General features: G+C 40.2%; 4 protein-coding genes, 1 long non-coding RNA gene and 4 pseudogenes across 17 annotated transcripts; 3 read left to right on the forward strand and 6 right to left on the reverse strand.

Annotated features, from left to right (window-relative positions):
* Positions 1 to 32664: 32664 nt before the first annotated feature.
* LOC133076368 (dihydrofolate reductase-like) lies at positions 32665 to 33460 on the reverse strand (annotated as a pseudogene).
* Positions 33461 to 35477: 2017 nt separating this feature from the next.
* On the forward strand, positions 35478 to 101193 carry DNAJC15 (DnaJ heat shock protein family (Hsp40) member C15). The gene is made up of 6 exons (XM_061170987.1): positions 35478 to 35618; positions 55903 to 55954; positions 65885 to 65958; positions 74205 to 74281; positions 80837 to 80907; positions 100965 to 101193. The coding sequence occupies exons 1-6, from the start codon at positions 35514 to 35516 to the stop codon at positions 101033 to 101035; spliced, it is 450 nt and encodes a 149-aa protein (XP_061026970.1). The 5' UTR covers positions 35478 to 35513; the 3' UTR covers positions 101036 to 101193.
* A 77561-nt stretch (positions 101194 to 178754) lies between these two features.
* On the reverse strand, positions 178755 to 180099 carry LOC133076569 (spliceosome-associated protein CWC15 homolog; annotated as a pseudogene).
* Positions 180100 to 191720: 11621 nt separating this feature from the next.
* LOC133076369 (adenylyltransferase and sulfurtransferase MOCS3-like) lies at positions 191721 to 192824 on the reverse strand (annotated as a pseudogene).
* Positions 192825 to 198502: 5678 nt separating this feature from the next.
* Positions 198503 to 198795, reverse strand: LOC133076446 (dynein light chain 1, cytoplasmic-like; annotated as a pseudogene).
* A 35057-nt stretch (positions 198796 to 233852) lies between these two features.
* On the reverse strand, positions 233853 to 846014 carry ENOX1 (ecto-NOX disulfide-thiol exchanger 1). 8 transcript variants are annotated; one of them, XM_061170743.1, is made up of 19 exons: positions 845707 to 846014; positions 716849 to 716914; positions 660113 to 660270; positions 538887 to 539030; positions 492475 to 492511; positions 457695 to 457838; positions 456708 to 456845; positions 399213 to 399383; positions 397798 to 398004; positions 393918 to 394151; positions 381684 to 381896; positions 364040 to 364146; positions 360006 to 360123; positions 334204 to 334388; positions 305228 to 305335; positions 300607 to 300663; positions 275102 to 275204; positions 262909 to 262994; positions 233853 to 234826 (listed from the first exon to the last, which is right to left on the reverse strand). In XM_061170743.1, the coding sequence occupies exons 6-19, from the start codon at positions 457705 to 457707 to the stop codon at positions 234695 to 234697; spliced, it is 1872 nt and encodes a 623-aa protein (XP_061026726.1). In that variant the 5' UTR covers positions 457708 to 457838; positions 492475 to 492511; positions 538887 to 539030; positions 660113 to 660270; positions 716849 to 716914; positions 845707 to 846014; the 3' UTR covers positions 233853 to 234694. The 8 variants fall into 8 exon arrangements, with proteins under 8 accessions (XP_061026726.1, XP_061026721.1, XP_061026725.1 ...); XM_061170738.1 differs by lacking the exon at positions 492475 to 492511 and adding an exon at positions 505808 to 505954; XM_061170742.1 differs by lacking the exon at positions 492475 to 492511.
* On the forward strand, positions 845891 to 852870 carry LOC133076224 (uncharacterized). Of its 4 annotated transcripts, none has more exons than XR_009697511.1 (4): positions 845891 to 845922; positions 851497 to 851593; positions 852088 to 852234; positions 852567 to 852870. It is a non-coding gene; the product is annotated as an uncharacterized LOC133076224 (long non-coding RNA). The 4 variants fall into 4 exon arrangements; XR_009697512.1 differs by lacking the exon at positions 845891 to 845922 and adding an exon at positions 845943 to 846017; XR_009697509.1 differs by lacking the exon at positions 845891 to 845922 and adding an exon at positions 846468 to 846581.
* Positions 852871 to 883780: 30910 nt separating this feature from the next.
* CCDC122 (coiled-coil domain containing 122) lies at positions 883781 to 916818 on the reverse strand. 3 transcript variants are annotated; one of them, XM_061170998.1, is made up of 6 exons: positions 916606 to 916687; positions 907803 to 907890; positions 907172 to 907287; positions 898559 to 898957; positions 897685 to 897801; positions 883781 to 884239 (listed from the first exon to the last, which is right to left on the reverse strand). In XM_061170998.1, the coding sequence occupies exons 2-6, from the start codon at positions 907846 to 907848 to the stop codon at positions 884090 to 884092; spliced, it is 828 nt and encodes a 275-aa protein (XP_061026981.1). In that variant the 5' UTR covers positions 907849 to 907890; positions 916606 to 916687; the 3' UTR covers positions 883781 to 884089. The 3 variants fall into 3 exon arrangements, with proteins under 3 accessions (XP_061026981.1, XP_061026980.1, XP_061026982.1); XM_061170997.1 differs by lacking the exon at positions 916606 to 916687 and adding an exon at positions 913053 to 913108; XM_061170999.1 differs by lacking the exon at positions 907172 to 907287 and having other exon boundaries at positions 916606 to 916818.
* Positions 916819 to 916866: 48 nt separating this feature from the next.
* Positions 916867 to 925809, forward strand: LACC1 (laccase domain containing 1). The gene is made up of 7 exons (XM_061170825.1): positions 916867 to 917335; positions 918478 to 919082; positions 919695 to 919873; positions 920749 to 920914; positions 923699 to 923924; positions 925039 to 925199; positions 925513 to 925809. Exons 2-6 carry the CDS (start codon positions 918533 to 918535, stop codon positions 925196 to 925198), a joined length of 1281 nt encoding a protein of 426 aa, XP_061026808.1. The 5' UTR covers positions 916867 to 917335; positions 918478 to 918532; the 3' UTR covers position 925199; positions 925513 to 925809.
* Positions 925810 to 1153433: the final 227624 nt, after the last annotated feature.

Below are 1153433 nucleotides of genomic sequence, written 5' to 3' on the forward strand. Positions count from 1 at the left end.
AAGTGATTGATCAGACATCCAAGAAATTTTGATTAAATACCTGCTCTGTGCAAGACATTGGGCAGTAATTCAACTATGGTGTGGGAATAGTTTAAAATATGGATTTGCAAGATTCTATAGGTCCGGGGGTGTGTCCCCACATCCAAATTTTTAGTAACTCCTGGATGACTCTGATGTGTGCTGCGATGATCACCACTGTCCTTTGTGTAGCTGGCTACACAAAGATAAAAGAAGGCTCTTCCCTCACCCAACCGCTACTCTAGGAGACGCGTAAACAAACGTTAATGCCACCATGGGATAAGCGAAATAAGATGTGTAAGGCTATTGGATGTTCAGGGAAAGTAGGGATTAGCCCTCTGAATAATTCAAAGAAAAGGGACATTTGAGAATGAGCCACAAAAGTCAAGGGGTTCACCAAGAATAAGGAGGCACAATGCCGGAGGCTTGTGGCTTACACTGACAAGGTGTGTACCTACTCCAGGTGGGGCGGGATGGCTGGAACACCCCAGCCTGTAGTCATCAAGCCACTTAGGAGTTCGATTGTTTTGCTTATATTACTGGTGCTTAGAAAATAAAGACAAACACATGTTTGGTAGCTAATGAAAGATTTAAATGAAGGGTGGGCAGTGAGTGGAGTAGGACAGGAGAGGAGGAGATAAAGGCAAGGGACTTGTTAGGGAAGGAAGTCAGGGTTTCTATGCCACCTGCAGCGTTAGAGGTCTGTCAAGTAGACCACGGGTTCTCAAATGTCAGAGCGCATCAGAACCACCTGGAGGGTGTATTGAAACAGACTTCTGGACCCTAACCCTTGTGTTTCTGATTCACTAGGTCTGGGGTGGGACCCTGTGGGGTATTGTGAGGAGTAAAGAGTTAATCTACATCAGTTGTTCTCAAATGGAGTTGACTTTGCCTCCAGCAGATATTTGGCAACGCCTGGAGATCATTTTTATTGTGAAGCCTGGAAGCGGATGGAAGTGGGGCTATTGGCATCAAGTGGAGGCCAGGAATAATGCTAAACACCTTACTGTGCACAGCACAGCCCCCCACACAGAGAATCATCCTGCCCCAAACGCCAGTAGATCAGGTTAAAAAATCCTGACCTACACAATATGTCTAGTTGAGAACCCCAGTAATTTAATGGTTGCTGTTTTTATGGTGACTTTAAGGTTTTAGCTTTGTAAAATGGGTAGGTGGCACAACCATTCATCATGAATCAGGAGGAAGGTGAGAGTTTGAGAACAGTTGGGTTGGAGGTGCCTGCAGGGTGAGAAATGCAAACAGTGGATCTGGGTGGCCTTTCTGGAGGTGATCTTCAAAATCTCTTCTGCTGGGAAAACACCACAGAAACTTTTGTTTTCAGAAGAGAAAGTAGTTATTTTGGTGGTTGGATTAAATTCAAATTTTGAGTAAGGGAAAGCCCATTAGGGGAAAACCAGTTCTGTTAAAGGAGCTGGTAATAGTAATACTGACTTCAGGAATGCATTTAGTTGACCATATTTATTTTACAACACAACCATGTAACACACCCACGTTTCAAACATGAGATAGAAATAGAAGATAATGGGCAAAATCTAAATTGCTTATTCTGTTCACTTCTTGCTTTGCTACATTCTCAAAGTATTTTTTTAAATGTGAATATGTTTTCTAAAATGTGAATTGCAATAGACATCTAAAAGCTTCTTCAGGGTGCTCAAGAGTGAGTCATCCATGATACTATACATAGAGAATCCTAAAGATGCTACCAGAAAACTACTAGAACTAATCAATGAATTTGGTAAAGTAGCAGGATACAAAATTAATGCACAGAAATCTCTTGCATTCCTATACACTAATGACGAAAAATCTAACAGTGAAATTAAGAAAACACTCCCATTTACCACTGCAATGAAAAGAATAAAATATCTAGGAATAAACCTGCCTAAGGAGACAAAAGACCTGTATGCAGAAAACTATACGACACTGATGAAAGAAATCAAAGATGATACAAACAGATGGAGAGATATATCATGTTCTTGGATTGGAAGAATCAACATTGTGAAAATGACTATACTACCCAAAGCAATCTACAGATTCAATGCAATCCCTATCAAACTAACAATGGCATTTTTCACAGAACTAGTACAAAAAATTTCACAATTTGTATGGAAACACAAAAGACCCCGAATAGCCAAAGCAATCTTGAGAAAGAAAAACGGAGCTGGAGGAATCAGACTACTGGACTTCAAACTATACTACAAAGCTACAGTAATCAAGACAGTATGGTACTGGCACAAAAGCAGAAATATAGATCAATGGAACAGGATAGAAAGCCCAGAGATAAACCCATGCACATATGGTCACCTTATTTTTGATAAAGGAGTCAAGAATATACAATGGAGAAAAGACAGCCTCTTCAATAAGTGGTGTTGGGAAAACTGGACAGCTACATGTAAAAGAATGAAATTAGAACACTCCCTGACACCATACAGAAAAATAAACTCAAAATAGATTAAAGACCTAAGTGTGAGACCAGACACTATAAAACTCTTAGAGGAAAACATAGGCAGAACACTCTATGACATAAATCACAGCAAGATCCTTTTTGACCCACCTCCTAGAGAAATGGAAATAAAAACACAAATAAACAAATGGGACCTAATGAAACTTCAAAGCTTTTGCACAGCAAAGGAAACCATAAACAATACAAAAAGACAACCCTCAGAATGGGAGAAAATATTTGCAAACGAAGCAACTGACAAAGGATTAATCTCCAAAATTGACAAGCAGCTCATGCAGCCCAGTATCTAAGAAACAAACAACCCAATCCAAAAATGGGCAGAAGACCTACATAGACATTTCTCCAAAGAAGATATACAGATTGCCAACAAACACATGAAAGGATGCTCAACATCACTAATCATTAGAGAAATGCAAATCAAAACTGCAATGAGGTATCACCTCACACCAGTCAGAATGGCCATCATCAAAAAATCTACAAACAATAGATGCTGGAGAAGGTGTGGAGAAAAGGGAACCCTGTTGCACTGTTGGTGGGAATGTAAATTGATACAGCCACTATGGAGAACAGTATGGAGGTTCCTTAAAAAACTAAAAATAGAACTACCATACGACCCAGCAATCCCACTACTGAGCATATACCCTGGGAAAACCATAATTCAAAAAGAGTCATGTGCCACAATGTTCACTGCAGCTCTGTTTACAATAGCCAGGACATGGAAGCAACCTAAGTGTCCATTGACAGATGAATGGATAAAGAAGATGTGACACATACATACAACGGAATATTACTCAGCCATAAAAAGAAATGAAACTGAGTTATTTGTAGTGAGGTGGATGGACCTACAAACTGTCATACAGAGTGAAGTAAGTCAGAAGGAGAAAAACAAATACCGTATGCTAACACATATATATGGAATCTAAAAAAAAAGAGAAAGGCTCTGAAGAACCTAGAGGCAGGACAGGAATAAAGATGCAGACGTAGAGAATGGACTTGAGGACATGGGGAGGGGGAAGGGTAAGCTGGGACAAAGTGAAAGGGTGACATGGACATATATACACTACCAAATGTAAAATAGATAGCTAGTGGGAAGCAGCCTCATAGCACAGGGAGATCAGCTTGGTGCTTTGTGACCACCTAGAGGGGTGGGATAGGGAGGGTGGGAGGGACACGCCAGAGGGAGGAATATGGGGCTATATGTATATGTATAGCTGATTCACTTTGTTATAAAGCAGAAACTAACACACCATTGTAAAGCAGTTATACTCCAATAAAGATGTTAAAAAAAAAAAAGAGAGAGTGAGTCATCTACTGGCTTATCACCTTATGTGAGTGCATTTGTATGAGAAGATGGTCTGGCCTTTACATGGGTTATCCTGAGGTGTGCGCCTCTGTAGCAATGCTGGTGGAGAGAAGCAGGGAGAGTAGGGAAAGTTCTGGATCCCCATCACTGTTTCCACCCTAGTACTTTAGCCCTTATCTCTTCTATACAGTGGACTGCTGCCTGATTTTTGTTTGAAGCAAGAGTTCCATGGCTTTAAAAGTTTGTAGAACCACTATACTAGACAATTGCCTATATGTTTTAAGGGACCTGGGAACACCTGAAGTCTAGTGAGATTATTAAATTGCCTGAAATTTGGCAAATTAGAGATTTGTTTAGGAAATGGTTTTCTTTTAAAATAGAACTGCCTCTGGGAAATAATCATTTATTCTTTCCTTTAGGTAAAGGAGTTTAATCTGAGTAAAAGACATTTTGGTGGGGGAAGAGGGAAGCTGAGTGAAAAAAGGAGAATTTCAAAAGCTGTGCAAAAGAAAATGCTGTAAAATGAGACATTGTCGGGAAATGGGAATTCAGGGCTCAGTGAGCAATTTTAGCTAGCCCAATGAGCAAAAATTATATCAAAAAGAACCTTCACCCATCTGGTCTAATGCTAACATCCAAGTGTGTCTTTATTTTCTGAGGAAACAAATGGGAATATATATCTGATTTTTAAATCGGTTGCCTTAGAGTATTCCTTCATTAGTGTGAATAAATATATATAAATAGAGGCACATAGACTTGGCTTTTTCTTGTTAAGTGTCCCGTGAAAACAGTCTGAAAATTCTAAAAAGTCTTGCTTCCTTAAATTTGATTCTGCAGTGGAAAGCTAGATTAATCCAATAGATGTAAGACAGCAGTTATTCTAAAGCTTTTTTTTCCTCTTCTAACGAAGGAGCTATGTGAAACACCTAATACTTGGCATCTCCTCATTTTAAGTGTGTGTGTGTGTGTGTGTGTGTGTGTGTGAGTGAGCATATTTCTATCATGACAATTTCATATTCTTTAGAAATTCTTCAAATTTGTAACATAAAATCAGGAATGCTGCAGTAATAAGTCATCTTAAGTTCATGTAAGAAATATTTATTTAGTGATAAGTATATGCCATCTACTCTAACAGACCCGGGCACTACAGTGGGGAACAAACAGAACCTTGTTATTCTAGCTCCATGTTTAAGGTTATCTAACTACCACCTATTTTAGGAAACAGAAATTTAGAGAGGTAAAGTGACTTGTCAGTATTATGTAACAAATCTATGGCAGAACCAGAACTTGAATTTAGGTCTTCTGAGTCCAAGTCTAGCTTTTTACATTTTGAAAGATGATTGTGACAAAATATGTTTTTTGACAAAATTTGGAATTTGGAACATTTCTCAATTATTATAATTTTCCCAAAGAGCAGCTGTATATTATTTTCCAAAGCAGTTGTGTCAAAGTTTCTAAACCTATCAGAATCTACATTAATAAAAGCCTTAACACTCCAATATTCAACCCTATAATCTATACAATGACAGTACTTTATATAACATGTCAAATTTTCATGAATAGCAAACATGCTAATTTTGGTTCAAATTCCTTTTCTTTAACAGTGTTAAAATAGTTAGCTTTATAGTGTATCACAAAGAATTCTACTTAAGAATGGAAAGATGTACATTTGTTCCCTCTATTTTTCTGATGACAATGTGTCCTGTCACTTGGGAAAATAAGGAATATAGAAATGTGCTTTCCGTGATATTTCTTATCTTCTGGAGGGTGGCTGAATTTCGTTGTTTGTAAATTCAAATCTGAGGAATAGGTAGTTGCTTCCGTCCCTGGGTTCCAACACTGTGTAGTAGCCGTCACAAGACCTCTACTGGCTGCAGGGAGAAAGGAATCTCCCTTAACTTTGGAAAAACTTCTGAAGACTCAAGTCAGTGGCTTGGGAGAGAGATTCCCCTGAACTGCTTCTTTAAGCTGTGATGAATGAATCAAAGAGAAACTCTCTAGAGCACTGTTTTTTATCCAATCACTGTGCCTTTTCCAAAAGTGCCCCCTCTTAGGGAACTCCTAACTGTTCTGATGTTTTAACTCTAAGCCAACTCTGTTGTGAGCATTCACAGTCCTTTGTAAATATCACGGGGTCATTATGAGAATGTGTGGTTCTGGGAGGCCGGCTGGGGGAAGCAAAAGACCTGACCTTGAGACCCAGCAGTGCCATTTAAGAGTTTTTTGACCTCGGGCAACCGCTAAAACGCTCTGAACTTTGCTTGCTTCATTTGTAAGATGGAAATATTAAGCATAATACCACCTGTCCAATCTACTTTTGGGGGTTTGTGAGAGCCAAATGAGATAACATATGTGAAAGTGGTTCGTAAATTGCACCTTGATGATGGATAAATGGAAGTTACTTTTTTTGAGCTGTCAAGGCGAGAGCTTTATATATGTTTTCTAATAATACTTAAATTTGTCCTCAAAGAGTTCTTAACTTCAGTTTCAGCAGCTCTTGGCTTTCAATTGCTAAAACGTTACAGAGCTATATCCTTAGTGTGTTTTATCTTGAAATCTCTTTCAGAATAGAAATAAAGCAGTATATAGTTTTACCTACCAACATATAAATGCCTGGTGCAGAAGTACAGTCCCCAGAGAAACTGGAACTCTTTTGGGATAACTGGAAGGCACTGAGCACTTCATGGACATTTTGTGACACAGTTCCATCTCTAATCCCTTCTGGAATCTGACAAGAGTTCCATTTCTATGGATAAAACCTAGGGTTCTCCTATCTGACTTGACTTGGAGAAGGAGTCATATTAGAAATTCCCATGGCCTTTCAGTACTTCCAGGAGTGTGACTTGGGGTTGGGATCCCCATAGGCACACCACACAGGTTGAAGTTCAGGACTCTTCTGAGTGGTCGTCAGCAGCTCACCAACTATGTGGCTCCTTTCCTTGAGGTACCAGTAAAATGGTTAAGGTAATGAAGTTACATGCAGCCCAAGGAAAGGGAGTGATTCCTATGTTATCTACCAAGGGTTTGCTGTTCAAACTTTAGTCTGTCAGATGGATCTGTGTTTAGATCTTGGCTCCACCACTTACAACTGAGAGGCTTTGGGTGAATTACTGAACATCCAGGGCCTCAGTTTCTTCAACTGTAAAATGGGAATAAGAGTCATAAGACCAACTGAATGCTGTTGTTGTATACATTAGGTAAGTACAAAGTGCTTAGTACCATGTATCCAACCTAGCATACTCAATAAATAAATGCAGTGATCATTATTATTTAAACTCAAAAACTATTCAAGTTTTTGTGCTTACTCAAGTATATTGCGAGCTGGGCAATATACTTGAATAAGCACTTTACACGCAAAAAAAAAAAAAAAGATTCCAAATAGCTAATAAATGTATGAAAAGGGGCTCCACTTCATTTGTCTTGGGGAAAATGCAAATTGAAATTACAATGAGATACCTCCATGCACTCAACAGAAGGGCTAAAATTAAAAAGAAAAAACTATTGTGAGCAAGGATGTGAAACAACTAAAACTCTTGTGCTCTTCTAATGGGCTTGTAAATTAGACGACCTGTTTGGAAAACTGTTGGCAGAATCTTCTAAGGCTGAATATTTTCATATCCAGCCATTCCACTGTACATGTGTTCACCAAATCATGTGCAAGAATGTTCATACGAGCATCTTTCATGGGAGCAGAAAACTAGAAACTGCTCACAAGTCTATCAACAAAAGATTGAGAAATTGTGGTAAATTCCTACAGTGTACTGCCACTATATAATAGGGGCTCCATATTTGTCATGGTCTAAATACTAGTTAGCCATTATCTTACTTCCTCAGGCTATTGCAGGCATCCTTGTATTTCTATCTAGTCCCCCCTCACTCATGTAACTTAGATTGATTAAACTTTAGGTTCAGCTGCAATAGTAGAGACTCAAATTAGCTGTGGCTTAAATAGCTTAGAAATTTGCTCTTAGGTACCAGTCCTGGCATATGCAGGCCAGGGCTAGTATAGTAACTCTATGATGTCAAGGGTCCAGGCTTCTATTGTGTTCCTCTGCCTTCTCTAGTGTGTTTCTCTTATCTGTATGTAATGCATAAATGAGCCAGCCAGTGATGAAGGAGAAAAGGAAACTGGAGGACAAGTCCATTCCTTTTAAGTGTACACCCTAGAGATTGCACTCGTCACTTTTGCTCACATTTTACTGGACAAAATTTAGTTACATGGCCAAACCCAGTTATAAGAGAAGCCAAGATATACCCTAAGAAAACCATAATTCAAGAAGAGTCATGTACCACAATGTTCATTACAGCACTATTTACAATAGCCAGGACATGGAAGCAACCTGAGTGTCCATCGACAGATGAATGGATAAAGAAGATGTGACACATATATACAATGGAATATTACTCAGCCATAAAAAGAAACGAAATTGAGTTATTTGTAGTGAGGTGGATGGACCTAGAGTCTGTCATACAGAGTGAAGTAAGTCAGAAAGAGAAAAACAAATACTGTGTGCTAACACATATATATGGAATCTAAAAAAAAAGAGAAAGGCTCTGAAGAACCTAGGGGCAGGACAGGAATAAAGATGCAGATGTAGAGAATGGACTTGAGGACACGGGGAGGGGGAAGGGTAAGCTGGGACGAAGTGAAAGAGTGGCATGGACATATATACACTACCAAATGTAAAACAGGTAGCTAGTGGGAAGCAGCCGCATAGCACAGGGAGATCAACTTGGTGCTTTGTGACCACCTACAGGGGTGGGATAGGGAGAATGGGAGGGAGACACAAGAGGGAGGGGATATGGGGATATATATATACGTATAGCTGATTCACTTTGTTATACAGCAGAAACTAACACAGCAATGTAAAGCAATTATACTCCAATAAAGATGTTAAAAAAAAAATTACAAAGGGAAGAAGACTACGATGGAGGACCTTGGCAGACACCACCTTGTTATCAAAATTAACATCACTAGTAATCATAAAAATAGAAATTGTATGCTCTTTTATAGTAATCAGTGAGAAGAAAACAGTTTCATTTCTCCAATATGCACAACCATCGTGAAGAAAAACTGGACCAATCCAAACGGAGGGACATCCTCCAAAATAATTGGCCTGTGATCTTCAAGTTTCAAGATGATAAAAGCTAAGGAAGGGATGAGAAAATGTCCCAAGTTGAATGAGTCTGAAGAGAGGTGACAGCTAAATGCAATATTTAACTCCAAATTGGATCTTTGACTCTAAAGGATATTATTTGGATACTTTGTAAAAACTGAATGGGATGTGAGAGATGAATTTGATATGAAGATTTTGATGGTTGTATAGTAAGTATGTAGGTGAATTCTCTGTTCCGAAAGAGTTCATGTGATTAGGTTAGGCCACTCAGATAATTTCTCTATCTTAAGGTCAAATTAAGTAACCTTGACTATATCTGCAAAATCCCTTTTGCTGTAAAACAACACAATCATGGGAGTAACACCAGGGGGCAAAGATAGTGGGGGTCATTTTAGAATTTTGCCCATCACAAGATGGAAGAGAGAAATGTATTTGAGTCTTCTCTCAAACAATATATGTAAAGAAGGGAAGGTGAAAATCTGCTTCTCAGATTCATGAAATAGGCATTGGTAAATTCTGGACTGTGACCTTTGAGACATCTTCAGCAGTGAAATTCTTTGATTTGTCTTTGAGGCTGTAAGAGCATACATAGTATGTTTCTGACTTACTGTTGCATTCCCAGCACTTAGCTTAAGGATGCTAAGTAGTAGTAGATGTTCAAAAATGTTGGCACATAGTAGATGCTCAAAAATGTTGAGGGTATGAAGAAAAAACTATGAGTGAAGAATTAGCTATGGCAACCAAAGATTTATTTCCTTATTTGACTAATCAGAATCTTCAGTGCTGGTCCCTCAGTGAGTTATTCTTCCAAACTAACCAGGTTAAGGAGAAACCTGATAGTTAATTTCCAGTTCCCTCTTGATTGATGGTATTTGTGTACGTATAGAATTCCAGAGGTGTTTTTCTTTTGTAAATATAATTTGCCAGGAAGACTTAGAACATACTCATTTATCAGTAGAAGCAACTAATTCATTCAGAATGAAAGGATCTTATGATGCTATGTTGTTTCAATTAACATATATTATGATGAAAGCTTAAAACATTACTATATAGGGATATAGGAGGAAATTATATTAAAGATTATTTTGGAAATAAAAAAAAAAAGAGAAGTCAAGAAATGTAGTCTTTATCCAGCATTCGAAACTTATTTGTTGAGTACCTAATGTGTACCAGGCACTGGGGATATAGCAGTGAATCAATCCATCAAAAAGCCCTGCCATAATGAAGCTTTCATTCTAGATGGACAGCTAACAAAAATAAGATATGTAGTGTGTTAAATATTGTTAAATACTATGGTAGTCAGATTTCAAGATGTCCTGCAGTAATTCTTGCATCCTACCCCAAAACTGGGATAAAATGTAATGTAGCAGTAGGCAATTAATATAGATTTTAGTACCTGGAAGTGTGGTGCAGTTTAAAAAAAAAACTGAAAATATGGGCTAGGTTTTGGAACAGAGAGCAGGAGCTGAAAGGACTTTTCAGAAAAAGATAGTGAAGTTTAGGACCATTGAAGAGACTGTTAGTTGAAGCCTGTTAGCCTATGAGGAGGCTGCCAGTGAAAGATGAGGGAAATGTTATCAGGAACTGGGATCTTTGTTATGCGGTGGTAGGTAGCTTAGCAACATTGTTATCTACAGTAACGTGGACAGTAGAAAATGTACCTAATAAACTGAGTGAGCTAGCTAAGGAGATTTCCAGGCAGAAAGTTGAAGATCCTGCCTACTTTATTCTTGCTGCTTATAGTAAAATATGAGAGGAGAGAGATTACCCAAATGAAGGATTATTAAACAAAAGGAGCCAGGACTTGCTGGTTTTTCGAAGTGCCCTCTCAAATGGCTAAAGAGGAAGCTGAGAGTGGCTGTCAGTTCTTTTGTTAAGACATCAGAATGATCTAAGGTGATAAATACCTCAGGGAATTATTCAGTCAAAGACTAAAACTTTCAGAAGCTAAAGAGTGTTGTCCTTCAAAGTTTGTCCTTCAAGGCAAAAGACAAGGTGTGTTTTTTGTCCAATGGAATAAATCCAAATGAGATACATAAAAAAATCTCAGACTTTTTAAGAGAATTGTATTTGCAGAAACACCACCAGTTTGGACTAAAAGAGATATACATTAAAAAATGAAAATGGTCTTGTACTGACAGGAATCAGGCTGAGAAAACTACACAACTGCACACCTGGGCTACCTTTCATGGAAGAGGAAATGTGACTCTAAGGACAGAACTTAAAGCCCCAAGGGTGTAACCAAGTACCATAAAAGTTATCTCCATTCCTTGAGTCCTTATCAAGGAAGTATTAATCTGTACCTCCCTGGATTTCAAAATTGCTATAGCCCAGTGATACCTACATGCCTTCCATTTTTCCCCTTTGAACAGAGTATCTAGACTAGTTATCCTATGTATATGCCACCAATTTATGTTGGATATATTGGGGAATGATAACTTGTCCCTTTACTTCATAGGTCTTCAGGTCAAAGAACTGTACTGGAGGAGCTATACCTAAGTAACTACATGTGAGGAGCCTCACCTGCAACAGACATGATTTAGATGACAAGATTCTAGGTTTGAGCTGATGCTCCAGCTAATAAGTCATCATTCTCAGCACCTTTAGGAGCAGCTCTTGGTTTGCTTTTTGTCCAGAAAGATTAAAAAGAAGTTACTAAACTGTAATAGAATGATGGCTTAGAAGGCTGATAAATAGACAACGTGTAGGGAGCAGTCTTGAACATTTATTTTAAATTGCTTCTAATAAGTCATTTCTCAGAACATTAGGCTAAAACCACAGGACTGTGTGCAAGCAGAATGACAATTTAGGCTTTTTTGTAGCTTGTGATAGAGTAGGTGTTGTAGAGTATAGGAGAAGAATCATCAGCTGGTCTGTGAGGGAAGGATGATGAAATATGTACACAGAATGTACTAAAACAGCGGCTATGGTAGTGAATTTAATACCTGACACTTTTCAGGAGAATGTGGGAAGTGTAAGGATATAAAAATTGTTTATTGATGTAAGAAATGTCTAACTGTTTAGACAGTGCTTTTGGAACTCCTTCCAAACACATATCCGTTGTGTCTGTTTGTCAGAGTATCATTTCTTTGGATCCCATGCAGGTGATCCCAAGAGGTCACGTTGTTCTTTTGGCTGGAGTACAGGGACATCACATCAATGGGACGGGTTTTGTGGCACCCTGTTGTAAAAAAGAAAAGTATTTTGAAGAGCAAACCCACATCACCCTAAGTCCCTTTTGATTTCAGTAAATTATCATGGCTATAATATAGGAAGGACACATAAGATGCTAGAAAAATAGTACAGTTTGTACAATGTCAATATTCAATAGAGGTTTGGGGGCTTAATTTAGGTTAAAACAATCCAACAGACTTGTCTCAAAGCCTTACATACTCATGCAGAATCTGGCCACAAAAATAAAGTTAAGACCCAACAAAACACGGTATTTTCTATTTCCTGGCTGTGTTTGTCAGCAATGCTTTTTCTAAGGCAAAAGACCTTGGGTCATCATGCTGTTATTCCCTTTCAGGATGTATTTAATCCAAGAAACACGTGCTTCTGGCTTATGAAATGCTATGATTAAGTTTTAAATCCCTGGGAAAATAAATGAAGCAATCAATGTATCCTGCTATATATAGTAATAGGCAGGTTAGTTCTGAGTTACTGTCAACAATCTGTGCTTCAGACCAGATGATTAATTCTGGCCAGAATACTAAATTGTGTTCTAAAGAGATGACTGACACAGGTTATTTGGGGAATTTTAAACAAGAAAGTTACCCATATTGTGTCTTTTTCTTAGAGTACATGACCTTAAGTGAATTACTAGACTCCTCTGAACCTGTTTCCTTTTCTGTAAAACCTCTCCTATCCATTTGCTTTTACATGATTTCAGAGCCAGATGTCATTATTCCACACTGGAAATCATAAAGTGTTTTTTTATAATTATTATTTAACAAGTTAACAATGGCGTACTGGATAATCTGGATCTGCGTATAGTATTGTAACAGTGAGATGGTAACATTTTTACAGATAATATAAATGTGCTCTACAGGAAGGTTGAGAATCTAAAAAGAAATTTTCCATTTATTATCTCATTATTATTTATCCTGACATAATCTGTGAAGAATGTTAGTTTCTTAGTTTTAAAGATGAAGCAAGCAACTCAGAATGAACACACACACACACATACACACACACACACACACACAATGGGCTACTACTGTGTGTCAAACACTGTTAGGCACGGTGTTTGTTCCTGTGTTACGTTAGTTCCAAAATCAGGCTTCAAATCGAATTCCTCTGTCTACTGCTCTCTAGGCTGTCTAGCTCTGTTTGATCATATTGGGGTATTTTAATATTTATTTATTTATTTATTTAGGCTGCGCCGAGTCAGTTGTAGCACGTGGGGTCTTTAGTTACAGCATGTGGTATCTTTTCGTTGTGGCATGAGGACTCTTAGTTGCAGCATGTGAGATCTAGTTCCCTGACCAGGGATCAAACCCGGGCCCCCTGCATTGGGAACATGGAGTCTTACCCACTGGACCACCAGAGAAGTCCCCATATTGGGTATTTTAAAGTAGATACTATCCAGCAAGGAAAGAGGATTAAAGATATTGTCTTAGTCCATTCAGGCTGCTGTAACAAAATACCACAGACTGGGTGGCTTATAAACAATAGAAATTTATTTATTTATTTATTTATTTTTGAATTTTATTTTATTTATTTTTTTATACAGCAGGTTCTTATTAGTTATCTATTTTATACATATTAGTGTATGTATGTCAATCCCAATCTCCCACTTCATCCCACCACCACCACTACCCCCGCCACTTTCCTTCCTTGGTGTCCATACGTTGGTTCTCTAGATCTGTGTCTCTATTTCTGCCTTGCAGACCAACATCAGAAATTTATTGCTCAAAGTTATGGAGGATGGAAGTCTGAGATCAGGACACCAGCAGGGTTGGGTGAGGGACTTCGTCTGGGTCACAGACTTTTTGTTGTATCCTCACACAGCAGATGGGGCTAAGGTGTTCTGAGGAATCTCTTTTATAAAGGCACTAATCCCATTCATGAGGGCTCCACCCTTGTTACCTAATCACCTCCAAAAGGCCCTACCTCCTAATAACCATCACCTTTGGGGGTTAAGATTTCAACATGAATCTGGGGTGGGGGACACAAACATTCAGACCAAAGCAAATACAGTGACATCACTTGCAAGTTTCCCACAGGTAAGTGAATGAAAGATAGGTGCGTAGAAAAATGACACATTTTTCTTACATGTACATTGCAACACATTCTCATATATCTCTTTCAGTGGCTCTTTTAGAATATTTAAGTCCAGAAAATCATGTATATAAGATGCTGATGTTAATAGCAAGCAAACAAAAGGTTTGTATTAGTTTCCTAGGACTGCCATAACAAAATGGCAGAGCAGGTTCCTTCTGGGGGTTCTGAGGGAGAATCTGTTCCATGTTTGTCATCTAGCTTCTGGTGTTTGTTAGAAATCCTTGGCGTCTCTTGGCTTATAGCTGCCAAACTTCAATCTCTGCCTCTGCCATCACTCGGCCTTCATTCTTGTGTGTCCTTATGTCTCCGAATCTCTCTCTCCCTGTAAGGACACTGGTCATTATATTTAAGGCCCACCTTAATCCAATATGACCTCACTTTAACCTGATTACCTCTGCAAAGGCCCCATTTCCAAATAATGTCATATTCACATGTACAGATTTAGGTCTTCAACATATCTCTTTGGGGGACACAATTCAACTCACAACAGGGTTTTTAAAATTTTTTTTGCTAATTGAGGGTAAGTTGTAGACTTATAGCCCCATTACACCTAAATACCTCAGTGTGCATTTCCTAAAAATAAAGACATATACTTCTTCTACCTAACCATAGTATACTCATAAAAATCAAGAAATTAACATTGATACATACTACTGTCTAAGCCACAAGATTCCATGCACATTTTGCTAGCTGTCCCCAAGAGTCCTTCATAACAAAACAAACAGACAGACAAAAAGCAGTCTTCTTTCCTCCTCTTCCTTTTTTGTCTTTATTATCCAGGATCCAATCTAGGACCTTTTAGTTGTCCTGTCTCTGATCTCTCTCAAGCTGGAAATATTCCCAATTTTTCCTTGTCTCTAATGACCTTGACATTTTTGAAGAGTGCAGGCCGGTAACTTTGCTGTGTTCTTTGCAAAGGTTTGTCTGATGTCACCTCAAGAATTGAATAAAACTATGCATTTTGGCAGGAATACCACAGCAGAGATACTCTGTTTTTCTCAGTGTATCATATTAGGAAACATATGATGGCAGTTTGTCCCATTATTGGCAATGCTAACTATCATCGCTTGGTTAAGATGGTACATGCTGGGTTTCTCAGCTGTATAGTTAATGAATAATTAATAAGTAACTGATATGCAATTTATGAAGAAATACTTTGAGACTATGTAAATATCCTATTCCTCATCAAGCTTTTACCCAGTGGTCTGATCATCCATTGATGTTTCCTGCCTGAATCATTTATGATTGCAACATAGTTATTTCTAACTCCATCATTCCTTCAACATTTATTGGGTGACATTCCTCCTTAAGGAAGAGCTTTCTCTTTCCCCCTATGAATTCATTTATACAAATATGGACTCATGGATATTTATTTGTTCAATGGGTTATAATCCATTACTTTCATTTATTTTGTCATGTTTGGCCAGTGAGAGCCCCTTCATGCTAGCCCCTCTCTCCTTTTGACATGTCCCATCATTTTTTGAGCACTTCCTTACTTTCTGGTTCAAGATGTTTTGGGCTTATCTCATACTTTTCCTTCTGAGAAATTATCCATGCCCCCAAAGGGATCTGTTTCCTTTTCGTGGGGAATGGTATTTAGAAACCAACACTGGGCGCAAGTTGTGCTTACTCTTCCTGAGATATCATTGCTTCTAGGCTCTTTCAGAAGACATATATAGGAAATACACACACATATACACGTACACATATCTCTGTTTTTATATCTATTGATATAGATGTTTATTGACCCATTGATAAATAGATAGTATTGTTGAAATAATTTTCTAGACCCAAGACAGAGTTGCTCCTGCCTGGGGTGCCATGTCAGCAAACCAAAACAGATAACTTTCATGTCCCTGTAAATGCTCTGCTTGACCAGAAATGCAGTATATCCAGTTGCCAATCCCCAAACTCCAAGCCAACTCTGGGCTCTATACTTATTTCCTTGTTCCTTCTCACCCCAAGCAAGATTGACTCTGTGGCCCCAGCCAGTCAGATATTTTCTGTTTTTCTCTTCCTTGCTCTTTATTCTACAGAAGCTTCCTCTCTCCCACCCCATTCTGCAGTTCTCCAAACAGAGACTGTCCACTTCATGAAGTGTTAAATAAAGTTTGTTCATATGATCTAAATTGTCTTCTTTAATCATTTTTTTTTAACAGTGTAGTAGACAGAATTCTGGGATAGCCTCCCTAAGATTCTTGTCTCTCATTTATTCAATCAAACATTAATGTAGGCACTGCTGTGAAGGGATTTTACAGATATAATTATAGTCATATCATTTGACCTTATGATTATTCAGGTAAGCCTGGCCTATTCAGGTGAGTCCTTTAGAAGAGGAGAATTTCTCCAGATGGAAGAAGGGAAGTCAGAGATTTGAAGCACAAGAGGTTTGAACATACTGTTGCTGGCTTGAAGATGGTGGTACAACATGTTGAAGAATGCAGGTGACCTCAAGTAGCTGAGGATGGTTCTGGCTGACAGCCAGAAAGAAAACAGGGACCTCAGTCCTACAACTACAAGCAACTAAATTCTACCAACAACCCGAATGAAGCAGATCTTTTTCCCAGAACGTAGATAAGAGCCCAGCCTGATGACACAATGATTTTGGTCTTGTGATACCCTGAGCATAGAACCCAGCCAAGTCCTCTTGGAGTTCTGACCTACAGAACTGTGAGCTAATAAATAGTTGTTGTTTTAGGACACTAAGTTTGAGGTAATTTGTTACAGCAGCAATAGGAAACTAACACAGTTAGACATTGATATAAATATAAAACTATGAGTTTACACTAATTCCAATCAAATACCACAGGATTTTTAAAATCTTCCCTTTCTCAGATCTGTACCTTCAAAAATTAATAACCTGACTTCCCTTATCTTTGAGACATTTACTTATTTGCTCAATCTCCTCACATATAACCAAACTCTTCACCATGTGGGTCATCTCCTCAGCCTCACAGCACACAGGGGTTGCATTGGTTGAGTTCCCATCACCCCTGACCCCATCACACACACTAAACCCAGACCTCACCATCCATCATGGCCATGCCAACCAAGTTACCCCTGGACTATGGCTCCCCCCAATCTAGAAAATTTATGTTTAAATACATTTTATTTTTTTAGCATCATTTTAGAGACTAGTTCTTCTCTCTTAAAAAACTGTGGCTATGTACCACTTCCTGCTCTAATGGTGTTATTGCTGCCATCAACAGGACACAACACTTTACTGAGTACCACTGTACTCACCATTGTGTGAGACATTCTGAAGCAATTCTAGATGAGTAATACAATGCCTGCATTACCCGAAAAACTGGGATTACCTGTTGGTGGATGTCGAGCCAAAAGACACAACCAAGGCAAAAAGCAGGAGAAGGAAAGATTTATTATTACTTGCAGCAAGTAAAGAAAACACCGGGGATCTTTCCCAAAGCAGTGTCTCCCCAAACAGCAAAATTGGGGACATTTTAAGCTAAGGGCACATGTATTCATGAAGGGACTTGGGTGGTGGAGAATTCAGCATAGAATTGGGGCAAAGGTCGACAGAATCCAAGCTTTAGTTGATTGAAGTCAGGAGGGTCAACATCATCATTCCATCCTCCACCTGGGTTGGGGGCCTTAGTTCCTGCAGAACTCAAAGACATGCATCAGATTGTTATGTATATCCTAGGGCTCTGTTATATCACTGAAATATTGTTTCTTGACTGCTTTTCCTTTCCTGCATTCCCTCACTTTCCCTTAAGATCATTAGTTAGTGAGACCCACTCAAAGGCAAGCATTGTGGCCAGGCTTAGATCTCACAAAATGGCTTAGGCCAAAATGACTTCTCTTCTGTCAAGAAATCCATGCCTGATTCTCTTTCTCCAGGGACCCCTTACCCTATCTGCTTACACCTGCTTTCCGACCACCATTGTGTGATGTAGTAAGGATGGAAGAATTACAGCCCTAAATTGATCGCTGAACTTTTACTTGCTTGACATTCTTCTTCAAAATATGATAGACTCTCTTATCCAGTTTTGAGGGTTTTTTTTAACAAACAGCCTGTTAGGGAGGAAGAAATTTTCTTCTACCCTTCTAGGTTCTTCTAGCTGGTCTAAGAATTAAGTTGACATGAAACAGGTTAACAGGAGAAAATAAAACAAAGTTTAATAACATGTATACATGGGAGACACTGAAGAAAACTGAATAACTTGTCAAAATGACCGAAGTCCTCACCTTAAATATCATCCTCAGCTAAAGACAAAAGAAACTGTAGGACTTCCCTGGTGGCACAGTGGTTAATAATCTGGCTGCCAATGCAGGGGACACGGGTTCGAGCCCTGGTCCGGGAAGATCCCACATGCCGCAGAGCAAATAAGGCCCGTGCGCCACAACTACTGAGCCTGTGCTCTAGAGCCTGCGAGCCACAACTGCTGAGCCGCGTGCTGCAACTACTGAAGCCCACGCACCTAGAGCCCGTGCTCCACAACAAGAGAAGTCACTGCAATGAGAAGCCTGCGCACTGCAACAAAGAGTAGCCCCTGCTCGACGCAACCAGAGAAAAGCTGTGCACAGCAACGAAGACCCAACGCAGCCAAAAATAAATAAATAAATAAATTTATAAAAAAAGAAAATGTAGAGAGTGGGGATAGTCAGTTGTGGGAGGTTACCAGGAAAAGCACAGTAAACAAGGGTGATTTTGATGCAGATTTAAGTCATTTCCTTCCCCACTGATAAGACCTCCTAGAGATTTGAGCATCTTTCTCTTCCTGGTATGGAGGGAGACACCCTTTCAAATGGAGCTTTCTCTTACAAATGTAAATATCTCTCACAAAATGGTACCACCTACTTGGTTTTCAGAGTTTTTCCCATGTCTACTCTTAGAAAATGACCAGCTTAAAATATTTAATATGCCAAAGAGACATATTTTGGGGTGGCAAATTCTGCTCCCCTACAAGCTCATGTGCTTATTAGTAAAAGGAAAAAAACAGTCCTGTCTGTTTCTCCTTTGCCACTCACACGGATGTTGACTTAAAGACACACAACATAAGAGATGTGAGTTTGTCAACAAAAAATTAATCAATAGTTGATATAAGGAAGAAAATGGAAAATTTTAATTGAGACAACCCGAGGATTATAACCCGGGAGACAAAGTCTTTCAGAAAGCTCTGAGGACTCCGCCCCCAACCCCCCCCCCACCCCCCCACCCCTGTTAGAGCTCAAAACACAGTTATACAAGTTTTTGAGACAAAGGGTTAAATGAGGTATTATTAACAGTTCACACAATCCAGATCTACACTACAAAGTGAGTAGTGGGTCATGGGGTCATCATGGCCCTTTACAAGATTAAGAAGGAATGTTATCTCCTGAGGAGGTTTGGTTAATGCAGTTACACGATACACATGAAAGGGGATGGAAGAGGCACAAATTTTAGGTTTAAAATTTTCTTGTCTTGCATAAAATATGAATTTTATTTCATCAAGTTTTATTCAGCGTCCTGCGGAAAACTATAGCCAAGAGACAGCCACTGTTAGCGTTGAGGAAACTCCTCCAAAGAGGTAGAGAAGCTGTAACCAAAAGTGGGTCTGGCTGCTCACCACTCAAAAGCCAATAAAGAGGCTAGGTTGGTGAAAAGGAAAATTTGCTTTATTTCAGATGCCGGCAATGGGGGGGGGGGGCGGAGGGGGGACGGACTCCTGTCCAAAGGTCAATTCTCCCACCCCACCCCGACAATCAGCATGCAAGAGCTTTTATAGACAGAAGGAGGGGGCTCCATGCAGAAACAGCACAGTCAGCTCTGACAGTCATCTTGAAATTGGTCATGCAGTGGTCTGACCAGCATCATTTTGATTGTTTTAAGTACAGTTAATCTTCAGTTCCAGGGTCGGTTTGTGCCCATTTCCTTGAGGCCAATTCTTGGAATTGTGGCAGCTTCTGTCATGGCTACAGTCTGGTCATCATGTAGTTAACTTCTTTCACCTGATGGGGGTTTCAGTATCTATAAGACAGCTCACAGGATAGGGCTCAGAATGTTACCTATAACCCATGAAGAGGAACTAAACGTCTTTGACTATGCTTAATGACTAAACTATTATTATTTTGTCTTATTGGACTGTTTTCCTTTGTTTCTGCAATTTCTCATTTCCCTGATTAAACTTATTCTTTGGCTAAAGTTTTTCCACAGACAAAGGCAGGCAGAGGACATTGGGGGGAAGGACCACAGGGTCCTGCTCCTTTTCAAAGCCAGTTTAAATATGATTTTTTGGCTAGGAAATACATGCAAACAAACAGACATCTTGGTAAAAGATTACTGCTAATCACAAAGAACAGCTAACTCAAGTTAACGATTTTAATGCTTTTCTATATATGGGAAGATGCAAGAGTCTGAGGTCATTAAAATTCTTCTTGTGATATGCATCTAACTATCTAAGGTGCCTGCTTGTCCAAAGCACAGAGTGCCTCATCTTGTATTAATTTCCCCTCTGAGTGCACTGTCCCTCTACTTAAGCATTGTAGAACTGGGTGGTGAACAACACTGTTTGTTTATCTTTGTTCACACAGAATACATCACTTCTGACACTTCGGTCCACCAATTGCGTGTGTGTGTGTTTGAAAGACAGAGAGAGAGAGAAGGGTTTCCCCACACCAAGCAATTCTGTGACACCAGCTAGGTATCGTACAGTTAAATTCAATTCTGACACTACCTGGTGATAGGGTGAGATCTCACAGGTTAAGGGCTTAGTCCCGCAAGACTGTACCCACACCCCCCAGACGCCAAATGCAAGTTCAGGTGCCTTTGCTTCTGACTGACTGGCTATAAATTGGGGGTTCCCACAACCCTCTCTATGGGTTTGATTTATTTGCTAGAGAGACTCACAGAACTCAGAGAAACACTTATGTTAACCAGTTTATTATAAAGGATATTATAACTGATACAGATGAACAGCCAGATGAAGAGGTAATAATGAAGCCAAATCCGGCCTCTGTACCCCAACACTGAATTAAATCTCAGAGACAGAGTTTTGGGTGAAGTAGAAAAGAATAGCTTTATTGCTTTGCCAGGCAAAGGGAGCCACAGTGGGCTAATGCCCTCAAAACTGTGTGTCCCGACCTGGAGGGGGGAGTGAGGAGTTTATAGTAATGGTTCAAAGAGGGTGTGATCAGCTCGTGGACATTCTTCTGATGGGTTGGTGGTGAGGTAAGTGAGAATCAGTACATCAACCTTCTGGTTCCAACCAGTCTGGGGTCTGCGTGCTTGTGGGCAGCATACAGTTAACTTCTCCCACCTGGTGCGGGTTTCAGTATCTGCAAAACAGCTCAAAGATATTATTATGTGTATCCCTCGATGGGGAACCAGGACCCTGCCCCAAGGCTGCGCTATTGTTTCTTGACTGTTCGTCCCTGGTCTCTGCATCCCCTCCCTTTAATTAGCAACTGTCTGAACCTGTCAGTTTGGAACTCAGGGAAGTTCATGAAGGCTGAATGAAGCTTATTTCCTGTAATCAAGAAATGGGGGACACAGAAAGTCTTTTGTGCCCAGGAGCCCCACAGGGTACTGTTCAGTTTCAATAGGGTAAGGTCTGGAAGAGTCTCCAGTGTAGGAGCTTCTGTTCCCTTGGAGCTGGGGGGGCACCACCCTCCAGGCATGTGGATGAGTTCACCAATGTGGAAACTCAAATCTCTTTTAGGAGGTTTTATGGAGCTTAATCTGCAGGCCACCCTCTTCTCCTTCCTGGAGGCTGGGGGTGGGGCTGAACATTTCAAACTTTGAATCCCTTTGACTGTCCCCATCCTAAGGCTACCCAGGGACCCCACCCTAAACCACCTCCTTAGCTTAAACTCAGAGGTGCTCTTAAGGAGCTCCTTAGGAATAACAAAAGGCACTCCTTGCTGGAAATTCCACGCGTTTTAGGAGCTTTGTACCAGGAACCAGGAATAAAGACAAAATATATTTCTTATCATACCACAATTAGGAACATATCTTCCACACATTTCTCCTCCTTTGGGGACCGAGAGAGACCTGGGAAGGGCTGGATTTGGGAAAATGTAAAACACAATAAATTTTCATTATAATAGATAGGTAATACACAGAACTTGTTTTGCTATCTAGTAGAAAAAGGCCTCCTTTCTCAACTATAATTTTGGCTGAGAGACAAGGACAAAATAATTATATATTCACCTCAGTCTTTCAATAAAGGCAGAAAGAGCTTTCCATTTCAAATTTGTTTTGTTTTGTACCACATGTTGGTTAATTAGATAAAACCATGTCATGTGCCAGATTCAATCAGCCTGAAAATAATCAGAAAACCGGGTTTGGCATTGTTTATGCTGTTCTGGCTCAGCTAGACAAAAGCACAAAATGTAAATTGGATCCAGAAAATAACATATGTGGACTGGTGCCAGGTTTTCTTTCATGGGATTATCTCTAGCTGGCACCTGAGCTGCAGACACTGCTCTGGGGGACCATTGTAGACAAATCTACATGATGCTGATACCCCTTTTCCACGATTAGACAGTGGACACCTCCATGAAGGGCACTTACCTTTCTGCCTTTGACATAGGCCAAACCCGGCTTTCCAGCTATTGGCAGTCAGTCAACTGAAAATACATGTTAAAAAATGAAAACATGTTTTTGTTTGGCTTATCCCCTAGTGATTCCCTTTAGATTCACTTCTTTGTTTTTAAAATCTCCTGAAAGATTAGAAATACAGTCCTGATCACTCTTCAGCTGTATTTTCTTGTTATAGGTTGTTCAGTGAATATCATTAAGGAGAAGGCAGAACAGTTCATTGTCATCCTACTTAAGTTCTGAAGGATGAACATTTAAGAAAATATCCAAGTGATCACAGAATAACAGTCATTTTAAAAACCTAATCATCTGATCGATGATAAAATCCAAATTAGCTAGTTTTCCCTTCTCTTCCTGCTATATAAACTGATATCAATACACAGAGAAATAGGATTACATACTGCTTTTTTTATACTTTTTTAAAAAGGATATTCTCTAGAATATTCTAGAATGTGGTGTGGGTGTTGATGACTATCTAGTATGGATGAGATTCCACCAGCAACCACCTACTTGCCACATTCAATGGGAACATTTTTTCCTTATCTGTAGGTATCTGACATTTCTCACTATTTCATCCCTTTTGAAATTTTCTTGGTTTCCATAGCCCCATTCTCTCCTGACTTCTAGCTCTTCTCCCTCTCATTGGGGAGTTCAGGTTATTTGAGCATTTGCTGCCCCATGCTCCTTGTCTGGTGCCTTACAATAAACACCGGTACTTTCCTTCACCACAGCCCAGTGCCAGTACAGTAGATTGGCCAGCAGATACAAATTTGTTTCAGTAACAAGGGAATACAGAAACAAAGGAAAAGCAGTCAAACGATAGTGCAGTGATAAGGTAGAGTCCTTGTTCCTCCTCAAGAGATATACATAACAATATCTTTGAGTTCTTCCGGAATTAAGGTCCCCACCCACGTGGAGAATTATTCCTGGAACACCACCCTGTTACCTCAACACCAACCAATCAGAAGAAAGTCACACACCCTGCAGCCCACCCCCCAAATTTTGCCTATAAAAACTCTTCCCCCAAAACTATCGGGGAGTTCAGAGTTTTTGAGTACAAGCCACCTGTTTTCCTTGCTTGGCCCCTGTAATAAACCTTTCTCTGCTCCCAACTCCAATGTTTTGGTTTGTTTGGCCTCGCTGTGCATCGGGCACATGAAGTTGGGTTTGGCAGCAAGTGGCATGAAAAAATGTGGGGAAAGGAATTTTTGTGATTAAATGAGACTAATGTGACATAAAAATCAACTGTGGTGTGCGGACTTCGTTTGGATCCTGATGTGAACAAACCAGCTATTTAAACATTTTTCATAACGATGAGAGAAATTTGGATATAACTGGATATTAGATGACAAAAAAAGTTATCAATTTTTATTAGATGTCTCAATGGTGTGATATGTTAGAAAATGTCCATATTTAGCAGGAAATATACTGAAATATTCAGGGTGAAATGAAATGGTATCTTCATTTGCTTTAAAATACTTCATCCAAGAAAGGAAAATGGAGTACTTTTTTTTTTTTGTGGGATCTTAGTTCCCCGACCAGGGATCAAGCCCACGCCCTTGGCAATGGAAGCACAGAGTCCTAACTACTGGACTGCCAGAGAAGTCCCTAGAGAGAGTATTGTGGCAGAATCTTGACAATTGTTGAATTTGGATTTAGGGGCTATGAGGTCTCGTTATACTATTCTTTCTACTTTTTAAATGCTTACATTTAAAAAAAAAAATTAAAGAGAAATGAAAATAAAGGGAATTTTTACTTCATAACTAAAAATTTCAGAGACGGGGTAAACTTCAAATGAAGTCTGATTAAGGACTCAGTTTCTTTTTGACCTCTTTGTAGCTTTCAGGGTGTTTGCTGCATCCTGAGGCCATCTCTTCTAATGGTCGTGAAACAGGAGGGAAGGAGGCAGGGCACAACCTTTGAAAGAATGACATAGCCCGAGGACATGACTTAAACTGATTAGAACCAAATGGGTCCAAGATGGCAGACAACTTCCACTAGCCCTTGAGCCTCACATCAGCAAGCTAAATGGCACACCCACAGGGGCCATGACAGTTCCAAGACCGACAAAAAGGATCAAAAAGTGGGCAGTGGCCCAATTCCTGGAAATCCTTGCCCCTTCCTAAAATAGCTGGAATACGCCTCCCACTCGTTAGCCTGTGAAATTACCCACTCCTATAAAACCTGACAACCTCATACCCTGGTACCTTTCTCACCTTCTGAGATGGCCCACGCTCTGTGGAGTGTGTTTCTCTCTAAATAAATCCACTTCTTACCAATCACTTTGTGTCTCACTGAATTCTTTCTGTGATGAGACATCACGAACCTGAGCTTCATTAAGTCCTAAAACCACGTGTGTGATCTCAGCTGGAAGACTGTGGATTTTGGCCGGGTTTGAGTCCCAGCTGCATGGGTTCAAGTCCCAATCTGAGGTGCACGGTTTCATTTGGGGCATCATGTATCCTGGTTGGCCAGGACACTCCCAGTTACATCTATTGTCCTCACACAACTATTTATAGCACTATCTTTCATTCAAATGTGATCTACTTTGGGGTGATAAATTACAAGGTCACCCTAGCTCATGGCTGTCAAGCGATTGTCAACCACAATTAGGGCTTCATGCTTCTCTGTTCATGTCCACCTGAATAGAAAGAAACTGCTTTCCCTGAAGCACACAGCAAACTTCTATACTCCCAATATCCCAGAAGGGCTATGTGCCCATCCATGAAACAAACACCATGGCCAGAGTGGTGGGCCCACCCTGAGAGTAAGGAACAGAGTCAGTCCTTGGGTCCTTGTTGGATGGGGCCAAGAGGGATTGAGTGTGGGGAGGAAACCACCAAAGGTTACTACACACCTTGCATGTCCCTGCCACTGCCCTAGTTTAGGCCTCAACATCTCATTCTCAGGCTATTGCAATAACTCCCTTGTTGATCTCCCTTTTCTAGTTTTGGCACATCCATCCCACATCATCGCTACCAGAATGATCTCCTTAGCATGTAGATCTGATCATGTCACTACCACATTTGACATTTTTTGATGTCTTGCCTTGACCTATGAGATAAACTCTAAATGCCTTTTCTTATTAAATAAAGCTGCGCCATATCTGGCCTTGGGTTATCTGTCTACCCTTATCCACCTTCATTGTCTTCTTTGTACTTTAAGTTTAGCCAAACTGGATGACTTGCTGTACTATTCATATACAATGCTTTCTCTACCTCGTTCCCCACCCCTCAACCCAACCCCCTCCTCACCCCCGAGCCTGCCTCATTCTTATCAATCCAGCAAACTTGTATTCACCCTTCCATGGCCAGCTTGAACACTCGCTTCTCCGACTCCCGCCTGGGTCTTTTCTAGAACTTACTATGTACCTGGCATTGTTCTAAGAACTTTACAAAAGTCAATTCATGTAATCCTCACACAGGAAGTGCTATTATTTAAATAGAAGAACAGACATACACTATATCCACTATATCTATTCGTGTACTCTATGTTTACCTGCAGGGCCAAAGTCTTTTGCTTGGGTGTGGGCCTGATTCAGTTCTGCCTCCAATTTCTTCTACACTGGTGATCTATCCTCAATGACTACTAATTTGGGTTTGTTAAAATAAAGCAGGAACAAGACATTTTAAAAGCAAACTGAGTGTAGAATCATGCTCAGTTTTTATGAGCCTCTTACACCTGCCATTTGACGGCTTTTTTCTTTCTTTCTAACTTGCTTTCGTCGAGTCTTTCCAAAGCATTTAATTTCATTGCTGTAAACACAACTCCTTCCGCCCCCAACACTTATACTTTATCACTTTGTAATGTCTAATCAGATTTTATCATTTCAAAGACAAGACAACCACTTGGGGATCAAACACGACAGTTGGGGCTGAGGAGCAAGAAGAAAATATACAAGGGAACAAACAGGTGAAAGAGGTAATATAAGGAAAATAGCAACTAACACTCCATAGAACTTACTCGGTATATAGAGTAAGTTGTATATATGTTCTAAGAGCTTTACAAAAGTCAATTCATGTAATCCTCACACAGGAGGTGCTATTATTATCCCCTACTTTACTGACGAGAAACTGAGGCACACAGAGGTCAATTTATTTATTTTTTGCCAAAAGTCTTTTAAAACAACAAATGTTTAAAACCTTTTTTTTACTGAGATATATCTCAGATATATTACCAATACCTGCTTTTCTGTTAAAAAGTCTATTGAATGTAGTGTTACCTGTCTCTGAAGTGATTTAACTAATAAAAATAGACCAATGAAAATTTAATGTGGATTCCCTTTTGGGTTTCACAAGAAGGATTCCTCTTCATTCTCAGGGAAGCCAGAGAAGTAAATTTAGCTAAATCAGGAAGAGAGCCTTCTGGGGAGAGAGAGGACTTAATTGTTCTTGTTTCCATCCTTTTTTTTTTTTTTTTTTTTTTGCTGGTGAGGGTAACCTTAGCAAAGAACCAAAGTCTGACAACTGAGTAGTCTTTGCGGAAGATTTTTCCTTAAAAGTGGCTACTGCTGTAGGAGGAGATACCCGAGGCAGCAGTGGAACTGGGGCAAGCCTGCAAGCAGCCAGCAATCTGCTCTCAGTAGGTGGAGTCCGAGCTACAACCCCGCTGAGCCCAGCTGCCTTCCACCTTGTTATCCTCTCCCCTGCCCGCTTCTCCTTTCTCCCCTTTTCCTGAATTCCACTCTGGAAGCTTCCCTGCAGTTCTTGAGCAGGGGCAGCAGCTGCCATAAGAGGAGCTGCATTTGACCTGGGTCTTGCTGTAACTGCTCCTTTGCTCCAGGCTGGAAAACTGCGGCTGCAAGGGCCCAGCCACTAGGGGACACCATAGCCCTCCTGTGAAGTGGAGTCTGTGCACTCCAAGAAATCAGATACAGTAAGTCCCCTACCTAAGAACGAGTTCCCTTTCTGACTTAATTCACTCTGTATGACAGACTCTAACTCCATCCACCTCACTACAAATAACGCAATTTCGTTTCTTTTTATGGCTGAGTGATATTCCATTGTATATATGTGCCACATCTTTATCCATTCATCTGATGATGGACACGTAGGTTGCTTCCATGTCCTGGCTATTGTAAATAGAGCTGCAATGAACATTTTGGTACATGACTCTTTTTGAATTATGGTTTTCTCAGGGTATATGCCCAGTAGTGGGATTGCTGGGTCATATGGTAGTTCTATTTTTAGTTTTTTAAGGAACCTCCATACTGTTCTCCATAGTGGCTGTATCAATTTACATTCCCACCAACAGTGCAAGAGTGTTCCCTTTTCTCCACACCCTCTCCAGCATTTATCGTTTGTAGATTTTTTGATGATGGCCATTCTGACCGGTGTGAGATGATATCTCATTGTAGTTTTGATTTGCATTTCTCTAATGATTAATGATGTTGAGCATCCTTTCATGTGTTTGTTGGCAATCTGTATATCTTCTTTGGAGAAATGTCTATTTAGGTCTTGCTGACACATATATATGGAATCTAAGGGGAAAAAAAAAAAGGTCATGAAGAACCTAGGGGCAAGACGGGAATAAAGACACAGACCTACTAGAGAATGGACTTGAGGATATGGAGAGGGGGAAGGGTAAGCTGTGACAAAGTGAGAGAGTGGCACGGACATATATACACTACCAAACGTAAAATAGATAGCTACTGTGAAGCAACCGCATAGCACAGGGAGATCAGCTCTGTGCTTTGTGACCACCTGGGGGGGGGGATAGGGAGGGTGGGAGGGAGATGCAAGAGGGAAGAGATATGGGAACATATGTGTATGTATAACTGATTCACTTTGTTATAAAGCAGAAACTAACACACCATTGTAAAGCAATTATACTCCAATAAAGATGTTAAAAAAAAAAAAAAAAGAACGAGTTCCCTTCTGAGAGCGCGTTCATAAGTCCCACGAAATTAGCCTAGGTAACCAACTAACACAGCCGACTATATAGTACTGTACTGTAATAGGTTTATAATGCTTTTCACACAAATCATACATAAAAAACAAACACAAAAAATAAAGAAAACATTTTTAATCTTACAGTACACTACCTTGAAAATACAGCAGTACAGTACAACAGCTGGCATACAGGGGCTGGCATCGAACGAACAGGCAAGAAGATTTACTGACTAGAGGAGGGGAAAGAGGTGGGAGATGGTAGAGCTGAAGGATCGTCAGCAATAGGAGATGGAGGGCAAGCTGCAATTTCACCCACGCCTGATGTTGATGGCACAGGTCTGGTTCCTTGCTGGATTCAATTCCACCCTCCTGAAAAAAATGACCCAGTGATGTCTGGGAAGTAGCTCTTTTATTCTCGTCATAGATGACATGGTAGCACTGGATTGCATTCTGAACCGCTGCAGCAACCTTTGTGTACCATTCTACGTTCGGGTCCTGAGCCTCAAAAACAGTGCCTCCTCAAATAAAGAATATCCCCTTGCCATTTCCTGTGTCATGAATCTTTTCGGTTCTTCAGTTACTTCTTCTTCCTCTTGTCTCTCTTCGTCCTTTCTCTGGCCCTCCAATTTCATCAGGTCTTCATTAGTAAGCCCCTCGTGTTGCACAGCAAAGAGTTCAATGAAGTCGTCCTCTTGCAGATCTAGCTACAGCTTCTCGCTGAGGGTCACTAAGTGGCTGAAGACCTCTTTGGATTCCTCAACCACCTTCTCAAATTCACAAAAATCATGAACAAATTGCGGGCAAAGGTTCTTCCAAACCCCATTCATGGTGACGGCCGTAACCTCACGCCAAGCAAAGTCAATGATTTTATAGCCTTGTAGGTGTTAGAGTCCTTCCAAAATTGTCACAAGTTTGTTCCTGATTCGTCACTTGCCTTTACTGCCTGACGAAAAGTGTAACGTAAATAATATTTCTTGGAAGTCGCTGTAACTCCCTGGTCCATAGGTGGGCTGAGTGACATAGTATTCAGTGGCAGATGCACTACTTTGGCGTTGGGATGAAAGTCGTCCATGAATGGGGGGTGGCCCGGAGCACTGCCGAGCAGCAAAAGAATGTTGAATGGGATGTCTGTCTCCAAGCAATATTTCTCTACCTCCGGGATAAAGCGGTGGAAAAACCCATCCTGAAAAATGGCTTGGGTAACCCAGGCTTTGGGGTTACTCTTCCACACAACAGGAAAAGAGCCCTTGGCTATGTTTTAAGGGCTCTTGGGTTCTCTGAATGATAAACTAAGAGAGACTTCAGTTTCATATAACCGGAAGCATTGCCACCAAACAACAGAGTTAGCCTATCCTTTGCTGCTTTGTAGCCTGGCATCAACTTTTCCTCCTTACTGATGTAACTTTGGTCTGGCATCCTCTTCCAGTACAGTCCTCTCTCATCCACATTAAAAACCTGCTTGGGTAAATACACGCCTTCATCAATAATTTCTCAAAGCATTTCAGGAAATTCCCTGGCAGCTACTGAATCTGCGCTCGCTGCCTTGCCACTTACTTTTACATTGTGAAGGTTGGCTCTAGCCTTGAACCGATGAAACCAGCCATGGCTGACATTAAAAGATGTGCCCTCTGATTCTTCGCCATATTTCTTCTTCAAGTCTTCAGAAAGGCTTTTAGCTTTCTCTTGAATCAGCATTAAGCTGAGCGGGACTCGACGCTGATGCTGATCTTGCATCCACACACTGAGAAGTTTCTCCATCTCCTCCATCACTTTTTTTTTTTTCCCCCGCACATGAACATTTATTAAACATTTTGAGTATTACACACAATTTGCTTCTTTTACTTAGCAATTTTTGGCATTTTTCTGTCAGTACTTCATTCTCTTTAACTACTGCAGATGTTACATTTTATAGACATATTGGTTAGTTATTTCTTATTAATCAACATTTGGGCTGTTTCCAAGTTTGAAAAAAAATGTTGCAACAAATACTCTTGGGTCCATTTCTTTGTTCAGGATTAATTTCTAGAAGTGGAAGTTCTGTGTCCAAACCCAGAATATTTTGAATTTTAATTCATATTGCTAACTTACACTCTAAAAAGGTTGTACCAATTTATAAGGCAGAAAATGCTATTTTTTTTTTTTTTGGATACTTAATCTAAATCTTTGCTAACGTGATGGGTAAAACATGTTTTAATTTTCATTTTTTAATTCTGTGAAGTTTAGTTTCTAACTCACTAATTTTGGTTTCTAGCAGTATTCATTCTCAATTTATTACCTCTGAATTTTTAATTTTAGCCATTATGCTTGATACTAGATTATTCTTTTTTGTAATGAGCAGCCGATTCTTGTTCTATCATTGTAACATCCCATGCAATCTCAGTGAAGATCAGAAACAAAGTTTTTTAAGGTCTCAGACCTTCTCCTTTAACCACCAAAATGGTAGTCTCGTACCTGCCTCTTTACTAGCCCTGTGGAATATCCTGGAGTTCCCACCTCCCTTTATTTATTTATTTATTTATTAACATCTTTATTGGAGTATAATTGCTTTACAATGGTGTGTTAGTTTCTGCTTTATAACAAAGTGAATCAGCTATACGTATATCCCCATATCTCCTCCCTCTTGTGTCTCCCTCCCACCCTCTCTATCCCACCACTCTAGGTGGTCACAAAGCACCGAGCTGATCTCCCTGTGCTATGCGGTTGCTTCCCACTAGCTATCTATTTTACATTTGGTAGTATATATAAGTCCATGCCACTCTCTCACTTCATCCCAGCTTACCCTTCCCCCTCCGTGTGTCCTCAAGTCCCTTCTCTACGTCTGTGTCTTTATTCCTGTCCTGCCCCTAGGTTCTTCAGAACCTTTTTGGGTTTTTTTGTTTTTTTTAGATTCCATACATATGTGTTAGCATACGGTATTTATTTTTCTCTTTCTGACTTACTTCACTCTGTATGACAGTCTCTAGGTCCATCCACCTCACTACAAATATCTCAATTTCGTTTCCTTTTATAGCTGAGTAATATTCCATTGTATATATGTGCCACATCTTCTTTATCCATTCATCTGTCAATGGACACTTAGATTGCTTCCATGTCCTGGCTATTGTAAATAGAGCTGCAATGAACATTGTGGTACATGACTCTTTGAATTATGGTTTTCTCAGGGTATATGCCCAGTAGTGGGATTGCTGGGTCGTATGGTAGTTCTATTTTTAGTTTTTTAAGGAACCTCCATACTGTTCTCCATAGTGGCTGTATCAATTTACATTCCCACCAACAGTGCAAGAGGGTTCCCTTTTCTCCACACCCTCTCCAGCATTTATTGTTTGTAGAGTTTTTGATGATGGCCATTCTGACTGGTGTAAGGTAATACCTCACTGTATTTTGATTTGCATTTCTCTAATGATTAGTGATGTTGAGCATCCTTTCATGTGTTTGTTGGCAATCTGTATATCTTCTTTGGAGAAATGTCTATTTAGGTCTTCTGCCCATTTTTTGGATTGGGTTGTTTGTTTTTTGATACTGAGCTGCATGGGCTGCTATATCCTGGAGTTTTCAACTTATTGACTCCTGGTCTGAGTGAACAGAATTTTTTTCAGAAGTGTGATATAAAGTAATTCACAGTCCCTCTTTTGATCTAATTTTAATAATTGAATGCTAGCTCTTCTGTTTATAATCCAGTTCTGACCTTTGGACCCATCTGCCTAGCTCCTAGCTCTAGGGGCTCTGGTTGTTTCAACTCATGCTACCAGGGGATTCTCCCACTTTGGGCTGTCTTGGTAGATATTCTGCCCTAGGCAGGTGCTGGTCACCTGTTCTTGACTCCTGATGGGTATTCAGGCAGTTACAGCAAGAAATGTTTCACAAATGGTTTCTGATACAGTCTAGTTAAGATTAATGGGGAATAAAAGTACTTTGCTTAGAAATAATTATCCATGGATCTAAAATCAACAAAAGTCTCTACAACAAAAAATACATATTTTTTGGGGGGGGAGGAGGAGGCTTGAAATAGATCAGAAAACACTTTCACGTTAATCGTTCTTTTCATATACTTCAAATTTGTACTTAATGCCTTTCTCCTCCTGGACATCAGAAAGAACACCTGGATATTCTGGGATAAGTTTATATTTTTCCAAATCAATTTTTGGAAAAAATGTGTCACTTTCAAATTCCTGCATGATCGTTGTCACAAATAGTCTAAGATGGCCTGGCTTGTTCGTGGCTTCCTTATAAACGGAACTGCCTGCCACTATCCAAACCATGTCTAGTTTATTTGTTAATTCTGGTTGCTCAATAAGTTTTAAGGTATCATCCAGACTTTTGGCAAGAAAATAAGCTCCCTGTGGAGGTTCCTTGAGTTCTCTAACGAGAACTATATTAATTCTGTCCCTTAAAGGTCGATTCTTCTCTGGAATGAATGGAGAACCAGGTTTTCCTACCCATAATCACCAAATTCTGTTTACCTTCTACTGAAGAGGTTGTGGTCATTCTTTGGAAATACCTGTATTCATTCCTGAGCAGGGGCCAGGGCAGGTCCCTGTTCTTGCCGATGCCCATGTTCTGCCCATGTACACAGCGACCATGCGGTTTAGTGGACGAACCACGACAGCGGCAGAAAACACTTCCGAGCTAGCATGTCACACTGACACGGGGATTACCCGCCAGCTTGGCGCGAAATTCCTCCATCACTTTTCCACGCTTCTTCTATATTATTGTTGACATCATCGGCATGGCAGACTTCACACATTACATGATCTTGTTCTTGTTCTTTAGAATCGTGCCGGTGGTTGAACGATTCATGTTATAAGAATGAATGACGTCTACCATCTTTTCGCCTCACTCCACTCTCTCAATTATTTTCACTTTTGTTTCCATTGTTATCCCTTTGTACTTCTTAGCAGTACCAGCTACAACATTGCTGTTTTTACGCTTGCTTCTGGACATCCTGCGCTTGAAATAAAGGTACTGTACTACTGTACTCTATGCAGTACTGTACAGTAAAGTACGTAAAAGCACAACCACTTGTAGAGGATGCACACATGTGACAGTGTACTCCAGACACGTGAACTAACTTATGTGATTGGACATGCGAACGCACGTTCACATTTTGAAAGTTCAAAACTTGAAGGTTTGTATGTAGGGGACTTACTGTATCTTATTTATTTACTTGGCATTGTAGACTCAATGCCGAGTAGAGTGTCTGATACCTAACAGATGCTTAACACATATTTATCGAATATATGAATGGAGGAATGAATGAATGACCTGTGGGTTCCAATCCAATTTATTTACTTAGTTCACCAACGTCCTCGATACTTGTGGATCAGTCTAATGAAAATTAATTTCTCTAATAAGGCCATTTTTCTGAAGAGTCTTGGCATTTTTTTTTTAACCCAGTTCTACACGCCACTTTTTCATTTCTGTGTGTTTGTTTCCAGCTAAAATTTCCAGTTTTCCTCCTCTTTCATGTAAAAAAGTCTTACCCATTCTTTACTGACCACCTCAATGGCTCAGTCTCCACCAACCCTCCTCTGATGACCCTGGTTAAAAATGGCCGTTCCCTCCCAGAAACACCAATCAAATTGTGGTGGTAACTCTCTTCTTAAGTGTATTGTACAAATTACTTCCATATTCTTTTGTTTCCTTTTTTCATTTTATGCTTACAATTTCCCTGAGTCAGAATGTTGGACAAATGTTACTCTCCTTCCACAGGTAAGGAGAGATTTGAAGCAGTTAATGGGTATATTCAGGAACACAGGCCTAGAAAATGCAGGAACATGCACCAGAACTCAGATCTCTTCTACCCTCCTAGTCCCTTCCTCTTTATACTGCTGTATGATGCATATAGTCTCACGCTCTGGAATACATTATAATCACTTCGTATTAGTTTTATCTTCCCTACTGGATTATAAATTCCTCCAGGCCCTAACTTCTTGGGCTTGCTAATAATATTAACTAAATCAATAAATTAGTAGATCCTCAAAACTTTTAAATCAGGAATTAAAAAAAAAAAGAAAAGATTTGTAAGCTGCTTTTGCAATGGGTATAAAAGTCAGAAGAGCTGCGAAGTTGGTACAGGAGTTGGAAAGCACTACACTGGCTTCATTTGTTGGTTAATTTTTGCTCCAAAAGCCTTTACTTAAAAATTAATAATAATAAATCAGAAAAATAAAATAAACAAAAAAGAAAAAAACGAATAACGAAGTGCGTCTTTCTATATCCAAGTCAGCACAAAACCATTTGTGGGGTGGAAGGTTTATAAGTTTCTTCTTTGCAATTTCACCTTACATATAGCCAACCATATGGCGGGAAGGGGTGGAGTAAGCAGATTGCCACTTCTATTGCCCTCATGGATGGGAGAATCGTGGTATTATGAAGTATGATCAGTGGTTGGGCGGGGTGTGTGTGGGAGGGCAGGTTTAGAAAGGTCTGGTGTGGGTCTCAGGGAACGTCAGGGAACTTCGGCACCGCACTTAGACTCTCTGGGTCTCTCCTGGTCCGGCATCTGATGAGACCAACGTCAGATCTAACATCAGACTGTAGGGCTTAAACCCAGGCTCTCAGGTCGGGATAGGGGAAGGAAGAAAGGCCCCATCACGCTTTGCCCCACGAGTCCCAACGTTGGCTTTAGGCCTGCAAATCTGAAACAAAGAAAAAAATCCTCCACATCCTAGGGGCCCCAGCTAGGATCTGACCTTTGGCTTGAGGGGACAAGTTGGTCTGAGCCTGGGTGAGAACGAGATCCCCTGGGGCCCCGCCCTCCACTAGCGCAGCGGGAGAGGCAGAGGTAAAACCCGCGAACGGACCCGCCCTAAGTAGTTTGTCCCTGCGGCCGCCTCGTAGGCAGCGGGGCGTTCCGAGTGCCCGGCGCCGCATTGCCATGGCTGCCCGTGGCGGCGTAGCCACCGCCGGCGAGGGCCTGCGCTACGCTGAGGACTCGTCGCCCCCAACCAAGCGGTCGGACGCCGACATTGACCAGAGACTGGTGAGTCTGCCGGCGCTCCTGCCGTTCTCCCGCTCCAAGCTGCCCGAGCCTACCCGCTAGCGCTCCCCAAACCCTCCTCTGCCCACAGTCCCTGCCTCACCTCTCTGCACCCCCTTATCCCCGAACCGGGGTCGTCCCGGTGTTCATCCACTACCTTTGTCCACCCCTCATTTATTCAGAGTTGATGCTCCTCGGTGCCCGGCGTTGACGAGTAGGCGTGTTCGGAGAATCTCTGGTCCCTCAAGGAGCTTTCATTCTTGTCGGAAGACAGACCAGAGAACAGGCAATTGCAGATGCAGTGTGATAAGTGCTGTAGGATGGGTGTTCCCATCATGTAGGAGGAGACCCCAGTCCAGTCTTTCGGGGCTAGGGGGTGAGGCCAGGGGAGGCTTCTAGGAGAAAGCGCTGTAACCATCGTTGTAAAACTAAGATCTGAAGAATGAGTAGCGGCAGACTCGGGGAAGAGGAAAAAGCGTTTCAGGCGCCAGTAGTATCATCGACAGAGTCGTAGGCCAGGTAAACAGGGCCCAGTCAGACGTAGTAAGGGGTCTCTTCAGGCTGAAATATAGAGCTGGGAAAAGAAACTGTCCAGTGGAAACATAATGCGAGCCGCATACGTGTTTTTAGATTTTCAATAGCCATATTTAAGAAGTGAAAAAAAATAGGTGGATTTAATTTTAACAATGCATTTTTATTTAATCCAGTATGTCCACAGTGATATTTTGACGTGAAATCAATATAAACATTATTTTTTTAAAAAATAAATTTATTTATTTATTTTTGGCTGCGTTGGGTCTTTGTTGCTGCTCACAGACTTTCTCTAGTTGCCGCCAGCGGGGGTTACTCTTCGTTGCGGTGCGCGGGCTTCTCTTGTTGCAGAGCACGGGCTCTAGGTGCGTGGGCTTCAGTAGTTGTGGCATGCGGGCTCAGTAGTTGCGGCTCACGGGCTTAGTTGCTCCTCGGCATGTGGGATCTTCCCCGACCAGGCCTCGAACCCGTGTTCCCTGCATTGGCAGGCGGATTCCTAACCACTGAACCACCAGGGAAGTCCCAATATAAACATTATTAATGAGATGTTTTCCTTTTTTTTTTTTTTTTTTGGTACTAAGTCTTTGAAATCCAGTGTGTATTTTACACTAACAGGACATCTCAGTTCGGACTAGACACATTTCACATACTCAGTTGCCACATGTAGTTAGTGGGCCACCTTACTGATCTGTGCTGTTCCCAAATGGGGGCCAGAACATAGGAAGCTTCTGGTAAATCACGTGAACAGCTTGGGGTATCCTGAGGTACCATTTTGATGAGCTTTAAGCAGAGGAGTGACCGGTTGGGCAGTTGTAAAGTTCTCTCAGGCTACGTGTGAGAAGAATGGATTAGTTGGAGAAAGTCTGTTTTATCCCTTTTCCACACCACCTTCAGTGTTGATCCAGCCAACAGTGATAGATGCACAGCACTTTTTGTCCATACTGTTCGTTGACTAGTCATACACAGTCTTGTGACATCTTTTATGTTGACCTGTCATTTTCCAGCGTTTTTTTGTTTCCTAAGAGCAGAGACTCGGTGTTTACTTCAAGTAAGCACTCAATTTGTAAGCGCTCAGTTATCGTTACTTAACTGATAAATTTCTGGAACAGAGTCAGTGGGCTGGAAAGGTTTCAGAAAGCAATATGCTTTTGTTCAAGAGACATTTCTTGAGCACTGCTGGATACCAGCCAGGTATCATCCTTGGAAGAAGTAAATGAACAAAACAGATAAAAAGTTTGAAGTAGCAAACTCTTTGAGTTCCTGCTATGTCTGATTCATTCCATACCACAGCCCTGTGAGGAAGGTCCTTTTCAGTTGTCACTTAAACGAGGAGACGGAGACTCAGAAAGTGGTAATTCATCCAGGATCATTCTCCTAATAAGTGGTGGGCCTAGGGTTCTAAATCCTAACACTCTTTCCACTGTCACTTGCTGACTCCTTAGAAATAAGGCTTTCTTTCTTTTTTTTTATTATTTAACTTTTTTTTTAATTGATGTATAGTTGATTTACAATGTTATGTTAGTTTCAGGTGCACAGCAGAGTGATTCGGATATATATATATATATATATATATATATTCAGGTTCTTTTCCTTTATAGGTTATTACAAAATATTTCAAAATATTGAGGATAGTTCCCAGAAATAAGGCTTTCTGAATAGAGTGTTCAGTCTGTGATGTAAACTGGATAAGATATTAGGTTAGGCAGAGCTCATCTCTCTATGGAGAGTTGGAAAAATCTCAGTACTGGACTGATTTGCAAGGCAATTAGAGCCCTGTGGTATTTTGAAGATAGAAATAATATTGGTGATTTTTTTACATCTGTAGGTACTTTTCTTTGGAAAAGGGAGTGTATAGAATCCAAGCTATCAGTTAGGAGACATCTTTAGTAGTCTGGGCACATGAAGGCTAAAGTTTAGGCCAGTGATTCTAAACCTGTCCAGCCCAGAGACCCCTTTTTATAACAAATATTAAAGTTTCCTGTAATATCCTAAAGATTTATAGGCAATAAAAAATACCCATAAGCATAATTTAAAAAAATCAGTGTACTGCTCTAATTGAAGCATAAAGGTAAAGTAAGTATTTTATTAGAAAATAACGTGTCTACTATTTAAATATGTAAGTACTCAGGCATGATTACATTAGAAGACACAATGAAGAACTGATCAGTTGCTGGCATATTGCACCAGTGCAAAGAAATCATTGTGAGTGTGATGGCTATAAATGCAGGCTGATTTCAGATGTATTACATTGGCAGTTCAAATACCATAAGGGCCATTGTCATCGACAAGCTAATTTTTCCCAAGTTGTGAACAATTTTTGGTAAAATTTTGAATGAAACAAAGTGGAATCTTACCTCAATTTACATGATAGCTGCAATTCTGGAAAATTCAGTCTTCACTAAAATGGTGCAAAAATGATATATTTTATATGTAGTAAAGTCCTAGACTAAGATGATCATACATAGGCTTTTCACCTACTCAGTGTCCAGTAGAGTCTTTTAAAATCTTGAGGGATGCAGGCAGTTGTTTGTTGTCCAGTGTTGTCTCATATATTTTAGGACTTCTAGGATCCATAATCCAAAGATACCAAAGATGAGGTGTATTTGTTTCTGTTGAAGAATTTGTTTTTAAAGTTTATTTTAAAGTAGACAGATCAGAGGGTTTTCTGACTTAAGAAGTTATTTATGAAACCCTTCTGACTGGTGGGATCTTCCACAACTTTTCTTTTTTAACCTTTATTTTTTCCCCTGATTTTAAAAAAAACAATTGTATAATAATATCATATAGTAATTGAAGTAGGTACCATTTATTGAATGTTTACTACATGTAAAATACTAGGTGATGTATATGCATGTCCTAATTTATAAAAATTCATAGCAACCCAAGGAGGTAGGTATTGTTTACCTCATTTTACAAATGAGGAAACTCTAGTATAGAGGTTAAGTAACTTGGCCAAGGTTATGCTGCTGACATGTAGAGAGCAATTCAGACCATATTTCTTTGAATTCCAAAGTCTGTGATCCAAAGATTTTGTTTTAGTGATAAAAGGTAGGTAATAAGAATGTATAACTACTGTTAATGTTTTGTTTTATAGCATTCCATTTTTTTTCTGTGTGCGTATATGCTGAACATTCTGTCTTATAGCTTGCTTTTATTCTCTAACATGGTCTGTAAACATTCTTCAATATATTATTTAATTGTGGATGCATATTTTAGATGTGCCTTAATTTATTTAATTATTCCCCTATTGCTGGGTATTCAAATTGTTTCCAGTTTTACATATTATAAATAATGCAGTGATGCATATTCTCATATGAAAGTTTTTATGCACCTCTCTGATTATTTTCTGAGCCTAATGACATGAATATGTTTAAGGCTGTTGATTCCTATGGTAAAATTACCTTCAAGACAGATTGTCCCAATTTGAATTCGTAGCATCAGTTTGAGAATGTTCATTGAACCACTCCCTTGACAATTGTAAGGCTTTGAGTTGTTGGCTAAATGGATGCCTCTCATTATTAATGGCCTTTATACTGGAGTGTGACAGATTGCCACGTGGCCCCATCCAGAAGTTGAAGGAGGTACTAGTAATCCTACTTTCATACTTAACAAACTGGTTGGTTTTATATTAAATGTAGGAGTTTTGAACATACAACTTCTTGTTGGAGGTTGAGGGAAGATAAAATTTTGTGGAAAAAAAAAAAATAGGGAATTATAAGGAGTGAGGACATCAAGGACCAGTGCTAGGATCTAACTTGACATTAGACAATTAAATGACACTATTTTCTCTGGGTAATTTATCAAACTACCTAGTAAGAAGTTGTACAAGGCAAAAGGTTTGTGAATGGGCCCTAAAGTCAGTTAGGGATGTTTCATTGAGTATGAGCTTACACTGGAAAGGTAATTGAATGATTTTTATAATCTATTAAAAGACTGCAGGAGATTAAATTGTTGCTTGAAGACCTAGGCTCTGGTCTGGAATTAGGATACCTGTGTTCCAGTCCCAGTGCAGACACTGATAACAATTGCAGTGGCGCTCCCCTGGTGGCGCAGTGGTTAAGAATCCGCCTGCCAATGCAGGGGACACAGGTTCGAGCCCTGGTCCGGGAAGATCCCACATGCTGCGGAGCAACTAAGCCCGTGCGCCACAACTACTGAGCCTGCGCTCTAGAGCCCGTGAGCCACAACTACTGAGCCCATGCGCCACAACTACTGAAGCCCGGGCACCGCAACGAAGAGTAGCCCCCACTTACCGCAGCTAGAGAAAGCCCGCATGCAGCAATGAAGACCCAATGCAGCCAAAAATAAATAAATTTAATTAAAAACAAAACACAAACAAACAAACAAAAAACAATGGCTGCAACTTGGACAAGGCATGTGGCTATTCAGGACCTCAGTGTGTTCCTCCGTAAAAATGGAGGAAGTGGAGTGGGTTTTGGCTAGATGTTTTCTATCATTTCTTTCAGCTCTAAAAATGCCAACAAAACATTGGACATCTTATGGAAACTATTGAAAATAAAACAGAAACATTTTTTTTTTTTTTTTTTTTTTTTTTTTGTGGGATCTTAGTTCCCCAACCAGGGATCGAACTGGGCCTCCTGCAGTGGAAGCGCAGAGTCCTAACCACTGGACCACCAGGGAATTCCCAAAACATATCTTTTCTGTATAAAGTATAATGTGTCTGTTCCTAGAGTACTGTGTGTACTTCTGTTTGCACCTTTCAGAAGTCAAATAGAAATGGAACATTTCCTGAAAGAGAAAATATATAAATGAATTGGCGGGAGAAGTGTGTGATTGTGTGAGGGGGAAAGAGGCAGGGAAGGCTCATTTGAAGGTAGGCTAAAATAGTTTAGGACTTAATTCAGGAATAATGTAGAACTCTTAATTCAGGAAGTTATTGGACAAAAATAATTTAATATAAGTCAGTACAATAACAAAATGATAAAGGATATCTGTTAGGTAAAAAAAAGTCCCTTTTCTCCAAATTTTAGATAATAGAAAGAACTAAGGAAAATCCTTAAATTTGAAAGAGAGAAATTTAGGGCCAGTGAATAAAATAGCAGTGACGAACAAGTTAAAGAAACTAACTCCTAGAACTAAATGAACCTTGAATTGCCCAGAAGACCAAGCTTTTTAGAGCAGATCTGAAGCTTCAGGCCAAAGAACACGTCTCAGAAGCTTCACTGATAGACTTGACACATCTAGCATCAAGAGCCACAGAGCACGGATGTAAAGCTTGCCATAGTTCTTACTTCCTAACAGATATCTTCCAAACACTGAAGTCATCTTTCAGTATCATTCTGGTTTAATTTTCTAATTAGAATGTGGCGTTGCAAATCTTGCCCCTTTTTGGCCTGTCTGCTTAGGGTTATTATCTTGAGATGATTCCATATTGTTAAATAGATGGAAGTTGACCTTATATTTTATAAGTTGTCTGCTCTATGTTTGAAATATTTCATAGGTTACTGGTCTAGTCTATATTTAACATATTCTGTAGATATTTAACATATTCTGCAGATGATCCCTGCCCTCCAACATACACATATATTCAATTGCAATAACCTAAGGTCACCGTGAGTTAAGGGCAGAATCTCAATCAGAATTCAGGTTTCCCAGCTTCTAACCTTTGTTCTCTCCTGTATCCTCCCTTTGCCCTCTTGGTCTAGCATTGACCCTGTCCTTCAGTTTTATCTGGACTCTTCTCAGAAGCCATCTATGACCCAGAAGCAGAGTACTTAGCAACTGGCCACCTGTCTACCTAACCATCTACACACACATTCATCCATCCAGTCAATTAACACTAACTTTTATTTAACCCATACGTATTCTAGGAATACAAAGATGAATAATGCCTGCTTCTTGCTCTCTAGAGGCTCACAGTTCAGTAAAGGAGACAAGTTATGAAGTTGTAGTCTGGGATTACAATAGAGAAATAAACTGGGATGTAGAGAGGTGGGAGTATTTGAATAGGGGAGAGGGTACTGTTGGCATTGATTTCTTTCATATTTGGAAATTTACTTGTTCCTGCTGCCTACCTAGAGTCATTCCATTTTTCTTTGCTATTTGGTAACTGAGAAGCCATATATATATATACCAGACATCCTTCTGTGTTAGGGACTGGGGTCAATAATACTATCTTTATATGAACAGTGGTGAAACAGAAGGGTGGAGACATATTAGACTCAACTGAATGAGGGTAGTAGGGATATGACTCAGATACCCCAACTCCCTTACTCAGAGCCAGCAGCTTCAGAGGATGGAGAGCTTATTTTGGGAAGTGACCTGGTCCAGACACAGGTAGGGACCAGCTCACAGGGCAAACATGTAAGGGTAAGTGCAAGTTTCTTATTGGCAGCCTCTGATCAAATATCTGCTGAAACCGTCTTTCAGCGTTTTACTTCCACTACTCCCTACTAGCACTGACTTACTAAATTGTAATAAAGATAGAAAAATGGAATCTCTCCCTCAGGTTAAACCTAGTGTTAAAGTGAAAGTTTTTACCAATTTAAAAAAATATCAATTACTATATTATTATAGTTGTATACACCTTAAAGAGAGTTTTTAGTTAGTGCATGCTTGTTTCAAATTTGATGGAATGTGTTAACACTAATTAGTAAAATCTGTGCACTAGATTATTCTCAGCACATTGGTTATCTCAGTGTAGCTGTATAAAGCAGTGGATCTTAACTCCAGTGTCTGCACATTGATGAGGTATCATGAGGTAACGTGACAAAGGGATGGAGCTACAACCATGTGCCTTTGCAAATAGCCTAGAGGGAATCTTATCTATGGTCCATGATCTGATTTAAAATCTGGTCCTAAGAGAGGGTGTGTCATGTGTCAACTTTTGAGAGTCATTGACAACTAGAATAGCCATCCCTTTATTATCCTAAGAAATATTTCTGGCTAAAAATCTAGTAAGTTCTAAAAGAAATTAGATAAATTTATGGAGAAATAAAATATAAAAGCAAACTAGTAAGTTTTTGAGGACTGGCAGGTTTTGTTTTGAGATTGTGAATCAGTTTGTAACCTTTGTGAGGTGGCCTTATTGATCCATATCTCTACCCCTAGTACAGTGCCTGGTTTGTAGTAAGCACCCCGATTAAATGTTTAAATAAATGTTGAATTAGTGAATAATGAATGAGTCAGGGCGATATGCCTAAAAGCATTATTTTCTGGTCCTGAAACACAGTAGAAATATGTATCAGCCAGGGTTCTCCAAAGAAACAGAACTAAGTAGAATGTGTTATTTATCTATTTCCAGGAATTGGCTTACACAGTTGTATGGGCTGGCAAGTCTAAAATTTGTGGGGCAGGCCTGCAGGCTGGCAACTTTCAGACAGCAGCTAAGTCTTGAGGCAGAATTACTACTTCCTCAGGGAAATCTCAGTTTTCTTAAGGCCTTTCAACTGATTGGATGAGTCACACCTATGTTATCAAAGATAAACTGCTTTACTTAATAAAGTTAGCTGATTATAGATGTTAGCCACATGTACCAAATACCTACACAGGAACACCTAGATTGAGGTTTAGTTGACTGACCTAGCCAAACTGACACATAAAGTGAACCATCACAGTATCCTTGGGTTTGAGAACTTGAAGCCAAATGTGCAGCCTGGTTTGGCAAACCTATGATGAACCCAGGGACTCCTGGTACTCTCTGAGGCGACCAGGGCTAGGTTGGTATTGGGACAGGACTTTCTGACTAGTCACATTTAACAAAGAAAGCTGCTTGTGTTATTAGAGACAAGGTTTGTATCAGTGGGTCCCTGAATATATGCTAAACAGTACTTAAAAGGTTATTCGTTAAGATCATCAGTTATAGCAAGGATTTAAGTTTGGAGAATTTTTTGTTCATTATATTAGAGTGGAGAAGTACTCATTTGTCCTGAGCCTGAGAGTTTTGTTTTTGTTTTTTAGCCTGAGAGTTTTGTTTCTTGTTATGTTTGCTTTTGGGTTTTGTTTTATTGTTTCAGTTTGTTTTTGTTTTGCCCTTTTATTTACTCTCTAGTCATGCTGTAGATATTAATGGTTGCCTATGGTTTAAAATAAATTAAGTGACTTTAAAGTCAAGCAAGTAAGATGTAGTTAACATTGCTTTTTCTTTTTACTTAATTAAAATTTTTCACTTAAATTAATTAAAAAATTGGTGCTTTGAGAGGAGTTCAAGTGTATTTTTTTTTGGCAATGGAACAGTAATGGTAAGGGCCAGGTGGATTTAGATATGAAAATCTGGGACATTCATGCCAGCTTGAAAATTTTAGGGAAGGATAATTGTAAAAATTCTCTTCCTAATGTCATTTTATCATGTCTGACACTTTTTCTGGAATATAAATTCCCTTGCTCTCCTTCTTTTGATCTGCATGTGCACTACCTCTCTTTCTCAAATTCTGCTGATTTGGCAAACAGTCTTTCTTGTTTCTTCCCTTTTTTCTCCTTTCCACTTGCTGTTTAAATTCAAAGAGCTTTCTTTGTAGAAACTGAACCAAATAATAAGGCAGTATAAAACACTGAGTTCAGCAGAAAGTGATTTGCTTGTGATTAACCCTTGAGAACTGAACCGCTGCAAGATAACAAAGAAGGGATGTATTTTGAGACAACCTGCTCATTCTTCTTTTCCATTAGTAGATGAGACCGTTTCTTCCCCAGGTGTTAGGAATTCATGTACAGCTTTGCTTGGGTTTTATTTATCACACTCAGGGTGGCATGTTTTTAGAAAAGCAAGACCAAAGGAGCTTATGACAGCCCTTCCCTCTGCCCCACTTCCTCTCACAGACTTTCCTCCCAGCAAAAGGCAACTCCATTCTTCCAGTTCTGTAAGGCAATAACCTTGACATTCTTTCCCCCCAGCTTTACTGAGGTATAATTGACAAATAAAGATTGTATATATGTAAGGTGTACAACATGATTTAATAGACATATACATTGTGAAATGAGCACCATAATTCAAGCTAATTAACACATTGGTCACCTCACATTGTTACCTTCTGTGTGTATATATGTGTGTGTGCGTGCGCACATGTATGTACACATGCGGTGAGAATGCTTAGGTCTACTACTCTTAGCAAATTTCAAGTATAAAACTTATTCATCTGACAGGAACTTTGACCCACATCACCCCATTTCTCCCACCCCAGCCTCTGTTAACCACTGTTCTACACTCTGCTTCCATGAGTTTTTGACTTTTTTAGATTCCACATGTATGTGAGATCAATCAATATTTGTCTTTCTGTGTCTGGTTTTATTTCACTTTGTGTAATGTCCTCCAGGTTCATCCATGTTGTCACAAATGCTAGACTTTCCTTCTCTTTATGGGTGAATAATATTCCACTGTACATATGCACCACATTTTCTTTATCTATTCATCATCTTCTCTCTTTTATACCTCACATCCGGTCTCTCAACAAATCTTGTTGGCTTTTTTAAAAATTAATTAATTTATTTGTTTAAATTTATTTATTTTTGGCTGCGTTGGGTCTTCGTTGCTGCGCGTGGGCTTTCTCTAGTTGCAGCGAGCGGGGGCTACTCTTCGTTGCAGTGCGCAGGCTTCTCACTGTGGTGGCTTCTCTTGTTGCAGAGCATGGGCTCTAGGCACGCGGGCTTCAGTAGTTGTGGTGCACGGGCTTAGTTGCTCTGCAGCATGTGGGATCTTCCCCGACCAGGGCTCACACCCGTGTCCCCTGCATTGGCAGGTGGATTCTTAACCACTGTGCCACCAGGGAAGTCCCCACACATAATTCTTCGGCTGCTTAATTTTCTTCATAGCACATGTCACTTTCCGTTGTATATTTTTCTGATTTCTATTGTTTATTGTCTATCTCTTTGAAATACTCAGAGATGGGAGAGAGTCTCCAAATGGCTGCTTGAAAAAATGCCTGACTTCTTTTATTTGGAGTTTTGTTATTTTTCTTTGTTTAACAATTCAATTACTCCTTCATGTTTTTCTACATGGATCTGTGAATTATATTCATTTCATTTTTGTAATGAAATTTACCTGGCACAGGCCCTTAACTTCATTTTCTTTTTCTTCTGTGAGACTTTTGGATATATATACCTGGTCCAGAATATTTTGAGACATGATTATGTGTTAATTTCTTACTTAAATTTAACTATCATTTTCCATTATATTTTCCCATTCCAATCATAATTCCATTCACTAGCAGACACCAATACAGTACACAAATAATTCAAGTTCCAAAAGGCATCTGGATAGTGGGGATGCTTCTTAAGATCATTTTCATCCCATTATATTAACTTTTGAGAACCTACTATGTACTAGGTACTTTGTTAGATTTCGGAAATCCGAAGAAGTAAACAGTCCCTACCTCCAGAAGCTCACATTTTAGAAAGGGTTTGAAATAGGTAAGCCATTATTAAATAATGTGCTATGTACTATAATAGAACTGCTAAGTACTATGGGGTCACTAAAAAGTTATACTTGAGTGAGGAGATGGGTGGTGAAAGTTTTACCTGGAGGTGACCTTAAAGCTATTTGAAATAAGCAGGGATTTTCCAGGAGGAATGAGCAGAGAAGAACAGAAAGGATTAAGAGTAAAATTGTGGGAGTGAATAAAGAACTAACAGACATCTGCCATGTTTACACAGTGCGTTGGTCATTTTTCATAATCTTTTCTCATAAATCATTTTGAGCACGCTGTGATTAGGTTTTCACATTCCCACATTCCCATTTTATAGATGAGGAAATGGGCCTAGAGAGATCAGCTTAGGGTCGCAGATTTGGTAAATATTGAGCTGAAATTGGAGCCCAGGCTTGATTAACTTTGAAGCACATGGATTATACATTCAGGGGTGAAAGGGTGGAAGACTGAGGAAGTTCATGCTTGCTTCATGGGTGAAAAACATGAAGGCTAATGACAAAAGTAAAATTTAGAACAGTAAGGGCAAAAAGGAATGGGGAATGGTATGAATCAAGGATGAAGGAGATGATGATACTGAGTGGATTTGAAAGCCCAGCCACCATCAGAAACCATAATTTTTTAATGGTGCTATGTAGTGCGTTCATAAGACTTTTCTCCGGTCAGCTTTAGCAGTCTAGGCAGAGGAGTTTTTTTTTTTTAATATATATTTATTTATTTATTCTATTTATTTATTTGGTTGCGCCGGGTCTTATTTGCAGCACGTGGGCTCCTTTGTTGCAGCTTGCAGGCAAGCTGTGGCATGCATGTGGGAGCTAGTTCCCTAACCAGGGATCAAACCCCGGCCCCCTGCATTGGGAGTGCAGAGTCTTAACCTCTGTGCCACCAGGGAAGTCCCTAGGCAGAGGATTCGTTGTGGTAACTCTCCAACCATTTTAAATCAGTCAGTGATTTCATTGGGAATTTACTGGTCGTTAATTTCTGCAACGCTATTATACATATGCTTGGACATTTTAAAATCTAAAATATTCATGCATTGTGTATGGTCAAAGGGGATGCAGTGAAAACTATGCGTTTTGGCATTTTTGAGAAATATAATCTAAAGTTGTCATGAATTTTTTAAAACTTACAATACTATTGGCCAATAACACATGAATTAGTTATATGTATACATATCATCTGTGTTTTCTTTGGTGACCATGATGAGATTGTTAAAAACTGAATTTCCAAATTTGATATGAATGGAATTTTTCTATTTTCCTTATATAGACCACTTTCCCCAAACACTGGTCTGGACCAGTTGTAAAAGAATTAGTTGGTAGAATTTTTAACTGATTTGTAACTGTATTAGTTTTTAGGTATATATGTGCACATATATACCTTTTTTATAGAAAGATCAACTTGTTCTAAATATGTGCTTGCATAATTTTATATAGAAAAAAAATGTATCTAAGAATTTATTTAGATCTTCTGCAGGCCTAGAAAGTGTTAGCTACTTTTCTAACCATCTGAACCTTCAAAGAAAAAGTTTCAAAACTAAAACTTCCTGAAGGCAGCCTTGTGGATATTTAAAACAACAACAACAACAACAAAAATACCTTGTATGGCATCCACATTTACCATCTACTGTCTCCTACATATGTTTGACACCTATGGCCATTTTAGCTTAGGCCAAAGTACAGGTGTATACATATCTTTCTTTTTAAATCACACTGCCTGTCTTATTTTCAGCCCATATTCTAATTTCCCTAAGTCAAAGAAGTAGCAACATTTCCCTAGTTTCTGTAAAAACACAGACGTAACGTGATATCAGTCTAGTTGCATGAGCAATCATAGACATTTAACCTGGTTATTGCCTAGTTGGTAGACAATGACAGTACTTATGGTACTAACACTTATGCCTCACTCTCCATTTTGCTTTTAAATTGTTTTTTCAATGTTGTTTTTGTTCTGTTACTGGCAATTTAGTTTTAAAGCATCATTGTTTAAAAAAACATTCAGAATAAAAATTGAAGCACATCGTTGTGCTTGACATAGATCAAATATGGTGTTGCGTATATAAAAGAAATAAAATAGATCCTGTTAGCCTGAAGGTACAACACTGAAGTTTAAATAAATGTGAAATAGCATAGTGATAAAGCATATGTGAAATTTTTTTCAACAGTAGTCAAATAGAGAAGATGTTGATGGAATTCTCTGATATTTACACAGTTATGCCAAATGAACCATGGGCTTTTTTTTTTTAAGCCCCAGTATGCTTTAGATGTTATTTTACTTTAAAAAATTTAAGATCAGATAAAGGTATGGCTGAGAGTTCTGCGTGAACTACTTGCTCAGATTTCAGATGGATTTTCCTGTGCTTCCTGTCTTCTGTATTTGCAACTATATGATCTCTTTTTTCTGTTTGGGTCATTCACATATGTGGAGAGTTGGTGGAATTTGTTGTTTTAGAGCTCTCTTAAATTTGTGTCTGAAAAAAAAAATACAAATGACTTTCTAGTGACAGAAAAACCGGTAGTAGATAAATATTTTTCTCTAGGAAACAAATAATATTCTTATTCTGGACCATTTGAGGTTAAAGTTTTAACTTATTTGCTTATCTCTCTGACAGTCTTAGTATTTCCATAGAAAACTTTATGCGGAAGACCTTTATTCTTATTACAGAGTACAAAAATCTGGTAGTGCAGGATGCATAATAGTTTTAAAATTTCAAGTTGAGTTCAACTTCCAAATAATAGATTTTTGTTATCAATTGTTTATGCTCAAAAGGTATAAACTATTTTAATATCAAATTAATTGAAAATACTATTAAAGAGGTAAATCAGATACAATCCCCTTCCAATAAGTAATTTAATTCCAATAAGAAATGAGTTGTTGATTAGCTATGCTAATACTTTGTCCATTTTCAGTGTGGATGAGTAAGACTTGATTGCACAGTTTGGGGTCATTTATTGAACATTCTTATTTGCTCCAATGATCTACCTAATTTGGGTTTGTTTTTGTTGTTTTTAAAGGTTGCAAGGCCTTTAGTGTTTATCTTTCTATAAAGTTAGTCTTCAGAAATAGAGATTAATTCTGGCATTAGCATTATTTTTCTTATTGTACTATTGTTGAATGAATGAGAAATGAAATATAAATGGCAGATCTGATATGCTCTAGGAACTCAAAGTAAATGAAACACCCTTCTTATTTCAGTGAGCATTTGTTTATTTTTAATTTCTTATTTTTTTTCTTATTTTTTTTGGCTGCGTTGGGTCTTCATTGCTGCGCGCGGGCTTCCTCTAGTTGTGGCGAGTGGAGGCCACTCTTCGTTGCGGTGCATGGGCTTCTCATTGCGGTGGCTTCTCTTGTTGCGGAGCACCGGCCCTAGAGTGCGCGGGCTTCAGTAGTTGCGGTGCATGGGCTCAGTAGTTGCAGCACACAGGCTCTAGAGCGCAGGCTCAGTAGTTGTGGCTCACGGGTTTAGTTGCTCTGCGGCATGTGGAATCTTCCTGGACCAGGGATCCAACTTGTGTCCCCTGCATTGGCAGGCAGATTCTTAACCACTGCACCACCAGGGAAGTCCACATTTATTAAAAAAAAATTTTTTTAATTAATTAATTTATTTATTTTTGGCTGTCTTGGGTCTTCGTTGCTGCACGTGGGCTTTCTCTAGTTGTGGTGAGCAGGGGCTATTCTTCGTTTCAGTGCGCGGGCTTCTCATTGCGGTGGCTTCTCTTTTTGAGGAGCACAGGCTCTAGGCACGCGGGCTTCAGTAGTTGTGGCTCGTGGGCTCTAGAGTGCAGGCTTGGTAGTTGTGGCACTCAGGCTTAGCTGCTCCACGGCACGTGGGATCTTCCCAGACCAGGGATCCAACCGGTGTCCCCTGCATTGGCAGGTGGACTCTCAACCACTGCGCCATGAGGGAAGCCCCACATTTATTTATTTTTTAGAGGTTCTCATGTTGGGGTTTGTGAGCTGAAGGGCTTCAGGGAAACCCATGGATTCCCTCAAATTATATTCAAAAATATTTGTGCTTTTCTAGGGTGTATATATATATATTTGTGCTTTTCTAAGGTGTTGATCCATAGAGTTCATCAGATTTTGATTTTTTTTAAAATACTGATTAAGTTTTTAATGTCTATAATATACATAGATGCCTGTCTTTTTTTTTTTAATAAATTTATTTTATTTATTTATTTATTTATTTTTGGCTGTGTTGGGTCTTCGTTTCTGTGCGAGGGCTTTCTCCAGTTGCGGCAAGTGGGGGCCACTCTTCATCGCGGTGCGTGGGCCTCTCACTATCGCGGCCTCTCTTGTTGCAGAGCACAGGCTCCAGACGCGCAGGCTCAGTAGTTGTGGCTTACGGGCACAGTCGCTCCGCGGCATGTGGGATCTTCCCAGACCAGGGCTCGAACCCGTGTCCCCTGCATTAGCAGGCAGATTCTCAACCACTGCGCCACCAGGGAAGCCCCTCATCAGATTTTTTAAAAGCTCTTGCTATCTAGAAAAGCTTAAGGAGACAGAACACATCTAAGCATACATTAGTGAAATAAATGCTATAGGTTAAAAATAAAGATCTTTGGGAGATTAGCATAAACGTTGGAGGCTCACCATGTTTAGCATCCTGTAGAGGACCCATTTGATATAGACCTTTGCCTTGTTGTGTATAGTGACTGGTGTACAGTCATGCTTGTATCATTGAGGGTCCTGGTATTAATGGATGGTTTTTTGGAACATAGTTTAACAAAGGGAATATTTGCAGAGTTGTGGGCATAGTTAAAAGTAACCAAAAAGGGATGATGAATCACCCAGGGACTAGCACCAGTTGGAAACAGTTATCCACTCAGGCAAAGAGGCAAGGGGTTGGGAACTATGCTCCAGAACCCAGTGAGAGTTACAGGTATGGAAGAGAAGCCACTCAACAAGAGCCATGGCCAAAGAGGAAATATAGCAGGGAATAAGTTGTACTATTGTTTCTACCTCTTTCCACTCTTTGCTTTTCTGCTGATGCTTCCTGTTGGGAAAAAGTCTCCTGTGCATAGCCTTTCAACCCCTTTTGGCCTCGTAAGAATGGGTCTTGGACTTGGAACACTTCCTTACCAAGAGATGAGGAGCTCACACAACCTGTACTTTGTGGGATTATCGTCCCCTGTTTCAGGCTTGCCCCCAGCTTTCAGTATTTCAGACTCTAGGGATAGTGTGGGATAAAGAGGGGGAGGGTGCTCGTGGGCCAATTTCCCTTTGTCAGCTGGCTGGCATCCACTAGCCGTATGAGACTAGTGCACATGACTGGAGCTGATCTTACTCTGTCTCTTCTCTATGTGAGTAAATCGTTGTTCTACCTAGTGCTTGACTGTTGTATTTTCCTTCACAACCTTGATACCAAGATATAATGGGCAGAAATGTATAGAGTCCTTTTCTGGGATTGGTAACCAGTGCATGGTGTTCTGTTCAACACTTCCTCTCATTGGCCAAACCCAACCAGAAGCGAGAGAGGGCAAGTGAGGACTGGATAATGTAGTCTTTTGAGATAAGGGAAGACAGAGGTAAAGAGCAAGGCAGAGAAGGGTGGAAAATGAATCTGGAGAGACAAATGGAGAATAATCATCAGAGTACTTAATACTTAATTTGTTAAATTAAATTGAATTTTTAATTGTTAAACACAATTGAGCCTTACGTATTGTTAGATTAAAGTGAAAAATGATCAAATGTCTGATGATTTAATGTTTCTGATATAAGTACCTTGACATAAAAATCTCTTTAGGATAATGAGGCAACTGTTTTTCTCATATGTATATATTTGAATAGTAGAAATAATAAAAATGATGCAATAATCAATCTATAAAAATGTGAAATTAAAATAACTCAACTTTTCAAGACTTTGTTTTTCAAATATGCATTTTTCAAAATGTGAAAATTTGGATTATCTAATCTAGAGAAGACCAATTCATTTTCCACGGCCTACCTCAAAAACCACTTCTGTGAATCTTTCACTTGGACAAATTTAAGAGTTTATGAAACATTGTTCGTATTTCTGTTACACCACTTACATTCCTAATAACTAGTTATTCTTATTGATAACATTAAAGTGGTTCACGTTTACTGCCTGTTTACTATGTGCCAAGCCACTGTGCTAAGTCCTTTACATACAGTATTAATATTATCCTCAGAATAACCCTAGAAGTGTAGATATTATTGCTTGGTGCTTGATGCATTGGTGGATAGAACAAATTCCACAAAGGCCAGAGATCTTTATATTCTTGTATTAATATTTCTACAACATTTTGGTTTTGTGGTTATTGTTAGTATTCATATGTTTGTTAGCCATTTAGATCTTTTTCTATGAAGTCCCTGATCTACTCTTTTTTTTTTTTTTTAATATTTTATTTATTTATTTATTTTTGGCTGTGTTGGGTCTTAGTTCTGACACACACGGGATCTTCGATGAGGCATGTGGGATCTTTCGTTGCAGCACGTGGGCTCTTTGTTGTGGCACGTGGGCTTAGTTGCCCCGCAGCATGTGGGATCTTAGTTCCCCGACCAGGGATCAAACCCATGTCCTCTGTATTGGAAGGCGGATTCTTTACCACTGGACCCACCAGGGAAGTCCCCCTGGACTCTTTTATTCATTTTCTACTGGATCATTTGTCTTTTTAATGTGGAGGAATTCTCTGTATTTTTGGGTATGTGCTCATCATTATGTGTTGCAAATGACTTCTCCCATTCTGTGGCTGGTTCAAGCTGAAATATTATGAATATGTCAGATCTTGATAGGCAAAGGTAAATATTTCTAGTCAGATGAAAGAATAAACAAGTTTTATAAGGAAGGAAAATAAATTCACACATGAAAACAGTTGAGTACTTTTTTAAAAATAAATTTATTTATTTATTTATGGCTGAGTTGGGTCTTTGTTGCTGCGTGCAGGCTTTCTCTAGTTGCGGTGAGCGGTGGCTACTCTTCGTTGCGGTGCGCAGGCTTCTCATTGCGGTGGCTTCTCTTGATGCAGAGCACGGGCTCTAGGCGCGCGGGCTTCAGTAGTTGTGGTGCGCTGGCTCAGTAGTTGTGGCTCGCAGGCTCAGTAGTTGTGGTGCACGGGCTTTGTTGCTCCGCGGCACGTGGGATCTTCCCAGACCAGGGCTCGAACCCGTGTCCCCTGCATTGGCAGGCGGATTCTTAATCACTGCGCCACCAGGGAAGCCCCATTTGAGTACTTTGGTTGGACTGAGGATCCTTAAAGTGAACCAATGGAAAATAAGACTGGAAAACTCAAAATATGTAGCCCCTGGGAAGCTCTAGAAAATGGCAAAAATATACTTCAACAGAACATCTTCTTGAAATCAATACTCGTTTCCCTTCAGTTCAGGAGTAATTACGTCTAGACAACCTGAAGGGAACCTCAAAGACTGTTTGGTCTCTTGCTAGCTAGCTCTAGGCTTGTCCTTCTCTGCCAGGGAAGAATCTTCCTTTACTGAGATTGCCCTAGTGCTCTGCCTGCTGAAAATGTGAATCTTAGAACTGGAGCTGAGGACTTCCCTGGTGGCTCAGTGGTTAAGAATCCGCCTGCCAACGCAGGAGACACGAGTTCCAGCCCTGGTCCAGGAAGATCCCACCTGCCGCAGAGCAACGAAGCCTGTGCACCACAACTACTGAGCATGCAGTCTAGAACCTGCGAACCACAACTACTGAGCCCACATGCCACAACTACTGAAGCCCACGTGCCAGAGCCTGTGCTCTGCAACAAGAGACGCCACCGCAATGAGAAGCCCGCACGCTGCAGCGAAGAGTAGACCCCGCTCACGGCAACTAGAGAAAGCCCGCGTGCAGCAAGGAAGACTCAGTGAAGCAAAAAATAAATAAATAAATTTATTTTTTTAAAAAAGTCTAACTCTTTAACAAAAAAACAACTGGAACTGAGGAGGGGAAACCTAGATGAACTTTCCTCATCTTGTCTATGAAGAGCTCTAGACTTCTAAGAGAGAGTTACTGGGTGTTAAAGTTAGAGCACCTTCATACAGTTGGCCTTTGTGTCTTGATGTTTATCCTTATAGAGTCTCCTCTTGAAGGCTTGGGGCTTTGATTTCCTGAGACTTGCATTCCCTTACAGAACTTGAAAACTGATGGCTATAGGGCTTTTCGGTTTTACTATCCATCTAGTCTCAGCCTCCATCTTATGATTTCTGCTGTACTGTTGTGAAATGACTCCATTCTATTCCCTAGTGAGATTATTGTAGCTTTTTTTTAGTTTTTGGATCTTATGGGTTTGCCTCTTTCACCACTAATCAGACAAAAACCATTTCTATAGTGTCTCTCCTTAATTCTGATCCCATCAAAATTTGATTTGGCTGTAAGTACCTGAAAACTGAAAATAGTAGTAGTATCTTAGGAAGACAATTTTATTTTTATCTCATGTAAATAGAAGCAGTCCAGGGGTGCTGTGGCAGCTCCATGATCATCCAGGACACAATCTCCTTTCATCTCATTGTTCTTCCTTCCTTATCCGACATGGCGGCTCCTGGTATAATGTCTACATTGCAGCCAGCAGGAAGGAGGAATGGAAAAGGAGAAGGACATTCCACCGTCCCATGAAGGACTTCTCTGAGGCTGCACACAGCACTCTGCTTATAGCCTATAAACCAACACTTAGTAAACATAGCTGTACCTAAGTCTAAGGGGGGGCTTGGAAATATGTGTCTGGCTAAAAATAGGAATTTTGATCCTGTAGAAGAAGGGGAAAATGGATCTTGGGGGGGCAACCGTTGATCTTTGCTACATAAAACCTTTTTCTGTTGTGACAAATATTTTCCCAGGGTGGTTAAGGAGAAAAGCATAGACTGATATGGAGTATATAACTAATTTAAAATTTATCAGGATGAGCTCATAAATTTAAATTCTGAATTCTTGGCTCTTACTGTAAAATGTTTACATTGGTCTAGAAAGGTAGAAATAAGCTAGCTCTTAAGTTATTCATCATTTTTACTAATTTTTCGCAGTTTGACTTCTTTTCTAAACATGGATACGTTTTATCAAGTTTTTTAAATATAGCAGAGTCCATTGAGCTTTGCATATGTAAAGGAGGAGGAAATATTTACCTTTTAGCTTTATAGAAGATAAATACATTAAACCCACTATTAAGAATAGTCTATAGAAAACATTTTAGCAATAGGTAACATAAAAGCTCTTGGTTAGAACAAATTCAAATACATGGAAATTAAATGAAATCTAGAATTATTTTAATTCACTGAAAATTAGCTGTAATCCTGAAGATTTTTAAAAATTCTACACCACAGAGCTTGAGGAAAATGTGTTATTAATCATAATTATTCTCATTATTTAAAATGATTTACTTTAAAAACCCAGTATGTAACACTATAAGTGATAATCATTTTTTCCTCCATAGGCAAGAAGTTTGATAGCTGTGGGACTGGGTATTGCAGCTCTTGGATTTGCAGGTAAGATAAATAAAGGATATATATCAATAAATGTTGCAGGAGAAATATTTCCAAATAGCTTCTATAGTGATTCATAAGAAGACTCTTAGTATTCTGAGGTTTTTGGTTTTAAGACATACGTTCCCATTCTTTGCAACATTTATAGTCACTGAAGATTTGTCAGCGTAGCAAATCTAGATAAACTTTGTAGTGAAGGAAATTAACGATACAAAAGCTAGGAAAACTAGCCCCAATAATAATTGATCCTCCTGACATTTTTTTAGTTTGAGCTATAGTGTACTATTAAAAAATAAAATCTCTTTAATATGAAGCAGTGTAAGTGATAATGGGGCTCTTTTATTCTCCCATATTTTTTTCTTGCCGATAAAAATACGCTTTTTCTGAGCTGTCAGTTCTTTCTGATGAGCGTAGCCATTCTTTATAGTATATTTATCATTCATTTTAACATGTTGGTGTAATTTCTTTGACAAACCCAGGAGAATTTCTTTTACTGCCAAAATCTTTTTAGAAAGAGTAGTTATAAAGATTTGAAGTAATGTATAATTTATAATTTATAGTTTTAAATTGCATAGCTATTCTCTAATTAAATGTTAATCTGAGAGCATTTCCTTGTTGATAAAGATTTACATTTTTCATTTAGCATTTGTGTCTCTTAAGTTCCGTGGATTTGATCTTGTTAATTGGATCTTCTTTTTAGGTGGAGCTACATTCCATTGTGGTTATATGCAGTGAGATCCAATAGAAAAAGAGACATAAAAGATTTTGTTTTGTTTTATATAATATTCAATTCCACACAACTCTATTTAAAGCACCTTACCAGTAAGAACTTTAAAATCAGGAAGATCAGTGGTTCAGATTCTCTTGGTTCTTGTACTGTCAAAGTCTTGTGTCTCATATAACTATATTAACTACTTACTGAGGTTTCATGAGAAGAGTATCATGTCTGAAAAGGAATTCTGACAAACTTGCCCATAAACATAAAACAATTTTTGTATTAGTTACTGTAGCAGAATAGGCATAGTTATTTCAAATGCAAATGTAAGATTTTTATTTGAAATTAGAGAAAGATATACTTTTGCCAAGGTCTTCTTTCTACAATGAGAAGAATTGGTGTATGTATTCTATACATACTACTCTGTTGCCAAATTCAGTTTACTAACTAGAATATTAATAGCAGGCAGTTCTCTTTCAGGGTCAAATACGACTGAAGAGTAGAATTTAGGAGAAAGTACCCCTAGACTACTGGAACTAGATCTTCTCCTTTATGGTTAAAGTAAATGTCCAGATGTCACTTCTTGAAGCCTTTAATTGCTTTTTTTTTTTTTTTTTTTTAAACATCTTTATTGAAGTATAATTGCTTTACAATGGTGTGCTAGCTTCTGCTTTACAACAAAGTGAATCAGTTACACATATACATATGTTGCCATATCTCTTCCCTCTTGCATCTCCCTCCCTCCCACCCTCCCTATCCCACCCCTCTAGGTGGTCACAAAGCACCGAGCTGATCTCCCTGTGCTATGCGGCTGCTTCCCACTAGCTATCTATTTTACATTTGGTAGTGTATATATGTCCATGACACTCTCTCACCCTGTCACATCTCACCCGTCCCCCTCCCCATATCCTCAAGTCCATTCTCTAGTAGGTCTGTGTCTTTATTCCCATCTTGCCACTAGGTTCTTCATGACCTTTTTTTTTTTTTCCCTTAGATTCCATATATATGTGTTAGCATACTGTATTTCTTTTTCTCTTTCTGACTTACTTCACTCTGTATGACAGACTCTAACTCCATCCACCTCATTACAAACACCTCCATTTCATTTCTTTTTATGGCTGAGTAATATTCCATTGTATATATGTGCCACATCTTCTTTATCCATTCATCCGATGATGGACACCTAGGTTGTTTCCATGTCCTGGCTATTGTAAACAGAGCTGCAATGAATATTTTGGTACATGACTCTTTCTGAATTATGGTTTTCTCAGGGTATATGCCCAGTAGTGGGATTGCTGGGTCATATGGTAGTTCTATTTTTAGTTTTTTAAGGAACCTCCATACTGTTCTCCATAGTGGCTGTATCAATTTACATTCCCACCAACAGTGCAAGAGTGTTCCCTTTTCTCCACACCCTCTCCAGCATTTATTGTTTCTAGATTTTTTGATGATGGCCATTCTGACCGGTGTGAGATGATACCTCATTGTAGTTTTGATTTGCATTTCTCTAATGATTAATGATGTTGAGCATTCTTTCATGTGTCTGTTGGCAATCTGTATCTCTTCTTTGGAGAAATGTCTATTTAGGTCTTCTGCCCATTTTTGGATTGGGTTGTTTGTTTTTTTGTTATTGAGCTGCATGAGCTGCTTGTAAATCTTGGAGATTAATCCTTTGTCCGTTGCTTCATTTGCAAATATTTTCTCCCATTCTGAGGGTTGTCTTTTGGTCTTGTTTATGGTTTCCTTTGCTGTGCAAAAGCTTTTAAGTTTCATTAGGTCCCATTTGTTTATTTGTGTTTTTATTTCCATTTCTCTAGGACCTGGGTCAAAAAGGATCTTGCTGTGACTTATGTCATACAGTGTTCTGCCTATGTTTTCCTCTAAGAGTTTGATAGTGTCTGGCCTTACACTTAGGTCTTTAATCCATTTTGAGTTTATTTTTGTGTATGGTGTTAGGGAGTGTTCTAATTTCATACTTTTACATGTACCTGTCCAATTTTCCCAGCACCACTTATTGAAGAGGCTGTCTTTTCTCCACTGTATATGCTTGCCTCCTTTATCAAAGATAAGGTGACCATATGTGCGTGGGCTTATCTCTGGGCTTTCTATCCTGTTCCATTGATCTATATTTCTGTTTTGGTGCCAGTACCAAACTGTCTTGATTACTGTAGCTTTGTAATATAGTCTGAAGTCAGGGAGCCTGATTCCTCCAGCTCCATTTTTCGTTCTCAAGATTGCTTTGGCTATTCGGGGTCTTTTGTGTTTCCATACAAATTGTGAAATTTTTTGTTCTAGTTCTGTGAAAAATGCCAGTGGTAGTTTGATAGGGATTGCATTGAATCTGTAGATTGCTTTGGGTAGCAGAGTCATTTTCACAATGTTTATTCTTCCAATCCAAGAACATGGTATATCTCTCCATCTATTTGTATCATCTTTAATTTCTTTCATCAGTGTCCTATAATTTTCTGCATACAGGTCTTTTGTCTCCTTAGGTAGGTTTATTCCTAGGTATTTTATTCTTTTTGTTGCAATGGTAAACGGGAGTGTTTTCTTAATTTCACTTTCAGATTTTTCATCATTAGTATACAGGAATGCAAGAGATTTCTGTGCATTAATTTTGTATCCTGCTACTTTACCAAATTCATTGATTAGCTCTAGTAGTTTTCTGGTAGCATCTTTTGGATTCTCTATGTATAGTATCATGTCATCTGCAAACAGTGACAGCTTTACTTCTTCTTTTCCGATTTGGATTCCTTTTATTTCTTTTTCGTCTCTGATTGCTGTGGCTAACACTTCCAAAACTATGTTGAATAATAGTGGTGAGAGTGGGCAACCTTGTCTTGTTCCTGATCTTAGTGGAAATGGTTTCAGTTTTTCACCATTGAGGACAATGTTGGCTGTGGGTTTGTCATATACGGCCTTTATTATGTTGAGGAAAGTTCCCTCTATGCCTACTTTCTGCAGGACTTTTATCATAAATGGGTGTTGAATTTTGTCGAAAGCTTTCTCTGCATCTATTGAGATGATCATATGGTTTTTCTCCTTCAATTTGTTAATATGATGTATCACGTTGATTGATTTGCGTATATTGAAGAATCCTTGCATTCCTGGAATAAACCCCACTTGATCATGGTGTATGATCCTTTTAATGTGCTGTTGGATTCTGTTTGCTAGTATTTTGTTGAGGATTTTTGCATCTATGTTCATCAGTGATATTGGCCTGTAGTTTTCTTTCTTTGTGACATCTTTGCCTGGTTTTGGTATCAGGGTGATGGTGGCCTCGTAGAATGAGTTGGGGAGTGTTCCTCCCTCTGCAATATTTTGGAAGAGTTTGAGAAGGATAGGTGTTAGCTCTTCTCTAAATGTTTGATAGAATTCGCCTGTGAAGCCATCTGGTCCTGGGCTTTTGTGTGTTGGAAGATTTTTAATCACAGTTTCAATTTCAGTGCTTGTGATTGGTCTGTTCATATTTTCTATTTCTTCCTGGTTCAGTCTCAGCAGGTTGTGCATTTCTAAGAATCTGTCCATTTCTTCCAGGTTGACCATTTTATTAGCATAGAGTTGCTTGTAGTAATCTCTTATGATCGTTTGTATTTCTGCAGTGTCAGTGGTTACTTCTCCTTTTTCATTTCTAATTCTATTGATTTGAGTCTTCTCCTTTTTTCTCTTGATGAGTCTGGCTAATGGTTTATCAATTTTGTTTATCTTCTCAAAGAACCAGCTTTTAGTTTCATTGATTTTTGCTATTGTTTCCTTCATTTCTTTTTCATTTATTTCTGATCTGATCTTTATGATTTCTTTCCTTCTGCTAGCTTTGGGGTTTTTTTGTTCTTCTTTCTCTAATTGCTTTAGGTGCAAGGTTAGGTTGTTTATTCGAGATGTTTCCTGTTTCTTGATGTAGGCTTGTATTGCTATAAACTTCCCTCTTAGAACTGCTTTTGCTGCATCCCATAGGTTTTGGATCGTCGTGTCTCCATTGTCATTTGTTTCTAGGTATTTTTTGATTTCCCCTTTGATTTCTTCAGTGATCACTTCGTTATTAAGTAGTGTATTGTGTAGCCTCCATGTGTTTGTATTTTTTACAGATCTTTTCCTGTAATTGATATCTAGTCTCATAGCGTTGTGGTCGGAAAAGATGCTTGATACGATTTCAATTTTTTTAAATTTACCAAGGCTTGATTTGTGACCCAAGATATGATCTATCCTGGAGAATGTTCCATGGGCACTTGAGAAAAATGTGTATTCTGTTGTTTTTGGGTGGAATGTCCTATAAATATCAATTAAGTCCATCTTGTTTAATGTATCATTTAAAGCTTGTGTTTCCTTATTTATTTTCATTTTGGATGATCTGTCCATTGGTGAAAGTGGGGTGTTAAAGTCCCCTACTATGATTGTGTTACTGTCGATTTCCCCTTTTATGGCTGTTAGTCTTTGCCTTATGTATTGAGGTGCTCCTATGTTGGGTGCATAAATATTTACAATTGTTATACCTTCCTCTTGGATCGATCCCTTGATCATTATATAGTGTCCATCTTTGTCTCTTGTAATTGTCTTTATTTTAAAGTCTATTTTGTCTGATATGAGAATTGCTACTCCAGCTTTCTTTTGATTCCCATTTGCATGGAATATCTTTTTCCATCCCCTCACTTTCAGTCTGTATGTGTCTCTAGGTCTGAAGTGGGTCTCTTGTAGACAGCATATATATGGGTCTTGTTTTTGTATCCATTCAGCCAGTCTGTGTCTTTTGGTGGGAGCATTTAATCCATTTACATTTAAGGTAATTATCGATATGTATGTTCCTATTCCCATTTTCTTAAATGTTTTGGGTTTGTTATTGTAGGTGTTTTCCTTCTCTTGTGTTTCTTGCCTAGAGAAGTTCCTTTAGCATTTGTTGTAAAGCTGGTTTGGTGGTGCTGAACTCTCTCAGCTTTTGCTTGTCTGTAAAGGTTTTAATTTCTCCATCAAATCTGAATGAGATCCTTGCTGGGTAGAGTAATCTTGGTTGTAGGTTTTTCTCCTTCATCACTTTAAGTATATCCTGCCACTCCCTTCTGGCTTGCAGCGTTTCTGCTGAAAGATCAGCTGTTAACCTTATGGGGATGCCCTTGTGTGTTATCTGTTGTTTTTCCCTTGCTGCTTTTAATATGTTTTCTTTATATTTAATTTTTGATAGTTTGATTAATATGTGTCTTGGTGTGTTTCTCCTTGGATTTATCCTGTATGGGACTCTCTGTGCTTCCAGGACTTGATTAACTATTTCCTTTCCCATATTAGGGAAGTTTTCAACTATAATCTCTTCAAATATTTTCTCAGTCCCTTTCTTTTTCTCTTCTTCTTCTGGGACCCCTATAATTCGAATGTTGGTGCGTTTAATGTTGTCCCAGAGGTCTCTGAGACTGTCCTCAGTTCTTTTCATTCTTTTTTCTTTATTCTGCTCTGCAGTAGTTATTTCCACCATTTTATCTTCCAGGTCACTTATCCGTTCTTCTGCCTCAGTTATTCCGCTATTGATCCCATCTAGAGTATTTTTAATTTCATTTATTGTGCTTGTCATCGTTTCTTGGTTCCTCTTTAGTTCTTCTACGTCCTTGTTAAATGTTTCTTGCATTTTGTCTATTCTATTTCCAAGACTTTGGATCATCCTTACTATCATTATTCTGAATTCTTTTTCAGGTAGACTACCTATTTCCTCTTCATTTGTTAGGTCTGGTGTGTTTTGACCCTGCTCCTTCATCTGCTGTGTGTTTTTCTGTCTTCTCATTTTGCTTATCTTACTGTGTTTGGGGTCTCCTTTTCACAGGCTGCACGTTCGTAGTTCCCGTTGTTTTTGGTATCTGTCCCCAGTGGCTAAGGTTGGTTCAGTGGGTTGTGTAGGTTTCCTGGTGGAGGGAACTAGTGCCTGTGTTCTGGTGGATGAGGCTGGATGTTGTCTTTCTGGTGGGTTCGTCCACGTCTGGTGGTGTGTTTTGGGGTGTCTGTGGCCTTATTATGATTTTAGGCAGCCTCTCTGTTAATGGATGGGGCTGTGTTCCTCTCTTGCTAGTTGTTTGGCATAGGGTGTCCAGCACTGTAGCTTGCTGGTCGTTGAGTGAAGCTGGGTCTTGATGTTGAGATGGAGATCTGTGAGAGATTTTTGCCGTTTGGTATTATGTGGAGCTGGGAGATCTCTTGTGGACCAGTGTCCTGAAGTTGGCTCTCCCACCTCAGAGGCACAGCCCTGATGCCTGGCTGGAGCACCAAGAGCCTTTCATCCACACGGCTCAGAATAAAAGGGAGAAAAAATGGAAAGAAAGAAAAAAAGAGGATAAAATAAAATAAAATAAAGCAATTATAATAAAAAATAAGAAAAAAAATTATTAAGAGTAAATTTATTAAGAAAAAAAATTTTTTTTAATTTTTAAAAATAGATTTATTAATTTTTTATACTAAAAATAAGAAAAAAATTATTTAGAAAAAATTTATTAAGAAAAAATTTTTTTAATTTTTTAAAATAAAAAATATGAAAAAACTTATTAAAAATTTTTTTAAAAATAGAAAATAAGGAAAAAATTATTAAGAAAACATTTATTAGGGAAAAAAAAAATTTTTTAAGCCAAAAAAAAAAAAACGGACGGACCTAACCCTAGGACTGACGGTGAGAGCAAAGCTATACAGACAAAATCTCACCCAGAAGCATACACATCTACACTCACAAAAAAAAGGAAAAGGGGAAAAGTTAATATATCCTGCTCCCAAAGTCCATCTCCTAAATTTGGGATGATTCATTGTCTATTCAGGTATTCAACAGATGCAGGCACATCAAGTTGTTTGTGGAGCTTTAATCCGCTGCTTCTGAGGCTGCTGGGAGAGATTTCCCTTTCTCTTCTTTGTTCGTACAGCTCCCGGGGTTCAGCTTTGGATTTGGACCCGCCTCTGCATGTAGGTCCCCTGAGGGCGTCTGTTCCCCGCCCAGACAGAACGGGGTTAAAGGAGCAGCTGATTCGGGGGCTCTGGCTCAGTCAGGCCGGGGGGAGGGAGCGGTACGGAGGAGGCGGGGCGAGCCTGCGGCGGCAGAAGCCGGCGTGACGTTGCAGCAGCCTGAGGCGCGCCGTGCGCTCTCCCGGGGAAGTTGTCCCCGGATCATGGGAGCCTGGCCGTGGCGGGCTGCACAGGCTCCCAGGAGGGGCGGTGTGGAGAATGACCTGTGCTTGCCCACAGGCTGTTTGGTGGCGGCAGCAGCAGCCTTAGCGTCTCATGCCCGTCTCTGGGGTCCGCGCTGATAGCCGCGGCTCGCGCCCGTCTCTGGAGTTCGTTTAAGTGGCGCTCTTAATCCCCTCTCCTTGCACGCCGCGAAACAAAGAGGCAAGAAAAAGTCTCCTGCCTCTTCGGCAGCTGCAGACTTTTTCTCGTGCACCCTCCCGGCTAGTTGTGTTGCGCTAGACCCTTCAGGCTGTGTTCACGCAGCCAACCCCAGTCCTCTCCCTGGGATCCGACCGAAGCCCGCGCCTCAACTCCCAGCCCCCGCCCGCTCCGGCGGGTGAGCAGACAAGCCTCTCGGGCTGGTGAGTGCTGCTCGGCGCCGAGCCTCTGTGCGGGAATCTCTCCGTTTTTCCCTCTGCGTCCCTGTTGCTGTGGGATCCGCGCTGATAGCCGCGGCTCGCGCCCGTCTCTGGAGCTCGTTTAGGCGGCGCTCTGAATCCCCTCTCCTTGCGCGCCGCGAAACAAAGAGGCAAGAAAAATTCTCTTGCCTCTTTGGCAGCTGCAGTCTTTTTCCCGGACTCCCTCCCGGCTAGCACTGAAGCCCGAGCCCCAGCTCCCAGGCCCCGCCCGCCCCGGCGGCTGAGCAGACAAGCCTCTCGGGCTGGTGAGTGCTGGTCGGCACCGCTCCTCTGTGCGGGAGTCTCCGCTTTGCCCTCCGCACCAATGTGGCTGCGCTCTCCTCCGTGGCTCCGAAGCTTCCCCCCTCTGCTACCCGCAGTCTCTGCCCACGAAGGGGCTTCCTAGTGTGTGGAAACCTTTCCTCCTTCACAGCTCCCTCCCACTGGTGCAGGTCCCGTCCCTATTCTTTTGTCTCTGTTATTTCTTTTTTCTTTTGCCCTACCCAAGTACGTGGGGATTTTCTTGCCTTTTGGGAGGTCTGACGTCTTCTGCCAGCGTTCAGTGGGTGTTCTGTAGGAGCAGTTCCACGTGTAGATGTATTTCTCATGTATCTGTGGGGAGGAAGGTGATCTCCGCGTCTTACTCTTCCGCCATCTTGCCCCTCCCAGCCTTAATTGCTTTTTTACATTGAGATTGCATGATTGTGGTTTTGAAGGAATTTTGAGGTACTTTAAAAGCCGTATTTTATACTGTTGTAGAATCAAATGGAAGTTGATATTTATATAAGAGATTTAGATGAGTTAGGGTTCCAGCTTCATTTAATTTTACTCTATGTAATGTTCTACTTGATCTCAAGAGCTTTTTATCTGCTACTTAGATTGGCTACTTCACATCTTCCTATGTCTAGCATCCTTTGTTTTTCACTGTAACATGTTGTTTGCACAGGAATGACAGTATATTTAGACAGGTTACTTCTTATAAAATATCTATGTAGTTGAACTTTCCCAGTAGAAATCTTGATTTGCAAATAACGTTATGGTTAGAAATTGAATTTAAGTTCAGAGGGTCATAACTGGTTTTCTAGCAGAGCTTTGGGAAAAGAGACCCTAGTATTAGTGGACACACATTCTGATTCGGGTACAAAAGGTAAATTAGCCAGATAATATTTTATTCTTGTTCTATGCCCTCAAAACAATTTAAGACCTGTTTTTCTATTGATACTTAGTTGTCCAGACTCAGAGGAGTTTTGATTATTAGGATGCCTAAGAAAGGAAAGCACTAAAATAAAAGAAGCTTTTAGGAGAGTAGTCATCCTCAGTGAGAAACTGAGTACTAGGATGTTATTGTTTTTATGACCTGTAACGTATAAAAGTAGGATTTTATACATAACCATTGAAATTTTCTAATTATGAACTAAAGCTTAATTTAATAGCTATGAAAATTATATTAAAATGAAATCTGTCCTCCATTTAATAAATTAGAAATTTGAAAAAACGTGACTGTCTTTCTGGTAGATTTTGAGATAGTTATTAAAATAACATATATAAAGTAAACTATTAATAAATACTATGGTGAGCACTTTGTGGGTGTTGGCTTTCATTATAGAAAATATATTTGCTTATATTCCTGTTACTATTTAGGTCGCTACACATTTCAAATCTGGAAACCTCTAGGACAAGTAATCACAGAAACTGCAAAGAAGATTTCAACTCTTGTAAGTTAAAAATGGCTTTAGTTAGAAATCTAACCTTGCTTTGATTTTAGTTTATATGCCATTATTGATAGTAATTCAGAAAAATGTTTTGGATTTTCATACAAATGTTTGTATCATTGGCAACTTTATCTACTTTATTGATTTAGTTTCTTTTAAGTTTCTTGGTCATGTTATTTTATATCTAAGCTTATTCCTGACTTTGACTTTTAATTATCATATTCCTTTTAGTAGTATTACATCAACTTTGAGGTAATTTGATTTCCTTGTTTAATTAGTATTCATTTAGTGATTGTCCTGTGCCAGGGGCTAGGCATAGCTGGTGAACAAAACAGACCCGGTCCCTGTCCTGATGGAGCTTACCCAAAAGTTTATTTCATCTTCAAATTTGAAACTAGTTCCCTCGTACCACCACACCTGGCTATCTATCTCAAACATAAAATTATACGATTCCAACCTTGAAACCTATAGGGCTTATACATTCATCTACCAGCATTACAGCTACTCTGCTGAGCTGAATATAAGTAAAAAATGAATGATAGTAAGTATCTAAAAAGCTATAGTGTGGTGAACTGTGGTTTGTGACCACTGGAGACCATGCAAAGAAAACTCACTGAAGCAGTACAACATAAACATTGATTTCTGGGAAACAGAAGGTCTGGGATAGATCAGCTTGGCTTACAGCAATTTGAGAATGAATGGCTTGTTTTAGCAAAGGCATTATAGGCTTGTGAGGCTTAGTTAGTCATGAACAATAACCACACTTTCAAAGGATGACGTACTATTTTCTGACAGATAATTAAACTCGGGGTCAAAAGAACTGCAAGTTATTTTGCAGACTTATAAATGCATGTCTGTGATTAGAGGGAGCATGTGTTTATTTTCTGTTTTCCTGTGTATATTTTATTTGGTTAAAGTATTAATAGGTATTTAGCATTCATTCAATAAATGTTCATTAAGCACCTACTACATACTGGACATTATTGTGGGGAGTGGGAGGTAGTCATGAACCAGACAAAGACACTGCCCTCTAGGAGTTTACTTTTTAGTGGAAACAATTAACAAATAAATAAGATATATAATATGTAGAGGTGTTGAAGGTAGAAGTTTAGTTTTCTTTAGAGAACTAAACCAGCGTAAGAGATTGATTCTTTAACAGCAGAGAGGAATCTATATTAGATAGGTCTGGGAAGGCCTCTCTGAGAAGATGAGGGAGCAGGCCATGTGAACATCTGAAGAAAGAGCTTTCTAGTGGGAACACTGCAAAGGTCGCAAGGTGGAAATGAGTTTAGCAGCAAGAGCAACTCCAGCGGTGTATGTGGAAGGAATAGTGGTAGTTTGGGCCCAGATCACTTAGGGCCAAATAGACTGTGACAAAGACAGCAGATTTTGGTTTAAGTGTGATGGAAAGCCTTTGAAAGGTTTTGAGCATGTGGGCAACGTGATTACCAATTTAGGTGATCACTCTGCCTGCTGCAAAGAGTATAGACTAGAATGAGTCAGAGGAGAAGCTGTGAAACCTGCTGAGAGGGTATTGAGATAGTCCAGGGACTTAGGTGATGGTGGGTTGACATAATTATTTAAATGTCTTTCCATATGTTTATGTATAGCAAATTGAGAGACTTTCAGAAATCATTTCTCTCCTGTTATGCTGATCTTCAGTAGATATATTTATACCATAAATAGACTTGTGTTTTGTAGAGCTACATTATTTAACACTGAAAGGAAAAGAGAGAAAGAAAATGAGAAACATTTCACTGCTCTGTGGAGGCTCACAGATAAGGTAGAATAGTTTAAGAGATTATTATGGGTACCCTGAATGCGGCCCCTGCATTTCTTTTTTCTTTTCAAAGGTGTCTCTATTTATTTATTTATTTATTTATTGGCTGCGTTGGGTCTTCGTTGCTGTGCGAAGGCTTTCTCTAGTTGTGGCGAGCGGGGGCTACTCTTCGTTGCGGTGTGTGGACTTCTCATTGCAGTGGCTTCTCTTATTGTGGAGCACGGGCTCTAGGCACGCGGGCTTCAGTTGTTGTGGCATGCGGGCTCAGTAGTTGTGGCTCGCGGGCCCTAGAGCGCAGGCTCAGTAGTTGTGGCTCACGGGCTTAGTTGCTCTGTGGCATGTGGGATCTTCCTGGACCAGGGCTCGAACCTGTGTCCCCTGCATTGGCAGGCGGATTCTTAACCACTGCGCTACCAGGGAAGTCCCGGCCCCTGCATTTCTTAAGGAGAGAAAAGTGATACGTGCCCCCTTTCCCTCCTTTTTGTGGGCTTCAAGTTAAGACAAGTGCCTTTTGATAAATCTGGCCCCTTTTCCACAAAGTACTACTCTTGCAATTTGCAGTGAAACATCTTGAAATATCTTTGTCATCATCATAATTATACCTCAGTGAAGATAGGAGTTTTTAAAATAATTCTTTAAATATTAATTATTCCACGGAAATTGAGGAATGAAATATATACATACTTTCTCTTGGCACTGATTCCAAAAAGCCAAATTCATAAGCACAGCATTTACAGTGTTTTGATTTTGTAACTGTGTTCATTATTGAATCAAATAGAGTTACTAACAAATAGGGACTGTAGTCGTGTATCAATAAATCCCTGTCCCTCAAAGGAGAATGTTCAAGGCTCAAGTTCCTATGGGTTCTCTTTTCATTTTTTCTTAAACTTTATTCACTTCTTCGATGCTTTAACATCTTTTTCTTAAATCTCATCTTTGTTTTTCTCATGCTTTTTTCCCCATTCTTCTGGAATATTGCCTAGAATAATTTTGTTCATATGGAATGCATGGAGAGTTTGTTTCCTTCCCTCTCACTGTTATCATGTAGCTGCTGGCTTCTTGGAATCTGGTGGAGCCAGTATTAGAGGGATATTACAGAAGTCTCTGCTCAGACTGAATCTCTGTGCCCACCTTTATACTTTCCTGCATACTCTCAACCACATTTTTTGGTACTCTGAGACTTAGCCAGATTTTCTGGTGTTCTTTTTCCTTTGTACACTGCTTGTTTTGATTTTGATTTTCTTTTGTTTGTGTTTTTGGTTTTTAGGTTGGGGTGATTTTTCTTTGTGTGTTTGTTGTTTAGTGCTGGAAATTTGGGGGATTTTCTCTTTATTATTAATATTCTGAAATTTCACAGGAATTTTTAGCCTTGGCTTATGTGAAATTGTCTGTTTTTTGTTCTGTAAGATCCTCATATATTTTTTCTTTATTTTTTCCTTCCAATGTGTCTCTGCTCCTGGAACTCATATAAGTGACCTTTCTTAGCAGTTTGGTAGATTTACTTCAACAGTTTAATTGAATGAGAAGATTGGCAGTGTGCTGTGAGCACGTAGGTGGCTTATATCAACAGTCATGTCTCTTCCAAATCAAGGAGCCCAGAGGCAGTCTTGGAACCTCCAGAGCCCAGGAATGGTTGAGTACTATGTGTATTTCACTCCTTGGCATAACTGTCCCCCTCTTCAGCCCTCTGGGTTCAGTGTGATCTGTTGGTACTCCCCTTTGCTTCTCTTGGGACCTACCACCCACAGGTAGATGCATCCCAGGCTATGATTCTCTTTCTTGGCCTGAGGGCTAAAGTGGTAGGTGGCAGGCCCTTATGCCCTATACTAATGGAGTTAGGAATGGTCTCTCTCTGCTGTTCTGGTTTAATTAATTACCCTGATGTTATTTTTTGTATTTGTTGACTCTGAATTTAGTCAGAGGGGCTGCTAAACTGGGGCTGCTGTGATTTTTCTATATGTGCAGTCTTACCTGTTTTCAATCTTCCAGGATTTCTTTAAACTTTCTGGTTTGCTACTTGATCCATTTCTTGTTTTCTAGGCCTCTTATGGATTTTTCTTGTTTAAAATATCTCTTTTCTCATTTCAAAGGTGCTTTGGAAAGCAAAAGACTTTTATTATTCAGTCTGCTGTTTTGAACCAGTACCTTTTACTTGGTTTTTTAAAATATTAATGTATATTGTTGACCCAGCTATTGTCTAATTACCCCTAATTTTTTTCTTGGGGAAAAAAACCCAAGTCATTTATCTTCTTTTGAGGCTTTTCTTTTTCTATTTGTGAATTTTTCTTTTTACTTGAATATAAGTTTTTAAAATTGGACTTACATTGTTTGATTTTTAAGTGAAATTCATGGAGATAACACTAATTAAAATCATCCTTCTGTGGCTCTATAAATCAAATAGATTATTATACATAATTAAAGTTTATAGTTTATGGTAAATGTGTTTCTTCTCTTAAGACTGTGGAATGATATATTTTCCTGGTTGTTTGGAGGGCTTTTATGTTTCAAGTGATTGAGTAAATTAGCTAATGAAGACTTTAACTTGGTTCGTTTCACATCTTCTTTAATAATATATAGCACTACAGCATTCAGTGTTAATTTTAGAAGGAAAATTATTTTGATTTTTGTTTATATATATATACTTTATAAATAAAATAATACAAAATAATAATTTGTAAGGTTCAGGGTGTGTTTCCAATAGACAGCAGAATAAATCCCACTATTTCTGTTCTGGGAAATTCTATTAGAAAAATATAACCACCTACTCCATCTGTTTGATGAAATAGTTGTTCCTTATTGTAATCACATTTTTTTTTTAATTTAAACATTTCCTTGACCTACCAGTGTTGTCAGAAAATAGTTCTGCATTGCCTATGTCTATATATCCTAATATAATGTAGTATTGGTGTATTACTTGTAAGCTTCAAAGGGCTTACAATTTCTTTTTAAAATTCTGTAATGTAAAACCTAAATTCCATATGAGTTTAGAAGGCATGATTTTTTTCTGAAGTAGCATGAGCAGTTTTTTTTCGTTGTTTTCTCTGTCTGCCTTTCTGTATATAGCCCCCAAATATTAAATGTCTATCCTCAAAAATGATATAGTTCCTTGAGAAGGATTGTGATGATTGTATATTTACTTGTAAGCTTATTTGTAAACAGGTCAGTGTTTTAGGGTATGAGCCTCATCCAGATGCTAGACTTTAAGTAACCTTTTCTTAGTCTCCTTTTCTACCTGGAAAAAACAAAGTAAAAAATTTGCTTAGATATAATGGCTACTTTTAGGGTTAATGAGCTTTGTGAATATAGTGGAAATGACAGTTCATGAAACATCATCAATTTATGTTTATTATGCTGAAAATTTGAAAATTTGGAACTCACAAAGGTAGATACTCATAGAAATATTAGGGAGTAAAGTATGCATCTAGTAAAAATTTTGATCACCTGAGAGAAACCTTCAAACCAGCTGTTCTTCGTCTGTTAAGTTTTCTATTCCTTTATATATATTCCCCTATATATCTCTTATTCCTTTATATAGTCCCCTGTGTGTGTGTGCTTGTGTATATATACATAATTTGTCCACATGAGTATGTGTACTTAAACAATTTGATTCCCTTCCTCCCCTCACAATTTGGAGGAGGGGGTTGTTTTTTGTTTTCTTACTAGATTGTTAATTACTTGAAATTTGGAATAGTACATCATATTCCTCACAGTACTGGTACATTGATAGATTAGCATCTATGTGATAAAGGACAGAACTTCACTTGTCTCATTTGAAAAGTTCTGGCACATAGTAGGTGCTAATGTATTTGTTGAATGAGTTAATTGCCAGGGAATTATTACCAATGGAAATTTATGACAAGCTGTTCAAAGAGAATAGCTTATACAAATGACCAGATCTGGCTCCTTAGGACTCATTTCTTAAGCTCTAATAATTTACTTGGTTTCCTTTTAGTCCTTTTTTTTAAAAAAAAAAATTGTATATGTAACTGTGTTTATTGTTGAAAATTTAGAAAGTAAAAATAAACATGAAGAAAATAATTATTCATAATTCCACCACCCCAAAATAACATTTTGGTGTGTATACGTTCAGATTTTGTTTTATGCAAGCATACACTTACTTGTTTTTCCTTAGAAAAATATAGGTTCACATTTTAGAAACATGCACACATTCAATCATGTGTGAATTTTTTTCCTTCTAAAAGTTGAGTTCATGCATCCTGTTTTCTCTAAGAGCTCCTGAAGAGTTGTCTCTCTTTGCTGTCTCCCATTCCTTTCCTCCTGTTCTCTGTTGTTGTTTTTTTTTAAATTTATTTTTGTCTGCGTTGGGTCTTTGTTGCTGCGCACGGGCTTTCTCTAGTTGTGGTGAGCAGGGGCTACTCTTCGTTGTGGTGTGCGGGCTTCTCATTGCTGTGGCTTCTCTTGTTGCGGAGCACAGGCTCTAGGCGCATGGGCTTCAGTAGTTGTGGCTCGTGGGCTCTAGAGCGCAGGCTCAGTAGTTGTGGCGGGCAGGCTTAGTTGTTCCACGGCATGTGGGATCTTGCTGGACCAGGGCTCGAACCCGTGTCCCCTACATTAGCAGGTGGATTCTTAACCACTGTGCCACCAAGGAAGCCCTCTCCTGTTCTCTCTTAAACTCACTCTAATCAAACCTTCACTTCCAGTACCTTCACTAGACTTAGATTTACCAACGGGTAAATCCAGCCGTCAGTCCTCAGTTCTCGTCTTACTTGACCTATCGGAAACACTTGAAACTATTTTTCACTTCCTCACTTTTGGCATCTGCTTTTCCTCCTCCTGCACCGCTAGGCCGTCACAGTTTCCTTTACTGATTCCTCTCCATCTCTGTGCCACTAAATGTTGCAGTTTCTAGGGCTCAGTCTTTGGACTTCTTATCTACACTCCCCCTCTAGGTGACCTCATTTAGTCTCACACCTTTAAATACCGTCTGTGTACTCATGACTCCCAAATGTTATCTCCAGGTCAGACTTTTCTTCCGCTTACATAGACATTTGAAACTTAATGTAACCAAAACCAATCTCCTGATATGTGTTACCCACAAGAAACAAATAACAAATAACCACTCCTTCTCTAAGTCATTAATGGCAATTTAGGCCAGAATCCTTGCAGTCATTTGCAGAGTGAGACAAAGTTTAGCAAGCTGTTAGTTTATTAGAGAATGCTCTTAGGATCAACAGCTCCAGAAGGCAAGAGAAGGACGAAGAATGGAGGGATAATTTAAGCTGCAGTGCAGTCTTAGTAAAAGGCCTGAGGCAGCCAGCCCCTGGGGAGCTCTGACGCTCAGGTGACTCATCATGATTATCCCGATTTGGGGCAAGAGGCCATGAAGCTAAGTGACATCACCTGGGAGGTAAATATAGCTAAGAAGTCCAAGGACTGAGCCCTGGAGAACTACAGTGTTTTTACCCTGACGTCAGCCAGTCATCAGCTAGAGACCCTCCTGCGAAGGGGGCGTGAGCTTGACATTCTTCAGCCAAGGCAATTGCTGGAGTTTGACAGCTGAGTGCTGTCTGCCAGCAGCAGCCCCAGTGTCTGAGGAGTAAGTGCCTCAGCTCTGAAGGGGGATCTGTGCAGTGTATAGCAGCGTTTACTGCATCATCTTTAGTTCCCTGCTTTTTCTCATATCCCATATTCAATCCAAACCAATGTTATTTCTGCTTTCAAAATACATCCAAAATCTGACAGCTCTCACGTCCTCCTCTACTATCACGTTGGTCCATACCAGCATCATGTCTTGCCTAGATTACTGTTATGTCGTCCTAACTGGTCTCCTGCCTGCACTCTGCACCTGTCTTCTCCACACAGCAGTTAGAGTAATTCTTTTAAAACCAAGTCAAATCTGTTACCCCAGTGCTCTGGTTCTCCTACCACTGAGAATAAAATCCTAAATCATTTCCATTGCTTCCAAGGCCCTCCACAATCTGAGAATAAAATCCTAAATCATTTCCATTGCTTCCAAGGCCCTCCACAATCTGGCGCCAGTTATCTCTCTGCTACTTCTCTCCTCCTTGCTCAGGCCTCTCCAGCCACCTTGACCTTTCAGTCTAGTCTTCCGGTCTCTTGGCCTCCCTGTCTAATATCCTGATGTCCTCCCCACCTTGTCAGTTTCTCCTCTTTCTCAGTCAGCCAGTCTAGTAGGTTAAAAAGATGTCTGTCATCTCTACAGTAAGTGACTTGGTCAAGGTTATCCAATGAGAAAATTACCGTAGAGATTAGATAAAGTTCAAGCCTTTTGCTTCTACTGACCTGTTTTATTCCTTCAGTGTAGTGTTTATCTTGGTCATAATTTCTTGTAGAGGATTATTGTTTAGTGCTCTCCCTCCCCACCTCCCACAATGCCAAGTTGACTTCTGGAAAATACATTACTCTTATTGCAGCTGTGTGATGGGATTGAGGTCATGCCACCTCATACGTGGAACTAATTATTTCTTGCTCTTTCTTTCCTGTATAGAGCTTTTCATCCTACTATAAAGGAGGATTTGAACAAAAAATGAGTAGGCGAGAAGCGAGTCTTATTTTAGGTGTAAGGTAGGTGTGCTGCATATGTATTATTTTGTTCTGTGGCTAAGTTTGTCTTGAAAAAGGAGAAAATGTGACAATAAAGTTATCCTTATATTTTAAATTATGAATAGGAGGCAGAGGAGAAAATATCAAATTTTTACATTTTAAAACCTCAAATCTAAGAGATTATCCTACCACCCCTAAAAAAAATCAGGCGTGTTTGTGATGTGCCTTTATTTCTTAACAAGGAGCTACTGTATTTGAATACTAAAGTTCCAATGCAATTATCAAAATAACCTTTATTGTGACAATGAATTCTTTCTGGATTCAGTTTTCTAATTTGATATGTATCATATTTTCAATTATAACATGGGATCTGTTTCACAGTTCTTTCCTAGTTCCACAATTTGACATCTAGCATATTTCATTATACTTGTTTTACCTTAGTATCCATTTATCGTCTAACTTTGGACAGTTTGGAGAAAGTTAATGATATTATGTGATTGCTGTATATCATTTAACACTTAAAGTTAATAATACATCCCCTACCATAGATTTACCACTATCTATATTTGTTTACCTTATGTTCCCTTAGAGCTCACTCAAATTTTTATGGGGGTTGCTTACAATATGTTACCTACAGCGCATCTTATGGTGACTTAGTCAACATAATTAAGGAGAATAGATCACAAAGTCCTATATCAACAGAATTTTTTAATCTCTTTTAGATTAGCAGATATTTAAGGCCAAACATTTTGTAATTTCTTACGACCAATCAAGAAAAAACAAAAAGGTGGGTAGGGGAGGAACAGCTCAATTTAGCTTGGTGCTTCATTTAAATATAAGAAGAGATGGGGGCTTCCCTGGTGGCGCAGTGGTTAAGAATCCGCCTGCCAATGCAGGGGACACGGGTTCGAGCCCTGGTCCAGGAAGATCCCACATGCCGTGGAGCAACTAAGCCCGTGCGCCACAACTACTGAGCCTGCGCTCTAGAGCCCGCGAGCCACAACTACTGAGCCTGCGTGCCACAACTACTGAAGTCCATTCCCCTAGAGCCCATGCTCTGCAACAAGAGAAGCCACTGCAACAGGAAGCCCGTGCACCGCCATGAAGAGTAGCCTCTGCTCGCTGCAACTAGAGAAAGCCCATGTGCAGCAATGAAGACCCAATGCAGCCATAAATAAATAAATAAATAAAATAAATTTATTAAAAAAATAAAAAAAAAAGAAGAGATGGGCTCTCTCACTGAGAATACAAAAAAAAGAAATGATTTTAAGCAGGGGAACCAAACTAGGAAATTAGCTATATTTCTAACTATTCTTTGCTTTAATATTATTCAGAGTGGCATTGTTATTTTTCTTGGGCCCCCATATCATCCCATTCATAGTGTTGAAATGTGAATATGATACACATTATTAAACCAAACACAAAAGTTTTTGAGGGTATCATTTAATATCATCCAAGGTACTCCTGTTTTTAGGAAAGATAATTAGGAGTTGACTTAAGATACATAGTTATAAAGTTTTATCCCATTGAGCTGGAAGCTGACAAAATTTCACAAGGAAAATTGAGTGGCTAACAGCACAGACTCTGATAACAAGTGAATCTGGGTACAAATACCAATTTTACCACCTGTTAGGTGCGTGACTTCAGTCTCATCATTTGTAAAATAGAGAAAATATTAGTTTCTACTGCATAGGGTTGCTGCGAAGATTAACACACATGAAGTTTTAGCATAAACGTAGAACTTGGTAACTACTCAATAAATATTAGCTAAGCAGACAGATCCTCATCCTGATTCTGTTGCTGAGGCACTTATTGTTAGCTTTTCTGCCCTTCAGCTTCTTCAGTTTTGATTTGGAATTAATAATATCTGCCTTGTCGGAATTTATAATGACATGAGTGATACCTTTTTATCAAAGTGCCTACCAAATAACAGGTGCTGAATAAATGTTGGCACCGCTCTATTCCCATCTCTATCATGAATGCAGAAGCTAAATATTTGCCCTTAACACATTAAGTAGAAAGGTGGAACTTATTTGCTTTCCTCTAGCCCTTTCTTTCAGTCAGGCAGTGTTGATTTTGAGGAGATTCTTTAAGGTCTGAATACATTGCTGTGGTTCCATTTTCTGTGATAAGTGAATCCAAATGATTTAGACTACATAACAAGTAGGTAAAGACAAAATGGAGCTGACTCTGTTGATACTCTATTTAAAAACAAAGAAACCCCTATGTTACTAGATGACTATGTTACTAGATGACTCTGTATATTCTTACATATTGCATAAGCCTGAAATATTTTACTGAGCTGCCCAGGAAAACTTAATATACCTGATATATTCTGAAATTATGCACACATTTGTGATTTTCAGACTTTCTAAAAACTTCTGTGGAACTCTGTTTAAATGTTATTCAATAGACTAATAGTAGAAAAAGATGAGACCAAAACTGCTCCATTTGCTACAGGATCAGGGAACACTACTCTGTTCTACACACCACACTCACCTACTCCCAGTCAAATGCATTCCAGGGAGCAGTTGGAAATCCCTGATCTAGGCAAAATGATATTTATAGTTACATTTTCAATTTGTGGTGGAATTGTCTATACTGGAGATATATCAGAGCTACATTTAATTTTTAATGCTTTGTTTAAGAACTAGGATTCTCTCATCTTGCTTAATCTTTACAAGACCAGTATCAAGGAGCTTATCTCCTATATTTTCTTCTAGTAGTTTTAAGGTGTTACATCTAAGTCTTTAATCCATTTTGAGTTAATTTTGGTGTGTGGTATAAGATAAAGGTCCAGTTTTATTCCTTTGCATATGACTGTTCAGATTTTCTGTTCCCAATAAACACTATTTATTGAAGAGACTATCCTTTCCCTCACTGTATATTCTCTATTCCTTTGTTGTAAATTAATTGACCGTATATGTATGGGTTTATTTCTAGGCTCTGTTCTGTACCATTAATCTATGTGTCTTTTTATGCCAATACCATACTGTTTGATTACTAGAGCATTTGTAATATGTTGATAGATTGAAATCAGGAAGTTTGATGCCTCCAGCTTTGTTCTTCTTTCCCAAGATTCCTTTGGTTATTCAGGATCTTTTGTGGTTGGTTCCATACAAATTTTAGGAATTTTTGTTCTATTTCTGTGAAAAATGCCTTTGGAATTTTGATATAAGTTGCATTGAATCTGTATAGTGCTTTGGATAGTATGGACATTTTTTAAAAATTACTTCTTCCAATCCATGAGCACAGAATATCTTTCTATTTATTTGTGTCTTCAGTTTCTTTCATCAGTGTCTTCTGGTTTTCAGACAGGTCTTTCACCTCCTTGGTTAAATTTATTCTTCAGTATTTTATTGTTTTTGATGCAATTTTAAATGGGATTGTTTTCTTGATTTTCTGATATCTTGTTATTAGTATATAGAAACACAATAAATTATTGTACATTGATTTTATAGCCTGCAACTTTACTGAATTTGTTGATTAGTTCTAACAGTTTTTTGGTGTAGTCTTTAGGGTTTTTTATATGTAATATCATGTCATCTGCAAATAATGACAGTTTTACTTCCTTCTTTCTCATTTGGATGCCTTTTATTTCTTTTTCTTGACTAATTGCTCTGACTAGGACTTCCAATGCTATGTTGAATAAAGGTGGTGAGAGTGGGCAACTTTGTCTTGTTTCTGATCTTAGAGGAAAAGCTTTTAGCTTTTCATCATTGAGTATAATGTTAGCTGTGGGCTTTTCATATATGGTCTTTATTATGTTGAGGTTCGTTCCCTCTATACCAACCTTGTCAAGAGTTTTTATCATTAATGGATATTGAATTTTGTCAAATGCTTCTTCTACATCTATTGAAATGACTATGTGATTTTTAGCCTTCGTTTTGTTACTGTGGTATATCACATTGATTGACTTTCAGATGTTGAACCATCCTTGCATTCCTGGAAGAAATCCCACTTAATCATGGCATATGATCCTTTTAATGTATTGTTGAATTCGATTTGGTAATATTTGTTGAGAATTTTTGCATTTGTGATCATCAGGGATATTGGCCTGTATTTTTCTTTTCTTGTAGTGTCCTTGCCTGGTTTTGGTATCAGGGTAATGCTAGCCTCATAAAATGAGTTTGGAAGTGTTTCCTCCTCTTGCATTTTTTGTAAGAGTTTAAGGATTGGTGTTAATTATTCTTTAAATGTTTGGTAGAATTTAGTGAAGACACCTGGTCCTGGACTTTTCTTTGTTGGAAGTTTTTTGATTGCTGATTCAGTCTCATTAGTAGTAACTGGTCTGTTCATATTTTTTAAGATTCAGTCTTGGTAGATGCTTTGTTTCTAGGAATTTATCCATTTATTTCTCCTAGGGTGTCCAATTTGTTATTGTATAGTACAGTTCACAGTAGTCTCTTATCATTTGTATTTCTGTGGTATCAGTTGTAATCTCTCCTTTTTCATTTTTGATTTTACTTGAGTCCTCTGTTTTCTTGGTGATCTAGCTAGTGGTTTGTCTGTTTTGTATATATTCTCAAAAAACTAGCTCTTCGTTTCATTGATTTTTGGTTTTTTGGTCTTTTTAGTCTCTATTTCATTTATTTTCACTGTAATCTTTATTTTCCTTCTACTAATTTTGGGCTTAGTTTGTTCTTCTTTTTATACTTCCCTGAGGTGTAAAGTTAGGTTGTTTATCCAAGTTCTTTTTTGTCCCCCTGAATGTAGGCTTTTATTACTGTAAACTTTCCTCTTAGAAATGCTTTGGCTGCATCCCATAGGTTTTGGTAGGTTGTTCATTTGTCTCAAGATAGTTTTTGATTTCTCTTTTGACTTGCTTTTTGGCTTAAGACTTATTTATTTTATTTATAGAAGAATGTTTATATGCTTATGTAGCAATTGATAGTGTATTTTAACATGTTTGATAATCTGTTATTTAACCCCAGGAGATTAGAAGTAGCAAGTAACTGGCAAGTAACAGCTAGAGACTAGAACACTGGCAGAATTGAGGATTGACAACTGGCAGCAAGGAAGGCAGTGTTCAAAACAGACAGAAGAACTTAAATGGGTAGCATTTTATGACCATTTAGTATAAAGGCAAGCAAACCTCTGCAGACCTTGAGAGTTTCTTTGCACTTAATTGATACTCATGATAATGCTTTTTGAGTCATTCAAAGTATGCTAGATTAGATTATTTATACCCCATTTTCTAAAAAGTAGGAAATGTAATACATTTTCATAAGCATTCTTTATGTTCATGATAATACCTACTATTCTTTGAACACTAACTGTATGCCAGGTCATGCTCATCCTTTTGCTTATATAATCTAATTTGTCCTTAAAATAATCCTAGGAGGTATGCTTATGAGAAAATTTTGCTTGTGAGAAAACTATAACTCAGAGAGTTCAAGTAAGCAAGACAAAGTGTTTTTTTTGTTTGTTTTTGCCGCACCACACGGCATGTGGGATCTTGGTTCCCCCACCAAGGATCGAACCCACGTCCCCTGAAGAGGAAGTACGGAGTCTTAACCACTGGACCACCAGGGAAGTCCCAAGACAAAGTTTTATAGATTATGAGTGATGGATTTAAACCTGTGTCTGAATATCTCTAAAAGTTCCTGCTTTTAGCCCATACAGTGTGGTTCATCCATATAGATTATTTTGAGTTTCACAGCAACCACTGTGTACTTTGAGTCAGCTACTGTTATTTCCATTTGAGGCCCAGAAAAGCAGCTTAGATAAGCTAGTATAAATATTAAGTAGGAACACCAGGATTTTGTTATTATTAGTGTTAATTTTTTTCCTTACCTGGAAAATGTACTAGAGAGAAGGAGTTCCAGTACTGGATAAATTAGGTTTTGCAGGAATAATTTTAGGTTTATTTAACTTTCTCCTTTAATTTTTGTTTAGAGCATAGGCTCTAACAGCCAAGCTTTTCCCATAGGTTTCTCACAAAGCTAAATAAATTATGAGCTATGAAGCGTTTTGAGATGTTCTGTTGAAAGATAATAATAGTAAAAGCTAACTATTATGGAACATTTGCTACACACCAGGCACTGCTGTAGCACTTTGTTGGCATCAACTAATTTAATCCTTGTAATTGCTCTATGAGGACTATGTTGATCCTAGCCCTGTTTTACAATGAAGAAACTGAAGCTTAGAGAGGGTAAAAAATTTGACGAAGGCTACCCCATCTTTCATGGCAGTGCTGGGATTAAAATCCTGAAGTCTGGTAGCCCTAGAGTTCAAATACCTGTTTGTTACATTATATGTACTGCCTTCCCCTCAAAGAGCTTGAAGCATAAACTTTCAAACTCACAGTAATAGTCTACAGGCTATGATTCTCCTATCCTATATATTGTGTATATGTTTTTTTAATTGAGAATAAGGACTGAAGGAAAGTACATGCAGCATTGAATATGATTTATTTTGATGGTTGGTAGAATGAAGTGACAAGCTGTAATTTCATATTTATCCACAAGATGGTGAAATTCTCATTAGTTTTTAATTTCTTAAAACTCATATAAACCATTAATTTATAATCTGCATTTGATACTATTTGTTACAAGCACTTTAATTTCTTTTTAGCCCATCTGCCGGCAAGGCCAAGATTAGAGCAGCTCACAGGAGAATCATGATTTTGAATCACCCAGATAAAGGTAGGTAAAATTCCTGTTTTTCACAATATGTGGATCAGAATATGCTCTGAATTCCTTTCAGTTTACTTAAGCTCATTATAAATGATATATAGCTGAAATGGAAATTTATGTGTCACACGTGTTGTGATTTTTCTTATAAATAAATGAGCCTTTATATTGGAGTTCAGTGACCCACCGAAGTGATGCATTTATAGTTATCAGTTTTGGAAAACTTAGCGATTTCTATATATGAGTATCTAACCCCTGTTTGAGGCTCCTAGCATTTTTTAATCTTTTTTTTTAATATTTATTTATTTTACTTATTTATTTTCTTTATTTTTTTGGCTGCGTCAGGTCTTAGTTGTGGCATGCAGGGTCTTTTGTTGTGGCGCGCAGGATCTTTGGGGCATGCGGGCTTCTTTCTAGTTGTCGCGCTTGGGCTCCAGGGCACGTGGGCTCTGTAGTTGTGGCGCACGGGCTCTCTGTCGAGGACCATGAGCTCAGTAGCTGTGGTGTGTGGGCTTAGTTGCCCCGCAGCATGTGGGATCTTAGTTCCCTGACCAGGGATTGAACCCACGTCCCCTGCATTGGAAGGTGGATTCTTTACCACTGGACCACCAGGGAAGTCCCGAGGCTCCTAGCATTTTGATGGAGAAAGAAAAAACATGAGTTGTGGACTCTTTGACTGTATTAACTGATTTGGGCATCATGAATTACATTTGTTTAACCTTACACATAAAAGTACAAGACTTAGAGGACATTCTCTAAATCTCTTAATGTAGTATGTCACAGATGATCCTGAATTTCTTAATTTTATTCTGGAAGGCTCTGAGGCTGAGCTATTTTTTTTTTTAACTGGCCAGGTTTTAAATGTAAATTTATCTTACAGAAAGACAATTATTATAACTTTAACTACCCTACAGCTGCTTGAGAGAGAAAACCCATATGGTTTTTACTGTTTCTGCTCTAAAAGAACAGATGGCAGAAGGTTACACTGTATTTCAGAAGTCAGAAGTGGGGGAGTAGGGGACAGAGAGTGAAGGGTTTCTTGGATTCTTACAGACTTTAAGTTTTCTAATTATTTTGAAAAAAATTAAAAACAAATTTTGGATTTCTACCCATCGTGACTCCAAAATCAGGCATTCTTTTTCAGCTTTCTCACTTAATTACTTACTATAAAAATTCTTTTCACTAAATATCATCTCCTTTGGTTTTTGCACTTGCTATTCTTTAGTGTGAATAAACAAGAGAATAAACTTTGAAAAGAGGTTTTGCTTAAAATTTCTAAACAGCTTCAACAGTTACTAAAAGATTCTTTCAACTAATTTACTTTGCATTGTGGGCTTTCAGAGTAATTGACTCAGAAAGAAATGTGTTTAAATGATTCTGATGAACCTAGGGGCAGGACAGGAATAAAGACACAGACATAGAGAATGGATTTGAGGAAGCGGGGAGGGGGAAGGGTAAGCTGAGACAAAGTGAGAGAGTGGTATGGACATACATACACTACCAAATGTAAAATAGATAGCTAGTGGGAAGCAGCTGCATAGCACAGGGAGATCAACTCAGTGCTTTGTGATCACCTAGAGGGGTGGGATAGGGAGGGTGGGAGGGACATGAGGGAGGAGATATGGGGACATTGTAGAGCAATTATACTCCAATAAAGATATTAAAGAAAGGAAGGGAGGGAGGGAGGGAATAAAGATATTAAAGAAAGGTAGGGAGGGAGGGAGGGAGGAAGGAAGGAAAGGAGGGAGGGAGGGAGGAAGGGAGGGAGGAGTTTATCAAGTGTATGCCCTTCTCTCGTTGACTGCAAAGGGATCAAGCACTCATGTATTTCAGATGATTGACAAGTTATTGATTGTGTCTACTGGCAAGGAAGCGAGCTCTAAAATGTGTCTAAAAGAATATATATTTTTAGATACCTTTAGTAAAATATAGAAAATGTTTATATATGTTATGAGCCAGTAGTGTTTAAAGAATTACTTGATTTATTCTGAGATTGTATATTTATCAGAATTGGGGTTGTTGGCTGCCCATAGTGTGCTTACTAGTATCCTCTAGTCTGGCCTTGCATTGGTGGCAGAGTGGGAGGGAATGGATCCGGAAGTAGGAGCCAGCATTCTTCTTCATCTTCTTCCTTCTAGCTAGCAGCATGGCCTTGAACACTCCCCTAACCTCTCCAAATGTCAATGTTATCATATACAAAATGAAAGGATTTATTTCTAAAGCTTTTTTTGGATATATGATATAATGTAATACTTTTATATACCTATTCAATTAATTAAGAACCCATACCTTGTATTTCTATTCGGATCACATTTTTAACCTAAGAAAGATGCTTTTAATCAACAGTTGTCAACAACAAATGTGACAACTGTAGACATCTTGTCCATATAATTACTCATTCACCCAAAATTTTATAATATTTGGAGTTTCAGAGAATTCATAGACTTCTTAAAACCCATCCATATACTCATAGTTAAGAACTCCTGCTCTAGTACAAGTATGATGATTTAAGGAATATTGCAACTACTTGAGGGAAAAAAATTCATGTTTGATGGAGTTGGGAGATGATAGCTCATAAATCTGGAAATTATCTCTTGAGAAGGAAGGTTGTTTTGTTTTGCTTCATTTTTAATGGGAAGAAGATAATGGATTTTGTTGTTGTTATTTATTTTCACAATGGTTTATATTTTCTGATTTCTAACTCTACAGTAGTTATATTTAGATAAGGGTATTCCTCACCTGGTATAATCTGTCTCTATAAGAAGATAATAGATTTTAAATGAAAATGTCTGTCCTTGCAGAGAAAAAGCCAGGAATATTTGGGGAAGTATGAGAATGGGCAACTCTCAATTTTGCCTGCTCTTTTTACAGTTCTTTACCTATTTGCTTGGCCAGGTCACCACTGAGTGTTATTTATAGGTGGTTGCAAACACTTGACTTCTCCAGCCAGTGCTTCTGAAATTCATGTGTATTCTTTCTCTCACCACCCCACCCCCACATGACTTTTCTCTTGGTTTTGCTACCAGCTGGTAAAACAAAGCGAGAACTTCAAATGTGTGATCAACGATAACTTGTTACACATTTCATTATTAGCGTGTGCAAAGAAAGTGACACCAGAAAATTAGGTGTGGGAAATGACTGGAAATAAATTTTTTGTAACCAGTTTTAAATGAGCATTCAGATGTGCTTCGGTAAAAAGTAAATTTTGCCTTTTCTTTTAGTGAGATAAAAGGTTAATGCAGTAAAAATGTCTCAGGTCTTTGATCTAATGCTTTTAGAATATATTTTAGCTTATACTTTTTTAAATTACTGGAGAAAACGATTAGTTGTTATGAAGTCAGTAGTTTGATATTAATGCCTAACGAAAATAGGAAGACAGACTAGGTAAATTTGAAAGACTATAGAACCTCAGAGATCTCTCATAGACTGTCTAATCCAGTGCTTCTCAAAGTGTAGTTTGCCTGTTCATACCAGGCCAGTTTGTTACCTGTGTGCAACAAATCAAAAACTGAAATCAAAAGTAAGCATTCAGAAATCTTTATAGCCATTTGACATTGCTATGACATCCAAGAAAATTTTTTAAAAAGTGCTTCACCATAGTTTGAGGACACTGATCTAATCAATGCTGCCTACTAAATCTTTCTGCTCCATCCTGGGAAAAATGCCCTGTTAGCTTTCCTTAAAGATATTTAGTGATGGCGAGCTTCCTGCTTTGCAAAGCAGTGCACTGATAGGCAGCGGTAACTACTAAAAAGTTCTTCCTTACACTTAGCTGAAATCTGCCTGCCGCAGCACATTCTCAGTCTTTTTTCCATGTATGTCCCCTTTCAATAAACATATAATCCTCTCTCTTCTTTAATAGTATTTAAATCAAAATTAAATTAAATATTGGGATTAAAAACAAGTCAAAGTAATTTATACTGTTGAATGGGTTTTCCTTAATTACCCTTATTGTAAAAGAAGCCAAATTTGACATGAAGCCCTGGTAATAATATATTACAACTTATTACAATATATTGCATTTAAAAGATGTATTTCAAACATTTAGTAAAAGGAAGATATGATCACTAAGAGTCAACATGGAATCACTAAGAAAAAGTGATGCCTCATTAGCTCAATTTCCTTTTTTGATAGATGTACTAGACTATTATTTGTTTTAGAGGGCTCATCTTTCATTTCCCTTCATTTCAACATTTTAATTAGATTTAAGACTTTGTATAAGATAATTTTGTTTTCTCACATATTAATTTTCCTTGATAAGTGGTGAGATATTTAAAAGTAAAGAACATGGCTTATTTATCTTTAGAACCTATGTGTTTGACATTTAATAAATTCTGATTTTTTTATGAGTGAATGAATAAGCAAATCAATAAAAAGAAGGCATACAAATAAAATGTACAGGTAAAATAGTGTTGTGAAAATGAATATATAATGATCATATCAAAATTTTAAAAGACTTATTAGCTTGATGTGAAATGACCTGAAACTATTCTTTTATTCATTCAGAAATTATTTATTCAACTTCTACAAGGTGTCAGAACATTGTGCTAATAAATCTTGGGATTTAAACTGTAAAACAGGGCAGGGCTTCCCTGGTGGCGCAGTGGTTAAGAATCTGTCTGCCAATGCAGGGGTCACGGGTTCGAGCCCTGGCCCGGGAAGATCCCACATGCCGTGGAGCAACTAAGCCCGTGTGCCACAACTACTGAGCCTACGCTCTAGAGCCCATGAGCCACAACTACTGAGCCTGTGTGCCAAAACTACTGAAGCCCACACGCCTAGAGCCCGTGCTCCTCAACAAGAGAAGACACTGCAATGAGAAGCCTGCACACCGCAATGAAGACCCAATGCAGCCAAAAATAAATAAAAATAAAATAAATAAATTTTTTAAAAAACCCCAAAACTGTAAAACAGGGCAACTAGATCCTTGTCCTCGTGGAACATACATTCTAGTGGAGGGACAGACAAAAAACAAGTAAACCTATTTCAAATTGCAATAAGTGCAATAAAGGGCACAATGGCCTGAGATTATAGAATACGGGAAAGAGGCAACTTTACATGGGATGATTGGGGAGGCCTCTCTGAGGAGCCCTAATGGATGAAAAGAAGGTAGCCATGTGAAGAGTGGTTGGAAAGTTAAGGAACTAGCATGTTCCTAGGAGGAAAGAACTTATTGTGCTTAAGGGAGAAAACTAGTGTGATAGGGGTGTAATAAGCAAGGGGAGAAGCTGCATGAGATGAGGTGGTGCCCAGAGTTTGAAAACAGTATGCTTTATGGTAATGAAACACTATAGGTTTTGTATAATATTAATATTCCATAAGATGTCACAGAAAAACCCGAACAACCCAATATTTGGGTCGTGTTTGGCCAACCCAATATTTGAACTTTATTCTAAATAGAGTGGGAAGTTACTGTCAGGTTTTAAGCAGTAGAGTGATGTAATTCCATTTACTTTTTTTAAAAGAGAGTATGTTTCTCCTCAATCTCTATTTTTATTTTTAGGTTCTCTTTGTATTGAAGTAGAAAATACAGGCAGAAAAGTTCACATCATAATATATATCTAAGTAAATTTTTACAAACATACTCATATAAACAGCCCCCAGATCAAGGACGAAAACATCACCATACCCCTGAAAAGTATGGGGTACTTTCAAGACCCCTTTCAGTCTACCTCAACCTTAAAAGGAACCACTATCTTGATGTATATATCATAGGTTAGCTTTGTCTCTTGAATGTCTAGTCATTTGCATCTGGCTGCTTTGGGTCAACATTATCTTTGTGCAATTCATCCATATTGTAATATGGAGCAGTCATTTGTTCATTCTCATTGATGTATAGCAGCCTTATTAGCAAGGCGTGCACTGTGGACCCCCAGGGGTTCCTAATACTCCTCTAGGAACTTATTTTCTCCCTTTTCAGGCCTTCTTTGGGTATACAAGGTAATTATTTGTTTGAATGCCATGTATTTTGTATGAAAGCAACAGTTTTCAAACTTTTTCGTCTCAGACCAAAAAGTGTGTCAGTGGAAATGATCAACTAGAGAGATCAGTGGATTAGAAGAGATTAAATTTAAATTCAACAGGGATAAATGTAATGTTCTTTTAGGTCCCCAAAATCAATTGTGTAAATATAGGGCAGAGACTTGGCAGTGTTTCTCATGAAAAAGAGCCATGGGGGTATATTTGATCTTAAAGGCTATAAGGTTCAACGGTGTAAAAGCCACTAGAAATAAGCCAGTGCATTCTTAAGCTGCATTAAAGGGCACACAGTATCTGTATTATGAGACTGAATATTACCACAATCTTCTGTACTTGTCACTCACTTATTCAACTAATATTTATTACCCAGCTTTACTGAGCTGAAGTTAGATCTTGTCCAGAATTTTGTGTCCCTTTCTGGATGCTAGATTTTGGAAGACATTGACAAACTAAGTAGTATTCAGAGGAAACCAAACAGGATGTTGAGGAGCTGGAAGCAGTGTCATATGAGGAATCATTCATTCATTCAACAAAATAGAATATAGCAGAAGTAACATTGTATGAATTCTGAGTCTAGGCCTCAAAAAGCTTTGCAGCTTCAGCCATTACCCTCTTAGAACCTGGAGACTACCATGTGAAGAAGACCAGGTTGGTCTATGCCTCCTGAAGGATAAAAGACCAAGTTGAGAGTAAGGACTAGCCATCCCAGGTGAAGTCCCAGTGAGGCCATCCTGTACCAACCAGCCCTAGCTAACCTGACCCAGCTCAGAAGAACTGCCCAGCTAATCCATGGAATAGTGAGGGAAAAAAAAATTGTTGTTGTTAGCCACTAAGTTTTGGGAGTAGTTAGGCAGAAAAGGCTAGTATGAAAAATGGTCACATGATAATAAGAGCTTTTAAGAAAAATAAAGCAGAGTGGGGGAGGGGTAGAGATCAGCAGCTGGAGAGGAGGCAGTTGCAGTATTACTTATATCATCTTAAAATTCTCTGTAAGGGGATAGTATTTGAGCAAAGACCTGAGGGAGTAGGAAGTCATGCAGAAATCTTAAGAAGAGTATTTTAGGCAGAAGGAACATCAAGTGCAAAGGTCTTGGAATGAGAACATACTGTGTATTTCTGGAATTGTAAGGAGATTGGCTAGAGTGTAGTGAGAAGGAGAAAAGTGGTAGAAAATATGATTGGAGAGAACATCCAGGGCCAGATGATGACATAGCTGGAGAGCTAATGCTAAGAACTTTGGCTTTTACCTTTAAGTGTAATGGGAATGATATGATCTGGTTTACAATATGAGAAAGTCTGCTTTGACAGCTATGGAGAAAAGATAGCTATAGGATGTCAAGAGTGGAAGCAAGGAAGTTAGTAGAGAAAATTGTTACCAAAGAAAGAATGATATTGATTTACACTATGGGTTTTGCAACGAAGGAGGTAAAGAATGGTCCAATTCAGGATATATTTTGAAGATAAAGCCAACAAAGCTCATGGATTGGGGGTAGTAAAAATGAAGAAGGGTAACTCCTAGGTTTTTGGGTGAAGCAATAATGAATAAGAAACCTTGCTATCATGAGAAAATTGGAGGACTTCTATGCAATATCTAATACTTAAAATGTTGCATGAATATGTGAAGTCTCTCTTCTGTGCCCTTATGGAGGCAGAATTATGTTCACTTAGAAGAAACTATGAGCAGTGAAGATTGGACCTCTATAAGGAAGAGTATGCTTGTAGTTGGAGCTATCCTCGTTCCCCTTCATGAGATATCAATCAACTAGTAATTACAAGTACCTACTGGGAGCTAGGCACTGTTCTAGGCACTGGAGCTACAGCAGTGGAAAAAGTGATGTTCAAGCAAAGCAGTAAAGGTAATCTGAGATTGAAAACTGTTGGAGGACAGTTTGTTGGTGATGTAATAGGAGGTATTCATGTATTGTGTAATAGGTAAGAACCCTTTAAGACTCTTCCAACCCTAGGTTTCTGTGATTCTCTAAGGATCTGATAAACTGAATCAGACTCAAAGTATTCTTCAGAGCCTTCTGTCTGTTTTGTTTTTTTTTTTTAAACAGCTATATTGAGATATAATTCATGTACCATATGATTCATCCATTTAAAGTGTACAATTCAGTAGTTTTTGGTATATTTACAGATGTGTACCACCATTACCACAGTCGATTTTAGAACATTTTCATCACCTCAGAAGGAAACTCTGTCATCCTTTAGCTCCACCCACACCCCATCTCCCAATCCTCAGTTCTGTTCCCTTGATCTGTATGTTTGTCTTTGGTGCCAGTACCACACTGTCTTGATAACCTTTGCCTTGTAATAAGTTTTAATTTTTTGAAGTGTGACTCCTCTTACTTTATTCTCTTTTATAGGATTGTTTTGGCTATTCTGGGTCCCTTGCAATTTCATGTGAATTTTAGAATCAGCTTGTCAATTTTTACAAACAAGTCAACTGGAATTCTCATAGAGATTGTGTTGAATCTGTAAGTCAGCCTAGGGAGTATTGCCATTTTAATGTTAAATCTACTGATCCGTGGACGTGGGATGTTTTTCCATTTATTTAGATCTTCTTTAATTTCTTTCACCAATATTTTGTAGTTCTAAAGTGTTTTATTCTTTTTGATACTGTTGTGAATAGAACTATTTTCTTTTTTTTATTATATTTTATTTATTTTTATTTATTTATTTTTGGCTGCATTGGGTCTTCGTTGCTGTGCGCTGGCTTTCTCTAGTTGCACCGAGTGGGGGCTACTCTCTGTTGCAGTGCTCGGGCTTCTCATTGTGGTGGCTTCTCTTGTTGCGGAGCATGGGCTCTAGGCACGCGGGCTTCAGTAGTTTTGGCTCTCAGGCTCAGTAGTTGTGGCTTGAGGGCTGTAGAGCACAGGCTCAGTAGTTGTGGCTCGCGGGCTCTAGAGTGCGGGCTCAGTAGTTGTGGCTCACGGGCTTAGTTGCTCCGTGGCATGTGGGCTCTTCCCGGACCAGGGCTCGAACCCAGTCCCCTGCACTGGCAGGTGGATTCTAAACCACTGCACCACCAGGGAAGTCCCTAGAATTATTTTCTTAATTTCATTTTTGAATTGTTCATTGTGAATGTATAGGAATATCATTGATTTTAATATATTGATCTCATATCCTTCAACCTTGCTGAACTTGTTTATTCAAATAGTTTTTTTGGTAGGTTCATTAGGGTTTTCTATATATAAAACTATGTCATCTGTGAATAGAGTTCGTTTTACTTCTTCCTTTCCAATCTGGATGCAGTTTATTTCTTTTCCTTACCTAATTTCCCTGACTAGAAGCTCAGTACAATGTTGAGAAGAAGTTGTAAGCAGGGACATTTTTGTCTTGGTTCTGATCTTATGGAAAAGCACCCAATCTTTCCCCCATTAAGTGGGGTATTGGCTGTGGGTTTTTCATAGATGCCCTTTGTCAGGTTAAGAAGTTACTTTCTATTCTTAGTTTGTTGAGCGTTTTTATCATGAAATGATGTTGGATTTTGTCAAATGCTTTTTCTGCACGTATTCAGGTTATTATGTGATTTTTGTTTTTTGCTTTTTATTCTGTTGATGTAGTAGGTTACATTAATTGATTTTTGGCTGTTAAACCAATCTTTCATCCCTGGGATAAATCCCACTTGGTCATGGTGTACAAAATTTTTTTAGTATATTGCTGGATTCAGTTTGCTAGTATTTTGTTGAGTTTTTTGCATTCACATTCATAAGAAATATTGATCTATAGTTTTCTTGTGATGTCTTTGTTTGGTTTGTTATCAAGATAATATGGGCCTTGTAAAATGAGTTAGGAAGCATTCCCTCCCCTTCTATAAACCATCTAGACCTGGGTTTTCTTTGCATAGTTTTTTGATTACTGATTCAGTCTCTTCACTTGTAATAGATGTATTCAGATTGTCCATTTTTTCTTGAGACAGTTTCAGTAATTTGTGTCTTTTGAGGAATTTGTCTAATTTTATATATGTTTTCTAATTTGTTGAAATAGTTATTTATAGTACTCCATTATAATTATTTTTATTTCTGCAAGGTATGATAGTAATGTCCTCTCTTTGATTTCTGATTCTAGTAATTTGAATCTGTTTTCTTTTTTTCTTGGTCAGACAAGCTAAAGGTTTGTTTCGCTGGTCAACAAGCTAAGGACTTCTTTTCAAAGAACCATCTTTTGGGCTGGTTGATTTTCCCTATTGTTTTTCTATTCTCTCTTTCATGAATTTTTGTTTTAATTTTTACTATTTCCTTTCTTCTTCCTGCTTTAGGTTTAGTTTGCTCTTCTCTTTCCAGTGTCTTAAGGTTGAAGTTTAGGTTATTGATTTGAGATCTTTTTTTCTTTTCTCTTTTATTTAATTTATTCATTCATTCATTCATTCATTCATTCATTTATTTTGGCTGCGTCGGGTCTTAGTTGAGGCAGGCAGGATCTTCGTTGCGGCATGTGGGGTCTTTTGTTGTGGTGCGCAGGCTCTTCATTGCAGCGCATGGGCTTCTCTCTAGTTGTGGTGTGCAGGTTTTCTCTCTCTAGTTGTGGCACACAGGCTCCAGGGCTCGTGGGCTCTGTAGTTGTGGCACGCGGGCTCCAGAGCACGTGGGCTCTGTAGTTTTGCGGCACGCAGGCTCTCTAGTTGAGGCGCGCGAGCTCAGTAGTTGTGGCGTGCAGCTTAGCTGCCCCGTGGCATGTGGGAACCTAGTTCCCAGACCAGGGATCGAACCCGCATCCCCTGCATCGGAAGGCGGATTCTTTGCCACTGGACCACCAGGGAAGTCCCTAGATCTTTTTTCTTTTTTAACCCAGGAACTTACAACTATAATTGCTCTCTAAGCACTACTTAAGCTATGGCCTGTATTTATTTCCCAAATTTGTCCTTGCTGTTGATTTCTAATTTCATTCAATTGTGGTTGGAGAACATAATGTATTGTTTCTATCCTTTTAATTTATTGAGGTTTGTTTTATGGCCTATCATATGGTTTCTCCTAGAAAATGTTCCATGTGCACTTGAGAAGAATGTATATTCTGTTGTTGGGTGGAGTGTTCTGTAGATGTCTGTTAGGTCTAGTTGGTTTTAAGTGTTGTCCAAGTCTTCTACTTCCTTGTTGATCTTCTGTCTAGTTGTTCTATCCATTATTGAAAGTGGGGCATTAATTCTTATTGTTGAATTGTCTGTTTCTCTGTTCATTTTTCTTAGTTTTTGTTTCATATATTTTGGTGCTCTGTTGTTAAGAGCATACATATTTATAGTAACACTTTTTTGTTTTAAACTCTATTTTGTCTCATGAGTATAGCCATTCTAGTTTGTCTGTGGTTGGTGTTTCATGATACATCTTTTTCCATCCTTTTACTTTCAATTTATTTGTGTTTTTGAATCTAAAGTCTGTCTCCTGTAAACAGCCTTTAGTTGGTTCATGTTTTTTTAATCCAACCCGACAACCTAATGACAGATTGGATTGTTTATTCCATTCATATGTAATTTTATTATTGATATAGTTGGATTTATGTCTGCATTTGCTTTTTAAAAAATTTTTATTTATTTATTTATTTGCTGTATTGGGTCTTCGTTGCTGTGTGTGGGCTTTCTCTAGTTGCAGTGAGCGCGGGCTACTCTTTGTTGCGATGCGCGGGCTTCTCATTGCGGTGGCTTCTCTTGTTGCGGAGCATGGGCTCTAGGTGCATGGGCTTCGGTAGTTGTGGTGCGCAGGCTTAGTAGTTGTGGCACACAGGCTGTAGAGCACAGCCTCAGTAGTTGTGGTTCATGGGCTTAGTTGCCCTGCAGCATGTGGGATCTTCCCGGACCAGGGCTTGAACCCGTGTCCCCTGCATTGGCAGGCAGATTCTTAACCACTGCACCACCAGGGAAGTCCCTGCATTTGCTTTTTGTTCTCCATGTCATGTCTTTTTTACCCCTCTGTTAGTCTTCCTTTATTGCTTTCTTTTGCACTGAATATTTTCTAATGTAGCATTTTGATTTTATTATTTCATTATTTTTGAGGGTTTTTAAAAGTGATTGCTCTAGGGTTTACCATATACATCTTAATTTCTCAGAATCAGCTTCAGATTTATACTAGCTTAATTCTTATAATATATATGGAAATATTACTTCTATATAGCTCTATTCCCATTTTCCCCCTTTTGTGGTATTATTGTTATACACATAACATGTACTAATGTTACAAGCTGAACAGTACATTGTTAGAATCATTACTGTCTGCTGTTGTTTTCTTAATCTATAACAGCTTTGCTCCTATACACCTTTGTGCTATTACTAGCACATGTATTATGCATGTATTATATTTCTATGTTACAGACCAAACAGTACATTTTATGCACATTTTTTATAATTGCCTTTTCAATCAGTTAAGAGAAGAAAGCAAAATAGGCATTTATATTGTCTTTTATAATTACACAGTTACATTTACTAGTGCTCTTTGTATATGTAAATTCAGATTACCATCTGAGGTCACTTTCTTTCAGCCTAAAGAATTTCCTTTAGTATTTCTTCTAAAGTGGATCGGTTAACAATAAATTCTTTCAGTTTTTGATTACCTAGGATAGTGTTTATTTCACCTTCATTTCTGAATAACAGCTTTGCTGAATGTATAGCATTCTTGGTCAACAGTTTTTTCTTTGAGGACTTTATGTTATACCACTGCCTTCCTGGCCTCCATTGTTTCTGCTAAGTTAGCTTTTTATGTTATTGGGTTCCTTTATAAGTGTCACACTGTCTTTCTCTTGCTACTGTTAAAAGATAAACTGAGGCATATTAAAAATTTTAAGAGTTCGTTTGAGCAAAAATTGATTTGAATTGGGCAGCACCAAACCGAAAGTGGTTAGGAGCCCTCTAGTGGAAAGATTTTTATAGAGAAGAGGCAGAATCAAACCAAGAAAATTATTTGATTGGCTGTAGTGTAAGCATTTGCTTTACTTGGAAAAGTCTAGTTGGCTGTTTGTGATTAGTTGTCCTCAGGTTTTAATTTCTTAATGTTGAGAGATTTATAGCCTTAGGTTTTAGTTTGATTATGTAGTCTAAGGCATTAAAGCCACCTCAGTCTAATGGCTTCATTTTTTAATTAATTTAATGCTACCTTCCATATTTTCTCCTTGTCTTTGACTTTTAGCATTTTTTAATGATGTGTGTTTTAGGCCTTATTAAATTTATCCTACTTGGAGTTTGTTGAGCTTCTTGGATGTGTAGGTTATTGTTTTTCAATAAACTTGGGAAGTTTTTAGCCAGTATATCTTTAAAGATTTTTTTTTTCTCCTTTCCTCTCCTGGTACTCCCATTTCATGTATTTTTATGGATTTTATGATGTCCCACATTTCTCTGAGGCTCTGGTTTTTTCTCCTTCATTCCTTTTTCTCTCTGATCTTCAGTTTGCATAATCGCAATCATTGTATCTTCAAGTTTGCTCATTCTGTCTTATGCCAGTTCAAATCTACTCTCGAGCCCCTCTAGTGATTTTTTTTTTTTTTAATTTTAGTTCTGTGAATGTATAATGGCTACTTTGGAATCTTTTTCCATAAATCCAGCATTTGGTCACTCTCAGAGGTAGTTTCTGTTGCTACTTTTTTCATGATGTGTGTGTGGGTCACACTGTCATACTTGCCTGTTCCTTTACATGCCTTGAAATATTTTGTTGGAAACTGAATATTTTAGATTATGTATTATAGCAGTTCTGGGTATTGGTCTGCCACCCCCACCCCCCAGGGTAGCTTGTTATTATTATATGTTTATTAACTGGCTGGATTATTTTAGTGAAGTAGCCAGAGGTCTTCTCAGCTTGCCTCTCCTGGTGTGAAACCACCATGCCTTGTGGACTGGGAAAAGAGCTGTTGAGGTCCCAGTATTTATTCTAAGGGAGCCATGTCCACGGTAGAGCCTCTGTTCCACTTTCCTGTGACTGAGCCTCAGCACCAGGCAACTGGGAGTAGGACGAGAAATACGAAGGTCTGTCCTACTCCTTCCAGAAAGAAAGCCCTCTGTCCAGGAGCTGGGGAGAGATGGAGCCCTGTGTTCCTGCTAGAGCAGTCCAGCATGCAGTCTCTGCCTTGCTGAGCTGGGAGGGGAATAGGAGAGAGCCGTTTACCACAGATTCCTACCTTTCTTACTGACTTTTCATAGATCTTCTCTAGTAGATATTTCTTTCTTCTTTTTTTTTTTTAAGACCGTTTCTAGAGGTTTCAAATGGTTGGGGGTTATTACATAGTTTTCACCAGTTTCACTGGGGAGCAGATCAGTGGAACTCCTCTGAAGTTCAGAGAAGTCAGTCTCCAGTGTGCTTCTATGTGATTTTAACATCTTTCTTTTAAGAAGGGTGGGTGGCTTTTAAGAACCCTTCAAATCAGCAGATGGCAATACTTCTTACTTCTGTCTTACAGATTTGGGATGTAGACATTCATAAGTTTTAATGAGAGTTAAGGAATATATGGATCTGCATAAGGAAGACCCAAGGAAAAAAGGAACTTATATATTCTTAATCCTTGCATTGGTGTACTTTCTGTGAAATTCACATTAGTAATAAATTATACAGGCATACCTCAAAGATACTAGGTTCAGTTCCAGACCACTCCAATAAAGCAAATATTGCAATAAAGCAAGTCACACGAATATTTTGGTTTCCTAGTACATACAAAAGTTATGTTTACACTATACTGTTGTCTGTTAAGTGTGAAATAACATTATGTTTAAAAAACAATGTATGTTCATACGTTAATTAAAAAATAAACCTGTTGTAAAAATGGCACTGGTAGACTTACTTGACACAGGGTTGCTGCAAACCTTCAATTTGTAAAAGACTCAGTATCTACAAAGTGCAATAAAACAAAGCATGAGAAAACAAGGTATGCCTGTACCTAACTTTGTAACAATTGTTAGTTGTAGAATATTTGCTTATTTTCTCTTGTGCTGGTTAGGATTGTTTTACCCAGATGTTTTGCAGATATTTATTTTTAAAGTACCCACTCCTAACACACTTGTTTATCCTGTTTTCTGTCTCTCTGGAGTGATTTTACTTTTCTGAAACTGGTACTTGATGTAAGAAAATAAGGGAATAGTGATTCATCACTTCCTTCTCCCCATCAAGGACACGTCTTGACTCTCTTCTGTGTACTCAGAGCTGTGCTGATAATACAGAGAGATCTAAGACATGATTGCTCTTCAAGGTATTTACTATCTAATGCGTAGATAGACATATACTTTAAAAGTAAACCACAAGGCATGATTTCAATCTTCCTAAGAAGGAAGAGGACCTGGGATGGGGTTACCGGCTTGAAGAAAGTAGAAAAGGTTTATAACAACCAAATGTTTAACGTGGTAGGAATTTAATAAGCAAAGAAGTTTGTAAAGAGAGTGAGAGACAGTGTGGTGTGGTAACCTTCCTGGGAATCCTGACTCCACCTCATTTTAACTCTGTGGCTAGTGTTGGGCAAGTAACTAAACTTTTTTGTGATTCAGTCTCTTTATGTAATGAAAATAAGAATTGAGCAACTACAAAGGATAGTTGGATGAACCAAATGAAATACTGTATTAGAATAATGCCTGGTTACTATACTCATCACAGTGGTTTTGATCATGGGTTTGCTGAGCCCCAGTGATTTTTGGACAGTATGAATTGATAGTGTCATCAAACTTCATTGAGGTCAACATATATCCAGTGTTAGTTTTTCGATAATTTTGTTTAATTCATTTATTTATTATTTTTTTATTTTTGGCTATGTTGGGTCTTCGTTGCTCTGTGCGGGCTTTCTCTAGTTGCGGTGAGCGAGGGCTACTCTTCGTTGCAGTGCGCGGGCTTCGCATCGCGGTGGCTTCTCTTGTTGCGGAGCACGGGCTCTAGGCGCGTGGGCTTCAGTAGTTGTGGCAGGTGGGCTCAGTAGTTGTGGCCCATGGGCTCTAGAGCGCAGGCTCAGTAGTTGTGGCGCACGGGCTTAGTTGCTCCACGGCATGTGGGATCTTCCCGGACCAGGGCTCGAACCCGTTGTACCTGCATTGGCAGGCGGATTCTTAACCACTGCTCCACCAGGGAAGCCCTGGTAATGTAAATTCTTTACATTTTTTATCATTTAAGATTTTTTGGCTATGTTTGGCCCTTTACATTTTATTATGTTAGGAACTATCTCATCAATTTGCATGTGCACATGCACAATTCACACACAAACCTCCTAGGTTATGATTGGGATTGCTATGAATCTGTAGCTCTGTTTGGGGCAAATTGACATCTTTACAATAGTGAATTTTTCCAATCCGTGAATAAGACATCCTTTCATTTATTTACGTCAGCTGTAATTTATTTCAATGAGATTTTTCAATTTGTAGTCATATGCATAATTTGTTAAATTTATCCCTAGGTATTGATTTTTCAAATGCTATTATAAACTGTGTTGTTTTAAAAGTTATATATGTATATATATATATACATATATATATATATATATATATATAGTTATTTATTTCTAGGGCATGAAAAGTTAGTTTTTGTGTATATTGCTGTCATATCCACCATTTTGTTAAATTTGGTTATTAATTCTATGATTTTGTCTTTAGAGCCTTTTGGTTTTCTTACATACTTAGTCATGTCATTTGTGAAGAATGATAATTTCTTTCTTTCCAATTCTTTGCAGGGACGGGTGGAGGGGCAATAGAGGAGGGCATTTATTTCAATGGCTAGAACCTCCAATGAAGTGTTAAATAGAAATGATAATAGGTATCTTTTTCTTGTTGCTGATATCAGAGCCAAAGGTTTCAACATTTTAGTACTAAGTATGATATTTGCTATATTTTTTTTAACTCCTCTCACATAAAAGAAATTTCCCTGTATTCTTAGCTTACTGAAAGTTTTTATTGTGAATGTACGTTTTCTGCATTTGTTGAAATGATTATACATGTATTCTTCATTCTGTTAATGTGTTGAATTACATTGATTAATTTTCTAATGTTGAAGCCAGTGTTGGATTTCTGATATAAACCTAACTTGGCTGTGAATTTAGTCTGATTTGATAAGCTGATATTTGTTTGTTTTTGCATCATTCACAACACTTCTGACTACCTTCCCAAAGTTTTACGATTTTTTAATGTGGCTTGGGCCATTTAAAAGAAGGTGTATTCTGCAGTTGTAGGATGGAGTCTTTTAAGCATGTTATTTAGATCAAGTTTGTTCATCATGTTATTCAACCTTTTGATATTATTAGTGTTTGTTTTTGTCTAATTCTGCTAGTGGTATATTAAATCTCCCACTGATTATGGATTTGTATATTTTCCCCTTTAGTTCTATGTTTTCCTTATATATCTTGCAGCTATGTTATTAGGTATGTTCAAATTTAAGATTGACTCTTTTAACACTATGAAATTTCCCACTTTATCTCTAGTATTGCATTTTGCCTTAAAGTGTACTTCATCTGATAATTAGCATACCAATGCCAGCTTTATTTTCATTAATGTATGCCTTTTTATACTCTTAAAAAGATGGTCTCTTATAACCAACATATAGTTTGCTGGTTTTAATTCATCAACTATATTAAGATATAATTTGCATACAATAAAAATATATATTTAAATGCACAGTTTGATGAGATTTGACAAATGTATACACCCATGTAACCAGTAATATAATGAAGACATAGAACATTTCGAAACTCAAAAGGTTCCTTGGTGTCCCTTCTCATTGCCAATCCCTACCCCAACTTGGACAATCACCGTTCTCCTTTCTCCCACTATTGATAGGTTGTGTCTTTTCTAATGTTTCATGTAAGTGGAATTGTATAGTATGTACTATTTTGTGTCTGGTTCTTTGAAGAGATAAAGCAGTGCAGAATATTGGGCTCATCACAGTGCATTTCCTCATCTCCAAGATCTTGGCCCTCAAGACCTGGCTGACTTGGTAGACCTCCAGTGCTTTCATACTGATGTGTTTGAATTTTATTAAAGTCTTCTAGTTGGTGTTAATGGGAGGGTTGGTTTAAAACCTGATAGTTCATGATAGCCCAAAGCAGAAGAGCTCCACTAGTATTTAGTGAAAGTACAAAGGTTCAGAGATTAAGAATGAGGGTGAGTATTCTAATTAAATGGAATCCAGATGATTCCCCCAAGAATCCTGAGCAGGATCGAAAGATTCAAAACTGTATTGTTTCCATTAAATAAAGGATATGTATCCTATATATTTTATATCAGTCAAGATTCAGTGCCAGAAACCAGATGTTTTAAGCAGGAGAGCATTTAGTGCAGGGAATGAATGGTTACAAATTGTTGGAAGGTCTAAAGGAAAACATTTTAGACTTGGCTTACAAGAATGGCTCCCCTGGTAATTACAGAGCTGCTCTGTCAGGAGAGCTGCTCATTGACTACCTCATGGACTGCCGCTGGAACTGTACGGAAAGCACAGTTGCGGCCATCACTACACCATGATTTCACTTGCTAGCAGCAGTAATAAAGAGGCCCAGCAAGAAAACCTTTCTCTTCAGCCTTTCAAATCTCACAAGACTGCCTCTCATTGATAGATCCTAATTTTAATCAAACACTACTTGAAGAGAATATAGGAATCGTAGTTTTAGGCTTAGGAGCTTTTCCAAGTTTTAGGAAAGTAGAATGAGTGTCGAACCCACAGTTTCTGCCATGCACATAATTGAAAAGTCCAGTGTCCCTCTAATTAAAAGAGGGTGAAGGGTAATTCAATGTTATTCTGAATAAACTGTCAGTTTTTTTCTTTAACATTGCCATCAATAAATATAATGTTTAATGAGACTTTCGATCTTCCATGACTTTGATTTTTTTTTTCTTTCTGCTAAATGAGCATGTTATGGCCAGTGATTTAAATATCCAGAATGCATATCAATCAATTAAAGGTTATGTTTGAGTTCAATTAATATTTTAGTATTTGTTGAGGATATACAAGATACCTGGCATTACATTGGTAACTCAAAATTTAAACAGCTTGTTACCAAGATTGACATTACCTAATTCTGAGATCATTTTCAAAGATAATCCTGAAGTCAGTTTATTTCATAATCAAGTGCATATGGAAACTTGCATCAATTTCATTTGTAATTCTTATTGTATATTCAAGGACACTTTGTGATATAATCCGTAAGTGTTTATAGCGACTCAGATCTTGATGTGAAAATGTCAGTGATATCCTCAAGGGTAAAAAGCTAAATATAGCTCCTTCAGCATTGCCCTTATGCTGTTCTGTTTCCCTGCTTTCTTCCCCCCCCCCCCTTTTTTTCTTTTTCCTTTTTATTTATTTATTTATTTATTTATTTATTTATTTATTTATTTATGGCTGTGTTGGGTCTTCGTTTCTGTGCGAGGGCTTTCTCTAGTTGCGGCGAGCGGGGGCCACTCTTCATCACGGTGCGCGGGCCTCTCACTATCGCGGCCTCTCTTGTTGCGGAGCACAGGCTCCAGACACGCAGGCTCAGTAGTTGTGGCTCACGGGCCTAGTTGCTCCGCGGCATGTGGGATCTTCCCAGACCAGGGCTCGAACCCGTGTCCCCTGCATTGGCAGGCAGATTCTCAACCACTGCGCCACCAGGGAAGCCCTCTTTTTCCTTTTTAAAGTGGGTGGTATGATATCAGTAAAAGGCCTGGATAAAGTCAGGACAATATACACACCAATGCCATCTAGATGTTTTTGGTTTGTTGTGAGCTACTGAGGTCTTATGATGTTTTCAACAGCTATAGATCATTTGTACTCAAGGGGAGAAAAAATAAATAAAAACAAACACAAAGAGACTGGTGAACTGTAATATGATTGTTAGTTCTAGTGTTAAGCAATGAAAGTGTTCAGGACTAGAAGTTAGAAGGCGTATGATGCTTAAATAGCTTTAACGTGACAGTTTTGGGGCCAGTATTTTTGTATGTCAAATAGCATCTGTTTGTGATTTATAATGATTCTGAATTTGAAATTCACCTCAGTTTTCCTCTTGCTCTTTGCATTAGCAATAATTCATTGTGAAGAACTCTAAAAAAGAACTGACAATTTTATTTTAGGGCACAGTGACTCTAAGTCTGTACTCCATAAGTATTATATTTCATTTGAGACTTTAAAAAATGTCAGTAATGAAGTGTGTTTTAATCCATTTACTTTTCTTTGTCCTCTCAGGTGGATCTCCTTACTTAGCAACCAAAATTAATGAAGCAAAAGACTTGCTAGAAGCAGCCACCAAACATTGATTGATGCTCAAGGACCACTCTGAAGGAGAAAAAGGGGGACCTTATAAAAAATGTCCTGCAAGTTAATCTAAATCATGACCTTCATAATTTTCATACATGTAGTGACCACAATCATTTCTTCCACTACTAAGCTATATAATAATAAAAGATGAACAATCCATCTTTGTTTTATCTTCCAGAGGAACACGTTAAAATTCAATCACTGATCTTTCCCCCTTATTTTCTTCCTCTCTCTGATAGTCATACATTTTAAGACTTCTGTTAGTCCCGAATTCCTCCCACCACCCCACCCCCCTAACCCCCCATACAAGTATAATCATCGGTAATATAACTGGAATTTGTGAGCGATGGGTAGAAAGTTTCTTGCTGCCTATATTTATGCTCGTGTTGTCCCTTGTTTCCTCAGAGGAATTTAGTACTCTGCCTATGTAAGGTGCTTTAAATATTTTGAGACCAAACACTGACTGCCATCCCGGGGAAGTGATTTGAAAGTTGATTGAATTTACTAAATGGTGTTTTGTAAAGCAGTGGTTAGGAAAGAACTCTGCTCTCCCTGAGACCCTATAACTGAAGCATGAGAACTTGGAGAGCTACTAAAATGATTAAAGGTTTACAAAATGAGCCCTGTGAGGAAAGCCTGAAAAGAGCTGGGAGAAGTCTGAGGGATTTGTATTTAATTATAGTCTTCTGGTACTCTATATTTATTCAATTATTCATTCTACAAATATTTATTAACCACCTGTAACGTGTGAGGCACTGTAAGTTTCCTCGAGAGTTACAGGTGTGAACCAGTCATGGATCCTGACCCAAAGGGACTTACATTTAGGGAAAAGATAAACCACACGAACACTATTTGAGAGGCAATGCTAAAGAAGTTCAAAAAAAGAAAACAATATTTTAAATTGACCATCAGGGGGAGCTTCATAGAATCACGAGTAGCATAGACCTTGGCTTTAAAAACAATGAGATATACCATATGATTGGTGACTCTTCTGTTTCCCCTGAGATCAGTCACAATTAGCAGAAGTAGGATGTATTAGTTAGTTTGATTAGAGTGCAGGGTTTCTCCAAAGCAGGGGATGAACACATGGTCTGGAAGTCCTGGCCCTGAAATGTACAGCGTGTTAAATTATTTTCTCAAAACAGCCCCTGGTCATCATCACTTTACTATTCCAAAAGCGAGAAAAGAGACTCAGAGGCAGAATACCAGCATTATTTTCTAGTACTCCTTTACAACCCTGGGTTCATCCCAGATAAGCTGAACTATTGTATTTCATCTATCTTAAAATGCTTTCTTAATATTCTAGATGCATGTTTCAATTTATGACATCCTGTAGTGGGGGAGTTTTCTTTTTTTTTTCTTAACATCTTTACTGGAGTATAATTGCTTTACAATGGTGTGTTAGTTTCTGCTTTATAACAAAGTGAATCAGCTATACATATACATATATCCCCATATCCCCTCCCTCTTGAGTCTCCCTGCCACCCTCCCTATCCCTCCCCTTTAGGTGGTCACAAAGCTCCGAGCTGATCTCCCTGTGCTATGCGGCTGCTTCCCACTAGCTATCTATTTTACACTTGATAGTGTATATATGTCCATGCCACTCTCTCACTTTGTCCCAGCTTACCCTTCCCCCTCCCCGTGTCCTCAAGTCCATTCTCTACGTCTGCGTCTTTATTCTTGTCCTACCCCTAGGTTCTTTAGAACCTTTTTTTTTTCTGTTTAGATTCCATATATATGTGTTAGCATATGGTATTTGTTTTTCTCTTTCTGACTTACTTCACTCTGTGTGACAGACTCTAGGTCCATCTACCTCACTACAAATATCTCAATTTCGTTTCCTTTTATACCTGAGTAATATTCCATTGTATATATGTGCCACATCTTCTTTATCCATTCATCTGTCGATGGACACTTAAGTTGCTTCCATGTCCTGGCTATTGTAAATAGAGCTGCAATGAACATTTTGGTATATGACTCTTTTTGAATTATGGTTTTCTCAGGGTATATACCCAGTAGTGGGATCGCTGGGTCGTATGGTAGTTCTATTTTTAGTTTTTTAAGGAACCTCCATACTCTTCTCCATAGTGACTGTATCAATTTACATTCCCATCAACAGTGCAAGAGGGTCCTCTTTTCTCCACACCCTGTCCAGCATTTATTATTTGTAGATCTTTTGATGGCCATTCTGACTGGTGTGAGGTGATACTCATTGTAGTTTTGATTTGCATTTCTCTAATGATTAATGATGTTGAGCATTCTTTCATGTGTTTGTTGGCAATCTGTATATCTTCTTTGGAGAAATGTCTATTTAGGTCTTCTAACCATTTTTGGATTGGGTTGTTTGTTTTTTTTTGATACTGAGCTGCATGAGCTGCTTCTATATTTTGGAGATTAATCCTTTGTCAGTTGCTTCATTTGCAAATATTTTCTCCCATTCTGAGGGTTGTCTTTTCATCTTGTTTATGGTTTCCTTTGCTGTGCAAAAGCTTTGAAGTTTCATTAGGTCCCATTTGTTTATTTTTGTTTTTATTTCCATTTCTCCAGGAGGTGGGTCAAAAAGCATCTTGCTGTGATTTATGTCATAGAGTGTTCTGCCTATGTTTTCCTCTAAGAGTTTTATAGTGTCCAGTCTTACATTTAGGTCTTTAATCCATTTTGAGTTTATTTTTGTGTACAGTGTTAGGGAATATTCTAATTTCATTCTTTTACATGTAGCTGTCCAGTTTTCCCAACACCACTTATTGAAGAGGCTGTCTTTTCTCCATTGTATATTCTTGCCTCCTTCGTCACACATTAGTTGACCAGAGGTGCGTGGGTTTATCTTTGGGCTTTCTATCCCGTTCCATCGATCTATATTTCTGTTTTTGTGCCAGTACCATACTATCTTGATTACTGTAGCTTTGTAGTACAGTCTGAAGTCTGGGAGCCTGATTCCTCCAGCTCCGTTTTTCTTTCTCAAGGTTGCTTTGGGTATTCGGGGTCTTTTCTGTTTCCATACAAATTGTGCAACTTTTTGTTCTAGTTCTGTGAAAAATGCCATTGGTAGTTTGATAGGGATTGCATTGAATATGTAGATTGCTTTGGGTAGTATAGTCATTTTCACCGTGTTGATTCTTCCAATCCAAGAACATGGTATATGTCTCCATCTGTTTGTATCATCTTTAATTTCTTTCATCAGTGTCTTATAGTTTTCTGCATACAGGTCTTTTGTCTCCTTAGGTAGGTTTATTCCTAGGTATTTTATTCTTTTTGTTGCAGTGGTAAATGGGAGTGTTTCCTTAATTTCTCTTTCAGATTTTTCATCATTAGTGTATAGGAATGAACGAGACTTCTGTGCATTAATTTTGTATCCTGCTACTTTACCAGATTCATTGATTAGCTCTAGTAGTTTTCTGGTAGCATCTTTAGGATTCTCTATGTATAGTATCATGTCATCTGCAAACAGTGACAGTTTTACTTCTTTTCCGATTAGGATTCCTTTTATTTCTTTTTCTTCTCTGATTGCTATGGCTAAAACTTCCAAAACTATGTTGAATAATAGTGGTGAGAGTGGACAACCTTGTCTTGTTCCTCATCTTAGAGGAAATGGTTTCAGTTCTTCACGACTGAGAACGATGTTGGCTGTGGGTTTGTCATATATGGCCCTTATTATGTTGAGGTAAGTTCCCTCTATGCCTACTGTCTGGAGGTTTTTATCATAAATGGGTGTTGAGTTTTGTCGAAAGCTTTTTCTGCATCTATTGAGATGATCATATGGTTTTTCTCCTTCAATTTGTTAATATGGTGTATCACATTGATTGATTTGCGTATATTGAAGAATGCTTGCATTCCTGGGATAAACCCCACTGGATCATGGTGTATGATCCTTTTAATGTGCTGTTGCAGTCTGTTTGCTAGTATTTTGTTGAGGATTTTTGCATCTATGTTCATCAGTGATATTGGCCTGTAGTTTTCTTTCCTTTTGACATCTTTGTCTGGTTTTGGTATCAGTTTGATGGTGGCCTCCTAGAATGAGTTTGGGAGTGTTCCTCCCTCTGCTATGTTTTGGAAGTTTGAGAAGGATAGGTGTTAGCTCTTCTGTAAATGTTTGAAAGAATTTGCCTGTGAAACTATCTGGTCCTGGGCTTTTGTTTGTTGGAAGATTTTTAATCACAGTCTCAATTTCAGTGCTTGTGATTGGTCTGCTTATATTTTCTGTTTCTTGGTTCAGTCTCAGAAGGTTGTGCTTTTCTAAGAATTTGTCCATTTCTTCCAGGTTGTCCATTTTATTGGCATATAGTTGCTTGTAGTAATCTCTCATGGTCCTTTGTATTTAAGCAGTGTCAGTTGTTACTTCCCCTTTTTCATTTCTAATTCTATTGATTTGAGTCTTCTCCCTTTTTTTCTTGATGAGTCTGGCTAATGGTTTATCAATTTTGTTTATCTTCTCAAAGAACCAGCTTTTAATTTTATTGATCTTTGGTATCGTTTCCTTAATTTCCTTTTCATTTATTTCTGATCTGATCTTTATGATTTTTTTCTTTCTGGTCACTTTGGGGTTTTTTTGTTCTTCTTTCTGTAATTGCTTTAGGTGTAAGGTCAGGTTGTTTATTTGAGATGTTTATTGTTTCTTGAGGTAGGATTGTATTGCTATAAACTTCCCTCTTAGAACTGCTTTTGCTGCATCCCGTAGGTTTTGGGTCATCGTGTTTTCATTGTCATTTGTTTCTAGGTATTTGTTGATTTCCTCTTTGATTTCTTCAGTGATCTCTTGGTTATTTAGTAGTGTATTGTTTAGCCTCCATGTATTTGTATTTTTTACAGTTTTTTTCCTGTAATTGATATCTAGTCTCATAGCGTTGTGGTCGGAAAAGATACTTGATAAGATTTCAATTTTCTTAAATTTACCAAGGCTTGATTTGTGACCCAAGATATGATCTATCCTGAAGAATGTTCCATGAGCACTTGAGAAGAAAGTGTATTCTGTTGTTTTTGGATGGAATGTCCTATAAACATCAATTCAATCCATCTTGTTTAATGTATCATTTAAAGCTTGTGTTTCTTTATTTATTTTCATTTTGGATGATCTGTCCATTGGTGAAAGTGGGGTGTTAAAGTCCCCTACTATGATTGTGTGTTACTTTCGATTTCCCCTTCTATGGCTGTTAGCATTTGCCTTATGTATTGAGGTGCTCCTATGTTGGCTGCGTACATGTTTACAATTGTTCTATCTCTTCTTGGATTGATCCCTTGATCATTATGTAGTGTCCTTCTTTGTCTCTTGTAATAGTCTTTATTTTAAAGTCTATTTTGTCTGATATGAGAATTGCTACTCCAGCTTTCTTTTGATTTCTATTTGCATGGAATATCTTTTTCCATCTCCTCATTTTCAGTCTGTATGTGTCCCTAGGTCTGAAGTGGGTGTCTTATAGAAGCATATATATGGGTCTTGTTTTTGCATCCATTCAGCCAGTCTATGTCTTTTGGTTGGAGCGTTTAATCCATTTACATTTAAGGTAGTTATCGTTAGGTATGTTCCTATTACCATTTTCTTAATTGTTTTGGGTTTGTTATTGTAAGTCTTTTCCTCCTCTTGTGTTTCCTGCCTAGAGAATTTCCTTTAGCATTTGTTGTAAAGCTGGTTTGGTGGTGCTGAATTCTCTTAGCTTTTGCTCATCTGTACAGGTTTTAATTTCTCTGTCAAATCTGAATGAGATCCTTGCTGTGTAGAGTCATCTTGGTTGTAGGTTTTTCCCTTTCATCACTTTAAATATGTCCTGCCACTCCCTTCTGGCTTGCAGAGTTTCTGCTGAAAGATCAGCTGTTACGCTTATGGGGATTCGCTTGTATGTTATTTGTTGTTTTTCCCTTGCTGCTTTTAATATTTTTTCTTTCTATTTAATTTTTGATAGTTTGATTAATATGTGTCTTGGCGTGTTTCTCCTTGGATTTATCCTGTATGGGACTCTCTGCGTTTCCTGGACTTGATTGACTATTTCCTTTCCCATATTAGGGAAGTTTTCAACTATAATCTCCTCAAATATTTTCTCAGTCCCTTTCTTTTTCTCTTCTTCTTCTGGGACTCCTGTAATTCGAAGGTTGGTGTGTTTAATGTTGTCCCAGAGGTCTCTGAGACTGTCCTCAATTCTTTCCATTCTCTTTTTGTTATTCTGCTCTACAGTAGTTATTTCCAGTATTTTATCTTCCGGGTCCCTTATCTGTTCTTCTGCCTCAGTTATTCTGCTATTGATTCCTTCTAGAGAATTTTAATTTCATTTATTGTGGTGTTCATCATTGTTTGTTTGCTCTTTAGTTCTTCTAGGTCCTTTTTACACGTTTCTTGTATTTTCTCCATTCTTTTCCCAAGATTTTGGATCATGTTTACTATCATTACTCTGAATTCTTTTTCAGGTAGACTGCCTGTTTCCTCTTCATTTGTTTGTTCTGGTGGGTTTTTACCTTGCTCCTTCATCTACTGTGTGTTTCTCTGTCTTCTCATTTTGCTTAACTTACTGTGTTTGGGGTCTCCTTTTTGCAGTCTGCAGGTTCGTAGTTCCCGTTGTTTTTGGTGTCTGCCCCCAGTGGCTAAGGTTGGTTCAGTGGGTTGTGTAGGCTTCCTGGTGGAGGGGACTGGTGCCTGTGTTCTGGTGGATGAGTCTGGATCTTGCTTTTCTGGTGGGCAGGACCATGTCCAGTGGTGTGTTTTGGGGTTTCTGTGACCTTATTATGATTTTAGGCAGCCTCTCTGGTAATGGGTGGGTTTGTGTTGCTGTCTTGCTATTTGTTTGGCATAGGTTGTCCAGCACTGGTCGTTGAGTGGAGCTGGGTCTTAGCATTGAGATGTTGATCTCTAGGAGAGCTTTCGCTGTTTGATATTATGTGGAGCCCGGAGGTCTCTGGCGGACCAATGTCCCTGAACTCGGCTCTCCCACCTCAGAGGCACAGGCCTGACACCCGGCTGGAGCACCAAGACACTGTCAGCCACTCGGCTGAGAAGAAAAGGGAGAGAGAATGAAAGAGAGAGAGAGAGAAGAAAGGGGGCGGGGGGAGAGAAAAAGAAGAAGGAAGGAGGGAAGGAAAGGAAGGAAGGAAGGAGGGAAGGAAGGAAGAAGAGAGCAATCAAACCACAAAAAACAAATCCAAAAGAGAAAAAGAAAAAATATATATATCTATATATTAAAAAGGAAGAGAGCAACCAAATCAATAAACAAATCTACCAATTATAATAAACTCTAAAAACTCTAAGATAAACATAAAACCAGAAACAAATTAGGTGCAGTAAGCAAACCCTAAGCCTGCAGTTGCTCCCAAAGTCCAGCGCCTCAATTTTGGGATGATTCATTGTCTATTCAGGTATTCCACAGATGCAGGTACATCAAGTTGATTGTGGAGGTTTAGTCCACTGCTTCTGGGGCTGCTGGGAGAAATTTCCCTTTTTCTTCTGTGTTTGCACAGCTCCTGGGGTTCAGCTTTGGATTTAGCCCCGCCTGTGCATGTAGGTCGCCTGAGGGCGTCTGTTCCTGCCCAGACAGGACGGGGTTAAAGTAGCAGCGGATTAGGGGGCTCTGGCTCATTCAGGCTGGGGGGAGGGAGGGGTGCGGAATGCGGGGCAAGCCTGCAGCGTCAGAGGCCATCATGACTTTGCAACAGCCTGAGGCACACTGTGTCTTCTCCCTGGGAAGTTGTCCCTGGATCCTGGGATCCTGGCAGTGGCGGGCTGCACAGGCTCCCAGGAGGGGAGGTGTGGAGAGTGACCTGTGCTCGCACACAGGCTTTTTGGTGGCAGCAGCAGCAGCCTTAGCGTCTCATGCCTATCTCTGGGGTCCGCGCTGATAGCCGCGGCTTGCGCCCGTCTCTGGAGTTCGTTTAGGCGGTGCTCTGAATCCCCTCTCCTCGCGCACCCCGAAACAATGGTCTCTTGCCTCTTTGGCAGCTCCAGACTTTTTCCCGGACTCCCTCCTGGCTAGCTGTGGCGCACTAACCCCTTTAGGCTGTGATCACGCAGCCAACCCCAGTCCTCTCCCTGGGATCCGACCTCCGAAGCCCGAGCCTCAGCTCCCATCCCCCACCTGTCCCGACTGGTGAGCAGACAAGCCTCTCGGGCTGGTGAGTGCTGGTCGGCATCGATCCTCTGTGCGGGAATCTCTCCACTTTGCCCTCTGCACCCCCGTTGCTGTGCTCTCCTCCATGGCTCCAAAGCTTCCCCACCTGCTACCCCCCGTCTCTGCCAGTGAAGGAGCTCCATAGTGTGTGGAAACCTTTCCTCCTTCACAGCTCCCTCCCACTGGTGCAGTTCCCGTCCCTATTCTTTTGTCTCTGTTTTTTTCTTTTTTCTTTTGCCCTACCCAGGTATGCGGGGAGTTTCTTGCCTTTTGGAAAGTCTGAGGTCTTCTGCCAGCGTTCAGTAGGTGTTCTGTAGGAGTTGGTCCACATGTAGATGTATTTCTGATGTATTTGTTGGGAGGAAGGTGATCTCCACGTCTTAACTCCTCCATCTTGAAGCTCTCCAGTGGGGGATTTTTCAACGTTGGCAATATTGACTTATTGAGCTGAATAATTTCTCTTTATGAGGAGCTCTCCTGCACATGGTAGGATGATTAGCAACAAGGGGCCTGTACCTATGAAAGTCCAGTAGCACCCCCTCAGTTGTGACAATCAGAAATGTTTGTGAATGTTGCCAAATGTTCCTTGGAGGGCAAATTTGCCCTGGGTGGAGAGCTATTGCTGTAAATGTTAATTGTGTCTTTTTTTCTTTTTATAAATTTATTTATTTATTTTTGGCCGCGTTGGGTCTTCATTGCTGCGCGCGGGCTTTTCTCTAGTTGTGGCGAGCAGAGGCTACTGTTTGTTGCATTGTGCGGGCTTCTCATTGGGGTGGCTTCTTTTGTTGCAGAGCATGGGCTGTAGATGCATGGGCTTCAGTAGTTGTGGCACACGGGCTCCGTAGTTGTGGCTCAAGGGCTCTAGAGCGCAGGGTCAGTAGTTGTGGCACATGGGCTTAGTTGCTCCGCGGCATGTGGGATCTTCCCTGACTATGGATCGAACCTGTGTCCCCTGCATTGGCAGGTGGATTCTTAACCACTGCGCCACCAGGGTAATCCCACTGTGTTTTCTTTTGGTACGTAAAATAATGGATGGCTGACTTAATTGATTGATTCTTAGAGTCACTAAAATATGGTTCTTAAAATCCCCCTGTGTGTCCTAATTTTCTTGTGCTTTAGTATTTTTTTTTTTTTCTGCTCACTGTTACCCCTGTACCTCAAATACCCTCCTAATTCTCCACATGCCCAAAGCCTAGGTATAGTTTAAGGCCAAGCTAAAATCTCTATCCCTCCTTTTCTGGTGATTCCAGCAAAAGTAATATCGTGAATCATCAGTTCTTTGAGAGCAGGGACCATATCTGTCTTGGTCACTGCTACACTGCCACCCAATAAATATTTCTTTAATGAATGAATAAATTCCCGCAGCACTTTATTCCTCACTTATGGTAACTTGTGAAACAACTCTTTGTGTAACATGACTTATTTCTTCTACAAAAGTGCAAGAGCCTTTAGAGCAAGAATCTTGTCGTTCGTCTTTGTAACCTCTTTAGTGTGGAGCACTTGGCACTTAGTAGACATCATAAAGTTGTAAGTACTAAAAAAAATGTTTTCTGAATACTGTGCTTCAAAAAATGTTACCACTGATTTTGAAAGTTATGCTAAGCAATATTGGGGTACCCTCAGGACATACCTGTTAATTGACATCATTTTCTTCTCCATAATGTATTCATAAAAATTTGAGTCCCCAGCATTAGTTTGGAATTTCCTTCATTCTGTTCTCATTTATCTGCTGAGCATGTGTCCAAGAGACAGATCTGGTTTTGAACACTATCTTCCTATCACATGATCTTGGGCAATTAATCTGCAAGTCTATAATTGCGTCATCTATACAATAGAGAAAATAAGAATCCTATCTAAAAAGGTTGTTATAGGGAATAAGGTTGTATAAAGCATTTAGTCATATAGCAAGTGCTCAAAAAATATAATTAGTCCTTCTTTCAGTGTCCCATCTGGTAGAATACCTTGAATTAAGGTTTGGTGTGCCAGTAATCATTTATTTTACTCTTGAATCTGCAGTTTGGTTAGTGCATGGTGGAGACAACTCATCTCCATTCCATGCAGCATCAGCTGGGGCTGTTGGCTCGGAGGTTAACCGGGGGTGTCGGCCTGGAGCCTCAGTTCCTTTGTACAGAGGTTTCTGCCCGGAGCTACTAGGGCATCATCACACCACAGCAGCTGCAGTCTAAGAGACAGGAAGTGGAAGCTGCAAACTCAACCTGGGTCTGAAAACTGGCAGTTTTAATGGAAAACTCTTTCATGGAGCCCCCCTAGATTCACAGGGAGAGTATATAGAGAACTGTGAAAGAATTAGGGGCCATCTTTAATATGTAGCAGGGCAGGGTCTGGATTTTTTACCCCCTTAATCAAATCAGTTAAGGCATTGTCTTTATTTGTTTTTAATATTTGGCCTCGCAGTGTGGCATGTGGGATCTTAGTTCCCCGACCAGGGATCAAACCCGCGCTCCCTGCATTGGAAGCACGGAGTCTTAACCACTGGACTGCCAAGGAAGTCCCGGCATTGCCTTTAAAAAATTCTTCAGAAATGTAGAATTTAAGTTCAACTACCTGGTGTAGTTTCAGATGATACAACTATTTTTTAAGGTAGATATTAATTCAGTACTCAGTCTCTAAAAGGCAGAAAACTTATAAAATTAGATAAACAGCTACCCACTCAACTCCTTATTATCTGTAAAAAGCTTATTTGAATGGTTACCTATCTTCAGTAAAGATTGCTTTTATGTATTTGCTGTCATTGCATATTCTTCTTAACTAAGTTCTTTGTTGATGTTGCAGTTTCTGTTTATTCTTACATCTTAGATGCAATCTGAGGGATTAGGAAAGACCTTTTAAAAACAAAGCAATTACTTCCCAGATTCCAGAGAAAGTGTAAGTCAAGTAGACAGTTAATTAAAGGGGGAGCACAGAATGCCATTTACAGTATAGTTGATGGTGCCAATCTCCAGCATGAAGTCAAAAGTGGAGAGAAGTTGGGCTTCCCTGGTGGTGCAGTGGATAAGAATCTGCCTGCCAATGCAGGGGACACAGGTTTGATCCCTGGTCCAGGAAGATCCCACATGCCACGGAGCAACTAAGCCCGTGCGCCACAACTACTGGGTCTGCGCTCTAGAGCCCGCGAGCCACAACTACTGAAGCCCGCACGCCTGCAGCCCATACTCCGCAACAAGCGAAGCCACCGCAATGAGAAGCCCGCGCACTGCAACAAAGAGTAGCCGCTGCTCGCCGCAATTAGAGAAAGCCCGCACGCAGCAACGAAGACCCAACGCAGCCAAACATAAAGATAAATAAATAAATAAATAATTTTTTTAAAAAGTGGAGAGAAGTTTAGTAAGGAAAAAAGTATGTTCACTGAGGGAGACATTGTTTTATTTAATCTTCAAATCATTTCCTTTATTTAGTTTGAAGTGTATTTTGGTTATTCAGCAAATATTGAATACTTACTATATCAGGCAGTAAAGACAGAAAATAGGTTCATCCTTAAAATGTGTTGTATGCTCAAACTAAATAGAAGAAAAAACCAGATTCTTAAATATAGAGACCTTTTTTTTCCCTGATACTTTTGAATTAAGAAATATTAAGAGTTGTATTATTGGGTATGCTTGTGATTACCCAGCAGGGTCATAAGAAATAACATACTTTATCCAAGTATAGAAATCCTCTGCTTGTCATGGGGGACCTTGAAAGAGCTTCTAATGATGAATCTGCAACACATTTGGCAATTAGCTTAAGGTAGTTTAATGACATTTGTGGGGGAAGATGAATTAGCCAGGCCCTTAATGTCAAAAAATATGAAGTTTCTGTGACTCAGCCCACTTAGGACGAGCTACAGAGGCCGCAGCAAGAAGTGAAATATACTAGGAGGCCAGCTCATTTCGCACAGTGAGAACCACACCATTCACAGAGACTCTGCACCTTGCCCAGCACCTCCTGGACAAAGGCCTCTGGCTACAAGGAGGATTTAAGGGCAGTGAGTAAATGTGTCAGCACTGAGCCTCCCTCCTAGTGGAAAAAGAGCATATCCAAAGAGCATATCCTGTTAACACTATGTCAGTATCATCTACTTGTCAAAAATATGCCATGAATTATGAGCCAAAATTTTATTTATGGTGGAGTTAGACACATTAGGAGATTAGATGATTTATTAGCTGGAAAAGTTGAGAAGGTTCTCTGGACTCGTTTTTTAGGTGGAATCTAAGTGATCTGGATCACTGCCCACTAGTGAAATTGCTGGGTATGGTAGACAAAGAAAATGTTCCTTCTAATGATTTTTATGAGCTCTGTAGCTCCTGTTCCCAGCCGAGTGCTCTTTTCCCTTTTTTTTATTGTTGCTGAGCAAAGAATTTATAAAAAGCTTTTTCTTCCTTTTTTTTTTTATTTTATTAAAAGCCCTGCTCAATTGAAATGGAAGTTCATTAAGTACTGTTCATTTCTCTTCCTGTCGTTATAACCCCGTCCCCCTCCACTCTATTCAGCCGTGCCTGGCAGCCTGGCCAACATTTTAAGTCTGAACAGACTATTACATAGATATAGACATGCAGCCTCCAGCATCAAGAGGGAGTTCAGTGCCACATGGGCAGAATGTGATCACTCAGGCTAGAGGTCGACCGTAAATTTCAAATTAGCCCCTCACCTTACAGGGGCAAATGCCCTGGACAATTAAATCGGCAGTCGGGAACTGCTGTGCCAAGCGGACTGCCTACGTTCTCCCTCTTAATTTTCATGGCACCCCTGAGAGGCAGCTGCTATTGCTGTGGCCATTTTAGAGATGAAGAGACAAAGGCCCAGAGGAGCTTAGGAACTTTGCCAAGAATACACAGCTAGTAAGAGGTGGGACTGGGATCCGAGTCCAGTTTGGCTTGACTCCAAAGCCCACGTGCTTTACCTTTACTGCACTAATTGTAGACAGTGCGGGAATCATGGTAGAATTAAGGGGGCTTGCGTGGCTCTCGGCTCCTTCTTTGACAGCTGTGCCCTTGGGTTATAATTTGGGAGCTAGGTTTATGGCAGAATGCAGTGTCACTTGGCACGAGCGAGGAGTCCCTAATGTCCTTCCTTTTGCTCCGGAAGCCTGTGATGTCCATCCGACCGCTCATAGCGAAAGTTCCGTCGTAGAGTTTAGCAGTGTGAGCTTCTCTGACTTAGAGTGTGGCTGGAGGAAACTTTGTTGAGATTTTATTTGAAACACTGCTGGGTAAGAGCTTTCAAGGAGAACATCTAGAGCAAGGTTCAGAAAACAGCTCATGAAAGTGAAGCAGCAGACCTTGGGGAGAGAAATGGAGAAATTACTCGGTATAATACAGATGAGAATAAGAAGCCTGCATTTATTGAAAGACGTAGAGAGGCAATGAAAAAAATTAAGGTTCAGAAAGAGAGACAACTGAAATAAAAAGAGGTAACTTGCATTTGAAAGGGAATTGAGTGAGTACTCAGAAGAATTTTTGAAAATTGCTTTCCAGTATTCCCAAGTGTGGACTGGGTTATTGGTTCAAGCCATGCTTTTATGCCAGATTCCAAAATTAAATTTTGCACAGAGCGTTGTCTAATAGAACCCACAGAACTGTAGTCACCAACCTAAGACTGGGTCTTTCAGGTTGTCACGTAACTCTCTGTTCTTTCACCTGCTCTAATCAAATGGTGAAAAGGTTTAAGTCTGGGAGATTTCTACCTCCTCATGACTATAATATTCATAGCAGACTTGTGAGTTCCATGAACATAGGTATACCTATATTCAAAAAATAAGTGCACTCCAAAGCCAACTCATCAGTCTTTCCATTTATCCACTCTTGCTTTTGCTGTTTCCTTCTATGAATGTGGATAACCAAGAGCTGACTTTAGAAACTGTTTACATTTTGGCTTCCATGCCTCTGGAGTAGGATGAAAATATCTAATAATATTTTTCCCCTGGTGGTGAGATGTCAGACTGTATTTGCACAGTCTGCATCTCCCAGGCTGGTCTGGAATGTTGGATAGCAGTGTTGCAGAAAGAACAGTGTGTACACACAGAAATGCAGCCTTCCCTAATTGACCCCCTCGGACCTGATGTATGCTTTGTTCCTCAGCTTCTTGGTACTTAGGTATCCAGTTTGCATTCTGTTCCACTGCATTTTGTACTCGCTTATATACTGTATTTTTGTTGGGCTATTTTTCCCCTCATAAACAGATTTTTTAAAAATCCGATCTGTGAAAATAAATAAATTAATAATAAATACTGCCATGTTTGTCTTGCTTTAAAATTGTAAAGGGTAAACTATAAGATACTTCTATCTATTTAGTTTTCCGAATACAATTAAAATTAAAGCTGACTTGCTAAAATTGAATTTACACTCAGTTTTTTCCGTTGTACAATTCTTGAAGAAAAGACACTAAACTTATGTGTTATGTAACTTCATCTGCCCTGTGAGCCCTCGTACAGGCCCTGCTCTAATTTCTTTTTAGACCTCCCTACTGGAGGAGATGCTTTGCCCCTTTGTCCCTCAGGACACAGTATTGATGGCTTCACTTCTAAAGGCAGCTATCAGAAACCAAAAATCATAGACATGTGGATTTTCTTAGAAGCCTTTAATGAAACTTGGGTTTTCACCGCTCATACCAAAATAAGCAAGGGAAAAAATAGAAATCAGCCCAACAGTACTTTAAAATTGATTTTTGTATTTATCTTCTAATGCAAATGCCAAAGAAAGTGCCTGCTTCCTGGGTTTGTTTAGTTGTTTTTTGCCTGAGGTATCTTCATGTCAATTTTTGACCCACAGCACTTTCGACTGCATAAAGAACTCTAAACATAAGCATTGGTAATAGAAATGCTGACACAACCCAACTGTCACCCCTGGAATATGTCATTGAATGTCTGCACACATGCCAGGATCCCGTACTTGGGGTAAGTGAAGAATAAGGCCACTGTTCAGTTTCCAGAGTCTAACGGGGAGAGTATGGAGGGTCGTGCCCTCTGTTTCTCATCTCCCACCCTTTCATCATCTCCCCCCACACACACCGTGCCCTGGGGAATGGTCACAGCTTAATTATCTTTTCTTCCAAGGCCAGTTAGACCTTCAGAGGGTACAGTGTGTGTTGCCATCACTCATGCTGTCATGAGACTCTTGTGATCAAGTGTTTTCAAGTCCGTAGAGAAGGGAGGACTGACAATGTTGGGCCAACATAACATGAAGAGTCTGTGTACCATCAAATGCGAGCTTGGATCTTGTTTCATCAGGGGAGGAATATGATTTTCACAGCAGTCTGGTGCATTAAGAACAATATACAGAATCACGCAGTGAGCCTGTTATATTTGACTCTGTTAATGGGATTTACGTATGGAACATCAGTTTCCTCTACAGACATAATTGAGTACATATTTACCGTGATATGAAAACTGCAAGCATATGTAGGGTGTGTGTGATGTTAAATTTTAAGAAACGTAATGAAGAGGAAAATCAGAGAAAACCTGAAAATATGCAAATAATGAAATTATTAATTTGAATTTTTTGCTCAAGATGTATGTGAAGCAGCTATGCCCTCCATAATACTCTGTGGAAATACAACAACAAATAGATGATTTTAATGTGTTACCATCGTCCTTTTTGGATTAATTTTTTAATAGAGCCATAATGCCTGAAGGGCAGTTCCTAGGGTCTGGTGTGTGGTTCAGGAATGCTCTGTCGGTTACAGCTTCTTCCCTCAGGGCTCTGAGTGGTGTCTGGTGTCAGTAGGTCTGAGGGCCTCTTGTATTTCTTAATATCAAGGGAGTAGGGTGTTTTCCCCCAAAGCCTGGCTGACGGTTACTCCTGGGGAAAGAAGAACAGCCGGCCTAAACTGACCAGAAATATCTGGAGGCACGAACACCTCGTTAGTGGAGGTCAGCAGGTCAGGCGGTAACTGCTCAGAGCATCATTCTTGGGCAGCGGTGGGATTACCATGGTATAAATTGGCTTCGGGGGACAAATCGATCAACCAAAAGAGGTTTAACGATTTTCAGTGTTCAGTTACAATAAGGGTTCCGACTTTCTGGATTCAATGAGGGGATGCGTGGCAGTCGACTCTGCTTAATTCTAGGCTGTGCGTCCCCCATCCAACCCCCAACACCACCATTTTTTGTTCCCAAGGCTGCCTTAGCCTAAAACAGCTTTTGGTCTTTGCTGTCTGGGAGTTAGAAATCCACAATGGCAGTGAACATTTCTCTTTCTCCTAGTGAGCCCGTCGGCTTTGTCCTCTCCTATTCTTGGCCTCTTTTTCACTCTTGCACCAGTGACACCTCGGGACCCTCGCAGCCTCGGGGCGCCTGGGTGAGATTCCTCCCAGACCATCCGTGAGCTGCGGGTCCAAGCCCAGCGCCCCAGCCTGCCTCGCCTTGCTTTCTGCTTCTGGAATACCACCCACCTGCCTGCCCACAGAGGGAGACAATGAGACTAATGAGAAAGGAATGGGAACCAATGGGGAAAAATGCACTGAATGTTCTGGACTCCTTGGAGAGAGGTGTTTGTTCAGGGCATTATTCATATTTTTGCGGGGAAGAGCAACATTGATTTTTTTTCATCCAAGAGCCATTCTGCCTTTGCACGGAGTCACCAGAGCACTGAACCTTCCTCTTTTGTAAATGGGCAAAGTGCCTCACCCATGACCTAAGAGCACGGGCTTTGAAGCTAAATTTTTTATTTCCAGCTCCAGGCATGAATTGTTGCTTCATTTTGCAGGTGACTGGGAGATCTTCTATTCACTGGAATCTGTCTTGGGTAATACTGCATTATTTTAAATTTTCTCTCTGGGGCTTGGTGTATGAGTTCGCCAATGTCAAGCACATACTCCATTACGCATAGAATGCTCTGCACGGGCTCCAGGCTGCAAACCTACCATGCTGCTGTGTTTAAAATTTTCCTTTGCAGCCCAGCCAATCAGGTGTCCGACTAAACCTTGAAGCCAATTCGTGTGTTTCACAGAGCCAGGTGCAGAGCTGCCAGCTAGCGCCTGCAAGTGAGTTGCATTGCTCTGATGGGATCTGCACATGTTTGGCTCTATATGAAGATGTTTTCACTTGACATGGAGTCATCTTTGGTCTTGTTCTCCAACCACTCCACTAAGCAGACACACCCACACATGTTACCAATTTGATCCGCTTTCGGAGGAGGATGGTACCTAGTCTTTCTCTTCCTGCTGCTAATATTTATGCTGATGCCCCTTGGGAAACTGTATTCTCCCATCCAAAGTGCTTTCAGAGGGGAGAGGACCACAAATCTTCATTATTATCAGGGCATTTTCTGATAACACTGCATGTCTAACCTAAATTAGCCCATAAAGATTTATTTGAGAATTTTGTGCTTTCTTTTTCAAAAATATGTTTGAAGATGGCAATTTTTCTCAAAGAAAGAACACACCTGAGTTCCTGTAATTTGGGGACTGAAGACATGGACTCTGGTCCTATAGCTCTGCAGCTAATGAGCTGTGTGCCTGGGCAAGACACAGCCTTTTCTGAGCCACCTGGATTCACTGTTCTCTAAGGAGCATGGAATCTATAGAAGCAGCACATAGACCTAAGTGTAAATCCCTGATCCACTTTCTATTAGCAGAGTGACCTGGTGGAAGTTTTGTAGCCTCTCTTTTGGTCTCCTGACCCATAAAATGAGTATAATAATATGTACCTCAGAGGGTAATTTGAGGAGTTTAATGATTTCATAGATACAGATATACTAGATTAGTGCCTGTACACGGTAGCTTTTCCAAAAATGTTCATTTTTACTTGCCTATCTCTTTGGCTTTGCTGGTTTTTTATTTCAAGTACTATACAGATATTACAACAATAAGTGGACTTTTTAAAATAATGAATACCAATACAGTTGACCGCTGAACAACGGGGGTCAGGGGCACCAACCTCCATCCACCACCCCACCCCCCAGTGGAAAATCCTCATATAACTTCATAGTCAGCTTTATGCAACTTTATAAAGTTGTATAAAGATTTAAATTCTGGCTCATATACTTACTTGCTGTGTGGCTTTGGACAAGTTATATAGCCTCTATGAGTCCTCAGTTTCCCTATCTGTAAAATGGGGATCGTTTCACTTCACACAATTGCGGTGAGGATGAAATAAAGTGATGCGTGTAAAACATCAAGCATGGTGCCTGGTGCCTAACTCCACAACTGTGCACATAACCGATTTCTTTTCACTAAGCCAGCGATTCTCTACTTTGGCTGTTTCTTGGAATCACCTCTGTAGCTTTTACAACTCCTAATGTCCAGGCAGCACCCCAGACCATCAGACTTTCTGGAGGGGAGCCAGGCAACAATTTTTTAAAGCCCCTCTGGTATTTCCATGTCCAGCCAAGGTTGAGCATCCCTGCGCTAGATGCACCCTGTGTGTCTCAGCCTGTCTACACGGGCTCAGCAGGAGCACAGCTCAGGAAGGCGGCAGGACTGAGGTCCAAAGGGTGGTGTGGGAGGGACTCTGGGAGCTGCTGGCAGGGCCGTCCCCAGGGTCTGAGTGATGTTAATCACCCTGGGGCCTCTCCTTTTCCCACAGCATTTTTATCTAAGTGAAGCCAGCTTAAAATGGAATTCTGGGGGAGCCTAGAGAGGAATCATGTGCAGAGCGGGCAGCTTAAGGAGAGATGGTAAGCAGAAGGGGGAAGAGAGAGCAAAAGGAGATGGTGAGAGCAAGCTTACACCCGCGGGTCCTGACCGAGAAGGCTCTCTGACCTTCAGGACAAGATAGCCAGAGTCATCTCCTTCTCCTCCAGGAGTCAAATCATCAATGGGAAGTGCAGTGTGGTCAGTCCCAGAACCAGCAGCAAAGGTGTCACTGGAGAGCTAGTTTAGAAGCGCAGACTCTCACACTCCCCCCACAAATCTTCTGAATTAGAATCACTAGGGGTGGGGCATAGGACTATGCATTTTAACAAGGTTCCCAAATGATTACATGCTCGTTAAAGATTGAGAAGCACTGCTAAAGCGAAAACAGAACAAGCTTTAGAGGCAAACGGTGCTTCTGAAAGAGTTCTAGCTCTTTCACTTACTCTGTGATCTTTGAAAATTTACTTAACTTCTCTGAACTCCTGTTTCCTCATCTGTAAATTGGGAATGACAGAATTTACCTTAATCATAGACTGCCAAGGGAATTGTGGATGGAATACAGGGGTTCCGTGGACTTGGATAGGAAAAAAAAGTCATTTTTATTTTCACTAATCTCTATCTGAAATCTAGCATGCCCTTCAATTATGAACATAGGCAAGAAATCACAGTAGTATTAGTAGCCCATAACTGTCAGCAGTAGAAATCACAGATATTTTCATATCACACTACAGTTCTCTGCAATTAGATATTTACAGTATCTCTACATATCATTTGTGTTCATCTACTTCAAAATTATAGTTTTTAGACTTGCCAGATCTCAATACTTAATGTATTAATAATGAGGCACACACATTACTCTATCATAAATGTGTTTTAGTTTTATAAAAACTAATTTATTTTAAACTAATTGGTTTCCTTTGTAATTTTATTTTTTATTGCCTGCATTTGAAAACTATTCTGAAAAAGGGTCCAGAGGTTCAAGGCACAAAAAAAGTTTAAGAGAAGCCTCTCTTGCCTTGCAAGTTGTTGTGATGATTAAACAATGGAATCAGATGTGTCTAATACTTGGCAGAGACACAAATAACAGCACCCTGATTGCCCTCCTCCGCATCATCCATCATCGTGTTTGTCCTCAACCTGGACCAAACCGTCCTTCAGCCTTTTCTGGCGGTCCATCAGAATGTACAGTGTCTAGTTAACTTCCCCCACAGGTATTTTTCTAGCTAGTTCTGGTTTTATTGAATGAGAGTTAGTGTTTACTGAATGGCTGCTCTGTGCCAGAGAGGTGAAGTAAGCTGTTTGGAATCACACAGCTGGTAGTGGGAAAGGTGGCATTCAGCCTCCACACTGCCATGCTATGCCTACATCCAGGCGTAGGGGCACAGATGAAGGGCTCCTGCATCCTCCTGGTTCAAGAAGGCAACAGGGGGTTATCATCTGGCTCACTAAGCACCTATAATCTCTTAGTTCTTGTACATTTAATAAACATTTATTGAGCACTTACTATGTGCCTGGCTCTGTGCCAGTTGCTAGGATACCCAGCTGAGTAAGTCATGAGCCCTGCCTCTAAGAAGACGCTATGTGCTCTGGAAGCACAGAAAGAAAACCCCTAACCCAGCGGGGGCAAAATGTAGAGACAGAAATGAGGGGAGGGTCCCCCAGTCACTTGGGTACAGTGTGAAGTTTAAAATGGTTAATTTTACGTGTCAACTTGGCTGGGCTATAGTGCACAAATATTTGGTGAAAGGTTATTCTGAATGTTTCTGTGAGGGTGTTTTTTTTACCTAAGTCTAACATTTAAATTGGTAGACTTTGAATAAAGCAGATTGCCCTCCATAATGTGGGTGGGCCTCATCTAATCAGTTAAAGAAATTAGTATAAAGACTGACCTCTCCTAAGCAAGAAGGAATTCTGCCAGCAGATGACCTTCACATTTGACCTGCAACATTGGCTCTTCCCTGGGTCTCCAGCTTCCTGGCCCACCCATCAGATTTTGGACTTGCCAGCCTCCATAATCACATGAGCCAATTACTTAAAATAAATCTCTCCATATATACATACATATCCTTTTGGTTCTCTTTCTCTGGAGAACCCTGACTAATACAAAATCCAACTGGAGCAGGATGGAGGAATAAGGCATCTCTCAATTATATCTCCCCTTCAACAACAATTTAGCATCCATCTACAGACAAAAGTGCTTTATGGGAGTGGTGGGATTCAGCATCACACAGCAAGGGACCCAGGAAGAGTCTAGCCCACCCATGCATCAGGGTCCTTGGTCCTGCCTGTGAACCCTGAAGTGGTTTATGAACTGGCTAGAGCTCTTCTTGGCCACAGTACAGGAGCCCCTGATTTAGACAATCACCCATGGGCAAGAGAGCCTTAGTGGAAGTCCAGTGGAGAAGGTCCAGGACATCATTGGAGCAAACAAATCAGATTGGATGCATTAGAAGGGGTAAGAGAACCAAGTTGACTTTATCCCATCAACCACCACCCCTGCCCTGGGTGGGCACAGCTTGGGGCCAAGAGAGCCCTTCTTGGCCTGTGATTTCCCCCCCACAGGGGAAAGTGAGAGCATGTGAATGAGCGTCTGGCTTCTCCAGCTGTGCAGGATGCTGCCACAGAGGCCCAGTTCTCTCTCACTCCATCCAGAGTACTGAGTTGTGAACTGCACAACTAGGGGGCTGTGAGCAGCTGGGGGGACAACATGAAGCTCATAGGTCTCCAAACAAATTCGACTAAAAAAATCTCTTCTTGAAAACATATTATAATGAAACTATCAAAAATCAAAGACAGAAACTTAAAAGCAGCAAGAGAAAAGAAGCTCATTGCTTTCAAGGGAACTTCCAAAAAGCATCAGTGAATTTCATCGCAGAAACCTTGCAGTCTAGAAGATAGTAGAATGATATATGTAAAGTGCTGAAAGGGAAAACAAAAAACAAAAAAACTTGCCAACCAAGAATACTTTATCTGGTAAACTTGTCCTTCAGAAATGAAAGAGGGATAAAACATTCCCAGACAAGCAAAGGCTGAGAGGAGTTCATCACCACTAGATCTACCTTACAAGAAATGCTAAAAGGAGTTTTTCAAGCTGAAATGAAAGGATGCTAATTAGTAACTTGAAAACATGACAAAATACAACACACTGGTAAAAGTAAATATATAATCAAATTCAGAATATTCTAATACTGTAATATGGTAGTGTGTTAACCACTTAACTAGTAAAAAGGTTAAAGAACAAAAGTGTTAAAAAATAACTATAGCTACAATTACTTGCTAATGAATACACAATATAAAAAGAGGTAATCTGTGACATCAAAAACATCAAAGGGGGAATAAAAAGATAGAGTTTTTGTGTGAGATCAAAGCTAAGTTGTTAGTGGCTTAAAATAGACTGTTAGGGGCTTCCCTGGTGGCGCAGTGGTTAAGAATCCACCTGCCAATGCAGGGGACACGGGTTTGAGGCCTGGTCCGGGAGGATCCCACATGCCGCGGAGCAACTAAGCTGGTGCACCACAACTACTGAGCCTGTGCTCTAGAGCCCGCGAACCACAATTACTGCGCCCACATGCCACAACTACTGAAGCCCGTGCACCTAGAGCCCGTGCTCTGCAACAAGAGAAGCCACTACAATGAGAAGTCCGCACACCGCAAAGAAGAGTAACCCCCACTCGCCACAACTAGAGAAAGCCTGCACGCAGCAACGAAGACCCAACACAGCCAAAAATAAATAAATAAATTAAATAAATTTTAAAAAAAGAAAACAACTGTGAAAATGATTTATTTAAAAGAGAAATAGACGGTTATATCTATAAGATGCTTTATGTAAGCATCATGGTAACCACAAAGCAAAAACCTATTGTAGATACACAAAAAATAAAGAGAAAGGAATCATAATGTACGATGCCAGAAATCATCAGTTCACAAAGGACAACAGCAAGAGAGGAAGAAAGGAACAAAGGAACTACAGAACTGCCAGAATACAATTAATAAGATGCCGTTAGTAAGTTCTCACCTATTGATAATTACTCTAAATGTAAATGGATTAAAGTGTTCAATCAAAAGGCAAAAAGTAGTTGACTGGATAAAAAAATGAGACTCAACTATATGCAGCCTACAAGAAAGCAGCAATAACTATACTTGTATCAGAAAAAGTAGACTTTAGTGCTTCCCTGGTGGTGCAGTGGTTAGGAATCCGCCTGCCAATGCAGGGGACACGGGTTCGAGCCCTGGTCCGGGAAGATCCCACATGCCATGGGGCATCTAAGCCCATGCGCCACAACTACTGAGCCTGTGCTCTAGAGCCCGTGAGCCACAACTACTGAGCCCGCACACCACAACTACTGAAGCCCACGTGCCTAGAGCCTGTGCTCCACAACAAGAGAAGCCACCGCAATGGGAGGCCCGCGCACTGCAGTGAGGAATGGCCCCCGCTCGCCACAGCTGGAGGGGGCCTGTGAGCAGCAGCGAAGACCCAACGCAGCCAAAAATAAATAAATTCAATAAATAAATTAAAAAAATAAAAAGTAGACTTTAACTCAAAAGCTGTAACAAGAGAAAAAGAAGGTCATTATATAATGATAAAGGTGTCACTTCATCAAGAGAATATAAACAATATATGCAGTCAACATTGGAATTCCTAAATATGTTATTAAGTAAATACTAACAGGGAATTCCCTGGTAATCCAGTGGTTAAGAATCCGCCTTCCAATGCAGGGGACGCATGCTTGATCCCTGGTTGGGGAACTAAGATCCCACATGCCACAGGGCAACTAAGCCTGCACGCTGCAACTACTGAGCCTGCACGCCGCAACTACTGAGCCCACGCACCTGAGCCTGTGTACCGCAACTACAGAGCCCACATGCTCTGGAGCCTGCGCGCCGCAATGAAAGATCCCACAGGCCACAACTAAGACCTGACGCAGCCAAAAATAAATAAATAAATAAATATTAAAAAAAAAAAAAGCCACATGCTTCTATTCAGGTTTCAATTAAGATGCTATGAGATTCAAGTAGGATAAGAAATGAGATAAAAATTGGAACTAAATGTTATTTATTAAAAAAAAAAGCAAATACTAACAAATCTGAAAGGAGAAATAGACAACAATAAAATTATAGTAGGGGATTTCAATACCCCAATATATCAATAAATAGATCATCCAGATAATAACCTTTGCATATATGATCAACTAATATTTAACATGGGAGCCAAGAATACTCAATGGGGAAAGAATAGTCTCTTCAGTAAATGGTGCTAGGAAAACTGGATAATCATATACAGAAGAATGAAATTGGACTCCTATCTTACACCACTCATAAAAATTAACTTGAAATGGGTTAAAGACTTAAACATAAGACCTAAAAAACCATAAAACTCCTAGACGAAAACAGAGAGAGAAAACTTTTTGGCGTTGGTCTTGGCAATGATTTTTTAGATTTGACACTCAAAGCAAAAGCGACAAAAGCAGAAATAAACAAGTAGGATTACATCAAACTAAAAAGCTTCTGCACAGCAAAGGAAACCATCAACAAAATGAAAAGTCAGCCTACCAAAAGGGAGAAAATATTTGCAAACCATATATCTGATGAAGGGTTAATGTCCAAAATATATAAAGAACTCAAACAACTTGATAGCAATAAATAAATAAATAAATGTTTAAAAATAATTTAAAAAATAAATAAAAATTAATTTTTTTTTTTAGAAAAAGGGACTTCCCTGGCAGTCCAGTGGTTAGGACTCTGCATTTCCACTGCAGTGGGTGCGGGTTCGATCCCTGGTTGGGGAATTAAGATCCCGCATGCCGCGGAGCGTGGCCAAAACATTAAAAAAAAAAACTTATTAAAAAGTGGGCAGAGTTAGACATTTTCCAAAGAAGGCATACAGCTGGCCAACAGTTTCATCAGGGAAATGCAAATCAAAACAACAATGAGAATCACTTCACATCTCTTAGATATCTTCAAAAAGATAAGTGTTGCCGAGGATGCGGAGAAAAGGAAGTCGTTGTGCACTGTTGGTAGAAATATAAATTAATGCAGCAAATAAGGAAAACAACATGGAGGTTCCTCAAAAAATTAAACATAGGACTACCATGTGATCCAGCAATCCCATTCTGGGTACATATCTAAAGGAAATGAAATCAGGACATCAAAGAGATAGCTGCACTCCTATGTTCAGTGCAGGATTATTCACAATAGCCAAGGTACAGAACCAACCTAAGAGGCCATCAATGGGTGAATGGATAAGGAAGATGTGATATGTGTGTATGTGTATATTTATATACATATATAAATGTACATATTTATATATATACAAAATGGAATATTTTTCAGCCATGAGAAGGAAGAAAATCCTGCTGTTTGCAACAACATGGATGGACCTTGAGGGCATTATGCTGCGTGAAATAAGCTAGACGGAGAAAGACAAATACTATATGATCTTACTTATATGTGCAATCTAAAAAAAGCCAAACTCATAGAAACAGAGAGTGGAATGGTGGTTGCCAGGGTCTGGGGCATGGAAGAAATGGGGAGATGTTGATTAAAGGGTACAGACTTTCCGTTATAAAATGAACAAGTTCTGGGGATATAATATATAGCATGGTGACCATAGTTAACAAAACTGTATTATATATTTGAACGTTGATAAGAGAGCAAATCTTAAATGTTCTCACCACAAAAATTAAAAATGCTAATTATATGAGGTGATGTAAATGTTAACTAACCTTATTGTGGAAATTAGTTTGCAATATAAGTGTATATATATATTATATATAAGTATCAAATTATCACATTGTACACCTTAAACTTATACAAAGTTATCTGACAATTATATCTCAATAAAGGTGGAAAAAATAAAATTAAAAATTAAACAAACAAACAAAAACCCAAAGTCCAACTGGCTCTATCCACTTGTGATTATGCTTCGGTGTGCTTTACTTTTTGTCTGAATATGTCTTATATTACAAGGCTCCTGGTCTGGGATTCTGAGTCCCCAAGAGATTTTTGTTTCATTACAGACCCTTTGTGGCAGTGTTGTATCTAGCCTAATATAAGCAGTGCTGGGAAGCCTGGGGTTAGGAAGGAAAGGAAATAACGTTTATTGAGTGCCTACTGAGTGCTGGGCACTGTGCATTTTACATTCATTTTAACCTCTAATTATTAGTATACAAAAAAAGTAAATGGAATTGTGCCCATTTCACAGACAAGGAAACTGAAGCCTGGAGAGAGTAAGTGACTCTTCTGTGATCACCCAGCTAGCAAGGAGAATCAGAGCTGGCATCCAAACCTGAGTCTCTGCCTGGCACCCAAGACAACCAAGGCCAGGCTCTTCAAAACACAGGGTGTCACCTCCCACAGAAAGTGCTAGGCATGGGGAATAAGACCTCCAGCTCCTCAGAGACCTCACTCCCTCGCTGGCAGAGCTTCCTACCCCCAAGGGGCCCCTGCAACCACACTAGCCCCTCCCGTGAGAGATTACTCTATGCCCTGCTTGAAGCCCATGCAGAAGATCACCAAATCGCCAAATAAAGGAGCCCTTTGGTCTTAGTAGAGTCTTTGAAACATCCCACTTTGATGTTGGCCCCAGAGCTTGGGTTTCACCCAGACTCTCCGGGTCTCAGTCGTGTTGATCATCAAGGGCCTCTTGACTTACTTCCATATGTCACTCCACCAGGACCCTGCCATTTTGCTCTACTGATGGGAACATCACATGGGCAGAGTCAAAATCTCTCCTGCAGCCCCAGAAGATGGCATCTATTGCTGGTTTCCTTATCTGTGTTCCCTTTCATCCATCAGACAAGGAAATTAAATTGGTCTGGCACCATTGGCTCTCCAGAAAGCTCCTTTGGCTGCTCAATCTACCAAAGAGGGTAGATTTTTTTTTTTTTAACAGCTTTATTGGAGTATAATTGCTTTACAATGTTGTGTTAGTTTCTGCTTTATAACAAAGTGAATCAGCTATACATATACATATATCCGCATATCCCCTCCCTCTTGCGCCTCCCTCCCACCCTCCCTATCCCACCCCTCTCAGTGGTCACAAAGCACCGAGCTGATCCCCCTGTGCTATGCGGCTGCTTCCCACTAGCTAGCTATTTTACATTTGGTAGTGTATATATGTCCATGCCACTCTCTCACTTTGTCCCAGCTTACCCTTCCCCCTCCCCGTGTCCTCAAGTCCATTCTCTACGTCGGCATCTTTATTCCTGTCCTGCCCCTAGGTTCTTCAGAACCTTTTTTTTTTTTTTTAGATTCCATGTATATGTGTTAGCATACGGTATTTATTTTTCTCTTTCTGACTTACTTCACTCTGTAGGACAGACTCTAGGTCCATCCATCTCACTACAAATAACTCAATTTCGTTTCTTTTTATGGCTGAGTAATATTCCATTGTATATATGGGCCACAGCTTCTTTATCCATTCATCTGTCAATGGACACTTAGGTTGCTTCCATGTCCTGGCTATTGTAAATAGAGCTGCAATTAACAGTTCCAATTTTAGTATATGTGCTGCCGAAGCAAGCACGAGAGGGTGGATTTATTTGGGTGTTTCTTTTTGGAGTGAGTGAACAGGCCTTTTCAGAGCCGCCCACAATTAGCTGAAAGGCCTGAACTGCCGTGCCAGGCCCACCTGTCAAGAGGATGGCGGCCAAATGGGGCAGATGGGATCCAAGCCAGGCCAGCAGAGAGCCTCTTAATTTAGCCTCGGAGTCCTTTTCCTCTCTTCTCTGGGCACCCTGGAAATAGGACAGCGGTGGAAGACAAGAACATGAGTCAGAGAAAACCATCCAGGAGCCTGTGTGTTAAAAACTCACCTCCAGACTGCAACAGTGATTGTTTAGAAGAGAAGAGCTGAGGGACTTCCCTGGCGGTCCAGTGGTTAAGACTCTGCGCTTCCACCGCAGGCGCACGGGTTCAATCCCTGCTGGGGGGAGTAAGATCCTGCGTGCCGCACGGCCAAAAAAAAAGAAGAGAGAAGAGATGAAAACCAGAACTAAACATTGGTTTTGCTCATGCTGCCTGGAAGGCTCTCCCTTGCCTTGTTTTTTTGGGGGAATAAATGTCTACTTCCCCATCCTTCAAAGGGCGCCCCCTTTCAGGGACTTTCCCAGCACTGCCCTCCCCCAAGCTCCCCAGGCAGAGCCCACTGGCCCTTCTTCGTGCATCCTTTGCACAGTGAGATGACCTCTTGGCGCAATTGTGGGTGCAGGTTATATATTTTTATTTTGACATGCTCCAAAAGGGAGGTAAGGTGGATTGCAAATATGTAACTAGAATGTAAAATAAACCATTTACTTTAGGTGACAAGATCAGGGCAAAGGGAGATAAGGGTTAGAAAGGTAAGAAACAACAAAGGATGGCATTTGTGCATAAATTACGTACTCCAGGATCTTATACTCAGGTTTCAGGTGGGCCATATCTGCTGCTCTAAGCTTTCCGGCAGCCAACGCAGCTCTGTGAGGGGTTGTGAACAATGCCCTCCACGATGTCCTTAGAAGGGACGCTATACGTTTCATGGGGCTGTGTCATATAACATCCTTTCCTGTCCACCCATGACGTTGCACCTAAGTGCCCTTCAGGGAAAGCAGTTCTACAGGGCGGCCAATACAATTTTGGCCTGGTTAGATTCACAGATAGGCTTTACTGAATCAGGGGAATTGAAGATCTCGCTGACTTCAGCGGAGATTTGGATAAGTGTTGTGTTGTGCTCATTAAGGAGTATTCATTCTTTTCATCACCGAGCATCTGAGCCCCTTCCTAGCTTTGTGGAGTTCCCTGAGCTAAGGTAGATTTTGCCTCCCATTGTAGAAGCTGGAAGTGGCAGCTACTTGCTTTGCCAGCCCCTCTGCAGCCAGCATGGGAGCAGATGACCCAGGCACCACCAGCCTGCTCCAAAATTATGATGACAAGGTCACTGCCAGTGGCTGCAGAAGGATAACCTTTTGAAGGCGGCATTGGCACCCTGACCTGTGGCATCCAGTGACTGATGTCATCAGTATCAGTAATGGAGACTGTGCCCCGCCCCCCATTCCGTCCAAGCCAGTGTCCTGGCTGCAGGACGCTGAACCTGGTTCTTCTGCCTTCTCGGTGATTCTGTGCGCCTGTCAATATCCCTGTAATGCGTTCATTTCCTGCTTAAATCAGCCTGAGTTGGTTGCAGTTGTTGCAAGAAAGAAACTGTCTGATGTACAGAGCTCTTCTACTCTGCCTCACGCCACCGACACACAGAGGGAAGGAAAGCCAAACCGCTGTGAAGATCAGGGGTGCATAAGGACATAAGGACACAATCTAGGTCGGCCCACAGAGAGTCACTAAGAGGCATAGATAGGGAAATTGAACCAAGGGAGACTGTTCCAGTGCTGGCCCCCTGGAATCTCAAAGCCTGGAATTACGTTGTCCAGTATGGTAGCCAACAGCTACATGTGGCTGTTTAAATAGAAACTTAAATTATCTACAATTAAAATCTTATTTTCTCAAGTACGCTAGCCACATATCAAGTGTTCAATAGCCACATTCACCTAGTGGCTACCATTTTGTACAGCAAAGATATAGAACATTTCCATCGCTGGAGAAAGTTCCATTGGGCCACACTGCCCTAGAACCTTGAAATTCCAGACTGAGTGGCAGGATTACTGCCTTATTTGGTCACATCTGTCCTTTCTGGTGTTTGATGAGGCTCCGAGTACAAAGGCAGTGGGGCAGCAGTTCTATGCTTCTCTATCCTGGTGGACCTCAAATCCACACCAGCTGGCAGGACCAGGAAACCCTGGGTGTGCCCTGTGAGAAACAGTGGGGTCATGGGGAGCCCCCTTTACCCTCCTGTATGTTCGTCTTATGTTCCCTTTATACTGCTTTTTGTTGGCTGCCCCGGAGGAAACAAAAGTAAAGGCAACTTTGAATCTAGCCCACAACATCATTCTCATCTTTCCAGGACCTGGACCGGGCTCTGCAGCCTAGACCAATGTAGAGGCTGCCTGAGGGGCGCAGGATGTGTGTTAGCGACGGGGGCTACATGCTCACCCAGGACCTAGCATGGTGCTTTGCATATTGGAAGCACCCAGCAAACATTCACTGGATTGACATGGGTCTAATGCAGACTCCAAGGGACCTGACTTAGGACAGTCAGATAATTTTCATGCCAGATACCTTTCATCCAACGGTTGAAGGAGACACTAATAATGATGATATGATGGTGAAGGTACGAAAAAAATGGGACTTAAAGAGTATAAACTCATTATAATTGGAATTAGGCAAAAGTAGGGTACACATGTGAAGATGTTTGGAGCTATGGGAATGTTTCTCTTTTAAAATTCCTTAAATATTGTAGATATCAGAGTGATTAAGAATGTTCAGACAGGTGTGATCCCTTTGGTGAAACGGCAGTAATAGTACCTACTCATGGGAACTAGGGCTCAGAGAGATGTCATGATTTGCACACTCTCGCAGGCCTAGTTTCACTGCCCCAGGGCCCAGAATACTCATCTGCTAGGGACCTTCAACCCCTGTCGTTCCCCTCCACGCCCCTGTCAGCTCTAGGACTCTATGATTCCCACCAGAAATTGCAAACCACTCAGATCAAACTTGCCCAAGAGAATCTGTGTAGCTTTGATGCACACGGTGTCCTCTATAAATCACAGTCACGGCCACAGATGCTCCTGGGGACTCCAGGCTGAATGGCCACTCAGAGCTCTAATCACGTTCTGGGTCTTAGTCCACGGTGGTGAATCTTACAGCAGAGCAGCGAGTGCTAAAGCAGAAACCCCGGTGACAGAAGGCTCTCTCTGAGGGTTTGGTGGAATAAATTACTCAAACAGTTGGATTTGTCTAAAAGCAGTGAAACTGAATTCCTGCTATGATACTGGGATAAACAAAATGTAATCTACAGCATTGTCCTAGCTCATCCAAATCGTGTCTGCCTTTTTCATGTAAGTAATTGAAAAAAAACTGCGGAGACCTTTAGGAGCGTTATCTTATTTGGATCCAATTTTAACCAGAACGCTGAACATTTCCTACTGAAGGCGAGTGCAGCGTTGCTGTAAACGCAGGTGAACTTCAGGGGGAAGGAGCGCCCCTGTACAATCACAAATGCAAATGTTTAAAGCGACTCAACAATTTTCCGTTTGCAGCTGCCTGTTTTATCTCTTGCAAAACTAGTAATGATACAAGCAGTTGATTATGGTGTACAATGGCAATAAACCTCTCACAATTGGTTGTTTCCAAAATAAATAGCCATTCTGTTAAATGTTAAATAACAAGTCATAAACGGCGAACAACCAATTTCTTGTGGATTACTGCCTGAATAAATTTCAACAGGAATGGCAGATCATTAAGCTATAAACACCACAGATCAAAACCATTGAAAAATTTTTTTAAAAAGTCAATCAAGGAATTCATCAAGGACTCCCATTTTACAAACCAAATCACACCACACATTGTAACGTATTCTTTGTAGCTTTTCCTTTGCTGGTCATGGTTAGCTCTATTCTTGCCCAAATCCTTCCAAACTTTTTCAGAATACCTTTTTTTTTTTTGGCCGTGCTGCACGGCTTGCAGGATCTCAGTACCCCAAGCAGGGGTCGAACCCATCCCTCACCCCACAAAAAAAAGAATACCTAGCCTGGTAGTTAAATTGGCCCATTCTGAGAGCACGCAGTTTCACTCAGCTGCATTCTATAAGCCCTACATTTAACAATATTCTACAATATTCCAACTGATAGAACACAGACCTGTCCACTAAGTTAAACATCTGAGTCAGAGCTCAGTGGCAAATATATTCAAACTGCAGTTCTAATAGAGGCTGTTCTTGCAAGAGGAGCCAACTTCATCCGGGTGATTGACAGAAGATTCCTCGCCATAGCAACCGGGGTTATCTCTCTGGAATAACAACACTAACCTCTTTCATAACCAGTTTTTCATCCTTAAGTTTCAAAGGCAGTTGCATGCATATTGTGTGATCCTTTATTTTTATTTTTGAATGAACAGTTAGCACTTAGATAAAAATAGAACAAGATGCAGGGAAACCAAATTAATTTCGCATTCTTCCTGAGAAAAAGCGTTACAATGGGTCTTGTAGGCAGAACAGTTAAAGGGCAGGAAGGGTCCCTGTGTCTTCTGAGCACAGAGGGATGGCAGAGAGATTTTGATTCATCTGCCGCCTCTGAAATAGCCCTACTGCACTGATTTGCTTTGTGCTGTCATGGGATCAGGGTAAAGAATTTTTTTCAGATTTTATTCCTGCCTCATTATTTGACCTCATAATCCCTAATACACACACACACACACACACACACACACACACACACACACACACCCCTTAGGTATGATCCGGTGCAAAGTAATAAATGGTCTGTAGAAAATGGTAGAAAAATGTATATTCTCTCTGGAAAAACATGCATATTCCATCACCTTTTTGAAAGAAATTGCTAAATGAATCTCAAACCACCTCCTCTGTCTTATATCTAATGTTCTAGGGAAGCCATAGACATCAGTGTCTTTCAATGTCACTGAAGTGTCTCACCAGCCCCTCACAGGGATGCTGTGATAACGTTCTGGACCAGACTTCTAGTCAGAGACTTCAGTCTCTGCAAGTGAAAAGCATGGCCCTCAAGCCTTGAGGAACACGGAGGCTGTGACGAGGAGAGACAGACCATAACCCTAGATGGACCACTGCCAAATTCTCCCCATCTCTTGTCCCAGCTCGGATCCATTTCCCATTGGAGCCAACTTGATTGCACTTGCTCCCTTGAAAGTTTGAGTGATATTTCTCCAGTCTTGTATATCATTCAGAGCCCCAGTCTTGAAACCTAGGGCCTCACTGTAACCCTGGAGACTTTCAGTCCTCTGCTGAGGAGAGAGTAGGCAGGAAGTAAAAAAGGTGCCACTAGGGCCAAAGCAAGAGGAATCTGGGGATATGGTTTCTAAAAAGAGCCAAATAATGTGGGCCCTAAGAGGGGTAGGGTAGCCATCCAACAGAATCGCTCCAGGTGAATCTCTGACCTGATTTGGATTTAAGCAAAGAAACTAGCCAGAAGGCATGACAAATGGATTCCAAAAGATGTTCTGTATAGCACTTTTATCCTAAGTTTGGAAGTAGGAAGAACTCTTTGAGATCTCCATTGTATTGGACACAAACACTGCAGGCCTCCTAAGAAACCCTTTGTGGCCACCTTGTTTCCAAAGATGAAGCCCAAGTTGTTGACTGCTCACTGAGAAATGGTGTCCAGGGCAGCACCACTGTATCATGTTGCTTCTTGTCTTCCCTCCTTGTTTTCCCCCTTTTTTCCTCTTACTCTCACCTCTCCAGGGTTTCACTTCCCAAATAAATTAGCTGCACTATAATCCTTGCCTCAAGCTCTGTATGGAGGGTGGGTGCGGAGGAAACCACCTGGATGAATCAGACTCAGGCCTGGGGCAAGGTTCTCTAGACACTTTATAGGCAAAGGAGTGGCTGATGAAAAGCATGGCCCTTCTCTTTGAGGGAATACAAAGATTCCTTCATTTGCTAAATGATCCGTGACTTTACAGCCACCTTGGGAAGCTGCTTCCCAGAGGCTGAGGTTTGAGGAAAGGTTGCTTAATTGCTTTTCAGAAATAGGGTAATGGGCCTTTTTTTACTCATCAGCAAAGGGTCGAACTGGGAGCAAATTAAGCCTCCTGGCATCCAAGGTGTTTGCAATTAGTTTCTCCTAAAACAGAAGAGAACTTTCTTTTAATAGTCAAAAGAACAATAGCAACAGCAGCAAAACCCCACAAACTGCCGGTCATCAGACGGCGGAGACCTCATGCCCACCATGAACCCACACAGAGGTGGCGGTGCCCTCCCGGCCCAGAGGGAGGAAAGCCGGTGCTCTACTCTGCGCTCAATGCCCTCCTCACGAAGTCTTGCTCAACCCTGCGGCACCTGTAAATATTTCATTATTTACGGGTGTGCTGGTTTATTCATGCGCTGGCCCAGCATCCTGTGATCTCTCTCTGTGTTGCGGAGTCTGTGTGGGGCTGGTTGGTTGCAGCTGGCGCTAATGAGGCCAACGTGTGGTTCAATCCCCATGGGGGCCAGTTAACTTCAGTCTGCTCCACGGCCAGAGGCCGCACCCAACCACGGAGCTTGCGTGCACTTCCGGCCAAGGGCAACCAGGGAAGGGGAGCGTGGCTTAACACTCCGTCCCCACCTCTGCTGCAGAAAGTTACTCCCCATGGTGCCTTCACTCCTGCAGAGGTCAGCATGGTTTTCTCCAAAATTACCTCTTCGATCCTCTCTAAAGAGGTATGTATTTTTTAGAATCTTCCTTTTTCTTTCAATGAGTGGGTATTTACCAAGCACCTGTTATGCGTTAAGAGCACACTCCTTTGAGGCCCTTGCTCATTTATTCTTCATCCACTAGAATGCAGTCTCCTAGGGGGAGAGGCGCTCTGTGGACCTCAGGAAATAAACTAGGTGGCGTTACAGGTTTTTGTATGTTTCTGTATAATGTTAATATACTAGAAAACATTTATTCACTCAATAAATATTTATTGACTATTATGTCTTTCTTGGACACCTAGGGATACAACAGTGAAACAAAACAGCTTAAACAATTCCTGTTCTCATGGAGTTTATGTTTCAGTGTGGCAAGTGATAGAGAGTAAATAAGAAAAGCTAGTTAAAAAATATGTATGTTCCCTGATGGTAAGTGCCAAGGAGGAAAATAAAGCAGGAGCAGGGATGGAGGCTGCTGGGAAGGCTACTGCGATTAGAAATGCTGCGGTCAGGGTAGACCTCGCTGAAGCGACATTACGCGAGGACCCTTTGCCACGTGCCCTTGGCCGGAAGTGCACACAAGCTCCAGTGTCGGGTGCAGCCCCCGGCCGTGGAGCAGACGGAAGTTAACTGGCTCCCGTGGGGACTGAACCCAGACGTTGGCCTCATTAGCACCAGCTGCAATCTGGGGAGAGAGAGTGAGCTGTGTGGGTAACAGAGGGGAGAACGGTCCAGGTAGAGGGAACAGCAAAAGGTGGAGACCACGAGGAGGGAGCATGCGTGGCCAGTTGGAGGAACAGCAAGGAGGCCCTAGTGGCTGGGACAGAGTGAGTGAAGGTGGCAGTGGAAGATGCACCAAGGAAGAGGGGAGGGAGGGGGACCAGGGAGGGTCCACGGGCGCTCGGAAGGGCTTTGGCTTCTTTTGGAAGAAATCAGAAAAGGCTCATCAGAGGCGTTACTTTGGACCCGGGTGGTCCAGGCTGAGCGGTGTTAATGTGTGCGTCTGCACTCCCCTGGAGGGGGCGCTGCCGGACCTCGCGTGCGATTCGGGAGATGACTGTGCAGGTGCCGGCGTTGCCTTTTCAGACTTGAGGGCTGAGCGGAGTTAGCGCTGGCTCCCTGCCCCACCCTCGCCCCGCCCTGTCCCCCACGTGCTACAAGCCTGGGAGTCACGTGTGGTCGCATGCTGGGAGCCCACACAGAGCCTGGGATTACTTTACCCACCAGCCAGGCAGGTGGGAGCTCAGAACAGACGCGGGAGATCAAAGGGTTGAGTCATTTCTTACCTTGTAGATTACAGTCATCGTTCCCGCCTGCCAAGACACAGGAAAATTGCCTAGCACGTAACCCAAGGCCACGTGAGTGAAGGAGAAAGCAGAGGCGTCCCACGTTCCAGGAAGGAAGGTGTTGCCTTGGGGTTATGGAGGGGAGGGAAGGGGTAACTGTAGAACACTTAGAGGGGGGGTGAGATTTAAGCGGGTCGTGAAGCATGGGAGCGATGTGGGTCTGTGGACAGGAGGAGGGAGGGATTTCAAGTCTTTGTCCCTGAGTGAGGAACGGTAGGACATTTTGGACACATTCAGGGGTCAGGAATAGGGTGAGCTAGGCTAGAACGGAGAGGCCGTGTTGGGAAAGAGTGAGAAAAGGCTGGCAAAGAGTGGGCCACATTGTGGAACTCCTGGCATGCCAGCGGGAGAAGTTTGGACCTTTCCTGGGGGCGATTTGCTGCATTAGATGGCAGGGTTGTAGCAGAACCGTGTCTGTCTGTTTCCTTTACGCACATATATGTGTACGTGGTAGTCTTGCCAGATATAAAATACGGGAGACCCAGTTAAATTTGGATTTCAGATAAACAATGAATAATTCTCAGTATAAGTATGTCCCATGAAATATTTGGGACATAAATACAGGACACCCAGGTAAATTTAAAGTTCAGATAAACAACGGACAATTATTTTTAGTGTAATGCAATATATGTCCCATGCAGTACTGGGGATGTACTTATACTTTAAAAAATTCATTGTTTATACGAAGTTCAAATTTAACTGGACATTGGGTATTTTTATTTGCTAAGTCTGTCAACACTAGTATGCGGAGCTGAATCAGTGCTGCTTTCCGATGCTGTGGCCTCCAGGCCAGAACCCCCCTCCTGCTACACTAATTGGCCTGGGCAGCTCTGCCACCAGGGAGCTGATTTCTTGGCCACCCTGGGTGCCGGCTCAGCTCTCTGATGTCTCCAGCCTAGGAGTTACCCCTGAGAACTGTGGGGCTCCCAGCTGCCTCCCCAGGGACCAGCCGCAGCTCTCCACCCCTGCCTCTCTAGACATGGAATAGGAACCCTGACTTTGCCAGCAGAGCAGTGGCAGCCCTGAGAATCAATATCAGTCCTGTTATGTAGGGTGAGGGGACACAGCCTGCTACCCTAAGTCAGTATTGATTACGCAAGCGGGTTGCCCTCAACCAAGCAGCCGTGCTGAAACAGGATGCTGGTGGCAGCCTGCCCTTTCATGGGGAACTCTTCAGATATCCCTCAAAGTCTAACAGGCTCAAAAGGGAGGAGCAGCAGAGTTCTTTCCTTTCACTAATGCAATGCCTTAGGGAGCTACATTGTATTCTTTGTTTTTTCTTTTTCTTAAAGGCAAACTTGAGAGGGGGGAAAAAAAACTCATAGGGGTCTTCTCTCCTTTGGGACTCTCTCTTCTTAAATGTGGTCCCTCATTCGGTTCAAGAAACACAGCACAAAATATAAAAACTTGGACTTCCCTGGCGGTCCAGTGGTTAAGTCTCTGCGCTTCCAATGCAGAGGGCACGGGTTCCATCCCTGGTTGGGGAACTAAGATTCCACGTACCATGTGGTGTGGCCAAAAAAAAAAAAAACCAAAAAAACCCACAAAAACCTAATAGAAGTTGCATTGAAAGCCTAGAATCTGTTGGGCTCTGTAGTGAGCATTTTGTATGTGTTGTGGGGTTTTATCCTTATGAGAATTCTGTGAGAGGGATATTACTCTCCCATTTCACAGATTCAGAACTAGAGACTCACCAAGGCTCAGTGATTTGATCAGGGCCACACGGCCTGCCAGTGGGTCAGAACCTCGGTTCAAACCCAGGTCAGTTTGACTTGTAACACAACTGCTGGCCCAAGGAGCCAGACAAGCCACATGCTGGTTTGTCATGCCAGCATGTCCTTGAAAATTCCTAAATGGGAATTCCCTGGTGGTCCAGTGGTTAGGACTTGGCGCTCAGCCATGGGCCCAGGTTAGATACCTGGTTGGGGAACTAAGATCCCCGCTCTGCGCAGCCAAAATACAATAAAATAAAAAATTCCTAAGTGATGAACATCCTCTGAGAAACTATCCCTGGCTGCTCTGAAAACCTCAGCTACTTCTCTCTGTTCTTAGATGATTTCCGTTCCACCTGTGTTGCAGAACCTCTGTCGTTGTGCTATAAAAACACTCACCTTGGTACATCCCCACTTATCCCCGAGGTCCTTAAGGTCAAAGTCTTTTTTCTATCAAGTGTGTCCCTCTCTGTCTTCAGGGGCCAGAATATTGTTTGGTACACAGTAGACTCTCAATATATATCTGCTTTTGGATACTATTATTTCTAATTCTCTTTTCCCATTTGTTTAGGGAGCCCAAGGATGCCGTCGTGTTGGTGTGTAGCACTGTGACTGCAGGTCTTCTGCATGCCTATCTATTTTCTTACACTGAGTTTTCTATTCTCCTGTCTTCACTGGGGACTCAGCTAACTGGTCAACACCAATACTGATAGAAGGTTCTTCTCCGGTCAAAAGATTGGACCAGTGTGGATGCCAAGACGGGTATATTTGCAAAAGTCCAAGCTGGTCTCCTCAGTTGTTCTTCCCTGTGATTTGGTGGAAGGGTCGAGGGCAAAGTGAGCCCAGTGGAAGGTCTGACTTCCCAGACTCAGGGTCTTAAGGCTGATGTATTTTCAGTCACAGTGATACAGGGATGGAGTATCAGGAGAAGGATGAAAAATATGCTATTGAATGAGGATGACAGATTGGCTCTGATCCTACCTTCTCACAAAAGCTTCTTAGAAAAGTCACCCTGTTTTTGAAAAGCGTACATATTCCCACAAAACCTCTTTCAGGAAGCAGATAGGTTCATTCTCCCATGATTCTGCTTCCAGAAGGAAATGTGGGTATAAAGGGAAATGTGGGGCCCCCGTGTAGTCTGGCCCTTCAGGGATGAATGGGCCGTGGAGCGGGTAGTTGGTGCTGCGCATTGGCTGAGAGGGCTGGATGCATACCCAGACTAGCCACCAGGATCTCAAGCACGAAGGAAGTCTGTAAATGGAGATTGAAGCACTTAAACACTCCTGATCTTTGTGTTCTCCTGCACGTCCTTCAAGGGGTCTTATGACTAACAGTGATTGCCCTGTCACATTAATTCATCTCCCACAGGCTATTTTTCTTTCAGGTCCTATCTGGGGCAAAGATGACTGCGTTAAAAATCTGGGCTTGTTCTTGCTGACAGAATTAAATTTGGTCTGTGTTTCTTCTGCACAAGAAGAAAAGTCTGAACTGCTCAGAACAACTGTCTTGAGGGCACGTCCAGAGCTGAGTTTGTCTCTCTCATCTTCATCTTTTTATTGTTTTTGTTACGGTACATATTTCAGTGGTGTCAGGATTTTTTAAGGCTCTACCTTGGGAGAAGCTCAAGAAATGGTCTGTGTTAGCATTGGCGAGGCTAAGACAGGTTTATGCATATGAGTCCGGCTGTTTATTGATCCCATGGAATGAGTAACCACTTGGAATATCCTGGCCGTGAGAAATGTAACCCTTGACCCGCCAACGCCATTTGTCTGCCTTCCCTGTTGAGAGAAGCACATTTAAAATTCCTCACCTGGGAGGAACTTCTTGGAAAGAATATTTCATGCAAACGAATACACTCCTTGGACTTGCATTGCAATTTGGATTAGAAAATATGAGCTCGTTATGCCTGGGCATACATTTTGTTAGAGGCCATGTTGAGAATGAGAGGGTGGGTCATTCCGGGAGTCTTGTGTAGGATCTATCGTGGAGTAGATTGGGGACGTATTTGGCTTCACATCTTGCGTGAGGGGTTTGAATCTCGGACTGCTGCTGCTTTTGGTTTAATGCTGTATGTTGCTAGGGAGGAGGCCCAACAAAGTTCAGAATTTTAAAACAAAGCGTTGCCATCTGCTGGGGGGAAATGGAGAACAGTTCTCAATTCCCATCTTGAGAGCTTTATGGTTAGTTACTGGGGGAAAGAGAACCTCCGAAAATTAAAGTCAGAGATTTATATTTTGTACACATTTTGCAATTGGGAGAATGTCACGTCTTCCTCCAGAGGCTTGGTTTTGTTTTTTAAACTAGCCAGAGTTCTGTGAAATATGTTCTCTAAAGAATGTCGAAGAAACTTCCAATCAAGAATTTTAGTTTCTACTGCTTTAGGGGCACTAATCTATGCCCCAAACGTTCTGTATCACAACCTGCCATCTTTGAAGGCATGAGCTTGGAAGGCAGACGACTGAGTGGCATTTGAGTACCTTATTAGAAAAAGGACTTGGACAGCCCTGCCTGCTGTGAGGTAATGTGGGCTGTGAGCCCTGATTGGGACTCGGTTACGCATCTGTTGCAGCCGTGTGCTTGGCCAAAGATGGATTAGGTACACAACTACAGAAACTTTAGAAATTGAATATATATATATGTATAAAAATTATAAATTTGTATATTATTTATAAATTTATAAATATACTATCGATATATAATATTAAATAGAAAGTTTATATCATAATAAATTATATTATATTAAATATATAAATATAGTATATTTACTATAAATTTATAAATACATATATTATCTATGGATATTTATACGTATACTCATCACATGGATTTTGAGAAGCTGCTGTACAGAGTTGAACTCATTGGCTCACACTCAGCGTAAGGGATGTAGGAAGTGGTGTCTGCCCTGGTGCTCCTCTCCGAAAGTCGTGGACATCATCATCCAGGGTATGTGCTAAAACCAGATTTCAGCACCTTTCTGGTTTTTGCCTCTCAGATGCTAATGTGTTCATGAATCTCCACAATACCTAGGACAGAGTGCATAACTCTTCTGGTTACTTCCAGGTAATAACGTACATTCTTATTAACAGATATTAAAAACCCCCAAACAATCTGATATTAAAACTGTAATCATTCATCCTGTTTAAAGCTCCCCTACCCACCCACTGCCATTTAGCTCAGGCCAGACTCAGGTTCGGAAACCTGCAGGAAAGGAAGATGGAAACAGTTCCATCCTCTCTGGGTTAGGCTGGACTCAGTGGGAACAGGAGCAGAGAAGGGGGCTAGAGATCTTTTCCACCAGAGCTGTTGGTCTCTGCCGTTAGGGCCCTCCCCGTGGCCTGAGTCCTAAGCTCGCTGTCTGCTGGTTCCTTGTGGGGAATTTCAACAGGAGCACTTAGTCAGTAATGACAGCACTCTTCTGGGTGCTACAGAAAATGAAGATCATCAAAATAACCCACTGATACTTATCAGAGTTTGCAAAGTGCTTTTCTCTGTCTCTATCTCATAAAGTGTTTTCCCTCAAGGAAAGCTCTAGTTCTGAGCCTAAAAGAGGGCCTCCCCTGGAAGACTAGTATGCAGGCCTGAGGTGACCGTGGGCAACCAGGTCCAGATAGTCCTCTTTGCTAAAAACTTCTTGTAACTTCTCACTCTGTGCGTCCATCCTTTTCCTGAGTTCTTGGATCATCTTTACGATCATTACTCTGAACTCTTGCTCAGGTAGAGTGCCTATCTCCACTTCACTTAGTTGTTCTGGGATTTTATGTTGTTCCTTCATCTGGAACATATTCCTTTGTTTACATTTCTATTTGTATTTTTATGTATGCAGTAGGCTAGTTACATTTCTTGACCTTGGAGAGGTGGCCCTCTGGAGGGGATGTCCTATGTGTCCCAGCAGTACACTCCCCTCTCGTCACCCAAGGGCCAGGGACCAGCTGGTCCCAGGGTAGGCTCTGATCTGCTTTTTTTTTTTTAACATCTTTATTGGAGTATAATTGCTTTACAATGGTGTGTTAGTTTCTGCTTTATAACAAAGTGAATCAGTTATACATATACATATGTTCCCATATCTCTTCCCTCTTGCGTCTCCCTCCCTCCCACCCTCCCTATCCCACCCTCCCTATCCCACCCCTCTAGGTGGTCACATAGCACCGAGCTGATCTCCCTGTGCTATGCGGCTGCCTCCCACTAGCTATCTATTTTACATTTGGTAGTGTATATATGTCCATGCCACTCTCTCACTTTGTCCCAGCTTACCCTTCCCCCTCCCTGTGTCCTCAAGTCCATTCTCTAGTAGGTCTGCATCTTTGTTCCCATCTTGCCCCTAGGTTCTTCATGACCTTTTTTTTGTTTGTTTTTTAGATTCCATATATATGTGTTAGCATATGGTATTTGTTTTTCTCTTTCTGACTTACTACACTCTGTATGACAGACTCTAGGTCCATCGACCTCACTACAAATAACTCAGTTTCGTTTCTTTTTATGGCTGAGTAGTATTCCATTGTCTATATGTGCCACATCTTCTTTATCCATTCATCTGTCGATGGACACGTAGGTTGCTTCCATGTCCTGGCTATTGTAAACAGAGCTGCAATGAATATTTTGGTACATGACTCTTTCTGAATTATGGTTTTCTCAGGGTATATGCCCAGTAGTGGGATTCCTGGGTCATATGGTAGTTCTATTTTTAGTTTTTTAAGGAACCTCCATACTGTTCTCCATAGTGGCTGTATCAATTTACATTCCCACCAACAGTGCAAGAGGGCTCCCTTTTGGTTCCGCACGCTGCTGGATCGTAGTTCTCTTGCTTCTCTGTCTGCCCCCTGGTGGGTGAGGCTGGTCTAGAGGCTTGTGCCGGCTGCCTGGTGGGAGGGGCTGGTGCCTGCCTACTGGTGGGTGGGGCTGGGTCTTGGCCCTCTGGTGGGCAGGGCCGTGTCTAGGGGTGTGTCTAGAGGTGGCTGTGGGCTCAGGAAGTCTTTAGGCAGCCTGTCTGCTGATGGGTGAGCTGTGTTCCCATCGTGTTGGTCACTTGGACTGAGGCGTCCCAGCCCTGGAGCCTACAGGCTGTTGAGTGGGCCAGGTCTCCATGTCAAGGACCCAAGCAAGCTGTCTGCCTCTGGCCAGAGTTCACGTAGATGAACACTCCCCGATATCACCACCCACTGTGTCTACGTCCCCAGGGAGAGGCACAGCTGCCCCTCCCCCACCTCCAAGAGACCTTCCAAGGCCAGCAGGTAGGTCTGGCCCAGACTCCTATGAAGTCACTACTTTTGCCCTGGGTCCCAGTGCACGTGAGACCTTGTGTGCACCCTCCAAGAGTGGAGTCTCTGTTTCCCCCAGTCCTGTGGAGTTCCTGCACTCAAGCCCCACTGAACTTCAAAGCTGAATGCTCTGGGGCTCCTCTTCCCAATGCTGGACCCCTAGGCCGGAGAGCCTGGCTAGGGGCTCAGAGCTCTCACTCCTGTGGAAGAATTTCTGTGATACAATTGTTCTCCAGTTTGTGGGTTGCCCACCCAGAGGGTACGGGATTTGATTATATCTCACACGCACCCCTCCTACCATCTTGTCGTGGTTTCTTCTTTATGTCTTTGGATGTAGAATATCTTTTTTTCGTAGGCTCCAATCTTTTGTACCGACGGTTGTTCGGTAGGTAGTTGTGATTTTGGTGTGCTCGTGAGAGGAGGTGAGCTTAAGGCCCTTCCAGATAGCCCTTTAGCTCCCATAGGAAATCTCTTTGTCCTGCAGTCACCTGCCCAAGAAGTCTGCTCACAACAGGCTTCCCCACACACTTTTGCTCAAATCGGCAGTCTACTGGAACTGAAAAATTTCAAGGCTCCCTGGTAAGAATTGCTTGGTTAATGTTGAAAAAGTACATTCTAGGGTTCAGAATAAGATGCCATTGGGGAAAGAAAGAAGGAAGAGAGAAACCAGAGGTCCATGGGCCGCAGCAGTTAGACCTCAGTGGTTTATGGCAGGGCTGCCCTGACACTCAGAGGACAAAGGCCTGACCAGAACCAGTGTGAAATGCTGACCCATTGTCAAGATGAGTCAGGTTGCATTCATGCCTTGAGTCCTGCACACAGAGTAAGGTTAAGCCTTAACACCTTTGTCTCATTCACAAGAGTGCCTCAAGTTTTAAAGATCCATCTGTTATGCGTTGAATTGTGTCCCTCACAGAAGGGATGTTGAAGTCCTAACCTCCATACCTTGGATGTGACCTTATTTGGAAACAGCGTCACTGCAGACGAAATCGGTTAAGATGAAGGCATATTGGAGTAGGGTGGGCTCCTAATCTAATATGACTGGTGTTCTTTTTTTTTTTCTTTTTTTAATTTAATTTTAATTTTTGGCTGCGTTGGGTCTTTGTTGCTATGCGCGGGCTTTCTCTAGTTGCGGTAGCGGGGGCTACTCTTTGTTGCAGTGCACAGGCTTCTCACTGCGGTGGCTTCTCTTGTTGCGGAGCACAGGCTCTAGGCGCACGGGCTTCGGTAGCTGTGGCACACGGGCTCAATAGTTGTGGCTCGTGGGGTCTAGAGCACAGGCTCAGTAGTTGTGGCGCACGGGCTTAGTTGCTCCGCGGCATGTGGGATCTTCCCGGACCAGGGCTCGAACCCGTGTCCCCTGCATTGGCAGGCGGATTCTTAACCACTGCGCCACCGGGAAAGTCCTGACTGGTGTTCTTATAAGAAGGCCATGTGTAGACAGAAACACACAGGGGGAACACCATGTGATGACCAAGGCAGAGACTGAAGTGATGCACCTACAAGCTAAGGAGCGCTGAGGATTGCCTACAACAAACAGAAATTAGGAAGAGAAAGAAGTGGACCCTCCCCTCGGGTCTTCAGAGAGAGCATGCCCTGCTGGTACCTTGATTTTAGACTTCTAGCCTCCAGAATTCTAAGAGAATAAATCTCTGTTGTTTTAAGCCTCCCAGTTTATGGTACTTATTACCCTAGCAGCCCTAGCAAACTAACGCACCCTTTTATGATGCTTACAGCAGAATCGTAACAGCATTTACTTGTGAGCTCAGGAGTCTGGGAGCTCCTAAGCATCCCTAGAGCCTACTGCCTAACACAGACCACAGTGCATGCTAGTAGATATGGGTGGAATGAACACACTTCAGGAGTTTAGATCTCAATGGTATATTAAATACAAACAAAATATAAGAATTAACAAGGGAGAAATGACTGCCTAGATTGATGTGTGTATCTTATTTATAACATTGTATAATTTCATTTACAATTTGCATAAATGAACTATTATGCCATAATCTGAAACCCCAAACAGTGGCTTTCCTCTGCAACATGAATGAAACAAAAGTCTACGTCTTGTCTCTGTAGGTTAGAGATGATTGTTGTGTTAGTCAAACAACAGACCCTGGTCTTTACCACCTCTTAACTTCTTAGCATTTTTTCTGGTTTCTCACTGGGGCTGGAATGGCTGCTGAGGGACCCTTCCTGCCTGTGAGATTTACATTATTGGAGATTTAAAGCAAACACTATTTCAAAACTAGCAGTAGCTTCAATAACTGACTGAAGTTGATGCCCCGAGGCAGAATCTCAGATCATCAATTCAACTTACCTGGTTCCTAATGGCTGGGAAATAGCTGGCATCTGGATCACTGCTGTGTACCTAAGAGGCCACGACAGAAGGGACCCAGTGCCTTGGAAGAGATTTGTGGTATTAATCTCATTGGGTCTTTATTTCTGAATAGCAATTTAGCAGATACACAATTGAGAGGGACAGTTGCACATATGTGTTTGCATGTGTATCCCTGCATGAACCAGAACCAGCAGAGGTAAATGATTAAGAAGGATCCATATTGCAATCACTTATGGAGGATGTACAAGAAAATATATGGGGGATAAGAGAAAGAAAAAACAAACTCATTAGAGAGGGTCCCAATTCCTTTATTGTCTCTCTTTTCACAGTTTATCTATTCTCTGTACTTAAAGATTCTGGTTCCACTGGGTGGTGTCATTTACTTCTTATTCAAAGGAGATCAGCAGTGACATTTTGGGGGATTTCTTTTTTAGACCCTGACAGAGCCCATACCATCAACCTCATCCTTAAATTCATCATCCGCAGGCACATCTTATTCAATCCAGGCTTTAATTCAGTGCAATAAATATAGTGATTTCCTACCTTATGCCAGGCTCAATGCTTGACAGTTAAATACAAAGATAAGTAAAGCATAGCTCCAGATTATGAGGAATTTATAATCTAGAGAAGGGACTAGATGCATTATGTAGGTATGGAAGGGTCCCTTCATTTTCTATTCTTAAGGGTGATCTTGGCCAACCCTTGGAGGGCAATCAAGAAGTTAAGTCACATTGTCTCCCAAACCTGGAGTCTGCCCTAGCATCTCCTGGTCATGAGTCTCTTCTCTGCAGCTGAATCAACAGATAATCTCAGAAGTAACCCACTCAGAGGGCTGGACCAGGTCAACCTCTCCCTGGACCACCCTATGCTTCAGCCCCCATGAAGTCCAATAACTCAGATGACAATGTAGATGCATGGAGTTCTTTACTGAATGGTTAGAGGTTTGGCGGTCTCATTTGGGTTCTGATCAATCCAGAGATGGTATAGGTTGCCACCCTGGGGAAACGAAAGGTGGGATCTACTTGACTGTGGGCCCAGAAAAGGCTCAGTGACAAGTATAGGGCTTCTGGGCCACTCAGGACTGCAGCACTGTGGGCACCCAGGGCCAAAATATGCCCTCTTGCTCCCTCCCCCAGAACTGAAGTTATGAGGGTCCCATTGAGGGCCAGCCCCGCCTCCCCAGTGAGTCACAGATGGAGGAGAAGGAACTAAGAGGGCAGATACGTACCTGGACCTCCCAAAGCAGACCTGTCTGGTCTGTGACGCCCATCTCCACCCCCAGGGAGCTTGGGGACACAAAGGACCCTTTGGCCTGAGAGCAAGAGAGGGCCTGAGCCTGTTCCCCACTTTTACGTCCAAGCACCCCGACCCACTGGCATGTGGGGTATGGTCCCAGGAGCTTCTTCCTCTCGCCATTCCTCCATCAGGCCAATTCCTCCTCCTCTGGCCAGAGGGCAGGGAGGGTGAGAAAGGGAACGAAAATATGCATTCCGATGCTTCCTCCTGATCTTGGAGCGGAAATTCCCTTTTCTCCAAGAAAATGTGCGTGTGCTTTGGGTGCAGAAGGCAGCTAAGAATGTTGCTGGCAATGGGGCAAGAGAAACAACTGCCAGACAAACTCTCCAGAGTATTCTAAGTACGTAGAGAAGATTAGAGTTGAAATTCCAGGTAGACATTTCTTCCTCCCACACCTTCCAGACTTGGGCCTGTGCAAGGGAACTGTCCCTTCACACCTCCTCCCCTTCGATGCCGAAAGCTCAGCTTCTCTGTACACCAGTGCCGAGTCGAGTCTCGGAGACAGAGTTTTGGGTGAAGCAGAAAAGGATAGCTTTATTACTTTGCCAGGCAAAGGGGGACAGAGTGCACTCCTGCCTCGAAAATCTGTGTGTCCCAACTTGGAGAGGATAGGGAGACGTTTTACAGTAATGGTTCAAAGAGGGCATGATCAGCTCGTGGACATTCTTCTGATGGGTTGGTGGTGAGGTAAGTGGGAGTCAGCATCATCAACCTTCCGGTTCCAACTGGTCTGGGGTCTACATGCTTGTGGGCAGCATACCATGTTAATCGTTAACTTCTCTCACCTGGAGGGGGTTTCGTATCTGCAAAACAGCTCCAGGATATTCTTGTGTGTGTCCATTGATGGGGAACCAGGACCTTGCCCCAAGGCTGAACTGTTGTTTCTCTTGACTTTGTTTCTCCCTTGTCTTGCATCCCCTCCCTTCCCTAATTAACAACTGCTTGGATCTGCCGCGTTGGAACTCAGGGAAGGTCATGGAGGCTGAATGAAGGCTGTTTCCTGTAATCAAAGAAATGGGGGACACAGAAAGGCTTTGTGCCCAGGAGCCCCACAGGGTCCTGCTTGGTATCACCCTACCCCCATCAGCTCTGGTCTTGAATTTCCTCCCCCTGGTCATCCCTGCAGTGACCTCCCCAGGTCTCTCAATACAGGGACCCCATACCGGCGTTGGGAAAATGCTATGCCTTTCTTTTTTTTTTTTTTTTTTAATATATTTATTTATTTTATTTATTTTATTTTTGGCTGCATTGGGTCTTCATTGCTCTGAGCGTGTTTTCTCTAGTTTCTCTAGTCGCGGCGAGCGGGGGCTACTCTTCGTTGTGGTGCGCGGGCTTCTCACTGTGGTGGCTTCTCTTGTTGGGGAGCACGGGCTCTAGGCGCACGGGCTTCAGTAGTTGTGGCTCGTGGGCTCCAGAGCGCAGGCTCAGTAGCTGTGGCACGTGGGCTCAGTAGTTGCGGCTCGTGGGCTCCAGAGCGCAGGCTCGGTAGTTGTGGCGCACGGGCTTAGTTGCTCCGCGGCATGTGGGATCTTCCCGGACCAGGGCTCGAACCCGTGTCCCCTGCGTTGGCAGGCGGACTCTTAACCACTGCGCCACCAGGGAAGCCCCTGCCGTGCCTTTCTGAAGGTTTCTTTGAGAATCTTTTAACCTACATCTTAGCCTAGATGTGCCATGATGTTTCCTTCTCCATGATCACGACTGCTGGACGGGGTGGGCTGAGGACTCCTGGCTGTGGACTCGGGGGAGATGTGGGTGGGCTGACCACCTTACTAGGTCATTCATGAAGTTTACCTAGCGAGACAAGCACACATTTTCCTCAGAGAGCACACGGCCTCACCTTAGAATCCTGCATGGAGAGAGGGGCGTGTTTCCCATTTGTCTGCTTTGGGCCTTGACTCTTGGGAAGAGTGGCCGCTCACTGCCCCATCCCTCCCAGGCCCTGTGGCCTTCAGTGTTACCGAGTCCAAGCTCGCTCTGCTCGCCGCAGGACGGGCCAATGAATCGGAGACGAGGTGTTCAGGCGAGGAGCACGACTTTATTCGGAAAGCCGGCAGACCGAGAAGATGGCAGACTAGTGTCTCTGAACAACCATCTTATCAGGGTTTGGATGCCAGTTTCTTTTACAGAATAGAGAGAGAGAGGAGATGAGGAAGTAAAGTAAAAAGGCCATAAGATTTGCAGATGTCTCCTGGAATGGCCAGCCTTGGGGAGGGGATGTTTTCATTTCTTCTTTCTTGCAGCCATCCGCAGGTGGACCGGGTCAGGATGTACAAAGGCACTTTGGTTTAACATTCAGGCAGAGGGGCAGGGTTCCCTGAGGCAGGCCATTATGTATGATTATAATAACAAAAGCAACGAAAAGCAAAGGTTAAAGTCAAAGAAACAGATCGAACCTAGTGTCTGATTTAGCTCTTCCCTGTTAACATCAGGAGATGCTCTCTGTCACAGAGGGAGACGTGGCACCAGACCTGTTGCACTGCCTCAGATTAAATTGTTTTGATCCAGGTTTTTCCTGATGAGAGCCAGCAGGAACGAGGGTCTCCAGGTTCACTCTAACATGGAGATGTAAATAAATGAGTTTATTCGGGGGAGAGAAGGGTAGGGACTGCATGGGGAGTACTGAGAGTTTTCAAGGTTTCCGAGACTGAAAAGCTTAAATGTAGGCAGGAACCAGAGGATACGCCCTGGAGGCAGCCCTGGGGAGGGAAATATGGGGAAAGGAAGTCACCGGATCAGACGCCACCGGGAGGTAAAAAAGCAAATCTAGCCCATGTTTGGGGAAAATGAGGTTCACCCTTTGGCTGTGGTGTAGGGGGTAAGGAGGGAGCTGGGAAGACTGGCAAAGTATTGATGCCAGGGCTGAAAGCCAGCCTGTGGAGCTCCTACTTCACATGGAAGGCATCCCGCAGTGATGGAAGGTAATGGAAGAGAGTACGCTGATCAAAGCAGAACTTTAGGAAGATTGACCCCACAATGGCATGGAGGACAGGTTAGGATGATGATGGTGGTGATGAAGAAGAAGATAATGGTGGTAAGATTCATCAAGATAGTCACGGTTTTAAGCACTTCACATCCGTTATCTCCTCTAATCCCCACGACACTCTTATGAAAGGAGATGGCCATTTTCATCATTTTACAGATAATGAAACTAAGGAACAGAGAAGTTTAGTAACTTATCCAGGGTCACCCAGCGAATAAGGAAGAGACCGGGGTACAGCCAGGGGCTCTCATCTGTTCATCCAGGCAAACCACAAGGAGGGCCTGAGCAAAAGTGGGGTGGTGGCACCAGAAAGGCAGAGACGGTTGGGCTGTCACGGAATCGGAGGCCACCTGATCGTAGTGACAGCAGGAGACTGGCAGAAGGAAAAGCGGAAAAGATCCCCCAACTTATTGCCATGGGTTTCCGGAAACAGTGGTAATATCACTGAAATAGGGGCGCCCAGAGGAGAAGCTGGTTTCCAGAACCAGATGGGGCACTGACGTAGCCACCAGCATCTTTGCTCCCAGCCCTGTCAGTCCTGCAATCGCCTTTCCCCTGCTTTCCCTCCTTTCTCCTTGTCCCTCACCATCCATTCTTTACAGGGGGATCTCTCCCTGATGGAAAGCAGATCACATTTCTCTGCTAAAATCCTCCAGTCTTCACAGCTCACCAATCTAAACTCCAAGTTCCTTACTCTGTACGACAAACCCTACCCGAAGTGGCTGCAGCCAGTCTGTCTGACAGCATCTCACAGCCCCGTGCCCTGGGCCGCCTTGCGTCCATCTCCCTGGCTTCCATTTGCTCCCCACGCCCCTGGAGCCCCGCCCACCTGTGAGCCACCACGTGGCCGCCGTCCTGTCTCTGCATTGCTCCGGGCTCACAGGCTCTTGCTGAAATGCTCGCTGCAGAGCGGCCTGCCTGCACCGTGTCCTCTGAAGTGATTCCTCCGGTCACCGTTTATCACATCTCCCAGTCGCATTGATCGCCACTGATGTAATCATGCTTATGTGCTCGTGTCTGTGTTAGTTTCCTAGTGCTGCTGAAACAAATTACAGCACTCTTGGTGACACAGAAATGTATTGTTTCACAGTTATGCAGACCAGAAGTCCAGAATCAGCACCACTCAGCCAAAATCAAGGTGTCAGTCGGCAGGGCCACACTCCTTCTGGAGGCTCTAGAGGAGAATCTGTTCTTTTTTTTTTTTTTTTTTTTTTTTTTTAATGAGTGAATTGTTTTTGTTATTTGGAAAACTTTTTTTTAAAAAGATTTATTTATTATTTTATTTATTTATGTAATTTATTTTTGGCTGCGTTGTGTCTTAGTTGCACACGCAGGATCTTTAGTTGCAGCACGTGGGTTTCTCTCTAGTTGTGACGCGTGGGCTCCAGGGCTCATGGGCTCTCTAGTTGTGGCACACGCGTTCCAGAACTCATGGGCTCTGTAGTTTGCGACACGTAGACTCTCTAGGTGAGTCACACGAGCTCAGTAGTTGTGGCATGGGGACCTAGTTGCCCCGCGGCACGTGGGATCCCACTTCCCTGACCAGGGATTCATCGAACCCCTGTCCCCTGCACTGTAAAGCAGATTCTTTTTTTTTTTTTTTACATCTTTATTGGAGTATATTTGCTTTACAATGTTGTGTTCGTTTCTGCTGTATAACAAAGTGAATCAGCTATACGTATACATATATCCCCAGGATTCAGTTTTGGTTTTTTTTCCTATTAACTTTGTTCTTTTTGTTGTTGTTGTTGTTTTTTAACATCTTTATTGGAGTATAATTGCTTTACAATGGTGTGTTAGTTTCTGCTTTATAACAAAGTGAATCAGCTATACATATACATATGTCCCCATATCTCTTCCCTCTTGCGTCTCCCTCCCTCCCACCCTTCCTATCCCACCCCTCTAAGTGGTCACAAAGCACCGAGCTGATATCCCTGTGCTATGCGGCTGCTTCCCACTAGCTATCTATTTTACATTTGGTAGTGTATATATGTCCATGTCACTCTCTAACTTTGTCTCAGCTTACCCTTCCCCCTCCCCATATCCTCAAGTCCATTCTCTATGTAAAGCAGATTCTTTACCACTGGACCACCAGGGAAGACCCTGGAAAACTTTTTAAGGAGGTATTATTTTATCACTTTTACATTTGTGTTTTTTTGCTTTATTTATAATTATTATTTTTAAAAATTTATTTTATTGAAGTATAGTTGATTTACAATGTTGTATTAATTTCTGCTGTACAACAAAGTGATTCAGTTATATATATATATATACATTCTTTTTCCATTAGGTTTATTACAGGTTATTGAATATAGTTCCCTGTGCTATACAGTAGGACCTTGTTGTTTATCTGTTCTGTATATAATGGTTTGCATCCGCTAATCCCAAACTCCCGGTCCATCCCTCCCCCTCCCCCACCTTTCCCCTTGGCAACCACAAGTCTGTTCTCTATGTCTGTGAGTCTGTTTCTCTTTCATAGATAAATTCATTTGTGTCATATTTTAGATTCTACATATAAATGATACCATATGATACTTGTCTTCCTCTGTCTGACTTACTTCACTTAGTATGATAATCTCTAAGTCCATCCATGTTGCTGAAAATGGCATTATTTTATTCTAGGAGAATCTGTTCTTCCCTCTTCCATGTTTTGGTGGCCTCTGGCGTTCCTTGGCTTGTGGCTGCATCACTCCAATCTTCAAGGCCAACATCTTCTCTCTGTGCCATCTTCACATCACCTCCTCCTTTGTGTGACACTGTCAAAATCTCCCTCTGTTTCCCTCTTAGAAGAATACATGTGATTGCATTTGGGATCCACTCTGATAATCCCAGATAATCTCCCCATGTCAACACCCTTAATTTAATCACATCTACAACGACCCTCTTTCCATGTAAAGTGACATTTACAATGAGATTTCTGCATGCGGAAGGAGGTTGAGGCAAAGTATCTCCAAGGACTCCTCCAAAACTCAAGTTCTATGAAACAGTGAGTCCATAAAAAAGGAAGTACAGGGCAAAAAATGAGGCAAAACACGCCACTCTGCTTTGACATGTATTCTGGTCCAGGGATTAGGAACTGATATCTTTTGGGGGCCATCATCCAGCCTTCTATAATTTCTGTTTCCCTCCACTTGCCCAGTGGAAGAAATCTGCTGTATCTCAGGCACCTAGAACTGTGCCTAGAACATAGCAAGTGCTCAGCTGTTATTTATTAAATGATTAAATAAATTAATATAGCCAAGTGTTATTTTATTCTAAAAAGTATTTTTCATTATATGTTCATCATTTAATAATAATCCACCATACTCTTCTAACTTCTATAACAATAAAATTGCTTTGTTCTAACAGTCATCTTAAATAAATGAAAACATGATTTAATGAAATGGCACTTTATGAGCTTTAGGCAAGCAAACATTTGAATTATCTTGTTTAAATTAAATGGCTCTTTTGTGTTCAGTAGTAAGCATCACTAAGTGTGTCTATCTTGCTAATACAGTGGCATCATTATATTCTGAATTATACAATTTAATTACATGTAACTTGAAATTTAAACTGAAACATTGTTGAGGTACAAGCCTGACCTGCACATCCACTCACTACGGTTTTTTTCAAATGATGTGACACTCAGAAACATTTAACAAAATCGTAGCTTTTCAGTTGCTTAAATAAACCTTAAGAAACGGACAACCCCGGTTCTAACGCTTGCTTTGCCATTTATAGGCTGCATAACCCTGGGCAAGATATTTGAGCAGCTAAGATGCTCAGGTCCCACTCTATAAAATGCAGTTCTTGAGAAGCGTGAGATGAGTTAAGATAAGCATCTCCAGTGTTCCTCTCGGCTGTCAGCCAGTACTAGCTCCCCCTTCCTCCTTCCTTTCCCACAAACATGCCAGGAAAAAAAAAAAAATCTATTTTAGATCTCATAACTCCTCCAACCCACACTACTATATGTAAACATATTGGCTTAAAATATATAGGCGCATAGCATGAAGGACTGACTCTCCCAGCATGAGCTGTGCTGCTTTGCTTTCCCATTGCATTGTGAATTGAGACACAGCCGCCAGCTGCTCTGTGGGAGTTGATGCCTCCCCCAGAGGGATCAGGGTCCAGGAATGAGAAGGAGTGAAGCTGAGCCCTTTTCAAAGAGGACACTCTCCTTTGAGCATCTGGTGTTTAACAAAAGCTTCATACCACAAATCAGGCTGAGTGGGCTGGCAGAGGGAAAGGGGGGATTTGCCATCAGAACTGTCCAAGGGACAGAGAGACAGAGAAGGAGACTGAAGCATGGCGACAGCCAGGTTTTCTTCAAGGAGAAACAGACTATATAACCGGGTATGTTTTTTGGAACTTAAAAAAAAAAAGGGGCCAGTTTACCAACCTGAGGCTGAGCAGGCAGTGGTATCAGAAGTCACAGAATATATGTCAAAGCAGAGTGGCGTGTTTTGCCTCATTTTGTCCCCTGTACTTCCTTTTTTAGGGACTCACTATTTCATAGAACTTGAGTTTCGGAGGAGTCCTTGGAGGTAATTTGCCTCAACCAAGTTCCACATGCAGAAATCTCCTTTATGACCCTCACAACAGATGGCCAGCCTTTGCCTTGTGGCTTTTGTTATAATTTATTTTCTTCATTAATTGGTTTTTATAGAACACCATTAAGTTAAGGAGTTTATTTTTCAAGTCGCCATTGAAATTCCTCTCTCTTGCGTGTGTGTGTGTGTGTGTGTGTGTGTGTGTGTGTGTGTGTCTGTCCCATATCAGAGTCCGCCCTGGGACTTTCTGCCCCCTGGTGGCCCCAACTATTAAGGGAAAAGGACTTGACTTTTCAGGTAAGACTCCTGGGCAGGATTCAGTGCCAGGGAATGGGGAGGGAAGGGCAGGAATAATTAAAAAGAAATCTCCTAGCTTGAGAAAGATCTTTCTGACATTGAGTGGTGGTGTTGTTTTTTCAAATAGTGCCAATCGAGATTTCCTCCTTTTACAAGTAACCCATGTTCAAAGAAAAAATTTAGAAATACAAAAAAGGCACACAGAAGATAATAAACATTTGAGAATCCCAAGATTATGCTTTTTTTTTTTCAGTTTTCATATTCTGTTCTTTTCATGGTATATTGTGGACATTTTTCATGTCATTATTTGTTCTTCTGCAGTGTAACTCCTAATTATGCATCGTGCTCTATTGTATGGCTGTGGAATTATTTACATGACCAGCCCCTTCTAGTTCCCCTCACATCCTGCCTCCTCATGCTGGTCAGGGAAGCTGCCTCTGGCATAAGCCCTTCTTAATCTTCCTGGACTTTCATCCAGACACATAAACGCTCGTCCCAGTGCATTCGGATGGGATGATACAATTACAGTGTGTTTCCTGGGAGTCATCGTGGCGTGCTGTGGACTCCATCTTTGGGCTTTGTGTGAATGATATGTTAATTACACCCCGTCAGGCCACAAACTTCTATTCCCCAAGCCTGTCTCGGTGAGCTCAATCACTTGTGTTTCATGCCGCTAGTGAGAATAATTCTAATTGGTCTTTTTAAATCAGCCATGGCTGCTAACTTTGGCTCCACTGACTTGCTACAGTCAAGGCTCAGGCAATGGGAGGGTCATTGGACCAGGCCTGTATTAGACCAGGATGGGCTACGGTAGAGCCACTAGCCTCGTATTCTATGACAATCGACCCAGGCCAAAGGGTGGTACCAGGGCTCCCACTCCAGGACCGGGCAGTACTGCTTGCATGCTCTAGTCCCATCCCACCTGGCCCCCCACTGTCCCTCATCCAAATGAGGCATCGTGCTGCACTGTGGCTGCTGATGAGAGGTGACAACAGGGCCTGATGACCTGATGCTTTGAGAAGGACATCCAGAGTCAGAGATTCTAAAGTTACGGAACCTTGAATCCATCTAGAGCTGACTGGCTTATTCACTTGGATTATTCAGTCCCGTAAGGACACACACACAAACACGGACACACACACAAACACACACACACACACACCCCAACCCTGTAAAAGAAATCCTGAGCCAATAAGACTCCACCTGCTGGTCTGACCTTGACTTTCCAACTCTCTGTCTCATTTGGTGCTGCCTGAACAGCTGTCCTTAAGGATAGCCTTGGTACGTGGTCCTTGACCTTGTTCTAATAACTTTCACCTCCTCCTCACACAGATCCATACCCTAGACATTGGCACCAACTTACTTCATCCTCCTCCCTCCCTCATCCTGTGCTACATATAACTGCTGACTTCACTGGGGTCCTTGGGTATCAGACTATGAGTTTTCACATAAAAGAATGCCCTCCTCTTCTGGGTGATGTGCTTTGTCACCTGGACCTTCAGCTTGTGCTCTGGGTCTTATGGTGGCATTGGCACTGACGAGGCTTTACCGTGTGGCTTTGGAGGCAGTGGACACAGACACACAGAGAGGATGACAGAGGAAGACACACGTGTAGTGGCCTGTGGTAGCTACTGATCTGGGCTGTCACTCTCTTTCTCCCAGTACCGACTTTGCCTCCTAGCTGCAGAAATGGCCATGTGCTCCCTTTCCCTGGACACAACGATCAGCCCAGGTTTGGGCGTGAGACCCACGTAGAGTTCATCAGAGTCTGTCCCTGGAGTTGATTCATGTAGCCATGTCCTGTGCCATGTGGGCGAGGAGAGAAACTGAAGCCAGTACATAAAGGAGAGCCAAGACAGCAGAAATGAGAGACAGGAGCAAAGGGAAGTGTCGTGGAGGCACTGAACACTGCTTCTGGTCCTTGAGGTCCTAGACCCTCCACTGCTACTTCAGTTACATGAAAATCCTCAGCATCCTTCTTAACAATGGGAGCCACTTATTCTCTTGTCTTCCATAAGCTAGTTTGTGATGGTCTCTGACACATATGGCCAAAATGACCCGGACTCATACACTTTCTGATGCCAGCAGGTGCCAGTTTGATTTGTGAATTTAGATGAGACATCCCTCTAGGGACTTCTGGAAATAGCAGGAGGGTACTTTGAGAAAGAACTGTTTCCTGCAGGCAAGCAGGATGAGGTCTCCTGCCATAATAATTTGGTTTATAAAAGGGAAGTGTGACCTTGTTTTATAATCACAAGCTAATGAAGCCAGGAATATGTAGGTTATACCCTCACAAAGTCACACAAACCTTTTAGCCAGACTGGCCCTGGCTGAATCTCCCCCACTTGCCTGGTGCCCCAGTGTCTCGGACAAGATCAGACACATGTCTGAAATGTAGCTGTGAAGATCACTTGATGATAACTTCACCCAACACTCTACAGAGAGAAGCTTCTAAGGGAGAATTGTGACATTTTAATGGTAAGATCAATGTAGAGAGAGGAGGAACGGAAGGAATAATCAAGGGTAACATCAAGGTTTAAGGCTGGGGAGGCAGGTGTTTGGCGATGCCACTGACCTAGATTCAAAAATTACTGAGGGGAGACTAGGTACGTGGCAGAGATCAGTTCAGTGCTGGACACATTACACAGACAATGCATTGCAGGGCACTGAGATCCACTGTGTCTGCTGGAACTTGGAACCAGTGCTTGGAAACCAGATCTAGAACTCAGGAGAGAGAGCTCCCAGCCAGCACTTAAGAACTAGATGTCACAGGCATGTAGATGGACTTGAAACCTTGAAGATTAAATCCAATTATTTAAGAAGGTGGTTGTGTTACTTTCCTAGGTTTACTGTAACAAATGATCACAAACTGGGTGGCAGAAAACAGTGGAAGTTTAGTCTGTCACAGTTCAGGAGGCTAGAAGTCTGAAATCAAGTTGTCACAAGGGCCATGCGCCCTCTGAAGGCTCCTGAGAATTCTTCCTTGCCTCTTCCTACCTTCTGATAGCTGCTGGTGTTAAAAAACAAAATTCAACTGACTACATTTTCAAGACCTTTATTGGCTTTATTCAGTGATTCACGAATGAAGCAGCATCCCATGCAGCAGACAGAAAGGACCTCTGAGGAGCTCTACAAAAGGAGAGACTTCCATAGGCAGAAGGCAGCAGGAACAAGGAAGTTATACTAGACAAAAAAGCGACCGGTTATTGCAAGGTTACTTTCTTTTAGGGGAAGGCAGGGGTCCGCGTAGCAGATGACCTCACTAGAGCTGAACAGGTGATTCCTGATTGGCTGGTTTAAGATTCCATTTCTGGAAGAGGCTGAAACTGCAATTAAGTATTAAATCTCTTTTTAGTGACGTAGGGTTTAGCATAAGTGACTCCATTTGGGGCCTGTTGTCTTGTTTTTACCACCGGCAATTGTTGGTGCTCCTTGGCTTGCGGGGGCACCACTCCCATCTCTGCCTCTGTTGTCACGTGGCCTTCTTCCCTCTGTGTCTGTCTATCTGTGTGTGTCCTCTCCTTTTCTTATAAGGACATTAGTGGGAATTCCCTGGCGGTCCAGTGGTTAGGACTCAGTGCTTTCACTGCTGGTGCCCGGGTTCAATCCCTGGTCTGGGAACTAAGATCCTGCAAATTGCATGGCACGGCCAAAAAAAAAAAAAAAAGAGAAAAAAAATTAGTCATCCTGGATTTAAGACCCTTCCTAATCCAGTATGACCTTGTCAACTGAAAAATAAATAAATAAAGAAAGAAAGGAGCACAATCTAAAAGTTGTGAGTTACATTCTACTCGGGGACCTTACTGAGGACTTCAGCCTGGGAGACAGCCTCTCCGATAGCTCTAAGGAACAGCCCCCCAGGATATAGAGGAGGGGTTGCTGGAATAAAAAATGTAGTCTGACATTAAAAGATTACTGCTAATGACAAAAACCAGATATCTCAAGTTAATGATTTTAGTTCTTTCCTGTATGTGGGAAGATGCGAGAACCTGGGCTCATTGAACTTATTCCTTTGATCTGCACCTTAACTCTCTAGGGCCAGTGTCCTGTTTTACTCTATCCTGAGTTCCCCTCAGGGTGCACCACCCGGGGTGGCACCATTCTTTGTCCACAGCCTCATCTTAACTAATTACATCTGCCAAGACTCTAGTTCCAAACAAGGTCACATTCTGAGGTTCTAAGTGGACAGAAATCTGGGGGGACACTGTTCAACCCAACATGAAGTGAAGAGAGAAAGCAAGCAAGCTAAGGACAGAATCGTGAGAAGCACTGGCATTGTAGAGGCTGGAAGGGAAGTGTCAGCAGAGACAGGAGGTAAAGGAAGGAGAGGTGAGAGAGGGAGGGGGCAAGGAAGCCCAGAGGCAGAGAGGCTTCTCGAAGCACAGGCACTACCACACATCCAGAGCCGCTGAGAGGGCACGTGTCCATCGGAGAGTACTGGTGACCTCAGTGGGGTGACCGACCGTCCCAGTTTACCCATGACTGGTGGGGTGCCTTGGATGCAGGACCTTCAATGCTAAAACCAGGATGGTACCAGGCCCACCGGGACGGTGGGTATCCCTCCTTCAGCATCCGCTGTTATTTAGAGCTGAGGGTGGAAAGAAGACAGGGATGCAGAGTAAAGGTTGGGGAGTGAGTGGGAGTTCACAGATGTACTTCCCTGTGGCATGGCTGTGGCTCTGATGGTGACTGGGTTGTCTTTTTCTGAAAATTTCACCACACTGGGAGTTTTCTCGGTTAAGACGTGGACTGGAGTTTTTAGTCCAAAGTAAAGGTCTTCAGGTAAGGTCAGCTCAATCTCTAACCACCTGACATCATGGAACAACCAGATTATTGGAGATCAAAGTGTCCATCAGATGCACTGAAAGCCACTCTCACCCTCCTTGGCTGGTGAGACATTCTAGGGCACACTATTTAAATGAACCCACTGAATGTGACAGCTACCTTGCTCTGCCTTCAGAGCACTTATTTTCAAAGCATTCAGCACTAGGCAAAAGCCTTAATTTTTCCTCAAAAGGAAATCATCAGGATGTCTGATTCCGTCCAGACCTTTGGATGTGTGATTTCATTAGTCATGGTTGACACCCTTCTTCTGGCTTTTGATCTGTAGTTTACAGAATATGTGCATAAGGAGGCTCTCTTTTCCATAAACTGATCTCTTTACCCTCTCAGCCCAGAATAACTTTCCATTTATTCCTCTGATAAAGTGTTGATGCCGTGAGCCAGCATATATTAAAACTATTCTTATACAAACACAGCACTAGACGTATATCCAGCCCAGACCGACATCCAGGTCACTGTCAGGACTCAAGTGTTTGCTGATGATGAACAGCAGAGGGACCTGGGGGATCTTCCACAACCATCAGATCTGGAGAAGGAATCTCTTCTGAGAACAGTTCTCACAGTCTATCACCAGTCTCCCAATTCTGTTGCTAGGTTGCCAAGGTAGCTAAATAATCTCAGCCTTAACTCAATAATAAGCATTTTTTAAAATTATTTATTTATTTATTTATTTTGGCCACACCCCACAGCAGGTGGGATCTTAATTCCCCCACCAGAGATCGAACCTGGGCCCCCTGCATTGGAAGTGTGGAGTCTTAACCACTGGACCACCAGGGAAATCCCAATAATAAGTATTTTAAAATACACATTAAAGCACCAATTAATTTAAGTTCTTCAGTGGCTTGCCACTCTTCTGATGAAGACTAATATTGTTAACGAGGCTTCCAAGGACCCTGCCTGCCTCACCAGCTTCACCTACCCCAGACTATTCCTCCCTTCTGCTCTCAGCCCTGCTGCCTGTCTTCCAATTCTTCAGAGGTGATACTGTCCCCTCTTCTGCCTCCTCTGAGTTTAGTGTTCTTCATTCTCCCTTCACCTGGACATCTCCTACTCATCCTTCTCCTGTCACCTCAATTATCACTATCTCAGGGAAGCATTTCCTGACCCACCCCATGTCCCACCCACCTACTCACCCCCATCCCTAGGCTAAATCAGAGGCCTTTATTTGCTTTCGCAGAATCTCTACCAAGTCAAGATAGGCTGGATATGTGAGCATAGCAAGCACCACCGAAATCTCAGGGGTAGATAAATGAGGATCCACTGAACTTGACACTCACCCTCCAAAGCTTGATGCCAAATCCTCTCTTGGGAACTCACCTCTCTCTCTTGGGAATTCATATCTCTCTCTATCTGTCTGTCTATCTATCATATCTCTATACAGTTTTTGTAACACAATTATTTGTTAGATATGGACATCCATCTTTCTAATACTTTATATTATTTGTGCTGCTCTATTGACTGCAACTAAATTTACAAAGGATATGTTTTGCTACAAGTAGCAGAAAACCTAAATAGCAGGGGCTTAAGCAATACATATGTTTTTATTTACTCACCAAGAAATCTGGAGGTAGGTAGGTGGGTCCCGGGTAAGCATTTAGCATTTCTATGACATCAGGACACTAGATTGTCACCTCATCTGTTTTTGGCTTTCTCCTCATGGTCACAAGATGGCTGCCACAGCTCCAGGCACTATATCCTCCCCTGACCATGTCCAAAAAGCAGCAAGGAGGGTCACATAAGAGTGTTCTCCTTGTGTGCCTCCCTCCTTTGATGAGGGAGGGAAAATACTTCCCAGAGACCTCCCAGCATAGTTCTGTTAGCACCACCTTTAGTCGCAAAGGGGGCTTGGAACATGAGTCTCTAGCATTTTCACTCTTTATAGTGGGAGGTGGGCAAAGGAAAGAGGGATTTGGAGTGTAGCCAGATAGCAGTGTTTGCCATGGGACCATGTTTATTGATCTTAGTCCTTCAACCTCTGACTTGGAAACAGATAAACCATCTGTTTTCCCTTCCTGGGGAGTAGCAAGTTATTAATAAATTATGCTGCCAGAGCACAGAGAGTCCTTAAAACAAAGTACTGTCAATCCAAGGCCCCCATTTCATTAAACCCATATTAGTTTCTATTGCTCATTTGATGGCCTCTGATTGTCCCCTAGGATGGGAAGTATTAGCAGTAGAGGAGAAGGGGAGAACGGTCCCTCACATCTACTCTCCCACCCCCTTTCCCCAGTTGCTGAATAATCATAAGACCCCAGGCATTCCAGCCATTGTTGGGTAACCAGGGAACTAAGGCTACAGGTTCAGGGCAGGGGGATTGATATGTTCCAGAAACCTCTGTGCTAGAGCCTTGAAGAAGGCCACTGGAAAGAGGATACATTTCTGATAGAGCAGCGGTAGCCATCGGTGAGGAAGCTGGCAGTGCCGGGCAGCACTGGGCTTTCATAAGCCCCTGAGATGACTCCTGTGTCAAGCCCACTGATGTACCTCCCCGCCTCCAACGCTATTCTCTCTCACTATAATTTCATCTTCCCAATTCTCTTAATCTCACGATTCTCAAGAGGGTTTTAAGAAACGCTCCTTTCATTTCCAGAGGACACTTCCTTTGGAAGCAGGGTTGGCTGATGGCCGATTGTGGACCCACAGGTCTAAACTGGAAAGCTTGAACATGCAAGAGGCCAAGCAAGGCAGGGTTCCTGAAGAATCAAGTGCAGCCACGTAATCACCGTTGTCACTCCTGACCTGAGCCTTCCCATGCCAAAGGGCCAGAAACACAAACGCCTTGACCTCCCCATGCCCTGCACGTCTGTCTCCCATATCTCACCCGCACTCCTGTCTTCCTCTTCCCTCCTCAGATCCTCACTGCTTTGCTGGCCTGACTCCACTATATCTCTCTGATACAATTTGTCTCCTGTTGCCTGGTGTTTGGGGGCACATGCTGTGCTCCCCACTGACCACTCCAGGCTCCTAGGGACCCATCCTGCTTTGGTTGGCCTACTCAGGTTTCCCAAGTCCATCATTCCAAGCCAAGAAAAGAGATCCTAACTGTTGGTTGGCCTACTCAGGTTTCCCAAGTCCATCATTCCAAGCCGAGAAAAGAGATCCTAACTGTTGGTTGGCCTACTCAGGTTTCCCAAGTCCATCATTCCAAGCCGAGAAAAGAGATCCTAACTGTTGGTTGGCCTACTCAGGTTTCCCAAGTCCATCATTCCAAGCTGAGAAAAGAGATCCTAACTGTTGGTTGGCCTACTCAGGTTTCCCAAGTCCATCATTCCAAGCTGAGAAAAGAGATCCTAGCTGTGAACACTGCCTGGATCTTGGAGGTTAATCTAAACTTGAACAGGCTTCCTTGAGAGTTTTCTGGATCTGGTCTGCACCTGTCCTAGACCACGATCAGTTCCCCTCTTTCCCCTCATACTCTGGCCAGTGCTGGTCTGGCCCCCAGAAATGGGAATGATGCATGGCCTTCATGGAAAGACCATCCCAATGGGCTCTCACCTCCATGGGCTGCTGGGGCTTGTTTGTGAGACCTGACTTGACATCTGGTTTCCAAGAGTACAAACAGACTCACAACACCATCAAAATGTGGCCTGGCCCCTGACTCCATTAGTTTGAGAACTGTTAGTCACAAGAAATTTGCAGCCCAGATGTCAGCTGGGATCCTTGTGACTTTTGAGATTCGAATGGCATTGGTTTCAGAGCACTGTGAACAAAAATATGGGCCCAAGAGCCCATCTGCCCAGATCCCACATCTGGGTACTCTTTGACTCACTGTGTGATCTTGTGCAGGTGACTTAACCTCTCTGATTCTTTGTCTGTAAAATAGGCATAATAATAGTTTTATAAATTTGGGGTGATGATTCAATGAACCATTGCAAGTAAAGCACTAAGAACAGGGCCAGACATACAGTGTTACCGTTAGCTCTGCCCCATTTCTTCTAGCAACCATGGCTCTGAATTTCTGCGGTAGCTAAGGGGCCAGTTCCAGGGACTGTCTTGCCATCTCATGCTCTCTGGTTGTTTTCTACACTGCCACCGTGCTCAGTGCCACCCCATGCTCAATACCACCCTACTTTCTTTACTTCCCCAAATACCTCTGATCTCTAAGGTTGGGTATGCAGATGGCTTTCTGACGTTGTAGGGCAAGGAGGGGGATTTATAGTACAGTGCTACACAACTTAGATTGAAATATGACATCCAGTTCTTAAAAGTTCTTTGAACTCCACCATCTGAATCCCTAGCCTCACCATCTCTCTTTTCTGATTGCCTCTTTCCTTACCTTTATTCCTCTGTCTGCTTATGACAAAATCCTTGAGGCTTTATCTCTGCACCGAATATTCCCAGTAAGGTATTTTCTTGAACACAGATAGCTCTTTTGTCCTCAGAGGAACTCAAGTTGCAGCTTTTTAAATAAAAAAATTCTCCTCTTTATATGTTTTTCATGATAACTAATTGTGACAAGCAGAGATTTTAAATGGGCACTAGTAATAAAATGGTAACTAACAACTATCATTAGCTTGTGTTTTACAGTTTACAAAGTATGTTCAAATTCCTTATTGTCTCATTTGGATGAATTTCCTTTTCTGTTTATGCCTGAAGGGTTTACAAATAAGGGCTTCATAGCAGAGGAGGGACACACACAAGTACCCACGAATACACACATGCACACATGCGCATAGCTCCCCATTTTGCGTGGGCTCTGTGATGCTCACATCAAGCTCCATGAGGGACAAGGCCCCAGATCAATCTATAGACAAAGTCATTGATGCGTGTCTATTGATCCCAAGTCCTGGGCTGGAAACTTCTGACACCATGGGCCACCATAAGGAGGTATTACAACCTTGTTCTCCTAGTGGATACACGTATTGAGTTTCTGAAAATTCAGAGAACAGTTGGGCTCATCTTCCTCTGGGATTATTGGGTCATTTCTCAGCATGTCTGAAGTCTGAACAGGAGTGAGGCCCTGATGAATCACACTCAGTGTCTACAGTTCAAGCAGGAGAAATCTGAAATTTGAACAAAGATTTAAGTACTTCCGAGCACACAGCCTTTCATCTTCAAGGACTAATTCACAGTGTGCATTTTATACATCTTTATAGGGTCATGTTACCATTCCTGGACCCTTATTTCTTAACAGTTGGTGGGTGGAGTGACACTTATAAGTGAATTCATTCAGTGGAAGAGCTTGCTTTGATGCGTATTTCATTGGCAGAGGCCATACCTTCAGCACATATGTCTGTATATCCGTGTGATGCTTCATTTTGGAAAGCAACAATAACAACTGTGTCATTAAGCAACAGAGAGGCTAATGTGTTAGCTGGCCTCATAGAGAAGGCAAACAAGAATTATCTTGTCAAGTCATAAAATGGATTGTGCTTTGGCATAAGGTGCCTGCTTATTGCTGGGTTCCACAATTCCAGGACTTGAATTTAACCTGTGATTTTAACTTAAGCTATCACCATGACCCCAGGCAACTTACCAGTTTCTCTCTGGCCTCTGGGGTCCTTGCCATGACTGGGATGGGAAGTTGCTGGAAGTCTACAATTTGGATCAGTCATTGCCCAGGCCTTTTCAAAGTGTCCCTGAATAGTTGCAAAAATGCAGCACAATGACTTGTCAGGAGTGTCCTTAAGGCTCTTTGCCACCATCATAGCTTTGAACACATATTTAATGTTGTAATTGGCTGATCACTTTTCAGTCTCCATCGTTGGATCAAAAACTCCAGGCAGGGACTCTATCCTATTTATCTCCATATGTCTAGCATCTAACATAATGCCTGGAATATAGTAATGAATTAACAGCTTTGTTGATTGAATAAATGAATAGCCCTGTCCCAAGGGGATAAAGGAATTAGTTTTCTCTGAACTGAATGATTCCCCTATGACAATGCTCACCTCTCCTAATTTCCTTTGGATCTCTTTATGTCTCTTGTGTGGTGCCAACTAAAAATTGTCACCTTTCCTCTGGTTCTACAAGGATTAAGTCACTAGCCACTATAGTCGCTGACCTTCAACACACCCTGAAAGGAGTTCGGGGTGGAGATCAGGAAGGAGGCGCTCTGTGCTCTGGGAAAAACAGGCAGAACAGACCTTCAGATAGATATTTTCAGGAGAAGATTTTATAAGCTCAATTTCTGGCATGTTCTCACATCTAGAAAAACACTAAGGGACTTCCCTGGTGGTCCAGTAGTTAAGACTCCGCGCTTCCAATTCAGGGGGCAAAGGTTCGATCCCTGGTGAGGGAACTAAGATCCCACATGCCACAGAGCGCGTCCAAAAAAAAAAAAAAAAAATTAGAAAAGCACTAAAATCATTAAGGAGACATCTGTGCCTCGTGACTAGCAGCAACCTTCTGCCAAAACGTGTGCTTGATTGCATGGATCCTCTCTTCGCTAAAATCATATGTATATACTAACCTCCCCCCTATGTCTTCAAAGCAGTTCCTCAGAGCTCTCTGAGAGGCTGTCTCCTGGGCTACAGTCCTCATTAGGCCCCAAATAAAACTTCACTCACAATTCTCACGTTGTACGTTTTTTGTTTTTTTTTTCAGTCGACAGTTGCATGCAGGTAATGAATATTGATTGAGAACATTTACACTTTATTTATTCACTATCTCCCTCAACAGACATGACAGTGAATAATTTTATCATAAAATCAAATATAAGGTCAAAGGGAGGACTTCCCTGGTGGCGCAGTGGTTAAGAATCCGCCTGCCAATGCAGGGGACACAGGTTCGAGCCCTGGTCTGGGAAAATCCCACATGCTGCGGAGCAACTAAGCCCGTGAGCCACAACTGCTGAGCCTGTGCTCTAGAGCCCGAGAGCCACAACTACTGAGACCATGTGCTACAACTACTGAAGCCCACGTGCCTAGAGCCCGTGCTCCACCACAACAGAAGCCACCGCAGTGAGAAGCCCGTGCACCGAAATGAAGAGTAGCCCCCGCTCGCCGCAAGTAGAGAAAGCCCGCGTGCACCAACGAAGACCCAACACAGCCAAAAACAAATAAATAAGTAAATAAAATTTTTTATAAAAAGGTCAAAGAGAGGCATGATGGGTTGGGACCATGGGAGAAGAGATGCCTAAGCTCGTCCCAAGGGCAGGGTATATATGAGTGCCTTCAGCTGAGAGTGGGGCTCAGCCACCTCCTGGGGCAGTTTGAAATGTGTTTGTCATGATGAGAGAACTAGCAGCCCTTAATGGGTGAGGCTCAAGGATGCTAAACATCCTATAACATTTGGGTTGGTCCCTATAATGAATAATTTTCTGCCCTAATGCCATTAATGACTCCCATAATGGTGAGTCATCTTTTCTATTGTAAGTTAGTTTAATTTCAGGATATCATGTTTCTTTCCTTCCTCCACCCTTTCCTTCCTTCTTTTTCTTCCTTCCTGACTCCCTTCCTTCTTCCAATACTTACTAAACATCTACAGGAAATGAATGGTGAGGGTTATGAAGATGAATCAGGCATGGACTTGATCTCAGGGAGCACAGCCATCCAAGGAAAGATATGACATGTGCTTAAAAAGCAAGAGAACTGGGACTTCCCTGGAAGTCCAGTGATTAACACTCTGCACTTCCAATGCAGGGGGTGCGGGTTTGATCCCTGGTCAGGGAACTAAGATCCCACATGCCATGCAGTGTGGAAAAACAAAAACAAAACAAAACCAAACAACCAACCAAACAAACAAACAAAAAAACAAGAGAACTGGGCAGAAAATAATAAGTGGAAGGCAAGTAAAGGTAAAGTGTTAGAGGAGATCAGAGGGAGAGATGTGCTTGGTGTTTTCAATGAAATGCATCTTATAAATCAATACTCAGTCATGTTTATAGAACTTTACAAAGGCCTCTCCTATAGAATTTCTCATCCATATTCATCCTCACAATAACCCTATAAAGGTACTTTGTTTGTCCTCAGATTTATCCCTCACCAGTTCTCTGCTCTACTCTGTGTCTCCAGGGCCCTGACCATGCAGGCCGTGCCCTGCTCCCTTAAGAGCCCGTTTCCAATAGGGTTTGATTAATGGGAAGCACTGATGAGAGCTGGGAGCTTCTCCATTAAGCAGTGAGTGGCTCTTTCTTTTCTGCGACCCCCCCTCCCACCAGACAGGCCTTGGTGCCTGGACTCCAGAGTTCTGCCTCCTTCCCCTTTCCTCTTCCTGCTGTTGCAAGTCTCTGGTTTCCCTTGGCCTCCCTTCCTGGGTCTCAGAGCCCCCATCACCTGACTAAGCAACTCCTTTCATGAAATTCCCTTGGCTGTAAATATTTGAAGGGGATTATGTTTTCCTAATTAGAAGGAAATCATTTTTCTTAACATTTAGAGATAGAGAGAGGAAAGAATTAAAGGACTTTCCCAAGGTCAACCAGGTACACGAGGCAGAGCCCAGGTCTGTCTCCTGACTCCAAATACAGGCCTTTATCCACTGCTTCATGCTCCTTCCCATAGAGAAAATAACAATGAAAAAGTCATACAAAGATTTTTCCAAGATCATATGAAAGACATATCAGGGTTTTTTTTTCTTCCTCTTTCAAGCTTTTGTGATATGGCTTTTGTTTTGATTTGTTCTCGGAAAAAGTTAATATATTAGCTAGTTTAGGGGAATGCCACACAACTGTTTATGGATATTAGCCTGACATTTGGCAAAGTCGCTTATGATAGCCTCATGGAATAATGCATGTTGGTACAGTCACATGGATTAGCAAATGACTGATACAAGATAAAGTCCTCATGGTACTTTATGCCCTAATATCTCAGCATATTGCTATGATTGTCATGGTTAGCTCACCTTGGAAGAAGAAGAAAAGTAAAAATATTGAAAAGGCTTTGGGTTTAGAAACATTTTGATAAATATATGAATCAGAGATACATTTGTACAGATTACCACACCCTGACAAGAATATTTTAATTCCTCAATATTACTAAATTAATTACCAAATGTTACTAATCAATTGATTCAATAATAACAAATCCCTGTTCTCTGAAAAGGCCTTATGAGGAAGCATCTGCATCTGAAGTAGGGGTCTTGGGGGATATGGGCCAGTGGGGTGTTGACCTGGGAGGGATGGACAGGAAACGGGGCTCTCCAAGAAGGCCCAGTTTGTGGAGGCTGCTTAGCCAGAAGTCCCATGCGGGGTGGGGTCTCCTTGTTCAGATAATGCCATGACTTGACTCCTATTTTTTCTCCGATAGAACCAGCAACTGAAAATAAGAGTCTAGAAGCATCAGTCATGGTTTATCATGGACCATGGACCACATCCATCTCCAGGCAAATCTATCCTGCCTTGAACGCAGAGAAGGAGTAATAGGAGAAAAAGCATTTGGTGGTGCTATTTCCTTCTTTGCACATGAGAACCAAAAAATAGCCTCTCTCTCTCTCTCTCTCTTTCTCGTTTTAAGTGCATGGCATTGAATGCTAAATTATCAACATCTTTGAAGGATTGGGTTTGGATGAGTTTACATATAAATCCCAGTGATTCTCGATTGTGGGTTCCAGTGGACAATTGGAAAATTGTGGGTCATTTTTGTTAGACACAATGGCTAGGGGTCATTTGGTGCATGTTGGGATAGTAAGGACAGTTCCACACAACAAAGAATTATACTAAAATTATCACATCTGGGGAGACCTTCAAGATGGCGGAGGAGTAAGGTGTGGAGATCACCTTCCTCCCCACAAATACATCAGAAATACATCTACATGTGGAACAGCTCCTACAGAACACCTACTGAATGCTGGCAGAAGACCTCAGACTTCCCAAAAGGCAAGAAACTCCACATGTACCTGGGTAGGGCAAAAGAAAAAAGAAAAAACAGACAAAAGAATAGGGACAGGATGTGCACATCTGGGAGGGAGCTGTGAAGGAGGAAAGGTTTCCACACATTAGGAAGCCCCGTCACTGGCGGAGACAGGGGGTGGCGGAGGGGGGCAGCTTCGGAGCCACGGAGGAGAGCACAGCAACAGGGGTGCGGAGGGCAAAGCGGAGATTCCTGCACAGAGGATCGGTGCCGAGCAGCACTCACCAGCGCGAGAGGCTTGTCTGCTCACCCGCCAGGGTGGGAGCGGGCTGGGAGCTGAGGCTCGGGCTTCAGTCGGATCCCAGGGAGAGGACTGGGGTTGGCGGTGTGAACACAGCCTGAAGGGGTTAGTGCGCCACAGCTAGCCGGGAGGGAGTCCAGGAAAAAGTCTGCAGCTGCCGAAGAGGCAAGAGACCATTGTTTCAGGGTGCGCGAGGAGAGGGGATTCAGAGCACCACCTAAACGAGCTCCAGAGACGGGCGTGAGAAGCTAAGGCTGCTGCTGCCGCCACCAAGAAGCCTGTAAGCAAGCACAGGTCACTCTCCACACCGCCCCTCCCGGGAGCCTGCGCAGCCCGCCACTGCCAGGGTCGCGTGATCCAGGGACAACTTCCCCGGGAGAACGCATGGGGCGCCTCAGGCTGTTGCAACGTCATGCTGGCCTCTGCCGCCGCAGGCTCGTCCCGCATCCGTACCCCTCCCTCCCCCCGCCCCCCGGCCTGAGTGAGCCAGAGCCCCCTAATCAGCTGCTACTTTAACCCCGTCCTGACTGGGAGGGAACAGACGCCCTCAGGCGACCTACACGCAGAGGCGGGTCCAAATCCAAAGCTGAACTCCGGGACCTGTGCGAACAAAGAAGAGAAAGGGAAACCTCTCCCAGCAGCCTCAGGAGAAGCGGATTAAATCTCCACAATCAACTTGATGTACCCTGCATCTGTGGAATACCTGAATAGACAACGAATCATCCCAAAATTGAGGCAGTGGGCTCTGGGAGCAACTGTAGACTTGGGGTTTGCAGTATACGACTGACTGGTTTATGGTTTTATGTTTACCTTAGTTTAGTATTTAGAGTTTATTATCATTGGTAGATTTGTTTATTGATTTGGTTGCTCTCTTCCTTTTTTTTTTTTTTTTAAACAATGGTTTCATGAGCAGTGATGGGGGGCCTCTGTGTTTTTTGTTTTGTTTTGTTTTTTTAATTTATTTATTTTTTATTTATTTATGGCTGTGTTGGGTCTTCGTTCCTGTGCGAGGGCTTTCTCTAGTTGTGGCAAGTAGGGGCCACTCTTCATCACGGTACGCGGGCCTCTCACTATCGCGGCCTCTCTTGTTGCGGAGCACAGGCTCCAGATGTGCAGGCTCAGTAATTGTGGCTCACGGGCCCAGTTGCTCCGCAGCATGTGGGATCTTCCCAGACCAGGGCTCGAGCCCGTGTCCCCTGCATTGGCAGGCAGATTCTCAACCACTGCACCACCAGGGAAGCCCTCTCTTCCTTTTTTAAAACTATATAGTTATATATATATATTTTAACTTTTTCTCTTTTTGTGAGTGTGTATGTGTATGCTTCTTTGTGTGATTTTTGTCTGTATAGCTTTGCTTTTACGATTTGTCCTAGGGTACTGTCTGTCCTTTTTTTTTTTTTTAATATAGTTTTTAGCGCTTGTTATCATTCCTGGATTTGTTTTTTTGGTTTGGTTGCACTTTTCTTTCTTTCTTCCTTTTTTAAATTACTTTTTAATTTTTTTAATTTATTTAAATTCTTTTTTTTTATTTAAAAAAATTTTTTTATTTTTAATAATTTTTAAACTTTTAAAATTTAATAACTTGATTTCTTTTTAATTATTTTGTTCTTTCTGTCTTTCTTTCTTTCTTTTTTTCCTCCCTTTTCTTCTGAGACGTTTGGCTGACAGGGTCTTGGTACTCTGGCCAGGTGTCAGGCCTGTGCCTCTAAGGTGGGAGAGCCAAGTTCAGAACACTGGTCCACCAGAGACCTCCCAGCTCCATGTAATATCAAACAGCAAAAGCTCTCCCAGAGATCTCCATCGCAACACTAAGACCACTCCACTCAACAACCAGCAAGCTCCAGTGCTGGACACCCTATACCAAACAACTAGCAAGACAGGAACACAACCCCACCCATTACCAGAGAGGCTGCCTAAAATCATAATAAGGTCACAGACACTCCAAAACACAGCACCAGATGCAGTCCTGCCCACCAGAAAGACAAGATCCAGCCTCATTCACCAGAAGACAGACATCAGTCCCCTCCACCAGGAAGCCTACACAACCCACTGAACCAACCTTAGCCACTGGGAGCAGACACCAAAAACAACAGGAACTACGAACCTGCAGCCTGCAAAAAGGAGACCCCAAACACAGTAATTTAAGCAAAATGAGAAGACAGAGAAACACACAGCAAATAAAGGAGCAAGGTAAAAACCAACCAGACCAAACAAATGAAGAGGAAATAGGCAGTCTACCTGAAAAAGAATTCAGAGTAATGATAGTAAAGATATCCAAAATCTTGGAAATAGAATGGAGAAAATACAAGAAACGTTTAACAAGGACCTAGAAGAACTAAAGAGCAAACAATGATGAACAACACCGTAAATGAAATTAAAAATTCTCTAGAAGGAATCAATAGCAGAATAACTGAGGCAGAAGAACGGATAAGTGACCAGGAAGATAAAATACTGGAAATAACTACTGCATAGCAAAATAAAGAAAAAAGAATGAAAAGAATTGAGGACAGTCTTCGAGACCTCTGGGACAACATTAAACACACCAACATTCGAATTATAGGGGCCCCAGAAGAAAAAGAGAAAAAGAAAGGGACTGAGAAAATATTTTAAGAGATTATAGTTGAAAACTTCCCCACTATGGGAAAGGAAATAGCCCATCAAGTCCAGGAAGCGCAGAGAGTCCCATACAGTAGAAATCCAGGAGAAACATGCCTAGAAACATATTAATCAAGCTATCAAAAATTAAATACAAAGAAAAAATGTTAAAAGCAACAGGGAAAAACAACAAATAACATACAAGGGAATCCCCATAAGGTTAACAGCTGATCTTTCAGCAGAAACTCTGCAAGCCAGAAGGGAGTGGCAAGATATATTTAAAGTGATGAAAAGGAAGAACCTACAACCAAGGTTACTCTACCCAGCAAGGATCTCATTCAGATTCGATGGAGAAATTAAAAACTTTACAGACAAGCAAAAGCTAAGAGAATTCAGCACCACCAAACCAGCTTTACAACAAATGCTGAAGGAAATTCTCTAGGCAGGAAACACAAGAGAAGGAAAAGACTTACAATAACAAACCCAAATCAATTAAGAAAACAGTAATAGGAACATACATATCGATAACTACCTTAAATGTCAATGGATTAAATGCTCGAACCAAAAGACATAGACTGGCTGAATGGATACAAAAACAAGACCTGTATATATGCTGCCTACAAGAGACCCACTTCAGACCTAGGGACACATACAGACTGAAAGTGAGGGGATGGAAAAAGATATCCATGCAAATGGAAATCAAAACAAAGCTGGAGTAGCAATACTCATATCAGATAAAATAGACTTTAAAATAAAGACTATTACAAGAGACAAAGAAGGACATTACATAATGATCAAGGGATCAATCCAAGAAGAAGATATAACAATTGTAAATATTTCTTCAGCCAACATAAGAGCATCTCAATACATAAGGCAAATGCTAACAGCCATGAAAGGGGAAATCTACATTAACACAGTAATAGGGGACTTTAACACCACACTTTCACCAATGGACAGATCATCCAGAAAGAAAATTAATAAGGAAACACAAGCTTTAAATGACACAATAGACCAGATAGATTTAATTGATATTTATAGGACATTCCATCCAAAAACAGCAGATTACGCTTACTTCTCAAGTGCACACAGAACATTCTCCAGGATAGATCACATCTTGGGTCACAAATCAAGCCTCAGTAAATTTAAGAAAATTGAAATCATATCAAGAATCTTTTCTGACCACAAAGCTATGAGATTAGAAATTAATTACAGGGAAAAAATGTAAAACACACAAACACATGGATGCTAAACAATACATTACTAAATAACCAAGAGATCACTGAAGAAATCAAAGAGGAAATCAACAAATACCTAGAGACAAATGACAATGAGAACACGACGATCCAATACCTATGGGATGCAGCAAAAGCAGTTCTAAGAGGGAAGTTTATAGCAATACAATCCTACCTCAAGAAACAAGAAACATCTCAAATAAACAACCTGACCATACACCTAAAGCAATTACAGAAAGAAGAACAAAAAACCCCCAAGTTACCAGAAAGAAAGAAATCATAAAGATCAGATCAGAAATAAATGAAAAGGAAATTAAGGAAACGATACCAAAGATCAATAAAATTAAAAGCTGGTTCTTTGAGAAGATAAACAAAATTGATAAACCATTAGCCAGACTCATCAAGAAAAAAAGGGAGAAGACTCAAATCAATAGAATTAGAAATGAAAAAGGAGAAGTAAGAACTGACACTGCAGAAATACAAAGGATCATGAGAGGTTACGACAAGCAACTATATGCCAATAAAATGGACAACCTGGAAGAAATGGACAAATTCTTAGAAAAGCACAACTTTCCGAGACTGAACCAGGAAGAAATAGAAAATATAAGCAGACCAATCACAAGCACTGAAATTGAGACTGTGATTAAAAATCTTCCAACAAACAAAAGCTCAGGACCAGATGGTTTCTCAGGTGAATTCTATCAAACACTTAGAGAAGAGCTAACCCCTATCCTTCTCAAACTTCCAAAACATAGCAGAGGGAGGAACACTCCCCAACTCATTCTACGAGGCCACCATCACCCTGATACCAAAACCAGGCAAAGATGTCACAAAGAAAGAAAACTACAGGCCAATATCACTGATGAACATAGATGCAAAAATCCTCCACAAAATACTAGCAAACAGAATCCAACAGCACATGAAGAGGATCATACACCATGATCAAGTGGGGTTTATTCCAGGAATGCAAGGATTCTTCAATATACGCAAATCAATCAATGTGATACATCATATTAACAAATTGAAGGAGAAAAACCATATGATCATCTCAATAGATGCAGAGAAAGCTTTCGACAAAATTCAACACCGATTTATGATAAAAGCCCTGCAGAAAGTAGGCACAGAGGGAACTTTCCTCAACATAATAAAGGCCATATATGACAAACCCACAGCCAACATTGTCCTCAATGGTGAAAAACTGAAACCATTTCCACTAAGATCAGGAACAAGACAAGGTTGCCCACTCTCACCACTATTATTCAACATAGTTTTGGAAGTGTTAGCCACAGCAATCAGAGAAGAAAAAGAAAAAAAAGGAATCCAAATGGGAAAAGAAGAAGTAAAGCTGTCACTGTTTGCAGATGACATGATACTATACATAGAGAATCCTAAAGATGCTACCAGAAAACTACTAGAGCTAATCAATGAATTTGGTAAAGTAGCAGGATACAAAATTAATGCACAGAAATCTCTTGCATTCCTATACACTAATGATGAAAAATCTGAAAGTGAAATTAAGAAAACACTCCCATTTACCATTGCAACAAAAAGAATAAAATATCTAGGAATAAACCTACCTAAGGAGACAAAAGACCTGTATGCAGAAAATTATAGGACACTGATGAAAGAAATTAAAGATGATACAAATAGATGGAGAGATATACCATGTTCTTGGATAGGAAGAATCAACATTGTGAAAATGACTCTGCTACCCAAAGCAATCTACGGATTCAATGCAATCCCTATCAAACTACCACTGGCATTTTTCACAGAACTAGAACAAAAAATTTCACAATTTGTATGGAAACACAAAAGACCCCGAATAGCCAAAGCAATCTTGAGAACGAAAAATGGAGCTGGAGGAATCAAGCTCCCTGACTTCAGACTTTACTACAAAGCTACAGTAATCAAGACAGTATGGTACTGGCACAAAAACAGAAATATCAATGGGTCAGGATAGAAAGCCCAGAGATAAACCCACGCACATATGGTCACCTTATCTTTGATAAAGGAGTCAAGAATATACAATGGAGAAAAGACAGCCTCTTCAGTAAGTAGTGCTGGGAAAACTGGACAGCTACATGTAAAAGTATGAAATTAGAACACTCCCTGACACCATACACAAAAATAAACTCAAAATGGATTAAAGACCTAAGTGTAAGGCCAAACACTATCAAACTCTTATAGGAAAACATAGGCAGAACACTCTATGACATAAATCACAGCAAGATCCTTTTTGACCCACCTCCTAGAGAAATGGAAATAAAAACAAAAATAAACAAATGGGACCTAGTGAAACTTAAAAGCTTTTGCACAGCAAATGAAACCATAAGCAAGACGAAAAGACAGCCCTCAGAATGGGAGAAAATATTTGCAAATGAAGCAACTGACAAAGGATCAATCTCCAAAATTTACAAGCAGCTCATGCAGCTCAATATCAAAAAAACAAACAACCCGATCCAAAAATGGGCAGAAGACCTAAGTAGACATTTCTCCGAAGAAGATATACTGATTGCTAACAAACACATGAAAGGGTGCTCAATATCACTAATCATTAGATAAATGCAAATCAGAACTACATGAGTTATCACCTCACACCAGTCAGAATGGCCATCATCAAAATATCTACAAACAATAAATGCTGGAGAGGGTGTGGAGAAAAGGGAACCCTCTTGCACTGTTGGTGGGAATGTAAATTGATACAGCCACTACGGAGAAGAGTATGGAGGTTCCTTATAAAACTAAAAATAGAACTACCATACAACCCAGCAATCCCACTACTGGGCATATACCCTTCGAAAACCATAATACAAAAAAGAGTCAAGTACCACAATGTTCCTTGCATCTCTGTTTACAATAGCCAGGACATGGAAGCAACCTAAGTGTCCATCGACAGATGAATGGATAAAGAAGATGTGGCACATATATACAATGGAATATTACTCAGCCATAAAAAGAAACGAAATTGAGTTATTTGTAGTGAGGTGGATGGAGTTAGAGTCTGTCCTACAGATTGAAGTAAGTCAGAAAGAGAAAAACAAATACCGTATGGTAACACATATATATAGAATCTAAAAAAAGAAAAAAAAAAAAAAAATTCTGAAGAACCTAGGGACAGGACGGGCATAAAGACGCAGACGTAGAGAATGGACTTGAGGACATGGGGAGGGGAAAGGGTAAGCTGGGACGAAGTGAGAGAGTGGCACTGACATATATACGCTACCAAATGTAAAAAGATAGCTAGTGGGAAGTAGCTGCATAGCACAGGGAGATCAGCTTGGTGCTTTGTGACCATCTAGAGGGGTGGGATAGGGAGGATGTGACGGAGACCCAAGGGAGAGGGGATATGGGGATATATGTATACTTATAGCTGATTCACTTTGTTGTAAAGCAGAAACTAAGATACCATTGTAAAGCAATTATACTCCAATAAAGATGTTAAAAAAAAAAAGAGCACAGGAGCCTATTATGGAGTAACGCATTAAAGCAAAGGCACAATTTTTGAAAGCCTGAGACACTTTCACAGCAAGACAAAGGTGAGGAGAGAATGTACGTTCTCAGAGTCAGTTCCTTGTCTCAAAAGATGTTTAAAAAATAAATAAGATTTTTAAAAAATTATCTCATCTATCCCTAGGTGTAATACGTGGTAGGTACTCTGTTGTGATTGTCCTGCTTAAACTATAGAGTTGAGACCACACTGCTTCTGGGTTGGGACTGGGGTCTCCCCTGAAAAAGAAAGGCTTACAGGTATCAGTTTTTTGTAAAGGAGGTGATTTATCAGGAAAAATTCTCATAGTTCTTTGGGGTAAGACATCTAAGAGTGTTTCTGCTTGGAACAGATGTGGGACCACCTGCAAGAGAGAGTTAACATAGGATCGTATCAGGTTTTGTTGCTTAGAGGGGGCAACAATTCTCAGCAGAGAGAACTTGTGAATTGGTGGAGTTATCACCAAGTTTCTTTGGGCTGTGTAAGGAACAAGCTGGCCTGTTTCATCTAGCTCCACTGGTGAATAGCATCTTTTCCACATTGTTAGGTTGGTGGAAAGTGTGAGTCCCCCTTTGGTGGGTGCACTTAAATGGCTGCAGAAGCCTCTGATGTCTGCGTGGTGATGGTAGTGATGTAAATGGAAGAGCTCCAAAGGAATGCAAATTCTGAGGGGAAAAAGAGTAAGGCTGCAAGGTCCTCTCACCCCTTCCCACTTGGAAAGTCTCCTGCCAGTGCCAGCTTTGGAAGATTGAGGTTTTATTAAATTGAGGAAGTTGTGGGTAGATGCTCATCAATACCACTTCTTCTCCTTGGGCACTTTGGAAGATTACATTTCCCAGCAGTTAGTTTGAGGCTGGTGTGACCCATGAGATGTGGGCAGAAGTGATACATGCCACTGTTAGACCTGGCCCCTAAAATCTCCTGTGAGGGTCTTAGCTTACACTCTCTGTTCCCTATCCAAGTGCACGTTAGAGCCATTCTATGGAGGCAGCCCAGTTCCCTGAGTATTGCATAGTGGCAAGGTGCCCAGGAAAGTCATTTACCCTACGCTGGACTGAGACATGAATAAGAATTAAATTTCTGCTGTATTGAGTCCCTGAGATTTGAAGGTTAATTTGCTACAACATCATTACCTAGTTTTTGTACAAAAAGGTTGAAAGAGCACTAATCAATGAAATGTTGCTGATTATCTGGAGAAAGGGGTACAGTGGTATATGACATGGCTCTGCTTTCTGCCTGTTAATGATCTAGATGAGGACACTGGTAGTTTGCTGATCAAATTGGAAACTGATGGGAGACTGGAAGGGATACCTCTGTACCTGATGGTATCATAGAAATTTAAAAATAAGTTAAAAAAATTAGAATAATGAGCCAAAATAAACTTCTCTAGGGCTAAATAGAAACACCTAGACATTTGCTCATGGCCATTTATATATCTTCTTTGGAGAAATATCTATTCAGATCCTTTCTCATTTTTAAATTGGGTTGTTTGTCTTTTTATTGTTCACTAGTATTGGTTCTTTTTATATTCTGGATACTAGACTCTGAACAGACACATGATTTGCAAATATTCTATCCCATTTTTTTATTTCTCTTTGTAATTTCTGTTTTTTTTTTTTTAGATTATTAGAAACACATTACAAGCAGATTCCCTTTCCCATATTAAAAAGAAAATATATGACTGGAAATATTCAGAGATGAAAACTGGGTTAAACCAATTCCCAAGTCCTTATCAAATAAGGTATCAATAAATGAAAAGATATTTTGGAACTTAAAATTAGGGAAACCTATACACAATTTAGAAGGGGGGAAAGAGAAAAAAAACTAACCAAAATAAAGTCAGAGTGTTTACATTTTACAGTCTTTAATTAAGCACAAAAACTGTACTATTTAATATATTTCTCCATGAACTTTTTGTGAAATTCAGATTGCAGCGTATCATTCACAAATCTTTTTCTTTCTTCTTCTGATCATCCACACCTTTTGCACAGTCCTTGAAAACAAAGTCATCATCCCACCTTCTTTTTTTTTTTTTAAAGAAGAGAAAGGTGGGCTTCCCTGGTGGTGCAGTGGTTGAGAATCTGCCTGCCAATGCAGGGGACACGGGTTCGAGCCCTGGTCTGGGAGGATCCCACATGCCGCGGAGCAACTGGGCCCGTGAGCCACAATTACTGAGCCTGCGCGTTTGGAGCCTGTGGTCCACAACAGGAGAGGCCACGATAGTGAGAGGCCCGTGCACCGCGATGAAGAGTGGCCCCCACTTGCCGCAACTGGAGAAAGCCCTCGCACAGAAACGAAGACCCAACACAGCCAAAAATAAAAATAAATGAATAAATAAATAAGCAAATATGGTAAAAAAAAAAAAAAAGAAGAGAAAGGTAATTTTAAATTTATTTATTTATTTATTTATTTATGGCTGTGTGGGTCTTCGTTTCTCTGTGAGCGCTTTCTCTACTTGCGGCGAGCGGGGGCCACTCTTCATCGCGGTGCGCGGGCCTCTCACTATCGCGGCCTCTCTTGTTGCCAAGCACAGGCTCCAGACGCGCAGGCTCAGTAGTTGTGGCTCATGGGCCCAGTTGCTCTGCGGCATGTGGAATCTTCCCGGGCCAGGGCTCGAACCCGTGTCCCCTGCATTGGCAGGTGGATTCTCAACCACTGCACCACCAGGGAAGCCCCATCCCACCTTCTTTTAACTTTGAAGTTGGCCTGAGGCTGGGATGGACAAGTGAGATTAAGGAGAGGATTTCCATTCAGAATGTTTTTCGTTTGAATCCTTTTTTCTTCACCTTTTTGTTTTTGTTCTTTCCTAGCCTGCTCTTCAGCTCTTTCTTTGTTAATCTTTTCCAGTTCTGCAAGAGCTACAGTATCATCATCATCATCATCATCACTCTCTTTATCAAAGTCTTCATCTTCATCTTATCCGTTAGAGGATCAGCTGCATCAAGGTTGGCAGTGGGAATCTGGTCTAATCAAGGCTTCTTTGACACTGAAGAGGAGGTTGTATGTTCTTGGTTGGACGATCTCTTATTTTTTTCTCTCTCTTCCAACTCTCTCCTGAAGTCATGGTTCCTAACCTCTTCAGGGACATCCTGAGTGGTTTGTCTATATTTTATCTGTATGAGAGGGTAGGTCTCTACTTGAATATTGCTTTGAGAGTTGGCTCAAATCACTTTCTCCTTTTCCTCTCCTACCTACTGCAGGTTCAAAAGTTGGCCTAGCTGCTGCTGTCATCTTTTATGGGTGGCTGAGGTCCAATGCACCAGTCTCTGGAGGTTATACAGACACCATTATGACTCTGTAATTTCTTGATAGTATCTTTTGATGCACAAAAGTTTTTAATTTTGATAAAATCCAATGTATTTTCTTGTTGGTTGCTTGGGCTATAGGTGTCATATCTAGGAAATTATTGCCTAGTCCAAGGCCATGAAGATTTAACCTAAGTTTTTTTCTTACATTTAGGTCTTTGATCTATTTGGGGTAAATTTATTTTGAGCAAAAATATGGTGCAAGGTAGAGGTCCAACTCCATTCTTTGCATGTGTATATTCAGTTGTCCCAGCACCATTTCATTTCTTTTTTTTTTTTTAAACAACAGCTCCTGTTTTTTTTGTTTGTTTGTTTGTTTGTTTTTAATTATGGCTGTGTTGGGTCTTCATTTCTGTGCGAGGGCTTTCTCTAGTTGCGGCAAGTGGGGGCCACTCTTCATCGCGGTGCGCGGGCCTCTCACTATCGTGGCCTCTCTTGTTGCGGAGCACAGGCTCCAGACACGCAGGCTCAGTAGTTGTGGCTCACGGGCCTAGTTGCTCCGCGGCATGTGGGATCCTCCCAGACCAGGGCTCGAACCCATGTCCCCTGCATTGGCAGGCAGATTCTCAACCACTGCACCACCAGGGAAGCCCCCAAGCACCAGTTCTTGAAGACTGTTTTTCTCCCCCTTGAATGGTCATGGCACCCTTGTCAAAAATCAGTTGAGCATAAATGTGTGGATATATTTCTAGACTTTCAATTCTATTCCATTGATTTACACATCTATCTTTATACCACTACTATACTGTTTTGACTTTGTAGTAAGTGTTGAAATTTGGAAGTGTGAGTCTTCCAACTTTTTCAAGATTTTGGCTATTCTGAGTTCCTTGAATTTCTATATGAACATTAGGATCAGCTTGTCAATTTCTGCAAAAAAAAAAAAAAGCCATCTGGATTTGTGATAAGGATGGCATGAATCTGTACATCACTTTGGGGAGTATTGCCACCAGAACAATATTAAATCTTCCAATCTGTTCACATGGGGGTGTCTTTCTGTTTAATTAGGTCTCCTTTAGTTTCTTTCAATGATGTTTCATAGTTTTCAGTGTATAAACCTTGTACTTGTTTTGCTAAATTTAAACCTTAGTATTTCATTCTTTTTGATACTATTGAAAGTGGAATTATTTTCTCAATTTCGTTTTTAGATTGTTCATTGCTAATGTATAGAAATACAACTAACTTTTGTTTATTTTTTTATCCTACTACTGTGCTGAAATGGTTTATTAGCTCTAAAATATTTTTTTTATGTGTGTGAATTCTTTAGAATTTTCTATATACAAGATTATGAGTTTGGAAGTGTTCTCTCTTCTTCAATTTTTTGGAAGAGATTGAGAAGGTTTGGTGTTAATTCTTCTTTAAATGTTTGGTGGAATTAATCAGTCAGGCCATCTGGTTGTAGGCTCTTCTCTGTTGGGAGGTTTTTTATCCCTTGAGCCACTCTATGTCTTTAGGTTGGTGATTTAATATATTACATTTAAAGTAATTATTGATAGGTAAGGATTTATGATCACCATTTTTGTTAATTGTTTTCAGTATGTGTTCACACACACAATATATATATATATTTTGTAGTGGTGTGAATTGATTCCCTTCTCTTCATCTTTGGGTGTCTATTAAAGATTTTTTCTATGTCATAACTATGAAGTTTATATAAAATAGCTTGTATTTAAGATGTTATAAGAGCCTATTTTGGGCTTCTCTGGTGGCACAGTGGTTGAGAGTCTGTCTGCCAATGCAGGGGACACGGGTTTGAGCCCTGGTCTGGGAGGATCCCGCGTGCCGCGGAGCGGCTGAGCCCGTGAGCCACAATTACTGAGCCTGCGCGTCTGGAGCCTGTGCTCCGCAACAAGAGAGGCCGCGATAGTGAGAGGCCCGCGCACCGCGATGAAGAGTGGCCCCCGCTTGCCACAACTAGATAAAGCCCTCGCACCGAAACGAAGACCCAGCACAGCCATAAATAAATAAATAAATACTTAAAAAAAAAAAAAGAGCCTATTTTAAGCTTATAACTTCAGTTACATACAAAAAACATAATTTTACTTCTTGCCCCACATTTTGTGTTGTTAATTTACATATTTTAAAATTGTATATCATATACATTATTCTAGTTATAGTTATTTTAAATAGTTTCACCTTTTAACTTTTATAGTAAACAGTGACTTACAAGGCATATCATTTTCAAATTATAGAAAATCAGAGATAAAGAAAAAATCATGAAGGAAACCAGAGGGAAAAAATATCTTACCTATAAAGGAACTAAGATAAGAATTACATCTGACTTCTCAGAAACCATGTGAGAAAGAAGTGAGTGCAGTGAAATAAAGTATTGAGAGAAAAAAACCCAACAACGTAGTATTTTGTACACTGGAAATTATTCTTAAAAAGTGAAGAAGCAATAAAGGACTTTCATAGACTATTAAAAATTGAGAGAAGTTATTGCCAGTACACTAGTTTAGTCAGTTCTTGCTGCTAATTGTTATTGTTTGTGCATTTGTTTCATGACTTGTCTGAACTAATGTTGTGAAGTCTATATTTTTTTCTATGTGTGGCCACTTAAGTCTCTGCTCAGTTAGCTAAATGGTGCTGGGGAAGTAGGCTATACATGTAGAAAATAAAACTTGACTTCTAGTCACCCCCCATACAAAAAATAATTCCATATGGATTATAAATCTATATCTTAAAGATGACATGATAAAGTTACCTTTGGATGAGTTCTACATGATTTTGGAGTATAAAAATATTCTTAGAACAGTAAAGAAAGGTACTAACCTACAAAAATTGATGTTGATTTATTTTCCCACATTCAAGAGTAAAAGAAAATACTATCTCAACAGTTGCAGAAATTCAACATCCTCTCATGAAAAAAACAAAGCAACAAAACAAAACAAACAAAAAACCCCCCAGAAAACAAGAAATCCTTTGCTAACTAAGAATAGAAATGAGTAGTTATCATAGATGAGTATCTTTCTATGTGTAGGTCTATCTTTTTTTTTTTTTCCTGCAGCTACTGATATGATCATACAATTTTACTTATTTTTTCTGATGCAGAACATTTTTAATATATTTTTTATACAGCAGGTTCTTATTAGTTATCTATGTTATACATATTAGTGTATGTATGTCAATCCCAATCTCCCAATTCATTCCCACCACCAACCCCACCCCCCCTTCCCCCCTTGGTGTCCATACGTTTGTTCTCTACATCTGTGTCTCTGTTTCTGCCTTGCAAACTGGTTCATCTGTACCATTTTTCTAGATTCCACATATATGCATTAATATAAGATACTTGTTTTTCTCTTTCTGACTTACTTCACTCTGTGTGACACTCTCTATGTCCATCCACATCTCTACAAACGACCCAATTCCATTCCTTTTTATGGCTGAGTAATATTTCATTATATATATGGAATATTACTGTCGATGGGCATTTAGGTTGCTTCCATGACCTGGCTATTGTAAATAGTGCTGCAGTGAACATTGGGGTGTATGTGTCTTTTTGAATTATGGTTTTCTCTGGGTATATGTGCAGTAATGGGATTGCTGGGTCATATGGTAATTCTATTTTTAGTTTTTTAAGGAACCTCCATACTGTTCTCCATAGTGGCTGTATCAATTTACATTCCCACCAACACTGCAAGAGGGTTCCCTTTTCTCCACATCCTCTCCAGCATTTGTTGTTTGTAGATTTTCTGATGATGCCCATTCTAACCAGTGTGAGGTGATAACCTCATTGTAGTTTTGATTTGCATTTTTCTAATAATTTGTGATGTTGAGCAGCTTTTCATATGCCTCTTGGCCATCTGTAAGTCTTCTTGGAGAAATGTCTATTTAGGTCTTCTGCCCATTTTTGGATTGTGTTGTTTTTTTTTTAATATTGAGCTGCATGAGCTGTGTATATATTTTGGAGATTAATCCTTTGTCCATTGATTCATTTGCAAATATTTTCTCCCATTCTGAGGGTTGTCTTTTCATCTTGTTTATAGTTTCTTTTGCTGTGCAAAAGGTTTAAGTTTCATTAGTTCCCATTCATTTATTTTTGTTTTTATTTCCATTGCTCTAGGAGGTGGGTCAAAGAAGATATTGCTGTGATTTATGTCAAAGAGTGTTCTTCCTATGTTTTCCCTAAGAGTTTTATAGTGTCCAGTCTTACATTTAGGTCTTTAATCCATTTTGAGTTTATTTTTGTATATGGTGTTAGGGAATGTTCTAATTTCATTCTTTTACATGTAGCTGTCCAGTTTTCCCAGCATCACTTATTGAAGAGACTGTCTTTTTCCATTGTATATCCTTGCCTCCTTTATCATAGATTAGTTGACCAAGGTGCATGGGTTTATCTCTGGGTTTTCTATCCTGTTCCATTGACCTATATTTCTGTTTTTGTGCCAGTACCATATTGTCTTGATTACTGTAACTTTGTAGTATAGTCTGAAGTCAGGGAGTCTGATTCCTCCAGCTCTGTTCTTTTCCCTCAAGATTGCTTTGGCTATTTGGGATCTTTTGTGTCTCCATACAAATTTTAAGATTTTTTGTTCTACTTCTGTAAAAAATGCCATTGGTAATTTGATAGGGATTGTGTTGAATCTGTAGATTGCTTTGGGTAGTATAGTCATTTTCACAATATTGATTCTTCGAATCCAAGAACATGGTATATCTCTCCATCTGTTTGTGTCATCTTTGATTTCTTTCATCAGTGTCTTATAGTTTTCTGACTACAGGTCTTTTACCTCCTTAGGTAGGTTTATTCCTAGGTATTTTATTCTTTTTGTTACAGTGGTGAATGGGATTGTTTCCTTAATTTCTCTTTCTGATCTTTCGTTGTTAGTGTATAGGAATGCAAGAGATTTCTGTGCATTAATTTTGTATCCTGCAACTTTACCAAATTCATTGATTAGCTCTAGTAGTTTCCTGGTGGCATCTTTAGGATTCTCTATGTATAGTATGTCATCTGCAAACAGTGAGAGTTTTACTTCTTCTTTTCCAATTTGTATTCCATTTATTTCTTTTTCTTCTCTGATTGCTGTGGCTAGGACTTCGAAAACTATGTTGAATAATTGTGACAGGAGTGGACGTCCTTGTCTTGCTCTTCTAAGAATTTGTCCATTTCTTCCAGGTTGTCCATTTTATTGGCATAGAGTTGCTTGTAGTAGTCTCTTAAAACGCTTTGTATTTCTGCAGTGTCCATTGTAACTTCTCCTTTTTCATTTCTAATTTTATTAATTTGAGTCCTCTCCCTCTTTTTCTTGATGAGCCTGGTTAACGGTTTATCAATTTTGTTTATCTTCTCAAAGAACCAGCTTTTAGTTTTATTGATCTTTGCTACTGTTTTCTTTGTTTCTATTTCATTTATTTCTGCTCTGATCTTTATGATTTCTTTCCCTCTGCTAACTTTGCGTTTTGTTTGTTCTTCTTTCTCTAGTATCTTTAGGTGTAAGGTTAGATTGTTTATTTGAGATTTTTCTTGTTTCTTGAAGTAGGATTGTATTGCTATAAACTTCCCTCTTAGAACTGCTTTTGCTGCATCCCATAGGTTTTGGATCGAAGCGTTTTCGTTGTCATTTGTCTCTACGTATTTGTTGATTTCCTCTTTGATTTCTTCAGTGATCTCTTGGTTATTTAGTAATGTATTGTTTAGCATCCATGTATTTGTGTGTTTTACGTTTTTTTCCCTGTAATTAATTTCCAATCTCATAGCTTTGTGGTCGGAAAAGATTCTTGATATGATTTCAATTTTCTTAAATTTACTGAGGCTTGATTTGTGACCCAAGATGTGATCTATCCTGGAGAATGTTCTGTGTGCACTTGAGAAGTAAGCGTAATCGGCAGTTTTTGGATGGAATGTCCTATAAATATCAATCAAATCTATCTGGTCTATTGTGTCATTTAAAGCTTGTGTTTCCTTATTAATTTTCTTTCTGGATGATCTGTCCACTGATGTAAGTGAGGTGTTAAAGTCCCCTACTATTATTGTGTTACTGTCGATTTCCTCTTTCATAGCTGTTAGCATTTGCCTTATGTATTGAGGTCCTCCTATGCTGGGTGCATATATATTTATAATTGCTTTATGTTCTTCTTGGATCGATCCCTTGATCATTATGTAGTGTCCTTCCCTGTTTCTTGTAACATTTTTATTTTAAGTCTATTTTTTCTGATATGAGTATTACTACTCCAGCTTTCTTTTGATTTCCATTTGCATGGAATATCTTTTTCCATCCCCTCACTTTCAGTCTGTATGTGTCCCTAGGTCTGAAGTGGGTCTCTTGTAGACAGCATATATGTGGGTGTTGTTTTTGTATCCATTCAGCGAGCCTGTGTCGCTGAGCATTTAATCCATTCTCACTTAAGGTAATTATTGATATGTATGTTCCTGTTACCATTTTTAAAATTGTTTTGGGTTTGTTTTTCTAGGTCATTTTGTTCTCTTGTGTTTCCCACTTAGAGAAGTTCCTTTAGCATTTGTTGTAGAGCTGGTTTGGTGGTGCTGCATTCTCTTAGCTTTTGCTTGTCTGTAAAGCTTTTGATTTCTCCATTGAATGTGAATGACATCCTTGCCAGGTAGAGTAATCTTGGTTGTAGGTTAGTCCCTTTCATCACTTTAGATATAACTTGCCACTCCCTTCTGGCTTGTAGAGTTTCTGCTGAGAAATCAGCTGTTAACCTTATGGGAGTTCCCTTGTATGTTATTTTCATTTTCCCTTGTTGCTTTTAACAATTTTTCTTTGTCTTTAATTGTTGTCAATTTGATTACCATGTGTCTTGGCATGTTTCTCCTTGGGTTTATCCTACCTGGGACTCTCTGCACTTCCTGGACTTCGGTGGCTATTTCCTTTCCCATGTTAGGGAAGTTTTCAACTATAATGTCTTCAAATATATTCTTGGGTCCTTTTTCTTTCTCTTCTCCTTCTGGGACCCCTATAACGCGAATGTTGGTGTGTTTAATGTTGTCCCAGAGGTCTCTTAGGTTGTCTTCATTTCTTTTCATTCTTTTTTCTTTATTTTGTTCTGCAGCAGTGAATTCCATTATTCTGTTTTCCAGGTCATTTATCCGTTTTTCTGCCTCAGTTATTCTGCCATTGATTCCTTCTAGTGTATTTTTCATTTCAGTTATTGTATTGTTCATCTCTGTTTGTTTGTTCTTTAATTCTTCTAGGTCTTTGTTAAACATTTCTTGCATCTTCTTGATCTTTGCCTCCATTCTTTTTCTGAGGACCTGGATCATCTTCACTATCATTATTGTTAATTCTTTTCTGGAAGGTTGCCTAGCTCCACTTCACTTAGTTGTTTTTCTGGGGTTTTATCTTGTTCATTCCTCTGGTACATAGTCCTCTGCCTTTTCTTTTTGTCTATCTTTCTGTGAAAGTGGTTTTCGTTCCACAGGCTGCAGGATTGTAGTTCTTCTTGCTTCTTCTGTCTGCCCTCTGGTGTATTGTGTAGGTGTATCTTTAGCCTCTCCATTCTATTCCATTGTTTCATTTGTCTATCGTAGCTCCAATATCATACTCTCTTAATTTTCAAAATTTGATGTCCAGTAGGGTGGGCACTCTAATATTTTTGCACTTCAAAATTATGCTGATTTTTGGGCTTCACTGGTGGTGCAGTGGTTAAGAATCCGCCTGCCAGTGCAGGGGACACAGGTTCAATCCCTGGTCCAGGAAGATCCCACATTCCGTGGAGCAGCTAAGCCCATGCGCCACAACTACTGAAGGTCACATGCCTAGAGCCAATGCTCTGCAGGAAGAGAAGCCACCACAGTGAGAAGCCGTGCACTGCAACAAAGAGTAGCCTCCGCTAGCTGCATCCAGAGAAAAGCCCGAGCACAGCAATGAAGACCCAACGCAGCCATAAATAAATTAATTAATTAAAAAAATTATACTGATTTTTATCTTTTGCATTTCCATATAACATTTAGAATCACCTTGCCAATTTCCACAATGAAAACACTAAAACATGTTGGTATTTTCTTTTGGAGTCCATTAAATTAATAAATCAGTTTACGGAAATTGATATCTTGACAATGTTGAGTTTCTCAATGTATGTACATATACTTACTTAGATATTTTAAAATTTCCTCTGTAATATTTTATAGTTTTCTATGTAGAAGTCTTGCATATGAGTTTTTGTTTGATTTTTTCCACAGATATTTTATGCATTTGGATGTTATTGCAAATGAAATCTCTTAAAACTTTATTTTCATTTTTTTCTGGTATAAAGAAGTATGATTAATTGGAGTAATAGGGTTGTTCAGATAAACAGAACCAATAGGATATATATAAGTATGTATGAGGAGATATATTTTAGGAATTGGCTCATGCTGTATGGAGGCCAAGAAGTCCTTTGATTTGCTGTTTCCAATCTGGAGAACCAGGAATGCTAGTGGCATAATTCACTCTGAGTCTGAAGGCCTGAGAATTGGGCTCTGATGGCATAACTTCCAGTGTGAGTTTGAAAGCCTGAAAGCCAGGAGCACTGAAGGGCAGAAGATGGAAGTCTCAGCTCAAACAGAGCAAATTTGCCCCTTTTCTGCCTTTTTGTTCTGTTCACGCTCTCAAAGGAATGCATGATGGTCACCCATGTGAGTAAAGGAGATCTTTAAGCAGTCTACTGATTCAAATGCTAATCTCTTTCAGAAATACCTTCACAGACATACCCTGAAATAATGCTTTACCAGCTATCTTGGCATCCCTTAGCCCAGTCAAGTTGGCACAGAATATTAACCATCACAATTGGTATATTTACCCCATGAAAGCTGTAACCTTATAAATATGATTTTAAATTTTAATAGCTTGTAACTGTACTTTGAACTTTCTACATATACAATCTTGCTTTCTGCAAAAAAGAAAAAAAAAGAAGAGGAAAATGTTGTTTTATTACTTCTTTCTCTCCAACACGTATATACTTATTTCTTTTTCTGCCTTCATTGTGCTGACTAGAACTTTTATTAAAATGTGAATATAGTGGGTTGTGTAGGCTTCCTGGTGGAGGGGACTAGTACCTGTGTTCTGGTGGATGAAGCTGGATCTTGTCTTTCTGGTGGGCAGGTCCACATCTGGTGGTGTGTTTTGGGGTATCTGTGACCTTACTATGACATTAGGCAGCCTCTCTGCCAATGGATGGGGTTGTGTTACTGTCTTGCTAGTTGTTTGGCATAGGGTATCCAGCACTGTAGCTTGCTGATCATTGAGTGAAGCTGGGTCTTGGCGTTGAGATGGAGATCTCTGGGAGATTTTTGCCATTTGATATTATGTGGAGCTGGGAGGTCTGTGGTGCACCAATGTCCTGAACTGGCTCTCCCACCTCAGAGGCACAGCCCTGACGCCTGGTTCAAGCACCAGGAGCCTGTCATCCACACAGCTCAGAATAAAAGGAAGAAAGAAAGAAAGAAAAACATTAAAAAAAAAAAGTTATTAAAATAAAAAACAAAAAATAATTATTAAACAATTTTTTTAAGTAATTCAAAAAAGAAAGAAAGAAAGAACAACCAAACCAAGAAACAAATCCACCAATGATAACAAGAGCTGAAAACTATACTAAAAAAAACAAAAGCAAACAAACAAAGCCGACAGACAGAACCCTACGACAAATGGTAAAAGCAAAGCTATACAGACAAAATCACACACAGAAGCATACACATACACACTCACAAAAAGAGAAAAAGGGGGGAAAAAAATATATATATATCTCATTGCTCCCAAAGTCCACCTCCTCAATTTGGGATGATTCGTTGTCTATTCAGGTATTCCACAGATGCAGGGTACATCAGGTTGACTGTGGAGATTTAATGCGCTGCTCCTGAGGCTGCTGGGAGAAATTTCCCTTTCTCTTCTTTGTTCGCACAGCTCCTGGTATTCAGCTTTGGACTTGGCCCCGCCTCTGCCTGTAGGTCGCCTGAGGGCATCTGTTCTTCACTCAGACAGGAAGGGGTTAAAGGCACAGCTGCTTCAGGGGCTCTGGCTCACTCAGGCCGGGGGGAGGGAAGGGTACGGATGCGGGGCGAGCCTGTGGCGGCAGAAGCCAGCGTGACGTTGCAGCAGCCTGAGGCGCGCCGTGCGTTCTCCCGGGGAAGTTGTCCCTGGATCACGGGAGCCTGGCAGTGGCGGGCTGCGCAGGCTCCCGGGAGGGGCGGTGTGGAGAGTGACCTGTGCTTGCACACAGGCTTCTTGGTGGCAGCAGCAGCAGCCTTAGCGTCTCATGCCCGTCTCTGGGGTCCGCGCTGATAGCCGCGGCTCGCGCCCGTCTCTGGAGCTCCTTTAAGTGGCGCTCTGAATCCCCCTCTCCTCGCGCACCAGGAAACAAAGAGGCAAGAAAAAGTCTCTCGCCTCTTCAGCAGGTCCAGACCTTTTCCCGGACTCCCTCCCGGCTAGCTGTGGCGCACTAGCCCCTTCAGGCTGTGATCACGCAGCCAACCCCAGTCCTCTCCCTGGGATCCGACCGAAGCCCGAGCCTCAGCTCCCAGCCCCCCCCGCCCCGGCGGGTGAGCAGACAAGCCTCTCAGGCTGGTGAGTGCTGGCCGGCACCGATCCTCTGTGCGGGAATCTCTCCGCTTTGCCCTCCGCACCCCTGTGGCTGCGCTCTCCTCCGTGGCTCCGAAGCTTCCCCCCTCCGCCACCCGCAGCCTCTGCCCGCGAAGGAGCTTCCTAGTGCGTGGAAACATTTCCTCCTTCACAGCTCCCTCCCACTGGTGCAGGTCCCGTCCCTATTCTTTTGTCTCTGTTTTTTCTTTTTTCTTTTGCCCTACCCAGGTACGTGGGGAGTTTCTTGCCTTTTGGGAAGTCTGAGGTCTTCTGTCAGCATTCATTAGGTGTTCTGTAGGAGTTGTTCCACGTGTAGATGTATTTCTGATGTATTTGTGGGGAGGAAGGTGATCTCCACGTCTTACTCTTCTGCCATCTTGAAGCTCCTCCTCCTGGATAGATAGTCTTTAATACATAAAAAAATTCCCTTCTATTCTTTGTTAACAAAGAGATTTATTTTTTATGAAAGGATGTTACATTTCTGCATCTGTTTAGATGATCATATTTTGTCTTTTATTATGTTAATGTGGTAAAATACATTGTTGTTTTTTAATTCTCCCCTCCAGCTCTGTCACGTATTCAGATAACTTTTTGGGACAAGCAGTAATAAGAGTTCTGTTATATCTTCAAAACAGGAGGGGAATGAAGCCAAATTTGACCTCTGTACCCTGACACTGAATGAATTCTCAGAGACAGAGTTTGGGGTGAAGTAGAAAAGAATAGCTTTATTCTTTGCCTGGCAAGGTGGGCCACAGCAGGCTTTTGCCTTCAAAACTCTGTGACCCAGCCTGGAGGGGGTAGTGAGAAGTTTTACAGTAATGTTCAAAGAGGGCGTGATTAGCTCGTGGACATTCTTCTGATAGATTGGTAGTCAGGTAAGTGGGAGTCAGCATCATCAACCTTCTGCAAGATATTTCATGGATTTCTGCGAGTCATTGCCCAGTTTTCAAGTCACAGAAATCGAGAGGGGCCACTTCCCATGCGAATCCCTTCCTGGATTACTTCTAGGATCTTCCAGCTCTTCTGCATCCCTCGATTACTAACGTTTCAAAGGGATGTGTAGAGCAAGAGGCAAACAACACATACTTTGAAGTGTGAAGTTCAGCCACAGGTGAGGGGCCCCGGAATCCAGAGGTCATTTAGAGTCGGTGACAGAAGCCTGCTCCCCTGGGCTCAGCAAGTGCAGGGAGCAGAACTTTCTGGTGGTTTCGGAGCCACAGAAGGCTTGCTTCGTAGTTCTGCAGATTAGCCACAGTGGGCTGCTCCTCGCCAGCTGCACAGTTGGCCCTGCTGCTCCGCTGCTGAATTCTGTGGAAATGCTTCTGAAGGCATCCCAGAGCGGCAGGCTGCCACTGTGAGAGGGCCCAGACAGCAGTGATCCTCAGCACTTCTAGCGTCTGCAGGCAGCCCAGCATCCGGATTATGGTTACACCACCAGACGCTGAGCATCCCGCCATCCACGCATTTGGTTACTGTCTCTGTCAGAGGCAGCTGAGGGAAGATGCAGGGATAGCAAGGCCTGCTGTCGTCGTAGTAAAAGGCTGGGATTTGGGCCTGTAAGCAAAGGCACTGGCCAACACGAGAGGCCGGCTGGCCAGCATGATGTGTCATTAACCAGGTGGCGAGTGAGCACGTGATCCGAGCAGTGGGGCATAAGGGCCTGGCGTAGGGCACGCACTCGAGGCCGAGGAGAGGTGGCCGCAGAAAAGGCCTCGTGGTGCAGCCCTCAGCGGGCCAAGTTGCTTATCTCCAAACAAGAGGCAGTCGCTTAAGCCGAGGAACGCCACGCCAGAAGTTGCCAGGTGCTATGGGTAGCTCAGCGCATCGTTGCTCGCGACGCACGTTGCGCTCCCAAACCCAGCCGTCCGCGCATGCTCAGCACAGGCAGCACTAGCTGCTGGCCGCGCGCGGAGTCTCAATTCGGAGACGTTCCGGGGCAGCCGCAACACCAGAAGCAGGTGTTCTCGCCCTGGCTACAGGCTGCAGCACAGGCTCTGGCGCAGGCTCCGGCTCCCGCTCGTGCTGCAGCTGCAGCTCCAGCTCCTGCTCAGCCCAAAGAGCCTCCACCAGCCTGTGCTTTAGGAAATTCAGCCCCTCCTTATGCTTCAGCCTGCAAGGTGAGTACCTCCTCCCTGGCAGCCATGACTGCCTGTTTTGGAAATGGTCAATACATTGATTTTTGAATGTTTAATCAAACTTGCTTTTTTTTTCTTTCTTAAACCCAAATCGGTCATGATATGTTATACTTTATGTATGTTATTAGATTTGGTTTGCTAAAATTTTGCATAAAACGTTTGAATATATGTAAATGTGAGAGATGGACCTCTAATTTTCCTTTATTTGATATCCTTGGCAAGTTTTGTGCTTTCCTCATTGAATGAGCTGGGAAATAGTCCCTCTTTTAATACTCTACAGAATTTGTCAGTCTGATGTAATTTATTCCTTAAATATGTTGACTAAAAAAAGTGCACAATGTGAGAATTGTGAGTTAAGTTTTATTTGGGGCAAAATGAGGACTGTAGCTTGGGAGACAGCCTATCAGATAGTTCTGAGGACCTGCTCCAAAGAGGTAAGGGGAGAAGTCAGTATATATGTGATTTTAGGGGAGACAGTGCAATCAAGCACACGTTTTGGCAGAAGGCTGCTGCTAGTGGCGAGATGCAGATGTCTCCGTAATGATTTTAGTGCTTTTCTAGGTATGAGAAGACGCAAGAAATTGGGCTCATAGAATAAGGTCACCATAAAAACAATTTTTCCATATGGGATTTTTTTTCAAGTTTACAATCTTTTTATCACAAACTTACACAAGGTATTTCTCTCAGAAGTCCCATTCAGTAGACATCTTATATCTCATTGGCCAGAACTATGTTGACTCTTAGATACAAGAGTGTTCAGGGAATTGATCATTTTCACCTGGGCCCACTGCTGTCACAAACAAGACTGGGGTTCTGTTAGATCACAGCAAAAAGCAATTAAGAGGATCTTACTTATTTAGCTGTTGTATTCTTTAAGATTCCTCGTAAAAGCAATATCATATGGTATTTGTCTTTTCTTGTCTGACTTACTTCACTCAGTGTGATAATCTCCAGATCCATCCATTGTTGATGCAAATGGCATTATTTCATTCTCTTTAATGTTTGAGTAATATTCCATTGTATATATGTACCACATCTTCTTTATCCATTCATCTGCTGATGGATATTTACATTGCTTCCATTTCTTGGCTGTCGTAAACAGTGCTGCAATGAGCATTGGGGTGCATGTATCCTTTTGAACCATGGTTTTCTCCGGGTATATACCCAGTAGTGGGATTGCTGGGTCGTATGGTAATTCTGTTTTTAGTTTTTTAAGGAACCTCTGTACTGTTCTCCATAGCGGCTGTATCAATTTACATTCCCACCAACAGTGTAGGAGGGTTCCCTTTTCTCCACACCCTCTCCAGCATTTATTGTTTGTAGATTTTTTGATGATGGACACTCTGACTGGTGTGAGGTGATATCTCATTGAATGTTTTTTTCAACTTTTTATTTTATATTGGAGTATAGGTGATTAACAATGTTGTGTTAGTTTCAGGTGTACAGCAAAGTGATTCAGTTATACAAATATATGTATCTATTGTTTTTCAAATTCTTTTCCCATTTAGGTTGTTACATAATATTGAGCAGAGTTCCCTATGCTATACAGTAGGTCCTTGTTGGTTATCCATTTTAAATATAGCAGTGTGTACATGTCAATCCCAAACTCCTTAACTATTCCTCCCCCCCACCCTTCCCCCTGGTAACCTAAGTTCGTTCTCTAAATCTGTGAGTCTGTTTCTGTTTTGTAAATGAGTTCATTTATATCATTTTTTAGATTCTGCATATAGGCAATAGCATACGATACTTGCCTTTGTCTGACTTACTTCACTCAGTATGACAATTTCTAGGTCCATCCATGTTGCTGCAAGTGGCATGATTTCATTCTTTTTAATGGCTGAGTAATATTCCATTGCATATATGTACTATATCTTCTTTATCCATTCCTCTGTCGATAGACATTTAGGTTGCTTCCATGTCTTGGCTATTGTAAACAGTGCTGTAATGAACACTGGGGTGCATGTATCCTCTTGGACCATGTTTTTCTCTGGATATATGCCCAGGAGTGGGATTGCAGGATCATATGGTAGCTTTATTTTTAGTTTTTAAAGGAACCTCCATACTGCTCTCCAAAGTGGCTATACCAATTTACATTCCCACCAACAGTGTAGGAGGGTTCCTTTTATCTCAAACCCTCTCTGGCATTTATTGTTTGTGGCTTTTTTGACGATAGCCATTCTGGCTGGTGTGAAGTGATATCTCATTGTAGTTTTGATTTGCATTTCTCTAATAATTAGCAATGTTGAGCATCTTTTCATGTGCCACTTGACCATCTGTATGCCTTCTTTGGAGAAATGTCTATTTAAGTCTTCTGCCCATTTTTTTTATTGAGTTGTTTGTGTTTTTTTGATATTGGCCTACATGAGCTATTTGTAGATTTTGGAGATTAATCCCTTGTCGGTCCCATTGTTTGCAAATATTTTCGCCCATTCTGTGAGTTGTTTTTTTGTTTTGTTTATGGTTTCCTTTGCTGTGCAAAAGCTTTTGAGTTTAATTAGGTCCCATTTGTTTATTTTTGTTTTTATTTCCATTACTCTAGGAGATGGATCCAAAAAGATATTGCTGCAATTTATGTCAAAGGGTGTTCTACCTATGGCTTCCTCTAAGAGTTTTATAGTGTCTGGTCTTACATTTAGGTCTCGAATCCATTTTGAGTTTATTTTTGTGTATGGTGTTAGGGAGTGTTCTAATTTCATTCTTTTACATGTAGCTGTCCAGTTTTCCCAGCTCCATTTATTGAAGAGAGTGTCTTTTCTCCATTGTGTAGTCTTGCTTCCTTTGTCATAGATTAATTGACCATTGGTGCATGGGTTTATTTCTGGGCTTTCTATCCTGTTCCATTGATCTATATTTCTGTTTTTGTGCCAGTACCATACTGTCTTGATGACTGTAGCTTTGTACTATAGTCAGAAGTCAGGGAGCCTGATTCCTCCAGCTCCATTTTTCTTTCTCAAGATTGTTTTGACTATTTGAGGTCTTTTGTATCTCCATACAAATTTTAAGATTTTTTGTTCTAGTTCTGTGAAAAATGCCATTGGTAATTTGATAGGGATTACATTGAATCTGTAGATTGCCTTGGGTAGTATAGTCATTTTGACTGTATTGATTCTTCCAATCCAAGAACACAGTATATCTTTCCATCTGTTTGTGTCATCTTTGATTTCTTTCATTAGCGTCTTATAGTTTTCAGAGTACAGGTCTTTTGCCTCCTTAGGTAGGTTTATTACAAGATATTTTATTCTTTTTGATGGGATGGTAAGTGGGATCGTTTCTTTAATTTCTCTTTCTTATCTTTCATTGTTAGTGTATAGATATGCAACAGATTTCTGTGTATTAATTTTGTATTCTGAAACTTTACCAAATTCATTGATTAGCTCTAGTAGTTTTCTGGTGGCATCTTTAGGATTTTTTATGTATAGTATGATGTCATCTGCAAGCAGTGACAATTTTACTATTTCTTTTCCAATTTGGATTACTTTTATTTCTTTTTCTTCTCTGATTGCTGTGGCTAGGACTTCCAAAACTATTTTGAATAGAAGTGGCGAAAGTGGACATCCTTGTCTAGTTCCTGATCTTAGAGGAAATGCTTTCAGCTTTTCACCATTGAGTATGACGTTAGCTGTGGGTTTGTCATATATGACCATTATTATGTGGAGGTATGTTCCCTCTGTGCCCACTTTCTGGAGAGTTTTTATCATAAATGGGTGTTGAATTTTGTCAAAAGCTTTTTCTGCATGTATTGAGATGATCATATGGTTTTTATTCTTCAATTTGTTGATGTGGTGTATCACACTAATTGATTTGTGGAGATTGAAAAATCTCCACCCTTCAATACCAGCAGGTAGGTCTGGTCCAGGCTTTAATGAGGTCACTTCTTTTTTTCCTGGGTCCTGGTGCACACGAGACCTTCTGTGCGCCCTCTAAGAGTGGGGTTTTTGTTTCCCCCAGTCCTGTGGAATTCCTGTGATCAAACCCCACTGGCCTCAAAGCCAGATTCTTTGGGGGCTCCTCCTCCTGTTACCAGACCCCCAGACTAGGGAGCCTGACATGGGACTCAGAACTTTCACTTCTGTGGGAGAACTTCTGTGATATAGTTATTTTCCAGTTTGTGGGTCACCCACCCAGTGGGTATGGGATTTGATTTTATCACAATCACGCTCCTCCTACTGTCTCGTTGTGGCGGCTTCTTTGACTTTGGATGTAAGATATCTTTTTTGGTAGGTTCCAGCGTTTTTTGGTCCATGATTGTTCAGGAGTTAGTTGTGATTTTGGTGTTTTCGTAAGAAGAGGTGAGCTCCTGTCCTTCTACACTGCTATCTTGTCCCCTCCTCTCCTGTATGGGATGTTTTATTTTGCATTTTATTTTGCATTCTTGAATTAATCTTTAACTGACTTCTTATATCTGATGTCTTATTCCATTTAGGCTGCTATAACAAAAATACCATAGACTGGGTATCTTATTTTATTTATTTTCTTTTTTAAGTGTAAATTCCTGCAGACTTTTTTTTAAATGAGTTTCTTGTGACTTTTTTTTTATTTTTTACTTTTATTTATTTATTTTTAGCTGCGTTGGGTCTTCATTGCTGTGTGCAGGCCCTCTCTAGTTTCAGTGAGCGGGGGCTACTCTTTGTTGCGATGCGCGGGCCTCTCATTGTGGAGGCTTCTAATCGTGGTGGCTTCTCTTGTTTCCAAGCACGGGCTCTAGGCGTGCGGGCTTCAGTAGTTGTGGTGCACGGGCTTAGTTGCTCTGCGGCATGTGGGATCTTCCCAGACCAGAGCTTGAACCCATGTCCCCTGCATTGGCAGGCGGATTCTTAACCACTGCACCACCAGGGAAGTGGTGCACAGAAGGTCTCGTGTGCACCAGCCTTCCATGTGATTCTAATAGAGTATGCAGGAAGCTTTTTCCCTTTTAAGACCACCTTTAATCTTTAGAGTATACTTTGGCCAAGGCAGAGGAGGGGAAATAGTCTAGAGCCCAACAAATTTCTCAGTAGCCCAACTTTCTTATCAGCTTATTTCCGTTTTACAGCCATAGAAGGCTTAAGGGAGTTCTACTACACGTTCATCACCAATTGAGGACTAAGGTCCAGAACACTCTAAACCAGTATTATTTAACAAAATGAGCACTTAAGGAAAGTATTTATCAGATTAGGAGTAAGAGTTAATCCAATAGTTTCTTTGCCATGCATTTCTCAACATGCACTTCTAAGTAGTATTCTTCCATGCACAACAGTAGCAGGATGGGCAAGAATGAAACTCAAGAGTATTGAATAGGCTAGTCTATTATATCCCACAGAAACTTCAAGGAATCACCCCCACCAACCTACCCAAGATCAAATAATAGGCCATCTTCAACCCTAGATTATTATTATTATAGATTATTTGGACAAATCATAATTAATGCACATTTCTCTAACAGATTTATTTCTTTAAAGGAATGGATTCTGAAGAGAAGAAACATGGGGCAGAGAGGTATGGAATAGAAAATAAATACAAATGTAAGCTGTTTTGCTAATTGCTTTATAACCACAACAAACTAGTACAGAGAATGCCCTGTACAAAACAACACTATAAAGATCGAGGTGTTCCCTTAGGCAAGGCTGAAGATTTCAGTCTCTGGTATTTGGAATTTAGGCTGCAGTTCTTGTGATGGATCACAGGGTATGTGGCACAGTCCATGCTTTTAACCAGATTTGAACAGGAGAATGGCCCTTGGCCCAGGTAGAAGTAGATGAAGTCTTTGGTTTCATGTGTCACATAACTACCGAAGTTCCTCCCCACGATGCAGTGCCAGGTGGGGTTGTACTTCTTGTCAAACTCCTTCTTGATATGGGCCGCAATGTCCTTCTCTATATTATATTTCTCCAGTGCCTGAGTAGCACACTCCACCAAGTCCTGTTGCATCTCCTCTGACATATTGGCATTTTTGATCATGGTCTTTCGTTCACACATGGTTACCAAAGAGCCGGGGCTGGCCGACTGCAATGGTCTCCTGGGGGAGGGGCTGGCGAGGCTCAGACCCGTTGGGAGCAGCCAGACGGGGTATTTTAAACAACAAATATTTATTTCTCACTGTTCTGGAGGCTGGAAAGTCCAAGATCAAGATGCCAGCAGGCGTGATGTCTGGTGAGAACTCACTTCTGGTTCATAAAGTCTTCTTCTGAAAAATATTTATCTGAAGGTCTGTTCTGCCAGTTTTTCTCAGAGCACAGAGTGCCTCATTCCTATCTCTACCCCAAACTCCTTTCAGAGTGTGTTGAAGGTCAGTGGCCAGAGACTTCATCCTTGTAGAGGCAGATGGCAAGTGACAATTTTTAATTGGCAAATATTTGATGGAAGGGACTGGTGAATTCTTCTGGATTTAAGATTCTCATTGAGGGAAGGCTTTAGATTATGGGTTTATTCCTGTAATAGAAATAGAACTATTTGGAGTTTATTTTTGGATTTGGTAAGTTGAGCTTTCCTTAAGGTACATTTCATCTAAATTTTTTAATTAATTGGCTTAAAGTTGCTCATAATAAGCTCTTATGATCTTTCCAATATAGGACCTGTAATGATGTCACCTTTTCCTTTTTTTTTTTACATTTTGTTAACTTTATTTTGTTTATTTTTTATATAGCAGGTTCTTATTAGTTACCTATTTTATACATATTAGTGTATGTATGTCAATCCCAATCTCCCAATTCATCCCACCACCAACCCCCCCCCCACCAACCCCGCTTTCCCCCCTGGGTGTCCATACGTTTGTTCTCTACATCTGTGTCTCTATTTCTGCCTTGCAGTCCAGTTCATCTGTACCATTTTTCTGGATTCCACATACATGTGTTAATATACAATATTTGTTTTTCTCTTTCTGACATACTTCACTCTGTATGACAGTCTCTGTGTCCATCCACATCTCTACAAATGACCTAATTTCGTTCCTTTTTATGGCTGAGTAATATTCCATTGTATATATGTACCACAACTTCTTTATCCATTTGTCTGTCGATGGGCATTTAGGTTGCTTCCATGACCTGGCTATTGTAAATAGTGCTGCAGTGAACATTGGGGTGCATGTGTCTTTTTGAATTATGGTTTTCTCTGGGTATATGCCCAGTAGTGGGATTGCTGGGTCATATGGTAATTCTATTTTTAGTTTTTTAAGGAACCTCCATACTGTCCTCAATAGTGGCTGTATCAACTTACATTCCCACCAACAGTGCAAGGGAGTTCCCTTTTCTCCACATCCTTTCCAGCACTTACTGTTTGTAGATTTTCTGATGATGCCCATTCTAACCAATGTGAGGTGGTAACCTCATTGTAGTTTTGATTTGCATTTCTCTAATAATTAGTGATGTTGAGCATCTTTTCATGTGCCTCTTGGCCATCTGTATGTCTTCTTTGGAGAAATGTCTATTTAGATCTTCTGCCCATGTTTTGATTGGGCTTTGTTTTTTTAATATTGAGCTGCATGAGCTGTTTTTATATTTTGGAGATAAATCCTTTGTCCATTGATTCGTTTGCAAATATTATCTCCCATTCTGAGGGTCGTCTTTTCATCTTGTTTATAGATTCCTTTGCTGTGCAAAAGCTTTTAAGTTTCATTAGGTCCCATTTGTTTATTTTTATTTCCATTATTCTAGGAGGTGGGTCAAAAAAGATCTTGCTGTGATTTATGTCAAAGAGTGTTCTTCCTATGTTTTCCTCTAGGAGTTTTATAGCTTCCAGTCTTACATTTAGGTCTTTAATCCATTTTGAGTTTATTTTTGTGTATGGTGTTAGGGAGTGTTCTAATTTCATTCTTTTCCATGTAGCTGTCCAGTTTTCCCAGCACCACTTATTGAAGAGACTCTCTTTTCTCCATTGAATATCCTTGCCTCCTTTGTCATAGATTAGTTGACCACAGGTGTGTGGGTTTATCTCTGGGATTCCTATCCTGTTCCATTGATCTAAATTTCTGTTTTTGTGCCAGTACCATATTCTCTTGATTACTGTAGCTTTGTAGTGTAGTCGGAAGTCAGGGGGCCTGATTCCTCCAGCTCCATTTTTTTCCTCAAGATTGCTTTGGCTATTTGGGGTTTTTTGTGTCTCCACAAGACTTTTTGTTCTAGTTCTGTAAAAAATGCCATTGGTAATTTGATAGGGATTGCGTTGAATCTGTAGATTGCTTTGGGTAGTATAGTCATTTTCACAATATTGATTCTTCCAATCCAAGAACATGGTCTATCTCTCTGTCTGTGTCATCTTTGATTTCTTTCATCAGTGTCTTATAGTTTTCTAAGTACAGGTCTTTTACCTCCTTAGGTAGGTTTATTCCTAGGTATTTTATTCTTTTTGTTGCAATGGTGAATGGGATTATTTCCTTAATTTCTCTTTCTGATCTTTCGTTGTTAGTGTATATGAATGCAAGATATTTCTGTGCATTAATTTTGTATCCTGCAACTTTACCAAATTCATTGATTGGTTCTGGTAGTTTTCTGGCAACATCTTTAGGATTATGTACGTATAGTATCATGTCATCTTCAAACAGTGACAGTTTTACTACTTCTTTTCCAATTTGTCTTCCTTTCATGGCTAGAACTTCCAAAACTATGTTGAATAATAGTGGTTGTCCATTTTATTGGCATAGATTTGCTTGTAACAGTCTCTTAGGATGCTTTGTATTTCTGTGGTGGTCTGTTGTAACTTCTCCTTTTTCATTTCAAATTTTATTGATTTGAGTCCTCTCCCTCTTTTTCTCGATGAGTCTGGTTATCGGATTATCAATTTTGTTTATATTTTCAAAGAACCAGCTTTTAGTTTTTTTGATCTTTGCTATTGTTTTCTTTGTTTGTATTTCATTTATTTCTGCTCTGATCTTTATGACTTCTTTCTTTATACTAACATTGGAGTTTGTTCTTCTTTCTCTAGTTCCTTTAGGTGTAAGGTTAGATTGTTTATTTGAGATTTTTATTGTTTCTTGAAGAGGGATCATATTGCTATAAACTTCCCCCTTAGAACTGCTTTTGCTGCCTCCCATAGGTTTTGGATTGTCGTGTTTTCATTGTCATTTGTCTCTAGGTATTTTTTGATTTCCTCTTTGATTTCTTCAGTGATCTCTCGGTTATTTAGTAACATATTGTTTAGCCTCCACGTGTTTGTGTTTTTTTCTCCTGTAATTGATTTCTAATCTCATAGTGTTGTGGTCATAAAAGTTGCTTGATATGATTTCAATTTTGTTAAATTTACTGAGGCTTGATTTGTGACCCAAGATGTGATCTATCTTCAAGAATGTTCCATGTGCACTTGAGAAGAAAGTATAATCTGCTGTGTTTGGATGGAATGTTCTATAAATATCAATTAAATCTATCTGGTCTTTTGTTTCATTTAAAGCTTGTGTTTCCTTATTAATTTTCTCTCTGGATGATGTGTCCATTGGTGTAAGTGAGGTGTTAAAGTCCCCTACTATTATTGTGTTACTGTCGATTTCCTCATTTATAGCTGTTAGCATTTGCCTTATGTATTGAGATGCTCCTATGTTGGGTGCATATATATTTATAGTTGTTATATCTTCTTCTTGGATCGATCCCTTGATCATTATGCAGTGTCCTTCCTTGTCTCTCGTTACATTCTTTATTTTAAAGTCTATTTTATCTGATATGAGTATTGCTACTCCAGCTTTCTTTTGATTTCCATTTGCATGGAATATCTTTTTCCATCCCCTAACTTTCAGTCTGTATATGTTCCTGGGTCTGAAGTGGGTCTCTTGTAGACAGCATATATGTGGGTGTTGTTTTTGTATCCATTCAGCGAGCCTGTGTCTTTTGGTTGGAGCATTTAATCCATTCACACTTAAGGTAATTATTGATATGTATGTTCCTGTTACCATTTTCTTAGTTGTTTTGGGTGTGTTTTTGTAGGTGCTTTTCTTCTCTTGTGTTTCCCACTTAGAGAAGTTCCTTTAGCATTTGTTGTAGAGCTGCTTTGGTCGTGCTGAATTCTCTTAGCTTTTGCTTGTCTGTAAAGCTTTTGATTTCTCCATCGAATGTGAATGAGATCCTTGCCAGGTAGATTAACCTTGGTTGTAGGTTCTTCCCTTTCATCACTTTAAATATAACATGCCACTGCCTTTTGGCTTGTAGAGTTTCTGCTGAGAAATCAGCTGTTAACCTTTTGGGAGTTCCTTTATATGTTATCTGTCGTTTTTCCCCTGTTGCTTTTTTTTAAAAAATTAATTAAGTAATTAATTAATTAATTTTTGGCTGCATTGGGTCTTTGCTGCTGCATGTGGGCTTTCTCTAGTTGCGGTGACCAGGTGATACTGTCCATTGCGGTTTGCATGCTTCTTATTGCGCTGGCTTCTCTTGTTGCAGAGGACAGACTCTAGGCATGTGGGCTAAAATAGTTGTGGTCCGTGGGCTCAGTAGTTGTGGTGCACAGGCTTAGTTGCTCTGCTGCATGTGGGGTCTTCCCAGACCAAGGCTCGAAACTGTGTCCCCTGCATTGGCAGGCAGTTTCTTAACCAGTTCACCACCAGGGGAGCCCTCCCTTGTTGCTTTTAATAATTTTTCTTTGTCTTTAATTTTTGTCAGTTTGATTACCATGTATCTTGGCATGTTTCTCCTTGGGTTTATCCTGCCTGGGTCTCTGTGTTTCCTGAACTTGGGTGGCTATTTCCTTCCCCAAGTTAGGGAAGTTTCTGACTATAATCTCTTCAAATATTTTCTTCGGTCTTTTCTCTCCCTCTTCTCCTTCTGGGACCCTTATAATGCGAATGTATGTGTGTTTAATGTTGTCCCAGAGGTCTCTTAGGCTGTCTTCATTTCTTTTCATTCTTTTTTCTTTATTCTCTTCTGCAGCAGTGAATTCCACCATTCTGTCCTCCATTCTGTTCACCATTCTGTCCTCCATTCTGTTCACCATTCTGTTCACTTATTCGTTCTTCTGTCTGAGTTATTCTGCTATTGATTCCTTCCAGTGTATTTTTCTTTTCAGTTATTGTACTGTTCATCTCTGTTTGTTTGTTCTTTAATTTTTCTAGGTCTTTGTTAAACATTTCTTGCATCTTCTTGATCTTTGCCTCCAATTTTTTTCTGAGGTCCTGGATCATCTTCACTATCATTATTCTTAATTCTTTTTCTGGAAGGTTGCCTATCTCCACTTCATTTAGTTGTTTTTCTGGGGTTTTATCTTGTTCCTTCATCTGATACATAGTTCTCTGCCTTTTCATTATGTCTATTTTTCTGTGAAAGTGGTTTTCGTTCCACAGGCTGCGGGATTATAGTTCTTCTTGCTTCTGCTGTCTGCCCTCTGGTGGATGAGGCTCTCTAAGAGGCTTGTGCAAGCGTTGATGTCACGTTTTTCATTCCTAATTTTTGTTGTTTGTGTCCCCTCTTTGTCTCCATTCTTCTCTCTCTCACACACGTATCGTCTCTGGGCTCATCTTTTTCAGGCTGGTCAATTATAGGCTTGGGCCAAATCTAGCCTTGGATCTGTTTTTGTCAATAAAATTTTATTGGGACACAGCCGCACCTATTCATTTATTGTTTATGACTGCTTTCATACTACAGTGCCAGATAACGAGTTGCACAGAGACCATAGGCTTGCCAAGACTAAAAAAATAATTTACTTAGCCCTTTCCAGAAAAAGTTTTCTTACTCCTGATCTATGCTATTAGTCTACTGAAAGAGCCAACTTTTGTCTTTGTTTCTCCTGTGTTTATAAGTTTATTTATTAAACATTATTATTATTATAAATAATTCATTTTCTTCCATTTATTGTTTTCTTCCATCTTGTTCATTTGATATTTTTTAACTTCTTGAGATGGTTTCTCAGATAAATTGATTTTCAGTCTTTCTTCTTTACTACCTTATTTATGAAGCAGTAAATTTCCCTTTAAATAAGGCTTTAACTGCAACCCACAAACTTTGATATGTTTTTAATACAATTCAAAATATATTCTAATTTCCAATGTAATTTCTTATTTGATCCTTCGATTATTTAAATTTGGACTTCCTAATTCCCTTTGAATTGGCAATTCCAATTCTGTTACCAGATCATAAGGAAATTATTGGAGATGCAGAAAATAGTTTTATATATAAGGGTATTCAGAACAACATTGAATAGAAAAAGTTGGGTAGAAACTAAATATTCAATGAGAAGGACAATAATTAAATTATGTTACATCTATAAGGTAGAATAATGTGTGGTGATTGAAAATCATATTTTGAAAAGCGTTTACTAATATGGGAAAATAAAAGATATAAATAAAGGAGAAAACAGAATATTGCACTTTTCACATAGCATTATTCCAACTTTTTAAAAAGGTATATTTTCAGAGATAAAATGATAGAAAGATATAAAATAATTTTTAATGTACTTAACTCTGAATGGTAAGATCAATTTTTTTTTTTTTGGTAACAGATTTTTCCCAGTTTTATTGAGATATAATTGCCATACAGCACTGTGTATGTTTAAGGAGTACAGTATAATGACTTGACCTTCATGTATTGTGAAATGATTACCAAAGTAAGTTTAGTTAACATCCATCATGTCATATAGACTCAAAAAAAAAAAAAAATGTTGTTTTCCTTATGATGATAAATCTTAGGATCTACTCTCTTAACAACTTTCAAATATACCATACAGCAGTGTTAACAATAGTCATTATGTTGTACATTACATCCCAAGGGCTGTTTTTAATTTCATTTTTTTCTTTATATGTTTTTGTATTTTTGAAAGATTTTTATATTGAGTATGTAGTATTTTATAATCTAGAAAAAGGGTCCTAAAAAAGTAAGCCCATAACTCACCTTTAATCCAGTGGATTGTGTGAACTGTTCCTTTAACACAGTCTTTTTTTCAATTAAATTGTAGTTGATTTACAATATTATATTAGTTATATTAGGTGTATAACATAGGGATTCAATAGTTTTATAGATTATACTCTATTTAAAGTTATAAAATATTGGCTGTATTCCCTGTGCTGTACGATATATCCTTGTATCTTATTTTATACATAGTAGTTTGTACCTCTTAATCCCCTACCCTTATCTTGCCCCTCCCTCCTTCCCTCTCCCCACTGGTAACCACTAGTTTGTTCTCTGTATGTGGGTCTGTTTCTGTTTTGTTATATTCATTCATTTGTTTTATTTTTTAGATCCCACATATAGGTGATAACATACCATATTTGTCTTTCTCTGTTTGACTTATTTGACTAAGCATAATAAGGTCCATCCTTGTAGTTGCAAATGGCAAGATTTCATTCTTTCTTATAGCTGATAACACAAAATCTTTAGCAAGCTAGAGGTTCTTTACATTTTAAAATATTTAGTTCCTATATTTCACACTAATAAATGAAGACAGAGACACTTGGAAAAACCATATGGGAGGTTGCTGGTGAGGTGACACCGAGCATCTTCATCTTGTTCCAGGGAGCAGTCTCCTCCATGGCTCTAGTTGTCTTTTCAGTAGTTGAAAATGGTTTCATCCCTTGCAGCCTTGGTAGTCTTTAGTTTTATTGATTGAGTTAATACTTCTTTATCTACAAAAGTAGAATGGATTTTTAAAAAGTCCTTTTCGTTATGACAGGAATGTATCCAAGTGGATTCTATTAACTAAATATTTTGTTTTAAAAGTATCTAAGTAGTATTAGGGGAATTCTCTTCTTGAAATTTCTAGTTAACTTTTATAAGAACTGATTTTTTTCCTCTGTTCTTTATAGAGCAGGTCATTTGTGGAGGGATCTTATCTTCAAAGGAAGGCTGAAGAGGGGCAATTTGGTTGCTTGACTGATTACTGTACACAGCTTTTCTATATGGGATGTTTTATTTCACATTCTTGAATTAATCTTTTTTTATTTACTTTTATTTTACCTACTTAAACATGCAGCATGTGAGTTCTTTTTTTATTTTTATTTTTTTAATAATTTTTATTGGAGTATAGTTGATTTACAATGTTTTGTTAGTTTCAAATATACAGCAAAGTTATACATATATCCACTCTTTTTTTAGATTCTTTTCCATATAGGCCATTACAGAGTATTGAGACATCTTGAATTAATCTTTAACTGATTTCTGTTATCTGATGTTTTATTCCATTTGGGCTGCTATAACAAAAATAAAGACTGGGTGTTTTAAACAGCAAATATTATTTCTCACTGTTCTGGTGGCTAGAAAGTCCAATATCAGGATGCTGGCAGATTTGGTGTCTGGTGAGGACTCCCTTCCCGGTTCATAGACAGCTGTCTTCTTGCTATAACCTAGCATGGTGGAAGGGGCAAGGGAACTCTCCTGGGTCTCTTTTATAAGGGCACTAATCTCATTCATGAGGGCTCCACCCTCATGACCTAATCACCTCCCAAAGCCCCCACCTCCTAATACTATCACATTGGGGGTTAAGGATTTCAGCATATGAATTTGGGGGAACACAAACATTCATTCTATAACATCTGACTTTTGTTTTCTTTCAAATGTTGATTAACTGATTTTTTCCTCTACCCCATCACTCTTCTTTCTTCTCTAGCTGAGTTTCAGAAAACTGGTGAACTTATTTTGTATATTGATTCAGATATGAATAGTTTGCAAACTTTCCGAAGGTTTGTATTGCTCATTTTGGCTAAAAATTTTCCTGATATTCCCAGGACCCTGAATTCTTCCCTAATTCAATGAAATGGACTGTTTTTATATTTAAACTTTGGCCTGCAAGAATAAGGCCATCTTGATAGAGCTAGGGGGTCTGCTACCTTGGACTGTTGCTTAAAAACATATTTCAGTTTTATTTAAAAGCTTTTTTTATGTGTATTCCCCCACAGCACCTTAGCTGAAAATCAGATTTTAGTCTAGAACTTTATACAGACCAATGTCTCTTTCTTTCTTCCTGTATACCAGTAAAATTGTGTATTTCATTTTAACCTCAATCTGCCTGTGTTTAAAATATAAAGCTAAGGTTAAGGATTTCACTACTAGCAACCCCACCTGGACATCTCAGTTTCTAGATAAAATCTTTTACAGAGACTATTTTATTAGCCCCACAGCTCAACCCTACTATATATGCCAATTTATCCTATTAATCCTTAGCTACAAAAATATCAGAATCGTTTACAAGCTAAAGTTTGTTTTAGCTTTTTAGTTTTCTGGGCCTTTTCCATGTTATTTCCATCAGCTTGGGGGAGGAGAGTCTCGGACCTTGGGGACAAAGAGGTTTTAGGACTGTCCACCTACTGTAGCTGGCCCTCTCCTGCTGGCCTCTTGGCCTAAGGCCTTGGTACCTCCTGGTGGAAAAAGAGAGTGAGGCTTGCGGGGAACGAGAGTGCCTCCCCTGGCCATTTATGGTGGGGCCCTGATGATCCTCCTTTGTTGTAAGAGGGTCTCCTGTCTTATCCAGGAGATAAAACCTGGGACGCCTTCTGTTGCTAGGTTGGAGGTTGGAGATTCCGTGTCTGGGTGGCCTTCCTCTTTTGGGTGGGGGGATGCAAGATGCCTTGCTACTGTGTTGTTCCTCAGGTCCCGAGGTCCCAGACCAGTTGGCTTTCTTCTTACCACATTTTGCTTTCCTTTGGTGCCTCTTGTGCCATTCGCAGGTTTTATACTTGTGCTCAGTGGACAGGAGTCAGGAGAATGGGTCTGTACCCATCTTGTCTGAACCGGCTGTTTTTAGCTGTATAAAAGGTTTTATTGTATTCACACTTCTTTTCTTATTTATAAAATGGTGCCCTGAATTCAGGGACCATATGTGATTTTCATGCCAGAAGAACTCCAGGACTTATTCTCTGCTCATATACAAAAGCAATGATTGGATTGAAATGCTGTAGAACCCATGAAATACTGCTTGGACCAATTCTGCAGTTGGGACTCAGGATGTCTTAGGACTGGGTTCCAGACTTTACACTCATATTCAGATTTCAACATCCTACTCATGAGCTGGGAAAAAATGTGTAAGTCTGTTGGAATTAGGGGCTGGGGAACCAATGCCATGTACTTTCTGCTCTCTCATGTTAAATAAGGAAACAGTCTGCCTGCTGAGTCGGAGATCTTTATTGCTTGGAAGATTTTGCCTCACCTGGCTTTCTTGCCTCCCAACAGAAACTTGGCTGTGTCTAGAATTTTATTTACCAAAGCAAAGATCTCAAGGTTAACCTGGACATTACAAGCACTGGGCTTCAGGAATGTCTAGTGGCAGGTGGAGAACTCATAGAACAGAACTAATAGCCTGAAGCATCTCCTGGGAAAGAACTTAAGCCCTGTCCACTGCTGGAGTTCAGACACAGGCGTGTATTTTTCTTGACTGTTCTCTTTCCTTCACATTCTCTGTCTAACCTCTCCACAAATCTTGTCAACACCACCTTCTAATATGTCCAGAATCCAACATCTTCTCATTGTCTCCATGGCTATCCCCCCACAAACCTCCATCAATGGTCAGTACACTGGCTCACCAGCTGGTCTCCCCTCCCCTGTAGCTCCTTCGCCACAGAACTGCAAGTCAGATGATGAAACTGCCCTGTTTAAATCCCTCCAGTGTTTTCTACCTCGCTCAGGGTAAAATTCAAAGTTCTTCAGTAGCCCATAGGGCCCCACATGATCCAGCCTCTGATACTTCACTGACCTCATTTCCTTCTCCCCTCCTCGCTTACTCCTCTCCAGCAATGGCAGCCCTCAGACATGCCAGACACCCTCCTACTTCAGCACCTTTACACTTAGAATCCCCTCTGCCTGTGGTGTTCTTCCCCACATATTCACATGGCTGACTGTTTAACTGCTCAAATGGACCCCTTGTCAACAGATCCTTGCTAACCCAGGTATATAAAATACTTTCTCCACTCCTGGGTTGCTCTTAATCCCCTTACTTTGCTCTGTTTTTCTTTATAGCACTTGGCATCACTTGAAATAGATATGTATTTGTCTCTTTACCTCTTAGGAAAACGTAAGCTCTGTGAGAGATAGGACTTTGATGCATTCCTTCTGTATCACTTGAACCTAGAACAGAGCTTCACATGTTAGGTGTTCACTGTTTAATGAATACATGAATGAGTGAATGAATATAGATGATCTCATACATCTCTTCAAGGTGGAACTGGGAAGCCTCCTACAAGAACTCGTCGTAATGAAATGAGGCATGTAAGAGTTTTAACCAAGAGCTGGGAAGGGTATTCTAAAGACTGAGTAATGACTATCCCTAGGCCCAGTACCCATTGGACACATCTTTGGATCTTTGGAAAACAGTAAGATTGTACATAAAATCAGAAAGATTCATTTCCCTGGACTGTTAAACACGGGTACCAAAACAACACTGGTGTAGGGACCAGAGGAGAGAATTTTCCTCTCCTTTCTCCATGTATAAGTTTCCTATTTCTGTGTAACACACTACCAAAACCTAGCAGCTTGGAACAATACCCATTCATCATCTCATAGTTCTGTAGGTCAGAAGTCTTGGCTGCATTCTCTGCTTAGTGTCTCACAAGGCCAAAGTCATGGTGTCAGTCCGGCTGGGCTCTTCCTTGGAGATTCGGGAGAAGAATCTGCTTCCAGGGACATTCATGATGTTGACAGGATTCCGTTCCTTGTGGCCAAAGGGCTGAGGTCCTTGTTTTCTTTCAGGGGCCAATTTCAGCTTCGGAGGGCACCTGCATTTCTTTCTACTTTGCCCCTCCATCTTCAAGGCAGCAACGGTACATCAAATCCTTGTGCTTTATATCTCTGACTTCTCTCTCTGCCATGAGCTGGAGAAAGCGCTGCGTTTAAAGGGCTTATTCAGTTTAAGTTAGGCCCAGCTGGATAATCTTTCCTTTGCCATATAAAGTAACATAATCACAGGAGTGACATCTCATTGTGTTCACAGATTCCACCCACACTCAAAAGGGAAGGGGCACAAAGTGAGGGTCACGGTGAGTCATTCTTAGAATTCTATCTAACACACTCATTTCACTGCACATCACAGCAAAGTTTGGTCCTGAAAGTTTGGTTTCGGGCATCAGAAATGATACTGATGGAGAGGCGGTGGAACCCACTGTACTTGTGAGACAAATAGTGGACTCCTGAGGACTGTTCAGCCCTGGGGAATTCTAGAGGGAAATGGGATACTTCTGGGAGTGGCAGTACCCTTTCAGCTTGGTAGACCAGTGGCACTGGCAGGAAAAGACTTGATTATGGACCCATGAGAGCTACCTTGTAGAGAACTATAGAAAGACTTAAGAAATAAAGAATTTCCAAAGGGCAGGTGATCCTGTAGCAGCAGATAGGGGCCACAAATGAATCAAATATGAGTAATTACTACTGTTCAGGTGACATGTTTGTGTATATAAGGTAGTGAGGACTGGGGAAATTTCCCCCTGGAGCAGATGTTAGTAACTTAATCTGATGAGGTCTTGAAGATCTGATGCATGGCCTTCTATGGTCTTTCAGTTTCCCATGGATGGGAAACAAGCGGCACACTTGCTGGGATTCACCACTCCCATGCCCCAGCGTTGGCTGACCGCATAGACCTACCTGCTGGGCCTCAGAATCGTCAAGACTCTGCTTCTGACCACCACTGCCAATGAAACAGAGTTGAAATCCAGGGTAGAACTCATCTCCCATCCCTGGACTACATTATGCCTCAAATTCCAGCCATCCCAGAAACAGAAAATTTCTACTTATTTCTTATTCTAGCTGCAAAATTGCATCCTGTAAATGTTAGAGGAATACCTTGACTCCCTCTATTATGTACCGTTAGTTGAATCTGACTAGAGGAAGGGAAGTAAGGAGAATTGAAATCTTTTATACATTTTTTTTTAGGGCTATTACTCAAACTTATATCAATTCTGGGATTCTCTTCTCCTAGCAGTCCCCTTTTCTAATGAATGCAAAAGGAATTAAAATGATTAGATGGCAGGAATACAGACCCATAGAGGATGTAGTAAAGTCATTTGTGCTATTTAACCTTCTTAGAGAGAACTCAGTATGTTAACATTAAGAGGTTGTGCCTTGTTCCCTTGGAGAAGCAGAGCAGGCTTAGGAGAGCTGTCAGGAAGCTCAAGCGAATGCAAGTTACTGAAAGCTATGTGATCTGTTGCCAAGAGAGGCAGAGGGGTCTCTTGGGTGGTGCGGAAGCTCTGTTTGGAGGTACGAAGATAGAGAAGGGGCTACTGGAGCCTTGTGTGGTACTGAGGTTTGAACCTTGAAGGTTAACTTTTTTTTTAATTTATTTTTTATTGAAGTATAGTTGATTTACAATGTTGTGTTAGTTTCTGGTATACAGCAAAGTGATTCAGTTATACATATATATGTCTGTGTGTGTGTGTGTGTATATGTATATAATATATACTTTTTCATATTCATTTCCATTATGCTCTATTAGAGGATATTGAATATAATTCCCTGTGCTATACATAGGACCTTGTTGTTTATCCATTCTGTATATATTTAATAGTTTGCATCTGCTAATCCCAAGCTCCCAATCCATCCCTCTCCCACCCTCACCCTCCTCTTGGCAACCACAAGTCTGTTCTCTATATCTGTGAGTCTGTTTCTTTAACTTCTTTACATTGATGTCTCAAGGATGGAACTACACATCGCAGCCAGCTCACACAGTAGAGATCAGGTATTTCTAGATTAGACAGTTGAGTCAAAGAGAAAAACCATGACTCAGTCTAAAAGACGGTAAACAGAGGTTACCCGTAACTTGGCCTCCCAGAGCCCGATCATATGACTCTGACCTATTCCCCATCACTTCTCATGATCTAGGTGGGAGCCACCCCGGTCTCAAGGCTTTCTGGATGGCTGTTCTCTCTTCCTGGTCTGCTCTTTTCTCCCTCTTTGTCTGGTTAGCTATGGTTCAGTGCTCAGATCTCAGTTTAAGTGTCATGCCCTGCAGACCTGATCAGATGCCCCAGTTACACACCTGCCTAGAGCCCTGTACTTGGTCTCAGTTACACTTGTAGTTACTTCTTAGTAATTCTTACTAATTAATTAATTACTTGTGGAGTTCTTTGTTTAATAAGGGTGTAAGTTCCTTGAGGGCAGAGCTTAGCTCTTTCTTCTTCACTTCTGTATCTGCACAGCTTGCCTCCATATTTAACACTCAGGCAGGGGTCCAGTAAACATGTATTGAATGAGTGAAAGAACCAAAACACTAGGACATGGCCTTTGGAGCACGGCTATGATGAAAGCGTGCCGCAGGTGGGTCTGGTTTTTTTTCTTTTGTTAACATCTTTATTGGGGTATAATTGCTTTACAATGATGTGTTAGTTTCTGCTTTATAACAAAGTGAATCAGCTATACATATACATATATCCCCATATCTCCTCCCTCTTGCGTCTCCCTCCCACCCTCCCTATCCCACCCCGGGTCTGGTCTTAGTATGCCTTCCCCCTCCTGTAGTATCTGTCTTCCTGCAAACATCCACCAATTCTGAGTTCATGTGCATAGGGCTTACTAGGCTCTCAGTTGGCTGTTTGGTATTTCCCCAGTTAAGGAGCTGAGCTGACAATGACCAGAGCTATTTTATTGTTGGAGAATCTTAACAATGTATTTCTAGGTTCCGGGTGCTGGGAAGATTGTAAACTGGTAACCAAGGTGCTGATCTGGGAAATGTCATGTGCTGTGAGGAGGTTCTCCTCAGACTGCTAAAGGAATATCTAAAATCAGGCCACATGGCAGATGGTGATAGCTGGGAGGGAATTGTTTTGTGGTGGTGATGTGGAGGGAGGTGGATCAAACAACTGTTTCTGTTTTTTAACAGAAGCTGTGATAGTCAAAAATGTCTGCAAGACATCTGGCATTTTTATTACATCTCTAGAAACTATACACCTCAATAATATGTGCCTGACAGGCAAGGGCTCTGCTTGTTGGTTGATTGTGGGTGGGTGGGTGGGTGGGTGGTTGGCTGGTTGGTTAACTGTTTGTTTGTTTTCTTCTGGTCAAGTCTTGACTTTCTAATTGACTAATGAAGTCATGAGACTCCTTTACCTTGCCTGAAATGGGACTTTCTTGTCAGAATTAATCACGTGTGCCTTGGTGCTCCCAGAGAGGTTGGTAGACATTTTATTTCATTCTGAGTGCTCCGCAGCAGGCAGCAGGCCATTTAGGGTAGGAAGCGCATCGCTCAGATCTGTGTCCAGAGCCTCAACCACAGTGCATCACAAGTTTGTCCTCCAGACAGGTGTGTTGGTCTAAGCTGAACTGAATGTGTTAGAGTATTCACCTGGCCTCTCCATCACCACCAAGCGTGGACTGGCCATGGAGAAACAAATCCAAAGCATCTGGCCCCCTTCCTTTTTCTTTGTTTCATGAGTCTTCCTTCTGTCTTCTTCCCTTCCCTCCCTTCTGTCTTTCCTTCTCTTCCCTTCTTTCTTCCACCCTCCCTCTCAGTTTCATTCTCTGCCTCTCCATTTCTCTCTCTTTCTGCGTGATTCTTTTTATTCTTCTTTCTTTGTCTGTTTCTCTCTTCTCTTCCCCCTTCCCTGTGCCATGTAATGGTTTGTAGGTGGTTAACTGCACAAGGATACCTTGCCAAGAAGAGAAATGAGGGTGGAAATCCAGCCTACACTCTGTTTGCTGAGGCCTAAGCACTGGCATGGGGTTTTGTCTGCCCAGAGGAAGCATCTTTTTCTAATTTACAAAAAAGCATTTTTGGGGCTAACAGCAGCTCTTTCTTTCCTTAGAATACTCTCAGGGGAAGCAGTCGTTTTGTATTTTTCCCTTGACCCAGGCTTCTTCTGAATCTCAACAGGAACCTCCTTTGCCCTTCTTCTCTTACCTGCTGACCAAACCTGGGCAGGTTAGAATTGCATTTGTATCAGAAACATACCATTAAAAAAGTCTTTCTGCTATATTCTAGTGGTTTCATCTTTTTTCTGCTTATCCTTTACTTTTTTAAAAAAATTTTTATTTATTTATTTTTTTATTTATTTATGGCTGTGTTGGGTCTTCGTTTCTGTGTGAGGGCTTTCTCGCGGCGAGCGGGGGCCACTCTTCATCGCGGTGAGCGGGCCTCTCACTATCCCGACCTCTCTTGTTGCGGAGCACAGGCTCCAGACACGCAGGCTCAGTAATTGTGGCTCACGGGCCTAGTTGCTCCGTGGCATGTGGGATCTTCCCACACCAGGGCTCGAACCCGCGTCTCCTGCATTGGTAGGCGGATTCTCAACCACTGCGCCACCAGGGAAGCCTTGATCCTTTATTTTTATTGGGACTCTTTTGAGTAGAAGAGCTAAACTTTCCATCATGTGCCTTAGATGTTTAACTCTAATTTTCTCTTTTCAGTTGTCTACATAACTAAACCCTCCTAAGCTCTTGTTGATCCATCGCCATGGTAGTGTTTAACAGTGGTGTTGGTTCCATAATCTCTGACAGGAAATCTTAGGGTGGGATATCTTTGCAAGCTGCTGGACAGTCAGAGGACTGTAGACCTGGAAGTTCAAGTTCTTGGAATGCTCTTGAGATTAAGGTCATTTCTCATTTTCATTTGTATCTGTAGTGCCTGGCATGTTGCTTGGCTGGCGCGAGATAGGCATTCATCAAGGCTGCTGAATGCCCCCAAAGAAGGGCATAAATCAAGCCTCCTTGCACTGAAGGCTGCCTAAGAGACTCATCCTGGTGCTAAAAGTAGCCATTATAAATCCACGTCAAGGCGGCGCACTGACGCTCACATTCAGCTGACCCGGGGTAGAGTGAGGTGATACCAGCGTTAGGCTCTTGAGAAATGCAAGAAACAGGAGCATGTTAGGTTAAGCCAGTTAAAAAACATAAAGTACATGGGGAAAGCCAGTTTCCATAGAGCAAGGCCTCATGCCAGGTCCATCAGGTTAGGAGAGCAGGAGAGATTGTTCCTTGATCTCCTGTTCCGCCATTGTGGTGACAGCAGTTTTGGTCTGCCTTTTTTTGTTCCTATTGACTGACTTCCTGCTGTCCTCCAACCTCCCAGCTCCTGCTTGGTGGTTGGTGTTAGAGTGTCCCTCAGCTTCTGGAGTCCCTCCTTTCTGGTGGCCTCCCTCTGTAGGTGCCATCATCCAGCTTTTCAGGAGGGACCTAGTGGGTTGCTGGGCCATGTCCCGCAGAGGACCCACTGCACTGTGCAGAGCCCTGTACCAGGCTGCGGCAGGGGCAGTGCCTTGTATGTGGTGAGCCCCTCAGACAGGGACTGTGGGGGGAGGTATTGAAGGCTTCCTAGAAGTGGTCAGACTGCATGGCCTTCATACCTTGTGAGGATTGCTGCTGTCCCTTGAGTGTCAAACCAGAATGTTTTTAAGGGTACAGTCATATCCCATTCAGCACTGACCCATTTAGTGCAGCTTGTCCCAGGAATACTTTTATGGTCCATAAACAAATCCAGTATGTTACTGAAACAGTCAGTAAAAGGACAGTGGAGCAAGTCAATCAGTAGAGGGAGCATCATCGAAGCTCTTGGCCACTGGGTACTTGCAAGTCATAGAGACCTAGCTTTGCTTGATTCACAGTCATTTTTACTTGGCTGTGATTTCTTTTTATGTCATTGACTCAAATGACTGACAAAAGGTGCTAGAGTTGCCTCAAAAGTGCCAAGGGAGAGTACCACACCGGAGTGTTTTACCGAAGTTTGAGTCTCCTTCAAGAAAATGGTTCAGAAAACAGAATTTGGCCATTAGGGATTGGCAGAAATCCTTTGACATTATGAAAGAAAGACATCATAAAACTCCCTGCAGCCTGGGAGGACTGACTAAAGATTATATGGAATTGGAAAAAATGATGGTTGGAGCTTGCCGGACTTCAGAGGATTTGATGAGGACAGTCACCACCTTTTTAAGGATTATGCTATCATGATTCAGTTGGTGCTTTCGTTTTGGGGAATGCGTTATCTTCAGCCTCCCACTCCCATGCTGTTTCCCAAGAAATGAACTCAAGACAGTAACCAGGAGAGCCCCGATCTTTCCCCCATCCTCACACAAGCGGCACTCACTGGGATTTTCTCTGCCAATGTGAGGAACAAATGGGGCTGAATCTGTCCTCTCGTCCCACAGTGAGTGTCGCCATGAGCCCAGAATACAGTTTTCCTTTTGGGGACTTGGCAGCTAGCCCAAGCCTCCTGCCTGGGATTGGGGTTGGGGGGAATTGAGGAGACGCCACCCAGGTCATCGTCCTTGTCCCCCTTGATCTCTCCCTTTAAGCGGCAGACTCAGTCACTGACGCCATCCATCCAGCACATTTCATAAACAGTAAATTCATTTTAAAAACCTGCCACTGAGCAGCCATCTGTCTCCATTTTGGTCAGTCTGCTATTATAACAACACTCCTGTACTGTGAGGCTGTCTTTCACGGAAGATTCCTTGATCTGAAGGAGAACATGTTAAACATGGAGACAAGAGCGATGGGCCAGCTGACAGCATTTCCACCCAGTAGCCTTTCATCACTGGAGCTTGGAATTTAAATCTTGTTTTTGACCTAAGGTGATGATATTGATGGCTTCTATATTTCACTGTGCTTGATTTATAGACTTTAAGATTACAGAGCGTTCCAACATCCTGATTTATAACTTATTAGGAAGAAGGCAGACAAATGTTGTTACCACTTGAGCATTGCTGGTGGATAAACTGAGGCATAGAGTAGTTAAGTTTCCAAGGTCAGATAGCAAAGGAGGAAAAATTGGAATGTATCTTGGAGTTACGATCTCCCTCTTGAACAACCAGGTCATTTCCCTTTATGTGTGTGTGTGTGTGTATACTATTTAAGCATTTCACAAAACTGCTATACATGGACATTTTTCTCTTCAGAGACCAGTCTGAATATAGCAGAGAGAACTGGAACCAGCCCTGGGCTGAGTTGTAAGAAGCTGACACCTGGATCCCAAGCCAGTTTTTAATACATAACATCCTACAGTGTTTCTTCTTGCAGCACTCAAGACCTCTCTTCACTAATCATGTTTTATTAGGGGAGAAAACATTAAACACAACCCAAAAACCTCAACAACATAAAAATCTCTGAAACCAAGCCAAGGATGCAGACGGCACCAGAAGGGATTGTAGGCAGTGGGAACTCCTCTTACAAAGGAAGCCTGTTAATTTATGCTCTGTCCCCATGTGCTTGTCTCTAGATGGAATCCTTTGCAAGAGCTCGGAGTATATTTTCCTATGCTTACTTACCATCAGTGAACACCCTTAAAAGCCATTTTGGATGATAGAAGAAGTTTAGGTGGGGAACAAGAAGAAGAGTTTAGGTGGGGAACAGGTTTTCAGAGCTCTTGGGAATTTCACTATTTCCATGACTGTACCATACTTTTATCTGTTAACATGGAGGCTTATCTAAAACAGTCGGATCTAATCTGCAGGTGTGGATATCAAGGAAGGCAGCCGTCCTGTTGAGCTCATACCTGCAGCATCCTGGGCTGTCACTAGCTTTGCTTCCCTCCACTTTTCTTTGAGGGAAGTGCTTGGCATTGACACATTCCCACCAGTCTCTGCGTTAATCCTCTTTGTGGCTTTCCCACTGCTTCGTTTTTTTTGTTTTTGATACACTGAGCACAGTACCTCCTTCCTACTGGAATCAAAAGGGCCAACTTGCCTTTGAACAGTCCGTGGATGTTAAGAAAAACACTTCTGCCTTACTCTTGTTCCTTGGGGCGATGGTTATAAGTGTCAACTTGGATGGGTATGGCATCCAGTTGTTTGGGGAAATACTAGCCTAGACATTGCTGTAAGGTATTTTTTAGATGTGGGTAATATTTAAATCAGTCAGCGTTGAGTAAAGCAGATTACTCTCCATAATGTAGGTGGGCCTCATCCGATCTGTTGGAGAGGAAGAGCAGGCCGCTGCTGGAAAGGCTGTACCCAAGGAGGACTGTCAGAGCGAGTGAGCTGCTCCAGGACCCAAGTTCACTGCTACTCAGCCCGAGGTCACAGGCTGGTGTGTGGGTGCAGGTGTCCCCCGTGTCTGCCCAGCAGTTCCCTGCTGAGGGCTGGGCTGTGCTGCCAATGCTCAGGCCGCTGGTGGGGCGGGGACCACTGCCGAGTGGTCTGAAGTGTTCTTCCACAGACTCTTCGCCAGAAAATGGAAATAAGGTTGACAAAAATGTGAGTTAAGAGAGTATTTGCTGTGGATTATTATGAGGATTAAATGAGGGTGGACCTGCCACACAGTGAATGCTGTATGTTTATTGAATTAATCTAGTATCACAGTCTGTTGATTTGATGTTGTAGGCATAAAAAGATGTCCGTGTATGTACTGTTGCGTGAGGAGGGGTGGAGAAAACTGTGGAATGCCCTTCATAGTGTTCCCACATTGTTGGTTCTAGTTTTTCTGAAGGCATGTGGTTGGCGTGGCGGTGAAGGAAAGAGCGTGAACATTTGGAGGTAAATAAAGCCACCTTCAAATCCTTGTTCTACCATCTGTGAGTTTTATGGTTTAGAGCAAATGATATTATCTTTTGGAGACTCCAGACTTTTTCTTTTTTTTTAGTTGAAGTGTAGTTAATTTACAATGTTGTGTTAATTTTTGCTGTACAGCAAAGTGATTCAGTTATACATATAGGTATGCATTCTTTTTTTAATATTCTTTTCCATTTATCATAGGATACTGAATATAGTTCCCTGTGCTCTACAGTAGGACCTTGTTGTTTATCCATTCCATATTTCCATCTGCTAACCCCAAACTCCCACTCCATCTCTTCCCCAACCCCCTCCGCCTTGGCAACCACAAGTCCGTGAGTCTGTTTCTGTTTGGTAGATAGGTTCATTTGTGTCATATTTTAGATTTCACATATAAGTGATATCATATGGTATTTGTCTTTTCTCTTTCTGACTTCACTCAGTATGACAATCTCCAGATCCATCCATGTTGCTGCAAATGGCATTATTTCATTCTTTTTTATGGCTGAGTAGTATTCTATTGTGTATATGTACCACATCTGCTTTATCCATTCATCTGTTGATGGACATTTAGGTTGTTTCCCTGTCTTGGCTATTGTGAATAGTGCTGCTATGAACATAGGGGTGCATGTATCTTTTTGAATTATAGTTTTCTCCGGATATATGCCCAGGAGTGGGATTGCTGGATCATATGGTGATTCTATTTTTAGTTTTCTGAGGAACCTCCATACTGATTTCCATAGTGGCTTCACCAACTTATATTCCCACCAAAAGTAGGACGGTTCCCTTTTCTCCACATCCTTTCCAGCATTTGTTATTTGTAGACTTTTTAATGATGACCATTCTGACCGGTGTGAGGTGATACCTCATTGTAGTTTTGATTTGCATTTCTCTAATAATTAGCGATGTTGAGCATCTTTTCATGTGCCTATTGGCCATTTGTATTTCTTCTTTGGAGAAATGTCTATTTAGGTCTTCTGCCCATTTTTCAATTGGGTTGTTTGTTTTTTTGTTATTGAGTTATGTGAGCTGTTTGTATATTTTGGAAATTAAGCCCTTGTCGGTCATAACATTTGCAAATATTTTCTTCCATTCTGTAGGTTGTCTTTTCACCATTTTTTATGGTTTCCTTTGCTGTACAAAAGCTTGTAAGTTTGATTAGGCCCCATTTGTTTATTTTTGTTTTTATTTCTGTTGCCTTGGGAGACTGACTTAAGAAAACATTGGTATGATTTATGTCAGAGAATGTTTTGCCTATGATCTCTTCTAGGAGTTTTATGGTGTCATGTCTTATGTTTAAGTCTTTAAAGCCATTTTGAGTTTATTTTTGTGTACGGTGAGAGGGTGTGTTCTAACTTCATCGATTTACATGCGGCTGTCCAACTTTCCCAGCATCACTTGCTGAAGAGACTGGACTCCAGACTTTGTAAGACTCTCAATTTGACCCTGGCTTGATAGGGGTGGAGGTCTTGGGAAGTATGCTTAGGTGGGTCCACAGAGAATTCACCTTGAGAGGATGCATGCTTTGGTGAATCACCCTAGCTGACAACTGCTGAGAAGCAAGCCTTCTGAATGTGACACCATGTCATGCCACTGGAATCTTCCCCAATTTTGCCACAAAATTTGTCCCAAACTGCTCAAGAATGATGGTTATAGACATACTGGAAGCCTTATAAAGAGCTATAAAACCTCGTGAGTAGAGCAGCAAAAGTAATTGGGGGTAGAGGACAAGCGGAAAACAGAACAGCTGCCTTTGGAAGGTGAAAGGTCTTTCCCGTGAACAGCTGTGAGAAGTCCCAACTACTCACAAGGCTAGGGGATGGAAGGAAGCTCGACACCCCAGGGACATGGCTTGGTGACGGTGGAGGTGGTATCCATTTTTAACAGCAACAATAAAATTGGGATTTTTTTTCCTCATACTCTTGAGCAGTGGTTCTTAGCCAGTAGAGAGGTTACTCCCCCGCCAGAGGACATTTGACAATGTCTGGAGTCATATTTGATTGTCATGCCTGGGGTAAGGGGTGCTGTTGTCATCCAGTGGCGTCTAGAGCTACTAAGCAGCCCGCAGTGCACAGGACAGCCTCACAACAAAGTATCCGACTCCAACTGTGACTAGTGCGGAGATGGAGAAGCCCTGCTGTAGAGGCCCTCCCTGCCCTACGCGAAGGGGAGGCTCTCCTGGTGCGTGCTGTCCGACCGCTGGCAGTAAAAGCATAGGAGGCACATTGCGGCTGTAGGAGAACAGGACTCAAATGTATTTTGGATGTTTCCTCCAAGACAAAGGATTTCATTCAAGGCCGAGTTTGGTGCTACGGGAGCTGACACATCAAAACCAGATATTAGATCGAAGGATTTGAAACCAGTTCACCTCATTGCCTCAGCGTGATGGTGAGGTAAAGCCAAGATGGATTTCATGACAGTGTAATAGCTTCCCTGACAAAGTGATCTTGTTTCTGCCATTCATTTGGTGCTTTCTGTGTGGTCTCCTATGGCTCCAGGTTTCATCTCCCCAGTTAGAGGGCAAACTCAGAGCAGCCAAGGGCTACGGATTCTCCCCTTTTCTGGGCCTCCTGCCATTCCTAACAAAGGGCAAGCCCTCAGGAAAGAAATGTGTAATAAAGGAAAGTCACCACCTACCTCAATGTAGTCCAAAGGGCTGACAATCTGAAAAAAAAAAAAAAAATTAGGACAGGAAGAGAAAAACCATCCTCGGTGATGAACGTTCTAAAATTAGAGTCTGCAGTACAGGTATTGTATTTCCTCAGAATATTAATGTGCCCTCCCTGTAGTACATCATCGGGATTTCATGGGAAAATTAGGAAGGGCAAGGGAAGAGTTTCAGGCTGGAAGGATATTTTGAATATCTTAAGTGACTGAAATAAGCAAATTTAAAAATGAACTTGTTATATTCAGGACCAGATTAATGACAAGGCAGTAAGTTTTACGTCATTTTTATGGTGGTAGATCGGAAGCATCAGAGGATTCTTGTGTCCTAAAGAGAGCTGTTCATCAAAATATTTTCCAGATTCTTCAAGTTGCAAGGGAACATAAAGAATGGTGTTTCCAATCTACCCTGCTTAAGAGGTTGTGACCTGTTCAAGAAAACTTAGTGACAAAGTCAGGAGTAAAACCAATTTCTCAACTGCTAGACTGTCATCCTGTGCTGCTTCACCTGCCATTTGTCGTGGTGCCTGATATTCCACCACTGACAGGTAGGGAGATGGATAGATGGTAGGTGTTTGGTCAGGCAGATGTGGGCATGCATCCCAGCTTTGCTGCGGGGCTTGGTTAGCTTTCCTGACTCTTGGTTTCTCATCTGGGAGTAGAGAAAGTGATAACCACGAGCAGTTTATTAATCTGTGCCACGAAAGTTTCTACGTCTCCTAAAGCTCTTTATTGTAATGCAGTTATTACAAGTTTTCATAACTTGGATGAGCGCTTCTCAGAATGTCATTCGGGAAACACGTGCTCTGCAAGATGTCTTCAGAAGTTTTCTCTGATTAATGTGTCTCCTGGCTAAATAAGTGTCTGAGACACTAGTTAAACCAAGGTAAACAGACATGGGAATTCTCAGAGCCTTTAATAGGTTAATGGGTACCGTGATTCACCAAAAGGATATAATAAACAGCACTTCACAAATTTGTGACTATAGAACTCTTTCTTGAGTGGAATATCTCATAACATCTTCTGGAACATTAGTTTCTGTGGAAGACAGTTTTGGAGTTATGGTAGGTTGATTGCATTGAAGGCCCCACCCCTTGTCTGGGCTCAGCTATGTGACTTATTTTGGCCAATCGGTGGTGAGCAAGTGTGATGGAAACAGAGACTTGGAAAGTCGTTGTGCGTTGAGGCTTGCTACCTTGCTGCTCTTCATAATCATAACCTTAGTCATACACTTCTCTTGCTCCTTCATCATTGTCATGAGTATATGCTAAGGCTGGTCTGCTGGAAGGATGAGAGACACTTACGGAGGAGAGTGGATTTGTCACAGCTGAGGTCATTGAGACATGCTTGCTTCAAGCCAACCGCCAGCCAACTACCACCAGAGACATGGTCCCAGTCAGCAGCTAATTGACTTAAAGTTCATGCAAGTGAACCTAAGATCAGGAGAAATTCCCAACTTAAATCACAGACTTGTAGACCTTGTGAGCTAAATAAATGATTGTTTTAAGCCATTCATTTTTGGGTGGTCTGTTATGCACCATTATGTGTGGCAGTAGAAAATTGATACAGAAATTGGAATGGAAACTGGTATAGAAGTGACGAATGTCTACACTCTGATCCCAACTATTCATTTTATTCACACATGCAGAATATGCTTACCCCCTCCTCCCAAGATCCCTAATGATCTCATTTAATCATAGCATCAGGCTCAAGGTCCAGGGTCTCAAGACATGTAACATGTTCGAATGTGGCTCCTGGATGTAAATTCTTTTTGACGAAGGCCTATGAATGAAAAAGATAAGCTCTTTTACCCCAAACCTAATACACTAGGGTAAGAAAGGACAGGATAATCCTAGCAGACAATCCCATTCAAAAGGATGAAGAATGGAAGTTACATGAGGCAGTAGTTCATAGCAGTTCTGAAGTCTAGTCCTGTGAATGCTGCCAGGACCTCCTGTTCCAGAGGAGGAGAATATTCCTTGATTGGGCCTCAGTTCTGCTCCCTGAGAGTGACTCTGCAGTCCATTGTTTTCTATGGCTCTCTGCTGTACCATCCAGGATACCTTTAGTTATCCACTCTCCTCGGCTACCTCTGCGTGCTTTGAGCAATTTTCTCACCCTCCTTTTTGTTTGTGGAAATGGGGGACCCAGAGATTTTCCTACTTTTTCAACAGTCTCAGTTTCTTTTAGTATAAATTGGTACAACTCTTGCCAATGCAGTACCCACAAAGTTTTTGTGAGTTTCTTACAAATCTGATGAGCCAAAAGCAAAACCTACAATTCTTTTAGAGCTAGATTTCTCTCTAGACTTAATTACTGTTATTTGGGCAAGTCAGGTTGCTGTGGGGCAAGGCTCTTAAGATTCCTAGCAGCCCTTTTGTCTAGCTTAGAGGTTCTGCTAGGTTCTGCTTGCTTTCTTTCAGAAGTCATAATAAAAGGTCTTAAATGCTTGTTTGGATCCTTGCCCCAGGTGTTATTTTACTTTGAGAATCTTTTGCTGACTGAAGAGACTAGAGATAAGACACAATTTTGTTTTCCAACCAAGAAGTTATGGTCCTTCTATAGTCCCTCTAAACTTGCTTACACACTGGTTGGTTATTTCTTGAACCCTTCTCTTTTCTTACAGGAACCTTATCAATATGTAGGTAGTGAGAGCCACTGATACGTTCAACATTCTGCCTGGAAATGTTATTACTCAAATCCCAAAGTTCAGTAGGTACATTTCCTGTCTTTTGAATTACCAAATGGCAGTTTTACCAGGTTTTTTTTTTTTGCTGCTACATAATCAATGTTGCTATTTTTCCATCCTTCTATAGCAGTTGTCTCATTACTTTCCCAGCCTCTGCCCACTTCTTGGTCTCAAAGCCAATGCCACATTTTTTACTTTTTTGTTATAACAGCACCCTAATTCTAAATCACAATTTCTGTGTTAGTTATCTGTTGCCACAAATAATGCTGCATAATAAGTCACCCCAACATTCAGTGGCTTAAAACAACCATTTATTTAAGCTCACAAGTCTGCCGACCAACAATTAAGGCTGGGGACTTCCCTGGTAGCGCAGTGGTTAAGAATCCACCTGCCGACGCAGAGGACACGGGTTCGATCCCTGGTCCGGGAAGATCCCACATGCCACGGAGCAACTAGCCCCGTGCACCACAACTACTGAACCTGCGAGCCACAACTGCTGAGCCCACATGCCTAGAGCCCGTGCTCTGCAACAAGAGAAGCCACCGCAATGAGAAGCCCGCGCACCGCAACGAAGAGTAGCCCCCACTCACCGCAACTAGAGAAAGCCCGCGCACAGCAACAAAGACCCAATGCAGCCAAAAATAAATAAATAAATAAAATAAATTTTTAAAAAACCCAATTAAGGCTGAATTACACTTCTTGTCTTTGACATGAGATCAGCTGGCTATCAGCTGATCTAGGGTGGCCTTGACTCAGGCCACTTGCCTCAATTACTTATATTATTCATCCTCCCGTAGGCTAGCCTGATATGTTCTTATAGCCATGTCAGAGTGCAAGAGTGCACAAACCCAGTCGTGCAATAGGGCAAGCAGAAATTTGCAGGTGCTTGTCAAGCTTCTGCTAACATCTCTTTGGCCAAAGCAGGTCAAAATGACCAAGTCCAGAGTTGGAATGGGAGTAGATTACAGAATTACAGGGAAAGAGGAGTAGATACAGATTAGCCATTAAATAGGGCTGTTAATAATCTCCATCTGCTATAGAAATTGTTGCTGTAAATATAAGATTTCCTGGGTTAGAACCTTGCTCCAGGGCCTCCCCGGAACAGGGCTCATTGATGTCCTCATGGGTTAGCTAGCTCAGTTTCCTTCCCTTTTCTGACTCTTTCGTAAATTTTTTGGAAAGTTTTCAAATCCACCTACATTTTTTGCCAGTGTCATCTTTTCAGAGTACGTTTCATATATTTATTATCTACAGTGGTTAGTGGCACCTTCTCTTATTTGTCCTAAGTTAATCATCCTCCTGGGAAGAGTGAATAGCTGATAGAAATAGAAGGAGAAGAGGGAAGAACCTCTTCTTCCAATCATTTATTTAGCTCACAAGGTTTACAGGTTTGTGATTTAAGTTGGGAATTTCTCCTGATCTTAGGTTCACTTGCATGAACTTTAAGGGGCAAAAATGATGACTGAAAGCAGAGATGTTTGAGTGTCAGTATAGTTGTTTCTGTGTAAATGTGGCTACATCTGTGTACATTTGCATTGTGTATGATATACACACGTGTGTACATGAAGTTTTATTAGTGTGTGAACATATACATATCTGTGCACATGTGCATTCGTGCCTGTATATATGCATAGTGGTGGGTGTTCCTTCCCAGTTTATTAAAATATTCCACTATACTTGACCTGATAAATCATGAGACAGTGAGATGAGCACTTACAGGGCAAAGCCTTATGGGAAGAGAAGGAAACAGGAGTCCAAAGGGGGGTTATAAGAACAAAGCAGGAGTTGGGTGCTTCCAGGTTTGAGAAATTTCCAGTGGCAGTAATGAGGATTTCCTCACCCCTTCTCCTCCCATGTTTTTCCTTAAACCTGGATGCTGGAGAAATATGAGGTAAAACATCCATGTTGCCTTTCCATAAAGTACTATGAAGCAGAGAAGCACAAGATAGATTTTATCCCTTCTATTCTCCCACCAAAATGTCCCCTCCTTACTGGAGATCGAGGACCAGGGATAACCTACCTAGTTCTTCCTCAGTCCCAAGATTGGGATGTTCTGTTTCCTTTGAAATATTTTATATTTGAAAAAATACACCAGGTTTGTCTTTGCCAAGACTGTCTTCCAGGAGGTCTGGTGTGAGTTCGGAGCTTTCCTGGTTCTTCATTGATTTCATGAGTCCCTGAAACCTCCCAGTGAGGCCACAGGAATCTGGAGTTCTTCGGAGGCCTCGTTCTAGTTCCACAAAGTCCACCAGGCTCATGGGACTGGGGGAGATTTCCGGTTACGTTGTGTTAAAGCATTTGTTATCCCAGGGAGGAATCAGGAAGCTGAAGCCACTTGATATGTTAGTGGTGACCTCTGAGGGGATGTACTTTCCAACTGGCAGTGGCTGTGAGGCCATGAGATTGAAAACGTTTGATAGAAAACGTTTGCTAAATTCTATGAACTTAGATGACCTGGTAAGACCCAGATAATGGATAAAATTACAGAAAGACCCTATGAGACAGCTTGTTACTATTATCCCCATTTCAGAGATTTAGTCACGTTCCTATGATCACTCACCTGGAATGATTCCAGAAAAATGCTCTTGAATGCCTCACTATACTGTCTCTATGACCAGGCAATCTACTCCTTCCATGGCCGAAAGGCTGAAAGCTTCATTTCTCAGCCCGTAGAAGCAAGCAGCGATATATAAAATACTTGACTGTAGGTTGGCAGAGTCTAGATTTTGCTGTCTGTCCTCTGCCACCCACAGTTTGATTGCATACCAGGCCCAGCACCACAAAGCCTTTTCTTTGGCGTACATTGAACCAAAGTTACCGTTATTGGCTCAAGGAACAGATGTTGAGGTGCAAAGCCCTTCCCAGTTGCTGCCCAGCCTTAGGAAGTGACAGTTATCCTCACCAAGAATTCATAGCACTTTCTATTTGAAACTTGATTTACTGTCATAAAAATGATGCATGATATGTTGATTTGATGTAACAATCAATGCCTGTTTAATAAACCACCCACAGTGGTGTTCATACATTATCTCCGCCTGAAGACAGTGTTTGACTTGCCAGCCCATATTTCACATTCTGTATCAAAAAATACTAGAGGGGCTTCCCTGGTGGCGCAGTGGTTGGGAGTCTGCCTGCCGATGCGGGGGACGCGGGTTCGAGCCCTGGTCTGGGAGGATCCCACGTGCCGCGGAGCGGCTGGGCCCGTGAGCCACAACTACTGAGCCTGTGCGTCTGGAGCCTGTGCTCCGCAACAAGAGAGGCCGCGACAGTGAGAAGCCCGCGCACCGCGATGAGGAGTGGCCCGCCACTTGCCACAACTAGAGAAAGCCCTCGCACAGAAGCGAAGGCCCAGCACAGCCAAAAATAAATAAATAAATAAATAAATTAATTAATTAAAAATGCAACTGCGGGGGGAAAAAAAAATACTAGAGAAACCAACCCTCACTTAGGCATAAACATATTCAAAGGCAAAAGATTTATTTATTGATGAGCGCCTCAACTTGACCAATTTTTAGCTTTTTCCATTCTTCTTGGAAAGAAGAATGCTTTCCAAAAAGAGATTGCTACCAGATGTCGTGGGTTACATAGCACTTGCTCAGATGAAAAGCATATGAAATGGAATATACCGGTTTCTGATTCAGTCCTATTCTTATCTACACATAGCTCTTCTTAAGTGAACCTGACAGTGTTGGGGTTGATATTAAGGCAGACTACTTTAGTAAACAAGAAAAAGAGTTTTACTACCTGCGGTAGCAAATGAGCTTTATATAGAAATTTCTTTGTGCAGGGGAAGATATTACAATTTTCAACACACAGTAAATATATTTGCTAGATAAAAAAAAAAAGCATTTCATTACATGCAATGCACTTTCTATTGTACATTAACCACTTTTTTGCTTTGTATAGAAAAGTACCATCTTCTACTGTAAAATGTTTGCAATTTATTTTGTGAGTCTGTTTTTCCCGTGAAGTAAGAACATTCCATTCCATAGCCCTGTACAATACATGTACATTATAAAAGAGGTGAAATGTGCATTAGAAACGTCTGAGCTTTATTGTTTGGGTGTCTGTACAGTTCTGAGAGCAGGCAAACAGAGTTAAAATTTTGGACCCAAACAGCTTATTTTATTAACACAACCAGTCTGTAATTACTAGATTTACTGGAGTCTTTTACTTTGATACTCTCAGCAACTGTAATAGACATGTATGTTCTCTAAAATAATACTGTTGCATGTTCCAGCTACAACTATAATTTTTCCTGACAGTGTTTCTGCTGGGTTAAAGCAAACATAATTAATACTTTATTTAATCCTTGCATACTGTATACCAAGTTGACCATCATTCAAAATGGCAGTTGCCCAGAGCCATATAGTTTCTTCCCAGTTGAATGTATATGACCCTGATTACTGTTTGTTGGAAATATGCGAAATAAGTAAAAAGGGAGTTGTAACAAAGAATTCTGGCTCTAGATTTACTCCTTGCTGAGGGTCACTGTGACGGTGACTGCCCATTTGCCAATAAGAGTTGTGAGAGTCTTTGCAGGTTAGAGAGTTGCAACTATTTTGCTTATGTTGGTCTTAACGTATTTAATGGACTATTGAACATATTTAATGGACTATTTGTGGGGATGATGCTTATACTTGTCTTATTTTATTCGTATGTTTAGAAACATATTGACTATTTATCCCTAAAGACAGGAATTGGCTAAGAGCAGGGAAAGGACTTGCCTGCTTTGCTTGGGATGATATATCTAAAGTACTGTTTCTGAAGAAACCAACGCCTTCAGTCTCCCTGGCTCTGATTTGCGTGCTTTATGCATGCTCTCTTATTTAATCATCACAGCGATCCTCCGACATAGGTGTTAACATTACCGTATCATGAATCTGGGACTAGCACCTCACTGGGTTTAAGTAACGAGCCTTAGTCACAAGGCCAGTGAGGGTTACGGCTGGGACTCAACTCTGACACAGACTGAACGCTCTCCTACATAGTATGAGAAATTGCTAAATGTTTGAAGCCCAGAAATTAAAAAAAAAAAGAATCCACTAGAAAGCAGAAGGGGGAAATTAGAGTTGGTGGAACTAGAAACACAGTATTTTTAATGATCTAATATATAAACACATTCATTGTAAATTAACTCTGAAATGTTCATGTTTGGTGTGCTACACATAAAAGTATAGTTTATTCAGATACTAATGACAGACTGATTGAATATACATGTGAACCTTTTACCATTTTGATATAAAGTGAGCCAAGCTATAAGATTTTAGGAGTCTAACATCTCTTTATTTTCTCAGTTTATGAGGAGAAACTATGAGCATTATGGTAAAATAGTTCTTACGTTTTCAGGATAAAACATCTTTTATTGAGTGTAACAAACACAGCACCCATTTTTAGAAAAGGGAGTTAAAAAAAAACCATCAAAGTAAAACATCCCCAACCCTTACCAAGAAAAAACAACTTGTCACATACCATATTTGTTGCATGGATGTTTGTTTAAACAGTCTCGTTTTCTACACAATTACTGCCAACATTTTCTACTTTTGTCATTTCTTTTTTATTACCCTCAATGAAAATGAGAGGTTTATCAAGGTGGAAGCAAACTTCTGTACACTTTCAAATGTTGTTTTTGATGTGGTATTTACTAAAAGTATCTGAGTACTTTCAAGCATAGACAACTGACTTTTCCTTGCTCCAACAGAAGAAGGATACTTAAGCCAGCCGGAAGAGTTCTCATACAATGGAATATCATTCAGCCTCAAAAAGGAATGAAATTCTGACACGTGCTACAACATGGATGAACCTTGAAGACATTTGGTTAAGTGAAGTAAGTGAGACAGAAGGACAAATACTGTATGCTTCCACACATATGAGAGACCTAGAATAGGCAAATTCAAAGAGACGTAAAGTAGAAGAGAGGTTACCAGGGCTTGAAGGAGGGGGGATAGGGAGTTATTGTTTAATGGGTACCGTAAAATTTGTTGGGGATGATGATGAAAAAGTTATAAATATAGTGGTGTCTGGTTATGTACCATTGTGAATGTACTTCATGCCACTGAATTATACCATTACGAATGGTTAAAAGATAAATATTATGTTATACATATTCTTCCACCAAAAAAATTGTTTTCCAAAAGGCAAGAATGCTGCCAAGATCTTACAACTGAGGGAAAGAAAGTTCTAGCCTCTATTACTGGACCTAATATCTCAATATGTTCTGATTCAACAAATTCAGAAAATTCCTGTGTGGGCTTTGCTTTCATGCATTGGGTTCATTCAGTCAATAAATACTTAAAAGTCATGGTATGTCGTGTCAGTCTGAGGGACTAGAGGGGTGAGTGAGGGAGGTCTCCAGCCTGCAGGACGTGGGAGAGACAGCTGCATTCATACATGGTTAACACACAGCATTAGGGCTGCAGTAGAAATATACTTAAGTAGTAGTGGGAACACAGGAGAGGAGATTCCTGAGGGGATCAGGGCTTCATAGAAGAGTTAATAATTGACCTGGGTTTGACCTTTAAGAAGGAATTGGGTTGCTTTTTGTATTTCAGTAGTATGTAGTACATTGTCATTCACGTTGTCTGTCTTGGAATCTTGGATCTAAAATATTTGCAGCCTTTTCAAATGCTTTGTAATTTTTCCTTTTGTGTCTAAGCAAACTGGTCTCTGGAGGCAGGAAAACATCTTGGTTCCTTCTCTGTCCTGCTTTCTAAATATTTATAAGTAAAACCACTTTGAGAAATAATTCAAAGTAAGCGAGACATGCTTGGATCCCTCAAAGAACTTGCGGTCTAATAGGGAGATGAGGCAAAGACAGCTGGGCAGTAAATGCCTTAAGAAATTGTCAATGTGGGATGGCCGTGCAGAGGCCGGAGAAATGACATCTGGGGAATGGAGAAAAAGCTTCACGGCTGAGGAGGGTCCTTGTGCTTTCCTCTTAAGGCTGTGTAGAATTTTGACAACTAGATGTGAGTAAGGTCTTTTCCTTCAGATAGAAAGATATGAGCAAAACCAGAAAGGCAAAAAATGTTAGCTTTACTCAGGGGAGCAGTGAAAAAGCAAGCCAGAAAGCCCTGTTGGGGCCAGGGTACAAGGATGTCCAAACTTTCAATGCTCTGCTTATTCTCAGAATCCAAGAACAATGATTTGTTATTGGGTAGATTTAGGAGAGAAAGGCCAGAGTTTTCCCACTTGTACGCACGTGCAGGGGATGGTGGAGAATAAAGGAGAGTAAAAGCGGTGATCCGAAGGTACTGCATGGGCCTCGGGCTCACAGGAGGAGTGGGGATAGACTGAACTAGAAGCATGATGTAGTGAAAAGAAGAACGTGTTTTGGAGTCATTGGGTCCTGGTTTCAAATCCCATATTCAGAATTTTCTAACTGTGCAAATTGGGCCAAATTGTTAGAACTTCTGAGCCTCATTCTCCTTGTGTGACCAATGAGGACAATAATACTATCCTTGTATAGGGTTATCCTGAGATTAGGGAGGATGGGGTGACAGACATATGTAGACGGCCCTCAAAGGTACCAATGTTAGTTCCTTCCCCAGGTGATCTCTAAAGTCCCATCTGAAACCAGAATGTGGGTGAGATAATTTAGAAGTTTTTTTTTTTTCCTGCAAAAATAAGTTATTTGCACAACTGAAGAAGTTAGGAAGTGGTGTCTTTTTGTCAGATCTAAAATAAGGTCGCACCAACTCCTTTTCCTAATCAGAGCTCTAAGCTAGGTTTACCCTGTGCAGTGTATCCTTCGGCTAAAGTGACTACAGGCAATACTTGAAAGTATGAATGCACATTTGAAAACATCTACCAGACTTTCAATTTGCAGATAGTCTAGATTGTGGTACCTCCCCTTGTGTCCCTACTTTATAACTGCCACTTCACAGAATTCGTTTTTTCTAATTATTTTTCAGGTCAACCTCTTAGGTCTTCTATTTTACAGTAATGTTATCTGTAAATGAGGTCGTCTCCTTTCCGACTGTTGTATCCTTATTTGTGTCTCCTGACTTTTTTTTTTTGAAGTCTTAAAATGTTCTCTCATGTTTTATTTGATATTTTTTTCTCTTTCTCTTTTTTTTTTTTAACAAATTGACACTGTGTACAAAGAGTTCAAGTGGCCAGTAAAACTATTGCTTTAAAATTGTTGGCTTTACGTAACAGAGGTATAGTTTGAATTCACATCAGAGCTTTCCAAAATGGCAATAGTACAAGCATATGACTTTCTCTAGTATCCAAAACCTGTTCTGGCTTTCCTTTGGCTAAGGAATAGAAAACTAGACAGCCTTCTAAAGCTGCCACAATTTCCTAAAATGCTTTGATAAAAGTTGGCATGCTTCATTTCTCTTGCTTACCCTGATAACACTGGACTAAACAGAAAATTAAGAGAATTCAGTCAATAGTAACTTAAACAGTAGCTAGCTCGCTCTGGATAAATGTGTCAGGATGATGGTGGTAGTGGGCATTAACAGGTGGTAATGGGAAGGCCTCTAGTATTTCAACATTTAACATGACATTGATATTTAGTTTGAATCCCATAGCTCTGTTGTCACATCTTTCCTGTTACGTGGCTCACATCATATAGACACTTTTGGGAAAATGTCTTTTCCCCATTGAACTATGAGCTCATTGGGGGCGGGAGGGGGTGGGTCCTTTCTTACTCAGCTCCATATTCATGGTTTTAGCACTGAGCCTGAACATAACATATGTGTAGATATTTATGGGAGGCATGAATAAGAACCTTAATTTATCAGGGCTCAGTAAAAAGAGCCTGAGGACAATAATGTCCAATAGGGAATTATGAATGTCTTTTCAGAATTTCAAAGAACATTCACTGTTCAGCTGTCTTCCTAAAAAATGTTTCATTTAAAATTAATCAATATCTTGAATACTTGTCTTTTTAAAATAATTTTTATGTAAGGAAGCAGGAAGGAGATACAATTTAAAGCCCTATTCTACTTGTAATTAAAGAAGGGAAGCCCAAATTCTCTCTAAACTGTTGGTCCAAGTGTGAATTCTTTAATTCCTTTTCTAACTTGTACGTATTCCAGAAAACATACAAATAAGTAAATCCAGGAATTAATAATATTAACTAATTGGCTACTTTGTTCCTATGCATGAGGACACAAAACAACGGTAAAATTTATGTTGATTACATTTGGATGTCATATCATCTTGGTATTTTCAAATACAATCTATCATCTATTCTAATGCTGTATAATCTCCTTTTCTTAGTACTTTGCACTTTATGATTTTTATATATTCCTGTTTGAAATAACGTTTTGTCTCAAGGTCACTCATGCATTTATTTAATCATTTAAAAATTATGGTCTGTGAGATGGGACTGAATAATGTGAAAAATATTTCTTAAGGAAGAATGAAAATATATCAAAGAACAATTTGCAAAACCAATATGGTAGAAGTCATATTTATTGAAAAAAATTAGTATCTTCTTTGCTATAAAATTTGTAACAGGAATATTTACTGAATGTTTATTTTGATGCAGAAACCTGAATTTTATACCAAGTACAAGACCGTAGCACTAGTTTTTCTTTTATTTACATTTTATGAAAATTGTTATGCAGTCCATGTTAAAAGAACTTATGATGGAGAACTGTTACATTAGAAAAATAATATTCTTGGTAAAGCATTCTCAAGGAGTCCAATCACATCTTCTGCCTCTTCAATAAGGCAAAAGTCCCTAGAACAGCATATAACTTAATTTACAAAATACAGTAACTGTTCAGACACATATTCAAGTTTTCTTTTGGTATGATTTTTTTTCCTCACTGTAGAATTACTTTTCTTTTCTCGCTTTTTTTTTTTCTTTACTAAAACAGAAAGACTTTCAGGAAAATGTCATTGAATGATTTCAGCTATAGATTACATATACAACAACTCTGTAGCCTAGCAACAACCATTGCCACACCATCATCAACTTTAAATATTTTACTTGGTGAGCTATTCTCAAAGGTAGCATATTTTAAGGTTTTGCCATCATGACTGTGGAATCGTTGGTTTTCATAGCAAACAGATCTGTCACAGTATGAAGCTTTGTTTGTTTGTTTTCGGGAACTGGTACACAATTACATTTCCACTCACAAGAGAACGCCACAGATGCAACTGAAGTCAGGCTCTGATGGCTCCATAAAGGTCCTGTGCTGGACCAGCCCCAAACCTCTTGGGTTCACGCTGCACAGCCCTGACTGGGTTTCAGGCAGTTTCATATCCAGAGACTTTGCTGCTCTTCACAGTTAGGTAGTTTTAATTCCTTCAAAGGCACACAACTTCCACCTTTTTTCCAGCGTTGCTCCCACGCCTGTGAATTCCTGTTTAAACATGCGTGGCAACCTCATCAAAAGCATTTCGATTTCATTTGCAGATATCTGTTAGAATAGAAAGGAAAAAAAGAAGTCACTTTTGGGAAACAAGGAGGCAGGGGGTTGAGTGAAGACATGCTTTCCCAATGAGACAAACATGTAGTTTCCTACTAGGCTGTAAAGTAATGTTCTTATAAAAGGAGCCCAAGTTAAAGGGCTGAATGTGATTAGCTTCATCATCTCCTGGGCAGCTGGTGGGAGGGGGGCATGAGACAAGTGGGTGGAAAGTTTCAGGTTCACCCTTCATATGGATGACTACCTTACTGACAGCACCATGCCTGAACAGCCCTCCCTAGATAGATAAAAAAGGAGCTGGGGTGGGATTTAAGACGGCTCAGAGCAAACTGATCACGACTTGGGGAAAGCTACCATTCCTCTGATACAAAGGGCAGCACTTTTATCTAACTTGGTGAGGGCCAGAGAGCATGTGGGTGGCTTTCTTGCCACCCTAACTTTCTCTTCCTTTAAGTTTCACAGGGCCCAGAAGACCATAAAGGTTTAGGAATAAAAATGAAACCCAGCACCCACAGCAATAAAAGTCTCAATGTCCATCCAGTCATAAAACGCAGGTAGGTTTCTTAAATGCAGTTTTTTTTCTTCTCCCAACTTTTATTACATATATTTTTATACCAGTAATTCATTTTTCCTTAAAGAACAAAACAACCACAACCCTTTTACTCTAATGCAGCCATTGCTCTTTTTTTGTGTGTGTTTGCATCCTAATCCATGCATATATATATAGGGATCTCAAATAGCAAGTTGACTGAGATCCTGGAAATGGAGGTCTGACATTTCTGTTTAAATTCCATATCATACTATTGTTATGATCTAAATGACCCTACCAAGATAGTTTCTCTAAGTAAGTCTCAACAAGTGGGGATGACAACATTTAGTAAGGATGTGTGAAGACTACTGGCTTAGCACAGATTTGGGCACATAGAAATGTTCAGTGAATAAGACCTCATTATTTTTCATGGTACAATCACTGGATGGATATCATTTTAGAGTCTGTACTTTACTTTCCATTTAACAATTAAGAGAGACCAGGGACTTCCCTGGTGGTCCAGTGGTTAAGACTCTGCACTTCCAATGCAGGGGGTGTGGGTTCGACCCCTGGTCAGGGAACAATGATCCCACACACATGCCATGTGGCCAAAAAAAAAAAAAAAACCCAATTAAGAGAGACCAAACAAACAAGTGATACCACAGAAATACAAAAAACCGTAAAAGAATACTATGAACAATTATATACCAACAAATTGGACAACCAAGAAGAAATGGACAAGTGTCTAGAAACATACAACCCACCAAAACTGAATCAAGAAGAAACAGATATTTCGAACAGACTGATCACTAGAAATGAAATAGAATCTGTAATTAAAAAAAGGGAAAAAAGCCTCCCTGCAAACAAAAGTCCAGGACCAGATGGCTTCACTGGGCAATTCTACCAGACATACAAAGAAGAACTTATACTGATCTTCCTCAAACTCTTCCAAAAGATTGAAGAAGGAATACTCCCAAAGTCATTCTATGAAGCCACCATCACCCTGATACCAAAACCAGACAAACAAACAATATAAAAAAAGAAAATTACAGGCCAACATCTTTGATGAATAGAGATGCAAAAATTCTCAACAAAATACTAGCAAACTGGGTCAGAAGACTAGATGGATGGCAAGGTGAGAAGGACTCATCTTGCCGTGGCTGGCTTTGAAGACAGAGGTAGGGCGCCATGATTCAAGGAACGCAGCTTCTAGAAGCTGGACAAGGACTCCTGCCGATGTTGCTGAGGCATCCTGCATCACTCAGAATCCCAGTGGTTACCCAGTTGGTGCTGAAGGAAGTTCTGTTACGGATGCACAATTAGACTTCCTTATTACTACTGTGAAGGGGTGCTCTTGAGCCTGTTGATATGGCACTGGTTTGTAAAAAAAAAAATCAATCAGTAATTAAGAGTATGTACATCATGAAGATGGCAGAATAGAAGGACCTTGAGCTCACCTCCTGACATGAGCACACCAAAATCACAACTAACTGCTGAACAACCATTGATAAAAAAGACTGGAACCTACCAAAAAAGATATTCTAATCCAAAGACATAAAGAAGAAACTCAGCGAGATGGTAGAAGGGGCACACTTGAGAAATAATCAAATCCCATATCCCCTGGGTGGGCGACCCACAAACTGGAGAACAATTATATCGCAGAAGTTCTCCCACAGGAGTGAGAGTTCTGAGCTCCGTGTCAGACTCCCCAGCCTGGGGGTCTGGCATTGGGAGGAGGACTGCCCAGAGCATTTGGCTTTGAAGGCCAGTGGGGCTTGAGTGCAGGAGCTCCACAGGACCAGAGGAAACAGAGACTCCATTCTTGGAGGGCCCACACGATTTCTTGTGTGCACCAAGACCCAGGGCAAAAGCAGTGACTCCACAGGAGCCTGGGTCAGACCTACCTGCTAGTCTCGGAGGGTCTCCTGGGGAGGCAGGGGGGCAGCTGTGGCTCACTGTGGGGACAAGGACACTGGTGGAAGAGGTACTGGGGAATATTCATTGGCATGAGCTCTCCTGGAGGCTGCCATTTTGGCACCAAGACCTGGCCCCAACAGCCTGTAGGCTTCAGTGCTGGGACGCTTCAGGTGAAATGACCAACATGGCGGGAACAGAGCCCCACCCATCAGTGGACAGGCTGCCTAAAGACTTCCTGAGCCCACAGCCACCTCTAGACATGCCCCTTGACATGGCCCTGCCCAGCAGAGGGCCAAGACCCAGCCCCACCCACCACCAGTGGGCAAGCATCAGCCCTTCCCACCAGGAAGCCTGCACAAGCCTCTAGGCCGGCCCCACCCACCAGGGGGCAGACATGAGAAGCAAGAGAACTAGGATCCAGCAGCATGTGGAACCAAGTCAGCAAACGCAGATCAGAACCTACCCTGGGACCAGCTGGTCCCTGGCCCTTGGGTGACAAGAGGGGAGTGTACTGCTGGGACACATAGGACATCCCCTACAGAGGGCCACTTCCCAAGGTTAAGAAACATAACTAATCTTCCACATACATAAACATACAAATCGAAATTTAGATAAAATGAGATGGCAGAGGAATATATTTCAGATGAAGGAACAACATAAAACCCCAGAAGAACAACTAAGTGACATGGAGATAGGCAATCTAACCGAGAAAGAATTCAGAGTAATGATTGCAAGGATGATCCAAGAACTCAGGAAAAGAATGGATGCACAGAGCAAGAAGTTACAAGTTTTTAATAAAGAGTTAGAAAATGTAAAGAGCAACCAAACAGAGTTGAAGAATACAATAACTGAAATGAAAAACACTAGAAGGAATCAATAGCAGAATAAATGAAACAGAAGAATGGATAAGTGAGCTGGAAGACACAGTGGTGGAAATCATTGCCACAGAAAAGAATAAAGAAAAAATAATGAAAAGAAATCAGGACAGTTTAAGAGACCTCTGGGACAACATCAAATGCACCAACATTCGCATTATAGGGGTCCCAGAAGGAGAAGAGAGAGAGAAGGGGCCTGAGAAGATATTTGAAGCGATAAAAGCTGAAAACTTCCCTAACATGGGAAAGGAAACAGTCACCCAAGTCCAGGAAGAGTGTCTCAGGCAGGACAAACCCAAGGAGGAACATGCCAAGAAACACAGTAATCAAATTGACAAAAATTAAAGACAAAGAAAAAATATTAAATTGACAAGAGAAAAGCAACAAATAACATACAAAGGAATACCCATAAGGTCATCAGCTGATTTTTCAGCAGAAACGTTACAGGTCAGAAGGGAGTGGCACAATAGAATTAATGTGATGAAAGGGAAAAACCTACAACCAAGAATACTCTACCCAGCAAGGCTCTCATTCAGATTTGACACAGGAATCCAAAGCTTTACAGACAAGCAAACACTAGAAGAATTTAGCACCACCAAAGCAGCTTTACAAGAAATGCTAAAGGAACTTCTCCAGGTGGAAAGGAAAATGCCACAACTAGAAACAAGAAAATTACAAAATGGGAAAGCTCACTGGTAATGGCAAACATACAGTAAAGGTAGGAAATCATCTACACACAAATATGATATCTAAGCCAGTAATCATGAGGAGAGTACAAATGCAGGATATTTGAAACACATTTGGAATTAAGAGATCAGCGACTTAAAATAATTATGTACATATATATAGACTACTATATCAAAACCTCATAGTAACTGCAAACAAAAAAATCTATAGTAGATACACACACAAAAAAGAAAAAGGAGTCCAAACACAACACTAAAGACAGTCATCAAATCACAAGAGAACAAAAGAAGAAAGGAAGAAAAAAGACCTACAAAACCAATCCAAAACAATTAACAAAATGGCAATAAGAACTTACATGTTGATAACTACCATATGTAAACGAATTAAATGTCCCAACCAAAAGACACAGACTGGCTGAATGAATACAAAAACAAGATCTGTATATGAGCTGTCTACAAGAGATCCATTTCAGACCTAGAGACTCATGCAGACTGAAAATGAGGGGAGGGAAAAAAGATATTCCCAAATGGAAATCAAAAGAAAGCTGGAGTAGCAATACTCACAGAAGACAAAATAGAGTTTAAAATAAATACTGTTACAAGAAACAAAGAAGGACACTACATAGTGATCAAGGGATCAATCCAAGAAGAAGATATAAGAATTGTAAATATATTTGCACCCAACATAGGAGCACCTCAATATATAAGGCAAATACTAACAGCCATAAAAGGAGAAATCAACAGTAACAGTGGGGGACTTTTCATCAATGGACAGACCATCCAGACAGAAAGTCAATAATGAAATACAGGCCTTAAATGACACATTAGACCTGATGGACTGAATTGATATTTATAGAGGATTCCATCCAAAAGCATCAGAATACATTTTCTTCTCAAGTGCACATGGAACATTCTCCAGGATTGATCACATGTTGGGCCACAAAGCAAGCCTCGGTAAATTTAAGAAAAACTGAAATCATATCAAGCATCTTTTCCAAGCACAGCGCTATGAGATTAGAAATCAACTACATGAAAAAAACCTGCAAGAAACATATAAACACGTGGAGGCTAAACAAGATGCTACTAAACAACCAATGGATCACTGAAGAAATCAAAGAGGAAATAAAAAAAATACCTAGAGACAAGTGAAAGCAAAAACTACATTCTAAACCCTACGGAACACAGCAAAAAGAATTTTAAGAGGGAATTTTATAGTGATACAAGCTTATCTCAGGGAACAACAACAAAAATCTCAAATAAACAACCTAACCTTACACCCAAAGCAACTAGAGAAGGAGGAACAAACAAAACCCAAAGTTAGTAGAAGGAAAGAAATCATAAAGAACAGAACAGAAATAGAGACTAAGAAAACAGTAGAAAAGATCAATGAAACTAAAAGCTGTTTCTTTGAAAAGATAAACAAATTGATAAACTTTTAGCCAGACTCACCAAGAAAAAAAGGGCCCAAATCAATAAAATTAAAAATGAAAAAGGAGAAGTTAAAACCAACACCACAGAGATACAGAGGATGAGACTAGTACAAGCAACTATACACCAATAAAATGGACAACCTAGAAGAAATAAACAAATTCTTAGAAAGGTACAATCTCCCAAGACTGAACCAGGAAGAAATGGAAAGTATGAACAGACCAATTACCAGAACTGAAATTGAATCAGTGATTAAAAGACTCCCAACAAACAGAAGTCCAGTGCCAGATGGCTTTGCAGGCAAATTCTACCAAACATTTAGAGAAGAGTTAACACCTATCCTTCTGAAACTATTCCAAAGAACTGCAGAGGAAGGAACACTCCCAAACTCAATCTATGAGGCCACCATCACCCTGATACCAAAATCAGACAAAGATACCATGAAAAGAGAAAATTACAGGCCAGTATCACTGATGAACATAGACGCAAAAATCCTCAACAAAATACTAGCAAACTGACTCCAACAATACATTAAAAGGATCATACACCATAATCAAGTGGGATTTATCCCAGGGATGCAAGGGGCTTTTCAATATCCACAAATCAATCAGTGTGATACACCATATTAACAAATTGAATACAAACCATATGATCATCTCAATACATGCAGAAAAAGCTTTTGATAAAAATTCAACACCCATTTATGATAAAAACTCTCCAGAAAGTGGGCACAGAGGAAACATATCTCAAAATAATAAAGGCCATATATGACAAACCCACGGCTAACATCATACTCACTGGTGAAAAGCTGAAAGCATTTCCTCTAAGACCAGGAACAAGACAAGGATGTCCACTCTCGCCATTTTTATTCAACAGAGTTTTGGAAGTCCTAGCCACAGCAATCAGAGAAGCAAAAGAAATAAAAGACTTCTTTTCCAAATTGGAAAAGAAGTAAAACTGTTATACTTGCAGATGACATGATACTGTACATAGAAAATCTTACAGACACTACCAGAAAACTATTTACTAGACCTCATCAATGAATTTGGTAAAGTCTCAGGATACGAAATTAATACACAGTAATCTGTTGCATTTCTATACACTAACAACAAAATATCAGAAAGAGAAATTAAAGAAATAATCCCATTTACCATCACACTAAAAAGAATAAAATACCCTGGAATAAACCTACTTAAGGAGCCAAAAGACCTGTACACTGAAAACTGTAAGATGCTGATGAAAGAAACTGAAGATGACACAAACAGGTGGAAAGATACACTGTGTTCTTGGATTGGAAGGATCAATATTGTCAAAATGACTATACCACCTAAGGCAATCTATAGATTCTATGCAATCCCTATCAAATTACTAATGGCATTTTTCACAGAATTAGAACAAAAATTTTAAAATTTTATGGAAACACAAAAGACCCCGAATAGCCAAAACAATCTTGAGTAAGAAAAATGGAGTTGGAGGAATCAGGCTCCCTGACTTCAGACTATACTACAAAGCTACAGTCATCAAAACAGTATGGTACTGGCACAAAAACAGAAATATACATCAATGGAACAGGATAGAAAGCCTGGAAATAAGCCCACACACCTATGGTCAATTAATCTACAACAAAGGAGGCAAGAATATACAATGAAGAAAAGAGTCTTTTTAATAAGTGGTGCTGGGAAAACTGGACAGCTACATGTAAAAAAATGAAATTAGAACATTCTCTAACACCATACACAAAAATAAACTCAAATGGATTAAAGACCTGAATGTATGACTGGATACTATAAAACTCCTAGAGGAAAACATAGGCAGAACACTCTCTGACATAAATTGCAGCAATTTTTTTTGATCTCTCTCCTAGAGTAATGGAAATAAAAACAAAAATAAACGGGACCTCATCAAACTTAAAAGCTTTTGCACAGCACAGGAAGCCATATACAAAATGAAAAGACAACCTACAGAATGGGAGAAAATATTTGCAAACAATGCAACTGACAAGGGATTAATCTCCAAAATATACAAACAGATCATACAACTCAACAACAAAAAATCAACCCAATCAAGAAATGGGTAAAAGATATAAATAGGCATTTTTCCAAAGAAGATATACAGGTGGCCAAAAGACATATGGAACCATACTCAACATTGCTAATTATTAGAAAAATGCAAATCAAAGCTACAATGAGGTATCACTTCACACCAGTCAGAATGGCCATCATTAAAAACTCTACAAACGGGTTTCCCTGGTGGCGCAGTGGTTGAGAGTCTGCCTGCCAATGCAGGGGACACAGGTTGATGCCCTGGTCTGGGAGGATCCCATGTGCCGTGGAGCAACTAAGCCCATGCGCCACAACTACTGAGCCTGTGCTCTAGAGCCCGTGAGCCACAACTACTGAACCCACGTGCCACAACCACTGAAGCCCACACGCCTAGAGCCCGTGCTCCGCAACAAGAGAAGCCACCGCAATGAGAAGCCTGCGCACCTCAACGAAGAGTAGCCTCTGCTTGCCTCAACTAGAGAAAGCCCATGCGCAGCAACGAAGACCCAACACAGCCAAAAATAAATTAAATAAATAAATTTTAAAAAAACTCTACAAATAACAAATGGTGGAGAGGATGTGGAGAAAAAGGAACCCTCCTACATTGTTGGTGGGAATGTAAGTTGGTACAGCCACTATGGAAAACAGTATGGAGGTTCCTTAAAAAATTAAAATAGAGCTACCACATGATCCTGCAATCTCACTCCTGGGCATGTATCCGAAGAAAACTATAATTTGAAAATATACATGCACTGCATTTTTCATAGCGGGACTACTTACAATAGCTAAAACATTGACAGATGAATGGATAAAGAAGATGTGACATATTTATACAATGGAATATTACTCAGCCATAAAAAAGAATGAAATAATGCCATTTGAAGCAACATGGATGGACTTAGAGATTATCAGACTACATGAAGTAAGCCAGAGAAAGACAAATATCATATGATATTGCTTATATGAGGAATCTAAAAAAAAATGATACAAATGAACTTTTATAAACAACAGAAATAGACTCACAGACATAGAAAACAAACTTATGGTTACCAAAGGGAAGTGGGGGGGAAAGGATAAATTAGGAGTTTGGGATTAACATATACACACTACTATATATAAATAAATAACCAACAAAGGCCTACTGTAAAGCACAGGGAACTATACGCAATGTTTTGTAATAACCTATAAGGAAAAAGAATCTGAAAAAGAATAGATATAGGAGGAGGAACAAAGATGGCAGAGTAGAAGGATGTGCTCTCACTCCCTCTTGCAAGAACACCAGAATCACAACTAGCTGCTGGACAATCATCAACAGGAAGACACTGGAACTCACCAAAAAAGATACCCACATCCAAAGACAAAGGAGAAGCCATAATGAGACGGTAGGAGGGGTGCAATCACAGTAAAATCAAATCCCATAACTGGTGGGTGGGTGACTCACAGACTGGCAAACACTTATACCACAGAAGTCCACCCACTAGAGTGAAGGTTCTGAGCTCCACGTCAGGCTTCTCAACCTGGGGGTCCGGCAACGGGAGGAGGAATTCCTAGAGAATCAGACTTTGAAGCCTAGTGGGAATTGATTGAAGGACTTAGACAAGACTGGGGGAAACAGAGACTCCACTCTTGGAGGGCACAAAGTAGTGTGTGCATCGGGACCCAGGGGAAGGAGCAGTGACCCCTGGGGAGACTGAACCAGACCTACCTGCTAGTGTTGGAGGGTCTCCTGCAGAGGCGGTGGGGGGGGTGGCTGTGGCTCACTGTGGGGACAAGGACACTGGCAGCAGAAGTTCTGGGAAGTACTCCTTGGTGTGAGCCCTCCCAGAGTCTGTCATTAGCCCCACCAAAGAGCCCAGGTAGGCTCCAGTGTTGGGTTGCCTCAGGCCAAACAACCAACAGGGAGGGAACCCAGCCCCACCCATCAACAGTCAAGTGGATTAAAGTTTTACTGAGCTCTGCCCACCAGAGCAACAGTCAGCTCTACCCACCACCAGTCTCTCCCATCAAGCCTCTTAGATAGCCTCATCCACCAGAGGGCAGACGGCAGAAGCAAGAAGAACTACAATCCTGCAGCCTGTGGAACAAAAACAACATTCACAGAAAGATAGACAAGATGAAAAGGCAGAGGGCTATATACCAGATGAAGGAACAAGATAAAACCCCAGAAAAACAACTAAATGGAGATAGGAAACCTTCCAGAAAAAGAATTCAGAATAATGATAGTGAAGATGATCCAGGACCTCGGAAAAAGAATGGAGGCAAAGATCGAGAAAATGCAAGAAATGTTTAACAAAGACCCAGAAGAATTAAAGAACAAACAAACAGAGATGAACAATACAATAACTGAAATGAAAAATACACTAGAAGGAATCAATAGCAGAATAACTGAGGCAGAAGAACGGATAAGTGACCTGGAAGACAGAATGGTGGAATTCACTGCTGTGGAACAGAATAAAGAAAAAAGAATGAAAAGAAATGAAGACAGCCTAAGAGACCTCTGGGACAACATTAAACACAACAACATTCACATTATAGGGGTCCCAGAAGGAGAAGAGAGAGAGAAAGGACCTGAGAAAATATTTGAAGAGATTACAGTCGAAAACTTCCCTAACATGGGAAAGGAAATAGCCATCCAAGTCCAGGAAGTGCAGAGAGTCCCATACAGGATAAACCCAAGGAGAAACACGCCGAGACACATAGTAATCAAATTGGCAAAAACTAAAGACAAAGAAAAATTATTGAAAGCAGCAAGGGAAAAATGACAAATAACATACAAGGGAACTCCCATAAGGTTAACAGCTGATTTCTCAGGAGAAACTCTACAAGCCAGAAGGGACTGGCATGATATGTTTAAAGTGATGAAAGGGAAGAACCTACAACCAAGATGACTCTACCCAGCAAGGATCTCATTCAGATTCAATGGAGAAATCAAAAGCTTTACAGACAAGCAAAAGCTAAGAGAATTCAGCACGACTGAAGCAGCTCTACAACAAATGCTAAACGAACTTCTCTAAGTGGGAAACACAAGAGAAGAAAAGGATCTACAAAAACAAACCCAAAACAATTAAGAAAATGGTCATAGGAACATACATATCGATAATTACCTTAAACGTGAATGGATTAAATGCTCCAACCAAAAGACACAGGCTTGCTGAAAGGATACAAAAACAAGACCCATCTATATGCTGTCTACAAGAGACCCACTTCAGACCTAGGGACACATACAGACTGAAAGTGAGGGGATGGAAAAAGATATTCCATGCAAATGGAAATCAAAAGAAAGCTGGAGTAGCTATACTCATATCAGATAAAATAGACTTTAAAATAAAGAATGTTACAAGAGACAAGGAAGGACACTACATAATGATCAAGGGATCAATCCAAGAAGAAGATATAACAATTCTAAATACATATGCACCCAACATAGGAGCACCTCAATACATAAGGCAATTGCTAACAGCTATAAAAGAGGAAATCGACAGTAACACAATAATAGTGGGGGACTTTAACACCTCACTTACACCAATGGACAGATCATCCAAAATGAAAATAAATAAGGAAACAGAAGCTTTAAATGACACAACAGACCAGATAGATTTAATTGATATTTATAGGACATTCCATCCAAAAACAGCAGATTACACTTTCTTCTCAAGTGCACACGGAACATTCTCCAGGATAGATCACATCTTGGGTCACAAATAAAGCCTCAGTAAATTTAAGAAAACTGAAATCATGTCAGGCATCTTTTCTGACCACAACGCTATGAGATTAGAAATGAATTACAGGGGAAAAAACGTAAAAAACACCAAACACATGGAGGCTAAACAATATGTTACTAAATAACCAAGAGATCAGTGAAGAAATCAAAGAGGAAATCAAAAAATACCTAGAGACAAATGACAATGAAAACACGATGATCCAAAACCTATGGGATGCAACAAAAGCAGTTCTAAGAGGGAAGTTTACAGCTATACAAGCCTGCATCAAGAAAAAAGAAAAATCTCAAATAGACAATCTAACCTTACACCTAAAGAAAGTAGAGAAAGAAGAACAAACAAAACCCAAAGTTAGCAGAGGGAAAGAAATCATAAAGATCAGAGCAGAAATAAATGAAATAGAAACAAAGAAAACAATAGCAAAGATCAATAAAACTTAAAGCTGGTTCTTTGAGAAGATAAACAAAATTGATAAACCATTAGCCAGACTCATCAAGAAAAAGAGGGAGAGGACTCAAATCAATAAAATTAGAAATGAAAAAGGAGAAGTTACAACAGACACCGCGGAAATACATAGCATCCTAAGAGACTACTACAAGCAACTCTATGCCAATAAAATGGACAACCTGGAAGAAATGGACAAATTCTTAGAAAGGTATAACCTTCGAAGACTGAACCAGAAAGAAACAAAAAATATGAACAGACCAATCACAAGTAATGAAATTGAAACTGCGATTAAAAATCTTCCAACAGGCTTCCCTGGTGGCGCAGTGGTTGGGAGTCTGCCTGCTAATGCAGGGGACACGGGTTCGAGCCCTGGTCTGGGAAGATCCCACATGCCGCGGAGCAACTGGGCCCGTGGGCCACAACTGCTGAGCCTGCGCGTCTGGAGCCTGTGCTCCGCAACAAGAGAGGCCGCGATAGTGAGAGGCCCGCGCACCGTGATGAAGAGTGGCCCCCACTTGCCACAACTAGAGAAAGCCCTAGCACAGAAACGAAGACCCAACATAGCAATCAATCAATCAATCAAAAAAAAAAAAAAGTAAGCAGAAACCCACAGGTTTTTAAAAAAAAAAAAAAAAAAAAAAATCTTCCAACAAACAAAAGTCCAGTACCAGATGGCTTCACAGGTGAATTCTCTCAAACATTTAGAGAAGGGCTAACACCCATCCTTCTCAAACTCTTCCAAAAAATTGCAGAGGAAGGAACACTCCCTAACTCATTCTATGAGGCCACCATCACCCTGATACCAAAACCAGACAAAGATACTACAAAAAAAGAAAATTACAGACCAGTATCACTGAATGAATATAGATGCAAAAATCCTCAACAAAATACTAGCAAACAGAATCCAACAACACATTAAAAGGATCATACTGGGGCTTCCCTGGTGGCGCAGTGGTTGAGAATCTGCCTGCCAATGCAGGGGACACGGGTTGGAGCCCTGGTCTGGGAGGATCCCACGTGTCGCGGAGCGGCTGGGCCCATGAGCCACGATTGCTGAGCCTGCGTGTCTGGAGCTTGTGCTCAGCAACAAGAGAGGCCGTGATGGTGAGAGGCCTGTGCACCGCGATGAAGAGTGGCCCCCGCTTGCCACAACTAGAGAAAGCTCTCACACAGAAACGAGGACCCAACAAAGCCATAAATAAATTAAAAAAAAAAAAATGATCATACACCACGATCAAGTGGGATTTATCTCAGGGATGCAAGGATTCTTCAATATACGTAAATCAATCAATGTGTTACACCATACTAACAAATTGAAGAATAAAAACCATATGATGATCTCAATAGATGCAGAAAAAGCTTTTGACAAAATTCAACACCCATTTATGATAAAAACTCTCCAGAAAGTGGGCATAGAGGGAACCTACCTCAACATAATAAACACCATATACGACAAACCCACAGCAAACATCATTCTCAAAAAAGATGTTGGAAAAGAAGAAGTAAAACTGTCACTGTTTGCAGATGACATGATACTATACGTAGAGAATCCTAAAAATGCCACCAGAAAACTACTAGAGCTAATCAATGAATTTGGTAAAGTTGCAGGATACAAAATTAATTCACAGAAATCTCTTGCATTCCTATACACTAATGATGAAAAATCTGAAAGAGAAATTATGGAAACACTCCCATTTACCATTGCAACAAAACGAATAAAATACCTAGGAATAAACCTACCTAGGGAGACAAAAGACATGTATGCAGAAAACTGTAAGACACTGGTGAAAGAAATTAAAGATGATACCAACAGATGGAGAGATATACCATGTTCTTGGATTGGAAGAATCAATATTGTGAAAATGACTATACTACCCAAAGCAATCTACACATTCAGTGCAATCCCTATCAAATTACCAATGGCATTTTTTACGGAACTAGAACAAATCATCTTAAAATGTGTATGGAGACACAGAAGACCCCGAATAGCCAAAGCAGTCTTGAGGGAAAAAAATGGAGCTGGAGGAATCAGACTCCCTGACTTCAGACTATACTTACAAAGCTACAGTGATCAAGACAATATGGTACTGGCACAAAAACAGAAACATAGATCAATGGAACAAGATAGAAAGCCCAGAGATAAACCCACACACCTGTGGTCAACTAATCTATGACAAAGGAGGCAAAGATATACAATGGAGAAAAGACAATCTCTTCAATAAGTGGTGCTGGGAAAACTGGACAGCTACATGTAAAAGAATGAAATTAGAACACTCACTAACACCAGACACAAAAATAAACTGAAAATGGATTCGACACCTAAATGTAAAACCAGACAGTATAAAACTCTTAGAGGAAAACATAGGAAGTACAGTCTTTGACATAAATCACAGCAAGATCTTTTTTGACTCACCTCCTAGAGGAATGGAAATAAAAGCGAAAATAAACAAATGGGACCTAATGAAACTTCAAAGTTTTGCACAGCAAAGGAAACCATAAACAAGACGAAAAGACAACCCTCAGAATGGGAGAAAATATTTGCAAATGAATCAACGGACAAAGGATTAACCTCCAAAATATATAAACAGCTCATGCAGCTCAATATTAAAGAAACAAACAACCCAATCCAAAAATGGGCAGAAGACCTAAATAGACATTTCTCCAAAGAAGACATACAGATGGCCAAGAAGCACATGAAAAGCTGCTCAACATCACTAATTATTAGAGAAATGCAAATCAAAACTACAATGAGGTATCACCTCACACCAGTTAGAATGGGCATCATCAGAAAATCTACAAACAACAGATGCTGGAGAGGATGTGGAGAAAAGGGAACCCTCTTGCACTGTTGGTGGGAATGTAAATTGATACAGCCACTATGGAGAACAGTATGGAGGTTCCTTAAAAAACTAAAAATAGAATTACCATATGATCCAGCAATCCCACTACTGGGCATATACCCAGAGGAAACCATAATTCAAAAAGACACATGCACCCCAATGTTCTTTGCAGCGGTATTTACAATAGCCAGGTCATGGAAGCAACCTAAATGCCCATCGACAGACGAATGGATAAAGAAGTTGTGGTACATATATACAATGGAATATTACTCAGCCCTAAAACGGAACGAAATTGAGTCATTTGTTGAGATGTGGATGGATCTAGAGACTGTCATACAGAGTGAAGTAAGTCAGAAAGAGAAAAACAAATGTCGTATATTAACACATGTGTGTGTAACCTAGAATAATGGTACAGATGAACCGGTTTGCAGGGCAGACGCTGAGACAGAGATGTAGAGAACAAAGGTATGGACACCAAGGGGGGAAAAGTGCGGTGGGGTGGGGATGGTGGTGTGCTGAATTGGGCGATTGGGATTGACATGTATACATTGATGTGTATAAAATTGATGACTAATAGGAACCTGCAGTATAAACAAACAAACAAAACAAAAAAAAAACAACTAATACTAAACTTTCTGTGGGTTATTTGTATGGAAGTATGTTAATATAAATGTTTCAGACATTATATGAAATTTCTATAAATCTTATATGTTCTGGTATAATGTTATAAGTCATAATTCTAGTTATTACTTTAAAATGTATACCTCAGAAATAACTAAATTTCCTTGTCAATTGCATTATTATGAACTTTCATCAAATCTTTAACCATGGTCATTTTAAAGTCTTTTGTCATTTACAGACAGTTCTGGGTGTACTCCGATGCTTTTGCAAAAATGTTCCTATAAAAGGGTTTCATCTTCAAGCAATTCATGGAAAAGACTCTGACAAGTACAGGTTTTCTGGTAACTGACTATACTGCTGAACTGAATGAATAAGCATTTTCAGAACTCTAATGGAAAACTGATGAATTTAAAGAGTGCTAACAAAAGATCAAGATGAAAAAAAAATTAATTACATGGGACTGAGTGAACTGATAAGGATGATTATAATTTTTGTGACTTTCTGTTTGAATAAAAAAAAAAAGAATAGATATATATCTACGTGTAACTGAATCACTTTCCTGTACACCTGAAACTAACACAACATTGTAAATCAACTATACTTCAATAAAAAAAAATAACAAAAAAGTTATCAAACGAAATCCAGGAACACATAGAAAAGATCACACCCCATGATCAAGCTGAATTCATCACAGGGACAGAAGAATGGTTCAACATACACAAATCAAAGAATGTGATACACCACATCAACAAAAGAAAAGACAGAAACCACATGATCATCTCAAAAGATGCAGAAAAGGCATTTGATAAAATTCAATATCCATGGATAAAGAAGATGTGGCACATATATAAAATGGAATATTACTCAGCCATAAAAAGAAATGAAATTGAGTTATTAGTAGTGAGGTGGATGGACCTAGAGTATGTTATACAGAGTGAAGTAAGTCAGAAAGAGAAAAACAAATACCGTATGCTAACACATATATATGGAATCTAAAAAAAAAAACCAAAAAACGGTTCTGAAGAACCTAGGGTCAGGACAGGAATAAAGATGCAGATGCAGAGAATGGACTTGAGGACACGGGGATGGGGAAGGGTAAGCTGGGACGAAGTAAGAGAGTGGCATGGACATATATACACTACCAAATGTAAAATAGATAGCTAGTGGGAAGCAGCCACATAGCACAGGGAGGTCAACACTGTGCTTTGTGACCACCTTGAGGGGTGGGATAGAGACGCAAGAGAGAGGAGATATGGGGATATATGTATATGTATAGCTGATTCACTTTGTTATAAAGCCAAAACTAACACACCATTGTAAAGCAATTAGACTCCAATAAAGATGTTAAAAAAGTATATATATGAAGAAAAAAACCCAAATACCTAAAAACTTAATGGCATAAAAAAAAATCCAATATCCATTTATGATAAAAACTCTTACCAAAGTGGGTATAGAGGGAACATATCTTAACATAATAAAAGCTATTCATGACAAACCCACAGCCAACATAATTCTCAATGGTGAAATGCTGAAAGCCTTCCTGCTCAAATCTGGAACAGGACAAAGATGCCCACTCTCACCACTTCTATTCAACATAGTATTGGAAGTCCTATCCACAGCAGTCAGACAAGTAAAAGAAATAAAAGTTATCCAAATTGGAAGAGAAGAAGTAAAATTGTCATTATATGCAGCTGACATGATACTATATATAGAAAACCCTAAAATATCCACACAAAACTATCAGAACTGATAAAATAATTCAGTAAAGTAGCAGAATACAAGATTAACATACAGAAATCTGTTGCATTTCTTTACTTTACACTAACAATGAAATATCAGAAAGGGAGAGTAAAAAAAATCCCTTTAAAAATCACATCAAAAAACCCCCAAAAAACTTAGGAATAAACCTGACTAAGGAGGTGAAAGACTTATGTGCTGAGAATTATAAGACACTGATAAAGGAAACTGAAGACGATTCAAAGAAACAGAAAGATATCCCATGCTCTTGGATTGGAAGAATTAGTACTGTTAAAATGGCCATGCTAACCAAAGCCATCTACAGATTTAATGTGAACCCTATCAAGTTACTCATGACATTTTTCACAGAACTAGAACAAAGAATCCTAAAGTTTATATTGGAACCATAAAAGACCCAGAATTGCCAAAGCAATCCTGAGGAAAAAAGAACAAAGCAGGAGGCATAACCCTCCCAGACTTCAGACAATACTACAAAGCTACGGTAATCAAAATGGCATGGTATTGACACAAAAATAGACATATGGATCAATGCAACAGAATAGAGAGCCCAGAAATAAACCCACACACCTACGGTCAATTAATCTTTGACAAAGGAGGCAAGAATATACAATGGAGGAAAGACAGTCTCTTCAGCGAGTGGTGTTGGGAAAGCTGGACAGCCGCATGTAAGTCAACGAAGTTAGAATACTCCCTCACACCATACACAAAAATAAACTGAAAATGGCTTAAAGACTTAAATATTAGACATGACACCATAAAACTCCTAGGAGAGAATATAGGCAAAACATTCTCTGACATAAATTGTACCAATGTTTTCTTAGGTTAGTCTCCCAAGGCAACAGAAATAAAAGCAAAAATAAACAAATGGGACCTAATTAAACTCAAAACCTTTTGCACAGTAAAGGAAACCATGAACAAAATGAAAAGACAACCTACAGACTGGGAGAAAATATTTGCCAATGATGTGACCGACAAGGGCTTAATTTCCAAAATATACAAACAGCTCATCCAACTCAATAACAAAAAAACCAAACAACCCAATCAGAAAATGGGCAGAAGACCTAAATAGACATTTCTCCAAAGAAGGCATACAGACGGCCAATAGGCACATGGAATGATGCTCAACATTGCTAATTATTAGAGAAAATGGAAATCAAAGCTACAATGAGGTACCACCTCACACCGGTCAGAATGGCCATCATTAAAAACTCTACAAATAACAAATGCTGGAGAGGGTTTGGAGAAAAGGGAACCCTCCTACACTGCTGGTGGGAATGTAAATTGGTGCAGCCACTATGGAAAACACTATGGAGGTTCCTTAAAAAACTAAAAATAGAGCTACCACATGATCCTGCAATCCCATTTCTGGGCATATATCTGGAGAAAACCATAATTTGAAAAGATACATGCACCTCAATATTCATAGCAGCACTGTTTACAATAGCCAAGACATGGAAGCAACCTAAGTGTCCACTGACAGATGAATGGATACACGCACCTCAGAAGATGTAAGAAGATGTGGTATACATATACCATGAAATACTACTCAGCCATAAAAAAGAATGAAATAATGCCATTTGCAGCAGCATAGATGGACCTAGAGATCATCACACTCAGTCAGAAAGAGATAGACAAAAACCATATATCATTTATATGTGGAATATAAAATGTGACACAGATGAACTTATTTACAAAACAGAAACAGACTCACAGACATAGAAAACAAACTTATGGTTACCAAAGGGAAAGGGGGTGGGGGAGGGATAAATGAGGAGTTTGGGATTAGCAGATACAAACTACTATATATAAAATAGATAAACAAGGTCCTACTGTATTGCACAAGGAACTGTATTCAGTATCCTATAATAAACCATAATGGAAAAGAATATGAAAAAGAATATGTATACATGTGTGTAACTGAATCACTTTGCCATACACCAGAAACTAACACAACATTGTAAATCAACTACACTTCAATTAAAAAAAAAAAAAAAAACAATTAAGGGAGACTAAATAGACCAGGAAGTCAAATTAACTGTTCATTTAATATTCACATCGAAAAGATTTTACATGATACGGTCAATTTTCCTAGGCCTATGAAACAAAATTTTAGTTAAATAGAGGCAGTCCTGAAAGTTGAAATCAATTGTATTCTAAAATTTTTATATGAATTGTTTTGAAATCTGAATGTATTTTTCCAGAAAGCCACGTTAACAGGATTATTAGGTCCCCATGTCAACTCACAAAAGATTCATAATGAATTTGAAAAAGTACGTGTTCTTTCAGTGAGCAATGTCCAAAGCACCTTCACCAGCATGCTGAGTTCCTTCTCACAACACTCCTGGAATCTATATGGGACAGACATTATGATCTATCTGCATGTTATAGCTGAGAAAACTGAGTGAGCTACAGAGGGTCGAGTGTTATATCAGAGAAAGAACTGGGGAAGAGTTCACCACATGTGGACTGGCCCCTGGCATTGGTTTGCTCTAAATGCTCCCCATGATTGTCAGAAGCTGTGGGTGAAGAACCAGGGGTATAGTGCATTCTTTCTAAGTATCAGTCACCTGGGGCACTTGTTAAAAGCACATTCCCTAGCCTCTTCTCTGGAGTCTCTAATTCCGCCCAGTGTGGGGTGTACCCAGATTATTGTTAATAATTGCCCCGGGTCAGGCATATTTGGGTTTACATTGAGGACTTAAATCAGATACGCTTGAATTTGCATCTGGGCTAGGCCTCGAGCAAGCTGTCTGACCTTGGGCAAGTCATTTAATAGCTGTAATTCTCAGTTTCTTCATGTGTATAACAGAAATAAAAACATCTCTTTCAGTGTAGTTGTGAGGATTGTTTGTAAAATGTAACACAGGGCCTGGCACAAATACAATTTCTCTATATATCTGTCTTAGGCGATGCTGATTGAATACTACACACTAACAATCAAACCTTTTGTGGTAGATGGGTCAAACCCTGTGTTCATAAGCCAAAGAAAACAAGTACAGAGAAGTGTGTGGTCAAACCCAGTTTTTAGTTGGTCCAGAAGGCAGTTTTCCTTAAGCTTTGTGAAGTCAAGGTATTCTCTTAACAAGCTCCCTTTCTTCTTTTGGAGGACAGTACAGGTCATCTCCAGTAGGTTCCAGACCCCAGTCAAATTCAAGTGATACCCCTGGGATGAGCAGTCCTTTTCCAGATCAAGCAGAGGCCATAGAGAAACTGACAGATGGAAGGAACAGCCATCCCACCACACACTTGTTTCCAGCACACCTATCACCTTTTTTTGGAAAAGTGGGGAAGAAGCCTCTTACTGTTCATTAGGAAGGGGAGAAAAAGCTGAATTCTCGAGGGGAAAATAAAGATCTGATCTAAAGCTAATGGCTTTGTAGGAGGCCACCTGGGGTTAGGTCAGGCCATCCCACCTAGCAGTCCTGCAGCTGATTGTAAAAAGTGTAACATCTCACAACCACTGTGAGACTTTTCCTTGCCAAACTCTTCTGAACACACTTTCTTTAATTCTCACCATGCTCTTATAAGAGAGGGAATAATTCACAAATGAGGAAACTGAGGTCCAGAGTGATTAGGTAACCCAGGCAGTAAGTGTGGAGCTGAGATGCAGATCCAGGCTCCCTGGCCTTGTTCTTTGACACTGACTCCAGTCCCCAAATGGGTTGGGGATTGTGGAGTGGGAATTAGAAATAATCCATTTGGTCATTGCCTCTGTGCTCATGGGTGGGGACCATGGGGGAGGTGTCCCTGTACAGGAGGGCAGAGCTCCTCTGTGATGAATACTGTTTTAGAGTGATATCAACATCAACAGCAAAAAAAAACCCCTGAAAGTTCCCAACTCAACCAGCCCATACACAGTCATATGCTAACGCTTGGGCATCCCCTCCTGAACCATTCACCAAAAATTTGTAAGCAAATCGTGAGGAATCTTGGCTCGCCTGTATTGAAAAGTAGCAACATCTTGTTTTCCATGGTGGCTTTTGACCTGAGCCTAGACTTCAACCACAAAGGAAGCAGAAGAAGGCATGCAGCAGGAAATAGGTAGCCACCACTTCCTGAGTCCTCGCTGTGGGCCAGGCACAGCGTACATGCTTTAAGCGTATTATCTCATCAAAAAGTTCATTAAACAAGCAAATAAACCTTTCACTTGCTGGAAGAAAGAAATGTAGAGGCAAAAGATCAGATTTCAGTCATGGAATGACCATTAACCAGCTTCACCATCTTGCCTAAATCACTTAATCTCTTTGGGTATTTTCTCATTTGCAAGACAAGGGAATTGGAAAGAAGCTCATCAGATGCTCTAAGGACTTGGATTTGAGTGCTGGCCCTACCATATATTAGCACCGGTCTTTGGGCAAGCCATTTAAAATTCATCTGTCCACTAGGTTGTGGCAAAGATCTCAAACTGAGAGAATGTAATAGGTCTTTTTTGCACTTTTAAGCACAAAACAAATGGCAACCAACACTTGGTAGCACTTACTGTGTGCCAGATACTGCTGTGAATGCTCTTCATATATTAAGTCATTTAACACACATTATAGCCCATAAAAAAACCCATTTTATAGACAGTGAAACTAAGGTTACAGAGATGTTAAATAAGTTGTCCAAGGTCACACAGCTAAGAAGTAGTGAAACTAGGATTTGAATTCTCATAATTACTTAGTTTGAATAACCAATTAGCCAGAAATTAGCATAATGAAAATTGCTGTCCTCAGAAGTAGTGAACTCTCAGTTGCCGTTGGTAGTACAAGGTAACAGCCTGATTCTGCCATGAAGATGTAAATAATGTGCACAGGGATGTGTCACAATTATGGAGCAGTCACCCTCAAATGAAATCCCATCTAAAATATCCATTTAAAAAAAAATAAAAAGCTTCTGTACAGCAAAGGAAACCATCCACAAAATGAAAAGACAACCTACCGAATGTGAGAAAATATTTGCAAAGCATATGTCTGATAAAGGGTTAATATTCAAATTATATAAAGAACTCATAAGCTCAATAGCAAAAATACAAATAATCCAATCAAAAAATGGGCAGAGGATCTGAATAGACATTTTCCAAAGAAGACATACTGATGGCCAATAGGTACATGAAAAGGTGCTTAACATCACTAATCATCAGGGAAATGCCAACAAAACCACGATGAGGTATTATTGTAAATAATCTAGAGATGATTTAAAGTATAGGGAGGATGTATAGGTTATATGCAAATACCAAGTCATTTTATATAAAGGACTTGAGCATCTATGGATTTTGGTAGTCACAGGGGTTCCTGGGACCAATCCCCTGCAGATACCAAGGGACAACTCTATTTGGGAACCAATAAAAGGAGCCTGATGAAAAAAAAAAAATCCATTTAATAAGGCGCTCAGCAAATTCTAGAGCATTTCCCTAAACATGTTTATTTCTCATGTGAGAAGAAAAATGAAGGCGAAACTGCTTTCATGTTAGTTTGATGGTTTCTAAACCTTTTCCCTACCCTGACAAAATAACCTATACGACATGTGACATTTTGGGATCTCCAAGACAAAGTTGAGAGAAAATTCAATTTGTCCTTCTGTTTTACCCTATGGCCAAAGAATTTTTACTTTACAAATATCTTCATTTACTTTAATTCTGTTTTCTTCTCTTCCTTATAAAAATGTGTCAGCTCTTGTGATACTGCCTTCACAATATCCTTTCTCTTCCCACCAATCATTTCAAGACCATAGGTCTTGAGACCTGAAAGCGTCATGGAGTCATCACATAAACAAAGCATCCAGCACTCACTGTCTGAGCTCAGGGTGAGAGGTACCCGTTTCCCCACCAGGTGTGCAGGATTCCCTTCCCCATATCCCTTCTGAGGTCAGGGGTCCTCTCTAAGCTCCTGTTTGTCATAGATGGAACACCGCGGTCCAGGGAAGGGCTGCTGTGCTGGCCCAGCTGGTAAGTGGAGGGGCTAGAATTCAGTGCAGGGTTTCTGATGCTGAATCCAGCCCTGCTATCGCAGCACTGGATTCGCTCTCTCACAAGGATACTATTAGGCGAATCAGATACACGTGGCTAAGAGAGTCCCGTGTGGCATTACGATATAGATCAGAAACGTGCCGTGACTATGAAATCTCATTTTCCCATATACCATGTATTGGTGCTGTAGAAACTGGGGAGGACTCTCATAAACATGATGCTTTTATTACCCTCTTACCCAGCTGGCTTTTTATTCCAAGAAACTGGTGGTCTGTGTCTTTTTAGTCTTTGATGTTGTCAGCGGATCCCTCCACTCCTATTTCGTTTAAAATTTTCTAACATTTATTCTTTTAGGAAGGATTGATTTGCTCTAATTAAAAAGAAAAGGAAAGATGAGAAGGAATAAAGGCTCCGTGTAACCAAGGGGCTTATGTGGTGGCAATACCACAGAGGTAATTTATAATTTGACTTATTTTCTGATTTGCTGACTCTAGCTCAAGCCCATTGCCTCCTTGCCAGGCCACTAAGCACGTGTATAAATTGACACGGGCCGGCATAAATCAGTTGTTATGCGGGTGGTCAGCTCCATGCCCCATATCAGTCAGGCAAGGGAGGCAAGCGGACAGCGGTTCCTGTCTGGGGGACTGAAAAGACGCCAACATAGGCTTTGTCAAGGCTGGAGAGTCAGAGAAGTCAACAGCAAACCCAGATTTCCTTCCATAGGATAAACTGACGGTTAGCCTTTAGCGCACATTTAAATCTTGTTCATCCTCATATCCCTGGGCAGAGCACGGCGTCAGCACACAGACACCTTGCAATAAACATCTGCAGAGAGAGATACAGAACGTAGGTGGGGAGGGAGGAAGGACACAGAGGAGGAGGTATGAGAGGAAAAAGCAAAGAAGATAAACAGAAGTGAGGACTTAGGAAAAGAGAAGGAAAGAACTGGAAGGAAGAGGAACAGGGAGGAAGGCAACGAGGTACGAGGAAAAGAACAGGAAAGAAGGAAGAAGATAAACAGAAGGAAAGAATTAGAGGGAGAAAAGGAAGGATCTGGATGGAAGATGAGAGAAGGAAGGAAGGAGAGAAAGAGGAGAAAGGGGAGACACGCAGCAAGGACCGCTAAAGTGCCCCAGAGGAAACCAGGAGAATGAACACGGACTCAAGGGCACCGCCTGGTGGTCATGACCCTTATGTACTTTGCCCTTCTCCAACTCCTATTTCACTCAGTATCTGTCTGCCTGCCAAATTTAGCACTTCATGAGTTCACATCTGATTCTCAAGTTAGTTCATAAATATACCATTTCCTCATTTAGACTACAAGCTTTTTGAGAGCAGGGTCCTTTCTTAGATTTCTTTTGTGCCCTGGCCACTCCCCGTTCTGTTCTGCCTAGTCCCTAGACAGTGCTGGGTTTGTGAAAAGCAGTGACTTAGCCGAGCAGTCACTGGGTCCCTGGTGACCTTGTCAATTTCTCTTGCTGTGAACGAGCAGCTTCCTTTCTACTTTTCACGCAGCCAGATGGACGTCTCGTTACCTCTGAAGTTTCATATGCCTTATGCTTTCCAGAGGTGCTGTGATGTCTAGAAAACACATTCATGATAGCCTGTCTAAGCAACAGAAAACTCATTCACTCATTAACATACTGTGACAGGTGGCTATTTAGGAGAACACCAGAATATACATACTATTAAAGGTTATTCAGGTGGGCAATCTTACAAACACTACTTGGAACATTTTCTCCAACCTTACTGCCCAGCTAGCTGTCATCTGGGAAAGAATGCTCTTCAATTAAGGCTGATTTGAACCCCCTTGGAACTGACAAGACAGTTTGTGTTTCAGAGGCATGCTTCTAGTATACACATGCAAACGGGTTGCCCCTTTGGTGGGAAATGAACACTTCACGAGCACCCAAGCCTGTTACCAAACACGGTGTCATGCCAAAAATGGCAGCTCTTTCTAAAAACCTCCAGTCTCTGTGGCCACATTACATCGAGTCTGGTTTCAGAATCAAATCTTCCACTTCGTGGGTTTTGGGAAGAGGCTGCCGGTATGTAGAGGCGGGAGCCAGACACACTTGGAGAACTGGGTCTTAATCTCTTAGACAATATATAAATTGGGGGAAGAGCAGAGGTCTCCCTCCTCTTGACTTTAAGACTGAAAATATTCATCTGCTGATGTTCAAATGTGACTTCCTTGCTGCTTAGGATCAGTGAGTGACCTTGAACGGCTCTGGGCTGATGTGAGAGATTCTAGATATTAATCAGAAACCATTTTCAAGATAGTGTTGCCTGGGTGGAAGAGCTTACCTGCCCGTGCCCAAGGCATGAGTTTTGACTCAGCCAAACTTCAAGAAGCCATCTCCTCCGACCACCCCGGCCCTATCTCCCTCTGAATGCATCTTTCTGACTTGGTCATATATTTCTGATACAAGAAAGCTGAGTGAATGAGAGTGAGTGGTTTAGAAGAGGCAGAGAAGGAAAAGAAATATGCAAATATCATTCTCAAGAGCAGAAATAGTACTTAACTGGAAAATGGCCTGTTTGGGGATACACAGTTTTAGGGACCCATGTGCAATTTACATGCCCAGCCTAATTTAAATCAGTTCCTGTCTCCCCTTCCATTTCTGATCATTCATATACCCAGCTGTGGCCTTTGGGGAAATCCTAAGAAAAACAGCTCTGTTACAGGCTGGACTGAGCCTGCTTTCCTTCTTCCCGTCAGCACAGGGGAAGGCAGAATCTAAGTGTTATCTTAACAACAGTCGTGGTAACAACAGATGCTGTCTGATCTCAAGGAAACTGTGTTGTGTTAAGTGGAATTTTTAAAAAGCTCTTTCACCAGAGTCAGCAAACCTCCTGTGTTGCGAAGGCCAGGCCGAGTCCCCTGCTTTAATGCAGCATCCCCCTGACACTCGGTTCGTTTCTGATTAACCAGAGCAGGTGCCCCAGGCCGCTGTGCAGGAGAACCTCAGCATCGGGGTCTGGCGGCAGCTCCAGGATTATGAGCCTTCTGGCAGTCCGTGCAGGTACAAGGCCCTGGTGGATACTTAGAGGGCAAACCTCTCATTATTTTGTTTTCTGCTTAAAGCCCCAAGGATATGGAATTCCAGAATATAGCAGTAATTTGCTCTCTGGATTAAAAAGTCTAAGTATCCTCTCAGCCTCACTGGGATAGAAAGAATATTCGGTCCAATCCCTGGCACCCAGGAGTTTTAGTCAGAACACTTTTTGATATATTTTCAGGCGTGAGGAAAGAATTTGACAGCTCCACTGAGCATTTTGTCCAGGAGGTGAAGGGCTGTCTGGGAGAGACCGAGACCCTGTATATTTCCTCTGTGAGGGAAATACCTTCTTTATTATCTTCTAAAATAAAGGTATCAGTCTGAGATGAAATGGAATTCCCCTTGACCGAATCCCTTCCGGAAGGGCCCATCATCTAAGGACCAGAGACCAGGTGTGTGAATTCTCTCCTTACTGAGGGAGACCACACAGATCTCACCCGAGCAAGTGAATGATGGACACCGTCCTGAGGGTAAGAATAGAACAAGAGCTCCTACCCATCAAATAATCTATTATACCTGGACGTGCACGCACACACACACGTATGCAACTCACACGTGCACGCACATTTCATAGACATACAGATCATCAACCTGCACTGATGGGCCAGAGGAGACAGGAGCCCTACAATTCTTAGATGAATGATGAGTGGATTCCTTGGCCATTTCAGCTCATACTGAAACAACCACTACTTCTTCACAAAGGCTTCCCACTGGGGATTTCCAGAAAGGGAAGGAAAGAAATGTCAACAATACAAGGGAAGGAGAATAGCAACAATAGGAATCCTTTCTTGAGGGCTTATTCTATGCCAAGTACAGTGGTGCAAGTGGCATTTCATTTAATCCTCCAGGCAAAGGTAGTGGTGATATTATGAAGAATGGTATTGGAGAAGGAAAAACAAAGTAGGTCTTCAAAGCTTTCTTTCAGCAAAGTAGCAACGTATCGCCCCTCCTCCTCATTTCATCTGAGTTCACGTGAGCGTTTTCTGTCACCCTCCCCTCCCCCCATGGAAGTGAGGGGAGGCCACAGGGAAGGCAATGACATGATTCTGAACTCTTCCAGTCTCCTCCTTCCATCTCACTCTGTATGGTCTACCCTGTCACCAGCTGCGGGAGAATAAGAGGGCATGGATCTCTAGGACTGAAAAACACTTTTTGTTCCAGATGACTTCTCTCAAAGGTGAAGTATAAGACCCATTAGAAAGGTCAAGCGGTTGTGGGATTGTGAATTGGTAAGATCATATGAATCAAAATTAGATGACAGTGTGGCAGGGTCATCGATACTGACCACTGAAGATTCGGAATGACTTCATGTGTGTGTATTCAGGTCAGAGAGCTGTGGGCCTGGTCCTGCACATCCCAGGCACTTTGCTGTGCTCTATGGAAGAGCTTCTTACTTCCATTTTCCTTCCCAGCGAACACTTAGCAAACTGCCCAGTGACAGGCCTAGCGTCTCTGTCCCCTTCCAGGGCTCCCCAAGGCAGTACTGGTTAATGCCATCACTTGATTTTCACAGAGGCCCCCTCACTATTCACTGGAATTTGATACATAAATTGAGCTCTTTTTGTCCCTTCTCTTTCGGCACACAAACACCCCAGTGGGCTAGGAGGGTAGCTGGTCTGCAGAGGAGAAAAACTAGCCTCACAGAAATGAGGAGTGATGTCCTGACCCTGGGTATGACCCTCGAGGGGCACAGCTGAGAGGAACTTCTGTAGTCATTTTTTTTTTTTTTTTTCCATTTGGAGAATGATGCTAAAAAACCACCATTAATACAGTTTTCTTGAGAGTCATATCAGATTTTTATGTTATTGGAGGTGATCTTTCCTCTTTTGTGTGGAGCCCTTAACATAGAATCCTGTGAGAATATGGTCTAAGGATAATGCCCCATCAGTTACCCTGACATGATTTCTCCCTTGTTGTGGGAACTTTCAGGCCAACCTGCACTTTTAAATCCCTCATATGCTTTTCAAAGTAATTTGGCATCTGCTGAAAGTCATTGTCATTTTCGATAACTGCTTTTCTTTCTACAAAGACAAAAGCAAGTGAAAAGAAGACAACTCTCTGCCAGAAACTGAGTTCTTGTGAAGAAGTACAGATAAACCTCCATACACTATTATATCCCTAACGCAGCTCACGCAGCTTCGACCTGCAGCCAGCAATCAACATGCTACATTTTAGCAATGCAAGTTGAGAAAAAGGATTTACCTTGGAGTCCAGCTGCTGCATGTATGACCAGAGATATTCTATATTGGCTCCAAAAGGGTGGACGTGAAGAAACGTTGATATGATGCCTGAATTAAAAAGACAAACACTGGACATTATTGAGAGGCAAATAAAAGTCTCAGGCGAATAATGTCATCTGACCCCAGTGACAGTTTTGTCAGGCTGAGTCGTGGTCTTGCCATTTCTAACAGCTCTCGGCAAGCATTCAATAACTGCACATTTTGAAGACGGTAATGGTAACATGGCCAACAGAACACTGTCTCCTGGAACGACAGTAGTTGGAAAAGCGAGACTCTGAGAAAACACATAGATGAATGAAGGTATTTCTAAACAAAGACTCCTGGAAGCATTTCAACTATCAATTTTATGCTTGATTTGCCAATATAAAATTGTAGTTATTGGAAGGATAAAATGATCCCTTTTCTTTCCCTCACTAGACTCTGCAGTATGAAAACGGCTCCTACAGCTGTGTCAGATTCCCCTGATAATTACAGCTGCTAGTTACGGAAAGTATTTAATCCATATTTCCCCTCACTGCCATTGAAGGAAGCACAAATCCTTTGCCGTTTCCCTCTGGCTCTTGCTGTGGTTTAAAGGGAGCTAGCCTGCTCTCTCCTTCTCGCTGCTATAATTTACAAGATCATTTTAAAAGGCCCAGGAACGGACGGTTTGGCTGGAGTCTGATTATAAATCAGAGGGCTTTTCCATCGTGAAATTCAACTGTCAACATTGTACTGACAAATGAAAAGCTGAACGTTAGTGTCGGGGCTGACGTAAAAGCATTACCCTCCTACCCTCCCTGCTCTTATAACCAAAATCAAAATGGTGAAAATGAGGACGTCAACTCCATAGGCTGTATGCTCCTATAAACTGTGTTCAGACTGACATTTTTGGCTTCTCTTTGAAACAGGCTTTGAGATGAATCAAATTTGAGGATAAGGCCTCAATGTTCTATTGTGATGCTTTGGTGCTTGAAAGCCAAAGGTCAGAGGGAAGACCCACACTTGTATGAAATGCAGTCAGGGCAAGCACGGGCCAAGCACATCGTTCTGCACTGGGTCACGCTATGAACTGCAGGGTGGCCTTGCATTGACCTGGGAGAGGGTCTCATGGCCCCCTGATCTCCTGTGTGATGCTTGGGATGCTCTGGATGAGTGTCAGTTTTTAAAGAAAAGTTCTCAGTTTATCCTTAGGCTGAGAACAGAGGACCAAAGAGTCTACACAAGTACTTTCAAGACCTATCCTCAGAACACTGCTTTTATGTGGGTGTTCTTGGTGGACAGTGAAATGAGGAACATAGAGACGATTAGTTACATTTCTCCGTAAAGCTAAAACCTCAGTCTTCAGAGATTGACCTTTTCCCGGAGATATAAAGAACTACTGTTTTATTCTGAGATTATGTTCTTCGTTTTTTGTTAAAATGTCCTTCTCTTATGAAATAATGGTGATGATAGAACGTAACAATGGTAGTTTTAATCTCTTTAAGTGGCAAATAGCCATTTTTAATATACGTAAGTGGGATTGTTTTGCCCCCCTCCTACCACTTTGTTAATTAATGTTTTAACTGTATTGACCTGGCAACTACTTCCCTGTGTCTGAAATTCTCAAATCTCGTGAGGTGGCACTGTAAGTAATTCTGTTACCAATGAGAGTTAAAGTATAGAATCTTATGAATGATTTACTTAGAAAATAAATTAGAAGTATTTAAAAAAATAACATTTCCATTTGCATTCCTTAAGTGGGAGAGAGGGGGCAGAATTCTTACGGGGAATTGATTTTTTTTTTTTTTTTTTTGGCCTCCCCATGCTGCGTGGCTTGTGGGATCTTCGTTCCCCGACCAGGGATTGCACCTGGGCCCTCAGGAATGAAAGCACCGAGTCCTAACTACTGGACCGCCAGGGAATTCCCAAGGGGAACTGCTTCTATTTCAGGATGGTGAGTGGGGCTTTCCCTGCTGTCCCAGGCTGAGGACAAGTGGTACTATGTCTACTGCTTTCCACAGAGAGCCTCCAACAAATGGTAGGCAGACCCCTGCCCCCTAGGAGGACAGGGAAGGGAGAAGGAGTAGTCAGTGCTGGCTGGCTTTGTGAGAAGGTGAGGGTGTTCCTCGTGAGACGCTTTTCTCTTCTCTTAAATGCGATGCTCCCAGGGAGGGGAGGAGGCGCCTCAAGAGAGCGGCTTGTAGAGACTGGAGGGGCCCTGCAAGGCGGCGAAGCACATTCCTTTCCTTGGCTGGACTTTCGCTTAGGCAGCAGACTGACTAATCTGGCTTTGTGCCCAGCCAAGCACAGGGGAGGCGGTGGGGTGCCGTAGCCTTTGGGTGACAAGAATGTGTGAGTTTCCCATGGGACAAGGGGGCATCTCAGAAGGTAGACGGGCTTGAGCAGCCTTACAAGTATCCCAAGGGCCCCAGCAAATAGAGAAAAACATTTTTTATGTTAATATCCCTACAGGACAAAGAATCATCAACATCTCCTGGATAACCTGCAGCCTCTCCTATAAATGCCCTTGGGAGTGTGACATGAAGTTAGTTAAATGCCTCCAATAGAATGAATAGGATGGTTCAGAAGAGGATGGGGGTGGCGGCTATGGGGGGAGTGGCTGACAACTCTTGACCTAAGAAGATGAAGGAGGAAATTCAGGGATACCAGAAGTGGGAGGACCTGGAGTGGCCGCTTTTCTTGCCTCTGTGATGATGGCCTCCCTCACTGTTTACTGTCCCACAGCCCTAACCTTGGGTCTGTAACCCCAAGGAACTCTGCCCTTAGACAGTATTTGTGTGTTCTGGTTCAGTAGCAGGAATATAGTATGCATTTACAATAAAGGTATGTTGAATGAATTTATCCTCTAGAACTGAGAATGGCCAGTGTACTTCTTTAAAATTTCTACTGTTCTATTATTGACAAATCAGGAGAAATAAGAACCTTAAAAATTGCTACCAGTGCTAACCAAGGATGTAGTACTCTTTCAAATACCAGGTAACTTTGAGGAATTATTCATCAGTGATTCCTGCCCTTAACTCATCCTGTTCATCCTGTTATGAATTCAGGACAGAGTAACTTGGATATTTTGGGCATGGAAACTTTTTATTGAAACTATTTTGCTCATAAAGCTAAGGGGAAAACGCACATGTGATTTCTATATATCTTTCTAAAATCAGATTAGAAATCCTAATCCGGACATGAGTATTTTTCCCTAGGAGAGTATTTAGAACCATCTTAGTGGTAGCTGATATTAACAAGCCATTAGCTTTTCTTTATAAAAGTTTAGCAATTGCCACTAAATACATGTGGGGTCAAAGCAGGTAGTTAAATAGAGGTTTTCCAAGCTTTTCCTATGGATGGCAACCAAGTTCTTCAGTATTGCTAGAGATGCAGTAGAAATGGGAACCCGTAGTCATCACCCCCCAAGTACTGCACCCCTCCTCCTCCTCCCCTTGCTCCTGCCCATCCCAGTAGCATCACAGAAGCATCAGTCTGAGAAAATGTAGTCGGAGAAAATGTACTTTCTAGGCTCTGGTTCTGGATCAGATTCACTTTGGGGAAGCTTCCTAAACAATCAAACTAAAGCCTCTTAAAGCTCCTTTAAAGGAACTGGGATATTTCCTGAGAATGGGGGGGAAAAAAAAAAAAGGATAGCTGTAACTCAAAATCCAATGAAAAATGCTACAAACCCAGAATTGGAAACTATTTATGGTTCTCTGGAAGACCATAAACACTATAAAGGCTGGGTAAAAGGAACACTAGGAACTAAGGGTGGAGAACTCAGCCATTACTGAACTGGTGGATCTCCAAAGGGATGGACTCAACAATTGGTCTTGGCTGGTTCCATGGAGAAGCGAGGTCTCCACATGTAAGAATGGGTTTCCCAACAGTGGGAAATGCAACTGTAAGTAGCTAATTTAAGAAAATAAAGAAGGAATAGAGGAGGTTGTCAGTACTCTTGAGTTTCCTGCACAGTTCAGGGCCTGAAACACTACTTTAGAAAGATACACAAACCAGCTCCAGACAGCATGTGGCAAATCCCTCATTAGGAAGGCCCATTTAAACAAGCACATAAAGCATTTTGAGCTTTTCCCATCAACATCATTTAGTTTATTCTCATTTTTAGATGTCACCAAGACCAAGGGAGCGACATTTAAATTAACCAAGTAGTGCTAGATTTTTACTGATTCGTTTCCTTAGCAGCAATTAGGTGCCAAGGTCCTAGGGACACAGCATTGCCCAGACACACAAGGTTCCTGCTCTTGGAGAACTTATATTCTAGGTAAGCAACACAGATGATAAATGCAAAGATTAAAAATAAAGGAGATATTTTCAGAGAGTGGTGGGCATATTGCAGAAAACAAAACAGGTAATAGGACAGGAGTGGGGAGTATCCTCAAGCTTGGTGGAGGGCTGCTTTACAGGAGGTCAAGGAAGGTGAATTTGCCAGTGTGTCAGATGAAGAGGAGTCAGCCACAGAGAGCCTGGGGGAAGGTGACTCAGGTACAGGCACCAGCGAGGGCAAAGGACCTGAGTTAGAAATGAGGTGGCAGGAACAAACCTGGCTTCAGAGTGGTGCAGCATGCGTTTAGAGGTAGGTGGGGGGCCAGATCACGTAGGGCCCCAGTTTAAGGGGGTTGGATTAAGCTCTAAACATAGCAGGAAACCAATGGAAGGGTTCTAAGCAGGGGCATGATATGAGCTGAATTATGTTTTCAAATTTTCATTCAAGCTGCTGTATGGTGAATAGACAAAAGGGAAACTTGGAAACCAATTAGAAGTGTTTGCAACAACCAATGGATCACTGAAGAAATCAAAGAGGAAATAAAAATATACCTAGAGACAAATGACAACAAAAACACCACGATCCAAAACCTATGGGACACAGCAAAAGCAGTTCTAAGAGGGAAGTTTATAGTGAGATAAGCTTACATCAGGAAACAAGAAAAATCTCAAATAAACAACCTAACCTTACACCTAAAGCAATTAGAGCAAGAAGAACAAACAAAACCCAGCATTAGTAGAAGGAAAGAAATCATAAAGATCAGAGTAGAAATAAATGAAATAGAGACTTAGAAAAAAATAGAAAAGATCAATGAAACAAAAAGCTGGTTCTTTGTAAAGATAAACAAAATTGATAAACCTTTAGCCAGACTCACCAAGAAAAAAAGAGGGGGTGCAAGTCAATAAAATCAGAAATGAAAAAGGAGAAGTTACAACTGACACCACAGAGATACAGAGGATCATAAGAGACTGGTATGAGCAACTATACACCAATAAAATGGACAACCTAGAAGAAATGGACAAGTTCTTAGAAAGGTACAATTTCCTAAGACCAAACCAGGAAGAAACAGAAAATATGAACAGACCAATTACCAGTACTGAAGTTGAATCAATAATTTAAAAACTTCCAACAAACAAAAGTCCAGGACCAGATGGCTTCACAGGCGAATTCTACCAAACATTTAGAGAAGAGTTAACAGCTGTCCTTCTGAAACTATTTCAAAAAATTGCAGAGGAAGGAACACTTCTGAACTCATTCTATGAAGTCAATATCACTATCACCCTGATACCAAAACCAGACAAAGATATTTTACAAAAAAAGAAAACTACAGGCCAGTATCACTGATGAACATAGACACAGAAGTCCTCAACAAAATACTACTAAATCAACTCTAACAGCACATTAAAAGGATCATACACCAGGATCAAGTGGGATTTATCCCAGGGACGCAAGGACTCTCCAGTATCTGCAAATCAATCAATGTGATACACCACATTAACAAACTGAAAACTACAAACCATATGGTCATCTCAATAGATGCAGAAGAAGCTTTTGATAAAATTTAACATCCATTTAGGATAAAAACTCTCCCGAAAGTGGGCACAGAGGGAACATATCTCAACATAATATACAGATTTCTTTTTCTCTTATGGACTCTTATTCTTAAAATTGTATTGATACTGGCACAAAAACAGATACATAGATCAATGGAACAGGATAGAAAGCCCAGAAGTAAACCCACACACTTATGGCCAATTAATCTATGACAAAGGAGGCAAGAATATACGATGGAGAAAAGACAGTCTCTTTAACAAGTGGTGCTGGGAAAGCTGGACATCGACATGTAAACGAATGAAATTAGAACATTCTCCAACACCATACACAAAAATAAACTTAAAATGGGTTAAAGACTAACTGTAAGACTGGATACTATAAAACTCCTAGAGGAAAACACAGGCAGAACACTCTGACATAAATCACAGCAAGATTCTTTTGGATCTGTCTCCAGGAATCTCAGCTCTGCAGAGGAATAGATGTCTCTAGACACAGTCATATTTTGCTGGAAACCTACAGAGGACTGACCAGAAGTCTGGAGCGCCATCAGGGAGGGGTTATGTGAAATCTGGGTCTCCCACTAAGCCACTAGCGGACAGTTGTCTGTGGGTGGCTGCAGAGTGACAAAACATTTATGAGAAGTGGAGAGAGACAGGACTGGGAGTGGGTAGCAGAGGACTGATCAAACACTTGTGGTTTGGTCTGATGTTTCTAAGTGCCTTGGGATTCTAAAAACCTTTAATTTTCCAAAAAGCAGTTTTTTCTACTTATTTGGTGATTATAATACCTGATCTTGTACAGTTAGTTTTTTAGTTTTTTAAAAAATATCTGTCCTTCTGTCTTATTTTAACTAAACTCCTGAGACTGTATTTGGGCCTTTCAGTAAATTGTTCCTTGTATCTGAAATGGCCTTGACAACTCCCCATCTAACCAGAGGAAACTCTATTCATCCTTTAGGGCTCCCTCAACTGTCCTTTCTTTCCACAAGGCATCTGCAGCAGAAGTATCTCCTTCTCTGTGTTTCTGATTTTAGTTTCATGGTCATTAACTACTTTCTTTCTCACTAGTCTATAAAATTCTTGAGGGAAGAGATCACCTTATCACCACTGTCCGCTAAGATACGTCTTGGTACATGGCAGGCCAGTAGCTCCCAAAACACAGTCCCAGAGGTGACTGCTTCAATATCACCTTGGATGTTAGTTTTACAATAAACAGAATCTGTGTGTGTGAGGACAAAGATTCTGTCTTTTAAACAGGCTGCCCAGATGATTCTTTTCCATAATGAAGGCTGGTAATTTTTAGAGTAGGCTCTTGACAAATGTTTGTTGATTTACTGATACGGACATTTGTGTCTTGGAAACAAGATTTAGGTCCATGACTCATTCTTTATGGTCAGTAGCTTTCAGACAAGAACACACACCCCAGATTACTTTTCTCAGGTGCAGCCTAAATATAGCCTCAACTCTATTCACTGAAAACACCAAAAAGTCACCAGTCAACCTTCTTTAAGTGTTTTTCTCTACATTTCCTTCATCTGCTTCCTAATACCCATGTATAAGGGGGTACATTCCAATTCAGATATAGGCTGGCTGTGAGGAGATGCGTTAAATGGTGAGAGTGATGGAAATGGTGGTGGTGGTAGGAGGGGCGGGGCTTGATGTGAACAATCATCTTGGTCACCCATAATATGTATGTCCTGATCCGCAGAGGAGTCACGATGGTATGTGAAGAAGCTTGCCTGATCGTTAAGAATGTGAGGATGGTTCTCAGGGGTCTGGGGGAGTTTGGAACAGCAACTTTATAAACAGAGTTGTTGAGAAGGTTATGACTATATTTGGATGGGATTTACAATGATGACCAGCATTGACAGGGTGCCAGTCAGGGCTGCTGGGATTGGAAATGTGTTGTGTTGGAATTAATTAAAAAGCAAGAGAAGATGGAGTGATACAGACCCAGGGTTAGACTGTCAACATCTCCTCAGAGCTATTTGCCTGTCAATAAAAAATTTTGATCCATTCTCCTTCATAACAATAGCCAGGGGTTTCCAACCAAACACAGCTCCAAAGCTTTGGTCCTAAACCAGAAGTATTGACTCATCCTCTCCCACACAAGTTCAATGCATGCCAAATCCAACATGTAGGGCACATGTGGAAGGAACTAGGAGTTCTGGCGTAGACACTAGGCAATGTCAAGCTGACTTAATGTGTGGTTACCATACAGTTTTGAGATATAAAATGCTACCCTCCAAAACTCCCATAAAAATGTAATTCTTTTAGGTTCAATTATATGCCAACCTGTCTTCACAAGGATTGATTGCAAAATAAATAATCTAGCAATCAATAATGAAGTGCTTCCTAAGGGCCTAGCTACTTTAGTTGCGTTGGAACATAGCGCTGGATGCCCATTCATTGTCAAGCAGAAAGTTTGGTAGAATGGTGGAACTCCCGAGGGACTCAGGATCGAACTCTGCAAAGCTCCCAGTAGTGTTACTGATCAAATTCCACTGATCTTCTGTAATGTACATATAATTTATATGTCTTAAAGACACCAATTTTATAAAATGGTTGTGAGAATCTCTGGAAAGAATATACTCTTTTGCCCGGATAAATTAATGTCACAAATAACTAGGATTGCTCATTATTTAGGAAGCTCTAGCCTCAGTTCTATGTTTTCTGTAGATGAAATCCATTTGAAGAGCTTATCTTTCACTCCCCTCTTCTCTTCCAGGCAATCAAGATTTGTGCCACTGTGCATTTTTTATATAACATCTGTGTGTCCCAAGAGGGTGTTACCTGAATATATTCGCGTATAGCACATATATAGGCATCTACATGTGCTGAAGATTTTGCCAATAAGCATTTCCAATACAAGGGAGATTTTCTGCTGTGCTCCTAGCCTTTTAGAGTGACTTAGAGCAGGCCTACTGTATCCTATATATAGGTTTAATTATTCCAAGGGAAGATTCCAGGGAAATTGCAGAGTATTCCTGACCCCTCCAGATGTATCAGAAGTCCAGGGGGCTCCCAGAATCATTCTCCCCACAAGTATTCTTCAGAAAAGAGTAGCCCCAGCACCAGAAACTCCTTTCTCTCTCTAGCCTGGTCCAGAGCAGTTTTGGACCCATATTCTGTCATTCTGTCTCTATCACAGTCCTTATATGGATTCCAGAAGCTGCAGGAGAGGTCTTTATGGTCCCAACATTTAGATTTCTACAAAACATGAACGGCCAAACTCAATTAGCAGAGAGGCACATTTAATGGCGGGGACAACGGCACCCTTTGGCAAGATCCGTTTTGCCAGTCTTGGAAACTCTTCTCTACCCTGGCATTCTTTTGGATGATTACTCTCTCTTTGACTACAAAACAGTGTAAGTACCTAGGAATTTTGGGGTAGGGTTTAGGCAGGAAGTCATATCTGCAATAAAACTTCCATTAAACAGAGTAAAATAAAATATTGTGGTGGAGAGGTAATGGAGAAATGAAGGGAAAATTAAACTCCTAAATTTAACCAAACCTTAAATCTCCAGGCTCCCTTCTACCTAAACAGTCTCATATATTGATTCAAATTGAGTGTCACGTGCTGTTTTTCTTTTGCTCAATGCTGAACTTCAAATGCTAATATGAGGGACCAGTTTAAGAGACCAAAAGTGAGAGAAAAGGCCTGGAAAATTTGGAGTTGGTTGTACCTAATTTTTATTGAAGATCCCGACTTACTAAATTTTTAATTCCAAACACAGTTGAATTTACCAATTTTTAAGTTTTTTCTAATATTAGAGACCTCAGCAGAGTTGACATGTTATAAATGTAACCCTCATATTTACTCCCATTAACCTACAGTGTGTAAAGCATATTGTTTTTAAACTTTTGAGGTGGCTGATTGAAAAAAAATGTTTGTGTCGTGTGTGTGTATACACATGGTCCCCAACTTACAATGGTTCAACTTAACGATTTTTTGACTTTATCATGGTGCGAGAGCAATACACATTTAGTAGAAACCATAGTTCAAATTTTGAATTTTGATCTTTCCCCCACCTAGTGATATGCAGTATCATATTCTGATGCTGGACAGCGGTATTGAGACGAAGCTCCCAGTTAGCAACATGATCACGAGGGTGAACAACTGACACACCATTCTGGACCCACACAACCAATTCTGTTTTTAACTTTCAGGAGGGTAGTCAATAAATTACATGAGATATTCAGCACTTTATTATAAAACAGGCTTTGTGTTAGATGTTGCCCAACTGTTAGCTAATAAGTATTCTGAGCGTGTTTAAGGTAGGTTGGGCTAAGCTATGATGTTTGGTAGGTTAGGTGTATTAAATGCATTTTTGACTTACATATTTTAAACTTATGCTGAGTGTATCGGCATGTAACCCCATCATAAATTGAGGAAGACCTGTGTGTGTGTGTGTGTGTGTGTGTGTGTGTGTATGTTTATGTGTGTGCGTGTCTACACCTATAGTAATTTATATATAATATAAATACTGTAAAATAAATTTATATATGTAAAATAACATAAATACTGTGTGTGTATATATATAATATATCCATCTATCTATATATACAGTAACTATTTAGCAGATACTGTAAATGAACTATGTTCTCCAAGTAGAACATAAAAGGAGAAGCAATAGTTTATTGTGAGAGGAAGGGAATAAAGAACATGGATACCCATTCCCATTTTTTTTACCATCAAGTGGTCTATATTATTCAGACTTAAAGAGGGAGAGTTTACTGCTGATCATTAATTATGTGCTCTGTTCATACCCTGAAAGTATCATGGGGGAAATCACAACTTTGTCACACTGAGCGAAGGAGAAACAGTTGTCAGAGTTTGACACATTTTCCAATAGAAGAAAAATCCAGTTGCCAACTACATACAGGTTCATTTTGGGTTCCTGGAACTGATAGCGCATCAGCATGTCTTATGAAATGTGTGCACGGCATGTTATTACAGCTGTATATCACCACAGAGAAAAAAAAATTGGTTTTCCTTGGAGTAGCTCTAAGTTGATGTCATATTCAATAACCTTGTAGTTGAAAAATCTATAGATGATGGATGAAGTTCGGACTATCTTTTGAATTTAATTCCTCCTGTGCCAGCTTCTACAGGACCTGATGTACCTGTCATTTTGAGGTGAGTGCATGCAGTATTTAGAAAATGCAGCCAGGCGGTACTTTGTCTCATGTGTACAACAGCCTCGTTCCTCACTCTTCATCATGCCATAGAGGAGCCAGGCTAAACTTGGAAGCTTACATTGGGGTCAGTGCCAAGGTGCAGCTTGAATCAATGCTGTGCATCAGGGAATGAAGTTGGTGGCTTCTCCTTCTCTGGATTTGAGAACTCTGGAGACAGCCTTAAATATACAGGCTTCGAGGGTGGGGTCCCAGGCACGGTACCACCACAGCCCCATTGAGAAGACTTCCTTATGAGACTAAGTACTGCTTTTGTATACGCTGATGATCACTATCAAGTGGGGACAGGGTTGGATTGGGAGTTTGGGGTTAGCAGATGCAAACTGGTATATATAGGATGGATAAACAACAAGCTTCTACTGTACAGCACAGGGGACTACATTCAATATCCCGTGGTAAACCATAATGGAAAAGAATATGAAAAAGAACGTATACATATATGTATAACTGACTCACTTTTCTGTACAGCAGTAATTAACACAACATTGTAATTCAACTATACGTCAATAAAAAATAAATAAATAAATAAAGAGAGAATATTTAGAGCTTTCTCTGGTCCTGACAAAGAAAAAGCCAACTTAGATATATTTTGTGGGGCAACTGAATATGTTTAGGTGAACAGCAACTTCCTTGCTTCTTCTTTCCCCTTCCTTAGTGGCCAGCTCGTCTTATTTATCTTGGACAAATGAGTCCAGACTTGGGCAGGGAAGCCTGGTTACACTGTCCTAGATTGGCCTAGCACTGTATCATCAGCATTTCAGGTTTGGCCTTGGGACTGACCTCAGGACGTGGCCACACCTGAGCCTGGGGATCTGGCTTGGTGTAGAACTTTTGGACTGAACCCAACCTGGCGTCCAGTCGTGTCCACATTTTGAAATTCAGATTTATAACATGTGAAATGCAAGTTAATCTGTTTTCCTTGTACTCAGTTTTATGTTAGATAACCAACTAATATACATAGTTACAGAAGAGCAAAGTCCCCACTGGCTTGTATGCCCCTAATTTGAAATGTGTGTAATACAATCTTGATGAAGTTAATCCTACCTCTGACAAAGCTTTTAAATCATTAACAAGTTGGAGGTGAATTACTTAAACATTGTTTAAGTGAATTATTACCTATGAGAGAACAGATGAGGAAAACAGAATTTCCTTACCTATTAGCAGAGCTTCTTTCTCTGATTTTAAGCCTTGGCTTCTTTTCTCAATATTGTTCTCTCGGTCTTGGTTGACCAATGCGACTGTCAACACATTAATTTCCTATAAAGTTAAAAAACAAAAACATATAGGTGTTTATGTAGATTCTGTGCATTCCAACAAAAGCCACCAGGTCTTTTAAACTCTATAAAAGAGGTCATCGCTTCCATTCATAACTGAAGATCAACTTTTATAAGTGATTGATCTATTTGCCCAAGAGTAGAAAAGTAATTCTAAAACTTAGCCTCCTAGCTACTGCTCCCAGCAATTAAGTAACTCTTTGCAAAAGTGGCACATTTTGTGCAATTATCTTACGTTTTTAATCCATGTTTTGATAAAACTGTTAGCAAAAACTATTTGACTTTAGCTACTTTAACAAACTTTTTATTTCAAATATGAAAAAATTTCCTGAAAAGCATATACAGACTCATTTATAATACTATGCAAGTAATTTGTGTGAGTGTGTGGGGAAACAGGGCCCATTGGGAAGGTGAGATAGAACTGTTGTTAGGAGTGTTTAAGGTGAGTAAGTCTATGTCCTTACACGTAACTGCAAAAGGTAGATAAAGCAAAGGTTGGGAAATTGTTTTCTCTGGAAACTAGAAATGAAGAATTGTACAGCAAGCCAGTATGTGAAACATTGAGGCTGGACTATTTTTAGTTCTTTTAGTATTTTTAATTTAAAAACAGAGAAAAAGATTTAACTCATATTCTCCCAGACTTGATATTAGGACTCAAAGTAGAGAATGATTTAATAGGAGATCAAATTTAATGATCAGAGACCTGCATATATGGGATGGTAGAATCATTAGGGTAGTGGAGTCTCATTGGAGGGAAATTTCTCACTTAAGATAGGTCTTAAAGAAGGACTAGCACATTGGACAAGGAGTTAAGGATACTGTTTCCATTAGATGATAAGGACTCTGTCAGAAGGACAAAGGGTAGGTAGGGAGGGACAAAGGACAACTTAGATGGTTCGGCAGGTGTTCCCAGGACTGGAATTGGTTACAGGAGAGCTATTTAGCTAGTTTATATAAATTAACAGAGTTGGCCAGATAAAAGAATATAGGAAATTATTGGGAGCATGGTGAACATGTGAAGATTTTACCTGAAGGCATTCAGATTAAGACTGGTCCAAGGCAAGCCGAGCCAGTTAGACTTCAAAGGTCATTAGAAAGATGCTCTTATACTTCCAAAAAGGGATCTTGGGAAGCAGTCCCAGTAGAAACACAATCCAGAACTTGGAAACAACAAACCCAATGGTGTATGTAGATGGGATCAGAATATTTTATAAAGAGAAGTCACAGGGAGTTCCTTCTGTGATGAAATAACATATGGATGTGTTTTAAGGGCTTGAAGAGGTATAGGAGGAAGCAGAGCAGAAGGGGAACTCTCATTTCCATTATAGTCAAAGGTGTGTCCAAAAAAAACATTAACTAGGATGATGATTGTATTATTTAAGAAAAATATAAATAATGAAGCTCGTGGCTGAGTGGAAACAGTCTCTCCAGGAAGGGGTGATCTGTTAACAGCCTGGATGATAATTGGGGCCACATGAAATTACTGAGGAGAGTTTAGCAGACAACAGGCCCACATGAATTGCCAACACTGAGTGGGGTCCTGAGGCCATCACACAGTTTAGGATCCAGGTTTATTAAGGAAAATGAACCACAGAGGGCAGGCAGCACATCAGGAGCCAGCAAGAAATGGCAAGGGCAGGCCAGACTAAGCCTAGTCAAGGTGCTGTAAGGCACCTGTCCCCATGTCCAAAGCTGGAGTCATAAAAGAAAGGCGACTTTGAGCAGGCTCCAGCAGATGCTGCTGAATCAACAAGTCTGCAAGGAGCCAGACAGGCCTTACCAGTGACTGTTACTCTGATGATGTTTTAGGGTTGGCTACATGAGGATGGAAAACTAAGAGTCTGTGGAAATATTTCTTGAGTCAACTGAATATTGCAGCCTATGCTCTGCCGACCACAAACGGTGCGTTCCTGCATGGTCATTGTCTGTGACCGTGGAGTAGACACACCTCTCTGCCAGGCTCCGACAGCAAGCAGTCCAGCAGGCCTGGCCCAACAGAGACCCAAGGCTCGGCAGATGGTCCAGCCTTTGGGTACCACTGTGAGTTCTGTCCAGGGCGGAGATGTTGCTGCTTTTCTGACTCCCCCGGTGGGAGGGGAGAAGAAGAACTGTGGCAGGAAGCGGTGCAAGACCTAAGCTCATCAGGCAGGTTCCAGTTACCATTGCATACTGTAATAAGGTGGCCTCAAGAGCCTACAGAAGGGGAACTCTCATTTCCATTATAGTCAAAGGTGTGTCCAAGCATGTAAACAAGAGACCTGGGTCTTTAACATCATTTAGTGAAGTGGACCAACTTGTGACCATTCAAAAGCATTACTACTGACTAAGCGTCCTAGAGCCTAAGCCTGCCTCAGGCATGATATAAAAGCTCAGACCCTTCAGAAAGAGACAGACAAATACCATATGATATCACTTATCTGTGGAATCTAAAATATGACACAAATGAACTTATCTACGAAACAGACTCACAGACATAGAGATTAGACTTGTGGTTGCCAAGGGGGAAGGGAGGAGTTGGGGGAGGGAAGGACTGGGAGTTTGCGATTAGCAGATGCAAACTGTAGTTTATAGGATGGATAAACAACGAGGTCCTACTGTATAGCACAGGGAACTATATTCAATATCCTGTGATAAACCATAATGGAAAAGAATATGAAAAAGAATGTCTGTGTGTGTATGTGTGTGTGTGTGTGTATATACACACACACACACACATATACATATATATACATATATATGTATAATGGAAGCACTTTGCTGTACAGCAAAAATTAACATTGTAAATCAACTATACTTTAATAAAATAAATTTTTTAAAAAGTTCAGACTAGGGCTTCCCTGGTGGCGCAGTGGTTGAGAATCTGCCTGCCAATGCAGGGGACACGGGTTCGAGCCCTGGTCTGGGAAGATCCCACATGCCGCGGAGCAACTAGGCCCGTGAGCCACAGCTACTGAGCCTGTGCGTCTGGAGCCTGTGCTCCGCAACAAGAGAGGCCGCGACAGTGAGAGGCCCGCGCACCGTGATGAAGAGCGGCCCCCACCCGCCGCAACTAGAGAAAGCCCTCGCGAAGAAACGAAGACCCAACACTGCCAAAAATAAATAAATAAATAAACTACTTAATTTTTTTAAAATTAAACTCTTAATTTAAAAAAAAAAAAAGTTCAGACTATTGCTGACAGAGTCACAGAATTAATGAGATGGGTGAATGCTTTTGTTATACATTTTGGCAGAGACATGAAGTTAATATGGTTGTGTTTTAAGGGTTAGAAGACAGGACAGTAGTTTTAGATAGCCACTTGATGTGCTGTGCTTTTATCTTTTTCCACTATAACAAAAAAGGCAAGGAGTATTGTAATGACTCGTGACTCACTGGTTCCTTAGAAAAGTAAAGTTAATTTGATTTGTCTGTATTTGTAGTAGAGTTGTTTAATTTAACAAGAGAATTACAGTTATTAGTAGGTGGTGAGTTTGGGGTTGTCTTCAAAGTACAAAGTAGATATAAGCAATATCCATACCCTCTTTTTGTGTTTTCATTTAGCTAAATTATCATCCAATATTTGTCAGAAGAGCTCCATCATTATAACTGGTTAAAGGGAGTACACAGAGAGAAGGTGGAACTAAATAATTCCCCAAGTCAAACCCTTCTTGCATTTAAGCTAAGCCTATTTTTACTTTTAGCCACTCAATAAATATTTATGCTGCATACATATATTACGTGCCTACCACATGCCAAGGAATGCTAAGTTTTAAAGGATACTGAGTCTAAAAGTGGCAAGAAGTGCATGCTTATCAGCAAGCAATTCTTATAAAAGGTCTGTAAGAAAGCTTACAGGAAATGTCAGTAGATGAAGCTGGAGAAGTAGGTAGATCGGGACAAGGAGCTTGGATTTTACCTGGAAGGCTTAATGAATGAAGAGTGTTCAACATAGGAGTTACATGAACAATTCTGCATTTTAGGATATTGGTTTGCAGGAAGTGGAAGTAGAGGCAGGGATGCCAGGTTAGAGCCTATTGCAACTGTCTATTTAATTCTGACCTTTTCATAACGAGGGTAGAACTCAAGTCAGTGATGTGCAGAGGGCAAAACATAAGAGATATTTAAGAGGTAGAACTAAAAAAAAATCCGATGACCTGGTGGATGAGGAAAATGTTGAGAATGACTAAGTGCCTCAGTGAAAAGGAAAATAGAGAAAGAAGCAAGTATGGGTGAAGATAATTTGTCCAAATTTGAACTTAAGGTTTCTATGACATATTGTCAAGGTATCTGAGAGAAAGTAGGATCCACAGGTTTTTGAACTTAGAAGCAAGGCCCTGACAGCTCTTTTATGGCCCATTTCTCAAGTTAGTGTTTGTAGCACACATCGCTGATGTCTCCTTCTGGGACAAAGAAAAGACTTGCTTATTGCTTGATATAAAAGAGATGGCTCCCTCAAGCTCACTGTTCCTTTCCTGTAACATAATCCACTGTATGTTCAGGCTTCCATCTGGGCCCCTCTATGGGGGCATGATCAGCCTGTAAGATCCATGAGGATAAAGCTGGTGAAGCCAGGACCACTGTCTTGGGAGCACAGGATAGAACCTCAAATGGACATTTGCCAAAACCTTCTCTGAGAACAACCCATCACAAAAGGGACAAATTGACCATAAGGGAGCACATTTTCAAGGATATCAGAGGATGTAACTAGTTTGTGCTTCATCTCTAACTCTATAAATCCATGCTTCAAGTCTAAGTCCTGGTCCTACCTTAAGAGTTTCACATTCTCTACCCAGAATGTTCCAACTTATCTCTTCAGTAATTGGGGAATACCTTTTACTGGGATGTTGGATCGTAAGTTAGAAAGACTTTGCCCCTTTCTTAAAAACTTCACTGTTCCTTTGACTCATTCCTACCCCAAATCTCTGGAATATAGAAGGAAACTTTCATCATTAGAAACATAAAATTAGAAGACTCTTTATCTTTTATCACATACAAATCCTTTACCCTGATAGTTGTTGTAATATACCCTGAAGAATTACGTGTCTACTGGTGAAGGTGTTCCAGATGCTTAGAGATTGCAAACTGGATGTGGATCAGTGCAGATGGAGGTTATTAAGGACAAATTGTTAATGGTGTACAAAGTGTACACTAGGAAGGAAACATCAGGATGGGGATCGAGAGTTTCCGCACAGTGAGATCAACAGGATTATGAAATAGTATTCCAAAGGAAATGGTAAGAACACCATTCACTTGACACAGTAAAAAGCACTCCAGACTAGAAAATGCACAATAAGTAACAATTCTGCACTTGGCAGGAGAATGAACAAGATTATCTAATAAATCTTTTCTCAGTCTACCTTTTCACTCTAATTTCTGTGATACTTAGAAGGAATCATTAAAGGGCTGGAAGAAGAGGTTTTTCAATAACTGAAAATATCATGGAGGTTCTTTTACACTTCTTAAAGGTTAAGCTACTCAAAGCCAGAAATTTCCCCTCTAAGAGTCCTTGTCAATTACTTTAAGAAATGGTCAAAGTAATTTATCCATTTAGAAAAGCTCTTTTTAAATAATTTACTGAGCTAGAATTGTGCTTTGCTGTTGTTTTGTTTTTGTTCCCCTATACCTACCCAAGCCCCTAAGAACCAAGAATACAGTTTCTTCAGCCTGATAAAATCCTTTTGTTATTCCTTTCACTTCATTATGCCTGTGACCTGCTTAACTTTAGTGCTATTTGCTTTCTGCTGCAAAGCTTCTTGAATACATGGTGCATACCCACTGTATCTACTGTCTCACCACCTGAAACCTCAGCTTTCTCATTAATCACTCAATGAAACTATCCTTTGAAAGATTTTCAGTGACTATTTTCTCAGTCTTTGTACCATGTGATATTTGACATCACTGACTCTGCCCCCTTAAACCATCTGCCTCATTTGCTTCTGTTACATAAGAAGTCCTGGTCTTTTTCCTCCTAATTTTTTATTTCATCTTTATTGGTTTTTTTCTTCCCTCTGCTGGCCCAGTACACATGGATAAGAAGGTTACTTTCTCCTTTTATACTCTAACTTTGGTACTTTTGCCAAAGCTCAGTCACCACTTTTTCTTCTCTGTTTCCTTTGATCAGAGTTCTTTCATTCTCACGGGTTCAACTATTGTCACACTTAACTCTTTAACTTCTGTTCCTTATCATCAACTGACCACTGGGTTTGTTTGCTTGAAATTATCACTTCCCATTTCAAATTCAGAATGAGAGGTGGTAGGAGACATACTACATGCTTAAGTTTTAGCCTTGGCTCTTCCACTAACAGTTAGTTGACCTGGGGCAAGTTATGCAACATCTTTAAGCCTCAGATCAGTTGTCTAAAAATGAGGGTGCTGGGTAGGGTCCATCATCTCTGAATAATGCTTTATGGAACCCCATCAGCTCTACAGAGGTAACATGGAAGGTCCAAGGAGCGGATCTCTAGAATTCCCACTCCATTACTACTTGCTTCTGTTTTATAAATACAGGACTTCTATTTAAGGCTTCATTGAAAGGAATGTCCTTATTTTGAAAAATGTGTGAATCCAAGTCCTTCCTGATGTGGTAGTTCTTCTAAAATTCTATAATTTTATGGCTAAAATCCAATTCACCTCGCACGTCAGACTGCATTTTCTTCTAACTTTTCTGTTTCTATTAGTAGTACCGTCATTCTTCCACTTGCAGGCCTTTGATTCATTCTCTTCTATCCCCTAAGGCCTCTCTAGATCTGAATTCTATCAAGTATCTGTGAAATGTCTCTCATTCCCCTTCCGCATTTCCACTACCAGTGCTCTGCTATCAGTTCTCCTCGTTTCTTACTTGGACCACCGCAAGAACCTCCTACCTTGTCTGTGCCTTTGGTTTCTTCCTCTTCCAGCCCACCTTACATGATATTACCAGATCAGTTTTCTAAAATGCCACTTTCATCTTGTCAATCTCCAATTTAAAACTCAGATGCTTTCTGATAACCCACAGGAAAAACTCCGATGCTTTCCAATAACCCATGGAAAAATGCCAGATTGAGCCCGGCATTCAGGTTCAATCCTACCGATACAGCCTATCTCCGTTAGATGTTCTGTCCAGATACGTTCTTAGAAAGCTCTCTCCTTTTCTTCACCACCTCCTACATATATTTTTATACACAGCACAAGTCCCATATCTCTTAAGGGCATTTATTCCAGGCTATTTGTACATTTTCCTTATCTCAGCACATTTCCCCTGTCACTTCTGTGGCAGCTGGCCACTTATACATTTGGAATAAACTGAGTCACCTGTGTTTGCTTCCTCAAAAAAACCGCCAACTTCTTAAGGGCACTCACCATAACCAAGCTAGTGAGACAGCATGGCCGAAAGGGATCCGTGTTCTAATTCTGTTACCATTATTTACGTACTAGATAACTTTAGGCAGGGTTATCTCTGAACTTTCTTTTACATAAATCATGGGTAATAACCTATACCTATCCCCCGGGGTTCTGTGAAGACCAAATGTCATATGTGACATGGTGCTTTTGAAAATTATAACCTTCCAGGAATATTGTGGCATCACTATTATCATGATTGTTACTCACTTTTATTATCCCCAGGACTGAGTGGATACAGCACAGGTGCATAATACATACTTGGGGTACTGAATCTAGGTGAGAATTCTGTATAAGACCTTGACTACAATTATATAAAAACATGTGTGCAAAAGTGATAAACTGTCATGGGATTCAAATTGTACATATTTTCTGTTTTCTAAATGTTCTGTGGCACTGTTCTTCTACTGCTATCCTTATACTTTAAAAAGAAATAAAAAGAAGCCTAGGACAGGCAGATGCCATTTTGAAGAGCTATATGTAAGCACAGCCACTAGCTGACTACTTCACTGAGTAACATACCAAACGACATCCTCCCCACACCACACACGTATGAAATCTACCCTGTGGCCCTCCCAGGGCTGGCAGGCCCTATAGCTTCTAGCGCAAGGTGAGTGGGGCAGTTGTCAAGATCCGCATGCTAAAGATTCCCTATGTCACTTCCCACACCATCACCGCCACACCATAAGGCATCACACTCCATGGAATCATGGGCCCTGTAGACTACAGTCAGGATGCCAGTTAGCTACTTCAGTATCCTTTACTCAGAATTTTTTCAGAGTACCCAAAGCAATCCATCAAGTGATAGGCCAGTCTCCACTAACCTTCAGGGACTCCTTGTAAGATTAGAACCATGGTCAGAGGAGGAAGGGGGATGGGGATACGTCTCACACTTTCCTTTATGAGCCAGTGACTGTCATGTAGCAGGTGCCCAGTGGCTGATAAATGAAGGAACGGCCCACAGACAATGGCCTGGAATAGTGAAAAAAAAAATGACGGATTTGGACACGGAAGACTGGTTCTAATTGCCACTCGCTGTGTACCCTTGTTTCATGATTCCTGTTTGTAAAGAGAGGGATTTGAAGCAGATGAGCTCTACAGTGTCTTCTTGCTCCAATATTTCATCTCTGCTGTGTGCCTTTTTCCCTGACTTGGAGCTTCCCTTCAGAGTAAGGCAGCCAACTTAGTACTGACAAGATACACTTATCCTGGATTTCAGTGCCAATAAAATTAGAAGGAAGAGAAGAAGAAGAGGGAGGAAAAAAACATTTAAAAAGCAAATGGATGAGAAAAGGATTGATGAGAATGAGTAACTGAGTAAGCTTCAAAATTTCTTACGGTTCAAGGGAATGCAAGAATGCATCAATCCCCAAGAGTGAGCAGGACCTCAGGAATTCTCTGTGGCGTAGAAGTCCCAAGGCCTCACTAATCTTACCAGTTGCTGAAGCTTGGTACTGCCAGTCCTGAGGGTCATGGGCCCCCCCCCCACCTGTCCCTTTCCTCAGAAGCCTTTGATGTCCAGGGTCTGCAGAGGGGAGCCTCAGAGGCCCAACAGGCTTCAGCCTCAGAGAGACCATTTGAGAGCAGATATGCGGAGCGCCCGCCCTCAGCCATGAGTTAGTGATTCATCACAACACTAGCACATTTTACACACTGGGATATGAGCCACCTCACTGGGCTTCAGTTGCTGGACTCAGACCCAGAGTGCATGCATTATGTCCTAAGACAACTCCAAGATTTTCTAAGATTTCCACTCACAAAGATTAAAATCAGTAAGAACTGGTTATGCATCATAAAAAGGACCCTTTAAGGGCTTCCCTGGTGGTGCAGTGGTTAAGAATCCGCCTGCCAATGCAGGGGACACAGGTTCGAGCCCTGGTCCAGGAAGATCCCACGTGCCGCGGAGCAACTAAGCCCGTGCGCCACAACTGCTGAGCCTGCGCTCTAGAGCCCGTGAGCCACAACTACTGAGCCCATGTGCCACAGCTACTGAAGCCCCCGTGCCTAGAGCCTGTGCTTCGCAACAAGAGAAGCCACCTCAGTGAGAAGCCCGCACACCACAACGAAGAGTAGCCCCCACTCGCTGCAACTAGAGAAAGCCCGTGCGCAGCAATGAAGACCCAACGCAGCCAAAAATAAATGAAGAAATAAATTTAATTTAAAAAAATAAAAAGGACCCTTTAAGAAAGAGAAAACTCACTATGGTTTAGTTACCAGAGATATCCACGTAAAGCATTTCTCCTGGTGGCTTTCTTTTTAGATCATTCTTGGTTATATTTATTTAATAAACACATATAGTGCTTAATTTGTGCAGGTAGTATTATAAGAACTTTACACATATGAACTCACCCAATCCTCCTAACAGCTCTAGGAGGTCAGTACATTTTACAGATGAGGAAAATGAGGAATGGAGAGGCCAAGGACTTGTCTAAGGTCACACAAGTAGTAAGAAGCAGACTTGGGATGTGAACCGATGCTGTCTCACTCCAGACTCTTAACCACCGTGCTGGGCTGCCTCTCTTGAATGGACTGTAATGTCAGCCTATTACAGTCCTTGTCAACTGAAAAATGCCTGTTGAGCCTGGGACGCCATCCCCTTCTGAGGGCTGCCAGCAGTCCGGGCCTCTTGAGGGGCCAGCAGGGGCTCCAGGCTGGCTGATGAGCGGTGGCTCGGGTGCAATCGTGAACGCAAAGGGGAGCAGAGCAGAAAGGCAGCAGGGGCCTGGCCCAGGAGCGGTGTTAGCTGGGATGGGCCTGGCTCTCTGCTGCTGTTAGGTGGTGACACCTTGTCCTTTGGACAAGCGTGACTTGTAACCATGGTCCGTGCAACAGGCACACAGTTTGGAAGATGTGTGCGGGGGAAAGCCGAGGTCGAGGCAGCGCTCCAAAGACCAAGTGAGGGCCACGGGCAGGACCGGCCAAGCAGGTGAAGAGACTCGGGCAGGGGGACCGGGGGAGCCCCAGCCATACCCCAAGTATGTGATAATAAAGCAGAACCACTGAGGTGACAGGATAAGAGAGAAAAGCGGGGGATACAGAAGCCACTCTAAAGGAAGAATGGACAGATTCTGTGTGTGAAGCAGAGGAAAGAACAGAATTAAAAAATTTTCAGCGAAGTCTGGACCACTAGCAGAATAATGCTGCTAGAATCAGAGGTCACAAAGAATGAGAAGCACTGGCTCCAGTATTTCAGAAATACTGGATGTGAGGTCTTGGAAAGGCAGCTGGAAATATGGGTCATAGGCTCAGGACAGCATCTGGGCTGGCAGGGGCTCCCCAGGCCATCTGCCGTCTCTCCCCCCTCCCGCAGGTAACGGAAGGAGTTGTCCCTGCCACCCTCAGAGTGTCTCTGCCTGGACTTCATGTGCCTGCGCCACCTGCAGTCATTTCTCTACAAAGCGACAATGTCCTAAGTCGCTAGCACAGTCCCCTGCACACGGTAAATCTTCAACCAATATTTTTTAAAGAATAAATGGTAGACTCTTGGTAATATCTGTTGAATGAATCTGTTATTACCCAGAGAGGATAAACTTCATAGGTGAGACCGAATGGCAGTCACAGGATCTGGTCAGTACCCTTGGCTGGGAGTGATCTCCCAGAAGTCCAGGAGGACTACATATAATGGAGAGGGAAAAAACAATGCAGTCGCTTTGGGTATTTTACATTCTTCTGGTCCCTAAATGTATTTGCTGTAGCATCATTTTAAAGTAAAATAATTTCTTTACTACTTTAGATTTAGACAGTAAAAAGTTAACTTTGAGTTTGTATCTATTATTAGTGTTTTCAATATGTTTTTAAATTAAATATTAACTTTTTTTTTGGAGACCATAATGTAAGCTTATAAACTTTTCCCTTTCTTTTCCTTTTTAAAATTTAAGATAATTCTCTAGTTCACGTTAATTCTTTTTTTTTTTAACATCTTTATTGGAGTATAATTGCTGTACAATGGTGTGTTAGTTTCTGCTTTATAACAAAGTGAATCAGCTATATATATACATATATCCCCATATCTCCTCCCTCTTGCATCTCCCTCCCACCCTCCCTATCCCACTCCTCTAGGTGGTCACAAAGCACCAAGCTGATCTCCCTGTGCTATGCGGCTGCTTCCCACTAGCTATCTGTTTTACATTTGGTAGTGTATATATGTCCATGCCAGGTTAATTCTTAATAATAACGTTTCTTGGTTTTCTCTTTATAAATATATATATTGGTGGAAAATTTACAGAATATAGATTTTAAAAATTAACTGGAATTCTACCACTCAAGAGATAAGCACTGTTAACATTCAGATATTTACCTTTCATATTTTATATATAACCCTCCTCCCACATACTCATATATATAATATTATGTAATATATACACACACACATGAATGTATATATATATAGTTGTGTGTGTGTGTGTATATATATGTGTGTGTGTGTATATATATATATATATATATATAGTTGTTTAATTCTTATTTGAAAAAACAGGATTATCCCACATATACTTTTAACAAGAGAACCCTGATAGGAAAGAGTAATTTCAATTTTGTAATGTTTTCCATTAAAAACGAAGAGCATACTGCTGCCTCGATCATAACTTAATTATGGCTATTACAGTTCACACCAAGCTTAAACTATGGTCTCAAGCTGGTGATTAGATGCCTTTCTTTTGGCATAGTTTTGTGACAATCGTATTAAATAAAACCTATGTAAAAATGAGAAAAAAATCTTTTGTATTCCTTTAGCTCCATTCATTATTTAAAGTGTAGGTTGTAGTGTTTTATTTTAGTTTTACTATATGCCGCCATAAATGTTGCCAAGTGAAAAAAAATACACTTGATCTCAAAAACAGTTGTGTGTTTCTCTTCAATATGTAAGAAATGTAACCCATACTACTATATCTACACAAGCGAGGCTACCCTTCGTAGCCTGAAAAAGTACTGACATGAAAAATCTCCTTAACCAATAAAAATGGAGCAGCAAACAGAAGAAGCTAAAGCGAAATACTTTTAAATGTATGTATGTGCATCCAGAATTAGTCAGTTTGATTCATCTTGTATGATACTGACTCTATTGTTGGTAAAGATAAATTGCATTATGGTGCTCTTGGCATGTTATTTTCCCAGTCCATTTCTCAGTATGACATTTCGTATTTTTCTCTGCTACAAAGCACTCACTATCATAATTTTCACCTGCTGAGTTTACGTTACTAATGATAATATTAAAATTCAGAGTCTTTTTGACCTTTATAGAGGTAAATTAGGTCATGAGAATAGATGGGATGCAATCTGATAAATGGGAAAGAGAGACATTTAATTATTATTAAAGTGAAATCAAATTTTACAAGGTTTGCCAGCCATACTGTGAGATCTTAGTAAACATTAAATAGTCTCCCCTCCCCAACACACCAAACTCCAGTTCTCTCTTCTCACTGCCTTCTTGCATATGCCACCTATGAGAAATACTCCAAGAACAAAGTGGTCTGGATTGCTGATGCATGATTCATGATGGATGTAGAATTTAGGGTCCTCTGAATTAAAAAATAGTATGAATAAGGGCAATGATTATAATACTAATAGTTAGCCCTTGCTGAGTGCCTGGTAGATGCCAGGTGTTGGTCCTGCTATTATCCCCATTTTACAGATGATAAAATCGAGGCACAAATAAGCTAAGTACTTTCCTCAGCTCACATACCTAGAGAGTAGTGGCTGTAAGACCGGGCCCCAGGTAGCCAGACTTTGGAGCTATTAGTCTATACTGCCTTCTGTCCAAGTTACTTCTCAGGGAATCACAACTTCTGGACTTCATTCAAGCCCCTAATCCCAGCCCAAGTCCTTTCCTCGCTGAGAACACTGAAGCCAGTGTTTGGTGATTTCCCTTTTCAGCATCTGCTGTCTCCACAATGGGCCATGTGCTCCTTGAGGATGGTGACCAGGCTGTGATCGTGTGTGCTCCCAACACACAGCACTCTGTCTACAACACTGCACTGCCCATCGTGTGGACTTGGGTGGACACAGGAGCAGCTAGTTGTGAGTCCACCTATCTTTTGTGTATTCTCCAAATGGCTGTGATTTCTTATAAACCAGAGTCTGGCAATTAGTAACTGTATATTTTCTTTTTGGGATTGAATCACAGCAAAGTTCAACATTTAGACTAAAGTCTCTGGACACCTCAGTTCAGTATAATTCGATTAGAATTTATCGAACCTCCACCACTCTCTCATCCATCAAATATGTATTGAGCACCTACTATATGGTTGGTTTTGTGCTAGATAAGGTTCAAAGATGAATAATAGTGGTTCCTGCTCTCAAAGAACCTAAGAGTCTAGAGTATGGACAGGCATGTAAAATATATTAAAAGACAGTGTGATGTAACTATGACAAGGGTTGGCCTTGCGGGCTGTGGAAGCCCCTAGCAGCACCTAATCTGAACTGGAGTGGACAGCAGGCAGTAGTTACCCAAAGTGTGGTTTGCAGACTGATGGCCCTGGGAGCTTATTAGCAAATTCTGAGGCCTCAGCCCAAACCTTCCCAATCTCAAACTCTAAGCGGGGAGCCCAGCAATCTGTGCTTTAAGAAGCTCTCCTTTTGATTCTGTTGCTTACTAAAGTTTGGGAAGTATTGCCTCAGAGAATGTAAGACTCACAGACGCATAGCCATAGGCAAGAAAACTTACGCCAAATTAAAGCTGTAAAATAAGAAGGTTGGATGAGTGATCCCTACTACCTCAATTCTAACTTTCACAGTCGGCAAGACTTCTGTACACATCTTAAACTGAACTACAACGAGATGTGCTTAATCCTCAAGATCACCTGCAGATAATATAGATAAAGAAGTGTTTGCATTTCTTACCTAATCAGGCCAAACAGATTCACAGAGCTGTCTGAGGTGGCTGGAATTTCTATCTCCACTCAATCATCAGTCAACAAGTGTTATAAATGTATTACAAATGTGCCCACCTACACAGGCTCATCACTCTGTTAGGTTCTGTAACACATACCTACACATTACCTGCCCTTAAGGCACTTACACCTGAGTTGAGAAGCTAGGCGTATCATAACTGGGTTGTTCAGAATGTTTGGGATAATGATAAATACTGTGGGAATATGAAGAAGATGGTAATTGATTTGGGCTGATCTTAGGATAAGGCCCCAAGAAGTAGGAATTGAGCTGGGCTTCAACACAGCAGAATTTGCATTGCCGGCAAAAAGCATGACATGATAGATGGAGGAAAGCTGAATTACCAATAAAAAAATCTAATTATTTAGAGTTTTTCATGTATGGTGCACCTAGCTGAATTCGACCTGTTGACTAAAGTCATTTATTCAGGGTCCCAGGTCAACGGTTATTCCCAATAGCAGGCCAACAGTTATTCTGTTCTTACCAAGGGGACCAATTTGAATATTGCTGTGTAAAATGTCCAGGAACAGGCTTCCCTGGTGGCACAGTGGTTAAGAATCCGCCTGCCAATGCAGGGGACACGTGTTCAAGCCCTGGCCCGGGAAGAGCCCACATGACGCGGAGCAACTAAGCCCGTGCGCCACAACTATGGAGCCTGCGCTCTAGAGCCTGTGTGCCACAACTACTGAAGCCTGTGAGCCACAACTACTGAGCCTGCGAGCCACAACTACTGAAGCTCGTGCACCTAGACCCGTGCTCCACAACAAGAGAAGCCACTGCAATGAGAAGCCTGCGTACCGTAACAAAGAGTAGCCCCCTCTCTCCGCAACTAGAGAAAGCCCGTGCGCAGCAACGAAGACCCAACACAGCCATAAATAAATAAATAAATAAATAAATTTATTTATTTATTTATTTATTTAAAAAAAAAATGTCCAGGAACGATACCTAAGCTTACAGCGGTGAGACATGTTATACTTGTGTGCATGTGTGTCAGTGTGTGTACGTGTGGTGAGGGGAGCGGGGGAATACACCCACATAGGTTTGGGGGCTTTACATAGGTCGCACTTGCAGACCTTTCTCCTAGTTTCAAGTCAACTTTCTCAAAGCTGGCAATGGCAAGAAACTGTGCAAATTAGATTCTGAAACATTTAGAAAGAACGTAAAATGTGAAGGCCTCTTCCACTGGGCAGGGGCAGTAGCTTTCCTCCCCAACTCAACGTCTGCTCTGCCTGAATTAGGAAGAAAGACATGGAGGGAGTTCAGGCTGAGGTGTGGCCTGAGGAAGTTCCAGGGGGCTACAAACAGGGTGCCTGGTGCCTGGGAGAGCAGTGTGGCTGGGTGCCCCTCTGGGCGGGGAGGGCAGGCCAGGAGGGAGGGAGGGGAGGCTGCATTTGGCGGTGAACTCACAGCTGGGGCCGATTCCCACCTCTCAGGTCCTAGACAGGGCGGGGGGAATGGAGAGGGGCGCCTCCGTCAGAGCAAGGCTGAAGGAGTAGCACGCACTTCACTTGCTCATGGGTAGTCGGAAATTTCCAAGTAGTATTTCCAAGCCTGACCTTTGTAGTTACCCCCAGGAAGCCCATCAATATTGCATCTGCAGATTAATATCTGAGTTGTTTGCTTCGAATTCCAGGAAAAACTGCTTTTGGGGTAGAGTTTTTATTACATGGGCATAGTCATGCAACTACAAACACACCTTTGGTGAAGGCTGTTACGCTACTCGAGTTGGCAGGGACGGGTGGGATGGTGACAGCCGCTGCTCTGCTGCCCGCCAAGGTGGATTTACCAGCACTGGCGGGCAGCAGAAAGTGATGAAACTTAGGAAAACTCTTCCCGGCACAGTCTTTTCTGCCCCCCTCCCCCTTTTTTCTTCTTTCCACCTACTTTCCTTCTTTGTCCTCTTCCTACACATTTCCTCAAAGAAATACCACAGTCTAGTGAGTTCTGTGGCACTGTGATGGATGAGGTCTGGAGACGAGCAGCGTGTGTGGTGAGAGAATGACTGCCCCGTGCAGCGTTACAGAGCCCTCCTGAGACCCAGGCAGTGCTGAGCACAGAATCCTTGAGCAAGACCAGCGTCAAGCTGGTGAGCCGAGCAACGCTGACCCCAGCCCTGGCCGGCACATTTCACACCTCTTCCTCTCCTGGTCTCTGTGCTTAGCAGAAACTAGGAGTGTAGAAATCACGGTAGAACATTTAATATTCTAAAAACAACAACAAGTGTCTAGGAAGCCCTATAGCTCCTGAGAAACATAGACAACTGGGCTTCCCTGGTGGTGCAGTGGTTAAGAATCCGCCTGCCAATGCAGGGGACACGGGTTCGAGCCCTGGTCCGGGAAGTTCCCACATGCCGCCTTGAGCAACTAAGCCCGTGAGGCACAACTACTGAGCCTGTGCTCTAGAGCCCACGAGCCACAACTACTGAGCCCGCGTGCCACAACTACTGAGCCTGCGCGTCTAGAGCCTGTGCTCTGCAACAAGAGAAGCCACGACAATGAGAAGCCCGTGCACCGCGATGAAGAGTAGCCCCCGCTCGCCGCAACTAGAGAAAGCCCGTGCGCAGCAACGAAAACCCAACACAGCCAAAAATAAATAAATAAATAAATAAATTTATTAAAAAAAAACAAAAACAAAAAACATAGACAACTAACAAGAGGCGACGCTCATCTCCTGGTGAATCCCTGTTCCCTGCTGTTTTCAGGTCACTAATCCTGGTGATATGTCAGCAGGAACCGAAGCTGTGTGAGAGAAGGAGGTGCCCCACTTTCCCCCACCATCTTCCAGAGGTACTAGAACGAACTGCTTCTGTCCACCTTTTGGGCTCCTGGCTTTTTTCACAAATGCTCCTCAACTTTCTTCCCGTTCCGTTTTGAGCAGCACATCAGGCAGTGCTAAGCTGTATCTCCTGGGAGGCCCGGTTCCTGTGATTGAGCTCTCTAGGTTTATTACACTTTAAAATGATATTGCCTGCACTCAAGTCATGTCTGTATATTCCTGTGTGCATCTCTTGTTGATGGTTTTGAGTTTCCATGTATCTTCTTGGCCATATTAGAAATAAAAAGTTAAGGTTCTGTTTGGGCTTAGAACTCATGTTGTCCTTTTACTTGGACATTCTTCTCAATCTCATGTATTCTCTGGAGAGGGTGGACAAGCCTCATTTGGGTAGGGGTGGCCTGGGTTTGGGATCCACACAGAGAACAGGTTCTGCCATCCCTAGACCACCAGGAAGATGCTCTAGTTCACAGCACAAAACCCCCAATAACATGACTCAGTATCATTCTTCTAAATCATTCACGAAGGCTATACCATTTGCCTTTCTCTTCAGAATGCAGACATTCTTGGGAGCTATTTTCATCTCCTGTTGAAGAACTCAGTATCCTCTCTATGTGGTCACATCCAGACAATATTACTGGTTGTTTATCTCATCACTTACCATGCAGGGGCTGAGCTTTAATCTTTTTAAAGAGTTAGTGGATCTCCCTCTATCCCTAAATCCCATTCAAATGGAAAAGCATCCCCATTTCACAAGTGCTTAAATGGTGGATGGATTAACTAATACATTGTTAAAGAATACTCATTGCACACTATCCATGACAGCAAAAACAAATAATATTTTAAAGTCCCACAGCAGGGACTGATTAAATACACTACAGCACATCTGTGGCATGAAGTATTAGGCAGTCATTAAAAGTTGTATTAAGAAAACATTTAATAACATGGGGAAATGCTCATGATTTATAGTGAAAAACAATGTATGGCTGTAAAACTGCCCATATAATATGCTGTAAATTTGGTAAAAATGTATATATGTGCACATAGGCAAAGATGAAGGAAACACAAAGAAGTGTAAACAGTAATTTCTGAGTGGTAAGATTGCAGATGATTGTTTTCTTTATATTTTCCACAAAAAGAAAATGGCTCTTTTAAGATAAGAGCATTTGTGTGTGTGTGGGTATTGGATTTATAAAAGTTACCAATTTTTCATTCTAAACGATTGCTTTTGCTTCTGCATCACGTAGGATTATCATTAACCTTTTGGGGGAAGTATATTTGTCTCCAGAGTGGAAAAATTTGGTTTCAGATCTTGATTTTAGCTATATAGGTATCCATGTCTGTGTCAGACCATTTCAGTCAGCACTGAATTTATGTCTACTTTGGCTGTTTTTGTCTAACGTGACCTGGGGGGAGAAGGTCTTTTCATGTCTCCAAACTCAACCTGTCAGCTTTATTAAACATGCGCTAATCCTATTACATGCTCCAAATCCTCTAATGGCCAAGCAGGTCCAACCAGCTCCCGTCCTGACAAAAAGGACTAACTGTAGGCCCAGTTCCAGCTGTGGAAACACATGGCGGGTTGGCAGTGAGGCTCCTGGTAAGGAAACTGCTCGAGTGTTTACTGGAAACAAAAACATTAACCCTGAAGCCAGCTTTGTCCAACTTTGACAGCAGTTCCCTCTCTAATCCTTCCTTGGGGCACGTGCTGAGAAGAGAGTGTATGAACAGGGTCTCCTCCGACCATCAGTCCTTTCCGAGGGGGCTGGGTTGGGATGCGTGTGGTTTTTTTCACATGCAATTCTGGATTTCACAGCAAATGGCGGGGATACGGCTAATTCACAGCAGAAAACGTGGTAAACTAGCTGGAAGAAGGCAGCTGGGTGGGCGCAGGAGGGTGGAGGGAGTCGGGGTAGAGGTGGAAATGGAAGCACCAGCAGGAGAAAAGCAACGTTACAGAGGCTGTAACTGGAATAAAAGGCCAGAGTCTCGGTGTGAGCATTTAATATGTGAATGGGGCCATATATTACAGGCTAAAGGAAGTATCAGTCCATGAAAAGTCCCCCTTCTTGATTTTAGACATCTACAGAGCAAGGGTGACCTCAGGCAGCTACAGACATGGGTCCCTCTCTCCCTGAAGGAAGACAAAGTGGCTACTGATTTTCCAGTTGAGATTTTCAGGGGTCTCAAAGCTCCCTACATACCTACACGTATATACCACTCCCCTCAGACCCTCCTCCCCATGGACCCAATCCTTCCAATAAAGGTCTTGTCTCCAGAGAGTTTAGGGAAACGTGCAAACCAGCTACCTCAAGCCCATTCATTATTCGCACTGTGATATTGACCCAAAGGTGGAGAATGAGTCCGGATGGAATGAGACAGAGGACAAGCAAGTTTTGGTGAGAGCGGGGCACGATGACAGAGTCAGCTCCATGTGGGGCAGGAACCACGTCTATATTAGTCACCGATGGATCTCCAGAACCCAGCACAGCACCTGGCACGTGGAAGGATGGAGCAATAATAATACCCAACGCTTCCCGGCCACGTCAACACTGCTTAGCAATGCTCACAATAACCCTATGAGGTAGCTGCAGTCACTACCTTCGTTTTAGAAGTGAACAAAATGGTGGTGTAGGGTGCAATGAATGGCTCAGGGTCCCCCAGACAGTAAATGGCGGAACCAGGACTAAAGCCAGGCTACTTGGTGCCCAGATCTGTTCTTAATCTCTATACTCTGCTGCCTCCTTCAATGAAGACTTGTTGATTTATTGAGTCAAAAAGGGATGGAAGGTGAAGTAAGTCAGACAGAGAAAGACAAATATAATATATCACTGATATGTGGAATCTAATTTTTAAAAAATGATACAAATGAACTTATTTACAAAACAGAAACAGACTTATAGATAGCGAAAACAAACTTATGGTTACCAAAGGGGAAACGTGGCGGGGAAGGATAAATCAGGAGCTTGGGATGAACATACACACTACTATGTATAAGATAGATAACCAACAAGGATCTACTGTATAGTACAGGGAACTCTACTCAATATTTTCTGATAACCTATTTGCGAAAAGAATCTAAACAAGAATGAATATACGTATATGTATAACTGAATCACTTTGCTGTACACCTGAAACTAACACAACATTGTCAATCAACCATACTCCAATAAAATTAAAAAAAAAAGGGGGTGGGGATGGAAGACTGTGTTGGAACACAGACTGGGGGCCTTCGTACAGCCTCAGGCAGTGAGATGGTGAGAAGAAAGACCCCCAGGGGCTGGAAGGACCGTGGCGTCTGCAGTCTCACCCCCGGTATCAGCAGGTGCTCCAGTTCCCCGCCATGGAGCCTGTGGAATGGGGCGAGGGAGGGACAGACCTTTACGCTGAGGTGTTTCTCACTGTCTCGTCTACTCCTCCTCCAGTTCAAGATCTGGGCCTCCAAGAACAGGCCAGAAGTTACAGGAGGGAAGGATAGAGACTAAGTTGTCTTTGTCCTCTGAGACTATGGTCCCAATTTCCCATGGGGTTTTTCTTTTTCTTTAGCCTTGTTTGATACATCAGTATGTATCTACTCTCTTGTGCTTACGTACCCGAAGGATGGTAAGCACGTTCTGAAACTGGGCCAAGGGCTCGACGCTAGCAGAGGTTCCGCCATAGGCATCATTAGAATACATGGTTAACGGTAGCTTTCCGCCGCAGCGTGTACTAAACTTGAAGACTGTTCTGCACACAGTATCTCTTCCATATGCTCTTAACATCTTTACTCTGACAAATTTAAAGACAACTTGAGGATTTACTTACTTACAGAGGCAACGTGAAAAACTGAAAAATCTTTTCTCTTTTGTGTTTTTGTTTTATTGTTAGGTGGGAAAGGTGTTCCACTAGACAGTGGTAACCTTCAGTGCCACAAATTCAACCTCTGTACAGACTGCAAATGATTTTTGTAACTCCAGTGTGTGAGCTTGAATTATGCAAGTAGAGGAGGGGGCGGTAAAAGCTTTCCTGTAGCAGAAACAAAGAGGGGGGAGAAAAAATTCATGGAAAGCTTCTAGACCAAATTGTTCTATACGTTGCCGGCTTAAGTAGCCACTTTATTTGATTCCTCCTAGTTGTTCCTGCATTTCTTGCATCCTCTCCTTTCCCTTCCACTTTCTCGCCGAACATATGCACGTTAAGGATCATGGGTGGTGATACCTCTGGGAGGTACCTGGGAGGAAGGTCATCAAAAGAGATGCAAGGTGAGGACAGATATCAAATTAATTACATTCAATAAAGTAATTAAATTAATAGTAAATTAAATTTTAAATTAAATTTTAAAAGTTTTTAATTTAAGATTTTGATATCTGTTATACATAATGACCAGGGACCAGGTTAGTTATTCAGCAATCCTACGGTTTAAGAGAGAGCTCGGAGACAGAGACCAAAAGAAAAATCATAGCTTTGCTTTTGAGGAAAGAAAATTGGTTCTGGAATAACTGAAATCTCTGAAGGATCTGTACTAAAGGTTAGTTTTAAACTTGGGTATACTAAAATATATCCAGTTCCAAATACAAGGAAAAACCTTGTATAAGATTTGTTTCAAATCTTAAGTGCAGTCCTCTTGGAGAAAAGGCCTTTGCAATTGATCTCAGCTTCTGGCTCTAATGCTTTTAGATTAGCCTTTCAGAAACCTCTTCTCATGGGCGTGAGCTCACAGAAGGTCTTGCGCACGGGGACAAGGGTGGGCTTTGTAAGGGTGCCTCTGTTTGGGGACCTCAAGAATACTGAACAAGGTGTTGGTCAGATACTGTCGTTGCCCAATAAAATATAAAAACAATAGAAAATAATTAGTAACTGACTGACTCTAGGTGCAGCTAGCGCGTCCCATAAGCTTGGCTCTTGAGACTAAATAGGCAAAAGAGTTATTAAGTTGCAAGACCAGACACATCTTTGAGCGGCACGTGTGCATCTGTCACACTAACATTCTGAATGCCCAACAATTCTGTTAAGTCTGAATCTCCCTGCCAGACTTCATGACACAGCTATTAATATACAGAATCCCCCAGAAACAAATATGAGCAATGCAGACCAAGATTTATGGACGTGTTAATCACGGCATTATTTATAAAATTAAAAAAAAAATAGGAAGTTAAATGCCTAACACATAGGCACGTGGTTCAGTTAGTTCATATCTACATTACACAGCCAATAAGCACCATGTCTTTGAGGAACATTTACTGACAAGAAGAATACTCATGGTATAATGAGAAATCAATAAGGTACAGAATGGAAGACATTGTGATCATATTTATTGGTTCATTTATTTATGGTTTTTTTCCCCTCTGGTCATATACATGCACGTGACTGGGAAGAACTAAAATAAAATACTGATGGTGACTATCTCTGAGTAATGAGATATTAACTTATTTTTCTCTACCTTTGTATACTTTTCTGTAATTTTCCAGTTTCATACAAACCTTTTCCTTTTCCAATAAAATATATTGCTTTAAGAAAGCAACTGTTAATTCTCACAAGAATACCCAGCTAAGCCAGCACCAGCCCACTATCTAATTATTATTAATAAATGATAATGTACACAGTTCCTATCCCTGCATGTGAATAATCAGGGTGAAAAAAAATCTATATGTCTCAGTCAGTAACCTCTGGGCCAGAAGCTTTAAAGCTCATGATCTGCAATTAAAATTCATCCTGTCAAAGTACTACCTACTGTATTGAATACTGCTGATATTGACGCATGAAGAGGGAATTGATACTTGTCAAGGACATGCTCTGGGCCAGGTGTTTATATGTGGGGTTTCGCTTAGTACGCTTCTGGATGAGGAAACTGAAGTTCAAAAAGGTCAAATCACTGGCTCTGGTCACATGGCTACTCAGTGATCAAAATGGATTCAAACCCTCTCCGTCTGGCTTGAAAGCCCCCTCTCCTTTCACCACCACAGGGCTGGTGAAAACTTCAGATGACACGTAGACTTCATTTCAGACATTTAAAAATATCTTAAAATATTTTGCTAGCGCTCCGACTGTGTGGCCAAAATAACTGATTTTTGTTTCTTTTCTTTCACACAACCTAGTGGAGGTGCTGGGGAAACTGCCCAAAGGAGACAACATGACAGACAGAAAAGAGAAGGACAGGTGAATAATCCACCTACTGGGAAACGCTTGAAAGAATAGGCAATTTTTAGAGTTGCACAAACGAGCCTAGCCCTCAGTGAGAGAGGAGGCGGCCAGTTGAGCTGTCGGGCAAGTGCTACCAGACTCCATCAGTCCACAAATCTCTCCCCCAACCCACCCCAGCGGGCAAGGTGCTGCTCCTGTCTCCTGCTTGGCCTGACTGAACCCCATTTCTCAACAGTCATCTTTGGGGGTTGATTACAAAGCACACGTCATGGATTCTAGAGAGGTATTTTTAAACGTTAAAAACTTTCCTCTAAGAGAGGACAAACAGACCTTAAAGATGATCTCTTTTCACTCTTTCCACTTAACAATATATACCTTTTGACATTTCTCAAGAAAGAGCCTACAGACTAGATATTGTGTCAGGCCTATCTTTCCACGTAGCATCTAATTGAATTCAATCAGCAGATGAGTTTGTAATCCTAACAACATCCCATGTAGTTAGAACCTCACAATTACAAAGTGCTTCCGCATCAGTGATGTCATTTGCTTCTCACAGTAAACCTGAAGGAAGGAATGGGAGGTAATGTCACCCCCATTTTACAGATCAGGAAATTGAGACATACTGCCACTTTGTCTGGCTTATTGGATTAGACAGCAGCTTCCTTGGGAGGCACAGAGGGACTGACTCTGAGGGGGGGTGCGTATGAAAGTTTCAAAACGTGGCAGCAACGTGTCTCTGGAAAACAGGATCCTGAAAAGGGATTTTCGGGTAAAGATGGGGTAATGAAATACTGGAGCGGGAAGACAAACACTACTTAGGTCACACTGTTGCCTATGGAGAGCTCTGGGTGAATGGCTTCCTTCCCTAACTTTCTGTTTTCTCAGTCCTATCTATTCTTCAAAGCCAAACCCAAATCCCACAGATCCAGGAGCCGTTCTTGGTATCCAGCACAGAGAAACCATAATAACAACACCTTAAGATTTCCATGTGCCTTAGCTCATTACATCATGATAAGCTTTTGAGGTAGGCTGCATAGTCAGTTTTACAAATGAAGAAAATGAAGCTCAGAGGGGTTCAGTAACTTGTCAAGCTGACACAGCTAATAAGCAGCAAAGTCCGGATTTCAAACTACATCAAATCACAGCCCCCTCACCTTCCTGTACACGTATCACATCTTGTAAATTGCCTGCCCATGTGTCCCTTAGTTCATCAGCCTTTTGTTGTAAGTTCTTTGAGGGCAGACACCAAGCCTTATATTTCTTTCTAACCACCCCCTCCCACAGTTAGCAGAGCCCCATGTACACAGTAGGTTCTCAATAAGCATCATATGTTAAATATCTGTTTGGTAGGAACAGTAGTTATTAAGAGGGATTTTTTTGGTACTCTGAATGTCAGGGTCTCTGCTGTATATAATTAAAACAAGAGTGAACATGGAATGTATAATTTCTCCTCGCTCTAGCTTAATCAGGCATTCATTACCATGTCTGATTCTGTGTTATGTGAAAAGAACTGCTTAGTAAGCATTTTCTATGAAGAGGATAGTCAAATACATACAGTTATCAAAGAGATTTAAAAAAAAGGCGAAAACAAAACCATCCAACATATGGAGAGACAATGATCTACATGGCGTACTATTTCACCTGAGACTAAAGAACTTCCAAGGCAAAGAGAGTACTTGCCTAATACTGGGAAATTCAAGGTACACCAAGGAGGAAGCAGAGTGCCAAGTGGGACCCTGTACTATCAGACTCTGTCTCAGGAGGACGGATGCTCCATGCAACTGATCGGGGTCAGAAACAGAGAAAGGTACGCTTTCAAGGGCTTTTCTGGGAGAAGGGGTTTGCTTTGAAACCTCTTCAGCATAGCAGCCATTTCACTACCCTCTTCACTGCCAGGCAAACTTAATAAATACACATGCAATATACAATTTATTACCCTGTTGGGTCTCATTCCATTTGCCCTCCCAACACCTCATTGGTCTATAGCTTTGAAAATATAAAGGGCTCGAATAAATTCACTGAGATTAGAATTTTTACGATAGACCTTAGCTCAAGTACTTCTATGTCGACATTTGGTAACCTAAGCTAACAGTACCTACCATATTTTATTGCCAAACCACACATTAGTAATCTTAATAAGCCGCTGAGACGCAGGGCTTCTGACTTCCTTTGTGTTAAAAAGTGCCACATTCTCGTGGGCATTCAACCAACACCAAGCAAGAAGAGCAAACACCAGGTTTGTGGTACCTACATTTGTGTCCTCATGGCTGTGGCCATTGGTCTCGACCAACTCCTTGGTACCCTTCAACTGCAGATTTTAAGAAAAAACAAAACAAAACAGAAAAACCCAAATGAATAAGTAAGCATTATCTACTAAGTGTATATCATCCTGTTAGCCCTGATTTATCTGAGGCTGCACTGTATGAAACTTCCAACAAGAAAAAACAGATGGAACACATAATTCTAACGAGTCTTACTGAAACCAGTTTGAGACCAATATTTTACGAAACCTGATGGCTGGCAAGAAATAGATGGGCCTTGGTCATTATTTTTAAATAATAAAATTAGAAAGCCGTTCCATAGGCATAAAATGCATAAAATTCGTTAAGAATAATAAATGATTTCATTTCCTCGTTGTGTTGCTATTAATTTAAACCCTGCAGTGTTTGCAAGTTGCCAGCAGCTAAATGATGTTATACTAACAATTATTCGAGAATTATGTGTTTCCCCTTGTTTTAACATGCTGCAGTGCTACTGTACGTGTCCTCCTTGAGAACCTATTTGAATGACTAACATGGTTTCTGGAGGTCTAAAAGAAGATGATTTGCTTCTTTTTGGAAAGGAAGAATTGGGAACACATCTCCTTGGTCACCGAGGCATTAGAAGAAAAGCTATTTCTCAAATGAGATTTTTAACAGTGAACATCTGAAAATGCCTCTCCCTCAGAAGGCTTAGGAGTCATCAGTTATCGGGAGATTTCTGGCAACCTTTAATTGGCATTTTATCCTAGCCTGACTTGAAGCAGACACATGAAGACAGAGAATAAGGGCAAAGGGGAGCAGGCCCTGCAGCTGTTTGCCGGTATTTCTTCCTGGCTTATTATGCTTAGGAAGCAGCATCTCCTGCATCCTCTTTTTCATGCCTAAAATATTCATGGTGGGATATAAATGCTTCAAGTTTGAAAGAAAATAAATGCACCACCAATGTGTTTGATTCAAATGTTGGTTCTTTCGGGCTCTCTGTACATGTTAAAATGCAAGCTTCTTTGATTTTTGTCAGGCGATCTCAGACCTTCAGCAAGAAAACCACATGCTCTCCGTGCCAAGAGAGAGGCTCTGCCAAAGCAACGGCGACATGAAGGAGCTGAGTATGGGGCAGCTGACTGTGGGCCGGTGCAGCAGATTAAGACTCACCTCCACATCGTCCTGCTTGAGGAAGAGGCATGCTGCCCTGTGTTCTCTGGGGCTACACCACTGATGTTTCTACACATAACAAAGACACGGGAGCACAGGCAACGTGTGATACGCACGAGAAGAAAAAGTGCGCTTCAGTGACAGGAGTGCCATCTGTTACCAGAGGGCACAAAGGGACTTAAAAATCCCTCTCTGTTTTCCTGTCTTAAGGTTTTCCTTTCATAGGTGTTCCTCATCTTCTCCTTTTCATCAACGCTCTCTGCTTGTCCCACCTTGTAACTCATGCTTCTGGGAGTGAAGAGCGGGGTTGGCTCAGAAGAAGGTTTTGTTACTTTCCATCGGAAGTAATGGACTCTGTCCTTGAAGCCTTTCCCACCTTCACATGTTTCCCAGTGCAAACACGCCGTCGCTCTCCACCCATTTAAGTAAATTCCATCATCCTGCCCCATACTACCTTTTCGTTCCGCTGTGTGTGTGTGTGTTTCTCTCATCTCACTCCCCGTCTGTCTGCTGTCTTCTGACGGATCCACACGGGTCCCCCCCTCTCCTGCCAGCTGAAGCTGCAGGCCAGCCACTGCTCTGCCCTCAACGGCCTGCTCCCTGCTTTCTCCGGAGCTGCTGCTCTCCTCCAGACGGAGGGGCTAACATCTTGTCTGAGGATACCTGGGCTTGGGGATAGGCTCCAGGTGTTGGAAGCTACCACCTCTGTGAAGGAAATGAAAGGCAGGAGCCAGTGGGGCCTGGTGGGACCTGGTGAAGCTGCATCTTAGCAAACAGAGAGCTTAGGGAATGAGCCTGCCTTCCCTGGGCTGAGGGCTACGGACGGTAAGGGTCTGCCCTCACGACCTGTTCCTTCTTTTCAGAATTTCCATCAAGTGGCAGTCACTTTAAAGAGCAAACTTCCAAGTCTTCAGAGAAGGGTATATCTTTTCCTGTGTGTGTGTGTCTATATAATACAGTAAGTCTCCTACATACGAACGAGTTCTGTTCCGAGAGCGCGTCTGTAAGTCCAATTTGTTTGTAAGTCCAACAAAGTTAGCCTAGGTACCCAACTAACACAATCGGCTATATAGTACTGTACTGTACTGGGTTTATAATACTTTTCACACAAATAATACATAAAAAACAAACACAAAAAATAAAGAAAACATTTTTAATCTTACAGTACAGTACCTTGAAAAGTACAGTAGTACCAGCTACATCACGGCTGCTTTTACGCTTGCTTCCGGACATCCTGGGCTTGAAATAAAGATACTGTACTACTGTACTCTATACAGTACTGTACAGTAAAGTACGCAAAAGCACGACCACTTGTAGAGGATGCACGCACGTGACAACGTACGCCAGACACGTGAACTAACTTATGTGATTGGACAGGTGAACGCACATTTACATCTTCGAAAGTTCTCAACTTGAAGGTTCGTATGTAGGGAACTTACTGTAGTAAGACTCTAGGCCCAATCAAGTCTCTGGGGGTGAGGCCATCTGTTTAGGCCCTATCTATGCAGGCACTGAAAAGGTGTTTGCATGTATAGCTACTCTACACAAGTCCAAACAAAGCTTTGTAAGGCATTGTTCAGAGAGGCAGAGGTGTGTTTTTAAATGTATGTCTGTGTGTGGCGGGAGGCTACAGGGAGGTGGAAGGAACGTGTCCGTTGCCTGCTCTCATCTACAAGGATGACAGGGGCACCAGGCAAGGGGCTCTCGGGAAAACAGTCTGGTGGCGACAACAGCACCCAAATGCATTTGGCTGCTGTGGGCTCTCTTCAGCTTATGTATTCTCGGTGCCTTTGCTTGAAAAAGAGCCATCCCATGACTACAGCAGATTTAAAAATGCTTCCTTTCCAGTCATATTTCCTAGGTTTTTAATAATTTTAGTTGTTCTGAATCTTGTTCACGTTCCCCATTTATCTTTTTTTTTTTTTAATTAATGGAGAGTGAAGTGTGATGCTTTACCAAAGCCTGTGTGCGCACATTGCTCTTTAAAAACGCATGCCATGATGACAAGGATATAGCAATGAATTCTGCAAAACTTAGCATCTATTTTTATGACTGGAGTTTGGACTTCGAATCAAAATAAAGGATTTGAGTCATTTAGAGAAAGGAATTCACCCCTCCTCATCCCAGTAAATCAAGGAGGCAGAGAGAGAAAATGTAAAACAACGAAGCTCAGAGCTATGTCTGTTTGATCAGGAGCAAATCTGGACCAAATCAGCTCTACTTTGCTGAAAGCCTTTTAATAATGTAAAAGAAGAAAGAACAGTGACTGCAGGTCTCTTAGACAGTAGGTCATTGTGAATTTAGTCATCAATATTTTTTTCAGTTCAATCTAACTTATCCAAAATCATATAATGTAAGCCTCAGTCTAAGTTATTGAATCTATCTTAATCATATAAAGATAACGATTAGCTTTAGAAAGCATTTTCCTCCAAAGCTATAAAAGCTTATAAACTAACATCTTCACTTTTCCCTCACAATTCACTTATACTTTTAGGGGAAAGTGACTGAAAATATATTTTTTTGAGTCCAAACCATTAAAAAGTTAAAAATCACTTGTAAAGTGACTGAGTCACAGCTGACTAGGCTCATACTCTCCCAACTTCATAGTTTTTTTAAAAAATATCACTTTTGAAGTTATTTATGTTGTACAAAGGACCTCCTCATATACCACTGTGAGTGAAAATTTTAAAGCAACCTAAATTTGACTACCCCCAAAGGGCTACGGTTACTATATGTGATTTTTTTTCCCCTTCCATTTGCCATTCATTACATCATGGGCAGCATGTGAAGGCCAGAAATGGGAAAGCATTTCAAGAGCTTTCTCAGCTTCTCGCATGTAGATACTGGGCCTAGATTTCACTCAGCTGCCGAGAGATCCATCTTACCCTGCTATAAGACAATAGTTTCAAATCTACTTATCAATGTCAGGCCACACTTTAGTATCAAAGAAAGCCAGGATGAAACGTTCAGATTTACAAACTTCACATAAAAGGTTTGTTGCTCACCCTGGTTAGATAAATGCCCTGATGCACAGGGGAGAGATTTTTTTAAATGTCGTTATGAATCAGTCCTTCTGATTCAGATGTCTGCAGGAGGATAGTGGGCTATGCTAAACTCATTTTCCTTGCGATTAGGCTTAAGAGGAAACGAGCTGCTTGCTGTGAAATTTATCTGCATTGCCAATGTTTTAAAACTGTATCAAAATTCATTTGTCTTCTGGAAGAAACTTTCACACATCGCTGGGGGACTTGGGTGGTCTAAAGAGGTACCAGAGTGAAAACAGAGATGCTGGAGAGGAGATTATAAATTCTACCTAGCAAAGCGGCTAAGAGGTGGGGAGGGGCCAGGCTGGTCATTTCCAAGATTAACTGCAGCAGTGTTTGCATGTGTGTCGAACACGGGGAGGCGTGTGTCAGTGTTGGAACTAATTCAGGAGTCAGAGCTGTTGCATTCACTTACTTGTTCCTGGAGGACTTTGAGTAATGCTTGTGTGTGTGACTGCTCTTCCTTTGCTTGTTCCAATTCTGACTTTTTGTTGTTTAACTCCTCCTGGATGGTCAGCAATTGCTGTGAAAAGGATATTTAGGATAAGTAGGATTGAAGGCCAATGGAATACTGTAAGATATTGAAAACATCCATTCCAAAACACGAGGAAAAGGTTTGTACGTGTCTTAAAGCTTAATCCAGACTTCAGTTGACTTTCTTCAATGTCTGTTTCACCCCCCCCCCCCCACGTAGTGTAACGAGTGTGCAGTTAACGCCGCAGTATCAGGCTGTTTGTGATACTGATGCACAACGCTTGTTTCAGTGTTTGTGAAGGCACCTTTATATTCCTTTAAACAGATGCGTATTTGTAAAAATATGTAGAATAGTGGTAAGAAACTAAGACATTGACAGCTGAAGAAATTAAATCATAAAAACACTTAAAATAATGAGTCAACTTGTCCGAGGTTACATCATTTTACATATGACCCTAAAGCTAGCTTTACAGTAGCTCTGTAAAGCTGCTTTACCAGGTGGCTGGGAGCACAAAAGAGCCTTTTACCTTCTCTGTTATGATGGTGATGTTTTATTAGATCAGCAGGACTGAAGTCCAGACTGCAATCAATATATCAGTCGAGAAAACTGCTGATACAAGCCGTCAAAACACTCAGCTATGGCCTGCACTGTTGTTTTGAAGCAGGGCCACTGAACGGATTGCTGTTAAGCCTTGAGCGTCCCCTGCCCTATCAACTGTAACGCATGGGGAGGCTTACCTGGCCTGCCAGGAGGACGGGGCTGCCCAGCACTAATTCTTTGGAACATGGTTATATGCTAATATATGCACAGGCTGGAGAACACATTCAAGAGCTTCAAAACAGGCCCTGGAAGCAGCTAAGTCTATTCAGAGCTTCCTGACAACAAAGGGCTAGTTTGCAAAGACAGAAGTCTCTTTCTTCTGCTCCTGCACATGACAAGTGCTGCACTAATGATATGAGAATGTCAGTGCGTTCCTGCCACGAGGGTAGCTGTCTCCGCACGAAGGCTGCGACTTCCGGGGCTTGACAAGCTGGCTGCAGAGCTGCCTGGCCAGTTCTGAACTACCACGGCCGGAATAAACACTGGCACTGGATTCCTGATGCTTCAAGTTGCCAAGTGGAAGGATTAAATTAAATCTTCAAAACTGCTAGTTTCGCGGTACGTTGTCGGGGAGGAAGTACTGAGAAAAACACACTGTGCCTTAACCCCTGGGCTTGCTTGTCTTGTTCCCTCGTCCAGTGCTGGATGTAGAATTAAGAACCTACTTTGGTCCCCCAGCATAAACAGTGATTTCCTTGCAGTTTTCAAAACACTCAGCGCCCCTTATTTTACCACCTGCCCGTATCATACTCACATATGATGCAATACACACATCCCACACGGGCTCCCTTCACACGTTATGTGATTCAGTTGTGCACCAATTGATTAAAGTGCAGAAACCAGGGGGCCATATTGTACTCTGGCACCATGATAAGTAATGAAAATGACCATTTCCAAACAGTGGGGAATGACCCTGTTTCTTTTTTTTTTTTTTTTGAAATGTAGATTTATTTATTTATTCGGTTGCACCAGGTCTTAGTTGCAGCAGGCGTGCTCCTTAGTTGCGGCCAGCAGGCTCCTTAGTTGTGGCATGTGAACTCTTAGTTGCAGCATGCATGTGGGATCTAGTTCCCTGACCAGGGATCGAACCTGGGCCCCCTGCATTGGGAGCATGGCGTCTTAGCCACTGCGCCACCAGGGAAGTCCCGACCCTGTTTCTTTATTCTCGTTCATGACTAGCCCCAGAACAGTTCCGAGAGGATCTGGTGCTCTGACTTCCACGATGCCGAGTGGATTTTTATGTCATTAGACAATTTCGAATCCACTCCTTAAACCTCCTTTAGAAATGAGCCAAATGAAGGACAGGAAATTGTCTTCAAACGTAGGTAGCTTATGTTCACTCAACTGCAGCACTCAAAGTAGCAAAATTTAGAAACGACTGATGTCCAGCAGAGGGGGACTGGCTACAGTAACGATGGTGCATCTATACAAAGGAGCACCATGCAGCCATTAAAAATGAAGTTGCACAAGTGTCTCTGGACAGAGAATTAACTCATAATATACTGTTCTCCACATGAAAAGTTCAGGCTATGAAAGGGTTTCACTGAATTTTGCAAACTATTCATAGCAACGAATCTGGATACTGTCTCTGGGTGAGTGGGCTTATGGATCTTTCTGTTAGTTTTGCTTGTAATTTTCTGGTATGTCTGTAAAGGAGCAGACACTGCTTTAGTAAGAACAGCAACAACAGCAAACAAATGAACTTAATTAAGGTTGGGGAAAGGACAAAGAAAGGAAAACCACTTGGACACAACTCTCAGCTGTTATTACGAACACTGTGAATAGATCAGAGGGGAAGTGAGAACTCCATTGTGTCTGCCATTGCATCTACACATTTACAACACTGCTTCATGCTATCAAAACGTGCGTGTGCTTGTGTACACACACACACACACACACCCTTCCCCTGACCTCACTTCCCATGTAAGCTTCCATCCGTTCTCACTGTTCCTTGGAATCACACTTTTAAATTAAAAGAAAGTGTGATTCCAAGGAATCATCCCCAGTTCCTTTTCTTCTCATACGTAGGCAACCGCTTTCAACGGTTTCTACCTTTTTTATTTGAATGTGTTTTTCCAAAATATATACTGTTGTTTTGCGAGTATGCATTTGTATGTAAGTGACAGCGTTCATATTTCTTGTTTACTATGTTTTTAAGATCCATGTTGATATGTATATATATCTAACTATTGCTTCTGGTGGCTGCATACTATTTTACGGGGTACGTCCACCCACTTATACCTATTCCACTCTCCCAGTGAAGGCCCCTCAGATTATCTCCAATTCTCCTCCCCCTGTGTAAGGCTGTAGTGGGAGATGCTAGTGCTTGTCTCTATGGACCTGTGGAGACTTGCCCTGGGGCATATCCAGCAGTGGAGCTGCCGGTCATGGGGCATGCCTGAGGAGTTCACTGCCAAAGCTGCGTCACAGAATGGCTATACCAGCCCACCTGCCCACCAATGCTATATGAGTTACTGTACCCCACACCCACACTAACACTTTGCATTATCCAACTTTCTAACCTCTGTCAGTCTAATAATATCAAGATTCTTCACCTTGGGACTTCCCTGGTGGTCCAGTGGTAAAGAATCTGCCTTTCAATGCAGGGGACGCGGGTTCGATCCCTGGTTGGGGAACTAAGATCCCACACCACGGGGCAACTAAGCCCACGTGCGACAACTCCTGAGCTCGTGCGCCTCAATGAGAGAGCCCCGCGTGCCGCAAACTACAGAGCCCGCGCGCCACAACTAGAGAGAGAAAACCCGCATGCCACAACTAGAGAGAAGCCCGCGAGCTGCAACGAAAGATCCAGCGTGCCTCAACGAAGACCCCGTGTGCTGCAACTAAGACCCGATGCACCCAAATAAATTAATTTATATATATTTTTTAAAATGATTCTTCATCCTTGAAAAATCTCGTACTTCTCTGACCCCCTGGGGTTTTATGCATCTCACATGTCTGCCAGCTTTTGAGGTTTATTGACACTTCTTAAAGGGAGAGTCAAGGGTAGTGGTTTTTAAATCTGGAGAACTTTTCAAACACACTTATTCCTGGCTCCCACAGAACACCAATTAACTCAGAATACCTAGGGGATGGACCCAGGCAATAATATTTTTTAAAAGAACCTCCACAGATAATTTTAATATGCAACTGGGAAGGAAAACCACTGTCTCTTTAAATGCTTATTTAATCCTGCTACAATGTTGCTTCTGTCCAGAGTACCCTACTCAGACTCTGCTCTTACTAAAGTCACTAACGCTGCTTTTCTAACTGCCAACTAGGATGCCAGGTTCTGCTTGCCTTGGCATGTCCTCTCTCTCCAGGTGATCCTGTTCACACCCACGGCTTCAACTGCACGGGCTCGGCTCCTGCACTCCTGCTTTTCAAAGCTGACCTCACAGCCTCCGCCCCTCCTACTGCCCACCAGACCCTTTCCTACAGTGTTTCAAACTGTGTTTACTATCACACCGCCCCCACAAGGCTAATTCTATTCCCCTGGTAACCGGAGTTAAAACCTTGAGGTCCATGCCCGCCCTTTCATCACCCTCACAACCTCTCTGCCCATTCCTCTGCCTTCTCTCCAACCATCTTCACTGTCATGGTTAGGATGAGCATCTCTCTTCTGGATCTGCTTTTTCCTCCTGTCATTCACCCTACACTCCTGAGAAAACTGGCCACCTAAGAATCAAAGTGTTCCTGTGCTTAAGAAATACCATTGATCCCCCAATCTCTACTGGATAAAATCCAAACCACTGGCTGTGTCGTCCTTCCCCAGACATGCTAGGTCCTTTCATGACTCTATGAAAAGCTCACTACCCAGAATTCTGCCTGGCAGATTCCTATTCATTTTTTAAGCCAACTTAAAGAATGTTTTCGGGCTGACGTCAACCCATATGATGACTTTATACGATAGAAAAGAGCCCCATCCTCTAGGCAGACAGGAGCCTTCACTAAGGCACATGGTTGGGCAGGAGAGTAGGGGCTTGATTTCATTCCCTTTCACCCATCTGGCCTGGTGCCCTTGTCCAGGGCAAAACCTGCACAACTGTAAGCAGTGGTCTTGGTTTCTTCCTCAATAAAGACCCCCTCTGATCACCCAAGCAAAGTTAGCTGTTCTAACGTCCATGCTCCAAAAGCACTTTTATATGATATATTACATTTCATAGATATCTCCCCAACTAGCCTACATCCACCAATGGTAGGGTCAATAACTGGGTATTGAGTTATTGAATGAATGAGTAAAGAGGTGAATGAATGCTTGCTCTGGTTTCCCCAATTCTATGAGATTAAGAAATGATCTAGCAAAAAACAAAACAAAGGAAAAACAAAAAAACCACAAACACACACACACACACACACACACACACACACACACACAAAAGCCAAAACGAGAACAATAACAACAGCTACCTGAGGCTCTATCACTGGGTAATTTATTGTTCTAGACACATGGGTGTATGAAATCTTCAGAGGAAAATAGCACTTAAGACATTTTGATTCTTTACTCTGGAAGTTCTAGATACCATCCTTAATCTATAGGGGAATATTTCTTAAAAGTCTAAGAAAATCCAATCAGTGAATTTATAATTATGTAAGTTCTTCCCCATGTTCCATCAAAAAGCAAACAAATAAACCAAAACCACCACTAGAGGAAAAACAGAATAAACACCCTTAGACTATTTTCTGCATTCTTTCAAATGAATTGTTTCTTTTGTTTACAAAAGGTAAACTCACGAATCTAATATTTATGTATTCAAAACAGTGGTGATTCAAAACTGTGATTGTTCATATGACTAGATGTCTTATAAAAACAATGAGATAGTCTGCAACTAGATAATTTAAGTCAGCCTTTCTGGTCCTTTTTCACTTGAAATCTGTGAGACTGTATAATATTCTTTCCAGTTTGAATTTTTAAGTTCCAGAGTGCCTCAATTACAGAAGTTCACAGGCAGCTAGAACTTAATCAGAAGAGCCTCTCAGTTGGACTGGCTGACTGCAGCATAATTTTAATTTAACACTGGGAAGTGTGGCATTAAACGGATGCACTATTACATTTTTGGTGGTTACAATTGAGTGTGTTCCAATTAGGCAATTATCCATACGCCAATCAAGTGCAAACACTCTGGCAGACAATAACAGGTAAATAAACGCCGTACCTGACACATCTTCGTATTTCCAGGCCACTGATTTAATAGGATCATTTGTAATGCTCTTTGGGGATGTAGACTTCCGTGTGTAATGGGGCTTTCTCTCTGACAAATTCGAAGAGCATTACCAGTGCTATCTGGAGCCCCAGAATAAGTGAGGTCATGTTTCCATTTTTACAGATGGGCGAATCATAGGCACCCAGAGGTTAAGTCATGTATCCGAGGCCATGGTATCGGGGAGAGACCTACCACTTGCACAACTCGATTTTCCTACTTCAAACTGTGGTTTCTACCCTGATAACCACACTGATCCGTCAATTTGAAATGGAAATCAGGACATGCCAGACTTAAAACCCTCCTAGCAACGACTTCTACCTAGGCATTCACCATTTCCACTTAAGACCGAGGCTGCTGGAGACGTGCCTTTGTGTATCCTTCTGAGAGCGCTGTGGTGGATTTAACTTTCCTTTAAAAACTGTAACCCTTTCCTTGTCTTTTTCCCTTAAATTTTATAATTTTGTCACTAAGGTCAAGTCTTTATATAGCTAACATATCAGATAAGGTTAGATTCCATGAAAGCCCCAGACTACGGTGCAGATTCTCTGTATGAAAGAACACCAGCAATGTCTCATGACAAGCTGACACTCACTGAACGGTGCCGCCTCAGGAATCTCTGGCAGGACTTGGGAGCTGCTGGGGGATGGAGCTGCTGGGTGGCATGAAACTGAGAGCATCTGACTTTGTGTCTTCCATGGTGGTGGAGGAGTACTCTTTCTAAATTCATGGTGGTGGCAGGTCACGTGAACTCGTGCCACTAGGTAGATAGAATATATACTGATAGTGACTGACACCTATACACAAACACACACACACACATTTTCTCTCTTTCCCTCTTCCCCTCATTTCAAGATTTCCCCAGTGACTGGCTCTACGTTCAGTTCTTTTAAAACAATCCAGTAATATTCAATTATCAATCAATCAAGCTATCATTCATTTATCCGTTCTTTCAATCATCACTTATCTCCTAAGTACACAGTGTTGGGCTAGACAGTATGGAGGACAGGGAGTAAACAGACACAAAGTAGCCTGTCCTCAAGATGCTGGGTCACGAGGATGCTAGTCTGTCCACTAAAATGAATTTAGGGTGGCACAAAATATTCTAATAGTGGCTACAACCAATGTGGTTTCCGTAGGAGATTCTTGGGGATCAGTTCAGGTGTTAGGAGAACATGAGCTCAGGGGATCCATTTTGAATCAGAACTTGTTCTCTACTTATTAGAAATGAGCCACCAAATACTAATGCTTAAAGTCTGGAAATATTTGAGCCCATACAGTGTCACCAATTTTTAATGTGTTTTTGCTCTTTTGATTCAGTTTTAATAAATGTTATTCCATCTCCATAACTTTGCTATAAATTCGATGCCCTACTTAGTGGGATAAGCCTTTAAAGGCCAGTAGGATATCGCCTAAGGAAACGAGGTCCGCTGGCTTCCAAAGAGAGTTTTCCACCAAAGGCCAGGGTGGGTGTGACTATGTCTGGACAGACCGATCAGCAGTTGTTTTAATGTCTAGACCGGGGGGCAACGCCTGCGGGCATCCAGCATCACCACGTCTGCACACCTTGTCTCCAACCTGATTACTCCGTGTATTTCAGCCTGCCATCTGAACCCCACCTGTGGCCAGCTCTGCCAGATCCTTGTCATCTTGGCCTGCTACAAGGCGAGGGGATCTGCTCATTCGTCCCTTCTTCCTTGGTGAGATCCTGCTACCCAAACACAGCTCCCTGCTTCTGCTGCTTTTCTCCCCAGGCTCTCCAGACCTTCCACCCCTCAGCCCTGCTTTGCTTCTCACTGACTTCAGAACCACTTAGGAAGGGCAGCCCTAGGTCCCACTGCTGAAGTCTGCCTGTTCCCACCTCACATCTAACACTGAATCCCAAGCCAATCCCTGATTGTTGGGAAAAGCCTGAGATGTAAAAAATCAAGTGTATATTATCACAACCTAAGAGCAAGGCTTTGCCTAAAGGCAAACACATCTAACAGTATTCCTGACAAAGGAGAGAAACCTGGCTCAGGGGAAGGACAGTCATTTACTACCTGGTACCCACAATGTTCACTTTTCTCCTTGGGGAAAAAAAAAAAGATGGAATTGAACTAGTTTGAATTTTTTTGTCGCACGAGGTGGTAAGACTACTCCAAATTTATTCTTGTTTAAAATGTCATCTGCTTCTACCTGCAGATGAAACTGTGCTTCAATTTATATCAAGGTCCAAGGGTGACCAAGCCTGTGGCCTGGTTTATCCATCCCAGTGCCTCCCTCTCTGCCACCAGCTCAGTGACCCCTGGGGGAGAAACATCTTTTGGAGAGAACCCCACCATTTAGATGACTGATAGTAGGAAAACCAGATCATAGGAATGAAATTGTGCTCAGAGCCTAATATCCTACTACACCAGGCTATACATATTTAATTCCTTGGGTCTTTCCTCATAAATCAATTCCTTCAGGCCCTTAATCTCGTCAATATCTTTTCTGATATTGAATTTTAAATGCCATTCTCATTGCTAGGCAGAAAGGCAATCTCTTACTCGTGATGGGATCAGGTTTCATTTACAACCGAGAGATGCTTGGAGGAGCCTGGCCCTATTCCCTGACCCTGCTGTTAAGATCCTAATGTCTGTCAGAGCCAAACAGCCCAGGTGCAGGTCTGACAGGGCTGGCCCTCCAAGAGGTCAAGACAAGGAACCCTGGGGTCATGCCTATTGGTACCCTGGGAGCCTGGGACAGCTCTGGGAGACTGGGGAGAAGGCAGAAGTAAGGGTTTTCAAGGGTGTGGATCCTCAAGGCGGTCCCTGAGACATGAGGCACCCTGCCACCCACCCAGGGCGGTGTGTTCTGACAGGGGTTCCCTTCTCTGAACAGATGAGCAAGGGCCTGACCGAGGACACATACACTGGAGCAAGATCTCGCGGGATGTGGGCGAAGGGAGGCCATGGGCCGTGGGTTCTCTGGAGGGGAAGTGTACAACCCAGAGGGCAGGGGTTTGGAGCTGGAATGTTTCCAGGTTCCCTGAGGCTGGCCCCTAACACTGGTGTTTCCCCTGCTGCAGGGAAAGGGAAGAATCCCTGAATTCTGTGAGCCGTGCAAAATTGCCGAAGGGAAGCAGGAGCGATAAATATAAGACTTCAAGAGTGACTGAGAATTGGGAAACGCAGGTAACCACTGAGATGCAGATTTGGGGGCCTAAGTCTGCAGGCAGTGGAAGGACTCCAAGGGCGGGGCTCTGGGAGCTGTCGAACTCGGTGCAGGAAATAAGCAGGTGCAACTGCACAAAACTTAATGGTAATCAAACTAACCAAAGGTCCATCCACTGATTATCAGCGTGCACCAGCAATTCTAACATAATCAGTGATAAAATCCTTTGTTGATCTAAAGCCTAACCAATTGCTGCCGTTACTGATAAGAGTCAATATACATGTGCAAGCTTCAAATGAGCATAGTTTCACTTCTTACCCTTTAATAAACATACTCGATGTAGAAACAAATTTGGAAAATGTCAGTATCATAGTCTGCTCCCACCCTCCCCCTCCCCCACCCCCATATGCTCACACGGGACTCAGCTACACCCAGTTTTTGGATTTTGAGCTTGTCTCAGACACAGTGTCTCCAATCCCTGTAGCACTACATGTATTCTTACATTTATACAGTAGATTTGAAATAAACAATGGTAGCACAGTTATTGCAAAGACTGAGAACTAAAACTGAGCTACTTCATTTCACAGGACCTCTTAAAGAATTTTTATGTCTAAAATTTGAAACAGTGAAACATGGTGAGAACCATGAGTTGTATTATTTTTGTTGAGTGCAAATTTTAGTTCTTATGTTACATATTTTTACTGAATTTTAATATTTTACAAGTTGAAATGAGTTCTTTCAAAACTGTTGACTGTTTGCCTTAAAGCTAAAGGACAGATCAAGAAAATGTTACCAAATCAGTGGTACTACTAGCAGTTGCCTAAATTTTATCTTTTGCATTTGGATTTGTTAAGATTCATGTATTTACTGGACAATTATTTACAGACTGTAATATATTAACTATAATCAAAAGGTCAAAGTTCAAACTGTTAGGTGGGTTAAAAAAATTATTTAATAGAGTTGTGATTTTTCCCTTACATTGTACTATTTTATTTAAAAATTTTTTTACAGGCATAATTATATGTGAAATTCAATATAAGAAAAATTTCACTGTATTTCTTTCTTGGCCATTATTATTACTTGTTTCATTTCATGATTATTACTGAAAATAATTTTGTCGTGTAGCATAGGAGGACGTTTAGAAAAGGACCCCCTCGGAATGTCAAGTTACACCAGGCACACCCCTGGCACGCAGCCCGGGGTCTGGGCAGGAGAGGAGATCATGACCTTGGGAGGGGAGAAATGTGTCATCCGACATGGTTTTAGAGACCATTTCCTTTACTTGGATATCCTCCTGGGAGGGCCCTGTGTAAAAGACAAGATACCCTTTGGGATCTGTATAATCCAATGGAGTTACTTATCACGATACACTATACCCCGATAAGGCAACATTATTATGAAAAGAAACACAGCCAAGGATTGGAGAAAAGGCAAAAAAATAAGCCCCAGGTCATTGTTTCAAGGTTAACATGGTTAGCTCTATCGCTGACTTGCTGTGTGACCTCGAACAAGCCACTTTACTGCTCTGGTCTCCTCTTTCCCTCACAACTGTCTCATGAGGAATGCTTTATCATTTGCAAAGCAACACATCAATTAATGTCTTGCTTACTGAACGCAGGAAAAGAAGATGCAAAAGTGGCTTAGAAGACTCAAAAACCTATTTTCTCTTCTTCAGATGATTTTCTTTTTAATAGTGTGATTTGCAGCGTCTTTTCAACTTCCTGTTTTTCACTTTCCTCACATGTTAAATAAAGATGACAATACTCATGAGTGGGATACTATGAGACTAAAGAACATCCATTAATATGTGAGGCTCCTTAATGACAAAGGGTACTAAGTTAAATGAAAGGGCTGTTACTATCCTCTTTGCAAAAATGGACAGACTAAGGTCAAGTGAGTGGGCCTTACATGAGTGGGCACTCCTGGGGATTAATATTCATAGCGGAAGGTCTGTTGTTCAGTCCCATCCTGGCCATGGCTGGTTGTCCTCCTTCAGCCAATTTTCAAAACATAGGGCCAGCCAACTTGAATTAACACCATTCATGCAATTCCCAAGAGAAGGTGTCAAATGTGTTGCCGAAGTAGGAATATGTATCAGTGATATTCCCTCTGTTGCCTCTGCTGGCAATTCCACTGCAAACGATAATCCAATTTGCTGGGATTTATTTATTCTTGTCACTTTTTTTGGGCAATTATATAAGGTGGTCATCACCCCAGCCTCTGGGCACATGTACAGCTGTTAATGTAGGAATTTAAAATATTAACATGCTTTCCAGCCAGGTTGGCCCATTTACTTCAAACAAGAACCTAATTGCACAGCTGGGTCTTGCGTTGTGCCCCAAAGGCCAAAAGAGATTCGTTCTTTCTCTGCAGGGTTTATAACCCAGTCACGATCAGAGCTTATAGCTAGAAAACCCTTTATGGGTGACTTGTGACCAAAATCCTGTGGCCATCTTTGGAGTTGGCTTATGCAAAGTGATCTGGGCCTCATTCAGTTCAGCCCGTGGAGAGCCAAACCATGCTCTTTCTGGCATCAATAACAGATACTACCACCATCAGTGACCACCTTGACTGCAGTTTTAGGAAAGCAGCTTTTGACTTAATGGTTACAGAGCAAGAACGTGAGTTGTGGTTTTGAGAGCTTTTAGTTGAATCCTAATTGGTGAGAAAGTTGTAATGATCTAACATGTAAATGAAGAGAGAAAATACAGCTGAAAGTTCTATCTTTACATCAGCCACAGATGTCTGACTAAGAACGGACATGGGTCATCACCTATGTTGCTTAACTCTTGATTAATGGTAGAACTTGAGTGAAGCTAATTTAATGATAACAATATTCCCAATTTTCCTTTGTTAGCGCAAGTTGACGTTTTTATGGCTAGGAGACTCAGACATCTAGGGGCAGGGTGAGGAGAGGAGAACTGTCCCTGAACTGAGTGCTTTGAATCTTCAGTGGCTCTGCAACAAGGTTTGCACATAATGGGCACATTCGTCTGTCACAGAGAAGGTGTGAAGCAGAGGATGTCTGCTCGTTCCCCGAAGTCTCCACATTTTTTTAATACACTGGGGCTGGTCTGGGACCCCTCATTAGGAGTCCCAGAGTAACCAGAACCTCATGGAGGTCTCCAAGTTTCACCTGTTCCTTGTTCCAGGGCCAAGCCCTGGGGAGACAGGTGAAGGCCTCACCAGATAAGGACAGTCTCCCTGAGGGGCTTTAACCACCTGCAGGTGGTCTCCGTGGCAATTACTTAGCCTCTGGACTATCTCAGGTTTGCCCAGTCCCTGAACTGCAGACTGTCTTTAAGGAAAAAAACAAACAAAACCGCAGCAACAGTAGCAGCAGCTGAAGAGAAAAGCTCAACAGAGACTGCCATTGTGAAATGTGCCACATATTCTTAATATCTGGGGCTGAGATCCATTGGGTAAAGTAAAATATAGCACCACCCATTTTGCATAGCTCTCAAGGATGCAGACAGAAAATTACCATTTTAAACCAATCTTCTCTGCTTCTGGAACATTAAACATAGGAAGCACTAAAGAAGTGAGCTGAATCGCTCAGACCCTTTACAATAAATTGTGTCAGCATGGCCATGAATGATAACAGCAAAAAAGGGTCCCAAGGTATAAAAATTAAGAGAAATTAAAGCTGTAGCTCTACACTTAATATCAATATCAATCTACCCTGTGATGATGTGTTCCTCCAGCCTTAGCTATCCCTCAACTTGAGATCGGCGATTGCATGCAATTTAACATTACATGTGGGAAGTCTACCCATGTCCTTCTAATGAAAATTTCAATGACAGGTTTTGCTGAAGTCAGCTGAAAGGCCAGCTTCTAACAATGATGGCACAGAAAAGATCATCTTGTGTGATATACAGCTAGTTAAGTGTGCATTCTAGAAACAGGGAAATCAACACCAAGATTAGTGTTGATGACTTTAACTTTTTTCCAAAAGAAAGAATAGGGAGACCACATTTTTAGGGTCTGCCAATAGACTCTATAAAGCAGTGATTTTTACTTCCTGATGACAATTTGAAAATGTAAATCATGATACAAGTAAGTGACATAAAGCAGTTATATTCTAGTTCAAGTGATTATATCAGGATTAAGAAGGATTATGTGAGAATTACTTTGGGAAGTTTAAAAAAAACCACCTGTTTTGCCACTGAGTTCACTGTGGATAATCTTTAAAAAGATATGAAAGTTTTCTTTTATTCCAAGTTGTTACAATCTTCATTTTTTCTGCAGTTTCATATTATGAATGGATATTCAGTAGCTATTAAAAAGATTGTATTATTCGTGTTTAACCTGTTAATGGGATTATATCATATTAATAGACTTTTGTAACATTGAACCAACCTTGCATTCCTGGAATAAATCCAGTTTGGTGGTTTATAAAATACCAGATTAAATTAGCTTTTAAAAAGGAATTTTAAATCTATGTTCATAAGTGAGACTGACCTGTAATTTCCGCCCTGCTTTTTACTGCCTTTGTCCTGTTTTGATATCAAGTGTACTAGGTACACTAGCCTTATGAGTTACTTGGGAGGCGTTTCCTCCTTTTCTATTCTCTGAACAATTTTGCAAAAGATTGGCATAATCTTCCTTGAATGTTTGGTAGAACCTTCCAGTAAATACATTTTGGATCTGTTGCTTTGATGTAAGATTTTAAGTTTCTAACTCCAATTTTTTTATGAGATCATCCAGGCTTTCAATTTTTTCCTGATTTAATTTTGATAAGGTTTTTTTTTTTTTCCTTTAGGAATTTGTTTATATCACCTGAGTTTAAAAATTTGTAGTAAAACTATTCCTGATTTTTTCATAGTTCTTTAATCTCTGTCACATCTATAGTTATAACTCATTTTCTTTTAAAATATTGTTTATTAAGTTATTCTCTTTATGATCAGTGTTGCCAAATTTTTCGATTCTATTAGTCTTTTCAAATAGCAACTTTTGGCTTTGTTGATCTTCTCTAATGTATGACTTTGTTATTTTAGTAATTTCTATCCTTATCTTTATCTTTCCTTCTTTGTGTTTATTTATTTCTTTTGTAATAAGAGTTGGATGCTCATTCCTGTTTCCAGTTTTCTTTTTTCCTTAAACAGACATTTAAAAGTTTAAAATTTTTCCTCTAGGTTCTGTTTTAGCTGCATCCCACAAGTTTTGATATGCTGTATTTTAATTATCAACTACTTCCAACTATTTTAAAATTACAACTCTGATTTCTTTTTAGACCTGTGGATTTAGATGTGTGTTTTAAAATTTCTAAGTATATAGAATTTATTTTAGTTATCTTTTGTGACATTGATTTCTAACAATTTTATTGTGATCAGAAAATATTATCACCCCTTTGAAATTTGTTGAGACTTGCCTTAAGGTCTAGTATGGGATTAATTTTTGTAAATGTCCCACATATATTTGAAAAGTACAGTTTTCTGTACAGGTCCTGCCAATCAAGAGTATAGGAGCTGAATGCTATGTAAATGCTTCATCAACTGCAAACATCGGCAGGAACAGCAAGAAGAAGGGAACGGCAGAGCTGCTTAGGAAAATGTCCTCACTCCCTGACATCTTCTAGGGTCTTTCATTCAAAGTAGGCTTGGCATGTTGCCACTGTCCTTTAAGTATCAACATGTGATGTAATCTCACTTTCAAAAGATTAGGAAAAACAATCAGGAAGAAATTTTAAGCACTCTATTGCCTGGTTTGGAGTCTTCTTACTATTCTTTCTAAGCCTTGGTTCCTTGATAAGCATGATAAAAATGTCAACTCCCAGGATGCAAGGCTCTTAAAGCATTTGGATAGTAGAAAACATTGTCTGAACAGAAACATTTGTGACTGCACGTACACACACTCAGCGTAAGTAAAAACACAACAGCTTATTTCCCAAGGTTGTAGTCATTCTTTCATAGCCCTGGGGCCACACCAGTTGACGTCAGTGACTAATAAGCTCCTTAGCATCTAATACCAGCAGAGAGCATTCATGACCCCTAAAGACAGAAGGGCTCCATCAATCCTTACACTTCAACAAAGATTTGTCAGAAATCTGGTTCTATTCAATCAATGAGATGAGATTATTATGTATTCAGGCATGAGTAGAAAGAGCAGCAGAGGTTATGAATGAGGGAAGTTGGGGCTTCCCTGGTGGCGCAGTGGTTAAGAATCCGCCTGCCAATGCAGGGGACACGGGTTCGAGCCCTGGTCTGGGAAGATCCCACATGCCGCGGAGCAACTAAGCCCGTGAGTCACAACTACTGAGCCTGCGCTCTAGAGCCCGCGAGCCACAACTACTGAGCCCAAGTGCCACAACTACTGAAGCCCACGCACCTAGAGCCCTGTGCTCCACAACAACAGAAGCCACAGCAATGAGAAGCCCGCGCGCTGCAACAAAGAGCGGCCCCCGCTCGTCGCAACTGGAGAAGGCCCATGCGCAGGAATGAAGACCCAACGCAGCCAATCAATCAATCAATCAATAAATAAATTTAAAAAAAAAAAGAACGAGGGAAGTTGGTTTACAGTTTTCAATAGCTGAGAATAAAACGTGTGGTGACTCAACAGTTTGTTCTTTTCTTCATCTGTTTATTCAGAGAGCTGTTGGCTATAAATGACTAAATTAGCCATGAAAGACTGGCCTTAGGTGCCAGAATTAGTCTCTACGCCAATAGCAGAAGAAAAAAGAAACTAACAGTTATTTAACATGCTGGGGGGAAATCATAGCCCCTGTGTCTCACCTCATTTTTCAGGGGGCTAGGAGATCGATATAAATGAATGTAAAAGGAAAAGAGTCTCAGAATGCAAGCATGTGGAGGCCCAGTAAGGAGCCAAGGATCAGGAATTAGGAGCCACAAGCAGCAGGAGGTGAGAAGGGGGGTTGGGGGGGGGATGCGGCTTAGCTCAGTGACAAACTCTACTTGATTAAAATCAGGAAATAAGTGGGCTGGTCTAGGGGCTCACCAATGCCCCTCCTAGCTTCAGCGGTCTGTATTCTGCAGTTCTCTTGAGGTAAAAATAGTGGTGAAATTGAGCCCATCTCCAGTCCAAATTTTATATGTAAAGCAGAATTCCCATTATCATCACATTCTACCTTGCTTTTTATACTGTGGGTGGACCATGAGAAATGTCCAGCAAATCGTGGACTTAAAATCAAGCACATCAATCACCAGCTGGGCAGAAAAGCAGACTGAAAAGACCAGACCAAGCAACTAAGACCCAAGGACCCATGAGGGAAAGGTCGGACCTCGGAGTGCTCCTTAAGTGACCTGGCAACTCTCAGAAATCTATCTGAGCTCATGTTATCCGATGTAGAGCGGTGAAACTACATCACAAACACCTCTTTTCTCCTTCTCCCTAAATGATAAATAGGAGGATTACCCGGGGAAAATTATATTGTAAAAAGAAACTCAGCACAACAGCTTTTTTATGGACTTTACAGTTAGGTCATTACCAAGATCTTCCTGAAATAAATTGTGAGTAGCACTGAAGAAATACAAACCACTAGGGAAGAAATATAAACCCAGGAGAAAAGAAAACAAGATGCACAGAGAATTAGTGAAAGACAAAATTGCAGAGTCCCACTCTGTATTTAAATGATTGAAAAATGTGTAATGCACTGGTTCAGGAAATGACTTAGGATAAAATGTAAATCATGGGCGAAAACATTTATCTCTAACACAGTGAATGAGAGTCCCGGTGCCTACCAATGAAAGCCTTCTGACCGGAATACCTGAGTGATACCTGGCTTAAAATAAATTAAAGCGGTGGTGTGGTGGAGGACATAAAAAATGGAATGTGTATGCATGGGGGACAGCAGAATAAATTACAAATGTAATTACACTAAACTACAAAACAAACGAAAGAAGAAAAAGGTGATAATAAAGGTGTGGAGTGTCATTTTGCTCATCTTTCATTTAAAAGCACCATTTGTAATGCCCCTTCCTTGGAAACCTATAACCAGAGTTCAAATATACTTTCTCCTTTTTTATCTTCCCCAATACTTCCAGAAAATAAAGCTGTTGTGGCCATTTACTTAGTGTGTGTGTGTGTGTGTGTGTGTGTGTGTGTGAGAGAGAGAGAGAGAGAGAGAGAGAGACACTCAGAGACATACAGAGATGAAACAGAAAGCACCAAAGCTGGAGAGGTAATTACCAAACTGAGGAAGTCGCATCAAGTTAAGAACTTCATGAGGCAGGGTCTTTTCAGTGATCAACTGAGTGAAGTGGGTGGTCTATAAAGTGAGCACCAGATTGGGCAATAAATTTGTTTAAGTTTCCCTTGATGACTATTCAGGGTACTTTGTTAAACAGAGAAGAAAACTTAGTCTTTAACTAACCATCTAACATCCTGGTACTGAATTCCCAGTTCCACTCTTCGGTTACAAGTCCAGAAACGTTAACTGACTATGTCTGGCTAGCCCATTGGTTGATCTTTAAAACTGATAACACTACACATTTATGTGCAAAGAGAGAAGGAGACCGAAAGAATATATGTAAATGTTAACCATAGTTATATCTGGGTAGTGACACTCTGAATGATGTGTTTCCTTTTATATGCTTCTTTTAGGTTTCCAAGTTTTTTTGCATTGAGCATATACTCTTTTGTATGAAGAAAAATAAAACAAAAATCAAAACGACAAACCTAGACCCAGAAAAACTGCAGCTCCCACCTACGCTTCTTGGCCTCTCTGTTTTTTCTCTTACTCAGATAAAGAGGATTCTTCTCCCTCTGAGTCATTCTTCTCCTTCCTCTTTGTTTCCATGTTGTATTCTTTCACCACCCCCTACACTTCTCCCTGTTTTCTCTTCACAGCCTTCATTTCTGATGAGAAGGAAATGGGCTGCTCTTCCTAATCCTGTTTCCTCTCCTAACCAGCTGCACGGAGAAAGCCCCGGAGCACGATTCCCTCGCAACCGCAGCCCAACTGGAGATGATGGATAATTACATCAGTCTGGCTGGGAGCGTGACACCTGCTACACACAGGCGGCCATGTGTGCGTCCGGGTTCAGGGTTTCAGCGTGGATGAGGCTGCTTCTTTGCATGGTTAGACTATAAAGAAATGGAGTCAAGGCCAGAACACAAGGATTCATTTTAGTGTCCGTGGCTGGAGGGAGACACGACAACGGCCAAACAGTATGTGTCTGCGGCCAAAGCCCATTTTGAGTTGCTGCATTCAAGAAAAGATCCATTTCACTATAAAGCTGGTACTCTTGGCCTGGAGGCAATTTCTAAAAGAGGTGGTGGAGGGGAGGGTCATTCAAAGGTCATCCACCAACTATGGCTGACAGTGTGCGGGAAAAGCCAAGTTCCTTTATCCTGGGAATGGCTGCAAATCTCCCAAGGGTCCATATTTCCTACTGCAGACACTGGGGAAAGCAGCAAAAGGTAGAAGCCAAGCGATTTTAATGGTCTGCAGGGCAATGTCATTATTTCTACCCCTGGCTCCCACATGCGTTCATCTGCTAGCCTCATTGCTTTCAGAAGCGATGACTACTAATGAGGATGCATTTGATGATCAAATTAATTACGGGCAGAGCAGGAGCTCTAATGGTGAGCTGAAGCCTCCCAGAATTAAACTTTATTAGGGCTTCTCTTTCTCGTCCCAGAAGTGAAGAGATTTCTTTTCACAGTTCAAATTTAATAAATAAAAGCCACGTGTGTGTTACTTTCTTCTTGCTAGCTCTTACTCTGCTAATGTAAAAACCACATTAAGGGCTGTGACATAGTCAGAAAAGAGGCAATGGGTTTTTTGCCAAAAATATTTCTCGCAAGCAAGGAGCGCCGGAAGGGCAGAGCTTCCCCATGTCCTGCTCCCCTGGTCACCGTGGCCCTGAAGTCCCACTTCTCTACCTGGTCCACCGTGGGGAGTTACGGGGTGACAGAGAGAATGCAGGGGCCGTGGTCAGGCAGGCCTGGGCTGGAAATCTGACTCTGCCGCGTCCTTGCTGGACCCCGGGCACGTCACTCGTCATCTCCGGGTCTCAAGTTCTACCTGAGAAGCCGGGATAAGCGCGTACTCCTGAGATGTGAGCGCGGAGTGGAGTAATGAAGGAGTTTCTGAGAGTAAACTGGGGCGAGCAGGTCCTCCGGCTGTAAGGGGCAGAGGAGCAACAGCGCTGGCCACCCCAGGATCAGGAACCTCGGCTCTGGATTTGTCCAGACTTACTCTGCAAGTCCTGAGTCTTCTCTTAAACCTCTATGTGTCTTCATGTTGGCCCCAGGAAAGTGGCGATTGCAGTTTGCATTTGCAGAACAGCTTTTCCAAATGCGTTCACATACATCACCTCATTTTACGGCCACAAACACTGACCGAGGCTGGCAGGGTCCATTCTCCAGATGCAGAACCTGAGGTTCAGATAGGCTGATTTGTACAAAGTTGTGCAGAAGACGGCCAAGCTGGAAACCCTCTCCCTCCTATTGCTCTGATGTTTTCATTTTCTTGGGCAGAAGCTCGGTGCCGCTCATGTCCATGAAGGCAGAGTATCTCCTTCCTTATCTGAAGGTCTCTGTCCAGTGAAAACGGCAAGATGCCCATGGTCCTCCCTTGCTTGAAACTGCTAAAAACTCAGGGCGGTTTCCCCTCCATGAGCTTCACTTTTAGTCCTTTGTATCTTGTCCAGAGTCAAATGGGAATGTGCCTTAGTAACTCCTAAGCCCCTAAGCAGATGTCAGGTGTGATCATTTCAAACGGGTTGGGCTTTGCAATGTGAAGCCCTGAGCCAAGAACCGGAGCACTGGTTACTATTTCTCGCTCCAAATGTCCCCAACCATCCCTTCAAGAGTCTCACACTGCAGTGGGTACAGACATTCTGAGAAGTGCCAGGGAGTGTGATCTGCAAATGTTAGAAAATGCACATGCTGCCACCAAGACAGCTGACATTTAGCAGCCAAAGGGAAGAGGCACTGAATTATAAATGAGGATTATCATCACCATCACGCAGGCTGCTATTACAATGCATCATCCCAAGGTACTGGTTGAAGAACAGGTAGAAAATGAAATGACAAACTCTGGGGTAGTTAAGGAAGGACAACCACGGTAGACCCCAAATTAAGCAGCGTTGTGAACCTTGATATCCTGCCCTGGAACCTATGTAAAGCCACATCTGAGAGACGTACATGTTTTTATGATTGTTCTGATTCTAGCAAAATATCAAAGACTTTTAACATGAATGTGGGAAATGCCTTGTGAGTTGTTTTCTATTCAGAAAGAAAGAAACTTCATCTGGGTAAGTTGAAATAGAATAAAATAAACATGGATTATGTCTCTGCAGCCATAGCTCGTAAAAATTCCAGATATGTGTGTGAATATGTCTTTGTGCATACATATATTTTTTGAACTTTTTTTTTTAATAAATTTATTTATTTATTTATTTTTGGCTGAGTTGGGTCTTCGCTGCTGCACGCAGGCTTTCTCTAGTTGCGGAGAGCGGGGGCTACTCTTCATTGCGGTGCACGGGCTTCTCATTGAGATGGCTTCTCTTGCTGTGGAGCACGGGCTCTAGGCGTGCGGGCTTCAGTAGTTGTGGCACGTGGGCTCAGTAGTTGTGGCTCACGGGCTCTAGAGCACAGGCACTAGTTGTGGCGCACGGGCTTAGTTGCTCCGCGGCATGCGGGATCTTCCCAGACCAGGGCTCAAACCCGTGTCCCCTGCATTGGCAGGTGGGTTCTTAACCACTGCGCCACCAGGGAAGCGCTTTTGAACTTTTTAACACTAAAGGTTTTACTACTTGCACATGAAAGTCTAAAAGAGAGACCCTTTCTCTGCACTGTAATAAGGCAATTTTCTTGCCCTGTCCAGTGATACTGAATTATTTTCTGCACTGATGTATAATATTTTCATACAGTAAAGATGTTAAGGTTGTTACATACGTTTTCCTCATGAGTAAACAACCAGATCGTCATGCATGTGCTACTTCTCAACTGAGCAATTTCGAGGTTCATGAACCCTACTTAGGAGGAAGATCCTCCTAATATACTGCAACTTAAATTCCAAACTAATCACTCTTTTGTTTTCCACATCCTGCATCGAGTTCACTGATCTAAATATTTCACAAAAGCTCTTAAAAGTTATCACTATAAAAACACTGAATTCTTTCTTTTAGAGAAATTTCTCCTCTTCTATGTTTATGTTTGTATTGCTATGTTTTTAGCTCTAGAGGAAGAGCTGTCTTCTCACTGCCTCTTCCATGTCTCCTCCCATCCTTCTCTTCCCTCCATCTCCAACAGCTTCTAATCTTCTGTACCGTTTGCAGATCCATTGAAGCCTAGGCTTGCCTCCCTCCATACTAGCTGTTCCCTACTTCTCTGCCTCCTCCTCTCTTCAAGGGCAAAACCCAATACAGACTGGAGAAAAAGTCACCCAGTTAAGCACTATTTGTATTTTCATTCATGAGGATAAGTCCCTGTGTCATATTTTTATTTATTTATTTATTTAATTTATTTTTGGCTGCGTTGGGTCTTCATGGCTGCGCACGAGTTTTCTCTAGTTGCGGTGAGTGGGGGCTACTCTTCGTTGCGATGCACGGGCTTCTCATTGCAGTGGCTTCTCTTGTTGCGGAGCACAGGCTCTAGGTGTGTGGGCTTCAGGAGCTGTGGCACGTGGGCTCAGTAGTTGTGGCTCATGGGCTCTAGAGCGCAGGCTCACTAGTTGTGGCGCACGGGCTTAGTTGCTCCGCGGCACGTGGGATCTTCCCGGACCAGGGCTCAAACCCGTGTCCCCTGCATTGGCAGGTGGATTCTTAACCACTGCGCCACCAGGGAAGCCCCCTTGTGTCATGCTTTTAAAGAACCCACTTAAAAATCCAACTTCTCTCTTGTTATTACATACTGCAGCCTCTTCCTGTCACTTTTTCAGACTATTTGTCTTCCTTTTCTCCTCCCTTAAACCCCTCTAATTTGCGGATCTGCCTCCTCAGTCTGAAGCGTCTATAATCCAAAATATGCTGCCTTAAGTTCCTATGTTCCTGCCTCTTAGACATTCAGAAAATGTGCTCACTGTTCTTCCCTTCCCTTGTTTCTGGCAAGCCAGAGTAACATGTAATATTCTTCCCCCACCCGCTCCCCGGGCACCATGCTAACCAAGGATTCATTCAACAACTGGATTAAGCTAAAAGCCCCTGAAACAGATTCTTGTTCAAAATGTCAGACTTGGTCCATGTGTGTTTGCTTTTGCTTTCTCCTTCCTCCACAGGCAATTAAAATGTCTGTCAGTGAATAAACTTAAAAGAGCAGAGCAAATGGGAAGGGAATTCCATGGAGTTCTTAGTGTAGGACAGACTCTGGCCTTTGTGGAATTCCCAAATCTCCTCAAAATGAAGCCTGCCAGTCAGTGAGCCACCGGGCAGGAGAAGGACTCAGCTGTGGAGGTGACCTGGACGCAGCCATCAGTAAGCCACACGGAGTCCTAGAAAAGTGACCCCAGCCCTTCATCCCCGATACAAACAGGCTACCACGCATTACCTCACGTGAGAAGAAACCTGGAGCATGAAAGAGACGGACAGACACACAGAAACCAAACAACCAGTCCTGAAATAAATAGAAATGATTCAGGAACAATAAGAATTTAAAAATTCTAATTAGTATTCTCAAAAAGATTTGAGAAGATACTGCAACCAAAAAATAAGACTGTGTGAAAAGATAGTTAACAAAGAACAGAAATAACATTTGCAAATAAAATAACATGATTATCAAATAGAAACTTCAGTGGGAAGGATAAAAGATAAAGCTTAAACAGATACTATGAGAAAGAGGACAATGGGCACAGAGCATCAGCCTCGTAGGTCTCTTATATGACTGCTGGGCATTTCAGAAAGAAAATGAAAACAGAAATGACAAGTGAACAGTTATCAAGAGAACAGAGACCCCGTTGCATTTACCCGTGTTATCTGTCTGCAGCACCTCACCCAAGTTCTTTGTAGCGCTACCTGTGAAGGCCACCGGGAGCAGTGGGCTGCTGCCCTTTCCAGGATTTTCAAAATGTTTAAGGGACATGCTTCTTTTCAGAAATTAAAAAGAAATTATCTAAAGTTGTCTTGGGTAAGTTCATTTTACCTGTCTTCCCCTAAAGTTTTCTGATGATCAAAACCACCACCACCCCCAGCAGAGCCACCACGCCCAGCAGAGGCAGCATCGCCACCACAGTCACCATCCCCAGCACAGCCATCATCATCGCAGTCCTTGATATGACTCCTGCTGCCATAATAATGATCCTGGGGCTTCCCTGGTGGCGCAGTGGTTGAGAATCCGCCTGTCAATGCAGGGTTCGAGCCCTGGTCTGGGAAGATCCCACATGCCGCGGAGCAACTAGGCCCGTGAGCCACAACTACTGAGCCTGCGCGTCTGAAGCCTGTGCACCGCAACAAGAGAGGCCGCGATAGTGAGAGGCCCGCGCACCGCGATGAAGAGTGGCCCCCGCTCGCCGCAACTAGAGAAAGCCCTCGCACAGAAACGAAGACCCAACACAGCCAAAAATAAACAAGTAAATAAATAAAATTATTAAAAAAATAATAGTAATAATGATCCTGACTTTGACATGTACACGTGAGACTTCATTACATATGAAATCAGGAGGGGAATCGAACACAAACTTTTCACTATCTCTAAAAATGTACTTACTAAGCAACCGAATCGTTCAAAGAAGATTTCACAAGAGATGCTTAACTTCCCTTAAGTGGTCAGACGCACTCACTGATGTTCTCGTTTCAACACACTTTCATTTATTTCTTAATATACATCCCAAAGACCAATCCTTGACCAACTTTTGGCAAAACTAGCTGGGGTTACTCTTGTATTTTAAGAGAGTAACATTATTGTATTTCTCTGTCCTCTTCTATAAAATTAGTCTAGATTAGCTTCTGTAATACATATACAGAGAATCCCACATCTACTCCTCTTTGAGCATAAGGGAAAAAAAACAATTACTTAATTTCTAAAATGGTGTTGATCGTAATAGTCCTCTTTCCCTCAATTTCTTTCCCTGGTCTCCCTTGCTGAAAATTGTCAAGACAGCTGACTAGCCCTGGTCTTTAATAATGGCAAGCCAAGAGTGTTAGAGAGTTCTACGTGGGCTAATGGTTTACTGGCCTAAGACAGCTGGTCTGCAGATGACATTTGCTAACAGTGTTAAAGAGCATCAGCTGGAAGCATGTATGAGGGACCCTTCTGCCATAATCATCATTAGTCACTCGCAGTTTTATGACCCGCAGCTTAAAATGGTATCCTCTTACCATCTAAATATTTACCAGTCCTATCAATATGATTTACACATGGCTTCAAAAAGAATTCTGGGGCTTCCCTGGTGGCGCAATGGTTGAGAATCTGCCTGCTAATGCAGGGGACACGGGTTCGAGCCCTGGTCTGGGAAGATCCCACATGCCGTGGAGCAACGAGGCCCGTGAGCCACAACTACTGAGCCTGCGCGTCTGGAGCCTGTGCTCCGCAACAAGAGAGGCCGCGATAGTGAGAGGCCCGCGCACCGCGATGAGGAGTGGCCCCTGCTTGCCGCAGCTAGAGGAAGCCCTCGCACAGAAATGAAGACCCAACACAGCCAAATAAATAAATAAATAAATAATAATTAAAGGTGCTAATTTTTAAAAAAAAGAAACGAATTCTGATTTTTAAGTTGGTTATTTAGAAATATGACATACTGACTTGTCCTCGTGAATAAAAATACAGATTCTGTTTAAATTCAGGTATGGTTAAAACCATAACGAGATACTAATATACATGTATTATAGTGGCTAAAAAAGACAGTAAAACAGAACTGGCCATTCCAAGTGCTGGCTGATAAGGACACAGAACAATTGGAATTCTCACGTAAACCCTCGGGAAAGCACAATGGGACAGACACTTTGGAAAACAGTTTAGCAGTTTCTTAAAATGTCAGACACACTTACCATATGACCCAGCAATCCTACTCCTAGGAATTTACCCAAGTGAGATGAAAAATTATGTCCAAACAAAGAGCCTGTAAGTGAATGTTTAGAGCAGATTTATTCATATTGGCCTCAAACAGGAAACCACCCAAATGTCCATTAACTGGTGACTAGATAAACAAAGCACGGCCCTTCCTCACCATGGAATGCCATTCAGCATAAAAAGAACGAACAACAGACACATACAGCAACACAGATGAATCCCAAATTCGTTATGCTGAGTGACAGAAGCCAGACTCAAGAGGTTGTATACAGTACGATTCCACTCATATGACTTTCCTGAAAAGGCAGAACCATGAAGGTAGAAAACAAATCAGTGGTTGCTGGGAGTGGGGTGGACTAAAAAGGGGCATAAGGGAATTTTGGGGGGCGGTGATGGAATTATTTCATATATTGATTGTGGTAGCGATGGTTACATGAGTGTATGAATTAGTCAAAACTCATAGAACCCTCAAAAGAGTATTTTTACTGTGTGTAAATTTTACCTCGATCGACCTAAGAAAATAATTCAGTGTGGTAACCTGAAGGTAAATAAGAATTTCAAATATGGGTATGCTTTTCTTGGATACCTAAAGATATAAACGAAAGCCCATGACCTTACTCTCCCTGTGGCAGAGACAGGTTAACTTTGTTGCCAGCTTCACATCAGGTTAAGGCTACCATGTTACCATGGATACAAGCTATTATTTCCTTTTGTGTGAAACCTCTAATATTAAATTGTGACTCACATGCAAGGCAAGGGGAGACTAAGAAACAACCAGACAAAGTCACCCGAGGCTTTTTCATTTTTCAGAACCCTGCCCTTAATGTTTCCTCCATGAACTCATGAGAAACCATGTGAAGTCAGTGAACATATCCTTCAGGGATGAAAAGAAGAAAGGTTAGAAACTTTTTGGCTAAACTTGAAGGCAATTCTAAAAATTTTATGCTAGTCTTAAGGCTGTTAAGACTGTTTATATTCTTCTGTTTGTTGCAGAAATAATTTCCCCTATATGGATTGCTAAAACAATGACATATGAGAGACCAGCCCTCTCCTCTATCTGTTGACTTGCCTGGGAGACGATGCTTTTCTGATTTATAAAGTGGACAGGGGGCAGATTGAGGGTGGGTTTTAAAGTCAGGAGAATTCTTTGCAGTGGGGCTCAAACTGGCAAGTTGTGGGGATTCACTCAAAGCAGGTAAGGTAGAAAGGTGACTCTTAAATAAGCACATATATTTAAAAACTATATTAAAGATGTGTTGCCACAGTGATCGCCATGCATCCACCTAACGACTAGTGAAAATGAAGATCATAACTGCTGCCTTTGAGCTAGTGCTTTCTGCGTGCTAAGGAGGTGCTACGTGGACCCCTAGGGCATCACCTCTCCCCACACCCTGCCCTGCTCTTTATGATCCAAGAATCCCAAACAACCCAGAGCTCCCCAGAGGCACCAGGCGAGTTCTTGCCTCTGTGCCTTTGTCCATTCGTTCCTCCATTCAACAAATATATTTTGACTATCTACTCGTGTTTGCTGTTGATTGAATTGTGTCCCCCCAAATTTATATGGTGATGTTCTAAAGCCTGTACTTCAGAATGCAAGCTTATTTGGAAACAGGGTCACGGCAGATGTCATTAGTTAAGATGAGGTCATACTTGAATAGTGTGGGCCCCTCAATCCTATACAAATTGTGACCTTATAAAAAGGGGAAATTGGGACACAGGCACACACTCGGGGAGAAGGCCACCTGAAGATGAAGGCAGAAAGCAGGGTGATGCGTCTACAAGCCAAGCAAGGACAAAGCTCGCCAGCAAACCTGAGGAAGAAAGGGGAGAGTCTGGAGCAGACTCTCCCTCTACGCCCACAGAGGGACCAACCCTACCAGCACCCTGCTCTTGCACTTCTAGGTCCAGAACTGTGAGACAATAACTTTCTGTGGTTTAAACCAAACCAGAACAAACCAAAACAAACCCCCAAACAAGATTCCCCCCAAAACAAAACAAACACAGTAAAGTACATTTCCTATGGACAAGGAGATTCTGCAAATGTGTGAGAAGCCGCGAGAACGGAACTGCTCCTTTAAGGGGCCGGAGCTCAGAGGGGATGCACAGCGGGGGCTCTAGTGTGGACCGGGGCGGGGCGCTGACACCCCTGCATGCTTCCTTCTGATTGGCTAGCTCACCCTCACCTCCTGACTTCTTTCAGATTTGAATCTTCAACCAGCTTAAAGGTTTTTTTTTTTTTTTAACATCTTTATTGGAGTATAATTGCTTTACGACGACGGTGTGTTTCTGCTGTATCACAAAGTGAATCAGCTATATGTATACATATATCCTCACATCCCCTCCCTCTTCCGTCTCCCTCCCACCCTCCCTATCCCACCCCTCTAGGTGGTCACAAAGCACCGAGCTGATCTCCCTGTGCTATGCGGCTGCTTCCCACTAGCTGTCTATTTTACATTTGGTAGTATAAAGACGCAGACGTTGAGAATGGACTTCAGGACACGGGGAGGGGGAAGGTCAGCTGGGACGAAGTGAGAGAGTGGCATGGACTTATATATATACAGCTTAAAGGTTTTAATCAACTTTTCATGCAACCAGAGTCATCCTTCCTGGAGGAAAAGAGGGCCCAAGGCATGAGGTATGAGAGACCGCCAGACGCTCCTCCTCCTGGCAAGGGCGCCACTCACCCCCAACGTGCGGACAGATGGACAAGCCCCGGGAGCTCCCCGCGGCAGCTGTTAACACCGATTTCCAAGTGCGGGGGCTTGAGCCCCGCCTGTAATGACATTTTCCTGGCTGGTTCTGACCTCTGAATCTCGCTGATTTGTCTAACACACACTGTGAACATCAGCGAGTTAGGACTCAAAGCCAAGACGCCAAAATTGCTTTTAAATGGCAGGAGATGTTGAAGACCGAATTTCTGTGACTTGGTCATTAACTTGTTTATATCCCGATCCACGCTTTTTACATCCCTTCCTCTCAATTATTTTTTCCCTGCTTGGCGGAGGTTTCAGCAGCAGTTACCTCTAATCATTAAGACACTTTCGTAGGCAATTCAGTCTCCTGCTCTTAGAGAGCAGCCAATATTGGTGGGGGAATTTGAAAAAAATATCCTACTCACTATATAATTGCCCATCGTCTTGCTTATATTTTCCTTGTTTATAGAAAACAATCTTTTTTTTTCCAGAAAAGAGTGGTTAGATTTATATATTCAGAAGAGTAATACAAATAACCATGTGTGATGATAATTTAGGCTATATTATTCTAAGATAACTCACACACCTTAAGGGTATCACATATCAATCAATGTTTTCAGATATAAATCCGGCTATGACTCTTTGATTTACCCTCTGCTGCCAGTGCCCAGTTTTTTCCCCACCCCCTCAAGCCCTCATTTCCCCCAGTCCACGTTCCTTCTGCTTCCTCCAAAGCCCACAGCTTCTGTCTCTTTCTTACATGAGCTGGAAAGACCCAGCTTTAACTTGAGTGTGCCAGGATGAAGCCTGTCGATCTTGAACAAAAGCAGAGATGCTGGCCTGTTTCTGAAGTTTGCCTATCGCCCCAAATTCTAGTGCTTCATCCATCCCATCAACAAACATTTCTGAAATACAGAGTGTGTTCAGAGAACCGGTCTACATCCTAAGTATCATCCAAGAGAAATGGAAATGATACAGTTCACGTATTCATCGATCTCAAGAACAAACTCGCCACGCTTTTGTAGAAATCAGTGTGCCTGCTTTTAAGTTGAGAAGTTCTAAGATTACAGAACACTGGTGTCACAACTGGCAAGGCTTTTCTGACCTTTTGCCATGAGGCTAAATTTTATGTACGGAGCTTTCAAAGTCCTAGATTCTCTTCCTTGGCTTCCCACTTCGAGGGTGTAGTGCTTCAACCTATTTCTTTAGCGTGGCTTCTCCCCTGACCCTCCCCTTCCACGGTCATCAGCACTTCCCTGACCTAGCCACTTGCTGCTGTTCTTTTTTCTCCTCCACCTTTCCCAGCAAACAGCCGCCACTGCATACGCACGTCCCTTTCTCTCGAGAACAGAGACACCAGTGCGGGCGCAGGTACCTGTTGCATGCCTTGCATGGTCTGCTGCAGGAACTGCACCTGCTGGTCCTTGGTCAGGTTTTCTTCCGTTCGAAACAGCTGCTCTTTCTCCTGCTTCAGCAGCTCCACTTCGTTCCTGTAGGCGTCCAGCTGCCACCGGAGGCTGTCGTTCTCTTCTTTAAGCGCGTAGGCCTGGGCGGCCAGGGCTGAGGGGCAAACAGAATGAGTTCAAGTGAGTGACCTTCTGGCTTAGATGGACAGCCTTCAGTGCGAAAGGGATTCTAAACCGGATTCTTAACGTTTGTACCAAACCCAAATGAGCTACCCTGGGGTGCTTTATTCTGCAGCTGGTGAGCATTGCTTCTTTGGGAATTTTTCGCTATTCTATTTGTCCTGTCTTATGTATGATTGTGGGCACAGGATTGACTCCTTCTAGATTCTTGTCTCCTGACCTCTTCCCTGATCCTAAGCTCCCTCTCAGAAACTGATCCGTGTTGCTAGGTGTTGACAGTGCTCAGAATTCCAGGCAATCGTCGTATGTGCCTTGTGGCTGTCCTTTCCCTTCCGGCCAGACGGCTTAGCTCCTTGAAGGGCCACTTTCTTTCAAATTATCAGCGGCCCCCCCGTGGAGGCACGCAGCCGCAGCCGCCCAGGGGAGCTGGGGATTGACCCACACACACACTGTTCCTTCCTGCTCTACTGCCGGGTCAGACTGACTGCATGAGTCAGTTAGTTAGTTAGTTCCCTCTGACTCCTATCAGAATGCTGACCTGGTTCCATCTGTTTCACCAACAGATTCCTACCCTAATACTCCTTCCTGAAACCTGAAATTCTCTATGTGCAGATTCAGAGCTCACTCACATCTCCACCTGACTGAGAAACCGAGACACTTAATTCAGGTTCTGACGCATCTCAAGGCTCCAAAAACAACTGAAATGGAATAAAACAGAGTGAATAGTTCAAAACAAAATTGAGGATGGCGACTCCCTTCCTTAGCTTCCAGCTTACTGCTTGGTGGTCTCCGCAATAATCACAATAGCTTTCTAAGCACTCTCTACATAATAGACGCTGGACCGTGAACTAACTCACTTCATCCCCCCAACAAGCCTCTGATGTGGGTGCTGCTCTTAGCCAGCCCCTCTTTACAGATGAGAAAAATGAGGCTCCGGGAAGTTAGAGAACTTGTCTGATGCCACAAAGAGAGTAGCATCAACAGCCTTCAAACCCAGATTGGGCTCCAGAGTCCCTGCTCCCTGTCACTGGGGTATCCTGCCAGCCAGGTGAGTTTAATTCTTACCAGACTGTTTGAAAAGAACTCCAAATGCTCCCCCTCTACTTTCTCACCAGTTTCCCATACTTCCTTCCCCCCTCCTTCAGAAAATCCATTCTCTACTTTTGTAAGCAAGAGAAAAGTGAAGATATTTTAAAAGCTTGTTATCAGAAGCTTCTTTAAAGAAGTAACTTCCGGTTGGTAAGGGCATGGCATGGAGTCTCTGTCCAGCAGGTTCTCGGTCCAGCATCATTTCCGCACCCCACACCATGCCCAATCCCGATCCCAGAGCCAAATCGAGGTCAGCCTCTCAGATGTTCCACCCACACATTACCGTGCAATGGTGACAGATCTGTACGGAGGTGCTCTGAAACCCCAGTGAGTTCTCTCCTTAAATATCAACCATCAAATTACGTTAATAGTGGTTTTATAGTTCAGTGTTTTATGGTATTCTACCTTGCAAAATGATTATGTATAGTACACACTGAAATACTAATCAAATAGAACATGCAATTAACCAGAAAATTCCCTACCTCAAACCATCAGGGATCAATTAGTCGACAAGCAGTTACTGCATATGTACTCCATGCCCGAGCCTGTCTGGGCATCTTGGATCACAAGACAAGGAGACAGAGTATGTCTCTTCTCTCAAGGAGCTTGAAATATAATAGAAACCAACACGTTTGCAAGGAACACACTCAAAGCAAGAGAGAAGAGCCTGATGCCTGGCATATAGTAGGCACTCAATAAACGTTGGTTGGATAAATAAACGAGTGACTAATTTACTGTCAAGGTTTATGGCAAGAGAATCCATCCTACAGGAATTCAGAGAAGAGAAAGGAAAAGGCAGACTGGATTAATAAAAGAGGGCTTTGAAGGGTGAAAGCCCAAGAACCGGGGAAGGGCACCTCACTCAGCAGCAAGAGCAGAAGCAAAGCCCAGAGATGAGAACTGAAGATGGAATATCTGGGGCAGGAAGCAGAGAAGCTTGACCAAAAGGCAAGAGTCTGTCTGGAAGCAGTGAGAGAAAGGTGAGCCATGCCGGGTGATGAGAGAGGCTGGAGGTTCAGAAGTCAGGCTGGAGAGGTGGGATCAAATGGGGAGGCCAACTGAGAACCACTGAAGGTGCCCAGGCGGCAGAAGGACGTGATGAAATCGGTGATTTAGGAAGATTGGTTTGGCAATGGTGCATGGAATGAACTGAAGGCTGAAGAGGATGAATAAAGGAAATTTTATTTGGTGTATATGTGTGTGCAAAACCCAGGAACTGCCAATTTTACAGTTTTCAGGGACTGACATAAAAGCGGAAACGACCCAGGGTATACCCAGGAGTATGAGCTAGTGCTTTTTCAACACTGCGCAGCCCAACTTCAGATCTTGTCCACACCCTGAGGTACCAACTCCTGACAACTCAGTTTACCAACCCCTAAGGAAATGGTTATGAGGCATCATTTAAGAGAGGGATGTTGTAATAGGGCAAAATTACAGAAAATGCAAACGATTGAAAAAGTGTTGGCGCTACAGAAGCCCATTACTACATTTCGTAGCATTCAAAGACACTTAAGTCATTTCCTTAGGAAGTTCTATCTGGCCCTTTCTCAATTCAGAGTGGCATTTTTATTATCATAACTGATAGCAGGTGTTTGTGAAGAAATCGATTAGTATGCAGGCATGGAAATCACATTTTCCAAACGAATTGCATAGTCTGCAAGATATGCTGAAATCTGTGTAGCAAAATGCAAGCAGCTATAAAGCATGTGCCAGCAACATTATTTCAATAAATTGTCTGAACACAAATACATACAGGGAAGTGCACCATCCATTATTTTAGGGCTTCTCTTATAAGCCTGTGGAATGGCACTGCTGACATTTCTTATTCTTGGCTTAAGCCAAGTGACCGCTGTTCCTACCAAGTAGGATGCAGTGTCATTTGCACTTCTGGAATACGAATGTGATATCATCATATAAAAAAAGATTAAAAAAACCCAGCAGCTGTAACTCCATCCCCTCCCATCCCCCCCCCCCCCAAATCAATACCGTAGCCAATCCCATCAATGTTTTTATAATTGGGGCATATAACTGATTTTCATTCCTTATTAAATAATTTCAAGCTTGATATTTGCAAAGAAAATGTTGGTTACTCATGTGGCAGCAAAGTGGTTTTCTTCTAAAGGGTGAGAAATTATATATTGACTCCACTTAACTTCTGGTCACCTGTTTGTAAACATTATTCAGCATCATGCTGCACGGATCCCTCCCTCAGATGAAGCTTCCTGGAAGAAGCTAGATTATGTTTCTTGGACCAGAGCTCTAAAGAAAACAAAATCCTAATAATTTCTAACTTAACATCATTTCTCAGTGTATTCAAAATTCAGAAACTTGAAAGGACCACCCTTTCATTTCTCTCTTTCTCTCTTTTTCTCTTTCATTCTTTCTAGGACACTGTATTAAAGTAAACAGTTTTGAACAATGTATAATCAAGCTTCTGTGAAAAAACTAACCCCTAAGAGACGGCACAACCAATCCGCTATTCAAATAAGCAGAAGGATTAAAAATAAACAACAGTATGCATCTTTTTATAGGAATCCCTGCAGACTGCACTGTGTTCCAATAAATAAAATATTTAGCTAACATGTGGATTACCAATTTTCAATACAATTTAAAAAAAAGAATACAGTGAGATACTTTAAATGTAAACTATTCTGAACATAACTGAATTTTCCTTTGGTGATTTTAAAGGCACTGCTGAATCCAGGGATGCCTCTGGATTATCATTCATTCATTCACCAATCAGCTATTTATAGTGAAGCCATGTGAGGAGAGCTGTGGCCTCCACGAGGGGAAGGCCAGCGTAGGCATCAGTTTATACTTGCACAGGACCTTAGAAAAATTCTGTTACAGGGATTTTCTGATTGGATCAAAACCGAAATAACGACGTTGGAAAAACTCTGCTAAACAAGATTAAATTCCATTTCAAAACTTAGCACTAGACTACTAAAATTACCAAAGTGTATATAAGTTGATCCAAAGATTAAATTGCACTGCTGAAGAAGAGGCTTAAAGGCATTACAGCACCTTGCTGCACCCTTAACTAGGTCCTATATAAACCATTAGTCTTTGTATTAATTATGGTCAGGGTGACCTCCTCTGTCTCCTCCATTACTTACTGTGTTTCTATGGGAACAGATAATGGCATGCTTACCTTCTTTAAGTAAATACTCTGGTGAAAGCCTTGAAATCTCTCTCTTACCAGCCTGAGCCAGCCTCAGAAAAATAATTAGCCCTATATGAAAATATGTAAGTTATTTTGGGTTATGTCCCTGTAAGCTGACAGTATGCTAATATCTCTTTCATGCTCAGGCAAGATGCAACTAAATAATCAAACACTTTAACGTATTGTTTCTAACAATATGTGGATTTCTCGAAAACTGTCTTGGTGTCGTTGGGGGACTCTGTGTTTAACGTCCCCCCCTCCACTTTGCCAGATGTCCTCCTGAAATGCTGGGAGGACGCTGCCCAGCTGTGCATTTCCTCCCCACGCGCAAAGAATGTCTTTTTCAAGGTTTTCATCGGCTGCTGCCCAGAAAGGCACTTGTGCTGAAAGGTCCAGAACCCAGGATGACTGGATGGGTCTGAGACCTGGAAGATACAGCCACCAAATCAGCTTGCCTTCCAGCCCCCACGGCCTGGGCGCTTAGGGACCGTCCCCAGGCTCCATCTGCCTTCCTGCATTCTGCTCCTCCTCCTGCAGGGTGCCTGGGGTGGGGGGTCCAGTGGCTCTGCTGCGGCACAGACAGCACACTGTGTCATGCTTTTCTCTGCTTAGTGAAGCTTGTTCCTGAGAGGTGACTGGCCCAGGGGCTGCCATCTGACTGGTCCTCACCGATGCAGCGGGAGGGGGGTGTGAGGTGTGCCTTATGCTCAATCCCCCATCACCTTCCTGCTGCCGGAATGGGCCTGGGTCTCTGAGTCATCACGTGGAGGAAAGGTGCCCACAGACCAAGAATATCTGCTTTGGACTCTACTGTGCCCAAGAAATAAACTTTTTTTCTTTGGTAAAGACACTTGAAGATTTGGAACTTATTTGTAAAACAGCTGACATTACTCTAACCCAGAGTTTCCCAAACATTGGCTTGAATCAGAAATTCCTGGTGGGTGTGTTAAACACGTATTTCTGGGCCCCTTCCCCAGAGCTTCCAATGGGGTATGTCCGGGATGCAGCCTAAGAATCTGCATTCCTCCAACCTCCGAGTGGTGCTGATGCTGCCGGGGCCGAGCCCACACTTGGAGAGCGGCAGCTCAGGCCACGGCCGCTTCTATCCCCCGGCTTCTGAACTGGAGCTACAATTGGCTTGTTTGGACAAATACGTCTGACGGCACCACTGGCTCAGCTTGGCATTCTGGTTCCATTCCTCGACCTTCTGAATGAGCTTCAGCCCCATGCGATGCACCTGTGAAGGCAGTCCTGTCCCAGCCCTGTCCCCATGCCCCAGCCACCTCCTTATGGAAGGAGGGGGAAATCTGGGCACAAGGTACCGTCACTACTGTTTTCCTTCCCCTGTTTTCCCCCAATAACAGTAGCAGTAGCAGCAGGAGTAGCTGTAGTCATAGGAATAGTAACAGTGGTAGTAATAGCTAACGATTTTATGTGCCAGGCAACGTTTGCACAATCTCCTTTCGCCTTCACAAAAACATGATATAGTAAATACAACGATTATTTTTATTTTCCAAGTGATGGGACTGAGTTTGAGAGATGTGGAGGTTTGCACAGCTGGCTGGAGGTGCAGGGTTTATCCTCTACAAGGGGGACTCCAGAATCTACACTCCCCGAGGTGATGGCACCGGGGTGGCCCCTCGCAGGTAAGCGCTGCAGCTCAAGCACGAAGGAAACCAGGGACCCTGCTGTGGGACCTGATCAGCTCCTAACAGAGGCAAACATTCCCTTGCTGGGTCTTTTTGGGGACTGTTCTGCAGGAGAGGGGCTCCACTACGGAGGCAGAGAGGATGAGCCCATTTTAAAACGAACACACATAGATCTTCTGCAGGAGGAGTCTGGTAATGAGCCACACAGAAGTTAAACTCAGGCTTCTGGAGTCTTGAGGCCTGACTTGATCTGCTCAGGGATCCCACCTTCTATGCTGTGTCCCCCTCCTCTGAAATGGCTGCACTGAGACCACCGACCACTGAGCTCCTGGGCCTCAGCTGGTTATTAAGGCTCCATGAATTGACCATAAGTGCGTGGGTTCATTTCTGGGCTTTCTATCCTGTTTAAATCCTATTCCATTGATCTAGATGTCTGTCGCTGTGCCAGTCCATACTGTTTTGATGACTGCGGCTTTGTAGCATAGTCTGAAGTGAGAGAGCCTGATTCCTTCGGCTCTGTTCTTCTTTTGGAGAAAACTCTAATTTGAAAAGATACGTGTACCCAATGTTCACAGCAACACTATTCACAACAGCCAAGACATGGAAGCAACTTAAGTGTCTATCAACAGATGAATGGATAAAGAAGATGTGGCACATATATACAATGGAATATTACTTAGCCATAAACAAGAATGAAATATTGCCATTTGCGGCGACATGGATGGACCGAGAAATTCTCATACTAAGTGAAGTAAGTCAGACAGAGAAAGACAAATATCGTATATCACTTATATGTGGAATCTAAAAAAATGATACAAACGAACTTACTGACAAAACAGAAATAGACTCACAGACATAGAAAACTTACGGTTACCAAAGGGTAAAGGGAGAGGAATAAATTAGGAGTTTAGGATTAAAATATACACACTACTATACATAAAATAGATAACCAACAAGGATCTACTGTATAGCACAGGGAACTATATTCAACATCTTATAATAACCGATAGTGGAAAAGAATCTATAAAAAAGAATGGATTCACTTTGCTGTACACCTGAAACTAACACAACATTGTAAATCAATTATATTTCAATAAAAATTTTTTTAAAAAGGCTCTATGAAGAGAGCCGTGTCCAAGGACTTTGCCTGGTCTCAGGAATCCCAAAGGACCAGTGTTCCAGTGCCTACCCCACCCAACTCCTCTACGTTCTGCTTTTCTAGGTGTCCTGCGCCTTCAGCTGGAGTAAAGGCAGTGAAAACCCTTCTTCCCACAGATTCCCCAGGGTCTGAATAGGCTCAGGAAGGCCCAGGACAAGCATCAGATGACCCTCAGGTGACTAGACAAAGCACAGGGTCCTTGGAATGCTGTCATGTCGGTGTCCCCCCAGCGTCCAGGCACGGAGCTAGAGAGCATCAGAGACGCCTGCTGCACAGTCTCTTGCTACAGACAGCCTCTTGTGGTCCGGACGAACTATAATCAATCTGTTTTCCAGTAGCACCTGTATCGCCACTGAAGCAGCAATCTTCCTCCAACTGCTGGCGGAAATTCCTGCAGCTACAGTTTTGCAGGATTATTATTATTACAACTTAGCATTGACATGACATTTTCTATTTGTAGTGCGTATTATAGTCTGAGCATTAGCTGTGATTAGGGAGAGCTCACCAGAAGCACGATGCAGGGTCTATTTCCATCTTTGTGTGAGGCCAGTGGAATAAGGGTAATTTGGAGAGTGCAGGTAAGCTGGATCTTGTTATTATAATGGCTTAAATGCGAGTCTGCAGGCACAACCGGCAGCAGGTGACTCAGGAAAAGAAAATCCTCTGTCGCCCCGTCCACAGAGCTCCTCCTAAGGAAGCGGTCTGCACCGGTGGCCGTGACCGCGCGGTGCCTCTGGGCCACTGACGCTGCTGACAATTCACCTCATTCACGCCTTACCACTTTTCCATTGACGTTATTATATCTAATCCCTCCCCCAACTCTCCCATTGTCCTTGGAGGAAAGGAAGTGAAGGAAAGAGGCATGTTCGCTTCTTCCAATAGCAGGGTGTCTGCCATTTAAAAGGTTGAAGGATGCTCTGCTGGGTGAGCGATGCCCTGAGAGTCCTTAGGGAAGCACAGCTGCAGTGAGTCCCACAAACCTCGGCTCAGAGCCTGCTCTAGGCAAGCACACCTGCCTGACCTCGGGGGCTCCACGCCCAGCCATGGGGAAAATGATACAGGTATGGACGTGGGGAGGTCGCTTACCTGCTCTCCCCACCACGAGCCGTGGTGGTCAGACCGAGGAAGAGGCTGGGAAAGGAAAGCTGGGGGTGGGTGAGGCTCCTTTCTGAAGAAGGCGGGGCTGGGCTGGGCCTTGAGGTCAGGCTCACACTGTGAAAAGCTGCAAGGAGTGGGAGTGGGGCCGTCCCACCGTGAGGACCACTTTCCCAAAGGACCCTGCCAACTCCAGAAGGAGCCAGTGCCCAGGAGACAGGGCAAGATGGGTGCAGGGAGGAGGGGAGGCTGGGTTGCTGAGGGCCCCATGTCTCGGGTCCCGGCAGCAGACACATCGAGAAGGGCACTTCCCCCCAACTCTCTTTTTTTTTTTTTTTTTTTTTTGCTTAGGCTTCAGTTTTCTTTTTCACTTGCAGTCCCTATTTCGATTTCCAAGATGCAGGTACAGTTTTTTTTAACTCTCTGAAAGCTTTAGAGAGTCCTTTTTAGGGCCATCAAACTTAAGACTAAGATACATCACAGAATGGCATGGGTCTTCAGGAACAGCGCCCCCTCCCTGGCCATGTTCCCCCCTCACAGACAGCACACCTCCCCGGGGGACCGTGCTCCACCCTCGCTAGTGGTTGGTCTCATCCAAAGAGAGTAGCTTTAAATAGCAACCCTTCCCCCGAAGGCATTACTCCTCTCATTTCTCCTCCGGCTGCAACGCTAGGGCCGGGCCGACACCTTTCTCTCCTCCCAACTGGCAGATTTCCTTCCCTTTTAACAAATGGTCACTTCCAATTTTCTTCAAGAAACCTTCCCCTCAAGGAGTGATGTTTTTCTACTCCTTCTAAACCCCTAAACACACACAAACACACACACACTCTCTCTCTCTCTTTCTCTAGCGGCTGCTTTCTACTACATAAAACATTTCCCTCTGAAATGTGCCGTGGAGGTCAGCCCACACCTGAAGCGTGTTCTCAGTCCTAGGCATTGCCCTTTGCAAGGAAGAGCGACATTTCCCACAAAGCTTTTCTTTTAAGACACCAAATACTTGGGCTAACAAAGATGAGTCGAATAGAAAGGCCTTCTCTTCCCTTGTGTTTTGTGCCGCACACAAACTCTATCCAGTCCACGGAGTGGGAACCAAGGCTGCTGGGAAGTGGTGGGCAGTGAATTCCCCTCCCTGCCAGCCTCATCACCAACGCTGAGACTGGTTTATTTAAGCCCACGTGTTTGTGCCTGGCATCAGGGAAAAAGATTCCCATCCTCTCTAGACACATAACCAAGGGAGAATGACACTGGTATGAAAAAGTAACTGGTGTCTCCAGGCCAGCAGTCCTCGAAGTTGGTTCCACACACAGCCTCCATCTGCCCCACCCTGGTATCTCATATGTGAGAATTCCTAGACCCATCCCAGCCCCTCTGAATCTGAGTTTCTGGAAGAGGGGCTGAGGTTGTACATTTCAGCAAGTTTCTGGAGTCTCTAATGCACACCGAAGTTTTGGAACTTCTTCACTAGCCTTTAGAGACCAGATCTCCACTTCTTCATAACTTTTTTCCAGGCTTGTGTTTCTTTCATTATTTTTTGATGCCTGCTTTCTCTCAGCCTTTTCTAACGCCTTCTCTGTTACTGAAAGGACCTACTCTTCTCCAGCTTTTACCATCCAACACAGCCTTCCAGGGTTCTCTGCCATCTGCCTTGCCTTCTCACATTTCATTCACCTATCTCCCTGCTCCTCTCTGAATGCCGGTTACTGCCTCTCCCGTGATGATACTGTGACTGAATGCTTTCATAAATCCTCCAGGCCGTGTCTCCAAAACACATTTTTCTGACCTACTAGATGTGGTTGTGTATTACTTTTCTTTGCAGCCATCTTTCTGGAGAAAGCTCGGCTGCAGCAGGTTTGTGGCCTGCACCCAGGGGAGGCTGAGCTATGCCTCCGTGCTCTGTGGGAACTAATCACCCTAGACCAAGGGCCCTTGGACCAGCCTCTCAGTGGAGGAGAGGAGGCCCTTCCTGCGTGCACGCTCTCCCCAGACCAGTCGCTAGGTCCTCTGAGGCTTTTCTCTTTGGCAAATGCTCAGGCATCCCTGCTTCTCTCTCTCACCACTGATGGATGAGAAAACAGTCCTTGGCTATTCTCCTGGCATCAGAGAAAAGCAGGGACTCTGTCTTTCTGCATCCAGGCTACTTTAATTTTTCCTTTCCTCCCAGCTAGTCTTTTTTCCAATTAACCAAAGGATACTTGGATGCATCTCGCACAGATATTATGAGGGGGGTTCTCCACCCGTGTCACGCATGCCATATTTAAACGAATAAGCTACCTCCCTTTCATTTCTTCTTTCTTTGGTCCTTTATCATTGCCCGTGTCAGTCACTTCCTCTCCACTAATCATTTTTATCTTCTACTTCATTTTAATTTTCTTCTTGTTCTCATATTTTGTTACCTTACCTCTACTTGTTTTTTTTTTTCCTTCTTTCCCACCTATAATTGACAGCCATCAATCTTCATGTCACACGCCAGTGGTTTCCAATCCTTTGTGCATCAGACTCGTCTGAGGAGCATTTTAATAACACAGACGCCTGGGCATTAACCCCCAGGCATTGGTGTTTGTTGTGTAAAGCTTCCCAGGTCTTTCCTGTGTGCAGCCAGGGCTGGGAACTGCTCATTTTACCTTTGTTACTGCTTAGCAGTATCCATTCTCCACATTGTCACAGTACCATTTGCAAAATGCCATGGCAACCCTTAATTGGTTATTTCTTACAACCTCAAGGAAACCCTCTTAGGATGAGCCTTATGTTACTGCTAAGAAAGCTGAGGCTTAGGGAAGGGACATCATTTGCCAAGCCACGCTGGAAACAAAACGAAGATCCCTCAAGGGGCCTCTGACCTCATCTGGTTCAAAGTTATTTCTGCACTCTGTTTGGTGACTCTAAAACCTCTCTTCCAGGGACACCAATTCTCACTCATGTAGGCCACTTTCTCAGAGCTTTTCTAGTGGTTTGACCACCTCTCTTCAAAAGAGCGTCAAGGTGAGCTCGGCGTTCCTCAGTCAGGCCCAGAAAATGGGAAGGAAACTTGGAAGGAAGTCTCTCAAAAACTTATTTTCAGAACTCTTGATTTCTTCTCCACTTGGATGGCTCCAGCTCACATTTGTCAACTGGACACCTCTTCTCATTACTTCTTCCCATCCCCAGAGCCTGAGTGCGACAAAATCCTGCTTCGACAAACTCAGAGTCCTTGGGCAGGGAAAAGTGCATGCATTTTATAAACTGTCTGGATGGCTAAATTATAGCAATTTTTCCCTGGGAGAGAGTTGTTCGGATATTAAAACCCGCTATACATTGAGTACGATCATCTTTCTCACATCCCCATAAAAAAAGCAGTTTTTGCTTTGTTCATTAAAATGATTTGCTTTTGGTTTCTGAAGAGTATACTTTTTCAGGTAGCAATGTCTTATTCTTACTGGCAACTCCTTAGAATCCCTCTGCAAGTGCTGAAGCCCCAGTTCAGCGCTACTAATCAGATGCTAAATGCTTTAAAACAGCTCTACCCCTTTTTCTAACTGAGAAATAGTGCTGTCTGGGCAAGTTTAGGAGGTGACCTTGATTGAATTAAAGAGGTCGGGGATGGAACAGACTTCAAATTCATATTCAATGATTTTAAAGAAATGACTTCCCTCCAATTAAGCAGGAATTAGCATGAAATATTTTGTTTCTGAAAGGTGAAAAGAATTCCTCTGAGAAAGCAGCTCTCTCGTTACTAGCTTTTTATTGAACGTGGAGAAGGCACCACGGATGGTTTTATATCAAGTGCTTTGCTAACTTGGTGCTGATGACCTGGCATCAATTACAATATTCCTTAGGAGCCTAAATGTTATATAGCTGGGGCAAAAGGCCCAATTTAAGTTTTGATTTCTCTTTCAAAAGCCCAAGGACTTAACAACTTTCGATTACTAAAAAAAAAAAAGCTATACTTTCCATCTGCAATCATTTCAATGTAGTTCCAGGAAAAAAGGTTTCAAATGTTAACCTTACTTATTTCTTTGTTGTTTCCCCTTTTAGCTCCATCCTTCACCTTGCCAAGTCCCCCATCTTTTACCTTGCCAAGTCCCCCATCTTTTAATGACCTGAAAGAACGTGCCCTTCTTCCTGCTCTAAAGAATAACATGGTCAGTACTGTGAGGATGAAATAGGTAATTTTTTTTGGTCTAAGCTGCAAAAAATATCCTTCAACAGATTAAAAAAAAAAATAGTTCTTCCTGGTTTTCATTTCTTATCCATTCATTTAATGAATTCTTGTCTACCTACTGTGTACAATGCAACACGCTGGCCATTCAGGGAGGAAAAGATCCCGAGCTAGTCTTGAAGGAGCAGATTGGGTAGAAGGTCCTCCATCTCAGCATGTGTTCACCTTTATTTGCTTAAAACAAACAAAGAAACAAACAAAACCTTCTACAGGGTTGGTAAGAGTTCAGATGAACAGATTTACACCACGTCTTCTCAGATACTCTCAGCTCTCACAGCTCTGCATGTTAGAGTTTATCTGCTAGTTTTGGCTCTGACTTCTGAGAGCAAGAGCTTTATGGACCCATGATCCAGTGCTATTCCAGGAAAAGGAGAACTCTGATGAGCTACTAGGATTTTTCAGAGCAGGTAAACACCACTCTCAGATCAAAGACTGAGTCTCAAATAGTCTTACAAGACTTTGCTATTTTCCCCCCTTAATATGGCACTGCAAGACAAATGATATCACAGTCCCATACATAAGTAAGAATTCACTAAATATTTGTTTTCATTTTATCATTGCTTTGTATTATGGTGTTGCTTAAGACAATTTCATGGAAGCAAAGAGCTAAGGATAGAGAAATGGATGGCTTTACAACGTTTGGATTATATAAACTATATGAGAAAAGTCTAGTATGGCAGGTGGAGACATTTCTTACAACAACTGACTGGTAAATCACTAAAAGAGGAATTAAATCTCTTATCCTACTTCCAAGAGATTTGCCAAATATGTGTTATCACTTAAGTTTTACCTGAAAACTTGTAATTACAAAAAAAAATCCCCAATACAAACTTGCAGAAATTATTCAGCATTCCAGCTGAGTATTGTTTGGGGGTAAAAACCACATTTTTCTCATTAATTTCGAACATGGGGTAAGACGGGAGAGGACATATTACTTCTAAGATCTCTTCCCGATCAAAACTTCCCTGAGTCTGTGCATCTCAATAACATTGATATTATTGTAGGTGCTCTCCCTCAGACTTTTATTTTTAAGATTGATTGAGGGGTAGATCTCATAAAGAAAAGCCTCAGGAACAAGGAAGGAGGGAGAGCGCTTCAGTAAGTCTTGAAATTATATGGAGAGTCAATGAATGATTTTCAGGTAGGCTCTCCCAGGCCCTGGGGATGCAGGGGAAACATGGGATGAGATGGGAAATCAAAGAACTAATACTGTAGCTCAGATCATTGCAGATCAATCATCACATCTGTGCTTGTCTTTAGAGAAGTAGTTTTATTTTTCTCTTTACCTTTTTGGAGAGTCAGGGAATGGAAGACTCGGGCTGTGACAGTGTGTCCGGTTTACCAAAGGAATACATGACATGGCATGATTCCTTCCCGATGTACTTTGCCTCTTCAAAGCAGTTCTTCTTCTTGCCCAAAGCCATAGAGCTGGTTGTTTTTGAGGAAATAAATATCATTCAGCTAGAAAAGGGACTGTGCCAATTTCCTGAATATTTTTAAAAGCTGGCATTTCTGTTGGAATGGGCTAGAAAACAGTTTGCTGGATGCCCTGCCTATGTTGAAGCCAATCTCTTTCTAGTCAGCAGAAAAATCCAGAAAGTAATGGGAAGACTAAGCAAAAGCCCCAGTCAGCCTGGTCTGGATTAACATTTTAAGGTAATAAACATCTCCAGCCTACCTTTGCTTCCAAATGGCATCATGGTGCCATGCACATAGCAGGCATTCAAAATCCTTGGCTGATTTTACTGACTCTTACGATGCCACTTAAGGCATTTGAGGGATATTCTATTCTGGAGCTTTTTTTCCCACAACATTTAGTGGTGCCATGGAAAGGTCATTAACGTGGAAAGAAGGAAATTAGTACTGAGTTCTAATACTAATACCTAGTATTAGTACTAGCTCTAGTTCTAGTACCTTCCACTTACTATCTTGGGCAAATAACGTTAACTGTTCAACATGGGACTGCACATTCCTGTTTGTGAAGAAAGGAGAAGGTTATGCAAGGTGCTTTCTAAGGGTCTCTTCATATCTGAAAAGACCCATGGTTGCCAGTCTCCTTGTGGGTAAGAATTCAACATGTCTGCCTGGATCAGAACTTGAATTATTTCTTGGATACTTAATTAAATAGTTACGCAAATATGATCATATTTGGAATAGGAAACTGCAAGATGATGTGGTCTAGGAAGGTGAAATATTATGGAAAATTAAAGGTGATTATTCCCCAAGTTGAAGCAAAAGAGGGCAATTCAATAAACTTCTATCATCTGATACCAGTTACTATTCATGACTACTTTCAACTTTCCTGAATGATTAGAAATGGCCAGGTAGTATTCCTCAATCAATACAAATTTTACCACAGATTCTCCTGGGTAATTTTTATATTAATATTTACTGTAGTTCAGTTATTTAAATAATACATGTATGTGCTCTAGAAATTTTTGAGATGCACAAATAAGAAAAAAGAACACTGGTAATCACACCATCTAGAAATAGTCACTCTGAATATTTTGACCTATCTCCTTACAGATTTTCCCCTAACACATAAATTGTGAATACAACACATACACAAATACACAATTGGAATGATCTGTACATTGATTTGTAACTGCTTTTTTAAAATCACTTAGCAATATACAGAGAACCTTCTCTCATGCCATTATATAGTTTTCTAAAACATGGTTGTTTTCAAGGCTGCTTATGGATATATGATTAATTAACCAATACCCTAGTGTTAGATATTTACATGTTCCTAAGTTAATTCAGATAACTGAAAATTTGGGTAACTGCATCAAGCGGCAATGACCCACATGCAGGAAGTGGAATGCAGAGGTCTCTGGGACACAGCGGCTCTAGAAGTTATCAGTACAATGGGCTCATTAAAGAACCTGCAACACCCGCCCTGAAGCACTACGATGAATCGACTCTGTTTTGCAACTTTTGCTCCAGAAATGTATCTCCCTACTTCTCTGCTGGTAATGGGGAGTCTCAAATAAAACATCCCTTCTCTAGCCCCTTCCCAGAAAGCTTCCCACACTGTGTCCTGGAGCTGGGGAGAAGGTCTGCTGAGCACTCTTTGGGATCAAGGACATGCATGCCAGTAAAAGAGACGAGTCTCTAAGCCATTTAGACATGGGAGCGCTCACTATAATAATAATTTTTAAAATTGCTATAAACTTCAATGTCCAGCGCTTCTAAGTATCATAAATGGAAGGTGGAATTTCTAAGAAAGGGGAGAAATAATTACTGCTACTTCTGTCAATTACTTTTCCCATTAGTTATGGGGCATTTAACTGAGTGTGGCTCACTGGAATTCAATTGGATATCTGTCCTCACTTTCTGTATTCCTACAGTAGATCTTCAGGTCTTGGATTAATGAAGCTTATGGGCAACAGTGTTAGGAGTCAAGGTACAATAAGTTTATGTCTCCAACTGTGTCTTGATGAACGATGAGGTATAAAAGCATAGGAGAATTAGGTCAATGGTGTTCATAAACAGTACATCAGGGCCAAGAAGCTGGTAGCAGCATAGGTTTTAATATAGTCTGGTATCGATTCTTTTGGCCAATGTCCCACTTTAACAGTGTTAAAGTCACACTTTAAGATTTCAGATGGAGAGGTAGAAAAGAAAATCAATAGATACTATCTTTCCACTACTAACCAGCTACGTATCTATAGTTCTCTGCCACACTCACATTTAAGGGACCTAAAAGATGCTGTGGGGAGGGCTGGCCCAATTTTCAGGCTTTAATGACCTCAGGTATCTACTCTGACCACCTCAAAGATTACAGCTTGGAGTCCTAAAGGTTCACGGGAAGGAGCCCATGATCCAGAAGGGATACACATGCATTTGCTCTATATTTTCTATTTCATTAATATATAAAAAAAGCTTTAAAAAACCCCACTTGTTATACAAAAAGGTCTGACTAAAAACATAATCATGTATGTATTAAAAAAATACATACAAAAATGCTTATAGTGGGCTTCCCTGGTGGCGCAGTGGTTGGGAGTCTGCCTGCCAATGCAGGGGACACGGGTTCGATCCCTGGTCTGGGAAGATCCCACATGCCGCGGAGCAACTGGGCCCGTGAGCCACAACTACTGAGCCTGCGCGTCTGGAGCCTGTGCTCCGCAACAAGAGAGGCCGCGATAGTGAGAGGCCCGCGCACCGCGATGAAGAGCGGCCCCCACTTGCCACAACTAGAGAGAAAGCCCTCGCAAAGAAACGAAGACCCAACACAGCCATAAATAAATAAATAAATAAAATAAATAAAATTAAAAAAAAAAAGAAAAAAAAATGCTTATAGTGTTAGGCTGTGAAGAAGAAAACGAACCAGAAACTAAAGAGTCTTTTGTAGTGTTATAACTAACAGTTTTATCTTTTATTATTCTTAATCATTAGACTTTCCAAAATGAATAGGTTTTTTTAATATAAAAAATAGATTTCATTTTCAAAAAGTCACACGCTGCTGGAGGGCAATGAGCTGATCTACTAAAAGTGTTTTCTTTAAGCGCCAGCTAGAATCATAGGTGAGCACTTAAAAAATTACGTCAGTGTTGAAAAGGATAACCCTCATTTGGTAATCAGAAATTCCGACTCATCAGTTACCAACTAAGAGGAAAAACTAGGAATAAATGCCACTAAGGAATTCTTTCATACATTTAGGAAAGAGAAAGAAGAGAGTTACAAACTTACCCAGATTCTGTCATCTAAACTCCCTCGAAAATATTCTTCTTTTTTCCAGAAGTTGTGCAAACCCTACTTAAATTCCAACAACACTGTGTTAATTTTGCTCAAATGCAAGCTGAAAACATATTTTAACATCCTGTCAGAATGAGATACTAAGAGTGTCGATAAATTGACACTAAAATAAATGTAAATTTAGATTGCTGTTATAAGTGGCCGCCTGGCTCTGCGAAGACGTTAGGTTGCTATAGTATTTTCCATAGCAACTTTGCACCTTATTACATAAATATTCCCTCAGTGTCCTCAGAGCCTGCTAAGAAAACAGGATTAAATCTACACCCCTACGTGATGATCCTGCATCAAAACTTATCGGAATGAAATGCCCCAAAAACATAATAAACTGCAATCTAGATCATGGTGCTCCTGGCAGTTGAAAGGCATCACAGCGCCGCAGGCTGGGCACGGGCGGCTGTGCCGTGACCTCGTGCTGCCCACTGGCCATTTGTCTACATTCCTCCTGGGCCAAGGTCTCCGCACGTCTCCCTTTCTGAACATTGGCTGGTAAGTTCCTCACTTTTCTCCTCTGCCTGCCAACTACCCATCAGCCCAAGAGCCCTTCACCACACTCCAGGGGCTCCTGTCACCAGGCCAGAAGCCAGGGTTTGATAGAGCCGGAGTCCTCTCTGCAAGGTGGCTGAGCTGGGAGCATGTGCTGGGCTGTCACACAGAAAACTATTCAGAGAATAGTTTTCTGTGTGACAGCCCAGCACATGCTCCCAGCTCCAAGCTAGTACTGACCGGCTCCAAGCTAGTACTGACCAGGCTCCAAGCTAGTACTGACCAGGCGTGAATTGATGGAGACCAAGCTAGTACTGACCAGGCGTGAATTGATGGAGACCCTCAACCAGGGCTCGCCTGGGTTTTCTGGAGGCGCCGCTCAGCTGAGTGGCTGGAGCATTATGGAAAAATCTGTGGTCTCCGAGACACAACACACTTTCAGCAACCCAAATCGATCTGACACGAAACACACGATTATGGAAAATCTGTGCATATATGAGAGCGATGTTGGGAATCCGGCATTGTTGCCGGCTACAGAAAAATAAGATTATAAGAGGGCTCCGCTTAAAGACAGTTTAGCCTCCAAACGTGAATTTACAGAACAGATAAGCACGGTCCGGTTGGGCAGGAGTGCTGCCGTGACAAAGGAATCCTGCTCCACGGGGTCGGTTTAACAGCATCTGCCGCTTACATTTAAAAGGTAAAGAAATGATTTCTACACCGTTCAGAAACATATCCATTACGAAATGGGAACACTAACTGCACATGAAATCAAGGGACTGAAAAATCTACCCCAAATAAACACTGATTTGATTTCCTTTGGCAAGATTAGCACGATTTAAAAAGATAAATAAATAAAGGGAAGAAACAGAGAAAAAAGCCTTGTCTCCTTGCAAATGAAGCTCTATTTCAACAGATTAGGAATGAAGTAGGCTGCTCAGCCCACCTCGGAAGACTGATTTCATCATCTTTAAGCCATATAAGTTTTAATTAATCGCACCTCCTTGTTTGGCCCTTGGGTTCCCAGAAGACATTCTGTCATGGTTGGAAAGAAAACGCTCGTCTTTAACTTGGCGGTGACTGATGGACACACATCACTGTTCTACGTCTCCTTCAGATGGTCGTCACGTGTCAAAACAGAAGGTCTACAAACAGCCGATCCTTCTCACCACTGGTGCTCCTGCCTTTGGGAGTCTGCTGGGCAGGGAGCACAGTCCCAGGCATGTGAGACTGAGCCATCTCACTTTCCACGTCTGAAGGCCCTTGTCCCTCTGCCCGGTTGTGAGCGACCCCAGAGTAAGCCTGCTAGGATCACACTCAATGTTCCTTAAAAGGAAGCTTCTACCAGCTGCGAGTGATATGGCTCCCGTCAGGCCCCCATCAGTCGGCTGCAGGACCCTGAACTGGAATCCAGTAGCCCTTCCCTTCTGTGCCTAGGCTGGTGCTGGGGGCTGCAGTGAACCTCTTCTTGGACTCGTGCCTAAGTGTAATCTGTCTGTTGGGCATTCTTATGTCTTTCAAAAGCACTCCCATACAGGAACTGTATCAGAAAAATGAAGGCAGTCCTGGTGTTCAAAGAGATCAGGGGATAGCCCGAGAGAGCCTTATTATTAATTTTTTTAACCTAAGACTTCCAGCTATATATGAAACTGTTTAGACAGACTGAATACTGCTGATTCCAAGTGAACTGAATTATGAGTCCCTAATTTGACTCAGTTGGCTGAAAGAGCTGGAAAATCTTTGTCTGACTTCTTACTGGAATTAAAAAAAAAAAAGTCGGTACCTATTTTATGGTGAGTTTCCATGGAAACTTGACAACCCAGAAAACATTCTTCATAATTAAAAGAGTATTTGCTCCTATAAGGAGCTCAGAGTTTAAATAAGGTGTAATTAAAACCCAAGAGCATTTGTGCATATGGCATGGTTTAAGGGTCGTCTATTAAGCAAGGGCCGTTTTAGATTTACTCTCTTCTAAAATCTGTGTTCAGTGTACAATGTATACTCACCAAATATTGGGTTAGGTACATACACTGGAGAGTGATGTTCATTCTGCTTTATCCTGAATTTAAATTAACGGCTTAAAATATATTTGGCGTCAGGCACTGTATTTCTATTAACTTAAAATGTTTATCTCTTTAAAAGTATCTCACATCTCGGAGCGCAGGGTAGGCTGTGTCTAACTCTCTCCATACCCCCTGGGTCCACAGTGTCTTGAACACAAGAAGATGCTTGACAAATGTTTGTCAATCATTAGAATGATGCTGAGTTTCAATTCTCTGGTCCATAGTCTCTTCAGCATGTGGCAGTGAATTCTGGGTGTGCAAAAGTTCTGAACGTTGTGGAGAAATGAACCATTCTTGTCTGAACACGCTTCTTAATGCCTGCCATTTCAGTTTAACCAGAGTTAAGTGTTCTTAGGGCTACCATCTTCTGACCAACTTACGCGACGGAACCATCAAAAACAGGGACCAGAAGAAGGGGATTATGTAACTGAAGTTGATCAACTTTTATTGAGCACTTACTTGGTGAAGGGCCCAGGACCAGGTGTTGGGGGATGACTAAGATGAGAAGCAGAGTCACAGTCACTGAGTTACTTGTTACACGCTCCCCACTAAGTACTGTTGGAAGGGCTTCATACGCACCGACTCACTGAACTCACAATACTGACACTAATCAGGTTCTGCCAGGGAAGCCTTACCATCTAGGACAGACTTCTCTTCTCCCTTCCTTCCTGTGCAACTCCTGGCCCTCCCCCACTGCCAACCTGGAGGGAGGGAGGAAGGAGAAAGGGTGAGGGGAAGGAGGGAGGGAGAATAGAGGTGAGGGGAGAGAGAGAGGGAGAAGGAGCAATTGACCTGGCTTTTAAAGTTTGGCTTGATTGCAGCAGGAGACAGACTACTATGCAACAATACATTTGAATTTTTATCAAAAATTATCTTCACAGACTTTGGAACAGGATGCCGATTTTCTTGAATGAATGCTTCGATAAATCTGTCTTGATTTTCAAATGTATTAGCAAAACTCATTTTCACTTTTATCAGCATCTTAGTTTGGCTCCAGCAAACTCCTTTTTCCCCTTTAAGAGTCACCGGCTGAGCAGCGGTGACTGGCCCGCCCAGAGGGATGTGGAAGTGACAGCCGGTCTGGCGGAACTCTGGCCAAAGACACACTGTAAATTACTATACGTGGTAAACAGCAAAAGTACAAGGAAATATTCTTCATCATCAGAAAAGCAGAGATGCCCTGAAAAACTTTGATTAAAAAAAAAAAAATTGAACCCAAGGTATCATACAAGTCCTCACATAATAAACCTTGCTTTTTCTGAAAACCAAAGTCAATTCTCTCCACCTCCCCCTCAGAAATGCAATAAAACCTGCGCAGGTTTTTGTTCTAGGAGGGAGATGGAGGGCTGGGCAGGCCGGAGGCTCCCGGGAGGGAGGGTGTTATCCCCTGGGATTTCCAAGAATTCCTGGGTCAGCTGCTGACCCAGAGGCAAAGTCTCACTGTTTTGGCAGAAAAGGAGGGGGAAGGGATTCCTTAAAGGATGGAGAAGTTTACTTCTATTTCAGGTCTGGCAATTCCTCTGTCCGTTCAGTACAGTGCTCTGTTTTCGGAGGCCTGCTTGGAGGTGACTAGACTAACACATGCAAATTTGTACCTAAAAAAATGAGTGGCCTGTCACCTAAGGAGATGCCGCTGGAAGGCCTGTTTCCCTCAGGCTGTAGGGCCTCAGTCCCCCCTTTCAGCAGTTCACACAATCTTGTCTGAAGCTTGGTCAAAAGACAAGATGGGATTCTTGCTGTTAGGCTGCACCCCTCGAATATGCACAGCTGAAAGAACCACCACCACCTGCCTGCCTTTTGGCAGGATCTTGAGGGCCCAGCGGAATAAGGAAGGTCAGTTGCTTTCCCTTCCCTCCAATCAGTCTTGCGCTTTCCTCATAAACCACACACCGCATTCTCCGGGTCTGTCTCATTTCGAAAAGCACAAAAAAGACTTTGAACTCCTCAGGGCCTGGCATCTGAACCTCGGTTCTTTCATCTCTGCCCTCGGCCTGGTGTGGAACACGCACTGTATTGTGTTCATTAATTCTGCTGACCAAGGAACGAGCCTGGAGAAAGTTCTGCAAGTTCAAGTCCTACTTCAGGCTCTTATCAGACGCCTGGGAGGAAAACCACAGCGGTCTGGGAAGAAGTCTCTTCAGTCGAACTTCCCGGGAGGACCCCTGTGGTCCCCACTGAGAGGAGAGGTCCTTGGTATCCCTGTGGATTCTTCCGGAGCACAGATCAGGGGCCAATCCTGCAGGTATACGCTTGCTGCCATGGTCTGTAAGATCTCCTCTGTGGCCTATTACTATTCTTGAGTCATTATTATTCTTGTCTTATCCCAAGCAGGCTATGAAATTATAGATATTTCTTACTTGAGAAATTGACAGGTTGTTTAAAAAGAAATGTCACTCCCCGCAAAATAAGGGGAAAAAAGCTACAGGTTCAAATCAGAATTCCTGATTGATTCCATTCTTTTCTTCTACACCTACCTTATAAAGATGTTAAGGATCCAGGTTTTGTGTAAACTTGCCCCTCATCTAGCCAAAGACACACTGTAAATTACTATAAGTGGTAAACAGCAAAAGTACAAGGAAGTAGTCTTCATAATCAGAAAAGCAGAGATGCCCTGAAAAACTCTGATTAAAAAAATGATGAAAGCTTTTTTTGAGGAAAAAAGTTATTTATTTATTTATTGGAAGAGCTCATTGAATTTAAGAAAAATCACACCCTAAACTCACTTTCTTCTTCTGATATATGAAGGTTTGCAGAATAGAAACGCTGCGTGGAAGGTGGTTTCCTCAAATAAGCAAATCCAAACCCAATAATCGAGCAGTCCTGAGAAATCTGATATCAGTTTAATAAGAGACATACATTGACACATAAATGCTCAGTTCATTTTTCAGACAAAGGATATATGGCTTCAAAAAATAGTGGCATGGTGCCTGCTTTTATGCTAAGCTTCTAAAAGATTCAAATGAACGGAATTTGAGGATGAAAGGGAAATTTTCTAAGGCAGTGGTTCTCAAACTTTAGCCTGCATCAGGATTCCGCAGAAGGCTTTAAATCACAGATTCTGGATCTCACGTCCCCCCCTCCCCCATCCTCTTGAGTCTGATTTAGTAGGTCTCGAGTAGGACCCGAGAATTTACATTACGAATAAGTTTCTAGGTGATGCTAACATTGCTGGACTGGGACCATGCTTTTAAGAACCACTGTTCTAGGGAAATGAAACTCCCCTCTGTATACATCTGGATGCAGGAGCTCTTTCTCGTGATCATCTTATGCTTCTGGCATTCTCTTCTAAAGCCCTGGAGAAACAGAGCATTCTGACCGCTATTTATTTATTTATTTATTGAAGTAGAGTTGATTTACAGTGCTGTGCCAATCTCTGCAGTACAGCAAAGTGACTCAGTTATACACATACAGACATTCTTTTTTATATATATCCTTTTCCATTATGGTTTATCCCAAGAGATTGGATATAGTTCCATGTGTTATACACTAGGACCTTGTTGTTTATCCATTCTAAGTGCAATAGTTTGCATCTATAAACCCCAAACTCCCAGTCCATCCTTCCCCCTCCTCTCCTCCCCCTTGGTAACCACAGGTCTGATCTCTACATCTGGGAGTCTGTTTCTGTTTTGCAGATAGGTTCAATTGTGCCATATTTTAGATTCCACATATAAGTGATATCATATGGTATTTGTCTTTCTCTTTATCACTGACTTCACTTAGTATGATAATCTCTAGTTGCATCCATGTTGCTGCAAATGGTATTATTTTGTTCTTTTTTATGGCTGAGTAGTATTCCATTGTATACATGTACCACATCTTCTTTATCCATTCATCTGTCAATGGACATTTAGGTTCTTTCCAGGAGGCATAACTCTCCCAGACTTCAGACAATACTACAAAGCTACAGTAATCAAAACAGCATGGTATTGGTATAAAAACAGATGTACAGATCAGTGGAACAGAATAGAGAGCCCAGAAACAAACCCACGCACCTACAGTCAATTAATCTTTGACAAAGGAGGCAAGAATATAAAATGGGAAAAGAAGTCTCTTCGGCAAGTGGTGCTGGGAAAGTTGGACAGCTGCATGTAAATCAATGAAGTTAGAACACACCCTCACACCATACACAAAAATAAACTCAAAATGGCTTAAAGACTTATCTATAAGACATGACACTATAAAACTCCTAGGACAGAACACAGGCAAAACATTCTCTGACATAAATCATACCAATGTTTTCTTAGCTCAGTCTCCCAAAGCAATAGAAATAAAAATGAAGATAAACAAGTGGGACCTAATCAAACTTACAAGCTTTTGCACAGCAAAGGAAACCATAAAAAAAAAATGAAAAGACAACCTATGGAATGGGAGAAAATATTTGTAAATGATGCGACTGACAAGGGCTTAATCTCCAAAATACACAAACAGCTCATACAACTCAACGACAATAAAAACCAACAACCCAATTGAAAAATGAGCAGAAGACCTTAATAGACATTTCTCCAAAGAAGAAATATAGACAGCCAGTAGGCACATGAAAAGATGCTCAACATCACCAATTATTAGAGAGATGCAAATCAAAACTATAATGAGGTACCACCTCACACGGGTCAGAATGGCCATCATCAATAAATCTACAAATAACAAATGCTAGAGAGGATGTGGAGAAAAGGGAACCCTCCTACACTGTTGGTGGGAATGTAAGTCGGTGCAGCCACTATGGAAAACAGTATGGAGGTTCCTCAGAAAACTAAAAATGGAATTACCATATGATCCAGCAATCCCACTCCTGGGCATATATTCGGACAAAACTATAATTCAAAGAGAAACATGCACCCCTATGTTCATAGCAGCACTATTCACAATAGCCAAGACATGGAACTGACCGGTCAACCTAACTGACCACTTTGTAATCTTGATGACTTGACCATTTTGGAATCTTGATTTTGGCTTCTACTAACCAAACTAGCAAAGATCCTCTGTTCCTGGTCACCCGAAAAGGCCTGGGAGAGGTGAGTGTTTTATTCCCTTTTTGGCAAAGTTGGCGACTGTGGTTGTTCCCAGGCCCTTTAGGAAACACTCTTCCCCTCAGGCAAGCAGTCTCCCTTGGTGCCTCCTACGTTTGAGTGAGCACTTCTCCTGCTTGCTTTTACAACATCAAGGGAATTACATACAATTTGAGAAGAGAGTTTTAAATCAGCATCTCAGATTAGGCAGAGAATATCAATCAAGGTTCTCTCTAAGCTTCTCTCCTTTTTATAACTCAAGGATTGATGCCCCTTTCTTGGTACCAAATGGGACCATCCCTTTGATGACAGGTTAGGAACTAAAATTTATCAGAAAGCAGTCTAGTTCTCCAGCACATTGCTTCAGAGGCTAGAAAGCTTCTTTAGGGATTAAACATTTCCCATGTAAGAAGTACACTGACTGAAACCAAATTTTATCTGTATTTCAGCATCAGTGGTGGCTGCCACACTCTGGAAAAGGATTTTTATGGGAACAGGCAAATATCCCCCAAAATAAGTGTGGCCCCAGACCCACATACAGAGAAACGACTGGAACAATTTAAATCATATGTGCCCAAGAAGGAATTTCAAGTTCTATTAATACAAGGCAGAGTCACTCAAAGATGAAAGTTTAGTTTAACTCAAATAAAAGTGAGTTATGGAGCCTGCGTGTCTGGAGCCTGTGCTCCGCAACAAGAGAGGCCGCGATAGTGAGAGGCCCGCGCACCGCGATGAAGAGTGGCCCCCGCTTGCTGCAACTAGAAAAAGTCCTCGCACAGAAACGAAGACCCAACAGAGCCACAAATAAATAAATTAATAAAAAAAAAAAAAAAAAGTGAGTTATGTAGCCATTTCTCAATCTGTATGCCCCAACTAAGATTAGGAAGATCATTAAGGTATCTCACAGGGATGTGGCAGTTATCCACGTTACCTGATTCATCAACTCTCATTTTTTTAGTAGGGCTGTCGCAGTTCTCATCATCCGACATTTCCATCTCTTCTTCTCGGCGGATGCCCATAAGCTGTTCACTCTGAGCGTTCCGGAGCTCCTGGAAGCAGAGGACCCATGGGCGTCAGAGTCAGCGACACATGACACACCTTTCCCAATGGTCTCTCCGTGTGTTATGACTGACACAGGAATGTCTTCACCTCCCAATCACTGCCCGACCTAATCTAGAGTGAAGTTCTGAGGGGTCTGGGGTGTGGACCAATCGAGGGATTCGGTATCAGACTTGGGAGAAATTCCTGATCACCAATGGTGAGTCAAGGGCTCTTCAGAAAATTATTTTAATCTCTGAATTTCCTCATTTGTAAAAAGGGGGACAATAACGTCCACCTGGTAGGGCTGTCGTGAGGCTCCCATAGAAATGTCTATTACCAGAACTGGAACGTAGGGGGCGCTAGGAATGTGAGCAAGAGAATTTCTTAAAAGGCTGGTCTACCACTGACCCACTGTGTCACTTTAGGGATGTTTCTTCATCTTTCTTAGTGTCAATTCACTCACTGAGATAGTGTGACAAGGAGAGTTTTGAGGATAAAAAAGTTAATGCATGTGAAATACTTAGCATCATGTGAGAGACTTGGTTCATTAAGTTGAAAATGTTGACCACTATTATTATTCATGCAAAATAGTGTCCCTGCATGTGTGTATGTGCCGATGTGTGATCACATACACACACACACACACACACACTTCAGATATCCAAATGCTGAAATTCAAATGATGTTGGAGGACAAAATAAAAACAGATGCCTTCTTTGTTGGTGTTTTACATTATCATGTGGGGTTTATTGTTTATGTTGTAATGGTTGTTTTAGCATCCCTTTAAGATCTAAGGGCCATTCCTTTCTCCACTTCCTAGAAAAGTGACTGCAATCAAGGCATTTAATTTCCTGAGCCTTTGTCTACTCACACATAAATGGGGTAGTAGTAATAAAGGCTGTTTGACTGCAAGAGTGTATGTGAAAACTCACTGTAAAAAGTAAAGAATTACACAATAAATTGTTTACTACTGTGCTTAAAAATCAGGACACTGTATTGCTTACATTAAATAATTATATTATTATTTTGGATAAAGCTGTAAATTATATATTTGCAAATCCTTAACCATTCTGTTCTTTTATATGTTCTGTCCTCAAAAAAAAACAAAAAACGGGGGTAGGGTGGAAAGAGCTGCATTGTTGTTTTTCTCCCCATTTAAATTGGAGTCTCTAAAAAAAAGTCAAACAGTTAAAATAATTTCACTTTATAAAAAATCTATGAATAACAATAAAACTAAATTACAACACCTAATGTATTAATGGCATGACTTTAAACACAGTTTAAAGTGCTCATTCGATGGATGGATGCGTCTATATTATTCTGTTATAGGTGCTCTCAACTCTCTTCTCTCCTTAGCACACAGATTTTAACTGTAGCACGATGGGAAGAGAATTCTGTATTGCTAACCACATTTGCGTGGTCAGCTCTGAACCCTGGGAACCACAATTGCAGAGACAAAGACAGGGAAGTCACCAAAGACAGGGAAAGGGGGAGGGCAGAAGGCAAGGTCCCTGGGACAGGGCCACCCATCACAGGGCAGTCCTGAGAGGCACCAGGATGACAGGCAGTGTCCCCTCACTTGACCATGCCACCTTGTAGAAAGAGGTGCCAATTCCGCCTTAAATAACACCATCGGGTCTTGGAGGCGGATGTCACATGTGATTAGTGGGGAAGTTTTTAGGTTGTGGACAACTAATCTTTCTACTGACAAAGAGCCCAGTTTCCAAGGAGGTGGCCTGAAAATACTTGAAGCAAAGAAACTTCAGGTGGAAAGAATAAACGAGGCTAAAAGGACCTGTTGTTTAGTTCCTACAGTTAATGACAAACTGTCATACAGTAGCTGTTCTCATGGGGGAGGGTGGCAGAAAGGAAAAAATTGGAGGGAAAAAAAAAAAAAGCTGAGGCTGTTTCCACAGGGTGCCTCTGGTTCAGCAGTAAATCACTTGTACACTCTAATAAATCTGTAAAGGTGTTGCAGATAATTAACAGATGCTGTTCACAGGAACGTGGAAAAATCAAGCCAATTATCAAGCTCATATGCAACTGAGAAATCATCCACCATGTTAAATTGCCAACTGGTATTTAATCAATCGGGCAACATGTAGGAGAGAAAATCAAAGGTAATTTAGAATTCTATTTCCTACTATATCAGAAGAGGTGGTGGTGGGAGTGGCAGGGAGACACAAAGACCCTTTACAGAAGCATCTTTCTGGGCTGTGTCCCTTTCTACCTCCCAGTAGTGACCAAAGCAAGCAGGCTTCCTTGGGACAAGGCTGGAAGCCTTCGCGTGTCCTGCTCAGCAAGGGAGGGGATGGCCCTGCACGGGGGAGGCAGGGCTGGGGGAACGGGATCGGACATGGCAGGAAGCGTGATTTAGATCAGTAACGGATAGTTGCCACCACTCCCAGATTAACGACAGCCTTTTTTATGCCCGGGTTTATTCAGCATCATGCCACCTGCCCTTCTCTTAACGTTTCTTTTAATCATGTCTGGTTTTATGTGAAGCCAAAAAAATAAAAAATAAACAATTCATAGGCAGATCATTCCCAAATCTGAATCATAATTTATGGATTCCAATTAGTGTTTCAGAACCCTCGATTCATGTATTTCATCATTGATTTTCGGGACTCTTTCCTCATGAAAATCAACCTTGACATGGGGCTCAAGTCAGTGTCTGGGAGAGCACTGGGTAAGCATCCTTTGGTTTTCTGGCCCCCGAAGAATAAAAGAGAAATCCCACCTCCTGCATCAGTCACCAACTACCTTCTCGGTATTTGTGAACAAAATAAAAAATGTCCTTCTTAATAATAAATTGCACTAGCCTTTTAAGTGTCCCATTATTGTGCAGTCATTCAGTACTCACCATAATAACAGTGATAATAAAGAATTCACTTGGTATGCATATGGATGCTACATCAAGTGCCATTGGTATTCAACTGTAATTTAGCATTAGTTAATGGGCACTTAAAATGCTACCCAAATGATTGATACTGCAGTACTTTGTGGTTCCTCAGACTCTACATAAAACACTTATTTTACAAGTGTGAGCCCAAATCATTAAATTAATAAACCTTACCTTCTATAAGTTTGGGATTTGGAAAGAGGGGATTATCATTTAGAGAACTTTAGTATTAACATGCTAGAGACGGAGAGGCATCCAAATGAAAAACATTCTCTCATTAAAAAAAAAAAAAAGAAGCAGCAAACAAAGACAGTATACTTACTTTTAAATTACAGGTTCAAAGCGTACACTACACTGAGGATTTAAAAATAACAGCTGGACCACCAATGACTAATGACACAATCGGGTCCTTCTAGGTGGCAGCGAAGGTTAAGTTCTGAACTCTTGCCTTGGGGTAGATACTCACACTTCACACATGCATTGATGCAGAGGGATGGATAGGGCTAGCCTGGACATTCACTTCCCTGAGGAAATTTGCTCTGGGGAGAGGTCTGATAGGACCTGCTGGCTAGCACAGGGGACTAAGACATTGCTTAGGATGAGAAGATGTGGATGAAAGGCATACTTGCCATTTCTAGCCAAAGAGCAAACCGTCACCATCATGTTGTAGAACACTGAAAAAAAACTCAGTAATTTAAAACTAGTTTTCTATTTTACGTTACACTTTTTTTTCTTTTTTTGCACAGTGATTAGGCCAAGTGTCTTAGCTTATTTCTGAGCTCTTTACTATGAATGGGAGAGATGCTTTTCTCCCCTTGGCAGGGGAGAAAAGCACTCTGTCCTCTAAGCATTAAGTCAGCTGCTTTTCTGGATAAGGAACAAATCTGAGCTGCATTTGGAGCTGACAGTGAGGGCAGGATGACTGCCCACTGGAACAAAAACCATGGTGGCTGCAGCCACACTATTCCCTGCCAATCCAGCTGTGTGATGGTGGTTAAAAAAGTAATAATAAAATCACCAACCTCAGAATGCTTTCGCCAAATGTCTATGTTCTTGCGCTGAGCTTTCGAGAAATGGTCCCAAGCTTTTTGTCTGGTAGAAGCGTTGAAAACGGCCACAATCTGCTCAACTTTGGTGAACAAGGAAGTCAAACAAGACAAGTAATTTATGTTGTGATCACTATAGGGAAGCAAAGCAAAGACACTAGGAGTCTATGGATGATGTCGCAGCAGAAATAACATCATCAATATCCATCCAATTTGTGCCTTTTTGTACTTACATTTTAGCAAGGTTGGGGAGGTCTCCCTTCATGTCTGTCTCCATAACTTTAGGTTAAAACAAATTCTAAATATGACTGGGAAAAGTTCATGGACATCTGCTTCCAAGCATTTGTTAGCTCTTGTCTAAAAATATGACTTGGTACATCTATACACCTAGATCTACAGATGTACAGGCACTGGTGTTGACATACAAATATAGATATACAGATCAAGTAATGCCTGGATTGGGGCCTTAGAAGTGAAGCCCGGTGGGAGTGGCTGAATGAGGAAGAGCCAAACATATCTCTTTTTCGCTTTTGGTCTCCATCTCAAGGACCCCAGTGCAGCCCGCTGAAGACATTACCGTGTCCAAGTTCCAAGTTGGGGCAATGAGTAGTTGTGTCGTATCTCCCTTCAGTCCCAAGGCCATTGTTACTCCCTGGTCCCCTTTTCTCCCCCTGTTGCACCCATTACAGCCAGCCCTCCAGCCCTCTGGCAGAAAATGGGAGCCACTGCCTTCACCTCAAGACAGAACAAGGCTCACCCAACCAGCAGCACCGCATGCAGATCTTATTTCAACACCATATGGCGTCCTTCGTAGTTCATCATGGCCACATACCATTCTCTGTTACTCCATTTTCACTTTCATAAGGCTCTCCTCCCTCTGGCTCCCGACCCCCTGGAAGTTCTAACTCCTAACACTTTGACTTAATTTAGCACTTCTGTGGCTTCCAGGGGAGGTGCTACGTCCATGATCAATGTTGAAGGGTAGTGAACAAACGTAGACGTAGGGAAAGGGATGGGCTCTTAGTAGTGGATGTGAGAGGCGGGGTCAACCAACTGCAGATTCAATCTTGCTTAAGCAGTTATTGATCTAGTAAGCACGGGATTAAGGAAATTACAGCACTGAATGAACCATATGATTAAACCTGAACTCCTAAATATTTAGTTAGGAAGGCACAGTCAAAATGAGCTTCTTAGGGATGCTAATGCTCTACTTAACATAAATCTTTCTAAAGTGATTCCCAAGGCTCTATTCTAAAAAAGGACATCAAAGCTCTTCCAAATCTTCCAGGTGTCCAAGGAATGTCAAAGAGTAATAGAATAATCCCCACAGAGGAGCAACACCTGGTGCCCCAATTTCAAAAATTAGTCCATAAAATAAACAAGTGTGTGATGGAGGAAAGGAAGAAAGCAGATTCCCTTCACTTACTACACGGTAAATATCTTCTAATGCTAATAAGCAACTGCTTCTCAATCTACGGGTGATTTTCACAGGGGCTTTTACATGGACCGTTTTCTAACTCAAGAAGATCGCAACTCCAAATCTCCTTATTTATCAGACTTGATCATCATGTCTCCTGATGAACTTGTTGCACTCGCCTGTAACAGGAGGATTTAAGCTAAGCTCGCGCTGCCCTTGAGCGCGTGCAGTTCCCCTCTCCTGCCTCACCTGGAGGAAGTAACACTGCCAGACCAGTCACAATGAGCTGCTCCCAGTGTTGACTTTCCCCTGACCACCCACCCCCAGGGCTCTGCTCGGATGCACTGCCCGTGACTGGCCGAGGAGAACTGGTTCAGCCCCACTGCCCGGGCTTCCTATGGCTTTGCCTGCAGGGAGGCTGGCATCATCTGGGGCCTCCAGATGCCTGCTGCACGGGCAGCACAGAGCACTCAGCCCAAAATGCCCATGGTGGAATCCACTGCCTGATGAGACTATCTGGCGGGGGTGGTGATCACGGGACTGTTAAAGAGTAATGGGTCTCATTGCTTTTAATAGTAGACCTCTTTGATCAGCATCATTTAGAAGAGTAAGAACTGTGGTGTCCTGACACCAGGCCTGAGGAGAGTGGACAGGAAGGGTCGAGGCTGAGTTATCTGGGTGATAGAAGTCAAAATTCTGCCGTCAATCAGAGAAGGCTGTTAATAAAGGGGATACACTAAAGAGAAAATTACGTGGTCATACATGCGTGTGTGGAGTGGGAGGAAGGTAAGAGAGACCAGTAATGCACTTGGAGGAGTACAGAAGGGAAGGTACTTAGAAGAAAGACTCTGCACAGGTTCAAGGGTAAAAATGGATCCCCTAATATCTACTCAAGGCATGTACTCTTGCAGATATTCCCTGTTTGAGGATAAATGCCTCAGTTATTTAGAACATGTTATTACCATATCCCAGGGTTTAAGTTCCATTCATTCATTCATTCATTCATTCATTGAGAAAACATCTGAGATCCTCCTAGTCACCAGGCATTTGACTGATTGCTAGAAATATATGATTAAGACAAAGTCCATGCCCTTGATGAGACCACAGTCTCTAGGGAGCAAGAAAGACAAGCAGATAATTATCCTATGCAAGAGAGGTATGGATGACAGCTATGGGGACACAATAGCTAACTCAGTAGATGGAGTCAGGGAACACCCCCAAAGAAAACAACATTTTCTAAGTCTTAAATGATGAATCAATGCTTGCCCAGTAGAGGAGGCAGGGGCGGCCGGTTCAGAGGTGGGCATGGAATTGTGAAAGGAATTTGTGTGAAAGTAGCTGGTGGGGATAGGGCTAAAGCTGGGAGGGAATAAGTCAGGAAGGACCGTGCATGCCAAGCCAGACTGTGACTTTATACTGTAGGCTAGAGGAGGCATATCCGAGTAGGATTTGTTTGGGAGAGATGATGAAGGCTTGAATTAAGACAGAGCACTGGAATGGAGGGAGGAGCAAGGAGTCGATAGGACACGGTGGCTGACTTGCTGTGAGGCTGGAGAGAAGAGAGACCAGGATGACTCAATCCTGAGAAGTACATCAGAGACCAAGAGCACAGGTGGAGGTCTGAGAAAGAAGATAAGGAGTTTACTTCTGGACAGGCTGAATTTGAGATGCCTGAAGGTCATCCAGAGAGAGCCAAAATACGTACTGGAGGTTCAGAAAGAAGTCAGAATTCAGAGGCTTATCTTGAATTTTCTGGGCCATTCTCAATTTCATGTAATTGTATTCTTTTCAGTAGCATAATTAATTAAAAGCAAAACTAAATGTGATTACTTTTATACTTCTTTTCTTATTAAGTTTTATACTTTCCCCCCACATATTAACAAGTTAAAAAAAACCTCAACCCCAAAAGACAAAAACTGTGTAACTCAGCTTAGGTTTAAAAAATACTCGCACAGTATTTCTATGGCCCAGTTGACTTCTCTCATTTCTGTGCAGACTGCCCCTGAATCAGCCACTCGTCTTGCAAATGAAAGATCTTGGGCACACAAAAGGACTCAGCAGAGTGCTAGGATCAGCAGGAATTCATCATCATTAGTGAAAAACTACCTCAAAGAGTATGCCCAAGTAATGAATGTGATTCAAAGACGGCATGTTTTTAAAACCATAAATCAGGACGACCACTAGGATTGGTGTCCCAGGGAAGGACCATCCTCTCTCCACTGTCTGCAACAGGAAACACCAAAGAGCAAGTCCCTGAATCCGACTACCACTCACCACTTCTCCAGTATAATGCATACTGCTTATTCTACGCACAGTAAAACTATGGGTAGTTACTAAGTGGAATCTTTAACACTCTACTTCACCGCTCAGAGAAGACAGAAATAGTAAACAAGATGGCACTGGCCTTTGTTCAAAGAGGTAGCGTGCAGACGTTGAGCTGAGAGCAGAGCAGATTCACATCAACCGCCACCGGGGCCTTCACCACCCAGGGGTCTGCAGAGTGGTGGCTGCAGGGCCCCATAAGAGCCTATAGCAATTAGGATAAGGATACTTCAGCATTCTGGAAGTATTAACAACAGAAAGGGCGCTCCATAAGAGAATTAATATTTACCCTTCACACCTTGCAAACCGCCCTCCCACAATTCTATGTATTAACTTTGCCTAAATTAGGTTATTTGAGAGAAATGAAAAAATTCAAAGTGATTGATTTTTCTAAAGTATGCTTGAATGTCCGTCTTAGGTGTCATAGCAGAGTCCCTAGTACATTTCCAGCAGGTATAAGTGAACATTAGCGGAGGATAAATAGAGCTTTGAGCAAATTGCTAATCACTCTTGGCAGAGACAAACCTCTTGTTAAAAGATCAACTGAGGTATATTAAAATTTTTGAAGTTTATTTTAGCAAAAATGGATTCCAGTTGAGCGGCACCAAACCGGAAGTGTTTAGGAGGGCACCATTGACAGGAGTTGGGGAGAGACTTACAGGGAAAAGGCAGAAGCAAAGCAAGGAGATTATTGTTTGGCTGTCTCTCAAAGCCTATTTGGTTATTTATGGTTGGTTGTCCTTAGGTTTCCATTTCTTAACCTTGAGGCATTTACAGGCTTAGGTTTTGGTTTGCATACTTAGGCCACCACGACATTAGAGCCTCCTCTAATGGCCTCTGTGTTTAATTAATTGAACACCCTACTAGTGATTATTCATTTTCTTATACACATAACATGCACACACATGTGTATAAATTCTTCAGCATTCCAACAAAAAATCCTAAGACTAGGTAATTTAACAACCTTTTTTTTTGTACTTTCCCCTCACCTCAAAATGTCTGGACATCTGCTGACTTCAGAACATACTTCTTACATGAGAGAGAACTTTATCAATTATCTTGAGAAGCACTTATCTTCAGTCTTCTCAGAAAGGACAAGCTCAAAACAGGACATTCTGGGTAAACACCCAGAAATAGAACACACTCAAACAAGCTCCCTGGGAAGGAGCCGGGCACCAAGCACAAAACCTCAGACTTCTGGTGGGCACGAGGCTCCTGATTCTTGAGCTCTGGGCAGAAAAGCCTTGGAAGCAATGAAAGAGAAAGGTTAGGTTCCTCCAAAGAACAAACCCAGACCTTTTCCTCCATGTGCTCCTGAGTCCGTGTCTTGAGTCCCCGCACCTCCTGCATCTTTTGTTCCAGCTAAGCAGCTGTGAAAGAGCTTTCAATCCATTTAGTCTCCCAAATATCAGGAGAAACCGATTAAAGTCCTTATAGGCAGTAGGCCTGCCTAAATAGAGCACCTCAAACAAATCTTCCAAGCTGAATTTTTGTTTTTAATGTTATCTAGGCTCCTGATAGAGCCTTAGCTCTGTGGGGTTCAGAGGAAATCTTATTTTCCTTTAAGGGATAACATTTTCCCAAATCCTCTGTGAAGAGCTCCTAAGAGATTTTCAAAGGCGCGTAACAAATGAAAGAGCCGAGTTCCCCCACTAGCGTTTTAGTGTTGTTTTTAAATACCAACAGCTAGGGTGGGATTGAAGAGCCTTGGCCCTGGATTGCAGAATTATAACAGAGAATGGAGTAAGTGATTTGGGCCCTCTGGATGCCCAGAGGAGTGAGACAAAGCCAGAGGAAGGAGCAGTTAGTGCTGAACACGACAGGGGAAGCTGCTAGAGTGATTCCCAAAGAGATTCCTGTGCCCTCACTTGTGTTCTGGGTCCTCACTCAGGAGCCAGTCAGTCTGGCGGGAAGCCCAGGAAACAGCATTAACTCCATCAAACCCATACATTAAGGAGGCATGGACCGGAATTTCAAGTCAAGGAGGAAAAAAGGCATTCTGGGGTTTTTGTCTTGAGATGAGTAAAAAGAGCCATGCTGTGTAACCCTGTGAATCCATTCCAGCCCTGGTAAACCTGAGGCCAAAACACCACCAGCAGGCACCACGGTTCTGACCTTCCTGGCTAGATGAGGCCAGAAATCTGGTTCTTTTGGGGAATGGGGTGCGGATAGGAAGAAAAACATGCTGATCAAATTATACAAAAAGAAACAGGGTGCTTTTGGCAAATTTTAAGCAAGCAGGAAATGGTGACATTGTTCCAATAAATGGTAAGATATTAGGCAGACAGTGACTTTTGAAGCTTTGTATAGTATAGATCCCAATATACTTCAGGGAACTGTAGATACCCTTATTAATGCATCTGTTCAAATATTCTGGAAAGTAATGGAACAAAAATCCATGAAGCTATTATAATTTTAATGGTTCCTTACAATATATAGCATCTATTAGGCTTTTTAAAATCCAATCAGTCACCCTGTCTGGATTATCCCTATTGACTAAATGAAAGTAATATACATATATAAGAAAAAAATGAATAAAATGAAAAGTAAAAGTCTATCTTCCCATCCTGACCACCGCCCATCCAGTGTCTCTCTTTAAAGGTAACCATTGTTAACAGAGTATCCATCCAAAGAAAAAGTTATACATACAGTACACTATGTGTAACCTTGTTTTACTTACATAAAGTGCTAATATTATTGATATATATACTGTGCTGTATCTTGCTCTTTTTTACTTAACGATCTTGGAAATCCAGTCCTACGTGTATTATCAGTAAGGCTGCAGTGAACATCCTCAGGCATATTTTCTGACACATTCTTACCTAAATATCTTTATAAGAAATTCTTAGCAGTGGAAAAAATATACAAAAGTGTATGAATTTTTAATTTTTGAGAGCTAACGCCAAGTCGCACTCCCATTTTATGCCCACAAGTGTTTTTCAGGCTGTTTTCCTATCCCTTGTCAACAGCTGGTAATCAAATGTTAAATTTTGCCATGCCTGATCAATGAGAAAAGGCCTGAATTACATGATGACCAATTCTCTGAACGCAAGCTATCCACATCTGCAGTTTCCATTGTGAATCACGGAAAGAAGTCCACAGACTCATCAGAACTGCCCTTTTTATCAGTATCTGGCTTGTTGTGAAGACTGATCATCTAGCAGGAAGGGAAAAGACCTGGTTTCTGGGTATTCCTTCTCCTCTGTGACCCTCAAAATGGTGACCCTGCTTTCCTCTGGGTCACCATCAACTCCATGAGTGGTGCTAGGAAAATCAGGTAACAGTAGCTGGCTATTTCTGATTACTTAGACTTACTGGGCCAGGCACTATGCTTGATGATTTAAAACAGTGGTTTTCAAAGTGTGGATCCTGGACCAGCATCGTGGGCATCACTTGGGAACTTATTAAAATGCAAGTAGCCCCTAGACCTACTGCACAGAAACTCTGGGGGTGGGGTCCAGCAGATTCTTTTTCTAAAAACATCTTTCCCAGTTTTATTGAGATAGATATAACTGACATACAGCACTGTGTAAGCTGAAGGCGCGCAGCATAATGATTTCCAGTATGTACGTACCATGAAATGATTACCACAAGGTTAGTTAACATCTGTCATCTCACATGGTTACAAGTTTTTTTTCTCAAGATGAAAATTTTTAAGGTTTACTGTCTTAACAACTTTCAAATACACAATATAGTACTGTTAACTATTGCTGTCGGGCCGTGCATTTCATTTCCAGGAATTACTTATTTTATAACTAGAAGTTTGTGTCTCTTGCCCTCCTTCACCCCTTCCCTGCACCCCCCAACCTCTGCCTCTGGCAACCACCGATCCAGCACAGCCTGTTCTTCCAAGGTCCCCAGGTCATTCCAACGCATAATGAAGTTTGAGAACCTCTGATTTAAAACATTACCTCATTTAAATTCCCCAACAACGATCTGAGGCAGATGCTATTATCATGCCCATTTCACTGAGAAAGAAACTGAGATTCACAGAGAGGGTATCATTACCAGTCATATACTTAGCAAGTGGTGAAGTTGGGAATGGAAAATAGCATCTGTGCAACTTCAAATCGTGCATTTATACCCATCTGTATATGCATTTGTACTATGGGCCAAAGTCTTACGGACACTGGGGAGCGTACCGTGCCAGACCTTGCACTAGGCACTGGGGACAAAAAGATCCAGAGATGCTGCTGGCCCTTGCAGCCCCAGCGAATCCCAGTATGAGAACTGCCGAGAGGGAGGCTGCAGAGAGCGCCAAGGCAGGCAGGAAAGGCTTTAAGAACGGCTGGTCCAAAACGTTAAGGTGAGCAGAATTTTCTACTGCAAAGAAGACAAATATTTGCGGCTGTGATGGGGCAGGAAGCTGCACTGAGCCCTCTCCAAAAGTGTACTGAGGAATGTGAAAGACAGCAAAGAAGAATCCCAGGGTCTGGAAAGAGGGCCCCTGCTCACCTGTCTACCAGACTGCAATCGACTCCGTTGGGGGTGTGCGCTCAGCACACGCTTTCATCTAAAATCTGTGCTGTCCTACTTTTGCTTATCACTGTTGTTGAATAAAAGCCTCAGCAGGGGAAGCCTGAGGTGGGGCTGAGGGAGAGCTTTTAGGGGTCGAGGAGTCGCACAGGGTTTCGGGGGGCACGCGGGCGGGCAGGGAGGGTCATGCAGCCTGCATTTCTGAGGCCGTAGCTCCACCTTTAAGCAGCTGTGTGGCCTGCAAAACCTCCACCTGTTTGAATCCCAAGGTCAAGGGGGGTCAGTCCTGAATATCCTTCCTACCTCTGCCATCCCATGGCACAGGGGTCTGCGAACTCTCTGTGAAGGAACAGACAGGATATATTTTTGGCTTTGCGGATCACACGGCTACCTGCTAGAGCACGGGTCTGCACACCTAAGCAGTCTGTCTCCTTAACTAGATGTTCTCTCACGTTGTCTGTGGCTACTCTGTCACGAGTCTCCCTGGACAGTGTTCTTTTGTTTGAGCACAAATACTAATCGGTACTTCTTCTTCAGTTGCACAGAGAGTCAAGAACACATCATATCTGCCTTCAAGAAACTTTCCTGACACCTCACTTTTCCTCGGATCTAGCTTGAAAGTGTCCTGGCTTTGAAAGGTTTTCATGAAAGATTTTTTTTTTTTTTTTTTTACATGTGATTCCTTCCAAAGTAGCTCAGAGACTGTTTCCTCACATGAGCCCCCTCCCCCTCCCCCTGATACTGGGCAGTGGCTTTTTTCCCAAGTCCCTACAACTGGGCTGGGATCAAGGTAGCAAGGTTTTCTTCCTTAGCTCCCAGGAGTTACGTATTTCCTGAACTTCTGTGTTTCACTCAACATATATATGGTAATTCTTGAAATCTAGCCTTCTACAATGCTTTATTGTTCCAGAGTATAAGACTTAATTTCTCTCTCATATTTTGCTATCATTAAATTTTAAAAGAAATGCAAATATCAATAGTGTATTACTTGGCTCAGTCACATATATATATATGTATATATAGAGAGAGCGAGAGAGAGAGCCCATATATATATATATATATATATATATATATGCAGGCTGAAAGCCGATACCAAAAAAGGCTCAACTCGGTTCTGGCGGGCTTCCAGCATCTTCTGCTATCAGCTTTGATGTCCTGTGAAATAGAAAATTCTGTGCTCATCCTTGATTTGGAAGTTTTTATAAAAGGTATTTTCTCTGGACATTTTGTCCCTGAGAACAAAAAGGTATTTTTTTTTTTTAATGAAAATTATGTTTGCAGCACTTAAAACACTGGCGAACACAGCCATCTGTATAATTTTGAGGACAAACAGAAGACCTGCCGAGTCGCTAAGGCAGTCATGGGGAATTTTTTTCCCATGGATGCACGATAGCGATGACGACCACAGACATGGGAAGACATTTTAACACGTCATAAAATTCTTTTTCGACAGCAGGGACACGGGAGCCAAATTTCCCCTAGCGGAAATTAAAAAACAAAGAGTTTAGCTGAGATGTTCCTAAGAAGGAAATGATTTCAGAAAGAGCTTTCCAGGCAGGAGAAATGTGGACGAGGATGCCAATCTGCCTGAAACGGGGGTCAAAGTTCACAGGGAGATCAGATGCCCCTCACATTTCACTCCAGCACTCAGTGCTCTACCTGGCACTTAATAGGGACCCAATAAATATTGTGGATGAGTTTCATCATTCATTCAAACGCCTGAGGCTTTTACGATTTTAGTCAAGAAAACAGATGAGGACACGGCAGAGGAGATGCAAGATGCAGCCTCTCTGACACGAGTTTTGGTGCATCTGCAGCACCAGCAGGAGGCCACACACACTCTCAGGGGGCAGAAGTGGCTTAAAACTTACAGTACTGCCCGGAGATGTAACCTCCGCAGCCAGGCAGAGTCGGGACGGGCACGGAGAGTGTCATCTGATCCTCTGTTCTATGATCAGCTCCAGAGTTACTGACATCCCGGCAGGTACTTGTTGTGTGTAGACATTCAGAGATGTTCAAGGGTCGAAGTTGTTGATACGATAAGGACAGCCGAATTTTCAGAGTGGGAAGAGAGCCTAGGAGACTGTCTGGTCAAACCCTTTCACCGCAGAGATGAGAAAACGAAGACTTAAGGAGCTTCAAGGCCTTTCCTAAAGTCACCTGGCTAATTTATGGTCAAGCTGGCATCAAAACCAGGATCTCTTGGCGCCTGGTCAAAAGTCTCTCCACTGTTGGCTTTTTTCGAGATCTAAGATGAGGTTGATGCCATTTCCTATCATAAATGCACAAAACAAATCTGCATGATAGTTCTAACCTTCCCAATCTCCAGGTTAAAATAACATCAATGACAGCGCTCTAATACTACTTCTGCAAAATTCTCAACTAAAGTATATTCTATGTATTTCACTTTTAAGGAGAATGGTATATTAGATCAAAGCCAGTTAAGATCACGGTTTACCCCCAAAACCAACACTTAGAATGTGTTTCGCAGTTATTAGGTTCCAGCCCAATTTCCAATACTACTTTGATTTCCACCTGTGACATATGATCAACAACTAATATTTGTATACTGAGGTGCTTACAAGAATGTTGCCTGAAAGTGATGCAGTGAGGTGGGAAAAGAGAACAGCAAACGGCCTCTGTCTCTGCTTAGCCTAAAATCTTGCTGGAGGAAAAAACCCCAAACCCCAGACCTGATGCTTAAAAGAATAATCAAATGCCCAAGTAGACAGTACTGACAAGCGCTACAGAAGGGAGGAGAAAGGGAGGTGATTATGCGTAGAATAGACAGAAAAGACTCATGGAGGAGGTGTGATAGGAGCTTCGGCTCTGGCCTGGGGAGGAGGGGAAACGCTTCCGACAAGGGATGGGGAGGAAGTACGAGTGCGGAGGGGGGGAAAGAGGGTCGTGCTAGAGGCAAAGACTTTGTTTTCCGACCAGGTAGCAGCTCTTATATTCAGTGTGATGCCGGCACACTTCTTCACACCCACCTGTAAACTATAAACTTATACTTATCCTCCTCTGATCATTTTCATTTTTCATAAACACACACGCACACAGAGAAAGCGAACTGTCCGAGGAGCCAAGAGTCCTGGGTTCTAATCTGCCCATAGATTGCTAAATGACAGGGGCCTATCAGGGTTGCTCTTGGGACCTCAGTTTCTTCCTCTATAAAATGAGGGGGCTTGGGCCAACGAGGGTCTGAGGTCCCCTCCAGCTCTGGCACTCAACAATTTCTAGTTTTCCATCCTGCTCATACTTACGGCACATAATCTTAAATTAACATGACTAAGTCCTTCTCCATCACCTTCTGCCTCCCGTTTGCCTTTTCCCCACTTTGCTCCCTTCCCTCTCTCCTCTCTTACCAGGAAGTGTGCTGGGAAATTACCAGAGTGGGACGATCGTGGAGTGTTTAAATTTTCATCAGATGCGTGTGTGTTGTAACAAGGCATGGACAACTGATCGACCTGGCATGCACATTAATAATTGAGTGTTGTGGAACATGCTTCCTCAACGTTATAAATAGCTCTTCTCTGAGCTTCGAAATGACAAGCTTTGCTCGTAACTGAAAACCTGAATGTGGGCAGGCCTATGGGGAGTTCCTCTGACGTATAAATGTTTAAAAAGCAAGGAAGATCAAAACCCGAAAGTCTCTCAGTTGGGAAACTTGGGGGAGTTTCTGCCCAATGGATAGGTTGAGAGGTGACATAAAGATGAGATAAGGATGATATGAGAATAAAATGACATAAGAATGAGATGATTCACCTGTACTGAATTTTTTTTTTTCCTTTCTTTATATATAGTGAATGAGATCTATCCAGCTGGCCCAGAAAGGAAGGGAAAGCCCTAGGTGCCCCACCAGTTTAAAGGATGCTCTCATCTAACATCTTTGAAAACTGCACATCCGTTGTCACAGGTGAAAAACGATCCAAAGTAGAAGTGAATGGATGCCATACTCCCCAAACTCTTGGTTGGGTTTAGTTGCTGCCCTTTGACACTTTATGCCAAGGCTCAGATGGAAACAATGCCTATTTGGTTATATCTACATAGCCCAACCTGGGGTGAAGGTCAGAGATAGGAAGAAGGTTAGAACTTAAACAGATGTTGACAGAACTGAACACCAACAAAGTTAGAAGGTAACTGCTGGCATTTGATGTAAACCTTGAAATAAATCTCAACCTTTAAATTATTCATGGCTCTTGGGTTTTTTTTCCCTTTGAACAAATGCTGTTTGTTCAAATATGAAAGCAAGGATAAGCAAGGCAAGGAGATATGCACATTTAATCCATTTTAATGGACTAACATGCAATGGAATTTCCCTTCTCCTGGTCAACCAGTTGGCTATTTCCAACAAAATCTATATAGGGACCCACACTTTTACTGCGCTTGGAGCTTTGTAATGTACCTGAATTTTCCTGGAAGTTGTTCAGTGGGCCTTCTCTTCAGGACACCAGGCCAGCCCCACTTGCTGTAATAAACTAGCTCAACAATAGACCTGCTTCCAAACTGCCTATGAACGACTCCCTGAAACTTGACTTTCTAATGGAGAGGCTGCCATGGAATGCTAGGAGCATAACATTGACATTGTGGGGATCTTTTACGTGGGAGGGAGCAACTGTCAAATAACCAGGAGATTTCCAGCCACTTTGGAGAAAGAAAGCTGAGATGTTATTCCCGAATCCCAGTGCTTTACAATCCTAATCTAATTCTAAAAGAGAAAGCCAAATGTGATTCCTGTGGTGTTTGCCAGAAATATTAAAACCGATAAATAGGGGTATGACTGGTTCTACTTTTGAAAAATATGGCAAGTATGTCCATCGCTGTGGACTTCCGCAGCTATTATTTTAGAGGCAGCTCCGTGTATGGACACCAAACTCACCCTGAAGCCATTTGGTGAAGCAGAAAATGCGGTGGAGACAAACAAACATAACTCCACCAGACATGAAATGAGATATATTTCAAAATTTAAAGGATGAGGAAATGTACACACACCTACCAGGCTAGTCAGGTTATTGCTAATATTTTTATGGTGAATTTCATGTTAGAATTTGGTTCCCCTTTGCATCTGGGGAATTGTCGTCTTTGTAAAAGCACATAAAAACGAATGGAAAATTCTGAGATTGCTCAGTGAGCTATGCAACGTTCCCGTTCTACCTCACAGGCTTAACTCCAGCGGAGGCTCACATTGAAAGTATCTGCCATCTTCAAGTCATCCTGAAGGGTCCTGGCTATTGAGGATTCACACGAAGGCCCCTCAGGCCCTCTGTGGCTGGGGCGTGTACCCCTTGGACAGCTCTGGGGGCTGTCAAGTTCAGCTGGGGTTTTCACAATCCCTGTTGGTATCTGCTGGCTGCTGAAATACTTCCCAGAATCAAATTACAGGGTTAAGGGGGGAATCTCTCAAACAGTAATAGCGAGATGGGGAAGGTACAGGTTGTCAGACAGTGACAACTGGGGAGATGTCAACATGAACTTTTGTGTTTATCCTTCTACCCCAACTCTCCTAACATCCTCTAGCCTGCTACCAAGTGTCTGGTAAAATATAGCAGTTTCCAACAAAAGCATAGCTGGTGAGCTCTTTCTTCAACTTGTTTGATTACACATGCAAAGTGAAACTCTGTTATCCACAGACAGTGCTAACACCGATGCCAAACTGTTCTACAAGGTTCCTGGAAACTTCTGAGCTTACTGTTTCAGGCTTACTTCCTGCCTTCCTTCCAATGTACTCATTCATTCACTCACTCATCCACCAAATATTTGTTGCATATTTCCATGTTCCAGGCACTTGATATATATCGATGACTAGGAGAGACATGTCCTTTCCTTTGTGACGTTTATTATAATAAACCAAAACCAGAGAATTCATTAAGTCATACCCATTCGGATAAGTGCCCTGAGGAACCTGATGAGATGCAGGAATGGTGAGCCTGCTTGGAGAGGATGGATCAGGAAGGCCTCTCTGAAAGGGTGGCCTTACAGCCAAGACCTAAAGGATGAGAGGGATGGAAGCATGCAGAGTACAGGGAAGAGCCCATCAGACAGAGGGAACAGATGTGCAAAGGCTCGGAGGTGGGAGGTAGCTTTAGACGGGCTCAGCAGGATAAATGCCAGTGGAGATGATGCCTCATGAGGTGAGGGAGAGCTGACGTTGAAGAGGCAAGCACGGAGAGCTTGAGGCTCGGGAGGATGAATGTTATTTTAAGTGCAATGGGATTTAAGTGGGGAAGACGTGCTCTGAATTATGTCAGACAATGTGTGAAAAATAGATTGAGCTGGAGGAAAGGTGGAAAGGGAGGAATTACACATGGCAGAAACTGCAAAATGTCTCTCTGTAGCCATTCTCCCCTCCTTCCTAACTCGGAGAACTCCAGTTTTATCCTGGAGAGCAATGGCCCAGTCAAAAAAGTATATTTCCCATTTTCCTTGTAGTTCGGCATGGCCACATGTAATAACTCTGCACAACAAGACACAAATAGAAGCCTATTGGGGATCTTTGGGCAAGTTTGCTTTCCTGCTCTAAAGGTGCAACACCCTCCTCTTCCTTTCTTCCTCTCCTTTTTCTTATGTGATTCCAGCTTGTAAAAACAAGATGTGATGGCAGGAGCAACAGCAGCCCTCTTAGGCAACTATCTAAGAAGGTTAATATTGATAGTACCACAGAAACCTCAGGCCTGACAGCCTTAAACCACTGAACCAGGGCCAACAAATCTGGATTTCACTGTGTATAAAAAGAAAAGGCTCCATTTGTTAAGATAAAGTTTGGTTGGGTTTTCTATTACTTACAGGTGGACACCATATTTAACTGACATACCAGGCTCTTATCATCGTTCAGGCAGCCTGCACTTGAATGGTGGCAGTGAAAATGAATAAAAGTGGGTCAATTTTGAATGTTGAAACAATGGGATTTCCTGCTGTCCTATACGTGGGCTTTGGTGGTGGGGGATGGTGGGTGTGAAAATTACTTACAGGATTTTGGACTGCGAATTTATTAAAATGGGAAGGAAAAAACCAAAGAAGGACAGGTTTAAAGGTTAAAAGCAAGAATTTAATTTTTGATATTTTATAGGTGAGGTACCTAAGTGTTATCTATGATAGTAATCTCCATTCTTGTGGTTTCCATGAGGTGGGATCTTCCTCCAAAATTCCTGGTCCTGCTCTAGCCCTTCATTCTCTTCTTTTTCAGGGAGCAAGTGAACTAGCCTGCCTGTACAGGGTACAGTGGGCCCTTGAACAACGCAGGTTTGAACTGCGCTGGTCCACTTATATATACTACAATACTGCATCATCCATGCTTGGTTGAATCTGCAGATATGGAACTGAGAACAGGGAGGGCCAACTGTAAAGTTATACTTGGATTTTTCATCCTGCAGAGGGTCCAAGCCCCTAACCCCTGCGTGTTGTTCGAGGGTCACCTGTACTCATTCCCGTCTGCTTCTCCACGTGTGATGTGGTACATATGGATACAGGCTCCACAGGAAGAAGCCTGTGGTCCTCGGAGCTGCCTGTGGCTGGATGCCTAACCCCCAGGTCCAGCATCAGGAAGCCCATCATCGCTGCAGATCTCAACCCCATTATCCAATTCTGCTTTTATCAGGAGTAAAACACTGACGTTTGTATCCCCAAGTGCTGGACTTCTTTGTCTATTTCTCAGTGGATTTACACTTAGGTTGGCTTCTACCTGTATAATATTAGACATCCCATTCTTTCAGCCACATGATGGGGGGCTTGTTTTTGACAAGTGCTTCTTTCAACAGGTATCGCAAGAAAAAACCAAAATCCCTCCCCTATTCTAATGTGTGGCTGCCTTCCTATCTTCCTTGTGAGAGTCAAGGATTGAGTCTTCCCTGCCCAGTCGGACTGCAAACCTCACAGGAATGAGGATTTATTTAAACCTGACGCTAGTGAGCAAAAGGTAATGAGTGATCATTCTACTGTTCAGGCAGTGGGCTTCTTGCCATAACTTTGTAGGAACTGTATTATTAGAATGGTGTGGCCTTTCCCTCTCTCCCTTTTCTCTGCTATCAATCCACCCTACCCCACCTACTAATCAATTCTCTGCTTCCCTCCTTTAAAAGGTGGTCTGGGTGTTAGTGGACTTTAGCCTAGCCCTAGTAACCCCAACTTCAGAACTGCTGGGCATACACAGTCGGGTAAAAGGTCATTGCTCGCCACCAGGGGATCTAGGTAAGGTGGTCTGACAATGGTCTCTATCAGATTCAGCAGTTCCGTTTTTCCTTTTTTTTTTTTTTTTCTACAAAGACAGGGTGTCCCAGGTTGGTCTCATACTGGATGTTTGGTCACTTATCAGAGTTTATGTTTGGGAGTTTCCTTACGTGACATTTTACGCTGTGGCAAAAATGGTCTTTTGACAACAAAGTCATATAAAACACATTTACAGTTAAGATTCTGGTTTTTCATCCCCTCCTCTCTTTCCATCCTAATGGATACATTATGGCTGGGGCTTACACTGATGAAAGAGGTGATGGGCGTTTTGGCACATTATGTCATTGAAAATAATACTTATTCTCAGAATGAATATGTAAATTGCATATATTGCCATCCCGCGTAGGGTCCTGCACCTGGTGTGGAATGGAGCGCGGCACCGTTACAAGTGTCATTTAATAGCTTTTACCAAGCAAGGGCACATCAGCAGCTGTGAGGCATGATGCCACTGTGACATTAACTACAGACACAGAGTGCCCATAAAAAAATATATGTCCTTTGTTTTGAATAGAGCCCTGGGTAATTTCCCTAACTATTGTTCTACGAGAAAGCCCCGTTTACACCCTTTCATCAATTTAGGATCTGGACGTGAAAAATCACCGGCATCCAGTGGTTCAGGCAATTTGTTTTCCAAATGAATAAAGGACAAAAAATAATACTGCAGAAAAATCTCTACTCCTGAGTTGCCTGTGTTGACAGCCAAGGCTCACCTCAAATAAAGGATCCTGAGGAGGAGTCTTTCTGACCTTCTTTCTAAACAGAGCCCAAGGACAATGCGTGACAGTGTATTCAGGGGCTGCTTCTACTCTCGGCATGGGGAGGATGTGCGGGTCTAGGTGTAGAGCCCGCAGGTGAGGGTGGCCACCCTGCAGGGGCGGTGTGAACTGTAGTGGGTCCAGCAGGCACCGAAGCATCTGTCTGCCCCGCCCTGGGGGCCAGGCCGGGTGTTCTGCGGAAAAGCTACAGAAATGCTGCTCACCTTGAGAAGTAAGCTCTCAGGGCGGGGTCCGTGTTCCTCCAAGTTGCCACAGGACATGAAATCGGTTATGAGGTTTTGCCATTCGATATGGAGTAAGATGGGAAATTATGGGACTACTTACCCCCAAATGAAAAAAAAAAAAATGAGTACATAAGAAAAGGCAACATCATGACAAAAGAGATGGCCCCCAAAATCTTACTTACATTGAGTGAGGATCCCGGTTAAGGCATTTTTGAAATTCTCCTTGGCCTCCTCCATCTCCTGCTCATGGGTGGCTTTCTCGTTCATCAGCCGGCGGACGTGGCTGTTGGCCGACTGCACCATGGAATAGAACTGGTTTGCAGACCGCCGGTTTACTTCCCCTCGCTCAATCCAGGACAGCAGCACTGTGATGGCCTCTGAAAACTTGCTATCGTCTGGAAATGCAAAACCACCAAGTCCAAATCACGCCCAGGAAAGATTTTGGTTTTCACTTTGGTTCCTCTCTAAAGGCAAAGCACGGTCCATCCTAATGGATACGTTTTCAGAACTTGACCTTGTGAGCTTTCCTGCGACTAATGGCTCCATCATCTCTTAGCTTGTCTTCCCTCATCTAACTCCACGGCACTGCTCAACCACCCAAGAAACAAAGGGTGGTTCACCCCCTCACTATCAACTCAATGAGCTCAGTTTTAGAAGATCTGTTCTGGGCATCCTTTGAAATACGGTACAACCGCACTCTTCCACCAAACCCAGATTTCTCTTTCTTACGACTGGCTCGAAAAACTGTTATTCACCTATTTGGCCTCCAGTTGATTTCTTTATTCTTTCACCAGAAATAGCATACAGTGATACTAGTTTTCTGACTTAGAATCTGCTGAGTTATTGTCAAGATGAGGATGACAGATTAAATTACTTTTAAAAGTGGTTGTGATGTGAGATATTGTTCCCAAGGTGGTAGTAGGAATAGGTCAATTCTTGTTCTACTGCAGTTCAAAACTAATTTCACTTTAGGTTTAATAGAACATATTTGATTAGGCTGAAAACTAGAATATTTCCTTGTTTTCAACAAAAGAGGACCTGATCCAGGGTGGTCAGTGTTTGCCTTGGAAGGCGACTGGAAACCCATTTGAACTTGGTTTGAGGGGTGTGTTGACGGGCAGAGGGGTTCTACCTGTAAATAAGTGATAAAGTTTATTTCAAAGAAATCAATATACTTGCCCGTTTGCAAATAGTTACTGGAACAGATCTGTGTTTTACGACTGACTTGGAGGGTGAGGAAGAAGCAAGTTTGAAGGAGATTAAGTTAATTGGAAGTGGAAGCTGTATGTCAGTTATTACAACATTAATTGATCCTATTGCTGAAGGCTCACTGCATATTTTCCAGACAAACTTGAGGAGACGAGCCTTTCATCCATATTTTTTACCCCCGAAAAAATGTGATTTAAGAGAAATATCCTAGAAACTAACACAACATTATAAATTAACTATACTTCAATAAAAATTAAAAAAAGTCCTACATTTTCCAAGTAAACTGAGTAGAATCTGAGTTCTAAAAATAAGAAGCAAAATTAGACTAAAAGATTCAGATGCTTCTCACGTATTCGACAAATACTAAGTGACTACCATGTTCCCTCTACTAGGGGAACACCAGAGACATCCTTATACACTGTATGTGTATATTCCATTGTTTATATATTATTATATATTGTGTGCATACGTATACACACATACATACATACACACTCTAGATGAACAGATAGAGGGTGATTCATATTTAGTAAAGGAATTTTATTTTATTTTACTCACCAGCAGTTTTACAATCAACCGTCGCTGTTAGTATTTTACACACCATACAAAGTCTGCATTTGCGGAGTGCTTTGTGAATTTTGCAGAGCGCTGTGGAAATACCATTAGTACCTTTTCTCCCAGAGGCCCCCTTTCAGACCAGGGCACTTCACTGCTGTGGCTGCTTCTTGCCCAGGAGGTACTTGCACTGAGTGAAGGCAGGATCGCTTGACCCAGTGCCCGTGGATTCTCCAGGATGGAAATCCTGCTGTTGATGGGCCACCATCCCGGGCCCTCTCCCGCCTGGGTGGTGCCAGTCTGGGCTTGGGGATCAAAGCTTTACTCCTGGGCAAACCTGCCCCCTCTGCCCTCACGCTTTGATCCGAGGAGATAAGTGGCCTGGGGAAGGCCCACAGGGCAGCCTGCACGTGAAAGACTCAAGTTTCCTTGCCAATTTCAACTGACCCGCGAGCGAGCACGCACTTGTTCAGCGTCACAGCTGGTTTGCACAGTTTTGTTAACTCTGGAATTTCAGTCTGAGTTCAACCTTCAGTGAACTCCAGCTACACGGGGTTCTTATTTCATGGACCAGAGCAGCTTGTATATGATAGAATCCATCACACAACTTAACACTGCGTTCAACCCGTGGAGAGGCCCATAATTCAGCATTATGCTTGTGGGAGCCCCACTGCGACCCTTACAGTCAGAATAAATTCTGCCTCTCTCCCTCTCTCTGCCTCTCTGCAGACATGTGTCAGGAGAATGGGCCTCCGAAAAGACAGCAGAAATCAACCTAATGCTTATAAGAAATCTTTTTTTTTTTTTCCCCCTCTTAAAAAATAACAACAACAGAAAAGAGAACTCTGACTTCACGGACCATTTTTCCCCTTTGCTGTGACTTTTATCTCTACGTAACACAAAGAAAAATCCTAGATGTTTTCGTTATGGGGCTTCCAAGGAGAGAGAGAGAGCAACAGGGTCCCATCTTTCTTTCACCCTCGTACGGGCGCAGTTTTTTCTTCTCTCGCTTGTGGTTACGCAGTTCAAAAATACCCTAATTTACTGTCAGGAAGAACACACTTAAATTTTAAAAATGCATGTTTCCTTGAATGGCCTAAAAGCCAAATTTTATTGTTCTTCACTCCTAGACCTAAAGCATAAGTTCACCAGCAGATTAGAGTTAATTGATAGTTTTCAGAAAGAGAGACGGCAATTTTAGGATTAAGCAACTGAAAATACTCAGCTGAAAAAGTAAGTAGGCAAGAGACTTTCTAACACTGTAACAAGTAATAGTAGGCAGAATTCCATTTTCTCAGTATATATGAATAAAATAAAAATATACATTATATACTGTATATATCTTATATATACATATATATATGGCTTAGTACATAGTTTTGAAAACTCCCAATTTCATCCTTGTTTCTGAACTTTCTGAGGCGGGCTGGTGGATGACTGATGTACTGACGTTCTAATTAACTGTGAAAACATTAGCTAACGTAGGACTGGTTAAGTCTAGTCGATATCTGTTGCCATGTAAGACGTGACTTTATATTAAATGAAGACTAAGTCAGCAGCTCCCCCTGAATGGCTACAGGAGGGTGTTGGGAGCGGTCATTTTTAATACCTAAATGAAAATTCAATTCTGGATTCAGGGGAAAGATCACAGAGAAAACAGAAAACAATATAAACTAATTTAAACAGGATTTAGATTGCAGCACTCTTAAAGCTATTCAGGTGGAAAGAAATTAACACGGCTCATAAAAATCACATCAAAGACGCACTTATAAAAATTCCAAATACTTTCTGTGAACATGCATGGGTTTAACTCTGAACATGGGTGCCCTTCAGAAACTAGAATGTGCAGACATGCCTTCTCCACACAAAGAATTGGGAAAATTGGCACATTATGGAGTGACTATGGACCATTTGCTCATTAAAAATTGCCCAATGTTTTCTAATCAGCGTCTTCACAATGTCACACCTGGGCTACTGCAACTGTTTGCTCCATGGCCTCCCTTGATCTGCAGTTTCCCCTTCAATCCATTCGCCATTCCTTTGTCACACTCCTCGTTGTTAAGGACCATGGCCTTGTCTCCCTACTTTTGCATGTACTGTGCACTCATCCTAGGGGCCGCGGAACTCCTGGTCCACCCGGCTAACTGTTATGCTTCCCTCAAGAGTCAGCCTAAGTGCCTTTCATAAAGGAAGCTTTCCTGCAACCCTAACATGAATTCGGTGTCCCTTTGCTACGTTTCCACAATTCCCTACATATCCTGCTATGAAAACATTAGTCACTCTATACAGTAATCGTTGGTTCATGTATCCACTGGCCCTCCAGTTCTGAGGGGTCAACGTGAGAAGAAAACTTCCAAAACATATTTCAGTCTTCTGCCCACTTTGACTTTTTCCCTTCATAGTTTCTTTCATTATAATCTATTTCTAATAGATTTGCAGTGCATTAGTGCTGGAAAGTTACGGCAAATCCAGTGGTCAAAAGTTGGGAAATACCAGTTGATAATAAACATTTTTTTTTTTTTTTTTTTAAAACATCTTTATTGAAGTATAGTTGCTTTACAATGGTGTGTTAGCTTCTGCATTATAACAAAGTGAATCAGTTATACATATACATATGTTCCCATATCTCTTCCCTCTTGCATCTCCCTCCCTCCCACCCTCCCCATCCCACCCCTCTAGGTGGTCACAAAGCACTGAGCTGATCTCCCTGTGCTATGTGGCTGCTTCCCACTAGCTATCTATTTTACATTTGGTAGTGTATATATCTCCATGACACTCTCTCACCCTGTCACATCTCACCCCTCCCCCTCCCCATATCCTCAAGTCCATTCTCTAGTAGGTCTGTGTCTTTATTCCCATCTTGCCAATAGGTTCTTCATGACCTTTTTTTTTTTTTTCCTTAGATTCCATATATATGTGTTAGCATACTGTATTTCTTTTTCTCTTTCTGACTTACTTCACTCTGTATGACAGACTCTAACTCCATCCACCTCATTACAAACACCTCCATTTCATTTCTTTTTATGGCTGAGTAATATTCCATTGTATATATGTGCCACATCTTCTTTATCCATTCATCCGATGATGGACACCTAGGTTGCTTCCATGTCCTGGCTATTGTAAACAGAGCTGCAATGAATATTTTGGTACATGACTCTTTCTGAATTATGGTTTTCTCAGGGTATATGCCCAGTAGTGGGATTGCTGGGTCATATGGTAGTTCTATTTGTAGTTTTTTAAGGAACCTCCATACTGTTCTCCATAGTGGTTGTATCAATTTACATTCCCACCAACAGTGCAAGAGGGTTCCCTTTTCTCCACACCCTCTCCAGCATTTATTGTTTCTAGATTTTTTGATGATGGCCATTCTGACTGGTGTGAGATGATACCTCATTGTAGTTTTGATTTGCATTTCTCTAATGATTAATGATGTTGAGCATTCTTTCATGTGTCTGTTGGCAATCTGTATATCTTCTTTGGAGAAATGTCTATTTAGGTCTTCTGCCCATTTTTGGATTGGGTTGTTTGTTTTTTTGTTATTGAGCTGCATGAGCTGCTTGTAAATCTTGGAGATTAATCCTTTGTCAGTTGCTTCATTTGCAAATATTTTCTCCCATTCTGAGGGTTGTCTTTTGGTCTTGTTTATGGTTTCCTTTGCTGTGCAAAAGCTTTTAAGTTTCATTAGGTCCCATTTGTTTATTTGTGTTTTAATTTCCATTTCTCTAGGACCTGGGTCAAAAAGGATCTTGCTGTGATTTATGTCATAGAGTGTTCTGCCTATGTTTTCCTCTAAGAGTTTGATAGTGTCTGGCCTTACACTTAGGTCTTTAATCCATTTTGAGTTTATTTTTGTGTATGGCGTCAGGGAGTGTTCTAATTTCATACTTTTACATGTACCTGTCCAATTTTCCCAGCACCACTTATTGAAGAGGCTGTCTTTTCTCCACTGTATATGCTTGCCTCCTTTATCAAAGATAAGGTGACCATATGTGCGTGGGCTTATCTCTGGGCTTTCCATCCTGTTCCATTGATCTATATTTCTGTTTTTGTGCCAGTACCAAACTGTCTTGATTACTGTAGCTTTGTAATATAGTCTGAAGTCAGGGAGCCTGATTCCTCCAGCTCCATTTTTCGTTCTCAAGATTGCTTTGGCTATTCGGGGTCTTTTGTGTTTCCATACAAATTGTGAAATTTTTTGTTCTAGTTTTGTGAAAAATGCCAGTGGTAGTTTGATAGGGATTGCATTGAATGTGTAGATTGCTTTGGGTAGCAGAGTCATTTTCACAATGTTGATTCTTCCAATCCGATAATAAACATTTTAATTTCAGGTTGAAGAGTATTTTCACATTGTCTACCAGAGATAAATGTTCTCATGGCACTTAAGCTGGCTGGTCCTTTTACCCTTCAGGCCTCCGAGGTTATTACCATAAGCAATGAAAGTTAAGAGAGATGTCAAATAATTACACAGAAGCAGCGCTTTCCACAGTAAGCTAATCAGCTTATCCAATGACTTAAAAATCTTTTTGAAAGTTGTTTTTTTTTTTAAATTCTGGAAGGTAATAACCCTTGCATTTAGCTTTGTATTTAGCTTTTTAATTCTGGGAAGGTAATAACCTTTGTATTCAGCTTCGTGAGGACTAAATAATATTATAATGATTATCACACTTCAGTATCGCTATCTGAATCCATACCCATCTTATTTCATTTCTTGTCACATCAGAATTTGTCAACCTCCCTCCCTATCCCTCTTTTCCACGTTTACTGAGCACGGGGCACATAGTAGGCATTTTAAAAATTGCATAGGGGACACATCTTTGCTAGTCAAAGACCACAAGCATGAGCCTCATTTGGGGGCTTATCAAAAACGCAGCCTCACCCTACTCAGGCCTCCTGACTCAGAATCTGTGTCCTAGTCCAAGCGTTTCATATGCACATTGAAACTGGAGAAGCACTAGAAGAAATCACTCAATAAAAGCCAGGGAAACTGGTGAGGAGCTCACCTAAGTTAAAAGATAATGAAAACCTGAAATGGAAAGTAGCATCTGAGAGAGTGGCGAATACTGAAAGGCTCTGATGTGATTCTCATGAGCTTTGTGAATCCCTGTCCCCAAACCCTCCACCCCCATTTAAAGAAGAGCTGCTTAAATGTCAGTCATCTTCATCCCAGAAAAAAATGTGAAAAAAAAAGTCAAAGTCTTGGAAATGGGCACAGAGACTGCAGATCCTTTCGATGGAATGCTGGGCTAGAGGATCCTCTCCAACCCCCTCTGGGATTATCTGATTTTATAGGGATGTGAATCTCTAATTGTTATTGACTAGGCTATTTTACAACTCTTTAGGGACAGAACATAAATTGTGAAAATGCGTAACAATGCAAATAATTCTTCTCTGTAACAATGTAAATGAATTTTTGTCCAGAAGAAAATATAAGTCTTTACAAAGCAAACTCTCTTTTGTACCAGCTTTAACATCTTACTCATTCTCTCATTAATTAGTGAGTTAAGTAAAATCACTGATACAGGCTCATTTTGTATTTCTTCCCCCTCTTTGGGTGCACAGGGAGATCTGACCCTGAATTTCAGAACGATAAGTGTGACAAGAGCCAGGCCATGAGCCCTGAATATGAAAACTGAAGTGGGCTGGAGTAGCCTGATTTCTGGTGGGTCTAGAAAGGAATGACAGGAAGGGAGATTCCATGTTTGAACAAAATGTCTCGAGAATGAGGGAAAAAAGGAAGACATCCAACAACACTTTTCTTTCCAGAGAAATGGGGATAGACACACACACACACACATACATACACACACACACAGAGAATGAATGGTATGTCTATACAGCTGTCCCTGATTTCTAGCTTCTATGATAGGTGGAAATAACTTCTAGTGTACAGTCACATACTGATTCAGGCAGAATGGACATTCCAGGATGGCACTGCTACTACAACATTCCCAAAATTTCACTATATGTACCTAAAACTTAGACATCCCTAAACAAATCTCCATTCTCTGGCTGCTCAATTAACCATCAAGAGGGGTGGTACCTTACCTATCCTTCAAATCACGGATAGCGTGAAAGGCTACACAAATGTTAATACTTCCCCCTCTACCCTCGACATACCTACAAGTTCACTGACACACACAGAGACACACACACACACACAATCTCTCCAACAATTTAGTAACTGTGAAAATGAGAAAATTCAGCGGGGACAACATAAACATGCACTGATTATTCCTGCTTTTGGATCAGGTAAAATATTTCTAGATGAAATGGTCTATCTTGCCTTGTGAAGGTCAGTAATGCCCAAGGACGTGATTCTCAAACAGGTTCCAGTGCTTCATATTTCCTTTGCCCTGAGAAGGAAGCTTGGCTTCTAGCTAATGGAACTTCAACTTGGCTCAGAGCATTATTGATTTTTTTAGTTTCTCAGAACCATAAATATTGACAACCATCTCAGCAAGATGCTGGCAACCACTTCCGCGGTTTCTCCCTCTGGCAGGCTGATCGGGGGCCATTCTGTATGCACATCAGACACTAGTCCTCAGAAATTACAAATGCTGATTGCAGGAAGACTGTATCCTGGATGACATATCAGGGAATCCCAAGGACAATGTTTGCAAAGCTTTGTCAAAACTTCACCTGATTCAGAGAGAAACTCTTCATTCATCACACAATGAAAGATCATGTGATGCTTTCCAAAGGGGGAAAAAGTACACAAAAACTTGTAAATGCTCTTGCCAGGAGAAATCCCCAGTGAATCAGGAGATCATCTTTCCTCACTGTCTAATCAATCTCTCCCTTCCACAGTCCAAACACTGGGCTCCTCCAGGGGTGGATGGTCTGTGTTAGACAAAGAGAAATTCATTATCTCATCTGCCTGGTGCTACTGTTTCCAAAAAAGTGTAATTATGGTGGTATTGAGCTTCTTCTCACTTTCTCAAAGCCGTGCTATAAACTTTGGATCTCCGAGCAGTTACTTCCCAGTCAGTCTTCATTAAGTTGAACTGTCTCAGAACAATGCCTATTTAATCAGCAGGGTGCCCACTCATCTTCTTTTTTAGAATTTGTATTAACCATAACAGACACTGGGTGATCAGTGCCTCAGACGCTACACCGTTACAACTCAGTGTCTCCTCTGACTTCAGAAGACCCAGGGACCACTGGATCGGGGCTACCTGGTCCCAGAAGGTCACCCCTCTCTCACCCCACCTCTGCCGGGCTGGGTTGCCTACCACACCCGGGCTAGCGCGCTGCACTTCCCATGCATAATAGTGGGAAGAGCTTTGGAATTGCCTCTGTCACTCAAGAAACCTAAACTACACCTAAACTCTGTGAGGCAGGGGCTTTGTGTGCTGCTTCCCTGGCATCACAGTGTCAAGGACATGGCAAAGAGCTCAGCGAATACTTGTGGAGTGAGTGGAATGATGCCCGAGGGCACATCACACTTCCTGACGCTTCCCATCATTCCTGGTAGCACTTGCTGGCCAGAAATGCAACACGCTCCTAACTCCAAACAGCTAAGAAAGAGAGACAGGAATTAATTTACTGAGCATCTACTGTATGCATAGTTTTACCACCGGGCAGGATATGGAGGGCCTTGTCGGTTATAATAAAGACTTGGCTAGTACAGATTTTGCTGGATAAAGCTGATTTTCCACAAGAAAATTATAAGGATAAACGAGTATGATGTAAAATGGGGGGGAAAAATGCTTGTAATAAACCTGAGATAGCAAGATTTCTCAGGGGAGGAAAAAAAATCAAATCCAATTAGGTATTTTCAGATTGTATTTCCATTTCCTTTCTGATCCAGGCTTTTTTTCACCTGAGGTCTTGATGGTGTTTTACATCCCCACATCAAGGAAATCATCTTCAGGGAAAGAGTTTCCTTGGCTCCTCCTGCCTGGCTTTTCAGCGTTATCAGGAGCATGGAGTGGATTTCCTCTCAGAGGCAGCCAATTTCCTAAGCAATTAAATGCTGTTTATATTCCAAACTCTGTGCTTGGGTTGAAATTGTCAAGCTTGGTATTACCTGACTGTTGCCTAAGATGTCGCCCCAGCCAGCTCATTTTACTGTAACTGCCATCTATTAAAATTTCCAATCTGTTCTCTCCTCAAGGGATCACACAGTACTTGGCAAAGGTACGGCTTCTAAATTCTTCAAATTATACTCATCTATATAAATATATAGTTTTGAAATGGCAAGGTTTGCAAATGACTTTACCAAACTGACTTCCCAATCTGCTATCCTCTAACAGGAAAGGCAATGCTGTGGACCTCTTACACGCAAAGACACTTCTGTGCTGGTTTCTTAAAAAGAACCTAACGTAGATGCCAAACTTTCCTGAAACTCCTCCACGGGGTCACAGCGCCAAGGTGCTAGTTTTTGTCACTTCTAGGTGTGGACACGATCGAATACAGTTTAGCTGCTGCAGCTCATTAGCTGAGACTACACAACGTACTGGATATTAAAGAAAAAACTATTTGTTCCAAAATCAACATTCTTGCTTGAGAATGTTGCTCTTTCTCATTCTGCCCACTCCTTATGGACTCTAGTCTGAAGGGAAAAGTGAGAGGACGTCTGCATTTGCATTTTACATGCTTTTTATTAAAGGGACAGCCACAGCCTATGATGGTAAGACACGCCTTCTCGAAGCAGCAGAGCATGTGCCAAGGGCATCAATAAGAGGTGCTCCATGGTTACGTCAACTAAAGAAGGTTCTACAAGGATCAGGTCATTAGCCACTGCAGTCACTGACCTTCAACACACCCTGAAAGGAATCCAGGGCAGAGAAAAGGAATGCGGCACTCTGTGCTCTGGGGAAACTGGCAGAACAGGCTTCCACACGGGTAGATATTTTCAGGAGAAACTTTTATGAACCCAAATTCTTGCATCTTCCCATACTTAGAAAAGTACTAAAGCCATTAACTAAGATATCTGTTCCTTGTGACTCGCAGCATCCTTCTCCTGAGATGTGTGCTTGGGTGCAGGCACCCCCTTCACCAACATCACATATATACTAACTTCCTCCTTTACCTCTTTGGAAAACTTCCTCAGAGCTCTCTGAGAGGCTGTCTCCTGAGCTGGAGTTCTCAATAAGACACTGAATAAACTCAACTCACAGCTCTTACAAGGTGAGGTGGTTTTTTTTTGTTTTTTTTTTCCAAGTCAACAGTTTCAGTGGCAACTGCATCTGATTAGGGGTTCCCAAGGCTGGAGCAGGGGATGAGGGCTAGAAACAGAAGCCTTTTTTAAAAAAAATCCTTTTTCAAAGAAATAGAATGCCAACTTCCTATCTTCCTAAAATAGGTTTCAGGCAGCTTTTCATATTTCCTTTAGTGAAAACATCCAATCTACTTTAAACACTGCCAGCTATGCTCTAAAACACTCCAAGGATCAATCGCATCTCTCCTCTCCTAATGACTTCTCCATTGTTTATGGAATAAAACCCAAATCTGGTGGCAGCCCTCGGGGCTTCACCATCTGGCCCCAGGCTGCTTTCCCAGCTTCACCTTCGTTCTGTAAACTTCCAAGCGGCTCTCACGTTCCCCCGAGGAAGCGACTTGCCTTTCTCCGCCTGTGCCCAATTCCCCTCTGCCTCCTTCTGTCTTTACTCCTTGAGCTCCAGCCTCTGACAAGAATGTCTTCAGGCCCTTTCTTCTCCTGGGGAAACAAATCTTGTTTATCCTGCAAGGTTCAAGTTCGGCCTTCTCTGTGGAGACTTTCTTGACACTGTCATCAACACCACTCACACTTGTCCGTGAGTTCTCAAAGCATGTTGCTCATATGTTGGTTGACAATCATGTCATTGGCTTTGTATTACAGTTCATCGTGGCCAGCGACCATGACCTGTTTTTTCATCGAAACCTGACACGCCCGATAGACTGAGGAGGGTGTGACCATCACTTGCCTGTAAAGTGCACCCATGTTGCTGGAGTCAAACAACTTTGCTCAATAATGGAACAGAACTGACACACACGTCATCCTAACTTCCAAATCTGGCCTCTCCCCAGTCAACCGTAGTTCACTGTGGCAGGTACTAAAGCCTCCATCTCTCTGTCTTTATCCCCCAGGGCCTCAAACCCGGGAGAGGAGCACAGAAAACAGTTAAAGAAATGACACATGCTCACTTCTAGTTCTAATTCTTCCCTAGATGTTAGGAGGGTCCCTTCCCCTCCATCTCCAAAGACAGGGACCCTATTCTACATTTCTCTTCTGTCCTGCACGGGCCCCAGCACGGTTTCTGATGAGCCTTGTGGCGGGGGTGGGGGGCTTTGTTAAGAGCCCAGAAGAGGTGCAAACTACAGACCTGGAGGAGCCCCGGGACCTGCCCCCCTGCAGGAGAAGACACTGGGTCATTCAACAGGGGTAGGAAGTCAGATGGTGGCCTGCTACGGGGCTAGTGCTGAGGGCTCTTCTGCCCCTCTCTGCTTGAGTTTGGTCGATATACACACACATTCAGGGAGAAGGCTGGGCAGGGGCACGGCTCTGTCCGGGCAGCAGGAGGAAGCCCGGGTGACCCCGGTCCCATGAACTCAGCACGCAAAGGGACAGGAGAAACGCCGGGGCCCTGCGCCTGGGGATCACGCTGTTGCCCTGGCGGCGGGCGATGGCCGGCGGGGAGGCGGAGGAAGCAAACGCGCGCAGCTCCTACCTTTCAGCTTCTCGGCCAGGAGCGCGGCCTCGTGCTCAGAGTAGTGCATGATGGGCGGCGGCGAGGGCGGCCGCAGCCGGTCCTCCTCCAGCTTGCGCCGGTGCCGCTCCTCGCGGGCGCGCATCCTCTGCTTGCACTCCCACTCGTAGAAGTCGTCCCGGGCCTGGGCGAAGTCCACGTGCAGCCGGCCTGAGTCCTTTTTGTCCGTGCTAGACCCTAAGCGCATCCGGTAACCTGAAACCAGTGGGAAGGCGGGTCACATCACACTGTCACAACGCTGTCATGCACGACTGTCATGGCGGGCCAGGGGAGCTCTCACTGATTTCCTTTTCCCTTACAAAGGACATCCTTCCCATAGGAGGTGGGAAGCTGTTATCCTTCTCCGAGGCCATCCAGAAGCACGGCCCAAGGTACGCCTATTACAGATTTGGGGATAAACGCTCCACTGGGAGGTGTCTTCAAGCCAATGTTGCCAAGAGGATGATCTCAAGAACCAGGGCACTTATCCTAACTCCTTCTTCCTTCTGGCTTCCAGGAAGATCAGAAAAATATTGGGCATGTAGCTTTTTTCCCCCCCTCCACTTTTTATGGCCTCAATTTTATATTTTCAATTTACTGTAACTCTGTTGCATAAGCCCTCTTACTTTTATTTTTTAGAAAGAGGTGGAGTGCGAGTTAATAAAGATTATCTATGATATTTAAAAAGATCTACAAGGTAAATTCCGCGACACCTCACTCACAGGCTATTGCTTCATTCTCCTAGAAAATGCTGCTTGCTCCATTCTCTCTCGGCAGCTGCAAAAGCCACAATTACCAAGGCAATTTTGCAATACTGTTTTATTTCCACTTATCCTCTGGGGCACGCAGGAGAATATTTTACCTTCAATCAAGAGGCCTCACCGCGGCCTTCCTTACAGCCCTCCAGCACCTCATCTGGCACGCAGCACTGCACAAATTGTCCATGCAATCTTTGAAGGCCACAGGAGCCCGTGTGAGAGCCCAGAGCTAGACCAAAAAATGGGCCTGGAAGTCTTTGGGGGATTTACTGTGAGCTACACAACTTATAAAGATTATAAGCAGAAACTTGATCTGAGAAATCAACACAAACAGAACTGAAAGCAGACCGCCAGCCTAACTTCAAGGGAAGGAGGTTTGGCTTTGAGGTTGCTCTTCAGTTTGGGGTACTCAGATTTTTAAAAACATAAATTCAGGTCCCAGCAGGATCCCTGCTGTCAGGGGCTGCCAGAAGAGAGAGCAAAATAAGCACTTTTGCTGTGCAGGGACTTTGCAAATGAGGCACCACTGTGAAATGCTAGGCTGCACTGCACTGGTGCTCAGGATCTTGTGGTAGATTTCAATGGATTATTTTAGCATTTGGGGTTGAAACTCAGCTGAAAAATCCCAGGAGAGGCTGGCTTCTCCCCAGTAGGGTACTTCACACCTTTGAAAAGTTACAAATGTGAAACAGATCTCAAGTCTGATTCCCGTTATGACCTTCTCACTCCCAGGTTTAAAAGGTATTCTCTCTCTCAAACTGGGAAGACATAACAATACCTATCAAAAACGCAAACATCTCAAGAGGGAGGGGATTGGGGGATGTATGTACACGTATAGCTGATTCACTTTGTGATACAGCAGAAACTAGCACACCATTGTAAAGCAATTATACTCCAATAAAGATGTTAGAAAATAAATAAATTTTAAAAAAAGTGTTCACAAGCAAAAAGAAAAAAAGCAAACATCTGATCACAGAGGGGCAGAATTAATGCTAAAGCAGAGTCTATCTTGGTTGTGGGCTGTGGAAACTGAACAAATCAGCAGGCCATGGTGATATATACATAACAGCTGAGCAGGCAGAATGGCAAGACTGGCCAGCTGTCCCAACTGGCCAAGCAACTTTCCCCTGGTCATGTCCAGAGCATCACTTTTCAGACATTTCTGGTTCCAAAAATCACCCTCTCTTTCACCAAAACACCATCATTAAGGCCTTAAAAGAGGCCATGATGAGGCTGAGTCTAAAATTAGCTTGGCCTTCAAATGTGATTGTGGTCCTAAAATTAGACAGGCCATCCAGCTGGGCTAGGGCTTGCGGGAGCTCTTACGCAGAAGCCGCAGCCTGCCTTCCTTCCTTCCTGCCCCTCCCAGTCAGTCTTTCAGATCTTCCCAGGAAGATGCTGCAACCTTGCCAGGGCAGCCCAGGCAGAGCTGGGAGACCCCTGTGTACTCAGGCAGGTAGGCTGGAGGTGAGGCCTTTGCTGTGGGCTCCTTCTGATGCCAAGGGGTAGTCAGGCAGGGGCCCGGGTCAGAGCTTGAAAAAAATATAGCATCAAGGCATAAATTTGAAACTTTCATGTGCCTAAATTTGGAACTGTTCATCTTTGGCAACGTACTATGAGTTTTCTGATTGGTTCTAAACATTGTGTTATGTCAGTGTTGAAAAGCACCTCTGATTTACTGTAGCCCTTTCATTTAATCAGGTGGGGGTAAAGTCATAGTTGTATTGGTGGAGCTGTGATTAGAACCCAAATTCCCAGGGCAGGATTCCTACTCTATCATCATCAGGATATTTGTGTTAAAAACAACCACTTACTGAATGGTTCCCATGTTGCACGTGCCCTGCTAGGCGCTTAATATCCCTTATTTTGATTCATTCCTCATAACAATCCGATGAGGTAGCACTATTACTATCTCGATTTTGCAGAAAAGAGAGGTTCAGAGAGAGGTTATCTTGCCCGAGACATGTGAAAGCCAGTGCCATACACTCAACAGAATCCCCAGTTGTCTAATAGATTACTCTGATGCTGTAGCTCAAGACTTTGTGAGAGATATGAGTGTTGTATTTTTATTCGATGTTTTATCGTCCACCTCCATTCTGGAATACTTTCAGGTTTTCTTTTCCACTGTCAGGTTTTATTGGAATAAGGGTTTTAAAGTTCTCCAGGTCACTATCTAGCTCAGAAAAGTCTCTGCAGTGTTGGAATAACCCCAAGGCTTCTGGGGTTTGCAAGACAATTTTATGGTAATAGGGGCTGACTGCAGAGTTAAGTAAACCTGGTAATAATGTTCAGATTTTTTTCCCCTCTTCTTTTCCCACTTTTCCCCACTAGCTTTGCCTCTGGAAGAGGGAAGTGACGTGCTGAGTGACAGACTGAAATATGCAGATGGAGACAGAGAGGGAATGACAGTGAGTTAAATCTAAAAAGACATCCTTCCAAAGCTACATTTCAATACCAGCTCTGCGATGCTTAGATTTGGCAAAGGCCTTGCTGACAGGCTCCATACATTTGCTCCAACACCCATAGGGTGGAAGGCAGGGGGAGGCTTAATTTCAACCTCTGTAAAAATTTCACTTATAAATGGCACCAGAGAAGCAGGGATGGTGGGGCGGGCTTAACCAGGCCAAATGCACTAGCAACTGCGCGGTGATGCTGGGCCTACTCCTCAGGCCCGAGGACCACTTTCTGCAAGGCGCTCATCTTGATCTGGTGCCCTGGTGTCTAGAAAGTGAACCACTTCTGAAAAACTGAAATTATGCTGAGAGAGGACTTTATTTCCCCAGAGAATTACATCCAATAATAATAATGGTCCTCAGTATTCATAATATTGCTTCCCATCTAAGAAGCACTTGAGAACATTAATTAGAAACTTGATGGAATTCCTAAAGCCTGGATGGTGGGACACCGTGTCTGCAGCAGGGAGGTGCGTTCACAGACTTAACAGGGAGTTTCTGGCAGCCTAAGGAAAGGGCAGAATTCCTCCTTCTCCAGCCCCAAACTGTGAGGACTTTTATTGTGCATTAAGGCAAAAGGGAATACGCTCATATTAACATAACAAAACATCACAAAGCGCCGAGAAAACCCCCTTATGTGATGCAAAGTACCAGAAAGGTAAATGGCTTTATCAACCATGAACTCCTCGGCAAAGCGAATGTGACAAAAATTCTTCTTGCTTTTCCGAATCGCTGTGATGTCACCGCACTGCTCAAAGACTTCTTGGATGATTTCCTCAGTGGCGTTTTCTGGTAATCCTCCGACAAACACGGTCTTACACCCGGGAGGTCGTTCTCTTGTGGAGGGAGGTGGAAGATCTGAGAATCACAACAAAACAGAGGGTTTTGCCTTTTAGTTACAGTTGCTTTTTTTTTTTTTTTTTTTTTCCTGGTTCACCTGGTGAAAGTCAAACTCGCAGACTAACTTTCTCCATTCTGAGTAATGATGGATTTCTAGAGTGATTTACACAGATGGCAGGCTGCCCTGGTTTTCAGTGCCTGTCCCCTCCTCCTCCCCACCTTTCTTTACTTTCTGTGTTCATTTCTACACGGAGTGGCTACGCTCGTCCGCGAACAGAGATAAAGCAAATGTTACCATAATTTCATTTCTCCTTCATAATACAGAGGCCCAGAAAATCGGAAAAAAAAAAAAAAAAACTTCATGAAGTACAAAGCATGATGAAATGAAAACATGATGAAAAACCGAGGCCTGTTATCTGCTTTGTCTTGTTGCGGGATAATGGAGCAGTAGGGCAGGACAGGGCGCAGAGCCTGAAAGCAGGCGCAGTACTTACTTGGCTGGGAAACACAAGGCCTGAAACCACTCCCTCCTTTTTTTTTTTTTTATTATTCACATTTAAATGAGCAAACTACTAAATTTGAGGGAGGCTGCATAAAAAGATAAAAAGCAATCTTCTGAAAAGTCCACTTTAAAAAGGCAACACTGATTAATATGAATAAAAAAAAAATCCCAGCTATTTAAGCCCATAAATTTAGTATCAGAGGCTAAATTAAAAAAAAAAAAAAAAAACTGGCCTATTTATTTCATCAAATGTATGTTTCCTTCAAGCGAATGCAGTCTGGTCAAGGAACTCTGAGATGCAGGCTCCCCACTCCCCTCCATCACCAAATTGCTAACTGCCAAATTAATTCCGTTTTCCATCTAGCAAAACGCATTTCAGAGTTTCTCTCCCACATTTGTGATAGATGGATGGAAGTGTTCACATATTTCACACTCTGATCTGCAGCAAATGCTAGACTTCGTTGCATGCAGAAAGGTTCTTAATGCTGGCTTAATGCCCCAATCACCCATGCTCCCTTCGTGGTGTCAATTCAGCTCCTAGAATAGACACAGGGACCCACATATTTGTTTTAATCTAGAGACGAAGGACTTCTGTAGAATGATCCCCACTCTGTGTACCTAGGTGGGAGAACTTTGAGTCACATCTGAAAATGAATGCAATACCATATTTAAAAAGAAAGAAACTTAAATCGATGATCAAATACTTCTCACAGATATCACTTACTTGGGTTTTGGGGGAAAAGAGTACAGCTTTTGCAGTGGATTATTTCTTTGACGACAGCCACTTCTGTTGGCGGGGGAGGTACCAGCCCCAGGCCTGGTATCATTGGGTTAATAGGGGTGATCCCCGTCATCATGTTGAGGCCTGGATCAAAGCCTGGTACACAGATTGAGTCTGTGAAGTACACAAGATATCATTTTGGCTGGAGGATCTTAAATTGGTTTTTGTTGTTACTTTTGCTGTTTTCCTGCAAAGATGATTTGACTTTATGCTTCCTACGTTTTAGGAATTTCTCCTGGCATAAATATAGCAATATGGAAAGCTATTTCAGAAAGGTAAAGAGAAAATAAAAGATGAACTTAATGCTACATGGAAAGGAAGTTATATTATTTAAAATATTAACATGGCAGGACAGAACACAGCGTATTCAAGTGTAAAACCACGCACCATGAAGCTTTGCTGTTATTGTGAACGCGATTTTCTGTTTCTTAACTTCGATGTAGATGTGACTGCCTTATGACCCAGGATGTGGGAAGAATATCATTTAACACTGAAGTGCCCAGTGAATACAACTGTCAACCCAGTTTTATCAAAAGAGCCTTCTTACCCAAGTGACCTCGATTTAAGAAAGTTCAGTTTATATGTGCATACTTTATAATGATGCATTCAGGTCCAACCTAACCTATTCCCCCCAGGAAATAAAAAACAAAGAGTGATTATAATTACTAAGGCTGGGTTAGATACATGCGGGCATAAAATTAGCTATATACATTTCTGAGTTCTGTTGGATAATCACACGTTCTTCCTATAATTCAATCAGCAAATAATTGACCACCCTTCTGAAATCATTATTTGTTGTATAAAAAATACAAATTTATGCCCTGCATAAAATATGGAAGGGCACAAAAAGGATGAGTTTTCCAATATAAACAATGAAATTTTTTTTTTAATGGGATAATAAAGCAAGTCATTTCAAAGGTGATATACAGGGATTTTTTTTTTTTTTTTAATTAGTAAGACCTTTCTAAGAGTAGGGACTGTTAAGATGTATTGAGTTTCTAGAGTAGCTGCAAGGGGATCCCTCTCCTGAGAATTTTTCTGTTTTCAGATAACATACTCTCATTGGTGGTGTGATACAAACATAAGCACAGATGCCCCCAGCAGTAGCCGTGGTGACCCTCCACTATAGTTCTCAGGGATGAAATTTCCTTCTCTTGTTTTCCTTTTCTCCCCATTATTCTAGATCATTCCCATTCTTCCCTCCCGCCCCCTCTCCTTTGTGGTTCTCACGTCCAGCCAGCCCGTGCCTTAGGCCCCTGCATGGCCTCACCCTTTGCTTACCTGTGCTGAAAGGTCAGATAAGCCCAGAGGCAGGTGAAGTGACAACTATAGGCTTTGTTTACTAAGACTCTCCAGGGGATACAGAAGGACCAGCATGGACTTTTCCTTTCTAGGAAGAAGTTTATTACAGCTTTCCTCCAGCTGCTCTGGGTATTTCCATTCCTCTTCTGGGTTGAACAGAATAAGCAGGGTATCCTGATTTATAAGCTCAAGAGGACTGCTGTCCCATTTATGAGGAAATCCATTTAATTTGACTGCATACCAGCCTTACTTCAGTAAAATGAGGTGGGGTTTTGGGTTTGTTTCTTGGTTTTGGCCTTTTTGAAGAAACCCTCAGTGTAAATGTCAAATAAGCATTCTCTTTCAAAGCAGTCACCCTGACATTCGAGGTACTTCTATAATTATGGTTCTCAGGTTCTTTGTCTCTCACACGGGGCTTTTGAGTGGATAATCTCTTGGAGCACTAGCCTCCTAGGACTCCAGGATTCTTCACTGATAATTGTTCAAAACAAAGCGAAGTACAAATGACGTAAAAGTTTAGAAGTGACAGAGGCAGGACTCACACTTTGGTTATTCGTTTGAAATCTTCATCAAGTTTCACAGGTCTTATTCCCATTTCACAGCTAAAGTAATCGAGGCTTAAAGCAGTAAAGTAAAATTTCCAACATCACAAAGCAATCAAATGGCAGAGTCAGAACTAGGGTCCAGGTCTCTGGCTCCGGATATAAAAACATTTCTTTTAACCACTTCGAAGTTTCCACCTAGAATGACCCAACTAGATCATTTACCTAATACATGCCACTACCACAAATGTACTCTACTCTTTAAAACAAACCAAGATGTAGCCTTCTGATCCGGACGCCAATTCTAAAGGAGAGCTCCAGAACAGAATGGCTTCCAATGTCATCATCACTGAAATAACACACTGGCTTCTCAGGAGGATATATTAGAAATAGAAATACTGGTAATGGGAATACTGGCATGCTGATGCCTTTATTTAATCTCATTCCATACATGAGATTGGTCTGTTCCTTTCCTGGACTGGCCCTTACTATTGTTTGCCAACACAGGGTGATTTAAGGCTGAAACCACTCAGGACCGCATGAGAGCTCCGTGAATTACAATAACCAGATGTTTCCCAAAATGAGACGAGAAGCCCAGTTCTTGTGTTCTCTTTTAGTTGTAGCAGACTTGTGTTTTCTTTTTGAAGGCTAAATAAATAAATACATCTTCAGAAATGGGGACAAAAGATACTACTCTTGAGCAAAATATTTGAATACAGAGCAAGAGTTGCTTTGCTTTTTCTGAGACATTAATACAAAGAGACTGTGGGGTTGAATGAAATCTGCATGGTGAGTGTAGTAGCTTGAAAAGAGCTTAGCAAGGAATTAACACTTAAATTATGCTGAACATCAAAGGATCTGAGATTCAGTATTTGAGAGGAAGAAGTGGGAAGGATTAGACTTTTCAAAAAAAAGTATGAACCCATTACTTTTTAACAATATATGAACAGATGAAAATTGTTTTTTCCAAGAGCACAGGAGGATCTCACCACACGCCTGCCAGCAGCGTCTTCCAGCTTCCACAGGGTAGAAGTAGTTTTTGACTGTGGCTGCTGCTAGGCTAGGGTCTGTGTCCCCAGCAGGAGACACAGCCACCCCCAGCCTCTCCAGGAGGCTCTCCAAGATCAGCAGAATGCAGCCTTTGAAGACCTTCAAGATGGCGGAGGAGTAAGACGTGGAGATCACCTTCCTCCCCACAAATACATCAGAAATACATCTACATGTGGAACGACTCCTACAGAACACCTACTGAATGCTGCCAGAAGGCCTCAGACCTCCCAAAAGGCAAGAAACTCCCCACATACCTGGGTAGGGCAAAAGAAAAAAGAAATAACAAAGACAAAAGGATAGGGACGGGACCTGCACCTCTGGGAGGGAGCTGTGAAGGAGGAAAGGTTTCCCCTCACTTGGAAGCCCCTTCGCGGGCGGAGACTGTGGGTGGCGGAGGTGAGAAGCTTCGGAGCCACGGAGGAGAGCACAGCCACAGGGGTGCGGAGGGCAAAGCGGAGAGATTCCCGCACAGAGGATCGGTGCCGACCAGCACTCACCAGCCCGAGAGGCTTGTCTGCTCAGCCGCCGGGGCGGGGGGGGCTGGGAGCTGAGGCTCGGGCTTCGGTGGGATCGCAGGGAGAGGACTGGGGTGGGCTGTGTGAACACAGCCTGAAGGGGGCTAGTGCGCCACAGCTAGCCGGGAGGGAGTCCGGGAAAAGGTCTGGACCTGCCGAAGAGGCAAGAGACTTTTTCTTCCCTCTTTGTTTCGCGGTGCACAAGGAGAGGGGATTCAGAGCGCCGCTTACAGGAGCTCCAGAGACGGGCGCGAGCCGCGGCTATCAGCACGGACACCAGAGACGGGCATGAGACGCTAAGGCTGCTGCTGCCGCCACCAAGAAGCCTGTGTGCGAGCACAGGTCACTCTCCACACCTCCCCTCCCGGGAGCCTGTGCAGCCCGCCACTGCCAGGGTCCCGTGATCCAGGGACAACTTCCCCGGGAGAACGCACGGCGCGCCTCAGGCTGGTGCAACGTCATGCCGGCCTCTGCCGCTGCAGGCTCGCCCCGCATCCGTACCCCTCACTCCCCCCGGCCTGACTGAGCCAGAGCCCCCAAATCAGCTGCTCCTTTAACCCCGTTCTGTCTGGGCGGGGAACAGACGCCCTCAGGTGACCTACGTGCAGAGGCGGGGCCAAATCCAAAGCTGAACCCCAGGAGCTGTGCGAACAAAGAAGAGAAAGGGGAATCTCTACCAGCAGCCTCAGAAGCAGCGGATTAAAGCTCCACAATCAACCTGATGTACCTGCATCTGTGGAATACCTGAATAGACAACGAATCATCCCAAATTGAGGAGGTGGACTTTGTGTGATTTTGTCTGTAGAGCTTTGCTTTTACCATTTGTCCTAGGGTTCTGTCTATCTGGTTTTTTTTTTCAGTATACTTTTTTAGCGCTTGTTATCATCGGTGGATTTGTTTTTTGGTTTGGTTGCTCTCTTCTTTCTTTCTTTCTTTTTTTCTTTAATTACTTTTTAATTTTCTTTTATTTTTAATAATTGTTTTAAAATTTTTTATTTTAATAACTTTATTTTATTTTTTTCCTTCTTTCTTTCTCCCTTTTCTTCTGAGCCGTGTGGCTGACAGTGTCTTGGTGCTCCGGCCGGGTGTCAGGCGTGTGTCTCTGAGGCGGGAGAGCCAAGTTCAGGACACTGGTCCACCAGAGACCTCCTGGCTCTACGTAATATCAAACAGTGAAAGCTTTCCCAGAGATCTCCAAGTCAACGCTAAGACCCAGCTCCACTCAACGACCAGCAAGCTCCAGTGTTAGACACTCTATGCCAAACAACTAGCAAGACAGGAACACAACCCCACCCATTAGCAGAGAAGCTGCCTAAAATCATAATTAGGTCACAGACACCCCAAAACGCACCACTGGATGCAGTCCTGCCCACCAGAAAGACAAGATTCAACCTCATCCACCAGAACACAGGCACCAGTCCACTCCACCAGGAAGCCCAACAATGCACTGAACCAACCTTACTCACTGGGGGCAGACAAAAAAAACAACGAAACTATGAACCTGCAGCTTGCGAAAAGGAGAGCCCAAACACAGTAAGATAAGCAAAATGAGAAGACAGAGAAACACACAGCAAATGAAGGAGCAAGGTAAAAACCCACCAAACCAAACAAATGAAGAGGAAATAGGCAGTCTACCTGAAAAAGAATTCAAAATAATGATAATAAAGGTGATCCAAAATCTTGGAAATAGAATGGAGAAAATACAAGAAAAGTTTAACAAGGACCTAGAAGAACTAAAGAGCAAAGAAACAATGATGAACAACACAATAAATGAAATTAAAAATTCTCTAGAAGGAATCAGTAGTAGAATAACTGAGGCAGAAGAATGGAAAAGTGACCTGGAAGATAAAATAGTGGAAATAACTACTGCAGAGCAGAATAAAGAAAAAAGAATGTTGAGAACTGAGGACAGTTTCAGAGACCTATGGGACAACATTAAACACACCAACATTTGAATTATAGGGCTCCCAGAAGGACAAGAGAAAAAGAAAGGGACTGAGAAAATATTTGAAGAGAGTATAGTTGAAAACTTCCCTAATATGGGAAAGGAAATAGTCAGTCAACTCCAGGAAGCACAGACAGTCCCATACAGGATAAATCCAAGGAGAAACACACCAAGACACATAGTAATCAAACTATCAAAAATTAAATACAAAGAAAAAATATTAAAAGCAGCAAGGGAAAAACAACAAATAACATACAAGGGAATCCCCCAAGGTTAACAGCTGATTTTTCAGCAGAAACTCTGCAAGCCAGAAGGGACTGGCAGGACATATTTAAAGTGATGAAAGGGAAAAACCTACAATCAAGATTACTCTACCCAGCAAGGATGTCGTTCAGATTTGACGGAGAAATTAAAACTTTTACAGACGAGCAAAAGCTAAGAGAATTCAGCACCACCAAACCAGCTTTACAACAAATGCTAAAGAAACTTCTCTAGGCAGGAAACACAAGAAAAGGAAAAGACCTACAATAACAAACCCAAAACAATTAAGAAAATGGTAATAGAACATACATATCGATAACTACCTTAAAGGTAAATGGATTAAATGCTCAACCAAGAGACACAGACTGGCTGAATGGATACAAAAACAAAACCTGTATATATGTTGTCTACAAGAGACCCACTTCAGACCCAGGGACACATACAGACTGAAAGTGAAGGGATGGAAAAAGACATTCCACGCAAATGGAAATCAAAAAAAAGCTGGAGTAGCAATTCTCATATCAGACAAAATAGACTTTAAAATAAAGACTATTACAAGAGACAAAGAAGGACACTACATAATGACCCAGGGATCAATACAAGAAGATATAACAATAGTAAATATTTATGCACCCAACATAGGAACACCTCAATACATAAGGCAAATGCTAACAGCCATAAAAGGGGAAATTGATAGTAACACAATTATAGTATGGGACTTTAACACCCCACTTTCACCAATGGACAGATCATCCAAAATGAAAATAAATAAGGAAACACAAGCTTTAAATGATACATTAAACAAGATGGACTTAATTGATATTTATAGGACATTCCATCCAAAAACAACAGAATACACATTTTTCTCAAGTGCTCATGGAACATTCTCCAGGATAGATCATATCTTGGGTCACAAATCAAGCCTTGGTACATTTGAGAAAATTGAAATCATATCAAGTATCTTTTCCAACCGCAACGCTATGAGACTAGATATCAATTACAGGAAAAAATCTGTAAAAAATACAAACACATGGAGGCTAAAAAATACACTACCAAATAACCAAGAGATCACTGAAGAAAGAGGAAATCAAAAAATACCTAGACACAAATGACAATGAAAATTGGGATGCAGCAAAAGCTGGGATGCAGCAAAAGCAGTTTGCTTTATGGGATGCAGCAAAAGCAGTTTGCTTTATGGGATGCAGCAAAAGCAGTTCTAAGAGGGAAGTTTATAGCAATACAATCCTACCTCAAGAAACAAGAAACATTTCAAATAAACAACCTAACCTTACACCTAAAGGAATTAGAGAGAAGAATAGAAACCCCCCAAAATTAGCAGAAGGAAAGAATATAAAGATCAGATCAGAAATAAATGAAAAAGAAATGAAGGAAACAATGGCAAAGATCAATAAAACTAAAAGCTGGTTCTTTGAGAAGATAAACAAAATTGATAAACCATTAGCCAGACTCATCAAGAAAAAAAGGGAGAAGGCTCAAATCAACAGAATTAGAAATGAAAAAGGAGAAGTAACAACTGACTGAAGAAATACAAAGGATCGTGAGAGATTACTACAAGCAACTATATGCCAATAAAATGGACAACCTGGAAGACATGGACAAATTCTTAGAAAAGCACAACTTTCTGAGACTGAACCCGGAAGAAATAGAAAATATAAACAGACCAACTACAAGCACTGAAATTGAGCCTGTGATTAAAAATCTTCCAACAAACAAAAGTCCAGGACCAGATGGCTTCACAGGTGAATTCTATCAAACATTCAGAGAAGAGCTAACACCTATCCTTCTCAAACTCTTCCAAAATATAGCAGAGGGAGGAACACTCCCAACCTCTTTCTATGAGGCCACCATCACCAAGATACCAAAACCAAAGATGTCACAAAGAAAGAAAACTACAGGCCAATATCACTGATGAACACAGAACAAAAATCCTCAACAAAATACTAGCAAACAGAATCCAACGGCACATTAAAAGGATCATACACCATGATCAAGTGGGGTTTATCCCAGGAATGCAAGGATTCTTCAATATAAGCAAATCAATCAATGTGATACACCATATTAACAAACCGAAGGAGAAAAACCATATGATCATCTCAACAGATGCAGAAAAAGCTTTCAAGAAAATTCAACACCCATTTATGATAAAAACCCTCCAGAAAATAGGCATAGAGGGAACTTACCTCAACATAATAAAGGCCATATATGACAAACCCACAGCCAACATTGGTTCTCAATGGTGAAAAACTGAAACCATTTCCTCTAAGATCAGGAAGAAGACTAGGTTGCCCACTCTTATCACTTTTATTCAACAGAGTTTTGGAAGTTTTAGCCACAGCAATCAGAGAAGAAAAAGAAATGAAAGGAATCCAAATCGGAAAAGAAGAAGTAAAGCTGTCACTGTTTGCAGATGACATGATACTATACATAGAGAATCCTAAAGATGCTACCAGAAAACTACTAGACCTAATCAATGAATTTGGTAAAGTAGCAGGATACAAAATTAATGCACAGAAATCTCTTGCATTCCTATACATTAATGATGAAAAATCTGAAAGAGAAATTAAGGAAACACTCCCATTTACCACTGCAACAAAACGAATAAAATACCTAGGAATAAACCTACCTAAGGAGACAGAAGACCTCTATGCAGAAAACTATAAGACACTGATGAAAGAAATTAAAGATGATACAAACAGATGGAGAGATATACCAGGTTCTTGGATTGGAAGAATCAACATTGTGAAAATGACTATACTACCCAAAGCAATCTACAGATTCAATGCAATCCCTATCAAACTACCAATGGCATTTTTCAAAGAACTAGAACAAAAAATTTCACAATTTGTATGGAAACATAAAAGACCCCGAATAGCCAAAGCAGTCTTGAGAGAGAAGAATGGAGCTGGAGGAATCAGGCTCCTGGACTTCAGACTATACTACAAAGCTGCAGTAATCAAGACAGTATGGTACTGGCACAAAAACAGAAATATAGATCAACGACACAGGATAGAAAGCCCAGAGAGAAACCCACGCACATATGGTCACCTTATTTTTGATAAAGGAGGCAAGAATATACAATGGAGAAAAGACAGCCTCTTCAATAAGTGGTGCTGGGAAAACTGGACAGCTACATGTAAAAGAATGAAATTAGAACACTCCCTAACCGCATTCAGAAAAATAAACTCAAAATGGATTAGAGACCTACATGTAAGCCTGGACAGTAAAAAACTCTTAGAGGAAAACACAGGCAGAATACTCTTTGACATAAATCACAGTGAGATCTGTTTTGATCTACCTCCTAGATAAATGGAAATAAAAACAACAATAAACAAATGGGACCTAATGAAACTTAAAACGTTTTGCACAGCAAAGGAAACTACAAACAAGATGAAAAGACAACCCTCAGAATGGGAGAAAATATTTGCAAACGAATCAATGGAGAAAGGATAAATCCCCAAAATATATAAACAGCTCATGCAGCTCAATATTAAAAAAACAAACAGCCCAATCCAAAAATGGGCAGAAGACCTAAATAGACATTTCTCCAAAGAAGACATACAGATGGCCAAGAAGCACGTGAAAATCTGCTCAGCATCACTAGTTATTAGAGAAATGCAAATCAAAACTACAATGAGGTATCACCTCACACCAGTTAGAATGGGCATCATCAGAAAATCTATAAACAACAGATGCTGGAGAGGATGTGGAGAAAAGGGAACCCTCTTGCACTGTTGGTGGGAATGTAAATTGATACAGCACTATGGAGAACAGTATAGAGGTTCCTTAGAAAACTAAAAATAAATCTACCATACGACCCAGCAATCTCACTACTGGGTATATACACTGAGAAAACCATAATTCAAAAAGAGTCATGTACCACAATGTTCATTGCAGCACTATTTACAATAGCCAGGACATGGAAGTAACCTAAGTGTCCATCGACAGGTGAATGGAAAAAGAAGATGTGGCACATATATACAATGGAATATTACTCAGCCATAAAAAGAAATGAAATTGAGTTATTTGTAGTGAGATGGATGGACCTAGAGTCCGTCATACAGAGTGAAGTAAGTCAGAAAGAGAAAAACAAATACTGTATGCTAACACATATGTATGGAATCTAAAAGAAAACAACAAAAACAAATGGTTCTGAAGAACCCATGGGCAGGACAGCAATAACAACGCAGACGTAGAGAATGGACTTGAGGACACGGGGAGGGGAAAGAGTAAGCTGGAACGCAGTGACAGAGTGGCATGGACATATATACACTACCAAATGTAAAACAGATAGCTAGTGGGAAGCAGCCACATAGCACAGGGAGATCAGCTAGGTGCTGTGTGACCACCTAGAGGGGTGGGATAGGGAGGGTGGGAGGGAGACGTAAGAGGGAGGGGATATGGGGATATACGTATACATACAGCTGATTCACTTTGTATAAAGCAGAAACTAACATACCACTGTAAAGCAATTATACTCCAATAAAGATGTTTAAAAAAAAAAAAAGGAGCACAGGAGTCTATTATGGACTAACGCATTAAAGCAAAGGCACAATTTTTGAAAGTCTGAGACACATGCACCACAAGACAAAGGTGAGGAGAGAATGTACATTCTCAGAGTCAGTTCCTTGTCTTGCTTAGAAAAGCTGCCCCCGTGAACTTGAGAGACAGTGAGCTCCAATTCCACTCAGGGAAAAGAGGGAGGAGGTGGAAACTGCAGGAAGAAAGAATCGAATTAAGCATATAATAGAACTTTCTTCTCGAAACTGTACTTAAACAAGAAGAAGTGTTACTTATTGCCAAGACTGCGGCCCTGTCCACCTCCTCTTTGTTTGGCTGGCTGCAAGCACAGAAGCAGTGAGGCTGAAGCTCAGCAAATGTTTTAGCTGTCTTTTCCCAACTGGACAAGACAGAAACAAACAAAAATCCTGTTGACTGATTCACAGTCCAATGTTTTATCAATTAGATGAGCATTTTTCAGAGGGCAGCCTGGGGTTTTGTGTTCAAGACTTTAGAGGTATGGCAGTTGAATTCATTCATTCATTCATTCACTCATTCATTCGACATTTGCTGGGCACATACTATTCAGGATCTGGAGTTACAGAGGTAACAGCTACATGTTCCCCACTTGGGAAATCACAGGGTTTGAAGACAGCATAAAGGATGAGGACCAAACTCAGCAGAAGAGCTGAGAAACGTGAACAGAGGATCAAAGGACTAAGAGTCATCTAGGAAGGAATCAGTCAGGGGGAGCCTGATAAGACAGGAGAATTCCAAACAATCATCCAAGGCTACAGCACAGTGAGCACGTGTCAGTGTGGCCACAATACCTGAGGGGTCCTAGGAGGCAGATCAGAAGGGATCTTACTGTTCAAGCTAGTGTGCCACCACTGGAGGGCAGCCACTGAAGGTCAGGTGTGCCCTGTGCCAGGCCACAGGCCCCGTGCTGTGCTACCCTCCATCCTTCCTGCTCTCTTGTCTGCTGCCCCTAGCGGTGGCTTGCCCCTTTTCTGCCCTTTCCAGGCAATGCCTTGGTAAAGAGTCTCATATTTAAGGTGAGAACTAGATTCTATTTGGAAGAATGGCAATAGAGGCCTGTCTCTGGTCAAGGCTGGACAGAACTAGGTTAGGTGTGGGCTGGGCTGAGGCTGAGGGGACAGAGGTAAGCTGTCAGTGCGAACAACAAATGCGGTCCAGAAGGCAGGACACAGTGTTGCCAGAGAATAATAAGAGAAAAGAGGTGGGAGTCAGGCCAACTGGTAGCACTCTAGGTCTGGTGATGGGTAGAGATCGTTAGCAGCAGATAAAACGCAAGGCCAGCCTGGCCAGCTTTGCCAGGAGACTCCATTCGCAGGTCACAGGGCCTGAGCCACCCTGATCCACGGTTCTGACTCAGTCCAAGGGGAACTGGCACTTAGCAACCACACTGTGGGGTCACAGGTCAAGAAAAACTAGGCAGTCTAGCAGGTTACCTAATCTGGGACTCAGGCCGGAGAAGTAAGACAGGCTCCAGACACCAGAAGAGAGGGCTGGGGTTTGTAGAAGGAGCAAGACACCCTGGTAATCAGTCCTGGAGCACCGGGCAGAGCATGACCAGGTCAACCCAGCTGGATGCTGAGTCCCAGAAGCAGGGCTCTGGGATCCCCTTCCTCCTACCCGAGGGCCAGGTGGGACCTCAAGTCCAGGGAGATGCCATGCACGTGGGGGTCCCGGACCCAGGACTTGCACAGGCAGAGGCAGGCTGGAGGGGCTCTGACAACCATGCAGTAGCTCCTCTCCTTTCTTCAGAAGAATTATTGATTCAAAATATGATCTGTCGGGGGCTTCCCTGGTGGCGCAGTGGTTGAGAATCTGCCTGCCGATGCAGGGGACACGGGTTTGAGCCCTGGTCTTGGAAGATCCCACATGCCGCGGAGCAACTAGGCCTGTGAGCCACAACTACTGAGCCTGCGCATCTGGAGCCTGTGCTCCGCAACAAGAGAGGCCGCGATAGTGAGAGGCCCGCGCACCGCGATGATGAGTGGCCCCCGCTCGCCGCAACTAGAGAAAGCCCTCGCACAGAAACGAAGACCCAACACAGCCAAAAATAAAATTAATTAATTAATTTAAAAAAAAATGATCTGTCGTCCCTCGACAGAGAAACCACGTGATACTTGAGGACATTCTGTTTCCTGGGAGTTCAGGATGGGGAGACTGTCTTTCACAATGGTTTCCCGTTGTAACTGACAAGCCCTGCCCTTCTGTAAGATCGGTTAAGTTCATGGACTATGAAGGTAACGCTTTTTCCATTCCGTGTCCTCCTTTTCTTTAATATTCTTAAAAAATCATTTCATGATCAACAAAGGAAAGTAGTTTCTAAAAAGGTGATCTTCAAGTAAAAGGATGTGGGCACAGCTGGGTGACCACGAGGCTGGCTAGTTCCTTAACCTCTCTGGGCTTCAGTGTCTTCATCAGGTAAAGGTGAACATGAATACCAGACACGCTACATCCACAAAACGGGAGCATCAGAGAGGACAATCTGCAGGACAGCCGTCTATCGCGCCCAAGTCCGCAACCTGTAGTCAGGACCCTGGGTCTCCCACACACTGGCTGTGTGACCTCAGGAAATTTAACTAACCTTGCTAAGTCTCGTTTATAATATCTGTAAAACGGGGATAGTCATATTTAAATCTTAATGTTCTTGGGTGGATTAAATAGGATGAAATAAAAAGCCAAAGTGTTTAACAGAATGTCCAACACATGGTAAGTATGCAACTAATGGTAACAATTACATACAACATCAATATGTATTTTTACATCTATTTAATGTAACCTTATATAAGTATGTTATCAACATTGTCTACACATCAGAGATCACCATGGTGATGTATTTCATTTGACAAACAGTTGAGTGCCTACTAGGTGCTGGATGTTTTGCTAGGTACTTGGCCTGCAAAGACAAAGATATGAGTCCTCTCTTCGTGGAAGCAGCCGTCTAGTGGCAGAAACAACTAAACAGAAAATGACAATCACTACAGTGTGATGACAGTTGTGGAACATTTAAATTAGACATGCTACGGAAACACAGAGAAGGGGGGCATCAGCACCAGTCTGGAATAGGGGGTGTCCTGGGTTAAACTGTGTCCCCTGAACGGGTATGTTGAAGTCCTAACTCCCCTGGTACCTGGGAATGTGACTTTATTTAGAAACAGGGTCTTTGAGGATGTAATCAAGTTGAGGTCATATTTGGTTAGGGGGGGCCCCATCTAATAGGACTGGTGTCCTTATAGGAAGAAGAGAAGAGACACAGACAGACACACAGAGAGGACGGAGGTAGTGACTGGTATGATGCAGCTGCAAGCCAAGGAACGCCGAGGACTGCTGACAGAAACCAGCAGCTAGGAGAAAGGCGTGGGGCAGATTCTTCCTTAGATCCTTCAGGGAGACGACAGCCCTGCCAACACTGTGATCCCGACTTCTCGCCTCCACAACTGTGAGAGCAGACATTTCTGCTTTAAGCCCTCCCAGCTTTTGGTACTTTGTTCTGACAGCCCCAGGAAACTAATACGGCAGGGCGGGGGTAACTGTCCCAGAAGGAACCCGGGAGGGCATGACAGCTGACCCGAGTCTTAAAAAGGATGGCTTCTATATATGCAATGGGCATATAAAAAAGGTATCTCCACAATATCCTTATTGGGATCATAAACACAAAGATAGTTCTAAATATTCTCTTAGAAGAAATGTCCCAAATCGGTCCTCTGGAGGCAGAACTGCTCTTAGGTTCTCCCTCTGCGAAGAAGCAAACCTTGAAGACTGCCATATATTTGTCGAGAACAAAGCAACCACACAGATTATCAGTTAACATAATAGTGTGCTTTATACGATAAGTGAATATCTACAAGCAGAGTCTCTACGAAAGCAAAACTGAAAATGCTGTTGTGATCTTTCCAAAGAGACCCAAAGGTGGAGAGGTATGTTTTCCGTTTAAACCCAGGATGTACATCCGAGGTGAGCTTCTGGAGCCCTGCTGTGCACACGTTATAAACAAAGACCTCATTCCATCAATAAAGCCCTCTGTCCCCTTCCACGGGGGATGTGATGCTGGCAGCTGGAGGAATGTAGCCGTCAACAGCTATTTCAAGCACTGTTGACTTGAGTGAGGAAATCTGTGCCCATGTCTGAAAATATGACATGACACCAAGTGAAGAGGATTTTCAAAACTTCTGACCAAAACCGGTGCAGAGAAGAACTGACAGCTAGAAAGGGGTCTGACAGATCTTTCTAGCAACCTGTGCACAGGAACCAGATACATTTTGAGGGAGCTGGAGGTAAAAGCCCATCAAAGGTTCTGGGAAATTCATGCACGCTGGGGGCCGGGTGATTCGAATTCAGTGCCGGAGCAGTTTTTTTTACAGAGGCCTGAGCTGTCACACTCAAAGGAAGCGGCTTTGTGTCCCCTGGGCCTGCTGAAACACACCCTTCAGACACAATGGGCCGCACAGCTGAGGCATAAAAACCACGCTGGCAGTGCCAGCCAGGTGGGGAGTGGTTCACTTAGACAAGGAAGCAAAAGACACTGGGTGTTACTTCCAAGGCTGAAGGCGACTTGGGCATTTCCTAGTCCTACCCTCTTCATTTGGAGAGGAGAAAACTGAGGCCCAGAGAGGTTAAGTGACTTGCCCAAAGCAACACAGCTGGTTAGGAGTAAAGCTGGAATTGGAATCAAAAGTCCTGCACTTCTTCACTGCGCATCTGCCGTCTCCAACGCCTCTCCATCTGCCTTCCTTGGGAGGCGTCTGGAGACAGCACATTCGCTAACGCCCAGGGTGGCCCATTCCATTTTCTAACGGTTTTCACAGTGAGACAGTGACCCTTCCTGTGTTGACTCAGGACCTGACATCCTGTAGTTAAATCCGTTGTCCTTAGTCTGCACTCCTGAGCTGCTGCCCCAGGCCTAATTCTCTCTCCCACCTTTACTGGTCAAATCCATGAAGGAAGCTCACAGGAATACCCGCATCTTCTCTCGGCCACGCTCGGCACCCTGCTTCCCGCAGTCCTTCCACATGGGACTGTCCTCGAAGACCACCTTCTCTGAGGTCTGGAGTTGTCCCCAGAAACAGGCCACGCAGACGCCGATGCTCTGATCAGCAGTGCTCGTTCCCTTTCTGAATTCTGAACTCTGTGTTTTTTGCTGACTTGGTACATCGTGACTGAAAGACAGTGGTCACGTTCGAACACCTGCTCTGTGCCAGGCCTGTGCCGACAGCTTCACATCCTCTAGTGATGCGGGCCTTTCTGGCAGTCCCATCACGGAGTTGACATCACTGAACGGCCTCATTCAACTAGAACACACATGTCTTGTCTCTGCAGGATGCCATCGGGCAGCTCTGCAGTTGGCATTGTGAAATGAAATAGAAGATTTTGCATCCTGCACTGAATTTTCCCCAATCTGTCTTTTTAGGTTCTCCTCCTGTCTCGAATGTTCCCTCCCGGGCCTTCAGTGTCTTGTACAACAGTGGGACGAGTCTCTCTGTAAGTTCCTGCCCCTTCCAAACCCCCAGCAAATTTCTCCTTGCAGGTCACACTCAGCCACAGAGGGAGAGAAGATCCCCTTAGACAAGTCCATTTAGACACCTTCCCCCAACGCTTATTTCTTCTGAACGCTTTGTTGTTGATTTCCAATTTGGAGGGCCATTGCCAAGTCCGCTGGCAAGCGGGGTTACCCCTACTTCTTGGTGTTGGAAGCTCGTGCTGAGTTCTTTTCCCTGCCCTGTGGCCTCCTGCACCCTCTCACTTGATTCTATGTTTTGTCTGAATGTTCTCATGGTAAACTGTTGACAGCGTGCAGGGCATCCGTCCCGTTCCAGTGCTATTAGACACTCTTGAGCAGATGAAGTAACTTCAGGGTTTCCCTATTTCTTTTAATGGTACTTGCCCTTCCTCTCAGTTCCCAGTTTGAAACCTCTGTAGGCAAACACATCCAGGGTAGGCCTTTCAGACAGACCTACCCTTGAAAGGTTTTCTACGGCATCTTCTTTTTCCACCCCGCGGCTACTTAGATTCTCATTAGTTCTCATCCAGAGCACTGCAAAAGCCTCTTTGTGTGCCCAGAAGTTTCTATATCTTCTTCCCTCTTCTCCCACCCTTCCCTCCCCACACCCCCAGTCTCTCCCTGCAACCCCTTCTCACACCCCTGGACCTGGGATCAGCCAGCAATGCTCATGGGAGACCCACGAGAATAGGCCCTAATTGGGGTCTCTAAATTACTTCTTTCAAACTTCTTTTCACATCCCTATCTCATTAGCTGATGATTAATTTCCTCTCTGTACGATGTTATGTGACTTCGTACAGCAGGACTGTTACATAATGATAGGGAGAAAAGGACTGGATAGGCTCTTGGTGTTCTCTGCTTTGTCCTCACCGACAGGCTCGTGGCACAGGAGCAGAAACTACAGGCCAAACACTATTGAATCTTGAGAAATACTTTTGAATATTCAGTCAAGCACGTAAGAAGCACTCTTTAATTTTTACCCATCTATTAATCCATTTATCTGCCTATCTTTCCAAGCAGTGGGGACACTCCAAGTGTACGTTGAAAGACTAGAGAATTTATGTCAACACATTTCTTTCTGGCATTCAGTGCCTCTTCGCTCTGTAGAGCTGTTCCTCTTCTTTGAAGTCAGGGTAATAGCCTGGCGTCATACTGATATAAAGCCCGCTGTAGTCAGTGGTCATGACAGCAGAGGTGGTATTTCACAGCCCGTGAACGTCTTTATAGGGATCTTTCCTTTGAAACCTGCATCTTTCCAAGGCAATATACAGGGCCTAACCTTTTGATTTTATTTATCAACCTTGGTTTCAGTTTACAAAGGCATGTGGGAGATAGGTAACATCTCATAAATTGAAACAGGAACAAAGGAAAATGTATTCAACGTTTAGCTTCAAAGAAAACATTCACATCATATTATTTTAAACAATTTATGTAGGTTTCAATTTAAACTTACTGTTTGAAGGGGTTGAAGGAACACAGAGTTGGTCTCTTTAAATAAGATCAGTCCAGAGCTGTGGACTTGAAGAGAAAATTGAGCCTATTTTAAAAGTAAACACTTCATGCTCCTAAGGGAAACTGTGAATCGTGTGTTGTATTGAAATCATAGACTAATCTAATATTAATTTAATTTTTCTACTGTGTGAGCATCACCTTAACTCCTGGATCCAACACAGTCTCTGGCACCGGGTGTCACCCTCAAGAAATATTTGTTAAATGAATGAAAGAAATTGCAAGAATTGACAGAGTTCACACTAAAGGGACAAGACAATGTAATGCTTGGTTGTTGTTCAATCGTAGTGTCACTGCATAAATTCATGTAAGATTCTAGGGCAAATGATATCTGGTGTTCTTTCTGTTTAGCTTATTAACTGAACAATGAGAGCCATGAGGGTTTCTGCTAGTCATTCCTCTTAATATCATTGGGAAATGACATGATTGTTACTCACATGTGGCTGATACTGAGTTTGAGAGGCAGAGGAGTGAGGGGTGCTCGAGACCACAGAAAACACTGACGGGACAGGTCTCAGTGCTCGTCACTGGAGCATCATACTCACCCTCCGGCCAGCTCGTGTCTGCAAAACACAGGCCTGATCCTAGAGGAATGGGATGGAGAGGCAGGAGGGGGATACGGTACCACTGAAATCCATACAAAGTCAATCGGCTTGGGACCACTTGGAAAATTCAGGCCAGGAATGGATACTTTTATTTAAATTATTTATCATGGGTACAACTTACTTTCATGCCACAGGGGAATGCTATAATCTAACGGTGGCATAAGTAAAGAGCTACTTAATCAAAGCAAGCTGACAAAAGAGGTAAAATAAAAATTTTAACTCATCCACTGCTAAAATTTTACACAGGAAGCATAAACCATATTCAATAGACACTATCTTTGATTTTATATTATGGTCAATTAAGGGAAAAATAAAGATGGAGAAAGTAAAGGAAATGTAGATTCTGGGTAGGAATGAGGAAATAAGGGGGCAAAGAGAGTTGAAGATGGAAAGAAAAGAGAAATCGGAGGGAAAGGCAGCAACAGAACAGATGGAGGGATGGTCTGAGTCCTAAATTCCACGGCAGGCTCACCCTTCTGCCCAGCTGACTAGCCTCTCTACTTCTCCATCCTTAATCTTCAAAAAGAGGAATAAAAATAATACTTACCTTGATAGGGTGGTTGTGAGGCTTAAATAAATTAAAACACATAAAGGGCTTAAAAGAGTGCCAGGTACATAGGAAGTGCTCGATACATATTAGCTAACTACTTTAATGATGAGTATTATGTATATTTGTGTGTGTAGAACATGCACGTGTGTGCTACACTGTATACATGATACAATATTGCCTGAGCATCCTCTTTTTAAAGAAAGGCGTATCTCAGTCCTCCGTTGCTTTCTAAGTTAAGGTTTTATTATCTATCCTAATTTCAAGAAGTAATTCTTTAGGTGGAAATCAGGAGGGTCTTCTAGGTAAACAACTGAGAGAGGCAGTGCTGTACAGTTTCCCCACAGGAGAAACTTCTCCGAGAGTTTAGTATCAGGAAAATACTCCTCCCTACCCCCCAAGGACCCAAGATGTTTTTCTGTGCCTGGAAATGAGAATTACAGAATTCAGTGCTATTTCCGCTCTGCTTTTTCTGCCAGGAATATTAGGTGTTATACCCAAGCACACCATTGTGCTATTCATATATCTGGCATATCTGTTTCCCCCTTCAACTTAGCTTTTCTCTTTGCAATCCTATTTTATTAACTTAAATGAACATATCTATGTTATTAAGCTTCTTTACACATACACATGCGCACACACGCATATCTTTCAAATAAATTAAAACTGAGCAGCACCAGACTTTAAAAATACTGTTACATCTGATGCTCTGGCCAGATTTAATTATTTACACATTGATATGCATTTTAATTTAGAAAACACCAATGCCAAACCATACTCTCTGATAGCCTGCCATCTCTAGCAATATCCTGAGTAACCCCAGTGGCTGATTTTTTCAGAGAAGTAAACTAAGGTGGAATAATTTCACTAAGAAATTGCCATTTAAAACTAATTCAGCTTTTTGGGCTGAGCGTGGTATACTTTGAGGAACATTGCTTTTTTTTTTTTTTAATTAATTAATTAATCTATTTTTGGCTGTGTTGGGTATTCGCTTCTATGCGAGGGCTTTCTCTAGTTGTGGCAAGCGGGGGCCACTCTTCATCGCGGTGTGTGGGCCTCTCACTATCGCGGCCTCTCTTGTTGCGGAGCACAGGCTCCAGACGCGCAGGCTCAGTAGTTGTGGCTCACGGGCCCAGTTGCTCCGCGGTATGTGGAATCCTCCCAGACCAGGGCTCGAACCCATGTCCCCTGCATTAGCAGGCAGATTCTCAACCACTGCGCCACCAGAGAAGCCCCGAGGAACATTTCTTAACTGCTTGTTTTGGTCGAGTCTTCCTCCACGGTGTCAATTCCTCAGTATGAAAAACTCAGAGAACTCATTTCCCGCATGAAATGTATGCCCCAATTTTTTTTTTTTTCCTGGAGAGTTCAAGGTTAAAAGCAGAGACTAGCTGCCAGATTTTCACTTGAAATTATTTTCTGTCCAGCTGTAAATCCAAAGAATGTTTTTGTTCTTCATTTGGGGGTCCACCTCTCATGCTCATTCCCAGAGACATCTTGTTTTGAATGGTCACTAAGTCTTTAGGCAACACTATATTTTCAAAGTCCTTTTCCTATCGTTTAATTAGCCAGTCCTCATTACATCTCTCCAAGATCGTTCCCCCTTTAAACATGAATGAGCAGGTTGAGGTTTGGGAGACTAAAGACATTTGCCCGCAGCATCACTGGACTTGGAGGAGAGGTAGATTGCGGTCCGTCCATCCTCTCCTGGCTGCAGTGAGGGTCTACTTGCCTGTGGTCTCCAGGGAGGCCCAGGGCCCAGGGAAAGAGCTGGGATGCCCAACATTTAGGGGTCAGCCCCACGTCCACCTCAGGTTCCTCCTCGCAGATGTGAGGCTACAACCGGCCCTGTCTACTTCCCACAGTTATTGTGGCTGCCAGATGTTACGACAGGTGTTTATATGCCAGCAATTTACAAACCAGAAATCAATATACAAATGTAAATTATAGTTAGGGTTTTCCACTTCAAAGGCCTCTGGGGCTCCACAATGGTGCTAAGTGTTTATCTTGTGCAGAAAGAGAATTCAATACATTATTCCATATATTATTGTGCTTTAAAGAGTACACGGGAGCATGACAGGAGGGAGGAGGGGAAACAGAGGGAGCATGGATGTGTGTGCGTGTGTGTGTGTGGTGTACCCTCCTTCTTCTCACCATAACCTATGGTCCCAACACAACTATGCCATTCTCCACGTTAGGGTCATCCACTGAGTTCTTTTTTTCTTTCTTTCTTTAAAGATTTTTGGATGTGGACCATTTTTAAAGTCTTTACTGAGTTTGTTACAATATTGCTTCTGTTTTATGTTTTCTTGGTTTTTTGGCCCCAAGGCATGTGGGATCTTAGCTCCCCCACCAGGGATCGAACCCGCACCCCCTGCACTGGAAGGCAAAGCCTTAACCACTGGACTGCCAGGGAAGTTCCTGCACTAAGTTTCATAGCTGGAAACACTGAGGAGCTGAGCGGCCTACTGTCCTAGATCCCTCTGAGATGTTTGCTCATTCAGTATCTACCGGGTTGCTAAGCAATGCGCTAGTCGCTGGGGACACAGAGGTAAGCCAGGACCCCTGGCCCTGAGGTGCTCAGTACACTGTGATGCAGACACACGGGCACATAACTGCGTTAGAAAGTAGCAGCAAAATTCGGGAGGGCTACACAGCACCTGTGCCATCCTCCTGCAAAGAGAGTGTCCACACTCTGAATGACAAGTAGCCTTCCTCACCGAAAGTATCTGTCTAGCTGAGCCACTGTGCCCCCAAACCCGAGCACAGAGCACTTGGTAAATACATTCCCAAGGCAGACGGTGGCTTCCCCTTGGGGCTGGAGCCAAGCTTTCAATAGTGGTCATTTTTACTGCATTTATCGAATGACTTTTTTGAGGGCAAAGGATTGTTGGGTGTTTTATCTTTCTTTATCTATATTATTATATATCTTTCTCCTCTATCTTAGTACGGGGGGCATTCTGGATCAGCAGGCCTCCTTCAGGCTGAGTTTACATCAAAAGCGTCCATGGCGTGGAGGACTGCGGTTACAAAGTACAGATCTGTCAGGGACCGAGTCCAAGGCCCAGCTAATCTACATCTGCTGGTTGAAACTGGACAGGGAATTTCCATTCGCCAGAAAAGCCAGAGTAGAAATGCTAGCTTGGGCCTTCATACCCTTATTGTTATGTTTTTTTTTTCTTTTGACTGTAACAAAAACAGATCATCACATTTTTTTTTCAAATACATTTGGTAAGTCAGTCAAAAGGATTTGAAACCTTTATCAAAGGTATTTGTCTTCCTTCCATCCCAGAGTGATGGGACAGAGGCGTGAGCGAAATGAATAATTGCAGCATAAAGTGTTGCACAAACAGAGCTAAGTGAAGCTCAAATCAAAGAGAGTAAACTGGGAGGTTGTATCAAGTGTGTGTTATGAGGGTTGATCCTGGGGCCTTTTCTGCTCAGTACCCTTACTTGATGTCTGGAACAGAGAACTCTGTGACACACTTATTAAAACACCATCATCACCAAGCACTTGTGCTCAAACCTTGTGTTGGGCGCTGGGGACACAAAAAGGTTGAAGACTGGGTTTGGGCTTCACGGTTCTAGTGGGACAGAAACTTGCACGGAAAATAAAAGCGACAGATACAAAGTGCCTTAATTTGTTGAAAAGCAACTCAAAATGAAATGAAAGGGATGATGGTACCTGCGGCATTATACGACTGACACATTCTCAGTGGATGAGGAAAAGAAAGCCATATGTGTGAGAGGGAAATCCACGACGTCAGAGAAACCTAGTCCCAGAAAGTGTCCCTCACGCTGTCCCCCTTTGCCACCATTTGTCAAGGGACTGTACCAGGATGGCTCTGAACTATTATCACCTCAAGAAGCAGAGAGGGATGTATCGGGAGGATGCCGGCCAGACTCCCACCAAGTTCTTCTAACTGAATTCGGGCACCTCTCCCCTTGTGTTACCCCTCCGCCCCTAGCTGTGGCTGGTCCCCCTGGCACTGGCCTCTCTTGTGGCCGTGGACGCTAACTCCCCCTTGGTCTGACTTTACATTAGCCTGACTGGGAAGTTTTCTGAGCTATGGTGATCACTACCCAGTTTTCCCCTCCCTCGCGCCCTCTCACAGTTCTGATTCTTTCGGATCCTTTTCCCCACAAACAGCTCCTGGGTATAGTCCCTTCTTCCTCTTGGGTGAATTGCCCTCTTAGTTGTGGGTGGCCTTGAAGAATCCATGTGGACCATGGAGGAAGGTTTGGTTGGGGTCTGGAAGAGTACTCATCTTTTACTGAGTATTCTAGGGGTCAGGCAAGATGCTAGGCACCTTCGCAAACTTTATTCCACTTAATCTTCACTACAGCAGTTCAGGGGAAACTGAGGATGGGAAGAAATTTAAGTCAAATCGTCACTTAGCAATGGCAGAGTTGGAACGCAAACCCAGGTCAGTCTTACTGCGAAGCTCCTTTTGTCTTACCAAGACTGTCAATGACATACCGCTGAATTGGATGGATTATGGGGTTTTATCACTACACAGGACTGACTTTTAGCTGGTAAACACCAGGATGGCCATATCACCGTTTCAGGCCGGCATCTGTTCTGTTTGGTCAGTGCCCAAGTCCTATCAGTTGTTAAATATTTGGGTATCATTGTTGCTCTTATCAAAATGAAATATGTGGCAAATGTTTAACTTCTGCTTCTGGCAAGGTGAGAGTCACAGAGATTGGAAGTGCTCTCCCACCTGAAACAACTAAAAAGCCAGGTAAAATGTGTGCAACATGGTTTCAGATAATGGACATCAGGCAGTGCAAGACAATGATTCCTGAGAGAAGGGAAACAAACAAGGTGAGCCATGTGACTCCCCAGCGCACTTCCAAGAGAGGTTTTCCAGGATGCAGCACAGGGACAAGGAGCCCAGGAGGAGCCCAGCAGTTTCCCCGGGTTAAGATATAGTTGGTGGTTTGGGGAGGCCAAGCCCATCAGAGCTAGCAGGGCAGAGTACTGGAGAGAAGAGAACTGCACACACCTGTGCATGTACACACACGTACACACTTACATACACACACGCACATACACAGCCCAGAGATGAAAAGAGGACCCCCACACACCTGTATACACACACACACCCCCACACCCACAGCTTGGAGACTTAAAGAGAGCCCACATTGAGCCTTCAGCTGAGAACTGATGATGAATGCATGTGAGGAAACTACTTAAGGCTGAGAAAAGAACCACTGAAAAGGATTAGAAGAAACAATCCATAGAGATCACAAAGGCTGGAGAGAGTTTGTGCCCTCATCAGCTAGAGTAGAAAAGCCTCACCATTCATGGGGTACTGGGTAGAATACTCTGAATGGTATTGCCTCAGTGGTAGGGCAAAATGAGCCCTGGATTAACAAAGCTTCAAAGCAAGCCTTGAAAGGTTCAAACTATTGCCAATTAACTTAAATGTCTCCTAGAATAAACCTCAAGGATATTTAGAGGAATACAAAAATATCTAGCACCTAACAAGGTGAAATTCACAATGTCTGGCAACCAGTGAAAAATTACCACATGTGATAGGCTAACCCAAACCTGTGAATATGTTATTTTACGTGGCAAAGGAAGATTAAGTCTGCAGATGGCATTAAGGCTGCAAATCAGCTGACCTTAAGATAGAGAGATTACCCTGGATTATTCCAGGGGACCCAACATAATCATAAGGGTCCTTCAAAGGGGAAGAGGGAGACAGAAGAGAAAGTTAGAATGATTTGATGTGAGAAGGATTCAACCTACCATTGCAGGCTTTGAAGATGGAAGAGGGCCATAAGCCAAGGAATGCAGGCAACATTGAGAAATTGGAAAAGGCAAGGAAACAGATTCTCTCCTGGAGCCTCCAGAGAGGAATGCAAACTTGATGGCGTCTTGATTTTAGCCTAATGAGACCTTCTAACCTATAGAACTATAAGATAATAAATTGTGTTGTTTTAAGCCACTAAGTTTGTGGTAACTAGTTACAGCAACAGAAAAAATACACTAGGCATACAAAGAAGCAAGAAAATGTGACCTATGCTTTGTGACCACCTAGAGGGGTGGGATAGGGAGGGTGGGAGGGAGGGAGACGCAAAAGGGAAGAGATATGGGAACGTATGTATATGTATAACTGATTCACTTTGTTATAAAGCAGAAACTAACACACCATTGTAAAGCAATTATACTCCAATAAAGATGTTAATAAAAAAAAAAAAGAAATAACAAGTAAGTTAGAAAAGACAAAAAAAGAGAATTGATAAATAAAGTCCATGTGTGGTCCTTTGAAAAAAGTATCAACAGAACAAGAAAATAATGAAACTATGTGTGCACCAAGTGAATTTTTAAAATGCAGAAGGAAGAAGCATGTTGAAGGCAGAATAACCACAGAAGGAGGGGATGAGGGAGAGGGAGGGGAGGAGGAACACGAGTGCTCTGCTCGACCTCAAATCCTCCCTCGGACCTTAGGGAAGAGACTGGTGTCTGATGTGGCCGCGTGTGCCCCTCCACCAACTTCCCAACTGGGCAGCAAGAGGTCCTGTGACTCCCATCCCTGGGGAATCCCACACGGGAGGGTGACTGCGGTTCTCTGGGCTCATACGGTCCTGGTAACCCCTGGTCTGCAAGCTCTCAGAAGGCAAGGACGACACCTTTTTCACCACCAAGTATGACAGTCACGTGCATACATGACACATAGCAAATGCTCCATAAATGGCTTCAAATGAAAAAACAGCACAAAAATTCTCTCTTAGCAAGATGTCATGAGTTCAAGGTCATGGAAGGGAAGAATAGTCCCCAAACAAACAAAAAAAAACAACTGATGCTTTAGAAGAGGGTATGAAGTATGACTTTTTTCTCTATTTTCTCAACTTTTGATAACCATTTGTTTATAAAACTAACAATAAAAGGAGAAACATATTAAATCCAGGATGTCTAAGTGACCTCAGAAATAGGACTGTCTGTCACCTCCCTATTATCAGGACAGCATGAATCAAACAAATATGCTCCAGATTCTTCCATGTATTTATCCCTACTCTGGAACCCAAACAAAAGCCTGTCAATACACTTGGAAATTAGGAAATCCAAAAAAAAAAAAGAAAATGTGACCTATAATTAAGAGAAAAATAAATCAATAGAAACAATAACATAAATGACAGATGACAGAATTAGTAGACGAGGATATTACAGTAGTTATAACTGTGCTCCATATGTTCAGAAAGGTGGAATAAAGATTGAACATGTTAAATAGACATGGAAGGTTAAAAAATTATAAGTCAAACTTAATTAAAAATAAATCCAATTGAACTTCTAGAGATGAGAACTACAATGTATGAGATGAAAACACAATGAATAAAATTAACAGCAGATTAAACATTAGATTAAAAAATAGTGAATTTGCAGACAATATAAACAGCAATAGGAACTGTCTAAAAATGAAACACAGGGGGAAAAAATAAGAAAAAATAAACAGAACATAAAAAAAGCTGTGGGACAACTACAAGTAGCCTAATATACTTGTAATTACATTCTCTGAAGGAAGGAGGTGGAGCCAGAAAAATATTTGAAGAAATAATGCCTGAAGATTATCCAAATTTGATAAAAACTATAAACTCACAGATCCAAGAAGCTCAAGAATATATGGCACAAAAAACATGAAGAAAAGTATACCAAGACACATCATAATCAAGTTATTTAAAACCAGTGATAAAGACAAATTATTAAAAGCATCCAGAGAAAAGTAGTTATATTATGTACAGAGGAACAAGATAACAGTGACAGCAGATTTCTTGCTGAAAACAGTGCAAGCCAAAAGACTGGAGTGACACCTTTAAAGAACTGGGGAAAAAATTTTGTCAATCTAGAATTCTGTACCCAATAAAAATATCTTTCAAAAATGAAAGCAACATATTGACATTTTTGGACATAATAAACTGAAGAATCCAACACAGCAGATCTACACTATGATAATATTAAATAAAGTCCTTTAGGCAGCAAAAAATGATATAAAATGTAAATCTTAGTCTTATTCTACACAAAGGAATGAAGAACATGGGAAATGGTAAATACGTGGTTCAGTGTAAAAGAGATTTTTGTATTTCTTTAAAAGATAATTGAATGAAAAAGCAAAAATACTAGGAATGTATTTGGGTTCATAATAAATGTAGAAGTAAAATGTATAACAGCAAATAGCACATAAGACAAGAGGGGGATATAAAATTATACTGTTTATGGTTCTTATACTATACATGAAGTGGTAAGCCAACAAGACAGAAAATTGGAATCATGAAAGATACTCAATTGAAAAGAAGACAGAAAAATAGAAAGGATGGAATAAAGAACAGAATAGACAAATAAAACCAATTAGATTTATTTTAACCCAATTGTACTGATAATCATATTAAAGGTAAGCAGTCTAAGTATCCTAATTAAAAGGCAGAGATTGTTAGACTGGATTACAAAAGCAAGACCCAACTATATGCTGCCTATAAGAAACCCATGTTAAATCTGAAGTCATAAATAGGTTAAAAGTATTTAAATTATATACCATGCGAATACTAGTTAAAAGAAAGCTGGAGAGGGGGGCTATATTAATATCAGACAAAGTAGATGCTGGAACAAAAAAAAATGCTACCAGAGATAAAAGGGTCATTTCATAATAATAAAGGAGTCAAATAATCAAAAGAACATAACAAACCCCAAACATTTTTGCACTGAATAAGAGGACTAAAAATACATGAAGTAAAAATTGATAGAATGGAAAGATGAGGTAGAAAAATCCATAATATCAGTCAGAGATTTCAATACTTCTCTCTTAATAATTGCTAGAACGAATAGGTAGCAAATCAGTAAGAATATAAAAAGCTAAAATAACTATGGATCAATTTGACCTGATTAACGTTTCTAGAACACTTCTCTTAACAACAGCAGAAAACACATTCTTTTCAAGTGTACATGGTGCATTTACCAAAGATAGACCATATTTGGGGCATAAAGCAAATCTCAATAAAATTACAAAGATACAAATCTCACAAAGTGTATTCTCAGACCATAATGGAATTAAATTAGAAATTAATGACAGAAAGACACCTGGCCAATCATCAAATATTTGGAAACTAAATAACGTATTTCTGAATAACCTGTAGGGTCAAAGAAGAAACCAAAAGAGAAATTAAAAAGTATTTTAAACTAAATGAAAATAAATACAACAAACCAAAATTCATGGGATGCAGCTAAAGCATACTTAGAGGGAAATTTATAGCACTAAAATGCCGAATTAGAAAAGAGTCTCAAATCAATGCACCTGGCTTCCACTTTAAAAATCTAGAGAAAAAGATGAGCAAATTAAGCCTAATATAAAGAGTAAAAGGAAATAATAAAGATAAAACAGGAATCAAATATAAAACCTTAAAACTATAGAGAAAATCAATGAAACCAAATGCTAATTCTTTGTGAAGATCAATTAAATTGATAAACTTCCAGCCAGGATTAGGAAGGAATAGATAGAAGATACAAACTATTAATATTAGACATGAGAAAGGTAACATAATTACAGATCCTAATAAGTATAAATTAATACTGCAAACAAATTTATGTCAATAAAACTGACAGCTTGGATGGAACAGGTTCCTTGCAAGACACACATTACTGAAGCTCACTAAAGTCAAAATAAATATATAGCCCTATATCTATTAAAGGAATTGAATTCATAGTTAAAGTCATTCTTATAAGGAAACTATAATTCCAGATGACTTCAGTAGAGAATTCTACCCTAGTATAAATTAAATATTAAAGAAAACATAACAGTAATTCTTCCAGAAAATTGAAGAGAAGGCAATATTTCCCAATTCATCTTATGATGCCAACATTACACTGATACCAAAACCAGAAAAAAGCATTAGAAGAAAAGAAAATTATTAGTATCTGTCATGAACTTTGATGAAAAATTTTAGCAAATTGAATCTAATGATCCATATAAAGGATAATACATCATGACCAAGTAGGATTTATTCCAGGAATGCAAGATTGGTTTAACATTAAAAAATCAATTTAATTTACCAAAGTTGCAGACTAAAACTAAAAAATAAAACAACAACAAAACCCCAAAACCACAATCATCTCCAAAGATGCAGAAAAAGCATTTGAAAAAATCCAACATCCACTCTCCTAGTGAACTAAAACTTGAAGAAAATTTCCTCAACCAAATAAAGGTGATGATAAAACCTAGAGGCATCCTCATGCTTAATTGTACTTTCTTTATAAGATCAGGAACAAGGCAAGGATATCCACTCTTACTACTTCTATTCATCCATCAATATATATGACAACACAGATGATTTTCAGGATGATTAAACGGAGTGAAAGAAGCCAGAAATGGAGTACATTCTGTATGATATTATTTATATAAAATTCTGGAAAATGCAAAATAATGTATAGAGACGAATAGAAGATTCACGGTTGCCTGGGTATTGGGGTGTTGGGGAGAGTGGGTTTGAACAGGCAGGAGGGAGCATTTACAAAAGGAACAAGGACGCTTCTTGGTGTGACAAATAATGTTCATTATTTTGATTGTGATGATGATTTCACAAGTGTATTCACATGCCAAAGCTTACTGAGTTATGCAATTTAAATATGTAGAGTTTATTGTGTGCCGATTATATCAATACTTCATAGATATATGAAGTAAAATTTAAACAAACAGCCCACTATTATGCCAATTCTAAAATCTCAGAAGCCAACAGGAAACATATTGGGGATTATCGATGAACTCAGCAAAATTTGGCATGAAACATGGTTCCAGACCTCAAGCAGTTTTGGAAATTATAGATGATTTGGTAGGGTGAGATTAATTCTCACTCTCAACTCAATCCAAGAGTGAAAAAGTCTCCCAAGTAACATACCAACTTGCAGGGTTTTAGATGTCACTGTGTATCAGAATTTCCTCCACAGAAATTCTTCTCCCAACTTGTTAAATTTTAAGACTTCTCCTTGGAACCATGAGCAGAATGAGAAAAACACAGATGGCTCAACCTCACTGTCATAATGATTCAAGGCAAGCAAAGCTTAAGCTGTTTGTATTTCAGATTTTAAAATAGAATTGAGGAGAGCAACATCCTTATCCTGGGTGCTAAAATGAATATTAAGGCAAAGCTAGTTTAGATCTTGTTAATACTGCAATATGATTCTTTTCAGTTTGTAATGCAATGGGAAATCCACACATCCTTCCACTGCTTCCCTCAGAATTAGTATTTTAAATAAATTCTACATGCTTATTAATAAATAAGGTCTATTTACTTACTCAAAGGCAACAGACCCTACAGTACTATCAACAAAGGCTTCCCTTGTGGTCTCCTGCTGCTGCTGTTTATAGGGCTGCAATTACAGAAAAGGGTTCTCAGGAAAAGAAGAAATGACACCATTACCAACGATAGGAATTCTCCCGGCACTGTGGAGACTCTTTATTGAAAGAAATACAAAGCCAGTTTGTTGTTAGCAGAATGCATGGAGTTTGTTTGGCAGTGGCTTTGCTCCTTCTGGACACCACCCTGCTGGTTAATGATGCTCAACTCTGAGCATCCTCCTTCTCTTCTTTCAGCACCTTTCTGGGTTAAATGTCTCAGAACAGGAAGGCTGCCATTCCAGGGAGGCAGCACAGCAAAATGCAGGAGACTGATGGGCGGGGGAGCCAGATTGCTCATGTGTATTTTCTGGCTGTGCTTCTCACTGGCGTTGTGGCTCAGAACATATTCCTTAGCCCCTCTGTGCCTTGGGGGTACTCGTTTGTAAAAATGAGGTACTATTAGCACCTATTTCATTAGATGAGGATTAGATGAGATAATAACTCTAAGATGCTTGGCAAAATACCTGGCACATACACAATGAATGTAAGCAATTATTACTATTAACACAGCTTTGCTGACACAACCGCAGTTGTGGAGAATGGATGACAGAAGCATCTCTAAGCTGCCTCCTTCTGACAAGCACAGTAGGAATAAGACATAGAAGTACTTCTTCTAATGATGCAGCAAAATCTTCTTGGAAAGAGAACTGTACAAAACCAGTTTACCAAATAATAATTATACTAATACCACCAATTACTGAGTACCTTTGCATACACTGCAAAGGCATCACATACACTATATTATTAATTCCCATCGCAACCCCAAGAAGCAGATGAGAGAACTCCCATTTTCGAGACAAGGAAACTCAGGTCTAGAGAAGTTAAATACTTTGCCTCAGCTCACATGGATGGTAAGAGCATTTCTGCACAGAGCCTGGCAGAGTCTGGCTCTTAGCCCATGGTTTTGCCACTATGCCAGGTGGTTTTTCAACCCACAAAGTGGTGCTGTGTTCTGAGCAAAGCCGTTCAGGAGGGAAACAAATCTTTCAGAAGGCAGAGTTTCCAACAATGCACAGTCTTTTGAAATTATTAAAACAAGGACAGTCTCAAGTACTGCTGGGTGAAACATACTTTCCTTGTCATATCTGAACACGGAGATAACATCATTATTGCCGAGCCATCTCTGTCTGTCAGGAGAATATACTTGAAATGATAATGAATTTTTTTTTTTTTCTGCTTTTTCCTTGGTCCCTACCTGGTACCATAATTCACATCAGGCTGTTTAGTGTTTACTTCCTCAGGGAAGGATATTATGCAGAAAGCACAGAGCAAAGAAATATGTGGCATGGTGGCATCAAGGTCTCACAGGGGTTGGAAGGACCTGTAGCATCAAGATATAGAGTAAGGCTTCCTGTTTCCCAATGGAGGGAAGGATCCTCTGACTGATGCATAAATGAGTGCATGTTAATGTATATTTGGAGTATTTCATGAATAAAAATTAAGAAGTAGTTATAAGCAGGAGAAAATTTGATCTTATACGATCAATAAGCTCATAGCTATCAGAATACTCTCAAGATTCTCAAGAAAACTTACCATGATTAACTTTTATATAAAGTAACAATTCTATTAAAACATAGTAGCCTACATTAAATTCAAATTGTAACTATTAAAAATATGTGCAACATATATATATATATGATATAAAAGGGCAAAGCCCCTAATATGGAAAGAACACTAATAAGTCAAAAAGAAACAAAGGAAAATGTTTCAGTAGAAAACAAACAGGGAATTCACGAGAGGAGAAATAGATGCATATAATCAATTAATATTTTGAAAAGGTCCAAACTCACAAAAAAGAGATTAGATTTGTGGTTGCCAAAGGTGAGGGGTGGGGAGAGGCAGAATTGGATGAAGGTGGTTCAAAGGTACAAATTTCCGGTTAGAAGATGAATAAGTAATGAACAACATGCTGACTAGAGTTAACACTGCTGTGTGTTATATAGGAAAGCTGTTAGGAGTTCTCAAGATAGGAAAAATTTATTTTTCTTTTTTTTTTCCTCACCTATATGAGATGATGAATATTAACTATACCTATTGTGGCAATCATTTCATGATATATATAAATTAAATCACTGTGCTGTGTACCTTAAACTTATATAATGCTGAATGTCAATTATATCTTAATAAAACTGGGAAAAAAAAGATTTGAAAAGGTTCAAATAAAAGCAAGATTCTTTTCACTCATTAGTAAAGGTTTAAACTACAATAATAGCAGTTTTAGCAAGGATTTAAGGAATGGGCCAATATTACATGTGGCTAAGTCTACTATTATGCATCCAAAGAATATTTACTGACATGAGAAAATTATGTCTTTTTCCTCCCTGGTAAGAAAAAGTGATAAACAATTACATATTTGAAATGATGCCATATTTTTAGTATCAAATACATTTGTTCATACTTTTGTAAAAAAAAGTGACCGGAAGTAAATACATTGATGTAAGAGTGGTTATTCTGAGCCCTTAGATTACAATATTTTTCTTCTAAAGATAACTGTTATGCACTCAAAATTTTTATAATAAAACTACGCTATAAAATTTTTCTCTGTACGTTCCAAGTTCCTTTAAAAAAAATCCCTATCTTAGTTGGGAAATAAATGAGACAGGATTCATGTTACACACCCCTCCATGTCATTAAGCATGTCATTACTGAGACATGCTGATAAGGTATACAATTTTTTTTTTAAATTTAATTTTATTTATTTATTTATGGCTGTGCTGGGTCTTCGTTTCTGTGCGAGGGTTTTCTCTAGTTGCGGCAAGTGGGGACCACTCTTCATCGCGGTGCGCGGGCCTCTCACTATCGCGGCCTCTCTTGTTGCGGAGCACAGGCTCCAGACGCGCAGGCTCAGTAATTGTGGCTCACGGGCCTAGTTGCTCCGCGGCATGTGGGATCCTCCCAGACCAGGGCTCGAACCCGTGTCCCCTGCATCGGCAGGCAGATTCTCAACCACTGCGCCACCAGGGAAGCCCTACAATTTCTTTGTAACAGTGTTGATGTTGTTTTCCCAAGAGGATTATTTAGGATTGGATGAGTAGGCCTATTAAAAATTTAACTTTACATAAAATAATTTTTAGAACTAGGAGTCCAGTTCAGCATGGACAGACTCTTCTATGATAAAGGAATGAAGAGAATACAAATTACAATACTATATTAACATATTATTTTTTCCAAACAAATGATGTGCTTAATAGCTGCTTCCCATTCAGTAAATCTACAACTGGCAGAAAAGTGATAAAAACCAATGTTCACCAAATAGAAATATTAACAAACCATTGTTTACCAGCCATTGTTTACTTGGATATAAAATTTTTAGCTTTTTGTTTAATTTCCAGTTAAAAAATCAGAAATAAAATTACTTTTGGGTATTGTAATTTAAGTGGTACAAGAACGTGATGGTTCCTTTGGGGAAATGAACTTTGAAATTCTACTTAATACTTTAGTAAGTAAAAGTTCTCTTCACGTGCTCTTTTAAAATGTTTAGAACTGATTTTAACACATCTTATTCTTTGTAGTAGCCTTTGACCATGGGCTTTCAAATTCCTACCAGCAATCAGACTTCAAATAACAAAACTTGACCTGAAAACATTAACTACAGAAAAAGCCTGTGAAACACATTTTTAAAAATTGGGAGGTTAAAAAATAAACCCTAATGGATTTAGAAATGAGAGAAGGAAATTGTATGAAAGTTTTCGAGTCCTCTAGAGCTAATGTCTCATCAATATAGTTTTCCCCCAGCAAATATTAATAAGTGCCTTCAAAGGACAGAGTGGCCTCTCCTCTGCCGAGCCTTACCTCCTGGTGGGGAATCGGTGGAACATAAACCATAAAGAAAGAAGCTACTTTCAGGTAGTGGTAAGTGCCGGGTGTAGGGATGTAACAGAGTTACCTGGAGGTGGAAAGGAGGGAGGAAGCCATCTGACTGGTGAAGGAAGGTCTCTCTGGAAACGTGACTTTTGATTTGAGCTCCTAATAACAAGGGGTCAGGCTGTGGGAAGTGGGAAGCTCTAGGTGAGGAGATTCTAGGCAGAGGGTATGGATGGAGCAAAGGCCCGAGGGCAAGAACAAGCTTAGCACGTTCCAGAACTACGAGGAGGCCAGTGTGGATGGAACCTGGTGGGCAAAGGGTACAGTAAAGAGGTGTGAAATCAACAGCAGGGGGACAGATCATGGTTTTTGAAATGTGCTCCCAAGAACCTCCGCACCCCTACTATTCAACTGGATAATCACTGTCTTTTATGACTTTCTGCTTCCGTGATCATTCAAAAGTGTTTTAACAGGCTTCCCTGGTGGCGCAGTGGTTGAGAATCTGCCTGCTAGTGCAGGGGACACGGGTTCGAGCCCTGGTCTGGGAAGATCCCACATGCCGCAGAGCAACTAGGCCCGTGAGCCACAACTACTGAGCCTGCGCGTCTGGAGCCTGTGCTCCGCAACAAGAGAGGCCGTGACAGTGAGAGGCCCGCGCATCGTGATGAAGAGTGGCCCCCGCTTGCCGCAACTGGAGAAAGCCCTCGCACAGAAATGAAGACCCAACGCAGCCAAAAAAAAAAAGTGTTTTAACGTTAAAAAGATTTGAAAACTTCTGTAGTTTTAATTTTATTCTAATTGCTAGAGGATATATAGATACACACACACACATATATATGTATATATACATGAATGTATATGTGACTATATAAACACACATACGTTTATAAACATATATACATATGCACAAACATGTATACACACAGACACACACACACACCTACATACTGGTGTTTTTGGGCATTTGCCAAGGATTCACTCTAGAGAATCAGTGGCTTAGAAATCATGGCAGAGGAGGTAAAACTGAACCATCACGATTTAGAAGTGCTTGAAGCTGGGGAAGCAGAGTTAGCCACAAGCGGGTGGCAGCTTTTCCCCAGCCGGAGAAGCTCAGTATGTCAGTGAAACCTGAGATGACTAATAAAAGACACATGAATGACACGAACAGGTATATTCTGAAAACAGCAGAGTTGGAAAACACTAACATTAGAGACGGAGTCAATAATAACAACGAAGGCTGCCAGGATTAAGTGGATCCGTGTCACTTAAGAGACATGATCTAAATAGAGAAGAAACTCAACCCACGTGTGAGAACGTTTCTACTATTTTGTTTGGGGAGAAACTAATCTTGCTCACTGGAAAAAGCCAGAAGACTAAGCAAGAAAAGACCACGAGGGGACGGTCCCTAAAGAGCAAATCAGAATGATCTGAAAACAATAATGTTGGAAGATGAAGTATAATAATAAATTTGCTGTGGTTGCCCAGAGTTCCGGAAATGACTTGAGAGGGGAGAGGATGGCTTTTCTTGTACTCCGTCACTCTGTGGAGTAAAATCTGTCTGACGTGGGATTCATTCCAATACCACAATCCATGTAAATTATGCATCCCTGTGTGTCTAGCACTGTGCTAGGCAGAGTCTCTGCTCACAGAGAGGAAAACCTACTGAAGAGAAAAGGCCTGGTGTGAGCATCCTCTGGCAGGTGGAGTGTATCCATTTTACAAACTCCTATCAGCAGAACAAATAATGGAAACAAATTGACCATAGCCCAGGGTCAAACCATATGGTAAGAGCAATCGCTGCCTTGGTGTGGAAGGGGAAGGGCAACACCACAGTTGGCCCAAGCTACCAGGGGAGGCTATTTGAATGGACTGGGACCTGGGACCGGAGGTGCCCTCGGAGGACCTGGTAGAATTTAGGTGGGTGGAGAGGGAGGCGAAGGTGTTTCTGAATCATTAACAGCCCAGCAAGAGCAGTTCAATCCGATCCAACTGTGAGCCTGGAAATATTGCCTAATTATTAACTAGCAGGTGAAAGAACAGAAAAAACACCTCTGGTGTCACTGCAGGCTTCCATCTGGCTGTGGGACCATTAGGAGGCCCTTTACATTATGGCTCCTGGGCGATACAAAGAAGGCAGAACTCTTGCTTACTAAAATAGCAGAAATAATTTCAGCAACACCCAGAGTGAACAAGGATGCTAAAAAGAAAACATTCAGCCATCGCTGATGAGGGTAGAAATTGTAAAGCCCTTTCAAAAATAATCTGTGATGCCTCCAGAGTAACTGAAATGACCGTATCATCGGCTGACCTGGAAACTGACCTTAAAGAAATATTCCAAATGGGAAATAAAAAGTCCAAGATACTAACTGCAGAGTTACTTATGCTATTTGAAACTTGGGAACAGCTCAAAGACTACCAACAGAGCAGTCAAAGTAATGCAAATCGATGTGTGAGATCTTTTTCACCCAGAGAGAGAGTAAAGGTTAAAGTGCTTTTAAAGTGTAAAATGGGTGAAACTTTTGTCGAGGACAATTTGGCAACATCAAAATTTAAAACATTCATTCCTCTGAGTCAGTTCTAGAAACTTAGTATTTCAACTTTCCCAGCTCTAGAAACTTGGATAGTTAAAATACTTAAAGTGTGTAAAGGGCTTTACTGATTCCAAGGCATCTCCTAATTTCCTTTTCAAAATTGTATAATACACACTACATCTGATCCCTGAAAGAAAGGATGTCATGATAGATATTATTGATAGGCCCATTTTCTAATAAGGAACATGAAGGTCACAGAGATTAAGAGATTTACCCTTACTACCCCTAAATTCATATGCCTAGCAAGTAAAAGTCAAATCCTTTACTAGTGTTTACTAGAATTCCATAAGGCTAAATACAGTCATCTTGTTTATGTAAAATATCTCTTTGTTTAGGCATAGAACTCCATTTCACGGAGGCAAACCACTAGGGTCTGGGGAGTAATTCCATATTTTCTGTGGAATAATGGATAATACTGCTCCCACTATATTTGGGGGGTGGTGTTTTTGGGGGGAGGGGAGAGAGAGAGAGGTAGGGGGAAGAGGGAGAGACAGTGGGGTGGGAAGAGAAAGAGAAATGATTTGTTGGTCCTCTGACCTAGCATGTGTGAAAGAACAGACAAAAATAACTTATATGCAGATATAAGATGCAATGTGAATGCTTAAAAGGAGGTGAGGATTGTGAGAGGTCTATTATTCACAAGTGTTGTGTATCCTTGGATAGCAGGTTCCAACAGGGAGGTGAGGCCTTATTATTTCACAGCAAGAGAATTAATAATTCTCATCGTTTCTAAAAGCCATGTGTACTACAATGGGTTTCACAATAATCAATTAATTAACCAAAGTAAATATTTAGAATGAGTTACAGCACAAAGATATGAAATCAAGGCTTATAAATGAACTTTAGACATGTAAAATCACTCTTCAGAAGGAGAGATTACACGAAAGAGAGCAATGGTGTCGCACTAGATGGCCGTGCCCAGTAATAACTTCAGTGAACACTTGTCGTCATTCCTCTGTTATTTATCAAGGAAAATGTCTGCAAAAATTCTGTCAGTACAGGCACAAAAACAGGAATATAGATCAATGGAACAGGATAAAAAGCCCAGAGATAAACCCACGCACCTATGGTCACCTAATCTATGACAAAGGAGGCAAGGATATTCAATGGAGAAAAGACAGCCTCTTCAATAAGTGGTGCTGGGAAAACTGGACAGCTACATGTAAAAGAATGAAATTAGAACACTCCCTAACACCAAAATAAACTCAAAATGGATTAAAGACCTAAATGTAAGGCCAGACCCTATAAAACTCTAAGAGGAAAACATAGGCAGAACATTCTTTGACGTGAATCACAGCAAGATCTTTTTTGACCCACCTCCTAGAGTAATGAAAATAAAAACAAAAATAAACAAATGGGACCTAATTAAACTTAAAAGCTTTTGCACATAAACAAGGCGAAAAGACAACACTCAGAATGGGAGAAAATATTTGTAAACGAAGCAACTGCCAAAGCATTAATCTCCAAAATATACAAACAGCTCATACAGCTCAATATCAAAAAAACCCCACAACCCAATCAAAAAAATGGGCAGAAGACCTAAATAGACATTTCTCCAAAGAAGACATACAGATGGACAACAAACACATGAAAAGCTGCTCAACATCACTAATTATTAGAGAAATGCAAATCAAAACTACAATGAGATATCACCTCACACTGGTCAGAATGGCCATCATCAAAAAACTTACAAACAATAAATGTTGGAGAGGGTGTGGAGAAAAGGGAACCCTCTTGCACTGTTGGTGGGAATGTAAATTGATACAGCCACTACGGAGAACAGTATGCAGGTTCCTTAAAAAACTAAAAATAGAACTACCATATGACCCAGCAATCCCACTACTGGGCATATACCTTGAGAAAACCATAATTCAAAAAGATACATGCACCCCGGATGGAGGGAGGGAAAATAGATGGATACTGTCATTTTATACAATGAGAAATAGTACGGAATCCCTAAAATTGGGAGGGGGCAATATTAATTCAAAAATCCATTTTCTTGAGAATAAAATTTTAGTTTCAATACTTTCTGCATATTTTGGCTTTATTTTTACATACACTTTAAAAATTATAATACGTTTTTCCTTAAAGGCTACTATTTTCTTTACCGATTTGTTTCAGTCAAAGCACGAAATGCATGACTCTCCTGAGAAGTCTCTTAAAGAAATCCCTTCTCTGCATTCTTCTCTCTGTCCTCAGACAAAACAAACAAGCAAACAAACACACAAACAAAAGGTGTGAGGGGTGAGGCTGCTACTGGAGTGGGGTGGATCCCCAGTCTTGACCACTGTCAGTTGGTACCAAGGAGTTTGAGGCAAAGCCAGGCACAGCTCTGCAGATATTTCTGATATTTATATTAGTTATTATAAATAACTCATATAAAAAAGGTGAACCACAAATAATAAGAGGAAAGAAAATGAAGCATCGTATGTTTCTGAATTGCTGCTGGAAGGAAATTCATTTTCAGCCCAAACACAATAGCACTTCACCCCTTTGATATGTCGTTGGCTGGAAATACAAGTAAGTAGCAACGAGAAACTTACACAGTCTTAGAGCTGCCTGCTGTGAGTACTCAGGTCTACGACCTGATAAAAGATAATCATAAGCCTTTAAGCAAGGTACTTTTTAATTTCTTTTTTTCAAATAGGAGAAAAAGGGGGTACAAATGGTTTGTACCATTCTAATAAAAAGAGAGCGGGTAAAGGGGCAAGAAATCAAAGGCAAAAAATTCCTTTTACAAACATTTACTGAATATGCACCGTGCTGGGAGGTGTCAGGGCACAAATATGAATAAAACATAGTTCTTTCCCTTAAAAGCCTTAGCATCAAGCAGAAGATACAGACTGGGTGGAAGGAAGAAGGGATGGGAGGACGGATGGACAGATGGATACACACACAGATACAGCATGACGAAAGGATGAATGAGTAAGTATGGTCTCCCAGGGAAAAGAAAGTAACCAGAATACAAAATTTAACAAGGAAGAGTTAAGGAGACTGATTATAAATGTGGAGAAATGAGCATGGTTCATTAATTTTATCCATATCTCAATTGCCTTGGGAAATATCAATAGGCTTTCCCTTTATTTTAATGTACACAAAACTCTTACAGTGAATGAATAAAAAATGTAGTCTCCTATTAAGTCTTGTGCTTAAGCAGCCAAGGTTAGAGTTTAGTTGTTGCTTTATAACCAGTTTCATTCAGTGGAAAATACAATGGCACTCCCAGACCTGGCACGTTCTTCACCAGGTGTGGAAGGAAAGAGGTAAGAGTGCCTCGATGGTCCTCTCCACCTATCAAAGATGGAGAAAACAGTCAAGATACATTATTCTGTAGAACTTAACTAGACCCTATCCAGACCTTATCTCCTCATCCATGAAATGCAAGGGCTGGACCAGATCAGGGTCAGCAGAAAGTTTTCTTCACGTTTGTACTGGTGTTGGTTGCCTGGAGTGCCATGTTGACATATAAAAACACATCCTACTTCAGTAGGAAAGAGGGTCCTGATAGGTTAGTAACGTCTGCATGGGAACAGTATAAGACACATTTGCCACTGTGGAGTGGATCACTAAGGTTTAAATGAAATATGGTATCTGAAATCTCTCTGAAAAATTAAACCCTAAACACCAGTATAAGATATTACTATCTAAAGTCCTTTCTAACGCCCAAATCTTATTTCTACTGAGTTGGAGCTCTTACCTTCCCATACAATGGATACCATGTTACGATAAATTCTTAATGATCCTTATTAATGGTTCTTAATAATTCTTAACAATGATTCTTATTTCAGTTATTTTTTGCCCCATGTCTTGTTTTCAGGTTCTCATGAACATGACTGGAACAGGCCTGGCCTTATTTCCTTTTCCTTCCTAAGCATGGGGCCCAGCAGGAGGCCGTTGAAAACAGAACACGTGGTTTACTCACTCAAAAAAGGAGCCCGTCACACATCGACCGTGCAAAGGGCTGCACAGATGCTGTGTTGGCTCTTTTCCTCAGTTTAAGCCTGGGCTCGGGAACAGCAAGAGCTTTGTGAAGGGAGGTGCGTGGGAAAATGAAAACAGACACTTCTGGTTCCTCCCTACTCATGTGTTTACAAAGTTCCTAATTTTCCTTAAGGAACTGACAATTCATAAATCAGATATAGCCACGACCAAGAGCAACTACAAATACGAACAAACAAGGCTGCTTATTTAGGATTTTAGATAGTCTGTACCCTATTACCCTCTGTTGATAGGAAAAGGTGAGCTACAGAAGGCCCTGCTCACCCTGCTCCCAAGGCTGCTTGAACTGAGACCTGATTTCTAGCATCTACACAACTCTCACCTTCACGTTTGCCCTGGGTTATTGGTTATTCAGTAGATGCCATGGCTCTGCCAAAGGACTTGCCTTCCCTCTGTTGCAAGTTGTTTCTTCAAAGCCTAGAAAGATTAAAGTTCCTCACAATGATTCTCCCACATCACTTCCGTGGCTGTGTGTGCGATTAACTCTGCAGGGGCTCTCTGGGTCCATTAAAGAACAAATACACAAACAAACAAAGAAAAACCACCACTGCCGCCAGAAAGATTACCTTAATTATAGAGATACTCTTCCTGTGGTTCTTGTTAAAAGTTACCATCCTGCTTTATTTCCTCAAGATATTACCTGGATGCTAGTCACTGTGTATAGTAAGGGCTTATGTTTTGAATTTTGAGGATTTTCCTAAATCTAGTATTTCAGAGCTTTAAGAGAACCTGGACACCCTCCTTTGACAGGTGGGCATAGCAAGGCCCTCAGGACCTGTGCAACTGGCCCATGGTCATTTAGCCCCCACGTGACAGCGCAGAGGGGGATTCACACCCAGCCTCCGGGGCCCTCGGCGCTCTGCTTCCCTATATGATGCTGACTGGCTTTTCCGGCACCTTCCTGCCTTCCCAGTCTTCTCTAGTCAGCCAGGGCCTCCTCTGGCCCCTGCAGAGCCTCTGGCCTGTCCCTCTCCCAGCCAAGCCCCAGCGAGGATGACACAGAAATCCAGACACGTATGACATCATCATCTTCCTCTATTATTTCCCTAAATTGCTTTTTTCCTACCCATGACAAGGTAGTATTTTCTCACAGCTGGGGATGAACACATTCAAAAAGACGTTCTCAAATACATGGTTTCCGAGAGAGGCCACAAAGTTTTGAAAACAGAAAATGAGCATTTTTGAGTGATTGCCCAGTTCATGAAAATGTCTCTGGTTAGAACCTCGTCAGCAGTGATTCACTGTGAGTGAGGGTCCCCTGCGGAGACTTTAGTTGCCTCGCATTAGAGTGTGAGGCCTATTTTTCCTGCTGAGATAGAATACATGGCTAGGAAGCATTAACTGATGGAGGCCACAAGAGTTCCAGCCAGTGAAGTGAGGAATATTTCTTTAAAGATGCCCTTGTGGTTGCAAAGCCTTAGTGAACTTGAAGACTACAGCATTTCCCCTTGTTCTTAAGGATAAAGTGTCTCTTCGCCCACAGGCATAAACCTGCAGAAGTAAAGCTTCAAGGTCAAAGATGTGCCTTCTATGAGAACACGTAAATGTCCCGAATGAGGAGGAAAATATAGTTTATTATAGTTCAAGGATGTGTATCTTGATGCCCAAGACCTTTTTTTCCAAGATAAAACCTGGTTAGATAAGATTATACACAGTGCTTGAACATAGTAGATATTCAAAATATGTTTTTTAGATTTGCATTGGCAGCTCCCTTTTAGGTACTTTATGGCTCAGGTACTTTTACCAAAAAAATCAGTTGTAAAATTATGTTACAGTTAAGACCATGGAAATGTAGCATCAGACAAGTTTCCCTACCCATTCCCAGGCCTAACGGGGTATTTTGTTTTGCTCTGTTTCCCCACCAGCCCAGGCCCTAAAGTACTTCAAGGAGTTATGTTCTCAAGTTTTCAGTTGTCATTTCCGGGCCTCATGTCTCAGAAGGTTTGAAATAGGCCCTGGAATCTACAGTCCAGGGAATGTTGACACAGTGACTTGTGGAAATTACTTTGAGTAATACTGTCACAGAGCTACAATTTATGGGTGTGCTCTGGTACATATGGATGCCTCCACTTGGCTTGCAGAGGAGAAGGGTTGTCACTGCTCCTAGAACAGGAGAAAAGTCAGAACAAGGGAATCACTGTTCAGAAGGGCCACGTCTTTTTCTTTCTTCCCCTTAAAATAGAGAGTCGGCCAAGATCGCTCCCACCCCCCTACTCCTCCCTACACTGCCCTCCAATGAGCGTAAAGGAAACTCACATTTTGGATCCCTACACTATGTCCCACACTTTCATTACCCACTGTGGAAACTGCAACAGTTCTCTGATGTTGAGAGTATTATGTCCCCTCTACAGACAGACGAACTCAAAGAAGGGAAATACGTCGCTCAAGGTTATACAGCTAAGGGAAAGAGCCTGGATTCAAACCCAAGACCTCAGGCTCTAAAGCCACCATCTGCCTCTTGCAGAGAGAGAGTTCATCAATTTCTAATGAACAGGATTTTTCTTTGCAAAGACCACAGAAAGGGTGGTCTTACCCATTTATTGCTGTTATCAGCTAACTCCCCTTTCTCCTTCACACCTTCCAACCCTTCCAACCTCCTGCTTGCCCTTACTGGCTTCTCCCACCCAGTGACCCCTCCACGTTCTCCCTGACACCAGTCCTCCCCCTTTTCACTGCTCTGCCCCCAGTCTTGTAGGACTCTGTGGTCTGGCTCCATAACGACTCTCCTGCAATGCTCATCATATCCACTTTGTGCCCTTGTCCTTTTATTTCAGCAACCTGCTGAAACCCAACCTGGATAAAAGCCACTCTCCTTCTCTCTGTGCCCCTCCCCCGGGAACATGCAACACTGCTGGGGGAAATCATGTCTGGCTCGCAATGAGTGTTCATCAACCTTCCTAAATTTCCATAGTCAGCTTCTTCTCACTCCTCCAGTGACTGCCTTCAAGGGCTCTCCCTTCTCAAAATTTTCATTCCTCATCAGCTCACTTAACCTCACCAGATAACTTTGCCTCCTACTCTTTTGGGAAAGCATCAATAGCATCCTTCAGCCAAGAACTCCCTCCACCCATGTTACCAAATCAATCAGCCCACCTGTTCCGGATTTGGTACCTTCCCAAGAGTGAATACGTTGACTCAAGTCCATCTGACCTGTGTTAATCACTGACAAGTTCAAAGTTTCTTTTTTCCTTTGGGATAGCTTCCTTTACTTATTTTTAGACTGAAATGTACATATTTGCCTTATATTTATGATCATTTTTGATTACTGACATTAACTGGAGGGCATGACGAGCACGGTCTTATTCATAGCAGTCAACTTTGTATTACTAAGTTATTCCTGGTTAAACTTTAGTACAGATCTTAGATCACTGGACCCCAAGTCCTAAACTTGTAACTTTTAATTACAAGCACAATAAACGATATGCATAAAAATTAAATAATTGAAATCTTTTAAATTTCAATGCAATACAAAAAATCTCTACCATCATCACTCCCTCCCACCCCCCCAAGATATATTTCCACCTAAGGTATTTATTTTTAAAAGTAAAAGTGTAAAGATAGGGCTGGCCTGAGGCAAAAATGTAGGAGGTTTTGTTTTAATCATCTCCCCCCAGTTCCTGATAGAGTGGAAACAGTTTAGACAGCCAGACCTGGATTTCCATTCCAGCACTGCCTCGTTCTACCTGGCTAACCTTAGGTAAGTTAATTAAAATCACCCAAGTTCAGTTCCCTTATCTGTAAAATGGGGTTAATAATATTTAGCTAGCAGAGGATTAAATGAAGCAAGGTATTTAGAGTATTTGGTACATACTAGGTGCTCAATAACTGGTGGAGTTATTACTATTATTTTCAGTATTCCTAGTAAAGCCATTCATAGCATAGCCTCAGATTTATACTGATTATGTCCCTAGGGAAAACACACACACACACACACACACACACACACACACACACACACACACACACACACCCCACACACACACACCCACACCCACACACACATTTTTTTCAAAAGACTTTGAAAACTTCTGCTTGCAGCCATGAGGAAGCAACAGGGATAGAATTAAACTTTCTGCTTCAAGCAACTAAAAAGTAAGACAAAATACATGAAGTGACAGTTTTCAGGGATTGGACAACGGGAAGTACAGGACAGTGATAATTGAGAGAAGAGAGACAGATGAAGTGAAACCTATGATTGTCCCAGTCTGCTGTCTAGAAAGTTTTGAGGATTTAACTCAGGGAAGAGAAACCCAAACAGAGTCTGAGGTGTACCTGAGTTCAGTGTCTGAGGAGGCCAAGCCAGCAGGAAATTATAAGGTTGAGCGCTGGAAAGGAAGGAGCTAATCAGAGAGAGAGCTCTGGAGATCTTCAGATGATTCCCCTCAAGTCTTTGGCTGAGTATTGATCAGCCATGTGAAGGAAGTACCAAGGCAAAAATCATGGAAAAGGAGCAGGTGGTACCACTTCTGAAGCTCACAAAGCTCTGGGAGCCGATCAAATTTCCAATAACCAGAGAGGGGAAACCTTGCAATGTACTGGGGTAGAGTTCCAAGTAGGGTCTTGCCTCAGCAGTAGGATAAAATTATCTCCAGGCCAAAGGCTTCTCTAGATCCAATTATCCAAACTTAAAAGCAAGCCTTTGAATGAATTAAACTATTTTTAAGGAATTTAACTGTATCTCAGAACAAATCTCAAAAATATTTAAAGGAATACAAAAAAAATCCAGCACCTAACAATATAAAATTCACAATGTCTGGCATCCAACAAAGAATTACTAGGCATGCAAAGAAAGAAACAGAAAAATATGACCCATCACAAGGAGAAAAATCCACAGAAAGAACTTAGAAACATCACACATAACAGAATTAGTAGATAAGTACACTAAAACAGCTGTTATAAATATACTTCACATGTATAAGAAGATAAATGAAAGAATAAGCATGATAAGGAGAGATGGGAAGATAAAAAGAAGAAAAAGACATCAAATCTCACAGACATCAAATAAGGAGGCTGATGGTTGTGGCCACCCTTCATATCTAACCATGATTAATGACATAAAAGCTATACTTTAGAATAGTCCAAGGACCAGGTATAAAAGTGACTTTTCCAAAATTAATACATTTTATATAATTAATTATATAAAGAAATCAAATCACACATTCAATCAACTATATAGTTATTGAGCATCCAGCTCTGTGTTTGATGATAGAGGAAATACAAAGATGAATTCGATATGGTTCTTGCTTGTATAAGTGTACAGTCTGTCACAGTCTGTTAGATAAATGATAGCCTAATTATATAAAGGCATAATGTGATATATCTACAACTCAGAAACACAATATGTAACACAGAAAATGATAAGGCTGCAAAATAAAAGGAAATAAAAAGAAACAAGATACAGAAGTCACTATGCAATTATTCTATATTTACAAATAAAAGGCGTTGACATTAATTCAAAACAAAACTCCAATATACAGTAATATGCATGTGTGTGCACACAGGACAGAAAACACACAAATTGATTTTAATATAGGATTAAAACTGTTTGGTTTTTCTTTCTGTTCCCAGCTGCATTAGAATGTCTACTGTAGGGCCAGGACACAATTTTCCATTATGAAATGCAAATATCTCCCTTCAGCTCATGTTGCTGTCAAAGATATCAAAGCTTCTCTATCCCAGTGGAAGAAAAGGAAACCAAGAAAGCTAGGGAATGCATGTGTTTGTGATGTATATGCACGTGTATATGTTACATATTTCTATGCAATATGTGTATACTTAATATATCTATACATATATAAATATACATGCAATTCTTTGAATATATTTTCTCTAGTTTTAGGCTAGTGGGTAAGAAAGTGACTTGTACAGTTCAATACGCTAGTTGAATGGTACATATACCAGAGTACAGCAGACCAAATAAAGACTAAGCTAATCAAGAGATGGAAACGAGTTTAAAATTTTCAAAAAAATTGTTATGGCATACACAGGAAGAAAGAAATTACACATCGATAATTCAAAAGAAGTCAATCTACAAAGGAGTAAATTTACAAAGCAAGTAATGTTTATGTGCTTCATTCCATGGAAGAGAAAAAAATGACTATATTTCAAATAACTATATTATGTTATGCAAGCATTTGGAAAGGACCTTCATTTCATAACAGCTCTAGCCAACAAGGATATGGGCTGTTGTCACTTGTGGAGAGTTACTGGAGGACAAGCCTTGATTTGTCTGAAGTGACATCAATTACCTTATACAGTACACAGTACAGGCAGAAGCAAATATTACAGTTTTTGGAAACAATTATCTACAAATTCTCTTACCTCTAGAAATACTGTAGACACACACATCATAAACAAAGCACTAGAACGAAAGCTCCAGGAGGGCGTGTACGTCCCCAGCACCTATGGCAATGCCTGACACATAATAGGTACTCAATACTCCGTTCTACCATTAATCTCTTCTGGGATTTCCAGAAGCCTCTAGGTGTGAGGCCAGGTGCCTCTCACCACTCTTCAATCCAGTCCCTATAAAACAACTTGGCTGATTTTTTTCTCTTTTAAACATGAGTCAGAGGTTGCTTCCCTGTTTCAAATCCTTCAATAGCCTGCACTTCAAATAAAATCTGTACTCCTTGCTTTAGCAGGCAGGATCTGGCCCCAGCCAACCTCTCCAGACATATGTTAAGTACCAACCTGCCAACCCGCCCCATGCCAACTGCCGCTTCTTGCCCATGCATACACCTACTTTCATTTCCTTGAAAGAGCCAAGTTCTTATCACCTCAGGCCATTCCACAGGGAATTTTCCGCTTTTAGAGTTTTCTCATCTTCCCAAATTCGCCCTTTCTTCCTGTTCTTCCCTCCTGCTACCAGGATAATTTTCATTTATCCTTGGGGTCTTAGGCCGAATATCACTTCTTCAGGGGAACCTTTTCTGAACACACTCCAATCCCTCTGAGCTAAGTCAGGCTCCCATCCCTCTTTTGTAACAGCCCACAACTGTAATTATATAATCACCTGCACAGCTATCTGGATAACATCTGCTTCTTTAGAAATGTGTATCTCCACAGGAGCATCACCTGTCTGTCATGTAAACTGCTGTTTCTCTAGTGTCTTGTAACATACACTGTACATTATGAACTTTCAGTAATATTGTGGTGAATGAATGAACACACCAATGTATTGTCCTGCTGTCCTGCGGAGAAAAGGGTAAATAACTGTGGAAAGTATAACAGAACTGTCAAGGAGACATGATATCAGGTACATAAATTGTGAAATATGAGTCAAGGGCCTATTTGTTTTCTGACATTTGATAATGAGAAATCTTCCAACAAGATGGAAAATGAAAACAAAAGAGGACCAAGCATCATCTTTTAGAGAGTCCAACTACTAAGCACCAGGCTACCTGTATCCCTTAATCATGCCTGTGACAGAGTGTCACCATCAATATCTGAAGGGACTAAAGAAAGGAAGTTTGCTGGCTTGAGTATAATTTTCATCTTAAAAATGAGTATGGGGGCTTCCCTGGTGGCGCAGTGGTTGAGAATCTGCCTGCCAATGCAGGGGACACGGGTTCGAGCCCTGGTCTGGGAAGATCCCACATGCCATGGAGCAACTGGACCCATGAGCCAAACTACTGAGCCTGCGTGTCTGGAGCCCGTGCTCCGCAACGAGAGGCCGCGATAGTGAGAGGCCCGCGCACCGCGATGAAGAGTGGCCCCCACTTGCCGCAACTAGAGAAAGCCCTCACATAGAAACGAAGACCCAACACAGCCAAAAATAAATATAAATAAATAAAAATTAAAAAAAAAAGATTAAAATGCTTAAAAGTAATGACCAAATACAAGCTAATAAAAACATCACCCAGAACCCTATGTGATAAATGGATATAGGATGAAAGTAATATATTTACAAAAGAGGAAATATGAATAGAAAATAAATGCAGGAAAATGATACAATTTAAAAAGAGTACTTATAAAATAATTTAAAGTAAAATAAAAGGATGCCATCTTTGCATATCAAGTCAGTAAATATTAAATATGTGTTTATATTTTGGAAATTACCCAGTATTTAACAAGAAAGTTTAAAATGTTCATTTGTTTTTTTTTTGTTTGTTTGTTTGTTTTAAATTTATTTATTTATTTATGGCTGTGTTGGGTCTTCGTTTCTGTGCGAGGGCTTTCTCTAGTTGTGGCAAGTGGGGGCCACTCTTCATCACGGTGCGCGGGCCTCTCACTATCGCGGCCTCTCTTATTGAGGAGCACAGGCTCCAGACGCGCAGGCTCAGTAATTGTGGCTCACGGGCCCAGCTGCTCTGTGGCATGTGGGATCCTCCCAGACCAGGGCTCGAACCCGTGTCCCCCGCATTGGCAGGCAGACTCCCAACCACTGCACCACCAGGGAAGCCCTGTTCATTTGTTTTGACCAACTAATTCTACATGTAGTAGTCCATCCAAGCAAAATAATTCTAATTGCTGCAAAGCTCTATGCATAAAAAAGGTTCACTGCAATATTATTTGTTGAAAAACATCAAAAGGAAGAAAGGAAGGAATAACAGTTAATGTTTAATGAATGCTTACTATGTGTAGGTACTATGCAGTTATTGTATGTGAAGTTATCATATTATAATCTCACAACTGTCCCAGGAAACAGATACAATCATCATTTTACAGAAAAGGTAAAATGTTTTTACATACTTGAAGAGATTATGTTCTCCAAAGAAACTTGGTTAGTAAGAGTAAAAAAATGGAACTAGCTTAAATGTAAATACAGGAAAACTGTGGAAGATTTATTTAATGGATTAATCTAAAATTTTAATATAAAACTATAGAAAGGAAAAATAATTTAGGATAAGGTGCTAATAAAAAAACACAATAGAAAATTTTATATTTAATAGGATTCAAATATTTGCATAGAAAAAAGACTGGAAGAAAACATATAATAAACACTAACCAAATAAAACAGAACTTGACCCTGAGAGAGCGTCAATAAAGAGAGTCTGCTGGCAGCCCTGAGAACAAAGCAGAGTGTAGTTCAGTTGGTGGATGAGGGGAATGATGAAGGATGCTCAGGAAGAGCCCAAAAGGCTCAGACACAGTTGAAGCAGTTTGGCTAATACAGGAGATAGAGAATGTAATTCATGGCAGATACGGTAAATCTTTTATAACAAGTAGGGCTGTAATTCTTTTCATGGTAAGTTGCTGGGAAAATCATAAACTGGTCATGGTTAAAACGTCAGAAGACTCAAAATCATAAGAAAAAATCATGAATTATTGACGTTGTGGCTTACTCTGGAAGTCACACAACATTTTCTGAGAGGAGTGGGAGGTGGAGACAAGAGTAAAGTAATTTCTGCTATAGGAATATTTCAATTAGGCAGTTGAGAAAGTTTGGGCAGAAACATATAAATCTCTGCTCTTAACTTATTAGAAGGAAGTATCTGTCTAGATTAGCTTTAGGGAAAAGGAGTCTGGATAAATGCATGTTCAAACCATAGAAAATGTCATTTTATGTATGTACACACACATCCCACAGCAGACCAATCTTCAACTGTATGAATTTTATAACATTTTGGAGAATTTTATAAATATTCTAAGTATAATGCTTTCAACTCAATATTTGACTTTCCTTTTTCAGTTTCCCACTTTCCTGTCTCCTGTCCTCTCTTCTCATGTTCTTTGTTATATTAAATAAGAAACCACATATATATTTATATATGTATGTATGTGTATGTGTGTGTACATATATGTTTGTATACATGTGCATATACATGTATACATGTACATATATGTTTGTACAAATGCACACACATTATATATAATTTACTACAGCTAGTTTAGACTTTTACATGTATGGCCCATATTGACAAAAAGAACAAAAACAAACAACAACAACAAAAAACCAAATGTTTGGTCAACTCAACTCAAAGTACACAGGTTCGTGGGTGTGAAACTTAGTAACTCTCCAAAGGCAACTGGTTTCTACTTAATGCATACCGTCTACCCTCATCTAACTTGATGCGCAAAAGTGAACTGTTCTTCTGACATATAACAATGACCACACTATAATAACTGTTGCTCCTCCATTGCAAATTCTGGGAGGGCAGGGACCGTGCCTATTTTGTTTACTGCTGGAGCCACTGCACCAGGACAGTGTCTCAAAGAATGTGTGTTGAGAGTGTGACTCCCTCTTGCAAGAGCACAGGAATCACAACTAAGTGTTGAACAATCATCGACAGGAAGACACTGGAACTCACCAAAAAAGATACCCCATATCTAAAGACAAAGGAGAAGCTGCAATGAGATAGTAGGAGGGGTGCAATCACAATAAAATCAAATCCCGTATCCACTGGGTGGGTGACTCACAAACTGGAGAACAATTATACCACAGAAGTCCCCCCACTGGAGTGAAGGTTCTGAGCCCCACGTCAGGCTTCCCAACCTGGGGGTCCGGCAATGGGAAGGGGAATTCCCAGAGAATCAGATTTTGAAGGCTAGCGGGATTCGACTGCAGGACTTCGATAGGACTGGGGGAAATAGAGACTCCACTCTTGGAGGGCACATACAAGGTAGTGTGCGCATCAGGACCCAGGGGGAAGGAGCAGTGACCCCATAGAAGACTGAACCAGACCTACCTGCTAGTGCTGGAAGGTCTCCTACAGAGGCAGGGGTTGGCTGTGGCTCACCACGGGGACAAGGACACTGGCAGCAGAAGTTCTGGGAAGTACTCCTTGGCGTGAGCCCTCCCAGAGTCTGCCATTAGCCCCATCAAAGAGCCTGTAGCTTCCAGTGCTGGGTTGCCTCAGGCCAAACAACCAACAGGGAGGGAACTCAGCCCCACCCATCAGCACACAAGCAGATTAAAGTTTACTGAGCTCTGCCCACCACAGCAACAGTCAGCTCTACCCACCACCGGTCCCTCCCATCAGGAAGCTTACACAAGCCTCTTAGATAGCCTCACCTACCAGAGGGCAGACAGCAGAAGCAAGAGGAACTACAATCCTGCAGCCTGTGGAATGAAAACCACATTCAGAGAAAGACAGACAAAGTGAAAAGGCAGAGGACTATGTACCAGATGAAGGAACAAGATAAAACCCCAGAAAAACAATTAAGTGAAGTGGAGATAGGCAACCTTCCAGAAAAAGAATTCAGAATAATGATAGTGAAGATGATCCAGGACCTCAGAAAAAGAATGGAGGCAAAGATCGAGAAGATGCAAGAAATGTTTAACAAAGATCTAGAAGAATTAAGGAACAAACAAACAGAGATGAACAATACAATAACTGAAATGAAAAATACACTAGAAGGAATCAATAGCAGAATAACTGAGGCAGAAGAACGGATAAGTGACCTGGAACACAGAATGGTGGAATTCACTGCTGCGGAACAGACTAAAGAAAAAAGAATGAAAAGAAATGAAGACAGCCTAAGAGACCTCTGGGACAATATTAAACACACTAACATTTGCACTGTAGGGGTCCCAGAAGGAGAAGAGAGAGAGAAAGGACCCAAGGAAATATTTGAAGAAATTATAGTCAAAAACTTCCCTAACATGGGAAAGGAAATAGCCATCCAAGTCCAGGAAGCGCAAAGAGTCCCAGGCAGGATAAACCCAAGGAGAAACACGCCAAGACACATAGTAATCAAATTGACAAAAATTAAAGACAAAGAAAAAGTATTAAAAGCAACAAGGGAAAAACGACAAATAACATACAAGGGAACTCCCATAAGGTTAACAGCTGATTTCTCAGCAGAAACTCTACAAGCCAGAAGGGAGTAGCACAATATATTTAAAGTGATGAAAGGGAAGAACCTACAACCAAGATTACTCTACCCAGCAAGGATCTCGTTCGGATTTGATGGAGAAATCAAAAGCTTTACAAACAAGCAAAAGCTAAGAGAATTCAGCACCACCAAACCAGCTCTACAACAAATGCTAAAGGAACTTCTCTAAGTGGGAAACACAAGAGAAGAAAAAGACCTAAAATAACAAATCCAAAACAATTAAGAAAATGGTAAAAGGAACATACATATCGATAATTACCTTAAATGTGAATGGATTAAATGCTCCAACCAGAAGACATAGATTGGCCCAATGGATACAAAAACAAGACCCATCTATATCCTGTCTACAAGTGACCCACTTCAGACCTAGGGACACATACGGAATGAAAGTGAGGGGATGGAAAAAGATATCCATGCAAATGGAAATCAAAACAAAGCTGGAGTAGCAATACTCATATCAGATAAAATAGACCTTAACATAAAGAAAGTTACAAGAGACAAGGAAGGACACTACATAATGATCAAGGGATCAATCCAAGAAGAAGATATAACAATTATAAATATATATGCACCCAATATAGGAGCATCCCATTACATAAGGCAAACGCTAACAGCTATAAAAGAGGAAATCAACAGTAACACAATAATAGTGGGGGACTTTAACACCTCACTTACACCAATGGACAGATCATCCAGACAGAAAATTAATAAGGAAACACAAGTTTTAAACGACACAATAGACCAGATAGATTTAATTGATATTTATAGGACATTCCATCCCAAAACAGCAGACTACACTTTCTTCTCAAGTGCACACAGAATATTCTCCAGGATAGATCACATCTTGGGTCACAAATCAAGCCTCAGTAAATTTAAGAAAACTGAAATCATATCAAGCATCTTTTCTGACCACAACGCTATGAGATCAGAAATCAATTACAGGGAAAAAAATGGAAAAACATAAACACATGGAGGCTAAACAATACGTTACTAAGTAACCAAGAGATCACTGAAGAAATAAAAGAGAAATCAAAAAATACCTAGAGACAAATGACATTGAAAACACGATGATCCAAAACCTATGGGATGTAACAAAAGCAGTTCTAAGATGGAAGTTTATAGCAATACAATCCTACCTCAAGAAATAAGAAAAATCTCAAATAAACAATCCAACCTTACACCTAAAGGAACTAGAGGAAGAAGAACAAAGCAAAACCCAAAGTTAGTAAGGTTAACTAACTTTAAGTTAGAAGGAAAGAAATCATCAAAGATCAGAGCAGAAATAAATAAAATAGAAACAAAGAAAACAATAGCAAATATCAATAAAACTAAAAGTTGGTTCTTTGAGAAGATAAACAAAATTGATAAACCTTTAGCCAGACTCCTCAAGAAAAAGAGGGAGAGGACTCAAATCAATAAAATTAGAAATGAAACAGGAGAAGTTACAACGGACACCGCAGAAATACAAAGCATCATTAGAGACTACTAAAAGCAACTCTATGGTAATAAAATGGACAACCTGGAAGAAATGGACAAATTCTTAGAAAGGTATAAATTTCCAAGACTGAACCAGGAAGAAATAGAAAATATGAACAGACCAATCACAAGTAATGAAATTGAAACTGCGATTAAAATTCTTCCAACAAACAAAAGTCCAGGACCAGATGGCTTCACAGGTGAACTCTATCAAACATTTAGAGAAGAGCTAACACCCATCTTTCTCAAACTCTTCCAAAAACCTGCACAGGAAGGAACACTCCCAAACTCATTCTACGAGGCCACCATCACCCTGATACCAAAACCAGACAGAGATACTACAAAAAAAGAAAATTACAGACCAATATCATTGATGAATATAGATGCAAAAATCCTCAACAAAATACTAGCAAACAGAATCCAACAACAAATTAAAAGGATCACACATGATGATCAAGTGGGATTTATCCCAGGTATGCAAGGATTCTTCAATATATGCAAATCAATCAATGCGATACACCATATTAACAAATTGAAGAATAAAAACCATATGATCATCTCAATAGATGCAGAAAAAGCTTTTGACAAAATTCAACACCCATTTATGATAAAAACTCTCCAGAAAGCGGGCATAGAGGGAACCTACCTCAACATAATAAAGGCCATATATGACAAACCCACAGCAAACATCATTCTCAATGGTGAAAAACTGAAAGCATTTCCTCTAAGATCAGGAACAACACAAGGATGTACACTCACGCCACTATCATTTAACATAGTTTTGGAAGTCCTACCCATGGCAATCAGAGAAGGAAAAGAAATACAAGGAATACAAATTGGAAAAGAAGAAGTAAAACTGTCACTGTTTGCAGATGACATGATACTATACATAGAGAATCCTAAAGATGCCACCAGAAAACTGCTAGAGCTAATCAATGTATCTGGTAAAGTTGCAGGATACAAAATTAATGCACAGAAATCTCTTGCATTCATATACACTAATAACAAAAGATCAGAAAGAGAAATTAAGGAAACAATCCCATTCACCATTGTGACAAAAAAGAATAAAATACCTAGGAATAAACCTACCTAAGGAGGTAAAAGACCTGCTGTACTCAGAAAACTGTAAGACACAGATGAAAGAAATCAAAGACGACACCAACAGATGGAGAGATATACCATGTTCTTGGATTTGAAGAATCAATATTGTGAAAATGACCATACTATCCAAAGTAATCTACAGATTCAATGCAATCCCTATCAAATTACCAATGGCATTTTTTACAGAACCAGAACAAAAAAATCTTAAAATTTGTACGGAGACACAAAAGACCCTGAATAGCCAAAGCAATCTTGAGGAATCAGACTCCCTGACTTCAGACTAAACTACAAAGCTACAGTAAACAAGACAATATGGTACTGGAACAAAAACAGAAATATAGATCAGTGGAACAGGATAGAAAGCCCAGAGATAAACTTACACACCTGTGGTCAACTAATCTATGACAAAGGAGGCAAGGATATACAATGGAGAAAAGACAGCCTCTTCAATAAGTGGTGTGGGGAAAACTGGACAGCTATATGTAAAAGAATGAAATTAGGACACTCCCTAACACCATACACAAAAATAAACTCCAAATGGATTAAAGACCTAAATGTAAGACCTGACACTATAAAACTCTTAGAGGAAAACACAGGAAGAACACTCTTTGACATAAATCACAGCAAGATCTTTTTTTGACCCACCTTCTAGAGTTATGGAAATAAAAACAAAAATAAACAAATGGGACCTATTGAAACTTAAAAGCTTTTGCACAGCAAAGGAAACTATAAACAAGATGAAAAGACAACCCTCAGAATGGGAGAAAATATTTGCAAATGAATCAACGGACAAAGGATTAATCTCCAAAATACATAAACTGCTCATGCAGCCCAATACTAAAAAACAAACAACCTAATCCAATAATAGGCAGAAGAACTAAATAGACATTTCTCCACAGAAGACATACAGATGGCTAAAAAGCACATGAAAAGCTGCTCAACATCACTAATTATTAGAGAAATGCAAATGAAAACTACAATGAGCTATCACCTCACACTGGTCAGAATGGCCATCATCAGAAAATCTACAAACAACAAATGCTAGAGAGGGTGTGGAGAAAAGGGAACCCTCTTGCACTGTTGGTGGGAATGTAAATTGATACAGGCACTATGGAGAACAGTATGGAGGTTCCTTGAAAAACTAAAAATAGAATTACCATATGACTCAGCAATCCCACTACTGGGCATATGCCCAGAGAAAACCATAATTCAGAAAGACACATGCACCCCAGTGTTCATCGCAGCACTATTTCCAACAGCCAGGTCATGGAAGCAACCTAAATGCCCATCGACAGACGAATGGATAAAGAAGATGTGGTACATATATACAATGGAATATTACTCAGCCATAAAAAGGAATGAAATTGGGTCATTTGTAGAGACACGGATGCACCTAGAAACCGACATACAAAGTGAACTAAGTCAGAAAGAGAAAAACAAATATTGTATATTAACGCATATATGTGGAATCTAGAAAAATGTTACAGATGAACTGGTTTGCAAGGCAGAAGTAGAGACACAGATGTAGAGAACAAACGTATGGACACCAAGCGGGGAAAGTGGGGGGTGGGGGGTGTGTGGGATGAATTGGGAGATTGGGATTGACATGTATACACTAATATGTATAAAGTAAATAACTAATAAGAACCTGCTGTAAAAAATAAATAAACAAAATAAATAAATAAATAAGTAGGGGAAAAAAATGTGTGTTGAATGAGTTAAGTGAATACTGAAGCCCTATGTATCTTTCCAGACAGCTCAAGTCCCACCTCCCTGATAACATCTTCCCTCAGAGCCCTAGGCATTGATCCTTCTGGAAATTACTGAACCACCTCTTAGCACCTGATTCTACACATTATTTTTATTGCTGTTTTTTGTCGCTGTGTTTTTCAGTTTGGGGATATATGCTCCCTGAACCCTCGAGGACACTTACATACATATATATTTTTTCTATTTCCCAAAGCACTTGTTACAGGGCACATGGAAAATCTGCAATAAACGTGTGTTATTAAATGATCAACTCTTTCAAATGACCTTCTACTTTGTGACATCTCCAAACATTTTCTATATTGAATACACGACTGTTATTACTATTCCAAAGTGTGACGGAAAGAAAACAGGGAATGCAGTGCCAGTTGAGTTGGGTTTCTAAGTTCTGCCACTTCAGTGCTGGACAAGTCACCCAAACTCTGGTCCCCTCTTTCCTTGTTTTTAACATGGGAACATGAACAAGAGCCACGACCACCATAAGTGTATACCTGTCTCAAAGAGAAGACTGTGGAATCAAATGGCATAACGTCTGTGGAAGAGTTTTGTAAATTGGAAAGCAAATATTAGCTCTTCTATTTACCCATTTAAAATACAAAATTGATGTTGCAGTGCCACCGGTGAGAGATAACTGCATGTGGCTTTTTCTGAGAATGGCTGTTAGGCAGAAGAGTGAGGTGATGAGGATAAGAATCTCAAGCACAGGGGCTTCCCTGGTGGCGCAGTGGTTAAGAATCCGCCTGCCAATGCAGGGGACACAGGTTCGAGCCCTGGTCTGGGAAGATCCCACATGCTGCGGAGCAACTAAGCCTGTGCACCACAATTACTGAACCTGCGCTCTAGAGCCCGCGAGCCACAACTACTGAGCCCACGTGCCACAACTACTGAAGCCTGCGCACCTAGAGCCCGTGCTCTGCAACAAGAGAAGCCACTGCAACGAGAAGCCCGCGCACCGCGACGAAGAGTAGCCCCCGCTCGCCACAACTAGAGAAAGCCCACATGCAGCAACGAAGATCCAACGGAGCCAAAAATAAATAAATAAATTAAGAAAAAAAGAATCTCAAGCACACAGCCTGCCAAACCACGCCCCGGTCATAAATCCCAGACCAGGCTCAACACCTGCGCGTGGAAAGACTGCCAAGGCGCCTGTCACCCACACCCCGTGGCGTGGTTGCAGGCATCTTCCAACCCAGGAGAAAGCTTACCCGACACAAGCTGCTGTCCAGGCAACCCCACGGGAACCATGCCCAAGTTATTCATAGCGGTGGCCCAGGCGGTGGGGTCCGTCACTGACATGTTCAGCTGGGTCGTGTCGATCGCGAGACTCCCCAAACCATCGGCTGCTGTGATGGGGTGGGGGGAAAGAAACTCTGACTTAGAGTCCACAGGCAATGGTGTCTCTTTGAAAACAAATCGCATTTCTAGAGACGTGAGGCTTCGTTTAAGCACATTCCCAAACCACAAAAAATAACAGCACTGTAATCTACAGCAATGCTTTCTCCAGACGTAAACATAAAAGAGTTTCCAAATATATTCTGGGAGGAAACTTAATGACATGCAGTTTATATTATACACAGCATGCCATTAAGGAAGTACCCCTGGAAAAAACTGAAGAATCGCTTCCTTCTCCAGGTGAAACGTTAGTTAAGTTCCCTGGTGGAGAGGCAAAGTCAGAGGACTCTCTGGGTAAAACAAGTCAACTGGCTTAGAATAAATAAATTCATCTGTTTCCGAGTGTAATTCTGAAGCAGGCACACCCTCTAACCATCTAATAAAATCTCTAAAATCAGCTGTCAAGCAGTCAAACTGGTCCTGACTGAATTTATTAAGTGTTACCTTGTAACATATTCCATCCTTTACAAACTATTTACATCCGTACATTAAGGAAATGCAGGTGTCTTTCTAAAGTGACTCCCAAAATATTTCTTATAAGCACAGGCTTTCATCGAAACAAAATAAACAAATAAATAATACTGAAAACAAATAGCACAGAGCTAAAAAAAAAAAAAAAAAAAAGGTCAGCAAAATAAGTTAAATTTGACTTAATGCTCTTTGATGTTCACTAGTTCCAGAGCCTGGTTTCTTTGAGGAGCCCAGGCTCCTGGTTCAATACTTATTTTCATGGCTGGGGAGGCTTTCCACTAAGACGCAGAATGCCTTGTTTGTGTTCCGTGCTGGCCACCGACATTTACCTGCAGCCATCATCTGAGGAAGCTGCTGGGGACACTGTGTGATGCTTTCAACGCCGCCTGCATCTACTATTGAATTACGAGCATCCTGAGGGGCGGGAGTGCTTTGATGGCTGAGTGCAGGGTCCCCACGGAGATCATCGGATTCTGCAAAAGGGGAAGAAGAGCAGTGCGGTGAGAAAGCGTAATCGTTAACTGGGGGAGCTCTCATGGGAAGAACTGTTGTCTATTCAAAACAAACAACAACAACCACAGCCAAACAAATAAACAACAAAGAACAGCTTTCAGTGGCGGGCACAGAGGCGAAGCTGCATCCTTCTCCGGTCTTGGTCTTGGAGCCCGGGAGATGTGCGGGTCAACTGTCAAACCACCCGGAGCAGGGCTGGATGAAATAAACAGCCTGTCTGTGGAGCGGCTAGTGCCTGGCCTCCTACTGAAGAGACTTCACAGACGGGGCTTATCAGACCCTCACAGCCTGCTCCACACATGACACATCAATGGAGAGGGCAGACTCGGGGCTAAATGTGATTTTTTTTAAGTTAAAAAATTAATTGATGTTGTTATTTTCGAAGACGGTCGTCTGTGAAATGTATTCAGAGAGGGAGAAAAAGTCGGGAAGAGGGAGAAAAAAAAGCAAGGAGCTACTCCCCGTGAGATTGGTAAAGAGTGTGCCCAAATTACAATCGTCAGGAAAGGCAAAAGGAAAGAATGGCGTGCTGCCCACCCGTAGAAGAAGACGCAGAGGGTGCTGGGGCGGCAGAAGAAAAGCATTTGTTTTCTTAGTTCTATGACGAGATAAATTTAACTGGCCGCAATTTGTTTGGTCTGAACTTTCCCGAGAACTGCACAGCTTATATAGAAATGTATTTTTATAAGACTTTTCAAAGCACCTTTCTGAAAAAGACAAAAAACAAAACATTACTTAAAGTTACAAAGGGTCCCTCTATGTTGTACCATTTATAAAATGCTATGCCTTCTCTCTATCCTTAAAAATGCAAAGACATAGCATTCCTACGTACATATTTTAAGAGCACTTTCACCAGTTCAAGACTGGAAGACAAAACATATCACTTGGATGGCTGATCTGAGAAGTTTGAATTTTAAGTAGATTGGTAGAACAACTGAATTCGAAGTATTTATCTTTATTTAGGCACAAATTTAGAAATTTTTTTCAACTGTCTTTCTGTTAATATATATTTTAGAATTAGTGTTATAGTCTGTCAGTGTATCTAGTGCGAAGTTTGGCCCTTTTATGGTATGCTCTTTTATTTCTTTGATTCTTAGGTGCAAGAATCAGTGATCCTTTTGAACACTGTATTCTCAAAAAAACCAAAAACCAAACAAAAAAACCCTTACTGCCAGGTGAGTATAAGTTTAATTCAAATGGAAGCTCAGGTTTCACTATCTCAAGGATAGGTGGATATTGAGCAAATCGTTTCTATGGTCTCCAAAAATCCCTAACCCTCAGACATAGGGGAATGAGAGATGGTGGGGGATTATTTCCAATAGTCTATCAGGAAGATAAAACACCTTCATCAAGAAGTAGTGAATGATTTCAACTTTGGGAGCAAATTGTTCTCAGGACAAATGTTTCAAACCTCGCAATTAGACTCTACCACCCAAATAAACTCAGAACGTGTTTATATATTATATGCATCATTTATCCTAGGCAGTGGATGCCATCAGACAAACAGATTCTCACCATATAAAATACACCCAATAACATCAATACATAGCTAACCAAAATGCCTGCCCTTTAGCTAGCCACACACCAGCAACATTTCTGTGGTGAAACCTCAAAGCATTTTCCTCTCTCCACCTCCAGCCATTTCAGAACACCAAAGCAAAGTCAGGCTACAATGTGTTCATTCTTTTGCTCAAATGGCCCAGGAGGGGGAGAGGCGCTTCAGATCACTGCAAGGTCACTATTTGTCTTACTTATCTCCCCAGTGAAGTTTAGTTGGCTGGTTTTTTTTCTAGCTCAAGTTCTCCCCAAAGGGGCATTAATCACAACTTTTTTTTCTGTCCATTGAGTCTGCAGTTCTGGAACACTGTATCAGAGAATATCCCTTTACTTTGTAGGCTTTATGACTTGTGCCGGACTGGCCATGTTTCACTTTGCCTTTTTCGCTACAGTATTTTAGGGGTGGTGGTAGCTCTCCTTGGCTTCATAACTGTTCCAGTGTTAGTTTTCACTTTAGTGACTGTGGTCTTACTAAGGGGCATAGAGTGTCCTCGGGGCCCTTAGCTTCTACCCACGCTTTCCATCTCCATCTTAACAGACTGATACTGTTTCACTGAGAATAGTAACAAAACCGCTACTGCTTCATCACCAAAGTATTGCTTCTTGGCAAGCTGTGGATTGTAAACCTGAATTTATCCCCTAATGAGACGGTGACATTCTATGTATGACATCTCTTCAATCTCCCTATCCAATGGTTTGAATGACATACAACTTCATGTGGCTGCCATGTACCTAGAATGGTGACTCTAAAGGAAGTTCTATCATGTCTTAGGCATTTCCAATAGACTCAAGGATGCCTTGCAATTCTTTTTTTAATAAATTTATTTATTTATTTATTTATTTATGGCTGTGTTGGGTCTTCGTTGCTGCGCGTGGGCTTCTCCCTAGCTGTGGTGAGCGGGGGCTACTCTTCGTTGCGGTGTGCAGGCTTCTCACTGCGGTGGCTTCTCTTGTTGCGGAGCACGGGCTCTAGGCGCGCAGGCTTCAGTAGCTGTGGCACATGGGCTCAGTAGTTGTGGCTCGCGGGCTCTAGAGCGCAGGCTCAGTAGTTGTGGCGCACGGGCTTAGTTGCTCTGTGGTATGTGGGATCTTCCCGGACCAGGGCTCGAACCTGTGTCCCCTGCATTGGCAGGCGGATTCTTAACCACTGCGCCACCAGGGAAGCCCAAGGATGCCCTTCAATTCTTTAAAAATTTTAAAGTGATTTGGTTCGGCAGAAAGGTGATATTTTAAATTACTACCTGGTAATTTATGAATAGTTACAAGAGTGATTTTTATACTCTACTAACATCTATTGTTCCTATTGAGTACCTGCCTCTTTAAATGATTCAAGGCCATAATGCTTAATTCATCATTCCAATGAATGTCTCTGCCTTAGTTTTCTTATTTCTAAACTATAGAAAAGATTAATATTCTTAATGTTTATTTACACACAGAGATGTGGGGAGTTAAAAATTATAGCTAATAAACACTTGGAATATAGTAGGTGCTAATTATTATTATTTTATTTGAAAGTGTAGTGTTTCCATTAAGGTACCCTGGGATCTTTGTGTTCTACTGGGTAATTATGTAATTAATTTTAAAACAGTGAGTAACACTTGATATTTCTAAAAGTAAGTGTTGCCCTAGTTTTCTGTGTCACATCTAAATTGTACCAGAATATTTCTTCCTTTTCACCGTTCCTTTATAAAATAATATGTGATTTAAAAGATGTATAAATTTTCCTCTCTAGATTTTTTTTTTCTACCTATGCAACTGCAAAAGATTTCAAGAGATTCATGATGAATTGTGAAATTAGCAGTTTCTATTTACAGCTTTTAGTGAAGTAAGATCATCCCCAAACAATCAGATGTACAAAATGCCAAGGATAACAGTACAGTTTTGTCCAGGTTTCAACTGAAATCTAACCTGTTCTTTGTTAAGGTACATTCAAGTACAAAACCTCAGACCCAATTTCATAACTGTTCAACAAGACATATTTATGCTCAGAATTTCATTGAGCTGTATCAATGGGGCAAATAGTTTTTGAAACTCACCAAGCCTAAGAAAATACTATTTGGCCTAAAAAAATGACACAGGCTTCTCCTGCTCTAAGAAACACAACTCATTCTACCTGTCCAAGGTCCCAAGGAACACAAGGACGGACAGACACACACACACACACACACACACACACACACACACACACACACCCTGTGAGTAATAAAATCCATCTGCAACTGTCCACAAAACACAGATTCCTATTAAAAGGGGGTGGAGATGAGTTAAGTCTTGAAAATTTTTCTTTTGTTAATTTAAAAGGATGATTTTGTTTGACTTAAGTCTTTAGGTTTATACCTACTTCAATAGAAGAATAATTATAGTGAGAAAATCTGATTTATTAATGTCTTATTGAGAGTTCATTCCAAAGGAAACTTATTTCATACGACATCTGAAACTTTCTTATTTTATAGGAAGTATTCACTAGCATTATCATGGTTTACGTTCTAGTAAAAAGAAAACTGCATTCCCATCCAAAGTTCTACTTTCTGCTTCTATTACTAAGAAAATATCTCACTTTGATCTCCATGTAATCAGTAGGATGTTCTCTTGAGGTTATGGAAATGCTCATAGTTTAAAACAATACAGAGTATTGTTAAATAGACATTACTTACGTTTTAACCCCATGATTTTTAAGCAACCGTTTAGGAATAAGGGAGACATTTCTGCTTCTTATAATGGTAAGTGAAGTAATTCAGACTAATTCTCCAACTGAGGAACAACCAGAAGAGCCTAATGTCTTTCATCAGTTTTATAAAATTCTCACTATTATCTCTTCAAACACAAAAAGATCACAAAGACATGCTTAAATTATGGTAGAGGATTACTAAACAGGCTTCTGAGGAGAATGGGTCCTCTTACACTGATCTAGGAGATGGGTGGAATCTGCAAGTTTCGAGGCAGAGCAGAATTGCTCTGCAAAATGTGGTAAAAAGGGGTTTCCCTGGTGGCGCAGTGGTTAAGAATCCGCCTGCCAATGCAGGGGACACGGGTTCAAGCCCTGGTCCAGGAAGAGCCCACAGGCCGCGGAGCACCTAAGCCCGTGAGCCACAACTACTGAGCCTGCGCTCTAGAGCCCGCACGCCACAACTACTGAGCCCACGCACCACAACTACTGAAGTCCGCGCGCCACAACTACTGAAGCCCACGTGACTAGAGCCCGTGCTCCACAACAAGAGAAGCCACGACCACAGTGAGAAGCCTGCACACTGCAACGAAGAGTAGCCCCCGCTCGCCGCAACTAGAGAAACCCCGCGTGCAGCAACGAAGACCCAACGCAGCCATAAATAAATAAATAAATAAATTTATTAAAAAAAAAAAACTGTGGTTAAAAAAAAACAAGAAAAAAAAAAGGACACCAAGGCTAAGTGCTTTGAGGAGAAAGAAAGAAAGGATCTTTGGTAGCCACTCATGAGAAAAGGGGACTTCAGAGAAGAGAAATGACTAAAGTGGACTTTGAGGTGGTTCACTGGGAAATATACAATGTAAACCTTTCCCCTGAGCCCTCTACAGAAATGTCAGCAAAGTCTATGTGGCTGCTTACTTCTTAGATGGGAGTAGTTTTTGGATGGTGGGTACCCTTTAGAGGAGAGAGCTTGAAGAGGATTATAAGAAGGCAGCTGATAGCAGAGACTACCTAAGGTACTACATGATAATGCATGATGAAGTTTTCACGTCTGCTAAATATACAGGATGTTGGTTATTAATGATTGATGTCTCCTGATTAGTGTGAAATAAGAGGATTAAGGAATTGAAGAAGAGATTTAAATTATATTAAAGTTTATGAGGAATTAGATTTTGTGGGGGAATTTCTGATGAAGAGAATTGTAAGGTAGGAATATTATATCAAATAAAGCTAGAAAGATCCTACTCGGAAATGGACAGAAAAGTCAGCTCTTGGGAACAGTATGGGCAGAGGATGGAACTGGGCTAAGATCGACTCAGGCAGTGCTGGACCCTGTAGTACTTTCTATCAAAGCCATGAAATCAAAAGGTCTTCTTTAATACCTGACCTATGACCTTCTTTAATATCTTACTCACATGTTTATAAAACCATTGAACTCTTTTCAAAGGGGTCATGATGTGACACACCTCACAGCACAGTGCACCTGAGGAGAAAAATGCCATTCCTGTTCTAAGTAGTTTTTAGTTTGCCCTTCAAGGCAAGAAGACAAAGGAGGTATGTATTCCCTCCTCTGTGTTCCCACAGTGCTCTGAACCTTTCTCTATACCAGCACTTGTAACTTCATATCCCAATTAGTTGTTTATGTCTATGTCCCTAATAAATAACAGGCTTAGAATGATCATGGAAACTGGCCATTTTTGCATCCCTGCAGGGAGCAGGCATAGTACCTAGAATATGCCAGATGCTCAGTATACATATAAAATTATAATGTATTTATAAATTTAAAATGTATTTAAATCATCATATAAATTACATATATAAAATTTTATATACACACACACGCATGCACACACACACACATGCACACACACACACGTATGTTTTTCAAATAAATTAAGGCATAGAAGGAAGGAAAGAAAAAGTAAAAAGGAAAATAAAGGGAAAGAGGGAAGTAATAAGGGAACAAAAAGACAAAATTCAGTTCCAGGGTCCAGTCTCAAAGATTGGAGGTTTGAAAGCTAAAGAACACAAAAGGGAAAATTGCTGTTGGAAACTACAACACAGACAAAATTTCAAGTATCAAAGATAATTTTTTAAAAATGTTAGATTTTTCCAGATAAGCTCTTGGTGTGCTTAACAAGTCATTCTCCAAGATCTAAGATTCCACACCTCCCTGGTAACCAATGTAGGGTCATAAGCAGGTTACAGCGATGTTCTCCTTTTGTGAGACTTCTTCCCAGCTGCTCTTTGGAGGAGGTGAAATCTATAAATAACAGCATCGCCTGATCCATTAAGTGCTGCATTAGTGTAACAAAGGCATATACCTATAGTGCTAAAGAAGTGAAATCAGGCGAAGAAAGGAAAAGTTTCAATTTGGCATGCACCACAGAGGATAAAAAGCAGGTCTGGCCATTTCTCAAACACAAAATGCCATTAAGGGTCTGTGATTACATCCTGCATTTTTCTACTTTGTCTAGTAGCCAATTTTAAACTACAGATCATCATCCTTCCAGCTTAGGGAGGAAATGGTTACTGAATGGATGATAAAGTTTTACCCATGACATATCTGTCTCCGAAGAACTCAGTGTTGAAAAAGAGAGAATGAATATGAGAGAAACAGAAGGTCTCCCTCCGTAATGATGCAATCAAACAAAATAACCAACTTTGCCAAAGAGATAACTCAACCAGCATGGCAGGATAGCAGATAAAGCCAATTATCTTTTGATACAAAGAAAAATACTATTTGGCATTACATGCATAAGTGTAGACAAATGACAGAGGTAAAATTATTTTGTTTTCAGGAACTCTTTGCTTTTAAAAAAAATTACACTTTATATTTCTAAATTGAAGAAAATAGTAAAAGAGAAAGCTTGAGACCATAGGAGTAAAGTACTTCTCTTTCCATTAAAAACAGAAAAGAAAAGAAAATAGGACTGGAAGCTACTATGATAAAAATATATAATTTCAAAGTCTTTGTAGAGACACCTTCCATACTTAGTATACTTCAGATTTTCTGAGAAGGGCAATATTATACTTGAAGACTGTTTATGAAATGACATGGGTCAACTAATTCCCCTCATTAATGGATACCTATCAATCAGGACAAACAAACCCAAGCTCATAGAACATCAAGATTCCAACCTGAGAGTTCATCACTTCTAACTTCTCCCAGATACAAAAGTCCCCAAAATGTTTCTGACAGGCAACTGTTTCAAAATAGCCTTAACAGTTCAAAAAGTCTCCCTACAGCAAAGCCCTTATCTAGAAAACAAGATAGCTGAGCTCCATCTTTCTATCCTACTTCTACAGTCATGTGTAGGCCTTGGGACTCTTCGAGCCCTGAATAGGGACACTGAGGCATAACTGCCAAATAAGTTAGTCACAGACAAGTTTATTAAAATAAATAAGGACGTATCAGAGAATTCTTGCTTCCACTCAAACGACGAGTTTTTTCCTGCTGGCACCCTCTCTGTTCTCTCCCCTTCCCATTCAAAAAGTTCTACAGAATAGACAAGGTAAACAGAAAGCTGGAACTACAAAAAAGCTTCACTTGAAATGGTAAAACTACAGGCTGCCGATAGAGAGCAGCAGAGAGACCAGAGGAAGAGTCCTTTTGAGAAAGGGGGTAATGCCTCCGAAACAGACCTCAGGTGGATTTCTGGCTTCAAAGACACAGCCATCAGGAGAGGTAACCTCTATAAACCATGGATGGCACCACAAATCAAAGAAGATTTTTAAATTAATGCATAGTGTATTAAGGCATATCGTTCACATACTGGTCTTTTCAGCCACACTTAACGTACAGAAAGTGGTTTCTGTGAACATTATTATCTTCTTATGTAAGGGAAAGCAGAGTATATTTAACTCCATAATCTGTGCTGTTCTGTATTCGTTTTTTTTTTTTTTTTTCATTACACACTCATTTTACACCTTGATCCAACCACAGAAAACATATTAAGCTACAAAGTGGAACATTTTAATTGTAGTGGGTGAAAAACTTACCCTTAAATGGCTGCAAACTCTAGTAAATGAGTTATCTGTTTTCCAAAAAGCCCTGATTAGAGCTCTTAAATCTATGGAAATCTACCTGCAATAAACCCTGGATCAGACCATGACCGGCCTGAGCTGGTTGCTCATCCTGTTTAATGTTTCTCCTCCGAGGGGCACCAAGAACATATTAGTTACTCTTTAAGCTAATGTGCTCTTAATGATGCCATTGCAACACGATGAATAAAGCATTAGCCCTGCAACAGTTGATCGCCCCTGGAGCAGGACACCTCGCCTCTAGTGTGTTACCGGGGGCTGGAGACCTTGTTTTCTCTTCTCTAAATGAGCACGCACAGCCCTTGCTGATGCTCTGTAACCAGTGGGCAGGATAGTGGGGGCCTTGGGTTCCCTGGGATGGTTGGTCCTTTTTCCTCTTCAGGGAGTCAGAGATGGTGACATGGCGTTGGGCTAGTTGGGGGAGGGCTACTAGGGCACGAGTCATGCATGTGCAGTGAGATATCCAACTGGAAAAGTCTAGGCTGGCAGGGAGCATCCTGAGGAAATGCGTCAAACTTTAGTTGTTATTGGCTGTGTTTGGCAAGAGTCAAAAAGAGGGGGTGGGATAAATGCTGATGGGAAGGTTCCAGCACTGAAGACAAGGTTGAAGGTCACTGTAAAACACTGCTGCTATAACCATAACTCCTTCCCTTCCTTCCCTCCTCCCTCCCCTCCCCTTTCTCTCCCCCCACCTCTCTCTCTTTCTCTCTCTCTCCTCCCATACAAAGGTGTAGATGTGCTGGTCCACCCCACCCTCTCCCATGAACACTCATACTCCCTGACACTCAGTGCTATTTGCCCCTTAAGCATGTCTTAATAGAAACCATTCCTCTGTACAAGGGGATGGCATTTGGAGGACTAAGCTCCTCAAATGGAATCTCTTTCTCTACTCCTATCTTCCACATTAAGAACCCATCCGGCCCTGGGAAAGTTGCGTATTTTTCTAACTACGGCTGTGTTACCAACAAGGCACTAAAGGCACCGAGGTCTACAATAATGTTGGAGAACTGAAAATGGTTTGTGTTAACCTGCAGTGAAATGCCCATGATCAAAAGCAAATAGTTATTTAATGAACTACCTATGCATTTTATATTATGACAACTTCTCTAATTAGCAAAGTTAATATCCATATAGACATCGTTTGAGTTAGAAATCATTTGTAAGTGGGGCTGTGCCGCACTGGAAAAAGTCTCTGAGCCCGCACGGTTATGGAGAAGTCAGAGCTGGCTGTAAATGAAATGAGCAACCTGTAGGAAAATAATTTCAAAAGCAGAATTATAAAAACCCTGCCCGGGACTTCCCTGGCTGTCCAGCGGTGAAGAATTCACGCTTCCACTGCAGGGGGTGCAGGTTCGATCCCTGGTCGGGGAACTAAGATCCCACATGCTGCACAGCACGGCCCAAAAAAAAAAAAAAAAGAAAGAAAAAAAAATCCTGTCCAAAAGTCCTATAGACAAAATTATATTGAATGTCACATGTGAGTGCATTTCGTATGTTTGATACAATGTGGGGTGAGGACTCCAGAAGAAAGCTGCTGGCGCCTGGAGCCTAAGAAGTTTTAAGTGGCTGTTTTGAGGCACCATCTGGCCCCTTCCTGCCTATTGCGTGTGAGACAAACAAAGATCCGTCTCCCCTCAAACTCGCCAAACTCAAGTTCAAGATCCAATGCCATCCCCAGTTATTTATTCACAGATTACTTACATATTACTGGTGGTGATGGCGGGGGGCAAGCAAAAACTGACCCTAAAGAAGACAGATATGAGAGAAAAACATCTGGCTCCTGGTGCTGAAAGTAATTTCATGTGAGCTGAGAGTAATCATATTTATTTATGGTTTTATTATTTATTAAAAAAAAAGAAATTATGCTGAATGTGCTTTATGGGAATTACAGTATATTGCCATTGCTACCGTGGTTTATTATTTTCACAGTTAGGTGGCTTAAACCCAACCTAAACAAATATTTTAAAAGAATTCCCACTAGCATTATCACGTTTTCCCCTTTCTAGTCTTAATGAAAAAGATCATCTGCTCTTCAAGAAGTCTGACGTTCTTGTTCTTGTGCATTTCTAAATTTTATGGTTTATTATGAGACAATGTTTACTGTAAAATGATGACTAAGAAAATAAGCAGCAACTAGTGGTGGTTCAGCAGTGCAGGGTATGAGGTGATGGCACTTGAGAACTACGCGGCTGCCAGCTCCAAATATTCACCAGGCCCTGGCCCATTAATGCAATCACGATAATGATTTTATTACTTGCACGATGAAGCAGACATGTGTTCATGCGCTTATCCAGCATATCAATCTGACACCATCTCTACAACACAAAGAGTTTTATTAACTATTAATAAGCTAAAAATAGGGTAGATAGAACCGTGAGATACATAATCAACATGAAAACTAAGTGTAGCATTATTTCCAGACTTCCCACAGCAAAATCTCCTAATACTAAACCCTTACTTTAATAGGAGACACCATCTTCATTCAAACACGCTCCCCAAACACTTGCTACCCTTCCTATCTACCAGCTAATTCAACTGCCCTTTTTTTGAGTAGTGAGATTTGCATGGAAATGCAGTGACGCAGTTCCTTTCAATCTGAGAATAAACATCAATATACGTCAGGTAGATGGAAACTAATATTCTTATAAGGACATTTTTATTTTAAAGGCATTTTTACTAATACTAATGCTTGGAATGAGTTAAAAAAAAAAAAAAGCTGAAGTCTATAAAGTGAAAGGAGAGTCATTCCCTCAGCCCTCCCCCAGAGGCACCCAGTGGGAAAACAGCTTACTATATAACAGTCCCACATCTTTGATTTCATGAAAACTCACAACAACCTATGTGACAGATGTTATTAGCACTTTTTTGCAAAAGAAGAAAAGCTAAGTTTCAGAAAATTAAGACCAGCCCATTTACCCCGGGTCACAAAGCTAATGACTGGCAGAGCCCAGGGTTTAGTTTGTCTTAGCCTGGACCTCTATTGTTATAGATTTGGGGAACTTTTCTCCAACAAAGAGCCAGACTAGGAGGTCCCTCTTGGTTTGACTGGAGGAGTCTGGGGTAAAGGGTTAGTTCGTCCCCCAGGGATGCATTCACTCAGTAGATCTTTATTACATGCTTACTGTATGTGGGTCACTGTGCTTGAGATTAGGAATATAGTGGTGAGCAAGACACAGACCCCTGTCTCCAAAAAGTTTGCAAAGTAAGAAGCGCCAGCAGATGAACAAATACAATAAAACAGAAACAGAGTCACAGATGTAGAGAACAAACTAGTGGTTAGCAGTGGGGAGAGGGAAGAGGATTAAGAGTACAAACTACTAGGTATAAAATAAATAAGATACAGTACAGGGAATAGAGCCAATATTTTATAATTACTTTATATGGAGTATAACATACAAAAATATTGACTCACTATGTTGTACACCTGAAACTACCGTAAGTCCACTACAGTTCAACTGAAAAAAAAAAAATTAGCAAACTTGAGCTTGCTGCAGTGTGGCAACTAGATACTCTTCAGAGCCTGCCTATTATAAGAAAACAACACGTGGATTCTGGATATAACTACTTATTAATGTATTGTTAGTCTTGAAGGAAGAAAGGAAAAATCACTAAGATTCTTTGCTTCCCCCGCCCACCATTCTCCTCCTTCCCCCACTGCCCAACAAAGAGAAAGACAAGTAGGCTGAAACCAGGAGTTGCTGAAGCAGTAGGCAAACATGAAGCCAGAGTTGCTTGGAGGGAAAATGCCAGCATTGGCACTGTGCCAGGAGACAGCCTGTCATGGTGAAGTAGAGCCAGGGTCTGAGTATCCCTCGGTCATCAGGACTTGGAAGCCTTGTTGTGTCTTTGCACAGCCCTCACCCCACCCCCATTCAGCCATCCTGACCCTTCTACTTCAGTTATAAGAGTAGACGGGGGAAAGAATCTGAGCAAATCAGCAGAAACGTCTGCTGGAAAACATCTGAAGACCCAGGCTTTATGGAGAAGCACATTTTTCTTAGAATATTCATTGTGCATCTAGAGAAACAGAGGTGGGGAACATATGCATAAGATGTCTACCTAGGGTTGATCGACAGTCTGAGGGTTTTAATGGGTTAGGTTTTATCAGACAACCTCACAGATGCCTTAGCCCCATATGGGGCTTAATTGTGTCCAAATACCTATAATGAGGGTCAATCTGTGGTCTGAGCTGAGAGCTTGGTGTAAGTATCGTCGCCATCGAGGCTTGCCTAGAACTGCTATCCCTGTGTAGACAGCTTCTATTGGAATCTCCAGTTTACCAACACTCCCACCACATTTCTGCCACCTAACGAACTACGATAGTGAGAGATAAGGAGGGCGAGATGGAAAGGCTGGTCAGGGCCGTATGAGTGGGATGGCTGGGAGGTAGTCAGGTTACTACTCCTCTTTTCCTTTTCCTCACCCGTTTCGTGCTAGCACCCCTTCCCATCCTACCTCTCTTACTTCACAGGCTATCTCATTCCGCTGGCAGCTGGCTACCAGGCTGGCCAGGAGTTCAAGCCTGCTTTCTGCCTTCCACCATGAAGGAGAGCTACAGGAAGTAGGAAATGGGGGTACCTCAGGGCCGGGTAAAGCTGGGAGCTGAGTGAACCAGAAATCCCAACTTCTAATTCCTCTCCCAGGGGATTGGCGACTGCAGGGGCTGGAAGCACAAGGGTCTGTGTTACCGTGTGATGTACACTTGAGTCCAACTCCCACTGCGTGCGTATCAGGATCAGTACCATTGTGGCAGTTACTTTTTCGTTCCCAGTGAAGATAGCCTTAAACCCTGAGAGCTGGTCTGGGGACCCCCTTTGTGCCTCTCCTGTAAAAACATGCACAGCAGTTTGGCAGCACAATTGGTACATCACAAGAGAGCTCTCATCACAAGTTCACCCCAGGCTGGTTCCCTGAGCTTCTCCACTGTATGCCTTCACTCTTCATCTCACGAGTTATGTGAGGGGCTAACGCATAATGCCTCTTGGAGGAACTGAAATAAATGAAGCATTACTGGCAACACGGTGAGACATTTTGATAGTTAAAATCCAGACCCCTTTAGATAGGTTCTCATAGAGGAATTCTTTGGATTACATAACAGCAGCAAAACCTCCACCAACGACAATTTTGTGAGCGCATCTTCACACCAACTACTCCCCCCTGAAAAGTCCTCATTCTAGTCTCTCTGGTTTTTTTTCCATCAGTATTTTGGCTTGATTCATTGTTGGTTCACACGACACCAGAATAATAAGCTAGGTGGTTGGAGGCTGTGAGTGGCAGGGTTTGGCAGTAGCATCACTGTTTTGGTCTGTAAACTCCTGTGGTCCAGGAGATCAAACGCGGGAAAGGCATGTAGTATTATCACCTTGATGACTTAATCCATTAAACGAAATTCAGAACAATGGCCAACAGCGGCAGGGATCTTTTGGCTATGTTATCTGCCGTTGGATCACACACTCGGGAACCAGGGAGACGAGGAGGTCATTTTACGCAGGGCAGCAAATTAAAGAGAAGATGTGAGTTAATACTGAAATGTGATGCAGGATAAAATACAGGTTATAGTCAGATACTTCCAATCAGAGTTGTATTGAGCTCAAATTGTTCCTGAACTTGCAAGCTTCTTGCTGAGTTAAATTGCAAAAATAAGTTCATATGAGGAGAAAAGGTGATTTCTGAAATATATTAAGTGTAATACGATGGTTGTAAATTTATATATGAAATCCAGAAAAGTGTTTTTCCTCCATGCCACGTGATCACAGTTTTGTTATATACAGTTACACAGTCTTATTTTATACTCTCCACTAGTTTCCTTTTTTTTTGCTTCTCTTTTTTCTAAAATTTAATTTACTTTTTTAATAGTTTTTTATATATTTCTTATTACTTTTCATTCTTTCTTTTTTCTTTTTGGCCATGCCATGCAGCTTGCAGGATCTTACTTCCCCAACCAGGGATTGAACCCAGACCCACTCAGTGAAAGCGCCGAGTCCTAACCACTGGACCACCAGGGAATTCCCTGCCACTAGTTTTCTTGTATGTGCATATTCTTGACCCAAATCAATGAAAGCACATGAAGTGTAAGCAATAGGGGCCCCACATGGAGATTAACCAAGACACTGAACTGCAGAGTATTGCTTGTCTTGTCCACTGCAGCAAACAACATGCCCAGTATTAAGAAGTGGTACATGACTTAGGTCTCGCTAATGTGGGTGGAGGGGCGTTAGAACCAGAACAGAGAAGAAGCTAAGCCAACAGCCTACTCTTCAGTTTCCTCCATTTTCCAAAAAGCAAAACAACCAAACAACCGACCAGCTATTAGTTAATACCACATTTAAAGATTACTGAGAGGCAGAACTTTAGAGCAGTAACATGATGTTGAGGTTAACAGAAGATGGTCTGCCCCTGTCCATTTACCTACATTATACTGAAACTAAATCAGGAAACCGCAGCATATTTGTTCAGAAGGTCTTTCTAGTTATATTCATAATTTCTACCTCCCCCCCGCTTTTTGTTCTTCAGAGAACACCTTCATAGAGAGGGGTGTTTTAAAATTCTGATCAGAATTGGCAGTGGGAAAAGAGCTGGGGAAATAATGGAGACTCCAGTACTTAATGGACACGTTTATAAACCCTATGAATTTTTAACAAAGGAACAATATCCACAATTAGATTTGAAATGAGCTTTTCTTTCTGGGCGCGCTTATTTTAAATAGATTGTGAGCGGATTTTACTTTATATTTAGTAAACGATACCAAGTGCAAAAGAAATCACGATTTAACAGAAAATGAAAGCAAATTGTTGATTGTCCCCAGATCTTTTTTCTTCTTCTAGATTTTCAGAAGTGTGGCGGTTTTCAAATTGTATTTCATTTTATTTAAATGCCACATATATGCCAAGGAACTCAGCGGTACAGAGAGTCATTTTCCAACACTCCTGATCTAAAGCTGTCTTTTTGCATTATATGGGTAAGTTTTTGTTTGTTTTCAACTGTAAAAAAAAATTTCCAAATGTAAAACTTTGGGGAGAAAGACAGCAAGCTTTCCCATTTGCAAACAAAGCCATCTCAAATAAATATTGAAAAAATTGAATAGTGTAGAAGAAAATAGTGTGGCGACGGCTATTTAATTTGCATTTTAAGACCAAAGCTTAACTCTTATCTTCATATGGCTTGAATTTCTAGCATCACAGAAGCATACACAGCTTCCCTTTGCCCTTGGATGGCCTCCAAGGTCCTTCAGATTCTGCCTTCTGGTCACCTCTGCCACCTCATTTCCTACAGCCCCCCTTCTCCCAGGGATCCCAGGACACGGGCCTTGTTACTGTTCCCTGAGTCTGCCAAGCAGGATCCTCTCAGTGACTCGGCACCTGTGGTTCCTCCAGATGCCTGGACATCTGCCCTTTTCTAGCCCCTCAGTCCCTTCTCTACTGAAATATCACCCTCTGCAGAGAGGCCGTCCCTGACCTACCCAAAATAGTAACTTCAGTTCCCTTCTGTCCTTCCACCAGCTGTATTTTTCTCCATAGGATTTCTCAGTATTTGAGGTTATATTACATAACTATTTCTTTGATAAGCTGGTGTTCTATAAGGGCAAGCTGACTTTTAAAAATTGTTTATGTTTTTCCTGCTAAATCGCCATCAACCAAAACAGCGTCTGGTACACAGTAGACATGCGTTCTCCCCTCCCCCCGCACAAATGCACTGAATAAGTAGAATGAGTGTGTATGTCTGTGTATGTGTGTGTGTACATATATATACGTACTGCATTCTTTTTTTTTTTTTTTTATCGTTTCTATTTCCTGATGCTTTAACCTCTGGGCCCTTCCTGACACTGGAGGGACTGCCTCTCCCAGGGCTGGTCAATTCCTAAAGACAGCAAACAATAGGAGCATAATCTTCAAATGCTAACCAATCCAGAGCTCACACCCTCAATAGACTCCACTATCCCCCTGCCCTAATCACCCCAGGGCTAGGCACCGGACAACTAAAGACAGCGCCTGTGCCTCAGAGCCCAATGAAATGATTCAAACTAGCCAATCCTAAACGTGCTCACCCTGTTTCACCCGTTCCTTCTCTCAGAAACTATCATGAAGCCTCTCGCCCACTTCCTTCCCTTGCTCCTTCTGCATCCTGACCGACCCTGGTGCCTCCCCCTGTGCCCACCCACCTCCCGGGGTGGCACGCATACTCTCTCCTCTTAGGAACTGTGAGTGACACACTGTCTTTTCAATGGCAGTCTTCTCCTGATCTCTTGGCTTCACCATACCTGAAGAATACTAAAATCTACATTTTAAAATGCACACATACAAATTTGTTGAATGACTCATACAAGTGAAGTTCACTGTATCTTCAAGGAACATGATATATAATCATCACCAGGAGTTATGATGTCCTTGGACGCACGATAAATAAAATAACTGTACCATTTTAAAGATCTGTGGGTAATTTGGCCCTCATCTTGGCTCTTATGGATTGATTGTTTTTGTGGTTATTATTGCTGGTGTCTATTTGACCTTCAAAGCTTGTTTTTGGATCTAGGGACCAGCAATGCAAGGGAGCAGCCCTGCCAGGTTCTTTCTGCCACAGACACAAATAATTAACACTGGATACCAAATGCCAATAAACTGCCAAAACATATACAAATTTATTCTCTTTAAATATAAGGAAATAATTAGTCCTACCCATACTTTCCTAAATTACACTGAGCTCTAAAAGTAATGAGGACACATTTCTACAGCTGAAGCACTCTGAGTTTTTCCAACACATGAGAACAAAGTTGTTTTCTTTTCCTTCCAAGAGAATATAGTTCATGTTGTTCCAGGGCCCAGTGCTCAGATGGCTCGATGTTCTCTGCTGGAACACACCTCGGGCAGGGCTAAGCCTGGGCCTGCAGGCATGGCAGCCATGGAAACTGATCCTGGGAAACTGACCTTCGATTCACCCTCCCAGTAAGCGCTGGGGAATCTGCTGGGTGTTACCCTCCTTACCCACCTGGTAAGGAGGAGAGCCCGAGGCTGGAGTCTTCAGCACAGTAGGGACGGGCCAGAAAGATGGAAAGATGTCCGCAGGGATGGCCAGGGGAGCTTCTGGAATGAATTGGAGGGAACCTCAACCCCGTCAGTTGCTGTCTTTGGCAGGAGAGCCCTCTCTGCGATTTGACAGCCTGGGAAGCTCGACTCTCTAAGGGGGAGACAGCCACGGAGCCTCCCACCCCATGCAGCTGTCTGCGTGCAAATTCACACCTCCTGTACTTGCATTACACAGCTCTTTCCAACTGTGGTCCCGCTGCAGACAACTGCATACTCCCTAACAGAAATGCTACCTGACCCTGCTTAAGGTATTAATCATCATAACAGAGTAATCTGCAGAAAACTTCAGAAGGGTCATAAAACTGTGCTCATGTGCTTTGAAAACATGTTTGCCAAATAAACGCGAGGATTAAGAATTTACATCAGAGGAGTCCGGAGCGCCCTCTCTGGTCCATCGGCTTTCCTTTCCCACTGGTGGCGCACTCAGCCCCCTACCCGTCCTCATGGACGGCTTCTCCCCTGTGATCCCTGCTCTTCCCTCTCTTGTCTGTGCACCCTTCCTTCCAGCTTCACATCCTGGCCCCCCTCCTCTGAGAAACCTTACAAGATCAACTCTTAACAACTGCTTGCTCCCACCAGCTCCAGAGTTCCTCCAGGGTGATATGTTCCTCCGGTATTATATCCGGGGATTTAATGTGACTCATGAAACCATCATTTTAAATTTTGAAGAGTTACGTGTACTTTAAGCTACGTGAAATGGATGTTTTCGTGGATTTAAAAAATAGTCAAATATCGGCAGCTTCATATAGTTCAACTTAACACGTATCAGGGAAAAAGTGTATTAGAAGAAAACCATGTGATTTTGCAGATATTATTACTTAGGAAGAAGCTTAAATAGATACTTTTTGGAGTCGTATATAAACAAACAAGTAAATAAATGTTCTGATGATACAGACACGGCAAAAATTGTTAAGCTGGTATCCACCATCAAACTGAGGAACAAATGCATTTTGACAACCAGTGTTCCATATGCCCCTCTGGCCATTTAACATGCCCGATTTTTGTGTGTGTACATGGTTATTTTCTTTGTGTGTCTGTGTTTGTGTTTTCTCTCCAACTAGTTTCCCAGGCATGTAAAGGCAGAGAGCAATTTGAATGATCAACCTCTTAGCACAGTACCTTCTACACAGCAGACCGACCTATGAGCAGGATTTGTCTGGTCACTTATGATGATGCTATCTCACCAGGAAACACCATTTGTTTTCCCTCTTGTTATTCTAAAGCTAGAAACTGATGGGCCGTGTTGTTCTGGCCAGGAAGCCTGAGACCTGGAACAATTTACAACTCAGGACTCTTAGCAGCACTGCTTGTTAGAAACTGCCAAGAAGTGTTAAGAGGCAGTGTGGTCTGTTGGACAGAACGCAGTTGACCATCTGGACTCTCTGTTTAGCGGCACAATATGCATGGTCCCCTCCGCTTCCCAGTCCCAACAGACAGGGCCACAAGCAGGTGGGAGAGGACAGACTACGGGAAGCCACCTCCTCCTGTGACATTCTCCTGGCCCCTGACCTCTCTGCCCAGCTACTGAGCACTGAAACCAGCATCAGTTTCAGTTAAATACTGTCCTTTAAAAAACGAAGCCTGCATTTGCAGCAACATGGATGGACCTAGGGATTGTCATACTGAGTAAGTCAGGCAGAGAAAGACAAATGTCATATGATATCGCTTATATGTGGGTACCAATGAACTTATTTACAAAACAGAAATAGAGTCATAGATGTAGAAAACAAACTTATGGTCTACCAAGGGGGAAAGTGGGGGAGGGATTGGGAGATTGGGATTGACATATGCACACTACTATATATAAAACAGATAACTAATAAGGACCTACTGTATAGCACAGGGAACTCTACTGAGTACTCTGTCATGGCCTATACGGGAAAAGAATCTTAAAAAGAGTGGATATGTGTATATGAATAACTGATTCACTTTGCTGTAGACTTGAAACTAACACAACATTGTAAATCAACTCTACTCCAATAAAAATTTTTTAAAAAATGATGCCTGGGTGTTTTGAAACGTGTGGGGAGAATTATGACTCACATACTTTAAAACATGAACTAATGTCACTCGTACATTATTCATTTCATTTCTCTTTTAAACACATTATATATTTCATTTATCTTTTAAACACATATAAAATATTATGTGCAGTTGGTATTTTGAAAGCTCTTATAACTTAGCTTTTATATTAAATCCAGTGTTTAAGGAAAAAAAAATTCTGCCTACTAACCAGTCTTTACAACCATGCACAGCACAGAATGATATGTCTCTATAGTACCTAGGAGGTCAGTCACTAGATGTCACAATCAGAAAAAAAGTTATTGTAGAAATGCATGGTGAGGAGACAGAGAGATGGTATTTTCTTCTGGGGTGCCAGGGAAGTACCGCAGACAAGAAAAATATAGGCTGAGTCATGAAGGATAAAAAATACCTCAATAGGAAGAGAGAGAGAGAAATTAAGCAGGCAGCTCAGGAAGGGAAAGGTAAACGCTGATGTGTGAAATCAGTGGGAGAGGCCACTGAAAGGACAAAGCTGCCTCTCTCTTCACTACTGTACACTGAAGTGAAGTCATTCAGATTACATTCGTCTCTGTATCCATATAATGACAGGGGTAGTTTTTATTCTCTAAGATGTTGCTTTGAGGAAAATGTCAAGGGATTTGAATGCATGCTTCCTAAGTAAAACATTTTCCTACATAAAGATGCTGGCTTATCAACTAGAAAGCTAAAGTGAGGTGTTTTTTTTTTTATATAAAAGATAGACTGAAAAGATTAGGAAAGTCTTGACAATATAAACATGCATTTACTCCCCAACTCATGCAATACTAAAACTAGGGTTTTACTGCTCAAAAGCGTAAAAGAGATCATTTTAGTAGAAAGAAAATAATGCACAGTTTTTATAGCATAGAGAGTAATCTCAGAATTCATTAACCAAGAGACCGAAAAAATACACAAAATATTACAGATTTTAAGAGAGTTTTAAATAGTCATGGAGAGCAGATTACCAATGGTTTAATTAAACTAGGTTAAGAGTGGCAGGAATCTGTTCCCAAACTTCGAGGCCAGGGAAGAACTATATAACAGCCTTAATATTGACTAGCTGCAAAAAAAGTCAATAACAACATGAAGATCACTGGACCCTTAGAAGAAAGTTACTATACCAGCCTGGATTCCATAATAGTGAGGATAGAGAACACTAATTCTAATCAGATCCACACCACTGACTTAGGAAAAACATTTTAAAACACCAGCAAAAAGATAAGTATAATATGAACGCAGAGATGTCAGCTCTAATTTAAAAGAGATTCTGAAAAATAAGATTTTGATCACATAACTATATAGTCATAATCCTAGTGAAAGAAAAGGGGATGCCATTATAGAATTCACCATGTCTTTAAAGAACTCTGATGAATTCTGATTCTACAAGGATGAGAAATAAATGGAAGCAATGACACAAAGTAGAGACAACCATAAAAGTGTCAGAAGATTCCTTAGGAGAACACTGGAGAGGCCTAAATCCAGAAGGACTGGGATGAACATTTTGAAAAACAACCAAAGGTAGTACATAGAATATGTTTCAAAATATCTGAAGAGGAGGAACAAGGAAAAATTGAAATATTTGGGGGGAAGGTCATTAACAATAAACAACAAAGACCACAGAATTGTTCAATTCCCCTTTTGTGAGTTTCCCTCTGCAAGCAAAATAATCCACACATGCAAGCAAAATAACTCATAAATTGGGAAGTTATAATAAACAATGCAAGCACGAATGACAGCCTGAGGTGGTGGTGGGAGAGGGGAGAGGAAAGGCATTAGGTGAGCCTCAGATATTCTCAATATGATCCTGCAATCCCACTCCTGGGCATATACCCAGAGAAAAACATGGCCCAAAACGATGCATGCACCCCAATGTTTATTGCAGCGCTGTTTACAATAGCTAAGACATGGAAGCAACCTAAATGTCCATTGACAGATGAATGCATTAAAGAAGATGTGATAACACACACACACACACACACACACACACACACACACACACACACAATGGAATATTACTCAGCCATTAAAAAGAATGAAATAATGCCATTTGCAGCAACATGGATTGACCTAGAGATTGTCTACTGAGTGAAGTAAGTCAGACAGAGAAAGAGAAATATTGTATGATATCACTTATATGAGGAATCTAAAAATATATATATATATATATAATACAAGAGAACTTATTTACAAAACAGAAACAGACTCATAGACTTAGAGAATGAACTTATGGTTACCAGGGGGGAAGGGTCAGGGGGAGGGATAGTTAGGGAGTTTGGGATTGACATGTACACACTGTTATATTTAAAATGGATAACAGTCAAGGACCTACTATACAGCACAGGGAACTCTGCTCAGTATTCTGTAACAACTTAACTGGGAAAAGAATTTGAAAAAGAATAGATACAGGTATATGTATAACTGAATCACTTTGTTGTACACCTGAAACTAACACAACATTGTTAATCAACTATGCTCCAATATAAAATAAAAAGTTAAAAAAAAAAAAAAAGAAGCAAGTGTGAGACTCAATACTGGGAGGAGAGTGGCCAAGATGGCAGAGTAGGAAGACCCTGAGCTCACCTCTTCTCACCGGCACACCACAATTACAACTATTTACAGAGCAGCTATTGATGAGAAAGACCAGAAGACTACCAGAAGAGACCTTCTACAACTGAAGATATAAGGGAGGAACCACAAGACAGGTAGGGGGAGCAGAGATGCAGCAAAGGCAAGACCCACATCCCACAAACTGGAGGATAATTACAACTGCAGAGGTTCTCCCCAAGGAGCGAGGGGTCCGAGTCCCACATTCTGTTCCCCAGCCCAGGGGGCCTGCACCGGGAGGATAAGCCCCCGGAATGTTTGGCTTTGAAAGCCTAGCAGGGCTTACTTTTGGGAGAGCCAGAGGTCTGTGGGAAATAGACACTCCAGTCAGACCCACCTGTTGATCTTGGAGAGCCTCCCAGAGAGGCAAAAGGCAACTGGAACTCATCCTGTGGATACAGACACTGGTGGCAGCCATTTCTGGGAGCTCGTTCCACCACGAGGACTCTGATGCTGGCAAGCACCATTTTGGAATCCTCCCTCTAGCTTTTTAGCCTCAGGATCCAGCCCTGCCCCCACCCAATAGCCTGTAGGCACCAATACTAGGATGCCTCAGGCCACGCAGCAGCTGGGAAGGGACACAGCTCCATCCACCAGCAGACAGGCTGCCTAAAGATCCCCTGAGCCCACAGCTACCCCAGGACCTGGCCTTATCTGCCAGAGCGCTCAGGACCTGGTGCTACCCACCTGGGCACTAGCCCCAGGAACACCAGCAACCTGCAGTCAAAGACCCCGAGACCCAGCTCCACTCACCAGTGGGCCAGCAATAGCCCAGGGACCAGCCTCAATCCCTAGTGGGCAGGCGCCAGCCCCAGGAACCCCTGCGCCCCAGCCCCACCCACCAGCAGGCTGACGTCAGTTCTGAGACACCTTGGACCCCTCATCCAGCCACCCCAGGATCCAGCCCCCCTCACTAAAAGACCAACACCGACTATGGGACACCCAGACTCTGTAGCCAGCTGTGTCAGAAACTGATCCCACCCACCAGCAGGCTGATACTAGATCTGGGACCCTTGGTCCCAGAACTACCCACCCTAGAACCTAGCTCTGTCCACCAGTGGGCTAGCAGCCTCCACACAAGGCAGGGCCTGGCAACCAGCAGGGCTGGGAGCCAGCCTGCCAGACTGCCCATGGTAGTCAGCCCACCACTACAGAAGGACCCATGAAGCCCACTTAAGGGGCACCCCTAAAGCATACAGACAGCTCTGGTGACCAGCAGGAATTGCACTGCCAGGAAGTCTAGGACGTCTCCTACCAAAGGCCACTTCTCCAAGGTTGGGAGATATAACTAACCTTACAAACACATAGAAATAAAACCAGTAAATTCGGCAAAATGAGGTGACAGAGGAATATGTTCCAAACGAGAGAACAAGAGAAAACCCCAGAAGAACTGAGTGAAGACGGGCAGTCTACCCAATAAAGAGTTCAAGGTAATGATCGTAAAGATGTTCAAAGAACTCGGGAGAAGACTGGACGGACAGAGTGAGACGTTAGACGCTTTTAACGAAGAGTGAAAAAATATAAAGAAGAACCAAACAAATGAAGAATATAATAATTGAAATAAAAAATACACTAGAAGGAATCAACAGGAGATTAGAAGATACAGAGGAATGGACCAGCAAGCCGGAAGACAGAGCAGTGGAGATCACTGACTCTCAACAGAAAAGAGAATAAAAATAAAGAAGGACAGTTTAAGAGGCCTTTGGGATAACATCAAGTGTACTAACATTCATATGATAAGGGTCCCAGAAGGAGAAGAGAGAGAAAAAGGGGCAGAGAACATATTTGGAGACATAATATCTGAAAACTTCCCTAACCTAGGAAAGGAGACAGACATCCAGGCCCAGGAAGCACAGAGTCCCAGACACGATCAACCCAAAGAGGACCAGACAAAGACATGTCATTAAAACAGCAAAAGTTAAAGATAAGGAGATAATATTAAAAGCATCAAAAGAAGAGCAACAAGTTACATACAAGGGAACACCCATAAGGCTATCAGCTGACTCTTCAGCAGAAATTCTTGCAGGCCAGAAGGGAGTGGCACCATATATTTAAAGCAATGAAAGGGGAAAACCTACAACCAAAAATACTCTACCTGGCAAGGCTTTCATTCAGATTTGATGGAGAGATCAAAAGTTTTACAGATAACAATATCTTGTAATGGCCTATAATGGAGGGGAGTAAAAATGCAGGATTGTTAAAATGCATTTGAATTTATGAGATCAGCAGCTCAATCCTGAAACCAATGTAATATGATACTAGGTTAAATGCTACCCACTTTACTCTCTTGCAAATCTGAGTTTGTAGCAAGTTTATCAGGATGAGGTCATTTGACTTTGAGAACTTAGTGCAACTTTGAAACTACCCATAATGACTACTGGAATCCCAAGGAGTTGGTGTCAGTTTTAAAATGACAACTTACTAGGTGTGTGACTAGGGGAAAAAGACAAAGAGTGAGAGTAATCTTCATATATTAGGAGAAAAGCAGACATATATGATGGACTAGATTAGTTAAGTAATATACCAAAAAAAAAAAAAAAATGGAATTAGGACCAGTGGGAGGGGATACAGCAAACCAGTTTCAGGTTCATTCATTCTTTTTCCCACTCACTCAGTGAATATTTAGTTAACCCCTACTGTCTGTAGCACCATTTTAAGTTCTAGGCAAACAAAAACTCACTCCAAAGAGGGCTGGCCCAGATAGATATGTCAGTATATAGGTATGCACATAGACAAAGGGGTACATTAATTAAAACACAGGTTAATATAAACAACAGAGAGGAAGACTCAATCAACTCTGCCAGTGGAAGTGATTTTAGATTTTCTTGAAGGACGAATGAAGGTGAAAACTGGAATAAAAAGTGTTTCAGGCATTGACAACATTATGAGCAAAGACGCTTAGCTGAAAAGTGCATGGTGTGGTATAGAAATGAGTGTTTTTAATCGCCTGGAGTTTGTGGGGCAAATGGTGAAATGGTGGGGAATGATGCTGAAGACATAGGTGCGGGCCAAGCTAGGGACTTTGATCTCCATAGGCAATGAGGACCAAACAGAGTGTTTTAAATTGGGAGCGATAGGATCAAATTTGTAATTTAGAAACCTTCTCAGAGTAAACTAAGGGTCAGCTCACAGGGAGAGAAGCTTGGGGGAGGGTAATTCTAAAGTAATTCCTAGAGCCCAGGCAAAATGGGGCAGTGGCAGTGGAGATGGAGAGAGGGAATAGACTGAGAGAAACTTTTGGAGACAGAGAGATAGGACTTGAGGAGCAGTCAGAATATATAGATGACGGTGTAAGAAGGTTTAGTTCAAAAGGAGGACAATGTGAGCTTTCCATAGAGCAGTCAAATGCTTCCACTGCTGAACTTATATAATATACAAAGCCATGTTTGTCCCTAGGCAGACATGTGCTTCTCTCAGTAGCCACAGAACTAGCCTCTGTGCCTGGCACACCGTGGTTCTCAGCCTTTGACGGACACCAGAGTCCCCTGAGGAGGCTTTTACAAATGCATATGCTGGTTTCCACCCTCAGATTTTTAAACAAACCCTCAGTAGATCTGATGTGAGGTCCAGGCATTTTAAAGAACAGCTCCAAAAGAGATTCTGATGTGCACCAAAATTTGACAGCCACGGGAGCATATAGTTGATAAATAACAGATCCATTAATTAAAAGAAGAAAGGGAAGGAGAGAAGGCTTCCTGCAGTTTTTGAAAGGAGCAGCTAGTTGACCTCCTATACTCAAGAGTATAGTGTCGGCTGGCAAGTCTACAGGATGCCCTTTCAGATCTTCCGATTTCAAGGGTTCATGAACATGCTGTTACAGAATCCCTGGCTTTGACCCTTGCAGACAGAGCACCGGCTAAGTGATTGTTGGCCTGACTTGCAGAATCTTTTCTTATATCTCCTCCATGATTAATGACCATCCTCTCTTATGGCAACCTGTTCTTTAACTTCATAACATTTTGTGTATTTGTTAATACATATTTTTCTCCATTTGCTTTCCTCTCAATGCCTGTCTCTTCTACTAGACTGAAGTTCCATACAGGCAGGCATTCTGTTTCTTTTGTTCACGATTGTGTGTCCAGCACCTACCTAGCAAAACACAGGTGCTCAGTGAATAAATGAGCAATGAGCCAGACTTTTCTCATGAAAATGTTTAGGCCACATTGCAACACTTTCAATATGCCTACAGATCTGTCAGGAGGGTATTATAGACAGAGGAAACAGTTTCAGAAGTATTAAAATCACAAACAGCTGCAGACAAGATATTTTTAGATTTTCTTCCTCGAGAAAACACTTTAGTTCCAAAAACTTTGATGTTCTATAGGATACCTCCTTATACAAAATAAGTCAAATTTTAAAATAGGGAATAAATAAAAGGGTGAAATAGGGACAGGTGTTTAACCTGAGAAATATAATTTAAGCCCTGGTCCTGTTCCTTATCTAGATCTAAAAAGTCATACCCTCAAAGTCTGATGAACCTGGGGCTTTCATATCATTTATGTGTTAATTACCAGGTCTAACAATTAGGTACAGAACAATGGGAAAAATCCTGAAGTTCATACTAGCAGAGCAATTAAAGAAGTAGAAACAGGCTAACTTCAAGAGCCAGAAATGTTAAAAATCTCTATACTAATTTTGATCAATGTGCTTCTATATGTTTGAACAGTAGTAACTACTGCCGACAATAGTTACTATGATATTTAACTAACTCATGACTTTTTAAAACATTTTACTACCTTGAGAGGTAATGTGATTTTTTTTTTTTACATAAAAAATTATTAAAACCAGAATTCTACTTTTCCTAAAATTTGCCAGGCACCAACTATATGCTACCACTTTCACATTTAAAATCTCATCTGATTCTCACAACCACTTTACAGATCAGGAAATAAAAAATCAGAGTTACCTTAGATGTATGCCTAAAACTGGAATACTGTAAGAAGTGTTAATTACAATAAAAAAATTCATTGAAGAATCATGTTAATCCAGGTGAAAATGTATATTTATAAAAGCATATTTTTATTAAAATGGTAAATTTAAACTTCAATCATTGGAATGATAGAATACTATGTTCTAATTAATGATATAATTTCATTTACTAAGGAGAAAATAATATTGTTTCAACTGATGTTATCAAAAAGACGTTAAGACCAGTGATAAGATTATATTGACAGCATGTGCCCCTTGATATGATACACTGAAAAGTGTGTATCACCTCTGTGGTATCTTTGTCAAAATTGTATAACCTCAATTTAGTTGTAAGAGAACATCAGGCAAACCCAAATCAAGACATCTAAGCAGTACTCTTCAAAAAATGTCACAACTGACAGAGTAATGGCATGGTTTGGGAGCACAGATGATGCTTGGGAGCAGAGATGATGCTTGGGAAGAGAATGACTCACCTCATCACGAAACAATGGCTGCAGAACTTCCAGGCCACACAGCCTCATACCAAACCCTCTAGCCAAAGCCATGTGGCTGACAGGGTCTTGGTGCTTCAGCTGGGTATCAGGCCTGAGCCTCTGGGGTGGGAGAGCCAAGTTAAGGACACTGGTCCACCAGAGACCTCCTGACACCACGTAATATGAAACGGCGAAAGCTCTCCCAGAGATCACCATCTCAACGCTAAGACCCAGCTCCACTCAAAGACCAGCAAGCTACAGTGCTGGACGCCCTATGCCAAACAACTAGCAAGACAGGAACACAACCCCACCCATTAGCAGAGAGACTGCCTAAAATCATAATAAGTTAACAGACACCGCAAAACACACCACCGGATGCAGTCCTGCCCACCAGAAAGACAAGATCCAGCCTCATCCACCAGAACATAGGCACCAGTCCCCTACACCAGGAAGCCTACAAAACCCACTAAACCAACCTTACCCATGGGGGGCAGACACCAAAAACAATGGGAACTATGAACCTGCAGCCTGGAAAAGGAGATTGCAAACACAGTAAGTTAAGCAAAATGAGAAGACAGAGAAATACACAGCAGATGAAGGAGCAAGGTAAAAACCCATGAGACCAAACAAATGAAGAGGAAATAGGCAGTCTACCTGAAAAAGAATTCAGAGTAATGATAATAAAGATGATCCAAAATCTTGGAAATAGAATGGAGAAAATACAAGAAATGTTTAACAAGGAACTAGAAGAAGTAAAGAGCAAAGAAACAATGATGAACAGCAAAATAAATGAAATTAAAAATTCTCTAGAAGGAATCAATAGCAGAATAGCTGAGGCAGAAGAATGGATAAGTGACCTGGAAGATAAAATAGTGGAAATAACTACCACAGAGCAGAATAAAGAAAAAAGAATGAAAAGAATTGAGGACAGTCTCAGAGACCTCCGGGATAACATTAAACGCACCAACATTCGAATTATAGGGGTCCCAGAAGAGGAAGAGAAGGAGAAAGGGACTGAGAAAATATTTGAAAAGATTATAGTTGAAAACTTCCCTAATACGGGAAAGGAAACAGTCAATCAAGTCCAGGAAGTGCAGAGAGTCCCATACAGGGTAAATCAAAGGAGAAACACGCCAAGACACATATTAATCAAACTATCAAAAATTAAATACAAAGAAAAAATATTAAAAGCAGCAAGGGAAAAACAACAAATAACATACAAGGGAAGCCCCATAATGTTAATAGCTGATCTTTCAGCAGAAACTCTGCAAGCCAGAAGGGACTGGCAGGACATATTTAAAGTGATGAAAGGGAAAAACCTACAACCAAGATTACTCTACCCAGCAACAATCTCATTCAGATTTGAAGGAGAAATTAAAACCTTTACAGCCGAGCAAAAGCTAAGAGAATTCAGCACCACCAAACCAGCTTTACAACAAATGCTAAAGGAACTTTTCTACACAGGAAGCACAGGGGAAGGAAAAGACGCACAAAAACAAACCCAAAACAATTAAGAAAATGGTAATAGGAATATACATATTAATAACTACCTTAATGTAAATGGATTAAATGCTCCAACCAAAAGACACAGACTGACTGAATGGATACAAAAACAAGACCCATATATATGCTTCTACAAGAAACCCACTTCAGAACTAGGGACACACAAAGACTGAAAGTGAGGGGATGGAAAAAGATATCCCATGCAAACGGAAATCAAAAGAATGCTGGAGTAGCAATTCTCATATCAGACAAAATAGAATTTAAAATAAAGACTATTACAAGAGACAAACAAGGACACTACATAATGATCAAGGGATCAATCCAAGAAGAAGATATAACAATTGTAAATATTTATGCACCCAACATAGGAGAGCACCTCAATACATAAGGCAAATGCTAACAGCCATAGAAGGGGAAATCGACAGTAACACAATAATAGTAGGGGACTTTAACAACCCCTTTCACCAGCGGACAGATCATCCAAAATGAAAATAAATAAGGAAACACAAGCTTTAAATGATACATTAAACAAGATGGACTTAATTGATATTTATAGGACATTCCATCCAAAAAAAAGAGAATACACTTTCTTCTCAAGTGCTCATGGAACATTCTCCAGGATAGATCATATCTTGGGTCACAAGTCAAGCCTTGGTAAATTTAAGAAAACTGAAATCGTATCAAGGATCTTTTCTGACCACAACACTATGAGACTAGATATCAATTACAGGAAAAAATTTGTAAAAACTACAAACACATGGAAGCTAAACAATACACTACTAAATAACCAAGAGGTCACTGAAGAAATCAAAGAGGAAATCAAAAAATACCTAGAAACAAATGACAATGAAAACATGACGACCCAAAACCTATGGGAGGCAGCAAAAGCAGTTCTAAGAGGGAAGTGTGTAGCAATACAATCCTACCTCAAGAAACGAGAAAAATCTCAAATAAACAACCTAACCTTACACCTAAAGCAGTTAGAGAAAGAAGAATAAAAACCCCCCAAAGTTAGCAGAAAGAAAGAAATCATAAAGATCAGATCAGAAACAAATGAAACAGAAATGAAATGATAGCAGACATCAATAAAACTAAAACCTGGTTAAGAAGATAAACAAAATTGATAAACCATTAGACAGACTCATCAAGAAAAAAAGGGAGAAGACTCAAATCAATAGAATTAGAAATGAAAAAGGAGAAGTAACAACTGACACTGCAGAAATACAAACGATCATGAGAGATTACTACAAGCAACTCTATGCCAATAAAATGGACAACCTGGAAGAAATGGACAAATTCTTAGAAAAGCACAACCTCCCGAGACTGAACCAGGAAGAAATAGAAAATATAAATGGACCAATCACAGGCACTGAAATTGAAAGTGTGATTAAAAATCTTACAACAAACAAAAGCCCAGGACCAGATGGCTTCACAGGTGAGTTCTATCAAACATTTAGAGAAAAACTAACACCCATCCTTCTCAAACTCTTCCAAAATATAGCAGAGGAGGAACACTCCTAAACTCAATCTATCAGGCCACCATCATCCTGATTCCAAAACCAGACAAAGATGTCACAAAGAAAGAAAAGTATAGGCCAATAACACTGATGAACATAGATGCAAAAATCCTCAACAAAATACTAGTAAACAGAATCCGACAGCACATTAAAAGGATCATACACCATGATCAAGTGGGGTTTATCCCAGGAACGCAAGGATTACTCAATATACGCAAATCAATCAATATGGTGCGATACGCTATATTAACAAGTTGAAGGAGAAAAACCTTATGATCATCTCAATAGATGCAGAAAACGCTTTTGACAAAATTCAACACCCATTTATGATAAAAACCCTCCAGAAAGTAGGCATAGAGGGAACTTACCTCAACATAATAAAGGCCATACATGACAAACCCACAGCCCACATCGTTCTCAATGGTGAAAAACTGAAACCATTTCCACTAGGATCAGGAACAAGACAAAGTTGCCCACTCTCACCACTATTATTCAACATAGTTTTGGAAGTTGTAGCCACAGCAAGCAGAGAAGAAAAAGAAATAAAAGGAATCCAAATCGGAAAAGAAGAAGTAAAGCTGTCACTGTTTGCAGATGACATGATACTATAAATAGAGAATCCTAAAGATGCTACCAGAAAACTACTAGAGCTAATCAATGAATTTGGTAAAGTAGCAGGATACAAAGTTAATGCACAGAAATCTCTTGCATTCCTATATACTAATGATGAAAAATTTGAAAGAGACATTAAGGACACACTCCCATTTACCATTGCAACAAAACGAATAAAATACCTAGGAATAAACCTACCTAAGGAGACAAAACCTGTATGCAGAAAACTATAAGACATTGATGAAAGAAATTAAAGATGATACAAACAGATGAAGAGATATACCATGTTCTTGGATTAGAAGAATCAACATTGTGAAAATGACAATACTACCCAAAGCAATCTACAGATTCAGTGCAATCCCTATCAAACTAACAATGCCATTTTTCACATAACTAGAACAAAAAATTTCACAGTTTGTATGGAACCACAAAAGACCCCAAAGAGCCAAAGCAATCTTGAGAAAGAAAAATGGAGCTGGAGGAATCAGGCTCCTTGACTTCAGACTATATTACAAAGCTACAGTAATCAAGACAGTATGGTACTGGCACAATAACAGAATACAGAGCAATGGAACAGGATAGAAATCCCAGAGATAAACCCACGCACATATGGTCACCTTATCTCTGATAAAGGAAGCAAGAATATACAATGGAGAAAAGATAGCCTCTTCAGTAAGTGATGCTGGGAAAACTGGACAGCTACATGTAAAAGAATGAAATTAGAACACTCTCTAACACCATACACAAAAATAAACTCAAAATGGATTAAAGACCCAAATGTAAGGCCAGACACTATACAACTCTTAGAGGAAACCATAGGCAGAAGACTCTATCACATAAATCACAGCAAGATCCTTTTTTGACCCACCTCCTAGAGAAATGGAAATAAAAACAAAAATAAAGAAATGGGACCTAATGAAACTTAAAAGCTTTTGCACAGCAAAGGAAACCATAAACAAGCGGAGAAGACAACCCTCAGAATGGGAGAAAATATTTGCAAACAAAGCAACTGACAAAGGATTAATCTCCAAAATTTACAAGCAGCTCATGCATCTCAATATCAAAAAAGTAAACAACCCAATCCAAAGTGGGCAGAAGACCTAAATACACATTTCTCTAAAGAAGATATACAGATTGCCAGCAAACACATGAAAGGATGCTCAACATCACTAATCATTAGAGAAATGAAAATCAAAAGTACAATGAGGTATCACGTCACACCAGTCAGAATGGCCATCATAAAAAAATCTACAAACATTAAATGTTGGAGAGGGTGTGGAGAAAAGGGAACACTCTTGCACTGTTGGTGGGAATGTAAATTGATACAGCCACTATGGAGAACAGTATGGAGGTTCCTTAAAAAACTAAAAATACGACCCAGCAATCCCACTACTGGGCATATACCCTGAGAAAACCATAATTCAAAAAGAGTCATGTACCACAGTGTTCACTGCAGCTCTATTTATAATAACCAGGACATGGAAGCAACCTAAGTGTCCGTCGACAGATGATTGGATAAAGAAGATGTGGCACATATATACAATGGAATATTACTCAGCCATAAAAAGAAACGTAATTGAGTTATTTGTAGTGAGGTGGATGGACCTAGAGTCTGTCATACAGAGTGAAATAAGTCAGAAAGAGAAAAACAAATACCATATGCTAACACATATATATGGAATCTAAAAAAAAAAAATGGTTCTGAAGGACCTAGGGGCAGGACAGTAATAAAGATGCAGACGTAGAGAATGGACTTGAGGACATGGGGAGGGGGGAAGGGTAAGCTGGGACGAAGTAAGAGAGTGGCCCGGACATATATACACTACCAAATGTAAAATAGATAGCTAGTGGGAAGCAGCCACATAGCAGGGGGAGATCAGCTCAGTGCTTTGTGTCCACCTAGAGGGGTGGGACAGGGAGGGTGTGAGGGAGGGAGACGCAAGAGGGAAGAGATATGGGGATATATGTATATGTATAGCTGATTCACTTTGTTATAAAGCAGAAACTAACACACCATTGTAAAGCAATTACACTCCAATAAAGATGTTTAAAAAAAAATAAAAATAAAGCTACAATAAGAAAAGTCACAATTATGAAAAACAAAGAAAGAATACAGAACTGTCTTATTCATTTTTTATATCTCTGATTATTCTGATCATCATTCTGAAGATCAGTAGTCAATACATAGTACTGGATGTATAAATGTACGTTTAAGAAATTGGAATAATTCCTTATTGCATCCTAGGTATTAGCTAAATTCTATGATGTAAGCCTGTTTTTATATTATTTGCAATTTTCCCCGAACAGCTGTAATCAAAAAAGGATTCTCTATGAACTAGAGACTTCAGTTAACTGATTGAAAATTACTTTATGCTAAGCTAAATCTGTGTCATTTCTTACAAAGGCTGTACGTCTTTCTAAATCAGTATCTCAGCTCAGATTATTAGAATTATGATGGTTGTTGCCATTGTCCAAACAGGAAAGCAGGCAGACGAGAAAAGTAAAACAAAAAGAGAGAGGGGGAAATTGAAGCAAGGAGGAAGGAAACGCTATTCCCTTGAAACACATTCATTAACCTGGGATTACTGCTAGAAGCTCCAGGCTAGAAGTGAGCAGCTTGCTTCTAAACAGATTTTAATTTTTAATCCAGTGGAATAGGTCAGATGCCACTCTCGAACCTGGAGGCCCATCCCAGAACCTACCTGCCCCAAGGCAGTACGATGGGTCTGCTAGTATGGTCACGTTTGGGTAAACGCAACCTCTAGGCAACCACGTGGCTCTGCGTGTTCTCATCCCAAGGACCAGCAATCAAAGTTGGATGAGCTCTCACAGTGAGGTAGGGGGTTTCTCCTTAGATATTTTTTAGGAGTGAGAAAAGACACAGCCAATAAAAACATTTTTTAAAGTGGAGGTTGGAGGGGGGATATCTATGTTTGAAATTCTAATAAATAGAGATCAGCTTTACTACTTAATTAAAATTGGGTGGAGGCATATACGTTGGTCCAAATGTGATGCTCACGAGAGAAATGTCCAGGCACGAGAAAGATCTCCCAGGAAATTGAACGCCTAAATGTAGGGAGAATTGAACAGAGCAGGCCCCGTGCTTCCACAGGTGGAGCTAAAACAAGCAAAGATGAACCGGGTGTGACCGATTCCCTAACCCTCCGCAGACCTAAGATCAGCTGCGTATTAGCATAGGCAGGCCTCAGCTGTCCATGAAAATGAGAGCGCATATTTAAAGCTGCGTTTTAATTTAAAAGGTACTCGACATTTCTCGTCTTGTTCACTGAAAAAGGCCAACACCCACGTGCTTTATTGATGCACTGCAGAACCTCAGTCTAAAAGAACTAGATTTGCCACGTGGCATTTGCTGAGGATGTGTTAAATGCATAGTTTCAGAGCCAAGAATATTGTTTTTCACACTCAGTGAATGCATTATTAAAGGACTTCTGCTGTGCCCACCACCGGGGGATGGGAGAAGAGATGGCGGTGGCCCTGCACTCTGAATGCAAAGGAACAATGACTAAGTCATTCACCATAAACTCTAACAGCAATAACCCCAAACTTACACGCCTCCGCCCCTCTCTTCAATTCCCTTTGGCCAATCTAGAAAAAAGGAAAATGGAAACCTTTAAATAAAACTCGTATAAAACTTTAGTTCCCAGCACAACATCTTCGGTTCTTCGGATGGTAAGTATTTCACTGAGATGGGTGCCTGGTCCCCTTTTCCACATTCCGGGGCTGCGTAAGCCTTCACATCAGCCCCCAGTTCTACTTGCAGATCGAGAGTGTAATATACTGACTCTTTCCAAGAAGCTTTGTGTTAAAGTCATTAAATGCCCACACAAGTAATTTTTAAATTAACTGAACCAGAAATAATACATCTCAATTTTATGACAGTGAGAAGTTATTCACTTTTAGTAAGCCAAGAATATCTGTTGTATAAATTTAAAATCTTAGGAGTAAGTCCAGTGTTTTAAATAGACTATGGAAAAGCATGAAATTTATGCCAGGTGAATTTTGAATATAGGGGAGCCTTTATCATTCTAGGAAAAATACTTCTCTACAACAGGCAAATTCTCTGGTAAGTCCAGAAATGATCCATTTTACTTGGAAAATTATCCTCTTTCACTTGGAAAAATATTTCCTTTAAACTGCTCCCTTAGTGCATTTTAAAACCTAATTTGATTTATAGACATCACTTTTACACGCAACTTTTCTAGTATATATCTTTTGCACAAGGCAAAGTGAATTGGTGACAAAAATTTCCATCCCGTTAAGATGTGGGGAGCAAACACATGACCAGTATCCCCAGATGCAGGCAATATATGCTGAGTTTTATGTAACACTTTCCCCTTAAAAATAGGAATATAAAATTCTTTCTTCAGAAAATTTCAGAAGACCATGGTTTTAAAATTATACCTTTACTTGACACACTTTCCAAAACCTCAGAACCCTGATGTTAAAAGAGCTGGTGCTGACATAATTTGAGTCGACCCCATAAATATGTATAGAACTCCCAGTGCACCTCATCTGCTGTGCTGAGCAGGTGATGCAAGATGACTACCGTCTGCTGGTCCTGCCTTCAAGTAGCCTGCGACTGGTCTGGCAGGACAGACACATATATATCTGGTTGTAATGTGCTGGGATTATGTTCTCGTGGTATGAATCAAATGCTCCGGCAGCACAGAATAAAGAGTGAGGATTCTGGAAGGGAACATGGGAGTAGGGAGGGTAGACGCTCAGCAGAAGAGATGACATTTGAGCTGGGTCTTAAAGGATGAAGAAGATTAGGCCAGGCAGGGGAGAGCATTCCAAGCCAGAGAAAAAAAACAAAAACAAATCAGCCCATCCATACCAAGGCTTTAAAATCAGACTTTTTAAAGTGTTTTCCTTCAAAAAGATTCAAGTTTGAGAAGTCTAACATGACGTAAAAATCACAAACTAGATGGTTTCTTTCTCACTGGCCTGCCCTTCTCACAAGCACCCTAGATGGTTAGAAGTACATGTAACAAGAAGGAGAGGACTTAAAGTACCTTGGTAGAAACAGAGAGAGAATGATTCCATAACTGAAGTAATAGTCAGAATTAGCACTGTAGGTTTGTGAGTGAGAAGTGCTACCAATGAAATCAGGAAAAGCATACTGCAATAATCATGCCTTTTCGGTCTGTTTAAAATACAAGTTAAATTGATCTCATTAAGAGGGTCTGCTAAGAAAAAAGTCTGCCAAGAGCTATCAACTACAGGGTGTGTAAGAATTTTGCTCTGTGCTGGGTCCTATTAGTCAGAAGGGAGGAGAGCAAGGAGAAGACCATCATTTTCTCCCAGTCATTTAATCACATTGGTCTCTTGAATAGAGATAAAGGCTGGGCTGCAGACTTCACGTTTTGTACCGTGTCCCTCTTCTGCTACAGAGGGACAAGGAAGGGAGGAAGCAAGGTCTCCTGGGTGGACCTGGATGGAGGAAGCATGAAGCTCTAATGCCCAAGTGAAGATGCTGCTGAAAGGCTGAGACCAAGAAGAGGACAAGACTTTGATGGGTTTTCACAGGACCTATAAGCTAACGAAACTGGAGTTAAAAACCTAAGGGAAATTTAAGTTAGCTGGAACCTAAATATAATAGGTTATACTTTTGCTTATTCATTTTATAAAAGTTAATTCATTCATATTGGTATTTTTTCAAAGAGGTGTGCGTGTATGTGTAAGTGTATGGGTGTGTGTGCCTGTGTGTGAGAGAGAGGTTAAAAAGATAAACAAACCAAGTGTGTGGATTGTGTTCATTGTTTTCTCTGAGCCATCAACAAGTAGAGCCAAGACGTAGGAAGAGTGTATTTAGGAAGACGTGCCTTGGAGACTTAACCCTCTTATTATTCCCCATGTAAAAGAAGGCAGCTTCGGAGAGCTGAGCGTGTGGCTCCCTAGATCCACGTGTCACCCCTCCTCCCCGGGCAGGTGTGCAGACTGTGGGGCTGCCTGGGTCTCGCTAGACTTGGGTTCTGGCTTCTGGCTCTGGGTCTGCTGCTGACTCACTGCATGAACTTGGGCTGGTCACGGTTTTCTCAGGTGGAAAGGAAAAGCCAGTGTTTGGATTACACACTCTGCATTGGCTTTCCTCTCCCAGTGTTCTCTGATTCGGCAGCACAATACGATGTTCTAAAGAAATGTTTTCATCCTTCTGGGTTTTACATATTCACATTTGAGAGCCACTGTAATAATAACAATGCCCCATCTAGTGTCAAGACAGGGAATATTGGTTCAGGAGTGCAGAGGGAGCAATGGCTCTGTGGTCCTTCATGGCTTCAGGGGTCAGAATGGCAGTGGGCATAACTGCTGTCCGAGGGGGTCTTTGTCATGTCCCACCCGCCCAACTTGGTGACGTAGGACATTTTGAAAAAGACTGTGTTTTACAGCTTCCATGTGTGATGCACAACACTAGCACGACAGGACTTTTATTAAGGTCACAAGGAATAATCTTTCCTACTCTTTTGACTGGTGGCTATCGCCATCAACATAAAAGAGCCTCTGGGCGATGGAGACGGGCAGGCAGTACCTTCCCGAGGGAAGATCAGAAGGGATCCTGGGTGAGCTGCAAGCAAGTCACCCAATTCTGGCATCTCGCAGACTTAAACCTGGGATCTCTGCAGGGCTTCAGTCCTCCACCCTTGCCTCTTCATTTCTTTCTTTCCAAATGCTCCCACAAGGAAATCATCTCCGAGCAGCTCACAGCTCACCACACACACTGCCAACTTCCCAGGTTCTGTGCAGCTCTGTCCTCTCCTTGCTAAATGCCACCCCACAGGAAAGAAACCAAAGGAGGGAACAACTGCAATACAGGGGCAATGCATGTATCATTTAGACAAAAGGTCCTCCTCCTCATGTGTTTGACTTTCTCCTGTGGCTTTTCTTTGGTCTCCATTAAGTGCCAGGGCAGTTTAATTTTTATAATATTGCCATGTACAAACCCCTTCATTTTGGAACCTGCCTCCCTCTCAGGACGCAGGTCAGTTTGGCAGAACGGTGTCTACCGCATGCCAGACACTGTCTTAATGATGTCTGGGCTGAGAGAACGTAATGAGCCCAAACTCAGAAATTCTCTGCCACGCTGCCTGGTCTGCTCTCAGCCTGTGACCTAGGTGACTAGAAGCACATTTTACTTCCTGTGACCAAGTTCAATGGAAGAGGTTTTCTCCCTGTTTTATCATCTTTATGCCTCATTCTCGTGATGGCTGGACCCATGTCAGCAGCAGTGGCTGAGGTTCTGGAATGCTCACGTGCTGGCTGGGCTGCCGGCTCCAACAACTCACCTGCTCTGATCTGTTCTAAGAAGTTGCCTCCGCTAGTCTGCCTTCTGTCCTTACCTTCTAGCCAGTCACTTGGAATTCTACCATTTACTGGCCCAGTGTGACTTCTGTCCAGCCCTCTGCCCTGGCTTGTCAGTTTAATGTGCCTCTACATTCCCAAATCAGCTTGATTCTAAGTGGCCCAAATTGTCCTTAAGTCCGTTATCACCAGCCCCACATTCCTGCTCCAGGATCTTCACGCCCATCCTGAGGGCGGCACATCCTTTGAGTTCAGAGTGATGGTCTCAGCTCAGTTCCACTGACCAATCCAGGTCTGGAAGCTATGGTACTCTTGAGTACAACTGTTACCTGGTAACCAGCAACTGAGGTAGTCCCCACAGAAGACTCACAAATGAGATTTGCCTCAGGGGGCCACCAGAACATAGTGGTCTCTGATAATTACCAGACAAAGAAAACATTTAGTATATTTACTGAAGACCTAGAGTGGTGCCTGGCATCCTATGGGGACTCAAAAAAATTTTGCAAACTATGTAAAGACATCTCTCAAATAACAAATTGCAAATGTTGACAGTTATGATTGGATATTGCAAGCTCCCTCAGGATAGAGAGTCTGTCTGGGTTTATATCTGCATCCCCAGGGCCCAGCGCAGGGCCTGGCATCTAGCAGAATTGGCAAATATTTGCTGAGTTAGAATGACTTTGTTGAGAAGAGTATGTCAAAGGCACTTTTGGAGGATATCTAATTTCCCAAGAATTGGGATGAGGCAGGACTTTTGAAGATGCCCCAGACAAAACTGTCAGATTGGTTGGAGCCCTGAATCTACATGCTAGGGTGTTCTTGAGGCACCAGAATCTCTGAGTCTATCCAGTGAGTAAGGACCACGACAGGATGGGTGTGGGAACTCTGCAAGACAGTCTATGACCTAACGTACGTTTTCTCCTGCTGGGATCCTCGGCACCTTCAGGTTTGACCTGGGATGCAAGAGATTCTACTGGACAGCTACTTATAAGCAAGAAACAGGAATCTGGGTTTGGCCAAGCATCTTCGATGTCTGAAACACATCTGAGTGTGAAACAGCCAAGCTACAGGCCCTCTAACGGAGCCCAGCAGAGCTGCCAAAACAGCTGGGTGGCAATGAGCTAAGAATGCCATGCTTTCAGTGAATGGCGTAAGGCTAGTAGTTTAGAGCATTTCTTTATTTATTTTTATGGTTTAAGCTCTCTATGAATGTATGGAACACTATACTTAGGTCAATCAAGGGTACTTGAATTTCAAAATATATTAAAATGTGTTAGTGTTCATTTCACATAAAATATAAAGCATCCATCTTTAAAGTGCTCACAGCAATCAGTGCTTTTAATTGAGCAGAAAAGCATATACAGATATAGAAATGTTTAGTCCTAGCTGGGGTCCCTGATAGTCATCTTCAGACATACGTTTCCACAACAGATGTTTCAATTACGAGAGTAATATTTATTGAAAGGTGAACCATAAATGTATAGGCACTTGAAACATTATTGAACAAACGTAATTTAAAATGCTGGTGAACTGCATTTTAGCCCTGCTTTGATTTTATCAGCATTTGTCAATTAATCAACGTGAACCTTGTAAAACATGTTCTCTTACTAGTGGAAACAAGCAAGTGCTTGCAGACTTTGAAGGAAAGGTCATTTAATAATTTGCTAATTGTGCAAAGATAGATTTAAAAATTTTTTTTAAAAAGGGAAGATCTCATTACCACTCTGCATAAACAGAACTTTATTTAAGCTTAAACTTGCTAACTGAAATATGGTCAATGGTTGAGCTGTGGGTTTTTGTTTTTGTTTTTTTTTGGTATTAAATAGTGGAGAAACATTAAGATGGAAAGAAATTAATCTAGTTGCATATTTTCAAAATTTATTTTAAGAAGCTTTCCGTTGTCACCTCTGACATTTCAGAGCTGCCAACCTTGAGGCTATGGTTATAAACAAATCAACTATAACTTCTTGGCAGACAAGTGAAGAGAAAAAGACAAAGCAACAGAAATGGGAAATGGAGCAGCGCAAAAGAGCCATGCAGGGGCAATGTTCTGGTTCCTTCTCTTTTCTTCTTTTTTCTTTGCTTCACTTCATCCTTCATTCTGCTAGATGGATGTCAGCTCCCTACTCCCTACTTCTGACTGCCTCGTTCATTTTAAGTGAGAAAGAAGCTGAGTCCAACTCTCCCTTGGGGGAAGCCAGGCCTCAGCACACCCGCCACCTCTCCTGGCCACCAAGGAAGTGCCTTAACTTCCGGGCACAGCACTACCACCACCCAGCACTCTGCAGTCATCTGAAGGACTCGAGGAAGTTTAAAATGGGTAACGTACCTCGGAGAGCAATTTCTACCCTGGGGTCTGCAGGGCTGAACCGAGAAATCCGCACCATCTTAGAAGTAGAAGTGGAACTTGAGAGAGCGTGCCTCGAGGCGTTTGTAGGAGTCAGAATTTTGCACGGAGTTTACAGAGACAATGTTCCTTGAAGGGAGATGGGTCTTGGCAGGCGGTCTGGGCAAACCGCTTTGCTGCAGGACTCCTTTTATAAGAGTTACGAGGGCCTGGGTTGCTCTCTGCCTGCTCAAACTGGCTTATCAATCCATTCCATTCCATTCTGTTACTCGTTCTAAATAAGTCATTATTTCAGGTACATTTCCCTAAGCAGATGCAAACACTCTTTTCCTGTGTGAGACTCCCTTGGGCAAATTAGGTTTCTTGGAAAAGGGTCAAGGAGCAATCAAACAAAATACCTACTGAGAAACAAGCAGGTGGTTTCAGGGGACGCTGTCGTTTGTGCAGGCCACACCACAAGTCAAATTTTAGACACTGCTCGGGCAGTAATGTTGAATCTGATAGGGCCAGGTATGGAAAGCAAAATCCTGATATCTGTAGCCAAAGTTTCTTTTTATCGTCATGACAAATAAGTTTTTTCCCCTCCCAGCGTTATCAAAGTATAATTGAGAAATAAAATTGTATAACATGCATTTAACATGATGATTTGATATACATATGATGAAATAAAAATTCATATTTGAAGGCAAAATCAGAAAAATTTAAACAGAAAATTTCTTCTCTGCCCGTTTGGGCCTCCTCTCGCCCCTCTGGTGTGCACTGTACATCTGCTTTATGCATTAACCAGACCTCCCCAATGGCAGAAAGGCCGGCTCAACCATAAAGATCAATTTCTCTTCTTCTAGCACCAGCCATGTAACTCCTTGGAAGATAACATTCCTGTCTCAATCCCGTAAGGGGTCAGGATGACCCGCCACTCGCCTTGTATGTACAGACATCTCTGCTGAACTTTATGTATTGATACAAAGCCAATATATCATTCCCCTTAAAGACAGCGTTTGGTGCAGACCACATTGGTCAAAAGACTGAGGAGATACTGGGCCCCCCCTAATGGAAGTCCTTAGCTTAAATACTTATGACCTTATTAATGTTACTAGCTGTATTACTTGTATTCTTGTATTACTTGTATTGTATTACTTGTATTCTGCCTGTTTTCCAAGATTATTGTTTCTTGCATTACCAAATGTGTCACTGAGCCTCTGGTAAGAAATAATGATGACGAGGTGACTTGAAACAATTGACCAAATACAGAGTTCTGTAAGATCCATGATGCTAATAGTGCAACCCTAGATGTGGAAAGAAACAACAAGAGGGAACCATCTCCTGGACCGTAACAGAGTCTCAGTTCCTTTACCTATAAAATGGGGCTTTTGGCTACTGTTAACAGGGCCTAGTCCAGTAATAGCACACTGAGTGGTCCATCAACGAAACACTTGCCTTACCTGGGAATGAGCATTCCTAGCATAGTGGGACAAATTGGTCATGGTATGCCTCCAAAACCTTGGTAGAAATTAAGACTGAAAAGGAGGGGACTGTAAAATAAAGAATGTTGTTCACCATCCAGTTCTACAAGACTCAAGTCATTAACCACTGCAGTCGCTGACCTACAATACACCCTGAAAGGAATTCAGGGCAAAGATCAGGATGCAGTACTTTGTGGTCTAGGAAAACTGGCAGAACTGACCCTTAGATAGCTGATATTTTCAGGAGAAAATTTTATGAGCTCAGTTTCTTGCATCTTCCCATACTTAGAAAATCACTAAAACCATTAACTATATCTGCTCCTTACAAAGAGCAGTAACCTTCTACCAAGACGTGTGCTTGATTGCATGTACCCCCTTCTCCAAAATCACATATACACTGACCTTCCCCCTTTACCTCTTCGGAACAGTTCTCAGAGCTCTCTGAGACACTGTCTCTCGAGTTATAATCCTCAGGTTGGTTTGAATAAAATTTACAATTTTTTCTTAGATTGACTGTTGATTAACTTTTCATCAATACACATATATTGTGAAATGATTACCACAATAAAGTTAATAACATATCCATCACCTCACATAGTTACTTTTGTGTGTGTGGGTTTATTTTTTTATGGAAGCAAAACTGATAGTCATAAAAATTTCCTTGTCTAATATTTCTAATTAAAAGTTGCTAATCAAATCCTAATTCCTTAATAAAATTGTAGTACAAATTTTTGTAAGGGAAAAGTTACTATGAAATTATTATCTTCTGTTCTCGTTATCTTATCTAACACATGTGGAATATTTCTGAAATAGATATTCCTTATTGCATTTTTTTTCTTTGAGTCATAGGGAGAAAAGTCCCTTTCATGTTCTTTTAATATTTGCTTTTATTAACTTCAGCTTCAGTTAGCTCACTTCCGTATATCAAGATTCTTTTCAAAACAGAAGAGACAAGAGGTAAATGCAAATGTGGGAAGGGAAGCTGCTTGGTGACATGACAGCCGCTCCCTGGTAGGAGTTATTTCTACCTAAAACGTATACACCATATTAAGAAGCCACAGAGAAGAAATAAATGCATGTGGATGGCAGGTTTTCATTCGTTTCCTTGACATCTCAGAACACTGTAAATAAGTTTGTTTCAATTCAAACGGTTCCATGCTCTTGGAGGTCTTAATCATTTGTTTTGTTTTGTTTTGTTTACTCTTTACTATTTTTTTTTTGAATTTTATTTTTTTATACAGCGGGTTCTTATTAGTTATCTATTTTATACATATTAATGTATATAGGTCTTAATCATTTGTAATAACAGTTTCTGGAGTGTACAAAGCTTGTGCTTAAGGACCATTATTGGCATTCAATGTAGTCAGACTGCATTAAGCCGATGTACAACCTTGTTCATGGCTATCTGATCATCTTTATTTAACAGTAAGTTCAGGCTGATGAGGTGGCTTAGCATCCTCCTGTGTTTCAGCCTGTTAGTCATGCCCCACCAGAACATCTGGCTCTGCTGGGCACCCTCACGCTTCTCCAAATGAAACCAAAGTTGGCAAGGTGAATGGGAAGGACTTGCAAGTGGCATTCAACCCGGGAAAAAAGTTTAAAAGTGGCATTTAACCCGGCAACCCTGTTTTAAAATGTATCCAGGGTTGTGGTTTTATTCAGGTATGGTATGGCGAACAGGTTAGGAGATGCTTGCCATAGAAAAGACAGTTGGTTACATATAGTTTCCAAGAGGAAGAGGCATGAAGTGCCACATCAGGCCATGCAGGGCCACATGGAGAGGTACCAGGGTTGCTCAGGAGGAGAGGAAATAAGGAAAAAAACGTGGGCAAAAGCCTTTCCTGTGGTTTCTGCAGGGCAAGAAGGTTTAGGACTGGATAGCTTAAATAATTTCAGTGCGTTCTGGGGCACAGGGATGATTCCTAATTGTCCAGTACCTGGCCCTGGCGTGATTTAGGGCAGGGGGATAGTGTTCTGGACTGCAGGGGCCTGATAAAAAGGGGCAGGTGTGGACATGGCCTCAGGATTGGTTCACTTGGCAATCTAAGGTGTGCTCCCAGGCAAGCTGTTTGCTGTCTCTAGGAATTAGCTAACCCTGGGAAGGGCAGTGCCTCCTTGGCATCTGCAAGACTCTAAGATGTCAAAATACATCTTATAAAATACAGAAGATAAAATTAATACAAGCCTGTCTGAAACACTCCTAAGAAGCATAAAAACAGAGCTTCTCAAACTTTAATGTGCATAGGAATCACCTGGGTATCTTGTTAAACTACAGGTTCTGATTCATTAGGTCAGGTGGGGCTTGAGATTTTGCTTTTTTTTTTTTTTTTTTTTGGCCACACCCCATGGCATGGGTAACTTCCCCCACTAGGGATCAAACCCGCAGCCTCTGCAGTGGAAGCATGGAGTCTTAACCACTGGACCACCAGGGAAGTCCTGAGATTTTGCATTTCTAATAAAGTCCTTGGTGATGTTGGGGCCATGCTTTGAGTAGTTAGGGATAAGAATATCCCTTGGTCACCTTCTGCAGGGAAAAGGGAAGAACCTGACACTTGCCGAACCCTGCTTTGAACCAGATACTGCTAGGCCCTGAATACACAGACTTCATCTTGTTTTGCTTGGACAACATCCTTTGCTCTTAGGAAAATTATCCCAGTGTTACAGGGAAGGGAACTGAGACTCAGGGTAGTTAAGTAACCTGCCCAGGTCACTTAGCTGAAAGTCAGAAGATACAAATGTATCTGGCCCAAAACCCGAATTTTTTCCCACCACAACATACGTACAGATGGTTCCACTCCAGTGGAAAATAAAATGTCTCTGTTGGTAAAGGCTTCGTAAAATGTAAAGTGTGGACTTGAATCATGGACCATTTACAACTTGAATTCTGAACAGAAGAGAAATTCTGAATGATGTTCATTATTTCAGGACCAGAAATAAATGGTGCTGACTAAATAACTTATATTTTATTATAGCTATTCGAGAAACACTTCACATGGGATTCCCTATTACACTAGTGTCTTTATTTTAAAAAGTGACACGTGTCCATGGTAAGATATAAACAACAAAAGTCTGCCTTCCTCCCTTGTGCTTCCATTTCTATTGCGCAGAGAGAACTACCGTTAGGTTTGGGTAGCCTTCTAGAAATTCTGGGCAAATAGTAACCTTCTATGCAAATAATAAACTTTTTCATACAAATTCATTCACCCAGCCATTCATTTTTCCAGGGGGATAAGGAGTAAGTAAAACATGCAACATCCCTCATGCACCTCACATTCCAGTAGGGGAGCTAGATCATAAACAAAAGAGTGAAATAAACATTATGTCAAATAAGGATAAATGATAATGAAGAAAAAGCTGGTGGAGTTGGGGGTGGTGCGCGGGGAACGTTTGCAATTATAAATGCAGTGGTTAAGGAAGGCCTCATGGAAAAGATGGTATTTGAGTAGAGACATGAAGGAGGTCATCCTATTCCACATTTACTTTTTCCTTTAGTAATTAATATATGTTAAAGCCCTTGCCGTATCACAACTTAAAGATCTACCTCATTCTTATTAATGGCTCCATAGTACTCCACTGGGTGCATATACCATAATACTGATGGGCATTCTGTTACTTAAGCAAAGGGAATGTTTTAGATTAAGCTTGTTATTGAACTTATTAGGTGATCGTTTGGTCATAAGGAGATTTGGGGAGCATGGTATAAAGCCTGATGAAGTAGAAAGAGCAATTAGACGTGAAGCTGTGGCTGGGAGCCCTAGTGTGCCACTCGACCAGGTGACCATGTTATAACTGAGTATTCACTGAATGCCTGCTTCATATTAGCGGTTTTCCTTCTGCCACATCTTAGGCAGGGCTACATCCACCAGGTGCAGGGGGGTGTCTAGGAGCTTCTCTACCCTGAGGGCAAGGCGACAACCTACTTGCAACATTTTCCTCAATGCCAGGCTACCCTGTAACCCCTACGGAGTCAAATACAAACCCTCCAGGTGACAAGTTTACCACATTCCCCACAAAGGAAGCACAAGCACAAATTTTAGGGAGCAGTTAACCATCTGGGCTCTGAGTACAATCTTCCTCTTTTAGGAGAAAGCACGTAAGCTTCCTTAAAACAATAAGAACAAAAACTCCTTACCTTCTAGTAATATTTATTTACATGGATACAGATGTTTAGCATTGGGCCATATGACTGAACATATTTCACATTTAATGAAAGATTCATTTATGCATTTAATTATTATCTGGGGCAGTACCTGGATTATGTCAGCACTCTGCCGGGCTCTGTAGGAGGAATAAATATCTGTGCAGTATGGTTCCTGCCCTTGTCACCAGCTAGCTCTTAACAAAGACTGGACAAGGGAAAAAATGACCGTGATTGAAAGCAATGTGTGATCAGTTAGTGGTGCCAAGGACAATGTAACAGAAATTAAAGGAAAGGGGAGGATGCTATGATCCAGAGAGGGATCCTGGCTGAGATATAAACAGGTAGGGATGCAGGTGGAACCAGGGGACTTTGGGAAGGGATGTGTGTGTGTGTGTGTGTGTGTGTGTGTGTGTGTGTGTGTGTGTGTTTTGGGAACATGTATGAATGGAAGGTGAATATAACTGCACAGCAAGCAAAGGCCCAGGTGAGGGAAAATACAGGTATTATAAAGGGAACACGAAGTGGCCCACTAGAGCTTAAACACAGAATATGGGGGGTGGTCGCAGATGACAGGAGATGTTGGTTGGAGTGAGACTGGCAGAGGGTTCTGAGGCTCCCACCTTGCAATCAGATATGAGATAAATAAATGAGTCTTGAAAGATGTCAAGAAAAGCACCATCAACCTCTTCCTCTTTTTCTGTTTTTGCTTTTATGGGGCGGAGGGGTACTGCGCACTTTGGTTTTATAACCTCTGCTTCCAATTCCAGTAATTTAAAAAACCAACTTAATACTTATCAAAGTAATATACGCCTGTAGCTTAAGAAAGCAAGTACTCCGTAAGAGGCCTATAATCAAAACCAGCCATCCCCACCTGTCTCCACCACCCACTCCTGGCTCCTCAGAAACCCCTTTTTTGTTTGTGGTTTGCTTTTACTATGAAAGATAATGATTTGCCAGAGCGAGTAGCCTCCTATACGGGTAAGACTTTTGCCCCAAGCAGTTGCTCTCAAGTTTGGTTAATCTACGGGCTGGCCCAGGGCAGGAAGACTAACCAGTAAGTCTAACCCAGCTCTCCCCCGTCAAGGAGGTTGAATCCTGTCATGGGAAAGAAAGGACACCACTTTTAACTTTCAATTCTGATATTTGATTCCATATATTTAAGTGATATATGTACACTGATATTTCTTAAATGATCATTTTTAGAGATTATCTAACGTCTTACTACTCTGCAAAATGAGGAAAACTTGACACTGTTACACCATCACCACCTCCCAACAAGCGTTCCTCCCCCATCTTTCCAGTTGATTAAACTGCAATTTGGGGTTAAATCGATAGTCTATGTTTACATTGTTGTGACCACGTAATATTGTTTACTACCGAGCCACGCAGTATAAGAACGCACTTCCTAGCTTGTTCAATATTTTTTTCCTGGTGCTACCTTTTTCTTCCTTCCTTTTTGTGTGTATCTATTACTAATCACTCTTGACCTTGTCAAAGGAACTATAAAAGCCCTACTAAAACCATTTTTGGCGTGAGCAACTCAACCAATGAATCTCTGAGATCTGTTTTTCCCTCCACAAGCCTACCATTGAGTCCGTCCAGTCTAGTGGTTTCCCAGGCCAGCTGCCCACCTGTTGTCCTGGGGCTTCTTTTTAACACCATCTTGCGAAATCCCTGTGCCTCTCGCCTGTGTTGGGTCCCCCGCTTCCTGGATCCCATGGTTTCCTCTTTCTTGGTTTACGTCCTCATTTTTGTGGAGCTCATTCTCTAGTAGCTTCCTAAGAAAAGGTACATGGGAGGTAAGTTTGTTGAGACCTTCCTTGCGTGTCTGAAAAAGTCTTAATTCTACTCTCACGCGTGCTTGCTAATTAAGCTTGTCATTTAATACTAAGTAAAAATTCGTTCCCCTCAGAATTTTGCAGGCTGAGTTTCACTGTCTTCTAGCATCCAGTGTTGCAGTTAAGAAGTCTGAGGCCACTGGTTCTCCTGCTTTTTTATCTGTGACCTGTTTTATTTCTCTGGAAGGTTTAGGAATCTTCTCTTTAGTCCCTGGTTTTCTGAAATCTCATAGTAAAGAAACCTTAATGAGGATATTTTCTTATCCATTGTTCTGGGCACTTTCTCTTCCCTTTAAAGTTGGAAATTCCTGTTGTTCTGGTTTGCAATTTTTCTTGAATTATTCTTTGATACTTGTCTCCCCACCATTTTATCTATTTTCTCCTTTTGGAACCTCTGTAGAGAAATGCTGAACCTTGTGGACTGATCCAATACCTTTTTTACCTTCTTTTTCCCACCCCACTATCCATCTTTGCCTGTTAATCTGCTTTCTAGAAAGTTTGCTTGACTTTACCTTTTACACCTCTGAATTTTTTTTTTTTTTTAACTCTGAGTTTAATTTCCAAGATCTCTTTCTTATTTTCTGAGTGTTTCTTTTTTATAGAATTTACCTTTTATTTCATGGATATAATATTGTCTCCCATCTTTCTGAAGATATTATAGATTTTTAAAAGCTCTTCTTTCGCTTCTTGATTATCTATGTTTTTCCAAGCCCCCCAACCCGTTTCTCTCTGTTTTGATCTCGATATTTTACTCTGTATTTTCTGTTGGGAGCCATACTCAAATATCTGGTGATCCTCTCACTATTCATTTATATTTAAGACTTTCACATATATATGTAACACTTATATATAAAGAAAATATAGAATTTACTTACATTTAGGTACAGTGAGTCCCTACACAACTGATTAGAAACCCTGGCAGGATGTGCCTGTCACCTGGTAGGCGTCCCATGAGGTAACTGGGTAGGAATCTAGCCATTCCGATAGGGACTCCAAATGCCAGTCAGGTCATTTCTTTGAGTCATTCAGTTTCTCTAGATAAGAATCTTTTAAACTCCTGTCTAAAGAGCCTGTCCCAAAAGAATTTGGAAAAGAATAGATACATGTATATGTATAACCAAATCACTTTGCTGTATGCCTGAAACTAACACAACATTGTTAATCAGCTATGCTCCAATATAAAATAAAAATCAAATAACAAAATAAAGAGCCTGTCCCTGGCTACAGGTGCTTTGGGAGCTACATTGTAGAACAGTCCAGGAGGGTCTCACCTGTTTACTCTACAGAGTTTCACTTAATTCCCCTGGTTTCACCTCTCTATCCTGGGCCTCGTTTCCCTGAGTCCAGAGCATCTCTGATTCAATTTAGCCCAAGACCATGCCTCAAGCCTCCAGCAGGGATGGAGACTTGGTAGTGGCAGTGCGAGGGTGGGAGAGGAACAGGGCCGAGCTATTCCCTGCACTCCATTCCACTAAGTACTACTGACTACTAACTACTCTGTAACTACTGTGAACTAGTCCCCCCTTTTCCAGGCTCACCCTCACACCCTTCTTAAGTCTCCCCAGGGTCCTGCAGAATGAACCTGCGGGCTTCTCTCAGTACCCCTCAGCCACTCCCCCTCCATCACTGGGCCATCTTCCCAAAGTTTGCTGACATCTCTTGTTTAGTACCACCTCCCCCTCTGTTCTCTCTCGCTCTCAATCTGTGTATAGCTTTTTTTAAATTCTTTGCTGAAATTTTAGGGAGATTTTTGGAATAAGAAGATATAAATGCATGTGTTCAATCTGACAGAACGACAAGTTACCAGTCTTATAAATTTTACTTTGTACTTAAGTACTTATTATGTACTTCACTCTAGAAAGTTTATCCAGAGAACTTTAGGTGTTGCCCTAAATCAACTACTAACTATGTAACAACTGTAATACTTTCAGGTAGGATATTACTGAAATCATTTTAATTCTCTGTGACTTTCTAGCGAGTACCAGGCAAAGTGAGTTAAACTCCTCCATAAATTTATCTTTATAGAATCTCATTATTATCTTGGCTCTAGAAATTCCGACCAATAGTCAATTTGAGGCAGATGCCACATCAATTTTTAAATATGAAGGAAGGAAGGAAGGAAGGGAGGGAGGGAGGGAAGGAAGGAAGGAGGGAGGGAGGGTAGGAGGGAGGGAGGGAAGGGAAGGAAGGGAGGGAAGGGAAGGAAGGAGGGAGAGATGGAGGGATGGGGGAGGGAAAAAAGAAAGAAACAGACATCAAGAAAATGATTTAAAAATAGAATAGTGAGAGGATTGGCCTAAATAAATAACCATTTTAAGAAAAGCTATGTAAGTTTATTAAATAAGAAAAGAGACTGCAGAAAATCATCTGCCTTTAAGATAACTAAACAATGATCACTCACTTGGAAGGCAGTTGAATAATTTCTGCCCTGAACATTAGCTGTGAAACTCCAGCTATTCATTCAACAACTTGCACCCAAAATTCATATAAAAAAAATCACCATTATCCAGCAAGAAACTATCCACATAAGAAATTCTCACAATTACATACACAAATCACCTTCCAATTATGCACTCACCTTTTTATTGCATATATATATATGCATTCCTCACCTCATCCCCCAAACAAATTTAAGTCAGCTTGCTGGTTATCCTTTTAATATATTAGTTGAATGTATTTTTATTTTTCTGAGTATATTTCTTACAAATTTGTCTACCTAAAATTATGTAATCCTCTTTATTCTGTGCCACACTCAATTATGGGCCAATAAGCTTTTAAAAAGTTAACCATGTTGTCAACAGGAATGCTTCTAATGTAGCTGTAATCACATCTTTGAGCTTGATAAGATGAAAAACTTTGTAGTCAGATTGACCTTGTTTTGCATCCCAACTCTTCCACTTATTGAATGTATGACCTTCAGGGAGCTGATAACCTCCCCACAAGGAAAATGGACATACTATTATCTATTTTGCAGGTTGTTATATGGATGAAATTGTAAAATGCATATAAAGAACCTGACATGTTGTAGGTGTCCAATAAATAAAAGCTATTAAAATCAGAACATGAGAAGATATTGACGCCTTAACTCTAAAAATACACTTTCTAAGTAAACAGTTTTCACTTCCATTTTTAGGCATCAGATCACTGGTATGCTGGTCAACTAGAAGCAACTTGTCAGCCACTGAAGAGCAATGGGGAAGTTCTTACGGGCAATTAGGGAAAGCAATGTGAAAGTAGGGGTGTGGGGAGGAGGCCTGGAAAAAAAGTTAAACAAAGTATTTGACTTTGGATCAGTTCCTTAACCTTTTTGTAGTTTATTTAACTATAAAAGTAGGAGGTTGGATGACGTCCCTCCAGATGTTCACAATAAAGAGTTCTGTGGCTGGATAATTTTGGAATATGACCCTTCATCCCATGCTTGCCCCCTCCCCCATTTAAGGCAGCAGTTTGATTTTGTTTTACCTGGCATATTACAAACTTCTCCGTGTACAAATCCTCCCCATTTTTTTCCCCCAAAATATTAGCATATTTTGGAAAAGACAGATGAGCTGATCCGCAGTTTCTCATTCTATAATACGCTGCTCTGAGTTTTACTACTTCACGTAAACGTTTGGTTAAGGAAAAAAGGGTAAACGTGACGTGTGGGAAGTTTTATTTATTGATGCTTTCTCCTATAGCAGCATATAACTTTTAGAGTGGGAGAAAAATCTATCGCCATTCCAGTGAAACCAGATATTTCTAAGTACAGTTTAACATTTCATCTATATGGTACCGTCAATGTCTTGAGCAGCTGATCACCAAAGCATCCACTGAACTGCTGCCAATGAAGACAGACATATTACTGGGACACATCTGGCAATTTTGGCAATCAGTGAATGAAATGAATCAACCATGTAGTGATCGGACTGGCTGCTTGGTGATCAACGTGACTGGAATGGAAAATAACTGTGGGATAAATTAATCCTTAGACTGCAGGACTGTACCGTGATACCAGAATAAAACTCAAATGGGTGTTCATGATGAATACATTTTCATGCTACAATTACAAATCCAACAGTTAAATTATTTCTAATAGTAAAATACGTTCACTTTTTCTATCAATCTACCGACATTTACTTTTATCTGAAAGGAAAAGACTGTGCAAAGTGTTTGCTGGGAATGAAAAGATATAGTAGGAAAGAAGCCAAAGAACCTACCAGAAAAAGATCTAGGAGCCAGATGCTCTGTCAGTAACTTTCCATGTAGCCTTCAGTAAGTCTTTGTTTTCTTACTTTTAAAAATAACTAGCCTCAAGTAGCTTATAATTTAGTTGATTATATTTACAAATTTGGGATTTCCACTTAATGCCTTCTTACATTACAAAATCATTCTTAATTTATCTACATAGCGGAGATAAAAGTGAATGAATATTCTGATGTTCTTTAATTAACTACATGCAATGAAGCCCCGTTTCACTTTAATTGTAGGAATTCTATGAGAACCTGTTGCAATGTGTTTCCTTCCTCTCTTGATATGTCTCCTGCCCCTCAAGGCTGCTAAGATTTGAAAGTGTTCTAATTATTTCTATATTTTCATAAAATACTCTATTCCCACCCCCAAAATACTCTTCCTTCTTCTCAAGAGGAAGTTTTTCAGAAAGCAATTCTGTAGAATCCAAAGGATGAGTGTTAGTAGTAGGGTGACCAACTGAGGGGTTTCCCACTGTGTAGGACTTTCTGTGCTAAAACTAGCACAGTCCCTGACAAACGGAGATTGTGGGTCACCTGGTTGGTAGCTTGAGAGAAGGATTGGAAGTGGCAATGGATGCCTGCATCAGAAAGTTGCCATTTTAATCCTCCTATTAGAAGCACTCTTCTTTCATTGCTAACCAGCTGTAGAAAGCCATCCAACAGCAGATGGATGAATGCATTCAATGACCTTTAACTTTCTCTTACACCAGTGGTTCTCAATTCTGGCTTCTTACTAAAATCATCTGGTTAGCTTTCTTTTTTTTTTTTTTTTTTTTAATGATACTATTCCCTGATTTAACTGATCTGGAGGTAAGTCCCAGTCATCGGCATATATGTCTAAAATTCCCGTGCTTATTCTACTGTTACTCAGGGCTAAGAAACACTGCTTTGCATCCATTCTGAGATTCAAACTATAGGTCTAGCAAGAGCCATTCAAAGCAAGGAGAAATCTACTTTGTTATCTCTGACTTTTAAAATACTGCCTGCAAGTTTCCACTTCATATTTAAAACAAATGAGAACCCACAAACTAACTTTAAATGTATTCACCTAGGGTTCATGGTATGTTTCTCCCTTGTCATGATTATCAATCACCACCATCTACTGACATAATTTTTTGCACAAGAAACTGTGTTAGGCAGGTACTGTGGGACCACAGAGATTTCAAACTCAGGGTCTCTGCCTTCAGGCAGCTCACTGTAAAACACAGGAAGGTGACTAAATGATCAAGCAAAGGACCTCACGAGGAGCTCAAAGAGGAAACGGCTATGGCCTGAGATGGTTGGGAAATCTGCACAGAGCAGGCAGGATTTAAAGAAGGCTTTTGAGGACTAGGTAGGATTCTAATTAGAAGGCCAGAAAGGGCCTTCCAAGCAGAGAGTGGGTAAGAAGCAATCGGACTACCAAATTTAAACATATACACAAATAATAAAGTTCACATTCTGAGCAATACAAACTGTATGAGGCCAATTGCTGAGCAAGGGGACATAATTAGCCCTATCACTTTTTTCGGTGATAACCACTCCTGACACTGAAAAGAAGAACTAACCTGGCAGATGAAACAGTTGGTTCAGCTGGAGCATAAAGACAAGCTTGGTGTACAACGCAGAGAACAAGCCACAGAACAGCAGCAATAGTACAAGTCCCTTCCCTCTCTCATGCTGGGCCCACCAAAGAGACCTAATTACCCAGGCATCAAGGCAAAAGCTACTTAGTTCATTGCCAAACCCTTGAGGTTCCTACTCTATCCGATCAGATGATTATTTAATGTTGAAGGAATACATTTAGGACAAAAATCATGAAAAAGTTATGTGCTGTCTTTTATGTCATGTTATGTGATTATCAGTCATTGATTTTCAATTACTTTTATAATGCGATGGGCTTCTCTCTGGATTTCAGAATTAAAGCAACACTGTGCCATTTGTCCTTGACCCTTAAAATAGTTAATTTTCATTTATTTATTCTAATATCTGGCCTTCATGCAAGATAGGAACTAAATGGGTATGGGTATGAACGATCTGGGTATGCATCATCTCAGGAAGTCAGTTGGCAAAAAGAACACTGAGAAGTAGGCACCACTGGTATTTCACACATTATTAACTTATATTACAATTCAAATAAGCTTACAGCTGGCAAAAAAAAAAAAATCTCTTCTGTAAAGTGATCTCAAACATAATAGGCTTAATCAGAGATAAATTAAATTAGGCAGCCATGCATACTACAGCATATTAATTCTGAGTAGTTATTAAATACACTTTCTGTTATCAGTGGTGTGAACAACATTATATGCAAACAAATTCTTCGAGAGGATAGGAAATAAAGTTTATGTTTGGGACACTGTGTGCCTGATATTTTCCCATGCCTTCTTATAATGTTAAATAATCTTTTCTAATAATGGTACTGGGTTAAGTCTCCATAAATGAGTCAACTTCACTCCCAGGCAATTAAGCAAAAGAACAGCAGACAAAACTGCCAGTGTGGTTTTAGTTTTCTCCAAAGGGAGCTTTTCTACCTTTCTACTGCAATTTTTAAAAGAAGGCATTAGTGAGTCAAGCTGGAGCAAAGCTGTCCAAAACATAAGGTAGTGAATATTCATTATGTCAATTTTATGATGCATCTCATTCTGTGTTTTGGGTAACCTGTGTTGCCTGAGGATATTCAAAGAAGGAAATTATTAAGGGTTGAGTGCTATTTTGTAAATAACATCCTACCATTCTCTCTTTGTTTCCTTAAATGGTAGTAATCTAACCCATCCAAGCTAGCATGCAGATTCCATAAACTAGCAAGTGGTGCTTCTGTGAAAGAAAAGAAAAAGAGACACCTAAGGGATGAAATATATCGAGAAAGGTAATGTATACACATACACACATGTTACTTTCCTGGATGTACTTTTGCCATATTATCTTGTTCTTTTATTAATCAATCAGGCCCTTCAGTTTCTGTGTCCAGAAGCAACTCAAGTTACTAGGTATGACCCTCCCACACACACCCAACCCCCAAGTCCGAGAAAAACGTTTGACACTCTTTGTGCTTTGCACATTTAAAACTCAATGTAAGGTGACAAGAACATTAAGCTGCCCAGTGAGCAAAATGTGAGACTAATCACTATCTGTTCTTAGCCATGTGTATAATAATTGGCAAATTAAAGTGCCTGAGAATAGCTGGGCCACCTGCATCAGAAAGCATCACCCTGGAATGACTAATGAAGACAAATGTATGCGGCCAGCTTTACTGACAACTCCTTCCAACACCCGCAGCCTGAAAAGGCACATTACAGTACCTGTTTCATTTACGGTAAAGTAAGCACCATGTCGACTTTTTGTAATATAAAGGCATAAAACCTAACAACCCTCAATATTTTGTATATACATACGGATTGAACTGACTGTTATTTACTTTTGAAGTAAGTTAGAAAGAGAAAGACAAATATTGTATACTAATACATATATGTGGAATCTGAAAAAATTGGTATAGACGATCTTATTTACAAAGCAGAAATAGAGACAAAGACGTAGAGAACAAACGTATGGATATCAAGGGGGAAGGGGGGTGGGATGAATTGGGAGATTGGGATTGACATATATACACTATTGATACTCTGTATAAAATAGATAACTAATAAGAACCTGCTGTGTAGCACAGGGAACTCTACTCAGTGCTCTGTGGTGACTTAAATGGGGAGGAAAACCGAAAAAGAGGGGATATATGTATACGTATAGCTGATTCACTTTGCTGTACGGTAGAAACTAACACAACACTGTAAAGCAACTATACTCCAATTAAAAATTTAAAAGAAAAGACTTACTTACTCTTGAAAATCCAATGTTTTTCTTTTTAAGCTAGCAAACTGGGATCAACTTGCTTATTAAAATGTTGAATATGAAACTTTATAACAACTAAATTCAAATAAATACAAATGCTTCAAAAATAATTTTGTTTTAATAAACTTGCTACTATTATTCATCCATCCGTCCATCCATTCGACATTTACTGAATACCTACTATGTGCTAGGCACTTCTTGATATTTGGCAGAGAGATGAATAACATATCCTTAAGGAGTTTGTCAACTATTGGAGGAAAGTTGCACGCACACAGCCAATTTCTACATGTTATTGTAGAAATCTTTTCAGAGCACCTCCCTTCCTCTTAGAGATTTCAGAGAGAAGACTCTTGAGCTGCATTCTAGGACCATATAAAGAGGGCACAAAATGAAGAGTTTTTGTGGCTGAACAAGCTTAAGAAAAGTCTTCCAAGCTGAGAGAGAAGCATGTGCAAAATCAACAAGAAGGTCATGGTCTGAGTGAGGAAAAGAAATCGCCTTCAGAGTAAATGAATGAAATAAACACAAGAGGCAAGAAAGTCAACAGATGATGGTGAACACTAGGCAAGGGTGAGAATGTGCAGGGCCCCAGAAGACATGTCTAGGACTTGGGATTTTATTCTATGGGGCAGTAGTTTGCAATACACATGCCAGGGAACCCTCGGGTCCCGGGAAGGGAGGGAGACAGACTGGGAAGGCGTGAAAAGAGTGAAGGAGAGGCTGACCAGTCAGGACTCTGGGCCCCGAAACTCTGCTTCAACCACAGTACCTTTGCCAATGTGTGTCTTCTGCTGGGCCTTCTAAATTTTTTAAATAACTTTTGAACTTGGAAAAATTTTAGATTTACAAAAGTTGAAAAGATAATACAGAGAGTTCCCATAAACACCTCACCCAGTTTCCCCTAATATTAATCTCTTTATGTTACCACCAGGGCACATTTGTTACAACTGAGAAACCAACATTGGTACCTTGCTATTAACTAAACTCCGGACTACATTCGTATTTCACCAGCATTTCCACTTGTGTACTTTCTCTGTTCCAGGATCCAATCCAAGACACCACACTGCATCGAGACACCATGTCTCTTCCGTCTCTTTTGATGTGTGACAGTTTCTCAGTTTTTCCTTGTTACTCATGACCTTGACAGTCTTGGGGAATATTAGCCAGGCATTTCACACTCACTCTGGGTTTGTCTGATGTTTTCCTCGTGAGTAGACTAGGGTTATGGGTTTTGGGAGGAACACCAGAGGTGAGGTACACTTTCCATCACATCATATCAGGGGGCATATATCATCGACAAGACTTGGCACTTGCAATGCTAACCTTGATCGCTCGGTTAAGGTAGTATATACTGAGTTTCTTCACTGTAAAGTTACTGTTTTCCCTCTTCACATACTCTCTTATTTGGAAGCTAGTCACTCCAGCCCACACTGAAGGATGAGGGTAAGCTTTACTTCCTGGAGGGGGCTATATCTACCTACATTATTTGGAATTCTTCTACAAGGAAGATTTGTCCCTTCTACTCCAATTATTAATTTGTTTAATCATTTGTTTATATTAGGATGAACTCATGCACATTTATTTTCTATTTTAGATTATAGGACAATAAATACCATATTATCTATTTTGTTGCTCAAATTGTTCCAGCTTCTGCCATTGGTTAACTATTTTAGGTTGGCTCTTCTATTCCTTTGACATGACCCCATCCTTTTGTTCTTTGAGCACTTTATTGTTTTAGGGAAAACCAGATAATTCAGTCCTATATTGTATTTTTACTGCCCCAGCCCTAGAATCAGCCATTTCTCCAAAGATCCCTAGTTCCTTTTAATGGAGGATGATATTTAGAAACTAGTATCTGGGCATGGGTGTGCTAAGATGCTACTGGGGTATCACTGCTCCCAGGCCCTCTCAGCAGAGTTAGGAATGTATGTATATATTCAAGCCCAGGTATATATACATAGCTATAATTGTTTCTGTATCCGTCCATCTGTATATATATTACACTAAACATGAGTTCATACTAACATGTCCAACTATAACCCAGTACTAAATGGTTCATTCTGGCTTTCCCTCCTTGCTTATCTGCAAAGACCCTGACAGAGAGAAACTCGGCTCCCACCACCCATTTACTTCTTTGTTTGACTCTAGTATTTGAAACTTCTTTTGAAAACAAAATTCTATTACTTTAAAATAACAGAAAAAAGCTTGAAAACAAACATTGTAAGAGAAGATCTTTAAATTATTTAATGTAGAAAAGTGACTTAATTATATTTATATTTTTAGAAACATTATTCTGACTGAGTGAGGAATGGGTTGAAGGGGGCTGAGACTTGAGGTAAGGACAAATGTTAGAAAGGATGCTGTGTACTCCACAGAGGATATTAAAGACCTGAGAAGAAACAGCAGCTATGGAAACACAGAAGAAGGAATTAACTTGAGGGATATTTTAGAAGATTCATAAATAGAACTTAAGTGATTGGATGTGGAAAGTGAGAGAGAGAAGATGGAGATAAATATGGATGAAGTAATGGGGTAAAGGTGTCTTTTTATCTCAGAAAATACACTGGGAGGAAAGGATTTGGGAAGAAAATAATTGAGTATAAGGCATTTAAAATGGAGTATCCATGTGGACACGCTTCAGAGACCTCCTGAAATGTGGTTCTGGATTTCAAGAGAGTTGTCTAAGCTGTAAAAGTGAATTTCAGGGTCTTAAGCCCAAAAAGGAAGATGCAAAATCTTGGCACCAAATAAAAAGGCCAGGAATATGGGACGAATAAGAAATAGAAGATCAGGGACAACAAACTATACAACAATAATATTGAGAAATAACATGCTGAATACATGAACATGTGGTATCTCTCCATTTATTTAGGTCATAATTTCTTTCAACATGCTTTGTAGTTTTCAGTGTACACGTCTTACACTTCTTTTATTAAATTTTTTCCTAAGTATTTTGTTATTTTTTATGCTATTTTAAATGAAACTGTTTTCTTAATTTCATTTTTAGATTGCTCATTGCTGGCATATAGAAATATAACTGGTTTTTATGTACTGATCTTCTATCCTGCAAGCTTGATGAACTCATTTATTAGCTCAACAGTTTTTTTGTGAACTCCTTAGGATTTTCTATATATGAGACTGTGTCATCTGTAAACAGAGTTTGTTTTATTTGTCCCTTTTCAGTCCAGATGCCCTTTATTTATTTTTCTTGCCTAACTGCCTTGTTAGAACCTCCAGTAAATTACTGAATAAAAGTGGCAAGAGTAGACATCCTTGTGTTTTTTGATCTCAGGTGGGAAACTTTCAGTCTTTCACCAATAAGTATGATGTTAGCTGGGGGGTTTTCATAGATAATTCTTTATCAGATTGAGAAAGTTTCTTCATATTCCTAGTTCGTTGAGTGTTTTTAACAAAAGGTATTTTGTCAAATGCTCTTCCTGCATCTATTGAGATGATCATATGGTTTTTGTCTTTTATTCTATGAATATGGAGTCTTACATTCATTAATTTTTTAATTTTGAACTAACCTTGCACTCCTGAGATAAATCCCACTTGGTCACGGTGTATAATCCTCTCTACATGTTGTTGTACTTGATCTGCTAGAAATTTTTTTGTTGAAGATTTTTGAGTCTACATACGTAACAAATATTGGTCTGTATCTTTGTTTGATTTTGGTATCAGGATAAAAGTACACTTACAGTTTTACATATTAGCAGGAACGAATTAGAAGATAAAAAATTTAAATTATACCTAAATTATTAAAAATACATAAAATTCTTAGTAATAAATGCACCAAGAGGCATGTATGAATTATACACTAAAAACTATAAAATATTGCTGAGAAATATTAATGAAGAGAATGTACATTTATGGATTGAGAGGCTCAATACTGATGTCAATTCTTTCCAAAATGAGCCTCAGATTTAACATATTCTCAAGTGTAATCTGACTAAACTGATTATTTTTAAAACTGGTAAGCTAATTCTAAAATCTACATAAATTTTCAGAAGAAATAGCATATCTAAGCCAATTTTATAAAAGAACAAAGATGGAGGACTTACACATCTGACTTGAAGACTTGCTGTAAAGCTACAGTAATCAATACAGTGTGGTACTAGCATAAGGAGCAACAAGATCAATGGAACAGAATAGAGAGCTCAGAAATAGGTGCAGACTTATGTGGTCACTTGATTTTTGAGACTAGCACTAAGGCATTCCAATAAGGAAAGGAAAGGCTTTTCAAAAATAGTGTTGGAAGAATTAAACATCCCATATAGAAGATAATAAACAAATAATATACAAAACATAATAAACATAATATACAAAAGTTAATTCAATAAGGATCATAAATCTAAACATAAAATCTAAAACTATACAACTTTTCAAAGAAACCACAGAATTTTTTTGACTTGAGCATAAAGTTACCTTAGGATACAAAAGCCAGTGTCTATGAAAGAAAAAAAAACCCAATAAATTACACCCCCCAAATTAAAACTTCTGCTCAACAAAAAACATCATTAAGAGAATGAATAGACAAGCAATACATTGGAATTGGAAGGAAGCAGTTGCAATGTATACATCTAATAAAATCCTGGAGACTAATATATATCTTATACCTCAAAAATAAAAATACATACAAGCAACCCAATATAAAGATGGGTAAATACTTCAATGGACACTTTACAAAAGAAGATATGGCCAGTAAGCACATGAAGAAGATGTCAACATATTAGTCATCAAGAAAAATGCATATTAGATCACAATGAACTATCACTGCAAACCCAATTCTACCTTACCAGAATGGCGAAAATTAAAGAGACTGACAAGACCAAATGCTGTTGAAGATGTGTAACAACTAAAACTATCATATATGGTTGATGCGAATGTAAAATGGTACAACTACTTTGTACAAAGATATGGTAATTTCTTCTAAAACTCAGTATACACCTACCTATGACTAAAATTCCACTCTTAGATATTGACCTAAAAGAAATGAAACCATATCTTCACGAAAGACTTGTTCAAGAATATTCATGGCAACTTCATCCAAAATAGAGCCTGAAAAGAACACAGGTGTCCATCCATAGAAGAATGGATTAACAAACTGTTGTACATTCATGCAATCAAATATCACTCAGCAAGAGATAGAAATGAGTTACTGATAGACTCAAGAATAGGTTAATCTCAAAAACATACTATGTAAAAGAAACCTGACACGAAAGAGTATGTAGTATATGAGTTTACTTTTACGGAGTTCTAGAACTAGAATTGATTTACTCTAGAGGTGGGGATGGGGATGTGCTGGGAAGGTGTATGAGGGAATTTTCTGGGGTTGACAGACACTTGGGTAGCACAGGTGTATATATCTGTTGGAACTCATAGAAATGCACACTTAAGATCTGTGCATTTTATGTAAATATGTAAATTTTACCTAACAATTTTACTTAAAAAATAAGAATCATATAAAACATCATAAACTTTGAATTCTAGTAATGGTACATATACCAAAGTATTTGGGGGAATTGTAGTGATGTCTACAATGTACTTAGAAATGTTTCCAAAAATACAGTGGATTCGTGGATGAAAACAGGGATGCAAAGAGGTAAGCATATGAGTGTTCACTGCCAATTTATTTCAACTTTTCTGTGTGGTTAAACATTTCCATAATAAAATCTTGCAAAAAAAAAAAAAAAGAAACCTGAAAAACCGAGTCTTTCACAATAAATAATAAATTAAAGGAAAAAGTTAAAAGAAAAAAAAAGAAAGCAATCCCAATTCATAAGTTACTAGCCATCTGAACTTGGCAAAGTTTTTAAATAAAGAGTCTATGTCTAAATTTCCTTATTTGTAAAACGAAAATGATAAATAATACCTTTTATACAGGATCCTTAAAGGACTATACTTGCTAATATACGTAAAGAGCAATAAGCACTGAGTAAATGTTTGGCTACTATTTTTAGTGAGCATGGAGCGCCTGTGGCCATAAACCCACAAAAATAAAATGTCTCAGAAACAGAAAAGGAGGACACTGCCTGCACATTTCGTTAAGGCAATTGTGATGTTTGTTGCATAGATAAAATCAGATTCACTGTGATTTTTTTTTTCTGTGCATGAATGTCATTTATCAGGACCCCTAAGCAAATGAGCTAGTAGAAAGGAAATATTGTATTTTAAAACACCCATAAAGCATATTTTTAGAAATGGTATTTCCTTGACTTTCATTCCAGGAAAATGCTAACACATGGCGTGGAGCATGCTGGGCCCAGAAAAGAAAGCCTGCCAGATGCCACAGCAATAAATAGAGTGGGGCTTTGGAGAGGAAAAGTAAAATGAGAACATGTAACGTTATGTCTCCAATACCCTTACCATCTGGTATTTAGCCCACTGAAATTATGGGGTTTTTGGAAATTCACCTTTGTAGGCCACCTTTAATTAATTTTCTTATTTATTTGTTTAGCAAACATTTAAATCACAGCCTACTATGGGCAGAGTTCTGCATGCCCTCCAGGACCTCAGCAAAATGAAGGGTGAGGTAATGTTAGAAAGAAAAAGTTCTAAGTGCAGTATAATGAGAGGTTAGTACCATTTACACCTGCCACCTCCTTCTTTAATATTCATTTTAAAAACACAATTTTAACATTTTCAATCGATAGATTAAGCAGCCACATATTTTCACAAACGACAGGAATTCGCAGACAGGAAAAGAGGTGGCAGAATGTGTTATGTGGGTTATGTTTTACTTTGCTGAGAAATGCGTAAGTAGAAATACATTTTTATAAATTATATTTCCTATAGTGCTTGCATTATCATTTTTATCAATATTTTAAATGCAAGTGGAATTTCTTAATGTGGTATCTTTTACTTTCAATTTAGCAATGTTTCTGAGGAGAAAACTGAGCTCTAGAATGTTGAAAATTGTCTCATTCTATTACGACTGCTCTCCTTAGGGTTTTCAAATATGTATACTTGTGATAATCCTAAGAAACTGTGATTGATGGATTTTTACCCAGAATTTTAAAACAACAACAATAACAAATTCTTTTAAATGAAAGGAAAAGTACATTCTGTTCCCTTAACTTGTCTTTATTTTGGGATTATACGTTCTCTGCTAAAATTTAGGATGGAATTTCTAACAGTGATGGCATTGTTCAGTAAATAGCAGTCCCTTGTGTGTGTGCAAAGTTTCAAATGAATGGAAATGGTCTTAGACATTTTATCTGGAAAACTTTCGCCTATAGTATTTATTCAAATGTTGTCCATATTTTCAGGAAAGAATTGAGAAAAATGTCTTTCTCATAAAAAGATGTCATTCCCTTGTGGCTATTATGAAAGGAACTCCCTCTCCTCCCTCCAGTACACAACACACAAACCCTGTGCTATCAATAGAAGCAGAACATAAAATTAAAGAAACACTGACTGCATGCCAAATTCTGGGATAACAGGGAAGAGAAAGCCAGTCGGCAATCACCTCTCCTAGCCCTTATATTCTCCTACCACTTATCTCTCCCAGGCTGGGGATGTCCGGACTCTACGACCTCTTTCTTCAGTGGAGACACAAGCTGTGAGTCAGGTGCCCTGAACTTTAATGTCTACTCTTCTTCCCCTTTAACCTTACTGTTAAGAGAAAATAAAATGTTTTATGTCAATGAAAATACTCAGTCACTTGGAAATCATCTTTCTGGGTTTCAGCACCAATACACCTGTGATCTTAAAAAATCCTTTCAATTTAAATAGTAATGAATTTGTCACAGAAGTATATTACGAAACCTATATTCAAATAAAGTTGCCCACTGACTTTAGGTGAATCCACTGTTTTCTAAATCAATACAAGTTGCTTAGGATGATCAAAGGCCAAACTTTTGTAATCTCTCCCCATGTAGATCATCTTAGAGTAACATTATTAGGGAGAAATTAGGGATTCGTAAAGCAAGACAGAGAGGGTTTTTGTTGTTGTTGTTGTTGTCATTTTGATTAGCCACAAGCTTATACCACTGTATTTACTGGAGAGTGTATAACTGTCTTGAAATGAAACATCACATAATTCCAACAAGTATGCTCTCTCTAGTTCACCTAAATTAGGGAGGCTTCCCTATATTCATTTTGTCTCTTTCACAAGCATCCTTGAGATTCTTTGTCCTTAATTACTTACATCTATGCTTCAAGTATTAGGAGCACACTTGAAATTTACAATTTTTCTAAGTTCCTAACACTTATTAGCTTTGTTTTCTGCCTAGACCTGTTAACCTAATTTTGTCTTCAATGCTTTTGGGAATAATGCATTGCTTATCTTTAAATTTTCCATAGCTGTTTCTATATTAAGGAATCCAAATGCAGGTTTCAATTTACTCATTATGAATTTGCTGATCCTCTAATCTGAATTAAAAACCAAATTTTTTTCACTCTTCTCCGTTACGTTTCAAATTTTAACAGATACTTTCAAACTGTATTTGAAAAACTTATAATCCAACACCATGACCAATCTTCTTTCTGCCAAGCACTGGTGTCTAAATCTTTCTTTTTATTTTTTTAAGTGCAATGGATCCTGATATAAAAGACAAGGGAAAGAAAATGCAGAAGGATGACAGTAGGCCTATTACTGGACACATGTCCTCTTTCTCCTCTGCAGCTTCAACTTCTTGGAGGGTATCAGAACCCAGGGGCTCCACCCCAACTCCTGAGAAAACGGGCCTCCACAGGAAAGGAGAGGGAGGAAAGGAAGGCTGCAGATCTGGTGATAATTTGAGCTGAGTCCCGATGCCACATCTTGTAGGCAGACAGATTAACAGAGCAGCATTTTGATTTTCTAAAGTGAAATCCACCAGAAATTAAGAGTGTGCAGTTTGTGGGAATTCTAGCACTCTTTTTTAAAAATTAAATTAAATTAATTAATTAATTAAACATCTTTATTGGAGTATAATTGCTTTACAATGATCTGTTAGTTTCTGCTGCATAACAAAGTGAATCAGCTATACGTATACATATATCCACATATCTCCTCCCTCTTGCATCTCCCTCCCACCCTCTGTATCCCACCCTTCTAGGTGGACACAAAGCACCAAGCTGATCTCCCTGGGCTATATGGCTGCTTCCGACTAGCTATCTATTTTACATTTGGTAGTGTATGTATGTCCAGGCCACTCTCTCACTTCGTCCCAGCTTACCCTTCCCCCCTCCCCATGTTCTCAAGTCCATTCTCTATGTCTGCGTCTTTATTACTGTCCTGCCCCTAGGTTCTTCAGAACCATTTGTTTTTTTAGATTCCATATATATGTGTTAGAATATGGTATTTGTTTTTCTCTTTCTGACTTATTTCACTCTGTATGACAGACTCTAGGTCCATCCACCTCACTACAAATAACTCAATTTCATTTCTTTTTATGGCTGAGTAATATTCCATTGTATATATGTGCCACATCTTCTTTATCCACTCATCTGTCGATGGACACTTAGGTTACTTCCATGTCCTGGTTATTATAAATAGAGCTGCAGTGAACACTGGGGTACATGACTCTTTTTGAATTATGGTTTTCTCAGGGTATATGCCCAGTAGTGGGATTGCTGGGTCGTACGGTAGTTCTAATTTTAGTTTTTTACGGAACCTCCATACTTTTCTCCATGGTGGCTGTATCAATTTACATTCCCACCAACACTGCAAGAGTGTTCCCTTTTCTCCACACCCTCTCCAGCATTTACTATTTGTAGATTTTTTGGTCATGGCCATTCTGACTGGTGTGAGGTGATACCTCATTGTAGTTTTGATTTGCATTTCTCTAATGATCAGTGATGTTGAGCATCCTTTCATGTGTTTGCTGGCAATCTGTATATCTTCTTTGGAGAAATGTCTATTTAGGTCTTCTGCCCATTTTTGGATTGCATTGTTTGCTTTTTTGATATTGAGCTGCATGAGCTGCTTGTAAATTTTGGAGATTAATCCTTTGTCAGTTGCTTCATTTGCAAATATTTTCTCCCATTCTGAGGGCTGTCTTTTCATCTTGTTTATATTTTCCTTTGCTGTGCAAAAGCTTTGAAGCTTCATTAGGTCCCATTTGTTATTTTTGTTTTTATTTCCATTTCTCTAGGAGATGGGTCAAAAAGGATCTTGCTGTGATTTATGTCAAAGAGTGTTCTGCCTATGTTTTCCTCTAAGAGTTTAACAGTGTCTGTCCTTACATTTAGGTCTTTAATCCCTTTTGAGTGTATTTTTGTGTATGGTGTTAGGGAGTGTTCTAATTTCATTCTTTTACATGTCCAGTTTTCCCAGCACCACTTACTGAAGATGCTGTCTTTTCTCCATTGTATATGCTTGCCTCCTTTATCAAAAATAAGGCAACCATATGTGCATGGGTTTATCTCTGGGCTTTCTATCCTGTTCCATTGATCTATATTTCTGTTTTTGTGCCAGTACCATACTGTATTGATTACTGTAGCTTTGTAGTATAGTCTGAACTCTGGGAGCCTGATTCCTCCAGCTCCATTTTTCTTTCTCAAGATTGCTTTGGCTATTCGGGGTCTTTTGTGTTTCCATACAAATTGTGAAATTTTTTGTTCTAGTTCTGTGAAAAATGCCATTGGTAGTTTGATAGGGATTGTATTGAATCTGTAGATTGCTTTGGGTAGTATAGTCATTTTCACAATATTGATTCTTCCAATCCAAGAACATGGTATAGCTCTCCATCTGTTTGTATCATCTTTAATTTGTTTCATCAGTGTCTTATAGTTTTCTGCATACAGGTCTTCTGTCTCCTTAGGTAGGTTTATTCCTAGGTATTTTATTCATTTTGTTGCAGTGGTAAATGGGAGCATTTCCTTAATTTCTCCTTCAGATTTTTCATCATTAGTGTATAGGAATGCAAGAGATTTCTGTGCATTAATTTTGTATCCTGCTACTTTACCAAATTCATTGATTAGCTCTAGTAGTTTTCTGGTAGCTTCTTTAGGATTCTCTATGTATAGTATCATGTCATCTGCAAACAGTGACAGCTTTACTTCTTCTTTTCCGATTTGGATTCCTTTCATTTTTTTCCCTTCTCTTATTGCTGTGGCTAAAACTGTCAAAACTATGCTGAATAATAGTGGTGAGAGAGGGTAACCTTGCCTTGTTCCTGATCTTAGAGGAAATGCTTTCAGCTTTTCACCATTGAGAACGATGTTTGTCATATATGGCCTTTATTATGTTAAGTTCCCTCTTTGCCTACTTGCTGGAGGGTTTTTTATCATAAATGGGTGTTGAATTTTGTTGAAAGCTATTTCTGCATCTATTGAGATGATCATAAGGTTTTTCTCCTTCAGTTTCTTGATATGGCTTATGCTACTGATTGATTTGCGCATACTGAGGAATCCTTGCATTCCTGGGATAAACCCCACTTGATCATGGTGTATGATCCTTTTAATGTGTTGTTGGATTCTGTTTGTTAGTATTTTGTAGAGGATTTTTGCATCTATGTTCATCAGTGATATTGGCCTGTAGTTTTCTTTCTTTGTGACATCTGTGTCTGGTTTTGGTATCGGGGTGATGGTGGCCACGTAGAATGAGGTTGGGAGTGTTCCTCCCTCTGCTAAATTTTGGAAGAGTTTGAGAAGGATAGGTGTCAGCTTTTCTCTAAATGTTTGGTAGAATTCGCCTGTGAAGCCATCTGGTCCTGGACTTTTGTTTGTTGGAAGATTTTTAATCACAGTCTCAATTTCAGTGCCTGTGATTGGTCTGTTTATATTTTCTATTTCTTCCTGGTTCACTCTCGGAAGGTTGTGCTTTTCTATGAATTTGTCCATTTCTTCCAGGTTGTCCATTTTATTGGCATATAGTTGCTTGTAGTAATCTTTCATGATCCTTTGTATTTCTGCAGTGTCAGTTGTTACCTCCCCTTTTTCATTTCTAATTCTATTTATTTGAGTCTTCTCCCTTTTTTTCTTGATGAGTCTGGCTAACGGTTTATCAATTTTGTTTATCTTCTCAAAGAACCAGCTTTTAGTTTTATTGATCTTTGCTATTGTTTCCTTCATTTCTTTTTCATTTATTTCTTATCTGATCTTTATGATTTCTTTCCTTCTGCTAACTTTGGGGTTTTTTTGTTCTTCTTTCTCTAATTGCTTTAGGTGTTAGGTTAGGTTATTTATTTGAGATGTTTCTTGTTTCTTGAGGTAGGATTGTATTGCTATAAACTTCCCTCTTAGAACTGCTTTTGCTGTATCCCATAGGTTTTTGGTCATCATGTTTCCACTGTCATTTATTTCTAGGTATTTTTTAATTTCCTCTTTGATTTCTTCAGTGACCTCTTGGTTATTTAGTAGTGTATTGTTTAGCCTCCATGTGTTTGTATTTTTTACAGATTTTTTCCTGTAATTGATATCTAGTCTCATAGCGTTGTTGTAGGAAAAGATGCTTGATACGATTTCAATTTTCTTACATTTGCCAAGGCTTGATTTGTGACCTAAGATATGATCTATCCTAGAGAATGTTCCTTGAGTACTTGAGAAGAAAGTGTAATCTGCTGTTTTTGGATGGAATGTCCTATAAATATCAATTAAGTCCATCTTGCTTAATGTATCATTTAAAGCTTGTGCTTCCTTATTTATTTTCATTTTGGAAGATCTGTCCATTGGTGAAAGTGGGGTGTTAAAGTCCCCTACTATTATTGTCTTACTGTCAATTTCCCCTTTTATGGCTGTTAGCATTTGCCTTATGTATTGAGGTGCTCCTATGTTGGGTGCATAAATATTTACAATTGTTATATCTTCTTCTTGGATTGATCCCTTGATCATTATGTAGTGGCCTTCCTTGTCTCTTGTAATAGTCTTTATTTTAAAGTCTATTATGTCTGATATTAGCATTGCTACTCCAGCTTTCTTTTAATTTCCATTTGCATGGAATATCTTTTTCCATCCCCTCACTTTCAGTCTGCATGTGTCCCTAGGTCTGATGTGGGTCTCTTGTAGACAGCATATATACGGGTCTTGTTTTTGTATCCATTCAGCCAGTCTATGTCTTGGTTGGAGCATTTATCCATTTACATTTAAGGTAATTATCGATATGTATGTTCCTATTACAATTTTCTTAATTGTTTTGGGTTTGTTATTTTAGGTCTTTCCCTTCTCTTGTGTTTCCTGCCTAGAGAAGTTCCTTTAGCATTTGTTGTAAAGCTGGTTGGGTGGTACTGAATTCTCTTAGCTTTTGCTTATCTGTAAAGGTTTTAATTTCTCCATTGAATCTGAATGAGATTGTTGCTGGGTAGAGTAATCTTGGTTGTAGGTTTTTGCCTTTCATCACTTTAAATATGTCCTGCTACTCCCTTCTGGCTTGCAGATTTCCTGCTGGAAGATCAGCTGTTAACCTTATGGGGATTCCCTTGTATGTTATTTGTTATTTTTCCCTTGCTCCTTTTAATATTTTTTCTTTGTATTTAATTTTTGATAGTTTGATTAATATGTGTCTTGGCGTGTTTCTCCTTTGATTTATCCTGTATGGGACTCTCTGCGCTTCCTGGACTTGATTGACTATTTCCTTTCCCATAGTAGGGAAGTTTTCAACTATAATCTTTTCAAGTATTTTCTCAGTCCCTTTCTTCTTCTCTTCTTCTTCTGGGACCCCTATAATTCGAATGTTGGTGCGTTTAATGTTGTCCCAGAGGTCTCTGAGACTGTCCTGAATTCTTTTCATTCTTTTTTCTTCATTCTGCTCTGCGGTAGTTATTTACACTATTTTATCTTCCAGGTCATCTATCCGTTCTTCTGCCTCAGTTATTCTGCTATTGATTCCTTCTAGAGAATTTTTAATTTCATTTATTGTGTTGTTCATCATTGTTTGTTTGCTATTTAGTTCTTCTAGGTCCTTGTTAAACGTTTCTTGTATTTTCTCCTTTCTATTTCTAAGATTTTGGATCATCTTCACTATCATTATTCTGAATTCCTTTTCAGGTAGACTGCCTATTTCCTCTTCATTTGTTTGGTCTGATGCGTTTTACCTTGCTCCTTCATCTGCTGTGTGTTTCTCTGTCTTCTCATCTTGCTTAACTTACTGTGTTTGGGGTCTCCTTTTCACAGGCTGCAGGTTCATAGTTCCCATTGTTTTTGGCATCTGCCCCCAGTGGCTAAGGTTGGTTCAGTGGGTTGTGTAGACTTCCTGGTGGAGGGGACTGGTGCCTGTGTTCTGGTGGGCAGGACCGCATCTGGTGATGTGTTTTGGGGTGCCTGTAACCTTATTATGGTTTTAGGCAGCCTCTCTGCTAATGGGTGGGGTTGTGTTCCTGTCTTGCTAGTTGTTTGGCATAGGGTATCCAGCACTGTAGCTTGCTGGTCTTTGAGTGGAGCTGGGTCTTAGCGTTGAAATGGAGATCTCTGGGAGAGCTTTCGCCGTTTGATATTATGTGGAGCTGGGAGGTCTCTCATGCACCAATGTTCTGAACTCGGCTCTCCCACCTCAGAGGCACAGGCCTGACATGTGGTTGGAGCACCCAGACCCTGTAAGCCACATGGCCAGGGACGTGGGGAGTTTCTTGCCTTTTGGGAAGTCTGAGGTCTTCTACCAGTGTTCAGTAGGTGTTCTGTAGGAGTTGTTGCACATGTAGATGTATTTCTGATGTATTTGTGGGGAGGAAGGTGATCTCCACATCTTACTCCTCCGCCATCTTGAAGGTCTCCCTCCTCTAGCCCTCTTATCAACAAATATGCCAAATGAGAACCCAGAGCCATCCGCAGAGCTGTCATTATGATAGATACTGATAAAAATCATACCTTTACCATTAGAAAATAGTACTAATAATCTCTTACTGGGGATATCAGTACTACCAGAACAACTTCTACTTAAAAACATATGTGAGCTAAGATTGAAAAGCACTTTCCTGCTGATTTCAGACATATGGGAAGGCCTAAATAGTACTGTGAAACTTGGCAGAGCAGCTAGAGGTAATGTGTGCAAGAATTTCTGGCTGAAATCCTATTTTCTGATGACTTATACTCAGTTACAAACTAAACTTGGCACAAATCTTAGCTTAGTAGAACTCCATCAAATACAACCAAAATAAAGATTAAGGGTGGGGAAAAACCCTATAAACTTGACTTTCAGAAAAGACCAGAGCATTGCTTGCAAGGGAAACAAAAGGAAATTCTCAATACTTACTAATCTTTTTATTTAGAAAATTACATTTTACAAGTGCTAAGATCAATTACAGTCTAATAATTTCCAGTACTTTGAAAAGAATAAATAATTAAAAGGAGCAAGAATTGAACCCAGGAAAGGCTGTGTCAGTTCTAGAAATAATTGCTTTTACTCTTCAATTTTTCAAAGTTTCACTTTTTTAGTGGTGTCAACTGGCTCAGCCCACTGTCATGTACAAAAATATAATGGACTAAAAAACTTTAATTTCTTAGAATAACAAAACAGAATTTGAGAATAGTCTAAACACTGAGACACACAGCTCTTAAAATTTTAAGGCAGTAGACACTTGTTTTAGAGCCCTAAATAATCTGGTAACCTTAAATAGAGACTTTAATTTTAATAACTTTTGGGAATTGGTGCTCTCATCTAACTCTGATCTTTCATTTGTTTTTAGATGTTTAGTTTTCAATCACAGGAGATCTAAATGTTGAGGTTAAGTGTTTTAGTAGATGAAAGATGATTACTAGTAACACAAAAATACCTCTAAATCAAATGACCATGTAACCTCTACAAATATTTATTACTGTAACTTCTACAAATATTTATTTCTTTGTTTATTTATTCAACCATTCACCAAATATTTATTTAGCACATGCTAGGCAAAATACAAAACAACAGTAAAATCTACTAGAAAGTACAAATATATATCTGTTTGAGGATTTTTGATAGCTCTCATTTTTTGAGGCACCACAATCTAAAAAAACACTTGAGATAGATCTTGAAATATACCAAACTTTAAAAAAATAATATACATTTTTCTAATGTTATTATGAAAGTAAGAGACAAAAGGAAGTATCTGATTGGTTAAATGGAAGAGAAAGGCCTCCAAAACTGGCTGACCTCTGAGGTGATGGAGAATAAGAAACTGTGCAAATGTCCTTTAAAATGTATCTCTCAGGAATACCAATCGAGTCTCAGAGGCTAAAGATTAGAAGTAATCCCTTCTTCCTTCTTTCATTCTCTTTGTTTGTCTTTGCTCTATTCCTTTGGTCTTTTCTCATTGCTTACACATAAATATATTTGATTTAGATGGAATTAATAAAGCCACATTAGAAACTGCTCATAGAAAATTCAGTGGAAAAGGGACAGAGGCACATCTAATGGTAATAACAAAACAAAATAGAAAACTTTGTTGACAAGAAGGAAATAAAAGGTTTTCTAGTAGAGTTAAAGAATAACTGTTTCCTAAGTGCCTATTCAATGGCAGGGAGGGTGCTGCACTACCAAACGTTAAACCCATATCTACATGTCTACATGTCTACTGTGAATGATGAGATGGGTGTAGGAAGGTGGCTGTCCAGAAAAAAAAAAAAAAAAGACTGGTGAATGTTCCATTATGAGAAGGTAGATACATAAAACAATTAACTACAACGAATAAGTCAAATGTCCATATGTTAACAGATAATGCTAAAAAAAAAACCCAAAAAAACTGTTGAGGAAAAACAAATTGAAAGGTATAAATCAGTATGATCTCATCTATGTAAACTTAAAAATAATATCCCATATATATAGACATATAAGTTATAGTATCTATGGTGATAGGTAAATAGAAAGAATGGTAATTTTTTTTCACTTTAAAAAATAGATATCCAAAGCAACTTTAGAAGTATTAACATTTTAAAATATGGCAGTGGAGATGGTGGCCAAGGTGGTGAGTAGGAAGACCCTGAGCTCACCTCCTCCCATAGCAAACTAAAATTACAACTGTTTACTGAGCAACTATCAATGAGAATGATCTGAAGTCTAGCAGAAAAGATCTTCTACAACTGAAGATAAAGGAGGCGCCACAACAAGATCAGTAGGTGGGGCGGAGATGCCGTAGAGTCAAGACCCACATCTCTAGGTAGGTGGCCCACAAATAGGAGTATAATCACAATTGCATAGATTTCCCCCAAGAAGCAAGGAGTCTGAGCCCCACACTGGGCTCTGAAGCCTGGGGGTCTTGCACCAGGAAGATGAGCCCACAGTATTTCTGGCTTTGAAGGCCAGCAGAGCTTGCATTCAGGAAAACCGGAAGGCTACAGAAAACAGAGACTCTGCTCTTAAAGGGCACATGCAAAGTTGCACATATGCAGAAACCCAGCGCAGAAGCAATAATTTGGAAGGAGTCTGAGTCAGACACACTTGCTGATCTTGGAGAGCCTCCCAGAGAGGCAAGAGGCAACTGGGACTTACCCTGGTGACAGACACTGGTGGCAGCCATTTTTAGGAGCTTATTCTACCATGAGAACACTAGTGCTGGCAGGCACCATTTTGGAGTCCTCCCTCTAGTTTATTAGTGCCTGGACCTGGCCCCACTCGCCAACTTTTCAGCATTAGTCCTGGGATGTCCCAGGCCAAGCAGCCAGCCTTGCAGGGACACAGCCCCACCCACAGTCAGGCTAGCACCGGGTCCAGGACCTACTGGGTCATGCAGGCAGCTAACTGGGACACAGGCCCCCTACCGCCCACCAGTGGCCAGCAGCCTCTGTACTAGGCAGGGCCTGGCAACCAACCAGGCTGGAGACCAGTCACATCAGCACACAGTAATCAGCCCCACCACAACAGAAGGGTCCATGCAGCCTACATAGGGGGAGGAATACTTAGATCATATAGCTAGGGTGAACAGAAGGGAGTGTGCAGCTCGGACCCATCGATGTCTCCTATGTAAGGGCAAATTTCCTAGATTGGGAAATGTAACTGACCTACCTAATATATAGAAATAAAAGCAAATAATCGGGCAAAATAAGACAACAGAGGAATATTTTCAAAATGAAGGAACAAGGTAAAATCTAAGAAGGGCTAAGTGAAGTGGAGATAAGCAATCTACCCAATAAAGAATTCAAGATGTTTGATGAACTTGGGAGAAGAATGGATGAACATAGTGAAAAGTTTAAGAAAGACTTAGAAAATATAAGAAGAGACAAACAGAGCTGAAGAATACAATGACTGCAATAAAAAAGAAGCAATCAACAGTAGATTACATGATACAGAGGAAAGGATCAGCAAACTGGAAGACAGAGTAGTGGAGATCACTCAAGTTGAACAGAAAAAGAGAAAAGGATTTAAAAAAAAATGAGGATATGTTAAGAGACCTCTGGGACAATATCAAATGTACTAACATTCTCATTATAGGGGTCCCAAAAAGAGAAGAGAGAAAGAAAGGAGTAGAGAACTTATTTGGAGACATAATATCTGAAAATTTTCCTAATCTGGGAAAGGAAACAGACATCCAAGTCTAGGAAGCTCAGAGAATACCAAACAAGATAAACCCAAAGAGGTCCACACCAAGATATATTAGAATTAAAATGGCAAAAATTACAGATAAAGAGAGAATATTAAAAGCAACAAGATAAAAGCAGCTAGTTACATATGAGGGAACTCACAAAGGCTATCAGCTGACATTTCAGCAGAAATTCTTCAGGTCAGAAGAGAGTGGCACAATATTTTCAAAGTGATGAAGGGAAAAACCCACAACTAATAATACTTTACTGAGCAAGGCGATAATTCAGATTTGATGGAGAGATAAAGAGTTTTACAGACAAGCAAAAGCTAAAGGAGTCCACGACCACTAAACCAGCTTTACAAGAGATGTTAAAGGAATTTCTCTAAGCAAAAAAGAAAAGAGTACAACTAGAAATATGAAAACTATAAAAGGAAAAATCTCATTGGTAAAAGCAAACATACAATAAAGCTGGAGGAATCAGGCTCCCTGATTTCAAGCTATACTACAAAGATACAGTCATCAAAACAGTATGGTATTGGCACAAAAACATACACATAGATAAATGGAACAGAATAGAGAGCCCAGGAATGAACGTACACTTATATGGGCAATTAGTCAATGACAAAGGGGGCAACAACAATACACAATGGGGATAAGACAGCCTCTTCAATAAATGGTGTTGGGAAAACTGGACGCCTATATGCAAAAGAATCAAACTGGACTACCTTCTCACACCACATACAAAAATAAACTCAAAATTTATTAAAAACTTAAATGGCCTGACACCACAAAACTCCTAGAAGAAAACACAGGCAGTATACTCTTTGACACTGGCCTTGGCAATAACTTTCTGGAAATGTCTCCTTAGGCAAGGGAAACAAAAGCAAAAGTTAAAAAATGGGACTGCATCAAGCTAAAAAGCTTCTGCACAGTGAAGGAAATTACCAACAAAACAAAAATGCTAGCTATTGAATGGAAGAAGATATTTGCAAGTGATATATCTGGTAAGGGGTTAATATCCCAAATATATAAAACTCATACAACTCAACATCAAAAAATGAAACAACTGATTGAAAAATAGGCAGAGGACGTGAACAGACATGTTTTTCAAAGAAGACATATAGATGGCAATGGACACATGAAAAAATGCTCAACATTACTAGTCATCAGGGAAATGCAAATTAAAATCACAATGACATATCACCTCACACCTGTGAGAATGGTTATTAACAAAAAGACAACAAATAATAAGTGTTGGTGAGGATGTGGAGAAAAAGGAACCCTAGTCAACTGTTGGTGATGTAAATTGTAAATGTAAATTGGTACAGTCACTATGGAAAATAGTATGGAGGCTCCTCAAAAAATTAAAAATAGAACTACCATACTACCCAGCAATTCCACCTCTGAGCATTATTCTGACAAAAACAAAAACAGTGATTTGAAAAGATATATGTACCCCTATGTTCAATGCAGCACTATTTACAACAGGCAAGATATGGAAGCAACCTAAGTGTCCATCAATAGGTAAATGGATAAAGATGTGGTATACAACTCAGTCACAAAAAAGAATGAAATCTTGCCATTTGTGACAACATGGATGGACCTAGAGGGTATTATGCTAAGTGAAATAAGTCAGACAGAGAAAGACAAATGCTGTATGGTTTCACGTATATGTGGAATCTAAAAACCAAAACAAATGAACGAACATAAAAGAACAGACTCATAGATACAGAATGTAACAAAGAGGTGGTTACCAGAGAGGAGGGGGATTGGGGGATGAGTGCAATAGTTGAGGGAGATTAAGAGGTACAAAATTCCAGTTACAAAAACAAAAATGAGTCACAGGGATGAAATGTAAAGCATGGGGGATACAGATAGCTATACTGTGATATCTTTGTATGGTGACAGATGATAACCAGACATACCATAGTGATCATTTTGTAATGTACAGAAATACTGAATCACTATATTGTGTACCTGGAACTAACATAGTGATGTAGGTCAATTATACCTCAATTTTTAAAAATGTGTAAACACTGGGAGGAAATGCATAAAAATGCTAATAATGAAGGTTCTCTCAGGGGGGTGTTATGGGTGATTTCTAATTTTTCCTTTATGTTTTTATGTATTTCTATTTGTCTGCAATGAACATGCATGTTTTGCTTGTAAAATTAGAAAGAGAACAATAAATGTCATCAAAAATGAAATCTTAAAATAAAATATGGCAGTAAGTACATACATCTATTATTTTCTGTAGGCTTAAACTACTTCATAATAAAATTTAATATATTTTTAAATTTTGTTGTTTAAAAGAAGAATGCTGTAGAAATTTAGGCAATTAGAAGGAGCTAGTCCAGTAAGTCCAATTTTCTTACTTTTGAGCCCAGAATATACAAGGCTGATTATTTTCCATCTTTAGCAAGAGGAACAATGGAGAGTTAATGTAGAAGAAGAAACTGTCCTTGATATGATGAATCATTGGCACTTTTGGCAAATGGATGGTCATTTCTAGAAGGAAGTGAATTATCTGAACATAATTATATTGAATCCTCTAGTTTTAAAAGAGTGTTTCAACTCATACACTATCCATGTAGGTTACTCTTTTTCTTCCTTACGGGGTGTGAATGTGAAGCTTTAGGGGCACAGTCAATGGATGCTACATTTTCATTGCTGCTAAAAATGTGTAAATAGAGTCTGGATTTTGAAATAACAAATTACACACATAAAGTACTGACTAGCTGTGCAAGACCACAATTGACTTTTTATTTTTAAACTCCTCACAAAACTTCCTCTTGATTCAAAATTGCCATCAGACATTTTCTAATGTAATTAGAAAGGAAGCCACAAACATCTTAACTTCGGATCATATGTAATTTTTACAATTAATAGCAAGATCCAGAGAGTTTTGTTTGTTTTTAAATCAGAGTGGTAAATAAGTCTGAAACATTTCACTAGTGAGGCAAGACTCACTTGAGATATATTGTTAAACATGAGGGGTGAAAATACATCACAGACACAAGTGGTATTACACAGCCCACATTTTTCTGAAAACGTAGTCTCTGTGCATGAGGATTAGATATATACCCACAATAAGAGAGCATATTGGCCTATAATTTTCAACATTACATGCTTGTATTTTTTATTGTATGCTATTTTTCAACTGGTAGAGGAACATGGTCTCATAAATCTAATATTTATTCTTCCATGTTTATAGAACTAGTAGAGCACTTCAGGAAATGAGAAACTCTGAGAAGTCACATATAACTTGGTGTCCTGTGCACCAAAGAAGAGAGGACAGGAAAGTCACCATGTTTGAAAAATCAGGCTCAGGAACTCAGTTATAAAGCTTTAAATAATTAAACAACACAAGGTAAGGGAGGCGTTTGATGTTATGTCTATCTCCATAAACGTAGTCTATTTATAGATGACAAATCTTATCATGTACGATTCTTCATTTTACTAGAGAGCAAAGAAAAAGAGTCCTTTAGTTCTGTTCCCACGTGCAACTCTGTACTTGCTGTGTGTATTTCGCGCAAGCTAAGGCGGAGAGTAAGTGTAATCCACTGTAACAACCAAGATACCCCTACTTATAACTGTGTCTTTAAATTATGAATTCTTCTCATTTTCTTATTAAGTAACCTCTGTACTAGGGAATTCAATGATACCTTATGTTAAGTCCAAAGAAAATAGCAGTGAATGAGAATTTGTTTTTCTATGGAAAGGTTGTGCCTGTATTACGGTAAATGTCTCAAGAGATCACACCCCTTAACAAAGCTTTTGTGGGAGAAATTTCCTGAAGCTCATTGTTTCTATGTCCTTTCCTTTTAATGGATAGCCTTACTTGAGATTTTGGAAGAATCCAGAGAAATAAAAGGCATCAAGTCATTTCCTCATTCTCTGCAGACATGAAGAATGGAGGGCAGGAATGGGGGGAGCTGCCAAAAGATAAGTGAGGGACAAGGCAGAAATGTGGATGGAGGGTGGGTGAGGGATATCGGGGCTGATGGGAGAGAGAGTTTCAGCTGCAGTGAAGGGCCCTTTGAGTTACCCGCAAACTGATCCCTAAACTACCGAGGAAGCCTGTGACAGAGCAGAGAGCTGACACTGGGGTGCATGATACAAAGCAAGTGAAAAAATACTCCTTTGCTACTGACCTGTTCTAGTCTTCCCTTGGATTTCAGATGCTCTACCCCCTCCTCTCTCAGTGACTGAGCTGATGATACCTTTGCAACACCAGCCCCACTACTTCCTCTGGGGTCCGAGCCCTGTCTTTGCTGTAAGTCCCCAGAGCTGTCCACTCTCTCCTGTTTTCCTGCACTGAGTTCTGATGTTATCTTCCCCATATCCATGTTCCCCTATCAGACAACAGTGATCTCCCCTAAACACCAAACCAGAAACTCTGGTTCTCCAGAAGAGTATCCATATACGCACGTTGGTGTGTTTCTAGACAGCTGAAAAGCCAGTGTAGACCCAGAATTGAAGAATGATAGGGGGGAAGAGAATGGCACCCAGAGTTAAAAACTGGGGTCCAGGCCCGGCCCCACCATTTGCTCAACTCTGCCCATTTCAGCATGCTCAACTCTCACTGGCGACTCTCTGGTCTGGGCAATCTGGGTCCTCCTCTGCAGGGACAGGCAAAGGAGGTTTGAATTTGGTTATCACGTCAACTGGGGACGGGGTGGCGGGGTGTTGCTGGTCTTTAGTTCCTTGAAGGCAGGGCTACTAACCTTTCTATTGATAAAATCCATGGGCTGATCTTGCATCACAAAGAAGTATCCCCCTGAAAATGTCAATAGTGGCCCCACTGAGAAACAACAATAGATGATGTTTCATGTTCCTGCAACCTGTCTGTATTCTCAAACCTAAGTGGAATGTAGAGAACTTAACTGTGGGGATAAAAAAATTTGTGGACTGTATAATTTCATAGGAAAAGGTTCAAAAAATGGATTTCTCTCTCCTGAAGGGAAAAAGGATGACCTGAGACTTAAGTCTATGATGACCAATACATTCTGTCTCCATAACAGAAGAAATAAAGTACCATGCAAGGAGGTCGGGAAACACTTAGGCTTTCTAGACAATGAGGTTTCTAAGAAAGGAGAATCTATATTAGGATTCAAAAGAAAAGTGGATACCTAGGTATGCAGGTCTGAAAACAAATAGTTTCTCATTGGTTTCAGACAGTTCAAGTGGGATCCTATTTGCAGACTCGGGAAGAACATTTAGGTAACTTCTCAAGTCCTTTCCAGCACCTCTTTTTCCGTCAGACACTTGTTACATCTCTGCACACCATAACATCCTACCAAGCTGACAGACTGGAGAGTTAACGATGGAGACACAACCTCCCATCCGTCCTCTCCCCCAATAGGTATCACATGCCTCACCCTTCTAAGTGAATCAATCATGGGGCCCAGCAATGAAGGGTTCAGTGGGAAAACTGGAATCTAGCCCAGCACTGCAGTGAAATCTACTTTGATTTCTCCGTAGAAATAAGAGAAAGTTAAAAAAAAAACCCCACAGTAGAGGGCCATTACGGGAGAAAACATTTGTCACCGTGGACAGAATAAAAGTCCAACCGAATGAAATAAACGTCTGTGGAAAAAGACATGTCCTTCTAGGGAAAGTACTCTGTTCCTTCTCCCTCGCTCTTCACTTAGATTTTGTCCGCTCAGTGAGCCAAGCTTTATCTGCTCTCTTGCTCATTTTTCCATCTATGAAAGATGGGTGGATTAATTTCAGCCTTTAGGTAGGTCTTTGTCAGAAAGTACTTTCAGAATAAAAGTGGTTTACTTGGTACCATCTCAGGAGCAGGACACGCACTTCCAAAATAAAATGCTTGCTTTGCTAGCAAGCTCTGTCCTTAAGTGAGCAACAATACTGTTAGTGATTTTTCGAGCTGTTAACGCACACACATTAAACAACCACCACCGTCACCCTGTTCTATCATAATAAATCATAGGGTGAGGACCCCTTGGTAGAGCTAAATGAAAACATTCTGGCTACTGAGATTTTATAATTTGAAAAATGTCATGATGATAACACTAGTTGATATTGACAAATGCAGTTTTGATTTTCAATGTTTCGAAATATAATTTATCAGCGAGGTCTTAGCTAATTGAAAGTACTTAACAAAATCTGATATATGTAGACACTCAATATAAATGTACTGGATCTATTCAGTTAGAATTTATGAACACAGAAATAAAACTTGTTTTAAGCCAACGTGGGGGATATTTTATTTCTAATATCCTTGTAACATCCCACAGAGTATATAATAATAAGTATGAGAAGCATCATATCAAATTTCTTCTCATTTATATCCATCTCCCAATGAAATCAAAGGATTACAATCTGTGCATAACCTACTTCCACAGTTCTTATTGCAATAGAGTATGACTATTATCCATTTAAAAAATATCCCTCAAAATTAATAATAACTTCAGTGAGACAAATGGAAAAATTAACACAAACCTTAAGACCTCCAGCAGATCAGAAGACAAATGTGTTCTTTGGGAACTTGACTGAAACAAGGTATTCACACAACTCTTTTAAATGGAAGCTGTTCACAAAGGAAGTCCCATGGAAGACACTGTAGCTCTGACATGCCAGATGCTTCTGGAAGGAGAAAAAAAGCACACCATTAGGATGTGTCCAAAGTACCGTGACTGCCAGTACCAGCCACTGTGGTCAGAAGTGCTGTAGTAGCACCTACCGCTATTATTATGGTAACCGTATTAACTGCTATTACTTTTGTACCCCCAGATCTTCTTACTCATAAATGACAGGGTGGATGGTAACCTTTCAGCATTGTGTTTAGAAACTTCTAAAGGCCAGCAGTATTTTATAACTAAGCGAACTCTGCTTTTCCCCTTATTTAACCAGACAAGGGTTGAAGGACGGTGCTCAGGGTATGAGCATGAAGGCGGGGACACTACTTTTCACTGAGAACCCACCAGCTGCGAGGCACTGGGCACAGGCTCCTTAATCTGAATGATGCCCCTGCAATTAGAGTGCACTGGCCCCATTTTCCAGATAAGAAAGCTAAGGCACAGATTCCTGAAATCAGGTTTACAACCCAGGCATCAAAGCCTAAAAGGCCTCAGGGCTGACTCTTCCCCTCATTTCACTGTGTGGCCTGTGTGATTTAGAAAAATATTTCACTTGGTGCAGCCACTATGGAGAACAGTAAGGAGCTTCCTTCAAAAACTACAAATAGAGTTACCATATGATCCAGCAATCCCACTCCTGGGCATGTATCCAGAAAATAAGGAAACTCTAATTCAAAAAGATTCATGCACCCCCAATGTTCATAGCAGCACTATTTACAATAGCCAGGATATGGAAGCAACCTAAGTGTCCCTGGACAGATAAATGGATAAAAAGATGTGGCACATATATACCATGGAATATTACTTAGCCATAAAAAAGAATGAAATAATGCCATTGGCAGCAACATGGATGGACCTAGAAATTATCATACAAAGTGAAGTCAGACAAAGACAAATATCATATGATATCACTTATATGTGGAATCTAAAAAAAATGATACAAAAGAACTTATTTACAAAACAGAAATAGACTCACAGACATAGAAAACAAACCTATGGTTACCAAAGGGGGAAGGGGGGGAGGGATAAATTAGGAGTATGGGATCAACAGATACACACTACTATACATAAAATAGATAAACAACAAGGACCTATGCTATAGCACAGGGAACTATATTCAATATCTTGTAATAACCTATAATGTAAAAGAATCTGAAAAAGTATATATACAACTGAATCACTTTGCTCAACACCAGAAATTAACACATCATTGTAAATCAACTACACTTCAATAAAAAAAGAAAAATATTTCATAAACAGAAATATTATTGACAAGAGAACAGGTAATGCTGCAATATACTAAAGTAACTCACATACTACTAAATTGATCAAGAAAATTCCTCTCCTCATTTGCTTTAGTTTTATATCAGACATTGTCTTATTGAGTCAGGCCCCACAGAAATACAGACAGCCAACTTTAAGCAGTGCACTTCCTCTCCCACCTTCCTCCTTATGCAAAGAGAGCTCTTTGGAAACCCAGTGGTGCCCATGGGTTGCGGGGCAGGTTTGTGTGCTGTGTGACACCAAGGAGATAGCATTGCAAACGTCCCATCTTCCTCTGATGCCTCCATGTGACCCACAGTGCCTTCATCATCCCAGTGAAAGAGAACATCACCTTTCCCTAAGGGGAATTGCATCCCTGATGCAACCAGGAATAGAGCCTGCATCTTCTGTGGATGTCTCTGAGTGATAGGACTGCATCTCCTTGTAGCTATATCCATCTTAACAGCTAAGGGGTGGCTGACAAGTCTCGGCAGGGCTCCATCTAGATTTCCGTTCTTATTTTTAGTCAAAAATCTACATGTTTTGGGTTGTTCCATTGCCAACAGCTTACTCTCCACCAGCTGTCCCAGCACTCACTCTTACAGTATGTTTCAGGGTCACTGCCCACCAATCAATCACTTCAAAATTCCCCTCAAAGTGCCAGCTTTTAATGCCATAGCCTTCTGTATGAGCCTTGGAACTTCTAGGTCATAACCACACTGTACTTGGGAAGCTCCTCGGAAAGGCTAGAGAAGGATAAAGCAGGAAGGTCACATGTAACTTCTTAAATTTTTTAGTTTAATTTAGGCAACTAAAGCTTAAGGCATGAATAAAGAAACAAGGAAGAACAATTGATAGAGTTTTCAGAGCTCTGCAGAACTGGAGCCTAGGATTATTACATGGGGGAAAAAAAAAAAGAGAACAGAGCCAAACAGAGCCAGTTTATCTTTACATAAAAGAAGGAAGAAGAGCTTGACAAAGAACAGGGAATGAAAATATCTGGACCATGGAATCTAACCTAAATGACGGGAATACAAAATGAATAGAAACTCTTCTTAAAATCTCACATACTAGCTTTCTGATCTCCTCACATCCCTTAAAAACAAAGTTTCAGGTGGTATGCCTAAATGTGTAGACCCTGTTTCCCATAAAACCTCGACGGCAATTTCCAAACATTCACTCAACCACTATTTACTGCACACTTCTTTTATGCATACTTCTTTTATTTGTTAAATTTTTATTGAAATATAGTTGATTTACAACGTTGTGTTAGTTTCAGATGTATAGCAACATGATTCAATTATACATATATGTATATAAATATAATATTCTTTTTTACATTCTCTTCCATTATAGGTTATTACAAGATATTGAGCATAGTTCCCTGTGCTATACAGTGGGTCCTTGTTAGTTATCTATTTTATATATAGTAGTGTTATGTATTTTAATCCTAAGCTCCTAATTTATCCCTCTCCCTCTTTCCTCTTTGGTAACCATAAATTTGTTTTCTATGTCTGTGAGTCTATTTCTGTTTTAAAAATAAGTTCATTTGTATCCTTTTTGTAGATTCCACATATAGGTGATATCATATGATATTTGTCTTTTTCTAAGCCAGACAGAGAAAGACAAATATCATAGTGCATACTTCTGAGTCAGTCAATATGTCAGAAAATTCCAGGAATACTGAAAAAAGCAAGATAGCCTTTCCCTCAAGCATGTTACTGCTTTGGAAGCGGATGCAACTTGGACATCAAAAATTATGAGAAGGTGGTACTAATATGTGTTTGAAAGAATGGGGTCTGGACCAGACTGCCTGGGGTTGTTCTTGCTTTATCACTTACAAGCTGTATGATCTTGGGCAAGGTATTTAAACTCTTTAACCTTGGCTTCCTCATCTGCAAAATGCAGAAATGATATACTTCCCACGTAGGCTGCTGTGAGCATTAAGTAAGATAACCTATACAAACTGCTTGGCACAATAAGGGGTGCATGGTAAGAACTCATCAATTGTTAGGAAGGAGTAGTAGTGCTGTTATATAACAGAGCATGATGATGTCAGTGAGGGAAAAAGTGCTCTGAAACTTTGAAAGGGCTGGCGATCCTCTTTCTCAGGGATGAGGGGAATCAAGAAGGCTTCAGTAAGGAAGGTAGCATTCAAGATCAACCATAACTAAACACACACAAATAATTATGCTTTCACAGAAATCCTCTAATGATAATTGAAAAGCTAGAAAATGAGCTACATTAGAAAAAAAATAGGTCCATGAAATTAGACATTATTTTCCAGGATTTGGTGTGAAAGTAGATATCTACCATAACGACATAGCCAGGGAACGATACAAAGAAGAAAATCTATGTATTGCTACCAAGAAAGATACAATATCCCACTGGGTCCTGTTCTATTCAACTGTAATCCAAAATGACACCAGGGCTTTTTAATGGAATTGGCAAGCTCTGGGCACACCATTTTTAAACTTAGCCTCAAATTTAAGTCACAGGGCTTGTGACTCAAATCTCCAATGTGACCTTTACAGGGTATTGTTCAAGGAAACACGCCTGTCACTGCGCAGAGAAACTATATGCCGTTTTATCCCGGAAAGTATGATGAAAAGATGCACTATATTGTTATAAGCACAGAGCCACAAAAGGATTCTGGCTTTGATTCTCTAGAAGCAACGAAAACAAAGACCCTATTTGATTTTGTATCATTCATGTAGAAATGCTGTCTTATCGCATTAATGAGCATTCCTATTTCCCCCATATTCTGGACTTTATTTAATTCAAAAGAAGCTTGGCAGGAATCTCATCATTTATGGATTTAAAATATAATGCCTCTGACTAAATCCCTTTTTCAAGGGCTTACTGAGCCACGCTACTTGTCTTTGTCAGACCCATAGGATATTGTACTGAACAGTAGAGCTAAAAGCACACAGTGACTTGAATTCTCTAACCCCTTCTCTGCTTCCCAGCCCTGGGAGGTCTGCTTAAAGACAAGGACCTTGCAAAAGACATGGTGTCATCATTCCTTTCTCACCCTTCTTTATCCCTTCCACTGAATTAGGAAATCCTATCAACTCCTCTTCCCATTCATCCATCTCATGACATCACATTTCATGTACTACCATATGCTTTTTGCTGGTGTTCCTTCTTGTAGCTCATCCTACAAACAGTCAAAAGATCTGGCATCTTCTTTGACTGGTCTATGGTGGTGAGAAGTAAATATCAGAATAAAAAACATGAAAGAATGAATGCATAAATGAAATATTTTTTAAAATGTAACTCTAATTATATTCATCCACTACTCAAGAACTTACCGCGGCTCCCTATTTTCTTAAGGATCAGATCTACATCCTCATTAGGAATACCTGTTCCCACCATCCTCTCTAACCTTAAAACAGACTATTTATGACCCAAATCCTTGGGTCAATTAGAAATAGTTTGCTCATTATATTATAGTGACTCTCAACTAGGGATGCATCGTAATTACCCAGGTCAACTAAATTGGAATCACCAGAGGAAAATCCTCACTATATGCATGTTTAAAATGCTCCACAGGTGATTCAGATGTACATCACTTGTTAGGAACTACTGCTGTGTCTCCTCCTCCTCTAGGTGTATGAACCCACCTAGCACAGCACATGGAAGCCTCACCTTTTTTTAAAATAAATTTATTTATTTATTTATTTTTGGCTGCATTGGGTCTTTGTTGTCGCACATGGGCTTCTCACTGCGGTGGCTTCTCTTGTTGCGGAGCACCGGCTCTAGGCACACGGGCTTCAGTAGTTGTGGCTCGCGGGCTCTAGAGCGCAGGCTCAGCAGTTGTGGCGCGCGGGCTTAGCTGCTCTGGGGCATGTGGGGGAAGCCTCACCTTTTCAGTGAATCTTCCTAGGCCATAACAATATTCCATCCCTTCTCTAGTTTCTCATCATAGAGTTAAAACATTTCAAACTAGAAAGGATCTTCCATTGATTCTCTTGATTGACTCTGTACTAGTATTCACACCCTTGTGTAATCCCCTCTCCTTCCCCACCTTGAGTGTGGGCTAGACCTAGTGTCTTCTGATGAACAGAGTATGGCAGAAGGGATGGGAAGTGACCTCTCTCTTGCCCTGACTCTAATGATGCCAGCTGCCATGTTGTGAAGTGCTCTATGGAGAGGGCCATTTGGCAAGGGACTGAGGCCCTCAGTCCACCCACCTGTCGGGAACTGAACCCTGCCAACAGTCACTGAGGGAACTTGGAAATGGATCCTGTTCCAGTTGAGCAGGGTGAACTGCAGATCCAGCCACAGGTGTAATAACTGTGAGTCTGGCCAACACCTTGATTGAAGCCTTGTGAGAGACCATGAGCTGGAAGGACCCCTCTAAGCCATGGCCAGATTCCTGACTGTGATGGTTAATATTATGTGTCAATTTGGCTAGGCCACGGTACCCAGATATTTGGTAAGACACCAGTCAGATGTTGCTGTGAAAGTATTTTTTAGATGAAATTAAGATTTAAATCAGTAGACACTGAGTAAAGCACATTATCCTGTGTAAGACTGGTGGGTCTCATCCAGTCAGATGAGGGCCTTAAAAGAAAACAAGCTGAGATCTCCCAAGAAAGAGGTATTATGCCTGCAGACTGCCTTTGGACTTGAGCTGAAACATAACTCTTTCTTGGCTCTCCAGCCTGCCCTGCAGATTTTGGACTTGCCAGCCTCCATAATCACGTGAGCTAATTCTTTGAAATAAAGTTCTCTATAAAATAGATGGGTAAAGATATATACCTGTATATCTCTCTATATTTGTGTATATATATATTTGCGTGTATAGATATATACACTACACACACACACACACACACACACACACACACACACACACACACACCCCAAACACCCTATTCTGTTTCTCTGGGGAATCTGCTAAGTTTCAGGGTAATTTGTTAAGCAGCAATACATAGCTAATATGAGACTCCTCCCCCTCCAAAGCACTATTACTTTTTAAATTCCTCTCTAATTAGGGCCTTCAAGCTCTGTCAAGGTAGGCACCATGTTCACCATGCTTGCAACCAAAGCTACAGCTCCCAGTATTGTGCCTGGTATATGGCAGGTGCCCAATACATATTTGTTAAATAAACTAGTCAGTGATAAAGCTTTAGCAGCAGTGTCTTCCTATAACCAAAAGATAAATAAAAACAAAAAAACAAATACTAAACAAAACAAAAAACAATGGAACAATTCCCCAACTAAGATTCTTACTGTCTACAAGTACAGGTACCTTCACAAGAGGTACAAATCAGTGTGAAATTTTTTTTTTTTTTTAATTTTTATTTATTTATTTATTTATTTATTTATGGCTGTGTTGGGTCTTCATTTCTGTGCGAGGGCTTTCTCCAGTTGCGGCAAGCGGGGGCCACTCTTCATCGCGGTGCGCGGGCCTCTCATTATCGCGGCCTCTCTTGTTGCGGAGCACAGGCTCCAGACACGCAGGCTCAGTAATTGTGGCTCACGGGCCCAGCCGCTCCGCGGCATGTGGGATCCTCCCAGACCAGGGCTCGAACCCGTGTCCCCTGCACCGGCAGGCAGACTCTCAACCACTGCGCCACCAGGGAAGCCCCCAGTGTGAAATTTTTAAGGTGACACATATATCCCTTTACTAGTGAGCAAAAAAGTAGAGATGAGGAGAACTGAGACAAATTTGGAGACTGGAGTGGAGATTTTATGGAGCCGGAGAATAAGACAAGAGTGTGAATTCCAGAATAACACATTTGAAATTTTGTTGACTGGCTTAGAGCTATTGGAAGTGTTTTTGTTTCAGGTGGATTTTGACTAGGAGTGTGTTTTTGAAAATAAATGTGGCATCAGTGTTCAGAATAAGAAAAAAAAAAGGAGAGGACTATTGCTAACAGAGTGAATTAGAGAGATAGGCGTGAAAATATAAAGGAAGGCCCAGATGGAAGAAAAAGCAGAGAATAGAGGAAATTCCGTGAATTAGATGGAATTCATGATAAAAGAGAAGAAACAGTCAAAGATTATAAGAATATTTTAAGCCTGAGTTTGGTGAAAATTGTAAGAACACTGACAGAATGTGGAAATTCAAGGGGGGAAACTGCTGTGTGTCTCCATGCCCAGGAGAGTAGAAAGCAATAATCAAAGCTGCTTTAAGATTTAGAAAAGTCACATTCCTTCCTATGATTATGAATATTGAAAACTCAAGGTCTGATAAATCCCCAAATATCAGTATGGAATATCAAAGACTATGTCCTCAATTTTTTTCAACTGGGATGTAATTTACATACAGTAAAATACACAGATTTTAAGTGTACATTTCAGTGAGCTCTGTCAAATGTAACCAACACAATAGTTAAGATAAAGAGATAAAGAGCACTTTCATCACTCCAGAAAGTTCCTTTCCAGTCAAGCCCTTCCAAAAGGGGAGTTCTGGTTTCTATCACCATTGATGTCTTTGCCTATACTTGAACTTCATATATATAGAATCATACATTCTAAGTTATTTTTTGTCTGGCTTCCTTTGCACAACACAGTGATTATGTATTATTAATTCTGTATCCTGCAACTATCATTCTTTTTATATATCACTGCATTCTATTCCTAATTGTGGGTTAAATATTTTTGTGTCCATGGTCATGACAGGTATCAGTGTGTATTTTTTTAATAGTGTCCTTATCAGAACTTGGTATTAAAGTAGTACAGATCTCAGAAAATGACTTAGGAAGTGTACTACTCTATTTTCTGTATTTACCTAAGATTAATATTATTTCTTCCTCAAATATTTGAAGGAATTCACTAGTAATACCATCTGGATCTGGAGGGTTTTTTCTTTTTTTTTGGTTGTTGCTGTGGGAATGTTCAAGTCAATCAATTAATTCAACAAATACAGAGCTAGTCCTATTTTCTACTTCTTCTTGTAACAGTTTTAGTTGATCTTTGTCTTACTAAACAAGAAATTTTGTCAACTTCATCTAAGATGATTTTGTCTCTTACTACTTCTCACACCCTAAAATAACAGTTCCTGCACTTACTTTTTTCCTTTCCACTTCACTTGACTAAACTAGATCCATCTCTCTAGGTTTCCTTTCTTGATATATTCAGATTAATGTTATTTTTTTCCTATTCTGTGAGCTTCTCCAGTCCTTACTAATTTAATCTTGTACTGCCTTGTATTTTCCATTATACCTCTGAAAATATATTATAGAATTCTTGAAGGCAGAAATTATACCTTAAACTTCATTGTTCCCCATAGCAACTAGCATACTCATTTAACATTAAATAAATATTTATGAGATTACTGATTTTTCCACTCTGTGGGTTAGTTTAAACATCTACTGTGGATGAGTTTGGGGCACCTTATATAGTGCCAGGAAGCATGGAGTGTTAAAAAATAATGATAGTAACAAGAAACTAATATTGGGCATGTCAAAAGGCATAGGAGCCAACCTGAAAGAACTTCCAACGGCCAAAACTGGAAAAATTTGAGAAACAAAACAAATAATTATAGTACCAGACCATATAACCCAAAGAAAAAAAAATAGTATGAGTTCAGAATCCTATAAATAAATGATTGAATAAATAAATAAATAAATGGGAGAGAAGAGACTAGTCTTCCTTACAGACTAAGTAGAAAATGTAGAGGGTATGTACGCTTCAGCAGTACATGGGATTAAAGTGAGAAAGATGAAGACATGGATCCCAGGAAGATTAATGCAAGACAAGATGCCTAGACAACGGTTGCTCCAGTTTGGGACAGCAGGAAGTGTCTAGGAAAAGGGAGTATTGCAAAGAAGCTGAAAGTACTTAAGGATGCCATAAAGACGGATTATGGAAAGAAAAATAAAAACAATTAGAAACTCTAGGAAAAACAAATAGCTACAAAAAATAAGGCAATGTAATCACAGTATACTACTTCAGTCAGCAGTGAATAATAATGCTTACATACTCATAATAATTTTTTGTTGAGGTTTTTAACCTTTAGAGTCAATCTACTGACAAAAAGCTAAAGTCTTAATATGATTAAAAAGAGAATATAAATGATATCAACCTTAGTAGTGTAAAATTAAAAGCACAAGTGAGCAAAACTAGAAAATATTAAAGGGAGAAGTTAAGGAAAGGGTAATAATCTCATCTTATAAGGTAAGAAATCATTAGATACTGCCTGTAGTTAATAAGATAGAAATATAGGAATAAATATATTATTTAAAAATATGTAGGTAACAAAAGAAGAACTAAAAATGGTAGTATATTGAGAGTGGGACAGTAGTAGTACAAATAATCTAGATCCTTATTTATCATAATAGTAAGTCAATATATTAATATCTAAATTTGACAAATCAACAAATGGTGATTATACACGTACACAAACACACACATGATACAGCCAATATCACAAACATATTTAGAGCTACAGCAGCAAAAGTATAAACAGAGAAACATGCAAAAGAATTATAAGCTTTTCTCTGTGTTGGGGGTGAGGTCCATTTCATTATAGGCCTACTGTATCTTTCAATTTTTAAAAGTATATATATATATGTATATGTACATATATATGCATTTTATTGATAAAAATAAATATTTTTGAAATATTAAACATTTTGAATGTGAAATATTTATTAACATTTAAAAAAATCTATCTGGAAATCATCCCATTAGACTATGCTTCATAGTGTAGCCCTTAGCATTTAAATAACGGTATTTTAGAAATTAAAATAGTACATTTTAAAGTCTCAAATAGAAATGTCTTCTATAAATCCTATCTTATGGCAGGCCATATCACAGAAATATTTCAGAATACATGACAAAATAGCCTACTTTAGGGACATTAGGTGTTGATGAAATTAAAAAACTGTGGTTAAAATATTTATGAAAAATATATGAGGTGGGTAAATGCCTGTCCTTCGTGACTCTTCATGATGGCATCTGACACATATCAGAGAAAAAGGGGCACCTTGGTCTCTCACTCACTAACACAACAATGAAAAACTCCTTAAACTGGAGCCATCCTGAAATACCCTGAGTCTGTCATTTATTCCCCTGTGATTGCCAATATATGAAATGACAGTGTCCATCAGAATCAGGGTTTGTGAACTACATCCCTGACTTTCATTTCTAGGTGACAATACCTCCACTATCAAACATGATAAAGCTCAAAAGACTTTAGGCATAGTAGAACACCACAGAATTTATGCCACTTGAAATTTGGGATGTACCTGATGTGGCATGAATTTGAATTTTCTGGATATAATAAACTACTCTGTGATATAGATTTGGAAAAAGTAAAAATGAAGTGAAAAACTTTAAAAGGAGACAAATGTCAAAATACGAAAGACTGTAGAGTCTGTGGATGGTATTCTCATTCATCTTCAAATTTCCTACTATTCCTTCCTCCATGTCCAAACATTTCAAATAAAGAATTTTTCCAATATCATTTGATACAGGCAAACATCTGAAATTCAACAGCAGACTTTAAATAATTCCCATCTTGTAGGAGCTTTAAAAATGAATGCTGGTTTGCTTTTCCTAAAGAAAAAAAATATGCAGGCGCTTTTTTTCCCCCTTCCTGAATGAGAATTTTCCAGCTGCTGCTAAGTTTCCAGACATATGTTCTCAGGGTTGGAGAGTCCTACTACATGTATATTCTTTTTTAGCAAAAATTAGGGCACAGAAAGGTTGACAAGTAGTAATGGACTTCAGATATCCGTTGGAAGTCTTTATGGGAAGAGTTTATCTGTGTGTGTGTGTGTGTGTGTGTGTGTGCGTGTGTGTCTGTGTATACATATACATATACATCTAGAGAAGAGGGAAGTCACCAAAATGTTTTTGCAATGGAATAACAACCAAAAAAGTAAATAATATATAAATGTTATAAGATCCCCTTCCTATGAATGAAATCAGAGCTTAAAGAGCCTTGAGATCATGGCATGTGAATTTTCACAAGCCTTCTAGAATCAGGAAAGAACAAGATGTTGCCGCCCTGCCTGCCTGCACTGCCTTTCTGAAGCATTCACATGTAGCAATGGTTGTTACTAACATTATAATTACTACGCAGTCCTTTTAAGTAGATAAGTTCCAGGAGAGTGAGTTCCATGTCTCATTTACTACGGTATCCCATCTTCTGGAAGAGAATCTGACATATAACAGGTATTTTGTAAATTCTGTGCATTAATAACAACCTTCGAATTTTATTGTATTTACAGAGCAAAGGAGCAAGTCGAGGTGAAAGTGCTTTGCAAATTCTCAAACACTCTAAGATGCCAGTGATGGCTGGTGCTATTCTGCATAATCCAATCCCCTGTTGGGGACAGCTCCTAAGGGCTCTGACAAAGCCATTCCCAGCACTTTGAATTCTAATACTGGGCTATAAAAATATATGCACCTACAGAGGTGAGAGACAGAATCGTGCAGTTGTTTGGAGTATAAACTCTGGAACCAGGCTGCCTAGGTTCAAATTCCACCTCTGCAACTGACTTAGTGGCTGTATGACCTTGAGTGAGTTATTTCACCTCTTTCTACTTTGTTGGCTCATCTGTCAGTTGGGAGATAATAGTACCTAACTTACATGGCTGTTGTGAGAATTAAATGGGTTACTTTACATAACTCATTGAAAAAGGGCCTGGCACACAGAAAGCATTAAGTAGTTTTGCTGGTGTTGATGCTACTATTCCTATTATTGGGTTGGCCCAAAAGTTCGTTCGGGTTTTTCCATAACATGAAAAACCCGAACGAACTTTTGGGCCAACCCAATACTACAGGGAAGCGGAAAAAATATGAGGAAATTAGGTCATGTCCATACTGTGATTTTTAAAAAATTTTTTACCAGTGCCATACAAGGATAGAGTTTATATTCCTGAATTCCTCTGAATATGCAACTTGATGCCCTATTCCACATATTTAGCTCCTTAAAGAGCCCAGGTGGAACTACAGCTTAGTAAGGTATATGTTTTGGATAAAACATGGATATTAGCTGAGGCATTTAATCATGGAGGCAGCTTCAGGGTCTCTGTTCACCCCGTGCATGTTTTTCAAAGCACGTGGCTGAATGTGTTTTCTCTTTCATGAAGGCCTTTTAAAATCATGTGGACAAGACAAGCTTCTTTATACATAAAACTATTTTAATTTTTATTGAGATTTGCTTTAGGAATGTTCTCAGTGTTGGTAAGCTGACACATTTTCTGACAGCAATTTCATTCAGAAGAGCTTAGTTGATGATTATTGTACACATGATGGAGTTTGTACAGTTACATTTATATTGACTCTTCACTCCATTAGTACTGAAATCCAGATGTCACTTTACTTCAATGCAAACATATCAGACTGACCTGAATTTTTCCAGAGACTTAAAAGGAAAAATCCCAAACAAAACAACACGCCACTTCTGAACCACACTCTGTGCTGTGAGCAAGACCTTTCAGTTAGAACTTACTAAAATTAGGTCAAGGGGTTCTCTTGGGGGGAAAAAAAAGTAGTTTGCCAAAGAAATTCTAAAATTTCCAAAATAAAGCATAAAGCAATATGCCATTTCACTGATTCTTATTTATTCTTTTATAGTGCTTTGGGAAATGTCAGACCATTGGTCTGCATCATTTCATCTCCTTGTAGGGGAAAAAACTGTCACCAGCAACTGCTGCTTCAAACTATAATAATCTTGCAAGTTTGTTCTAAGAAATCCCCAGAAATTTCCTTCCCATGGGTGACCATGCTAGTACCCTAGTGTAAAGCTTAGAACTGTGTGTGCGTGTGTGAGTGTGATTTATTTATTTATTTGTACTTTTATAAGATCAGGTTGAGCTTTTCTATTACTAGGAGGTCCAAAGATGGCTATTCAGATTTAAACCACTGCAAACAGTTACTTAAAAATCTTTCTAGCAACTAACTGCTGAACAATCATCAACAGGAAGACACGGGAACTCAGCAAAAAGGATACCCCACATCCAAAGACAAAGAAGAAGCCACAATGAGACGGTAGGAGGGGCGCAATCACAATAAAATCAAATCCCATAACTGCTGGGTGGGTGACTCACAAAATGGAGAACACTTATACCACAGAAGTCCACCCACTGGAGTGAAGGTTCTGAGCCCCATGTCAGGCTTCCCAACCTGGGGGTCTGGCAACGGGAGGAGGAATTCCTAAAGAATCAGACTTTGAAGGCTAGTGGGATTTGATTACAGGACTTCCACAGGACTGGGGGAAAAACAGACTCCACTCTTGGAGGGCACACACAAAGTAGTGCACATCAGGACCCAGGGGAAGGAGCAGTGACTCCATAGACGACTGAGCCAGACCTACCTGCTAGTGTCGGAGGGTCTCCTGCAGAGGCCGGGGGTGGCTGTGTCTCACCAAGAGGACAAGGACACTGGCAGCAGAAGTTCTGGGAAGTATTCCTTGGCGTGAGCCCTCCCAGAGTCTGCCATTAGCCCCCAAAGAGCTCGCGTAGGCTCCACTGTTGGGTCGCCTCAGGCTAAACAACCAACAGTGAGGGAACCCAGCCCCACCCATCAGCAGACAAGTGGATTAAAGTTTTACTGAGCTCTGCCCACCAGAGCAACAGCCAGCTCTACCCACCACCAGTCCCTCCCATCAGGAAACTTGCACAAGCCTCTTAGATAGCCTCAGCCACCAGATGGCAGACAGCAGAAGCAAGATGAACTACAATCCTGCAGCCTGTGGAACAAAAACCACATTCACAGAAAGATAGACAAGATGAAAAGGCAGAGGGCTATGTACCAGATGAAGGAACAAGATAAAACCCCAGAAAAACAACTAAATGAAGTGGAGATAGGCAACCTTCCAGAAAAAGAATTCAGAATAATGATAGTGAAGATGATCCAGGACCTCGGAAAAAGAATGGAGGCAAAGATTGAGAAGATGCAAGAAATGTTTAACAAAGATCTAGAATAATTAAAGAACAAACAAACAGAGATGAACAATACAATAACTGAAGTGAAAACTACACTAGAAGGAATCAATAGCAGAATAACTGAGGCAGAAGAACGGATAAGTGACCTGGAAGACAGAATGGTGGAATTCACTGCTGTGGAACAGAATAAAGAAAAAAGAATGAAAAGAAATGAAGACAGCCTAAGAGACCTCTGGGAGAACATTAAACACAACAACATTTGCATTATAGGGGTCCCAGAAGGAGAAGAGAGAGAGAAAGGACCAGAGAAAATATTTGAAGAGATTATAGTCAAAAACTTCCCTAACATGGGAAAGGAAATAGTCACCCAAGTCCAGGAAGCGCAGAGAGTCCCATACAGGATAAACCCAAGGAGAAACACGCCGAGACACATAGTAATCAAACTGCTAAAAATTAAAGACAAAGAAAAATTATTGAAAGCAGCAAGGGAAAAATGACAAATAACGTAAAACGGAACTCCCATAAGGTTAACAGCTGATTTCTCAGCAGAAACTCTACAAGCCAGAAGGGAGTGGCATGATAAAGTGATGAAAGGGAAGAACTTACAACCAAGATTATTCTACCTGGCAAGGATCTCATTCAGATTCGATGGAGAAATCAAAAGCTTTACAGACAAGCAAAAGCTAAGAGAATTCAGCACCATAAAACCAGCTCTACAACAAATGCTAAAGGAACTTCTCTAAGTGGAAAACAGAAGAGAAGAAAAGGACCTACAAAAACAAACCCAAAACAATTAAGAAAATGGTCATAGGAACATACATATCAATAATTACCTTAAACGTGAATGGATTAAATGCTCCAACCAAAACACACAGACTGGCTGAATGGATACAAAAACAAGACCCATCTATATGCTGTCTACAAGAGACCCACATCAGAGCTAGGGACACATAGAGACTGAAAGTGAGGGGATGGAAAAAGATATTCCATGCAAGTGGAAATCAAAAGAAAGCTGGAGTAGCAATACTCATATCAGATAAAATAGACTTTAAAATAAAGAATGTTACAAGAGACAAGGAAGGACACTACATAATGATCAAGGGATCAATCCAAGAAGAAGATATAACAATTATAAATATATAGGCACCCAACATAGGAGCACCTCAATACCTAAGGCAACTGCTAACAGTTATAAAAGAGGAAATCGACAGTAACACAATAATAGTGGGGGACTTTAACACCTCACTTACACCAATGGACAGATCATCCAAAATGAAAATAAATACGGAAACAGAAGCTTTAAATGACACAACAGACCAGATAGATTTAATTGATATTTATAGGACATTCCATCCAAAAACAGCAGATCACACTTTTTTCTCAAGTGTGCACAGAACATTCCCCAGGATAGATCACATCTTGGGTCACAAATCAAGCCTCAGTAAATTTAAGAAAATTAACATCATATCAAGCAACTTTTCTGACCACAATGCTATGAGATTAGAAATCAATTACAGGGAAAAAAACGTAAAAAACACAAAAACATGGAGGCTAAACAATACGTTCCTAAATAACCAAGAAATCACTAAAGAAATCAAAGCGGAAATCAAAAAATACCTAGAGACAAATGACAATGAAAACACGACGATCCAAAACCTGTGGGATGCAGCAAAAGGAGTTCTAAGAGGGAAGTTTACAGCTATACAACCCTACATCAAGAAACAAGAAAAATCTCAAATAAACAATCTAACCTTACACCTAAAGGAACTAGAGAAAGAAGAACAAACAAAACCCAAAGTTAGCAGAAGGAAAGAAATCATAAAGATCAGAGCGGAAATAAATGAAATAGAAACAAAGAAAACAACAGCAAAGATCAATAAAACTAAAAGCTGGCTCTTTGAGAAGATAAACAAAAATGATAAGCCATTAGCCAAACTCATCAAGAGAAAGAGGGTGAGGACTCAAATCAATAAAATTAGAAATGAAAAAGGAGAAGTTACAACAGACACTGCAGAAATACAAAGCATCCTAAGAGACTACTGCAAGCAGCTCCATGCCAATAAAATGAACAACCTGGAAGAAATGGACAAATTCTTAGAAAGGTATAATCCTCCAAGACTGAACCAGGAAGAAACAGAAAATATGAACAGACCAATTACAATAATGAAATTGAAACTGTGATTAAAAATCTTCCAACAGACAAAAGTCCAGGACCAGATTGCTTCACAGGTGAAGTCTATCAAACATTTAGAGAAGAGCTAACACCCATCCTTTTCAAACTCTTCCAGAAAACTGCAGAGCAAGGAACACTCCAAAACTCATTCTATGAGGCAACCATCACTCTGATACCAAAACCAGATAAAGATAGTACAAAAAAAGAAAATTACAGACCAATATCACTGATGAATATAGATGCAAAAATCCTCAACAAAATACTAGCAAACAGAATCCAACAACATATTAAAAGGATCATACACCATTATCAAGTGGGATTTATCCCAGGGATGCAAGGATTCTTCAATGTACACAAATCAATCAATGCGATACACCATATTAACAAATTGAAGAATAAAAACCATATGATCATCTCAATAGATGCAGAAAAGGCTTTTGACAAAATTCAACACCTATTTATGATAAAAACTCTCCAGAAAGTGGGCATAGAGGGAACCTACCTCAACATAATAAAGGCCATAAATGACAAACCCACAGCAAACATCATTCTCAATGGTGAAAAACTGAAAGCATTTCCTCTAAGATCAGGAACAAGACAAGGTTGCCCACTCTCACCACTATTATTCAACATAATTTTGGAAGTCCTAGCCACAGCAATCAGAGAAGAAAAAGAAATAAAAGGAATACAAATTGGAAAAGACGAAGTAAAACTGTCCCTGTTTGCAGATGACATGATACTATACATAGAGAATCCTAAAGATGCTACCAGAAAACTACTAGAGCTAATCAATGAATTTGGTAAAGTTGCAGGATACAAAATTAATGCACAGAAATCTCTTGCATTCCTATACACTAATGATGAAAAATCTGAAAGAGAAATTATGGAAACACTCCCATTTACCATTGCAACAAAATGAATAAAATACCTAGGAATAAACCTACCTAGGGAGACAAAAGACCTGTATGCAGAAAACTATAAGACACTGATGAAAGAAATTAAAGATGATACCAACAGATGGAGAGATATACCATGTTCTTGGTTTGGAAGAATCAATATTTTGAAAATGACTATACTACCCAAAGCAATCTACAGATTCATTGCAATCCCTATCAAATTACCAATGGCATTTTTCACAGAACTAGAAGAAAAAATCTTAAAATTTGTATGGAGACACAAAAGACCCCGAATAGCCAAAGCAATCTTGAGGGAAAAAAACGGAGCTGGAAGAATCAGACTCCCTCACTTCAGACTATACTACAAAGGTACAGTAATCAAGGCAATATGGTACTGGCACAAAAACAGAAATACAGATCAATGGAACAGGATAGAAAGCCCAGAGATAAACCCATGCACCTATGGTCAATTAATCTATGACAAAGGAGGCAAGGATATACAATGGAGAAAAGACAGTCTCTTCAGTAAGTGGTGCTGGGAAAACTGGACAGCTACATGTAAAAGAATGAAATTAGAACACTCCTTAACACCATACACAACAATAAACTCAAAATGGATTAGAGACCTGAATGTAAGACCAGACACTATAAAACTCTTAGAGGAAAACATAGGAAGAATACTCTTTGACATAAATCACAGCAAGATCTTTTTTGATACACCTCCTAGAGTAATGGAAATAAAAACAAAAATAAACAAATGGGAACTAATGAAACTTTAAAGCTTTTGCACAGCAAAGGAAACCATAAACAAGATGAAAAGACAACCCTCAGAATGGGAGAAAATATTCGTAAACGAAGCAACTGACAAAGGATTAATCTCCAAAATATAGAAGCAGCTCATGCAGCTCAATATCAAAAAAACAAACAACCCAATCAAAAAATCGGCAGAAGACCTCAACAGACATTTCTCCAAAGAAGACATACAGATGGCCAAGAAGCACATGAAAAGCTGCTCAACATCACTAATTATTAGAGAAATGCAAATCAAAACTACAATGAGGTATCACCTCACACCAGTCAGAACGGCCATCATCAAAAAATCTACAAATAATAAATGCTGGAGAGGGTGTGGAGAAAAGGGAACCCTCTTGCACTGTTGGTGGGAATGTAAATTGATACAGCCACTATGGAGAACAGTATGAAGGTTCCTTAAAAAACTAAAAATAGGACTACCATATGACCCAGCAATCCCTCTACTGAGCATATACCCTGAGAAAACCATAATTCAAAAAGAGTCATGTACCACAATGTTCACTGCAGCACTATTTACAATAGCCAGGACATGGAAGCAACCTAAATATCCATCAACAGATGAATTCATAAAGAAGATGTGGCACATATATACAATGGAATATTACTCAGACATAAAAAGAAGTGAAACTGAGTTACTGTAGTGAGGTGGGTGAAACTAGAGTCTGTCATACTGAATGAAGTAAGTCAGAAAGAGAAAAACAAATACCGTATGCTAACACACATATATGGAACTGAAAAAAAAAAACAGTGGTTCTGAAGAACCTAGGGGCAGGACAGGAATAAAGACGCAGATATAGAGAATGGACTTGAGGACATGGGGAGGGGGAAGGGTAAGCTGGGAAGAAGTGAGAGAGTAGCATTTACATATATGCACTACCAAATGCAAAATAGATAGCTAGTGGGAAACAGCCACATAGCCCAGGGAGATCAGCTCAGTGCTTTGTGTCCACCTAGAGGGGTGGGATAGGGAGGGTGGGAGGGAGATGCAAGAGGGAGGGGATATGGGGATATATGTTTACATATAGCTGATTCATTTTGTTATACGGCAGATGCTAACACAACATTGTAAAGCAATTATACTCCAATACAGATGTTAAAAAAAAAGAATTACCATATGACCCGGCAATCCCACTACTGGGCATATAACCAGAGAAAACCATAATTCAAAAAGACACATGCACCCCAATGTTCACTGCAGCACTGTTTACAATAGCCAGGTCATGGAAGCAACCTAAATGCCCATTGACAGACCAATGGATAAAGAAGATGTGGTACATATATACAATGGAATATTACTCAGCCATAAAAAGGAACGCAATTGGGTCATTTGTAGAGACGTGGATGGACCTAGAGACTGACATACAGAGTGAAGTAAGTCAGGACGAGAAAAACAAATATTATCGCATATATGTGGAATCCAGAAAAATGGTATAGATGAACCAGTCTGCAAGGCAGAAATAGAGATACAGATGTAGAGAACAAACATATGGACACCAAGGGGCAAAAGCGGGGAGAGGGGGCAGTGGTGGTGGGATAAACTGGGAGATTGGGATTGACATATATATACTAATATGTATAAAATAGATAATTAATAAGAACCTGCTGTACAAAAGTAAATAAATAAAATAAAATTAATAAAAAATAATAGCTTGTATGTTATGCATATTTTAGAATAAAAAAAGAACTTTACCATTAAAAAATAATAATTCTTCCTGAATGAAAGAGCCCTGAAAGCTAATTCTAACTTGCTTTCCTTCTGACTGTGCTATACACTTGTAATTACACATGCTGTTTGAGGCACTTGTACCATTTTGCACAGTTTCATTCCCAGATTCAAACCTATTCCATCCTGAGAACAAAAGCTGGCAAGAGGCACTCAAGTGATGAGTGAACAAAATGCAACAGAAAAGCAACAAACTGACATGGAAATGTCATGTGAGTTGCTGAATGGCACGCAGCTCTAAAGTTTACCAAAATATTTTGAAATACTTTGCCAATGAGCATATAATTGACTGAAAGACTTGCCAGCACTGTTCTAGAAATGTCTAACATACTATGTAATAAAGAAAACCATTTACAAAAAAAAGTTGTATGTTAAATTTTTAGAGAGCTTTCAAAACCAGTGTGCTTCCCCTCCCATTTTTGGCCAAGGAAATAACTGTGATATTATCAGCTTTCATATTTTGATGTTCATACTTTCCTCACTGCCTATCACTTGCATTTTTGCATGGCAGTCAAATAAATCAGTCAATGAACCTAAGCACCTAAGAACCTAAGAAGTACAAATTTCCTGGCTCAAACTGCTATTAGTAAGATTCTGACTCATGAGGTCAGAATCTACCCCTTTAGGTGAGCATCATATTCTTCCATTCACCCATCCACCCATCCATACATCCATCTAGTCATCAATCCATCTATCCATTTTTCTAACAAATATTAGTCAAGTATCTAAGATGTGTCAAGCATTGTGCTGGCTGCCAGAGATATAACGATGAATAAGACAGAGTTCCTGCCATTATGGAATTTACAGTATAGCTTGGAAGACTCACAGTAAAAGGAATAATAATTATAATTTGTGCTAAGTCCTAGGATAAAGAAAGAAGAGCAGGCTAGATAGGAAATAGAGAGAAAGGTCATAAAGGATTCCTAAAGAAATAGCATTTATCCTGAGGCCTTAAGAATAAGTAGTACTAGGTCTGAAAAAAATGAAGGGACTTAGGGACCAGGCGGAACAGCACAATGGAGGGTGTGAAGCATTAAAAAAACAAACAAACAAACAAAAAACCCTCAAAGAAGGAAGGGCTGGTGTGTAGAGAGCAAGCAGAGAAGTGGCAAGAAATAAGACTAGAGAGATGGGCACAGTTTAGGACTATTCCTGTTTTTGCCCTTCTCTGTTTATTTATTGTTTTAACCAACACTGGACAGGGTAACTCTAAAGATACTTCAGGGTAACCCTGAAGTAATAATAAACAAGAAAAGTATTATTCCATTATTCTTAACACAAACCTCCCCTTGCAACCCAGTGAACTGTCTGTAACTAAACATGAGCAACTATTCATCTACTCGCTCAGGAAATCTGGGGGAGCTTTTAAATGACAGGTCGAGTATCATGACCACATCTCCAATTGTGATTTATGTTTCCTCTGTGAGACTTATAATGAGAAAAAAGTAACACAAAAGTAATGAATACATTTAAAATCAATATATAAAAAAGGAGAAAAATCACAAGTACTCCTTCAAGTAAACTTCAACAAGTAAAAGTTCAACTTCAAGTAAACGTTTTCCCTTAGCTGTTGATCACATAGTTTGCAAAACAATAGTTTTCAAGGAAAAATAAGGATCTCAACACTAGTATTTTGCATTAATTTATTATATAAACAATTGTTTTCCTAGAATACATCAAAATCTTTAACCATGCAATGCATATATTAATGCAATGCCTGTTTACATACAGACACATTTATGTACACATTTGCATGTGCATATATTTCTCTCTTAGTAGGCAGGGAGAGGAGCAGTAATAATTAGCTTTTATTCTTATATGTTAAATAGAGCAAAAATATCTATTTCATATTCACCTCTAAAGACAAAGAGGTAATTTTGGATTTCAGCTCTTTTTCTTGTTGGATTCTATTAAAATTAAAGTGGAATAAAATAAAATTCAGACCAGTTTTATACGTCCTGAATTTCCAATTGAGATTTTTTTTTTTTTTTTTTTAGTCCTAACTAGTTAGTTGCATCACAGTAAGTCCCTATGGGTAGCTGCTAAATTCCTAAACCAGAAGCAACTATATTTCAGGAACATGTTTATATCTAATACCAAATATGTTTTTATCTTAATAAATTAAAAAATCTCTCTCCCATCCTTTCGTTTTTTCCTAAATTCTCTCTTCTCTCTTCACTTTGGCATGTGGACTTGTGGCTGCAGCCAAACACGTTGGTTGAGAGGGACTATTAACTTCAATAGCTGGGAGGGAACACTGAACAGTATCTTCCAGCTAACCCTCCTCTGTGTTCTCCCCACCCAAGTTCTGGGTTCTGGCCCCATGCAATTCAAACAGCCTGTTCTAATTAACCCTTCCACATTCAGTTGTCTAAAATGATACGCTGAAATCTAGCATATCAAATGGTAGGCCTACTTTGGCTTAATCTGTAGAACTTTCTTATAACCAGAGCTGTCTAATAATGGGACTGTTTACCTTATAAAGTAGTAACTCCCTTTATCTATGTCTGCTGAGCGCTGGAATATTAGCTGGATAATCACACAACAGAAAATATAGGTGGATTCCACAGAAAAACATGGCCAGAGGTCCAGCATCTATCACCCTCACCCTCCCCAATCCTAAAATAACCTTGTCATCAGGGCTGAGGCTTCCTGCCTGTCCACCTGTGGGCTGAGGCCCCCTCCCTTCCAGTAACGAGACCACTTCACAATGGTCATCGGTTCACTGGTGCCTTTCAGATACACGTCTCGTTTCATTTTCATAGCAGAGCCATGCCAGTATTCACAGACAAATGCACGGATGTTCACAGCTTTAACCCACATGTCCAAGGTCACACAACCAGGAACTGGCAGAGCTGGGACCAGAACACAGGTCTTCTGAGTCCCTACAGGTCACTTGCTCCAAAAGGGAAAAGGTTTAGGCAATGTCTCAAAAAGATGCTGGGACTGTGTGCATGAAAATCACTGATCATTGCGGGTGATTTTTTAAATGCATGCTTCTGGATCCCAGCCAAGAGCTAGGAATTAGATTCTCTGGAGGGTGGGGCCAAGAGTCTGCATTTTAACAAGCTCCCTGGGTAATTCTTACTCGCAGTAGGGTTGGTGGACTGCTGCTCTAAGTCTTTTCTTCCATCTCCAAACTTTCTAGAGGGTTTGTCAGCTTGTCATTAGGAACATTTCTGGGAATTTTTTATTCATCATTTGAGCGTCTTATATGAACAAGTCACTGCCCTGACCCTCCCAGTCTCACATATTTTACTTAACAAATATTTATATAGTATTGCTATTTACTACATGCTAGGCCCTGTTACTTGATTAAATTCTCACCACAACCTCACGTAGGAGACGATATTATCATAATACTCGTGTTATAGATGAGGAAACACATGCACAGAGAGGCTAAAGGGACTGGCCTCAAATCACACTCAAGACGTGAGTCCAGACTGTCTGGCTTGAGTCCATGTGTCAACCATTGCACTAGGCTAGACCTGCAGCTTCAAAACCAAGATTTGCAATCGCCCTGACAGTGCTAGGGGAGCACTGCTCACAACACCTTCAATTTAGGGGAGCACTGCTCACAACACCTTCAATTTGAGCTTAATGGATTAATCAGCTTAGGGTTGCTCCAGGACGTCCCCCTACTCCATGCCCCATGCCTCCACGTGTTCGGTTCCCTCCGCCAGCATGGCCGGTACGCCCCCAGCCCCCTCTTCACACGGCTAATGCCTTCTCATCTGACAAAACCTGGACACCATCCCTGGATGTCCAGGATGAGTGAGAGTCCCCTCTGCTTCCCTTCCAGGGCCCAGAGCACACTGGCCTCACGGCACTGACTGCACTGAGCGACACCCAAAGATCTACTCCCGTCTTCCACCGGAGACTCTAAACCCCCTCGGGGCGGACATTAAGCCTTATTTATTTTCTGCTGCAGGTGTCTGGTGGTGAGTAGGAGCTCCAGAGATGCTTGTGGCATAGAAGAGTGGTTGTATGCAAAGTAAGGAATGGTTATTTGCTTTCTGATAGAATTTACCAAAGGTTTCTAAACCCCTGTGCTCATTTACATACCATTAATTTCTGGACAGCAAGCCTGGAGAACAGAAAGTTAAAGCCACTGCCAACTGGAGATCAATCCAAATTTCCGATAAAATAATCTCTGAAATTATCATTTAAGTCAGTGGGAAATCTTCTATGGACCTATGAAAATGCGAATTAAACAGTGGTTTTCAGGGACACGCCTGTACACGTTAGCGCATGCTGGCTTCGGTGCTGTAAACGTGTAAGCAGATGGGGGAAGTGAAGCTTGGCTTGTGAATTTGGTCCTTTCCTCTCCAGCTGGAAGAAGCAAGAAATTTTGAGAGCTCTCTGGTCTCCTGGCTACTGAAGGATCAAGTTTCCCAGCTCGGCAATGACCACTGAAGCCACCTAGGGAAAACAAAATTCTTTCGCACAAGAAGAACATAGAGAACAATGGGGAGGGATTGGTTCCTTGGCTCCTGCTTCTAGAAAAGTCTAGTTGGTGTTCTGTCTAACTTGTCTCTCAGTGGCCTAGGACATCAAACAGGATAGTTGCAAAACGTTCTACAGTCTTGGGGTCAGAATAGCCTACGTGCCTAGAAAGCCACCCAAGTTGTAATTAAATTCCTCAAACAAGCAAAGCGGCCCCAAACATATAATATTAACTTCCCCATCTTACACAGTTTACTAAATTCTTGAGATTGCATACATGCTAAACAGACTCGCTGAAATTTTTCTTCCTTTAAAAGAGATTTAGTCTTTTCCCTCACATCAAAGAAACTATATCAAAGAAATACAAAATGGAATTTGTGATTAGTAGAAACAGACCGTATTAATTTTTCCTTCTAAACAATACCCTAAGACGAAAACAGGCTAAAGCCATTATGCTAGTTCAGTGATGGAGAGCTCAGATTGCCACACGAATAAACAATGTGTTTCAGATAAAACAGACTATACACTGTACCTCACAATTACATTTTATGGCGGAAAACATATTTATGAAGCTTTTAGCCTGGTAATTTAAGGGAAATGCCCTCAAGTCTTCAAGTCCCTACAAGTTTCATGTGAAACATACAGTTCTATGAATCCTATTACTTTAGGAAATAAAGTCCAGTCAACGTCTTTGAACAAAAAGTTCAGGAGTTAGTGCCCTCTGCCTTGGTTGTAGGCCTGATAGGCCCTAGTGTGAGCCAATTATCTCTGCTCTGCCCCATGGTCAAAGAATGCACTATTATCTTCCTTCGAAATGGAGCCTATGAGACAAGTCAGGGAGCCCTGATGGCTGATCAAAGAGAGCAGCCCCCAAACAAAACCAATCTAAAGAATGCATTCCTCACTAGGAAGAACTCATCAACCATATCAATAAGGTTTCCTCTCCTTTAAATGCCCTGCCTCCTTCTTTCAGTTCATTCTCAGGAGGTGAGTTGTGAGAACTGATCCAAGCCAGTTTGATCATTCATGGATATTAGATTTCCTTTGATAGGTGAGACTGTCTCCTCTCCCACAGCCTGGCTACAAAACTCGGCCACATATGCAAACATCTATTAGCAAGCAGGCGCAACAACAGGTATGTAGTCAGTTCCATGAGAAATCCCTCTTTCTGTTCTTTTTGGTGTTCCAACATCATTTTGGGTCAAAAGTTCAGTGCAGGCAGATATCATGATATTCTAATACAACATTCAGTTAACTCTTTTAGTTAGTTAAGCACAGTTTTGCATACAAGACGGTGCTGATCTATAAACCTATGGTCATGTTCAACAGGTGACTGGCTTTCCCAGATTTGGTTCACTAGATTCTAACATATCTTGTTCATCCACAAATCTTGAACCCCTTAATTTCACCACTGGGGGAGAAATTCTAAATCCTCCTTGTTGATCAGATGCAAAGATTACCGAAACATTTATCGTAACCATCTCATGAATCTTTCAAATACTAGCAAAAGCCCTGAACTGAATATTCTCAATTAGGAACTTCGTATTAGTTTTCCATCATTGTGATGTAGATTAATTCACATACAACACACACACACACCATTGCGTCTACACTGAAGAATTTAAAAGTAGATTATAGAAAACACGACCAAGTAGAATATCCATTCATTTTAACATTCTTTCATTAAATTTAAGATTGAAATTAGTAATTCTAGGCAATATATGATAAAACTCTCTCTCCTACCCAAGTCAGAAATTCTTGCCAAATCTTACTTCCTTTTCATAGTATATGAAAGACTTGGGGGCCTAAAGAGAGCATGGGTGGAGAATATGAAAAGCCTGGGTGCTAGTTCCAAGTATGCAAATAACCATGTAGTGACTTTTGGTTAGGAATCTTTGTGCAAAAGTTTCCTCAAGAGGTATTGTCAGAGCAACTGAGATGCATATTAATTCATATCAAATTGCAACAGATTCAATTCAATTCAATTACATTACTGAACACGTGTGTGTTTCCCCCAATCTTACCATCCACCATAGATACCACCTCTGACCCCACAGCCTGCAGCCCTGCAGCCCTGCACTAATCACATGCTGGTTTGGGAAACAAAACAAAAACAAAAAGACAACAACAGAAAAAACGTATCTGCCTACTAATAAGGAATATATTCTTTATCAAGGGCGGGGTCAGTGAACCTAGGACCTCTCTGACTTAAAGTCCCAGCCTACACCCAAAGATACTTGGCCCTAAAAGGCCATTGCTTTGGACAAACATGAATAGAAGTTTGAGCTTAAAGACTGAAAATATAAATTGTCCAATACTGTATTTCTACTGTATTTTAATCATTTATTTGTAAGACTAGCTCCTCTGCTGGACTAGGAGCTCCCTGAGGTCTGGGACTACGTCCTCAAGGCCTAGCTCAGTTCGGCAGATAGAGCAAGCTCATTACGTGCTTGTCGAATACACGGAAAAATTAGTGCTACGAGGCAAGAGAGTTGCCCCCAAATGAAGTATAAATTTTTAAGCTGATGTGGCATTTAAGTATTTATAAGACACCATGGAGACTGATTAGTACAGCATCATGCATAGAATCAAATCCTAAGTATCTGACAATTTATTTGTGGACCAGAACATTTGTGGGGGCTTGTGGTTATCAAGGTGAGGCCACCTTCTGAGAAGTCAGAGGCTGATGCTCATTGGCATATACATCAAAGTTCTTGAATTAGGAGGAGAAACTCTATTTAAAAATAGGGAAATTGAAAAAAAATGAGTCTTGTATTAATGAGATTCAGATAATTCAATATTTTACTACTAAACCACAGAGATCTAGATTACTAGGGAATAGCAATTGCTTTGAGTTCACCACCACTCTGGATAAGCCAGTGTTAGCTTAATGAGCTTTCTGTGTACTGGGCTTAATAAAAAATTGTATTAGCGTTTCATACAAATGAGGTAGAGTTGATGAATTACTCATAATGAAGGAAAATAACCCCTAATCCATTTTAATAATTCCCTTATTTCAAAAAATAGAAATTTATCCCTAAGCACACAGAATCCTAGAAGATGATACAAGCCTAGAGAAATGAATTGATTTGCTGAAGTCACATAGCTAATTAATGATGGAGATAAGATTAGAATCAAGGTCTGCCAACTCCTTGTCTGGTGTACTTTCCACCACCTCAGTGGTTCTCAAATGGTGCTCTGTGGAACTCACCGGGCACCCAGAAGTGGGGCGCAGGGAGGCCTGGAGAGCAGAGTTCCACTGTTTGCCTCGTGCTTTCTTTTCAGGTAGAGCCACTGGGCTTTTAGTGCTTTTAGTATGCAGATTTGTGGATTTCATGCCATTAAAAAAACTACTATATACAATTACCATCATGCCATAAAAGAAGGGATATTTTGTTACTAAAAAATTTAGTATTAAAGAATCTCAGAATAAATGGAGATTCTTGATAAAACACAATACTGTCCTACATTTTTCTCATTTCGCTATGGATCACAGAACAAAAGCCAAACATGGAAAGGCACTGTTCTGTAGACCTGCGTTTGGGAAGCAACAGTTTTGTGGGAAAAACATAGAATTTTGGGTCTCAACCACATCACAGTAGCAGGGCATCCTTGAGTGAGTTGTTTTGTTCTCTGCATTTTATCCATAAAGTTCAATAATAATTCCTGACCCACAAACTGCAGGGGTTCTTCCTTCACAAAAAATCGACTCTGGTTATTCTCAAAATGTGGCCTCAAAACTACCTACAAAAGCACCGTCTGAGGTGCATGTTAAAAACCCACGTTCCTTGGCCCTACCCTGGATGAGGCTCTCAGAAAATGAGGTCTAGCTCTAAGAGATGTGGGTTAGAAGGCGGGAAAACCTAGGTTCTTATTTTGTCAATGGTGGTGTACCATATCTGCTCAATCGCTGCAGAGGCTGGTGGTCAGATTAAAAGGATGGAATTCCTTTGAAAATCTGCACTAACTAGGAGATAACTAAAAAGGGGAACGTGAAAAGGAGGAGAAGAGCAAGAAAGACCAGAATAAAGAGGACATCACTTATTCTCACAGTTGCTATTTTCCCATCTGACAAAGACTGTGAACGGGATCAGTGACTTTTTAACCCCCCTCTTTGCAGTTAAACTATTTTCAAGCAGAATCTTTCGAGGAAAAAAAAAAATCTTCCGACAGATGCAAAGCTGCTCGGGTAGAAGTGACCAGGGATCCTGTCCCTTGAGCCCCCTCTCAGACACCCTCCACCCTCCAGGTAGTCTTTGAGGTCCCCTACACTGGACGATAACAGAAATACCCGCTCTCTGAGGTGTCATTCTGGCTCTAGAGAAGGTAAATCTAACCATTAAGCATCAGTCATCAACCAATGCCACTGGCTCGACTATAATTAGCACAGAAAATGTAGCCACTCAATCATCGGATTCTCCTTCTTAATGAGGGATTCACGTGCAGGTGAAGTGGCTGGCATGGCACACCACAAACACAATCAAGGAGAAGACCCTACCCTTAACATTTTTTTTTTTTTAAATCCCTTACTCTTCTTCCCACCAGCAGTGCACAAGTGTTCCATTGCTCCACATCCTTATCAACACTTGGTATTTTCTGTTTTGTTTTGTTTTTTTGATAGCAGCCATTCTAAAGGGTGGGAGGAGATACCTCATTGTGGTTTTGATTTGCATTTCTCGAATGATAAGTAATGGTGAGCAACTTTTAAACTTGTTGGCCATGTGTATGTCTTCTTTGGAGAAAAGTCTATTCAAGTTCTTTGCCCATTTTTTAAATTAGGTTGTTTGTTTTCTGTTGTTATTTGTTATTTTTGAGTTGTAGGAGTTCTTTATATATTCTGGATATTAATCCCTTATCAGATATATGATTTGCAAATATCTTCTCTCATTCAGTGGGTTGCTGAATAATATATATTTTTAATTCCTTGGATTGACTGGTGTCCTCTTAACCTGTCCGTAATTTATTTTGGATGGTGTACTGCTAGAGAAGAGAGATGGCTCTGTTAGTCTGATTCGTGCAATTCTTAGCAAACAATACTCTATGCAGGCTTGATGCCTAAAGTTTTTTGAGGATGATTATGAAACAACGTAGGATACTATTTGGTATCGCTCTTCTTTCAATAATGGCTGACAAATGGAAGTACAACTGTTAATTAAAAGCACATAATGTTGCCTGATTATGAATAAAATGTCCCAGCTCACTAGAGCATAATTTCTACAGCATTAGTGGAGAATTAACTAGCTTTATTAAAGATTTGGAGGACTAGTCACTTTTTCATCATCGTTTAATTAAAACCTCTACATCTTGCACTTAAAAGCCTTTGTTTCTTACCCATTATTTTCATCCTTTATTCTGGCCTTGAAAAAACAGGATGAAAAAATTTTTTTAAATTAATTTATTTTATTTATTTATTTTTGGCTGCGTTGGGCGTTCGTTGCTGCGCGTGGGCTTTCTCTAGCTGCGGCGAGCGGGGGCTACTCTTCGTTGCAGCGCATGGGCTTCTCATTGCAGTGGCTTCTCTTGCTGCGGAGCACAAGCTCTAGGTGCACGGGCTTCAGTAGTTCTGGCTCGTGAGCTCTAGAGCGCAGGCTCAGTAGTTGTGGCACATGGGCTTAGTTGCTCCACGGCATGTGGGATCTTCCCGGACCAAGGCTCGAACCAGTGTCCCCTGCATTGGCAGGTGGATTCTTAACCACTGCACCACCAGGGAAGCCCGGATGAAAAATTTTAAAAAGCACAAAAGTTTCTAAACGAGCTTTTTATGCTCTGTAATAATAGAAAGGCATAGTTTCCTAAAATACTGGTAACAAATTAAGATTTTAATGTTCTTTGAACTAGAAGGCCAAGGAGAAGAAAAGCAAAGCAGTGGTCAGCAGAACAGTTTGGATTTAAAGTTCTTTTATAGTCTAAAATAAATTTATGTTCATAAACAATTTCTCCCGACTTCCGTACTCACACTAACTGAAAGGTACTACAGTTCAGGGGTACAAGTTCAAAGTCCTGAAGCAGAAAATCATCCAGTTACAGCACAGCTTACTTTACATTCTTCTCAACTTGGAATTTGCTTTGAAGTAAATGGGAGGGCAGGACATAACCTCCCTCAACCTTGGGTCTCTTCCCCTCCCAAAGACCTACCCTTGAGTGCCTGGCACAGTACCTGATGCAGAGCAGACGCTCAATAAGAGTGTGTTAAGTAAACTAATAATTTAAATACATTAGCGAGGATTTGTGGGGTATTATGTGCCAGGCTTTGTGCTGTGTGCTCCACAGCCATGATGTCACAACCCCAGGGACAGTTGTTGTCACTTCACAACCACTATACTGTACTATACTCAATTCTATATTTATCCCCATAAACCCCAGTTATGGACTTTCTCTCCACTGAAAATTCTACTGTATGCTTCTTAAGGAAAGGAGAACTGACTTGGTATTTTTTTGTATTGATTTCAGGACCCTCATTTCTCAATCCTTTTATATAAGTAGAGTTTATTAAGCTTGTTTCAGCCCAGCTGGGAAGAAATCTAGAAACAATGTATTTTTTGGTTTCATCCTTTGTCACTGAATTTGGCCTGATGCATCTTGCAAGAAATAAAAATGGATATGATGTATGTGATAAAGAATCTGAGTGATGGAGAGCAGTAAGCAAGGCAGCTAACTTTCTACACCAGAAGTATTATCCATATGATTAAAATATAAAGACACCTGAATTTATCTTTTCTGTTTATGCTGTTTGAGTCCCATTAAGTCCATGTTTCTGCTTTCTTCTAAATATTGTTTTCCATATTTCAAACATCTAATTAAGTAAACACAATGTAAAGTGAGATGATATACTGTTTGGAAAACCATAAAATTACAGAGTAGATAGGTTTCCATTATAATCCAATTTTCACTCTGTCATAATTTTCCCAAAGGGTTTCCCTTTGGGGTTGAAGCTTTCTAAGCTTGGTTTCGGCTCAAAACTGAATGTTTTGATTCACGTGAATTTGGAGAAGACTCAACTCCACCTTTTCTTTGCTGATCATATGTGTTTGTTTCCTGTAAAAGTAGATCAGGCTTCATTTCCCTTTTGCTGATGTAGCCTCTTCAAGACCCCCTCTCCTTCTGAATTCTTGAGCGCTTAATTACTTAAGTCACGTAAATGGCGCAGAAGACAAGTGAGATGACGTTCTTGGCTCAACACCAGCCCCCCAGTTCTACCCCTTGCACACTGTACCCCTTAGCATATACTCTCTCTCTATACATAGGACTATTGTCTTACTACAGACACCTAGAACTGCTGGATCAAATGGAATGCAGATTTTAAATAGTAATATATGCTGCCACACTATCTTCCAAAATGACTGCACTAAATTATTATAATTTCACCCAAAGTACATATATGAGAGTACCTATTCCCTATATTCACCAACATTGAATTTTATCAATCTATTGGATAAAAATTTCTGCACTGTTACTTAATATAAAATTCCATCCTTGTTATGAGTTTGGATATTTTATTGTTCATTTTTTAATTCTGTCACTCATTTGCTTTTCATTTTGTTGTGTTAGATCTAGAAGTTATTTTTTGTAGAAGGTTTGGCACCTCTAAAAATATCTTTATGGTACCTTCATGTTTGAGATTTCTGGGTTCAAAATAATTTTCCATGACAATTTAATGTTTTAAACTTCACTATATTGCAGAATCCAGGGTGGTCAAAAAAAGTCTGCTAACAATGCTTTCTTTCTTTTTTAGGTAGCTTTCTTTTTTATCCTTGGGGACAGAATTCTTTCTTTACCCTATCCTAGGAGTTCTGAAATTTCATCAAGATGCACCTAGGTATAGGTTGTTTTCTTTTCATTTTGCTGGAAATTGGCCAAACCATTTAATCTCAAGACACAATTCTATCTCCAACTTAGAGGAATTATCTTCTGCTATTTCTCTGATAATTTCTTTGATTATTTTCTTTTCTATTTTCTCTGCTCCCTTCTAGAACTCCTAGTCAATAAATGTTTGACCACCTGGATTGATTTTCCATGCCCCTACATTTCTCTCATGCCTTCATTTTCTGTCTCATTGCTTTGGATTTGGGGAGGAGTGCCTTAACTTCCCAAATCACCATTCGGCATTCAGCATTTTCATTCTGTTATTCAGCTACTCCATTCTTTTTTTTTTTTTTTCTTTAAATTTGGGAACTTACATGTTTGCCGGTATCTCTTTCTGGTTCTCTGACTCTACTATTTCTTTTTTCTTATTTTTAAGTTTAAGCAATATCATGTTCTCCTACACTTGAAATTGTCTTTAATGAGGTTAGAGTATGCAAAACTTCATTCCCAAACTACATGTACTCTAATAAGGCACTTGAGTTTAGGTTGCTTAATGCAGAAATTGGGGAGAATTCTGTAACACTATTGTATGCTTACCTAAATAGTGAATTATGATGCTACTAATAATAACAGTAGTTAATCTATGTTGAAAATTTCCTGCTTTTTAAAGTATTTTACATGTATTAGCTCATTTAATCCTCATAGAAACCCTGTTACTCCCATTTTACAGAAAAAGACATTGATAGAAAGAGACTAATTACTACTGGTAATTATTAATACTAGTGATCACTAGTAATACGAAATACGACTACTAGTATTATTGTTACTATTACTATAATACCAAATACTACTACTAGAAGTAGAGGAGCCAGGTTTGATCCCCAGCGGAGTATCTCCAGCACCCACTCAATTAAAAAAATCAATAGTCTAACAGTTGTTTGCACAACTATTAAAACAACAAACAAATAATTAACGCAGCTGTCACACTAAGCTGTCCAACCTGTACTAGTCTGAATTTAGATGCCAAGAATGTCTCTGACTCAGTATCCCTCTGAATCAACCACTGAAGCTAGGACAACCCTCCTGGATATAGGTTACATTTTAATATCCATCTAATATTTCATGTGGCGTGTGAGCGAAGACTATCTTGGAGTAGACAGGAAATAACTAAACAAAGCATCCTATGTTCATAGTATTTCAAACAATAACTATCAGCTTTCATAAATCATCTGCTTCAATGGAGGTAACAAACTTGACATAGATATTGTTAAGAACTGAAGTATATAATCAGAGTAGACAAGATGTTTGGGGGATTTACTCTGTGATAGAAAGAGTACAATTTCTCCAAAAGAATCAAAGCTGCACAAAGGAAAGGTGCTGCCATTCAATTATTTCTCACTTATCACTTCTGATAGGAAGCCACCTGGGAGTGACCCTGCAGAGCCTACCTGTGTTAAAATGCCCTCAGCTAGAGTTCATCATACAAGTGATGCTAAGAAATTAAAATTACATGGCTTGGCAAATGGCTGTAGCTGAGTGCCAACCAGCAGAAATCTCTCCTATGCAGACATAATGCATCATCAGAATTTGAAAATCATTATCTTGCCACATTAGCCCTAAGTGGTGTGTAGAATCAACCAGGTTGAGAATGATTAAAGTTAAAAGAGTGTAGTTACAGCGAAAATAACAATAAATGAAACTACCTAAAGTACCACTGGCTATTTTTAAATCTTTAAGAACAAACAGGAATTTGCTAAATCATTAAAATCAAATTAGCATAATTTAGGATCTAAAATTATTAGAGTGTTAATGCAGTGATAACATTTCTTTAAAGTCGGTTAATGAAAAATCACTGTTACTTCCTGTTTGGAAGAAACTGCATTAACTAATATCATTGGGTACCATTTAGATTAGCCAGTTCATCTCCATAGGAGCCAAAATTTGTATCAGTAATACGAATGCTAATATTTTATATATAATTAGGATGAAAGCTCTTGGCCATATACAATAATAAGTAGAAAAATGAATTTTCTACTACTCTATTCAAAATATATATACAAATGAATTAAAAACTAAAATGAACAGGAAGTAAAAACAAGTAAGTTCTAGCGATCTGTTGTACACACTGCCTACAGTTTACAACTCTGTATTGTACACTTAAAAAGTTAAGAGGGTAGATCTCATGTTACGTGTTCTCACACCACAATAACAATTTTTTAAAGGAGTTAAAACAATCTTCTTAAGGTAATGGGACTACAAGAGGTTTTGCATTTTGGTTAAAATTTCAAAATATTTAATTTCTATCATATTAAAGACTGAATCAATACCTGTTCTGTTACAAAACATTTTGTGTAAGAAATTCTATAAAATAAACAAAAAAGAAGAAAATAAAATGACCCCTAATTTTTCCATCTTGAGATATTATCATTGTTCAACAGTTTGATATACACTTTCCAGTTTTTCTCTTTACTAGAATATTTTTATTTAAGAAATGGGACAATTTTCTGTGTCCCTTTATCACTAATAGCCATGGACTTTTCCCCATGTTTTAAAATGTTTTTCCATAACAGCAGCTCTCAAAGTATGGACTGCAGACTCCTAAGTGTCCTGTGACATTCTTTCTTTGGATCTGGGAAGTCAAGTCTATTTTCATAATAATACTAAAATGTTATTTGCCTTTTTCACCATGTTGACCTTTGCACTGATGGGGCAAAGGCCATCGTGGGTAAAACTGCTGTAGCCTTAAAAAAAAAAATCAAAGCAGTTTTTGAGTGTGGTACAGTATCAGAGAACAATGTCCACAATTATTTGAGAAGGCTATTGAAATACTCCTCCCATGTATGTGTGGGATGGGATTTTCTTTATATTCTTCAACTGAAACATATCATCAAACAGATTGAATAGTGAAGTAGGTACGAGAATCCAGATGTCTCCTATTGAACCAGTCAAGTAAGATATTAAAGGGATTCGCGAAAATCGAAAAGAACACTTACTGTCCTCACTAGTATTTTTGGTTTTGAAAAATATATTTTCCAAAAAGTGTGTGATTCAACAGGTAATATGCTTAATGTTGCTTATATATTATTTTTTATATATTTTTTCTATTTAATTTCTAATACAGTAAACATTGATAGATATAAATCACATGAACAAAAGTTCTTTGGCATCCTCAGTCATTTTGAAGGGTGTAAAGAAGCCCTGAGACCAAAATGTTTGGGAAAGGACTTTTATCAAAAGCATAGTGGTCTTTTTAATGGGCATGCCTTAAAGTATTTAACACCAGAATATACAGTTCTTGAAAGCAGGGACTACTAGGTAAATCCTAAAGGGCCTGGAGAGGGAGCTACAGCTCGTGGCAATCCTGTCCTTCCCCCAGGGATGGGCAGATTGAAGACAAAAACCAAAGGCTAAACTTCCCTCGGCTGTTTAGACAACCACATTACTCTCCTGCTTAGCTCTTCTCTCTTCTCAATATTTTGTCTAATTTTTCTAGGATTTCCACAGAAATAATGTTCAAAGAAGGTGAAATACAAATTTATTTCAGAAAGCCAAATGATGTTTTCCTTGAACTCACCTTACACTTCTGATATCTTTACATTTCTGATAGCTTTTTTAAAAATTTCTGATCGATACTCAATCAGGTTGAGTCCTGAGCACCTTAGCTTGGTCACTTACTCCCCTCCTATCTTCACGGCCTCTCAGTCAAATACTGGAGACCTGAATGGCCCTTAATGAATTAGAAGGATTATTTAAATCAGTCTTTTTTTTTTTTTTTTTAAACAAGGTTAAGAATATATTTATAGTACTAAGAACTCATGGCCCAGTTTATCTATTTTGCAAATCTAGATTTTCTTAAATCAGGATTATCCACGCTGAATAATTGATTTTTTTTTTAATTAATCTAGAATTTAAAGAATGTCTGCTCAGAGTCCTAAAGCATAAAAATTCCATAAGGGCTTCCCTGGTGGCGCAGTGGTTAAGAATCTGCCTGCTAACGCAAGGGACACGGGTTCGAGCCCTGGTCCAAGAAGATCCCACATTCCGTGGAGCAACTAAGCCTGTGCGCCACAACTACTGAGCCTGCGCTCTAGAGCCCGCGAGCCACAACTACTGAGCCTGCACACCTAGAGCCCGTGCTCTGCAACAAGAGAAGCCACCGCAATGTGAAGCTCACGCACCGCAAGGAAGACCCAACGCAGCCAAAAAATAAATTAATTAAATAAATTTTTAAAAAATTCCATAAAATGCCATTCTCTCATGCATTAATATTGCTTTTAATGAATTAAATATATACAGAGTTAGCCGCATTAATCTCAAATGGTCTCTGGGGGGCTTACCTAAGTAACTTTAAACATGACTATACTCCCTAAAGTGTGTTCCGCAGTACTTAGGAATTTTCATTGTTATAGAGGCGCTTGAGTACCTATTTAAAGTAGTCTTGGTATCCACGCCAGAAGGCTAAAGAGAGTAGAACTAAAGGACAGTACAGCGACGTGAGGTTCTAAAACTGTGAACATCGGAGCTACAGATCCTTACTGTAGTGCCCAATGAGTACGGGACTCCTTATCAATGATTTTCAAATGTGAAAGTTGAATTTTCTCTCCAAAAATGTATACTGGATCTTCCTATTTTAAATCACACCACACCCTTCTGTCCAACTCACCCTTTCCATTTTACGAGTCAACCACAAACAGACTTAGAGTCCTCAATAAACAGAGATTCTCAAGAAACCTAAGAGTGGGGTATGAAACAATCCACTTGGGTCCTCTTCCCAGCTTCCTTTGGGCCTGGGATACTTGCATTTGGCCAGGTCTTGTGTTCTCAAGACTAGGCACACTGTTGCTGCAACCAGTGAATTAAATTCTTCCTACCTCTACAATACCCTTCACCCATGGCCCTACTCCTAAATGTCTACCCTTTTCCTCTCCTAGGATAAGAAAGTGATTATTTGGACAGCTTCTTGTCATTTTCGAGGGATAATGTTTTTGCCCTCTTTCTCTCCTATAACAGAAGGAGAAAACACGGAAAAAACAAAAAACTAAATACTGTTCCCTACCTCATCCCCTAACTCCTAGAGAGTGAAGACAGTAATGCCATCACAAAGGAAGGGAAATGCACCTAAGCTCGCTCTTCTAAGGGCTGTGGAAAGTGATGCTGTTGGTTTCTGGAAGGTATAGTAATTCCCAGGTGACCACAGTAGGAATCCGTGCTTCTGAAGTAGAGGCCTCAGGTGGCCCTTCTCACTCCAGGACTTCTCAACCGGCAACGGTTTTGCCCTCTAGAGACACTTTTGGTTGTCACAACTGGGAGAGCGGGAGTAGGGGAACGCATGCCCCTGGCATCTAGTGGGTGGAAGGTAGGAATGCTGTTAAACACCCTACAAGGCACAGGACAGCCTGCACAGCAAAGTATTACCTGGCACGAAATGCAACAGGTTAAGAAACCTTGCCCCAGTCTAATACAGCTTCTAGGTCCATGGATATAAATGGAAACACTGCTTGCATTACTCACTAGTTCATTCAACTACTTGCATTTTTGTACTGTTTTCATTATCAGAGAGATCTGATCCCCAGCTCTTACACTTACTAGCTGTGGGACCTTGGGCAATGGGCTGAAACTCTGTTCATCATCAATGAATGAAAAAAAACCAATAACACCTTCAAGACAACTGCCATGAAGATTACATTAGATAATACATATAAAATGCTCAGTGAGTAAATGTTAGCGGCTGCTGCTAGCACCATCATCATTACCAGCATTATTATCACCACCAAATACTTAATAACTACCAAGTGCCTGGCCGTGTGTTTGGACCTGAAAGCACACTAATGAAGAAAGACTTGGAACTTATCAGTAAGAAGCTCACAGACATACCCAGTAAGCAAAAATGCAATCAGGAGACATATCCTAAGGTTCTGAAATCCTAGAGAATTGTCCCAAAGCAAGACGAACGCTCGTGCGCCCCTTGACCACTTGGTGAGACCCATCTCTTCCTTCTCCTCCAGCATCACAGGGTGCTACGCTTGTCCTAACTGGGTCTTCTCACGCTCTGCTTCCCTGCTACCTCTCCCTGCCACCACAACCCCGGGTTCTTTGGTTTGGGACCTCAGGCACTTTGTGGTGAAGAGTTACTCTCACACCAAGAGAAAACAGCATGCAGGTGAAGTGGCATGACTTCCCGTGGGTCTCAAAAAGAAGGAGGGCTGACCGTGTCACCATGCTCAAGATTCAGGGGTCAAAGGTCCAGCCCAGGAAGAGCATGTGGTCAGCATGTACCATCAGTCTACCCATGCCCCGTGGCATTTTGGGCGTGTGTCAGCTAGAAACTCTTAATTTAGCAGAAATAAGCATCTTTCCAGGAAAAAATTCCCCCGGTTAAAAAATCCTCCAGAATTTATCTTCTTTATTGTATCACATGACTTTTACTTGTCCCTCTTATACCACCTGATACAGCTCTGCTTCTTGCTCTGCGCAAGAAAGTTATACTTTGCACATGCACACTGTAACTTGTAACTGTACGAATGACTGCAGTGTCACATTCACTAGAATAATGACCTAGAGCATAAATAAATAGGGCTTGGAAGGAAGGCATAGGCCTTATGAGAATATCCTTTAAGCCCTACAGTTCAGAAATGAAGTTCTGTCTTGCATCATTCTACACATTCAACAGTAGGAAAAATTACTAGAAAGGTAAAAGCCCCATTTAGATGGTGCATATTTTTTGTGGATTTGGATTAAGCCCAAATGATTATTTTTCCATTAATGTAGAAACACTGTGGAAAAATGAATCATATTTTAATTGCCATAATGCTGTATCATTTATTTACACTAGAAATGACTGGTGAATCTGGTTTGGTGCTAAGTCCTAAACAAGCCAATTGGTACTCAGATTAACCTCTGTAATCACTCTCTAGCCAATTGCTTTCCATAATTTTTTCATAAAATTTGTTTGCACTCATGTTTCTTAATGAGGCAGGTAACTAGCCTTGCATTTCAGGAATTTGGTCCTCCAGCATAGGAGAGTTTATAGTATTTGCTTTGGAGAAATTTACTTGCATGTAATACAAAAATCCCCTATTTTGCTGAAAGGCTTCAAACCATAAGAGGATACAAGATAATTAGTTTTTGGACTATTAAAAAACAGAGAGTTTCACTTAAAAAAAAAAAAAAAAACTCCATGGGTTCTCAACTCTATAAACCCTTCTTCAAGAAAAATACACATTCCAGACCAGAATGATAAAGGAAGCAGAGAAGTGCCTTCATGACAGGCTTCCCCCTTCAAAGTATATCATCACCTTCCATAACATTTGTCTAGTATTCTGGTTACTCACCATCTTATACGTTCAGGAAATAATATTTTTAAGATTTAATTGTGAACAGCACTAAGCCATTTCCCCTTCTGTTGGGGGAGTCCTAGGCATGTACTTACTTATGTCCCAAATCTGAGCTGAAGCCCTACGTGCCCCCAGAGTCAAGTGTACCTGGTGTGTGGAGGACTGGCTTTGGACCAGTCCATGCAGACACAGGAGGAACCAAGGAGCCTCCTGGGCTAGGAAGGGAAGGAAAAGGACTGACAAGGAAACAACTTTCTTCTATGACAAGGGACAAAGATACAAGTAAAAAGAACTGATGCTGAGAGCAACAATACGGGGGTACTGTTCCAGCAGGCGCATAGGAGTCCTCGCTAGAGAAATTACAATAAAGGTAGTGTCAACAAAGAAGACCAGTTTTTCCGAAATCTCAGTGGGGCACTAGAAATGCAAGATACTAGTAGCATTTATCCAGCAGCATTTATCAATTGATGGGAGATGACACTCACTCCTGGGCTGTAGCTAAGTGCCCTGGATGTGAGACTCCGTCACCCTCGAATGGGCATCAGTAGAAAGCATAAGAACTCCCAGTCCCCAATGACATAGGGACCACATGTGGAGTCAGAGCCACTGGAAACCCTCCCCGGGGTGGGTGGGGAATAAACCTGCTGGTGATTGGCAGTAATCAAGAGGACTCGCTCACAGAATACATGTGAGACATTCACTAGAGACTCCCCAGCTGCTTGGGAGGAATCTGAGGGAGCTAGCTGGAGCCAAAGAAATGCTGTTTTGTAACTGTTCTTGTGATGTGTTTCTATTCCCAGGATGAAGGGGCTTGGGAAATACAGAAAATGTGCAGAAGTAATAATGATGACTGTGATAATAGCTACTTTATTTTCTGTGTAGTTCTCGGCATTGTTTCTGTGAATTAGGACAACTGTATCAAAATATTTCACTGGAAATTAATAAGCTCTCAAGTTAAATTATAAAAGACCCTGTGATGTGAGATACAATATCCAAAAGTATTGAACCAGGGGAAGGAAACTGCTGAAAATCAATGTTTCTTCTATCTTCTCATGATGATGAACCACAGACATAAGAATTTTCTTGGTTTATTACTGACTGAAACCCAGGAGTAGAAGAACTACTGTCTCATTCACCTGGAGTCTAAGGATTATTTGGGGGCACCCCAGGCACCTGCCAAGTCTCTTACCCCAGGGCAAGGTCCTTCTGGCCACAGTTAACACCCATCAGGCGGAGTTCTCAGATACCTGGAAGCAGAAGTCATTCTACAGGGTAGTACTTACTTAGCCTCCGTCCTCCAAGCAGACGACAGCGCTGCCTCTCAGTCAACTTGCATTTCCTGGTCTCTGGACACAGCCTCCCTGGACCTAGGACAGCTGCCCATCTTCTCAGCACTAGCGGTTTTCTCTCGGCTTATCCTAGATCTTGTCCTTGACCTGTGCTCTGGCCCTGGCCCTGACGTCCAATTCTGCATTCCTCTCAATACGGGTATTCTCTCAGGCAATGTCTAACTTAAAATCATGATATTGAATCTATTCTTAACAACTTTATAGGCATTCTATATGGTATCAAATATTAAAAGTATTCCCTTCATTTTTCTTTTATTTCATTAATTTTGACGATATCATAGAGAAGATGAGCAATTAAATGTCAAATGGCACAGCACAGGTCTGAATGAGGTCAGAATGACCTCTGACAGGACACAGGCTTTAATTACAGATTTGGGGGGCACATATGCAAACTATACTGTAGATTTTGGGGTGGATACCCTTTTCAGATTAAGAAAAGCTCCTTTTCTTCCCGGTATACTAAGAGTTACTATCATGAACTAATGCTGAATCTCAATCAATACTTTCTTGATATATAATGAAATAATCACACAATTTTTCTCCTTTATAAAATTAGTGTGGAAAGTTACATTAAACCAATCTTGTGCTATACCTTGAACTCAATTTGCTCGTGTGGCAACTTTTTTATATATTAATTGAGTTAATTTGCTAATATTTTCTTTAGAAATTTTACCCTTATTATAGTTGTTGACAATATTCTTCAATGTCTGCAAAGAACTATACTGATATCTTCTTTTTTCATTCCTACTTTATTCTCTTTTTCCTTGTTTGACCTTGCCATTTTTAACAGACTTTTCAAGAACAAACTGGCTTTGATGATGGTCTCTACAATACATTTGTTTTAAAATATGCATTATTTTTTGCTCTTCTGTTTGTTTTCTTCCTTCCTGCTACTTTCTTTCAGCTTATTTTTCCTTCCTTGTTGAGATGGATATTCAGTGAATTAAATTGCAGTCTTTATTCTAACATATGCATTTAAGGCTACAAATTTCCCTTAAAGATGGCTTTAGTTGCATTTTTACACATGAAATTTTGAGATGTCAAAATTTCATTATCATTCAGGTAAAAATATTTTCTAATTACCATTGTTATTTCTTTGACCCATTTCATTATTTATGTAGAAGAATAATTGTTAATTTTTAAATATGAAAATACTCAAGATTTTAGTGTTGTTTTCAAGATTATTGTCACTGATGTAGCTTGAATAGTGATCAACTTTTAATACTTTGTGAGATTTTTATCCTTTCAAATATTTTGAGACTTGACTTTTGATCTGGTCAAGTTTTGTATATGTTCCGTGTATATTAGACAAAAATGGTTTTCTGGATTTGTTGTGTGTTCAATGTTCTTTATGTGTCCATAAGTAAAGTTTGTTATAGTGTTCAAAACTTCTAAATGCTTACTAACTTTTTGACTGTTCTCTCTATTACTGAGAGATATATTGCAATCTCTCACTATCTGTTGTTTTTTATACATTTCTTCTCTTACTTCCATCACTTTTTGCTCTAATTAGCTCATATTATTAAGCGGCTAAAATTTGAGGATCATTATAACTTCCAGGTGAATTAAAGCTCTCACCATTGTAAAATACCTTCTTTATATCTGGTAATGTTTTTTGCTTTAAAAATCATCTTAGTATTAATACAGCTACCACTGCCTTTTTGGGGGGGATGGAGGGACAACATTGGCATTTGCATTTTATGTTTTTTCCCATCTTTTCACTTCCAACCTTTTTACATCCTTATGTTTTATATATATATATTGAAGTACCATTGCTAATATATTTAGATTGATATTACCATCTACTATATTACCATCTACTTAGCTTTCTGAGGATCAGTATCAACTTCAATCATGGGTCTTATGAAAATTTAAAAAAATTTAATGAGAAGATTTGTACAAGTGCTTTGGAAATTATAATATCCTAAACCAAACTTTGTATTAGTAAATATTCTTCCACTACACTACCAAATGTAAAATAGATAGCTAGTGGGAAGCATCCGCATAGCACACGGAGATCAGCTTGGTGCTTTGTGACCACCTAGAGGGGTGGGATAGGGAGGGTAGGAGGGAGGGAGACGCAAGAGGGAAGAGATATGGGAACATATGTATATGTATAACTGATTCACTTTGTTATAAAGCAGAAACTAACACACCATTGTAAAGCAATTATACTCCAATAAAGATGTTTACAAAAAAAAAAAAAAGATTTAAAAACAAACAAACAAAAAAACCTCTGCAATGCAGGCTCCTGAATGCAGTTTCAAAGACGTTTTTAAAATATATCAGGTATGTAGCACAGGGAACTATACTCAATATTTTGTAATAACCTACAATGGAAAAGAATATTTAAAATATATATATATATATAACTGAATCACTTTGCTGTACTCCTGAAACACAGCATTGTAAATCAACACTATATCAATAAAAATTTTAAAAATATATCAAGTAATGGCAGCACCGCAAGAATATATGCACAATCTTCTAAGATGACTCCTTTGAAACAAACAAAACTCATGACGTTTGGAGTCAGAAGGTGGGAAGGAAGGGTCTGAGAAGGAAAGGGGCTTGGTGAGTTTAAGTAACAGAAAGGAAGTATGGCAGAAGTGGTGAGAGATTAGTGACATGGGCATAAGCTAGATCCTGTAGAGCTTTATGGGGTTGTTGACTGTATTAGAAATGCACTTCCCAGTATATAGGGCAATGTCATGGTCTGATTTATGTTTGTAATAGTCTACTTGGGAAGCTCCAGTAAAAGCTGATTAGAATAGGCAAGAATGGAAGGGGGTGGACAATTAGGTAGCCAGTGCAGACTCCTAACGACGTCTCCCCTCCAAAGACATGTCTTTCACTTGAGAAACAAAAGGAGGTGGATTCGAGGTATCTCTCAGGGTAGAATCATTAGGAAATAATTAATAACGGCTCACGTGGGAAGTGAGGGACAGAGTGGTGTTAACACGATGGCGTTGTGATTCTGGCTCAAGCAACATGCTGATGGGAAGTGTTTGTAATGAATTTTTATCTACAATGAACTCTAATAATTATAGACCATTTATCAAAACTACTGATTATTATCTTATCATTATCTCATTTTCATTATTTAATAAATTTTCCAAATTGCAAGCTTATGAAAGCCTCTCACAGTTCTACGATCAAACTCCAATCTCTCTTTAATATTTTTCCTTTGCAGTTTTTGTGCTAAAAATGATTTCAAAGAAAACTGAACAGTGCACCACATACTATCCAATATTCTTCTTCTCACAAAAGACATTATAAGGTTTGGTCAGAAACCTTCAGTGGTTCAGACCAGGTTAACGCTGACTCTAAAAAACTTAAAACGAAACTTTTGTTCTGTTGCACTTTTCACAAGAAAACAAAATTGAAGCAGACAATTCTGCTGAATGACAATTTGTTTTTCCCTAACACAAAATTTCAGTACCGCTATTTTCAAAAGAAGCATTTCTATTATAAAAACCATCACGTTTGTAATTGAAATGATAACCCTCAAAACATTTATTGGGCCTACATTTCATTTAGGTTTTCAAGTTTTGACCTCTCTCTTGAAAATAAAAGGAAAGGTTCCTAATGGAATTGTAAGACTGCTGAGTATCAAGTTTCTTTTTTTTTTTTTTCCTCCAGTTATAAAAGTTATGTCAAAAAGCATCCAAGGAGGAGTTGAGGAAAATGGCGGAAGAGTAAGACGCAGAGATCACCTTCCTCCCCACAGATACATCAGAAATACATCTACACGTGGAACTGCTCCTATAGAACACCCACTGAACGCTGGCAGAAGACCTCAGACCTCCCAAAAGGCAAGAAATTCCCCATGTACCTGGGTAGGGCAAAAGAAAAAAGAAACAACAGAGACAAAAGAATAGGGACGGGACCTGCACCAGTGGGAGGGAGCTGTGAAGGAGGAAAGGTTTCCACATACTAGGAAGCCCCTTCGTGGGCAGAGACTGCGGGTGGCAGAGGGGGGAAGCTTCGGAGCCACGGAAGAGAGCGCAGCAACTGGGGTGCGGAGGGCAAAGCGGAGAGATTCCCGCACAGAGGATCAGTGCCGACCAGCACTCACCAGCCCGAGAGGCTTGTCTGCTCACCCGCCGGGGCGGGCGGGGGCTGGGAACTGAGGCTTGGGCTTCAGTCGGATGGCAGGGAGAGGACTGGGGTTGGCGGTGTGCACACAGCCTGAAGGGGTTAGCGCACCACAGCTAGCCGGGAGGGAGTCCAGGAAAAAGTCTGGACCTGCCGAAGAGGCAAGAGACTTTTTCTTCCCTCTTTGTTTCCTGGTGCGCGAGGAGAGGAGATTAAGAGCGCTGCTTAAAGGAGCTCCAGAGACGGGTGCGAGCCGCGGCTATCAGCGTGGACCCCAGAGACGGGCATGAGACGCTAAGGCTGCTGCTGCCGCCACCAAGAAGCCTGTGTGCGAGCACAGGTCACTATCCACACCTCCCCTCCTGGGAACCTGTGCAGCCCGCCACTGCCAGGGTCCCATGATCCAGGAACAACTTCCCCGGGAGAACGCATGGCGCGCCTCAGGCTGGTGCAACGTCATGCTGGCCTCTGCCGCCGCAGGCTCGCCCCGCATCCGTACCCCTCCCTCCCTCCGGCCTGAGAGACCCAGAGCCCCGGAATCAGCTGCTCCTTTAACCCTGTCCTGTCTGAGAGAAGAACAGATGCCTTCAGGCGACCTACACGCAGAGGCGGGTCCAAATCCAAAGCTGAACCCCGGGAGCTGTGCGAACAAAGAAGAGAAAGGGAAATTTCTCCCAGCAGCCTCAGCAGCAGTGGATTAAATCTCCACAATCAACTTGGTGTACCTGCATCTGTGGAATACCTGAATAGACAACGAATCATCCCAAATTGAGGAGGTGGACTTGAGAGCAAGATATATTATTTTTTCCCCTTTTCCTCTTTTTGTGAGTATGTGTGTGCTTCTGTGTGAGACTTTGTCTGTAAAGCTTTGCTTTCACCATTTGTCCTAGGGTTCTGTCCGTCCGTTTCTGGGTTTTTTTTTACTTTTTAAAAAAATTTTTTTCTTAATAATTATTTTTTATTTTTTATCTTAATAACTTTATTTTATTTTGTCTTACTTTATTTTATTTTATTTTATTTTATCCTCTTTCTTTCTTTCTTTCTACTTTTTCTCCCTTTTATTCTGAGCCATGTGGATGAAAGGCTCTTGGTGCTCCAGCCAGGAGTCACTGCTGTGCCTCTGAGGTGGGAGAGCCAACTTCAGGACACTGGTCCACAAGAGACCTCCCAGCTCCACGTAATACCAAACGGCGAAAGTCTCCCAGAGATCTCCATCTCAACACCAAGACCCAGCTTCACTCAATGACCAGCAAGCTACAGTGCTGGACACCCTATGCCAAACAACTAGCAAGACAGGAACACAACCCCACCCATTAGCAGAGAGGCTGCCTAAAATCATAATAAGGCCACAGACACCCCAAAACACACCACCAGACATGGACCTGCTCACCAGAAAGACAAGATCCAGCCTCATCCACCAGAACACAGGCACTAGTCCCCTCCACCAAGAAACCTACACAACCCACTGAACCAACTTTAGCCACTGGGGAGAGACAGCAAAAACAACGGGAACTACGAACGTGCAGCCAGCAAAAAGGAGACCCCAAACACAGTAAGATAAGCAAAATGAGAAGACAGAAAAACACACAGCAGATGAAGGAGCAAGGTAAAAACCCACCAGACCTAATAAATGAAGAGGAAATAGGCAGTCTACCTGAAAGAGAATTCAGAATAATGATAGTAAAGATGATCCAAAATCTTGGAAATAGAATAGAGAAAATGCAAGAAACAATTAATAAGGACCTGGAAGAACTAAAGAGCAAACAAACGGTGATGAACAACACAATAAATTAAATTAAAAATTCTCTAGAAGGGATCAATAGCAGAATAACCGAGGCAGAAGAACAGATAAGTGACCTGGAAGATAAAATAGTGGAAATAACTACTGCAGAGCAGAATAAAGAAAAAAGAAGGAAAAGAACTGAGGACAGCCTCAGAGACCTCTGGGACGACATTAAACGCACCAACATTCGAATTATAGGGGTCCCAGAAGAAGAAGAGAAAAAGAAAGGGACTGAGAAAATATTTGAAGAGATTATAGTTGAAAACTTCCCTAATATGGGAAAGGAAATAGTTAAGTCCAGGAAGCACAGAGAGTCCCATACAAGACAAATACAAGGAGAAACACGCCAAGACACATATTAATCAAACTATCAAAAATTAAATACAAAGAAAACATATTAAAAGCAGCAAGGGAAAAACAACAAATAACACACAAGGGAATCCCCATAAGGTTAACAGCTGATCTTTCAGCAGAACCTCTGCAAGCCAGAAGGGAGTGGCAGGACATACTTAAATGATGAAGGAGAAAAACCTACAACCAAGATTACTCTACCCAGCAAGGATCTCATTCAGATTTGATGGAGAAATTAAAACCTTTACAGACAAGCAAAAGCTGAGAGAGTTCAGCACCACCAAACCAGCTTTACAACAAATGCTAAAGGAACTTCTCTAGGCAAGAAACACAAGAGAAGGAAAAGACCTATAATAACAAACCCAAAACAATTAAGAAAATGGGAATAGGAACATACATATCAATAATTACCTTAAATGTAAATGGATTAAATGCTCCCACCAAGAGACACAGACTGGCTGAATGGATACAAAAACAAGACCCATATATATGCTGTCTACAAGAGACCCACTTCAGACCTAGGGACACATACAGACTGAAAGTGAGGGGATGGGAAAAGATATTCAATGCAAATGGAAATCAAAAGAAAGCTGGAGTAGCACTTCTCATATCAGACAAAATAGACTTTAAAATAAAGACTATTACAAGAGACAAAGAAGGACACTACATAATGATCAAGGGATCGATCCAAGAAAAAGATATAACAATTGTAAATATTTATGCACCCAACATAGGAGCACCTCAATACATAAGGCAAATACTAACAGCCATAAAAGGGGAAATCGACAGTAACACAATCATAGTAGGGGACTTTAACACCCCACTTTCACCAATGGACAGATCATCCAAAATGAAACTAAATAAGGAAACACAAGCTTTAAATGATACATTAAACAAGATGGACTTAATTGATATTTATAGGACATTCCATCCAAAAACAACAGAATACACATTTTTCTCAAGTGCTCATGGAACATTCTCCAGGACAGATCATATCTTGGGTCACATATCAAGCCTTGGTAAATTTAAGAAAATTGAAATCATATCAAGTATCTTTTCCAACCACAACGCTATGAGACTAGATATCAATTACAGGAAAAGATCTGTAAAAAATACAAACACATGGAGGCTAAACAATACACTACTTAATAACCAAGTGATCACTGAAGAAATCAAAGGGGAAATCAAAAAATACCTAGAAACAAATGACAATGGAGACACGACGACCCAAAACCTATGGGATGCAGCAAAAGCAGTTCCAAGAGGGAAGTTTATAGCAATACAAGCCTACCTTAAGAAACAGGAAACATCTCAAATAAACAACCTAACCTTGCACCTAAAGCAATTAGAGAAAGAAGAACAAAATAAACCCAAAGTTGGCAGAAGGAAAGAAATCATAAAGATCAGATCAGAAATAAATGAAAAAGAAATGAAGGAAACGATAGCAAAGATCAATAAAACTAAAAGCTAGTTCTTTGAGAAGATAAACAAAATTGATAAACCATTAGCCAGACTCATCAAGAAAAAAAGGGAGAAGACTCAAATCAATAGAATTAGAAATGAAAAAGGAGACGTAACAACTGACACTGCAGAAATACAAAGGATCATGGGAGATTACTACAAGCAACTCTATGCCAATAAAATGGTCAACCTGGAAGAAATGGACAAATTCTTAGAAATGCACAACCTGCCGAGACTGAACCAGGAAGAAATAGAAAATATGAACAGACCAATCACAAGCACTGAAAATGAAACTGTGATTAAAAATCTTCCAACAAACAAAAGCCCAGGACCAGATGGCTTCACAGGCGAATTCTATCAAACATTTAGAGAAGAGCTAACACCTATCCTTCTCAAACTCTTCCAAAATATAGCAGAGGGAGGAACACTCCCAAACTCATTCTATGAGGCCACCATCACCCTGATACCAAAACCAGGCAAAGATGTCACAAAGAAAGAAAACTACAGGCCAATATCACTAATGAACATAGATGCAAAAATCCTCAACCAAATACTAGCAAACAGAGTCCAACAGCACATTAAAAGGATCATACACCATGAACAAGTGGGGTTTATTCCAGGAATGCAAGGATTCTTCAGTATACACAAATCAATCAACGTGATACACCATATTAACAAAGTGAAGGAGAAAAACCATATGATCATCTCAAAAGATGCAGAGAAAGCTTTTGACAAAATTCAACACCCATTTATGATAAAAACCCTGCAAAAAGTAGGCATAGAGGGAACTTTCCTCAACATAATAAAGGCCATATATGACAAACCCACAGCCAACATCATCCTCAATGGTGAAAAACTGAAACCATTTCCTCTAAGATCAGCAACAAGACAAGGTTGCCCACTCTCACCACTCTTATTCAACATAGTTTTGGACGTTTTAGCCACAGCAATCAGAGAAGAAAAAGAAATAAAAGGAATCCAAATCGGAAAAGAAGAAGTAAAGCTGTCACTGTTTGCAGATGACATGATACTATACATAGAGAATCCTAAAGAGGCTACCAGAAAACTACTAGAGCTAATCAATGAATTTGGTAAAGTAGCAGGATACAAAATTAATGCACAGAAACCTCTGGCATTCTTATACACTAATGATGAAAAATCTGAAAGTGAAATTAAGAAAACACTCCCATTTACCATTGCAACAAAAAGAATAAAATATCTAGGAATAAACCTACCTAACGAGACAAAAGACCAGCATGCAGAAAATTATAAGACACTGATGAAAGAAATTAAAGATGATACAAATAGATGAAGAGACATACCATGTTCTTGGATTGGAAGAATCAACATTGTGAAAGTGGCTCTACTACCCAAAGCAATCTACAGATTCAATGCAATCCCTATCAAACTACCACTGGCATTTTTCACAGAACTAGAACAAAAAATTTCACAATTTGTATGGAAACACAAAAGACCCCGAATAGTCAAAGCAATCTTGAGAACGAAAAATGGAGCTGGAGGAATCAGGCTCCCTGACTTCAGACTATACTACAAAGCTACAGTAATCAAGACAGTATGGTACTGGCACAAAACCAGAAATATAGATCAATGGAACAGGATAGAAAGCCCAGAGATAAACCCACACACATATGGTCACCTTATCTTTGATAAAGGAGGCAAGAATATACAGTGGAGAAAAGACAGCCTCTTCAGTAAGTGGTGCTGGGAAAACTGGACAGGTACATGTAAAAGTATGAAATTAGAACACTCCTTAACACCATACACAAAAATGGATTAAAGACCTAAATGTAAGGCCAGACACTATCAAACTCTTAGAGGAAAACATAGGCAGAACGCTCTATGACATAAGTCACTGCAAGATCCTTTTTGACCCACCTCCTAGAGAAATGGAAATAAAAACAAAAATAAACAAATGGGACCTAATGAAACTTAAAAGCTTTTGTGCAGCATAGGAAACCATAAACAAGACGAAAAGACAACCCTCAGCATGGGAGAAAATATTTGCAAATGAAGCAACTGACAAAGGATTAATCTCCAAAATTTACAAGCAGCTCATGCAGCTCAATAACAAAAAAACAAACAACCCAATCCAAAAATGGGCAGAAGACCTAAATAGACATTTCTCCAAAGAAGATATACAGATTGCCAACAAACACATGAAAGAACGCTCAATATCATTAATCATTAGAGAAATGCAAATCAAAACTACAATGAGATATCATCTCACACCGGTCAGAATGGCCATCATCAAAAAATCTAGAAACAATAAATGCTGGAGAGGGTGTGGAGAAAAGGGAACCCTCTTGCACTGTTGGTGGGAATGTAAATTGATACAGGCACTATGGAGAACAGTATGGAGTTTCCTTAAAAAACTACAAATAGAACTACCATACAACCCAGCAATCCCACTACTGGGCATATACCCTGAGAAAACCATAATTCAAAAAGAGTCATGTACCACAATGTTCATTGCAGCTCTATTTACAATAACCAGGCCATGGAAGCAACCTAAGTGTCCATCGACAGATGAATGGATAAAGAAGATGTGGCACATATATACAATGGAATATTACTCAGCCATAAAAAGAAACGAAATTGAGTTATTTGTAGTGAGGTGGATGGACCTAGAGTTTGTCATACAGAGTGAAGTAAGTCAGAAAGAGAAAAACAAATACTATATGCCAACACTTATATATGGAATCTACGGAAAAAAAAAAAAAAGGTCATGAAGTACCTAGGGGTAAGACGGGAATAAAGACACAGACCTACTAGAGCATGGACTTCAGGATATGGGGAGGGGGAAGGGTAAGCTGTGACAAAGTGAGAGAGTGGCATGGACATATATACACTACCAAACGTAAAATAAATAGCTAGTGGGAAGCAGCCGCCTAGCACAGGGAGATCAGTAAGGTGGTTTGTGACCACCTAGAGGGGTGGGATAGGGAGGGTGGGAGGGAGGGAGACGCAAGAGGGAAGAGATATGGGAACATATGTATATGTATAACTGATTCACTTTGTTATAAAGCAGAAACTAACACACCATTCTAAAGCAATTATACTCCAATAAAGATGTTAAAAAAAAAAAAAAGCATCCAAAAGAAAGAATATTTTCTGAACGTTAGAGAAGCTTCATTTATGGGGGTTGGGGGGACCCTCAACATTCATAATCTGCAGAGCACCAATAATAAATAATACACATCCCTCATCTGCAAAAGTGAACTGGTACAGATACCAGAGGTCCCTGGAATTTAAAGCACAGGTATGTGTGTAAGGTCTGGGGGCAGGAGGCACGTGTGTTGTACATGGGATCGTGGAATGAGGAAGGGGGTGAAGGAGGGGAAGGGTGTTAGTTCCTCTATTGTTTGCTGTAGAGATGTTTCTCCTGGGGTTAAGGAATGAAGAGAGGAGAGGAAAAAAAATTGATGGATTAGATAGAGCCTTGTTTTTCAAACATCATGTCGTGAGCCATTAGTATATGGCTCATTACCAGAATCTGTTTTATAAGCTAGAATAGAAGGTATCAGAGTATATCATGTAACAAAGGTAATGTTTCATGAAACACTTGTTTCACATATATATGTGAAAGTATTTTGTGAGAATATGTAAATGAGTATTATTGATTTGTCATATAAAATGCTATTAACTCTGTGGTTTGTCATAAAAAGTGAGTCACTGAGCTACAGTATTTAAAGTTCCCCGCCCCCTTCTTCTAATAGGAAAGGACCTTATGTTAAAGATCTTTTGTTGCTCATTTTTTTCCTTGGGCTTTATACCTTCAAAATAAAACTCTGAGCTTTCGCCTTATCCCTGTTCCCAGTCATAGAACAGAGAAGAAAATCTTGCTTCCAACGTCTCAGAAATTATCCCTTCTTTCTCTCATTCTGTGTCACATGTTGATTCTCTTTAAGCAGTCCTCAAATCCTTTAGCCACACTAGATCACTGGGCTTTTAAATATTAAGAAGATCCTCTCTCTCCTTTGGGTATCTCTTTTGTTAGAGGGTCTTAAAAACTGTCATATGATCTGGCTTTATTTGAAAATACATTCCTATCTAAATTATTGTCCAACTGAAAAAAAAAAAAGTACGCAGTGAATCAGAATCACTTCTGCCCTGTATAAACTTGGAAAGTTATTCATCCTCTCTGAGCCTTAGTTTCTTTGGCTGTATATTAAAGTTAATACTATCTCCTTAGCCAGATTGTTGCAAGGAGTGGAGATGATTCGTGCAAGTGCCTGACAAAAGTTAGGCATTTGATAAACGACTATTTTGAATTATAATAACATAAGAACCCAAGCACACAACTGCTTCTTATCCTTCTCCTGTATAAGCAGGCATCTTGTTTTCTACCCTCACGATGAGCACTTTTCATCTCTTTTCATCCCCTGAGTGCAACACAGGGCCTGACACCCGGTAGATGCTTGATAAAAGTTGACAGAATTGAATTTTAAAAAGGTGCTGTTGTATTTTCCTGATAAGAGAGTATCCCTATTGCCAAAACAATTACGAGGGCCAATCTTCATGCCCATATTAGCTCACTGGGGTTTTTTTTGGACTAGGAATGTAGTCTCAACAGGAAACACCCACCTCCCAAATGGTCGGACTACAAAAGGAACCAAAGTCAAGTTCCATCAGGTAAGCTGCATCTCCCCTGACAGGAAGTTAGCGCGTCTCTCTGCTCTGGGAAGAAGCCAATAATTGAAAGCACCTGGGGGTCAAGACAAGCCGTGCACTTAAGACTGAGGAGAGAGTGGTATCTTTGCTTAATTTCAAAAGCAAGGAACGGGTTGATAAGAGAGAACAGTTGTTTTGCTCGGAAACAAGCCTATGACAAACCATACTGAATAGAGGCCAATCCTTATTTTCTTTTCCAAACTTCCTCCTGCTCCCATCTCCACACAAATACCTCACACCCCTAAATCTGCATCCGGTGCTCTGTCCTCCCAACCCCTAGCCCCTTGAGGTGACAGGGCATCTCTGAGCACCTGTCCAAGCCGACCTCGCCGGCAGCCCCGCACTCTTGTGACCACAGAGCTGTGTCTGAAGGTGGAGGGGAACCAGAGGTCTGATGATGCTTCTCCGCCATCTCAGAAGAATTCCAGGTATCATTAATGCAAAAAAGTCTGTGCCTCCCATTGAAACAGGCCACATGTGTATCAGTAAACAGACAGTCATCTCCAAAGGACCCCTAGGTGTACGAAGGTGCTGAGTTTTCTCATCCTGCCGTCTTCAAAGTGACCATGAAAATACAATCCTTACACATCTAGCCTTTCCGGCTGACCCGAGGGTGGCATTTGCTTTCTATTCTGCCTTTAAATTGCTTCACAAAAGTAATCTTTTTTGTCAGGTCTCTTTCTGTGTCCTCTCTTACACAAGTAAGAGGCCCCAGGGGAGAAGGAAATACGAGGGTGGGTTGGGACGGACTAGAATCCCACGAATGGCGTCAGTCAGTGGTCTGGTCTGTGGGCCCCCAGTGTCTATGAAAGATCGACTGGGAATGCTGAGCTTCCTGCTTCTCTCCCTGCTTTTCTGCCAGGCGGCAGGGTTACACAGTTTCATAAAGCAAAGCCAAAGGTCACATGTGGAAAAATGGCAAGAAACTTTCGGGGACTTGTGGATTTTCGAAAGTTGACATCCACACTGTGCAACACTGTGTGTGTTTCCTGGGGTCGAAGGGGTGGCTGCTGCTTGTGTCAGAGGATGTTTCAGAGGAAGGTGTCTCCTCCAAGCAAATGATGACATGTCCGACTGTTTGCATCCACTGTTCTCTCTCCTCTTTCATCCGATCAAACCGGCCACCTGGTCTGAGCCACAGGGACCTCCGATAGGTGTGAGGTGGGACAAGGGGGGTGGTGCTATGTCAACTGGTTGAAGTCTTCCCGGCAATGGCAAGGGGCAACTGAACTATCGATATTAGTTTATGTTTGATTCATATATAACGGTGGATCAGCACTTGAACGGGTCTAGAAAATTCAGATATTCATTGTTAATTGAGCCCCTATATTGTGCTAGATGATATTTAAGTGCTGGGAAGACAGTGGTGAATAAGGTCCCCATCCTCATGGAACATGTATTTTTTAAAACTTGTACAGACAGTTTTATTAGGTGGCATTTTACTGAGGGGTTGGAACTTAGCCTGCAAGTCAAGAAAAGTAAATGAAAAAATGTAGCAAAAAATGTTGTGCTCCAGGCACAATAAACAAACAAAGAAACAATCAAAACTTTAAGAAAGAAAATATGATCACAGTACTTGGCTAAAATAGTTTAAAAAGGAAACACAAAAAACAAAGTGCATGAAGTTATTGTACACAAAAGGAGACAAAGCATAAGTAATTATGCTAGTCCATGAATTCTAGTGGGAACAGGAAATAGACGAGCTAAAGAACAATTTCAAACAGTGATAAGTGCTATGAAGGCGGTAAAACGTGGTCACTGGATGGAATGACTGGATAAGGAGTGGAGGAAGTTGTAGGTGGGTTTAGAGAAGGTCCTTGGAGGGGCTGGCATTCAAGCTGAAAGCTAAAGGATCAAAAGAAGCCACCAAGCTCTGGTTCTGGTCAAGAGCAGCATAGGTAGCAGATGCAAATGCCCTGCACAACGGTGGAGGGGAACCTCGACCTGTACACCTGGAGTCTGCAAAACAATGGGCAAGTGGCATGAGGAGAGGTCACGGGGGCAGGAGGGGCATCCCACAGGGGCTTGTGGACGGTGGGAAGGAGTTCCCATGTCACTCTCACAGCAAAGGGAAACCACTGGAAGAGACCTAAATCAAAATAAATACCCTTTGCCTCCTCACTGCATGTCTCCAGCTCACTGCCTTCTAAGGATCCATGCCTTGAAAGACTGCAGATTTCAACAGCAGAGATATGTGCCCTGCACCCCCAATTTCTACTTTTTTATTTGTGAAAAACATTCAATCAAGACCTATCATCAAAAAAAGACCTTTTAGCTACCACCATAGTCTCACTAACCATTCCTAAGTACTTCAGAACGGCTTGAACAGAAAGAAACAGGAACCAGAAAATAGAAGAGTACAAATTAAATTATCCTTCTCACAACATCCCTGGGTTTGACTTGCCAAGTCTCAACGTCAGATTGAATTCCTTGGAAGTGAGTACTTTCTGCAAAGTATCTCAGACACAGACAATGCAGGCTGGACTAAACTGCTTTTCTTCCCATATGAGTTGTTAGCATCTCCCTTTGGACCAACTGAGGACTATTGTTTCAACAAGGCATGCAAGCTCATTGTTTGTTAAGCTGGCTCACCAACCATTAAATCATAGGAGAGATGGACCTGGCCCGTCCTCTTGCCTCTGAACTGGATCACAGTTAATTTCTCCAAGAACCCCACCCTAGGTCCAAAGACCAACTGGGGAACGAGGCTCTTTAGCAAAGCCTGAATTTTATTTTAGTTCCCTAATACAATCAACTACTTTTGTCAAGTTAATGTTTTTAAGTCTACACCTGCTTTTCTTTCCTTAAATGAAAACAAACCAGAGACAAAATATGGAAATGCATGGAAATGCAATGGTTTCAAAGAGCCAGAGAACCCATAGAAGAACACATTAACTTAATTTGTACCCCCAGATAAATGACAAGATATGTGTATAAGGGGAACAAACGTTTAAAAAAGTCATTAATGATGTGTGAAGATGAAAGTTATCTCTGATTGAAAAAGGTAACTGAAAAAGACATCAAAGAGAAAGCTCTGAAAGTGCACTTGCTAAATAATCACCAGATGAGACAGACAGAGGTGCAATCTGGGTTTGTTTTAGTCTTGTAGGTCCCAAGGGAATGCTTTCATTTTGAAATACTGGTGAGCCAACAGCGCAGGAAATTTTACTATTTGGAATGACTAGACTGAGTTAACAACGGATGATCAGATACTACAAAAAATGTGTCTTGCCTGAATACATCTGCATATCTTCAGATGGCTCGAAAAACTGCAGTGGGACTAAACAAGAGATGACCTCTTCCGAGTCACTTCTAGAAAGTGGGAATCTCTGGTGCTGAGGTATCACTGCAAACCCAGAAAAGAGAGGGGTCTGAGACCCCAAGTGCCGTCAGGTAAGGCAGGTGCAGACCTGAAAATGGTGTTCAGGTTTAACTTCCCCACTGCCAGGGGCATCCGTGTCTAGAAACCTAAGTCCTCCTCAGTAAGCTGGGGGCTAGAGAATATATAAAAACAAAATAAAATTTTATATAAAATTAACAACTTTCTGTGTCTAAAATTTGGTGATAGTCTTCTTTTCTTTTGTGTATAACTGATATAAAATGCTGTTCTGAAATAAGACTTTTAGTACTAAGCTTAAATTTCTGATAAATAATCAGTACACGTAAAAAGAAGAAATAAGCTTCCCTTTCAGAGGAAATATTGGGAAACTGCCACAGTTTCTTTTTAAGTCAAAAGTAACAAAATTTCTTTAAAAACCCCCCAAAACCCAAAATAATTTATTAGAACTGTTCCAGTTTCAAATGACAGAAACCCAATTCAAAGTAGCTAAAGTAAAAAGGAGTATTTATTGGCACACTCAGCTGAAAAGTCCAAGGGATAATGGATTCAGGTATGGCTAGATCTAGCTGCTTAATTTATATTATCAAGAAGCTTTCTCCTTAATTCTGCTACCCTCTGCAATGGCTTTCTTTTTAAGCAAGTTATCATTAATAGAGCTAAAATAATTACCAGAAGTCCTGTATCCTATAACAACCTAAGCTTAAAACAAAACAAAACAAATTTCTTCCATGAGTTCAAGAAATATTTTAAGATTGGTCTAATTAACCTGGCTTGGTTCACATGCCATCTCTGTGGTTTGCAAGCAGGTGAGGGAGTAATACTCTGAGTGGGATGATGTCAGCACCACTTGAATTCCACAGGTTAAGAAGAGACCTGGTTCCCAAAGGAAAACTTGAGGTGTTGTTACCAGGAAAGGAATGCACACCACCATGTAAGACCAACAGATATTTACTATATGATGTCTAGGCCTCCATTCACCTGTTTCCTCCTCTTTCATCAAAATCCTATCCAAACTGATTTCAGATACTGCCTCCAGCCAAAACCCTCCCAAATTTCAATGAATTGTTCACTTTAAAGTGATTAATTTTTTAAAAAGTCTCTCTCCAGACTCTCACCCAGCGGTTTCGGGCCCCTTTCTGGAACTCCCACCGACTCTTGTGCTTCCCTCTGCCACCGAATCTACCACACTTTTTGAAACTCTCTGCTTCTGTGTTCATCTTAAATATAAAAAATTCCCCAAACGCTTTTTATCCTTGCCACCTAGGACCATCCTTGGCACAAAATAGCAAATATTTATGGAATTAGATTGTTGTTGACAGAGACAGTTCTTCCGTGGTGTCACACTGAATTTATTCAGAAACAGCAATGAAATAGTCTCCAGCAGACCCTACATCTTTAATGCCTCTATCTTGCACATGGAAATCTGAAAATTCAGTCACTGAGAAATACATTTTTACCTAGTCCCTAAAGCCCGACTCAGACAAGAATAGCAAAACATTAACCGCTGAAGTATTTTAAAATAATTCATTAGGAAGTGCTAGCCTCTCTATCCAACCCACAACCTAGTAAAATAACTTTAATTCATCTCTACCTCCATTGATATTTTCAGTTTATATTGTTGATGTCACAAAAATAGAAGTTTCGTGTTTCACTACGATCAAAGATACTTCATGTAAAAATAGCCTATGGAACAGCAATACATGCCTTTTCAGATGATGTCATTTTAAACACTGCATAAATTTACTATTACTTAAAATACTAACGGCATAAGTGGATACTAGAAGATACTGCTCCGCATCTTGCAAATGTACATAGGCTCTGAGCCTCACTCCCATCTGTGTCCTCCCTCAGTGTCGGATGAAAATGAGGACCATCTCGCAATAACCCGGTTCTCAGTTCAGAACCGTCCACTTCAAGTGAAACTCTTGTGATCAAGGCCTTAAAGCTGTACTGAATCCCACATTCAGGTCCTGTTGGTTCAGGAAAGACTGATACCAAGGTCCTCGGAGCAAGGGGAAGAGAAACCAACACTAGCTGCGGAAGGTCTGGGGTTGGGTATCTTACACACACATGGTGGGCGTCCCACCATATGCAAGTTTTCATACAACATGGGGTCTTCCTCCAGAGCTCACTATCAGCTACCCAGTCTCATGCTGGAGGGAAAAATGGGCTATGCAGGACTTCCCAAGAGATGGTGCAAGCAGGCAGAGAACCATGTTTGTTGTTCTTTATAGGCAATTTAGGGACAGTTCAAGCATAGTTTTGCCTACACATCTTTCTCTTCTTGTACCTGACTGCGGATAAGGTACAGCTATCCCTTCTTGAAATAAGATGCAATTCCACTGCTCAGAGAATCAACCACCACCAAAACTCTGAAAGATAGATAAATATTACTGGCCTGGTTGATACATGAGAAAATGAAGCCTCAGAGAGAGGTTAAGTAACTTTCCCACAATAATGTGCTCAAAAACGCCAATTCTCCTCCTTCTGAAGATTACAAGACCTATCTTCAGGATACTTGTACACAGCAAAAGAGTTGCACTTTGTATTGTGTTAAAAAGAGAGCTAATCTCTGATGAACCTTTTGAGATGTTACAACAGAATTTAAATCACTGTTTTATGCTATTACAGCAAGGGTTTCATATCACGAAATATGTCTCTTAATTATTGAAAAGCTTAGACCATAAACAACCCATATTTAAAGAGTAAATCCCTAGTGTATTTGTGTCTTATCCCAGCAACGTCCTTCAAATACTCTAATAACTCAAGAGACCTTTTTTTTTGAGGAACTTTAGGTAACTCTCAAAAAAACACAGAATCTTAAATTTAATTGCACTTGGCTTTTTAAAATAAAATCAAAGTCACAGATGCTATCCCCTCAAGACACTCTTTCTCGGATCTTCCTCCAAGCATGACACATCTAACAGAGAATGAGTTGACATTTGAGGTGAGGCCTCAAAATGGGGCAATTAAATTGAGTTTGGGGGATTGCTTATCTTCTAAAAAAATTACATGGCATATTTCTGCTCCAGGAAGCTGCTGACCTTTTAAAGCTACAAAGCATTTTTATATACCAAAAGCATTTTCTTTTGTCTTAAAAGGTACCTTATAATTTGATCAAATTTAAGTCATTGGTTTATAAACTGCAACCATTACTGATTATGTTTGACTGCAGAGCAAAAGAATATTTGCTATCCTAACACCATTTAAATCCCACCTAACATCACGGTGGCACAATTGCCCACAAAGCTGCTCTAGCCTCCTGGGGGCTTCCTTCCACGGCTACACCTGGCCAGGGCAGGAGAGGATGGGCCCAGTGCAACTGCGCGTGGGCACCAACCCAGACAACATGAGACTGTTTTGACTTAACACGTATACAGTGAGCTTAGTGTGTTTAAATTCTCCTCACAAACCCTTAACTCCCCTCCACCCCACTTCTTCAGTTTAGCAAACATTCACTTTATAAGGAGACTGGACTTTGTTCTTAGCCAGCCCTCATCTCTACCTGATGTTTCCGTGCATCAGCTCTCCAACCTCTGCCAGGAAGGAGCGGGTTGTAACCCTGATCCTCTGAGAGATTTTTGATATATTACCAACCCTCTTTGAGGGTTCTGGCTTAGGAAAGAAAATGCTTAAAAAGAAAATGCTGAAGTATTTATTGACAGGCTCCACCTCCCCGTGGGAGACGCTCTCTGATGTCACAGAAGGGGCATGCCAGGGGGGCCACATGCCAATTGATTTTTGAAATTCCCAGAAGCCACAGAAAAGGGCTCACCTCTGCTCTAGGTGGCAAACACGCATCATAATATATTTATTAATCTGAGGCTCTTAGTTAAAAAATGCAGCTTTTACTGTATTCCCAGAACCTTCCCGCTTCCCTTTTCATTCTTATTTCCTCCCTCTTTCTTTCTCATTTACACAGAATTTTAGGGTTAGAAGAGATTTTGATGGTTAAATAATTCAACTCCATTGGCTATACTTTCTCCTCCCTTTGTTTCCGCTGCATCTCCATGCCCTAGCTTGCTTCCTCTCATCTCTGAAACTGGACTTCCTCCTCCCTTCCTTCCTGCTTCCTCCTCCCTTCCTTCCTGCTTCCTCCTCCCTTTCTTCCTCCTCTCTTCCTTCCTGCTTCCTCCTCCCTTCCTTCCTGCTTCCTCCTCCCTTCCTTCCTGCTTCCTCCTCTCTTCCTTCCTGCTTCCTCCTCCCTTTCTTCCTCCTCTCTTCCTTCCTGCTTCCTCCTCTCTTCCTTCCTGCTTCCTCCTCCCTTTCTTCCTCCTCACACTTGCTCTGAGATCGCTGCTGCCTAAGGTAGGATCATGCAGAGGCAGGATCATGCACTCCCGGGATGAACAGCAGGACCAAAACAAGCGTGACTTAAGGGTTTAGACCATGTCATAATTTAAGGTCCAGGACCAACCGACCCGAAAGGACCTACCTGACTTCATGGTCCTTTATCTGTCTTAACATATGACAGTAAGACTAGGCACTCAGTTATCTACTGAACTAATGAATGAACAAATTATTGTTTATCCACATAAGTAGCATATTTGAAGACTATCATTCTCCTTTAAAATGGAAACATACCCATAGAATTAAGGGAGGGGTTTTCACTGGTTACAGAGATCTTATTATGAATTAGTTTAATCATATTACTTTTTCCTAATTTAATCAGCCAGAATTAGAGAAAAAAAAAAAAAGGAAATTTGTAATGACACTAAGAGGAATAAGTAATTTTGGAGCCTGGGCTTTTTTGCAGGTGGGCAGGTGGAAGGTTGGGGGTGGAAGTTGAGAGGTCCTGAAACAAAATGGGAACTTTGGACAGTCAGAGGTAACCTAAGGACACAATGGGCACCTAAAGGTAAGAGGGGACATCAGGAGATGGCAAAGGTATATAAACAGGAAAGATGGCAACAGTGTAGAACATAAGTATTACTATTTGGCTTAGGATTATATAGCTGTAGTTACAGCACCTATGTACTGAATTGGAGAACCTGCCTTGAGTGGTCTATGAAGAAGTCATGACAAAAGTCAATGGTGAATGTAGGACTACCACCATTCCACAAGTATTTTAATTTTCCAAAACAAAACAAAACAAAACAAAATAAACAAACAAGAAAGAAAAAAAAAGCTGCCCCATAAGACACACTGGGCTCGACCCTTGGCTGCTCTGATAACAAAGTCTGAAGAGAAAGCTCATACTTCACTGGGGTCAAATACTCACCATTCCTCAGAACTGGCTCACTAAAATACCTCCTTCCTTTCTGATGTCATTTGCATGATTCAATTTTGTTTTGGTTTCTGGTCTTACAAATTGTCAGTTCCCGTAGAAAATGACAAGTAGAGGGATTAAAGGAAGTGCAGGATAATGAAGAAACAAAAAGCACAGCATAAATCAGGCACATGGTGGATGTTTATTTAAGGTAGATACATTGAAGTATTGGTTTGTTGTTGTTATTGTTTCCATTCTAGGCCTAGAATACTGGGAGAAAGCACAACATTATCTTTCCAAGTGTACTAACGCCACTTGGGAAAATATAAATAATTACAGGTGGGTCCTTGTAATAATATAATAAATACAGGAGACATTCCTTGTTATTTCCAAAGAGATTCCACAATCTTCTTTGGAGATTCTAAAGAGATTTTCCATCCCTTCCAAAATGTATACAAGATACAAAAAGACAGGTTTACACAAAGATATAACTACACATCAGAAGGAACAGAGACAAAATAGGAAGCAACATTACTAATTTAACAGTAGTCTGGATTGCAATCCTATTTCTGCCTATATTTATCTCAAAAGGAACCCTTCACTGGCCCGTCTGTAATTTAAATGAGATACCAAAAGATTGTTAGAATTAATAAACTAATTCAGTAAAGGTAAAGGGTACAAAATCAACATATAAAAGTCAGTCGTGTTTCTATATACTAAAAAAAGGAATACCTGAAAAATATTATATCTGAAAAAGAAATAAAGAATACCATATATATTATGATAGAATCCAAAATAATAAAATACTTAGGAATAAATTTAACCAAGGGGGTGAAAGATCTGTATGTTGAAAATTACAAGACATTGATGAAAGAAATTTAAGAAGACACACATAAATGGAAAGAAATCCCAAGTTCATAGATTGGATGACTTAATATTATAAAAATGTCAACACTACTAAAAGTGAACTACAGATTTAATGCAATCCCTACCAAAAAAATTTAAAAATCCATCCTAAAATTTATAGGGAACTCTGAATAGTCAAAACAATCTTGAAAAAACACAAAATTAAAAGTCTCACACTTCCTGAATTCAAAACTTACTATAAAGCTACAGTAATCAAAGCAGTATGGTACTGGCATAAAGACAGACATACAGACCAATGGAATAGCATAGAGAGCTCCCCAGAACAAACCCTTGTATATATGGTTAAATAATTTTCAACAATGTACCTAGACCATACGATGAGGAAAGGACAGTCTCTTCAACAAATGGTGCTGGGAAAACTGGATATTCATATGCAAAAGAATAAAATTGGAGCCCTGTCTTATACCAGTCACAAAAATTAATTTTAATGAATTAAAGACTTAAATGTAAGACCCAAAACTATAAAACTGCTAAATGAAAAATACAGGCAAAAAACTCCTTGACATTGGTCTTGGCAATGATTTTCGGATATGATACCAAAAGTACAAGCAATAAAAATGAAAATAAACAAATGGATTACATCAAACTAAAAAGCTTCTGCACAGCAAAAGATACAATCAGCAAAATAAAAAGGCAACATACAGAATGGGAGAAAGTATTTGCAAACCAAATATCTGATAAGGGGTTAATATCCAAAATATATAAGTAACTCATATAACTCAACAGCAAAAGAAAAAAAAATCTGATTAAAAAATGGGCAGATGAATAGATATTTTTCCAAAGAAGGCATCTAAATGGCCAACAGGACATGAAAAGATGCTCAACATCACTAACCATTAGGGAAATGCAAACCAAAACCACAATGAGCTATCACCTCACACTTGTTAGAACTGCCATTAACAAGAAATTACAAGTGTTGACAATGATACAGAGAAAAAGGAATCCTGGTGCACTCTTGATGGGAATGTAAATTGGTGCAGCCACTATGGAAAACAGTATGCAGGTTCCCCAAAAAGTTAAAAATAGAACCACCATATGACCCGTCAATCCCATATATATCCAAGGGAAATTAAATCTCTATCTCAAAGAGGTATCTGCACCTCCATGTTCATTGCAGCCTTATTCACAATAGCCAAGAGGTGGAAACAACCTAAGTGTCCATCACTGAATGAATGAACAAAATAATCTGGTATATATACACAGTGGAATATTATACATCCACAAAAAAGAAGGAAAACCTGACTTTTGTGACAACATAGAAGGACCTTAAGGGTATTATGCTAAGTGAAATAAATCAGACAGAAAAAGATAAATACTGTATGTTCTCACTTATATGTGGAATCTAAAAAAGTTGAAATCACAGAAATAGAAAGTAGAATGGTAGTTACCAGGGGCAAAGGTGTGGGAAAAACAGGGAGATGCCAGGTCAAAGGGTACAAACTTCTAGCTATAAGACAAATAATTTCTGGGGAGTTAATGTACAGCAATGGTTACCACCACTGTATTATATATATATTTGAAAGTTGTTAAGAGAGTCGATCTTAAATATTACCACCACCAAAATAAATGGTAATTATGTGAGGGGACAAACATGTTACTTAATTATATTGTGGTAATCATTTTACCACACATATATGTATCAAACCATCACATTACGAACCTTAAACTTACATATATGTCAATAATATCTCAATAAAGTTGGGGGGCAAGGGAGGAAGTTACATATTTATAGTGCTGTACAATTTACAAAGTAATTGTTCATTATCTCCTTTGCTTTTTTATAGTTTTTTAAAAATCTCACATTCCAAAATGATGAAATTGGTACCCAAAGGACTAATGTGACCACTACAAGGACACACAGTGACTGGTTATAAAACCAAGAACCAAACCTGGTTTCCAGCCTGAAACACTTTCTATTACACCACCAAAATTTTTCTTTTATTATATACGTTTCCAGAGTACAGCATTATAATTCAAAATCTGTAAACACTACAAAGTTATCACCACCACAAGTCTAGCTACCATCCATCACCATACAGTTGACCTCCCCCCTTTACCCATTTCACTCATGGCCCAACTGCCTTCCCCTCTGGTAACCACTAATCTGTTCTCTATATCTATGAGTTTGTTTTTGTTTTATTTTGTTAATTTGTTTTGGTTTTTTAGATTATACATATGAGTGAAATCATATGGTATTTGTTTTTTTGTCACCCGACTTATTTCACTTAGTATAACACCTTCAAAGTCCACCCATGTTGTCTCAAATGGCAGGATTTCATTCTTTTCATGGCTGAGTAGTATTCCATTGTATATATATACCACACCTTCTTTATCCATTCATCCATCAATGCAAAACTTAGGTTGTTTCCATACCTTGGCTACTGTAGATAATGTTGCAATGATCATAGAGGGGCATACATGTTTTTGAATTACTGTTTTTGTATTCTCCGTATCAATACACAGAAGTGTATTGCTGGGTCTATGGAGGACCCATAATTTTTAATTGTGGGGGGAATCTCCATACCGTTTTCCACAGTGGCTGCACCAATTTACAGTCCCACCAACAGTGTACAATGGGTCTCTATTCTCCACATCTTCTCCAACATTTGTAATTTCTTGTCTTTTTTATAATAGCCATTCTAACAGGTGGGAAATGATATCTCATTGTGGTTGTGATTTGCATTTCCTTAATATTTAGTGATGTTGAACATCTTTTCATGCACCTGTTGGCCATCTGTAGGCCTTCTTTGGAAAAATGTCTATTCAGGTCCTCTGCCTATTTTTATTTTTTGTTTTTATTTTTTTTAAATTTTTTTAGCATTTTTAAACATCTTTATTTACTTAATTAATTTTATTTTTTTTAACATCTTTAGTGGAGTATAATTGCTTTACAATGGTGTGTTAGTTTCTGCTTTACAACAAAGTGAATCAGCTATACATATACATATATCCCCATATTTCCTCCCTCTTGTGTCTCCCTCCCACCCTCCCTATCCCACCCGTCTAGGTGGACACAAAGCACCGAGCTGACCTCCCTGTGCTATGTGGCTGCTTCCCACTAGCTATCTATTTTACATTCCGTAGTGTATATATGTCCATACCACTCTCTCACTTCACCCCAGTTTACCCTTGCCCCTCCCCGTGTCCTCAAGTCCATTCTCTATGTCTGTGTCTTTATTCCTGTCCTGCACCTAGGTTCTTCAGAACCATTTTTAGATTCCATATACATGTGTTAGCATACATACAGTATTTGTTTTTCTCTTTCTGACTTACTTTACTCTGTATGACAGACTCTAGGTCCATCCACCTCACTACAAATAACTTAATTTCGTTTCCTTTTATGGCTGAGTAATATTCCATTGTATATATGTGCCACATCTTCTTTATCCATTCACCTGTCAAGGGACACTTAGGTTGCTTCCATGTCCTGGCTATTGTAAATAGAGCTGCAATGAACATTGTGGCACATGACTCCTTTTGAATTATGGTTTTCTCAGGGTATATGCTCAGGAGTGGGATTGCTGGGTCATATGGTAGTGCTATTTTTAGTTTTTTAAGGAACCTCCATACAGTTCTCCATAGTGGGTGTATCAATTCACATTCCCACCAACAGTGCAAGAGGGTTCCCTTTTCTCCACATCCTCTACAGCATTGATTGTTTGTAGATTTTTTGATAATGGCCATTCTGACTGGTGTGAGGTGATACCTCATGGTAGTTTTGATTTGCATTTCTCTAATGATTAGTGATGTTGAGCATCCTTTCATGTGTTTGTCGGCAATCTGTATATCTTCTTTGGACAAATGTCTATTTAGGTCTTCTGCCTATTTTTGGATTGGGCTGTTTGTTTTTTTGATATTGAGCTGCATGAGATACTTGTGAATTTTGGAGATTAAACCATTGTCAGCAATCCTTTTATTCATTTACAAATACTTTCTCCCATTCTGAGGGTTGTTTTTCCATCTTCTTTATGGTTTCCTTTGCTGTGCAGAAGCTTTTAAGTTTCATTAGGTCCCACTTGTTTATTTTTGTTTTTATTTCCATTTCTCTAGGAGGTGGATCAAAAAAGATCTTGCTGTGATTTATGTGATAGGGTGTTCTGCCTATGCTTTCCTCTAAGAGTTTTATAGTGTCTGGCCTTACATTTAGGCCTTTAATCCATTTGGAGTTTATTTTTGTGCATGGTGTTAGGGAGTGTTCTAATTTCATTCTTTTACATGTAGCTGTCCAGTTTTCACACCACCACTCACTGAAGAGGCTGTCTTTTCTCCATTGTATATTTTTGCCTCCTTTATCAGATATAAGGTGACCATACGAGCATGGGTTTATCTCTGGGCTTTCTATCCTGTCCCACTGATCTATATTTCTGTTTTTGTGCCAGTACCACACTGTCTTGATCAGTGTAGCTTTGTAGTACAGTCTGAAGTCTGGGAGTCTGATTCCTCCAGCTCCGTTTTTCTTTCTCAAGATTGCTTTGGCTATTCGGGGTCTTATGTGTTTCCATACAAATTGCACAATTTTTTTTTCTAGTTCTGTGAAAAATGCCATTGGTAGTTTGATAGGGATTGCATTGAATCTGTAGATTGCTTTGGGTACTAGAGTCATTTTCACAATGTTGATTCTTCCAATCCAAGAACATGGTATATCTCTCCATCTGTTTGTATCATCTTTAATTTCTTTCATCAGTGTCTTATAGTTTTGCATACAGGTCTTTTGTCTCCTTAGGTAGGTTTATTCCTAGGTATTTTATTCTTTTTATTGCAATGGTAGATGGGAGTGTTTCCTTAACTTCTCTTTCAGATTTTTCATCATCAGTGTATAGGAATACAAGAGATTTCTGTGCATTAATTTTGTATCCTGCTACTTTACCAAATTCATTGATTAGCTCTAGTAATTTTCTGGTAGCGTCTTTAGGATTCTCTATGTATAGTATCATGTCATCTGCAAAGTGACAGCTTTACTTTTTCTTTTCCAATTTGTATTCCTTTTATTTCTCTTTCTTCTCTGATTTCTGTGGCTAAAACTGCCAAAACGGTGTTGAATAATAGTGGTGAGAGCGGACAAACGTGTCTTGTTCCTGATCTTAGAGGAAATGGTTTCAGTATTTCCCCACTGCGAACAATGTTGGCTGTGGGATTCTGATATATGGCCTTTATTATGTTGAGGTAAGTTACCTCTATGCCTACTCTCTGGAGGGTTTTTATCATAAATAGGTGTTGAATTTTGTCAAAAGCTTTCTCTGCACCTATTGAGATGATCATATGGTTTTTATCCTTCAATTTTTAATAAGGTTTATCACATTGATTGATTTCCGTATACTGAAGAATCCTTGCATTCCTGGAATAAACCCCACTTGATCATGGTGTATGATCCTTTTAACATGCTGTTGGATTCTGTTTGCTAGTATTTTGTTGAGGATTTTTGCATCTATGTTCATCAGTGATATTGGCCTGTAGTTTTCTTTCCTTGTGACATCTTTGTCTGGTTTTGGTATCAAGGTGATGGTGGCCTCGTACAATGAGTTTGGGAGCGTTCCTCCCTCTGCTATATTTTGGAAGAGTTTGAGAAGGATAGGTGTTAGCTCTTCTCTAAATGTTTGATAGAAGTCGCCTGTGAAGCCATCTGGTCCTGGACTTTTGTTTGTTGGAAGATTTTTAATCACAGGCTCAATTTCAGTGCTTGTGATTGGTCTGTTTATATTTTCTATTCCTTCCTGGTTCAGTCTCAGAAGGTTGTGCTTTTCTAAGAATTTGTTCAGTTCTTCCAGGTTGTCCATTTTATTGGCATAGAGTTGCTTGTAGTAATCTCTCATGATCCTTTGTATTTCTGCAGTGCCAGTTGTTACTTCTCCTTTTTCATTTCTAATTCTATTGATTTGAGTCTTCTCCCTTCTTTTCTTGATTACTCTGGCTAATGGTTTATCAATTTTTTTTATCTTCTCCAAGAAGAAGCTTTTAGTTTTATTGATCTTTGCTATCGTTTCCTTCATTTCTTTTTCATTTATTTTTTATCTGATGTTTATGATTTCTTTCCTTCTGCTAACGTTGGGTTTTTTTTGTTCTCCTTTCTCTAATTGTGCTAGGTGTAAGGTTAGGTTGTTTATTTGAGATTTTTCTTCTTTCTTGAGGTAGGATTGTATTGCTATAAACTTCCCTGTTAGAATGTTTTTGCTGCATCCCATAGGTTTTGGGCGGTCATGTTTTCATTGTCATTTGTTTCTAGGTATTTTTTTATTTCCTCTTTTATTTCTTCATTTATCTCTTGGTTATTTAGTAGCATATTGTTTAGCCTCCATATGTATGTATTTTTACAGTTTTTTTCCTGTAATTGATACCTAGTCTCATAGCCTTGTGTTCGGAAAAGATACTTGATATGATTTCAATTTTCTTAAATTTACCAAGGCTTGATTTGTGACCCAAGGTATGACCTATACTGGAGAATGTTTCATGAGCACTTGAGAAGAAAGTGTATTCTTTTGTTTTTGGATGGAATGTCCTATAAATATCAATGAAGTCCATCTTGTTTAATGTGTCATTTAAAGCTTGTATTTCCTTATTTATTTTCATTTTGGATATCTGTCCATTGGTGAAAGTGGGGTGTTAAAGTCCCCTATTATTGTGTTACTGTCAATTTCCCCTTTCATCGCTGTTAGCATTTGCCTTATGTATTGAGGTGCTCCTATATTGGGTGCATAAATATTTACAATTGTTATACCTTATTCTTCGATTGATCCCTTGATCATTATGTAGTGTCCTTCTTTGTCTCTTGTAATAGTCTTTATTTTAAAGTCTATTTTATCTGATATGAGAATTGCTACTCCAGCTTTCTTTTGATTTCCACTTGCATGGAATATCTTTTTCCATCCCATCACTTTCAGTCTGTATGTGTCCCTGGGTCTGAACTGCTCTCTTGTAGACAGCATATATTCGGGTCTTGTTTTTGTATCCATTCAGCCATTCATGTCTATTCGTTGGAATATTTAATCCATTTACATTTAAGGCAGTTATAGATATGTATATTCCTATTACCATTTTTGTAATTGTTTGGGTTTGTTATTGTAGGTGTTTTCCTTCTCTTATGTTTCCTGCCCAGAGAAGTTCCTTTAGCATTTCTTCTAAAGCTGGTTTGGTGGTGCTGAGTTCTCTTAGCTTTTGCTTGTTTGTAAAGGTTTTAATTTCTCTGTCGAATCTGAATGAGATCCTTGCTGGGTAGAGTAATCTTGGTTGTAGGTTTTTCCCTTTCAACACTTTAAATATGTCCTGCCACTCCCTTCTGGCTTGCAGAGTTTCTACTGTAAGATCAGCTGTTAACCTTATGGGGATTCTCTTGTATGTTATTTGTTGCTTTTCCCTTGCTGCTTTTAATATTTTTTCTTTGTATTTAATTTTTGATAGTTTGATTAATATGTGTCTTGGTGTGTTTCTCCTTGGATTTATCCTGTATGGGACTCTCTGTGCTTCTTGGACTTGACTATTTCCTTTCCCATATTAAGGAAGTTTCCAACTGTAAGCTCTTCAAATATTTTCTCAGTCCCTTTTTTCTCTCTTCTTCTTCCGGGACCCCTATAATTAGAATGTTGGTGTGTTTAATGTTGTCCCAGAGGTCTCTGATACTGTCCTCAATTCTCTTCATTCTTTTTTCTTTATTCTGCTCTGTGGTAGTTATTTCCACTATTTTATCTTCCAGGTCACTTATGCGTTCTTCTGCCTCAGTTATTCTGCTACTGATTACTTCTAGAGAATTTTTAATTTCATTTATTGTGTTGTTCATCATTGTCTGCTTGCTTTTTAGTTCTTCTAGGTCCTTGTGAAACGTTTCTTGTATTTTCTCCATTCTATTTCCTAGATTTTCGATCATCTTTACTATCATTACTCTGAATTGTTTTTCAGGTGGACTGCCTACTTCTTCTTCATTGTTTGGTCTGGTGGGTTTTCACCTTGCTCCTTTATCTGCTGTGTATTTCTCTGTCTTCTCATTTTGCTTAAATTACTGTGTTTGGCGTCTCCTTTGCACAGGCTGCAGGTTCGTAGTTCCTGTTGTTTTTGGTGTCTGCCCCCAGTGGCTAAGGTTGGTTCAGTGGGTTGTGTAGGCTTCCTGGTGGAGGGGACTGGTGCCTGTATTCTGTTGGATGAGGCTGGATCTTGTCTTTCTGGTGGGCAGGACTGCATCTGGTGGTGTGTTTTGGGGTGTCTGTGACCTTATGATTTTAGGCAGCCTCTCTGCTAATGGGTGGGGTTGTGTTCCTATCTTGCTAGTTGTTTGGCATAGGGTGTCCAGCACTGTAGCTTGTTGGTCGTTGAGTGGAGCTGGGTCTTAGTGTTGAGATGGATATCTCTGGGAGAGCTCTTTCCGTTTGGTATTATGTGTAGCTTGGAGGTCTCTGGTGGACCAACGTCCTGAACTCGGCTTTCTCACCTCAGAGGCTCATGCCTGACACCCAGCTGGAGGACCAAGACCCTGTCAGCCACACAGCTCAGAATAAAAGGGAGAAAAAAAAGAAAGAAAGAAAAAATAAAATAAAATAAATAGGTATTAAAATAAAAAATAAAAATTATTATTAAAAATTTTAAAAATTTTAGAGTAATTAAAAAAAAAAAAGAAAGAAAGAAGAGAGCAACCAGACCAAAAAGAAATCCACCAATGATTACAAGCACTAAAAACTATACTAAAAAAACAAACAAAGAAACAAACAAAAAAAGACAGACAGAACCCTAGGACAAATGGAAAATGCAAAGCTACACAGACAAAATCACACAAAGAAGCATACACATACACACTCACAAAAGGAGAAAAAGGAAAAATATATATATATATATTTACATATATAAAAAGGAAGAGAGCAACCAAATCAATAAAGAAATCTACCAATGATAATAAGCTCTGAATACTAAACTAAGATATACATAAATCCAGAAACAAATTAGATGCAGAAAGCAAACCCCAAGTCTACAGTTACTCTCTAAGTCCACCTCCTCAGTTTTGGGATGATTTGTTGTCTATTCAGGTATTCCACAGATGCAGGGTTCATCAAGTTGATTGTGGAGATTTAATCCGCTGCTCCTGAGGCTGCTGGGAGAGGTTTCCCTTTCTCTTCTTTGTTCACACAGCTCCCGGGGTTCAGCTTTGGATTTGGCCCCACCTCTGCGTGTAGGTCGCCTGAGGGCGTGTGTTCCCCACCCAGACAGGATGGGGTTAAAGGAGCAGCTGATTAGGGGGCTCTGGCTCACTCAGGCCTGGGGGCAGGGAGGGGTACGGAATGTGGGGCAAGCCTGCGGGGGCAGAGGCCGGCGTGATGTTGCAACAGCCTGAGGCGCGCCTTGTGTTCTCCCGGGAAAGCTGTCCCTGGATCGCGGGATCCTGGCAGTGGCGGGCTGCACAGGCTCCCGGGAGGGGAGGTGTGGGTAATGACCTGTGCTTGCACACAGGCTTTTTGGTGGCTGCAGCCACAGCCTTAGCGTTTCATGCCCATCTCTGGTGTCTGCGCTGATAGCTGCGGCTCGCGCCTGTCTCTGGAGTTCGTTTAGGCAGTGCTCTGAACCCCGTCTCCTCGAGCACCCCCAAACAATGGTCTCTTGCCTCTTGGGCAGTTCCAGACTTTTCCCCGAACTCCCTCCCGGCTAGCTGTGGCGCACTAGCCTCCTTCAGGCTGTGTTCACGCAACCAACCCCAGTCCTCTCCCTGGGATCTGACCTCCAAAGCCTGAGCCTCAGCTCCCAGCCCCTGCCCACCCCAGCGGGTTAGCAGACAAGCCTCTCGGGCTGGTGAGTGCTGGTCGGCACCGATCCTCTGTGCGGGAATCTCTCCGCTTTGCCCTCCGCACCCCTGTGGCTGTGCTCTCCTCCGTGGCTCCGAAGCTTCCCCCTCCACCCACCCCCCATGTCCACCAGTGAAGGGGGTTCCTAGTGTGTGGAAACTTTTCCTCCTTCACAGCTCCCTCCCAGAGGTGCAGGTCCCATCCCTATTCTTTTGTCTCCGTTTTTTCTTTTCTCTTTTGCCCTACCCAGGTACGGGAGTTTCTTGCCTTTTGGGAAGTCTGATGTCATCTGCCAGCATTCAGTAGGTGTTCTGCAGGAGTTGTTCCACATGTAGACGTATTTCTGATATATCTGTGGGGAGGAAGGTGATCTCCATGTCTTACTCTTCCGCCATCTTGAAGGTCCCTCCCCTATTTTTAAAAATCAGGTTTTTATTTTGTTGTTGTTGAGTTGTATGGGTTCTTTATATATTTTGGATATAATCCCCTTATTGGATATATGATTTGCAAATATCTTCATCCATTCAGTAGGGTGCCTTTTTTTTAAATAAATTTATTTATTTTATTTATTTATTTTTGGCTGCATTGGGTCTTTGTTGCTGCACGTGGGCTTTCTCTAGTTGCAGCGAGTGGGGGCTACTCTTCGTTGTGGTGTGCGGGCTTCTCATTGCAGTGGCTCCTCTTTTTGTGAAGCACGGGCTCTAGGCATGTGGGCTCTAGAGCGCAGGCTCAGTGGTTGTGGTGCACGGGCTTAGTTGCTCCGTGGCATGTGGGATTTACCCGGACCAGGGCTCGAACCCGTGTCCCTTGCATTGGCAGGTGGATTCTTAACCAATACACCACCAGGGAAGCCCTAGGGTGCCTTTTAACTGTGATTATGGTTTCCTTCACCATGCAGAAGCTTTTAGTTTGATATAGTCCCATTTGTTTATTTTCTAGCAATTTTTAAAATTTTCAGAATTGGGCTAATTATACCTTGGCAATAATTAAGACTTCTAAGACATTTTGAAAGTGCAAAGTAGCTTTATCTATAACAAAATGATACTTGTATTTTTAACATGTCTTTACACCCAAGAGCTCAAGTGTTGAATGATATATTCCTGTACATAGGTATCTCGAGATACTGAACCCTGAAAAGTAAATCTACAATAAACTCACACCCACTAATATCGCAAATCTTTCAAAAGTAAACAGAAGCTAGGATCAAGGAGAGAAGCTATGGAGGAAAAGTGCTATTATTATATCACCCTAGCTGTGTCTTAATAATCACACAAAGGACAACTGCCATCAGTAGTATATGTGTCCTCAACAATTGGTATTCTGAACCCTTGCTTCTTTACTTTGTACCCAACTTTGCTAATTTCACAGTACTGGATAGTACTTCTTTGTATTATTTAAAGTGCTCTATTTAGACACGTTCCCTTCACTAATTAGTCTGTACTTGACTTTTCCCACCGCTTTGATAAGTGAGATAATTGCGGAAGAAAGGCCAAAGCCTTTACGGTCAATCAGATGACGAGAAAAGGGAATATGGTCTTTCAGCTGAGGAAAATGTAAAACATTATGTGGCAAGGCAGAAGCTATTAGCAGAATCAATATTTCTCCTAGTACCTTAATAACTCATTATATCAAAGCCCTGACAGGATGGAGAAAACCTCAGTCTACCTACATGGAAGCTTCTAAACTGGAAAATAAAATTCCATTTAAGTTACAAAGACTTAATTGGCGCACAAAGGAAATGACAAGTTACAAAATCAGCCTCCAGATTCTGAATGTGTTAGGAGTTTTTAAATCATTAGTGCAGAAAGAAAAGCAGAAAGACAAAGAACAGTGCTACTCTCCAGGCTGCACATTTATAATTTGCAACTGGTAAATATGTATGAATATGCTCCACTGCAGCTCAGGAATGACATACTGCTTGATAGAGACAGCACAGAGCAGAGGAATCAAAGCAGAGAAAGGCTCAGCAGTTACAGCCCACCTCCTCCCACACTTAAAGAGTTTTCAATCTTCCCAAATCTCCCCTTACTTAAAATACTCTCATTTAGGAATGAATGGTTTCTTCAAATGAAAAGTACTTTGATGCCAATGGACGTTCAAAGCACAGCAAAAAGTGTCCCATGGTCAGCTCTAACTGTATCATGAGGCATAAATAATAGTATTCTTTCCTAAACTTTTAACCTTCCCCGTTCTGTTTGATGCTTCCAAGAAAACAAGCAAGCAATTAAAAACAGTTAATAGGCTTAGTTGTCCAACTGTTTTAACCATAGAACTAATTGTGTTTCTTCCCTAATAGGTAGCAAAAGACAAAGAAACATTTTGTAGTAATTGAAATGGGGAACATTAGGCTTTCCCTGAAGGACACTATATCTCCTTATTTATAGAGATGATGAATAGAGACACTACTTTGATTCTACTACACACTTTTACTTTGTACTTATAACGTTTAAAAACATTTTTTTTTTCTTACAAGCTCAAATGACTTTACTGTAGCTCTCTCAAATCTCATGGCAAGTTAAAACTGAGACTTCACATCAGGAAATTTGTTTAGAAAAGGCCACAGCTGGCAAACCAGCAACAAAAGAAGGCCAGGCTCCCTAACATCTTAAGATATTATTCATGATTGATTAATTCTTTCTTACATTCCACAAACACTTATCAGACACTTAAATATCAGACATAGGTTTGATGAGAATTATATGGAAGAAAGTTCCCAGAAGGTTCTCTCTTCAAAGAGCTCGACAATCTAAATAGATCTGGAAGGCACACAACATCGAAAAGTTACACAGCATTACAGGATTTAAATTATAATACAAAATAATAGTCAACTGTCACAATCACTGCATATAATTATGGGCCAAAGAGGGGCTACAGTAAAATTTAAAGAAGAAATCTCTCTTGGCAGGAGTTTTCAAGGAAAGGACTAGGGGAAAAGGTAAGAGAGTTGAGTGAGACAGGATGTGAGTGGGTGAAAAAAGAAAACAACAGATATTCCAACAAGCAAGGGCAAGCCAGTGAAAGCACACAGTCCATTGTAAAGCAGGAGAAGATTTTACATGACATATCAGAGCGGATAAGGATAGAAAAGTCCACCCAAATGACCAGGAAGGGCAGTGGCAGGATTGTCTGGAACTCAAGGTGAGAAAGTTTTCTACTTAAGATGGGAGAAGAAATGGAGAGTCAGGAGATGCTCATACCATCTCCAAGTCCAGGAGCATTTGGGGCGTAGAAATTGCACAGGGAGGATATCCTCTCTACAGAAGAGGCAAGTTTCATATACAGCCAGAGTTGTATAAAGAAGTCTGAGCTTTCAGAAGACCTAGGAGCAAACCACAACTTCAGGGAAGGGGCACTGGCAGGATGGCTCTTGCAGAAGAAACTTGCTGATGGGAACAGAAATGAGTGTATGCGAGAGGACCCCTGTGCGGACGGCTTCCGTGCCAGGAGGGACAAAGGTGGCTGAGGTGAGAAGCACAGTGGCTCTGATCTGGTCCTAAGCACAATCTGGTGTCACACAGCTTCCAGAGCTTCACTAAGTGCTAGAAATAGCACCCTCCTCCCACCTCACCTGTCACTGGCAAGGATCATATCCTAAGATGCTTTACAGTTAAACCTGTCAGGTTCCGACAGCTTAAAGAGCTGGGCTGAAAGCAAAAGGTTCATTTTGTGGACATACGTAGAAAAAACAGGAATGGTAAGAAACCAGATATAGGGAGACTGTTGGTTAGGAGGTCATACCTGATGGGCCCTAGAAGACTTACTAGAACTGATATTCTTCCACCATCACCCATATCCCCTGCTTTGTGAAATTCCAGCAAATCTAGGCCCCGTGTCCCGCTGCAAGAAATCACAACAGAGAAGAGCTGAAGGGGTCCTGTCTGTGACAGCCATACTCTTGGGCCAACGCTACTTGGAAGGCTGCGTCTGTGTCACATTCTGAGGGCTGGGAAACCAACATGGTGTTGGGTTGTCAATAAGGCAGCATCTGCTGATTTGGGTACCTCCGGGGAGAACAGGAAATGTCTTTGCTAGGCTTCAAGTTGGTAGCTGCCCTTTCCACTCTCCATAGGCAACTTGCTAACTGCTGTCACTTTTTCAGCAGAAAGGGCATCAGCCGTTGCGTCAATGCCAGGGCTTGACTGGCTGGGAGTATTCTGCCCCATCTCCAGTATGAACTGTCCCTCTGGGTGTCCTTACTCAAGCAGCAGTGAATTGGAGAACAATTAGTCTGTTGTTCACTTCCTTGAGCCCGAGCAATGCTGGATGGGTGAGCCGGCAGGACCAGGGTTTCAGCACCACACTGAGGGAGACAGAATATTTCCAGGATGGGTCTGGGTTTGTGTCGGCAGCAGGGAAAGTCCAGCGTTTCTATCACTGATCACAGTGAGTTAGTCACTGATTTGCCTTAGTTGCTCTGACAAGCTTTCATTTATTTATTTTTGCCTCTGTGACAAGGACACACTTCCGCCTTTCAACATTAAATAGGTCGGACAATTTGTTATTTTTCATTCCTTTTTTTTTTCCCCCACTCTTCCGGGTGAAGGGCAAAATGGATCATTCTGGTGAATTACAGGTGGGAAATCAACATAAGACACAAAGATTAAAGTAGATTTTTACAAGAAAATTACTGGATTTTTTTTTTTTTAATGTTTTCATGTAGCAGAACTTCCTTTTACCAGCTGGTCAATACAGTCTTGGGGACAGAGAGATCTTTCTGATTAAAGAGCATTTCTCTTCTGCCACTTCATCATCTACTTCTATCCTCTCACCACACTTTGTCCCATTAAAGAGGACAAAAGCAACATGAGGAAACTTCTCTTGTTTCCAGCCTCCCAGCCCTTGCCCCTCTTCTCTCAACTATTTGGCTTCCATTACGAAAAAGGTGCCAAAAACAGAGCATAAGTGTGTTACTAAGGACACTTCTTCAGTTCACTGCACCACTCACTCAGCTAAATCTGGCAGACTCACTCACATCTGGCCCACTGGCAAGTCTCAGTGGAATTCAGCTGTGCTGGTCTAGGGGAGCAGGGGAACGGCGCTTAGAGTGAGACCCACCATCTGGCCTGCTGATTCCTTAAATGTGCAAGGGTCACAGGCCACAAAAATACCTCCTCCAAACCCATACACCCTTACTTGATGTTTTTATAGTTTCTTTTTTTCTCATTTTCAGCACTCAATTCTCTTCTTTAATAAAAACCAGTTTCGTCCTTTGGCTGTTTATAAACCACACCGGAATGCAGTATTCTGTGCACAAGCTTACTTTCTGCACAGCATGGGAGAAAACACAGATTCGGGGAGATTTTAAATCTGTGGACCCCAAACCCACTGCAGATTCTGCAGATTTAGATCTCACTGTCTCTCAGGCAGTTCAAAACAGCTTCTGAAAAGGAATACTTATTTAAATATGCTTCCTCTATGGTTCTTGAGGTATAATAAAGTATCACAAATCATAAATATCCAGAATCGTGAACAAGGGAATAAGAATCGTAATTGCAGAGAATATGTGGAATTTCCTCCTTCAAGTCAGTAGCCAAAGGTAATACAGCAGGAAGGGAACCATCCAGAACAGGGGTGGGAGTGAGAGATTAGCAAAATGTATGGCTCTCAGAACGTATAACAAAGAAAATCTTAATTTCGAACAGGAATTACAACATGCCAGGAGCATGGACCACAAGAAAAAATATCTAGTTCTTCGCTGTAAGTAACTTTCTAAAAATGCTGAAATATATTCTCCTTTAATAAAGTCCTTTAAATATACTCTAACTGGGGTTTTTCTTCAAAACTAATATATGATTAAAGTAAGAGTTTCAACTAGTTCAAAAGGCTAACCAAGAAATAAAGGCTTCCCAACGACCAGAGTCCCGCTTTCTAGAGATAATAACCAAAACAGTTTCATGTACAGCCCATGCATACAAAAGCATATATATCTGCATATTTGCACATGTGCATATTCGCTGGTACATGCTTAAACTATATGGAAACATTTGCTAGTTTCTTCACATATGCTCAACTGTATATAAAATTCCTGCAGCACTGGTCCATATCATCGTCATACATTGACTTGCTCTTTTTACTGCTTTGTATCTTATTGAACAGGTCACTATAAACACCTATATTCCTATTCATATACTTTCAGGTTACTTCCAAGTTTTAACTGTTACAAAAGAAAATGCAATATGCTCTCCTGCGGTTAGAGCTGCATATTTTGTATAGATAGACCGAAACTCTTGCAAAAAACACCTTGCCAATCTACACTCCTTCTAACAGTGTGAAAACTTTTCACCATCACTAGGTAACACCACCTGTTTAAACTGTTTTCAATTGACAAGTGAAAAATACCACCTTATTTTAACTTTTTTTTCTTTCTTTCATCATTAACGAGGCCATGTTTCTTGGCTACTGTATTTTTCTTTGAACTAACCATTCACATTCTTTATTTTCTTTTACTGGGTTGTTACCATTTATTGATGCAAACACAGGAGCCCCTTGTTTAGCAAGGAAATTAGCCCATCATCTGTCGTATATATTACAAATACTTCTCCTAATTTTTCATTTGTCTGACTTTAGTTTTGTTTTGGAGTAGGAGGCAGTCTTCTAGAAAATTAGATGTGTTATACAATACATCAGCAGCTGTACTGTATGCATGGTGCTAACTGTGACCTGCTTTATTCAGGTGTTAAGCTTATCTCAGGTAGCAAGGTCACCAGGACTAATTGACAGAAACTCGCTCAAGTTTCACAGAGTGACAGAGGCCCCTACAATGGGGTCAGCTTCACCTTGCAGCCTCTTGCCTTATCCTCAGACGGGATCCTGACCCAAAAGTGCCCGCTCCTTTTATCTAGAGGTCACTCAAAAGGCAGTAAACATTTCTTTTATTTGTTCCCCCTCCTTCCTTACCAACAATTTTGGGAAGAGTCGGGGAGAAAAGAAAAGAATTCATTTGATAAAATAAATTCAGCAAATTCCTAGGAGTCCTTTTCCATCTGCCCAGTGATTCACCCGGATCTTATATTCCAGGGCTGTGCATCCTCTCCCTCATCATCACCACTGACGTGGGTTATTGAGGGTGTGCTCCCTGTAGGGCGTTGACTGGACTAGCCACTAGTATGCACAGAATGACAGGGCAGGAGTCCAGCCAACAACGAGCTCGCCTGTACTTGTGCAAGTGGGGAGCTGGCGACAAGGTGCAAATCCTGACCCCCGAATTGTTCACTGTGTTACTGATAGCCAGTTAACCTCCAGGGCTCAGAATCCTTATCTATAAGATACCGATAAGTACAGTGTGTCAGAATAATAAGAGCAGCTACATCACAGGACTCCTATACAGGTAAAGGCGTTATTACGCAGAGCAGCGCCTGGCACGTGGCAAGTCTTAAATGAACATGGTCTGTTAATAACAATGAGACCAGCGAACGATATAAGCAGAGTATGATAAAGTCCAACAAGCCTTACTTAAGTACTACGTGACCACAGAAAGGGGAGCCCCAAAGGATCAGGCAAGTAATGCAGCAAGGAACAGGCAGGACTTGAGAAGGAGGCCTAAGATAACCAAAGACAAGTGTGTGCATTCCGAAGGCAGGGAAGAGCCTTAAAAAAACCACCACCGCAGGGATCACAAGTAAACCAGTGTGAGCGCAACAAAAGGGGCACTGAGATGGAAGAAGGAAACAACTTTAAAAATGTAGGTTGCGGAGGAGTTAACCTCTCAGACAGCTCAACTCTGTTTGTTTAAATAAGAAAATGTTGACTTACTCTTTGCTCTCAAGGAATAAACTGGATCAGCTGTTATCTCAGAAGGAGAGCTAATCCCTAACAGAAGAAAGGAAAGCTGCATTCCCAAAGTTTATCTCTAGGGCAAATGTTTCAAAAAAGAAATGCCTGTCCCACAGAAACCCTGCCGTAAAGGACGGAGAACTTTCCAGGCTGGTCCCTGCAGCCCCTGGCGATAAATGCTGCTAAGGCAGAGTTGGAAGACTACCATCCGGCTCATTCATTCATTCGTGCATTCATTTATTCGTGCATTCGTTCATTCGACATTTGAGGACCGCCTACCACCAGTGCGGGGCTCTCCTAAGAGAGGGGTGACAGTCATGATCAGAGAGACATGAGGTGTCCACACTCAAGGGGCTTGTAGTTCAGTGTCAGGGAGGGAGGAGTGAGGGGCACAGAGCATAAGAATAAACCAATGGATGAAGGAGGCTCAATGGGACAGCGAAAAGCACGATGGTGGAGACGGTAAAAGCAAGAGCTGTCGTGGGGTGGAAGGCCACTCTGAGGAAGCGACATCAGATGACATCTGAATGAGGAGACAGAAGATCAGCAGCAGGAAGTTCCGGGCAGAGAGAACGATCAGAGCAAAGCTGCGGCGGCTGGGAAAGGCTTGGTGTGTTCCCAGCACAAGACGGCCAGCGAGGCTGGAGCTGAGTGAAGGGGAAAGTGCCGGGGACGATGCTTCCTCAACAAAAAGTGACCTCGAGTTCCAGCTCTGGACATTAAGCCCCCATGTCCCCCTTCCTTCTGCCGTGGTTTTCGTTGGCAGCGCCTGCCAGGGGTTTAGCAGCTCCTCAGCTGCTGACACACAATGCGTGAGGTCGGGACCTCAGAAGCGCCCACAGCCAACGGGTCTCACTCAGGGATCCAGGAGGGGGCCTTGGGATCCCAAGAGCCTGATGGGAGGAAAGGGAAAGGCTTGGGTGAGTGAAGGGTAACTAGGTGCTCACAGCTCCGGTACCCACGAAGACACAATCTGGGGAGGCGGGGGGGTGGGGGAGGGTGGATTTCAACTCATCTTCAGCAGAATTTTAGTCTGATTTAGTTAAGGGAAAAATAGATGCCTCTTTTCCCTTATTTGCCTGTGAGTTTCCAAATTAGGACTCGGGACAAAATCAATTGGCAATAGCAGAAATTCCAAGGGTGCCCTATGTACAAAGCAAGACCAGGGGAATGAAGACAACTGCTGACTATCACTAAGATTTAGGTAAAAACAAAATAAACCCCAAAACGCCATCCTAGTAAATGTCCCTTAGGATGACTCTGAAAAGCAAAAGCCACTGATGGATGGAAATGAATCGCACCTAGTATGATAATTTTTAAAGAAAATTTTCTACTTTATTTGTTGGCCTCTTTTTTAAAACTTAAAGTTTATAATCACCATGCATGATATAATATCAAAATAACTTGTGACTGATAATTAAGAATTAAGAAATTCTTAAAATTAAAGAAATGTCTGCTTTTCTAAGCTGAGTTTCAACTGAATGTGTTTACTACTAAAATCATGCCTTCTCATACAAATGCGGAATGTAAGTAAGTTGCTCTGGAGAGGTTAAGGTTTACATTTTTTTCCCCCTTTGTCATTTATTAGCATGGATTAATAGGCCAGTTTATACTTGACACTAGATTTCTTTATTCTTAAAATAGTAAGACCAAATTTCTCTATGAGGTCATACTGCTTTCTTAAAAAGGATGCTTATTCCACAGTCACAAGGAGTCAAACCCAATGAACTTCTCCACAAAGTTTAGGCATTTTGAACATTTTGGGTATGGTCATTTTAGGGCAAACCATCAATGCATGGGTCGGAGAATTTTATACTTATTATACCACATGAATTCTATTCTACTAGTATTTCTAAAGCAGATGAAAACCCCAGGTGAATAAATGTATTTTATTTCTGGGTTCAGAATATACAAATTGTTATTTTCAATGGCAATAGCATATCTATCAAGTCCTTCTATGTGCAGCTATACAGAAGAAACTTTGGTTATATGGGGAATAAACTATTATTTCTGAAAGACAAAGAGCTAAAACTAGAAGCTAAGAACTCTAAGAACTTAGTGTTGTTTGGATTGGTATCACTTGACAGGAGAATAATTAAAAGACATTGTTTCCACTCTCAGAAGAAAAGGTACACAACTTTGAAAATTTAATAATGTAGTAAACTATACTTATATTCTAAATAAAGTGAGTTTAAACATTCAGGTGTGTGAAAATGTTTTACAAATGACGAAATACTGTAAAGTGCAAGGACATGCCATTATTATTGGAGTTGTTTTATTGTGCCAATTATCACTAAAGTCCTGTCCGTAATTATTTTTTCAGTGACCGGGCCCAGATAATTTAGAATGAGAATGAGCACAACGATCTGATCTCCTAGAATTAGAAACAGCTAATGGAAATAGTTATTCCATCCGTGAAATGAACGTGTTTATTCATAATCTGAGCAAAGTACCTCCATGTCAATTCCTGATTGGTTTTTCCAAGCACTTTTTTAAACTCACCAGAAAAGATGAAGCAAAAAAGATACAACTAAAACCTGATAGTGTAAAATTAGTGGCCTGGAAACTTGGAATAAAAACCATGTAACAACCAGATCTTTAATAGGAAGTCAGTATCAGGGCACATTCCTTACGCTTAACTCTGAAGAGTTAGCAAAGTAGCACATTTTAATAGAAAATCAGCATCAAGGGCTTTTTCACCATGTCACTATTAATTAATAATACTTTAACCTCTATTATTGTTTTAAAAATCATGTGATCTGCAGTCCAATGAGTTCTATCACTTTCATCTAACCATTCTATAATAGTTTTCAATGTCTAATATGCTTTAAAATGGACAAAATTATACCCAATAAATAAACTGCTTGCCAAGAGGTACTTTGTTTAAAAAAAAAAAAAAAGTTTAAAATTGCCTGAAATGATAAATACAATTCCTAAAGTTAATTTTACCCCTGTCTAGATATGGCCCAATAAATAATTAATTAATCTACATATATTTATAAAAAGTAGAATGAGAATCAAAATATCCCAAATTTAGAGGAGAGAAACTGAGGTTTAGAGAGATAAGTACCTTGTTAGAGAAAGGATTAGTACTTAATCTACACGTCTACTGTGCTTCCTTCCTACAATCAGAGCCGCAAGGAAGAGAAACAGGATTTATAAAGTAGATTCATAAATCATGATAACATGAGTCAGGGTATGGTTATGTAACCTCAAACATCTTTGATTTTAACAAGCTAGAAACCCAGAGCTTGATATTTATTGAATTACATACATGTCTTTCCTTGCTGTCTTGTTTACAATAAATTTATAATAAATATTTACAGGATATTTCAATTTGTGAATTCTAGCCAGTCTGTGTTCTAATGAGAATATAGCCTATTTGGGTTTTAAAGCTTTCTGACATTTGAAAATGTTTACTTTGGGTCTCTCAAAACCACAGAAAATGCTTCCCTACTATAAAAATCCTGATCAGTTGTACTTTCAAAACAAAATATGAAAAATCCCTAGGTGATAGATTTTTCTTTGTGATAGAATAACACTCCTTTTTTTTCATTCTTTGACAATCGGCACTATTATTTATACACTTGAGTTAAATTGGATAGAATATACTTACAGCCACAATATTTTGATCAAAGGTGTCAGATAAATGCTTTGCCTCAAAAGGATAATCCAGAAACCATTTTCCCCCTTCCCTGATATGTATGAAACCTTCTATAAGAGCCGGAACTTCGCGCACTGTCCATGGAAAATGATGTACGTTACGAATACCCAAAATCTGAATTAAAATTTCAGCCTTTGGGCTTCCCTGGTGGTGCAGTGGTTAAGAATCTGCCTGCCAATGCAGGGGACACGGATTCGAGCCCTGGTCTGGGAAGATCCCACATGCCGCGGAGCAACTAAGCCCGTGAGCCACAACTACTGAGCCTGCGCGTCTGGAGCCTGTGCTCCGCAACGGGAGAGGCAACGACAGTGAGAGGCCCGCGCACCGCGATGAAGAGTGGCCCCCGCTCACCGCAACTGGAGAAAGCCCTCGCACAGAAACGAAGACCCAACACAGCCAAAAATAAATATAAATAAATAAATAAATTTATTAAAAAAAAAAAAAATTTCAGCCTTTGACAAGGAAGAGCTATCCTTAACAAACATGTCAGGGTGCCTTTGGAAGGAAGGCCGAGAATCCTCCGGCCATTTCTGTCCCTAAGAAAGAGAAAACCCACACTTTCACCAAAACCAATGTCGGCGTGATAAACTCCTCCCGGACAGGTGTTGTCAGATCAGCCCACTCCAGCTGAGGTTCTGAGGGTCAGGTCAGATCACGAGCTGAGAGAAGAGAGGGCGGCACAAATAAGAAAGAACCAAGCTCTGAAAACAATGCCTCCAGACACGGTCATTAGTTCTAGCCTCGGCCACTCCACCTGGAGCAGGCCCGAAAATTCCAGAGTTGGGTTTTTCTGGGTCTGCCAAAATTCAACCTCCCACACGAATTTGTTGACTTGGGTCCATTATTAGTATAATCACTGCTTTCATCACTACGATCATTAAGTTTATAAAACTCATTTTATTGATGAAATTAGACAGAGGAAGGCAAACAGACTTCATTGCTAAAGCCAATTTTGGTCTATTCGTAGTGGCAGCCCAGGGGACTGCACTGAGAAGCATTCCGAGGCTGGGGACGGTAGGAAAGTGCAACCTACTGATTTCACGCTGTTCATTATGGGTGCAGGCCTGTCAAACCTCCAGGGCTTATAGCACACGTAAGGTAATCAGTAAGTATTTATTAAAATAATCAATAATAATACTTCAATAGTTGCTTCAGAGGTCTTCCTGCCTCCTTCCTCAGCCTTTTCCAAACCACATTGCTTTAAAATGACTTTTTCTATAATTGTGTTGGATCATGTCTGCCCTTCTCATCCGTGGTTCTTTATTCTTATTGGGCTCACTTATGAAGCAGGGCACACAGCTTATAAAAACCAGCCACGGCAGATAAATAGATTGGATGGATGGATGGATGGATGGATGGCAGGTAGGTAGGTAGGTATGTAAGTAGGGGTGCTCGCTGGCTGGCTGGTTGGATGAATCAATGAAGAGACAGAAAGAAGGAAAGATAGAAAGAAGGCAAGATAGAAAGACAGACCCCAGATATTCACCCAGGACATCTTCATTAATCAATTGACCAATTATTAATTAGAGAATAATTTTTCTGTTCTCCTAATCCCCTTTGCTTTGGCTCACAGGCCTTCTCGAAAGCTTTGATTTCATTGTAACCCATAGGCTTGGGTAAAAGACACTCCCAGTGAGACTCTCAGCAGAGGAAGAGTCTCCTGGTATTCCTACATGGAGAAGCATATTGAGACAATGCCTCTTTATTAAAGTCTTTTACTTGGAGTAGAAAGGGCAAGCTCCTTAGCAGTACAGACCCTGTCTTTCTCCATTTGACCTCTAATGCTCTCACCCAGCTTCATCTACCACCAATCCTCATTCCCCAAGGAAAACTTCTCATGAGTTTAAATTAACATCTGCAATTGTTGAGAGCAGGAACTTTGTCTCAATTTGTCTCTGTTTTCTTAGTACCCAGCACAGTTTGGACACACTGAATAAAAATGAGATACTAGAGGGAAGAGATATGGCAACATATGTATATGTGTAACTGATTCACTTTGTTGTAAAGCAGAAGCTAGCACACCATTGTAAAGCAATTATACTTCAATAAAGATGTTTAAAAAAAATAAATAAATAAAAATAAAAAAAAAAAAAAAAAAAATGAGATACTTTCAGAGCTTGTCAGGTTAGGAGGCAAAGGGAACAGTGATGATGTTAACCGAGACAGGGGATGAGAAATAAAAGCAGACTGTTTTGTGAGATGTAATTTGTTTCATTTGGAGATGCTCAAATTTCAAAGTTCCAGTAAGATGTGCCCCAAAAGAAACCAGAAAGTTGGGAAATCTGGTCCTAGAGCTTGAGAAAGGGGTTAGGGCTGAAGGGGGTAGTCATTTGGGAATTGTCTGTATGTAGGTAGCAGTGGAAGCCATGGATAGATAAAGAGGACCTAATAAAAGACAAGAAAAGGAGATAAGAAAAGAACCCTGTAGAAAGGCTTTGGGGAAGAATAACATATCAAAGACTTAAGAGGCCAAAGGCATTAAAAAGTTAAAATAAGGAGTATCAATCATGTTAGTGTCTCATAATGGTCAACGGGGATGAAAAATATACTCTAAAGATTTTTTTGATGTGGACCATTTTTAAAGTCTTTATGGAATTTGTTACAATATTGCTTCTGTTTTATGTTTTGGTTTTTTGGCCACGAGGCATGTGGGATCGTAGCTCCCCGACCAGGCATCGAACCCGCACCCCCTGCATTGGAAGGCAAAGTCTTAACCACTGGACCGCCAGGGATGTACCAAGTGGGATGAAAATTAAACAGAGACGATGGATTTTACAAGCTGGGGAGATGGGGTGCAGAGAAAAGTGAGACATCATTGAGAGCAAATTCACTGCAGGGAAAGGACCAGGGAAAAACAGACTGTGGTTGGTTACAGTGAATGAGTATTTTTCATTCAGACTCATTACTGAGACTATGTGTGTGGATGAAAGATGGCTTGAGCAGGAAGTCTTCAGTGGCCACCTGGGTGGGAGTGGAGGAAGCAGTGATGAGAAGCATGGGGAGCAGGTATTAGCAAATGTGCAAAAGCAAGAAGGATCCTACTCTTCCCGCTGCAAACTTACTTTATATTTTGGGCCAGATGTCCTTAGGAAAATGGTTCCACGATTCCTACTGGCGCTGAATGCTTATCCCCACCCCTCCACCCCTATTCCTCGTGTTTCCACAGAGGTTAAGGGAACATCAACTTCACAAGAAGATACAGTCTCTGCCTTCCCAGTTACTTCTCCTTGAAAAGGAGTAATTTATCTGATTTTTATGTTTGAGCAAAGTTATTAAGCTTCTCTATCTCATCACCTTCCTTCTTTAAAATCATAGGAGGCACAGGACCTCCTATTCATTTTGCTTTCAACAGCCTGCCACAGCTGGGGAAGACTGCAACTGTCTAGCTCTGCCTGTAACTGAAGGGTCAGTTTATATCAAAGGGGCTGTATTAAGAAGCCCATGTGGTCACAGATGTAAGCCACAGTCTCCAATTCAGTCAGATTGATAAATAAACCTTATGGTATGTGCTCCATTTGTCCAACTCCCATGTTTGCTTCTCAACTAGATGAGAATTCAAGGCAACAATCTGTGCTTAATCATTACCACCTTAAAACTACCTTTCAAGGAGTTTGTTAAAGAAGAGACACAGAAATATAAGTCCTCTAATTCCTCATTTGAGATTTGAAGGGGTGGAAGCAGATAATACCTAAAGTCCCTTTCATCAATTTCTAAACATTTGTTTGTTACTGTGTACAAGTTTGTAAGAGATAAGTAGGAAGAACCAGGAGTCAGAGACATCTCAGGAGCTAAAGGAAGTGAGGATTTCAAGTATTGCAGAAGCAGGCAGTCAACCATGTAGTATAGCAGAAAAGTCTCCTAGGATGAAGACACATTAAGAGATCAGAGGGTACCTTATCAAGAGCATTCTCCAAGAGAGGAAAGGATCAAAAGAATAAAGACTGCTGTATATAAACAAAAATGTGTTTACACACCTATAGACACAGAGAAAAAGACACAGACAAACAAAAGAAACAAAATAAAGAATCAACCTGGAAAAAAATTCCTCCCAATTCCACTGGCTAGACTTTTCTATGCTTATATAAGCCTCTTCCTCCAGTAGATTACAAAACTTTGTGCTTCTGCATCTAAATTTTCCCAGAGAAAAAAACAAACAGCAACAAACTGCTTAAAAGGAAATGCTAAGAACTGTTTTGCTCAAAGAAAAAAAACAGAGACTTTTAACTGAGGTGAAGACAGTAGAATATTATTTTGCTAGAATATTATTTTGCTCTCTTGTCCCTTGGAAGCTCTGAGAACTTTTCAGAGCTTAGGTGAGGGGGTGTCCAGGCTCTGAGCACAGTGGGGACAATGATGATTCGGGCTGGGGGTGTCACGGCACTTGTGCCTTAAGGACTAAAGGATTTCATCTGATTCATCAGTGAGCACCTCTGGGAACAGAGGGAAGTAAGCAATTTTTTTTTTTTTTTTTTTTTTGCTGCTGCTGTAAACAGAAATCTCACTCAGCCCTGTCCTGAATTCTTGCACAGGAAATCTCTGCTCACCTGCCTTCTGAGACACAGGTATCCAGTGGGCACCCTCCAGAGGTAGAAGCAAATGTGTTCCACGCAGTGAAATCAGTTGCTATGTGTTCCACTGTGGCGACCACAATTCCCAGGGGCAAAGCTGATCCATGCCGGTTTTCGGCTATAATCCCCCTGGAATCTATCCCTGCTGTTTGAGGGATAATTATCCAGCTATCCCCGAGGCCAATCCTTACAGTTTCCACATAAAAATCACCTCTTGCATGAGACGTGAAATTTAAAATCATCCCTTCATAGATATCACTGAGTCACTCCATTACCTCTGGGACAGATATAAATTATGCGTTCTTTGATTCTCTTTAAAATTTTGGAGGCACAGGGGGACAGAGAAGGATCTCATTGACACTAAAAATAATATAAGGCGTTCCAGAAAGAAACAATAACTTGTGTGATATTAACTGTTCCAGAAAGAAACAATAACTTGTGTGATATTAACTGTTCCAGAAAGAAACAATAACTTGCATGATATTAACTGTTCCAGAAAGAAACAATAACTTGTGTGATATTAACTGTTCCAGAAAGAAACAATAACTTGTGTGATATTAACTGTTCCTCCTGCTCCAAAGGCTCCCTGCTTGGTCAAGGAAATCACATAAAGCGTGGAAAACTAACAGCAGGCTTGCATGCTAATGACGGCTGGTGACAAGGACTCATTGAATGTCACTGCGTCCTGTCCTCATGCTGCTTGTTTTTCTTATCTCAGTGACTTCTTCCTTCACAAGACTGATGTACCCCATGAATTAGCATCCTTCTGCATCCTTCTGGGTGTCTGCAACCACGAAGGCACTCAGAAATGTCTGCATTCGAACCCTAAGCACTCTTATGCCTGCCCTTCCCCCAATGCCACTGCTTAATACTGAGAGTTATTTGTTTGTACTGTGGAGATGGTGTGGTAGGAATCCTCTGGAGCTAGTCTGATTTTTACCCCTCGATGCTGCCAAGGCCTGCTATCACGCGTGTATTCTTATTTCAGAGAGGGCGAGACATTTTCTCAATTAGCATGAGTAAAACGCAATGGCTGTCACTGCAAGAATGAAGAAATGTGTCTGTTCTCGTGCTCTCCTGCTACAATGACCTATTTCACACCAGCATCTGTTCGGTGCTGAGGAGCTATTCCAGATGTGAGCTAGCAGCACAACCCAGCAAGTATGTTACCCAGACGTCCACAGAGGGCTACAGATGTTTCATGCCATGGTCCGTACTCAACATGACCGTGACTCATTTTTTTTCCATTATTATTCTAATAAAAAAACCTTCCTTAGAGAGTCAGACCCATGTTAGTCAATATATTGTTTGCCTCGGGTGCCTGAGATAACCTGAAGACAATTAAAAGAACAGCATCCCCCAAAATCAGTCTTGCCACAGAGGTTAATTCAATTGCTTGGTCTTTAACGGCTGCTGGTGATAGTTTGAGGAGTTCTGTGACTGGTGGGAAAAGTTGAGACCAACTTCCATTTCCTGCTTGAAAGCCTTCCCTCAGGCAAAATGCACCAAGTAATACTAGCTTTTCAATTTAAAAATTAGAGATATCCGGAAACCACTGTTCCCTCCAAACAGGAGAGAAAAGCACTGTTCAGATGCTAAAATGCGTACCACAGTCACCAAAAACATATGCCAATTCTGTACAAAATGCTTTGAAGCCCTTGACCTAATGAGGTTAGTGACAGGGATACAGATGACTAGAACAGAGAACAAAACTGAGAAAGAATTTTGTGCTATATTTCTCCTGTCATTTAACCAATTTTCTCCCTCAAAATTACAACACGGATGGCAAATCTTCAAGGCTAGTGCTGCATAGGGCAGACTAAGTGCTATTTAAAATGTAATATAATATGTGTGTCCATCTGATAGGAGAAAACAAGGGCCCATGGGAAGGACTTTGCAGATAGGTAGGGGTCTTAGAAGGTTATAAAGATGCCAATCAGGAAACTGAATCACAGAACAGTTACTCCCAGCCAATTAGAAAAGTGCAGTGTGGTCAATGGATTCTGCAAAGGAAAGAGTCCTTTCAGCCTCTCAGCGGCATGTACCCACTCCATTCCCTTGACCTCCGATGTATAATCCATTAGTTTCTACTAAAATTAACGCTGTGGGTTAAAATCAGAGCTTGGAAGACGTTAATGGAAACGGTTTGATATGTGCGCCATATATACTGCTCCCCAAGTTTCCCGTCTTTGTAATTCACTATCAGACAGGCGAGGACATGCAGAATGCTGGCACTTCCACTGCTGATCAAAATAGACTTTCATTTTCCACTTTAATCCCAGCAGGGCATCTGTGCTGTCTCAACACCTGTCATGCTTGAATTCTCAGTCAAGAGGAACCACAGGTTTCCGACAAACATACTTTATCATCGTAGGGGACTCCCTGCTCCAGAATCACTACAGGGATATTTACACTGATTCGTTGCAGAGATACGGGGTGTGGAAGATCCAGGACACTCAAGATTCCTCCGCAATGACTGACATCCAGGATGAGAGACTCTGAACTGCACCGTGCCTGCACCTGCTTGATGCTCTAGGAACTGTGCATCAGACTGAAATGGGACAGAGAGGGAAATGGACTAATTAAAGCAGGGTGTTCGTTTTCCTTCCCTCAGGGAAGTTTCTGCAAAGTGGGGTCTGAAAACAGAGACAAGACTAAGAAGATACATAGGGTCATGGGATACAGAAGACAAACAGGACCAGGAAGACTCAAGCTCTTTTTAAGCACTTGAGAGGTAGACAAACTGGGCAAGAGACAGCAACAACAGGGAAAACAGTATTCCTGGAGGGAGGGCACAGGAGAGACCCAGATGCTTGGCAGGAGTTTACTGCTTTACAAGGTTTGGGCTAAAGTTCACCTGAATTTAAAATTTGTTTTAAGCACCTGTTACTAAAGAATATTTTCCATTCTGAAAGAAAAGGTGCAAGCATCAAGTATGGAGAGAATCACCTGGCCCTTTAATATTTTACTTTACTGAAAACACATCAGTATAAAGACCTCCTGAAAGAAGGCAGAGGACTGAGTACGGCCTTCTCATTTGGTGTTTTAATGAGAACTATGAGGAAGTTGGACTCCATCTGACACTTTCAATCTCTGAGGTCTCCTTGGACAAAGAAGCAAGCACTACCTGCCTACCAGGTGAGAGTTGAGAGGAAAGTCTGCCAAGCTTAGACTGTTTTCATAAAACAAACTAGGTCAATCTCAGGAAACTCCACCACTGCTGCTTTCATTGCCCTCCATGCCCTGCCTCTGATGAGTGGAAAATATATCAGCTACTCTCTGGACAGAGGCAAGTGACATAGAAGATTTCAGTAGGCAGCTTTCAGGCCATATCTTCCAGGCATCTAAAATCAGTTTTATTAAGCTGTTCCTAAGAAGTGCCTCTGCCTTCCTGCTGACCCATCAATCCTTAAACTCTTCTCCAGATGTTCATGTTACAGGATGCCTTTATACTGTGGTTATTAACAAGTGACCATTTATCCCAGTGGCTCAGAACAGCAAGACTAGGACTGTCACCAAAAGAATAAGACACAGATCCTCAGTCATTTAGCAAAGTGCCGGCTGAAGTTCTCTTCACCCAATAAAACGTCTGCCTGGCCATTTGGAATTTTACACCAGGTTCTCCTTTGTAAGATCAACCAACACAGGGGGCATGACCTTCTACTAGTTACAATGGATGAGGAGGTACACCTTGACTGTATCTAAGGGCTAATTAATGCCTGGGAAGCACATCCTAGAAATACATTGTAATATGTAAGTTCCCAAAGACTAAAAAGAAAAAATATGAAATAATTTATATTCTATTGAAATGTATTGACCTTGTAGTCTAACGAGAAACTTGTGAGGGTGGATAAATGGAACAAAAAATATTTTCAATTAAAAAGACAGCTGAGGGAGAAATGTTGAGAATGAAGAAAATGGGATCTTAAAAGCAGTCAGAGTTAACTGCCTGTCTTAGAAATGCATATCTAGTCCCATCATTTCCCTACTTAGACTGGCCCCAAATCCTTAACTGGCCCCAAATCTTGCCATAGGACAACAGAAGCTATTTGAGGGTTTCAAACTGGGAGAGAAGGAAAGTATCTCATCTTTCCTTCTGCTTTTTAAGACCCAACTCACCTGTTATTCAGGTTTCTTCTTTATCCAGGAAATCTTCCCACACCAATGGGGTTAGGTTCCCTATAGTGTGATCTCACAGGACTCTATGCTTTTTCTTAATACAAATCACACTTGTACTTATTTTTCCATGTCTCTCTATCCCCCCTAGATCTGGACTGTCCAATATGGTAGGCACTAGTCACATGTGGCTATTGAGACTTGAAATGTGGCTAGTTCAAACTGAGATGCGCTTTTATGTAAAACATATATCGATCAGATTTGGAAGGCTTTATGTGAATTCATCCAGAAGGAATGTAGCCCAGCTGACACCTTGATTTTTAGCGCAGTGAGAACTACATTAGTCTTCTGACCTTCAGTTCTATAAGAGAATAAATGTGGGTTGTTTTAAGCCACTCAGTTTGTGGTCATTGTTACAGCAGTAACAGAAAACTAATACATGTGGCTGCTAGAAGGTTTATATATATGGATCACATAATATATCTGTTGGACAGCATTGGGTTCAATTAGAAGCTTCAGGAGGGCAAGGACTGTCTGTGTCATTCACAGCTCCCTACCCTGCCCCCAGCACACTGTCTGGTTCATGCTGGTTAGTCCAAAATAGCAGGAATGAATGAGGCAATTGAAATAGAGACAGTTCCTCCCCTTTCAGAAATTTGTAATCCATTCATTATTCTGATAAACATTGATTAAGCACTCACTCTGAGCCAGGTATTGCTCAAGGCCCGGAAGATACAAAAATAAACAAGAAGTGGTAGCCAGAGGCTGAGGGCGGAGAGGTACAGGGAGCAACTGCTTGACGGGTATGGGATCTCCGTTTGGGGATGATGAAACTGTTTTGGAACTAGATAGCAATGGTGGTTGCATAACTCTGTGAATGTACGAAATGCCACTGAATTGTTCACTTTAAAATGTTTTTTTTTTGTGGGACTTCCCTGGAGGTCCAGTGGTTAAGACTGCCTTCCAATGCAGAGGGTTCGATCCCTGGTCGGGGAGCTAAGATTCCACATGCCTCAGGGCCAAAAAAAAAAAAAACCAAAACCATAAAACAGAAACAGTATTGTAACGAATTCAATAAAAAGACTTTTAAAAATGTTCCTCATCAAATAAAAATCTTTAAAAAAATGTTTTTTTGTTATGTGAATTTCATTTCAAGAAAAAAAAAACAAGAAGATGGCATGGTCCCTGGTCCCTGACTTCAAGGATCTCAGTGTAGCTCAGAGTTGTATGTACATGCCATAAAGCACTACAGGCCTTATGCCAGATAGCCGTATCCAGGACACAGCTGCTTAGGAAGGAGCGATGGCCAGGTGGAGGATGGGCCTGGGTAAGAAAATGGGTGTCAGAAAAAGCTTGAAAAGATAATGGCAGCTGTTTTTGAAAAATCTTCTAAGATAAGTAGGATTTTTTCTTTTTAACCACGCAAACTGTGGAAGGAGTATTCCAGGCAGAAAGCTCAAACATTTATAGCAACCCTAAGTGACTTTTCAAACTCTTGGCATTCTCTATCATTCTCTATCAATCTCTGTCTGCTTCCACGTCTCTATCCTAATTCATAGTCCTTACAGAGGAAAGCCTTAATCCTTAAAGCCACAGCTACCGTAATTACCCACAATCACAGAACCCTTGGAGTAAAGAGCTATTTAAAATGGGAAACTATAGAGAAAGGGAAATAGGAACCAGAGACTTGATTGAGTCTATGGACAATCCAGTAAAATGTTCATGTATAGTTAGAGAGAAAGGAGGAAAAAACAAAAAAAACTAGCTTTGTTCAGAGTTTATCTGACATCCATAGGACAGCCATCTGAAGCCATCTGGCTTCTGATACAAGCAAGATGTACAGACCTAAACACAACTTGGGAAGAACACCAAGAGGTCATCAAAATCACAGGACAGACATCAAGGCAGATGAGACCATTTGGCTTCTCTTCTGGTTAGGAAAGATTTAAATACAACCTGGAAATATCAACAAAAGTTATCTCAACTAAGAGCTGACTCAAACTCAACTGTATTCTAAATAAAGGGGAAGAGGTAAGTTGGGGAAAAATATATATATATATTTTTTTAATTAATTAATTATTTTATTTTTGGCTGCGTCGGGTCTTTGTTGCTGCGCGCGGGCTTCCTCTAGCTGCGGCGAGCAGGGGCTACTCTTTGTTGCGGTGCACAGCCTTCTCATTGCGGTGGCTTCTCTTGTTGCGGAGCATGTGTTCTAGGCGTGCGGGCTTCAGCAGTTGTGGCTCGTGGGCTCTAGAGTGCAGGCTCAGTAGTTGTGGAGCACGGGCTTAGTTGCTCTGCAGCACGTGGGATCTTCCCGGACCAGGGCTGGACTGTGTCCCCTGCCTTGGCAGGCGGATTCTCAACCACTGTGCCACCAGGGAAGCCCGGGAAAAATATACTTTGATCAAGGAGGATTTTATTTTGTTTCCAAAAATTTTGACACATATGAAAACTTTTATTTCTAATTCTTAATAATAATGAATGAAAAATCAAATATTTGCTCTCAATTCAAATGTTACTTCCTCGGAAAGGCCTTCCTATCAAAAGCAGAATCACTCAACAGTTATAATACAGTCACCTTGCTTTATTTCCCTCATATCATCATCTGATACTTTCCTGTTCACTATCTGTTTTCTTCTGCCTTCCTCTTTCTAGAATGTCAGCTTGATTTGAGTCCAGCTGGTATGTCTCGTTCACTGCTTATCCGCAGCATCTATAACAGTGCCAAGTCATAGAAGGTACCTTTGCTGAATGAATGAATGAATGAATAAGAAATTCAAATATTATTACCTGACTTAATTCCACATCCCATCTCTTCCCCCCAATGATTTATAAAGCTTTATAACTGGAAGACTTATTAACTTTACATCTATTCTATAGGTCATCCTCGATTTATTGAGTATTGTAGGATTAATTAAGAGCATGGGACCAGAAATCCTATTGCCTAGATAGGAATTCTAGTTCCTTATGTTTTTTTCTTCTAGTGTGTGACCTTGGGTAAGCTACTTAACCTTTCTATGGCTTGGGTTTCCTCATCGGTAAGATCAAGGTATGTCATAGAGTTGCTTGACGACTAAAAGTATCTAGAATAATGCCTGGAACCTACTAAGCACTCAATAAATAGAACTCCATAATGGGCTTAAGTCACAGAAAAAAGAATAGTGGTTTAACAAAATGTAGAATTTTTAATCCTTAGATGGTTTTAGGAGTGAGTTTTCTGTACCCAGAGGTGTTCAAACAGAGATTTAATTATCCATTTGATGGAGATATTGGAGAGAGGACTTACACAGCAGAAAGCCATTTACACGAGATAACTTTTAATATCCCCCTTCCTATTCCTGCAACCTTAAGATCCTATGGTCATGACTAATACAGTAAACTGAAGCTAAGGAGGATATAGCACAGTTCCCCAGCGCAAAAACAAAGAGCATTTTAGGCTCCAGTACTCAGCAGGTACATCTGCACTATTTTCACAAGAGAGCTGATGTCTTTTCTGTACGTGGGGAACTTCCTGTTGACTTCTGACCATTGGTGTCTATGTTCCTGACCTCCTCACGAGACTACAAGGAATGAGGGGTAGATGAACATGGGGACTAGGGCTCAGATGTTCTTGGAGACACAAAAAGTTAGACTTGCTTAGAAGGCTCATGATAAAGCAAACTAAAAGGAGCCTGAAGGGAAGAAACTGCAGACGTTGAGATCTGCAAATCTGTGTTAGCTTCAGCTAACCATTAATTCTTAATCGGAAAGCAAGAATTTCAATATATTCACATTTAAAGAAGGCCATGTCTTACCGCAGAGAGACGTACAGGAAACTGGGAACAAGCTGACCTGTCCCAAAGAGACCCTCGATAGAGTAGGGAAAAGTAGTCTCAAGGAGTTCATGAGATGGCCACCAAGACACCCACCAGAGAGGGCAGGGCTCGGCAGTAAGGGCTATGTGTGCAGGGGTCCACCCAGGTGTAAGCAGCTGGTAGCGGGTCTTTTTAAAGGAAGGCGAGACCTGAAAAATCTAAATCTAGGTTCAGAGTGAAAGAATGAATCAGTGGGCTTCTTCTAAATCTGTGGTACCAAGACATAACCTGGGACACTCATGTCCTTTAGAAACACAAAATCCGACATCACCTGCAACACCAGGAAAGACCATTAAACGGCATTCTGCATTCATTTTTACATTAAGTGGATTTTTATCATATTACATTCACTACAAATTAGCAATCTGTGCGTGCTGAGTCAGCTGACCTTCAGCTTTCTTAGTTTTTGTAAACTATAATGGACCCTTTTAGTACCAACAAGTAATGTTATGAGCATTCACAGACATATTATAACTTAATTCTCAAAAGTGGTAGATGTGGAGCAGCTTCTCTACGAGGTATTTTTCAAGTGCTGACCAGAATAGCTGCACTAAGAACAGTTCCATATGCTTAGGTGAATACCTAAAAATACACGCTTATTCTCCTTTCTAGCAGTGAAAGTCATTTTCAACCACCCTAAAAAAGACTTTGATGTCAATGTGTGTTAGCTTCAGCTAAGCTGTTTCAAATCCTATCCACACATTCAGGGGGATTCTTTCAAATTCTGAGGAGCTAACCAAAAGTTACTTTGAAATTGTTATATTCCTTCCACACTGTTTGCATACAATTTTTAGTAAGCTCATCTTGAGTTCTAAGAACTTCAGAGTTTATTTTTATAGATAAGGTTCCACCCTCTTTCAATGGAATCCTGATGTTTTTTGTGTTATATATACAGAAATATGCTTGAGTGTTTAGGAATTTATTTTAGAACTAAAGAATTTAGTTTAAAATTTCATGTATGTATGTTATTTAGTATGCCATATTTATATTCACGAACTTGTCAATTTTACACAGCTTGCCCTTTGGGAGATTAATTGCAGCAGATAGTAATGAAAGTCAGGATTCTGTTGAAATATATATAGACTTATTTTAAGGCTATTGGAAGAGTTAGTTTATTTGGTAGACCTTTCTTGCAATTTCTTGCACCCTAACAAGAGCAAAATATTGGAATGGAAAGGGTCTGACTTAAGCAATTTTAGCAATCTCTGATTCTTACTGGCTTCTTCTGCCATCACTATTTAATTAATTTCATCAGAACCCCAGAGAGGAAAAAAATTGTTTCATACATAATTTAAAATAATTTTTTTTTTAAATCTTAAATTTTCTCAGAAGACATAGAACTATCATATAAATGAGAGGAAAGAAAGATTTAAAAACATATTTTCCAACCACGAGTGGTTCTAAATTACAAATGATACTGTCTCTACTAACCTAGGGGATATTTTCGGTTGTCAAAATAAATTGGAGGAGTCTACCGGCCTAAACTGTATAGAAGCTGGAGAAGGTAAACATCCTGCAACACACAGGGCAGACATTCACAATGAAGAATTGTCCCTACCCAAAATGTCAACAGGGGACACGAGGATAAAATATAGAAGCAGATTAGGAGCAGAAAATTATTTATCTCTTTCCACTTGTGATATATCAAGTGTACAAAAAAATAGGTAATAATTTAGAATATCTGAAAATCATAATTTAAATAGCAGATCTAATTAGTACAGATCATATCTGCATCCTGAAAACAAAGAAAATATCTTCTTTTCCAGTATCTGTCAAACAGGCACAAAATTTGACAATGTATTATGCCACAAATAAAACATCAATAAATTTCACCAAACAGGAAAGTGTAGAAAACATTCTTTTATCATGATGCAATAAATCTGTTAATTACTAACAAAACTAGAAAAAAGTATACCATATCTTCCAAAAATTTTAACCCTCTCATAATTTGGGGGTCAAGAAAATAACATCTAGAAAACAACTATATGGAAGAAAACCCCTATGGGGTAGTTAAAGCAGTGCTCAAAGGAAAATTCATAGACTTAAACAGTTTATTAATAAACAAGAACGAATAAAAAATAAATTGAGCATTCGAGTTAGGATGTTAAAAGAAACAAAAACTATAGAAAGCAGAAAAAGGAATAAACATAAGTATAAATTAATTAGAAGAAAAAAGAGTAGAGGATTAATAAATCAAAAAGCTAGTGCTTACACTGTTAGCTAACCAAATCAAGGGGGATAAGGAAGAAAGCTGATACAATTATACAACATAAGAAACAATAAGAGGTAAATAACACCGATATAGAAGACATTTCTTAAAAAATCGTAAGAGATTTCTTTGCTCAACTCTATACAAATAAACTTCAAAACTTGGATGAAAGAGATAATTTTACAGAACATATGGTATCACAAACTGCCTCCAGAAAAAAAAAGATCTATGCAGACCAATTACCATGCAAATAAAGAAAGTAAATGGTTACCCCCAAAACTGGACACACACACACACACACACACATATAAGGCCTTGATGGTTTCACAGTACAATCTGCCAGAACTTTAAAGTAACAGATAATTCTAATATCATATAAACTCCTCCAGAGCATAAGGAAAAAAAGACAAGGGTGATTTCCAAGCTCTTCTTAACAAAGCAATAGTAACATTGATACCAAAACCTGACAGACCAAACCAAATAGAAAACTATAGTGCAAACTCAGGAATAGCAATGCGGAAATCTGAAACCAAATATTGACAAACAGAATCTGGTAACAAATAAAATAATATGCATGGCCAGATGGAATTTACTTCAGGAATGTAAAGAACAAAAACCTTAGGAAGAAATCTGTCAACACCAAATTCCTCACTAGGGCACTTGATGTCTTTTAGAGAATGACAGTTTTCCTTTCCACATTAATCCCACCACTCCAATGACAGCCACACTATGTCATTCAGCCTTCCACATACTTAATGCTATTTCTTATCTCTTGACCTCTGCTAATTTTGTATCTGTGTTTGGAATGTCATGGGCCCCAACTTCCTCCCAGTTCTAAATATTCTATCCACCCATCAAAACCGCATTTAAATATTAACTCATAAGAAAAGCCTCCTTGATTCTCGCCACAATCAGAAACCTCTCTCCTTCTGCTAAACCACTGAAAAGCGCTCTCGCTCTCTCTCTCTCTCTCCCCACCCCTCCTTCCCTCCCTCCCTCCCCCCTCTCTCTCATAGCACATGTATTTAACCCTGTATACAGATATTTATGCCTGTAAGGCACTACTTCTCCTATTAGACTGGAAACTTTTTTGAGGGTAAAGGGCCATGTTTTAGGTGCCTTTGTATGCCAATCATCCCAAGCACCAATCCTTCCCTACTTGAATGTTCTGGTGCACGGACACATAAAAATCCAGAATATAAATGCAGAAAGCAAGCTGAACACTTGTGAGAAATGGTTTTCCTTAAAATGTTACTGTGTGTGCACAGAACAAAAAGTTAGAATATGAAAGTCAGCAGGGCAGTAACAATGCCAGCCCCACTCTCACCCCACAGCTGGAATCAGGGCAGCATGCAATGTGCTCAAGCTCCTGACGGAGGAACTCTAATTACCTTCAGCCAGCCAGTAATCTGACAGCAACAGCTACTGCAGAAGCCAAAAAGCTGCTAGAACCATCAATTCAAGGCATGGGGGGTGGGGAATAAGTGAGTAAAGGGAGTCAGGATGGAATTGTTGGTTTCATTAGCTTGTTGGTTGGTAAGCAGGTACTTCACACACCCACACACACACACCCTGCTATGCATACTCATCCTCTTCACATTTTCATTTTCACGAAGCCCAGATATTAACCTGTGTTCTAAAATTTCACTGGAAATGTGTAAACTTGCGAGACAGTCATAATGTCGAGTTTCAAAATGTATGTGTAATTTGTTATGTGCAGCGGGGTCAACAGTCCTATCAGAACTGCACCAGAAGGTTTGCTAAGAATAGAATATTAAACAGAGCAGAGACTATGGGGTATAACGTGAGAAACTGACACTACATTAGAACGGTACCAATAGGTCACATTCCGACCATTGTTGATACACTTTTTGAGAACTGGACTTTCAACGTAAACCTGTTACATTGCTATCAGGTGCCACTTCAAAAGCAATGATATCTAATGACATGACAAATTTCTGGATCATTCTGAATACAGGAGCTACAGTTTATTTTAAGACCACATAAAACAAAGAAGTTGACATACCTAGCGCTTTCCTAGAAGGGAAATGTAGTGCTTTATTTTTGACCTGTCCCTCATGTTGATCCATCCCTCCTTCAGAATGTGCCCTTCTTAGATATTTGAGATGCCAGCTCTTGGTTTTCCTCCTGCTTCTCTCATGCCCCCTTATCTTTGCAGACCTCTCCTTCTCTACCTGCCCTTATATTTCAGTAGTCCCCAGGCTTCCATATTCAGCCCTCACCTCATCTCACGCCACACACTCTGCCATTTCAGAGCTTAATATTATTCACGGTTTTAACCCAAAACTAAAATCAAAGTCTTATGTCATCAAAATCTCTATATCTCAGATAAGAATCCTGTACCCAAATTTCCCCAGGTGGTTATCAACTGTATATGCATAAACTGAACTCACTTTCTCCATCCCAACCAAGAGAGATGAAATGATGGTCCCCCAAAGATGCCCATGTCCTAATCCCCAGAATCTCTGATTATGTGGCAAAAGGGATTTTGTAGATGTGAGTTGGTTAAGGATCTTGAAATTATCTGGTTGGGCTCAATACAGTCACAAAGGTGCTGATAAACGTGAGGCAGAAGAGTCAGTGTTGAGTGATTCAATGTGGGAAAGACCTGACTGGCCATTGTTGCTTTTGAAGACAGAAGTGGGCCATGAAGCAAAGAATGTAAACAGCCTGTAGGAGCTGGAAGAAGCAAGAAGGGATTCCTCCCTCAAGTGTCTGGAGGGAATGCAGCCAAGCTGACAACTTAATTTTAGCCCAGTGAAACCCTTTTTAGACTTCTGGCCTCCAGAATTATAAGATAACAATTTTGTACTGTTGCAAACCACTAATTTTGTGGTAATTTGTTACAGCAGCCATAGGATACTAATATCACCAATTCTCTCCTTAGTCTATGGTACCACCTTGAAGCATCCTTAGATTCATCAATCACTCTTGATTACCACTCTGCCACATGAGTTGCCAAGAACTACTGACTCTACCTCGTAAATTCTTCATGTTCCCTCCCAACCATCTGTTCTTACCTCCTAGAGTCTTTACTAGTCTCCCTGAATCTACTTAAGCCACTCCCTCCCCCCAGTCCCAACCTAGGCAAGGTTAGTCTTCAAACTGTCCCCAGAGAATGTCTACATGACACAAATCTGATCAAGTCTCAAGCAAAATGGCTCACTACTGACAACAGAATGACAATACATTTCTTTACCTAAAAAAAGGGTCTTCATATTTTGACACCCACCTAACCATCCAATTTTAATCTCTGCCCTCTGTCTAAACTTGGTGCTCCACACAGCATTCCATTCATACTTGGTACTTCATCTTTACTCTCTGTCTGATGTTCCCTCACTACTTGTCTAAGTGGCAAACTCCTACATATCCTTCAATACTGAACCAACTGTGTTGGCAAGTTCTCACCAACGACCTCCTTGAAGGCTGGGACCTCTCTCCATCTTTTTCTCAGTGCCCAGCCCAGCCCTCACTCTGAACCAACAGAAGGGACAAGCCTTCCCTTCTCATGGCCTCTGACTTATGCCTGCCCTATCTTTCTCCTAGTTTTGGCTCATATTTGGCTTTGGAATTACTTTGAGAAGTAACTCAGCAAGACACCATGCCCTCATACCCCTTAAATCTCAATGCACAGGTGCTAGATTTGAGAATTGATACAAGAACAACCAACCCTGGCATCAGAGCCACTTCTTCTAGTGCAAGAACATTACCTTAAAAGACAGACTTCGGACAAGAGGCTCTGTCAGTCTCAGTTCTGCTATAGATGAGACCTACTCAAAGCTATTCTTACACCAGCTCTTCACTTTTCCTTCTTGGTTATAAAGAATTCTGCTTTCTTTCAGTTTGCAGCGTAGATAAGTTTTTGTACTTTCAAATAATTTCCATCCCTTTTCTCTGGCCCATATCAAATTTCCTAATATTGTGTTTAAAATATGGAAATGAAAGTTAGACTCTAATATGGGCTTTATCAATGTTTAACACAGTGAGTGAATTATTTCATGATTCTTGTGTGTTACATTCTGGTTAATACAACCCAGATAATGTTGGCTTTTTTGATAATAGTCCTATATTGCTGACTCATATCCCTGAGTGACAGGGTGAGAATGACTTTTTACCTGCAGAATACTTATATATCAATTCCATTCTATATGATGGCTAGGATAATTTATCAGTACTTTTTTTTCTAGAATTAAAAAAATCACACTTTTGCAAAGAACTGTCCAATGCACTGACAGTATAGTTCATCTTGAGTTGATGTTCCACTCGATGACTGCAACCATTAGACTCAAATCAGAGCTTCACAAAGTTCCCTAGCAGTTTTCTTCACTTTTAAATATGTGCTATATATTTATGTGGGTAACAATTCAACTCCAAGTAAAAATACATACATTAGTTAACTATCAGTTGATACAACTTCATTTCAGGAGCCACAAACACCAGAAATAAAGCTTTAGACAGACCATGTAGAAATAGTCTTAGGAGTTATCCTCTGATTTGATTAACCTCTGTGTATTTTTTCCATTTAAGTCTACAATGAGAAAGACAGAGCTGAGAGCAGAGAACTCTTTTTTAGTTAATCTTCCTTTCTGATAAGGCAATGGAAACAAAGGTCCAAATTATGTTTCTGAAGTGAAACGGGATGAGATAAACAAAAAATTTCATTCCTAATTCACTCCTGGGAAAAAATCTCAATCCAGATTAAGCATGTTTCTATTCATTTAACTAAGTTAAGTTCATTTCACTTTCTCATACTGACCTGATAAAACTGAAGCATACATATTAGAGAAAAATTTTTGACATACTGTAAGGATAGATTTAATATTATCTCATTAAAATAAGATGTATAAGCGAGTGGATTTGGAGTGGAAAAATCTGGATCACAGTCTTAGCTGTAAATAAATAAATAATAAATAAAAATTTTTTTTAAAAAAGAAATATAAACCAGATTATAGCATAAATTGACAAAGAAAATGGAACATGTGAAAGAGTGGCTATGAGACACAGCCAATAGAAAATGACAAGAAATATATAACAATTAGTTTTCTTTATCAAAGGACACCATAAAGAAAGTAAACAGCTAATCCAAAAATGTGGTGAAAGTGATACCCACAAAGGATGTTACACAGAATATAAGAGAATGCTTATAAATCAAAAGATAGAGACAGCCCAACAGAGAAATGGGCAAATGTCAGAAACAGATATTTTAAAGCAGAGGAAGCATGAATGCCCAATAAAGTTATGAATGGATACTCAAATATTCAGAGAAATTTAAACTATGAGATACCATTTGACACCCAAGACTCGGGAGAAATTTAAAAACATACAGTTTCCAAATGTAGACAAGAACTCAGAGCATTGAGGACTGGTAGAAAATTAAATTTGTCTAACCACTTTAGAAAATAATTTAGCATCATATTTGAAGGTGCACGCATCCATTGACTAATCATTTCAATGATTAAATATATTCCCCAGAGAAACACATGCACCTATGCATCAGAGACCTGAGAAAGGTGAAAGGTCTTGACAGCATTATTTGTAATAGCAAAAAAAAAAGAAAAAGAAAAGAAAAAAACCCAATCTGATTATAAACAACTCAAATCATGTCCATCAACAAATCATTAAAAACTTTTGGAATAGTCATATAAGAGAATATTTCACAGCAGTGAAATTAATACAGTGTGGCTACACTAATCTACATGAATAAATAAATCTCTGGAAAATCATGTTGAGTTAAAAAAAGAGCAAAATAGTGTCTCGCTCTATGTATATAAACTACAAAAACATATAAAACAATACATTGTCTACAGATGCACACGTGAAAACCATAAGACACAGCATGATAATCCAGGAAGTGGTTTGCTGGGAGACAGAGGGGAGAGGACAAAACTGGAGGAGGGGACACAGGGGTCATCTGATTGATTTCTAAGGTTCTATGTCTTTTTTTTTTAAATTATTTTTTATTGGAGTATAGCTGCTTTACAATGTTGTGTTGGTTTCTGCCGTACAACCAAGTGAAGCAGCTATACACATACATATACCTTAAGCCATTTTTTTTCACATTCACATAACTTTTATTACAGTATATTGTTATAACTGTTTTATTTTATTATTGGTTATTGTTTGTGTGTGTGTCCATCACTATATTTTTTTAACATCTTAATTGGAGTATAATTGCTTTACAATGGTGTGTTACTTTCTGCTTTGTAAAAAAGTGAATCAGCTATACATATACATATATCCCCATATCTCCTCTCTCTTGCATCTCCCTCCCACCCTCCCTATCCCACCCCGCTAAGTGGTCACAAAGCACCGACCTGATCTCTCTGTGATATGCGGCTGGTTCCAACTAGCTATCTATTTTACATATGGTAGTGTATATATGTCGATGCCATTCTCTTACTTCGTCCCAGCTTACACTTCCCCCTCCCCGTGTCCTCAGGTCCATTCTCTACGTCTGTGTCTTTATTCCTGTCCTGCCCCTAGGTTCTTCAGAACCATATTTTTTAGATTCCATATATATGTGTTAGCATACAGTATTTGTTTTTCTCTTTCTGACTTACTTCACTCTGTAGGACAGTCTCTAGGGCCATCCACCTCACTACAAATAACTCAATTTCGTTTCTTTTTATGGCTGAGTAATATTCCATTGCATAAATGTGCCACATCTTCTTTATCCATTAATCTCTCGATGGACACTTAGGTTGCTTCCATGTCCTGGCTATTGTAAATAGAGCTGCAATGAACATGGTGGTACAGGACTCTTTTTGAATTATGGTTTTCGCAAGGTATATACCCACTAGTGGGATTGCTGGGTCGCATGGTAGTTCTATTGTTGGTTTTTTAAGGAACCTCCATACTGTTCTCCATAGTGGCTGTATCAATTTACATTCCCACCAACAGTGCAAGAGGTTCCCTTTTTTCCACACCCTCTCCAGCATTGATTGTAGATTTTTTGATGATGGCCATTCTGACTGGTGTGACGTGATACCTCATTTGATTTGCATTTCTCTAATGATTACTGACGTTGAGCATCCTTTCATCTGTTTGTTGGCAATATGTACATCTTTGGCGAAATGTCTATTTAGGTCTTCTGCCCATTTTTGGATTGGGTTGTTTGCTTTTTTGATATTGAGCTGCATGAGCTGCTTGTATATTTTGGAGATTAATCCTTTGTCAGTTGCTTCATTTGCAAATATTTTCTCCCATTCTGAGGGCTGTCTTTTCGTCTTGTATATGGTTTCCTTTGCTGTGCAAAAGCTTTTAAGTTTCATTAGGTCCCGTTTGTTTATTTTTGTTTTTATTTCCATTTCTCTAGGTGGTGGGTCAAAAAGGATCCTGCCGTGATTTATGACATACAGTGTTCTGCCTATGTTTTCCTCTAAGAGTTTTATAGTGTCTAGCCTTACATTTAGGTCTTTAATCCATTTTGAGATTATTTTTGTGTATGGTGTTAGGGAGTGTTTTAATTTCATTCTTTTACATGTAGCTGTCCAGTTTTCCCAGCACCACTTATTGAAGAGGCTGTCTTTTCTCCATTATCTATTCTTGCCTCTTTTGTCAAAGATAAGGTGACCATATGTGCGTGGGTTTATCTCTGGGCTTTCTATCCTGTTCCACTGATCTATATTTCTGTTTTTGTGCCAGTACCATACTGTCTTGATTACTGTAGCTTTGTAGTACAGTCCGAAATCAGGGAGCCTGATTCCTCCAGCTGTTTTTCTTACTCAAAATTGCTTTGGCTATTTGGGGTCTCTTGTGTTTCCATACAATTGTGAAATTTTTGGTTCTAGTTCTGTGAAAAATGCCATTGGTAGTTTGATAGGGATTGCACTGAATCTGTAGATTGCTTTGGGAAGTATAGTCATTTTCACAATGTTGATTCTTCTTGATTCCAGTCCAAGAACATAGTATATCTCTCCATCGTTTTATATCATCTTTAATTTCTTTCATCAGTGTCTTATAGTTTTCTGCATACAGGTCTTTTGTCTCCCTAGGAGATTTATTCCTAGGTGTTTTATTCTTTTTGTTGCAATGGTAAATGGGAGTGTTTCCTTAATTTCTCTTTCAGATTTTTCATCATTACTGTATAGGAATGCAAAGTGATATCTGTGCATTAATTTTGTATCCTGCTACTTCACCGAATTCATTGATTAGCTCTAGTAGTTTTCTGGTAGCATCTTTAGGATTCTCTATGTATAGTATCATGTCATCTGCAAACAGTGACAGCTTTACTTCTTCTCTTCCGATTTGGATTCCTTTTATTTCTTTTTCTTCTCTGACTGCTGTGGCTAAAACTTCCAAAACTATGTTGAATAACAGTGGTCAGAGTGGACAACCTTGTCTTGTTTCTGATCTTAAAGGAAATGGTTTCAGTTTTTCACCATTGAGAACGATGTTGGCTATAGGTTTGTCCTATATGGCCTTTATTATGTTGAGGAAAGTTCCCTCTACGCCTACTTCCTGGAGGGTTTTTATCATAAATGGGTGTTGAATTTGTTGAAAGCTTTTTCTGAATCTATTGAGATGATCATATGGGTTTTCTCCTTCAATTTGTTAATATGGTTTATCACATTGACTGATTTGCATATACTGAAAAATCCTAGCATTCCTGGGATAAACCCCACTCGATCATGGTGTATGATCTTTTTAATGTGCTGCTGGATTCTGTTTGGTAGTAGTATGTTGAGGATTTTTGCACCTATGTTCATCAGTAATATTAGCCTGTAGTTTTCTTTCTTTGTGGCATCTTTGTCTGGTTTGGGTATCAGGTTGACGGTGGCCTCCTAGAATGAGTTTGGGAGCGTTACTCCCTCTGCTATATTTTGGAAGAGTTTGAGAAGGATAGGTGTTAGCTCTTCTCTAAATGTTTGATAGAAGTCGCCTGTGAAGCCATCTGGTCCTGGACTTTTGTTTGTTGCAAGATTTTTAATCACAGTCTCAATTTCAGTGCTTGTGATTGATCTGTTTATATTTTCTATTTCTTCCTGGTTCAGTCTCGGAAGGTTGTGCTTTTCTAAGAATTTGTCCATTTCTTCCAGGTTGTCGATTTTATTGGCATAGAGTTGCTCGTAGTACTCTCTCATGATTCTTTGTATTTCTGCAGTGTTAGGTGTTACTTCTCCTTTTTAATTTCTAATTCTATTGATTTTTTTTTAAACATCTTTATTGGAGTGTAATTGCTTTACAATGATGTGTTAGTTTCTGCTTTATAACAAAGTGAATCAGCTATACATATACATATATCCCCATATCTCTTCCCTCTTGCATCTCCCTCCCTCCCAGTCTTCTTTTTTTTCTTGATGAGTCTGACTAATGGTATATCAATTGCGTTTATCTAGTCAAAGAACCAGCATTTAGTTTTTTGATCTTTGCTATTGTTTCCTTCATTTCTTTTTCATTTCTATCTGATCTGATTTTATGATTTCTTTCCTTCTGCTAACTTAGGGGTTTTTTTGTTCTTCTTTCCCTAATTGCTTAAGGTGTAAGGTTAGGTTGTTTGTTTGAGATGTTTCTTGTTTCTTGAGGTAGGATTGTATTGCTATACACTTCCCTCTTAGAAATGCTTTTGCTGCATCCAATAGGTTCTGGGTTGTCGTGTTTTCATTGTTATTTCTTTCTAGGTATTTTCTGATTTCCTCCTTGATTTCTTCAGCGATCTCTTGGTTATTAAGTAGTGTATTGTTTAGCATCCATGTGTTTGTATTTTTTACAGATTTTTTTCCTGTAATTGATATCTAGTCTCATAGCATTGTGGTCGGAAAAGATACTTGATACGATTTCAATTTTCTTAAATTTACCGAGGCTTGATTTGTGACCCAAGATATGGTCTATTCTGGAGAATGTTCCATGAGCACTTGAGAAGAAAGTGTATTATGTTGTTTTTGGATGGAATGTCCTATAAATATCAATTAAGTCCATTTTGTTTAATGTATCATTTAAAGCTTGTGTTATTTATTTTCATTTTGGATGATCTGTCCGTTTGTGAAACTGGGTTGTTAAAGTCCACTACTATGTTTGTGTTGCTGTCGATTTCCCCTTTTATGGCTGTTAGCATTTGCCTTATGTATTGAGGTGCTCCTATGTTGGGTGTATAAATATTTACAATTGTTATATCTTCTCTTGCATTGTTCCCTTGATTATTATGTAGTGTCTTTCTCTGTATCTTGTAATAGTTTTTACTTTAAATTCTATTTTGTCTGATATGAGAATTGGTACTCCAGCTTTCTTCTTTTATTTTTTGGCAGTGCTATTCCCTCACATTTATTTTTAAATTTATAATATGTGAATTTCCATAGGGGTGGGAAAGATGCTCCCACTTTCTTTTGATTTCCATTTGCATGGAATATCTTTTTCCATCCCCTCACTTCCAGTCTGTATGTGTCCCTAGGTCTGAAATGGGTCTCTTGTAGACAGCACGTATACGGTTTTTGTATCCATTCAGCCAGTCTATGTCTTTTGGTTGGAGCATTTAATCTATTTACATTTAAGGTAGTTATTGATATGTATGTTCCTATTACCATTTTCTTAATTGTTTTGGGTTTGTTATTGTAGGTCTTTTCCTTCTCTTGTGTTTCCTGCCTAGAGAAGTTCCTTTAGCATTTGTTGTAAAGCTGCTTTGGTGGTGCTGAATTCTGTTAGCTTTTGCTTGTCTGTAAAGGTTTTAATTTCTCCGTTGAATCTGAATGAGATCCTTGTTGGGTAGAGTAATCTTGATTGTAGGTTTTTCCCTTTCATCTCTTAAAATATGTCCTGCCAGTCCCTTCTGGCTTGCAGAGTTTCTGCTGAAAGATCAACTGTTAACCTTATGGGGCTTCCCTTGTATGTTATTTGTTGCTTTTCCCTTGCTGCTTTTAATATTTTTTCTTTGTATTTAATTTTTGATGGTTTGATTAATATGTGTCTTGGCATGTTTCTCCTTGGATTTATCCTGTATGGGACTCTCTGTGCTTCCTGGACTTGATTATTTTCTTTCCCATATTAGGGAAGTTCTCAAGTATAATCTCTTCAAATATTTTCTCAGTCCTTTTCTTTTTCTCTTCTTCTTCTAGGACCCCTATAATTCGAATGTTGTTGCGTTTAATGTTGTCCCAGAGGTCTCTAAGACTGTCCTCAATTCTTTTCATTAGTCTTTCTTTATTCTGCTCTGTGGTAGTTATTTCCACTATTTTATCTTCCGGGTCACTTATCCGTTCTTCTGCCTCAGTTATTCTGCTATTGATTTCTTCTAGAGAATTTTCAATTTCATTTATTGTGTTGTTCATCATTGTTTGTTTGCTCTTTAGTTCTTCTAGGTCCTTGTTAAACATTTCTTGTATTTTCTCCATTCTATTTCCAAGATTTTGGATCATCTTTACTATCATTACTCTGAATTCTTTTTCAGATAGACTGCCTATTTCCTCTTCATTTGTTTGGTCTGGTGGGTTTTTACCTTGCTGCTTCATCTGCTGCACTTTTCTCTGTTTTCTCATTTTGCTTAACTTACTGTGTTTGGGGTCTCCTTTTCACAGGCTGCAGGTTTGTAGTTCCTGTTGTTTTTGGTGTCTGCCCCCAGTGGCTAAGGCTGGTTCAGTGGGTTGTGCAGGCTTCCTGGTGGAGGGGACTGGTGCCTGTATTCTGGTGGATGAGGCTGGATCTTGTCTTTCTGGTGGGCAGGAATATGTCCGGTGGTGTGTTTTGGGGTGTCTGTGTACTTATTATGATTTTAGTCAGCCTCTCTGCTAATGAGTGGGCTTGTGTTCCTATCTTGCTAGTTGTTCGGCATAGGGTGTCCAGCACTGTAGCTTGCTGGTCCTTGAGTGGAGCTGGGTTTTAGCATTGAGATGAAGATCTCTGGGAGAGCTTTCGCTGTTTGATATTACATGGATCAGGGAGGTATCTGGTGGACCAATGTACTGAACTTGGCTCTCCCACCTCAGAGGCACAGGCCTGACACCCGGCCGGAGCACCAAGACCCTGTCAGCCACATGGCTCAAAAGAAAAGGGAGAAAAAAAGAAAGAAAGAAAGTAAAAAATAAAATAAAATAAAGTTATTAAAATAAAAGTATTATTAAAAATAAAAAAATTAAAAAGTAATAAAACAAAGAAAAAAAAAAGAAAGAAGAGAGCAACCAAACCAGAAAACAATGCCATCAATGATAACAAGCACTAAAAACCATACCCCCCCAAAAAAAACACAAAAGGACAGACGTAACCCTAAGACAGATGGTAAAAGCAAAGCTATACAGACAAAATCACAAAGAAGCATACACATACACACTCACAAAAAGAGAAAAAGGAAAAAATTATATATATCTACATACAAAAAAAAGAGAGCAACCAAATCAATAAACAAATATAGCAATGATAATAAACTCTAAATACTGAACTAAGATAAACATAAAACCATAAACAAATTAAATCCAGAAAGCAAACCCCAAGTCTACAGTTGCTCCCAATGTCCACCGCCTCAATTTTGGGATGATTCATTGTCTATTCAGGTATTCCACAGATGCAGGTACTTCAAGTTGATTGTGGGGATTTAATCCGCTGCTCCTGAGGCTGCCGGGAGGAATTTCCCTTTCTCTTCTTTGTTCGCACAGCTCCTGGGGTTCAGCTTTGTATTTGGCCCCGCCTCTGCGCGTAGGTCGCCTGAGGGCATCTGTTCTTCACTCAGACGGGACAGGGTTAAAGGAGAAGCTGATTCGGGGGCTCTGCCTCACTCAGGCCGGGGGCAGGGAGGGGTACGGAATGCGGGGCGAGCCTGTGGCGGCAGAGGCCAGCGTGACGTTGCAACAGCCTGAGGCGCGCTGTGTGTTCTTCCGGGGAAGCTGTCCTTGGATCACGGGAGCCTGGCAGTGGCGGGCTACACAGGCTCTTGGGAGGGGAGGTGTGGATAGTGATCTGTGCCTGCACACAGGCCCCTTGGTGGCTGCAGCCGCAGCCCTAGCGTTTCATGCCGGTCTCTGGGGTCCGCACTGATAGCCGCGGTTCACGCCTGTCTCTGGAGCTCGTTTAGGCAGTGCTCTGGATCCCATCTCCTCACGCACCCCACAATAATGGTCTCTTGCCTCTTAGGCAGTTCCAGACTTTTTCCTGGACTCCCTCCCAGCTAGGTTTGGCGCATTAGCCCCCTTCAGTCTGTGTTCACACAGCCAACCTGAATCCTCTCCCTGGGATCTGACCTCCAAAGCCTGAGCCTCAGCTCCCAGCCCCCACTCCTCCCGGCGGGTGAGCAGACAAGCCTCTCGGGCTGGTAAGTGCTCGTCAGCACTGATCCTCTGTGCAGGAATCTCTCCGCTTTGCCCTCTGCACCTCTGTTGCTCTGCTCTGCTCTGTGGCTCTGAAGCTTACCCCCCGCCCACCCCCCCATCTCTGCCAGTGAATGGGCTTCCTAGTGTGTGGAAACTTTTCCTCCTTCACAGCTCCCTCCCACTGGTGCAGGTCCCGTCCCTATCCTTCTGTCTCTTTTTTTTCTTTTTTCTTTTGCCCTACCCAGGTACATGGGGAGTTTTTTGCCTTTTGGGAAGTCTGATGTTGTCTGCCAGCGTTCAGTAGGTGTTCTGTAGGAGTTGTTCCACATGTAGATGTATTTCTGATGTATTTGTGGGGAGGAAGGTGATCTCTACGTCTTCCTCCTCCACCATCTTGAACGTCTCTCGCTACGGTTCTATTTCTTAAGCTGTGACACACACAGCTGCTGTTTTACTATTCCTCATAATGTAAATACATGTTACGTATTATTCATTATATGCATAAAATATTTCATTAAAATCCTAAAAAAGTGCTGTGGAAGGGAGTGAGCGGCAAACCCTGGGCAGAACTGGGGACTCGGCCAGGTATGTCTTTGATTCCCTCCCACCTGCATCTTTCCTCAGACTTAAAGGCACACCTTATAGGTTCCAGCCACAAATCCTGCCAAAGGATAATCAAGGTTTGGGCTCATAAAAGTTTCAGGTAATTCCTGTATACTAATGATGAAAAATCTGAAAGTGAAATTAAGAAAACACTCCCGTTTACCATTGCAACAAAAAGAATAAAATACCTAGGAATAAACCTACCTAAGGAGACAAAAGACCTGTATGCAGAAAATTATAGGACACTGATGAAAGAAATTAAAGATGATACAAATAGATGGAGAGATATACCATGTTCTTGGATTGGAAGAATAAACATTGTGAAAATGACTCTGCTACCCAAAGCAATCTACAGATTCAATGCAATCCCTATCAAACTACCACTGGCATTTTTCACAGAACTAGAACAAAAAATTTCACAATTTGTATGGAAACACAAAAGACCCCGAATAGCCAAAGCAATCTTGAGAACGAAAAATGGAGCTGGAGGAATCAGGCTCCCTGACTTCAGACTATATTACAAAGCTACAGTAATCAAGACAGTTTGGTACTGGCACAAAAACAGAAATATAGATCAATGGAACAGGATAGAAAGCCCAGAGATAAGCCCACGCACATATGGTCACCTTATCTTTGATAAAGGAGGCAAGCATATACAGTGGAGAAAAGACAGCCTCTTCAATAAGTGGTGCTGGGAAAATTGGACAGGTACATGTAAAAGTATGAAATTAGAACACTCCCTAACACCATACACAAAAATAAACTCAAAATGGATTAAAGACCTAAGTGTAAGGCCAGACACTATCAAACTCTTAGAGGAAAACATAGGCAGAACACTGTATGACATAAGTCACAGCAAGATCCTTTTTGACCCAGGTCCTAGAGAAATGGAAATAAAAACACAAATAAACAAATGGGACCTAATGAAACTTAAAAGCTTTTGCACAGCAAAGGAAACCATAAACAAGACCAAAAGACAACCCTCAGAATGGGAGAAAATATTTGCAAATGAAGCAACGGACAAAGGATTAATCTCCAAGATTTACAAGCAGCTCATGCAGCTCAATAACAAAAAAACAAACAACCCAATCCAAAAATGGGCAGAAGACCTACATAGACATTTCTCCAAAGAAGAGATACAGATTGCCAACAGACACATGAAAGAATGCTCAACATCATTAATCATTAGAGAAATGCAAATCAAAACTACAATGAGGTATCATCTCACACCGGTCAGAATGGCCATCATCAAAAAATCTAGAAACAATAAATGCTGGAGAGGGTGTGGAGAAAAGGGAACACTCTTGCACTGTTGGTGGGAATGTAAATTGATACAGCCACTATGGAGAACAGTATGGAGGTTCCTTAAAAAACTAAAAATAGAACTACCATATGACCCAGCAATCCCACTACTGGGCATATACCCTGAGAAAACCATAATTCAGAAAGAGTCATGTACCAAAATATTCATTGCAGCTCTGTTTACAATAGCCAGGACATGGAAGCAACCTAGGTGTCCATCATCGGATGAATGGATAAAGAAGATGTGGCACATATATACAATGGAATATTACTCAGCCATAAAAAGAAATGAAATGGAGGTGTTTGTAATGAGGTGGATGGAGTTAGAGTCTGTCATACAGAGTGAAGTAAGTCAGAAAGAGAAAAACAAATACAGTATGCTAACACATATATATGGAATCTAAGGGAAAAAAAAAAAAGAGGTCATGAAGAACCTAGTGGCAAGATGGGAATAAAGACACAGACCTACTAGAGAATGGACTTGAGGATATGGGGAGGGGGAGGGGTGAGATGTGACAGGGTGAGAGAGTGTCATGGACATATATACACTACCAAATGTAAAATGGATAACTAGTGGGAAGCAGCCGCATAGCACAGGGAGATCAGCTCGGTGCTTTGTGACCGCCTGGAGGGGTGGGATAGGGAGGGTGGGAGGGAGGGAGATGCAGGAGGGAAGAGATATGGCAACATATGTATATGTGTAACTGATTCGCTTTGTTGTAAAGCAGAAGCTAGCACACCATTGTGGGGCAATTATACTTCAATAAAGATGTTTAAAAAAAAAAAAAAAAAGTTTCAGGTAACACTTCCCAAGGCACCTTTGAAATGAACAGACAAGCTTTGGCTTTGAAGTCCTCCCAATAAGCCCCACATCTGCCTGGTGTCACCTTCTCCCTGGGGTGCCCCACCCCCACCACACAAGCTCCTCAATGGAGGTGACTGGGGCGACGTGCAGACCACTTCAAAAAGCTTCCTGGAGCTTCTTCTAGACTAATTACTCCTAACTATCACAATGCTCTGTATGTATTTTTCACAGTATATGGCCGGCAAGTTTTTAATCATTCACCTTAGTAGGGAAAAAAATCATTTGAACCTGTTTTGGACAGATATGAGATGTGAAAGGAATCCAAGGAAATGTACCAGTACAACGTCTTGTGATTAGATATCTATTTAAACGTAAGTGAGTTCTAGATTTAATACTTTTGTGGCTGTATGTCAGCTGATCAATGTTTCCTGAAACATTCAGTCTTTATAAACATAACTTAGTATATTTGTGGTAATTTAAAATCTTGAGTGTCTGAGACAGGTAAAAATGTGTGATTAAGTAACTTCTGGGAAGATTCATGTGGTTTTATTCATAGGTGATTAAAAATACTATTGCTGTTTTAATAAAAACAAATACACATAGAATGAAAAACAAAATCCTAGGGAAAAAACATTTAAGGGATAGACTACTTGATTTACTCGTAAATAATAGAACATCAGTATATCTATTAGTATGTGATTTAAGTTAATTCCTCAAAATTAGTTTGGTTGCATTTTTATTTATTTACATATTTTTAACATTTATTTATTTTTTTTAACATCTTTATTGGAGTATAATTACTTTACAATGTTGTGTTAGTTTTGCTGTATAACAAAGTGAATCAGCTATATGTATACATATATCCCCATTGGTTGGATTTTTAAATTTTTACATCTGTATGCAAAAGTTATTGGTATAGATTTTTCTATGGTGAAAATGCAATCTTAATGAAATATATTATGGAAGGAAGGAAGGGAGGGAGGGAGGGAGAAAAGAAGAAAAAAAGAAAGGAATTAGACTTTTGCTAAAGACAGCCTACATGATTCAATTAAGCCAACTTAAGGTGCACTGATATTTGCCAGATTACTATCCTTCTCTTCAGAGAAAAGGTCCTAAAACTGCTATTGTTTATCACAAACTCTCCTAAAGTCAAATTTGGATCTGATAAAGTCAACAATTCTTCAGCACTCTGAAAATCAATCTTAAGTAGAAGTTGCTAATAATTATTCCTTTGCCGGGTACCCATACAAAAACAATGTCAGAAATTCTTAAAGTTCTACTTGATATTCTACATCAGGGGGTCCCCAACCCCCGGGCCATGGACCAGTACCAGTCTGTGGCCTGTTAGGAACCGGGCTGCACAGCAGAAGATGAGCGGCAGATGAGCAAGCAAAGCTTCATCTGTATTTACAGCCGCTCCCCATCGCTTGCATTACCACCTGAGCTCCACCTCCTGTCAGATCAGTGTCAGTATCAGATTCTCACAGGAGCACGAACCCTACTGTGAACTGTGCATACAAGGGATCTAGGTTGCGTGCTCCTTATGAGAATCTAATACCTGATGATCTGAGGTGGAGCTGAGGCGGTGATGCTAGTGCTGGGGAGCGGCTGTAAATACAGATTATCATTAGCAGAGAGGTTTGACTGCACAGAGACCATAATAAATCAATTGCTTGCAGAATCATATCAAAACCCTATCAGTGAGTGGCAAGTGACAATTAAGCTGCAGCTGATGGCAGGCTATAGTGGCAAGTGAGTTGATATACTTCAATTGTACAGCTGCACCTGGTAGCAGGCTTTAAGTCAGAATCCAACACTTATTTTAGTCTGTACGTGGCCTGCCCATTATTCTATTTACCACTTCCGTCCATGCCTCTTTCCCGCACCGCGCACTTGTCTCAGTCACAGTTTTGGTAAGCCCTCAGGCTAACCCTAGCCAAAATTAGTAAAAAACAAACGTTGCTGGAGAGCTTCTTTGAAAAGGGGGAAAGACTCAATGAGGAGACAGCAGAAGACTCTAAGACTGCCAACAAAAAGAAAGCTGCATTTCAAAGAAAATACCAAGAGTCCTACTTAAATTACGGGTTCATTGCAACAGGTGATTCACATTCTCCAAACCCACTTTGTATAATATGCAGCGACCAGCTATCCAGCGAAGCCATTTGGAAACTTTCAAAACTGTTCCACCGGGCTTCCCTGGTGGCGCAGTGGTTGAGAATCTGCCTGCCAACGCAGGGGACACGGGTTTGAGCCCTGGTCTCGGAAGATCCCACATGCCACGGAGTGACTAGGCCCGTGAGCCACAATTGCTGAGCCTGCGCGTCTGGAGCCTGTGCTCCGCAACAAGAGAGGCCGCGATAGTGACAGGCCCGTGCACCGCGATGAAGAGTGGCCCCCGCTTGCCGCAACTAGAGAAAGCCCTCGCACAGAAACGAAGACCCAACACAGCCATAAATAAATAAATAAATAAATAAATAAATGAAAATTTTTTTAAAGATAAAAAATAAAAAAAACTGTTCCACCACATGGGGGCCAAGCACCCTGCATTAAAAGACAAGCCTCTGGAGTTTTTCAAAAGAAAAAATGTGAACACAAAGAACAGAAGCAATTATTGAAGACCACCACTTCATCAAATGTGTCTGCTCTGAGAGCATCATTCTTAGTGGCTAACCGCATTGCTAAAGCTAAGAAGCCCTTTACTATTGGTGAAGAGTTGATCCTGCCTGTTGCAAGGACATTTGTCGTGAACTTTTAGGAGAGGCTGCGGTTCAAAAGGGGGCACATGTTCCTCTTTCGGCTAGCGCCATAACTAGACGAATCGATGAAATAGCAGAGGATACTGAGGCACAACTGTTAGAGAGGATTAATGAGTCACTGTGGTACGCAATCCAGGTTGACGAGTCTACCAATGTTCACAACAAGGCAACAACGCTTGTTTTGTGCGATACATTTTTCAGGAGGATGTGCATGAGGATGTGTTACGTGCACTTTTGTTGCCAACCAACACCACAGCTGCAGAACTATTCAAGTCTTTGAATGATTACATACCAGGAAAAGTGAATTGGTCATTTTGTGTCAGTGTATGCACAGATGGAGTGGCTGCCATGACTGGTTTCACTACTCGGGTCAAAGAGGTCGCTTCTGAATGTGAGTCTACGCACTGTGTCATCCACAGAGAAATGCTGGCTAGCCGAAAAATGTCACCTGAACTTAACAACGTTTTGCGGGATGTGATTAAAATTATCAACCACATTAAAGTACACGCCCTTAACTCACGTCTGTTCGCGCGGCTCTGTGAGGAGATGGATGCAGAGCACACACGTCTTCTCTTATACACAGAAGTGAGATGGCTTTCTAAAGGCAGTTCACTGGCCAGAGTTTTTGAGTTCCGAGAGCCGCTCCAGAGATTTCGTTTAGAAAAACAGTCACCACTGGCAGCACATTTCAGTGACACAGAATGGGTCGCAAAACTTGCTTACTTGTGTGACATGTTCAACCTGCTCAACGAACTCAATCTGTCACTTCAGGGGAGAATGACAACTGTGTTCAAGTCGGCAGATAAAGTGGCTGCATTCAAAGCCAAACTGAAATTACGGGAGCGACGAGTAAACACTGGGATTTTTGACATGTTTCAAACAGTAGCAGAGATTTTGAAAGAGAATGAACCAGGGCCTTCTTTCTATCACCTATGGCAGCTTTCAAAAGAGTTTGAGCATTACTTCCCAACCACAAAAGATCCCCGAACTGGGAAGGAATGGATCCGTGACCCATTTGTGAACAAGCCAGGTGAATCGACTTTGTCCACGCTAGAAAAGGATCAACTGCTTGAGATCGCAAATGACGGTGGCCTTAAAAGTATGTTTGAGACAACTTCAAATCTCCGTATGTTCTGGATTAAAGTCAAGGCAGAATATCCTGAGATTGCCACAAAAGCAATGAAAAGCCTGCTTCCATTTCCAACACGCTGTCTTTGTGAAGCAGCAAAACGAGATCACGGAGTAGACCGGACATAAGCAACTCACGTCGGGTGTCACTGTCTCCCATCACCCCCAGATGGGACCAGCTAGTTGCAGGAAGACAAGCTCAGGGCTCCCACTGATTCTACATTATGGTGAGTTGTATAATTATTTCATTATATATCACAATGTAATAATAATAGAAATAAAGTGCACAATAAATGTAATGTGCTTGAATCACCTCGAAACCATCCCCCACCCTGCTCCGGTCTGTGGAAAACCTGTCTTCCATGAAACCGGTCCCTGGTGCCAAAAAGTTTGCGGACCACTGTTCTACATCACTGAAGTTCTCAAAAATATTAGTACCTCTCATAATAATTACTCAGTAACAGTATTTGGCTAGTGTTTCGTATATTAACAGAATAAATACCAACGAATTCCAAGAACTGCTAGTATACTTGGTTTAAAATTTTTGCTAAGAATTGTTTTAGAGGACAGCAGCAGTCTAGGGTCTGGTAGCGATTGCTTCCTGGAGTGACTTCCTCACCTATTTACCTTCCGGCAGGTTGTATGGATCGACAGTTTTGCAGACAGCAAAGGAATTCTACTGTTTTTTCCAGGGAAAAGGACCAAAATAAAGAAACAATTCCATAGCCTTACCTACTGATGGATCAGAAATAAAATTGTTTGGGGATGGGGTGAGCAGAGAGTCTGGGAGACCGCTATAGGAGGGCCCCCCAAAGTCTCTGAGTCAGCTGCAAATTCCCCAATTTCCTTCTCTTGGTTACCCTGTCTGTAGTGAAACCCTTAAAATGAAACCCTTAAAATAAATTTAAAAAAAAAAAGAGATGCCTCTTTTCTTTTAGCAGATGTACTCTACTAGTTGAAACAATCACAAGACAGCCCAGATTTCAGGGGAGGGGACAGAGTCCCTAAAATAAAAAAAGCAGCCCTTCAAAACCTTCAAAGCTTATCTGGAAGGTGAAGTCAATTGGGAGGAGCTACAGAACATGTTTCCTGCTTAGCAGGAATCAGAGAGGGAGGGTGGGGAAGCCCCGCTCTTGAGGACCCGTTTGGATTTGTAATTCTGTGGCTTTCCCCCACTCCAGCACACACAGGCACCCCTTTTCAAACAATTCGTCAGCCTTCCTCCAGGGGAAGATCTTGACTATTTAAAACTCAATTCATAGTGAGGATGCTCCATAAATATTAGTCATCTGAACTCCTCCCCCTTCTCCTCTTGTCAAAATATACGATCTGTTTTGCACAGAAGCTGAGAGATGGAGTTTGGAAGCACGCTGAAACTAGAAGTTCAGGCAGTTGAAACCATCTGTGTTTTTGGACCACAGTCTGATCCTCATATCTTCAAGTTCCAGCAGGATCTCTACAAGGTCAGCCAGTTGATTCTCTCTTACGGAGCCCCATCAACACCAACCCCATTTGCTCTCGCGTGGGTAGAAGTATGTGGAATTGCAAGGAAAGAAGGCAGAAGAAACTCCCAAGATGTGCAGACAATCTGCCCTTTAAAATATTTCTCCTCCCTTTGCAACCTGGAATGCGGACCACAGGAATGTAGTACAATCCTTGGACTAGACAATTTCAATCATGAGCAAGTGTGAATGTCTGTGATGAAAACAGCAGCTGACTTGGGTCCACAAACAGAGGTCAAGGACATCTTTCCACATGCACTGTTACCAGTGCCTGCCTGGTGTAATAGTGTGAATAAAGATTAGTCTGTATACACACACACGCACGCGCACGCACACATTATTCTTCAAAACAGCATCTTCATGTGAGGAGACTTATATTTGTATAGAATAATGTGTTTGAAAATTACAGGCAATGTAGCAACAATTCCTGAATTATTCTCGTTTGTTTAGTACTTCAGTTCAAAAGGCTAATCAGTATTTTGTTTAAGCTGCAGGAAGCAGGGCCTGAGGCTGACACACAGGACCTACAGCATCTAATTTCCGGCTGATACAGTAGGTGGTTAGGATATGCCAGGCACTGTGCTGCCTTCCATTTATCACCTCACTGAATTTACACCGCAGCCCTGGCAAGTAGGTATTATCATCTTGATTTTACAAATGAAGAAACAAAGCTTGAGCGAATTTACGTAACTTCCTATGTCCCAGAGCTAACTACTGGTGGAGCCAACATTCCAACAAACCCAGGCCTGACTCGAAATTCCACACTTGAGGCTACACCACTGTTTATTGGGAGCTGGGGGCGTGTGGAAGCCATGGAATTGCCCTGCTCCAGTCTCCCTTCAAGATAGCCTGCTGCAGGAAGCCTGGCTAACAGATAGTTGCTGGACCTTTGCATCCACCGTGGCTTTCCTCTGAGACCACGATTCCCTGGGGCTTCTCTCCACCCACCTGAACTTGACCAGAATCGGCCCATTCCCACCAGACCTGGGATTCCTCTAAAGCTGCACCATCTAATTCAGCTGCCACCAGCAGCACGTGACAATTGAGCACCCCAAATGTGGGTAGTGTGGCTAAGGAGACAAATATTTAACTGTATTTCATTTTAATTAAGTTAAGTCTAAGTAGCCCCAAGTGGCTACTGGCTACCATACTGGATAGCACAGACCCAGAACATTTCTGTGGCTGCAGAAAGTTCTATTAAACTGCATTGCCCTAAAAAGGACAACTTCTGCTTAAAGAGATCATCAGACTGAAATCTGCAAAGATCCACAGGGGAGGTGAAAAAGACTTACCTGAGAGGCACTTCCCTCTGAGATAGTCGTCCCAGAAGAGCCTGCAGACACTAGGAAGATCGTCAGAGGTGAAGAGAGGTGGGTGGACAGCAGGAAGGCAGCAGCACGGAGCTCAGGTGACTCAGAGACACACTGCCTCTCTGGGGCTGGTTGCACAGCTGGGGAAACAAAGCGTATCTTAGAAAGGGGAGAGTAGCATACCTGGGTCCATGGGGTGGAGCGAGCAGGATTTTATGTGTCTATTGAGAGAGAAGGGGAACTAGGACCCACGTGAGGTAAAGGTCTAGGCGTAATACCAGGTAGGAGGAGTTAGTTACATTTTTTTTCCATCGGTTTCTCCTACTCTTTTCTTTCTCCCTGATTATCTGACTCTGATCTCCTTACAAAATCCTTATTGTCCCTCGTTCTCCTCCACCCTGCAGCCACCAGAAAAAAAAAATACCTGCAATAAATACTTTATTTCTTTTATGTATTAGACTTTCATGTTCATTACTCTTCGTGCAGATTAACTGAACATTAAATTTTTTTTCTCAAGAAAAGTTAACTGTTCTTTGAACATGCATTATGACCCTCAGTTAACATTCTTTCATTAGGTCATAGAGTCAGTGGTAAGATGAGGTTATACTTTTTACCTTCATCAGAGGTATTTTCACAGGAAAATGTTGGCTAACACTAGCTTTCTTGTATAAAATAAGAATAAAAAATCTTGCGAAAATAAAATACACTTAAAAAATACATACATACAATTTCACTTACTGAAAAGCTATAATCAAGGCAAAGGTCTTTTCTTAAAACAATCAACTTTAGGAGCGGCTTGCAAATTAATGTGTTCTTTTCTTTAACAGTCATTAGCCTGAATTGGTACCTAAGCCATAACATGAGAAAATAAAAGATTCATATCAACAGTTTTAAATTCTGTAGCCTCAATTCCCAGATATACTCTTAATAGTTGGTTTTATGAATTTATCTTCAAAATGTGTGAAATTAATACATTCATCTAAAAAGGCAACTGAGAATTCATACACAGCTCAAAAATACAAACTTCAGAAACACAGATGTTCTACCAAATTCTCACTTGCTTACTCCCAGCTAAACTGAGCGTTAAAAAGATTTTCTAAACTGTCGAGGACAAAAAAAAAAAAAATGGTATTATACATTCACATTTGGCTCTGTCACCATCTAGGGCATGTTACTATAGACATTAAACATCTGGGCAAGAGGAAAGGATCTATTTGGGAGCTTTTGGCTACCATGACAATTGAGTGTACGTCTCTCAAACAGTTCGGTCTCTGCTCATCTACTTTTAACACCACTGCAGGCCTTTGATTTTTATTCCAAAAGCCCAGAGTAGGTACCATTTTAAAACAACAATCATCATAGTAAATAATATTTACGTGTAGGAAGTCAGTTCCTAGAGCATGTTTCTCTTGCTTCTGTCCTAGTTTATTACTGTGGGTAGGACAAATTCTTTCTAATTGCAGTGATGCAGTTAAGGTAGTTTGGACTTTATGGCTTTTCGATGAGGAAGTCCTCCATTTCTGAGTTACTCAAGAGATGGTGCTTAGTGAAAGTCTTAATGAAAGTTAGCCACCATTATTTTTCCCATGAAGAAGCCTCCCTTCTGGATGTCAAAAATCTTTATCAAGATTCTAAATGACACAGAATATGGAAAATAATAATTACAGCTTCCATGTTGTCATGTTTTCTGTACATTGGATGTGCAAATGCACTTTGTACACATCATTTTATATTTATTCTTCAAAACTACCTGTAAAGTTGGTATTATTATTTAGATCTCACAGTTATGGAAACTAAACTATGGAGAAAGATATAACAACATTCACTCCACAAATATGTACTGAGTGCCTACTGTGTGCTAGGCACCAGGAGTATAATGGTATGAAGCATTATAGCATGTCCCTACTTCCGTGGAGCTAATCATGTGTGGGCAAAGGGAAACAAACAGCTAGTAAGGGACAGAGGCAGTAACAGAGAAGCTAATTCTGGTTTGAGTGTCCAAGATGGCAGAGTAGGAAGCCCCAAACTCACCTCCTTCCATGGACACACCAATATCATAACTATTTACAGAGAAACTATCTATGAAGAAGATCTGAAGACTAGAGAAAGTATTTTCCACAACTAAAGATATAAAGAAGGAAATGAAATGACATCGGTAAGAGGGATGGAGAATTGGTATAGTCAGAACCCACACCGCCAGGTAGGTGAGCTACAAACGGGAGGATAATCACAACTGTAGAGGTTCTCCCCAAGGATCGAGTGGTCTGAGCCCCGAACTGGGCTCCCCAGCCTGGAGGTCCTACACTAGGAAAACAAGCCCCCAGAACATCAGGCTTTGAAGGCCAGCAGGATTTGCATTTGAGAGAGGCGGAGGGCTATAGGAAACAGAGACTCCAATCCTAAGGGCACACGGAAATCTCACACACTCCAAGTCCAGCACAGAGGCAGTGATTTGAAAGGAGCCTGGTTTGGACCCACTTGCTCACCTTGGAGAGCCTCCTGGAGAGGCAAGAGGCAACTGGGACTCCACTGGGAACAAAGACACTGGCAGCAGCCACTTTTAGGAGCTCATTTAACCACAAGGACACTGATGATGGTGAGCACCATTTTGGAGTCCTCCCTCTAGCTTATTAGTGCCAGGGACTTACCTGCCCACCAGTAGGCTGGCACCAGCCCCAGGCACACTCAGGGCGTCACAGCCAGCCAAGCTGTGACCTGGCCCCATCCACCAGCAGGCTGGCAGCCACCGCATGAGGCAGGGCCTGGTAGTCAACCGAGCCAGGAGTCTGCCCTGCATATCAGCACACCCAAAGTAGCCAGCCCACCATAACAGAAGGGCCCACAGAGCCCACAGAAAAGCATATCGCTAGAGCATATAGCTCTGGTGACCAGAGGGGGAGTGTGTGGCTGGGCTCAAAGGATGCCTCCTAATTCTCTCTCTCTGTGCACAAAAAGAAACTAAAAATGGATTAAAGACTTGAAGAGCTGAAACCATAAAACTTCTAGAAGAAAACATACGCAGTATGCTTTTTGACATCGGTCTTACAATATTGTTTTGGATATATCTCCTCAGGCAAGGAAACAAAAGCAAAAATAATCAAATGGGACTACATCAAACAAAAAGTTTTTACACAGTGAACAAACTGAAAAAGTAGCCTACTGAATGGGAGAAGTTATTTGCAAATCATATATCTAACAAGGGGCTACTCTCCAAAATGTGCAAAGAACTCATACAGTTCAACATGAGAAAAACAAGCAACTGGTTTAAAAAATGGTCAGAGGACCTGAATAGACATTTTTCCAAAGAAGACCTACAGATAGCCAACAAACACATGAGAAGATGCTAAACATCACTAAACATGAGGGAAACACAAATCAAAACCACAATGAGGTATCACTTCACACCTGTCAAAGTCAGCACTGCAAAAAAGACAACAAATAACAAGTCCTGAAGAGATATGGAGAAAAGGGAACCCTTGTGCATTGTCAGTGGGAATGTAAATTGGTGCAGCCCCTGTGGAAAACACTATGGAGCTTCCTCAAAAAAAACAGATTGCTGGTTATACATCTGTCTCCCCAACTCCCATTCACACTGGTAGCCTGAAATTAGCCATGCTTGGCAAATGCTAAAAATTAGGCCTCTTTTCTCCCTGAGAGCCAAATTACTAGCATAGCACTCTCCTCCTAAAAATATATTGCCACCCCCCCCCAAGGAAATATGCTTCATGAAGGTAGAGCTTTGTCTGTTCTGATCAATGCTTTCTCCACAAGACCTATAGTGCTTGGCACATTGTAAGAGGTAAATATTTGTTGAATGAAATAACATTTTGTCGTAGCTCCTACACTCAAGCAGATTGAAAGACGACTACCCAAACTCCAAAATTCCATTTTTAGAACTTGTATAAACACATTCTGTGGTCCAGAAAGTCTGGCCCTTTCCCAAGCCTACTTCATCTGCTCATAAAGGGGTCTCCTCAAAAAGGGAACCCTCCTACATTGTTGGTGGGAACGTAAGTTGGTGCAGTCACTGTGGAAAACAGTATGGAGGTTCCTCAGAAAACTAAAAACAGAATTACCATATGATCCAGTAATCCCACTTCTGGGCATATATCCAGACAAAACTATAATTCAAAAAGATACATGCTCCCCTATGTTCATAACAGCAGTATTCGCAATAACCAAGACATGGAAACAACCTAAATGTCCATCGACAGATGAATGGATAAAGAAGATGTAGTACATATGTACAATGGAATACTACTCAGCCATAAAAAAGAACAAAATAATGCCATTTGCAGCAACATGGATGCAACTAGAGATGATCATATTAAGTGAAGTCAGTCAGACAGAGAAAAGTAAATACTGTATGATATCACTTATACATGGAATGTAAAATATGACACAAATGAACCTATCTATGAAACAAAAACAGAATCATGGACACAGAGAAGAGACTGGTGGTTGCCAAGGGAAAGGGGGCTGGGGAAGGGATGGAGTGGGAGGCTGGGGTTAGCAGATGTCAGCTTTTATATATAGGATGGGTAAACAACAAGGTCCTACTGTAGAGCACAGGGAACTATATTCAGTACCCCATGATAAACCATAATGGAAAAGATTGTATAACTGAATCACTTTGCTGTACAGCAGTAATACAACACTGTAAATTAACTATACTTCAATTAAAAAAATAAAAAAGAAAAAATGAAATAAAGAAATAAAAAAGGGGTCTCCTCTCTGCCTGCATGGCTGCTGAGCAGAAGGTACAGGACTCGCCAGTGAACCTTAGTCCCTGGAAATACCTCCAACTGAAAAAGGGCAAATAGCAAATTGTGAGAAGTATGACACAGCTGGCTTTCACTTTTATTGTAACCTGTTGGAACAAATACCAAACTACAGGCAATATGGTGTGCTATGAATAAAATTGCAGAAAAAGGTTTGGGCTCCTTTAAAATACACTATTGGGGCTTCCCTGGTGGCACAGTGGTTGAGAATCTGCCTGCCAATGCAGGGGACACGGGTTCGAGCCCTGGTCTGGGAAGATCCCACATGCCGTGGAGCAACTAGGCCCAGGAGCCACAATTACTGAGCCTGTGCGTCTGGAGCCTGTGCTCCGCAACAAGAGAGGCCGCGATAATGAGAGGCCCGCGCACCGCGATGAAGAGTGGCCCCCACTCGCCGCAACTAGAGAAAGCCCTCGCACAGAAACGAAGACCCAACACAGCCATAAATAAATAAATAAATAAACAAACAAACAAACCCGAAGTTTAAAATACACTATTTAGAATGTGAAACTACTTTTTTTTTTAAAGTCAAGGAGCAGTTTACCAGGAGCTCTGAAGGCAACACCAAGCTGACAAGGACCTGTAGAGTTGCAACAGGATTCTTTCACTTATCTAAGGATAGCTCTGTGTTAAGTGGGATGTTTCCATCAGAGACAGAACATTGCTGACCCGCTGAAAAGTGTTAACAGGATCTTAACTAGATTTTAGTGAAAATAGTTGAGTGTTAGCGAGCTTGTTGAAATCCATGGAGGCGGTCAGAATTCTGTTGGGAAGCTGGGAGAGTCTCTGGCAAAGATAATAGACGCAAAGTATTGGATTAATTGGGCCAAGAGTACATAGTTTGTACTTAGTGTGCAAAGAGGCTCATTTTTCATAAATAACACTTTCTAACTTTCCTTACATAGGTGTTACCAATATATCCCAAATAACTCATTTATAATTGCATAGCTTATTAGTAAAAAGTTCCTTATAATTTTCCTTATTTTCAACCATTATCAGTGGTATAGTAAGTTAAGACATCCTTGGCAGCAAAGTTACCAAAACTCTGGTCTGGCCACAGAGGAACCCTGGCCTGATGTGTGTCTACCAGACCCATTATTTCACATGATCTACCAACAATTCTGTAGGGCAGATATGACAACCCTCATGTTATAATTATGAAAACTGAAGCCCAAGGAGGTTACAGCTTACCAGTTAGGGCAAATATGGTCACTAAAATCCCAGACCACAGACTCAAGAAACCTACTGCTCTTTCTACCACACGATGCGGGGTCTACTGGAATAAAATTTAGTCTCTTCGGGGATGTGCTGGGCCTGGGTAGATGTGAGGATGCCCTAGCTGAGCCTCAGGTAGAGGCATCTTACGGAAGCTCTGCAGTCCTGATCCCTGAGTCTTATCTGGCTAAATTCCACCTTGAGCTTAGGGTATTGCATAAGGCTTACAGCCAGTAGCACCCAAGTCACTGAGCTGAGAATCATCCGGGAAAAGGCAGGAGCAGGGGACCTCTGCCTGGTGCCTACAATGCAGGTTGGCAGGAAATAATCCCTTCATGTGACACCACCTGTACAATATCTTCCTCTGTTAAATGTTCCTGAAAAATGTCTTAGAAACACATCCTCTGCATTACTAAAGACACTTCAGTAACTGAATCCTTAATTCAATACATGAAAACATCATCTTATTTTGAGGGGTGAGAACGGGTAGGAGTATGGGAAGGGCAATGTATTATTTCGGGTTGAGTCTCCTGATAATAAAAATACTGGCTTTTAAACAACATAATTCTTTTTCCCAAAAACATAAATTATTTCTCTTCTGCTCAGTGTCACAAATATTTTTATCTCCTATGCAAAGAACATTGTGCTGGGTGTCAAAAGATATAAAGATGAATAAGAAATGATTTCTTCCCTCGAGGAATCATTGATCTAATGAAAAGATGGAAATCTTTCTAGAATAGATTTTTACATGCGTCTACCTTCTTAAGAATAATATTATACAGCTTTTCCTCGGTGACTTAGGGCATCATTATGAATATCCGCTGCTGTCCTGATAACAACAATGGGCACAGCTGTAGTTAAGTTAACCAAGAACTTGCCATCTACCTCTTTGAATTGGCTAGATGGATGGATGGATGGACAGAAAGACAGATACAAATATCCCTTTGTGCTCTGGTCTTTTTCCCATTCTTCCCATGCCATATATGAACTAAAGAGCTACCGTGTGACAAATGTGCTTTGAACAAGCACAGAACTGCCTTTAGTCTTCACTGAGGCACACGGAGGGCTGAAGCCTTCTGCTGAGCACCCTGCTGAGTCCCCAGAGCTGCCCTGAAGGTCACTTCTTATTGCTGGGCCTCTCTCTGACGTGTCACCCACCCACCCCTCTCTTGTCACTTGAATTTCCACACCGCTGGCACCCCCCTTCCAATCTCTGCCAATTACTCTGCGACTCTTCACTCTTTGTTGTGCTCGAATTACACTGTGCCTAAGATGCCTAGCAGAGGGCAGTCACAGAGCAGGCGCTGGAGAAAGGCTGGTGTTTGACATGACACTTTTCCCAGCCTTTGCATCTTTCACAGGATCAGGTGGATACATACAAGATACTGCTCCTCTTTGCGGTCAGCAAACCCACAAATCACAACCCATCACTTTTTATTTGTGCATATCTGTGAATAAAGTTTTCTTTTTTTCCTCTCACCCCTGCACAAGACACTCATTATGCTTGCCATAACTCATTCGTAACGGTATAGTCCAATAGCTTAAAAGCTCCTTATTTTCATAAATCTTCTCCACCCAGCAGTTCTATTTTAATAAAATAGTCACTTTGGCTTTATTTATATTTTTATAAATAATTTATATTTCGGTTATAACGAATAATTCTGGGTCTGAGTTATGTTGTCATGGATACACAATTTGAGCTTTCTAGAAGCAGCATCACCGCCATTCCGGTGTTGCTTCCTCTTACCTAATGATGACAAACCTACAGATGAGATGAAAGTCTAAGGTTCGCAGCTAAAAGGCAAGGCAATTATAAAGTATGGCACGTGTAGCATCTGATTATTTCTCTCCGTATAACTTCACACTTGCTATTGAAAAAAAAAATGTTCTTGTCTTACTTGTAACATAAACCATGTCATGGAATCCTTTTATTTTATTTTATTTTTGGCTGCGTTGGGTCTTTGTTGCTGCATGCAGGCTTTCTCTAGTTGTGGTGAGCAGGGGCTACTCTTCATTGCGGTGTGCAGGCTTCTCATTGCGGTGGCTTCTCTTGTTGTGGAGCACAGGCTCTAGGCGCACGGGATTCAGTAGTTGCAGCACGCAGGCTCAGTAGTTGCAGCACGCGGGCCCTAGAGAGCACGGGCTTCAGTAGTTGTGGTGCAGGGGCTCAGTAGTTGCAGTGCATGGGCTCTAGAGTGCGCAGGCTCAGTAGTTGTGGCTCGCAGGCTCTAGAGCGCAGGCTCAGTAGTTGTGGCTCAAGGGCTTAGTGTCTCCATGGCATGTGGGATCTTCCCAGACCAGGGATCGAACCCGTGTCCCTGGAGAATCCTTTTATTTTAATCTCCTTGCAGGCTCTCATTAAAGCTAGCACACACATAATTGCACTGAAAACTGACAACTATTACACTATTATGGCATAAGAATTAATGTAAGGTGCATTAACAAATATTAAAATAACTGTTACAAATACAAGAAAAACATGACTGCACTACACTCTTAGGGGCTTCATTTATGTAAGAATTTTTCCCATCTCCTTCCTGTTCACCCAGACAACAGCCAGATAAATGACAGTCTCTGATCTTTACTAATAGGGTTGTTTTCTCAGAGAATAACTTCCTATGATCCCCCCCGTTTTGAAATTTTGCACCTCTCATGAGTATATGAAAATCCCAGCATTTCACTTTGCCCCATTTCAAATTTATATGGCAGAGTTCCAAACACTGGGAGCTGCAAAGTGCCCATTCTTAGGACGTATCAACCATCTGCCCTGGTCATCAAGACAGAGTCCAGACATCAAAGTGCTCATGGCATTTATGTAATGTTTTTGTGATATTTTGCAGGTGATAAATGGAGTCTAGCTTTTCCAAACTCAGACCCATCTAATTCCATGCATGTGAGCACTTTTCTTGTGCTGTGTATTCAACTGTGCATGTTTGTACTTGCTCACTTGCCTCTCCCCCCCACCCCTGCCATCTCTCTCTCTCTCTCTCTCTCTCTCTCACACACACACACACACAGTCTGAGAGCAAATCATGTAGGTGCCCCAGAAAGGCTAAAGGTTTGATACCCATTCAAACTGATATTTCTAAAGTATTTACTCAACGTTTATTAAGTGGAATTGGGGAAAACTTATTTTCTATTAACAAAAGTGTGTATCTCTTCATGGTTAGTTAACAGAGCTAGTTTACACACTGAATGAACATATCACTTTCTCCAGCTTCAATTTCTTTTTTCACAATGTTTCGGTCTCATGGCTGGCTAAAATTAGTTACTCATACTCATGAGGGCAGCAGTAACCTACACATATAGAGTTACAAAGTGGATCGCAAAGTTCCTTGGTTTGTTTGTTTACGTTCAGGTTGTCAAAACATTTTCCACTTTTCCCTGGTCCTTTTCTCAGTTCAGTCTTCTTTTCTCTTCAGTCTTCTTGGCTTCTTACGATTTACCAAACCAAGCAAAATCTTGGAAAGCACACTAACAACTTTCAAATTTAGATACTAAAAATAAATGTAGGGCATGGTGATGATAGTTAATAACACTGTAATATATTTGAAAGCTGCTAAGAAAATATATCTTAAAAGTTTCCATCACAAGAAAGAAAAATTGTAATTGTGGTGATGGATGTTAACTAGCCTTATTGTGGTGATCATTTTACAATATATACATATATCAAATCATTATGTTGTACACCTGAAACTAATATAATGTTATGTCAATTATACCTCAATAAAAGAAAATAAATTTAAAAATAAATACATCACTCATTTCCAATAAACAGACCTATATAAAATACTACTCAGTATAAGAATTTCAACTGACTGTGAATTGCCAAATTCAGGTGATTGCAATTGTGGGGAGGCTTGCTGTAACATTATGCAACATATCTAATATAGTTCAGCAATACCAACAATTATTATTGTTATCTTGCTCCCACCCCTATGAGGGGGCTGGAATAAATCTTGCCAACTGCCTAAGTGTTACACATGGAAACCTGAGTTAATAGGTGCCATGTTTCCTGTTTACACCAATGATATTCCATTGGTATACATTGGTGCCAGAAGAAGCTGCCTTTCCTTAATTCAAATCTGTTCACCCAGATACGCACATGTATCCCTGGATCCGTTAGGCATCAAGAATTACAATACTTGGAAGACTAATGCTCCAGTCTAAATGTTTAAATGTTAAATGCTAAATTATGTTGCAGGATCTGAAGCAAGGAACTTGCAAACATGACTCAGTCACACATCTGCTGCAGCCCTGTCCAGATGTCAGAATGCATGTCATTTCGGATTAACTTATAATGAGAGAAATCAAGGCATGACCCATGTAGTCTCAAAGGTCTACTTAGATGATGGTGAAGACCTATTATGCTCCCTGAAGTATGGCTGACTCTCCGATCTTATTAAGGATATATGTTTCTGACATTTTAAATATCTTAAGTCAGTGATTTTAGCCACTTGGGAAAAACAATGTTGCAGCATGTAATTTAAGGTCATTTCAACAGAGCCAGTTCAATCTTAAATCATCATTTCTAATGCATTCTAGCAATGCCTCTTTTGTGAAGCCACTCTGCACAATAGTGCCAGTGACCATGGAATGTGACTGAACAACAAATTACTTGTAGAGTTTGCAAAACAAGTCAACCTCTCAGCAGTTGGGAGCTTTGCCTAAGAGCCTGTGCTTGCCCCTGGCATGGTACCTTGCTCTTCTTCATCAGTTTCAGCAATGCCACATTGCTTTCCAGCCTCCTAACTCACTGGCCTCACAAACACAGACTCCCTAAGTGCTCTCAAAGATGCTGGTTATCACCTTCCGGGGGACACTTTCTTTCTGCAAACTCTGCATTTTTTCCCTGTCATTCATATCCAATCAATCACTGTCAACAGTCATCTTCACATATGAATGTTAATACTAATATTATTAGAGAATTCTTGGTAATCTGTTTTGTGGGTAGAGTTGAAAGGGGGTGACCATAAGCAAGCAATCCAAAGGAAAATCATTTCAACTACTCTGAAAGCCGACCTCTGTGAAGCAGTCAGAGAGAGCAGATTAATGTCCCAGGTAGGCTCATTGTGAATAAGATGGTGTGTATTACAGCTAGGAAGGGCCAACCAAGTAGATCTCACTTGACCGGCCCAGTTGACAGTAGCAGAACATGTTGGAAATGAAAACACAGATATATCCTGTATGGGTTACCCATATTCTTGTAAGTCACTAATTTGAGAGCATCATATTTGATGATTGAGAAAGATCTGGAAGGGAATTGGATTATCATTGACAAATAGTTCTAAATGGATAGAAATAACATCTTTGTTGGTGCCCCATCTGTCATCAGCTATAAAGGGCAGATTTTTTATTATTATTATTATTTTTTTTTTTTGTTAAAGTCATAGGAATAGAATTATGGGTTCTTTCCAAAAGAGTAAAAAGAAAGCAGACTTTATGACTCCTGGAAAGTTTTTACCCAAGAATTCCTGCAGGGTGATTTGAAAATTAATGCTTTTTCCTCCAGGGAAACTTGTATAAAAAAATTAATTTGATAACCAATTAATTATCATAAATTCTCCTCAGTATTTTTCTCACCAAGACTTTCATGACTCTCAAAATAAATCAGCAGCATTATGATCTGTGTCTTCCACTACAGCCCAGTACTTTGTTCCATAAGTGCAATACAATACATTTCAATTCCCATCGTCTAACACTATCTTTGCAAACAAATATTAAGCCTTACATTTTATAATAAATAGTTCCAGATGATAAAAACTGTACTTAAATATTTCTGAGTGATAACAAAAGTTTACACTAGTTGCCTGCTTAGTTTTTTCAGACATTGCCAAATTGTTTTCCAAGGTGGCTGTACAATTTCACATTCCTACCAGCAATCTATCGGTGATCTAGTTTCTCTGCATCCTTGCCAGCATTTGATGTTGTCACTAGTTTTAATTTAGCCATTCTGATAGAGGTATAGTGATTTGGGATTGTGGTTTTAATATGCATTTCCATGACGACTAATACTATCCAACGTTTTCACATGCTTATTGGCTACCTGCATATACCCTTTGGTGAAATTCTTCAGGTCTTTTCCCCACTTTCTAATTAGATTGTTTTTCAGTGTTGACTTTTGAGAGTTCTTTATATATTCTAGGGTAGTAGTTCTTTCTCAGATCAGTGGTTTGCAAACATTTTCTCCCAGTCTGTAGCTTATATTTTTATTCTCCCAACAGAGTCTTTGGCAGAGCAAAACAATTTAATATTAATGAAATCTGAAAAATTCTGATTTATTTATTTTTTCTTTTGTGGATCATGTTTTTGGCATCAAGTTTAAGAACTCTGTCTATGCCTAGATCCCAAAGATTTCATCCTACTTTTTCTAACAGTTTTGTACTTAACTCCGTGATCTCTTTTGAGTTAATTTTTGTATAAGGTGTGAAACGAAGATTGAGGTTCATTTTTCACCTATAAATGTTTTTGCTCCAGCACTGTGTGTTAAAAAAGGTATCCTGCCTCCACTGAATTGCATTTGCACCTCTGTCAAAAGTCAATTGTGCACATTTGTATGGGTCTTTGACTGGGGTCTCTATTCTCCTCCATTGATTTATGCATCTATCCCTCCACCAAAACCACAGTCTTGATTATAGTGTCTATATAATAAGTCATGGAACTGGGTAGATTGAATCCTCTCATGCTGCTTTTTTCAAAATTGTTTAAACTATTCTAGTTCTTTTGCCTTTCTATATAAAATTTAGAATAATCTTGTCAATAGCCACAAAATTGTTCCTGTGACTTTGATAGGAATTGCTAGCAAACCTATATATCAGCTTGAGGATAACTGACATCTTCCACTCCATGAACATGGTATGCCTTTCCATTTGTTTAAATCTTTTTTTATTTCTTTCATCAGTATTGTGTAGCTTTTAGTATACAAGTCTTGTACGTTTTGCTAGATTTACACCTAAACACTTCTATTTGAGCAACTGTAAGCAGTATTGTATTTCTGAACTTCTGTGTCAATGTGTTTATTGCTAGTATACAGAAATACAACTGACTGTATGTTTAGTTGCATCCTGTGATCTTCCTGAACTCACTTATTAGTTCTAGGGTTTTTTAAAAAACATAGATTCTTTGTGATTTTCTATATATACAACCACGTTGCCTGTAAATAATGGCAGTTTTATTTCTTCCTTCCCAATCTATGTGTTTTTTGTTCCTTGCTTTATAGTACTGTTGAGTAAGAATGGTGAGGGTAGATATCCTTGCCTTGTTCCCAATCTTAAGGAGAAAGCATTCAGCCTTTCATCTTTAACTGTAAAGTTCTGTGTAGGTTTTTTTTGTAGATTGTCACATATCAAATTGGAGAAAACTCCTCTATCCCTATTTTTTAATCATGAATAGGTGTTGAATTTTGTCAAATGCTTTTTCTGCATCAATTGATATGGTCATGTGTTTTCTCTAACTTATTAATATAGTGGATTACATGGATGGATTTTCAAATACTGAACCAGCTCTTTTTCCATGGAATAAATCCTACCAGGTCATGGCTTATAATTGTTACATATATTGTTAAATTCTATTGATTACTATTTTATTAAGGATTTTTGCATCTCTATATGAGAAATATTGGTATATAGTTTTCAATTTTGTATTGTTTTTGTCTGGTTTTGGTATCAGGGCAATGCTAGCATCCCACAATGAATTGAGAAGAGTTCTCTTCTACTTTCTGGAAGAGACTACAAAATTGGTATTAATTATTCTTTAAATCTGCAATAGACCTCTCCAGAAAAAAATCAACTGGGCCTGGAGATTCCTTCTGGGGGAGTTTTAAAATTATGAATACCATTTCCTTAATAGTTACAGGGCTATTCAAATTATCTACATCATATTGGGTGAGTTGTATTATTTTGTGTTTTTAAAGGAACTAGTCTATTCCATCTAGGCTGCCAACTTCATGTAGGTAAGACTGTTCATAGTATCACCTTTATTTCCTTTTGAAGCCTGCAGGGTCTGTAGTGATATCTGTTGTTTCATTCCTGATACTAGTTATTTCTATCTTCTCTCTTTTTTTCTTTGTCAGTTTTGCTAGAGGTTTGTCAATTTTATTGATTTTTTCAAAGAACCAGTTCTTCGTTCTATTGATTTTTCTGTTTTTCTGTTCTCAATTTCACTGATTTCGACTTTTACCCTTATTATTTCCGTTTTTTACTTGCGTTGGGTTTAGTTTGCTGTTCTTTTTCCAGCTTCTTGAGGTGGGAACTTAGATTACTGATTTAAGACTTTCCTCATTTTTATATGAATTTAGTCCTATGAATTTCCCTCTCAAAACTGCTTTAGCTGCTGCCCACAAATTTTATGTTGTATCTTCATTTTCATTTAGTTCAATGTATTTTTTATTTTCCTTTGATACTTCCTCTTTGACCTGTGGATTATTTAGAATTATGTTGCTTAGTTTCAAAATGTTAAGAGATCATCCTGTTATCTTTCTGTTATTGATTTCCAGTTTAATTCTATTGGGGTCAGAGAACATACTCTATATAGTTTCAATTGCTTTAAATTTGTTAAGTTTGTCTTATGACCCAGTACATAGTCTTTCTGGTATCTGTTCCATGGGCACTTGAAAAGAATGTGTATTCTGCTGTTGTGTGGAGTAGTTTCTAAATGTCAATTAGATCCTGTTGATTTGTTGATTAATGGCGTTATGAGTTCTTCTACATCCTTGCTGATTTTCTGTATAGTTATGCTGTCAACTGTCAAGAACGGGATGTTGAAATCTCCACCTGTAATTGTGGATTTGCATATTTCTCCCTTCAGCTCTATCAGTTTTTGGGGTTTTTTCACATATTTTGTAGCTCTGTTGTTTGCTGCAGTCACATGTAGGACAGCTATATCTTCATGGTAGATTAACCCTTTTATCGTTATATAAAGTTCAGCTCTTTCTCTGGTGATTTTCTTTGTCTACATTATCTGATGTTACAACCTTGAACTCCTTTGATTAATGTTGACATGATATATATTTTTCTGTCCTTTAACTTTCAGTGTTCCTATATTGTTATATTTGAAGTGAGTTCCCTGTAGACAGCATATAGTTGGTTTTTGTTTTTTAATCCATCCTGACAATTTGTCTTTTACTTGATATTTTTAGATTGTCTGCATTAATGTAATTATTGATAGATCAGGGTTTCTGCCATCTTATTTTTAATTTTGTTTGTTCTGTTTTTCATTTCTCTATTTTTTTCTTGTGCTTCAAGTAAATGAGATGAACACTGTAGAATTCCATTTTGATTTATCTGTAGTGTTTTTGAATGTATCTCTCTGTATAATTTTTCAATGGCTTCTCTAGGTATTACGTATATACCTAACTTGCCACAGTCTATTGGTGGCATCATTTTACCAGTTCAAGTGCAATAGAGGAAACTTACCTACTTTTATGTCTCTTTACCTTCCCTATTTAAAATATAATTGTAATCAATATTTCCTTTACATTAATTTAGAAGCTATATCAGACAGTGTTATAATTTTCATTTCAACTACTGAACACAATTTGGAAAATTCAAGAGAAGAAAATCTAATATATTTACCCATATTTTTGCTTACCACGTTATTTCTTCTTTTCTGAGTGCCCTGAATCCCTTTTATTTATTGTTTGCTATCTGTTCAGAGAAATTCCTCAAGCCACTTTTTTAGGACAGGTCGACTGGGGTCTAATTCTCTTAGTTTTCCTTATTCTGAAAATGCCTTGATTTCCCCTTCATTCCTGAAGGATATTTTTACTGGGTTTAGGACTATGAGTTGACAGTTCTTTTCTTTCAGCACATGAAAAATATTGTGCCACTTCCTTCTGGCTTCCATTGTTTCTAATGAGAAATCTGCCCTTTTAATTATTTTGCTCCTGTAGGTAAAGGGTTGTTTTCTCTTGCTGCTTTCAAGACGTATCCTTGAGAATAGTTTTGAAATTTAATTATAATGTGTGGTGGTGTGGATCTGTGTTTATTCTTTTGAGGAATGTGTTCAGCTTCTTGAATCTGTAGGTTTATGTCTCTTGCCAAATTTAGGAAGCTTTCAGCCACTGTATCTTTTATTTTTGGCCATTATAATTTCACGTTGTTTTTCAGCACACCCTCTTTCTCCTTTCCTTCTGGTACTTCAATGCCATGAATATTAGATTTTTTGTTATAATTCCACAGGTCCCTGATCCTCTATTCATTGAGAACTTTTTTCCCATTCTATTTTCCCTCTGTTGTTCACATTGGGTTAATTATTCTCATTCTGTCTTCCAGTTCACTGATTCTTTCTTCTATCCCCTCCATTCTGCTGTTTAGCACATCCACTGAGATTTTTATTTTGGTTTTTGTATTTTCAGTTCTAAAATGTCTACTTGGTTCTTCTTTATATTTTACGTTTCCTTGTTGAGACTTTCTACTTCTTTGCTGGGGCTTTCTAGTGTTTTCATTTATTTCAACAGTGTTTGTAGTTGCTTATTGAAGTGTTTTTATCATGAATGCTTTAAAATCCTTGTTAGATAATTCTGACTGTCATCTTGATGTTGGCATGAATAGATAACCTTTTTTCATACAATCTGAGATATTCCCGGTTCTGGGTACGAAGAGTGATTGTCAATTAAAACCTGAACATATGTGTATTACACTCTGAGACACTGGATCTTATTTAAACCTTCTATTTTAATAGGCTTTCCCTGATACTGATCTGATAGGGATAGGGATGATACCATCTCATTATTGCCAAGTGAAGGTAGAAGTCCAGGTTCCCTACTGAGCCTCCATTGACACACAAGTGCGGAATTTTGTTAGATGAGTATCCATTTTCAGTTGTTTAGCCCTTGCATTTGATTATATCACACCTTTATTTTCCAGACTTTTTTGCCTCATAGTCCTTAAGTGCTATTTCAGCAACAGTGGGAACAGAATACTCCAAGAATAGGGCAGCAAGAAAATATCATTTACAACAGGAATACAATTAAAACACCCCCTCCCCAGTTAAAGCTTATTGGCATTAATATAGTCCCTAAAACAGGTTTTGTTTATTTTAATTCAAAAGATGAAGCTCCTTCTTTTCTCTGCAAAGAAACACACACACAGAAAAGGATTAACTCCTTGCGGACCTCAATGCAGTATATAAAGATGTGTGTGCGTGTGTGTATACAAACTTCTGATAATATTTGCTCACAGTAGAATACTTTGGGGAAAGAGAAATGCATAAAAATATAACTCTACATAATACCATCTAGCTATAAACTACTCTTACATTTTCTTTGGAGTAGTCCACTCTAGTTTCTTCCTATGCACTTATTATTTTCTTCTCTTTATAAAATGGGCTTATACTATAATAAATACCATTTGGAACCCTGCTTTATCCACTTAACATAATAATGGGTTTTCCCATTTGGTTAAATGGTCTTTAAAAACATGAGTCTTTAATGGCTATAATAATATTCTACCTTATGAAGGTGCCATAATTTATTTAAACATTCTTCTATTTGAGGATACGTTTTTACATTTTTGCTGTTTTTAATAATACTGGAATGCATATTTTTTAACACAAATCTTTGATTTTTTTTTTTCCCCTTAGGGCAGACTGATAGAATTTGGATTACTGGATTGCAGCTACTAATAGCACAAGGCTCCCTCCTAGAGCAGGAAACACTGGTGTGGGTCAGGGCCAAGTTAACTCTTGGCCGTTGCATTGAAAAGGGTTTGCAAATTCTGCATCCTTCTAGCAACACACTGTTGGGGTTCTCTTTAGGGTATTTATATCCTGTGCAGTAGTGTGGCCAGGCAAGCCTGAGGCTCCTCCAGCTTACACCAAGAACTAGTTGTTTCCTCTGTTCCTTAGAAGAGCTGCTGGGAACCAGGGAAACTGAGTCATGTGTGTGCGTCCTCTGGTCTGTATCCTGTCTCTTTTCACTACTGGAGTAGTAAGGGCCAAGATGAGAGTGTGAGTCAGCAGAATGGTGTGAGACATTTTTTGCAGGAAGCCTTACTTGCTAATTTATTTTAGGACAAATAAAAGAGATTCCATGCTGTAAACAAATAGTATCTTTAAAACAAAATTGGGAACACAATTATCTATATGTAAGTACCTTTCTGTCTGTCTGTCTATCTATGATCTATCACCAAAATTTAGGCGACTCGATAGTTTCATCACACTGTGATTGTGTTATATCTGATTACATATTGCTCTCAATAAAGTACTTTTAAGCTATTTTCTTTTCCATAATAGACCTTGTAAGTTATTTAACTGTAAAAATGTACAATACCTTCTAATATTACATTCTTTAAAACAAGAATGTTTTCCACTGCCGACAAGACAAACAGCAGTACCTTTACACAAAAGAAGAACTCATTTGTCAGCTTACTTTGAAACACCCAATTTCCATCAGCTGTTTGCCCTTCCTAGAGCAGACTGAGCGGGGGAGAATTTACATTTTATTTATTCATGCTCTTTGTTCATTTTTCTATTGAGGTGTTAGGGTTTCTTTTTCTTATGAATTTGGAAAATTCCTTTAATTACTGATGATATTAACCTTATGTCTGTCTTATTTGTTGCAAATATTTTCCCCAGTTTTCAGAGCCAGTTGATTCCGTATATGGTGCATTTATTTTTTACAATTCAGAAATGTTTAAATTTAGTACATTAAAATATGTCTTTTGCTTTAGCATTTTTTCTTTTGTATAGTTAGTATACCTTCCCAAGTCTAAAATCACATATATATTAAGCTATAAAAATGATTTTAATATCATTTTTGAGAAATCATGATTCTTCATTGATTTTGATACCATTTTTATCATATACTAAATTATTTCATCTACTGGATCTTTTAAAGCCCTTGTAGTTGTACCACTGTGTTATCTGATGATTCTTAGGTTGTTTACTGAGGGAATACTGAACATCTTGTAAGGCAAGTATTCTTTCCTCCACTGCCATTTACCTTTTCTTTTCCTCAAAATTTTAACTAGCTCACCCATTTATTCTTCCAAATGAATTTCACAGTCAATAATTCAAGTTTCAAAATAAAAATTCTCTTAGATTTTAAACGTAAAATGTAAATTTTATGATTATTAAAGATGTTTACACCAGTAAACATGTGAAAAGGTACTGACGTTCACTACTAATCATAATAGCACTGCAAGTGATCTGCCATCCTAAAGTAAATAAAAATATTTAAGTTTGATAATGTTTGGTGTTGGTATAAGTATGTGGGAAATTAGCACTTTCATAAACCACTGATGACAAAGGAAATTGGTAGTTACTTTAGAAGAAGTTTGTCACATCTGTCAAAATGTAAAATGCGTGCACCATTTGATCCAACAATTCCCCTTCTAGGACTCTGTCCCACAGACGTTTTTACACATGTACATAAAGATACAAGGTAGGTCACTGTACCATTGTTTGTAATAAGCCCATATTGGATTCCACATAAAAATCTGCCTCAGGGGAATGATAAACTATGGCATGTCCATACAGTGGAATACTGTATAGCTATTAAGTAGAATGAAGTAGATTTATATGTAATAATATGGAACAAAATCTCTAAGATACAGTAGTCCCCCCTTATGTGCAGTTTCACTTTCTGAGGTTTCAGTTACCCGCAGTCAACACAGTCTGAAAATATTAAATGGAAAATGCCAGAAATAAACAATTCGTAAGATTTAAATAGCACATCATTCTAAGTAGCATGATGAAATCTCATGCCATCCTGATCTGTCCCATGCGGGATGTGAATCATCCCTTTGACCAGAGTATCCCACCTGTTAGTCACTTAGTAGCTGTCTCAGTTATCAGATCAACTGTTGCAATATCACAGTGCTTGTGTTCAAGTCACCACCCTCTTTTTACTTAGTAATGGCCCCAAAGCACAAGAGTAGTGATTCTGGCAATTCAGATGAGCCAAAGAGAAGCCATAAAGTGCTTCCTTTAAGTGAAAAGCTGAAAGTTCTTGACTAATAAGGAAAGAAAAAAAAATTATATGCTGAGGTTGCTAAGATCTATGGTAAGAACAAATCTTCTGTGAAATTGTGAAGGAGGAAAAAAGAAATTCGTGCTAGTTTTGCTGTTGCACCTCAACTGCAAAAGTTACAGCCACAGTGCATGATAAGCACTTAGTTAAGATGAAAAAGGCATTAAATGTACACGATAAGATATTCTGAAAAATCAAAACTACAATGAGGTACCACCTCACACCAGTCAGAACTGCCATCATTAAAAAGTCTACAAATAACAAATGCTGGAGAGGGTGTGGAGAAAAGGGAACCCTCCTACACTGTAGGTGGGAATGCAAGTTGGTGCAGCCACTGTGGAAAACAGTATGGAGGTTCCTCAGAAAACTAAAAATAGAACTACCATGTGATCCAGCAATCCCACTCCTGAGCACATATCCAGACAAAACTATAATTCAAAAAGATACACGCACCCCTATGTTCATAGCAGCACTATTCACAACAGCCAAGACATGGAAGCAACCTAAATGTCCATCGACAGATGAATGGATAAAGAAGATGTGGTACATACATACAATGCAATACTACTCAGCCATAAAAAAGAATGAGATAATGCCATTGGCAGCAACATGGATGTAACTAGAGATTATCATACCAAGTGAAGTAAGTCAGAAAGAGAAAGACAAATACCATATGATATCACTTATATGTGGAATCTAAAGTATGCCACAAATGAACCTATCTATGAAACAGAAACAGAATCACTGACATATAGAATAGACTGGGTGGCTGCCAAGGGGGAGGGGGTTGGGAGAGAGTTGGAGTGGGAGTCTGGGGTTAGCAGATGGAAGCTTTTATACGTAGAATGGATAAACAAGGTCCTACTGTAGAGCACAGAGAACTATTTTCAATATCCTATGATAAACCATATGGAAAAGAATATTTTTTAAAAAAGGTATTTTGAGAGATAGACACACATATTCACACAACTTTTATTACAGTATATTGTTATAATCGTCCTATTTTATTATTATTTTTAGTCTCTTACTGTGCCTAATTCATAAAGTAAACTTTATGATAGGCATGTATGTATAGGAACAAACAATATATAGAGGGTTCAGTACTATCCAAGGTTTCAGGCATCCACTGGGGGCCTTGGGATGTCTCCCCCACAGATAAAGAGGACTACTGTATATTATTAAATAAAAAATAAGTTTGAGAAAAATATGACCAACATAATGCTATTTCTATTTTAAACTATGTCTTCGTGTGTGTGTTGGGGGGGAGGAGTAGTATGTGTATGTATAAAAAATATTTAGAAGGGCAGACACTAAAAGGGTAATTATATTTACTTCTGGGGAGGTAAGTGAAATTAGAGAGTAAAAAGAAAGACTATAACTGTTAATCTAAGTATTTGTACATTATTTTACTTATCTACTGTAATATTGTGTTCATATACAACTTACATGTTTTAAATTAAAAAACTTAAAAGCGACACCTAGTCGCTATTAACGTTATCTTTTCCTGGCCTACTATTTTGGGTTTCTATGTGTTTATTTACTCTCTAACTGGGAGAAAGTTATTCATACTTAGTTGGCCAACAGATAATATGTGTGAGCTCCTGGCTGGCAATGCCCCTCGGGTGGTGGTTTCCGAATCCCCTTCTGAGTTCCACCTTATGGTACAAGTTAGTCTGGAAACTTTTAGGGTTTAGCTAGCATTCATCCCGGACTACCCTAAGTGACTGGGGTGAGATTTCTTTTTTCCTCATTGCATATTTCTCTATCCCAAACCCCAGCAAACACAGAGTGAGAGAAAAGCTACAATTCTTGGTGTGTTACATGGGGAAGGGACTTTACCACCTGGGATGGATTTTATTCTTCCCCTTCTGCACCACCCACTAAAAAAGGACAGTAAACTACTGGGAATTGCAGTCTATGAAGATATATAAAAATTTGGTGCAGAGGAGAAGCTCTGCTACAGTATTTTTTTTTTTTTTTTGTCTGCGCCACACGGCTTGCGGGATCTCAGTTCCCCGACCAGAGACTGAACCCGGGCCCCAGCAGTGAAAGCCCAGAATCCTAACCACTAGGCCACCAGGGAACTCTCATCTGCTATGGTATTTTGAACATGTCAAAAAGCACATGACCCACAGGAGAGAGCTGCTCAGGCTTTCTACAGGTACAGAAATCCAATGCTGGCCAACAACTTTTATTCTCAATTCAGCTCTATCAGCCTCGTAATCAGTAGAAATTCCTTCAGGAATCCTGCAAAAGGCTATCAGTCTTATTTTCCACTGGTATTATGTCTTCATCTTTTTCTGTGTCACCACTGATACTTAAATGGAAAGTTGGGAGAGGCTGTGTCAGGGCCTATCAGCCAGATGACACTATAAGTGTGTTACTTTGCAAATAAAAGTCAAGTCCAAAAACATAATACAACACTGCTAATGGACAAAAGAGGCCATAAACACAAAAGGTGTATGTGGACAAACACAACCCTTCTTAGAACTTTTCTACACCACAGTGGTGCATCTGCCACTTACTAACCAAGCATGGCGGCTCTCCAGGGCGCTAATTCTCCCAAGGACCAAATACCCATTTACTGTGTATGTGTGCAGAGAACAGGGAACGTTTCAATGACAGCTGCTCTGAAGATCAGGACCAAGGGGAGAGAAAGGAATGAAAAGCAGCATTACAATACAGAGAGACCAAAATCTGAGTGGAAATAAAGATAGACAGTGGGGAATCAACAGGAGATTAATGCCTATGAAGTGATGAAAGAGGATACAGTCCCAGAAGGGGTACCAGAGAAAAACTCTGTAAATTATCAGTGGGAAATGGAAGCTCTGCTGGGAAAGACCTTCAGCCTAATTTTTTTCAAACTTAAAACTGGGATTTTTGTGCCACCAGGAAATAACAGGTAAGCGGGGAAGCTAAGGCAATTTATCACAGTGATCATTTCCACTGATAAGCATTTTTTTGTTTGAACAAATGCCCACTCTTAAAAACCAAGTCGCAACTGAACTAACAACTCTGTTTCCAGTGACGTTCCCTGTTAAAACAAAAACAAAAAAACTTCCAAAAAATATAATATAAAAAGAGTGAATATACGATATATTTTTGGTCTTTTGACAGAGATAAATGCGCTAGAAGGACACCTGCCACTCTTTACTTTAAATGTGGAAATCGTGGGTTGGCCTAAAAGATGTAACAGGTTACAGAAAAAACCCGAACGAACTTTTTGGCCAGCCCATATGTTCAAACCATATATACCTTCTATAATTTCCACATGTAAGAGGTGAGAATATGTTTAAAAATACCCAATATCAGAAAAATATGATGTATATCAGGATTCTGTTGGATCTTGTCAGCTACTCATAGCGAGATAAGGCAGCAAAGGAGGGGCCAGAACTTGCACTAGACTTGCCGCTGGAGCAAGTGCATGTGTGCAGAGTGGGCAAAGCATAATGCTCATGCTGACCTCTACTCAGGACAAAAGAAAACTAGGGAGTCCCAGGACCCAGGGCCATATGCAGAAAGAGGCCCAGCAGTCCTTGGAAGCCGTCCTGCAATGGTCCACAGACACTTATCTGTCAACGGGGAAGCAGCAGGGCCCTGTCCCTGGGCTGGACTTCTCCCCAGCATAGCCACTGGTGCAGCCAGTGGAGTTAGTTGGGCCTCGATCCTACAAGAGAGACCAAATGATTGAATAAGAAGAGAGTTCTGACCTGGACTACATTCAAGCCACCTGAGGTTTGGGAAGTCAAGACACAGAAGGTTTGCTGTTACTAAGAAGGTTAACATCAAGAAGGGTTAACATCAAATGGGCTGACAATGCACCACTGGGACTGGGAACCATGCCCAGGGCCATGCAAGTAATAGTGACACGTAGCAAACACTACAAAAGGGTCTCCTATTAGTAGTAGCAGCATAACATCACATCCAATTTCAAATGATGGAATCTCCTCAAAGGTGAAATTTTGCACTTGAAGTCTGTGGTTAACAACTGTTTCATGGAATCGTGGGACGCTGACTCTGGCAAAGCAGGCAGACCGTCAGCTCAGGCTGCCCAGGCTCCAGTATAACTTGCCGCTTAGCTTTGAGCATCGTCACCTAAGCTTCCAGGGCCTCGGTTTTCTCATCCCAACAGTCTCTATGGCCACCTCTGGAAACTCTTGAAGGCCATGAATTTTTGTTATGAGGCTCCTATCACAAATATAATCTTAGTAAAAATGATCCTATATTGTGGCATTCCTACTTATTCAACAAATCTAAAGGGGATAATCACACTCCAAAATGGACATTCAGAACAGTCCAGCTTCCTTCACCCAAATCCTTTGAAAAGCAGACATGGTAGCAAGCCAACCAAAACCTTGTTAAGACTGATCATGAAATAAATCATGTTCATCCCAGCTGAGCACAGTCTCCCTCACCCCTCTGTGCCCAGCTCAGTCTTCCCTCCATCAAGGGCTGGTGTGTCAGGACTGGCTTTGTCCCGCAGCAGCTGGGGGCCATCGGTCCTGGCTGCCCTCTGCGGGCTGGACACAGTTGTGGCGAGGCTGGGCAGCTTGAACATTGTCGGGTTTCATGAGGAGGCAGGAAGGAGAAGGGCTGATCTTAGAGACACACAGGAAGTGGGGTGGGGGGACTGGTTATAAGGGACACAGGTGTGCCCAGCCCAATCCAATCAGCAAGAGTTCCCAGCACGACCCAGGGTTCCTAGTACAGGTTGCCCCTGTAAGCAGCTTTTTTGGCAGGAAAGAGCTCCTTGCAGGAAAGGGGTCTCTGCAGGAGGCCCCTTTTGTCTTGTCACTAACCTTAAACCCGGCACCCCCATGCTCTACTCAACTCCAGCCCCAGCACACCTTTCAAATCTTTGATCACACAATACCTTGCCTAACTTGTTGGTTCTTTCCATAGATCAAAGAAATAGAAATGAAGAATAAGTAATTAACATATGATGAGATCTCTTCCCTAGCTTCCCCTTCAGTAACCTCACGAACAAACTGTGTGAACAAGGTAGCATCTAAGGAAAGATCACAAGAAGTCCACAAGCCTGCACAGAGGGGGATGGGGACGACTCTGACCCCCCCATCTCAATGATTAACTGAGGTTACTTCCTTTTTTCTCTTTAAAAACTTTCCTGGCTGAGCAGAATCTTTGGAGGTGGTTTTGTGGGGGGACACTGAGTCCACCATCTCCCCAGATCGCCAGCGTTCTGATTAAAAGCAGCTTTCCTTTCTACCAACATTTGCCTCTCTCTCGAGTACTGATTTTTGAGCGGTGAGCAGCCAGACCTGAGTTCGGAACCCCCCCAGTTCTCCAGGGAAGGCCACCCCCAGATCAGTCCCACTCCAAACACAAGTCTCAGCCAGAGTCTCTCCCAGGCCCACAGGAGCCTAGACAGCTACATGGGGACCTCCCAGGCCTAACTCAACAAGCACTTCTCTGTGGTCTTGGCACCAGAGGGGGAAACTGGAAAGAAAGGGGCTGGAGGGGAAAAAAACTTTTATATGGTTCTAACTTTATGGAGAACAGCACAAGCTTTCTCATGGTGCCGCTCGGAAGCACATCGACGTAAAGCCCAGGGGACTCCGCTCACAGCGCCTCATCTTTCATAGAATTCCAATCCTGGCACAATCCTTGTATGAGGATTAAATTTATTCAGAACCAATTTTCCAAGAGCTCAAAATATTGTACACAAGTATTTGTTTTTACTAATCTACTAAATCTTTACAAAATTCCTTTTCCTTTGGTTAGAAATGAACAAAGCAGGGTTAATCTCTTTACATCTTTTTCAACCATGGAAGCACAACTGAAAGAGAACAGACAACCTACCGCAGGTAATACAGAAAGTTAAGGAGGATCCTCGGAAAAACCGGTCCTGAGGGGAGAAAAAGATCACTAGCACAAGCCTTTGCCCCATGAAGCCCCACAGCCCACGGACAGCCAGCTGAGGCCAGGCCTACCCAGAACCCTCCCTATTCTCAGATACCCACAGAACAGGAGGCAAATTCAGAGGATGTACAGATCGGGTTTTTCTGATCTCAGTGGGCAGTTGCCACATTTGAATTCAAGTCCTTTAAGAATCCACTCACAAATGCTGAGTGTCTCTGCTTTATCTACAGAGATTTTCAAAACACTCACCTCTTGTGTCTCCCCACTCTTAATAACATCATCCCGCAACATTCACTGTATAACTGTAAAGGAGCAGGACCCATGGGGCCTTCTGGGGATAACCCCTCTCCCCATCTCCGAAGTACCCAGACAACTGTCTCTGATGCACATTTCCTGAGTTGTTTTACAGACGCTAAAACCCCCACCAAATAGAAGACCTTAACTACTTGATGGCCATGAGCACACAGCCCCCAGACCTACTGGAGCCTGAGGACTGATAGTATTAATCCCTGTGATACCGCCCTGCTATCTCACGATCAACCAATCAAAGAACTGTGCACGAGCTGATCACACACCCTGCCATGTGACTCTCCTCTCTCACTCTGCCTTTAAAAATGCTTTCCTGGGCTTCCCTGGTGGTGCAGTGACTGAGAGTCTGCCTGCCAATGAGGGGGACACGGGTTCGAGCCCTGGTCTGGGGGGATCCCACGTGCCGCGGAGCAACTGGGCCCGTGAGCCACAATTGCTGAGTCTGCGCGTCTGTAGCCTGTGCTCCGCAGCAAGAGAGGCCGCGATAGTGAGAGGCCCGTGCACCGCGATGAAGAGTGGCCCCCACTTGCCGCAACTGGAGAAAGCCCTCGCACAGAAACGAAGACCCAACACAGCCATAAATAAATAAATAAATTAATTAAAATTAAAAACAAAACAAAACAAAACTCACTGCTCTCAATCTTTAAAAAAAAATGCTTTCCTGAAACCCATCAAGGAGTTCAGGGGTATTTTGAGCGCTAACTGCCCTGGATGCCTTGTCTGCTGCCTTACAATAAACGCTGCGCTTTCCTTCACCACAACCCGGGGTCGGTAGATTGGGAAGCCGACTCAAGTAACATAATGAATCTCTAACCGTTCCTCAACAAACAAGTCTGAAGATGGCAGGCACAGTTCGCCTTTGTCCTACCAGCATTTTACAAGGTTGAGGACGATGGATTTCCGTTTGAAATCCATCATTACAAAACTCTCCTCATCTGGCAAAGGGAAACATCCCAATCACAGTTCTCTGCTGAGCATCATTAGAGGAAGCCAGAGAGAGAGCAGGAGCAGGAAAACGGGTCAAAGAGCAACTCTTTACCTTACGGAAGCGCAGGCCACTCTGCCCAACTCACAAAATCAGAGCCTGCTGTATTCAGCTCATCCCCTCACGACCACGAACAGATGAGGAGATTTTTATCACTGCAGTCTCATTCTACAAAATAGGACTCCATTTCCTCATCTTTCTGGATGGCCATGAGATAATGTACATCTTGTAAACAGAGGTTGGTTACTTCAGGGAGGTGGGTAGGAATTAATTTCAAACCTATCACACAGTTTCAAGTTATTTCCCGTGAGATTTCATACCGGTGGGGGGGGGGGGCAGCCAGCACTGGAAGCCATAATTTCCATATTTATTGGAAATTGCATCTCAGCCAAAGTGGTACATTGTGTCCTCACAGCGAGACCTCACCCAGAGAAACAGAATTAACTCACCCTATCATCATAAGTGTCCAGGGTCTTTTTCAGAAAACTGTTAATATTTGACCCTCTAATTCAGAGACTGTTTCTTTAAATGCACTGCATTTTAGCAGACTGTAATTTAAGGAACTGATTTCTAACCTAATAAACTTCTTTGCCAACTAAACCAAAGAGTTTCTATCTGTGCAGTGCATAGGAAGTGATAATAGAACCAAATGGCTATTTTTTTTGAATCAGACGTCTCCCAGCCAGATTGCTTAGCTGGGTCTTTATTTATTTATGGTTACATATTTTCTTCTCTAAAGCTGTTTCATAATCTTCTAAAATATATTTTTATATAAAAATATGTATTTTTATATATTTTATATATGTGGAAACTATATGTGCTTATGTATGTGTTTAAATGTCTGTACACGTGTGTTTCTTTGTGTATGCATGTGTATGTATGTGTGTGAGTATGTGTGTACAGACTGGCACAAATTTAGACTGTGAGGAAACGACTGATAAAGGATGCTGCATATTTCATGTATGATATATCTGAATACTGGATTTTACAACCACTGCTGATGGCATTATGCTGTTTTTTTAAAATTACATTATGCACATCATGTAATTAATTCACTGAGGCTTCCAGCTCAGAATACAACCCTCCACAAATCTGGATTTTTAGTTTTAGTTTTCTTTTGTTTTAGGAGTATTAACACCTCTCTAAGAAGACAGCATGGGGTTGGCATGAACATTAACACATACACCACAAAAAATGTGACACATACAAACTCTTGCATTAAGAGAAAAAGTTTGAGAAATTAAGTAAAATTAGTTAATGAGAAAATAAATTGGTTATTATATTAAAATGTTAAGAACCCAATATTTTCTTAAGGAGATTTGCACTGAAGATAGTTGACATTAGCCTTAGATCACCAGTACACGATTTGACTCATTAACCGAACTGAAATACAAATAAACTGTATTGATTAGGACAGTCAGAGTTAGAGGCAAGCATTTAACCTTTGGAGTTGACAATAGTACCCTCCCACAGTACATCCTACGGTAGATCAGGAGTCTGACCCAGCATGGTTTTTATGTTTTTGGGTGGTTTTTTTTTTTAATGTCTTTAACAATGCCCTTTGTATCTATAAGTGATTTATTTAGAAATTTTTCAATGCTGTTTTTATTAAATAAATGAAAGTCTTTCTCTACTGTTATTCTTGGTTTTATTATACAAAAATATATATTTTGGCAGCTTGCAAAATTAATCTTAAAATATTTCCCCAAAATTATTACATTCCAAGTATATAGCCTCGAAAAGGAACATCTGTTTTATATCTGAGTAGTTGAAATCATGTAATGTTTATGCCCTACTTTAAAATATCATCTAAGGAAAAAAATTAAATTTTCAGGTTCATCATATCTACTTTCATAGCTCCTCAATTCCAGGATATGTATTTTTTTCACATTTTAACATTTTTGAAAATGAGATACATCCTAAAATAATAGCCACATTAAATTTGGGTTTACTCTTTATTTTCTCCTAAAACACTATTAATGCATCTAGCAATCCACAGTGTAATAGACATGAGAAAATACATTATTTTCCACACGCCTACGACTTACTAAGCATGTAGGTTCTGCCACATGCTTAATATAACAGTACTTCTCACACACAGAAATTCCTAGAAGCAGCCTAATACCCCCAATCAATCACCTTTTTGCTTGAAAGAGAGGGAAAAGGTGGCACCAGGAGCCACCAAAAAGAATAGAAAAGTGAAATACACACTTCTCCAGTACCCTTTTCGGCAAGCAATGTTCATGTGATTCACTTCTGGCCAATGAGAAGAAAGCAGAGAAGTGGCAGTTCTAGGAACGCTTACATTCAACCAACGAAGAGAAAAGACTTGGCTGGTGTGACCTCTTTTCTTCCCTTCTTCCTGTCTTACTCTTTAAGGATAATGGTACCAAGGCTCAGAGAGGTTAAAATAACTCACCCCAAACCATGCAGTTGGTAAGTGGCAAGGCCAGAGGCAAATCAGCCTCAGGGCAATAGGCCAATTCCTTAGGAGCTAATTTCTTCAGAGTGCTAAATAAAAGGTTACTGGGGTAATATGCACCAGTCAAATCAAATTTCATCATGCAATCCTTTATGTAACTAGCAAAATGTAAAAACAGCACTCTCAGGTAGTTAAAAGCCGGTCCCATTCCCCACCCACTCACCCACCCACACAAAGAAAGCCTGCCCAGAATCACTCATCTATCTTGTTGGAGTAACTCACCGTTACTGCCCCCTAAAATTCTGAAATCAAATAAGCATGGGTGGTGCTCTCTGACTCAAGCAATTGAGAGATTTTATTATCTAATATGTAAATCTCTTAATACACATCCCAACTGCTTGATTTAGCACACACACACACACACACACATAGACACAGTCTACAGTAAAATCAAGAAAAACTAAAATAGAGAAACTTTCACTAATTTTACCCCAGAACATTGATCCTGCCTTGCCCAAAGTAAATAAGTGTAAATAAGTAAATAAGTAAATAAAACAGTGAAGTTGTAAATACATTATATTTTCATTACAGACAATCATTTTCCCCATGCCTTCATTAAATAAGTGTTGAACAAATATTTAAAGACTAGAGATTTGGAGGGATGTCTGACCAAGAAGCCCCACACGCCTTGGACCAGAACTCAGCAGAGCCGGAACTCAAATCTCAGGTCTTTTTGCCTCCAATTCTAGCTTTAGGACCTTAGGAATCCTGAGCCCAAAAAGTGAACCTAGTAACCCCACGCAAGTGAGAAACTAAATCCAGATGCCAGAGCTCTGTCCAAATTTGCTGAGCACTTGCTCTGAATAAAGTTCTACCCAGAAGGTGATACACATTAGAATAAAACATGCTCCTGCCCTCAAGGCCCTTGAGTCCCTGCGACCATTGTGTGATTTAAAGAATTCAACTGAAATCAGAGACATTATCAGTAATAGAAAAAATTTAAAAAGAAGTCTCATGTGCCTCTTAAGATATCTCAAATTAAAATGAAGCTTTCCATTTGACAAAACCCTAAAATATATACTAATCAAGACAAAAATGACCAGAATGATAATGGCCACAATGATAACATTTATTATTGAGCACTTACTATGTACCAAGCACTATTTCAAATGCTTTCCAACTTCTAACACACAAGAGCATTAGATATTGTTATTATCCTAATTTTACAAATGAGTTCACAAAAAAGCTTAGAGAATTACTTCATAACTTGTCCAAATTTACATATGCTAATAACCACTACACAATTCAGCCTCCAATTTCAAAAAATCCTGCCACTATTCTATAGTTCTTTAAAAAGGGATAACAACTCTCATACACACAAGTACACACAGACACGTAGTTTTATCTGTCTCTATAGGTCTGTTTGCTTTGAATATCCCAAAATTTAATCAATATCAGGAAAGAAAGCTAGAAGCTAGAAGCTGAGAGAAATACTACCCATACGAAATGGGCCATTTGTGGTTAAAAAAAAAAAAAAAAAAGAAAGAAAAAAAAAAATCAGTAAGGTGAAGAAAATGAAGAGTTTAACAAGAAAGTTTCCAACACTTCATACTTTAATTGTGAATTGAAGGAATTATTGAGAAAAAATATTTTTAGAAAAGCATTTAAATTTATCCTGTGGTGTCACTGACACTAAGGTCATTTCAACACAATGATTTTCAAAGTAATAGAAACAGAACTTAGGGTGGAAGCACCCAAGAGATGATTACAATAGAATCAACACTGATTTGCTCCAACATTCCAGGAGAAGAAAGTATAGACCTCATTTCCCCAAGATTCTACTGGGATTGGATGTCTTTACTTAATTAACTGCTCATCCATGATACTATCTGAAAAATGCTGACCCTGCAGCTTTGTGCAGATGACTGCTGTTGCCTCAACAACTCTATTTATTGGAATATCCATTTTCCTGTCTAATAGAGCCCAGAGTTGGAACTTCCTCCACTTGAGCTGATTTTCTACTGCTTCATTTATGCTATAGCTGTGTTTGTACTAGGTGTGAGATATTTATCTCCTTGATCATATACAGTCCAAGGTAAAGAAAAATACAGGTAGAAAATGAAAAGGAAGAGACACTCCTTTCACTGTCTTTCAAAGTAGAACAATTACAATTAGGTAGGGGAAAAAAATACCTGTAAAAATGAACTCAAATCATTTTTTTACTTATAAAGGAAAAACTGCTGACATAAGCACACTGATGTAAATTGTGTATGTGTGTCCTGTCTCACCAATGTGCAAGTTTCCCTACTGGATTATAAGGTTCTTGAGGGCAAGGGTTAGATTCAAGAAACCTCATCTCTTACATGGGATGATGCCAACGCCTGGGCCATGGTGTCTGTGTTCCCCACTGTGTACTCTCTGGTTGTGAAGGATATGAGAAGATTTGCTGATGATCATGGCCAGGTTAGTCACTACAGACCCAGGGCAGCACCCTGCCCACGGGAGGTGCTTATTTAATATGAGTTGGACTAAATAGAAATAATATCAGCATTACCCAGTTACCTCCATTAACAACCAGTTTAGATGAGCTTTGATATTTTCCAAATTGTTCATTTGTTTTCTCCTTTTAGAATTGTTACTATTTAAAAGTTTAGGCATATGGTAATACTTAGCTGGAAGTAAATATTTAACCCAATCTCTACTAAGTAAAGTCCTTAACATTTTATATACAGTCTGAAGACATACATAAAAATATACATATACATACACACACACATTTGGAATAAAAGCTGGTCTCGTCATAGAATGGTGTTTTCTACGTGGTAGCAGCGAATAGAGATTTACACTTCAGGAGAAGGCAGGCACCTGACCATTTATCTTCCTTCAGCCCATCAACTTCCCTCTCCCCCTCTACCTCTTCAGTCATGGGTGCCTTCGTATTCAGAACACAGCAGCTGCTTATTTTAAAAAGTCCAGAACTTCACAGCTGCTCACTGTGCTTTCTCGTTCCATTCCCACTGCAAAGCTGTCATGTTGTTTGTCAAGTCTGAAAATCTCTTTCCTACTTTTCATAGGAGACATTGATTAAATCGATAAAAATAGAATCCCAAACTGTCATAGCTCTTTCAGTCATCTTAATTCATTGTAATTAGTTTTTAAATATTCAGTTCCTGATTGCCCATAAAACTGAGGGCATCACACATGCGTGAGCTGTCGTTATTTCTTAATACTAGCAGTGGTAATAGTAAGGTACCCGTCCATTCTTCCCTGTGGTCTTTATACTTTCAACCCTGATTAGTATGTGTGTGGCTGGTAAATAATTGATTTGATTTGATAGTGAGTGACATATTTTGAAATCTGCAAAGCATCTTATGCTGGGAATTTAAGCCAACCCTTTCTTTTCCCGAGATAGCTCTGGGCGTTCCTGCAATAATAAGTTGGAGCAGATCTTGACTTTCCTATTAGCATCTCACAATTTATGAGCTTCTGATAGCCATGGGATGATTTTTAAAGGATGATTTTAATTCCCCAATGCACCTAGATAACTAGAAAAATAACAGACAATAAATGAGTGCTTTAAAGAAGGAATTTAAGAATTTAAAGCTTCACCCAAGCTGAAAGCAATCAAAAAAACTTTAGAATGGTCCTGAACTGACTTCAATATTCCCTTGACATTATTAAAGGAATGTATCAGCTTTGAATAACTAACTCCATTTAGGCTGCACAACTATCCTATGATGCAGTAGTCATTATCTACAGTTGTTATATGAGGAGATTGAGGCTCAGATATTTTAGGCAAATTACAGAATTAGGAATTGGCAGATCTGAAGTTCAATCCAGATCCAGCTGCATTCAGTCTAGATCTAGCCACATTCACAGCCCTCACCAACCCCCAGGAAGAATGTGAGGCCTTGAACTTCCTGACATTTACAGCACCGTGTGGGTCCCTATATATCAAGTTTAAACCTAAAAAAATTCAAAGTTCATTTATTTCATGGATTATCCAAGACTTTGGGGTTCAATTTATCACTGGCTACGTACTGAGTAGGAAATGATAGGGCTACAATTTTCAACCATGATCATAAGTAAAGATTTAACATATTTGGGGAATTATTTGAAAAATCAAATATAAAGAAACTCGTACCTCAAATAATAATTTTCCCAGTAGAATTTGCCTAGCAAGTTTATTGTGGAAATCAAAGAAAAGTGTGTATTGTTCTAAGCAAAACTCTTTAGGTAAGTTTCTATCAGTATCATCCACTGTCAAAGTGTCAAATTCTTACTTTCGTTACTCCTGTAACCAAAGCTGATCAAACAATCACACGCCTTCTGCACGCTCCAGGTAAACCACTTTTAATTAAAATATCCTTCAATTACCAATTCATTAGAAATTCTGAACTCCATGGTAATTGAGAATTTAAGCAACAAGTTTGGCTGAATCACCATCCAAAAATACTGAGTAGAACTCAGTAAGTGAAGAGAATTAGAAATGAATTTTTTTCCTAAAGAGAATTCAGATTATATCAACTCACTGGTACAATTCCGTGTATTTAAAGACAAACACCTTTGATAGGTCATTATTAGGAATTTAGCTAATTATGCATTAGTTTCTATTGGGAAGCTTTACTACACATCTTGTGATGGCATTTATACCAGACTATCTTTACAAGGATGTCTGTAAATTAAACAGCCTGGAAGGATGAAGACAGCATCTCCCTCCAGGACAGAGGACAGATTGGTTACCTGACCAGGATAATAAAGGCTGAGTACATTTGCCAGCAGCTCTTTATAAGACTGGTGGCTTCCTAAACTCTGCCTTCCTCAGCTGTGACACAGACCCACCAGGTGTGAAGTACTCCCCTGGGGTCACTCAGTGTTGCCCCCCTGGGAACTGGGGGACAAGGGAAACTGACACAAGCAGGAAGCTCGTGCCGCAGGCTGTGCCATGTGGAATAGAATCCTTTGTGTCTGACCCAGAAGTTTTGTGTCTTTTTCCAACATGTATGGAACTGTGGCAGGCTCACTTATTAGCTCACAAGCAGGGTAAAATCTCAGAACCCTCACTGCTCTTGACAGTTATGTGTGATTGATTAAGTATTTGCAGAGGCTCACTAACTCCAAGGGAAGTTTTTGCACCTCCCTCTTAAGCCTGAAACTCACAGCCATCACTTGCGCTCACACAATCATGGCAAACCCACTACAGAAAACCACCTTCCGGGCTTCCCTGGTGGTGCAGTGGTTGAGAATCCGCCTGCCAATGCAGGGGACACGGGTTCGAGCCCTGGTCTGGGAAGATCCCACATGCCGCGGAGCAACTGGGCCCGTGAGCCACAACTACTGAGCCTGCGCGTCTGGAGCCTGTGCTCCGCAACAAGAGAGGCCGCGATAGTGAGAGGCCCGCGCACCGCGATGAAGAGTGGCCCCCACTCGCCGCAACTAGAGAAAGCCCTCGCACAGAAACAAAGACCCAACACAGCCATAAATTAATTAATTAATTAATTAAAAAAAAAAAAGAAAACCACCTTCCTACAAGACCTGGCCACCTGATAGCTACTAAAATGAGGGGCGACGGGAACAAGTGGAGGACGCTTGTCCACCGCCCGGTTATTAGCGCCATCGTGACCATGGATCTCTACGCCCCGAACAACATATCCTTCTTACTCCCTGATTGATTACATGCTTTCCCAGGCTGACCTGCAAATCCCTGCCATCAATCAGTCTCATGGGAAGAAAATCTCGTATCTTGCTCCCTCTCCTCAGGCTACCCCAAGGGTGACACAAGCCAGACAGGTTTTTGAGGCACTGAGGTGCCCCAACTTGCTTCCTTTTCCCCACCTTGCTGGTCAGGCTCATGGACAGTAATAACCAATATTTACAGAGCACGTCTCAATAATCATTTGATCCTTCTCCCACCTGGAGATGCAGACAATTTGTAGGCTCTCTTCACAGAGGCTCAGCGAATCCAAGGGGCTTCGCCCAAACCCACAACTGGTAACTGATGAAGCGGACACGTCAGCTCGGGGCTTCCAACTCTTTCTTCTGTAACCGTTCCACCCTCTGTACGCCAGGAAACCCAAGAAGCCCAGCAAACGGTTCAGCCAGGTGCTCAGACCGCGGCTCCCCCGCCTGCGCCTCACAGGGAACGCCCACGGGCGGCGTGGTTCTGCATCCTCCCAGCACAGACAGCATCTTCCACGTCCCCGCCCCCCCCCGCCCGGGAGGAGGGCTGCGCCTGCGCACAGTGCCATCTGGCCCAGGTTCCGGAAGCGGAAACCCAGGGATCCAATCAACCACCCCCCAACACACCTGCACAGAAAGTGAGGCTGTGCCCTCCAGCCCCGACTCTGGCCCTCTCATTCGCTCCTTCAGCTACTCTCTGAGTGGCCCCATGAGAGGCAGGGGAGTACAGTGGTTAGGGAGCAGGGTCTAGAGCCAGACGACATGGGATTTTTAACCCTGGCTCAATCGCTTATTAGTTGTAAGATCTTAGGCGACTTATTTAACCTCTTTGTGCCTTAGTTTCATTATCTGTATAATAGGGATAATAACAGTACCCCTATTACAGGATTGCTATACAGATTGCATGAATTAAATAAATTACTCCAAACAGGCCTATACTCAATAAATGTTATCTGTCACCACCACTGCAGCTGCTATGAGTCCCCACTGGACACACTGATCCCATTTTGGTTAGCACCCCAATTTCTCACCATCAGGCCTGGGCCTGAATTCAGGTGAACTTCTCCAAGTTCCCCACACCCAACCCTACAAAACCGCAATCTAGCCTCGCCCACCCTGCCATCAGAAACAAAACTGTCAAAGAGAGTGTGACGAGCTCCAGAAATCTTTCTTACTGAATGAATAAATGTGTTGGGAAGACTCTGTCCTTCACAATGTATACTCTGGAAATACAATGTTCTGGGCTGGAGCATCTTCTACCTGCTCTGTGAGTAAAACCACATGGTAGGCAGAATAATGACCCCTTTCCCCCCCGCACCCAAGATGTCCACATCCTTTTCCCGGAACCTGTGACTATGTTACCTTACCTGGCAAAAAGGACTTTACCGATGTGAGTAACAAGGACATTGAGATGGCAGATTTTCCTAGATTATCCAAGTAAACCCAATCTAATCAGGAGTCCTTAAAAGCAGAGAAACTTCCCCAGCTGTAGTGAATCAGAGAGATGGCAGTCAGAAAGATTCAGCTCATCACTGCTGGCTTTGAACATCCTGAAAGGGGCTACAAACCAAGGAATGTGCATGGCCTCTAGAAGCTGAAAAAGGCAAGAAAATGGATTTCCTCTGGAGCCTCCAGAGAGGAACGCAGCCCTGCTAACAGTCTGATGTTAAACCAGTGAGACCTGTGCTGGACTTCTAACCTCTAGAACTTTAAGATAATAAATCTGTACTGTTTAAGTCGCTAAGTTTGTGGTAACGTCTTACTGCAACAATAGAAAGCTAACAGAGTCCCTCTGGATTCTCCTACTAGGGAAAGACCACAAGCCAGTATCTGGGTACTATGCTGTGGAATTAAGCAACAGAAAACCACATACTTCCTCACTAATGCATTCTTTCATTAAGTCACTCAATGAACTTCTGAAGCACCTGCCATATGCCAGGCACTGTTCTATGTGCTCCAGAAAACAACAGTAAAACAGAGAGAAACAGTTGGCTTCTGTTCCATGGAGCTTATGTCCCAGAGGTAAGAGAGAGAGACAGTAAACAGGCCAATAAAGAAATAAAACAATTTCAAACAGTGATAGGTGCTGTGAAGAAAATAAAACAAAATGAAGAGATAGAGAACACTGGGGCAGAGCCGGGGAAAGGAAATCCCAGACTGGGTGGGAGGAAGGCTCTCTAAGAAATGACATTTGAGCTGAAATCAAAAAGATACAAGGAGTCAGCAAGGCAAAGATCCAAGTCAGATCCTGAGCTGCTAACCCATGGCTGACCGAGGCATTCTTACTGAGATGGCAAAAGATGAAATAGCCACTCTGAGAAATTGACGCAACTTCTTGCTCCAAAGAAAAGTACACCTTGTGAATTGCTTCGCTTATTTTCCTGTCCTCACTCTTCACAAGCATGACTTTTAAGGCTTTATTTTTTAACATACTTTATGAGCAGTGTAAAGGCAGCATTACCCCCCAAGTCCCTGATATCACTCTCTCCTTATCTGAATATGGATGCGGTTAGATTCCTGGGACGGCTAGATTGCTCTCATTGTGATGGATTTCCCTGTGGCTGGCTGTTTCCTGTATCAGTGACACTGGCTCCAGGACCAAATCCATTGCTCAGGTTCAGACCCAGATGGAGAGCCAGAGCCAATGCAGACCCAGCTGGCTCCCCTGCACACTTAATTAGGAGAAAAATATCAAAGTCTCTAGATGGTGAGTAAATGTGTAAACTTCTCTCTCCTGTCTTATCAGGTAGGAATGATGGTCTTTGCCATCCAAATCACACATACACACAACAAGCCACTCGATTTATCTATTATTGATAAATAGTATCTTGCTCTGACATCTATGGTAAAATAGTGAAAGCCACTCCAATTTTGATTAAGATTGTCGTAGTGTCATTAATTATTTCTCACAATTGCTCCTTTCATAGGTTCTTTATGAAGGTCAAGCTAGAATGGCCAAGCAATCTGTCTCAAGCCAGCGTTCCCAGACATACACAAACAATCCAGAGCAACGCAAGCCACCTTGTACACCTGCTAAGACTCTCTCCCACATATACTTTGCCATGTGAGAAAGTTACAAAGGTGAGATATGCAAAATGATTCCAGTTTTAGAGCTATTCTACCCATTTTTGTTGCTTTATATGTTAACATAAGAAACTTACATATAGACTTCATATTGAGTGGAAAGCCTTCTGTGTTGGGGAGTTGGGGTGCAGAGTTAACACTTCACAATAATAATTCACTGACCCTGAGGATGGTGCTCAGATTTTAGAGTCAGAATATGTGTCTGATTTCCAACCCCACCATATAACAACTATACGACCTTGAACAGGACACACCTCTGACCAAGCATCAATCCTTTCTTCTCTATAGATTGAAGTCAAAAGAAACGCCCTTTCACCTGTTTCAGAGGGTTCTCACAATTCCAAAATGAGATGTACTTTGTGAACTAAATATAAGTGTAAACGCAAAGTCCCCCCCCACCCCGGCCTCCTCACTCATGGTGCTAAAAATATGTTGCATTTAAGGCAAAAGCCCAGGTCCCGGTTCTCCGCACTCCACCCAGGATTCCTCTCCTCAGTGACTCCCTCTGGGATGCCCTGGTGCTTGTGGGCGTAGCTGTTCCTGCACCTGAGAGCATGCCTCTCCTCTTCGCTGTGCTTTTCCTCGGCTCCACTGACCTTCGTTGCTCTGCCATCCACAAGTCACCATCGACGCCCCCCAACAACATTCTCTGGACAAATAACTTCCTCTAAAACGCCAACCTCCAGGCCCGGCCATCAGGGAAACCATTTCCACTCTCGGGCCTTGCTCTTTCAAAAAGGGACCACCAAGAAGAAGTCGTTAGGCACTGAGACCGGTTCTTTGCAGGGACTGGAAAACTTTAAGGGCCAGATAATAAATATTTTAGGCTTCAAAGGCTTAAGTAATGTATCTCTGTAACACATTCTTCTTTGCTTTGTTTTTACAATGCTTTAAAACCATAAAAACGATTCTTAGCCTTTCATCCTTACAAAAACAGGTCACAGGCTGGATTTGTCCCGAGGGCCGGAGTTTGCCAATCCATGCCGTATGCCACAGTCTCGTTCATGCCAGAGCATACTTGTTTGTGTGTGTGTGTGTGTGTGTGAGCAGGTGTCTTCTGTTGGTAAGGGGAGTTGAGGGGAAGCTAGTTAAGTCAGGAGAGGTACCTGGAGCCTCTGTTCCCTTGGACACCCAGTCTGTCGCTCAGTCTGGTCCCACGGGCAGATTTCTTCCCACGTGGCTTTCTCTCAGTCCAGCCTCTTTTGGGGAATCCTAAGCCATGGGAGAGATCGTTCCATGTCTGAGCTCCAGAAGTAAGCCAGGCTCAAGTCCTCACCCTCAGGACTCCTGAGCGCTATGTAAATCAAGCATGTGGCCTCCATGCCCCCAAACATTCTGTGACAGTTAGAAGGCCGCTCTGCCCATAGCACATGGCTGGAACCTGGGGGCTGCAGTTACTTATGATACAGTCCAGCCCGGTAAAAATGCATCATGGAGCCACCCAAAATATTTTAGACATTTATAATCTGCTATGCTTACTACCAGAAAAGAAGGGGAGGGGGAGGGGGAAGGGGAGGAGGAAGAGGGGAGGAAGGAAGAGGGAAAAAAGAGGGGATGAGCAAGAGGAAGAGAAAGACTGCAGAATATTTCCCTTGGATGTCATTATTACCACAAAATCATCACCTGGTACTTATATCACATTTGTCAAACACTGTCACATAATCCAAAAGCAAAAGTACGATTCCCCACCATTCACAGTTTCTAAAGGAGAGAGAGTAGATTTGGTCTTCCTTTGGATGTCTTCCCCTCTTCAGAGAAAACTTCATTTCAGTTCTGCTTGATTTTCACATATATGCCGTAAGTTAAGGCCTCCCCAAGTGCAGAGGGTGCCCATCTGCAAATTAGTAAGTGATGCCACCTCGGCCCACAAAGGAGCTAGAAAATGGGGCCCCTTCGGCTCTGTGTCTCAGCACAGTCTGGTTACTGAAGGTGCCTTTGTCGGGGGATGAGTGGGGGGATGGAAGGCACCTCTTACCCTGGCAGATCCAGCTGTGCCCAAGGACACCCGTGTGGGTGAGCAGAGCCCAAATGGCTTCTCACCCCGACTTATGTCCTTGCCAGGCTGCATGACAACACACAGAGGCCCTGACCTGGTCCGTGAGTCAATGTCTACAGGCCGGATGAATTTAGTCCATTTTATGCAACTAGTAGCACCATGCTGACACAGAAGCTGCTGATAACATTCATGGCGTTGACTATGCTGGTGCTGGTGCCATCACCAACTTGTCAGCTGGAGATCCTTTGCTCGTTGTCACTTAAGGAGGGCTGATTTTGAGAGGGACGGAGACATCTTAGAGACGGAGAGGGTAAAGCCGTCCACGGTGTGGGTAAGTTGTAGGAGGAGGGTGACTGATAGCCATGAAGATGAGCGGAAAGAGAAGGGTAACTAACTAGTACAACAGAGCCGACAGCTGAAGCTGAGGACGGAAGCCTGTTCCCCGCAGAGGCTGCCGAACGCCTCGCCTGGAGGTTTAAACTGAAAGAGGACTTTCTTCAATAGTGGGAAGGAAGGTTTGGGAAACCTTGTTTGCGCTGATGGAAGAGGTACACAGCTGAGAAGCCAGGAGGCCGGTGATGAGGCTTCAATCGCCCAGAGGGGAAAGAATAGACACAGGTGGGGGCCTGGAGATGCGTGAAGAGGAAAATCTGAAGCTGCCTGGAAGCTGCCGGGGCAGAACCAGCGATAGGTTGGAAGGGGGAGGAGGGAAGGGTGTGGGAGAGTCAGGGCTGACTGGAGTTCCTGGCCCAGGAAAGGACTGATGGCTGTGTTTTGGTTGCCAAGACAACAAGCCTAAATGGCAGCGGGAGAGGCCTCAGAGTCTCTCTCTGGGATCCTCCTGCTCTGGGTCATACCGTGCAGACCTGATCTTCTTCCATTAAACGTACAATATGTACTCTTGTTGCGTGACGTATGTTTATCACCTGAAAGGACTCTCCCTCCCCATTGTATCAGGATGCTGTGGGTTGCAATCATGCTTCAGAAACACATATTTTTCAGCATTGTTAAGGGAAACAAACATCGGTGACAACTAATCCGAACCCATTCACAGGAAAGATAAATAAAAGCATTCTAACCTGTAGCATTATATGTAACTTCTTTAAACACGGAGAACGTTACAGCAGAGCTCTACCTTTCCAGCAAAGAATGTACTCCGTATCTTCCTCTGGAAACTAAAGATACTACATATAAATTTGAAATCATATATTTCTTCAAAGCATTAATTTTTAACAAGGCCAAAATTGCTAACAACCAGGGAAAGTACCGATTTATAAATTACGTGCTCGGTACATAGTATACATTGTGAATTTGCATGCATATTAAATGCAAATAACCAGAAGAGCATAACATTAAAGCTTCAAATTTATATGTGCAAAAGACAGTAAATCCTAACATTAAAATTCTTCCCAGAAAATATTAACTCCCCACATCCCCTGCAATGGCTGCACAGTCAGGGGAGTGGTCTCAGTACAGAGATCAGGAAGAGTATAACTTGTATCACCCATGCCACCCACTCACCAGACAGAGCAGACGAGACCGTCTGCATCCTGTGAGACAGAAGTAAGGTGCTGATGCTGCCCAGCTTTTCAAAGTTTTTTTTTTCTTTTTTTTCATAATTTGACAGGAAAAAAGGTACCACCAAAACTGCCACTTTTGAATCACTAAGAAAATCTTTCTTCATTGTAAAGATTTCAACATTGAGGAAATGGGACAAAACACAGCTAACTTTGCTCTTCCACTAAAGTAAAAATCAGAGGTATGTGATGTCAACTTGGTAGGCTTTGGTGCTCAGTTATTTGGTCCAACACTAGTCTAGCTGTTGCTGTAAAGGTATTTTTGTAGATGTAATTCACAGTATCCCTCAGTTAACTTCAGGTGAAGGTGAGTACCCTGGATAATCTGAGTGGGCCTCATATAATCAGTTGAAGGCCTTAGGAGCAAAAACTGAGTTTCCAGGAGAAAAAAGAATTCTGCCTGAAAACTGTAACACAGAAATCCTGCCTAGGGCTTCCCTGGTGGCACAGGGGTTAAGAATCCGCCTGCCAATGCAGGGGACACAGGTTCGAGCCCTGGTCTGGGAAGATCCCACACGCCGCGGAGCAACTAAGCCCGTGTGCCACAAGTACTGAGCCTGCGCTCTAGAACCCACGAGCCACAACTACTGAGCCCGTATGCCACAACTACTGAAGCCCGCGGGCCTAGAGCTTGTGCTCCCCAACATGAGAAGCCACTGCAATGAGAAGCCTGTGCACCGCAACGAAGAGTAGCCCCCGCTCACCGCAACTAGAGAAAGCCCACATGCAGCAACAAAGACCCAATGCAGCCAAAAATAGAATAAATAAAATAAATTAATTTAAAAAAAAGAAATCCTGCCTACGTTTCCAGCCTGCTGACTTGCCCTACAGATTCCAGATTCAAGGCTATGACATCAACTCCTGCCTGCTGGCCACCCCTATGAGTTTCAGACTTGCCAGCTCCCACAGTTATGTGAACCAATTACTTAAAATAAATATACTATATGTACATACACACAGGCATAGATGTGTGCATATCTATTGATTCTGTTTCTCTGGAAAACCCTGACTGATACAAGACGCAAAGGGATTTCCCACTTAGAACGAAGTGTTCAGTATTATAATCCATCCTGGTGGTTGGGTGAGTGCTGCTTGATTTTGATTACAATGTAAAAATTAATGTATTCTCTTTTTAAAATTTTTTTTATTGGCAGACATACAACATTATGTTAGTTTCAGATGTACAACATAATGATTCAATATACGAATATATTGCAAAATGATCACCGTAAGAAGTCTGGTTAACATCCATCATCACAAATAGCTATAAATTTTTTTTTCTTGGGATGACAACTTTTAAGATCTACTCTCTTAGCAATGTTCAAATGTACAATACACTGTTATTAACTAAAGTTACCATGTTCTACACTACATCCCCACGACTTATTTATTTTATAACTAGAAGTCTGTACCTTTTGACCACTTTCACTCATTTTGTTCAAACAGCTCCACCACTGTGGAGTGCAGGACTTTCTTGAAAATTTCCTTCCTGATACTCATTTAAAGACTTCTCACTCTAAGAGGCTGACTCTAAGAAGAATAATGGGGAACTATATTTGTAAAAGAGGCTCATGAAAATCTTTCTGGTGGTTGAACATCTGCTCAGCAAGGCTGCTTTGGGGGCTCGCCTTGCTGTATTTATATTGTGAATTCTCTGTGGATGCTAAGTCTTGGGGGATGGAACTGTCCCCTCATTTATGCCTAAAAGCACAAGTCATACCATCAGCTCTAATGAAGCAAATATCCCTGTCAAGTTCAGGTGAATTTCACGGGTTTAATGCCACTCTGACTGCTCCTTCTCTGTCTCCTTTCCTCCCTTGGCCTCACAAGGCAGCTTACTGTGTGTGCTCTCCAGCCTGAGCTCTTCCCATCTCCTCTCTGTGACATGGAATGCTTATCCCCACACCCGGATCCAATTACTGTGTGTGCGCAGCCCATCCCGGGCCTGTGCTCCCTTCCCAACAGCTAACTCTTCCCACACCCCTTTATCTATTGCCAACTGTAGGATCTCCCGGGAGTGGGAGGAATGAGGGAAAGGGTCGTAGCACGTCCAAAGGAGAACCGATCAAATTTCTATCTTTTGCAAACTGTTCCATTGCCACGGTTCCATGACTTGTAAGCTGGGAAGAGAACTGATCTATTCTAGAAGGCATTTGGACATCTGCTGTATAATCTTTTGGATACGCCCTCTTTTTTTTTCCGGACTGGTAGGGATGGGAGGAGTTCTCCGAGGCAGCCCCCCAGACTTGACTGAAAGTTCTCAGTAAGCTCTCCTCATCTTCTGTCTTCTCTATCAGTCCTGTCACCAAGGCCAATCTCTTCTCCTTCTCCCTTCCTCACTGCAGCTCTTCTCACCATGTGCCTGCCTTCTCCCTCTTCTGAGTTACTGTATAACCCACAGCAAGAATCACCTCCCCAAATGTAAAATAGATAGCTAGTGGGAAGCAGCTACATAGCACAGGGAGATCAGCTAGGTGCTGTGTGACCACCTAGAGGGGTGGGATAGGGTGGGAGGGAGGGAGACGCAAGGGGGAGGAGATATGGGGATATATGTATATGTATAGCTGGTTCACTTTGTTATACAGCAGAAACTAACACACCATTGTAAAGCAATTATACTCCAATAAAGATGTTAAAAAAAAAAAAAATTACCTCCCCCAAATGTCACTTTGATCAATCATGTGACATGTTGCCAAGTGTTCCAAATGCTTCTTCTGAAATTAAATTTCCGCCCCGGATCTCAAGTCCACCAGCTGACTCCCTGCTTTCCCCTCACTCTCCTCCTTTCCCCTCACTCTCCTCCTTTCTAGCTGTGCCCCCAGCTCACAGGCCCCACCCCTGTGCCCTGCCCCCTCTCTGCTCTCCAGAAGGCGGGGCTAACCTTCCTCTCTTAAGACTCCTCCCCTAATACGTTCCTGCTCTCCTCTGAATCTCTACTCGGAAGGAATTCCCTTAACATTAAAAAATAACCCCTGCTCGTTTTTCACAGGGAAAATTCAAGAGGTGATGGGCTTCTGGATCCCACATCCCAAATAACTAACTCACTATGGTTTTCCACCATTCCTGATTCAGATCCTGAGGTTGGGACTCACGTACAGCTCACATCCAGGAAATCCTGGGGCAAAAAGTCAGTAACTACCTGAGTAATAACTCGCTTGATTTCATCTGAAAGCACCCCTATTTGTTCCGTCCTCGGAACAAAGTCGCAAATGAGAAACCTCCCCCGAATTTAACCTTTCCTCTCGGCAAATTCTCTTAGACACGGAAACTAATCTACACAAGTATTATTAGGCATGCATATCAGAATATATTTCCCATTGTGATTTATGCACATGTTACATACAGTTATGGATGTATTTTTGGAAAATTGTTTTTTAAATATTTAATAGCCATTAAACGGGTAAAATAATACTCTGCTCCTTATGAAACAGTGAAAAGTCATCCTAGCACTTTTTGCAAGTATTTGCAATTGTAATCAGTAATGCAGGCAGAAAGAATGCCAATGGTTTTCAATCATCACTGGTAAAAATGTAAATTCTTTAAAATTAAGACTCTGAAGTTCACCTGCATTAATCTACTGCTAATGCAAGCTGGGACTATTTTCTAGGATTTTGAGTGGCTTCACATCATCAAGACATGTCACAAGCTCCATCCAAATTATTCAGTGCATACCATGCATTATTCTGAACCTCTCAGAAGATGAAACAAGGAGAGGCAATGAGAGTGTCTGAAGAACAAAAGGAAAAATGAAGCACAGAGACCTCAGGCTAAAAGTATAAAACCCTTGAGAGGGTTTTAAGGACATTTTAGAGGCCTGAAAAATGAGAACAAATCAGCAGGCCCATTAACTCAGCAGCGAATTAAAGCACCATTGTTTCCAACTTCAGCCTTGAATATGGAGGGCACCAAATGGACCACGCTCTGCTCCCCCTCTGTAGAAGGAGAGCGAGAAGTCACCGCTCTGTATTCTTAAGTGCCTTTCTTCTTTTCCAGCTAATTTAGTGAAAGAGTGACTATCCATTTCCTAACTCTTCTCCTAAAACATTATTACTAACTTCCCTAGGACCATGTTAAAGGGACAGCAAGAAAATAAACAATCAGAGATTCAAAACACAAGTTCTATTCCCCATTAATTTCAACTTCTCTTCTTCCTTTTAGTAAAAGATGAAGTTTACTATCTTCAGATGTATTGTTCTTTACCTTCATACTTCAGACAAAATGGTAAAATACAGCATGTGGTTAATCCACAAACTGAAGAGTCTCTGAATTTAAGAAGTGGGCCATATTCCACAATACATATATTTTATTGTCTCGTCTCATGGAAACGGGGTTCAAAGCAGCTCTTTCCAATCCTTGGATGAAGTAAAAGGTCTGAAAGATCTAATATGACCACATGAGAGATATTCCTTGAGAATCAATTTGTATTTATACCAATTTGTTCGTAACACAGTCTCACCTGTTAAGTAGTGCTAGGCCCTCAGGTTAACTGCTTACAACTTTTTAAGTCATTATTTGGGACTCTGCTTCCACATCTAGAAATCAGTGCATCCCAGCTGGTAGGTGTCAGCACGCTGCTGTGCTGTGACTTGGTTCCAGGTTTGCTATGAGGTCCTGGCACCCCTCAGCCTCAGAGGAGCAGGTGGGGCCCCGTGCAGCTGGATAGGTCACAGCTGGCCATCAGCTTCCCCAGAGTCCAAAGGCACAGTCCCCACTGCTCTGCTGAGAAGCACTGCATGTCCAGGGACACCCATGTTAACAGGCCACTGCAGAAGGCACCACTGCCCTTCTGGAGAAGCGGCCCATGCAGTTGGGGGAGGCATTTGCATTCCAGATGTGCAAGGTACAGCTGGCTGAAGGTGGGCCTCTAGTAAGTTGGGGAGGGGGAACTGGTGGGCAAAGCTCCTGGTATCAGTTCCCCAAATTCTCTCTTTATGGGTTTCAGAAACTTCTTTCCACTGGGGGCTAATGTGCCCTTTCACTGGCATCCAAGCTACCTATGGGGTGACTGCTCTGACAATGAACACGCATTTTACCAATCAGGGCCCTGTCATCATTTTTAATTACTTCATAGAAAAAAAATTCAAAGGGCAGTATCGGAGTATTGCATTTATAGAGCAAAGAAAATGATCAAAGCTGTTGGATTTTTTAAACATAATTTTAACTGTTGTAAAATTTGGAATAGTGGTGAAACAGCTTGAATATTTCTTAATCGATGCTTGTGTAGTATCTGACAGTGACTAATATGAATTCCAAGAGGAGAATCACTGACATCTTGAACAAGAATTCTATTTAGCTATTTCAGGCAAATAGCAATATGAAAAGAAGTTATGTTCATGAAAGCAAATTCAGGTTTCTCATTAGAAAATCTGAAAAGATTTTATTTGGAAGTTTCTTAGCTATACAATAGTCCCCAAATGGATGTCCCCAGCTTACTATGTTATTAAGTATCTGTTCCTATGTGTGCCACATTGAGGCGAAATTGAGAACTGATTTTAATAACATGCTTGTATCACTATTTCTTGGTGTTTCAATTTTAGGCGTTATCTATTGGCCTTCCAATAAGGAAGATGAGGGTTGGTTGGTTGGTTAGTTAGTTTTCATCCACCTATACTTGTCCCATGTTCCTATCCTCAGAATTCTAGCACAATTTTGGTTATATTAAATACCCATTTTATATCATTATAGCTACAGAGACATTATTAGTATCTGAGTCATGTAATATTCTATGATTACATTTCCTTTTCTGCATTCCTTTTCCTCCTTCCTGTTACATTTCATTGAAATGTTTCATTTCAATGTAACAAATCAGTGTTACATTTCACTTTGGTTAGTTTCCTTATATAATTATCCTGAGGTTATCCCCGAAGCCTCCCCCAGATTTGTAAATCTCCTCTCAGTAGGAACAGATCAGGTGTTTTATCAATTTCATCATCTTCAAGCTGAAGCCCTCTACCTACTCCTGTTGAGATCAGTGGATCACTTGTCCCTCTGCACAGCTGGCTCTTATGTTGGTCCCGTCTCTGGGATCTGGGGTCTTTTTGGTTTACCCTGTCATTTATTGGAGCACATCATAGTGTTGTCACGTTTCATGACAATGTATTGGTATTACCTTTTTATTGGGAAACTCCTATCTTTGGTCGGGGGAGACTTTGTTGAATTATTCCTTTGATGGTTTTCTGTCCTCTGTTTTCTATATTCTCTCAAGTTGGTGCTGCTGTTTTTGGACGTTGGACCTCATGAACCAATCCTATAAATTTCTTATTTTTTCTACATTATTTTCTATTCTTTCTCTTTTACTTCACATTCTGGGAAATTTCCTTAACTTTATCTCCCAACCCTTATAAATTCTCTTCTGTTTGCACAGTTGTAATATCATACCTTATCTATCTGAAGATACAAATGATTTCTTTTTTTAAGATTTTTTCTTCCTGCAAAGGTTCTGTTTTCCTCCAAGTTGCTTTTTTTCTGTTTGCATGTTTTAGTTTCTGTCTCTCATAACAGAGACTTTCCTTAAATGTCTGATGATCCTTGGCTGTCTGCTGGTAATTATTGGTGAGGCCCGAGAAAGTCAACAGGAAGGTTTTGTGTGTGGGGAGGGGTTGATTTGAGATTTATTTTAGGATTGTTCTAGTTAGGCCTCTTCTTTGGGAACCCCTGATGTCAGTATCCTCGAGTTTTAGTTTTAGGTCATAATCCCAGGGAAGTCTCCTGCAGATAGGGTATCATCCTGGCTGCCCTCAGGCTAGGGGGCAGGGAGAAGAAGGTAGTTATGGTTCTCAGGATTTGGTAAATCGGTGCAATCTCCCTGATTTCAAGACTATATAATACCACTTGACTTTTCCTGATACCTTCCAATCCAGAAACCTTTATTTTATCATCTGTACAGAAAAAAAAAAAGTCTCCATTCCTATTATGCAGTGAAAGAGGGGCAGTTAGTTACCTGCTTGTATAAAGTTGGGGAGCGGATCTGAACTTTCAACCAATACTCCTAATTTTAGTCCTATCTTCACTCTCGTTTCCAAGGGGTTCTTGTTGCTGAAAATTCCTGAGCTTCGTAGAAGTCGTCAGTGTAAATTAGGCTACTTCTTCCTTTCTCCTCTGCTCAGTAAGCTATCACTCATCCACCTGTATCCCAGATTCCAAAATGCTATGGCTGTTGCCCCATTCCTTTGTTCTTATAGATATGTAACTTAAAAAAAATCCCTTAAGTGTCACTTTAATCGTGTTTCAGGAAGTGCCAGGAACTAAATAAAACATGTACCATATTTAACCTGAAACCTATTAGTCACTCTTCATCCTTTCATGTTGACATTGAAATGGGGATTACTCAATTTTTAAAAAAAGAATTTTAACCATTTAGACAAGACCCAATGTTCAGGTGGAATAGGAAGTAGGGAAAAGAGAAATTTGGGGTGAAACTGAATTTAATAATTGTATGTTTTTTGTAAACAAGGATGTCACATTGTCCTAACGATGCATTGGGCATTGTGGGAAATAAAAATATGTCCTTATTTCAGAACAGCCTTTAAAAATTCTCAAAAAGGTTAAATATTAAAAGGTCCTTGAATGGATGATTAGTCTAAAAAAGGGTATCTGGAGGGAGGAAAACCATGACAGAAGAGTGGAACGGTGAGAGGCAAACTCAATGGAGGAAAAAGGACTTAAACTCAGTTTTGAAGAATAAACGTTACAAACATTTCTACTGTACAGTCTGCATAATGTGTATTAGATACAAAGTGATCAATTGATGGAGAAATAAGATTTATTTAATGCAGACTAAGGCAGAAAGGAAAAAAAAGCTCTTCTACTTAAAATACAGCTGCTTTAAGTTTTTACTCTCAGTTTTTCACCATAGCAGGTCATTACGATGTTGAAATCATTTTTTAAAATACCAGTTTAGTTCACTACAAACTTGTGAAAAGGGATACAGTGAAATATACTTTTCAGTGATGTTCAGGTTTTGAAGTTACACTCCTATGGATATTGAAAACACCATTATCATTGAAATACCTGCTGGTAAAACAACCTTGTTACTGTGTGCCTGCAACCCTCTAGTTCCTAACGCCATTTATCTCACTGAAATAAACATCTTCACAGCATGATTCTTGATAACACACAGTTTTAAGGACTATCATGATTGCCTTGGGCAGACTGACTCTAATTGGTTGGATCTAGATATGAGAAGAATTCCAAGGAGAGCATTGTGCCTGTTTGAAAATGGGATGATGCCCTGCAGAGACCAATCTGCCTTCCGCATCAGGCCTGGGTAGGGGCAGGTGGGAGTTCAGTGTGGATAGGCTGTGGGAGAAGTCTAAACGCAGAAGCTCTGTGGGGTGGGGAAGGGACTCTAAAGCATAATGAGCCTGTAACTTGGGAGACAAAGGGGAGACACAGAAGTTTTCTGAAGAGGCAGTAATGTCATTAAAGAGATATTTCTCAAAATCATGTAATCTGCCAGTGCTCTACAGGGCCGAAAACCAAGTCACAGGCCACTGGTCAGACCCTAAGTAATACAGAGATCCAAGGTCACGCGAGGCTGGCCTGGGCTGCCAGGCAATGGACGTGTGAGAGAACTCACTGCAGAGATCAATGAAACTGAATCATCTCCACTTACAGTACAACAGACACAGTCCATCAAGGAAAAGGGATGGGACTGAATTAGTACCGACGAAAGGACTTACACTGAAGTTGTGTTTCAACTAAATCCATGGTCTCCTTTGGCTTTTAATTCAAGAAACGTTTCCTGAGTATCTACTACGTGCGAGGCAGACGGGCTTTGCTCATCACTTTGTCTCGTTACCTTATAAGCTGAATGTAAAAAATTCCAGCTAATTGATTTCACAGACTGATTGATGTTCTTCTGTAAGAACAACAGATTGATTCTTTTATAAACAGCAATACTAATTCTTCCATTATGTTCTTCTCTCTCAGTGCACAGAGTCCAGTGGACTTTAGAGCCAACTTGATACGAAGAGCAGAAGAGAGGCATTAAGAGAACAAGGTCCATTAGGCCCAATATTGCCTCAATTACTTTAATTCCATTATTCCTGTTCATATTACTCCTTTAATCGATCTCTCCTTTCAGTTATTCATACTTACCCTTCTCAAAATCACAAGTAATAGGATTATGGTCTTTTGAGCTCAGTGGCAGCAGACTTTCAATATATTTATATGAATATTTATATAAATATATATTTAAATTTCTGAATTTGTGATTGTCTCCAGATCTGCAATGGAGAAGTCTTAAATTGAATCAAGTCTTCCAGAGGCCATCTCTTAGAAAGATGCAGAGCTTCTTAATGCAATATAGGTGCTTTTACCTGTTATGTCATTTGTCACTCGCTGTCAAGACCAGGCACACATGGCTTAATGGCTTTCTAAGTTTCTTCTTCCCATGTTTCAGCCTTAGGGCGGTTTAACTAGTTTTCAAAGTGGACCGCTCTTCTGTCCGTATCCCAGCTTTTTGTCTAATGTAATCCTTCTCCCTTCACCGACAATTATTCTGCCCTGCAAGAGTGTCATTTGGACCTTACATTAACCACTGCCTCTTCCATACGACAAGTAATCAACCCCTCGGTTCCACCTCTGTAGCAGCCTTACAAATTAAAGGAGCTCTGTTTTCCCTCTACTCTTAACAAACATCAATGCAGCATTTATAATATGTAAGAGGCTGCACTTTGAGCACAACAGGACACGTAATAGGTATGCAGCCCGTTTCCTCAGCACCTGCCGGCCCTTCTGAGGGTGTTATAGAGCTAACCCATGAGATACGAGAGGCATGTGACACTGTGATGTGAGGAGTCCACTGAAAGTTCCCCTGCAGTGAGGAAGGGGTAAATAACTCATGAGTGGAGAAAAGTTTCATAAAGGGGATGGATTTGAGTGATGCCCTGAAGGATGGGGGGTTCTGAAGATGGAGGCTGGAAGGACAAAGGAACAAACTATGTGTGAGAAGCAAAGCAGGTGAGTGCAGCCAGGACAGATGATTTACAGAGTAAATGACCCAGCAATCCCACTACTGGGCATCTACCCGGAGGAAACCATAATTCAAAGAGAGTCATGTACCACAATGCTCATTGCAGCTCTATTTATAATAGCCAGGACATGGAAGCAACCTAAGTGTCCATCGACAGGTGAATGGATAAAGAAGATGTGGCACATATATACAATGGAATACTACTCAGCCATAAAAAGGAACGAAATTGAACTATTTGTAGTGAGGTGGATGGACCCAGAGACTGTCATACAGAGTGAAGTAAGTCAGAAAGAGAAAAACAAATACCGTATGCTAACACATATATATATGGAATCTAAAAAAGAAAAAATGGTTCTCATGAACCTAGGGGCAGGACAGGAATAAAGACGCAGACGTAGAGAATGGACTTGAGGACACAGGGAGGGGGAAGGGTAAGCTGGGACGAAGTGAGAGAGTGGCATGGACATATATACACTACCAAACGTAAAATAGATAGCTAGTGAGAAGCAGCCACATAGCACAGGGAGATCAGCTCGGTGCTTTGTGACCACCTAGAGGGCTGGGATAGGGAGGGTGGGAGGGAGATGCAAAGGGGAGGGGATATGGGGATATATGTATATGTATAGCTGATTCACTTTGTTATACAGCAGCAACTAACACACCATTGTAAAGCAATTATACTCCAATAAAGATGTTAAAAAAAAGAGAGAGAGGGAATGGGCGCTGAGCTCTTCGAGAGCCAGGTTTGGAAGCCCTGACTTCCCTCTAGCAGCAGTGAGGCTGGGAGGAGAATGGCAGGAGATAAGCCTGTTAACACAGGCCGCCTCCTTGCAAGGTGCAGGATGAACCCGAGGCAACTGCAGGTTGCAAACCTGAGATGGAAGGAAGGCTCACAGTACGTAAGGGGACCTTCTCCATCGATGCCTGCTTTCCTGCAGAGCCTCAGCCAGCCCTACACCCTCCCTCCCACCTCATGCTCCAGCAACACCGCCCGAACAGCAAGGAGTACACACACACCCTGCTCCCCACACCTCCCTGCTACGCCGCCCGCCCTTTCTCCTTTAGGATGTTCTCTCTCCACCACATTGGTCCATCTGGCAAGGTTCTCACTCTTTTCAATCTCCACTCAAATGCCACCTTCTCTTTAAAGCATTTCCTGACTTCCCCAAGCCAACTCCGTTGCTCTTTTTCCTGTGTGGGAGGAGCACATAGTACAGAGCCCCATCACAGCAACAACTTCTGCATGACCATCTCCCACCTAAACTGTAACCACCTTGACGTTATCCCCAGAGCCAGTCTTGGCACATGTGAGAAGGACAATACTTGAATGGATGAATGAGTGAATGAACAAATGAACAAACTGAGTGGTCATATAAAAAACAAAAGGAAGGAAAAGCCGCGAAAATGATGGTCATAGATGAAAAGGGGAAAAGAAAGGAAAAATATGAAAGAGTTAGAGAAAACTTGAGAGAGCTTAGTGAGAGCTAAGTGTCAGGGCAGCAAGACATGGGGGAGCATGTCGAGCTTCTGAGTTCCCTGCCAGAAGCCCTCTGCTCTTTGTCATGACTTTTATATTATCAGCTTAAAAGCTCTGAGTATAAACTTACAGATTTCAAAGAATCAAAAAAGGAACCGTCAGGAGACAGGCAGAAAAAGAACCCAAAGAGAACAAACACTAAGATTCGTATCTTAACTTACCCATGTGCAAACATGTTCTGAGAAAGTCTGATAGAATCTTGATTCAAAGTATAATTTCTTTAATTAAAATGTTTCCCGTGTATCATAAAAACACTCTAAAATTTCAGAGGTCTTAAAACTACCGTGTTAATTATTAACTAAAAAAACATAAAAATCAGTTCCCCTTTTTTTAAAAATCAGAGTTGCACAGTGCATATGCGTATTATTATCAATTCCACGAAACAGGTATATCTGAACTTTCAGAAATCTCAGATTAGAGAAATTGGGAAGTGCAAAATGGAAGAGGGGAAAAGACTTAGCAACAATAAGTTAGTTTTTAGTTTTCAAGACACTTGAGGTTTCATTTCTGGTTTATTTCTCTTTAATGGTAGAGAAGTGTTAGGTACACACAAAATAACCTAGTTATTAAAATAAGATTTATTAGAATGTTATAATTGTAGCAGTGCCACTTTAGGGTACTAAACAAGTTGTTTAAGGCTGTTTAACGACCAAGATGCAATTGCTCACTGAACTCGACACGTCATCATCAAAAAGCTCTTCCACTATCACTCTGATATGGTCATTGTGTGACCAAAACAAATTGTTTTACTTTTAATTTAGGCCTGTAGACATTCTCACACACCAAACGAGGGGATTCACATGAAGTTATTACAGAAGGATAGTAAGCACTTGTAATAGAGGGTAGTCAGCACTTCAATAAAATGGAAAAGACAAGCAAGCAGTGGAGGCGCCAGGATGAAGTTATACAACCATATACGATGGCATTTGGTGGAACCGTGCCTGCAGGCATCACACACACCATAAAAATTTGCCTTGTGATTCACCAATTTTGTTAGGACTAATGTCAGCGTGAAAAAGGCTAAAATGAATTTTTATTTTCATTTTCATTTTCTACTGCCTGTCATCATCTTATAAATCCAGTGCTGTCTAGGCCAACACTATCCTTCGGCCATGGGATGACCTGCAGCCCCACCCCCAGGAATAGGGAAGCTTCCGTGGGGTTGGGAAGCCTGGAAGTCAATTATCCCAGCCCACCTGATGTCCAGCCTTGGGGAGGCCAGGTGGGAGCCACACAGTCTGTATCTAGATGTTGGCCTGCCCACCCGCAGCACTAACCCGGGGCCTGAAATCAATTCACAGGGTCCTGAAAGATGCCTGCTTCATTCCCAGGACCAAGTCCCCACTGGCCTTCGACTTCTCTCAGCAGGAGGCTTCCTTTTGGGACAGAAAGGTAATCCTTTCCTGGAAGTCACAGTAGATACGTCCAGAAAGCTCTACCCTTGCAGGAAATAAGGGTTTTCTAAATAAACATCACGGAGGAACGGATCATTTAAGTGCTATCTTGAGACCAGGATCCTCACATGCTACCAATACTCAAATCTAAGCAACACGCAAAAGACCATTGCTAATAATTTCTACCCGAGGAAGCACAGAGAAGAGAGAAGAGAGAAGACACAACGGGAGCAGACCTGTTTCAGGACTGCATTTAGAGATGAGAGCTCTGGAACAGACGTTAAATTTAATAAGCGCAAAGTGATGCAGCTGGAAAGAAAGAATAGCCCGGCTAAGTATGATTTCAATGGTACTGAATTAGCTGGAAAGATATCTTGGTGTCCTGATAGAGGTGGCATGTAAATTGCCAGCTCAGCCTGCCATGCAGTAGAGAAAGCGGGTCTGGCTCACAGAGAGGGCTACATTTTAGAAAAAGTCTACCTGCTCTTACTTTTAAAGGAAACCTCGTGTCCCGTTTATGATGTTGTTGAACTTGGACTATCCTAAAAGTAAGAGGTCACTGAGGATAAGGGAGCAGAAGAGCGGCCCACCTCCGGTCACTGCACTTTGCTTTTGCCAAATGAATTTGACCACGGTCATTACGGTCTTTGCCATTCACTCATTCAACCAATATTAAGCAACAAGCTTTGTGCTAGTTTCTTTAGGGCAAACCAAGAGGAACGAAGTCCCCTTCCCTTAGATAGTGTTATGGGTTGAATTATGTGTGCCAAAAAGTATGTGGAAGTCTTAATTAAATGTGGCCTCATTTAGATGTAGAATCTATGCAGATGGTCAAATTATGATGAAGTCATTAAAGGAGTCCCTAATCCAATATGATAGGTGTCTTTAAAAGGGCAGAAATTTGAACACAGAGATAAACAATGCGAAGACACGGGAAGAAGACGGCCGTTCATAGGCCAAGGAACACCTGAGGCTACCAGAAGCTAGGAGAAAGGCATGGACCATATTCTCCCTCACAACTCTCAGAAAGAACCAAGCCTGCTGACACCTTGATTTCGGATTTCTAGCCTCCAGAACCGCGAGATGATAAGTGTCTGTCATTTAAGCCACCCAGTTTGTGTTCCTTTGTTACAGCTGCCAGAGAAAACTAATACAGACTGGGTCACAAAAGAAGCAAGGCCGATGACAAAATTGCCATGGTCAATGGTACTCCTGTGCGGGTCTATCCACAGATGGTTTGATTCAATTAACAGGGCCAGGTTCAGTCAATGGACCAGAGATCACCACCATCTACGTCCGTTCCATAAAGACCATCAAAGAAAGAGATGGTTTATATCCTATATGGAGGCTAACCCAATGTTTAATACTCTAAAAAGATGATTAGAAAGAAAGAAGCCATAAAGGTTAATGGAAAATTAATCTTGGTGACCTATTGGGGCAAATCAAAGTTGTGGGACATACATTTATTTAAAAGGAAAATGCAAAGAATCTTTAGAAGGGCAACTTCAGATAAGGGGACAGAGATAAGACTTTAACTAGAAGAGTCTTCAGTATTCACCTATTTACATCAATGTTGAAAAGATCAAAGCCTTCTGATAAGGTAATAAAGATGAACAATAGCAATAACTCCATGTTAACACTGTAGAAGATGGAAAGAGATTCCAGGTGACCAGTCCTGTTTCTTCCCTGGATGTCTACAGAGCCCCTGTTGTAGGTACTCTGAGATGCTCCCCAAATGCACATTAGTTCACTGAGACCACCCATGACTGGCCCTCTGCACCCCCGTATAAGTGAGTAAAACGCACACAAGAGAATGATGTCAACTGAATGATTAAGCTGCATCACTTCTCCTACAGTGACAAGCAACCTGCCAGTGGCCGTGCTCATTGCTTGCTGTACCCACCATCCCTTTACCTGAACATGGTGAGCGCTCTCTCCTCCACGGTTTATAAGGATGGCATCATGCTGGCTGCAAAGGACCTGTAAAATAAAGGCAGCCGTGTTAGAGAAAACTTCCAACAGCAAACTCAGAGAGCTGTTGGAATATATATAAGCAGATGCAAGGTTTCGCTTGCAAAGTTCTGTCAATCTTCCAAAGAATATTTCTGCTTTAAAAGTCATCCTTGTTGCTAAAGTAGCTACACCAGGGCTGGGGTCAGGGCCAGGGTCCCCCAAATCTGGAAAAGCCTACATAAATCAAGCTGTATATTAGTTAAAGGCAGTACAACCTAGAGTATCATTTGAAAGCAGTTTTGGGGGGCTGATCAGTACAGGGTTACTCTTTTTAAGTGTAGGAAAGACTTCCTGCAAATTTCCAAGTTGACATAAGGGTTAGATATTTCTACGTTTTCTCTTAGGAAGTCTGTGGTTCCTCAAACTATAAAAATGCATCTACATATTTCCATAGAATAAATCCCAACTTTATTTACTAGAAAGTATTTTAAAATCTTGTTACTTGAGTCAGGTCTACAGACCACCAACATCAGCATCACCAGGGAGCCTGAAATGCTAAAACCTCCTGAAACAGAATCTGTATTTTCACAGGATCCTCGAGTGATTCCTATGCACATTCATGTCTGAGAAGCATGGTTTTGAAGCTCCTTATCTATCTGACCTGCAATTACTAGAATCACAAGAAATAGGTTGCCTGAAACTTCAAGACTGTCCTCTGGTGTCCAGAAGTTAATGGAATCACAGTGCCTTTATTCTAGCTGAATAAAGTCCCCAGAAATCCCTTACTGCTGGCTAAGTCACCTTTTCTCTTCCAGAATACGTGGGCTAATTGTACACTTATACCTAAAGCATAGTTGATTCTAGAAGACTTTTGTTTTACACTTACAAAAGCAGCACCACAGCCATTCATTCGTTCCATAAGCAGTTACTGAACATCTATTTAGATGCTCCATGATATCCAACATTGGGTCAAGAGCCCAAAGTGTAGGGGAAGAACAGAAATTACAATAGGAATGGGAGCTCTAATAGGGAAAGGTTGGCACCAGAAGCCAGGGTGCAGAGGAGGGCACTGGTGCACACTTAGAAAGCACCTGACCCAGACCTGGAACACTGCGAGGGCTTCCTGAGCTGAGCTTCGAAAGAAGAAGAGGAAAGACGTTTCAAGAAGCAGCCCACCTGTAGGCGTAGTGAACGTGGTGCTGGGTTAGGGCAAGTACCCAGCCCAGCGATGAAGGAGTCAACTACCTTCACTTAGAAAAAATATTGGATTGTGACTGTATAGAGTTGTTTTTCCCAACTGCTTTGAATATTTGTATGCACGAGCTCTAAAGCCGGCAGCCGTTAGGAACATTTTTTCCCCTTCAGCTCCCCTACCTGTAGACAAGGAGGAATGACAGACATCAAATGCAAGCAGCACTGACTCAGAAGTCTGCTGAACACTGCAAGGGGGCAGGGACAACAGAACTGAGTCTCCGCATCTGCTCTCTGATCACACAGAGTCACAGAGTCAATGCAGCTGCAACCAGCAATACAGGGACCATAAAGAGAATGGCATTAAAGTTAATACAAAAGTCAGGAAACTGTCTTCAGGGAGGGACACTGGCTCTTTGGCTGCTGCATCGCTGGGAGCAATTGAAGGCTCTCGGTGAGACCACAGTGTGCATGCCCCTCTCTGTGCCTGTCTCCTCTCCCTACATTTAAGTAGTCCTTATCCTGCCTCCTTCCCCCTCGCTTCCTCTGACTCATTCTCCTTCTCCCTTACCACCTCCAAGTGCCTTCCCATCTCTAATTCAACTCTCTTCTTCTTTTCAACCTGCCTGCTTTCTCACCCCCTCCTGTTATGCGAAGAAGGAGATGAGGGAGAGAAGCGAGGATAACAGAACATCTTTCTACCTTTCCCCCCTTGATCTCTTTTCCCTGTTCCTCACTAATGTGCCCATACTTCTTTCCCCTCTTCTACGCTCTCTCCTTTCCCAGAGTCGAACCTCTGTTATCAGTGTGTAGCCAGACCTCCCAGGCACAGAGCTTGGAAATTATAGGAAAATTGCTGGGCTCGTCTGCTGTCCCATTGTCACACTTGGAGTTCGCAGATTCTCCCAACCTGCTGCCAGGTCAACAGTTGAGAAGGAAAAAAAACAAACTTTAGGGACTTCCCTGGTGGCACAGTGGTTAAGAATCCGCCTGCCAATTCAGGGGACACGGGTTCGATCCCTGGTCCAGGAAGATCTCACAGGCCGCAGAGCAACTAAGCCCGTGTGCCACAACTACTGAGCCTGCGCTCTAGAGCCCGCAAGCCACAATTACTGAGCCTGCTCACCACAGCTACAGAAGCCCGCACGCCTAGAGCCCGTGCTCCACGAGAGAAGCCACCACAATGAGAAGCCCGTGCACCGCAACGAAGAGTAGCCCCCGTGCGCAGCAACGAAAACCCAACGCAGTCAAAAACAAATAAATAAATTTATTTTAAAAAAAACTTTATAGATGTAGTAAGCTAGCATTTTCTTAGCAGTTTTTAAAATGTAGAACAATGCTGGGCTATTCAGCTGCTGTGCTCAAAGGGTACCGAGACGTAAAATATACTAGGCAAAAGGATTTCATTCTATCTCCGGTTTTTCCTAAGGACGCTCCCTTCAACCCACCATGAATCCAACCCTTTCCTTAGTGTTCGTCTTACCCCTCTTTGTGCCGATCCCCCAAACCCTCCTGGAATGACTGAAATGGGCCTCATTACAGGCAGGAGTTACCAGAGTGCTTCCTGACAAAGACACAATGCAGCACACAAAAAGGCTCATTTAACGCCCCATCAGGAAGCCTTACAAGTTACAGCTTAATAAATATATGAAGATTATTATAATACAGAAAATGTCTGGTACCACCACTTCCTGAATGAAATGCACTTACGGAGTACTCTACAGAGTCGGCTGTGATATGGCAATCTCACACATACTCTTTGAATTACAGAAAAGCAATTTGGCTTTCTTTAGGTATTTCACTCTTATTTTCACCCCTGTGAACGATCAGCAAAACTCTGTAGACAAATCTGCTTTGCTCACCCTTTTATCCCAGCGCCTAGATGTAGTATGTGCCCCTGGCATATAGTATATGCTCCCCAAATGTCTGATGAATGAATGAGTTAATTAATCAAAGAATCAACTGACCAATCACTATTAGCCTAAGACACAACAGAATTAAGCAGCTGGAGGGAAATACTATGGCACACGGATGCACTTTGAAAATTTCCCCTAGGCTTTTGGCAGTGGCACCTAATCATAAGGTAAACACAGGGCTGTGGATGTAACTCACCTCCGAGAAGTAGAAAGGGCAGAGAGGCTGACTGGGCAGGGATACTGAGTGGTCAGATGTGACAACTAACATTCTAATAGCAAATGAGCAAACAGAAAAACTCTAGAGAACAGACAAAAGTTCTCCAAAAGAAATACAGTAGCCTGGGATAAATTAGTCAGTCCCTCCATTTGTTCCCATGATACTTTGTCCAGACCCTATAATTACTGACGCTCTCATCACACCTTTACACTTCTTCAACAGTTCTGAGTCAAACTAGGAAGTAAGGACCTGATCATAGCTCACCAAGATTTCGTAGGCAAGCCAAGAAGGCTCCAGAATGGATTCGCTCTGTAGACCAGGAAAGGGATTGCAATCCTATCTTGGAAAAGGGAAAGAGGAGACACGACAGGTGGAGCTAGGTCTAAATAGAACCCCAAGAGGTCCTGCTTCTCTGGATTCATGTCAGAATTCAGAGACCAGTTAGCAGTTCCCTGAAACAGGGATGCAAGTCACTCCATATCAACCAACCAAGAGTTAGAGCAGAGCTGGCTTAGCCGGCAGTGTAATTTGTTATATCTGGCTCTGAATCTCTTAAAAATGTATTTCATCAACAGTATATAATCAATAGTATTTCTAAAATCAGCATGTACTTTCTTTGTGTTCAAAAATCATGAGTGTTTCTTTTTAACGTTAACAACATTAACACCATGAAAACCATTGGGCTGAGATGGTCACCCCTCCAGAAAAGGCCTCTTCAGATACCCATCCAATTTTCATGTAGAAAGAGCCTCCTATGTTAACTTTCAACTCCACTGCCCCCTCCGACCTGAAACAGTTTTAACGAAAGCCCTGCACTCACATCTGAAAAGAAGGATTTGCCTCTTGAGGAAAAAACTTTGACAACTCTAGGACACATGTATTTTAATTTAAATCTGACCCAGAGTAAAGTACCTCAATGACCCATCAATGGAAAAAGAAAAAATATCTTTAAACAATCCCTGGATGTTACTTACATTACCACATCTGCGTATCATGAGACCTAGATTTGTTACCATTCAAAGACAGTGCTTTCTAATAATAAGGAATTGAGGAAAAGATAGCATGTTTTAATCTTTCGTCCCCTTAAGTTTCAGTTTGAGGTTTCTGGCAATATAGTTTCCTAGCTATATATGGACCACAGACAGCTCTACGATTTCAGTGTTACCTATACAACATTATAAATATTTAGAGGAAGAAAAAGAGTTGTATTTGCCACCTGTATCCACTCCCTAAAGCTCTACAGCTATGTTTTTGCACTGGTCACCACCCAAAGCCAGTTCTGAGTGCCAGCTCCACCTGTGATTCACACAATTCCTTTTCCAGATCAACTCCCTGTTCAGTTTCCCAGCACCTCAACATTTGTGGATTTCTTCTAATCTCACCTCAATAAGCTACTGTTTATGGGAGGATAAAAACCCACTTCTTCCCACAACATTTGGGTGCATGTGTGTATTTGAGTGTTTGTCTCTCATATGATTTCCAAGTTAGAACTCAAGGTCAAGTAGACAAATAGTGCGTACACAACAAGAGCTACAGCATGAAAACAGATCAAGGAAGGGGGGGCCCCCTCCCATCACTTCCACGACATCCCTGAAAGATATGCTCCAGATAACCCCCTTCCCAGCCCCTAGATCCAGCCAACCCCTCCATTAAGCAGACCTTCCTGCGAGAGGGGTCTGGGTGAACACCACTGTTAAGAGACGGCCACATATTTCCACAGTTTATGAGGATAAAGCAATTACAGCTTCAGCCATTCATGAATACAGCCTCTTTAACATTTTAATGAGAACATTAAACTCAGCTGCACTTGGTTTGGTCTCCCTAGAAAGTCTGTTAGGTTGAAGAAAGTTTCTTCAAGAAGCAGTAATGAAATTGCAGGTCTCTCTGTGCCGCCAGGGCATGACTTGGCCACGAACACCGGCTGCATGATGCCTCTCCTGAACGAGCCCATATATTCTGGTAAGGCTACAGTTTGGTAAATGAGAAGAGGCATCTGGAGAAATACCTTCCTCTCTGCAGTATTTGTGGGCTTCTGTGTGCTCACTCATTTTATATCTGACTTGTCTCCTAATTCGTTTTTAATGTTATACACAGCTTGGAGTACAATGTGTGACTCAATAAATGTAAAATTATACTTTTCTGCTATTTTCCCTTAATCATTTTCTACCGCCTCTGTTCTCTCTTGCACAAGGCTCCCAACTGCCGCTTGCCTGGAGGCCCATTAAATTCAGCAGACAACCAAGAGAGCTTCAGAAGCCAAAGATGAACAAGAAATAATTCTCAGACTCAGTGACTTAACATGAATGTCTGCCTCTTCCTCCGAACAAAACCTGGAGCAGTGTGAATGAAAGAGTTTGTCACCTTGAAGACCAACTAGGAGAGAAGAGCAAAGCTAAAGCGGGTTCATCTATTGAAGGTCACGGATGCAGTCAACTCTCCCAACATTTACTGAGCATCTGCTATGCACTAAGAACTGTTCTAGACACTGGGGCGCAACCAGGAGTGAGGCAGACAAGACCTTCACTCCCACAGAGCTTGAAATCTCACGGGAGAGACAGGTAGTAAATAAAAGAAAATGTCAGAGGGTAACAAGTGCTAGAAAGAACCTGCAAGAAGGTGATGTGACAAGAGAGGCTAGTTAAATAGGGTGGACAGGAAAAGGCAAGCAGAGCAAAAAGCTAAAGCAAAATCCTTAAGGTCATGGAAAGACAGGGAAGAATCTCCAATGCATATCACTAAGTGAAAGAAGCTATTCTGAAAAGGCGACACACTGTATGATTCCAAGTGTATGACGTTCTAGGAAAGGCAAAACTATGGAGACAGTCAAAAGATCAGTGGTTGCCAGGGATGAGAAGAGGGAGAGAAGAATAGGATTTGAAATATGCTTTGAAAGAAGAGCTGACAGGATTGGTGATGGATAGATTGGAAATGAGAGGTGAGGGAGAAAGAGAAATCAAAGACGATTTCTGAATAAGAAGAGAGACCATTCCCTGAGAGAGGGAAGACCCTTGGGAAACGACCTATGAAGACCACACAAGGTGCCATGTGGAGCCCTAAGGAAGCAGTGGGGGTCCGAGTTCACCAAGGGAACTCAAGGTCAACTTGCTTGACCTCTGCCTTAATGTGAGTAGCAGATGTGTGCATGTGTGTGATACATACACTCACATACGTGGATATACGCAAATATGTGTCATGCTTAATAGATGGGTTTTGCAATTTAAAGCAAATCTGAGATCATTTCAACAATCTTTCAAGGAATAAAGAGAAAGAGTTGTGTTATTGTTGTTGTTTCCATTAACGTGCAAGGAAGCTGAGGGCAAATAGGGGGAAGAGTCTTTCCGGAGGTCACATAGCAAGGGGTCAGCAGAGCTGAAACAAGGAACCAGGCTTCCCTGCAGGAGTTCACACCACGTATCACACCCTCTGTAAATCATCCGGAACGATCAGGGCACCCGCGAGCACCACGCTTCATGTGGGAACACGCACCCCGGATGAGGGAAGGGTGGGGTTGATGCGGCCTCCTTTCCTATAGCAAGCTCATCCCGTCTGGATGCTATTGAAATCATCCATAAAATGTGGTTGACAAATCTAAAAAATCAATAACATGAAAGCAAACCTCACAGAGAGCAAATCAAATATTCAAGTGCAATGGGACACTGATTTTTAAACAGACGTGTTAATTATGAACAACAAGGCCTCTCAGGCACAAGCCCTTCAGGGTTACACATAAGGAGCTTCCTCAGAAATGGAAGAAGCTGGCCTAATGCCACCTCTTCATACACCTCCCCAGGAACTCCTCCCCTGTGCCTTAGGTTTCCCGAAGAACACCCAAAGCACTAAACACATTTTAGGAAAAGGGAAAACCAGAGTTGACAGGTCAGGTGTTTGCAATATTATTTAAAGGAGTAAAATTCAACTGGATGAAATCACCACTAAAACCATTCCGGTGATGTTTGAAGAAGACAGGGGGCAGGCCCGGGAGGAGTGGGCACGCTATCTTGTCTGCATGCCACCTCTACGTGGCTTCAAAACAGACTCTCCTCTTCCATCTACCAGGCTCTCCCTCATCATCCACCAGGCTCTCCCTCAGAAGCCGCGAGGTCTCCCACCTCGACGTTTTGAAGTCTGAAAGGGAAACAAAGAGGGGGTGTCTGCCTCTGTGTTTCTCGCTGTGAGTCACACACTCCCTGCTCTTACTGAATGTAGGTTGTTTGTTTTCCTGTTGATTTGCAGACTTCCTCTCTAATAATGTGTTGCCAAAGGACCTCTACAATGGCAGGCACAGGCCGGCTGATGGACAAGACCACAGCAAGTGGTACCCACAGTAACGACTGAGAGCGCCCAAAGGAGGCGGCTCGGGAGAAAGGAGTTTTGAGATGCTTCGTCAGCTGCACCCTGTCCTCCTAGCTGGAGATTGAGAAAATCACTTGTCAGCGTTAAAACCACATGTAAAGATGGGAATCACTCCCCCTACAACACTGATTTTCTTACCGAACGCTTTCACAGAGGCACATAGGACTGACAGGCTCTCTGCACACACGGAGGAGAGTGGACACCTGCCCTATCGTTAGATAGATGCTCAGGCAGCTCACTCCCTGAAACTACCCGCAGGCTCCCATTCACATGAATATCCTCCACCAGGCCCTATCTCCCTGTCCGCTCTGCCCTACAGAATCCTTTGTCCTGCTTGTACACATCATTTTCCCTAACTCTGTCTTCTCCTATCAGTAAAGTTTTCTTGCTTTTTTGGTAGTGTGGTTATTGAGATTTGCAAAGAGAGTTCAGGAAAGACAGATGGCAAGAAGAAAGGCAAACTGGGGCTAATTCACAGGGGACTTGATTCAGAGAGTCTGCTCCTAGGAAGAGCCTAGTCAGCGAGCAAGATGGGCCGATGGTGGGAGGCCTGGAGGGCAGACGGGCACACAAGTAGGAATGACCAAAAGCAAGCAGTGGATTAGAAACCAGGGGGGCATTTGAAGCAATGGGCTTTCGACACCACTATGAGACATCTTAGAGGCAACCCTAGAGGCTGGAAGCAGACGGCTGCAGGATGCCAGCGGTACGTGTCATTGGAAATGGCTAGGAACGGAGTAGGCAAAAATAAGGCAAATGCTCACACTCTTGTCCCTTTATAGTCATAACGATCCCTCTGTACAGCTCTATTTTTTGTCTTTCCTTCACAGCTTGGGTCCAATGTCAAACGCTCTTTTATCCTCACAAGACACCTGAGACCCTGGCCAGACAATTATCAGAGTGATGATCCTATCTTTACACAATTAAACACCACAGCTTTCTTTGCCAAGCATTTTTCACATATACTGTGTCTTTTCATTCCCATAACACTATGTGACATAAACACTATTAAATCAGTAAATCCAGGCTCAAAGAGATTTAAAAATTTTGCACAATGCCACCCAAGTGAAAGAGCCTTCATTCAAACCCAGATCTTGTGGCTTGAGATCCTGTGCTTTCTAGAACACGCTGTTAGTATATTTCTTGTTCTCTAACTCTATGTGCTATAAATTTCACCACTCTAGGCTTCACTAATTCAGAGCTGCCGAGGCAATAAACCACCATCAAGTGATACCTCACTTACTTGGAATCTGGGAGGTGCCACAATAAATGTGCATCCAATATCATACAGGGTGCCGGATGAGGAAGCTACCAACCTAAATGTGGAAAAAAAGAAAGCTTGCCTTTGTTTAGTCATGAGGCCTACATCACCAACTTAGCACCAATATGCAATTAAAAACTTAATTTGCTAACTACAAATGATTTAATTCTGTTCTCAAGGCTAATCAATGTTTTTTAAAATTCAAAAAAATAATTCCCCCACATATAAGAGGTATAATCTTAAAGTAGTAGCACTGAGTCTATAGGCTAAAATTAAAAACCATCACGGTCATATAGTTTTGTCATGAACTTTTATTATTTATTATATTATCCCATAGCTCAAATTACTATTAATTCATATCTGCACCTCCTTAAAGAGTCCAGCATAAAGCTGGTCTCCAAATATTTGCTGAATGGATGGATGGATACATAAATGAACGAATGCATGTGTCCATCAAGCTACACTCCATGCCAGTGGAAGAGGGAAATGCCACTTGCTTCAAGGACAATGGACCAAGCCACAGAGACACAGATCCAAATCCTGCTGTTTACCAACTATGTCATCGTGGGCAAATTAACTCACTCCTTGATTCTGAGCTTCCTCATCGGCAAACGGGGACGACGGAGTGCCACACAGAACTGGTGGGAGGATCAAATGAAGTCACAGACTTGGCACACTGCCTGGGTTGCAGAAGTTGCTGTAGCTTATTTATTTCCCCGTCTCTCGACTGCATTTAGCATGATCTCTTTCATCCCAACCTTCATAATGGTGCTTCAGTACACAAAACCCTGCTGTAAAGTTAATGGCCAAACATCAAATTTATTTACAGTGATGACCAATCTCCCCTCCACTAACATCAAACTTATTTATTCATGGTCTAGAGACAAGCTGTTATGCATAAAAGGTGTTCAACAGATTTCGATGACTAAATGTTTTGAGGACTGAATGAGTAAATGTCCCAGAGAAGTGAAGCTCATCAATACTCTTTATATTTGAAAGCTAAAATGTAATGTATACTTAACCACTTTGCTAAAAGAACAGGACGAAAGAACTTTAACTTTTTCTTGACTCGGGGCTGTCAACATGAATTTAAGTTTTAGCACTGGAATAAGAAGTTACAGGGATTTCCCTGGTGGTCCAGTGGTACAGAATCTGGTGGTATAGAATCTGGTATAGATTCTGCCTTCCAATGCAGGGGACACGGGTTCGATCCCTGGTCAGGGAACTAAGATCCCACGTGCAGCAGGGCAACTAAGCCCGTGCGCCGCAACTACTGGGCCGGCACACTCTAGAGTCCGTGTGCCACAACTAGAGAGAGAAAACCCACACACCACAACTAGAGAGAAGCCTGCGCGCCATAACGAAAGATCCCGCGTGCCGCAACTAACACCCGACGCAGCCAATATATAAATATATAAATAAATAAATAAATAAATAAATAAATGTTATAATTCCTTGTAGGCTTTTTAAGTCAGTAAATTTGCTAACACTAAATGTTCCCAGATTTCGACACTGTGGTCACAGCTTTCATTTCTTCCTGTGGTCAGCGGCTTCATCCCCTGGAGGGCATGAGACACTGGGGAATTAACAAGACAAAGTCCCCGTCATCGTCAATATATGTATATGTATAGCTGATTCACTGTGTTATTAAGCAGAAACTAACACACCATTGTAAGGCAATTATACTCCAATAAAGATGTTAAAAAAAAAAAAAAGAGTTTATCAGGACTGATTCTCAGATATTTCTCATCTGTGGCCTCATGACACATATGTTTGGTAAGAGCTTGAAGGAGGGCCTGTATCTTTCCTAGACCAAGGAGGACTGCTCTACCCCTAATGTCTTCCACATATGAGGCACTCAACAAACACTTATAAAGTAAATTAATAGGGTAAATAGTATGCAACCTTTGTAATTATCATTTTCTATTTGAAGACTTTATTCTAATCCATGACCAGGTCCCTTAGTTGTTTGAGGCTGTACTTTTTCATCTGCAAAATAAGGCAGCTGGGTTAAAGGATCTCTAAGATCCCTTCCAACATTAATCTTCCATGATCCTATCCTTCTAGGCACCTATGTATGTTCCAGATGATAGAGCTGCTGGAAATCCGACTACCAGGTAAGTGAGACCTTAGAGGACATAATGAATAAACAATGCATCCTTCACCCTCTAATACAGACATCCTCACAAGAAGATATTATCCTTGTACCATGGCAACAAATATAAAAAGAATGAGCTCTCTTATTTCTCTCACCCCCTAACATCATACATGATAGTAGAAAGATTGACCTTGGCATGTAAACATATTGATCCATTTTTTTCCCCCTGTATCAAATGTTCGTAAGTGAAAAACTAGTATATCTCCAAAGTCAACTGCATTCAGGCAAATAAAACCTTAAAAGAATTTTTTTTTTCTCACAACTAAATCTAGTGCTTTCATTGACGCTCTGTTCCCAGCTATTTCTTGGTTCATATATTAACTTATCAGCTACATTTGTTTAAATGATACTACAGTTTCACTGTTTGCACAGAAATATAATTCAACTCCTTTAAACTAGTCTAACTTTCTTAAAACTGAAACTTATAAATTAAAAAAGTTCACACAGACAGGAAGCAGATACTTTCAAACGCCAAGTCAAAGGTTTGTCAACACTAATCTCTGCACAGCTGGGAGGGCACTTATGGGCACAGCTTCTCCCCTGGAGACAGAGGACGCCTTGGACAGCTTTCTCTCCCAGGTAGGAGGTAGGACGGTACGCCTGTAAGTCCATCCTACACAAATTCAAAGTATACTTTCCTCCAGCGTTGTACCAAATCTCAAGGGAATGGGAAAAATGAATAAAACATATCATCTCTGCCTAAGAGGAGATGCAGCTAGGCCAAGTGAATGAAAGCGGTGACACTGGCAAACAACTGCCTGGGATTGGAGGCTAGCTTTGCCATAATTAGCTGGAAACCGTGGGCAAGTTACTTAACCTTTCTGATCCAGTGTCCTCATCTGCATAGTGGTGCTAGTAACAGGACCTACCTCATTAGTGCTGTTAGGGGGAGTAACTAAGTTACTGCTCTTCCTGGCACACAGTAAGCACTCAACGTTAGTACCTGTATCGTGATTATCACCATTATGAACACACAACCCATGAGTTGAAAATTTTCACTGTTTTTATTTAGCAAAATTGAAGCTATAACAGATCCTAGGAAATAAAAGGAAAAAACAAAGTGGAAAACTATTTTTCCAACAAGTTTCATTTTTCTTGTGTCTTCCTGACAAATCCTAACCACATCTATTCCTCAGAGAGATGTAAAGATGGTGGTGGGTAGGGGTGTAGAGAAAGATGTAAGGAAATATGGGACAGAGAGAAAAAGAGAAAATAAGAGGGGGCAGGCAAGAGGAGCATTCCTGAGTTACCTAAAACCATCAGGTAGACAGGAGCTGAACAAAGATAGAGAGAACCTTTGTTGCAGCCTTGCCCTGGCTTGTTTCCTTCTCTGCCCAGAAAATCCTTCCTCAAGCACTGAACTACCACACTTATCTTTTCCTCACCACTCTGTGCTTTTCTTTCCACTGTTTACACCTTTGTTTTATCGAATATTAGATGCAGAAAGAGCCTTAGAAGTCACCTAATCCAGTTCCCTTATTTCATACGTGAGAAACCCTGAGGGCCAATGAGACCAAGTCATTTACCCAGGGCGGGACAGCTTGGCAATGGCACAGGCAACATTAACATAGGAATCCCGGTGCCCCTGGTCTGTGCTGTCTCCCTGAGGACAATAAAACGAGGACATTTACCCACATGGAGTCTGGCTGGCCCTTATCCCAATTGGCAGATATGTAAGTTTTTATCTTGGGAAGAAAATCTTGAGAAATATTCCTAAATGAATTAACAAGAAGCTTACTGTTTTTAATTCAATAAACATGTTTTATTATTAACTTCATTGCCTGCTAAGCCTGAAATTAGGTTTTTCTATGCTTGGGCAGGTCCTCCCTCACCAATAACAGAACAATCAGATTTCAATTAAACAGATATTCTCACTTGGGGTGCACACACACACACACACACACACACACACACACACACACCCCCAAAGAGGCATTTAATCAAAGCACAGTTTGAGCCCATTCTTGTTGCTACTCTTCCTGCCTGTGTTTAAGAGAAGTAGATGTCAAATGTTACAAGATAAGGCTCTCTGAATACAGAGACTTCAAATCATTTATCTTCCAAAGTGGGAACAATTTCTTTGCTATTACTTCCTATGCTATTTCTAATCCAATAACAAAAAGCAGCCTAACCGCTGTACTCAACAAGCTTTTGTATCTGGCTTCTCCGAGTGCCCTCGGTATGCTTTGCCCAAACCAGGTCAACAGTCTCCTAAAGCCTTGACTTCCCTCTTCCTAGCTTTCAATTCCACAGTGGAAGACTCACACTCCGAAGCCAGGGTCTTTTAGTACCATTTAATAGTATATATTTAAAAATAAACACTGTAAGTATGTTTTTCCGTTGTGGTTATAGCACAGATCCTTAAGTGTAAGAATCTGGCTAAAACGTTTTGAAGCAAGAAGCAGCTCCTGGTTTGCTTACACTCTCCCCCTTTCCCTTTCCCTGCTATGAGGGTGGCTTCTTTCTCATTTGCTTCACTATGTGGGGTTTCGAAGCTGTGACCTCACTGTGATTGAGGGAGAGACTTTGGCCATCTTCTCACATTGTTTAGACTATAGAAACATCTGAATCTGGGCCACTAATAATAACTCAGCTCTGTTGCCTAAAGAAGTGTTTACTTTTAGTAGACTAGACCCACATAAAGCCTATTTATTAGAACTGTGCTTGGTAAGTGTTGTTTACATGGATTATACTCTACTACTACTAATATGTGCTTTGTTTTTCTTATTCTCTTTATTTTTCTTTCACAGTCGATATAGGCTGGCCACCAACGGTGGTGGTGGTCGTAGTGGCTGCCATTCTCATTCATATGAATCCAATAATAGGAAAAGCAGAACTCAACATTGCAAAAACAAGTGTGGAAATCAAACACTGACGCTGGGGAAGAGTTGAGCCCAAAATTTGAAAGTTTCTAAGAAAGAAAAAAAAAAAGTTGCTGCATCCTCCTACCCTGCCTGCCAACTAGCAGTGGCAGTTCAGTCTCTCCAGATGCCTCTCATAAAAAGAAGCACCACAAATGTAACAGGAGCTGAGATCCTGGGGGAACCAATTAGATTTAAGCTGTTTTCAAAATTCTGTAAAAAAAAAAAAAAAAAAAAAATGAAATTGGAAAAAAAAAAAACCACACCTGGCACTTGACATTTTACATGTTCTGCTTAGCACCTGTGGAATAATCCTTATATAATGGCTAGTTGTCACGTTTATAAAATAAACCTCGGGTTTTTAATGTAAAAGAATAGAACCACTAGGCTAGGAAAACAAACCACTTCAGAGGAAGAATGCGGCACATCACATGTAAACCTCATCCTCCGTCTTTAGAATATCAGCCAAAACATGAGAAATTAGGCCAAGGTCAGTGGCAGATAATTGCAGAAAAGTTCTCCTCCAATAGCTGGCTGGGTAATACTATAAGCTTCCTGCAACTGTCTAGCAAAGCCAGGGTGGGTACAGTCCTATAAGGCAAGAGGAATTTTTAGATCCTGCCTCGACCCCTCCAATACAAGCTCCTCAGTGGCCCTTTGATAAGTGATGACAGGAGAAGCTGGGATGGGAAAGAGGAGCAGCTTCAGAAAGGACAGCAAGTGTCTCCTCAGGTGCAGAAGCAGGTCTGCGTTTCAGCTGATGGTAGGAACCAAGCACCTGGTGTCCCATGCCTCCTAGAGTTCACCACACTAATTTGATGCCTACTTGTGAGTCAGGTATAACCTTTCTTAATTAGATGCACAGCTGACACGTCAAAGACAACAGAACCAGGCAAAAAGATAGTAAGGCTTATACAAAACCAACTTCAGTTGGGTTTCTGAGATGGTTTCTCTTCACTCTAGGATGAAGTGGCCACAGATCTATCTCCAGAGATGATTTTGTAAAAGCAACCACTCTACCCTTCAGGCCCTCACTCACTCCTTCACCCTGTCTTAAATATGGCATCAAGGTAACGGGGTCCAAGAAGTGAAGAAAGAGGTAAAAGGAAACATGCCCTCTTGAAAAATATTCCAGGGCTCCTGGGCAAGGACATGCTTTTGTTATACTATGTGGTTGAATGTGAAACATCCAAAGATGAAGATGCAGACGTCTATGCAAGAAGCAACTCACCTGTCAGCACCTGATCTTTCTCAAGTTCTACCTTAAATATAACCTATTCCATGAGGTTGTTCTGATGTCCTAACCGGAAATAACATCTCCCTCACTTGAGTTCCCACGTCCTTTCCTATTTGGTATTTTAGCCATCTATGTAACTGTCGTATTGCCCCTTTAAGCTCTTTGAACAATGATATTATACTGAGTGCAAAGAATGAAATATAATGAATGTCAGATTCTTGACTACGTGGTAGAGACAAGTATATCAGTTACTGAGGAACCCAAGTGGTCAGGGGGGACTTTACCCAGCTATACTTGATAGGACATCAGAGCTACACTGTCAAAGGAAGGAAGAAGAGTGTATCTAAAATTAAGGAAGACGTAGAGAATGGATGTGTGGCCACAGGGGAGGAAGGGGAGGGTGGGATGAATTGGGAGATTAGGTTTGACGTAAATACACTACCATGTGTAAAACAGATGGCTAGTGGGAACCTGCGGTATAGCACAGGGAGCTCAGCTCGGTGCTCTGTGATGACCTAGATGGGTAGGATGGGGGGTGGGGTGGGAGGGAGGTCCAAGAGGGAGGAGATATATGTATACATATAGCTGATTCACTTCGCTGTACAGCAGAAACTAACACAACATTGTAAAGCAATTACTACGCCAATTGAAGTAAAATTAAGGAAGAAAATAAGCAAAAGTCTGAGGTCCCAGGATGTCTCCAAACACATTTATTTAAAGTCTAGTAGGTTCTAATGACCCTCTGAGAGGCCATGAAGGGCAATCAAAGGTCCTTTTAAGATGGGAACATCAATCCCATGATAGCGCTCCTAACCCACACCAGTAATGGTGATCACTAGAGGATAATAATATCTTTGTTTTTGAGGTCCTAGAACGCCTCTGAGGACCATCGGCCTACAGAGAATCTTCAGAAACAATTGAATTCCCACGTTTGCATTCACCACGCTGAATGCTATGACCTCTGTGATAACAAGAAAGGATTAAGAGCTTAATTAAGCCAAGGCTCCGTCATGCGCAGTAGCTCCTGCCAATCATGGTCAGTGACAGGTTACGTCTTTTCATGAACTTTTTGGAACAATATTTTCCCTAGATAATTACAATATGCGAGCACGTACAGTGTGTCAGCCAAACCTAAAAGTTCCATGGTCATAGCTAACCAGTATCAATATACATATTTGAGCTTTGCAATGGCTTTCAGAGAAACAGTGTTTAGAGTGTTTCTTTAGAGCTAATACTTTTTAGAAATAATTGTTCCTTCAGCGTTTGCTTTCTTTCTGGCCTCACTGTGCAAATCATGCTGCTCTTCCTCAACTTTCCCAAGATCCCCAAGGTCATTCTCTACGGTGTTGGCTTTAAATACGACTTGGTGCCAAAGATCCCCACTCAGCTTTCAAGTTCACCTGGATGACACTTGCCCACACTGGGTCTCTTCCTGTTTCCATACATCCAGATCTAGTTGATCGGCATTTTCTGCAAAGAGTTTCACTTCCAGGAATTGCAATCTGCCTCTTGCATAGTTTCCTCCCATTCCCCTGGGTAGGTGGCTGCCCAGAAGGCAGCAGGGAGGAGGAGCTTTTTGATCTAATGAAGCTTCTCTGCAGGACTCGCAGCTAATGGCGAAGAGCTGGGCTGGTAGTTCTCTGGGGAGAGCAGGTGACCACAAGCGTAAGGGCTCAGCTGAGAGGCACTGGGGCGCCTTGCTGGCCGCCTAAAGCAGGTCCTCCAACCTCTGAGCGGTGACGTGTTAATGGCTTACGTAATGAAGAAATGAGTCAGTGTACTTGACAATTCAGACTTGAACTATGTAAGGCCTCAATTCAGAAGGAAATTCTGAAAGACAAGTATTAAATGGTGACACATTTTTTTTTTCTTTAAGGTGCTGGTGGTGGGGAAGAGAGGCTAATAAATGATAGACATCTGTGTTCTTCTGCTGTTTCCATCCTTCTGGACTTTTAGACGACTGTGAGCTCCACGTTGAGCCCAGCTAGTGTTGCCCCTGAGCATCCTGGGAAATGAGAGCACCTTGGCCTGCCGAGCCCAGACCCATTACTTAGCAGATTCGCCCTCCTCAGGAACTGAAGAAGCTTGCCACGGCCTTTTAGAAGACCCAGGGCAAAAATCAGCACACTTTTTTTTTTTAATTTACGTTTTATTTAAGTATAGTTGAATTATAATGTTGTATTAATAACTGCTGTACAGCAAAGTGACTCAGTTATACGTACATACATTCTTTTTCATATTCTTTTCCATTATGGTTTATCACAGGATATTGAATATAGTTCCCTGGGCTATCCAGTAGGACCTTGAACGAAATAATGCCATTTGCAGCAACACGGATGCAACTAGAGGTTATCATACTAAGTGAAGTAAGTCAGAAAGAGAAACACAAATACCATACAATATCACTTATATGTGGAATCTAAAATATGACACAAATGAACCTATGTGTGAAACAGAAACAGAATCAGGGACATAGAGAATAGACTAGTGCCTGTCAAGGGGAAGGGGGGTGGGAGAGGGTTGGATTGGGAGTTTGGGATTAGCAGTTGCAAACTGCTATATACAGAATGGATAAACCACCACACGGTTTTAAACAATGAGAAATCTCCTAAAATAAATGAAGTCTTGGCCAACATAAACCAACCAAGGAATCAAAGTGATGGATGAGACCTTAGTATAGATAACCCTTCAGCAGGCTCTTGCCATGTCATGGTTAAAATGGCAAAGGAAAGTGTCTTGACATTCTAAACAAAGAACAAATGATAGGCAAGGCTTAGAGTTTGGGACCTCATAACAAAAGATAACCCTAAGGAGCCATTAGGATATGCCAGGATTGTATTTATGTTATCTCACTGAATCCTCATAACAATCTTTTGAGGTAGATGGTAGCGTTAATAACCTCATTTTTAAGATGAAGAAACTGAGGCTTAGTGAGCTTAATTAAGTAAATCATCCAAGTCTCCCCAGTTTGATGGGATTTGAATACATGCTATCAGTTACTTATACCATCAGTGGCCAAGGAGATTTTTTAAATCAGAATTAGCCTATTTCCAAGAGATTTTGGAGGATGAAGGAAAGGGGTGAGCAAGAAAAACAAGAATTCCTGGAAAAAAAAAAAAGCTGTGAAAAATAAAAAGAAAGAAACTGAGGAAAACACAGAATTTCGCCCTCATATTATCAGTTCATTTCTCTTATCTGGCTTAATGAGGCAAAAGGAGATTCTAAAGTCAGACCGTGTGAATGTTTGCCCACTAAGACTGGGGCTTGTTCTTAGCCAAGTGAGTTGCCTGTTAAACACAGTTTCCCATGTAGACTCAAACCTCACTCACATGGTGTCGCTCTTAATCAAGTGTGATCCGTCCCCATGTGGCTATTTCAAGTGGTCAACACCCAGGAACTGAGTTTTCCTACTGCGTCTCCTCCTTGGGGAGGCCGGGGAGGGGTGGTGACACCATGGGAACGGTGTCTGTCTTCTTTCCTGTGACTCAACCGAATATGTCAAAGAAATGCTGTTCCTGTTGGTCCTGCAGCAATACATGAATTATTCCATCTGCCAAGCAAATTCATGTGGAAAACAGCAGGCTATCTCTAGCCGAGTGCCACAGAAAAGTGGGCAAGGCAGCAATGAGAAGCTCCTCAAGCAAAACCAAACCACAAGAGAGATGAACTTTAGCCACTTCCTTCATTCCTCCCATAAAAACGTGTACACACATCTCCACCTTCCTCTTGCCAGAAATGGGGAGAAGAGAATTTCCTTCCTCCTCTGTTTTCTCATAACTACTTCGGACCAACTGCTAAATTACAGTGCTTACCATATTGTCCTGCCATATATTTTAGGTGTCTGCCTTCCCACTTAGGTAATAGCTCCTTTTATCCCCTGAATATTTGAGTCCCATGCATCTGGCATCGTGCTTAACAAATATTGTTAAACAAACCAATGGAAGAGTGAATGTAACGATGAGTGAATGACAACTTGCTCCAGGGCTCTGGCTAACTAGGGCAACAAGAAATGTTCTCTTTCTTCTCTTGTTTATGACTGAAGATGGCTGACACTGTCACACTTAGAGGGGGGGTGGGGAGGGATAGATCACACCCATTTGTAGTGTTAGATGTCTAGGATATTTGGACACTTAATGAATGAGTGCTTCATGTGTGGTTATATGTGTATGTGTTTTGCATTTTCCTCTGCTCCTGTCTCTGTAGAGTTCATCTTTCCCACCTTGTACCCAACAAGCCTACCTATCTCATAATTTGCTCCCTTTATCACTTATTTTCTTTGGACTTAATTAACTCAATTAGAATCCTTACTCTAAAAAAGGCATTCTCCTTCTACCTATAAGTTCCTGGAGGGAGGAAAGGGCAGGAAATCTGACTTGGTGTCACCGCACTGCGCTGCCCACAACCTGCCAGCCATGTTCCAGGTATGATGGAGGCTGGAATTGCAGCAAGACTCAATACAGACGTGGCCCCTCCTCTTGCAGAATTTACAGTCAGTGATAGAAAGAGAGAGAAATAATAAGGTGAGTAAAGCGTAGTAACTATGACAGAGGAAACGCAAGGTGTTATGTGAGCACAGAGGAAGGAGATCAAACCTAATCTGGAAATCAGCAAGGGCCTCCTAGACAAAGTCCTTTGAAGTTTTGACCTGAGAAATAAGTAAGACTTATCCAGGTGAAAGAGGAATGTAGGAAAGAGGAAGGGAAGACCCAGAGACAAGGGAGAACACGATGTATGTGAAGCACTTAAAGAAGTAAAGAATGGCTGGGGTTTAAGTCAGGAGGCTAGCTCGGGCCTCAGCTATTTTATTCTCAGGGCAATAGAGGTCACTGAAGGATTTTAACCACGGTGGTGACATCTGGATCTGAGTTTCAGGAGAGAGACTGGGGTTGTAGAGAAAGACATATAGATTTGGGAGTTGTATCATTAGAGTAGACTAAGTGTAGCAATAAATAGATCTTCAACATTTTCCTTTTAGCACGATTACTTTGGATGCCATATGGAGAATGGATTATAAAACTGTGAGACTAGATACACAGAAACCACTTAGGATGCTGTTTCAGTCGTCCGGATGAGGATGGTAATGGCAATGATGGAGATGGAAAGAAGTGGTTGGGTTCAAGAGAATATTAAGAAGGCAGAATTAACAGACTGTGACAATCCTAGGTCAGGGGATGGCACAAGGTTCCTTAAAGGGCCAGAGAGGAAAAACTTAGGCTTTGCCAACCATACAATTTCTGTCACAGCTACTCGACCCTGCTGCTTGGGTGAGAAAGTAGACATAGACAATATCCAAGGGCATAGGTGTGCCTGTGTTACAGTAAAATTTTCTTTACAAAAAGCAGGCCAATAGGCCAAATTTGGTCCAGGGCTGACGTCTGCAGACCACTGGACTAAGTGAGGGATGCAGTGGTAAGAGCATCAAAAATGGTCCCAAGCATGGGGCGTGGGGCCCTGGGTGGCCGGCTTACTATTCACAGAGAAAAGGACACTGGAGAAGGAGCAGGGTCAGAGAGAGGGAGGTGTGGGCAATGTTTAGACAAGTTGAGTTCAAGATGCCTGAGAGACATCGCCCAAGCTCTGGGTAGAGATACAGAGATTTGGGAGTTGTCTTGGGCAGGGGAGACTAAATGTTATAAACAGACCACCAAAATTCTGTGGCTTTAGTCATAAGAAGTTTCTCAGACGGTGATGCCAGAAACTCTAATGGGGATGAGGGGAAAATCATTCCAGGAGCCTGTCCAATAGCAGCACCCATGTTACTAAGTCGCAAGGAGGACAGTTCAGAGAGGAGCTCTTGCAGGAGGCTTTTGTGGGTCAGGTCTGAAAAAGGCAGCATGTCTGCCCACAACCCACTGGAGAGATGTCACCCACACGGCCACCTAACTGCAAGGAAGGCTGGGGAACACAGTGGAGCTGTGTGTCTAGGATCAACAAGGGTAGAGTGGATTTGCAGGGAAAGCCACCAGGATCGACCGCCAGAGTCAAAAGTACCTACACAGGCCAGAAGGCTTGAGGGTGAATAAAAGAGATGCAGGCAACTGAGAGGAGTGAGACCAAGTCCAGGGCCCCGAAGAACACCAAAGTGAGGAGATCCAGCAAAGAGGAATGACAGGAAGAAAATAAAACTGGGAGAGTGTGTGAGATATTTAACGAACATATGAAGAAGAGCACAAATTTAGTCCTTGAGCATCAAGCCCACCTCTGACAAGCTGACACGTATTTGGTACCTCTGATATTTAGACAAAAAAGGAGCCAAATTGCATTTAGGAGAAAATGGTAAAATCAGCTCCGCCAAAAAGATCTATCAGTAGGTTTTCATTACCATTCAGATGGACTGCTTTAGGGCTACATCATACAAAATTTTTTTTCCATTCACTTTTGTGTCCATAAATCAACCTATACAGGTAAAATGTGTTTTTCTGCATTAAAAATTTTATGTGGTCTTATACGCATGAACATATTAATATAAATATGAATATATGCCTGTCTGTGTACACACACCCACTCAGCACTCCTAGGGTTCATTACCACAAGGCATTTCTTTCTCACTTCCATTTTTTTAGCAATTTTCCGTACTCTCTGCTTTGTTCAAGGCCCCTCCACCTCCTACCCGACACGTTTGCATGTCTGGTCCTGGCTCCCAATGAGAAGACCAAGGAAAATAAGTTGGACTCCGCTCTGATGACATTTGAAGCACCGTTTCATTATTACAAAACAGAACAGAGCCTGTAGCTTACACAAGAAAATCCAGGCCAGAACACCTATGCCCTGTCCACAGCTCTTCTGAGCCCAGAAGACCTCAGCTGGGAAAAGAAGCATCTGAGATCTTACAGAGCTCTGTCTACCAACCTTCCCTCTTCACTTTCTTTAGAATGTAAAGTCTTTGGGGTATGGAAGCGGCTTCTGAGGGATTTGTATCGGAACAATCTTTTCGGCAGAAAAACAGCCAGCCTTGCTTATAAATAAGTTTAAAAAAAAAAAAAAAGACAAGCAGATTTTAAAAAGATGGTCTGCCCAGGTGGTACATAGATGCTAAAGAAAGCAAAATTAGTAACCTCATCTACTTGCCCAGCATAAATTATTAGTGTACTCAACCCGACCAAGTGACTATTCATAAGCCTGACCTCGAACACCGTGGGGTTCTGTAAATACGAATTGCGGATGGTGACAATGTTACCCTTATTTCCTTACTTAATGACACGCAGGTGGTAGTTCAGTGGCGCAAATCATATGCACTTTATTCTTCCTTCACTGCTCTTCACGTTGTAACTCATATCAGAGGTGAATCTAACTCTTGGAAATAGCCTCCCAATGAGCAAAATTAATCCTTCCTTTCATTTGACAGAGACCAGCCCATGTGTACAAGCAAAGAAAAATTTTGTAAGCAGTACTTCTGCTCTGGCTTCTATGATGAGATATTCTGTGAGCTCCAACAAGTCTTTCTTATTGTTGCTTTTATAGGGTCATCACTATTCAAAGTCGGCTAGCTTCAAATATCATCTGCAAAGCACATCTAGAAATTGAGCTGCTGATGCACATAATGTATGAATCTGAGAAACTGCAACTTGTTTCCCACTGGCTAGGTTACATATGTAGTTTCTTTAAAAAAAAAAAATTCTAGACTCTTTCAGCTGTTTCGGGGGCAGCTGTGGGAGAAGGGCAGGAGTTCACCAACATGAGGTACACAAATGTCACAGGCATTTGCTCAAAAAGAGTATGTGAACGCAAAATACACAATTTGAACACTCCAGCTGATGCTTCAAATGGCAGCTGGGTTGGAAAGCCCAACAATTTTCTTTGGTCAGATTCTCCCCTCATCTCTGTCGGTCTCCTAAAGCTGCCAAGTTAACTCTGCCATCTCTTCCTCTTTACAGGATGGTCCTGTCTCCTCCAAGTCTAGAAAATGGAGGCTATTCAGCCATGCTGGGAACCCTGGACCACCCTCCGTTCTCCCACCTGCATCATCAATCATCCTGCTTGAGTCATCACCAGACAGCCTCCCATCAGCCCCCCTTCTCTCCCTCCACCACCCCTTCCTTAGTTCAGGTCGTCATCACTACAGAAACGTCTAGTGATCTCCCTGCCTACAGGCTAATTTCTCTACAATGGATCCTACCCATGAAAAGCAAACAAAATCTATTAACACACAAATCAGGCAGTATCTGGCCTCTGCTTAAAACACTTTAATGATATACACCATCTGAAAATAAATCTGAATTTCTTACATGGCAGCGAGAACCCCAAACATTAAGCACCAGACCACGGCTACAACCTCATTTACCATGACATATGCCTCCTAGTTCTCTCTCTCTCTCTCTCTCTCTCTCTCTCTCTCTCACATACATACACACACACACACACACACACACACACACCCTCCCTCTTACTCCCCACCCCTGGGACCAGTCACACTAAAGTCTCTGCATAGAATGCATTCCTTGTTCCCCATCCTGACGCTCACTTGGCTCCTCCTAGTACATGTTTATGGTTCATCCAGGGACCGCCTTTTGGCAGCCTTAGGACGCCCTCTCAGGGCTCTGCAAATACTCTCTATCCAACTCTGCAAGTGAAAGCTGATACTGCTATTCAGTGATACATTTTTGTATCTCTGAGTTAGCAGCATGGTGATCTACTGAACAGAGTAGAGGAAACAGAATTAGATCCAAACCCACGGGAATTTTGTGTATGATGAAAGTGGAAAAGCTATGGACTCTCAAATGATGGTGCTCGTATAATGGGTTAAACATGTAGAAATGATAATTTTGGATACTCAGCAAGTGTCTTCCCCCCAAATTAATTCCACATAGATTAAATATTTAAATGCCTAAAAAAAATCACAGAAAAATTAGAAGAAAATTTACAAGATGATTTCTATAGCCCAAGGGAAAGGTTTTCCAAGCATAATTTTAAAAATCAGAAACTATAAAGACTGATACATTTAACTAGCTAAATAAATAAGTAGCTTTTTAATTGGAGAAAAGTACTATAAAGCCAAGTGAAAAGACAATCAACAAATTGAGAAAAATGCCTAGTTGGTACACTGCCTGGCACCTAATTTATTTTGAGTAAATTGACTTATATAGCAGAGGGTTAACCTCCCTAGTATATAAAGAACTCTTGTGAACCAATACAAAAAGACAAACCTCCTATTAGAAAAAGCAAAACAAATGACATAAAAAAGTACACAAATTGCTTCTAAATTTATGTAAAGTTTTCAAACTCCTAAGTCAAAGCAATTCAAATTTTCAATGATATTTTGCATACCAGGATGACGAAGATTAAAAAAATACTCCTGGTTATTGAAGGTGTAGGAAAAGGGCACAGTTAAATACTGCTGATAACAGAGTTCTGGAAAGTAGTTTAACAGCGAGACTCAAAATTTCTGACGCAGAATTTTCCCCAGAATTTATCCTAGAGAACAATCTACACATCCATCAACAGGGAGCTGCTTAATAAAACAGTAACTCTTTATACTGTACTATCATATACCCACCACAATTCAAGATCTAAGCATATTTACTTACACAGAATGAATGTTATGCTACAAATTTTTTTAATTGAGTTAAAAAAATGTATAACATCCGCCTATTTAAAATATGTTTGTTCATATGCACAGAAAAAAAACAAACACTTGGAAGGATATTTACCAAAATGTACATAATCATTATCTCTGAGAGGTGGGAACATGAATTCCTTCCTCATACCTTCTTTCTTTCTTCTTTATAGCTTTTCGTATTATCTGACTTTTTTTTAACACAGGATGTATACTTTTATAATTAAAAAATAATTACTGGGACTTCCCTGGCGGTCCAGTGGTTAAGACTTCGCCTTCTGATGCAGGGGGTGTGGGTTCGATCCCTGGTCAGGGATCTAAGATCCCACATGCCTTGGGGCCAAAAAACCAAAGCATAAAACACAAGCAATATTGTAACAAATTCAATAAACACTTTAGAAATGGTCCACATCAAAAAAATCTTAAGAACAAAAAAATTACCAACAATATAACTACTTCCATGGTTTGAAAAGGATGAATAGGCAAGCAGATTCAAAAGGGGGCTGGTCCAGGGTCTTCTCCCTGAGAATGGCAGCTTCACTAGCGTCCTGGGTTTTACCACACACATCTTGAGATGGCTTCTGCACGTCCTGGAAGAGAGTACAGCTGTAGCACTGGTTTTGCATTTTCAAAAGATGCTGGGCGCCTTTGCACTTCTGTTCCACCAATTCGTGGAAGAAGTGGCCCCATGCCCTCCAGAGCCACGTCCTCATGGTCAAAATAGAAGCCCAGAGAGAGAGCCTTTGAATATAAACACACTCTTGGATTTGTGGTTCTGCATGCTCTCCTAACTGCATGGAAGTACTTACAAGGTATATATTCTTGGACAAATCTCTTAATGTCGCAGAGCTCTTACTTTTTTATTTATAAAATGAGGGTAAAAGCCTACACAACACACTGAACCAACCTTACCCACTGGGGGAAGACACCAAAAACAATGGGAACCACAAACCTGCAGCCTGCAAAAAGGAGACCCCAAACACAGTAAGTTAGCAAAATGAGAAAACAGAGAAAAGTGCAGATGAAGCAGCAAGGTGAAAACCCACCAGACCAAACAAATGAAGAGGAAATAGGCAGTCTACCTGAAAAAGAATGCAGAGTAATGATAGGAAAGATGATCCAAAATCTTGGAAATAGAATGGAGAAAATACAAGAAATGTTTAACAAGGACCTAGAAGAACTAAAGAGCAAACAAACAATGATGAACAACACAATAAATGAAATTAAAAATTCTCTAGAAGGAATCAATAGCAGAATAACTGAGGCAGAAGAACGGATAAGTGACATGGAAGATAAAATAGTGGAAATAACTACTGCAGAGCAGAATAAAGAAAAAACAATGAAAAAATTGAGGACAGGCTCAGAGACCACTGGGACAACATTAAACACAGACAACATTCGAATTACAGGGGTCCCAGAAGAAGAAGAGAAAAAGAAAGGGACTGGGAAAATATTTGAAGAGATTATAGTTGAAAACATCCCTAATATGGGAAAGGAAACAGTCAAGTCCAGGAAGCACAGAGAGTCCCATAAAGGATAAGTCCAAGGAGAAACATGCCAAGACACATATTAATCAAACTATTAAAAATTAAATACAAAGAAAACATATTAAAAATAGCAAGGGAAAAACAACAAATAACACACAAGGGAATCCCCATAAGGTTAACAGCTGATCTTTCAGCAGAAACTCTGCAAGGCAGAAGGGAGTGGCAGGACATATTTAAAGTGATGAAAGGGAAAAACTTACAACCAAGATTACTCTACCCAGCAAGGATCTCATTCAGATTCGACGGACAAATTAAAACCTTAACAGACAAGCAAAAGCTAAGAGAATTCAGCACCACCAAACCAGCTTTACAACAAATGCTAAAGGAACTTCTCTAGGCAGGAAACACAAGAGAAGGAAAAGACCTAAAATAACAAACCCAAAAGAATTAAGAAAATGGTTACAGGAACATACATATTGATAATTACCTTAAACATGAATGGATTAAATGCTCCAACCAAAAGACATGGACTGGCTGAATGGATACAAAAACAAGACCCGTATATATACTGTCTACAAGAGACCCACTTCAGACCTAGGGACAGATACGGACTGAAAGTGAGGGGATGGAAAAAGATATTCCATGCAAATGGAAATCAAAAGAAAGCTGGAGTAGCAATTCTCATATCAGGTAAAATAGACTTTAAAATAAAGAATGTTACAAGAGACAGGGAAGGACATTACATAATGATCAAAGGAACAATCCAAGAAGAAGATATAACAATTGTAAATATTTAGGCACCCAACACAGGAGCACCTCAATACATAAGGCAAATGCTAATAACAGCCATAAAAGGGGAAATCAACAGGAACACAATCATAGTAGGGAACTTTAACACCCCATTTTCACCAAGGGACAGATCATCCAAAATGAAAATAAATAAGGAAACACAAGCTTTAAATGATACATTAAACAAGATGGACTTAATTGATATTTATAGGACATTCCATCCAAAAACAACAGAATACACTTTCTTCTCAAGTGCTCATGGAACATTCTCCAGGATAGAACATATCTTGGGTCACAAATCAAGCCTTGGTAAATTTAAGAAAACTGAAATCATATTAACTATCTTTTCTGACCACAACGCTATGAGACTAGATATCAATTACAGGAAAAAAAAAACTGTAAAAAATACGAACACGTGGAGGATAAATAATACGCTACTAAATAACCAAAAGATCACTGAAGAAATCAAAGAGGAAATCAAAAAATACCTAGAAACAAATGACAATGAAAACATGACAGCCCAAAACCTAGGGTATGCAGCAAAAGCAGTTCTAACAGGGAAGTTTATAGCAATACAATCCTACATCAAGAAACAAAAAAATCTCAAATAAACAACCTAACCTTACACCTAAAGCAATTAGAGAAAGAAGAACGAAAAATCCCAAAGTTAGCAGAAGGAAAGAAATCATAAAGATCAGAACAGAAATAAATGAAAAAGAAATGAAAGAAATGATAGCAAAGATCAATAAAACTAAAAGCTGTTTCTCTGAGAAGATAAACAAAATTGAGAAACCATTAGCCAGACTCACCAAGAAAAAAAGGGAGAAGACTCAACAGATTAGAAATGAAAAAGGAGAAGTAACAACTGACATTGCAGACATACAAAAGATCATGAGAGATTACTACAAGCAACTATATGCCAATAAAATGGACAACCTGGAAGAAATGGACAAATTCTTAGTAAAGCACAACCTTCCAAGACTCAACCAGGAAGAAACAGAAAATATAAACAGCCCAATCACAAGCACTGAAATTGAAACTGTGATTAAAAATCTTCCAACAAACAAAAGCCCAGGACCAGGTGGATTCACACATGAATTCTATCAAACATTTAGAGAAGAGCTAACACCTATCCTTCTCAAACTCTTCCAAAATATAACAGAGGGAGGAACACTCCCAAACTCATTCTATGAGGCCACCATCACCCTGATACCAAAACCAGACAAAGATGTTACAGAAAAAGAAAACTACAAGCCAATATCACTGATGAACATAGATGCAAAAATACTCAACAGAATACTAGCAAACAGAATCCAGCAGCACATTAAAAGTATCATACACCATGATCAAGTGGGGTTTATCCCAGGATTGCAAGAATTCTTCAATATATGCAAATCAATCCATGTGATACACCATATTAACATACTGAAGGAGAAAAGCCATGTGATCATCTCAATAGATGCAGAAAAAGCTTTTGACAAAATTCAACACCCATTTATGATAAACTCTCCAGAAAGTAGGCATAGAGGGAACTTACCTCAATATAATAAAGGCCATATATGACAAACCCACAGCCAACATCGTTCTCAATGGTGAAAATCTGAAGCCATTTCCACTAAGAAGAGGAACAAGACAAGGTTGCCCACTCTCACCACTATCATTCAACATAGTTTTGGAAGTTTTAGCCTTAGAAATCAGAGAAGAAAAAGAAATAAAAGTAATCCAAATAGCACAAAAAGAAGTAAAACTGTTACTATTTGCAGATGACATGATACTATACATAGAGAATCCTAAAGATGCTACCAGAAAACTACTAGAGCTAATCAATGAATTTGGTAAAGTAGCAGGATACAAAATTAATGCACAGAAATCTCTTTGCATTCCTATACACTAATGATAAATAATCTGAAAGAGAAATTAAGGAAACACTCCCATTTACCATTGCAACAAGAAGAATAAAATACCTAGGAATAAACTTACGTAGGGAGACAAAAGACCTGTATGCAGAAAACTATAAGACACTGATGAAAGAAATTAAAGATGATACAAAACGATGGAGAGATATACTAGGGTTCTTGGATTGGAAGAATCAACATTGTGAAAATGACTATACTTCCCAAAGCAATCTACAGATTCAATGCAATCCCTATCCAACTGCCAATGGCATTTTTCACAGAACTAGAACAAAAAATTTCACAATTTGTATGGAAACACAAAAGACCGTGAATAGCCAAAGCAATTTTGAGAAAGAAAAACAGAGCTAGAGGAATCAGGCTCCCTGACTTCAGACTGTACTACAAAGCTACAGTAATCAAGGCAATATGATACTGGCAGAAAAACAGAAATATAGATCAATGGAACAGGATAGAAAGCCCAGAGATAAACCCACGCACATATGGTCACCTTATCTTTGATAAAGGAGGCAAGCATATACAGTAGAGAAAAGACAGCCTCTTCAATAAGTGGTGCTGGGAAAACTGGACAGCTACATGTAAACGAATGAAATTAGAACACTCCCTAACACCATACACAAAAATAATCTCAAAATGGATTAAAAACCTAAATGTAAGGCTGGACACTATCAAACTCTTAGAGGAAAACATAGGCAGAACACTCTATGACATAAATCACAGCAAGATCCTTTTTGACCCACCACCTAGAGAAATGGAAATAAAAACAAAAATGAACAAACGGGACCTAATGAAGCTTAAGAGCTTTTGCACAGCAAAGGAAACCATAAACAAGACAAAAAGACAGCCCTCAGAATGGGAGAAAATATTTGCAAATGAAGCAACTGACAAAGGATTAATCTCCAAAATTTACAAGCAGCTCATGCAGCTCAATATCAAAAAAGCAAACAACCCAGTCCAAAAATGGGCAGAAGACCTAAATAGACATTTCTCCAAAGAAGACGTACATATTGCCAACAAACAGATGAAAGGATGCTCAATGTCAGTAATCATTAGAGAAATGCAAGTCAAAACTACAATGAGGTATCACCTCACACCAGGCAGAATGACCATCATCAAAAAATCTACAAACAATCAATGCTGGAGAGGGTATGGAAAAAAGGGAACCCTCTTGCATTGTTGGTGGGAATGTAAATTGATACAGCCACTATGGAGAACAGTATGGAGGTTCCTTAAAAAACCAACAATAGAACTACCATACGACCCAGCAATCCCACTAGTGGGTATATACCCTGCGAAAACCATAATTCAAAAAGAGTCATGTACCACTATGTTCATTGCAGCACTATTTACAATAGCCAGGACATGGAAGCAACCTAAGTGTCCATCGACAGATGAATGGATAAAGAAGATGTGGCACATATATACAATGGAATATTTCTCAGCCATAGAAAGAAACGAAATTGAGTTATTTGTAGGGAGGTGGATGGAACTAGAGTCTGTCATACAGAATGAAGTATATTTGTAAGGAGGTGGATGGAACTAGAGTCTGTCATACAGAATGAAGTAAGTCAGAAAGAGAAGAACAAATACCATATGCTAACAGATATATATGGAATCTAAAAAAATAAATAAAATGGTTCTGAAGAACCTAGGGGCAGGGCAGGAATAAAGATGCAGGCGTAGAGAATGGACTTGAGGACACAGGGAGGGGGAAGGGTAAGCTGAGAGGAAGTGAGATAGTGGCATGGACATATATTCACTACCAAATGTAAAACAGATAGCTAGTGGGAAGCAGCCGCACAGCACAGTGAGATCAGCTCGGTGCTTTGTGACCACCTAGAGGGGTGGGATAGGGAGGGCGGGAGGGAGACTCAGGAGGGAGAGGATATGGGGACATGTGTATACATATAGCTGATTCACTTTGATATAAAGCAGAAACTAACACACCATTGTAAAGCAATTATACTCCAATAAAGATGTTAAAAATAAATAAATAAATAAGTAAATAAATAAATAAAAAGGATGAATTCAATGGAGAAAAAGACAAAAACAGTGTTCATGTGAATGGGTGGAGAGAGCCGGGTCACGTGTCTAAAAGCGCTGCTATTTTAAGTAAATTATAGCAAGCAGGAACAGGGGACACTCACATAAATTTCATCGTCTTCAGGTTTGCCAAACCCAACTGACGCAATACCACACCACCACCTGAACTACTGAACAGTTCACACTAGAAATTTACTTTACTGAATCTTTCTCATACACAAGACCAGAAGAACATATTCTGACCCCAGTGAGTCTAAAACAAGGATGAACTGTTCATTGTCATAACAGAGGAAGTAGAGCTAATTTCCTCCCTCCCTCACTCTGACAGTTTGCCTAGTTTTAGTCAGAAAAAAAAGGTTGGAAGACTTTTCAGCTCTAAGAATAAATCCATGAGTAGGTTACCAGGACATGTTGTCAGTCTACACATATGTCCCCCCTCCTTTATTTTTTTTTAATGCCTAATGATTAGCTAATAGTTATCACAAAAACAGATGGGTATCAGAATATGGTTAGGAAAACAACAAACAAAATGTCAGCTAACTAAGCTTTAGATTCTACATATTTTATTACTCAATATAATTTTAAGTCCATCGCTTTAAAATGGGGCGTTTCAACCATGGGGAGTAGGAGAAAGCTAGGACTTAGTGATTGGTCTTTCTGAAGACAAAAGAAACAAAAGTTATTTCTAGTGACCTCTGATTGTTTACCTTCAAGCTGGCTAATCAGATGTAAATTGTCAGCCCATGGATATGCATAATCAACTTTATTCCCTTTGCTAACTGAGAAAGAGAGCTGTTCATGTCAAGAAACATTTGAAAAATGCACCAAGCTTGCTCAATGGAGCAACTTCTTTATAAAAGTCAGAGTTTCCATATGGTAAAATCATGGAAATTAGGCTTAGGGGAAAAAACAACAACAACAACACTAAGAAAGATTAATTTGTTACTGAGCTAGTCTGGGCTGGAACAAAATCAGTCTTAACCCCAAACCTGGGATTTTTTAAAACCACTTTTATGTTCACAAAGAACTCCATCAGCCCTTATGAAAAAGCATTCCATCACTTTACTACTCTGAGTTCCTCTCCTGCTGTGATTATGCTTCCCTAGCTGGCAGTGGCTCTGGCTTAGCGGTCACTTTGCCAGGACACTCACTTACCTACTGAACTTGGTTCACACAAGTCAGTCCTTCCCTTTCTTTAACGCTCCTTAAGTCTTTTTAGTTTTCTTTAAAACTGACCACCAAAAGGTAAGTGGGTCTCATTTCAATTGTGTAAAAAGGGGACCATATATTCTCTTGAGTGACACTTCAAGACTGCTCCCATCTTTATAACCTCAGTGGAAGCATCCATCATTTCAGTTATTGTTGGCGTTCCAGAAGACGTGATTGAAGCAGTGGCCAGCTGCAAGGACCACCCTGCCTTCTCCGATTCTGAGATAAGACCCATTTCCACCCTTATTCAATGACTCCCTTGTTTTATGAAACCCAATTTTTCGCCCTCTTCTTTGAGACAGTCCTCATTAACGAACATTCTCTCCCTTGTAACAATGCGAGTAGAACCCTCTCCTTAATTGTTTGGTGCATTTTGTCTCCCACGTGGTGCACTGAAGAAATGAAAAGCCACCGCTAAGCGTAAGCCCCAACCCTTCTCCTCTCACAGGGACGGCCAAAAACTGCTCTGTTTCTAGTGAGGATGGAAGACCCAAAGAACAGAGGGACAGGAGCGAGGGCTCTGATAGCACAGTCCAGTCCGCAGCCCCCATCAGTCCAGGCGAGGGAAGGCACACAGTCGGTGGGGCTTTATCCTGAGGGAGGTCTGACTTCAAACTCACTCAGTCATCAGGCTTCACAGAGCAGCATGTTCACAAGACACACCTGCCAGGAGGTGTGAGCTCTTCGCAGAGGGAAACAGAATTAGTGGAATTAGCGCGTGTTTGGAAGAATGGTCCCTCACTCCATCCCCACTACACAGGGTCCTACATAGGTTTACTTAACCTCTCTGAGACTTGATTTCCTCGTCTGGAAAAGTCCTTTAACCAGCTTTCTCCCCACAGTCAGAGGGCCCACCGTGTTTCAGTGAAACATTCAAGCCCTTTCTCCTTTTACCTTTCAATTCTCTAATCTTTTCTTTGTTTTTTTTTTAATTAACAATTTTATTGAGACACAATTCACATACCATAAAAATTCACCCTTTTAAAGTGTATAATTCAGTGGTTTTTAGTACGTTCAGAGTTGTGCAACATCACCACTGTGTAATCCCAGAACATTTCATCATCCCCAAAACAAAACCCCACAACCGTTAGCAGTCACTCCCCTCCCCCATCACAGCCCGCGGCAACCACTAATTTACTTTGTTTCTATGGATTTGCCTGTATGTCTTCAAGGCTCATCCATGTTGCAGCATGTGTCAGTATTTCATTCCTTTTTATAGCTGAATCAAAACAAAGTCCACTGTCTGGATATACTGCATTTCACTTATCCACTCATCAGATGATGGACATGTTTGGCTAATGTGAAGAATGCTGTCATGAACATTTGCATACAGGTATTCCTGTGGACCTAATGTACTGCTAGCTCTCCTGGGTATACACCTAAGAGAAGAACTGTTGGGTCATATGGCCTCTCTATGTCTAACCTTTTGAGGAGATGCCAAACCGTCTTCCAAAGTGGTGATACCATCCTCTTTGCTTTTGACCTCTTTGGGTTCCTTCTGTGTCTGTTTCCTGGTTGTTTTGGCTCGGCTGGGAAATAACTGGGGTGATTGCAAAGGTATTTTCTACAGAATGAGTTCTTTTTAGCCACTCTAGGTAGAGAAAACACAACAAGGTGGTTGACGTGTGTGTGGGCCACATAAAGTGGTGCCGTGCGGAGCACACAGACAGGACATCCACGGCAGGGCAGCAATGGTGCCTGGAGTTCAAGAACCAATTCAGGAAGTTCTGAGTGGGTTTCGATGTGGTTTAAATTTCTAAGCTCTAGATTTATAACAATAAACCACACAAATATAAGCACACTCATATCTCTACTTCAGGGGCTTACCATATAACCGGGACGATACAACAGGAACATAAATAATGACAAAATATGGTTTTAAAGAAGCCAACATATGAGAGAATAATTCCTTCTGGGCATATCAGGGAAGATTATTTTGGAGCAGAAAGCATCTTTACTAGCTCTTAAAGATTAACTAAATTTATGAGGAGGAACTGCATCTCAGACAGAGGAACAGTATAAGCAAAGGCACCAAGTGAAGGAATAAGAATGAGGATTAGAAAAACAGGAAAGTAACAAGGAAGAACGGACATTCTAGCAATTGACTGAATGTGCAAAGTGAGGCACAAGGTGGGATAAAAGATGACTCCCAGGTCTTTGGCATGGAGTACAGGATAGATGGTAGCGCCATTAGCAGAAATAATGGCAAAGGCTAGAAGAAGACCTGGCATGAGAGGGAAGCAATGAGTTAGTTCCCTTCCAGACATATCAATATAGAGAGTTTAAAGTCCAGGGGAACATATGCAGGTGGGGTCCACTGAGCAGAAAAAAATACAGAATTGGAGCTTAGGAAATATTTCCTCATGGAGGTCATTGCTGAAGCCCTCAGAGTGAGTAAGAGGGAGAAGAAAAATGGCCTGTTTCAACTTATACCCAAACAGGAAAGCCAGTCCCCTGGGGAAGCCAAGGAGACCAGGACTAGGCAGGGCCAGGATGTGGGAAACAGACGTAACTTTAGGACTGAGCCTTGGGGAAGGCGGCCAGCTATTCAACCACAATGTTCTGAAGGACAAGGCAAACTCAGACTTAACCAGGCCAATGCTGACATTTGGGAGGTTTAATCCGGTAGGTCAGGCACAGCAGCAGGAATTTCCCCTCAGAGAGGCCAGCCATTTCCGAGGGGTTCTCCTGCACTGACTGAGGAGATGAAGGGCAGGGTCCAGCCTCCCAGGATGAGCAAGAGCTGAGCAAAATATCCAGGTTCCATCTGAAGGGATGGGTTCCACCGAGACTCCGGTTTACACTGGCTGGACAGACCCAGCGGGATGTGGGGAGGGAGGCCTTGGTGTGGATGTGGGTACCAGGACTCACCCTGTCTCCTCACCCTCAGCACCTGGCCTGGTGGGGGGAGAGGGCAAGACTGACTGGGGCCCCATACGCTACAGGAAGTAAAGCTTCTGGTGTGCTTTCTGCCCTGTTCAGGAAAGGCCCAGAAAGCCAGTGATGCCGAACCTTCAGATGCTCTCAGTTACTCCAGAATCAGGGTTGAGGAAGGAAGGGATAGAGCCGTACACAACATCCACATTTGTCAGGACAAAGAAGGAAGAGGGAGAAAAAAGATAAGGCAGGGAAAACATTCAGACAACACTCTATATACATCAGTGAGAGTGACGGTGATGCAGGAGAGAAGCGGGTCAGGGAAACTAGAGGGACAGAGAACTCAGAAGAAATAAGCAGGTCACCAGGGAACCCTTCTGATTCCCCCTAATCGTCACCAAAATGTTCGCTTTACTGTATCCAACAGTGATGCGCTCCCGCAAATAATGCTTTGTTGGCCCATTTTTTTAAAGCTCTCCTTTTGGTTTTTGGCAACCAATATGTAAGAATGGCAACTCCTGTATAAATACCTTTTGGTGAATACATCCAATCTTGATCTATCAATAGAAACTGTCTAAAAAGTGAAAGAAAAGATCAAGAATATAAATTGGAAATATGGACCTCCAAAAGCTCTCATTTCTAGAATAGCCAGAAAAATCTCGGAAATGCTGCAGAATTCCAAGTCACGACATAAATAATAAAATGTAAAACTCAGTGGTTATAAAATAGACAGACTGTGAACTAAAATTTAAGCAATTAAATTATATTATAAAAAGGTATCTTTTGGAAATTTAAAAGATAACAATTTTACTACAAAGAGAAACTCACAAAAATGCATAGTTGTTTCTTCCCCTTGTCTTTTATCGAGACAAAAAGTAAAACAAAAATCATCTTAACACTGAGATCAAAAATAGAAAATTTCAATCAACACTGCTGTACTTTTCACAAAATTATAACAGGCTGAAAACTGCAAGCAGCACATGTCACGTCTTTTGCACACTTCACTAAAGATATATTTATTCAAAACAAAATGTCTCCCAGTGATCCTGCTGTAGAAGGAACATGAGTCATATATGCTGAGAAACTCTTCTCACAGTTTTAACCTGTTAGGGAAAAAAAAAAAAATGCAGAGCTTCCAGCCCATCCACTAGAATAGAGGCCTGTGAAGAACAATTTTAGTTTTAAAAAGCAAGAATTGCTTTGGCACTTTGAGGCCTGATATCCAACACTGCAGATCTAGAAGCAAAGAACTCATCCCAGTTCATTACTGCCTTACACCTTGAGAAGCAGTTGCACGACTCATTCTGAAACCTATACAGACACTGGGACCAACACCACAAAGCTTGTGAAGGACAATCAAAAGCCCAGCGGATAATAAACCAGCATGGTGGCTCAGGCCCTCCATGGAGCATCTCCTGGAAAAGCTCGGTGGCCCCTAATATCATGCTGGGCCCGCAATTTAGAATGACTTGATGGAGGAGTGTCACCTATGGAATGATCAATAAACCAAACAGACCACTTCATGTTTACACACAGTGGCTTCTGGTTCAGGCTTCTGATCTGGGGCTCAACAGAGGAACCCACACACTCCCCTGTTAGGGAAAAGCATCAAAGAGATTTGTTTTCATTCTCGGATGGAAAAAGTGCTGTGGTCCAACAGCAATTGCTAGAGGGGAGATACACTCCAGAGCTTCCTTAAAGTTACTCCTTTTCTGAATACTAAAGAACTTTTCTCAGGCTTTTTGAATGAGCTGAAAACCAGTTTCAAAAGATAAGATATTAAACCATTCCTATAGGGAATAAGAACACTGGAGATTATTTACTTTGCTGTAATTACTCTGGCACATAGGGAGATTAGCTTTCAAATACTACTAGGTTTGCATACAGAGATTTCAATAATGGAGAAAAATTAGTTCATGTTTTGAATATTTAGGGGCTTAAAATATATATTACTGCTAAAGAGTGAACACCGGTTAATACCTGTGCAGTGAATAATAATTACCAAAACCATTAACTGTTCCCAAGTCTGCATTTCTTGCCCCCCAAACCATCGTTTTTTAGAAGCATCTTGATTTTTATTGGAGCCAATGGTAAATGAAAATGTATTTGTACGTTCACAAATGAGTTTGCGTTTCATAAGTCTTGGATTTTAAATCAGGAAGCAAGGCAGTCAACACTCTCACCCAGTAAGGGCAGAAATAAAATCTGCTTTCGACTTAAAAAAAATTTTCAGAAAGAGATAAATGGCCTTTAAAATTTCATTATTTACTAGGATATTTTGGGGGGGGTTTCAAGATTATTTGCGTCATGACTTTAGCTTAGGACAAAACGTATTACTGCAAAGGTTCTCATAGCATCCTCAGCTTTATAAGCTCTACCTTGCCACTTGTTATCTTTTAGGGGAGGAGTTGCTAAGATTAAATGACAATGTTTACATGACTTTTTTTTTTAAACTTTTTACTTTGAAATAGTTATCGACTCCCAGAAAATTACAGAAGTATTATAGAGTTGTGTGTACCTTTAGCCCAGCTTTCCCCAAATGGTAACATCTTACATATCTATAATATAACATCAAATCCAGAAAACTACATTGGTATGATACTCTTATAAAGACTACAGGCCTTATTGAGATTTTACCAGCTATTACATACGCTCGTGTGTGCGTGTGTGTGAGTGTGTGTGTGTGTATGTATTGTACTTCTATGCAATTTTTATCCCCTGTATAGATTCAAGTAACCACCATTCCGAACAAGAAACAGAATTCTATCCTCCCTCACCAAGGAACTCTCTTATGCTTCTCCCCCCATCTCATCCCTGTCCTTGGTTACCACTAACATATACTTCATCTCTATAATTCTGTCATTTCAAGAATATTATATATATGGAATCACATATTATGAAACCTCTTGAGATTGGCTTTGTTTTTCACTCAAAATAATGCCCTTTAGATCCGTCCAAATTTTTGCATGTATTAGTAGCTTGCTTGCACCCTTTTTATTGCTATCATTTTAATCATCATACAAATTGGGTTCAAAAATACAATGGTGGATTTTACTGGATCGATAAATAATACTCCTCTCATGTTCCAAACAAAATAAGAAAGCAAATGAAAGCAGTCATATAATAGGGACAGAGATATCAGTGTTTTACTGTTCAATCTGATTGGAGAACATGGCTTTACATCTGCTGCCAAAAGCGCTGGCTAACATTCTACTGCAGGATTAAACTTATCCACTGGCATAAGCTAGAAAACTACTGGTAGACAGATCAGAAAGTCCGGAGCATGCTGAGCTTGTACTCCCCAACTCACTTCTCAAGAAAGGTCAAACACTCAAGAGGCCTAAGTGAGGAAACATTGTGAAATGGGAAATGTTCTTTCCATATGCTTCCTTCCTCAGGTGTAGTGTACAAATTTTCTCTCCTCCACAGAAAGACAAAGAGTACAGAATAACTATGCCACCCAACAATTCAGCTTTCTTCTCTTGTCCCATTCACCATCTTTTTGCTCATCCCCTTCATTTATGGGTAACCAGAAATGTGGCTGTCTCCCTGAGTAGAGACCACTTATCAAGACTGTAAATCTGGGCAGCTTCAGATGGCATTCTCAGCTACCTCTTTTAGGCTTCTCTGGGAATCTTACACATCTATCCTCCTTCTACTGTCAAAAGGCCCAGTGATGAGCCTATTCCTAACATAGTTCCATAGACTATCTCAACACTGTTTCTCGATAGTGGATTTTTACTCAGGAGTTAGACATTCAAAGCAAAATGTATAACCAACAGGCAATACGCTAGGAGTTGAGAGAACTTAACATAAATTCCGAATGAAAACTGTATCTGCTTTGATTTCCCCTGTTTGTTCAAAAAGAAATCACTAACTACAAAAATAAGCTATATTTACCAATTCTATATCAGTCTTCCTTAAGAAGCTGTCTCTTTATTAGCTTCTCAGTTTTGCATTTTAAAAAACAACGCTGTATCTAATGGAATATATTTTATTAAAAAAACAATTACATGCAATTGATGGCAAAAAGATAAACTAGAACAGGCTGTTGCATCTCTTACCCAGGCAAAAAAATCTAAAGAAAATATCCTTTTTTTTAAATTGAAGTATAGTTAATTTACAATGCTGTGTTAGTTTCTGGGGTACAGCAAATTGATTCAGTTTTATATATATTCTTTGAAGAAAGTATCCTTGATAACAAAGAACTAAAATTCTAAAATACCAAGATGTCAGGGATAAGGAATGATACCAAAGATAGATGTACTCTCATACTTTTCTTAATAAGGAGGATTATGGGTAACAATTAAATTAAGATATTGACAGAGAAAACTAAAAAGAAGGAAGTATCTCAATAAGTTAGGGAGAACCACCTAAAGAATAAAAACTGAATGAATATCTTTTTAAACGAACAGAAGAAAATTTGATATATCCAAAGGAAATTAGAAGAAAAAAGGAAAAAAGAGAAAGACATAAATATAAAATGTGAATAAGATGGCAGAAACAAGTCCTGATGTAACAGTACATAAAGTCATTATAAATGGCTTAAATTCAACAATGAAGACCTGCAGAGGAGTTCTGACTTCTAGTAATGGTGGAGTAGCTTTTATCAGACTAACCTTCCTGCTGAAAATAAGTACAAACTCTACACAGAATATAAAACCAACTCTTTGAAGGTACTGAACATAAACCAAATAAAAAGGAGAGCTGGGGGCTTCCCTGGTGGCGCAGTGGTTGAGAATCTGCCTGCCAATGCAGGGGACACGGGTTCGAGCCCTGGTCTGGGAGGATCCCACAAGCCGCGGAGCGGCTGGGCCCGTGAGCCACAATTACTGAGCCTGCGTGTCTGGAGTCTGTGCTCCACAGCAAGAGAGGCCACGATAGTGAGAGGCCCGTGCACCGCGATGAGGAGTGGCCCCCACTTGCCACAACTAGAGAAAGCCCTCGCGCAGAAACGAGGACCCAACACAGCCATAAATAAAAATAAATAAATAAATAAATAAATAAAAAAGGAGAGCTGACCTTTGAAAGAAAGAAACCACACTGGGTAAGATCTACTTTTATACATCTTTTCCCCTGGGACAGTGTAGCTGGAATTCAAGCAGAAATCCACAGTCTTGTTGGTTTGAGGAATCAGAGGACAGTGTCTGAGGCTGCCAGAGCACTGTAAAAAGTGGCCAGCGTTGGGGTGGAGGTAGGGAAACCCAAAACCTACAGTCTTCATATAAATCCTTGGCTGATTACATAATTGTGCATGCGTGGGGCAAGACTCCAAAGAGCACAGGAGAAACCAACCAATGGAAGGCTGAAAGAACTAAAGAGATATTTCATCAGCTGTTTATCTCAGAGGAAACAAAATTTGCAATTCAAGTCCTGCCAACTTAGGGGTGACGTGGGAAACAACTTGGGCTTTCCAGTGATGCCACAGATGGGCCATGCCTTAGAAGAAAAGACTGTGTTGAAATACTATTTGTCCTAGGACTAAAAGCAAAACCAAAATATGCCTACACTAACAAAGTCTTTTACCAAGCCTCCATAAGTTTAATGTGATTTCTATGTAACCCAACCAGCTGCTACAACACAACAATATATTCAGAGAAAATAACACAATCCAGAGTGTCTACAACGTATCATCCATGATATCAGTATGTAATAAAAATTCACTAGATATGAAAATAAGAAAATGTGACACATAATCAAGAGAAAATTCAGGCAATGGAAACAACTCTGATGTTGGAATCAGCAAACAAAAACTTTAAATTAATTATCGTAAAGATGTTACGAAATCTATATGAGACTTTGGGTCTGAAGGATGACTAGCCAGGGAATTTCAGGAAATGTACAGAAGCTGTAAAAATAGAACACATAAATCCTAAACTGAAAAATACAGTATCTGAATTTGAAAATTTTAATGAATGGAATAAACAGTAGATTGGCAACAAGAAAGAATCAGTAAACTTGAAGCGAGGTCAACAGAAATCATCCGAACTAAAGCATAAAAATCAGAAATAAACAAATAAATTTACTATCATTATAGGGTCTCAATAAACTGAAGGATGTTACAAGGTAGTCTAACATACTTATAATTGGAAACCTCAGCGGAGAGAAGAAATAGACAGGAACAGGAAAATTATCTGAAAAAAATATTGACTGAAAATTTTACAAATTTTATCAAAAACAACAATGACAAATCCAGGATAAATAAAAAGAAAACCACACCTTGGAAAATCATAGTCGCACTGCCAAAAAGCAAAAAAAAAAGAAGAAATGAAAAATGGTCTATATATGGGGGGGCAGTGGGAGTGGAGGGTTTGGGGAGGGGAGAGAGGGAGAGAATAAGAATGACAACAGAGCTACTGTTAGAAATAATATAATAAAGGCCAGGAGACAATGGAATGACATCTTCAAAGTGCTGAAAAAAACAACTAAAATTCTATATTTGGCCCCAAAAACAGCTTTCAATATCTTTCATTTAAAAAATGAAGGCAAAATAGAGATATTGTCAGATAAGCAAAAGTCATTTTTAGCAAAATATCTGCATAACAAAAAAGAACAAAGAAGTCTTTTTTGGATGAAGAGAAATAATACTGAGATCACTTTAGATATTGGATATCAAATATTGAGATCTATAGGAAAGAATGAAAAGAAGACAAATAATATATGGATAAATATAAAATACTACATATTTTCTTCAATTTTTAAAAGTCAGTTCACTAATGCAAAAGCAATAGTAATGTATTGTGGATTTTATAACATATGTTAGAAAAAAAATGAGCTATCAATAGCACAAAGGCAGAGAGGGATGAAAATAAAAGTGTACTGTTGTAAGGTTCTTCCATTTTACATGCAGTTTTATAACATTACTTGAAGGTAGTCTACAAAGAGATGAAGCTGAATGTTTTACTCTCTAGAGCAACCATTAAAAATAATACAAGAGATATAGACAAAAGACAAAAGAGGATATAAAATGGGATACCCAAAATATTCAATTAACAAAAAGACAAAGGAGCAACCAAAAAAAACCCCACAAAATAGATGGGACAAATACAAACCGAATAGTAAGATTGCATAATTAAACACAAATATCAATAATTACATTAAATATATATAGATTAAGTCATCAAATTACAAAGCATAGATTGTTAAACTAGAGAAGGAAGCAAACAATTACATGTTCTATAAAAATGATGCACTTTAGAAGTAAAGACACGGGTTGAAAAAAATGGGAAAACTATAAATCACATAATATGACACATAAGAAAGCTGGTGTGGCTATGTAAATACCAAACAAAGTATACTTCAAGCCAATGGATATTACCAGAGAAAATAAATTATTTCACAAAAAAAGGGGTATTACTTACAGGGCCATTTCATTAAAGAATAACAATCCAAACATGTATACACCTAAGAATTTTAACAAACATAAAGCAAAAAAAATGGCAGAAATAAGGGGGAAAATAGAAAAAGTCACACATAGTTGGTGATTTATAATATCTCTCTCAGGAAGTAATAAAAAGAGAAAAAAATAACCTGTATATATGAGATTTGAACAACACTATCAACCAAATTTAACTTAAAATATATATAAAATATAAAACTCAACAATGTACAATTCACATAATACACATTCTTGTCAAGTACTTTGAAGAATATTCAATAGGACAGACCATATATTAGAACATAAAACAATTCTCAATAATTTTTTATATATTGAATATCATACAGAATGTTATCTGTCCACAAGGCATTTAAATTAGACATCAATAATTAAGGTCTAGATATCCCCCCTCAAATATTTGGGTCCAATGAAGAAATCATAAGAGAAATTAGAAAATATTTAGAAGTGAATAATAATGAAACACATCATATAAAAATTTATGAAATGAACTAAAGAGTGCTTAAACGGAATTGGTCACTTTAAAGAACTTGTATTAAAAATAATAAGGGTTTAGAACCAATGATCTCTGTTGCCAAGTTAAGAAGCTAGAAAAAGAATCACTTTTTAAAAATAACTAAGGGACCCACTACCCTCCCTGGAAACCAGGGAAGCTGGCAGTTACCTCCTTTGCCTTCTCCCTCTAGCCAGCTCTAAGTCACTTGTATCTCCCTGAAAGGAGCTGGTACGCAAATCTGGCATCTCAACACTTTAGATCAGATGGACCTAAAACACACACACATATACATATATATATTCAGTTATATATGTATAACTGAATTACTATGCTGTACACCTGAAACTACCACAACATTATAAATCAACTATACTTCAATTTAAAAAATGGTATTAAACATTAATAAAAAATAAGTCCTAATAAATTAAAGAAGGTTGATATATATCAAGCATGTTTTCCAACCACTATGGTACAAAACTAGAAATCAATTATAAGAAAAGAATGGAACATTCACAAATATGTGAAGATTAAACAAAATGCTACTGAACAATCAATGAGTCAAAGAAGAAATCAAAAGAGAAATTAAAAAAATCTTCACACAAATAAAGATGGAAACAATATACCAAAATTTATGGATGTAGCAAAAGTAGGGCTATGCAGGAGGTTTATAACAATAAATACCTTTATTGAGAGAAAGAAAAATCTCAAACAACTTAATTTTACACCTCAAGGAACTAGAAAAAGAGGAGCAAACGAAGCCTCAAGTTAATAAAAGAAAGGACATAAAGATCAGAGAGGAAATAAATGAAATAGAGGCTAAAAAATCAATAGAGAAGATCAATGAAACTAAAAGCTGGTTTTTGAAAAAAATAAACAAAATAGACAAAGCTTTAGCTAGATTCACCCAAAAAAAAAAAAAAAAAGAGAGAAAGGACTCAAATACATGAAATTAGAAATGAAAGAGGGGATATTACAACCAATGCCACACAAATACAAAGGATTATAAGAGACTACTATGTAAAATTATATGCCAACAAATTGGACAACCTAGAAGAAATGGATTAATTCCTAGAAACATACAACCTACAAAGACTGAATCGTGAAGAAATAGAAAATCTAAATAGATGGATTACTAGCAAGGAGACTGAATCAGTAATCAAAACCTCCCACAAAGACAAAAATCCAGGACCAAATAGCTTCACTGTGAATTCTACCAAACATTTAAAGAAGAATTAATATTAATCCTCAAACCCTTCCAAAAAATAGACGAGGAAGGAACACTTCCAAACTGATTTTACAAGGCCAGCATTACCCTGATACCAAAACCAGACAAGGACACTACAAGAAAAGAAAATTAAAGGCCAATATCCCTGATGAACACAGATGCAAAAATCCTCAACAATATGTTAGCAAACTAAATTCAACAGTACATTAAAGAGATTATATACAAAGTGATCAAGTGGGATTCATTCCAGGGATGCAATGACAGTTCAATATCTGCAAAACAATCAATGTGATACACCACATTAACAAAATGAAGGATAAAAATCATACAATCATCTCAGTAGATGCAGGAAAAACATTTGACAAAATTCAACATCCTTTCATGATAAAAACTTTCAACAAACTGGGTATAGAGGGAACATATCTCACTATAAAGGCCATATATGATGAGCCCAAGGATAACATCATATTTAACAGTGAAAAGCTTCAAGCATTTCATATAAGATCAGGTACAAGAAAAGGATGCCCACTCTTGCCACTTATGTTATTGGAAGTCCTAGAAAGAGCAATTAGGAAAGAAAAATAAATAAAAGGCATCCAAATTGGAAAGGAAGAAGTAAAAATGTCTCTATTTACAGATGATATGATACTAAATATTAAAAAACTAAAGGCTCTACCATAAAACTGTTAGAACTAAAAAACAAATACAGCAAATTTGCAGGATACAAAATCAATATATAAAAATCAGTTGCATTTCTATACACTAACAACAAAATACCAGAAAGAGAAATGAAGAAAACCACCTCATTTACAAAACAAAAAAAACAGGAATAAATTTTACCAAGGATAACGCATATATGTGGAACCTAGAAAAATGGTACAGATGAACCGGTTTGCAGGGCAGAAATTGAGACACAGATGTAGAGAACAAACGTATGGACACCAAGGGGGGAAAGCCACGGGGGGGTGGGGGGGGGTGGTGTGATGAATTGGGCGATTGGGATTGACAATGTATACACTGATGTGTATAAAATTGATGACTAATAAGAACCTGCTGTATAAAAAAATAAATTAAATTAAATTAAAAAATAAAAAAAAAAATTTACCAAGGAGATGAACGATACATACACGGAAGAGTATAAGACGTTGATTAAAGAAATTGAAGAGGACACAAATAAATGGAAAGATATTCCATGTTCATGGAATGGAAGAAATAATATTATTAAAATATCCATACCACCCAAAACATTCTATAGATTCAGTGCAACCCCTATCAAAATTCCAATGGGATTTTCCATAGAAATTTTTCTTTAAAGTCATAAAATTTATGTGGTACATTAAAAGTTGCTCAACATCATTAATCATCAGGGAAATGTAAATCAAAACCACAATGACATATCACCAAAACAATCTTTAAAAAGAAGAACAAAGTTGAACGATTTACAAAGTCTGATTTTAAATTTTATAAAAATGTTACAGTAATCAAGCAAATGAAGTAAATCAAGGGAATAGAAAAAAAAGTTGAGAAATATGTGTGGACATATATGACCAACTAATTTCCAAAAAAGGCACAAAAATCATTTAGTAGAAAAAGTATAATCTTTTAAACAAATGATGCTGAAACAACTATAAATCTGTAATGAAAAAGTGAGCCACAAAATATACAGAAAAAGTAATCCAAGATGGTTCATAGGCCTAAACCTAAAAACTAAAACTGTAATGCGGCTAGATGAAAACATAGGAAAATACCTGTATGTCCTTAGGATGGCAAGGATCTTTCTGCACACAAACCCACTAAGGGTTAGGCAAAAAAAACTGATATTACTCACCAAAATGAAAACTTCTGCTCATCAAAAGACATTGTTTAGAAAATGAAAGACAAGCCATAAATAGGAAGAAAATATTCAAAATACACATACCTGACAAAGGACTTGTATCCAAAATATTTTTTATTCTATAATTTAATAATAAAGAAATAGACAACAAAATAAAAAACAGACCAAAGAATTAAATAGAACCTTCACACAAGAAGATACAAATGGTCAATTAGCACATGTAAAGATGTTCAATTAGACGTCACTAGTTATCTAGGAAATGCAAATTAGAAAACCGTTTGCAGTTTTTCATATACCTATCCCATGATTCAATAATTCCATTCCCTGGTATTTACACACTCTATTCCTTCTTCCACCAAAAAAGGCATTGTACATAAATGTTTATAGCAGCCGTATTTATAGTAGCCAATTAATCAAAACAACTAAAAATTCCATCAACAGCCTGATGGATAAACAAAGTGTGGTATATCCATACAACAAAATTATGCATAGCAATAAAAGAAATGAACTGCTGACACTGACAATAATCTGCAGAATCTTAAAAATATCATGCTGTGCTAAAGACACCAGACATGAGTATATAATGTATAATGTCATGTATATAAATTTCTACAACAGGTCAAAACAAGATATATTGATAAACATTAGAAAAGTGATTGTATCTGTGCTTCAGAGCAGGGTGTGGAAAGTGACTAGAAAAAGGCAAGAGGGCTCAATCTAGGTGATCAAAATTTCCATACTTTGGAGTGTAGTTATATAAGTATATACATTTGGTAGCTTCATCAAAGCATACACTTAAAATCAGTACAATTTATATGTATCAATTATAGTCTCTCCACCCAAAAGACAAATATTCCCTAAATGACTCTAAAACACAAGCAATATCTTGTTTATGAAAATCACATTTTTAAAAGGGATATAAAATTATAGAAGTGAAAGGATAAAATATATATATATGTCAAATATAAATGAACCAAAAGAAAGCTAGCATAGCATTCTTAATATTTGACAAAAAATAGAATTCAATGAAAAATCAAAAGGGACAACGAAATTACATGTTAGTAAATGGAAGAGTAGGTTAAGAATATGAATCCATCATGTACAAAAATGCACCTAACAATTTTGCCTCAAAATATACAAAATATGGAGAAAAGTGGATATGTCTAAAATTGTAATTATGATATTAACTCACACTCTTGGAAACTGATGGATGACACAGACAGTTAGGTAGCAAAACAATAAAATATAATAGCATAGTGAATAAACTGAAACTAGTAGCTTTAGATAAGACTCCACCCAGAAGCAGAGAAACGTGTGTTAGAACACTCCTAAAAACTGATGACGTAATAGGCCACAAGAAACAATAAATTCCAAAGGATCAACATCATACAGAAAGTGTCCTGGGGCTTCCCTGGTGGCGCAGTGGTTGAGAATCTGCCTGCCAATGCAGGGGACACGGGTTCGAGCCCTGGTCTGGGAAGATCCCACATGCCGCGGAGCAACTGGGCCCGTGAGCTACAACTACTGAGCCTGCGCGTCTGGAGCCTGTGCTCCGCAACAAGAGAGGCCACAATAGTGAGAGGCCCGCGCACCGCAATGAAGAGTGGCCCCCGCTCGCTGCAACTAGAGAAAGCCCTCACACAGAAACGAAGACCCAACACAGCTAAAAATAAATTAATTAAAAAAAAAAAATACCTGAAAGTTATTTAAAAAAAAAAAAAAGGAAGTGTCCTATGACCATACATAATACATAATCAAATAAGAAATTAAAAACAAAAGGGAAGCTAAAAAACAACAAAAAGAACCTATGTCTGGAAAATAAATAACATACCACAAGAAAAAAGACTAGGGGTAGGCATGGGCCAAGTGTGTGAAGGGAGTCAAAAGGTACAAACTTATAACTGGAAAGTTATAAAATAAATAAGTCATGGGGATGCAATGTACAGCATGGTTACTATAAATAATAATACTATTATCTATAGCAATATTACATAATATACTTTTATTATGTTGAAATTTGCTCTGAGAGTAGATCTTAAAAGTTCTCATTACAAGAAAAATACTTTGTAACTATGCGTGGTGACAAATGTTAACCAGACTAATTGTGGTGATCATTTCATGTTATATACAAATATCAAATCATTATGTTGTACACCTGAGACTAATATTATGTGTTAATTATACCTCAATAAACATTAATTAATTAGTTAAAAAGAATAAAAACACAGAACTACAAACAGAAAATTTTAAATGAGAAAAGAATAACTGTTACACATTCTTGAAAATATTAAATATCAAAATTGAGATGAGGTAGAAACCATCATTAAACAACAAGCATAAAAAAACAGTAATTGTAATAATGATAAATTTAAAAAATCTCTTCCACAACAAAAAAGATCAGGCTCAGATCATTTTGCCAGTGAGCTCTAATTTGAAGGAATAGAAAAATCCCTACCTCATACACTAAATTGTTAATGTATATAGGAAAACAAAAAAAGCTGTCTAATATATTGGAGGAGAACACTGGTATCTTAATTATAAAACCTGATAAGGACAATGCTAGAAAATTCCACTAATCAACATATATGCAAATATCCTAAAGCAAACATCAGCCAATCAAACCCAACAAAGTATTAAAATAATAATGGAGGAGAAGGAGGAGTCATGATCAAATAAAGTTCACCCTGATATCCAGACATATCTTATGTCTGGAAAATAAATATCCTGATAATTCAAGGATAGTTTGACATGAGAAAATCTATTAAAGTAATCAACCACATTAACAGATAAAATGATAAAATCACGTGATTATCTCAATAAATGCAGAAACAACATTTGAAAAAGTCTAATAATGATTCATGTTAAAAATTCCCAGACTACTAAGAATGAGGGTAATTTCTTAACCAGAGAATGATTATATACCAAAATCTACAGCTACGACCATAACCGAAAAACTTTAGACACATAATGTTACCTGTGATCACTACTTCAGGCCAACAATGTGAGACAAGAAAAGGAAATCAGAGGCATAATGACTGGAGGAGGAGAGAAAAAACTGATTAGCAGAAAGTGTGACTATCAACATAGAAAAAATTTAACACAATCAATAGAAAATATGACCATCAACATAAAAAAATAAAATAAGCTAAACCAAGGTAAGAATGAACAAAATCAATATATAAATAAATTTAAAATAGAATAAGAAATTTGAGCAAGGTGGTTAAACTGAAAATCGGCTTACAAAAATCCATAACATGGCCTACAAAAGTAATAACCAAGTAAAAAATATAAAAGAAAAAACATCCACAAGAAAACAAAATATCTCTAAATTATCTTCAGAATGCACAAGTCCTTTACAGAGAAACCTTAAAACTATGTTAAGATCAGCTGTAATGGATACGATGGATTAATGGAGAAATATTCCATGCATAGGAAAAAATTGTTGTTAGTCCCTCATTTCTGTTTCCTACCACAACCCTTCTCCACCTCTCTCTGAAGTCTCAAAGTCTAATTCCAAGCTGATCTAGAAGTAGCATTTAAGTTCCCACTGGCCACCCTCCGTGAAGGTCTGGAGTACCCTTTCAGATACTCGCTTTCACCAAGATTCCTAAGCCTCGTACACCGCCTATTAGAGTCAGATGTCTCTCAGCAGAGAGAACTGTGTTCTTATACTTCCCACTGAGTTGCAGCACTGCACACCTACCCACAGGTGCACACAGGTGCATACACTCATTCACATACACATGCATCCGCACTCACATGTTCAGGGTTAGGTGTTGGTTTCTATGGCTTTGTCTGCTCTAGGCTACCTTTCTGTCTGGGAGCTGGAGCTGATCATGCAGTGACTAAGCATTCAGGCTCGCCCTGAATCCTCCCCAAACCAATGGAAACAACCAGTGGCTGGGAAGCTGTGAGATAAGGAGAAGATCACAGGTGAAAGGAGTGGACACTAGAAATGCACCAAGTCCTAAGGCATTCATAGGCAAGACATGTGATTTAAGACCTCATCTCAACATAAGGAATCCAAAGCAGCAACCACCAGGGGACCCAAATGCAGCTCACCAAGTATGGACAACCTCAAAACATGCAATGGGACAGCCAGAACTCTGAGAGACTAGCCAGAATCCTAAAAGGGTTTGCTATACCCTTTGACCATGGATCTAATGGACCACATCACCTCCTAACCCCTAGCCTGTCCAGATGAATGAGTCTCTTGCCCAATTCTGACCTCCTGTCTCAGGCTGCTGGAGAAGATATCAGAACTCATATGCTATCTCTGAGACATGATAAGGGCGACATTTTTAAATTCACTGGAATTTTCACATATAAAGAAAAGAACTTATAGCCTGTTCACCTAATCCTTTCTTCAAGCAGATATATTTGAAAAAAGTCAAGATTTATATCTCTAACAGTAATCATTTTAAAAGCAAGACAGAGAATTAACAGTGTTTCATTTTGGGGGGAAATTGTCTAAAGTTAATATAAATTACTTACATTATTATTGAAAAATCACATATATAAATCTGATGTTTCTCTCAGGACGATGTTTGCAGATTTACAGACCCTATGCAATCTAAATGAGAATAAAGAAGCAAGGATCTTATTCAATTATTCTCCTGCCACACAGAGTAAAAACGTTCTATAAACCCACCATGTTGTCTTTGCTCAGGCCAGCCTGGACCACAGCTGCTCCTGCACCTAATGAGTTCTGCACTCCCATCCTCCATGCCTTGGCACATGTTTTCCCTCATGGAGAAATCCTTTCAATGCCCCTCTCTTTTTTAAATTGAGTTATAATTGCCATGTAACATTCTATTAGTTTCAGGTATACAACATAATGATTCAATATATGTATCTATGGTGAAATGATTACAATAAGTTTAGTTAACATCCATCATCAAACATAGTTACAATTTCCTTTCTTGTGATGAGAATTTTTGAGATCTACTCTCTTAGCAACTTCCAAATATGCAATACAGCATCATAAACTACAGTCAATGCCTCTCTTTATCGACCCCTTCCCTCAATGGCTACTCAACATCACCTTCTCCTTGAAACTTTCTTGCCAGGTGCCCAAGCCCATAGCGCTCTCCCAATTATAGCTCAGTTTCCATCTGCCTTGCATTCGACTTACCTGTTCCTCCAGTAGGCAGGGCTGGCATCATGGGTATGTGACCTGTGAAGTCACACGGAGCCCCACTCTCACGCCCTCATTTGGTTTGATGCCCTCTTCAACATCTTGAAAATCTTCATAATTTTATCCTTGAATCTGTGTTTTGTAAGTGAATGGAGCGTGAGGAGAGGAGTACACAGCACATATGTCCACAGGGCTTCCCCACCTCGTTGCAGAGAGCTTTCCCGATGCCCCAGGAGGACGGAATTCCGGGGACCCACAATGTGTGCGAGTTTGGCAAGACTCAAAGCACAAGGTAAGTGTATTACATTGATCACTGAGTAGTGAGTAAGTGGAGGCACTGAATGCCCAAAAGGCCATCCTTTTTATTTAAACCAGAACTTGATTTGACTGTAGAAAGAAGGCAACAGTTCTAAATGGTAGCCAACCGCTTATGCTGAAAATAATGACGTAGAAAGAAAAGGAAAGAGAGGGTAACCCATGGTTTTCCTTTCAGTTCTTCATTATTTATCAGTAAGCAAAGGTAGAGGGTGTTAGGCAGAATATGTACGTAAGAAGTGAAATAAATAACTGAGGTAGTTTTGTTCAGTGTTTCCACTGTTCTGATAAGAATGGGACACATAGGAATTGTGTAATTTCTGTGACTCCACATACAAGTTTAGTGCTCTTATATTTACATTTAAAACCTGCATTGCATAATATAAAAATGAATGGTAAAGTTCATGCTAATAATTTAAATTTTCAATTATTCCTTACTTAGAATGACATTAAATAGCAAGTAAAAAACAAAACAAAACAAAACATAAGAAACCACAAAAGAGAGGAAAAAACTTTATGTCTTACACCTTTAATGGCTTCTTTTCCCATTTTTGAACAAGGGACCCCACATTTTCAATTGCACTGGACCCCATAGCCAGCCTTGCCCCTAAGACTTAAGTTTCCAGAAGGCAGAGACTCTGCTCTATCCATGGCTATGTGATTGCAGCACCTCAGCCCCTAATTTGAGTTCATTCAGTAAACACCTGTTAGATCTCGAATGTGGTGGGTATAATAAAGAACAAAAGATCATAGGGTCCCAAGCTAGGAAAACAATAATCTGTCTCTCTACTCTGTGCTCGGCAGACCACAGCTGGGGTAGTAAGCTCAGTTCCAGGGGTCACATTTGAAAAGGGATGCAGAAAATAACCCATCAAAAGGTACTGGGCTCAAATTGTTTTGGCAACTTATTACCTATATAACCAAAGGGAAGTTAATTAACCTTTGTGAGTGTCAGTTTTCGCTTTTGCAAAATAAGGATAATAAGGTATTAAAAAAAAAAAGACCTAGGAGGACCACAACCACTGACTTCTAACTGTTGAATGTCTGTCACAGAGAAAACAGAAGGGTTAAGAGTGTAGAAACCAATGGGAGGAAACTTCTGAGAAGGTAGAAAACCAGTATGAAGAAGAATTTCTGAAGAGGCAAACGTGGGCCTGCCTGGGGATACAGTAAATTCTCTATCTCTTGAGAGAGTAGAGGAGTACTTGACAAAGTTTTAAGAAACATGTAATATCAGATAAAGATTAGGACATAAAATAATAACAATGATTGTGGTAGATACGGTTTCCTGGTACATCCTAAATGCCAGACACTATGAGAGTCACTTTACCATGTATTATCTTATTAAATCATAACAACCAATCCACAAGGTAGGCAATATTTCTCTTATTACTTTTAGTCTTACTCTGAGGATAAAGGAGAAAGTGTAATTAATTTATTCATGATCACAAAGCTAGTTTGTTATGAAGACAGCCACCTTCCACTGAATTTTCTTCAAACTCTGAGATTCAGAAATATTGGACAAATGCTAAATAAGAATGATTACAAATCCCATGTCTGAATGTGAAAGACTCCCAAGATGCTCCCCTCAACTTCACACAAATGTGACAATCTCCATGTGAATCATTATGAGGGAACCTAAAAAATGCAATAAACTGTCAAGGAGAATTACATCATTACATTATCAAGCAGACCTTTAAAAAATCCAGGAGACAAAAGACGTTTTCTTTCCTAGACTATCCACACAGTTACTGAGCTTCCAGCCTTCCCCATTCTGTTATGCCATCTGAAGAAACATTCGAGGTTCTGGAGCTCTATCACTACACAGACAATCCCTAAACACTGCCCTCACCTTCCACCTTGCAGGGCAAGTGAGAGCCTGGGCCTGCCACTCAGTAGTTTTGTCCCATTTTAATATAGGTGTTGCAGTTTTTTATACTTACACATCTTGAAAATCACCCTAGGAAAGCCATATTTGGGCGCTTGGAAGGCTGGCAGGTGTGAAATTACCTCTTGGCGGGACAGTATTCACTTTCCCTTGCCTGTTTCCTACCACTTAAGCCCAGGACATGATTGAAACCAACATCTGTAAAAGCAAAACTGGGATGCTCATTTAAATGCTTCCATTTTCAAAAAGTTACTCAGGAGCCATGTAAGTGTTCTGTATTCTACCCGTTAGGATTGTTTTGAAATGACATCACCACGAATTTCAACTGAAAATTCAGAATTAGAAAACAGCCAACTCTATCTGCTATTCCTAAAAGCACTTCAAACTCTTAAACTTCTTCTATTCATTTCAAGTAGGAAACAAAGCACTCTGTGAGTACAAATGCATTTTTAGCACACTTTTGCAAAAGGGAAAGCCCAAGACAGGAGAGTCACTGAAAGCACTCAGATTTAGAATTGAGTTGATATCACAGCTAGAAATGGGATCCAAGACTCTTTCTGACCAGGTGTTGCTCTCCATCAAATTGGTGGTAGCATTTCAAGAATCTATACAAATGCCTGGAAGAAAAGATAAAAAGACAAAAAAAAAAAAAAAGGAAGAAAGAAAAAAAATATATATGAAAGAAAGAAGAACTGGACCAAACCTTCAAGCTACAAGTAGGAACAAAGGAAATTAGACTCCTGAATGTTTCATTAGGATAAAAATGTCCAAATATAAGCTCTGCCACTGAAAACAATTATTCTGTGCTATCTGATCAGCAGTACAACACCTTATCTCTTCACATCTCTAGGCTGTTTTTTTATGTGAAACTACATGATATATTACACTTTAATACCTATCTGCTTCAAACATAGTAGAAAAATACCTACACAGCATAAATCATAGATGACATCACACTACGTCTTTTAAATAATGCTGTGAATACCAGGAAGATTCTGGGGGTCCATTTTTCATGTTCTTTTTGCTACTGTCCAAATGGAAGTGCTTACTTTGCCTCTCTACCAGTTCCTTTCAATTAAATAAATCAAATGTGTACAAAGGACTTTTCATGCATGAAAGGTACCAAATGCTTCTGTACAAAGAGGAATGCCATATCTATCCTCCTCAGGACCCAGAATGCTAAATTCAAACACACCTGGTCTAACCTCTGTATACTCCCCTGATATGTTTGATACCTCCCCTGATTTGTCCTCCTTTTGACATCTCTGTTTTATCAATACCTCCAACCCATGGATGGAAAGGACAGAAGAGGGAATTCACATAGCACCCATGCTTCCCTCTCTCCTTGGCAGCACGTGGAGAGAGGGAAGCAATCTACTTGTCTGAACCTGGGCAAAAGGACAATTTTATTCACTTGTGTGTCTCCCCTGACTAGCACAATAGTAGCAACTCAATAAACACCAAATGCATATGTAAAGATTAAACAAAAACGAGTCAAGTTTGCCTTTATATTATAACCCTGGTAATAGGTTTTGGAGGAAATTCAACTAAAAACTGAAATGAACTTAAAGATTCTGGATTGTTTCCAATTCATATTTATATAATTCATCCTTCCTCAAAAGAATACACTTTCCACCCCCCCCCCTTTCTGTCCTTCCCCCTCCCCATCTCTCTCTTTCACACACCCAGCTTCTATTTAAATCTATGCAAGAAATACACTTTTACATTATTCAGTTACCCTGCTTCATCTTGCTATGAAGTCAGCATATATGAGATAATGACAAAGGAAAAATTATCTGACTCTATTATTCTCATCATGAGAGCACAGGCCCACTGAGAGAAGGGGAAGGACAGAGCATGACTGCCAGCACTGAATGCTCTGCTGTTTGGCAAGACAAAGCTGAGGTAACATTTTCTTGCATATCAGGAATTCAAACATTATTACATGGCATGTATGTCCCAACTTCCTTGATTATTAAGTTGTAATTCTAAAGCATTTGACCCTGGCAGGAAAGGATAAGCTAAGATTTTCCTGACTGGTATCTAGAAGAAGTGATGAGCGCATTTTCTTTTTTAATTCTGCTTTTATGAGGAGCTCCTTTCCCAAGGATTAAGCTACCATCATCCAATCACTCTGAGCCTGGCAGGATGACTATAAAGGACCCTGCTTCCCTAAAATGCTTGAATGTTAAGGGATCAGGATATGGTTAACTGGGCCTTTATAATCACCACCAGTCTAAAAAGTATGGAGAAAATGCTGGTGTAGGAAGATCCTGAACTTACCTCCTCCAATGGACACAAGAAATCTACAACTATATATGGAATAATTCCCATGGAAAGGGACCTGAAAACTGGATGAACAGAGCCTCCAAACAAAGGGTAAAAGGACAGCCTTGACATGGGGAGGAGAGGAAGAAATATGGTCTCACCAAGGAAAAAAACACACCGGCCATGGTGATCCACAATTAAGAGCGATCACAAAGGTACAGGGAAATCCCATAAAGTTATGAGCAGAAACTTTATGAGCCAGAAGGCAGTAGCATGACATAATCAAAGTGCTAAAAAAGAAAAACAAAAAAACTTCCAACTAATTCTCTACACAGCAAAGTTTATCACTCAGAATACAAGGAGAGATCAAGCGTTTCCCAGACAAGCAAAATCTAGAGAAGTTCATCACCACTAAAGTGTCTCTATAAGAAATGTTAAAGGGACTTCTTTAAGCTGAAAAATGCACTAATTAATAATAATAAAACTTACAAAAGTAAAAATCTCCCTGGAAAAGGAAAATATATAATAAAGGTAGTGAATCAATCACTTATAAAGCAAGTATGAAGGTTAAAAGACAGAAGTAGCAAAAGTAACTAAAATTACAGTGATTAGTTAAGGGATACATAAAATTTTAAAACGTAAAACGTGTCATAAAAAGTATAAAACATGGGGGGAGGGAGTAAAAAGATAAAGCTTCGGAGTATGTTCAGATTTCACTTGCTACCAACTTAAAAGAGGCTACTATTTACAGAAGATGTTATACTTGAACATCATAATAACCACAAGGAAAAAACGTATAGTAAATACACAAAAGAAAATGAGAAAGGAATCTAACCACTAAATAAAAAGACACTAAATAAAACAACACTAAATAAAACTGCCAAAAAAAACACAAGAGAGAAAGAGAAGAAAAAAGGAACTACAAAAAACACCCAGAACAAAAAACAAAACAGGAGCCCTGAACCAAGATGGCAGATAGAAGGATGTGCTCTCACTCCCTCTTGCAAGAACACAGGAATCACAACTAGCTGCTGGACAATCATCGACAGGAGGACACTGGAACTCACCAAAAAAGATACCCCACATCTAAAGACATAGGAGAAGCTGCAATGAGACAGTAGAAGGGGCGCAATCAGAGTAAAATCAAATCCCATAACTGCTGGGTGGGTGACTCACAGACTGGAGAACACTTGTACCACAGAAGTCCACCCACTGGAGTGAAGGTTCTGAGCCCCACGTCAGGCTTCCCAACCTGGGAGTCTGGCAACGGGAGGAGGAATTCCTAGAGAATCAGACTTTGAAGGATAGTGGGATGTGACTGCAGGACTTCGACAGGACTGGGGAAAACAGAGACTCCACTCTTGGAAGGCACACACAAAGTAGTGTGCACATCGGGACCCAGGAAAAGAGCAGTGACCACAGGGGAGACTGAACCAGACCTATCTGCTAGGGTTGGAGGGTCTCCTGCAGAGGCGGGGGGTGGCTGTGGCTCATGGTGGGGACAAGGACACTGGCAGCAGAAGTTCCGGGAAGCACTCCTTGGCATAAGCCCTCCCAGAGTCCACCATTAACCCCACCAAAGAGCCCAGGTAGGCTCCAGTGTTGGGTTGCCTAAGGCCAAACAACCAACAGTGAGGGAACCCAGCCCCACCCATCAGCAATCAAGCAGATTAAAGTTTTACTGAACTCTGCCCACCAGAGAAACAGCCAGCTCTACCCACCACCAGTCCCTCCCATCAGGAAACTTGCACAAGCCACTTAGACAGCCTCATCCACCAGAGGGTAGATAGCAGAACCAAGAAGAACTACAATCCTGCAGCCTGTGGAACAAAAACCACATTCACAGAAAGATAGACAAGATGAAAAGGCAGAGGGTTATGTACCAGATGAAGGAACAAGATAAAACCCCAGAAAAACAACTACATGAAGTGGAGATAGGCAACTTTCCAGAAAAAGAATTCAGAATAATGATAGTGAAGATGATCCAGGACCTCAGAAAAAGAATGGAGGCAAAGATCGAGAAGATGCAAGAAATGTTTAACAAAGACCTAGAAGAATTCAAGAACAAACAAACAGATGAACAATTCAATAACTGAAATGAAAACTACATTAGAAGGAATCAATAGCATAACTGAGGCAGAAGAATGGATAAGTGACCTGGAACAGAACGGTGGAACTCACTGCTGTGGGACAGAATAAAGATAAAAGAATGAAAAGAAATGAAGACAGCCTAAGAGACCTCTGGGACAACATTAAACGCAACAACATTCGCATTATAGGGGTCCCAGAAAGAGAAGAGAGAGAGAAAGGACCCGAGAAAGTATTTGAAGAGATTATACCAGAAAACTTCCCTAACATGGGAAAGGAAATAGCCCCGAAGTCCAGGAAGCACAGAGTCCCATACAGGATAAACCCAAGGTCAAACACGCCGAGACACATAGTAATCAAATTGGCAAAAATTAAAGACAAAGAAAAATTATTGAAAGCAGCAAAGGAAAAACGACAAATAACATACAAGGGAACTCCCATAAGGTTAACAGCTGATTTCTCAGGAGAAACTCTACAAGCCAGAACAGAGTGGCATGATACTCTTAAAGTGATGAAAAGGAAGAACCTACAACCAAGATTACTCTACCCGGCAAGGATCTCATTCAGATTCGATGGAGAAATCAAAAGATTTACAGACAAGCAAAAGCTAACAAAATTCAGCACCACCAAACCAGCTCTACAACAAATGCTAAAGGAACTTCTCTAAGTGGGAAACACAAGAGAAGAAAAGGACCTACAAAAACAAACCCAAAACAATTAAGAAAATGGTCATAGGAACATACATATCGATAATTACCTTAAACGTGAGTGGATTAAATGCTCCAACCAAAAGACACAGGCTTGCTGAAAGGATACAAAAACAAGACCCATCTATATGCTGTCTACAAGAGACCCACTTCAGATCTAGGGACACATACAGACTGAAAGTGAGAGGATGGAAAAAGATATTCCATGCAAATGGAAATCAAAAGAAAGCTGGAGTAGCAATACTCATATCAGATAAAATAGATTTTAAAATAAAGAATGTTACAAGAGACAAGGAAGAACACTACATAATGATCAAGGGATCAATCCAAGAAGAAGATATAACAATTATAAATATATATGCACCAAACATAGGAGCACCTCGATACATAAGGCAACTGCTAACAGCTATAAAAGAGGAAATCGACAGTAACACAAAAGTAGTGGGGGACATTAACACCTCACTTACACCAATGGACAGATCATCCAAAACGAAAATAAATAAGGAAACAGAAGCTTTAAATGACACAATAGACCAGATAGATTTAATTGATATTTATAGGACATTCCATCCAAAAACAGCAGATTACACTTTCTTCTAAGTGCACACGGAACATTCTCCAGGATAGATCACATCTTGGGTCACAAATCAAGCCTCAGTAAATTTAGGAAAGTTGAAATCATATCAAGCATCTTTTCTGACCACAACGCTATGAGATTAGAAATGTATTACACGGAAAAAAACGTAAAAGACACAAACACATGGAGGCTAAACAAATCGTTACTAAATAACCAAGAGATCACTGAAGAAATCAAAGAGGAAATCAAAAAATACCTAGAGACAAATGATAATGAAAACACGACGATCCAAAACCTATGGGATGCAGCAAAAGCAGTTCTAGGAGGGAAGTTTATAGCAGTACAATCCTACCTCAAGAATCAAGAAAAATCTCAAATAAAAAATCTAACCCTGCACCTAAAGGTACTAGAGAAAGAAGAACAAACAAAACTCAAAGTTAGCAGAAGGAAAGAAATCATAAAGATCAGAGCAGAAATAAATGAAATAGAAACAAAGAAAACAATAGCAAAGATCAATAAAACTGAAAGCTGGTTCTTTGAGAAGATAAACAAAATTGATAAACCATTAGCCAGACTCATCAAGAAAAAGAGGGAGAGGACTCAAATCAATAAAATTAGAAATGAAAAAGGAGAAGTCACAACGGACACCGCAGAAATACAAAGCATCCTAAGAGACTACTACAAGCAACTCTATGCCAATAAAATGGACAACCTGGAAGAAATGGACAAATTCTTAGAGAGGTATAACCTTCCGAGACTAAACCAGGAAGAAATAGAAAATATGAACAGACCAATCACAAGTAATGAAATTGAAACTGTGATTAAAAATCTTCCAACAAACAAAAGTACAGGACCAGACGGCTTCACAGGTGAATTCTATCCAACATTTAGAGAAGAGCTAACACCTATCCTCCTCAAACTCTTCCAATAAATTGTGGAGGAAGGAACACTCCCAAACTCATTCTATGAGGCCACCATCACCCTGATACCAAAACCAGACAAAGATACAACAAAAAAAGGAAATTACAGACCAATATCACTGATGAATATAGATGCAAAACTCCTCAACAAAATACTAGCAAACAGAATGCAGCAACACATTAAAAGGATCATACACCACGATCAAGTGGGATTTATCCCAGGGATGCAAGGATTCTTCAATATACGCAAATTAATCAATGTGATACACCATATTAACAAATTGAAGAATAAAAACCATATGATCATCTCAATAGATGCAGAAAAAGCTTTTGACAAAATTCAACATCCATCAATGATAAAAACTCTCCAGAAAGTGGGCATAGAGGGAACCTACCTCATCATAATAAAGGCCATATATGACAAACCCACAGCAAACATCATTCTCAATGGTGAAAAACTGAAAGCATTTCCTCTAAGATCAGAAACGAGACAAGGATGTCCACTCTCACCACTATTATTCAACATGGTTTTGGAAGTCCTAGCCATGGCAATCAGAGAAGAAAAAGAAATAAAAGGAATACAAATTGGAAAAGAAGAAGTAAAACTGTCACTGTTTTCAGATGACACGATACTATACATAGAGAATCTTAAAGTTGCCACCAGAAAACTACTAGAGCTAATCAATGAATTTGGTAAAGTTGCAGGATACAAAATTAATGCACAGAAATCTCTTGCATTCCTATACTCTAATGATAAAAAATCTGAAAAAGAAATTAAGGAAACACTCCCATTTACCACTGCAACAAAAAGAATAAAATACCTAAGAATAAAAATACCTAGGGAGACAAAACACCTTTATGCAGAAAACTATAAGACACTGATGAAAGAAATTAAAGATGATACCAATGGAGAGATATACCATGTTCTTGGATTGGAAGAATCAATATTGTGAAAATGACTATACTACCCAAAGCAATCTACAGATTGAATGCAATCCCTATCAAATTACCAATGGCATTTTTTAATGAACTAGAAAAAAAAAATTTTTAATTTGTATGGAGACACAAAAGACCCCGAATAGCCAAAGCAGTCTTATGGGAAAAAAACGGAGCTGGAGGAATCAGACTCCCTGACTTCAGACAATACTACAAAGCTACAGTAATCAAGACAATATGGTACCGGCACAAAAACGGAAACATAGATCAATGGAACAAGATAGAAAGCCCAGAGATAAACCCACGCACCTATGGTCAACTAATCTATAACAAAGGCGGCAAGGACATACAATGGAGAAAAGACAGTCTCTTCAATAAGTGGTGCTGGGAAAACTGGACAGCTACATGTAAAACAATGAAATTAGAACACTCCCTAACACCATATACAAAAATAAACTCAAAATGGATTAAAGACCTAAATGTAAGACCGGACACTATAAAACTCTTGGAGGATAACATAGGAAGAACACTCTTTGACATAAATCACAGCAAGATCTTTTTTGATCCACCTCCTAGAGTAATAGAAATAAAAACAAAAATAAACAAATGGGACCTAATGAAACTTAAAAGCTTTTGCACAGCAAAGGAAACCATAAACAAGATGAAAAGACAACCCTCAGAATGGGAGAAAATATTTGCAAACAATTAAACGGACAAAGGATTAATTTCCAAAATATATAAACAGCTCATGCAGCTCAATATTAAAAAAGCAAACAACCCAGTCCAAAAATGGGCAGAAGACCTAAATAGACATTTCTCCAAAGAAGACATACAGATGGCCAAGAAGCACATGAAAAGCTGCTCAACATCATTAATTATTAGAGAAATGCAAATCAAAACTACCATGAGGTACCACCTCACACCAGTTAGAATGGGAGTCATCAGAAAATCTACAAACAACAAGTGCTGGAGAGGGTGTGGAGAAAAGGGAACCCTCTTGCACTGTTGGTGGTAGTGTAAATTGATACAGCCACTATGGAGAATAGTATGGTGGTTCCTTAAAAAACTAAAAATAAAATTACCATATGATCCAGCAATCCCACTACTGGGCATATACCCAGAAAAAACCATAATTCAAAAAGACACATGCACCCCAATGTTCATTGCAGCACTATTTACAATAGCCAGGTCATGGAAGCAACCTAAATGCCCATCGACAGACGAATGGATAAAGAAGATGTGGTACATATATACAATGCAATATTACTCAGCCATAAAAAGGAATGAAATTGGGTCATTTGTTGAGACATGGATGGATCTAGAGACTGTCCTACAGAGTGAAGTAAGTCAGAAAGAGAAGAACAAATACCGTCTATTAACGCATATATGTGGAACCTAGAAAAATGGTACAGATGAACCGGTTTGCAGCGAAGAAACTGAGACACAGATGTAGAGAACAAATGTGTGGAAAGCGGCAGGGGGGTGGGGGTCGGGGTGTGATGAGTTGGGCGATTGGGATTGACATGTATACACTGATGTGTATAAAATTGATGACTAATAAGAACCTGCTGTATAAAAATATAAAATTAAGTTCAGAAATTAAAAAAAAAACACCCAGAAAGCAATGAACAAAATGGCAATAAGTACATACCTATCAATAATTAATTTAAATGTAAGTAAACTAAATTCACCAAAAACGTGGCTGAATTGAACACCCATTTTATATATCTGCCTATAAGAGACTTACTTTAGAAGAAAAGACATACACAGACTGAAAGTGAAGGGATAAAAAAAGATATTCCATGCAAATGGAAATGAAAAGAAAGCTGGAGTAGATATACTCATATCAGAGAAAATAGACTTTAAAGCAAAGAGTAAATAAAAGACAAAGAAGGGTGTTATATAATGATAAATAAGTCAATCCATGAAGAGGATATAACATTTATAAATGTATATGCACCCAACATAGGGGCACCAAGACATATAGCAAATATTAATGAACTTAGAGGGAGAAATTTAAAGCAATACAATAATAGTAGGGGAATTCAACACCCCATTTACATCAATGGATAGATCATCCACACAGAAAATCAATAAGGAAACACTGGCCTTAAATGACACACTTGACTAGATAAATTTAATAGATATATACAGAACATTCAATCCAAAAGCAGTAGAATAGACATTCTTCTCAAGTGCACATGGAACATACATTGCATGCTGGGTCACAAAAGAAGCCTCAGTAAATTTAAAAAAAAAAAAGAAACAATACCATCTTCTCCAACCAAAATGGTACAACACTAAAAATCATCCACAAGAAAAAACAAACAAACAGAAAAAAGCACAAAAACATGGATATTAAACAACATGCCACTGAACAACCAATGGGTCATCTAAAAAAAAATCAAAGAGAAATTTAAAAATACCTAGTGAAAAATGAAAACAGAAATACAACACACCAAAAATTAAAGGATGCAGCAGAAGCATTTCTAAGAGAAAAGTTTATAACAATACAGGTCTACCTCAAGAAACAAGAAAAATCCCAAATAAATGATCTAACTTCATACCTAAAAAAAACTAGAAATAGAAGAACAAATTAAGTCCAAAATTAGTGAAATGAAAGGAAATAATAAATATTAGAGAAGAAATAAAATAGATTAAAAAACCAATAGAAAATATCAATGAAACTAAGAGTTGATTCTTTCAAAAGATAAACTAAATCAACAAACCTTTAGCTAGACTAACCAAGAAAAAAGAGAAAGGACTCAAATAAAAATGAAAGAGGAAAAGTTATAACAGATACCACAGAAATACAAAGGATCATAAGAGACTACTACAATTACACACCAACAAATTCGAAAACCTATAAGAAATGTTTAAAGACCTAGAAATGTGCAATCTTCCAAGGATGAATCAGGAAGAAATAGAAAATCTGAATAGACTGAATACTATTAAGGAGAGTAAGACAGTAACCAAAAATCTCCCAACAAACAAAAAGCCCAGGACCAGATGGATTCACTGGTGAATCCTATAAAAGTCAAAGATTTAATACCTACACTTTTCAAACTCTTCAAAAAATTGAAGTGGAGGGAAACCTTCCAAACATTGTATGAACTGACATTACCTTACCTTGATAACAAAACCAGACAAGGACACCACAAGAAAAGAAAACTACAGGCAATATCCCTGATGAACATAGATACAAAAATTCTCAACAAAATATTAGTAAACTGAATCCAATAATACTTTAAAAGGATCATATATCATGATCAAGTGGAATCTATTAGAGGGATGCAAGGATGGTTTGACATCCATAAAAGCAGTCAATATATCACTTAACAAAAAGAAATATAAAAATCATAAGGTCATCTCAAGAGATGCAGAAAAAGCTTTTAACAAATTTCAACATCCATTTGAGATAAAAACTCTCAACAATTCAGGTATAAAGAGAATATACCTCAACATAATAAAGGTCATATGTGAAAATCCCACAGCTAACATCATACTCAACAGTGAAAACCTGAAAGCTTTTCCTCTAAGATCAGGAAGATGACAAAGATGCCCATTCTCACCACTTTTATTCAACATAGTATTGGAGTTCCTAGCCACAGCAATTAGACCAAAAACACATCCAAATTGGAAAAAAAAAGAAGTAAAACTGTCACTATTTGCAGATGACATGATATTGTATATATAAAACCTTAAAGACTCCACCAAAAACTGTTAGAACTAGTAAATGAATTCAGTAAAGTCACAGGATACAAAAATCAGTATACAGTAATCTGTGATATTTCTATACACTAATAACAAACTAGTAGAAAGAGATATTAAGACAACAATCTCACAATTACATCAAATAGAATAAAATACCTAGGAATAAATTTAACCAAGCTGGTGAAAAAATTAATATTGCTAAAATTTGTTAAAATTTCCCTATTACCCAAAGCAATCTACAGATTCAATTCCATCCCTATCTAAATTCCAATGGCATATTTCACAGAACTAGAACAATAATTCTAAAATTTGTGTGGAAACACAAAAGACCCCAAATAGCAAAGACAATTTTAAAAAAGAAGAACAAAGCTGGCAGTATCACATTCCCTGATTTCAAACTATAATACAAAGCTATGGTAATAAAAACAAGATAGTACTAGCACAAAAACAGACACACATATCAATGGAACAGAATTGAGGGCCCAGAAATAAACGCATACATATATGGACAATTAATTTATGACAAAGGAGCAAAGAACATATAATGGAGAAAGGATAGTTTTTTCAATAAATGGTGCTGAGAAAACAGGACAGCCACATGCAAAAGAATGAAACTAGACCATTATCATACACCATTTTTAATTTTAAAAATTAAAAATGTATTAAAGACTTCAATGTAAGACCTGAAACCATAAGATTCCTAGAAGAAAACATAGGTGGTAACCTCACTGACATCAATCTTAGTGATGTTTCTGTGGATCTGACTCTGAAGGCAAGAGAAACAAAAGCAAAATAAACAAATGGTACTACTTCAAACTAAAAAGCTTCTGCACAGTGAAGGAAAATATTATCAAAATGAAAAGGCAAACTACAGAATGGGCAAAGATATTTATAAATCATATGTCCAATATGGGGTTAATATCCAAAGTATATAAAGAACTCATACAACTCAACAATTAAAAACAAAACCAAAAACCCTGTTAAAAACAGGCAGAAGCTCTGAATAAACATTTTTCCAAAGAAATTTCATACAGATGGCCAACAGGCATGTGAAAAGATCATCAGCATCACTAATTACCAGGGAAATGCAAATCAAAACCACAATGAGATACCATCTCACACCTTTTAGACTGGCTATTATTGAGAAGACAAGAAATAACGGATGTGGAAGACAATGTGGAGAAAGGGGAGCCATCATACACTGCTGGTGGGGACTGTATATTGGTACAGACACTATGGAAAACAGTATGGAGGGTCATCAAAAAAATTAAGACTAGAACTACCACATGACTAAGGTATTTACTCAAAGAATACAAAAACAGTAATTCAAAAAGATATCTGTACCTCTATGTTCACTGAAGCATTATTTACAATAGCCAAGATATGGAAACAACCTAAGTGTCCATCAATAGATAAATGGATAAAGAAGATGTAGTATGTATATGTATTTGTGTGTATATACACACACAAATACATACACACACACACACACACACACACACACACACAGAGGCAATGGAATATTACTCAGCCATAAAAAAGAATGAAATCCTGCCATCTGCGACAACATGGATAAAGTTATTATGCTATGTCAAATAAGTCAGACAGAGGAAGACAAACACACAAACATATGATTTCACTCATATGTGGAATCCAAAAAAACAAATTAACAAAAATTTAAAAAAAAACAACTCATAGATACAGAGATTAAATTACTGGTTACCAGAGGGGAAGGGGTTGGGGCATGGGCAAAATGGGTGAAGGGGGTCAGCTGCATGGTGATGAAGAGTAACTAGACTTGGGATGGTGATCACTTTGTAGTATATACAGGTGTCAAATTACAATGCTGTATATCTGAAACATATAATAAATAATAATATTATTAATAATATTAATAATAATAATATTATACAGAATACGGAGCTCAGGTTCACCAACTAGTGATGTTATTCTCTTGCTATGAGGTGTCCCAAAGAGAAGGCTCAAAAGAGCTAACACATTTATCAGCCGAAGTCATGCTCCTCTCCCTGAGACTAGGCCAGGAATTGGACAGCAAGAATTTTACAAATATTAATAAAAGCATATCTTTTGTCTCCTGTGTCAAGTTTATCTTCCACCAGTAATAAGTTTCTGCAGGAGCAGTAACTGCTGGTCACTGCTGCTGTTATTTCTACAGCCACCTTCTGCTCCTGGCCAGCTATGAGCCACTTAAAATAGTTTTGATGCTCCTAACTTTCTTGGTAACCAGATATGATCCAAGGAGCGCATGATGACAATATTATTTTTCAAAACAAACCACGTATTTAGACAACAAAGGAATGAAACAAAGTATGGTCATGCAATTGAAAAAATGTAAACCCACAGAAAAACACACATGAAAGGACAAAGAAAATCTTAAGTTTTTAAGCTCTGACTTCTGTTATGCAATTTCATGTCTCAACTTTAGTCATTCAGTGAGCATCCTATCATCTGCATGAGATTAAAAAATGAACTACTAGCGAACACCTGAATCCCCTCAAAAATATACACATGCTTTAACCAATCAAGGACAAGGAGAAGAACAGGCTTAAAGGAGGAAGTAGAAATTCTCCTTTGATCAGAATTCAGCCCTAAAGAGAATAAAGAAAACATATTGCTTCTTTTAGGCAAAAGCATTTGAACTTTGGCCTCAAGGCCAAAGTCCTGCACCAAGGAACACCCTGAACGTCTGTCTCCATCTTTTCTTTCCCCCATGCAAGTGTTGGTTACTGACACTCCAGCTCTTTCCTGGAGCCCTTCTTGACATCTCAGACTCCAGAGTAAAGGCCGATGTCCCCCAAATCATTTTAATGAACTCAAGTTACATCCTTTTTTATGATCATTCTGTGGCTAATTCCTCACTACATGTGTTCAACTGGATGGAAAGAAATGAGCAACACCCACCTCCAGATGCAGCAATTATCCCCCGCCACCCAGTTGAGGTTCCGCTTTGCAAGGATAACCAGAATTGTGCTGTCCCTCACTCTCAGTAGACAGTGTAAACACAGATTAAAATGAATTCAATCCACGTTCTTTTCTACTTGGCTGGCAGACAACCTAAGTAGACCATCATTACAAAGTGGTTCTAGAAAGTTTGTTTTAGATGTGGTCAGGGGGCTCACCACGAGGAGAACGGGGATGGCAAAAGATGGTGATGGAGTCCACAGGTGGCTGCTGTGGAGGAAGAGGGGATGGAGCGGAGGCCAGGCAAGAGTGTAGAGAAGCTCGTGCTCTGAATTGAACCTTGTGTCGGATGGCCAAGGGAAAGACAGGATTACACAGCCTCCCTCTACTCTCCTTCCCATCCCACCCTCCCCACTAACCCCACCTTTAATCAAGTGTATGAAGCCATCTGAAAAATATTATCAACTTTGAGGGGGTTTTTTAATGCTAAAATCATCGCCCTTATTATTAGGCATTTGCTTATTGATTCTTTCATTTTAAAGAAGTCAAATTTTCAGGTTAGTTGTAGATCCTAAATAGCCATATTATTAATAGCACATCTGATAGGAACACTAATATCACCAATCCACAACAAGAACTCATTCTAAATTTAAAACAAAAGCCCCCACTTACCCTACTTTTTATTACAGGAAATGTCCCATACTCTAAAGTGCTCAAAGCTGTGGTACCAGCTGTGGGAATTTAATACCTCTTGGGCTTTTATGAATCCAATTTCCCCTCCTTTTATTTTCCTTTGCTTTTTTCTTTTCTTGGCATCTTTCTTTTTCTTCTTCCCTGAAGAGGGATGAAGGGACAAAACTAAGGTGGGGATAGGGCAAGTGACCTATGAATCAAACTGGCCAGATTTTCACAAGTCAGAGCACATTCTTTTCCTGGAATGGTCCTCAGAATAAAAGAAAAGAGTGGAAGACTCAAATTCATAAGTTATAGTTCAATGCCATTGCTTAATGTGGAATTAAAGACAGTCTGAACAAAATAGCATCACTTGTCAATTTAAAGGGGTAAAAAGCATTTTGTTTATTTCTTTCCGTATCTATTTTCCAGGCCTCCTTAGATTGCAAGAATTCGCGGGGTGGTGATATCCATCTGAGTCTAGCATAGTGCTCGCGTCTCTGGCATTCGATGCTCCATCCCTTCAGTGAACATCTGGAGAGCTTGGGCAAATACATTATTGTTTCCCATAAAGTGCACTGAGATCAAGGACTCTCTGGGATGGCAACAGAGTCTGAGTAAAATAAGAATTTAATATATTCATCTGAGAAAATGAATGCTGGATTAAGAAAAAAAAAAAAAAATTTGTTCACAGCAGAAATTCTTGCAGAATGTGAGATGCGGTAGGAATTTCTAAGAGAGGGGTATGGTGAGTCGTATTTCCCAAGACTTATCTGCCCACTAACTCCTTGGTGTTACATGTCACTAGTCAACGTTCTATAAAACACAAGTTGGAGAGGAAAAAATGGACCACATATTTACAATCCAACCATGCATATTTATAAATTATTTTGTCTGAATTCTTTTTAAATGGCAGATGGAGGTGTGTGGAGAATCAACAAGAACATAAGTGACTGGGAGAGGACGGTAGAGAGAAGGTGTCTGCCCTTTCTTTGGTCACTTAAGCTTCTAACGAGCTTCTGGGCACCCAGTTACCTTCCAACTCAAACCTGAGCCTCTCTCTCAGCTTTATTCATTCAATCAAGAGTAATAATCATAATAACCACTTAGTCCAGTCCTTTTCTTCCACACGTGAGAAAAGAGAGGCCCCAAAATAGGTATCTACTTTGCCTGAGGTCATTTAGTGAAAAAGTGGCAGAAGATAGAACAGAAAATCCAGTAGTTCAAATATCCAACATTCCCTAAAATTGTATTTACTCAATATGTACTCCAGATCTAATATAGGCTAAGATAAAGTAGAAAATCTACATCAGTATTTATTTAACTCAGATTAAAACACCACTCTTGATTACAGTAAAATTTGGCTTTGGGGATAACTCAGCTAGGCCTAGGTAAACATCCTCTCTTGCATTATTTATAGAGAAGGCAGCCATCTCATGTAAATATGATTCACACTGGAAATGGTGGAATCCCCTCGGCTTCTACTCTGGGAGACCACCCCCCCTCATTTCTGGGTAGGATTCCCTTCTCTGGGGGATCTCTGGAAAATCTCCCCTACCCTAAATTTGGGTTCCCCTCTTCCCCGCTACCCATTGGGGTGGGGAATCTTTTCCACTCTCACAATTTTACCCACCCCACATATGCTAATAGCTCCCAAATTCATAACTGTAGTTAGCCACCCTAAATACTTCTGCAGTAAAGCAGCAAAGAGAAGAAAAGAAGGGAAAGAAAGGAAGGAGAGAAAAGGAGAGAAACGTGGACTCTCCAGGGCTCGCCTTCCAGCAGAGAAACTGTTTCTATCCCATGGCGCATCAAATTAGGCACGGCCTCATTTTCGTCCATAAACTTGATCCTTCACTTTTGCTCGCAGTTTCAACTGTTAGCGTCAGCAGTCCTCTAGATGCCCAAACAAGAAATCTGGGATTCATTCTCTATTACTCCATTGCCCTCAGAACTTACATCCAATTAAACTCCAGGTTTGGCTGCTTTTACCAACAAGATTCCAATTCTCCCTTTTAGCTTGGATAACTCAAAAAGTCTCCCCCCAGCTACTTTGCATGCCTCTGGCCTTATTCCCACCCTCGAGCCCATCCTCTATGCAAGAAACCATTCCCCAGAGATCCTTGTAAAACACAAAACTGTCTCCACCTCATCTGTGCTCAAAACCCTTCAGCAGCACCGTATCACCTAGAGCCCTAATTCCCTAACGTAGGCTCCCATGTACCTCTGTCCAACAGCTAGCCTCACCATCACGGCCCCGTACTCCGTGTGGTCCGGGAACTGCTCATGGCTTCCTGCTGTGCATGCGTTACTTCTGACCTCAGTGCTTGTTCATGCTGTTCCCGCATCCTCACCTCGATTCTGCAGGATTCAGCTCAGGCACCCTCTCCTCCAGGAAGCTTTCCCTGGTTTGGGCTAGTCTAGCTATCCATTCTCAGTACTTCTGTGATGCCCTGTAACCTGCGACTGCTCTCTCACAGGGCTTCCTCAGTCTTCCTTGATGGAGTGCCTCATCCCTGAGGGCAGAAGCAATGTCTTCTTCCCCTCCAGATGCCCAGTTCCTAGCACAGTGCCAATTACATAAGAGGTACCCAATAAATGTCTACTGAATAAATAAAACGAGTATCCAGCTATGACAAGCACAAACCCACTAATCCCACCTTGTCTGTGCGTTCCTCCCCACTTCCCAGAACCCCTGCCAAGTTCTAGGTAATGGCCATGGGTAATCACATCAATTTGCCATACACTAGAGATTACTCCGATGTAAACTTCACTCATTCGGCTGGCCTTTCCAAGCCAGTTTTAATTAACAAGGTTTTCTCTGTTGAGATGTTTCCCATAGAGTGTTTCCTGGACTGAATTATTCTGATGTGTGCCTCAGTTCTCTGTCACTCTCTATGGATGGAGCCTTCTACAGTAATTGACAGAGTTTACAGTTTTTTTAAAGTTCCTGTTGAAGATATTTCTAAGCAGAATATTAGAGTCACGTGTTTTCACTCAATCATAATGCCCTTCCTCAGCCAAATTTATTTAGGCTTGGTCCCCGTCCTATTTTTTTCTTTCTTTGGGAATAATTTGAGAAAAAAAAAATCCACTTAGCCATTCTGGAGTGACAGGAGATTTAAAAATATTAACACATACTTTACAATGAAGGTGCAACTGCTTTTGGCTCAGAATAACCAGCATAATTCAAAAATGCATTCAAACTACATTTCTATTTAGTATCTAGCTTAGTCTTCCTGACGAAATCACTGTCTAACCAGCTTAAAGCAAAATAAAATATTTTCAAGTTAAAAAGGACTAAAGCTATCACTTCTGACTAAATGCAATCAGCATAGTATTTTAGCAGAACATCGTGATTATTATAATACATAATAATAATAAACATTTCTGCCATCAGGGTCTTTGGCACTGCAGAGAACAGAAAGGAGCTTGCCCCATGGACTTGTAAATTAAACAAGCAATATGAGTGACACAAGTTTCACAGGTTAGAGTTAATTAACATTTTATCCCAAGCAGAGAAGGAAAAGGGAAAGAAAATTAAAATCAATATTAACAGCATCAGAATTCACTTCAAACCTTATAGGAGTCATCTGTAATGTGAATATAATTTAAGAGACTTAGAACATCACCAAGCCCAGTCTGATGCCCCTTGCTCCTGCCCCTACTCAGCTATCCCTTAAAAACAGCATATTTGCATGGTTGATTCTTATACAGCCTTACACAGCCAATGGCAGACCTGCCAAGAGACACAGCACAGATTAGCTGAACTCCAGGGACCCACCCCTGTTGTATGACTCAATTTTCTCTTTTTTCTTCCCCCACTCCTTATGACTAAGTATCCAATAACAGAAAATACATTGAACCTAGATTTATCTCATATTGTATTTATCCTTTTTTAAATTGAAGTATAGTGGATTTATAATGTATTAGCTTCAGGTGTAAAACATAGTGATTGAATATTTTTATAGATCGATTATACTCCATTTAAAGTTATTACAAAATAATGTCTTTAGTTCCTTGTGCTATACAGTATATCCTTGTTGCTTATCTATTCCATACATGCACCCCAATGTTCACAGCAGCACTATTTACAATAGCCAAGAGATGGAAGCAACCTAAGTGTCCACCAACAGATAAATGGATGAAGAAGATGTGGGATATATGCACATGGAATATTACTCAGCCATAAGAAGAGTGAAATTTTGCCATTTGCAACAATATGGATGGACCTAAAGAATATTATGCTTAGGGAAGTAAGTCAGAGAAAGACAAATACTCCACGTTATCACTTACATATGGAATCTAAAAAATAAAACAAATGAATGTATATATCAAAATAGAACAAACAGACTCATAGACATAGAAGACAAACTAGTGGTTACCAATGGGGAGAGGGAAGCGGGGAGGGGCAAGATTGGGATATGAGATTAAGAGATACAGCGTGGTTATTTTCAAGTATACACCCTCAAATCCTTTTAACCAAAGACTATTTGAAACTGATGTATAAACAATTTAAGCTTCTAGAATACACTTCCATTCTCATAAAATTAATTATATCTTCTACCAAGTCATTGAAACACACATGCCAAATAAGGATTAAGGCCCAATCAGCCCCCTACCACTTAAAAAAATATTTTAAGTCAATTAGTTTCCAACTCCTCAGTACTGAAGAACCAATACCAAAAACAGTACCCTTAAAAAAAAAGACAATGGGCTATTAGGTGAAAGAATAATAAGATATATTCCTCTCAAATCTTGCTCCAAGATTTTCTTAAATGAAAATCCCCACAAGAATTAAGTTGGTAAATTCCAAAAGTTCAGCAGGGTTCAGGCAGCACTGTCTCTTGATGTTTTTGGTTTACTGTCCCTCAGCACTCACTGGATTCTCTCTGGCCTTTCGGTCCACCCCAGGAAAGCAAGACAAAGCAAGTTCTCCACCTGTCCATCAGACTGCTCTGGATGTGGCAGAGGCCAGGCTGCACACGGGACAGCTCACATCACTGACACAAATTACAGCTAATTGCACAGGGCCCACGCACAGCATAAAAGACAGCCCACATCCAAGAGACCAGGCCAGTCACAAGAGACACCTCACTATTAACTAGTCCCTTCCTGGAACCTCCCTCCATACCTAGTGGTAGAGGGTAAACCTCTCTCCAGGACACACCTTCAGACCTGGATGATCAGACCCCATTCCCCACAGAAAGTATATGTATCATGGGGGAATGGGGAACAAAAATATAAGGATTTCATGTACCCTAAATAATGTTATACCATTCTTACAGGGGAACAATAACATATATATAACATATAATAACATATATATATATACAGACACACATACATATACATATAGAACATATATATATATATATATACACACACAGATTTATATATGCGTGTGTGTGTGTGTGTGTATTATAACACTGTATTTTATATAATGGTACATTTCCTCTTCTGTAGCAAGATAAAAGACCAGATAGTAATTGCTATGTGAAAGGTCCAGTAACTGTTTTTGAAGAACACCATAGGTTCAGTTACTTCCCACACAAAGAACTGAAAGATAATAACCTCTATGCACAAACGAATCTTGGCCTTTACAAACATGTCAGAAGCATCAAAAGGCATTAGCGTAAGCCACATCCAACGTGGTGATTTATCCTTGGACTTTGTCTGAATGTTCCGAAGTAAAACAGAGACCCAGTCTTTCAATACACCAAAAGCACTGTCCTTTAAAAAAGCTTTTTTCATCTTTCTTTGTACCAGAGACTTGTTTTTCAAATACATTGTTCAGATTGCTGATCTGCAGGTTCAACCCCTCACCAAGAGGCTCTCTGCATCTTAGACATGGAAAAAAGCTTTAGCGTTATTCTGGGGTGAACTGTGTCCCCCAAAATGGTATGTTGAAGCCTAATATCTGGTATTCGTGGATCCAACCTTATTTGGAAATAGAGTCTTTGAAGATGTAATCAAGTTAAGATGAGACCATTACAGTGAGCCCGAATCCAATATGACTGGCATCTTTATAGGAAGAAGAGAACAGATGCTGACACACAAGGGCCATGTGATGACCAAGGCAGAGACTGAAGTGCCATAGCACGAGCCAAGGGGGCCAAGGACTGCCTTCCACCGTTGCCAGCAAACCACCAGAAACTAGGGAAAGGCAAAGAAGGATTCCCCCCTAGAGGCGTCAGGAGGAGCATGGCCCTGCCAATACCTCAATTTCAGACTTCTGGCCTCCAGAACTATGAGACAACAACTTTGTGTTGATTTAAGCTACTCTGTTTGTGATACTTTATTATGGCAGCCCTTGGATACTAATACAAGGGGCACCTCTTCCATCCTTTTACCTTGCAGCAGGACTTCATGAAAACTTCCCTGATTGTGTGGATGGGGGGCTATGTCGAGCCCATAGAAGCCCCCTCCATAACCTATGCCAATACATAAGATCCCCTGACAGCAGAAGTTTTTATCTGTAACCAAAAGAGAAACGAAAGTGTTGCTGCAATCTGCCACCTTCAAACTTGAAAGTTGTCTTTGGAAACTGCTGAGGTCACCCTGCCTTCCTTTCCCTAAGGGACTCATCCTGGAGAAAGCAATAAGGCAGATCCAGAAGTGCCAGCAATCAACTTCTGACCTGTCATTTGCCTTTCAGAACACCCAGATGTAAAGACCCTTTAGTAACTTGATGTTTTAACGTCCGTAGGTATGGGCGCATAGAGGATGACAGCTCTGGATTATTTAATGAGGTCACAGCATGTACTGCTAGCAACTGAGAAAACGGAGCATTCCTGTTGAAGAGATGGTAATAAAGAGGGATGTAAAGGAGAATCCAGTTTGCTTTGTTTGGAACAAAGGTATGTGGGATATACTCCCAAGGACAGAGGACAGCTCTGGAGACACAGAATCAGAGAACTTACTACGAGAATCAGTTATATTTTTAGAGATAGCATACCATAATTTTACAGATGAGAAAAACCAGGCTCAAGATACATCTTTAGGACTTCACTGCCAACCCTGACCTAGGCAGGCCTGCTATCCTGTCTGTCTGCTTCTCAGTCTCCGAAGAGGGGGGGTGATGGTGCCTGTTGATAATGTGCTTTTAGACGCCCCAGCTAAAGCCAATTTTGTGCCAGCACAAAAAACCAAACAAAAAACCCTAATGTTTTAAAATGGAAAATGTGTTTGGGAAAATGGGGTACACATTCCTATGCCATAAAATGTTAATCAAAATCCTGAGTGTTTAAACATATCAGAAAGCATGACATTTAAGGTAACAATCTAGGAAACTGGGCCGTTAAAGATCACAATTACAACTTGGCTTTTCTGAACAGACATAAAAAAATTCCTCTCTGCTATATATAAAAACAAAACAATAATGTAATCAATAAAACACATTATAGTATTTACCAAACTGAAACAAGCAATAAAATTTATTACCACTCATTTTCAACCACACAAAGTACTTGTAGAATTGGGAAGTATGAAAGAAGAAGGCAAATGTGGAGCAAAAATGAAATGTGAAAGGTAAAGGGCCACAGAGAAAAACAATTCAAAACCTAAGGACAGTTAACACACATAGATCTCATCACTCCAGAAGGCTGTTCAAGGTTAAGACTTCAAACAACACAGGTCTTCCATTTAGTACTGACCGCAGCATGGAAATGATGGGAAGAAGCCTTGCTTTCTCAGACTTCCCGCAAAAGTGCAGCATTATAGAAGGTAAAGTGAACAACAGAGAATGATGATCAAAACCCATTTTCAGGACTAACTACTTCCATTTTCCTCCTTTTATTGATTTTTTTTTTAAACCTACTTTGCACTCTCTCAGGCAGCTTGGTTGCAGGGCACATCATTTAATGTACCTTATTGATTCAATCGTACACATTTATACTTGTGTAGAAACTTTTGCTACAGTGCGTTTATTGATCTTTTAATTATTAATGGAGGTCAGAAAACCTGTAGAGCTTTATCGTAAATATTTTTATTTGCTCAACTTACGGCAAGAAAATTATCAAAAATGTTCAGCAAATGAAGCATCGTGCTTTGCTTATTCCCTCTAGTCAACGGGTTATGTTTCAGAGGTGCTGTCCGTAAGATTATTTTTTCTAAAGTCAGGATTACATCAGACTGAACGACTCATTTGGATGAAAATGTCTTTTATGTTTTCAGTTTCTAGAAATATTCCTGACGTACCCTTAACGTGGCCCTGGGAATGGCAAGCAAGTGTTCCCTTTCAGTGTGGCCGTATTCAGATTACACCGAGCTCGTCGGGTGAGCAAGTTTTCTGGCAAAGTTGCCACAAGGTTAAGAGCCTGTGCTAATGTTGTTTACAAACTGTAATTTTGGGTGATGTCCTTGGCCAGTGAGATCGGTGCTGGGGAAGAGCTCCCATCTATCTGGAATAGTTCAGGAAAGCTCTGAAGCAAATGGAAAAGCCTTGCATGCTCAGAAACAGGAAGGAGGCACGGAAGAGAGGGGTACCTGTCAGCCTATTCAGGCCTTCACTGCTGCTGACAAATGCAAAGGTTTCCCGGAGATGCAGACCAACGTTTGCTTGAGGAAACCTGCATCAGTCACTAGGCCAGTGCCCAGGCTGTCTGGTAATTACTACAAATACTTCAAGATATGTAGCCCCTCTATTAATCTTTTTTTTTTAATAGTATGTAATTGTTTAAACTTTCTATTTATTTATTTATTATTTTTGGCTGTGTTGGGTCTTCGTTTCTGTGCGAGGGCTTTCTACAGTTGCGGCGAGCGGGGGCCACTCTTCATCGCGGTGCGCGGGCCTCCCACCATCGCGGCCTCTCTTGTTGTGGAGCACAGGCTCCAGACGCGCAGGCTCAGTAGTTGTGGCTCACGGGCCCAGTTGCTCCGCGGCATGTGGGATCCTCCCAGACCAGGGCTCGAACCCGTGTCCGCTGCATTGGCAGGCGGATTCTCAACCACTGCGCCACCAGGGAAGCCCCCCCCCCCCAATTAATCTTAATGACCCAACTGCACAAGTGATATGCCTCACCCAGAAAGCATAGTTAATGGATTTACATACCGTGAGCGCAAAGCAGGATAACATACTCAACAAGGAAGCAGACGAGGCCTGACCTTCCAGAAAGGGCCACCTGATTTAAGGTCTGGTATCCACAAACATTAAACGTTATCAAGCAAATCATAATTTGTGAATATCATGAATATACCTTGACTTTTATTATTTAAAATTCACGTATAGCTAATCTGCCAATCACACAGAACACACAATGGGCCCTTACACAGCCGACGTAACTAAAACTGTGGGATCTAATTCTTACGCTGTTCCACTTCCCACACAGGGGACCAGCCTCACTTGAACCAATTCTGATAGGAGAACAGGGGCTATGATTTTAAGCCATTTTTCTCTCTTTTTTTTTTTTTCTGTAGAATTCTTACTTTAAATTAAACCTAAATTCATAACCGTAATTAGTTTCCTTGAAAATCTTCAGTATTTTAAATGAAAATGTGTAGGAAAATATTATTAATAAGATGGTGTTTTCCAAATATTATTATAAAGCATTGGGAATGCCATAGTATTTATTTTACAACATGGATACTTTCAAAAGCCCTTTTACCCAGGCTCAAAGAGCACACAGTATATGATACAACCTAGAGGAAAATAATTTTATAAATTAGGCCATAGTTTTTTAGATATAAGGGTCTTTAATCAGTTTTTCAACATAACAAAATGTAGTTATACAGTCAAGTATAAGGCAAACAATCCAGTAATTTAAGGAAAAGCTCTGTGTGACAGTAAGTGAAAAAGAAAAAATATCTGACACCAAAAACATTTATTCTATGGTTAACTGCCTTTCCCTAGTGTCATATACAGAATTACAATGGAATTAGTTCTTAAGTTATCAATTAAAAAGATTAATTGGTAAAGATACATTAGTCAGCTGTATTTAAATGGTACACCTCTCATTCACATTTAAATAGAAACAATGCTTTCATTTGCTACTTTTCAAAGTGAAGTGCCTTCCAAATAGTAATCCTTTAATTGCATATCATTAGAGATGTTTAAAAAAATAATAGAGTTAATGTCTAACAGGCATACCAAGATGGCAATTGATTCCTTTTGCGTTATGTTTGCTCAGTTCCTTTTCATGATACCTGACCGTAACAAGCATCTGAAGCATAGATGAATGATTTTTGCCTCAAAAACTCTGAAATCATCTCATTTATTCATACTAGATTTGCTAATCAGTAACTCAATTCTTCTGAAGGCCCAATATTCCACCCTAATTAAAGCTGCAAAAGAAGAGGCACTGCCTTTAACCCAACCCTTTTCTGCTTTGGGAGCCCTTTCATGCCATTTCCTCTCCGAACGTTCTCAACTAGCACCCAAGAACTTAACCCTCCACCATTCATGACTTAATGGGGTTGCCTCTTTTTTTTTTTTTTTTTTTTACATTTTGGCCATGCCGCAAGGCTTGTGGGATCTTTGTTCCCCACCAGGGATTGAACCCGCGCCCCCTGTGGTGGAAGCACAGAGTCTTAAACCACTGGACCGCCAGGGAAGTCCCAGGGTTGCCCCTTTATGGATGGTATCCCCAACTTTGACCAATCTGCAAAGGTACATTTTTTTTTTTTTAAATCTATCCTTTCTCCCCTTTCTTCTGTCTGCTACTGTTTCCTAGGTTCCAACCATCTAATCAGATTGATACCAATTGTTCACTAACAATCTTATACGGATTCGTTCATTCAACAAATACCCACTGAGCACCAGCTATATTTCAGCACTCTTCTACGTGCTGAGGATGTATTTGTAGACAATATCAGACCAAAATTCTTGCCTTCATGAGAGGCTAACACAATACATAAACTAATTAATTGATAATAAATATATATGTATGTATATATGTGCATGTATATATTCTGTTAGTTCTAAGAGAAATAAAGAAAAATAACATAAGAGAAGAGCTGCTGTGGTGGGGTTGCATTTTAAATAAGATGGTTAGATAGGTGATAGCTGGATAAAGGCCTGAAGAAAGTGAGAAAGTCTTATGGATAGATATGGGGGAAAGCGTTCCGGCAGAGGACACAGCAGATTCCTAAGTAGTGAGTCTAACATCTGAGACACAGAAACAAGGCCAATGTGTCTACAGTGGGGTAAATGAGGCAAAGTGTAGTGAGTATTCGAGGTACCGAGGACCACTGTAAAGACTTTGCTTTTACTCTGAACGAGAAGGGAAGCTACTGGAGGGTTTTGAACAAAGGAGTAATATCCCTTTTTATTTTTAAAACATCTGTACTGAGATACAATTGACACACCATACATTCATCCATTTACAAAGTGTATGATTCAATGGTCTTTAGTATATTCACAGAATTGTGAAACTGTCACCACAATCAACTTTAGAACATTTTCATCACTCCAAAAAGAAACCCCACACCCCTCAGCCATCACGCCCCACCCCCCAAACTCCTAGCCCTAGGCAACTACTAATATACTCTGTCTCCATAGATTTGCCTTTTCAGGACATTTCATATAAACTGCATCATGCAATACGTGGTCTTTTGTGACTGGCTTCTTACACTTAGTATAATGTTTTCAAGGTTCATTCTTGTTGTATCATGTACTAGTACGTCATTTCTTTTTTTTTTTTTTTTTTTTAAAAATACATTTATTTATTTATTTATTTAGGCTGTGTTGGGTCTTCGTTTCTGTGCGAGGGCTTTCTCCAGTTGCGGCAAGCGGGGGCCACTCTTCATCGCGGTGCGCGGGCCTTTCACTGTTGCGGCCTCTCTTATTGCCGGGCACAGGCTCCAGATGCGCAGGCTCAGTAGTTGTGGCTCACGGGCCTAGTTGCTCCGCGGCATGTGGGATCTTCCCAGACCAGGGCTCGAACCCGTGTCCCCTGCATTGGCAGGCGGATTCTTAACCACTGCGCCACCAGGGAAGCCCACGTCATTTCTTTTTACTGCTGAATAACATTCCATTGTATGGATATAGCACACTTGGTTTATCCAGTTATCAGTTGATGGACATTTGGGTTGCTTCCACTTGTTAGCTGTTATAAATAATACTTTTATGAACATCTGTATACCAGTTTTTGTACAGACATGCATTTTCAATTATCTTGGGTAAATACCTAGAAGTATGCTTGCTGGGTCATACGGTAACTCTATGTTTAACCTTCTGAGGAACTGCCAAGCTATTTTCCAAAGTGGTTGAATCTTTTTACATTCTATCAGCAGTGTATAAGGGTTCCAACTTCTCCATATCCTCAACACTTGTAATTTTATCTGTCTTTTTGATCATAGCCATCTAAGCTGGTATGAAGCAGCACCTCATTGTGGTTTTGATTTGCATTTCATAGATGGCTAATATTATTGAGCATCTTTTTGTTCTTATTGATCATTTGTACATCTTCTTTGGAGAAATGCCTGTTCAGATCCTCTGCTCGTTTTTTAATAGGGTATGTATTTTTATTACTGAGTTGTAAGAGTTCACTACATATCCTAGACACAAGTCCCTTATAAGATATATGGTTTGCAGATATTTTCTACCATTTTGTGGGTTGTTGTTTCACTTTTTTATGATTTGCTGTAGAACACTAAAGTTTTTAATTTTGATGAAGTCCAAGTTATCTATTTTTTTCTTTTGCTTTCTTGTGCTTTTGGTGTTGTATCTCAGAAACTCTTGCTTAATCCAAGATCATGAAGTTTTATAGCCATGTCTCCTTCTCAGAGTTTTATAATTTTAGCTCTTATATTTAGGTCTTTAATCCATTGTGAAATAATTTTTGTATATGGTGTGAGAGAAGGGGGTCTAACTTTATTCTTTTACATGTAGAAATCAAGTTGTTTCAGCATCTACTTGGAAAGGACTATTCTTTCTCCACTGAATTATTGGCTCCCTTGTCAAACTAAATTACATTTTAACAGGATTTGTCTAACACGCTTTGTCTGTTGCCCTTAAATGGGCAAGGGCAGAAGCACAGAGACCAGTTAGGAGGCTACTATCATAAACCAGGTAAGAGATGCTGGTGGCTCAACGAGGAGGGTGACAATGGAAATGCTAAGAAGTGGTCAAATTCTGGATATGCTTTGAAAATTGAGCTGATGAGACCTGCTTAGAGATTGGATGTGGGTGTGAGAGGAAGAGAGGACTTAAAGTTGACTCCAATATTTTTGGTCATGATGTCACACAGACTACAATTTTGGCTTGGAGAAGAGTGACATGATCACCTGGGCTACTGTATTAAAAACAGATGGTAGGGGGATGAGGGCAGAGGGACCATTCAGAAGGCTACTGTGATAATCCCTCTTTGGGGATTTATCTGAATTGTCATTAGTCCTTCTTAGAAACACGATGACTAACCTCTAACAAATTAAGTGTGAGAACTACAAATCTCACCACAGGTCAATCGAGAAGATATTACAGGCTAGATGGGATTTTAGACATCCTTCAAATCAAACTCCTCCAGAAGGTATTCACTGGAAGACAAGAGAATCTCATTTCCTATTAACTCAGAAAGTCTTTCAAGCAGCTCTTGTAGCAGACTTTCTAATAGGTCCAGCCCAGGGGGTTCTCAGGCATAAATCTTCAAGTTCTATGAAAACCCTTCAGAAGATGGTCAAGGCACAACTCAAATAGCTCATACCACTGCACTGGAAAAAAGCACTGCACCTCTAGTGTTCCTTAAAGAGACTTAATCTTCCTCCCCTGGCCTCAGAAGAGGCAGGTGAAGCAGGATAAGACGCAGGGAGGGAACAGAAGCATTTAAGCCGCCTCATTCTTCATAAAAAAAGGTGATTTTCTTCTGGATTTAGCAACTTTCCGCTCCCTTCTATCCTGGACAAGATTTCCGTTTCAGTGAAAATCTACTGAGTCCACAGGGCACAAGGAATAGCTAGTGTTCCTTTCAAGAGAAAGCAGGAGGCTTGGAGTCTTCTCCGAAAACTGGCTCTAGGCAACCTTGAACTAGTTCTGAGAACTTGGTATCCAGACAGACAAAAGGAGTCTCAGTTCAAGACCCTAATAAGCCTCTCAAGTCATTTTTTGTCAGTGAAGCAACAGCTAATGAGGAAGCAGTGCCTCTCAGCACTAGAGATATTCAGAGGAAAGGAGGCCAGGGTACCATGTCAAGGATTTCCAAGGCACACAGAGGAAAATGTAAATCTGTCCCCAGGGCCTGGAGACAAGACAAAGACCAAATGGAATCCTAGAGTAGGTTGTTAAGCTGTTATGTATAGAGGAATGGAAGGCATCTGATGAACCACTCCAAGACTGACATTAAAACACACAACCCAGGGCTTCCCTGGTGGCGCAGTGGTTAAGAATCCGCCTGACAATGCAGGGGACACGGGATTGAGCCCTGGTCTGGGAAGATCCCACATGCCGCGGAGCTAAGCCCGTGCGCCACAACGACTGAGCCTGCGCTCTAGAGCCCATGAACCACAACTACTGAGCCCGTGAGCCACAAGTACTGAAGCCCGTGTGCCTAGAGCCCGTACTCTGCAACAAGAGAAGCCACCGCAATGAGAAGCCTGCACACCACAAGGAAGAGTATCCCCCGCTCGCTGCAACTAGAGAAAGCCCGCACGCAGCAGCGAAGACCCAACACAGCTATAAATAAATAAATAAATAAATAAATAAATAAATAAATTTAAAAACAAAAAAAAACAAACAACCCAAATGTAAATATGAAGACTATTTGCTTCAATTAAGTCTAAGCTACAGGAGTGTGAACTTTCATTTCTCCTCGGTGTACAGCTCTACCAGTGCTTTCACCATTATTAAAGTGTGTTTATACAGGGTTTGGCTTTTCATCTATTATAGAAAAATTACATCTTGCCAACAGCACTACAGAGGCCTAAACACAGTAAATCCTCCGTTGACCTTGAACCCAAGCTAAAGCAGTCATTCTCCTTGGTGCTGAACTGCCTAAATAATGCACTGCATAAATGACTATGAATATAAATTACATCTACAATGCATCTTAGCATCCACGGATTACCAACAGGGTACGTGTTTTTCCAGAAGGCAGTGTCTGTAGAGGCACTTGGATGCAGGCAAAATTCTTAGGGAGATAACTGGGAAGGCACTCCCTGGCAGAGGATGACCATGTGTTTATAGAGCACTAGGAGTGTGCTGGGGCTTGAGTCCCACAAAGGAGGTGGCAAGGCTGCAGCAGCCTCTGGTCAGAAGGTTTCACAAGGGCAGAGGAAGAAGAAGCTGCTTAACAAAGGACATGCAAGAAAAAGAGATAACTGCAATAGAAAGCTCAAAGTGGCAAAGCATCATGAGACAGGTAACAGAAAGCAAGAGTAGAAGAAGACAAAAACATCAACGAGAATGTCAATATCATGGAAAATGCACTTCCATAAGAACCACCAAGAAAATGTATCAACATGGAAAAGAGTTTATAACATAATGTTAAGTGAAAAAAGCAAGATATCACACGATGAATGCAAGACATAAAATCATGTACACAAAAGGCTGAAATCTGGAAGGGAATGTAGAAAACTCAAAACCACCAGATGAGCGTGGTAGAATTATGGACAGATCGGTTTTCTTTAATCTTATGGTAAAGACACGTGTACACACACACCATATTTTTATAGGCAATTAGAGTATATGTAAATATTCACTGCAGCTCTGTGATGGTTTAACAAATGGGAAACAATTCAAATATCTGTCTACAAGGGACAGATCAAATAAATTCTGGGCATATATAGAAAATGACTTCCTATATCACTTTAAAAATTGAGGTATATCTATTTGTACTGACATGAAACTATGTCTATGAGACATGGCCAAGTAAAATTTTTAAAAGGCAAGATACAGAAAAACATGCATGGTATAAAAATATTTTTATGAAAACAAATAGCTACAACAGTATTTGTTGGTATATACACAGGAAAGAAACAGTATGGAGTAATAGAAAAGGAGGGGAAATTATGGGATTGGATGTTTTCATTTCCTACATTAATGTATTTCTGTAATGCTTGAATTTTGTACAATATAAACTTATATTACATGTGTAACTGGAAAAACTTCTTAAAGAGTGAAAATTGAATCAAAAAACTTTAAAGCAACTAGTATATGTGAACAAACTTTAGAAGTATATCCTAGGATAACAGGGGTAAAACATAAGAGGAGCTTTGAAAAACAGAGGGTGGATAGGGCTAGGGCAGGGCAGGGTATAGACAGGCAGTGTAACTAAGGGAATGAAAAGCGCAGTCATGCTGAGCTCTAACCTGGGCAGTAGTTAACCAATCACCCTGAGCTGAAGGGCAGTAGGAATGAGAAAACCATCTGAACCTCAAAGGAGAAGGTATTTCACAGGGTACAAAGGACCACTGTCCATCCACAGAGTTCTGAGAAAAAGTGACAGGTAATTTCTGAAACGCAGAAGAGAGGAGGTGGCAAAAACATGGAAAAACAAGGCTGAGAATGAATGGGTAACAGTGACTAAAACAGAACAAAAGAAAAATAAGAGGCAAGTAAACAGAATTTATGAGGGGACTCATAACATATGGCTGATTTACCAAAAGCCAGTCAAGCACAAAGGAAGCTGACTCCAAACCCATTAACCTGAAATCTACTTTCTTGCTTCCAAAAAGCAATCAGAACTTCAAAATGCAGTTTGTCTTCCCTTAACAAGTCCAGCGAATTTCAGTTGAAAATCGCTGTTCCTATATATCCTGTTAGTCTGTGTCACCATGTCCCAGATGTTCCTGGGAATTGGAACAGCTAATTTGTTCAGTTACCAAGCCCTGCCGTCCAGTTCAGCAGGCTAGGAGAGCTGCCAAGAGTAAATGGTACCCCTCAGTATAAACAGTAAAACGATCGGCTCTACCACTCACAGGCACATCTAAACCACTACGTGCCTCAGGTCCCTAGTCTGAAAAATGGGTACAATTTCAAAGAACTGTGAGATTCAAATGACAGACGAATGATAACTCAGTGCCTTGGACATAGCACAACACTTAAATGTTTCTGAATGAACAAATGAACCAATGTAGTTTGGTGCTATATGTACTTTTTTTTTTTTAAGTATAGCTTGCTTATTTATTTATTTATTTATTTATTTATTTATTTATTTATTTATTTATGGCTGTGTTGGGTCTTTGTTGCTGCACACAGGCTTTCTCTAGTTGTGGCAAGTGGAGGCTACTCTTCATTGCAGTGCACGGGCTTCTCATTGTGGTGGCTTCTCTTGTTGCGGAGCACAGGCTCTAGGCACGAGGGCTTCAGTAGTTGTGGCATGCAGGCTCAGTAGTTATGGCTCACGGGCTCTAGAGCACAGACTCAGTAGTTGTGGCGCACGGGCTTAGTTGCTCCGTGGCATGTGGGATCTTTCCGGACCAGAGCTCGAACCCGTGTCCCCTGCATTGGCAGGCGGATTCTTAACCACTGCACCACCAGGGAAGCCCCTGTATGTACTATTATTGTGCACGAAACAAAGGTATGCTGCAGTAAGGGCAAGTAACTTCCTTCTAACATCAAAGTCTCCCATTTCCTGCTTCTACTACCGTTATTGCCTTCCTGGGCATCTGTAACACATCCTCAATGTTGAAAGTGTATTTCTGTGCTTTTTGCCTTTTCTCTTTAGAACTATAAGGTCTAAGATGGTGAGGGATGTTGACTTCAGACTTCATGAGCAGGCAAATAACCAACTAACACTATAAAGCCACGCAGAGAGAACCTTCTGGGGCCAACCTCTATGTGGTGGTAGTGAAGGGGATCCCAGATCCTTTGGTGAGATAAAACAGTTTTGAGCATCTAGATGTGCACTGCACATCGAATGGGATACCTCTTACTTGAAGCACATTAAGATGAAGCAATACCCTCTAGGCTAGAGTTTGTTAATCTAGGTCCTTGAATACCAAAGGGACCCATGAATGGAATTTATGGAGGTACTTACACTCAGATGGGAAAAAAGTTAGATCTTTATTTTTACCAATATCTAACTGAAATTTAGCATTTGCTTCAATTATGAATTTAGGCAACAAATCATGGTACTATTAACAGTACTTGTACATCTGTCACCAACAGAAGCCATAGGTATTTTCATGTCTCATTGTAATTGATGCTAATATTTCAAAATAGCTATTATAACCAGCTTGAAATTACAGTGGTTATTATACCCATTGCCAGATCAAATATAATGTGTTAATCAAGGAGCACATGTATCACTACATAACAAATTTGATTTAATACTTTGATAACTGTAATTAATATAATTGGTTCCTTATAATTCTATGTATTTTATCTTATGCATTCACATACTTTGCTCTGAGAAGTAGGACATGAACTCTACCAGACTATCAAAGATGTCCATGACACTAAAAAAGGTTAAGAAGCCCAGCTCTAGGGCTTCCCTGGTGGCGCAGTGGTTGAGAATCTGCCTGCCAATGCAGGGGACACGGGTTCGAGCCCTGATCTGGGAAGATCCCACATGCCGCGGAGCAACTGGGCCCATGAGCCACAACTACTGAGCCTGCGCGTCTGGAGCCTGTGCTCCGCAACAAGAGAGGCCGCGACAGTTATAGGCCCGCGCACCGCGATGAAGAGCGGCCCCCGCTCGCCGCAACTAGAGAAAGCCCTCGCACAGAAACGAAGACCCAACACAGCCAAAAATAAATAAACTAATTAATTAATTTAAAAAAAAAGAAAAAAGCCCTGCTCTAGATTATACTGTCCAACAATTGAAAGCACTGTGCAGGCTTGAAACACTTTTAAATGTGAAGGTGAAAACATCTGAGAATCTGCAATTATCCTGAGATGTACGAGTTGCTTATATTGACCAAAAAGTTCAAAATTAATAACATGACTTACATAATAGAGTAGCCTATGCATGAGACAGTCCAATTTGAGTTCTTTTTATAACCTTTTCCCATTGGGTTAAAAACACAAGCATCTGAGTCAAGAACTTAGCTTTGAATCCTACCTCAAATTTACTGTCTGGCCTTGGGCAAGCCAGTAAACCTCTCTAAGCTTCATTTTTTTTCCTCATCTATAAAATGTGAACGATAATACCTGCCTCAAAGCATTACTAAGACGATTAAATAGTACATACAAAACACTAAATAATACATGCAATGTACTTAGCACAGCACCTGATATAGTAAGTACTCAGTAAATTGCAGTACTATTACTTCTTTATTTTAGTCATTATGGCATTTAAATTATAACTTATATTGAGTCTTTAAGATGATTTCTTTAAAAGGTTATATAATCAAGAGGTAATGTAATACACTGCCTCAGAACACAGACTCTGAAGACAGACTGCCTGGGTTTGAATTTTCCTCCAACACTTACAATCTGTGTAACTCTGAGTAAGTTCCTCAATTTTTTGAGATTGAGTGTCTAGATCTGTAACATAGGGAAAATAATCATATCTACCTCATAGGGTTGTTATAAGGGTCAAGTTATAGCCATATGCGAAGCACACTGGAAAGTGCCAGGCAAACAGTAGATACTTGGTAATCATCAGCTATTATTACCAACATCATCATCAATAGTTATTATATAATGGTTTCTCATCAGGTTACATAGAACTCTTTCTTCTTCCTTTCATCTGAATTATAGTGATGACTTATCGTAAATGAAGTGGAGTCAGTCCCATTTAAACAAAATTATTTACATGAATATATTTGGACATTAATAAGAACAAGGCAGGGAGGAAAGTCAGCTACAATAATTTCCTAGGAGGGATTAGAAAGACCCCACTTCCCATGGCTTTGCAACCAAGTCAAAGCTTACACAAGAAGGATTCTTTACATTTTGAAAGAAATGCTTCCTTCATGGCAACCGATCTGTGTCATATACGGACAAACACACCTATGTTTTTGTACACCTTTAAACAGGTGCAGAGAGTGGCCTCTGTGGCCCAGGCTGGAGCTCACCTTGGAGAAAGGAGCCATGGAAATGCTGGGCTCGGTGACAACAGCAAGGGCCACGTCAGCATCACGGGAGCAGAGACGCACCTGTTTCCCAGCAGGGGACTGGCCTTGCTCCTCACCTGGCAATTAGTAGGGTTTGGCTTAATTTAAAACCTACACAAACCACTGATCTCTGAGAATGTGACTGACGTTATTTTTTTAACTAAGAGTAACAGTAAAAACAATAAGCATGATAATAACAATCACACTCACTTCTCCCCATCTTATAAGGTAGCTGAGTAATTAGTAACTCAGCAATTAATCATCACAGCAAAATTATGAAACAAGTGAAACTATTCTCACCATCATTTTATTTCATTGATTTTTACCTCTGAACTTTAAGAATTCAGGGTTCTTTGCTGAATATAATATTAACCCTCCCAGCAAGACAATGAATATTAAAATCAAATGACGAGGGACTTCCCTGGTGGCGCAGTGGTTAAGAATCCGCCCGCCAATGCAGGGGACACGGGTTCGAGCTCTGGTCCAGGAAGATCCCACATGCCACGGAGCAACTAAGCCCATGTGCCACAACTACTGAGCCTGAGCTCTAGAGCCCGCAAGCCACAACTACTGAGCCCATGTGCCACAACTACTGAAGCCCGCGCGCCTCAAGCCCATGCTGTGCAACAAGAGAAGCCACTGCAATGAGAAGCCCGCGCACCACAACAAAGAGTAGCCACCACTCGCCCCAACTAGAGAAAAAGCCCACGCGCAAAAACAAAGACCCAATGCAGCCAAAAATAAATAAATAAATAAATTTATTTTAAAAAAATAAATAAAATGATGATACATACCCCAATAATTCTAATATACTATAAAATCAGTGTTCATCATTATTCCCAGTACTCGACAAAAATGGAAGTACCAGATCTGCTTTTTTTAAAATAACAATTAAAAGATTGCTAAGTCACTAGTTTTAAAAGTCAGAAGCAATAAATCTTTAGGTTTTCCCCAGATGCACACAGAGGTATTCCATGGAGATTTAGTTTTCCAACACATATAGCTAAAGGTTCATTCCCAGGAGGAAGGAAAACAAAAAGCTTTTTGTACCAAGAAAGCAAAATTTGGCATAATCTGGGCTTAGTGGCCAAAGATTATCAGGTAGTAGAAATATTTACAGTGGAACCAAGGCAGATTCATAATTAGAGGACTCTCCTCTTCGGTGCTCAACTTGTGCCAGTATTATTATTTCCAACATCCCTTAATGGCGGCCAAAGTAAAACATTCCAGCTGAGGGATTCACGGTGCCCTTGCAATGCTGGCTTTCAACACTGCAGGCGCTTTGCAAAGCACCCAGGGAGAGGTGGACCTGGTCTTTAGTGCTTGGACCACTGGAGCTCAACCACATTGAGATGCCTTCCAAATCTCCAGGCTGCTGAGCTTGGTTCTCAACTCCAGGCTGATGAGATTCTGCAGTAGAACAGTTTCGCAATTTAGATTAAGGTGAATCTCGGATCTGGAACCTTTTGACAAAAGAGCCTTGGAACAAGATTGGCAAAAGTTCCCTCTCTGTCGACAGGTGGGGTAAGGGGAAGACAGGAGAGAAATCCAGGAATGGATATCCATCTGTATGCATCTGCACAGTTGACATTAGGTGCCAAATTTTCCATGTGATCACATTTGGGGCGGGGGGCACATTCAAGATAAAATACTTTCACAGGAAGTGATCACATGGCACCTTTATCAATGGAAAATTCTCTTCTTATTTAAAATCCTACATATCCTTACTTATCAGAGTTAAGCATTCATTCTAGGGTGAAAATAATCTTCCTTAAAATACAGCCTGTTACTGCCCAGATGTGCCTATGAGCTAAAATCTTAACTCTTCAGGATGATAAGCAAGTCCTCTATGGTCTGGCCCCTACCTACTTCTCTAGGTGCCTTTACTTCCACAGCTGCCAGGATGCTAAATCTCTCTGTGAGTCCTCAAATTTTTTGCCACGCTCCTTCACACCTCTCAGCCCTCACTGAGCCTCCGTGAGGCTTGGAGTGTTTTGTCTTTGCAGCAGTTCTGACAAATGCTTACTCATCTTTTACAGCTCAGTGAAGATCACCTCCCAGGAAAGACTGACCACTCCTTTCTTTGTGCCCCCGACAGACCCTGTACCACTTCTGCCTGCTACAGCCCTTTACTACACTGTTTCTTAATAGCTTTATGGAGGAGTAATTCAAATTCAAGACACTGCACATTTTAAGCATACAATTTCATAAGTTTTAACATACAGCTATGAAGCCATCACCTCAATCAAGATAATGAACATAGCCCACTAGCTCCAAAAGTTTTTCATGCCCTTTTGCCATCTCTCCCTGTCACCCCCTCCCTGACTTTCCCCATCCCGAGGCAACACTGTTTTGCTTTTGGACACTATAAATTTATTACCATTTTTAATAGTTTTAAATATATGGAACTATACAGTATGTATTCTTTTGGTGGGGATGGAGGGGGACTTGTTTCTTTCACTCAGCCTAAGTACACTGAGCTTCGTCAATGCTGTTGCATGAATCAACACTTCATTACCTTTTATTCCTGAGTCGTTTCAGCACGGACTGAGCTATGCGATTGTACAATGAGTTTGCCCTTTCACCTGTGGATGAGCATTTGAATTGATTCAACTTTTTGGCCATTACTAAGTCCACTACTATGAACATTCACATGTAACTCTTTGAACAGACACGTTTTTATTTGTTTCCTCTTGGATAAATATTCAGAAGTGGGAATGGATGAATCATGCGGAAGATGTTTGATTTTTTTTAAGGAACTGCCAAACTGTTTTCCAAAGTGGCTGTACCATTTCGCGTTCCCACGAACAAAGTATGAAAGTTCATTTCCTCCATAACCTCATCGACATTTGATACAGTGAGTTGTCTTAATTATAGCCATTCTAATATGCCTATTGTGTTATTTCAAGGGAGTTTTAATTTGCATTTCCCTAATGATTCACAATGTTGAGCATCTTTTCTTGTTTATTTCTTCTTTGGTGAAATATCTGTTCATATTGCATACCTGTTATTTTAGTGGGTTGCTTGTTTTCTTATTAAGTTTTGAGAATAATTTATATATTCTGGATGCAAGTCCATTATCATATGCATTTGGAAATATTTTCTCCCAATCTGTGGTCTATCTTTGCATTTTCTTTCTTTTTTTTAAAAATTTATTTATGTATTTATTTATTTTTGGCTGCGTTGGGTCTTTGTTGCTGCACGCGGGCTTTCTCTAGTTGCGGCGAGCGGGGGCTACTCTTCGTTGCGGTGCGCAAGCTTCTCATTGCGGTGGCTTCTCTTGTTGCAGAGCACAGGCTCTAGGCACGAGGGCTTCAGTAGCTGTGGTGCGTGGACTCAGTAGTTGTGGCACTCGGGCTCTAGATCGCAGGCTCAGTAGTTGTGGGGCACGGGCTTATTTGCTCCGTGGCACGTGGGATCATCCTGGACCAGGGCTCGAACCCGTGTCCTCTTGCATTGGCAGGTGGATTCTCAACCACTGTGGCACCAGGGAAGCCCCCTATCTTTGCATTTTCTTAACAGTATCTTTTGAAGAGCAGGAATTTTTAATTTTAGATGAAGTCTAATTTATCAATTTGTTCTTTTATGGATTGTGGTTTCTGTATCATATCTAAGAAATCTCTTCCAACCCAATGTCACAAAGATTTTTTTCCTATGTTTTCTTCTACAGGATTTATACTTTTAGGTTCTCCTTATATTTTATAATCTATTTTGTGTTCATTTTAATATACACTATAAAGCATGGTTCAATGTTCATTTTTTTTTGCTTATGGATATCCAATTGTTCCAGAGTCATTTCTTGAAGGAACAGTCTTAGGCCACTGAATTGCCTTTGCACCTTTGTCTAAAACCGGCTGTATATATATGTGTGTGGATCTATTTCTGACTCTCTGCTCTTCCACAGTAATCTATTTGTCTACTGTGACACCAGCACCACACTCTTGGTTACTAAGCTTTATAAGTCATGAAATCAGGTAGTTTTAGTCTTGCAACTTAGTTCTTCTCTTCCAAAGTTGTTTTGGCTACCTAGTCTAGGATCTTTGCGCATCTATGTGACTTCTTAGATTCACCATTGCAATTTCAAAAACTGCTAGCATTTTGATTGTGGTTGCATTGAATCTATAGATCAGTTTGGGGAAAACTGACATCATAACAATATTGAGACTTCTGACCATGTACAAAATACATCTCTCCATTTATTTAGGTCTTCTTTAGTTTTTCTCAGTAATATTTTATGGTTTTTCAGTGTATAGGTTTTGCACATCTTTTGTCAGATTTATCCCTAAGTATTTCTATCCTTGATGCTACTGTAAACGGCATTTTTTATTTCAATTTCTGATTGTTCACTGTTAGTATACCATAAAACAACTCATTTATTTTTGAATTTTTGAATTTTATTTATTTTTTTATATACCAGGTTAATATTAGTTATCCATTTTATACATATTAGTGTATATATGTCAATCCCAATCTCCCAATTCATCACACCACCACCACCCCCCTCCCCGCCACTTTCCCCCCTTGGTATCCATACGTTTGTTCTCTACATCTGTGTCTCAATTTCTACCCTGCAAACTGGTTCATCTGTACCATTTTTCTAAGTTCCATATATATGCATTAATATACAGTATTTGTTTTTCTCTTTCTGACTTACTTCACTCTGTATGACAGCCTCTAGATTCATCCACATATCTACAAATGACCCAATTCCATTCCTTTTTATGGCTGAGTAATATTCCATTGTATATATGTACCACTTCTTCTTTATCCATTCGTCTGTCGATGGGCATTTAGGTTGCTTCCATGACCTGGCTATTGTAAACAGTGCTGCAATGAACATTGGGGTGCATGTGTCTTTTTGAATTATGGTTTTCTCTGGGTATATGCCCAGTAGTGGGATTGCTGGGTCGTATGGTAATTCTATTTCTAGTTTTTTAAGGAACCTCCATACTGTCCTCCATAGTGGCTGTGTCAATTTACATTCCCACCAACAGTGCAAGAGGGTTCCTTTTTCTCCACACCCTCTCCAGAATTTGTTCTTTGTAGATTTTCTGATGATGCCCATTTTGACGAGTGTGAGGTGATACCGCACTGCAGTTTTCATTTGCATTTTTCTAATAATTAGTGATGTTGAGCAGCTTTTCATGTGCTTCCTGGCTATCTGTATGTCTTCTTTGGAGAAATGTCTATTTAGGTCTTCTGCCCATTTTTGGATTGCGTTGTGTGTTTTTTAATATTGAGCTGCATGAGTTGTTTATATATTTTGGAGATTAATCCTTTGTCCGTTTATTCGTTTGCAAATATTTTCTCCCATTCTGAGGATTGTCTTTTTGTTTTGTTTATGGTTTCCTTTGCTGTGCAAAAGCTTTTAAGTTTCATTAGGTCCCATATGTTTATTTTTGTTTTTATTTCCATTCTCTAGGAGGTGTATCAAAAAAGATCCTGCAGTGATTTATGTCAGAGTGTCCTTCTTATGTTTTCCTCTAAGAGTTTTATAGTGTCCAGTCTTACATTTAGGTCTCTAATCCATTTTGAGTTTATTTTTGTGTATGGTGTTAGGGAGTGTTCTAATTTCATTCTTTTACATGTAGCTTTAGTTTTCCCAACACCACTTATTAAAGAGACTGTCTTTTCTCCATTGTATATCCTTGCCTCCTTTATCATAGATTAGGTGACCATAGGTGCATGGGTTTATCTCTGGACTTTCTAACCTGTTCCATTGATCTATATTTCCATTATTGTGCCAGTACCATACTGTCCTGATTACTGTAGCTTTGTAGTATAGTCTGAAGTCAGGGAGTCTGATTCCTCCAGCTCCGTTTTTTTCCCTCAAGACTCCTTTGGCGATTCGGGGTCTTCTGTGTCTCCATACAAATTTTAAGATTTTTTTGTTCTAGTTCTGTGAAAAATGCCATTGGTAATTTGATAGGGATTGCACTGAATCTGTAGATTGCTTTGGGTAGTATAGTCATTTTCACAATATTGATTCTTCCAATCCAAGAACATGGTATATGTCTCCATCTGTTTGCGTCATCTTTAATTTCTTTCATCAGTGTCTTACAGTTTTCTGACTACAGGTCTTTTACCTCCTTAGGTAGGTTTATTCCTAGGTATTTTATTCTTTTTGTTGCAATGGTAAATGGGAGTGTTTCCTTAATTTCTCTTTCAGATTTTTCATCATTAGTGTATAGGAATGCAAGAGATTTCTGTGCATTAATTTTGTATCCTGCTACTTTACCAAAGTCATTGATTAGCTCTAGTAGTTTTCCGCTGGCATCTTTAGGATTCTCTATGTATAGTGTCATGTCATATGCAAACAGTGACAGTCTTACTTCTTCTTTTCCAATTTGTATTCCTTTTATTTCTTTTTCTTCTCTGATTGCCGTGGCTAGGACTTCCAAAACTATGTTGAATAATAGTGGTCAGAGTGGACATCCTTGTTTTGTTCCTGATCTTACAGGAAATGCTTTCAGTTTTTCACCATTGAGGATGATGTTTGCTGTGGGTTTGTCATATATGGTCTTTATTATGTTGAGGTAGGTTCCCTCTATGCCCACTTTCTGGAGAGTTTTTATCATAAATAGGTGTTGAATTTTGTCAAAAGCCTTTTCTGCATCTATTGAGATGATCATATGGTTTTTATTCTTCAATTTGTTAATATGGTGTATCACATTGATTGATTTGCATATATTGAAGAATCCTTGCATACCTGGGACAAATCCCACTTGGTGATGGTGTATGATCCTTTTAATGTGTTGTTGGATTCTGTTTGCTAGTATTTTGTTGAGGATTTTTGCATCTATATTCATCAGTGATATTGGTCTGTAATTTTCTTTTTTTGGAGTATCTTTGTCTGGTTTTGGTATCAGAGTGATGGTGGCCTCACAGAATGAGTTTGGGAGTGTTCCTTCCTCTGCAATTTTTTGGAAGAGTTTGAAAAGGATGGGTGTTAGCTCTTCTCTAAATGTTTGGTAGAATTCACCTGTGAAGCCATCTGGTCCTGGACTTTTGTTTGTTGGAAGATTTTTAATCACAGTTTCAATTTCATTACTTGTGATTGTTCTGTTCATATTTTCTATTTCTTCCTGGTTCAGTCTTGGAAGGTTATACCTTTCTAGGAATTTGTCCATTTCTTCCATGCTGTCCATTTTATTGGCATAGAGTTGCCAGTAGTAGTCTCTTAGGATGCTTTGTATTTCTGCAGTGTCTGTTGTAACTTCTCCTTTTTCACTTCTAATTTTATTGATTTGAGTTCTCTCCCTCTTTTACTTGATGAGTCTGGCTAATGGTTTATCAATTTTGTTTATCTTCTCAAAGAACCAGCTTTTAGTTTTATTGATGTTTGCTATTGTTTTCTTTGTTTCTATTTCATTTATTTCTGCTCTGATCTTTATGATTTCTTTCCTTCTGCTAACTTTGGGTTTTGTTTGTTCTTCTTTCTCTAGTACCTTTAGGTGCAAGGTTAGATTTTTTATTTGAGATTTTTCTTGATTCTTGAGGTAGGATTGTACTGCTATAAACTTCCCTCCTAGAACTGCTTTTGCTGCATCCCATAGGTTTTGGATCGTCGTGTTTTCATTATCATTTGTCTCTAGGTATTTTTTGATTTCCTCTTTGATTTCTTCAGTGATCTCTTGGTTATTTAGTAACGTATTGTTTAGCCTCCATGTGTTTGTGTCTTTTACGTTTTTTTCCGTGTAATACATTTCTAATCTCATAGCGTTGTGGTCAGAAAAGATGCTTGATATGATTTCAACTTTCCTAAATTTACTGAGGCTTGATTTGTGACCCTAGATGTGATCTATCCTGGAGAATGTTCTGTGTGCACTTAGAAGAAAGTGTAATCTGCTGTTTTTGGATGGAATGTCCTATAAATATCAATTAAATCTATCTGGTCTATTGTGTCATTTAAAGCTTCTGTTTCCTTATTTATTTTCGTTTTGGATGATCTGTCCATTGGTGTAAGTGAGGTGTTAAAGTCCCCCACTATTATTGTGTTACTGTCGATTTCCTCTTTTATAGCTGTTAGCAGTTGCCTTATGTATTGAGGTGCTCCTATGTTTGGTGCATATATATTTATAATTGTTATATCTTCTTCTTGGATTGATCCCTTGATCATTATGTAGTGTTCTTCCTTGTCTCTTGTAACATTCTTTATTTTAAAATCTATTTTATCTGATATGAGTATTGCTACTCCAGCTTTCTTTTGATTTCCATTTGCATGGAATATCTTTTTCCATCCTCTCACTTTCAGTCTGTATGTGTCCCTAGATCTGAAGTGGGTCTCTTGTAGACAGCATATAGATGGGTCTTGTTTTTGTATCCTTTCAGCAAGCCTGTGTCTTTTGGTTGGAGCATTTAATCCATTCACATTTAAGGTAATTATCGATATGTATGTTCCTATGACCATTTTCTTAATTGTTTTTGGTTTGTTTTTGTAGGTCCTTTTCTTCTCTTGTGTTTCCCACTTAGAGAAGTTTCTTCAGCATTTGTTGTAGAGCTGGTTTGGTGGTGCTGAGTTCTCTTAGCTTTTGCTTGTCTGTAAAGCTTTTGATTTCTCCGTCAAATCTGAATGAGATCCTTGCCGGGTAGAATAATCTTGGTTGTAGGTTCATCCCTTTCAACACTTTAAATGTGTCATGCCACTCCCTTCTGGCTTGTAGAGTTTCTGCTGAGAAATCAGCTGTTAACCTTATGGGAGTTCCCGTGTATGTTATTTGTCGTTTATCCCTTGCTGCTTTCAATAATTTTTGTCTTTAATTTTTGCCAGTTTGATTACTATGTGTCTCGGCGTGTTTGACTTTGGGTTTATCCTGTATGGGACTCTCTGTGCTTCCTGGACTTGGGTGGCTATTTCCTTTCCCTTGTTAGGGAAGTTTTTGACTATAATCTCTTCAAATATTTTCTCAGGTCCTTTCTCTCTCTCTTCTCCTTCTGGGACCCCTATAACGCGAATGTTGTTGCATTTAATGTTTTCCCAGAGGACTCTTAGGCTGTCTTCATTTCTTTTCATTCTTTTTTCTTTATTCTGTTACAGAGCAGTGAATTCCACCATTCTGTCTTCCATGTCACTTATACGTTCTTCTGCCTCAGTTATTCTGCTATTGATTCCTTCTAGTGTATTTTTCATTTCAGTTATTGTACTGTTCATCTCTGTTTGTTTGTTCTTTAATTCTTCTAGGTCTTTGTTAAACATTTCTTGCATCTTCTCGATCTTTGCCTCCATTCTTTTTCCAAGGTCCTGTTTCATCTTCACTATCATTATTCTGAAATCTTTTTCTGGAAGGTTGCCTATCTCCACTTCAATTTAGTTGTTTTTCTGGGGTTTTATCTTGTTCCTTCCTCTGGTACATAGCCCTCTGCCTTTTCATCTTGTCTATCTTTCTGTGAATGTGGTTTTTGTTTCACAGGCTGTAGGACTGTAGTTCTTCTTGCTTCTGCTCTCTGCCCTCTGGTGGATGAGTGTCTCTAAGAGGCTTGATGGGAGGGACTGGTGGTGTGTAGAGCTGGCTGTTGCTCTGGTGGGCAGAGCTCAGTAAAACTTTAATCCTCTTGTCTGCTGATGGGTGGGGCTGGGTTCCCTCACTGTTGGTTGTTTAGCCTGAGGCGACCCAACACTGGAGCCTACCTGGGCTCTTTGGTGGGGCTAATGGCGGACTCTGGGAGGGCTCACACCATGGAGTACTTCCCAGAACTTCTGCTGCCAGTGTCCTTGTCCCCACAGTGAGCCACAGCCACCCCCCACCTCTGCAGGAGACCCTCCAACACTAGCAGGTAGATCTGGTTCAGTCTCCTATGGGGTCACTGCTCCTTCCCCTGGGTCCTGATGCGCACACTACTTTGTGTGTGCCCTCCAAGAGTGGAGTCTCTGTTTCCCCTAGTCCTGTCGAAGTCCTGAAATCAAATCCCACTAGACTTCAAAGTCTGATTCTCTAGGAATTCCTCCTCCCGTTGCCAGACCCCCAGGTTGGGAAGCCTGACGTGGGGCTCAGAACCTTCACTGCCGTGGGTAGACTTCTGTGGTATAAGTGTTCTCCGTTTTGTGAGTCACCCACCCAGCAGTTACGGGATTTGATTTTACTGTGATTGCGCCCCTCCTACCGTCTCATTGTGGCTTCTCCTTTGTCTTTGGATGTGGGCTGTTTTTTTTGGTGAGTTCCAGTGTTTTCCTGTCGAAGACTGTTCAGCAGTTAGTTGTGATTCTGGTGCTCTCACAAGAGGGAGTGAGAGCATGTCCTTCTACTCTGCCATCTTGAACCAATCTCTAAACAACTGATTTTTATATATTAATATTGTATCCTGGAATCTTGCCAGAGGTCACTGGAATTAAGTTACCATCTCAATGCCTCAGGGGACAAAGGAAGTTGATCACAAGGACATACAGGAAAATGTATGCTGTGGAGGTACATCTGCTAGGGGAAAAAGAGGAAATAAAGATATCTCCTCTGCATTCATGTTTCTATATCTTTGGCCTAGATGGTTTGAATGAGTCCTTGAGCTCATTAGCCAAGTGGTTTGGAAAAAATTCTAAGATTTAATGCATATGGTCCTTCCTAAAACAGTTTCTGCAATGGGAAACAGTATAATCCTTCAGCACAGAAGAGGAACTCCAGGGAGCCCATAACAGTAATGCTTCACCTTCCTTTTGGCCTTGATTCCTTTAGGATGGTTTCTGCTTCCTCATCCTTTTATAACAAGGTTTCCTTAATAGGAATCTAGCCCTTATAATTCAGAACAGGGACTTAAACTGAAGTGCGTCCTCTATGTATCTACTTGTATTTTGAATGATTAGTCTCAGGTTCCTGACTCTGAATTCTACATATGACATCATGCTGACTGCCTGTATAACCGAATCTGCTTACGTTCTTGTTCACCCCACAACCATAAATACGATGCTTGCTCCACAGTGCAGCATATCCTGTTTGCTGCACTGATTCTCTGCAATAGAAAACTCCGAGGTCACATGTTCCTCCATCCTTCACATCCCCAGAACTCTATCTGCTCAGGACGTAAAAGAAAGAATACCATTGTTACAAACCCCAGAACACAAAACCACTTCTCTATTCCACACTGCACAGAAAACCTCAAAGCATGTTCCTAATGGAAAGGATCTGGGGTAGAATGTGAGCATTTTCAGCTATGCCCGCGTCTCCAGATGACCATCACTGTCAGAAGCATCATCGTTTAGTATGAATGACACACTGTATGAAGGGCAGAGCGAAAAGGAGACACCAGGGGAAAAACATACAGAATTAACATCAAGGAATGAAATCTGGTCAAAGCTCCCTAAACCTGCTTCCTATTTCTCTATGTGGACATACAGTCATTCAGGAGGCCTCTGTCACTGCCTTAGTCAGGGCCTTGCGTACCTGGGAAGCTCTCATCCCTCTCACACTCACACACTCTCTCTGGTTATAAAACATTACCTGTGGGCCATACATTTCTTCCATATTAAAAATAATTTTTACAGTCATAATACATTTTACAGTATAACATTAGAAAACACAACAAAGCCAAAATAAGAAAACAAATCATCATTAAACTTGCCAGCCAGAGATCACCGCTCCTAACATCTGGTATACATTCACCCAGACTTTTCTCCCCTGTACAACATTTTCAACAAAGATGAAATTAGAAAGTTATCCACAGTTGTTTTCTAAATTGTCAAGTAGGTAAAAATGGCAGGAACACATGCTGATTATTTTTTGGTGCGATTTTAGCAAAAGAAGTAAAAATGTTACAGAGAGCGTTAGACCTTCAACAATAATTATGGTGTGCGACCTGCACTCCCTCCAGCTGCCCGTGCTTTATTACTAAAATGAGCAGAATTAACTAGCAAATGGAGAAATCCCTTACTAATTAGAAAACCATAGCCGGAACACTGTCACTCAGCCAGGTGGCATGAGACACCCCGTCCACAGACAGAGCTGTAAGCATCCTAGAGGTACATATGACCACACACTGGGGGTGGGAAAGTGGGAAAAAGATAAGGCCATGTCGTTTCTGCTGGGAAGGAAAAAACAATTTAATAAGTGCAAGAGGTCCAGAGAAAAAGAAGTAAATGAGGTGGGAGATACAACCCACCACTGGGCATTGTTCTGTACACCCACGTCTCTCACTGGGCTGGAAGTCCTCAGCAGGTATCTTATTCCTCTTTTTTATCCCCAGTGCCTGGCACTTAGTGAGGATTTGCTGGATGGATTTAGGGGCTGTCCCAGAAGCAGCTGAGTTGAAATTGGATGGGTGGAAATTAGCCTATGTAACACACTACAAAAAAGATGAAAATATAATCTTCTCTAATTATAACTGTCCCATTGAGATTTAGGCAGAAGTCAACTGTGCATGTGTTAAAGGTAAATGTTTGTAAGTAAGCTGGATAACACTAAGAACCCTTAATCCAATATCTTAACACACACACACACACACACACGACTTTCCAACTCCTAGTCAAATATATTTTCACTAAGTACACTAAATAGCGTACTTAGGTACACTAGTGTACAAGGTTAATGTGTGTTATGAAGGGAAAAATGGATGGAAGATAATTATACAAGATACCTGATGTGGTATATTAATTGCAAAACAGCCCCCAATTCTCTGTTCCTCCCTGTATCTATACTCTTGGATATTTAACTTTGCAATTTCTCCCTTCACGAGGTAGACAGTCTATGTCCCCACTCCTTGAATTGGGGTTGGCCTTGTGACTTGCTTTGAGTAACAGAATACAGGGGAAGTAAAGGTGTGCCAGTTCCAAAACTAGGTCTCAAAAGGCCTTGTGAACTTCTACTCTCTCAGAACCCTGCCCGGTCACCAAGCTGGGTTGTTGGATGAAGGGAGACAAGAGGCCATGTGGTTCCACCATCCTCATCACTCCAGTTGACAGTCAGTCAACCACCAGACTTGGGGCCAGCCAGCCCTGAGCCATGCTGCCACGTGCACCCAGATGCAGAACATTTCACCAAAGAATTAGGGGAAAGTATATTAAAACCACCATTGAGATACCACTAAATACCCATCAAGGTGGCTAAATAAAAAATAATAGTAACACCGAATGTTGGTGAGGATGCAGAGAAACCAGAGCACACATACATTGCTGGTGGGAATGTAAAATGGGACAGCCACTGTGGAAAACAGTTTGGCAGTTTCTTATAAAACTAAACATGAAACTCCCACCAATGGCACTCTTGCAACTGCATTTATCCCAGAGAAGTAAAGACCTGGGATACGTTCAAACAAAAAAACCTATACATGAATGTCCATAGTAACTTTATTCATAGTAGTCAAAGACTGGAAACAACCCAGAAGTTCTTCAACAGAAAATGGGTAAAAAACTGGACGACTCCTCAGCAATAAAATGGAACAAATTACTGGTACACACCACAGCTTAGATGAGTCTTCAGAGAGGTACACTGAGTGAGAAAAAGCCAATCCCCAAGGGCCACATACTATATTTATATTTATATATTTACTAGGGAAATGACAAAATTATAGAATCTGGAAAAAAGATTAGTGGTTGCTGGGGTCACAGCTATGGGGAGGGGGCAAGAGGAGAGCAGATGGGTATGGGAATAACAAAAAGGGCAATGTGGAGGACCCTCGTGGTGGCGGAAATATTCTATATCTCGACTGTATCATTGTCAGTACACTGGTTATGATACTGTGTCATAGTTTTGCAGGATATTATCATTTGAAGAAACTAAGTAAAAGATACAAAGTATCTCTCTATACTGTTTCTTATAACTGAATACATATCTACAATCATCTCAAAATAAAAAGTTTAGTTTAAAACTAACTACCTGAATGGCTTTGGGCAAGTTACCGAGTTGACTTATAAGCCCTGGGTTCCTTATCTGTGAAACAGGGATAGAATAGTACTTAGCTAATAGGGCCTAAATTAGATGGTTAAGTGAAATGATATTTATAATGCTCTTAGAGGATAGTTAGTATTCAATAAATGTTATTATTGATAATAGTAATAGCAGTAATAACAATGCATATAGTAACAAATAGTAATAAATAAACATAGTCACATATAAACAAGTATTTTTGTTTGTTTAAAGTCCAGCCAGATTTCGGGGCACGCGGCAGGGCATGACAGCAAGGTAGACAGTAGCAATTCATGTGGTCAAGTTGCTTACTAGAAAAGAGACCTAAAGCAAGGGAAAGGAGACCTTATTTGCTCAAGGACAAGGAAACTGAGAAAGACAGCTCTATTTTAGAAAAAGCTGTAGAATGGAACAAAGAAAACATGTGTCAGAAAGATAAGTAAATGAAAACCTGGGCTGGAAATTGATTAGTCTCTACGATACACCTAAAGATATGTAATTAAACATATAACCCAAGAGTTAAATTAAACTTATCCCCATTTAACTTTGCAACCCCTCCAGCTATGCTCCACAATGCCTAATAAGGAAATGTCTCATGTAAAAAAAAAAAAAAAAAAGTGATGGAGAGGGAGCTGATGGAGAGGCCAGTATCTTTCAGCGTTAAATGTAATTGTAAAACTCTAAATCAGAGCTCGGTGCAGACATTACAGGCTGCACATCAGAGTCAGCGGGATAAGCATTTTGAAAATAAGGATTAATGGTTTCCATTTTATATCACCTTGGAATGATAAAGAGTGATGTCGCTTCAGTTTGTAGATATAAGCAACATTTTAAGATACTTACTTCTCTGATGGCATCTGAATCCAGCCAATGTACAAGCACATCAAGTTGCACTATATTTAAATGTATCCATCCATCCACCCATTCGTTCATTCAACAGATAATTACTGAGCATCTCCTTTGTGTTTGGTACCATATCAGATGTTGCAGCTACAACTATGAGCAAGAGTGACATGATCCCTGCCTTCATGAGACTTATATTCTTTCAGGAGAGTAACATAATTGCTTACTGACCACAAAATGTTCAGTAATGGGAATTACAGAGGGGCTTTGGGAAGATCTCATTGGATGCAGAAGCATCTACTCATCTGAAAGGTTATCATCAACAGGAAGTTAATCTCTTCCATACAATGTGAAAACAGCTCAATTTCATTTACCTGCCATCATCAAAGAGTATTCTGGCCCGGCTAAGTGTATTTTCTAGAAAGCTGGAAAGCATCACCCTGTGCTAAAATTTTATTTACAATTTCAAAACACTAAATCCTTCTAAAATGCAACAAGTTGTACACTCCTCTGCATCACTAAAACGGACGGATGATTGGGATTTAGTCTCTCTTCAACGTCCCCTGGTGATCTCTGAGAATGTCAGTACCACCTATTCACTTTGAACTCTGCCCCGGTAAGTAGAGGACCAGAACTCTGGCAGCCGGCTGTAGCCTGCTGTCCGTCCGTGCCCTCCCCTACCTCTCCCGGTAACCCGGGGGACATACGCTTGTTTGAGCCGCGTCACACACCCCAGCGCAGGGACACGGTCTGTCTCCTTTAGGGCCCCCTGACTCCTGGGGCACGAGTCCCTGCTGCCTGCCTCCGCCACCACTCCTCCGTTCTAACCTGCTTTCTTCAGCTATGTCTTTTCCTCCTGTATTTTCTAAGCTAGATCAAAAATGAAAATTTCCAAGGGAACCCAAACAGCAGGCACCATATTTAAATTTAAAGTAAAAACAGGGAATTCCCTGGCGGACTAGTGGTTGACACTCTGCGCTTCCACTGCGGGTTTGATCCCTGGTCGGGGAACTAAGATCCCGCATGCCTGCGGTACAGCCAAAAAATTTAAATAAATAAGTAAACAAACAAACAAATAAAGTAAAAAGACCTTTTGCCTAAAACAAAAGTCAGATGCATGGCATTTGTGAAAAATCTTTTCAGGGGGCCGAGGGGTACTGGGCTTTCCTGACTTTACTTCCAGAGCATTAAAGTAGAAAAAACAAAGAAATAAACACCACCGACCTGGCAGTGCGCATTATGCAATTAATATTATATTGCATTTTTCCCTACGAAGAGCTCAAACATTTGTACTATTGTTTATTTTCCCCAAATTCCTGAGATACAGAAGAAAACAAAACAAAACGAAAAGCAAGTGTAATTATTAATCCTTTGAGAGGGAAGCTGTGACAACCAAGATTCTAAGTGAGTTGCCCAAACTCACAGAAAGAGGCCTGAGGGTCTTCCTGCCCCCCGGTCCTCATTTTGTTTTCAGGAAACAATGCTTCCCAAGCATTCCAGAGCAAAACTGCCCACAAGATACCTGACTTTCCTCTCAGATATAGAGAAACAGAGGTAAGAAAAAGCAAGTTCCTCAAAACGAAGATCAGTAAAAATCTTTTAATAGATGTTTTCAGTCTGAAGAAAACCACCCTATTTCATACAAAAACTTACGGAAAGTACCTCAAACTTACAGGAAAATACTCTCATTTTTCTATACCATCAGATGGACTTGTCACCCTGAAATTGCTGAGATAAGTGCAATAACTCTCAAAGTACTTTTCATACAGTGAAAAAAGTCACACCATTCTCTGACAGTATATAAAACCATCTACACATTTTCACAGAAAGGACTTTGCGTTAGCAAGTTACAAATATCAACTCCTCGCCCACTATTTCTGGACTAGACTGGATTGTTTTCAGATGAATTTCACTGTTGCGACCCGCCTCAACTCGCTAATCAACCGAAGGGACCGTGGCGCCATCCTTTCTCCTCCTTTGCGCCTGCTGAATCTCCCAGGATTCTTGTTATATGATATTTTAAGTGTTCACAATGTTCTCACTGCTTTAAGCCAAATCTGTGTCACTTCCCAGCCTCAATGAGTAAAACACTACAAACTTTTACAGAAGAGGAGTTGGAAACAGCATTCCAAGCAGTCAGCAGGAGAACAGGAAGAGAAATGAAAACAATAAAAATAAAAGCAGGCGTCTGTGTCCTTCTTTAGGTCATGCTGCCGCCTCCTGCAAATCTAATTACTGCACATCCTCCTCCTTTTTCTACACCAGATGTCAAGTAAAGCTGGACGTACTAGTACAGGTAGGAGAATAATGTTTAAAGTGCCTGGCTGCACGTGACATGGCCAGGACTGCTGAGATCCGTCTGGAGGGATAGCTCACTGTTGGCAAAAGTATGCAGAATTCTTCTGGCAACATCTCCATTACTCTGAGAAGCTCATCAATTAAAGCAGCTCAGGGGCAATTTAAACTTTGTTACCAATTCGGTCTCTCCTTCCACTGTGTGCTTTCTGTTTGGAGCTCTAAGATAAATGTGAGCTGCAGATGCAGCCTCTTCCGTTTCTTCCATGCATACCTCCCTCCAATTTTCCCTTTACTCCCTGGGCTGTCGACAGTTTACCCTTGAGAAGAAAGAAGAAAAGGTGTGCAGGTCAGGAGAGATTCTTTATTCTACAGGAAAGCCAAGTCTCAGTTCTCTGAGATAATTGGGGGTGAGAAGTTAGCTTCCTTTTAACTCTCAGGTTTGAGTTTCTTCCTTATCAACTTCCTCAGTTGTTTAGTTAACCAGGGGATAAAATTTGAATTTAACTTCCTACAACTGTTCCTGTATGTCCTTTAAGTAGTAGTGCTACTAGTTAAGTATTGAACCAGACAAAACACAATACAGAAAGAAGAGTAGAAGCTGGATCTCTTGCCTCCAACCAGAGTAAGCCAGTGGTATCCATTTTCACCAGAAGGAAGTTAATAATCTGGGACAAGCACTCACTTGGAATCCTACCATCCAAAGAAAAGGCATTGTGGGTAGCCAACTGTGGGAATTAGGCAAGATATTTACTCTCTTACTATTCACGAGGCAAAACATACTTATTGTACCTAAAGTCAGAAGATATTTTAAGAAAAAAGTATCACATTGTATGAAGCCTGAAGTATTTATGGACTATTTATATTTTAGTTAATGTAATTAAGAGGGTGCCTAAATGATTCAGTCAATTCTCAATTATTCCTACTAATGGAGCTGATCAATACAGTGGAGAGCCTAAAATGGCAGCCCATGTAGCTTAACGATGGCTCATAAATCTACACTCTTTATTACTGGTATACGGGTGCACTGAATATTCTTCAGATTTAACAATTCATCAATTCAAAGCAGTTGAGAATCTTAGAGGGTCATTCTGTCCAATCCTCTTCTTTTGCACCCAAGGGAAATTTGGCTTAACATGTTTAAGGGACCACTGTTGTTAAATGGAAAAGTCAGGTATCAGTGTGACCACTGCAACGGACATTGTGAAGTGGAGCCCTGTGGACTATATTTAAAATAAGTCTTAAAAGCAACTAGTTGCTTCAGTTAGTGTCTTCTATCCCCGGCCCTATCCTTAGTTCACTTCCCAAAATACCAGTAACAAATACTAACTACTGAGACCCTCCTCAGTACAAGTCTCTGATGGATTCAGTACTCCAACATACATAGGAGTTAATGTCCTTTCATCTTTCCAGGGCTGTTGATTGATGTCTTCCTTGAGGAAGTAAGCAATTAGCAATTTTGATTTAAAAAATGCGTCACTGAAATTTTTGCTAGCCTGGAATAAGCAAAAGGCTTTTGTAGATCAATTATGCAAGAGGGATAACATAGCAACTTAAAAATAAAATGTGAGCACAGTCTGGAAATAGAGTTACGTGCATCAGCACAGACACAGAAGACCTGTAGAGAATCTGTATCTTAAACATATGAGAATGTATCCTGTTCCAGGAGAATTCCAAAGGAGACTCTACAGCTTTGCACAACCTTCCCTGGCAGGACATGTCAATGTTTACCCTCTCACCACCATGAAAAACACCAATTTAAAACCTGCCTACTGCAGTTTAATAGGCCTAGTGGTTTTTTTTCTCATTTTGCCAAAATGAGGTCGGCAAAAACATAAACAGGGGATGTGATGCCTCACAAGTGTCACTCAGTATCGCATTAGAAAAAACGGCCCAGACCTACCTCTCCCTAATCCCAGTCCCCGCCCTGAAATATCTATGAAAATGTTTTTAAACGTTAAAAAAAAAAAAATGAAAATGAGAGAGTTAGAGAAATCCTTGAGATGTTTGTGAAAGAAAACACTGCTGGAACAGAATGCCTTATATTCCACAAGGAAACATCCTCATAAACCCAGCTGAGAAATGAGCCCACTTTTAAAACGGCACAACCAGGAGCCGGGATAATTACAATAGAAACACTTTATTTCAAATCATGAAAAGAGTTACACTTGATCTTGTTGTTAGCAGGGGCTGTGCAGACAGCAACATTAACTGTGAAATGTAAGGGCAGATAACAGCTGATGTGAAAGGGGATTGTGTAAATCTAGTTAAAGAGCAACTTTAGAAGATTATTTTCAATTACTGAGATAGCATCATGGTTCTCAGGAAAAAAAAAAATGGAAAGGTTTGTTCTTTACACCACATACAGTGTACGGAATCTAACAAAACCGCCTGCTTTCAAGCAATAATCTCAGCCAGCAGCTAATATGCCTTACCTCCACTTTACCCTCCCCTTCTTCAAGTCATTTTCAATTATTTCCAGCACTCACTCAGCTCTGTGAACAAAATGTCATTTCAACCAGAGAAACAGCTTTAAAAAATCCCCTTCAGGATAATTACTAAAAGCTTTTAGATTTCCGAGTGCCAACTATACATAACCTGGGAGACCTCCAACCTAGGGCCAGGGTCAGGCAGAAAAAGCATGCCTGTTGGGTGGACGAAGTAGCGTTTGCTTCACCTGTCAGAACATTTAACCGAGCACATCTGGGCCTCGGCCCCGCCTCCACTGTCGCTTCACCTCAGCTCATACAGAGGAACATACACAGATTCACACGCCGACCAAAATGCAAGAAGCCACATCTCTAGCCACGTGAGCTAACCCTGTCAAGTGAAATCCCCACTTGTCATTTTCTTTAACGTGGCTTGTGTAGAGGGTGCTAACGATTTATTTAGAAAAAAAAAAAAAAAAGAAAACGTAAATAGGCAACAAAGAACCTAGTGTAAAGGAGAAACGTCAAACTAGGAAGCAGAAAGCCCTGTACCTTCCTGGCTCTGTCACAGACAAGCTATGTGACGTTCCAAGCCTCATCTGCCCGTTCTTGTACTTGCCATGTGTTCCAGTGCTCCAGTCGCTTCCCACTACTGTCCCTGGACATAACTATGTTCTGCTGTGCCTCTGTGTCTCCCTTTTGAATGACCTTCTCTACCTGGAGAACCGCTTTGGAGCCCAGCTTACTTCTCACCTCTGTGAATGGTACCTCCACTCCCTGGTCACAGGGGATGGCACCTCGCTGTAGGCGCCTCTAACACTATCTGCATCAGTATGCCTACGACACAGGGTTAGTTATCTATGCCTGCCCACTTCCTTCTGCAGCCTCCGTGCTCCTCAGGGACAGGGATCATCTCACCTCTGTACATTCAGAACTGTCGGAACATGAGAGAACATGCAGTAAAAGTTTGTGAAATAAAGACTGGATCCATGAAGGAATGAATAATGAACTGACGTTACCAAATTTCAGTTTCATCACCTTTAAAGAAGGGATAATAATCGTTACCCAGTTCATTCAGAAGTCATGATGGTCAAAAGATGAGATGGTGCTTTGCACATTGTTAGGTGCTGTACAAATGTACGTAATAATGATGATAAAGATACACCACAGTGTACAAATATAGTATATCTTCACAAACAGTAAAAAAAAAAAAAAAAGTTATTATTCCCCATACCTACCACATGCCTACACTCAACTCAACTTCAATATTCTTTTCTCAGGGAGAGAAATTTAAAATTTAGCAAAAGAGGACACTTCACTGTCCAAAAAAAAAATGTTCTCCTGATGCTAAAACTAAACATCTAAAAGTCAGAGAATCATTAAAGTCTCTTTACATGTGCTTCTCCTTCCATTAATTAGCCACAGTTTTCTGCACGGATGTGTGACTAGATTCCACTCTGTGATGGCCATTGAATACTGCAGATTCCACCCGCATGCTGTCACCTCAAATGCAAAACCGCAAACGGAACTGAAGGATCTTGAGAGGGACCAACAGCAGAATGACGATCTCACACTTCAGCTGCAGGTAACTGAGGACTATATGCTGAATACGGCATATATTTTATAGTTTTTTATAGTTTTTACAGTTTTTCTTCAAATATCTCTGTTCTTCCTAACCAAAATACTCTCTTGTCACAAAAAGAGAAAGAATTCTCTCACTTGATTAAGACCGCTGCTGTAACAGTAAGAAATCCTAAAGCTGTTCCATTAGCTTGAGGAAGCATAGTGTCCTCTCCTCACTCAAGCCAAAGCACCATGTCCCCTGCGGGCCTGGGACAATGGGGCATTGTCACTGCTATAGCTCAGTTGTAGAAGGGTCCGCTTTGGTACACTGATGCCTAAAAACCCATACGCTTCACAACTGTTCCCTTAGTTATATGTCATGATTATTTTAAGGTGAGAAAAGACTCTAAAATGACATTCATGTCCCAACGTTCCCCTCGCTCAGAAGAACTAAACAGATGTAGTTTCTAAACGTGTAGACATATTCAAGGTCAAGCTATGACCAGTCAAAATCCTGCAAAAGAGTTAAACGAAGCTGATCATTGGCTAGAAGGCTGGGAACGGAGAGTCCTCACTCTAAGGATGAAAAACCTATCCCAGCTGAAAGCGATCATAAGCGAGTTGGCCCATCAGCTGCCCGGCCACAGCTGTATCCACCGCTCTGCTCACCCAAAGAGATTCATGCTCTCCTGGTGCCAAAATAAATGTCTCTCTTAAAAAAAAAATTGCCCAATTGAAAATAACTCTCTAATCTGCATCCTTTCAATAGAACTGAAGTACACTTCACCAACACAGAGCACAGGCATCTTGAATTAGCAGAGAACTATTTTTAACACATGAAGGATAAGATATGAAATTAGTTTCACGGGGAATGAGAACCTTGGAGATTATTTACTTTGCCTTAATTACTTTGACTCACCATTAATTTAGCTTTCCTAGGGTACTAAATATTTCACGCTAAGATTTGGAGACTAACGAGACAGGAGCACAGATTTGGAGCACTGGAAGTCTGCAACAGCATCTTCTACACTGAGGCATGGATGCCCCCGTTGGGCATCGAAGGCCATTCACGGTGTGCCACTCAATGACACTTGCAGTGGCTGTTTCTGTTATTTTTCCCCCTGGGACCAGGAGCTCTGCCCCGAAGGATGCAGGGAGCCAAACTTTCTTCAGCTTCTGTTTAACAGCTCGGCCAATAGCATCACTTGTGCTCACGGCTACTCACGGCGACTGCCAAATAGGGCAGGCCACAACCACCTGGAGCCAAGGAGAGAAGAGTTTGGGCTACACGCTTCAGGAAGTTTTTAATGATCAGCGCAACCGGGCAATGGAGTTGATTCCCAGGAAAGATGACAAAGGAGCTACTCTAGCAGATATTCTATAACGGCTTCATTAGAGCATCAGTGGGAAAGGATGCGCTCAGCTCCCACCAAAGCACTAACGATGAGTGGGGTCTACCACGTACAGCCGGGCACTCGCCAAAGCCTTGCACGCTCCCCCGTGGCTCTGAATCACCTTGGCCACTGGCAGACATCACAGACACGTGCTGTGCTCGGCAGCGGACAGGAGCCTGAGGACAGCAATTCGCTGGTTCCCAGTCGCAAGAGGAGACTCGCTGGGGCCACTCAACCTGCTGGTGCTCCCCGGCTCCACGTGGTATTCGGCAGTGAGTTGGGGGGCATCAGGCAGAGACTCAGAGAGCTGGAGCCCTCCTTTTGACCCACGATCAAAACAACTCTTCCTTATTCTAAATGTCAGAAGAACTGACCCTGTCTTACGTAATTCCATTCCTGTGAGGTTAAGGCATTACTTTTCTCCACGAAGCATGCTATACCCTAACGTTCTCTTTTCCCGTATAAATGTATCTGCACCCTGATACCGTTGTGCTTCATTTATAAGTTGCCCTTTTTCTTCTTCTTCTTTTTTTTTTTTTTTTTGTGGCAAAGTCCCTTTATTTAAATATCAGAGCATGCTCAAGCCAAAATCATTAAGTACATTGTAGATAAATAAAACTCTCTAAAAGAGGGGAGGGTGGGGTCCTTGAGGCTGGTAGCCACAAGATACAAGAAGGTGACTCATCTTCCTCAAGATCAGAAGGCACCCCCTTTATTTATTTATTTATTTTCTTAAAAACATCTTTATTGAAGTATAATTGCTTTACAATGGTGTGTTAGTTTCTGCTTTATAACAAAGTGAATCAGTTATACATATACATATGTTCCCATATCTCTTCCTTCTTCTTCTTGATGAGGATATTATTTGACTTCATCGAGCCATATCCTTCTAGTGTTCTGAACCCAAATCAACAACATAGCAGCCAAGTTCACACATCTCCAAAACTCCGCCACTTCTCTACTTGGTGATAAAATGCTGTCGTGGAAATATGTTTCTGTGACAAACATATCTAATTTAACAATAATAATTTATATTTCTTTAGCCTATGCATAGCTTTGGAACATGCTCACGTATTTCATACGTTTTATCTTACCTACATTTTTCCATTTGGCCCCTTTCTACATGGCTCATGCCCATGAAACTCCCACCTGGCAGTCAGTTCCTACAGGGAAGCCTGTCCTCTTTGTCACTGTTGATGCAACTTCTTTGCTTTCTGGGTCACACACCTCATTTGGGCCATTCGCACTCCCGGTCCCTTTTATTATTTACAATTCTCAGGTGAATCTCTTCGATGCCATATCTTAATACTAGACATTATATTCCTTCTTTTGCATCATCAGAAAAAACAAAGCATGTTGCTACTAATCATTTCTACTGGGGAGACAAGGAGCACCACAGAACACAATGTGGTGGCAGACAGGGTTCAAAATTCCCACCCCTTCCACTTACCAGCTATGACAGTGGACCAGTTACTCGATCTTTTTGAGCCTTGGTTTCCTCTAATTATTGGCATAAGAAAAGGTTGCCATGAGGATCCAACAGGATGACATCTGAAACTGTGCCTGAAAATACTCAAAAGATGCTAACTGTAATTCTCCTGCTAGGTTTCCATTCACGCACCATTCTCATTCACACTAACAAACGCTATCCTGGCAAATAGCATCTCACTGCCAATGGGTCCCTGAACGTGTGTCTTCCCATGAGCTTCCCCACTCACTTCCTCCAAAGGATGACCAAGGTACACAAGGTCCTACCATCCGAGAGATCACTGATTTCCAAGTTAGCTTTTTCCTACTAAATTCAACTGCAAGAAGTTCAGATGTACTACAGTTGAAAGGGCAGGGTAAATGTATGAATGACCATCCTCTCCCAGCATTTCCAATCATGTCTGGCCTGTCTTCATATCACACTGAGATGTGAGATAGACAGTGACAGGGTGAATGCAGAGCATGTGCCCGATGGCAGCCAAAGAGCCCATCCCTGAGCCATCGCCCATCCCTGAGCCATCGCCCATCAAGCACTAGACTTGCAGCTGGTAGAATGCATTCCTCTCCATCCTTTTCTCCTTGCCTTCCTGGTGAAACATTTTACACCACCGAAGCGTTGATTAACCTTCAATTCTTGTCACGTCAAATTTGTCTTGCTCAGAGAAATTGTAACATCTGAAATTCTGCTCTAAGTCTGAAGTCTCCACTTAAAGATTCAAAAGCTAAAAAGTAAAAAAATAAAAACTCCCAAACAGGCAGTTGAAGGATTTCAATGTATAATTGGCAAAAGGGTGGTTTTATAGCTTAGAAGGCTTATGGCTATTAACTGTAAAATGGGCACACCCTTTGAACCAGCAATTCTTCTAATAAGAATTTACCCAAATGAGATTATTGCACAAGTGCAAAATGACGTACCTACAAGCATGCTTAGAGCAGTAATGATTCCTAGATTGAAAAACTGGAGACAAATGTCTATCAGTAAGCCTAGGGGAAAATCTAACAGCCAACCTCCTTAGCAAGCTGTTTCCCTTCTTTTCTAGCACTACTCTGCGTTTCCTACACATGAAGTCCAGAAGGATTAGCATGAACTTCTACCCAAATCTGAAGCAATCAGAACATTGCCCTGGTCACTTTTTTTTTTAACTAATTAATTAATTTGGCTGCGACATGTGGGATCTTTAGCTGCAGCATGCATGTGGAATCTAGTTCCCTGACCAGGGATCGAACCCGGGCCCGTTGCATTGGGAGCGTGGAGTCTTAACCACTGGACCACCAGGGAAGTCCCTGCCCTGGTCACTTTACCTAGAATCGTCCAAGTAGAAGGAAGCCAGGATTTTTTTTTTTTTTTAATGATTTGTTTGTTTGATGATTAAGTGAAGCTCTCTTTCTCTGGACAGTGAATGGGCCCCTAGAACCACAGCTATTTTGCCACCATGAGGAGCATGAAAAAGAGCAGGAAAGAGAAAATTATAAAGAAAGAAATCCTAAATCCCAATTAAATCATGCCTGAAGACCCTACCTACTGGATTTTTCAGTATGTTCCTCTTATCTAAGCTAGTTTGCCCTGGGATTTGCATTACTTACAATGAAAAGCATCTGATACAACTATTCAGTCATTAAAAAGATGAGATATATTTGTTGACATGGAAAGCGGCCCAGAACATGTCATTAGAACAACATAGCAGATTACAGAATAGCATGTACAGCAAAATTCCATTTATTTAGAACTTTATCTGTATCTTGTATGTGTATGTATATGTGTGTATGTACGTGTGTATATGTAATATATATATATATACACACAGAGAGAGAGAGAGAGAGAGACAGAGAAAGACAGACAGAGACAGAGAGATATTCCTGGAAGAATTTTACTAAAATGTCAACAATGGTTAACTGTATTATTTCTGAAGAACTTTCCTTTCCTTTTTGTATTCTTGTATAGTGTTTGCTCTTGTACAACAACATGCATTTTGGGGGGAGGGGGCACAGAAAAATCAAGCTTTAAAAAAAGCTGGCTATTTACTGATTCTGTTTCCCTTTAGTGTAAAATAAGTGGACGGCTTTGCCTCCTATCCCTCTCCAAACCCAAGTGTTCCGAGGGAAAAAAAAAAAAAAAAAAAAAAAATTGAAGATGCTACCCAGGCACTCAAAATATTATTTCATTATAAAATTCCATGACAAAGCAATGAAACTGCTTGAAGATCTGAATTTGTACATGCTGAAAAAGAAACACAGCCAGAGGTGCCTAAGTGTCTTTCTAGAAGAGTGGAAATAATATTAATCAAAAGGAAACATCTTCTTCAAGAAGCTGAGCACTTCATTTTCCAAAAAGGGAAAGTGGCAGTGGCGGGAGGGCGGGAGGTAGAGAGGGGTAACACACGTGACAGTGAGCAGAAAACACCCAGGGGTGGCTGGTGTGGGGTGCCATCACGCTGCTATGCAGAGGGTTTAGCCCTTGGCTGCTGCTGGACATCCACACCCTTCTCTCATGGGGAAAACCTCCCACCCCGAAACCTAACCCCACTCCTCAGCAGTGGAGGACTATTACAGTCACTTTAAATCACTTCAAGCAAACTAGAAAACTAGATGTTCTCTGTGTGCTTTTTCAGTTCTAAAGGTATAACTTAACCAAACATATTATGTAAATTGTTGGGAGGAAGAGGATTATCTGAAAGATCCAAACACCACTAGGATAGAAACATCTGAGTGGCTTAGACTTGGCTCGAAGTGACATCTCTGAGAGGAAGCACTGGGTTAGAAACACGTACCAAAGGCAAATGGAAAACAGAAGTCAAAGACAAAAATCTTGATCTGTTTATTGGTGATTTTTACTACAGCTTGTAGGATCTTCTGACTATAAAGTCTCAAAAACTCTGGCTCTAAAATCAGTTCAGTGAAGTAAACATCTCTTTGAAGTAGCAGGAATCTTGTAGATATAAGTTAACTCCAAAAATACTAGGATGGGGGCTTCCCTGGTGGCGCAGTGGTTGAGAATCTGCCTGCTAATGCAGGGGACACGGGTTCGAGCCCTGGTCTGGGAAGATCCCACATGCCGCGGAGCAACTAGGCCCGTGAGCCACAACTACTGAGCCTGCGCGTCTGGAGCCTGTGCTCCACAACAAGAGAGGCCACGATGGTGAGAGGCCCGCGCACCGCGATGAAGAGTGGCCCCCGCTTGCCGTAACTAGAGAAAGCCCTAGCACAGAAACGAAGACCCAACATAGCAATCAATCAATCAATCAATCAATCAATAAATCTAAAAAAAAAAAAATACTAGGATGGTTTGTTTTACAAGTTAATTTCCTGCACTTGTTTCTTTTACAATAAATTACTATACTGTACCTACACTGTATTTCATGATAATGCCATTGCTCAAAGTCAGTCACCATTTAATTCTGGGAGAGTCCCAATACTCCACGAAAGGAAGGAATCAAAGATAAACACCACCCATAAAATTGTCTATATTACACATTTGCCTTTGGGATCAAATTAAAGATGCATCTCTGGAAAGCATCCCTCCCACTCAAAATCACAAGCATGCCCTAGGTTATCCATTTGTCTATTCTGTGTCTCGTTCTAATTCATCCCACTTGGATGGACTGTTGCCAGCCTTCAATCTGAAAGGGCATCAGAATGAGAAAGAAGACACTGAGTGGTTCTCAAACCTCAGTTCCAGTAAGAATCCCCCTTAGGGACCCTCTTCAGTCCTTCTGCATCAGTATCTTGAGGTGGGCTTAAGAAGCTGTACTTTTAATAAGCATCCTACATAGATCTGAACAGGGTATGGATCACCCTTTGGGGAACAGTGATGTAGGTTATTACAAGGTGACCAAATCACTTAACAGATCATCAAACCCGACTGTATGACTCTCCTTGGATCATTCCATTCTTCTCCACATCTATGGTCACTACTCTTGCCCCTTGTCCAGGAAGTCATTACCACCACCTCTCCCTGGAGTTGACCCTAGTTTCCAAGTTGGTTGTCTTGCTTCCGCTCTTGCCCTCTCCGATTCCTTCTCCAGAAACTTGCCAGAAAGATCTTCCACACTACAAATCACACCACATGACTCCCCCCGAAACCCTTCAATAACTGCTTAGTGGGGTGGGATTTCCACTCCCGGTGATGAAAATGTTTTAGAATAGACACAGGTGGCAACTGCACAACACTGTGAATATACTAAATGCCACTGAATTGTTCACTTTAAAATGGTTCATCTTATGTTATATAAATTTCACCCCAATTTAAAAAAAAAGAAAGAAGAAAAACAAAACAAAAACTTTTCAGTGGTGCCCCACTGCACTCAGGCTAAAATTCAAAGTCCTCAGCCTGGCCTGGTAGGTCTGGCATCATCAGACCCTAACCTACATCTCAGAGCCTCATTCCAGCCACCGTCACCCTCACTCTCTGCACTCCAGCCACACTGGCTATCTTCCAGTGACTCTTTCTCACATCTGGGCCTCATACATGGGACCCTCCCCACCACCTCGCCGTGGGATAACCCCAGTCAACCTTCAGGTCTTCATTTATAAATTACTCTCCCATATAGGCCTTCCCTGACCACCCTCATGGTATCCTTTCAGAGAAATCTGCTCTCTTCCAAGAACTTATCATGAGCTCCAATTACATAATGATTTTTGTTTTACTTGATATTCTTTCCAGTAAACTATGGACTCCCAGGAGGACAAGACCAGGGATTTTTGTTCGCTACTGCATTCCCAGCACCTAGTGAGAACCTGGAAACCATAAATACCTACTCATTTGGCACAAAGATTATGTAGCATGCTTTGCTCCAAAAACATTAAATCTCTACTACAAAATGGGTATCGAGCTAGGTCACAATATGATGGGAGATTTAAAATACATATGTCGACATTAATAACTAGATGAGAAAAATCAGAAACTACTTAGGGCCAACTCAACACAGTATGGAGAACCCCCACCAGGCACAGAAAGCAACCTCTCTGCCTGCTACAGCACCTGCATTGTGTTTCTGGACAGAATCAAGTCCCCGATGCTCAAGAAAATGCCATTTAAAAACTCTCTCCTGGGGCTTCCCTGGTGGCGCAGGGGTTGGGAGTCTGCCTGCCAATGCAGGGGACACGGGTTCGAGCCCTAGTCTGGGAAGATCCCGCGTGCCGCGGAGCGGCTGGGTCCGTGAGCCACAATTACTGAGCCTGTGCGTCTGGAGCCTGTGCTCCACAACGGGAGAGGCCGCGATGGTGAGAGGCCCGCACACCGCGGCGAGGAGTGGCCCCCGCTTGCCGCAACTAGAGAAAGCCCTCGCACAGAAACGGAGACCCAACACAGACATAAATAAATAAATAAAAATTAAAAAAAAAAACGACTCTCTCCTTGTACCACTGCACATCGCTGAGTAATAAGGAAAGAAACGGATGCTGTACCTTTGCAGAAAGATGCAACTGAACTGGATAAAAGACCAGGCTTCAGATGGATGTCAGGAGAAACCGCGGGCTGCCCTCACATGGGCGCCACTTTCTTGAAGGAAAGTGCATAGAGTCCAACCCAGGAAGAAAGGACCTTCAACCCAGTCTGTTCTGAGGGATTTTTTTTTAAAGGGAAATAGAGGAGAAACTCACAAAAGAGCAGGCATAATTGGTATTTTGTTACTAAACAAACTGTTCTTCAGTGATTATAGGTGTGCAAGTGATTTATTCTTTCCAATCTTGCATTTGTATTAACTAGAACCCTAATTTGTCTAAGAGGCTGAAGTGTGTCTTAATTACTCGCCTTCAAAGCTTATGCCCATTTAAAATAAGCTTATTTCTTTTCCATTGTCAGCTCACCCAGAGCCACCTAATCCACAGTCCTCCCGCCCGGCTCTCAACACTTGGGATCACCGTGCAGAGCAGAGGCCAGCGAGTGGCCCAGCTCCAAGGAGATCCATCTGTGCAAAATTCTGTGCACCAGCCCACAGGACATTCTCCAGCCCTCTTCCCCCTGCAAGGGCAGGAGAACGCCAGGACCTGAACACATTTACTACCCATGCCATAGGCTATTTTTCAATACTTAAACTCTTCTTTAGCCGAAGCTTTGGACTTTCCCAAGCCCCAGTCCTTAGACCTGGTGGTGAATTTAGAGTAACCCCATGTGTGCTGCAATGCCTAAAGGTACTGCTCCTGACATCTGAGGATGGGGCACCTACAACTGGGTTGTCTGTGCGACCTCTTGGCATCTTAGTCGGAGATAGCTCGAAAGCTTTCTCCTTGCTCCAACTCCCAGCTCTCTGTGCTTGGCTGGGGACCCCCCGGAGAAGGGACAAAGCTGCCCAATGCGGCCAACTATGGGACCAATATGGGAGCAACCAACAAGACTGCTCTCCGACAGGCGAAGGAGCCTGAGCAGAGTCCTTAAGGTAGTGCGCGAGGCCACCACGCCGGGAGGCCACCACGCCGGCTGGCCACCAGCCTGGCTTCCTCTGACGTGGCTTCTAAATTTGCTTTAGCCTCGAAGATGCTACTTGAGTCCTATTCCCTTCTTCCCAAAGCATCCTTATTAACGTTCTTACCAATGATTTTGTTACAGAACCACATACACTTCTATAGGAGAGGAGGTGGAGGAGCCTGAAAACACATTTAGAAAGCGTACTTGTGCAGGAAAAGTGAAGTGCCAGCAAAACCAAATCCTTAGGTAGCAGAGGTATAACCCGTAAACCAGAGGACATTCAGGAGTGAGTCATGAGACCGACATGTTAATACGGGCATAAGGATATTACACACGGAGATGAGGTCAGTAAGAACCACCGGCAGAAAATAAGGTAGAGATGGTTAGTAAAAGAGGAGCTCAAGGACAAACTAACAAGGACACTAGGAGAGGTTGCCAAAATGCCGAATAAATTTGACAAAGGGAAATTAGTGCTTGGAAAACCAGAGACTAGGAGGGGATGAATAGTCAGTAAAAGGATGGAGGCTCCTGGTGGGAGGGGTGACATTCCAAATGCAGGTACTTTCTGCCAGGATTGGAGCTGGCCAGACTTTTGCAGCGGAAGAAGCCAGAATGTCAGAAAGAGGAAAACGTCATCAGAGTTACACCATGCCCACGCTTTCAGGACCTGGGGACTGTCTAACTAGGAAAATAGGAATCTCTTCAAGTATGTTTCACAGAGGAAATTTACGAGAGAGAATTGGTTACTCAGGTGATGGGGGAGCAGAGAGCCTACACATGACAGTGAGATAATCCAGAGATGAGCAACAGCAGGAAGCTGCCGCCTTGCCTAGGCTGACAACAGACAGCGGAAGGAGGGGGTGCTGCTGGAGTCCACGGGCCAAGGTCACTCGTGAGCAGCTAGAACCAGAGAAGGTCTGTCAAGCATGAGTGGTGCTACCGGGGAGGGATTCCCTCTGCCCGGGACGCCGCGCGAAGCTGGAGGAAAGAAAAAAATACCCTCCCTGGCTTTGCCCTTCTCCCTGCTGTCTCCCACGTGCCTTCCACGGGCTGAACACAGCAAGCCAGCTGACTCGGAAACCTGGGTGAACAGCCTGCAGGGGTGAGCCTCCGGCACACGGAGGGGAAGAGGGGGAAGGCCAGGAAGCCTGGGGCGAGGACCAGGAGTCACAGTGAGCTGTAATAAGCAAGCCTCTTTCCCAACAGATACACTCTTAAAAGGTTTGTTTACTGCCATAAAATGGTCACACAGGAATAAATTAAGTGGAAGCCATACCTGCCGGACTGGCCTATTGACCTTCCTGCTGTGTGCAGGTGACCCTGATCTATTCTGCACAGTCCCCGAGTTGCACGGGTTGGGGGATCTATTCTATAGTAATACCCTTTCTTCAGTTACAATTAATCCAGGACTAGTCTTAAAAACTGCATTTTTTTCCCAAAATCCTAGGGGAAAAAAGGTTCTTTGAAAAAATTTTAAAATATAAGTATTTAATAGGAGAAAATATACGCATGCACGCCTGGGCCCACACACCCACCAATGAGTACAGGTGAAACTGGGGAAACCTGACCAAGACTGGCGGACCGCAGCGACCACGTCCTGGATGTGATGCTGCCCTATAGGTTTGCACGACGTTACCACAGGGGGGAAATGGGTAAAGGGTACACAGGCTCTGACCATGTTATTTCTGACAACTGCACATGAATCTGTAATGATCCCCAAATAAAAAATTTAATTAAAAAATATCATAAATATGTGCCTACTCTTCTAAATTAATAAGGCCTCTTCCTTTCCACTGTGTTTCACCCCTAGTGTCTCCGGTCTGTACACTCACGAGCGCAGTGTTCCTACCGTCAGGACTCTGATCTCCCGGTGAAGCAAGGCCCAGTAAACTCTGTGCTGGCCCCCTCTACAACTTCTCAGAATTCCGTCTTCTCTCTGTCATTGGCTCAATGCTACCTTTGCAGAAATATGATGGTGTTAGGTTGCTCTTGTTTGATTATTCAGCCTTTGCCTTTCTGACTGCAGACGGAGCCAGGACCTTAGTCTTCATGCACGGGACAATTAGGAGACTGCCTGATCTTATTTCAGATCAGCTAACAAGCCTTAACCTGCTCATTTCGTGATTAAGAATTCATTTCAAAACCGCTCTCTTTCTGGATGCATGCTTCCCTTCTCCCAGCCTCCATACCCTTTTGATCTCCTTTGGGAGCTGGTGGCCTAAGAACCGGCAGGAGAAACTGCAGGAAAAAAGCCTGGCGCTTTGACAGACCAAGAGGAAAGAGCCAGCCCACTCCCAGCTACCACTCATTCACTTAGCTAAAATATAGGCTACGGGAGAAGCGGGGAAAACAATAGATAGAAGTGCATGCTAGGTCTTCCAGAAACTGATGCTGGATGAAAATCCCTTCTTAGCCAAGAGTATGAGGGGAAAAAATCACTATTCATCACAAAATGGACACGCGCCACAGACATCTCTCCAACTCTCCTCTACCACTCCACGAATCCCACCGGTAAAATATAACTTTCTTCCTTTAATGATCTGGTGGTAAATTATTTATATGCTTCAATTTATCTTTCTGTCTTCTTTTATTTATGCCCAGAACTGTACTACTTAACTCTAGAGAGCCTGACCACGATTACAGGCAAGGCAGAGGCGTCTCAGCCCTTTAGGGGGTATCGAGCTGGAGGGACAGCAGGCCGAGCCGCGGGTGGAGGACTCATGTCTCCGTCTTGGGATGAGCTAAGTGAGCACGTGTCTCAGGCCTCTTGGTCCTGCTGACTTTTCCAGCCAGCTTTCCACCCAAATCATTCTTGCATCCTTTCCCCATCTCCAGCCTCCCAGCCACTATCTTCTCTGTTTGTCTAGGCACCGCCACCTCCTAGCTGGTCTCCAGGCCCCCAACTCTTCCACTATCAATCCATTCCCCACACACCTGCCGGCAAGGTCATTCTCAGCTGCAAATCAAGAGTAACGATGCCCTCACCTTAATTCTTCAGTAGCCCTCTATCACCTGAGGCCGGAGTGCCCAAATTTGCCTAATGAAGAAAACCAGTGGGGGCATTATTTGAAAAATAAATGAAGCAGATTCTTCAGTATCTTCCGTTGGGTTTCTCCAGAAACAGACCTTGAGACAGAATTTATTTACTTTTTTCCTTTTTTTTTTTTTTTCTTTTGGCCGTACTGCGTGGCATGCGGAACTTCCCTGATCAGGGATGGAACCCGCACCCCCTGCAGTGCAAGTGTGGAGTCTTAACTACTGGACCACCAGGGAAGTCCATGAAAGAATTTAAATGCAAGCTATTCGTCTGGGAGCAGATCCTAGGAAGGACTAGTACAGGAAAGGAAGGCAGCCAACAAAGTCCAGATTATCTAGCAGACAGCCACCATGGGCAACATCATCAGTCTCACTAAGGGATCCTGGGACACAGCGTAGGACACACATCAGTCTCTGCACCTGATGGGCCAAGATGCTAGCGTATTGCCACCCAGTTCTCTTCAATCACTGGATGAGGTCCACTCCTGGGGCCATCTAACTTCGCTGCCCTACAGCTGCCCCACATGTGAGAGAGAAAGCCCTCAGGTGGAGAACAGTAGGTGCTTGCAGAAGAATTCTGCAGATGTGCATGGGAGCGGTGAGCATCCGGGCATATGAATGTGTCTACTTGACTTGGCGTGTCCCTGAAGAGTCTGATTCGGGGGGCCGGGGTTGGGACCCAGGAATCAGTACTGTGGCAAGAACGGGGAGACTGTGAAGCACTGACCCATATCATAAAGTTCAAAATCTTTGATGGGTCTTACTATTTCTTCCATGGTCTGCCCCCTGCCCTGCTCTCCAAACTTCCTCTCCCCTCGCCCCCCAGCACAGTCACTTGTAAACCACACTGAATTTGTGCACTTCCTGCAAGTCTTCCCTGCAGGCAGCATATTCTCTGCTACAAGCAGGAACTGTGCCTTAATAATCTCTATGATCCCCAAAGCCGGATACTATGCCAGTCATATAGTAAATGCTCAATAAATGTTTGTTAAAGAAATCATCTTAAAAGGAAACAGTATGGTATTACTTACATAGGTTCTGTGGACATAACTATCTTCCCTATCTCTCAAAATGGTAGTAAAATGAAACAAATATCTATTGAGCCCCTAATATACGGAAGACACTCAGGAATCCCTCCAGAAAAGCTCTATAACCTTTGATCAGCATACACCTTAACAGACACTTGCTGCTACAAAACTGAATTAAACCCTACAAGCGAGACAAACAACGGAGGTAGCGGTGGAAAGGTGAAGGATGCTTTACGGGGAATTGGAAGCCTGTCAGGCTTTACCCTACCTGGTGATTCTGCCAGGGCTGTCCCCAGAGACACGGTCGCCCTTCACATACTTCACAAAGATGGAGCAGGATGAAGAAGAAAGTCTTATTTCAATGCCACTGATCTCTCAGAATTAAGACTTCTTCCAATCACCAGAAATTTGGTACCTGGGACCTCGATGGTAACTCTGGGCTCTATCCCTTAAATGCACAACAGCTTCTGTGGTTTTCAAGCTACTCAAGGTGCTCTCTTACAAACCAAAGCAGAGGTCTGGACAGTCGGAGTCACTAAAGACCTCATCGGGGGCTTTTCTCCCCATCTGGGTTGTTAACCACAGCGCCCTGGCCACACTCCAGTCTGGATAATTACACTGGGGCGAACAGATTTCACCCTCCAGCTCCAGCTAAATAAAGTATTCCTTCGGCCCAGCTGCCGTTACATTTGTTATGCTGCTGTGGGCTATTAAAGAGCTCTTCTGTACTTAGGATGGCTGTATTTGTGAAAAATCAATACCCTTGGTATAACTTTCTACACCGACAAGAAGTATATTCCAAAATATCACTGGCTAAGTTAGTTGTTTTGACATGTTTTTATACAGGGCCAGAAACAATTAGAAAAGTACAGTCATTTCTCCTCCATTTCCCCAACTTTTGCTATTCATGCAGATACAGACTGAAATATTTGCAGCATCACATAAAGGAGGCAGCAGGTGAATACTCCTCAAAATACACGCTGAGTGTCTACCACGTGGCAGGCTCTGTTCCGGGCACTGTTGTAAGGGTCATGGGTTATGTTCTCAGCATAAACTTGAACTTTTTCCAAAGGGAATAATTCAATTTAATTCTTCCTCTGCTGCTACATTACTGAGAATCTGAATACATCATCTTTACTTAAAATCTATCATACACAGATCTCCCAATCAAATACTATTTCCGTCCACTCTTTAAAAAAAAAAAAAAAAAAAATCTACAGGACCTTAAACTCAGTGTGTATGTGGGTGGGTGTGGAAGTATATGTGTGTCTAGGAATGAGAAAATATGCTTTCTTGGCCAGCCTGGAGGGCAGCAAATGGGATGCTGCTTGGATAAATATTTATTTGTTTGCTTGTTTAGCAATCATCCTGTTTGGGTGAGAGTTTACAGGTTATAATAGCAGAAGCTGACATAAGGGAATGGAAAACGCAAATATCTCTTGTTTAAAGCTTCTCTTTACTGTATGAAAAAAATACAAATCAGGCCCTTTGGTGCTCTATCATTAGGATGAAAACCATGAAAAGGAAAAGAATGCAAACACATATGCATACACACATTCTCGTGAACATGAAGATAGGAGAGGGAAGTTAATTAAATTTCAAGATTCCAGTGGAATAAATTAAATGTATGAACTACAGGATATTTAACATCACGCCACGCAAAGAGAAACGGTTCTGAATTTTTTTAAATGATAATAACCTTAAAATTCAGATTAATCCTAAAGGATCCAAAGCAAGCACTTGTCCTGAACAAACTACAACCAGACTGTGAAAAATGATTTTAAAAATCAGTGACGTTCACTTGAAATCTGCGAAATTATTATTCTGCTTGGAAATCCTTCTAGCTAGAACAAGTCATAGCAGACTTCTAAAACTAGGTTAAACATGCTGTAAATCAATTTACTCCCCCCTACAAATCTGCTACAGTACATGCTTTTCTGGTGAAAATGGCTCTGCAATGGTACTTAATACTGTCACTACATTGTTTCTCCAACCAGTCCAATCCAAGTTTTTCTTCCAGTTAAGGTGTATTAAAGTTAAATGACTACCTTTGTCATAAATAATAAATAACAGAATACAGATTTTTAAAATAGCATAAGGAACCTCAAAATGTATCACACATACAATACATTGCCTAAGTTTAGAAAAAAGCCTTAATAATGCACATGTGATCCAAGTTCGCCATCCAGTACTCCATTCATTATCATTTCAGAGTTCAGAAGAAATCTGCACTATTGCCATCTCTCACAGATAGATGACTTGTCCTCCACAAGCAGGCTTCAGGTAATACATTTGGCAAGACAGCTTTGATAAAAGACTGAAACGAAGATTATGCAGCTACACAGTCTGTCCCATGTAGTCTATTTTTTTTTATTTTTATTTTATATTGGAGCATAGGTGATTAACGATGTTGTGTTAGTTTCAGGTGTACAGCAAAGTGATTCAGTTATACATATACACGTATCTATTCTTTTTCAAATTCTTTTCCTATTTAGGTTATTACAAAATAATGAGCAGCGTTCCCTGTGCTATACAGTAGGTCCTTGTTGGTTATCTGTTTTAAATATAGCAGTGTGTACATGTCAATCCCAAACTCCCAATCTATCCACCCCGCCACCCTTCACCCCTGGTAACCATAAATTCGTTCTCTGTGAGTCTGTTTCTGTTTTGTAAATAAGTTCGTTTGTATCTCTTTTTTTTTTTTGAGCCCAGATCACTAGATCAACAGTACATCTCTCACGTTGCAGACAGACCACAACACGTGATAAATTAGCTGTAATGGTTAAACTCTTGCAGGTGTACAAGCTGACCAACACAATCCTCAATCTCATCCCCGTTTAAAATTCATTTAGAGAATAATAGGTCATTAAAGGTTGTCCAAAGATGTAAACAATTACCAAAGCAAGGGACTGGGCTTCCCCAGTTTGAGGAAAGAGGTGGAAAGTCACAGGACTTTGCGCGACTGAGGGCTGAATACACAATGCATCTAAAACCATAATGTAGCCTGGTGTCAACACTGAATTTTGACTCCCAAATATTACTGTATTTTCTAAGTATCTTTATTAGGATAAAAATCTTGGTTACAAATTCTGTGTAAAGAACAAAGAAAGAATAATTTGAGGGAGGAAACAGGAGAAAATTTTTCAAGTGTGACCCAAGGCAAGACATCCTGGAGATGACTCTGTAACCAGGCTCGAGTCACAACACCTAACCGTGCCTCAGTGTCCCTTAAAACTAAAGGGTTAGGCCAAAGCATCAGTCTCTAACTCTCTCCTGGCAGTAAAATCCAGTCACCTATTTAGGTATCACAGAGAACTCAAGTTTTTGTAAAATCCTAAGAGCATCTGACGGCAGCAGAAAATGTGCTTACGGTGCTTAATGACTATGAAGGGAAGAATGAGAAGGGTCTAAACAATCCTCCCAGTCTTGCATTTTTCAGTTTATACTAGGCTTAGGAGGGCAATTGAAATTAGATGCTTCATTTCATCCCACAATAACAATATAATTCTTATTATAATAAAAATTTTAAATGTACATTTTAAAAACATCCCCAAAAGGAAACAGCTTCACCTTCCTCAAATGAAAGTTGTTAGTAGATCTGTCTCATTTGGAGGGTTGCGATGCTTGAGCTACAGTTATGAGTGTAAGGATGTGGAAGCAGCTGTCACTGCTTTGTTTTTCATTCACAGTAGGTGGTTGCCAAGCAACAAAATACTATTGTCTGTTTCCATGATCTATTGGCCAATTTTACTGGTGATAATGCTTTCCATAGTTTAAAACAGGGCCACCGTTTGGACAAGAAGAAATGAGAAAAAATTCTAAGGATGACAATAACATATATACAACTAAACACACTGAATGTACCCCCAAATTATGTGTATAAATATATAGCTGTGTGCTGATATACATACATATATTTTGCGTGTGTGTGTGTGTGTGTGTGTGTGTGACTATATACATTTTTGTTCTACCTACCTCCAACCCATCTCAATTTGATAGGCCAAAAACTAGAATCTAAATCCCTGAGGGCAAATCAAAGCATGACCTGGAGATATGAAAACATAGTAAGAATTATTTTCTCAACAATAGCAATAATTTCCAATTTTGCCAGATATATCAAATTCTGTCCCTTGAATACAAAGTTCTTCAGTCAGAAAAGTAATTCTACCTATATAAAAATTATAATGGAAAGCCTTTACTATCTACTTTGGAATCATCAAACATATTTAATATGTTGTTTTACTTCAAATCATCTGCTACCACTGTGTACAAAGATAATAATTCAAATGGGAATATTCTGCTTTTCTTTACACCCAAGAATCTTAACATATATTCACTTTTTAAATAATTGAATTGTGCTCCCTGGAATAGCCTCATGTGATTCCCCACTTTGTTTTGATATTGGTTCCTAGGGAATAACAGTCATGCTATGTTACTCTTGCATATTTCACTAGCTTACAAATAAAATAATGCACAGTGTACTCACTATAAAGTTGTCAACATTAGCTTGCATCAGTTGCTGTTTGTCTTCCACTGACAAGGTTTCTAAAGATAAGAATTACAATACTCTTAGATGTACAGACACAACATCAAAACAGCCTGAAGGAATTAAAGCTGGAAAGTGCCAGAGGCAATCATGCTTTGAAATGAAGAGAAATCAGTGTCACGCACACACATATATTTCTGCAAAGACCCTAAATAATGCCAGAACAGTCTTTGGATTTTATGCAATGCTCATCCGTCTCCCTTCACAATATACCAAAGCACTTTAACTATTTAGTGCATCCCTCTAAAGGAGCCTTTGAAATTCACTTTTTGAAATTCATTACCACTTGCAAATAGATATATTGCAAGAAACTGGAATAAGCAAAACCCATTACGTGGATTGACATTATTACTATAAAATCTATCAAAAGGGCAACGTTAGCAAAACAGAAACAAAGTGTGTTAAATAATGAACTGAATACTAGTCAAAATTACTTTTCCAGACAGAGCCATCTTCAGCAAAACGCTCCCGGGAGCGCCCATCCGGGTTTCTCCTTCATGTCTCACCCTACACATGACCCACTTCCTTCTCCCTCAGCTTCTCAAGGTTGCTCACCTGTGTCTGGCCCTCACCAAGAAACAATTTCCTTCTCACTTTCTCCACCCTCTTCATAACCCTTAGGCACCCATTACTTTCTCCAAACTACCAGACTCAAATCTGCAGCCCAGTTTGCCACGAACCTCCCCATAAGCACTTGTTTCCCTCATTCTTCTAGATCTGCTTTAAAAATCACCACAGAGCAAACACAATATTAATAAAAATAAGGTTACAAGCCAGTTTTTTCTTTTAATATCACAGCAGCAAAATGTTGAGAAAAAAACAGAAAAGGAGAAAAGCAGGAGCGCATTTGGAGGAAGGCGGATGAGAGTGTAGCTATACACAATGGGACGCGAGGATCCAACCGGGCCCGGCTTCCCCACCTGTCGACCCCACTTCCCCCATGTGCGCGCCGCGGGATGACAACCACAATACTCCAAACCACCCCCCCAACACGGAAAGGAGGCGGGGTTACGCCTTCAGCCAATCAGGACCCGCAAGCCCCAGGTGTCCAACCTATGGGGTGGCCGTGGCAGTGCAGGGGGAGGACGTGGGGTGGTCGGGGAGGGGCGGCGTCCGTGGGAGGCGCGCACGTGTGGAGTCCGGAGAAGAGGGGAGGCGGCAGGCGTCCGGCTACCGAGGCGTAGGCTCTGCACCCTGGCAGCTGCCGAGTCCTGCTGCCCAATGCCTCTTTTGCCTCGGGCTGGACCGGGCCTCCCGCCGAGGAAGACCGGTCCACTGTGTCTGAGTTCCCCGAGTAAGGGGACAGTCACAAATAACAACAATAGTACCTAGTTCAGACAAGGCGGGGAGGAAAGTTTCCGGCCCGCACCCAGAGGAGTCCGCCAGGGCTGGGAGGAGAAGGGATGCAGGGCGGGAGGGTGACAACCGGGAAAGAAGAGAGCAGCGGGAGGGCTGCGCGAGCAGGACGCGGACCCGGGTGCGGTTCAGGGGGCGGCGGGCAGCGGGGTGCGCTGTCCAAGGTGCACGGGAGGTGGGAGGCGCGCGGCGGGCGCGGAGCCCGCAGCCAACACTGGCTGGCGGCGCGGGGGAGAGCTGAGAATAGCTGTCTGGGGCGCCAGGCGCCCCCAGGCTCGTAAAAGTCACCCGGCTGGAGCTGAGGTAGGGAGGGGAAGGGCGCGGGGGGCTGCGGTGAAGCCCCCACGCTCCCCTGCCCCCCTCCCTACCGGCCTCACCTCTAGCTCCATTCCCCTCCCCCCGAGCCCACTCCCCTCCGAGCCTCCGTCCTGGTGCCGCGGCGGCGGCGGCGGCGGGACCGCGGAACCCCCGCTCCGAGCCCGGACGCCCCGGGGATGCTGCGGGCCCCGGAGCAGCTTACCTGGGGCCGCGGTACCGGTAGCGGAGGCAGCCAGCCGCGCGGACCCGGGCGCGGCGCGGCTTCTCCTCGCCTCTGCGTCCTCCTTCTCTGCTTCTCCCCGGACTCGGTCCAGGGCACGGAGCTCTGAGACCGCGCCGGGCTGCAGCTACCTTTCCCACCGCCGCCTCGGCTGCGCTACCGCAGACAGAGGACGCCCAGTGGCGGCTGGAAGCCTGTGTGAGTAGCGGCGCCGGAAAGAGTGGGATCTGCTGAGCGGCGCTGGAGACTCCGCGGCTCAGGGCGCGCGGCCGTGCGCACGCGCGCCGGCGAGTGTGAGTGTGTGTGTGTGAGCGTGCGCGCGCGCGCGCCCACGGAAAGGGGGAGTCGCGAGGGGAGAGGGAGAGAGGCCGAGAGACACTCGCAGGGACCGAGGCGAAATTCTTCGCCCTCGGAAATCCGTAAACCAGGGAAAGGAGAATCGAACGTGCGTGTGGCCCGCGGGAGCTGCCCGCGGGGCGGTGGCAGAGGAGGAGGGGAAGGCAGCGCGGCGCGCGCGGGCTCCAGAGCCGAGCTGGGCTGGGCCGAGCGGAACGCGCAGCCACCGATGCAGCAGAGGCGGCGCCCGCAGCCCACTGTCGCGCTGCTCCCTCTAGGGAGGGGCCGGGCCGCTCGCTCCCGCCACCGCCGCTGTCCGGACTTCTCGCCTGGGCGCGCGGGGACGGGGATCGAGCCCCCACCGTGGCCACCGCAGCCTTGGAGGCGCTCGGCCCGCTGAGGGGCCGAGCGGGGAACCCGGCGCACGTGGCCGATTACCGGCTGGAGCCGGCGCGTGCAAGAGCTGCGGGCGTGGAGTGGGCGGTGGAACCCGGCCGAGCGCGGCCTGCCGCCTAGACTGGGTAGAGGAAGCCGGGCGGGGGAGCGAGGGTGAGGTCGGTCAAGGGTGCGGTCAGCAGGCACAGTCGAGGGTTGTGAGGGGTTCCACTCCGGGCGGAATGTTGCCTTTTTTCCTCCTCGGAGGCCACTTTTCCTCGAAGTTATCCACTTCCCAGGTAAAAGTGCCGGCTTCCTCTTTGTTCGGATTCAGCTAACTGTGCAGGCATCCGACTTCTTTGAAGTCCGGCTTCTCCAAGAACCGGCCAGCCTGGCGCCGCTCTTGGCCCTTTAAACCTCTACTCTCTCATTCATCCGAGCTACATTGTATACCGTAGAAATAAAATTTTCAGGCACATTTACATGCCCTTTCTCCTAAAAGACTTCTTGTCCTAGCGGTATTCTTTTCCATGCTTGTTTTAAATTCTGAATGCACTTTTATTCCCTCAGGAATTTCTTAAAGGGTCATAAGGTCTGGTTGATACTTGAAATACCCTTCCTGGCAAGAATTCTCGGGCAGGGGCGGGGGGCAGGGTTTGTGTTTCGTACACTTTTGCATGCCCTCCAGTACTGAGCCCAGTACCGTGTACTTTGTGTGTTCTCTATAAATGCTGAATGAATGACATTGTCTTCTAGCTTCACATGTTCTGAAGGCGAAGACTTGGATGCTGGGAAAGTCATTACCACCCCACCAGACTTGCTTGATTTTAACTTATACCATTTCCCTGTGTGTGACTATTTTCCCCTCTGGCGGCCAGAGCCCCAGTGCAAAGAATAACAGCAGAGAGTACTGACCCATTGTGCAGTCTCACCAAGGTGCTGGCAGAGATCACTCTGCAGGGAACCCAATGGGGCACCTGGGTGTGAGAAGGCTAAAGTGTGCTTCATTTCAGTCCTGGGGGAATCCAGTCTCTCAACATGAAAGTCACATTTCGTTAGCAGTTTATAATGTCTCTTCTAGAGCAGAAGGGCAGGAAAAGAGGTTTAAGAGAAATGCACGTTTCTGATAGCTTGTCGGGTACAAGATTTTCTCTTGTAAAGAGCATTACTTAATGGCTACTTGCCAATACATGCAGGGTCACCCCAGACTACTAATTCTGCTGTAGCACCAAGCCCACATCCTTCAACCTTGGTATTTCTACAGTCATTCTCTTAGAAGCAAAAGTCCTCGATTTTACATTCCATGCTAAATTTCAGTTCCTTTGAATTCAGGCTCTTCTATGAGCTGCTTCTCTCTCCACTCATGATATCACAGCTTTGAAATAGAACTGAAATTAAGTGAAAATTAAAATGGATTTATTTGGGTGCTGCCGTCTGTTCTCTAGTGGGAGTCCCTTTAAATGATTCCTCTTCTGTCACTCAATTTACAATCTTCTTAGAAGCCACTTGTTGTGATATGGAATTCTTGTGCTTTTTTGTTAGGTTGAAAGCTTAGGTATTTTAAATTTTTACTTGAAAGGAAGCTCTAGAACTTGCAGGAGGAGCAGAAAAACTCTGACACCCAAAATGGACTCTTGACAGCCAACCTTTAAAATGGCTATGAGTCAGAGTCTTCCAAAATAATTTTAAATAATTTTGTTTTGCTTAAAAAGTTGCCTTTATGGTTTCATTCAACAGCTTCCCAAGTGCTTGCTTACTTGGTGGGATGGAAGAATGGAACAAAGCCATAACTTCTCTGATGAGCACCAAAGGGATTAGACCTTGTGTTTGTAAAAACAAATACGTTTACAGGAAGCCAACATTTAAAAATAAGAATGTAGGCTTGGAGCAATCTTAATGTATGTTAATTTAAAAGATAAACCATAGAAAGAAAGACTAACAACATAAGAGATAAAGTGTTTCTGACCTGCTTAAAAGTTTAGAGGACTAGCTAGGATTAAAATGCTATAAACCATTGCTCTTCATGCTAGCTAAACACTAAATAATAATAAAATGTTCTACCGAGAAATTCATTTTCATATGTTATTATCAGTTGAACTGAGAATTAATAGCATAATTATAAAGGTTCGATTTTTCTTCCTAAAAAGGGAATGCTCCTTAACGTAACTGCTTTTTTCAATTTGCAGCAGTGCAATGAACTAGTCAAACATTAACTTCCTTAAAAATACTGGATTGGGAAAGGGTGGGGTGTGTAGAGAAACCCTTTAAACTGATTTGACTACAATTAACTAATCTGCCCATCTAAAGTTAGAACAAAAGCTTTCTGCCTCTGAAGACTGGTAAATTTAGGCTGTGAGATGTACCCTGAATTCCAAAATCAACTCCTCATGCTGGGAGCAGATTGCTCCAAATTCTCTCAAGTGAGAAGGCAGGGACCGTTAGCTGAAATGCTGCTGTTGAGTTTAGTGGCTGTGAGCACGCATAAGGATACAGGTAATTTCCCCCATAATTAGGTCACAGATCACTTAGTGCATTAGAGTTTTAAATGATAAAAAAACACCTTGACTTGCACCTGGACCCAAATGCCAGCTCAGTACAGAGTGTAGCATGGGAACAAGAAGAAGTTTCAAGTTATCCTGTTTCTCTTCATGCTCTTATACATTGTTTTATTTCAGATATTACTTAGGGCAATTTAATTCTAACTGGAGATCAAGCATGTTTAGGGAAGTCAAAAATCAGAGGAAAAAGGTTATAGTGTATTCCAAGCAAATGTAGGTGGGCTTCCAGAGTTATCAGTGCTGACATTCCGGAGACAGGCGAAAATATTAAAGACCACAGGTTCTTAATAGTTTATGGAATGATGGATTTCCTGGAAGCTGAAGAAAGCTCTAGATCCTCTCCTCTGGAAAGTGAGAATATGAACACAAAAAAAATTTGAATAAAATTTCAGGAACTTAAGGGAACACCCTCTGAAGCTCAGGTTAAGAACCCTGTCTAACATAGATCCTTTGCACATTGATATTTGTGGCTAAAGGGAAATGAATTGGTAGATATACTACTATCCTTACTTCTGTTTTTAATCCAATAAGTTATTTGGTTGTCAATACCAAGAAGATGCATAAGCAAATCAGTAAACTCCACAAGTATTTATTGAGTACCTACTTCTTAATCAGTACTATCCCTAATGCCATGATTGTTACAAATAAAGTACAAAATGCAATCTATCTCTGCCTTTAAGGAGCCTACAATCTAGCTATCATTATTCTTGGGAACAAAAAAGTGAACATAAGCATAATTTATCACTTGACCAGGTACAAAAAACTTCAACTTGAATTACCAATGTGACTTAATGAGCCATTTCATTCCATTGAAAATTGATTAGTGGCCAAGGTATATGTGCATATTTTCATATTCATATTCCCTAGTAGTAATAACTTAATTTACCACACGATGTATAAGGTAAAAAGCTAGTCTGTTGCTGAATTCTGAATTTTAGACTGGGGATAAGAAAATTACTGACAAGAAAAAAATCAGCCATATTGGCAATGGCAGCTGTGGATTAAGTATCCCTGGAGATCCCTGGGCAGAGTGGAGTTGATTAGAATATGCTAATCAATTTTATATAGTTTATATTTCAACTGATCCACAAATTAGTAGGACCACCCATGTATTTTGAAATTTCTGTATCTACAAAGACCCTTCTGTCTATTCTTGGATAATTTTAGTGTAATATTTTATTATGACTCTCCTTAAAATTTCTTAATTTTTGCCCTCTGTTCTTTTCACTTATTAACGTTATTTATTTTTGGTTAATAGAACTTTTGAAACTACAGCTCCTTCACTCAATTCATGACAAACTTATAAAGAGGAAAAGCAATAATCCAAGGAAACAAGAGGTTTTCAGTTAAAGGAAGTGTTACCATGAACTCCTCTCCCACTTATAGGGTGGCACGAACATAAAGCCAGTCACATAATTAGAGCTGTGGAAAGCTTAACCATCCATGTATTGACCACTTACATAGCCTGCCTCTCCAAGGGCCCCAGAGGCTTCATATGGGGATACCAGGACTACCAGTCACATCTTTTTACTTCTCCAGAGGCAGTCTTAGTGTCATATAAAAAATGGCACTGGACATCAAGTTGTAAGATCTGAGTTCAATCCCAGCCTGGCAAACAAGTTGCTATGAGACCTTTGGCAATCACTTTCTGAGCTTCAGTTGACCCTCCTGTGTAATGTGGACAATAATAACTACCTCATTGGTTAAGAAAATTACAACGTGAGAAAGGGTTTCAAATGTTGTAGGAGCTAAGTTAAGTCTGCGCAATCTTGGATTTAAATCAAGTGTGTGGCAGAATATTGGAATACGTACACGAATGGGAAGCTCCTGTAGAAATGCTGGAGCCTTTGTTAGACTATAACTTAAAGAACATTGAACTGATTTGATGATTTCTTGGAGTCCCTTCCAAGAATATTTTAAGAAAGCCACAGACAACCAGAAGTTGGCAGAAACAGACACATGCAGGAAATTGTGGGTTCCATAATTCTAGAGGTGTTGTAATTCTGTAAATTCTGCTGCTGTCGCAAAACCCAAGCTTTTGTGTTCATTTGTTTTTAATTAGTCTCTGTTTTTCCTGTCACACAGATCCTGCTTCCCCAATGGTGTTTTGAGCTGCTAACTTAGCTATAGGAACATTTATTTTACAGATTAAGACCAACTGTAAAATTTATTTTTTTTAAACAAAAATAATTCACTGTTTATTCCTCCTTAATTGTGAAAGCAGTGTGTGTACTCATTGGGGGAAAACAATACAGAAATGTATAAAGAAGGAAAAAAATGCTGTAACATCAACTCTCAGGGACCAACCAACATTCCTACTTTTGTGTATACCTTTCCAGACATTTCCTTTGCATCAGTTTATTGTTTTAAAATGTCATTCAAGTCAACGTATCAGCCATTTAAATACATACTAGCATTTTAGCAAAAACAGTTAAACTCTTTCACAAAAAGATTCAAAAGTGGTTTTGAGTTTTTTTTTTCCTTTCCTACTCTTCCTTTTCAGGATGGATTCTTTGCTCAGCAAGTCCTTTAAACAGGATTTTACCAAGTCATCCTTGAAACCTTCCCTTTTTACTTCCCCATTTTCACCGCTTCTAACAGTGAGTACTTCTTAATGACCCTTTAAAAACTTAATCTCACCTTGAGCTGCCATGTTCTGGAGTCACAAGCCCTGCTCCTTGGCCTCTAGCCATTCTGTGGATGCTTTGCATTACTTAACCTCCACCCCCAAGATGAGGTCCGGCTCTGACCTTGGATCTGGTACTGAATTCCCTGATGGAGCAGGAAAGATTCTTGATTTCAATAAGTAACCAGAATGTTCACTGGAGTGACCATCTACTGGTTATACAGAAGGTTGGCCTGGAGGTGGATTATTTGCGTTCATGTTTTGTGTCAATTGCTGCAGGCAAAATTTGGGAAGTATGTTTTATTTTGTTTTAAGAGGCTATAAACAGTCCTTCAAGACGAAAATGCTGACTATAATTCCAAAAGAATCTCCTGCTTTTGCAATTGAGCATGCTCACTATTTCACCCAGGAAGCTATAATTATTAATGAAACGTAATAACAATGTTTATAATTTTGTTGATTTTTTAGTTGTACAGAGCACAAGTTCCCAGAGTAAAACAACCCCAATCCAGGCTATCCCATTCTGCAAATCCAGGAGACCAGGACCTCTGGCATCACTCTTAAAATGAAAACTAAAGAATTGACAGTAGGAAGGAAGAAAACAAAGAAAACAAGGTGAGATTAATTATCTATAGGAGTTCTCTGAAGAATATACACCCTACCTTGTGAATTATGAAAGTTTTAAGGAAATAAGTTACCACCTTGTATGTGCAGCTCATCTAAGAAAAGAATGAGATAATAAAATGCAACATATGAGACAAGCTATAATCTTGGAAATTGTATACATGGCATAGCAATATGCATTAAAAATTTTTAGAGAATTGATAGCATGTCTCTAGCATTCATCAAAGAGAGCCATCATGTTTAGCAAATCAGAGAATTTCAGCAACTAGAAAGGTGTACTTTTGTTGCACAGGATCATTTATCTTAATTCTTTCCTGTCCTAGATGCTGCAAGTTTATGTCTATAGGTCCACCTTGGGCTAAGAAGTGGCCTTGGGCAGGAAGAGGTACCAAGTTTATAGCATGGAATCTGAAAGGTGAGGTGAAAGAAGAAAGTCTGAAACTGGGAGACAGGACGAGGCCACTGCTCCAGAACCAAGTCCATGAGAGCTGAGTAGCCATGGAATGCCCCTCATATGTGGTACTTGGCTTGGCTGAAGCTCAAAGAGATGGATGTGTTCCACTTTTATTTCTTTTGACCCCATTATCAGAAGTCAGCCTTTATTTCAATTAATATAATAAGGCCATATTTGACCAGAATAATTAAGATAAATTAAAATAAGTACCAAAATATTTTTAAATTTTAATTACTTTGTGGCAGTTCTGCTAAAATATATTATGTTGTATATCCTTTAATCTTCACAAATTAAAATCACTGGAATGAATATAATATTTAATAATAAATAGAGAGCATAGAAAAGTAAAAATATTATGGGATTTAAGATCAGATTGAGCTAAATTTAAATCATGGGTCTGTCACTCTCTGGGTGAACATGGGTAAGTTTCTCTTTTGTTTTAGAGATCAATAAAATTAACTTTTAAAAAAATTGGAGTATAGTTGATTTACAATGTTGTGTTACTTTCAAGTGTACAGCAAAGTGATTCAGATATATATACACACATATATACACATATATATACATATACACACACATATATATACATATATGTCTATGTATGTATATATATGTGTATATATATATATATATATATATATATATATATATATATATATATATATTCTACCTCTCTGGACAACATGGACTAATACACCATCCTCCACCAACAAATGGACCTTTGAGTGCACATGTCTGCTTTCTCTGTATTCCTTCAAGGTGTCAGCCATCTCTTCTTGTTTCTTCAGTGTGACTGACTGTAGATTCTTCTCTGCTCAAAACAGAACTCCATTGCATAGACTTGGGGACACCTATTTTTCACTACAAACGGTCTCTTTTTACTTATTTCCCATGTCTAGGCTATGTTCTGAATACATAAAGTATTGATATCTTAAAAAAAAATGCGCAGCAGAAAAGGCATGCATCTGCCTACCCTCCTTCATGTTCAGCTCCCCACCCCTCATATCATACCACATGTTCACCCTTGTAAACCAGTTTCTTGTGATTTCAGCTAGCATGAATCATTTGCTCAGGACCAGACCACTCACCAATTTTTTGAAACTGCAAAACTGGGGACCAAGCCTCACACCATGAAGATTTCATTAAGGGTTACATCCTGTGTGACCCAGCCTGAACATTCAGTGATTTTCATATCATAACAATCACAAGTTTTTGGAAATAAATGAACTCAAGTTCTTTTCCATATTTAAGACAGTCCAAGGGTCAAGTTTTCAAATGCAAAGATCTGGTCTGTATATTTATATTTATATTTCTTAATCTGTGTTGTATAAGGGATTTAATCAAAGTATAAAAAAGAGTTTCCAGACAAAGAATGTGATTGCATGCAAACTGAGTTAAGAAAGATGATGGGATTGTCCTCTCTGAAGATCTTTATAAATAGGTCTAAATAAAAGTATTTATACATAGTATTTCCTAAAGGCAGACATTGATAATCAATCAAGTACTCTTCTAGTCAGATGATTCTCCAATACTGTAATTTTCTTTTTTATTTATTTATTTATTTATTTATTTATTTATTTATTTATTTATTTATTTATTTTTGGCTGCGTTGGGTCTTCGTTGCTGCGTGCGGGCTTTCTCTAGTCACGGTGAGCGGGGGCTACTCTTCATTGCGGTGCACGGGCTTTCATTGCAGTGGCTTCTCTTGTTGCGGAGCATGGGCTCTAGGCGTGTGGGATTCAGTAGTTGTGGCACGTGGGCTCAGTAGTTGTGGCTCGCAGGCTCTAGAGCACAGGCTTGGTAGTTGTGGTGCACGGGCTTAGTTGCCCCGCGGCATGTGGGATCTTCCTGGACCAGGGCCCGAACCTGTGTCCCCTGTATTGGCGGGCGGATGCTTAACCATTGCGCCACCAGGGAAACCCGATACTGTAATTTTCTATTCCCTGAATCGAAAATTCAGAGTAGGGTAATATATTTTGATAGTTTTATTCCATGACAATTATAGAAGGGAAAATGAAAAGAAATGGAAGTTGGCCTTTAGCAGCTGTTTTAGTGAGACAATCTTCATTTCAGATTTCTGGAAGGGAGACAATAGTCTGGGAGAGAAAAACAAGATTTTGTTCTTATTGTGGTAAAAGATATTTTGCTAAAGATCTTGTTCTTATTGTGTGCATGTGTGTCTGCAAGAGAGAGAGAGAGAGGGAGGGAGGGAGAGACGGAGAGAGGGATAGAGATCTAAGCAACCTGCTATGGACTGAATATGTCCCCCCAAAATTCGTTATGTGGAAGACTGATCCCCAATGATGGTATTGGTATTAGGCAGTGGGTCCTTTGGAGGTAATTAGGTCATGAGGGTGGAGCCCTCATGAATGGGATTAGTGGCCTTACAAGCCTTACAAGAAGCGACATGAGAGCTTGCTCTCTACCATGTGAGGATAAGACAAGAAGATGGCCATCTGCAAGCCAGGAAGAGAGTTGTCACCAGACCCTGGATCTGCCAACACCTTGATCTTGGACTTCCCAAGGTTTAAGCTACCTAGTCCGTGGTATTCTGTTATATGAGCCTCAACTAAGGCACTACCCCAAGTTATTGTAGTAGTTGTTGTCTTTTACCCTAACTTCGGCAAAGGGGCCATGTAGTAATCTGTTCTTGGACTAGAAGACTATTAGAATTTCCAGGAAATCAGTAAAGTTTTGCTCACAACCATGCATAATTATGTGATTGTGTGTTTTACTCATATAGGCTTCTCATTAATTAGACAGTTAACTAGAATCTTATTTCATTCTTAAAAAAGAAATGTCAATTATGACTATATTTGGCTTATATTTCTTTAAAGCTATTTTCACTCTCTTTTTAGATTTCATGTTACGTATGATTACCTGTAACTAATGAAAATAAAATAAATGCTTTAAACTTTTTAGTGAATCTCACATCAGGGCTTTTTTTTTTTTTTTTTGAGCATTCTAACAATCTTATGAAAGGAATATATCCTATACCTATGCAGAACCACAATTCACAATTAAATCTTCACATTGACAGTGACTTCCCTGGTGGCACAGTTGTTAAGAATCTGCCTGCCAATGCAGGGGACACAGGTTCAAGCCCTGGTCTGGGAAGATCCCACATACTGTGGAGCAACTAAGCCCGTGTGCCACAACTACTGAGGCCGTGTGCCACAACTACTGAAGTCCACGTGCCTAGAGCCCGTGCTCCACAACAAGAGAAGCCAACGCAAGAAGAAGCCCATGCACCGCAACGAAGGGTAGACCCCGCTCGCTGCAACTAAAGAAAGCCCGCGCGCAGCAACGAAGACCCAACACAGCCAAAAATAAAATAAATAAGTATTAAAAAAAAAAACAACTTCACAGTGACATTCCTTAAGAAGGCAGTGTTTGCCCTAAACAACCATTTCACGAAATTCTTCTAATAACTGCATTACTCTGGAAACCAATGGAATTGACTTGTAAATTCTACAAATGGAATAAGATGAGAGTAAGGGCACAATGCATCCAAATTCAGGCTTCATAGTGCTTTATTTTAGACTGTTGACTTATGTGACGTGAAGATGGAAAACACATCTTAGAGTCAGAAAACCTGGGTTCAAGCCATGGTCTCCCAATTGCTGTCTTACTTTCTAAGTTATTTTACCAACGCCTGCCCAACTTTTTCATCTGTAAATTAGAGATAATGGTGATGCCCATCTCACAAAATTATTATGAAGATTAAATTAGATTGTTCACATAAAAATTTTGTAAAATCTAAGGCACTATATAGATGCTAAAATATCTGGGGGGTATTACTACAATTGTTACTACTTAAAAATATTAATAATTTCAAAACTATAGGATCGCAGTCAACCATGAGTTGAACTACTTGGCATAGTTTCTAGAGCAAAATAAAGAACATGCTTGTTGTTCATCTCATGCCAACATCAATGTTTTTTCCCCCATCAAGGACACAGCATAGTATAAAGCATATAGTAAGGCGTTCAGTACATCTTGTTGGACTCAATTGCCCCATGTTATTTATTCCCTTCTTTTTTTTTTAATTGAAGTATAGTTGATTTACAAAGTTTCAGGTGTACAGCAAAGTGATTCAGTTATAAGTACATATATGTACATATGTATATTCTTTTTCAGATTCATTTCCATTTTAGGTTATTACAAGATATTGAAAATAGTTCCCTGTGCTATACAGTAGATCCTTGTTGTTTATCTATTTTATATATTGTAGTATGTATCTGTTAATCCCAAGCTCTTAATTTATCCCTCCTCCTATCCTTTCCCCTTTGGTAACCATAAGTTTGTTTTTTATCTCTGTGAGTCTATTTCTGTTTTGTAAATAAGTTCATTTGTATCATATTTTTATTTTTTAAATAAATTTATTTATTTATTTTTTATTATTTATTTATTTATTTATTCATTTATTTTTGGCTGCGTTGGGCCTTCGTTGCTGTGCGCGGGCTTTCTCTAGTTGTGGTGAGCGGGGGCTACTCTTTGTTGTGGTGCACAGGCTTCTCATTGTGGTGGCTTCTCTTGTTGCAGAGCACAGGCTCTAGGCACACAGGCTTCAGTAGTTGTGGTGCGCTGGCTCAGTAGTTGTGGCTCGCGGGCTCTAGAGTGTAGACTCAGTAGTTGTGGCGCATGGGCTTTGTTGCTCTGCGGCATGTGGGATCTTCCCGGACCAGGGCTCGAACCCGTGACCCCTGCATTGGCAGGCGGATTCTTAACCACTGCGCCACCAGGGAAGTCCCTGCATCATATTTTTAGATTCCACATATAAGTGATATCATATTTGTCTTTCTGTCTGACTTATTCCCTTCTTTTTACTCAACTTCTTTTCTTTTCAATCCTCCTGTAACTTTCTTTTTATTTTACATTAGGTTAAAAAAAATACGTATTTTACATTATTTCACAAGAAGCAAACATCCTAAGGACTATGAAAAATGCCCATAGCACTTTCCATCTAAGAAATTCGTAGGCCTTTTATAAACACATTAATGTCTACCACAATACTGTCTACCTTGAATGTTTTCTCATCGTTTTATCATGCATGTCTGCCTAGTTTAAAACCACAGGGCAGGAACTCTGTCTAATTCTGTTTGTAAATCAGGGAGTGAGCATTGTTGTTCAATACATGCCAAGAAGCAACAGCTTGCATGTGAGGTGAATAGGTGGAAATTATTATTTCTGTCTATTGCAAGGTGAAAATAAAATGGGTACTTTTACAGTTTTCAAAGCATTCTCATATCGATTATCTGGTTTGTCCATCACACCAACACTGCGAGGAAGCTAGACAGGGTGGTTTCACTAACTGCCCTATCTAGGCCCTATCTAGGCTAACTGTTGTTAGCCTCCTTGTATGAAAGCGGAGAGTGAGACTGAAAGGTTAAATGCCCTCGCTAATATCCCTCAGCAAGTCAGCAGCACAGCTAGGGAGGAATCCAAGCCTGCAGAATCTCTGCCCATGCTCTTCTTAACTGATACCACAGGAACTTCATAGCCATAACCATGACTGGTCTGTGAACATGTCAGGAAGCATATCTATTTTCTTTCCTTTGAATATGTGCACTTAACTCTGACTGGGGTCCACAGCAAGTGTTTAATAAATAGTCGTTTAATTAATTAATTAATATTATGGATATCGTATCGGCAGGATTCAAGGAATAATTATTGAATTCATGGCAAGGCCTGACACCCCTGCCATCTAGGCTGCTGCTCAAGCCACGGAAAACCGTTATATATTGCGAATTTTCTGTTTCATTTAGCGAAATTTGTGATGCCAGCTTTCAGTCCTGCTTTCCAATCATATCATTCTCCCAACAAGTTGCTATCCCTGATCAGTAGCTCAGGCACATAGCCATTTCTCTAATAGACTCAACTATAACTTGCAAAATACAGTAGAAGAGCCCTTAAAAGTTTAACTTTTCATTTCATTAAGAAAATGTGTGATGTGTTTATTGCCAGAATCTTCTGTGTTGTCTGGAAGTCAGGCCCTGATACCAGGACACACGTGACTTGTGATTGAGAGACTGCTATTAAGGTCCCCTGTTTGTGCTAATGGCTTATGAGAGTTCTGAGACATTGGTGTGCTTACACTGAGCTTTGAAAAGTGTTGGTCACACAAGCTGGATTGTGCAATAGGGGAGTTGGGAATTGTAGAGAGTAAGGAAGGGGAGGGTATGAGAATGGCTGTGCATTTCTCAGCGGCTGCTTTTCTTAGATGTGGCCAGAAATAGTGAGTAATCCTCTCACCTAGACTAGAGTGAGCCAAAGGAACTGCTCACTCACATATTAGTTGCTAGAGTGATATTCAACCCTTGATGGTGCCAGAATCAAATGACAATGCACATGTTTGAATGTGCACTAGTTTAGGGACAAAATCGACATCCTCCACAGCCTTTATATATATATATATATATATGCTTTCATTTTGCAGATGCATGTTAGTCTTTTAGTAGCATTTTGCCTAATTAGCTTTTCAAAATGGTTCATCAAGGAAGTCAGTGGTTGAACTTCCTGTCTTATTTCTCCAAATCATAATCAATTCTGATTATGAACCAAGAGACTACCAACCCTTTCTCAGCCACGCAGCCTCTGTTAGATGCACATATTGGTAAATTCAGCTAACTTTGTGTCCTCAGTTCAGTTTTTCAATTTCTAGTAAACTGACAAACAAAACATCCATCAAACTATTTCTCTTGGAAGAAAATCTTATGTAAAATGAAGACTGTATGATAGAATGTTGTAATAACATTTTGAGAAATTGTAGAATATACAACCCCGGATTCATGAGTGCATCCAATATCAACATGTGGTAGTTCAATTTTATTATCCCTTCAATAAAACCATCTGAGATTTTCAGTACTTTTCCAACTTTCATATCAAATGAGAGATCTGAGAGACATGCAGAGAAAAGGACAGAAGATAGTGGGTCCCAACTCCCTACCCCATGACCCTTATGTCTTCTTTATGTTTATTTTGCTTAACCTTTAATTTCCATATCCTGATCAGGCATATATTAACTAATATCTCTGAGCAGCACAAAATAATATATACACACATACATATTGACACTAGCTAAATTAACAAACCTAAACATCTAAATATCAACCAGTCCTATTTAAAGTAAAACATAGACAAATACTTGTTAGGTGTTACTCAAGTAGGGAAGTTAATTTTCATTAATAGGAGTCAACAAATGAATGGCTCAGAAACAACATAATGTCTTCCTTTTGGTGTTCTGTTAATTCTACAGTTTATTTCTACTGTACTTAATGTTTTATACAGTGTTATTCTTGTTAAACTTTAAATGAACTTATAGAGGCTTTTAAAAATGATTCTATTTTTATTTCTCTTAAGATTGTTAAAAAAATTATCAACAACTAATTTTTTGTAGTTGTAAATCCATATTTTCATATATAAAGTTGTTTAAGGGCCCACCTATGTTCTGAGTTAATTTTTAAGCGAGTATTGAGCTATTCCTATTTTTCAGGCACTGTGATAAAATACACCAGTCACTTCCTATAGGGCATGTATTATTATCCTCATTTTTTATAGATGACAAAATTCTGCTTCAGAAAGTTTAAATAAGTTCCCAAGGTAAGAAAACAAATAAATGCTAGTATCTAAGAATCCAGATCTGTCTTTCTCCAAGGCCTATGCTCTTTTCAGTATATCATGTGGCCTCTCAAATTTTAGAACCATCAAGGTTTACATAGATATAGCACACAAACATACACACAGCACAGTAGGATTCTTTCCTTTTTAAAAATAGTCTTGGCATGCAGAAAACAATTGCATTAGAAAGACATGAGTATCAGTAGTGAACTTCTGACAGTTTGGTATATACCTGCCTTGGCTTTAACCTTTACAAAATCTTAAATAGCATTGGACCAACCTTGAGGAATCAACCTTGCTCTTAGTAAATATGATTTGTGAAGGAGACAGTTTCTCATTTTCTGCACTTCTAAACAGTTGTGTCACCAGGTATAAAAACTAACAGTAGATTTAATAAGCTATTTATTTCAGTTAAGAGAGAAACTCTTATTATTCACCAAGAATAGACTGCATTTTGGGGATACTAAAATAGATGGCGGAAATAACAATTGAAATTCTGAATACCTTAGAACCCCAGCATGCTGCAGACCAATTAAAATTGACAACCAAGTGGAGCAAATACACACAGATAAATATAGAAAATTCAAGTTGTTTTTAGGGTGATTCCCCCCCTTTTCTCTTTACTAGTTGGTATTTTTCTTCCTTCTGAATATTCCAGTTCATTTTGTTAATCTTCTTCTGCTTGGCTTCTGAATTTTTATCAAATCGAATGCCGACAGACATCAAATTTTAATTCGTAGTAGAATACCTTGGCACTTTGATGTATTTAGTGCTCTGATGTTGGGAAACTATCACTAACTAGAAATACTAGCTTTTGTAGACAATATATAATTTTCATAATCTTAAACTGAGATGGGCAAAATAGACACTGCACTAAACGTTTCAGCCATGTGTTCACCTCTCTGTATTAAATTAGTATTGGCAGCTGAGTAGGAGATTACAGGGTATGACTGCTTTAACCTTCAATAGTAAATGATGCTTGCTGAATTGCCTCTGTGTGCCTCTAAAGCCCAAGAAGCTTAAAAATATAGGTTTGATGCTAATGATGAGAAAACACAGTAAATTAGCATCCCATAGGTTGGGGGAGGGTTACGACTAAATTTATTGCTAATGGAGATTATGGAATTTATTTTTCTGAAGTTTTTAGAAAGTTTTGTGTCAGGCATGACTGACTCTAGGAGATTGTTTGATATAACACCATAAACAACAGATACCACTACTTGAGTACCTCTTATGGATCATGCACTGTACTGGATGCTTACACTATCGAGTTTCATTTTCATAAAATTCCTATGGCATAGGCATTGTTATCACAATTATACACACGGTAAAAATGATGTTCAGACAAGTTAAGTACTGGACCCAGGGTCCTATGATTAGACCTGGGACTGGAACCCCAGAGCTCACACCAGTGCCCCCTCTGATCTCAGTGACCTACATCCATGGGTCACACATTCGTTCTCATGTCAAAAGACACAATGAAGGGTTTTTTCATATATGTATTATAGCGTTTGAAAAAAAATGATGTTAGAGAACAGCTATAGGTATAATCCCAATACAAACATAATTTCATTTAAACACAAGTGCAGTTCTGGCCTGAAATTGATTTTTAACCTACATCTTTTTTGAAGAGGGAGCATCTATAGAGTGTATGGGGGTGGGTGGAGGAGGAGAAATACAGCTGTCTCAGCAGCACTGAAGGAAAAGGAGCAAGTTAAATGCATTCTACACTCAAGATTAATAATCCTCAAGTACTCTTCTATTTAATAAATTGTGACAGAGTTACTCAGTGTAGGTCCAGAAAAGGACAGAATGATTGGGCTTCTTGTAAGAAATCCTTTTGAAAAATGGAGGTTGGATTTATATCATTGTAAAAACAAATAGATTTGGGGGTGAGGGGAATGTTTCCTTGCTGAATTAACTTGTAAAAAAGTAGCAAACAGTGCCATCTACTGGGCTTTAATTTTCTCTTTGTTAGAAGTTTTGCAGACAGAACTGTTGTGTATATTCAATACATATACACAACATAAATAACAAAACACATTAAATAAGAAAAAAGTTTGTTACCCGTCATGAAGATTCCAAAATATTCCAAATATTCCAAAATATTTTAAAGTGGCTGTTTGTTTCTTTATGAATTCTTTTAAAGTCACTTTACTCTTGGTATTAAAAGAAATAGTCAATAAAAACAATATAATTGCCTTCACAATTATTAAATATTAAAAAAATCTTTCTCGAAAGAAAGTTAAATTACCCTACATGGAAGCATCATCAAGTAAAAACTGAGCGAAATCTCCCCAGGTTTGCGAAATAACCCATCTCAGCTGCTCAGCTGACAACTCTCCAGCCTCAGTCTGATCCACCTCAGAGGCTAACACATTTCCTTCTTCACAAAGAAGAGGAGGAGAAAAGAAACACATAACCTAGGAAGGAGGCCAGGGCCTATGTAGTGTGAACAATGCTCATTCTATGAAGCCCACATGGTGGAAAAGAGCTGGGCTGGATGTGTTGTCCCCAACTCTTCCCAGGAGGACTCAAGGCGCTAGGTCACCTGGCTTCTCCATTGGTCAGTGTGCAAGGTGGTTCGTGATCCACGTCCTGGCAACACCCAGCACAGTGTTTCTCAAATTGAGGTCCTCGAACCACCTGCATCAGTATCATCTGGGGAGTTTGTAAAAGACTTATGTTCCTGGCCTGAGTCGTAAGATGTGCTGAATCATAAACCTCTGGTCTGGCACCCAGACATCTTCATTTAACAGGCTATTCTTATGCACATTGGGGTTTGATATCCGTTGTCCAGCACCTTGAGATTGTTTACTCTGTAGCCTCTCTGGTGCCTAAGATCACACTGCAGGTGGATGAGCCTCCAATGATCCATCCCAGGCCTTTCCTGCCAGGTCTGTTCTAGAACACTGTGTGTCTGCACATCAGCACCATCTGTGGCATTTTAAAAGTTGTACATTACTCAGCCATGAAAAAGGATGAAATAATGCCATTTGCAGCAACATGCATGGACCTCGAGTTTATCATACAAAGTGAAGTAAGTCAGACAAAGACAAATATTATATGATATCACTTATATGTGGACTCTAAAAACATGATACAAATGAACTTACTTACAAAACAGAAATAGACTCACAGACATAGAAAACAAACTTATGGTTACCAAAGGGGGAAGGGGGGAGAGATAAATTGGGAATTTGGGATTAACAGATACTACCATATATAAAATAGATAAACAACAAAGACCTACTGTATAGGACAGGGAACTATATTCAATATCTTGTAACAACTTATAATGGAAAAGAATCTGAAAAAGTATATATATATATATATATGTACATGTGAATCACTTTGCTGTACACCTGATATATTGTAAATCAACTATATTTCAATTTAAAAAAATTGCTGATGGCATACCAAAAAAAAAGAGAAAGAATAAAGCTTTCCACAACATTGATTTACTTAAAATAAAAATAAAAAATAAAAATTGTCCATTCCTGGGTCCCATCTCAGTGATTCCGATTCACTGGGTAGGTCCCCAGGCCACCCCGATGTACAGCCAGTCTTGGGAAGCTGCAGCTCTGGGGAAACTCCAGGACTACCCCGACAAAGACTGTCTTCAGGAAAACTATGGAGCAGACAGCGTTTGTTGGCTGTCTCCCACTGCCTTTTGAGTGTCCCCTCTTTCCTCTTGGCACCCTACCTCTCCCTGTGGGCCGCTCCTCTCTCTTTACTCCCCATACTCGGATACCTTTCATTTATCCCATTCTTGATCAGTCTTGTTAATGGCAACTAACCTCTCCCAGAACTTTAGCTTTTAATGAACTTAAGTGACCACCAGGTGGCCTATAAAGTCTAGAGACATAAAATATGATTTTGTCATATATTGTAATATAATATCAATAAATCATTTATTTATTCTTTTTCCAAGTATGTTCTCAGATTTGGTGCCCCTTCTTTAGATAAAATGCCAATTGCTTTGGCCTGGTAAAAGCTCCCGGGTGTGATGGTGATGCGTGTGTGTGGTTCACAGAGTGTGTGAATGGTGTGGCAGTGTGGACAGGTTCAGTTACGCAGCCTTTTGTGGAAGCTGGCTCGTGTGTGGTGTCACCTCTCCTGGAGATGCTGGTGCAGTGAGGCCGCCTGACTGTCAGCAAATCAAACCTGTCTCTGACTCCCCCAAGGGACAACAGTGACAGCAGGGAAACACATCCCTAAGACCAACAACACCCTCCTGTCACTTAACTACAGCCAGTTCAGCCTCAAACCCAGCTCGGGTATAAGCCCCCTGTGAAGCCTTCTCCTAGGTCAGCCCTGTCCACAGTGATCTCTTCTTGTTTAAAACCATAGCACGTACAATCTGACCCACTCCATGACAACTAGTCACTGACTGTTTTTAAATAGTTCTTAAGTCGTGTTGAAGAAGTAGGGCATGAAGAAAGATGATATGAAAGTGAACATTTGCAATAATATGGAACATGAGATCGGTGCTACAATTCTTTCCAACTCATTGGAAATATGCTCATAAGAGGCAGAGACCATGTATTTATTTATATCTTCCATAGTGTCTCATGCAGAGCTAATGCCCAATACATAGTGGCTCATTTAATGCAAATTTTTCTTTCCTAACTGTCTTCAGGGCTAAGACATGAATAGCAATTTTTGGACTGCTCAAAAGTTCCTTTAATGCAGGATTTGTTGACTATTCTGCAGATTGGTGATTACAGTCAACAGAATAGGATTATATCTGAGATTGAGACCCTCTGAACATCACTGTCACGAAATTTTGATTCAGCCTCTTCCCAGACCAAGTCCTTCTTCACGTGGTGATCTTAAAAGCCTACCTGCTTTATTCCATCAAGCCCTAATTGGCTCTCCAGCTTCTTTCTTCATGCAGAACTGCTCCCAGGGCAATTCCATTATGCTCTAAGCACAGTTTTTGCCCTACTCCCCAGACTCCACCACAGCTAGAAGATACCTCCTCTTCTTACTGGTTGTCGGTTTACCTTTTCCAGTGGGTCTCAACTTCAGCTACATACCAGAAACATTTGAATAACTTTGTAAAATCCTGATGCCCAGGTCTCTTAAGCAAGTCTGATTTAATTGCTTTGGAGTGGATCCAAGGATTTAGTATTTTTAAAAATCTCTCAGGTGATTTTAATACGAGAATTGAGACCACTTCGCTTTTCTTGTGCTCAAGCTAAGAAGTTCCTATATTGCCTTTCTCCTCAAATTTAAGTCAAAATTCCTGACTTAAGATGTAACTATTAAAAATTAATATATGCAAATATTGACATTTACAAAAAGTAGGCAGACAGTGATATAGACTTATAAATCCAATTATAATTACATAAATACAATGTATTTGTATTTGGAGTGTTATACTCTACCTTACTTCCATCATCTTATGGAGGTAACTAAAATCCTCAGATATTTTAAAGGTTTTAAGGCTAGGGATTCCCCGAATGTGTTTAAGAACCACCTAGTTAATATATGAATTATAAACTGGTGTGAAATGGAAAGCTCTCGTAAAATAAGACCTTGGGAATCTTCACCAATGTTCTCTCTTCCCAAGCATTTCTCCCAACCTTTAATGCTGGAGAAATTAAGGAGTTGAGAGATGTAATTTGCTTTCAGGAGAGGATGGCCTTGAATGGAATTTAGAAGCAATGTGCTGCCCAGTAGATGATGCTGCCAGCTGTCATATCTAAACCGGTTTACTGCCCACTCAGTGCACCGTTTCCAGGATTTAAATGTGAATTACCTTTGAGTACAATAGCATGGGATACTTCTCAGCCCATCACTATGTTTTGCATGGCTCATCAGTGCCTAGGAGATATGTGAATGGCTAATAAATATACGTGTGTAATAGGTTTCACTAAAATAAAATGATTCACATTAGGACAAAATGCCCTCCTCCATCCATTTGAAATTGTTGCATTTAATTGTATTCCACACTATTGGATCCCTACTGTCAGATTCTGTCAGTAATCAATGGAGATGATGATGAGATAAAATCTGCATGTCTAACATGTACTTTATCAGCAAAAATTAGCTGGTCTGAAATACATAATTAGTTTATAAAATGTGTTTTTGAACACATTTAAAGAACGAGAGTTTTTAATCTGCCAATTTTGCTGAATAGGCATTTATGGGTATATAGGGAACTCTGAGGACAATTATAAAAGAACTCATAACCAATTAAGGGATGAGCCTTAGAAGAGTAATATGAACTATTGACCTGAAATTGTTATGAAAGCATGTCATCCTTCCAAAAACATATTCTGTTTTGTGAGCTGAAAACAGCCATTTCTGTTTCTGTTCCACCTTCCTTGCTTCTTGTTTCTTTTTTAAGAATTGTAACAGATTTTCTAGGCTTAGGTATTGTTACCTTTCTAAGGATTCAGAGATGTGTAATTGAAAAATCAAAAGATTTGACAAGTCAGAAAGCCAGAGTGAGAAGCAGCATACATAGGTGTGTGATTCTTGAGAGACCCCCCAACCATGCTGCCTCCTTTTTTTAACTGCAGACCCATTATGTAGGTTCATTTTCTTTGTTCTCTTTTCCGCATTAACTAAGCATGTCAAAGTTGACCCAGCAGCATCTGGGTCTTTAGAGATAAAGTGGAATCCAATGACACAGTAACATCACATATTTCTAAGTATGGAATTTTGTCCTTTTAGAATGGTTATTAATATTGGATAAATGCCCAGGTAATGGATATTTTTGCTAACTATTTTGTAAATTAACAGAGAAGATCAATAGAATAGCAAATTATCAAAACATGATGGTCCCCTGCTGCCACAACAAGGACAAGCTAAAATCTGGAAAGTAGATGGTAAACAGAAGCCAACTTCGTGACAATTAGCAATTAGCAGTGACTTGTGGATGTTGAGGTACTATTGATCAACTGACAAAAGACAAAAGAGGGAGGGTGAAGGGGAGGAGAGGAGGGGAAGGAAGCTCTTTCTTCACATTGTTCTATTAAAGAAGACTGTTGTTAAATCTTGAATGAGAAACCAGAAGGCACTCCTCATTGGATACCATGATTTACATGGTTACAAACTGATTAGAGAGTAACTCATTCCTCCTGCCTCCTATAAGATAACGGCAATTGACAACTCCTTCTCTTCAACCATTCCAAGAAAGTCCAAGAAAATGTATTGCAATGCGCAAAAACTTGGCCTACGTTAATAGATGATTAGGTCCATGTGTTACACAATTCCAGGGACAATATTCTAGAGGAGACTTACTGTTTTAGCAGGTATGACTCTCAAACCACAAACGTAACTGTGCAAAAAAAAATATCCATTTACTTTCTAAAACTCACCTTAATTTCTGACTCCGGACTTCCCATCACTCCTGCTTGGAGGAAATTTTAACTTCTGCTTCTTTTGGAAACTTCCTCCATGCTCAAAATGTGTCATTTTTCCAGGATTTTGCACATCACAACAAGTGGACACCGAGAGGAGCCAGGTTTGAGCCGGTTCAGGAGGCTGCCGGTTGAAGTGAAAGGACCCCAGCAGAAGGAGACTGTGGGTGCACCCCTAGAGGGCGGGCACTGCAGGGGACAGTAAGAGGTCATTTGGAAGGTATCCTACTAGAGAACAGTGCAGACTAGAGTGCCCTGACTAGGAGATATTTAAATCATCTGCACATACAACTTGGGAGAGAAAGAGAGTCTACATTAGACAGACTACGAACAGCAAAGCTAAGTAAATAGGCCTTTGCTCTTTGCTCTCGGCCCTCCTCCTTCACCTTGCGGGTGGGGAGAGGAGGTCATGGTATTGGGAGTTGGAGTTTAGAAGAAGACAGCAGTAGAAGCAGCCTGCACTTCCTAATCCTGGTACCCAAACAAAGGCAGGAGTCAGACCTCAGCTGACAGAAGAGAAGTCTTATTGTAAGCAGGAAATGAGAGTTACATTTATGCTTACCTAAAGATGAGACTGTAGACATGTTTTGAAAATGACCAGAAATGCTATGGGATTTCTTGGAGAGGTTGCCAAGTTGTAGGAAGGATACACCGACCAGGACATGGATGAAGACAGTGGTTTCCTGATGGTGTCCCACTGAATTCACACTCATTGTCTCTTTCCACGTTCTTTGTCCCTCCAGGCTGGCGGCACTCTGATGCTTCCATGTTGTCCTTCCTCCACAGTCACAGCCAGTGTTTGAAGCCGTTCTGCACTGGGTTCTTCTGCCTCCCCAGATATTTCCTGAAAGCTGCATCTGACTCCTGCTCCAGGACCTCCCTCGCTGTGGAAAGCCTTTCTCTTCCTCCTCCTTTTTTCAAACTTGGTTTGCTCCTGCAAACACGTTCTCCCTTATGCATCCTCCATAAGGAGTGTAAGTTCTTCTATGGGCTTAGTTTTATTTTTAGAAAGAAAAGCCAGAAGGGATAGGGGCTATTTTTACTGTCTACACCTGAAGTAGTAGAGCACAGAGGGCTATTGGCTTGAATATGGAAAACAATAAGAGGAAAAATTAGGTGACAGAAAATACAAATTATATGTCAAAATATTACTCAGCACCGCTTCGATTTCTGGTGGAATTTAGTAATCCTTGATCTGATTGAATTTTCTACTGGATGCAGAAGACATATGTACTTAAGCTAATCTCAGTATATTTTATACCTTGATGCGCTTGCTTCTTCCCCTCTGCTGTATGTGGGCTGGGAAGCAGCACAGTGTGGTGATTGAGATCACCAGGGTTCAAATCCCAGCTAAGCCATGATGTCACTATGGGACCAGGTACAACTTACTTCACCACTCTGTGTCTCAATTTCTCCATATGCAAAATGGGAATGATGGTCATAATAGCATCTACCTCATGGGGAAATTATGAGGATAGAATTAATGTTTATAAAGTGCTTATGAGAAAATAAGAGACATAGCAATGCAAAAGAGGTGCTTGCTGATGATAATTTGCTTGTTCTCTTACATTCTAGAATCTCCATGGGGAGATAAATTTGCTACATGCATAGCATTCCTTAGCTAGCCGGTCTTCCTTGAGACCACCCCCCAGACTGGGTCATTCTCTCAAGAGTTCCCTGTATTACATCTTCAGAGCACTTTCTATCTCTACAATTCAATAAATAACCTCGTAATAATTTAACATCCGTCTTCCCTGCTCAGTTATGAGCTCTATAACTAAGTTGACTCCTGAGATTCCTTATAATTCATGCAAATGTCCGGGGCTTTCTGATTCAGAGTCAGCCTGGTATTATATCAGATCTGCTGTAAGTTTGGGGGTTATAGGATATATTCTAGCAGGTTTCGTTCAAGCATTTTAAAAAAAAATTTTTTACTTTCATTTTTTTAATCAAAGTATAGTTGATTTACAATATCGTGTTAGTTTCAGGTGTTAGATTCAGTTATACATAAATATGTATTTTTTCTGATTCTTTTCCATTATAGGTTATTATAAGATATTGAATATAGCTCCCTGTGCTATACAGTAAATCCTTGCTGTTTATCTATTTTATATATAGTGGTGTGTAACTGTTAATCCCATATTCCTAATGTATCCCTCCCCTGCCTCTTTCTCCTTTGGTAACCGTAAGTTTGTTTTCTATGTCTGTAAGTCTTTTCCTGTTTTGTAAACATGTCCATTTGTATTATTTTTTAGATTCCACATATAAGTGATATATAAAAATTTTACTTTCCAGGGGAAGGATAAAATGGCATCAACCCATTAGCTGCTTTTAGAGTTATAACCAATAAAAACATCTGGACTTAGTTTTTGGCTTTAAGAGAGAAATTAAAAAATTTAAATTGCTACCTCTTCATATTTATTCCGCATATTTTAAGACTTTAAAAAGAAAAAAGTATAGGTTCCTTAAAGGCCTTGTGGCACGCACCAAAATTGTTAGTTTCCAGTTTAACTTAGACTAATGGGTTGGTTGGCTGAGGATTGCTTGCGGGAGAGGGACTGACTTAATGATTACAGAGAACACTGATACGTGTAGACTTCATGTTTTGAAAATCATTATGATGGAATTATTATAAATAATAATATTCATAGAACACCATGTGGAAAAGCACACCATAGTTATGACTTCATAGCCAAAACAACCTAGAAGAGTTAGATCCAGCAGATAAACCAATAATGTAGACACTCAGAGATGGGGTTCCCTTCTCTCCCTCCATGAAGCAGCCCTCCCAACCCCAACCGGCCTCAGTCTCAGTATATCTGATTCAAACATTCTCCTTTACTCTTCCCCAAGAGTAATTAGACCTGCGTGCTGTGGGTATTCCAGCACATGATGGCTGTAGTTTGAAATATCCAATTTTTTCCTTTCCTTTTCATCCAAATCCTGTCCATCATCCCCAAAATAGCTCATATTGTTCATTCCTCTGAAAATCTGTAAAATATGTTGGTACTTCATCATAATTGCTCTTTCAGTGTCGCTGAACTGATTCATCTGTTTCACATCTTACTGGAGGAACAACTGGGTATAAGATAAAGGAGAAAAAAGACTATATATTGCACTTTATATTATGTTGCCGAGAGATGCAGTTAGTAGATGTACAACTAATAAACGATCCAGAACCCTGGAATACTTAATTAAATCAAGTTACATATTTGTGTGGTGCCCTAGCAAATGTCTAGCATGGGCATTTAGGCTTCCATAAATATTAGCACTTCACTTGCAATCTGAGATGTTGAATTTAGTTTTAAAATAGACCAACAAGCCACACAAACTACTTCCCAGGTATGTTTTGAGTTCAACGTTCTTTTTTACAACTTCTATATTTACCACTATACCACCAAATAGAGAGAATAGACACAAAATGATGACCCTATGGTAAAATTCCATAATTTTTTTTAAGAAAGGAAAGTTAAAAAGTGTTTGACCTACTGAGTTTATTTAATCCAATTTCCGTCCCATCTTTTGCTGTGCCTCCTGATCCTGGACAACAGAACACTGCTGAATAAACACTGCAAAGCTGAACTTAGTAGGTTCACCATGGATTTACACTAACCGCGGATTTACTCTAATTGGTGTCATTTAGATCATTAAAGCGAATCCCTTTTTTTATGGCTTTATGGCAGTTCACACCATTTTCATTTTCCTCAAATGACTAACTCTACACTACTAACGCTACACTGTCACCTTCAGCTGTTTTTTCTTACACTCTATCTAATCAAGAACTCCTTTGATTTCCGTTTTCTTTAAATTGTCCTTTTCCTTTATTCAGTCTCTATTTTTTTCATCCTGACTCAGGAGGGCTCTTTCTTCTGAAGGCTACTCCCTTCCTCTCTGCCCTGAAGCCTGTCCCCTCCTGGGCTTCCAGGATGCACTCCACGAAATGCTCCCACTCTCTTGTATCTTCAATGCTGCCTTTTTCATGAGCCCTGCAAGCATGGTCAGATTTCCCAGGCGCTAGGAAATCCTTCTCTTAACCCTTCTAGCTACCCTACAAGTTATCTTGCATTTCTAGCCTTTCATTTACTATGTCATTTCTCAAAAGTGCAGTCAATATATGTTATCTCAGTTTATCCACTTTTTTGTTTGGATGTACTGCATCCCACCAGTCCTCATACTGAAGGCCACAAATTCCAGTCCTAAGGCGTAAGCTTGTGCTTAGATTCTAGGACAAAACTACTCACAAGGAAGCAACTATCACCCCTTAGATTCAGTTTTGAATCTCTGTAGCAAGTGCTCCCACCTGGAACTAGATTCTGCCTATGTCGCTGCTACTAGAACTTACTGAAGCTAACCACCTACCAGCTACATTTTCTGCCTACCGCTAACCCCCATTGCACTCCTTTTGTCTCCCTTCGCATTTGGACAGATAGATATCAGAACATTAACTTTACTATTGATAAAGCTGATTGGTAAATATTTCTTTACATGTTTGGCTGAATAGTTTTATTAAATTGAACTTTCTCCTATAACAGCAGCCCAGAATGTGCCCTCTCTGCACTTGAGTTGCAGTCTGGCTTACAAGAAAAAGAGTCGGGGGCTAAGCCTTCTTCCAAATCAACAAAAGGTAAGTCACTCAACTATTGGGACAAGTGGAAGTTAGGAGATTAGCTGAAAACATTCCTACCATAATTTTCCTTTCCTGGAGAGTAGATCGAACATTCTCTTCCCTTTATGGAAATATGAGCCATGGGGAATAAATGTTCTACACTATCCATCCTCTGCCTCCTTGCTAGGGCTTCTCCTAACTCCTGCGCCAGAAAGCCTATCTAGTCTTAGTCACCGTGCCAACCCTGCTGCTGCTGGAATACACTCACTCCTTAACCTTACACACTGGTTTCTGGCTCAAAAGTCAACCATAAGATCTTAACTACTCAATCCAGTGACACCTTCCCAGTCCTAATCTTCTCTCACTTCTCAGCTCTAAAATTCCGATCACTTCCCATTTGACTGTGGAAAAAGAGGCAAAGATCATGGGGTCATGCACTACAGTTTTGTACATTGTTTCTTATATGATTACCATTGTTTCCAATCAGAAGAGAGTTCTCTTAACAACCAGGTCCCTCTACTCTAGGCTTTTGTAAAATCAACATTCATGTTAAAATGACTTCCTACTGATGTAGTAGAGGAATAGGAGCTTTGGAGTAAAATCAGATCAGAGGTTAGGTTTGAGTCCAAATTCTGACACAAACTAGTTATACGACTTTAACTTTCCACTGCTTCAGTAATTTCAATTATAAATTGAGAATTTTGTGAACTAATTAATACTAATTGTATTAATAGTAGTTAATATGTATGGAATATTTAATTCTAATCACTAAGGACTTTATCTGCATTATCTTATTTAATCTACAACTCCATGAAGTAAATCATATGATTATTCCCATTCTACAGATTTTAAAATGGAGACTTAATGAATGTAAGAAACTTGCCCCAAATCACACCACCAATGAGTGATAGTTTGGAATGAATCTAGTGAAACGGGTATTAGAACTCAAGTTTATATAACTCTAAAGTTAAGGCTCTTAACTGTGTTTTTCTTCTTTCCCTACACTTACTGTATGCAAAGACCTCCTACGGTGTATTGTACAGAAAATGAAGTCATTAGATAGTCAGCATTGTCATCATCATCATCATGATTGTCATCATTACTATTACACAAAGGATTACATTCTAACTTGGCCAGCGGTCTTTGTGTAGTCTTTTCTCAATTTAGTTTATTATCATGTATTTGCTAAAAAGGGGTCTACTCTCTCTTTTTCTCTGAAAATCTTATAGTGTTATTCATGTACTAGAAGAAAACATGGGCATGTTCCTTTATGAGTTAGGTACAGGGAAAACTTTCCTGTGACACAAAATACAGAAGCAATAAAGAAAAACATTGATAAATTTAACTACATAAAAATAAAACAACTTTGCATGGCAAAAGAAGTACTATAAACAAAGTAAAAAGACAAATGACAAACTGGAATAAATATGTGCTACTTGTATCACAAACAAAAGAGTGTTCTGGCATCAAGATAGATGTATTGACCAATGAAATAGAATACAGAGCCCCAAAATAAACCATACCATATATGGTCAAATGATTTTTGACAAGGGTGTCAAGACCATCCAATGGAGAGAGGACAGTCTTTTCAACAAATAGTGCTGGAAAACTGGATATCCACATGCAAAGGAATGAAGTTGGACTCTTACCTTCTGTCATACACAAAATTAACACAAAATGGATTAAAGACGTAAATGTAAGAACCCAAACAATAAAACTCTTAGAAAAAAACATAGAGGAAAAGTTTCATGACATTGGATTTGGCAGGAATTTTTTGGATATGATACCAAAAGCACAGTCAAAAAGAAAAAGTAAATAAACTGGATTTCATCAAAATTAAAATTTTCTGCACATCAAAGGACGCAATCAACAGAGTGAAGAGGAAATCCATGGAGTGGGGAAAATATTTGTAAATAACATATTTGATAAAGGATTAATATCTATAATATATCAAGAACTTCTACAACTCAACAACAACAACAAAAATAAAAACAATCGAATTAAAAAATGGACAAAGGACTTGAGTAGACATTTCTCCAAAGAAGATATACAAATGGCCAATAAGCACATGAAATGATGCTCTACATCACTAAGGAAACATGGCTCAAAACCAAAGTGAGATATCACTTTATATCCATAAGGATGGTTATTATAAAAATAAAATAAGTGTTGGCAAAGATGTTGAGAAATTGGAACGCTTGTACATTGCTAGTATGCTAACATAATCTCTCAGGTTTGGGGAGTGAGTTCAACATGAGTGATCAACATGATATGGCTACCATAAAAGCCTTTGTAAACTTAGGTTGCATTAATAGAAAACTGAGTCCCAAGTATGGAATGAAATAGGACTCTTCTACAGGTGGTTGATCAGACTAATACCTTAAGTGTTGTTTTCTGTTCTGCGTCTTTCACAGGACAATACCAAGGCAGAATACATCCAGAGGGATGTGACTAGGATGGTGGAGGGATATGAACTAAAGTCACATGAGTTGTTATAAACTGGGAATATTTAGCTCAGAGAAAACAGTTCTTGGGCTGGACATGGGCTATATATTTCTGGCGCTTTGAAACAGAGTTCATAGTCACTTTAAAAATATATATAATTAAAATATACTGTTCCTAATGTTTTGCAATCTACTTTTCCTCTTAATTCATTCAACAAATTTATACTCTCAGTAATATGCATATTAATAAGCTCTTTTTTCTCATTATTTTTAATAAGGTATATTTGGCTTTTCATTTTTTTATTCACGCCACTCCAGGGCCCACCATATTAAATAGTGCTGCAATTTTTATTCAGATTCAAAGAATGCTTACAATTTCAAGAACTTGGGTACTCTTTGAACTTATTTGCCTAAATTGTGATGCATTCGCAATTACAATAGTTAATATCACAGAATACACGTTTTCCCTTTGGTATATGGGATGTTAAACTATGTTACAATGGTCATTTATTTATCAGCTACTCAGTGCTTTTTCTCAAATGGCCCTGGTTAAAGCAGCCATAATTATACTAAACTATATCTGAAATTAAACCATTTGGGAAACATCCTAACGAAAGCTCAAAACTCCCTTTCTACCAGAAAATTAACACTCTCGAAGGCCTAATAAGCATGGTTAAGGATACTTCTGATGCCAAAACTCTGAAAAGCACTCAAAACCCCTGTGCCATCAGCTATGGAATATTGCCATTCTAGGGGAAAAAAGTAAAGAATATTTGAAAATGATTAAAAGAGAGGTCATTTTTAGTGGTGTAGAGAATAATAGAATAGACATAGGAAGGTGGTTTCCTGAAAATGATTTTGCTACAGATGTAATTAAGAAAGATATAAAGTGTGTCATTGGGAAAAATTATATTAGAATTATAGTTAAACTCCATAATTACGCATAAACCATATAGAAACAATAAAAACAAAGTGAAATTGCCCCAAATTATCCTGAATAGGCATTACATTTATGATTAATGTACAATATTCTATTCAGAGAAATGTTATGGTTTCCATTTTTAATGAAGATTTTCTTTCTATTTCCATACAGTCCTCCTTGTTTAGTCGTATTTTCATGAAGCTTTCACAGCTTCCTTCTTTAAAAGATGGAACATTTTACATAATTTTTCAATATATAAAACTCTTTTAAAAGCATGGTTCAAACTGTTTATAATTGAAGAACACAAGAGCATATTTCTTGTGGCTTGTTAAACATGTTTACTTTCATTAGAGTTACATAAAAGTTTCATTTCATTTTCTAAAAAAGCATTTAAAGAAAAGTTTTGGTCTTTATAAATATTCACATATTTTGGTTTAAAATCATAAAAGTAAATTTTGGAAGTAATTTTCATGTTCTTTTATAAATAATAAATTAATTGTCTGTTATTTGGTATCATTCTATGTCAATCAAATGATCCCATGCCAGACTATCCATAATTAAGCCCAATATAAAAAAGCTTAAAGTTATTTTAACCTATTTTAAACAAGGAACTCTACATAAGTTCTCTAAATTGTAAGCCAATATTTATTTTGATTCAGAAATCATGGTATAGATTTCTTAGTACTTCTAAGCTACAGCGTTGCAGAGAAACTGAGGCATTTTAAATGTAGTTCAGCTTTATAGTAGCTGTAACTGTTGAACTTGGTTCTGAGGCTGTGTTAGAGTTGACTCCTGAATGTAGGAGAGAGAACTTGAAGCAAATTTGTGAAAATACATGCCTACAGAAGACCTAGAATTTTGTTTTGGCTGGTGGAAAGGGTTTATTGTTAAATAGAACAGGAAAAAAATGGAAAAAAAGGCAGTGTTTACTGTTTAGTCCTGAAATGGATTTTGTGTCTTTGGAAAGTTTTTCTTTTTTCTTTTTTTCCCAGAAGAGGCATTTCATGCTCAGTTTTTAGTCAAAGAAGATAACTCAAGAAATAGTATTAATAATAAGATTAGAGGTAGGAGAGACTGACAACAGGGATGTTGGGAGATATTGACAAGAAGAGCAATGGTTGATTATCTTATTCACTAATTCATTCAACATACACCAGAGCACCTATTATGTACGCCAGGTATCTGCTTGCTGATGGCAGTGCAAAAGGGAATAAAATAGAAACTTTCAGAGTCTGGTGAGTGAAAACAATCATGAGAAAATAATTGCTTTGCAGCCCACCTCAAATGTCATCTCTCCTTTTAAACTCTTCCACCCTTGTCTGGAATTAATTGCACCTTATTTTGTGTTTCCACAGGGTTTGGTTTATGCTTCTATTACAGGATGTTTTATGTTGTAGTTGAACCTATTATATACATGTCTCTCTTGCCAACTAAATTAATCTCCTGAATGGAAAGAACCATGACATATTTGTTTTTGCAATTACCTAACAAAGAAGGTAGAACGTGAAATTTGTTTCTTTGCCATCATCAGCTCACTGTGCTGGGCTTTAACGCATACCAGCTTCTTTTTTAGATTATGTTACAAAATGAAAGCGGATATTCAAATTTTGTTCCTATTGCTGGGCCCTACTTCCATAAGTGTAGGACATTTTGCAGAATTTTAACTTATTTATATATAAGCTTGAAGTTTTGAGGACTAGCAATACTAATGTTTACAAGTGTTTCGAGGCCAAGAGCAAGAAGTCTTAATAACTTTAGCCTAGGTCAAAACCATTTTCACAACACTAATAATTGTTTTTTATAACTGTTACCAGTTTTATATTTTTCGATGCTGTTAATGTAAAAAATCACAAAGATATTATAAAATACCCTTAGCAATACTTTTAAAGTTACTGTAAATTTTCTGAAACCGTGATGACAGATGCTATGATTTTGATTTTTTTACAATGTTCTGTCTTCTAGATCCACATTTCTTTGTAATATTCTGAGTTAATTACTCTTGATCTGCGACAGACTGTTATTCTAGGGTTTTGAGTTGTAGGTGGAATAATGAATCATTAAAAGGGAGAATTGCTAATTAAAAAAAATGGAAAAGATGCAAAAGGATGGTTTGAAAGAACCAGGATGATTATATGAGGCCATAGGATCTGGGGATGTGCACACATGATTTTTTCCTGTCCCTGTCTTTGTCATTTAGTTGGAATGAGAGCAACCAAAATGTTTTCCTTAAATATCACCCTTTTTGTCTGGTTGCATGAGTCTTTTAATAAGCCTGTCTAAAAATCAGATGACCTCAGCACAGTTGAAAAAATTTTAAATTAAAAAATTGTTAAATTCAAAATCAAGATTTATTTAATAAATTTATAGTATGTAGCAACATGGTAGTTCCTAAGATACTAATATCAAAAAAAGATTAATAGGGCTTCCCTGGTGGTGCAGTGGTTGAGAGTCTGCCTGCCAATGCAGGGGACACCGGTTCGAGCCCTGGTCCGGGAAGATCCCACATGCCGCGGAGCAACTGGGCCCGTGAGCCACAATTACTGAGCCTGCGTGTCTGGAGCCTGTGCTCCGCAACAAGAGAGGCCGCAATAACGAGAGGCCTGCGCACCGCGATGAAGAGTGGCCACCACTTGCCGCAACTAGAGAAAGCCCTCGCACAGAAACGAAGACCCAACACAGCCATAAATAAATAAATTAAAAAAAAAAAAGATTAATACAAAATAGTGATTGATTTATTATACTTGAAGGCTCATAGTGTACTTTTATTGTTGTACTAAATAAATGGAATAAAGTTTGTGTCTTTTGGCTTGCCTTTTTAACTTAAAGCAAATAATAATATCAAAATTATACTAAATGGGATAGTAATTAGATTTCAAAAGTGCTAAGTTTCTTGCTTTTTTTTTTTTTTTCTTTCCTGTTGCTGCTGCTGCTGGAAGCAGAATTGATCTGGAATGAGGAACCGGAGTAGAGTAAGTCATATCTTGAAAATAGAGATTTCAATATGTAATTATTTTTGCAAGATGACTTGGTTTGGGATTCCCAGAAACAGACTCCAAGCAAGTGATTTATTAGTGAAGTCCTCCCAGGAGAAATTGGTGAGGGAAGCAAGACTGGAAAGAAAAAAAAGCCAAGCAAGGCTGTAATAGCAGGTAAAGTCCTTTTGAGGGTAGCAGGACTCCCACAGACAGTGTTGGTGAGAGCTAGTGGAGGTAAAAGCATAGCTCACTTGGGAGAGGGGTGCTCAAAAAGGATAAAAAACGAGATCTGAGAGGGTCTGGGCAGAGCACTGACTGTGTCAGTGTTTCTGAGAAAGTTTATCACTGGGATGCAGTTCAAAATAAAGATGGAGTCTCTTGCATAAGACAGTTATAAATGAAGAGATTGTTTTCAATGTTCGGGATCTAAATTTAGGCAAGTGAATTAAACTTTGGAGTTACACCAAAAATGAGAATTGGAGTCTGAAGATGATACAACTGGGGCTGTGCAGAGACTGAGAAAAGGAAAGCTCTGAAGAGGAAGTGGAATTTTTTGCTGGAAAGAAATGGAAGAAAAATGAGAGAATTAGACTAATTATTAGGAAACTGTGCCTGAGTAAATTACATTGACAGATTAATTGAGATTGAAAGGCTTAGAAGATGAATAATCTAAATTAGTGAAAGATTAGAAAAAGAATGGACTCTTCTGAGAATTGAGTGCTTTATACAAATTTGTATGAACCACAAATTAAAATAACATCAACATTATCTAACTTCCCAGCCAAGTCAATATTACGTCCAAGGGACGGAGGTGTCCTCGGAACGGTCTCCCTCTAAGGAATGACAGACACTTGACAGTGGCTGTACACAGTCTCTGTGGAAAAGGTGGATGAGGAGAAAACTGTGTAATATTTTCAGCCAAGTATATGTGCTGACATCTGGCTGGCTAACTGGGCGTGAATTAGTTAACACTAGTCATTGAAGACAAAACAACTCATTTTTGCAGGATTGTTATATTTTTCCCATATCACATACACAAAGAAGCACTATGGAATCAAGGAGAAATAGTCTTGAAAGCACCTTGAGGAAGCTTCTCCAATACAAGCACGGGGATTACAAATTTCTATTCTATGTAAAATAATGTCATGGGGAGTAATAAGTAATACATAATAGATAAGGTGGACGATATGTCTTGACTTAAACGTTTTGAACGAAAAAGAAATTTGAAGGTGTATCTTAGACTGGCAGTGTATTAGCATTGCCTCTAAATTACCTGTGCTATGTGACAGCAATACTGGCAAATATCTGTAATTTAAGTGTTTTATTCCAATTCTGACATGATTGTTATGCCAGAGAGCTTTTTGAGTAAGAAGCCTTTTAAAACTATTTATCACATGAACTCTGGTTTTGCTATTGGAATACACCATCTCATTAATTAAAAGATTGAAGTTTCATTATTTCATGTCTGTCTTTACTGGGTTATGTAAACAGCAACTCTGTCATTACTAAATCATATGCTATTTTAATTTTTCTAAAAATGTAGACCTCATAGCCATCATTGAAATAGAACATTACAGGAGAGAAAAAGCAATTTGGAGCATCCCATTCTTAGATATGTATTGAGTAAATCTATTCTGTTATTAGTATCTGTTTTAATTTATTTTTCCTGGTTTTGGTCATAGTTCAGTAACATTCAGGAAAAAGTGCTATATGGTAGCTAATGTGATATAGAAGACCCATTACTTATACTGCCAAATTTATCAGGAAAGTAAAGGAACAAAAACCAAAAACCAAACCCTTCCCTTAGAAATACATTATAAATTCAAGTAAACAAATATAGCATAGGTTATTTATGACAGGCACACAACTTTTAGCTACTGATCATTAGCTTTACTAATCATTAACTTAGTTAATGAAAAATAAAATATAATATTGAAAATATGAGCAACTAGTAAATCAAATAGTTTTTAGTTGAAAAACCGTAAGTACTTCTTAGTCTACTGACTCTCCCCACCAAAAAATAGTCCTAAATTTCCACAGTATTGATATAGGCCTTAATGATTTGTATGGATGAACAAGGGATTCCACGTTCAATGCAAGATGATATAGGAACTTCGAGTATTAATTGTAATCACCTATGTGAACTTTACAAGGTTCCAAAGCAATTTTTATAAGCAGAATTTCACTTTCCTTAGCCAAAATGTTTTACTAATACTGACTTTCATGTACTGATGTCACACAGAGTGAAGTAAGTCAGAAAGAGAAAAGCAAATACCATATGCTAACACATATATATGGAATCTAAAAAGAAAAAAAAAAAATGGTTCTGATGAACCTAGGGGCAGGACAGGAATAAAGACGCAGTTGTAGAGAATGGACTTGAGGACACAGGGAGGGGGAAGGGTAAGCTGGGACGAAGTGAGAGAGTAGCATTGACATATATACACTACCAAATGTAAAATAGATAGCTAGTGGGAAGCAGCCGCATAGCACAGGGAGATCAGGTGCTTTGTGACCACATAGAGGGGTGGGATAGGGAGGGTGGGAGGGAGACGCAAGAGGGAGGGGCTATGGAGATATATGTATACGTATAGCTGGTTCACTTTGTTATACAGCAGAAACTAACACGACGTTGTAAAGCAATTATACTCCAATAAAGATGTTAAAAAAATAACAAATTTTTAAAGCAGTTGTAGGTTTATAACAAAATTGAGAGAAAGTCACAGAGGTTTCCCATATACTCCCTGGTCCCACACATGCACAGCCTTCCCATTTATTAACGTTACTCACCAGAATGGTACATCTTTTTAAACCAAGGATGAACCTACAATGACACATCATAATCACCCAAAGTCCACAGTTTACCTTAGGACTCACCCTTGGTATTGTACATCCTATGCATTTGGACAAATGTATAATGACATATATCCATCATTACAGCATCATACAAAATATTTTCACTGCCCTAAAAAAATCCCCTGTGCTCCACCTATTCATCTCTCCTACAAATCCCACCCTCAGCAACCCTGGCAACCACTGATATTTTTACTGCCTCCATAGTTTTTCTTTTTCCAGAATGTCATATAGTTGGACTTATGTAACTTTTTCAGATTGGCTTCTCTCACTTAGTAACATACATTGAAGTTTCCTCATATCTTCATGGCTTGATAACATTTCTTTTTTAGCACTAAATAATATTCCATTGTCTGGATATACCACAGTTTATTTATCCATTCACCTACCAAAGGTCATCTTGGTTGCTTCCAAGTTTTGACAATTATGAAAAAAGCTGCTATAATCATCTGTGTTTTTGTGTGGACATCAGTTTTCTACTCCTTTGGATAAATACCAAGGAGTGTGACTGCAGGACCATATGTTAAGTGTACGTTTAGTTTTGTAAGAAACTACCAAACTATCTTCTAAAATAGTTGTACCATTTTGCATTCCCAGCAGCAATGAATGGGAGGGTTTCTGTTGCTCCACATTCTCATCAGCATTTGGTGTTGTCAGTGTTACAGATTTTGGCCATTCTAATAGGTGTGTAGTGGTATCTCATTGTTTTAATTCTCATTTCCCTGATGACATATCATGTGGAGCATATTTTCATATGCTTATTTGCCATCTGTGTATCTTCTTTGCTGAGGTGTCTGTTAGGTCTTTGGCCCATATTTTAATCTGGTTATTTGTTTTCTTATTGTTGAGTTTTAAGAGTTTATTTTATAATTTGAATATCAGTTCTTTATCAGGTTTGCCTTTTGCAAATATTTTCTTTCAGTCTATAGCTTGTCTTATCATTCTCTTGACAGTGTCTATTACAGAGCAGACATTTTTAATTTTAATGAAGTCTAGCTTATCAATTATTTCTTTCATGGGTTGTGCCTTCGGTGTTGTATCTAAAAAAGACATCACCATACTGATGGTTAGCTAGGCTTTCTCCTATGTTATCTTCTAGCAGTTTTATAGTTCTGCATTTTGCATTTATGTCTGTGATCTACTAACTCTAACCCTAACCCTAATCCTAAAAAAAAGCAGAAAGAAAGAAAATAACCTAGTTCTGAGTCATGGACCAACGCTGATTGTGTTACAGCATAAGCCACTTGAAGTGTTACCCATAATAAGCCATGCAAATTCCTAATAGGACTACTAATATTAGGTAAACAAGATTATCAGGTTTTATGTCAGCTATACTCTTACTGAATCTTATACACATAGAAAGGTGAGGAGAAAATGGACCTAAGATACCTTTTTTTAAAAAAATTAATTTATTTATTTATTTTTGGCTGTGTTGGGTCTTCGTTTCTGTGCGAGGGCTTTCTTTAGTTGTGGCGAGCGGGGGCCACTCTTCATCGCGGTGCGCGGGCCTCTCACTGTCGCGGCCTCTCTTGTTGCGGAGCACAGGCTCCAGACGCGCAGGCTCAGTAGTTGTGGCTCACGGGCCTAGTTGCTCCGCGGCATGTGGGATCTTCCCGGACCAGGGCTCGAACCCGTGTCCCCTGCATTGGCAGGCAGATTCTCAACCACTGCGCCACCAGGGAAGCCCACCTTTTTGATGTTATTGCTTTGAACTCATTAAATCCTAAAAGTGAATACTTAAAAACCATATCTTCAATAATTAATGTTTTGTTTCTGCTTCTAAAAATTTGACGCAATGGAGCCACAAGAAGGAGCGCTTTTATTCTCAAAGGCACAAGTTTGTTGCTGTGGACATAGTATATGACTTTCAATGAGAAAAAATATATGTTAGTCTACATTGGTTAACATTAAGAACTGGTATGTTTGCCTTACATGATGTTATAAATTCAATTTAGCTATAGAATAGTAAGAAAGAACATACAGACAGAAAAGTGAACAAAAAATTGTATACATTGCAACACTCTAAAAATATGTTATCCAACAGCAAAGAAAAATGATTGTTACCTTCTGGATAAAAGAGAAAAACTAAGTAAATATCTGAAGCCTTGAACACATAACAACCTTATTATAAATGTCAACATTTATGGACTGCTTTGAAGCCAGGGGTAAAAAAGCAGGTAGTTTGAAACAGACAACCTATTTAAAATATCTTAACAATTTAAATCATTGTAAATTCAAATGCTTCTTTTCTTCTAAATTTTTGCTTCATGTGCTAGTGAAGGCAACATGTTTATAAACAGGCATTCATGAGTACAATATATCTTATACACTCAAAATATTCATACAGAGTCTTTCACTATTCTTCTGTGAGCCTTCCTATTGTCTCTCTATTGCTATCAATTATCGGGTTGGAAGGCATTTCAGCAAACAGATGACTGATTCAAGGAAAAGAAAACATATCTGTCATTAAGAGAGCCCTCTGATAGTGGATGTCGGTTGTTAAGACCCAAAGGATTTTCTCACCTTTCTATCCCGTAATTTTTGTGGCATAGTCTGTGCTCAGCATTACCCTATACTACATTACCATACGGCCATGTTAATCTTTCGTTCCAATGCATTTTCTCAGTTCAGCTGCAGTTTTTTCCAGCTGTTGAATGTTCCATTGCCATTGTCTTCTCTCTGACTGAAGCTTGTTCACCTGACAGTGCAAACGCTTAAGAATTGCACTGTATCTCTTATGTTGTACCTATTAAAAGAAGAGCACATGTCAATGGTCCTTGAGAAGGAAAAATAGTAAACAGCCATAAAGGATATTTTGACTACTCTAAAGAGGAAAGCACTTGATTAAAAATTACTCACTGTAAATAATAATGATAATAAAAACAAACAGTAATTATAAGTATTCAACACATTACATGCTAGATACTGTGATGAGAGCTTTTTACATATAATTAAATTCTCATAACACCTTATGATGTAAATATTATTATCCCCACTTTTGTATAAACTGAAGATCAAAGAGTTTAAGTAATGCACTCAAGGTTTCACAGCTAGCAAGTGATGGTGTTTGGGATTTGAACACAAGGGAAGCATCTGTGATGGAGGGCCTTCTACTTATCAAAGCAGGTTCTGGTTAAGAGAAATGGTTTCATTTCCTGTATCTAGTGGTTCACTGAAACATAGACCCATTGATCTAAAAGATCCAGGAGATCATGTAGGCCATTTCCCTGCCATTAAGTAGATCAGTATTTATGCTGAGACAGACAAGGCTACAGTGGAAGGCAGTGAGGCACAGTGGAAAGTGCATGGGTTAAGGCTGAATAATATTTCATTGTGTGTATACACCACAGTTTGTTTATCCATTCATCCATTGATGGACACCAGGGTTGTTCCTACTTTTGGCTATTGTGACTAACACTGCTATGAATATGGATATAAATATATCTTTGAGACTCTGTTTTCACTTCTTTTAGGTATATACCCAGAAGCAGAATTGCTGGATCATACAGTAATTCTATTTTTAATTTTTCGCTGAACTGCCATGCCGTTTTCTACTCTGGCTGCACGAGTTTACATTCTCACCAGCATGTGGGAGGGTTCCAGTTCTTCACACACTGAAAGTATTTGATATTACCTGTCTTTTTGATCATAATCATAGCCATCTTAGTGGGTGTGAAGTGGTACTTCCAGTGAGTGTGACAGTGGTATTGTAGTAAAACACCCACTTTAAAATGAACTGATTGAATAATAGAATAGTGGGGCTGGGAAAGTTACTTCTTCATTCTCATGTCTATTTAAGAGAGAGCTCTAGTCAGTCAGGAAGGTGATTCTAGGTCAATACAAAGAAGAATCAATTTGTCAAAACACCAATTCACCAAATTTGTCAAAATAACCAATTTGCCAAAGTAAGTTTATAGCTTAAGATGGCTGTAGGGAGACAAGACTCTGGGTTTCTGGGGCCTTAAGACTCTGTCCCCGACCTGTCTCCCCTTCTCTCTGTAACTCAGCTTTCCTTTTTACTGGGACCCTCAGTACAGTTTCCCCTCTCTCTTTCCCAGCTCCTCCCTTAACTTGGAGCTTCTTCACCTTTATTATGCCATTTTGATAGTACATGAGGACTATGGACTTCTTCTTAGAATGTTTTTAAATGCATAAAATAAAACATACAGGATTACAAAAGAAACCAATTATATGGAAACACAGTTCTGTAGAGCATCAGGGGAACTAGGACAGAAACACTGTAAGCATTCCAAAATACTGGTATAAAAACAAAGTGAAAACTTGTCAACTAACACTTCACATAAATTGCTATAAACTTTAAACATCCTTTTAAGTTTTCAGTTTTGTTAATTCTGCAAAGTCAGATAGTTCATTCAAATTGGTGAACTAGGCCTCCTGATATATTGGCAAAACAGAAAGTGACTTTAAAAGAATTATAAATAAATTAGTAAACAGAAACATCATATTAGATAATGAAACTATATTCAAAAGAAGATTTTTAATATATCAAGTATATTCAAAGGGATATATATCAACTTATATGTATATATGTAATACATATCACTGCATATTTTATTAATATGTGATAAATATATCCATTGATATATCCAATAGCATACATTCATAGGGAGAATATAGTCACTGAATATGCTTATATACATGTTCATAGAACATACTAATAGAAATCAAATAACTAGAACAAAATTTTGGTTACTCCATAAATCTTATTAGCCTGCTTCTAAAATTATTCTTCAGCAGTGAAGCTGTGAAACTAATACACCATGGATCAGAGTAGAGACATGCAAAGTCCCCTTAGTGGGACTCTAGATCACCAGCCTCAGCTAGATATCACAGGAGGTATTAATATAAACTAAAGAAAGAATATATCATCAGAAGGGATTATGTGAAGAATGTAGCACAAAAATAGGCAAGTGAAGGAGGCATGTGTTGGTAGTTCCCATCCAGTGACTATCTGATAAGAATAACGCTGTTACGGAGATTGGCTCCTTGAGTGTACAGAGCCAGAGGTCAAGAACACTTCAACTCAAATGACTGACTTGATTTCCATGCTCAGTAACCAGCTTTATAATAATTTGGCTTCCAGTGTAGTTTCCTTACAGGGAGAAGAAGCGCTGATGACTGATGTTTTCTGATTTCCTTGAGAGTTTTGTTTATTATTGTAAATTAATAAACTGGCATTTGAGTTTTATACATCAGGTTCTTGTGAACTGTACTAGCACTTCTCCATGTCTACCCAACCCTGGGATACTTAAAAGGTTAATTTTCTAAGCCCACAAGGCTAAAAGGAGGTTTTGGCCAAGAAGTGACATCGTAAAGGTGAAGGTCACATTGTGAGCCTTCTTGAAGGCCAGCCAATTGTTCAGCCTCTATTGGTATAATTCTGCCTTTGGTATGTGTCAATATTCAAACTTGAATACCATTACACAGCTAAGGATGTAGTGGTTCTGGAGAGAATACAGTTTTTTTTGCCTCTAAGAAATGGAGGGGTTACTATTCTTATTTAGTTATTGTTACACTCAAGGCAGAAATAAGAATAATAATGAAGCAGCGGTGGTGCTCAGAAAACACAGTGGCAAAAAGAGTGGCCTCTTCATTCCCTTCACTCTAGACACACTTCACCTCTAGAATCTGAGTCCAAGTACGTTCTCATCTTAAGACTTTTGCACTTATTTTTTCCTTTGCCTGGAAAGCTATTCCTCAGATCTACATGACTAGCTCCTTCACTTCTTTACATTGTTTGTGTTTTGAAAGTGAAACCAACTCTGCATTCCTGAGATAAACTTTGCTTGGTCATAAGTTATTAACCTTTTTATACATACTAGCGAATGCCAATTTGAAAATATTTTGCATCTACGTTCATGAGGAACATTGGTCTGTAATTACTTTTCTGGTAATGTTCCTGTTCATTCTTTGTGTCAGGGTTATGCTGGCCTCCTAAAATAAGCTGGGAAGAGTTCCACCCTCTATTTTCTGAAAAAATTTGTATAGGCTGGGTATTATTTCTTCCTTAAATGTGTGATAGAATTTACCAGTGAAGCCATGTTAGTCTGAAGCTTTCCTTGTGGGGAGGGTTTTAATTATGAGTTCAATTTCATTGGTTCCTACTTCACACCATTTATATAGCCTAATTTTAAATGGATCATAGGTCTAAACATAAAAGTAATTTCTTCCTGTGTTACTGATGGTATGTGCACTTTTCAAGGAATTTGTCCATTTCATCTAAGTTGTTAAATTTATTGTTGTTTATAATAGGCCTTTATCATCCTTTTAAGTCTATAGGACCTAAAGTAGTATCCCCACGATCTTCATTTTTTTGATCAGTATTGTTATGGTTTATCAATTTTATTAGTCTTTTCAACTTTTGGCTTTGTTGATTTTCTCTGATTTTCCATTTTCTATTTCACTGATTTCTACTATTTATTATGTCATTTCTTCCTATTTGCTATTGGCTGAATTTATTCTTATTTTTCTAGTCTCTTAAGATGGAAGCTTAGATAATTGCTTTTAAACCTTTTTTCTCTTCTAATATGCACATTTAAAGCTGTAAATTTTCCTCTAAATACTGCTCTAGCTATACCCTATGGTTTTTTATATGCTGTGTTTTCATTATCATTCAATTTCAAATATTTTCTAATAATTCTCATGATTTCTTCTTTTTTTGTGATTTCTTCTTTGACTCATGGATTATTTATAATTGTGATGCTTAATTTCAAAATGTTTATGTATTTTCTAGCTTTCTTATTGTTACTGATTTCTAATTAAATTCTACTGTTATCAAAGAATATCAAATTCTTTGAAATTTATCATCCAGTGTATTGTCTATCTTGGTGAATGTTCCATGTGCATTTGAAAATAAAGTATAATCAACAGTTATTAGGTGGAGTATTTTATATATGGTAATTAGGTTTAGTTGGTAGATAAGTTGTTCAAATTTTCTATATGCTTGCTTACTGATTTTGCGTATTGTTCTATCAACTATTCAAAAAAGTTGTTAAGCTCTCCAATATGATTGTAGATTTGTGTCTTTTTCTTCATAATTTTGTCAGTTTTTGCTTATGTATTTTGAAGCTTTATGATTAGGTAAATACACATTTAGTATTATTATTTGTTTCTGGTGAATTGACTGGCCCTCTTCAACTTTGATGGTAGTCCATATCTTAAAATCTACTTGATATTAATACAGCCACGACCAGCTTTCTAAAGATTGATGTCTTCATAGTTTATCTTTTTCTATCTTTCAACCTGTCTGTGTCTTTATATTCAAAGTGCATCTCTTGTGAAAAAGTTATGTTCGCAAATTGTTTTCTTAATCCAATCTGATCATTTTTACCTTTTAATTGGAGTGTTTAGTCCATTTACATTTGATGTAACCACTGATATGTTTGGGTTTAAGTCTACCATTTCAATAATTTTGTTCTATTAGTCTCCTTTGCCTTTTTTATTTATTTCTTTTCTGTCTACACTCAGAGTGGATCACAGACCTAAATATAGAATGCAAAACTATAGAACTCCTAGAAGATAACACGGGAGAAAGCCTAGATGACCTTGGGTTTGGTGATGTCTTTTTACATACAACACTAAAGGCACAATCCATGAAAGAAATAATTGATAAGCTGGACCTCAAAAAAATTAAACCTTCTGCTCTGTAAAAGACACTGTCAAGAAAATAAGACAAGCCACAGACTGGGAGAAAATATTTGCAAAAGACACATCTGATAAAGAACTGTTATTCAAAATATACAACAAACTCTTAAAATGCAACAATAAGAAAACAAATAACCAGATTAAAAAATAGGCCAGAAACCTGAACAGACACCACACCAAAGAAGATACACAAATGGCAAATAAGTACATGAAAACATGTCCCACATGAAATGTCATCAGGGAAATGAGAATTAAAACAACAAGATACCACTACACACCTATTAGAATGACCAAAATCTGCAACACTGACGGAACCAAATGCTGGTGAGGATGTGGAGCAAGAGGAACTCTCTCATTCATTGCTGGTGGGAATGCAAAATGGTACAGCCACTTTGGAAGACAGTTTGGTGGTTTCTTACAAAACTAAACATACTCTACCACATGATCCAGCAATCACACCCTTTGGCATTTACCCAAAGGAGTTGAAAACTGATATCCACACAAAAATACAGATGTTTTTATAGCAGCTTTATTCATAATTGCCAAAACTTGGAAGCAATCAAGATGTCCCTCAGTAGGTGAAAGAATAAACTGTTTTACATCCAGACAACAGAATATTATTTAGCACTAAAAATATAAATAAATAAAACAAAAAATGAGCTATCAAGCCATGAAATGTCACAAGGAACCTTAAATGCATATTACTAAGTGGAAGAAGCCAATCTGAAAAGGCCACAAACTGTATGATTCTAACTACGATATTCTGGAAAAGGTAAAACCATGGAGACAGTAAAAAGATCTGTGGCTGACAGAGGTTGGGGGAGGGAGGGATGAATACATAGAGCACAGAGGATTTTTAGGACAGTGACACTTTTTTTTTAAATTAGTTATCTATTTTATACATATAAGTGTATATATGTTCTTGTATATTTAATGTGACTTTTTTTCTGGCTGCTTTTAAGATTTTTTTCTTTGTATTTGGTTTTCAGTAGCTTGACTATAATTTCCTTAGATACAGTTTTCTTTGTATTTATCCTGCTTTGGGTTTGGTAAATTTCTTGAATCTATGAGTTATTTTTTTAGTCAAGTTTGGAAAGTTGCTGGCCAGTATTTCTTAATATTTCTGTTCCTTTTTCTCTCTCTCCTCATCTCCTGGAACTCTAATTACCCATATGTCACATTGTTTAACATGGTCTCACAAGTCACTGAGGCTCTATACATTTTCTTCAATTTTTTTTCTTTTTCTCTGTATGCTTGCTTTGATGACTTCTACTGATCTGTCTTCAAGTTTAAGAAAGATCTTGCTTCTGTTGTGTCTAACCTGCTAGTAATTACACCCAATAAATTTTTTCAACTTTTTCTTGAGTTCTAAGATTTCCATTTGGTTCTTTTATATGATTAATATTCTTTCTCTTTACCCATTACTGTGTATCCATCTTTCATGTAGAGCAGGGGTCCCCAACCCCGGGGCCGTGGACCAGTACTGGTCTGCAGCCCGTTAGGAACCAGGCCGCACAGCAGGAGGTGAGCGGTAGGCGAGTGAGCAAAGCTTCATCTGCCGCTCCCCATCGCTCCCCGTCGCTCACGTTACCGCCTGGACCATATACTCCCCCCATCCCTGTCCGTGGAAAAATTGTCTGCCACAAAACTGGTCCCTGGTGCCAAAAAGGTTGGGGACCGCTGCTGTAGAATATTTAACATATTTAATCATAATTTTCTGTCCTTGCCGAACAACTGCTGAGTCAACTGTGACTGTTTTTCTTGATTAATTATCCTCTCAATTATTGGTAATACTTCTCTATTTGTTTACATATGTAAGAATGCTTTTTATTAACTGAACAGTGTACATATATTATAAACTATGGATTATGTTACTTTCTTCTGAAAAGTTTTGAATTTTGTTCTAACAGTCAGTTAAGTTACTGGTGGATCATCTTGAACTTGTGAGACCTTATTTTATACTTTTGCTAGAGAGTGTCCATTTCAGTTTTGTTCTTAGATCTAGGCCTTGTCTTTAGTCTAGTTTTGTGTTAGTTCTTAGTTCTGAGTATGGTCTTTACTCCTAAAGTGTGGCAGTAGTAGCAGTGGGCAGATGCTAAAATCTCAGGTCAGTTCTTCAGCATTGTAGCTGTTTTTCCCCACTGTGATCCTTGAAATTTTACCCCCGCCCCCAATGCAACTGCAGTTCAAGTTAAAGCCAAGGATTTGAAGGGAGATAATACAGAAGTTTGGGGCTCCAAATAAGGCCAAATTTAATATAGACTCAATCAACCTCATGATGAGGGGTAGGAATACCTAAAACAGTATAAAATGATTTCAAACATAAGTTATTATTATTTGTGGTGATAATTATTGAGAACATATTAAATATTAGTAAGATCACGGAACTTATCTTACGACCCAGTAATTCTACTTCTTGATACAAAGGGTGTGTGTACTATGCTCACTACAACATTACTTTTAATAGTGAAATGCTGGAAATAATGTCTATCAGTTGTGGCATGTTTATATAAATTAAGGTATAGTCATACTGTGAGATATTTTGCAGCAGTTAAAAAGAATTATGTAGGCCCATAGGTACTAATATGAAAAAAAACTGTGATATAGGTTATTAAGTAAAGTAGTTGCAAAATTATATGTATGGTACTTTATGTAATCTTCCCCTATGCATAGATGTGTGTTCATGTGTGTGTGTACATGCACATGTATATATATACATATATACATACATACTCATGCTTACCCAAGTGCACACACCAAACAGCGGTTGCCATTAGGAAGAGGTGAGTGTGATAAGAGAGCAGTGTAATGGGAGGCAGTGGTCAAAGGAACTTTAGCCTTCCCTCTAAAATTTTAATCTTTTCCAAGGAGAATATATTTCCACAGAAGTGAAAACCATTTTTTAAAAAGATTGGGAGTAGAGTCCAAAAGACATGGACTCATATTCTATTCTGTCCCTTATCACTAGCTATATAACCTTGTACAAGTTATTTAAATTTTCTGAAATTCTGTAAAATATGTTACTGTGAGAATTTAAATGGGATAGCCTACACAAAGTGCTTGAAAAATACCGGGCACTCAATAAACAACAATAGATTTAATAATACTGAACATTTCTTCTTGTACCTTTTGTAAGATAGAATAATTTGTTACCATGTTTTCTAGCTATCTGAATCATTCTTACCCTGCCTTTAGTTTACCTTTTTACCTTTGCTTCTTTGGGTTTTTCATGTAGGACCGGCTTTCTAGTTGTGTAATCATTTCTGTGGCTGACCTCAGTAAATGAATGGATTAGTTAATTGTGTAACCTGCATGTTGCATTCTAACAAGTGAAACGTATTTTGTTCCTGATCCCTAGTAGCTCCGAAAGCACTCTAAATTTTTCCCTGTCCTTTAAATTTGGAGCTCAAATTGAACAAAATTTAGGCAAGAGTAACCGTTAATAAATCTTAAAATGCTTTACACAATACCTGTTATCACAAAATGTTACTTGCAGCACTCATCATTTGCTAAAAACTTCTTAACTGCTCTAGTTTCCCTTCCCTGAAAACTCTTGGATTTGGCAAATAACATGGTTTTAAAAATGATTGTTGCTTAATGCTTTGTATTTGAAGCTTTGTGTTTGTATGCTTTGTATTTTGCTTCCCCACTTTTTTTCGTCAGTGACTCATAACTTATATTTATTTTCCTCTCTATAGTTCCTTTCTTCTAAAATATATATAAAGACAGACAAGAGACAGGGAAAAAAGGCATTTTGGGGTAATTATTTTGAAATACTTCTTTCATTCAGACATGGCCTAAAATTACCAAAAACATTCATTTGACTAAAAAAAAAAAAAATGTAAAATTCAAAAACCATTTTCAGTTTTTCTTAACCAAAAAATGTAAAAAGCAATATTAATATCAAGATTAAACATGCAAAGCACAAAATATTGAAAGAATTAAACATTAGAACAAAAGAATACTATAATCCAGGCAAAAGATGACCATGAACTGTACCAAGGCCATGGCTAAAAACATCCAGAAGGAATAGAAAAAAAAAAAAAAAGACTCAAAAAAGAAATAAGTAATAAAAATCTTCTGGTATTTGAATTTATACTCTTAAAATACTAGTTGTTTTGAGAAAGAAGTTACTTGTGTCAATGATAAATTCTCATCAAGCAATAAATGAAATTGTTGGGAAAAAAATGCAGTGTTCTCAAGACAATGCTGTGGCTGTGGTATTTGTCCTTCAGTTTTATAGTTTATTACAGATAATCTCTAATTTCTTAGATTTTCATTTTTTCAACCATAACATTGTGATAGAATTGAGGACTACTTTTTAATGCATTAGAGTTAATAAAACTAAAATTAAAAAGCCTAAAAGGATCTTTAGTAACCCTATTATGAAAGCTTAAAAAAGAGTTTATTAAATTTCATGATAAGAAATATAATGATGAAAACATTAAAAACTGAAGTCTCAAGCTCAATGACATTCCATCTAAATCTATCATTAGTAGACATTTACATTACCCTTTACCACTAAAAATACCTATGTACACTTCTGCTTCTGTCAAAATAAAGTAGATGCATTTCATATACCTATTCCTCATGCTAAGTACAACTAAAATCCCTGGACACTGTATATAATATTAGCATAAGAAGCTTCTGAAAGGTGGAGAGAAGAAGGCAGACTGGCTGGAGACCTTAGGATCCTAGGAACGACTTGGTAATGAGTTCCCTGGGTTTTCATTTTGCCTCATATATACCAGACTGGATATGGGGAAGACAGCAAGCTGGAAATGCCAATAGGTGCGGACAAAAACAAAACAAAACAAAACAAAAAAACTCCAAGAAAAGCCTGCTATCTAGCCAGAGGACCAGGAAAAAGGCAGACTCTGCAAGACTGAACACTTTTAGGTAGTAACTACTAAAGTCAAACACCACAGAGAAAACTATGGCCCCCCCACCACCCACACTAGCAAAGCCTACACTTTCACCATTGCTGGGCTATTACAAGGTGCCCCGGTCCTCCTGCTGGGGCGGTGTCAGAGAAGGCTGACTGGGGAGCCAGGACTTTTCATTCCCTCTGGAAAGTAACAAACCACATCCTCTGGTGTGAGTGGAGCCCATCTGGGGAGGCTGGACTTCTACTCCCATCTAGTGGTAACAAGGCATTCTTCCCCCTCCTCACTGGGAGAATGTCAGAGGAGGCCTAGTGGACAGTCAGGGCTTTTACCACTGCTCAGTAGTAGCGAGGCCACATCTACACGGGAGCAGTAAAGAGGTGCTCCTGCCCTTCCCAGCCACGGGCTTATCAACAGAAGCCTAGTGGGCAGCCAGAACTCCCACTTTTGACTAGCAGTAACAAGAAACCCTTCTTCCCTCCATGAGTGTCCATGGAGACTCTGAACTTCCAGTACTACCTGGAAGCAACAATGACCCAGAGTCTTAAGACATAATACCCAACATGTCCAGATCTCAATAGAAAATTTCTCTTCAAAGCAAGAACCAGGAAGACCTCAAACTGAGTAAGAAATAACAATCAACATGTGCCAACACCAAGAAAATGCAGAAGTTAGCATTATCTGACAAGCATTTTAAAGCCGATCATCATAAAAATGCTTCAATGAGTAATTATGAATTGCCTGAAACAAATGAAAATATAAAAAGTCTCAGCAAAGGAATAAAGGATACAAAGAACCAAATGGAAAAAACACAGTAACTGAAATAAAAAATTTCATGGGATGGTTCAATAGCAGAATGGAGGGGATAAAGGAAAGAATCAGTGAATGGAAGATAGAACTCAAAGGATTACTCAATCTGAAAAACTGAGAGACAAAAGACTGAAAAAAAGAAATGAAGAGAGCCTCAGGGACCTGTAGGGCTATATCAAAAAAAGACTTATGATTTGTGTCATCAGAGTCCTGGAAGGATAGGAGAAAAGAGGGCAGAACTGCAAAAGTATTCAAATAAATCAGAGCTGAAAATTTCTCAAATTTGGCAAAAGACATAAGCCTACAGAATCAAGAAGCTGAGAATTTTCCAGATAGTATAAATCCAAAGAAATTAGTTCCAAAACATATAACAGTAAAACTTCTGAAAACTAAAGACAGGAAGGCTTGAAAGCAGCAAGATACAAATACCTTATCTGTAGAGAGAAAAACAATTCAAATGACAGTGGATTATCTGTTAGAAATCATAGAGACCAGAAAGAAGTGGCACAGCATTTTTCAACTGAAAAGAACTGTCAACCCAGAATTCTATATCCACCAAAATATCTTTCAGAGATGAAAGGGAAATGAAGACATTCTCAGATGAAAAAAAAGAAAAAACCCAGAGACTGCCACCAGCCGACTTCTCCTAAAAGAATGAATTTAGAAATTTTCTAAAGAGAAAGGAAATGATAAAAGAGGAAATCTTAGAACATCAGGAAGGAAGAAAGAATATGGTGGAGTAAAAATATAGGTAAATACAATAGACAAATGGAGAGGGCATAGCTAAAGGGTATGGGGTTTCTTTTGAGGTGATGAAAATTTCTAAAATTGACTATGGTAATGGTTACAAATTATCTGTATTCATACTAAAACCCATTGAATTATGCAGTTTAAATGGGTGAATTGTATGGTATGTGAATTATATCTCAATAAAGCTGTTTTCAAAATCAGCATAGTGGTAGCCTGAGGAAAAGGGACAAGAGAACTTTCTGGGCACGATGCAAAAGTTTTATATCTTGATCTAGGTCATGGTAACCCAGGTGTATGTATAAATTGTCAAAATTAATCAAGCTAAACCCTTATAAATAGTGTACCTACTCTTATGACAATTATACCTTAATAAAAATTACTAAGAATCTCAAATTTCTCTCCAAAATGCTTTTACCAATTTATACTCATACCAATAGTATTTTAGAATTCAGGTGGTCCACATCTTACAAATTGTAATATTGATAATTGACAGGCTAAATTTGGGGCCTTACTGTGGCTTGAATTATCAACCCCTTATTGTTAGCGAGGTTGTTCATCATTTCCATTGGGGTTTTTTTTTGATATTCATGTTTTGAAAGGTAAGACTTTTCATACCATTTTACCAATGTTCTATGGCTTGTTTGAAATTTTCTTATCTCTTAGTCACTTATGTATGTTACAAATACCCTCTCTCAAAATGAGTCTTGTCTTCTTTATTGTTATGCTGCATCTCAATAATCTAGAAATTTATGATATAGTCAAAAGTAACATTTAATCATGCAGTTTGCATATATGTCTGTGTATCTTTTAAAATAAATACTTCTGTAACACAAATGGTTAAGTTTGTCTCCTATATTGTCTTCAGTCCTTGTGGAAGCATATGCATGTATGTGTTAAGAGGTAGGAATCTAATTTTATTTCAAAATTGTCTTTAGTTTTTCATATGGCTAACTTGTTTGTACCATTTATGATGGATTATTTCTGGATTCTTTTTTTCTGTTTCATTAATCATTTTTTCTATTTCTATGCCACTTATATCCTGTCTTACTATTATAGTTTTATAATAATCTTGATATCTAGAAGGGTAAAAAAATACCCATTTATTTAGATTGCCAGTAAAATATAAGATAAAATCATGGTGTTTCTTGAAGAGAATGTTTTGTAAAGGTGAGGGTTTTTGTCTTCAAATTCCTCAGGTTTTTTTTATTGTGTCAAATTAGTCACAAACAAGTTGAAAATATACATCTTTTTATTTTCCAAAGTGATTTTTAAGGGTGAAAATTATTTTTTTGCCCTTAACAATGTACACTTTTCCATTTTTGTTCTGCCCTCATCTAAACAATAATGACTATAGAGGTCTGCCAGTGGCACCTCAAATTTAGTCTCACTTTTAATTTTACATATCAGTTTGTTGTTTTTAATTGGACAGTTGAAAATTACAAATAGGAAGTCAGAGGGGTTTAGAATACCAATACTTCCATTGTCTTTACTCTACTTTGAAGAGTCTTTAATTTCTGTCTAGGAGTGGTCATATTTTTGACTGGATAGCTTCTGCTTTCTTTTTTTTTTATGTTTATAGCAACTTTATTCATAATGGCCTAAACCTGGAAGCAAGAAAGATGTCCTCTAGCAGGTGAATGGATAAACAGTAGTACATCTAGAGAATGGAATTATCACTCAGCTCACTATCAAGACATGAAAACACATGGAAGGATTTTAAATGCATGTTGCTAGGTGAAAGAAGCCAATCTGAAAAGGCCACATACAGTATTAGCCTCTGCTTTCTAGCCATTAATTGGGTACAAAATTGGTGGAATGCGACCTGGAAGAATTCTAGGCCAGATTTAAATAAGAGTGAGTACTTGCTTTCTTTGAATGTATTAATATATTTGAATATTTTTGAATGAGGGAGTCTCTATACTTATCTATTAATGGTTTAGACTTATCAACTGCTTTTTGTAGTTCTTTTTTGTTCTCTAGTTGTTTTGGGAATTGAGAGTAAACTATGGAAATTATGACTATAGTAAAAGTTTAAAAAATGATCCCATAAAACATTGAAATCTAGATAATTAAGACTTACCTCTATTTCTTTTCTTAATTTTTCATGTGTCTTTTTTTCTTCCTCAAGAAAACAAGTTTTTTCAGTGATGGATTCTTTTACAGTTATAATTTTGTCCTTTAGGTTTGTAATGTCTTCCTGTATGTTTATAGAATTTAAAATATACACATCAAACAATGAATGGTCAATATAAATCCAAGATTTTCAGTGTTTCTGTAATTTAAGAAAACTAGCCATCACATTTAATTTTGATAAATAGGATTAGAATATTACTTCTATAGGTACGAGGAACAAAGAATGGTTATTCAAACAAGCAAACCTTAGATTTGAAAATATAGAAGTAAAAACCAAATGAAAATAAGACATAAAGGAAAGTGGTAGTCACAGGGGCAATTGCCCAGCTACGATATAAAGGATATTTTTTAATTCTTTAGCAAGAAATAATAGATATTTTAAGTTTTTATCTCCCAACGTCTTCAAAGAATATTAAGAAAAAGATGCTTAGGGTACAATTATTAATTCATATTGTTTGTGTAACAGCATTAAGCACACTAAATTGATTTTAATTGGTCTGGATTCATTAGCCTGGAAGCTAGAGTTTCAACATCTTTGTGAGTCACACCTTCTGTAACAAATGGATTAATTGTTCACTGTGATTTTGTTTGACTATATATTTTTATTAATCCATAAGGGATTTGGGGATGTTTCCTTTATGCATTTGCACATATGGCATAGTTGTTACAGAACTCATGCACTTATACAAGTTTTCAAATTTCTGAATCGAGTTAGAGCACCCATGGGTATTTTATTAAGTTAATGATAAGTTTATCACTTAGTAAGTGTACTTGCAATAAAAGGAATAATAGAAAACATTTTAATAAGTGATATTTCAAACCTGTACTTGTTTCATCAGGTTTCCTTCTGGATTTTGGAGATCCTGCATAAGTTCCTCTTTCATTGTCTTTAGTTTTTTAACAAGGTCTCGTTTCTCATTGAGTTCAGTCATGAATGACCATTTGCTCTCTACCTCTCTCAAACTATCTTTATGTGCTTTTATTTTTGCATAGTATTCATTATATCTTATCATTTGTTCCTCAAAATCTTCTTGTGCTGCCTCTATGTCAAATTTAAGCTTCACTTTTTCTGTATGTAAGGATTTGATTTGATTTTCCAGGTTTCCACACTGAAGTTTGGTATTCTGTATGGCAGCATCTTGCTGATAAATTTGCCTTTCTGTTTCTTTAGTTTCTGCAGAGACAGATGCTATTTGTGTTTTAAGCTCATGAAGTTCATTCTGTAAGATATTTCAACATTATTATTATTAGTTCATGATATTCAACATGAAAGAAAAGTCATTGTTTTGATCCATAGTGTGTGTAGAAAAATCACTTAACATAAAAAATATATATTTATCAGATATAGAAAAATTGATGCATAACAGGAGACATGTAATAAAGTAACAAAATTATTTTATAATCAGAGGGAGCCCAGGGCTATATATTTCTTGTTTTTTAATGTTCATCTAATTCTAAATATTAAAATTTTATCCTTTGTCTTAACATTTTATATGTAAAAGATACTTTACAATCATTTTAATAATATATTTGTGGGCAATCAGAAGTACAAACTAAAGAAAAACTATATGATAAAAATGATAAAACCCTGAATTGAAAACACAAAAGATCTAGGTTCTAGTGTCCTTACTACTATTTACTAGTTGGGGTGATCATGCATAGCAAACTTAATTACCCTATTCAAACCTCACTGTCTTCACTTGTAAGATGAGTTTAAAGGTATATTTAGCTTTGCCTCTCTGAGGCATTTGGCATTTCTAACCAGCACCTCCTTTTTAAAACCTACCAGCACTCTTCTCTGCTTTCTCCTCAGATATCTCTGAGCATTGCTTTTCAATCTCGATGGTTCCTTCAAATACAGGTTTTCCTCAGGGTGCAGTCATCATAATTTCCTCCTCTCATTCTGTATATACTCCTTGGGTAATCTTATCCATACTTAGATCTTGAGATACATATATGTTAATGATTCACAGAATATAAGTGGCTGTTAAGTCCTATACCCAGCTGCCACTGGCCATCTCAAATTCATCGTGTCCAAAAATCAGACTAATCCTCCCCTCCCCGATCCCATCCTGCTCTCCCTTGTATCAGTCACTTATTGTCAGAACCACGAAACCTCGGTGACATACAACTAGTGTTTATTGCTCATGTGACGAGAAGCAACTGGGCTTGGCTAGGTGGTTCTGTTGACTTTGGTTGGCTTTCCTCAAATGTCTGGAGGTTGGCTGGCTGTAAAATGATTTAGGTTGGCTTCAACTGGGCCAACCAGGGTGTCTTGGCTTTGCTTCACATGTATCTTATCCTCCAGTGGGCCAGGCCAGGCATGTCCTTCTCATGATGATAGCAGATGCAGAAGAATGGAAGCCCAATTATGGAACAACTTTTTCAAACTTCTGTTTGAATAACATCCCAGCTGGTCACATGATCAAATCTCAGTGGAGGGGTAGAAAGTATATCCACCCATTATGGGAGGGCATTATAATGATAAATGGCAACGGGTGTGGATATACACGAGGATGAAGATTTGGGACTAAAAATGCAAATTACCACACCCCTATGTTCCCCAACTTAGTTAATGGTATTCCATTGGGAGCCATATTTAATTCCTCCATTCTCTTTATATTTAACTATTCATCAAATTCTGTAGATCCTCCCACCAATACAACTGTAGGCCTTTATCCTTTTTCTTCTATCCAGTATGGTCATCCTCTTTAAATGAATCTATAATTTGGGGAGGAAAGCACTTCACTAAAAAGGCAGACCCAGCCTATCCTTTTCTTGGCAGAGACAAGAGAGGGAAGTACACTGAAAAATACATCGTGCTGATGAACTTCAATCTTTATCTCCAGCTCTAATATTTAAAATGCCCACTCGACAGTTCTATTTGGATATCTAATAGATGTCTCAACTACACAGGTTCAGGAAACAAGTTTTAATGTGCACACCCAACATGCTCCTCTTCCAGCTTTCCTGATTTCCATAAACTGTACCACTTTCCACCTGGACACTTAAAAACCTAGTAGTCGTTCTTGATTCTTCCATTTACCTTAACCCCCACAACCTATTTACCAACAAATCTTGATGGTTGGGCCTCCAAAATGTATAAAATCCCAGCTCACTTCTGACCAGTCTTTGTAGCATAGTCCAGCTTCCAACTGGTCTCCCTGTTTCCATGCTTCCTCCTCTTCCCCAACTAGACTCCATTTTTCAGGCAGAAGAATCCTTTAAAAACATAAATCATATCATGCTACTTCCCTGCTCAAGATCCTCCAGTGGTTTTCCATTGCACTAATAATAAAATTCAAATTCTGTAATATGGCTTTTAAGGCCATACATGCTCTAATCCCTATCCACTTTGCCATCCCTCTCGTGTACTACTCTTCCCACTTCCAGCTTCATTTTGTTTATGAAATACGCCTAGTTCCTTCTCTCCTAGGGCATTTGTAATTGTTCCCTGCACCTTAGAACTCTCTATCCCTAGCTATTATCTGCTGGGGTCTTTGTCTTTCACAATTCTGCTTTATTATTACTCCTCAGAACAGTCTTCCCTGAATCAAAATATAAATTAACTACCCATCTTCCTCCCCGTTATTCTCTACACATCATCCTATTGTATTTCCTTTGTAACACCTCAATCAATGGAATTACTTTATATCTTTATTGCTTGCCTGCCTTAACTAGAAAGTAAACTCCATGGGTGCAGTAAACTTGTCTAACTTCTTTACCACCATCTTCCCTGTCGTTAAAATAGTACCTGGCACAAAGTTGGTGCTCTATAAATATTTAATAAATGAGTGAATGAGTGATGTACATGGAATGGTCAGGAAAGGGACACATGACCTGTCAACTAGATCAGGCTGTTGACCCTATTGATCAATATGGGGAGATGACATTTACACTAACTTGGTCATCATCTCTTCTCTTTCTTGGACTGACATAACTAATAGACTGTTGACTTTTCTCCCTGGCTTTATTCAATTCTTCCTCCAATCCATTTCTACTCTTTCACTAGAATTATATGTCTTCTTGTTGTTGTTGCTGTCTCCCCCTCCTCCTGCTTCTCCTCCTCTTCCTCCTCCTCCCTCTCCTTCCTTCTTCCTTCTTTTCTTCCTCTTTCTCATCTCCCTCCCCCTCTTCTCTTTCCTTTCTTTGTTAATAGATTTATTGAAATATAATTGATATAAATAAACTGCACATATTTAAACTTTACAATTTGACAAGTTTTGACTTACTTTTATGATCATGAGACTGTCACAATTAAGACAGTGAACCTATCCATTACCTACATGTCCAAAAATCAGACATGTCCAAAAGAGTTTCCTCCTGATCCCTTGTGATCTCTCCTTCCCTCCTCAGCTCTCTGTTTCCAGGCAAACATTCATCTGCTCTGTCACCAAAAATTAGTTTGCATTTTCAAGAATTTTATATGAAAAGAATCATACAATATATACAATTTTAGTCTCACTCCTTTCACTCAGCCTAATTAGAGACTCATCCATGTTGTTAGATATATCAGTAGCTCTTTCTTTTTACTGCTGAGCAATATTTCTTGTATGAATATACCACACTTTGTTTACTCATTCACCTGGTAGACATTTGTGTTGTTCCTGGTTTTCCAGTGGGCATACACTTTTATTTCTCTTGGGTAAATGAATAGCTAGAAATTGAATGTATGGGTTATATGGTAGATATATTTTAAACTTTTAAGAAACTGTAAACTATTTTCTCAAATGGTACATCACTTACATTCCAAAATAATTGGGTCTGAGAATTCCAGTTCTTCCATATCTGCACCAGCACTTGGTATGGTCAGTCTTTTTAAATTTACCCATTCTAGTGGGTATAGAGTGAGATCTCATTATGATTTCAATTTGCATTTCCTTAATAATTGATGATACTGAGTATCTTTTCATGTGCTTGTCTTTTGCAATATCTTTTTGCATGAAATGACCATTGAAATCTTTTGCCCATTTTTAAACTGGGTTGTTTGCCTTCTTGAATTGTAAGAGTTCTTTATATAGTATAAATAAATTCAAGTACATTGTCAGGTATGTTTTCAAGTATTTTCTCCCAGTCTATGACAACCCAAATGCCCATAGAGCCCCAGCAGGTATACCTCACATTCATTTTCATAACAGTGCCTTTTGAACAGAAATAAAAACTTTTTTTAATGAAGTCCAATTTTTAAAATTTTTGTGTACTATTTAAGAAACCTTTGCCAAACCCAGCATCACTAAGTTTTTCTCTTATATTTTCTTCTAGATACTTTGTAGTTTCAATTCTTGTATTTAGGCCTATGATCCATTTTGAGTTAATTTTCATATACAGTATGAGGTGAGAATTGAAGTTCACTTTTTTTGCATGTAGCTGTCCTCCACCACTTGTTGAAAGATTACCCTTTCTCTAATGAAGTGCCTTGGCACCCGTCTTAATCAGCTCAGGCTTCTATTTAAAAAAAACACAAAAAACGGAAAAACACCATAGACTGGGTGGCATAAACAACAGACTTGATTTCTTACAACTCTGGAGGCTAGGAAGTCCAAGATCGAGGTGCAGCAGATTTGGTTACTGGTGAGAGGCCTATTCCTGGCTTGCAGACGAACGCCTTTTTGCTGTGTCCTCATATGGCAGAGAGAGAGGGAGGAAGAGAGAGAGAGAGAGAGAGACAGAGACAGAAAAGCTCTGGGGTCTCTTTCTCTTCCTATAATCCCATCATAGGGCCTCCACCCTCACAACCTCATCTAAACCTATTTACCTCCTAAAAGCCTCACCTCCAAATACCATCACATTGGAAGGAACACAAACATTCTGTCCATGAGAGCACCTCTGAAATCAATTGTTACGTGTGGGGCTATTTCTGGATACTACTCTGTTCCATGGATCTATATGTCTATCTCTACACCATGTTACACTGTCTTGATTACTGTACTCTATAATAAATCTCAAAGTCAGGTAATATTATGGGAGTTCCCTGGTGGCCTAGTGGTTAGGATTCTGGGCTCTCACTGCTGAGGGCCCGGGTTCAATCCCTGGTCAGGGAACTGAGATCCTGCAAGCTGTGTGGCGCGGCCAAAAAAAACAAAGTAATAGTAGAACTTCCAACATTGTTCTTCACAGTTGTTTTGGCTACTATAGGTTCTTTGCGTTTCCAGAGGACTTTTAGAATCAGCCTGTCCATTTCTCTAAAAAATGCCTGCTGGGATTTTGATTGGAGCTGCTTTTAAACAACAGATAAAAGAGAAAGAACTCACATGTTAACAATACTGAATCTTATGATTCATGAAAATGGTATATCTCTCTATTTTGGTCCTTAATTTCTCTCAGCAGTGTTTCACAGTTTTCAGTATACAGGTCTTACATATTGTCTTAGTCTGCTGGCGCTGCCATAACAAAATACCATAGACTTAGTGGCTAAAACAACAGAAATTTATTTCTCACAGTTCTGTAGGCTGGAAAGGGTGTCAGCATAGTCAGGTTCTGGTGAGAACTCTTCCTGGCTTGCAGACGGCCACCTTCTCACTGTGTCCTCACATGGCAGAAAGCAAGCTCTCTGGCATCTCTTTTTATAAGGGCACTAATCCTACCACCAGGACCCCATTCTCATGACCTCATCTAAGCCTAATTACCTCCCAAAGACCTCATCTCCAAATACAATCACATTGGTGATTAAGGCTTCAACACATGAATTTTGGGGAGATACAAACATTCAGTCTATAACACAAAACTTTTGTCAAATTTACCCCTAAGTATTTCATAGTTTTGATGGTACTGTAAATGATAATGCTTTAAAATTTTTAATTTCTGATAGTTTCTTTCAACATATATAAATACAACTGATTTTTATAATTAATCTTATCTTGCAACCTTTCTAAACTCCCTTATCAGTCCTAATAGCTTTTTAAAATAATAGATTCCTTAGGATTTTCCAAAAATAATCATGCTATCTGTGAATAAAAAGTTTTACTCCCTCCTTTCCAATCTGGATGCCTTTTATTTCTTTTTCTTGCAAGGAGTGGCTTGAATTATCAGTACCATAGAATGAATAGAAGTGATGAGAAGACACATGCTTGCCTTATCCCTGATCTTAGGAGAGAAATATTCAGTCTCTCCCTATTAGGTATGCTGTTGGCTGTAGGATTTATGTAGATGCCCTTTTTTAGTTGGCTGGAATTCTCTTCTATTCCTAATTTGCTGGAAGTTTTTATCTTAAATTGATGTTGGATTATAACAAGTATCTTTCATGCATCTAGAATTCTCTTTCTAAAACATAAATTTAATCATTCACTCTTTTGCTTGAAGTCCATCAAAACCCTCCCATCATCTCTAGAATAAAGTTCAAGTTTTTTATCATGCTATACATCTCTTGTTGCTTCTCAAAATACATTCTATGTTATTCCACTACCAAACTACTTATAGTTCTATGAATGTACCAATTTTATTTCAGGACTCTGTGAATTTTTTCAGGTTCTTTTTGTCTGGAATATCATCCTCCTCACCCCCTAACCCTCAAACCTATCCCAGACACCTAATCATTCAAGTGAACTCCAGATATTTTTTAAAACTCAACCGATCACTCCTCTTTCAGTGTTAAATCTGTGTTTATGCTTCTACTGTTGACACCACTTCCCTGCATGTAATTATTTGTTTACTTATTTGTCTCCCTCTTTAATAGATGGTGAGTAGTGTAAGAGTGAGGACAATATTCAGCAAAATGCTTAATAGAAATTAGGCCCTCAATATAAGTGAAATAACATCTGTAAAACTCTTTGAAGATTGACAATTTTTATAGAAAATTTCTTTATAGAAATCTAAGACATTATTATCTTTGTATTATATCCTATTGTCAACATGTATCCTTTTCTGAAAGTGACTAATGCAATGCAAATACTTATAAGAAATCTATATTACCACAAAGGTATAATTATTATCATCATATCTCTGTTGATGCATTAATACCTAAAGCCATTATCAAAATCTGGTCCCATACTGCCTACCAGGGCCCCAGCAAGGATATCTTACATAATGTTTACAAGTATTATTTCATTTAATTGTCATGAAAACCTTACAGGCAGGTCTTATTATTATCTCCATTTTACAACTGAGAAAACAGAAGCATGGAGAGATTAAACCATGGAACCGGAAGTAGCAAATCTCTTCTTTCAAACTAGGCAGTTCAGCTCCAGAGCAGCAGTCCCCAGCCTTTTTGGTACCAGGGACAGGTTTCATGGAAGACAGTTTTTCCTCGGCCTAGGGTGGGGGACTGGGGTGAGACGGTTTCGGGATGATTCAAGCGCATTACATTTATTGTGCACTTCATTTCTATTATTATTACATTGTAATATATAATAAAATAATTATACAACTCACCATAATGCAGAATCAGTGGGAGCCCTGAGCTTGTTTTCACTTGCCACTCACTGATAGGGTTTTGATATGAATCTGCAAGCAATTGATTTATTATGGTCTCTGTGCAGTCAAACCTCTCTGCTAATGATAATCTGTACTTGCAGCCACTCCCCAGTGCTAGCTCCACCTCAGCTCCACCTCAGATCATCAGGCATTAGATTCTCATAAGGAGCGCACAACCTAGATCCCTCGCATGCGCAGTTCACAGTAGGGTTCGCGCGCCTATGGGAATCTTATGCCACCACTGATCTGACAGGAGGCAGAGCGGTAATGTGAGCGATGGGGAGCGGCTGTAAATACAGATGAAGCTTCGCTCGTTTGTCTGCTGCTCACCTCCTGCTGTGTGGCCCAGTTCCTAACAGGCCACAGATCGGTACCTGTCCGTGGCCCGGGGGCTGGGGACCCCTGCTCTAGAGCATATTCTTTTCATTTCTATGTTATATTTAATAAAAAAGCCTTTAAAAATTAAATACATTGTTTTCATTTTTGCTCCTTTAGCTATATTAACAGAGAACAGTTATGTCTAATTATGCTGAATACAAAAACAAGTATGGCTTCCAGATGCCTGTGGTGGAATTATGAACATATTTTGAAATTTAAGGAACACAGAAATGTTCCTTATCTACCTGAAATGTTCACTGGCAACTAGTAATTCATGAGCCATAGCTTTAAGAACACAGGCTTAAGAACTTAACCTTCCTTCAATTCAGAATTTTAGGAAAAACTATCAAATAGAGTGAATTTAAAATAATTCTATGTGACATATTTTTTATGCTTATTTATAGTCACAGTGACATTGTTGAATGTTTGCACACTGGATGTGTAAAATGTTCCATGAAACTGGAATACTCATGTAGACTTTACTTAGGGATACCAGAATAATTTAGAAGGTGTAAATATGAAAAACAGACATTTTAAGTTGCCTCCTCAGAGTTATTAAGTTATGCTTAATAACTTCCCTGTTACAAATTTAATATAGTTTTGAAGAACAAAAAGATTCATTTAAAAGACTGTGTGAAATAGGTTACCTGTAAATGGAACATAAATTTTTTGTTTTTTTCTATTTCTGATGTTTGTGATTGTTGTTGCTGTGCAACTTGCTCGACAGCATCAGTTAATGAAGATGTGTCTTGTTTAGCCAGAGCTAGACAAAATAAAGTACATAATAAAAATCTAAATGCAAACATTCTAAGAAACATGTTTCTTCACTCAAAGTCATGAAAATTGTTATGTTTTCTCAAAAATAAACTAAATTTAGGGTTGGTACTCTTCCTTTTTGACTATAAACAAAACCAAAATCAAAGGCCATAAAAACAGACAATTCAAAGTCACCTACTGCAATATTATACCTGTTACGTTATGGAACAGTATAAATATCTTGATTGTCCTAAAAATTTGTATCTGGACCATTTGCACATATACTACAATTATAGTGGTACCATAACCATTTCTCAATTGCAGTTGATGAATTTTCATTATAGGCCTGCATTTTCAGGTTGTTATACTTTTTCTAAACATTCTATAAGTTTCCTCCTGGTAAACTTTAACAGCTTCCCTCTATTCTAATTTGCTACTAATTTTAACACAATTATCCCATCATACTACTTTTTTGTTACTGCTCCTCTTTTAGTTATATATTTCTGAAGATTGCTTCATTACCTTCTTCAGGAACTCCTTGACTCTTCCTTCCTTTGTTGCCTGACATTCTTGTGTCTCTTTTCCCCTTTTTAGTTCACCTTCTTTACTCCTACAAAATAATCAGTGTAGATAATCTTTCACTTTTCTTTTTTTTTCCGTCATGTATTAGTGATCCTGAAAGTAAATTAATTGCCAAATATCTCACAAGGATGACAATGACATTCGTCATCAGTTCCAAGAATTAAAATACAATGATTGAGTGAGTGATGATATTCGTCATCAGTTCCAAGAATTAAAATACAATGATTGAGTGAGTGAGTGATGACATTCGTCATCAGTTCCAAGAATTAAAATACAATGATTGATTGAGTGTTGTATTAAAATACAACAACAATGGTTGTCCTGCTTGTCAGCTGTTATGACCCTGAGAAGTTTCTTAATTTCTTTGCTCATCAGTGTCCTCATCTGTAAAACCTCATAGGGCTGTTGTAATAATTAATGTATGTAACATGCTTAGCACAGTAACTGACACAGAGTGAGTAACTAATTATTCTGGATTAGTAGCTAGTACCTCTAGAACTATTATGAAATGGATTCTAAAACTATAATCAGAATCTGTGAAAAACAGTGCCAAGATGAATTAGCAACTTCTGTCTTGGTATAGGATGCAGGAAATATGGCACTCCTGTGTAAGGCCAGGGTAAGCCTTATGCAAGTTTAAAATCACCATTCAATCTCTTCTATACGTAGGAGAAACTGATGAGATGAAGGGGTAGATTTTTTTCTCCCCTGAAAGATGGAGAGAAATAGTTCTTTCCTGTACCAGTGCAACAAATGAATGCTGAGTTGGCAGAGTTAAAGGCATTACCAGTCTTTGGAAAAAGAGTATCTGATTTTGCCTGTCCATTCCTATACAAAAGGAATCATACAATTTTGCATGATTAATAAAAGGAATGTAGTGTTCTTGCTTAACATTTGAACATATGCATTTTTCTTTTTAGATGACATCCTTTTAAAAACATCTTCTCCCTAAAACCACCTCGTTTCTCTGAAGTTCATGCCATCATGAGCTTCAGATGAGTAAAGTAAGAAAAAGTAAAAAGTAAAGTAAGCTTTACTCTTCCTTATTGTTATCAGTTGACTTCTAAATCTCTACCCTTCACTCCTAGATTATAGTATCTGACTCTGTGTCTCTATTACTACTTATTAAAATATTTCTTTGGAATTTCAACATCCACACAGGTGGTACTTATAATACCCTGACTTCTCAGTTCTTTGATGTTTTTCCTTATCCATCCTCCCCAGCCACCCACAGAGTATCACTACACCTCATCCATAATCTCAGATTCAAACACTTATTTTTCAGCTCATCCCTCCTAGTATTTTGACTGTAAGAGCTGTTCAACCACATTGACTCTTTTACCTTTTCATGGTCCCTTAGCCTTTCATGTACTCACGTCACTTACCCAGCTTAGATTCCTTTGCATTCAACCTCACTTTTTTTGTACTGCTCTCTCCCTGTCCTACTTCCCTGGAAAACTTCCAACCAGTTGCTTTGCTTACATACTAGTAGCTGAATACACCTCAAGAAAAGCACACACCTGTGCTGTGGTCTCACTTTAAATTCAAGACACTTTATGTCAAGTGGGCCCTTGATGCTAGGCCCCTAGGATTCTAAAGTTTCCAAGTTTCATGGATGATTATTTCACTCCTTCTTCTCTGTCTTCAAACCTCCCACATCTCTTTCCCCCTCCTCTTTCAGTTGATAACCCATCTTCCTATTTAACTGAGATAGTAGGAAAATATCAGAGAGGGTGGTAAATCACCCCATCTACCAGTCTTCCTGGACCTATACCTATATACTAGTCTATTCTTTTCTTGCAGTGAATAAAGTGTACTTGCTCTGACCTAGGGCCAATCCTCTACTTCTGTACCCCTTCCTCTCCTACTCAAGGACATTTCTCCTTCAAACGTCCCATCAATAGAATTTCCTCCTTTATTTGGTCAAACATATTATCCTGGACAGCCTATCGTATAATCATCAACAACAATAACCACTTTTGCTTGACACTTTAATCTCTTTCAGCTATTGACCCCTTTCTTTGCTCTCCTTTATAGCCAAGATCCTTGCTGTCTACTTCCTCTCCACCTATTCTTCTTGAACCCACCAGAATTAATCGTTTACAACTCTAAAGTTCTTATCAAGGTATCTATGACATCCACATTGCCACTTCAATGGCAAGTTTGGTCCTCATCTTCCTTAACATATCCATGTCATTTGACACATTTGATCATGCCCTCCTCCTTGAAACAACATACTTCTTGGTTTCCTTTGCTGGCTCCTCCTCACCTTTCTCATTTACATTAGAGTGCCCTAGCACTCAGTCCTCAGGCCTCTTCTTTTCTCTAAACTTACTCTGCAGGTAATGTCATCCAGTTCTATGGCTTTAAACTCCCCTTATAGGCTCACAACTCCCAAATTCATATCCCTAACCTGACATTCCTCTTGAGCTCCAGACTCATACACAATTTCCTACCTGATATTTCCACTTGAATTTCTTATAGGCATTTCAACTTACTATGTTCCAAACCGAACTCTTTATGTCTCTGTCCACTCCATCACTACCCCTAAACCTGCTCCTTCATGGTCTTCTCCATGTCAGTAAATTATAAGTTCATTTTTCTTATTCACACTCAAAACTCTAGAACATTAGCAGGGAGGTATCTAGAAGGGTATAGAGCCCAAGGCAATTTAATCAGCCTTGCCCAAGATAATCATAAATGAGAGCTCACTGTTGATGTTTCATAGACCCTTTGGGAAATCATTTGAGATATTCCCCAAGTATGTGGCCCAAGACTGCTGCCCCAATTGTTTTACCCAATAGACAAATCAGAATCTTGACTCTTTTCTTTCTCTTACATGCTGCATGCAATTCTTTTGGCAAAACTCACTGGTTCCACCTTTAAATTATATTGGAATCCAACCACTCCTTACCTCTTCCAAATACTTTCTTAGCTAAGAAGCCTTCCCTGATAATCCCTCTAAAACATGACCTTCATCCCCCATTTCCTTACCCTGCCTCATTTTTCTTAACAGCATTTATCACTTTTATCATTTTTCTTTTTTATTTCCTTTTACTAATGTAAGCTCCATGAGGGAAGAGAACTAGAACAGTGCCTGGAACATAACAGGTGTCTAACTACAGTCTATCTCCACTTCAATTGACCCTGTTCTACAGACAGAATAATGCTTCTGAAACACTGTTCTGATCACATCAAATAGCAACCAATCTTTCAACTCCACCTTAGATGCATCTTCTTTAAGAAGTTTTTCTTGATCTTTCTGGGTAGATATGATCTCTTGCTCTCTCTTTTTAGTACAATTGTTTCTATATCTCTATTATACCAAGATAGATAACAGTCTAGGTCTCAGGGTAAGATAGGGCTAATCTTGAATCTAGGTTGTGCCACTTACTAGTTTATTAGGTAAATTCTTTCCAACCTGAGCCTCAGATTCCTTGTCAATAATAGTACCTTCCTCATTAGATTTTTGTGAGGATGAAGTGAAATAATGAATATAAAGCATTTAGCAAATTCCTGCCACTCAACAATTTCTATTCCTACTGTTTACATTATTTTATACTATATTTCCCTATTAGACTATAAGCTCCAGGAAGTCTTACTCATTTTTGTATTCTTTAAAGTATTTGATGAAGAAACCAAAAAAAAAAATTAAGAAAATTAGATTTATATAGTAAAAAATAAAGTAACTGGTACTTCTTGATATCTATTTCTGAAGCAGCATAAATTGAAGAACTCTTGGGTGATATTTATTTAAACCAGCTATTCATGAAAGCATATCTGGTTTAAAATTGAGGAAGTTTTCATTTTTTCTGGATCTGTACTGTAGAATGGACAAAAAATTAAAATGAAAACAAACTACTGCCATCTACTGATAATTCATTACAATTGCATAAATCAATAAAAACAAGAGTAGAGACTAGACAGTATTAATTATTCTTTCATTCAAACCACGTATGTCGGTACATATTATATACAAAGCATTGTGGGAAATATAAATATGAATTAAGTGACTGATTTAAAAAAAACACCTTATAATACCTACAGTATTTGATAGTAAATATCCAAATATTACTTATAAAAAATCATTTAGGCAAAACACTCTCAACTAAAATAGTAGCTTTACAGAAAACAATGCAAAGGAAATACTATAAACCACCATGTTCTATATTAACTATAGCCAACATTTACTAATTACCATAAGTACTTTCACATAGATTATCTGTTTTATCCTTCAGAGCAATCCTATAAGCTAGGCATGATTTTTACCTGTATTTTGTAAATGAGGAAACTAAGACTTGGAGAAATAAGGAAATTCGCCAAAGGTCATACATCCAAGCAGGAAGGATGAAATTTGAAGCAATTAGGATGCAAATCAACATTTATTAGGTATTTAGTATGTACTAAAGCATTGTGATGAGCATGATTTTTGTGCACCATCTCATCTGAATTCAAGAGGCGAGTGCCTGTAATTGGCCCTTGGGAGGAGATTTTAAAAAGGCCATGGTTTGAGTTTTTGGAAACTCATCGTCTGGTACCTCCCTTCAAGTTAATGAGCAAAATAAAGCAAGGCTGTCAAACTCCCCTAGGGTTTTGAGAGCTTCTGGCTTAAAAGAATCAAGATGAGGCAACTGTCCATGTGCACCCATGTCACATAAGCACCATTTTTCATCCTGAATGGAAAAAGCTGCTATGTGGACCTGCCAGGCAGTTTAAGTAGTTAAGTTTATAATTACCTCCTACCCCCTTTAGAACATACATTTTATTAGAAAACAAGGAAAGAAAAATCACGTAGTTAATTTTCACATAAGTGTGAAATTGCTTTTGTTTTTTGTTTTCCAAGTGGGAGGCGGAGTTTAATATCTGAAGCTGATGTTTAACTGGGGAAGCTAAAAAAAACTGACCTGGGGAAGAGAGAAAAGTTTTCCTGGAATTGAGAGTTTAAAATTATGTCTATATTTGTCATAAGCATGATGGAATCAGTTCTGGATGGTTCAATTCCAACAATAAATTAAAGAGGAATCATGGGGAAAATGTAACAAACTGCACAAATGAGTAAGAATCAATAATACATACTTCAGGTAAAAGAGAGGACAAGTCTTTTCAACCACATGTTTTCAAGAGAAGTTACATCATCAGAGTCATCCAAAAAGAATAAATTAATTGAATCATTAAAAATGTATTGCATACCTATTATATACCAGAGTCTTAGAATCTGCTGAAACTAGGGACTTTTCTCTTCCCTGGCTAGGTAATGAGATTCAAGTTTCAGGATGCTGAAAATAGAAAGAAACCAGAGGATTGGTACTGTTCCTCAACTTTCTTTCAAAGACAATTTAGAGAACATTCAGATATTACTCATTGATAGCTTTAAGCCAAAGGTGGGATTTCTCTGAATGTACAGATAGTACTGGACTACAAAAACATCTCGTTTTGGGGTGTAGACATACAAGGATTGGTCTGCAGCTCAAATCTAAGTTTTAAGGGATGCCCAGGCAACTGTTTGAAAAAGAAATTATAGGTCTTTGGTGAAATCCAGTCATAACCTCCCTGCTTGTCTCATTCAGGACAGTAAGGGGAAAAGTCTTTTATTTTTACTCTGTAAACAAGTAAACATGATTTCTAAACCAAAAGGAGCTCATAGCAGGTTGAATTGTGGTCCCCCAGACAGATGTCTGTGTCCTCACCCCCAGAAACTGTGACTATGAGGTTATTTGGAAAAAGGATGTTTGCAGGTGTAATTAAGTTAAAGACCTCGAGACGAGATCATCCTGGATTTAGGGTGGGCCCTAAATTCAGTGACAGGTGAGAGGCTGAGCATGCAAACAAACAGTGACTAGGCCATATATAAAAACAGGACTCTGACCCACAACCTGCAGCAACCAACCCAGGAAACCATCCATCATCTACAGTAACCAGCTAGCCTGCCATCTATAAGTCAGACTCGTAGGAAGTCAGACCACTATCTCTAATAACAATTCAGGAGCCAAACATTAACCCCCGTAACAAATGGCCCCCAAATGGCCAGTGCTTGATTAATAAATAACAGCTTCCCTAGTTTTTGTCCCTACTTCCAACTTAGGACCAACCAGAGAAAGCCAAATATGCACCCCTAACCAATCACATAGGATGCGCAACTTCTAGTGAGCCCACCTACAGCTTCCCCAGGCCAACAGCCTGCAATCAGGGCATACCTGAAGATTTCCCTTTTTTCCACTATAAGCTTTCCCACCCCTCTGCCTGCCTTTGAGTCTCTGCCAAAACACAAGTAATGTGGCTGACTCCCTTGTTCTAGCAAGCTCTGAATAAATAGCCTTGGCTTACTCTATGATTGGCCTTTTCTTTATTTCCACTCAGGTGTCTTTATGTGAGAAAGGTACAGGGAGATTTGAGACTCAGGACATACAGGAAAGTAGACCATGTGAGGATAGAGGCATAGAGCCCCAAGTCATGCACCCCAACGCAAGGAACACCTAGAGCCAACAGAAGCTGGAAGAGGCAAGGAAAGCTTTGAAGGGAGCACGGTCCTGACACACCTTGATAATTCCCACATCACGCTGAATGCGCATGCTGAATGCTAAAGGGTTAGAAAGCTACCCTCCAGTGAGTCTGCCCACTTCCGCTCCTGCCAGTGGAAGTGTACATCTGACAATGTCACTTGTGTTTGTTCCTGAACCTGTTTATGCCAGTTGTACTTGTCACTGTGCTTTCATAATTTAATTAAATATTACGTAAGCCAATGAAATAGTGTGGAAATAAAGTTTGTTGTTTCTTTAAAAGCTATGTTTAATATTTTGGAAAGACCCAATTAAGGTGAGTTGTTTGCATGTGTGAGATAACTATAACTGATTATAACGAAGAAATCTGCACTCAGCTTCACAAGGGCCTCTAGGTTATTTTCCTCTGAAAGGAACGGAATCTTGGGAAAGCTTAGCTGATGGTTGAGAAGTGTAGTTTATGGAAGAGATATGATGCAGAACTCTAATCAGGAGGCCATGTGCAAAGAAAAGGCCTTGGACTTTCTCAACAGATTGGCAAACAAGCATATAGTTGTTTTAGGTTAAAAAATGTTTAAGGTATTGTGGTATACTTTTTCATAACTCTCTGGTTTAACTGACTTTCCTTCGAAACAGTTTTATTTAGATATAATTTATATACTACCATGGTCATCTTTATGAGGTATACAATTTAATGTTTAATTGACTTTCTCAACGTACTGCTTCATTACGGATACAGAGTGCATCTATGAGAGAGCTTCTCCTATACAAACAAAAAGCTAAAAGAAACAGTTAATTCTGCTTAGCGAGGGGATGGGGATTCAAGGTGATGTTTGAGCTTGAAGGGTCTTGAACAAGTAACAGCTAAAAAAAGCATATAAAAGAAACAGTTAATTCTGCTTAGCGAGGGGATGGGGATTCAAGGTGATGTTTGAGCTTGAAGGGTCTTGAACAAGTAACAGCTAAAAAAAGCATATAAGAAGAGTGTTCTAAGCAGAAGGGGTGGCTTATGCAAAGGATTAAATCATATGGTGTTCCAAGGAACAGCCTTTAGTTTGAGTGGCTTGGGAATAGGGAAGTTGTTTTTTCAAATCTAATTATGCATCTGAATCATCTGTAGAGATTAAAACGAAACAAAAAGCAAAGCAAAACAGGCCAAGACTTGACTCCCCGAGTTTCTGATTCAAATGTATATCTGGAGGTGGTGGAGGGGGGAGCTCCCTGGATGTATATTTTTTAAAGTTCTGCTTGTAGTTCTGCGGTGTAGCCAGGATTGAGAGCCACTGGAGTGGGGGGAATGGGGGTGACGTAAGAGACTGCTAGGAGATGAGGCCACAGCCCAGTACCAGACGGTGAAAGGAAATGGTATATAAATACAATACAACGGCAAACTTTCTCTTCCCTGACAGCTTCCCTATTCTGAAATATTTCTTTTTTAACTTTTTTTTACTGTTACCGTTGCATGACAGAAAATGAATTACCCCCGTTGTCTATAAAAACAGAGAGAAATGTTTTCACCCAGCTTTGTAACTAAAGACCTCTATTTTGCTCACAGTAATATTTCACATAAAGCAAGCTCAGGGCAGAGGGGATCAGGTGCACCACATAGCACTCAGTGCTCTTAATAAATGTCCAACAAAAATGATGAAAGTACAATTTTTGACAGAAACCTCTGCCAGATAACTGAACAGTGGGTTCCTACTCTGGGTTGGTGACGCCATAGAATAGCAGCACCTGCCCACTTCAGGTGCTCCTCTAAACTCCCAGATGGCTGAGGTTCTTCCTCTCGGGGACAGGTTCTTCAGCACTTATCGTCGGAGCGACCGTCAGAAGAAAGGGACCCCCTCCTTCCGTCATAACCAGTTCCCCAGGAAGCATCCTTTCTCCTACTCTCTGAAGGCTGGAGATATTTCCCCTTGGCCAGAGCGTCTGCCTACCGTATATGTAGGAGCTGTTCAATATTTTTAAATAAATGAATGTTATGCTCTTTCAGGGCAGAGAAAGGATGCTAATTTACTTCTTTATCAGTAGAAAATTAGAATTTTCTACTCCTGGCGCGTATTTTTCAAAGGGCACCTAGGACCTCCGTTTATCCACACACGTGCAGGAGCTGTAAAATTCAGTCAGCAAGTTAGGCAGGATCAGCAAAAAGGCAAAGGAGGGGTTCAGCCAACTTGCTTCTGCAAACAAATAAAGCAAAACCGTTAAAAAAAAAAAAAAAAAGTCTACCTCAGGAGGCACGTTACCTGAACTTGGATGGGACAGAGTGCCAAGTGCTAACGCAGTGAGGGTCGCAGGCCTGGGCTCTGGGGAGGAAACCGAGGGTCCCGACCGCGCTGCCGGGCCGGCGACTCGTTGCGGCCAGGCTGGGAGCGCGGACGCCGGGAAAGGGCTTCACCGCCCCCGGGCGGGGGAAGGCGGTCTTCGACCCGAGGCCGCTCGGCCGCGCGCCCAGTCGGGAGGTCCGCCCCGCTCCCTCGCGCCCCGCCCACCCCCGCCCAGCCACCGGCCCGCGGACCCGCCTGGCTCCGGTCACTCGGTCGGTCCGCCGCTCTGGTTCCCGTTCCTCCTCCTGGCGCCGGGCGGTGGGTGCGGGCTGGCGCACTCCCGACCCGGAACTGCTGACGGTTCCCCGCGGTCGGGCGCGTCCGACCCGAGGGTCGCTCCCCAGATCGCTCCCGCCTCCCCGCACCCGGCCCGGCCTCCGCGGCTGTCGGGGGGCTGCCGGGCGGGGGCTCCGTCCGTCCGCGGTCAGGTGGGTGAGGCGGGACGGGCGCCGCCCGCCCAGCGCCCGGGCACAGGCTCGCGGCCTCCCGGTCTCGTTCAGGCTGAGGACTGGAGGCGACAGACGCCTCAGAGCTCGCCGCCCACCGAGTGTGCAGCCGAAGGCGACGCGCGACGGGCGAGGACGGAGAACGGCGTCGGGTGTGCGTCTGGCCGTCGGAAAATCTCGAAGGGGCGGGAGGAGTCCGGCAGGTGAGGATCGGCGCCCCACGGGGCCAAGCGCGGACCGGGCGGGTGGCAGAGGCGTCGTGGGGCTTTTCACGGTCCAGAGGGAGGGGGTTAGGAGTGGCGGCAGGAGAAAACCATCCGGGGCAAAGGGGGTCACCGAAGAGGTCACCGAAGAGAGACCGGCAGCCTGGGGTGGGGGAGGGCAGGGGCTGGGGTGAGAAGATCTGTGCGCGGGGAGTGAAGAGGAGGGCAGGTGGGACGCACACCTGATCCAAATTGCCGTTGCTTATGAGATAATTGCCATACCTGAGTCCTACGTGAATCCTGGAGTCATCCCTGCTTTTATCTCCTTAAAAACGCATTAAAAAAAAATTGAAGTATAGTTGATTTACAATATTAGTTTCAGGTGTACAACATAGTGAGTCAATATTTTTATAGGTTATATGCCGTTTAAAGTTATTATCAAATATTGGCTATATTCTCTGTGCCGTACAATATATATCCTTGTAGCTTATTTCTTTTATACACAGTAGTTTATACCTCTTAATCCCCGACCCCTATCTTGCCCCTCCCTCCTTCTCTGTCCACGCTGTTAACCACTAGTTTGTCCTCTGTATCTGTGAGTCTGCTTCTGAAAAACAACAGTAACAAAATGCAATTTTTCTGAAGGAAAAAAAAACAATTAAGAATTTAAAATTTTTTAATTTTTAGGTGCAGCTCCATTTAACCTATTGAACTCGAGACCCAGGTATTTCATATGAAGGGATATACCAATAAGTTGACACCCTGTGATTAAAAAACAGGACTTTGTCTAAGTCAACAAGTAATTCCCTGCTTAAAATTTGCTACCTGCACCATTGTAAAGCAATTATACTCCAATAAAGATATTTAAAAAAAATTTGCTACCTGAAAACAAAACAAAAACTATTGTTCTGCTGGAAAGATGTAAAGTACTTTCACAAAATGAATTAAGAGATGGCTTTGCTTTTCATTGTCCTGGTTCTGACAAATAGTGGACTAGCTTTTCTGGGAGGAGTCTAGATTCACTATTTTGGTTACATTTTTAAGTCAATGCAATTCTTTTTACCCATCCACAAGTTTCTGTTGTAACTATAAGGAGATTGATATAACTTTGTATTCTTACTTATGCTAATTTTTCTTTACAGGTGACTTTGGGGGGCACAAAAACCTTCTTTGAAGAACCTTGTATAGTGTTGAAGGATGGCAGAAGCAGTGTTGATAGATCTCTTTGGCTTGAAATTAAACTCTCAGAAAAACTGTCATCAGACATTACTAAAGACATTGAATGCTGTCCGATACCACCATGGTGCCAAGGCCAAGTTCCTTTGCATAATGTGTTGCAGTAACATCAGCTGTGACCATGATAATTGTGAATTAGAAACAAGCAATGGATTATCTGCTTTCCTGAGAGAATTTGAGACTGTTAGCAATCCCAGCATGGCTGCCTCATTGTATACCATTAAACAAAAAATTGATGAAAAAAATTTGAGCAGCATTAAGGTAATTGTGCCTGTGCACCGGAAGACATTAATGAAGGCTTTTATTGGTCAACTCTTCACTGATGTTTACAATTTTGAGTTTGAAGATTTACAGATGACTTTGAAGGGAGGTCTTTTGAAACAGCCTACTGAAATAAACATAATCACAGCTCAAGAACTAGAAGCAATCCAGAATGAAATAGAAACATATTTGAGAAGTTTGCCAGCACTGAAAGGAGAATTAACCATTATCACATCTCCTTTGATCCCAGGTGCGTTAAACACTATCTGTTGTTTTTACTGGATGTGAAAAACCAGTCTTTCTTTACAGGTTGTTCACCTCTTTTTGCTTCTTTCTTTTGTAGACTGTTGTGAATTTATGTGTTCATTAGCATCAGTTACAACATGGGAGTGTCATGCATGGCCTTGTAGTGTCAGGGGTGTCAAGGGATAGCCACCCTAACTAAATAAATTCTCTTTATGCAAATTCAGCTTTAAGACAAATCCTCCAGCCTTCCTTTTAAATGAGATTTATGACCGTAAGCATTTCCTGCTTAGAAATTCTGAAACCTTAACTCATTGGTGCTTTCACAGAAGAATGAAGTTTACTGTGAGCTCTATGAGCTACATGCTATTGGGATAGCAAAGACAAATGGAACAAAAGATACCCTTTGAAGAGCAATAATCCCACAGAGAAGGTAAAACAAACTCAAAGCATTATGTCGTAAGAATAGATGGAGGTATAAAGAGCTGTAGAAATTAGAAGGCAGATAAACTAATGCAGGATGAGGTGATTAGGGAAAGTCTTAATGAGAGACTGGGTTTGTAATGCTTATAGTTTTTTGTGTGTCATGTTTTTAATCTTCATTGTTTATCTTCAACAGATATTTTCATACATGGATTTACTACAAGAACAGGTGGGATATCTTACATACCAACTCTTAGCTCATTCAATCTCTTCAGTAGTTCCAAACGGAGAGATCCCAAGGCTGTTGTTCAAGAAAATCTGCATAGGCTGGGGAATGCTGCAGGATTTAATGTGAAGAAATTTTACCAAATAAAGGTACAATTTTGTTTCCTATTTTGGAAGATGTAAAGTATATTATTTATTTATTTATTCATTCATTCATTCATTCATTTACTTATTTATGGCTGCGTTGGGTCTTTGTTGCTGCGCGTGGGCTTTCTCTAGCTGCAACGAGCAGGGGCTACTGTTCCTTGCGGTGCGCGGGCTTCTCATTGTGGTGGCTTCTCTTGTTGTGGAGCACAGGCTGTAGGCGTTCAGGCTTCTGTAGTTGTGGTGCGCAGGCTCAGTAGTTGTGGCTTGCAGGCTCTAGAACGCAGGCTCAGTAGTTGTGGCTCATGGGCTTAGTTGCTCCGCGGCATGTGGGATCTTCCCAGACCAGGGATCAAACCCGTGTCTCCTGCATTGGCAGGTGGATTCCTAACCACTGCGCCACCAGGGAAGTCCCGAGAAAAGCCGTTATTAATCAACACTAGGAGGAACTAGGGTACAACTGATGAGATAATTGTTTCTTACAGAATTCTAGCGTTACTTGACTCCAGGGAAAGTAAAAATATCATTGATTTGGAAATTTAATTTCTTTCAGTAAATTAGTACTTTGTGGAAAGTACTGCAGTTAGAGATTTACCCATCTCTACTGGGAGGTATTCATGATGGATGGACTATTTTGAATTTTTTAAAATGTTTGTTAAACGTAGAAGTCTGCTTTCCTTTGAGGAAAATATGCAGAGATTATCATATCATAAAGTTAAGTAAGTAAATTTGTTATTCTATCATATATGGACCTGATATATTTAATGAATGCTTGTAACCTTAAACTGGTTATATAATTTTGTACAAGATGCGTACTTTCAGAAAAGCTTATGGTATGAGAAACTCTTCAAAACATTTTTTTCTCACATCTTTGGTATTAGACTGATCATGCCAATGATGTCTGGATTATGGGAAGGAAGGAGCCTGAATCTTACGATGGAATCACCACAAATCAAAGAGGAGTCACAATAGCGGCTCCTGGTGCTGACTGTATACCGATAGTTTTTGCCGATCCTGTCAAAAAAGCATGTGGGGTTGCTCACTCTGGTAAGTGTACTTAATTAAGCATCTAGGATTTTACCAATTTTTTTGGTACAGGAAAAGTTATAATTTCTTTCTGATGGACATTACAAATAGTTAATTACTACCCATGGTGATAAGTGTAAAGATAGGGGAGAGCTAGCAGACTCTTAGGACAGGAGCAGATAAAAGGAGTCCCTAAGTCAAATTATACGAATCAGAGTATAATTCCCAAAGAAAGCAGTACTTAGGCTGATTCTTGGGGGATTTGTAGGATTTGGCTAGGTGCCAGTGTTTCTCAGTAGGGGTGCTATTAACATTTGGGGCAAGATAGTCTTACACTGCAGACCAAGTTTACTTGGCTTTTGAAATTCTTCATGACAGTAGCACTCGGAGTTGTAATAACCAAAAAAAAAAAAAAAAAAAAAGCCTCCATGCTTTTCAAAACACTCCCAGGGAGTTGTACTGCCTCTAGTTGAGAACCCCTGGAGTCCAGGTAATAGGGAATAGGAAGTTGAGACATGTCGGGTCGCAGAAGGTGTTTATGAAAATGCAGCAGCATGCGTAAAGGTGTGGAGGTAAGAAAAAGCAAGATATGTTTGGAAAACCGCATTTAGTTTAATATGCTGTAGTCTAGTGGCTTTATTCTCTAAAGATAAGAACAAAGAATTTTTAGGTGCTGTGTTGTGTTAAAGTTATGGAATTTTGTTTTCTGGTGATTTTTAAAAAAATACTGTTTAGACTATCCAGTGGTTATGAGTCTATGTAAAATGAAGAATGATCTTTTAGATTTTCTTCTGCTTGTAAATCAACGAATACGTTGCGTTTTAGACTATAGATAAATAAGAAAGTGGTGCATTTTTCTTTTGATCTAGCTAAAGTAATGAATGACTAGAAGACAGTAACATTGTCAAAAGTTACTTAAAATTTGAGTCTTAGTTCCTGGATATAAAACGGGAATATTATTTGCTACTTCCTGGGTTTTGAAACATTAAATTCAAAAATATCAAAGATAAAAGAAACAGTCTTGAAAAGGAACAAAGTTAGATGTCTCACACGTCTCGATTTCAAAACTTATTATAAAGCTACAGTAATCAAAACAGTATGTATGGTGCTGGTATAAAGACAGATGTATAGAGCAATGGAATAGAATAGACATCCCAGAAATAAACCCTTGCATATATGGTCAAATGATTTTTCACAAGGTACCTAGACTGTACAATGGGGAAAGGACAGTTTCTTTAACAAATGGTACTGGGAAAACTGGATAGTCATATGCAAAAAAATAATGTTAGACCCTTATCTTATGTCATATTTAAAAATTAACTCAAAATGGATCAAAGATCTAAATGTAAGAGCTAAAACTCTAAAACTCATAGAAGAAAGTGTAATTGTAAATCCTTGTGATCTTGGATTAAGCAATGGTTTCTTAGATATGATGCCAAAAGCACAAGCAACAGAAGTAAAAATAGATAAATGGATTTTGTCAAAAGTAAAAACTTCTGTGTATCAAAGGACACAGTAAACAAAGTGAAAAGTCAATCCAACAGATTGAGAGTAAATATTTGCAATTCATGTATCTACTAAGGAGTTAATATTCAGAATATATAAAGAACACCTACAGTTCAAGAACAACAACAAAACCCAACTTGATTGGAAAATGGGTAAAGGACTTCAATAGAACATTCTCCAAAGATGATATGCAAATGTCCAACAAGCATGTGAAAAGATGCCCAACGTCGCTAATAATTTGGGAAAAGCAAATCAAAACCACAGGATATCACCTCACACCCATTTGGATGGCTAATATTATAAAAGAAAGTGTTGGTGAAGAGAAATGGAAACCATAATGCACTATTGGTGGGAGTATAAAATGTTGCAGCTCCTATGGAAAACAGTATGATGGTTCCTCAAAAATTTTTAAATAGAATTATCATATTACCCAGCAATTCCACTTCTGAATATATATCCAACAGAATTGAAAGCAGGATGTTGACAGGATATTTGCACACCCATACTCATAGCAGAATTATTCACAATAGCTAAGAGGTGAAAGTAACCCAAGTGTCCAACCACAATTGAATGGATAAGCAAAATTCATACAATGGAATATTATTCAGCCTTAAAAAGGAAGGAAATCCTGACCCATGCTACAACATTGAATGACTCTTGAGGATATTATGCTAAGTGAAATAAGCCAGTCACAAAAAGGCAAATACTATATGATTCCACTTATAGGAGGTACCTAGCGTAGTCAAATTCATAGGAACAGAAAGAAGACGGGTGGTTGTCAGAGACTGGGGAAGGTGGAAAGGCCAAGTTCTTGTTTAATGGGCATAGAGTTTTAGTTTGCAAAATGAAAAAGTTCTGGAGATTGGTTGCACAACAATGTGAATAGACTTAACATTACTGAAGAGTACACTTGTAAACAGTTAAAATGGTAAATTTTATGCTATGTGTTTTTTCCCACAATTTTTAAAAGTGCATAAAAAGTGAAGGAGAGGGAGAAGACTAAGAAGATATAATTCCAGTGGAAACTGAAAGTATAGAACATTTTAGAAAGGAAGTAGAAGGGACCTCCCATTAAATGTCTCTTCTGTGTCAGGTGCTTTGTATAATATACCTCATTTAAAAACCAGTATTTTAATTAGTTAGTTGATTATTTGGCTTAATTAATTAATTTTGTGATTCATTTACTATTTCTGGACTTTGAAAAATACATAAACTGCTCATTTTTAACTTAGATATAAATTATGATGAAATTTTCTTATGTTTTAACTTTGCTTATCTCTTTTTCTTCTTATTTACCAGGTTGGAGAGGTACTTTGCTAGGTGTTGCTATGGCTACAGTGAATGCTATGATAGCAGAATACGGCTGTAGTTTGGAAGACATTATTGTTGTACTGGGGCCTTCAGTAGGACCTTGCTGTTTTACTCTTCCAAGGGAATCAGCAAAGGCATTTTATAATCTTGATCCCAGATGTGTACGGCTCTTTGGCTCACCAAATCCCTATGTTGACATCCGTAAAGCCACGAGGTATGTTTGATTTCAGTCCAGAACTGCAAGTTTGATTATGGCTTATTGCTTCTAAAATGAAGATAATTTTAGAAAACAATTAGTAACGCCAAGAAAATTCAGGTGGCAGGTATTTAAGTAGCTGATATATACACTTACACAAAAACTAATTTTAAGTATGAAATCTTTTCTCATTTAAGTTTGAATAACAGCAGTCTTCTGATCTGGTATCTCTTATTGATTTAAAAGTGAAGGAAGAAACAGTTGGCATTTAGTTTTAAGAGATCTACTTAAACTTCATATATAAAAGTTGGCACTTTTTATAGAAAAGAATGGCACTTCACAGACATTCCTCAGCTAAATTCTCCTAAATATAATAAACTATCAGGAAACTGATATTTTTAAATTATTCTTATTCTCTAATTAACTGGAGGAATATATTTTTCAGCAAAAATACTAGATAGTATAAACATATAGATACTTTCAAGTTTTTTATGTTCCCTTGCATTTTTGAATTTATGAAATTTTGCTATTAATAGATAATAAAAATTATTTGTCATTTCTACAAAGGAAAATTGATGTCTGATTTGAATAGTGTTTCTTTTCCAGTCAGCAAAACCTTACCCAGATTCTGCCTCATTTAGTACCTAAGTAGAAAGGATTGAAATTGATTCTTAAATGTGACCTGTGAAATAAGTGTCACTAATTTATAGTCATATTTCATACCATAAAGTGTTTAAGGAGAAGCAAGTTTTCTGTGAAAACTCTGGTTAATAGAAGGAAAGGAGGCGGGAGAGCCAGATGACTACAAAGCATGCTCTGTCTGAATCAATTGAATCTTGTCTTCAAGATTCTTCTTAAATAAGTACTTGATTTTGCTTATAGAATCCTGTACCCAGATCATGTCTGCAGGACAATATGGAGGTTATACAGTTCACATATGAACTTAGGTGATTAATGGTGGTGAAATCTACCATTTCCTGACTTGTCACTGTTCTGTAACTGAATAACAATTTGCATTGTTCCAAGCAGATCTTTCCCAGAATTCTTTTACACTAATAACCATACTTTTTCCATATTGCTTTGGCTGTTGGTAAAACAAACTTTCTGTCTTTTGAAAAATCTTTATCCTAAGGATTCTTCTAGAACAGGGAGGAATTCTACCACAGAATATTCAGGACCAGAACCAAGATCTCAACCTCTGTACTTCCTGTCATCCTGACAAGTTTTTCTCCCATGTCCGAGATGGCCTTAACTTTGGTACACAGATTGGCTTCATATCAATTAGAGAATGAGGTATAGTAGCTTCTCTCTCCCTGCTCCCCCTCCCTTCTCCTCCCTCTTTCCACCTTCTCCTCCCCTCATTTTAAAAAATAATTAATTATATTTAACTTTACTCCTTTATTCCTATAGGAAGAATTAATTATCTACTTTTTAGTGAAGCAATAGTAGTAGAACAGTTAATTTTCTGTGACATACTCTAATATAAAGAGCAGCTACTTCTTTTCTTAGTTAATGAAGAATATATCATAAATATATATAAAAGTATAAAAATAAAATAGGGGCTTCCCTGGTGGCGCAGTGGTTGAGAATCTGCCTGCCAATGCAGGGGACACGGGTTCGAGCCCTGGTCTGGGAAGATCCCACATGCCGCGGAGCAACTGGGCCCGTGTGCCACAACTACTGAGCCTGCGCGTCTGGAGCCTGTGCTCTGCAACAAGAGAGGCCGCGACAGTGAGAAACCCGCGCGCTGCGATGAAGAGTGGCCCCCGCTTGCCGCAACTAGAGAAAACCCTCGCACAGAAACGAAGACCCAAAACAGCCAAAAATAAAATAACTAAATAAATAAATTAAAAAAAAATAATAATAATAATAAAATAATTTTTTCATTAAAAAATCATGTATCTATGCCATTTAACTCTCCTATGTACTTGACATCTGTATATTTCTTTTTTGACATCTGTATATTTTCTTTTTTTTGGACATCCGTATATTTTCTATCATAACATCTTTATATCTTTCTTTTTTAAATTCTTTTGATTTTTGAGAAGAAATCTTTACATAAAAGTTCTAAATTCTATAATAATAATACACACACAGACCAGACTGGTTTTACAACCAAATTTCCAGCTGATTATCTATAGTAGGAGTTGGTCAGTTTTCTTTAAAGGGCTAGATAGTACATATTTTAGGCTTTGTGCAACATGTAGTCTCTGCTCAGCTATTCAACTCTGCTTTTGTAGAGCAAAAGCAGACAGGAGCAGAAATGAATGAGTATGTCTTTGCTTCAGTAAAACTTTATTTACAAAATAAATATTTGGTCCACAGGGTATAGTTTGCTGACACTTGAGCTACAATCATAGAGCAAGATTGAGCGTAATTTCATTAAATTAGTATTTCTTAGAGATGGATTTTTTTTTTTAGTTATACAAAAAATATTTTGTGACAGTGACTTGGCACTGACCCTTTAGCATATACCTGATTTTCTTTAAGGTTACTTTTAATTGAATTAATATTGTTTTTAGGCTTTACAATGTCTTTAACTCTTTAATATACAAAAGGCTTTGATAGATTTAGTGATTCTTACATTGATATTTTAATAGCACTACTAATGGCCTCCTCATATTTGATTTCTATGTATTTTTACAGATACTTGACTGGATTTTTGCATAACTATTTCCTGCTTCCTTCCAAACCAACTGTAAGAGAGAAATTTAGCTGTTTGATATACTTAAAACAAAAAGGATTATAATGAATAATTCATCTTTCAGATATATTTTCATTATTATCCAATGCCAAATGATTTCATTGATTCTAACAATAACTGACACAAAATCAAGATGATGTATTGGGTTGGCCAAAAGGTTTGCTCAGTTAATGAATACATTGTTCAATAATGTTCTTGGTGAAAATGAAAAATGTGTCTCTTATTTTTACTTAAACCCAAATGAACTTTTTGGCCAACCCAATAGTTTATATGTTACACAGATAAGGATTATTCTTAAAGTTTGTACTCTGTATTTGTTACATAAATCAGGAATAGGTCTATTCAGTTTAGTATTTATTGGGTAGCCTCTATTTGTCAAGTATTGTGTGAATCATAGGTGAAATCAAGATGAGTAATACTTTTTCCCTTTGAGTCTAATGCAGTGGAAGAGAGAAACACTTCTAACACTTCAATTTTAATAGCTGAAGAGTACAGGAGAAGGGAGGATTAATTCTATGTGGAAGGCAGACTAGAGAAGGTATTACAGAGAAAATGACTTACCACGTGCGCCCGAAAGATGTATAGGCTTTTGACAAATAAAGAACAACCATAACAGGTAGAGGGAATACCGTAAACTAGGGCATGAAACTGTACATGTATAACGTGTTCTGGAAAGAGAAGGGTGTGGGCAGGAGTTACTGGAAAAACAGGTTAGAAACAGACTAGTTTGGGTCTCGAATGCCATGTCAGAGAGTTTGGAGTTTATTTTCCAGGCAAAGAGTAGGCATAGAAAGTAGGAGAGTGTTTTTATGTCCTTGGCATTATATTTAACAGGATGGATTTAACTTGTGAGAGACTAAAGCAGAGAGATTAGTTAAGAGGCAGTCACGATACTTTTAAAAAGAAATAATGAAACCTGAATGCAGTGGAAATTAAAACAGAGGCAAGAGTAGATGAATTAGTGAGACATTTCAGAGATGGAATCTGCAGATCCTGTTCCTAGATCATGGAGGTAAGAGGTGAGGAAGAGTGGAGAAGTCCCTGATGCCGCCACAGTCTCTGCTTGGCTGACTACCTAGAGTGGCAGCAAAGATGGGGAGGAGGTTTGGGGCAAGGGGGAGGGATAATGAGATTGACACACAGACTGAAGTACATCCAGATGGAAATATGTGGTCAACAATTAGAAATAGAGACCAGGAACCTGGGAGGGAGTCACGAAAAAGACAGCAATTTGGGAGTTGGCTATGCAGAGGCAATGCCGGAGTCTGCTGGAATAGGCTGGATCATCTCCGTAGAAACATAGAGTGAGAAAAAAGGAGGTCCAAGGATGAAACCTCATGCAACACTTGCATTTGGAGAGCTAGAAGCTGAACCAGTCAAAAAGATTAATCCTAGAAGAAAAAAAATACATAGTCATTTTGGAGAAAGAAGCCAGCATAGATATGAGAGGTACTCAAAAAGAAATCTTCAGGGAGTTCCCTGGTGGCCTAGTGGTTAGGATTTGGCGCTTTCACTATGGAGGCCCGGGTTTGATCCCTGGTCAGCATCCTGCATGCCGTGCAGCATGGCCAAAATACAAAAATACGTAAGTAAAAAAAAAAAAGAAATCTTCAGAGAGAAAATAAAATGAGAAGAAACCAATGGATTAACCATGTTGAAGCTGTTCTATAGGTCATGGTGGTGGATTCAGATTTCAGTTCTTTGAGGAAGAGGATGCACCAGTGTCAACCCTTCTTCGCTAGTATTTATTGGAGAAAATAAAGCACCGAAGGCTGTATTTTGAAGCATGGGGTGTGTGTGTGTGTGTGTGTGTGTGTGTGTGTGTGTATGTATATATATATATATTTGGGAGGGGGGATGAGTAGTCTTAAGTGTATTTGTAGGCTGAAGAAAGGAGTTAGGCTGTTTTCACTTGGGAAAAATGGTATGTATGGTACATATTTTTAATGTGAATTGTCACATTATACCTTAAAAAGATTTCTTATTTCATATATTTCTTACCTGAATATGCAGAAAATTACATTTGTTTGGTACTTATAAAGGACTTTCAAGTCCATTACCTCATTTTACCTTTACAGGTACCCTGAAGTACATGTCAGATGCTATTCCTTTTATTCAGATGAGAAAACTGAGCCTCGTTGAGGTAGAGGCTAAAATCACATAATTTGTGATAAAGTAAGATTTGAACCCACATCTTGTGACTCCAAATATCATTTCAGATTTTACAGTTAATCAGAGCTATCTAAATTAAATTTTTACAACTTTTTGTTAATATCACGTATCCATCCACTCAGTCAAAATTTTGTTGAGGTGCTAGGGTAGGTTAAAAATTATAGTTATGGCCCTCAAGATATTTAATATCCAGTGAAAGGTGACATTCAATAAAGCAACAATTTTAATACTGTGATATGTGTTGTAAGGTTGTTTAATTCTTTTATGTAACTCATAGCTCAGTGTGAAATTTATATAAAATACCTCATTTCTTCCAATTTAGGGAAGGCATTAAATACAAATCATGGGACAAACTCATGCAATCAAACTCATGTAAAATACTCTTGTTTCATGATAACAATAAGATTAAGGAATAATTCCATTGAGAAAGATGGATAATTTTCCAGTTCTTCACTGTATATTATTTTGTTGAATGCAGAGTATTAGGCAGCCATGTTTTACTTTATGTACCAAAATACTCCAAAACCAAATAAAAATTATGTTTGATTATCTATGAGTTTGTATTATCTGTGTCAAAGCATAGAATGAAAAGTTGTCTCCTTGCTGTTTTACTGAGTGAAAAGTATTGATTCAGTAACTCAAAAACAGAATGTTTGTTGTTAAATAGTCGTATCTTATTGCCTCTACAAGATCTCTCTCACTTTTAAGCATTTGTGTATAGGTTTCTGGGGCTTTCAGGGTGTAACTACAATGATGACTTTTAATAAGTTTTGTTCTGTTTTCAATCTAAGCACTACTACTAACTGCACATAGAAAATGTAAGTTGTCGTTTTAGTAAGACGATAAATTAAGTTTGTAAATCAGAGTGCATGACATGATTTTTTAGAGGTACTAATTAGCAAACTAAAATTTATCTAATTGTAATTTTAAATTCTGAAGAGTAGCATAGTGATTAAATATGCTATACTCCATTGCTTTATAAAGCAAAGGAAAAAATGGTCTTTCCACTAGGAGGTAGTATTTCTACAAGTAGCTCTGCTCTGTTTCTTGGTATAAAGTTGAACCAATCTTTATCTCTGTATTTATTTGTACAAAACACATATATGGCTCTTACTTTAGATGCAACTTATTATAGTTCAAGTAGGTAAAAACATTTAGGAATCCTCACCTACCTGGGTCTCACTTCTACGAATCTCCAGTAACTGCTTTTCTGTGTGTAGATTGGGGGGTGGGGGGGGGGATTCAAAGAAGCTTATTCTGTGTCACATGACAAAAACATAAATGATACCCATGGATTCAGAAGCTGGAAATAAGAGGACAGTGACATATGAACTCATTTTATATCTCAAAGTGGGATTTGATATTTGTTTTCACTCAGTTGTCCTAAAGTTGTACTTCCGATGTATCCATCTTTTTATGTGAACTCTTAGAGAGTGCCACCAATCTTAGACATGGATCTGTGTGTGTGTGCTAAATGGTAAACAAGAAATATGTGCCATGTATGGTACATAGCCTCTTTGCCCCAGCTAACGTAAAGTCACACAAAATACATTGGATGCAGTGGAATCATAGATTTCCCTCTATAAAAATGTTGTAAATTGGGCAGTAAAGAATGAAAGTGTGGTTCTTATGCTCACTGTATGTGTTTATGGGAACTCTGGTCTAGAGCACGTCCATTTCCATTGTAGGCAGTGTTCTTAAACTTTACTTGTGATTTCAAAGATGAGGCAGCTGCTGTAAGTAATGCATTATTCTGTGCGAGGTCATTGCTTAATGAAGGAAAAAGAAATCTACCAGTACTGCTTTTTCCGGATTAATGCATTTGGTTTGGACTCACAATGATCACATGTCAGTTGTGTGGAGACAAACTTCTCGTACTCTCCGTAGACGCATTTTCTTTGTAGAGAAAGAAATGCTTACATCACGCTCCCTGTGTCTGTGCCAATTGCCTGAGGTGAGCTATGTCCTTTCTGTATCTGGAGCAGGCTTTTTGTTTTATGTAGTTCTCAAAAGGCTGGGGTGTCCAGTTACTGTATCTTATTAAACAATTAAAATTTTTAGCAGATTCAATAGCTCAAAATACCACATTCCTTTCTAACAACAACGAAAAGGGTACTCTCATTCCATGAGAAACATCTGTAGAAAATAGACCTGTTCATGGTGGCAATTGAGTTTTGAATTTTTATTATCCTTTATTTTCTTCTTATTTATTTTTGCATCACACATTTCTACAGTTTACATCTTACCAGTGCTTCCCTATTATTTCACTTTCCTTAAGTACTTGTTTTAGTCTGAATCTAATCAAACTCTAGAGCTAATTATCAATGTATAAGAAATATGGGGGAGGGAGGATTAAGTTAAAGGATACCACAAATTTGGGGCGGTAAAAAAGTGATCCACTTTTTGAAACTGGTCAAGAATTTTAAAAATGATGGGAGATACAGCTGAAACCAATATGTCAACTATACTTCAATAAAATTTTTTTAAATAAAAAATAAAGTGGCTATATCATTTTACCAAAGAAAAGATAGGAGGGGGACTATTCCGGATTAAAATAGATTTATTAGACCTAACAGTCCCATGAAATGAGTGGGCCTAGTTTGAATTCCAATGGGAAGAAATAAACTATAGAACATATTTTTGAGACAATTGGGAAAAATTTGAATATGATCTAGGTATTAAATGATGCCAGGAATTATCATTAGTTTTTCTAGAGGTTAATGATATTGAAGTTCTGTAAAAAATATCTATGTTGATCTGTATTGAACTATGTAGGAGTAAACTGTTGTGTTACATGCCAGTTGCTACCAAATGTTTCAATAATAATAATGACGATAGTAATAATAAGGATATGATGCAAACATGGCAAAATCTTGAATTGTTAAACCCAAGCGATGGTTATCTGGGGGTTCATTGTACTGTTTTTTCTACTTTTGTGAATGTTTGAAACTTAACCATAATTTTTAAAAATTTAAACTTCTTGCACTGCTAGTAATATTTCAAGTAACATTTTTGTTTAGAAAAAGTATGTACACATTTCAGTTTTCTTTATTAAAGCAGAAGATGAACATTGTCAACTCATTCTTTTATATGCATGGTGTGGGGAGTGGAGAGGAGAAAGCAAACATATCTGACTGTTGGATTCTTGTTTAAATGAAGAATATGAGAATTATATGCCATTTATGTTAACACAGGAGGTCTATAATTCACAAAATAGGAAACAATAAGGAGCCACACTTTTCTGCTAAATAACTATCCTAAAATAATAAGCTTACTTTTACATTTTCTATTAAGTGGAATCTGGTTGGTATGATGATTCCTTTAATGAAAAACTACATGGAACTTCCATCCTCTGGCATAAGAATAGTCTAGAATAGAATAAAAGTGTATGGCTTAATAGCAGTTTATGGTAAAAGTTAGTGTTTTTCAATGAGAATTAATGGGACTGCCAAAAAATCTCATGGGATCCCAGGTTGCCATATAGAAGTATACTTCTAGAATGAGCAAAGCAATGTTTCTATTCTGTTCTAAATTGATTAGACCATACTTGGGGTATTGTAGTACATTTTGGGAAGTACCCCTTAAACAAGGTCAGAGAAAAGCAATACCAATGGTGAGGGGGCCCAAAGCCAGATTATGGGAGGGATGGTCAAAGGGACTAGAAATGATTAGCTTGGAGAAAAGTCTCAGTGGAATTTAAACAACACACCATAGATATTTGAAGTACAGAATGCTGACGGAATAGAAAAAAATAGAACAAATTAGTGGAAATTATAGGAAGGCTGATTTTGGATTAGTATGAATGTTGAGAAAGGCTATCTGCCATGGGCCTTAAGTACTCCAGCAAGGCCCTGTTTGCTCTTTTTTTTCCAGGACATTTATCAGGGTTGTGTTTGCAGCAAGCAATCTTGAGGGATAGGTTAAGATACCATTTTGGAGAAAAGGCAGACTTGCTTACCACTTATTATAAAAGTGAATTCCCCAAGCTCAGTGTTCTTAACCTAGGACAAAAACCTACTGTGTGCATAGAATACACCTGAGCCCCTCTTTGGTGCCCCCATGGGACTTGGAGGGAAGGGAACTAACTCAGATATGATGTTTATCCTACTTGTTAACTATGAATAATGAAATCTTTTGTCTCTAACTCAGTCATCTCACATCTTCTGCCAACACTGGTGAAACAGTGATAGATTAATTTATTAGCTCATAGGTAGGATTAGATCGATAAATCCCAGAACCAACAAAGGAGAAGCACATTAGTTTGTGGGTTCCCTATTGAGAGGTGTTCAAGTGAATGGATAAACCTCTATTTAGGATACTGCATAAACACAGCAAAAACCAAAGCCCCAGACTAGTTTTCCTTAGACATTCAATGTCATGCCAATTGCATAAATTTTATTTTTCTTTTTAGGAAAGACAGTATATAAGTTTAGACTTGTCTGTAGAATACCAGAAGATTCTTATTGAGTTACTCCAAGAGAATGTTGCTATGCCCCTCCAAGCTGAACCACTAGGAAATCCCTATATAAACATGGTCTCAATACATATTTAAATGACCCAACTTCACCCATTGTCTCTATGTATCCCTAATCTCATATTCTTTATTTGCCTTCAGATGAAGGGAGACTCAAAATTATTATGCCAAAGATGTAATGCGTCTCTGATTTCACGTCAAAGCTTTTAGCACCCTGGGGAGTCAAGACTGGAATCTCGAATCTCTGCCTTGACAGCCCTCTTTCTGCCCTATGACAAGTTAAGTATCTCTGACTTGTCTTATTGGGAATTCATGAACATAAGTTTTATTAGCATTAATGAAACTTTAGTATCTAATGTGGTGGTAAGCACACTCAATATTTTTCTTTCATTGCTGAAAGCCTTTCATAATATTTACCAGAATACTTTGAAAAATGTGTATTAAAATCTAGTCTGGCTTTCTGAATGAGTTGTGTGATTCAGGTTTGGATCACATATGATATCACTGAACATAAAGTTTTAATACTAGCATCATGGTGATAACCTCTCACAGTCTTCCTTTGTCTTTTCCTTTGCATATGATTTGTGCATCATGCACATTCATCCACTGGGTGGCAATGTGTACTCAAGAATGTTTACTGTTTCTAGTTCCCTCAGTCTAACTGAAATTAAGACATCAAACTTTTATTTGGAAAATTGTCATTGTATCAAATCTTAAGAAACAATATTGCCTGAATTCAAGCTTCTACCTACAGAGATTTTAGTAATGTTAATACTTCCTACCATTTACTCTCAACCATATTCTTCTCCCAATATGTTCACAGGCCACACATTTGCAAAATAGATGATCCCTCATGCTCTTCTCAATCCATGCCATTTTATAATTATTCATACCTCACTCCTTAAACACACACATGCCCCTTCTATGTTCCCCTAAACTATTTTTTGACCCCAACACTCTTAGTTCCCCACCTCTCATTTCTGTGGCTCTTGCCTGACAATGAATTTTCCCCTTTTCCATTTTGTTTCTTAAATACCACATCTCCTTCACAGTGAAATCAAGAGACACATCATTAAGCTCCTATATAACATAGTGTACATGCTCTGTGGTTCTGTACTACATCCTAGATAAGGAGAGCAGATTCAGGAGATTCATTTAGTCTTGGGAAGTCCTGTAGTTCCCTTTCACTTGACTTAATTGTCCAAAATGCAGAATAATACTAATTAACTAGCTCTATGTAAGATTTATCTTCAAGTTAGGAGAGGGAAAAACTTCCAAGAAATTAAATTGTATATCAAGTGTGATTACAACATGAGAAAACCCACAAAACTTTATATATTTTTTTAAAACTGAAAATAAAATAGTAGTAATAGTAGTTGCATTAGATGGTGAGATTATGAAAACTTTTGTTTCCCCTTTCTGCTCTTCTGTATTTTTCTATATTTTCTATTTTTTCTATATATTTTAATGAACTATACTTTTTTCAAAAGAAAAAATTATATCTAACTGTGCCTAAACCATATTTTATCTTTCTCTTTCCTGGATTGAAAACCTCCTTTTTCTTTCACATATCCTTGGCTGTCTAATTTTCCAAAAGGTACTTAATAATATTTTGACGTTTCCTTGAATCTCCACATGGTGCTGAGTGTGATGGGAGGTTTGGCTCATGCTTTCTTTTTTTAAAAACAATCTTTATTTTAGCATAGTTTTTAGACTTACAGAGAATTGTAAAAACCCCCTGTACCCCACATCCACTTTTCCCTATTACTAACATCTTACATTAGTTTGGTACATTTGTTGCAATTAATGGATCAATACTGATACAATATTGTTAACTAAAGTTCATACCTTATTCAGATTTCCTTTGTTTTCATGTCCTTTTTTCTGTTCCAGGATCCTATCCAGGACACCACATTACATTTAGTCATCATATCTCCTTAGGCTCCTCTTGGGTGTGACAGTTTCTCAAGCTTTCCTTATTTTTCCATGACCTCAGCAGCTTTGAGGAATACTGGTTAGGTATTTTGTAGAATGCCCCTCAACTGGGATTTCTCTGATGTGTTTTTATTGAATAGACTTGGATTATGGACATTGGGGAAGAAGACCACAGAGGTGAAGTCATATCAAGGGTAAGTACTATCAGCATGACTTAGCACCATTGATCACCTTGCTGAGGTAGTGTTTGTCAGGTTTCTCCATGATAAAGTCACTCTTTCATTCCTCCTTTCCATGCTTTACTCTTTGGTGGTGTGTACACAGCTACGTTTAGTAGGGAATTATGTTCCACCTCTGTGAAGGGAGAGTATCTACATAAATAATTTGAAAAATTTCTGCACAGATTTATCTACTCTCCTCCCTTTATTATTTATTCAATAATTTATTTATATCCAAAAGAAACAAAAACACTAATTTGAAAACATACATGCACCCCAATGTCGCTAGCAGCACTATTCACAATAGCCAAGATATGGAAGCAACCTAAGTGTCCATCCATGAATGGATAAAGGAGATGTGGTACATATATACAATGGAATACTACTCAGCCATAAAAAAGAATGAAATAATGTCATTAGCAGCAATATAGTTGGATTTAGAGATTATCATACTAAATGAAGACAAAGACAAATATCATACGATATCATTCATATGTGGAATCTAAAAAATAAAGTGAACGAATGAATATAACAAAAGAGACAGACTCACAGATAAAGAGAACAAACTAGTGGTTACTGGTGGGGAGAGGGAAGGGGGGAGGGGCAAGATAGGGGTAGGGGATTAAGAGGTACAAGCTACTATGTATAAAATAAATAAGCTACAGGATATATTGTACAACACAGGGAATATAGTCAATATTTTATAACTTTAAATGGAGTATAATCTGTAAAAATTTTGAATCACTATGTTGTACACTTGAAACTAAAATATTGTAAATCAACTAAATATTTCAATTAAAAACAAAACAAAATTCAGTCATCCCCAATGAATCTTTCTGTACTTTTAGTACTGATATGTAGCTTCTCTTCTGGCCCTACTTAGAGATTCTACATACACCAACACAGACCCAGAGATCTGGTGACTTTCTTAGGTCACCCCGCAGTTAATAGTATGGAACTGGATGCCTACTCACTTGACCTTCGACCTTCAGATCAGAGCTCTTTTCACCACAGAGCTTTGCCTCATTTAATAATTGATTTATACATTTAGCTCATTCATTTGTTCAACAAAAAATGCCTGAGTAGGGCTTCCCTGGTGGCGCAGTGGTTGAGAATCTGCCTGCCAATGCGGGGGACACAGGTTCGAGCCCTGGTCTGGGAAGATCCCACATGCCGCGGAGCGACTAGGTCTGTGAGCCACAATTACTGAGCCTGCGCGTCTGGAGCCTGTGCTCCGCAACAAGAGAGGCCGCGATAATGAGAGGCCCGCGCACCGTGATGAAGAGGGGCCCCCACTTGCCACAACTAGAGAAAGCCCTCGCACAGAAACTAAGACCCAACACAGCCATAAATAAATAAATAAATAAATAAATAAATAAATAAATAAATAAAACTACAGATTCCTTGACCCTACCATCAGCTTGATTAAATCAGAATTAAAAAAAAAAAAAAAAAAAAAGCCTGAGTAACTGCTTCATACCTGACACTGTGCTAGGATTTGCAGGTACCTACAAATTTGGAGAGTTTATACCACTTTAAATAGAATCTAAAATTGGGTAAACTGCCACCAGGTGGCGTAAACCCTCAGACTGGCAAGGATATTTGTAAGTAATTTGTAGGTAACCATTCAGTTTTTCCTCTTAGACATTTTTTCAAATTCAGATGGTGAGAACTGATCTGAATGTGTAATCCAGGTTTATCATGTTCTGCAAAGGTGCAGCCAATCTTCCAGCCTCCCAGGCAGAAATCTTTGAGTATTTTTGTTTCATTTCATGTTTTACTTATTGAGTCACTGCTTGTTCAAACTGACTTCTTCCCTTACCTATATCCCCTTCATAAAAATCTCCAATTTAGAAGTGTCAGGGTAAAAACACCCTGGTCTGGTCTCAGCCTCCTGCAATTTCACTGCTGCTTCTGAGCCTTTGCTCCTGATGTTCTCTTTCCCTGAAATTCCTCCTTTAAACTCTTTCATCACTGACTCACCCATGTTCAGCAAACATTTGAGTAGTCATGGTGATTGGTAATATATGAAGTCCCAAACTACATACTCTCTTCACATACTGCTGTGTTCCTCCCTACCCTTCTGAGTGTAGAGGATATCTAGTTGGTAAAATTGGTGTATGAACAAATATATTGAAAGCATTTACTGGGCACAGTGGTGACAAAAGTATCAGCCTTGCAGAGATGGTCAAGAAAGAAATTGGCCCCTGGGTTAGGACTGAAGTTAACTCAGTGTAAATGGATACAGAGTTAAAGATTGTTTTACATAGTGAGATGAAATGGCATGGTATTTCAAAGTCTGACAATTTTAGCATAGGTAGAAGGTACGATGTATGTAGGCAAATGCTCAAAATTGGTATGAAAAAGAAAGGCAGGGACCAGATTATGAGGCCCTTTGAATGACACTCAAAAAAGTTAGGACTTTATGCTTTAGACATTAAGAGTCATTATAATATTTAGAAAGGGGGATGACACAAACATTTGCATTTTAGAAAGATCATCTGCAGCTGTATGTGGCATGGATTGGAGAGAGGTGAGACCAGATATAAGGTAACCAGTTAGGAAATGACCATAGAGCCTGGGTGGAGAAACTAAGGCCTGAACCAAGGAAAAAGCTGTCTGAAGGAGACGCAGGGATGAATCTCAGAGATTCAACAGAATTTGATGAGGAATCAAATATGAGAGTAAGAAGAGTGCTGGGTAACCACCGGTATCCTGATTTAGGTCACTGGGTGAGTGGTGATGTCATTAAGCAGGATAGAGGATACAGGAGGCTGAGCAGTTTTTAGGTGGTGGTGGTAATGAATGTCTTGAGTCTACTTTGGGACATATTATCTGATTATTTGCACTAATCAACTTCATACATTATTAACACACAGGTTAGAACAAAAAGTCTCTGTAAAGAAAAATCTCCTACTACCATTCATCAATCTAATCAATATGCAGTCAAAAATATTTTAGGAGGGCTTCCCTAGTGGCGCAGTGGTTGAGAATCTGCCTGCCAATGCAGGGGACACGGGTTCGAGCCCTGGTCTGGGAAGATTCCATATGCCGTGGAGCAGCTGGGCCCGTGAGCCACAATTACTGAGCTTGCGCGTCTGGAGCCTGTGCTCCGCAACAAGAGAGGCCGCGATAGTGAGAGGCCCGTGCACGGCGATGAAGAGTGGCCCCCGCTTGCCACAACTAGAGAAAGCCCTCGCACAGAAACGAAGACCCAACACAGCCATAAATAAATAAATTAATTAATTAATTAAAAAAAAAAAAGAAAGCAACTATTCAAGCAGAGATGATCAAATGGACATTTTGCAGGGGAGATGGTTTGAATGTGATCTTAAAAGTGGCTAAGCTTTGGGTGGATGAAGGTGTGAAGGAAGGCTACTCTGAAAGGCATGAGAACAGGGAAATGCAAAGGTTTCCTGTCTGAGAATACAAGGGTATTGGAGCCAAGCTACTTATGTCAGAGCAATCAGTAGTCTTTAAAAAAAAAAAAAAAAAAAAAAAAAAAAATTTTAGGAGTTAAGTGAATGGGTCTTGTGGAACACATATTCCAAACTTTCCAAGACAGTTTCACTTCCTACAGTATTATTCTTTTTAATAAACACAAGTCATTATATATATAAATTTAAGATGATTTAATTTTTTATCTCTTGTAAGACTTTTCTCATAAGTAAGTTCATAAATTATTAAAAGGTTTAAGGTATGAGTCCTGCTAGTTAGGAATCTGCAGACTAATCCAGACGAAGAACTCAACACCCAGTGAAGAACTACTTAGTGGTAAACTGTGTTGGTGTAAGGGTTCGTGGTGCATCCAGAAAGTGGCTGTCATTTTGGACAGAGAGGGCTGTGCTGAAAAGAGGCTGGAACTGCAGCAAAGCTCTGAAGAATGAACAGTATCTGAAAGTCAGACATTGAGTGAGGAGAGCAGCCTTAGGAAAGGAATCAAATTGGAAATAACCTCAATGTGTCCAAGGGAGATGGAGGACCATGGCCTATCTTGATTAGTCTTTTGACTCAGCCACAGAGAGAGGCTGCTAGGTGGTGTGACTCCTGTTTCTGCCTTCCTATATCCAGCTCCTCTTCACTTTGTGATCATTTTTCTAAGGTATAATGAAAATTTCTAGTTGTGTGGTTTCCAAGGTTTTTTTTTCATTCCCTTCCTGACTTGTTCCCATTTCCATCTCATTCTGAATTTTAGCTTTTCTTTTTTAAAATTTTTTATTTTTATTTTTATTTTTTAACCTCTTTATTGGAGTGTAATTGCTTCACAATGGTGTGTTAGTTTCTGCTTCATAACAAAGTGAATCAGCTGTACATATACATATATCCCCATATCTCCTCCCTCTTGCGTCTCCCTCCCACCTTTGCCATCCTACCCCTCTAGGTGGTCACAAAGCACGGAGCTGATCTCCCTGTGCTATGCAGCTGCTTCCCACTAGCTATTTTACATTTGGTAGTGTATATATGTCCATGCCACTCTCTCACTTCATCCCAGCTTTTCTGACCTTAGTCCTAAAAGCTTTTGCTAAGTTTTAGGATTCCCTAGTCACCTTACTTTCTATTTTGGGTAAGATTCCCATTTTCCTGTGAGGTATACATGCAGTCTTTTGAGGCAATGTTATTGGAATTCCCATTAGAGGTAACTGTACAATAGTGAGATATTCTTCTAGTATATTTTCAAGAACTGTGGATAGATAAACACATGGTACTGAAAAATCCATAACGTAAGGTGGATATATAATCATGCCTCCTGCATAGTAACCATCTGATAAATCTTTATAAATGAATGAATTTTATGTAATAACCTATTAAAAAAAGAATACATCTTTTCTATTACACATTTTTCACAAGGACTTTTTACCGCCAGAGCAAGAAATACAGTAGAGGCTCCAGGGATAAGTGGCGAGGTCACGTTTCTTTTGAGATAATTCCTTTGGCTTCTCCTTTAAGTCAAGTCAAGCTCTGACTCCTGATGCTCTGAGGTGAGGTGAGGGTCAGGGACCTTGTGTGTCAACCCCCTTCTCTCCAGGGGGCCCTAGCTCAGGGATCTGTAAGAAGTGTATCAAAACATTAGTCCAAGTGTCTGACTCCACTTCAGCTATTTGTGTTTGAAATTTTGTATTTGAAAACAGTTTGCTCTTTAAAGTTGGTGAACATTCCTTTTATAATTTGTTTACACTGTTTGTTGGACAAGCTACTAATATTACTGATAGAGCAAAATTAAAATTAAACTAGCCTCACTCTGATGGTTGATTATAAATGGCAAATTAGCAAGGTCCAATTAATGAGGTTTTATTATCTACGTATATATGTGTATATATACAGGGTTACATGTATGTGAATTAAGAATGATAGCAATTTAGAACTAGAGGGACACAGAGAAATGAATTCTATTTAAAGCCTACATTTTTGCAGATGAAGAGATTTGCAACTGGTAAATTGTTCTTCTTTTACCCAAGAGACTAGTTCTATATTTAAACACAATCCAGGAATAGCCTCCTTTACAGATGTAACTTGCTATGACTCCACGGCTCCACTAAGCACATACATATTATGTAATGCTCTCACTTCTGTTAGCTGTGTCTTATCATCTCCCATAAGTCTCCAGCCACTTTGAAGATAGAGATTTTATTTGTCTTTGCACAATCCCCACAATACCTGTCCCAGCCCATCCCCATGCCTGATACTGGATTGAGCATCAATCAAACCAGTAGGCAGCCATGATCCTGCACTGAAATCAAGGAAACAACCATTAAGGTGATAGATCTCTTCTGAGCTTTGCAAATTTTCTTCTGCTCCAGTACATCTGACAGTTTCCCCAGATAACCTTGTTTGCTATTTGGAGTCCTGTGGTCTCTACTCTTCTCCTGATAGTAGGAAGCTGTGCCCTTATGCTAAGGCTCTCCCATCCCATTGTTTCCCTACTCTAATACCAACAACTGCAGTGGGCTGCATTGGGTTTGCCATTCTCTGGTTTCGATGCAATTTAGAATTGCCGCCACTCCCCAGTCCCCCTTTTGTGGTGCCCCTCAGCTCAACCTCCTCCATCCCGGCATGCTGGGTGGTAAGTAATGCAGGCAGCATGTGTAATCCCACCCTGAGATCTAAAGCTGTTGCTTGCCTGGCACTGTTACATAATATAAATGGATATTGAATAATTCAAAAGAGTGAATTTGGACATTAATTATTCACTCAACAAATATTTATTGAGTACCTAATATATACCATACCAGACTTTTTCCTGGGTGTTGGAGATGCAGCAGGTAACAAGATCAAATTTCTGCCCTCATGAAGGGCATTCTAGTCAAGAGGGATACAATAAACAAATAAATTAATAGATATATAAAATAAAGTCACTGCTAAAGAGTAAGTGCTGTGAAAAAACAAGAAGCAGGGAAAGGGAATAGGAAATGACATCACTAATCAACATCACTAATCATCAGGGAAATACAAATCAAAACCTCAATGAGCTATCACCCCACACTGTCAAAATGGCTATTATCAAAAAGACAAGAAATAACAGGTGTTGGTGAGGATGTGGAAAAAAGGGAACCCCTGTGTATTGTTGGTGAGATTGTAAATTGGTGCAGGCACTATGGATAACAGTGTGGAGGTTTCTCAAAAAATTAAAAATAAAAAAAAAAGAGGCATTGCCGCTGAACGGGAAGTCATTATTATTGTGACAAATGTTTCTGAGAGGTCATAGTTCATTTATTGAGTGTCTTTCATTTGCTGGGTATTTGTTGGGCATTTAAGATTTAGAGATGGATAAGACACAGTCCCTGCCCTCAAGAAGCTCCAGGACAGAACTGTGAACAAATCAAAATGTCATGGAACGAATGCAACAAAAGCATTTACAACTCTCCAAGCTTGCTTTATTGTTCCCACTTCATACATTAGAAACCAAGACTCAGGATGAAATGATTTGTTCTGTATTATACCACATACAAAACTGAAATCCAACATGGGGATAGGGAGTTAAAACCTAAACCCTTCCTGTCATTCTATACAACCTTTCTCAGAAAGTGAATGCAGAGGTGATCCAGTCCAATACCTCACTGGAGGCTGGAATCCTTGTAACCTTAAGTAGCAAAAAGCCAACATCTTAGTGAATTGGGCCCCACGATAATGGATGTAAAATGGATTACATATGCTTTGTCCTGCTTTATAATTCTACCCTTTTTACCCATTGACTTAGATTGCCCATCAAAATAACATTTATAATATTAAATAGTGAGTTAGATTTGCATACCTATCCTGGGCTAGTAGAAATCTGAGATGTCCACTGGAGGATACTTTGGTCAGTTTTTAAAATATCTGAGTCACAGGCCATAGCCTTTTAGTGGATTGAATTTTTGTTAATATAAACTATTTTGATGATAAAGGCCAAACCAAATGGATCATTAGGTCATCCATTCCTGAGAAGTTAAAAGGATTGTGGACAGTAATATGGTATCCCGCGGGCTGGAGTGTATGTATAATTACAACTTTCAGCTCTGTTAGCCACTATGAAGCTATTACTATAATCTTCTATATCAGTATTTATTAAGTGTGTCATAACAGTTCCAATATGAAATGGCTCTTCATATTTGTTCAGAAAAAATATCTGTGAGCTAATTTTTGCAGAACATTTACCATAACTCTGTTAAGACAAATTATAGGTACCCTACTATTGTTCCCATGTTAAGAAAGAGAAAGTAAACTAGAGCAGGAAATAAAAAATATGCGCTTCACTTGGGTACAGTAATAAGTCATTCGAAGAGTCCAAGATAGGACAGGATTCTAGTGGCTACTAGTGTGGATTAATAGAGTTTTAGATTTTGAAACAAAACTTTTGGGGAATGTTAAGGGCACAAAAACAAACCCACCCACTAAGGCTTAATTTTCTGTAGCCTATCAGAGAGAAATTTAATGACCACATTTAATGCTCAGGCAAGAACTGGGATAATTATGAAAACTAGAAAGGATTAGAAAGCTTGGTGAATCAGAACAATTTCTGTGCCATCATTTTACACTGGAGGATGTTTGCATTTTGTTCGTTTCTTATAGTGAGTTTCATATTGGCTACTTGAGGTCTGGTGTTAGGTTTACTTCAGTTCCGGTTAGCATAATACTGAACGCCAAAGTTTCGTTACCTCAGTTTTCCCTCCTTTCCCGATTCCCAAGCTTGTCAGCACTAGAGGAAGACCTTCCATGGAAGCTCAGTATTGAAAGTCTGTCTCAGTATTGAGAGTTTCTTATACCAACAGAGACCCTGCAGCAAAGCTGCAGATGTTGCTTTCCCACCTTGGTGGTGGAGCATTGGAGCTGAGTTGGGCCTATTCTTCAGGTAGCCTTCACTGCTGAATCTGCTAGAAAACACTTTCAATAGACCTCTGGTGGAATCTGGAAAATAATGACAAGAAAAAAAAATCACTCAACTGCAGGTCTAGATACTCAGAGAATGTTTTATTTACAGTGGGCAAATATCCTTAGCGAGTTTTAGGAGCTATTCCCACATGTGTGTTTGATATAGAAACAGGATCTCAGTTATTTCTATCGCTGGAGGGGATATTTGTTTACACAACAGAAGGGTGAGGTTTTAGAATGTTTTGTCTATGAACCTATGTGAGCAGGCCCCTAGTATAAGGAATTAGGTCTATTAGGACCTATCCATTATTACTATCTAGCTATTAGGGTCTATTAGGAATTGATACATTTTCTTTTTATTATTTTTCTTTTTTGTCTTATTTTTAAAAAGAGAAGTGGATGGAAAAATGTATTGGCCCTCTTCCTTTGGATCAGAAGGTAAACATTCTCTCATTATGGAATAAATTATTTGGAAAAGGGTAAATTGAAGAGTTAGAACAATTTGAGATGGGAACACCCAGCCTATTTCTCTGCCAATAATGGACATCACCTCATGACTATGGTTGAAATTTTCCTCAGCCTGCTTGTAAGGGCTGGAATTGATCAATTCAAGCATTTCCATGACACCAACTTGATTTTTCTCCATCTGAATTTCACACAGGTTTCTTCTAGCTAGAAGGTAATTTGTTTGGCTCATTATAAAAAATGTTGAAATGGCAAAAGTTTCCAAGATTATGTCTATTTTTTTCTTTCTTTTGGTAAAACCAAACTGCTTCAATAGTCAATTGCCAACTTAAATGATTAAATTATTAATTATTCCCATGGCTTGCAGGATTATGGTTGTAAAAACATTAAGTCCTACAGAAAACTTACGTAACTTGTACTAACATCTTTTGGAAATGAGATCCTTTCTTCTTTAAAAATTCTGCCATTTTTCTCTTCCATAGAGATTGAATTACTTGTTTACCCTTTTTGTTTAAAGGCAGACTATTCGATTTCTCTCAATTATTACATCCTTTATTATAAGGATGACTCAGCTGAACATTATTGTGACCTGTTTTTTAAAAATATCTTTCTCCCCTTTATTTTGGGGAACTGAGTTGGTGCGATAGTGTTTTTCTTTCCCGTGAAGGAGCCTTATTGTTCTTGTGGTGAAGGCTTCTAATTTACTTGGACATCTTTAGACATAATTTGATTATTTTATAGTGGTTGGACTTTTCTTTCCTTTGGACCAACACCTATTCTGTACATTTCCCTTTTTGTACTTTTTTCTACTCATTATGCAGATAGTCTTTCTCTTCTAGTATCATATTATTTTAATGATGTAGCTTTGTAATATATATTTCTAAACATCTTTATTGGAGTATAATTGCTTTACAATGTTGTGTTAGTTTCTGCTGTATAACAAAGTGAATCAGCTGCATGTACACATATATCCCCATATCCCCTCCCTCTTGCGCCTCCCTCCAAACCTCCCTATCCCACCCCTCTAGGTGGTCACAAAGCACTGAGTTGATCTCCCTGTGCTATGCAGCTACTTCCCACTAGCTATCTACTTTACATTTGGTAGTGTATATATGTCAATGCTACTCTCACACTTCATCCCAGCTTACCCTTCCCCCTCTCCGTGTCCTCAAGTCCATTCTCTACGTCTGCATCTTTATTCCTGTCCTGCCCCTAGGTTCATCAGAATCTTTTTTTTTTTTTTTTTTTTTTTTAGATTCCATATATATGTGTTAGCATACGGTATTTGTTTTTCCCTTTCTGACTTACTTCACTCTGTATGACAGACTCTAGGTCCATCCACCTCACTGCAAATAGTTGAGTTTCATTTCTTTTTATGGCTGAGTAATAATCCATTGTATACATGTGCCACATCTTCTTTATCCATTCATCTGTCGATGGACACTTAGGTTGCTTCCATGTCCTGGCTATTTTAAATAGTGCTGCAGTGAACATTGTGGTACATGTCTCTTTTTGAATTATGGTTTTCTCAGGGTATATGCCCAGTAGTGGGATTGCTGGGTCATATGGTAGTTCTATTTTTAGTTTTTTAAGGAACCTCCATAATGTTCTCCATGGTGGCTGTATAAATTTACATTCCCACCAAGAGTTCCCTTTTCTCCACACCCTCTCCAGCATTGACTGTAGATTTTTTGATGATGGCCGTTATGACCAGTGTGAGGTGATACCTCATTGTAGTTTTGATTTGCATTTCTCTAATGGTTACTGATGCTGAGCATCCTTTCATGTGTTTGTTGGCAATCTGTATATCTTCTTTGGAGAAATGTCTATTTAGGTCTTCTTCCCATTTTTGGATTGGGTTGTTTGTTTTTTTGATATTGAACTGCATGAGCTGCTTCTATATTTTGGAGATTAATCCTTTGTCAGTTGCTTCGTTTACGAATATTTTCTCCCATTCTCAGGGTTGTCTTTTCGTCTTGTTTCCGGTTTCCTTCGCTGTGCAAAAGCTTTCATGTTTCATTAGGTCCCATTTGTTTATTTTTGTTTTTATTTCCATTTCTCCAGGAGGTGGGTCAAAAAGGATCTTGCTGTGATTTATGTCATAGAGTGTTCTGCCTATGTTTTCCTCTAAGAGATTTATAGTGTCTGGCCTTACATTTAGGTCTTTAATCCCTTTTGAGTTTATTTTTGTGTATGGTGTTAGGGACTATTCTTATATCATTCTTTAACATGTAGCTGTCCAGTTTTCCCAGCACCACTTATTGAAGAGGCTGTCTTTTCTCCATTGTATATTCTTGCCTTCTTTATCAAAAATAAGGTGACCATATGTGCGTGGGTTTATCTCTGGGCTTTCTATCCTGTTCCATTGATCTATATTTCTGTTTTTGTGCCAGTATCATATTGTCTTGATTACTGTAGTTCTGTAGTATAGTCTGAAGTCTGGGAGCCTGATTCCTCCAGCTCCGTTTTTCTTTCTCAAGATTACTTTGGCTATTCGGAGTCTTTTGTGTTTCCATACAAATTGTGAAATTTTTTGTTCTAGTTCTGTGAAAAATGCCATTGGTAATTTGATAGGGATTGTACTGAATCTGTAGAATGCTTTGGGTAGTACAGTCATTTTCACTATATTGATCCTTCCAATCCAAGAACATGGTATATCTCTCCATCTGTTTGTATCATCTTTAATTTCTTTCATCAGTGTCTTATAGTTTTCTGCATACAGGTCTTCTGTCTCCGTAGGTAGGTTTATTCCTAGGTATTTTATTCTTTTTGTTGCAGTGGTAAATGGGAGTGTTTCCTTAACTTCTCTTTCAGATTATTCATCATTAGTGTATAGGAATGCAAGAGGTTTCTGTGCATTAATTTTGTATCCTGCTACTTTACCATATTCATTGATTAGCTCTAGTAGTTTTCTGGTAATATCTTAAGGATTCTCTATGTATAGTCTCATGTCATCTGCAAACAGTGACAGTTTTACTTCTTTTCCAATTTAGATTCCTTTTATTTCTTTTTCATCTCTGATTGCTATGGCTAAAACTTCCAAAACTATGTTGAATAATAGTGGTGAGAGTGGGCAACCTTGTCTTGTTCCTGATCTTAGAGGAAATGGTTTCAGTTTTTCACCATTGAGAACGATGTTGGCTGTGGGTTTGTCATATATGGCCTTTATTATGTGGAGGTAGGTTCCCTCTATACCCACTTTCTGGAGAGTTTTTATCATAAATAGGTGTTGAACTTTGTGAAAAGCTTTTTCTGCATCTATTGAGATGATCATATGGTTTTTATCCATCAATTTGTTACTGTGGTGTATCACATTGATTGATCTTTATATATTGAAGAATCCTTGCATTCCTGGGATAAACCCCACGTGATCATGGTGTATGATCCTTTTAATGTGCTGTTGGATTCTGATTGCTAGTATTTTGTTGAGGATTTTTGCATCTATGTTCATCAGTGATATTGGCCTGGAGTTTTCTTTTTTTGTGACATCTTTGCCTGGTTTTGGTATCAGGGTGATGGTGGCCTCATAGAATGAGTTTGGGAGTGTTCCTCCCTCTGCTATATTTTGAAAGAGTTTGAGAAGGATAGGTGTTAGCTCTTCTCTAAATGTTTGATAGAATTCGCCTGTGAAGCCATCTGGTCCTGGGCTTTTCTTTGTTGGAAGATTTTTAATCACAGGCTCAATTTCAGTGCTTGTGGTTGGTCTGTTTATATTTTCTATTTCTTCCTGGTTCAGTCTCAGAAGTTGTGCTTTTCTAAGAATTTGTCCATTTCTTCCAGGTTGTCCATTTTATTGGCATAGAGTTGCTTGTAGTAATCTCTCATGATCCTTTGTATTTCTGCAGTGTCAGATGTTACTTCTTCTTTTTCGTTTCTAATTCTGTTGATTTGAGTCTTCTCCCTTTTTTTCTTGATGAGTCTGGCTAATGGTTTCTCAATTTTGTTTATCTTCTTAGAGAACCAGCTTTTAGCTTTATTGATCTTTGCTATTGTTTCCTTCATTTCTTTTTCATTTATATCTGATCTGATCTTTATGATTTCTTTCCTTCTGCTAACTTTGGGGTTTTTTTGTTTTTCTTTCTCTAATTGCTTTTGGTTAGGCTCTTTATTTGTGATGTTTCTTATTTCTTGAGGTAAGATTTGTATTGCTATAAACTTCCCTCTTAGAACTGCTTTTGCTGCATCCCGTAGGTTTTGGGTCGTTGTGCTTTCGTTGTTATTTGTTTCTAGGTATTTTTTGATTTCCTCTTTAATTTCTTCAGTGATCTCTTGGTTATTTAGTAGTGTATTGTTTAGCCTCCATGTGTTTGTATTTTTTACAGTTTTTTTCCTGTAATTGATATCTAGTCTCATAGTGCTGTGGTTGGAAAAGATACTTGATATGATTTCAATTTTCTTAAATTTACCAAGGCTTGATTTGTGACCCAAGATATGATCTATCTTGGAGAATGTTCCATGAGCACTTGAGAAGAAATATCATTCTGTTGTTTTTGGATAGAATGTCCTATAAGTATCAATTAAGTCCATCTTGTTCAATGTGTCATTTAAAGCTTGTGTTTCCTTATTTATTTTCATTTTGGATGATCTGTCCCTTGGTGAAAGTGGGGTGTTAAAGTCCCCTACTACTGTTATGTTACTGTCGATTTCCCCTTTTATGGCTGTTAGCATTTGCCTTATGTATTGAGGTGCTCCTATGTTGGGTGCATAAATATTTACAATTGTTATATCTTCATCTTGGATTGATCCCTTGATCATTATGTAGTGTCCTTCCTTGTCTCTTGTAACATTCTTTATTTTAAAGTCTATTTTATCTGATATGATTATTGCTACTCCAGCTTTCTTTTGATTTCCATTTGCATGGAATATCTTTTTCCATCCCTTCACCTTCAGTCTGTATGTATCCCTAGGTCTGAAGTGGGTCTCTTGTAGACAGCATATATACGGGTCTTGTTTTTGTATCCATTCAGCCAGTCTATGTGTTTTGGTTGGAGCATTTAATCCATTTACACTTAAGGTAATTATTGATATGTATGTTCCTATTACCATTTTCTTAATTGTTTTGGGTTTGTTTTTGTAGGTCTTTTCCTTCTCTTGTATTTCTTGCCTAGAGAAGTTCCTTTAGTATTTGTTGTACAGCTGCTTTGGTGGTGCTGAATTCTCAACTTTTGCTTTTCTGTAAAGGTTTTAATTTCTCCGTCAAATCTGAATGAGATCCTTGCTGGGTAGAGTAATCTTGGTTGTAGTTTTTTCCCTTTCATCACTTTAAATATGTCCTGCCACTCCCCTCTGGCTTGCAGGGTTTCTGCCGAAATATCAGCTGTTAACCTTATGGGGATTCCCTTGTATGTTATTTGTTGCTTTTCCCTTGCTGCTTTTAATATTTTTCCGTTGTATTTAATTTTTTATAGTTTGATTAATATGTGTTTTGACGTGTTTTCCTTGGATTTATCCTGTATGGGACTCTCTGTGCTTCCTGGACCTGATTGATTATTTCCTTTCCCATATTAGGGAAGTTTTCAACTATAATCTCTTCAAATATTTTCTCAGTCCCTTTCTTTTTCTCTTCTTCTTCTGGGACCCCTATAATTCGAATGTTGGTGCATTTAATATTGTCCCAGAGGTCTCGGAGACTGTCCTTAATTCTTTTCATTTTTTTTTCTTTAGTCTGCTCTGTGGTAGATATTTCCACTATTTTATCTTCCAGGTCACTTATCCGTTCTTCTGCCTCAGTTATTCTGCTATTGATTCCTTCCAGAGAATTTTTAATTTCATTTATTGTGTTGTTCATCATTGTTTGTTTGCTCTTTAGTTCTTCTAGGTCCTTGTTAAACGTTTCTTGTATTTTCTCCATTCTGTTTCCAAGATTTTGGATCACCTTAACTATCATTACCCTGAATTCTTTTTCAGGTAGACTGCCTATTTCCTGTTGATTTATTTGGTCTGGTGGGTTTTTACCTTGCTCCTTCATCTTCTGTGTGTTTCTCTGTCTTCTCATTTTTCTTAAATTACTGTGTTTGGGGTCTCCTTTTCGCAGGCTGCACGTTCGTAGTTCCCGTTGTTTTTGGTGTCTGCCCCCAGTGGGTGAGGTTGGTTCAGTGGCTTCTGTAGGCTTCCTGGTGGAGGGAACTGGTGTCTGTGTTCTGGTGGATGAGGCTGGATTTTGTCTTTCTGGTGGGCAGGGCCACATCCGGTGGTGTGTTTTGGAGTGTCTGTGAACTTAGTATGGGTTTAGGCAGCCTCTCTGCTAATGGGTGGGATTGCGTTCCTGTCTTCCTAGTTGACTGGCATGGGGCATCCAGCACTGGAGCTTGCTGGCCGTTGGGTGGATCTGGGTCTTATTGTTCAGATGGAGATCTCTGGGAGAGCTCTCACTGATTGATATTACATGGGGCTGGGAGGTCTCTGGTGGTCCAGTGTCCTGATTTCGGCTCTCCCACCTCAGAGCCTCAGGCCTGACACCAGGCCAGAGCACCAAGACCCTGTCAGCCACACGGCTCAGAAGGAAAGGGAGAAAACAGAAAGAAAAAATTTATTAAAAAAAAAAAAAAGAGAGCAACCAAACCAATAAACAAATCCACCAATGATAACAGGTGCTAAAACTACACTAAGATAAATATAAAAATCAGAAACAAATCAGTCATTGACAGCCGACCCCAGGTCTACAGTTGCTCCCAAAGTCCACTACCTCAATTTTGGGATGATTCGTTGTCTATTTGGGTATTCCACAGATGCAGGGTACATCAAGTTGATTGTGGGGATTTAATCCACTGCTCCTGAGGCTGCATGGAGAAATTTCCCTTTCTCTTCTTTGTTCGCACAGTTCCTGGGGTTCAGCTTTGGTTTTGGCCTCATCTCTGCGTGTAAGTTGCCCTCAGGCATCTGTTCCCACCCAGACAGGATGGGGTTAAAGCAGCAGCTGATTAGGGGGCTCTGGCTCACTCATGCTGGGGGGAGGGCAGGGTATGGTAGTTATAATTGGAATGCGGGGTGAGCCTGCAATGGCAGAGGCTGGCATGACATTGCAACAGCCTGAGACACACTGTGAATTCTCCCGGAGAACTTGTCCCAGGGACCCTGGCAGTGGTGGGCTGCACAGGCTCCCTGGGGTAGGGGCTGTGGATAGTGACCCATGCTTGCACACAGGATTCTTGGTGGCCGCAGCAGCAGCATTAGCATTTCATGCCCATCTCTGGTGTCCGAGCTGATAGCCGTGGCTTGCACCCTTCTCTGGAGCTCATTTAGGTTGTGCTCTGCCTCTTCTGGGCAGACAGGGAAGGAATCCCCTCTCCTCACGCACCCCGAAACAATGGTCTCTTGCCTCTTCCGCAGGCTCAGAATTTTTCCCGGACTCCCTCCCAACTAGCTATGGCGCACTAGCCCCCTTCAGGCTGTGTTCACACAGCCAACCCCAATCCTCTCCCTGGAATCTGACCTCCGAAGCCCAAGCCTCAGCTCCCAGCCCCCACCTGCCCTGGCGGGTGAGCAGACAAGCCTCTCAGGCTGGTGGGTGCTGGTCAGCACTGATCCTCTGTGCAGGAATCTCTCCGCTTTGCCCTCTGCACCCCTATTGCTGCGCTCTCCTCCGTGGCTCCGAAGCTTCCCCCCTGCCCACCCCCCATCTCCACCAGTGAAGGGGCTTCCTAGTGTGTGGAAACTTTTCCTCCTTCACAGCTCCCTCCCAGAGGTGCAGGTCCTGTCCCTATTCTTTTGTCTCTGTTTTTTCTTTTTTCTTTTGCCCTACCCAGGTATGTGGGGATTTTCTTGCCTTTTGGGAAGTCTGAGGTCTTCGGCTAGTGTTCAGTAGGAGTTGTTCCACATGTAGATTTATTTTTGATGTATTTGTGGGGATTAAGGTGATCTCCGTGTCTTATTCCTCTGCCATCTTGAAGGTCCTCTCTGTAATATATTTTGAAATTAGGATGCCTCCAGCTTTATTCTTCTTTCTCAAGATCTCAAGATCAAAGTAGCTTTTGGCTATTCAAAGTCTTTTGTGATTTCATATGAATTTTAGAATTTGTTTTCTATAAAAAATGTTATTGGGATTTTGATGGGAATAGTATTTCAGCCCTGTAGATTGCTTTGGGTAGTATGGGCATCTTAACAATATTAAGTCTTCCAATCCATGAACATGGGATATTTTCCATTTACTTGCATTTTTAATTTCTTCTTTAATTTCTTTCTTCAGTGTATTACAGTTTTCAGTGTACAAGTTTTTCCAACTACTTGGTTAAGTTTATTTTAAGTATTTTATGCTTTTTGATGCTACTGCAAATGGGATTGTTTTCTTACCTTCCTTTTTGCATGGTTCATTGTTAGTATATAGAAACACAGCTGGTTTTTGTATGTTGATTTTCTATCCTGCAACTTTACTGAATTCATTATTAGTTCTAAGATTGTTTTTGGTGAAACCTTTAGGATTTGCTGTGTATAGGAACATGTTATCTGTAAACAGAGATTTTTTTTTTTTTTAACAGAGATCATTTTACTTTTTCCTTTCTGATTTGGATGCTTTTTTTGTTGTTGTTGTTGTTGCCTAATTGCTCTAAGACCTTCAGTACTATGCTGAATAGAAGTTCACCACTAAATTTCAATCAATTACAAGTCACAGTGATTCAATCTCTGAATATATTTTCCTTTTCTGTCTTTCATTCCAACACTGCTGCCACTCTGGTTTTTGTCACTTCTCTCTCTGCAATATCCTAACTGATCTCTTCTTGATCCTAGGTTGCTCCTTTCAATTCTTTTTCCACCTGCCAGTGGAGTGAACTTTCAGCAACAAAAATGCTCCCTGTCTTAAACACATTAATGGCATGTATTCCTATAACTTTTGGGACAAAAATAACATTTTCTTTTTTAGCTTAGCATGTAAGGCCCTTCACAGTCTGATTTCCACACACCTCTCTAGTTTCATCTTTTACCAGTCCTTCATACAAACCATTTACCAAAAAGAACTCCTATCATCATCTAAATATTGTGCACTTTCCTATTTCTGGGCTATGGTGCAAGCTCTGAACATCATAAGATCTTTTCTAGAATATCTTCTCCCAATCTGCCTCTTATCCTTCTACTCATTCATCATCAGTCAGCTCAGTGTCATTGCCACCCAATTTCATTCAATGTCCTTCTTTTGTGCTCTTATAGTGTGCATATCATACATTCATCTTTTTAACTAGACCACATGCTTCTAGAGTTGTTACTCTATGTTTTAATATATTTTCTAGTATAGTCATTGATTATTTTTACATTCTAACAAAATAAAAGAATTGAGGGGATATCTATTGAGGGAATTGGTGATGTTGAGTTGCAGAAGAGAATGGTGTGGAGGGGTGAGGTGGGCAACAGAGGGGTGGTGGATCATGATACCTGTTTTCACATCTGAAGTCTTTCATAATGAAGGGTTTATATGTCCATCGGGGGGAGATTGCAGGGGAGCAGATTTTCTCTTGATGTAAGAAAAATGAACAGAGTTTTCTGAAGAAAGAATAGGCTACTGGGTCAGGAGGAAGTGAATAAATCACTTCTGGGTCTGTTTAGAGAAATGTTGGACTGTCTCTCCTGATTGAGTAATGTTTCTGTTGAAGGAAGGAATTCAGCCTCTTATGGAGGGTTTGATCAGATGGCCTATGATATCTCTTCCAACTTTTAGATTCCACCATTATTTTCTAAAAAAAAATAAATAAATAAAAATTACAGCTTCTTTTAAAAGAACAATGAGATATCACTATATATCCAATAGAATGGCCAAAATCTGGAACACTGACAATACCAAATGCTAACAAGGATTTGAAGCAACAGGAATTCTTATACATTGCTGGTGGGAATACAAAATGGTACAACCACTTTGGAAGACAGTTTGGTGGTTTCTTAGAAAAATAAACATACATCTCCAGTAAACATATAATCCAGCAATTGTGTTCCTTGGTATTTACCCAAATGATTTGAAAACATAGGTCCATATAAAAAACCTCCATGCAGATGTCTATAGTAGCTTTATTTATAATTTCCCAAACTTGGAAGCAACCAAGATTTCCTTTAGTAGGTGAATGGATAAATAAATTGTGGTACACCCAATCGAGTATTATTCAGTTCTACAAAGAAATGAGCTATTAAGCCATGAAAGATACGGAGGAAGCTTAAATGCATATTACTAAGTGAAAGAAGCCAATATGAAAAGGTGACATACTGTATGATTCCAACCTAATGACATTCTGGAAAAGGTAAAACTATGTAGACCATAAAATGAAAAGTGGTTGGGAGGAATGAATAGGCAGAGCATAGTTTGTTTGTTTTTTTTTAAGGTAGTGAAAGTACTCTGTGTAATATTATAGTGATGGATGTATGTCCTTATACATTTGTCCAAATCCATAGAAGGTATAACACCAAGAGTGAAACCTAAGGTAAACTATGGACTGTGGGTGATTATGATGTGTCAATGTAGGTTCATCCTTGGTAAAAAAAAAAAAAGGACCATTCTGGTGAGTGATGTTGATATTGAGGGAGGCTGTGCATGTGTTGGGGCAGGGAACATAGGGGAAATCTCTGTACCTTCCTTTCAATTCTGTTGTAAACCTAAAGCTGCTCTAAAAGATAAAGTCTTTAAAAAACTAAATAGGGCTTCCCTGGTGGTGCAGTGGTTGACAATCCGCCTGCTAATGCAGGGGACACGGGTTCGAGCCCTGGTCTGGGAAGATCCCACATGCCACGGAGCAACTGGGCCCATGAGCCACAACTACTGAGCCTGCGCGTCTGGAGCCTGTGCTCCGCAACAAGAGAGGCCGCGACAGTGAGAGGCCCGCGCACCGCGATGAAGAGTGGCCCCCGCTCGCCGCAACTAGAGAAAGCCCTCGCACAGAAACGAAGACCCAACGCAGCCAAAAATAAATAAATAAATAAATAAATTTATTAAAAAAACAACAACAACAACTAAATAACAGCTTCTTCACACTTAAACCTTGAAAACAGATTGACCTACATAGTACTACTTAGAAGGTTTCAGTGAAGCCAAAGGAGCACAGGCCCCTCTCAGAATTCAGGTTTGAACTTATTTATTGCAAAGGTGTTTGATAGTGCAGCTTCCTGATTTCTGTCGTTGTCCCTTTTCCTCATCAGTATCCCATTCCTGATGGCCAACATGTAACAGTACAATGATCAAGGAACAATGTTTTATGTATCCTAAGATACCTATCTTACTCTATCTTGTGTTACATTCCTTTTTGTGCTTGAATATCTACCCAATTAGATTGTGAACGATGTCTTAACTTTTTATGTACCCTCTGTAGCTTTTATATCTGTCCTTAGCGAGGATTCCACAAATGATTGTTAAGCTGAATTGAATTTAGGCTACAGGATGAAACAGAGTCAGCTAATCCATTCTAAAACATTGTAGTAATCTACCAGAGGGATAAAAATAGGAAAAAAAAAAAAAAAAAAAACCATGAACATGGGACCTCAGGATACTCTGGCATTTCAGTTTCTGAAATGTGGCAATTTGGTAGTACTGGCAAGTTGGGAAGAGAGGTATGCCAATTACAGGGTGAGGAGGTGAACAGTACAGCTGAGAGTCAAGAGGAGTGACACGGACTGAGCACCTATGTCCTGACTTAGCCCCAAGTGGTCCTCAGTAGAACCTAACAGGTGGACCCTCCTGGGGATCCAGGAAATACTGCAAACACAGGGAATTCAGTCCATTGTTAATGTTGGCCAGATCACAGACAGTATGAGTTAGGAAATACCAGAATTCACAAAGCAAGAATGTTTCTGTCTTTTTCATAAGCATCTAAAAATGGAATTAGCTACCACAGAGAAAGAAAGAAACAACCAGATTTTTCAAGAGGAGGAGGAGAGGTTTTAATTCCTCTTTTATTTTCTTACAGAGTTTTCTATGGCTAGCAAAACTATGCTCGTCAATCCTTTGGTGTTGACAGCAAAGTATCCCACAGTATCTGCCAGGTAGCTGTTGATCTGTAAATCATCCACCTTTTCCCAGACTTATTGCCTCTGGAGGGCCCCTGTGGGGCAGCATCCTGCTTGAAGCTGAAAATAATTGCTGATCTTTATAAAGGCAGAGAGAGGCCTGAGGGAAGGAATACTGGACATAGAGACTAGTGGCATTGGGGAAAGGGGAGCTGACCAGTTTGCAAAGTAAACTTTTCCTCAAAAATTCAATTGAAAGCATTCACAAGTCTGCACATCCAGCCTTGTTGGCTGGTCACCTGCGGCAGCAGAGTTCAGATATGATGCCAGAGCTGTGTGAATCCTGGGTGGAGAGACGTTCCCGTGATGTGCCCTGTGGGACCTTCTGCCTTCCCGCTGACAGCATCATCTGTTCCAAAAAAAAAAAAAAATTATGCTTCTAATTAAGACTGAAGCTGAGAAATTTTCCTGACAAGGGTGGAAGTTGTAGCATGCATGGCCCATTAGATTTGCATTCTTTGTTCAGTGGGACATGAAGTCACTACTTTACCAACAAATTGAAACACCGAGGATATTCTCTCTCTCTGACTTTCCTACATACAATCACTACACCACCCCACACACATGCATGAGACACACACATCCAGTTGCTACTTTAGAGTAAGCTCTTTTTTTTCTTTTATAGTTTCAGGTGGAATCAATCAGTCAATCAATTTCTCTGTGTGTCTCTGTCTCTTTCTCTCTTTCTTCAATATTTCCCAGACTTGTGGGGGACTTTCCCTCCAGATTTGGTGGTTTTAAATTCAGGACAACCCTGATAGAATAAAGACTTTTCACCACTAAGGAGATTTGAGAAAAATATGCCTCTGTCCCTAAAGGAAATAGCGAAAGTTCATTCCTAACAATTTTTTGAATGGGCATTAACTGCTGAAATAAGTGAAATAAGTTGACAGTTTCCCACAGTGGCTAATTTGTAGGGGACAAGAGGTACCTAGAAGTACAGAGTTTGGTGCATTTGGTAAAAGTAAAACAGCCTCCTTACTTTATAATGACAGCTTGTGTTATAGATTTCTTCCTAAAGTAGAAATGTTGCCAAGGCAATACCTTGGCAATCTTCTACATGGCTGCTTTTTACATTAATCCACACAGGCTTCACGGACGTTAATCTTTACAACACACCTATGCAGTCCAGAAAGGCAGAATATATTGTTTTAGTCTGTTTTTCATGAAGGGAAAGAATAATAGAAGACGAATGTTTCTGGTCTCCACTCGCCTTTCCAGGACACGCTGTCAATGACCAGACCTGGGATTTTGAAATGGCCTTAGGACCTCAGCCCAGGACTGTGGAGAAAAGAGAGCAGGAGACCTAAAGAGAATGAATGCAACAAGCCAGATCAAGGACGCAGCTGATGATCAGAGCTGGAAGGTCTGCCACTGAGACAACGTGGAGGCCAGGGGGCAGAAGCCCAAAAGGAACCAGAGCCAAAAGTCACAGTTAGCAAAGCTCAGAGCCAAAGCACAAGACAGGAACCAAAGAAGCAATCAACACTGAGCAAGAATGTCCAGTGTCAGCATTCAGAAAGTGCCCTCGTGACCTCCCTTGGTGCAGTAGCGCTTCCCTATCCCCAGTGTGGGCAGCCCCTCTGGAAAGCAGCCCCTACAGCTGGGCTTGAGGAGTGATTAACCTTGGAGTCAGGGGGAGCTGTTTCAATTTTTACTAGCCTTCCACTATGAGGAGACAGAGACAAGATCTTTATGCCCAAGATGTCTCTGGAGTCATAAAGTTCACCAAAGTGGTATCATAGGGGCAGGGCTTGGACTAGGGTGGGCGAGTGAGGTGCCTAGGGTGCCAGCCTTAAGGAGGCATTCACTCGTAGTGTCAGACAAATGCAGGTCACTGAGCCTCAGAGAGGGGAAGGATGCTTCCCTACCCAAGGCTGGGCAGCACTGGCCTTGACACCTGATGGCCTCTGTTTCCCTTTGACGTTGGTCCACGAGTCCATTCTGAATCAGAGTCTGGGGACCCCATGGTGTTTCTTGAAACAAAATATATGATTAATATTTAGCTTCTCCCTGGCATTTAATAATGTAGGATGGATGAAAATAAACTCCTAAATCAATGTAACAGAAAAATGTTGGTTAACACCATGGTAAAGACATTTTCTGTTATCCATTGGCTGGCCAGGAAGTTCTAAATACTTTCCCAAGAGTATTTGCTTCAGAAAGAACAGAGAGAAAGTTACTGAGAGACCCCAGCAAATGTTTGCTGAATGAATAGATAATGAATTAGAACTGACAACAGGGAGAATAGGACTCACATGAACCCCATGAAAATATTCAGTATTCTTCATTTTAGTTCCATCTGGTGATTAACAGGTTTGGTTTATTTTATATACTAAATTTTTTCAAGCGATATCTATATTAAGTGCCCACAAACTTTTCCTCTGAAACTTATCATTTAAATCACTTTAGTTGACTCTGATCTCAACCAAGTAAGATGTTAAGGAAAGAACAAGTACAAGAGAAATAGTATAAAACTTTATCCAAGAAGACTTGTTGGTTAATTTTGCTTTGGGGTGGTTGTGAAGAGCTCCCTCAAATCCATATTCTAAATCTAAATAGGAGTATCTTCAGTTTTCCAGTCAAGAGTGATTTTCTTTCTTTCTTTTTTTCCACTGGGCTCCACAGATTGGGCTGTCTTCTGTCTGCTTCTGAGGCTGTCATCCATCTCCAGGGTTTATAGTTGCTGACAACGTGCTTCAATAATTCACAAGGAACAGGACCCGTTTTGTGTTCCCCCTTTTCTCAGTTGGCTCAGTGATGCAAAGCAGATTAAAAGCATGCTTTTTGTCAGTGAAGTAAGTCGAGAGGTATCAGAGACACCCTACGAGGAATAATAACTGGAGGAGTTACTGCTATTAAATGTTTTCCACCAAAGCACAACTGGATAAAACCAGAAATGCACTGGGGTCTGCCCGGCACCCTTGAATCCTGCTCGCCCGGTGACTGTACTCAAGACTCCCCTGTCTAGCCTCCAAAATGTGGAGTTGATTTATTCCGGCTCTCAAGGTTTAAGGAAGGGAAATCTAAGGACAAAATGAAATTCTAAATTCACTCACTCAATTTATAACCTGTGGCATTTGTTTGCTAATTATCTTGGTAAGATGTTTAAGTAGCAACTTTTATGCATTCTTGCCATAACTCTCTTCAGAAGAAGATGCCTTTTATTTCTGCGTAGCCTCAGACAACAGAGCAGGGAAGAGAAGGCCACACAGCCAAGACTTTCACTCTTCAGAGAAGGAGCCTCCTGGGGACGTGCCATTGCTTGTGTGTCTTTAATATTAGATGTAAAAAGTTCTGTGTCAGGCTGAAGTCCCCAGACTGGCCTCATCTCAGAGGAGGCCGGAGCCTGTCAGGGCTCCCATGTCAGGGCTCCCATGTCCTGACTTGGTTGACTGATTTCTGCTTATTGAAATTGTGCAGCAGCAGCAGCAGCAGCTGCCTCCTCCCTGTTGCTAGCTCCTATCCCTGTGCAAATAAGGCTGTGGCTCAAAGGCTTTGTAAACCACGATTTCCACGGCCAATTTCAATACTCCGGTTCCTCTCTGAAGCCAATAACCAGACCCACACCAGAAGGTGGACACACCCCTCCAGGTACAGAATGGACTTATTTAGGTTCATGCAGAAACCAAAGGGGAAAGAACAGGGTGGATGATGCAGTCCTATACTGGCCCTTGCAACTGAGCTGAGGGCTGCTTCGTGGAGCCTGGCTGACCACCGCAGCTGCTCGTGTACACATAGCGCGCCCTCTGCACGACCTCGGCCTGCCTTGCATCTTCAGTTTGATTTTGGCATTAGTGGTTTTCATAGATTTTTCTCCCTCATATTTTCCACATATCTCATATCATTATTAAAAGTGTATTTTGGATAGACTGGTCCTAGCCATTGAGTAAAAAATTCTGCTTTTGAAAAGTATATTTGTAATGGAATATTGCAAGGCTCACCATCTGGAAATCAGCTGACATCTGCTATGTCCTTATATGTCAATACATATAAATGTACACAGATATACAGATAGATAGTTCTACACATAAAATATTAACTATATTTACATGCGGTTTTCTTTAGGTAAGTAAATACAAAACTTAACCTCAGTTCCACTTGGCTTTTGGCAAGAAGTTGGCACCTAGTTTTTCATCCAATTGGCAAATGCACATAATTAATAAATGAGTTTAAAGGATACAATTTTTCCTTTTGTTTTCTTTAAAATGCAATTTGAGATTGGAATAAAACAGAATAAATATCAATGGAGGCCCAAAACCTTACAAAAACTTTAATAGGATAAGCCTGTGGTAGCTGGAACCATAGCCCTTGAGGTCTACACTGATCCAGAAATTAGAGTCATCAAAACCTGACTTTTTTTTTTTGCTTCTTCATCATATTCTGAAGCTTGTGGTAGCCCTAAAAGGGTTGCCAGTTCACTCTTACAACTTTGCCCCAGGCTGAGGAAAGAACTGACTCCAAAATGTGTTCTGACAATGACATCGTCACAAAGGTGAGTCTTCTTGGTGTTAAAACTATCATGGCTGCAGATACAGGGGATGTGCTCTTAGGCTTCACTGCAGGGATGCTGGGAGCAACTAGCTTCCCCAGGTGGATGCCACATAGACACACCAAAACACAGGAGTGGGTACATGACTGTGAGATGCACTGGTCCTATCACGTACTGCACCATCAGAGACTCTGGCTCAGCAGAGCACTGGAATGGTACATTCAAGGCATAGCTGAGGCAGCAGCTTTGAGATTAGGGTAAGGAGGTGGGGGTCATCATCTAGGGTGCACTGTGTACTTGATATCAACGAATATTATATGGTGTGACATCCTCAGTAGGTAGAATACATACTTCCAGGAGTTAGGGGTCGGGGCAGCAATGGCCCTGCTTACCATCACTCCGTTACCTGCTTGGAGAATTTCTCTTCCTCTCCTTGTTTCTCTGGGTTCTGTCCTGGTTTCTTGTCCTGGTTCCCTCTGGTCCTTCCACCAGAGGACACAGAGTCCTATTAAACTATAATCGACAGCTTGGCACTTTGGGTTCCTTGTGCCAAGGGACCAACAGGCAAGAAGGGGGTGACTCGTGGCATCAGGAGGAGATTGGGAGACTGTCTGTCATACAGTGGAAGCAGGGAAGAATATATTTGGCACCCAAGTGATTTTTTTAGGTGCCTCTTGGTACTACTTTGCCCAATGTTGACAGTAATAGGCAGGTTCAGAAACCTTAGTCAGAGAAGGACATGGTGACTGGGAGCTCAGACCCCTCTGGTCAGGTTCATGCCACCAGGTGAGACACCCAGACCTGTGGAGGTGCTGGGTGAGGTTGAGGAGAATATAGAATGGAGGTGGAGGAGGAGACAATGAGTTTCACTTGTGATCCCAAGACTGGCTGCTCAGCTGGGGCTGTGTTTCTTGCCACTAAGCCTCAGTAAGTTTACCTGAGGAAGAATACACCACCGTCTTAACAAAGCTGCCTCCAGAATGTATACAGAGCAGTGGATTCAAAGGGTGGACTCGTGAACTCCGTGAAGTGCTACCTAGACCCTCATTCAGTACCAAAAATACCTGCTCTCCAAGCTGCTGGGAGTGCTGCAGACAGATAGCTTTTGCTGTCAGCTTACTTTGGGAATTGTCTCAACTGAAGAGAGCCACTGGCATCCAGGAACTGGTTGACCTGGGGATGTCAAACTCGTTGCCTCTTGCTAAAATGGTATATCTCTATATCTTGCAGCTTCAGAACTCAACTGTGCGGTTTGCTGAGGTTTTTGTTAAGACTGCAGTTGTAGCCCAACATCTCCCTTCATCCACTCCTCTTATTTTCCTTCTTTCCTCGGGTGTTGATCAAGAGAACCTCTAATAAACTTCCTACATGCAAACCACTCCTCAGTCTCTGGTTCCTGGGGAACCTAACTTGCAGCAGTGTTAAGAAAAAAATGAAACAGGGAAATGGAATAAATATCAGATATCAGGAGGGGCTGCTCTAGTTAAGATGGTCAGGTAGGACTCCTCCAAGAAGTTGATATTTGAGCCGATATGTGAATGAAGAGAAGGGGCACAGAAAGATCTGGGGGGAGTAGCCTCTCAGACAGAGGAAAGTATGCAGACCCTGAGGGGAGAATGAGTTGGACATGTTCCAGAAAAAAAGGAAGGCCAGTGTTACGTGTGATAAATGAAAAACAGGCCGGTAGAAAAAGCTGCTGGATCATGGAGTTTGAACTTTATTCTGAATACAATAAGGAATTATTAACAATAATTTAAAATATTACTTTGACTTCTGTGTAGTGCATGACTTGCAGATGTTGAAAGGAGAATCGGGACGAATGGTGAGTTATAAGGTCACCCAGGAAAGAAATGGGGTGTTTTGGACGAGGGTGGTGATGGTGGAGTGTGATTGATTTTTGCTATTTATTTTGGAGGTGAATCTAAAAGAAGTTGTGACGGGTTATGCGCGGGACAATGAAAAAAGAATAATTAAAGATGACCCCTAGGATAGGCCTGAGCAACTGGGGCCACGTCACTAATTGGGATCTGAAAGACTAGCAGAGGGGAATGTTTGAAAGGAGAAATCTAAAGCAACCTGAGGATGGGGTACAAAGTTCCCAGAGAAAAGAACAGATTCAAAGTTTATATTACCTAATTAAGTAGTGAATTCAACTTTGTCAATCTTTTCCATCCTTCTGTGCTTCAGTTTCTTAGTTTTCCAGTCTTTCCTAGGCAGTTATGAGATTTTGCAGGCCTCAGTCTATAATCATCTATAAACTGGTTTAAGTTTCTCAGAGATTTAGCATTTTCAGCCACCTCCCAAGTGACACTGATGCTGTGGTCAGAGGACATTTTGAGCATCAAGGTTCCAGTCAGACAGACCCAGTTTTGAATTATTTCCCAGTCAATTATTAGTTGTATAATATTGGGGAAGTTGAAATCTTCTCAGAACTTTCCTTTCTTTTAAAATAGGAACAATATACCTACTTCATAATGTTATTGAGAGAATTAAATGATGTCATGTCTGTAGAGCATACCACAAGCAACCCAGCTCCTCACTCACAACAGGGTTCACTAATTTAGTCTCCCTCCCACTCCATCTCAAAAAGGGTGTCTATTCACAAATTATATTAGAATATTAAAAAAATCATTATAAGGCCATTGGCATTCAGAGAATTAAGATGTGTGGTTTTGACTACAGCTAAGTAACTCCAATGGTCCACAGAATGTAGTCTTTTGAATTTTGCTGAACTACATATTTAAGTCCTATACACTGAGCTGACGGTCATTGGCAGTAGTGAGTCACTTTCCTGGGGGGAAACCTATCCAAGGTCAAGCATCCTCATCTCAGACCAACTTTATGGTTCTTAGCTTATCATCCCATCCATGCACCTTTTGTGAAGCAAGAAAATCTCTGTATTTTATGGAAAATGCCCCTGCTAAACAAAGGCACAAACAGAAAAAAACAAACAATTCGAACCAACCAGTGAAGAGTGTTGGCATGAAAGTAAGGAGAAAGGTAAGAAATCTAGGAAATAGATGATGCTTATACAGCAAAATAGGAGTTTGGGATAAATTATGGAGTGGGAATGCCACATTGGCGGTGGTTTGGATTCACGATATGAATGCTTTTACCATGTGCCCCATAAGGAAATAAGGAAAAGTAATTCACAAACTAGTTCAATAAATTTTCCAGACAGAATTCATACTATTTGCTTTATAAATGAGTCTACTCCTCTATTTATAGAATTATGAAGGTCTTAAGGGGTCAATTAAAAGTTTTTAATGATGCTTGACTGAACTTTACGGAAAAAATTCTATGCTACAATGGTATCTGTGATTTGGGGAATTTGTCAATTGTAAAGTGGAAATTGTTAACCATCGGATTGGTAATCACATTGTAAAGAGAGAATTGGCATCTTTAATTTCTTGATTTACAATAAGACCATGGTGTTTGTCAACAGATATTCAGCACCATGTACACAAAGTACAGGGGCAAATAAGACATGGATACTGCCCTCTTTTGAGGAAGGGAAAACACTGGCTCCATGATGCAAATATAACCTGAAAATTAGGAGGGTAAATTGTCTTGGGGAAAGAATATTGGGATCTATGACTGGCAGATGCTCATGATATAGGTGCATTTAAAACAGCTGTTAATCCCCTGGTAATCAAAGAGACAAAAGGGAGATATAATTTATTATGATACTAAAGCACTGAGCTAGCTCTAAGAAATCTGACACATCCTAGAAGTGATCAGCAAATCTCAACACTTTTGCTTTCTCTCAAGTCACTTAACTTTGACTGGATACTCTCTGTGGTAGCTAGGGCTAAAACACGCCTAAAGATAGATATATTTCCACAAAAAAATAATTTTTATACTCACATCCATAAAAAAAGAAAAACCAGCAGTCTCACTTTCACAAGGCTCCGATCAGTCTCAACACCATGGTGTTCCTTTCATTTGAACCTTGTAATCCTTGTAGGATGGATGATCCCACATTCCATGGTTGTTTGAAGAGTCTTGAGTTGAATTCTGTGGACATGTTGGTCTGTGTTGCAGAAAGACTGGTATTTCCTAGGTCAGGTTAAAGGGAGTGAACCACAGGATTGATTAAAATTCAATTGGACACTAATTCCTTTGTATTATCTTCTGGAATCCTCACTTAAAATGCAGATGCTCTAGGGAGGGTAATACATTAAAGAGCATTAAGGAGTAACACTATGAAGAGAGCTGCCAAGGTCAATTTCCATCCTAATAACTTCCACAGAATGTCACTCATTCTTAGAAGGCTGTTCAAGACTTTTTCAAGAATTCACTTGAAAGTCTTATCAGAGAGTTCCTGGTCTCCTGAGTGGAGATAGGCTAACCATTTGTATTGCCCCAGTGAAATGGGAGGAAAAAATGTAGTATGGCATACAAGCAGTCTTAATCAAAGGGGGAAATAAACTCTTGTGTGTGTCTCCCATTTCCCGGGCTCTGTCCTATGAGCTTTGCATATGGCATCTCATCAAATCCTTTCTCCAGTGTCATTATGCTCTTTTTTTTTTTTAAACATCTTTATTGGAGTATAATTGCTTTACAATGGTGTGTTAGTTTCTGCTTTATAACAAAGTGAATCAGTTATACATATACATATGTTCCCATATCTCTTCCCTCTTGCATCTCCCTCCCTCCCACCCTCTAGGTGGTCACAAACCACCAAGCTGATCTCCCTGTGCTATGCGGCTGCTTCCCACTAGCTATCTATTTTATGTTTGGTAGTGTATATATGTCCATGCCACTCTCTCACTTTGTCACAGCTTACCCTTCCCCCTCCCCATATCCTCAAGTCCATTCTCTAGTAGGTCTGTGTCTTTATTCCCGTCTTACCCCTAGGTTCTTCATGACCTTTTTTTTTTCTTCTTAGATTCCATATATATGTGTTAGCATACTGTATTTGTTTTTCTCTTTCTGACTTACTTCACTCTGTATGATAGACTCTAGGTCCATCCACCTCACTACAAATAACTCCATTTCGTTTCTTTTTCTGGCTGAGTAATATACCATTGTATATATGTGCCACAATCTTCTTTATCCATTCATCCGATGATGGACACTTAGGTTGCTTCCATATCCTGGCTCATTATGCTCTTATTTCTATCAATCACCGTTTTACGGATGGGAAACTGAGGCTATGGGAGGTTAAGTAGCTGCCATGAGGAGCTGATCTTGGAGTCAAGGTTGCCCTATCTCCTTTCAAAGCTCATTAACCCAGGAAAAGAGATCTTATCTAGGAAATTTGGTCTAAGGCATTTTGGTTCTCTCCCTCACCACCCAGGTCCATATAATTCTGACTTGTACAGAGGCTCTTCAAGAGAAGGAATGTAGAGGATAAAAGGTTAACATGTTAAGTATTATGAGACTTATTATTGAGCAGGACTGGAGTAGCAATGGAAGGAAGGCTATTTCCCATGTCTTATTTTGAAGAAATGCCTCATTTCTTTATTTTTAGAATGTTTAGAAAATTATTCTGTGACAAAGCTAAACATAATCTTACCATATGATCCAGCAATCGTGCTCCTAAATGAGCCAAAACTTAGGTCCACATAAAACATTGTGCACACATTTTTACAGCTGCTTTGTTCAAAACTGCCAAAATTGGAAGCAACCAAGATGTAATTCAATAGGTGAATGGATAAACAAATTGTGGTACATTCAGATGATGGAAAATTATTTAGTGATAAAAAGAAATGAGCTAGTGAAAAAGACATGGAGGAAACTTAGAGCATATGGCAAATGAAAGAAGCCAGTCTGAAAGGCTACATGCTATATGATTCTCACTATATGACATTCTGGAAAACAACTTTAAATAGAGTAGAAATATCAGAGGTTGCCAGGGGTTCAGTGGGGTTGGTGGGGTGGCGGAGGGAGCTGAACAATTGGCACACAAAGCATTTTTGGGGCAGGGAACTATTCTGTATAATACTATAATGGTGGATACATGACTATGCATTTGTCAAAACCACAGAACTGTACAACACGAAGAATGAACGCTGATGTAAGCTATGGACTTTAGTTAATAATAATGTGTCAGTATTGGTCCATCGATTGTACACACCAATGTAAGATGCTAGTAATAGGGAAACTGGGGGCAAAAGGTGGGGTGTCTCGGAAAGAGAGTATATGGGAACTCTCTGTACTTTCTGTTCCATTTTTCTATAAACCTAAAACTGCTCTAAAAAGTACATTAATTAAAAAAAATCATTCTAAGTCTAGACAATAATACTGTACTATAATTATGTGATGTGATAAATAGTGCTACAATGGCAATCATATTACAATACAAAAGTGTATCAAAGAACATGTTGTACATCTTAAGTTTATACAGTGTTATGTGCCAAATATATTCAATTAAAAAAATCATTCCAGGACTTCCCTGGTGGTCCAGTGGTTAAGACTCTGTGCTTCCACTGCAGGGGAAGTTGTTGGGGAACTAAGATCCCACATACTGTGTGGCATGGCCAAAAAATTTTTTTTAAAAATTCAAATATTTAAAAACAAAACTTCAGGTGGATACAGTCTATGGACCACCACTTTGTGATCACTACTGAAAATGTTTAGCTTGGTTTCCAGCACTCAATAAATGCTAGTGTTCAACAAATTTTTAAAAAAATAGAAAGTAAAAAATTAAAAAAAAAAATTCCAGAACTATTCCATTCTTCAAATGTCTTATTAAACTATAACAGATATAGGTAGAGAGAAAAGAAGGAATAAGAATAGTGTAAAGGAAAGGAAGAGGCAGAAAAATATGAGAATTATAATAAGCTAAAAAGAAATTTGTGCCAGCAGGGGGAAAAAAAGGAGATTAGAAATTTACAGAGCCATCTCTTTGTAATCTTTTTTCTTCTTTTCTTCCTTTGTTCTTTTCTGGGGTATGGGCTGGGTAGAAAGACTTCAGCAAGCTTAGAATGTGGAATACGATGACAGCATAGACTCGTAAAAATAGTCTATGCACATTCCCCCAGGCAGGCATTTTACTTAGGGCTGATGGAAGCCTAGGATATCTGGAACAGTCTATATTTATGAGATGATTAAACTTGAGATGGTTAAACTCTAACTTCTGGGTGGTTGGGGGAAGAGAATGTATAACGTGCTGCCACTGGAAGAATCATGGGGCTGAACAGTTGGGAACCAGCTTTCAGCTTGGACTCCAAGCGTAAATAGGGCAGATGGGGAGGGAGGGGTGCAGGGTGCTGGAAATCAGCGGTAGAGGTGATATGGAGGCTCAGAGTGAGTGAGAAGAAGGAGGTTAGAGGATTGGAGAGGTTCTCTTCCAAACAACTTTTCTTTTCTGTTGAGGAATAATATTGCTACAATGGCGTGTATATATATATATATATATATATATAAATATATATAATAGGTATTATACATATATTAAAGTGCATGAATCTTAGGCATATAGTTGGTTGAATTTTTATCTGTGCACATACTCATGATCCATAAACCATATCAAGATACAGAATATTTCCAGTATTTCAAAGAGCTTCTTTGTGCTCCTTTCCAGTCAATACCTCTGTCCTCAGAGGTAATCACTCTGATTTTTATTATTAAAAATAGTGCTACTATGAACATTGGGGTGCATGTATCTTTTCAAATTAGAATTTTTGTCTTTTCTGGATATATGCTCAGGAGTGGAATTGCTGGATCATATGGTAACTCTATTTTTAGTTTTTTAAGGAACCCTCATATTGTTCTCCATAGTGGCTGCACAAATTTACATTCCCACCAACAGTGTGGGAGGGTTCCTTTTTCTCCACATCCTCTCCAGCATTTACTATTTGTAGACTTTTTGATGATAGCCATTCTGACTGGTGTGAGTTGATACCTCATTGTAGTTTTGATTTGCATTTCTCTAATAATTAGCAATGTTGAGCATCTTTTTGTGTTGGCCATCTGCGTGTCTTCTTTGGAGAAATGTTTAGATCTTGTGCCCATTTTTTGAGTGGGTTGTTTGTTTTTTTGATACTGAGTTGTATGAGCTCCTTTTCTTCATTTGTTTAGTTCTATATACCGTTTACTATCATTGATTCATTCTTGAACTGTGCCAGAAATACAAATCTCTTTAAATATATTCAATTACAACAGGTAACTATCACATCATTTTTTTTTTTTTTTTTTTTTATAAAGACATCTCTCTATTCCCCTTCTAGTCTGGGCTGGCTGATCTCTAGGCCTGCCACACCAATGTTGCCAAGGAATTTTCGGTCATTACCATTTTTGGGATTCCCTTTGCCTCTGTCGTATGTTGGATCCATTGTTTCCTAGATCCTGTGTCTTCTGCTTTTTTGCTTTCCTCATTGTTTTGATGGAGCACACCTTGTAGCTTCCTAGGAAAGAGTTCATAGGAGATACATTTTTTGAGAACTTGTAATCTTTATTCCAGTTTTATAATTAATCAATCATTTGGTATCTTGTTACAATGAAAAGCATTTCCCTCAGGATTTTGAAAGCATTGCTCCAGCATCTTCTAGATTCTGATATTTCACTTTATGTTATTTTGCAGTAGTTGTAACAACATGATGTAATCAGTGTTAGTTTGATTCCTGATCTTTGTATGTTTTTCACTCCCTGGAAGGTTTTAGGATTTCCTATTTGTCCTTCGGCTCCTGAAATTTCCTGACTATAGGAATTGATGTGGATCTTTGCTCAAGTATTGTGCTAGGCATTCTGTGGGTCTTTCCATTTGGAAGCTATTTTTTTTTTTTTAGTTCTGACACATTTTCAAGTTATTTCTTTAATAATTTCTCCCTGTTTTATTTTTTTCCTCTCTTTCTGAATATTCTATTAAAAGGATGGTGGACCTCCAGGTTGATTCTCTAATTTTCTTGTCATCCTTCCTATTTTCTATCTCATGAACAGATATGTCATACTTTGTACTTGATTTACTAAACTTTATCTTCGATACCTTCTATTAAAATGTTCATTTTTGCTCTTTTTTCCCTAATTCCCAAGAATTTGTTTTTGTTCAATAAATGTTGCTTTTTAACAGACTCCTCTTATCTATTTTATTTTTATGAGGATTAGTTACAGTTTTTTTTTTTTTTTTGAAGTTTTCTTCTGTTTCATTCAATGCCTCTCTTTTCTCTGTTTTGTTTTGGTCTGCGTCTTTCATATTGTAGGTCTTTCTCAGATTTACTGTTATTATTGGCTGTGTGTTCATTATTATTATTAATGAAAAAGGTTGCTTCTAAGTTCTGAATGAGTAGGGGGCCTTGCTGAGTAGTGGGTTTCACTCTAAGATAATCTGGCTGAGTGTTTTCTTAGAGGAAGCCCAACTGTCAAGATCTGCAGATCTTTTTGCTGAGTCAGTTTCCCTAGATATGAATCTTCCAATTTCACGCCTGAGGGTTATGAGTTCTTGCAGCATTCTGGGACTGAGTGGGAGAAAGTGCTGCGATGGGGGTGAGGAGGGTTCACCTTTCAGAAATTTCACATTTGGCCTGTTTTCCCTGTATTTAGTAGAGCTCTCTAGCGAGGTGAGGCTATAGCTCACCAGTGAGCAAACCTTTTGTTTCCTTTTACGGTGGGGGAAGAGGTGGTCTGAGGAGGCTGAGGAGGGAGATCTATGAGGTTAATTTTTTCTTATACAGATTTTCAACTAAGCTTCTGGTTTTCAGCCTCACCTGAACACCCACCTTCAGAGGTAATTGATACCCCAACTACTGAGGCTTTCGGTGGTTTCTGTCACATGCACCTGCTTATTTCTGGAGTTACCTTGAGGCTTCTCCAGCTCAAACCATTTCCAGGCTTTCTCTAGTTTCCTAAGTTAGTAACTACTCATCCATAAGACTTCCAGCTTTCAAACTTTTATTGTCATTTCTTTTCCTGTTCTCTTTATAGTTGTGGATTTATATGTTTTATTGCCTTTACTGCCTCCTTAGTGAGGTTTCTGGAGGGAAAAGAGTTTGTGTTCAATCTACATTTTAACTGAAAGCTGGTTAGTCAATATGTAAGAATTTAAAGTCAGTTCTGGATGTCTCTGAAACATAAGTAAGTATTGCTACTTTTTCACCATTGTTCTAACAGCAGACTGATAAATAAAAGTGCCCATACTCGGTATGTCCCTTGGGGAATGTTATAGAATGAAATGGGAACCAAGAAATGGATCATTGCCAAGGAGACATTTTGGGACTGACTTTTCTGGTCATATTTAGGATCAAATCCCCACAAAAAGGTAGCAACATTATAATATAAAACTGCTGTTCTGGATCTGTTGGTTTGATTATTACAGGAAAAGAACAAAAGAAATAACAGAATATAATAATTATCAAACATGTGGTATATTTTTAAGAATGATTATTTTACTCATTTGATGAAAAGACTAGAAACCTAACTTAAGATTCCAATGGAACGTTCAGATTTTATTTACCAGAAATCCTCCAAGTATGTGAGCATATTTTAAATACATTCTACTTATGCTTTTTAGTCTTCATGGAATTATTTCTATATTTTACAGATAAATGTCCCTTGTGTTACAACCAGTCATAGGTGGTGATTCTGGTTATTCAAAAAAATACACATCTGTTAAGAAACCTGACACCAATTTGTGATAGTGGTTTCTTTCTTCCATTTTGCTTTGTGCAGCTGGAAAATTAGGCTACTTTTTTTTTTTTTTTTTAAAGAATGAAATAAACCCCAGCAATTGAGGGAGTTTAGTGACATGTTCCTCACATGCCATCATTAGTGACTTCCAGAGCCTGGTCTTGGATAACTACTTTATTAGCCTCCAACACTATGAACGAAGATTTATTTAGCATCAATAGTTGATAGTTTGCCACTGCCAGATTTAGATGCTGCTACAATATTACATGGCCAAGAAAAGTACGAGATAGGAAGAAAATATGGGAAAGTATGTTTGAGCCTAGCAAAGTAATAGGGTAGATAGAAAACTCCTCTAAAGAGACTTCAGAAATTTTGAGTTTTTCAGACTATCCAATTACATGGAGCATTTAAAGGTGAGGAATGTGGAGAGAAGCTGAAGGGAAATTATTATTTCAGACATGTGAGGCTGTATGCAGGAGTTGGGAGTGAGAGAAAAGAATGAAGGGAGTGAAGATTAAGTAGAGGAAGGAGACGCGTAAAGTGTGCTGAGTTGGGTGGGGAAGAGCCTAGACACCGAGAGTGTCTCGCGCGTTATGTATGAACTGTGAGCTTTTTAGTGAATGGCAGCTGACGCTGTCGCAGAAAAACTGACAAAGTGCTGTAGAATTTAGAGTCTGGAGCTGATGTAATACTTAGAAAGCTGTGACGCATGTGATCCAATCCCTAAGCCGTGTCACTTTACAAAAGTACAGTAGCAACAGGCAATCCAAGCTTTAATATAGTTCTCAAAAATATTTGAGGAAGCGCAAGTATGTGACCCAGAACATATTTTACTAAAGTCTTTTCTAACCTGCAGTCCCCAATTCCCAGACGGTTATGTGTGCAGGGCTATTGACTCATCTGTCTTTATTGAGCAAATTGCCTAATAAATGAGAATAGAATCTGGTTTCCAATATTATTAGCAGGTTTTTGAGAAAGGCATTGGTATAAATATTGTTCAAATAGCTTCTGGATTACAGAAGGCTTTCTGCTGGCTATCCTTTTCTTTGCATCTAACCAAGTTTAAGGGGAAAATGAGCCACCTATGTTTCTTGACCTTCTCACAAATAGTCAGAATTCCATTGGTTGCCACAGCATAGCCTGTATCTTTGTGATAGAAGCTTTACTGGAGTGATAACCGTTGTTACTGAGAGAACCATGACACTCCAAGTCCTTCTACTTGAGTTATTATCTGCCCAGGAAGGATGCTGAGTGGAGGATTTAAAGAAAAAAAAATGCTTTTTTGAAGGATCCACAAATCCCTGTTGTGTATGCCCATGTGAACACCAATCCAATGGAAAAAATTTACCATGTTGCCCTTTTTAGCAATAAGGGATTTTGTAAAGTGTTCATTGAATGATTAAAATCTGTACTAAAAGTGTATGATTAGAAAAATTCCTCTAAAAATCAGTACATCTGAAACAAACCAATTGATTTAGTAATTCAGCCTAAGGAAATTTTATCTTGATAAGTTACAATTGTGAGAAAAGTTCAAATTTGTTTATCACAACAGACTAAAGGGCAGATCCATTTCATTTTTATATTAAAGAATATTTTCCCAAACCTAGTCCATAAAGTCATGTATAATTAAAACATAAAATATGGCTGAAAAGTCTACAACAAAAATTATCCTTTGTTTTAATTTTTCACCCTTGAGAAATCCTAGAGTAGATTTATAACTCTTTATAAAATCAAATCAGAAGAATAAATATTCAGTAAGCACATATGATGGGTCAGGCTTTGCCTTAAATCCTATGGGAGAAACAAAGAAAGTTCCTGTCTTCTTAAAATCTGGTAGAAGAATATCGTTAAGAACTGAAAGTTTAAATAACATCATAATATATAAGTAATACTTTAAGACAACAGTGGAAAAGCACATACAAGGCTAATTGTGAATACAAGTCAGATGTTAAAATTCCTTTGGGAATCAGTAGTTCAGCTCTTTGGCTAAAGAACAGAGTTTCTAAAATGGTAGAGGAGACAGACCCAGAAAGTAAAATTGTGTTAAAATTATGGGCCTTAGACGCCACGCTAAGATTTTAGAACTTGATTTTGTAGGGAAACCATTGAAAGATTTTAATTCTAAACTTAAATGGAGAAGTGACAAAATCAGAGCAGCACGTTGGAGCAGTGACTCTTTCAGCTGCGTGCAGATGGGACAGAGAAACTTCAGACACCGAGATGGCTTAGAAGGTACTGCCATTGGGACTTCCCTTGTGGTCCAGTCGTTAAGACTCTGCGCTCCCAATGCAGGGGGCCCAGGTCCAATCTCTGGTCGGGGAACTAGATCCTGCATGCCGCAACTAAGAGCCCCATGCTTCAACTAAAAGATCCTGCACGCGGCAATGAAGATCCCGCGTGCCGCAAATAAGACCCTTTGCAGAAGGAAGGAAGGAAGGAAGGCGGGGGGAGGGAAGGAGGGAGGAAGGAAGGAAGGAAGGAAGGAAGAAACTGCCATTTCCCAGGTTGTTTAGGTCCCTCCGTGGAAATGGGATGGACCTGCCACCACCCCAAGTTTAGTTCAGGGGTCTAGACTGATGATGCCACACACACACTATGAGAGCCTGAGAAGCGTTATTACTCACATAATGAGACTTTTAAAGGAGAGCAGGACAAACTCCCAAGCAGGTCCAAAGGCTTGGGAGATCCGGAAAGGGCGACTGGGTTGGCTTTTTACGGTGTTAGAGTGTAGGGATGGAGTGAGTGTCCCCTCACATGTGCTAAGGCTTGCGTGACCTGAATTTCCTGCTGGTACCAAAGGAGGGAGCACCCAGGCTTCTTATCATCTGGCTGTGGGGCAGCAGGAGAAGAGGAATGATGTGGCTGGAAAGTTGTCAGCAGACATCAAAAATGGAGTCCGATTCTTTATAACGCACATATAGGGCGGAAAGAGTGATTCATAGAGTGTCAAATGAGGGTGCTCTGTCAGCATTACACATGAGCTCTAAGTCTCCACCTGATAGAACCTGCACTGTGGGAGGGCAGGTCTCTGGAAGAATGGATTTCCATGTGCATGTGGTTATATGACATTCAATTTACAGGTCTATCGAGGGCCTTTGGAATGTCAAAGAGGAGGTCTCTAGGGCCTTGAAATAAATATCCCAGGAACTCTTGACCTTTTGTTCATTGCATTTCTTTTTTTTAAAAAAAATCTAATATATTGCTTACGTTTGGAGAAAGATTTTTTGAAAGATGCAAAGCTGCACGGGATTGTTTGCATCTGAGATCAGTCGTAGATTCTGTTGTTCAATAAATCAGTCTGTTTTGGTTTGAGCACCAGTTCCATGCTGTCAATCTATATGTACAGTAATAACTATCTAGAAAACTTGTTTAAAATGTCTGTTTCTGCTCTCAACCCCAGGGATTCTGGATGAGAGGTTTTGCGTGGCTCTCAGGAATGAGCCTCACGACAAGTGCTGCTGATACAGGGGTTCACAGGCCTCACTTGAGAAGCACTGCCCCATGGTGTACCCAGGACTGCACCAGGTACTGCAGAGGCTTCAGGCCAAGTTTAGCATGATCAAAATCAACAAGAAGCTGACTGCTTTGCCGGCTCTTTCTCTGCTTAATCAACTTTTAACTTCTGCACCTATTAAGTTTGTAAAAGCAAAAATAAAATAAAAGCCAGGACTACGGTTCTGTCTAATTACTGTTCAGGAGTTAGCAGTGCTTGAGTGCTTACTATGAGATAGGGCTCTATATGCTTTTTCTAATTTAATTTTCACAAAGTCAAATAATTATCACATTACACTGTAGAAAATTGCAGCTCGTAGGATTAAGTGACTTGCCTAAGTCACGCAACCACTAAGTGGTAAAGCCAGGTTTCAAACCTAATTTTGTCTAAATCAAACTTGTGTTATAAACCATAACACTCTATTTACTGTCAGGAGCCTGGGTCTAGCTTTGCAGTCTCACCTGAGTGATGATGGTGGGAGGTGTCCCATGGCACTCAGAGCAGGGGGAATATTAGGCAGCTGCCTGCTTAGTTTTCTCATATATTGACAGTAGAATAATAGATGTTGGTTTGGTGTCCTAAGGGTCTCTGTCTCCCAGGGTAGAACCTTCCTCATTGACTGGCACATCAGCCCTTTCGTGAGCTTCTGGAAGACTTGAATTTTGTAGGTTGCTTCCCCGTAAGCACAGGTTGTCTGGTTTAGAAGAGCACTTTTTGGACCACTTTCAAGAGGCTGAGAGGAACTAGGGTGGCTACAGGACAGCGAGTGAGGGAAAGGGTGATGGGATTTGGGGCTAAGAAGGTATACAGGGCACAGATTAGACAGAGTTTGGAGGTCATGGTCAGAAATTTGGTTTTCAGTCTAAGTATGGTGAGAAACACATGGAGTGTTTCACACAGGGGAGTTAGTTCTCTGATTTTATGTCTTAAAAAATAGCCTTTTGGTTGCTATGCAGAGAATGGATGAGAGGGAACAAGAGTTGAAGTGGGAAGATGGGTAAGGAGCTTGTTTTACCTTTTTAAAAAAAATTTATTTATTTATTTATTTATTTTTGGCTGCATTGGGTCTTCATTGCTGTGCTCAGGCTTTCTCTAGTTGTGGCGCGCAGGCTCTAGGCGCACGGGCTTCAGTAGTTGTGGCTCTAGAGCGCAGGCTCAGCAGTTGTGGCTCACGGGCTTAGTTGCTCTGAGGCATGTGAGATCTTCCCGGACCAGGGCTTGAACCCATGTCCCCTGCATTGGCAGGCGGATTCTTTACCACTGCGTCACCAGGGAAGCCCACCCTCTGACTATTTTAAGTGTGGAAAAGTTCCTCATGAAGGAAAAGCCAACAAAGAAAGAAAACTGATAGTTCTAGGCTTAATGCGGCAGGAGCAGAGTAGAACTCAGAAAGAAATTTTTAGAGGCTCCCCCACCTCCTCCCCAAAGTAATTTTGGAGAGAAGGTAAGAAGAGGGAGAGAGAATCAGAACTTGAACATTTCAGATTTCATTTCTTGTTCCTTTTTATCCTTCTAAAATCCACCCCCGCCCCCCAAATATTTTTCTCCTCAACTTTAGCAGTGTTGACTCTGAAAGCCTACGTGTCAGGCAGGTGTCTAAGATGATGATACTCTCTGTAGGAAATTACATATGTAAATATTCTTCCCTTGGAGAATTGAAGAAAAATATGTTTCTTGATGGTGGCTAAGAACCCAGCTCTGGAGTCATTCTCCATCACACAAATTACTCTGTAGTAGCTTGAAGGTGGCACACTCGGTGTCACAAGACAAGTATCTCCTTGTCCAAGAAACATGACTCAAACTGCCATGACACCAGAACAGAGTGGTGGTTTCATAGATGCTGTGCTTTTCCCACACATACTACATAGAACTCTTTTGACAGCAAGCTATAGAAACCCAACTTGAATTACCTTAATGAAAAAGGGTATTTATTGTAAGCATAGAAACATGTCTCCTGGAAACCAAGGTCAGAAAGATGGCTGGGCTTCCGGAACAACTGGATTAGGCTCTTGAAAACCCTGACTCCTCACATTCTTTTTTTTTTAACAGTTTTATCTACCTGACAGAAAGATAGCTGCTGAAAGCCCTCAGAACTTTAGCCACTTAGACAGAGAGAGAGAATGCGATGCTCTCAGTCCCAAGTCTAAAACTCCTGAAAAAAGAGCTTGTTGGCTCTGCTTGAGTTAGGGTCTTACCCCTGTGAATAAGTGTCAGAGGAAGGTAACACTGGGCTAACAGAGTGGACTCTATAGCATCCATGGAGGTGGACAGGAGCAGCTCTTCGAGGAGAGTTGAAGAAACACATTTTCTTCAGAGGTCTCCAATGATAGAAAGGTACTAGGTAAAAAGCCCCATACGTATCCACTGCACAAGAAAGTGCGTGTATGTGAATGTTGATGGAACTAGTTCTCTTAATTAAATTAATGACCGACCTAAACTATCAAAAAGCAGGAGAACACTCAATCCAAAGAGATATCTAAACATCAAGAAAATAGAATGAATAACAAATAAAGGTTGGCATTGTATTTTTCTGTTAACTGTCATCTGGGTAAGCCATTTCAGAGAAGGACTGACCTCTTTGCCTTCTATAATTAAATGGTATCTTAATCTCCACGAGCTGGATTTTCCTACAATGAGGTAAATACTTGTTTACAAAGTATTTATAAAGTTTATAAGAGGGCAAAGTCCCTCTTAACCTCTCCCCGATCTTCCCAATCTGATGGGTGAGGACATTTACCTCCGTTAACATATAAATATATGGATAATCTACATAAATAAATCACGGACATTTTTACATTTCAATAAACATAAATCTTACGTTTTTAAAAAATAATTTACCTTGAAATAATTTCAAACTTAAAGAATACCATATCCCCCCATCCAGATTCCCCTTTATTAGCGTTTTACCACATTTACTCCTTCATTTTCTGTCTTTATATAGATATAGAGATAGATATACCCATCATTATTAGTTTTTTCCTGAATCATATGAGGGAAAGTTGCAAACATGATGCTCTGTCATATTTAGATCCTTCAGTGTATATTTTTCCACATCATATCCCCAAACAAGGACACTTTCCTACCTTTCACCATACAGATTTTCCAATCAGGAAATTAGCACTGATACAACTGATGACACTACTCTCCAAAGCACAATCCACAGACGCCTTTCACATCTCCTCAATGGTCCCCAAGATATCTCTGTCCCTTTCTCATTCAGGACCCAATCCAGAATCATGAGTTGCATTTAGTTGTCATATCTCTTTAATTTCTTTTATTTGGAGTAGTTCCTCATTCTTCCCCTGTCTTCCGTGGCCTTGACATTTTAAATTCTGTATCTGGATTTAATTCTATATTCATTCTGTATAATGTCCTTCAACCTGGGTCTGTGCAATGATTCCTCAGGCTCAAACAAGAATGCCCATGCATTCTTGACAGGAAGACCCCCAGAAATAATGCTATCTATGCTCTTCTCAGGGCACCACACAGGAGAAAATATGATGTTGACCCATCCCATCATGGTGATGTAAACCTTGATCACCCTCCCACCCATTTTAAGAATCACTTCTATAGAGGCCGGGATGGCTGATTCAAGTGTGCTGCTAACCTCATTTTTGTTGTGCTGTGGAGGCGTGGGAAGAGGGACAAGGACTCTTCATTTAGGGTTTAATGTTGGACAGACCTTCTGGAAGAATCTGAGCAGCAGAAACTCAAGATAAGGGCTTCAAGAAACACAGAGAATGGTCATAAGAGTGTCAAAAACTTACAAAACTAGAATTAACCTGTAAGTTTAATGATTGCTCATAGAATTATAGAATAAAATAAAATTTTAGAGCTGGAAGGGACTGTCATAAACACTTAAAACAGATCTCTAGCCCATCAATTGCTATGAATTACTGACTGATTTTGTTGATGGGCTTCTTCAATGTTCCTCTCACCTCTTTTTCCTGGCACTGCCAGTGGGGAAGTTCCCAGTGAACCGCTGCTTTAGAGACTGGGAGGGTACAGAGATGCACCTGCCTCCTTTGGCTGGGCCTGAAGGGAAGGGTAGATCCAAAAGATAAAAACACTGGAGACACAAGGACAGTCCATCCCCATTCTTGAGGTCATTTATTCATGTTTTTTATCCTTTGTTTCATTCCAAAAATTATTTAAGATTCTACCTGAAAACATATATACAATGCTACAGGATAACTGAAGGAAACTAAAATAAAACCAGAGACAAGATTAACACACAAAATCCTTGAAATACATTGCCTGAAGAGGTTCCAGATTTGGTTCTGAGCTTCCTAGCTGCCAAACAAAATGAAACATGATTGATTACAATGTTTAGAGTGTCTAAAAATGAAAAATCCCTTTTTTCCAGAGATGCACAGCTCTTCCTGATATTGAGAACTGAGAGAAACATCTCCTGTGATTTCCCAAGGAGAACGACATCCTCAACAATAATTTCTGTGATAAATAAAATGGCAAGTGTAGAATGACTTCCTCTTCTTACCTCCCTGGATGCAGGTCAAAGAGGCCCAATGCCAAAGCATAGTTAGTGTACAAGGGACCAAAGCGATGAAATCAAAAGTAATATTTTTCTTCCATAGCTCTTTTAGATTCAAGAGGAAGGAGTGGATTCCTATAGCCTTATGGTAATCTTCCGTGAATGACATTTCTTAAAACTAAGCTTTTTATTAAAAAAAAAGTTCCACAAAGAACTTCACAGTATATTGTCTATTTACCTAACCTCCAGGTTACTGACAAAGGGACGTGCCCTACATATATTTTAAAATAAACTGAGAGAAAGGCAGGTTTGACATCTCCTTATGACATTTTATGAATAATATGGGGTCTAACCAGGGCATGACTGCCCCAGGGCCAGCCCCAGCTTCACACAGGGGTTGGGTAGAGGATGTACCCTTAGGCAGGGCCAAGATCTTCCCCAGAAAGTAGTTAATTGTTTAACGTGAACACACAGACAACTCAGGCCTAGAAGCATTATGGGTTAATACATGTTCACAAAATTTTCACTGGAAAATGTTGCCATTAAGTGCCATGCATCACCTAAAGTGTCCATTAAAAAAAAAAAACAAAAAAAACCTCAAAGACATAGTTTAATTTAAAGAACTAATGTAAAATACTATTTAATACAAACTAATTAAAATTTAGGATCTCTGAGCTCAGAATGATAGGATTCTGGAATGGTCGATGTTCATTTGTTCTTTCTGGTTATAGAAAGCTGTTCTGGAACAGCTATCCAGTTTATGACACCAAACTATGTCATCAATTTCCAGCTATGATGGAATGCCTGTGTTCCTGCTGGAAAACAAAGAGCCATTAAAAAAAAAAGTCTTGTTGCAGCCCTGCCAAAGCAGTCAGGACCTAAGGACCTAAGAAAAGGGAACAGCAGAGAGGCGTTTTCTGATTCTCGATCTAGAGCAAGACATGAGACTCTGGGCAGAGAACTGCTACAAGGCAGATGATTAACCAGCTAAAAACATTAACTCTTATAAAGAGATAATTAAGTGAAGAAAAAGTAAAACAGAGGCATATAGAAGTCACTAATTATATATAATTATCATATAATTATATGATATAATTATATATCAATGTCCAGCCACTGGATCAACATGTATGCCCAACTAGGGGGCAGGGAAATCAATCTCCCCTTCCCACAAGTGACCCCCAAGGGACTGTGACCTCTGCACCCCAATGTACACAGTACCTGGATCAGGGGTGGGTGAGAGGCTCACCCCCCCTAGAGTCACCTGCCTAATGCACTGTGGTACAGCCAGCCCAGGATGCCACCCTGGAGTGCACATCCTGTCCCAAGATGGTGTGGAGCACATTAGTTCTACTTTACTTCTTCTGGTGGGAAGGGGCAGGAAGGGGAGGCTGGGCATGTCCTGAGGCACCAGGGAATGAGAGGGTGGGTGGCTGAGAGCCTGTCTGAGGGAGGGCAGTTGAGATGGGCCCTCCTGTGGGCCAAGCCTCCAAGCCATTAGTACATGCTCCACTGGCTCACTTATTTTAAAAACATAAGTCAAAGATAAAATTAAGAATTTCAAGACAACACCATTAACCCCAAGCACAAGACCCTTGTGAACATGGGGCTCTGTGACTGCATTGGTGGCATCCTTGGGAAGCAGGCCTTGGTTGGAAGTGTTGTCCCCAAGATTATGGAGCCTGGTCATCATGTTACTTGAGTCCTCTTTCTGTGCTAAGTTCCTTCCTGCTTCAGCCTTTGGTTTTCGATGTTTTGTGCTTCGTTTTAAAACACATCATTCTTTTTCTTGCTAGTAATTAGTTTTACCAATTCCCCATGTCTGAAATCTTCCATAGAAAAAGTTGAATGAATGTGCTGCTAATTTTCAGGGATAGTGCGTCAGTATTCTTAATTTAAATAAAAAAATACGTCTTAATTGATTTTAACTGGGTTGGGTTAAATTTTGTCTCTGTGATTCCCCATTCTTCTTTATTTTGATCATCAAAGGCACTATTTAATTCTCCAAGGGACCTCTTCTAACATACTAGTTTTCATGGTTTAAGTGGAAAATTAGAATATCACACTGGTTTGCAAATCTGGATCTGATGAATGAGAATATTGTAAATCGAAGCTCTACTTGGAAAAATACATTTCAAACTCCCAAAGACGTAGATATGATTTTTTTGTTGGTTGTTTTTATTTTGTCTTCAAGATTTCTGATAAAGAGTGAAGCCAAGAGCCAAATAATCATACTAAAAATACTTTGGGCTAAGATTGACTAATGCCTGTAAAGCCCCTCTTCTAGAAACTTGTGTGAGATTCTCACATGGGCAACCAAGACAAGATCTTGAAATTATAACTTTTCATGGCACAGCTGACACTCTTTGTTTCCTGGCTCCAAAGAAAAGTATAATCTTAACATGTATCCAATACCTCTTAAAATACACTCTGACTCATCTCTCAAACTCCAGGCCCTATATTCCTGCTGTAAATTTGATATTTAAATACACATTGAAGCCTCAGGGGATGTGAGCTTGGTTAGCGGGGAGCCCTATTTATAATCTGCAAAGTCCACTTGTTTTTCTTATCTTTCTAAGAGATTTCTGGCTCAGTCAACAAAGCGGAGTTGGAAGCTTTAGTAAAGAACTCAGCAGCTTAGGCAATGTAATGAGGAAAAGAGGCCTTCAAGGAGGGAAAGTTATAGAATGCAAGTCCGTGCGCCCCACACAAAGTGAGGCCAAACAATAACAAAGTTTGGAGCAGAGAAAGGTTTATTGCAGGGCCATTTCAGGAGATGGGTGGCTCATGCCTTAAAAACCCTGAACTTCTCAAAAGCTTTCAAGCAAAGCCCTTTTATTGGAAAGGCGAGGGAGAGGCGTGGTTAGTTGTTGCACACTTCTTGGTATTAGATCCTTTGTTCTTGAGGTCAGGTCATGGTCAGGTCATGATGTTCCTGTCAACCTCCACCAAAACAGATGTTATTCTCTGTTCTGACAAGAAAGGGCAAGGTCCCAAGGCTCAATTTTAGCCGTCCAAGGTCCAGGACCTGGCCAAGAGGATGGGGTCCCTTCGCGGGCTGGTAACCCTGCCCAAGAGCGCTCGTCCAGCACCCAGTCTGGGTCCTCCCGCCAGTGTCCAGGCCCAGATGAGGAGGCAGATCTCAGCTGGTGGCACCCTCAAGGCCAGGTCCCCAGGCCCTGCCCAGCCGACGTCACTGAGGGAGCCAGGCACCCAGGACCCAGCCGGCCCTCAGGCTTTTCATTTAAACCGGAGAGAACCATTTGTATAGGATCAATAGGAATACACGTTGTAGCAAATATCAATCAGGTTAATTCCCAGCTCGCGACTAGTGCCCTTCTTTGACAATAGCCCCAACCATAGAGGTGGACCTGAGGTAATGACGTGCAATGTCCCTGCAACTTAAGCCTGACCTCTGGCCACCTCCGAGGGGTAGACAATTGATCTAAGCTGGACCAATGTTTGAAACTTGACCAGAAAGACTGAAGCTTGTTGAAGCTGTTACCTTAATGGCAGTGTCCATATACTCTGGCTGCTGAAGCCTCCATGGACCACGACCCTCGGAGACAGACCCCGCCATTAGGTCGCGGAGGTGGGGATGGGGGAGAGGTTTGCTGCTGCTTCAAGGCCTGGGCCCGGCCAGTGGGCGGCTGTGGCGAGGGCTCTGGAGCTCTGCGGGACACAGCGCTCAGTCTTCCCCGGGGCTCCCTAGCTCACCCGAGGCCAGAGGGCCTGGAGGGCCCCGGGGAGAAGGCCACGATCCACCTCTCACCACACCCTCTGCCGCAGGGACCACCGGGAGCTGACTGTTGGCGGAGCAGAACCTCGAACCACTGCGCTCAGGATCTCGTCCTAATGGTCTCGCGAGAATGGCTTCGCTCAATGTCTCCCGCTGACAACCGTGCACCCGCCCCGCCCCTATTACAGGAATGCACACTTTGAGGGCCAGCAATACCGGACATGAAGCCTGCACAACTGGACAGGGCAGTCAGAAGTCATTCTCTAATGCCCCCTGACTTCTCTTGCTCAGACCTCCAAAGAATACTTTGTTTTACCTGTCTAGTGCATGGGAGGGGTGGCAATAACTGAAATAATGTGGTATTGGGAGGTTGTGGTGACCGGACGAGAACGGGAGTTTCCAGAAGCTCGGCTGGGATGCCCCGATTCAGTGTTACGCTGGAGAAGGTTGTACTGGCTTAAGAGAATTGACCGTTAAATATTCTGGTAGCTTGAAAATGGCCACGGGAATTGGTATATACTATAAATCAAAGTCCAACCATCCACTGGCCCAAGATTTGGTTTACCAATACTGCAGTGTCTGATGTTAAGCGTATACTATTTTCTAGAAATGTTCTCTGGCTCCCTCTGATTGCCTGTGGCTCTTCCTTTGTGGAGTTCTGAGACCCTTATCTCCATTTATCACCGTTATTTATGCACCTGCTTCAATTCCTGGCCATATAGGCCATAATGTCTAGCACATAATAGATGCTTAACAAATGTCTCTTCTATCAATGGACCCATGAAATGCATATTTTCAGACTCACATTAAAACTAAGAAAAGATCTTTACTAGCAGCATTTTTTTCATTCCTTTTTTCATATATGTAACATTTAGTGAGCTCCTATCATGTAACAATGTACCAGGTCCTGAGGATTTACCACAGAGTAAAGCATGTTTCTTCAAGAAGCTCACAGTTTTTTTGAGGAAGACATATATAAATAACCACACTACACTTACATCTATGTATTGATAATAAAATATGAACAGAGTCATGTTCAATTTTAAGAATGAGTGTGTTAGAGTATGAGTGTGTTTTTATAAGAAGTGTGTTAAGAATCACTTGTAATAACATGAAACTTGAAACATTATAAGTATCAATCAGTAAGGGACTGGTTAATTAAATTATGAACTGCCAATAAAATGGAATGGTATGCAGCCACTAGAATCAGGTACAGTTATGGATGCTGATATGGAAAGAATCTCAAAGATGTATTTTTCAAAGGAAAGAACAGCACAGTGAAAAGTTGCATGTATATAATAATCCTTTTTTTACTAAAAGGATATATACATAAATATATTTGCATGTAAGAATGCTATTATATGCATACACAAAATTTTTAAAGGAAATACAAGGTGGTTATCTTTAGAAGAGATTGTAGAGAGGTAGATTTTTTTTACTTTTTAGTTTTAATATTTACATATTTCAATTCTCTATTATAAATTTCAGTGGAGACTATGAGACCGTTTAGTTTTCTTCTTCATACTTTTATATAATAAATAACTCTAAATGTTCTTTAGGAAACAGTGAGGGATGCCATTAGTATGTTTAAATTTTATATAACCATTTGGTAATACTTATCAAAAATTTAGAAGTGCCTACCGTTCATTCCAGTGTTTTTACTGCCAGGTATGTATCCTACCAAACAAGAGCACAAAGGTAAGATGTACGATGTTTGGCCCATCACCTAAATTGGTGAAAATCAGGAGTGAAATGCCCATGAAAAAGAGACAGGTTGAATGAATTATTACAGTGCATCTAAGCAATAGCATATCAGGCAGTGGTTAAAATAGATAAAGTCTTGAAAAAAATGCTCCTGGTTGCAAAGCAGTGTATTACACCCTCATTATAATAGTGAAAATATTATATTCATATAGATAATAGAGTCACATCCAATGAGGGGATTCGGTCTTCAAGCAAATTCATCAGCTGAGAATCAACTACAATCAAACCTGCATCTACAAGCACTAGGACCACACTCAGCTGTGAGATGTTCACCCTCCACAGGCCTGGAAGCAGCTCTCCTGAGGGTCAGTGGAGTCCCAGGCTCTCTCAAGGCTCTGTGCTCCACGGAGTAGAATAAGTAGCCTGAACTTCTATTTACGCTGCTTTCTCTTTGCAATTTTCTCTCTTTCTACATATTTGTATTATATGTGCATTAGTTGGTTTGGTAGGTTATAATGCAACTCCAATACATAAAGGTTTATATAGAGTAAAATATCTGAAGGGCTACACGGCAAAGCATAACAGTTTACTTCTGAGAAAGAGGTGGAGATAGAAAAAGAGAAAATATTTTTTCTTTGTGCCTTTTATATTGTTTGAGTGTGTATTATTTTATACGTGCTAAAATATATATTTTATACTAAAAAGAAATTTTAAAAATTGATATGGCTAACAAATTTAAGGAAGTGTGGAGGGTATGAGACAAAGGTGTGTTGGGAGATTGAATTTGACTCTGTAGATAATGAGAATCACATGGAGATTTTTAACCTCAAAGGGTGATGATATTCCAATTGATATTTTTGGAAGATAACGTATAGGATTGAAAATTATAGGTGGCACTGGTGAGAGGTAGACTGAGTTTATGAATTAATTATCTTTTGGTTTTTATCTAAATAATGAAGATATTCCTCTACCTAGTTTTGCACTGGAAGTTCCTAGGGTACAGTATTTAAGTCCCTATGTGGCTATAAGAGAGACAGATGGTCAGACATTCAGTCCCCAATTCTTTCATCTCTACTTTCATCCTCATCTTGTGTCCTGGCATCCATTAAGTGTTTATAGGTGTCTTGGCAAGAGGGAAATTCAGGCTCCTTCTAAGTCATATGAGTGGACCAACAGTGATGCAGGGAAGAAAGCTCCCAATAGAGGTCAGCCTCGCTGGAAATGCAGAGATGGACAATCCCCGTTCCTAGAGTGGTCAAGGGTGTCAGGGTGCAGCTTGAAAGTTGTCATTTGAGGGTGACCTGGGTTGTACTCAGTGGCACTGACTCCCGGCTAATGGCCCAGGGATGTTTGAGTTATAGTGATTTCAATTCCTTCCCCTGGTGACTTTCGTAGGGTGCTAATCTCCTCTAGGGCAGGTTCAAATGAAAATCCCTGTGTGAATGTTAGGTGAATGAGAGTTCAATGGGGTACCAATCATTGGATTTGAAATACTTCTTGTTGGTTGAGGTGGCCCAGAAACCCTCCAGCAGAAGAAGAGGCAGGAAGGGAGGTTATGCATCATCTGAGTGTTGATTTGACTCCAGAATGTTGTCTACTCTTGTTGGCAAATACTGCATGCTGCCCAGGAACATGGCTGTGAGGCTGGGTGAAGTCCTCTGCTTTGGCAGAGCCCTATCCTAACCCCAAAAAGCTTTTGGAGGAAGGTCACTTCCTGTCCCTTGCTCAGATGAGATAGCTTTAGTCTATAACAAGTCTGAGGCCCATGTTGATACCATTTATAGAGAATGTTTCTTTCATTATATACCTAGCCAGTTCCTAAGACAGGCCTTCCGAGGAAGGATGGATCAAGACCATGTCTAGTGTCTGTCACATCATAGAAATTAAACAACTATCCCCTTTTCTGTTTCTAACTCAAATCCAGTCTACTGGCCCCACTTCTTTCTACCTTTGTGGTAAGTTTATTTTGGATTTTGTTATCCTCTTTGCCACTTACCTTGATTGGTAACACCGTAAATAGATCTTTCCAACTCATTCAGTCATTCATATCTTCATTCATTTATTTTTTTGACAAGTACTGTGTTTGTTGAGTGCTTGTGTGGGTCAGACTGTGTGAGGCATTAGGAATATAATGATGAACAAAGAGAGTCTCGGTCCTTACCCTCATGTTGCTTAAAGCCTAGAGCAGGACTGACGTATGAAACAAAGAATAACAGTAAAACACAAAGCCACAACTGTGAGAAGGCAATGATGGAGTGGTACAAGGTGAGATTACATAAAAGGAGAATCATCTGGTGAGGAAAGTCAGAGAACGCTTTGCTGGGGAGGTGACTCTGCTGAGCTCTTTTTTCAGAAAAGCCTGGCTTTTGGCCAAGTTGATCAACTTCGTACCAGAAGGTGAAGCAACATTTCCAAAGTCACTCTAAAAGAATGAGAAATAAAGGTCAATGGCACTTACTTGGCCATATTCACAGAACTAAGGGCCATTCAGGTGACTCTGAAGGACACAAAAAAAAACAAGAACCAAACAAAACTAAAGAAAGCAAACAGGTACCCTGCTCTATTTATTAAAATGTTGCTTAATATTGATATAATAATGCTGAAGGATATAGTCCCTTCCTGACACCTGAATCTGTGGAGTTAAAAAGACAACCATTTTCCACTTACTTTGGACACTTTTTCCCTCTGAATGTTCTGTTCTGTCACCAGCCTATTGAAGCCCATTTCCAATCATGTTTTCAATTTTTCAAGGTCCTTCAGGATTTTGGTGAGCAGTTATTTCTCTTCTCCTCACAAAGAGACCTGCTTTAAGTTGTCTATGACTAGAACAGATTGAGTTATTTAACTATCATGCTGAAGAAACTTTGAGAGGTAAATACAGGTGTCAGCAACACATTCTGCTTTCTGGAATCGCAGGATGGAATTTCCAGCCATAAGCAAGGGTGCTAGTTAGCATATCTGGTTGGAGAATCTGACTAACAAGCTCCTTTCTCAGGAAACAGGAGTGCCAGTCGCCTGGTTATTAGCAGTTGTAAAACCAGGCCCCACGGGTGATGTGTTACAGACATCTCTTCAGAATTCCCCCATCTAAAAGAAGACTCATGAGTCAGAATTTTGGGAACTGCACAGGTAGCCATCTTGAAATTTCAGGGAAATTTGTCTGGCTTACAAATCATAAAAATAAATAGTTGCTATATATTTTGAAAGAGACACAAGGCTGTCTAAGTATGGGGGAGATTGAAATGGATACAAACATACATATACTAACTTCCTCTTCCCCAATGAGACCCTGAAAGATGATGGCTTCCAGGGCATCATCTGGATGAAAATGATCACAGTTAGTTTGAAGTGTTTAAGTCATTAGATGCTGTACAAGTCACAATGCAGTGGACTCACAAATTAAGCAGGATTGATTGGTAGTAAAATAAAAAATTAAGCAATATATGGAAATGTTCAACTGTTAAGAAACTGACCAACGCTAACATGTAGCAGTAATTAAAATAATTCCAAAACAATAAAGCTCATTAATGTTGAAAACAGGGAGAAACAGTTCATTTAAAGTACATATATTTTGTACTTAAACGGTGTATTTATTTTTTCACATCCATTATTCCCTGTGAGCATTAATACAATCCCTTTTTTACATGCTGATATGAGTTTATTTCTCATTTCTGATTATAAACAAAACGTTTTTCATGAATAATTCAAAGAGATAGAAGAAGAGATATAAAGTTAAAAGCAAAATTCACAGGAAATCCCAACTGAGATCACTATTGTTAAGAATTTTGTCAACATCCTTGCAGACGCTTCTATGTATATATACAGTAGATACCCGTGTAATAATTTTGCATTTGCTGCCAGGTTGATACTTTGTAATATATACACAGTCAATAAATATTTTCTTCCTACTCCCTGGGAAGGAAATTTTGTTCACTTAGTATTTTCTTCTCTCCCTACCTTATTATTCAGATTATGGTAATTATTACCAAAGGAAGAGGGAAGAGGGACCGGAAGAGAAGGAGATGATCAATTTGGGAGCAAAGTTTGTGGATGAGACTGGAAAAGCTGTTGGGGAGAGAGAGAGGCTTCAGGAAGGAGCTATAATATTACAGCGTGAAAGAGAACAGGATGAAAAAGGTGGGTTGCAAAAGATATTTTAAGATATGGTACTGTGAGTTAGCAGCTGTATGTCCTTTAATGTTTTCTGAAAGTTGAGAGCAAAGACTGAAATTGCTTGGTAAAGCCTTTTGTTAGCTGGGCTGTTTCTGTGAAGGTCATGGTGCTGAGACTGGATCTCAGAGAGATATGGGATTTATTTGATTTATATACAAAGGGGATTTTATCAACTATGCTGCTTTGTAATTCCTTTTCTCTCAAAAATACGTCATGGCACTTCTTCTCAAGTCAACAAATATAAATTTCCATGATTCTCTTTAGTGGATTCTCTGGTGGGAATACACCATATCTTTATAAACGGGCCCATGTTGGTGGATGTTTAGGTTGTTTCTAATGGTGATGAACATCTTTGTGCATCTTTACATGTTTATGTGACTATCTCATTGGAATAGACTATTTATTAGATATAACATTTTACATTTTAAATTTTATTACATAATGCATATTACAACAAAAAGTCACACTAATCTATACCCTCACCGAGTGTAAAAGTCCCATAGCCACCCAGACTCATTCTTATCATCTTATTTTTTTGGAGAGGATTACCACAATTTGGACAATATATCTAGAGCATACATCTTAAGAAGCTGAAACACAGGAAGACTGAGAGACTCTCATCTAAGATGTTAGAACTGAGTAGTTCTAGTCTGGTGACCTCTCTATAGGTGTCTTGTGCCTGGAAAAGCCAAATGACAATGACATCTGTTAGGCCACATGGAGACTCATGCCACCCAGAAGGTAAAGAAAGTGAAAAGTGGCGAATGAAACTATTTTCCATTCAACTCATCTGTGTAACCGGGGTGCACACCATGGTGATGAGATGATGTGTATAAAAGTACTTTGTACATCACTAGACATTGAGGTACCACTTGGGAAAACAATTGCCCCCTTCATCTGTACAGTTAGGGCTGTGTGTGTTTAGCTAGTTGAAAAATTATAAGCATTGTGGTTTGACCTTGCGTCTCAGTGTCATTTTTATCTTCTGCAACCTGATATACAAATTCCCAGTAAAAGAAGCATTTGATATTACAAAAAAGTGCTGACAGGGTCATTGCCAATCTGGACCATGTTTCCTTGTGATATCCTGCTGATTCAAAGCCAGAACGTCCGATGCTGTGCTGTCTTGTAGCAAATGTACTATAGACAGTATCTTTCTCTGTCAATTTGTGTCCCCAGGTTGCCTCTGACCTTGGCCTATATTGATTCTATGCTTATTTATATTCATTTTGTCTCTAGAAAAGTGGGTCCAGACAGCCCTCTCTGAGTTTATTTTACCATCTCAGGTCTTGCCTGACTCTTAAGGATTCCAGTCACCAGAGCAGCTGTGTTTAACCTTGTCTGTTAGTCCCTGCCCAAGAAACCCATCCGAATTGGCAATACTTCTGAAAACACAAGTGAGACTAAATTACAAATGGAGAAAGCGTCTGGGTTAAAATAAACAGTCACCAGACAAAAGCTATCTGCTTCCATGTTCTTTTTTCTGTAGGAAAAACAAGGAACTAGATCTGATTTTATTCTTAGGTGAGATTTGTTGTTCTATTTAAAAGCACTTATCTCAGAATTTCTGAGTAGCAATAAGAAGTGACAGTGGGAGGGGTGGTTTGCAGTGCAGTTGTCTGCTTGTAGTAATAAAGATTCAAATCTAGTTTCTGCAGTTCTGCCTTTGGTATCTTTATTTTGAACTAGAATAGCACAGAAAAAATGGATTGAAGACCTTGTAATTGGAGCATGTCTTATGTTTCCTAGTTACAGGGACCTTCAGGAGATTAGATTTTTCAGGATACTTAAAAGCACAGAAAAGCAAAAAAAAACCTCCTACCTCGCTGGTAATTCCTCTGTGAGGACAGGACAACCTCTAAGGTTGGAAACCTAGGTGAGGGGAGAAAATCATTTCTCTTAGCAGAGGATAATAAATAGTAATTATTTTCAACTATGTCTGCCCCTAAGAGATAGTCTCACCATCCCAGAGATATGGTCAATGGGAAGTGGTCTCATTCAGTATGATGAATTGCATTCTGCTTTAATTCTGGGGACCCTCAGATAAGTACACACTGGCCTGCTTATCTTCAAAAGTTGCCCATGCAATCTGCAAGTTAAGAGAAGAGGGCCAGGAGACCTTCAAGATGGCGGAGGAGTAAGACGTGGAGATCACCTTCCTCCCCACCAATACATCAGAAATACATCTACATGTGGAACAACTCCTACAGAACACCCACTGAACGCTGGCAGAAGACCTCAGCCTTCCCAAAAGACAAGAAACTCCCCACGTACCTGGGTAGGGCAAAAGAAAAAAGAAATAACAGAGACAAAAGAATAGGGATGGGACCTGCATCTCTGGGAGGGAGCTGTGAAGGAGGAAAGGTTTCCACACACTAGGAAGCCCCTTCGCGGGCAGAGACTGTGGGTGGCCGAGGGGGGAAGCTTCAGAGCCACGGAGGAGAGCACAGCCACAGGGGTGCAGAAGGCAAAGCAGAGAGATTCCTGCACAGAGGATCGGTGCCGACCAGCACTCACCAGCACAAGAGGCTTGTCTGCTCACCCGCCGGGGCGGGCGGGGGCTGGGAGCTGAGGCTCGGGCTTTGGTCGGATCGCAGGGAGAGGACTGGGGTTGGCTGCGTGAACACAGCCTGCAGGGGGCTAGTGCGCCACAGCTGGCCGGGAGAGGGTCCGGGAAAACGTCTGGACTTGCCTAAGAGGCAAGAGACGATTGTTTCCTGGTGCGCGAGGAGAGGGGATTCAGAGCACCGCCTAAACAAGCTCCAGAGATGGGCGCGAGCCGCGGCTATCAGCGCGGACCCCAGAGATGGGCATGAGACGCTAAGGCTGCTGCTGCCGCCACCAAGAAGCCTGTGTGCGAGCACAGGTCACTCTCCACACGTCCCCTCCTGGGAGCCTGTGCAGCCTGCCACTGCCAGGGTCCCGTGATCCAGGGACAACTTCCCCGGGAGAAAACACGGTGCACCTCAGGCTGTTGCAACGTCATGCCGGCCTCTGCCGCCGCAGGCTCGCCCCGCATCCGTACCCCTCACTCCCCCCGGCCTGAGTGAGCCAGAGACCCCGAAGCAGCTGCTCCTTTAACCCCGTCCTGTCTGAGCGAAGAACAGATGCTCTCAGGCAACCTACACGCAGAGGCGGGTCCAAATCCAAAGCTGAACCCCGGGAGCTGTGCGAACAAAGAAGAGAAAGGGAAATCTCTCCCAGCAGCCTCAGGGGCAGTGGATTAAATCTCCACAATCAACTTGATGTACCTGCATCTGTGGAATACCTGAATAGACAATGAATCATCCCAAAATTGAAGCGGTAGACTTTGGGAGCAACGATATATATATATTTTTCCTTTTTCTCTTTTTGTGAGTGTGTATGTGTGCACTTCTTTGTGTGATTTTGTCTGTATAGCTTTGCTTTTACCATTTGTCCTAGGGTTCTGCCTGTCCATGGTTTTTTGTTGCTGTTGTTGTTGCTTTTTATTTTTTCTTTTATTTTTATTTATTTATTTATTTTTAAATTTTATTTTTATTTATTTATTTATTTATTCATTGCTGTGTTGGGTCTTCGTTTCTGTGGGAGGGCTTTCTCTAGTTGCGGCAAGTGGGGGCCACTCTTCATCACGGTGCGCGGGCCTCTCACTATCGCGGCCTCTCTTGTTGCGGAGCACAGGCTCCAGACATGCAGGCTCAGCAATTGTGGCTCACGGGCCTAGTCGCTCCACGGCATGTGTGATCTTCCCAGACCAGGGCTCGAACACGTGTCCCCTGCATTGGCAGGCAGATTCTCAACCACTGCGCCACCAGGGAAGCCCTTTATTTATTTATTTATTATAGTTTTTAGTGCTTGTCATCATTGGTGGATATGTTTTTTGGTTTGGTTCTCTTCTTTCTTTTTTTCTTATTATTTTTCCTTTTTTATTATTTTTAATTTTTTTTATTTTTAATAATTATTTTTTAATTTAATAACTTTATTTTATTTTATTTATTTATTTCTTTTTTTCTCCCTTTTCTTCTGAGCTGTGTGGCTGACAGGGTCTTGGTGCTCCAGCCAGGTGTCAGGCCTGTGCCTCTGAGGTGGGAGAGCTGAGTTAAGGACATTGGTCCACCAGAGACCTCATGGTTCCACGTAATATCAAACGGCGAAAGCTCTCCCACAGATCTCCATCTCTACGGTAAGACCCAGCTCCACTCAATGACCAGCAAGCTACAGTGCTGGACACCCTATGCCAAACAATTAGCAAGACAGGAAAACAACCCCACCCATTTGCACAGAGGCTGCCTAAAATCATACTAAGATCACAGACACCCCAAAACACACCACCAGACGTGGACCTGCCCACCAGAAAGACAAAATCCAGCCTCATCCACCAGAACACAAGCATCAGTCCCCTCCACCAGGAAGCCTACACAACCCACTGAACCAACCTTAGCCACTGGGGGCAGACACCAAAAACAATGGGAACTACGAACGTGCAGCCTGCGAAAAGGAGACCCCAAACACAGTAAGTTAAGCAAAATGAGAAGACAGAGAAGGACACAGCAGATGAAGGAACAAGGTAAAAACCCACCAGAGCAAACAAATGAACAGGAAATAGGCAGTCTACCTGAAAAAGAATTCAGAGTAATGATAGTAAAGATGATCCAAAATCTTGGAAATAGAATGGAGAATATACAAGAAAAGTTTAACAAGGGCCTAGAAGAACTAAAGAGCAAACAAACAACGATGAACAACACAATAAATTGAATTAAAAATTCTCCAGAAGGAATCAACAGCAGAATAACTGAGGCACAAAAACGGATAAGTGACCTGGAAGATAAAATAGTGGAAATAATTACCAAAGAGCAGAATAAAGAAAAAAGAATGAAAAGAATTAAGGACAGTCTCAGAGAGCTCTGGGACAACATTAAACACACTTACATTGAATTATAGGGGTCCCAGAAGAAGAAGAGAAAAAGAAAGGGACTGAGAAAATATTTGAATGGATTATAGTTGAAAAATTCCCTAATATGGGAAAGGAAAGAGTCAATCAAGTCCAGGAAGTGCAGAGAGTCCCATACAGGATAAATCCAAGGAGAAAAGTGCCAAGACACATATTAATCAAACTATTTAAAATTAAATACAAAGAAAAAATATTAAAAGGAGCAAGGGAAAAGCAACAAATAACATACAAGGGAAGCCCCATAAGGTTAACAGCTGATCTTTCAGCAGAAAGTCTGCAAGCCAAAAGGGAGCGGCAGGACATATTTAAAGTGATGAAGGGGAAAAACCTACAACCAAGATTACCCAGCAAGGATCTCATTCAGAGTCGACGGAGAAATTAAAACCTTTACAGGCAAGCAAAGGCTAAGAGAATTCAGCACCACTAAAGCAGCTTTACGACAAATGCTAAAGGAACTTCTCTAGGCAGGAAACACAAGAGAAGGAAAAGACCTACAATAAAAACCCAAAACAATTAAGGAAATGATAATAGGAACATACATATCAATAATTACCTTAAAGGTAAATGGATTAAATGCTCCAACCAAAAGACATAGCCTGGCTGAATGGATACTAAAACAACACACATATATAGGCTGTCTACAAGAGACCCACTTCATATGTAGGGACACATACAGACTGAAAGTGAGGGGATGGAAAAAAATTTTCCATGAAAATGGAAATCAAAGAAAGCTGGAGTAGAAATTCTCATATCAGACCAAATAGCCTTTAAAATAAAGACTATTAAAAGAGACAAAGAAGGACACTACATAATGATCAAGGGACCAATCCAAGAAGAAGATATAACAATTCTAAATATTTATGAACCCAACATAGGAGCACCTCAGTACATAAGGCAAATGCTAACAGCCATGAAAGGGGAAATTGACAGTAACACAATCATAGTAGGGGACTTTAACACCCCACTTTCACCAATGGACAGATCATCCAAAATGAAAATAAATAAGGAAACACAAGCTTTAAACGATACATTAAACAAGATGGACTTAATTGATATTTATAGGACATTCCATCCAAAAACAACAGAATACACTTTCTTATCAAGTGCTCATGGAACATTCTCCAGGATAGATCATATCTTGGGTCACAGATTAAGCCTTGGTAAATTTAAGAAAATTGAAATTGTATCAGGTAACTTTTCTGACCACAATGCTATGAGACTAGATATCTATCAATTACAGGAAAAAATCTGTAAAAAATACAAACACATGGAGGCTAAACAATACACTACTTAATAACCAAGAGATCACTGAAGAAATCAAAGAGGAAATCAAAAAATACCTAGAAACAAATGACAATGAAAACACAATGACCCAAAACTTTCGGGATGCAGCAAAAGCAGTTTTAAGAGGGAAGTTTATAGCAATACAATCCTACCTCAAGAAACAAGAAACATCTCAAATAAACAGCCTAACCTTACACCTAAAGCAATTAGAGAAAGAAGAACAAAAAAACCCAATGTTAGCAGAAGGAAAGAAATCATGAAGATCAGAACAGAAATAAATGAAAAAGAAATGAAGGAAACAATAGCAAAGATCAATAAAACTAAAAGCTGGTTCTTTGAGAAGATGATAAACAAAATTAAGAAACTATTAGTGAGACTCATCAAGAAAAAAAGGGAGAAGATTCAAATCAATAGAATTAGAAATGAAAAAGGAGAAGTAACATCCAACACTGCAAAGATACAAAGGATCATGAGAGATTACTACAAGCAACTCTATGCCAATAAAATGGACAACCTGGAAGAAATGGACAAATTATTAGAAAAGCACAACCTTCCAAGACTGAACCAAGAAGAAATAGAAAATATAAAGACCAATCACAAGTACTGAAATTGAGAATGTGATTAAAAATCTTCCAACCAACAAGCACCCAGGACCAGATGGTTTCACAGGCGAATTCTATCAAACATTTAGAGAAGAGCTAATACCTATCCTTCTCAAACTCTTCCAAAATATAGCAGAGGGTGGAACACTCCCAAACTCATTCTACAAGGCCACCATCACCCTGATTCCAAAACAGGCAAAGATGTCACAAAGAAAGAAAACTACAGGCCAATATCACTGATGACATACATGCGAAAATCCTCAACAAAATACTAGCAAACAGAATCCAATAGCACATGAAAAGGATCATACACCATGATCAAGTGGGGTTTATCCCAGGAATGCAAGGATTCTTCAATATACTCAAATCAATCCATGTGATACACCATATTAACAAATTGAAGGATAAAAACCATATGATCAACTCAATAGATGCAGAAAAAGCTTTCGACAAAATTCAACACCCATTTATGATAAAAACCCTCCAGAAAGTAGGCATAGAGGGAACTTACCTCAACATAATAAAGGCCGTATATGACAAACCCACAGCCAACATTGTTCTCAATGGTGCAAAACTGATACCATTTCCACTAAGATCAGGAAGAAGACAAGTTTGCCCACTCTCACCACTATTATTCAACATAGTTTTGGAACTTTTAACCACAGCAATCAGGAAGAAAAAGAAATAAAATGAACCCAAATTGGAAAATAAGAAGTAAAGCTCTCACTGTTTGCAGATGACATGATACTATGCATACAGAATCTTAAAGATGCTACCTGAAAACTACTAGAGCTAATCAATGAATTTGGTAGAGTAGCAGGATACAAAATTAATGCACAGAAATCTCTTGCATTCCTGTACACTAATGATGAAAAATCTGAAAGTGAAATTAAGGAAACACTCCCATTTAGCATTGCAACAAAAAGAATAAAATACCTAGGAATAAACCTACCTAAGGAGACAAAAGACCTGTAAGCAGAAAACTATAAGATACTGATGAAAGAAATTAAAGATGATACAAACAGATAGAGATTTATAGCATGTTCTTGGATTGGAAGAATCAACATTGCAAAAATGACTATACTACCCAAAGCAATCTACAGATTCAATGCAATCCCTATCAAATTACCAATGGCATTTTTCACAGAACTACAACAAAAAATTTCACTATTTGTATGGAAACACAAAATACCCCAAATAGCCAAAGCAATCTTGAGAAAGAAAAACGGAGCTGGAGGAATTAGGCTCCCTGACTTCAGACTATACTACAAAGCTACAGTAATCAAGACAGTATGGTACTGGCGCAAAAAACAGAAATACATATCAATGGAATAGGACAGAAAACCCAGAGATAAACCCACGCACATATGGTCATCTTTTTTTTTGATAAAGGAGGCAAGAATATACAATGGAGAAAAGACAGCCTCTTCAATAAGTGGTGCTGGGAAAACTGGACAGCTACATGTAAAAGAATGAAATTAGAACACTCCCTATCACCATACACAAAAATAAACTCAAAATGGATTAAAGACCTAAATATAAGGCCAGACACTGTAAAACTCTTAGAGGAAAACATAGGCAGAACACTCTATGACATAAATCACAGCAAGATCCTTTTTGACCCACCTCCTAGAGAGATGGAAATAAAAACAAAAATAAACAAATGGGACCTAATGAAACCTAAAAGCTTTTACACAGCAAAGGAAACCACAAACAAGACGAAAAGACAACCCTCAGAATGGGAGAAACTATTTGCAAATGAAGCAACTGACAAAGGATTAATCTCCAAAATTTACAAGCAGCTCAAACCAAACAACCCAATCCAAAAATGGGCAGAAGACCTAAATAGACATTTCTCCAAAGAAGATATACGGATTGCCAACAAACACATGAAAGGATGCTCAGCATCAGTAATCATTAGAGAATTGCCAATCAAAACTACAATGAGGTATCACCTCACACCAGTCAGAATGGCCATCATCATAAAATCTACAAACAATAAATGCTGGAGAGGGTGTAGAGAATAGGGAACCCTCTTGCACTGTTAGTGGGAATGTAAATTGATACAACCCCTATGGAGAACAGTATGGAGGTTCCTTAAAAAACTAAAAATAGAACTACCATACAACCCAGCAATCCCACTACTGGGCATATACCCTGAGAAAACCATAATTCAAAAAGAGTCATGTACCAAAATGTTCATTGCAGCTCTATTTACAATAGCCAGGACATGGAAGCAACCTATGTGTCCATCGACAGATGAATGGATAAAGAAGATGTGGCACATATATGCAATGGAATATTACTCGGCCGTAAAAAGAAATGAAACTGAGTTATTTGTAGTGAGGTGGATGGAGCTAGAGTCTGTCATAGAGATTGAAGTAAGTCAGAAAGAGAAAAATAAATACTGTATGCTAACACATATATATGGAATCTAAAAAAAAAAAAGGTTATGAAGAACCTAGGGGCAGGACAAGAATAAAGACGCAGTGGTAGAGAATGGACTTGAGGTCACGAGGAGGGGGAAAGGTAAGCTGGGACGAAGTGAGAGAGTTCATTTACTTATATATACTACCACATGTAAAATAGAAAGCTAGTGGGAAGCAGCCGCATAGCACAGGGAGATCAGCTCGGTGTTTTGTGACCACCTAGACGGGTGGGATAGGGAGGGTGGGAGGGAGACACAAGAGGGAGAAGATATGGGGATATATGTTTATGTATAGCTGATTCACTTTGTTATAAAGCAGAAACTAACACACCATTGTAAAGCAATTATACTCCAATAAAGATGTTTAAAAAAAAAGTAAACATCACAAAAAAAAAAAAAGAAAAAAAAAAAAAGAGAAGAGGGCCTTCTAATTCACTGGTCTTGATAAAAGTAAAATAGAAGCAGGCTTTCAAGTATCCCTACGGAGGGCACTATAGGATTTGTGTTAGAAATGGTTCTAAAGACGGAGAGATTAGTAGGTGAGAGATGTAGACAGGCTGATCCTCTTCCAGCAGCTAATTTAGAGCTAAGCTTCTGCCAAATGATGCTTTTAGCTCAGCATCATCATTGCCCCTTTCTGTATTCTCTTCTGCGTCACAGGAGGGAAATCTAGAATGTCATTTTCCTGAATTTCTTTCCAGTAGAATTCTGGGTTAAATCTGCCAATGATAGGAACTTAGGTGAGATTAGGTAGGAGAAGAGGAGAAGGTGTTTTTCTCTTGCGACAGACATGGGTAGGGAGCTAAGATCATTGCTAATGGCTTCCCTAGGCTACGGGAGGAGGGTGGGGGGGACTTCCCTTTAAACAGGCAGCTGAAGTCATCGGCAGTGGATTCCCAGCCATCACTGCATCTCCAGCTCTTCTAGAGTGGACTCTTGACCTTTGCTCCCTCAACTCTTCCAATTCTTTCTAATTTTCTATGTTAAATATCTCTCCACTCAAAATGCATAGTCATTTTTTTCCCTCCCTGCATAATCCTGAATGACACAAAGGTACAGAAACAAAGGCCCAATACTTTGGTCATCGATATTAATAAACCTGAATTTTGATTATCACCAAATTATAGACCGATATATGGCTTACAAACATAAAAAAACACATACGGTATAATTTCATTTTTATAATGTTCAAAAGCAAAGTGTTGGGTTGGCCAAAAAGTTCTTTCGGGTTTTTCCATGAGATCTTATGAAAAACGAACTTTTTGGCCAACCCAATAATTTGTGGTGTTAGAAGTAAGAACAGAAGTTATGTTTGGGGAAGCCCAAGAGGGTCATGATTGGGTGAGCCATGAGGAGGGCTTTGGATACTGGTAACGTTTGATTTCTTCATCAAGGTTGTTCTTAGATGGTTGAGTTCTTTTTGTGATAATTCTTTCAAGCAAGAGAACTATAATTTATGACTTTTCTTTAGAGATGTTCAACTTTAATAAGATATTTATTTAAAAAATTTAAGGCTGGTAGGAAATCTCATTTTTTAGTGTCAATCCTAAAATGACAATGTTATCGTTAAGTTCAATCTTACTCTTTGACAGTTTCTACAACTGAGGCAGCAAGAGACCCAGTAACTTACTTGCCCAAGGTCTGCCTTCAAGTCCAGTCTTCTACCTACTTATAATCTGATTTAACGTGAGAATTTTAACAATCAGGTTATCTTTTTCCCATTAAAAAAAATTTATGGTTAAAATGAAATCAACATTACATAAAAATAGGTAAGAGGAATCAATTTGAGCTAATTTGTCATCTCAGGCACTACTTAAGAAATATCAGGGTCTCCGGTGAAAAGGTCTATGGGTGACATGGGGAGAGAATGTGCAGACCTTGCCAAGGTATTTAAAATTTAGGAATAGGAAGCAGAGACACTGCTTCAACAGTGGCCTATTGTGAATTGGATGTGGCTCTAAATCAAGCAAAAAACACACATTGTAAAATGTCACCAAGAAAGGTAAATTGGATACTGCTTGAAAACCCACACTAATTTTGTCCATTTATTCATTTCCCACAGCTTCTGCTACCAGTGAGCTGCCTAGATAGTCAACTCTCAGGGTGTGGGATTCCTAAGGCCTAATGGACCCAACACCTCAATGTTACCTTCCCTGCTTTTCTTGTCCAGAGAGTATGGGTTGACTCATGAATGCCCACTGAATGGATCCTGAGTTTTACTAAAGGAGGGCTAGTTCCTGGAGAGCTGTGGATTCATAGATAACAAAAGATAAGAAGGTTCTTTTTGCAGAGTTCTCTCTCGCCAACTCCCCCCACCACCGCCAACCCTTGTAGGATCTAAATCTTAATATATTCTAGGACATTCTAGGTTCATTACAACATACCTATGGTTTTGAAATCTTTTAACCCATGACTTTCAGAAATCAGCAACAGTGTGAGCTTTTGAGCTCCTTGGCTTTTTCTGAACTTGCATCCAGCATAATTCAGAAAAGACTACTAGACTACTCCTTACCATCTATTTATTCAACTTCCACTATATGCCTGGCAGTGCGCTTGGTGCTGAAGTCATATGATGAATAAGATATCATCTCTGTCCCCAAGAAGCTCTTGATTGGTTGCAGAACAGTCATGTAAAATAATAGTTTAGTTATAGGAATGAATTTTGGTGCTGGTTAAAGCATATCATATAAGTCCTAACGATGACTTTTAAAATCTGTTTTCCTGATAGCTCTTTGCTGGTGATCTTCCAATATAAGGCTAACCTCTATTTTGGATAAAAGGACTTCTTGGAGAATTCATCCTGCTTGACTTCATTTAAATGTACTAAACCTGGGCATAGTCTGGGAGCACCCCAAGTTCAGAAGATGAAAAGAATATACATATAAGAATTGGGCTGGGACTTCTTGCTTGAAATTGATACTAATTAAAAGTCCTAGGAGTAGGGAATTTTATGGCAAGAAGCTCCTATAATGCTGACTTGTAAACTAAGATTGAGAAGATTCTGAAAGACATAGATGTTGTATTGAAAGAAAGGTCAAAGATACTGTCCAGTATGTTTAATTGTCACCTGTCCATCATCAGACAATACTTCAGGGATAACAGCTCGGAGTATGGAAATTAAGGTAGTGTCTCTAGTCTCTGAGGTTCTATATCTTTCCAGAGCAGAGACATTCTATCCCAAATCAAGAGAGACCTACTTGCAATTATTCCTGATTTTTTAGTCTGGGAGATAAATTATATGCCAAATTTGATCAGAGACTTAAACCAGAAAAGATTATCAGTCACTCGAGATTTTTTTATCTAATATTTATTGCCCTTGGGTTCAAATGAACCCGAATTTGGTTAAAAACCCTGCTGCAGGACTCTCCTTCAGTCCTGATGGAAAGATCTGGTGATGAATATCAAAAAGATCAGGAATCACAGGTCATGTGATTTCGGCTGGATGATGGGAGTGGAGAGAACTGGGTGGAAGTTGGGGGTTCCCACCTTGAGTAAAGAAGAAACCTCTGTTTGGCTGTGACTAATCACTGCATCTAGGACTACAGGTCTAGTGAGTTCAAGAGAACCTACTTTCAATAGAAGCTGCATATGTCCTTGGGTTTTCCTAATTTTTAATTGTTGTCAATTAATTAAAAAACTAGAAAAAGGTGAAAGGAAAAGACTTTTGCTTCCAGCTAGGACCTAGAGGCATATGAAAGCCCTTTGCTTCCATGGTAACAAAAAGAAAAATCCATACAAAATTTAAATCATACTTTTCCATGGGGCAAGCAAAGAGCAGTGGACACAAGGAAGCCTTGATGAACAGAACTGGCTCAGTAGTTCTCCCTCCAAACCAAATTTTGCTGAGAAGGCAACAGTAAAGAAGAAGGATGGTAAGTAGAGAGGAAATAACAGAAAACTTATGTTCCTATGGTAACTGAATTCCAGGACCCTGACTGAGTTGAATCTAAAGGTGAGCCAAAATTACCTGCAAACTTTCTTGTAGCTCACATACTGACAAAATCAAAAAGGCAGTGGCAAGGAAGGTTGGGTTGTGCTCAACATCAATTTTCATCAGAAATGCAAATTAAAACCACAATGAGATGCAATTTCAGACCCACTAGAATGACTAAAATTAAAAGTATGACATCAAATGTTGGCAAGGAGGTGAAGCCGTGGGAACTCTTACACACCGCTGGTGGGAGTGTAATTACTTTGGAGCACTCATTGGCAGTTTCCTGTAGTGTTATGTATACCTATCCATGACAAAGTCATTCTATTCCTGTGCAATACCTGAGACATAAAAAAGTTTGTCCACCAAAAGATTGTACAATAATGTTCTTTACAGCAGCTTTATTCATAGTAGCTGAACGTACTTCTGAAAATATAAGCTTATTAAAAATGTAAGTGCCTGGGGCTCCAGGCACACTTTCAGAATCAGAAATGGCATTGAGGAGCATTGTACGTAGAACAAACACCTGGTGATTGCTATCATCAAGGGACCACTGAATTCAGTAACTACATTCTGTAGTGGATGTGTTTACCTTCCTAAAGAAAAGCACCAGGGATCTTTGCACTTAAAATAACCAGGCACTTAGGGGGTCAAGGGGTGGACTTTGCTTCCATTGGTTAACATCTGGGTCATGCAAATGGCATTTTCTTGCAGTGTTCTCTTTAATAAATGTTAAATGGCAAATGTTTTCCTCTGGCAATCAACACTGGAGAGTAGTCTGCTTTCTAGCTTGCATGGATCTGGGGTTAAAATAAGTTTGAAGTCCTCCTCTACAAAAACAAGTTTAGCAAACATCAATCCTTTCAGAAAACCATTGAGATTTAAATGGCACCTTAATAGTATTCTTCCATCTTCCAAACAGTTGGGCTGGAAGATATTTGTGGGAATGCAAATCTGAAACCCAGGCGGAGGGGCTGGGGTGGGGAGGTGATTTCACAGGGTCTGGCAGATAAGAGTTGTCATGCCAACCCACATTTGTAGTGTTTCTTCCTATTCACTGAGGTTAAACTAGAAAAATAGTATTTTTTCTCCAAACATTTCTCCCAATCACTTTTATGTGATTGGCACCTTTTCATCTTGTGCAGAAAGTCTGAGCCCAAAGAACAGACTTCATTTCTGTGCTATTGATTGAAAGAGAAAAGGTGTGCTGAGTGCCATAGGAACTTCCGTCTAAGGAGACTAATCATCTTTTATTTCTGCTGAAGAAATAAAAAATCAAGAGAGATAGGTAAAATGGATTTTTTTCTAAGCCTACCTTGTGAACACACGTGTGCATGTGTGTGCCTTCATGTGCATGTATGTACAATCACAGACATGAACCAAGCTGAGGTTAGCACCCTCCAGATTACAATGGGAGGCCTGGAGCATTCCCTATGGACTCTGGCAAATGAGTGTGTAAGGATGCAGGGCAATGGCTGACAGATTGCTGTCTATTCTTTTCTGTGACAGTAGCCTGGCTGGTGTGCCGAGGCCCTGGGGAAGTGCTGCTACAGGTACCGAAGTCTAGCCAGTGAAGCTTGTCAGGCTGATGGATGGGAGTGAATCTCAAAAGTCCATCAACCCTGCCACCTCGCCTTCAAATGGAAGACACACCAGGCTGACTCAACAAATAGCTCAGCATCACCCAGCAGGAAAGGCAGCTGGAGGAAGTGAAGGAAGATGGAAGGGGTGAAAGAGTGCTGGTTTACATGGGAAGAAACTGATGACTTGTTAGGTCTGACTTATTTTGACAATCAAGGCAGTTTGTCCTGGTGTCATCTTAATTACCTTCTGTGCAAAGGGGAAAAAAGGCAGTAAGTGGCAACAGTTAATTTGCACTGTCAATTGATTATTATTTTTTCTTTCTAGGAATTCTTCTGATGCACAAAGCATATTCTATAACTTTCCCCTAAAGATGAATTCTATTAGATTCAGCCATTTCTGTCTCCTCAGAAAATGTACTAACATTGCCGATACTGAGCATCTGTGTGTGTGGGTATGTGGGTGTGTGAGGATGTGTGTGTGCGTGTGTGTGGGGGGGACATTTGGTGGTTTTATTTTGCACACGGGTAAGTTTTGTGTCCCTTAAGGGAACCCTTAAAATTTCTCTTGCTTTCTGGTCTCCAAACTCCAATAGCCATTCGTACTTAGGACCAGATGCTCTGCAGAAACCAGAACTAAAACTTATTTTACTCTGGGGGCTTAGAAGGAAAGAGAACTTTTCTCAAGGTGGTGATGAGGAATTCTCACAAATCAATGCTTCAGAGGAGATGTGAGTTCTCACCTGAATTGGCACCATCCTTAGAAGGCATATCACGTATCCACTCAGTTTTGACTTTTCTAAGAAGACAGAGAGAGCGGTGCATCCTACCTCTTTTTGGAAAAAAGAAGAAAAGAGCAAGAACGAACACAATCATCTCTGCTTTTCTACTTTCTGATTTCTCCTTTTTGCTTATTTCACACTCTCTAACAAAGGGCGAATGGGAATATTTTATACATTTATTTAGTATTTATTTACTTATCCATTTATTTAACATTTATCCATTGACTCAGCAGTTTCTGCTAATGTCTGGGTAGGAAATGTATCTGCACAGGTGTGGTTGGGGGCAGTGGACCTGCCCAGGGAGGACCCGGCTTAAGGCGGTCTGCTCAGAGCCCACCATCATGAGTAAGCTATGTCTGAAGTCAGGAGAGGAGGGTGCCTGTTTGGAACGTGATATATTAAGTGGCTTATAACTGACTTCTTTAAACTCCCCTCCCACTCAGTCCTTTGGTTTTGGCCCCTGAGGACACTGAGCCCTCTGGTTTTCTACACATGCTTGAACCAAAGAACTCCCAGACCAGGGCAGGCAGCAGAGGAGTTGCGTGGTCTCCACGCACGTGACCAGCCTCCCAGTCCTCCTAGAGACCGCCACCTTTACTCCCCACTCCCAGTAAAACCTAGCATCCTGTCCTGTGCAGAGTAAGGACTGAACTGTTTGTTGGGTCAGTGAGAAAGTGGATGAAAAAGCAGATTCACTTGTTTGTGGCGCCTCTGCTCTCCTGCTTTTAGTCTGAGTGAAGATGAGTCAAGAGAACATTCTCTGACAGAGATGAAAGCCAGCAGGCATCTGTTTTATGCCCTAGAGAACAAGCAAGGAGCTCTGAGGCAAAGCCCTCATGGGGAGCCCTGAGCTCCTAGGGCTGCTGATAACGTTGTGGTTTCGAGGTAAGGTCAGTGGACCAGAACCCTGAGAAAGGATTCCGAAGGCCTTGGGATCCCGGGCTCTCCTCTCCACTAGCCGGGACATCCTTAATGGAGCATTAGTGGGGAAAAAGGCAGCTGTCAAAGGAGAAGAAATTCTCAGTTCCACTCAGGATTTGACAATGTGGTTTATGGAAGAGACAACTTTAAACAGCAAATGATAAAGAAGGGTTGTCACTCTGCATTTACAGGAAAATTCTGTGGGCTCAATCTAAGAAGTGGATTTGTGCTCTGACTCTAGAGTGAGCAGTGCCAGGGCTGAAGGGAGGTTTCATGCCCAGAAACACGAATTCAAGTTTTGTAATAGCACGCAGGGTTCTTCTAATGTCTAACCTTTGGACGCTGTAATGTGGCTCTTTCCTGACCTGCTATGTTCTTGCTGATGGTAGGGACCTTCAAGAATCATCTCCGTAGTAGCTCCTTGCTTACTTACAAACTTCCATGGACACCAAGTTGCTTCTGTGATTCTTGAAAAAAATAGATAAGCCATATGACGATTAGCAACTCATAGTTCTTTAGAGATAAGCAATGTGGAAACATTTTCTATCGTTTTTATCATTTGAGTCCTAAGAGGCATCTGAGAATCTATAATACGCTACACTAAATGTAACACAAGAGCAGTTAGTCTTTCAAGGAGATATCTGCTTATCAACTCTCCAGAGAGGCTGTGGGAAAGGCTATCTGTTTTGGATTATTCCCTTTTCCAGCCAAGCAAAGTTTTGTATGCCCACAATAGCTCACCTCCTTGGGCTCGTGTCAGTCTGAAGATTCTTTCCTGCTCCTAGCATACCCTCTTCTCACTGAGCCGCTCTCTTCATGCCTTTAAATGTTAACATTTAAATCATGTCCTCAAGCTTTCGGCCTCCTGGTAGACTTTTCAGAAAACCCCTCTCTAAACTCTTCACTTTGGTTGGCTCAGCCAGCACTGGTTTGAAGCCCTAATAAGCTGTATCTGTGATTTCTGTTTATTATTTGCACACTGTCATGTCTTTGCATTTAAGTTAGACTTTGTATCTGTCCCAGTTGGGCAAGGAAGGTCTTTGATTTTGCCATGATCTTGAGGCGCATGTTCTGCACATGGCAGATGATGTTAATGGGGTCTAACTGATCAACGAAATGGGGGGTCAGGTTGAACCTGGCAGAGAGGAAATGAGACCTGAAGCCCTGAGGGTGACTGAAGAAAAGGCAGAGTTATCCCAATGGACTATGTTCCATTGAAAGGTTCCTGTTGAAATATAATAGAGAACAGCAGGAATTCAATGCACCAGCATTTACCATCTGATGGATATTTGGTTGTTTCCTGCTTGGGTCTCTCAGTCCAGCTCCTGGAAGACACATGCCCTGCAGACTGCAAGTTCCAATTAGCAGGGAATTACATCTTTAAAAAATACAGTTTCCAGAAATATAACATAACTAAATAAAATCTAGTACTGAAGGCAGGAAGAAACATCCATCTCCTAATGCTTAGCTGGAATAGCTTTTCCTCCAGCACATGGGACACATTTTGTTCAGTTCCTTCATTGAAGACAGATTGGAAAAATGAGAAGCAGTTGAGTTTGGGAAATTAATTATTGCATCTTTGTGTCCAATGTGGTAATGCTTTAAATGTAGGATTAGATGGACATCATATGGGGACCAGGAGCTGAGAGACACCATAAGATAAATGAAGAAAACAAAAGCAAAATATTTTTGAGTCAGTCATTTAATCGTCCTCCTGGACAAAAGATAACCTTGTGTTATAAGCATTCAGGTTATAGAGTGAAAGATGTGTTTTACACTCTCATGGAAAGGCATAATCTGTAAGGGCATAATCTGACCCAGGTGTAACCCAATCTGTGAATTAAAAAGGTGCTTTATAACAGGATTTAATTGTACTTGTTGGAATTTTGTCCCTCATTCCAGTTGTGGGATTTAATTAATCGTTACCCAGAGGTCAGTCACCTCAAGGCAAATGCCATAAAAGGACAAAAAAATTATCTTAATGTGGGTTAGGATTAGATGCAGGCAGTTTCCATTTTATTACTATTATCAATTGTTTAAAGAGCTTTGCTGAATGATCTCATTGTACGTGTGCCTTGAGGCTTTCTAGAGCAATTTGGAAAATACATTATAGAACAAATCACAAGATTATTAAAATGACTTTAAACAGTATGAGTCCAATTTCCAAAGGAGGTTATAATACTCATATTTACTCATATTTCGTCTCCTTATGTAATTATTCTCACTCCATATTTCGAGAATAAAATTTATAAGAATGTGTTCCCATCTAATTATCCCACCCCCCTCTTTACTCTTTTATTTCTGTTCTTTTTATTCTATGAAGCAACTTTCTGGCTTCTAGCAAGAGCTCACAGGGAGATCTAAGAACAAAAGGCTGAGTGATCTAGATGAAAACACCAGAATCCCTCCTTCATGTGCTTTCCTTTCAATATATCTAATTTTTTCCCCATCAAGGAATACCTTTTGAAGAAAATAAAGTGGGTTTGTCCTCACCACTGTCGGCAAAGGATTAAATACGTGGTTTCTTCTTGCTGCTCTTTTATTGCCTGTTTCTGCCCCTGTGTTCCCTGAAGTGTTAGAAGTTGGGCTAGAACCTCTGTTAACTGCCACTGAGAAAGATTAAAAGGAGGGTGGAGTAAGGAACAGGTGCCCCAAGGACATCTGCTAGTGGTTCCAACTTACTGTGATCCCAGGGAGCTAGAGGAGCAGATTTGATGTGATTTGCCTGAAGAGGTTGCCTCCTGGTAACCTGTTTCAGACCAAACATACCAAAGTATTAAACATGAAACTTGAAAGAAAAGGACATTCTAAATAAAGACCACCTTTTCATCACTTCATCAATATATTTTCTTCTTCTTTTCTAATTCATCTTTTTTGTTTCTCTCCCATATTAATTATCATAGGTATATTTCAAATCAAGATCTCTATCACAATCCCTCTTTTATACCTAGATAAAATGTTGGATGTGGAAGGATGATTTGTCATAAAAATATGAAATAACTTGCCTGTCTACATTGCTAAGATAGAAAGAGTGCTGGATTCCATCTTCAAGTGCTCAAGTTACAGTGATGCTATTAACTACTGCAAATAACCACACCGTGCTGTAAAGTAGTATAATATGATACTTTAAATCTCTTTCTATTTCACAAAGACTGGGTGAGGCTGAAGTGAGATAGATATTGCATAAAACTTAAAATGTAAAATACATACTACAGAAATATAAAGTCTAGTGCATGGTAAAGAGCAGTGTCATAACTTGATCTTGTCTTTTGTTTCTTCTTCGTTTTTTTATTTGTTTCTTGCATTATGCCAAGCAAATAATAATAGCCAATATTTATGTTTCAAGCACTGTGCTAAGTGGTTTGCATATATTATTTGTTTACATAATTATTGGGTACTATTACCATCTCCACTTTACATACGAGGAAACGAAGGCACAGAGAGGAAAAGCAAGTTGCCCAAGGTCACACAGCTGGTAATGGGGATCTGTAGTAGGTTGAATTTTGTCCCTCAAAAAGATACATCCAAGTCCTATCCCCTGGTACTTGCGCAAGTGACGTTATTTGAAAAAGGGTCTTCCTATATGTAATCAAATGGACGATCTTGAGATGAGGTAATCCTGGATTAGGATGGGCCCTGCATGTAATGTGAGTGTCCTTATAAGAGACAGATGGACACACAGACTCAGAGGGAAAACAACCATGTGAAGATGGAGGCATGGATTGGAGAAATGCTGCCACAGGCCTGGAGATGTCTGGGGCCACCAGAAACTAGGAAGAGACAAGGAAAGATTCTTCCCTAAAGCCTTTAGAGGGAGTATGGCCCCGCGGACAGCTTGATTTAGGAACTTGAAGTGTCGAGAACTGTGAGAAAGTACATTTCTGTCATCTTAAGCCACCCAGTTTGTGGTAATATGTTACAGCAGCTGTAGGAAACCACTATAAGGCCCCAGGATTCAAAGAGAGGGAGTCTGACTCCAGAACGTAAACACTTGGCTGTTTTCTTTTCATTTACTGTTTTATTTGAAGTACAAGTAAATTTGGGAGAGAAGGATATCATCAACTGAATGTGGTATGATTGTTTCGGCGAAATGAAATGGTTAACTTGTGGGAGTGCTCTTACACAAGCTAAGACATCAAAATCATTGTTCTGTGGGCATGGGGCTGTTGGAACTCTAAGTTTTTCAAAATATTTGGTCCAGAAGTAGTACAATAATTTAGTTTTAAAAGATTAAACAATTAAAAATCCTTTCAGAAAGAGAAAATAGTACATTAACACTCAGCAAAGATAAACAAACTCACTAACAAGTAAATCCAATAAGAGCAGAACACAGAACATGCTAGCTGATGAGCTGAGATCTGTGCTATTATTATCAACAACAATGACAATGTCCTGTGCTATTATTATCAATAACAATGACAATGTCAGTTTGGGATCAATACGTATTGTCTTGCGTACTTACAGAAAAAAACCAATTTCTTAGAGATATTGGGTTTCTTGGGCCAGACTAAAACGTCTCTGAACGATCTAGCATTTCCTAGCCTGGCTAATATATTTTACTCATGAATAAATTTATGTTCCATAAAATATTCTCTCCACTTCCACCGATTTATAAATACACCATTCAAAAGCTGTTATAAATATAATTCTTTGGCAGTTGAGAAAAGCTCTGGTCAAGGCTGCCTCCTCTCTTGTCCGGGCTCTTGGACATCAGCTTTGCATGATGACAGCTCAGCTAGATGACTCAGGAGCCACACTCATCCTTCACCTTCCTCTGAGAGACATGGAGGACCAATGAGCCTCAGGAAAAGAGGAAGCGAGCGCCACAGCCAGGATGCCAGCCCATTTCTGGAAGCATCAGGAGCAGCTACTAAGCTTTGTCTTTTTATGTTCAGTAAAATTTAAGTCTGCCTGAGCTAATTCCCTAACTCCGTCCCTGAGGTCTCTCCTAAGCTCTAATTCCATGTTTGCGACGGTTTTTTACAACCCTCCCCTTGGTTTTCTGTCTAGTCCATCAGATTCAAATGTCCTTATTGTGGCCCTTCTTTCCCCCTCCCAATCCGATCTCAACCTGGGGCTTCTCTGAGTTACTCATGCTGTTAAGGGCAACACCATTCTCCCTGGAATCAAGCTTTGCCATCATCTTTCATCCTGATCCCCCATTATTTGTGCTTCCAATCATTTAGCAAGGGCTGTTAAGTATACTCCATAAATGTCTTTCACATCGAAACTGTCCTCTCCATTCCCACTGTCATTACCTTGCCAAGGTCAAGTTATGACACTTCTTTTGTTGCATTTCCACAGCTTGCAAAACCAGTTCTCCCCTCTCTGCATGCCTGAATTTTATCCCACACAAGCCCCTCTCAGATTCTACTTCTTCCAGGATTCCAGCACTCCCACCTGAAATAGAGGTAAAGCACTGTGTACCAAAAACACAGAGAAAAAAAGACCCCCTTTTCAAGGTTTTACAAGAGCGAGGAGGTAGATAAGTAAACAGACAACCAAATCTGGGGCTATATGAAATTAGGGTACTTGATTTGGATGGAAACAAGATCAGGGCTCCAAAAAGGGCAGATATTCAACTGGTTCATACAGTGCGTGTGTACCGGTTTGTGAACTACTGAAGTAGTTTTGTCTTGGTTGTTAAGTAGCTGCTCTGATGCCCCGGCTGCCTGGGCCCAGTTCTGGTATCTCCCCAGGATCCAGCCAGGCAGAAAGTCTCCAGTATCTGTGCCAAAGCTCTGGCCCACATCTGTTCCGGTTTGTCAGACCTTGCCGTCTTATTTATTAAATATTTTAAGTATCTCCACGGCCTGTCTCACTAACTACAGGTGAAAGCTTGGGATTGACAGAGATGGGGAGGGAAAGAATCAAACCCACTTGGCCAGGGCATCACCCAACTCTTCCCAACTTGGTTACTCTTCCAGGGTTGCCACTGTCATCCGGAGTCAGAGCTCTGAGATCACAGAAAACCCGTCTTGTGTCTTTTCCCCTTAGGATGTTTCTCATCTTCATAATTTCCCATTATTCTGCTATTTTCAACATTTCTGCATTTCTTCTTCTTACTTATGCATTCAGGACCCTGCTCTAGGCTTCACATTTTTGGATGTACGATCGACAAACGCAGCGAAATATTTGAATCTTACAGATTTCACCTGTGACTTAATTATGTCTTTAGCAGGAAGGCGCTCACCCACAGATGCCCCTTTCCTTCTAGAAAGGAGAATCTCTCTCTGATGACACGTCTTGCCCCAATTATTGCCCTTCCTCCTCTGTGTCCTCTCTGCCAACGCTGGACTCTTGACATCCAAGTAAATCAAGAGACCTTGCTGGAATCACTAAAAGAGTTACTGTTTGACTTGACAGTCTCACTATTGTCCGCTGAAATTTTACCAGTAAGTTCAAGTGTAGGCTGGGGAACATAGCAGAGAAAAGGTTTCCATTATCAGAGGCCTTAGTGAGATGTGCTCATGATCAAGGTTCAGAGGGGCTGGAAACTCAAAGAGGCTGAGTCTCGGGGAGGTCAAACATCAACTGACTCTCAGCACACTGTCGATGCTACGGGCTTGCCAGGTTTCTTGTATAAAATGCTGCTGTTTTCTCTGAAGCAGTTTATGTGCTCAGTGGTAAAGCTAAGGCGTACTCACAGTTTGTTCGTGCCTTATTTTAGGACCAGGGCTTAACCTGCAGAGGCCTGGATTAATAGTCCTTTCACTGGGTAAAGCTCTAGGTGTCTTGCAGGTTGGACCAGTTCCTGGCCCCTCGGCTGACTTGTGGCCTCTAGTAACCAGCTCCGCTGGTCATTATTTCCCACTGGCTTCTCCCCTTCCCCTGCCTAATTCTGGAATGAGAATGCAGGGCTGGTACTGCTGTCCTCTAGCCTATTGGTACCCTGTCCTTTTCCAGAGCATTTTCTGATAGGCAACAACAAACACAACAAAACAATTGCAACATCAAAACTCAAGGAAGCATAGGATAAAATGATGTATCTGTGTAATCAATACTTAGCTTTTAAGTGTGTTGCAAATTGAGCTCCTATCCTATTTTCATCTTATTTTTGAAGCCCTTGTATTCTTCTTGTTCTGTTCCCTCCTTGAGATTGGAGCTTAAGCCCCCAGTTCTGACAGGTAGCTCTCCCAGAGATGTTTCTCTTACATAATCTATCATTTATCATCTATCTATCTATCTATCTATCTATCTATCTATCTATCTATCTATCATCTATCTATCTATCTATCTATCATTGATCTTCTCTATTTTTATCCTTTGCTTATCTTCGGAATTCTCTTATAGATCTCTTAGCACTATGCCTTACTTTACTTCTGCATAACTGGTGTTTATTACAAATAAATCACCAACATTTTTTATGATAGTAGGATCATCTCTTCCCCTTTATTTGCAGTTACAGCTAAAAGTAGCACCCAATATATTAAATAGCTCTAGCAGAATAGCTTGCTTTCACATCATTTGGTCAAAACTACTCTCCTTGAGTGAGGTAATCATGGTGGATTTTTGTAGATCACCTATTTGTTGTTGCTGTTTCTTTGAAGCAATTTTGTTCTTGATCTTTTGATATCAAAACACTTTATTTAATAATTTGACCTATCCTAATATATTTAAAACACTTCTTTTCTGGAATTTTTTCCTGAATTAAAAGTTTCACTGAATATAATTGACATATAACTTTATATTAGTTTCAGGTATACAACGTATATGATTCAATATTTATATACATTGCACAATAAGTCTAGTTAATATCCATCACCATACATAGTTATAAATTTTTTTCTTGTGATGAAAACTTTTAAGACCTACTCTCTCAGTAACTTTCAGGTACGCAATGCAATATTATTAACTACGGTCACCATGCTGTACATTGCATTCCCATGACTTACTTATTTTGTAACTGGAAGTTTGTACATTTGATCCCTTTCACCTATTTTGCCCATAATCTGTATTTTAAAAATTCCAAAACAGACTGGGTTTGAACTGACTGCTTCATCCCTGCACAGGGGTCTCTTTGCCTGACACTTATCCCGTATGTCTCAGCCTGAGCCAAACTAGAAACTTCAGCGTTATTCCCAACCATTCCCTTTTTCTTTAACCCACTACATTCCGTTTGTGGTCAGTATTGCAGATTTTGCTTTTGAAAATATCTCCACATAGGTCCCCTTTTTCCACGTCCACTGGTCCTGCCTTGGTCCAGGTCCTCATCACGGTTCACCGCACGAGTCACCTTCTGTTGGCACCATTGCAACCGGTCGGTCTGATCACCCAACTCCACTCCTTTCTCCTCCCTGCTCTGGCTGTGTTCATTTATCATTATTCTGTGCCTTTACTTCCTGCTGTTTTCTCTGCCCTCAAAGCACTTCTCAGCTGGGAACATCCCAGTTCAAAATTGCTTTAAATCCTTTTTGGAACGTGGTAAAATATGAAAACAAAATAAAACAAACAGCACAAACAACCCAAGAACAAAAGTCTACTGGTTCTTTAGAACTGGGTTCCAAGGCTGTGTTCTCAGAGCCCTTCCTGATCCCCCTCAGCAGGGCAGGCAGTGTCTTCCTGGTGTCCCCACTGACTGTGGTCATGGGGTTAGAAGTTGGTCGACTCTGGAGGTCAGGGACCATGTCTTACCCACCCTTCTTTCCTTCTTTTCCAATTAGTGTTTCACACACCCACATTGGATGGGTCCTGCTGCGCCCAGGGTGGTCTCCATTTGACTCTGCAGCCCCTCCCTGTGCTCCTGAGGCTCCCCCTGAAACTCAGTGCCTGGAAGGGAGAAGTATTTTTCCTCTGTGAGCCCCACGTTCTTCCTCACTGGCTTCAAGCCATGCACTTTCTGTTGCCATCTTCTTTCTTCACTGAAAATGATCATGATTCTTGACTAAAACACCTGTATTTTCTCCAGAATCTGGACTGTGTCTGATATGAGTATAGGTTCTTGCTCTCTGTCTGGTATTGTGATTTGTAAACTTTCTGGGTGAGCTTGTCAAAAATGCAGATTTCTTTGGCTTGTTCCCCCAACATTGTGATTAATACCCCAGCAAACTGTAATATATGTTTTCCCATTCATGTCTGGGGTCAAGAAAGGGCTTCCTTTGCTTCACCAGAAAACCCACATCATTAGTTCTGCTCTGGTTGGCAATGCTCACCCCCAAACCAATCCACTGGCCAGGGTGATATGTGGAATACAGCCACCCATGCTATTGATTGTCTGCATGACTCAGAGCAAAGAGCTTAACATCTTTAACCAAACTGACAGACTTTAACTTAGTTTTGTGATCCATAAGCCTCAGTTTTGCAGACAAGAGTGGGAGGTGTTTGAAGCCAAAGGAGTTGAAAAAGGAGCAAGGTTTTCAGAAGAGAATCATTGGTGTTCATTGTTATTCACTATGCCTTCTCATTCATCTTTATGTCTAACCACTAGCAGATGTTTGCTACATGGTTAAATCTCATCATGTGTTTGTCGAGTGAATGGATAAATAAGTGAATATATCTTTATTGTAAGTACTTGAGATGTATTGTAGTAAATTCATCTGGTCCTCTAGTGTTTCATTTACTTTAAATTCCATAAGGTTTTGTGTTGATGTATTCTGTCCCATGCTGAACATCTTTATGGTTATATAATCACAATCCTCTCCATGTAATCTAATGTTCTAGAAAAATCAAAACATTAAAATAGTCCATCACAGAGCAACACAAAATTGAAGGCAAAAATGTCAAAGGTAACAATGATAACACTCCCACATTAAGAATAATATTATCATTTGAATTGGCCAATAGTGCTATGCTTTTGTTATTAATGTTACTGTTTTCAATTTTAAACATGCAGAATATTGATTTAATACAGCTTGTTGCAAAACACCAACATCAAATTTATGTTTGCTGCAAAATACCCCATCTCTTAAACTAAATCTGCTTTCTTAGATTTTGAAATTGATATTGAATTAGGGAGAAATTACTTTTAACCCTCAGATTGCCACCTATAGCCTGTGGCCAGTTGATGGTATCAGTTACATACTGCTGCTTAATAATCCACTCTAAAATTCACTCGCTTAAAACAGCAATAATTTATTTTGATCATGAATCTGCAATCTGTCAGGGCTCAGCAGGGACAACTCGTTTGCTCAGTTGTGGGTCAGTTGGGGTAGCTTGACCAGGTTCATGTGCTGCTTGGACTTCCTGATAGCATGGTGGTTGGTTCTCAAATGTGAGAATCCCAAGAGAGAGGAAATGAAAACCCAGTGTCTTTAAGACCAGTGTATGAAAACTAGAATAGTGTCTTTACCTCTGAATTCTATTAGTCAAGCAGTCATAAAGCCCAGATTTATGGAAAGGACATATTTATGGCAATGCTTATAAATGTCACAGTGATCTCAGTCTCGGCTCTTGCCCATATAAATGAAGTTTCACTGAAATATTGAATTGTTATAACATCAATTTTTTAAGACTATCAGAACTACTTCAACTTCTTAGAATATTAGACATCTCCCTTTGATTCCAGAAATCAGGCTCCAATTCTTCGATGAAACAGTTCCTAAGATGCACAGATTCCCCTTGGAACCTGTGTTAACTAACTCTCGTAGGTCAAGGTGGCCCTGGTTGCTGCACTCAGCTGGAATTTAGCTCTTAGCTATGGTAACCTTCCCTGCAGCTAGAGAAGTGAGAGGTGAGCTTGCTGAAAGACCTGTCAGCCAAGTGATGCCTACTCTTCTTGTGTGAAAAGTAGCCCCTAGCTTGGAACACTTCAATTCTTGCCAGAAAATTGTCCAAAACAATTCAAATGTGAACTCTTTACAGTACTTCTTTGCTTGAGTTAGTTGGAGGTGTGGCTGGTGAAACACAAAGTGAGTACATAAACAGCTTCCTGAGAAAACAGAGATGCTATTCAGTGCATCCCCAGGAAACACAACTCTTTTTGAATGGTTGGATCTCCTCCTGAGAAAAGACACAATCAGAGATCACACAATCTATGTTCCCCTGCCAGGGAATTATGCCAAGTAGGGAGTACATGGGGTGTGTGTGTGTGTGTGTGTGGACATGGGGGGTGTGGACATGGGGGTGGGAGAGAATGGGGTGGATTTCTTTGTAATAACCAGAAAAGTTTAACATGTCTCCCTGGTATGTGCATATTCATCTACAATGCAAGGCTGTACAATGGATTTGGGAAATCCTCTCTGGTGACCCAGCATGATCTAGGATACAACAGAAAGAAATGTACCTTTTAATTTTACTCTTCTTGCTGTTTCTCTGCTGCTAAGATGACTGCTGAAGGCTTCCTCATGAAATGACAGAAAGCAGTGCTAGTCAATGTGTTTGTTTAGTACATGGCGTCCAGTCCCTTGAAGTACTTGGGGCCCTAGAGGGAGGCAGAAAGGGGGATGAAGAACAGTGGATATTGTCACTGGCCTTCGTCTACTCCAAGACTTACATGACTTGGGAGGGGTAAAATCCTGGAGACTCTCCTTTTCCTAAAAGGAACCTTCATTTGTTAAAGATGTACATAGTATTCTGGACATTGCGTAGGAAAAGTTTTTTAATGTGTAAGCGCAGGGTGGCACTCTCAGTATTTGCAAAATGCCATTCCCCCAGATTTGGCCAAGATCAGGTAATGCAGATTTTTATCTCCTACCTACCCTTTTCTCATGGTTTGACACTCCCCTGGGATGTTCTATTCTTTGAGCACAAATTTATGCCAACATTAGCAGAAAAAAACCTGTTTGCTTCCTTGTGTGATGGTGGAAGAACGTCAGGCAGAACACAACTTGGTTATATTTCCCTTTCAAGAAAGACCCACAGTGAATTTGTCAAGGGAACTGGAAAGAAATCCAGGATGAGATGATTGTTAATTGGCTTTTAATTAATAATTCTGAAAAACCTATATTTATGAACAACTGGTTCTTGGAGTCATACCAAGTTTATTCAAAAACAAGAAGCAAATATTCTTATTACCTTCGAAATATATTGTTTCTGTATCTTCAAACTTGAATATGCTTTGAAGCTACCGCCAAAGAATTCTCACATAAATAAATTTATTGTGTCTCTTTTTAACCTTACACATTTCTTGTGCTAATGCAGTCCTATTTTAATCTGCTGTTATTCTTTTAAATATCAGATTTCAAAACGCAGCCTATAAAGAAGAGCTACGCAGTTCATTATTATTATTATTTTTTTTACAAGCTAAGAATGTAATCTGCCTACAATACCTGCTGTCTTGGTGACTGGGTTTTCTTTTTCTCTGTGTTCAGTGTGGACCCGTAAGGCGCAGGAGTTGCATCTTCAGTTCAGTTGGGCAGAGAAGGCCGTTTCTCTGCCACTGGGACATAAAATTCTACATTTTATTTATCTTGTTTCTTGTTTCAAATATGTCCTATGCTTCCAAGTTTTAGACTTATTTTTCAATTTTCTCTAGAAGACACTCACAATTTTGTTTTCCAAATCTTCTTTTATATTTTATCTATAACGTGGAATGAGAGTTCCATCTTCTTCGTGGCTAGTCTCTCCATGTCCTTCTCTTTCTTTTCTTTTTCCTGATTGTCTTGTGTTTACTTTTACTGACTTCCTAAACTGGATTATCCAGGCTATCCCCTTTATTTATGAATCCTGAGGTAGTGTCCTCTTGCCCTCTATCAGTGGGGAGCTGTAGAGTGGATGAGTGACTTGTAGACATGGAACTGGAGTGCAGTTCTATACATATATTAAAAAGTGGGGCTTCCCTGGTGGCGCAGTGGTTGAGAATCTGCCTGCCAATGCAGGGGACACGGGTTCGAACCCTGGTCTGGGAGGATCCCACATGCCGCAGAGCAACTAGGCCCGTGCGCCACAACTACTGAGCCTGCGCGTCTGGAGCCTGTGCTCCGCAACAGGAGAGGCCGCGATGGTGAGAGGCCCGCGCACCGCGATGAAGAGTGGCCCCCGCTTGCCGCAAATGGAGAAAGTCCTTGCACAGAAACGAAGACCCAACACAGCCATAAATAAATAAATAAAAAAAAAAAAAAAAAAAAAAAAAATGTGTACTGACAGGATGAGAAGATGTGGGATAAACTGAATTAAACCACAGGAGCTATTTATCAGACAAATGTGAATTATTTCCAGGAAATTTGCTTGTAATGTCTGTAGAGAGAGGCGATGCTGAGGTTAAGGGCCCAATGATGAAGATGCCAGATGAACACCTACAAAGGCTGAAAGAAAAGGACTGCATCTCTATGGTTATGAAAATCTAGAGGGGAAAAGACTAGTCATCAAAGAAAGAAAGAACTTGAACTGGGGTGGAGGGCAGGGGTGAGTTTAGGTCACAGGGTTCCAATCGTAAAACCCAGAAGATGGAGCAAATTGGTATCAATGATACAGAAAGGGATTAACATTAGCTTCAAACTAAGGAGAGTGTATCTGATGTCCCACAGATATACTCCGGAACAGGGGAGTATCTCCAGAACAGGGGCAAGAAGCAGTTTGAAAATAGAAAAAGCCAAACTTGGGTGTGTGTCCTGCAGACTTAGCAACTGGCTGAATACCTACGATTTAGGTCTTGGGTAGAGTTCATCACCTGAAATAGCAAGGCCTCCAAGACACAGTAGAGTAATAAAGTACAGGGATTGATGTTTGAAGATGAGTTTTGAGCCCTGACTATATGTTCTTAACACCTGGGTGGTCTCTGCAGAAAAGGGAATTTGGGGAGCTCAGTGTTTCAAGGGGTCCTAGGCAGATACTTTTCATTATTCTTCTTTAATTTCTTCTTCATTTTGCTGCATCTATACTCTGAGTCACCTAGAGTAATTAGAGGAATTCCTGCATCTTTCTCCTTTATTCTGTCTCCCACTCATCAGGAATGGGGACATTGTAAAGATGAAATGAGACGCGGTATTTAGAAGCACTATATGAGCAGAGGAGCATAAGGGTTGGCAGTGGCCCATCTAAATTGGGGTTGGTTTTCTAGGATGCTCTGACACCCTTAGTTCTCACCCTCTGAGTGTAGCATCCTAAGGTTTTTAGATGATATGTTTTTCAACAAACATTTATTAAGCCTGCACTAAGTATTTGTATCTGGTGTAAACAATGGAGCTACCAGATGAAGACCTGGGGCTGCTACCTAGGTCTGCAGGGGAGGCCGGGGGCAGCCAGGCTTATAAAGCCTAAAGTTTATGTGATTTGCAGGGCTCTCTCTAAGAAAAAAAATACCAACTTACAAATATAAATTGAAGTATAAAAGAGAAATTTTATGTATTTAGAGTGAGAAAAAAGTCCAACAAATTTAAATTTTAAAAATCAGACAAATAACACAAACATCATAAAATCCAGGTGGGAAAAAAGACATAGTATTTTTATTAACTAACTCCATAGCAAACTTCTATTACTTTTTTCCCTGTATTTTTTGACCATATAATCTTTGATCTCCTCTTCATATGGCAGTGATTTTTTACAATTTTTTTGCATAGAAAGACAGAAGTGTAATTCAGTCTTTCCTGTAACTTAGTCCAGTGAAATTTATTTTTCATTATTGATCTTTTTGACTAGGTGTGATTAAAGGCTGAATCACTCACTTAACAATTTTATATATTGAAAGACTGGAAGACAGTTTGGTACATCTCGTTTCACTTAACTGCCCTCATGGTCTGTGCCCAGCATGGCAGGCTGCTCTTGTTATGGTGCAGCCTCTGGCCTCGCTTCTGAGTGTCATGTTACAGAGTGAGTAACAGGGTGAGTCAGCCCTGTGAGAAGGAGTATTCCTGGAAGCCATTCCTACACTGGCACAGCTAGTGTCACTTAACTATACATGGAAGTGTTTATGAACCACATAAATACACCTGATTAAATCCAAATAAATGTCTCTCTAGCTCAACTCTCTCCAGACTGGATCCCCCAAATGTCCTCAGCCTTTCCAAGCTACCCAACATGAGGAGACATATGTAAATTGGGGTAGGTGCAGTCAGAGTGGGAAAGAGACAGTGGACTTAACTCATTACAGTTAAAATAGATTATATCTGCAAATTTTACAAAGATCTATGACCTCATGAACGCATGAGGCCCAGGGCCTTTGCGAATGAAGTGCCCTGATGCTTGAGTTTTATTAACCACCATGCAAATCCACCTGTGGGGAGGCAGGTAGGTGACCTGAGTGAGTGACGTCACAAAGACGTCACAGTGGTATCGAACTTGGAGCCAAGTCTTGAAAGATAAGGAGACGTTTTTCAGCAGGTCAGTGGGAATGGCCAGGCCTCGTGGGAGGTGCCAGTCAAAGAGACAAAGAAGGAATGGTAAGAGTGAAAGAAGGAGAATCAGATGAGAATGGTGTCTTTGGAGAGTTTTAGAGCAAATTTCAATAAGGGATGGTTAAGTACGGTGCCAAGTCCAAGCAGTGAGAACCTAAAGGGGTCTATTTGATTCAGCAACTAGGATGCCACGTGGTGACCTTCGCCACCGCGGTCTCAGTGCTGTAGTGGGCGTCAAGGCTGACTTCAACGGGCCGAGGAGGGAATGGACCACAAGGAAGCTGACATTTTGATTCTCTTCCTGGAAAGAGAAGTGTGCCTGGGAAGGGAAGAAGAGGCAGAGTGCTGTACCTTTAAGAAAGCATCAGGATGAGGGAATCTTCATTAGTACTGTTTTTTTATTAAAGAGGAGCGCGACCAAGCATGTTAAGGATGTCCCGTAAGGGCAGTTGGTAAAGACAGAGAAGTCGCCCTGGTCTGAGCAGAGGGCATGTGGGCCCCATCTGCTTGTAATGTTGCCCACCTGCTTCTCACGACTTGAAAGTTCTCTAGGATGGCTTACTAACACCAACGAGCTGAGCAAGTGTGCAGGTCCTCAGAACAGTCTCTATGTGCTCATCCCAACATCCCAGGTGGTGGCCGCAGCTCAGCCCTGCCCTCTCATCCCACATATTGAAAGTACTGAGTTCACATTTGGTTCTCCTCCAGTTTCTCATCTTCTCATCTCACCCTTTCTCCCAACCCTCTGCCCCTGTCCTGTATCTCTCTCCACCCCCTTTCTTTTCCTTTTCTGATATGGAATATTTCTCATGCCATTACTATTCTTATAGATATAACTCTTAAATGGCTGCATAATATTCTGTAACATGGATTAGCCATTATTTAGCCTAAATCTCTTGTTGGACATTTGGTCTGTTTCAAGATGATTGTTCAGTTATCTGAATTTTTATGTATAGTAGTTGCTTATTCCCTGAGGATCAATTTCAAAAAAAAAATTTCAAGAAATGGAATCACTTACACAAAGATGTGCATGTTTGTATGGTTTTTGACATATATCACCAAATTCCTTTCCTGGTCTCTCAAATGTTTGATGATAATGAAGCACTGAGAGATCATAGGCATTTTCATTTGGTGAAACACATTTGAATAACATGATAAAATGGAAAATCTGAAGTAATCATCTGACACATTTGGGTAAAATCTGGATTTGATTGTTTTTGTCCATATTTTGAATTGACTAAGTAAAGGAGAACTGGCCTCCACATTTTCTACTTATTGTCAAAATTTATTAAGATAAATTAAATTGCTTCAGACTTGCAGTTGGATTTTCCTGGTTCTTAGACTGTGGTTACTGCCCTGACTGGTCAGGCTGGGGTGAAAAACACTTCCTGGCAGTCAGCAGGCTCTATTCTGGGATACAGAAACATGAGAACCAACGAGAGGAAAGCTAATCCACCAAATAAACAAACAGGCATGGTGGACTCATAAAGGGCAGCCAGCCCAGGACAGTAAACTCACCTCAGGGAGAGAGGCTGAAAGACCCACCTCCTGCCTTGCACTGCAGGGGTTCCTGAATCCTGACCCCTGCTGTGAGACCTGAGGATGCTTGCCACCTTTCTGGCCCCTTCCTTGGTCCCCAGGTTCTAGGATCTTGCTGAATAGCCTGAGGACAATTGAGATGCTAAAAACAGAAGGAGAGCTTTTCAGAGGCTTCCTCTCAGAAGATTTTGCCAAATTTCTGGGAATACATAAGAAGTTTGGGCCACGAAAGCCTGGGTGATCCGTGAATATAAACACATCACTAGGGGAAATCCAGCTTTATATTTTTTATCAAAAGCCCTTTTTAAAAAATCTTGGATTTCAAAATGCCACCTTCTCCAGATTATAATCATATAGTGGCATCAAACAAGAAAGCTCTTTGATAAAACCCTGCCTATTTTGGGAAGGGTGGAGATGAGAAAGATGTGGGTGGGAGCCGTGCTTGGTCACAGCTTAAGAAGCTGAACTTTGATCATTTGGCAGAGAAGGGGCAAGACCATTATGCCTCCAACTCACAGCCTCAAACTGAAACTCGTTAATAAGTCATGTCTCACCCACTCCATTAATGATCAGCAAATGCCTGGAACTCTGGCCAAGAGGCCCAGGCTTCAGGACAGAGTGTCAAATAACAACTGACACTATCAATTAAAAATAGTACTTTGGATTTAAATGGGTGATTCAGACTTGATTTCCTTCCTTTGCCTGGGATAGTACTGTACATAGGAGGGCTGTTTTAAAATGTTTCTCTTTTATGTGAAAGGAAGGTTCTATTGCAACCATCTGGGCAGTGAGCTCAGACTCAGCTCTGTGGGAGTTGGATGCAGCCACATGTCCACCTCCAAGGCTGAGGGCCCTTGGCACTGCTGGCCTCCTGAGCACATGTGTGCACTTGACTCTCCAGACCAGGTCACCAAGAGCAAGAGGATGGTTCAGGAAGTTACGTCACAGTTTTACACCATTTCCAGAAACTCCTCCTTTTGTCCTCTTCCCATCATTCTCCTTCTTCACAAGATGAGAACAATTAAAAGGCTAACTAGTCAATGATGAATGACACAAGCTAAACAACCCAGGATACTCTTTGGCAGAGGTGATAAACTGAAGAACCAAATTTATCTTTCCAGAATATGCCCATATACATAATGACTCTAAGTATGTTGACCAAATTAGCCAGATAGATAATTTTAAAATAAAGTCTACAATAAAACATACATTTGTTGTTCATAGGATATGATTTTTTTTCATCGAATTTGTTCGTATTGGCTAATCGGATTGGTCAGTGTGCTCTTCTGAATTTCAGTCAGTACCGCTATACGTCAGGCCAATGAAGGATGTCTAAGCTGTGCATTCTCAAGGTTTTGGCCACTATGAAATGCATGCCCCTTGAATGTAGATGAATTTCTGTTTTGTGTACAAGTTCTCCTCCCCTTGGACATTTTCCCACCACACAGCCAATTACCAGATCCCATTATATTTAGGGACATACAATGTGTCTACACTCCCTGCCTGGTCTTTGGTATCTTGGGCACCTCCTACTCATGAGAACAGAGAATGGAGCCTGGAGAAAATCATGTGAGTCAGTTTTCTACAGGGAATGCAGACCAGTAGTACATGTTCAGAACCCAATTATCAGTTCCAAACGGGACAGCACAGGAAGGGGCTTTCACACTGTGGTAGAAACTAGAGCAGAAGATGAGAGGAACCCACGTGTGATGACGTCAGAGTTTAGGCCACGAGGCTTCAGGAGAATTCCCCGAGCCAGGAATTCACAGCAGCTTTACAGCAGCTTCTTAGTCCTCAGGCACAGGTGCGGGAGGAGCACTTAGAGAGTGGCTGCGTGGCAGACATAGCCAGTGGGAGGTGCTAGACTTCGAATTCTGAGCTCCTAACAAGATCTCACTAAGAGTTTCCAACCTATAGACCCCAGTCCAAATACACTGGACTCTTCACACAGATGTGCAAAGAGTACCGTGGGCCTAAGTGTTTTAAGAATGTACTAGAAACATCAATAACACCGTCGGTTCATGGTCTCACTGTGAGACTGAGGCTAGACAGGCCTGTGAGCTGTGAAAGCCCATCTTTGGCGGCCCGGGGTCCCAACAGTGGCCCCGGTGGCCCCGGGAGGAGTGGGAAAACCCCTCCAACCTTACTTCTGCCCAAACCCTGATCTCTTCTCTTCTCTCACCCTCACTCCTTTCCTTTCTCCATCAGGTCTCAGAACTGTCATCAGATTCCTAAATCCCAATGTTAAGACCCATAGAAACCCCTCAGGTGTGTCTGCTGAGTGGCCAGTCTCTGCAAGTGGACACTTCAGCTGGTCTGATGGGACTGGGACCACTCTACCCTGTCTTTCCTTACGAGCATCCACGTGAAGACCCTACCGCTGATACCATCTTGTTCCAATGATGGTTTTGGATCCTTGCCAAGGGAGTCAGAGCTTGTGCCACATGCAGGGAGCATAGCTCCTCCCTGGAGATGCCTCTTCCTCGCCAAAGGAAGAAGAGTGGGCAGTTGTACAAACAGGAATGGAGAACGTGTTACGTGCTCCAGGAAGGTCTGTCCCCTAAGAGGGAGAAATGACACTCACTGGTCAAGAGAGATCAGCTGTGCTTCTACTGGCCCTTTCTCCATCTGTCTAAAGGCAGGCTGGGTAATGGCTTCTCAGGAGAGAGATGGGAGGGAAGGGGAGGGAGAGAGAGGGAGAGATAGGCACCGCAGGGGGTAACCCCTCATCTTGTTATTGCAGAAGAAGTGCCACGGAAAATAACAATGCCTGAGGAAAAGTAAATAAGGCAGCCTGTACCCTATAACTCAAGACAGCCTTGCGGTGAACGATGGGACTCTCTTGTAAAATTTGAATGGTGCCAGTGGAAACTAGTGCTGAGTTATGCAGGCTTGTAAGCTGTGCAATCTTTCAACAGGTTGAAGGGTGGACAGGTTACTTTCAGGAATTTCACTCATTCCTTGAATTCTTTTCTGAGTGGATCTGTGATAAACAACTGAATTATAGTGCCAGGCAGGAGCTGCAAAGCAGCCAAAGATGATAAACAAATGTGAGGGAAGACCCAGGAAAGGGTCTGAGTGTTCTGGCACCAAAAGAAGAGCCTGCAACCTAGATCCTATTATTCTGCCAGTTTTTACAAAACCATGGCTACCTTGTCTAGTTGACACCTTGGAATTTATTATAAACTTTTGAATAATTCTAGTATAAAATGAAATCAATTCCTGATTTGTTAGACTCATTACAAAAATACTGATGGTATTCAGAGTTCTAGAAGACACATACAATAATATTATAAAGGTCTAAAAGTGTCTTGGCAAACTCTAGTAAAAATTATGTCTCTCTTAGAAAAATGTATGATCCTCATGTGAGGTTTTCTTTCTTGGAGATTGATTTAACAGCCCTTTGACACTGATTAGATAAGGAGGATGATGGTAATTATGAAATTTTAATACACAAATGGCCAAGGAAGTAGAATTTTCACTAATGGAAATAGGAAAGTCCCCAGAAATGACTGGCGTAAGAGAAAGCTAATGTATTTCACATGAAGTGTGAGATGTGGGAAAGACACCAAGTTAAAAACAGCACCTTGGAAGCGGGTATAAACTTGGAGAAAGTTTTGGTAATTAGTCATATCACAGAAGCCAAGGAAGTAGATGTGATTGAAAAGGGAAGGATGGTGAGGAGGCAGAGGAGGAAGATCAAAGAGCATGCGGAGAACCCAACTCCAAGGGGATCAGCTGAGGATAAGGTTCCTGAGGGAGGAAGCAAAGGAAGGAACTAAAGAGAGAACCAGCACAAAGCATTTATGGAGGCCAAGGAGCAATGTGAACAGCAGGGCTCACAAGGTCCAAGATGGCCTGAGGTCTAACAGCTCTTTGACTTGTCTTCTATGACCCTCCCCGTAACTTTCTCTTTTCCTGTGCAGTGGCTTCCTTGCTATTCCTTGAACGTGCAGACAGGTCCCACCTTAGGGTGTTAGCACTGCCCGCCCTCTCTGTCTGGAGTACCCTTCCTCAGCTGTCTACATGGCTGCCTCTCACCTCCTTCAAGTCTCTGCTTGATTGTTACCTTCTCCATGATGTCTACCTGCTCTCCCTTTTCTGTTTTCCCTAGGACCATTTAATATACTAGATAATTTACTTGCTCATTTGCGTACGTAATAATAATTGGTTATTTATGTTGTTCGATCTCTGCCCCCTAATCAAATATAAACTTCATGAGGGCACCTTTCCTGAGTACCTACAACAGTGCTTGGTATGGAGACATACCGGAAGACTATTTGTTGAAGGAAAGAATGAACAGTGTTGGACAGAGCTGAGAAGACAAGGAGGCAGGCACGGGAGAATGGGCAAGGTCATCAGATTGATGTTTGGGAAGTCCTTGGCAATCTAGTGAGAGTTGTTTGGGGACAGTAATTGGGGGCTGGGTAAGTGGAATTGGGGGCAGGGTAGAGGAAGTGGAAGCAGCAAGGTCAGAGAGCTAACTTGTAGAGCAAATCAACGTTTGGGTATAATATTTAAAACTCCAGAACTGTAAACAACTAGATCAGATCTTCTTGATGCTGGTTTTGGAAGACAAATCAAAGGCACACACTGGGTTGGCAATCACAATAGGCTGGCCTTTGTGGAGTTGCAATTTAGAGGGCGGGATGTGACCCGCAGTGTCTCCAAATCCATGTGACATTGAGCTGTTCTACAAAGGAGGTACACAGCCTGTTCAAGTACCACCTATTTTAAGACAATCCAATTTTCTGCAAAATCCAAACCTACAGATCGTACGAGTCAAGGGTGATGGATTTCAAATGGAGATAAGAGAGAAAGGGGAAGTGGGAAACTGAGAATGCAGCTAGGGCTCCACAAAAAGCACAGGAAGAGACAGCGGGGAGAAGACACCCCCTACTGAGGAAAGGCGACAGTCTGGGCCTGCCGCAGAGAAAACAACTGTGTCCAAGGGCCACAGGGGAGGAAAGGGCGCAGGGAAGAGACTGTCTTCGGAAGTGAAGACAGCCAGAGGAGAACAACAAGCTCAATTATAGAAAGATCCGCAGGAAGAGGATCTGCTGGAGGAGGGAGTAATTGGAATTTGAGACAGTGAATAGCCAGAAATCAAGGAGTCAAAGAGGAGAGGGAAAGAGAAAACCCTGAGGGCAGCCAAAGGAGGAGTTAAATCCATTTCAAGAACAGGCTCCAAGAATAGGAGAATAGGCAAAGCCACAGAGAGAGCTGAAGGAGGAACTTGAGAAACAAAATAAAAAGTAAACGGAAGAGGGGAATGGAAAATCTGAGGGTACCTTTTGTACGAGAAACTGGGAAGCGTTCAAGTGTGTGTAGAATTTGTCTGATGTTGGGTCATTAATTCATTCCGCTGTGCCATGTGTTTGCATACGTAACACATCAACACCTTGGGAGGGACAAATGCAATGCAGAGAAGTAGGGCCCAGGAGTGGGAAAGGGTGTCTGAGCCAGAGCCATATGATATTCACGTAGGAGTCAGTAGTGTTTGATCCTAGAGAACCTGGAAGGTGGGCTCACTAGGGGTCCATTATCTGGGGGACATTGGAGCCACTTGGGAAAAATTCACAACACTTTCTATCTGGGATATAAGGCTTGATCAGTGAGCTAGAAAATATTTCCTTTGGTTGACATCAGCAGTAGGCAGCACTGGGGTCTCCAGCAATTGTTGGGTGGTGGCCTCCCTGTGCCTTAGGCCTTGGCAGGGGCAGGGGCTTGTCTTAACCACGATCACACCAGAACAACAATGGTTAACATTTATTGGGGGGGGTCCATGTCATGTGCTGTGCTAAGCTTTTTGTGGAATTCCATATTTGCCTACTTGCTAGAGTATTCGTGACTCCAAAATCAATACTCACGGAGCTTTTGCGGTCATTCAGGGACAAGGGCAGAACAGAGAAAAATTTGAGTCCCCTGATATGTGTGTTCCCAGCTGAGGTCAAACAGGGTGACATTCTCTTCTTGTTTCAACTTTCATACTGTAAACAAGTGTCCTTTTTGTAGTCTATGTAGTACCATGTTTTTTGCATTTTTGTGCTTCTTCTTGATGATTTCACCGTTTGAAATGGCCCCCAAGTGTAATGCTAAAGTACCTTCTTGTATTGCTAAGCACAAGAAGGCTGTGATATGTTTAAGAGAAAAAAAGTATACATTAGATAAGCTTTGTTTCAGCATGAGTTATAACGCTGTTGACCATGAGTTCAACATTAATGAATCAACACTGTATATTAAACAAGTTATCTTTAAACAGAAACACATATAAGACAAGATTATGTATTGATTACTTGACAAAAATATGACTAGAGGCTCTCAGGAACCTAACTCTGTATTTCTTCTCCTAATGACAGTTCAGTACTTGCTAATTCAGTGGTTGTGGTGACTCTATAGACTCTAATTGTCGTGAATAATGAGAATTGACTGTACGTTATTTCACTTAATAGTCATAGTTCCAGAAAGTAATTCTACAAAGGTCACATTTTACAAAAATTTAGGCCTAGATGAATTTTAGGCCTTGAGAGGTTAAATATTGTATTCAAAGCTATAATACTGGCAAGGAAGTGGAACCCAGTTCTGACTCTGGATCGCCAGCTTGTGATGTTGGTGCTACCCTGGGGTGAAGGGGGATGCAGAGAAACGGTGGATTCTCCAAAATGTAGGGAGGATTTTATTCGTGAACAAACATAAGTTTGCCTGAGGAAACTCCTCAAAATTATTTGATGGGAATTTAAAGTAGAACTGGAATTTCTAAAATCACAGGTAGAGAAATAACCAGGAAGATACTGTTTGTTGTTTTTGCTATGACCTTAGTTTATATTCCGGAATGGGATGGCCTGGGGAGACTTGGGTCTACATGAGGTTGTGACCATGCTTTGAAGAGAATAAAACACTATAAAAATATGTGATTCATTAGGAAAACGCTGAGCTGGGAGCAGGAAGTTCTATTCTAGTCTTAATTCTGCCAGTAACTGCTGTCAGGCTTTGAGAAAGTCATCTTCACAGCTCTACACCTTTGCTGCTCCACCTGTAAAATGAAAGTATTGGTGGCTGATTCCCTCTGCTCTAAGTTTTTAGGCTCTGAAAACTGTATAGGTCCACGTAGTTTCTAACTGGCTGGCTGTAGGTCCTATTTTGTCTGGAAGAGACTTAGTTTACACCTTTTGTCTTGGCATAGTTATTAATAGCATCTTTTACTCTCAAAAGTGCATCACTTTGGACAATAAATTATAAGATTGTCCTGTCCTCAACCAATATTTGTTCCATGTATTTTCTTGGCTAGCTCAGATACAAGAAAGCCCTTACCCTGTCTTAGGAATGGAGACCAGCTGGATTACTTCTTCTGGATACAGTGGGTTCCTGGTGTCAAGTCATTGAGCTACTTGGCTCCTACCTGTTACTGGGTTCCTGGTCTACCCAAACTGGCTCTTGCCTCGCATCTTGGGTCTCTATACCAGGTGCCCTGATGCTTAACCTGGGAAAAAATTCTGTTTTGGCTTTTGATTCCCTAAAAGAAAATTGTATCCGAAGGACTGTAAAAAGAAGAAAGTCTTTAATACAGAGAAAAAGTAGTTTGATATAGCACTGCTGATTCAAGGACACAGTATGACTCAATAAAGTCATTCCTAGTCATATTAGATGTGATTTTTCTTTCATCAAATTACCTACAATCATAATATAATTCTATCGATACTGATTGAATATAACAAAAATTAATGTTCAAATAAATAAAAATTAATTTTCAAAGAAATAAAAAAGCTAGACTGAGAAGTGAAATGTTGAAACAAAAGCTTCTGGCAGTCTTTTGAGTCTTCCTAAATGTACTGTTTGTCTTTCTAAACACTGTTTCACCCTCTTGTTGTCATGTAAGAAAGTTACATGAATCACTATTCAAAAAAATAAGTAAATAAATAAATAAACCCTTCACTATTGAACAAAATATTATCTTTTCCTTCACTCATTCAAATTTTATAGAAATAAAGCACAAAAAAGAAAATAGTTATACCCTATTCTTTTTGGTAGGTTAAAATCCACTAGATAATTTTATTACACTGTTAATTTGCTTAGCAAAGCATTTCTTCCCAGAGAGTGAAATAGAAACTTTAACACAGGCCAGATTAAATAATTCTAAACTTTCTGAATGTAGTTTGGAAAATGAAATGATCAATTAATCTAATTCTCTAATCTGTGTTTCTGGTTCCAACTCTCCTATCTTTCTGGGTAACCTTCAGCTATTCAATCCGGAAAATGTAATATGTTAATGATTGAACCAACACCACCAGACTGGCATCTTAATTGAAATCCTTTCTCTGCATGCTGCTCACAGGTTAGGAGTGAACAATTTCTCAGTAGCAATTGCTTGCTTCCTGGAAAGAGCTCTGGTTCAGAAAGGAGAGCTGGGGGAGAAGTTGTACTTGGTGCAAAATTGATTGACTGACTTGTGTCTATTATTACAACTCTTTGAGACAATATTGAAATGGATTATTGGCTAAAAGATCAGATTCCTTGGAACTTGTCAGCCAGAAACTCAAATGAAAGACTGCACCCTGGATGCTCTGAAACAAAGAGGCCAAAGTAGCCCTGGGTCCCTCCCTCCACGGGGCTTGCTCTGTGGTCAGGAAATGACCCAGGGAAGGCCAAGGCCTGGCAGGGACTCTGCTGGTCTACTCCCTGAAGAGGAAGAAACCACCAGCAACTTTTATCTGGTTCAGTTTGGAGTTTAAAATATCATCCCCTGTTGTTGCCCAAAAGGGGCAATCTGATCTCATGAGCAAACAGCAAAAGGCATGCATAAAAAGAAAAAAACATAAAAAATCTGTTTGTTGTTGGTTTCTTACAGTTTCCACAATTATCTTAATTTGAAATGTTAGATGTTGTTAGGACATTTTTACTTTGTTCCTGATACGTGTTAAGTAAAATCTCTCATGATGTTGGGTGTTTATGCTTAATCTGTTTTCTGTTAATAATCCTTCTCATTTGATTATGAAAAAAATGAAACAAATGTTGTCTCTTTTCTTGGTGTCTGGTTCAATATATTTGACTTTTAAATGTTGGCCCGAGGAAGGAGAATGTGGTTGCTATTTGCTGAGCCTGGATCAGGGAATTTGCTATGTGTTAGTTGAACTCATTGGTACTACTGCTTACCTGCTACCCAGTTTCCTCCCCAACCACTTTATCATTCTTTAAATGTTTCACCAATATGTACCTCATGTTTGGGCATGACTGCATGCACAGTTTCATCTTCCTCTTTTATCCAACATTTGGAGTAAAATAAAAGTTATGTGGTAACCAGTTCACATCTTGAACTATCAGCAAAGATTGACCAGGCCAGGCCCAGAGACACAGATCATATTTAAGACCAAGACACAGAGGCAAGGTAGGTGAACAACCGGGCTCAGAGCTGAGAGGCCACAGGCTTGAGGTGGTGACATGAAGGATCACCAATACCCCACAGACTCTGCTCTGGAGTCAGAGCTGTTCCTTCATCCTCTTCTAGATTTTCTACTATGAACAGGTGTCTTTGGGTCCATCTCAGGTGAGCAAACCTCCTGGGAGTGGGAGACCGGAGGTGTTCTCTGCCACTGATTGGAGGTACTAGGTGCAATTTCTAGGAATCTTGGCAAGTTTTTTCATTTATAACATTTATTTTCTCATGGTTAGAAACAAAACTAAACAATGTAAGTAATTCTGTTTAATGGAAATCAGGAAAGCAAAAAGAAGGTAACTAGGAAGTGTTTCATACCATGCATGGACCATAACATTCTTATAAACCAGAGAGGATGCTAGGAACTGAGGACACTCTGTGTAAGGGAATAATAGAAGCAAGACCTCCAAAACATTCTGATGAACCCAAATATATTTAAAGTAACAGAAATATGAAGAGTGCCCTTTTTCAGTCACAAATTTGACAGGTTATGTAAAGAACTGGTTCTACGCTTACTGTACGACGTTGTTAAAGGGGGACCGCTGAGACAGTTCATCAAATGAGTTTAGTGAGTCAAAGAGGACTTTTTCCTGATTGGAAGGAAGCTATCAAGGGTGAGAAGCCCAGGAGAAAAGAGACGTATTTTGACCAGGTTTCTTTTTTTGCCCCCATGGTCTGGCCTTGAAAAGACAGATCACAGAATGTGGAAAAAAAAAAAAATTGAAGCTTCCCAAGAGGTGGGTAAATATCAATAGCTCTTTTTCAGAAAAGGAGATGTTATTCCTGAGCCTCAACAGGTGAAAAAAGGAAACCTTTGTAGGTTTCTAGGAGGAGGGGCAGGAAGAGAAAGAGCAGAGGGAATTTCATCCCCAGCTACTGTAGGTCCCACAGACAGGATAAAGATCTGGGACCTGAGTATGACCTGTGGGTACGTGTGATGAATCAAAAGTGCCCTGGGAGGGGAAAAGAAAGACTTGGTCTTTTTGCAGTGGCTGTCAATCATTGAAATGTGACAAACAGATTGATAAAGAGATCACATATTTAAGTGTATTCCTTCAAGTTTTATTCTGTAATATATTGTGCCAGATGTATATAAAATAGCTTAATCTGAAAATGAAATTGCTTTTGATAATTTTTTTTAATTAAAAAAATCCTAATTAGCTGTTTTCCTGTTTCTGCCAGTTTTTTCTAATTAAGGAAAGCTGTCTGCAGACCTTCTGCCCCCGTAGGAGACACCAGTGTTTACATGATGCAAAATAATTTCAGATTTAGTGCACAAATAATCAGGCCCCATATGACTGGCCTTGAGCATCTATACTTATTAAGTGATGGCAAATGTTAAACCCTAAGAACAACAAATGCTCACTTATATCATCATATGAGAAAAAAATGCAAGCTTTGGAGCCAGAGAGATATGGATTCAAACCCTAGCTGCATAGTAACCAGCTGTGTCATTTGTAACCTCTGAGATCTCAGTTTCTCATCTGTATCAGCTATAATTTCTAACAAGCTGTACTGTTGTAGGAATTAGCTATAATATATGCCAAGGGCTAACACAGTGCCCCCAGAGCTTTAGGGCCTCAGCAAGAGCTCATTACGGTTATTACAAGAGACTGTGAGACCATCCATATTTTTATTTTTAATTTTTTTTTTGATAACTTCATTGGAGTATGAATGCTTTACAATGTTGTGTTAGTTTCTGCTGTATAACAAAGTGAATCAACTATATGTATACATATATCCCCATATCTCCTCCCTCTTGTGTCTCCCTCCCACCCTCCCTATCCCAGCCCTCTAGGTGGTCACAAAGCACTGAGTTGATCTCCCTGTGCTATGCAGCTACTTCCCACTAGCTATCTATTTTACATTTGGTAGTGTATATATGTCCATGCCACTCCCTCACTTCGTCCCAGCTTACCTTTCCCCCTCCCTGTGTTCTCAAGTCCATTCTCTACGTCTGCGTCTTTATTCCTGTCCTGCCCCTAGTTTCTTCAGAACCATTTATTTTTTTAGATTCCATATATATGTGTTAGCATATGGTATTTGTTTTTCTCTTTCTGACTTACTTCACTCTGTAGGACAGACTCTAGCTCCATCCACCTCACTATAAATAACTCAGTTTTGTTTCTTTTTATGGCTGAGTAATATTCCATTGTACATATGTGCCACATCTTCTTTATCCATTCATCTCTCGCTGGACACTTAGGTTGCTTCCATGATCTGGCTATTGTAAATAAAGCTGCAATGAACATTGTGGTACTTGACTCTTTTTGAATTATGGTTTTCTCAGGGTATATGCCCAGTAGTGGGATTGTTGGGTCGTATGGTAGTTCTATTTTTAGTTTCTTAAGGAACCTCCATACTGTTTACCATAGTGGCTATATCAATTTACATTCCCACCAACAGTGCAAGAGGGTTCCCTTTTTTCCACACCCTCTCCAGCATTTATTGTTTGTAGATTTTTGATGATGGCCATTCTGACTAGTGTGAGGTGATACCTCATTGTAGTTTTGATTTGCATTTCTCTAATGATTAGTGATGTTGAGCATCCGTTCATGTGTTTGTTGCCAATCTGTATATCTTCTTTGGAGAAATGTCTATTTAGGTCTTCTGCCCATTTTTAGATTGGGTTGTTTGTTTTTTGATATTGAGCTACATGAGCTGCTTGTAAATTTTGGAGATTAATCCATTGTCAGTTGCTTCATTTGCAAATATTTTCTCCCATTCTGAGGGTTGTCTTTTTGTCTTGTTTATGGTTTCCTTTGCTGTGTAAAAGCTTTGAAGTTTCATTAGGTCCCATGTGTTCATTTTTGTTTTTATTTCCATTTCTCTAGGAGGTGGGTCAAAAAGGATCTTGCTGTGATTTATGTCATAGAGTGTTCTGCCTATGTTTTCCTCTAAGAGTTTTATAGTGTCTGGCCTTATATTTAGGTCTTTAATCTATTTTGAGTTTATTTTTGCATATGGCTTTAGGTGGTGTTCTAATTTCATTCTTTTACACACAGCTCTCCAGTTTTCCCAGCACCACTTATTGAAGAGGCTGTCTCTTCTCCATTGTATATTCTTGCCTCCTTTATCAAAAATAAGATGACTATATGTGTGTGGGATTATCTCTGGGCTTTCTATCCTGTTCCATTGATCTGTATTTCTGTGTTTGTGTCAGTACCATACTGTCTTGATTACTGTAGCTTTGTAGTATAGTCTGAAGTCCAGGAGCCTCATTCCTTCAGATCTGTTTTCTTGGCTCAAGATTGCTTTGTCTATTCAGGGTCTTTTGTGTTTCCATACAAATTGTGAAATTTTTGTTCTAGTTCTGGAAAAATGCCATTGGCAGTTTGATAGGGATTACATTGAATCTGTAGATTGCTTTGGGTAGTATAGTCATTTTTGCAATGTTGATTCTTCCAATCCAGGAACATGGTATATCTCTCCATCTGTTTGTATCATCTTTAATTTCTTTCATCAGTGTCTTATAGTTTTCTGCATACTGGTCTTTTGTCTCCTTAGGTAGGTTTATTCCTAGGCATTTTGTTCTTTTTGTTGCAATGGTAGATGGGAGTGTTTCCTTAATTTCTATTTCAGATTTTTCATCATTAGTGTACAGGAATGCAAGAGATTTCTGTGCATTAATTTTGTATCCTGCTACTTTACCAAATTCATTGATTAGCTCTAGTAGTTTTCTGGTAGCATCTTTAGGATTATCTACATATAGTATCATGTCATCTGCAAACAGTGAGCGCTTTACTTCTTCTTTTCTGATTTGGATTCCTTTTATTTCTTTTTCTTCTCTGATTGCTGTGGCTAAAACTTCCAAAACTATGTTGAATAATAGTGGTGAGAGTGGAAAACCTTGTCTTGTTCCTGATCTTAGAGGAGATGGTTTCAGTTCTTCACCATTGAGAATGATGTTGGCTGTGGGTTTGTCATATATGGCCTTTATTATGTTGAGGTAAGTTCCCTCTATGCCTATTTTCTGGAGGGTTTTTATCATAAGTGGGTGTTGAATTTTGTTGAAAGCTTTTTCTGCATCTATTGAGATGATCATATCGTTATTCTCCTTGAATTTGTTAATATGGTGTATTACATTGATTGATTTGCTTCTTTTGAAGAATCCTTGCATTCCTGGGATAAACCCCAAGTGATCATGGTGTATGATCCTTTTAATGTGCTGTTGAATTCTGTTTACTAGTATTCTGTTGAGGATTTTTGCATCTATGTTCATCAGTGATATTGGCCTGTAGTCTTCTTTATTTGTGACATCTTTGTCTGGTTTTGGTATCAGGGTGAAGGTAGCGTTGTAGAATGTGTTTGGGAGCGTTCCTCCCTCTGCTATATTTTGGAAGAGTTTGAGAAGGATATGTATTAGCTCTTCTCTACATGTTTGATAGAATTCTCCTGTGAAGCCATCTGGTCTTGGGCTTTTGTTTGTTGGAAGATTTTTAATCACAGTCTCAATTTCAGCACTTGTGATTGGTCTGTTTATATTTTCCATTTCTTCCTGGTTCAGTCTCGGAAGGGTGTGCTTTTCTAAAAATTTGTCCATTTCTTCCAGGTTGTCCATTTTATTGGCATAGAGTTGTTTGTAGTAATCACTCATGATCCTTTGTATTTCTGCAATGTCAGTTGTTACTTCTCCTTTTTCATTTCTAATTCTGTTGATTTGAGTCTTATCCCTTTTTTTCTTGATGAGTCTGGCTAATGGTTTCTCAATTTTGTTTATCTTCTCAAAGAACCAGCATTTAGTTTTATTGATCTTTGCTATTGTTTCCTTCATTTCTTTTTCATTTATTTCTGTTCTGATCTTTATAATTTCTTTCCTTCTACTAACTATGGGGTTTTTTTGTTCTTTTTTCTCTAATTGCTTTAGGTGTAAGGTTAAGTTGTTTATTTGAGATGTTTCTTGTTTCTTGAGGTAGGATTGCATTGCTATAAACGTCCATCTTAGAACTGCTTTTGCTGCATCCCATAGGTTTTGGGTCATCGTGTTTTCATTGTCATTTGTTTCTAGGTATTTTTTGATTTCCTCTTTGATTTCTCCAGTGATCTCTTGGTTATTAAGTAGTGTATTGTTTAATCTCCATGTGTTTGTATTTTTTACATACTGTTTCTTGTAATTGATATCTAGTCTCAGAGTGTTGTGGTCGGAAAAGATACTTGATACGATTTCAATTTTCTTAAATTTACCAAGGCTTGATTTGTGACCCAAGATATGATCTATCCTGGAGAATGTTCCATGAGCACTTGAGAAGAAGGTGTATTCTGTTGTTTTTGGATGGAATGTCCTATAAATATCAATTAAGTCCAATTTGTTTAATGTATCATTTAAAGCTTGTGTTTCCTTATTTATTTTCATTTTGGAATATCTGTCCCTTGGTGAAAGTGGGGTGTTATAGTCCCTTACAATGATTGTGTTACTATCGATTTCCCCTTTCATGGCTGTTAGCATTTGCCTTATGTATTGAGGTGCTCCTATGTTGGGTGCATAAATATTTACTATTGTTATATCTTCTTCCTAGATTGATCCCTTGATCATTATGTAGTGTCCTTCTTTGTCTCTTGTAATAGTCTTTAATTTAAAGTCTATTTTGTCTGATATGAGAATTGCTACTCCAGCTTTCTTTTGATTTCCATTTGCATGGAATATCTTTTTCCATCCCCTCACTTTCTGTCTGTATGTGTCCCTACATCTGAAGTGGGTCTCTTGTAGACAGCATATATACATGTCTTGTTTTAGTATCCATTCAGCAAGTCTATGTCTTTTGGTTGGAGTATTTAATCCATTTACATTTAATGTAGTTATCGATGTGTATGTTCCTATTACCATTTTCTTAATTGTTTTGAATTTGCTATTGTAGGTCTTTTCCTTCTCTTGTGTTTCCTGCCTAGAGAAGTTCCTTTAGCATTTGTTGTAAAGCTCGTTTGGTGGTGCTGAATTCTCTTAGCTTGTCTTTAAAGGTTTTAATTTCTTCGTCGAATGAGATACTTGCTGGATAGCGTAATCTTGGTTGTACGTTCTTCCCTTTCGTCACTTTAAATATGTCCTGCCACTGCCTTCTGGCTTGCAGAGTTTCTGCTGAAAGATCAGCTGTTAATCTTATGGGGATTCCCTTGTATGTTTTTTATTGTTTTTCCCTTGCTGATTTTAATATTTTTTCTTTGTATTTATTTTTTGATAGTTTGATTTATATGTGTCTCGGCGTGTTTCTCCTTGGATTTATCCTCTCTGCGCTTCCTGGACTTGATTATTTCCTTACCCATGTTAGGGAAGTTTTCAACTATAATCTCTTCAAATATTTTCTCAGTCCCTTTCTTTTTCTCTTCTTCTTCTGGGACCCTTATAATTCGAATGTTGGTGCGTTTAATGTTGTTCCAGATGTCTCTGAGACTGTCCTCTATTCTTTTAGTTCTTTTTTCTGTATTCTGCTCTGTGGTAGTTATTTCCACTATTTTATCTTCCAGGTCACTTATCCGTTCTTGTGCCTCAGTTATTCTGCTGTTGATTCCTTCTAGAGAATTTTTAATTTCATTTATTGTGTTGTTCATCATTGTTTATTTGCTCCTTAGTTCTTCTAGGTCCTTGTTAAACGTTTCTTGTATTTTCTCCATTCTATTTCCAAGATTTTGGATATCTTTACTATCATTACTTTGAATTCTTTTTCCGGGAGACTGCCTAATCCTCTTCATTTGTTTGGTCTGGTGGGTTTCTAACTTGCTCCTTCATCTGCTGTGTGTTTCTCTGTCTTGTCATTTTGCTTAACTTACTGTTTTTGGGGTCTCCTTTTTGCAGGCTGTAGGTTCATAGTTCCCGTTGTTTTTCATGTGTGCCCCCAGTGGGTAAGGTTGGTTCAGTGGGTTGTCTAGGCTTCCTGTTGGAGGGGACTGGTGCCTGTGTTCTGGTGGATGAGGCTGGATCTTGTGTTTCTGGTGGGTAGGTCCATGTTCAATTGTGTATTTGGGTTGTCTGTGACCTTATTATGGTTTTAGGCAGCATCTCTGCTAACGGGTGGGGTTGTGTTCCTATCTTGCTAGTTGTTTGGTATAGGGTGTCCAGCACTCTAACTTGCTGGTCGTTGAGTGGAGCTGAGTCTTACTGTAGAGATGGAGATCTCTGGGAGAGCTTTCGCCGTTTGATATTATGTGGAGCCGGGAGGTCTCTGGTGGACCAATGTCCTGAACTCGGGTCTTCCACTTCAGAGGCACAGCCCTGACACCTGGCTGGAGCACCAAGACCCTGTGAGCCACACGGCTCAGAAGAAAAGGGAGAAAAAAAGAAAGAAAGAAAAAAACAGAATATAAAAGTTATTAAAAAATTTAAATATATATTAAAAATAAAAAAATTAGAAGTAATTAGAAAAAAAGAAAGAATGAAGAGAGCAACCAAACTAAAAAACAAATCCACCAATGATAACAAGTGCTAAAAACTACACTAAAAAAAAAACAACCAAACAGACAGGCAGAACCCTAGGACAAATGGTAAAAGCAAAGCTATACAGACAAAATCACACAAAGTCCACCACCTCAAGTTTGGGATGATTTGTTGTCTATTCAGATATTCCAGAGATGTAGGGTACTTCAAGTTGATTGTGGAGATTTAATCCACTGCTCCTGAGGCTGCTGGGAGAAATTTCCCTTTCTCTTCTTTGTTCACACAGCTCTTAGGGTTCAGCTTAGGACATGGCCCCGCCTCTGCGTGTATGTAGCCTGAGGGCATCTGTTCTTCGCTCAGACAGGACGGAGTTAAAGGAGCAGCTGATTCAGCGGCTCTGGCTCACTCAGGCCTGGGGGAGGGAGGGGTACGGATGCGGGGCGACCCTGCAGCGGCAGAGGCCGGCGTGACGTTGCACCAGCCTGAGGCTCCGTGTGTTCTCCCAGGGAAGTTGTCCCTGGATCACAGGACCCTGGCAGTGGCGGGCCGCACAGGCTCCCGGGAGGGGAGGTGTGGAGAGTGACCTGTGCTTGCACACAGGCTTCTTGGTGGTGGCAGCAGCAGCCTTAGCGTCCCATGCCTGTCTCTGGTGTCTGCGCTGATAGCCGCGGCTTGCGTCCATCTCTGGAGCTCGTTTAGGCGGTGCTCTGAATCCCCTCTCCTTGCGCACCAGGAAGCAATCGTCTCTTGCCTCTTAGGAAGTTCCAGACTTCTTCCCGGAATCCCTCCTGGCTAGCTGTGGCGCACTAACCCCCTTCAGGCTGTGTTCACGCAGTCAACCCCAGTCCTCTCCCTGGGATCTGACCTCCAAAGCCGGAGCCTCAGCTCCCAGCCTCCGCCCACCCCGGTGGGTGAGCAGAGACGCCTCTTGGGCTGGTGTGTGCTGGCCGGCACCAATCCTCTGTGAGGGAATCTCTCCGCTTTGCCCTCTGTACCCCTGTTGCTGTACTCTCCTCTGTGGCTCCGAAGCTTCACCCCGAGCACCCCCCCCCATCTCCACCAGTGAAGGGGCTTCCTAGTGTATGGAAACTTTTGCCTCTTCACAGCTCCCTCCCAGAGATGCAGGTCCCATCCCTATTCTTTTGTCTCTGTTTTTCCTTTTTTCTTTTACCCTACCCAGGTATGTGGTTGAGTTTCTGGCCTTTTGGGAAGTCTGAGGTCTTCTGCCAGCATTCAGTAGGTGTTCTGTAAGAGTTGTTCCACATGTAGATGTATTTCTGATGTATTTGTGGGGAGGAAGGTGATCTCCACATCTTACTCCTCCACCATCTTAAAGGTCTCTCTCATATTAGAAATGTGGATAGTTTATAGATGGAGTATCTTAAACCTAGTGATTTTTAAATCTCTTTGATCTCTTAAATACAAAGCCATAATTCAGCATTCTTAAAAATGGTTTTTGGAAATATTAAGAACTACAACATTTTAATTCAAAGTAGAAATATTTTTGACCTCACCTAGGGTGACCAACTGGCCTGGTCTGCTCTGAACTGAAGGAGTCCCTGGGATGTGAGACTTTTAGTATTGAAACAGAGAAAGTCCCATGCAAACCAGGATGAGTTAGTCACTCTAGCCCCACCTCAGTGGTATTTGGTCCTTTAACTGGCATCCTCAAAGTGGGGTCTTTGGACCAGCAGCTTTACCTGGAAACCTGTTAGAAATCAAATCCTTGAGTCCCAACCCAGACTTATTGCATCAGAAACGCTAGGGATGGGGCCCAGCAGTCTGGGTTTAAATAAGTTCTCCAGGTGATTTTGAGACATGCAGCATGCTAATGTTTGAGAATTATTTGTCTATAATATGTGACCTATGACAGACTAAGACATTTCACAGAGAAGAATAGAAAGAAACAATGTATTAAGCCTATTTCAAGTTAAGACACATGAGTCAATATTTTTATAGCTCACTGTTTCCATTATTAATATTCCCCAAGTTCTCTGTCATTTCATCACTGAGCTCTGATCTTAAGGAATAAGGAATGAGAAAGAAGATAAGATACTATAACCAGTGCAATAGTTCAGCTGAGGAAGGAAGCGGCATCTAGTGAAAACTTTGAGGGAAGGCTGGTAGGAGAGTGGAGTTATGTAAACTAAAACACGGGTTCTAGTCTAATAGTTCCTCCACCTTTGCAAAATGTCACACAGTCAGTATCCAGGACTGGGTATAGGGCAGGAAGTATGTGGGTAGGGCCAGATAATATCTGTGGAGGGAAACACCCAAGAGGCTTCCAAATTAATGCCATTTTAGTTCCTTCAACAACCACACAAGTCAGTTCCTCAGAAGGCTCTGGTAACTTTTGCAAAGCAAACCAGGGGAATTTTCATAATACCTGTCACTATATATGACTTCAAATATTTGAATGTCTAGGACACAGGATTGGGCAACAATCCATTTTATCCAATACTGAAATCTTCATAACAAGCCCCTCAGCAGCTAACAGAGTTTTCTCAGTGAAGGGCTACTGCTTTTGGTATGGGGTGGGGAGGGATGAAAGAGCAGCCAGGTAACATCATAATGATGGGTGTAAGTGATAAGCAGAATGAATGGAAGGTCATTAAACTCTAGTTGTTACCACTATTCCAGTGGGAATTGTGAGAATGTTAGCAAATGACCAAGGAGATATGACTTGTTTTTCATTGATCACCTTGATTTTTGCATACAAATATGACATAAGTACTTACCATTGTTGGATTTGCCACAGATCCTAATTTTTCCTTCAGTAAGAAGCCTAATCATGCCCTTTTTCCTAAGAAGGACAACCTCTGTTTGATCAGGGATGAAATCAGCTGAGGCTTCCTCATCTGGCACACTTTTCTCCATCTCATTGCCAAATCCTAAAGGTCAAGTCCTTTTCTTGCTAAACCTAAGAATCACAAAATCCAAAGTTGCTGCTAGAGTGGACTAACTTCTGTCTCAGTTGAAAGCATATAACTATTCTATTATGCTATCGTAGGTCTTTCTGTCTGAAAGACAGACAGATCAATAGATATTCTTTTTCATATTCTTTTCCATTATAGGTTATTACAAGATATTTAATATTGTCATTTTACCCAGTTCAGCAAAGCAAAATATTCTCAATTTTTCCTTCAGGATTTAATTATTGTAGGATACAAATGTAACTTTCTCTAGGAAAAGCAAAACACTAAACAAACAAACAAAAATTCAGAAACAAAGTTTCAGGCTCGTTACATTGTTTTTGAGAGACGGAATGGAGGAGATTCATGTAGGGAAGATGCTGGGAGGTGCTGCTTGGTAGAGCCTGGCAAACACTCAAGGCATTAAGTCTGGGTTTGAATCCAGACTAGAAAATCATTACTTTCTAAAAGCCTTGAGAATTTGGGTCCAGAAAAGTCTATATGAAGAGATATTAGTTTGGAAAGAATTTATGGTTTTGCAGAACCAGAAAAAAGTTTCAACTATTACCTTTTCTGTCCCACTGTAGAACATCTTTGTTCCATCTGTGTATTGGACCAGTCCAAGCTGTGTGTAAGAGCAGCCATGTATAATTTTTGGCCTCATTGGCCAGCACTTCAATTCTAGAAAAGGAGCTCAAAACAGTCCAAGGAATTTAGCTTTTCACCATAGCAGGCTTTGAAGTCTGCTTCTGAGTTAAATCCATGCCTTCTGGAAGGCCTCTTATAAATAAGTATTAAACATGACCATTAAAAATTATTCATCCTTTAATAACTTATCTAACATAAAACGTGGTGACTATAGTTGATAACACTGTATTATATCATTGAAATTCATTAAGAGAGTAGAACTTCAATGTTCTCATCAAAAAAAAAAAAAATGAAAAAATAACTTGGGAGGACAGAGTCAAGATGGCAGTGTGGGAAGACACCAAGTTAGCATGTCCCCACAACTAGGGCACCTGCCAGCCGCTGATGGTGGACCCTGATGCCCAAGGAGATGGGAGAAACCCCCATGTGAACCTGTAGGACGTGGGGGGACAGAGCGGGGAGAAGTGGAGGCCAGAACTAAGGCCAGGGAGATCAGGAGAGGTAGGTGGGAGGGGCCCTCCAGGACAGGAGGAGCAGGAGGAGCGGGAGAGGAGGGCGTTTGCCCCACCCACTCAAGCCCTGGAAGCTTGCGGGGCTCCCAGGTGAGGTGCCCCGCCCTCTGAGACCAGGGGTGGGGGGCACGCCTGGGCCCCTTCTGTTCCTTGAGCCTAAGCCCCACCCCCCACAGCCTGCAGGGCCTTTTCCAGCCCTGTGGGTCCTGAGCATAGGCCCTGTCCACCGGCCAAACCTTGCCCTCGCTTAGGCCCCACCCTCCACAGCCAAGGCCTTTTCCCCATTTCTTTTTTTTCCTCTTTTCCCTCCTCCTCTTTTTTACTACTGTGGTACTGCTGTACCTTCTGGTTGTTGATTCATCTATATTTTTATTTTTATATTCTTTCTAACATATCTGTTAGTTTCCTATTCTAATTTTATTTTTTACTTTGTTATTGTTCTCTCTCCCTTTTTTTTTTTTTTTTGCCGCTCCACATGGCTTGCAGGATCTTGGTTCACGAGCCGGGGGTCCAGCCAAAGCTCCCGTGGTGGGAGCTCTGTGTTGGAACCACTGGACTAACAGAGAACCTCAGACACCAGGGAATATTTATTGGAGTGAGGTCTCTTGGAGGTCCTCATCTCAGCACCAAGACCCAGCTCTACCCAGCAGACTACAAGCTCCAGTGTTGGAAGCCTCAGGCCAAACAACCTAAGACAGGAGCACAATCCCACTCATAAAAAAAATAAATAAGAAAAGAGACGGAAAAAAAATACATCACAGATGAAGGAACAAGGTAAAAACCTACAAGACCAAATAAATGAAGAGGAAATAGGCAATCTACCTGAAAAAGAACTCAGAGTAATGATAGTAAAGATGATCCAGAATCTCAGAAATAGAATGGAAGCATGGATTGAGAAAATACAAGAAATGTTTAACAAAGATCTAGAAGAACTAAAGAACAAACAGAGATGAACAACACATTAACTGAAATGAAAAATACACTAGAAGGAATCAATAACAGAATAACTGAGGCAGAAGAATGAATAAGTGAGCTGGAAGACAAAATGGTGGAAATAACTGCAGAGGAGCAGAATAAAGAAAAAAAGAATGAAAAGAATTGAAAACAATCTCAGAGACCTCTGGGATAATACTAAATGCACCAACATTTGAATTATAGGGGTACCAGAAGAAGAAGAGAAAAAGAAAGGGTCTGAGAAAATATTTGAAGAGATTACAGTTGAAAACTTCCCTAACATGGGAAATGAAATAGTCACCCAAGTCCAGGAAACACAGAGAGTCCCATACAGGATAAACCCTAGGAAAAACACACCAAGACACATATTAATCAAACTAACAAAAATTAAATTCAAAGAAAAAATATTAAAAGCAACAAGGGAAAAACAAAAAATAACATATAAAGGAATCCCCATAAGGTTATCAGCTGATTTTTGAGCAGAAACTCTGCAGGCCAGAAGGTAGTGGCAGGATATACTTAAAGTGATGAAAGAGAAAAACCTACAACCAAGATTATTCTATCCAGCAAGGATCTCATTCAGATTCGACAGAGAAATCAAAAGCTTTTCAGACAAGCAAAAGCTAAGAGAATTCAGCACCACCAAACCAGCTTTACAACACATGCTAAAGAAACTCCTCTAGGCGGGAAACACAAGAGAAGAAAAAGACCCACAAAAACAAACCCAAAACAATCAAGAAAATGGTAATAGGAACACACATATTGATAATAACCTTGAATGTAAATGCATTAAATGCCCCAACCAAAGGACACAGACTGGGTGAATGGATACAAAAACAAGACCCATCTATATGTTGTCTATAAGAGACCCACTTCAGACCTAGGGACACATACAGACTGAATGAGAGGGGATGGAATAAGATATTCCATGCAAATGGAAATCAAAAGAAAGCTGGAGTAGCAATACTCGTATCCAATAAAATAGACTTTAAAATAAAGACTATTACAAGAGGCAAAGAAGGACACTACATAATGATCAAAGGATCAATCCAAGAAGAAGATATAACAATTATAAATGTCTATGTACCCAACAAAGGAGCGCCTCAATTCATAAGGCAAATGCTAACAACCATGAAGGGAGAAATCGACAGTAAAACAATAATAGTATGGGACTTTAACATGCCACTTACACCAGTGGACAGAACATCAAACAGAAAATAAATAAGGAAACACAGCTTTAGATGACACAATAGACCAAATAGATTTAATTGATATTTATAGAACATTCTACCCAAAAGTGGCAGAATACACTTTCTTCTCAAGTGCACACGGAACATTCTCCAGGATAGATCACATCTAGGGTCACAAATCAATCCTCAGAAAATTTAAGAAAAATGAAATCGTATGAAGCATATTTTCTGACTACAATGCTATGAGATTGAAAATCAATTACAGGAAAAAAACACAAATACATGGAAGCTAAACAATACACTACTAAATAACAAAGAGATCACTGAAGAAATCAAAGAAGAAATAAAAAAATACACAGAAACCAATGACAACGAAAACATGATGACTCAAAACCTATGGGATGCAGCAAAAGAAGTTCTAAGAGGGAAGTTTATAGAAATTCAATCTCACCTCAAGAAACAAGAAAAATCTCAAATCAACAATCTAACCCTACACTTAAAACAACTAGAGAAAGAAGAACAAAGAAAACCCAAAGCCAGTAGAAGGAAAGAAATCATAAAAATCAGAGCAGAAATAAATGAAATAGAAACAAAGAAAACAATAGCAAAGATCAATAAAACTAAAAGCTGGTTCTTTGAGAAGATAAACAAAATTGATAACCCCTTAGCCAGACTCATCAAGAAAAAAAAGGAAAGGACACAAATCAATAAAATTAGAAATGAAAAAGGAGAAATCACAACTGACACTGAAGAAATACAAAGGATTATAAGAGACTACTACAAACAACTATATGCCAAAAAAATGGACAACCACGAAGAAATGGACAAATTCTTGGAAAGGTACAATTTTCCAAGACTGAACCAGGAAGAATTAGAAAATATAAACAGACCTATCACAAGTAATGAAATTGAAACTGTAATTAAAAATTTTCCAACAAACAAAAGTCCAGGACCAGATGGCTTCACAGGTGAATTCTATTGAACATTTAGAGAAGAGCTAACACCAATCCTTCTCAAACTCTTCCAAAAAATTGCAGAGGGAGAAACACTCCCAAATTCATTCTACAAAGGCACCATCACCCTGATACCAAACCATAAAAAGATACTACAAAAAAAAGAAAATTATAGACCAATATCACTGATGAACATAGATGCAAAAATCCTGAACAAAATACTAGCAAACAGAATCTAACAAAACATTAAAAGGATCATACACCATGATCAAGTGTGATTTATCCCAGGGATGCAAGGATTCTTCAATATATGCAAATCAACCAGATACACAACATTAACAAATTAAGGAACGAAAATCATATGATCCTCTCAATAGATGCAGAAAAAGCTTTTGACAAAATTCAACACCACTTTATGACAAAAACTCTTCAGAAAATGGGCATAGAGGGAACCTACCTCAATATGATAAAGGCCATATATGACAAACCTACAACAAGCATCATACTCAATGGTGAAAAACTGAAAGAATTTCCACTAAGATCAGGAAGAAGACAAGGATATCCACTCTCGCCACTCTTATTCAACATAGTTTTGGAAGTCCTAGCCACAGCAATCAGAGAAGAAAAAGAAATAAAAGGAATACAAATTAGAAAAGAAGAAGTAAAACTGTCACTGTTTGCAGATGACATGATACTACACATAGAAAATCCTAAAGATGTCACCAGAAAACTACTAGAACTAATCAATGAATTTGGTAAGGTTGCAGGATACAAAATTAATGCACAGAAATCTCTTGCATTCCTACACACTAATGATGAATAATCTGAAAGAGAAATTAAGGAAACACTCCCATTTACCATTGCAACAAAAAGAATAAAATACCTAGGAATAAACCTACCCAAGGAGAAAAAAGACCAATATGCAGAAAACTATAAGACACTGATGAAAGAAATTAAAGATGATACCAACAGATGGAGAGATATACCATGTTCTTGGATTGGAAGAATCAACATTGTGAAAATGACTATACTACAAAGCAATCTACAGATTCAATGCAATCCCTATCAAACTACCAGTGGCATTCTTCACAGAATTAGAACAAAAAATTTCACAATTTGTATGGAAACATAAAAGACCCCAAATAGCCAAAGCAATCTTGAGAAAGAAAAACGGAGTTGGAGGAATCAGGCTCCCCAACTTCAAACTATACCACAAAGCTACAGTAATCAAGACAGTATGGTACTGGCACAAAAACAGAAATATAGCTCAACGGTACAGGATAGACTGCTCAGAGATAAACTCACGCACATATGGTCACCTAATTTACAAAAAGGGAGGCAAGAACATACAATGGAGAAAGGACATCCTCTTCAATAAGTGGTGCTGGGAAAACTGGACAGCTACATGTAAAAGAATGAAATTAGAACATCTCCTAACACCATACACAAAAATAAACTCCAAATGTATTAAAGACCTAAATGTAAGACCAGAGAGTATAAAACTCTCAGAGGAAAACATAGGAAAAACACTCTTTGACATAAACCACAGCAAGATCTTTTTTGACCCACCTTCTAGAGTAACGGAAATAAAAACAAAACTCAACAAATGAGACTTAATTAACCTAAAAACTTTTGCACAGCAAAGGAAACCAAAAACAAGATGAAAAGACAACCCTCAGAATGGGAGAAAATATTTGCAAATGAAACACCAGACAAAGGCTTAATCTCCAAAATGTACAAACAGCTCATGGAGCTCAATATCAAAAAACCCCCCAAACAATCCAATTAAAAAATGGGTAGAAGACCTAAATAGACATTTCATCAAGGAAGACATACAGATGGCCAAGAGGCCTATGAAAGGCTCTCAACATCACTAATTAATTATTAGAGAAATGCAAATCAAAACTACAATAAGGTATCACCTCATGCCAGTCAGAATGGCTATTATCAAAAAATCTAGAAACAGTAAATGCTGGAAACGGTGTGGTGAAAAGGGAACCCTCCTGCACTGTTGGTGGGAGTGTAAATTGATACAACCACTATGGAAAACAGTATGGAGGTTGCTTAAAAAACTAAAAGTAGAACACCATATGACCCAGCAATCCCACTACTGGGCATATACCCTGAGAAAACCATAATTCAAAAAGAGACATGTACCACAATGTTCATTGCAGCACTATTTACAATAGCCAGGACATGGAACCAACCTAAATGTCCATAGACAGCTGAATGGATAAAGAAGATGTGGTTCATATATACAATGGAATATTGCTCAGCCATAAAAAGAAACGAAATTGAGTTATTTGTAGTGAGGTGGATGGACCTAAAGTCTGTCCTACAGAGTGAATAACTCAGAAAAACAAATACTGTATTCTAACACATATATATGGAATCTAAAAAAAAAAATGGTACTGATGAACCTAGTTGCAGGGCAGGAATAAAGATGTAGACATAGAGAATGGACATGAGGACACGGGGTAGGAGGGGGAAGCTGGGTGAAGTGAGAGTAGCGTCGACATATATACACTACCAAATGTAAAATAGTTTGCTAGTGGGAAGCAGCAGCATAGCACAGGGAGATCAGCTCGGTGCTGTGCTCGATGACATAGAGGGATGGGATAGGGAGGATGGGAGGGAGGCTCAAGAAAGAGGGGATACGGGGACATATGTGTGCATATGGCTGATTCATTTTGATGTACAACAGAAACTAACACAGTACTGTGAAGCAATTATACTCCAATAAAGATCTGTTTTTTAAAAAGTTACATATGTCCTGTGATGGGTGTGTTAATTAAACAGGTGGTGGGTTTAAAAAAATTATGCTTGACCATCAAATAGGGAAATAGTGTATTAATTTCACTATTGTATAAACATAAATGACCAAACACAGCCTCCTCATTTCTTTGGAAATTATATCCTGCCTAGTTTCTTAGGGATACAAGTGAGAAGGAGAGGAAGAGAACAATTACTGTTTAAGTCCCTGGATGCCAGGAGTGGAATGGACCAAACGAATTAATTTTTAATGAGCACCTTCTGTATACCAGCTGCTTTGCATATGGCATCTCAGTTAATATTTACAATCACTATATAAAGTAGGTATTTTTTCTTACCATTTTAAATGAGGACACCATGGCTCATTGCATTTTGTTAAAATACTATAGCCCGGCAACCAGAAGGTCACGGGACCAGGATGCGAACACGTGTCTCATTGACGCCCAAGCCCAGGTGCTTCCTAGTGTGAAATGGTGCTCCCCAAAGCAGAGTGGAGGCTGGGATCCAGTCCTGGGCTTGGATTTCCCAAAGCAATGAACACTGGTAGAGCTGGGAAGTTGAGCAGGTTCCTGAGCTTCTTCCATCCCAGTCTTCTCCTGAAGTCTAATCTTCAATTTGCAGCTCTAACCCCGCATTCCAAGGCTCACATGGAGCTTGGATTTTCCTCATTGTCTTAGCATTTGCTTCTTGGTTGAAATGAGATCATTCTAGCTCTGGTCACTGTGCACTAGTTCCCTAGTCATTCTTCTTACCCACTTGCCCACAGTATAGCTGTTTAAAGTCCTACACTGAGGAGTCCTGAGCGATTGGACAGTCTTAACTGTGTTCACTCCTCTTCAGTAACGTCATTCACAGTTCCTCGGTGTATTCATTCCTAGGGCTGCTGTAACAAATGACCCCCACCTGAGTGGCTTAAAATAACAGAAATGTATTATCTCAAAGTTCTGCAGGCTAGAAGTTCAAAATCAAGGTATTGGCAGGGCCATGCTTCCTCTGAAGGTGCTGGAGAAGAGCCTTCTTTGCCTCTTCCTAGTTTCTGGTGGTTTCTGGTAATCCTTGGCTTGTAGGTACATCACTCCAATCCCCGCATCTACCCTGTGTCTCTGTCCTTCCTATTATAAGGACAAAAGTCATTGTATCTAGTGCCAACTCTTATCCAGTATGACTTGGTCTTAACTTATATCTGCAAAGATGCTATTTCCAAATAAGATCACATTCTGAGGTTCCAGGCTGACATGAGTGTTTTTGGAGGGAGACACTATTCAACATAGTATACTCAGGGACCTACTGACCCTCATTCTCTGCCCAGATCCACCGTACAGGGTCTCCTGGTGGTGACAGTGCTGAGAGCAACAAACTATCTTTTGTCCTGGATTCCAAACTGTCTCAGAAAGACCTCGGAAGCCATATGAATATGAAGTTCTATTCTTTACTGTGGAGATTACAGCATAACATTCGTTCTCCATGCTTGTTATGAAACAGGTAATAGACAACTAGCTGTGAAGAACATATTTTACCACCTGATACATAGTTCATTATACTTTAAAGCAATAGAAAAATGCCCCGAAGATATTGAAAATAAGGCAAAAAGCTTCTATGGCAGTCAAAGGAGAAGTACATCAGTTTAACAGATGATAGAAATAGCTTTCTAAAAAACTCCTGAACACACACACACACACACACACACACACACACACACAAAAGCTAATGAATTTTAAATCGTGCTTGCCAAAACACAGCTCTCATAGACAGCCAAGTACCTGGTAAATTTTTCCAGCTTGAAAATGAATCAGAGGTTTGAAGTCACTTGAAAGAAAGATTTTTTAAAAATTCAGTTACATCTAAACTTCCACGCACCTTCATATACAATGTCAACCGAAATTCTGACAAACTGGCCACACATGTCTTCAGGCAGAATCAAGATTTTGTACTATGGTCTGTAAGTGAATTATATTGGAAAGAATGCAAGGACACCTTGCTTATTATCCTCCATTAGCCAAACTAGATTTACAGCTCACAACAGCAGTCACAAGAACCTGGAGAACAGACCAGAAACTTGGATTGATGGAAATTATCTCAATTTAAATAAACCTGAAGAAGCTTGCTGGATATATTGTTATAGTAGCCTTTCAAAGATCACTTCACCAAATGTGTTTATCTGAAAAGAAGTGAGCCAGACTGGAAACAATCTGGAAAACCCTACTTTTGCTATATTTACCTTTTTCTGTGATGGTGGGAGGGCTCAGGGTAAGGATGTTCAGGGGACTGGAGAGATGCCATCCTTCTCTAAATCTAGAGATTTGCAAAGAGGTGGGAGAGGTAGGTATTGCTAAACAGGCAGAGTATGAACATCTTGAAGACTGTTTTAAAAGTGTACAGGCTCTCGGACTACAGAGCTTATCTAGCAGGCTACATTAATGTCTTAATGTTTGTCAGGAAGCATCATAGGTGATTAGTTAACAGCATGGACTTGAAAACCAGTCACACTTGTGAAGGAGTTCCTCCTATGTCTCTATGAGTAAAGAAATTTATTTCCATACATTTCATCATATCAAAATCAAGGCTTGTGAAAGTATGTATTACGTAAAGTTAGTATATGGCTTAAATAAGGTAACACATGCAAAATGAATCACACATAAGTGTTCAGTGAATGTTGGCAATTACTAGAAACCCTTTTCTCATTGGTTTTGTTTTGTCTTTGGAATGTCCAGGACTACTTTCTAATAACTTAGTTAAACACAATGTTTTACCACCTTTTCCAGGGAATTTTTATTTCAAACTTTGTAGGCATGATGCCCAGGGGTTTGTGTTCTTGGCCTTGAGGTGTCCTTAACTGTTGTGTAGTGAGAGGAATGATGAATCCAGAGGTAGCAGTTCTGGATTGGAGTGCTAGTGCTGCCACTAACAAATCAGCCCAACCTCTCTGGGACTGATCCTTATCTGCAAATGGAACCCATCCAGTTCCAGAATGCTAGGTATGTATCCATACCTGATATGACAAGTGAGCCTATAGAGAGAACTGGTGAGAGAACATAGAACTTAATGGGGGCTGCGGTCAGTGGGGTTAGAATACAGATAGATGGTGAAGTTTAAGGGGAAAAGGGAAGAAGATGAAAGAAGAGGAGAATCAACTGGTCATAGAGGAAAGGGATGAGGAAGACAAATGAAGAAAAGAGAGGGAGAAGGAGGAAGGTGAGTAGAAAGAAAGAAGAAAAGAGAGAGTTGACTGGGAATTCCTGTTCTGCTTGATTATGTAAGTGGTGGGCAGTAGCTGGATGCTTGTAAGCTGGCTGAGAATTCAGGGTTATGGCTGACAGTGGCCGACTGCCCAGTATGAGGAAACCTTGTGAAGTTGGCATGGCTGTACATTTCCTTTCCAGGAATTAGGATTTGGAGACACCAAGTTTCTCCAAGGGGTAAGTGCAGGATCAGACCAAAAATAGGAGGACTGTTTGAAATGTTCCTAGAAAAGGGAATGGAAAACAGAAGGGAGGAATTATTACAGAAATAATGCAAGAAAATTTCCCTGGAGGACATAAGAATTCAGACAAAAGGGCCCTTCAAGTGCACAGCAGCGTAACAAAATGAAAGATACTACAAAGCTCATGATAATCCTGAAATTTTACAACATCCATGAACAATAAAACATATATTATAAGTTTCCAAGAAGAAAAAACAGGTCACACAATATAGATTAGGAATTAGAGTGGCATCAGTCTTCTCAAGGACAACACTGAAAGCTAGAAGACAATAGAACAATGCCTTCTGTTCTCCAAGAAACTAATTTCTGACCTAGATTTCTATACCCAACCAAATGCTCAATTAAGTATTTTCAGATGTAGTCAGTCTCAAAAATTGACTTGCCACACACAATTTCTTAGGAAGCAACAAAATAATGTGTTCTATGTAAATTAAGAAGAAGGAAGGAAGGAAGGAAGGAAGGAAAGAAGGAGGGAAGGAAGGAAGGAAGGAAGGGAAGAAGAAAGGGGAGAAAGAAGGAAGGAAGAGGGACTCAGGAAACACAGGAGAGAAGCAAAGGGAATTCCCAGTCTGCTGCTAAGGGTAAATCCTTAAGAGTCCTAGAAACAGTTAAGATTGGAACAGGAAGGCAAGGGACTTCGAGAAGGTTGTGGGAAGAAGAAATTGAAACTGATATCACCTGATACATTTGATCATGTTGAGAGACTTTGTAGCTCAGGTGGAGACTTGGCAAAGGAATTAATGAAAAGCAAATAGAAAACAGAATAAATACAAAACATAAAAATAACAAGTGGTGGTATGGGGGAGTTACCTAAGAAAGGAATGCAATCATAGTAAATTACATGGCTCAGCTCTGGAGATGTTTATTGCCATAATAATATAAACACTGAATCCTTATGTAATCACAAACTGTGGTAAACAACATTGGGAGGATGAATGAGGGGAAAGTGTGTGTCTGGAGGGTGGGACAGGAGAAGTAAATTCTAATCTTTCAATTTAAGAATTCAATATATAATATCTAACTGTGAGAAAACATCCAGAAATAGATACAAACATATTATAAAAATGGACATAAACAATTAAAAAGAGTTAATAGTAGTTGCCCCTGGGAGGCAGGAATCTGGAAAGAAACTGCTGCTTTTTTCGTTATTGTTGCTTTGAGTCTTGCAGTAATATTTGACTTTTTAAACTGTACACATACATTACTTTAAGGATTATAAAAATTATATTTAAAGTGTATTCAGAATGTAGAGAAAAACATACCTCACTATGACTGATGTGAAAACCCAGAAAATCCCTAATAGATAAGCATTATATGTTCACTTTACATGGGAAGAAATTGAAGCCCAGAGAGACTGTACAAGTTGACATAGTCACTAAGTAGCAGAGCCAGCGATCAAACCCAGTCTTTCTGATTTCCTATTTCAGGCTTCCTCACAATACCTTCCTGCCTCTCGTTATCTTTTACCTTAAATTTGTCATATTGCTATAAATAATATCACCCACACAGTAGCAACTAAAAAAGTCTGAATATACAAAATGACATCCTTCATTAGTCTTGTCTGAGCTAACTGAGCAGAATCTAATGTCGCCATCGCATCCTTGGTTTGGAACAGAGATGAGCATTCAGGTGGACGGTAGGTACAGCTTTGGGGTCTAAAGATTTTCCTAGTGGATAAATGTTTCTCTCTAGAGCAACCCAAGGCACAAGAAACTAATCTCACTGCTTAACAAATCTTCTCAACTGGATTAAATGCACCTGGGAAATAACATTTCTATTTGCTCTCAAGGCATGATTGCATTAAACCTTAATGATGTACCTGACATGGGGGTTAGACAAGAATATTTTAATTAGTGTTAACTATACCACTGGTGCACTCTTCTACATTTATTTTTCAAAAAGCTATAAGCTTTGATGAGCTCTCAGTTCTCATCTATTAGTTTGAGATAGCCCCTGATTAATGTCGCCTCCATTCCACAAGCACAAGGCATCACCAGCCTTCTCCTTGATAACCAGATATTTTTTGCATCCTTTGGTACTAGTTTCTGAAAGTGTCGTTATGATGTCTGCAACTTGCAGAATTCAATGGCAGCTCCAGTAAAATAAACAAAATATAATTACGTCAAGATTGGACTTGGCCTGAAGTAGGATGATTTGTTTTCATTCTATATAATATGTGAACACCTGCAAAAGTGGTAAATGTCCAGATGTTTCTTGGAAACTTTATGAAGAGACTTATAGGGGAAATTTAGATTGAGTTGCTACATATCCTATCAATTTGACCTTTCTAGTCTAAGTTCTTGGGTTTTAGATTTATGAACCCTTGGAATTTTATGGAAAATGGTGCATTATGTGCATTTTGAAAAAAAGATGGTCCATAACTTTCATCAAATTAGATGAAAAGAGAGGTTCATAACCCCCAAAACATAAAGAATCATTGCTCTACATAAAGAAATGAAGTCCATGTGGAACTCTTTAATTAGATTCTTCTTAGTGGAAACATAAGGATTATTACAAAGGGTATTAGTAAATTTCCAAGAGATAGAAAGTATTAAATATGTTCTCTATCATTACTATTCAATTCTTTTTCTATTTCTGGAGCCATGAACCTCAAAGTTCATCTAAGACAAACTTCATTTCCCCTCCCATCCCATCCCCTAAATTTCCTTTTTTTTCTAGCTTTTGAGGGTTCATATGAGATTATCAATAGACAGTACTTTTCACTGTGGCTTCCAAGTTGAGTTGAAGTTTCTACTTCTTTCTCTGCATAGTATACTGAACATACTTAATAGAAAAGTGAAAATCTAAAGCATTATATTATTCAGTGATGCCAGTGGTGTAACACTGCTCATCTTTTCCCTTGTTCTTTCATTGATCAGAAGCAGCTTTTGTGCCATCTCTGCTAGAGCTCTCAAAAGCCATTTTCCACTAAGCAATTGTAGAGAAAATAAAGGGTCAACTCAATGATAGGTGTGTGGCCTGGATTTCTGAAACTTTTTAAGAGATTTCATCATTGTTAAATTTAATCTCTAGTAACCTGGAAGCATCACATAAAACTTCCAGGAACGACATTTAATTGATTATTCTGGTTAAGAAACATTTTTATTTAATATTTTAAAGATCAACTATAGAATAGTTTAGATCACGAAGAAACAGGACACATACTCTCAAAAGCTTAATAATCTACTGAGAACAGCCTATGGAAAAGAGAAATAATATGTAGGTCAAGTCAGGTCTTCAGGTAAAGTGATGATAGCAGATGAGTCACCACATTATGGAATCACTTTCTTACCTTTTCACATAAAGAAAATAAATTTTAACAGTGCATCTAGGCGTATTAGTTTCTTACATAACAAGTCACGCTAACCAAATCAATGAAACACTAAAGTATAAATCAGATGCACGTGTATTTATCTGTGGGAAGCAGAGTATATCTATCAATGTTGATTATAATTGTTTCTTTTACTTTCAATATCCACTTCTTGGAATCTGGGAAACAAAAACCACTAACAGTTGAAAGCTGAGCATAGAATTGTAACAGAGAAAACTGATTATGGGAAAATTCCTAATACACAATCTTGACTTCACCAAAAACACAGCTCTCAGACATGAGTGGTTTTATAACAGCCTGGTGACTCTTGGGCCAGGTTTCCTTCATTTGTAAATTGAATCCGACACTTTCTTGCAGTGAACCATTGGTTGAGACAATTAGCCTTTCTGAGCCTCATAGAAATAACAGTAACTACCTCTTAAGGTTGTTATAATTTTGACTAAGATAATTTGTGTAAAGAGCTTAGCATTGTGTTGGCACATAGTTAATAAATTAGATCCATAGACCCTTTGTTGAATTTCTTTTTCACTTTTACCCTTGTGTGTTTTCCTTTTCCTTCTTCCTCTCATCCTTAAAAAACTACATCAATTTTTCCCTTAAAAAATGAGATAAACATCTATCTAAGAAATACTTCGTGTTATTATTATTATTTTTTAATAAATTTATTTATTTTATTTTTGGCTGCGTTGGGTCTTCGTTGCTGCACGCGGGTTTTCTCTAGTTGCGGCGAGCGGGGGCTACTCTTTGTTGTGGTGCGTGGGCTTCTCATTGCAGTGGCTTCTCTCGTTGCGGAGCACGGGCTCTAGGCACACGGGCTTCAGTAGTTGTGGCACGCAGGCTCAGTAGTTGTGGCTCGTGGGCTCTAGGCGCACGGGCTTAGTTGCTCCGCAGCATGTGGGATCTTCCTGGACCAGGGCTCAAACCTGCGTCCCCTGCACTGGCAGGTGGATTCTTAACCACTGCGCCACCAGGGAAGCCCACTTCGTGTATTTTATGTGTATGGTTTTAAAACTTTACATAAATGACATTGTGCTGTAATCTCATTCCGTGTCATTCCTTTTTCACGTTACTATATGAGAATCTACTTCATTGGTTCTGTTACATAATATCCTGATATGTCTATGAGACATATTTTATTTTTCTGCTCACTTAGTGATGAACACAGGTGGCTTGCATCTCTTTGCTTATCCCGAACAACTCTGTGATCAACAGACAGGTGCATAGTTTCTTGTGAAGGTACAAGCTTTTCTCTGGGGTATATTTCCAGGGGCAAAATTGCTGGGTCATAAATGCATGGGCTTCCATGTGATGGACCTGGAAGGACAGCTCATACTTTTACATACTTTTCCAGTAGAGCAGGGAGGGGAATGGGATTGGAGATGGGAGATGAAGAGGAAAGTAATAAAACAAATCAAGGACCTTCCTCAGATGGATGTGGACTAATAAGTATGATCACCTCAGTCTTATGCACCTGAGGTCTTTAAAACTAATAAAAAAGAATATGACTTAATGCATTAACAATATAAATACAACGCTTACTACAATGGCTTAGCATTGCCATCTGTGCTCCAGAGCCAGGACGTCAGCTATCCCATTACGCTATCAAGATGCTGCAGAAAATCATTAGATGATGTCTGTGAGGTCCATAAAACTCTTGAGACTTAGGTTCTACATGAACAATGCAAGATGTTAACTCTGAAAAGATAGCTCTTGAAATTCTAATTATAGACCTCTTTGTTAATCAACACTGGAGATAGCCATGACTTAAATGGTCTCTTTAAGCCTGACTATTGCTGATTCCCAATTAGCCTATAAGGATGTCTTATAAGTGGACACTTGTGACCATTTCATCCAATCAAAGAATGCAAGGTCTCACAGTAAGGTCACATATAATTTAGACACATATATTAGCAAGAGGTATAGAATCAGGAGTTTTGAAGTAAGCAGTCAGTGCAAAAAGAAATGTCAAACAGGGTTCAAGTGTTAGTTTAAATTTACACTCATAAATGGATATGCCTTTAAAAGAAAAGAATAAAATATCACTCAAACTGTTTGTCTATGTCAAAAGATTGAAATCACGAAACCTTTTATTTTCAATAGCACTTTTTGCTTTTTTGTAGGTCTAGTGCCAAACAACAAGTATGACAGCTTTTCCTGCTTATTTCTTCAGCAACTAAGGAGAGACAGACCTGAAAAAGGGGTCGTAATGATTTTCTTCAGAAGTAGTAAGGGAACTAATGTGAAAGTTAGGAATCTTTGAGAAATGTCCACGGGCAGCTCAGTCCTTTAATTCAGAGCAGGATTATTTTACTTTTTAATAGTTTAGGATGTAATGGATAAGTTAATTAAATTAGTTGATTTTGCTCAAACTATTATATTAATCCACTGTGATTTTTGGTAAAGCATGTCACTATAATTCTAATACTATTTAGAAGCCAGGAATACATAATGGAAGAGGACATTTAGAGGTGAACATCACCACTAAATTTTAAAAACCTTTCCAATTTATGAAATTGAGTTTTATTTAAAATTTTTGCTCTCCTTTTATCTGTGTCAATATTTGTCTAATATATTTGCATCCCTCAAATCTGATCTGTATATGTTCTGTTTATAATATTTAAATATACACATTTTATGTTAGTAGTCTATACAATAATTTCCCATGTATTCTAGATAAAAGACACTGAATATGTAGGTTACACAGGATTAATTTTATGTATAAACATCATTCTTATTCAGTTATCTTTATCTAAGAGAAACAGTTCTTCATTTGTAAAACCTTTAGGAGAGTTCACTGTAAATATACCAGAGCTGAAGGAGGGGATTTGGGACAGTAATTTGTGATTAAATCCAATCTTTTAATCCAGCTGTTGGGAGTTTCCTGTGAAACCCCTGTCCTCAGAGATTTGTCCCTTTTAACTCTAATTAGTTGCATGCTTATTGATTTAGGGAACAGGGAAAATTCACCCCCTCAAATAGGGCATTTTCTGAATTGAAATGCTTTTAAAGGGGTGTTTGATGTGTCAAATAGCTGTGACCCTTTTAGAATTAAGTAACCGCTGGTATAAAAATACCAGTTAAAACTCATATTCACTTCTGTTCTACATATAGAATGTGTTTACATACCTGATATTGTATATCTGTAGTATAGCCTAATTTTCCAAATCTAATCTAGATTGATCCCATTTTCTGGGACAAGAAAAGCAAGTTGTAATATAATCTTTTTGTCATAACCCTCAAGAAGTATCTTCTGGGATTGAAAGCATGCTGGAGGTTCTATGTGTTGGCTCACACCTCAAGAGGAAGTCTGCACCCAACTTGCCTCTCTGGTCCCTCCATCACACCAGGAACTACACCCTGGAACATTCACCAGATTGTCTTAATTCACCAGCCTCCTGCCTTGTGTCACTCAACTCTAATGGAAGAACTTGAACGGTTTATAATAGAGATACTTCAATTCTAGAATTAAAAGATTGGAATTTGCCACACACAAAAAAAATCTGCTTTTTCTAGCTCTAAGAGTTCTGGTGAACAGTTAAGGAACAGTTTTTAAATTTTTTGTTTTTAATATGAGCCAGCAATTCTGTACCATCTTCTTTACAAAGCAAAGCATTGACAATCACCCACTTGCTGACCCCTTCTCTGCCTTGGCTCATCTGAAGTCAATTACTGCCGTCCTTGGAGGATGGTGGAAAATGCCAGTGAAATCGTGCACTAATTTAATGACATGTCCATTGTTCCACTCATTTAAGAATGCAGTTTTCTGAACAGCGAAACATTTCACATGTTCCTGGCTGTACTAAATTAACTCGGAAAGTGTAAGGATTAGACCCTTTGCTGTTTATCTCTAGTTCTCAGCTGTCATCCTGGGTTGCAAGACCCCAGAGTCTTCTTGATCATGAGAGGACTTGTGAGCATTCAGAAAAGCCTAAATGGACTCTCGTTAGGTTACAGGGACTTGGAGGTAAGAGCATATTCTGTGGCATTTGTGGTTCTGCTTTGGAGAATTGATATCCTTAATTATAGGCAGCAGATGGAGCTGTGAATGAATGAATGACCTTCTAAGCTCCATTCCCCAAGTAGACTTAGTGCTGTCACAGCTCAGAGGCAATCACTGTCAATCAGCGCGAGGTCAGCCTGTGATGGGGCCAGGGGCCTGGGCTATCGGAAAGACGCTGGCTAGGGTCGAACAACTAATTTCCCTACTCCCATACACAGATACACAAAAGAGGGGCTCATTGCTTTCTAGAGCTTTAAGTTCTTAGGTGCTGATAGAAGCTGCCGTTTCCTGGATTTGGTGCATCTGGGAAAGAAAGGTTACTCTGGGGTATAAGATACTGAAATTCAGCAGCTGATGAGGATAAGAAAGGCCAAATCACAGAAGGACAAACACTGCATGATTCTACTTATAAAATAGTCAAATTCATAGAATCAAAGAGAGGAATGAATGGTGGTTGCCAGGGGTGGAGGCAGGAGGAAACGGGGAGTTATTCATCAGCGGGCTTAAAGTTTCAGTTAAATGAGAGGAATAAGTTCTAGAGACCTGTCCAACATTGTACCTGTAGTCAACATGCTGTATTGTACACTTAAACATTTGTTAACAGGGTACATCTCCCATTAAGTGTTCTTACCATATTACAATAAAATTTAAAGAAAAAAGACCAGCAGAGCCAGATTTGTCAATACTTGCTTAGCAGATTACAGGACCCAAGAATCAGTATCAGTGACAGTCTAAAGCATGACTCAGGCCAGAGGGAACAGACAATAAAAAGAAAAACCTTTCTCTTTTCAGAATAAGAATTCTCTGTCTTCAGAGAACACTGGATGCCTCTTTACCGCACATCCCTACAGCAAAATGCTTTTCTCATCTACAAAACACTGTGGTTTACAGTTTACCTGAAGCTTTGTATTGTTCCTCTACCTAGTAACCCACATTTACGATTTCTTCTACAAGAGCCACATAGATGAAGATGGAGTATAACACCTGAAATAATAGGATTTTACAGGAAATAGTGTAAATGAAGCCGTTTGCCCTTAATGACCCATAATAAAATGCTCTTGTTACCAAGCTCTGCAGGCAAGCCCAGTGCACGTTGCCATGGTAATGTGCAGCTGCGCCTCCTCACTGTTGCTTAATCATCAGTGTGATGTCAGGCCCTTGAGATAACCACAAGCTTAGAAAATCTTTACAGCCACAGTGACAGCCCACTTGGGACTTCAGTTAGGTCTGGATGAGGGCCTCCGTGTCCAGGTATAATTAAAATACACTCAAGACTTATGATTGGAAATGATTTCAGCAGAGAATTAGGTCATCTTTTTAATTCTCCATTCACTTCCATTTCTCCACATGACTGCCCAGTCAGAAGTGAGCCAGAAATGGGGCAGCCCCAGCACATCACTGAGGATGATGCTTCTACAGCTGTGCAGGGCTCACCCTTTGCACGGGTGGGATAAGTGGCTGGTCTACCCCAGTCCACATCCAAAAGGACACGACAAAGACCTTCTGTCCCCTCTTCCCATGTTCCCTGCATCTACCTTCCACCATGACTGAGCCTGAAATTCTCACTATGACTCTTTACTCAATTTAGACAAAAAAATCGGGACATTTTACCCAGAGTACAATTTTCAAAATTTATTTATTATCTCGGAGGAAAAAACAGGCCCTGAGGTATCTGTCCTTTTCCTTCTCTTTTTTTAATTCCTTTTTTCCTCCCCCCCCCCTTTTTGTTCTGTCTTAAAAGTGTTTATTAGGTACCATTATCTGCCAGGCAATTACTAGGACATGAGGATGAATAAGGCTCAATACATTTGCTCTAAGGAGCCCACAGGTTATCAAGTGGGATGTGGCATGTAAGCAAATGTGCAAGCTAAAGAGACAGAGGCATGCACAAGGCCCACGTGGATAAATTCTACCTGAGGGAGAGCAGGACAGGCTTGGAGAGGAGGTGATACTTGGGATACCTCTCAAAAGGAAATTAGTGGGATTGGGGGAGGGTGATAGAGGGGACAATGTGAGTAAAGACTGAAGGCATGGAATGATCTTGAATGTTTGGGGAACTGCAAGCAATTCAGAATGGCTGGAGCTATGGCCTTGAGAGCAGTCTGGGGGAGAAATAAGACAGATGTAGGTAGGTCCAGATTGTAATGAGTTTTGGCTTTATTTTGCAGGCAAATAGGAGCTACTTAAGGTTTCAAGGAGGGAAGGCAGAGAATTTATAATTGCTGTTTAGGAAGACTATTCTTCTAGCAAAGAAAAGCATAAACTGGAGAAAACATGGGGCAATTAGGAAGTTATTGAAACAGTGTGACTATAGAAGACATTTAACGTGTTTCGTTTTGTTTTGTTTTGTTTTTGTCTGTCTAGCATCTGCTTTTTGAAAGAGAATTGCCCTGTTATCAACCCCTGGCCCACCCTCACACTAATGGACATAAGACCCAAACCCAGCCCATAATAGTACCCTAGCCCTGGTTCACTGTGACTGGTCCAGGGGTAGGCACATAATCCCAGCAGCACCAATCAGACTTCTCTCATGAAACGTCACATATGGACTCCTGGATGTACGATTCTTTCTTTCTCTCTTCCTTCCTTCCTTCCTTCCTTCCTTCCTTCCTTCCTTCCTTCCTTCCTTCCTTCTTTCCTTCTTTCCTTCCTCCCTCCCTCCATTTCTTCCTTCTTTCCTCCCTTCCTTTCTTTTCTTTCAGGTGAAAGGATGTAGCCTTTGGTTTCCAGAAACCACCTCTCCTGCAATATAGAGAGGGCGCTTTGATCATTAAGCCAATTAGAGGAAAATACACTAAAAGATGGGGAAACAGAGATTTATTGATATTGTTCGAGCCCCTTAGAATCTAGGACCTAGATCCAGCTGTGTTGAAACCGATATACCAGTGGACTTTCCAGTTACATACACCAAAAGATTCCTTTTTGCTTGAGCAAGCTTGAGTTAGCTTTTTGTCACTTGCAACTGAATGTTTCCTGAATAAGATACCAGGTAAAAATGGTGAGTCCTTGAGTTGAGGCTATAGATGATGGTTTCAGTGACATTAATGAAGCTACTCAGGGCTTAGAGAAGTGGGCTGAGTGAAAAGCACTAACAGAGACACCTACAAAGTACTGGGGGAACACAGAGGTTGGACCCACCAGCCATGAGCCTCCAACTCCTGCACAAGCAGGGGTTGAGAAGTTTCTGCTTTGGCAAGTGGATTGGTGAAGAGCATCTCTTCTTCTGATGGAGGCTCTCTCTCCTTTGGAGTGACCAGATTCATAGGAGTTTAATTTTATGTTGATTCTGTCTTCATGTCTCACTGGCCCTGATTCTATTCGTCAGATTCCTACAGAATATATTCAGTCTTTCTTTTACAGAAAATCCCTTCTACATTTTAATAAAGCATTTGCATATCTCTTTCATCTTCCCCTTTCCAATCTGAACATCGTGTCTCTAGTTCCCTTCCAATGTGCTTCACAGGACACGGTTTGGATGGTTTTTAAAGTAGTACTTACCAGTATGTAAGGTTATCTTTTCAACTATTTGTTTATCTTCTGTTTTCATTAAATCAGTCACCTCCGTGTGAACAGGCACCTTGAGTGTTTCGTCCACCATTTGTACCCAGCACCAGAATCAGTGACTGAAACAAAGTAGGCACTCAATAAACATTTGCTGGTGAGTAGATTCTAGTTTCTAGTCCATCACCATCTCAGTGGACCTCTTGTTTGTCTATAGCCCACTAATATGCGGTATCCCGTGCAGGATACTCTGATATCAGTAGAACCATCGCAGAATAGAAGGGGGTAGTTGCCAATTTTTTCTGGATCTTTATATGATGCACCCCAACATTGCATTGGCTTTTGGGGGAGCTACATCACATTGTCACTCTATATCGCTCACCTCAACCATTAAGTCTTTTTCATGAAGCAGTCGCTAAGCCTTGTCTTCCCATTCTGTAACGGTCTTGCTAGGTTATTATATTTTTTGATCCTTAGTCCAGAATTTCACATATACCCCTGCTAAATTTAGCCCAATGAAGGTCGCATGGCTTTTGCTTGTGATGATGTCATCCAATCTTTAGTTCTCCCAGCTTTCTACCAACAGCATAATCAATGAGTCTGACTAGTCTTCTGGAAGTCAGGCTTTCTGCATCACCCATCTCCCCAAATCCTGGCACGTGGCCTGCTGTCTAGAACATACTCAGTTAAATGTTTATTGGACAAACTTGAAAGGCGTACCTTCTATATTTTTCAAGTTTTGATTAAAATGTAAAAAAGGACAGAATATTTTAGCTTTCTTCCAGAAACATCCTTCTTTTGGTATCTATCTCTCAATGTGTATTAATCCAAATGTGTTTGGATTCAGCTCATTTTTCTCCTTCATCTTCATCATAAGGAAGGTTTGGGGATATTTTGCTGTTATCAAGATATAATGTACTTACACTATAGAAACAATTTCAATGAAAGATGAGTTTAGATTGACATAACTTGATATTAAGGAATGTATACTGGCTCCCAGTGATTACCAGTTCCTCTTCTACAGGTTCCAGAGCCTCCCTTTGTGGGCAGAATGCTCCATGAGCCCACTTGTAGACATTCTGGTGGGAGACAGAATTTCTAGGAGTCCATTGTAAAACTACGTTGACCTTTCAGGTTGCTGCAGCAGATCAGGATGTGTGGGGAGAAGTTAGAGGAGAGAAGCAGCTACCAAAACCCCAGAGAGTATATTTTTGGACTAGATAAATTCTCATTTTGTTTAGAAAAGCATCACATATCCATATATAATCAAAATATATCCACTGATGATTATAATTAGGGACGTTCAAGGTGGTGTCTCTATCCCCTGTTTAAGCAAGAGGACAATTTCTGGCAGACTGCTCATCCTAAGTTTGGTCCCAGAGGATGCTGAGTGGAGGAGGCAGGAAGCAGGAGTTGGAGATTACTGTGCTAAGGCCATCTGAGTTGACTATGTTGGTTACATCAGCACTACTTTTTCCTCAGTGCTATAGTAATGACTTGGAACACTATGAAGGACTTTCCTTAGATTTAGATTTCAATGTCCTTTAAAACCAAAGAGCGTATTGTAACAGACCAAGCCAACAGCCCCTTTCAACATAAATTGGCATGATCCTTCTCTCTTGAGTGGCTTCCTCCAGAATCCATGGCATAAAGAGCCACGTTTCCTTGAAATGTACAGGACATTTAATAACAACCACAGTATCTCCTACATGATTTATGGCTGCCTCTTCCCTGTGGATTTTGATAGGAAGAAGGGAATTCAGATTTGACTATATGTGGGGGCAGTTCAACAGGCTTGTAGCATCATTTTGTTCAAGTTATTTGAGGAGGCTGTCACTTCCTTCCAATCTGTGCCAGTTAGTATGCTTACTATCACATCTCTACTATCACATCTCTACTCTCCATAGCCAGCAAATTAGGAATGGAGAAAAATGCAGACAGTTCACAGAGATGTTATTTTTTCTCATCTTTTTCTCTTTCAGGCACTCTTAAATGGCTTATTGCAAAATGTTGCCAAACCTTATTTTTTGCTTCATAAGGCATAAAAGAGTTTCTCCACCCCACCTATCCCTGCCATCCCCATTTTCTCCCCCTCTTTTTATTTCTCTCTTTAGAAAATGCTCAGAAAAGCATGAGCATCTTAGGGTCAGAATATCATTATTTTTTGCTTCATAAGGCATAAAAGAGTTTTTCCACCCCACCTACCCCTGCCATCCCCCTTTTCTCCCCCTCCTTTTTTTTTCTCTCTTTAGAAAATGCTCAGAAAAGCATGAGCATCTTAGGGTCAGAATATCATTACAAAGTAAATTACTACTAAAATGAGCTAAGTGGTAACCTCAGTGTCTTAAAGAGTCTCTGCCTTGTCCTATGTGTTGAATTGATTGCTGGAAAATACTACACTGTTGGGGAGCTTTTAAATGTGTAATATTTCACAGCCCTTCCTGGGCCAAGGACTGAGTTTTGCTAATTTGAAGTGTATTGAGCTTAATGGTACCAAGTACCTCCCTCGATGAGTACTATTTGAATAAAAATAATGCATAATAATAACAGCTCCATAAACATTTGCTGACTGATGCTTTTATGGATTCAGTGAAGAAACTCTCCATTCATCACTTAATTTCACTGCTTTCCTATTTCTCCACCAGATGGCAGAAGAAGGGCCAGGTTATTGAGCTTGAGTTAATTTTGATTCTTAGATATTAAATATGAGATGGTATCAAAGATAGGAAATAAACCGTGAAATATAGTGCTATGATTTTATTTTTATCATATGTTCTACATGGAAATATCTTGAAATAAAGAAAGGGTTGTGGAGAACTTAGGTGAATCTTAGAATTTAGGTTGGAGATTACAAATTAAGCCAGGGATTATAGACCAAGGGATATATTAATCCTCTTTCTGGTATCCTGATGAAATGGGCAATGGGGATGGGGAAATTACTCAAAGGGTGTTTTTCACCCATCGTCTCTTTGCATTTGGAAATATAATAGGAAAGACATGTGGATATGAGAAATACTCTTTTATCCAGTACTGCAACGGATCCAGGCCTTTCAGGAATTATATCCTCTACTCCTATTTAGTGTTACTTTTGAGGCTAAACCCTTAAAATCCATCCCACTGGATAGTTAAAATGTATGAGGAAATAAAAAGGGTCATTCAAGGACCCAAGGGCCATCAGCCAACAAAAAGAAGAGTTTGCATTCTTACAGCCGGTAAATGTTTAACATCTTGGCACTGTCAAGTGTTGCCCAAGTTTATTTACCAAGTTCTTAAATAAACTGGGAAAAATATTTTATTATTCCTGTATAAATAGATTTAAAGGGGGAGATTTGAAAAAGACAGTGTGTTTCAGTCAGAAAACAGCTCCATTCTCCTTCATTCTCATTGCCATTTCTCATCCATACCAAAAACCCAAAACATTTTTCATGATTTACATAGTCTGTCTTTTGAGATAAAAGGCCATTAGATTACAGTTGGGAGAGAAAGGGAGTGAATTGTAAGAGATTGTTTTGAGAATAGTCTTTTCAGATAATAACCTGCATGCTAGAAATGGAAAATTAATTTTAAGACAGTGGATCAAAGATTTTTTCATCCATATTTGAGAAGAATATTTTAAGAAGCATACACATATTTATGATATTTTATTGCACAGCCACTTTGTTTTTTGAGACTTTGGCTTTAACCTTTTCTAGTCACCATGGCAACGAGGACACAAATACAACATCCATACTAAGAGCTGAATATGTGAGGTGGAACTTCCACTGATACACATAATATGTATATTTGACCTAAGCATTACAAAAAGAAATTAATGTAACTTTAAACATAGTAAATTGTCTGAGTCGTAAAATGGAAATAGTGTATATGACTAAGAAAATGTAATCTCACAAATGATCTGAGGGAAAATAGTGTTGGATTCCCCTTCTCTCTAGAAACTCCATCTTGCATTCTCCCTTCTCCCTTCCTGATGTAAAGAACATCATGGGAAACTTGAAGAAAATCATTCTAAGACTTTATTTTTCTTCTTTCTAAAGTCTAAGCCTAAAATAAATGATTTATTTTTAGGCAAATCATAAACCAGTAATCTGAGACACTGGTCTTACAAAAACTCTTCAGCACTTCCAATTACTGGCTGTAAATTGCTTTCGTAAAAACCCTTCTAAATGTTCACTCTGCATTCTGAAAGAAGAAAACAGATGCTAAAATTTCATCCCTATAAACTCCAACTACTGGCTAGGTTGCTTCTCACACAGAATCCTGTGAAAGCAGGGGGAATGCGTAGATTCTACAGTGGCATAAAGGCTAGATCCATGCCCAAAGTTCTGCCCTGGACTTTGAATAACATCTTGGAAGGAACCAAAAAGAGATCCTGCTCTGGCTGTGACAAGGGTAACACCAGCTGTGAGAGGCATGTGCATTGGGGAGTTTTTTGGGCAGGGGTGAAGGGCCACAGAAGAGAAGCAGGGAAGTGTGAACACCAGAGACACAAACAGAAGCCCCTGCAGAGAGCCTCACACAGATGCTTAATAAATGCTTTTGGATATGACTGAGTGATCAAAGGGTGGTGTTAGCATCAGGCAGTCTTAGTACCATCGCCTATGGATGCCTTTGGCAATCCAGATCCTGGGTTATCTGGGGCAGTTGGACTGCCAAAGGGATGCTGTGCCCTTGGGCTTGTTATGAATGGGCAGCCATTCCTCTTGCTTGAGTCACACTCCTCCGTTGTTGGAAGCCTGTACTGAGCACTTTCCCTGTGAAGAACCATCTTGGGTGTATTTTTCAGACTCTATGGGAGTTGCTGCAACCCAGGTCCTCAGTTTTCTTATGTCTAAAATGAGATACAAATCCACTAATAATAAGTAATAAATTTATGTACAAAATCTAACTCATAATACTGCGTGATGCTAAAGAAAAAAATTTAAGCAGCTGTTGTAAAAACTTAAGGACCTTTTCATCAGAATGTTCTTCTGCTAGCATCCATCAGGGAGGTAGTATAGCAGAGTGGGCAGAATGTTGGCCTGAGAGGCCAGAGAAGCAAATTTAAGTTCCAGATGGGTGGCGACCTGCTGTGAGATCTGACAAAACCTCACAGCCTCTCTGGCGTCCAGTTTTCTCATTGGCAAAAATAAGATGCTGGTCTAGAAGATCTTCTATCAAATATTTTATTATTCTAGAGAGAATTAAGTAAGGAATTGAGAGCCTAGTGTCCCTGGGAAGGTCAATTTTACTTCTGACTCCCTCAGATAATCCTCTAGGCACCTGGAAAAGGGGGAGAGACATTTATATTCAAATTTTCCAGTTGGGTTTGGGAAATCAGAATAAAAGCCAACATATCTTACATGCTAGAAACATGGTCTTAGGGTGGGAAAGAGAGAAAGGCAACTGCTATACAGTCAACACGAGCCCTGTCTCTGCCCCTGACCTGCCCTGGCCACACCCTTGTCTAGGTAAACCAATTGGGATGGCCGGCAACCAAACAGCCATGTGCATAAAGGGTGTGGGGATGGGGGCAGGTAGGGGAAAGAGAAAAAAGACTTTTCTGGTCCAAAGGTAAATAGGATTTCTTTGGTATTGAGTGGAGAAGAATAGGCATTACTATTGGTTACCTAAGTCCAACTTTCAAGACTTTCTAAGTCTGAGACTTTTTCAGTTAAAAAACACTGTGGTGGGGAGACCTTCAAGATGGCAGAGTAAGACGTGGAGATCACCTTCCTCCCCACAAATACATCAGAAATACATCTGCATGTGGAACAACTCCTACAGAACACCTACTGAATGCTGGCAGAAGACCTCAGATTTCCCAAAAGGGTGCGCGAGGAGAGGGTATCCAGAGCACCGCCTAAACAAGCTCCAAAGATGGGCGCGAGCTGCGGCTATGAGCGCGGACCCCAGAGACGGGCATAAGATGCTAAGGCTGCTGCTGCCACCACCAAGAAGCCTGTGTGCGAGCACAGGTCACTATCCACACCTCCCCTCCCGGGAGCCTGTGCAGCCCACCACTGTCAGGGTCCCGTAATCCAGGGACAACTTCCCCGGGAGAACGCATGGCGCGCCTCTCAGGCTGCTGCAACGTCACGCCGGCCTCTGCCGCCGCAGCCTCGCCCCGCATCCGTACCCCTCCCTCCCCCCGGCCTGAGTGAGCCAGAGCCCCCGAATCAGCTGCTCCTTTAACCCTGTCCTGTGTGAGCGAAGAACAGACGTCCTCAGGCGACCTACATGCAGAGGTGGGTCCAAATCCAAAGCTGAACCCCGGGAGCTGTGAGAACAAAGAAGAGAAAGGGAAATTTCTCCCAGCAGCCTCAGGAGCAGCGGATTAAATCTCCACAATCAACTTGATGTACCTGCATCTGTGGAATACCTGAATAGACAATGAATCATCCGAAAATTGAGGCGGTGGACTTCGGGTGCAACGATATATATGTATTTTTCCTTTTTCTCTTTTTCTGAGTGTGTATGTGTATGCTTCTTTGTGTGATTTTGTCTGTATAGCTTTGCTTTTACCATTTGTCCTGGGATTCTGTCTGTCTTTTTTTTTTTTTTTGTATAGTTTTTAGCGCTTGTTATCATTGGTGGATTTCTTTTTTGGTTTGATTGCTCTCTTCTTTCTATCTTTTTTAAATTTCTTTTTAACTTTTATTTTTAATAATTGTTTCTTATGTTTTATTTTAATAACTTTATTTTCTTTTCTTCCTTTCTTTCTTTTTTTCTCCCTTTTCTTCTGAGCCGTGTGGCTGACAGGATCTTTGTGCTCTGGCTGGGTGTCAGGCCTGTATCTCTGAGGTGGGAGAGCCGAGTTCAGGACATTGGTCCACCACAGACCTCCCAGCTCCATGTAATATCAAACAGTGAAAGCTCTCCCAGAGATCTCCAAGTCAATGCTAAGAACCAACTCCACTCAACGACCAGCAAGCTACAGTGCTGGACACCCTATGCCAAACAACTAGCAAGACAGGAACACAACCCCACACATTAGCAGAGATGCTGCCTAAAATCATAATAAGGTCACAGACACCCCAAAACACACCACCGGACGCGGTCCTGCTCACCAGAAAGACAAGATCAAGACTCATCCACCAGAACACAGGCACCAGTACCCTCCACCAGGAAGCCTACATAACACACTGAACCAACCATACCCACTGGGGATAGACACAAAAAATGGGAACTACGAACGTGCAGCCTGCGAAAAGGAGACCCCCAAAACAGTAAGTTAAACACAATGAGAAGACAGAGAAATACACAGCAGATGAAGGAGCAAGGTAGAAACCCACCAGACCAAACAAATGAAGAGGAAATAGGCAGTCTACCAGAAAAAGAATTCAGAGTAATGATAGTAAAGATGATCCAAAATCTTGGAAATAGAATGGAGAAAATACAAGAAACGTTTAACAAGGACCTAGAAGAACTAAAGAGCAAACAAACAATGATGAACAACACAATAAATGAAGTTTAAAATTCTCTAGAAGGAATCAACAGCAGAATAACTGAGGCACAAGAATGGATAAGTGACCTGGAAGATAAAATAGTGGAAATAACTGCCACAGAGCAGAATAAAGAAAAAAGAATGAAAAGAATTGAGGACAATCTGAGACACCTCTGGGACAATGTTAAATGCACCAACATTCGAATTATAGGGGTCCCAGAAGAAGAAGGGAAAAAGAAAGGGACCGAGAAAATATTTGAAGAGACTATAATTGAAAAATTCCCTAATATGGGAAAGGAAATAGTTAATCAAGTCAAGGAAGTGCAGAGAGTCCCATACAGAATATCCAAGGAGAAACATGCCAAGACAAATATTAATCAAACTATCAAAAATTAAATACAAAAAAAGAATATTACAAGCAGCAAGGGAAAAACAACAAGTAACATACAAGGGAATCCCCATAAGGTTAACAGCTGATTGTTCAGCAGACATTCTGCAAGCCAGAAGGGAGTGGCCAGACCTATTTAAAATGATGAAAGGGAAAAACCTACAACCAAGACTACTCTACCCAGCAAGGATCTCATTCAGATTGGATGGACAAATTAAAACCTTTACAGATAAGCAAAAGTTAAAAGAATTCAGCACCACCAAACCAGCTTTACAACAAATGCTAGAGGAACTTCTCTATGCAGGAAACACAGAGAAGAAAAAGACCTACAATAACAAACCCAAAACAATTAAGAAAATGGTAATAAGAACATACATATCAATAACTACCTTAAATGTAACCAGATCAAATGTTCCAACCAAAAGACGTAGACTGGCTGAATGGATACAAAAACAATACCCATATATAAGCTGTCTACAAGAGACCCACTTCAGACCTAGGGAAACATACAGAATGAAAGTGAGGGGATGGAAAAAGATATTCCATGCAAATGGAGGTCAAAAGAAAGCTGGAGTAACAATTCTGATATCAGATAAAATAGACTTTAAAATAAAGACTATTGCAAGGGACAAAGAAGGACACTACATAATGATCAAGGGATCAATCCAGGAAGAAGATATAACAATTGTAAATATTTATGCACCCAACATTGGAGCACCTCAATACATAAGGCAAATGCTAACAGCCACGAAAGGGGAAATCGACATTAACACACTCATAGTAGGGGACTTTAACACCCCACTTTCACCAATGGACAGATCATCCAAAATGAAAATAAATAAGGAAACACAAGCTTTAAATGATACATTAAACAAGATGGACTTAATTGATATTTATAGGATATTCCATCAAAAACAACAGAATACAACAGAATACTTTCTTCTCAAGTGCTCATGGAATATTCACCAGGATAGATCATATCTTGGGTCACAAATCAAGCCTCGGTAAATTTAAGAAAACTGAAATCATATCAAGTAATTTTTCTGACCACAACGCTATGAGGCTAGATATCGATTACTGGAAAAAATCTGTAAAAAATACAACACATGAAGGCTAAACAATACACTACTAGATAACCAAGAGAACACTGAAGAAACCAAAGAGGAAATCAAAGAATACCTAGGAACAAATGACAATGAAAACACGACGACCCAAAACCTATGGGATACAGCGAAAGCAGTTCTAATAAGGAAGTTTAGCAATAAAATCCTACCTCAAGAAACAAGAAACATCTCAAATAAACAACCTAATCTTACACCTAAAGCAATTAGAGAAAGAAGAACAAAAAACCCCCCCCAAAGTTAGCAGAAGGAAAGAAATCATAAAGATTAGAACAGAAATAAATGAAAAAGAAATGAAGGAAACAATAGCAAAGATCAATAAAACTAAAAGCTGGTTCTTTGAGAAGGTAAACAAAATTGATAAACCATTAACCAGACTCATCAAGAAAAAAAGGGAGAAGACTCAAATCAACAGAATTAGAAATGAAAAAAGAGAAGTAACAACTGACACTGCAGAAATACAAAGGATCATGAGAGATTACTACAAGCAACTCTATGCCAATAAAATGGACAACCTGGAAGAAATGGACAAATTCTTAGAAAAGCACACCCTTCCGAGACTGAACCAGGCAGAAGTAGAAAATATAAAAAGACCAATCACAAGCACTGAAATTGAGCCTGTGATTAAAAATCTTCCAACAAACAAAAGCCCAGGACCAGATGGCTTCACAGGTGAATTCTGTCAAACATTTAGAGAAGAGCTAACACCTATCCTCCTTAAACTCTTCCAAAATATGGCAGAGGGAGGAACACTCCCAAACTCATTCTACAAGGCCACCATCACCCTGATACCAAAACCAGACAAAGATGTCACAAAGAAAGAAAACTACAGGCCAATATCACTGATGAACATACATGCAAAAATCCTCAACAAAATACTAGCAAACAGAATCCAACAGCACATTAAAAGGATCATGCACCATGATCACGTGGGGTTTATCCCAGGAATGCAAGGATTCTTCAATATACGCAAATCAATCATTGTGATACACCATATTAACAAATTGAAGGAGAAAATCCATATGATCATCTCAATAGATGCAGAAAAAGCTTTTGACAAAATTCAACACCCATTTATGATAAAAACCCTCCAGAAAGTAGGAATAGAGGGAACTTACCTCAACATAATAAAGGCCATATATGACAAACCCACAGCCAACATCGTTCTCAATGGTAAAAACTGAAACCATTTCCTCTAAGATTAGGAAAAAAACAAGGTTGCCCACCCTCACCACTATTATTCAACATAGTTTTAGATGTTTTAGCCACAGCAATCAGAGAAGAAAAAGAAATAAAAGGAATCCAAATCGGAAAAGAAGAAGTAAAACTGTCATTGTTTGCATATGACATGATACTATACATAGAGAATCTAAAGATGCTACCAGAAAACTACTAGAGCTAAACAATGAATTTGGTAAAGTAGCAGGATACAAAATTAATGCACAGAAATCTCTTGCATTCCTATACACTAATGATGCAAAATCGGAAAGAGAAATTAAGGAAACACTCCCATTTACCACTGCAACAAAAAAGTAATATACCTAGGAATAAAACTACCTAAGGAGACAAAAGACCAGTATGCAGAAAAATATAAGACACTGATGAAAGAAATTAAAGATGATACAAACAGATGGAGAGATATACCATGTTCTTGGATTGGAAGAATCAACATTGTGAAAATGACTATACTACCCAAAGCAATCTACAGATTCAATGCAATCCCTATCAAACTACCAATGGCATTTTTCACAGAACTAGAACAAAAAATTTCACAATTTGTATGGAAACACAAAAGACCCTGAATAGACAAAGCAATCTTGAGACAGGAAAACAGATCTGAAGGAATGAGGCTCCTGGACTTCAGACTATACTGCAAAGCTACAGTAATCAAGACAGTATGGTACTGGCACCGAAACAGAAATATAGATCAATGGAATAGGATAGAAAGCCCAGAGATAAACCCACGCACATATGGTCAACTTATTTTTGATAAAGGAGGCAAAAATATACAGTGGAGAAAAGACAACTTCTTCAATAAGTGGTGCTGGGAAAAGTGGACAGCTACACGTAAAAGAATGAAATTAGACCACTCCCTAATACCATACACAAAAATAAACTGAAAATGGATTAAAGACCTAAATGTAAGTCGAGACACTATCAAACTCTTAGGGGAAAACATAGGCAGAACACTCTATGACATAAATCACAGCAAGATCCTTTTTGACCCACCTCCTAGAGAAAGGGAAATAAACAAATGGTACCTAATGAAACTTAAAAGCTCTGCACAGCAAAGGAAATGATAAACAAGCTGAAAAGACAACCCTCAGAATGGGAGAAAATATTTGCAAATGAAGCAACTGACAAAGGATTAATCTCCAAAACTTACAAGCAGCTCATGCAGCTCCGTATCAAAAAAAACAAACAACCCAATCCAATATGGGCAGAAGACCTAAATAAACATTTCTCCAAAGAAGATATACAGATTGCCAACAAACACATGAAAGGATGCTCAACATCACAATCATCAGAGTAACGCAAATCAAAACTACAATGAGGTATCACCTCACACCAGTCAGAATGGCCATCATCAAAAAATCTGCAAACAATAAATGCTGGAGAGGGTGTGGAGAAAAGAGAACCCCTCTTGCACTGTTGGTGGAAATGCTAATTGATACAGCCACTATGGAGAACAGTATGGAGGTTCCTTAAAAACTAAAAATAGAACTACCTTATGACCCAGCAATACCACTACTGGGCATATACCCTGAGAAAACCATAATTCAAAAAGAGTCATGTACCACAATGTTCATTGCAGCTTTATTTACAATAGCCAGGACATTGAAGCAACCTAAGTGTCCATCGACAGATGAATGGATAAAGAAGATGTGGCACATATATACAATGGAATATTACTCAGCCATAAAAAGAAACGCAATTGAGTTATTTGTAGTAAGGTTGGTGGACCTAGAGTCTGTCATACAGAGTGAAGTAAGTCAGAAAGAGAAAAACAAATACCGTATGCTAACATATATATATGGAATCTAAAAAAAAAAAAAAAAAAAAAAGAGGCTCTGAAGAACCAAGGGATAGGACAGGAATAAAGACGCAGATGTAGAGAATGGACTTGACAACACGGGGAGGGGGAAGGGTAAGCTGGGATGAAGTGAGAGAGTGGCATGGACATATATACACTACCAAATGTTAAATAGATAGCTAGTGGGAAGCAGCCACGTAGCACAGGGAGATCAGCTGGGGGCTTTGTGACCACCTAGAGGGGTTGGATAGGGAGGGTGGGAGTGAGACGCAAGAGGGAGGAGATATGAGGATATATGTATATGTATAGCTGATTCACTTTGTTATAAAGCAGAAACTAACACACCATTGTAATGCAATTATACTCCAATAAAGATGTTAAAAAAACAAAAACAGAAACAATGTGGTGTGTACACACACATATGCACACATATATACAGGTACATATTATAGCTTACATAAAAACCCCAGGAAAGTTCTCATCTTCCCACCAGTGGTCTCGTCTCTGATTCTATATGTTACTATTTGTCTTTTGCCATAAGGCACAAACCCAGTGAAATACAGAGATTTGAAATGTGCAGAACTCTTTCTAGATGTTCTTCTTGGTGTGAACACTCCCTTCATCCTGCCCTCTGCCTTAGTGCTCCCACCAAGAAAATATATAAGGACAGAACTTGAGAATTCTAATTAGTGTGGGCAATTGCAATTGCCCACATTTTTTACATTTGCTGTTGTTCCATGACAGATTGTCTTCTTTTCAGGAGAAAAGAAAATTTCTAAAAGATCATTGTTCCATCACTTTGAAGGATTAAAAAAAGATGGTGGCTCTAGGAATGTATTAAGAGGGAATAACACTGTATGCATCTAAAATTATTTATAACATTTATAAAATTCCTCAAGAGCTTCTAATCTGCTAAATTTAAAGTTCAGTCTTTTCCTGTGTTTCTTTTTATTGGCACAGAATACAAAAGAGTAAATATCTTTTGAACTTTTTGGTGATACCATAATCTGGATTCATTGATGTGGATCATTGCTGAGTGATATATTTTATGCTGAAGAGGTAATTGCTATTTTGGCATAGAATAGAGATGCTATATCTATATCTTTATCGTAATACTCATTCAGACTAAATTTCTCTTTGCCTTCCCCATATTATTCTACAGTTACTCTCACAAGGATTTTACAATCATCAATCTGTTTGCCAATTCTTTCTGTAATTTCACCATCAGTTTTGATTATCCTCCTAGAAACTTTTGTGAAGTGATAGGTTAATTTATATCCCAAAGTGATATTGCTCCTCAGCCTAGACACACAGGATTTGATACTTTCAGAAGACCTAGTTGAGAATACATAGGCCAACACACACACACACACACACACACACACAAGATTAACAGCAATAACAAAAATGACTCTCCTCTCCTCAGTCCTCACCTGTGTTTCTCTTATGGATCACCTATCAATAAAATTAAAGTTCTCTTGGCCATACCTTTATATAAGGCAGCTCACAATTAATTATTGACAACTGTGAATGAGTTTATCATAGTCTCTGGGCTCTGACAAAAGAGACAGATAACTTGCTATGAACCACTAAGTATCTGAAAAGGGCATGGGGAATGTTAGGAGGAAAAATTATGTGAGTGAGAAGAGCATGGAGGGAAGAAAAGAGAGAGAAGGGGTTGAAGAAAACTCTACAGTATCATATGGAGTCTAAAAGGACTGGATCCAAATTGTAGATCCTTCATTTAATGCTTTTTTGTATACTTGAACCAGTTATTTAATCTCTATGATCCTTAGGTTATTCAGCTGTAAAAAGAATACATCACTGGATTGTTTTGAGAATTATGTTAAATTATAAGTAAGTATAAAGATAAGTATATAGCATAAGTATAAAGCGTATAGTACAATTCCATTAAAAATAATTGTTATTTTCATTAATTTGTAATTCCCCAAGCATAAAAACAATGTCCATATGACTGTGGAAAAATACTTGAAACATTTCTTTTTTGAGGAACGGTAACTAAATGAATTTCTTATTCTAAGGAAATAGTTAAGCGTTTGGAAGGAAACTATACAACAAGGCTTAATGCTAATACCTAACAATGGAGAAAATAAAAAGTGAATAATAGCAGGTTTATGCTACAAGGGACACCTTTTAGAGAGAGGTACTATGTAAAGAGTAACCAAAAGAAAACAGGAGTGGCTGCACTAAAATCAGACAAAATAGACTTTAAGACAAAGGATATCCTTAGGAAAAAGAGGGGCATTTAGTAATGATAAAAGGAAAGCAGAAACATATAACAATTATAAATGTATATGCTCCTCACAACAGAGCTTGCTCCAAAATTCATGGAGCAAAAACTGACAAAATGATAGTAGTAATACACAAGTCAACAATTGTAGTTGGCGATTTAAATACTCCTCCCTCAGTAATTGACAGAACTAGAAAGATCAGTAAGAAAGATTTGAATAACATGAACCAAATTGGCCTAGTTGACATATATAATGCACTCCACCACCAACAGCAGAATGCACGTTCTTTTCAAGTATATATGGAAAATTTCCCAGTATAGATATTATGACAATTCCATAAAACAAATAGTGATAAATTTAATAGGGTTAAAACTATACAAAGTAATTCGCTGATTACAATGAAACTAAATTAAAAACCAATCACAAAAAGAAATCTGGGAATGCAAATATTTGGAAATTAAAGAGCACAATTCTAAATAACTCATGGGTCAGAAAAGAAATCACAAAAGCAATTAGAAAATATTGTGAACTAATTAAAAATGAGAACAAATAATATCAAAATTTATGAGACACAGCTAAAATAGTGCTTAGAGGGAAATTATAGTGATAAATACTTATATAGTATTAAAAGGAAAGAAAGAGATAAAATCACTAATCTAGGTTTCCATCATAAGAAACTAGAAAAAGAAGAGCAAACCAAACCCAAAGGGAGTAGAAGGAAATAATAAAGATCTGAATGGAAATCAGTAAATTAGAAAGCAGAAAAACAATAGAGAATTTCAATTACACTAAATTTTGGTTCTTTGAAAACATTAACAAAATTGATAAACCTTTACTTAGTCTGATCAAGGAAAGATGGAAGTAGACATAAATTCCCAAAATCAGGAACAAAAGAGACACATTAACATAAACCATGAAGAAATTAAAATAGTTATAATTATTATATTATATAATATATAATATTATGAATAACTTTATTCTAATAAATTAGACAAATTAAATGAAATGGATAAATTCCTAGAAAGACACAAATTACTAAAACTGACTATAAAAGAAATAATAAATCTGAATAGATCTACATCAAGTAAAGAAATTGAATTAGAATTAAAACTCTTTCCACATAGAAAAGCTGAGGCCCAAATGACTTTACTGGTAAAATCTATGAAGTCATTTCTTTTAAGGAAGAAATAACACCAGTTCTACACACACTCAGAAAATAGAGGAGGGAATACTTTTCTACTTATTTAATGAGGCCAGTATTACCTTGATGTCAAAGTAAGACAGTTATCATAAGAAAAGTGAATAAATAAAACTATGGAATAATAACACTCATTCACTAATAATAACTATGGAATAATAACAACAATTATTAACAAAACATCAGCAGATCATATCCATCCATGTAAAAAAGGTTTATAAATGATGAAAAGCAGGGATTTGCAAGAGTAGCTTGAAGTTCAAAAATCAATGTAATGTACAATATTAAGAGGATAAAGGGCAAAAAACATATAAACATCTCAATAAATGTAGAAAAAGAATTGGAAAAAAACACAACACCCATTTATGTTAAAAACTCCCAAGAAACAAGCACGAAAAGAGAACTTCCTTAATTTAATAAAGAACATCTGTAAAAAAACCTATAGTTGGGACTTCCTTGGCAGTCCAGTGGTTAACGCTTTGCCTTCCAATGCAGGGGGTGTAGATTTGATCCCTGGTCAGGGAGCTAAGATCCCACATACCTCAGGGCCAAAAAACCAAAACATAAAACGGAAGCAATATTGTAACAAATTCAATAAACACTTTAAAAATGTTCCACATCAAAAAAAAAATCTTAAAGAAAAAAACGTACAGTTGATATCATACTTAGTGGTGAAAGACTAAATTCTCTCTCCCTTAGACTGGGGAAATTCACTGTATATTGGATACTCTATACAGTGAAGCAAGGCAAGGAAAAAACCTAAAGGTATATAGATTAGAAAGGAAGATGTAAAATGTTTTATTCACAGATGAAATGATCTTGTGTGTAAAAAATCCTAAGGAATCTAAGAAAAAGACTGTTAGAACTAACGATAAGAGTTTAGCAAGGTAACAGGAAGATGAATATACAGACAGCAATGTATTCCTATATACTAGCAACAAACAATGTAAAAATATAATTAATAAAAAATTCCATTCACAATAATATCAAAAAGAACAAAATACTTAGGAATAATTTATATTTCTTTAAAAATATAAGACCTCTCCGTTGAAAATTATAATACATTGCTGAAAGAAATGAAAGAAGACCTAAATAAGTGAGAAATATATCATGTTTGTGGATTATAAAACTTGATATTAAGATGTCAATTTTCCACAAATTGATCTACAGATTCAAAATGATCCCTACAGAATTCTGGCTGGCTCTTTTTTATTAGATTCAATTAGTCGATCCTAGGAAGCATATGTAAGTGCAAAGGACATAGAATAGTCCAAACAATTTTGAAAAAGAGGTGCAAAGTTGAAGGACTTACACTACCTGATTTCAAAGCTCAACACAAAATAATAGTAGGCAGGACAGTGTGATGTTGGCATAATGGTAGACATAAAGATCAATGGTGCAGAATAGTCCAGACATAAGCCCACATGTATATGGTCAATTTATTTTCAACAAATGTGCCAGGGTAATTCAATGGGGAAAAACAGTCTTTTCAACAAATGGAGCTGAGAAATTAACTTTAAATTGATCACAGACTTGAATGTGAGAGCTGAAACTCTAAGATATGTCGAAGAGAACACAGGAGAAAAATTTTTGTGATTTTAGGTTAGTAAATATTTCTTAGATATGACATCAGAAACACATCTATTAAAAATGTGATAAATTGGACTTCATCAAAAATCACAACTTTTGGTCTTCACAAGATACTACTAAGAAAATGAAAAGATAAGACAGAGGCTGGGAGAAAATATTTGCAAAACAACTGATAAAATAATTTTATATAAATAAATAACTTTTACAATTCAGTAATAAGACAAACAACCAAATTAAAAATAAGAAATGATTTGAATAGACATTTCTCCAAAGAAGATATACAAATGAGTGCCACTAGTCATCAAGGAATGCAAATTAAAACTACAGGAAACCACTACACACTCACTAGAGTAGCTTAATTAAAAAAGACTGAAAATTCTAAGTGTTGGTGAGGATGTGGAGGAAGTGGAACCCTCATACACTGCTGGTAGGAGTAAAATGATACAACCACTTTGAGAAATACTTTGATAGTTTTTTTAAAGTTAAATATAAACTTATCAAACAGACTAGCAAGTTCACTCCTAGATATCTACCCACCCCCAAAATGAGAACATATATCTATACAAAAACTTGTATGTGAATGGTCATAGTAGCATTACTTGTAATAGCCAAAAAATGGCAATGTCCATCAAATGATGGATGTATAAACAAAATGTAGTAAATTCTTATAATGAAATATTACACAGCAATTAAAAGGAATGGATTACTGATACGTGCAACAACATAGATGAACTTCATAAATGTAATGCTAAGTGAAAGAAGCCAAATGCATTAGACTATAACGATTACATTTTAAATAATTTCTATAAAAGGCAAAACTGCCTGGGGCTGGGGAGAGAGCAGGGATTAAATGAAAATAGTTCAAGGGAATTTTTCCATTGATGGAAATGTGCTAAAACTGGATTGTTTCTGAATGTTTATAGCATCTTTTTTTCATAATCACTAAAAACTGGAAGCAACCAAGATATTCTTTAAGAGGTAAAATGGTTAAATGAACTACAGTACAGTCATATGATGGAATATTATTCAGCCATAATAAGAAATGTTTTATCAAGATACAAAAAGACATGGATGCATCTTAACTGCATACAGCTATGTAAAAGGAGCCAGTCTGAAAGAGCTATGTACTGTATGATTCCAATTATGTATATAACATTCTGGAAGAGTCAATGTTATAAAGACAGTAAAATACTCAGTGGTTGCCAAGGGTTCAAGGGTGTGGTGGAGGGGGGGGAGTATTGAATATGTGAAGCACAAAGGATATTTTAAAGTGGTGAAACTATTCTGTATGATACTGAAAGTGTGGATACACAGCACTATGCATTTTGTCCAAACCCACTGAACTTTAAAAGACAAAGAGTGAAACTCAGTTTATGTAAACTTTTAAGAAATCATTTAAGGTGTCAGAGGATACCAAGGAGGAGTGTAAGCTATGACAAGAGACTCTAACGGTATTACAGTGTATGAAACAACCTCACTAAGGCACGTAGGGAGAAAAGGTGCTGATCTAAGTGATTTAGGAAATGAATGGAGTCTATAAGAATTAAAGGAAAAAGAACTTGCATAGAAGCACTGTACTCTGATTGGTAAAGTTGCTTGCAGTAGGGATATGGGTTAATGATTCTGAAACTACTATACATGTATATTGGAACTGAACAATCAAGTAAATGGATGGCAGATGATGAGAGTCAGATTTCTCACTGTTAGAGTGAATGTTTACAGATAAGCAAGGGGAGGAGGCCACAATGAACCATGTGATAACGGATTAGGTTTGGAGACATCAGTATGAACTCATGTTTAGCTTAATATAGATATAGATGGTTATAAAACAAAATATTTTTAGATATGTGTAAATACATAGGTTAGTATACACACATATATTTCTTTGCTCTGTCAGCTGAGAGGACCCAGAAGCACCAACACCCCAGTAGCAATAAACACACCTTGTATCCAGATCTTGGTTTCTAATACCATTCCCAATAAAAGGAACTAAGACTCCTTGGAGAAATGGCTGATTCTAAGGCTGGGTCAGGAAATAGACGAGATCTTACAGTCCAGAAAGTAAGGAAGTGTCCAAAAAACAAAAACAAAAGCAAAACAAGCAAACCCCATAATAAGGGAGATATTCCCAAGGGATATAGAAACCAACTGAAAGAGCTCCCAAAGTCCAAAGCTGGAACAATATGGGAAAAAAATCAAATAAAGTAGTATTGGATTATAATTCAAAGTATGAAATAAATGTCCATGAGCACATATTGATATACAGAATTGAATAGATAAATAAATGGGGTAGAAGGTAAATATCTCCCATGCAGAAGAATTCCAAATAATTTATGTAGATACTCCACCCTCAAGAAGTGGGGCACATATCCCCACACCTTAACTGTGGCCGTGTAGCCAGCACACAATGCCTTCCTTTAGAAGAGTACAAAAAGAGGGAATAAAAAAATAACTTTGCAGTGCAGAAACCTGATAAACACGACCTCAGCCAGGTAATCACGATTAACAACAACAGTGATGTCATGTGGGTAGTATACACCCTTAATATAATGTGATGAAAAATGGTACTTTAACTCTGTGGTCTTCCTCTCCAAAACCCACAATCCCAGTTTAACCATGAGAGAAAAATCAGATAAATTCCAGCTAAGGGTCATTCTACAAAATATCTGACAAATACTCCTCAAAACTGTCAAGTCATCTAAAACAAGGAAGGTCTAAAAAACTGTCACAGCTAAGAAGAATCTTAAGGAGACATGACGACTAAATGTAATGTGGTGTCCCAGATGAGATTCTGTAACAGAAAAAAGAAATTAGGTGAAAACTAATTAAATTATGGACTTTACTTAATAATAATGTTTCAACATTGGCTCATTAATTGCAGCAAATATACCATACTAATATAAGAGGCTAACAGAGGAAAGTGGGTGTGGGGTATATGGGAACTCTCTGAACCATCTTCACAAATTTTTGGTAAATTTAAAATTGTTCTAAAAAATAAAGTTTATTTTCAAAAAAAGAAAATTATTCTCTTTCCTGTGATATTACAAGACAGATCGGGGAAGATCTATTTTAAAAAGTCTGAGATAAAATGATACCACACAGATAAGTTCCAGAAAAATGTGTTCCATTTGGCTCTGTGCTGGCTTAGTGCTAAAGTGGCAGCCAGAAGAAGTTCAGAGTTAGAATTATTATTATTACATATTTGGCAGAAATTTCCATTATTGACAGCTGAAAAAACATGACATGGGATCATTGAACAGAACTGAACAGGGAAATACAAACTCTCTCAACTTTGTTTTCTGTATGCAGCTGACATCTCCTATGGAACAAATGGCTGGATTTTTCTTTGTAGAGCCTGCAAGATATTTCTTTTAGAAAACTCTTGCTTTAATAACTGTAGAATGCTGTCCAATGCTCAAAGACCCCTTAACTCACTTGATGCCTAAAAGGACTTTGTAAAGTGGGTTTTGTTATTACTTAGAGGAAGAAACAGGTTCAGGGAGGGTAAGTAATTTGCACCAAATATACATCTAAAAAGTAGTGGAATTGGAATTTAAACCCAGGTCTTGCAAATTAACACCAAATACCCTTTCTACAACTAAATTTGTTTTGAGAAAGCCTTTGTCCTGTTCTTTGGCACATGTTAGAAAATACCAGGCATCTAGAACAAGGTGTCATCGGTTGAGTGAGAACACCACAGGTGGGCTTTGGCCTTCTAGGTGGGCATGGGTACAAACAAACCTCAAAATTCTTCTGCCCATCACTAAGTCTCAATTCCAGTCATTTAATTTCTTCTTTCAACCTGTCCCCCAAATGCTTTCACTGTCTCTGCTTCTTGTATGAGTCTGATTAGAACTTTAGGTCTCTCATTCCTGCTCAGCTGGTAAGCAGTCACTCTGTATCTTACTTGATCCTGCTTCCACACCATAATTCAGCTTTATTTTTAAATTTTTATTTCTCTTTCTTTTTTTTTCATACATTTAAATTCTCTTTTAGCAAATGTCAATTATACAGTATAGTGTTATCAACTATAGTCACCATCTTTTACATTAGATCCTCAGACCAGATCTTACAGTAGAAAATTCAGCTTTAAATTCCTCACCCACTTGCCTGATGCTGAGAACCTGGTCCCTATGCCTGTTTTTCCTTGGTTCTGACCAAGAGTGACACATGATAAAGAGCATCAGACTGCTAGAGACGGCCCAAATGCTATTTTCAATAGGTTCTCTGTACTATTTTTAAAAGCTCACTGAAAAATGAAGTACTTGAGAATTCACAGAGTTATTATGAATATCTAATTCTACCTCATCTCTCTTCTCAGGGAGATAAGTCTTAATATGTGTCACTTCTATTGAAGAAGATGAGGAATTGGGTCATTATCTTCAATTTCACAGTAATATTTCACTGACCTCTAAAAATACTTACTATTAAAATGATATAGAAACTAATTCTTTAGCTGAATCAGTCCTTAATAGAGGAGAAAAATAATACTGTACATTAGAAGAGCAAGCTTTTCTTTAGGAAGGGACCTTGGGTTTTAACAATCTAACCTGTTCAGGTACAGGACACCATGAGATGTATTTAGCTCCTATCCTTGCACAGGTTATTGTGGAAGAGATTCACATATCACATGATGGTGTGGAGGGCCTCGGGAAATAGAATCGATGACTTTTGAAGTTAGTCTTTTAAATCTATGTATCAAATGAGATTTCATATTGGTTCACTCCAGTCCATTAAAACTCATCTCATTTGTGTTGCCAGAGAGATATTTTCCCTGCACAGTGCTTTATCAATTCTCATTGCTTTTGGCTCATAATTCTGAATTTGAGTCTACATGCTCCTAGGGAGATTGAGAGCCTTATACTTCTAAAGGTTGCAGAGCCAGTGGCTTTGTCTCCATGTGACCAGGCACTGAATGGCAATGTTCTCTTGCCCCCTGAGGCTGCCAGGTAGGCTGGGGAAGAACATCCTTGGAGGGACAAAGACTTAGAATAAGGGAGCAGGGAGAAGGGTCCAGCTACAGGTGCTGAGAAGTATAGTCTAGCAGAGAGAATGCTGTCTCAGAGGGTATGGAAATAAGCCACAGGTATGGGGGAGGGGCATTGGAAGTAAGAAGACTGTCCTGTGAAGAAGGTCAAAGCAAAAGAGCAGGGAAATTATGAGAGACAGGCAGAGGAAGGCAGTGAAGACTGAGGTATGAAGGGATACTCAGAAGTCCAGGCAGGAAGAAAATATAAAAAATTTGTTAGCAAGTAGCAGGGCTTCACCTCTTATGTCAAAGTTCAAAAGTAAGACTCCAGTGCCTTACTCATCCCTGTGGCTTGGGAACAAAGAGGTGGGCAGGCAAGAGTAAGACAAGGCTCAGTATAAGAGACAATGGCCAGCAAGTAGAATACAGGGGCCATGGGGAGGAGGGGAATGGGGAGTTAGTGTTTCATGGGTACAGAGTTTCAGTTGGGGATGATGAAAAATTTCTGGAGATAGATAGTGGTGATGGTTGCATGACAATGTATAATGTGAAAATACTGTGCATTTAAAAATGGTTAAAATGGTAGATTATATGTTATGTATATGTTACCATAATAAAAATTTTTTAAAAGAAGAAAAAAACTTTTTAAAACAGAGAGCATCAGGTTTCCAATGCAGGAACTCAGACACTAGGGACAAGGAAGAAGCCAGATTCTCAGAACTGGCGCCTGAGGTGGAGACTAGCTCTTGGGGCTAAGACAGAAGGGCCTGTGTACAAGGGCAGAGCTGGACTGGGGGCACACGTGACTTTGTGCAGAGACCCAGGGTGTGTTCTGGAACTTCTTGCTGCTGTTTAAGCCTCGGAAGGTTGAGCCTGAAACTGGGCTTGAGTGGCCTCAGCTATGGAGGGAGAAGAAGCCTGAAGAGGCTGGATATTGGGCAAGACTAATCCATGTTGGTTTCCTGTGACCTCATTTTCCTCGCCCAGAACTCATGTTGGAGGTGACAAGAAGAAAGTCAGCCCTGAGGAAAACCAGAGCCCCCACTGAAGGAAAAAATTTGAGAATGAACAGAGTAGAAAGAGGATATGGAGTTTCTAATATTTTAGGCCAACTCACTAACGGGTAGACAATTCTTCCTTTTGAAGAACTCTACGCCTTTTCACTAATGAATTCATGTCCCCATAGAGCCATAAAGGATGAGAATTTGGCCCAAATGTATACTTAAACTGGATTGCCTTGTAAGGATGCTTTAAAAAAATAAAAGGCAGCACCTGTGACCTATTAAGACTGTTAATGTACTCCCTGACATAAATACCTGAAGGGTTTCTACAACAGCTGGAACATGGCTCAAAGATCTTTTGTGTCTGCTTTTTAATGTACTTCCAAAGTGACTTCATAAAACTGTAACCATTACTACCAGTGGGACTGAGGTTTTGTTTAACTCCCTGAGTCCATCTTCCAACACTATTGATATTTAGTGATTATTAATATTGCCTACTCTAAATGTCTTGAAGATAAAAATCAAACCCCACATAAGTTACCAATTGAGAGACAAGGCTTGAAAGACTTAGGCAATCCAAACCCACATGTCCTTGGCCACAACTCTCACAAAATGGCATTTTTTCTAGCTCTACCCTCACACAATCTGTAGAAACTTCAGCCCCCTCAAATTTTTCCCATGAGGGTCTTAGTAAGGCCCAGATTCTTCCCATACGGCACCTCCCAAGGGTTCAAACAACTAACCTTCTTGGCACTCATGGGACCCCAGTGTGTCTGAACTTCCATGGTGCTGCATCTGCCTCTGCTGTGCCTGAGGGGAGAGCCTGGCTTTCAATGCCCACCAGAGAGGCCGACTGTTCCAAATGTCCACACTGAGGCTGATGGTGATCAAGGTAAAGTGAACCAAAATCTGGGCCACTGCATTTAGTCATGACAGACTCTGTACTGTCATCAAAGCCAACTTACCACTCCACTTCCACCCCATTGTCCTTGAGCTTTGTTCAGTCATTATGTATTTTTTCAGTCCACAAATGTTTATTGAACATCTATTATTTACAGAGCAATAAAGTGGGCTTATGGTGTACAGTTATGTAGGAAAGAAGCATCATGGAGCTTAGATTCCCATGTGTAGACTGACAGTCAACAAACGAACAAGTTAGTAGTTGGACAATTACCCACATGAAGTGCTGGGAAGGAAATAGTCAAGGTGTTGTGATAAGGAACGAGAGTTAATGGAATTGTCAGGAGGTAGCCTCATTCAGGAAATGACATTTAGATTGAGAGCCAAAGCAGGGGAAGAAAACAACCCATTAAGGATCTGGGTGAAGATTTTTTCCAGGCAAAGGGAACAGCAAAGTCCATAAGGAGTAAAGAAGCATGGTATATTTGAAGACCTAGGATAAATCTGGAGTGAGTGTGGCTAGAAAAGAGACAGTCAGTGACAGAGAGGCAGAGTGGCAGGAGGTGGGGTTGGAGCAGTAAGGAGTAGCCAAGCTATGTTTGGGTCTGTGGGTTGTACTGGGGTAGCCATTAAAGAGCAGAGCAATGGAATAATTTTCTTTACATTTTGCAAAGATCATCTTGACTCTGTGTGGGGAATTAGCAGTCAGAGTCTAATTAGCAATTAGAGGGGAATAAGGGTGCTAGTAAGGAGAGTAGTAAGGATGCAAGTTGCAGCCAACTGTGTAAGAGGTGATGGTGGCTTGAAGGAGAGTGACACTGGAGATGGTTTTAAGTAAATGGAAGATGTATTTTAGAACCATAAAAATTTGCAGATAGAGTCAACATAGAGGTATGGTAAGGAGAAGAATCAAGATCAACTACCAAGATTCTGGCTTGAACCTTGGATGGATGCTGATGCATTTACTAAGATGAGAAAGATGAAAAACAGACTTTGAGGGGAAATCAAAAGTTTACAACGTATTCAGGTAGATGAGTTACTGAAGTGGGGCACTGAGGCATTTGCGTATACTCATCTGTTGATTTAACAATATTTGTGAATCTCAACTGTACACTGGAACTGGGCTGGATTCTGGGGGTAAAGCCATAAACAAAACAGAGGTGGTCTTAGCCTTATGAAATTTATAAGCAAGTAGGGCAGACATTGAACAAGTAACTAACACGATGTAGGTATTGATGTAGAAATCAGGGGGCTTAGGGAGGGAAGAACAAGAGGAGATGACAATCTGGGTGGCTCGAGCGAAGGTTTCCTAGAGAAGTGATATTTCGACTCAGCTCCAAAATATAAATGAAATAGGTGGAGAAAGAGTTTCACGCAAAACATGTGCAGAGCATGTGTAGAGGCCTGGAGGCAGGAGAGATTAGTCTTTCCAGGAACGAGTCTTGTAGTACTAATTCTTTCCCCAGAGATTCTCAGTCTTCACGAAAACAGCTTGTAGTGGGTTGGCTCCACCAGTCCTCCAGACATGTTGACCATGGGGTCAACAGTTCACATTCCAGCCAGGACTCCTGCTACACTGCGTTTAAAAGATCTAAGTTCAGGCTTTCAATCCACAGTTTCTTGAGCACCTAACCATGAATTATGGTACTCTAGATGAACTTCTTGCCTTTAAGAAAGAACTCGTCACTTAGTAGAGGAGTAAAAAGTATTATATTAAAATTATGTATAAAGAACAATGCGAAAATTGAACAAGAAGTGACTGACTCACCCCGGAGGCCACAGAGAAGACATCACAGAGGGAAAGGAGGGAGAGAGAAAGAAAAGGTAACACTGACATCAGGATGAGCACATGGAAAACATGTGTGAAGGAAAGAATTGTGTGCTTAGGAAATGACAAGCAATTGGTGAAACAAACCATTCTTATGAACTTGATTTACACAATGAACATAAATAATTTCCTCTCGAATACATTTTCTTCCCTAGTGCTAAGACTTCTCTGCACTTAGGAATAGCTGTGATTTTGTAACTGGTGAGTTTCTCCTAGGAGATAGAATTGAAGGCTAAGGAAATAAATGATCCAGTTCCAGTGGTCCTATGAGTAAAAGAGGGAGGAATCCCCCAGCAGCCAAGCTGAGACCAGAAAGCTTTACTCCCCCTCGACACATTTCAGCTGACTTCACAGGTAGTCAGGGAGTATGGGATATAGATCCTCTCCTTACCAGGAAAGAAGTCATTCGCCTAGCAGTCGCTCTGTCCCCATCCCCACAGAAAGACCCCCAGCCCTTTGGTAGCACTCTATATTCCCTACCCCACCCCGTATATTAGAGCATCTGCCATTTGGAAACTTTCAAGCACAGCTTTTCCCCGTGACTGATGGGAGAAATCCATTTGCTTGTGGCCATTTCTTAATTAAAGTGGCATTACATAAAAACAGATTTAGAAATTTCAATAACTCAGACCTGTTAGAAAATGAAGACAAGAAAAGGGAAAAAAGTGGGAGCAGGGAGAATCCTAGAAAGAGGAAATGAATCTATGTGAGAAACTATTTCCCAATGAGCCCCCATATTAATCACAGCTTTCAGGCAGCAGCCTCGGAGACCACAGCTGGGTGATAATTAGGAACCAAGCAATCATTCTGAAAGGAGTACGAGATGGAACATTATTAGGTGATGTGGTTTTTTTTTTCTTTTTTTAACTCAGAAATGTGCTCCAGTTCCTTAATAGCTTTGAAAAGCAAGAACATTATACATGAAGGCAACGTGTCAGGAACAGTGGAAAACTAAAGCATGGGCTTTCTTATGTCTGTCCTAGGAAGAGTCTAGTCACCTAGTCACATTAAATTAAAACACTCCAGCAGTTGCCAGGGTTTTTTTAGAAGGAGAGGGATGAATAGGTGGGGCACAGGGAATTTTTAGGGTGGTGAAACTATTAGGTATGATATTCTAATGGTAGATACATGACACTGCATATTTGCAAAATCCATAGAAACGTACAACACAAAAACTGAACCCTAATGTACAGACTTTAGTTAATAATAATGTGTTAATACTGGTTCATCAATTGTAACAAATGCACCACATCAATGCAAAGGGTTAATAATAGGGGAAACTGGAGGGGGGAAAGGGAATATATGGGAACTCTGTACTTTCTGTGCAATTTTTCTGTAAACCTAAACTTGCTTTAATAAATAAAGTCTTTTAATTAAAAAAATAGTAAGATACTCCAAAGGTTAATTGCTGAATTTGATCTCTTTTACTTTATTGAATATTCCAGGACATTTATGGAATTTCTACTACATGCTATTTCTTATTTTAGGCACTCAGGACTCAGCATTTAGTGAGACAATATCCCTGCCTTCTTGGAGTTTTATTCTAGTTGGGAGACAGATAATAAACTCATAAAAACACAAATAATGTCAGGCAGTAAATGCTATGGAGGAAAATGAATCAGTATAATGCACAGGCAGGGGAGGTGGAAACAGTGCTGTGTTAGATGTGGTGGTCAGGGAAGTGCTCTCTCAGAAGGGACATGTGATGGAAGCCTTGAGAGAGGAAGTGAGGGAGGGACCATGCGGCCCACTCAGAGAGGAGTCCTGGAGCCCTGGAGAGAGAGGAGACAGCCCGCTGTGACGGAATCCTGTGTGGCTGGGGAGTAGTGAGGAGGAGCTTAATAGGCAAAAAGGCCAAAGTGACGGCAGATCATATAGGGCCTTTTGAGCCATATAAGGACTCCAGATTTTATTCCAAGCATGACAAAAAGCCATGGGAGAAGCAACCCAAGTATCCACAGACAGATGAATGGATAAATAAAATGTGGTATATACATTATATACAAAGGAACATTATTCAGTTTTTAAAAGGAAGGAAATTCTAGCACATGCTACAACATGGATAAACCTTGATGATATTATCATTGTCATTGGCTAAGTGAAATAAGCCAATCACAAAAAGATAAAAACTGTGATTCCACTTATTTGAGGTACCCAGAGTAGTCAAATTCATAGACAGAAAGTAGAAGGGTGGTAGCCCAAGGCTGGGAGGAGGGGGCAATGGGAGTGGTGGTTAAATAGATACACAGTTTCAGTTTTGCGGGATGAGAAGGGCTCTGGAGATTGGTTGTACAACAATGTGAGTGTACTTACACTACTGAACTATTCCAACTAGATCACAACTTCCATGTGGCTGACAGCAATTCTAAGATGCCATGATTATTAGATGCATCCGATCTCAAAGATGTTAAAATGTAAAGAAAAAAGTGTTATCTGTATCTGTTTCCTGTGGCTACTGTAATAAATTGCCACAAACTTGGTGGCTTAAAACATCACAAATTTATACTCTTACAGCGTTGGAGGCCAGAAGTCAAAATGGTCTCACGGGGTTGAAATCAAAGCCACACTCCTTCAGAGGCTCTAGGGGAGAACTCATTTCCTTGCCTTTTCCAGTTCTTAGAGCTGTGATCCTTAAATTCCTTGGCTTGAAGCCCCTTCCTCCATCTTCAGTTACATAACGTGTTGCTTCAGTATCACATTACCTTCTGTGTCTACAGTCAAATCTCCCTTGCCTCCATCTTATAGGGACATTTGTGATTACATTTAGGGCCCACCTGAATACCCTGGGCAATCTTCCCACAAGAAGATCCTAAACTTAACCACATTTGCAAAATCCTTTTTACCGTATAAAGTAACATTTACAGATTTCAAGGATTAGAACGTGGATATCTTTGGGGGCCATTATTCAGCCTATCACAGAATCTTAGACTTGATGAAATATGTAGAGGTCACTTAAAGCCATAGTCTGGGTGAGATCATAAGGGAGTGAATATGGACAAAGAGGAGTCTGGTGACTTGCCCCTGTGCATTTCAACATTCATAAATCAACAGAAGGAAAGGGGAGGAGCTTCAAAATGGCGGAGGAGTAAGACGTGGAGTTCACCTTCCTCCCCACAAATACATCAGAAGTACATCTACATGTGGAACAACTCCTACAGAACACCTACTGAACGCTGGCAGAAGACCTCAGACCTCCCAAAAGTCAAGAAACTCCCCACGTACCTGGGTAGGGCAAAAGCAAAAAGAAAAAACAGAGACAAAAGAATAGGGACGGGACCTGCACCAGTGGGAGGGAGCTGTGAAGGAGGAAAGGTCTCCACACACTAGGAAGCCCCTTCACTAGCAGAGACGGGGTGGGGGGTGGCGGGGGGAAGCTTCGGAGCCACGGAGGAGAGCGCAGCAACAGGGGTGCAGAGGGCAAAGCAGAGAGATTCCCGCACAGAGGATCGGTGCCGAGCAGCACTCACCAGCCCGAGAGGCTTGTCTGCTCACCGGCCGGGGCGGGCGGGGCTGGGAGCTGAGGCTCGGGCTTCGGTCGGATCCCAGGGAGAGGACTGGGGTTGGCGGTGTGAACACAGCCTGAAGGGGGCTAGTGCGCCACGGCTAGCCGGGAGGGAGTCCGGGAAAAAGCCTGGAACTGCCTAAGAGGCAAGAGACCATTGTTTAGGGGTGCGCGAGGAGAGGGGATTCAGAGCACCGCCTAAAGGAGCTCCAGAGACGGGCGCGAGCTGCGGGTTATCAGCGCGGACCCCAGAGACGGGCATGAGACGCTAAGGTTGCTGCTGCCGCCACCAAGAAGCCTGTGTGCAAGCACAGGTCACTCTCCACACCTCCCCTCCCGGGAGCCTGTGCAGCCCACCACTGCCAGGCTCCCGTGATCCAGGGACAACTTCCCCGGGAGAACGCACGGCACGCCTCGGGCTGCTGCAACGTCACGCCGGCCTCTGCCGCCGCAGGCTCGCCCCGCATCCGTACCCCTCCCTCCCCCCCGCCTGAGTGAGCCAGAGCCCCCGAAGCAGCTGCTCCTTTAACCCCATCCTGTCTGAGCGAAGAACAGACGCCCTCAGGTGACCTACACGCAGAGGCGGGGCCAAATCCAAAGCTGAACCCCAGGAGCTGTGCGAACAAAGAAGAGAAAGGGAAATGTCTCCCAGCAGCCTCAGGAGCAGCGATTAAATCTCTACAATCAACTTGATGTACCCTGCATCTGGGGAATACCTGAATAGACAACGAATCATCGCAAAATTGAGGCGGTGGGCTTTGGGAGCAACGATACATATGTTTTTTTCCTTTTTCTCGTTTTGTGAGTGTGTATGTGTATGCTTCTGTGTGTGATTTTGTCTGTATAGCTTTGCTTTTACCATTTGTCCTAGGCTTCTGTCTGTCCGTTTTTTTTTTTTTAATATAGTTTTTAGCGCTTGTTATCATTGGTGGATGTGATTTTGGTTTGATTTCTCTCTTCTTTCTTTCTTTTTTTAAATTACTTTTTAATTTTTTTATTCTAAATAATTATTTGTTATCTTTTACTTTAATAACTTTATTATATTTTCTTTTCTTTCTTTCTTTCTTTCTTTCTTTTTTTCTCCCATTTCTTCTGAGCTGTGTGGCTGAGAGGGCCTTGGTGCGCTGGCTGGGTGTCAGGCCTGTGCCTCTGAGGTGGGAGAGCCAAATTCAGGACATTGGTCCAACAGAGACCTCCCAGCTCCACATAATATCAAACAGTGAAAGCTCTCCCAGATATCTAGCTGTCAATGCTAAGACCCAGCTCCACTCAATGATGAGCAAACTACAGTGCTGGACACTCTATGCTAAACAATTAGCAAGACAGGAACACAACCCCACCCATTACCAGAGAGGCTGCCTAAAATCATAAGATCACAGACACCCCAAAACACACCACTGGGCGTGGATCTGTCCACCAGAAAGAAAGGTCCAGCCTCATCCACCAGAATACAGCCTCCTGTATTAGTCCCCTCCACCAGGAAGCCTACATAACACACTGAATCAACCTTAGCCACTGGGGGCAGACACCAAAAACAACTGGAACTATGAACCTGCAGCCTGTGTAAAGGAGACCCCAAATACAGTAAGTTAAGCAAAGTGAGAAGACAGAGAAACACACAGCAAATGAAGGAGCAAGGTAAAAACCCACCAGAGAAAACAAATGAACAGGAAATAAGCAATCTACCAGAAAAAAATTCAGAGTAATGAGAGTAAAGATGATCCAAAATCTTGGAAATAGAATGGAGAAAATATAAGAAACGTTTAACAAGGACCTAGAAGAATTAAGAGCAAACAAACAATGATGAACAACACAATAAATGAAATTTAAAATTCTCTGGAAGGACTCTATAGCAGAATAACTGAGGCAGAAGAACGGATAAGTGACCTGGAAGATAAAATAGTGGAAATAACTACCACAGAGCAGAATAAAGAAAAAAGAATGAAAAGAATTGAGGACAATCTCAGAGACCTCTGGGACAACATTAAACGCACCAACATTCAAATTATATGGGTCCCAGAAGAAGAAGAGAAAAAGAAAGGGACTGAGAAAATATTTGAAGAGATTATAGTTGAAAACTTCTCTAATATGGGAAAGGAAATAGTCAATCAAGTCCAGGAAGCACAGAGAGTCCCATACAGGATAAATCCAAGGAGAAACACGCCAAGACACATATTAATCAAACTATCAAAAATTAAATACAAAGAAAGAACATTACAAGCAGCAAGGGAAAACAACAAATAACATACAAGGGAATCCCCATAAGGTTAACACCTGATCTTTCAGCAGAAACTCTGCAAGCCAGAAGGAAGTGGCAGGACATATGTAAAGGGATGAAAGGGAAAAACCTACAACCAAGATTACTCTACCCAGCAAGGATCTCATTCAGATTTGACAGAGAAATTAAAACCTTTACAGACAAGCAAAAGCTAAGAGAATTCAGCACCACCAAACCAGCTTTACAACAATGCTAAAGGAACTTCTCTAGGCAGGAAACACAAGAGAAGGAAAAGACCTACAATAACAAACCCAAAACAATTAAGAAAATGGTAATAAGAACATACATATCAATAATTACCTTAAATGTAAATGGATTAAATGCTCCAACCAAAACACATAGACTGGCTGAATGGATACAAAAACAAGACCCATATATATGCTGTCTACAAGAGACCCACTTCAGACCAGGTGACACATACAGACTGAAAGTGAGGTGATGGAAAAAGATATTCCATGCAAATGGAAATCAAAAGAAAGCTAGAGTTGCAATTCTCATATCAGACAAACGAGACTTTAAAATAAAGACTATTACAAGGGACAAAGAAGGACACTACATAATGATCAAGGGATCAATCCAGGAAGAAGATATAACAATTGTAAATATTTATGCACCCAACATAGGAGCACCTCAATACATAAGGCAAATGCTAACAACCATGAAAGGGGAAATCGACATTAACACAATCATAGTAGGGGACTTTAACACCCCATTTTCACCAATGGACAGATAATCCAAAATGAAAATAGATAAGGAAATACAAGCTTTAAATGAAACATTAAACAAGATGGACTTAATTGATATTTATAGGACATTCCATCCAAAAACAACAGAATACACTTTCTTCTCAAGTGCTCATGGAACATTCTCCAGGATAGATCATATCTTGGGTCACAAATCAAGCCTTGGTAAATTTAAGAAAATTGAAGTCGTATCGAGTATCTTTTCCCACCACAACGCTATGAGACTAGATATCAATTACAGGAAAAAATCTGTAAAAACTACAAACACATGGAAGCTAAACAATACACTACTAAAAAACCAAGAGATCACTGAAGAAATCAAACAGGAAATAAAAAAACACCTAGAAACAAATGACAATGAAAACACGATGACCTATGGGAAGCAGCAAAATTAGTTCTAAGAGGGAAGTGTATAGCAATAATATCCTACCTCAAGAAACAAGAAACATCTCAAATAAAAAACCTAACCTTACACCTAAAGCAGTTAGATAAGAAGAACAAGAAAACCCCAAATTTAGCAGAAGGAAAGAAATTATAAAGATCAGATCAGAAATAAATGAAAAAGAAATGAAGGAAACATTAGCAAAGATCAATAAAATAAAAGCTGGTTCTTCGAGAAGGTAAACAAAATTGATAAACCATTAGCCAGACTCATCAAGCAAAAGAGGGAGAAGACTCAAATCAATAGAATTAGAAATGAGAAAGTAGAAGTAACAACTGACACTGAAGAAACACAAAGGATCATGAGAGATTATTACAAGCAACTATATGCCAATAAAATGGACAACCTGGAAGAAATGGACAAATTCTTAGAAAAGCACAACCCTCCGAGACTGAACCAGGAAGAAATAGAAAATAGAAACAGACCAATCACAAGCACTGAAATTGAGCCTGTGATTAAAAATCTTCCAACAAACAAAAACCCAGGACCAGATGGCTTCACAGAGGAATTCTATCAAACATTTAGAGAAGAGCTAACACCTCTCCTTCTCAAACTCTTCCAAAATATAGCAGAGGGACGAACACACCCAAACTCATTCTATGAGACCACCATCACCCTGACACCAAAACCACACAAGGATGTCACAAAGAAAGAAGACTACAGGCCAATGTCACTGATGAACATAGATGCAAATTCCTCAACAAAATACTAGCAAACAGAATCCAACAGCACATTAAAAGGATCATACACCATGATCAAGTGGGGTTTATCCCAGGAATGCAAGGATTCTTCAATATACACAAATCAATCAATGTGATAAACCATATTAACAAATTGAAGGAGAAAAACCATATCATCATCTCAATAGATGCAGGAAAAGCTTTTGACAAAATTTGACATCTATTTATGATAAAAACCCTCCAGACAATAGGCATAGAGGGAACTTACCTCAACATAGTAAAGGCCATATATGACAAACCCACAGCCAACATCCTTCTCAATTGTGAAAAACTGAAATTATTTCCACTAAGACCAGGAATAAGACAAGACTGCCCACCCTCACCACTATTATTCAACATAGTTTTGGAAGTGTTAGTCACAGCAATCAGAGAAGAAAAAGAAATAAAAGGAATCCAAATCAGAAAAGAAGAAGTAAAGCTGTCACTGTTTGCAGATGACATGATACTATACATAGAAAATTCTAAAGATGCTACCAGAAAGCTACTAGAGGTAATCAATGAATTTGATAGAGTAGAAGGATACAAAATTAATGCACAGAAATCTCTTGCATTCCTATACACTGATGATGAAAAATCTGAAAGAGAAATTAAGGAAACATTCCCATTTACCACTGCAACAAAAAGAATAAAATACCTAGGAATAAACCTACTTAAGGAGACAAAACACCTGTAAGCAGAAACTATAAGACACTCATGAAAGAAATTAAAGATGTTACAAACAAATGGAGAGATATAGCATGTTCTTGGATTGGAAGAATCAACGTTGTGAAAATGACTATATTACCCAAAGCAATCTATAGATTCAGTGCAATCCCTATCAAACTACCAATGGCATTTTTCACAGAACTAGAACAAAAATTTCACAACTTGTATGGAAACACAAAAGACCCCGAATAGCCAAAGCAATCTTGAGAAAGAAAAACGGAGCTGGAGGAATCAGACTCCCAGACTTCAGACTATACTACAAAGCTACAGTAATCAAGACACTATGGTACTGGCAGAAAAACAGAAATATAGATCAATGGAACAGGATAGAAAGCCCAGAGATAAACCCACGCACATGTGGTCAACTTATTTTTGATAAAGGAGGCAAGAATATACAATGGAGAAAAGACAACCTCTTCAATAAGTGATGCTGGGAAAACTGGACAGCTGCATGTAAAAGAATGAAATTGGAACACTCCCTAACACCATACACAAATATAATCCCAAAATGGATTAAAGACCTGAATGTAAGGCCAGACACTATCAGACTCTTAGAGGAAAACATAGGCAGAACACTCTATGACACAAATACAGCAAGATCCTTTTTAACCCACCTCCTAGAGAAATGGAAATAAAAACAAAAATAAACAAATGGGACCTAATGAAACTTAAAAGGTTTTGCACTGCAAGGGAAACCATAAACAAGACGAAAAGACAACCCTCAGAATGGGAGAAAAAATTTGCAAATGAAGCAACTGACAAAAGTTTATCTCCAAAATTTACAAGCAGCTTATGCAGCTCAGTATCAAAAAAAAAAACAACCCAATCCAAAAATGGGCAGAAGACCTGTATAGACATTTCTCCAAAGAAGATATAGAGATTGCCAACAAATACATGAAAGAATGCTCAACTTCATTAATCATTAGAGAAATGCAAATCAAAACTACAATGAGGTATCACTTCACACCAGTCAGAATGGTCATCATCAAAAAATCTACAAACAATAAATGCTGGAGTGGGTGTGGAGAAAATGGAACCCTCTTGCACTGTTGGTGGGAATGTAAATTGATACAGCCACTATGGAGAACAGTGTGGAGGTTCGTTAAAACACTAAAAATAGAACTACCATACGACCCAGCAATCCCACTACTGGGCCTATACCCTGAGAAAACCATAATTCAAAAAGAGTCATGTACCACAGTGTTCATTGCAGCTCTATTTACAATAGCCAAGACATGGAAGCAACCTAAGTGTCCATCGACAGATGAAGGGATAAAGATGTGGCATATATATACAATGGAAATTTACTCAGGCATAAGAAGAAACGATATTGAATTATTTGTAGTGAGGTGGGTGGACCTAGAGACTGTCATACAGAGTGAAGTAAGTCAGAAAGAGAAAAACAAATACCGTATGCTAACACATATATATGGAATCTAAAAAAAAAAAAAAAAAAAGGTTATGACCAACCTAGGGGCAGGACAGGAATAAAAACACAGATGTTGAGATTGGACTTGAGGACATGGGGAGGGGGTAGGGTAAGCTGGGACAAAGTGAGAGAGTGGCATTGACTTATGTATACTACCAAATGTAAAATCGATAGCTAGTGGGAAGTAGCCACATAGCACATGGAGATCAGCTCAGCGCTTTGTGACCACCTACAGGGGTGGGATAAGGAGGGTGGGAGGGAGACCCAAGGGGGAGGAGATATGGGGATATATGTATATGTATAGCTGATTCACTTTGTTATACAGGAGAAACTAACACACTCTTGTAAAGCAATTATACTCCAATAATGTTGTTTAAAAAAAAAAAAAAGGAAAGGACCCATCAGAGGAGACTGCAGAGTAGCAGCTTCTGAAGTCTGAGACAAACTAAACAATTATGTGTCTTTGTAGCCAATTAAAGAAGGTTTTTTCAAAAATTAGGAAATTATCACTTGTATTAAATGCTGCTGAGTAAGATGACAATGTGGAATTGACTATGTACTAGATTTGGTGCCTTTGATAAAAACAATTTAACAGGAGTGGTGAGTATAGTAGCCTGATTGTGTGGGTTTAAGAGAGAATGGGTGGAGAGGGAGTGGGGAGAACCAGCAGAGAAAACTAGAGTTTTTCTATAAATAGAAGTGGGGTGAGGGTGAGAAAGTTGGTGTTTTGCCAGGCCTTCAAAATGAAAGGGAAGGGGCAAAAACATCGAGTGGGAGACAGGGATATTCTAATTATGGGTTGTGGATTCTAAACAGAGTGAGGTAAGTTGAGGACAGTGGTTGTAAGTCAATACGGCAGAGGTTCTTGTTTATGAATAATCGTTAAAGTTGTGATACCAGAAAAAGCATGCTAATCCGTGTCCAGGTCATTGTGCCACAAATTAATTTTGTGTTTCTAATCATGATGACAAAGAACTAAGCCTACATTGAAGTCTCATTGCATTCCAATGATAAATGGAATACAAATCATAATTACAAAGGACACACTGCATTTGATTTCCTTTTTTCTCAACCTTATAATGTTAGTTTCATTTCCCCATGAGAAATTACTAATAGCTCTTGGGACGATTATTATGAATTCTTTTAATGAAAACATTTTTTCCCTCTGCTGATTTCACATGACTCTTCTAATATAAAAATTAAAAATTCATTCTGAAAGAATCTCTAAGGCAAATTGTCTTCCACGTAAATGATTACATGACAATAAGTAACTCGATATACATTATTATCCTGGAGGTTTGAGAAAGCGATAACAAGAATACTGATTATTTATTGAGACCCTATTTATGTCTATCATTTTGCTAGGAAATTTCTAACCTGTGCAACAGCATTGCAAGGTAGGCATTATTATCCTCATTTTACAAATGAAGAAGCAGAGACTCAGGCAACATGACTAAGACCACATGGTTAAGAAGTGACAGAACCTGGGAATCTGAACCCTAGTTACAATGACTCTAAGACCCCTTCTCACTCCTCCACTCTTCCTTTGTTTCTTCCATACACTCTGGTATCATCTGCTTGGTGAATTACAACATCACTCTCTGGTGGTTCAGTGTCTTTGTTGTGGGAGGGCAGGTTAGTGTTTTGCTGTAGGTCGATAACCCAAGCAAAGAGTCTAGTGGTTGTTGTTGCTCATTATTCACTCATTTCACATAACCACTTGCTATAGATTATGCACAGAATAGCACTTTTCCACCAATGCTACCATGTTGTGCTATCTCTCATGTAAATGATGCACCGGTGAATTTTCAATAGCTGAGGAAAAGGGGCTACTCAATTCTGCCACCTTATTTTCAAGATTTCAGCAGAAAATGATTAATATCACCTGCCTCTCAGTCATGTATCCTTTTACCAAGTTACACTGAAAGATCATAGTGCTACTAGATAAATGATCATATTTTTAGAATGAAATAATAGCCCACTTATTTTCTAAAAATAAGTGAGCTATTAATGGTTCTCTTCCTCTTACACACACCCACACTGACATTGCAGAACTTGTTTTCCAGTACCTTTCTCTTTGGTTTCAACTAACATCTTGCCGGTAATATGATCTCATGGTTTATTTCTTTCCTCCTATCACTTGGTTTCCAGCATGACTACAGTGTAGTCATCTATTAAAAATGTGGTTGTCAAGTAGTCGGTTTCCTAACTTCAAGTTGTTATTTTATTTGGCAGAGGAAATATAATGCTTCTTTGATATTTAAATATTTTTTCATCAACATGATATTTAGAAGTAAAAGAAATTCAAAAGTTCAAGTCATCTACATTTTTAAAAATCATAGGGTACCTTATATATCAAATCAACTCCCTCTCTGATAACATCAATGAAAGCTGAACAAATACTGAAATGTAGCAATTTGAAAGCATTAGAGAATAATCAAGGGGGAAAGGAGTGAGGGGACAAATATTCTGGAAAGAAAGAAAATACAATGAGACAAGCTGACACTTTGTTGCTTTTCACTTTGAGACATTTTACCACTGATAAGCTGTGCAAGGTGAAAAGATAAGGAGACAAACACAATGACACACATAAGAAGTTAAAAACTCTAGCAAACTTTTGTTGATATCATGGTACTGGGAAGACACAAATTGGAGCTTAAATCCCAACCAAGGGTGAGAGGCAATGGTCAAAATTCTATTCTTTGAGTTGAGACCCATGAATAACTAACTACATGCTGAGACTAAAGGCAAACTGGAAATAGACAAGCCCTCACAAAAATGGAAATTCAACCTGATTTCTCCCAGTCCCCCACTGAATCAAGGTTACAGGGTCCTACTCTAACTGCCTGCCAAAAGAAAAATAAATCTTTTATGGAAATAGATAATAACACAAAAGTCTCTACAATTTTTCATAGGTAATACCCATTATTCAATTGAAAATTACTAGTGTGCCTGGAGACAGGACCAAATGACTGAAAATCAAGAAATAGAAAGAAAATAATAGAAATAGGCAAAGGCAAACCCAGTTATTGGAGTTATCAGAAAAAACTTAAAATTAACTATAGTCAATATTTCTGAGAAAACTGATGACAAGCTGGAGAATAGGATACTGGTATCTTTCAAATAAAGAATCAAATAGAAATTTTTGAATTGAAAAATACAGTGTTTTAGATTAATAACTCAATAAATGAGTTTAACAAAATTAGATAGAGCAGAAGAGAGAAATATTGAACTAGAAGATGAGTAAGTGAATAAAAATTCAGATTGAACCATAGAGAGAGAAGAGGATGAAAAATACAGAAAGACTGTAGCGTATATGAAATACAAAAAAAAAAAAAAAAAAAAAAAGACCTAATATTTGTGATTGAATTTACAGAAATAGAGAAGAAAGAAATAGGACAGGAACAATATTAGAAGAGATAATGACTGATCATTTCCAAAACCTGATGGAACATATCAATCCATATTCAAGAAGCTCTAAGAACCCAAAAAGATTAAATACAACAGCAACAACAAAAAACCCAAATCCCAACGCCAGACACAATGTAGTCAAACTGCTGTAAACTAAAAACAAAAACAAAAGCAATTTAAAAGTAGCTGGAGAAAAAGACTCATCACTTTCAAAGTAACAATTACAAATTGATTGCTTCTCAACAGAAATAACAGAAGTCAAAAGACAATGGGGTCACATCTATAAAAAGCTGAAATAAAATAAAATAACTCTCAACCTTAAATTCTATACTGAGTGAAAATATTCTTCAAAAATGAAGGGGAAATCTATTTCTCCTTGTTTGTTTTCATACAAACAAAGTCTTAGAGCATTAAGTACCAGCAAAACTACTAATAAATATTTAAAATATGGTTTTCTCTGGGTATACGCCCAGTAGTGGGATTACTGGGTCATATGGTAATTCTATTTTTAGTTTTTTAAGGAACCTCCATACTGTTCTCCATAGTGGCTGTATCAATTTACATTCCCACCAATAGTGCAAGAGGGTTCCCTTTTCTCCACACCCTCTCCAGCATTTGTTGTTTGTAGATTTTCTGATGATGCCCATTCTAACTGGTGTGAGGTCATCCCTCACAAAATGCAGTTTTGATATGCATTTCTCTAATAATTAGTGATGTTGAGCAGCTTTTCATGTGCTTCTTGGCCATCTGTATGTCTTCTTTGGAGAAATGTCTATTTAGGTCCTCTGCCCAGTTCATTGCATCACTATTTACAATAGTCAGGTCATGGAAGCAAGCTAAATGTCCATCGACAGATGAATGGATAAAGAAGATGTGGTACATATATACAGTGGAATATTACTCAGCCATAAAAAGGAACAAAATTGGGTCATTTGTAGAGACGTGGATGGACCTAGAGACTGTCATACAGAGTGAAGTAAGTCAGAAAGAGAAAAACAAATATCATATATTAACGCATATTTGTGGAATCTAGAAAAATGGTACAGATGAACTGGTTTGCAAGGCAGAAATAGAGGCACAGATATAGAGAACAAATATATGGACACCAAGGGGGGAAAGGGCGGGTGTGATGAATTGGGAGATTGGGACTAACATATATACACTAATATGTATAGAATAGATAAATAGTGAGAACCTGCTGTATAGCACAGGGAACTCTGCTTCACTTTGCAGTGCAGTAGAAACTAACACAACATTGTAAAAACCTATACCCCAATAAAAAAATAAATAAATATTTAAAATAATTTTTCAGGAAGAAGAAATTGCCGATAGAAGTCAAAAGAGAAATAAACATAGTCACAATTATATGAGTTGGAGATTTGGACTCATTTCTCTCCCTAACTGGTAGAAAAAAACTAGATAGAAAATCTTTTAAAACATACAAGATTGAACAACACTATCATCCAAGTGACATAATTGACATCTGTAGAACTTCCACCCAACAACGGAAAACATATTCTTTTCAAGTGTACACAGGACAATCACTAAGACCACACTGAGTGTCATAAAACAAATCTCATTATTGTAAAATAGTTTAAGTCATACAAAGTATGTTCTCTGCCCACAATGAATTAAAGTAGAAATCAATAACAGAAAGATATCTGGAAGTTCCCCTAGAATTGAAGATTAGACAACACACTAATAATTGATGAAATCATGAAGTCTTATGGTATTGGCCAGGCACCCATCATCTTCTAATACTAAGTATAAATTACTCTTGTTCTTTTCCTGGGTAAACTGTATCCACATTGGCCTCCTTGCTGTTACTCAAATAAGCTACACATTTTTTCTGCCTGAGGCCTTTGCACTGGCTGTTCCCTCTTTCTAGAAAGCTTGTCTTCTCCCATAAATTTGCATGGCTCATTCCCTTGCATCCTATAGGTCCTTGTTCAAATATCACCTTCCCTGAGAAGGTGGCAAGTGAAACCTACCCTGAGCCATGATTTCCCTGATTAATTTTTCTACCTAGCACCTCCCAGCTAAGTTTTTCTATATAGCTCATATTTATTTTCCCACACCCACTAAAGTATAAGCTCTATGAGGGCAAGAATTTTGCCTAATTTGCTCACACTGTATTACTGGAATAATGCCTGGCACATAATGGGGCCAAGCTACCTTTGCATACACTATTCCTGCCACCTGGAAGGTTCCTTCTTACCACTCAGTGTTTTAGGTTAAATACCACCTCCTCAGAGAAGTCTTCCCTGACTACATTATTTAAAGTACCCCCATTCCATCCTACTTGTTCTTTCCACCTTTAAGATTTCTTCATGTGCTCATATTTCTCTGAAATTATCTTACTATTTGTTTATTTCTTTGTTGTCAACTTCTTGCTGTTGTAATGCACGCTACACTGTACACCTTGTTCACAGCTGATCCCAGAACCTGAAACAGAACACTGCCTGCCGCATAGTAGGTGCTCAATAAATATTGGATGAATGAATGAATGGGCTTGAGTCCTTTGTGCTTTTCATTACCTTTGCTGGAATGTTCATATTAACCAACCTCCAAATCTTACTTTATGACTTTTTGCTCTGAATAATGTGACCTGTAGTTTCTATATAAAATATAACGTTGTGTGGTGACCCAGTGTCTTACAGTTTGGTAAAACACTCCAGTCTTAACATAAACAACAAAAACAGTAATAGCAAAATCCTAATTTGAGAATTTTCTTCTATTACCCAGGGGCTAATAAAGGTAAGTTCCTCCTGTTCAATCTCCTATTGTTCCTCCTAAAGTCATTCTGCTTCTGAATCTGTCACCTTTCTAAACTGAATGTCCTCAGCAGCAAAAGTGAAATCCTTTAATCTTCCATTTTGGAGCCTATGTTTGAAATGGATTAAAGAGTCAAACAAAATTAGTTTCCAAGTCTTCAATTTTCCAGGCCTACAGGCACTCTCCCTCTCACTCAGAAATGAAGGTGGCTTTGAGCCATCTGTTACTTCCTGTGAAACATTTCCCTCAGCTGTCACTGCTGATTGTTCTACTTCTCTTCTTATATAGGAGAAAAAGAAATTTTAAAAGAGAAGGACCCTCCCCCCCCACCCCCCAAAAAAAGACATCTCCTGGCCACCTATATGCACAACTTTGTTTACTGGTCCTCTAGTTTTCTTGGGAGACCTCACCAACAAGAAGCTCCATTTTGCTGACAACAGCCATTTCTCATTAAACCCCCAATTTAAGCATGACCCAGAGTGGAAAATTGCAAAACAAGAAGCTTGCAAATTGCATCAGAGTAATGTTATTAGACATTGGTGTAAAAGACCCTCTATGATGCTGGCTTTGGGATGAGACCTAAATTCTATAGGGGGAGTTTAGGGCTTTGTGTGCAGGGCTCCTGTGGGAGCTGGTTCCTCTTCATTGAGTTACATATATCATGGAGAAACATGTGCCTACGAGCAGGAACCCAAGTTCTTTTGGGAACGCTGACTAAAGGTAGAGTAACCATGTACCCTGATATGCCAGCAGGGACAGTCTCATATTATGCCTGTTGTCCCAGGGTAATTATTAGGAGTACCTCCTTTCTCTCTCAAAAGTTTCCCTGTTTGTCAGAAACAGTCTCACAGACATAGAGAAGAGACTTGTCGTTGCCAAGGGGGAGGAAGGGAGGGGGAGGGAAGGACTGGGAGTTTGGAATTAGTAGATGCAAACTATTATATATAGGATGGATAAACAGCAAGGTCCTACTGTATAGCACAGGGAACTACATTCAATATCCTATGATAAACCATAATGGAAAAGAATATGAAAAAGAATATATATAGGTATAACTGAGTCACTTTGCTGTACAGCAGAAATTAACACAACATTGTAAATCAACTATATTTCAATACAATTTTTTAAAAAAGTATTCCTGTTTGAATAATCAATTCTATCTATGGGCATTCTAACTAAAGATTAATGTGGCTGATGAAACAATAAAAAAAAATCCTGTTCACATCTGTGGCAAATTGCAAACTTGTTTGGATGGCAAAAAGAAATCCTGCCAAGTTTCAACAGTGTTCAACCAAGTGCATCCACTGATTGACTTTGGCTGGCTGGAATCTTGGACAACCCATTTCAGACAGTTTGAATCCAGGCTTCCCAGCTTTGGTGTCTAAAAACTGAAGACAATTAATTCCAGAGAAGCATTTACAATTTGCCTCATGAGCCATCCAGAGAATTGAACTTCGTCTTTCTCTTATTTGGCTTGTTCTAGAGCTCTATGCTGTCTGATGTGGTGGCCACTGGCCATAGATGACTCTCGAGCACTTGAAATGGGCTAGTTCAAACTGAGATGGTTCTAAGTATAAGATGCACAGATGAATTTGAAGACTGTTCCAAAAAAGGGGAAAATATCTCTTTAATAATTTTAATATTGATTACATATTGAAATAGTGATATTTTAGATATATTGAGTTAAGTAAAATATATTACTAACATTAATTTTACTCGTTTTATTTTCACTTTTTTAACGTAGCTACTAGAAATTTAACATTATCTATGTGGCTTGTATTGTTTTTCTATTAGACAACACCGATCTAGCCATTTTCATTTTTATCCAAGGAGACCCACTGAACTGGAACTAAGGAAGAGATCTGGCTTTATTTCAGCCTGCTGTTTGGCAATCTTTGTTTTCCTTGGGTCAGGTATTTACTAACACTTCCAGACTTAAGGTAGATAACAAATATTCATCATCCATTTCTATGGCTAGAAACTCAATACATGATAATGAAGTTCTGCTTCCCTAGAGTGACTGGTTTAATCTCTCTTAAACAATTATGGGTTTTGCCACAGAAAGCACACCCCTCCTATTTAATCAATAAGGAAAAGACTGCTTCATATGAATTCATCTTGTCAATCGTTTTCCCATATTTCCTTACTTAAGTGGATATTACTAGCAGCTTTTTTAGGCGATTTGTCTTATTTGCACCTATATTTATATGGGTGGAATGTGAAATACACATATGTTCTATTGGTAAAAGTTGTTGAAATTATCAGGTTGGGTAAGCTGTGAGTGTGAAATATGATTCACAGTCAGCGATTTAGGGGGAATTTAGTGAACTGAAGAGCATAAATAAATAAAAATCTATCTGTACTGTTTTAAAAATTGGAGACAGTTTTTCTAACTTGTTAGAAATCTTCCAGACCAAGAGTGTTGGTGGATTTTTGAACACATTTTTAAAAAATGTAAGAAGTGCAGCACCTTCCATGTTACGGGAAAAATGGATTGATAACAGGGAAGGGCAATGTAAACATTTGGAGGAACACCCTGTAAGGCTGATAAGGGACTCTGGAGACCCAGGGGATTATTTCTGCTCTTTGGGTCCTAAGACTGTCCCTCCTCCCTATGACCATCCAGATTGCTCAGGTCATTTCTTAACTATGAGATAATAAGGAAGGTGTGTATAATGCAGGGTGGCCTACAATTATTTTATGCCAAAGAGAACTTCAATTAATAAATAAAAATCAAATCTGTAAATGTCTCCTTATATTTGCATTTTAAAAACCTGTAGCTGTCATTGTCTTTTTATTTGTAAATCTGTTACTGATTCTAACCTGATGTGAGAATTAGTATGAACAACAATTCTTTCAACTCAGTCCCAAAGCAGCAAGAGTGCTCAGATTCAGTGATAGCAATTTTCATAGCCAGTTAACATCAGCATTCTTCTAAAGAACTTTTATTTACTTGGCCGTCTCTCCTTTTCCAGAAATACATTAAATAAAAACAATAAATCTCTGCATAAACAAAGCTGATGTTAATTCTATCCTTCTGTTAAGTTCTGAGGATCATCTTCGAACACTGGTTGTAAATTGCTCCAGCCTTTTCTAGCAAAAATGCTCATTTTGTTGTGATATTTTTAGTGTGCAATTAAGCAAGGACACCTGGAACATTATTTCTTTCATTCAATGCGCTTCATTTGGATGAGTGGACATCTATTTCTCATCTCTTTATTTTATAGATGGAAAAACAGAAGTACTCTGGTATTGAGGAATGTATCCAAGCCTCACAATGAATGGATAACAGATTTCTCTAATGGAATCCGGTTGCTATGCTATTTATGCTTCTCTCGTGTATAATACCTTCCACCTCCTGTATTTTAGCAGCTAGTATTTGTAATATATTGTTTTATTTAATTGCTTTTTAAATTTAACTTCTCTATAGAAGACGGACTATTGGTTTAGAATGCAGGAATAACAAAGTCAGAAATGAACGGCTGCTGTCTCTATAAATAATGCTGTCTCTAATAATAATGGCCAATAAATAATGGTCATTTTGATAACCTTGATTCAAGATGTGACAAATTTTATCATGAAAGTTTTGCTAGGTTAATTATATTTCATGCTGCAAGCATTGAAAATTAGATTGCTTATTTACAGTCATTTATTACAGTCAGGAAGTACTGTCATCAAATTTGATTCAGATGGATTTTCTTGGGTGGGAGGGAGTGGGTTTAATTGAAAAAGTTTCTATTTTAAAACACACTAGAGTTTTCTATTCTCTGGTTTTGAACATGAAAGGGCTATATCTGCTGCTCCTCCAATATTTCCTGCATGTACTTGACTTAATTACATTGAGTAATGAAACATGTAACCAGAACAGAAATTTCAAATTAGAAAGGTACAAGAAAATCACAGTTAATTGAAGAGACATAATTGTAGCAGTTATATATCAACACATCCTCAGACAGTATAATCTTCTACATTAAGTGAATTCATATCTTTGAGCCAATGCTCTTAAACAGTCTCAAAGGAATCAAAAGATCACATTTGTATTAGAAGGACTAAGATCTTGATTTCATGAAAATGTGTCAAGCCATATTGCTTCATTGCACACTGAGTATACAGCTCCCTATCTCCATCAGTAAGTATTTGTTCAACATAATGTACCTGCAAGTGTACTGGGTACTGTACAGAATGCACTGGAGATTAGAAGGGGCCAATTTCATCTGAGCATCAGTTTTATCTGATGAAGAAGGCTCATTTAAATGACATCAAAAAAATCAGAAACAGACTCAATCCAATACAAAACTAGCTACAAAGACTTCTCTACTTCATATTTATTTTTCAAAGAGAGGTGCTTTTTTGTGAAATCAAAGGTCCTTCTTAATCTGAACATCCTGTTACTCCAGTCTTCTCCCTCATGGTGTCTTACTTCAAAACGTATGTTCCTGCTGTAATGCATTCTCAGTCATGCCATGCTTCACCACACCTCTGAATCTCTACTTATAACAGCCTTTTGGGTGGGAATTTCTATTGCTCTTCCTTCTCTAACTCTGCCTGGTGAATGCCTACTCAGCCTACAACTCAACCTTCAGATAATCCATGAAGGCTTTTGTAAAATACCTTTACTTCCCACGACTCAAAGAGAATTTACCACTCCCTCTGTATCAGTTTGTTAGGGCTGCCATGACAAAGTACCACAGATGGGGTGGTTTAAACAACATAAATTGATTGTCTCACAGTTCTGGAGGCTAGAAGTCTGAAATCAAGGTGTTGGCAGTGTTGGTTCCCTCTGAGGGCTATAAAGGATAGATTTGTCCTAGGCCTCACTCCTTGGTCTCTAAATGGTTATGTTTTCCCCTTCTCTTCACACTGCCTCCCTCCATGCATGTCTGTGCCCAAATTTCTTCTTCACAGAAAGATAACAGTCATATTGGATTAGGGCCTGCCCTAATGACCTCACTTTAACTTGATTACCTCTGTAAGGACCCTATCTCCAAATCAGGTCACATTTTGAGGTGCTTGGGGTTAAGACTTCAGAAAAATTCATTTTTGGTGTACACAGTTCAACCTATAATGCCCTCTTTTATTCCTTTCCCCCTATTTATATTGTAAAAATTTCTTGCACTAGTGTATTTTTTTTCTGCCTGACATCTTCCATTAGTTCATAATCCTTTACATAGAGGGAACCACATTTGGTATTTCTCTGTAGCCTTGACTTAGTATAATTCCTAGCACAAGAAGATGCTTATTAATGTCAGTTGGTTGGTTTGCTGATGGAATGATGAATAAACAAAGGCCGGAAATGATAATAGTAAAGCCTCTCCCTTTTATTTATAGAAAGAACTATAGAAATCAGTGTCTGGAATTCCACATTTACCTTTTTTATAGGTCCATCTTTCTCACCAGACTATGAATTTTTTGAGGACAAAAACCACGTTTCATTCTTTTTTATTTATTTACTTTATTTTTTTGGCTGCGTTGGGTCTTCGTTTCTGTGCGAGGGCTTTCTCTAGTTGTGGCAAGCGGGGGCCACTCTTCATCGCGGTGCGCGGGCCTCTCACTATCGCGGCCTCTCTTGTTGCGGAGCACAGGCTCCAGACGCGCAGGCTCAGTAGTTGTGGCTCACGGGCCCAGTTGCTCCGCGGCATATGGGATCTTCCCAGACCAGGGCTCGAACCCGTGTTCCCTGCATTGGCAGGCAGATTCCCAAGCACTGCGCCACCAGGGAAGCCCCCATGTTTCATTCTTAATTGTGATAGAAATCATTAATTAGTGGCTTCTTTAATATCCACCCTACTCCTCCTTTTTGAAAATAGAAACTAAATTTTGTTGGGGGAGGCGAGGTGTCTCAGGCTACCTTGCAGATACGTGAGGTTATGTGATGGAGTTTTGGCCAATGAGATGTAGGTGGATGTGTACATGGGACTTTCAGGAAAAAAGGAACAAACTCAGCTGGCATGGTTTTTTGCCCTTGCTGTTTCCCTTTTTCCTACCCAGAATGCAGAGGCAATCCTCAGAGGTGAAGCAACCATTCTGTGACAAGGCAAATAGCATATTGTAAGGATGGCTAAGCAAAAGGATAGAAAATATCTTTACTTCACCTCAATCTTGAAAGAAGTTTTCTTAGTATCAGATTCTAAATTGACATTTATATTCCTTCAGCATGAAGAAATTGATGCCATTGTTGCTTCTGAGAAGTTAGCCACAATGATAATTGCTTTTTGTTTGTAGTGTCTTCTTGCTGACTGTTTCTTTAAAATCTCTTTTGTGTGCATTTTGTTTCACTGTGATATGTTTAGATATAAATTTCTCTTGTTTATCATACTTGTGGACTCATTGACATTCTTGAAAAACAGCATTAGTCTTTCAACAGTTAGGGAAAATTTTCAACCATCATCTCTTCAAATATTTCCTTTTCCCCATTATCATGATTATTGTCCTCTAAAACTTTAATTAATGTGTATAAGATAATCCCACTTTATCCTCTATGTCTTTAACATCTCTTTCATATTTTCTATCTCTTGATCTCTCTGGAATGTATTCTGTATAACTTCTTTAGCTATGTCTTCCAATTGACGAATTCTCTCCTTAGCTGTGTCTGTCTTATCTGTTGTTTGTATTGCCTTATTACTTTGAGTTTGTCTATTTATTACTTCTAGAATTCTAAAAATTCTCTAGTGATTCTTTTACAAATATATTTGGTTCTTCTTTTTCAATTCCTTATTCTTATTTATATCCTCAAGCTTTTCCTTTATGTCTCAAAACTTTAAATATAGCTTATCTTTGGTGTCTGATAATTTCAATACATGAAGTTTTTGCAAGTCTGATTCTCCTGTTTATTATTTTTGATGGTTTTCATTCATGATGTCTTGGTTCTTTATGTGTTTTGTGAATTTTGGCTGCAGGCTGATCATTTTTCTTATCACATTATCAGTGGGAATTCTTTGAGGACTGAGTTGAAATCCCTCTAAAAAGAATCAGATTTGTTTTACTTACATAATATGCTTAAAGGCACCACTAACTTGGGTCCACTTTATATTCTTTACTTGATGTTTTCTGAAACACAAAGACATCACATGAAATAGATTGCAAACCCGCATGAAGTCAGGCTTATTGTTTTGAATTTTCAGGAGAGATTACTATCATCCTCTACCCAGCACCCAGACTGAGACAAGTAAATTTATTTATTTTCCTGTCTGGATGGTGGTTTTGTTTCTTGTTTACTGTTACATTGAAGGTATAGTCCTTTGGATGCCAGCTTTATGCTGGGTGTTTTCTATTGGCTTCAGCTTCTTGTATGGATGTTACTTTTTACTTCCTGGCTCCTGCATCTCAGCAAGCAGTAGCTCCTGCATCTCACCAAACAGTAGCTCAAGTTTTCCTGGGTTCAATAGAAAACCTCAAAAGGAAAGACAACTTTGTCAGTCTCTTGTTCCACCAGGTCTCTGCATTCTCTTTGCTTTTGACCTCTGAGGAGTCTTTCTTTGTGAACCAGTTGATACACTCTATGTTTGCTCCAGCATTCTGGATGTTTCAATTCAAAGTTATCTGTCTGCCATACTACCAGAAACAGAAATAAAAATAATTATTTACATTGGTGAAAAATTCTAAAATAAGCTGAATATCTACCACTAAAAAATTGGGGGTACATATACACTATAAATGTCATGAAGCCATTAAAATTAATGTGGTAGATGCACATATACTGACATAGAAATATCTCTAACAAATACTTTGAAATGAAAAAAGCTAGTTGCTCAACAGTATGCATAATATAATTCCATTTTATTTAAATAATAAGAAATGTACATGTTTTCTAAGGACCCATTTTTAATGTAAATGCACAGAAAAATATTTAGATATTTACATACAAAAATTAAAGAATTTTCTATGTATTTTTTTGGCTTTTTGTGATAAGAATGTATTTTTGCACTACTTGGGTTTATTTGAAAATAATCACAAGGGAGGGGCGCCTTCAAGATGGTGGAGAAGTAAGAGGTGGAGATCACCTTCCTCCCACCAAATACATCAAAACAACATCTACATGTGGAACCACTCCTACAGAACACGTACTGAACGCTGGCAGAAGACCTCAGACTTCCCAAAAGGCAAGAAACTCCTCACGTACCTGTGTTGGGCAAAAGGAAAAACAGAGACAAAAGAATAAGGACGGGACCTGTACCTCTGGGAGGGAGTTGTGAAAGAGGAAAAGTTTCCACACACTAGGAAGCCCCTTCACTGGTGGGGACGAGGGGTGGGCAGGGGGGAAGCTTCAGAGCCACGGAGGAGAGCACAGCCACAGGGGTGCGGAGGGCAAAGCAGAGAGATTCCTGCACATAGGATTGGTGCCAACCAGCACTCACCAGCCCGAGAGGCTTGTCTGCTCACCCACCAGAGTGGGTGGGGCTGGGAGCTGAGGCTTAGGCTTCGGAGTTCAGATCCCAGGGAGAGGACTGGGGTTGGCTGCGTGAACACAGCCGGAAGGGGGCTAGTGTGCCACAGCTAGCCAGGAGGGAGTCCAGGAAAAACTCTGGACCTGCCTAAGCGGCAAGAGACCATTGTTTCAGAGTGCGTGAGGAGAAGGGATTCAGAACACCACCTAAACGAGATCCAGAGAAGGGCGTGAGCCACGCCTATCAGCGCGGACACCAGAGACCGGCATGAAACGCTAAGGCTGCTGCTACAGCCACCAAGAAGCCTGTGTGTAAGCACTATCCACACCTCCCCTCCCAGGAGCCTGTGCAGTCTGCCACTGCCAGGGTCCCATGATCCAGGGACAACTTCCCTGGGAGAACACACGGTGGGCCTCAGGCTGTTGCAACGTCACACTGGCCTCTGCCTCTGCACGCTCGCCTCACATTTCGTACCCCTCCCTCCCCCCGGCCTGAGTGAGCCAGAGCCCCCGAAGCAGCTGCTCCTTTAACCCCGTCCTTTCTGGAAGGGCAACAGATGCCCTCAGGTGACCTACACGTGGAGGCGGGGCCAAATCCAAAGCTGAACCCCAGGAGCTGTGCAAACAAAGAAGAGAAAGGGAAATCTCTCCCAGCAGCCTCAGGAGCAGTGGATTAAATCTCCACAATCAACTTGAAGTACCTGCATCTGTGGAATACCTGAATAGACAATGAGTCATCCCAAAATTGAGGCAGTGGATTTTGGGAACAACTGTAGACTTGGGGTTTGCTTTCTGCAAATAATATGTTTCTGGTTTTATGTTTATCTTAGTTTAGTATTTTGAGCTTATTATCATTGGTAGATTTGTTTATTGATTTAGTTGCTCTCTTCCTTTTTTTATTTATATATATATATATATTTCCTTTTTCTCTTTTTGTGAGTGTGTATGTGTATGCTTCTTTGTGTGATTTTGTATGTATAGCTTTGCTTTTGCCATTTGTCCTAGGGTTCTGATTGTCGTTTCTTATTTTTAGTATAGTTTTTAGCACTTGTTATCATTGGAGGATTTGCTTTTTGGCTTGGTTGCTCTCTTCTTTCTTTTTATCTCTTTCTCTAATTACCTTTTTTTTTAAATTTTTAATAATTTTTTCTATTTTAATAACTTTATTTTACTTATTTTTTCTTCCTTTCTTTTTCTCCCTTTTCTTCTGAGCCGTGTGGCTGACAGGGTCTTGGTGCTCTGGCCGGGTGTCAGGCCTGAGCCTCTGAGGTGGGAAAGCTGAGTTCAGGACATTGGTCCACCAGAGAATTCCCAGCCCCATGTAATACCAAATGGTGAAAGCTCTCCCAGAGATCTCCATCTCAACCCTAAGACCCAGCTCCACTCAATGATGAGCAAACTACAGTGCTGGACACCCTATGCCAAACAATTAGCAAGACAGGAACACAAACCCACCCATTAGCAGAGAGGCTGCCTAAAATCATAATAAGTTCACAGACACTCCAAAACACACCAATGGACATGGTCCTGCCCACCAGAAAGACAAGATCCAGCCTCATCCACCTGAACACAGGCACCAGTCCCCTCCACCAGGAAGCCTACACAACGCACTGAACCAACATTACCCACTGGGGACGGACACCAAAAACAACGGGAACTATGAACCTGCAGCCTGAGAAACGGAGACCCCAAACACAGTAAGTTAAGCAAAATGAGAAGACAGAGAAATACACAGGAGATGGAGGAGCAAGGTAAAAACCCATCAGACCAAACAAATGAACAGGAAATAAGCAGTCTACCTGAAAAAGAATTCTGAGTAATGATAGAAAAATTGATCTAAAATCTTGGAAATAGAATGGAGAAAATACAAGAAACATTAAGCAAGGACCTAGAAGAGCTAAAGAGCAAACAAACAACAATGAACAACACAATAAGTGAAATTAAAAATTCTCTAGAAGGAATCAATAGCAGAATAACTGAGGCAGAAGAACAGATAAGTGACCTGGAAAATAAAATAGTGGAAATAACTACAGCAGAGCAGAAGAAAAAAAAAAAGAAAAGAATTAAGGACAATCTCAGAGACCTCTGGGGCAACATAAAATGCACCAACATTCGAATTATAGGTGTCCCAGAGGAAGAAGAGGAAATAAAAGGGACTGAGAAAATATTCAAGAGATTACAGTTGAAAACTTCCCTAATATGCGTAAGGAAATAGTCAATAAAGTCCAGGAAGTGCAGAGAGTCCCATACAGGATAAATGCAAGGAGAAACACGCCAAGACACATATTAATCAAACTATCAAAAATTAAATACAAAGAAAATATATTAAAAGCAACAAGGAAAAGCAACAATTAACGTACAAGGGAATCCCCATAAGTTTAACAGCTGATCTTTCAGCAGAAACTCTGCAAGCCAGAAGGAAGTGGCAGGACATATTTAAAGTGATGAAAGGGAAAAACCTACAACCAAGATTACTCTACACAGCAAGGATCTCTTTCAGATTCAATAGAGAAATTAAAACCTTTCCAGACAAGCAAAAGCTAAGAGAACTCAGCACCACCAAACTAGCTCTACAACAAATGCTAAAGGAACTTCTCTAGGCAGGAAACACAAGAGAAGGAAAAGACCTACAAAAACAAACCCAAAACAATTAAGAAAATGGTAATAGGTACATACATATCGATAACTACTTTAACTGTAATTGGATTAAATGCTCCAACCAAAAGACATAGACTGGTTGAATGGATACAAAAACAAGATCCATACATATGCTGTCTACAAGAGACTCACTTCAGACCTAGGGAAACATACAGACTGAAAGTGAGGGGATGGAAAAAATTATTCCATGCAAATGGAAATCAAAAGAAAGCTGGAGTAGCAATTCTCATATCAGACAAAATAGACTTTATAATAAAGACTATTACAAGGAACAAAGAAGGATACTACATAATGATCAAGGATCAATCCAAGAAGAAGATGGTAAAATTTTATGTACCCAACATAGGAGCACCTCAATACATAAGGCAAATGCTAACAGCCATAAAAGGGGAAATCTACAGTAACACAATAATATTAGGGGACTTTAAGAGCCCACTTTCACCAATGGACTGATAATCCAAAATGAAAATAAATAAGGAAACACAAGCTTTAAATGAAACATTAAATAAAATGGACTAATCTTTCTTTATAGAACATTCCATCCAAAAAGAGCAGATTAAACTTTCTTCTCAAGTGCTCATGGAACATTCTCCAGGAAAGATCATATCTTGGGTCACAAATCAAGCCTTGGTAAATTTAAGAAAATTGAAATCGTATCACATATCTTTTCTGACAACAATGCTATAAGACTAGATATCAATAACAGGAAAAAATCTGTAAAAAATACAAACACATGGAGGCTAAACAATACACTACTAAATAAACAAGAGATCACTGAAGAAATCAAAGAGGAAATCAAAAAATACCTAGATGTTCATTGCAACTCTGTTTACAATAACCAGGACATGGAAGCAATCTAAGTGTCCATTGACAGATGTATAGATAAAGAAGATGTGGTGTATATATACAAAGGAATATTACTCAGCCATAAAAAGAAATGTAATTGAGTTATTTGTAGTGAGGTGGATGGACCTAGAGTCTGTCATACAGAGTGAAGTAAGTCAGAAAAAGAAAAACAAATACTGCATGCTAACACAAATATATGGACTCTAAAAAAAAACGGTTATGAAGAACCTAGGGGCAGGATAGGAATAAAGACGCAGACATAGAGAATGGACTTGAGGACATGGGGAGGGGAAATGGTAAGTTGGGACGAAGTGAGGGAGTGGCATGGACATGTATACACTACCAAATGTAAAATAGATAGCTAGTGGCAAGCAGCTGCATAGCACAGGGAGATCAGCTCAGAGCTTTGTGACCACCTAGAGAAGTGGGATAGGGAGGGTGGGAGGGAGATGCAAGAGGGAGGAGATATGGGGATATATGTAAAGCTGATTCACTTTGTTATAAAGGAGAAACTAACACACCATTGTAAAGCAATTATACTCCAATAATGATGTTTTTTAAAAAAAGAAAAGAAACACAAGTTTAAAGGAATAAATTAAATAAGACATATAAAGCACTTACTATAGTACCTGACACATCATAAAAACTTAATAAATTTTCACGTAAAAGTAAATTTATTGATGGGGTATAGCAGGATATGATGGTGATTTGCGATTTATTACAAATCAGTTGCAGACCTTGAGTTGGAAACTTTATCTTTTAAATAAAAGTACTGATCTACTCTCAATCTATAATTTATAGATCAGTTACTTCACTTACAGCTTCCAGATATTCCAAAAAATGAGTGTTAAAATGTGCTCTGTGATCAAATGAATTTTAAAAGTTCTGGGTTATACAAAGTATCATAGTTTAGTTTTGTTTTTTAACAGAATGAGTTGTCAGAGCTGTAAAATCCTATTATGCACTGTGAATTTCAAAGAGGGAATTCCTGTATGAAACGCTTCCCAATCTTACTGAACTCCAGAATCCCTTCTCCGAAGCACCTCCAAGGGCTTCTCTTCTGTGAAATGCCTTTTAGGAAATACTTCACTAGCCCATAACACAGATAAGAAATATCACAATATCCATTTACTGACTCTGAACAAATTGTGAGGTTTTACAGCCAGTTTGTCATGGTGTTTAATGGATAGTGCAGTCTCTTTGTGCTTTAATTTGTCTAGAACAGATTCCAAGAATAAACACTAACTTGTTTTGTAAGGGAAGGAAAGAGACCTTCCCTGTCTATGCCCCATTCTTCTTCGGATTAGCATTAGTTAATGGATGGAAAATGTGGTGCATCAGAGCCATTACTCGGCATCAAATTACCTAGGCCAAACAACAGCCATGGAAAATAAGAGGAGAGAAGAACAAGACCCCTGATGTCCTTGTTTCTGTTGACTGTTACCACAACCAAGGACCCTGCTGATGGGGAAAAAATGCACTGCCATCTGTAACTGGATGAGAAAGTATTTGTTGCACATGCTTGGACTGTATAAAGGAAAACTGCATGAAGTCAGAAGATATCAAAACAAAATATGTAATTGCTTAACTGTAAACTATTAATAATGAGTGTAAACATGCTAAATACGTCCTTTCTCCACCTTTCACGTCTGCCAATTGCACCACATTGCCAGACAGCTATTGCCTTGGCATTCTTCATCCCTTTGAAAATGTGCCCTTCAATTTGTAAACTTGTTCTCACAGCACCAACTAATCAAAGGACAGGCATGGAAGAGGAAAGAGAACAAGAGCCCTGATGTCCTTGTCCCTGCTGACAGTTAGCACCTTCAGATACAGCCATCCCCAGGGCACAAACATTTTGAAGAGAGACAGATTACAAGCTGGATATTCAGAGTAGGGACTTGTGATTTAGACAGAAAGGAACTGCTTCCATTTGTAATATCAGGGGTTAGCATGGCTTTGCTCCTACAGTATGCTAACTGGGCTTGACTTAGATTATTCCAGATTGTGGCAAGCAGAGACTCCTTACCTCTATGAGATGTCTGCAAACCAGAGAACCTTCCGTGAGACATAATATTTTAAAAAGGCTTCTAGAAGGAGAAGATCTTTTTGGTGACATCAATAGGGCTTCTTTCTTCTAATCCATGAAGAAGTTGAATCGAATAGAAACTTTTCCACTGCGTGAAATTATACCATGACTTTTTCCTTCTCAATTATGAAAAAGCAAAAAATTGATGATGTGGATTTTTTAACTCTTTAAGCATGGAAGTGCTAACAAAATTCAGTGTTTCCTGACCTTTGCTTCTGAGTGGGTGTGATGTAACAAGGGCACTGGTAAGGACGTATATGGGTTACTGTCTGTGTCCAGGAAATTCTTGGTTCTGGTAAAGCTGAATTTGATCATTCAGTTATTAACAAGTGACAAAGCCTGGAATACGTCTTCAACTGTCCATATTTGTTAAAAATTTTCATCTCTGTTCTCTTGCTACTTGTGAAAGTGACAGTGAAAAATAGCTGTCCATTAACATGAAAGCAAAATGTTATGCAGTAACGATGCTTGAAGCTTCCTGCAGTGCTGGAATTTTTAGAAATCATTAATAATAAATTACCAGCGATGACATGAGCAACTGATAGGTCTTCTCTTTGGTAGGTAAAAGTCTCCATTATAAAATGATAATACACTAGGTCAATATGTCACAGCCTTCAGCAATTTTCTTAAAGTTACTTTAACACCAGTGTCGCCAACATTAAATTCATTTTACATATAGAAAAACTGAGGCTATTCTATCAAGTGATTGTTCAGATTGAATCAGAGTATTTCAACTAAGATCACCAGCTTAGCTCCAGATTTAATTAAGGCCTCTGGCATATTTATCGATATGATAGGCACAAGTAAAAGTCATTGGTTAATGAGTTGGGGTTGGAGTGGAGATGGGGTTCCATTAATCACAAACTCTGGGTCATTTGTTTCATCCATCAAATTCAAGAACAAGCAACATGATAAATTATTAAAAGGTAGACTTGACCCATATTTCTCAATATGTGATTGGGAACCACATGGAGAGTAAGCAAGTGTTATCTTAGAGGAAAGGAAATAAACACAAAGCTTGAGAATGTGAAAGCAAAACATTCTAGCCCAAGATCCTTGCTTATCAGCTCAAGAGCTTCATACTCTGTGTGCAGAAGGGGTCCAAAGCAAGGGGCAAGTTCAGACATGCTCTGAGATGCTTCCCTCCTCTCATTTCCCTCAATTCCACTCAGCCACAAGAACCTGGTGGCTTCCTCCTAATTACAGGGTCTGCAGGAATCCAAAATGGAAATAAAATGGCCCAAGCACATCCAAAGCCCAGAACCCATAGAGAGGAACTTCATGTAGGATAGTTATTCCCAGTGCTATCATTTGAGACTTTCTCTTTGTAATATTTCAAATCATTCCCTTAGAATAAAGACTAGCTCAAGCGCTTGGTTCTTTGAATAAAATTCACAAGAAGATGAATTCTGAGATACTAATCATGTGACTTTTACCAGGTCACTTCCCCTCTGGGTCTTTGCTTCCCTATGGGTAATGAGAGGTGGGGAGTATTAAAACCAGGATCCCAAATCACAGCCCTCCAGAGAGCTCTGGACAACCTGACGGCTTAAGATCCTCCCCACTTCAAAATTCTGTGGTGTTTTGCATTAGGCAGCATTGGTATTAAGCAAAGTCATGGCTCTTTGACCCAGTTCTAGGCTACATATATATAGCCTTTTATTTTATAATTTCCTAAGATGATAATCTTCAAACAAATCAGAAATACAGAAAATCACATAAAAGAACAAGTTCCTGAATATCTACCACCTGAACATCTACTACCTTTCCTCCTTTGACAATTGAATTATGTTCATAGCTTGTGAAACAGCTATAAATCATCTATCTCCTCCTTCACACATTTACAAAACTCAAGATTCTATTAAAGGTAAGGAATTGCCAAGTATTGAAACTGTAGGAAAACTCAATGCTTGGAGCAAAATTTTAAAATTTAAGCTGTCAAAGAACAACACATAATTTAATCATCATAAAGTCTACATACCTCATTCCAATCAGATACCATAACCAAATTTTTTATCAGATATCAATAGATAGAAAGCCAATTTCTTCTTTGAAGTCCCAGCAGAACTAAAGGATATATGCAAGCAGAAGAAAGAAAAAAAAATGTGTTGAAAAAAGGCTCAATACATCCTCATAATGTTACTGGTCAATGAGAGAGAGAGAGAGAGAGAGAGAAAGGGAGAGAAAGAGAGAGAGAGTCATGACTACATATTCCCTTTCTCTGGATGTGAACTGACTTTGCACAGGCTGTCATATTCACTGTGTGCTTTCTCATGGATAGGATTTCAAGACAACTTGCCATCAGGATCTCAACCACCCTGGAGCAAGGGAAATGGCACCTCCCATCTCAGAGCTCTAACAGGAAATTGCTTTGAAAGAGTTGATTGGCTTCTTTCGCATGACACCTGATTCATATCCTTGACAGATTTAACTTTCAATGAAGGCAGAGCTCATTAGTGTTTCTCTGAAATGGCCCTGTGTATTGAGAGCCAATTCTTCTAAACTTGGCTTGCTCATCCTTGTGCAGCATCTTCAAGAAAAGCAATCCTGGCACATTAGGTGGCCTTTGTTAGCCAGAGCCAGGAAAGTTCCCTGACACATTTGGACTCAAACTGGGGTCAGTGTCTGACATCCTACAAGCACTCCTGGGGAATCTTCACAAATTTTCCATCTTCTCTCTTGCTTGCATTACTCTCCGGGAAGGTTCAAATTAGGCAAGCACCAATATTTGTATGCAGTGACATGATAAATAACTACAGTCTGAGCTTGTGATTGTATTTTTGAAGTGTTAGACTGGAGGAGGTAAGAAAAATAAATAAAACAAACCAAACACCACAAAGAATAATCAATTAAGAATATGGAAAAGACATTCTATAGAACAAACTCTTAAAGAAAAAATGCTCCATCTAAATATGTCCAAAAATGAATTTATAATTTTCCCTCTAAAACCTGGCCTTCTATCTGTGTTTCTTGTCTCAGAGAATGTCATCACTGTCAGACCCACTTGCACAAGTAAGAACCTGAAAAGACACCCTTGATGTCTCCCTTGCCCTCAGTCACCATGTAAAATCCTTCTCCAAGTCCTGTTGATTTCTATTTTTTACTTTCTTCTTGAATTTTATTTATTTATTTATTTTATACAGCAGGTTCTTATTACTTATCTATTTTATACATATTAGTGTATACATGTCAATCCCAATCTCCCAATTCATCCCACCACCACCTCCACCCCCCCGACACTTTCTCCCCTTGGTGTCCATACGTTTGTTCTCTACATCTGTGTCTCTATTTCTGCCTTGCACACTGGTTCATCTGTACCATTTTTCTAGATTCCACATATATGCGTTAATATATGACATTTGTTTTTCTCTTTCTGACTTACTTCATGACAGTCTCTAGGTCCATCCACGTCTCTACAAATGACCCAATTTTGTTCCTTTATATGGATGAGCAATATTCCATTGTATATATGTACCACATCTTGTTTATCCATTCGTCTGACGATGGGCATTTAGGTTGCTTCCATGACCTGGTTATTGTAAATAGTGCTGCAATGAACATTGGGGTGCATGTGTCTTTTTGAATTATGGTTTTCTCTGGGTATATGCCCAGTAGTGGGATTGCTGGGTCATATGGTAATTCTATTTTTAGATTTTTAAGGAACCTCCATACTGTTCTCCATAGTGGCTGTATCAATTTACATTCCCATCAACAGTGCAAGAGGGTTCCCTTTTCTCCACATCCTCTCCAGCATTAATCGCTTGTAGGTTTTCTGATGATGCCCATTCTAACTGGTGTGTGTTGTACATTTGATATGCATTTCTCTCATAATTAGTGATGTTGAGCATCTTTTCATGTACCTCTTGGCCATCTGAATGTCTTCTTTGGAGAAATGTCTATATAGGTCTTCTGCCCATTTTTTGATTGGGTTGTTTGTTTTTTTAATATTGAGCTGCATGAGCTGTTTATATATTTTGGAGATTAATCCTTTATCCATTGATTAATTTGCAAATATTTTCTCCTATTCTGAGAGTTGTCTTCTTGTCTTGTTTATGGTTTCCTTTGCTGTGCAAAAGCTTTTAAGTTTCATTAGGTCCCATTTGTTTATTTTTGTTTTTATTCCCATTACTGTAGGAGGTAGGTCAAAAAAGATCTTGCTGTGATTTATGTTAAAGAGTGTCCTTCCAAGGTTTTCCTCTAAGAGTTTTACAGTGTCCAGTCTTACATTTAGGTCTTTAATCCATTTTGAGTTTATTTTTGTGTCTGGTGTTAGGGAGTGTTCTAATTTCATTCTTTTACATGTAGCTGTCCAGTGTTCCCCGCACCACTTATTGAAGAGACTGTCTTTTCTCCATTGTATATGCTTGCCTCCTTTCTCATAGATTAGTTGACCATAGGTGCATGGGTTTATCACTGGGTTTTCTATCCTGTATTTCTGTTTTTGTGCCAGTACCATATTGTCTTGATGACTGTAGCTTTGTATAATAGTCTGAAGTCAGGGAGTCTGATTCCTCCAGCTCCGTTTTTTCCCCTCAAGATTGCTTTGGCTATTCGGGGTCTTTTGTGTCTCCATACAAATTTAAGAATTTTTGTTCTAGTTCTGTAAAAAATGTCACTGGTAATTTGATAGGGATTGCATTGAATCTGTAGATTGCTTTGGGTAGTACAGTCATTTTCACAATATTGATTCTTCCAATCCACGAACATGGTATATCTCTCCATCTGTTTGTATCAACTTTGATTTCGTTCATCAGTGTCTTATAGTTTTCTGAGTCTTTTACCTCCTTAGGTAGGTTTATTCCTAGGCATTTTATTCTTTTTGTAGCAATGGTGAATGGGTTTCCTTAATTTCTCTTTCTGATATTTTGTTGTTAGTGTATACAGATGCAAGAGATTTCTGTGCATTAATTTTGTATCCTGCAACTTTACCAAATTCATTGATTAGCTCTAGTAGATTGCTGGTGGCATCTTTTGGATTCTCTATGTATAGTATCACGTCATCTGCAAACAGTGACAGTTTTACTTCTTCTTTTCCAATTTGTATTCCTTTTATTTCTTTTTCTTCTCTGATTGCTGTGGCTAGGACTTCCAAAACTATGTTGAACAATAGTGGCCAGAGTGGACATCCTTGTCTTGTTTCTCATCTTAGAGGAAATGCTTTCAGTTTTTCACCATTGAGAATGATGTTTGCTGTGGGTTTGTCATATATGGCCTTTATTATGTTGAGGTAGGCTCCCTCTATGCCTACTTTCTGGAGAGTTTTTTATCATAAATGGGTGTTGAATTTTGTCAAAAGTTTTTCTGCATATATTGAGATGATCATATGGTTTTTCTCCTTCAATTTGTTAATATGATGTATCACATTGATTGATTTGTGTATATTGAATCCTTCCATCCTTTGGATAAATTCCACTTGATCAAGGTTTATGATCCTTTTAATGTGTTGTTGGATTCTGTTTGCTAGTATTTTGTTGAGGATTTGTGCATCTATGTTCATCAGTGCTATTGGTCTGTAATTTTCTTTTTTTTGTAGTATCTTTGTCTGGTTTTGGTATCAGGGTGATGGCAGCCTCATAGAATGGGTTTGGGAGTGTTCCTTCTGCTGCAATTTTTTGGAAGAGTTTGAGAAGGATGGGTGTTAGCTCTTCTTTAAATGTTTGATAGAATTCACCTGTGAAGTCATCTGGTCCTGGACTTTTGTTTGTTGGGAGATTTTTAATCACAGTTTCAATTTCATTACTTGTGATTGGTCTGTTCATATTTTCTGTTTCTTCCTGGTTCAGCCTCGGAAGCTTATACCTTTCTAAGAATTTCTCTGTTTCTTCCAGGTTGTCCATTTTATTGGCATAGAGTTGCTTGTAGTAGTCTCTTATGATCCTTTGCATTTCTGCCGTGTCCATTGTAACTTCTCCTTTTTCGTTTCTAATTTTATTGATTTGAGTCCTCTCCCTCTTTTCCTTGATGAGTCTAGCTAAATGTTTATTAATTTTGTTTCTCTTCTCAAAGAACCAGCTTTTAGTTTTATTGATCTTTGCTGTCATTTTCTTTGTTTCTATTTCATTCATTTCTGCTCTGATCTTTATGATTTCTTTCCTTCTGCTAACTTTGGGTTTTGTTTGTTCTTCTTTCTCTAGTTCCTTTAGGTGTAAGGTTAGGTTGTTCATTTGAGATTTTTCTTGTTTCTTAAGGTAGGATTGTATTGCTATAACCTTCCCTCTTAGAACTGCTTTTGCTGCATCCCATAGGTTTTGGTTCATCGTGTTTTCATTGTCATTTGTTTCTATGTATTTTTTGATTTTCTCTTTGATTTCTCCAGTGATCTCTTGGTTATTAAGTAGTGTATTGTTTAATCTCCATGTGTTTGTATTTTTTACATACTTTTTCCTGTAATTGATATCTAGCCTCAGAGCGTTGTGGTCGGAAAAGATACTTGATACGATTTCAATTTTGTTAAATTTACCAAGGCTTGATTTTTGACCCCATATATGATCTATCCTGGAGAATGTTCCATGAGCACTTGAGAAGAAAGTGTATTCTGTTTTTTATGGATGGAATGTCCTATAAATATCAATTAAGCCCATCTTGTTTAATGTATCATTTAAACCTTGTTTCCTTATTTATTTTCATTTTGGATGATCTATCCATTGGTGAAAGTGGGGTATTAAAGTCCCCTGCTATGATTGTGTTACTGTTGATTTCCCCTTTTATGGCTGTTAGTATTTGCGTATGTATTGAGGTGCTCCTATGTTAGGTGCATAAATATTTACAATTGTTATATCTTCTTCTTGGATTGATCCCTTGATCATTATGTAGTGTCCTTCTTTGTCTCTTGTAATAGTCTTTGTTTTAAAGTCTATTTTGTCTGATATGAGAAGTGCTACTCCAGCTTTCTTTTGATTTCCATTTGCATGGAATATCTTTTTCCATCCCCTCACTTTCAGTCTGTATGTTTCCCTAGGTCTGAAGTGGGTCTCTTGTAGACAGCATATATACGGGTCTTGTTTTTGTATCCATTCAGCCAGTCCATGTCTTTTGGTGGGAGCATTTAATCCATTTACACTTAAGGTAATTATCGATATGTGTGTTCCTATTACGATTTTCTTAGTTGTTTTGGGTTTCTTATTGTAGGTCTTTTCCTTCTCTTGTGTTTCCTGCCTAGAGAAGTTCCTTTACCATTTGTTGTAAAGCTGGTTTGGTGGTGCTGAATTCTCTTAGCTTTTGCTTGTCTCTAAAGGTTTTAATTTCTCCATCAAATCTCAATGAGATCCTTGTTGGGTAGAGTAAGCTTGGTTGTAGGTTTTCCCCCTTCATCACTTTAAATATGTCCTGCCACTCCCTTCTGGCTTGCAGAGTTTCTGCTGAAAGATCAGCTGTTAACCTTATGGGGAGTCCCTTGTGTGTTATTTGTTGTTTTTCCCTTGCTGCTTTTAATATTTTTTCTTTGTATTTAATTTTTGATGGTTTAATTAATGTGTCTTGGTGTGTTTTTCCTTGGATTTATTGTGTATGGGACTCTCTGTGCTTCCTGGACTTGATTGACTATTTCCTTTCCCATATTAGGGAAGTTTTCAACTATAATCTCTTCAAATATTTTCTCAGTCCCTTTCTTTTTCTCTTCTTCTTCTGGGACCCCTATAATTCATATGTTGGTGCATTTAATGTCCCAGAGGTCTCTGAGACTGTCCTCAATTCTTTTAGTTCTTTTTTCTTTATTCTGCTCTGCAGGAGTTATTTCCACTATTTTATCTTCCAGGTCATTTATCCATTCTTCTGCCTCAGTTATTCTGCTATTGATTCCTTCTAGAGAATTTTTAATTTCATTTATTGTGTTGTTCATCATTGTTTGTTTGCTCTTTAGTTCTTCTAGGTCCTTGTTAAACGTTTCTTGTACTTTCTCCATTCTATTTGCAAGATTTTGTACCATCTTTACTATCATTACTCTGAATTCTTTTTCAGGTAGTCTGCCTATTTCCTGTTCATTTGTTTGCTCTGGTGGGTTTTTACCTTGCTCCTTCATCTGCTGTGTGTTTCTCTGTCTTCTCATTTTGCTTAACTTACTGTGTTTGGGGTCTCCTTTTCGCAGGCTGTAAGTTCGTAGTTCCCGTTGTTTTTGGTGTCTGCCCCCAGTGGCTAAGGTTGGTTCAGTGGGTTGTGTAGGCTTCCTGGTGGAGGGGACTAGTGCCTGTGTTCTGGTGGATGAGGCTGGATCTTGTCTTTCTTGTGGGCAGGTCCACGTCTGGTGCTGTGTTTTTGGGTGTCTGTGGCCTTATTATGATTTTAGGCAGCCTGTCTCCTAATGGGTGGGGCTGTGTTCTTGTCTTGCTAGTTGTTTGGCATAGGGTGTCCAGCACTGTAGCTTGCTGGTTGTTGAGTGAAGCTGGGTCTTGGCGTTGAGATGGAGATCTCTGGGAGATTTTCGCCGTTTGATATTACGTGGAGCTGGGAGGTCTCTTGTGGACCAATGTCCTGAATTTGGCTCTCCCACCTCAGAGACACAGCCCTGACACCTGGTTGGAGCACCAAGAGCCTGTCATCCACACGGCTCAGAATAAAAGGGAGAAAAAAAAAGAAAGAAAGAAAGAAGAGAGCAACAAAACCATAAAACAAATCCACCAATGATACCAAGCACTAAAAACTATTCTATATATATATAAAAAAAGACAGAACCCTAGGAGAAATGGTAAAAGCAAAGCTATACAGACAAAGTCACACAGAGAAGCATACACATACACACTCACAAAAAGAGAAAAAGGGAAAAAATATATATATATCGTTGCTCCCAAAGTCCACCTCCTCAACTTGGGATGATTCATTGTCTAATCAGGTGTTCCACAGATGCAGGTACATCAAGTTGATTGTGGAGATTTAATCCACTGCTCCTGAGGCTGCTGGGAGAACTTTCCCTTTCTCTTCTTTGTTCGCACAGGTCCTGGGGTTCAGCTTTGGATTTGGACCCGCCTCTGTGTGTAGGTCGCCTGAGGGCGTCTGTTCCCTGCCCAGACAGGACAGGTTTAAAGGAGCAGCTGATTCAGGGTCTCTGGCTCACTCAGGCTTGGGGGAGGGAGAGGTATGGATGCGGGGCGGGTCTGCAGCGGCAGAGGCCGGCGTGACGTTGCAACAGCCCGAGGCGCGCCGTGTGTTCTCCTGGGGAAGTTGTCCCTGGATCACGGGACCCTGGCAGTGGCGGGCTGCACTGGCTCCCGGGAGGGGACGTGTGGAGAGTGATCTGTGCTTGCACACAGGCTTCTTGGTGGCGGCAGCAGCAGCCTTAGCGTCTCATGCCCGTCTCTGGGGTCCGTGCTGATAGCCGCGGCTCGCGCCCGTCTCTGGAGCTCGTTTAGGCGGTGCTCTGAATCCCCTCTCCTCGCGCACCAGGAAACAATCGTCTCTTGCCTCTTAGGCAAGTCCAGACCTTTTCCCGGACCCTCTCCCGGCCAGCTGTGGCGCACTAGCCCCCTGCAGGCTGTGTTCACGCAGCCAACCCCAGTCCTCTCCCTGCGATCCGACCAAAGCCCGAGCCTCAGCTCCCAGCCCCCGCCCGCCCCGGCGGCTGAGCAGACAAGCCTCTCGGGCTGGTGAGTGCTGGTCGGCACCGATCCTCCATGTGGGAATCTCTCCGCTTTGCCCTGCGCACCCCTGTTGCTGCGCTCGCCTCCATGGCTCCGAAGTTACCCCCCGCCACCCGCAGTCTCCGCCCGCGAAGGGGCTCCCTAGTGTGTGGAAACCTTTCCTCCTTCACAGCTCCCTCCCAGAGGTGCAGGTCCCATCCCTATTCTTTTGTCTCTGTTATTTCTTTTTTCTTTTGCCCTACCCAGGTACGTGGGGAGTTTCTTGCCTTTTGGGAGGTCTGAGGTCTTCTGCCAGCATTCAGTAGGTGTTCTGTAGGAGTCGTTCCACATGTAGATGTATTTCTGATGTGTTTGTGGGGAGGAAGGTGATCTCCAGGTCTTAGTCTTCTGCTATCTTGAAGCTCCTCCAAAAGTGGTGATTTTTGTCTCATCTAAATTAGTGAGTTTTTGTTTCACCTAAAAATTAACCACCTGCTGACCGGATGGACCTCGTGGTACCGCCAGGGCTGTCCTCTCCGCACGCCAAGCAGTTTTATTATGGTATGCCTTGCCATAGTTTACTTGTATTTGTCCATCATGTGATTCGTAGAGCTATTTCTATATGTGACCTCTGCTGTTCATGTTTTGGAGAACTTGCAAATATTGCTTCTGCCCATTCTGTTTTTCTCTTTCTGGCACTACAATTATACATTTATATATGATAATTTATGATGTCCCATATATATCTTATCTTCTTTTTCTGTTTTGCATCCCTTTTTCTTTTTGTAGTTCAGTCTGGATATTTCTATTGACTTACATTTTGGTTCATTATTTCTCTCTTCAGCTACGTCTAATGTGCTCCTAATTCATTTATTGAATTTTTCAATTTTATTTATTGTATTTTTTGGTCCTCTGATTTCCTTCTTATTCTTTTTATAGATTCCAGTTGTCTGTTGAAATCCATCTAGTCACTGATTTTCTTGAATATAATTAACAGTATTTAAAGTGTGTGTCTGATAACTCCAGTGTCTATATAGAATCTGTATCCACTATAGATCTATTTCTATTGTCTTCAAATGATTTTTGGTCATTGGCTTATCTCCTCGTACACTAGAATTTTTTTAATTGAATACAGGATTTATTCTATGAAAAATTATAAAGATAATTTGAGGCTCTGGGTGATGCCGTCTTTCTTCATAGGGGATAACCTCTAGGTAGTTAAGCTAGGCAAATCACCTTAATCCAACCTAGGGTGAAGCAGCTTTTAGTTTTTGTGAGAGCTAGTCTGTACTTACTTTTCCTTTACTCATAGAGTGTTGCCCTTTAGAGCTCAAAACTGAAAGCTGGTAGTGTTCCTCAGTGTTCCTTCTCCTTAGCAGGCCATGAACTCTAATTTTGTCCCATGAGGTTGCTGAAAACTATCTTCAGCCACTTATGATCTTACAAATGCTTCCAGGAGAAAGTAGAGCTGCATTTTGATCTTACCTCTTTGTATTTACCTTCTCTCTGGAATCTTGTCTACTAATAACCTTGCTTCCTTGGTAGCTCTCATATTCCTTCAAACAGATTTTTAAAAAATATTTTATCCAGTTTCTCCCAATTATTCTTTGTGGAATGGTTTGTCTGATAAAAACGAATCTGTCCTAATTACAAAGTAATGTCTGTCTTTAAATAACTACTATTTATTGATCATTTACTCAGAGGTCCTATTATTTTCTCACAGCACTCTGAGTTTTCCCTTTGTAGAATTCTCCACAATTTGTAATTAAATATTTTTATATTTCCTTGTTTGACATCTGTCTCCCCTGCTAGATTGTAAATGCAATGAGCCAGGAGGAGTCACAACTGTTTTGATCACCTTGGTATCTAGCTGATATTAGGCACTCAACAACTATTTTCAGGGAATGAATGCAGGCTTTTGGGCCAAGAATTTTAAGTACATTATGCCATCTTCATCATAACCATGTGAGGCAGGTATTGTTATGTCTGATTCACAGAAGAGATAAAAGAAAATTAAAGAAGTGAGCAGCTTCCCAAGGTTACCATATATTAAATGTTCTGTAAAACTCCTCTTCTTGGACACTTAACTCATTATGCTTTTGAAACCTGTACATGCAGCCAGCTTTTTATTTTTCAATATGCAGGCTATTAAAGCATCCTTTACTTCCTTCTCTTCACTGTTCCCTTCCTTCTTTTTCATGTTCCATGTCTTAATTTTGAGGACTTCAATGCTCATAAACATTTCATTAGGGAGTAAACTGGAAAAAACTATGAAACTCACAACAGCCGACGAGGTATCTGTGCTCCAACACATCAAAAGAAGGGCACATCCTCCCCTCCCTTCATGCCTCAGAGGACAGCTTTGGGATCTGGGCTCATTCACTTACATTTTTTAAAAGTGATTTTATTTTATTAAATAGGCTTTACTTTTTACAGTAGTTTTAGGTTCCAAGCAAAATTGAGCAGAAAGTACAGAGCTCCTACCTACCACCGCCTACACACACACACACACACACACACACACACAGACACAGAGCGGTATGTTTGTTATCCATGAACCCACATCAACTCATTCATTTTTATCCTGCTGTGTGAAACCATCTGGGATTGTGTGTTTGCCCAATTTCAGCCATCGTGTGTTAAAAGTCCTCTTTTGACCTACAGTTAAAAGAAAAAGCCTCTGTCTCTTTGTCAGCATTTATTCCGTTCTCAACATGCTGCAGTAAAGTTCACTTACCCCTGAACTTTGGCCCTTCCAGTGCATTTCAGTGTTTGCATGCTCAAAGCCAGGCAATTAATTTTAATATTGCCTTCTCAAAGGAAATCAGGTATAATCTCTAAAAGCCATAAGTGATCACACTGTCAGGGTGAGTCTGGAATCTTTGAGGTGCTACCCACACTCATGGTGCTCTCTCCTCCTGCCCACCCCACCAAGGTCTGGCTCTGCGCCTACCACATCTGTGAAGCCTGTCTTCACAAGCTCCATCCCACAATTATTTTCTTCTCTTTGGCACCATATCCGGCATCAAACCATCCTTGAGAAAGTCATTAACCCCTCCTGAGCTTCAGTTCCGTCATTGGGAAGTGTGAATCAAAATACCTCCATACAAGTTTGTAGGTAAATTTAAATGTATCCAAATTTATTCATGCCCGACGTACAGTAGATACGCAGTAAACATCAGTAGTCTCTCTCCTTCTCTCTCCTTACCTGCTCAGGTGTGTTTGGAGGACAGGTGCACAATGGGAGAGACAAAACTATATAAAAACGTGCTTGGACATAGGTTGTAGCAGAGAGCAATGTCTCGGGGATATTACGTTTTTCCTGGGTTTGTGAAGAAGGAGAACTGTGAAATAGCCAGAGCAGAGAAGCTGAAGTATAGTGGAGCTGCCAGGGAAAAGTCAAAGGGAAAGTGGGGCCTGGGGGCACCATTTTGCCCAGGGATATCACATTACCTCCAAAGGGCAAAGGGAAATGGAGCACAGAATGATTGCTCACCAAGATAGATGACCACATGCATATCTTGGTGGAGGCTGTGCTTCCAGCTCAGAGGACACGGGTAATATTTGTACACACATCAAGGAAGAGGGGAAGGATTTCTGAGAGGGGGATGCAGAGGGATCCATAACTCTAGGCACCAAGTAAAGCTATTCCAGGACTATCATAGGACAATGAGTAGACCCATTTGGCAGCAGTGGGGTCCCTGGAAAGTCAGGAGGAACCTAATAGTAAAGCACCTTGAATGTCCATTGAGGAAGATGGAATTTATCCTGCAATCACTAGGAGCTATTAGGAAACTAGCTGGACTACAATGTAATGACTGGGGTACTTGGGAAGCACAGACTGCAGGGGAAAGAGGCTGGAGGCTGGGGAACAAATATGAAGTTCTGGCAGTGGTCTTGGTAGGAGTTGACAAGGCCTTATCTCCAGCGGCATCAGTGGGAAGAGAAGGGAAGGATTTGTGTTCAAGCACTGTTTTCTAAAATATTCCTGTGGCCTCTTGTTTTGGATTTTCCCCCTCTCACTATTATATGACAGACTATAGGTGTTTAAATATGCTTTTTTCACTTGATGTGCATTTAAAGTCTATTTAAAAGTAGAAGAAAATAATAACATGGACTTGATTCTGAGAGCTTTTTAAAAAAATCAAAAAGGGAATGAATTAGCAAACCCTCCTCTGCCACCCACCATCAAAGAGAGATCCATAATATAATATAATTAATTATAAATAATGAAATATAATCAAACCTGGTGCTACTTCACTCAGGAAGCATAGAGCATAACTACGACAACCATTGTGATTTGTCTTATAAAGTAGACAGACTCAGCACAGGCAGAAACAAAGGCTTCGTAATGTTAGTGAGTGTTCCAAAATGGGTAAAGTGAAAGTCACGGTAATGGAGAAATAAAGTGACCTGGTGTGGCTCTCTCAGGGGAGTGGGAGACAGAAATGCAGCTGGGAGACCTTCACACTTACCCTTGATCCTGTAACCGTAGCCCAGCCCTCGCCGCCCTGCCCTCGGTATACATTGACTGAACAGGGGTGCGTCCATGAACATCCAACCGAAGAACTTAAGGAGGAATACGTGGTCGCGTTTCAAGGGGCAGAAAGGGATCAAAAAGTGAATCATCCACTTTTGGAAAAAGGTAGAAATTTCTGAGAGCAAGGGTTTGGGTGACTGCACTTAGAGACTTGAGAGGGGGCTGTGTGGTGAGGGGGGCTGGAAACGGGAGGGTCACATCAGGAGTGCAGGAAGCACAGCTACCACTGGCTGAGACCCTATCTGTGCCAAGCCCAAGTCCTCTTCTGCTGCCATGTCACCTAATTCTCCCCTCCGGGGTAGATTGGGGGACACTCTCAGCCCTATTTTGTACATAATAGTGGTGGAGCTCAGAGACCTGCAGGAGGTCATCCACAATCCTACTTGATAGAGCCAAGAATGAAATCCAGGAACACCTCCCGCCAAGGATCTATCTGTCTGCCCTTGTTATGCCCTGTTATGACATTCGATATTATGAAACAGAATGCTTACCGAGGGGGAGAATGACTCCTTCCTGCAATGCCTGTGTTTTGTGTATTGTTAACCTCATCTGAGTCATGTTTTTTGGTCCAAAACCTAACACTCCTCCCCCTGCAAAGCTGCCTCTACCTGGCCCATGACTTCTTGGGAAAAGCTCTTTAGTACAGCTGGCAGGACTTTGGAACTACATGTTTCTGTTAAAAAAAAAAAAAAAAAATCTGAGTGAGGAATCAGCCTCACTTTGGACTCAGCTCTTTGGCTTGAACAGAGGGAAGGAAGTCCAAGTCTCTGAAACCTAGAGAGGGAAGTTTCTGCTACGCCAATGCGGCTATTCAACAAGGAACACCTTTACTGAGGCAGAGGATGGACTCTCTACCCCTCTGCTGATGCTGCCCGCTTCACTGAGGGCACCATCTCCCCACTCTCCACTGACTCATCCTGCTAAGCATTCAGGAAGTCCCAAATGAGGGGTTGCCCCTCCAGGCCCCTACCCTCCCCACCTCCCAGCTGGACCCAGGGCCCCTCCCTGTGTTCCCACCACACCGGTGCTTCCCCTGTCATCACGCTTTGCTCTTTATGTGACTTCTTCCCTACTGAACTGTGAGTTACTTAAGGTCAGGTCTTATTTCTCTAAGAATCCCTAGAGCTTTAAACCCTTAATGACTGTTTACATGAGTAAATACATGAATGAAAATGGCTAGTCTAAGGCTTTGCGGGGAGTATAAAAGTAGGAGTCAGATGTGAATTACAGAGAAGGTCAGACTCCTCCCACCCCAGGTTCCAGAAACTTCTCCCCTCCTTTCTTCATCCTTCAGAGTGTGATTCTTTCCCAGCCATTCCCAAGCGGGAGGACACAAAGGAGCTGAATGTGTGATTTGTGTCCATGCTTCATTCTTCTTTTTCTTTTTTAAGAAACATGATGGTCCCATGTTGGAGATATGTTCAGTTAGCTCCAGATATAGCCTCCTCTACCTTCTTTTATTCTTCAAATGTTTAGTCCTTGTCTTCCCAGCAGGGAGGAATAAGAGTGCGGCTTCAGAATCCTACTTGATTATATTTATTTCAGGCAGTTATGGTGAAGGGTGCTTATGGGTGGGAAACAAGAATAGAGGATGCCCCCTTTCCACTCTATAGGGTCTCAATCAGCGTGACCTCCTTGACTTAGCGCCAGTGTTTCAGAAGCCCAGATTAGAGGTGGAGGGAACTTGCCAGCCCTGACTGACACAGCACAGGGTGAGAAGACAGAGCTGGGGAAGAAAGCTCCTCTCCCTGCAGCAATACGACGAGGCAAAGGGTAAATGGGTGTGTGTGGGGCTGCCTGCCAACTCTTCCCTGTTCAACTTTCTGCCAAGTGTCTCCTGTGTGCCATCCCCAGGGCTTGGACGGAGGCCAGGAGCTGCTGCCACCATGAAGGGGGGTTATTTCCCCTCTTGGCTTCTCTCCTTTATGAATCTTCACCTACAGGCTGCACAGCTGGCTCAGGGCAAGGTAGAGCATCCTATACAGAGTTCCAGGTACCTGTGCAGTGCTATCACCCTGGGCTTCCTTCCTTCTCCCTCCGTGTGCTCTCCCTGTGTCCTCTTTACCAAGGATTCACTAAATAGTACAGGAAGCCATTGCGAGGGGGGTTGGTGGCCAGACTCAAGGCTGAAGTGCCTGATCTTGCATTTAGGCAAGGTACTTTTTCTCTCTGGCTCTATTTTTTCCCCCTCATCTATCAAATGAAGCTAAATATCTCTACGTTGCACACTGTCATGATCATTAAAGCTGTGGTTCTCAATTTAGGCTGCACATTAGAATTCTCTGGGAAGCCTTAAAATGCCAATGCCTGGGCTTCCCACAAATCAATGAAATCAGAGCCTTTGGAGGGTGGGCCCAGGCATCAGTATTTTAAAGCTCCCCAGGTGACTCACATGGGCACCCAGGTTGTGATCACTAGATTAGTGGTGATGTATATAACCTGAACAACATAGCACCTTCCGAATATAATAATAATTAATAAATCATACCAATAATACTATTATTACTCTTTTATTATTCCTGCCCTTAATCTTACTTCTGCCAAGAAAAGAAGTCTGGTTATACTGAAATTGTAAATAACAGAACACTCACAAGTGATTATCACTAGCCTCTAAGCTGCTCAGTGAGAATGAAAGTGACTTGAAATAGCCAGTCAGCTGTGAAGACCCCGTTCTTTAAAATATGCACATGTGTTCCCTCACGTCCCATGGCATGACTTCTCACCCAGCACGCTTCATCCAGCCTGCGTCTGTGCCAGTGGAAACACTTCTGGTTGAAGAGCCCAGTGCCCTCATTTCCAGGTGCGGACGGCAGGCAGCTGTCTACTTTTACAGCCCAAGTTACCTTTGCTCTGCAGTAAACAGATGAGTCACAGTTGGTCTCAGCAGGTCAACTAACAAGCAGCTCTGGGCCATCCTGTCTGGTGGCTTAGGCTGTTGAGACAATGCCCTTGGTGCCTATGAGGGAGTCATAAAGTTGGGCTTGACACTCTTTAAACTTATCTTTGTTTGCTGATTGTTTGGCTAGAGGGACTCGTGTTGAGTTATTCCTGGCGCCTATGGGCCCTGGATGATAAGCATAATTAGGGTGAAAGGCAGGCAAGCAGCCCTTCATTAGCTGAAGCAATGGGTCAAGTAGATTAGCACAGACAATTGACATGGGTAGACAACCCCCTAGCTCTACTTTGGATATAAGTTTTTCATATTTCTCCAGACTAAATATGTTTTGGGTGTTCTTAGCAGAAGAGCAGGTTGAAGGTTAAGGTTTCTACCTGTCCCATCCCTATCTGGATGGCGGGGCGGGGTTAGCTTTGGTTTTAAGCCTACTGTTTACATTTCTCTCAAATCTACCCATTTCTTTGCCTCCAAACCACCAAAGTGTGGGCCAGAATCATCAAGAGATGATGCATTAATGCTTCTTACCAGGATCCTACATTCCCTCTTGCCTCACAGAGCAGTCAGAATGATGCTTCCTAAGCTCAGATGGGATCATTTCCCTTCCCTACTTGAAACACTCCGGCGATTTCCCCGTCATTCTCAGGATCAAGCCTCACCCTTTGAAATGCCTCCAAGCCTATATCAGAATCTGGTCACCATCCCACCTTTCCATCTCTTCTTGCTACCAGCTCTTTTCCTTCCAGATCTCAGAACCACAATCTTTCACCTGCCTGCAGCACTTTCTCAAGTGCAGCTAATATCTAGAATCCTTCACTTTCCAGCTTAAACTTCATTTCCTTAGGGAAACATTTCCTTCTTCCTCCTGTGAGTTCCTGACACATAACTCCCTCACACTCTGAGTTTCCAACTCTAACACTTCTCAGGCTTTGTTGTTACCTCTCGTCTAACCAGAATTTAAGTTCCATGAAGGAGGGACCCCCATCCACAGTCTTGTCTGCACCTCCCCCCTCTCTATTCTTAACATCTAGTGGGTGTATGCATTTCGAATGAACCCTGTAAAGACTTGCCAAAGTCTTTGCTATCCCTTCAACAGGTCCACTGGGAAAGGTCAAAGCAGTGGAAATGTCAAAGGAGCAGAATATCATTCAGAGAAGCAACACATGTTATCATTCTACATAGCAGTCAGAGAGCCAATAGTTACCTATATTGTGTGAGATCCCTACAACATGTAAAGTACAATGTTAGATTTTTTAAAAACAGCTTTGGTGAAATATAATTGATATACAAAAAAAAAAAAAAAAAACCCAAATCACAATGATATATATATCACTTCATACCAGTTAGAATAGGTATTATTTATTTATTTATTTATTTATGGCTGTGTTGGTCTTCGTTTCTGTGCGAGGGCTTTCTCTAGTTGTGGCAAGCGGGGGCCACTCTTCATCGCGGTGCGCGGGCCTCTCACTATCGCGGCCTCTCTTGTTGCGGAGCACAGGCTCCAGACGCACAGGCTCAGTAGTTGTGGCTCACAGGCCTAGTTGCTCCGCGGCATGTGGGATCGTCCCAGACCAGGGCTCGAACCCGTGTCCCCTGCATTGGCAGGCAGATTCTCAACCACTGCGCCACCAGGGAAGCCCCTAAGAAACGTTTTTTTAAAGTTAATTTAGTTAACTTTTTTACAGTTGGACAACTTAAGGTTAGGAGGAGTGAGGATAGACAAAGGCTAATGATCATTTGACAACAAGACAAAAAGTGTAAATCATACTAACTGTAACAGAATAAAATCTATTTTCCCCACTTCAGGACAGTGGCTACTCTATGGGCAGAACCCAGAGAAAACACTTTAACAGCATTGTTTGCTGAACAGAATTCCTGTAACTAAATCAAAAACATTATTATCATGGGTCATCTAGCAGGGCAGAGAAATAATTTTGTTATTACAGGCTCAACTTTCTAGAGAGGATTTTGTGAATGGTCACTTTTGTATTTTAAAGATAGATGTTGATAAATACACTGAGAAATCAACTTCAGAGCATATGTGAAGCTCAGACTCAGCACGTACATGATCTGTGTCTTTTCCCCTGAGAAATGGGAACCTCTCCTATGTGTCTGTGCTGTTGTAAGGAAACAACATTTTACTCTCTGTCAAGCCGGGTAGTAGTTTGAGGGGCAGACCCCATTCCATCGTGTTTGGTCTTCCAGCCCTTTACCTTCTTCCTCTCTGTGGAACCACTGAGGCTCCTGCAGAAACCCATCAACAGAACCCCTTCCCCCATTATTCTGGACTTGCAAAGGGGTTATTTTGTTGTTAGTGGTTAACAATTTACTAGAAGAAGGTGAAAGATGATTCTATACCTCCGCGGCTATTTAGCTTCTTGAAAATTGTTTGTTTATGAAATAAAGCAAGACTGCAAGGGAATGCTCTGTGACAGTGAAAGAGGCCCAGGATCAGTTATGTTAACTGGTAAGAGCAATGGTGACTGCCACAACATGCAGCCACTTGAGACCATGACAACATATCTGTGTCACTGTCTGTCTAAATGTCATGGTAGATGCTGGATTGTGGGTAGGGTGTCATTTTTGCCTTTAGAAAAAAAAGAAAAGAAAAGAGTGCCTAAAATATCTCTGCTAGTATTCATTCATTCATTCATGAAGTATTAATTGAGTGCCAATCAATGGGCAAAGGTCTGTGCTAGTTGCTATGGTGATCAGAGCCAGGACCCAGGGAAAGGCAAGTGAGGCACTGGCCTGAAGCACAACATTTAGTGATGCCAAAAAACTCAGGAATCAAGATAAATAATACATTAATGCAATTTTTTTTAAAAAAATCAAAATTAATGCAAAAATCTATGATGAATGACATATTAAAATTTCCAAAAAAGACATAATCATTAACAGTGCTGGGCCATACTGGAGCCTGAGGCAAAAGGGAAAATCTGAAAGAAAAAAAAAAGAGAAAATAAAAGGAAAAATACTGATCCAGTCTTCATTGAAAAATTTGATATTTTGTTCATCATGGATTTTTTTGCACTAATTTTTATTTTGTAAACTGTCATGTTATGATGTTATTTATTGTGACTGGGTTTTGGGGGGGCCCCCTTAAATTTTGCATCTGAGGCCAATGCCTCAATCATCTCACATGGTCCCAGCCTGTTGGGGATTTGAAGATCCCTTATCACTTTAAAAAGTGATACATGCAAGTAGAAAGGTTATGGAGAAACGTCAGGAGCTAAGAGGAAGGAGAGCTTATTTCCACAGTGGGGGTCAGTGAAGGCTTTGGACAAGCCTGTGTTTAAACAGGACCTTACCATGCTATGGCATGAGGCAGCATTAATAGGGGGAAGATCCCAGAAACCCAATCACGCTTTTAAATGAAGCAAGGAGCATTACTAGGTCAGAATAAGGGAAGGGAATTCTCAGGCTGTAAATGGAGGAGGTGTGCCAGGTGATGAAAATGTGTATTTACACAGCACAGAGTGCATCTGGGAGTCCTTCCCATGGCAAGGGAGGAGGCCTTGCAGGGGCAGATTCAGCTTATGATGCCTTTATATAATCAACACCCCTTTTTCCAGCTCTGTGGATGGAGACAGAAGCCAGTGTGTGGAAACGAGTGAATAAATCATGCTTGTGAATGGTGAAGGAGATGCCTTGCACCTAAAAGGTATCTTCATCCAGCAAGTGAATTCTCACCCCAAGGACTGGTTTCTGACTCAGCAAGCAGAATTCTGTTGTGGTCAATATCTGGATTAATGTCCACGCCAATGAGAAAAATCCTGATATGGAAAACCAAACCGTTACAAGCCACAAAAACATAGAGGAGAAAGCATGAATTTAAAATCGTCTAAAAATTAAATTAAAATTGTGTCTGAGAAAGAATCAGAGCTTAGCTAGAGGGCTTGATTCTGAATCCTGTAATTCATTCAGCCTCCACCATCCTTTATTGACTACTCACCAGGTTCAGAAACAGAGATTTCAGAAGGTTGTTTTGACTCAGTTCTCTTTTTTGAATGAGCAGAGTCATTTGTGCATCTATACCAACCCAACCCAGAAGGGGCAGACTGCTGGCAGAGAGAAGGCACTTGATATTCAGAATGAAAGGGAGTGTTTCAAATAATTATTAGAAGTCACCTAATGCACAAAAAGTCTAACCTGGACTGTTTGGGCACACACAGTGGTATGGGTTACCATAAGCAATTCTTTGTTGAATTAATAAATGAACAGCACACGACCTACAGGTTGTCCTGCAGGTCACAATCCTATAATATTTAAATTAGCTCACAATCCTATAATGTTTAATTGAGAGTGGGAGAATAAAGCCCACTTTTTTTTTTTTCATCTTTCACCTGAAGATGAAATCTATGACATTTGATGCCCTTAAAAGATGTTCACATTCCTCTTCCAAAAGGAGTCATAGTTTTTGCCTTCAACTTGGTGGGCTTAACACCCAGGTCATTAAAGCTTTTACCTCACCCAGAGGCCCTACTTTCTCAGAAAACCAAATGATAAAAAGTGACTAACCAGCAAAACAATCTATTTTAAGAATGAAAAAATTGTGGCCTAAAGTGTATTAGTTTACTTACTTTCAACAGAGCGATGGAAATAAGTTTCCATGGACTTCAAGGATGTGAGCACTGAAAGGGCATGTGGGCAACACTTAGCCCAATGGCTTTCAGATGCTGTATAGTGCTGTATGGTGCTTTCTCCCAGGGAGGTCTACCTGCTCCCCCAGCATATAAAACAGACCAAGGGGAGCTGCCCTGACCGAAGTGGGGCAAGGGGCTAGAAACCTCAAACCGAGGCTTCCCCTAACACCAAATGAAGCCAGGTTTAAAAAAAAAAAAAAAAAAATCCCTGAAGGAAAAAAAATCCTGGAGGAAACAGAAGCCCAGAAAGTTCAGATGATTTATTCAAAGTCACACAGCTGTAAGGGATGGGTTTGGGATGCAGCTTCTGACTCCACGTTCCTGCTTTTCCTGTTGTGCCCACAGATAGGATGCCAAATCCAAACAGAGCCATTTCCCATTGCAGTGTGCGTGCACCCATGTTTGTGGTTTTGCCCTAATTTGACTAGGTCAGTGCCCCCTAACTTTGTTTATAACAGGACCCACATACAGTGTCTGTGAGGCACACTGGGCAAACAGCCAGACCACTGGCCCAGGGGTTTGGGTGGTTCCAAGCCTGGCCCTGCCACCTTGAGGAGTGAGAGGAATCTCTCTCCATATACCTGTAACCCATCGCTGTGAGAACACAGGCTGGGAAGCTCGAGGCTCTGCAGCCCAGCTAACTACTTCTCCAGAGAAAATTAAGAGAGGAAAAGACTTTGGCCTGATCGTTTTCTAACTATGGCCCCAGAGCCTATGATGTACCGTTTTCCAGCACTTGTTCAGTAGCAAGATGTATGCATCCTGGGCATCCTGTGTGCTCAACAAAGTCAGCAGATATGCAGCCATATTATTTCCATGCCACAAAGTTTTCTTAGAATCTATTTGGCCAAATCTCCATTCTAAAAGCTGTGGTGAAAATGAAATTGAATGAGGTCATGAAATAAGTGTCTGATGAATGCTGTCAAAGACAGATCAACCAGGTGTTTTCAGAGCAGGTGGAGGCTTCAAGGAGAAGGGACAACTGGACTGTCTTGAAAAAGAGTAGGGTTTCAACAAGCAGAGAAAGGACAAAGGGCCATCCAGGTGAAAGCAACAGACTGGAGAGTGACAGAATTCCCCTATCAAAGTGGGAAAATTCAAGCCTTGTTAGGGGAAAGGTTTGCTTTGTGATTTGTAAAGGAACAGGGGCCATGGAAAGGCACACTGGAGAAGTGGGGCAGGCCAAGACTATGGAAGGCCTGGAGTGCTGTACCAAGGAGACTGGATTTTATCCTACACAGGCAGACGTTGGAGATATTGTAGGTTCAGTTCTAGACCACCCGAAGGAGCAAATATTGCAATAAAGTGAGTTTCACAAAATTTTTGGTTTCCCAGTGCATATAAAAGTTATGTTTATATTACAGTGTAGTCTGTTAAGTGTGCAGTAGCATTATGTCTCAAAGAACAATGTACATACCTCAATTAAAATATACTTTATTGCTGAAAAATGCTAGCTGTCATCTGACCCTTCAGTGAGTCATAACATTTTTGCAATAGTAACATCAAGGATCACTGATCACAGATCACCATAATAAATATACAATAATGAAAAAGTTTGAACTATTGCAAGAATTACCAAAATGTGACATGGAGACACAAAGTGAGCAAATGCCATGGGAAAAATGCCACCGATAGACTTGTTCAATGCAGGATTGCCACAAACCTTCAATTTGTAAAAAACGCAACATCTGCAAAATGTAATAAAACGAGGTATGCCTGTATTCATTCTAAGACAAGATATTAGACACTCACTGGGTGCTAGGCACTATGGTAGGTGTTGGGGATGCAAAAGTAAATTATAGGCTTAGAAGTAGGAGAGCGATCTAAAGAAGTAGTGTCATAAGTACTATGATTGAAAGCTGTATCAGAAATAATAGGTAAAAAGTGAGGGTGGTCAACTCTATATGGAGCTTAGGAACCTCTCCAGGGATGAGGTGGGAGGGGGCATTGAAGTTTTTTGTTTTTTTTTTAATGATGGTGTATTTTATTTTATTTTATTTTTAACATGTTTATTGGAGTATAATTGCTTTACAATGGTGTGTTAGTTTCTGCTGTATAACAAAGTGAATCAGCTATACATATACATGTATCTTCATATCCCCTCCCTCTTGCGTTTCCCTCCCTCCCACTCTCCCTATCCCATCCCTCTAGGTAAGATTTAAGAAAACAAGACTGCTGGACCAGGGATATGATTAGAGCTGCACTTTAGCAAGATTGCCCTCACTGGGTCATGTGGGATGGTTTGGAGAGAGGAGCAACTGGAGACAAGGGTCCTGGCTGGAGGTCATTGCGTGGTCCAGGAAAGAGACAATGAGGGTAATGGCAGCAGTGATGGAAAGGAAAACACTGGTGGATCTGGCTGGTCCAAGTGTCAAATCAGATCATGCATTGCTTAGCAACTACCTACAACGAAGTCTAATTCATATAATGAACCTATGAGAGCAAAGTTATGTCTATTTCTCTGCCAGCTATGTAGGAGTGCCTCCAAGGACTGATACAATCAGATAGTCCAACTTATAGAATGTTCCCCATCCCTGTAATGTAAAAATAAATCCTAAATAAATGACTCCTCTTTCTAAATATATCCCTTTTAAACCAAATTACCAAAATCCCTTTTAAACCCATCTCCTGGTATTTATACTAAGAATCTTTACCTATCCCTCCACTCTTAGTTTCCAAAGTAAATAAATCTTTCCAAAGAAGATTTATGGGAACTAGGATATTTATCTTCACATATTTGAAGATTTAATCATGAGGCTTAGATCCATTTTTCTGTGTAAATGGAAGAACAAATCTTTCTGCCTCTGACCCCCAGGGGTTTGCTATACATAATGATAGTAAATCCAATAAATCCCTCAGCAAGCCTGTAGGCACCCCTCCCCATATATATTATAGCTCAGAGATGAGTGGACAAAGATACTTTCAAAGAAATTAACTGGGAGAGCAGGGCCTCAGATCTTAGAGAAGCTGCTAAGAGTGGGTGGACTCAGAAGCAGCCTTTTTCCTCCTCAGTATGTGAGAAGAAGGTCCCTGATGGTGGGTCATGGGCAAGGCAGGCATATGGGCTGTATTTGGATCAGTGAATGTGCTTTGTGCCTAAAATGGTATAATTTGTACATAGTCGTCACTCAATAAATATTTATGGAACTGAATTTTTCAAAGATTTCAGATGAATATAGGGAAAAACTTTCCAACAATTAGAGCTGTTTAACCATGATGACTGGAGAAGCAAAAAAGCTCTCCACCATCTTTTTCTCCTCCCCTTCCTCTTCCTCATCTCTTCCGTTCTTCCTCCCCCTCTTCCTTCTTCTTCTTTTTCTTCTTAACAACATTATGATTGCAAATACCACTTCATGAGAAAGACCATACTGGAACTACAGGGAATACAAAGTCCCAACTGTGTGTGTGTGTGTGTGTGTGTGCTTGTGTGTGTGTGTGTGTGTAGTTGGGGAAGGAGGGGGGTAAGAGACCAGAGAATTAGAGATAATAATATACAGAAATGTCTGCTCATTTTATGACAGAAGAGTTCAAAGGAAGAATGATTACATCGGATTGAGAGAATCTAGAGAGACTTTTTGGAGAAGGATGAATAGAATCTAGAAGGACGACTAGCATTTTAATAGAGTGAGGAATGGATGAGCAAAGAGAAACACAGAAACCAGTTATCTATTATACTTTGGCTGGGGCACAGGGTACAGAGAGTAGAAGGTAAGATTGGAAAACTTGTTGGGATCATAAGGCAAAGTTTATTAGGGGCTAAGGGGAGGAGTTTGTGTCGATTTCCCCTTTTATGGCTGTTAGCATTTGCCTTATGTATTGAGGTTTGCACTGGATCTGGGTAGCTATTTAGGGTTTCGTTACAATAAAATGATTTAAAAGGATTTAAACTGCATTTTGGGGAGACTTATCTGGCAGCAATGAAATAAAAAGAATATAGGGGAAAGAGGAAAGAGGCAGGGAAACAAGTGAACAGACAATGGCCCAGAAGTCAGATAATGATTACCTGAACTTAGGATGGAGAAAAGGGAACAGATGTGAGAGAAATAGTGAAGTATGAGGAGGCACTAAAATGGCCCTGGGCTGCTAAGCCTGGATAACTCTAGGTAAGTTAGCTCTATAGATGGAAATAGAACACAGAAGGGATCCTCACAAAAAAGAAAAGATGCAGAAGAGAGGAAAATGCAGAATTGTTCCTTTGGAAATATGTTGCTATATATACCCACCATGCCTGCTTCATTTTGATTTTAAACATCATAGTATCACTTCTTTTGTATCTTGCATATAGTTCATTGCAAATAATGGTGGCAGTGCTGAAGTTAGCAAATGATGTACTATTTTATATAAATGAGTATGGATTCAAAGTTATGGTTCTAATAACCAGACTATTCACTTGCATTCTGATAGGCCTTCTGAAGTGAAAGAGAAAAGAGTGTAGATGTAGCAAATTTATCACAGCCCTGAGTATACCCGTGAGAGCGTGTCATTCATTAGAACAAAACACGCCATTTATTTCACACAGGAAAAGTGAGATAAGCACTGGTTTAAGAGATTAGAGCCTGTGAATTTCTCTGAATACTGTCAGAGTGTTTAGTGAACAAGTAAGAAATAAGCTCTCTGTGCCTGTTTCCTCCAAAAAGAGGATGAGAGTACCACCCTCAGAAGATGGTGGTGAGGATTGAAGGGATGATGGATGCCAAGTGTCTAGCATGGCACTGACAATAGGAGCTCAACAAGGAAGGATTCTCTCCGACCTCTCAGCCCATCCCCCAGAAGTGGGATCAATATCAGGCTCTAAGCCACAGGGGGGACGTGAAAGCTCACCTCCAGTAAACCAGGCTAGCCCAAACTGAGAAAAGGGGACTTTTACTTTAGACATAGCTTTGAGGAGGAAAACTGTTTCTCTTTCAACTAATATGAATATATTTAATATTTGAGATGTTAGCTAAATCTACTTTTAATACTGTTTTAAAAAATTTAAGCAATTGCAGACCAGACATTGAGAAATTAAGACTTCTGCAGACATGCTAGCTCAGCCCCACTACTGAGCCCGTGGACTTTCTGCTTAGAGATTAACTGTAATGGTTTCATTTCACACTTTCCCATTTAAAATGGTGTGTGGCTAGCCTAATGCACTTAACATAGCTATTTCCTATTTGGTTTTCCATTTCTATAAATACTATATGAGATATTGTACTATTCGCTGTGTGAGCTATGATCAGTCATTATAATTTTGCTGTGTAAATTTGTATAACAAACGACCCACAAAGACATGCTTCTAACCAGTTGTGTGACCTTAGCAAATTTACTTCTCTTCCTTGGTCTCAAGTCTTCAGCTGAGACAATGGTTGTAATAACGTCCCATTGTTATGAAAATTAATTGTTGGGAGGATTGAGATAGGTACATAAATTTCCTAGCATAATCCTCTTCCCGACTTCCTGTGATAAGGCAAGATGACAATAATTCAGGTTCTGAATGTGCCAGAACTCTTCTAAGTGCTTTCTGCACTAACTCAATGTTCTCAAGGACCTTATGAGTTAGGAACTATGATTATCCCCATTTTATAGAAGAGGAAACTGAGGCAAAGGAGGTTAAGGAACTTGCATAAGGTCACTTACAAGAAAGCATGGTCAAGTCCAGATCACTGGTACCAGAGTTTGGATTCATATGCTCTATGGCTCTTGCCACATTTGGGTTCGTGACTTTAACATTTTTGGTGATTTCATGTCTGTGATCCATAAGTTTTCATGAAGGAAGGTGAGGATCTCTATTAAAAATAGAGTCAAAATGCTGGATAGATGTTTAAATTTCTTTTGGTTTGATCTCTTTTTCCAGGTAACACTAGTAGAACTAAATCAAGCCAGTAAATGGCTGCCCAGCCCTCTCCCACTACTTGATAAATGTGCTCTTAATTTAACCAAGGCTTCAGAAAAAAACAAAATCTGCCCTTTGAGTCTCAAATGAATCACCTCACATTCCCATCTGAGGGGTCTTACACCCCTTTTGCCTCCTGGATTCTGGATGCATAAGGAAGGTATGCCTTTTGATATTGCTGGTCAAGTTCCAGTTCCTCCCATTGAAACACTGACTCTGTGTATCTATGTGTACATCATCTCATTGTGCCCTTGGGGCTTTCTCTAACAAGGGAGTATGGATGTAGAAAATCCAGAATAGTCCCTTGATTTTCACACGCGCGCACACACACACACACACACATACACACTGTCTTATATGTATTTGATATAATTTATAAGTATTTTATGCTCTTTTACCGAAGACTTAGATAAATAGAGGGGTTTACATCATCCCCATGCAAACAAATAAATTAATATTTATATGATATAAATAGTTTTTTCCATCAACTGAGACTACCACAATATTCTCCCCTACCTCCTACCCCCACCCTTACTAATAAAAAATATTATACTTTCATTTTTTTAATACAGAATTCAGCCCTCTCCTTGTTCTCTTTTCTTTCCCTAACTCACCTGGGGCCAAACTTTTCTGCTCAACTCTTCACATCAGGCTGGCTCATCAAGGTAGGAGAAATTCTGAGGCCAGGTGCTAAGATAGTCTATTCCCATTCTGTTCCATTAAGCTTGTCCACAACTTTAGTGAGGAATGCATCTCTGTGAACAACCAACCTTGACAATGAGGTGGCAAGTGCTAACATCTCACCTCAAATCCCCTTCTTCTGCCTCTTGTCCTATGTGCAGAAGCCCAGAGTGTGGGATCCATCCAGTCTGACATAATATTCCATCCCAGAGACTGCTTCTTGGTGAAGAAGATGTTTTTAATTTTCCCCCACTCCAGAGGCGATTGGCTGGAGGGGAAGAGATTGGAACTGAGGCAAGAGAAGTGTCACCTTGGAGGGGTCTTTGCACCACAGGGTGGGAAAGAAAGGTGTTGATGGAAGGATGAATGAGCAGAGTTTAGGGGGCACCACCAGGGGCAAATCAGAGAAGGGATTATGGCAGAGAAAGACCTGGAAGCTTCAGTTGACTGAGAGCCCTACAAAAATAAGTTTGAGACTGAGAATCAGGTCTGGGTCTACTGGATGATCACCCCTGTTTTATCCTTTGCTCATGGGCAGCAAGCTACCATTTTTCTCTCCCCTCCTCTATGTCTTTTACCTCATGGTCAGCATTTCCAATTAATATTTATTTAACACCAAGGATGGGGTAGATATTTGGAGAATAGACTAAGAAGAAAAGCCTGGATCCTGCCCTGGAAAGCTTTTGGGGTCTTTCCCAAAGATGACATCTGATTCTTCTAGAGCTGCTGTACTAGGTAACTTGAGAGCAAGTGGGAAACCCATTTCGCCCAGATTTAGTCCCAGCTATCTTCAAACCAGGGTGATAAAGAACACAATATGAATTAGTAAAATTTCCAATTACGCCAGATACATGGACTTTGGCACACAAAAGTCAAAAATGTCTCGAGAAGGTATACACTTCCTAAGCAGAAAGCTGTTCAGCGCCAGGAGAGTCTACCCCTGGGAGTGTGGACAGTCTGGGCTCTGAAGGAGGGTGTGTGGCTGCTGTGAAGTCTTCCAGCAACACTTCAGAGTCAACACCATCAGCCAGTTTCTCTTCATGGAAACCATTTTGCCATCAAAGAAAAATTTTATTTTCCCCTCATTTAATTACCTGGACTTTGCTAAATTAAATGCACTAAGAGACTGGGAGCCAACATCTACAAATGGGAAATCTCAGCCTCCTCTGTTTTCTGCAGATCCGTGCTTCCTTGAAAACAGACACTGGGCAATGGAAAATATGGTAAAAGTTTTAACATTCGTGCTAAAAGGAAAAACACCTTTCCTTTCCTTTACATTGGCCAGCCACACCTGGCAAGGCAAAGACCAGCTGAGTGAAGAGTCACTTGTGCAAAATCCAGCTGAGCTGTCAGTTGAGCTCAGCAAGCAGTGACTTGGAAACAAAAAAATCGGGAAAAAATCTTCAGCTTAAGATATATTGCAGTTCTGGTGTTAGAATATATATATTGGGTTGGCTGAGAAGTTCGTTCGTGTTTTCCGAAAGATGTTACGGAAAAACCTGAAAGAACTTCTTGGCCAACCCAGTATTATATATGTTTAATTATATGTGTTATGTACATAATATATAGTCAACTTTTTTGAATTGACAAGAAGTAGGTCATTCACCTTCAAAGAAATGTTCTCAAGAAAATGTCCCAAAGTATCCAATTTTATTTTATATTGTATTAATGCCTAGCACACAATACAAGAAAACTAAAAGCAGTGAAAACAATTCTCTGTAAAGCAGAAAATATTTGCTCTAAAATTTCCAATGTGATGCCAGTCCTTTGTGAAGCTAAGTAGAGGAGGAGACAGGAGATAGGGGCACCTTAATAATCCCTTTAAGTCTTCTCTCTAATTTGGCCAGAAAGGAATTTACATCTTTGCTTGATCTAAAACATGTGTTCCCAGGTGGGAAAAGAAGTCTGGCTGTGGAGAGAGGAGGTAATGCTACTCTTTGCTTTTCCACATGGCTTTAGTCAAAACCTGCTTAACTTTTTTGGAAACAATTTCTCTATTTGAAAAATAGAAACACAGATGCTTCCTAACAGACCCTGATTGTCACATGTCTTGAGATTGAGGTGAGGAAAGTGGAAATGTTTTTATCTGTTCTGGAATGAGTGGGGTGGTAGCCCAGAGCCATGCCCCAGCAAACTCTCCCCCCCATCCTAATGCCCAGACCAACCTGAGATTCTTCAGAGTCTGTACATGGCATTAACGAAAGCTGAAAAAGCTTTCCCTAACATTCAAGTCCTTAGTCAACTTCTGAGCCCCTTTAAACTGTGAACAAGACGACCCTTGTTCTGGAAAATGTATCACCTCTTGCCAACACACACACATATACAAAAACACAACTGTTGGGCAAATAAATCTTTCCAGAGAAAATAGATTCCTTTCCAATTCAGTCAACTGTACTGAGCTGGAAAGAGAGAAATGTTATTTTTCCAGGATGAAGGGAAAACAAGATCTCTCCTATTTACCCTGTCTAGCCCATTTCAAAAGAAGGTCAGTTTAGTGCTTTCGTGAAAAAAAAAAAAAAAAAAAAAAAAAACTCAAGTGTTGTTTATCAGAAGACACTTGGTTCCTTTCAGACTGGGAATCGCACATTGGAGCTCTATACTTTTTCTCTTTGACCTAAGATACACATGGCAGGGCTGAATTCCCTGCTGCTCTGGAGAAGTCAAAAGTGTTGGGAATGGGAAAGACAGAGGGTGGGGACAGATTCTGATGATGCGGGATTCTTTGTTATGGGCCACCCTCTCCATCGCCAGCCTGTGTCTCACCCAAATCACTGAGCATGAAATATTGAGCTTATCGATTGATCCCCACTTCACTCAAGGCTGCACACATATTCTATGCTTACTTTTACCTATATTCTCCATGGTTTGTGGACCTGACTCATCACCTAGGAGAGTGAGAAACATGGAGTAATGAAGTGCCTGGCTGAGGAGCATGGGTAGAATTTAAATTGGACATAAGGCTGTACATTCCCCGGCATGTTCTCTAAAGCTTACTAGAGTGAGTCTCAAGGAAGTCCCATCCGTGGCTCTGCTAACGTGAGACTGAAGATCCCAGCTTTCTAGCTCCCCAACAGGAAGATAGGCTTCATGTGTATGGCATAGAGAATATAATTGTTACTCATTTAAAGTCTGGTGGAAAAAATCAAATTTGTTTTTTTGTGATGAATTTGGGAGACTAAACTTTAAAAAAATCTTATTAATAAATGTTCCCACAACAAGAATGAACCTTGAGGACATTATGCTAAGTGAAATAAATCAGTCACAAGAAGACAAATACTGTTCAATTCCATTTATATGAGGTGTCTAAAGTAGTCAAACCCTTAGAAAGTAGAATGGTGGTTAGTAGGGGCTGGGAGGAGAGGGGAAAAGGGAGTTGCTGTTTAATGTGTATAGAGTTTCAGATTTACAAGATGAAAAAGTTCTGCAGATCTGTTTCATAATGATGTAAATATACTCAAAACTACTAAACTGTACACTTAAAAATAGTAAAGTTCATGGTATGTGTTTTTATTACACAAACCAAAACAAAAAAACAAAAAAACCTGTTGTCTGCATAATTATTTTAGAAACTAGAGAATAACAGACTTAAAATGGATTTGAGAGAAGTCATCTTGTCACCCTCCCACCCAACGCAGGACATTGTATTAGATTTGGCAGAGAAAGGAAATAATTTCAAACTTTTTCATTTGTTTCAAGTATTGTTAATATTTGTCTTGCCCAATTTGTGGTTACCATAAGCTTATGCAATATGTGTTTCTTTCCTCTCTGTTTCATTCCAAACCAATTCCAAGCAGAATAAATGATCTGCTTGATTGCATTGGAACGTGAGTGGGCCCCAAATGGAAAAAGTTGTCTCCTCCCTTCCCATTTGTTTAATGGCTGCTGTGGTTTGGATCTTCCCAGGTCTGGGAGGGAATAAGATTTGTTTAAGAATTCAAATTCTGGCCTCTTCGTATAAGCACAAGATGTAATAAGTAACCAATTAAAAAAAAAAAAAGAATTCATATTCTGAACCCGAGGAGAAGAGTCAGAAAACCTGCAGTTCCTCAAGATGCAGCCAAAACTGCTGCATGGACTCCTGGTTCAAGAGATCCTTCCAAGGCCCCATTTCAGCCTGGCTCCAGAGATTGGAGGGAAAAGGAGGGAGCATTTGCAAAGACCTTCTTTCCAGAAGCATTAAAGGCCTAAAGACTGTTCCAAAATGCTGTGTTGTTTCTTAGACAAACTCTTATCATCTGAGAATGATAGAGAGGAACTTGTTGATTTTAAAAAGAATGTTTAAATAATGCAGGATTTAAAACATTGTATCTAGACCTGTGCTATTCAATGCCACAGCCACTAGTGCTTACTTGTGGTTAGTAAGCACTTGATGTGGCTCATCTGAATTGAGATGTGTTCTAAGTATAAAATATACTGTATTTTGAAACAATAAAAAGATATAAATATCTTGTTAATAACTTTTATATTGCTCACATGTTGAAATTATATTTTGTATATATTGGGTTAAATAAAGTCTATTATTAAAATCAATTTAGCCTGTTTCTTTTTATTTTCTTAACATGGCTACTAAACATTTTAAGTAACAAATGTGACTTGTATTATATTCTTATTGGACAGTGCTGATGTAGACTACTCTGTGTAGAATTAATAAAAGAAGAATGGAATGTAAGGGTCTATGGTGATATGATAATAATAATAATGATAATAATAGACAGCCTTTATGATACATCTACTGTGTCCAAAGCTTAACCTATATGATTTTATTTAATCCTAATAACACTCCTGAAAAGTAATTATTATTATTCCACTTATTGAAAGGTTAAGCATCTTGCTCAAAATTGCACAGGTTGCTAGTGGTAGAGCTGGTATTTAAATTCAGGTTTTCTGGCACCAAAATACATGACCTTCCAGTTTGAAATGATGTCTCTTGGACTGTCATGTTTTTGTTGTCATTTGTCTCTACATATTTTTTTATTTCCTCTTTGATTTCTTCAGTAACCCGCTGGTTGTTTAGTGACATATTGTTTAGTCTCCATGTATTTTTTTTTTTTTGCAGTGTTTTTCCTGTAATTGATTTCTAATCCCATAGCGTTGTGGTCAGAAAACGTGCTTGGTATGATTTCAATTTTCTTAAATTTACTGAGGCTTGATTTGTGGCCCAAGATGTGATCTATCCTGGAGAGTGTTCCATGTGCACTTGAGAAGAAAATGCATTCGGCTGTTTTTGGATGGATTGTTCTGTAAATATCAATTAAGTCCACCTGGTCTAATGTGTCACTTAAGGCCTATGTTTCCTTATTGATTTTCTGTCTGGATGATCTGTCCATTTATGAGAGTGGGGTACAGTAAGTCCCCTACATACAAACCTTCAAGTTGCAAACTTTCAAAGATGCAAATGTGTGTCCGCATGTCCAATCATGTAAGTTAGTTCATGTGTCTGGTGTACATTGTCATGTGCATGCATCCTCTACAAGTGGTTGTGCTTTTGTGCACTTTACTGTACAGTACTGTATAGAGTACAATATCTTTATTTCAAGCCCAGGATGTCCAGAAGCAAGCATAAAAGCAGTGGTGATGTAGCTGGTACTGCTAAGAAGCAGCAAACAATAATGGAAACAAAAGTGAAAATAATTGAGAGTGGAATGAGAAGAAAAGATGGAAGACGTTGCTTGTTCTTATAACATGAACTGTTCAACCATCAGCACAATTCTAAAGAACAAGACAAGATCATGGAACATGTGAAGTCTGCTGTGCTGCTGATGTTGACAATAATATTGAAGAAGCATGGAAAAGGGATGGAGGAAACAGAGAAACTTCTCAATGTGTAGATGAAGGATCAGCATCAGCGTTGAGTCCCACTCAGCTTAATGCTGATTCAAGAGAAAGCTAAAAGCCCTTATGAAGATGTGAAGAAGAAACATGACAAAGAATCAGAGGGTGCATCTTTTAATGCCAGACATGGCTGGTTTCATTGGTTCAAGGCTAGAGCCAGCCTTCACAATGTAAAAGTAAGTGGCGAGGCAGATACGGTAGCTGCCCGGGAATCTCCTGAAACACTTTGAGAAATTACTGATGAAGGCACGTATTTACCTGAGCAGGTTTCTAATGTGGATGAGACAGGACTGTACTGGAAGAGGATGCCAGACCAAAGTTACATCAGTAAGGAGGAAAAGTTGATGCCAGGCCATAAAGCAGCAAAGGATAGGCTAACTCTGTTGTTTGGTGGCAATGCTTCTGACAATATGAAACTGAAGCCTCTGTTAGTTTATCATTCACAGAACCCAAGGGCCCTTAATAACATAGCTAAGGGCTCCCTTCCTGTTTTGTGGAAGAGTAACCCCAAAGCCTGGGTTACACAGGCCATTTTCCAGGACTGGTTTTCCACCACTTTATCCCAGAGGTAGAGAAATATTGCTTGGAGATAGACATCCCATTCA

Source organism: Eubalaena glacialis, chromosome 16, assembly GCF_028564815.1.
Source record: "Eubalaena glacialis isolate mEubGla1 chromosome 16, mEubGla1.1.hap2.+ XY, whole genome shotgun sequence".
Taxonomy (NCBI): domain Eukaryota; kingdom Metazoa; phylum Chordata; class Mammalia; order Artiodactyla; family Balaenidae; genus Eubalaena; species Eubalaena glacialis.

What these genes read in the sequence shown, in the direction of transcription:
- DNAJC15 (XM_061170987.1), top strand. Translation starts at nt 35,514, where the DNA reads ATGGCTGCCCGTGGCGGCGTAGCCACCGCCGGCGAGGGCCTGCGCTAC. An exon ending in CCGACATTGACCAGAGACTG is followed by an intron (nt 35,619 to 55,902) that starts GTGAGTCTGCCG and finishes TTTCCTCCATAG; the next exon opens with GCAAGAAGTTTGATAGCTGT. An exon ending in TTTGAATCACCCAGATAAAG is followed by an intron (nt 80,908 to 100,964) that starts GTAGGTAAAATT and finishes TTGTCCTCTCAG; the next exon opens with GTGGATCTCCTTACTTAGCA.
- ENOX1 (XM_061170738.1), bottom strand. Translation starts at nt 505,895, where the DNA reads ATGGGATCCAGGAAGCGGGGGACCCAACACAGGCGAGAGGCACAGGGA. An exon ending in TCAAAGTCCTCCAGGAACAA is followed by an intron (nt 300,664 to 305,227) that starts GTAAGTGAATGC and finishes TAAAATCTGCAG; the next exon opens with TTGAAGGGTACCAAGGAGTT. An exon ending in ACAGCCATGAGGACACAAAT is followed by an intron (nt 275,205 to 300,606) that starts GTAGGTACCACA and finishes TTAACTTTATAG; the next exon opens with GAAATTAATGTGTTGACAGT.
- CCDC122 (XM_061170998.1), bottom strand. Translation starts at nt 907,848, where the DNA reads ATGTCAGGCAACAAAGGAAGGAAGAGTCAAGGAGTTCCTGAAGAAG. An exon ending in AATTTATGTTCCATTTACAG is followed by an intron (nt 898,958 to 907,171) that starts GTAACCTATTTC and finishes AATATCTTACAG; the next exon opens with AATGAACTTCATGAGCTTAA. An exon ending in AATTAAGAAAAGAAATAGAG is followed by an intron (nt 884,240 to 897,684) that starts GTAAGTCTTAAT and finishes TTCTTTTAATAG; the next exon opens with GTACAACATAAGAGATACAG.
- LACC1 (XM_061170825.1), top strand. Translation starts at nt 918,533, where the DNA reads ATGGCAGAAGCAGTGTTGATAGATCTCTTTGGCTTGAAATTAAACTCT. An exon ending in CACATCTCCTTTGATCCCAG is followed by an intron (nt 919,083 to 919,694) that starts GTGCGTTAAACA and finishes TATCTTCAACAG; the next exon opens with ATATTTTCATACATGGATTT. An exon ending in GACATCCGTAAAGCCACGAG is followed by an intron (nt 923,925 to 925,038) that starts GTATGTTTGATT and finishes CTTTATCCTAAG; the next exon opens with GATTCTTCTAGAACAGGGAG.